We start from the raw sequence: 1,153,433 nt of genomic DNA, 5'->3' as shown, positions 1-1,153,433 counted from the left end.
CCTGATTTCATTCTAACAAGTAAAATTTCTGAATCATTTTGAGTGACTGAGTTATGACTGTGTTTCCTATTATGAATGATTGATTGCTCGAACGAATTGAGAACTATATAACTACATAACTACATAGATAGGAGGAAAAATTACATCTTTTTAAGTTAGGCCATTTTCACGAGAGGGATCTGCGTTGACCTTGGTCATGGCTGTAAGCGTCTAGGGAAAAAAAAAATGGCTCTGAGCACAATGGGACTTAACTGCTGAGGTCATCAGCCCCTTAGAAGTTAGAACTACTTAAACCTAACCAACTTAAGGACATCATACACATCCATGCCCGAGGCAGAATTGGAACCTGCGACCGTAGCGGTCGCGCGGTTCCAGACTGTAGCGCCTAGAACCGTTCGGCCACTCTGGCCGACCGTCTAGGGAAATTTTCGAAATCTATAGAGCATATACATCAGATGTACCGTAGGAAGGTTTGGAATTCCGTGCCCTCTATTACGGATTCAGTATTCACTACATTTCGGACGTTCGCACCGAACGCCTTTGCTCAGCTCTATTAACATGTCCAGGTGTCGTTTGCTGCTACAGCCCTATTTAGATAACTGTATATTTTATACATTTTAGTGAACGGGTTGTCGTCACCTGGTGAGATCACACACATCTACCACAGTCAGTATTGACAAAACGGGACTTCATGTATGGACAAGTCACCCACCTAACAATCTCCTCCCGACTCATATAACAAGCACATATAGCAAATAGCCTTCGAAACTGTGAAAGTAAGGCAGACGCAGCAAGGGGCCCGTTTCTTTACACTTAAGTATCTCCATCAGCATTGTCACAAAGCTAGTTCTGAAAAGACTGGGGAACAGCTTTTCAAAAACCTTCAGTTGAGAAACGACATACTTAAAACCAATATCGTTGGCTGAACTCTAAGTGCGATCTCCATTTTGCGATACTATCTTTTATTTTATAAAGTGTTTATTACAAATCTGTCACAGCTGCAGTAGCCTACTTGTATTTCGGGAACTAGTTGTGAACTGATTGGTTCATTCTCAAGCCTGACTGAAAGTGCCTAATCTTAATGACAACCATCTAAAATTGGCGGTACATGCATCCCACAGTAACAGATATACATACAAAACTTAGTTTTGAATCTGACTTGTGTAGTGAACATGACATTTACCTACCCCTACCGTGACTGTGTGTTGCACCTACCGCTAATTTTAGATGGTTGTCATTGAGATGAGGCACTTTCAGTGCAGTCTCAGTAGGTCAGGGTTGGGAGTGAACCAGTCTGTTCGATACTAATCGCCAAAATACGTGTGCTGCAACTGTGACAGAGTGGCAATGAACGCTTCATGAAATAAAAGGGCTGATGGTTCTACATTAGCAACATGTTGAAACTGCAACACCGTTTATTTTGTTCTTTGGAGGACGCTATCTCCCCAAATTCCAGAGAAAGTTTCGCCACAGAGACTAGGTTTCAACATAATATTATTCGTATAGATCATTCCTGGCACTGTTTCAGAAATATTAGTAATGAGTACATGCTCAGTGGAATCTTTGGATAGTGTTGATTATGGGCATGATTCGGACTGAAGGAGACTGACAACCGTAAATGCTTCTTTTATTGTACCCGATAAAGTACAGAATTAATGCTGTCTGTTACGGCGCAGAACATAACCTGTGATGTCTCTAAATTTGCTCTGAAACGTTAACTAATGTTGATGTCAAAAGCGGTATAGATTACGTACTTTTCCAGCCATTCCGTTATTGTGGTACGTGTTTTTCTTCTTCGCAGAAGTTCATGTATGTCACATCGCACCCACGCAGACGACAATATAGCACGCGTTGTTGATCTTGTTGGGCACAGAATTCGGTTTGACCGGATACAGCAGGTGCGAGGTGGACTTCAGATATGGCGGATGAAGGACATTGGGCGAACCACGTTCCTCGTTTTGTGAAAGGCTGCGAATGCAGGCGAGGAAAACGGCGATCTGCAGGGATCTGCGCCTGAAGGCCACCGGGAAGCAGTTATGCAACTCCGAGAACTGGATGGTCGATGGTCGTGCGCGCGGGGAACAGAGACGCGGGACTTGTAAAGGGAAGGACCCAGGTACCTGGCCCATTGCTGCCACTCTAGTCTGTACCTTCGCAGTTTTCTTTGATCAGTCTAATGTCAACATAGCTTCTCAAACTAGACCATCGGGCCTGATTCACCCACTTACTTAAGCTCGCGAGCCGCACACATATTTTGTTGATGAATAGTGCATTTAAGAATTGTTAAATTGTCTTCCTCGGTATTTTACTCAGCATTTTTTTTAATATGCTAATAAAACTTTTTGATCAACCGACCAACGTAGCTGCACCGTCAGAACAAACTCCAGCGATCTGACTCCACTGCAGATAGAACGTTTCGTTTTGTACTTCCCACTTCTTCAAAAATTTGCTCTCCTGTCATGATTTTTTTAAATGCCTGTATTGCTCACCACGAACAAAAACTGCTAAATGGCTCTGAGCATTATGGGACTTAACTGCTGAGGTCATCAGTCCCCTAGAACTTAGAACTACTTAAACCTAACTAAGCTATGGACATCACACACATCCATGCCCGAGGCAGGATTCGAACCTGCGACCGTAGCGGTCGCGCGGTTCCAGACTGTAGCGCCTAGAACCGCTCGGCCACCCCTGCTGGCCAAAACTGCTAACTGAGCTGTGTCTAACAAATTAGTACTCTAGTTCAAAGAGATCGCAAATGCTTCGAATGTGGCAGCTCGATCACACAAACGTTCTTTTGATGTCATCGGCCATCATACGAGTTCTTCGAACATCACCTGTTAGTCTAGATAAACTTATTTGTTCAAATTCTTTTTGATTATCAGGGTGCAGTCCACGTGGAGTGTCTAAGAGACAGTCCTTTACGAATTCAGCTTCAGCAAAAGGCTTTAACCATTTCGCAGTTTTTCTACTTATTATAAAACTAGCTTTAACCGAACTGTCGCACTCTACCCTCGGTTGGCAACATTTACTATTGCTTGTCCAAATTGGAAATTAACACTTTGACTTCGTCTTTCTGCAATTTCCCTGTCAACTGGTGTTGCGCAATGTGTTTCGTACGAAGGTACGTTTTCATATTACACTGAGGTGACACAAGTCATGGGGCAGCGATATCCACATATGCAATGGCGGTAATATTGCGTACACAAGGTATGAAAGGGCAGTGCATTTACAGAGCTGTCATTTGTACTCAGGTGATTTATCTGAACGGCTTTCCGATGTGATTATGGCCGCACGACGGGAATTAACAGACTTTGAACGCGGAACGGTAGTTGAAGCTAGAAGCATAGGACATTCAGTTTCGGAAGTCGTTCAATGTTCGGAGACCCAAAGTGTCAAGATATGCCGAGAATACCACATTTCAGGCATTACCTCTCATGTAGAGGGTGGTTATAATTGAACTTTCCCTACTTGAATCAGTGTAGACGGAAAATTATTTGCCGGCTGGAGTGGTCGAGCGGTTCTAGGCGCTACAGTCTGGAGCTGCGCGACCGGTGCGGTCGCAGGTTCGAATCCTGCCTGGGGCATGGTTGTGTGTAGTGTCCTTAGGTTAGTTAGGTTTAAGTAGTTCTAAGTTGTAGGGGACTGATGACCTCAGAAGTTAAGTCCCATAGTGCTCAGAGCCATTTTTGAAAACTATTTACCCTATGGATACACAAATTTTTAGGAATGGTGTTCAGGGTGTGCGCTGCAGGATTTGAGTTGTTAGTAACGTTAGTGTCACGACTTGCCTTTAGGTGGTGATACTGGTGCGGCGACGTAGGGATGAAACACAAGCATCAGTGTCAATTATAACTGCAGATCGTCAAATGGGTCTGGGCAAGGTGAACGAGGCTTTACTCGCAAAGCTGGTTTATCAAAACAACAGCAACAGTGCTGCTGCTCTTCTCGAGTATCGACGCGTTAACGGAACACGGAAAGATCCTCCTTCCACACAGGCGTTGAAGACCACATTTCGGAATTTCGAATTAACTGGCGGTTTGGGCATTGTGCCTGGGAGAGGCTGACGGCCATTTGCTTGACGAACTGTTGAAGAAGTTACTGTTGCCATGGCTGAGAATGCTGGACGCAGCGTGTGATCTTCAAGCAGGATGCAGGAACTGTATCACGACAGCTGAACATTCCATGATCCACCGTAGGGAAAGTACTGCGAACAGTAGTGAAACGGTATCTCTAGTGCGGTTCCAGGCTGTCGTGGATGCAGGTGGTCGTCACGTTGAGCAAGGTTTTAAATGATTTCTGTTGTATAATCGAAATATACTGCGGATGGAAACGTATGCTGGGAACTCTTATGTCTGCCCAGCTCGTTCCCCATTTAATTAATTATTCCGGGTCGCCAGTTCAGAACATTCAATTATAAGAAAGGCAATTAATCATTGCTTTGATCCACATTAATTACATGCCCTTAATTGTTTTCATCACTTCATCACTTAAAGTCAAATTATTCAAGAAGTATATTCTTTCCGGACGAAAGGGAACAGGAGGCTGTCTAAATTAATTTCATGTACAGGGTGAAGAGAAACATGAAAAGAATTGGCCTACAAGAACTCCCGCTAATAGAGAAACACCAGGTTGGATGTGCTATGCTTATTCTAGCAAGGAAGGGGTTGCTTGAGAAACAGTCATCAACTTTTAACGATTTATTTTCATAGAGAGAAACAATTCCAAACACTGCATCAGAAATTAACTTAAAATTGCCTTTGCCTGTATTTATGTACTGCTATCATTCCAAAGACGGTGTGGCCGTGCGGTTCTAGGCGCTTCAGTCTGGAACCGCCTGATCGCTACGGTCACAGTTTCGAATCCTGCCTCTGGCATGGATGTGTGTGATGTCCTTAGGTTAGTTAGGTTTAAGTAGTTCTAAGTTCTAGGGGACTGATGACCACAGATGTTAAGTCCCTTAGTGGTCAGAGCCATTTGAACCATTTGAACCATTCCAAGAACAACATGTTATATACTCAGGCACTTCATGAATACAATTAATACAAAATGGGGTAAGGATAGGATAAATTCACACGGACACTCAGTTCACACTAAAAAGAAACATGGGTTGAAAGGAGTCGGCCCTCCACCACAAAACTACCGACCACGAGGTCACTGCCTTCCAATACATTAAGAATGCAGTAAAAGTGAAATAGCACCGGACACACGAAGACAAAAGAAGTTCATGGATGGAAGACCTTATAAAATTGAACGCTCGCAGATTTTCTGAATATTTATGAGATAAATCAAATTGATAAATACGTGCCACAAGATACAAAAATCCAAATGAATTGCAAAGGAAATTAGCAAACAGTAAATATGAGGAGCTGAGGGTGCAACGGACTCATCGGTGTACGTGACCTATATGAACAACGCAAGTACTCGAAAATGAAAGTTTAACACAATAAAATCACATGAAATTATTGTGACACGAGTTCGCCACAGAAAATACAATTGAGTAGTGCTGAGGGCACATACAAAGAATTTATTACCGCGTGTGGTGCTATACAGTCAAACGGGAATGAATTTACGACAAGAAATGAAACTTCATCCACACGAACTTACATTCGCACGCACTTTCTCACTTAACAGAAACCATTCTCTCTAAACCTCAGTATATCGTCGTGGAATGGATTTCTACACCACAAGTTGTGGTAAGACAAAGTAAGTTTTAGAAAAACGTAACAAAACCTGAAAAATACACCATTTCCTTCCTGAATAAACTATTAAATACCATTCTGAGGCTATGGACATAAATAAATTGAATTAGAATATTTCACATAGTCTAAATACTTACGCAGATCACATTCTAAGACGAAGTCCCTAGTGTTGTTGTTGTTGTTGTGGTCTTCAGTCCTGAGACTGGTTTGATGCAGCTCTGTTTCACTAAACTACCATCATTTTTTTCATCACTGCTTGCTCTCTGTGGAAATCCTACTTTGTTGTGTCCTGTACTACATCTTTACTATTAGACAACACTTGTTCACATGCATCTCATTGCACAGTGAGAAACATGTAGCGCACATGTATACGCCTAAGGAATTATGATATCTTCGAAATGTGCTTTCGAGCAGAATGCATTTATACTCGACTCTCGTCCTAATTGACGTCTTATTGATGACCAGTACTATTATTAGCTCTCCGCCATGTTGTACTCTGTATATGAATTACATTTGGGACAGATCTGGCGAATATAATGCGTTTATGGCTTGAGACTACAGCGGAATCAAATTCTCCAAATTTTATAGTCTTTTCAAGTAGGAATCTTCTTTTACCTGGTAAAGCACAACAACACGTTGTTTTGTTGTTGTGAGATTTCGAATTCTTTACGCTCGGACATATACATTTAGCTGTTTCTAACGTGACGTTTGTTTATTTTTCAGTTATTTCCGATTAGACATTAGCGGTGTCGTTCAAAAACTGGCAGATAGACGTAAGGAAAAAATGTGCGATTTGTGCAGGAGTACAAGGATAATAAATGTTTCCTATTCCTCGCAAGTTAATGTGATAGTTTGAATGCGTGCATCTTTCTCAGTCTTCTCTTGACTTCGGTGCTGACACTATGTCTTTTAGAAGTACCTCGAACTTTTTTTTTTTTTTTTTTTTGCCTATGAATTTGCTCTTATTGATGGAATCTCATGAAACTTCTGTTTCCATACGAAGATGGTTAAGCAAGGCGCACGTAAACATGTGTCATAGTTACAACTGAGATCCTAACAACTATCAACCTATGTCGCAATCGATGCCCATTTGACATTACCCTAATGAATGTCGTTATCTATTTATTGTTGCGCAACAGCCTCGGGTGGTGCTCATAACGACCTACACGCGTTACAAAGCTGTGAGGCTATCCATTTCCTCTCCGTTTGTCACGACGCGTAAATCTCATCGCCCCTTACGTCGTCGACATGTTGCACTGAACTTACTTCTTGTTACTGGAAATACACGAGTAAATACTTTCGAATTTTTTTTTTTTGTAGGAAACGCTCCCTAGAAATACTATGTCAATTCAATAAGTACGTGAAAGCTTTGCGATGTTTATTCTTATTATCTAAAGCGTTACTACATAAATTTAACCACAGTACGTACTTTTTATTTTATCTGGAATTTTCCTGTTCTCCAATTTCTGACATTTTTTCCGTGTCCTACGGTTTCCTTGCATTGCGCCATCACGTTATTGTGGTTCATTTCCGTTGTGTTGTTTTATATCAGCTACTCTGAGGCCATCTTTTAAAATCATCTTAGCGCTCGAACGCGTTTTGGCAGCTTCGTGCCGTCGTCACTGGGTACTTTTATTGAGGTCTTACTTTATTATAGCAAATTACATTCTATAGGATGTTCCTTAACATTGCTATAAAGGTTGCCACGGGTATTTTCTTGGTTTCTGTCGTCATGTGCATGCTAATCCGGTATAGAAGGATACACCGAAATACTGTAAATGTTTTCAATTGCCAACAGTCGAACGTCAAACTTCGCAAAACTTTTGGCAACCTACACACGGTGAGCCAAGAGGAAAGGCTCGTGCTCCGAGGTGTGACAGTATTAGTGATTCTGAACAAAAACCTTCATATGAACATATGTCCTATTCGAATGATTTCCGACACAGAACACATTTAATATCAGTTTTGTACGTTTCTTTGAATAACTAGAAAAACGCACCCTTCAGCGAAAAAATGTCGCAATACAAAATTAAATTAGATTACATTTCATACAAAAAAAGATCCTATTCATTTTTTCTCTAGGACTAGAGCCCGAGAATACTGAAAATCTCGCGTGATGCGATGCACTGTAGCTAAGACAGGTTTTGTAGGCCATTTTGAAATAGTTTCCGGACTTGATACCCCACAAGTGTCTTCTATCAAATCGTTCGTCTCAATTCCTCTACGCTACTGTGGTTCTTTGTAAATAACGACAACGTTTGAATAATACGGAACATAAATAACAATGAACATTAAATATGTTCTATCTCGGAAACTATTCGGGATAGGGCATCTGACCATATGACATATTTGTTCAGAATCACTATCACCCCTCAAAGTATGTATCTTTTCTCCTGACTAAAGAAGGTTCTACTGGACCTAAATTTGTAAAATAAACTAAAACCTGAATAAAAATACCTAATGATGATGGAACAAAGGTGCCGTAACATGTTTGAGCACTAAAAGGACGACATGTTTCGTAATAGGGGGACTCGAATTCACATAATTTAGTCTGGAAATACGACTGCTGTTAGAACATCGAACGACACAGTCTAGGGTAGGCTACTGGTGTCAACTCCTGAACCTTCTGCAGGCGAAGTGGGTAGAAACAGACGCCATACGGTTGATTGAGGTACCCTTACTGTGGCACTTCTATGGCGGGTACTTATGGTCGGATCTTCATCTACCATTTCCAGGATGTTCTCAACACACGCTCCATCCAGCTGAGGCCTAACTAACAGTGGCGCACCTCGTATGCCATATTCCGTTAAACTTCTGTTCACAGATGTGAAAGTCTGGTCGTTTGGTACTCTTCTGTTTGGAGAGATTTCCTTCTGCTCGTGCATTGCCTTTTGCTACGCCTTAAAAGAGGTGCATATCGGTGTATTCACAATTTGAGTATGCCATTGTACCATACACGCCTGCAGTCTATCAATTACCACCAGAATGAATGCATGTAATGGGTCTGGTGCCGCTACTCAACAACAGCGCTGTAGAGTACAACGGACGTAACTGAAGTCAAGTAAACAAAGGCGTTCCTGCCACAATCAGCCGAGCAGTGTAGAGGAGTGTACAAAGCAACATCAGTCGATATGCAGGTTGTACTGCCACATGATGTAATGCCTACCGCAAATGACATTATGCATCATAACTCGGAAATAAAGCAGTTTCAGACAAAACTTTATTTAACATTTTACTCTTAGTTTGATGTATACATTACACCCACAAAGTGTGTATATTTACTTTTGAAACAACCTGTATAATATATAATACACTGATAAGCCAAAATATTATGACCTGCTTAATAGCTTGTTTGTCCAACTGTGGAAAGAAATACATCACTGATTCTGCGTATCAGGGATCCGACAGTTTGTTGGTAGGTTTGTGGAGTATGTGGCATTTGATGTCTACGCGCAGGTTACGTAATTGGCCTAAATAAGGGGCCATTGATATGACTACGCGGTGATGGCGTCCGATAGCGACCCATATGGGTTCCATAGGATTTACATCAGGAGAATTTGGTCGCCAAGACATCAACGTGAGTTCACTATAACGCTCCTCCAACCGCCGTAACAAGGTTTTGGCTCCGAGACGCAGACTGTTATACTGCTGAAGGTGACATCGCCGCCAGGAAAGACGTCAAGCATGAAGGGATGCAGTTGGTTCGCAGCTCTCAGCGTGTCTTCGATTACTACCACACGTCCCATGCAAGTGCGGGAGAATGTCTCCCATTGGATGATACTGCTCCCATCAGCCTTCGCTCGCGGCGCTCTGAACGTTTAGAGCCGCCGTTCACCTCGATGACGGCGTTTGTGGAGACGACCATCGACGTAATGTACCAAAAATGTGATTCACCCGAAGAACCGACACGTTACATTGATCAATGGAGTCGAATTTTGATGGTCCCGTAGGCACTGCCATAGTATCTGACGATAACGTTTGGGTCAACATGTGAGCACGTCGGAGTGGTCTGCTGCAGAGTTCCATGTTGGACAATGTACGATGAACGGTCTGCTCCGAAACACTTGTGCGTGCACCAGCATTGTGTTCTTCTGGCAGAGATGCTACAGATCACCATCTATCCCACTTTACAGAGCAGACAAGCCTCCGACACCTCCTTCTGTGAAGAGTCGTGGACTCGAACTATTGAGCATCTAGTGGTAGTTTCACTGTCCTACCTCTTTCCGTAGGTGCTCACGACAATAGCACGTGAAAATTCGACCGGTTTCGCCGTTTTCGAGATACTGGTTTACAGGTTCTACGTAATAATAATCTGCTCTTGGTCAGAGTCGCTTATCTTAATGAATTTCCCCATCTGCAGCACACTGTACATCTTCGCTAGGGTGACCCCTCGTCCGTGTCTGGTCCACTTACATACTTTTGTTACCACGTCATGTGCCCACAGCGTCACCAGACGGTATCCAAAGTCGCGGTGTGCAATGGTCACCAGGTTTTGGTTGATTTATGTATATTTAGTGTCTCTGCGTCCCTCGATCATCTTCAGATCAGTGACTGCTACGGTTCGTTCATGAAAATGTGTTTAGAACAACGCATTCCGACATGTCTAGACCACATCACACCATTCCCAAGCACATTTTTTCCGCGCGCATTCTTGTCAGCTGCGGACAGCATTTCATGCTGGAGCATATGGGATTGGTTCCCAAGTATGTGAGTGGCTCGAAGACTTCTTAAGTAATAGAACCCAGTACGTTGTCCTCGATGGTGAGTGTTCATCGGAGGTGAGGGTATCATCTGGAGTGCCCCAGGGAAGTGTGGTAGGTCCGCTGTTATTTTCTATCTATATAAATGAAATGTTCATATGTGTGTGAAATCTTATGGGACTTAACTGCTAAGGTCATCAGTCCCTAAGCTTACACACTACTTAAACTAAATTATCCTAAGGACAAACACAGACACCCATGCCCGAGGGAGGACTCGAACCTCCGCCGGGACCAGCAGCACAGTCCATGACTGCAGCGCCTCAGATCGCTCGGCTAATCCCGCGCGGCTACATAAATGGTCTTTTGGATAGGGAGGATAGCAATTGGCGGCTGTTTGGGCTGTTTGCTGATGATGCTGTGGTGTAGAGGAAGGTGTCGTCGTTGAATGACGGTAGGAGGATACAAGATGACTTAGACAGGATTTGTGATTGGTGTAAACAGTGGCAGCTAACTCTAAACATAGGTAAATGTAAATTAATGCAGATGAATACGACAAAGAGTCCTGTAATGTTTGAATACTCCATTAGCAGTGTAGCGCTTGACACAGTCACGTCGATTAAATATTTGGGCGTAACATTGTAGAGCGATATGAGGTGGGACAAGCATGCAATGGCAGTTGTGGGGAAGGCGGATAGTCGTCTCCGGTTCATTGGTAGAATTTTGGGAAGATGTGGTTCATCTGTAAAGGAGACCGCTTATAAAACAGTATAAGACCTGTTCTTGAGTACTGCCCGAGCGTTTGGAATCCCCATCAGGTCGGATTGAGGGAGGACTTAGAAGCAATTCAGAGACGGGCTGCTAGATTTGTTACCGGTAGGTTTGATCATCACGCGAGTGTTACGGAAATGCTTCAGGAACTCCGGTGGGAGTGTCTAGAGGAAAGGAGGCGTTCTTTTCCTGAATTGCTGCTCAGGAAATTTAGAGAACCAGCATTTGAGGCTGACTGCAGCACAGTTTTACTGCCGCCAACTTACATTTCGCGGAAAGACCACAAAGATAAGATAAGAGAGATTAGGGCTCGTACAGAGGCATATAGGCAGTCATTTTTCCCTCGTTTTGTTTGGGAGTGGAACAGGGAGAGAAGATGCTAGTTGTGGTACGAAGTACCCTCCGCCACGCAGCGTATGGTGGATTGCGGAGTATGTATGTAGATGTAGATGTAGATGTAGATGGATGGGGCACTAGCCATAGTCGCGTAGAGCAGGTGAACGGCAGTGGCGGCACGCGACCGGCGGCCCGGAGCCACGCAGCAGGTCCAGCGGCACGCGCTGCAGCGGGAGGCGGGCGGGCGCAGACGCGGAGGCGGAGGCGGCGGCGTGTCGGCCGGCCGGGGCTAACAGTACACGCGGGCACCGTTGCCGTAGCGGCCGCGCCGCACCGTGCCGTGGCCCGGCCCGGCCCGGCCCGCAGATGTGGATCGTGACCTCGCGATTCGCGATACGGGATTGGGTCACGGACTGATTGCGTCACGAGGTGGCCGCGCCGCTCTCCTGTCCACCACTTGCTGCGATGCCGGCCGAGGCACGCGCCCGCGGTCCGCACGTCGACGAGAAGCGAGGCACTAGTAGACACCACAGGAAATGTACAGAGTATATGCTGTGATACAATTTGATTATTCTGGTCTGCACATTAACATCAAAACATAGGACGTAAGACAGTAAAGCGGTCCATAAGGATGCAATCGTCATAAAATGAGTATATAAAGGATGAACATTAACAAAACCGACAAACTCCAGCGGCGGATTACTGACTGTAAATGGAGGAAAAAAGGTCATATGAATCTGTCCTCAGTAACCAGTATGAATATTTGCACTTATACCCCTTACACCCTTTATATACGCAATGAAACAAGCAAATAATCCTAATAAACATAGGTCCGGAAACAAACAGCTTTCCAGATACGATTTACACTATGTGATCAAAAGTATCCGGACACCCCGAAAAACATACGTTTCTCATATTAGTTGCTTTGCGCTGCCACCTACTGCCAGGTACTCCATATCAGCGACCTCAGTAGTCATTAAACGTCGTGAGAGAGCAGAAAGGGATGCTACACGGAACTCACGGACTTCGAAGTGGTCAGCTGACTGGGTGTCACTTGTGTCATACGTCTGTACACGAGATTTCCACACTCTTAAAGATCCCTAGGTTCACTGTTTCCGATGTAATAGTGAAGTGGAAATGTGAAGGGGCACGTACAGCACAAAAGCGTACAGGCCGACCTCGTCTGTTGACTGACAGAGACCGCCGATACTTGAAGAGGGTCGTAACGTGTAATAGGCAGACATCTATCCAGACCATCACACAGGAATTTCAAACTGCATCAGGATCCACTGCAAGTACTATGGCAGTTAGGAGGGAGGTGAGAAAACTTGGATTTCATGGTCGAGCGGCTGCTCATAAGCCACACATCACACCGGTAAATGCTAAACGACGCCTCGATTGGTGTAAGGAGAGAAAAAATTGGACGATTGAACAGTGTAAAAACATTGTGTGGAGTGACGAATCACGGTACACAGTGTGGCGATCCGAAGGCAGAGTATGCGTATGGTGAATGCCCGGTGAACATCTGTTAACGTGTGTAGTGCCGACAGTAAAATTCGTAGGTGGTGGTGTTATGGTGTGGTCGTGTTTTTCATGGAGGGGGCTTGCACCCTTGTTGTTTTGCGTAGCACTATCACAGCACAGGCATACATTGATGTTTTAAGCACCTTCTTGCTTCCCACTGTTGAAGAGTAATTCGGGGATGCCGATTGATTCTTCCAACACGATCGAGCACCTGTTCATAATGCACGGCCTGTGGCGGAATGGTTACACGACAATAACATCCCTGTAATGGACTGGCCTGCACAGAGTCCTGACCTGAATCCTACAGAACACCTTTGAGATGTTATGGAACGACGAATCCATGCCAGGCCTCACCAACCGACATCGATACCTCTCCTCAGTGCAGCATCCGTGAAGAATGGGCTGCCATACCCCAAGAAACATCCAGCACGTGATTAAACGTATGCCTGCGAGAGTGGGAGCAGTAATCAAGGCCAAGGAGGCGCCAACATCTTACTGAATTTCAGCATTATCGATAGAGGACGCCACGAACTTGTAAGTCATTTTCAGCCAGGTGTCCGGATACTTTTGATCACATAGTGTGTGTAGAAGTGCAGACATGCCAGTGCTACAACATTGTTCATGTCTAATGCGGGGAAGCGACGGGCTGTGCTTACAACAGATTTGGAGGACCGGATGTACAGGATACTGAAACGAACCCTAGCAAAATCTCCATGTATGGCGTTCCTTGTGACGAAACAATGCTATGCAGAACATACATGATGGAGCCTCGGCACAGTTTCATGTGGCCATACGCAAAATACACTAGTGTATCTGTTGTGCCTCGTCAAAATTACGACCTCCCAGCTCCCCTGACTTGAACCGTTTTTTTCTTTTTTTTGTATGGTGTTTTCTAAAAGTTTCGGTATATTCAACCCTGTTGATACGTCGATGAACTCTGGGAACGCATTGTGGATGGTTGTCATTGTATACAGAACACACCTACGATTTCTGAACGGGTACGAGCCTCAGTGAGGAGACACGCTCAAGACTGTTGTCACTTGAACGATGGCCATGTGGAACACTTGAATGCGTTTGTCCTCAAGTGCATATCTGCAGCCTGGATGATCAGCGATCCTGCTATAAGGTGTTCATGTACTCACCCGTACCCTAACCTATGTTTATTGGGATAATTTGCTTGTTTCATCGTTCTCTTTCGTCTGTCAGACACCCTGTAGCGGGTGAGTGAGCTAAACTATTCACCTTAAATACGAGGGCAGTTCAATAAGTAATGCAACACATTTTTTTTCTCAGCCAATTTTGGTTGAAAAAACCGGAAATTTCTTGTGGAATATTTTCAAACATTCCCGCTTCGTCTCGTATAGTTTCATTGACTTCCGACAGGTGGCAGCGCTGTACGGAGCTGTTAAAATGGCGTCTGTAACGGATGTGCGTTGCAAACAACGGGCAGTGATCGAGTTTCTTTTGGCGGAAAACCAGGGCATCTCAGATATTCATAGGCGCTTGCAGAATGTCTACGGTGATCTGGCAGTGGACAAAACCACGGTGAATCGTTGGGCAAAGCGTGTGTCATCATCGCCGCAAGATCAAGCAAGACTGTCTGATCTCCCGCGTGCGGGCCGGCCGTGCACAGCTGTGACTCCTGCAATGGCGGAGCGTGCGAACACACCCGTTCGAGATGATCGACAGATCACCATCAAACAACTCAGTGCTCAACTTGACATCTCTGTTGGTAGTGCTGTCACAATTGTTCACCAGTTGGGATATTCAAAGGTTTGTTCCCGCTGGGTCCCTCGTTGTCTAACCGAACACCATAAAGAGCAAAGGAGAACCATCTGTGCGGAATTGCTTGCTCGTCATGTGGCTGAGGGTGACAATTTCTTGTCAAAGATTGTTACAGGCGATGAAACATGGGTTCATCACTTCGAACCTGAAACAAAACGGCAATCAATGGAGTGGCGCCACACCCACTCCCCTACCAAGAAAAAGTTTAAAGCCATAGCCTCAGCCGGTAAAGTCATGGTTACAGTCTTCTGGGACGCTGAAGGGGTTATTCTGTTCGATGTCCTTCCCCATGGTCAAACGATCAACTCTGAAGTGTATTGTGCTACTCTTCAGAAATTGAAGAAACAACTTCAGCGTGTTCGTAGGCACAAAAATCTGAACGAACTTCTCCTTCTTCATGACAACGCAAGACCTCACACAAGTCTTCGCACCCGAGAGGAGCTCACAAAACTTCAGTGGACTGTTCTTCCTCATGCACCCTACAGCCCCGATCTCGCACCGTCGGATTTCCATATGTTTGGCCCAATGAAGGACGCAATCCGTGGGAGGCACTACGCGGATGATGAAGAAGTTATTGATGCAGTACGACGTTGGCTCCGACATCGACCAGTGGAATGGTACCGTGCAGGCATACAGGCCCTCATTTCAAGGTGGCGTAAGGTCGTAGCATTGAATGGAGATTACGTTGAAAAATAGTGTTGTGTAGCTAAAAGATTGGGGAATAACCTGGTGTATTTCAATGCTGAATAAAACAACCCCTGTTTCAGAAAAAAAATGTGTTGCATTACTTATTGAACTGCCTTCGTATTTCCAGAACCATGTAAGATATCGTAATGCTGCTTCATTAACGAATAGTCTCTCTTCCCAGTTGAATTAATTAAAGAGATATCGGTATCACGTTCGTTTTTTCAAATCGAACTATAGTAATTTCTATTGGTAGTGTCGTAGTTCAAAAAGAGACTAATACAACGGTGTTTCATTTTTCGAAATCTGATTACTTGTTTGCGCTTAATTACAGTGTTTAGACCTTTGGATTCCTCTGTCTTGAATGTGAAATCGATCGCTGTCTTATGCGGAAGTTCGTGTTGTTATTAATCGGATTTTGAAGAGTGAAACGCCATTGGATACGTCTCTTTTAGAACTTGATACCAGCAGCAGAAATTCCTATGGTTTGTACGGTGTCGGTTAATAACTGCTACCTGTCACAATAGAACACCTTCATTTAACACACGACCGGTTTCGGGCTTTCGCCTATCTTCAGGTGCCTTACTTTCACGTACATGTTTCCATACTCATGCTCACTGTTTCAATAAAAAACACATTTGAAAGTGACTAAGCGGTATGTATTGTAAAATATTATAGCACTTAGATATAGCTGGTGTATCCATATCGTTTTCACATTACATTTATCACTTTTTTACAGAAATATTTCGTTTTTTACGCGTTAACTGTGTTTTTGTCACCATGCTAACTATTCGTGCTTCCTCATTATGTTTCGACTTTATCAAAGCATATAGTTACTGTGTAAACAGAACTATTTTTGGAAAAAATGTGATCGACGTGATGTGAAAACGATATGGATATACCAGCTACAGGTAATTACTATAATATTTTACAACACACATCGCTTAGCCACTTCGAAACGTTTCATTTGCGTCTATTTAGTCATTATCTCATTATTTGTTTTTGATTTAAAAAGTGATCTCCAACACTGAGTATCGAAACATGTACCTGAGTGTGACCCACCTGAAGATGAGCACACGACCGAAACCAGTCCTGTGTTAAATACACTGCTTTCTGTTGTAACTGGTAGCGGTTATTATTGTACACCTTATAAAGAAACAGTCACGGAGTTCAGCTGCATCCGTTATTGATAAAATACATACCATGGTTCGTTTAAAAAATTTAAACTGATGGCGATATCTTCGTAACATAAATTTTTGCTAGTGGGACATCGACAACTGTTGACTATAAGCTCATGAGTGAAACATCAATACAGTAGTACAGTTACCTATTGACTGAAGTATTGGATGGATGGATGGATGGATTTAAAATTGTTAGGCGCTAAACAGCGTGATCGTCAGCGGCCTTTCACAAGATCGTCGTACTGGTGACTGAAGTCTTCAGGCTACTAGGTTAGCAGCCCCATCTTCAGATGTTTCAGGTTTCAGCTACTCAGTTCTAGCTTCAGCAGTGGTACCACACTGGACTCGCATTCGGGAGGACGACGGTTCAATCCCGCGTCCGGCCATCCAGCTTTAGGTTTTCCGTTGTGGTGTCACCGCCAGACACCACACTTGCTAGGTGGTAGCTTTCAAATCGGCCGCGGTCCGTTAGTATACGACGGACCCGAGTGTCGCCACTGTCAGTAATTGCAGACCGAGCGCCGCCACACGGCAGGTCTAGAGAGACGTACTAGCACTCGCCCCAGTTGTACGGACGACTTAGCTAGCGATGCAACACTGACGAAGCCTCGTTTATTTGCAGAGAAGATAGTAAGAATAGCCTTCAGCTAAATCAATGGCTACGACCTAGCAAGGCGCCATAGCAATTGATAGTTATCGTATGAAGCATGTCTCATCAAGAACGATGTATACAAATGATGGATTAAAGTTAAGTATTCCAGCAGCTACGTACTTTTCTTTATAGCATTCATTACGTATCCTGTTTCAGACCTCACGCCAGCCTGCTTGAGTTTAACGCGTGCATTTCGGCCTTCTCTAGCTATACAACATCCGTGATTTCCCTAAATCGCTCCAGGCAAATGCTGGGATGGTTCCTTTGAAAGGGCACGGCCGACTTCCTTCCCCATCCTTCCCTAATCCGATTAGATCGATGACCTCGCAGTTAGGTCTCTTCACCCAAACAATCCAATCCAATCTAGCTTCAGGTGTGTCTAAAAATAGCAGGACGAAGTGTCCATGTCATAGATACCTTACAAGGCAGGTATTTTGAATTGTAAGGTAGCTGTCACGCCTTGTAAGGTACGTGGGGCATGGGCGCTTCGTCCTGCTGTTTTCAGATACCCCTGATGATGGGACCGAATCGCTGAAACCTGGCGTACATGAAGATCGGGCTGCGTCTCTGAAACCTGGTAGTGTAAAGTCAGTAAATAACTGTACAACCGTAGCGGATGTTTCGATCATGGATGTCTTTGTAATCAATGTTGCAATGAAAAGAGGCCATATGTCGTTCATTGAGAACTTTCTCTCAACTGATCTGACCGAAAAGAGAACTACGCTATCTCATATGGTTCCGGAAATATTTCATGCAAACAGGTTAAATGAATCACCCTGTAAATAGGGTGAACACTAATCCTGCCTACAGAATTTCAGAAGGTTGTTCTGAGTATTTTGATATAAGGAACCATGTGGTCTCTCGTGGCTAATACGGTTATGATTTATTCGGTTTCTTACCCCAATTACATTCGTGTCTGTGACAATACCTTCACAGCTACCAAAAGCCTGAAATATGCAATCATCAAAAGGAATAACCCAAAACACAGAGTAATGCACCAAAACAAAGAGTAATGCAACAACCCTTAGACTGCGTTGTTAATGCGGGAACAGCTCACGGGGTGCATACCAGGCAGCTCTTCGTCAGTAATCCTATGCACAATACTAAGTATTACTGTTAACGTACAACTAACACTGCCAGAAAAACAAACCGTAGACAGAACCGAGCTGTTCTGAATACAGGCTTGAGGTCGAAGAATAAAGTGGGCTATTACTATTGTCAATGCAGCCACTGAATAACGAGCCACCGAAGATGCAGGGTCCCTGACAGCAAAGTACTCAAAAAAATATCTCTCAACTACCCCGAAATCTTGTCAATGAAGTTTCTGCTCATCATATTAAGATTTAAAGCCACAGTTGTAAGAAACAGAGATGGAACTTTAAGGGTAAATAGATAAGTTGGGATCTACCAAAGACAATGGGTCAGTGGAAGCTAGAAGGAAAAGCTGTATTACTATGACACCAGGTTAGTAGATGTTTTTTTTTTTATTCGCTCTGTGGTTACTTCACTAGCTGGATGATCTTTTAAAGTTTTGAAGCTTACTGGCAATTAAAAATGTGTGCCGCACTGGAACTCGAAATCATCTTACTGACTGAGCTATCCAGGCCGACTTCATGACTTCATCTCTGCCGGTACATCTCCCCTTCGTTTCAATCTTCACAGAAGTTGTCCTACATCCTTGCTGCACTAACAGTCCTGGAAGAAAAGAAATTACAAAGATAGCACTTAGACACAGCCTAGAATTACGTCTCCAATGTGAATGTTTTACTCAGCAGTGTAATATGCTCTGTTCCACTTAAACTCGTATAAAACATCTATTTCTCATTATAAAATATTTCATACTTTTCCACCACTCATGTAATATTTAATGTTCTATTTTTGTTACCGAAGCTGTCAGTGCTCCACTTCCCTGAACAAACATACGTATTTTATTTCATTAGCAAATAGCTACTTTTGATATAAGTGTATATATTAACTTGTGTGATGTCGCTTCATAATATCCAAGTTGTAAAATTAAAGAAAAGTCTGCCTGTAACATAAACTACCTCTAGACATTGCGGTAAACATTGTAAACCTCCCATTCCTTTTTAAATTTAATCTGAGGACGTAACGTGTCTGACTGCAATACCAATGTCCTGAAAATATTCCCCCCATATACAAGATTTTGACCCATAAATTAATATTAACTTGGTATGACTTCTTGTTGTGAGACATGAGAGTGTAGAGAATATGTAGTTCAATGGTAGGGGATCTTGAACATATATTTAACAAATGTAAAATTATTTCCAGTGTGGTGAAAGCTTACTAACACGAGATGAAAGATCTCCGTCACAGGGAGAGTGTGTGAAATGGAGATGTAAACTCCATATTGTATAATCTCCTTTTCACAAGAAGCATCAATCACATTAATCATTTACAACATATTCTGGGTCAGCACGTGTGTCGAAGTTTTCTACAGCTTAGAACTACCTTGTTCTTCCTGTGATACATATGAGAAAAATGTTATTGTAATTTTTGTGGTTTACATGTTCATTTTACATTCTTATTTAAACGTTTAAATGTACCTAAAATACATATTATAAAAACAAACACTCTAAAATTTTATAACTGAAAATCTAGAACTCTTAACCAGTTCACAGATCTTGGTGTCCCCAAATGCATTTCATTCAGTCCATTAGGAAATTTTCGTATAAACACTCTTCAACCAGATGCTGTGGAGTCGCACATTGGGGCATCCTTGAAGCATAAAAACAGGCACCACACCTTACATGCCCTGTACTGAATCGTTTCAGAGCTTACCATAGTTTCGTGGGAAGGCCAAATCCACTTACACGTTTTGTAGGATCAATAATAAGGGGAGACTCTGCTGAAGAAAACTTACGTAAAACCTCTCTATTCTTGACACACACACCACATATGAGAAGCGCATCTCGAGTTGGCCAGGGTGGTTTTCTGGATTTAGGTCTACAGGCAGGTCCGTTCTGTAGCTGGTTATAAAGAAGTGCGGTCTGATGAGTAGCACACTTTCGGAACTCTCTTACAAGTGCTGTTTCTCGTCTAATTGATGGTATTGTATTGTATTGTATGTTAACCGGGGGCCTAGAAACGACGGAGAGGCTCCGTCCCCACCGCAGCTGCAGTGGTCCACAACCCCACGACGACTACCGCAGTCCACTTCACCCCTCCGCCGCCCAACACCGAACCCAGAGCTATTGTGCAGTTCGCCCCCCCCCCCCCCCTCCCCACGGGAACGTCTCACACCAGACGAGTGTAACCCTGTGTTTGCGTGGTAGAGTAATGGTGGTATACGCGTACGTGGAGGACTTGTTTGGGCACAAGGGGAGGGGGGACCAGCTGGCATTCACCGAGGCAGATGGAAAACAGCCTAAAAACCATCCACAGACTGGACGGCTCACCGGACTTCGACACAAGTCCGCCAGGCGGATTCCTGCCGGGGACCAGGCGCTCCTTCTCGCCCAGAAAGCCGTGCGTTAGACCGCACGGCTAACCGGGCGGACCTAATTGATGCTAGTGCAATATTATACAATAAGGCAGCTATGCATGTGGCGCTGATTTAGTAGTGGCACTAATTTGATTGCCTGATTTAGCTTAACATCAAGTTTACGTGCATGTACACTATTTTTCTACATTGGAGCACTGTACTGAGCCGCAGAGCAAGCTAATGACAATGTAGCAGTATGGAGAGTATTTGCATTTGCACCCTATCTTGACCTGGCTAGTTTTATAATGATATCAGTGCTGGCGTTCACTTTTTTTGCTGTATTTTCTAAGAGGTTCTTAAAAGTAAGGGCCATGGCCAATATTCTTAACTATCACATTTAATTTGCGATTCGCCTCGCTATTACTAAGATGGGATACATTTATCTCTGTTTTAGATGGGTTTTTCTTCAACCTCCAGTTCTTGAATGTGTAAATCTGTGGTCAAAGCACATTCGCATTCTTCCAGGTTTCGTGCTTGATAAACTAGTGCTCAGTTTCAGCAAACTGGATATTTTTAACATTAGTGTCGGGCATATCGCAACTATAAAGATTAATACGTGTTGATGGCGTGAGTACATGGGAGCCGAGCAAGAAAGCGTGACAAATTATCAATGGTTTCTAAGAGAAATTGGAGTAATAGTTGACTATTATTCAAGAAAAACAACACAACGCAGCAATGAAATTACAGAAGTTATCTTATGGAACAATGTCGGACACAGTAACAGAAATCATCAAAATTAGAACAAACGAAATCCCACACAATTTCTAATCGCTATGGTGATACTAAATAAGTGGAATAGTTACATGAATCATGAATTATATCCGTGGATGAGTTACTGAAAGACCAGTATTGATCCTTGAACATGGAACAAAATCTCTCGCTTGGTCACAAAGAAAACACATCTATAAATCTGAAAAATTAATAGAATATTACACCAAATCGTATGGGCAGACAATATTCTCACGACAAATTCTTGTAGGATACTGCGTAGGTCTACATCTACATCATACTCCACAAGCCACCTAATGGTGTGTGGCGGAGAATACTTTCGGTACCACTATCTGATCCCCCCAACCCTGTTCCACTAGCGAATAGTACTTGGGAAGAATGATCGTCGGTAAGCCTCTGTATTGGCTCTAATCTCTCGAATTTTCTGCTCGTGGCCAATACGCGAGATGTATGTGGGGGGGGGGGAAGTAATATGTTATCCGACTCCTCCTGATATGGCTGTCGAAATGAAACATTAGCTACGTCTTCGAATTTGAACCAACAGAATCTTGACATTACGGACAGCGTCCACGCCATGCGTCTAGCCGCTGTGATCACGGAAACACAAGTGTCTTTGTCGCACCGTCCACATATGAGCGCTAGCTCAGACCTCAATCTCCCTGACACAGGACTCGTCACTCAGCTGCCGCCTCCAGTGTATGGGGTAAAGATGAGATTGCACTGTGGAGGCAGAGACTGAGGCATTCCTGCCAGATGAAAGCTGTGCACAGCGTGTCTTTGAACCTACCTCATGTAAAGATAAATGATATGGAAGACGTTTTCTAATGAACGACTTTCAACATATACTGTGTTATGCAGTTAATATGACACCATACGTGCTTTCATTTCCTCCATTCATAATTGTAGAAAGTCTGAAGGTCGTCATTATTATATCTAACAGTGCAACTGAGTTCAGAAGAAGTTTCCGGAGAAATACAAAAATTGTGCCGGCCGCTGTGGCCGAGCGGTTCTAGGCGCTTCAGTCCGGAACCGCGCTGCTGCTACGGTCGCAGGTTCGACTCCTGTCTCGGGCATGGATGTGTGTGCTGTCCTTAGGTTAGTTACGTTTACGTAGTACCTAAGTTTAGGGGACTGATGACCTCAGATGTTAAGTCCCATAGTGTTTAGAGCCATTTGATTTGAAATACAGCCGGCCGCGGTGGTCTAGCGGTTCTAGGCGCGCAGTCCGGAACCGCGCGGCTGCTACGGTCGCAGGTTCGAATCCTGCCTCGGGCATGGATGTGTGTGATGTCCTTAGGTTAGTTAGGTTTAAGTAGTTCTAAGTTCTAGGGGACTGATGACCACAGATGTTAAGTCCTGTAGTGCTCAGAGCCAGTTGAACCATTTGAACCATTTGAAATACAAAAATTGTAATTTGATTTCAGGTATAGTTTCCTGCGTAAACAAAAGCATAAGTAGGCTAATGTCGAATGCTGCGCAGCAATTTTATATCAGCCGTGTATAAAAGATGGTGTGATACAGGTACACTGAAACGAGGAACAACGAGATGGAGGATAAAAGTAAGTTCGCCTAACTGAAAATTAGACGTTGATATGAGACTTGCAAAAATGTAGTAGCTAGACGTTTGACAGGTACGTATGTATGGTGAAAAATATGTAACAGTATTACGCCAACTGAAGATAAGCGCCAACACGAAACACGGCCTAAATGCCCTGAAGGGATCCTGGTTAGTACACAACTGTAGTGGTGCCTTCGATGGCTGCTGCCCCATGCAAGCCCGTAGCATAGTACTGCCCCCATGCGGTGCGGTGCTTGTTTCGAGCAGCTGTTACCCTGCATCACAGCGTATTTAGACACGACCATCCATCTTGTGTAACAAGAAATATGATTCATCCGGCTGGGCGATACGCTTCCATTTATTCTCGGTGCAATCTCGGCTGTGTCGCACCCAAGAACTTCTATTTGTTGACATCGTTTTCCTTCGTCACTGCGTACAGTTACAGTCAAATATGCCGTTTTTCACATCGTTTTTTCTCCTGTAGAGCACCACCACCCCAGGGAATTTCCACCACAAACAGGTAAAACAGCCGACAACAATTGTAAACAAAAATAAATGTAATCCAGACCTGAACAACCGCCTGAAGCGGAACTTCTTGGCTCGAAGTGTAACGATGGTGTTTGTGTAAGTGAACGGCATCGTTATTAGTAGTGGCTAGCTGCTGTTTTCCTCTTTACAAGATTCAACTTGTGTTTGGTACACAGCCACAGACTCAAAGTGTCAATTATCGATAAAATTGGAATCAACGTTCAAATGCGATTTCTGAATGAAAAGCCAGCTGCCTAATGGAGAACGTTAATAAAACCAACAAAATGCAGGGACTGATGCCTGACTAGAGGAAATAAGGTCCAATGAACATGTGTCCGGAAATGCATCTTTACGACGGTAGACGGCGCTGACGAAAGAAAGTTCCTCAGACCACGCGCCTTGTGTTAATTGTGTGTTGCTCACTGAGTGATTGACGCAGCGTACTGTAAGCACCAGAATGGGCCGGCATTGATGTTGGGAACAAGCCGAGGTGGTGTTTGTGTACGGCCAAGCAGATGGAAACGGTCGAGAGGCTGCACAGCTGTACCAAAACAAGTACTTTCACAGACACCAACTACAACACACAATGTTTCAAGCCGTTTCTGTACGCGTGTGTGATCATGGGTCCTTTCAGACAGAGTAACATGCAGGGAGGCGGCTGACTGTGCCTACACCAGATTTGGAAGACCGGGTTCTACAGGACGTTGAGACGAACCCTAGTATAAGCTCTAAGCAAGTTGCCCGCCAACGTGATATAAGCCAGAATACGGGTATGTGTATCCTGCATGACGACCGCTACTACCCCTATCACCTGTAGTGAGTGCACGAATTATCAGCAGCGGATTTCCTTGTACGGGAAGAACTTCGTCTATGGTTGTTGTACAATTATGGTATTTTTGTCATCAGTCCTCTTTACCGACGAACAATTCTGCTGCTTACAGTATGCTACGTCAATCACACAGACTGCAACACGCAAGGAACACACAGCACGTGGTCTGAGGAACTTCGATCATCGGCTCCATCTACCGTGGCACCGATGCATTTCCGGAACCATGTTCATTGAATCTTTTTCCTCCATTTCCAATCAGGAATCCGCCCCTACAGTTTGTCGGTTTTATTAATGTTTACCCCGTATACAGAATGTGGTTTGGTTGCCCTTAAATGCTAACCACATACGTATCCATGAATGCTAATTTGATTCTGCATATCGTTCCATGGTGCTGCTGTATTAGTGGACTAAAATGGTGTAGACAGCCGTTTAGATTGGGAAGATTTGTGATCTGATATAGTTCTGACTGGGTTTTGTCGCTTTGACACACATCTGTTCGGAGACGTTACTTAACAGACTTCTGTTTTATACATCCCCGAGTCACTTCAGTATACGCTTGTGCTGTGTCCGTTGTGCTGTGTCCTCCACAAGATACGACACACAGAGAGGGCGCTACACGGCAAGACCGGCCTCCAGAGAGACGCAACATTGTTACGGGCAGGTGCAGTAGAGGGCGCACATAATTCGGACATGTTGTCCGTCAACATCATATAAATCATCATATAAATAGATCACCTGGTGGATGGGGCAGCCACTGCTCTAGAAATCCATTTGAATAAATAAATAATTAAATAACTGCAACAGCGTCGTGAGAAGATTTATTGCTCTCGTATTGGTTCACAGCTTTAAAGTTACGTCCTCTGGTGCCAAAAACTGACCTAATGAAGACACAAAAACTTTTTTGTGAACCTACATAGGCTAAAGTATAAGACAAAATTTTTATTGCATTGTAGGTAACGAAAGAAATACCAGGAACCTTTCTTGTTATTTAGACATGGAAGCCGTCCCTCAACAAAATGCCACGCGGGGTAGCCGCCTGGTCTAGGGGGCCTTGCCACGGTGCGCGTGGCTCTCCCCATCGGAGGTTCGAGTCCTCCGTCGGGCATGTGTGTGTGTGTGTGTGTGTGTGTGTGTGTGTGTGTGTGTGTGTGTGTGTGTGTTGTCCTTAGCATAAGTTAGTTTAAGTTAGATTAAGTAGTGTCTAAGCCTAGGGACCGATGGCCTCAGTAGTTTGATCCCGTAGGAACTTACCACAAATTTCCAAAAAATTTCAGTAAAACATAGATGTCCACTGTCCGTACGCCGATCATAGCGTAAAAAGCCCAAGCGTCGATAACTTGCCAGTGGACTATATGCGAGATGTAACCTAGAACAAACATGGATCTGACATACTAGGTTACATCTCGCATGTAGTCCACTGCCAAATTTTTAACGGTTGGGCTTTATACGCTATGATCAGCATAAGTACAGGGGACATTATGTTTTATTGAGGGAAAGCTTCCATGTTTAAATAAAAAGAAATGTCCGTGGTCTTTTTTCCTCATTTAACAATGTAATAAAAATTTTGTCATATAGTTTAGCCTATGTAGGTTAACAAAAAGTTTTTACATCTTCTTTGGGTCAATTGTTTGGCGTGTAAGGACGTTAGAATGGTTCTGAGCACTATGGGACTTAACATCTGAGCTCATCAGTCCCGTAGAACTTAGAACTACGTAAACCTAACGAACCTAAGGACAGCACACACATCCATGCCCGAGCCAGGATTCGAACCTGCGACCGTAGCGGTCGCGCGGTTCCAGACTGTAGCGCCTAGAACCGCTCGGCCACTCCGGCCAGCTGTAAGGACGTGACTTTAGAGTCACGAAACTAACTGAGAAGCAATGAGAGGTCAATGAATCTTCTCACTGCAACTGTTGCGGTTATTTAATTCAAATCATGCAAATAGTTCCCAAGTAAATATCGAACCGCCAAACGAATATACAGGGTGGTCAGAAATAGTCTGAAAAGCGTCTAATGATGGTGCAGGGGGGGGGGGGGGGTGTTGTGCTGAGAAATAATTGTGAAGAAAAAAATTCGATACGTTACGTCGTTTCCGAGTTATTTAGCATTGAAGTTAGCCAATCAGGCGTCACACGCGCAAATTCAAGCAGCCTGTAAGAGAGGGTATCGTGAAAATTGTTCCTCGTTTGGTTTCTTCAAACCGGTCAAACGTAGATTTTGCTAACCTAGCTTAAATTTATCACTTCCGAAAAAGGCACATTTTTAAATGGTTATGACCATTTCAGTAGGTGGTAACTCACGGAGCCACTGATGTCTGTGGATTACCGCATTTTAGCGTGCGTGCAAGTACTTGAATTGGCGCAACGACCTTATTGGCAAGCTTAAATGCTAACTAACTTGGAAACGGCACAACGTAACGACTTTTTTTCTTAACATTTATTTCTCAGCTGCACCTCCCCAGCGACACCCTTAAAAGCTTTTCAAGGCTGCTTCTGACGACCCTGTATAAGAGGCCGCACGGCTCCACTGCGAGTGCATTATCAATTAGGTCGACAGTATCAACACCGTACAAGGATTTACCTACAGCCGCCGATCAGAAGAGCCCAGCTGGACATTCTACATGTTGTAATATAAAAAAGGAAGATAGGATTTAACGTCCCGTCGACATCGAGTTCATTTGAGACGGAGCACAAGCTCGGATGGTGTCAAGGATGGAGAAGGAAATCGGTCGTGCCTTTCAAAGGAACCATCCCGGGATTTACCTGGAGCGATTTAGGGAAATCACGGAAAACCTAAATCTGAATGATCTGGACGCAGGTTTGAGCCATCTTCCTCCCGAACGCAACTCCAGTGCGCTAACCGCTGCGCCGCCTCGCTCGGTCTACGTGTTGTATTAGTCGTCGTCAACCGTATTCAGTACTACACCAGTATTTAAAGTTAGAACAGTGCATGTGAACCTTTAACAACGCTGCGACACTCAAGGTACGTAATGCATACTTTCTCTCAATAAATTGCCGTAAATTGTTCTTTATGTCTTCAGTTATGCTGTAGTTTGCCTAAACCTATTTGACCCTGCGACGAGGCTATACGGTAGAGGAAATCAATATAAAGGCATGGGTATTTGCAGGAAAATTAACATTGGCGGTTGGAATGGCTGTACACATTGTATATGCAATAGTAATCTATTTGGTGTCAATAGCACAGTATGTAACGATTCAGCTTTTAGAGGGTGGAACTCGATATAAAGGAGTTGGCGCCGTACGGTGTTAGTGTGTGCGTAGGTGCCTTTACTAAGGTAGGAAAGAGACGCTATTAGTGACAGTGTTGCGTGCATAAACGACGATTGCGACAATGCCACGCTGGTCTCTCTAATCGTCGTATTGCCAAGAAGCTGAACTGTCCAGGTACAGAGACTGATAATCCCGATAGACTGGGTGCATAATATGGACAGAACGGAAAATATGGGCAAAGAAGAAAATTATTTGAGGCATAGAAGAGTTACTTTTGCGCAAATCAAAGGCCACAAACCGTTATTTTTCTCAACTTGTTGCTGATTTACAGTTGCCAGTAACTGCCAGACGGGTACAACAAATTTTCTTGCATGACAAACACCTTGCATTCAAGAAACCACTGCAAAAGCCTGCTGTAAGACGAAACATAAAAACGCTAGATTGGAGTTTGCTGCAAAATGTATGTCATGCACTTCAGAATGGGATAAAACGATCTTCAGTGATGACAAGACTTTTAATTTAGATTTCAATACTATTGGCACGGCCTGAGAACAGAGCAGCAGTTAAGAATGAGCACAAATTTAGATCGTGGGAGTATTATGATATGGTACCCTTCTGTGCTAAAGGTGAGTGACGCATTGCTTGGCTTAACACTAGGATGAACTCTAATACGTACAAAGCAATACTAGAAACAGAACTGATTAGAATGTATGAGTGCCTAGGGGACGAAAGTCTAATATTTCAACAATATAATGCATCTGTGTATGTTCCTACTGAAACACGTATGTAACGTAGCAGCGATGGTGAGGCACGTTAAAATCTTTGACCAGAGAGCCTATTATCGTGGTTAGTCTGCGCTTGACCGCGCGAGTGTTGCGAGCAGTACAGTAGTAGTCGTCGTCGTGGAGTACGCTACTAATCGTCATGTAGAGCAGTACGCGAGTTGCAGTAGGCCAGTGCAGTCTGTCGATAGCAGTAGCTCAGTTCAGTTGCGTCCAGCAGTACAGTAGTAGTCGTCGTGGAGTACGCGAGTTGCAGTAGGCCAGTGCACTCTGTCGGTAGCAGTAGCTCAGTTCAGTTGCGTGCAGTACGCTAGTAGTCGTCATGCAGAGCAGTCGGTCAGTAGTAGCAGCCCAGTGCAGTTGCGTGATGTAGTCTGTCGGCAGTAGTGGTTTAGTCCTGTCACGGTCGCGAGCGGGACGCAGTCGGCGAGCGTCGACATGGCATTCTGGTCAAGATGCTGAATGAAGTATATTGTTAATGTAGGTAATCATCAGACAATGTAAAGTTTATTTATTGTAATTAATTTCCAACAAGTCCCCCAATAATAATTTTGATTTCAAAGCAATTTTACAAAAAAAAAATTTATTTAATGGAACTAACGATTTCGTTCCACTTCCCTTAAAGAAAAGTTTCAGTTAAATTTCAAAAAAAAAAAAAAAATATATTATTTGCAATGCAGTTCCTCAAAGTCGTGGGCAACAATAAGAGCAGAAATTTGACATGCAGTTATACTGAGGTAAGACTTTAATTCTGATTGTTTTTCACAGGGCCAAAGACCGATATTTGGGTTTAATTGATTTTCATTATCACTGAAGTTTCATTAGCATTGAATTGTTTTTCATTATTTTTGTGAGGAACTTATACTTGGGTCAGATTGCGATTCTCATTTTTTATTGTCATTAAATTTAATTGCTAGAGAGGTTACGCTTTGGGTCCCATTTATTATTATATTTTTTTTTAAATTTTTGTGGGGAGGTTACACTACTACAACCAAAAAGTTCAAAGATAAAGATGTCGATGTCTTGCCCTGGCTTGCACGGCAGATGTGAATTCAGAGGAAAACCTTTGGTGAATACTTGCAAGGCGTATTTATCGCAATGGAGGCAGTTTAAGGCCGTATGTGAAGTTAAAAGCGCGACACGAGAAGACTGGGCGACCATTTCACTGAAAGAAGTGCTAACCCTTACAAGAACAAGGCAGAAGAGAATTTTTGAGGTAATTAAGAAGAGCGGAGCTTGGACAAAGTACCAACAATGCAATAACACAACGGGACAATGAGTGCCTTTATACCAATTCCCGTTTAGGAAAGGTAATCGCCTTATTTTGTTACTCGTGTTATGAAAGAAACAATGTAATTCTGTCAGGACTGTTTATCTTTCATGTTCATCTACCACCTTCATAGTAAATTCGATACATATATGCTTCAGATATTGTACTATTACTTTCGCAAAACCCTGCCTTTATACTGATTTCCGCTACTGTATTTTTTTATGGGTGCGCCCAAGCAAGCTTCCTCAACAACAGCAACTATACGTCGTTCGTCATAAGAATAAACTTGATGTAAACAAACGCGATGACTGGTCAGGAAAAATTGAAATTTGAAATTTGTGGTAAGGTTCTATGGGACAAAACTGCTGAGGTCATCGGTCCCCAGGCTTTCACACTAATTAAAGTACCTTAAACGAAGGACACGCTAAGGACAACACACACACACACCCATGCCCGAGGGAGGACTCGAACCTCCGACGGGGCCACCCGCGTGGACTGGTCAGCAGCCGTAGCTCTCGTACGCTGGCGTAGTTCCGCTCATGGAAGTATATGAATGTTGTGTAAAAGATATCTTATTACTATGCCACTGTAAAAGAACTGTTAAGACATTCTGATGTTTTAACAACCAGCAACATTTTTCTTAATCATACTTTAGCTACTTAATTTTTATTTAAAAAATCGTTTTCAGTGACAGTTTCTGTAAACGCAACCATTGCTGATTGTCTCGCTGTTCATACTTACAATGAAAATGGATGACACTGCTTCCTGCTTCGTAGTGAAACACGCGCGCGAAACACCGTTAATGGCGAGAAACAAGTCGTTCTTAATGTTTTCCACAAGATTACAGAGAAAAATTATCTTTGACGTTTTTCGAGAGACACTATGTAACAAATGCAAGGGAGCATATTTTAGTTATACGTGTGGCGTAAACGGCAGCCTCGGAGAATAATCGTGAATATTGGCGGGCGGTGGTTCGAAACTCGTTGTGGTCTATAATTCCTTTTGTTCAGTTTGAATAACTAACTCATTTAAATATGAAATTCATCCAATATATTTCAATTAACTCATACTTAACCATCATATTTCAAGAAAATGCACGTCTTCTAGTTCCTAATTACGTATCGCACACAAAATTCTTGTTTCCATTGCAAATATACGTTCTTAATCATCGATATTTTATAAAAGCTTGTTAAAAATGGTTGAAGTTTAGAAAAACATCACACAATTAAATTTTTTTGGAGAAAAATGAAAAATCAAATGCTCTTTATTTGAATATGCCCATTGTTTTGTAGGAAAGATATGGTCTCACACTACCCAAAGCGATAAGTATCGTAGAAACATGAAAAACAATGATTTTCGCCGCGTCGAGCACGCTACACAAATGTAGCATTTTTGCAGTCGTCACAGTAACAGTGCAATCTGATTCCAACAGAATTGATCTGGAGCCAAGTTGAGGGATTTGTTGCGAGAAATAACAAGACATTTAAGCTGTCAAACGTACTGGAATTAATGCAGGAAGCTTTATGACACGTCATTGCCGAACGACAACGATTTGCAGAACGGCGCGTCATGGAAGAGGAGGAGGGTTGATTTTTTTTTTTGTGGCTTGGGACTGTGTTGCTAATAGCCTCGTTATGATCGTAGCACTACTGAAATGTAACGTATTCCTCCGAGTTAGATATGGAAGGAGTTCAGAGGTTATCAGACGACTGGTTGTAACGCCTTAAGTGGCTTCAGTATTTAACTACATGGGAAATCAGCAGCGCGATTTTACGCCACACATTACCCACGCAGAAAAATTACCCTTGTGAAAGTCACGAATTTTCATCACTCTTATTTTTGATTACAATCATATGTTAACTAAGATGGGTACCATGTTATGTTTTCCGTCAGGTCACCTAAGAAGCGTGTCGCTTCAGTTTTGTCATAAATAATTTTCTTCTGTTTAAAAATTAAATGACATTCCTCTTTTTACGTCTTTACTGCAACTGTTCATGCCGGCCGGAGTGGTTCAAATGGCTCTGAACACCATGGGACTTAACATCTATGGTCATCAGTCCCGTAGAACTTAGAACTACTTAAACCTAACTAACCTAAGGACATCACACAACACCCAGTCATCACGAGGCAGAGAAAATCCCTGACCCCGCCGGGAATCGAACCCGGGAACCCGGGCGTGGGAAGCCCGGCCGGAGTGGCCGAGCGGTTCTAGGCGCTACAGTTTGGAACCGCGCGACCGCTACGGTCGCAGGTTCGAATCCTGCCTCGGGCATGGATGTTTGTGATGTCCTTAGGTTGGTTAGGTTTAAGTAGTTCTAAGTTCTAGGGGACTGATGACCTCAGAAGTTGAGTCCCATAGCGCTCAGAGCCATTTCAACCATTTTTTTGCATCTGTTCACATCACTGCAGGTTAGTTGGGTCACTTGCCTGGCCAGTGCTGTCCAAGTTAAATGCGCCGGTAAAGCTGTTGCCCCGTATCATCGCTAAGTCGATGTACGCGTAAAACACAGCACAAAACATATCCTCATTATCGTACTTGACTGTACTCGATACAGCTTGACTTCCGTTCCACGTGACAAGAAATCCAATGAGGTTCCATCAAACGCGGAAGAACATGCAGTGTAATGTTTACACGAGACTTATGATGAACGGAGTATACTTTCGGTGGTAAGGAGCTCTCTTCCTGCCACATTCCTGTTTGACGTCAAAGCTGTCTGGTGAATACAGCAGCACGCGTCTCGTCCGCAGCGACAGGAGGCGCCGCTGTGCTATGCGCAGAGCGTCAGCTGCCCTGCTCCTTCCCGCCGGCTCGCCGTCCCGTTACGGCGGCGCTGACCTCCGCCCCAAATGCCAAGGCAGGCGCCGCGCCGCGCCACGCCGCTCCACACCCGCGCACCACGCAGTGCGCGCAGCTGCCGCCACTGTCACGTGCACCACGAAGCCACGACGGGTACTCAGCTTAAGTCAGCGATGTCCCTATGTGCGAGCGGTAGCCATAAAGTTTTAATTACCACCTCGAAAAAACGAAGTTATTTAATTAATTATTTGTTTGTTTCCAGGTATATGTCATCAGTCCTGATAAACTCTCAAATCCCCTCGCCATATTACCGCAGTTCGGCGCCCAGAGGAGCCAAAACAAAAGGACGCAATATGTACTGCAGTGGAGTAGCGTGCGGTAATACCTTTTACACTGAAGCGCCAAAGGAGCTGGTATAGGCATACGTATTCAAAGACGGAGATTTGTAGACAAGCAGAATATGGCGCTGCGGTCGACAACGTGTATATAATGTCTGAGTGTTTGGCGCAGTTGTTACATCGGTTACTGCTGCTACAATGGCAGGTTATCAAGATTTAAGTCAGTTTGAACATGGAGTTAAAGCCGGCGCACGAGCAATGGGACATAGCATCTCGGAGGTAGCGATGGAGTGGTGATTTTCCCGTACGACCATTTCACGAGTGTAACGTGAATATCAGTAATCAGGTAAAACATCAAATCTCCGACATCGCTGCGGCCGTTAAAAGATCATGCAAGAACGGGACCAACGACGATTGAAGAGGCTCGTTCAACGCGACGGAAGTGCAACCCCTCGGCAAATTCCAGCAAATTTCAGCGCTGGCCATCGACAAGTGTCAGCGTGTGAACCATTCAACGTAACGTCATCGATATGGCCTTTCGGAGCCGAAGGCGCACTCGTATACCTATGATGACTGCACAACATAAAGCTTTACGCCTCGCCTGGGCCCGTCAACACCGACACTGCACTGTCGATGACTGGAAACAAGTTGCGTGGTCGGACGAGTCTCGTTTCACATTGTATAGAGCGGATGGATGTGTACGGGTATGGAGACAACCTCACGAATCCATGGACCGTGCATGTCAGCAGGGCACTGTTCAAGCTGGTGGAGGGTCTGTAGTGCGTGGGGTGTATGCAGTTGGAGTGGGACCCTTGATACGTCTAGAAACGACTCTGACAGATCACTCGTACGTAAACATCCTGTCTTATCACCTGCGTCCATTCGTATCCATTGTGCATTCCAACGGAGTTGGGCAGTTCCAGCAGCAGAATGCGACACTCCACTCGTCCAGGATTGCTACAGAGTGGCTCCAGGAACACTCCTCCGAGTTTAAACACTTATGCCGGCCTCCAAACTCCCCAGACATGAATATTATTGCAACGTGCTGTTCAGAAGAGATGTCCACCCCCTCGTACTCTTACGGATTTATGGACAGCCCTGCAGGATTCGTTGTATAACTTCCTTCCAGCCTTAGTTCAGACATTAGTCGAGTCCAAGTCGTGTTGCGGCACTTCTGCGTTCTCGCGGGGGCCCTATGCGATATTAGGCAGGTGTGCCAGTTTGTTTGGCTTTTCAGCGTATGTGCATAATGCTTAGTTTTGTTTGGGAGTGCAGTGGTGTGGTGCTAACAGATTGTGCTCGTAATGGGGAAGCCCTCACAAGAACGTACTATCAAATCGAACGACGTCGTTCCTGGAGGATGTCAATACCAAGAACCACGGGAAGCTGTCAAATGGAGTGTTTTGGCTCCACGAAAACGCACCAGTTCATTCTGCAGGGACGACAATCAAACAAGCAGCAAGCAGCTTCTTCGTGTTATTAAATTTTACACCCCCCCCCCCCCCTCTCGCTCTCCTGCTCCGCTCCCGCAGCCATCCTATCTATTTCCAGGGACGCGACATCCAATGATTTCTCTTCCAGTTTCCTCCGATGAACTGACACTTCGCCGGCCGGGGTGGCCGAGCGGTTCTAGGCGCTGAAGTCTGGAAACGCGCGACCGCTGCGATCGCAGGTTCGAATCCTGCCTCGGGCATGGATGTGTGTGATGTCCTTAGGTCTCAGGACAAGGCACTAGGTTTGTTCGAGGCGTGCTGATAGTCTCCGTTGGAAGGCAGAAACACATATTCAGATAAAAGTTACACTAAAATGTAGTATTTCAATTCTTTTATTAATTATTGCAGTTAATAAATGCACAGTCAAATACGTCTTTTATGGCCCGAACTAAACTCCGTCCGAACAGGCCATGAAGGCGCAACGGTACCGACCGGTCGCCGTGTCAACCTCAGCCACAGGCGTCACTGGATGTGGGTATGGCGGGAGATGTTGTCAGCACACCGCTCTCCTGGCCGCTACTGCTCACTCGAGTAGCTCCTCAGTTTGCCTAACAAGGGCTGAGTGCACCCCGCTTGCCAACAGCGCTCGGCAGACTAGATGGTCACCCACCCAAGTGCTAGCCCAGCCTGACACCGTTTAAATTCGGTGATCTGACGGGAATCGGTTATACCACTGCAGCAAGGCGGTTGGCCCTTTTATTGCCCGAGGATTATAAAATTGAGACCTAAATCGGATGTCAAAATAAAAATAAATATAGCTTTATATTGCGTGATGCACATCTAAATTCTTATTAAAGGTTTCAACACTGCCTATAAAAGAAATTAATTGTTTGTTACTAACGGATTTGTGGATGGTTCCCAGAGAATTTCATGTATTTTTCGTTCTGTTTGGCTTAGCAAACTACATAGCAGCTCAGTTTCATATTTGCAGCTCCTAGGAAGTCAGGAACCCTGCAGATGTGGTGCTGATAGCTGTAAAATGTTGTCGCAGTATTTCTCGCAGTACCCATCTCGTCACTGTATTTAACCGGCTGTAACCTATGCGCCCAATCACTGTAACCATAGCCCAAAATTTCAAACAGCTCTACAACACTGTCGCAGCATTTCTTGTTGTGCCTTCCTCATCTCATCAGTGGGTTTAACTAGGTGTAATCTGTGCGCCAAACCACAGGCACAGTAGTCCAGATTTCCAGTTAATTTAGACTCGTGATACAGGTTAAGAACACACGGGGGGAAATGTAACCTCAGTTGAACCATATTAAATTTTTTTCCGTATTGCAACTACCTTTCCTTGCTACATATTCAGTGTGGGGCTGGAATGTTCAGGGTTCATCCGTGTGTACACAGGCATACCTCCTGATCATATGCCTTCAAATTACCGCGTGGTTTATTTTAATCGATGGATCTCTTGTAAGTCCTCCCTTAAGTAATATGTAAGTTGATTTTTGTGGTGCTGCTTGGACTTGCATCACAGAGTCCCATTCACACAAAATTTAATTATTGCGTTCATTATTTTCAAGCGAAAATCTCAATTGTTTGTCTGTACTAGAAGTACCAAATCGTCAGTGTACGTTACAACTCATAACAATTCCTGACTATTTTTTAGCCTGTCCAGCAGTGTTTCTAACAGTTCAGAATTCGAGACCAATGGTAAAATTCCGAGGAAATTCTTTTGGAGTACGTTTGGTAACTGTTAATGTAGGCCACTCAGTCTCCACAATAATCAATAGGCAGTAGAACAAAATTCTTGGGCAGCAAATTTCCTATGTCTTCTAAAGAATTATGGATGATGGGACGTGTCGGCTTTTGCGGATATTGCGTGTGGTATGCTCTTTGATTGTTGCCCAGTATTCGCTTTGCGCGTGACGCCCGAAACGGCGTGCTTGGCGACTTCTGAGCCTTTGACAGGCGGTTCGGGATCGTGTGTTGAAGTTTCTGGCGGTCAAGAACGAAGTTTCTAACTGGCAACAAATGCGCCGACTCCACTCTGAGCGGACAAGCTGGATGGACGTGCTTGAGCATTATCCTGCAAAATGATGACCAGGTCCTGCAGAAAGTGTCATCACTTTTAAGTTGGTCGTAGGTTGTGTTCCAAAAGTGAGCAGCATAGAGGCAGAAGTGATGACACTTTCTGCAGGACCTGATCATCATTTTGCAAGGCAATGCTCAAGCACGTACAGTGCAAGCTTTTACTGATTTGTTTGACTGATGGGGCTGCTAAGTGCTATACCACCTACTGCACTTCCCTGAGTTAAGCCCTCGTGAGTTCAACTCGATTTCTAAATTGAAGGAAGCACTTCACGGCATTCGCTTCAGAACTGCTATAAATTCGTCGGGCAATAGACCGCGCCGCTCGAAATGTCAACACAACTGGCACTGCTAAGAGTATCCTACAACTTCCACATCGCTGGCCACGGGTTATGCACAATGCTGGTGACTACTTTGAAGCTCAGTAAAACTTTGAAATACGTATCTGTTTTGTACGAGCTGTAAATAAATAGTTGCCACTATTAACGTTCCAACCCTCGTATATGTATATTTGTGGCATTCGATCTCAAGGTGGTCGTACACATCAACTCCAGTTGCCACAATTGAAAATAAATAATTTATGCGATCTGATCTGCTTTTTAGTAAAATACTAAGTACGATCGCTGTAGTTCCACAATGATGTCAAACACTATTAAATTTGAATAGGTTTTATTTTATTTTATAGTACATAGATATGTTCTGTGTTAGACTTCAGCAAATAAGGCAGCAGATGACGGACAGATGTCCGAAACACATATTGCTCTGCCCATATAGGCCATAAAACATCTGAATTAATAGTTTCATGTAACTGATTATAGATGTCAACTTGTAGTTACATTTTCGCCACAAGCAGTTACAAATAACAGCCAGAATGCTTCACAGTTTCTCTGTAGTACAGACTTGATATACTCTTCTCGCCTTCCGAGCTTGTCTTCTAAGCTCTGCAAGTTCCGAACTTTAAAGTTTTAACTGTGCTGTATCGTCTTGTTTCTTGGATGGTTTAGTCTTTTCCACTGCTTTCTGGATCGCTTTTGATAATTTGAAGGTTTTTTCGCCGACATTGTGCGGATAGGACGTTACTGTCGTAGTACGGTAAATGAAAACGGGTCGTAGTAGGGTGTCCTAATGACGGGTTAAACACGTCCTTGTGGAGATCGGGCGTAGTTGCCTTAAATGACTTGAAGTGAATGATGGGATTGTTCCTAAAACATGACCATAGTCGATTTCATTCGCAGTTTTTAACTATGTGAGCCAGTAGTCAGTGGTCCGTCTCTAAATACCTAAATGTCGACGGAGCGTTGAACTTTCTCTTTATAGAGATGCTCTCTTACAAACAAGTGTCGCCATAGAAAGTACTGGCCTTGTTCCACTAACGTTCTATTTGTAAGACGCTGTAACAGTCTCTTTGCGACTGCGTAAAGAATATGAGATACAAAATTTCTGAAGATTTCGTGCAGATGTTGTTTTTTGTCTTTATAAAAGTACCAAGCAATCTGTGGACCCATACGTAAGGGATTACGTTATGGTCCTACACCTTTAATTGAAAATTAAATATAATTAACTAATCACCTATTAACGTTGGGATTATTATTCGAAGCGTGACAAGTGTTGTCACACGGAAGATAAGGAGAAATACGTGCACATGTCCTCTGTGAGTTAAACCACTTTCACATAACGAAACTTGAAGAAACAAGTGGTCTGTGACTCAATGTAAGCTAAATTTGCAAAGTTCCAGTTGTTCTGAAATCGATTCGTCATAATGGGTACTGAGTATTAACATTAGGCAGGTCCTTCTCTGTTTCGTAATATTGAAAATTTAAAATTACGCAATACTTTATGCCTCCTTTCTGTTTAAAGTAATTTGGACGCGCAGATACCCGATTCGGTGACCACGGTCTTTGTTTCTCATGCTAATGAAAATTTAAAAGAATGGTGCTAGACACTATGGGATTTAACATCTGAGGTCATCAGTCCCCTAGAACTTAGAACTACTTATACCTAACTAACCTATGGACTTCACACACATCCATGCCCGAGGCAGGATTCGAACCTGCGACTGTAGCGGTCGCGCGGTTGCAAACTGAAGCGCCTAGAACCGCTCGGCCACACCGGCCGGCCGACAATTTAAACATAGCTCCTTTAATCTAAAAGAAAAATCTCGTTTCTGTGTTCCTGGTAACTGCAGTAGATCGTGAAAGACACAACTGCAGAACCAGGTGGTTTGCACCAAGTGTTTGCAGTTTGTTCAACCTTATCTCGTATATCAGTCGAGGCCACTGGTTCCTTCCGTGTCGTATACGAAGTGAAGATAATGTAGTGAACATATTTACTGTATAATTATGTAAGCTAACCGTGCGTCGGAAAACTTTTCCGCAAGTTTGCCGTAACATGCATTCTGTAACGAGGATTTTTCTCGAAAGTGACTCGTTTTATGTCCGACAGTTGGACACTGCGCATACAGTATATGGTGATAAGAGTGACGGAGCTGTGACGCAAAACAAGAAGCGATAATGGCTTTTGCAGTTGTAACTCTAAGCACAGGAAACCTCACGTAACGCAGTATTAGAATACGTTTGACGTAATGGCTACCTCAATGAAGATCACGACTGCGGGCCCAGCAAATTTCATCACAAAATGAAAAAGATTCAACGTAAAGCTACTTATAAAATATTCTGCCTAACGTCGACGGATAAATAGTAATCATTTCCAACTGATAACTCATTGAAACATAAGTAAACAAGACTGAGAAGTGGAGCAGCAGCTGCCTCATTCTACCTTTCTCAGCACCTTTGAAAGTTTTCGCAAAAATGTTGGCATACAAACATATTCGCGCTTTTTAACATGCAACTCGTCTCTCACTCCCACAACCTGCCCTAACTGTAACTCGCTCACACTCAGTAGTCCATCGCTGTAAGTCTCTCATGCCCATCTCTCCCAGTTGTCTATCCTCACTCCCTCATTCTGCCCAACTCATTGTCACTATCTCTTTGAGAGTCTCCTACTGCCACAGTCTCCTGTCTCACAGCCACAGACGCCGTCGTTCTCTGCTACTACTACTGTCTCCTCTGATTGTCACTGTCTCCCTCTTGTTCTCCCTTACTGCTACTGTCTCTCTCATTCCTTTCCACAACTGCTGTCTCTTCTGTCACCATCTCTCTCTTCCTCGTTGTCGTTGTCATTATCTCTCATTATCACTGACTCTCAACCACTTCTGTTCTCTCTTTCTCTTTATACTTTCCCCTTCCCCTCGAAATATCCCCATTAATTCTTTTCCTGGCACTGTTCTCTCACTGCCTACTATGTTGCACTGCCACCGTGTCCCGCTGTTTCTCACACACTGCCATTGTCTCCTCCGCTCTTTCTATACCATAAACACTGTATACTATATTCCAGTATTTATTACTTCTCCGTCTCTTTCCCGGTGCCTCTGTCTCCTCTCTCAGCATAAAAAAGCCCGCATACGTTCACATGCTAATATTTTTGCGAAAGTTTTTAAAGGTGCTGAGGAGGGTAGAATGAGGCAGCTGGTACCCCACTTTTCTATCAGAGTTTATTAATAAGTAGGAGCATATTCACCTGTTCTTATGCGCCGATAAGAGCATTTTTCCGCTGGTATCCTTATTTTCCCTGCTGCAGCAGGGCATGTCACTAATACGAAAAGCACTTGATGGGTCAGTAAAATTTTTATAGTTTACTCGTGTGAAATTATAATTTTCCGCCTCAGACCGGATTTTACATGCACAAAAATTTTGCATGTGCTTCAGCACTACAACGTGGAGTCCCCAGAACCATTGTGATGATAATGGAAACAATTTACATCATATTTCTCCGTGCTGCGTCACTTAGTAAACTACGTTTTCGCCTCACACTGCAGTTTACATGCACGAGTAGGGTAACTGTGAACCTCTGTATCTCGGAAACGGATAAAGATATGTAGAAAATTCTCAATTCAGAATATTAGGAATGTATTGTAAAAATTACAACCATTGTTATGAATATCCTTCATGGTATCAGCTATTGGGGTTTGGTCTACTGCTGACGGCGAAAAAATGGTGAAAAACGCTGTTTTGGGATTTTCTGAGGAAACGCCTATGAATTTATGCAAATGTATCATTCATTCATTCATTCATTCATTCACGGGTATACCTGTCATTTGAATTAAATCACGGAGTTTATCACGGTTGTACCTGTCATCAGTCAATTTATTTAATTTTTACGTGCATATTTAACGTTCACAAGTAGGGTAAATTTGAACCTCTTCAACTGGAAAAAAGAATAAAGCTATCAAGAAAACTATCAATGTTGTTCGAGATTAAGATCTTCGGAAATACTGTAAAAATTTCAGTCATTTGCTCTGCATACCTACCTTGGAATCCTCGTTTTGGTATGTTGGTGACGGCGAAAATTAATAAAAAGCATTTTTTGGGTTTTCCTAGGAACTGCCCATGAACTAACGTTGCCTTCATAATTCCCATCAAGCCGACCATAGACCTCATCAAATGCGAAAAGAAACAACCAGTTCTCTCCCTTTGCTGCAGGAAGAAGTGTGTAATATTCATACTTTGATCCTGTGTTGCAGGACAGTGTGCAAATGGTCCCCAGCCCAAGGACTATCCGAAATACTTGAACCTACCTTTTTATCACCAATAGACCCCGAGGTACGAGCGCTGGAATATTGCGTTTTTATGCGCGGCGCTTCGGAACATATTGGTAACGATGCAGTCACATGCACACCGATACAAGAATGGTAAGGTATTCCTGACGAACTGAGCTGGAGCTCCAGGCAGAGCATTAGTAGCGTAATGTTTATACCCTCCGAAAAAGATATTCTTACACGTGAGGCATCGCCACAAGTGAACGTCTAGCAACAATCAAACATTGATCTGTATATCAATTACTGTACATTTAATCTACAGAAACGCACATATGTACGTATGTGCTCTGCATACCGGATTAATGGACGCGGGAAATTTTCTACATCTAAAACTATACTCTGTTTTTCACTTATGTTAATGTTGCTTCCTGTGCAGCGATAGAAGAATTGCTGCTTTCACTCCTATGAGGGAGTTGTTATTTGCTAACTTATATGTACACGGTCTCTGAGATATAAATGTGTAGGGGGACTGTAAAATTCTTAATTTCAGTACAGAAAGAAAGTTCTTGAAATTTTCTAAGCGCGCTCTCACGAAATATTCGGCGTCTTCCGTCGAGTGTCCGCCATTTAAGATTTTTCACTATTTCTGTTACGCTCTCTCGCCAGACAACGTTGTCACCGCTCTTCTTCACGGAAGTTCGATGTATCCTGTTACCCCGACTCTTTTTTGCGAGCAGAATCCTACCGCGGACCTTGTAAATCCTGATGACATTAAATCATGGATCATTCCATAGCTATCTCCACCGAGTACACATACGAAATAATCTTCATCGTGTAGGTGACGGAGTAGCAACAGTCTGTATGTAAACCAACAAACGAATTTCTTAAAATAGTTAATCAGATATCAGCAACCTTTGCCCCATAATACGACACTCCTCCTTTATCAAAATGATATATTAATTCTGAAAAGAGTTACTAACTTTCTGAATGAATGTAACCTTGCACTGTAGAGTCCTAGAACATTATTAAAACGCCAAGAGATGGTTGAATGTCTGCAAATCGAAAGCTATTAAAATTAACACAATTTTGGTAAACATTTTTGGAATACAGTGATCAATTGTTATATTTAGATTAAAGTTCAGTCTTGATCACGTTATGTCTGTTGTTAATGAGTAACCGGTTTCGGTTTTTTCTATAAAACCATCGTCAGACCTGTGAATAAATTTAAGAAATACTAGATACCAATCTTTAAATGAATGAAAAAGTCTAATGAGGTCAAAATTTTTTAACAAAATAAAATAAAATTAGTTATACCCATTGGCTCCCTTGGGTTGGTAGGTGGAGCTCTCCTTGCTGCTGTGCAGTCAACTGTTGGTTATGAGTGCTGAGCACGAGCTTAAATATGCAGAGGCTCCGCCTACTTCCTGTCACACTACTTCATAACTGCCAATCAGCGTTCATAATATGACGCCATCGTCAAAGTATAAAAGTAGGAAATACACTAATAACATAAAATTGATTCATTTAAATATCTGATTAACAGATAATAGTTGTGTCTACAACTTATTTATATTTTGGATAAAAACAGTAAATTATGATATGTGATAGCTGTGCCCTCTATGGACAACCTTAATATTATTACACTGCCAGTTATATCAAAGATGTAAAATCCTTGGCGTTGTGGTATGTATCGATTATCACAATTGCATCTTTGTTGGATGCTGCAGAATCGTCTTGTTTTAATTGTAGTTTTTATGGCAATGTTCTTTATAGCATTAAGTTAGCAGCCAATCGTACGTTCCACATTATGTATATCTGAATAACTGATGAGACTGCTGATGCAGCATATTTTACATATATTGCTTTTGCCATGGGTATAACTAATCTTATATTTAAAAAACAAAAGAGTAGATGCTTTTATTATAAAATTTCGTCAAAAAGGTCGTAATAATATTTTTCGCGAAAATCTAATTGTTCATTGAGCAGCATTGATGATTTGGTTTTCAAATGAGCATATATCTCGATTTCTTCTAGGATATTCATAAGTAAGCCTTTATTTGCATAATGAAGAACTTGTAAATTCTGTTGTACTGTCCCCTCAGCATGATTATTGAATGTTATATGATGACCAAAAACAGACTTTGTTCGTGAGGTACCTGACGTATGTTCTTTGTACCTTACTGAAAAATTTCGACCTGTTTGGCCGATATATATTTTCTCACAGTCTCTACATTGGATCTTGTACACTCCTGATCTGGTAGATTTTCCATTATCTTTATTTACGGTATGTCTTAATTTTTGTTGTAAAGTATTGTCAGTTGTAAATGCTATTGTTATTCCAGAATTTTTGAATAAGTTAGTGATTCTATCGGATATGTTTCCCATATATGTCATCTTCGTATATTTTGGATTACTTATTAGTGGAGTACTTTGTGATTGTTGTACTTTATTAAAAATGATATCTACCTGTCGTGTGTCGAAAGAGTTGGTTTTTGCAATTTGTTTTAAGATGGTCATTTCCTTTTTGATCTCATTAGCTTCTAGCGGTAATTTTAGTATTCGGTGTATCATAGACTTAAAAAATGCTTTTTTATACTTGTCAGGATGACATGATGTAGCATTAATAATAACATCAGTGGTTGTAGGTTTCCTGTATATGGTGAATAAATGTTTCCCGTTGTTATTAGTTATAGTGAGATCTAGGTAGTTAATAGATTTTCGATTTTCATGCTCAACTGTAAATTGTAACTTCGGATGCATAGAGTTTAATTTTATAGCAAGTTTCTCAATTTCGTCTTTTGTACCATTATAAAGTAATAATGTATCGTCTACATATCGCTTGTAATATATGATTTTATTTGCGATATCAGGGTTATTTTTCAGGAATTGCGTCTCAATGTGGTTTACGAAAATGTCTGCTACTGTCCCAGCCAAAGAATTTCCCATTGCTAAGCCATCTTTCTGACAATAGATTTTAGTATTAAAGGAGAAATAATTGTAATCTAAAGTGCATTCAAGTAGTTCTATAAGTTCGATTATTTCGTCTTTAGTCATATTTTTGTATTGTATTAAGTTATCCCTAATTATATTAATCGTCTCAGTAATTGGTATATTTGTATATAAATTTTTAATATCTAATGAGGCGAAATTTGCACTAGTTGGAATGTCTATATTGTGGATTTGTTGTGTTAGTTCATAACTGTTTTTGATACTGAAGTTGCTGTCATATGTATAGAATGCTTTCAAAATTTTATTAAGTTTCATATTTAGTTTATATGAAGGACTACTTCTGTAGTTGACAATAGGTCGTATAGATTTCTCTTTTTTATGCAGTTTAATTTGTGATCTTAATTTAGGTATTTGGGGATTCATATTTTTCATCATATTTTTTTCCTCAGGGGTCAAGAGGTGATTATTTTCATCGACTAGTTTCTTAATCTTTAATTGGAACTTTGGAGTGGGGTCTTTAGTTACTTCAACGATCCCATTTTCATTAAAAAATGAGAGTGTTTTAAATATATAATCGTCTTCTTTAATAATTACAAGGGTATTTCCTTTATCGGCCTTTACCACAATTGCTTTCTCTGCTAGTAGTTTATTATTGATATTTTTAAGTGTTTTATCTTCAGTTTTTCTATGTAGTTTATTTTTCTCTTTTAAAATTAAGTCCTTCGTTTTTAGGGCTATCTTACATGCTTCAGGTTTATTTATTTTCGATATTTTGCTTGTTGCTATAACATCAGCAATTATGTGTTTAACGTTGGTATTATTTAGTGGGGGAGTTAAGTTATATTTTAAGCCTTTGTCAAGTAGTGACATTTCGGACTTTGTGAACTGAATATCTGTAAGATTCATTGTCCTTGGATAAAATTGATGTATATAGTTGATCTTTTTTTGTTGTTTAGCTATGAGTAAATCAATTTTTCTCTGATGTCTTTGGGTAATCGCTTTCCGTAAAAAGTCTATTTTCTCATCAATGCTGCTTAGTAAAATAGAAAAAATCAAAGGTGAGAGTTCATTACTTAGCAATAAATGCAGACTATACATTTCGACATTCAAAAAATCTTTTATCTTAAAAGCTTCTCTAATTTCAGATTTAATCCATAAAATACTACTCTTTTGTTGTACTCTTTTAAGATAAAAGATTTTTTGAATGTCGAAATGTATAGTCTGCATTTATTGCTAAGTAATGAACTCTCACCTTTGATTTTTTCTATTTTACTAAGCAGCATTGATGAGAAAATAGACTTTTTACGGAAAGCGATTACCCAAAGACATCAGAGAAAAATTGATTTACTCATAGCTAAACAACAAAAAAAGATCAACTATATACATCAATTTTATCCAAGGACAATGAATCTTACAGATATTCAGTTCACAAAGTCCGAAATGTCACTACTTGACAAAGGCTTAAAATATAACTTAACTCCCCCACTAAATAATACCAACGTTAAACACATAATTGCTGATGTTATAGCAACAAGCAAAATATCGAAAATAAATAAACCTGAAGCATGTAAGATAGCCCTAAAAACGAAGGACTTAATTTTAAAAGAGAAAAATAAACTACATAGAAAAACTGAAGATAAAACACTTAAAAATATCAATAATAAACTACTAGCAGAGAAAGCAATTGTGGTAAAGGCCGATAAAGGAAATACCCTTGTAATTATTAAAGAAGACGATTATATATTTAAAACACTCTCATTTTTTAATGAAAATGGGATCGTTGAAGTAACTAAAGACCCCACTCCAAAGTTCCAATTAAAGATTAAGAAACTAGTCGATGAAAATAATCACCTCTTGACCCCTGAGGAAAAAAATATGATGAAAAATATGAATCCCCAAATACCTAAATTAAGATCACAAATTAAACTGCATAAAAAAGAGAAATCTATACGACCTATTGTCAACTACAGAAGTAGTCCTTCATATAAACTAAATATGAAACTTAATAAAATTTTGAAAGCATTCTATACATATGACAGCAACTTCAGTATCAAAAACAGTTATGAACTAACACAACAAATCCACAATATAGACATTCCAACTAGTGCAAATTTCGCCTCATTAGATATTAAAAATTTATATACAAATATACCAATTACTGAGACGATTAATATAATTAGGGATAACTTAATACAATACAAAAATATGACTAAAGACGAAATAATCGAACTTATAGAACTACTTGAATGCACTTTAGATTACAATTATTTCTCCTTTAATACTAAAATCTATTGTCAGAAAGATGGCTTAGCAATGGGAAATTCTTTGGCTGGGACAGTAGCAGACATTTTCGTAAACCACATTGAGACGCAATTCCTGAAAAATAACCCTGATATCGCAAATAAAATCATATATTACAAGCGATATGTAGACGATACATTATTACTTTATAATGGTACAAAAGACGAAATTGAGAAACTTGCTATAAAATTAAATTCTATGCATCCGAAGTTACAATTTACAGTTGAGCATGAAAATCGAAAATCTATTAACTACCTAGATCTCACTATAACTAATAACAACGGGAAACATTTATTCACCATATACAGGAAACCTACAACCACTGATGTTATTATTAATGCTACATCATGTCATCCTGACAAGTATAAAAAAGCATTTTTTAAGTCTATGATACACCGAATACTAAAATTACCGCTAGAAGCTAATGAGATCAAAAAGGAAATGACCATCTTAAAACAAATTGCAAAAACCAACTCTTTCGACACACGACAGGTAGATATCATTTTTAATAAAGTACAACAATCACAAAGTACTCCACTAATAAGTAGTCCAAAATATACAAAGATGACATATATGGGAAACATATCCGATAGAATCACTAACTTATTCAAAAATTCTGGAATAACAATAGCATTTACAACTGACAATACTTTACAACAAAAATTAAGACATACCGTAAATAAAGATAATGGAAAATCTACCAGATCAGGAGTGTACAAGATCCAATGTAGAGACTGTGAGAAAATATATATCGGCCAAACAGGTCGAAATTTTTCAGTAAGGTACAAAGAACATACGTCAGGTACCTCACGAACAAAGTCTGTTTTTGGTCATCATATAACATTCAATAATCATGCTGAGGGGACAGTACAACAGAATGTACAAGTTCTTCATTATGCAAATAAAGGCTTACTTATGAATATCCTAGAAGAAATCGAGATATATGCTCATTTGAAAACCAAATCATCAATGCTGCTCAATGAACAATTAGATTTTCGCGAAAAATATTATTACGACCTTTTTGACGAAATTTTATAATAAAAGCATCTACTCTTTTGTTTTTTAAATATAAGATTAGTTATACCCATGGCAAAAGCAATATATGTAAAATATGCTGCATCAGCAGTCTCATCAGTTATTCAGATATACATAATGTGGAACGTACGATTGGCTGCTAACTTAATGCTATAAAGAACATTGCCATAAAAACTACAATTAAAACAAGACGATTCTGCAGCATCCAACAAAGATGCAATTGTGATAATCGATACATACCACAACGCCAAGGATTTTACATCTTTGATATAACTGGCAGTGTAATGATATTAAGGTTGTCCATAGAGGGCACAGCTATCACATATCATAATTTACTGTTTTTATCCAAAATATAAATAAGTTGTAGACACAACTATTATCTGTTAATCAGATATTTAAATGAATCAATTTTATGTTATTAGTGTATTTCCTACTTTTATACTTTGACGATGGCGTCATATTATGAACGCTGATTGGCAGTTATGAAGTAGTGTGACAGGAAGTAGGCGGAGCCTCTGCATATTTAAGCTCGTGCTCAGCACTCATAACCAACAGTTGACTGCACAGCAGCAAGGAGAGCTCCACCTACCAACCCAAGGGAGCCAATGGGTATAACTAATTTTATTTTATTTTGTTAAAAAATTTTGACCTCATTAGACTTTTTCATTCATTTAAAGATTGGTATCTAGTATTTCTTAAATTTATTCACAGGTCTGACGATGGTTTTATAGAAAAAAACCGAAACCGGTTACTCATTAACAACAGACATAACGTGATCAAGACTGAACTTTAATCTAAATATTAAAATTAAATTTAAAAAAGCGTTTTTCGTGCCATCTCTTTCGTAGATAAATTGTAATTTCCCAGTACCCTTGCAATGAATTGTAGACTACCATTTGCCTTAGCAGCTGTGTCTAGATTGTCGTTCTACATCATATTTCTACGTATTGTGACACTCAAACACTTGGGTGACATAGCTGATCAAGCAGTGACTCAGTAATCCTACGCTCATAGGATAACACGCTTTTACGTTTCACGATGTGCACAACGTGCATTTTTTCTACATCGGGAACCTGTTGCTTCAGATTCTGGCCCTGCCTGTTGCGGAATTTTTTATGCAGTTGCAACCCTGGTTAGATAGTCTGTGTGAAAATAATTCATATCGAAAGCGCAGATGTGATATTGAATGAAAAGATTTCGAAGATCTAGAAACTTCGAATCAACTTAGTTTCGTCTATCCACACAACTGAGAGTATCATGTGTCAAGAACGTAAGTTGAGTTTCGCTTGATCGATGATACCGGAATCTGTGCTCAGAATGTGTTCAGCAACTGGTGTGTCAACGGCCATGTGTTCGTTGCGACAATCGGTGAAGGTTCAGTTCAAATATCTCAATATAAACTTAGGCTTTTTCCGTCTATGTCATTCGTAACTGTAGGCATGGTAATCGTCGGCCTCTCTGGTACCTCGATACTAAGTTGAACTACCGGAGAAGACAAACTAACCGTTGCCTCCTGGTTCGTTCTGAACTGCTCTACCCTACTCGAGGTTTATCTTCTGCGTTAGAGTTGCCATACCCTTCCGCAATACCGCTTTTTTTTTCACTGGGTGAACAGTTCCACGGAAGTGTTATGCGTCAAGAGCGCAACGAGAGATCTTCCTGACATTTACTTTATCCATTATGACTCTGAACACTGTAGAGCGAATACTGAACTTGGAATAAAATGGAGCTTTTGTCAACTTCGAAGATCTGATGATGAACCCTTATTAGTTTGGAAGTTGGGTAATGCGACAATCCAGCACATTACAAGGTGATTGGTTGTATGTTCTCCCCAGAGCATCATCTGACTTCGGAACATTTGCCGCCAGCAGGCAACTTTCAGCAAACTGAGCCATCTCAAAACGACTCACGGCCCAACATTCGGTTTTCTAATGCCTCTGTAATTCTCTTGTCAGTTCTACATTAGCTGTTGGCAACGATTCTATGCCAAAAGCAGAATGGTTTCGAAGCCTGCTCCAGCATACGACTTTAATTTGTAAGTCAGGTTCATTACAACATACGCTCCACTAGTTGAGTGTATCCTCGCAACGACTAACTATTTCTGATGTATAAACACCATATCACAATTTCATGTCGTTGCCCAACTCGCGCTTTTCTGACACGACATCCTGAAAGCTATGGGTCAAGGCAGTCTGGTAGAAGTAGCACTACCGAGAAGCATTTGACTCAGTGCCACATCAACTTTTATACGGGGTATCTTAAGAGGAATGGTTAGTACTCAGAGACAAGACAAAAAGACGACCTTTAGAACCAAAATGGTTTAATAAAAATGCGCTCTGTAACGCGTATGAGCATTTCTTCATCTTTTGTTTGAAACAAATCTCTTCTTCTGCAAGCTCTTTACTTTCCATGTTTTGAGAGGTGATAATATGGACTAAAACAAGAGAAAAATATCCAGTAAACAAGGGCTCTAAAATGCCTACCTTAAGAGCTTGAGCACTTCGATACTGTGAACCACGTATCTTATGTTTAGCATGTGTTCGAATCGAACAAGCATTGAATGATACGAAAAATAGATTCAGCACTAGATTAAAGAAGATTAGAAGAAAAATGGAGCATGGAGAAAGTGGTGGAAAACTAAAAATGACGAGGACCATAAAAGATATATAGAGGAAAAGAAGAAGTACAAAGAAATAGTGGAAACAGCAAAGAAAAAAGTGTTGTGGACTGGCAAGACAGCCAATCCACAGTGACGGCTAACCGAAAGGCACGCGCTTAAACTCACGCAGGCTGGCGTGAGGTCTGAAACAGGATACGTAATGAATGCTATAAAGAAAAGTACGTAGCTGCTGGAATACTTAACTTTAATCCACAATTGGTGAACATTGGTCTTGTTACTGTACATGCTTCATTAGATACATAGCAAAGGATAAATGGCGCCTTGCTAGGTCGTAGCAATTGACTTAGCTGAAGGCTATGCTAACTATCGTCTCGGCAATTGAGAGCGTAATTCTCAGTGAACCTTTCCTAGCAAAGTCGGCTGTACAACTGGGGCGAGTGCCAGTACGTCTCTATAGACCTGCCGTGTGGCGACGCTCGGTCCGGATTCACTGATAGTGGCGACACGCGGGTCCGTCGTATACTAGCGGACCGCGGCCGATTTAAAAGGCTACCACCTAGCAAGTGTGGTGTCTGGCGGTGACACCACAAAAGGCATGGGAAGAGTTTTAAAAAACTTGAAGAAGACATGAAGAGCAATAAGAAAATGTTCTATAAAATGATGAAAAATAAAAATAAGGCTTCTGAAGTATCAGTAACGATGGAAACAGAGGATGATACTGTGATTGAAGATCCAGGGAATATAATAAATGTCTGGAGAGAATATTTTAAGAAACCGTTAAACGTTGAGGGGCAGGTACACGAGGAAACAACAAATAATGGAGACACTGAGAGAAGTTGAGAAGCAGAATTAGGACGAATTAAACGGGAAGAAATGGAAATAGCTGTGAAGAAGATGAATAGGGAGAAAACCCCAGGACCTGATGTAGTACCAGTGGACATGAGAAGAGCAGCAGGTTCAGTAGGAATGCAGGTTCAGTAGGAAGTGTGTGAGGAAATAGTGCAATACTTGACGATTGGAGAAGAGAAGACATTGTTCCCATCTTCAAAAAGGCAATAAAAGACTTTGTAAAACTACAGAGAAATATCCCTTATGAGTCATACAGCCAAGATTTTTGAAAGAATTTCACTAAATCGAATAAGTGAAAAGATAGAATAGGAGCAGAGTGGAGAACAGCATGGGTTTACGAAAGGAAGAAGCACGATCGACCTGATATTTTCTATCCGTCAACTGATGGAAAAAAGTCAGGAGTATAAACAAAGGGTGATAATGGTTTTTTATGGACGTAGAAAAGGCATATGACTCAGTTAACAGTGAAAGACTCTGGGAAGAAATGAAGAAGATAGGTACAGAAGATGGATTCATTAATGTAATAAAGACGATGTAAAGTGAACACAATTGTAGAATTAGAACACTATTGGGGAACTCTGAATACTTCGAAATAAGACAAGGACTTAAACAAGGAAGTATTCTATCTCCTGCACTTTTTAATGTTGTGATGGAGGGAATGAATGGGGCAGTTAAAGATATAGTAAAAGAAAAAGACAAAAAAAAATGATTTACAGGTGATATGGTAATATGGGGCGATAATGAGGGAAATGTTTGGGAGGAAATAATGAAAAGGTATGGATTAAAAATAAATAAAGATAAGAGTGAAGTAATGATATTTGGAAGAGACAAAAGGATCAACGGGAATATTACTTTGAATGGAGAACGCCTCAAAGTGGTAGACAGTTTCACTTATTTGGGAAGTGAAATATCTAGTGATGGAAGAATAACTAACGAAATTAATAGGAGGTTACAGAAGGGAGGCCATTTCTACGAAACCATAAAACACCTGATTTGGAATAAGGAAGTTTCAGAAAAAGCTTATGTATAAGGGTTATTACTTCCGTATTGTCACCTATGAAAAAGAGATTAAGATTGTACAGGCATGTTAAGAGGATGCGTGGGCAGAGACTTCCCAAAATTATGGAATAACTAAAGATGGATGGGAAAAGACCTGGAAGGCGCCCAAGCACACGGTGGGAAACGGGAGTGAGGAGATCTGTGGACAGGAAAGGTGTGACCTGGCGGCAAGTGGAGGAAGAAAAGTGGTGGGAAGATCGAACCAAGTGGAGAGGACTCGTCAGCACCCAGACCTGGCAGTAGCTGGAGCGGGATCCGGATACATACGTACTAGATTAAAATTCTCGGTGAAAGGATATCAGTGATAATACACTCCTGGAAATGGAAAAAAGAACACATTGACACCGGTGTGTCAGACCCACCATACTTTCTCCGGACACTGCGAGAGGGCTGTACAAGCAATGATCACACGCACGGCACAGCGGACACACCAGGAACCGCGGTGTTGGCCGTCGAATGGCGCTAGCTGCGCAGCATTTGTGCACCGCCGCCGTCAGTGTCAGCCAGTTTGCCGTGGCATACGGAGCTCCATCGCAGTCTTTAACACTGGTAGCATGCCGCGACAGCGTGGACGTGAACCGTATGTGCAGTTGACGGACTTTGAGCGAGGGCGTATAGTGGGCATGCGGGAGGCCGGGTGGACGTACCGCCGAATTGCTCAACACGTGGGGCGTGAGGTCTCCACAGTACATCGATGTTGTCGCCAGTGGTCGGCGGAAGGTGCACGTGCCCGTCGACCTGGGACCGGACCGCAGCGACGCACGGATGCACGCCAAGACCGTAGGATCCTACGCAGTGCCGTAGGGGACCGCACCGCCACTTCCCAGCAAATTAGGGACACTGTTGCTCCTGGGGTATCGGCGAGGACCATTCGCAACCGTCTCCATGAAGCTGGGCTACGGTCCCGCACACCGTTAGGCCGTCTTCCGCTCACGTCCCAACATCGTGCAGCCCGCCTCCAGTGGTGTCGCGACAGGCGTGAATGGAGGGACGAATGGAGACGTGTCGTCTTCAGCGATGAGAGTCGCTTCTGCCATGGTGCCAATGATGGTCGTATGCGTGTTTGGCGCCGTGCAGGTGAGCGCCACAATCAGGACTGCATACGACCGAGGCACACAGGGCCAACACCCGGCATCATGGTGTGGGGAGCGATCTCCTACACTGGCCGTACACCACTGGTGATCGTCGAGGGGACACTGAATAGTGCACGGTACATCCAAACCGTCATCGAACCCATCGTTCTACCATTCCTAGACCGGCAAGGGAACTTGCTGTTCCAACAGGACAATGCACGTCCGCATGTATCCCGTGCCACCCAACGTGCTCTAGAAGGTGTAAGTCAACTACCCTGGCCAGCAAGATCTCCGGATCTGTCCCCCATTGAGCATGTTTGGGACTGGATGAAGCGTCGTCTCACGCGGTCTGCACGTCCAGCACGAACGCTGGTCCAACTGAGGCGCCAGGTGGAAATGGCATGGCAAGCCGTTCCACAGGACTACATCCAGCATCTCTACGATCGTCTCCATGGGAGAATAGCAGCCTGCATTGCTGCGAAAGGTGGATATACACTGTACTAGTGCCGACATTGTGCATGCTCTGTTGCCTGTGTCTATGTGCCTGTGGTTCTGTCAGTGTGATCATGTGATGTACTTGACCCCAGGAATGTGTCAATAAGGTTTCCCCTTCCTGGGACAATGAATTCACGGTGTTCTTATTTCAATTTCCAGGAGTGTATTTGCTGGTGACATTGCTGTTATCAGTGAAAGAGAAGAAGAATTACGTGTGTTGAATGGAATGAACAGTCTAATGAATACAAAATATGGATTGAGACTAGATCGAAGAAAGACAGAAGTAATGAGTAGCAGCAGAAATGAGATTAGAAAAAACTGGAAATTTGTTGTAAGATCTTATGGGACCAAACTGCGAAGGACATCGGTCCCGTTGTGTACATAGTTCAGCGTAGGCAGCGCGTACACAACTTTCCCAGTAGAGCGCGCCCCGCTAAGCACAGCAGCGCAGGCGCAGCTCTCGTCCGTCTCCGCACTACGAGATGGCGCTGTCTTAGAGACGGACCAAATTCTGCTTCCGCCGATCCGCGTATTAATTTGTAACGCAGCCAATGAGATTGCTGCTAACGTAGAACCTTTTCTCCTCGCGGATCACACTCGCGCAGTGATACCTGAACGCTCGAGGTATTCTAACGAGTGTACAGACCTCTGATTAGTTACTCTGTACCAGTCTGCATTTGTCTGCACCAGTCTGTACCAGTCTGCATTAGTCTGTACCAGTCTATAGTCAAGTTTCAGTCTGCGCCTAATAAGATTATCATATTCCTGTACATAGCCATGAAGAAATGTATAGACACTTTGTCAAGTATCAGAGATATGTGAGAATAAGATTAACATACCAAGACCAAAGGAACTTCATATTGTCAATTGTAAACAGCATCCAGAATCAAGTTAAGTAATTTCTATGATTTTTATTATTTTAATAAATGTGTGTGCAAATTAATCAAGTTCTGTTTAAAGTTGGTCACCGTCAATCTGCTACTCTAAGCGTGCATTTCTATCGTCTGACCTAACGGCAGAAGATAAACACGCCACGATAAGACCACGAGACATATTGCTGACATTCGCCTACTTCGTTAAAGCGACAAGTCAAATAATCTGATGGTGTGCGTACTGAAGGTCTTACAGTATGCACACCACAGGCCCATACTCTTACACAGTACTCAATCTAACGTAAACTAATTTACACGAAGGACAGCACACACACCCATACCCGAGGGAGGACTCGAACTTCCTACGGAGGGAGCCGCGCGGACCGTGGCAAGAGGCGGCCCAGACAGCGCGGCTACCCCTCGCGGCTTGAGATTAGCGATATCAGAATTGGGGTTTATCAGGTAGGAATGAAGGAATTCCGCTCTTTCGAAACGAAACAATACATGACTGGCGAAGCAATGAAGATCTAAAAACCAGACTAGCACAGGCGAAGAGGGCAAACAATCTTTGCTATTGACCTTAATTTGAGGAAAACATTTCTGAAAATAAACGTTTGAAGCGTAGCATTCAATGACTCATGTGGGAAAACCGGGGAAGATGAGAATCGGAGCTTTTGAGACGTGGTGCTACAGGATGATGTTGAATTATAATGAACGGACTGATAGGGAATGAGGAGATGCTCTTCAGAAGCAGCGATGGAAAGAACATGAAGGGTTAACTTGAATGGTACTGGACGGGCAGTGGGGGGTAAAAACTGTAGAGGAAGTGAAGGGATAGAGTACAGTCAACAAGTAGTTGAGGACGTAGGATCCAAGTGCTCCACTGAGATGAAGAGGTTGGCACTAGGGAGTGATCCCTGGCGGGTACCACTGAACCAGCCAGGAGACTGATGACGCAAACAAAACAAAAAAAGTAGTGTTAACAGTGTTTCGGGGAAGTGTCGAGTTGTACGACGCCACACAGTGGGACGTATAAAACAGCGAGCACGGATCTGCCCGGACGCTGCGTACAGGTAATCCCACGTCGGTCTCGGGAAATCCCCCAGCTACGGGTTTACCGCTGCGGGCGGCGAGTAGTCGCCTCCGCGCTAGGACGTCGCCTCCGCCGTCAAGGTTGCGCGCCGCCGCTGCTGCGGCCTGCCTCGCTGCGAACGCCCGCTCCCCGCTGTCTCCGCTCTTATCGCCAAAGATAGCGTTATCCGAGCGGCGTGCCTCTGACCGCCCGCAGGCCCAGCTCGTGTGCTTTTCCGGGAAAGAGCGGCGTTCATGTGCTGTGTGTTCTCGCCACTTAATAGACCGATATTTAATCCTTTGTCGTTTATAAAAGCTCCCATCAGCTATCGACGACAACTGTTAGCGTTAACCATTACGATTTAGAATGTCTTAAGTTTACAGCAAGTACTATAGCTTTACTACACTGTCGACTGTGAGCAACGATATGCTCGTATGTTCATAAACGTATTTCTGTTCACAAGAATGTTTGGCTGATAGGATCTGTAAGGGACAGTCAAATGAAAACGAGACAGATGGAAAAAAACTATAGCCAGGCGCGAGTAGGACTCGCGCTTTGAGGTCTCTTTAAAAACTTAGTTGTGTATTTAGACACTTCATCCAGCCCGTGAATAGGGTACCTCGACGATTTTTGCCTGTTATTGACGTTGATACTAGCAAGATACCGGTCCATGGAATTCCAAGATTTTCGAGAACGTTTTAATTTTAAGTTTGAAGTTGGATAACAAATGACAAAAGAAATATTTCTGTGTGATATAATTACAAATTAACAATTTTTAGATTCTTTTGTTGTACTGTGAACCCTTGCTTCCTGTCAAATTTTATGATTATATGCCAACGGAAAGTCCCCTGGAGATTTTAACAATGGAATTTGCAAATATCAAAATGCGTCACATAAATGACCGTATCTTTTGATTTAATTGACTTAGAAGCTTAATTTTTTTACAACCCCAAAGGAACTATAGACCTTAGTAGGCGACCAATTTCAGCTTGATACCTCTACCCCGTTACTGAGAAAAAGGCGACTCAACATATAGACAGACACACAATGACCACAAAAAATGACAAAAGGAATATTTTTTTCATGTGGTACAATTACAGGTGAATAGTAAGTATCCTGTAGGTTGTGATGAGTGAGTTTGCGAGTATGAAAATATGTGACACAGATACCCCTACCTGTTGATTGCATTGACTTACAATGTCACATTTACTACATTGCCAAGGGACTATAGATCGTAGTATGCACATACTTGATACGTCTAAACGTTCCTAAGAACAAGCCATCTTAACAGACGGAAAGACAGGCAAACAGTCGGATTACAAAAGACAATTTATTTTCGTGTGAGATAATTAAAAAATTAACAGTTTTCGGATTTTCCTTTACTTGTACTATAAAACCTTGCTGCTTGTAAAACTTTATGATTCTAGGCCAAGGGAAATAGCCTGCAGGTTTTGATGAATGGATGTGCAAGCATCAAAATGTGTAACATAAATTGCCGTATCTTTTTATTTCATGGGCTTAGAAACTTGTAATTATTACACCGCGAAGGAACCTGAGACCTTACTATGTCACGTAAATTTCAAGTTGATACATCCACCCGTTCCGGAAAAAAGAAATATTAACAGACGACGAACAGAGAGTCAGATAAGAAATGACAAAACCATTATTCGTGTGATATAATTAGGCCTACAAATTTAGTTTTCGAATTTTTTCCTTTTGTTCTACTGTGAACCCTTCCTTTTTGCCAAATTTCAGGACTCTAGGCGAACGGGAAATGCCCTATAGGCTTTGATTTAAGAGTTTGCGAGTATTAAAATATGTGACATAAACGGCCGTATCTTTTGGTTACATTGACTTAAAAGCATCAATGTTTTACACCGCCAGGGGACATTAAACATCAGTATGTGACATAAATTTCAACGTGATATGGCTACCCGTTCCTGAGAAAAAGTGTTTTTAACAGCCGGACAGAGAAACAGACAGACGGACAACAAATTTATGCCATAACGGTTCCGTTTTTACCGATCGAGGTATGGAACCGTAAAAAACGACACCTCGTGACAGGCGGGACTCAGTACAAGAGTAAAACGCCGTAGGCGCTGCCTTGGACTCACTTGCCACTGTCCTGTAGTCGATTCAGACAAGAAAGTCGTTCGTGTAAAAGTTTCTTCAGTTTAGATATGGCAACAGTTCCGTTTCTCGGCGCATCAAAAGTCAGAGGAGTTTCGTCCATATTCGCTATTTGGCTTAGGTCCACACTGGTTTTCTTTCGATGTTGCATAATAAAGTGATCGACAGATAATATTTTCTCTTCATACTCTTATGGCATTTACTAAATTATTTTGGTTTTGGTTCGCATGGCAAGTCCATGACATTTCATAAACCTGTAACACCAACCAGCTCCACCATCAAGCGTGTACTTTTGCATTAATTCCAATGCCATTTTGACGCTGTCCTTAAATATATTTCAATACGTCATCTTCTAGTTTTGGTCGTTTTGCATTCAGTCCTCTATTTGCACATTTAGTCATCCTCATTTTTTTCAGTTCTTCTTTGCCAACCCGCCAATCCCGAATCTTTTTTTTTTTTTTTCGTTTGGTGGAGGGCCGAAATGCCGCTTGGCTGCTCTGTTTCCATGGTTTCTGCACATGCTACTAATTTCAGTTTATAGCCCGCGTCATATGAATCCCTTTTATTTTATTCCATTACAAAACTAGTTACTAACAAAAATATTCTACTGTTACCGATGACACAAATCACTTTCAATTGAAGTTCGCTGGCAGCGTGGACTGTAATGAGGCATCATAGACAAGGCAGTGTTATGGGTTTGTGATGGCGGGGCGGAAGGGAGGCAGTGTTAGCAAACTTGTGAATCCCCGCAACTCATGTTCGTCGCATCGGTGAACTGCTGCTACCAGTTGAATCCAATGTTGCCATATAGAGATAGGTTTCCCGCGGCATCGAATGACTATATGGTCATTTTAAGACTGGCATGAATTTTAAATCAAACGCTGGACATTTTTATATTAATTTCGATATAAAACGGACCTGAATTTTTGTGGCAATTTTGCGAGGAAGAAAGTGCGAGTTATAGTCCGTAAAATCAGTATTTGTCGCCGTGTCCGTAAAATCAGTATTTGTCGTAGCCATTGCCCATCATTATTTTTTTGAGAAGCAACGCCAATCAGTCTTAGAAACGAAGACAACAATAACATTGTTATAAGGTTTTATTGGCTAGGCTCCGGTACATACTGTACTCTGGAAACTTAAGTGTAATGATAAGCTGGTGCACGCAAGGGCCGGCAGAATTCACGTCACGAAAGCGTCGCGTTGTGCACACGGCCACCGGCACCTCTGCAGCTGATAATCTTATCTCCTCCGCGTATTGTTTTCTTTCAGAGAACTCGTGGGGGCTTCGCTGGGGACGCCAGGGTTATCAAGCAGAACGTTAGCAGTCGAGGAAAGCGCACATTTAATACTGTGAAACACTCTGTCCTAGAAAATAACTGGCTTTTCTCGTACTGTTTGCGCGCACGAATCGATTATCAACAGAGGTCAGCGAAGGAGAGTATAGACCGTAGCATAAGTAGAAGAAGATTATGGCGGTCGTGGAAATTCTAGGTGAAAAATGTGGCCAATAACGCGACATGATACCCAGAAAAATTTCACTGGTTGGTAGTGGGATGCTTTGAGTGATGGAAATCGCTCTAGGGGATGGTGGTGGCAGCTGCCTTAATTGAATTCTTTTACAGTCAGAGTTCAAAAAATGCACTTTTGTGTTGAAAATGTTTTGCTTGAACTGGCTATGTTTGTATTGAGGAGACAAGCATATTGCAATGTCAGTTTTGAATGCGTATTTAAGTCGTCTCTTAGCAAAAGTTTATCGCTTGAACACAAGATACTATAAATGGCAGTAGGAAACACCGACTTCGCTCGACTGTTTAACGCTAGTCCATACCTTGGGAACCAGTCCGTAGCGAAGAGTCGTCGGCAGCACACGAACCAATAAAACAAGAAGAGCACGCGCGAGAGAAAACCCACATTGTAGGAGCGTTCATCGCCGTTGAGTCCGTCACAGTCGTTTTACCCACAGCTCTCTTGAGTTCTTCCAGTACTTTTCAGTTTACAATAAATGACCCTGAGACCAGACCAGTAACATTCAGTGCATCATCATAATTATAGAACAAGAATTCTATCTAAGTGCAAGGTAATCAACAAAACAAAGAAAAAATGCTAGCTTAGAGTCTTTATACGAGGACGCCATAACTCTGTTACATATTTTAGAAATCTTTATTCGTTCCTGAAAAGCCACCACGTGGAATGGTTGCAGCTCGTTACTACCGAAATCGCTCTCCTCTTCTTTGGTATGTAATGAAATACAGCTTGCGAAACGATCTGGATTTCTATTTCGTGGTCCATCTGAACAGATGTTTGAGTGAGGAGAGTGTAAGAGAACCAAAAAGAAGATTTCCATTCTTGTTCGTCTTTTTATACAATATCACAGTTTTTGAGTAGATTTACGTAGAGAATTAATGGGCAGCAGGTAAAAATTATTTCCTTGTGAAATGCCAGCCGTCAATATTTGACGATGTTTTTGTTTCTAGGATGTGACTTCCAGGAAGACACACGAATGTGGTTGTCATTGTGGCAATATCCTGGAAAATATGTGCCGTTCCAGTTTAGTCTGTGTTATGAGCTGATGGTGATGCGGATGTACAGGAGTTCTTATAATGAAGATTTGACCTTAGATATGGGTAAATTCTAGTGTTTTTTCAGTGTAAGTATGTATTTGAGCCGAAATTGTAACATATCCTCCCAAATATTCCTAACTAAAATTCCCTCTGCCCCTTTCTCGGCCTGCTGGGGTATTTAGCTGGAAAGAACGAAGTTCTGTTAACAGCCTGTGCCAGTACTGCTCACATGAGAAGGGCATGAAATACGTTAACAAACTTTTAGAAAACCACGAGCAACTATTGTTTTGCCTGGACCAAGAAATAAATAAAGGTATTGTTCAAATACTCTGATTTCGACCTAGATTTGGCCTGCCGGGATGGCCGAGGGGTTCTAGGCGCTACAGTCTGGAACCGCGTAACGCTACGGTCGTAGGTTCGAATCCTGCCTCGGGCATGGATGTATGTGATGTCCTTGGGTTACTTAGGTTTAAGTAGTTCTACGTTCTAGGGGACTGATGACCTTAAGTCCCATAGTGCTCAGAGACATTTGAACCATTTTTATCCTAGATTTGTCACGATTCCTCCCTTGGTTGTAACACAAATGCCCGAAACGGTAATCCCTTCCATTTATTCCCAAGTGGAAACGGCACTACCAGCTCACCTATTTATTTGCCTGAAAAGAATTAAGGCTCTCTCTACAACGAGCCGTATTTCAAACAGTCCGTTCTCAAAATGTTCAAATGCATGTGAATTCCTAAGGGACCAAACTGCTGAGGTCATCGGTCGTAGACTTACACACTATTAAAACTATCTTATGCTAAGAATACACACACAGCCATGCCGGAGGGAGGACTTGAACCTCCGGCGGGAGGGGCTGCGCAGTTCGTGACATAGCGCCTCTAACCGCGCGGCCACTCCGCGCCAGACCGTTCTAACACAGTGCAATTTGTAATAACTTGTTATTAGCTCAGAAGTGTTCCATATATGCAAAATGAATTCTTCCCTTATTGTCTGTCAACAACTGAGAATCGTGAACGGTCGTCATGAAATGGGGAGCTCTGTCAGTGTTGCGTAGGACTCGGCGCCGCTGTTGCCTGGCAACGGCTGGCTCGAACACTTGTCGCCGGTGGGAGAAAGTTGCGCGCGCTCGTGCGACGACCCCGACACTTTCCTCTGCGGATCAGCGAGACGCACCACCACTTTCATCTTGCGTCCCTCTGCAGTGACACTCACCTGGAGGTGCTACGTTTGGTCAAAAGCATGTGCCACCATTACCCCTACTCCCATCTCAAAAGAGGCCGCCGGCCGGAGTGGCCGAGCCGTTCTGCTGTGAACCGCAGAAATTTTTATATGTGGAAGAAAAGTTCAAAAATGGTGAAACTTCGGTGACTGACGATCAACTTCCTCGCCCACCTTTTGAAGTGTCAACTCCTTAAAAAGGTTTTCTAATTATTTGGAAGGTCAGCGTACAATAAACAGTGCCTACTACTTAGACTTGCCTATATACAAAGTGAAGCCTGAAAAGAGTGAAAAACGTCGTGGATCTCAAAGAAAAGGCGTGATATTGCTACACGACAATATTCGCGTTCACACAGCCCAACTGACCCAAGAAACCTTTACAGAAATGGTTGGGAGATACTACGTCATCATCTGTATGGTCCATATTTGAATCCCTCGGATTTTCATTTTTTTGGTCCAGTTAAGGAAGAACTACGTGAAAAAAGTTTATCAACAATGAGGAGTTCAAAGAATTTGTGGGAAAGTAGCTCAAACAACAAGACAAAGACTTCTTTGCAAACGGTATAAACAACGGTCGTCGGGTGAGACAAGTGTGTTAATATAGGTGGTGATTATGTTGAGAAGTAGTAAAAGTCTCATTTTGTAAAAATACACATTTTTTTACATCAGTTTGTCTCTTTAATTACTGAATGTTTCTCGTATTTCGAAAAATCTCATATGATTCGCAGCATCAGAGCCTCGTAGAAAACGTATTAGACTGAAATGAAATAAACATATTTCTCTGTTTATCTGCCGTTACCGACGTGCTGCAGTTGCTATGAGAATAGAATCTGATTCCTGTCCAGTCTGTATCGCTATATTCCACACTTCACCATATTTTGCTTTTGATTTTAGATCAAAAAATTCATTGAACAGGATATTATGTTGAAGTATAACTATAGCAACAATAGGGTCATCTTGTGTATCTATAGCTTCCCTCACTCTCATCAGACGAGAAGACGTAGATGCCTTCACCCTCACACAGAATTATTGATGTGACAGACCCTTGATTCTAGGTGCCTTAATGTTTAATTGTGGACATACAGACCGTTGCTGATACATGCTATGTGGAGACAGCTTTTACTGGATGAACTGATAATGCAAAATTTGTTTGTCCTTTTGAAGAAGAAGGATTTAAATCCGTCGAAACCCTGGTAAAGATTATCTTAAAACCACCATTTATTGCAACTGTTTGGCTGTCTTCCATACCTACGAATGCAGATATAAAAATACAAATAAAATGACTATAATGATTTGATTGAAAGTTCTTGCGTATCCTTTTTTACATCAAGTATCCTCAAGAAATTTTTTTCTCATATTTTTCAGGACAAAGCTTATCAAAACAATAAGTGAATCATTAAACATTGATAATTTGCACAGTCATAAGAAATCTGTTACTATAATTACATGAAAATGAAGAATATAATGCTGGCAAGGAAATTCGTCCCAGTGATCTTGCGCTTTTCAAACTAAGGGCTCACTTGGCCAGCTGCAGACTACTTAAACAGTAGCGACCACACAAAATATATACGCACTCCTAAAATTTTCTCACTAGGTTTTCTTGTAAACGGTTGAGAGTTGCCTCTTCCTCTTTACGGACGTAGAAGTCCTTGTCGTGCCCTGCACATCCTGTCAATATGAATGAAATCACTGGGGGGAGGTCCAAATGTCTCCCTTGTGAGCCACAGCGAGCAACCGACAGTCTATTCAGCTGCTTATCAGATCAGGCCCGATTTGAATGTGGGGCATCAGAAATCCACTTCCACCAGCGCCACATGGAGGCAAAAGCACTGCATACGATTCGCTAGCCGACAACCGAAATCACAGTTATTGCCATCCTATGCGTCAGTGTTTACCTTTTCCGAATGGAGCGAGAAAGCCCCGGTAGGCGAGGTATGCGAGGGCTGGTAGCTCCTCGGCGTGTGGACGTCCGCACTTTCTCCGGAGACCCTCGCCCGCAACTGGAGCATCCCGGCTGGACCCCGCATCGCAACGCATCCCGCTTTCCCGCTACTTTCTGCGAGTCGCGCACTGCCTGACGCAACTACATATACACACTGCATGTACAGGTTGACAATTATTGAACTATATGAAAAACGAACGTAAATTACACTACTCGCCATTGAAATTGCTACACCACGAAGATGACGTCTACAGAGGCGAAATTTAACCGACAGGAAGAAGATGCTGTGATATGCAAATGATTAGCTTTTCAGAGCATTCACACAAGGTTGGCACCGGTGGTGACACCTACAACGTGCTGACATTAGGAAAGTTTCCAACCGATTTCTCATACACAAACAGCAGTTGACCGGTGTTGCCTGGTGAAACGTTGTTGTGATGCCTCGTGTAAGGAGGAGGAATGCGTAGCATCACGTTTCCGACTTTGATAAAGGTCGGATTGTAGCCTATCGCGATTGCGGTTTATCGTATCACGACATTGCTGCTCGCGTTGGTCGAGATCCAATGACTGTAGGCAGAATATGGAATCGGTGGGTTCAGGAGGGTAATACGGAACGCCGTGCCGGATCCCAACGGCCTCGCATCACTAGCAGTCGAGATGACAGGCATCTTATACGCATGGCTGTAACGGATCGTGCAGCCACGTCTCGATCCCTGAGTCAACAGGTAGGGACGTTTGCAAGACAACAACCATCTGCACGAACAGTTCGACGACGTTTGCAGCAGTATGGACTATCAGCTCGGAGACCATGGCTGCGGTTACCCTTAACGCTGCATCACAGACAGGAGCGCCTGCGATGGTGTACTCAACGACGAACCTGGGTGCATGGATGGCAAAACGTCATTTTTTCGGATGAATTCAGTTTTTGTTTACAGCGTCATGATTGTCGCATCCGTGTTTGGCGACATAGCGGTGAACGCACATTGGAAGCGTGTATTCGTCATCGCCATACTGGCGTATTACCCGGCGTGATGGTATGGAGTGCCATTCGTTACACGTCTCGGTCACCTCTTGTTCGCGTTGACCGCACTTTGAACAGTGGACGTTACATTTCAGATGTGTTACCACACCTGGCTCTACCCTTCATTCGATCCCTGCGAAACCCTACATTTTAGCAGGATAATGCACGACCGCATGTTGCAGGTCCTGTACGGGTATTTCTGGATACAGAAAATGTTCGACTGCTGCCCTGGCCAGCACATTCTCCAGATCTCTCACCAATTGAAAACGCCTGGTCAATAGTGGCCGAGCAACTGGCTCGTCACAACACACCGGCCACTACTCTTGATGAACTGTGGTATCGTGTTGAAGCTGCATGGGCAGCTGTACCTGTACACGCCATCCAAGCTCTGTTTGACTGAATGCCCAGGCGTATCAAGGCCCTTATTACGGCCAGAGGTGGTTGTTCTGGGTACTGATTTCAAAGGATCTATGCACCCAAATTGCGTGAAAATGTAATCACATGTCAGTTCTAGTATAATATATTTGTCCAATGAATACCTGTTTATCATCTGCATTTCTTCTTGGTGTAGCAATTTTAATGGCCAGTAGTGTAGTTACAAGCTACGGTGTGCACACTCTTTATGCAACATGTATACGTCACTACAGATATTCAGATTTAGGTTATGACATGTTCGATATAACTGCCATCATTGGCGATGATGTGGTTTACACGAATAGCGAGATTCTGCAGTACCCGGCTTAAATGTTTGAACATCAATGCTGTCGACGGCCTCCTCAATGACTGTCTTCAGATCAGCAATGGTTTTGGGGGTTAATGCTGTAGCCCCACAAAATGGAGTCGCATGTGTTCAGATCCGGGGAATATTGCGGCCAATCGAGGCCTAGGCCAGTGGCCTCTGGGTGCCCCGGAGCCAGAATGCGGTCTCCAAAGTGCTTCTCCAGGACATCAAATGGTCCCCTGCTTCGAGGGGTCGAGCTCCGTCATGCACGAACCACATCTTGTCGAAACCAGTGTCACTTTGGATAGTGAGGATGAAATCATCTTCCAAAACCTTCACGTACCCTTCGGTTGTCACCGTACCAACAAAGAACATCGCACCGATTATTCCACGACTGGACATTGCACACCACACAGCCACCGACTCAGGGTGAAGAGATTTCTCGACTGCGAAATTCGGACTCTCAGTCCCCCAAATGCGCCAATTTTGCTTATTGGTGAACCCTTCCAAATGAAAGTGAGCTTCATTGCTGAACCAAACAACAGTGCGCATACTAATTCCCATCATGCCTTGCGGCCAACAGTGCAGTTTGAACGTCCTAACGCAAACCGCTCAGAAGTTATGACGATTTTATTTCATATAGTTCAATTATTGTCTCCCCGTAGGTGGTGTAAAGTGCGCGGTAGCAACTTATTACAGCACGTGAGGTAGAAGAATGAGAGGGAAGGTTAATCTAGAATTTACACACAAAAAAGAACAGGTGAGAGTAAACTGGAAATATAAATGCAGGTAGCTGGGATCAGTCACTCACGAAATATTTCTCTTTTTTCATTAACTACACTGCTCTGCAAAACTTACGTACGGGATAAGAAATAACATATTAACAATTCGGCGGAAATGAATGGAAATGCGGGAGCGTGTTGCCAGGGATCACACACCCGTGCACAGAAAGCTGGATGTCACACGGCGTGGGGTCAGCGTGACTGTAGAACAAAAGGGGTCCGGCCGCGCAGTTAGTGACCAATCACGGTGCTCTGTTGTGGTGGTTTTCATTATAACATGATCCAGAGATAAAATTTGGACGACTTCACACTGGGAACAATTATCGGGAAACTGGAAGAAGGGCGAATCGCGACGAATATAGCCAAGGAGTTTGCTATTGCTCACAGATTTGTTTCACGTTCATGAGGAGCGTTCCGAACCATAGGCACTGCTGCCCGAAGGAGAAGTGTTCGACGCCTGTCTACTTCAGCAAGATAAGACCGCTATGTTGTACAGAAGGCAAGAAGGCACCCACGTCCAACATCAGGTGCATAACACTATATTTCGACATCGTCAGGTGACACCTGTAGAATGAGCGTCTTTGCTATCTGGTTTCTTATCTGCGAACACAACACTTTGGATTTTGTGTTTTTTGCGTTATTTTAGAGATACTCACGGAACAAGTTTTTATATGCCGCCTCCGTAACATACTGTGAACAGAAAATTACAGATTTTCCCTACTATCTCGAAATACAGGTCCGTCTCTTGATTAGTCTCTTGGTCACTACAGCGCCTTTAAGATCTAAATTTAAATTGTGACTTGATTCTTCTTTGCACAGCACTGCATAGCCACTCATGGTTGATGCTCAGTCACAACCTTAGCCTAAATAATTACTGACATCTATTCCGTCCCGTTCTATATATTCAATTAACTAATGCAGACTGATGTTTGACCTGGGTAAGGAAAGTAGCTGATTCACATATCTTTACGATAGAATGATTTCGGAAAGAGTCTTCCATAATTTTAGCATAGCTTAAGACGTCTCTTGGCTGATCAATTTTAGGAAATTTTCAATTTTTCCTTGCTGTTTTTTAAATGTTTTTCCTTCTTTTAATTCCAGTGCCACTTTATCTTCGAGCGCATTGCCGTGGCCGTATCAACATAATTACGCCCCTACTGTTATCACTGGATGGTTTCCTTAATTTGTGGTGTTCATCTACTACGTAACTCAACAATAGACGGGTTACCGTCAGCGGCTCAGGCCGTTGCCGAGCATCAGTTCAGGACGCGGCGACTGGCGAGTAACCTGAATGCGTCCGCCCACAATCAGCAAAATCTTAAAGAAACCGTGAAGTGCAGTAAGAACGTGGAGCAATGCTAGCAGTCAGAAGGTAAGCCGTCAGAAAACATCTCAGTTCCGCCAGTCCGTGGCACCTTAAACACAGGCATCAAATCGATTGCATGTTTTTAGACGCGTAACATATATATTCTCACAGGTATGTACACATTTAGTGAATGTGGGGATCCTGGTAATTTCCAAAAATGACTGTCTGTCGAATGCACGAGCCCCTAATGATATATATCGAATGTGGAACACGATAGCGACCACACGACTCTGGTGCCGCAAGTAAAAGATACTGTTTATAGCGTTCACTAGAGAAACGACAAAAGATGAACGTTTAGTAAGGTAAATTATTTACAGATGATAGTAGTAACTTTTCTTTCTTTACTCGTCAGCCACGTCTTCTTCACGAACTATTTCTGATTCCGCTGGCAGCAATCCCCTCCCATAACCCAGTTACACTGTTGCTACGCCATTCAGAAATATCAAAATGGTTCAAATGGCTCTGAGCACTATGGGACTTAACATCTATGGTCATCAGTCCCCTAGAACTTAGAACTACTTAAACCTAACTAACCTAAGGACATCACACAACACCCAGTCATCACGAGGCAGAGAAAATCCCTGACCCCGCCGGGAATCGAACCTGGGAACCCGGGCGTTGGAAGCGAGAACGCTACCGCACGATCAGAAATATGTGGACAGTATCAGGAGGTCAATTTTTACACACAACCTCAAGTTTGTATGTCGAGTGTAGTTCTAGAAAGATCTGCTAATGATATTTTCATGGATATTAATAAATGGTTTAAAGCCAACTCACTGACATTAAACTTCGAAAAGACTCACTATATGCAATTCAGAACCTGTAAGGGGTTTCCACCCAGCATATGCATAAAGTACGAAGAAGAGCAGATAGAAGAGGTTGACAGTCTTAAATTCCTGGGATTACAACTTGATAATAAATTCAGTTGGGAAGAGCACACCAAAGAACTGCAGAAACGCCTTAACAAATCTGTATTTGCAATTCGAGTGTTAGCAGACATAGGCGACATAAAAATGAAAAAGCTTGCATACTTTGCCTACTTTCATTCCATAATGTCATATGGTATAATATTTTGGGGTAACTCTTCAAGTCAAACAAAAATTTTCAGAGTACAAAAGCGTGTAATACGTATTATTTGTGGAGTAAATTCACGGACGTTCTGTAGAAACCTCTTCAAAGAACTGGGTATACTAACTACTGCCTCTCAGTATATTTACTCATTAATGAAATTTGTCCTAAATGATATATCTCTTATTCCAACAAACAGCTCAGTTCATACATACAATATCAGGAACAAAAATGATCTACACTAGGACTTAAAAGCACTTACTTTAGTTCAAAAAGGGGTCCACTACTCAGGAACACTCATCTTTAATCATATGCCAGTAAACATAAAAAATTTAGTTACAAATAAAGATCAGTTTAAAAGGAGCCTGAAAGACTTACTAGTGGCCAACTCCTTCTACTCCACTGACGAACTTTTAATAGAAACAAATGATGTATATATTCATACTATTAGTATTGTTATTTCAGCTTAAAAAAAATTGACATGTTCCACATCCACGAGAATCTCCTCAGCACGGATCTATGGAACGAAAAACTAATCTAATCTAAGATTGATATTGGAAGAGGTAGAGTTAGTCCCCATCTCCTGGGCGCCCCTCTCTTTTTGTCGACGATTTCACAGATTTCCACAGGCGTTCAGGGTTCCGTGTGCACCCAGATGGATCGTTCGAGGACAAAAACTCAACAGAATGATTCACAAATTCATGATGAGATCCTTCTTTCTTTAAGGTGTTGTATGACGTAAAGCCGTCTGTTATCAATTTCGTGCCTGGCAACACAAAGTGCTTTATCAGAAAGACTCAAGTCGTCTTCCCCCTTGAATAAACTCACTATAAAGCGCTTGCAGGATTCTCTTTCAGTACCGCCAAATACCCAAATATGTGCAACTTTACTTTTCAACTGTCGTCCGCGCTGGTGTTTCCTGGTAGCTATATGCGATTCGTTTATTGTGACAACCTTATTTTGACCACCGACTGAACACACTCGTTCGTGACTATGAAGTAACAGACTTCTTGGCAGAAACCGTAGAAGTGGCACAGGGTGTTCGTGGACAGTTGTCCACGACATTCTACACAATTCCTGGTATCCTCATTTGGAAGTTGTCCGAAGTCCCAGCCAAACAACTTTCCATAAGGGCATACCTAGACTTTGCTTAGAGGTGGGGCAAAAGTAAGAAAATTCGATAAGTGATACGAATTAAAAAATATTTATTCTTATAAGTTATTAACTAATTTTACTTCAACAATAATCTAAGAGGGTTCTGGCAAAACATCGTTAAGATTTGAGTTTCCAATTTATTTTGTGCTTCTAGAGCCCTTTTTCTATGCACATTCAACGTACAGAAGCCTACGGTTTTCCGTCATTGTCGAACATAACCAAGTCTTGATTCTTCGTAACGTACTGAGCTCTCTATCGATGGTACATGTTGTGCCGGGCTGCGCGAGTGAAATGTGTAGCGCCTGTTTTATGGCTGGGTATATCAGTTGTTTCATTAACTAGCGCAACAAGCTCCATTTCCTTCAGTTCGCTCTGTGTCACGTAGTTTTGTTCCCACATATTCTGCCATAGTTCCTCTCACCAAGGAAACCACTAAAATCGTAATAACTACAAGAAGGTTCTATTTCTCTCAAAATGTCTTGATGCGATATTTGAAGCATTATGTAAGGGAGTAATGCAAGCAGTGAAAGTATGTAGGTAAATTATCCTCGGAAATACGTTGCTCGAGAGCCGCAATTGAAGAATCTAGGAAGGGAATCATTATAGATCTCTTCCAAAACTCGCTAGCAGTCTGTGCCGGAGGATCTGCACGATGAGTCTGCCGATTCGTTGCATTCTAATATCCATCTCAAGATCGTTGGCGATTGTTTCTGCTTCGGCTATTAAGCTCTTTCACGACGTTTCCTCAGAGTGTCAGTTATTCTTCTGATATGGTTTGCACACTGAAGCAAGTCCATACTTTGGACTGCAGAGCATTTACTATAGGTTGCAGCAGTGCAGAATATTTTACTATGAAACAAACACTAACAAATTCATAATTTGTAGCGGCTCAATGCAACTAAAAAGCAGATATTCTGGTTGCAATGTTATCGTCTTTTAAAAGTGTCGAAAGCGCCGTGTCCACCTGGACATGATTATCTCTGAAAATACTGAGACTTTTATATTTATGGGACCATGTAGTTTCATAGAGCATTGGAATATTTCGTAAGCAGTTTCGACGAAGGACCGACTCATAAAACAAATTTATTATTTCTTTTATTGTGGTAACTGAATTTCGCATTACCGGTATTTGGTTTAAGTCATGCACAACTAAGTTCAGTTTGTGGTTAGCGGAGTGAGAAAAGAGCGCCTTTTTATATTTCTCCCGTATAATTTTCTGAACACCACCTTCCTTTCCTGACATAGTCGAACACCCATCATAGTCTTGTCCTACGCCAATTTTCGAGATCTAGACCTGTGTTAACTGAAAAATCTTGGCTAACAAAGGGTATAGATTTCGCATCCATGGGAGTCAGTTCCACAAAATGAAGAAACTCTTCACGAGCCATCATCTTTTCCTCATCAAAAACCAATGGATAGTATCTGTTTTTCTAATATGTCACAGCACGCGTCTGTCGAGATTTGATAGGAAAGTGCGTTCTTTACGCCAGCAATGATATCGTCTCTAATGACATGTCCGCATAAATTTATTATTTCATTCTGAATTTTTGGAGAAGTGTATGTGGCATTTAATATACAGTTTTCTGCGTATTCTTTCGCAATTTGGTACCCCAGAACCAATTTTAAGTTTCATAAGTTCTTCAAAAATATCTTTATGTTGTTATTTTCCCCTTAGAGGTAGGTCATGAGTACCTCAGAAATCACAGTCAAAATTATTGATCACGCGATATTCTTGTTGGCTCCCACAGAAATCAATTGTACATTGACTGGCACATTTACAACAAAACTTTTCATGGCTGTAGCTGATGATTTGTGGCTTTGAAAGGTCGCTTGAGGTTTTGCAAATTATGCATATTTGTTAATATTGATGAAAACACAATAAATGCACAACGCTTCTTGTAATTTCTGGAAATGCGCCAGCCAAGGAGCATATTCTGCCACTCAATAGTGCTTAAATTTTCTTTTTAATTGTATATTGTCCTCAGCAAAGTCATCATTCGGAGTTGGAATCCAAGAACCATTTTAAAAAATTTCAAGTTTTTGAAATGATGTCTCGTTATACGAACAACCTTAAGACAGTAGACGTCAGATGGCAGCCTAAGTTCACTTGCAGTGGAAACAGCATCTGCAAAAACAAACAAACAAAAAACTAAGAACTATGGGACTTAACATCTGAGGTCATCAATCCCCTAGATCTTAGAACTACTTAAACCTAACTAACCTAAGGACATCACACACATCCATGCCTGAGGCAGAATTCGAACCTGCGATCGTAGCGGTCGCCCGGTTCCAGACTGAAGCGCCTAGAACCCCTCGGGCACACGGCAGCATCTGCCACTATCATTGTCGCCACTACTATTTTTATCTGATTGTTTCCTCTTCTTACCCTGTTTCGCTAGAAAGTATTATATAGGTATAGTTAATTGAAATCTAGGCTAGGCTAAATAATGTTTTTACTATTTTATTTTAGAATTGGAATCATCGACTATAATACCAAAACAATTTTAAAAAATAACTAGGCAAAATGTTTAAATAATCATTAAATGTAGTTAGTAAGTAATAAATATAGGGCAGTTTTGTGTTGAAAAAGCCATATTTGAAGTAAAGCGAAGTATTCGAAAACAACTACTTAAAAAAATAATCTGACAAGTAAAAATGCTGATATAAAAATAGGTTAGAGAATAACCATTTGATCATGATGGATATAGATATTACTAGCTTTCCGTCCAGCAATTTCTCCCGTGTTATTCGATTTTCCGGAGGGAATGAGATATCACATAGCAATAAAAAGTAGCCCCCGTGTTATTCTGATGTATAAGCTACATTACTGTACAGGTTCATCCAAATCCCTTCAGAATTCAGTCATCTTCATAAAATTTCCCGTTTATGATATTAACACGATTAGGTATAATTTGGTTCCAAAAAATTTTGATGCTGACAAAAAAATAAATATACTTTTAATTCAGACTAGTTCACTTCACCCAGGTCTCCTTATAAATGTTTATAAGTAGGTATAATACCCACCCACCTAATTTCCTCTGAATAATCCCAACGAAACAAAAGCTAAAGATGATAATTGAGTTATGTTACATAGCTAATCTAAACATTATAGGAATTACATTAATATAAGTAAGTACGTATCTCTTGCTGTGTAAAAAAGTTTCTTATATCAATTTCAGGTAGCCAGCTTGTTGCAGTTTAATTCTAATTACTTTGAACTAAATAGCTCAAGGTGATCTGATTTTTCAAACCAGACATCCGCACTATTTATCGAGATTTGCCTGGGACAGTTTGCGATGAACGAGCACAAATTTTGTAAATCTTGTATTTACAGGAAAGTCGAAATACGATACCTCTATAAATCAGACATCAGTCTGCGGATCTTCGGTGTTAAGTAATCTCTTTGTTCCCCCGAACAGACACTGTTCGACAAGTCGCGTGTGTCACCGTGGCGTCTGAAACAGATATCTTCCATGCACATATCGTAAAAAGTAAAATATTTCGTGAGAGCTCTAATAATTGTAGGCGAGTTTCAAATATTAGCCTGTATTTTTGTCAGGAAAATAATTTGCCTTTCAAATCGTAGTTGTCTTATAAACAGCATAAAATATGATATGAATTTGTTGTATCTACTTACGTATAATTAAATGTTTGAGCCAGGCAGTTCGCATCCTCAGTCCCAGTACAGTGCGCCCACATTTTCTTGGCTTCTCGCCTCCCTAGCGCTGAATTGTAGAAGTAGCTGAAATTCGAGCTGCTAATATGTTTGTTCTTCTTGCTGCAAACTTTGGCAATCAAATTACACTCTGCGCAACAGTAGTAGTCATTGTTTGACGTTGTAATTTATTTCAGAGATAAGCAATTTCTAGCAGTGTTATTTGAACACGAGCTCTTAAACCCCCTGCCTGACACAATATGTATTACCTGTTCGCTCTAAGAAGACTCTCGGAGCAGTAGCCGAGGGATTAGCTGTTTTGGCTTCTCCGGATGCTAACAGTCTTAGTTTTCAGTATTGCGTGCAAAGAGTACCTTTACTGGAAGTATCAATAACTTTAAACAATTTAAAATTCAATTATACATAACATTTAAACTCCACGGATTACATTTGCTTTCATTTACGTGTACACAGACGCACCGAACATAGCATCATCTGATAACTAGAGCTGACTAAATAATTTGCATATCTTTACACCAGAATGATTTACAAAACCAATTCTGATTGTTCACTGGACTGGTCGATTTTACTAATTTTTCCCTGTTTATTTTTGATTGTTTTTTTTTTTCATTTTTATTCTTTCGGGCGTGTGTCAGCCAGTTCGGATTGTTAGCGGCCCAATAACGCGTATTTCTTACTTTTAGCTTTCCACGATTCAGAAAGGTAGTTTCATAGGTTAAGAGAATTATCTGAAGAAAGGACCTATTATCCTGATTCGCACCAGAACAGAATGAAAGTACAGAATGAAAGCTTCATTTCCTCTGTGCCCCTTTATTTTCGGATCGCGGCGGTGCAGAACACTGGCATATTTTGTTATTTGGATAATAAATCACGAACTTCATCATTCGACAGCAGTCTGTTTCATGTTCAAAACAGATAGATTCTAAGCTCTAAAATAGTATTGTAATTACTCCGAAACTAGAACTGTAATCGGATTTTGGAGAGTTAAACGTTATTGGATTCGTTTCTTTAGAGTTACATTTCAGTATTTCCATTTTTAAAAAATGAAGTCGATTTCGATATTATACTTTCTGACTGTTACCTGCAGATTAGCGCACTGGAATAAAATACAGAACAGTCGCCAAAGCTGTCGAGGAGCTGATGATTTTATAAAAAAAAACTTTTATAAAGTTCTTTTACGGAATCATCCAGTGACGAACTTTGGAAAGACTAACTGCTCATATATGATTGTATTTGCTGCTGTTGGGCTAACTTTAATTCCACGCGCTACGGGACTCATATATTGGAGACAGAAAACTGTAAATATATGCAACTCTGTAAATCTGTTCTTGGACTTTCCTAAATAGCTTTCTGCAAGGCATTATAACTCTTTCATTGGCTGCGTACCAGTTACGAATTCTCAGCTGCCAAGTTGTGACTTACTAATCGCGCAGTGAAAGGGTACAGCTGCATTCTCATATTTCCCCGAGTGTACAACTCTCTGTTCCTCTATATCAGCAGATAGCTGATAATCTCTGCAGTTGGCTGATATCTTGTCAGGATCTAGCTGGATATTACTGCTGTTTTGCAGATAACGGAGCCGTTAGTGAAACGTCTGAGCTCGCTTCTAACAATATCCACCGCATCATTTATAACCTGAACAGTACCAGTCGTATCACACTTCACTAGGGGACTCCAGAAATTAGATCTGCGATGCTTAATGTCTATATATAGTAGATAAGACACTGCATTCTGTCTGTTAAGAAGTCCTCAACGCATAGACACATACTATCATCAGCTGGCGTTGGTGCTGTAGAGTATCAAAATTATCTTGAAATCAGGAATCAATTTCATTATAAGAATATCTCTCTACGGATATTCATTGTCGGACGAACGCGAGATGATTTTCCGGAATTGACGCTAAGAGCATTGTGTGGCGCCATACAAAATCAGGCATTGTAGATGTCGATTTCAGTCGTTTTTCGACACCATTACAGTTCAGAAATCTCACTTTCATTCTGCTGTTGCTGTTTCAAGTCCACGAGTTATCAAGCTGTATTTGGACACTAATTTTTGCGCCACTGTAAACCTTATCATACGTCCAAAGCTTGTTAACGTTTTTGGAGATATACTACGTTAACATTGCTACGGTAGTCTTATGAATTGCCCATCTGACAACCAAAGTACATTTGAGAATGCATTAGTCTCTGGTTCTAAGCAGTGTTTCGTACCTACTATAAAGCAGACGCTATTTCAACATATATCCTAGAATAATTTGTATACTAATGGGAACTTGTGCCTTCTACATATATATTGCAAAGTACGCACAGTGGACAAAAAAGAACTCACTCTGGGAAGACTATAATTTACCCTTGATAACGGAAGAGAGTCCAAAAGTTTCTTCACATATGCCTTATGCAACTGAAGCCACTCACAGATAGATACCGTAGATTGCCAAATTGTCGGTATGTTCACTGGTACATTTGATCTGCTGTTTCAAATACTCCGGATACTTCCTGTGGATTAAGACTGGGTTATTTAACGGACCAGTCCAGGTGCAATATGGTACCTTGGTGTGACCCACCTACGAGATGGAGTCAAAAAGTAATGGGAATTTTTGTTTTTCTTAAAGAATCTGTATTTATTCATCAACACCAAATACGTTCGCTTCAAAGTAACGCTCCACACATAAAACAGACTTGTGCCAGCGCTTTTTTTTTTCAAACCTGGAAGCACTTCTGGAACTCACTTTTCGGTTCGGTGTTCATCTCCTTCAGCGATTCTGTTTTTATGTCGTCAAAGGTGGCTAAACAACGTTCTTTCATGATTTTCTTCAGCCTCGGGAATAGAAAGAAGTCGCAGGGGGCCATATCCGGCGAATACTGCGGCTGACGGAACATAAGGCTATCGTTTTCTGGAAAAAAAAAAAAAAAAAAACAAAAAAAAACCACGAACAAGCGTGAAGATGTGAGCGGGAGAAATATCATGATGCAATTTCCACGTTTCGTCACAATTCTGGTCCTTTTCTTCGGAGTGCTGCACGCAAAGGGCCCATAACTTCCAGGTAATATTCCTGATTGACTGTATGACCATAAGGCAGGAACTCATGATGCATTACCCTTTGTAAGTGCAGAAAACAGTGAGAAGAACCGTCCTATGTGATCGAACTTGCCAGTTTTTAAGGTCTGGCTTTTTGGGCAGTTTCCATTGGGACGGTTGTGCCTTGGTTTCGCTGTCATACCCGTATACCAATGTCACGTCACGTTTTACAACCTTCTTTAGAAGTTCTGAGCCGTTGTCGTCTTCATTCAGCAATTCCTGAGCGATGTCTACGCGACGTCGTTTTTGGTTGAAACTCAACAATTTCCGAACAACATATTTTGCAGCTACACGTTTCATGTCCAAAACATTCATTCCAGAACAATTTTCATTACTTCTTCCACATTGTCGTAAGTAATTGATATTGAAATGTTTGTACCACTCGTAAACTCTTGTCTTACTCATAGCCGATTCGACAAAAGCCACAGTCAACATTTGGAACGCGGTACTGCACTTTATTCCATTTAAAAAAAAAAAGAATTTAATCCAAATTATTCGATTCACCTTTTTCGAAAGTAAAAATTCGCCAAGCACTCGAAAATACATATAACCTTTTCGACTGGCAAATATAAACTAAATATTCAAAAAGGCTGAAGATGCAAACATACATCAGAAACATGTTTACCAAAAACAACAAAAAATTTGAATATCGTATGTATAAAGCCTGCAGGGATTTTCTCTGCCTCGTGATGGCTGGGTGTTGTGTGCTGTCCTTAGGTTAGTTAGGTTTAAGTAGTTCTAAGTTCTAGGGGACTGATGACCATAGATGTTAAGTCCCATAGTGCTCAGAGCCATTTGAACCATTCCATGTATTCCAGAAAATCCTGGAATACATGGAAAGCAGAAAGACACAAATTAACTGGCTGAAAGAAGTAAAAGAAGACATTGCAGAAATGAACATTATACCAGAGACAGTTTACAACAGAATGGAATATAGGAATGCCATCAACAAAATACAGGGATTCAAAGACCGAACGCAATCAAAGAAGACGGGAACAACCTGGTCGCAAGAACGTAAAGAAGCCCACTCAGAAAAAATGAAGAAGTACTGGGAAGAACGCAAGAAAAAGCACAAGAAATGACTGATGCTTAGCGTAGTCCAAAGTTGACTGTAACGAATAATAATAATAATAAAGCCTGCAGAATTGAAAAATTCCCTTTACTTTTTGACCACAACTCGTATTAATGCAGTGCTGACAGCACAGCTGCTGTCATCTTGGGAGTGTCCACAGCATACTCACCATGACGTTGCAGAAGAATAGTCAACAGATGGTCAGCAAGAAAGTTGAAATAAACATCCTAGTTCAAGGTTACCTGAGTGAGTGAGACCAAGTCTTACTTCGAAAAACACTCCTAAAACATCATACAGCTGCCTGCAACCTCAACTATACCCTCCATATACTACAAGTTAAACGCCTTATTGGGCTATCTCAAGTCAGTTACTGTCTATTTTCTGTGTTGCCTAGCTCACTGCAGAGCTTACGACCACAGTTCTTACGCCATGTTACATGCCCGCGTGTGGTTCAAAAAATGGTTCAAATGGCTCTGAGCACTATGGGACTTAACATCTATGGTCACCAGTCCCCTAGAACTTAGAACTACTTAAACCTAACTAACCTAAGGACAGCACACAACACCCAGCCATCACGAGGCAGAGAAAATCCCTGACCCCGCCGGGAATCGAACCCGGGAACCCGGGCGTGGGAAGCGAGAATGCTACCGCACGACCACGAGATGCGGGCCGCGTGTGGTATGCCATGTCTTATAGACAATGCTCGTTGATACGCCAACAAATAGGGTACCTTCATTCACGGTGTGTTCATGGATTCGTCAAACGCAATAGCTCCAACCTAACATTCTGTCACCCATATTACTGCGCTGATTCCAAACAACCGACCGGCGTATACACAACACTTCATTGCCATGACTTCCGTCGTATGACCGTCCGGTAGCAGTTTTACACCTTCTCCAAAGAGATCTTTTAAAGGGGTGAGTTTACATGGTACTGGAAGAGCTCAGTCGACTATGTCCGTGTATATGAGCCACAGTTCCTCTGTTTGATCTTCTCCTAAGTTAACTCTTTCGAGTATCTATTTGAGATAAATGGTTACCGACTTGTCCAGACTACTGAACAGGTTGTTTTGCAGTCTTTTGTATACTGCCGACTATCAGTTTAATGCCATGACTGGAAATATTTGTCTAAGGCCAAAAATGGAAAATCGAAATCCTAAATGAAATGATGGAGTTGAAGACTTCACATTACTTCACCAAATTCGACTCAATACTGGTAAAATAGAAAATACGTAAAAATTAAGATTATATATGAATGTAGATCCCACCAATATCTTGCCATTGTTTCTTGAAAAAAAAACTTTGATTTTTAACATACGAAAATTGTGACAGTCTCTCATTTTGTAATATATTGCGTCGACCAACGCAAGTGATGCGACAGCCGCATTACCCAGGAAACACTGCAAGTGAGTGGCAACACCAGGATCGACATATCGATAGTCAAATCCAAACAAGTTTTGTTTTGATCGCTATCTGTTTTTTCTGATCTGTTCAGTTATTTGTAATTTGTGATATCATGTCACCTGTGGAAGTTTGTGAACAATGGTTAACAGGCTCAAAAGATCCATAAAAATGGAGACTCCTCAACACATCAAGAAAAGACAGTCACTTCGTAAGAATAAATTGAGTGATTATTTAAAATTTTTCATGTGAACAGCAGACCAACGTACAAAGAGTCATCGCCTTTTATTAAGTTATCTTTTCCTTTCTTCTCAGGATGACCACAGAACGTGCCAAGACTATACAAAAAGCTTTAATAACTATGTACGCTTGAGTTAAATGTATTTGACTGCCGCTGAAGCCTGATGATGAGGTCGTCTAACCTCGAAACATGTTGCTAATAAAATAATTTAAGTAGTCAACTAATTTTGTGACTGGTAGTGGTATCAGAGAAACCTTTATATAATAGCGATTATCGTTGCCACATCTGTAAGGAATTTGCTACCTACAGTCTCCGTGAAACTATTTCAAATAACTTGTACTAACTTTTAGACAAAACATTTAAAATGAATTAGCAAAACGTTTTGAGGCGCCTGGCACCACGTTGCAATTTACCCAGTCAATTATGGAGTATTTGAAAACTCCTGTAGACAAAGGAAGATTGCTGCTGGATTTCCTCATGATAAAACAGAAATTTTGAAACCAGATCCTTCATTGTAAGGCGTACCCGGAAGCAGATATAGACTCGGATAACAATTTAGTAATGATGAAGAGCAGACTGAAATTTAAGAGAATCGCCTGGAAGAGTAATCGTGGAAAAAAGTGGGGTACTGAACTACTGAAAAATGATGAGGTGCGTTTGAAATACCCGAAGGTTGCCAGATACTGCGAAAATCAATACCACTCTAGGCAGTTCATTTGAAGAGGAGCGGACGTCTCTAAAGCAGGAAAACACAAAATCTGGACAGACAACCATAGATACAAAGAAGGCAAGAGTGACTGAATATACTGTATACTTCAACTGATCGACAAAAGAAGGAAATATAAAATTATACAGTGAAAGACAGGAATACAGCAGTATAAGTCACTTAGGAATGAAATAAATAGAAAGTGTTGGGAATCCTAAGTGAATTGGTTGCAAGAAATGTATGAAGAAACCAAAAAAGAAACTTCTGTCGGAAGGACTGATTCAGCATACAGAAAAGTAAAGACAAAATTCGGTGAAGTTAAACGCAATGGCATCAACATTAGAGTGCAATGGAGAAGCATCCTGAAGGCCTTCACGAGGAATTTCTAAAAGTACTGTTGGAAGTAGCAACCAAATTACTATTAAAGTTGGTGTGCAGAATTTATAAGACTAGAGACATACCTCAGACTTTCGGAAAAAATATCACCTACACAATCCCGAAGATGGAAAGGGCAGGTAAGTGCGAGAACTATCGTACCGTCAGCTTAACAGCTCATGCATCCGATATGATAATAAGAATAATACACAGAAGAATGGAAAAGAAAATTGTGGAGGAGTTGGATGATCGTCAGTTTTGCTTTCGGAAACGCAAGTACACCAGAGACGCAGTTCTGACATTGCGATTGATAATGGAAGCATGAAAAATCAAGATACGTTCACGGGGCCTGTTGACCTGCAAAATGCGTTCGACAACGCAAAGGGTGCAATATATTCGAAATTCTGAGAAAAATAGGAGTAAGTTATAGGGAAGAGCGAGTGATGTACAGTAAGTACAAGAACCAAGAAGGAGCAGCGTGAATGGAAGATCAAGAACAAAATGCTCGGATTAAAAAGGCTGTAAGAAACGGATTCCGGCGTTTCTCCCCTAATGTTCAATCTACTGTATACATCTAAGAAGCAGTGACTGATATAAAAGAATGGTACATAACTTGTATTACAGTTGAGGCCGAAAGGATATCAATGATAACAGTCACTGACGACGTCGTGAAAGTGAAAAAGGATGACAAGTTCTGTTCATTATATGAAATGTTTATAGAGTAACTACAGAATATGGATTGTTGGTAAACGGAAGAAAGACGGAAGTAATGAGAAGCAGCAAAGATATGAGATTAACGATGAACTTAACGTCAAAATTGGTGACAAAAATTAGATGAAGTTAAGGAAATCTGCTACCATGGAAGAAAAGTCACACATGACGGACGAAGCAAGGGGGACATAAAAAGCATATCAGCACAAGTAAAGAGGATATTTCTGGCGAAAAGAGATCTGCTAGTGTGAATTCCTAAGGGAACAAACTGCTGAGGTTATCTGTTCCTAGACTTACACACTACTTAAACTAACTTATGCTAAGAACAACACACACACGTCCATGCCCGAAGGAGGACTCGAACCTCCGGCGGGAGGGGCCGCGCATTCCGTCACATGGCGCCAAAAACCGCGCGGCCTTCTAGTGACAAACATAGGCCTTAATCTGACGAAGAAATTTCTGAGAATAAACATTTAGAGTACAACATTGTGAAGTAGTGAATCACGGACGGTGGAAAAACTGGAACAGAAGAGAATCGAAGCATTTGAGATGTGGTGCTGTAGAATAATGTTGAAAATTAAGTGAACTGGTAAGGACTGGAGAGATTCGAGATCCTCCGCAGCATCAGTGAGAATGGAACATGTGGAAAATAGAAGAAGGGACGGGAAGATAGGGCATCTGCTATGGGGGCTGCAGTTTATCGTGTAGTCAGAACGACGGTGCGTCTGTGCTTTCCTCACATACACAAATAATTGCACTGTGTCGAGAAAGAGATTAGTGACAGAAAAATTCTGGAAAGTTCTGAGGACTGAACGCCGAATCTTTAGGGGAAATGTAGTTCAAAAATGGCTCTGAGCACTATGGGACTTAAGTTCTAAGGTCATCAGTCCCCTAGAACTTAGAACTAATTAAACCTAACTAACCTAAGGACGTCACACACATCCATGCCCGCGGCAGGATTCGAACCTGCGACCGGAGCAGTCGCGCGGTTCCAGACTGTAGCGCCTAGAACAGCTCGGCCACCCTGGCCGGCGGGAAATGTAGTATTCACTGACATTCCTGTTAGGAGCTTGTTCTTGCTTTCGCAGAGGGCGCGAGATAAGGATGGCCAAAGCCTTTATTCGTTTCACGAATGTATAGTGGGTGTGTAGTGGCAGTCTTTCGTGTCTTAGATAACACTGTGTTCTTTTACAGACAGCTTTCTCCATTGTCTCACAAGTGGCCAGGGTGTTCCCTCCAGTTACTGAGTAATCTAAGAGATAATCTTGGCATTTCAGTAAGTCGAGTGGCTCGCTAGATTTTTGTTAGGGAATCGCAAATGTGAACAAATGCACATATCAAATCGATTTTCAGTCTATTACCTGACGCATGCGTTTCAAGCTGATTACTGGAGGAACGTAGATTTTTAAAAGATTATTTTCCATTCGTACTCCAAATTGTCATGTTACAGCATTCATAATTTGACAGAATTTTTGCGGCAAAACTGTTTCAGTAATGTGCACCCTATACACTTGAGCACTTGAAGGTGCATTTAGAACAAAGAGCTGCAAAGTAGAGCTTCTTCACGTGTTTTGCTTGTTTTACAACTGTTTCTGTGCTTTAGAAATAAGGGAAGACGTACTGTCACAAATGGCTGCTTGCTACGCCACTATCACCAGGCCAGGAAAATAAGAGCAGTTTACATAGAACGCCAAAGAGAGGTGAAGAGATAGACGGATATCCTGTTCGTCCGGACGCTAAGGTTTTGATGATAAGAGCAGTCGATAGCGACGAGCGACAAGTTACCAAGCGGTCGGCCTCCATCCAGCGAGGCAAGCACTCACCATACAAGCGTTGCTTCTTCTTCAATTTTTAGCGATATGGCGGCCGTGATAAGGTAGACTGGGCGGAATGTTCTAGAAATGATCTACGAGCGAGTAAAAAATAGCCGCTGTGTTCGCACTATCGAAGCGAGAAGAAGTAGGACTACGACAAGTACTGAAGAAACTTGAAGAAAATTTACAGCGTCTTGCTTAGATGTTCGGGCATAGAGTCAATCAGTCTTACAAGAGGCATGTCTTACGTGTGTACAAGCATCTTGATTGTTGTTCAAATTTCTTTTGATAATCCGAAGAATGATAATTGTTGAATGATATACTGGTGTGGAATGAAGAGGTAGTGAATGGATTTGGAAAGAAAAGACATTTACGGCGTTACGTGGCTAAAAGAAGGTATCAGTTGATAGAACACATGCTGCGGCATTAAAGATACAAAAGTCTGGTAATGGAGGGAAGTATGGGGACAAAAATTGTAGAGAGGACCAAGTTTTGACTATTTAAGAGGGTGCAAATGGAAATAGGTTGCATTGATTCGCATTTTGCGAATCCGGATTGTCGTAGGTGTTTGTGACTGATGAAAATTTTTGCTGGAACGGGACTCGAACCCGAAATTCCTGTTTATGGCGAGCAGTCGCCTTAACGACATCAGCTATCCAAGGACGCCTCCAGAACCGACGCGAACTTGCGGTATGTAGCAGAGTCCACAGCCCTTACCCCGCACAGGGGGAGACAAATATTCTGTCGTCATTTTACCCCGTCGATGCACGAAAACATCATTGAGAGTTACAATGTCTGTGCTTATGCAGTATCTGTATCTTCACATTACAATATCTTACAGACATTCATGCATTGCAGACCCTGTAGAACAGACATTGTATAACCGTATGACATTCTAACAAGCAATGATGTATCCATGCATCGACGGACTAAAATGACGATAAAATATTTGTCCCTCCTTGTGCGGGAATCAAGAAATGTGCGAGGGTAAGGGCTGTGGACTCTGTCAGTTTTGAACGTGGCTGTTATTCAGCAACCTTACACTAGTTTCAATGTAGGATTAAACAGCCAACTGGTGCACATAAACGGTAGGTATATTGACCTAGGTTTCGATACCTACTAGGGCTATCTTCATAGAATGAAGTGTTGCTAAATCGTAAAATTACATTGCTAAAAAGCAACAGTAAGAATTTGGAGCAAGTCTGATGATGTTCCCAGTTGGGCACATGTGGAAAAGGCCAGGACGTTATATTTTACTTTTGACTTGATAACAGGTGCTCCACATTCTGACTATTGTTTTTTAGCATTGTAATTTTATGATTTAATAACATCTCATTCTGGTGAAGGCACCTCTGGTAGATGTCGAAACCTACATCAATGCACCTACCGTTTATGTGCAACCGGTTGGTTCTTTAATCCTATATTGAATTGCGTCTTTCTTCGATTTATTTTCAGTTCATATTCTGTAATGATTACACAATTCATTCCATTCAGTTCGCCCCGTAAATCTTTGTTCTTGTACATATTGTATGTACCCATTGTTCCCTATATTTTACACCACTTTTTCTGAGAATTTCTAACATCTTGTGTCATTTTAGAATGTTAAAATTTTTCTGAATCCCCATATCCTATGAACGTATCTTGATTTTGCTTAAGTCTTGGTTCCACTATCAACCACGACGTCAGAACTGCCTCTCTGGTGCCTTTACCTTTCGTCTACGTCTACGTCTACGTGATTACTCTGCTATTCACAATAAAGTGCCTGGCAGAAGGTTCAATGAACCACCTTCAAGCTGTCCCTCTACCGTTCCACTCTCGAACGAAACGCGGGAAAAACGAGCACTTACATTTTTCTGTGCGAGCCCTAATATCTCTTATTTTATCGTGATGATCATTTCTCCTTATGTAGGTGGGTGCCAACAGAATGTTTTCGCAATCGGAGGAGAAAACTGATGATTGAAATTTCATGAGACGATCCCGTCGCAACGAAAAACGCCTTTGTTTTAATGATTGCCACTCCGATTCACGTTTCATGTCTGTGACACTATCTCCCCTATTTCGCGATAATACAAAACGAGCTGCCCTTCTTTGTACTTTTTCGATGTCATCCGTCAGTCCCACCTGATGCGGATCCCACACCGCACAGCAATATTCCAGAATAGGGCGGACAAGCGTGGTGTAAGCAGTCTCTTTAGTAGACCGGTTGAACCTTCCTAAGTGTTCTGCCAATGAATCGCAGTCTTTGGTTTGTTCTACCCACAATATTATCTATGTGATCATTCCAATTTAGATTCTTTGTAATTGTAATCTCTAAGTATTTAGTTGAATTTAAAGCCTTCAGATTTGTGTGACTTATCGCGTAATCGAAATGTAGCAGAACTCTTTTAGTACTCATGTGAATAACAACTCTTTTCTGTATTCAGGGTCAACTGCCACTTTTCGCACCATACAGAAATCTTATCTAAATCATTTTGCAAGTCGTTTTGATCATCTGATGACTTTACAAGACGGTAAATGACAGCATCATCTGCAAACAGTCTTTGACGGCTACTCAGATTGTCTCCTATGTCGTTAATATAGATCAGGAACAATAGAAGGCCTATAACACTTCCTTGGTAAACGCCGGATATTACTTCTGTTTTACTCGATGACTTTCCGTCTATTACTACGAACTGTGACCTTTCTGACAGGAAATCACGAATCCAGTCTCACAACTGAGGCGATACTCTGTAAGCACACAATCCTTTCCGAAAGAAAGAGCGATTGTCATGTAACAGATCGTCAGTTTTCCATTGTTCTATATATTATTCTTATCAGAAACTTGGATACATGAGCTGCTAAGCTGAGTGTTTGATGGTATTCGCACCTCTCTGCCTTTCTTATCTTCTGGATTGTGTAGATGACCTTTTTCTGAAATTCCTAAGTACAACAGTATCACACTTCCTTATACATTGATTCTTCCAGACAAGTTTCTTAAACTTCAGTGTGCTCTTCAGCATTATTAAATGGTCTATATCTGCTACTGACTACGCCTTACAATCTCATATCTCATTTCAGAATATCTTTCTGAACATGATGTAATCCAGCTGGAATCTTCCTATATCTCTAAGCCCTTTTGAAATATACAACCTCCTCCTGTGATGTTTGAACAATGTGTTCGCTGATACTGGCTGATATTTATTGAACATCTGAATTAGTCTTTTTTCCTCTCTCATGCCTAACACCGAGCCTATATTGTCTCGTAACTCTGTCTTCTCTTCCTTCTCCTTCGCCACCACCCCAGTCACCATGATTGCTTTTCGTCTCCATTTACATACTGAATTACATGTTCAATACCCTCAGACAGTTTCTCTACCTCTTCATCTCATGCTTGTATACTTAACTATCGTTGTTTCGATTGGTTTGCTGTCGATTCTGATGAGAATAATCCTATCACTGAACTGCTCATCGTAGCCCACTCTCTGCGCTAGCTTCTTATCCACGACGAATCCTATTTCCGTTACACCATTTTCTGCTGCTGTTGATTTACACTGTGGTCGTCTGACCAGATATTCTATTTAATTTCACTAACTCTTACTGTATCAAGACTGAGCCTTTGCATTTCCCTTTTCAATTGTCAACTTCGCTGTCAAATTCAGACTTCTGAAATTCCATTCTCCGACTCATAGAATGTTACACGGTCGTTGGTATTCATTCTTTTACTCATGGTCACCTCCCCCTTGGCAGCATCCTCCCAGAGGTTCGAATGGGGGACTAACCCGGAAACTTTTGCCAGTAGGAAGGTCATCATCACACTTTTCCAATTACAAGACATGCGTAATGTGGCTACATTCGGTGTGTAATTAATGCACTAGTTTCCATTGCCTTCTGGCTCTTCATGCCGTTGATTATTGTTGATTTTTTTCCCCTTTTAGGGGCAGTTTTCCGTGCCAGGGGCAAGAGGATGTTCCTCCTCTGTTTGACAAGGCCGTTAGCAGAACGAGAGAGTTTCCTCACGCCGCAAGTCTTCAGCCGCCATTGCTAACGATTTTCATTAACAATTTAACCATTGGTCGGGCCGTCTTGATTAATTATCAAGGACGCTATCCCTGTGTCACGGTGGGACTGTAGCATGCCAGAGATAAACAGTGAGCTGAAAGGCAAGACAAGCAAAATATGTCAGGTAAGCATACAACAGCCACTTCGTAGCATATACAAAGTCTGTTAGCGAGATCGTGCATAACTTGTTTTGTGTCATGATATTCCTCAGCCACGCCAATCACAGTGTCATTTACGTTCCCTGCGAGTAAGAGGCGTTTTTACAGAAGAAAAAAGGAAAACATCTATATCTGCATTGAGATGATCCGGAGCGGTTCTTATGTGTACACGCCATCCCTAGAAAGTTATAAAAATACCCTCGAAATCAGTTTTGTAACGCGTTGCATATTTACCAAAGAACTTAGGGAGAAAAACATTTTACGCTGACATTGAATATTTAATTATGCAATTTCAGGACTGTGATGAAAAAATCAATTGCAAGTATGTACTGCTGAACGAGGAATTTTCAACTAGATACTGACTAAAATCGCAGTTATTTGTTGGGCGATTAGAATGTGAGGATTCGAAATGGTTAATTCGAAGCCGCCGAAGGAGCATGATCGGCAGACGGACGCGGCGGCCTTGGGTGTTATCTACGACGTGCTCAGCGACAGCTGAAGTTGCGCAAACCGCTATCAGGGGGTCATTAAGGCACTGCGCTGCGTAGCTAGCACATTGTCTGACGGTTGGTGGGACCTTCTGCTGAGTGTCTTCCTACGTATGCAGCAGTCATTGCTCCAGAATGCTCTCTTTCTCTCTCTCTCTGACAGTAGTTTCTGATATAAAGACGTAGGGCTTCCGCCGCCGGCGCCAATCTCATTAAAATACTTCTGGGTATGCCGCAACTCCACCTCATAAAATACTTAAAATGCTACAATACTAACATAACAGGCGTTTCGGCCCTGTTGCAGCGGCATTCCCTGGACATTGACTTCTATTTAAGATCAAAATGGTTCAAATGGCTCTGAGCACTATGGGACTTAACATCTGTGGTCATCAGTCCCCTAGAACTTAGAACTACTTAAACCTAACTAACCTAAGGACATCATACACATCCATGCCCGAGGCAGGATTCGAACCTGCGACCGTAGCAGTCGCGCGGTTCCGGACTGCGCGCCTAGAACCGCCAGACCACCGCGGCCGGCTTCTATTCAAGTAGCAGAATTTTAAATGTTTAATAAGGTGATGCAGCAGTACACCCTGAAGAATTTCTGGTTGACAATCTTTTCTGGTTATGCCTCCCCTTCTTTTCACTTTATCCTAAGATTTCTCTGAAGTGGAGTTTATAGACTACATGGACCAGAATCGAAAAACAACGTACGCACATGCAGCAGAAACTACCATCTTAACGGTGCAAAATACTACCATATAAAGTACAGTTCTTTTAACGTATTCTTTTTCATAATTTAGTGACATAATTTTTCTTAACCCATCTGCAGGGACGCACAGTTAATGTGTGTTAAAACTCGACCTAGAGGCAGTCTGTTTGACTCCTGCTGTAGGTAGCAATTTTCATCGCCTGTATTTGGCCAGTGGTTTCTCATCATTAGACTTAACTTCTTGGCCTCTGTTCTAAACCTCTCTGCAATGTTTCATGGAGTGAGGGTATGTGACCCAGTTGACGGTAATTCGTCCTTCGGATGGGGGCATTAAGCTCGGCGGCTGGCTTTGTGCTATTCGAGGTCAGCAGACCTTACACACACACACCAGATTTTACTCTTTCTCTTTCAACCACACAAGCACAAGCACGTGCTGCGGTTATAGTACGTTATAAATGCTCCCATGGAACTTCGCACACAGGTGAGAAAAGTGATGGGAAACCTTCTACCATCGTGTCGGAACTCCTTTTGCCCTGAGTAGCGCTCGAGGTGGCATGGACTCAACAAGTCGTTGGAAGTTCCCCGCAGAAATATTGAGGCTTAACAGCCGTCCATAATTGCGAAAGTGTTGGCGGTGCAGGATTTTGTGCAAGAACTGACCTCTCGATTATGTACCATAAATGTTCGATGGGATTCAAGTAGAGCGATCTGGATAGCCAAATCATTCGCTCGAATTGTTCAGAACGTTCTTCATACCAATCACGAACTGTTGTGGCCCAGTGAAATGGCGCACTGTCATCCGCAACTAAAGTTCATGAATGGCTGCAAATGGTCTCCAAGTAGCTGAACCATAGCCATTTCCAGTCAATGAGCGGTTCAGTTGGACCAGAGGAGCCAGGCCATTCCATGTATCCCCACCCCACCCTATTATGGAGCCACCATCGGCTTGCACAATGACTTATTGACAATCTGCGTCCATGGCGTCGTTTGACCCGTGCCACGCGCGAAGCTCAAATGGTTCAAATGGCTCTAAGCACTAAGGTTCAAATGGCTCTGAGCACTAAGGGCTTAACATCTGAAGTCATGAGTCCCCTAGACGTAGAACTACCTGAACCTAACTAACCTTAGGACATCACACACATCCATGGCCGAGGCAGGATTCGAACCTGCGAGCGTAGCAACAGCGCGGTTCCAGACTGAAGCGCCTAGAACCACTCGGCCACATGCGCGAAGCCTACTATTAAATCTTACCACCTGAAATCGGGACCACGGTTTTCCAGTCGTCTAGAGTCCAACTGATAAGGTCACTAGCCCAGGAGAAGCGCTGCAGGCGTTGTCGTGCTGTTAGCATAGGCACTCGCGTCTGTCGTCTGCCGCAATAGCCCATATTCCGACTACTGCCCTGGGGAATACGTTCGTCGTACGTTCCTCATTGATTTCTGCGTTTTTCACGCATTGTTGCTTGTCTGTTAGTACTGACAACTCTACGCAAACGCCGCTGCTCTGTGACGTTGAGTGAAGGCCGTCGGCCACTGCGTTATCCGTGGTGAGAGATAATGCCTGAAATTTGGTATTCTCAGCACACTCTTGACACTGTGTATCTCGGAATATTAAATACCCTAACGATTTCCAAAGTCAAGTGCCCCATGCGTCTAGTTCCAACCGCCATTCCGCATTCAATGTCTGTTAATTCCCGTCGTACGGCCATAATAATATCGGAAACCTTTTCACATCTAATCACCTGAGCACAAATGACATCTTCGCGAATGCACTGCCCTGTGATACCTTGTTTACACGATACTACCGCCATCTGTATTTGTGCATACCGCTACCCCGTGACTTCGTCACGTGAGTGTATAACAGGTCAGAGAAGAACAACGGCAAGCCAGGTCTTCCACGAGACTGCAAAAGGAGAGTCATGCATTAGCTTCCGCGATTGTTTTCTCACTTTGGAACTTATTTTGTCGACCTGAATTCATCTTTAACTAAATGTATCCGATGTAATCACCCCAGCTAACAATCATCTTGAAACTCTTCCATTGGTCCGTGACTGCATACAAAAACGACGACATGGTTCGCATTGATGCAAAACACTTTTGTTATATTTATTAATTCCCAAACTAGTTTCAGCGACAAATATCTCCATTATCAGTGGTTTCTTTGATTCTTATTTGCTATATGTCAGGGCATGGTTTTACGATTGTTGCCGTTGTTTACGGCTTTTTTTCTGCTTTTTTTGTTTTCGTTTTTCTCGGCATGCATAATATCGTCTGCAAGTTTGTTGGACAGCTTGCAGCTACTTTTAGACACAGAGAAACGTAACTTCCGCACCTTATTCGTAATCCGAAACACTGCACTGGGCGTAATGTTTTGGATTACGAACAAGGTGTCAAGGTTACGTTTCTCTCTGTCTAGAAGGCCGGAAAGAGCGGCAACAATGGTAAAACCATGCTGTGACGTATGGTAAATAAGAATCAAAGAACCCACTTATGATGGCGATATTTGTTGCTAAAACTAGTTTGGGAACAAATAAATAAATAACGAAAGTGCTTTGCATCACGGCGGACCGACAATTCCCGTCTAACAGAAAAGACAACAAATAATTCTTCAGTTCATAACGAGTCAAGCCTAAGAGAAAGAAACGTTCTCAAGAGAATAATAGACATGCTGTAGATACATACGAAATGTTTTAGGAGACTGAAACAGAGTTTATAATATTTTTGTGTGAAAGGGGAACAGAAAAATGCCTGGATAGCCGAACCTGAATCGGATTGAAACCGCCTCGCATGTTAAAGACGAATGTTGGTTAGTGGGTCAGTCTGGAGGTGATTTTTAGTGGGTTTCCCACATCCATCTGGGTGGATACCGTGTTGGCACCTGCTTCTCCCGTGTGATGTACGTTGCGCGAACATTTAGAATACGTTCTCATACTTGCATATTCATTTAACTCTATACACAAACAACTGAGGTACACAGTTTCAGTCCTGGGGTACGAATAAGAGACTGATGACTTTAGATGCTCAGTCTCTTGAAACCCTTGAACAGTCGTAGCATAAGCAAAATTTTGTGTCGCAATTCTTTGATTTTCACGTTTCTGTGTGTTGATTCTCGCAAAACCCAATCTCTGTTATGAAGTACCATGTGTGCAGCTTCATCGCGTGTATCGAGTACTTGTCCAGTGCAATCAGGGCAGTGTTTGTAATGTGGTGACCACTACGCTGAACCTACTAGGGTGAATTTAATGATAAGTATAACGGAAAAATATCGTTTTCTGACTTAATTCATATCAGCTACCTAGCGAAGGGTTCAGCCAAATAAGCTAAAACAACGCACTTACGTGTTTTACGGTTGTAAGTGGACCCTCACCACAATATTGAAATAAAGACTTTTTTGTTTGAAATTATTGTAGTGTGCTTCCTTTGTACCTCGGGGTTCTGGTCTGCAGACTAGATAACACGCGCGTAAATGCAGCCCTCATCGTAGTGTTGAGTTTGTCTTGTTATCGTTGAATAGGGGGTGAAAGGTATACAGCAAAACTCTGTGGCGACTCGTAGCCCGCTTCCAATATACTAACGTGTATTACGTGTGCAGGCTCGCCCGTCTAGCCGCGCCGTCTAACGCGCTGCTTCCCGAGCGAGAAGGCGTGCTGGTCCCCGGCACGAATCGGGCAGGCGCATTAGTGTCGAGGTTCGGTGTGGTGGCCAGCCTATGGAAGGTTTTTAAGGCGGTTTTCCATCTGCCTCGGTGAATGCGGGCTGGTTCCCCTTATTCCGCCTCAGTTACACTACGTCGGCGATTGCTGCACAAACAGTGTCTCCACGTACGCGTACACCATAATTACGCGTACACCATAATTACTTTACCACGCAAACATTGGGGTTATACTCATCTGGGTGAGACGTTCCCTGGGAGGGGGAGGAGGGGAGAGGGGTCCATTGGGGCCGAACCGCACAATAACCCTGCGTTCGGTGTGGGGCGGCGGTGAGGTGGGCGGACTGTTGTGGGGTTCTGAATCACTGAGGGCTACGGCAGGGCGATGTGCGCATCTAAAAGTATCTTCCTGTAAAATACTCTTTATGTGACAAAAATGTTCCAAGTGCACCGCGTCTCCGTTAGGGGTCCATGAAGGTTATGACGCTAGTGATGTCCAGAGACGTGTGTAAAACTGCAGGTGATGAACACTATCTGATCGAAAGTATTTGGGCCGGCCGAAGTGGCCGTGCGGTTAAAGGCGCTGCAGTCTGGAACCGCAAGACCGCTACGGTCGCAGGTTCGAATCCTACCTCGGGCGTGGATGTTTGTGATGTCCTTAGGTTAGTTAGGTTTAACTAGTTCTAAGTTCTAGGGGACTAATGACCTCAGCAGTTGAGTCCCATAGTGCTCAGAGCCATTTGAACCATTTTTGAAAGTATTTGGACATCTCTATGTAATGTGGAATTGACCGCTAGTGGTTACGATAAACGAAACCGCCACTGTGAAAGGAGACTGCGAGTATTGTGTTGCCAGTAGAGAAGCTGTAACAGGGAAATGGGTCGGTTAGGAGAGTTCAGTGACTTCGTACGTGAACTAGTCACTGCATGTCACCTCAGTATCAGATCCATCAGCGACATTTAAGCTCTTGTAAAACTGCCCAAGGTCACTTTTAATGACGTGATTGTGAAGTGGAAACGCGAAGGAACAACGACAGCTAAACCACGACCGGGCACACCCCATGTAATGACGGGTAGGGATCGTCGAGCACTGCAGAGCGACGGTCTAAAAAATTGCGGACGTAATCACTCATAAGCTACAAAGTGCTATTAGTAGACCAACTAGCACAAAGACTGTGTGCAGGCAGTTAGAAGGAATGGGGTACAATGCTCGAGCAGCTCTTCTTAGCCACACACTTCCGTAACCAGTGAGAAACAACACTTGAGATGGCTTGAAGAGCGACACCACTGTACAATGGATGACTGGAAACGGTTGTTCCGGAATGATGAACCGCACTAAACCCTATGGCAGTCCGATGGAAGGGTCTGGCGATTGCCTGGAGAACGTTACATGCCATCATGTATAGCGCTAACAGTTAAATACGTAAGTACGGAGCAGATAGTGTTACAGTAAGGGGGTGCTTTCTGTGTTTAAGTTGTTCTTCCCCTATTATGCTTGAGGAAACGCTCAATGCGGAAGGATATGAAATCATTTTTCAGCATTGCGCTCTGCTTGCAGTAAAGGAACAGTTTGAACACGATGATTGTACCAGCGTGACAATCCACTGAGCTATAAAGCGCTGTCTATGAGGCAATGGTTTGTGGACAAAAACATTACTGAAATGGACTGCCCTGCCTAGAGTTCCGACCTAAACTCAATGCAACTTCTTTCGGATGAGTTAGAACGCCTACTTCGCTTCAGACCCTATTACCCAAATTCAGTACCTTATCTGGTTTGGGTTCTTGGGAAATAATAGGCTGCAGTTACTCCACAAACATTCAGACACCTCACCGAAAGTGTCCCCAGCAGAGTTCAAACTGTCATAACCGCTAAGGTGAACAGACACCATGGTAGTGTCCACTGATGGTTGTCCAAATGCGTCTGATCAGATAGTGTATGTTGCTTAAAATTCCATCCGCTTACATAAATGCACAACAGGCATCTACGTGCTAATGATATCTAACTCACTCAAAACAACTAGGTGTTTCAAGAATAATGACTGCAGTTTCAGCCAAACTGGCGACCAGCTTTTCTGGTATGTCTATCTGTGTCTCGTACACCAAACCCTTCATCTCCCCCCTACAAAAAGAAATCCAAAGGAGTGAGCTCGGGGCCACATCGTGGTCTCGGTATTGGCCAATCCTCTCCAACATTTCTAATAGGACTTTACGGAGAAAGATGTGCTAATTTCATCCGCCGACCGCTTGAAGGAGCAGATACGGCTCACCCGGATAGTCGTGAACAGTACCATCCCCACATTTATGGTAAACTTCTGTTCTTGGTGGAACATGTCATTTTCCTTGTTGTGGTCTTCAGTCCTGAGACTGGTTTGATACAGCTCTCCATGCTACTCTATCCTGTGCAAGTTTCTTCATCTCCCAGTACCTACTGCAACCTACATCCTTCTGAATCTGCTCGGTGTATTCATCTCTTGGTCTCCCTCTACGATTTTTACCCTCCACGCTGCCCTCCAATGCTAAATTTGTGATCCCTTGATGCCTCAGAACATGTCCTACCAACCGATCCCTTCCTCTAGTCAAGTTGTGCCACGAACTTCTCTTCTCCCCAATCCTATTCAATACCTCCTCATTAGTTACGTGATCTACCCACCTTATCTTCAGCATTCTTCTGTAGCACCACATTTCGAAAGCTTCTATTCTCTTCTTGTCCAAACTAGTTATCGTCCATGGTTCACTTCCAAACATGGCTACACTCCATACAAATACTTTCAGAAACGACATCCTGACACTTAAATCTATACTCGATGTTAACAAATTTCTCTTCTTCAGAAACGCTTTCCTTCCCATTGCCAGTCTACATTTTATATCCTCTCTACTTCGACCATCATCAGTTATTTTGCTCCCCAAATAGCAAAACTCCTTTACTACTTTAAGTGCCTCATTTCCAAATCTAATTCCCTCAGCATCACCCGATTTAATTTGACTACATTCCATTATCCTCGTTTTGCTTTTGTTGATGTTCATCTTATATCCTCCTTTCAAGACACTGTCCATTCCGTTCAACTGCTCTTCCAAGTCCTTCGCTGTCTCTGACAGAATTACAATGTCATCGGCGAACCTCAAAGTTTTTACTACTTCTCCATGAATTTTAATACCTACTCCGAATTTTTCTTTTGTTTCCTTTACAGCTTGCTCACTATACAGATTGAACAACATCGGGGAAAGGCTACAACCCTGTCTCACTCCTTTCCCAAACACTGCTTCCCTTTCATTCCCCTCGACTCTTATAACTGCCATCTGGTTTCTGTACAAATTGTAAATAGCGTTTCGCTCCCTGTATTTTACCCCTGCCACCTTCAGAATTTGAAAGAGAGTTTTCCAGTTAACATTGTCAAAAGCTTTCTCTAAGTCTACAAATGCTAGAAACGTAGGTTTGCTTTTTCTTAATCTTTCTTCTAAGATTAATCGTAAGGTTAGTATTGCCTCACGTGTTCCAACATTTCTACGGAATCCAAACTGATCTTCTCCGAGGTCCGCTTCTACCAGTTTTTCCATTCGTCTGTAAAGAATTCGCGTTAGTATTTTGCAGCTGTGACTTATTAAACTGATAGTTCGGTAATTTTCACATCTGTCAACACCTACTTTCTTTGGGATTGGAATTATTATATTCTTCTTGAAGTCTGAGGGTATTTCGCCTGTCTCATACATCTTGCTCACCAGATGATAGAGTTTTGTCATGACTGGTTCTCCCAAGGCCATCAGTAGTTCTAATGGAATGTTGTCTACTCCCGGGGGCTTGTTTCGACTCAGGTCTTTCAGTGCTCTGTCAAACTCTTCACGCAGTATCTTATCTCCCATTTCGTCTTCATCTACATCCTCTTCCATTTCCATAATATTGTCCTCAAGTACATCGCCCTTGTATAAACCCTCTATATACTCCTTCCACCTTTCTGCCTTCCCTTCTTTGCTTAGAACTGGGTTTCCATCTGAGCTCTTGATATTCATACAAGTGGTTCTCTTCTCTCCAAAGGTCTCTTTAATTTTCCTGTAGGCAGTATCTATCTTACCCCTAGTGAGACAAGCCTCTACATCCTTACATTTGTCCTCTAGCCATCCCTGCTTAGCCATTTTGCAGTTCCTGTCGATCTCATTTTTGAGACGTTTGTATTCCTTTTTGCCTGCTTCATTTACTGCATTTTTATATTTTCTCCTTTCGTCAATTAAATTCAATATTTCTTCTGTTACCCAAGAATTTCTATTAGCCCTCGTCTTTTTACCTACTTGATCGTCTGCTGCCTTCACTACTACATCCCTCAGAGCTACCCATTCTTCTTCTATTGTATTTCTTTCCCCCATTCCTGTCAATTGTTCACTTATGCTCTCCCTGAAACTCTGTACAACCTCTGGTTCTTTCAGTTTATCCAGGTCCCATCTCCTTAAATTCCCACCTTTTTACAGTTTCTTCAGTTTCAATCTGCAGTTCATAACCAGTAGATTGTGGTCAGAATCCACATCTGCCCCTGGAAATGTCTTACAATTTAAAACCTGGTTCCTAAATCTCTGTCTTACCATTATATAATCTATCTGATACCTTTTAGTATCTCCAGGATTCTTCCAGGTATACAACCTTCTTTTATGATTCTTGAACCAAGTGTTAGCTATGATTAAGTTATGCTCTGTGCAAAATTCTACAAGGCGGCTTCCTCTTTCATTTCTTCGCCCCAATCCATATTCACCTACTATGTTTCCTTCTCTCCCTTTTCCTACTGACGAATTCCAGTCACCCATGACTATTAAATTTTCGTCTCCCTTCACTATCTGAATAATTTCTTTTATTTCATCGTACATTTCATATATTTCTTTATCATCTGCAGAGCTAGTTGGCATATAAACTTGTACTACTGTAGTAGGCATGGGCTTTGTGTCTATCTTGGCCACAAATATGCGTTCACTATGCTGTTTGTAGTAGCTAACCCGCACTCCTATTTTTTTATTCATTATTAAACCTACTCCTGCATTACGCCTATTTGATTTCGTATTTATAACCCTGTAATCACCTGACCAAAAGTCTTGTTCCTCCTGCCACCGAACTTCACTAATTCCCACTACATCTAACTTTAACCTATCCATTTCCCTTTTTAAATTTTCTAACCTACCTGCCGGATTAAGGGATCTGACATTCCACGCTCCGATCCGTAGAACGCCAGTTTTCTTTCTCCTGATAACGACGTCCTCTTGAGTAGTCCCCGCCCGGAGATCCGAATGGGGGACTATTTTACCTCCGGAATATTTTACCCAAGAGGACGCCATCATCATTTAATCATACGGTAAAGCTGCATGTCCTCGGGAAAAATTACGGCTGTAGTTTCCCCTTGCTTTCAGCGGTTCGCAGTACCAGCACAGCAAGGCCGTTTTGGTTAATGTTACAAGGCCAGATCAGTCAATCATCCAGACTGTTGCCCCTGCAACTACTGAAAAGGCTGCTGCCCCTCTTCAGGAACCACATGTTTGTCTGGCCTCTCAACAGATACCCCTCCGTTGTGGTTGCACCTACGGTACGACCATCTGTATCGATGAGGCACGCAAGCCTCCCCACCAACGGCAAGGTCCATGGTTCATGGGGGGCATTTTCCTTAGAATTCCTCAACCCACAGGCATGGATATTGCGGCTGTTGAATAATTCTTCAATTGTTAAGGCAGTCTTGTCGGTAAACAAAACAAACGGTTGGAAGTCAAGGATGTTTACAGTTTGGTGTAGATACCGTCGGCAAAATTCCAAGAGCTGCGAAACAGCAGCCGATACGTCTTGCACCTACTGATTATATCCTTATATTACACGATAAGGAATGAGCGCGCTTTCCGTAGAATTGTCGAAGAAAGAAACATATGGAAAACGCCTAGCAAGGAAGAGCAACAGGATGATGGGACATGTGCTAAGACACCATGTACTAGAGGGAGCTGTAGAGGATAAAAGCTGTAGGCGAAGACAGAGATTAGCATAGGTCGACAAATAACTGAGAACATGAGGTGCAAGAGCTTCTCTAACATGAAGAGGTTTGCACAGGACAGGAATTCATAGGGTGCCTCGACGCACCAGTCAGAAGACTGAAGACTCCAACAAAAAGAAAAGAATTGATACTTGAATGGATACATACCCATCCCGTGCAGGACGTTCCACACCATGGCGCTGGTGGTATTTAATTTCTTGGGTGTAGATAATGTGCTTGTGCAAGGGTTGTCCTCAGTTTTCAGTAACACAGGTTCCTCAAGCGGAACAGTTCGCACACCCAACGGTTTGTTCTAAGGAGTCCCATTTCACGAAGAGGGGCAGCAAGTCTTTGAAATGTGACGTGATTTTGTAATCTCCACCACGGAAGTCATTCTACATATAGGCGCCTGCCTGCTCGACTGTTGGATCGTGTTTCCCCGTAAATGAGATCCATGCCAGCTAACTCGGTTAGAGTGTAGTCAGCATCAAGAACCCAGGGGGGGGGGGGGGGGGGGGGGGCACTGCCAGCGATAATGAAAACCCTCCCTTCCTAGCAGTAAGATGTAATTGTGTTTTTCAGTGTCATCGTGTTGCATACGAAAAAAACAGTGAAATCAACGCAAGGGAAGTCTCGCATCAAACCCCTAAAGAACCTGTAGCGGAGAAACGGTGCACCAGTGCCATCTGTCTCGCACAAAAGTGTTTCTTTTTTCCTTATAATAACTCTCCATATTTTTATACGTAGTTTTTTACACTCTGTATAACCATTTTTTTTTCTTTCGTTGCTATTTCAGTTTTTTCTGAGTGTTGCATTCTATAGTAAATGTTAAAACATCTCGTAACACGTATACCTTCATGAATATAATAGTAAGATATTGAGTCATCAGATGACCAAAACGAATTGCAAAATGGTTTAGATAAGATATCTGTATGGTGCGAAAAGTGGCAATTGACCCTGAATAGTCGGCCGGTGTGGCCGTGCGGTTCTAGGCGCTTCAGTCTGGAACCGCGTGTCCGCTACGGTCGCAGGTTCGAATCCTGCCTCGGGCATGGATGTGTGTGATGTCCTTAGGTTAGTTAGGTTTAAGTAGTTCTAAGTTCTAGGGGACTGATGACCTCAGAAGTTAAGTCCAATAGTGCTCAGAGCCATTTGAACCATGTTACCCTGAATAAAGAAAAGTGTGAAGCTATTCACATGAGTACTAAAATAATTCTGCTACATTTCGATTACGCGATAAGTCACACAACTCTGAAGGCTGTAAATTCAACTAAATACTTAGGAATTACAATTACAAATAACCTAAATTGGAACGATCACATAAATGATGTTGTGGCTAGAGCAAACCAAAGACTGCGATTCATTGGCAGAACACTTAGAAGGTGCAACAGGTCTACTGAAGACACTGCTTACACTACGCTTGTCCGCCGTATTCTGGAGTACTGCTGTGCGGTGTGAGATCCGCATCAGATGGGACTGACGGGTGACGTCGAAAAAGTTCAAAGAAGGGCGTCTCGTTTTGTATCGTCGCGAAATAGGGGAAACAGTGCCACAGACATGATACATGAATTGGAGTGGCAATCATTAAAACAAAGGCGTTTCTCGTTGCGACGGGATCTTGTCATGAAATTTGAATCACCAGTTTTGTCCTCCGATTCCGAAAACGTTCTGTTGGCACCCACCTACATAGAGAGAAATGTTCATCACGATAACGTTAGAGAAATCAGGGCTCGCACAGAAAAATTTAAGTGCTCGTTTTTCTCGCTCGCCGTTCGAGAGTGGAACGGCAGAGAGACAGCTTGAAGGTGGTTTATTGAACCCTCGGCCAGGCACTTTATTGTGAATAGCAGAGTAATCACGCAGATGTAGCTGAACGAAGATGGAACATATAACAATACATTTCATTTCAAACAGCCACCCTGATTGAACCTGATATTTGGATATTACAGATAAGATTACGTAAAAATCATTTTAAAACTTAAGAAAAGACTAACAAAACTAATAATACCTTCTTGCCAATTTTACTATTATATGTTTCCTTTTCTTATCGCTAATGTAATGTATCCTTCTTCGACAGCATTTTAGTTTCATGAACAAATTTAAAATAACAAAACTCATACAGAGGAGGAAACGCGATACACTGCAAGCAGAGGATTTATGGCCTCAATCTTGCCAGAATAAATAAATAATTCAGTTGGAAACGTTTCATCATCAATTGTCGTCCCTTGTAGGTCATTTCTGGCGACGTAAATTACGTTTCCTCATCAGTTTAATCATCAAGTTCAATTTATATTCTTTATTCCAATTTTTATTACAAAAATACAGACCTTCAAGCTATTTCAGGTCCTTGCTCATTTCCAAACCTCAGTCCTGAGTCACATACCACTGTCTTAACTGGATGCGAACTTACTTGAGCAACAGTTGAAAAATGAATTAAACAGTGGGCTCAAACATGCAATTGACGCCTCAGACACGCTTTCTGGACATGCGATCACGGAATAGTCAAGCCATCTTGTGTGCAGTGTACAATGCGTATGGATACTTATTGGCTCATTTTGATTAAATAGCAAGTTTTTGCAGCTGGCATCTAATTATTTTGTTGCAGTCCTTCATAGTCGAGCAATTTTGTAAAGTAAGCTGCGATTCTACAGTGAGTTTCATATAACAAGTAACAAATAGAACAAGCTGCTCAGGGTCGAAAAGTTTTAGAAGGAAATACAGCCGAATGAAGAATTTAATATCAAATAATGAATGATAAATGCAGTCAGAAGGTCAGCAACAAGCTAACTGCAACAACGATTTTGCATTGTAAATGTTAGTGCATTAACCTTTGCAGACTTTTCGGTCGAGTTCCAGAATGGTTGCATCAGAGCCATTCCGTAGTGCTTCGGTGAGTGAAAGTATTTCACGGATTGTTTATATTCGCGTGCAAGACTGAATACACGGCAAATACGGGCGCATCATGATAAGTTTGCTTGACGTTTGCTGTTTTGTGATCTGTGTGGTATGGAACTTATCGCACAGTTAAAATTAACGCCTTCGCCTGTGTGCCAAGAAGCCAGGCACACAATCAGTTCACAGCATTCGTTTCAGAAATACTGTTGCACCTTAGCCCTGAAGCGGATCAGGAGTCGTTTTTGCAGTTCGGTGGAGCACTAGCTTCACCGCCGAGGGCAGAAGACAAAATGCTTCCATACGGCGCGACAGTCCCCTAAGGTATATCGTGTGCCCTGTGTTATTAGCAGTCTAGAACTTGCGTCAGGCAGGATTATCATAAGGCAAGGGGAACCCAAATACGCAGGGAAGGAAACAACTTGCCAAACATTGATTTAGCAGGGGAACCTCTCAGAGCGTCGCTGTTGTCACAAGAGGGGTCTGTCGATTGACTGGTCTGCAGGGTCTCTTATTGAGCCAGCACAGAGACCAAATAAAGTATGATGAAAGAAGACATATTATTAGTTACTGTAAATGGTGTTGACAAACAAGGCACTTCTCTGGAATGGTTTTAGAACGAACATTATTGTCAAGTTGTTGCGTTACACAAGAGCAATGACAGTTGCTGACAAATGATCCGATTTGCGAGTTTAAAATCTAAGCTGGTCAATCAAAAGTAACGACAGGCACAGTCGATTTTTGTAGATTACTAAAAGATGTACTAGATTTCGTTATATAAGGGAAAGTCAAATGAAGACACGACAGATGGTAAAAAAGCAAGTGAACTGTTTATTATTTAGAAAGTAATGGCCATAACATTAATGCAGTTGCCGCATTGCGATACAACATGATCAATGCTTTCAAGGAAAAATGTTTGCGGTTTCTTTCAGAACCGTGATTGTGCCCAGGCATGCACCTCTTCGTCCGAAGCAAATCGACGGCCACGAATGTCTTCCTTCAGCGACCCAAAAATATGGACTTCGCATGAGGAGAGATGAGGACTGTACGGATGGATGAGGGCTTCCAGCGAAACGTCTGTTGCGTAGCACACCAACATATTGCCGAGGTTGTTTCGAATACATTGGAGAAGTTTCTTTGCGAAACCCTTAACACATCCTCCATGCAGTCCCGATCTCTCCCCATGCAATTTCCGTATTTTTGTTGACATGAAGGAAGATGCTCGTGGCTGCCGATTTGCTTCGGATGAAGAGGTGCACGCGTCAGCACAATCACGGTTCCCTAAGCAACCGCCAACACTATTCCAAGAAGCTGTTGATTATCTTGTTTCACAGTGGGATAAATGCATTAACAGTTACGGAGATTACTTTTGAAATAATAAACAGTTTACCTACTTTTTTCCATCTGTCTTGTTTTCATTCGACTGCCCGTTATACTTCCATTGCGAAACTGTTCAAAAATGGTTCAAACGGCTCTGAGCTCTATGGGACTTAACATCTGAGGTCATCAGTCCCCTAGAACTTAAAACTACTTAAACCTAACTAACCTAACGACATCACACACATCCATGCCCGAGGCAGGATTCGAACCTGCGACCGTAGCAGTCGCGCGGTTCCGAACTGAAGCGCCTAGAACCGCTCGGCCACCGCGGCCGGCTGTGTGAAACTGTTGTCACTCAGTTTGAGACGCTTCAGTGTCTTCGTGAAGACTACGCACGAGATTTGTTACGAGCCTGTAAAAGGAAGGAAGATTAGAGTTTAACATCCCGTCGACAGCGCGCTCATTACAGACAGTGCACAAGCTCGGATTACGAAAGGACAGGCAAGGAAATCACCCGTGCCCTTTTCAAAGGAAGCTCCCCGGCATTCGTCTGGATCGTTTTACGGAAATAACGGGAAACCCAAATCTGTATGGCTGGACTGGGATTTGAACCTTTGTCCTCCTGAATGTGAGTCGAGTGTGCTAACCACTGCAGAGTCGTTGCTTATACGAGGGTTGTGCCAAAAGTAAGATTCCCAGTGATCTACAGCCTCGTGAGAAGGTGCTAGGCTAAATCCGACAACAGTGCCTTGCACAGTGGTTCTTCCCCCACTCTCGGGTCCGCATGTCCGCGATTCGATACGCCGCTCAGTGTTGGCTCGGCAGCCGTCAGAGATGGAAGTGTTGATCGCTGCTCCCGCCAAGTGCGAGGTTCGAGCAGTAATCCGGTTTCTCCACGCAAGGAAGTTACCGCCTATGGAGATTCAAAGGCAACTGACTGAGGTTTGTAGTGGAGAGCGCATGTCCATTCAGCATGTTCGCAAATGGTACAGGGCTTTTGCTGAGGGTCGCATGGAAGTTCACGATGAAGAACGGAATGGAAGACCGCCGGTTTCGGATGCGATTGTCCAGAAGATCAACAGTGATCTGCTCAAAGATCGTAGGGTCACTGTCCGTGAACTTGCTGAATGCATTCCTGAGCTTCCCACGGCACAACTGAAAGAACTTTAACAGAAACGCTGGATTATCACAAGGTGTGTGCTTGCTGGGTCTCTCGGATGCTGACTGAAAGACACAAGGAGCAACGCCTAGACTGTGCTCCCAAGTTTCTTCGACAATGTGAGGGGGGAGGCAACAAGGAGAGGTTGTTGGACTCTATCGACACGGGAGATGAAACGTGGGTGTTTCATTACACCCCCGAAACAAAACAACGATCTCGCCAGTGGTGTCACTCTGGTTCACGGCCACCAAAGAAATTCAAACAAACACAGTCAGCAGAAAAGATTATGATGACTGTGTTTTGGGATTGGGATGGGGTACTCTTCATCGATTTCATGCAACCTGGGACAACAATCAACTCAGACAGATATTGTGAAACACTGACAAAACGCCGGTGAGCAATCCAGAATCGCTGGAGAAGACAGCTGAAGGAGGGAGTAGTGCTTCTTCATGACAATGCTCAAACCCACGCTGCTCGTCAAACACAGGAGCTTTTGAAGAAATTTGGGTCGACTGTTATGCTAAAGGAGCACTTAGGTGGCAAACACTTCAAGAGCGACAATGAAGTCCGAGCAGAAGTCACACGCTTCTTCAATGGGTTGGCGGGAGACTTCTTTGACTTAGGAATATAAAAGCTGGAGCACCATCTTCGAAAGTGTGTCGAAAAAAATGGAGACTATGTTGAAAAATAGACAAAAGTGTAAGCTTTTCAACGATGTATAAATTAATAACAGTAAAAAATGTTTTCTATTTGTAAAAAATATGGGAACCTTACTTTTGGTACAACCCTCGTACAAGCCTGTTACAGTCCAACTGGGCTGCAGCCATACAGACAATCCACAAATTATCTAACGCCTGCACGCTGGCCACACACTGTGTGGTAACTGAATGCAGTAAGTACTCACTGCTACTACAACATTGGTTTTGAAGTCCACTGTTGGTGCCATCAGTGCACAAGCAAGAATATTAGCTTGGTTCACTTTAATGTCGTAGAGGTCAATCATAAACGAGCGGTCTAAGATCCATGGATTTATTAAAGAACTGCCCCTTAGGCAGCTTAGCGAAATAAATAAACTGCACGGATAAGTCCCATGGGATTAATAATGTTGTCGATACAGGATAATTATCATTTAACTCAAATAAACGTCTACTGAAAATAAAACACACGTTCTGAGAATGGTGGCCTTACACAGTGGCAGATTCAAATGAAGGCAAAGGTAAATAATAATTAATTAATATAACAGATCAACATACATGGCACATGTGTGTGTGAAGTTCGTTTAACAACTCAGTAACCACAAAATTAAAAAGGAAACACTGGAAGTTAGAAAACGCAGTTTCTCACTATTAATTGCGATGTAAAACTAAAGTTAATTATCTTAAATAATCTCTTCAAAAACAAGCAAACAAATCCGTCGCACACGTCTCAGCGTTAACTATAGTTGAAGCCACAATTAAACTTCGTATGGACGCTCAAACTCAGCAATATCACGGTTAAATATTCAAACACCAGTGAAAAGTTGAAATATGAGCCTGTACTCGTCCCAAAACTACTGCGTCCAACTAAAAGTTAAAAGTATGAGCCCCCACTCTGCAAAGTTCTTCCAAGTCCAACGATCTGCATCCGAACAAAATTGAATTGTTTAACTATCATCGCTACATTGTAACCCAGACTATTTCGACAGCCACCAAGCCAACTCACCGACTGAGTAACACCTGCAAGCCTCCAAGGACGAAAGGCTAAAAGTCAAAGACTAATTTCCACTGTACTCGAGGGAGCTGTAGAGAGGGGAAGAGAGAGATTGGAATATATTCTACGAATACTTGAGCACGTAGGGTGCAAGTGGTACTCTTAGATGCTATAAGAGAGGAATTTCGTAGTGGGTAGCATCAAAGCAATGAAGAGACTGATGGCCCCAAAAAAGAAGAACTATGTGTTTTGACTCGACCTTTTATTGTTCTTCAACCTTTAAACTATTCCGTTCAGCAGTATACTCTCATTTCTTCAGTTTCTTCTGATTGGGCACCACAGAGTCGATACCTTCGAGGCAATGTATCCACATCCGCCATAGATGCATTTGAAAATGGGTCATATTGACAGTGCCGAATAAAGTACAGTTTTTACAGCCCGGTGGTATAACGTCTTCCTTTCTCAATTCTTGATTATACTTGCCTTCTGGACGCCGGTAAAGCAGTGTGGTTTGGCAATGTAGAAGAGAACTGTACGAAAAATGGAGAGTATTTTTTTTTTTCGGGGTCTGATCTATCGCGAAATTAACATCTAGTGAAAATCGTATGAAGCTTTGTGCAGAAGTGGTGCGCAGTGTCTCTAGTATGACCGTGGATCGTGTCGCGTCGCGGTTTTCGGTTCTGAGGGCACAGTCAGCGAGTAGCTATGCCCAGAACAATCAAGTCTCCCGACAGGCGCGAAGTGCAAGCCATCAGTCGATTTCTTCATGATGAGTGGTTCTGCCTTATTTCGTGCAGCCCACGTAACGAAACTTCAATGCGTGACAGCAAAGTGCGGCAGTGATGGGAGGATTTTGAAGTGGGTCGTTCAGACGTTCATGATGCAGGCGGTCAGGAAAGGATGCGGTTATCAACCGACGATCTTTTTCAGTATGCGGATCAAGTGGCTCGAGAAAAATATCTAACAAGGGCAATTCAGAACAAGCGAAAAGGAATGCTGCCGCCAGGCATTTCAGGCATTTCCTTCTTCGTGAAACTGATCTGCCACTCACTGCAGCTGGAGCAAAGACGCTCCTGCAGCGTTTTCGATGACAAGTGTTTGATCACCCATCATACAGCCCGAACTTGGTTCCCTCTGATTTTCATATCTCTGCTTACATGAACCACTGGCCATGAGGACAGCACTTTGGCTCAGACAACGAGCTGCAGACCAGCCTAGAGAATTGGCGGAAAGCGCAGGCAGCTGCGTTCTATGAAGGGGGTATTGGAAAGTTGGTACAAAGCTCGGACAGATGTCTTTAAGTCGGAGCGGCGACTATGTAGAGAAGTAGCTGTAAGGTGTAGCTAAATGTTTCAAATAAAACAATTTTGATTTTCACTGTGGTTTTCATTGAGTATAAAAATAGCCGTCGTATATTGTTTCCGTGTAATGTGGTTTAAATTAGATCAGGTCCGTATCTAGGGAGGGGGGGGGGGGGGAGGGGACGGCAAACCGTGGTATCTGCCCCGGGCGGCACTTTCAGGGGGTACAAAATTCATATTTTTGAAGAAAAAAAAAAAACTTGTTCCACAAATCGCGTAGCGTCCAACGCACGTTGGTCTACCGATTATTCATATGATACCACATCACTGTTGGTTTTCGACCACTTTTGAACACGTTCAGAGCGATTTCTAAATGAATCGTAAGTTGATTTTTGAATGGGTGCGTAGTGTGTGTCATATCTCTGCCAGAGGAATGCCCGTCGCATCTAGATATAAAAGAATTTTCCTCAGACAAAAGTTGGCGGAGCAATACGAGCTGAGTTAAGTTCTATTCTTGGCATTGCGCGGAAAATACGTTGTACGAACACGAAGAAACGCCTAACCGGAGTACACGTGGGATACCTAAACCGGTGATTCTGGCATGGTTAGTAGAGTTAACCGGAGACCAAGTTTTGACAATGGGAGGAATAGTTGCAGACTTAGTGGTGACAAGATGGCTTGTTATAATGACGAATGAGAAGAAAGGGGGACATCTCACAAAATACATGGAAGAATATGACGATTCCAAATTTATACACACATCAAAAAAAGTTTTGCATCATCTCGGTTCCGAGAGTTCCGTAACATGTACAGAAAATTGGAACCGAGATCAACATAAACATCATTTCCGCTCTTTTTATTGTTCATGAAAACCACACATTGCATGTTGTACCACCATAGCGAGACCTTCAGAGGTGGTGGTTCAGGTTCCTGTACACACCGGCACCTCCAATATCCAGTAGCACGCCCTCTTGCACTGATGCATGCCTGTATTCTTCGTGACGTACTCTCCATAAGTTCATCAAGGGACTGTTGGTCCAGATTGTCTCACTCCTCAACGGCGATTCGGCGTAGATCCCTCAGAGTGGATGGTGGGTCACGTCGTCCATAAACAGCCCTTTTCAATCTATCCCAGGCATGTTCGATAGCGTTCATGTCTGGAGAACATACTGGCCACTCTAGTCGAGTGATGTCGTTATCGTGAGGGAAGTCATTCACAAGATGTGCACGATGGGGGCGCGAATTGACGTCCATGACGACGAATGCTTACAAATATGCTGCCGATATGGTTGCACTATATTGGTCGGAGGATGGCATTCACGTATCGTACAGCCGTTACGGCGCCTTCCATGACCACCAGCGGCATACGTCGGCCCCACATAATGCCACCCAAAACAGCAGGGAACCTCCACCTTTCTGCATTCGCTAGACAATGTGTCCAAGGCATTCAGCCTAACCGGCTTGCCTCCAAAAACGTCTCCGACGATTGTTTGATTGAAGGTATATGCAACACTCATCGGTGAAGAGAACGAGATGCCAATACTGAGCGGTCCATTCGGCGTGTTGTTGGGCCCATCTGTACCACGCTGCATGGTGTCGTGGTTGGAAAGATGAACCTCGCCATAGACGTCAAGAGTGAATTTGCGCTTCATGCAGCCTATTGCGCTCAGTTTGAGTCGTAACAGGACGTTTTGTGACTGCATGAAAAGCATTATTCAACATGGTGGCTTTGCTGTTAGGGTTCCTCCGAGCCATAATCCGTAGGTAGCAGTCACCCACTGCAGTAGTAGCGAGGCATGTCATTGACAGTTCATGTCTCTCTGTATCTCCTCCATGTCCGAACAACATCGCTTTGGTTCACTCCGAGACGCCTGGATACTACCCTTGTTGAGAGCCCTTCCTGGCACAAAGTAACAATGCGGACGCAATCGAACCGCGGTATTGACCGTCTAAGTATAGTTGAACTACAGACAACACGAGCCGCGTATCACCTTCCTGGTGGAATGACTGGAACTGATCGGCTGTCGGACCTCCTTCGTCTAATAGGGGCCGCTCATGTATGGTTGTTTACATCTTTGGGCCGGTTTAGTGACATCTCTTAACGGTCAAAAGGGACTGTGTCTCTGATACAATATCCACAGTCAACGTCTATCTTCAGGAGTTCTGGGAATCGGTGTGATGCAAAACTTTTTTTGATGTGTGTATAAAAATTTCGTACTACTACTTTTCGATCTTATGCTTGAGAAATGGAGCAAATGAATGAAATGTGAAACTGTTTCCTTACGTAAAACTTTTTGCTTGTAGTTGGCCTAATAGGCATTTGATATTGGTACTTCGCGAATTATATTCTGTCGCGTTATTTATGTAAGTGAGATAGATAAAAATGACCACTTGTGCCAAAACAGTCTCGCTTATTTGGCGTGTGTTACAATTGCTGCAATATTAGAAAGGCCTCTTTTGTTTTCTCTAGCAGACAGTGACAAAATAGACGTAATCCAGTCGAAAAACCACACCAGTCTGGGTGCTATTCGTACTAACAAAAAAATGGCTCTGAGCACTATGGGACTCAACTGCTGAGGTCATTAGTCCCCTAGAACTTAGAACTAGTTAAACCTAACTAACCTAAGGACATCACAAACATCCATGCCCGAGGCAGGATTCGAACCTGCGACCGTAGCGGTCTTGCGGTTCCAGACTGGAGCGCCTTTAACCGCACGGCCACTTCGGCCGGCTCAATCGTACTAACAGCATTTTAATTATTAGACAACGACATTTTGATTTAGCAAAACATTTGACAAACTTTGATGAGGTACTAGATTCTTTCGGAGAAAGGAAAGCACGCCGCGTACAGCTGTAGCATGGTTAGAGGAGAAAAAAATACTGTGACCTTAGAATTGAAGCAATATCTACTACCTTTCTTGTCCCTTGTCTTTACTGGTTTTATGTTTCCTATGGTTGGTTTTATGTCACACTAAAGAGAAGTTATTAGGTAATAGGCAAAAAAGAATTCAAATTTTCTGAAGAGTTCTTATCCTCGCGGTCGCAAATGATCCCACGCAGTATTAATCGTGAGGCTTTAAAAAAATAAAAAAATAAAAAAAATAAAAAAAGGGGGGGGGGCAGTAGCATGTCACCCCGGCCGATAGATCACCCAAGTTAAGCACTGTCGTGGTGAGCTAGCACTTGGATGGGCGACCATCCGATCTGCCGAGCGCTGTTGGCAAGCGGGGTGCCCTCAGCCCTTGTGAGGCAAATTGAGGAGCTACTTGATTGAGAAGTAGCGGCTCCGGTCTCGTCGACTGACATACGGCCGCGAGAGCGGTGTGCTGACCACATACCCCTCCCTCCATATCCGCACCCAGTAGCGCCTGTGGGCTGAGGATGACACGGCGGCCGGTCGGTACCGTTGGGCCTTCCAAGGCCTGTTCGGACGGAGTTCAATTTAATTAGTTTCGTGATAGAACAATGCTGTGTGTAGAGGCGTGGCACTGCACTTTGACACACGTAAGACCAAATAACATTTCTTACATTCCCTCCAAAATATACCTTTTACATATCAAACTCTTCAGAATGATGTTCGCTACAAAACGAACATACTTTTGAAAAATATTTTTTTTTAATTTTTTATGTCCTATCTCATACGGTTTCCGGTTCGGAAATATCGCAGGTATCCGGGGCTGGATTAAACGGTGACGTAGGCAAGTAGCGGCCGGCGCGGCTGCACGTGACGGTCGGAAGATGGCAAGCGGGCGGGAGCAGCGAACTGGCGTGTGCACGCACCACTGCGCCACCGCAGGCGCTGGCCGCGGGGTTCACTGATCTCCGTCTCTTCCTCTCCTCTCCTCTCCGCACCGCCAGCCATCGCGGCGGCCCTGCCCGCTGACTAGAACTCGGCTGGCTCTAGCGCGGCCAGCAAGTGTGCAACTGACTGACTTGTGTCCGCTGTACTCCAAGTAACGGGATACGTGACACGTTAATAAACACATCTGGAGGATAAGTGTGTTGACTGCCACCAACGCTTTTTGGTGTTTAGCCTGACTAACTAACAGACATTGAGAATAACAGTATCGACAACACGTACAAACTCGAGAATGATGAGGTGTTTACAAAAGCCGCATCCGTAGTGTAATGGACAATTAGGAGTACCATCTTTTGGGAAGCTATCCACGTGAAGATTCAGAACACTATGCTGTGTTGTTCCAATAAAACTGAGTATACCCAAAAGATGCTTTGTACATTTTCACAAGCATCTTTTGGGTGTACTCAGTTTTATTATGACAACACACCAGTGTGGTTTGAGTCTTGACTTGGATAACTTCCCGAAAGATGGGACTCTATAATTGTCCATCTACAATTTTACAGTATGGAAATATAGCTATTATGAACATGAAGATGCGTCTATACTTAAGTGAAACCGGTAGGTGAGGATGAAGCACATTCATACAGCTATGCCGCTTTTGGAATTTTTTAAATTGTTATAATCGTTATGATAATTCGAACCTTTATTGAGTGTTGTTTTCTTATGCACAATGTCTTTGAGCTGTCGTTGCCGTCCCCAGAAATTTGTTTGTAACCAACAGACAAACCGGTAGAAGACAGGAGTAATACGAGGCGACTTGGAAAATAAGTTCTGCGTGTCGAACCACCAACGGTGCGTCTACATGATGCGTTTTTTCTGTTCAACTTTGCCCATGCGTTTGCATTTCCAACAGCGTAACTACACATGCATATTTGTGCATGCGTAATATCTTCGAGCTGGAGGCCGTGTGTAAGTGCGCATAACTTCCCGTTTAGGTGGAGAATCTCTTGCACTGTTTAGCAGACCAAAGAAAACACGCTGAAATTATGGGTGATTCAGACAAAGAGAAGTCATATACTGTTATATCCTAGCCAGTAATGTCACCCGAGCCCGCTGCCATAAGGTTGGCAGCATCAAAGTCCGGACGCCGTCCGCATAAGCAGCGCCAGCGATAGAGGAAATCGCCGCAAGTCTGCGCGCGCCATCGCTGGCTTCTGGCTTCTTAAGCGCTGGAGTCGCGAGCGCTAGGACAGTTCTGTATTCGCCGCTCAGTTGTATACTCGCCACCGAATTGTGTACTTGGTAGTCAGTTGTGTGTTCATCGCCGCAGAGTTGTTGTTTGTCGTCAGCCGACGCTGACCTTGCCGCTCCGACTCGAACTAGACAGATATCTGTAGTCACCGAGTTCACTACTGTGTTTCTGTATCTTCGTTAATAAAGATAAGTACCGACTTTTATTTAATCAGAGTGTTTGGGTTTTCATCTTTCTGTTCACTGTTCCAGCGGACCGGTCGGCCCGCTATTAAAAGTGTGGCGGTGACTTCGTAAGCCGTTTCTACAGCGAATTGCTTGTCGCTACGAACACCGCCACAAAATATACATCATCACTTCTGAATATCATCTGAATAAAAATTTGAGATGTGATGCCCTGAGCACCAAGTATTAGACAAAAAGTCTGCAATAACATTACTGTAAATTAGGAAGAGAAGCCGCGCGGAGTGGCCGCGCGGTTTGAGGCGTCAAGGCCGGCCGGAGTGACCGAGCGGTTCTAGGCACTACGGTCTGGAACCGAGCGACCGCTACGGTCGCAGGTTCGAATCCTGTCTCGGACATGGATGAGTGTGGTGTCCTTAGGTTGGTTAGGTTTACGTAGTTCTAAGTTCTAGGGGACTGCTGACCTCAGAAGTTAAGTCCCATAGTGCTCAGAGCCATTTTTTTTGAGGCGCCAAGTCGCGGATTGCTCGGCCCCTCCCGCCGGAGGTTCGAGTCCTCCCTCGGGCATGAGTGTGTTTGGCGTTCTTAGTATAGGTTAGTTTAAGTTAGTTTAACTAGTATGTAAGTCTAGGGACCGATGACCTAAGCAGTTTGGTCCCTTAGGAATTCACACACATTTGAACTAAAACAGAGAAGAGGTGACCTACAAATTTATGAAAAGTGTTAATGAAAACTGTGGAGAAATATTCATGCCATAGCGTGAAGCCTGACGTCTGTACAGTAGCTCTTGAACAGATGGATACTAATTGAAATGAAAAACATTCACGATGAAAAAAATACAAAATTGCAACATAAAACTCCGTTCTGATACATTCTCTAGTCTGTGATGTTCGCGAATTAGTCCAGTGTGGGCACGTTAGTCTATATATAGACTTTTATAATTAAAGTTGTGTAAACAACCTTTTTAGAAAATAAAATACAGATAATGCACTGAAAGCCAATTAACCTTCACATAACGATTGAGAGTCTCCGTTAAGAATTTCTCAGTTTTAGGCCAAATAAGTGAAATTCTTTGTTTTGAAATCCCAGATAAGTAGTTCAAGTTGGTATATAAGTCGCCGGTTACCAGATAACGACCTGTTAATGCCAAACCTATCGCTGCAAGAAAATATAAAATCTCCCTGTGAACTCTTATATTTCTCGTACCTCTGTTATTAAGATACTTATTCTCCCATAGTCGCCTCTGTGTTTTCTTCTTCTGCCGCCATTTCATCACAATAAACACAGCACAAACACCTGATGAAAGAAGAGTATGAACAACAGGCTCCTTGCGCAATGCGGCAACATGTGGAGACGAGACGCTCATGCATACATGCGCTCTTTCCAGAAATTTTATGCATGCGATTTTATTCTCGTGCGTCAGCGACTGCACCCGAGGTCACGCGTCGTGTGGACATACCGTAAGACCATTCTGCCACCAGAGAGATGCATTATCAGAAGAGAGTACACGTTCCGAGTTGCCTGCAAACGAAGCTCTGCCGCGGTACGGTTAACAGGTGCATCACAGAGCTGGAGGGGAATGGCACCAGAAATGGAAAGTTACTCCATAGTTAAAGTATGCGGGACAGTACCATTATTTTGGGCAAAAGGTGTAAATGGGTCCCAGATTCACCATGAACGTCTGGCGCGGTATGAATCAAATGCAGTGTCGCGTCTGCCCTTAGTGAAACGGTGCCAACAATTTGACCAATGCCACACAAATGTGGGTCATGCTGATAGGGAAGGAAGGCCATTTTCATCGACCACCGACGACGATGTTCAGGCAATGGAGGAGCTCATTGGCAGCAATCGCAAATTTTTCGACGATGCTTACGCTCACGCAGCGGTTCTTAAATTGCTCCGAGCCCAAAGAGCGGAGGACGACGGTTCAATCCCGCGTCCGGCCATCCTGATTTAGGTTTTTCGTGATTTCCCTAAATCGCTCCAGGCAAATGCCGCGATGGTTCCTTTGAAAGGGCACGGCCGACTTCCTTCCCCGTCCTTCCCTAATCCGATGAGACCGATGACCTCGCCGTCTGGTCGCCTCCCCCAAAACAACCCAACTCAAAGAGCGGATTTCTATCGTCGAGGAATCAAACGATAGTAGAAATGATAAATTTGAAGGAAACGTATCCTGCCTTTGTAATGTCCAGGAGACCATCATACATTTCTATAACGCGAGCAGCAATGTCGTGATACGATAAAGCGCAATCGCGATAGGTTACAATCCGACCTTTATCAAAGTCGGAAACGTGATGGTACGCATTTCTCCTCCTTACACGAGACATCACAACAACGTTTCACCAGGCAACGCCGGTTGAAACGTCCCCTTAGAAAAATTCATGAATTACTGTGATGATAAACCTCTTACATTATTTGATTTTCTAACAGCTGAGCAGAACTGAACGTACTCAGACATTTCGCTCTTTACTTATTCTGATCAACACTAAACTGACACACAATATTTTTTAGCGCAACGCAATCTGACTTTCAATAATCCCTACAAAAAAATGGCCCTGACTAACAATAACCTACACCTTTCACAAATCACTTACCTCACAAAAAACTTCGTTACTCGAACTACTGCAATACAGCGAGCGCCACTACTGCCAGCTAAATAAAGGATTCCAACTACTTAAGTCACTAACTACTGATAGGCAGAGTTAGCAAATGAAAGATTTTGATAGAGAACAAACAATGTATGTACCTTGATAGTGTTCAAAAGTCATAATGTGTATATCAGTTCATGACATCCAGTCTTACAAATTTACTCTCTCTGATGGACACACGTCCAGATCATCCGTTCTCAAAACTCCGCCATCTCACTCCCCACATCCATCACTGCTGGCGGCTCACCTCCAACTGCGCAACGCTACGCGCTGTTAACAGCCAACTGCCCAACACTACAATAGCAAACAACAATGCCAACCAGCCACAGACTGCACACAGCACAGCAAGTGATTTTCATACAGAGCGCTACGTGGCGTTACCAATATAAAAACCTAAACAGCCTACTTACACGGTCAACTGCTGTTTGTGTATGAGAAATCGGTTGAAAAGTTTGAATAAAATATCATTTCTGTTCTTCTTATTGCGCATTTCTCGCAGATACCTTCTGTACTATATTGAAGCAGCATGTATGGTCCAAATTTCATCGAGCTATGTTACATAACAGTACTACATCATGAGAAAGTTACTTTCGTCACTAAGTTTTGCACAGAATTGTGCATTCCCCAGTCCACAACTCCCGTGGATATACTTATCTTGTAGTCGTTTGTCGTCCAGGATTGGAGGTTCACGGCTTTATGAGTATGTTTCAGGCGATCTTTCAGCGTTATGAATAAAATTTCGAATAAATTTTGTTTATAATTGTCCTGTTCTTAAACGACATGACATGAATGCACTGAACAGCTGACTCATCTTGCTGTCTCGTGAGCCAGTACTGCAACCTTCAACCCAGGCTGAAACAATGCAGCACTAAACTGGAAACACATCGTTCGTTTGTTGAAACATCTGCCAAGACTGTCACCGGAGCAATCGCCCACGCAAGTGCTGCTGCTAAAGAAGACCCCCCCCCCCCTCAGCTGAGGCTGCCGCGTTTATTCTAGTGGCTAGTTATGTCATTTACATGGCGTCAGACAACGCCTACGTCAGAATTATGACGTGTCTTACAACTCAAATTAAATATCGTTTCAAGTTTCAGAAGGTGAACAAAAGTAAGCTAACACTGTTAACGACGAAGCCTTCACTAGCAAAGCTTTCTGCTAACAACGACCTTTTAATTTTACGATTAAAATATTATTTTCTAGGTGAAAGTTGGACTATTTTTTGAGCAAGGTGTGCAGTTATTGAGAATCCCTTAAGAGAGAATTCTAGAAATTGAAGTCGTGTGTGAACCCCATATTCCTGACCTCGACAAGGAAGACCTTTTGTAAATTATTTCATTTCCCCTAAACACATGCTTATGGCTCCATATTGCAGCATAGCAAACTTATTAAGCATATATTGAGGGGCTTTCAACAGAACGAAAAAGTGTTATCTTCTGGTTTGGTTGCACACCCTGAAACTGTGAAGGCAACAGCTTGAGCTCTCCGCTACTAGCCTGGCAAATACGTGTCGTATAGAGTGGCTCATGCCACGAACAACAGTTTTAACCTAAAAGAAAAATACTGTTCAAGCTCACAGCCAATGCTGACAACAACAATTATAGTCTAAAGGAAAATAAATAAATAAATGGGTCAAGGACAGGGTGTTTGATGACAGTTCCAACACGTACTCCCGTGAAATGTAGATCCACCTGGCATCCCATGTGAAACCTCTGGGAATGCGGATAGTTTACAGTTTCCTGATTGTTTTCTAAAATGGTACTGTTCTTCACGATCTCGACTAAAGTCTGTGATCAGTTTTCTATACTCCACAACACAATTTACAGCAGATGTGACGTGAATAGTGGTCGAACTGTAGAGAGCCCTAAGTACTTCGACCATCCTTATCTTGCTGATCTCCCTCCTGAAAAGGAATCCTGAACTGCTGGGTAACTGCTCATTAAGCTATGAACAGGAACCAATAGGTCCAAAAACCAAGTGGTGTGGGAAGTGGAGGGGTCTTGGAAGTATAGAAAAATATGCTTATGTTGTGTCTGTAATCTTTCAGCTGTGAGAATCGGAATGTGAGTCAGTGTCTGAATTACATTTCACTATATCCTATGCTAACTTTGCAAAATGCAGTGACTACTTATGTTATTATTGTGAATAACCTTCTTCCATGCTATGGACTGGAACAAAAAAGTATATGCAACGTTACTGTCGATAATACACGCCTCATAAGATCACAGTATAGAGTTATCAGAACGCTGGTTTCCTCGCCCAACACGCGCAGCTTTCCTAATCCTTGATCAAAGCTACACTACTGGTTGTGCCTGCTATCTAGGTAGGGATCCAGCAATATCAGCGAAATGTGTAAGGTGAACGTAAACGGTCGATTCATTTGTTACTAGGTTCCGACAGACCAATGTTCATCATAGGTGACTAATACTTCCGGGCTTTAAGTTTGCACATTCATCTTTCACACGTATAGTTGAAAGTTGCACGTTAAACGGTACTTCGATCCGGTATTTGTAAACTTTTGCAAAGACGTTCCGTAAGTAGTATTTCTGTGCAGTGTAGACTGCTTGGGTTGTGTCTCTCCGAGACACGGCAGAGTGGCGTGTTAACCCTATGTGACATCCGCGCGCTTCCATCCAATCAGAAAGGTGGCATTTAATTTTGGACCATGCTTGTAAGCTTGAAACATTTTGGTTGTGTTATGTCAAGCGGTGAGTTGTGCCAGTTCAGAGACGGAGGTAGCAATTCGGAGTGCTGGAGAGCGCGTCACAGTTATTTGTACTGGTTGCTAACAAGCAAGGTTTTGAGTCATTCCATTCGTGAGATATTCGTGTCATACTGTTTATTTTGCAATCATTCCGCATGTTAACACTTTCAGACCCTCTGGCTACAATTGTGTACACTAATTTTTACTGTGTCTTAGCAGCAACAGAAGTATTTTTTCTCAGTGGAAACTTGAGGTACATATTTTTGAATGTTCAACCTTTTCATCAAGCGCAAGTGCTGTCAACTGTTGGCATCGCTATGAAAATATCAGCGAGTCAGTATAGCAATGCGCAGCAGCTCGTAACCACCAGAATAAACGGATGCGTTTGGTTCGCTAAATTCCACTGTGTAACTGAATACTGTTACTGTTATTTTGCCCGGTAAGCACTGAATGATTATTTTACTATTTATTACAATAGAGACTACTTCGTAATTAGTTATTTTAGTCAATAAAATGAAGCCAAGTGTAGAAACTATGTTTTGAAAACGAGGACATATTTTTGTATAAATCTTGCATCTAAAATCATTAAAGAGTAACTAAGAGCATTACCACATAAAGAAAATTTTCCATCCTCCAGATAAAAAAATCAGGTCTGAAAGGATTAATTCGTGATGAATTAGGATGGTGAACTGATGTACAAGGTGTCCCAAAAAACACCTACAACTTTTAGGGACAAATTGCTTACATCAAAATAAGAAAAAAAGTTCAGTAAACATTCGCTCTAAAATGCATACCTTAAGAGCTATGTTCGCTTATTCATCTTCGATACTATGAAATACATCTCTTTTACTTCAAGCTCTTTGCTTTCCACATTTTTGGGACGAGGTAATACGGACCAAAAAAAGAAATAAAATCTAGCAAACATGTGCTCTGAAAGGCATACCTTAAAAGCTATGAGCACTTGTTCAGCAGAAGAGATCTGTTTCACACTAGCGAAGATGGACAAGTTGGAAGCTGGATACCAATTCTGTAGTAGTAATTCAATCCGAAGTATTATCACTCAGTTTCATCATTCTCTCTTGCATTTGAGAATGTTCTATACTTTTGTGGAAATCATGTACAGAAAACTTGTGTATTTGTGACTGCTATTATTTCGACTTCCGCCGCACGTGTCTTTCGAATCCCACGTGACTTGCGTCAACTATTGTTGGGTTTGAGGGCAATAGAGATAATTATTTGATTCTGATGTTACTTATTACTTCTTAAATCATTTAATGAACTTTTACACGAATTTATGAACCAGTCCTTATCAGACGCCATCTTGTGCGCACCTGCTGCTGACAGTCCCCTCTTGTCTATTCAGTGGTTACAAATAGTGGAGATAGTGAAATAACTGAGTTCGTAAACAGTTTTCCCATGTTAATAGTGATAAATATCCCGTTCTCTGCACGTGTAAATTTCAGACAGAGAGGTAAGTCCTATCTCTGGTTGCTGAATGCCACGTTGCTGTGGCACAGTTTTCGAATGTGTCTGTATGTTCTTGTCTCTACGTAGTAACCTGCACAGAAGATGGCGCTAACACCTTTATCGCTCCTTAGTAATTCATACAAATTCAATCTTTCGAATTACATCTTTATTCACATAATTTGGAGAGGTCATTTTCATGCTGAAGTACTGCAATTACAATAAAGGGCCTCGATCCCATTGTATTGATTCAGCTATCAATTGATCACCAGTACACTCCGTAGTTTTCATAGGATTTAACGAGTGATTTTTCGCAGTGTTTGATGTTCAATTATACAAGGTGTACTTACCAATTACTGGGTGCGCAATTTATTGTGTGTGCTACTGTGACTATTCCTATTTATGGTCGAAGTCAGACTGTGTTACAAAATTGTTTAATGGGTCACGAATTTATTGATTATAAGGCGTAGTTTCGCTAATTGTGGTCTAAGAATGCTACTTGCTATAGTAGTCCAAGTTTCAAAAACAACAGCCACTTTGGACAGTGTGTCTAAGAATTGCCGAAACCCGTAGGTCAAAGCAGTATTTTTTATATTGTGATACATACATACAGAAACTACGCATTCAACGGACCTGCATACGCACCATCGTGCCTTACAAAGAGATCTATGCGTCTCCCTGTCCTGAATGTCTGGCTGAGCATCTCAGGAGCTATGCTGTGATAGGTTTCAGAAATTCTTCATCTACATCTACATCTACATCTACATTGATACTCCGCAAGCCACCCAACGGTGTGTGGCGGAGGGCACTTTACGTGCCACTGTCATTACCTCCCTTTCCTGTTCCAGTCGCGTATGGTTCGCGGGAAGAACGACTGTCTGAAAGCCTCCGTGCGCGCTCTAATCTCTCTAATTTTACATTTGTGATCTCCTCGGGAGGTATAAGTAGGGGGAAGCAATATATTCGATACCTCATCCAGAAACGCACCCTCTCGAAACCTGGCGAGCAAGCTACACCGCGATGCAGAGCGCCTCTCTTGCAGAGTCTGCCACTTGAGTTTATTAAACATCTCCGTAACGCTATCACGGTTACCAAATAACCCGGTGACGAAACGCGCCGCTCTTCTTTGGATCTTTTCTATCTCCTCCGTCAACCCGACCTGGTACGGATCCCACACTGATGAGCAATACTCAAGTATAGGTCGAACGAGTGTTTTGTAAGCCACCTCCTTTGTTGATGGACTACATTTTCTAAGCACTCTCCCAATGAATCTCAACCTGGTACCCGCCTTACCAACAATTAATTTTATATGATCATTCCACTTCAAATCGTTCCGTACGCATACTCCCAGATATTTTACAGAAGTAACTGCTACCAGTGTTTGTTCTGCTATCATATAATCATACAATAAAGGATCCTTCTTTCTATGTATTCGCAATACATTACATTTGTCTATGTTAAGGGTCAGTTGCCACTCCCTGCACCAAGTGCCTATCCGCTGCAGATCTTCCTGTATTTCGCTACAATTTTCTAATGCAGCAACTTCTCTGTATACTACAGCATCATCCGCGAAAAGCCGCATGGAACTTCCGACACTATCTACTAAGTCATTTATATATATTGTGAAAAGCAATGGTCCCATAACACTCCCCTGTGGCACGCCAGAGTCTTATTCCAATGTCTTGCCATTTGGGCTTGCTTACTCCACACAGTAAGTTGTCTAGCGTGGTAAAGTCCGGGTTTCGTGGTGGACGCGTCAACAAGGGCTACAGATATTGTTCTGTCAGATCCGATCCAGCATCCTCGAAATTGTTCGTCAAGGAAATTACGCACGTGAATGGCGAAATGTACTGGACCTCCGGCCTGCTGTAACCACACGTGATCCGTCATTCCCTTGTCTCCAAACTGAAGTACTAAACACGTTTGCTCTTTCGCGAATGGATTTGTGGAGACTGCTCAGCTGATGGAGCGACGCCGACACGTGTTTCATCTCGCGTTTTTTCATTCCACTACCTAGCCTGTCTTTGACGCTGGCTGAAGCGAAAGCACGCATCTCCCAGTCAGGCAGTGTTGGTTTACGCGCTGGACCTTACCAAAGCGATCTTTAAACGCACTCATTATCTCTGTCAGTGTTTGCACTGTCTGTGGACACGCCACTAAACGCTCCTCAACAGGGTAACTTGTCCACTCACATCATGCATCGCTTCACAACTAACGCAATGGACCACTGTAACAAAACAAGACCATGCTGACAGAGCTTTCCGTCGTTTTCAAATTAGTGATACCAATAAAACAACTATTTATTTCCCTGGTGGTACAAAGTCGAGAAGGTTACGGGGACGTGTCTTAATACCCTGTAGAGCGCTTGTATTGCGGGTTAAATTGCTTAAGTAAATGGAGTATGGAAGATCCCCTCGCTTCTAAACTGATACTATTATTACTCAGCTTAGCCGCGAGTCCGTAGAGGATGGTATATGTGACGTACAGTATAACTGGTCAGCATTTCCACCCCGAATTTGCGAGTGTAAGTCGGACCTTCCTTGATTCGCCTTGGTGGGTCGTATCGTCGGATTTCCTCCTACCTGTGCGCGGTGCACCTCTCGTAAATGTCGTCCCGTGCAGATTCCTCATTGGCGCATTGAATGACTCTGTCGGTGGAAGCTAATTATCTGAAATTGCTGTCGATCAACTTTGGGGTATCTATTTATTCGAAATTAACATTCAGAATGCCGTAATATCACTTTTATTCTTATTAAATGGCTCTGAGCACTATGGGACTTAACTTCTAAGGTCATCAGTCCCCTAGAACTTAGAACTACTTAAACCTAACTAACCTAAGGACATCACACACATCCATGCTCGAGGCAGGATTCGAACCTGCGACCGTAGCGGTCGCGCGGTTCCAGACTGCAGCGCCTTTAACCGCTTGGTCACCCCGGCCGGCTGATTCTTATTAGATCAATAATGAAACACTCATGTCACAAACTACTCGTATCCGAGAGCACGGCTACCATCGAACAAGACAGGAAGAGCTCTTAACGCCGACTGCCGACTTTGGCGCACAGTTCGTATCTCTTACTAGTTTCGTCACAGTTCGTGGATTTCCGATCAAGTTCGTACTTACTAAGATATGCATTTGTTAATGAACGGATGTGAATTTTAATGAGGCAAAGTTATGATAAATAGTTTTAAACATCCAAAGGCTCCCGCTAGTATTCATGTTCTCATAAATGACTTTAATTATTAAATATAAATAAACAAGATGGCGGTACTTCCCGTCATGTATATTTCCCAGGCTGATGCTTGTTGCTACGGTCCAGCGCCGAGCCCCACCCCACTACGCGCGACATATGTTCGCTTCGTCACCTAGCCAGCCAGCGTGGGAAATGCTCTCCGACTCATGATCGGCTACCGACTACAGCACTTCCTAACTATCGTGAATACATCAATAAAAGACAATAATTTATTAAAACTGGTAAAAATGCCTTCCTCACGTAAGAGGCACCTCACAAGTACGAAGATAACGTGCAAGAAAGCCAGAAGGTTACCTCTTTCGGATGTTTTAACTAATACGTAGGATCCATTCAGTTCTTTACTTGGTTGCCTTACGCTGACTGTACGGCAGTATATTATCTGTTAAAGTCATCGAATATCTTGTAACCCCATTATTCCCAATTTCTGAATCAAGGCTCATACATCTATAGGACAAAAATTTGGAAACACTAAAAATACAATACATTACCATGCCCAGTACGGTACAGGAAAACCGTTGGCGTTCAAAACAACTTCCATTTGTCTCAGAATGGATAAGTACAGGTCCTGTGCGGTTTTCAGGCTAGTATTATACCATTCTTTCTGCAAAATAGTGGCAAGTTCTGGTAATGATGATGGAGTTGGATAGCGATCGCGTATCCTTCTCTACAAAGTAGACCACAAAGTCTCAATGATATTGATAACTTCCGACTGTGATGGCCAGGGGTGATGCAACAATTCATGCTCGTGCTCACAAAATCAATACTGGGCGATGCGAGCTGTATGAACAGGGGCCGTATCGTCTTTTAGCACATCATCACCACTAGGAAGGAAACACTGTACCTTGAGATTGGACTGACCATCCAAGTGGTCTCCTAATCCTTTGCAGTAACGCGGCTTTGCAGAGTAAACATGCAGCCCACGGCGGAATAGCACGATATGGCTGCCCAAATCAGCATCGAACCACCGCCATGTATCACTTTGGCGACGTAAATTCGGACACAAGTTGGAAAGAGTGTGAAACAGCACTCATCCGACCAAATGACATTCTTCCATTGGTCCGCGGCACCATGGCTGCGGTACCATGTTTTCCCGTTAAGGACATTTGCGTCACTGACGAGTAGTATTGGAACTCAGCTTGCCATGCAAGTCTCTGCTTCTGGAGCTCCCTTCGTGTTGTTTTGGTTCAAAAAAATGGTTCAAATGACTCTGAGCACTATGTGACTTAATTGCTGCGGTCATCAGTCCCCTAGAACTTAGAACTACTTAAACCTAACTAACCTAAGGACATCACACACATCCATGCCCGACGCAGGATTCGAACCTGCGACCATAGCGGTCGCGCGGTTCCAGACTGTAGCCCCTAGAACCGCTTGGCCACTCCGGCCGGCCTGTTGTTTTGGTGCCGATAGTGTTCGTGAGTGCGACATTCCATTCCGCAGCAACTTTTGTAGCTGTTGTCCTCTTATTTTTTCACAATCCTCCTCAGTGACCGTCAGTCACGATCACTCAACAAACACTTACGTTCGCGATGTGATTTAGTCGATGATATTTTTCCACTTTCCCTGTATGCGGTAAAATCTTCGATACAGCGCCTATTTTACAAGCATCACTTCTCCTACCTATCTACATCTACATCTATACTCCGCGAGCCACCTTACGGTGTGTGGCGGAGGGTACTTATTGTACCACTATCTGATCCCCCCTTCCCTGTTCCATTCACGAATTGTGCGTGGGAAGAACGACTGCTTGTAAGTCTCCGTATTTGCTCTAATTTCTCGGATCTTTTCGTTGTGATCATTACGCGAGATATATGTGGGCGGTAGTAATATGTTGCCCATCTCTTCCCGGAATGTGCTCTCTCGTAATTTCGATAATAAACCTCTCCGTATTGCGTAACGCCTTTCTTGAAGTGTCCGCCACTGGAGCAAATCCAACCTGGTAAGGGTCCCATACTGATGAGCAATACTCAAGAATCGGACGAACAAGCGTTTTGTAAGCTACTTCTTTCGTCGATGAGTCACATTTTCTTAGAATTCTTCCTATGAATCTCAACCTGGCGCCTGCTTTTCCCACTATTTGTTTTATGTGATCATTCCACTTCAGATCGCTCCGGATAGTAACTCCTAAGTATTTTACGGTCGTTACCGCTTCCAATGATTTACCACCTATGGCATAATCGTACTGGAATGGATTTCTGCCCCTATGTATGCGCATTATATTACATTTATCTACGTTTAGGGAAAGCTGCCAGCTGTCGCACCGTGCATTAATCCTCTGCAGGTCCTCCTGGAGTACGTACGAGTCTTCTGATGTTGCTACTTTCTTGTAGACAACCGTGTCATCTGCAAATAGCCTCACGGAGCTACCGATGTTGTCAACTAAGTCATTTATGTATATTGTAAACAATAAAGGTCCTATCACGCTTCCCTGCGGTACTCCCGAAATTACCTCTACATCTGCAGATTTTGAACCGTTAAGAATGACATGTTGTGTTCTTTCTTCTAGGAAATCCTGAATCCAATCACAAACCTGGTCCGATATTCCGTAAGCTCGTATTTTTTTCACTAAACGTAAGTGCGGAACCGTATCAAATGCCTTCCTGAAGTCCAGGAATACGGCATCAATCTGCTCGCCAGTGTCTACGGCACTGTGAATTTCTTGGGCAAATAGGGCGAGCTGAGTTTCACATGATCTCTGTTTGCGGAATCCATGTTGGTTATGATGAAGGAGATTTGTATTATCTAAGAACGTCATAATACGAGAACACAAAACATGTTCCATTATTCTACAACAGATTGACGTAAGCGAAATAGGCCTATAATTATTCGCATCTGATTTATGACCCTTCTTGAAAATGGGAACGACCTGCGCTTTCTTCCAGTCGCTAGGTACTTTACGTTCTTCCAGCGATCTACGATAAATTGCTGATAGAAAGGGGGCAAGTTCTTTAGCGTAATCACTGTAGAATCTTAAGGGGATCTCGTCTGGTCCGGATGCTTTTCCGCTACTAAGTGATAGCAGTTGTTTTTCAATTCCGATATCGTTTATTTCAATATTTTCCATTTTGGCGTCCGTGCGACGGCTGAAGTCAGGGACCGTGTTACGATTTTTCGCAGTGAAACAGTTTCGGAACACTGAATTCAGTATTTCTGCCTTTCTTCGGTCGTCCTCTGTTTCGGTGCCATCGTGGTCAACGAGTGACTGAATAGGGGATTTAGATCCGCTTACCGATTTTACATATGACCAAAACTTTTTAGGGTTCTTGTTTAGATTGTTTGCCAATGTTTTATGTTCGAATTCGTTGAATGCTTCTCTCATGTTACGGAAGCACCCACCATTCAAACACCAACAATCTGCCTACGTTCGAGATCACTGAGCTCCGACATAATGCACTCACAGCTACACAGAACACTGTTCTGACGATTACTATAACGTATTGAGGACACTGCGCAGGTGCCGTTCCTGTTGAAGCAAAACAGTGCAACGTGGAGGCATAGCTACCGTCTGAATTGACGATCAAGCCTGCATTTCTCGCTGTGTTTCCATATTATAGTCCACCCTCTATACACATACACAGATATATACTTCTGGTACCTCTATCAACAAAGTTACACTAAAAGCTCTTTCGATATACAGGGTGTGTCAAAAAGAATCGTCCGATCTGGCACATCTATGTTTCTGAAACTAATAAACATATACAATGAATTTTATTTTTTGATGAACGGGAAACTCAAAACGTATTTTTTCATTCCTTTCCGTAGGTGTTCAATATGCCCCCCTTGAGACGCATGGCATACATCAACGCGGTATTCAAATTGTTCCCACACTGCAGCGGGCATGTCTTGAGTTACAGCTTCCACAGCTGCTGTTATGCGATCTCTCAGTTCATTATCTGTTGCTGGTAACAGAGGCATATAAACAGAATCTTCTATAAACCCCCACAATGAATAAACACATACAGTCAGATCCGGTGACCCTGGAGACCAGTACTGTAAGGCTGAATCATTTGGTCCAATGCGACCGATCTATTTTTAAGTAACCCTTTGATTTAAAAATTCCCGCACTTCCAGATGCCAGTGTGGCGGTGCCCCATCCTGTCGGTAAATGAAGTCGTTCGAATCAGCTTCAAACTGTGGGAAAAGAACATTCTAAAGCATATCGTGATATACTGTATGCTTCCTGTAACATTGTTTTCGGCAAAGAAAAATGGACCATGTTTCCTGTGAAACTGCGCAAAACACATTATATTTTGCGCGAGTCCCTCTCATGTTGTACAACTTCATGTGGTTGTTCCGTACCCCCATATTCTCACGTAATGATGGTTCACATTTCCATTTAAATGGGAAGTTGCCTCGTCACTAAACACTAAGAGTGAAAGAAAACTGTCATCTCCGTCTTGCGAAGAACGACACTGCAGAACGCCAAAATTTGTTGTTTGTCACCTTTACCAATAGTTTCCAGTAGCTGAATTTTGTTTTTATGTGTGAACGTCGACGCAACACACGCCAGACGGACATCGGGGGCACGATGAGGTGTCGAGCTGCACGGCGAACAGATTTCTGCGGACTCCTTGTGAAACTGTGGCGGACGTCTTCGACGTCTGTTTCGGACACTCGGGGACGGCGCGGCGATTGGCCTTTACACAAATAACCTAGATCTCGGGACCGTTCATGCCGTCGTCTAATGGACTGTACTGTAGGAGGATCTACACAATACCTTGTACGAAATTCACTATGAACAGTTATTACTGAGCTGCACTGCGCAAAAATTGGCACACAAAAGGCTTCTGCCGGCCGGAGTGGGCGAGCGGTTCTAGGCGCTACACTCTGGAACCGCGTGACCACTACGGTCGCAGGTTCGAATCCTGCCCCGGGCATGGATCTGTGTGCTGTCCTCAAGTTAGTCAGGTTTAAGTAGTTCTAAGTTCTAGCGGACTGAAGACCTCAGCAGTTAAGTCCCATAGTGCTCAGAGCCAAAACGCTTCTGTTGCAGCGACACCATTTTTACTAGAACTGAAGTGGCCGGACACTGCTGCTATCTAGTGGGAATCATGTAAAACTAGAGAATCTGGCCTTTCAAACAGTACGTTGTTCACGCACATATCTCAAATAAAATAATAGTTTTGATTTTTTTTTAATCGTGTGATTCTTTTTGATGTACCCTCTATAATTCGAAAATGCTTAGACTCTTATGAAAACAAATTTTATTGTCGCCAACTTAATATTGAATTACATCCACTACTCAATATACAGATTTATTTCTTGTTACAATGGTATTTATCATATACGAAGCCATTGTAATTGGTTAATCTGATGAAGGAAATGTCTGCCATTTATCTGGTTCGGATAAATACGTAATTAAATGTGTTACCCATTATTTCTGACCAAAAGCACTGGCAAATTTGATCTGACAGATTTCGTGGAACAGTGTAATGGATATGATCTTACGCAGTACCCGAGTCAGTACAATTCTTCGAGGTATTAACCAAGTCATCTTACGTAAAAGATCCCATAACTACGCTTTTGCAATGGAATACTAGCCAATCCTTCAAGTTATGTATGTTTGATTTCCTCTTTCTGTTCTGATGGAGCGTTACGACCAGCGACCTCGCCTGACCAGTTTGTTAAGGTGTTGTCTGTGTCTGTTATCACCGTTTAAGCTTATCTAACAATATTTCGTACATGTGACACAGTACTGAACAGTTTAGTAGAAGCTATAATGAATAGAAATCCTCAAAAATATTTTCTCGAACACTTGCGTTTTCGAGTTAAAAAAATGATTTCATCGTGTTTGTTACGTTGAAAAGTAATGCTGAAACGTAATAATCTTCAGATGACATCTACGTATCAATATATACTATAAAACTATCTGTATATATTTGTATATGAATGTATGTATGCATGCATGCATGTACCTCATCTCCTCCTAAACCACTGGATTGCTTTCAACCAAAGTTGGTACACACATCACTTACTGTCTGCAATGAATTACTGTGGGGTAAGAAAGAAGGTAGCTCACAACGCTCAAGTAGCCATGCTATGAGCATCCAGAGTTTGAGAATGAGAGCACTTCGTGACTTGTAACAAGCTTTACATATAATTTCAAACCTTTACCAGACTTTTCCTCCCTGATACCCCAGCAAAATGATTAAATTATAAAAGTTTATCCTTACTACATTTTCGCTGCTCTTGCAGTAAAACTGCCGCATCAGGCATGACGATTTAATTTATAACTTCTGTACCGTTAACTCAATTTTTGCAGACAGTATTCACATATACCACTGAAGGTACCTACAAAATTATGTGGTTGTACGACACATAGTTCAGAAGATATGACGTCATAAGCATTGAGCTGCGTAAAAACGTGAATGCAAGGCGAAATTCGCAAGACATACAGGTGAAACATGTTTACAAATACACTACTGGCCATTAAAATTGCTACACCAAGAAGAAATGCAGATGATAAACTGGTATTCATAGGACAAATATATTATACTAGAACTGACATGTGATTACATTTTCACGCAATTTGGGTGCATAGATCCCGAGAAATCAGTACCCAGAACAACCACCTCTGGCCGTAATAAAGGCCTTGATACGCCTGGGCATTGAGTCAAACAGCGCTTGGATGGCGTGTACAGGTACAGCTGCCCATATAGCTTCAACACGATACCACAGTTCATCTAGAGTAGTGACTGGCGTATTGTGACGAGCCAGCTGCTCGGCCACCATTGACCAGACGTTTTCAGTTGGTGAGAGATCTGGAGAATGTGCTGGCCAGGGCAGCAGTCGAACATTTTCTGTATCCAGAAAGGCCCGTACAGGACCTGCAACATGCGGTCGTGCATTATCCTGCTGAAATGTAGGGTTTTGCAGGGATCGAATGAAGGGTAGAGCCACGGGTCCTAACACATCTGAAACGTAACGTCCACTGTTCAAAGTGCCGTCAATGCGAACAAGAGGTGACCGAGGCACGTAACCAATGGCACCCCATACTATCACGCCGGGTGATACGCCAGCATGGTGATGACAAATACACACTTCCAGTGTGCGTTCACCGCGATGTCGCCAAACACGGATGCGACCATCATGATGCTGTAAACAGAACCTGGATTCATCCGAAAAAACGAAGTTTTGCCGTTCGTGCACCCAGGTTCGTCGTTGAGTACACCATCGCAGGCGCTCCTGTCTGTGAGACAGCGTCAAGGGTAACTGCAGCCACCGTCTCCGAGCTGATAGTCCATGCTGCTGCAAACGTCGTCGAACTGTTCGTGCAGGTGGTTGTTGTCTTGCATTTGTTGACTCAGGGATCGAGACGTGGCTGCACGATCCTTTACAGCCGTGCGGATAAGATGCCTGTCATCTCTAATGCTAGTGATACGAGGCCGTTTGGATCCAGCACGGCGTTCCGTATTACCTTCCTGATCCCACCGATTGCATATTCTGCTAACAGTCATTGGATTTCGACCAACGCGAGCAGCAATGTCGCGATACGATAAACCGCAATCGCGATAGGCCACAATCCGACCTTTGTCAAAGTCGGAAATGTGATGGGACGCATTTCTCCTCCTTACACGAGGCATCACAACAACGTTTCACGAAGCAACGCCGGTCAACTGCTGTTCGTGTATGAGAAATCGGTTGGAAACTTTCCTCATGTCAGCACGTTGTAGGTGTCGCCACCGGCTCCAACCTTGTGTGAATGCTCTGAAAAGGTAATCATTTGCATATCACAGAATCTTCTTCCTGTCGGTTAAATTTCGCGTCTGTAGCACGTCATCTTCGTGGAGTAGTAATTTTAATGGCCAGTAGTGTATGTGCAAGATATGTCAGATACAGGTGAAATATATGTGACATGTGCGAACATGGGCCAAGCTGCCGGTAAAAGCACCTCCGAAACTCCTGTGTCGATTTCAGCCAAACGTGGTACACTTGTTGCTTACAATCTGGAAAGCAATACTGTGGGGACAGGAACCATCGACGTTCTATTGCGGTGTGAATGGAGAGAGAAGGGGGGAGGCGGAGGTGGACAGACAGAGAGGGGGAAGGAGAATATGGAATCAGAGGGAGTGGGAGGAGGAATGGGCAGAGAGAGAGGGAGCAGGAAATGGATAGAGAAAGGTGAGAGGAGAAGATGGACAGAGAGCGAAACAAGGCGTAGATATACTAATTTAATACTAGCTGTTACAGAATTGCTTTGTGGTGTTTGTGTACTTAAATAAGGAAGATGGAAGTTCAAGTTGGTATAGTTCCTGAGGTGCTAAGTGCGTTACCAAATTGGGATAAAATGTGGAGGTTTATTCCCGTGTGAGGTCCTCCATTTGAGAGCACTAGTGGGTTGTACTCATCCAGTTTGGTTCACCAATCTTCCACAGGTCATCTGTTCACACGCAGAACAGATGTCACTCCCAGCAGGAGGTGTCCAAAGTCTCCTAAACGTAGCTCATTACATGACATTCGTAGTGACCGCATAGGTATACCGAGTGCGATGTTGCAGTAGATTCTAAAGACCAGCGCGATGAACGTCAGAGAAATGCCAGACTGAGGGAAGAACGTGTACGTTATGAAAGTTGCTTATCTAGAAACTGCACTGCTCAGCAGAACATTGAAAGATAACTCCTAAAAGTAGGTGATTGTCAGAATGTGTGCGTGAACACGAGAAACAATATATATAATACCAGTAATTATTCTCGCTCTGATAAGGATTGTAATAGGATAGGTGGAAGCTTCCCTTAATTGTACATTGACAGTCAACACATCTACGTCTTGCAGGAACACAAGAGAGTGTGATGTAAAGTAAATAGAACAGGTGAGATTATACAGGGTTATTACAAATGATTGAAGCGATTTCACAGCTCTACAATAACTTTATTATTTGAGATATTTTCACAATGATTTGCACACACATACAAAAACTCAAAAAGTTTTTTTAGGCATTCACAAATGTTCGATATGTGCCCCTTTAGTGATTCGGCAGACATCAAGCCGATAATCAAGTTCCTCCCACACTCGGCGCAGCATGTCCCCATCAATGAGTTCGAAAGCATCGTTGATGCGAGCTCGCAGTTCTGGCACGTTTCTTGGTAGAGGAGGTTTAAACACTGAATCTTTCACATAACCCCACAGAAAGAAATCGCATGGGGTTAAGTCGGGAGAGCGTGGAGGCCATGACATGAATTGTTGATCATGATCTCCACCACGACCGATCCATCGGTTTTCCAATCTCCTGTTTAAGAAATGCTTCTGCTTTAGCCTTTTCCGTAAGATTTTCCAAACCGTCGGCTGTGGTACATTTAGCTCCCTGCTTGCTTTATTCGTCGACTTCCGCGGCTACGCGTAAACTTGTGTTGCGCAGTGTCAGTTTCCGCAATCAGAAATCAGTAACGGTCTTAAGCCAGAGATAACAAAACTGGAAGATAATCTTTTTCTGTCAAGCTTGTGCTACATCGTACGAGAGCATCGGTGCGTCCGCTTGTGTGTGTGTGTGTGTGTGTGTGTGTGTGTGTGTGCGTGAGTGAGATAGCGAAAGAGGGCGGGAGAATGGGCAGGGAGGGTGAGATTGAGGTAGAGAGAATGGGGGTGAGAGAGAGAAGTTAGGCGGGAGACGAGGGGTAGGAGGGAAGGAGAAAAGAGGGGAATGGAGGTGAGGAAAGTGGGAAAGAGAAGAGAGGGAGAGACGTTTAGTAGGAGGGATGGAGAAAAGAAGGGTTGAGGGAGAAAGAGAGAGAGAGAGAGAGAGAGAGAGAGAGAGAGAGAGAGAGAGAGGAAAAAGGAGACAGAGGAAGGAAGAAATCACTATAGCTGTTAGTTAAACTGTAACTAACAGTGGTTTTTCTTTTCATAACCCACTGAAGAATATCAGTCGGCATTGCGCGTTACTGACCATTGCCGGAGAGTCTGAACTACATCTAAGCTCGCTAATGCACTGAAACTCCCTGCTTGCAGTGTCAAACAGTGTCATTATCTTTGATTCAACTTTGGTGTTTTGCTTCTTTTTATCACGGGCCTATTTAGAGACGTTACTTAAAACTGAACAGATCCGACACTATTACGCCTAAACCTAGTCTTTTTACTTTTTTGTAATGTCATTCATAAAATGTGGTCACAGAAAATCATCATAACGGTCGGGAGAGTGCTGAGCTGACCACACACCCCTCCTACCCGCATCCTCAGCTGAGGATGACACGGCGGTCGGATGGTCCCGATGGGCCACTTGTGGCCTGAAGACAGAGTGACAGTGACATTCATAAAATGACTGATCCTCGGACTTCCTTAACTGCACTTTTAATTCGTATTTCTCGACAGAATTTAATTTGTAGCAACCAGACTTTATCAGTTTATGAATGAATTCATTTGATACTGAGAAAGAAGTAGAAAACTTTGAATTGCACGTTTACATTCGAATATACATTCATTATCAATAGCTGTACACATTATTTTGAAACAAATCGATGCCTTTAATGTGTCAAGACGTTCTTGTTTCCTGAAAAATAAGGTTTATCTCAATGTGACCTTTATTTTTATTCCAAAATTTCTTCCAGTACCAACAGAAATTCGTAACTTTTTCGACAGGACGGCCGATTCGAAGAGTATAAAGGCTATTACATAAACGTATGCACTCTGAAACCTTCAGTGTAACATTTCGTTAGTCACCCGATTTGTTCCATATGTCCCAAGTCAAGCCTCGCAAGACATTAATGATTCATCAACCACGTTATTGGCACTGCTAAATTCAGTGCTGATGTATTCTGATGTATTTGCTCGGTGACGCTACGCTGTGTTTAGTAACAAAAATCAAATAAAGGCCTCATAAAACTGCATATTAACAGTTTTTGGTATCTTCTAAGTGACCAGTTTGCCTTAAGTCCCCTTAAGAACATGCCTGATTAAGTTGTAGTTAAGAAGTGGGAGACTACTCGAAAGAAGGTTAACAAACAGCTTTTACACATGTCGATGGTACGAAATAGGTATCTGGTGGAGGCCGCCTGTTAAGTTGGTCTCACCGGTAAGTAGTTTACTCTTTAAAATCGTATTTCTTGGTAAAGAGATCGCCACTATCAGGCAATGACCTTTAGGTTTTGCAGTGGCAGTGTGCGCCCGTACTTCGAGAAGGTTTAGTGTTGTATGCCCTGCAATGACACGGAAAAATCTTTACTTGGAACGTAGTCGCACAGAGTAGGCAGTATGGTGAAACAAAGAAGTGGACTGTTTCCTCGAAAGCCGGCCGTCACGACCGCATTACGTAATGATAGCCGTGCAGCCTGGCGCGGAGTGGCGGTTGGACAGAGCGATTAACTGGCTCCGCCTGCCGGTCGGCAGGTAGGCAGCCCGCGCAGCATCTCGCTGCTGTTGCGATATACGCGGGAGGCAGCCTTGTGCAAACGCGTGACGTCGCTTCTGGATAATTCCCGATCGACCGTTGGCGCCGCTGCGTCCTCCGCCCGCTGCGCCGCTCGGCCGCCAGCCGGAAGATGTTTCATCATCCTGCGCTCTTTAAAGCCGCGGAACTCCCCCACCGTCGCTGGACGTTTAAAAAACACTTAGCAATTACGCCGCAACAACAGCATCCATGCAGCTTTAACTGGGAAGTGCTAACTACGCGTTTTTGTCTTCCGATTGAGTTAATTTCTGCGGTGCAGCCAGTTGTGATCTCAGGGACCAATTCAGACCTGCTGTGAGCGAAGGTGCTGAAGAGTCTGCGGCGGTATCAACTGCCTGATTCACAACTGTTGTAACTCTTACCTGTTTTACGTAGTTGCAGTCACGTAAATTATCAACAACGGAGAAACATCCAGAAGAAAGTGACTATATAAGACGTTGCATTAGCCAAGCAAATTATCAACCACGAAGAGACCGTCCAGAAGAAAGTGACTACATAAGATGTTGCTTATGATCAACTGTTACGATATATAAACGTATCAATTACGTTTAATTCAACAGTTCCACTGCGACATATTGTGAAACATGATTTACATTTTCTTAGATTAAGCAACACTCAGAGGGTGTTTCATACCTGAATGTAGCGAAGTTGGCAGTGAATAATGGAACGTGACAGTTTTCTGCACGAAATGGCTTCACTCCACACGCACAGCTAACGTTATTAATTTTATTTTCCACGGGTCTCTACTTCTAAATATTGTTCTCGCAACTATTATCTCCTTACTACCTTCTTCTCCATTTCTTCCCATTCTGCCGTTCGTAGTATTTAGACTGTATTATAGTTATTATAATAAAAGCATAATACCAAAATAGAAACCTTATGTACATACTACCATGTCTTATCTCTGATACGCGAAAGCAAGTAAGTCCACACTGAAAACTGTAAGGTTACGCGTTCACTGTGTAAGTCGTACATTTTTCAGTCCTCCTACGTCGCATGACATTGCATCATCGATTCCATCACGAAACACACCGCTCACACTACGTAAAAATCTGTCATACGATTACGTTCGTACATTTGCGATGTGTAACGTGATCCTATCCTGTTGCGGTTGTTATTCGTAGTCTTGCCACAATGTTGGAAAAATTCATCAGCTTAATTTAAGAATGCTAGTCGTTGTAGGGTCAAAGTGATTCAAACTATTACTGCTGTGGCTGGCAAAGAGCTGAAAGAATAGAGATTTCATCCGACACAAATATTCCCAGAATTTATTATGGACGTAACACCCAAGTTAAAAGAATGACATGCCTATTTTGAAAGTTAATTATTAAATGTATTGACATAAACTTTCCAACTTGCAACACTACACGAGTATTTTGAAATTTAATTTTATTGTCTGATATTATATTGTATACAGGGAGATTCACCTAAAATTTGTGCCGCACGTATTGCGAAAATGGATGTGCGGCTCTAACAGAATGGATTGGCAATCAGGGACTCGTATTGGTAGCCAATCAACAGGCTGTAATTATACTTAGAAAGTGTATTTTTTGTGCAGACATACACTTTAAAGGGAACAATACCTGTTGACATTAACAAACTAAAAGTAGGGTAAATTGTAATGTCAGTGGTGTTTTTTGCAGGTTTGTAGTGCAAGTAGTTTACGAGCTATCGCATTTTGAAAATTTCCCTCACTGACACTTGTTTGTGCCATTCAACTTGTGTAGTTGCTATGTGCGATGGCGATATGTTTGCTTACAGTGTGCTTGTGTGTTCCTTGAGTGCATTGCGACTTGTTAGTCACTTAGTGTGTGGAAGTCCAAACAGTAGGTCGTGAGTGGACGATAGGATTTTCCAACGCAGAAAACGTAGATATGCACATGGTGTATGGAGAGTGTTGGAAGAATGCAGTTCGTTCTTGTACGGTGTATGCGGCAATATATCCCAATAGACTCTACTTTTAGTTTGTTAATGTCTACAGGCATTGTTCAATTTAAAAAGTGTATGTTTGCAGAAAAAATATACTTTCTAAGTATTATTACAATCTGTTTATTGGCTAACAGTACGAGCCCCTCACTACCAATCCATTCTGTGGAAAATCGCACGTCAGTAGCCCTGTCCATTCCCGCAATATTTGCGTTGCAAGTTTTGGGCGATTCACCCTGTATATATTTAGTAATATGATAACATTATACATTAGTTGCAGAGCATCTGACATAGTAACAACACAGAGCATATCTCGTAACACATCACAATAGTGTGTGTTTATTAGCATCCGACGTTATTTTCAAAGGACATAAAATTCGGTCTTTAAATATGATGTGATGCGGGTTGTCTTTAACCAGACACAGCTCCGCTCTAGTCCTGCGGCAGTTATCGCGAGCATAATGTGTTTTGAAAGCGCATCCTATAACATATGCTCTCCTCGATTTCATCCGCAGTGGTGGTAATTGTCAATAGCAGCAAACTACCCCCTCCCCTCCCCCGTCACCATTCTCCTCTCAACAGGTATTTCACGTCGTCCCCTAAACATGCGACGAATTTACGAGTAGTGTGCGATATCTCGTCGAATGACTCCGGCCTTACGACATCGTGCAAAGTTTTAGTTCTACGACTTCGCAGCCAACTGTGCTTACGAACCGCCGTAACTGAGGTTAGCCCTGACGTGTTCAGTGTAAACAAACTGTCTGACAGGTTAGTCTGTAGGGTTCACGGAACAAAGTCATTGGCCGCTCCTCTTTCCGCCTCCCTCCCCCCCCCCCCCCCCCAATCTCTCACCATCCCCCACCCTCTTACCCTGCTGTCCTTGTCCGCGTGAGCTAACGCTCCGTTTTTCAATTGCCTCAGCGTCGAGTAAATGTAGAAAGAACACTCACACCACATTTTCCTACGTATCATGTATTCATAAGTTAGTTATACAAAAGTAAGCTTTACTTCTGAAAAGGGTAAATAACTTACGGAAATGTTTGATAAAGCTCTGAATGCGGTATATCTTCACGTTTTATTTCCGCTTAACACTGTTAGTTCCTGGCGTTTCCGCTAGGTGGTATGTGCGAGTGAATTATTCTAACAGTCATTATGGATTGGACGTAGTGGAACAATATTCTGGACACCACAGTCACAGTCACAGTCCATTGGACTTCTGTGTATGGGGTTGCATTAGAGACAGTATGTTTTGTTCTTTCCGCTCCCGGGTAACGTCGACGACCTGTGACAACGGATAATCAAGCAGTTGCCAACATACACAAAACTTTCTTCATAGGGTTCGGCTAGAAAACTGACTACATATGAGACATTTCTCGTATTATAAACGGTAGCCACATTGAACATTTGTGAATAAACCTTAAAGACATACTGAATTAAGTGTTGTATCAAACATTTTTGTAAGTTATTTACTTTTCTCACAGTTAAATGTTGCTTTTGTATTACCAATTTATAAACATTGTACCTTAAGGAAGATTTTCTGTAATAGCTGAATTAATAACATAGCTGAATTAATAACATAAAGCGATGTCGCTCACTTTCCTGCGAAAATGACGGACATTTCTTGCCTTTTAAAATTTATTCAACCAGCCACGCTATGATCACAGGGAAGAAAGAACGACCTGAATGGAACCTCCACCTGTATATCCGTCTCGGTCGTAGTAGTTTTAATTCCTCCGCTGCACAAAAGATGGCTACACTCTGTTCCCACTCACCAGTCGTATTAAAAATCCCTTTCAAGTACCTGAAACACATATGTGATCTGCAATAGAGAGGACTATACTATCGTGTGCGTTTATTAAATCTGAAGAAGAAAACGTTATTTTTAAACGCCCGGGAAAATGCCTATTTTTATGCTTTGTTGACATCCAATACATGTTATAAGCGCTACAGTTTTCTCAAATTTTCGTAGTCGCTGAATGCGCTCTCTAACAATCCATCTGCTTCATTTCCATGCGACACCTAACGTACAAGCTGTCTTATTTTATAAATCAATGCTGGCCCCGTGAGATCTTTCCTCATCTGCAGCTTCCTTATCAGAATACTCTGCACGTGCACGATGAGCGACGGTTTCGCGCTTCCGCAGAACGGAAGTATTTGGTTACGCTGACTAAGAACATAATCACAGCTCACGCAGACTGAAACGTACTCATGTAGTTCGGTAACACCCTGATTTTTTTTTTTTTTTAAGTTTTGCTACCGCGTCAATTTATAAATTGCAGCAGGAAATTTTGCCGAAGGACGCCGCCTCGGCTGGTGTAACTCTTCTGTATTACTCTTCACAAAACACTACCAGTCTGTTTCAGCAGAGTCACTTTGAAGCGAAAAGAGTCTACTTGCTGAATTAACTGGTTGTGATTCTAAAGAGCGATAAAGAAGAGTTTTAGCAGCCGAGGTATCGTTTGCAAGGTTTTCCTGCTTCACTAAACGCCAAGATTCAGATATGATATAAGATATGTTGCCACTATCACACTGCCAAGTGAAGACTGGTAACTACCACTAATGTCATCTACACCTGTACTAAGCAAGCCATCTTACAACGTGCGGGGGAGGGTACTTTTATACATCATTATCCCCGTTACCCGTTCCATTACCGGATGGTGCGCGAGATCCATTCGCTCGGGGAACCCTCGCAGTTACTTTCTTCAGTCCAGTCACAAACTAGTATGTGGAACAAAAACTAAACAACAGTCAGCCGTAGTTCAATCAGTTCTTGTTTATCTTTCTTAAAGCTTCCAGTTTCGGCACTTCATTGGTCCCATCCTCAGGCCACTATGCACACTGTGAACGAAAGTGTAGCGTGCTTAGAGGCCTAAGGAAAGTACCAATGAAGTGCCGAAACTGGTATGTTTAAGAAAAATAAACAAGAACTGATTAAAATATGGCCGTTGTTTGGTTTTTGTTCTACATACTGTTTGATCAGCCGCTGTCCCGAGTCCACGATGGATCCACGGAGAATTACGATGTAGGCTCGATAGTACGTAAGTCGTTATTTCGATGACCAGATGACAAAGCGGCACTTTATCGAACTCTTCCGTAAGTCAAGAGACACGGCGTCGGGGTAGGTGGCGCTGTTTACTGCCCACTGGGTCTCGTGGACGAACACATTACCGTTGTATGCGGGAATCCACTTTGCTTCCTAAGGTGGCGATCATGACACGCAAGAGGAAAACGTATTCCTTAAGCCTGTAGCAGATCGACTTTGACGATATTAGCCTATAGCTACACGTAACTGTCCGGCAACTCTTCTTGAAAACTACTCTGCTTTTTTGCAATCGCGTCATTACGCTGCAAGAAAGGGAACAAACAGTTTCGTGTAGTCTGTGTGTAGTTTAGTATTTCGGCCTTCTCTGTATCACCGTTTCTTTTAATTAAAGATCCTTGACCCGGGGAAAATTGGAAGAACAAGAGTGAAGGATGAGAGGGAGGGGATAATTTCGGAAGAGGAGGTTGTTGATGATCCTTTAAATATATAACAATGAGATATGGAAGACTGTTACGATTGCTTTTTGAGTGTTGTGTTTGAGTAAAGAGTGTATCACCGTTTAGGAAAGTCTTAGCCGGCCGTTGTGACCGAGCGGTTCTAGGCGCTTCAGTCCAGAACCGCGCTGCTGCTACGGTCGCAGGTTCGAATCCTGCCTCGGACAGGGACGTGTGTGATGTCCTTAGGTTAGTTAGGTTTAAGTAGTTCTAAGTCTAGGGGACTGATGACCTCAGATGTTAAGTCCCATAGTGCTTAGAGCCATTTGAACCATTTTAGGAAAGTCTTACATAAAGTGGTATATACAAGCATCGGTGTATACTAGGTCGGTTACACTACTTCCTAGTCTTGTACGAGGTGTTGGTAGTAGAAGAGTCGTGCTCACGCCAGCCAAGCGGGGCTTACATAATGCCGTGTTGCGTAATGTGAGGTAAAAGAAAGGCAACTGGAAAAACGACCTTGGAAGTTCCCGACCACCTTCGGTGACTGCCTCTGAGCTATCGGCAGACAGTATGTTCCTCCATATCCACATAATCACCGGCGGGCAACAGACTAAACGCATATGCAGCAACACTGCAAGGTTTCGTGAAGACGGTACGCCTTTCGCCTTGGATACAGTTTACAGAAGCAGCACAAGTGATGAGTTTCATAGTTTTGCGAATACGGCTGTCTATATTTGCTTAGTTTTTTTATGTAGTTCGACATTTCGGCTACTGACGTCATTAAGTCAAAACTTACAGCCTGTAAAACAAGGTCCAGTGTCAGAACAAAACTTATGCCTCAGCAGGGCAAACAGAACCTACACCAAAGTCAATGCCCGGCTAAAGCAAACGATTTACTAAGTGACAATGAACCTCGTTTCACGAGATCCAAGCATTTTACGCGATCCTCACGGTATTGTTCGCAAAAATACGTTATGATCACAGACTCAGATAATTTATTTCCTTAATTACTGAGTTAGCCAACGGCCTTGCCGCAGTGGTAACACCGGTTCCCGTCAGATCACCGAAGGTAAGCGCTGTCGGGCTGGGCTAGGGATGGATGGGTGACCATCCGGTCTGCCGAGCGCTGTTGGCAAGCGGGGTGCACTCAGCCCTTGTGAGGCCAACTGATGAGCTACTTGATTGAGAAGCAGCAGCTCCGGTATCGGGAACTGACATAAGGCCGGGAGGGCGGTGTGCTGACCACATGCCCCTCCATATCCGCATCCAGTGACGACTATGGGCTGAGGATGACATGGCGGCCGGTCGGTACCATTGGGCCTTCATGGCGTGCTCGGGAGGAATAAAAGTAAATTACTGAGTTCCATAGTATTTACATTTCACGTTATTTATTTAAAACGTTGTCTGTTACGCTCGTAGTTCAGACAGACCACTACAAGTTATTGTTTAAGTTATTGACCGCGAAGAAAATGTCGTCGAAAGCTCGAGCTCAATATCGCATTAACTGACTAATAACAAACAGTTAAACAGTTACCTCTTGCAATGGTATCTTTACGGCAATGAAAGGCAGTAATAAATTACTTTTATTTATGAAATGAAGCGTTATTCCGAGCGGTTCTAGGCGCTACAGTCTGGAGCCGCGCGACCGCTGCGGTCGCAGGTTCGAATCCTGCCTCGGGCATGGATGTGTGTGTTGTCCTTAGGTTAGTTAGGTTTAAGTAGTTTTTAGTTCTAGGGAGGCGACTGATGACCTCAGCAGTTAAGTCCAATAGTGCTCTGAGCCATTTTATTTATTTTTTTTTTTTTTTTTTTTTTTTTTTTTTTTTTTTTTTTAGAAACGATATTATGAGGAACACGCGAGGTATGGGGTGTATGGGAAAAGGTTACCAGACGGAGGCACAGGTTTGTAGGACGTCCACAATGCATTCTGAGACAGTTAACTTGTTGCTGAAAGGGAAATCAGCAGAAAAACAATTTAAGGTCAGGCAAAGAATGAAGCAAGGAAGGATTTTGCGTGCGTTAGACACGTAGAAGTGAAATGTGTGGCACAACACAGAAGGAGGTTGAAGAATACTCTCCAGTTGAAGAAGCGATAATTACATCAAACTATGAAGGTCGCTTGAGACAGTCGAGGTAATCAGGAGGGTCATCAAAGCGGCGTCATGCGCTGCTCGAAGTTAAGTCCTCTTGAATGTCACAGCAGTCATCAAATATCATTCACCTGTGATCAACAGCGACGTCTACAAACATCATTTAACAGCTGTTAACAATCGTCTAGTAAGCCACTAATGAACAGAGGTGGCCCTACGCTTCCCGGTGCAGTGGCAAAAAATGGTTCAAATGGCTCTGAGCACTATGGGACTTAACTGCTGAGGTCATCAGTCCCCCAGAACTTAGAACTACTTAAACCGAACTAACCTAAGGACATCACACACATCCATGCCCGAGGCAGGATTTGAACCTGCGACCATAGCGGTCGCCCGGTTCCAGACTGTAGCGCCTAGAACCGCTCGGCCACTCCGGCCGGCTGCAGTGGCAAGTCCGTTGTCTATTTGGTGAGCTCATTGGTTAAAAAATGGTGCAGAACTATATCAACAGCCTTCATACATCATCATCATTTAAGACTGATTATGCCTTTCAGCGTTCTATCTGGAGCATAGTCTCCCTTATAAAATTCCTCCATGATCCTCTATTCAGTGCTAACATTGGTGCCTCTTCTGGTGTTAAGCCTATTACTTCAAAATCATTCTTAACCGAATCCAGATACCTTCTCCTTGGTCTGCCCCGACTCCTCCTACCTTCTACTGCTGAACCCATGAGTCTCTTGGGTAACCTTGCTTCTCCCATGCGTGTAACATGACCCCACCATCTAAGCCTGTTCGCCCTGACTGCTACATCTATAGAGTTCATTCCCAGTTTTTCTTTGATTTCCTCATTGTGGACACCCTCCTGCCATTGTTCCCATCTACTAGTACCTGCAATCATCCTAGCTACTTTCATATCCGTAACCTCAACCTTATTGATAAGGTAACCTGAATCCACCCAGCTTTCGCTCCCATACAACAAAGTTGGTTGAAAGGTTGAACGGTGCACATATAACTTAGTCTTGGTACTGACTTCCTTCTTGCAGAAGAGAGTAGATCGTAGCTGAGCACTCACTGCATTAGCTTTGCTACACCTCGCTTCCAGTTCTTTCACTATGTTGCCATCCTGTGTGAATATGCATCCTAAGTACTTGAAACTGTCCACCTGTTCTAACTTTGTTCCTCCTATTTGGCAGTAAATCCGTTTATATCTCTTTCCCACTGATATTACTTTCGTTTTGGAGATGCTAATCTTCATACCATAGTCCTTACATTTCTGATCTACCTCTGAAATATTACTTTGCGAACTTCAATCGAATCTGCCATCATGTACTAAGTCATCCGCATATACAAGACTGCTTATTTTGTGTTCACATATCTTAAACTCACCCAGCCAGTCTATTGTTATCATCATATGATCCATAAATAATATGTACAACAGTGGAGACAGGTTGCAGCCTTGTCTCACCCCTGAAACTACTCTAAACCATGAACTCAATTTACCGTCAACTCTAACTGCTGCCTGATTATCCATGTAAAGACCTTTAATTGCTTGCAAAAGTTTGCCTCCTATTCCATAACCTCGTAGAAGAGACAATAACTTCCTCCTAGGAACCCGGTCATATGCCTTTTCTAGATCTGTAAAGCATAGATACAATTCCCTGTTCCACTCATAACACTTCTCCATTATTTGGCGTAAGCTAAAGATCTGGTCCTGACAATCTCTAAGAGTCCTAAACCCACACTGATTTTCATCCAACTGGTCCTCAACTAATACTCGCACTTTCCTTTCAACAATACCTGAGAAGATTTTACCCACAACGCTGATTAAAGATATACCTCTGTAGTTGTTACAATCTTTTCTGTTTCCATGTTTAAAGATTGGTGTGATTACTGCTTTTGTCCAGTCTGATGGAACCTGTCCCGACTCCCAGGCCATTTCAATTATCCTGTGTAGTCATTTAAGACCTGACATTCCACTGTATTTGATGAGTTCCGACTTAATTTCATCCACCCCAGCTGCTTTATTGCACTGTAATCTATTCACCATTTTCTCCACTTCCTCAAATGTGATCCTATTTCCATCATCATTCCTATCCCATTGTACATCGAAATCTGAAATATTACTGATCGTATTTTCAGCTACATTGAGCAACTCTTCAAAATATTCCCTCCATCTGCCCAAGGCATCCACAGGATTCACCAGCAGTTTTCCTGGGACATGTTCGTAATACTTGTCATTTCCTTCTTACCTCCCTTTCGAAGACTGCTAATTACACTCCAGAATGGTTTTCCAGCAGCTTGACCCAAAGTCTCCAACCTGTTTCCAAAGGCTTCCCAAGATTTCTTCTTGGATGCTGCAATTATCTCTTTGGCTTTGTTTCTTTCTTCAACATAACTTTCTCTGTCTACCTGAGTTCTAGTATGTAGCCATTTTTGATACGCCTTCTTTTTCCGTTTACAGGCTGCCTTGACTGTGTAATTCCACTAAGCTGTTTGCTTCGTCCTACCTTTACACACTACTGTTCCAAGACATTCTTCAGCCACTTCTAGTACTGTGTCCCTGTACCTTGTCCATTCCTTTTCCAATGACTGTAATTGACTACATTCAACTAACTGGTACCTTTCTGAGATCACTGTTATGTACTTGTGCCTGATTTCCTTATCCTGAAGTTTCTCCACTCTTATCCTCCTACACATGGACCTGACCTCCTGCACTTTCGGCCTCACAATACCAATTTCACTGCAGATTAAATAATGATCAGTGTCGTCAAAGAATCCCCTGAATACACATGTGTCCCTCACAGCCTTCCTGAATTCCTGATCTGTTATTATATAGTCAATGACAGATCTGGTTCCCCTGCCTTCCCAAGTATACCAGTGAATGTTCTTATGTCTAAAAAAAGAGTTTGTGATTACTAAGCCCATACTGGCACAGAAATCCAGGATTTGTTTCCCGTTCCTGTTGGCCTCCATATCCTCTCCAAATTTACCCATAACCTTTTCATATCCTTCTGTTCGATTTCCAATCCTGGCATTAAAATCACCCATGAGCAGAACACTGTCCTTGTCCTTTACTCTAACAACTACATCACTGAGTGCATGATAAAAACTATCCATCTTATCTTGATCTATCCCTTCACAATGCGAATATACTGACACAATCCTAATTTTCTTGCTAGACACTGTCAAATCTGTCCACATCAGTCGTTCGCTTACATACCTTATTGCAGCTACGCTGGGTTCCATTTCTTTCCTGATTAAAGCCCTACACCCCCATGTGCTATTCCTGCTTTGACTCCTGACAGGTAGACTTTGTATTTTCCCACTTCTTCTTCTTTCTCACCCCTTACCCGAATGTCACTAACAGCTAAAACGTCCAGCCCCATCTTACTTGCAGCCTCTGCCAGCTCTACCTTCTTCCCAGAGTAGCCCCCATTGATATTAATAGCTCCCCATCTCATTACCATTTGTTTGCGAAGTCGTATCTTAGGAGTCCCTGGTTTGTCAGTTAGAGGTGGGACTTCGTCACCTCCAAAGGTCCGAGGCATTTTGCTCTGATTGTTGCCAGCATCATATTTAAAGCACCAGGGAAGCAGGTTGCTAGTCTTAGTTGCCCCGAGTCCCATTGAGTTTTACCCCTAACGGTTGAGGGACTAACCGGTGGATTTGGTAGTCTTTGCCGTATGAGCACAAAGGTGACCACGACTCAGAATATGTCCGAGATGCTCAGCCTTTTTCCAAAGTAACTGGTATCCCGACTGTCGGGACCTCTTACTTGGCCACTCATATGTTGCCCGTGGTTCATGAACTAGAACATGACAACAGGAACCCACACCATGAACCACGTAAATAACAAAAAAGAAAAATTTTCACACGATCACTGTTACCGAAACCTGTGCTTATTACGTCAGGAATAACTTAATTTTATTTTAGCTCGAACTGTGTCCCAAAATAAAACTGAGATGAAGGGCTTTAGTAGGTACAAATATAGTATAACAACAGAAAAAGAAGTGTAATAACTAATGCAAAATAAGTTAAACACGCGATAAAACAAATTAATTCAAGCTCAGAATAAAGACTCTAAGCTGACGCATCTCTTCTTATTCCACCTTCGAACTGTGTTCAGAAGATGCTTTATGTAAATTGTTTTCAACTTTGTGCTACGCCAGACCGATGAAGAGTGACCCAAAGTTTTACTCGCGGCATACCCCTCCCTCCTCCCCCCCCCCCCCCCCGCCTACAACAATATTATCGCTGCCCGGTGGCTACAGAACGCTTCATAATCGAAAATCAACCAACATACATGACAGTCTTTCCGAGGAAAATGGGTTCAAATGGTTCAAATGGCTCTGAGCACTATGGGACTTAACATCTATGGTCATCAGTCCTCTAGAACTTAGAACTACTTAAACCTAACTAACCTAAGGACATCACACAACACCCAGTCATCACGAGGCAGAGAAAATCCCTGACCCCGCCGGGAATCGAACCCGGGAACCCGTGCGTGGGAAGCGAGAACGCTAGCTCACGACCACGAGCTGCGGACGGAAAATGGGTGTAGCGAAAGCTATTAAATTAATTAACCCATAATTGTGTAGCCGTTAACGTGACAGTTGAGTTGAAGTTTATATTCTGCTCAAATTTGTATCATATATTTGTTTTGCTGAATCCTTGTATCGATTCAACCGTTCAATAAGTTTCTGTTTTCACTCAAGCATGAATGAAGCCTTTCCTATTTAATTTTTGTAGCATTTGGCACAAAATCAAAAAGTATTATCTCCGCTTCTAAAAAGTTCAGAAGGATTGCTAATAGGATTTTCAGTCTGTCTGTAATTACAATGCAATTCCAAAACAGTACTATTGATCTTACTTCGGCAGCCAGAGAGAGTGATCATGTGTGTGTGTGAGTTGCGTTTGTGTGACTATGTGTGTATATGTTGTCTAATTCGGAAGAAAGCTTTTTTGGCCGAAAGCTTACTTGTTTGACAATCTTTTTGTTGTGCCTATCTGCGACTTAACATCTCCACTATAGGGTGAGTCGCAGTTTATCCTTTTCACAATATTGTCGTTATTCCATACTGGATTTTCCATTGTTTAAAATCAAAGGAAGGATACGAATGTTTAGGAAGAAGATAACGTAAAAGTATTTTTGTTCTTATAAAAGGAACTGGTAACATAGACAAGAAGAGGTAAAGTAAAGCAATTTGGAAGAGCACCAGCACAACAGCATAGTGTAAAGTCTGTGAAGCGACACAGAAGACAGTGTAAGAATTGTTTGTAGTGTGTAACACACTGCGTTATGGACATGTAATGGGAACAGTAGAATGTTGAAAATGTGAGCAACAATCACATAGCAGAAGATGTGCTACTGGAGTGTTAAGATAATTGATACAAACTACGAAGCGTAGGGGTTTTCAAAGTTGCCGGGCTATTGATTAATAAGTGGGTGTAAAATTTGTCAAGTTAGTTGGTTAACATTATTTGGACGCTCCACATGTAGGTCACCATTGATCAAGACATTTCGTCCATCAAGAAGAAATCCTGATGATAGGTTTTCAGTAGACCCGGAAATCAGCAAATCCCACTTTTAGCCAGCATCTGGACAGTGTGCTAAGACCTACATGTGAGGGATGCACCAATTCGCAGCCACACATAACCTGACTGAAGGTAACATTGATTCTGCAGAGACCTTGTGGAATGGGGATACATTGACTGAATGAGCCAGTATTCCATGACACAGGAGCGGGTGAATGAACTTCAACAACACAGTAGTAAAATTGGCACGACACATGCCAACCAGTTCGCTGACTATTGTGTAGCTGTGTGCCTGTTTACACACCAGCTGCGATATAGTCTATCGTGTCCGCATTCCTGCGTCGCGTAGTACTGGTTTAAGGGTTTGGAGAGGCGTGGTGAATGGCAACCACCTGTCTTCACCTTGCAACCGGCGATATGTGGTGGGGAGACTGGCGCTGTGGGTGGGGGATTGGACGGGGGGGGGGGGGGGGAGAGGGGAGAATTGCAGTCAGCCCTACAGGGGAGAAGGCTTTAAGCATCTTGTGGTGCGCTGGGTAACGTTACGTCATGTTCCAAACGGCCACAAGGACATAACTACCACTTGTTTGCTGTCTTGCAACAATAATTACCAATTGCTTGCTGTCGCGCACCAACGGCCAGGTGACCGACGCACACTTTTATAAATGATGCAACACCTCTTCATTCTGCAGAGTGTGGCAGCCTGGTTTCATGTTGTGTGATAATAACGGAGTGGCTTTTATTTTTTATACTTGATTTTTCTTCAAATAGATACGTGTATTAGGATGCAAGGTCATCAGTATCCTGCAACTGAACTAAAAAAAAACCAAACATGCATACATGCATGTATACGGAATGCCAAAATGAAAATATCTCTCAAAAAAGGAACAATAACAGAATAAGAACTTAACTTACTTTATACATTTTAATAATTGGCCAGCCGGGATGGCCGAGCGGTTCTAGGCGCTATAGTCTGGAACCGAGCGACCGCTACGGTCGCAGGTTCGAATCCTGCCTCAGGCATGGATGTGTGTGATGTCCTTAGGTTAGTTAGGTTTAAGTAGTTCTAAATTCTAGGGGACTGATGGCCTCAGAAGTTAAATCCCATAGTGCTCAGAGCCATTTGAGCCATTTTTTTTTAAATAATTGTCAGGGAAAGGCGAATGTATTGGCCACAGCCCAGAATTCGCCTGGAAAGATCTAGAAAACCGTGAAGAACGCTATTAGGATGACTCAATAAGATCGACAACAGTACAGTAGAGCTTCGTTTGTCCGGACCAGGCCGTTTGGATTTTGGAAAATCCGGATATTCTGCAAGTTTAGAAAAAAAAGTTAGAAAGACATGGGCTAAATGTCACAAACACAAACGTTAAATTTATTTGCGCCTACTTATACAGATAATACACTTTTTCACATAACTTTTGACGAGACATAGGAAGAAACAGAGAGTTTCATACACTACAGTAATCAGTAAACTTCATTTGCGCCAGATTCGTATGTCGTTTACGTGCAACACGATCGGGCAGGCGTTTCACAAACATTACATTAGCCCAAGTTGTTTCCGCCTGGTATTCCAAATAGAGCATTGTTTGGTCCAGCTGGGTTGTCGTCTCTGTATATGACATAACTTCTTCATAACGAACCCCAGTTTCGTCAGATAATCAATCATCATTGTCGTCATTGTCTGCAGATGAACGAACTCCGGATGAATAAAATCGATATTTCCGACATCTGGAATCATCATTTTGAACTAAAATTCCATTTCCTGCTGGTTATCCTTCAAGTCTGGCGCCCTTGACGTTCCACTCTCAAATACTGCAACAATTTTTTCACGATTCTCTCTTAACCCTTCTGTTCGTCCAGGGACTTGTCTTTTGGCATTGCTACTTTCTTACAGACAACCGCATCATCTGCGAACAGTTTTAAAGTGCTTACGACTCTTTCTATTAGATCATTTATATACATTATAAACGCTAATGGTCCATCACACTTCCTTGGGTACTCCGGAAATTACTTTTACATCTATCGACTTTGTTCCGTTAAGAGTGACGTGTTGAGTTCTATCCGCAAGGAAGTCTTGCATCCAGCCGCAAGTCTCGTCCGATATTTGGTAAGCTCGAATTTTTTCCAGTAAATGGGAGTGTGGGACAGTGTCAAATGTCTTCCTGAAGTCCTCACACCTTATCCTTAATTTCCCCTCGGGAGAGCTGCATAATAGTGGCCATAAACTTGGAATTGGGCAAGGCAGCATTCAGCATCAGATCCGCACTTCGCTTTGCGGGCTGCGCAATGTGAATAACAACACAAGCTCTGATGTTGCTTGCTAACTTTTCTAGATGTATTTCATGATACTTATTATGCTTACTTTATTAAGCCTATGTGGGGCAGAGAGGAGCACAAAACATAAATGGTGAACTAGAAACTGAAGTTAAAAGGATTTTTAAATAAACGATATGGTCAGTTTATGCGTGATATCTATCGATAGTTCTCGCACATGTGATATAAACATTACAGTTACAGTGCATAGTGTTGTCTGCATTTTGGGGATATAGTACTGATATGAAATCGTCTTAAACCGATCTACGAAACAACACAGCATAACGTACATTCCAGACACAGTGTTCAACAAGCATTATGGAGAAAAACAGGTTAAGGAAGCGGTATCAAAAATGGCTCAAATGGCTCTGAGCACTATGGGTCTTAACTTCTGAAGTCATCAGTCCCCTAGGACTTAGAACTACTTAAACGTAACTAACCTAGGGACATCACACACATCCATGCCCGAGGCAGGATTCGAACCTGCGACCGCAGCAGTCGCGCGGTTCCAGACTGTAGCGCCTAGAACCGCTCGGCCACTCCAGCCGGCGAAGCGGTATCCAAATCTCAAAATAATAGGCTTTTTTAAAAAGCTATGTACAGTTTTTTCTGGCATTAACACCAAATAAATCTTACAGCACTCCTCTATATTTTGGAGTTACTAACTCTGTAAGTTGAGTTTCCCCCATAAATGTTCCGTAACTCGTTATGGGTGGATGTAGACAGAACAGTCAACTTTCTTCTTTTTTAAATTGCCCATTGCAGTAATCATGCATCCTGCAAATGTTACTGAACTAGAGCGTTTCATTAATTCTAGGCACTGCGTTTTGCAATTAAGATCATGATCCATCTGCAGTTCCAAGAACTTAACAGTTTTTAATTCTTGTGTTTTATAGTTTCAGTACACCATTTTTATAGCTTGTACAGTATCGTGAGAAGTACTGGATTGCGTGTACTGAGTCTTATCAAAATTTAACCCCGACCCCTCTCCAGGACGACAACGTGACGGCAGCGCCCTCTACAGTCTACACGAAGAAGACATAAGCACCACATCCAACTGGCTACGGCCAGTTCTACAGCAGCGAGTTGAAGGATAGCATCAAGACTAGTCATTTCGCTTCTATTATGTAGCACGTATATAGTGCAGAGATTTCTTGTTTGTCTGTTGCCCTTTGATCGCGACACATCTATATTTCTCCACGTTAAGTATTTGTCATTTATTTTCAGGAAATAATATTCATTAATACGATTAGCTTGAATTGTTACCTAGCGATCCGAGAAAGTAGCAAAATGGCTCTGAGCACTATGGGACTCAACTGGTGCGGTCATTAGTCCCCTAGAACTTAGAACTAGTTAAACCTAACCTAACCTAAGGACATCACAAACATCCATGCCCGAGGCAGGATTCGAACCTGCGACCGTAGCGGTCTTGCGGTTCCAGACTGCAGCGCCTTTAACCGCACGGCCACTTCGGCCGGCTCCGAGAAAGTAGGTTTCGTAGGCACCCCATTGACGAGTAGGCAGAATACAACAATGTGCACTATACTTCACTGTTCGTAAATCACTTCATTACTGCACCCCTTGCCTCTGAAATGGCAGAAATTAGACGACTTCAGGTTGTTAATGCTTTGTGTCTAACCACTCCAATAACAATTAACAATAAAACTGTGTACAGCTCTATAGTAACCCTCATATAGTTACTGCAGTTTCATGCTGTCAATTAATTCATTTATTTGTTTCAAAGTGAGTAAAGAAGCAATTTCTGAACTATTGTAGGACTATCTATGCGGCGCGTTTTTTTAAACGTAAGGTCCATTTGAACATAAGTACACAACTAAAGGTTATTTCAGAACAGTAAATTTAATTTCAGACAGTACATACTTCGCTCTGTTTTTCGACTAGTTGCCAAGTTTGTTCAAACATGTTTCATACCTCTCAACCAATTTTAAAATACCCTCTTCATAAAAATTTGCCGCCTACTCCGATAACCAAGAAGAGTCCACTGCCGTTTGCACGTCGTCGTCATCATTGTAACAATTGCCACTGAGGTGTTGTTTGAGGTGGAGGAACAGGTGGTAATCGCTCGGTGCAAGATCAGGACTGTAGGGTGGGTGGTCTAAAACTTCCCAGCCAAAAGTGTCCAATAAATCGCGGGTCTGTCCTGCAGTGTGAGGTCTTGCATTGTCATGGAGAAGGACAATTCCCTTTGTCAGCATGTCGCGTCTTTTGTTTTGAATCGCTCAGTGTAGCTTTCTCAGGGTTTGACAGTATGCTTCTGCATTGATGGTGGTTCCTCGTTGCATGAAAAACACCATGCCTATCCCAAAACACCGACGCCATGATTTTGCGCTGGGACAGAGTCTGTTTGGCCTTCACCTTTACAGGCGAGTGTGTGTGTTTCCATTCCGTGCTCTGTTGCTTCGATTCGGGCGTGATATGCGAAACCCATGTTTCGTCTCCAATTACGATCTGACTCAAGAAGCCGTCACCTTCTTCGTGATAACGAGTCAAGAACTTCATCGCACACTCAAACCTTTGGTTTTTGTGGTCCTCTGTTAGGGAGTTTTGGGACCCAATGGGAGCACAGTTTCCTAAACTTTAGGTGCTCAGAAACAATGCTGTAAAGCAATGATCTCGACACGTCAGGAATTTCGTTTGAGAGACCTATTATTGTGAAGCGCCTGTTCTCACGAATTCTCGCCTCAACTGAAGCCACCAAATCGTCTGTAATCAAAGAAGGGCGACTGGAGCGGTGCTCATCATGGACTTTGTCACGGCCATCTTTGAATTCTCGTACTCACTTCCGCACTTTGCTTTCACTCATAACAGTATCATCGTACACTTCGCAAATCTGTCGATGATTTTCTACAGTAGACAGTTTTCTAGGTAACAAAAACTGTACCACTGAGCGAACTTCACACGCGGCGGGCTAGTTGATAGTCTTAAACATTTTGAAAGCACAGAACACAACCGTACAGGTTAGCTACAGAGCTAAAACTGAGCACAGTTGTTCCCGAGGCATGCCGGTACACGACGCACGCGCTCGTTGCGGTATGCGCGCGAACTACTAGTGTCTACAACAAAACGGACCTTACTTAAAAAACACGCCGAGTACAACTTGGACAAGACATTTTTTTAAAATATTTTGAATTTGTTACGTATAAGTCCCCCTTTTATCATCAGCAATGTATGGGACAAATCACAACATATGTGAGCAGTGGGTGGACTGTGTGAGGTACTTGTAAGCTCCACCGCATTAATGCTACTAATTGAGAAGAAGTACTTATTGATAGCTTATATAATCATTATTAGAGTCTTACGAAGTTGTCGAAATAGTAATAATATTTTGAAAATAATTTAGTTTCATGACTGAAACAGAATCGAATCGTTTAGTTTTCATCCCTCAAAAACTTTAATTTTACCCCTCAGGGAGTAATTACCTCCCAGGTTGGGAACCACTGTTCTAGATGGTATGCGTGTACATGCACTGTGTAAGATTTGCCCCATCTTGTCTTGTCTAAACGGTAGTTTCTTACTGTCGTCGTCGGACATCAGTTGTATAATAGAATGGTACCATGCAAGTATTTCAGGAAGTTCGGTGAAGTACACTGCTCCATTTGCTTTAAAACGTTAAAAACGGGAGAAATGGTTCAAATGGCTCTGAGCACTATGGGACTTAACATCTGAGGTCATCAGTCCCCATTCGGGAGGACGACGGTTCAATCCCGCGTCCGGCCATCCTGATTTAGGTTTTCCGTGATTTCCCTAAATCGCTCCAGGCAAATGCCTGGATAGTTCCTTTGAAAGGGCACGGCCGACTTCCTTCCCCGTCCTTCCCTAATCCGATGACCTAGCTGTTTGGTCTCTTCCCCCAAACAACCCTTCATCAGTCCCCTAGACTTAGAACTACCTAAACCTAACTAACCTAAGGACATGCCCAAGGCAGGATTCAAACCTGCGACCGTAGCAGCAGCACGGTTCCGGACTGAAGCGCCTAGAACCGCTCGGCTACAGCAGCCGGCTAAAAACGGGAGAAGCCACATCAGATTTGTGGCGTAATATAAGGAGAACTAAACAGTTCAGTCTGGTTACAATAAAAATAGAAATCAGTTGATCTGCCTCGTGTGTCTACAGAAATTGATTTTATCTGCTTGTAGCTCTTGGAAACGGACAAATTAACACGAAAAATAGAGTTCTTCGCCGTCAATTTTCATCCTGTAGCACTGACTATTCTTAACGTCCAAATAGTGGTATGACCCTCTGCTATATCATGATTTTTGAGCCATAGTTTCTAAAATTTAGAATCAATAAGAGAATACTAATCTCTTTTTCTTGGTAGTAGTAGTAGTCGACACTTACCACTTTTCGAGAAAAGCGGCGAACAGTGGTCGGACTAAGCATCCTTCTATTTGGGTATTTAATTTAATATTTTGATTTTGTGTGTATTGAATTTGAGGAAGTCAAAATTTTTTGATTTCTACGTTTATTACAGGAAATACAGGAATAAAAAGAACGAACATCAATTATTTCAGAAACCGGTTACTCTGAGTGGTTTTATCAGTCCGGATACACTGGGGTTGAAAAAGCCGATATAACCAAAAACGGTTATTTTAGTGATAATGGACATACCTACGCTGGATAAATTAAGCAAATAAGTGAGATATCATATTGGATTCAAAACAGAATCCTGTGGTACAGCAAGTTTTATTCCTGACTGTTGCTGCCATGTGATCACCAAGGAAGTGACGCACTGTTTTCTTTCATGCAGATAAGATAATAACGTTGCAGTTCTCGAGGAAAGAGGACGTATCAGCATTGCCAAGGTATTCGCCTGAAGTTTGATGAACGAGTACTCGAAGACGTAGTAACAAATACGGTTCCTGGCGCGGAGAAGCCACTCTCCGTTGTTATTGATCAGGGTCGAGAGTAGAGGCCGCAGGATAAAGCCTAGCAGTGCTGGTGATTTACGAGCGACAGAAAGTGCAAATTCCCCCGAGCGAGTTGGCGCCACGGTGGTGGGGAGAGGGGGCGCACCCGGCGGGCCGAGGTGGTGGGGGGACAGGCGGCGCGCCAAACATGGCCCGCGGCCGCCTCCTTCCCGCCAACGCGGGCCGCGGTACGTCACGGGCCACGTGACCGTACTCTAGCGTACGCGCTGGCGCTCGCGGCGCCGCCTGGCAACGGCGCGCGCATTGCGTCACCACAGCGGCAGAGCCGGCGGCGCGGTGCAACGGCCCGCCAGGGTGCTCCGCCGTTTCGTCAGCTCCTCTTCGCCGCCCCCACCCCGACTGCCGCACCCTGTTGCGCCTGCGCCGGCCGCCCAGTAGAGTAGCGTAGCGTAGTGCTTGTTTGTTGTGGCGCCCTTGAGAGCCTTAAAGCCCGTGAATCCACACAGCTCGAGCCGAGCTCTGTAGCCGCTACTCACTTCCAAACTGTTGTTTCTGTTCACTGTGCTGTCTGCTTCGTTTCCTCATTCTGAAAACAGCAGTCGTTCTTTCACGCACCTATCCAAGATCCGGTTGTAGTGGCGAGGGTAGGCAAAGATTGTAGTCTAACGCCTCTCTCACCCTTCCCCGCGAACCCCAACTTGCTGTCATCCCCATTTTCAACGTGAGAGAGATACCTAGGATTTTAATAATAATATCTGGACTGCAGTTCCAAAGAAATCATGAGTTGACAGGTGTGAGTGTTACCAAACTATCAGTTTAATAAACCACGGTTGGAAAACAGTAACGCGAAATCTTTACAGAAGAATGGGAAAACGTAGGCGCCGACCTCGGGGAAGATCAGCTTGGATTCCAGAGAAACGTACGAACACGTGAGGCACTACTAACCCTAAAACTTCTCTTAGAAGATAAGTTAAGGAAGGTAAACCTTCGTTTATAGCATAGACTTAGAGAAAGCTTGTGACAATGTTGACTAGAATATTCTCTTTGAAATTCTGAAGGTAGCAGGGGTAAAATACAGGAACAGAAAGGCTATTTATAACTGTTACAGAAACCGGACGGCCGTTGTAAGAGTCGAGGGGAATGAAATGGAAGGGGTGGGTGAGAAGAGAGTTAGACAGAATTGTAGTCTATCCCCATGTTACTCACTCTGTACGTTGGACAAACGGTAAAGGAAACCGAAGAAAAATTAATAGCAGGAATTAAAGTTCACGAAACAGAAATAAAAACTTTGAAGTTGTCCAGTGACGTAGTAATCCTGTCAGAGGCAGCAGACGACTTGGAAGAGTAGTTCAACGGAACAGACAGCATGATGAAAGGAGGATGTAAGATGGACATCAATAAAAGCAAAACAAGTCTTTAAATCAAGTGATGCTGAGTGAATTAGATTAGAAAATGAGGAATTGAATGTTGTAGGTGAGTTTTGATAATTGATTGAGCATCAAAATAACTGATGATGGCCAGGCCGAAGTAGAGAAGATTTAAAATGTAGACAGGCAATGGCAAGAAAAGCGTTTCTGAAGAGAAATTTGTTAACACCGAATATAGATTTAAGTGTTAGGAAGTCTTTTCTTAAAGTATATGTCTGGAGTGTAACCATGATGGAAGTGGAACATGGACAATGAACAGTTTAGACTAGAAGACAATAGAGACTTTTCAAGTGTAGTGCTACAGCAGAATGCTGAAGATTAGATGTACATATCGCGTAGCTAATGAGGAGGTATTGAGTAGAATTGGAGGGGGGGGGGGGGGGAATTTGTGACGTAACTTGACTAAAAGAGGGGATCGGTTGATAGGCCACCCTCTGAGACATCAAGGCATCACTACTTTAGTACTGGAACGAAGTGTGGAGAGTAAAAATCGTAGATGGAGACCAAGAGATGAATACTTACTCGGAGATGAAGAGGCTTGCACTGGATGGAGTAGCATGGAGAGCTGCATCAAACCAGTGTTCGGCCTGAAGAGTACAATAATAACATCTGGATGGCACACTTGCACGGAAATAACAAGAAAGCAACAGAGGATTTTGAAATGTTAGGCTACAGGAGAATGCTAAAGAGTAGATGGCTGGATCGAATAGCTAATGAGGCGTAATTGAATCGAATTGGGAAAAAAATAAATTTATGGCGCAGCTTGACTAAAACAAGCTGTCGATTGGGAGGACATGTACTGAGGCAGCAAGAAAGCATCAGTTTGTGGATGGAGGGAACGGGTGTGGGTAAAAGTGGAGGGAGACCAATAATTGCCAACAATGAAAAGCTCCAAATGGATGTACGTAACAACAGTTGTACGAAGATGAATAAGCTTGCACTACATAGACAAGCTTAGAGAGGTGTGTCGAACCATCTTGCTGCTGAAGGTAACAGTAACAATAAAATAAGTAAATTTTCGTAGTGTCAGGTGTTTCAAAATGAATACTGGGATTTTAAGGCTTTGTAGCATTTATTATTATTATAAATAATACATCACACGCAAGAGCAACTGAAACAGTTTTTCTTACAAGTCTTCAGTGAGAGCACCATTCGCCAAACGGCACACATGAGTTGATAGGCGAGTTAATCCCAAACTTTGATCAGTGTGTCTGCTGTAATTGTTGTAAGAACTTCTTCAATCCTGTTTCTTGCGTCGGTAGATCAGCTGGAAGCAGATGCACATAGACATGATCTTTTATGAACTCGCAAGAAAAAAATTGCTTCCATTTAAGCGATCAGGTGCAACTTCGTTTAAGCACTGAATTGTACCAGTGAGGCGGTGCACCGTATTGCTGCCAAATAAATTTCTGTGGATCAGTTTCTTCCAGTTGAAGAGGCATAGATTTAGCGCATCATAATAAGAAACACCGGTTACAGTTGCTTCACCGAAACAGAAAGGCCCATTAACTTTCCGCCCGGATGTGGCACAAAAGCATTTGATTTAGGGAACCCTCGTTGCAACTGTACCGTCTCGTGGGGATTTGCTGACCCCCAGGCGCTTATATTACTATTATGTGTTCGCATTTCTAGGTGAAATGTCGGTTGATCACTGAAGGCACGATCCAGAAAATCTTTGACGTCATGCAGCAACATTCGTTTTCAAAATTGGCACGTAAACTGTAGTCTGTAGGCTTTAGAGTTTTTAACAATGCAGATGATATGGAGGTAGCTGTGTCTTCTTGAATGTCTACAAATAAGACATCACTGAAACTGGTAATTCACAACTATCCTTCCGAACTGATTTCTCTGCGCCACTCGTGAAAGACAGACTCACACGTTCAACACGTTCTTCAATCACTCTTTGTCGTCCCGTATTGTACCAATTGCAGAGACAGTCGGTCTCTTTAAACTGATGACAAAATTTACGGATGTTATTAACATATTGAGGTCTCCAACGGAACTTAATATGGATCGCAAGTTGCACTGTAACAACAGATTCGGTCCTTGCAAACCGTAAAACACAAGAACTTTCTGTTCGCTAATCGCCATCGTTGCTACTAGCGCTTTCTAACGGACGACTCAGGAAACAGTCCAAGCGCATGCGCATAGATATGCAGACGAAACTATTTGAGCTGCTTTTTTGTTTCATGCGTTTTATAAATGTAGGTTGAATATACTACATGTTACAAAGCCTTACAACAACAACAACAACAATAATAATAATAATAATTTCTTTTCATCAGTGCTTACTTACTACAGTGCTCTAGCATAACTGTACAGAAATTATATTCCAACCAAATATTTTGAAACGCATTTGTCCGGAAATTTGACAAGTATATGTGTCATGTTATAACAGCAACAAACCGTTACAATTCTGAGAGTGTTATAATTTACACGATATAAAATCGATGCTTGCGTTCACCATTGTCAGCATTTCAATTGGTACTACAGGTGTGATGAAGGTCCACGTCTATGGCCTGTGAGTACATACATGTATGTACCTTGGCTGAACGTTGTTTATTCTGCCTACGTTCATGAAACTGACTTATTTGTTCCTTAGCGGAGGGTCTGACTTTTCTGTCTTATTTTAACAAGTATAGAGTGGTTTGCCGGTTCTACCAGTGATCACACTATATCGGGGTTGCTGTTGGCTGCATCTACCTCATCAGCTTGTGAAACGGAGCCTTTACCTATGTGGAACGTTGACTTGCTCGTCAAACCGCAAACCCATCCACATGGGCTAGCCCGGCAGGCAGGCTCTGACTGCTATTGTGTGTTCAACATTACTTGTAATTTTCTAGAACTCTTACCGTATTCTAGACAGTTTTCAGCACTTTATTCACCGAAAATCATCTGGAGAAGTATGGAAATTGATATATGAGGAAATAATGGATTTGTTTATAAAAATAACTTTCTCTGGTATCAGTCACGACTTTCTTTTTATATATCTTTTGCACAACATGTTTTGGTAAAAGGATTCTCTTTAGCGTTTTTCATATACTATGCAATTTAGTCATGATGTTCCGATGAGTAAGGTGCTGCATTGTTCTGTCGGTTTTAGGTTTTCTTGTTGACCACTTACGCAGAAACTGACACGTATTAAACATCAGACAAAATTTTCCATGCATAATACGCTTTAAAAACAACAAACATACAAAAACAAAACACATTACGAATAAATGGCGTAACAAAATAAAAAAGCACTTGAAAATGGGAGTCATATACACGGAGGTAGCAAGTAAAAGGCAAACAAAACTAAATTCGTGACTGATAGCAGAAGAATTATTTTATAAAGAGATCCACTGCCTTTACAAGCAGTCGCACGCTTTCACCAACCATTTCTAACGGGCAAAATCAAATTGTGTGAAAACAGAAACCTTGTATTGAAACGTTCTTTTTTATACGGGGTAAGCATTGATTACAATGATCATCGCCTGCCTTCTTTTTCCCTTTCCAGAATTTAACGGAGTCTTACTTGAGAAAGCCATGGCGTTGCTCTTCCTTACTTATTCCGTATCCTTATAGCTTTCTGCATAAATAACTTTTTATTTTTAGTTCATAAGTGTGGCTTAAGTGCGAAGCTTCGAAAAGAATTTGAAATTATGTGAGGCTTTCTTACTCGATATACGTGCCAGTAGGCACAGTCAAAGCAGTGGATGGAAGGCAGTTTCCGCATGCCAAAAACTCCGAAGTCGAATTCATGTGCCGGAAAATAAGTGCCCTTCTACTCAAACAGACTTCTATTTCAATGTCAGGTCATCTTGCCCTTGTCCGTGCCATAACAAACCAACAAATAAAGGACTCGGTAAGTAAGGTAGCATGCTGCAGAACACATTTGGAGAAAAGACGTTGCAGCGGGGAAGGTTGTTGAAAACTCACTAAATAGTAGTAGTGACAGTGTAGCAGTAACAATAGCAGGAAACATAAAAAAAAAATAAGAACTGCGGCGGATTTGGAAGCCTTAACGCGTGACTAAATATTGCTTGATTCATGATCTTCGGGTACATTTCATCTCAAAATTCCTATTGTTATTTTTGTACTACGAAAGATAACTTTGCATGGCGTCCAGTATACTTTTCAGTTGCATTTTTTGCCGAGTTCCGTATAAGAATGCCATTCATCAACAAGTCTTGCTGCTTGAATGGAGACAAATACTAGCGCGCTCACAAATCAGCGCTAAAGTCTCGCTGGACAGCTACAGATGGCCGTCATATGACAGTATAGTAATTATAATTGACATGACAGTTACTGTCTCATGTGGGGACTGCCAGTACTACCTGCGTACGTTGCTTATGTGTTCGCCTTCGTTTATTGTTATCAACGTATTACTACTGTGGAAGACACTTTACGTATTTTGAATATTGTTAATGTGAAATTTGTAGACGTAAGAGTTATCTGCGTCTATGCGGCGTCCAACATGTTTTTTTTTTTTTTCTTTTTTTTTTTTTTTTTTTTTTTTTTTAGCAAATAATTGTTTCGTGCGGTTCTAGCGCTACAGTCTGGAACCGAGCGACCGCTACGGTCGCAGGTTCGAATCCTGCCTCGGGCATGGATGTGTGTGATGTCCTTTGGTTAGTTAGGTTTAAGTAGTTCTAAGTTCTAGGCGACTGATTACCTCAGAAGTTAAGTCGCATAGTGCTCAGAGAAGCCAAATAATTATTTCTTATTTTGTAGGAGCAATAGTCGTCTGTTCGGTATGATATTGCATAAGTGTCTGAATATTGAAGTTGGCAAAATAAATAAGCAAATGCCGGTAGCACCGAAGTATTAGCTACATTCCTTTTAACTGAACAATACGTCCAGATCTGTAGGAAATACAATTTTGTTTCCCCATCAAGTACCTACAAAACATTCGTTCTACACGTATTAATTAACGATGTCAACGAGTAAGTCAAGTCTTCTTTTTAAGTGAGGTTTTTTCAAAGTAGCATACGTCTTCAGGAGGTTCAGAGCTTGTAGCTATTAGTAATAGCTACTATCTGCTACGGGCATCTAATGAGGCGATCATTTTATGGCATTGTATTCCGATTTCTAAACTCTCTTGTTCTTACTCCACATAACTTCTTCACAACCAGTAAGGAAATAAATGCTTTTATGTTAATATACCAGCTTCGGTTCTGAAGTAATGCGTAAAACAAATACTCTTATTATGTTATCAGTAAAACGGCTGACTCGTCTGCAGCAGTCTTTTATTTATGATAATTATCGCTTTAAGCATTGCCCAGTTTAAACGCGTGGAGAATAATCAACAAACTAGCCACTTTTCAGTAGCCTGTTTATTCGGAGTGCCAAGAGCGCTTTTGACATTGCGTTTTTCAAATGACATGTTATCAGTAAATCCGTTTAAATTCCCGACACGCCATGTTTCGCCCGCCCACGCCGAATTCTGTAGCTGTAAAATATTTGTTTTGATGTGGCAGGGAATGTAGTGGGTGGCAATGCATTTAAAAGCAATAATTAACTGTTCAGTCACCCAGCGATGAAATACTGACTCGAAACCGGTCTGGTACTCAAGAGAGATTAAATAAGAAAGTGAGTGGATCCTGATTATTTCGGTGGCCAATTGTCCCCAGCCACTCTCATGGTTGCCCATGTGACAAGAACGTCAATTACGATCGAACAGTAAAGTGTGTCGGTCATGAAGCAAAAGGGCAGCACATGTGTGGAATCCGCCTATTTAGAATACATTTTTAAAATAGTGACCGCTACCTGTCTACATGGTCGTACAGCGCAGAATGCTTGGCGACGCAGCAGAACGGTGCGGACAAAGAGATCGCTGGTTACGGCTGCAGTTGCCGTGTATCGTCGCGCTGCCCGCAGCGTTTACCTGCCTGGCGGTGGGGGAATCACTTGAAAATGAGCCACGCTTGGCAACGGCGGTAGGCGGCCTCGGGCGAGGAACAGTCCAAATGGAACGGTCGCCGCGTTGTCACGTGATCGAGCGAGGTGAGAGCGCGCCCTCCATACCGTTGACCCCGCGCGCGCGCGCCGCTCCGAGGGGCACGCCGGCAATTGTCCGCTGCGGCTGCTGCCATCTGTTAGCCAGGTCAGGACGCCATGCCGCCGGCCGCCTCTTCCTCGTCACCAGGAAAGCATGCGCCCACTGTCCAATCAGATGGCGCAGCAGTTTCGTGAGCAGAGGCGCAAACAGATACGTAACAGTGTTCAAGCTACTAGAAGGAATACGTTTTATGAACGACTACGAGGAAAGCTGCAGAACGACGCAAGAGCAACAAGTTAAAAAAAAATCTGACTTGACCAATTGCCGCCGTGTTCCGCCATCGGACAAGATTGCACTGTCCACTGTGGAATACATGTAGGTGACGTGTTTCTATCGGCGGTGATGTATAGTTCATGACCTCTAGTTCTTGCCAAACTTAGCTGCCTAATATTCCTCTCAAAGTACAGTGCAATGATTTCTCTCATGCCCGACGCCTCGCCAAAAATGCGGCCTGTCTGGGACCACAAAGTAGCGGAAACAATATCTGGCGTACCCATGGGTTCTGTATTAGTATTTCTCATCTTAAAGCTGTTGTCATTATTGTAAATATAAAGTAAAAAGTATTGTTATGAACAAGACCTTGGTCCGATGTAAAAGAGATCCTGAAATTTCATCTGATAAATAAATAAAAATAAAACGTTGTGGATTAAATCTCAAGGAGGAGGAGCAGATTAGTATTTAACGTCACACCGACAATGAGGTCATTAGAGACGGAGCACAAGCTCGGGCTAGGGAAGGAAGGGGAAGTAAAGTGGCCGCGCCCTTTCCCGGAATATGCCTTTAAAGCGATTCAGAGAAATTAAGGAAAGCCCAAATCAGGATGACTGGACGTGGGATTGAATAGTCGTCCTCCCGAAGACGAGTCTAGTGTGCAAAGATCTGCGCTACCCTGCTTGGTGATTAAATCCCAAAGCTTTGTAAACTGTCTTACCGTGGGAGGGAATCTGACACTGTTCGTGATGATCCGACAACGGATGGGGACCTAGGCATGGTACTACGGTATGTTGATGATTTTCACTTATGAACCGTCTGACAGCAACTGAATAAAACACAATTTTAGTGTTTTATTCAGTTGCTGTCAGACGGTCCATAAGTGAAAATCATCAACATACCGTAGTATTACGCGCAACTGAGGAGGACAGGACCAAAAAATTGAAGATGTCTAGGGATGGTAGTCTATACCAAAACATTTATAACGTTTATAATTTAAGCAACCAGCAACAAGTATGGTTTAAAAAATGTTCGTTTAGCTCAAACCATTACCGGTTTCGGATTTACTACAAATTCATCTTCAGATGGCTCTTACAGCTTTCCTTTCTTTCCTGCTGGGGCCTAATTTTATGTTCTTTACTGGTGAGATGCAATGGTGGATGTTTCTACAGGACGATTTCTTCGTTGTGTTTGTGTTTTGAATTATAAAGTTGCATTTTTCCACGGTACTATGCAAATGCTGTTTAATGCCCTGTAAATTACTGTGTCATACACCGCTTCCTATTCTATGCAGCAGACGCGCTCAACATCTGCAAAACGTAGCCCAGCTTCAGGGAGTAACAAAAACAATCTTCTTCTACAGGGCTTCAGTTGGAAAATTATAACTTCCGATACTCACCTAACCCTTCAAAATTTTCCGCATAGGCTCGAAGGGGTTGTTGCTCTGCGGTCATTTTTCTCTTACGACAGGAGACTTCCACTACAATCTCGTTCATCGGGCTAAATGGGCGTTTACAGTCAGCTGTTGATACAGCAAAGTGCCCGAAGCGCGGAACAGTGACAGTCGATCACGAGGCTTCCTTTCAATATTTCTGTATTCTTCGTACTCCCTGAAAGGCCATATACACAATTGGCCATTAAAATTGCTACACCAAGAAGAAATGCAGATGGTAAAGGGGTATTCATTGGCCAAATATACTAGAACTGACATGTGATTACATTTTCACGCAATTTGGGTGCATAGATCCTGAGAAATCAGTACCCAGAACAACCACCTCTGGCCGTAATAACGGCCTTCATACGCCTGGGCATTGCGTCAAACAGAGCTTGGGTGGCCACAGTTCATCAGTGACTGGGGTATTGGGCCGAGCCAGTTGCTCGGCCACCATCGACCAGACGTTTTCAATTGGTGAGAGATCTGGAGAATGTGGTGGCCAGGGCAGCAGTCGAACATTTTCTGTATCCAGAAAGGCCCGTACAGGACCTGCAACATGCGGTCATGCGTTAACCTGCTGAACTGTAGGGTTTCGTAGGGATCGAATGAAGGGTAGAGCCACGGGTCGTAACACATCTGAAATGTAACGTCCACTGTTCAAAGTGCCGTCAGTGCGAACAAGAGATGACCGGGACGTGTTACCAATGGCACACCATACCATCACGCCGGGTGATACGCCAGTATGGCGGTGACGAATACACGGTTCTAATGTGCGTTTACCGCGATGTCGCCAAACATGGATGCGACCATCATGATGCTGTAAACAGAACCTGGATTCATCCGAAAAAATGGCGTTTTGCCATTCGTGCACCCAGGTTCGTCGTTGAGTACACCAACGCAGGCGCTCCTGTCTGTGATGCAACGTCAAGGGTAACCGCAGCCATGGTCTCCGAGCTGATAGTCCATGCTGCTGCAGAAGTCGTCGAACTGTTCGTGCAGATGGTTGTTGTCTTGCAAACATCCCCATCTGTTGACTCAGGGATCGAGACGTGGCTGCACGATCCGTTACAGCCATGCGGATGAGATGCCTGTCATCTCGACTGCTAGTGACACGAGGTCGTTGGGATTCAGCACGGCGTTCCTTATTACCCTCGTGAACCCACCCATTCCATATTCTGCTAACAGTCATTGGATCTCGACCAACGCGAGCAGCAATGTCGCGATACGATAAACGGCAATCGCGATAGCCTACAATCCGACCTTTATCAAAGTCGGAAACGTGATGGGACGCATTTCTCCTTCTTACACGAGGCATCACAACAACGTTTCACCAGGCAACGCCGATCAACTGCTGTTTGTGTATGAGAAATCGGTTGGAAACTTTCCTCATGTCAGCACGTTGTAGGTGTCGCCACTGGCGCCAGCCTTGTGTGAATGCTCTGAAAAGCTAATCATTTGCATATCACAGCATCTTCTTCCTGTCGGTTAAATTTCGCGTCTGTAGCACGTCATCTTCGTGGTGTAGCAATTTTAATGGCCAGTAGTATAAGTTTTCTCTTATCTCAGAGATGAACAATGATTTCTTCCTGAGCCATTCAGATGCTCTTAACAGTGTCAGGCGACAGAGGAATTATGCAGCTACTACGATTTTGAAAATCTTGAGGCATTCCACTGTAAGAAGACTGGGTTGTTAACAATCTTTACTCTAAATTGGCAGCAAGACTCCTGTAAAACTGTCCTGCATGAATTATTTTTATTTTATTGTATCCTGATAGAGGCAAAAATTTGGTTTTACTTAATTTAGTGATAATGTTAGCTTCTTTGGCACAATGGCCAGGATTTTGCTGCAGTGATTGAAACACTCTAACAGTTCTTCTTATCACTTTATCTGCTGTCGGCAGTATTATTTCCCTCTTTTGAAGATCACATGAAAGATCAGCTAATTCCATCGATGCAGCCAACATTTTTCGTAAATGTTCTACAAACTCTGCACTTCCTAAATATTTCTGTAAACCGGAATATTTGGCTCATTCTTTGTAATCTCTTGTAACATCATTTCCAGTCATGCCAGAAGGGGAATATAAAATTCCTAAGTATTTCCATACAGCTTGTAGAGTTCCTATAGTTGAAACCCACCGAACTGTGAAAATTTTACCAATATGCAACATTCGTTGCCCGAAAACCTTTCCGTAGGTGTTTAGTTTCTTTTGGGTTTTAGGAGACTTATCGTTTAATGCATACAGTTTTTCTACAAATATCTGAAATTAATCTATTCCGTGGAGTTGTATTATGGCATCATTAACAGCTAGCTCTAGTCTGTGGTTGCTGCAATGCCAGACTATGGTAGGCGGAAATAAATTTTTGAGTTGTGTCTCTACACCACTGTTTCTGCCTATCATTGTTGAGGCAGCATCACATGAAAAACATGTGAGATATAAATATTATTCACTCATGCCAAAGAAGTTGAGTTCTTTTAAGAGGGGCAATAGTAATGCTAGATGTTTTTCCACTCTCTAGTTCACTCAGTCTGAAAACATAATTTGATAACTGTCGGTGTCCTCCATAGAAAATTTTAAACACACAGCTAGGGTCTGCTTTTTACGTAGTGGGCGAGAATCATTTACTAATAAACATATTTGGCGTTTGTTTTCTATAGTGTTTTAGGATCGTTTCACGCATAGTGTTAGCTGTGTGAGAGGTTATATTAGTGCAAGAGAAATTTGTGTGAAGGATTCTTCCCATATTGAGCCCGTTAAGAGATTGAAGATCTGTATCAACTGGGATTAGTATAAGGTCACTTTGAAGGATACGCGAACTCAGACGATATTTCCGAGTCTCGGATGCTATGTCGTATGGTGTGGCCGGTGCTGACATTTGTTTCAAGCATAGCTTGAAAAGGACTGTAATAGTCTAGTACTGGATGAAGCAATTTCTTGTCAAACGTCGTTCTATAAGAGAGATGGTGGAAGATTTTTCCAGAATTTCGAATCGTTTTCCGTCTTGAAATAAAATGTCATGAAAATGACCGAGGTTTCTCTAGTCAAAACAGCAAGGAGTAAGCGATCTATTCTTCGCCGTAAATAGTGCAAACACTGAAGTCGATACCATTACAACTATCCGATAAAGAAAGACTACTGAGCATGTCCTTTGGCTTTACTCGGAATGATGTCACCGAAACGTCGCAGTATTTCGGCTCGTCATCATTATCATGGAAATAAATTATTGGATGCTCTTTCTAAACCTGCAGGTCCTTATTTTTCATGTAAAATAAATAAATACATAAATATTATTCAGCTGTAGTAATGCCGAGACAATTTATTTGTTTCAGTATACATTTCAGTGTTCAAAAGGCGTAATATTTTTAATATGGCATGTGCAAGTCTCATCTATCTGGTACCGAAATTTCTCCGGTGGCAACTTCGCCTGTACGTGCAACCAGTGGTATTGTTGCTCTTCACAAACTATCTTTCATCAAATCCTTTTCTGCAGAACGTCCACGATGGATTTCGTATGTTCTTGTAGAAATGTAACAAAACCTCTTTATGTCAACGTCCCTCCATAAGAAAATAAAGTAAGGTTAAGCTCACCGTAAATATAAAACGGTATTTCGTGTGTCTTGCTGATCTGCTTGTTTTCAGCTGCAGTTTCAATAAGTCGGTCTTACGCTATCCTCTACTGCGCAGCTGAAATTTTTCAATGTGAATTGACGACATATGCGTTTCATTTATATTTCCAAAACCATAAGTACTCGATATTTGTGCGATTGCAGTCGCCTACATTTCTGCTCAACGTAAAAGAACTGGCTATTTTATACGGTAGAAGAAAAGAGCTGTTGGCAGTGATTGAAATGTAGGCGTTGGCAGAAAATCTGAACTGATCATACTTTTCGAAATAAAAGCGAAAAGCATCGGGAATACACATGATTCACCAATTTCAGTTGCTCACAGACATCAGCATAAACTCAATTAAACAAAAAAAGTGTGAATCTCATTATTTTGGATTTTTGTGGTAATGTGAAGGATAAAGCATTAGTAAAAAGTGATTATCTTTTGCAATAATTGTCTTCTTCTCATAGAGACGTAGAGAAAGTATCGCCTATTACACACAACCAAAATAAACTGATTATTATTATTATTATTATGACGCCCGAGTCGGTAGCGGATTTTGCCCGGCGATATTTCGGGACGGGAATTTGGCGTCGCAGCCAAGGAGGAAGCATCGAGCAAATCTATTTTAGCGTGCGAGTGCCTGCCGCCTGACGAACCGCATGTTTGTCAAAATAATGGAAGCACTCGTGTTGCGAAACAAAACTGAAAAATCTTCGCAACGTGGTGATGCTGCCCTTTCGTGACTGTCGTTTTGGTGTTGTGGTGCGTTTCAGCTACACACATTTTTTCGGTCACATTTAAAGGACGGCATAAGCTGCAGAGAGACGGCCTCCCAACAGCATTACAAGTGTGCTCCAATGCTCGGAACAGCGAAACTGGAGACAAAGTACCAACAAACATGTGATGAGTAAATGGCTTCGGCAAACAGAATTTACTTATAGAAGTAAGTATGTATATCTGTTCGGATCAAGGCATGTGAAAGAATGTTGAACGAAGTTGTGGGTAAGTTGGTAAGGGAGACTACTACATCTGAGGGTTTCTTAAAATCTTGTTTTTATTTACAGATCTACTGCAGTGCATAAGAGAGTATTTTTAGAAAGCTAAAATATATCGGATATAATTCAACAGTTGAATCCAGCTTCATATTCCTGTTGGATCCTTCTTCATATTCCTGTTGGATCCTTATATTAAAACCTAGTAGTACGTCGATAAGCCACCGTGTAAGTCACGTGTATAGAATCTAGCCGTGACAGCTTTTTCACGAGACATCCACCTTTTGAACTTATTGAAATGCGTGCTGCGGTCACCAGGACGCTGGGAGGATCAACAGAAATGGTTCGGATGGCTCTGAGCGCTATGGGACTTAACTTCTGAGGTCATCAGTCCCCCAGAACTTAGAACTACTTAAACCCAATCAACCTAAGAACATCACACACATCCATGCCCGAGGCAGGATTCTAACCTGCGACCGTAGTGGTCGCGCGGTGACAGACTGTAGCGACTAGAACCGCTCGGCCACCCCGGCCGGCGGAGGATCAACCATTTACCACTGAAATACGGTCGTGTGCGAGGGTAAAAAAAATCTGAAAAAAAATTTTTAAAAAAATGCTGAAAGTCTCCTTTCCAGTTAATGTTCAGTGTCTTCTGGCATCGAAGAGTTTACATGTACTTGTTTGTAAGTAGTTTAAAAAGGAATTTGTTAATTCACATTATTGATTTATGAGAACGCATTTCTTATTTTCTTTGAACTATTGCTTTAGTTTGTCGAGCCAACCCATGTTCTGTGCTCATATTGCAGCCTTTATAATTTAATTAGATTAAAACTGAAGAAACTGCAAAACTGGGAATTTAAGGAGATGGGACCTAGATAAACTGACTAAACCAGAGGTTGTAAAGAGTTTCAGGGAGAGCATAAGGGAACAATTGACAGTAATGGGGGAAAGAAATACAGTAGAAGAAGAATGAGTAGCTCTGAGGGATGAAGTAGTGAAGGCAGCAGAGGATCAAGTAGGTAAAAAGACGAGGGCTAGTAGAAATCCTTGGGTAACAGAAGAAATATTGAATTTAATTAATAAAAGAAGAAAATATAAAAACGCAGTAAATGAAGCAGGCAAAAAGGAATACAAACGTCTCAGAATTGAGATCGACAGGAAGCGCAAAATGGCTAAGCAGGGATGGCTAGAGGACAAATGTAAGGATGTAGAGGCCTATCTCACTAGGGGTAAGATAGATACCGCCTACAGGAAAATTAAAGAGACCTTTGGAGATAAGAGAACGACTTGTATGAATATCAAGAGCTCAGATGGAAACCCAGTTCTAAGCAAAGAAGGGAAAGCAGAAAGGTGGAAGGAGTATATAGAGGGTCTATACAAGGGCGATGTACTTGAGGACAATATTATGGAAATGGAAGAGGATGTAGATCAAGATGGTATGGGAGATACGATACTGCGTGAAGAGTTTGACAGAGCACTGAAAGACCTAAGTCGAAACAAGGTCGCGGGAGTAGACAACATTCCATTGGAACTACTGACGGCCTTGGGAGAGCCAGTCCTGACAAAACTCTACTATCTGGTGAGCAAGATGTATGAGACAGGCGAAATACCATCAGACTTCAAGAAGAATATAATAATTTCAATCCCAAATAAAATAGGTGTTGACAGATGTGAAAATTACCGAACTATCAGTTTAATAAGTCACAGCTGCAAAAAACTAATGCGAATTCTTTACAGACGAATGGAAAAACTGGTAGAAGCCAACCTCGGCGAAGATCAGTTTGGATTCCGCAGAAATGTTGGAACACGTGAAGCAATACTGACTCTACGACTTATCTTAGAAAATAGATTAAGGAAAGGCAAACCTACGTTTCTAGCATTTATAGACTTAGAGAAAGCTTTTGACAACGTTGACTGCAATACTCTCTTTCAAATTCTGAAGGTGGCAGGGGTAAAATACAAGGAGCGAAAGGCTATTTACAATTTGTACAGAAACCAGATGGCAGTTATAAGAGTCGAGGGGCATGAAAGGTAAGCATTGGGTGGGAAGGGAGTGAGACAGTGCTGTAGCCTGTCCCCGATGTTATTCAATCTGTATATTGAGCAGGCAGTAAAGGAAACAAAAGAAAAATTCGGAGTAGGTATTAAAATCCATGGAGAAGAAATAAAAACTTTGAGGTTCGCCAATGACATTGTAATTCTGTTAGAGACAATAAAGGACTTAGAAGAGCAGTTGAACGGAATGGACAGTGTCTTGAAAGGAGGATATAAGATGAACATCAACAAAAGCAAAACGAGGATAATGGAATGTAGTCAAATTAAATCGGGTGATGCTGAGGGAGTTAGATTAGGAAATGAGACAATTAAAGTAGTAAAGTAGTAAGGTAGTAAAGTGAAATAACTGATGATGGTCGAAGTAGAGAGGATATAAAATGTAGAGTGGCAATGGCAAGGAAAGCGTTTCTGAAGAAGAGAAACTTGTTAACATCGAGTATAGATTTAAGTGTCAGGAAGTCGTTTCTGAAAGTATTTGTATGGAGTGTAGCCATGTATGGAAGTGAAACATGGACGATAAGTAGTTTGGACAAGAAGAGAATAGAAGCTTTCGAAATGTGGTGCTACAGAAGAATGGTGAAGATTAGGTGGGTAGATCACATAACTAAGGAGGAGATATTCAATAGAATTGGGGACAAGAGGAGTTTGTGGCACAACTTGACTAGAAGCAGGGATCGATTGGTAGGACATGTTTTGAGGCATCAAGGGATCACAAATTTAGCATTGGAGGGCAGCGTGGAGGGTAAAAATCGTAGGGGGAGACCAAGAGATGAATACACTAAGCAGATTCAGGAGGATGTAGGTTGCAGTAAGTACTGGAAGATGAAGAAGCTTGCACAGGATAGAGTAGCATGGAGAGCTGCATCAAACCAGTCTCAGGACTGAAGACAACAACAACATAATTTAATTGTGAAATCCTGGTAAAGTAGATCATACAAAGTAAGTACTGAGTACTGCACAGTCTGATTTTTTTTTTTTTTTACTGGGTTGGTAAATAAGTTCTAAGGTTGTTCTGTATATTCTCCTTCACTGTTTACAAGTCTGCCAACACTGGGGTAACTTTTCGATTCCGCGACTGTAGAAATCACGTGGTTTTGAGGCGAAGAACTCATCGAGCCATGTTCGGAGGGCATTTTCATCCGAAAAGGAAGTTCCTTAAATGTTGGTCGAAAGAGAGCGGGAAAGGTGAAAATCTGATGGTGCAATATCAGGTGAATACGGTTGGGGGCGAAATGATTTCCCAACCCAAGTTGTGCACAGTGTTTTTTTAAGTCTGTCAGAATGCGCACGGATGTTATCGTGGAGTAGCATCACGTCATGCGGTCTTCCTGGTCATTTTTCACGACGTCTCAGTTGCAGTCAATAAATAGTACACCACACGGTCACTGTTTCGCCAGATGCACAACATTATCTTTTGTGGCTGCACGCTGGTCCTTTCTACGGGGAGTGGCTGCTTTGTTCTGGCTCAGCGATTCCTTTCTTTTCCTTATGTTAACACAGAGACATCATTTCTCGTCACTGGTAACGATACGGGTTAGGAATGGCTGGTGTTGTTCGCGAACCAATCGACGAGCAGTCAGAAATGCATGTATCTCTTTCAGATCCATTGTCTACAATTGTGTATATTAACTTTTTCTGTGTCTAAGTTGCAACAGAAATGTTTTTTCTCAATTGGAAACCTCATGTGCACATTTGTGACTGTTCAATCCTTTCTTCGTGCATAAGTACTACCATGTTTTGGGAATGATTGTATAAAAATATCGACAAGTCAATGTAGCAATGCGCAGCAGCTTGTGACCGCCAGAATTCCCCGAAATGCTTGGTTACTTGCAGTCCATTTCAAAATTGAATATTATTATTGTTATTTTGCGTAATAATTAATGAAAGATCAGCTTATTTATTTCAACGGTGAATATTTAAAAATTAGTTATTTTGATGTATACAAAAAAGCCATATGTAAAAAGTATAATTTTGAAAACGGGTGCATATTTTTGTATAAATCTTGCGTCTAACATCATTAAAAAATCACCTAAGAGAATTACAGCATAAAGAAAAAAAAAAGAAAAAAATTCATGTCGGAAAGGAATTGGCCACCCACTAATTTTCATGATTTTGGCTTACAGCATGCGGCATCCATACACCCATCTTTGGACCTTCCCCACTGCATGCAAATGTCGAACGATGGTAGTCTGATCACAGTTCATTACATTTATCGGTTCTCGGGTACACTGGTACCTAGATCATTGTGGATTAATGCTTTTAACGATCTTCATCAAAACTGAAAAGGTCTTCCCGGACGTGGAGAGTCACTAATACTGAAACCATCCTCCTTAAAACGAGAAAACCATTTTTTGTTGTGCTCTGTCCAATGGCATTATCCCCACGCACGACGCAAATGTTTCTGGCTGCCTCCGCTGCTGTCACCCCTCTAGTGAACTCGAACAGAAAAATATGTCGGAAATGTTCCGATTTCCCCACTTGTCAATCTATTTTCTAGAGTCCACAGCCCCATCCACAATCTCCAAATAACAAAATGACAAAAAGTAAACTCAAATAACTACAATGACAATCGGTTAATAAACGCATAGCAACCGGAAAACGCTACGAACTTATACACCGACTTAATATATGATGAAAGCGCCAAAAGCAAAATAAATCAGTCATAAACATAGGGCTACAGGGTTGCGGGGAACGGTACGTTACAAGGAGGAATTGATAGAGCCATTGCACGGAAGAGTTCAAGTCATCCCGAGAGGAATATGCTCCGAACTGTCTACTGCAGACAAAGCTCGTGGCAGGTTACTATAAACAAAGAGCAGTAAAAGTTGATAGGGATCACCGATTGTTGAAATGGTTTGCCGGAACGAAATGCGAGGGCAAGGTGAGCTATAGGATCAAACGCTCATGAGCAACAAAAGTGGATCGTGTAGGGTACACATCAGAAGATGCCAAATCCTCTGAAGTGGGCGCATGTTACAGTGACTATAATCTCAATCCCTCAATTTGTTCATTCCTAAGGAACCTATATGGACAGCGGCACTTTTATGTTGTTTTAATCAACAGACCGAAGACTGGGTTGATGGAGTGTTTCACGGTAGTAATTTTGTGCAAGTATTTTCGTATCTGCACGGATATTTTACGCTAAATAAATATGAACCTGCTTACAGTATTCATACCCTGCTTACCCTCTACGATGTTTATCCAAACGGTTTCCTGGGATACCATATCAAATGCACCTTGACGCCACTGGATGTGCACTATCAACCGATCCCTTCTTGTGGTCAACTTACTCCATAAAGCACATTTATCGACAGTTCGATTCAGAATCTCTTCTTTAGCTATCCGTTATAACTATTTAATCTTCAGCGTTCTTCTGTAGCACCACGTTTCAAAAGTTTCGTTCTCCTCTTGTCTCTATTGTTTATTGTGCAAGTTTCACTTAAAACGGTCCTAACTTACTACTCTGCCTCTCCCTATTAACTCAAGATATCACTGCTACTACGGCTGTTGGATTGGTTATCACAGTTTTAGAAAATTTTAATTAAGTACGAACTTGATGACGTAAACTACAATGCGACTTGCTGGAACTGGTCAGTATAAGTGAACCAGGTAATGCTCCGGTAGCAAGAGTTCTCAAAGCTGTTATAAGTACCGAATACTTAAGCACACAACGTGGTTTCAATAATACCTTCCTAACCAAATTTAATTTGAAACACCATGCTCATTTGACAGGGCGGGCTTAACACAGAATGCTTCAGATCTGACTAAATATAAGGGGCAGTAAAATGAAATCGAGATAGGTGGAAAAGAGTAAATAAAATGTTTATTATTTCAAAAGTAATCACCGTAACTGTTTACACGAGGGTTGGAACTTTAATAGTGACAAAATAGATACGTGTTTCACAGTTTTACTGACCTTCAAAGTAGTCACCAGCAATGTGTATAACCCGTTGCCAGAGATGTGGAGGTCGTAGGATACTCTTGGCAGTGCCAGTTGTGTTGACAGTTCGAGCGGCGTAGTCCATTGCCCGACGAATTTGTAGCAGTTCTGAAGCGAATGCCGTGAAGTGTGTCCTTCAGTTTAGAAACCGAGTTGAACTCACGAGGGCTTACGTCAGGGGAGTGCAGTAAGTGGTATAGCACTTAGCAGCCCAAATCAAATGTTCAAATGTGTGTGAAATCTTACGGGACTTAACTGCTAAGGTCATCAGTCCCTAAGCTTACACTCGAACCTCCGCCGGGATCAGCCGCACTTAGCAGCCCCATCAGTCAAACAAATCAGTAACAGCTTGCACTGTGCGTGCTTGAGCATTGTCCTGCAAAATGATGGTCAGGTCCTGCATAAAGTGTCATCGATTCTGTCTCTATGCTGTTCATTTTTGAAACACAACCTATTAAAGTTCCAACCCTCGTACATTTATCTTACTGAGAGACAAGATGGTCAGTGCTGTCATTGAAAAATTTTTGCTGTTGCAAACCGTAATTGTGCCCGGGCGTACACCTCTTCGTTCCAAGCAAGTCGACGACCACTAATTTCTTTCTTCAGGGCTCCAAAATACGGAAACCGCATGGGGAGAGACGGAGATTGTATGGAGGCTGCGTAAGGGCTTCCCAGTGAAACTTCTGCAGCGCAGTCGACACAACCTTGCATATGCATACTGGAAACGGTAGCTGAACTAAGGCACGTCACTATCTCTAGGCGGTGGGTTGTGATCTGTTTGTAGCCCCAAGATTTCTTTGAACTTCATGTATTTCATTGAGAAACTCAACATTCACAAGACGATTACAGAGATGTGTATGTTCATAGCCCTACAGTTCTGGGACCTGTACGTACCGAATCCTGTCAAAACTGAATGATAATCCATGTTCATTGAACCATCTGTTGATGTTTTCGGATATTTCGGTACTGTCTGCCAGTATAGGCATTGGTACTTCCTATAAAGCTGTTGCTGACACCACGTGCAAGCCAGTCAGTTTGACCGACATTATTTCGTAAATGCACTGAAGACGTAAGACATATGGTTGCTTCGCTCGAACGTCTTCAAGTCAGTCACAACTACGATTTTCACGTAACTGCATTCATGAAATTGTTTTTAGAACAGTACATACTAACGTGTCTAGACCATATCGCACTATCACGACCACATTCCTGCCTCTCGCATTCTTCCACTCTGTACAATAACATACGCACACACACACACACACACACACACACACACACACACACACACTCACACCGCCTTTGCACACCTTACAATACACAACATGTGAATTTTTAAAATGGACAACATCCTCAAAGGAGGACCAGTGTTTCCGGGAGGTTTCCTTTGGTAGTATGGCGTATGCCGGAACTGGCAAGCCCCTCCCATTTAATCCCAGTTGGGATCATCCAGTTAGCTTGTCTGATAACTGGCTGAATATAACCGCCACTTTTAATGGGCAGTTTCTCGAGCAGTGAAAAAAGAAAAAAAAAGTCCTTCACTCACACAACACTTCATTCTGTTGAGTAGCACACACACACACACACACACACGCACACACACACACACACACACACACACACACAGAGAACATATATACACCTTACATACACCCTGTAGCTGAAACAGCGTCGTTAACGAAGGCCGAGGACCCAGCAATACGTTAGTAAATTAGTAAGATTCCAATCCCCCGGTTCCGACCAATGTTTTCGGGAAGTTTTCCTTGGTTGTAGGGCAAATGCCGAAGCTGTTAGACCTCTCCCATTTATTCCCAATTGGGATTCTGTGTTTGCCCCCCTGTCAGCCCCTCTGAGATTTGGCTTAACAGATCCGCGACCCTTTAAGGGCTGGATCTCGAACAGCTCGCTCCACTTCTTGGAGTGGGGAAAAATAACTTCCATTACTGCAGATAGGCATTATCTGCAACCTATAAAACGGAAAGGAGAAAGTCTGTACCAGGAGCAACTGGGACCCAGAATAGAATCGTGTGGTGCATGTGCTGTTGCTTCAAATTCTGATTGTCTTTTGTTGTATGATCAACATGGAACTGATACATTCTGCTTTCTGTCACTGAGAGACGTGTCATCCGCTCGGTTCAAGTACAATAACACAGAATTGTCGCATGTGTTCAAACGATCTTTGAGGTTGGTCTGAGTTGTTCTCATCCAAAATGAGAACATTCCAAGGCAGACTGCCAACTACGTTCATTCACGGTTGGATGAACCTGAATGCCTTTAGTGGTTCGCTCAGTTATTTAATTTGAACACTGAACATCTGTGGTCGGCTCTGGAGCAGACAATTCCTTGTATGATCTCTGACGGAGCTAGATGTTCCACTGCAGTATGCAAGGTACGCATTTTCTCTAGAATAAATTCGCCAGTTACGTGTGATGTTATGTTTTCCTGGCGTCTTACATACCAGAGTGGTCCCCGCATAACGAAGTTGATGAAATAGCAAAAAATCATACGTTATGTCGACCAAGTACCTTGCTGCCATCATAATCTGTTTGGCGCAGACTGGCAGAGCGTGGTTTTTATTTTTACGATTTTGTGCCGCCGTACAGCAGAGAATCATCAAGGTTCTTAAAAAGTTGCGAGTCTCCACGTATGACGGCATGAAAGTGGCCCAACGTCGTATTTATCTTCCCTTCGGTTTGATCACCGCGTGGATATATTGACAGCTTTCCAGATGCCTGTACTTAGTCACTAGTGTTTCAGCTGTGATTATCTGTTTCCGTATCACGCACCACGAACCATGATCTCAGCGAGCATGAATCAGGGATAGCAGAAAATCCTGAGAGGTGACATCATCATTAGCTTGCGCTCGAACACTCGCATCGGAACAGCAGCGTGCAATTCTTGACTGCTGAGCCTCGCAATACAGGCGTTGATATTTAAATGCGCGGTAGTCGTTGCCCCTTTATATGGCAGATGCGACTCCACAAAAAAAAATCCGCTGTAATTTCCCTACCTACCGCTGAATCGTCACCCTTGTTTGAGTAATAAACATCGCTGGCTGATGATTTCTGGCTGATTTCGTTTCCTAAGTAATTTTGCTTGAAAGATAGCATGAATTTAAAAAGTCGATCATGCTTAACACCACGGGCACTCTTCAACATACTAAACACTATAGACGATTTGTGCGCGTTAAGACATAGAGAGCCTGCAATTAAGTTTTCATTACACAAAAACCAGTCATAAAACAAACACCACTTTCTGCTATATACGTTGTCAATCATAGTCAGTAAATCTTCATCTTTCGTTCACTAGGCAACAAAAACGTGACGGATAACAGGAGAAAAACATCATCATTAAACGGCAGACTGTAACACCGCTGACAGTACAGAAGTGTAATGTGGGTTGTGACTAGTTGCCTGTCAAACGGCTCAGGCTCGAAACTCAAAAATGGCTCTGGGCACTATGCGACTTAACTTCTGAGGTCATCAGTCGCCTAGAACTTAGAACTAATTAAACCTAACTAACCTAAGGACACCACACACATCCATGCCCGAGGCAGGATTCGAACCTGCGACCGTAGCGGTCACGCGGTTCCAGACTGAAGCGCCTAGAACCGCACGGCCACACCGGCCGGCTCGAAACTCATATCGATATGTTTCATTGAGTAACAAAAGAACATAGCATAAACAAATGGTTTTTTTTTGTGATAGCAGTCAACTTTGTAAAAACTTATTTTTCTAGATCGGTCAAATTGTTTTGGCGGTACTAGACAATAAAATGATAGCTGGGACCGATTGATTAACTTAAAATTGGAGTAACTGACACATTTATCTAAAGAACCCTTATAATACATAACAAATCACAATTTCGACGGTCTAAGGCGCTGCAATCATGGACTGTGCAGCTGGTCCCGGCGGAGGTTCGAGTCCTCCCTCGGGCATGGGTGTGTGTGTTTGTCCTTAGGATAATTTAGGTTAAGTAGTGTGTAAGCTTAGGGACTGATGACCTTAGCAGTTAAGTCCCATAAGATTTCACACACATTTGATTTGAACAATTTCGAAGTTTAATCTTGGACCCAGGTCACTAACAAACAGAAGCAAAATTAATGACTTCCACAACTGTAAAAACTAGGTTCATAACAAAACGTAAAAAAAATCAAACATTTAAGAAAGGTAGCTTTCCTTTGAGACAGGATTTCGGTGATTCCAGATTTGGATTCCAGAAAATCTTGCTCAGAACTCTTGCTCGAACTTAGCTGCTATTAAGCGTCCAACTTGTGCCATTACTCATGCGGGCCGATTACATCAAAATTAACTACTACTCAAAAGTTTACCTGAAATAGTCCAGTATTAGATACAAGACACAACAACAAAATGGTTCAAATGGCTCTGAGCACTATGGGACTTAACATCTGAGGTCATCAGTCCCCTAGAACTTAGAACTACTTAAACCTAACTAACCTAAGGACATCACACACATCCATGCCCGAGGCAGGAGTCGAACCTGCGACCGTAGCGGTCGCGCGGTTCCAGACTGTAGCGCCTAGAACCGCTCGGCCACTCCGGCCGGCACACAACAGCATGTTAACAATGTCAGCTTACATTATATTAAATAATTATTCACTGCGGAATGTAGTTCATCTAACAAACAAGGTACAACAGTTTTCAGCGAACTAAAGCAGCTCGATTACTGTGGCTAAGCGAGGTCAGAATTAACAGAAACATCAGCTTACAGTTCCTGATTGAAGGACAGTCTTTCTAGGCACATGCTAACCACATTCATTTGTACGTCATGCCATAATGTACCGTGTCAAAATGTCAGAAATCATAGCAACAACGGGGCACTCAACATCACCGAGCTACACGTTCCAAAGTGCCAAGTGCCTACTCTGCACCGTGGGACACCGAGCGGCTTTCGCTGCTGTTGCCGTCTCTTCGCCCACTCTGCAGTCAACAGCCCAGAACTCGCCTCCACACTGTTACTCGCTAGCCAGAGGGAACTTCCACCATTTCTGTCCAGCGACTAATCGACTTCGATTGATACCAGCCTAGTACAAAAAGGAAAAAAAGTAGTGCCACCCTTGGCACATTATCTACGAATGAAGAGCGCCCTATTACGAACGTGTGCAGGTAAAAATTAATGTTTCGAGAATTTGAAAACGGCTTGAGCGTAATCATCCATTGCTGCCTTATGCAGAATATAGTTACGATGAAAATATTATCGGAAAATTCTTCTGAAGTGCAAGTAACGTCACATCTTTCTCAATAAAATAATCGGCGTAATGAGCTGTGAGATAGATTAGGTCGTGTTCAGAGGACGTTCGCTAACATTGTAACTCTTTGTAGAGGAATTTGTCGCCGAAAATCTGAAAAAGGATTGTAGTATGACCGAGAAATTTTCTTTTAGTGCAATGGAAGCTCAACACATATATACACTGATGCAAATCAGAAGTGTTACAGCATAAACGCCTTCACCGAATGCTATCAAAGTGATACTGAATTATTTCCATGTTTGTGGGATGTATTCTGCACCTACATATACGTCTACATGATTACTCTGCATTTCACACTTAAGTGCGTAGCATCTACATCTGCCTCTACATGGTTACTCTGCAATTCACACTTAAGTGCCTGGCAGAGGGTCCATCGAACCATTTTCATACTAATTCTTTACCATTCCATTCTCGAATGGCGCGTGGGTAAAGGAACATCTAAATCTTACCATTCGAGCTCTGATTGTTCTTATTTTATTATGATGATAATTTCTTCCTACGTAGGTGGGTGTCAACAAAATATTTTCGCATTCGGAAGAGAAAGTTGGTGATTGAAATTTCGTAAATAGATCTCGTTGCAAAGAAAACCACTTTTGTTTCAGTGACTGCCACCCCAACTCGCGTATCATGTCAGTGACACCCTCACCATAATTGCGCGATAACACGAAACGAGCTGCCGTTCTTTGCACTTTTTCGATGTCCTCCGTCAATCCTACCTGGTAAGGATCCCACACCGCGCAGCAATATTCCAGCAGAGGAAGGACAAGTGTAGTGTAGGCTGTCTATTTTGCGGGTTTGTCACATCTTCTAAGTGTTCTGCCAATAAAGCGCAGTCTTTGTTTTGCCTTCCCCACAATATTATCTATGTGGTTCTTCCAATTTAAGTTGCTCGCGATTGTAATTCCTAGGTATTTAGTGGAATTGACAGCCCTCAGATTTGTGCGATTTATGGCATATCCAAAATTTATCGGATTTCTTTTAGTATCCATGTGGATGACGTCGCACTTATCTTTGTTTAGTGCCAATTGCCACTTTTCGCACCACACAGAAATTATCTCTAGATCATTTTGTAATTGGAGTTGACCGTCTGATGATTTTGCTAGACGGTAAATTACAGCGTCATCTGCAGACAATCTAAGGGGCTGCTCAGATTATCACCTAGATCATTTACGTAAATCAGGAACAGCAGAGGGCCTATGACACTACCTTACGGAACACCAGATATCACTTCTGTTCTAATCGATTATTTACCGTCTATCACTACGAACTGTGACCTCTCTGAGGGGAAATCACGAATCCAGGCACACAACTGAGACGATAATCCATATGCACGCAATTTGATTAATAGTCGCATGTGAGGAACGGTATCAAAAGCCTTCTGGAAATCTAGGAATATGGAATCGATCTGAGATCCCTTGTCGATAGCACTCATTACTTCATGGGAATAAAGAGGTAGCTTTGTTGCACAAGAACGATATTTTCTGAATTCGTGTTGGTTATGTATCAATAAGACAGTTTCTTCAAGGCGATTCATAATGTTTGATTACAGTATATGCTCCAAAATCCTTTACTGTACTCGAACATTATGAGGATTCATCGAACCATATTCAAGCTATTTCTCTATCGTTCCACTCTCGAACGGCACTCGGGAAAAACGAGCACTTAAATATTTCTGTGCGAGCTCTGATTTCTTTTATTTTGTCATTATGATCATTTCTCCCTACGTAGGTCGGCGCCAAAGTAATATTTCCGCAATCGGAGGAGAAAGTTGGTGATTGAAATTTCACAAGAAGATCCTGCCGCAAATAGAAACGACTTTGTTTTAGTGATTGCCATCCCGATTCACGTATCATGTCCGTAGCACTCTCTCCCCTATTTCACGATAATACAATACGCGCTGCCCTTCTTTGAACGTTTTCAATGTCCTCCGTCTATCTCGTGTGATACGATCCCTTACCGGACAGCAGAACTCCAGAAGAGCGAGGTCAAGCGTAGCGCAAGCAGTCTCTCTAGTAAACTTCCTTGCATTTTCTAAGTGTTCTGCCTACAAATCGCAGTTTTGGTTTGATTTAAAAACAAACTAAACTCCCACCGAACAGGCCACGAAGGTCCAACGGTACCGACCGGCCGCCGTGTCATCTTCACCCACAGGCCTCACTGGATGAGGAGGATACAGAGCGGCATGTGGTCAGCACTCGCTCTTCCGAGCGGATGTCAGTTTACGAGACCTTTGGTTTGCTTTACTCACAACATTATCTATGTCATCGTTCCAATTTAAGTTATTCGTAATTGTAATCCCTAGTATTTAGTCGAATTTACAGTCTTTACATTTGTGTGGTTTATCGTGTATCCGGAATTTAGCGGAATTCTTTCAGTGCTCACGTGGATTAGTTCACACTTTTTATTAGTTAGAGTAAATTTCGACTTTTCATACCATACAGATATCTCATCGAAATCGTTTTGCAATTGGTTTTGATCATCTGATGACTTTAAATGATGGTAAATGACAGCATCATCGCAAAGAATCTAAGAGAGCTGCTCAGTCTGACTCCTAAATCGTTATGTATGTCAGGAGCAGCAGAGGGTCTGTAGTACTTCCTTGGTGAACGCTAGATATTACTTCTGTTTTACTCGATGTCTTCCCGTCAGTTATTACGAACTGTGACCGTTCCAACTGGGAATCAATAATCTAGTCACACAACTGAAACGATATTCCACAGGCACGTAATTTGACTGAGAGTCGCTTGTGAGGAACGGTTTCAAAAGGCTTCTGGAAATCTAAAAACGTTGTGTTCAACAAGAACTATATTTCCTGAATCCTTCGGGACTGTTTGGCAATAAATCGTTTTCTTCGAGGTAATTCACAATGTTCGAACACAGTGTGTGCTCCAAAATCCTACTGCAAATCGACTTTAGCGGTATGGGTCTGTAATTCAACGGATTACTCGTGTTTCATTTCTTCGGTATTGGCGTGACTTGATTAAAACTCCTTGCTTATGCGAGCTTATTACCAGTACAGAAAAAAGCAAATCCCACAGATGAAGAACAGCATGTCCAGAGAAAGTGATACTACAGCTTATCAGCATCTTTTCGATTTTGACAGCGGTAGAACAGGGTGTTCAAAAAGTCTCTCCCCAGTGCCGTATGATTGTTAGCTGCGCATGCCGTATGATTGCCTGCCTGGGTTACTTCCCTTTAAGTGAACTCTACCAACATTCCACTGTTTCATTTATCTCAGCCAGCGTCAGTAGTATCGTTGGTGTGTGTTGTTACGTGTTGACGTAAACTTTTTAGTTCCTTTGTTCGTTTGTTTCGTTTTCGTCACTGTTAAAATGCTAACCATTGTAGAACGTGTGTTTTTAGTCGAACAAGTGTTCAAAGCTGGCGGTAAATACACAGTTTCAGTTCGTCAAACATATAATTCAGTTTTCCCGGAGACAACACTCCCACATCGCGATACTGTGTGAGATTTGAATAACAAATTTCGAAGTACGGGTTCAGTGACAGGTGCACCGAGAAGTGGTCGTCCTAGCGTTTAGTCTGAGGATAAACTACTCGAATTTCCGATGAAATGTCCATGAGTCCGAACAAATCAGTAAGAAAACTCGCCTTGGAAATCGATGTTAGTGTCGAAATGGCCCACACAGCTGTAAGGAAAAAATTAGAACTTTTCCCATACAAAGTGACAGTCATGCAAGAACTGAAAAATACTGATCATGGCGAGAGACTGCATTATTGTCAATGGTTCAAAAATTTCGTTCAACAAAATGGAAGGGATATTCTTAATGAAACGTTTTTTACTGATGAGGCGTGGTTTCATTTACCCCGGTACGTGAACTCGCAAAATTCTCCTATGTGGAGTACTGCAAAACCATTGTGTATTCATGAGGAACCACTTCATTCTGTGAAAATAGGAGTTTGGATTGCAATTTCTAGACGTCGGATTGTCGGTCCCATATTTTTCAAAGAAACAATAAACGCACAATGATACTGCAGTGATATTCTGTACCCATTCGTAGGAGAACTTGGGTTAAGTGAAATTTTGAACGGTTATTTTCAGCAAGATGGTGCAACCGCGCATACAGCTCGCGTTTCAATGTCACTGCTAGCTGGTGTTTTTAATGATTGCATAATGTCACAGGGACTTTGGCCTCCACGATCGCCTGACCTAACACCACCTGACTTTTGCTTCTGGGTTGCAGCGAAAGCAACTGTCTATAAGAATCGTCCAAAATCCATTGATGTATTGAAAACTGCAATATCCACTTTCACTGCTTCTGTTACAGAAGAATGTTACAGCTTGTGTTTGGAAACATGATTAGACGAATTGAATTGTGTATTCAACAACAGGAGGGACACTTCCAACATTTAATGTGAAAATTTGTAAGTAAAAATGAATATTCAATAAAAATGAATATTCATTTCGGTATATTCACTGTGGCATACGGCACGCGCGGTTAAACAATCATACAGCACTGCGGAGAGACTTTTTGAGCACCCCGTATCAACCGACATACTGCACAGACAGTTGCCTGTAGTGTAACGACTGGACGGTTGGTGATGAGGTAGGCTCTGTAGACCAGTATGGCAACAAGAGTAGGCACGGGTCCTTCCAGAGAGACTGCACCATGGGAAGGTGATAGGGGCGTTCGGCTGACTGGTCACTAGACGAATGGCAACAGCTGAAATCTGGGCAGAGGGGACAGGGACAGTACGAGCTGTCGGGAACAGATTACTCGAAGCTGTTTGAGATCTCGAGTTCTCATGCGTCGTTTTCCTCTACACCAGACCACAAACAACAGAGGAGGGGGAGGAGGAGATTAGTGTTTAACATCGACAGCAAGTTCATTAGAGACAGTGCACAAGCTCGGGCTAGGAAAGGGTGGAGAAGGAAATCGGCCTTGCCCTTTGAAAGGAACCATCCGTCATCCGTGTCAAGTAATTTATGGAAATCACGGAAAACCTAGATCAGGATGGCTGGATGCGGAACTGAACCGTCGTCATCCAGAATGCGAGTCTAGTGTGCTAAAACAACACACTTGTATAGCGTGGAACCATAGTCGATTAGTACGTAGAGTGGCATTCTGTAGTGTTGAGCAGTGAGTCCGCTTCTGTTTGTGGCGACTGCTACGAGTCTGTAGACGAACTGGTGAAAGGTCACGGGAAGCAGCGATTCTCGAGAAGGGAGGCTGAATGGAAGAATGGATACTCGCCAGTGCGCGGTAAAAATGGTGAACCGTATTGTCACGCCCTTCATGACCGGCGTACTCAGTGGCATATTCCAGCAGGATGAGGCGCAGGACCCGATTCTGTTGTTCCACACCACAGACGCCCCGAGAAATGTACTGGCCTGCCCGGTCGCCTGCGCTGTCACATGTCTGGGATGCGACGGGAAGACTCATATTTTCATGGCAGTCTCCACCCAGCAACCTTCATGAACTGATACATCATGTGTTTCAGGCATGCCAAGCAGTTCCTCAAGATGACATTCGGAGGCTGTTTGCCTCAATGCCACAACGACTAAAAGGTGTATTCGAGAACGTGGGGTTCGTACGTCATACTAATACTGACGACGAAAATTCAGTAATTAAATACTCGTTATGTCATTAATCTCTCCACTGAGTTTGACGGCGCAATACCTTCCATTTGCGTCAGTGTAGATGAATGCACAATGGCGTGCGTAAACTGCAGAAACAAACTAAGAGTTCTGAACTTTGGTCCATTATTATAGATGAAATTATCTGACAATAGCCTTCTAAGGGCCGAAGTCCGTTTCGCAACGGAAATAAACGTTCTGGGACACCCACTGTTCTCGTATTAAGTGATAAATAAGGAACTCCTCTATCAAACAATGTTGGAAGAAATAATCAAATTCTGTCATCACAACCCCTGACAGGCGATCTTAAGTTCTGCTTGTTTCTTGTCCCACTTGTCCCTTACGATGGTTCCAAGAGAATGAGAAATTAACCGTATTCCGCTGCCGTCCCGTTACTTGGCGTACTGAATTATTCAGATGGCTGCAGCACTAAAGGAAAGAAGTTAACGAAGTAAAGTCAGTAGAAAGATAGTTCTGACGTTGTACTTGGTAATGGAAGCAAGACTTCAGATCAAAGACACGTTCATAAGATTTCCACGTTCACATGATTGGTCGACCTAGAAAAAGCATTCGACAGTGTAAAATGATCCAAAATGTTCGAAATTCTGAGAAAAAAGGAGTAAGCTGTAGGTAAAGAAGGGTAATGTGCAATATTTATATAAAAAAACAAGCTATAAATGTAGGTTTGTCGTTCTTCAGTAGTGGGCTGAGTATTGCCTGTCGTTTCCTACATTTCTCCGAAATCAAACTGATTTTGGCCGAGGTCGGCTTCAACCAGTCTTTCCATTCTTCTGTAAATAATTCATGTCAGTATTTTGCAACTATGACTTATTAAACGTAAGGTTGTGCAATAAACAACTGTTACATTCTTGTTTAAGACTGAGATTGATTCGTCTGTCTCATACATTTTGCATACCAGATGCATTAGATTTGTCATGGTATGCACTTCCACTTATCTCAGTAGTTCTGAGGGAATGTCATCTAATCCGCCTTGTTTCGCATCAGGTCTTTTAGTGCCAGGCTAAATTCTCCTCGCTGTATCATATGTCTCATCCCCTTTCGTGCTACTGCAAGGACTACTATAAGTGATTAATTCGTTTTCAGGACTCTCTGTTCTCTAAAGTGCCAACGCCCTCGCTGCAGTGGTAACACCGGTTCCCGTCAGATCACCGAACTCAAGCGCTGTCGGACTTGGCTAGCATTTGGATGGGTCACCGACAGAGTCTACCGAGCGCAGTTGGCAAGCGGGGTGCACTCAGCCCTCGTGAGGCCAATTGAGGAACTACGTGACTGGTAAGTAGCGGCTCCTATCACGAAAACTGAAACGGCCTGGAGAGCGGTGTGCTGACCACATGCCCCACCTTATCTGCATCCAGTGACGCCTATCGGCTGAGGATGACATGGCGGCCGGTCGGTACCGTAGGGCCTTCATGGCCAGTTCGGGCGGAGTTTAGTTTAGTATTCTATAAAGTACGAGTACTGTTACATGTACAAGTATGACTGTGGCATGAATAGAACAGTAAACTCGCCTGGTTTGCGTATTGCACTCTACATATGTTCTATGAGTGTCCTCCCAGTCACACGACACACGTCCAAGCTGTAGTTCACACCTTATGTAGCAAGATCCTGTCAGTGCTCATCGCAGCAGCCTTGATGCATTCTCTGAGTTGTGACAGTATTCTTCGTAGTGGGAGAACGTAAACACTCCCGTTAACGTACATCCAAAAATCTGGGCGGGTAGGGAACAGAGTCACACCATTTACATTACAACCCCAGGCAATGATGCGGTACTTCGTCTTTAGGTAGCGACGAACATCGATAACCCAATGAAGGGCTGCCCCGTCTTGTTGGTAGATGAAATCCTCGACATCAGCATTCAGTTGAGGAAACAACCACAAATTCAGCATATGAAGGCAAGAGGTACCCGCCACAGTCTTCTCACAGAAGAAAAACGGCCCATACAGTTTCGTCTGTGACTTTGCACAGAAGACATTAACCTTCAGCGAATCTCGTTATACGCTAAAATTTGATGAGGTTGTTCAGTGTCCTACACTCTCACATTGTGACGATTAACCTTTCCAGATAAAGGGAGTGTTGCTTCGTCTTGCATTTTCCAACACGAAAAAATTCTTTTCTTGGTTTGTCGCCATTTTGTCAAGGCACTGCACTCGTAACGCCTGCTGGTGGGCACGATGCAAACTCGGTGAATTTACGGGTCTCCTCACGCATCAATTACATTTGTACATGTAATACTTAAGAAAATATAGAGCTTTGAAAACCAGTGAATCATTTATAGTATTGCTGTATTTAAAAATCTGCCATAACTTTCAGCCGTGCAATGAAGCTTTCATTGCTGGATAGTCAAGATTTTCTCGCGTGTTTCTTTTTCACACGCCCATCTCGATATAAAGTAAACAAGAGCTCAAACGCCAAAAACTCGTAGATGGTGCGTGGAGACCTGCCTGCGTAGGGTCGACGCTCGGCGCAGAGACTGCCTCTTGACTCTCAACGAAAGTAATGCAGCAACTACTTATTCATGGCTGCTTTGCAAGCGTCCCTTGGATTAGCGAAGCACAATATCACATTTTTTCCCTTCTGGATTTCCACGCACATATTGCTTCTGGACTTAATGTAGCAGGAAATGTTGTTCAGCACAGAAGTCGAATATTATCTACCGAAGATAAAAGAACTTCAAAGAAAAGGTCTTTTGCATATGTTAGATATGATGACATTAGTCACTGCCAAATAAGAGCCACCAGGAAGGTCGGTGCAAGCTATGCTCTAATGGGTTCAGTAGAGTGCCGTGCATAAAATGCAAAGTGTTCCTATGTCTAACAACTGAAAAGATTGCTTTATGTTTTTCCATATCAAGTAATAAATGAAGTCTTTCACATCGCATTCTGACTGCATGTTTATGTTATGCTGTGTAAGATAAACTGATAAATGGACGTGTCATCCATGAAAAGGCACATTCTCCTTGTTTTTCTTCCTTTTATCAGCATTAAATTTCGTTTTTTATATCCATTTTTGAAAATAATTGATTTCATTAACTTCTTGAAAATCATTTCGTTAAGTACTAATGTTGCCACAAGGCAATGTTTTTTTCAAAACTGGGAGGGGGAAAGTTTTTGAAACTTCAATTGTACTTCCAAATACATCCTAGATTACGTACCTGAAAGTACATAATTTTTTAAATCAGAGATATTAATTCGGTGTTCTTCGCGACTGTCTCTCTTCAGTTCCGCTCCCCCTCCCCACTCTCTCCGATCCCCCAGATCGTGATTACTGTCACTTCGCAAAAAGCAGTTTCATTTGAATTGTATGTTTAATTTAGAAGTTATTACTATGTTATAGTCTCAACATGCACAAATTACTCACTTACCAATAAAGGCAGTAATGGTAACGACTATTTGGAATCATTCTGTACGTTAAGAAGCATGTCAAATCCCGTGTTGAATACGTAAGAACGGAAGACAGAAATTATTAACTCTCGCTCCTTTAAGTATTGTTTTCTTGTATTCTGCCAAACTACGTACCGTAAGCTGAAATAAAACGGAAGTCAACACTCCATCACGTCACTACAGTGCAAGTTAAATATGGGTCATATGCTAAATCGTTCAAAACGCAGATGCAAATGTGGAAGTTTTTCGCCAATGCAGAAGACAAATGTTATGTGGCCAAACAGATAAAACGTTGCAATACTTTTTTCTCTCATTTTTTCTAACATTTCTGTCATTAATCTCGTATGAAACAGTTCATGTCGTTAAATCTGACAACTGTGTCGTTCCGTCATTGTTAAGTGCAAAATGAAACAGATATAACGCCTGTTACGTGTACACAGTCCTTGAACATGGAATTTCAGCTTCGAAACGCGTTGGACAGTAATTAGACAATAAAAATGTCGTTACAATAGATACAATAATATTAATAATAATATTCGTTCATAGCAATATTACCAAAAACAATATTTAACATTTATAAAAGTTTGCTACACTGTTTCGTCCTTATAGAAAGATTTAAATTATCTGATCCATTTTATACTAAATAAATTATCACCAATATAACCAATAGACATGCACGTTTCTGGATAGCTGACAACAGACTACAAAATGAAGCACTGAAGAAAATAGGCGGATAAAGAAGTCTGTGAGAGACTCCTTCTAGAGCAAGGACAAGGTCAGTGATCTACAATGTCGTCCAGGAGTGCTGCTGGAAGAAGCAGTAGTGAAGGAAAGGGGGGACAAAGACCAGAATATGTGAAATAGAGTGTAGAGGATGAAATTTCCTGGCAGATTAGAACTACGTGCAGCACCGACACTCGAAACTACGACCTTTGCCCTTTGCAGGCAGGTGCTCTACCGACATTCTCTGTTCTTTCTTCTTTTTGTTTTTAAATGAAGTAGAGCGGCCAGCTTCAGGCTGATGGAAACAGGATGGGCAGGGGTCGTAATCCAAGGCCTAGCCACGATGCCTCCTCCTTCCAGTCCCCACAATACCCCTACCATTTTTTATTTAAATTTTTCTGTTCAGCTCCAGAATTTGGAATAGAAATTTGATAAAATTATTTATGTTGTAGAGACGACATTGTAAACAATGTAAATAACTTAATAAAATCTTCTCGGGCTTCCAGCCGCGTCAGGTGGTTAAGATCCCACCAGCTTTCGACCGAGCTCTCACCATCCTTTGTCAAGTGGTAAATGACTACCGTGTCGCCGTGGCCTCGCCGTTATATGGTCGCGCTGTTGACTGTGACGTCATTTGTGCCCTCTTCCTCGCCAGCTATGGTAATGTTTACATCACGCTTCTGTTGCGTCTACCGGCCAGTGTGGCTGTGCGGTTCTAGGCGCTACAGTCTGGAACCGCGTGACCGCTACGGTCGCAGGTTCGAATCCTGCCTCGGGCATGGATGTTTGTGATGTCCTTAGGTTAGTTAGGTTTAAGTAGTTCTAAGTTCTAGGGGACTGATGACCTCAGATGTTAAGTCCCATAGTGCTCAGAGCCATTCTGTCGCTTCTGCTTCAATCTCACGATAGCCGTGTCCCAGACTGCACTGACTTGCATGCCGCCATTCTTGCTCTTGGTGTTGAATGCATAGATCTCCTCTCCCAGTTATTCGATAGCACATTTTTGGGATTGTTTAAACACACGTTAACGTCTTCGTATTTCCTGCATGACGGCCAGTATTTCGACCAGTTGGACGGCATGGTCATAGGAAGTGTGTCAGCGCCATCCATAGCCAACCTCTTTACGGAGAAATTTGAAGACATCGCTTTGGACACAGTTCCAGATAAGCCAAGTTGCTTTTATCGTTACGTCAACGACACTTTTGCCATCTGGACCCACGGACGTGAAAAATTGGAGGAATTCTTAGAGCACCCGAACGGCGTTCACGACCACATTAGGTTTACGATGGAAGTAGAGAAGGGTGATGCATTTCCCTTCCTTGACGTCCTCGTTCGCCGGAAAGCCAATGGACACCTCAGCACAGTGCGTACAGAAAACTTACACACACGGATCGGTATGTGCACGTTCCGGGAAAGCGGCTACAATCATCGTCAGCTATCACAGGCTATTCCTTGTCAGACACTCAGGAAAAAGGCCACCGTAGAAGACAATACGAAACTTACATTTTTGCCTTTCTGTGGCACAGTGTCGGGGAAGATTAGCCAGCTCCTGAAGAGACACAACATCTCATCAGTGTTCAGGCCCCCATCAAAAATACAACTCATGAGGACTGTGAAGGACGATCTACGACTTACAACGGTTGGAGTGTACAAGATATCATGTCAATGTGGCTGCTACCACATCGGCCAGACAGTATGCACTATGGAACAACGCGGGACTTACACTGTTCTGAAAAATCAGCCGTGGCAGAACACACTTTAGAAAATCGACACCAAATTCTATTCGACGAAACATCCGTCATTATGAGGTCGGAGGGACTTTGGGATAGCGTCATAAAGGAAGGGGTAGAAATAAAAATATCTGAAAACACCGTCAGTAATGACGGCGGTTTGCAGCTCAGCACAGCCTGGTAGACGGCCATCGCCAGGCTGATGCAGGCGCGACGGATGCGGGACGTAAACACTACCACAGTGAGCGAGGAAGGGGCACCAGGACGTCACAGCCAGCGACGCCGAGGCCTACGAGAAAGACAGGCGGCGGCGCGTTCGTCACGAAAGTAGGCCTGCGCTCGCTCGCTCAACGCAACGGACTGTAAGGTGCCTCTTACGTGAGGAAGACATTTTTACCAGTTTTAATAAATTATTGTCTCTTATTGATGTATTCACGATAGTTAGGAAGTGCTGTAGTCCGTAGCCGGCCATAAGTCGGAGAGCATTTCCCACGCTGGCTGGCTAGGTGACGAAACGACCATATATCGCGCGTAGTAGGGTGGGGCTCGGCGCTGAACCATAGCAACAAGCGTCAGCCTGGGAAATATACATGACGGGAAGAACCGCCATCTTGGCGCCAAAGTCACCGATTTTGTTTATTCATATTTAATAATTAAAGTCATTTATGACAACATGGCTCTGAGCACTATGGGACTCAACTGCTGAGGTCATTAGTCCCCTAGAACTTAGAACTAGTTAAACCTAACTAACCTAAGGACATCACAAACAGCCATGCCCGAGGCAGGATTCGAACCTGCGACCGTAGCGGTCTTGCGGTTCCAGACTGCAGCGCCTTTAACCGCACGGCCACTTCGGCCGGCTATGACAACATGAATACTAGGAGGAGCCTCTGGATGTTTAAAACTATTTATCATAATTTTGCCTCGTTAAAATTCACACCCGTTCATTAACTCTTAGTAAGTACGAACTTGATCGGAAATGCACGAACTGTGACGAAACTAGTAAGAGATACGGACTGCACGCCAAAGTCGGCAGTCGGCGTCAAGAGCTCTTCCTGTCTTGTTCGATGGTAGCCATGCTCTCGGTTAGGAGTAGTTTGTGACATGGGTGTTTCATTATTGATCTAAAAGGAATAAAAGTGATATTACGGCATTCTGAATGTTGATTTCGAGTAAATAGATACCCCAATGTTAATCGACAGCAATTTCAGATAATTAGGTTCCACCGACAGAGACATCCAATGCACCAATGAAGAATCTGCACGGGACGACATTTACGAGAGCTGCACGGCGCGGAGGTAGGAGGAAAGGTCCGACTTACACTCGCAAATTCCGGGTGGAAATGCTGACCAGTTGTACTGTACACCGCATATACCACCCTCTACGGACTCGCGGCTAAGCTGAGTTATAACAGTATCAGTTTAGAAGCGATGGGATCTTGCAGGACAAACTATGTTTCTACATCTGTTAACTCGTAACTAAGTATGAACGTACAAACGAGAATTGCATCTTCTACTGGAATCCGCTGTTGTGGAATCCTAGTGTTATTAATCCTACAATGATCGGAAGTCCATAGGCCTACTTATAATTTATTACGGCTGTACTGGGGTACAATAAAATTAAAATCATTCCAAAATGATTATCAGTTGCATGAGGCACCATTTCTTGTATGAAATGAGAGCTGTTAAGCAGAAGATACTAAATGCTATAAACAATCCGTTATACCATTTGTATCGGGTATTGATGTTACATTAAATTTTGTTGCAGTACTATTAATCAGTAAGACTTCATAATAGTAAATTCCAGTAGAAGATGCATTTCTCATTAATGTGTACAAGCCCAGCTGCGATTTAACTGTTTGGAAACGAATTTTGTGTGCTGAGCTGAGCGTCCGAGCGAGTTCAGGCGTACCTTAGTGACGTAAGCGCCTGTCTTTCTCGTGGGCCTCACAGCAACGCGGCTATTTAACGGCTAGGATACGGCGACACGGCAGTCATTTACCACTTGACAACGCCCGAGGAGAGCTTGGTCGAAAGCTCGTGGGATTTTAATCACCTGACTTGGCTGGAAGACAGAGGAGATTTTATTAATTCGTATCGGCGTGAGACGAAGCACTCATACACGATGTAAATAACAGAAATCATATCAACATGAAATAAGATGTAAACACATCCGTCTTCCAAATCCACCAGAGAACAAATAAGAAAATTGAAATTACTGTAGTTACACTAATTATGTAAGTTCGAAGGAAATAAAAATAATGATGTAAACAAAATCTTGCGTGCTATCCCACGCGCGTTTCTCATATGCGGACAGTGTTCATTGGTACAAAGTCGATTACCATTTTGCCTCGAGTCAGGATCCACTATCAAGGTCGGCGGCCGGTGTGGCCGAGAGGTTCTAGGCGCTTCAGTCTGGAACCACGCGACCGCTACGGTCGCTGGTTCGAATCCTATCTCGGGCATAGATGTGTGTGCTGTTCTTAGGTTAGTCAGGTTTAAGTAGTTCTAAGTTCTAGGGGCCTGATGACCTCCGATGTTAAGTTCCATAGTGGTCAGAGCCATTTGAACCACTATCGAGGTCGTGTCCTGCTCGATACTCCCCAACTGTGAAGAGGGTTTACGAAAACACTACCCAAGCATCCCCCAAGACCCCTCCATACAGCTTTACTTCCTGCAGCACCTCATCTTCTGCCTTCCAAACTTCACAGAAGCTTTCCTGCTAAACTTCATTCTACAAAACTCCCCCAGGCTGTGGGTGAACCATGTCTCCGCAATATCCTTTCTTCCAAGAGCACTAATTCTGCAAGTTTCGCATGAGATCTTGTGTTTGGAAGGTTGGAGATGAGGTATTAGAGGCAGTTAAACTGTGAGGACGGGTCATGAGTCGTGCTTGGGTAGCTCAGTCGTCAGAGCACTTGTCCGCGAAACGGTCCGGCACACAGTTTTAATCTAAAAGGAAGCTTCACATCAACGCACACTTACTGCAGAATGAAAATTCTGATTCTAGAGTTTGAAGGATGTCGGGTTTAGCAGTTACGTGGAATAATAATAATGTCGTGTGACGAGGGCCTCCCGTCGGGTAGACCGTTCACCTGCTGCAAGTCTTTCGATCTGACGCCACTTCAGCGACTTGCGCGTCGATGGGGATGAAATGATGATGATTAGGACAACACAACACCCAGTCCCTGAGCGGAGAAAATCTCCGACCCAGCCGGGAATCGAACGCGGGTCCTTAGGATTGACAGTCTGTGGCGCTGACCACTTTTTTTTTTCTTCTACCAACCTTTTTTTTTTGTAATCTTTATTATTGAACAAACAGAGAGTACATATATATATACACAAAGCAAAAGTTCTTCAAGGTACCAGTTAAACATATACAAATGAGTGTTAGGTAAACAAATTATTAGAATAACATGAAATACAACAAAATAGAACATATCCTGTTTTCCTTTTTTTTTGTTTTTGTTTAAAAATTTGTATTGAACAAACTAAAAGTACATATATATTCACTATGCAAGAGTTCTTCAAGGTACCATTTAAAAATATACAAATGACTGTTAGTTAAAAAAAATATTAAAAAAGAAAAACATTAAATACAACAAAATATAACATATTCTGTCTTCTTCCTTTTTTTTAAAAAAAAAATTGTGTTTGTTTTTGGTCGATGCATGAGAACGTGGATAAGGGTGTTGCATCATGTGACAGGTAGGCATGGTACACCCCAACTTTGAGGGGGGTCAAGGAAGACGCTGCGGAGATAACCGGCAAAAGTTTGTCGGTGAGATGGTTTTCGGGTGAGGGTGCTACGCGCGGTCACAACTTTGTACCAGAAGTCAAGGACTGTATGCGGACCACTCCGAAAGAGATATTCTAAAGCCTGTCCTCGAAACCAGATTAGGGTATGGTGCTTAGCAAGAGGGTAGTGAAATGTCTGGGGCAACAACAGGAAATCCGGGGTTACCGTCGTTGGCGGGGCACGGAGGTAAAAGCCCACGATTCGTTGGATGAGGAGCCATACGTTTTGTTTCAGGGGGCACGTAAGACGGTGCTCGTCGGTGTCTTCGAGCCGACAGTCAGGGCAGAGTGGGGAGGTGGCCAGTCCTATGCGATAAAGTCGACTATTAGTCGGGAATTTTCCATAGACTAAAACATACCAGAGTGCAGACACAGACGACGGTAAAAAGGGTGCATGCACACATCCCCAAACCGTGCGCCAGTTAATGTCAGGATGCTGTAGCACCATGGGGTCGCAAGGGTTGGACAGCATAAACAAACGATAATAATCTTTTGTACGGGGAGGACGGGTGACTGGAAGATCGACCCGAACGTAGCTGAGTTCTATGAAACAATTGGCGACGTAGTACAATAATGGAGAAATATGTGCCACATTGATCGGTGGATCGAGAGAAGCTGGTCGGAGGATATCTAAGAGACTGCGTGTTAAAGACGGGACCGGCCCCTGCCAGTGCCGCAACAGAGTGTGGACAAAGAGTGCAGAAGAGCGTGTCCGCACGTTGATGAGTCCGAGGCCACCTTTTGCAGGAGGCAGTGTTAGAGTGTTGTAGCGGACTTTGAAAAGTGCTCCTGCTGACACGAAATATCCAAAGGCTGATTGGATACGGCGGCCAAGAAGTAACGGCATTGGGAGGATCTGGGCGACGTGTACCAGTTTAGGGGCGACATAGATGTTGACATAGGACACACGTTGGAGTTGGTTTAAGTTACGGTGCACTTGACCGCGGACATGGTGCCGAATCGACTGCAAAAGCCGCCGGTAAGCCAGGGCCACTGTGCGGTGTGTGGAGCTCGTAAATTCGATACCCAAGTAACGAAGGGTGGCACTGACTGGGAGTGGGGTCGGCACCATAGCCGGGAGGCCGCGCCCAATGTGCATCATAGTCGATTTACGGACATTAAGAATGCTACCAGAAAGACGTCCATACTGGTGGATCCATTGGATGGTGTCATTGAGTTCCGTGGAGGAGCAGGTGAGAAAGAGGAGATCGTCCGCATAAGCCCTACAGTGAAAGGTGTGGTCACGCAAAGTGAGGCCCTGCAGTCTAGAGGTAAGTCCAGTGATGAGGGGCTTAAGTGCAATGGAATATAGTAAAGCAGACATAGGGCATCCTTGACGCACAGAGCGGCGTATAGGAATCGGTCCTACAAGCCTCCCATTGACTTGTACCATCGATACCGCGGGAAGTAGTAACCGGCGAATGGCATCGACAAAAAGCAATGGGAACCCCATACGTATCGCCACCATGAGGAGGAATGGGTGTCGAACGCGATCAAAGGCACTCGTGAAATCGACGGAGACCAGTGCTGCACGAAGGCGACAATTGACGCCAGTGCAATGAGGTCACGGCATTCTCCTAGGGCTGTTTGTAAGGTGGCCCCACAACGACGTGCAGTCTGCTCAGGTGAAAGGACCGTAGGTAAGACGGTGCGTATGCGCGCTGCTAAGAGGCGTGCATAGATTTTGTAGTCTGCATTCAGTAGTGTAAGGGGGCGATATGCAGAGACATGAGACCCTCCCTTCGGTTTAGGCACAGGTAGGAGAATGCCAGTGACGAATTCAGGTGGAATTGGGAAGGACGGAGTAAAGAGTTCCTGAATCATTTCCGTCCAGCGAGGAAGCATTAACTTGGTGAACGCCCGGTAAAACTCCACTGGGAGACCATCTGGTCCGGGTGATTTGTTCTTGGCCCCTTTGTTGATCGCATCTACCACCTCTTCTGCGGTGATTGCAGACATCATGGACGTTGACTCCGCTACGGTGAGGGTCCGATCAGGGGAAGGACGGAGATCATCAGGAATGGGCGTCGCCATCGGTTCATCATCATAAAATTGGCGATAATGTTCAGCAAAGGCGGACACGACTGCCGCCTGTGTTGTGTGGTGAACACCATCGGAGGTCGTGATGTTGGGGACGAAAAGCCGACGTCGACGACTATGGTCGGATGCGGCATGGATTGTGGATGGGGTTTCGTTGTTGAGGAGGTCTTGTCGTCCGGAACGCACCACAACACCATGCAGTCGTGCACGTTGAAGAGAGAGGAGACGAGCTTTAGTGCGTTGTCGTTCCCTGTGGGTGTCAGGTGATGGAGGGAGCGCCTCGAGCTCACGGAGGACGGCGTAGTGAAAATTTGTGGTGTCTCGATGCCATGCTGCTGCTTCCTTGCCACATTGTATGAAGGCCTTTCTGATCGCAGGTTTGGCACATTTGAGCCACCAATGGAACGTCGATGTGTACTGCGGAAGGCGTCTTTCGCAAGACGCCCATGTAGTGGCAATACATTGTCGGCAGTGTGGATCATTAAGGAGGGAGGTATTAAGCTTCCAGTAACCTCTGCTGCGCCACACTGACTGAGGTGGCAGAGCCAGGGAGCAAATGTCGGCGCAATGGTCCGAAAATGCGAAGGGCCATCGTTCAGTTTGGGCGACTTCATTGCCGAGGTGAGCAGAGACATAAAACCGGTCCAGTCTGCTCGCAGAATGTGCTGTATAATGGGTAAAACGGGGGGTATTGCCATGAATTTTCTCCCAAACGTCCACTAGATGAAAATCTTCGATTAAGGTGAGCAGCGCCGGGCATGGCAAATAACCAGGTACTTGGTCCTGCGGGTGGAGGACACAGTTGAAATCGCCTCCCATGATAAGGCGATCATAGCGTCCAGAAAACAGGGGCGCCACGTCATGTCCAATGAAAGTGGACCGCTGCCGACGGTTCGCGGAGCCAGACGGAGCGTAGATATTGATGACGCGCGTGTCGAAGATGGTAACAGCCATGCCTCTTCCACAGGGAAGGATTGTCGTGTCCGTGAGCGGGATTCCTTCGCGTATGTAGAAAGCCACTCCACGCCCTGATTGATCACATGTGGACCTGTATGAGTCGTAGCCGTAGACTGGTGGTAGTGTGGCAACGCGTACTTCCTGAAGAAGGGCGACGTCGACGTCAGAGGCCCGAAGTATGTCACATAGGAGTTGCAGCTTGGGTGCAGTGCCGATCATGTTGAAGTTCAGTGTGGCAAACCGGTATGTTTGTTTCAGTGGTGGTGGACGCGCATCTATCATCACCAAGGGAAGTAAGAGGAGGGCACCGACAGGAAGTCCCGTCCCATCAGCTGCAATGCCTCGCTTTTGATGTTAACAGGCAGCCTCGTCCGGCGGAGGCAACTCATCCGGAAGAGGGGGCGTACCTTCCTCAATGTCGTCGGCCCATGCTCCCGTGCCGTGGGTCTGTCCAATGTCCATGGGAATTGCGTCGTGGTGAGAGAGATCTGGAGTTGTCGGCGGGGAGACAGGCGTCTCAACCGGCGCACCGATCGTTACATTGTGCGTGGCGACCTCCATGGCGGTCCCGTCCTGCGAAACGTCTTGTTCATCGTGAAAGTTGTCCGCCGACCTCTGCGTGGAAATGTCGGCTGCTTGGGTGTCGTCTTCGTCGTCGCGGGTGGCAACGCTCTGAGAGCCCGTGGGTGAACGGCGACGGCGTTTGCGCCTACGTGGCGAGCGTTGTTTGCGCACGTGTTCCTCAGTGTCGGACGACGGCAAGGAGGAGCGTCGACCTGGTTCGAAGGCGTCGGTGGGTACAATGAAATTGTCAAACAGGTGTTGTGAAGATGTACTGGTCTCCTCAGCGTCCGGTGCGGGAGCCTGTTCGGCGGCAAGGTTGTCAGGTGGGACGTCTGTACCGTCCGTTGGTGACTGGGACGGAGGGACGTGCCGATCGGAAGGACCGGGCGACGGACTGGACGAAACTATAGACGTGGCAAGAGCCGCTGCGTAAGTGACCGGTAGGGAGGTCATCGTGGGTGTGACGGACGCTTCCGACAACGGGAGCTGCGCGACACGTCGTTGAATGCATTCAGACCGTAGGTGACCTTCTTTCCCGCAACCGGAACAGGTCCGAGGTTGGCCGTCGTACATTATAATGGCACGGCAGCCTCCGATACGTAGATAGGAAGGCACGTGTTTCTGCAACTCGATGCGGACCTGTCTAACACCGTTTAAAACTGGATAGGTCTGAAATTGGACCCATCGTTCGGCAACATGTTCCAGAACGTTGCCATAGGGACGGAGCGCCTCGATGACGACGTCTGCAGGTAGTTCGAACGGCAGTTCGAAGATCCTTATCGTGCGTGTGCCGAGACCTGCGTGATCGAAGGTAACGGGTCCGACGTTGCCGTCAGAATGACAGAAGCGCAGTCCACGTTTTGCCTCGAAGCACCTTGTCGCACGCCGCATCGTTGATCATTTTGACGTAGACGGTACTGCTAACTATGGACAAGTGGATACCAATTAGATCCGTTGGTGGTATTTTAACTTCATCGCGTATAAATCGTTCTACCTCCAGGGCCTTGGGTCGGGCGAAGTCGGAACAAAAGTTGAAACGTAACGTCTTCTTCCGATAGATGTGCGCCATGGTGGTCTAGAAGGAAAACGGCACTTACAGCGGCCAAAGTAAACACAAACACACCGTGCGCGCCTCGCCCGCAGCGCTCTGGCGCGTGGCCGCCTCGCAGCACTGCCGGCGGCAGACTGCCCGGGTGCGGACTACGTAGAAATGAAAAGATTATCTCAGAATAGTAAAAGATGGATTACAGCATCAAACTAGCCAATAGATAGTTCACTTAGAAGAATTCTCAAGCCAATAAACATTTTGGAACCAAGTGCTCCGGCAATAGGGCGTCCGTGTGACGGCAGATGCGACATAGATTGAGCAGCACTCCGGCGAATGCTCCTCTGGCGAGGAGCGTGGCGTTGGTTGGTGGGGCAGCTGGCCGCGCAGTACCGGCCGTGGCCGGGCAGACCCTCGCGAGAAGAGCCGTGCCTCTCTGGTAGTGAGACCGGAAGTTCGGCGGCACAAACAGTGGCGAGCTTCCGCGGCAGGCGCGTTCGTTTTTTAAACGGCCGACTGCGGCAGCACCGGGCCGGCGCGACGTGCCTAAGTAGCACGTGTGTCCCAGGGGTGGGGCGGCGGATGCGGGGTGTTCCGTTACGCCGCGTCCCGGCGCTGGGAAGCCCAACAAGGCGGCGTAAATACGGGCGAAAGGGGCGTTGCTGAAAACGTTGCGAATCTGTACTGAAGAAGGTGTCGAGCGAAGCTCGTGCAGAAGCATCTACGTTATCTGATCATCTGTTAGTGGGTATTAATAAGGGATGTAACCACCTTTCGGCTTTATGACGATTTGAATTCTGCTGGTGACAATATCGGTCAGGTATATGAAAGTGTGTGGCAGCCCATTCTTTCTCAAGGTAGTAATGTTGGATGCTGGCGTCTAGAGCTAAGTTGACATTGTAGCTCATTACAAACGCGTTCCATTAGGTTGAGGTTGCAAGCCTGTACAGGCCAGTCAGCTTCAGGAATGTTATTGTCCACAAACCATTACCTCACATATACTGCTTTAGGACAGGGTGCATTGTCGTGTTGATACAAGCCGTCATGGTTTCTCTACTGTAAGCAGTACACAATGTTCACTACACGAGGTTGTAAAATGTGTCCATATCCTTCCGAATTTAGCGTCTGCTTAAGCGCAATAAGACAACGGCCTTGCCGCAGTGGATACACCTGTTCCCGTGAGATCACCGAAGTTAAGCGCTGTCGGGCGTGGCCGGCACTTGGATGGGTGACCATCCAGCCGCCATGCGGTGTTGCCATTTTTCGGGTGCACTGAACCTCGTGATGCCAATTGAGGAGCTACTTGACCGAATAGTAGCGGCTCCGATCAAAGAAAATCATCATAACGACCGGGAGAGCGGTGTGCTGACCACACGCCCCTCCTATCCGCATCCTCAACTGAGGATGACACGGTGGCCGCATGGTCCCGATGGGCCACTTGTGGCCTGAAGACGGAGTGCTTTAAGCGCAATGAGGGAACCACGCCATACCCACGAAAAACAACCCTATGCCGTAACATGGCCTTCACAATTGGCACTACACATGATGCCAGACAGTGTTCTCCAGGCATTCAGCATACCCAAACTCTTCCAACGGATTGTCACAGTGCATAGCGCGATTCGTCACTCCAAACCACCCGTCCCAGTCGTCCACTGACCGGTGACGTCCCACTTTACGCCACTTCGAGATCACTTATCGGTGGTTTCAAAAATATGTAGCTGATGAAGAGCTGTTGAACCAATGTACTCCATTCTTTTTAACTCCCTACGGAGAGTCAGTGTGCTAGTGGGACACTTGGTAGCATTTGGAAACTCACGAGTGATTCCATCTACTGGTTTCAAGCGATGTTTTATAAACATCCTCCACAGTGTTCGACGGTACCAGTCTGTCAGTATGTGAGGTGTGTATCATATTGGTTTGTCTGCGGTTGTTTGTTCGCGCTTCCCTCAGTCGACTTGGGCAGCTTTAGGAGGGTGTAAACGTCGCTGATGGATTTGTTACTCAGGTGACATACAATGAGTAGTCCACATTCGAAGTCACTAAGCTCTCCTGAGCGATCCATTCTGCCGTTACTGCTTCACCGGTGACAACGCAACAGTCATCACCTCCTATAATACCGGCGGCTCCGCCTCACGTGGCATGTGGTCACTCCCGCATGACATGCGTGTCCGGTTACTTTTCATTAGATGGTGTATACACTCTTAAGCAGCGACTATACAGGGTGTTTCACAATTCATGTTATACGTTTTTAGAGATTGCAGAGGGGACTTAGTAGGTCAAGTTTTACATGGGAACCCCTATTCGAAAACGCCATTCAGCGACGTTGCATGGCGACAAGGCTATAGGCGCCGGTGTCTCTAAATGTATGTATACATCTGGTGATACAGGAAGTGCATGGAGTTGTGGGAGGAAGAATGGCTGGCGGTGACGGCCAATAAACTGCGGTTGGTGAAGTCAACAACTCGGTCGTGGCGTTCCTCCTGCCGGTTGCTCAGGCGCGAAGAGGTGGCCCTCACACGTCTTCATCTACATCTACATCTACATTTATACTCCGCAAGCCACCCAAAGGTGTGTGGCGGAGGGCACTTTACGTGCCACTGCCATTACCTCCCTTTCCTATTCCAGTCGCGTATGGTTCGCGGGAAAAACGACTGTCTGAAAGCCTCCGTGCGCGCTCTAATCTCTCTAATTTTACATTCGTGATATCCTCGGGAGGTATAAGTAGGGGGAAGCAATATATTCGAAACCTCATCCAGAAACGCACCCTCTCGAAACCTGGCGAGCAAGCTACATCGCGATGCAGAGCGCCTCTCTTGCAGAGTCTGCCACTTGAGTTTGTTAAACATCTCCGTAACGCTATCACGGTTACCACATAACCCTGTGACGAAACGCGCCGCTCTTCTTTGGATCTTCTCTATCTCCTCCGTCAACCCGATCTGGTACGGATCCCACACTGATGAGCAATACTCAAGTATAGGTCGAACGAGTGTTTTGTAAGCCACCTCCTTTGTTGATGGACTACATTTTCTAAGGACTCTCCCAATGAATCACAACAATTAATTTTATATGATCATTCCACTTCAAATCGTTCCGCACGCATACTCCCAGATATTTTACAGAAGTACCTGCTACCAGTGTTTGTTCCGCTATCAAATAATCATACAATAAAGGATCCTTCTTCCTATGTATTCGCAATACATTACATTTGTCTATGTTAAGGGTCAGTTGCCACTCCCTGCACCAAGTGCCTATCCGCTGCCGATCTTCCTGCATTTCGCTACAATTTTCTAATGCTGCAACTTCTCTATATACTACAGCATCATGGAACTTCCGACGCTATCTACTAGGTCATTTATATATATTGTGAAAAGCAATGGTCCCATAACACTCTCCTGTGGCACGCCAGAGGTTACTTTAACGTCTGTAGACGTCTCTCCATTGATAACAACATGCTGTGTTCTGTTTGCTAAAAACTCTTCAATCCAGCCACACAGCTAGTCTGATATTCCGTAGGCTCTTACTTTGTTTATCAGGCGACAGTGCGGAACTGTATCGAACGCCTTCTGGAAGTCAAGAAAAATAGCATCTACCTGGGAGCCTGTATCTAATATTTTCTGGGTCTCATGAACAAATAAAGCGAGTTGGGTCTCACACGATCGCTGTTTCTGGAATCCATGTTGATTCCCACATAGTAGATTCTGGGTTTCCAAAAACGACATGATACTCGAGCAAAAAACATGTTCTTCGGATCGGGCACTGTTCTCTCACACATAGATTTGTATTACGGCAGGAGGATCCTCCGTTTTGTGATGCTTGTGGTGTGCACATCTCTGTCCGGTACATTTTAACAGACTGCATTTTATACCGTGATGCAAGGGCAGAAGCACAAGTTGATGGGCATCTGCCTTGTGTTTTAGCTAACGATGAGATGTTTGTGTCTAGGGTTTTAAAGTTTTGTGATGTGTCTGGACTCTGACCTCAACTTTTAGGCTGGAGGTTTTAGTGTATTGCAGAGTGGCTGACTCCTCCCTTTTTTCCTTGCGGTCAGCCAGCCACTTCCATCTGCTCTATTGTTTTAGCTCCGTCTACCACTTTCTTCCTGTGTTGTCCATGTTTTACTGCTGACGCCATGCTTCGTCCCACGCTTCGGCCTGGGTAGGCACATCTTTTTCAAAGCTTGTTACCTGTGTTTTATGTTCTGTTTTCTCTTACTGTTCTGAGTATTTTCTTGACACCCGTCTCACTATGTTACTGAGCGGGCGCTGAAGACCTTGCTGTCGTGCGCCCAAAAAAACCCTCTACTACTACTACTACAGTGATGATTTTACAAACTTTCTAAGATGATGGTGAATGTTAACCCTGTTGGGACTGTATAAATGATTGAGAACGTAGACAAAAGTTAGGTGTTCTGACAACATTTATTTTTATCTAAAATAAAAAACAGACTTTCTAGAGTCTCGCTCAAGGTGCGTTAGGTTGTAATGAAATCTTTAATAATTTTCCGTTTGCGGAATATAAGTGATAGTGTAACGTGTCCTCTCTCAATGGAAGAGAGAAATGTATCAATTTGAGGTAAGGGCCGGCTGCTGTGAGCGAGTGGTTCTAGGCGCTTCAGTCCGGAACCGCGCTGCTGCTACGGTTGCAGGTTCGAATCCTGCCTCGGGCATGGATGTGTGAGATGTCCTTAGCTTAGTTAGGTTTAAGTAGTTCTAAGTCTATCGGACTGATGAGCTCAGATGTTAAGTGACATAGTGCTCAGAGCCATTTGAACCATTTCTTGAGGTAAGGGTCCCTGTGATGGAAACGAACGAGTCGAAAGTTATAAGCGAAAATTGTTGTGATACCTCGAACAGTGGAATACGTGTACCGGTACTGTTGTCACTAAGATTTTAGGGTAGACGACTTTCAAGAGGTGATAGTATGGACAAAAACATGGAAATAATATCCATTAAACATGGAGGCTAAAATGCATATCAAAGAAGCTATCAGCATTTGCTCGTCTTCGTCACTGTGAAACACCTCCTCTACTGAACGTGTGCTCATAGCTCTTAAGGTACATGTATTCCACTGTCATAGGTGTAAGAACTTTTTTCGGTTATCATTTACGACTCGTGCATTTCCGGTACAGGGACCCTTGCCTCAAATTGATACATTTATCCTTCTCCATCATCCTAGGAAGTTCGTAGCATCATGACGGAATCGCCTGTATACATATATTTACTGGTGCCGGCGCCCATAACTTTGACGCTCTGCCGGCCGAAGTGGCCGTGCGGTTAAAGGCGCTGCAGTCTGGAACCGCAAGACCGCTACGGTCGCAGGTTCGAATCCTGCCTCGGGCATGGATGTTTGTGATGTCCTTAGGTTAGTTAGGTTTAACTAGTTCTAAGTTCTAGGGGACTAATAACCTCAGCAGTTGAGTCCCATAGTGCTCAGAGCCATTTGAACCATTTGACGCTCTGCAGCGTCGATGGATGACGTCTCCGGCCATGGATTCCTATGAAAAACGTAATCTACTAAGTCCCATCCACAACCTCAAGAAGTGCGTAGTGTGAATTGTGAAACACCCTGTATTCCTAACCGGAGACTTGTGCCGGAGGTTAAGCACCTCGGCGCAGAATGAACTCCACGAAACACTTAAAAGTGTTGGAGAACAAGTATGAACCTTGAGCGCTCAACCGGCACTCGTGTCATTTGGAGATATGTCGCAGCTAGGTCCAAGGGGCGGCGCATATTGCTCAGTGGCGTCTCAAAGCGCTCAAGAATTGAGGGGGTGGATTACGTTCTTTGATGATTTACGCTGTAAATAAAGTAACGTTTTATATTAGCGGCTAAATTCCGTTAACACTTCTAACGTTTATATAGTTTAAATAAAGCATTACATTTTCACTGTAAAAATAATATAATCTATATTCATAAATACCCAAAAATAGAAATATCTCCTTAACATCATCGGTGCCACGCTCTGATTATAAGTTATTTAGGTATAAGAAAAATAAAACTATTAAAATAAATATTCAAAAAATAAAAGTTAAAAGATAAATCTTAAAATTTGAATCATATCACCCCTGGATATAACTAATTAAATAAACAAACAAGCTATATAAACCTTGACCTGTCTGTGCTACAACTGGCAACCTTCTAATCACCCCTCCTGCGTGGGCGGGGCTAATTTTGTACTGGGATGCCTAGCAACGTGCTGTTCAGAAGAGATCGCCACCCCCTCCTTTCTTACGGACTTACGGACAGCCCTGCAGGATTCGTGGTCAATTCTCTCCAGCACTACTTTAGACATTAGTCGAGTCCATGCCACCTGATATCCCTGTAAAGGAAGAGCTAGCTCCAGGAAATGACTTGCCCTACCATATTTTGAGATCGTTCAACCGGCGTTCCTCTTTGCACGACCAACATGCGAAAATGGGGCATTCTTCCAGCTGATGGAGATACATCCTGTCAGTGCGGAACAACACAAGACCCTGCCCACCTGCTAATTTGCCCTCAACCTGAACAACTCTGCGCTACACAGGACCTGATCGATGGAAACAACAAGGCCATCGGAGTTGCTACCTTCTGGAAATGCTGACCGGACAAAGAAATGAATGAATCAATAAATGCGTGCTCACGGAGGCCCTACACGATATTAAGCAGGTGTACCAGTTTATTTGGCTCTTCAGAGTTGAATAAATGTGTGTGACTAAACCAAAATCTTCGAGCAAAGTAGTCTTAATACACTGCAATCTATGAAATAGAGATAAGCACCAAGTACTTACGATTCCATTTAAAGGCAACATCGAAAATCTGAAGTCCATGAATTAGTGTCGAATGTGAGCAGGGTGCGAGTGCCGGTTGGTGTCCCTGGAGAAGCGGCAAGGCAGGGCAGGTGTGTGGCCGAAACTCGCACACGTGGCACACGACACTACGCAGCTGCTGAGTCTCGCTGACGGCTGCCAAACGCGCGCCGCGGCCTTCCAGGCAGCTGTTGCCGCTGCTCTGTTGAGGCGCTCCGTGGCTGCCGCCATATACCGTAGATGTTTGCCAGCACTTCATCTGCAAGGTAGCAAGAAAACTGTGAACTGTGTCATGTGTTCACTAAATGCGAAGTCTACAGAGCAAATTTCATATAAGGGCACATTTAAATTCGTTTCTGAGAAGCAGGCACGCATGCACACACACAAACACACGGACATGCACACACACACACACACACACACACACACACACACAAGCAAACACAAACACTTGAGACACCTTCAAACTTCACCCCATTTCTGTCTCTCTGGCCACTTTTGTTCTCTGCTACCAGTCAATGTCTTTCAGGTGTGACCCAATCGGATTGAATTGTGAATTGTGTCATGTGTTGACTAAATGACTCGTTTCTAAGAAGCAGGCATACACGCGCGCGCGCGCACACACACACACACACACACACACACACACACACAAACACTTGAGACACCTTTACACTTACCCCATTTCTGTCTCTCTTACCACTTTCGCTCTTTGCTATCAGTCAATGTCTTTCAGGTGTAACCCAATCTAGTTAAACTTATGAGTTCAGTCTTAACTCCGGCCACATGTCTAGGAGGGCGCATCGACACTGACCGACCTCCGTGTCATCCTCTTCCAGTGACGTCATTGCTTGTAGTATGGAGGGGTGTGGGTCTGCACAACGCCATCCTGGCCGTTGTCAGTTTTTGTAACATGAATCGGCAGTGTTCCGACAAGTAGCTTGTCAGCTGGCATCACGAGACTGAGTGCACTCCTTTCCACTCCCACCAAGGAAAATTCTCTGGCAGTACCGGGAATCGAACCTGGGTGCTTTGCAGCAGTCAGCCACGTTGACCACTCAGCTATGAAGGTGGTCAGTCCACTGACAAGAAACTCTTTTTAATACGTCATATTAATAAACGCTTATAGCATTGAACCATTTACAACAATAGACATTATCTTTATTTTTTGCGTGGAATATGTAAGTAAAATTTTCGTTTAGGAGTTGAGTTGTGTCGTGTAACCTGTAAGTTATTTATTGTCCTTGTAGTACTGAAATATCCTTGCAGTTTGTCTTATTTTTTGATACTTATAATATCGTTTTTGAAGCCGTGTATGTTGAACATGTAGAAGTTGTTTCATTTTGATGTCATATGAAAAAGAAATCAACAAAATTCGCAGGTATGCTACAAGTTTCAACAAAAATCCATATATTTTTATCTGCATATATTCCATTACCATTTTGCAAGTTGCTACACAGTAATATCTTCCTCAGATACACGTTTTTGGAAAGTTGACGTCGCAATGAAGATCCTGACATAGCAACAAAAAGCTCCAATGCATAGTTGTGACGTCGAAATGTACTTGGAAATGAAAAAAATGCTATGTAAGGGAAAGCTGCAATTGATTATCTGGTTTTCCATTCAAATTCTGACCACTGCTAGTCTAGTGAATCATAACGTGAATAATAGTGCAAGAAACAGGGAACGAGGAAACACTAAGACTTTGAGGCCAATACAGAAGGAGCACAAGCTATATGAATGGCGAAGAAACTCGGCTTGCCCTTACTTACGGAACCATCCAATATTCACCTAACTCGAGTTGACCGGCCTGAGGTTTCAGGTTGACTCAAGTGGTGTGCAATTTTTTCCCGAAAGTATTTGTGTAGATTGTAGGTTGTAGATTTATGTGTATGTGAAAGGTCGAAAATAAACAGTACAGGCAAGATAGTAATAGAATTTTTTGAAATGTTTTGCTACAGAACCGAAAACTATTACATCCACGTCATTGTTCCCGGCTCACGCTGGACATAGCTTTTAACCAGACATTGAAGCGGCTAACCAGATTGTGCTGTGCAGTAAAATTTGCAACATTAAAGTAAATTTGTAACATAAATATCAACCGTTAGAACACAAAGGTTTTACATTACATCGTAAATGAAACGTAGAATCAAATACGTCGGTTCAAAAATGTTCAAAGGTGTGTGAAATCTTATGGGAGTTAACTGCTACGGTCATCAGTCGCTAAGCTTACGCACTACTTAACCTAAACTAGCCTAAGGACAAAGACACGCACACATCCATGCCCAAGGGAGGACTCGAATCTCCGCCGGGACCAGCCGTGCGTCGGTTCTTAACTGCAAAAAACAGGCACACTTGATATTTGTCAATTAGAGCGTTATTTACCACGTATGGGTTCAAATGGTTCAAATGGCTCTAAGCTATTAGAAAATAGCCAAATTTGCCTGCACAGCACAACTTGGCTAGCCGCTTCAATGGGACTTAACATACTAAGAGGTCATCAGTCCCCTAGACTTAGAACTACGTAAACCTAACTAACCTAAGGATATCACAACCATCCATGCACCACGAGTGGGAAACAATGGTTTGAGTAAACCGTGGGTATGTTTTGCGTAGAATCTGAATAAGAAATAAAACTGGGGGGGGGGGGGGTTCCTATTTGAAAACACAAAGTTTACTCCGCCCACGCAGGAGGGTTGGCTAGGAGGTGGCCAGCTGTAGCACAGACAGATGTCCACTTTACTAATTTTAACTTTTAGCTATAACACTATTTTCATAGGATGCGTCGTTTTCGAGATATTTAGTTGTCTCAAGTTAGAACAAAACCCTATATATTCCTTATTTTTTTGCCGTAATATCAGTTCTTACATCAATTATTATATCAAGGAATAGTTGGTGTGGTGATGGAGGGAAGTGGTGGTGTAAAAACTGAAGACACCGAGGCTTCGTTATAGTAAACAGAATGAAGTGGATGTAGGTTGCAATAGCTGCAGGGATGAAGAGGCTTACACAAGACAGGTTATCATGGAGAACTGCTTCAGCAAGATTTGGACTGAAGGCGACAACGACGACGACGTCGACAACAACAACGACGACGATGACGACGACGACAGCAACAGCGGACATTCCGGACCATTCACACCTTATTTAAAGGTAACCGATTGACTATCAGGAAGTAAAAATTTCAGACGCAACACGCATTATCTTAAGCTACAGCTATTACAGAAGAACAGTTAACAAATTGGTAAATAAAGAAAATTTTGTGTCTGTTGCGTCTAGTATCTTGTAGACTGAACGAATCCCATAGTCATCGACATCTTTGGGTGAAATCGCACACTTACCTTCTTTCGTGCAGTATTGTTTCATTATGGGATTTGTCCTGGTGTTCGCAACATTGTTTAAAACACTGATATTTCTGGCGAACTCTACACGAAAAAAATGAGCTTACCGGATTTTGGAAATGCCAATAACTAGAAACCACTTAATCGAAGTACACCGTGTTGTGTTTTTCTCTGTCCACGATTGTCGTTGAGAGATATGAGTATTAGGAAAAAAATGGTTCAAATGGCTCTGAGCACTATGGGACTTAACATCTCAGGTCATCAGTCCCCTAGAACTTAGAACTACTTAAACCTAACTAACCTAAGGACATCACACACATCCATGCCCGAGGCAGGATTCGAACCTGCGACCGTAGCGGTCGCGCGGTTCCACACTGAAGCGTCTAGAACCGCTCGGCCACAACGGCCGGCCGAGTATTAGGAATGTTAACAAACTTGTAAACTGACAAGATTCGTAACTCCAAGCAAGGAAATCAACTGGGAAGAAGGTATGAGTAGCGGTCATGGTACGCCCATACTAATTTCGCCTCTCTGTGTTTGGCCTAAGCAGTTCACTGGAAATACTGTGATTATTAGGCCCTACCTCTCTAAAATTGAGATGGTAACATACATCTTTTGTAAAATGAAAAAAGAGAGTAAGGGAAATGAAGAAGCTTCGGAACGAAGCAATCATTGTGAAGGCCTTGTACGCCGAGAACCTATTAACGAAATGAATTAATATTGTAGCACATCCACAATTTTGTACTTCTTATATCTCATATATTATTGTTGCAGCATACATACATGTTATAAAATTATATATATATATATATATATATATATATATATATATATATATATATATATATATATATATATATGTGTGTGTGTGTGTGTGTGTGTGTGTGTGTGCCCTAGCCGAGCCTCAGGTACAGGGCGGGTCGCAGGTGGCGGATAGCGAACGATCCATCAGATATGGTGGACAGCTGCGAATAAGGGGAAACCCAAATAAGCAGTCCCGGACCGAGGCGGCAGCATCACGGGGGTGTGGGAGGGTGACTTTTGGCAAGGGTCACACTCATTCAAAAACCACAGAACCCGAAGACGTTGCTGTGTCATGGCGAGTAAGTGCCGCCATTACAATAAGCACTGTCAACACCCAAATCCAGGACGCGTCTGAAGTGGGAACCATCGGCATCCTGGTCAGCGTCTGTTCACACAATGTGCGGCTGGTCATAATGCGCCAGGAACTAACAATCCCTGGTTCTAAACACCCAGTGGAAACACTGGACCAACTTGATTACAAGCAAGTATGACTCGTGCAAGTAATAACAACATTACCCCAGGTGGTAACCAATCCACCCATCAACAGATGGCAACCAGGAATTCGGATTCTGGGGAACCTGGACTTACACGATTACATCAGAGAAAGTCGGAGCTCTCTGGCAAACTTCCACTTAAAACACCTACATACATTGGAACCTTTAACATAAATACATTAATCCAACCAGGAAAACTTCTAAACCTTACAACAGAACTTGAAAAGCAAAAGATAGTAATACTAGCTTTACAGGAGACACGTTTTACAGATGAAGAAACATCAGATTATGGCAACTATCGCCTCTTTAAGAGCAAGACGGATAAACGAATCGGAAGAGGAGCCCCCCATCTCGGGATGGCGTTTATCATACACAAGAGCGTGCTCAGCTCCATCAAGGAAGTTACTCCCGTACATAATAGGATAATGACGATGCGCTTACAATGTGCCAACAAAACATACACAATGGTTAATGTTCATGCTCCCACAAACGGAGACAACAAGAAAAACCCCATAGAAACAGAAAAGTTCTGGGAAAATTTGGAGAATATAATGGCCAAGATTCCAAAAGATGATACAAAAGTTCTACTCGGCGATTTTAATGCCCAAATTGGTAGAGAGAAAATCCACCAAAAAACCGTAGGCAAATATCCTGCACATAAATTTACCAATAAAAATGGTACAAGGCTCGTCGAACTATGTAAGCAGAATAACCTGAAGATAATGTCAACATCTCTAAGAAAATGTCCAAGAAAACAAAAGACATGGAGATCTCCTATACAACAAATTGGCGAGTTTCAAATAGATCATGTGGCAATTTCATACCCAGTACAAAAAGAAATTTACGACGTCCAAGTACGCAGAGGAGCAAACATTGATTCAGACCATTACCTAACTAGAATTAAAATCAAGTTTACAGCACGAAGAAGTCATCAGAAGAAAACAAAATACAGAGATATCACACCAAGAAGATTAAAGAATCTAAAGTAAAAGAAGAATGGGAGAAGGAAAAGGCAAACACATGGGAAGAATTTCATTCTAAAATCACGCGAATAGCTAAGGAAACTATTCCCTTGAAAAAGGTATTCAAACACCCTTGGTGGGATTCAGACTGTGAAAATGCATTGGAAAGGAGAAAAAAGGCATTTCAAGAATATAACAGTAAAATATCACAAGAAAGTCTACATTTATTTAACGGGGTTAGAAAACAGGTTTCAAAATCTATTAGGCAAGCAAAAAGGAAGTACACAAAGGCACAACTGGATGCCATAGAAGAAAATTTCCAAAACTATAATACAAGAGACTTCTACAGAACTTTCGCAGATAAAATACGAGGATATATCCCTCAAAATTTATGTTTCAGAAAACCAGATGGTAAATTAGCCCTAACAAACCAGGAAAACTGTCAAGTATTGGCTCAATATTTTTCTAACCTACTAAATTGCCCAGAACCTAGTTTAAGGTTTCCCAAAGAAATCTGTGCCAACGCTCAACCGGATTCATTACCACCAACACAGGAAGAAATCAAATGTCACATTAAAAACTTAAAAAATAATAGAACATCTGGCGAAGATGGCATTGTTGCAGAGCTATTAAAAAACCTAGGACCAAAGACGTTGCAAGAGCTCACAAAAATAATAACAAAAATATGGGAAACAGAAAAATTACCAGAGGATTGGAAATGTGCCCTTATTCACCCGTTACATAAAAAAGGAGACAGAACAAATGTCAATAACTACAGGGGAATCTCACTTTTACAAGTCACCTACAAAATTCTCTCAACATGCCTGCTGAAAAGAACACAAGAGCAGCTGGAACGCCAAATTGGTGATTATCAAGCAGGCTTCCGCCCCGGTCGCTCATGCATAGAACAAATATTTAATTTAAAGACAATATTAAAACACAAAGCAGTTAGAAATGCCCCCATAATTTGTACATTTGTAGATTTTAAGAAAGCCTATGACTCAATTGACCGGCAATCTTTGTTTAACATTTTAGAGGAACTTGGACTTGACTCCAAAACACTAAGGCTTATCAAAGAATCACTGACAGACACTGTATCTAAAGTTAAATTCAGGGGAGAAATCTCTGAACCTTTTCTCATAAAAACTGGAGTACGTCAAGGTGACGGGCTATCTCCACTTCTGTTTAATATAGTCCTGGATAAAGTCATTAAGGAATGGGAAAAAGAATTAAAAAATCAATCCTACTGGAAACCAATCCATCTTGGTAGAACCAAAGACAACGTGGAGATATCTTGTTTAGCGTTCGCGGACGACTTGGCCATACTTGCAGATGATGAAGAAATCGCCACCAAACAAATAGAGATCCTTAAGGAATGCGCGGATAAAGTAGGTTTACAAATTTCGTTTCAAAAGACAGAATTTTTCTGTACGAAATTCCATATACACAGTTTGAACACAAAATATGGAAAAATAAATAGAGTAAAACATTTTAAATACCTAGGTGAAATTTTGGAGCCAACCGGAGGAGAGAAAGTTGCACAGAAGATCAGACAACAGAAAATGAAGAGAGCATATGGTATGACACATGAAATATACAATAAAAAATGCATCTCCTCGAACACAAAAATCAGACACTACAGCGCAGTAATTAAGCCAGCAGCACTATATGCTAGTGAAACGCTCACACTCCAAACTATATCAAACCTGGCAGCAGACATAAGAAGGCGAAGATTAAAATTTTATGGACATGTCACTAGACTTCGCCCCACACGACTCACCAACAGAATTCTCACTTACATAGAAAAAGTCAAATCAACAACACCATGGATTAGCCAAGTAAAATTAGATTTACAAAAAGCAAATATTGAACTTAAAGATATCAAAGATAGAAAAACTTTTAGAAATAAGGTGGAAAAGTGGATTGTATTGTCGGAGAAGGAAGCACTAAGGAGACCAGGAACAAAATGGACGGAAGAAAGAAAAAGAAAACATGGGGAACGAATGAAAGAAGTATGGAAGAAACGACGTCAGAAAGCTTTGCGTGATCCTTCTGGGTCCATTCGCGATAAATAATAATAATATATGTGTGTGTGTGTGTGTGTGTGTGTGTGTGTGTGTGTGTGTGTGTGTGCGCATGTGTATGTGTTTTTGTTTGGTTGTTGCACATCTCTTCTTGGAGGGATTTCAACCAAAGTTAGTACACATGTCCTTCGCTTTCAGGCAGCAGTCGCAATTGGGATAAGGACCACCTACCTAAAACACTTGTAGACAATGAGATGCAAGGAAAACTGACTCATCATGCTTGTCGTTTAAATTTGTTACTCCTTTGCTACTAACGCTACTCGCAACATGCACTGACGTGACAAGAGTTATGGAATACCTCCTAATATCGTGTCGGACCTTCTTTTGCCTTCCGTAGTGCAGCAGCTCGACTTGGCGTGGACTCAACAAGTCGTTGGAAGTCCACTGCAAGAATAATGAGCCGCCCGTAACTGCGAAAGTTTTGCCGGTCCAAGAATTTGTGCACGTACTGTCCTCTCGATTACATCCCATAAATGTTGATGGAACTCATGTAGGACGATCTAGCGGCCAAATCGTTCTCTCGAAATGTCGAGAACGTTCTTCAAACCAATCGAGGACCGATGTGGCCCGGTCATATTGCGCGTCGTTCTCTATAAAAACTTCATCGTTGTTTGGGAACATGAAGCCCATGAACGGCTGCAAATGGTCTCCAAGTAGTGGAACGTAACTATTTATACTCAGTGTTTGACGTGTAAACACAGCCCACACGATTATGGAGACACCACCAGCTTGCATAGTGCCTGGTTGACAACTTAGGTCCGTGGCTTCCTGGGTTTTGTGCCACACTCGAACCCTACCATCAGCTATTACCAACGCAAATCGGGACTCTCCTGACTAGGCCACGGTTTTCCAGTCGTATAGGGTCCAAACGATATGGTCACGAGCCCAGGATGTCGTGCAGTTACCAGAGGCACTCGCGTTGGTCGTCTGCTGCCATAGCCCGTTAACACCAAATTTCGCCGCACTGTCCTAACGGATGGCAACGGCCTTGCCGCAGTGGCTACACCGGTTCCCGTGAGATCACCGAAGTTAAGCGCTGTCGGGCGTGGTCGGCACTTGGATGGATGACCATCCAGGCCGCCATGCGCTGTTGCCAATTTTCGGGGCCCTCAGCCCCGTGATGCCAATTGAGGAGCTACTCGATCGAATAGTAGCGGCTTCGGTCAAGAATACCATCTTACGACCGGGAGAGCCGTGTGCTGACCCCACGCCCCTCCTATCCGCATCCTCCATCGAGGGTGCCACGGCGGTCGGATGGTGCCGGTAGGCCACTCGTGGCCTGAAGACGGAGAGTGTCCTAACGGATACGTTCGCCGTACGTCCTGTAGTGATTTCTGCGGTTATTTCACGCAGTGTTGCTTGTCTGCTAGTACTCATAACACTTCACAAACGCCGCTGCTGTCGCTCCTTAAGTGAAAGTCGTCGGCCACTGCGTTGCCCATGGTGAGAGGTACTGCCTGAAATCAGGTATTCTGGGCACACTATTGACACTGTAGATCTGGAAACACTGAACTCTCTAATGATTTCCGAAATGGAATGTCCAGAACGTCTAACACTAACTACCATCCCGCGTTCAAAATCTGTTAATTTCCGTAATGCGGCCACGGTCACTTCGGAAACGTTTTCATGTGAATCACCCAAGTACAAATAATAACTCCGCCAATGCATTGCCGTTTTACAGTTTGTGTACGCCATCTGCATATCAATATACCATGACTTTTGTCCCCTGAGTGTATTTCGCTGACATACTGCCAGTATCCACTTACGTTGCTGAATGTACCTGAACACATGCATCACTGTACGATTCATATCTGACGTCATAAACAACGAGAAGTGCGAAAACTGCTGTATCATGCATGAAGTTTTAATACATTTGTTCTACACTGAAGCTACAAAGAAACTGGGATAGGCACACATATTAGAATACAGAGATACGTAAACAGGAAGAATACGGCGCTGCGATCGACAACGTTTATATAACACAACAAGTGTCTGGCGCAGTTGTTATATCGTTTACTACTGCTACAGTGGCAGGCTATCAAGATTTAAGTGATTTTGAACGTGGTGTTATAGTCGGCGCACGAGCGATGGGAAACAGCATTTCAACAGTATACCGCGAATAATAGGAATCCGGTAAAACATCAAATATCTGACATCGCTGCGCCCGGAAAAAGATCCTGCAAGAGCGGCATCAACGACGACCGAACAAAATCGTTCAACGCGACAGAAGTGCAACCCTTCCACAAATTGCTGCAGGTTTGAGTGCTGGGCCATCAAAAAGTGTCAGCGTGCGAACCATTCAACGAAACATCATCGATAAGGACTTTCGGAGCCGAAGGCCCAGTTGTGTACCTTTGATGACTGCACGACACAAAGTTTTACGCCTCGCATGGACCCGTCAACACCGACTTTGGACTGTTGATGACTAGAAACATGTTGTCTGGTCGGACGAGTCTCGTTTCAAATTTTATCGAGCGGATGGACATTTATAGGTGTGGAGACAACCTCACGAATCCATGGACCCTGCATGTCAGCAGGGGACTGTTCAAGATGGTGGAGGCTCTGTAATAGTGCGGGGCGTGTACATTTGGAGTGATATGGTGCCACTGATAGATCTAGACACGATTCTGACTGGTGACACGTACGTAAGCATTCTGTCTGATCACCTGCATTCATTCATGTCCGTTATGCATTCCGACGGACTTAGGCAATTCCAGCAGGACAATGCGACACCCCACTCATTCAGAATTGCTACCGTGTGGCTCAGTAACGCTCTTCTTAGTTCAAGCACTTCCGCTGGCCACCAAACTTCCCAGACATGAACATTATTGAGCCTATCTGGGTTGACTTGCAACGTGCTGTTCAGAGGAGATCTCCATCCCCTCGTACTCCATGGATATGTGACAGCCCTGCAGGATTCACGGTGTCAGTTTCCTCCAGCATTACTTCAGACATTAGTCGAGTCCATGCCGCGTCGTGTTGCGGCACTTCTGTGTGCTTGCGGGGGCCCTACGCGAATTAAACAGGTGTACCAGTTTCTTTTGTTATTCAGTGCATATTACTAAGACAGTCTCACAGTCGAGTCAGTTTAAAATCCCTGGTACCTGACAGGACTTTCAACAGCTTTCAACTTGCGAGGCGCAAATGGCTGTAGGCGTAAACAGTAGTCGTCTATAGAGCTTTGAGGAGGCGTTGCCATAAACACGTTCCCAAAACAGCGTCGTAGACACTCGAAGCAGCTGCGCCCAGTGCATAGAAACTGTCCATTATCATGTTTCACAGTTTGGATACTATACTTATACATTTGCACGTTATGCATACTTCTTTGTACGACCGTTTTATAATTTCAAAGGTTTTTTCACGAATACGTGGAAACGATTTTTTTTGCATACTTCACTACAGACACAGATGATTCTCTTTGTTATTGTTTCTAACAGAAAATTAGCAAAATGATTATGCGGGCAGTGCCGGATACGTCAGCTAGTACTGTATAAAGAGTGGGGAGTTGGTGTGCAGACGTAGAGCTGCGAGAAACGGCCGCTTATGCCAGGCGCGGAGTCGGCGACCTCTGCAGTGTGCAGTGCGAGACCACCTGCGGACGGCCGCTGGTCACTGACCTGTTGGCGTGACGTCATGGCGCGAGGATGCTGCCTCCGCCAGCAGCGGGTCATCTGGCGAGGGGCGCTCAGCCGTGCCCGCGCGTGGCCAGCGGGCTTACTCCGCACCGACCGGGAGCCTGGTTGCCTACAGCGCGAGCCACTTGCTGTTTACAGCGATAAAATGCTACGCCGAATATATTGCATTGTCCGTAGTGTCGGGAAGTGGTAGGACAGCGAGTAGCGTTCGAGCTCCTGTGGCTAACAAAGTCCCCTTTCAAAACTGCCACTCACGTTTCTTACGTCTTTCCTAATACACATACGCAGTTAATATTTAAGATGCGTGCACTTTTTGTTCGATGTAATTTTTTATTTCGATTCACAGTTCGCTGGAAGTGTCTTGGAGTTTGTCTGAAAAACGAAAAAAGGAAAAAAGAGAGCCAGTCACGTTATGCAGGGTGTATCAAGATGAATCATCCGATTTTAGAAAACCATAACTACTATGTTATCTGAGATATGGTTCAAATGGCTTTGAGCATTATGGGACTTAACTTCTGAGGTCATCAGTCCCCTATAACTTAGAACTACTTAAACCTAACTAACCTAAGGACATCACACACATCCATGCCCGAGGCAGGATTCGAACCTGCGACCGTAGTGGTCACTCGGTTCCAGACTGCAGCGCCTAGAACCGCTCGGCCACCCCGGCCGGCTATCTGAGATATGTGCGTGAACAACGTACTGCTGGAAAGAGCAAACTCTCGCGTTTTACATGATGACCGCTAGGTAGCAGCAGTGTGCGCCCACACCAGTTCTTGTAAAAATGCTGTCGGGACAACAGAAAGCGTTTTAGGTTCTACGTTTTTCGCAATTCGGGTCGGTAATAATTGTTCAGCGTGACCTTCGTACTAGGTATGTTTTGAATCCTCCTAAAGCGCAGAGCATTAGACGATGGCATGAACAATTCCGAGAAACAGGTTGTTTGTGTAAAGGCAAATCGCCGGGCCGTCCCCGAGTGTCTGCCACAGACGTCGAACGCATCCGCCATAGTTTCACAAGGGGTCCGCAGAAATCTGTTCGCCGTGCAGCTCGACACCTCATCATGTCCCCGATGTCCATCTGGCGTGTGCTGCGTCGACGTTTACATATGAAACTCAAAACTTTCAGCTACTGCAAGCTCTTAGTGAAGGTGATAAACAATAACGTATGGAGTTCTGTAATTTCGTTCTTGGCAAGATGGAGGATGACAGTTTTCCTCCGCGCTTAGTGTTCAGTGACGAGGCAACATTCCATTTACGTGGGAAGGTGAACCGTCATAATGTGAGAATATGGGGTACAGAACAACTACATGAAGTTGTACAACATGAGAGGGCTCTCCTGAATTTAACGTGTTTTGTGCAGTTTCACGGGAAAAGGTGTATGGTCCATTTTTCTTTGCCGAAAACACTGTTACAGGAAGCACATACCTTGAACTTTTTTTCCCAAGACTGGAGACTGATTCGAATGACTTCATTTATCAGCAGGATGGGGCATCTGGAAGTGCGGAAATTTTTAAATCAAAGGTTTACTGAACTATGAATCGGTCACACTGGACCAAATGATTCAGCTTTACATTACTGGCCTCCAACGTCACCGGACCTGACTGTGTGTGATTATTTCTTGTGAGGGTTTATAAAAGACTGTTTATGTGCCTCCGTCACCAACAACAATGAATGAGCTGAGACATCGCATAACGCAGCTGTGGAAGCTGTAACTCAAGACATGCTCGCTGCATTGTGGGAACAATTTGATTAGTGCATTGACACATGTCGCACATCTCAAGGGGAGCATATAGAACACCTATGAAAAGCTATGAAAAGAAAACTTTTTGAGTTTCCCTTTAATCAAAAAACAAAATTCCTTGTATATGTTTGTTAGTTTCCGAAATATAGACGTGCCAAATCTAATGATTCTTTTTGATTCACCCTGTGCTTCTATTTGGAAGAAGGGGGATTTGAATGCACATCGATCCCCACTGATTTTGACTTTTCGCAACTTACCCACGAGTATATAAATCGCAGAAAGATGTTGGAACAAAGTCCATGAACTTCCCATTCATTCTTCTCCGATCGAACTAGCGCGTCGACCATAACGATATATATCTTACCTTTGTCCCTTCCTACCTTAGTCAACGTGCGTTCGCCCTTGCACAGAGTGGCTCTAATACGTTTTAAAATGTAGGAAGTAACTGCTTCATAAATGCTTGCTTGCAGCAGCGAATAAAACGTGATTAGCCACTATCCGTCTGTATGTCTCAGACAAATCTGTGTGATGGGAACAACACTCATGCGTCCCGTTGCTGTAATGGTTAGAGTTTTTTAGTGGCTCTCGATGCCTTTTGTAACGTGGAAGACTAAGCCACAATCATGATCTCCCTCTCTTCTCCTTACCGAGAAAATGACTGCCAAATATTTTACCATGTTTTTTACTATTTGAGACTGCCAGTTTGATTGGTCGTCATCTGTTATGAAATCTGTAACTCTTTCTTCGACCCTATACAAATTCAGCAACTGTGCAATGTGATAGGTCGACAAAGCAATATAATTGTATTTTTTGCCTGTCACAGTTTTGTGCTGTTCTCTTAGTTACTGTGTCCTAGTAATCATCAAATGACGCGAATGTGCAGTTTGGTGTGACTCCTTGATACTTCCATCAAACACCAATAAATCAAAACAGCAATGAAACAGCGCCACACTGCGTGAGTATAATTCTTTTCTCAAATGGTGTAAATTAAGAATCTAGCACTCCGTCTTCGGGCCACAAGTGGCCCATCGAGTCCATTCGACCGCCGTGTCATCTTGAGTTGAGAATGCGGATAGGAGGGGCGTGTGGTTAGCACACCGCTCTCCCGGTCGTTATGATGGTTTTCTTTGACCGGAGCCGCTACTATTCGGTCGAGTATCTCCTCAGTTGGCATCACGAGGCTGAGTGCACCCCGAAAAATGGCAACAGCACATGGCGGCCTGTTTGGTCACCCATCCAAGTACCAGCCACGCCCGACAGCGCTTAACTTCAGTGATCTCACGGGAACCGGTGTATCCACTGCCTAATATAAGAACCTAGTTATATTGATTATTCAAGAAGTGTTGTAATAAGTTCGAGACTTTACATACGTGTTGAATGTGTAGTTTACTCAGCTGCAGACACAACCAACTGCTCATATCTGTCACTGGCAAACAGAGGATTGCTTGCGATTCGTAGGTCTCTCACCAGCATAAGACAAGATAGCAAGAAGTCGTTATTAGGATCACTAGAAAAAAAGCAGTGATCAGTAAACGGCAAACAGCAAAATACTTCACAGTTTTTTATCAATCAAATATTTTTATCAATTCGCTGTGACAGAATGGGTATGACAGCATATTCGCTTTTGGGTGAGGGTATTCTGCAAGAGGCAAAAGATTCACAAATACTCAAGTAATTCTTGTTTCAGCGGTAGCATATTACACAAAGTAATGCAAAAATAACCGACTTGGGTAGAGAACTTTCTCGACATCCTTCACTTGTATTTTAAGACGAAATAAACAGCCTTGGCCACTAGAGCTAAGAATATGAGAACTTTCAACAAACTGTTATTTTAGCTCACTCCAGCAGGTCTTGGACAAGTTGTAGTTCCTAGACCCTTGAAAGTCCTTCCAAAACCATTTAGGACGCTGGCGGCGTTTTCTTTGCCGTATATAACTCCTTAACATTTCACTCAAGTTCTCTGGAATTCTATCCTGAGAAACATTTCTGCATCTTACTCAGTGACGTATGTTAACATTCTTCGGTAATGAGCAGTCAGGGACGACGCCCTGGGATTGAACCGGCTTCTCCGGTTTAAGTGGCACTGCCTCAACGGTATTTATTTTCTTGGTTCTGAGGGAGGAATAGAGAAATGAACATTCATGATCCAGAACGGAAGTAAAGAAGATTACTGTTTAACGTCCCATCGACAACGAGCATGTTAGAGGCAGAGCAAAAGTTCAGATAAGGGGAGGTCAAGGAAAGAAAACGGCCATGGCCATTCAGAGGAACCATCACGGTATTGCCTTAACCGATTCAGGGAAATCCGGAAAACTTAAGCCTGAACGATCGATTCCGAACCTGAGACGTCATCCTCCCGACTGTTCCAGAACCCCCCGTCTCAATTCTATTGAATTTAAAGGGCAGAGACAAGGTGGCAGCCTAATGACTATAGGCCCTATGTTTTTGCCAGCTCGACGATTTCGCATCTGGGGAATCGTGGTTTATGGACGGTTATGAGTTTCTTAATCTCCACCTTTTTAAGATTATCACTTATTTCGATGATGGTGACGCTGAAGGCAGTCAGTCATCTCCTCCTTTCGCTTTCCTATGATACGCCTCTTCTGCATCTACATACATACTGCACAAGCCACCATAAAATGCATGGCGAAGGGTATCGTGTACAGATACTAATTAATCCTTTTCTTGTAGCACTCGCAAACGGAACGAGGTAAGGTCTATATATCTCCGTATGACCCCTAAATTCTCTTAACACGTCGTTGCGATCCTTAGCGGAATGTACGTTGGTGGCAGTAGAATCGTTCTGCAGTCAGCAACAAGAGACTAGAGATTAGATTAGATTAGTACTTGTTCCATAGATCATGAATACAACACTTCGTAATGATGTAGAACGTGTCAGGTTGGGAGAATTATCAAGATCAATTGAAGACATGCGCGGGAAAACGGGAAAACCCTCAAATGTAAACGCTTAGAGATAAGTGTTGCCTTCTGTTGCTTTTCTCGGGAACGATCAAAATTGACATTGGTCTCACCCCTAAATATCCTAATGTGATATTTAGGGGTGAGATAAATGTCAATTTTGATAGTTACCGTACCCAGCAACAGATGGCAACATTTAACTCTAAGTTTTTACAGTTGAGGATGAGCCCGTTTTTCCGCGCCATTTGTTCAATTGTCGATTATGTAGGCACGAAAGGAGCAACCCATTTCCCTCGACTGACCTCATACGGCAATCCCCTAGCCAAGAGAGCGACAACGAACATTTCCATTGAAAAGCATTTAACGATCTTGCTTTGACATTGTTCAGTATCGCCCAACGCTCAATAAACGATAATAATAACAGATAAAGAATTAACTTTGCAACTATAAAGAAAGAAAACAACAAAAATCCCAGTGCGCAGCGAACAATCTTACAGGTCAGCACGCATCCTGAAATTGCAGCTCAGTGTAAGCAGAATGTGTTGTATTAAAAACGGGTGGGCGCTGCGGCTACAGGTGACGTGGGATTGGCTGGACGCACCCCGTACTGTTCTTGTATGCCTCTCCACATTATTACCTTCATAGCTGCCAATCCTAAAGCAATTGTCAACAGACTATAATTATTCGTAATTTTTGCCGTTTGAAATTATTTGACGTTTCGTCATGTTGCTTTTTGATTGTAGAAGCCACACAAATGTGCAATGTTTTCTATATTAATTTTTGCGATTTCTGTGTGTTCTATTCTTCTACCACTGCTCAGTGGGGCATTCAGTTTTCAGTACAGATCTACAAGCACCAACCGCGAAATACGTCGTTGTACATTTCGTTCTTCAGTATCATTCGTATCGTCTTATTAACAAAGTAAATAAATTTTATGAGTTAGTCTGAGATCATTGTGGATATTTTGTGCATAAAGCGGTCTAGATCTCTTAATAAATTACTTTATTTATAACGCTATTAGAACTGCTGCTAAGAACTAAGTTTTGGTCTGATGATGGCAGTAGCCTAAACGACGTTATAAATAACGTAATATTTTAAAGGACCTTATGAAGGTTTTATTCAAAAATTCTGAACGTCTATCTCGACCTAGTTACCTTTGTGGACTGCCGTTTGTACAGGGTGGGCAAACTAAAACTGGCCTGGAAAATATTTGCAATAAGAGCCTTGAAATGAAAATAAAAGAAGGTGCTAGAATGGCCACCGTTGGCGTCGACAGAGCACTGTGCTCTATTATCAAACTGTGAGACACACTTAGCAGCCCTGGTTGAGGGATAGCAGCAATACTGTTTTCAGTGTCCTGGTGTAGTTCTTCCAGTGTTTTAGGAGTGTTTCAGCATATCTGACCCTTCAGCTTGCCCGACAGGGAGAAACGACAAGGGCAGAGATTGGGCGATCGAGATGGGACGAGATTGCACTGCCACCGCTGATTGCCCTCTCCTCACCGAACACATAGAGCGCTAGTATGAAGGTTGTCAAGCCGGTGTGTGTTGTTGCTCCGTCTTGTTGAAAACATACATACTGTTGTTCACCTTCTGTGAGCTGCTCCACATATGGATTAGACAGTTTTTGGACGTACCAGTTAGCTTTAACAGTTTGGTGGAAGAATCGTGTTATGGTGAGGACACCAGACACTGATCACTAAACGTCAGTCTTGAGGTCACGCAACGGCTCTTCAAAGTACTGTAGCGGCACCACAACATAGGATAGGGAAAGTTAGTTTCGTGCGATATTCTGAGCACAAGTTAAAGGCAGGTGCAGGATAGTTTGCAGTGAGTTACGCATACCAGCAGTTGCGAAGGCAAATAGAGGCCACAGGGGCGCAGAACAGCTGGAGAGGGCACACACAGCAGTTTTTATGTCACAAGTCACCGGCAGAAGGGGCCACTGGCCAACCTAGCATGTTATGCGTACGTGACGTGAAGCGGCGCGTTAGCAAAACAGAGGCGCACAGCCGAATATAAATAGATGCCGTTTTCTAACGAGATTCATTCAAGTGTGGCAGCTGTCCTGGACGGCGGGGCGTGTCACATCACCAGCTTCACACAGCAGCTGATGGAGCGCCAGCGTTCCAGTCCACGGCGGGTCGTTGGTTCGACCCCCTGAGGCCGACGCGGGGTCCATAGCCAGCCAGCCAGCGGTAGGCCACTCAACGGCTCGCTACCGCGGGCAGTCGTCCTGGGTTCCGACACACGCTGGACACTTCCCGAGGCGAGGGCCGCAGATTCGGATGCCGTCGTGATGTCAACCGTGCTGGGGAGAAGAAGGACGCAGCTGGCCGCCTGCAGCTCACACCGAGAGGCGCTGGGTAGGCATGGACACAGACTGCTCAGCCAACTCCTGGCATCCTGACGACGCCGCAACTCCGCTGGCGTACAAGGCCGGCTCGACACAGCGTTGCATTACATGGGCCGCTGGCGTGCTTCCGTAGCACTGCGGGGCCGTGTGACACAAACCAAGAGGAATGAGGGCACTGTAGCTAAAAAACAATATTCACTTGAAAAGTTCAAGCCAAGTTTAAATTCGGCACCTCCCGGCACTATCCACTACATCTGGTGTCTTCCCCCTATATTTGGTCATCCTGATACGAATGGTGGCGGAAGCCGCCACTACAGTACTGATAACCTGCAGCATGATGGCACAGTTTCTATGAGCTCACAGGACATGACCGACTGAACCAGGCCTCACCTGAAGAGAAAAAAAAGTGAGATCCAATACTCATGACAGCAGTTCACTCACAAACCACAGTACGTGTAGCTTTGTACGCATGTTAGCTGTAAATAAGCTGGAAAACAGTAATGCTAGACAAAGCGGTAGACAAGTTCAGTTCCATATCTCCTTAAGCTGGCTTCACCGACCCCAGGATCCCTACCTCAGACTGTTCAGTGGAGCATCCTCGATATCATGTTAAATTTTTGCACGCTCTTACGGAAACACCCTGTGTATAGTCTGTCTGTAAACTAAAGAGCGAGCAGCGATTTTGGCGTGGGAAGTGGCCTTTCCCGGAAGAACGATGCCACCGGCCTACAGAGGCACCCAAAATCTGTTGCCCGTTATCGGTCTAGCGGTGTAGATCGGCATGCAGTGATATACGTCGTTTCTGTTCGTGGGATCTTAGTTCTCAGTGTCTGTGAGTTAACTTTGTATACTTACTGATGTACTTCGATATCCGGAAGTGATGGATAATCGTCTAGCAGTGCAAGAAAATATGCGGAATACTAGGTTCAAATGGCTCTGAGCACTATGGGACTCAACTGCTGTGGTCATTAGTCCCCTAGAACTTAGAACTACTTAAACCTAACTAACCTAAGGACATCACACACATCCATGCCCGAGGCAGGATTCGAACCTGCGACCGTAGCAGTCGCACAGGAATACTAGGAAGGAGAGGTATTTGCGGAGTAACGAGCGTTCGATTGTCTCTAATGTTATTACAGTTTGTATTAAAGAGGCGGCCCAAAAAGAACTGTTGGCTAATATTACCAGTCCCAATTAAAGGGCTGAAATCCATGCAAACGTCAGCCTCACCCAATAGGGCACATAAGTAAGGAACGGAAAAATAAGCCGCATGGTTTACTGGAAACGCCACCAAGGAAAACTAATAATTTTGGGAGGAAACACATCGTTATAGACAGTTTCAAAATCACGTAAAACCTTTGATGCTTGTGGAACACTAAATCTGTATCTCGGTCACTATTCACCTGATCCTAAGACATATTGCTTAAAACATGTGCGCAATAGCTATTCTAAACACTGCTGAAATTTCCTTCGTATCATGTACACCGATTCTGGACTTCTAAGCAAAAAGCTTGACATACGAGGTGCTTTCACATATTCATTTTTATTTTTTGGTAAGAACTTTATTTATTAATCTACAGTAATGTTATCCTCTTCAAAATATTCCCCAATACATGCTATACACTTATGCCAGTGCTTTTTCCAATTCCCGAAACACTTCAGGAGCTGTTTCTTCGGGACAGTTTATACGTCTCTTAACTATGCATTTTTAATCTCATCCATGCTTGTAAAACAGCTGTCTTTTAAGGCCTGCTTTGAAATGTTTATACCACTTGTCTGCCCTTGGTTTACTCATAACAGGCTCACCAAAAGCAATATTTACCATTTCTAAAAATTTCATACACTTTATTCCATTCTTATAACAAAATTTAATACAGATTCTTTAATTTATTTTTATACAAAACAAATAATCGTTGATGCCACCAAAACACATGTAACCTTTCTGACAGCTGAGTAAATACCCAGTATGCATAACATTGTACACATAATTTTGAGGCATGTTTACAAAGACAGTGACGAAAAAGTAGTGCAAATCGGACTAATACGACACACAAAATTATAAATATCTGCTTACTTTTTAAACACTCTTCGTGTTGCAAGAATTGTTAAGTTTCAATGCAGTCCTTCAAAGAAAACGTCTACCTCTTGGTAGAAACACAAAGTAAGAACAAGCCTTAAATTGTACAGACTGATTGCATTATATGGGGTTCGTTTCACGAATAGCAATAGAGGAACATACATTCACATGAACAGACATTCGGTTCTATGTTTGTAGTATAATCCTGACTTCCGTCCTTATGTTAATAATATTTACTCTATTATGTTGTGTTTCGGAAGAAGCTATGGTTTTTTGTATTCCTTATGATCTTAATGCATTCGTCTAAAAATGAAAGCAGCCGAGACGTATCTGTACACAGCGTCGCCACAGATTTAAAACGCGCGCCGTGGCAGGGCCGGTACTACGTTGTGAAACAGCCTGTAGAAGCGCCCTGTGATGTAGCTGGGTTGGCAGAGTGGGGACTCGCTCGCTCACTCTTCAGTTTACCGACAGACTATACGCGACGCATGGCAAAGAGTAGCAGCCCCTCGGGGCGCCCTTTCTTTTTACAGTGTACATCACAGTTAGTAGCGATAGCTGACACAGGTGAAAGTGTACAGGGGTAATGGGTGTAGGGGGGGGGGGGGCGGGGGAAGGGCGGCAAATGATAAGTGTCTTGTGTGGTAAAATGTTCTCGAACTCAGTGCGAAATTTCGTCTCACGATTCCAGTTTACTCACAAAGCACCGGCGGAATTCAGTGCGGAAGTTCATCCGTACGCTTTACCTCCTTCATAACAGTATATTTGTAAGGATACAGATGTAGGTCCTTTTTGATAATATTTTGACACTATTACTTTCCACTTGCACAGTAACCACTGTTGAGATTTCTTTGGACTTTGCTACTGGCTTTACTTCACTCGAGCAATGTTTTCTGGTGTACGCAGGGTCGGTTTCAGCCAAAACGACACAAGCCGCTGCTTGGGGCACCAAACTGAGAGGGTCACCAGAGGCGCCACAACTCTAACATTTCTACAGGGTGTTTCCGTAAGAGCGTGCAAAAATTTAACATGATATCGAGGATGCTCCACTGAGCAATTTGAAGCAGGGGACCTGAAGCCGGAGAAGCCAGCTTAAGGAGACAATAGGAATAAAATCACATTACTGTGTACTTTTTTATTTACATTTGTTACAGTTGATTGCGAGTACCATCATTCACACAATGAACGTGCCATTAGTACTGTATCTTATAAGTTGACCTGAAAATGACGGCCATCAACCATAATGCAAGCTTGACATCGGCTAAAAAGTTTCTGACGCACCCTGATAAATATCCCAGGTGTGTTTCAAATCACAGCACAGGCAGCTACAATTCTGGCAACTAATTCCAACTCCGTATCCACTGGGGTCTCATACACAGGTGACTTTACATATCCCCATAAGAAATAATCAAGGCAATGCAGGTCAGGTCACCTCGCAGGTCATGGAATAGCACCTCCCCTTCCAATGCAGCGACCAGGAAATACAGGACTGAGATAGTTGCGGACATCTACACTGAAGTGAGGCGGTGCACCGTTATGTTGTGTCCACATCCTCCCACGAGCAGCCAACGGTCCGTTCTCCGACAACTAAGGTAGAACTTCTTGCACGAACCTCAAGTACAGGTGGCCATTCACACGGCCAAGTAAAAGATATGTGTCGTCCTTCTTGTTTCCTTAAAGGAAATAAAGAATGTACATGTAAATAAACAGCACAGTAAGTGTAAATTTGTACGCATGTTAACTGTAAATAAGCTGGAAAACAGTAATGCTAGACAAAGCGGTAGACAAGTTTACTTCCATTCCTCCTTAAGATGGCTTCACCGACCCCAGTTTTTGTACCTCAAATTGCTCAATGGAGCATCCTCCATACCATGTTAAATTTTTGCACGCTCTTACGGAAACACCCTGTGTAAGGGACGCATGGCAAAGAGTAGCGGCCGCTGGGGGCGCCCAAGTGCAACCTTTCTTTACACAGTGCGCATCACTATTAGTAGCGGTAGCTGACACGAGTGAAAGTGTACGAGGGTTATGGGTGTAGGGGGGGGGGGGGGGGTTAGAAGGCGGCAAATGATAAGTTTCTTGTGTGGTAAACAGTTCACGAACCGACCCGGCATTTGGACAATTTTCGAATGTTACGGTTTACATTCGCTACAGAGCCCGTTTAGCGCCATTCTGAAACTAAGTTGTACATTGCAGACTTCGCTGGAGGTTTTGCCAAAACACTTGCAGTTTTAAACTCTTGAGTGAACAGTTCCGCGCACGTTTTTCTGAAATTGTGCTTCGCATAAAACTCGACAATGAAGCCGCGCTGTTCTATTGTGAGCAACAGTTTGCGTTCCATTCAACTGGTCTCGAAACACGTCTGCTCCTCTCGTTCGCTCAAACGTAACAGCACAGCGAAGTACTCGGGACAGAGCATACGGGAAACGAGGATCTGCAGATATGTGATAGTAAGAGGACTGGTGCATCGAAATGGTGGTTTTCAACATTTCCTGTGATGGGCAGCTCTCCTGTTCATTAACATAGGTCAGTTCCGCGCCACTCTTATAAGCATTTCCCGGGCCAGTTTTATTTACCCACCCTGTAGAAGGCTTTTCTGCTGGCTTCCTTAGAAAGCGTTCCTCGGCTCGAAGGTTGATTTGAATACTGCAGTGTCTTACAAGGCCGGAAGCTATTGGAAGTCGCCTTCCTCAGATCTTTGAGCTGACTTACCCAGACAGTTATAAGTGGACGTGCAGTTTAACGTGAACCCTGAACCATGTTGCATCTCGGAATTTTTCTCATTGACGTATCATTTCCAGAGATAAAAGAAATAAAATCCAGGATCAGGGCTTAATTTCGACCGGAACGCGCTGGAACGGCGTACCAGGACCTCTCTGGCGGTTTTTTTTACTCACTGGAACATGTGGGCACCAGAGATTTAAGACAGTAGGCACGTGTATTAAATCCCAACGTAAATATAATTTGCTGCTACGCCGGCTCCAGTGAATGCGACAATTGGGTGACCAACGTGATGTGATGGGCATGGTCATGGAGAGAGATACGCTCTAACTAGCATGACACGTTAGTTAATGAAATATTTAAATCAGAAAATTTAAGTTTTCAGGAAATTCTCGGTGGGTTTTTCTAAAACCTAGGAATACAACTGTACACCCGAAACTACCGCTTCACCGAGCAGCTACAATGCCACTGTCTGAACGTTGCGGCTGGCTGATTTTGATAACATGACGTCATAGTCATGAAGGCTACTGTCTTGTGTCGATATCCATCGAGCAGAACTAGGGAGCAAAGCGACTCTGCACGGGGACAGGCGGTAGCATATGTTTACATTAATGCCGGCCGTTGTGGCCGAGCGGTGTAGACGTTACAGCCTGGAACCGCGCGACCGCTACGGTCGCAGGTTCGAATCCTGCCTCGGGCATGGATGTGTGTGATGTCCTTAGGTTAGTTAGGTTTAAGTACTTCTAAGTTCTAGAGGACTGATGACCTCAGATGTTAAGTCCCATAGTGCTCAGAGCCATTTTTGAATTTGTTTACATTAAATCTTGTGGTTTTATTGTTTTGGTTATAAGAAATTATGTTTTAGAAACCTGAATTCCAGAAAAGTATTTTGCAATAAATGATTGCTCATTGTAAGTTATATCAGACGTTTCCAAAAATCGAAAGTTGTGATTTTTATGTCTGGGTAAAGGCCTGGGGAGGGGGAGAGGTCGTTGTATGGTTGAAGAGGTGCGTCCCGGCACCAAAAATGTTGGAAAATAATCACTGCCCAGTGTCCCCTGCTCTTTGGAATTATAGTCTGGTACTTGCCTGTACTCATCAACCAAGCCCTTGAATTATTAGAAAAATCTTGTTACATATTTTCCTGCAGACTTCTTTATTATTTCTCTGCAGCACCACATATCAAGTGCTGCGGTTTCCGACATTCACGCAAACATTATCACTCCGTCAGTGTTCGACGAATGTATCTTTTACATGAATAACCTAATTCTTGCTGCAATACTCATTTCTCTGTTTCATTTATGTGTTTTGTACACGTATAAACATAACAGGGAATTAACCTATTACGTGAGTGTGCCTGTCGTGTGAATAATTCGTAGTCACGCCAGTTTCTTCCGAATAGAATATAAAATCAGCAACATAACAAGGTCAGTACATGCTCTCAGACACAGTGTGGAATATCTCGCGTCCAAATTTTCTTTTCTAACTTCTTGCAACTTGTATCTAACAAATTGCAGCAACATTCAGGGTAAATTAAACTGCAGATATAATTTACTCCACAACGCTCCAATTTTTTAAGCATTGTGAATACTGGAAACATAAACTAAAGGTTTATAAAGTATAAATACCCAAGTGCCATGTTACTGGGTCGTCGTTTGCGACTAGTTTTCTTGTGGCTTTTTCTTAGATGATCTTTTTTAAGTCGTCGGCTCTATATCACACATCTGCGTTTTTGTGTTATAGACTACGCTCTTCCTCATTGGCCAGTTAATTTTGCATCGATGAACAACAGCACATGAGGCGCGGCATTCGTTTGGTGTGCAGTGACAGGTCGGTCAACGCGTGAGTGAAAGTGAGGAGTGAAACCCAGATTCAAGGACATCTACTTCACACACGATCTTTCACGGAAGTGGAGGTGACTGCCGGAACACAATTCTGTTGTTCACTGTCATTCTGTACTTGGCTTGTTCTGCTTTCGTCTTTTATTACAGTGTACGACCTGTTCAACAGTGCGGCCCTTGTTACGTAGTTAACTGGTTGGCAGCTGCATTATGAGTAGGTACAGCGGAAGACGCCGTTCACGTACATCTGATAGATAACGTTCAGATTTCAGAGCACTTCTTAGACCTTACCAAACTCGATGTACCAATTCAACGTGCGTCAACAAATTCAGTGGCCTGACGGAACAGAAATAACTAAAAAAGTAGGGGTTGTAGGAGATAGGTAATCAGTTGTAAACAGGTACCTGTAATGCCATAACTGCTGGTCGGAAGTAACTTCCTTATTAGTTCTTTACTTCTTGATTAGTTTCATTTATTGTAGCCTTCCACAAACTCAAGTTTTGTATGAAGTGTTAGACGTAATATTTGTTTATCCAATTCTACATGGATAAAATGCTAAAGCTCTCATCAAACAGAAGGCTGGTTTGTACATCACAGTACTTTACTAGGCACGATCTACTTAGAAGTCCAGTATGCTTGCTGTGCAACTTGCTGTGGGCGCAGGTAGCGTGACCCTTTGGAGTACAACCTATATGTGTATCTTCAGAAAGACCAACAGGTTTGCACCTCGTATCGAGTTGGTACTGTGGTTTTGTAATATCTCATACTTTTCGCTACTCAGTGGCAGGTATTGATTTGCTTATTATTATTATTATCATTATTATTATAACACCAAAGACAGCAGACGAGTTTACTATCCCAAATTTCGTATTTTATCACCAGTCGGACTCTTCCCAAGCGTCTAGAAATGCATGATATATCGACAGATAATTCGCGCACATTCCAGTAAAAAAGCTTTTTGTATTATTATTATTATTACTATTTAGTAGTATTTCTTTAATCATAGTTGAGAGCTACGTTGGATCAGTTAGCCAGAGAAACTGATGTCGCTGGCTTCAAATAGTCTCTGACGAAACAAATGATAAAAATGTGACTGGGGCCTTTTTTATTGGTCGGGGAGCGAAACAGACTTGGTTGTAGTAATGCCAAACATTTCCCAGTGAATTCGACAAACAACTGCAAAACTCCGAAAGGAAACATCAGTATAAAACCTGGTGAATTTAAAAAGTTACGTTCAGAAGTGATTGTACCACCCGTCTAGTATTGACGATATAGCATATTTAGGAAGAAGTCACGAATGTTTCAGTACAAAATAAATTATAGTTTCTTTGACCAATGCTAATGCTTCCGAATTCCAAACATACGTGGACTATTACTAAGGCTTGCTACACACATTCTGGTTATTTTAGTAGTCGAACGCTCACATCTTGGACTGTGAAAACCCACACACAGTTGCTATTAGATCTCATAATCTTTGGTTCTCGTTAAACATTGGACCTGGACACTGGGGCAGCACCCTTAATTGGATCATCAGTTTCTGCATAACACGCTTTCCGAATTGCCGCACATAGTACCATCAATTGCGCGCAGCCATCTCAGGTTTCAGCTTGTTGCAGCTCCAGCAAGTTTGAGTGTCAATGCGACGACATAGCTTACTGTCAGCTTTGAGAAGCCAAGCAGGACATGTTGCCTAAGCGTTGCGTTCGCAAGTTTAAATGACGTTCTTTTGCTTTGTGGCCGTGTCAGGAATGTAGTGAACATTATTCCATTAGTCACCATAGTTGAGCTGATTGCCAGGCATGAATCAGAATCCTGCCTCGCTTGACAGTCGGACGTTGCTGCAAAGATATTAACTATGTAATGAGACTCAATAAAAATAAAGGCTCTTTATCTGGCTTATCTTTCCCCAAAGTTTGTCGGTGAGGTCCTGGAACACCCCGTGCTATTGGCACGTATATACAAAATAGAAAATGTGAAAAATTCTGGATCTTCTCCTAGAGTTGGGCATATTCCGCTGCACTGCCTTCATCCTTGAGCTCATTCCTCTCTACAATACAGGTAACACACAGATGTATTATTGTCTACTCCTCCCTGTGGTCACAATGCCATTGGGGTGTTCGTTGCAATACCTTTTGTAATGCGATTATTCCGTGTTTTTCTTCACCTACTCTTAAACTGTTCTAGTACTTCAAAGCAGATCAGTCTAGATATAGCTTCGTTAAAATTTCTGAATGTTTCAGACAGGTTTGGAGACGTGCTTCTTCATGTTTTCGCAGAGCAGTTGCTGATCAGTTACATTTTGGGCATGCAACCCCATAATATAAACACTATTTCTTCTCCTAATATTTCCGCTATTTATCTTTCGGTCACCTTCAGAGTGAGCTGACATACTATCGGCTAACTCTGGAGGTCACCGAAAGGTATATTCATGAAATTTTAGGAGAAGAAAAAGGGTGCGCAGTGTTCCTGTGAAAAATGCCGAGCTGCATCGTGGTGCGATGTGAAACTGAAGGTACTCCCACAATTTCCTAAGTTTGCTGAAAAGTCGGAGGAGGTGAGTTTCACCAAGCTTAGTCTACAGTTATGACTATGGCACTCTGAATGCAGGCCTAAGTAGGCCTAAGTTCTTATGTGCAACCTCTCATCTCTCTTGCAGACCGTCAGTTCCGAAAAAAAAATGCTGTACTATTTCACAGGTGATCGTTAATGATCTGTTAATCACGTTCCAATTCCTGTGTGCAATCGAATGGACTCTGTACTTGGTTGTTTCACAGAAGTTGAACACACAATTATTCCGGCACTGTAGATTAAAATCGCACGCCGGTATTACTCGAGATTAGTGTTTCTACGAATGTGGTTAACTTGTTCGACGCCAGTATCGAAATGCACCTTTGAGCCAAGACAATCGATTTTTTTAATCGCACATTGTGCTCCACTGCTTTAATTCGTTGCAGAAATGACATCAGGCAACACCATAAGCTGTTGTTTGATTTTTTTTTTCGCGCAACTGGTTTTAAAGGTCATTTACCAGCACAGATTTTTGTTAACAGCAAGAGTTACATATATACACCAAAAACTCTATGTCAAAAATACAATATTTATAAATATTGTTTAGTCATGTGGATGTAAATGCACGGATTTTTTATGTAATTTCTGTATGTAACTCTTCGTATTGACAAAAATCTGTGCTGGACAATTGTCTTTGAATGAGACCGGTCACACAATAAAGAATAAATTAATCAGCAGCATGATCTCACTTCTACGAGGACAGTGTTGTTCGAACAGAAGTCTGTCGAATTTGGACAAGTGCGCCGATTGTTACAGCCACACTGTCGACGATACATAGTTGGATTAACAAAGAACCTGTGTGTGAAACTAAAACCATTGTGTTCTAAGAACTTTAAGGAAATTAGAGATGTTTGTAACACGAAACCTTACATATATCCAACAGATACAGAATAGATAGTTAATGCTCTACAAGAAGTGGCACGAAACGAGATTGAGAAAAACCACACGACCATCACAGTGACTCCTCGTGATTCGAAGAACGGAAACCTTGGTAAATCTGTTGGGAAACGTAAGCGTATTCTTGCGAAGTAACTGTGGTGTGTAAATAACGCTGGGATATACCAGCAGAAGTCTTTTTTTTTTAGGGAGCTTTGTCCGCGTCCGTCAGTTTGCTTGTGATGTCACCATGCTTGATCATCTTGTGAGAAGAGTGTTTAAATATCTCTGGAAACGTTGTTGTTGCTCGAATTTTATCTTAGTAATCTCTGCTGGAGATATACTGTAGTTTTCGCCCTGAGCTGGATAAAAAATTTAACTTCATTTTTACTCTACTCCCGATTTGTACAAGCCTGAAAAAATCAATATGGGACTGTAAGGGGTCTACTACAATGCAAAACATTTTAATTATTTTGACACAAATTATTTTCAGCGAGATTATACCACAATTTTTTTCTGAGAAAACACTAGGGGGTAATCCTTTACAACGTCACTCCTCGCTGTATCCGCCCCCTCTCCCCCCTCCAGTTCCTCCCCGTCTGAACATTCCTTTCTTTGCTGAACATCGTCTTCGTCTGAACAAAATCCCCAGAATCTGCTCGGTTTTGAACTTACGCAGCTTTCGTTTTCGTCCATGGATGTCCCGGTTGGTGAAACGTGGTTTACTAGTGCCATTCAATGTAGCAGATATTCCATAAGCTACGTGTAACAAAACTCAAATACATAGCTCACTGGTGCAATTTCCGAATGGGTGAACTCCAGGATACGTTTTTCACATACTAATGAAGAGGCCAAAAGATTTCAGACAAATCACACGAGTAAGACATACAATCACAAATTTATGCTCTTTTAATCTACGGCTTATTTAAAAGCGACAGTAAATTTCAGTAGCAATAGACGTCCATTTGGGAGATGCCACACAGTATTTTGAATACTTCATGTAACTTGTAAAAATTAAGAAAAGGAAAGGAAGACAATGAAGTATTTCAAGATACAATAGATAACAAATCACCTCGAAATGAAGCTCCTTGAACAATTACAGCAACATGTGGCTGGCTGCTGTAGCATGCAAAGTAATTCAATCATCAGCTACGGCAGTCAGTCATCAATGTCATCATTATCGTAAAATAGATTTAAAAAGAATGTGCATGGAATTGATTTCCTGCCATCTGTATACATACTAACTGTCTTGATATTCTTTATGTACTCTCTGTGTGACCTGTTTAACTCCATATGGGTCCTACACAATTGAGCAGTATTGCACCACGGGCGGAACAAAATCCTCTGGAGGCAAAATGCTATATTCGACGAATAAATCTTAGCCTATAGTGTGTTTTAGTAAAATTTAAGCGGGTGTGATCGTAGGACTTCATATCAAAGCATTGACAAGTATTTGTATCAATTGCTTTTTTTTCTGCGTTAAGTATACTTAACTTCCATTTATGGCGAATCTTTCGCCCAGTGCGAAGATCCCAAACGACTGGAAAAAGCGCAGGTGACGCCTACATATTAGAAATATAAAAGTACGGTCCCTCGTGACTTTCCTTTTTAGGTCTGTATTTAATTCTTTTGGCTCTCTAATTAAAACTGTACATTACAACAAACAAAGGTTTTTAAGAAAATTGAATAACGACAACACTTTTTGTACAGGAAGTAAACATTCGTTTCTTCATCTGTGACATTCATATACGTGAAGAGAGTTAAAACAACACTTACTTCCTCATAAAGTGCAAATCATAAGATAAGAACATGAAACATGTACTCGCCTTTCTCCTCGCCCAACAATCCTTCATGCTAAAGAAAGGTTTTTTACACGATGGTTCTTCGCAACAAATTAGCAAAATTTGCCTTATAAGAATTTCCCTTTTAACCACGAGGTGCTTTATTGTTAGATAGACACACAAGTCTCCTTTTACGATTTTTTATGACCTCAGTATGTAGTACGTATTGTGTCCACTTAACAGCATTCCTCTTTGTCTTTGGAACTGCATCAGGGATGTGAAAAATCCGCTGGTGTTGTTGCATTTGGCGAAGTCCTCTCAATATTTGCCAGTTCGTGTGTTCTGTAGTCACATAATTGTTTTGCGTTAATGGATACGAACCTGTATTCACCACTGTCAGTTACGTTGCATATTATGCACGCGGGTGAGTCTCTTAAGTGGATTTCATGGAGCCTGGACTCGGTCGTGATTTTTCGATTTACGACAGTGTACAAGTACGCTTTCACATGTGAAGATCACTACGGGCTAGCAATGTATTCCCACTTCCCCTGTCAATTACTATTTGGAAATTTTTGTTCCACGACACACCTCGATTTATTTCCCGTTATGGTCCTATAGATTTCCTTAAACTCCGTCATTTTTTTTTCGGCGACTCTCGTTTGTATACAAGATGTTTCGAAATGCTCGCTACAAACTTTTAGGACTTGTAGAGGGGAGTGAGTATATAATATATTGAACAGGAACCTATGCCTGCAAACTTAACGTTTCTGTCTTACATCGGCTTGAGGCATTGAATTATGCATGGCGCAGTAATAATTCGAAAGGAAACATAACTAAAATGGTTCAAATGGCTCTAAGCGCTATGGGACTTAAAATCTGGGGTCATCAATCCCCTACACTTAGAACCACGTGAACCTAACTAACCTAAGTACATCACACACATCCATGCCCGAGGTAGGATTCGAACCTGCGACCGTATCAGTCGCGTGGTTCCGAACTGAAGCACCTAGAACCGCTCGGCCACAGCGGCCGGCCGAAACATAACGAAACATCCATTTATCACTTAAGCACATCTGTTTCTAATAAGACTTAAACGTTACATGTTTACATTATACCAAACAAAAAAGAACCCAGCACACTCTACGGCGAACAATACTGATGCATTACAACAGCGGCTAAATGTGGCGACCACCAACGTTGTTACAGACATTGCGCCTACGAAGCAAGTTCTGGTACACACACTCCATCCCACCTGGTGTGTCTTCAGTTTCTACTGCAGCGGCCAGAACTCGTGCCAGCAGATCTTCCTCTGTGTTTACAGGAGTCTCGTAAATTAAACTTAGCATACGAATCCCACAAGAAGAAGTCAATAGGAGTTAAATCCGCCGATTGAGGGGGCCACGCGGTTGTACCACCTCCGTCTATCCATCTTTCATCATATCGTATGTTGAGATTCCTCTGAACCGCACGTGAGAAGTGAGATGGTGCACCATCATGCTGAAACCACATTTCCGACGGACATTCAGTGACACAGTTCCAAGAACGGGTCCAATACTTTTTGTAGGAAGATCAAGTACGCAGGACCAGTTAGCTTGAATGGAAGGAGGTATGGTCCAATGACGTGACCTCCCGAATACGTCAATACCAAACTGGTGCTGAAATCCCTGAACATACGTGGCACGAAGGTTTTCGTCTGCCCAGACATAACTGTTTTGCGAATTCAGAACACAGTCGTTAGTGAGCTTAAATTCATCTGTAAACGAAACTCGACGTGGAAGCAGGGTATGTCGATGCAGCGGTGCAGGAACCACGTGCAGTAGGCAATGCGTTGTGGAAAATCGGCTGGACCCTTTGCAGGTGGTACGGTTATACGAGGTGCATTCAAGTTCTAAGGCCTCCGATTTCTTTTCTAATAAACTACCCACCCGAAATGGATGAAACTGGCGTTACTTCTCGACGTAATCGCCCTGCAGACGTACACATTTTTCACAACGCTGACGCCATGATTCCATGGCAGCGGCGAAGCCTTCTTTAGGAGTCTGTTTTGACCACTGGAAAATCGCTGAGGCAATAGCAGCACGGCTGGTGAATGTGCGGCCACGGAGAGTGTCTTTCATTGTTGGAAAAAGCCAAAAGTCACTAGGAGCCAGGTCAGGTGAGTAGGGAGCATGAGGAATCACTCAAAGTTGTTATCACGAAGAAACTGTTGTGTAACGTTAGCTCGATGTGCGGGTGCATTGTCTTGGTGAAACAGCACACGCGCAGCTCTTCCCGGACGTTTTTGTTGCAGTGCAGGAAGGAATTTGTTCTTCAAAACATTTTCGTAGGATGCACCTGTTACTGTAGTGCCCTTTGGAACGCAATGGGTAAGGATTACGCCCTCGCTGTCCCAGAACATGGACACCATCATTTTTTCAGCACTGGCGGTTACCTGAAATTTTTTTGGTGGCGGTGAATCTGTGTGATTCCATTGAGCTGACTGGCGCTTTGTTTCTGGATTGAAAATTGGCATCCACGTCTCATCCATTGTCACAACTGACGAAAAGAAAGTCCCATTCATGCTGTCGTTGCGCGTCAACATTGCTTGGCAACATGCCACACGGGCAGCCGTGTGGTCGCCCGTCAGCATTCGTGGCACCCACCTGGATGACACTTTTCGCATTTTCAGGTCGTCATGCAGGATTGTGTGCACAGAACCCACAGAAATGCCAACTCTGGAGGCAATCTGTTCAACAGTCATTCGGCAATCCCCCAAAACAATTCTCTCCACTTTCTCGATCATGTCGTCAGACCGGCTTGTGTGAGCCCGAGGTTGTTTCGGTTTGTTGTCACACGATGTTCTGCCTTCATTAAACTGTCGCACCCACGAACGCACTTTCGACACATCCATAACTCCATCACCACATGTCTCCTTCAACTGTTGATGAATTTCATTTGGTTTCACACCACGCAAATTCAGAAAACGAATGATTGCACGCTGTTCAAGTAAGGAAAACGTCGCCATTTTAAGTATTTAAAACAGTTCTCATTCTCGCCGCTGGCGGTAAAATTCCATCTGCCGTACGGTGCTGCCATCTCTGGGACGTATTGACAATGAACGCGGCCTCATTTTAAAACAATGCACATGCTTCTATCTCTTTCCAGTCCGGAGAAAAAAAAATCGGAGGCCTTAGGACTTGAATGCACCTCGTAATTGTTGCTCACGCAGAACGTCCCAGACGATACTGTGACTAACACACACTGCACCCACAATGGCTCGAGTACTCGTTGACGGGTTTCCTTCAACGCGTCGTAGAGCGCTTCCTCACAGTGAAGGTACCTGTTCCTCGGTGCTGCTGTGTAACTTGGGCAAAAAGCTTATGTGCTGGCTTGCTACGTTGTGGAAAACGCTCGTGATACGGCCGGCAGCTCTTCCGTTGCTTCGAGCTTCGCCAGTCACAAGGAGCACGTGTATTCCGAAAACAAGAACCGAACCATGTTTATGAATCGGAGACGCACAGGCAATGAATAGGCTTCGCAGCAAGGCAAGCGTTAAGTGACATCAGGTGGTCGTCTAACGCAGTACATGTTACCCTGTCTACTCTACTGCATATCAGGACAAGCAGCTCTGAGACTTTTATCTTTCCCTCAGCAGACGTGGACACGTTACACATCTGAAACGGAACCGTCGTAGAACAGAGACGGTACGTTTCCAGACATGGGTTCCTATTCAAAATATTGTATACTCACTCCCCTCTAGAAGTCCTAGAAGTCTGTAACGGGAATTTCTGAACACCCTGTATAGCTGTATTCTACGAGGAGATATCGCAACTAATAGAGTGCATGTACATCAACAGGAGCCTACAAGTCTGGTGGGGCAATTTCGACCAGGAGATAAGCGGACAGATAGTTTGTAAGAGGTCCATGACTAAGGAATTTATTGCTAGCGCACTCGACCAGACGTAACTTAGATGGATTGCTCACGCGCTGTCTGCGATATGTAAGCTACAATAGAATCGCTGACCAGAGAGCAATGTCGGCAGTAGTAGTGGTAGTAGCTCGCAGGCGGGGGGTTGGGTCAGGTCGCTCTTAGAGAGCAGTTGTCTAGTTGTATAGCTCACAGAGAGCACTTGTCTCCTGTATGGAATTACCAAGGCCGGTCATGGAGAACGATGGCGCTGCCTGAACGATGTAGTATAAGGTAAAATCAAAATATTACTGTTCTTTATTGCCACGCGCATATGTAATTTGCAACTCATTTTGTACTATTTTTATATCAAAGTTACATGTAAATAATTTTTCAGTAATTTTTCAACTGTAATGTTTCTTATGAAGATAATTTTTGATAGTCATTCATCTGAATTTAAAGTTTTTACGAATTTCTCCCATCCCTTGTCATGCCAGTCAGTTATCGTAAATAAAATCAGTTGTTTTTCATACATAACAAAATCTAGTGGCCAGCATTGCACTGGGCTGTGTCAGAAAAATTTCTTATAGAAGCAGATATATACGCGTTATCCGGACAAATAATTGAGGTAAGAATTTTCAGTTTATTCAGAATGACTTTTCAGGGCCATGACGCAGCATTGCTGACGTCCAGATTTACCAGTTTAGGTTCAAGGTCAGTTAATTATTGAAAGGTTATATGTGTGTCACATTTTTATTGAGAGGTTAGTCACATTTTCATTCCGAGGTTACGAAAATAAACTGTTGGGAGGTTGGTTACAAGTTCATTGACGTTCTCCACAGCTTGTAAGTTTTGAACACGCAAAGGGCTTGTAGCTTTTTGTGCAGAACGATAAGATTTGGTCCTTCATTTCGTTTCGGGAGAAATAAGGTGTCATATTTCACTTTGAAGATGTGACCACGACGCAAAGTGTCGAACCGCTGACATCATACAAGGTGGTTATAAGTAAACTTCCCCTAGTTGAGCCAGTGTAGACGAAAAACTATTTACCGTACGGGTGCCCAACTACGTAGGAATGATGTTCAGACTACGCGCTGGAGGATTTGCGTTGTCAATAGTGTTAGTGTCATGACTTGCCGATAAGCGTCGGAACTGGCACGGCAACGTTAAGTTGAACCACTAGCATCAGCGTTCATTAAAACTGCCGACGGTCATCGTAAAACTGTTTTGTCAAAACAACAGCAATAGCGCTGCTGCTCTTCTTGAGTATCAACGCTTTAAAGGAATACGGAGAGGTTCTCTTTCCGCACCGCCGTCGAAGAACGTGATTCGAAAGTGAGAATTAGCTGACAATTATGGAAATGCTCTTGGGAGGGGCCACTGCCAATTACGTCACACATTGATGAAGACGTTACTGCTGCCATGGCTGAGAACGCTGGACGCAATGTGGGATCTTCATGCTGCGCACGATCTGTGTCACAACAGCTGAACATTCCGTGGTCCACCGTTATTTTGGGAAACAGTAGATAAGTCTCTAGTGCGGTCCAGACTGTCGTGGATGCAGATAGTTGTCACTCTGAGCAACTTTTCTAACCTGGAACGTAAACGTGACACGCAATTGACAAATGTCACCCTCTTATGTGGAAATTAAAATGTGTTTGTTTCAATGCTTTATTTGTTGTTTATTTTCCACCTATCCTTATAACTGTTTCCACGGAGCTTCATTGTCCTACGGTCACTCGTTACTCTTGGGGGCTCTCTCAAGTTTAAAATTATAACCACTCTCCACTCTTAGCTCATCTAATTTTCCCACACTGTATAAATGTTGAAAATAGCTTTAAGCACTATGGGACTTAACATCTGAGGTCATCAGTCCCCTAGACTTAGAACTACTTAAACCTAACTAATCTAAGGACATCACACACAGCCATGCCTGAGGCGGGATTCAGACCTGCGACGTAGCAGCAGCGCGGTTCCGGACTGAAGCGCCTAGAACCGCTCGGCCACAGCGGCTGTGTAACTGTACGCAAGGGTGAATCTTGGGGAGTAAGACTACACGAGGGCTGTTAAAAAAAAAAAAAAGTGACTTTACAAAATGCGCGGGCAAAGCACATTCGACTATCGACTTTTTTTTATTATGTTGGTACACATATCCCGAACATATGTCCACAGTTTCAAGTGTACAGCATACTTCGTTCGTTTGTGACAGATAAAAAAGTTAGACGTGTTTAAGTGTGCTCGGTCATTTTCGCTTATTAAAAAAATGGAGCTAAGAATTTGCATCAAATTTTGTGTGAAAAATGGAATCAAGTGCTCTAAGACACTTCAAACGTGGAGAGTGGCATACGATGAGTCTACTCTAAGTAAAAAAAAAATGTTTACAAATGGTACAAGCTCTTCCAAGATGGCTGAGAAGATGCCAATGACGAACCTCTCTCTGGACGCCCCAGCACATAAACAACAGATGATAACGTGGAAGTTGTGAAGAAAATTGTTTTGTAAAATCGTCGGATTACCATAAGAGAAGTTGCTGAGGATGTTGGTATATCGGTCGGCTCGTGTCATGTAATTCTTTCGGATGTTTTGGGCATGAGACGTGTGCCAGCGAAGTTTGTTCCAAAACTTTTCAATTTTGATCAGAAGAACCGTCGCATGAGCATCGCTCAGGAGCTCTTGAATGACGTCAGTGATGACCCTGATTTGCTGAAAAGCGTCATAATTGGTGACGAAACATGTGTTTACAGTTATGACGTCGAAACCAAATCCCAGTCGTCCAAATAGAAGCATCCCGGAGAGCCAAGGCCGAAAAAAGCACGCCAAGTTCGATCTAATGTCAAATATTTTCTCAGAGTTTTTTTTCAATTACCGTGGCATAGTGCATTATGAATTCTTGCTTCAAGGTCGTACGGTCAATGAGTATTACCTTGACCTTAGGTGCAAAAAAGTCCGGAGTCGTGGAAGAACAATTCATGGCATTTGCATTATGCACCTGCTCATTCGTCGATGCTTGTGAGAGATTTTTTGGCCGAAAAAAACACGACAGTCATGCCTCAGCCATCATATTTACCAGATTTGGCCCTCTGCGACTTTTTCCTGTTGCTAAAACTGAAGAGACCTATCTATATCTACATGGATACTCTGAAATCACATTCAAGTGCCTAGCAGAGAGTTCATGTAAACACCTTCACAATTCTCTATTATTACAATCCCGTATAGCGCGCGGAAAGAGTGAACACCTACATCTTTCCGTACGAGCTCTGCTTTCCCTTATCTTATCATGGTGATCGTTCCTCCCTATGTAGGTCGGTGTGAAAGACGAAGGACGAAGATTTTCAACGATTGAGGAAATAAAAACTGCAAAATGTTCAAATGTATGTGAATTCCTAAGGGGTCAAATTACTGAGGTCATCGGTCCCTAGAGTTGCACACTACTTAAACTAACTTATGCTAAGAACGACACACACGCACACACACACACACACACACACACACACACACACATCCATGCCCGAGGGAGGACTCGAACCTCCGGCAGAAGGGACCGCGCAATCCGTGACATGACTCCTCTAACCGCGCGGCCTCTCCGCGGGGCAATAAAAACTGCATCGCAGGAAATACTCTAGGCTGTACCAAAAAATGCTTATGAAATGTGCTTCGAGGATTGGAAGCAACGTTGGCACAACTGTATTGTACCTGAGAGGGATTACTTTGAAGGGGAAAACATGAATATTGATGGAAAAAAATCTTTTTTCATAAAAAAATAAAGTCGCATTTTTGAACACACCTCGAATACCGCTAGGCCATCAGGCCCGACACTTGCGGAGCATAAATGTAGAAGGTCTCGGTTCGGTGGCCTGCCTAGATGGACACGGGACGACACGCGACGTGCACGTGCGAAGAAGTTCGGCGGCGGGTGACCCGGGCAGCCCCGCGCCTTGCGCTGTGCCGTGTGCCGTTACCGGCGGGCAGCGAGCAGCGAGAAGCGCTCCACTTGCGGCCCAGCCTCAGCCTACATACGCGACCTGGGCCGCTTTGTCCCGACAGCATCCTGCAGCGGAGCGAGGAGTAGCGGGTCCTCTGCAGCCGCGGAAACTCTGACCGCGCAGGCCTAACACCTCATTCCTTACGCTCTTTGGTATCGATACCAGTTGGCGAGAAGTGCAGCGACATTTCGGTAGTATCAGCACAAAAGTATCGATACCGACAGTCTCGGAAGATATTCGCTCATATGTGTGTTGTGTCGTCCGAACAAGACACGGCCAGGGCAAAAGCACCACAGGTGCAACGGTGCGAGGTGGTGCCTGTGCCATAGAGACTCGCCACCTGCGCCAGTTCCACCAGCGCCACGGGCGGCGTTGAGCATGACTTCGCGTCGGCCAGTTGCCGGCCGAGCACAATCCGCGAATGACCGGACGACAACTGACAGAAGGCTACTCCGAGGACAGAAGAGCAGCTCTCGCCCACTTGCTTAAAGACCGTAGTCCAGGGCTGACTTAGACAGGCAACATCGTTTAGCGAACTCTTAGAAGTGAACAGGACCTGGAAGAGCAGCTGAACGGAAACAGTGTCTTGAAAGGAGGATATAACATGAACATCAACAAAAGCAAAACGAGGATAATGGAATGCAGTCGAATTAAATCGGGTGATGCTGCGGGAAGTAGATTAGGAAATGAGACGCTTAAAGTAGTAAATGACTTTTGCTATTTGGGGAGCAAAATAACTGATGATGGTCGAAGTAGAGAGGATTTAAAATGTAGATTGGCAATGGCAAGGAAAGCGTTTCTGAAGAAGAGAAATTTGTTAACATCGCATGTAGATTTAAGTGTCTGGAAGTCGTTTCTGAAAGTATTTGTATGGAGTGTAGCCATGTATGGAAGTGAAACGTGGACGATAAATAGTTTAGACAAGAAGAGAATAGAAGCTTTTGAAATGTGGTGCTACAGAAGAATGCTAAAGATTAGATGGGTGGATCACATAACTGATGAGGAGGTATTGAATAGAATTGGAGAGAAGAGAAATTTGTGGCACAACTTGACTAGAAGAAGGGATAGGTTGGTAGGGTATATTCTGAGGCATCAAGGGATCACCAATTTAGTAATGGAAGGCAGCGTGGAGGGTAAAAATCGTAGAGGGAGATCAAGAGATGAATACACTAAACAGATTCAGAAGGATGTAGGTTGCAGTAGGTACTGAAAGATGAAGAAGCTTGCACAGGATAGAGTAGCATGGAGAGCTGCATCAAACCAGTCTGTGGACTGAAGACCACAACAACAACATGTACTATGAAGTTTACCTACGGTTATTTGCACTTCGCCATTGAGAGGCTTTTTTGTGTTGTATTACAAGCAGTGTTGCAGACCTCAATATTCAACTAGTCACGAAGATAAGTAAACCTTTTAACTCATTTGTGTGACTTGGTTACTAATTTGTTGGAGTATTGTAGAAACTTCGTTCTCCTGTCCTGTTACTTGACCTGGAGCACAGTTGTGTAAAAATGGCAAGCAGACATTGTCTTAGCGGTGTACTGCACCAGAAGCCGTTTCACGAACTCACAGATTCGGCCTACCGTAACAACTGGTGACGAGGGTTTACAATAATGTACAGGGTGATTATAATTAAAGTTAAACTTTCAAACCGCTGTAGAAATAACACCGCTGGTCAGAATGATGTCAAATTGCAACGGAATATTATCGGAGGACGTGGCAACCGAATGGCCGGCCTTTGGTGGCCGAGCGGTTCTAGGCGCCTCAGTCTGGATGCGCGCGACCGCTTCGGTCGCAGGTTCGAATCCTGCCTCGAGCATGGATGTGTGTGATGTCCTTAGGTTAGTTAGGTTTAAGTAGCTCCAAGGTCTAGGGGACTGATGACCTGAGATGTTAAGTCCCATAGTGCTCAGAGCCATTTGAACCATTTTTGAAAACGTATGGCAGAAGAAAAGACACTAGTCGATTCCACGCCACCTGCGGCACTTTTGTTTGCCCGCGGGGACTCTACACGCTATTAGGCAGGTGTACCAGTTTCTTACTACACTGTTGTTAGATGATGCCGAACGTTACACAGAGTTGTTGATAGTTAGCTTTAACGGCAAACATTCAGTGTACTTTGACTCACGTTTGTGTGGGGCCTCTGATTATAGATAGCCGCATGTGCCAAAAGTTGTCAACAATGTAGCATTTCTTCACCCAAAAGGAGAGTTGGTGCAATATATTCACTTAAAGCTCAGATTCCTAAGGTGACGGAACCTTTGGCCACCTTCCACTCATATATCATTAGCAGCGAGGAAGTAATATTTGTCCCCTTGGAATATAATGGATACCGACACACCTTTTTCCTTTTTGTGGTAAGGACTATGGAACCAGACTTCTGTGGTCATCGGTCCTTAGGCTTACCCACTACTTAATCTAACTTAAACTAACTTACTCTGAGGACAACACAGACACACACACCCATGCCCGAGGGAGGACTCGAACGGGAGGAGCCGCGCGAACCGTGACTAGACGCCCTAGACCGCCCGGCTACTCCGCGCGGCCTACCAACACGCATCATAACACATTTTCCTCAGTTGTTTTGTCACTCTCATATTATTTTCTAACTCCGTAAGCTTGTTCTTGTTTATGTTATTACAATAATTTCAAAACTTAACTTTGTTAGTGTTTTTAATTTTTTTAATTTTATCACTCTAATAACGTGTACATTAAATAAGCCCAGAACACATTTTATCTATTGTATTTTTTCATTTTATGGCAGTTTTTAATATTACATAACTGACGAATACGTATAGGCCTACGGTCGTGACATCTGACGAACTTACGACACAAACATATTTTGTGGCTGTTGTAGCCCAGTTTATCCTGAACATCAGGACCACTCGGCCGGCACTGTAGCCTAGTTTAAACCATATTTTAAGCATGTGCGACGATGTTAAGCTGATTTTGTGTGTATTTTTCTACGACGCCACTATGACTGCATTATATTAGAAAATGTTTTAAACAGATCTGAAGTTGGTCATCGCTGACCTAAACCGGTTGTCTGAGGACCAAAACGTTTTGTGATCATGGAAGGAAATAAAATCAATTTAGTCTACACTCTCTGGATCAGTGTTTTATTCGCGACTATATTGCAGAATGCGAGAAATTTTGTTGTCTTGATTTAACCTAAGTCCAGTCTTCCACTTTTATAAAACACCACCCGCAGCTGGGTAATGGTTCCACCCTCTGCTCTGGCTATCTAACGAATAAGTCCACGCTCATTTATCTGTAATACTCGGCGAAAGAGAATCAGGAAAATGCAGAAGCATAATTCGAAGCCCGAGCTTTGTAGGCTTTCCATATCCAAAAATAATTACGTTGATCACGAAGGACCCTTAACAACCGACTCCCGAAATGATAACTGCTTTAAAGCGTAAACCCCGCTCAGAGGACCCACGACTTGCTACCTCGATCCTTCGAGGGACGCCATCTGATTCCTCGGTTTCGCGAGCTCTAACGGGCTCCACGAAATTATTTAACGCATAGGTCTTTCAGCCAGTTAGAAACAGGAGAAGAAATTAGGCATTCTCACTGGCCATTTCTAGCCCTTGCTTAGGCCTACATCGCATCTGTAAGGTGCCACCTCCTCCGAGGTATTTAAGAACTTTTTCTCCAACGAGTTCGAAAACGCCAGCCTTTATGGGGAACTTAATCGCCCTTAAAATCAGCCTAGTCGGCTCTGACCGTCAACCATTTAGGAGGATTAGGGAAAGACCGGCCTATCCATCTCTAGCCCGCACAAAAAACTGCCTTCCATCTGCAGTCGGTAACTTGCTGAGGCGACTACAATAGCTCACATTGGCGGTGAGGAAAAATGTTACAAATTTATGCAAAACTCGAGCATATCAAAACGACTAAGAAAGTCCGCCCTGTCCACCAACAAGTGTAGGCAGCCGTGGGGTAGCTCAATTGGATCTTAAAAAGTTTATGGAGGAGTCAGTGTGTGTTTCTGTATATGAATGTTACTCCGATATGAGATAGGTTCAAACTAGGCCTCTACTATGGAATAGAGAGTTGCTTCATACTGAATTCCTTACTCCGAAACTACAGCATTTATCTTTTAGATGTAATGTGGCTGCAGAGAATTTGGGAGCTTTCTTCCCAATGTATAGCGCTCGGCCTACCTAAGTACAATCAACATCGTACAAGGGCCATCATGGACCTTAAATACATACTGTCTATGCCAATTGCATAACCTAACAAAATAGTGTGCTAATAGGGCCAAACCCGAGACTTTGCGGTTTTTGCTTGCTCGCTACGTTTCTAGATTTTTATTACTTTTTGTTTCTCGTATCAGAAACATATCACACACAGTTATGACTATGTTACTTTTTCCCAAAACGTGGTCACTTCCAGAGCATTTTCTGTTTCTCGATGAAGTTCATCTTCTGTGCAGGAGGCTGCACACAGACGGCATTGAAGCATATGATGGACAGTCTGGTCTCCTCCACAGTCACATAGAATATCATCTTGATCTTTGATCTGCCATCTCCAGTTCTCAGTCCATTTAGCGACTTCCGAGTCGTCCATTCCTTATCATGGCCTGGAGGTATAGCTTCAGAAACCCTTTTCCGGCCAGGGGGAAGGTAGGTCGTAGCCCTCAATAGTGCACCCTAGGTTTTTCAGCAGTGGTTCTAAGTGCTGTCGATGTTCCAAGAAAACTCATCCTTAACTTGAATCGCTGCAGGTGCGGTTCGCGCCAGTACAGTTGATGGGTTCTCTCCTGTTCCACTTTCTCTCTTTCCTCATTTCCACTATTTCTCTTCGAACAGGAGGTGGTGTCATTCCTGTAGGTGGTACAGCCATTCGGCTTGTTATGGTTCCGTAGGTGTCATCGAGAACTATGTCCACCTGTTAGACACATGTTGAATTATACCAAACAAGGCATGCATACCCAGCGATACAATGGCATAGTGCAATTGCGGAAGTTCATATTGTTTCAGGTTGACTATCCCACTGTGAAATGGCAATTTTCTGTAGAAGCTTGTTTCTAGTGTTTTGAATTGCAGTTTCTGTAATGCCTCTTGAAAGCAAGAGGTCTTTAAAGTGTCACTGCTGGATATTTCAGGCTCTCACAGTGTGCCAGTTCGGCACCTGACCATATTGTCTTTAATTTGCGACTAGCTTCCCTGTTTCTCAAATGGAAAGCACACACTTCTGTCTTCGAGGGATCTGGCTTAAATCGGTTTGTGCTGTACCCTGGGAAAGGTCAGAGAATGATAGCTAATCCTTTCACACCAGAAACACCAACATCTGACCCGCTTTCAGGGCGCCAGTTGACTAACCATTTCTTGATCAGTTCGGGGTTCATTCTCTGGAAGGGTTTCTGTTTTTCTTGCCTTCTACTTGTGAAGTATACTAAATTGCTACAAGTACACATTCTCGGTAGACTGTATGTCTTGGAGTAAATGGCCCAAACTGGACGACGTACAACCATATCTGGTTATCAACAAAACAACCATCAATGCAATGACTTATTTTACGTTTTAAGTGCTTGCACCTAAAAGAGAGGCAATATCTGAATACTTGAGCCTTTCGTTTAAGGATTTTATCGTAAATGGGATGTATACTACAAGGAATTTCTCTATGACTCATTTGTCGATTCTGAGGAAACGCTTACTTTTTTTATTGGTTGAGACCACAAGTTGCGGTGACGAACTAACAGAAGAGCACGAGTTTTCCTCCTTAGATGCCCTCTGGGAAAATTTCTTGGCGAGTCCACGATATCCCGCAGCTAACTCGTGATCGCCACGTGGTCTGTCACACTAGCCGGACGCGTTACGTAATCCAAACTAGCTACACAGCTCTCGCTGCCCTTGAAGACTGTCGAAAACTAGAGGCTAGAATTGCTGTTCAGCTTTGAGCAAGGAGTGTCTCTGATGACCTCAGATCCAGCAGGACGTTAAACTCTAACCTCTGTTCTTGGATCAACGGACGCGGTAACACGAAGCAAGACCTTCACTGCACCACTGACGACTTAGAACATCACTGAGAAAAAACATGACACACTCATCTTAACTGGACGCAATAGCCTGCACCTGTCTGAATGCTTCTCAGGTGTTATATCAAGAGACACGATAAATATTTCTGCTCCGTGCAATCAGCTGGCGATGATAGTACTATGTTTCAGCATTATAGAGCGATTTTTAAGGGTCAGCCTACCAGTTATTAGGAAACTACCAACTTATGGAAGACACTAGAATAATCTTAATGATCTGAGTCAACATAACATGCATTATGTGAACGTCAAATGTATTGCAGAATATACTTGTTAATTGTATCACCGGCAAGAAAACGGTGCCCGTCATGTGTTACATGTCTTTCGATCTGGTCCTTTCAGTCCATAGATACTAGACAACTATTGAATATGGATAAATTCCTCAGTTAAAGTTGAAGTCCGAAATCACAAAGAAAAACTATTACTACTATTAGGTTTATCTTATGCCACTTTAAAAAGTTGATCGTTCTAAAAACGCTGCCAAATACGGCGAATGACTTAAACGTTTGCACTCGCGTTTATCTGTATTATTTCCCATTAGCATAGTATCGTGGGCATCAGAACTCTCGGGTTTTCCTTGACAGTCTCTTACAGGTGTTTTCCTGTACTGGCACTCAGACTGCCGGTGAGGAACCGCTCGCCCCCGCCACAGGTTTCCTTCCCTACCAAGTAGCTAGAGTAAAGCTTCGTTCCACGAGCAGTATCCTGACCGGTTCTATCAGGGCTATCTTTCACTACACTGGAGAGGTACAACGGCCTCAGTTGATCAATCGGATTGTGACGGTCACAGAGTCTCTAATTAGTTACTAATATGTACTATAATGCACCTCCCTTTAATACTCTACAATTTGATTGCTGATAAATATTTTTTATAATAATATCATTATGTAAGCAATGATATCCTACCTTAGAGACAGGTGACATTACTTCTCTACTGATAAAATGTACTTTGCTTTTCAAGATGGCTTCAACGTCTGGACACATATTTCGTAATATTCAATTCCTACTTCCAGGGTTCTTTTAAATGAGTGGTCTGAGGGATTAATAGCTTTGTGGGAACATTTACTGTTTATAAAACCTTTCATATGACATTTCACAGTTTTTCCAAAACATCTTAGATTCAAACCAAACATAACGCTTCCAAACTCATCGAGAATTTCGTGGACATATTCTCGACTAAAAACATTTGAAAACGATCTGATACAAAACTAAACTGAAATGCCGCTCAAAACAATCTGACGCGCATGGCACCAAACACTATATATTATAGACTGTATAGAAGTTCCAGAATACCAAAGGCATAGAGTGTGATCGACAGGTCAATATCGGCGCCCTATAAACAAAATAACTTTCCAGCAGAGTCAGTGGACTGTAAATGAATTGCTCTCCTAGCCGTACATAAGAACGTACACTTACTTACACCTTCTTCTGTGTAGTGTGATCAAAACTGCAAAGTCATTTGGAGACATACAAAGTGCAACATTACTGAGGAATAACCAATGCTTGAGCAACTTAGGGAAGAACTGCCTCCAAACTGTATCGAGTACTTCGATATTTTACAGCAACCGACTCAGTCGCGCGCAGTGTCGGGAGTGATACTGTGTTTATTTACTAGAGATTTCCTGCCCGGGCGTTAAGAGGGCGCTTCCTTTTCTGAGAATTACTTCCACGACTAGGATTTGTACCGAAACCCTCCAGGTTTTGGCAACGAGTGGAGTTTTTACATGTAGTAGTGTGGAGTGCTTTTCGCTTGTGTCCTTGAACTGCTAAAGTTTTCAAGTAGCATAGTTCCATACCACGCTGTAAGTTGTTTTCCTCACTTGCAGTATGTGGTCTCTACCTAAAAATGCAAACTGGAATATCTTTATGTATCTCCGGATATTTATTTGCTCTTCTGTACATGATTCGGCGTGTGTGCCTAAACGTTAGCATAGCCCGGGAAAAGATGCAGCACGATTTTCTCTAAAACAACAGTTGCGCTAAGTGTACAGGAAAAGGGTACTCCTTGTTTCCAATATGAACGTGATTCAAACAAAACTGTAACCCTTGTGCAAACTGGTAAAGAAGTCTAATATATTTACACTTTACATGAAACACAGTTCTACAGTGGCACATTGCTTGTTCTGTAGTTGTGAGCAGTTTCTAGTCTCCCCGTGAAGTTTGCAAGTTGTGGCGCAAACACTCTATCATAGCCCAGGTCGCCGGGTAGGACCACTGGAGCCTCCAAGTAGATCAGCCAAAATTGCTGTTTCTGAAGCGTTTAGGCGTTTAAGGGCTTGGTAATAGTTCCTTGCCATATGGGATGTTCGTCTTAGGCCAGTGCAACGTCAGCTACACCACATGAACGTTAACAGCGGGATAAAATCTCACGACATGTGAAAGGGTACTGCCCACAGAGCTTAAAAGTTGCCTCACTAGTTGCTTTTTCGAGCTTACTACTTTACTTTTTCCAATACTGGCGGTTTTTTTGCTATGGTCTCTGATCCTCCTCACCTTTTTGAAAATTTTCGGCCCAGTGTTGGGCGACGTGAATTGCTGCGTCGCCTCCCAACCACAGCTCTTCGAGGGTTTATTCATAAGGACCGGTAGGAAAATCTAGTGTCTGTTCGCATCCTGCCTCTCAACACAGTCGCTGCAAATGTCGCTGTCATCTCGCAACCCACTCATTGATAGGTTTGTCCTTACTGGTGCACCATTTGTTCCTAGTCTGTTGAGGGTCTTCCAAATTTTCCACTCCATTTTGGTATCTGTTGGCTCAGTTTCTCGTGGTGGGTACCATTCCAAAAGTTTGTAAGTGAGTAGTCTTTACATGTATGTGTGATATCGCAAATACAAATCTGGGAGTGTGAACTGACAACCTAAATGTGCTACCGAGCTCAAAGCCATATCACTTACATGAAACTGAAAAGAACCCTGTGTGTGTGAAAACTGATCTCATTCATAAGCAAATAAGTAAGTAAATCAATAATTTCACGCTCAATTGACTTAGTCAGTCCGAACTGTTTGATAAAAAGTAACTGTACATAAAAAGAAACCAGACTGTACTGTCGACCTTTATAAGAATGTAACCTGAAACATACCAAAATTTCTGCACTTGCCTATGGCCCTGGTAAAATAAAGAAAATGACGGAACCTGCATCGCGCAAAGGAAACGAAATAATAACTAATTATGAATCTCACCTTAAAAATGAAGTACTGGCAGAAACAGCAACATAGCAAGAGTCCGTAGCAGCTAAAAAAATACTGCTAGAAACTAACTACAGTTGGTCCAGGGAAACTGCGTTCATAATCTTGAGAAACTTCAGTTAGGAAGTAACATATCAAAGAAAACAATTACAGATCATAATATGAAAATTCATTTAGTCTAAAATCTTCCATGGTAGAGTAAACTAACCCAAAAGATCAATCAGTAGAATAATTGTCAAAAACTCAGCTGCGACGAGGGTGAAGTAGACCAACAATACAAGTCTACAAAAATAAAAATAAACTTTTTACCTCATCAAATAATAGCTTGTCCTTCATTTCAAAACCTTTCCTATGTCTGTATGATATCCAACCATTGTTCTGAGTCTTTCCTCCTCATAATAATTCTGCAACTCACATAGTTCCAAAAATGCGTCCATGCATTACGATGAACACCCAACGAACCATACCTGCTACACACCGCAGCTATACACTACTGGCTGTCAAAGATTCTATGACTTCACAGTGTCAAAGATTCTATGACTCCACAGTGCTGCCATCGCAGACACGGATACTGTCGCCTAACAATTATTTCTCTGACAGCAATTCTTCAAATATATCATTTTCCTTTACAAACATTAACACATCCAATAACATCATTAAAAAAGTTAGCCATCTTACAAGTTCTACGCTCACATTGTTCATTACGCTTCTTCTGGATTTTAATCTTTATGCAGAATTGCTTTCTGCACGGTACTTTGCATGTTTTTCATCGAATGTCTGAACTTCCCTGTGTGTTCTATTCGTATTTCCGGAATAAGTGTGTGCGTATGAGACCCCAGAGAAGTCTGATACCAGACAAGTGGAAGTGTGCCAAACATATGGAAGTACCTGTCCCACTCACAGAAATAAGCTGGCAACGTTGAATTTGGACATCGATGGAGGCAATTCTCTCAGAGAAGGCAATGAACTTAGAGGATACTTGAATAGAATATATAGTTTCTTCTAAATACAGTAGTTCACAAGGTCAGCATCAGCAGTATCAATGGAATGTACTCGAATTAAATCGCGTGATGCTGTGGAAAACGGAATCGGAGAAGAGACACTGAACGTAGTAGACGAGTTTTGCTGTCTGGGGATCTGAACTGACAGTGACGGAGGGCAAGGCGATGTAAGTGCAGAATGCCAATGGCAAGCAAAGCAGCCTGAAATGAAATATACTGTAAATTTAAATGTTAGGAAGTCTTCTCCGAAAGTATTTATCTGCTATGTAGTCTTGCATGGAAGTGGTTCAAATGGCTCTGAGCACTATGGGACTCAACTGCTGTGGTCATAAGTCCCCTAGAACTTAGAACTACTTAAACCTAACTAACCTAAGGACATCACTCACATCCATGCCCGAGGCAGGATTCGAACCTGCGACCGTAGCGGTCGTGCGGTTCCAGACTGTAGCGCCTTTAACCGCTCGGCCACTCCGGCCGGCGCATGGAAGTGAAACGTGATCGGTAGACAGTATAGAAGTCGGTCCTACAGAAAAATGTAGAAGATGAGAGGGATAGGTCGGAAGACTAATGAAGAGGTACTGTATCTTCAACAGTGGGAAGGAAGTAGGTGCTGTGATAGTGCCACGCAAAACAACAAGTGGTGCACGCCCCCTCCACGAAAAACAGGACCACACCATAACACCACCGCCTCCGAATTTTACTGTTGGCGCTACATACATTGGCAGATGACGTTCACTGAACGTTCGCCATGCTCACACCGTGCCATCTGATCGCCATATGGTGTACCGTGATTTGTCATTCCACACAACGTTTTTCCACTGTTCAGTCGTCCAATGTTTACGCTCCTTAACACCAAGCGAGGTGTCGTTTGGCATCTATCAGCGTGATGTGTGGCATACGAGCAGCCGCTCGAACATGCAATCCAAATTTTCTCCCCTCCTGCCTAACTGTCTTAGTGCTTGCGGTGGAGACTGATGCAGTTTGGAATTCCTGTGTGATAGTCTGTCTAGATGTCTGCCTATTACACATTACGACCCTCTTCAACTGTCAGCTGTCTCTGTCAGTCAACAGACGAGATCGGCCTGCACGGTTTTGTGCTGTACGTGTCCCTTGACGTTTCCACCTCACTATCACATCGGGAACAGTGGACCTAGGAATGTTTAGGAGTGTGGAAATCTCCAGTTCAGACGTATGACACAAGTGACACCTAATCACCTGACCACGTTCAAAGTCCGTGAGTTCCGCAGAGCGCCCCATTCTGCTCTCTCACAATGTCTAATGACTACTGAGGTCGCTGATATGGAGTACCTGGCAGTAGGTGGCAGCACAATGCACCTAATATGAAAAAAGTATGTTTTTGCGGATGTCCGGATACTTTTGATCACACAGTGTATGTATGTAAGTATGTATGTTCCGTATCTCCTCCTAAAACACTGGACTGATTTTAACCAAACGTGGTACACGTCTAATTACTGTCTAGAAAGAATCACTTTTGGGGTATGAACCACATACGTATCAAAGCGCTGGGGGTAGGGGTGAAAAGGGAGTGTAGCCCACGACACGCGAATACCCAGACTGCATTCATCCAGTATTTCAGTACGAAGTCTTTACTGACTTGCAACAAACTTTACGCGTTATTTCAGACCGTTACGAAACTTTTTATTGCTGATAGTCCCCACAAAATGATGAAAGGTTGAAAGTGTATTGCTTACTACATTTTCACTGTTCAGGCAGTTAAACTGTCACATCAGACATAGCGTTTTAATTTATTACTTATTTGCTACTAGCTCTACTCGCAACAGACTTCGCCGACAGTATCCACATAAGCCGCTGGATGTACCTGCAAAATTATATCATTTTATGGCACATAGTTCAGGAGATGTGTCGTCATAAACATCGAGCTGTGTGAAAACGAAACTGCAGGGCGAAGTTAGCTACAGATAAAGATTAATCACGTGTATAAATATGTGTGGAATATGTTAAATACATGTGAGATGTTCGTATATGAATAAAGCCACTGATAAAAAGCTCCTCCGAAACTCCTGGATCGAATTCACTGAAATTGGTTCACATACTAGTTACCATATGGAAACAAATACTGTGGCTGTAAGAACCAACAACGTCCTATTGGAAGAGAAAGGGGTGAGAAGAACACGGAAAAATAGAGAGAGACTGGAAGGAGGAATTGGACAGATGGAGAGAGTGAAGGGAGAAATTGACTGAAAGGTAAGAGGAGGACCAGAGAGAAGGAGAGGGGGAAGTGGACAGAGAAAGGAAAGAGGAGGGACAGAGAGAGTGGGCAAGAGGAGGCAGACAGAGAAAGGGGGAAGTAGGAGATGAACTTAGAGTGGGTGAGAAGCAGTTAGAGAGGGAGGAGGAGATGGCCTTAGAGAAGGAGGAGAATATGGATAGGGGAAAGGAGGAAATGGATAGAGGGGGAGGACTAGATGGACAGAGGGAGAGGAGCAGATGGACAGAAAAAGGAAAGAGGAGGAGATAGATGGAGACAGGTGGAGTGGGGGAAGAAATGGATGGAGAGAAGGGAGGAGGAGATGGGTTAAGTCAGGGGGAGGAGCACATGGGCCTAGCGGATGTGAGAAGCAGATGTTGGTGGAGGAGAAGATTGACTTAGAGATGTAGGTGGACATGGGCAGAGGGGGAGATAGACTTAGAAGGGGCGTGGAGGAGATAGAGAGGGAAAGGAGATTGACTTGGAGGGGAGGGGGGGAGGAGGAGGAGATGGACTAATATAAGATTGGAATAAATACGTAGCTGTGCAATGCAGGGTACTGTGCTAATTGATGATAAATGAATCAGTGTATTCTAACAGAATGACGAACAAAGGAAAGCGAGAAAGTTCTGCTTGGTAAGTGAAGGTTCAGAAGAATGGATGAGGTGCCACTGACGCGCAGAAGAGCTCGTGCCGCAGGAGGTGATGTTTCCAGCAGGTGAGAGGCCGGAGCGGCCGCATTGGCGGTGGGGGCAGCAAGGCCGCGGATTCCTGCAGCTGCGCATACCGCTACGACCCGGTTATTGTCCGCACCGAGCGGCCGGCCGCCGGCTTTCCCAGCAGAAGTCGCCTCTCGTGGAGGGGCTCACCAGGCGTGCCACAGGCTTCCGCTTACGGTCTTCTGCTGTGCGGCCCGTAAACGGCGGGCTATAAAGCCTCTTCTATAACGACCGGCTTTCGTGTCTCAAGCGTTACTTACTTGTAGCAAGAAAGTATTCTGTTGCACTCTGACGTAATATTCCGTACTGGGGCCGGCCGAAGTGGCCGTGCGGTTAAAGGCGCTGCAGTCTGGAACCGCAAGACCGCTACGGTCGCAGGTTCGAATCCTGCCTCGGGCATGGATGTTTGTGATGTCCTTAGGTTAGTTAGGTTTAACTAGTTCTAAGTTCTAGGGGACTAATGACCTCAGCAGTTGAGTCCCATAGTGCTCAGAGCCATTTGAACCATTCCGTACTGGAAAACACTTGTGGTCAGTTTTTTACACGTCGGCGCCGAAATTGCGTGTATTGTGAGAGCTGCCTTTTGTGTAATTTGGCACCTGACCGGTGACAGTGAAGCTATGGGAAACCGTGCTTCTTTCAGAAATTCGAAATATTGCAACAGCAATAAGGAATTAGTAACAATAACAGACTTTGTCAAGGACCAAAGTAAAATTCGTGTTGAACGTCCCAGACGATGTTCGCATGGAAAACTGTGCACACTGATGAGTAGTGAAAGAATAGGAAACAGCTCAAAATCCCGAGACTTGTTTGCTCGAAAATATATACATACAATAACATTGCGCAAAAGAATTAAAGTATAACTTTTTAGAAGCACCGTAATTGTCTTCCGTTTAGAAGCATAAATTAGAAATATGGATCAAAGGTGCCTACAACCTTCCTCTGTTCTGGTGCAAAAGCGTGGTGTCTCGCGACGTCACCCTCTGACTCGGCGAAGCTTCAGGCAACAGGGCGTCGACACAGGCGAGAAAAAATCCACAGCTCACAAGCTCATCTGACATTTAAAGTGGGTTAATGATGTCACATGGCACCAAATTTCACCGCAATTCTTCCCAACGCCACCTGGATGTGTCACACAATGGGGAGGTCGTCACCGACTCTCTTATTCACATTTCACCTCCTCTTTTGACACCTCTGCCATGGAGATCAGAACCGCGACGCCCAGAGTTGAAATCGCGCGATTTTTTATGGGCAACCGAGAAAAATGGTTCACGATACACCGCTGGTCACAATTGGCACGGCAACGCCGCAGAATGTGGGAAGAACGGCATCAATGACAACAGTCCTTTCATCGGGACTTTGATTCCCACACACTTCGCGGTCGAAAACGACAGTTCGCAGTGCGACGATCAATAGGAAGACGTTCTTTACGCTGCTGACACCCCTGTATGCAACAACCCCTCTCTACGGACATTGTGGTGCTGCATCCCCATTGAACACGATATCACGCGTATGGATTGTAGTGCGGCCGCAGTCTTTGCCCTGATACACAGGATGGAACCACTACGGACCATTCAAAATCATTCGGCGAAATTTGAATGCGATCCGAACCAGCAAAGGGTGTTTATGCTTTTTCAGTACCGTTGTTTCACGCCCTCCTTGCTGTGACCGAGAGGGGGTGCGACATTGACATATGCCTGAATAAAAGGGCAAAGGATCCCTCTGAGACCCTCATTTCGGCAACAGCCTCTTTGGCACCACCCCACGGTTACTGGCAATCTTAAAAATGTGCCTGGATATGTTATATGTCCTGTAGTTTTCTCGCACTCATCATCTGAAGCCTTGGAGGTACTTGTGAATAACCCTATATTTATGCACAATTTAGGCCTTTTGTCTTGCCGGGTAACGTAAAACCCAGATAACCTTTCGCTTTCAGGTGTTTGATCTCTTTGACAGGAGAAAAAACGCAGGATAGACAATCAAGCCCTCACGAAACGTTTCACGTAAACAAAGTTACCAATCAAATGAAGCTGAAACCCGTTTGGGAAAAGACGGTGGTTCGTAGGGGAGAAAAGACACAAAATCCACTATAACATTGGTAAGCGCTTCGAGTATTTGTTAAATTTCGATGTTATAGCAGACAACGCCTGAATTCCTCCCTTGTGCCACCGTCTTCAACATTTGCATTTGCACCCAGTGTCGTAAATTATTTATTGGATGTATTTAAATCTCTATTATCCCCTAAAGATTTTACCCCGTACCGCTCTCTGTGGTACCATGGAAGTTATTCCTTGATGTCTTAACACATGTCCTGTCATCCAGTACCTTCTCCTTGTCAGTGTTTTCCACACGTTTCTCCCCTCGTTGATTCTGCGGAGAACTTCTTCATCATTCCAGCTAATTTTCATAACCTTTTAATAGCACCACTTTTGAATCTCTTCGATTCTGTTCTTTTCGATTATCCACAGTCCATGACTCACTTCCATACAATGCTGTACTCCAAAGGTACATACTGAGAAACTTCTTCCTCAAATTATGCCCGATGTCTTACACTAGTAGACTTCTTTTGCCTGTGCTAGTCTGTTCTTATGTCCTCCTTGTTCTGTCCGTCATTTGTTATTTTGCTTCCAAGGTACCAGAGTTCATTCACTTAGTTACTTCGTACTCCTGAATTTTGATGTTAAGTTTGTCGTTAATCTCATTTCTCCTACTCCTCATTGCTTTCGTCTCTCGTTGATTTACTTTAAGTTCACTTTCTGTACTCATTCCATTCATCAGACCTGTAATTCTTCTTCACTTTTACTGAGGATAGCAATGTCACCAACGAATCTTATCACTGATATCGTTTCATCTTGAATTTAATCCTACTCTTGAATCTTTGTTTTATTTCCGTCATTGATTCTTCGATGAGTAGATTGAATAGTAGGAGCGAAACACAGCTACCATGTCTAATACACTTCTTCATTCGAGCACTTTGTTCTTGCTCTTCCATTCTTATTGTTCCCTCTTGGTTCTTATAAATTTTGTATATTACCAGTCTTTCTCACTTTGGCTTAGTCCTGTTTTTCTTAGTGTGGTGTCACCGCCAGACACCACACTTGCTAGGTGGTAGCTTAAATCGGCCGCGGTCCATTTAGTACATGTCGGACCCGCGTGTCGCCACTGTGTGATCGCAGACCTAGCGCCACCACAAGGCAGGTCTCGAGATACGGACGAGCACTCGCCCCAGTTGTACGGACGACATTGCTAGCGACAATACGGACGAAGCCTTCCTCTCATTTGCCGAGAGACAGTTAGAATAGCCTTCTGCTGAGTCCATGGCTACGACCTAGCAAGGCGCCATTAGCCTTACCTAGTTTGAGAGTTATCGTATAAATGTCTCAAGAAGAACGTTGTAAACCAACAAAGAATAAAGTTAAGTATATTCCAAAGCTACGTATTTTCTTGATAGCAGTCATAACGTATCCTGTTCCAGACTTGACGCCAGTCGGCGTGTGTGTACGCGTGCCTTTCGGCTCCCTTCTCAGTGTGGCGTAACTAGCTTGTTACGCCACAACACTTAGAATATCAAACATCTTGTCCCATTTTGCATTACCGAACGGTTTTTCTAGGTCGACAAATTCAATGAAAGTGTCTTGATTTTTCTTAAGTCTTGCGTTCATTATCAGTAGCAACATCGCAACTGCCTATCTGGTGCTTTCCATTTCCTACAGTCAGATTAATCGTCACGAAAGATATCCTCAGTTTTCTTTTCAATTATTCTGCATATTATTCTTTTCAGCAACTTGGATGCATGATAATGTGGAATAGTTTTCACATTTATCTGCCCTTGCTGTAAGGATTGCGTGGTTGGCATTTTTTCGAAAGTCAGATGGTAGACTGTGTCTCAAGACTCACAGATTCTACCACCAATTTGAATAGTCCTTTCGTTGCCAGTACCCCTGATAATTTTAGAAATTCAGGAAGATTGTTAGCTGTGCCTTTCGTCTTATTTGATCACATGTCTTCCAAAGCTCTGTTAAACTCTAATACTAAGTGGAACTCCGATGTCTTCCATATAGACTCCCATTTTTTCTTCTACAAGTTTCTTCTACGGTGGAACAGATTGCGACGGCGTCTGAGATGACGTCGGAGTGATGGCTCTGTCCGCCGTGGTCGTCACAACTATACGTTTGCTCGATTTACTCTTGATTAACCCAATCGCTGATTCCCAAGCCTTGCTAAGATTATAGCCACAGTCACGGTTTATGAGGTCGTCATTGGTGCGAATTTCTATGGCCTCTCTAACAACGCTGTCCCATTATCTCGACGTCTGTACCAGAATCCTCGTGCGTTCATACTCCATAGCGCGATTTTCCGACAAACAATGTTCAACGACCGCCGACTTGCTCGGATACATCTGTCGACTGTGCCTCTGGTGTTCACAGCATCGATCCTCGACGGTACGCATCGTCTGACCAATATACGACTTTCCACATTGACATGGAATCTGGTACACGCCGGCCTTCCTCAAACCGAGGTGATCTATGGCGCTCCCCACCAGTGCACGAGTTTTATTCGGGGGACAAAACACAGTTCCGACCCGGTGTTTCTTCAAAATGCGGGCGATTTTCAACGAGAGTGCGCCTGTATATGGAATAAACGCAGTGCCTGCCTCCTCCCTCGTGATTTCATGCATCTCCACAGGTTGTGCTGTAGTGGTTGGGCGGAGAGCACGTTGAATCTGCCACTCTGAGTACCCCTTTTTTCGAAATACAGTTCTCAGATGTTCCAATTCCTGGGGTAGACTCTCTGCGTCAGAGATAGTGCGCGCCCTATGTATTAGAGTTTTAAGTACCCCATTCCTCTGTGAAGGGTGGTGTCAGCTGTCTGCGTGCAAATACAGATCAGTGTGCGTTGTCTTCCGATACACCCCATGACTTAGGGTGCCGTCAGCCCTTCTCTTGACCAAGACGTCAAGGAAAGGTAATTTACCCTCCGTTTCAGTTTCCATAGTGAATTTGATGTTGGGGTGTATGGAGTTTAGATGTGTAATGAAGTCAAGGAGTTTATCCATACCATGTGGCCAGATAACGAACGTGTCATCCACGTAACAGAAAAAGCAAGTAGGTTTCCATTCGCATGACGACAGGGCTTCGCTACCACCGGTGAGAGTGGGCTACCCATGGCGACTCCCTCCGTTTGTTCGTAGTATTTTCCATTAAAAAGAAAATACGTGGAAGTCAAGACATGCCTGAAAAGTTCAGTGGTCTTCTCGTCAAACTTCTGACTAACCAATTCTAGTTACTCTCGCAGGGGTACCCTCGTAAACAAGGAAACGACGTCAAAACTCACCATGATATCTGACTCATCCAACCTGAAGCTATCAAGGCGTTTAAAAAAATCCACGGAATTACAGATGTGATGAGGGCATTTACCCACATAAGGACTTCCCGTCGGGTATTTGGCCAACAAATATGTAGGTGCCCTGATGTTGCTGACAATGGGGCGTAATGGTGCCCCCTCTTTGTGAACCTTCGGAAGTCCATATAGTCTAGGCGGTACCGGACCTTGGGGTAACAATTTCTTAGCGTCACCCTCCGGTAAATCTGCGTCCTTGAGAAGGGACCTCGTCTTGTTCTCCACCTTCTTTGTAGGGTCAACGCTGATCTTCCGGTAGGAACCGTCAATTAGCAGGCTCTGCATCTTATCAGTGTAGTCCTTATGGGAGACAACAACTGTAGCATTGCCTTTGTCAGCCGGTAAGACAACAATTTCAGAGCGCCCCCTCAGATCACGAATGGCCACCCTCTCTTTACTGGTGATGTTTGACTTCATCGGCTTCGATCGAGCAAACGTATAGTTGTGGCGACCACGGCGGACAGAGCCATCACTCCGACGTCATCTCAGACGCCGTCGCAATCTGTTCCACCGCGCGACCGTGGCGCGGGGCGCGGACAGCAGAGGGAGCGCGCCGCGGGCGGATAGTATTTAAATCGGCCGCCGCCGCGACCGAGCCCAGTTCCCTCTGAGCAGCCATAGCGTACGGATCTCCGTGCCGGCACGTTCACAGGAGCTCAGTCCGTCAGTTCACCTGATGATGGCGACATGTATGATCGCCGAAATATTGTGCCCGTTGGACACTGTAGACCGGCAGTACACCCGTGGATATTTTGATTGTCAAATACGCCGGGAGAAAATCAAGTTTCACTTCCTTCTTTCGTCGATGAACTGAAGTATTTCTTCCGTTATACACGGTTTCTTCGCAGTTACCTTCCTTCCACCTACATTTGTCTGTCCGTTTCTGTGACTTCCCTCTTTAGAGCTGCCTATTTCTCTTCAACAGAACTGCCTATTGTGACATTCATTACTGTAGTCTACGGACTTAGAGAACATGAAATGCAACTTCCTGTAATTCACTATTTTCCACTTTGTTTCTCCCAGACACATGTCTTACACTTCAGTCTGTTATTCATCATTGGTAAATTGAGTTGTAGTTTATATCTGCTCGTAGATGCATCTTACAATCCTATACCAGACGTCGGATTTCTGTCTGCCAATGATGAAATCCAGCTTTAATCTACCCATTTCTGTACGCCTTTTGGAAGAATACCTCCTGCTCTTCTGATTTTTGAACAGTGTATTAGCTATTGCCACTGAAATTTATTGTAGAACCCATATTCTCTCTTCTCTGTCTTCTACTTCTTCCCCTATTCCAATCACCAACGATTATTAGATTTTCATCGCCCTTCACATACTGATTTCATGTTCAATATCTTCATATACTTCCTCAACCTCTTCATAATCACTTTGTGACGTTGGCTGGTATACCTTGTTACACACTTAGTTGACAAAAGTCATGGGATAGCGATATGCGCATATACAGGTGGCAGTATTATCACTTACACATGGAGCTGTGATTTTTACTCGGATGATTCGCGTGAAAAGGTTTCCGAAATGATTATGGTCGCACGACGGGAACTAACAGACTTTGAACGCGGTATGGCAGTTGGAGCTAGACGCATGGGACTTTCCATTTCGGAGATCATTAGGGAATTCAGTATTCCGAGATCCACAGTGTCAAGAGTGTGGCGAGAATACCACATTTCAGGCATTATCTCTCGTCACGGACAACGCAGTGCCCGCATCTCGTGGTCGTGCGGTAGCGTTCTCGCTTCCCACGCCCGGGTTCCCGGGTTCGATTCCCGGCGGGGTCAGGGATTTTCTCTGCCTCATGATGGCTGGGTGTTGTGTGCTGTCCTTAGGTTAGTTAGGTTTAAGTCGTTCTAAGTTCTAGAGGACTGATGACCACAGATGTTAAGTCCCATAGTGCTCAGAGCCATTTGAACCATTTGACAACGCAGTGGTCGACGGCCTACACTTGGCAACCGAGAGCAGCGGTGTTTGCGTGGAGCTGTCAACGCTAACGGACAAGCAACACTGTGCGAAATAACTGTTGAAATCATCGCGGAACGTACGACAAACGTATCCGTTGGGACAGTGCTCCGGAATCTGGCGTTAATAGGCTACAGCAGAAGACGACCGACACGACTGCCTTTTCTAACAGCACGACATCGGCTGCGGTGCCTCTCCTGGACTCGCGACCGTATCTGTTGGACCTTAGACGACTGAAAACCGTGGCCTGGTCAGATAAGTCCCGATTTCAGATGTTAAGAGCTGATGGTATGGTTCAAATGTGGCGTAGACCCCACGAAGCCGTGGACCCAAGTTGTCAACAATATACTGTGAAAGCTTGTGATGGCTCTATAGTGGTGTGGTCTGTGTTTACATGGAATATAGTGCGTTCTTTGGTCCAACTGAACCGATGATTGACTAGAAATGGTTATGTTCGCCTACCTGGAGACCAGTTTCCGCCATTCATGGATTTCATGTTCCCAAACAACGATGGAATTTTAATGGATGATAATGCGCCATGTCACCGGGCCCCAGTTGTTCGCAATTGGTTTGGCGAACATTCTGGACAGTTCGAGCGAATAATTTGGCCACCCAGATCACCTGACATGGGACATAATCGAGAGGTCAATTCGTGCACAAAATTATACACCGGCAACACTTTCACAATTATGGACGGCTGTAGAGGCAGCATGGCTCGTATTTCTGCAGGGGACTTCTAACGACTTGTTGAGACCATGCCACGTCCATGTGCTGCGCTACGCCGGGCAGAAGGAGGTCCGACACGATATTAGGAGGTAGCCCAAGGCTTTCGTCACCTCAGTGTATACCCGATGAGTTGAAATGCAAGTGAGGTCGTCCCACACTGGTCCCCAAAATGAAATAAATTCATAAACGGAAATGGCCTCTTGCTGGGCACAATAAGTTTATGAAAAATTCTAATTAATAATAAATACATGGACGTATTAACATTTATTATTATAATCTTGCCTTCACAAATCATCAGTATAAATATAAACTCAGCACCAGTTTGAATGGGCGTAGGTATGGCTCAGTAATTGGGCATGTTTTGGGGTGGGGATAACCACTTTATCTTACCACACGATGGGCTGGTATAATGTTGACGGGAAATGTCGATTTCCTGCCGAATATCTTTTATGACCTCAAATGTCTACCGGTTGACAGGTGGCAGCCTTTATTTCTGTGTTCCGACGCATTAAAATGCTTTTCTAGGCAGTTTAACTCTTTCATTCCACACTCCCGGCCTAATCTGCCTCCATCTCCGTGCTGCGCAACGGCATAAGTGGCGTCTCTGTCCTCGCTCACGGCGTCTTTTGCCTGCAGTTATTAGCTCGCACAGATGTTGTCAACGTTATAATTGGAAGCTGATGTCGTAAAAGGAAACACAAATTGATACTTCAATTGGCCCTTAAGAAAGATCAATGAAACAGACCAGAAAAAGAGACCGTCACAAAGTGGCAATAGACACCAGAATGATGCAGAAATGCGACTCAGAGTCTGAAAATGGAGTAGACAACAGGTTGACATGCCTCCAGGAGGAAAGATCATTACCATTTATGCAAAAAGCATGACGCATAACGCTTCATGAGCATCTTCTGGAAGGTCCTCCTGCGCAACTCTCAAGTCACTTCAAAATGAACTTGTATTCATCTCTGAAGCAGAGTCTGTGTGGGTACGGACATCAATACCGTCCCTGACCGGTCGAATCTACTCTTAAGCACCTTTACTCCAGCGAGTTAGCCTCACTGACGGAGAAGTCACATTGTACTAGAAGGGTGTAGTATGATACCCGCCGCTTGGTTTGGAGCGGAATTAAGTGAGTCGAGTCTGACCAAATCTTCAGGGCGGATCCCGCATCCTCGCATTCTGCGCGTTCATGCGAAAAAGTGAGGTAATTCGTGGGAAGATTAATACTATTGACGTAATACCATCTCCATGTTAACTGAAAGCTAATTAGAGTTCGTCCTGAGCCTTCATAAATGAAGGGTTGGCAATGTGCGCTTTGTGCGCAGTCGGGTGTAAAAGTTATTACTTTGTAGAAATAAGGTTATTTAGCAAGTAAGGGATAAACTATTAAATTAAAGCCGATTGTAAAGAACCCACGAGCAATGGCAAACTCGATACAAACGGTGTTAAGCGTATGAATGCGATTGGAGAGCGATTGTGACTAGGCTCATAGGTATACTCTTGCTGGTGTTAAAAGTACAGGGTGTCCCATTCAAACCTCCCTGATTTCACTGTCGTATCTACTGTGGTTTTTCTCTTCTGGGTTCTTGAAATCAGGGAGATTTGAGTGGGACACCCTGTATAATACACTGAACAACCAAGCAAACTGGTACACCGGCCTAACATCGTGTAGGACCCCCGCAAGCACGCAGAAGTGCCGCAACACGACGTGGCATGGACTCGACTAATGTCTTAAATAGTGCTGGAGGAAATTAACACTATGAATCCTGTAGGGTTGTTCATATATCGGTAAGAGTACGAGGGGTGGAGATCTCTTCTGAACAGCACGTTGCAAGGCATCCCAGATACGCTCAATAATGTTCATGACTGGGTAGTGTTTAAACTCAAAAGAGTGTTCCTGAAATAACTCTGTAGCAATTCTGGAGGTGTGGCGTGTCGCATTGTCCTGCTGGAATTGCCCAAGTCCGAGTGAATGCACAATGGACACGAAAGAACGCAGGTGATCAGACAGAATACTTACGTACGTGCTACCTGTCAGAGTCGTATCTAGACATGTCAGGGGTCCCGTATCACTCCAACTACACACGTCGCATCTAGACGTGTCAGAACCCAATATCACTCCAGCTGCACACACCCCACACCATTAGAGAACCTCCACCAGCTTCAACAGTCCCCTGCTGACATGCAGGGTCCATGGATTCATGAGGTTGTCTCCATAGGCGTACGCGTCCGTCCTCTCGATACAATTCGACACCAGACTCGTCCGACCAGGCAACATGTTTCCAGTCATCAACAGTCCAATATCGGTGTTGACGGGCCCAGGCGAGGCGTAAAGCTTTGTGTCATGTAGTTATCAAGAGTACACGAGTGGACCTTCAGCTCCGAAAGCCCTTATCGATGATGTTTCGTTGAATGGTTCGCACGCTGACACTTGCTGATGACCCAGTATTGAAATCTGCAGCAATTTGCGGAAGGGTTGCACTTCTGTCACGTTGAACGATTCTCTTCAGTCGTCATTGGTCCCATTCTTGCAGGATCTTTTTCCGACCGCAGCGATGCAGGAGATTTAATATTCACGGTACACTCTTGAAATGGTCGTACGGAAAAATGCCCACTCATCGCTATCTCGCAGATGCTGTCTCCCATCGCTCGTGCTCCGCCTGTAACACCACGTTCATACTCACTTAAATCTTAATAACCAGCCATTGTAGCGGAAGTAATCGATGTAACAACTGCGCCAGACACTTGTTGTCTTATGTAGGTATTGCTGTCACCTTTACACTTGAAGCTAAGACTCCTGAAGAATTTAGTGAAAGTGATGGCCCAAGAAGGAGAAGCTTACAAGTATTTGAAGACAAAATTCACACACCTCAGTTATGCTAAGAACAAGAGGGAATCTTCATTAGACCGCGAACTTTGTTTGAATCGAACCTTCAGTCAAAAATAATGTTAGTAAAATATGACTGTCTACTCAATAAAAACCATGTAGACAGTGATAGATGGCACTGAAAACGTTAAAGATTGTCAACATGTTAGCAGTCAAGCCGCAACTGACAGAGCATGACAGGTGGAAATGTGGTACTCCAACTACAAGCGGCAACATCAGGCAATATGTTCGGGTAGCCTGCGTATGGGTGACGATCTCTTACTATAAGATGTTTACTAGAGCCGACTCGCTGTTTCTATAAAACGGCGCTCATAAACCACAGAATATTGTAGCTCGAGAATAAAGCAACAAAATTAGCTTTACTTACGAAAGTAAGGCGATAAAGACGCGCAGTGCATGAAATTTACGATAGTAATCGTCATGGAGAATTTCATCATTTATATCATCAACTATGAAGATCACCAGACAAATTCTTCGAATATGCACGGATCAGCAGAGATACGTTCGACTATATCACCAGCGAATTAAAGATGAATTTCCTTATGTGACTACGAACTTTCAGCAGCCAATAAGTATGGACGAATGACTGATTAACGTAAGTACAGAAAAAGAGTGACTCTCGTACGAAGTGTCCTTGGTGTAGCAGTAGAGTCTTTGGCTGATAATCAGAATTGTCTTGCGTCCCTGCTTTGGACGCTGAACTGACTCAACTAGAATCCTATAACCTGTTACTTGTACTGACTTTCATCTATACTATTTACACTGCATTTGAAAGTATATTTTTAAGGACTTGCCAAAATTTTTCATCTTTAAGTGAATACGCAACTATCACAGTATACCACACATGCTAAACTCATTATAAAAGACATTGAGCAACATGTAATTTTAGTGGTATTTTGATTGTTGGGAACGCAATTCATCAGCAAACAATGTTAATGCTAAGTGTTTCAGTTAATTTAAATAGTCTGCATAAATAAAGCATGCAAAATTCTTAAAGAAGGTCAAGCGTTTTGTGAAACGATTTGTCTAAAAGTAATAAATAAAACAGACTAGACAAACACTTGATGTACCTCATCTCCTGCATATGATTTCGAGCATCATTCAAAAGTTGTCAGATGTTTCTCTAATCTATATTATTTCTCTTAGACAAATAATTTCACTAAACATCTAGCCCATTTCTCTCTCGCTTTTTTATTTTCAGGTTTTATTCAGAAAGTATGATCTTACTGAAACCTCATTTGTCTTATGTTTTGTCTTATGTTCTCAAAATGTCCTAACTATAGTACCTGATTCGAAGGAAACCTTTCTGACAGTTAAATACCACACCAATGTATCTTTTTATACTCAAATTTCTATACTTGAAATAATGCACTTCCTGTCACTTCATTTACATAGCTAGCAGCAGCTGTTTATGAAATATTTCACTTTTCCCTCAACTCCGTAATGTTTCTTTAGTTACCCAGATTACTTTCAAGAAATGAAATATTTGTTTGCAAAACTAGACCTCACGGTGGTCAATTTGATACACCGTTTCTTCATTTCTTACTGTTTGTTTGGCAATGAAAATTCGCATAAGACACCAAATTTGTAATTTTTAGGGAGTCTTTCTGCGCTCAAGTCAAACATATGACTAAGAAATTTTGAGTCTTAATCATACGATCCTCTTTAGTGCTCTCATTTGCAAAAAACCTCCTTTTGATATATTTGAACGGTCTATGAAATGTGACGATTTTTTCGATTACGTGTTTCCCGGTGCGAAGGGAAGGAATTGGGCATACCGCGCACGACTCGTTCGTGGATATAAAAACTAATATCTCGAGAGTGAAAAGAGATAGTATCCGCTTCTCCATTTTAAATACAATTTCGATATGTTGGCTGCATTTCATATACAATGATGTATAGCCTAAAACGGACTATACGCAGTCTACGCAGTGCGTTTCTACCTCCGCAAACTCTTAAAAATTTCCTCCGGTTATTATTTCGCGCAGCACAGCAGCAGCATGACAAATAACGAAAAGAAATTCAGTCCTTTGTCAAGCGAAGATATAAAGCTGTAAAATGCAGAGGAATCAAATTTTTTCACTGAATAGTTTTCTTGACATCGGATGGTAAGTATTTCATAGCAGACGGCGCGTCTGCTACAGCGCTTCGCCAAGAAGACGAGGACCTGACGCTGCCGCTGTAGCGCATGTTGCGGCGACAAGATTCTTCACGTTCGAATTCAAATGTCGCCAGTTGTAGTGAACGATCAGCAGAGGGATGGCCTTCTCCAACCTAGGATACTTCCGTAGCTATATCTGCGGTTGTGTTTTGTCACCTGAAGCTCTTGCGCGCTGTCAGTCACGTCTGTTGCTTCCGTAGGAAGGGCCTAAGTGTGCTGCTGACTTATGCTCAATCTATAAAAGGTTCCACTGACAGACATCGAGCAGATCTGGAACCTCAAAACCATTAGAAGACACGTCAGAGGATGCTGCAATACTACTGTCACATTTACAAATTCCAAAAAAAAGCTCACTATTCTGATAACAGACAAATCCTAGTAGAATTAAGAGTTGATAGAAAAATTAGGGCTGTAATCCAGGAAACATTATCGGAAACCACCTCAAAAGTGAAGTTCATATGAAAAATCTGAAACTCATTCATCGTTCACACAGCAGTCTGACAAGAAGGTGACTTATCCCCACTTTTGTTCACCATCATACTGGAAAAAATAATCAGAAAAAGGGAAAACACGTAAAAAGTATTAAAATTGGAAAGGGGAAAGAAAAAAGTCACTGTGAAATTCTGGGTGTCTGCAGATCACCTGGCTATAATCACGGACAACAAAGATCAAGCCAAATTAGCGCAAGATAACCTGCAAGAAATCTCCTGTAAAACTGAACTCCCCCTAGGCAGTAGGAACTTTCTCACTGAAAAGACAGTTTGGAAAATGTGACAGTTCACCCACTTTAAGTATTTAGGAGAAAGCATCCACCCCTCAGGACTGAATACAATTTCCAACATGGAAAGAATGTTCAAACAGAAACGTACAATCTGATATGGAATCACTACAGAAAAAGAATGCAAAACTATGATATTACAGCTACGTTTGTTTCACCAGAAGCCTTGTAAGAGAGAGAAACCACAGTTGTTAGAGGGATGGCAGATATTCACGACATCGAGAAACAAGAACGAAAAATCCTTAGAAAATTCCACGACACTGTTCCTCGAGACGGAACTTGGGTCCGACGACCTACAAAGAAACTCGATGAAAACACAGACATTATCACATTAAGTTAGGAAAGGACGTCTACAGCTCTATGTACACCTATGTAGGATGGATGAAAACAGACGCACTAAGAAAATTTATAATATCGTTGTTGTTGTTGTTGTTGTTGTTGTTGTTGTTGTGGTCTTCAGTCCTGAAACTGGTCTGATGCACCTCTCCATGCTAATCTATCCTGTGCAAGCTTCTTCATCTCCCAGTACTTACTGCAACCTACATCCTTCTGAATCTGCTTAGTGCATTCATCTCTTGGTCTCCCTCTACGATTTTTACCCTCCACGCTGCCCTCCAACGCTAAATTTGTGATCCCTTGATGCCCCAGAACATGTCCTACCAACTGGTCCCTTCTTCTTGTCAAGTTGTGCCACAAACTCCGCTTCTCCCCAATTCTACTCAATACCACCTCATTAGTTATGTGATCTACCCACCTAATCTTCAGCATTCTTCTGTAGCACCACATTTCGAAACCTTCTATTCCCTTCTTGTCCAAACTGTTTATCGTCCATGTTTCACTTCCATACCTGGCTACATGGACACACTCCATACAAATACTTTCAGAAACGTCTTCCTGACACTTAAATCTATTCTCGATGTTAACAAATTTCTCTTTTTCAGAAATGCTTTCCTTGCCATTGCCAGTCTACATTTTATATCCGCTCTACTTCGACCATCATCAGTTATTTTACTCCCCAAATAGCAAAACTCCTTTACTACTTTAAGTGTCTCATCTCCTAATCTAATTCCCTCAGCATCACCCGATTTAATTCGACTACATCCCATTATCCTCGTTTTGCTTTCGTTGATGTTCATCTTATATCCCCCTTTCAAGACACTGTCCGTTACGTTCAACTGCTCTTCCAAGTCCTCTGCCGTCTCTGACAGAATTACAATGTCATCGGCGAACCTCAAAGTTTTTATTTCTTCTCCATGGATTTTAATACCTACTCCGAATTTTTCTTTTGTTTCCTTTACTGCTTGCTCAATATACGGATTGAATAACATCGGGGAGAGGCTACAACACTGTCTCACTCCCTTCCCAACCACTGCTCCCCTTTCATGTCCCTCGACTCTTATAACTGCCATCTGGTTTCTGTACAAGTTATAAATGGCCTTTCGCTCCCTGTATTTTACCCCTGACACCTTTAGAATTTGAAAGAGAGTATTCCAGTCAACATTGTTAAAAGCTTTCTCTAAATCTACAAATGCTAGAAACGTAGGTTTGTCTTTCCTTAATCTTTCTTCTAAGATAAGTCGTAAGGTCAGTATTGCCTCACGTGTTCCAATATTTCTACGGAATCCAAACTAATCTTCCCCGAGGTCGGCTTCTACCAGTTTTTCCATTCGTCTATAAAGAATTCGCGTTAGTATTTTGCAGCTGTGATTTATTAAATTGATAGTTCTGTAATTTTCACATCTGTCAACGCCTGCTTTCTTTGGGATTGGAATTATTATATTCTTCTTGAAGTCTGAGGATATTTCGCCTGTCTCATATATCTTGCTCACCAGATGGTAGAGTTTTGTCAGGACTGGCTCTCCCAAGGCCGTCAGCAGTTCTAATGGGATGCTGTCTACTCCCAGGGCCTTGTTTCGACTCAGGTCTTTCAGTGCTCTGTCAAACTCTTCACGCAGTATCGTATCTCCCATTTCATCTTCATCTACATCCTCTTCCATTTCCATAATATTGTCCTCAAGTACATCGCCCTTGTATAAACCTTCTATACACTCCTTCCACCTTTCTGCCTTCCCTTCTTTGCTTAGAACTGGGTTGCCATCTGAGCTCTTGATATTCATACAAGTTGTTCTCTTTTTTCCAATGGCCTCTTTAATTTTCCTGTAGGCAGTATTTATATTACCCCTAGTGAGATAAGCCTCTACATCCTTACATTTATCCTCTAGCGATCCCTGCTTAGCCATTTTGCACTTCCTGTCGATCTCATTTTTGAGACGTTTGTATTCCTTTTTGCCTGCTTCATTTACTGCATTTTTATATTTTCTCCTTTCATCAATTAAATTCAATATCTCTTCTGTTACCCAAGTATTTCTACTAGCCCTTGTCTTTTTACCTACTTGATCCTCTGCTGCCTTCACTACTTCATCCCTCAGAGCTACCCATTCTTCCTCTACTGTATTTCTTTCCCCCATTCGTGACAATTGTTCCCTTATGCTCTCCCTGAAGCTCTGTACAACTTCTGGTTTTGTCTGTTTATCCAGGTCCCATCTCCTTAAATTCCCAAATTTTTGCAGTTTCTTCAGTTATAATCTACAGTTCATAACCAATAGATTGTGGTCAGAGTCCACATCTGCCCCAGGAAATGTCTTACAATTTAAAACCTGGTTCCTAAATCTCTGTCTTACCATTACATAATCTATCTGATACCTTCTAGTATCTCCAGGATTCTTCCATGTATACAACCTTCTTTCATGATTTTTGAACCAAGTGTTAGCTATGATTAAGTTACGCTCTGTGCAAAATGCTACCAGACGGCTTCCTCTTTCATTTCTTACCCCCAATCCATATTCACCTACTATGTTCCCTTCTCTCCCTTTTCCTGCTCTCGAACTCCAGTCACCCATGACTATTAAATTTTCGTCTCCATTCACTACCCGAATAATTTCTTTTATCTCATCATGCATTTTACCAATTTCTTCATCATCTGCAGAGCTAGTTGGCATATAAACTTGTACTACTGTAGTAGGCGTGGGCTTCGTGTCTATCTTGGCCACAATAATGCGTTCACTATGACGTTTGTAGTAGCTTACCCGCACTCCTATTTTTTTATTCATTATTAAACCTACTCCTGCATTACCCCTATTTGATTTTATATTTATAACCCTGTATTCACCTGACCAAAAGTCTTGTTCCTCCTGCCACCGAACTTCACTAATTCCCACTATATCTAACTTTAACCTATCCATCTCCCTTTTTAAATTTTCTAACCTACCTGCCCGATTAAGGGATCTGACATTCCACGCTCCGATCCTTAGAACGCCAGTTTCCTTTCTCCTGATGACGACGTCCTCTTGAGTAATATATCGTTAATGCAAGTAAATTAAAGACCACTGGGTGAAAGTCCAGAAACAAACAAATTAAACGAGTTTTAAGAGAAGAAAATAGACAGAGAAAAGGAAGAAAAAACAGTGAATTAATGAAGAGTTTTCCCGTTGAAAAGAAGAGAGGAAAAGGGAGTGAACCTGTGATTGGCTGATGTTCACATGCTCTTCTAAAGGAGAATAATCGAAAATAAAAATTACTGATGAGCCAAAACATTATGACCACTGCCCACCGCGAGGCTGAATGCCTCCTGGTGTTGCTGCGGGCGCGTGACGCAGTAACGATAGAATGTAACCGGAAGAGAGACGAATTGGCAGTCATTATACCGAAGATACGCACCGCAAATGCGGAAATCCACTGATACACACGGTTTTTACAAAAGGGACAATGTTGTGACGTTGCGGCTGGAAACGAGAATCTCTGAAATCTTGGTGAACCTGGTGGCGTGTTGACGTACTGCTATCGTGAGCATCTATGGTGGAAAGTGGGCGAAGGACGGTGAAATAACGAGTTGGTCGTGTGGTACTGGACGAGAGAATACGGCGTATCCATCTAACGTGCCATTCACATGTAAACACCATTCGACGGTTTCGCAATACAACACTAATAGGAACCGTAAGACTAGTATCGTCGAATCTAGCGAATATGAATGATGTATTCCTTCGAAAAACAAGTCGATATGCTTCTCATTTACGGAGAGTGGCAACGAAATTCAGTGAGAGCTAGAGACTTATACACTGAAAGATATCCTCAACCTTCACGTCATACATTTAAATATTTGTATGATAAATTGAGGACAACTATATCTTAAACGCATCAGAAACATATCCGGCAAAAGCAAAGTTACTAACGAGGAAACGGAAATTGGTACTCTTGCCACTTTGGTTCGAGATCCTTGTGTTAGTTCAAATCAAATCGCAAGGGAATCTGGCATGAGCCACAGTAGTGTTGTTCATGTTCTGCGTCGCCATAAATATTATCCCTACAGTATCAGTCTCCACCAAGAATTAACTGGTACGGATTTTGTGTCTGGTTCCTTTAATCCCACAAACCAACCAACCAACGGATTGTGTCTCGCATTGGATTCTGCCTATGGGCTCAACTTCAGATTCAGAGAGATGACACATTTTGCGAGGTGTCGGGGCAAGCAGTGTATTTAACACTAAATTCTTCTAGAATCTACATATGTAAATGATGCTCTAAGCCCCCCCTATTCTAACTCCGACTTTTGCTGTTGCACATGGATTAAAAAATATACGCGAACTGACTGTAATCAACCCTGCAATTGGAGTAAAAAAGAGTTTGGCACCTGCAATAATTTAATTTGATAAATAAGTTAAATAAAGGAAGGTTTCATTAACGTAGTGAGAAATGATGAGTTGCTCTACCGATTAACAGAATGAAAGTTCTGTCCAAAATAACAATATGATTTATTAAGACTAATGACAAAATAATAAACAAAAACACATGAAACATTTATAATACATCAAATTGGCTCGAATTGAATACTCAAACAAACGCTGTGAAGGTGAAGATGTCCCTAAACTAGATTGTGAGGTTTAAGACGAAGTGGTATGTGGAGCCAATTCCTTGCCACTCAAATCTTAAGAGAGACACACAGCTAACCCAACATTAATTGCTGCTACTCAAGACAGAACAAAGTTAGAAGAAGACGAACAGGCGCGCTCTACTGAGCTCTGATTATCACCTAGGAAAATCCCTATCTGCCGGTGCTGCGGACATACATTACCAAACTGTCTTCTTAACTGCCAGAACACGATCTGGCGTGCCGGAGGCGATGGTTGGTTGCTTCGACGTCCTCGACCGAAAGGCCAGAGCCGACCACCCAGAGCACCCGTACAGGCCGAACACCGAACATTCCCGCCCCCACGACAGTGGCCATGGTTAATCGTTCCAATCAGCAACTCGAAAACTGGCGGAAAATTCCACTCTATTGCCGGAGCACTACCATTCCACCAATGGAGATTCTTGGCGCCAATTTCTGCTCTGATTTTGCTACGTCACGGAGCTATGCCCTGAGCAAGCCAATCACAGTTACTATTTTGCAGAAAGCGCGGGAATTTTCCCGCCACAACTGCCTGGGCACACAAGTCATTCCCACGCCTCGCTGGTAGCCCGCCAGAAAGTGTTTTCGCTAAGTTTCTGCGAAGTAACGGAACCTCTAGCCCAGCCGCTACTTCAGGCCCCTGCGGGCGTGTCTCTTGACAATGTCGGCGTCTGGAAAGCATTCACTCGACTCCCTCACACCCGTCGGCTTAACCCTCTCGAGATCCGCAGAGCCCGCCTGTCACCGGACCACCTGGGTGACGAGAGACGCTGCGTGGGAAGTCCGCGTGTGAAGGAATAGCAACTTTTCACCGCATGCAATTAGAGACGAAAATCGTAATATAGAAATATGAGAGGGGGCTCATGCCACCTCTCAATTTATTAATTTGATCTTCTTTACTGATGAGGCTACATTCACGAATCATGGAAATCTTAATTTGCATTATTGGGCAACTGAAAATCGATGTTGGCTGCGGCAAGTTGCTCACCAAAAACCGTGGTCGGTGAATGCATGGTGTGGGATTCTGGAGGACAGAATTATAGGCCCCTATTTCATCGAAGAAAATCTTAATGGTAGGAAGTACACCACATTCCTGCAAGAAATGTTAGGTCCGTTATTGGAAGAAATACATTTAGGAACAAAGAACAGAATGTGGTATCAGCACGATGTCGGCCACATTTTTCGCTGATGGCTAGAAATGAGTTGCAGATACAATTCCCAAATCGTTGGATTGGACGCGGAGGAGATGTGTAGTGACCAGTTGGTTCGCCAGACTTGACGCCTCTGGATTTTTTCTTGTGTGGATTCGTAAAAAATATTGTTTATAAAGACGTTCCAAATACACCTAAAGATATGCGAAAGAGAATTGTCAGAGCATGTGCTTCGATAAGTGCCGATGCGATAAGGAATATCACCTATCCATGATAAGAAGATTGCAGCACTGCATTGATACCAATGGTCATCACTTCGAACACCTTCTGTAAATAGATGTTCATGCCACTTTTGTGACCTTCGTTGACCTTCAAAGATCTTACAGTTACACATCATTGGATTCGTCTCGATAGCCGCTATCAGAAAATAAGTACCGAACTATAGCAACCAATTTAAAAAAAAGAAACAAAGTTGACCTTCATATCTCTGAAGTGACCGCACCTAGCAACAAAAAACGAGCGCCATATTATGGCCCCCGTTGTCCCATGAAATTTTTGTACCACAAACTTTTCAGCTCCTATCATACTTCCGGAGTTATTCTAGGTGGCAATAGTTAGTGACTCACCCTGTATGTGGAGTTAGAAAAAGCGAAATCGTCAGCTCCAGGCTGGGAGAGAAGGCCAAATTTCCGCCGAATGCGACACGCCAGTCTTTGGGTCACTAACAGTCAAAATCACGCAGACTCAAAAGGGATTAAAATCCCTGCCCTAAACAACATTCCAATCAAATAATTGATAGTCTCCACCCTCGTCTCGACTCGACTCGACAGCGACATGCTACACACATAATTATAGAACTAAAGGCTCGATTTCTACAAAGGAGGTGGTCCTTTCGCTTTCCTTTTTTCCGTCCCTCTGATTTACTTTTCTTGGTGGGTTCATCATGTTGTACTTGCAGTAACCGATAATAACTTACTGACATAGCAATCTTCTTGGAAGACAATAATTCAGTTTTAGTATCTAATACTTAGTTACCTTTAGAGATGGAAATGCAAGAAAGTAGTTGAATTAAATTAAGCGATTGCCTTCTCCAATCTAGGACACTTTCGTAGCTATATCTGCGGTTGTGTTTTGTCACCTGAAGCTCTTGCGCGCTGTCAGTCACTTCTGTTGCTTCCGTAGGAAGGTACGAGCACATGGAATAAGTTCACGCATAAGTGAGTGGATCGAAGACGTCTTACGTAATAGAACCCAATATGTTTTCCACGACGGCGAATGTTCGTCAGAGACAAGAGTATCGTCAGGAGTGCCGCAGGGGAGTATGATAGGACCACTGTCGTTCTCAATATGACTTACCGGACAGGGTGGGCTGCAATCTGCGGTTGTTTGCTGATGATGCTGTGGTGTAGGGTAAGGTGTCGAAGTTGAGCAACTATACGAAGATACAAGACGACTCAGACAAAATTTCCAGTTGGTGCGATGAATGGCAGTTAGGTCTAAATGTGGAAAAATGTAAGTTATGGGAAGAACAAACGTGTAATGTTCTGTTACAGTACTATTATTGTGCTGCTTGGCACAATCAAGTCGTTTAAATATCTGGGCGTAACGTTGCAAAGCGATATGAAATGGAGCGAGCGTGTGAGAACTGTGTTAGGGAAGGGGAATGATCGACTTTGGTTTATTGGGGGAATTTTAAGAAAGAGTGATTCACCTGTAAAGGAGACTGCATATTCCACGCCGGATTAGTCGAGCGGTCTAAGGCGCTGCAGTCATGAACTGTGCGGCTGGTCCCGGCGGAGGTTCGAGTCCTCCCTCGGGCATGGGTGTGTGTGTTTGTCCTTAGGATAATTTAGGTCAAGTAGTGTGTAAGCTTAGGGACTGATAACCCTAGCAGTTAATTCCCATAGGATTTCGCACATTAAAAAAAAAAAAAAAAAGGACTCCATATAGGACGCTGGTGCGACCTGTTTTAAGTACTGCCCAAGTCCAGTCGGATTGCAAGAAGACATCGAAGTAATTCAAAGGTAGGCTGCTGGATTTGTTACCGGTAGGTTCGAACAACTCGACAGTGTTACGGAGATGCTTCGGGAACTTAAACGGGAATCCCTGGAGGGAAGGCGACGTTCTTTTCTAGAAAATTTAGAGAACCGGCATTCAACATTATTATTGGGGACAACAGTAATGTACATCGTACACCAGCACAACGAATCATCAGTGATGTGTCAGACATCATAGCATCAGTGTCTCCTCGCTTTATAAAATTTCCTACAAGAGAAGAAGTGCGCTCTGTGATGTATGGTTTTAGTCAATTGGATCGATTTCCTGGTGTTCTTGGTGCCTTGGATTGTACCCATATAAGAATTCAATCTCCTGGAGGACATAATGCAGAACTTTTCCGCAATAGGAAATCATATTTTTCCTTTAACTGTCAAACCATTAGTGATCACAATTTGTTAATAGGAGATATTGTCGCTCGATGGCCGGGCTCTGTGCACGACAGTACCATATTTCTCAACTGCGCTCGCAGAGCTCAATTTGAAAACGGAGAAATACCACAAGGTCACTTATTGGGAGATAGTGGTTATGTATGTAGATCCTACTTGTTAACTCCACTTTTAAATCCGCAAAATGAAGCAGAGCATCGATATAACAGGCCTCATATTAAAACTAGAAACACTGATGAGAGAAAATATGGTATGTGGAAGAGAAGATTTCCCATATTATCTGTCGAAATAAGATGTAATCCACAGAAAGCAATGTCAATAATTGCGGGTATGGCTATCTTGCATAATATTGCGAGGAGTACAAGCAGTGAAGAACTACCAGAAGATCCAGAAGTTTCTCGACTTTTAAATCAGTTACGTGATGAGAGAGGCCCCAACATTGAAGATAACTAACCTGTTCTACCTGGACAGCAGATGTATTGTGATGATACAATACCTGGAAGAAAAGTTCGCCGTGCTATAATTAATGGACATTTCCGATAAGCTAACATAAATTCTTACATTGTTCGTAATGAAAAATTATGATTATAGTTATGGGATTTCACCGTATTTTCGTTTTTTCCGATTATTTCAGCATGTAATCTATTTTGTTTCTGCTGTCTAGCGAACATAAAAGTACTCACTGAACTGGGTGTGTGATGAGAAATTTGAGGTTGTGGCGTGCCAGGGACAGGGTGTGCTGCCTACAGACAATTACCCAGCTGCTGCTTTTCTGAGATATTTTTTTAGTGTGGAACTGTTGATAATTCATTATTAAAGATATATTTCTTGTATCACATTGATTGTGAAAGCAATGCAGTACTCTGTTAATTATATACATGTTCAGTTTCTGGGTATGTACTTAAATTTTAGAACAAATGACTCGATTACATTTACAGAGTGTGAGAGTAAAAGCGAGTGGAATAAAATATAATGGATATTTCTGTATTATGTACACTATAGATCCTAAACATCTCTTAAATTTTCTACTGTAACAACAAATATGTGAATGTCCAACAGTTTTGCAATATTAAAAGAGCACATTCTTTATTGTTAGAACCTTTCAGTTTAGAGATTATTTTACTGCACTTCTGCTCAGTATTAATGCAGTCTTATCACCTGGATTAGCTTAAACTTGTGAATATGCAGTAAACACATAGGCACAAAATAATCATTTGTGTAATAACATAAAATGTCGGTTTGGGATACTTTATTTGTTAAATTGTTTCCATATTAATCACTACTCTTTGTTTACAATATGATTTGCTTCAAACATAAGTGTGTGTGGCTATAAGGTTGTGCAAAGAATTGAATTACATTGTTAATTCTAGTCAGTCATGCCTGTAGCAGCACTTTACACAATATTATGTACAACTGTATGGCATCAAAAAAATAAATGAAATTGAAGACAAATTTGTGTTTAGAAATTGCCACCAAAAACAAATTCTCATTGCTACAAAAGGCAATGGAATTTTGTCAGCAATGTCTAATAATTTGGGGATCAGTGCAAGAGCAATAATTAGCTAAGGAGTGTGCTACTTCGGAAAATATGAAAGCAGAACCGTAATACTGTGGGTTGACGTTACGAAGTGTCAGACTTTAAGTTATTACTGAGGAAAACTCCCTCCCTCACTCTGTCACTGATACTGATGCAGTTTTTTCACATATTTAATGCTCACCTTTACAGAAGGGAATTCCTTGTCATTGCATAGTGCCACTGAAAAATGCCTCACTACAAATACAGTTGTGGCAGAAGTTATGGGTTGCCATCATAAACATTAGCAGGTGCAGAGTATTGCTAAGAAAGCCACACGTACTATGATTACTATAGCAGAAAACAGTGCCCCATCATAGGAATGCATTACTGAAAATGTCTTGCTACAAATTCTGTTGTGATAAAAGTTATGGGCTGAGATTATAAACATTAACAGGTGCAGAGAATTGCTAGAAAAGCCACACAATGCTAATCTCACTACTGTCCATATTAGCAATGTATTACTCAATAATGCCTCTCTACAAATACTGTTATGATAAATGTTACATGTTTCCACCACATACATTACCAAGTGGTGTGGCTAGGAAAGCCACATATGCTATGCTTACTTTTACAGAAAAGAGAGCCCATCACAGCAATGTATTTCTCAAAATGCCTCACGTGTATTGTCATAAAAGATATAGGTTCTCATTATAAACATTACCAGGTGCAGAGTATTGCTAGAAAAATGGCACCCACGAAGCTATGATTTGGAGTACTTTCCCTCATAATTTAATATGTTAGGATATTTCTGGTATAAAGAATGCAAAACATGATAACATTGGGCCTCATGTATATAACTGTTACAGCACATATGTTCATTTCAAAGTTAGAGTAACAATGATGCCCTATTACTATTATTTTGTTTCATTAACAGTCTATCTCATTGTTAAGCCATTTAAGTAGAAATTGGCACCTGACGTTATGGCTGCAGGCCTGCAACTGACATGTAGCTTACTTGTGTAAACTGCAGTGTTGCGAATCTGTTTTTATATATGAAGTAATTCTAATTTTAAGTGATTGGATGAAACTTAGTCCAGACCAAATAAGCTGTAAGCAGATATTAGACAGACAACTAGAATAACAGCTGTCACCACTAACAGGACAAATACAGAGAAACAATTTGAACTGTGAGACAACTTTAATACATTAGAATACAACACAGCACAAAAAAATTATAAAAATTCACTGTCACAGGAAACAAAAATCACATGTCACTGGCATTTTTCTTCTTCCAATATTTTAGTTTTTCTTTCAGGGCCAGAATCTTTAAATTTTTAATACTCAGCTCCTTCTTGTGCTCTACCTTCATCATGTGTAATTGGGCCTCCAGTAGTTCCACTCTCTTCTTGCACACATTTTCGACTACTGTTCCCAAACCTGATGGCCTTGGTTTTGCAGGAATCCTGCGACGATGCCATGTATTTTTCGGCGTGCAAATGTTTTCATTGTGTGGATCAGGAGACTGTGAAATAGATTGCAGCTGGGTGACATCCACCCGAACATTCTTTGGTGTCCCTTTACTTTGTATTGCGACAGGTGTGTGGGAAGTGCTAGGTTCTGTGCACTCTGCTAACTCGACAACTGAAGCAGGTGGCGTGTTCTCACTGCACTGCACTGCACTCGATGTTGACAACATCCATAATCTTGCTAAACTGCACATCGGAATCGTATGCATTTGTTAACGGTTTCATTGAGGAACCAACAATTTCTAACAGTTTAGCCCGATCATGGATCTTGGTTTTTTGGGTAGGCTTCCCCCCCCCCCCCCCCACCTGTTTTATACACTTCCAGCTTTTCTTCCGCAAGGTCATTTCGAAGTCTTCTTTTCATGTTTTCATAACAGGTTTTCAGCCTGTCACAGGATCTTTTTGTCACACCTGAAAGTAAATAAATGTAGTTTGTAGTACCATAAACTAATTCTTATATTATTCACATTCATAAGTCCATTTTGCATTCTGAGGCTCTTAACTTATAACAACAATAATAACCTAAGACCTATATAAGGCTGTTGTTTACATATCAGTTCATTAAAAAGAAAGTGGTATGGCATGTATGAAGAATACGGCACAGGCCTAAGTGAGAAATGTATGTTCACAATTTTCAACATGAAAGCTTCCGTTAGTCACATAATATTTAGTTAACAGTAGCACGGCACTGGATTTTAAATTTAAAACTAACAAAACAATTCCAACCGTATATGTACATATTCCTATCACGTATTGCAGTGGTACGCCAATAACACTTTCAAATTTAAAACTAAAAGCCAGTGTGTGCCGTATTCCACGCTTACGATGAACCTAGAAAAGTTATTAATTTATGAGTAAACTTACCAGGAGTAGAATTAAATTGCGCCTCCACATAGGACCACATTGCCTGTTTTTCTTTTAAACTGCAGCCGTCGGTTTTCTTATTTTCAAGAACGGATGCATTTGCACCCACCGGTTTAAGAAGTACATCTATCTCGTACTTCGAGAAATTCGGTGTTCTTCTTTTATTCTCCATTATTCCCCCCCCCCCCCAAAAAAAAAAACAAAAACGAACAGATCAGAAATACGTACCGAGGTACGTACATACACTTCTGCTTGTCGACGGAAAAAAAGCAAAGATAGAATGTAGCACCAGCGATTATCTGTGCAATTTCATGTTTACTAACATCTTTTCGTCGCGAGGGCGCTTTCCATTGCAATGTAGAGAGTTTACCGCGGTCAAATGCACGGTTGGCTGACGACGGTTTGCTGACCAGCGATTAACGTAGGTGCACTGCAGAAACATTTTAAACGCGATTTACTTTTAACCGTGCTCGCGGGATCTTGGTTATCATGCTTTTTGACCGGGGTTGGTGCACTCGGCCAACAGTCTTGGTCTCCCTCGGCCGCACTCGTTCTTCGCATGATCATCTGTCGCAGTTCCACTGCCGACTGCTCCTAGTTAGTTCAGTATCCAGTTGTTCGTTTCGTTCACTGCGCTCGCCCATTTTACATGTGCTCCAAACTGTTCTAGCACTTGGGTCTGGCTATTCAGCGTCCACGACCGGTAATCAAAAAGTATTTTATAGTTACGTAAATTACATAAAAATCACGTTGTATGTAATAGGTACGTCTTTTCAGGTAACAGAAGGGCATATCAGCTCACTTCATTATATCGATGAACAGCAGAAGACATACTTATAACGAGGCAAGTTTTTTTGTTATTCATATATTTTTTGGTTTAATCGACTTGATTTAGCAACTAACTTTCAATAATATGCTTAATTTTTAGTGTAAGAAAATTCATATATAACGATTGTCGTGTATCTTTCATATACAAAACATTACATTTAGGAAGGCTCTAATTATTTTTAAGTTTGGTAGTTTCCAATTTGCATTACGTGCTTCTTTGGAAAAAAAGAAGTGGGTTGTGTGTCATTTTGTCTCAGTAGCAAAAGCGGTGCCTCTCCATTTGAAAAGATATAGATTACCACAAAATCGTATTTACTTATTATCTCAAAAACATTTGTTCAGAAGGCGCTTTCAAACCAAAAACTTTATTATTGCGAACTTAATTATTATTGCTGCATTAACTTTAATAATGCAACATAAAAACCTAATTTTTACTAAGCGTGTGACGCAAGTATGATGAGAAAACAACATTTTATTTTATGCTTCCGTAAAGTCTACTTCGCCTACGAACTCAGAGACAACGTGAAGTATATATAGGGTGTAAACGATTATTGTTTACAACGTAGCATAGCTATGGAGTGGAAGTCGAAACGAAGAATTTATACAAAACACTTGTTGTCTATTAAGTTGAGAAACAGCCACCAACAGGTTTACAAGACTACATGTGCTATAGCCCATGCGCGTCGCGTGAGATTTTCATGTTCTTTTCTCCAGCTCTCTACACATCGTCATCGATTGTTTCGCCATTGTTGCTTGCATTAGCTTGTTATTTCTTCACTGCCTAATTATTACATATTTGTCTGTTTGTTGTATCTGTTATGAGTAAAAACTCTGTACTCCAGGGAGGAGGCAAGTGCCCCCTCTTGGTGCCCTCCATCCTTCAGTCATCTACACTACTAGTTTTCAATTTTTCATGAGAACCATATACCAAGCACTAATGAACGGTGAACGAGTAAAAATGAACGGTTCCCAAAAAAGAACGAACAGCAGTGAACTAGTTCCCAAGGATGAACGAGTTTGCTCATCTCTAGTACGTAAGCATCCTATCTGATCACCTGCATCCATTCATATCCATTATGCATTGCGTCGGATTTGGGAGATTCCAGCAGGACAATGCGATACCCCACACGTCCAGAATTGCTACAGAGTGGCTACAGGAATACTCTTCTGAGTTTAAACAGTTCCACTGTCCACCAAACTCCCCAGACATGAACATTATTAAGCATATCTGGGATGCCTTGCAACGTGCTGTTCAGAAGAGATCTCGACCCCCTCGTACTTTTACGGATTTATGGACAGCCCTGCAAGATTCATAGTGCCAGTTCCCTCTAGCACTACTGCAGACATTAGTCGAGTCCATGCCACGTCGTGTTGCGGCATTTCTGCGTGCTCGCGGGCACCCTACACGGTATTAGACAGGTGTAGCAGTTTTGTTTGGCTCTTCAGTGTAGTTTGTGTAATGAACCTTTGGCGCATGGTAGTACAGTTGACAGGAATAGTCTAGCCGGGATCGAGGAATCCTCCGGTTCGTCACAGAATACAGATGCGCGGGCGGCCGCAGCGGCTGCGTGGTCTTGCTGGCGATTTGACTGCAGTGTGCAGGGAGGCGGCTCTGTCTCACAGCGGTACACAAGCGAGCTGCTAACGAGTTTTGGCAGCTTCCACTGCGTGGCGTGACAGCTGATGCAGCAACAACGTTCGCTGACGCCTGCCCCGCCGCTCTCGACTGTGTGGCGTCCCACACCGCTGTACGTCCTGGCCAACCTAACGGCCCGAGCCCTAAACGCCAGGCCGTGATCTGTTACACTATACCGTCTGTATGTCAGTGTTATTTATTTGTTTGATGGACGCAATCAAGAATCTGCGACGTCGATATGCTTATTGTCCTCTTTTTATTTTTTTTTTATTTTTTAAATACCAAGTTCCCTGAGATGAACATTACCTTAAGATCAAGCGTAACTTCTCGAGCATACAGATCGGAACCGCGGGATTGGAGTCATGTTAACTTATTTCTGGGATGAGATCAGAGCGTTGTACAACCAAGGGAAATGTCTTAAAATAGTTCGGCCAGAAAAGGGCAATTATACGTTAAATGTGGTAATTGTGAAAGCCTTTTTTTATGTTACTAGCTGACCCGGCGAACTCTGTTCCGCCTTAAAGCCAATAAATAATCAGATTTTGGGTGTTAAGTTCAATTTTTTATTAGGAAATTAAAAAAAATTAAGTATTTTAATGATTGTTTGTTCTTTATGTTTTTTGGTGCATAGCTTCCACTCTTCAATTAAGTACCTTGTGACACACGACATTTTTTGTTTCATTATCAGGCGCAAGAACAAACAACGCAGATGGTCTTCTGACCCGTGAATATGTCACATATAACTGACCATGTGAAAAACATGGATATTCCAGATTTAAACGACAAACTTTCAAGGATTGGCCTTGTGATTTGTTAATGCTCATGGCGAATGCAAGACGGATCGGAAATTGAAGTCTTTTAAACTCAAACGGCATATCGGTTGGGATCATCGGGATCCTCGGAATGAGAACTTCCTCGCCATCGAATTTTCATTTGAGTATCGTCGCGTAAATAAGATTGTTCATCAATTTACTTACCACCGAACGCGTACCGTTGCACATTTTTGGTTGGTTTATGTTTCAAAGCATGATTACTATGGAGCCAACTTTTAGGCGTAAATTGTGCTGTGGTAAGTCAGGCACATCCAAGGAGTTTAAAAATTCAATTGGATAGTTGGTGGCTTATTCTTCATTTGTTACACACTCAATAGATTTGAATGAATGCATTTTACCAATGATCTCATTCTGAATTATGTAGTTTAGGTCATCTACATCTTTATTCTTAGCCGCTAAAATTTCTCGCTCACTCAACCATTCATTACTTTTGTAGTTAGTAATGATGTTTGGGATTACTTTGTTGATAAGTTGGTCTTTCGATACAAATTATTTCTTTAAATTTGTAATTAATGATATATACTGATACTTAACCATAGACGTTTAGCTCTCATTTGCGTTTTGTTAATCCATGTCAGATGCGTTTTTGTTATACCACTTTTTATAGTGACGTTTAGCTGACATTTTCGTTTTGTTATTCCATGCCAGTTTTTGTTATGCCACGTTTTATAGCGGTCGAACGGGATAAAAAGTGTCCTATGCCCGTCTCCTGGTTCTAAGTACCTCTCCACCAATTTTCAGCCAAATCGGTCCAGCAGTTCTAGAGTTATAAATGGTATAACTAACACGACTTTCTTTTATAGATAACACAAGAAACATAACTCGCCTGAGAGCGAGCCTGACTCTTAGAACTCCAGCGCTACGTTACTCTGCGAACAATATGTCCTTGCTATGTTAATGTTACGATCAGACTCACTTGTGTCTTGGGATCTCGCTGGAGAGAGCTTTAGTCTCATTTTGTGGTATAATCGTATTGTTGGCGGCAGCTATTAAGGGCTCTAGGAAGTTGATTCAGTTGCAACGACGAAACTACTTCGCCCCCAGACTTATGCAAGGGTTTCAAGAATATACACTATGTGATCAAAAGTATCCGGACACCTGGCTGAAAATGGCTTACAGGTTCGTGGTGCCCTGCATCGTGGAATTCAATATGGTGTTGGCTCACCCTTAGCCTCGATGACAGCTTCCACTCTCGCAAGCATACGTTCAATAAGGTGCTGAAAGATTTCTTGGGGAATGACAGCCCATTCTTCAGCGAGTGGTGCATTGAGGAGAGATATCGATGTCGGTCTGTGAGGCCTGGCACAAAGTCGGCTCTCCAAAACATCTGCGGGATTCTCGCGTACAAACGTATGACGCAGATGACACCCAATCACCTGACCACGTTCTAAGTCCGTGAGTTCTGTGGAGCTCCCAATTCTGCTCTCTCACGATTTCTAATGGCTACTGAGGTCGCTGGTATGGAGTATCTGGCAGTAGGTGGCAGTACATGCATCTAATATGAAAAACGTATGTTTTTGGGGGTGTCCGGATACTTTTGATCACATAGTGTACTCGTATATTTATGTAGTGAAAGGCTATACAACAGTTTTTTTCTGAAACAATGACCGATATTCACTGAGGTGACTAAAGACATGGGATAGCGATATGTATGTATACAGATTTCGGTAGTATAGCGTACACAAAGTATAAAAGGGTAGCTGCCATCTCCACTCAGCTGATTCCTGTGTAAAGCTTTCCGAAGTGGTTAAGGCCGCACGACGGGAATTAACATGCTTCGAATGTGGAATTGCAAATAGAGCTAACAGCATGGGACATTCCATTTCGGACATCGTTAGTGAACTCGATATTCCGAGATCGTCAGTGTCAAGTGCGTACCTAGAATACCAAATGTCAGCCATTACCTCTCACCACGGACAACTTAACGACCGAGAGCAGCGGTGTTTGCGTAGAGCTGTCAGTGCTGACAGACAAACAACGCTGCGTGAAATAACCTCAGAAATTAATGTAGGTCGTTCGACGAACGTACCCGTTACGACAGTGAGGCGAAATTTAGAGTTAATGGGCTGTGGCAGCAGATGATCGACGCGAGTGCCTTTGCGAATAGCACGACTTCGCCTGCAACTCTTCTCCTAGGCTCGAGACTATATCGGTTGGACCCTAGACGACTGGAAAACCGTGGCCAGGTCATACGTGCCCGATTTCAGTTGGCAGAGTTCGAATTTAATGCAGACTCCAAGTAGCCAAGGACCCAAGCTGTCAACAAGGTACTTTGCTAGCTGGCAGTTACTCATCATCGTTTGGACTGTGTTTACGCGGAATGGACTGAGTTCAAAAAATGGTTCAAATGGCTCTGAGCACTATGGGACTTAACATCTATGGTCATCAGTCCCCTAGAACTTAGAACTACTTAAACCTAACTAACCTAAGGACATCACACAACACCCAGCCATCACGAGGCAGAGAAAATCCCTGACCCCGCCGGGAATCGAACCCGGGAACCCGGGCGTGGGAAGCGAGAACACTACCTCACGACCACGAGCTGCGGGCAATGGACTGAGTCCACTGGCCCAATTGAACTGATCATTAACTGGAAATGGCAATGTTCGGCTACTTGGAAACCATTTGCAGCCATTCATGGGCTTGAAGTCTGCAAAAAACGATGGAATTTCTGCGGATGACAGTGCGCTATGTCGGGCCACAATCGCTGATTAGTGATTTGGAGAACATTGTGGACAACTCTAGAGAGCCGGCCGGAGTGGCCGTGCGGTTCTAGGCGCTACAGTCTGGAACCGAGCGACCGCAGGTTCGAATCCTGCCTCGGGCATGGATGTGTGTGATGCCCTTAGGTTAGCTAGGTTTAATTTGTTCTAAGTTCTAGGCGACTGATGACCTCAGAAGTTAAGTCGCTTATTGCTCAGAGCCATTTGAACCATTTTTGAACGCTAGAGAATGGTTTGGCCACCCAGATCATCCGAAATGAATCCCAACGAACATTTATGGGACGTAATCGAGAGCTCAGTTCGTGCACAAAACCCTGCCCGGGCAACACTTTCGCAGTTATGGACGGCTATAGAGGCAGCTTAGCTGAATATTTCTGCGGGAGACTTCCAACGACTTGTTGAGCCCATCCCACGGCAAGTTGCTGCGCTACCCCGGGCAAAAGGATGTCCGACGCAATATTACGAGGTATCCCTTTAAGTTTTTTCAGGTCACTGTACTAGTGTGCGTATAGACAACGCCTACAGGATCTCCGGAACGATGTTGGTTGAATGTTTCAACGGCCGAATCTGCACGCACGGTCATTCATTCTCTGGAAAACATTATTATCACGTTTCCCGATTTTATAAAATTCTACGCTGCTGTAAAGATGATCCAATCTCATTGTAGACTTTAATTGCACACATACGGACTCCGTTGATTCTATATGGACAAACAAATAAAGTATCTTTCTGTATTACAGACGACCGGAGAATTTATTTAGCGGAGTCGCTGCTGAAGTATGAGATCTTCGGTATCAACGCGGCGATTTCTAGCAAGTTTTCGAATACGTGAGCTTCATTAAAAGCACTTTATCATTCAACACATTAATGCACTTAACTAACAATAAAGGAATACTTAAATAATAAACTGAACTTTAAGTTAAACTTCCAAAAATAATAACACTACTAATAATGATCGTACACGATAATAATCTCTTTTTAATACGTCTATTTTACTATCTAGTCAGACATTTCATGTAGTAGTTGAAAGATACTGCGACGTATCAACAAACTGTATGTTGTTGTTGTCTTCAATCCTGAGACTGGTTTGATGCAGCTCTCCATGCTACTCTCTCCTGTGTAAGCTTCCTCATCTCCCAGTACTTACTGCAACCTACATCCTTCTGAATCTGCTTAGTGTATTCAACAAACTGTAGCGAGTTCAAAATGCCATCCAGTTCGCTTTTTGTTCCTGTCCTGGGATACAGGGAATATCATTCTACCCGGACATCATAACCGCTGCTCTAAGCATGTTTCTTATGGAGATAATATTCTGTTGTACTTTATTTGTGAAGGACCAGTACATGCAAGATTACAAGCGACAGAGAATATTAGCAGCATTAACTAACAACATTTTGAAGAGAAAAAGGGAATTATAAAGCTATTTAAGTTCGAATTAAAGACAGTTGTGAAGACATGGTCCTGAGGCTGTACGGAAACACAAACTAACCTAAGGATACTGGTTTACAGAATGGAGGTAAGATCATGAGCATAGGAAAGTTAAAAGTGTTGTAATTTTTGCTGCAATGGAGTTATGTAAAAGAGGGGTAACCACTCAAAGCTGTCAGGCGAAAATGTATTTGTCGTTGTTACTTAGCACACACCCTGTAACCACAAGTAACAGGTGCCCTAAATTTTTTTAATAACGGAAAGCATTTTGTCCACCGTAATGGAACGAATACTTATGATGTAATCTTACAAATTGTTTCATAAAACCACTTTCTTTTCATGGCCCCAATTAATTTGGAGCAGTGATGCCCGCCTTCAGTTGGCTTAGTTTATGTCTCACACTAGATTTTTACTCGCGGCTTCGTACGCGTACGCGTATGCGTATTTCACACATATATTGCACACAACGCCTCCCCCCCCCCCTCCCCTTCTGTCCATCTGCTCTTCCCCCTTTTTCCTGTCTGTCTACTCCTCCTCCTGTCTCTGTTCATCTCCCACCCACTACTCTATCTGTCCATCTTCTCCCTTTCCTCTCTCTGTCCATCTCCTATGTGGGCCATTTTCACTCCCAACCCCGTCCTTGTTGGAGGCGATTCTTACCCATACAGCACTTCTTCCTGACAGTAAGTGGTATGTGTAAAATCTGAAAAAAATTGAAAAATAGCATTTACGAACTTATAGTGTACCGCTTCAAAATGAGCCATGTTCGAAAGCGGTAGCAATACATAAACAATAATAAATAAAAAATATATAAATCACCTGTGGTGGACTATAATTACGATGTATTTCATAGAATTTGTGGCTGGACAGCAGCACACAAAATAAATATTCAGTACATACATCCATTTTTATATAATATGTAGATATACCACGTGTAGAAGTATGAAACCGCAATTTCCCTATAGATGGTGCTATCGGTCAGTGTAGTCGCCCGTGAGACCTGGTCTGCAGCGCCATCTGCTTCCTGTAACGGCTGACGGCCAATGTCAACACACAGTAATCCACGTTCCATGCATCGGTATCCGTTTCAAACGCGTAAACATGTCGAGTTTTGCGCCTAAGAACTACGATTTGCGGACAGCATTGGTTTTCTGTTATCATTTGAAGAAAACTGCAACAGAATCGCATCGAATGCTTGTCTGAGCTTACGGCAAACACGCTCTTGGGAAAACAGAGTGTTTCGAATGATTCAAACAATTCAAAAGTGGTGATTCTGACGTGAGAAACGACGAGCGCGGAAAACCACCGGAACAGTTCGAAGACAACGAATTGCAGGCCTTATTGGATGAATGTGATACTCGAACTCAACAGGAACTCGCGGAACAATTGAATGTGACGCTGAAAGCTATGAGAAAGGTGCAGAAAGTGGGAAAATTGAAGTCATGTGAACAGCCGTCTGGTGATGAACTTGCCAGTTCGAAACCGGTAACGGCGCTATTTACCTAAATAAATAGCAGTATTAATAGTGGCTGGTTGTTGCCTTCTTCTTTGTAATCACCGTATCAATTTTAGACCAAAAATACAGTTATAACCTGCCAGGAAGTTTCATATCAGCGCACACTCCGCTGCAGGGTGAAAATCTCATTACAGTACAGTGCTGTTAATTAGGATACGAAGCAGTATGGTGCTCTTGTTTGGGACTGAGCCACAACACTTCAGCTGGACACGGACGAAAGTGAGAAATTCAGCCTCTGTGCGCACTGCACGCAGCAGGCAGCACTTGCAGTGCAGAGGATCCCGCTGTTGCTGAATCCGCACCTCATCCTTTCGACTCTTGAAACTTTGTAAGTTTCGGCAGCAAGGGGAGGCATGATGTTAGTGATGAGGCAGGGGTAGGTACATTATCAATTAATGCATGGGTGATCTCATTTGGACCTCTGGCAGTCGACAGACCCAGTTATTTGTGTTCCTAAATGTACTTTACTAATCCCATCCAAACAATGCCGTCATCATCTCAGATGAGAAACCGTCTATTTAATCTGCTTGAATGATCTCGCGAGCTAGTTGTCGGACTAATTTCTTCCCTTCCTCGCCGATTTTCCTGCTCAGTTTCTGGCAACTATTTAACTGTATGGGTTTCATGTTACGATTTCTGCTCATTCCCAGTATGTGAGAGTTAACTATTACGTCGTTGTATCATGTAATGTTTCTCCTGTGGAATATATTGTAATAAACGATGGTGCAAGTTACCGCTATGGTCTAAGTTACCGCTTTTCTTTTCAGTATTTGGAGATGAACCCTTGGCCCCTATTGTCTCTATTAACTCCTACAAGAACCACACCCACAGCTCGTTTGTCAGAGCGACCCCTTCTCTTCTGTTTCCACGCATGCAGTTTATTAAATACATCTGAGTCGCAGAAAGGCGAACTGCATATCGAACAGATTCATTGGATGCAGATCAGAGGCTTTGTTTATTTTTGGCTGTAGCTCAGTGGCGTCTTGTAATAATAAGATTAAAACTGTATGGAATTTTGTCAAACAGGAGACAGAGAAGCCAGTCAGTGAAAACTATACCATAACAATTAAACTAAACCTCAATGTTGTGACTAATAATTCTCAAGTTACAAGTACTTTTAACAATAACTTTCTATATGCACCAGTAAAAATAGAATTTATTGGTTCCGCTGAAGTAGCGAGAGTCTATTTTAAAAATATCATTCCACAAAACCTTAAGCAACCAGAAGTAGCACCAATATCCTTCACTGAAACTAATAGAAATATTAAAATTCTAAAAAACAAAGGCTCATATGATATGGATGGAATGTCAAACAGAATTCTGAAAAGCTGTTCTGACTTAATAAGCAGTATCCTTGGTAACATACGTAATGCATCACCGAAACAGGGAATGTTTGCAGACAGGTAGAAATATGCAACTCTTAAGCCTCTTTATAAGAAACGTGACAAGAATGACGTAAATAATTGTTGTCCAATTTTCTTGCTGTTATCTTTTCCCAAAATATTAGAAAAAGTAATTTATTAAAGAGTAGTCTCACAATTAAGTAGAAACGATTTATTTAGCATTTCACAATTTGGATTCCAAAAGGTTGCTCAACCGAGGATGCTACTTAGAAAGTCACCCACCAAATATTACGAGCCTCAAATAATAAAATCTCGCCACTTGTTGTTTTTTTGTGATCTTTCTAATGGGTTTGGTTGTGTAGCTCGTTTTACACTCTTGGGAAAACTTAAGTTTTATGGAATTTATAGCATTACACACAATTGGTTTTAATCATACTTAACAATCAGAATTCAAAAAGTTGCGCAGAATAATCAGAGCAATGTTGGAAAGGTGGAAAATTTTAGTGACTGGGTATAAATCACAATGGGACAGTGTTCAATTGCCGGTCCACTGCTATACGTTATATATGTGAACGACCTTCCACTTAATAGTCAACAAGCAGAATTGGTACTTTTTGTGGGTGATACTAGTGTTATAAAAAATCCCATTAGAGAGGAAGCAACAGCAGAGATTGTTAATGACGTTTTATAAAAAATTATTAAGTGGTTCTCTGAAAATGGACTGAGCGTAAATCTGCAGTGAAAACACTGTATTCCTTTCTTTACAACAAATAGAGTTATAACAGCAATTGATGTAACACATGAACAGGAGTCTGTAAATAGGGTAGAATGCTCCAAATATTTAGATGCACATATTGATGAAAACTTGAACTGGAAGAAACATATTATTGAGATTCTCAAACAATTAAGTTCAGTTACTTTTACTCTTCGTATAATTGCTAATCTTGAAAACAAACAAGTCAGCATCCTGACATGCTTTACATATTTCCACTCAGTAACGCCTTATGAAATAATTTGTGGAGTAGCTCGCACCCAAAAAGAAACTATTGATTGCACAGATGCGAGCGATAAGAATAACATGTGGTAAAGATCACATGCTATTCTTATCGCTCGCATTTGTGCAATCAATGGTTTCTGTGGTCACCATGTATGTCCCTCTTCAAGGGATTGGGCATTTTAAGTGTACCTACATCTATCACAATTTAAAAAAGATTAGTAATATCGATACGTACAAGTCTAGAGGAAAAGATAACATTTATTACGCAATATTAAAAGCTGTCCATGGCTCAGGAAAGAGTTCAGTATGCAGAAATAAAAGTTTTGTTTATTTGCCCAATACCATAAAATGTCTGACAGGTAGCAAAGCAAGTTTTAAATGCGACCTAAAATCATTTCTCCTAGCAACTCCCCCTGTTCTCTGGATGAATTTCTATTTACAAACTGGTAAACAACAAGCCTAGTTTTTTCGATGTAGTGGCGTGAGTAGGACTAAACAAAACTTAACAGCATTCATATTAACTGAATCATTCGATAAAAGAATCGTTTAAACGGTCTATGGAAATGTTACTAATTACGCCCAAACAGGGTTTTCTGTTTCGCAACTGAAAAACATGGCTGTTCTTTGAGAGGAAGTATGGCTTGGCATATATCTGCCACGTCCTTTGCTTTTTTGAATACATTAACCTTTTTTCAATTCTTCTGTTCCAGAGTAAGACATTTTAATGGCTATTTGAGATGGTTGACTATGAGCCACTGCATATGGAAATCTTCTACGCCTGCATTGACAACAATGTGTCAGCAGCATTGTTAAAATCAAAGAAGTTAGTTGTACGCATTAGAATTATGTGGAATGGGTTCGTAGATTTAGCTGACTCAACAACTTTGTGTAAAACTTGAGGATCAAAGACTTTGACACATGGCACTTGGAAACCCTGAGAGAAGCACTGCATGGCACAAAGACCGTGCGCCTTCTAGTAATTGCCTTTGTAAAATAGTGGCAAAAGACGCTTGTGACAACCAGGCCCAAATAACTGTTTAAATAATATTTGACGACGATCTGTTGCCATTTATCGTGAGCCCACTTGTGCAAGAATACTCGCTTATTTATTTACGGACAAATCTATGTTTATATTTGCAACGGCCATGCCGCAGTGGATATACCGGTTCCCGTCAGATCACCGAAGTTAAGCGCTCTCGGGCGTGGTCGGTACTTGGATGGGTGACCATCCAGCTGCCACGCGCTGTTGCCATTTTTCAGGGTGCACTCAGCCTCGAGATGCCAATTGAGGAGCTACTCGACCGAATAGTAGCGGCTCCGGTCAAAGAAAACCATCGTAACGACCGGGAGAGCGGTGTGCTGACCACACGCCCCTCCTATCCACATCCTCAACTCAGGATGATACGGCGGTCGGATGGTCCCGATGGGCCACTTGTGGCCTGAAGACGGAGTGCTTTTATGTTTATATTTATTGTTAATGATCTGTGTGTAACTGAATTTTCTTTACTTCAATATCGTCGTAATCCATTAGTCTCGGAAGTGGTCAAATTGAGTCAAATTGTGTCTTTAGATCCTAAGAACGATGCTTTATTGCTGGGCACAGCTTTCAACAACTGAAAAAGCAGACTTCAGCGTAACACTGCGGGAGTCAAGTGGAGACTGGGACGTTTTCGAGTGAAGAGCTCAAGACAGCGATTCTGGACACTTCAACGCAAGTTCTGGAGGGAGGTAGACATGCCTTTTGTCACGAGTGGTATTCGATCATGGAGGTATTCGATTCTGGGTGGTGAACGGGCATGAACTTCTGAAGGGAGTTTTTATTTTGAGCGGTCTGAATGTGCTACAGAGTAAGACTCAAATTTTCGTGCTTGTGTTATGGAACTGAAGATAGACAGAGTATGAGTTACTATTCTTGTTTCGCAGATGATAATTTGTAAATCACCTTTTTGAACACTGAACTGTTTTTAGCTGGTGGATGTTTCGTGTATTGTGATTATGCAATGGACTTAGTTTTTGCGTATCTTTGATTAAAATTAAGTTCGCGGGTTTTGCTACCAGTCTCTCAACGTAACGTTATTGCATTTGATAAGGGTATTTTCTGTCTGTACTGTAACTAAATGTCGTAGGACCACTTCCCGTTTATTTGAGACATCCTTTCTTAAACAAACACTACTCAACATAATTCTCTGTCGTCTGCATCAATTGCAGATGTTGGAATAGAACACTTGCTATTAAATTATTCATTTAACTTTTATTTTTTACTTCTCTGTATTTTATTAACTCGCAATTCTAACCAATGCATAGACTATTTGACTTCAGGATCACAGCTACAGGTTATTTTTTGCAGTGAATTGGCTGCAGGGCAAGAAAGCAGACATGCCCGAATCGACCGTATGACTACATTGAGCTTTTCTTTTCAAACAGAGCCGTGCTCAGCCCAAATGCCTAAAATACGAGTGACCACGGGTAAAGATGTAACTGGTTTGGTAGTATGGGATTCTGTTCGGAAGAGCAACTCAGCAGCAGAAAATTGTTAGGTATCGTCGCACCATGTCCTTCTTCCCCCTCTCTGTGCTCATTTCCCCCTCCCTCTGCGTCCATTTCCGGTTCCTCTCTCCCCCCCCCCCCCCCACTACCACCACTCCAATCCCCTCTCTGTCTTTGAACTTTCTTTATTGTTGTCGCAAAGGAAACCTTGATTGGAAACTGAAGTCACTCAAAATGAATGCATATATCGGTTTGGATCATTGGTATACGGCGTATGAGAGAGACCTCTCCAACTACCGTATCTGTGAGGATAGTAGTCTCAACGACAGCATACAGGGTGGTCCACTGATCGTGACCGGGCCAAATATATCACGAAATATGCGTCAAACAAAAAAAAAAAAAAAAAAAAAAAAAAAAAAAAACTAAAAAATACGAAACTTGTCTAGCTTGTAGGGGGAAACCTGATGGCGCTATGGTTGGCCCGCTAGATGGCGCTGCTGTAGGTCAAACGGATATCAACTGCGTTTTTTAAAGTAGGAACCCCAATTTTTTATTACATATTCGTGTAGTTCGTAAAGAAATATGAATGTTTTAGTTGGACCGCTTTTTTCACGTTGTGATAGATGGCGCTGTAATAGTCACAAACATATGGCTCACAATTTCAGACGAACAGTTGGTAGACGTAACAGGTAGGTTTCTTAAATTAAAATACAGAACGTAGGTACGTTTGAACATTTTATTTGGGTTGTTCCAATGTGATACATGTACCTTTGTGAACTTATCATTTCTGAGAACGCATGCTGTTACAGCGTGATTACCTGCAAATACCACATTAATGTAATAAATGCTCAAAATGATGTCCGTCAACTTCAATGCATTTGGCAATACGTGTAAGGACATTCGTCTCAACAGCGAGTAGTTCGCCTTCCGCACATGCATTGGCAATGCGCTGACGCGTGTTGTCAGGCGTTGTCGGTGGATCATGATAGCAAATATCCTTCAACTTTCCCCACAGAAGGAAATCAGGGGAAAAAGCGAAAAAAGTGGTCCAACTAAAACATTCATATTTCTATACGTACTACACGAATATGTAATAAAAATAGGAGTCCCTATTTAAAAAAACGGAGTTGATATCCGTTTGACCTAAGGCAGCGTCATCTAGCGGGCCAACCATAGTGCCATCTGGTTTTTCGTTTGATGCTTATTTCGTGAGATATTTGGCCCGGTCACTATCAATGGACCACCCTGTATATAGTATTGTTTTCATTTTCGATCAGGTAGGATTACAAAGTTTCGGACTTTCAGATTTCGTGATGGTGGTAAGTTTACACGGGACGAAACTGCTGAGGTCATCGGTCCCTAGGCTTACACACTACTTAATCTAACGTAAACTAATTCACGCTAAGGACAAACGCACACGGCCATGCCCGAGGGAGGACTCGAGTCTCCGGCAGGGGGAGCCGCGCGAACTGTGGCAAGGCCCCTAGGCCACACGGGTACCCCGCGCGTCTTCAGATTCCGTGGAAGTAGTCTAATGATAAGCCGATGAGCCGTAATACAACTTCCTGTTTTCAATTAAAACCGACGATCAGGAGTGAATCGAAACAGCACATTGTTGTGTATGCGAGTTTTTTTTTAAAAAAAAAACTGCGGATAAGAAGAAAATATACATAGGAAAAATAATTTGCCTAATGGTTTCTATGTCCTGATATCGTACTTAAAATTGACTGCCAGAAACAAAACTGAAATACATATTTTCACAGCACAGTACAGCATTTTTTTTTGGCGTAGTCGGTTTTAACAGGAAACTTCTACACTTCTGTTTAAATACAATACACAGCTGACGTTCGTCCAAATGTCTACTACAGTATTGTGAAAAAATGTGAAGTAAATTGGTCAATAACTTTTCGTGATTTTTGCTAATAACATTTCTCTGCTATTATTATTATTATTGTTGTTGTTATCGTTAATTCCCCCTTAAGGAGAGCGCTAAAACACACTTTTCATGAAATTTTTTTCTGCCTCTTTCTTTTTCTTCCAAAAAACCTCTCATATGTTCATTTTGTTTTGTCTTATTCTCGTCTGTCCACTTATTTCCTGGTTTCTTCTCTTTCGGCGTTTGCTCAAATTTTGTTTTCTAACTTTTTTACTCTGTATTTTTCCCTATCTGCCATGTCTTCTACGGAGATGTTCCATATCTTGAGGCCTTCCACTTTCCTTTACCCAATCTTTTACACTGTGTCAGTTGTCACTGTGTTCAAAATCTTTTTGATCTATCTGTTTTCGTTCATCCTATGTATGTGTCCTAAGAACTTTGACCTTCTTTCCCTGATGCTGTTTGTAATCGTTTGTGTCGATTCGTACAGTTCTTTTGTCCGTTTCTTTATGAAGATCCGCTCTTTCTGAATCGGCTCCTAGAACTTTCTCAATATTTTCCTCTCTTGTTTTTCCATCTCCTTGATTTTCATTCTTCGCTTCATTACCGTTGTTCCTGACGCATACAAGACCTCAGGGAAGACGGTTGTACTACAGTGTCTAAATCTGATGTTCACTTCTTTTGTTGTAATGGCTCGATGTAAATCTGTATGCTTTTTATAGTTCTGTGATCCTTTCTTCATTGGATATCGAGTCCAGTTCTATTTCTGTATAGTCTCTCCCAACTATTTGAAACATTCTTCTTGTGTTATCTTCCCATACTTCCATACCTGTGGGTGCTTGTCCGTGGATTTTGTGTCCACGTTCTGCGTTTTTTGATACGAGATTTGTAGCCCAGTTTTGGCTGAGATTTCATGTAGTGGCTATAGAGCTTCTTTGGCTCTTGTGTGGTAGCTCTATCGTCATCAAAGGCCGGACGTTTTATGTTGGCGGTTCTAGCCTTGTGTCTCCCCTTCTGTACCCCATTGACTCCTTTGTCCAGTGTGCTGATCATTTTCTCCGAAACCGAGTTAAATAGATTGGATGACAGGCCATCTCCTTGTCTCATTCCTGTCTTGATCTCGATTGGTTCCGAGATCTCTGGCATAATTGGTTCGTCCCAATATCCTTTATAACCTGGTCCTCCAAATCTGGTGCACGCACTGTCCGCCACCTATACGTTCGTCTGTCTGAAAGGACCGATGATCATACAAACGTCCAAAAAGGGCTTGAAATGTTGTGTGGTGTGGTTGGTGTCTGTGAGGGCACCTGTTTTGGTACAGCCGTGCTGCCTCTCGACCGTTCCCATCTGCTTGGCCACACATAAACACCGTCTCGGCCTGGTCCCGGCATGAATACCGGCCCGTACTACTGCTTATACTATGCTGCGTCAGTCGCACAGCGTGCAACACCAAAGAACACATGGCACGTGGTCAGAGGATCTTTCATTCGTCGTCACCATCCACCTTGGCAACGATGTATTACCGGACAAATGTTCTAAGGATTTTTTTTTTAACATTTCCACTGAGGAATTCGTCCCTGCAGTTTGTCGATTTTATTAATGTAACTATGTATATAGAGATAGATTTCTCTGTGAGATGCTTGAGGAACGCGAAGAAGTTTCCTTGCCCTGTGCAAAGTACAGTGGTACCTGACGCACTCACTGAGGGGGCGGCCCCGTTTGCGTGGGGGGCGGGGGCGTCGGTTAGTCATGGCTGTGCCGTCGCTGACGTCAAATTGGCGGCGCCTCGCCTATTATTAGGGCGGCCGGTGCGCACCGGTATATCGGTCGCCCACCGCCCAGCGGGCTTATTCGCGCGATTAAACTTAGCCCTCCCTCACAAGGCCGAGGGCTTGTCGTGGGCGCTGCGGCTTTCTGTTCAAATTAAGCCGCTTAGCCGGACTACTCTTACCGCAACACCGGCCGACGTGGCGAATGACTCGTACCCGGGCGCATGGTGGTTCAAATCACCGTCCGGCCCCAGATTCAGATTTTCCGCAGTCGCTTAAGCCGAATGCCGGGCTCGTTCCTTCGAAATGCCACCTCCATCCCCTTCTCATTCCGTGTTCCTTCCCTAATCTTCTTTCCTTCCTCATCCAAATATCCAATCCACTGATTTACATTGTTGCTATGTTGGGAAAAGCTTACGAGATGTCGTGAGTTCCTGTCAGAAAGGTCATAGTTTGTAGTAATTGACGGAAAGTGTTATAAATCCTCTGCTGTTTCTGATCTACATAAACGGTAAATGAGACAATCTGAGCAGTCCTTTTACATTGTTTGCAGATGGTGCTGTCATTTTAGCCGGCCGCTGTGGCCGAGCGGTTCTAGGCGCTTCAGTTTGGAACAGCGCGACCGCTACGGTCGCAGGTTCGAATCCTGCCTCGGGCATGGGCGTGTGTGATGTCCTTAGGTTAGTTAGGTTTAAGTAGTTCTAAGTTCTAGGGGGCTGATGACCTCAGACGTTAAGTCCCATTGTGCTCAGAGCCATTCTCTTCTTGTTTGTCCTATACCAATACCTCTTTATTGGCTTCAAAACGCTTTCCAGCCTGAAACCTTTTAGGGAGTGTGTGAAAATCAGTGAGGGCCAAATCTGGTAAACACAATGGATGTTCCAATAACACGTACTTCAGATCTTCGGTTTTCCCGTTACCAAATCAAATTTATGGGCTGATGTCACGTGCTAATGAAATACAAAATGTTTTTTTCCACCTTGTACAAAAATATAGAATGTTTTTTTCCACCTTGTACAAAAATACAGAATGTTTTTTTCCACCTTGTACAAACTCTAGGGACTGATGGATGAAAGAATACATAAAAAAGTGCTATTAAACTTATGCCCGGAAGCGTATGGTTTCCATGCTAGAGATCATTTATTCCGTCGTGCTTTGTTACAGAGACTGCGGTCTAACAGCCGCTGTACTATGCAGCACATTTACAGTGTGCATGGTTTCCTCCTAGAGGGTGCTACTATTCCTCATACGGGCCATAGCGCACATTCCTGCCATAGTAATTGGTACCGTTGTGTCCGATTCACTTCACTTGCTGACTCACCTTATAGTGGATGTGATACAGCGTTGCACACAATGGTTCCGTATTCGAACCAAGAGTTTACCGACATGGTGCTTACTTAAGGAGAGGGAAATGGAAACGGGCGGCGGGCAGCAAGGCTGTATCAGGAAGCCTATCCACGCCGACAATAACCATAGCATTCAATGTTCGCAACAGTGTTTCGTCGTTTGTCTGAGACAGGGTCGTTTGAGGAAGTAGGATATCATGAAGGACGTACCCTAAATGTTCGGATACCAGCCTCGGAGGAAAATGTGATTAACACTGTGGAAGGCAACCGCTGGAAAGCGACCGTCATATCGGTATCAGGCAGGTGGACCGCTAGTACAGGAAAGCCAGACGACCATGTGGAACATTCTCCAATACAGTTGTTACTACTCTTACCACTTACAGCGACAGACTTTCCACATCGGGAGCAGTTTTGTTACTGGTTTCTTCACCAGGCTACCACGATTCCGGGATTTGTCTCATCCATTCTATTCACAGACGAGGGCACCTTTACGCGGGGTGGTATCTTCAACTTTCGTAACAGTCATCTATGGGGTAAAATGCAGAACACCCACGGTATAGTGACAGCGAATCATCAACATCGGTGCAGCCGGAATGTGTGGACCGGGATAATTGGCGACCGTATTTTGGGACCAGTCTGTCTTCCTCGTCGCCATTTCTTGCAGGTGACTTTGCCTCTCCTGCTAGAAGAAGTGCCATCGATGATTCGACGGATTATGTGGCTGCTACATGATGGTTCTCCGGCCCACTTCGTCGTTAACGTCCGGACGCACGTCAATCGTTTCTTCCCTGGAGCAGTCGAGGGAGTCCAGCATCGCCTGCTCGTTCACCGGATCTCAACCCGTGCAATTTCTCGTTATGGGGCCATCTCAAAAATATGGTGCATGCAGAGCCCATTCCAGATGCGGAGACACTGGAGCAACGTATTCATGCTGCCTTTGAAACTGCTGGGATGCAGCCTGGCCGATGTGAACATGTGAGACGGAACATGCTACGGCGCATACACGCTTGCGTTGAGACATAGGGAAGCCATTTTCAGCACATACTGTAACTGTGGCTTCATGGTACAGCGCGTATTAGACCGCCGTCTCTGTAACAATGTATGATTGAATAAATGGTCTCCAGCATGGAAAGCATGCATTCCCGGGCATAAGTTCATTGCACCTTTTTTGTTCCGTGTCCTCTCATTGATTAATCCCAAGAGTTTGTACACAGTCGAAAAAATCACCTGTATAATGAAAATTATCTGTTTATTCGGATTACTGTCATTTTAAATATCTTTGCTGCTGAAGATATGAGCGATATGGAGTCTTTGGTTTTCAGAGGTTGCATTATTGAAAAAAGCGCGGGCAAGCTAGTAGGTGACAGTTGAGTCGAGTCGCAGCCTTGGACTGTAGTTGTTGTGAAATCGTGGAGAGAGAGTGTTGGATCTTGGCGGAAGGAGCAGCTTGGATAGCACAAGTGGTGTACAGAGATGTTCCATATTTCTAACCTGACGATGAAGGATGATTTTTAAGATAATTGTATAAAGAGACAGTATTTCAGAAAAAAGGTAAACTTCTTTTGAGGTTGTTAGCTACGAGCGCGTGTTCAGTAATTATTGCTGTGCAAAAATTTCATTGCTTTCGATAATATCTTCGTGCTGGTAATCAGGGAGAGCTACCAATCCCGTGTTCAGAATTCTAATTAGCCATTCCCCAATTAGATTCATTAAATAGTTGTGGCGTGCGGTTAGGATTGCGGTATTTTACAAATCGTGGGCAGGACTACAACAAAACCAATTACTTATTATTAGCGTAACATGAAGTTTCATTCAATCGCTGCCTCTCCCGGCTAAAAATAGTTATTCTGTTAAAGACATCTCGACCTGGGACGTGTACCAATGTTGTCTATCAAGCAGTGTAAATGGCACTAAATTTTTGCACAAGAGTGGTCTCATACCATCTATCAAACTATTATTCAAGGTGGCAACACTTTTCCTTACACAAAATGAACTATTTTTACACACAATACCACACGCGCACAACACTAATGTGTTCTTTCCTGTCAAAAATATTTCATGAAAATTCTTACGAAATAATCATGGTTCATACATTAGCAGAGAACAATTTTATCATCTAAGATGCTGTTTGCACCATAGTTAAAGATTATTCACAATGTAAGTCGACTTTATTATTTCTGAGTGGGTTCTGGGCCACCAATACACATTTATTATCGTGAAATTTGACAATCAAGACTCATGTCTGTTAAACGTTTGATTTAAAACTGCCGCTGCAATATTTCACTAAAATGGCGGCCAGTGTAAGACAGTCACTTATCGAATCTGGTTCAGACACTGTTTTACTATCAACAAATAATATATATTAAATCGTTTCTGTACCTTAACTATATGCATTAACATTTAAAAGTATTTCTCCATGGAAACCACTTATTATTCAGCGTTTACCAATAATATGCTCTATAGATCAATAGCACTAATGGCTGCGCACCTTTGTAGCTGATCAGAAAACTTAACATTTATAAATGATGAGAATCACAATGAAATAAAACTCCAAGAAGTAGACTGATATCAATGACAGATAATCTATATTTTTCAAATATTAAATTAGCAACAAAATACAGTTTTCTACCGACGTCAGTACTACAAGACCTCAATTGTGTCCGATCATTACAACAGTTCGGACAAGAAGAAGGATTATTCTAGGAGAATCATAGATAGCAAAAGATGGAGATTTTTATTATCTTTTTCCATGAGTATTGTCTGAGATATAATTTTTCACAGAAAATTAAATTATATCACTGACAATAATTATTTATTATGTGTTAGTATCGATGAAGTCCTTTTTTATTAATATCACGAGAATGTTAACTCAAATTCCACATACAATGCTGTCGTGAATATTGTTCTGAATAAAATATAGTCGTGGGTATTACATAGTACTGCATTACAAATTCAAGAAAACGAATTTTTTCATAGAAATATTTTGTACGAACATGTGAGGTAACGGGCGGGTCGTCGCGCCCTGAAAATATAAGTTCGGAGGAAGCAGTGGCCGCACGCAGCAAACACGTGGTGCGGAGTGTTAGCCGGCTGAGAGGGGCAGCCCCAGCGTGGCTGGGAATTCCGCTGTGACGAGGACAGTGCTGTGTGTCGATGAAGGAGATGTCTATGCCGGGAGTGCCGAAGATGGCGGACTTTGTGAAACCTTAATAGCAGACATTTCACAGTTCGTATAGAAATTAATAGCAGCCAGATGAATTATGGCACCTCAAAAAGAAACATGTACATTACCATTATTTGCACGACGATTCTGATGGTGTAATCTGATTTCCAATATCTTTATTAGTTTAAAGAGTATCTGAATAAATTATACAAGTAACTCGCAGCAACGAATTTCCAAAATCAAAACTGTTCATCCGATTTCTTCGATCTACTTGTCTTTAGAAAGCTATTAGTGTAGACCTAAATTGGTATAAATTACAGGCATGTAACTTGAATAGTACATGAGTTTTTGGAGGTCAAAGTGGCCGATTACTATCGATCGCGTCAGGCCATAAGTACTCCACAGTTACACGAAAAAACGGTAGCAGCATACTTATAAATATATTTATTCATATATGTCTTTGTTTATATCCGATATGTACTATTCATGAAGGAATTGGTTAAATATTTACTCTGTGTTAGAAAGCACAGAGACATTAGGCTCCTGGCCTACCTTTTGCTTCTTTTCTTTTGATATATGTTTATTTAATTGTTTATGTATTTAATAATGTGACGAGCGGTCTAAGGCGTTGCAGTCATGGACTGTGCGGCTGGTCCCGGCGGAGGTTCGAGTCCTCCCTCGGGCATGGGTGTGTGTGTTTGTTCTTAGGATAATTTAGGTTAAGTAGTGTGTAAGCTTAGGGACTGATGACCTTAGCAGTTAAGTCCCATAAGATTTCACACACATTTGAACATTTTTTTTGAATAATGTGTGTTAGAGCGTGTTTATGGTCCAGCCGTAGGAATGTTTATTTAATTTCAAGTATTTAAATGTAAATCCAGTATTTCGAATGTGCTTCATTATGTTTGTGTGGATACGTTAGCTTGGAGTCATGGAGGGAGCGCTCTAACCAATCACAGCGCTCGTTACTAAGAGAGACTTGGGGAGGAGCATCGTTTCCGGAGAGGACACGAGGCAGTTGGAGAAGTGTGGCAGGGCTGGACAGTACGGCACAGCACACGGGAGTGAGTGCTGAACGCGGACAGTACAGCGCGACGTGTGTGGGTGCGCTGGTTTGCCGGCCGGAGTGGCCGAGCGGTTCTAGGCGCTGCAGTCTGGAACCGCGCGACCGCTACGGTCGCAGGCTCGAATCGTGCCTCGGGCATGGATGTGTGTGATGTCCTTAGGATAGTTTGGTTTGAGTAGTAGTAAGTTCTAGGAGACTGATGACCTCAGAAGTTAAGTTCCATAGTGCTCAGAGCCATTTTAACCATTTGCCTTGGTTTGAAGACATGGTGCGAGCGCTCTAGCCAATCACAGCGCTCGTGCGTGGGGAGACGGGATGGGAGCATCGTTTCCGGAGAGGACACGAGGTAGTTGTGGCAGGGCGGCAGTTCTGGACGGTACGGCACAGGACACGGGAGTGAGGCGCTGGTCACGACGGCGCGAGGGACGCACGGTCGCGGGAGAGACTCGCAGTGGAGCAGTTTGCGCGTGGTCGCGGGAGATAGAAACATTTCACAGTGCCGACTTGTGCATTTGTCAGATTTACAAGGCTTCTACAGTGAAGACGTAGTGTACGTTTAGAAGTGAATATCTCGCGAGCTGTGTTGTCTTTCATAACTAATTACGTGCAGCAGGAATCTATTATTTCCCTGTTATTCAACTTATATATTATTTAATTGCTGGACCATCGGCACCAATAAGTGTTTTGCAGAAATATACCGCGTTTTCAAAAGTACTTGTACTATCATACTCATCATTTTAAGTCGTTAAGATAGTACCTGCAGATTTTAATTAATTGCAATCTTTCATTTATAAATTTATATGCTACATTCATAATTCTCAATTGCCGAGTGACAGAAACCTTCGACCATTCGATTCATGTGTGTATTCTCTTCGTATACTGTAGACTCAGCAGTATTTGGACTGTAATGTCGCAGCTACGTATTCCAGCCCCTAGGCAACGAAACCAGCCAAAACTTTTAATATTGCAACGTTGAGTCGGAGGGTACGTAGTTGATGGCCCACATCCTTTCATCATTTCATATTTTGAAAGCCCGCAAACAGACATTATCGAGTATGACTCTGCGGACAGAGAGAGAATGCTGTCTGTTCCCATTAGTTGTAATTTACTTTTGTGACATTAAAAGTACTGAATTGCAAAGTACTTCCTTTTCTCATAAACAGAAATTTTACAAAGCATATTCCGCTGTTCAAAACAATATATTCTGTAAAATTTGCATAGTCAAGCCTTGCACATTTGTTTGAACAGTCATTAATGATTCAGAAAAGAGAATTTTTGCCGAAACAGCAACGTAAATAAAACGAGAATAAAAAGCCAAACTGCCTTGTGGAGGTTTTCTTTTTTTTTTTTTTTTTTTTTTTTTTTTTTTTTTTTTTTTTTTTTTTTTTTTTGTTGTAGGTACTCGTATGCACTGCAGCCACAGCTGAAGCAAGTTATCAGTAGCAACATAAGAATTTGTTTTGGAGCGTAAGTAAAGTTTTTTGACTGAATATTATCAACAGTTTTCAATTCGTTATGCATTTTAGATTAATCTAAATCACATTCATAGAAAGTAATTTGTATAAATAAGTTAATGTTCAAAAGTAGGGTAGCTATGCCGATTCTAGTTCTGAATCTGTAACCGGAAGTTGAGATGTCAGACAGTTCTCAGACTGTTAGCGAGAAATTCAGTAACACGCAGTTTCAGCACACCAGTCCCAACTATACAGATAACTTACACCTATCGACCTTCCTACTCAGCATGCTTTTTTTTGTTAGTATTTTCGTTTCTAGGTTAGATGAAGACGCTCTGTTCTGCAGATGCATCTGCAATCCACATTAACTGATGCGTATTGAGCTTTTCCTTGTATTTCACCTATCACTAATAACATGCATGCACACCGCATAGCATTATTCCAAACAACTACACTACTGGCCGTTAACATTGCTACACCACGAAGATGACGTGCTACAAACGCGAAATTTAACTGACAGGAAGAAGATGCTGTGATATGCAAATGATTAGCTTTTCAGAGCATTCACACAAGGTTGGCGCCCGTGGCGACAACTGCAACGTGCTGACATGAGGAAAGTTTCCAACCGATTTCTCATACACAAACACCAGTTGGCCGGCGTCGCCTGGTGAAACGTGTGAGGAGGAGAAATGCATACCATCACGTTTCCGACTTTGATAAAGGTCGCATTGTAGCCTATCGCGATTGCAGTTTATCGTATCGCGACATTGCTGCTCACGTTGGTCGAGATCCAATGACTGTTAGCAGAATATGGAATCGGTGGGTTCAGGAGGGTAATACGGAACGCCGTGGTGGCGTGCTGGATCCCAACTGCCCCATATCACTAGCAGTCAAGATGACAGGCATCTTATCCGCATGGCTGTAATGCATCGTGCAGCCACGTCTCGATCCCTGAGTCAACAGATGGGGACGTTTGCAAGACAACAACCATCTGCACAAACAGTTCGATGACTTTTGCAGCAGTGTGGACTATCAAGTCGGAGGTCACGGCTGCGGTTACCCTTGACGCTGCATCACAAACAGGAGCGCCTGCGATGGTGCACTCAACGACGAACCTGGGTGCACGAATGGCAAAATGTCATTTTTTCGGATGAATCCAGGTTCTGTTTACAGCATCATGATGGTCGCATCCGAGTTTGGCGACATCGCGGTGAACGCACGTTGGAAGCGTGTATTTGTCATCGCCATACTGGCGTATCACCCGGCGTGATGGTATGGGGTGCCATTGGTCACCTCTTGTTCGTATTGACGGCACTTTAAACAGTGGACGTTACATTTCAGATGTGTTACGACCCGTGGCTCTACCCTTCATTCAGTCCCTGCGAAACCCTACATTTCAGCAGGATAATGCACGACCGCATGTTGCAGGTCCTGTACTGGCCTTTCTGGGTACAGAAAACGTTCGACTGCTGCCCTGGCCAGCACATTCTCCAGATCTCTCACCAATTGAAAACGTCTGGTCAATGGTGGCCGAGCAACTGGCTCATCACAATACGCCAGTCACTACTCTTGATGACCTGTGGTATCGTGTTGAAGCTGCATGGGCAGCTGTACGTGTACACACCATTAAAGCTCTGTTTGACTCAATGCCCAGGTGTATCAAGGCCGTTATTACGGCCAGAGGTGGTTGTTCTGGGTACTGATTCCTCAAGGTCTATGCACCCAAATTGCGTGAAAATGTAATCACATGTCAGTTCTAGTATAATATATTTGTCCAGTGACTACCCGTTTGTCATCTGCATTTCTTCTTGGTGTAACATTCTCCAGATCTCTCACCAATTGAAAACGTCTGGTCAATGGTGGCCGAGCAACTGGCTCATCACAATACGCCAGTCACTACTCTTGATGACCTGTGGTATCGTGTTGAAGCTGCATGGGCAGCTGTACGTGTACACACCATTAAAGCTCTGTTTGACTCAATGCCCAGGTGTATCAAGGCCGTTATTACGGCCAGAGGTGGTTGTTCTGGGTACTGATTCCTCAAGGTCTATGCACCCAAATTGCGTGAAAATGTAATCACATGTCAGTTCTAGTATAATATATTTGTCCAGTGACTACCCGTTTGTCATCTGCATTTCTTCTTGGTGTAACAATTTTAATGGTCAGTAGTGTGTTTGTCTCTGGATTGTAATTATTCAGTAACTGTGTTGGAAGAATGGTGACTTTTTTATTTTTGTCTTTTACAGTTTGTAACCTCCCCACAAAAAATTAATAAATAATAATATGAATAAAGAATGTGATTCTAATTTAGTGTAACCTCCACACAAAAAATTAAAATATAAATAAACATTATTTGGTTAATGATTCTAATTTTAGTGTAACCTAAGAACAAAATTGGTTCCCATTTAATGTACCCACAAAATTCTTTTCTCATTTAATGTAAGCTCGAAAGAGAAAAATTCCTAAACCTCGTAATAAAAAATAAATTCAGTAACCTGCTAAATTTTGGACGACAGCAGTGCTGCGTCATGGCCCTGTAAGATCATTCTGAATAAAAAGCAAAAACTCTTACCTCAATAAAAACGGCGAATATATCTGCTCTTACTAAAATTTTTCTGGCACAGCTCTGTGCAATGCTGGCCGATAGATTTTTCGTTTATGAAAGGAAGCAACTGATTTTTCTTTTGCAACAATCGGAATGATGATGGATTGGAGAAATTAGTAAATTCTTTAAATTGAAACGAATGCTTGATAGAAATAACTTTATATGACAAAGATTATTATTAGGACATTTTTTAAAAGATTTACATGGGAGTTCACATAACATTACTAGGTACGCGCGAGGCTGCTTTTTCCTTATACTATAATGCTCAGGCTCCGCCATCACTGCACCACGACCGGCCCAGCCATCACGATACACCAGACTGCTCCAGAGCAGACTAGCGACTAGCAACAACTTACTGCTACAGCTACACAGTTCGTACTGAGTCAACACTGCTCTCTGGTCAGCGATTCTCTTATACCTTGCATATCGCAGGCAGCGCATACCTCTTACAATTTGTATTAACTGAAACGTCCCCTTAAAACAATTATACATGACTGTGCTTAAACTGACACACAATATTTTTAGCGCAACGCAATCTGACTTTTAATAATTCCTACAAAAGAATGGCCCTGACTAACAATAACCTATACCTTTCACAAATCACTTACCTCACCAAAAATCTTCGTTACTCGAACTACTGCAATACAGCGAGCGCCACTACTGCCAGCTAAATAAAAGATTCAAACTACGGAAGGCACTAACTACTGGTAGGCATAGTTAGCAAATGAAAGATTCTGATAGAGAACAAACAATGTATTTATCTTAATAGTGTTGAAAAATCATAATATGCATAGCAGTTCATGACATCCAGTCTTACAAATTTCAAAACTCCGCCATTTCTTTCCCCACATCCACCACTGCTGGCAGCTCACCTCCAACTGCGCAATGCTACGAGCTGCTCACATCCAGCTGCCCAACACTACAATGGCCGACAACAATGCAAACCAACCACAGACTGCACACAGCACAGCCAGTGATTTTCATACAGAGCGCTACGAGGCGTTACCAATATAAAAACCTAAACAACCTACTTACATAGCCCCCATGCTCCCCACAAAAAATTTTACAAATTTTTTTTTGCACTGGCCAATACATATTTGTTAAAATTTTTTTCACAATTACAATAACAAAGAAATCAAATGCACACACTTATTGATACAATGTTAGTCAAAAGCTAAAACTTTCTCACTGTCCATAAAGACAGTCCTGATCATCCATCACAGTAAAATTACAGTGTTTTTATTCTCAAAGTCTGAGCAGTAAAAGTAAATGCACACGGAAATAGTGGATTTCCATGCAATCTTGAAGAAGTAGTGTTGTCCTTCCAACGGAAAGACAGTCCTGACTCTTGACATGCAGACATGTATTGGTCCACAACAGAGCAAACCCACAGCACAGTCAGTCGAAATTTTGAAGTGTATTGGTAGGTAGGTCATCACAGAGCAGACCCACTGTAGTCCTGGTAGAGATTACGGTATTGGTGGGCCACCAGAGGTGCAGACCCACTGCAGTCCTTGTAGAAATAATGATACTGGTGAGTCAGCAAAGGTGTAGACCCACTGTAGTCCTTGTAGAAATAATGGTATTGGTGGGTCATCAAAGACGCAGACCCACTGTAGTCCTTGTAGAGATGGCCAGCAGCCATCTGTTGTGACTGTGCAGGTGCACAATCACCATTGAAGAGTCTTGCGGATAATATAGCAAGTCCATAACCACCACTTGTGCACTCACAAAGTTTTTGGAATTGTCCTTAGAACCAGCAATGCTGTTATCCAGTCCCTTGCTGAATTATTAACACACGTGCAAACACTAACAGACCCTACTTCCCACATATTGTTCATATACTATGACCAACAGAAATGTGTGCAGTGAAATGTAACTTACAAGTTAATAATATGATGAACTGGTATCAATTACAATTTTATAACATAAGAATACAATAACAACAGTACAAAATACATCATTAAAAACATAATAATACAGATAACATTTGTAGTAATAGGGGCTTTACAAAAGAATATAAATAAACATATACATCAGTGTTACAGGAATTATGACGTAAGTAAATACTTAAAAGATCAGAGTAACTTTCGAAACATCAACTTCACACATGAGCATTAAAACAAAACAGAATAAATAATGTCTAAGCATCTTTAAAAAGTAAATAACATATTATCAGAAAAATTCTACAACATAAATCTTATTAGCTAAACACATACAAACAGGAAAAATACAAATTCACATAGCATAATATCACAAAAATACAGGACAGGGTTTGTTTTCAGTGTGACATTTGGTACTGCAGTCCACCCCGAAACTTCATTCCATATATCTTTCCTCTTATTTTAACATTTGTTTCCACCAAAAAAATTCTATCCAAGCATGCTTTCTGGATTTATATGTTCACACATTTCTTACCTCATTATTTATTTTCCATTATCTTACCTCATCATTTATTTCCAAGAAAATCCTACCTAAACCTGTTGTCCCTAAACCCTACTTTTTTGCTCATATCCTCTTTCAAAATACTTTTTTTGGCCAAACTATTTTCTTATAGCTTCTCAATGCATTTCTTCCCATTCATCACAACTCGTTCTCTCACATAGCCTACCCCATCTTAAGCTAACTTAAATCTACTGAGCTAAAATGCTAAACTAAGGAACGAGGCAATGCAGCAGCACAAAACAATTAACACAAACAGCAATGACAAAAAAATGGAAAATTGCAAAGCAAGCTACAGTAAATCAAAATTACCAAGCAATGCAACATTACAACTAATATGAGCCAATGTGCAGCAACAAGAAAAATAAATCAGTAGTAAAACTAGCTTAACAGAGTAATACAAAGTGAAATTTAGTAGCACTATGCCTGGCAAACAGCAGCAGCAAATGCAATAACTTATATCTGAACATGACATAAATCAAGCAGAAAAAATATTACATTAGAGACAACAATGCAGACAAAGCAAATGTATTTTCACATCTTAATGTCTATGTAATTAAAGTGGTGCACTACAAGAAGTTATTCTACCAAAAAAATTACCAAGTAGTTGAAAAGAAAATTCCGTATGCAATTCCTGTGAAGGGAAATGTCTTTTTATACTCCTTCGTTTTTTTGAATAGATCATAAAATTATTTACTGGATCTGTAGGCATAAAATATTTATATTAGTACATCTATTAAATTTTATTTTAACCAATGCTGCTGCAGCTAGAAACTTGATATTAAACAAAATGAGCAAACTCTCAACTAGAAAGACAATAGATGTAAAATGTTTCTCATCATTTAATTTGGCATTTTAGTAAATATCATAAATTAAAAGCTCCACAGTATAATCATATGTTTTCAGGTTTGAGCGTGTCGTATTTGCGATGCTTTCTACAAAGAAATGTCAATAGCGAGGATAATGGCCTCTTTTTTTTCCACCTGTGCCTCTGAAAGGTACACACTAATGGCTTTTTTCCAGGCGACTGTCGCGCAGCTGCCCACGACGCATTACGTGCAGGTGGTCACTTAACTTTCTTACGGAAATATTTATGACAGAAGTTTCCGCTGCAGTGACAGTCTCATATAAAAATATTTCACAGGTCAAGAATTTGCGTTACAAATCTGCAGAAACAAAATCCTATTGATATAACAGATTCCAAAAAATTTTCGTTGGCGTTGTAATACATTCACGCATTTACATACATTTCATAACTCTTAAAGTACGATTCTTGGTTTCCAACAACCTTTTTCACAAATCCGAGTCCCTAACCACTACTCATTATTCCTTACCTTATTTGTCAACACTTCTTCAATATTTCATCATAACAGATACGTAGCATACTCAAATAACTCCTATAGCATCAGCTTATTGATCATAAACATACCGCAACAGCATAATACACATAGTCATCGTAATAATAACATCATAAAAACTCAGTCAACTCTCAAAATCGTCGTAGCTTCCTCCAAAAATTTCAAAACCTAAAAAAAATTCTCTGCTCATGTCAAAAGTGTCATCTACCTCAAACATACTTTAAAAATCATGATCCCATACCAAATATATCATTCAAAGCTCTCATAATATCACAATGGGTGCGAAAAAATATGAACAGTTCACAGAGTACAGACAAAATACAATTTAGTAAGTGTGAAGTTATCCAACGGTGTAATTACGTAAACATCTGTCACTGCCGTAGTAAAAAAGTTTGTCTCTCTCAGTTAAATCATCAGATAGCTGTGTAATTATGTGTTAGAGAAATATGGTACCGATGTGTAAAGTTGTGTAAGCAAATACCATATTAGCTAGGGCTCCTTGTGCTTGCCAAAAACATGATACACGAAGGAAGCGTGTACCCCCCTGAGGATTAATGTAATTATACCCTCAGGTGTTACAGATTACAGCAATGGAATGAAATGTATCACGGAAAACCTTTGTATCATTGTACTTCAAATATTTTTAAAAATAAATGTTTTAAGTACAAAATTAATCACTAAATACGTGTACTGTAGCGCTAAACTGTGCGTCTTGTAAGATAATCTCTGTGGAAGTGTCGTAGGTATCGTCCTCCAAAGGCAAAGTTCTGCTGAAGTCAATGTACTTACCTCATGATACACAAAAGTGAAATGCTGTGCAAATAGATATCTTAGTTATTACGCCTATTGCCGTGATGAAGAAAGTACTGTGCTGTAACGTATTGTTGTCCTACTGAAAATGCTGTCTCCTTGTAGCTATACCACAAAAGTTACTACTAAAACATGTTTTACTTTCCAGAAGAATTCAGAAAAACTGTGCAGATACAAAACAGAAACACCGCAAAAGCAACATTGTAAATTGTCACTCATTAGTAGCGTCATGATAAAATCGTGTAGCTGTCACATAAACTAACCACTGTGTCATCTGGTATCTCACAGAAAGTACTTTAAATCCAGAATGTATATTCAAGTAAACCAAAATGTTGCATTAAAATCTCATTAGTAGTGCCAGTATATGTTCTAACAAACAAGAATGTACAAATAACAACACTGTGTCGTCTGTTCACTATAACAATGCATTCGTAATTTCTGTTTAAATAAGTTCTTTTGGTTCTTGACTGGGTATTTAACTTCAAACATTGTTGCATGTTAACAGGTTCAAAGTCTGACAAAGCATACTAGTGATGCAGAGTGAAAAAATTTTGTAGCAAAGACTAAGTTAAAAAGCATATTATCTCTGAATAAACGGTTTTACATGTGAAATGTGGTGTAAACCTTTACTCTTCTTAGTACACAGAGTTTCAACTTCAACGCAATTATCGTGTGGTATACGTCGGTAAGGAATGCTAAAATTTTTCTCAAGGTTAGCGTCTACGTTATTTTTCTCGGAGCCAGCCGGCGCACGTGTCTGCCTGCGGTGCAAGTCATTGTCTGTCTCTTTGTTGCCGCGCGTCGTTACTGGGATTTGGAGGTCTAACTTCTACAAAATCACCTTGTCGAGAGGGCCCTGCCCTGTTTGAAACCCGCCAGTTCTGATTAAATTTTGGTCTGTTGTTACGATTATATCGTCTGTCGTCATAACGGTAGATTCCGTAATTTCTTTCTTGTTGGTCACATGGTCTAGAATGTCCCCCTGAATCGTAACTGCACTCTGAACTGTTGCGCCTGAAGTTATTCTGTCTCCCTTGATAATAATTGTTTTGGTTAGCACATTGTCCGTTTCTGTGGTTATCCATGTCATATTCATTACTACGGAGAGGTGATCTTTCCCCGTAATTATTACTACTCTGCCTACGGTTGTCATTCAGGTGGTGTCTGTTTTGGTCACGATTTGCGTTGTAAGAATAGCCTTGTCGTATCCAGTTATTATTTCTTTCATTGCGGAATTGCGACGGATGAGACCTGTAATTTTTGTGTTCCTGTTTTCGCGTTCCGCGATTGTCAGTGTCAATTTCTAATTCTTGTAAGAGTCCCTGAAAAGCTTCAATGTCGTCTTTGCAACGTCCTGCCAAAATAATATGTCGTAAATGTTCAGGTAGTTTGATTAAGCAAATGCGGATGAGTTCCGAGGGGCTGTATGGGTTTGACAGGTACTGATTCTTGTGCAACATGGCTTCAAAATATTTCACAAGACTGGAAAATTCAGATTGTCCGAAATGTTTCATCATTATGATGCTATGTTTTACTCGGTCTTGTGTAGCTTGAGACCAATATGCTGAGAGGAAGGCATGATAAAAATCTCCTTCACTGTGACAATCGTGAATGACCGATCGCATTCTTAGAGCTGGTTCATTCTCCAAGTAGCCACACATAAATTCTAACCTGTGCTCCAATGATCAGTTGGGAGGAAAACAATGAGAGAATTGATGGAGCCACGCTTGTGGATGAATGTCGTTGGCAGAATTCTTAAATGTTTTGAATTTACATGTAGTAATGAACAGCTTATAGTCAAAATCATCGTGTCGACGAGTAGCATATCGGTCATTGTTACGTCGTGTCGGTGGTTCCATCTCAACATTCGGTGCACCTAGCCAATTTCCTTCATAATTTCCGAAAAGCGCTGTGTTATTATTTTGTGGTTGCTCCGTATTTCTAACTCCCTCTTCCCGTGTTGGAGCGCGAGTGTCCTCTGAAATACGTAATTTTTGTATTACTTGTGCCAACTGATCTTGTACTTCCCGGATTTCTCTTTTGTATTGCGTATTAATTTGATTCTGATTTTGTTTGAATTTCTTAATTTGTTCATACTCTTCTGTGTCAGTGATGGCTACAGGTCTTGTGTCATTCAGATCATCATCTACCTTTGCAGATAAGTTAGTGAACTGATCCGAAAGTTCGGCTACTTTCTCCGATAGTGTACTTATTTCCTCAGTGTGTTTTTCTGAACCAAGTTTCAGAGTGTCCATTTGTGTTGAAATCGTATCTACTGTGTCCTTTAAGTTTTCCTGAGTTTTTGCAAGTTGCGTAACCGAATCGGTAGATGCAACTGAGTCAATTTTAGCTTGCAAGGTGTCGTGATTTTCATGAACAATAGTTTGCAGTTCTTTTATGGCTGCTTCGTGATTCTGTAATGCATTTTCATGACGCGAAAAAATAGGTTGGAAATGCTCACAAATTTGTGTTTTTACGTCATTACAGACTTTTTGACGTTTCGATTCGATGTTATGTAACTCAGTAGTTAAATCTTCACGTGTTTGTTCAAGTGTGGTGTCTAACTTCCGATGATTTTGTCTCATTTGTTTCTGATTTTGTTCAAGCGTTGTGTCTAACTTTTGTAGCCTTTGTCCCATTTGTTGCAGTTACTGTAATAACAGTGCACTGGTGTCTGAAACATGTTCCTCATTGCTATTCGGCAGTGCATTTGAACCGGCAATATTTGCATTTTGAAGAGCAGAAAATGTGTCTTGATATATTTGAGAAAACGGTGAGGACGCAAACCCTGAATCTACAGTATTTGCAAGATTGTGTCCTGTCATTTCGGAATCCTGAGGCGAGCTGTTGCCGACCGATCGATCGATAATGCTTCCCTGTTCACTAATTGTTTCACTGCCTACACCATTATTTGCAGCTTTGAACATTAGTTAATTCATTACATGGTGGAGCTAACACACTACTTTCGTCTTCGCTGTCATTTCTCGGTTTACTTTGGAGCCTAGTATTACGTTTTTCACACGCCATTATTGTCACAATATTTCACACGACAACACAGAAAAACACAATTTGAAGAGCAAATATAAGGGAACACATTAACATAGCACTGAAAATAATATGTAGTTAATTGCAAGCGCAGCTGCGAAATACTTGGTGCAAATTTACATGCGTGCCACACCTGTTTTACTGTAAATCAATGAAAGACTGCAACTACAAAGGAGATTCTCTCTACAATTACGCGCTAGCAATAAACAAAATCTACACTAATTACACAAACTACAAGAAAAAAATCAGAAGATTCCAGTGAGGTATCCTCGGCTAAGGGTCGACATATGAAACGTCCCCTTAAAAAAATTACATGACTGTGCTTAAACTGACACACAATATTTTTAGCGCAACGCAATCTGACTTTCAGTAATCCCTACAAAAGAATGGCCCTGACTAACATTAACCTATACCTTTCACAAATCACTTACCTCACCAAAAATCTTCGTTACTCGAACTACTGCAATACAGCGAGCGCCACTACTGCCAGCTAAATAAAAGATTCAGACTATGGAAGGCACTAACTACTGATAGGCATAGTTAGCAAATGAAAGATTTTGATAGAGAACAAACAATGTATTTACCTTAATAGTGTTGAAAAATCATAATATACATAGCAGTTCATGACATCCAGTCTTACAAATTTCAAAACTCCGCCATTTCTTTCCCCACATCCACCACTGCTGGCGGCTCACCTCCAACTGCACAACGCTACGCACTGCTGACATCCAGCTGCCCAACACTACAATGGCCAACAACTATGCAAGCCAGCCACAGACTGCACGCAGCACAGCCAGTGATTTTCATACATAGCGCTACGAGGCGTTACCAATGTAAAAACCTGAACAACCAATTTACGTAACGATATCCATATCAAATGCTACAGGTGTTAAGGAAGCTGCTTCTAATGAGTCATTAGGTAGAGAAACAACAAATAAAGGCCTGCAGAGATTATTAATGCAAGTGAGATAGGCACGATACGCAATATTTGCAAGTGGAACAGGAAAGAAAATGACAAGTAGAGGTACAGGCAACCCTCCGCCACGCGCCCTGTAGTGGCTTGCTGATTACCTGTGTAGATGTTGAGTAGCAATACATTAGTACTTAGAGATGAACGTGAGAATGTGGTAGGAGATTTCACACGTGAGAATATTTAGTCAGTGTGTGATTTATCACGAAACACAAGTTTAGCGATCGAAGTCTCAGGTCGTGCCACTGTAACTCTGATGCAAACTGATGCGAATGTACCATCGTCCAGATGTAACAAGGAACTCGGTCGGTAGGATCCATTGAAATTGGTGTTCAGGATGGTCTGATTAACAAGAATAATGGCATATGACTGTGTCAGATGTGAAACGCTGCACTGAGCTGAGAAAAAGGCAAACCTTTCCCATACAGTGAGGCCAGCACCCGACGGCAGTAGTGCAGACGCTGGAGATTTCAGTTCTCAGCCGAAGCATACTTGCTGAAATGGAGAACGATAAGCATCTTTCGTTGGTGTGTTATAGCCATGTCGACACACAGTGGCTAATGAACCAGCGAGACATCTGCAACCTGGAGACATCTATCGGCAACAACTTACAACTGACCTTACAAATGACGCCTAGGTAAATTTGGTAGATATATGAAGATGGTAGCTGTTCTTTCGAACATGTCCGAAAGAACAGATACCATCGGTGACAATGCAGCTCGTTAGAATGAAAAAGGCGTTGATATAAGTCAAGGGGGACAGTTGAAAATGTGTGCCCTGACCGGGACTCGAACCCGGGATCTCCCACTTAGATGGCAGACGCTCTATCCACCTGCCCCACCGAGGACACAGAGGATACTACGACTGCAGGGACTTATCTCTGGCAGTCGGCCGCTGTGGCCGAGCGGTTCTAGGCGCTTCAGTCCGGAACCGCGCTGCTGCTATGGTTGCAGGTTCGAATCGTGCCTCGGGCATGGATGTGTGTGATGTCCTTAGGTTAGTTAAGTTAAGTAGTTCTAAGTCCTCGGGGACTGATGACCTCAGATGTTAAGTTCCATAGTGCTTAGAGCCATTTTGAGCTTATCTCTGGCACGCCTCCCGTGAGACCCACATTTCCAAATTATTGTCCCGCACTATATTCATAGTACCCCTGCCCATTATACTCATTACTCGCGGCTTTTTTACCGATTCCCGTGAGAGTTCTGCCACTGTTTGTGCATCCGCACAGAAGAAGATGGTCAAATGGCCGGTGAGCCGTAACAATATATATATATATATATATATATATATATATATATATATATATATATATATGCAGATGGTATCTGTTCTTTCGCACATGTCCGAACACAACCTATACAATAAAGAAGGAGAAAAAAATTGATTTTATACATTAGAAATGCTTGGTGAATGCCTGCGACTGTAAAAACATAGGGTTTGTTTACAATATAACTTTTCTGCAACCAGTCATGATTTTTTTAAAATTAATTCTGGCCGTTACCTGAACATCAGTAGTTTTGTTATGATAAGTGATGGTGAGTAACTAAGCTATTGTATGTGCAGTAACGTCAGCTGCCCTCTCATGTCTGCTCCCCACCCCACCCAACTGCCCCAATTCATGACACGGAGGTACAACGCAGGGTCGCTGCCAAGGGGTGTGTGTAGATTGGCGAGGGCAGAAGCATGCATCTATACACCATTCTTTGAAGTGGTTAGCAATATACGTAATATGTACATTATGCATCAAAGTTAATATTTATTTAACATGGTTTATGTTCGCTGATGAAAATAAAATTCCATTCTTTACTTCATCCTCTTAGGGGTTGATTTCCAGTTACTTTGTAAAGTAGCCTATTTCTCCCTTAATTAATCAAAACTGGCTCAGCGGTTTAGTCGTGAAAACATAATAGACAGAATTATTTTCACATTTAAAAATATTAGTGTGGAAGTATGGCTTAAACACGTTGAGTATTGTATAAGCATAGTATTCCTTAGGAGAAATCGTATTACGTCGAACGTATCAACCAATAAAAGCATTTTCATAAGTATGATAAAGTTCAAAAGTCAAAGAACAAAAAGTTTTTTTTCGAAGAGTAGTTGTATTTCGCTAATTCGTGTAATGTTCTTCAAATCAATATTTATCTTGTACTACTCAGTATCCAAAGTAAGCCATGTTCTTTCTCAGGCTTCAAACTATCTCGACATCAGAGTTCATCGAAATCGGTTCAGTGGTTTAATCTTCAAAACGTAACAGACTTACTTTCGCATTTATAATATGAGTATGTATTGCGCACTACGCCTTTCGGGAAATGACTCCAATCTTCAAGTGCGTGGCGATAAAATGGATCCTCTGGAAGAACTGTAGGTATAAGCACATCGCAAAAAAGAAAGAAGACAAACTCTTACATTAAAAAACTGGAAAGTAATGCAGTGATTTAGTATACTTAAAATAAAAACTTATAAATAAGTGCCTTTGTAGAAAATATATAGAAGTAACTAATGATACAGATTATTATGATAAATACCCTCTGTACGAAAGAATAGTACAGCATACTCTGTAGACGAGGTATGATACCTTTGCTGACTATCTACATGTACGTCTACATCCATACTCTGCAAACCACCGTGAGGTACATGACAGAAGGTATGTTCCATTCTACCAGTTATTAGGGTTTCTTCCTGTTCCATTCACGAATGGAACGTGGAAAGAATGATTGTTTGAATGACTCTGTGCGTGCAGTAATTATTCTAATCTCATCCTCACGATCCCTATGTGAGCGCTACGTAGGTGACTGTAGTGTGTTCCTAAAGCCAGAATTTAAAGCCGGTTCTTGAAACTTTGTTAATAGACTTTCTCAGGGATGTGTATGTATATCTTCAAGAGTCTTCCAGTTCAAATCTTTCATTATCTCTGTGACACTCTTCCGCGGAGTGACCATTTGTACTCCCCTTCTGTTTATATATCCCCTTTTATTCCTATCTGGTACGGGTCCCACATACTTGAGAAATATTCTAGAACCGGTCGCACAAGTGATTTGTAAACAATCTCCTTTGTAGACTGATTTCACTTCTCACTGTTCTCTCAATAAATCGAAGTCTACCATCTACTTTACCCACGACTCTGCCTATGTGTTCATTCCATTTTATATCCCTACTACGTGTTACACCCAGATATTTGTATGAGTTGGCCGACTCCAACAGTGACTCACTGATATTATAGTCATGGGATACTACGTCTTTTTGTTTAGTGTGGTACAAAATTTTACATTTCTGAACATTTAGAGCAAGTTGCCAATCCCTGCACCATTTTGAAATCTTTTCTTTATAGATAACTGCATCATCTGTGAAGTGCCTGATTTTGTGCGTAAAAATGTCTTTACAACTGTTTTTTTCTTGTTCGTTTGCTATTTTCATTGCGTTCTACGCCCAGTAAGTTGTGTCTAATGTCGTTTATGTGTGAGTTTCTGTTCAAAGGGACGACAAGAGGATCGTTGGAAGAAGTTCCTTCCAACTCCTCCATTAACTCCATACAAAGAACGATCGTTAATTAAAAATTGCACGTCGAAAGCATCGCGAACAAATGGCGTAGCACACGAAAACAAAAGCGGGAATCATTTCCCGAAATAGGTCGTGCGGAATATACATATAAAGGAAAATCGTGACGTAACAGAAACGTTATTTGTCAAACAAACACGGAAAGAGGACTTGAGTAGACAGGGACACGTGAGTGAACCGTGAGTGCAGACAGCTACTATTTTTAGGGGAGCTGAGCCGCGGTTCCTCCGCGGTCAGGCTGCGGTCGCGGCAGCGAGTGCGCATGCGCACGCCGGCCACAGATCGCGTCCTTGCCCGCCGCCGGCGATGCCGAACGGCCACAGTACCGCCTACCGACACGCCCCCTTTTTGTGCTACAGGAATGTCTCGTCCGCTTCACCGAACAGAAAGGTCCTTATCCCAACGGAGATGGTCCACTGAGCGGGCTAACACCACGAAATCAAAGGCTAGTGTACCAACTATGGCCCACCCGTTTCTGCACTGTAGATTAGAGGAGTAAACCATGCACATTGTCCAGGTAACGTGCTGTCTTGTACAATACTGTCTTCATCTTAAGAATAAACCTGATGTAAACATTACACCATTAATCTTCCGCGTTTGCTAGAATCTCATTAGATTTCATTTCACGTGGAGCTGACTTGAGTACAATTGAGTACGATAAGAAGGATACTTTTTGTGATATGCATTACTCGTACATCGACTGAAGGATAATCGGGACAACAGCTTTACCGGCGCATCTGACGTGGACAGTACTGGCTAGCCTGCTGGTCCACCCAACCTACATGATGTGAGAACTTTCGGTTAATGACGTACAAAGAAACGAGGAAAGAAATAATATCGCTTTGAATGTCATTTAATCTTAAAAGAGGATGAAACAATATTCGACAAAACTCCAGCAATACCGCACATTTCTTAGGGGACCAGACGGAAAGCGTAACGTGCTTTCGTTCTTAGGTAACATAGTACTGTGATAAAAAACAAGAGTGATGAAAATTCCTAACTTAAACTCAGGGTGATCGTTCTGCGCGAGTTATGTGTAACGCAAAAGCGTATTGCAGTGATTTCACCGTATAGTTAAATATCGATGCCACTGAGGGTATTGCATACATTCAGTAGCCTGGTATTCTCTCAATTCCTTTCATATCCGAATGCGACAAATACATTTCAATACCGGAACTGTCACCTGCTACAATGACAACAAGTAGGTCAACAATGAAATTCACGAAACCAACCAAACGCTACATTTTCTCCTTTTATGATGTGCCGTTCCGTATCACGCCAGCGTTCGGCACTGATGTGTGACAAATTTTCGTGCATTACTTCCAATACGTCTGGCAGTTTAAATGTGTTATTTCTCTAGACAAATCCCTTAACTTGGCTCCAGATTAGTTCTGTTGGGTTGATACTGGAGCGGCATATTGACAACTGTATAAATGCAGCATTTGAGTAGTGTCCTCAGTTATTGTTGTCCGTGTTTCCCGACTCATGTCACTTTGACTCGTGTGAGACCGCATCTCTGGAATAAAACGCTGGAAATAGTTCAAACAAAGAGATTTGATTTTTATTTTTGTAGTAAAAATTTACTTTGTTTTTTGAAATTCAAACAATCTTTATTAACAATTTTTTTTTATAAAAGATTGATAATTAAGAATTTGTATTAGCAAGGAAAACTCGAACTTTGCCCGCAGTATGTACAATAATTACAAACAAGAAGACGTGAAATTTTTTTTTTTACTTTTAAAGATGTAGGTGTTCCCACTACAACGAAAAAAAGACGACCACAGCGAGATCTTAACCCTCGATCAATGAATTTGATTACAATGCTACCGGTTCATCTATGCACTCCATGTTCACAATATCCATCTCTTTAATAAAAACAGTTCCTCTGAAAAGCTCAAAGCTGATTTTTTTCTGTAAATTTGTGAAAAACGTGAATAACAACTTGTCTTTCGCCACTTTCTGACGGTGTTTCATGTGCGTGTTTCACTACGGAGCAGGCAACAGTGCGACAGAGCACAACAGCACAGAGACTTGCGACTGTATACGAGTTTTGAAGTAAAAGCTGCATAGATAAAGTGTGATTAAGAAATACGTTGATGCCTGTTAATATATTAGAATGTCTTAAAGTTTCATCTTCCGTAAAATAACAATAACATATGTAATACAGAAGTAGGATCTACTTCCAAGAGCCTAGCAACACCAGTGTGCGAGTGCTACGACTGTTGACCAACCAACGCGTTTGTGTTTGCTTACATCAGGTCTATTCGTATGATGAACGAAGTGTAGATGTATGTGCACTTTTGATGTAATGGGTGTTTTCTCTGTAACTTACAAAATAATAGGTAAGAGGAATATTTACTTAGATTGGTAAACATAAGAAATGTTTGTCCTCTGTGGAGCTCTGAATGTAGTTTATTTAGTTATTTTACAGATTTGCGGCAACGTCTTATGTTTTTTTAAAAATAGAACATTGTTTTTCTATTATGTGGCTGATGTATTTAAACCAACTGTATACATATCAGTTAAACTCTACATCTACTTCCACAAGACTACTTCAGAGCTCGGCAGCGGATTCATAGAAACAATTTCATACTATTTCGCGATCGTTCCACTCTCGAACGGTACACCGATTGAGGTAGCGCAGTGGTTACCACACTGAGCTTGTTTTTGGGAGAACAACGGCTCAAATACACATGCGACCATCATGATTTTGGTTTCCGTGATTTCACTAAATCGCTTAAGGCAAATGCTGGGATAGTTCCTTTGAAAGGACAAGGCCAATTTCTTTCCCCATACTTGGTCACTGAGCTTGTGCTCCTTCTCTAATGACCTCGAAGTCGATGGGACGTTCAACCGTAATCTTCCTTCCTTCTTTTCGAACAGCACATAGAAAAAACGAACACTTAAATATTTCTGTGCGAGCTGTCATTTGTTTTATCACGATGGTCCCTTCTCCCTATGTAAGTGGGAGCCAACAACATATTCTGACATTCGGAGGAATAAATTGATGATTTAAATTTCGTGAAAAGAGCTCGCCGCTACGATAAACACTATTGTTTTAATGAGTTTCACCCCAACCCGCTTGTTTCCTCCGTGACACACTGTCCCCTATTTCGCGGTAATACGAAACGACCTGCCCTTCTTTGGACTTTCTCAATGTTCTCCGTCAGTGCTATCTGGTTACATATTCATACTGCACAGTGGATGGACCAACGCAGCGTAGGTAGTGTCTTTAGTAGATCTGTTGCATTTTCTTAGTGTTCTGCCAACAAAATGCATTCTATGGCCCGCCTCTGCCATATTTTTCTATGGTTGCAATTTAAGTTGTTCATAATTGTAATAACTGAGTATTTAGTTGAGTCGACGACCTTTAAATTTGTATGATTTATCGTGCAACCAAAATTTAACGAGTTGTTTTTAGTACTCACGTGGAGGATCACACACTTTTTATTGCTCATTGCCAATTGCCACTTTTCACATCATGTAGATACCTTGTCATTTTCTAATTCGTATTGACCTTCTGACGGGTTTAATTGAGGCTAAACAACAGCATCATCTCCAAACAATGTAAGAGGTCGATTTATATTGTCTCTTAACTCGTTTATTTACAAGGGTTGGAACTTAAATAGTGGCAACTATTTATTCACAACTGATACAAAAGAGTTACATGTTTGCACCTGTTACTGTCCCAAGTAGTCATCAGCATTGTGTAGAACCCATTGCCAGCGATGTGGAAGGCGTAGTATACCGTTAGCAGAGCCTGTTCTGTTGATGGTGCGAATGGAGCGGTCTAAAGTTATGGTGATTCTCCTGTATGACTGTGAAGGTGTTATCCTAACGCATTACGTTCCTCCACGGCAGACCGTCAGTGCACAGTATAACTATTCGTTTTTTGAGCATCACCTGCGACCATCTTTGCGAAAGAAGAGGCGACACTTTTTGCGCAACCCACCCATCATTTTGCACGACAATGCGCGGGTGCATACAGCGCAAGCTGTGGCTGCTCTGTTCGGTCTGTGGGACTGGGAAGTAGTGTACCATCCACCATACTCCCCGGACGTAAGTCCTTGTGACTTTGATTTGATTCCGAAGATGAAGGAACCACTTCATGGCATTCGCTTCAGAACTGTTCCAGAGATTCGACAGGCAGTAGACTGCTCCATTCGCACCATCAACAGAACAGGCTCTGCTAACGGTATACTACGGCTTCCACATCGCTGGCAACGGGTTATACACAACGCTGGTGACTACTTTGAAGGACAGTAACAGGTGCAAGCATGTAACTCTTTTGTATCGATTGTGAGTAAATAGTTGCCACTATTTAAGTCGCAACCCTCGTAGATTTAGAACAACAAAGGGCCTATGACACTCCCCTCAGGAGCCCCAGGTATCATTTCTGCTTCACTCGATGGCTTCCCGTCATTTACCACGACCTTTCTGACAGGAAATCACGAATCCAGTAGCACACTATTTGATTAGAAGACGTCTGTGAGGAAATTTATAAATATGGAATCAACTTGATAGCCCCTGTCGACAGCACTCATTACTTCGTGAGAATGAAGAGCTAGTTATGTTTCTCAAGAACGAAATTTTCTGAATCCGTTCTATGTGCCAATAGACAGTCTTTTTTTTAAAAAAAATTTTTCATAATGTTCGAACATACTGTATGTTTCAAAATCCTATTGCAAATAGACGTTAGTGATATGGGTCTGTAATTCAGCGGACTACTTCTGTTTTTTTTTTTTTTTCTTATGTACACCGGTGCAATTTTCCAGTCTTTAGGTACGGATCTTTCGTCGAGCAAGCGGTTGTATGTGACTGCTAAAAATGGAGCTACTTCATCAGCATACTACAAAGGGAATCTAGCTGATGTACTGGCTGGACCGCAAGAGATGCCTTTACTGAATTAAGTTACTTCACTACACCGAGGGTATCTACTTCTAAATTAATCTGGCTAGTGGCTGTTCTTGATATTAATGCTAATCAGTTTTAGTTAAGGAGCTAGAGACGTTCAAGGTTTTAGGGGTGGATGCGACATGTTGTACGTAATTGGCTGTTGCCTGATGGAAGTCCTGCTGGCGGAGTGTTCACTTAAGTGAGGTGTTCAAATGAATAACATTCGGGAGAGAGACAGTTCAAACCCGCGGCCGTCCATCCAGATTTATGCTTTCCGCGATTTCCCTAAATCGCTTCAGGCAAATGCCAAGCTGTTTCCTTTGAAAGAGCACGGCCGATTTCCTTCCGCATCCTTCACTAATCCGAGCTTGTGCTGCATTTCTAATGACCTCGTTGTCAACGGGACGCTAAACACTAATCTCTTCGTCCTCGTTCAAGCGAATGCCTATTTTCCTGGATTCACAACTCATTGCATCTTCAAAAAGACCTAAGAATGAGATTTAAAGCTGCTTTTTATAACAAACCCGTACTCCCAGCTGACTTTAAATACCGCACCGGGGAGAACTTGTCGCTCTGTGACGCCAGCAGCTGCGCATCTCGTAAGCCATATCAGCCTCTTTACTTTACAGAAAGAGTAACGACTGTTACGTTCATATGTATAAATGAAGATTCTTTTCACTGGCGTTACAGAGAAAAACAACACACCTGAAACACCATATATAAAATAACATATTCTGCACGTGAGAAGGTTGAGCTGTGTGTGGAACTGAATCATCCCTCTCCATAGAACTGATGCTAGAGACAAAAAGAAATGATAGAAACAAGAGGCGCCAAAACAACCTTACAGTGGACCCGCAGGGATCGGAATGCATTGTGTAATGTGATAAAGGACGATTCAATACAAATTACAAAAATTATGTGGATTCACTGTGTGTTGGTGTGTTGCACATCTCGTCGCAACCCACTAGACCGATTTCAAACAAACTTGGTACAAGTATCATTTACTGTCTGGAAAGAACCGCTGTGGGGTGTAAGAAACACCCACTTATCAAAGGGGTGGGGGTGAAAAAGCAGTAAAACTCACAACGCGGGACCCCTGTTCTCCAGTCATGCAGTGTATGAGAATACTTAGAGACTTACAACAAACTTTACACGTAATTTCAAACCCTTATTAACTTTTTTCTTCCTGACGACCTCCACAAAATAATGAAAGTAAAAATTTTGTCGCATACTGTATTTTCGCTGTTCATGCAGTGAAACTGCATATGAAGTATGAAGTTTTAATTTATTACTGTTTTATTATTAATTTTATTCATGACACAATTTACAGACAGTATTCACATATATCAATAAATGTACCAGAAAATTTACATCGTTGTACAACACGTAGCTCAGGAGATATGAAGTCAAGCACTGAGATGCGAGGAAAAACTGCCTCATCATGCATGACGTTTTAATTTATTACTTCATTGCTACTGACTCTGTTCGCAACACATTTTGCAGACAGTATCTACATGTGCCGCTGACTGTACCTACAAAAATATATGACTGTACAGCAGCATGTGGTTCAGGAGATATGATATGATAAGCACTAAGGTGCTTGAGGCAGTGTTGCATCATGCATTACGTCTTATTTTGTTGTTTCTTTACTGCTAACTCTGTGCATAAAAATTTCAGAGACAGTATTCACATAAATCACAGAATGTACCTAAAAGATTGCATCATTGTACGACACAGTCCAGGAAATGAGTCAGTGCGAACTGCGTAAAACTCATAGGTAGAACAGCTGAAGAAACCTGAGTAAACGCCTCGATTACAGCATTACCGAAGGAGAAGAGAAAGTAACTCTACAGAAATTTTCAGACGTAAAAGTAACTTCGGGTGTGCTTTAATGAACTGTTATAGGTCCATTACTGAACAGAAAATGTGTAAACGAATGGATTGCTTCGGAAGCTGTTCGTGCATGTTTCTGATGTTTATACAGGGTGTTTCACAATTCCTGTTAAAGGCTTCTAGGGGACGTAGAGGGAACGTAGTTTACAGTGAAACAGGTACACAAAACTAGTCGTAGCAAAGGCAGCTGCCGGGCAGATTCATTGGCAGAAGGGTCAGAAAGGACATGATGTACAAAACTCTCGTTTGGCCAATACATAAGTGTTGCTCGTCAGTCTGAGACACCAGATTTGTAGAGAAAGTAGAGCAGCGCACTTCCTCACTGTTTCGTTTAGTATGCTCGAAATAGCCACTGAGATGCTCATCCAAGGCCAAAGGCAGATGCTGAAAGAAAGGCGTTGGACATCACACTGTGATTAACTATCAACTATTAGAAGGCGGAAGTTCGTAAAAGAGTCAGTGTAAATATTCCTTTCCATCACATAAATCCCATGAATAGACCATGGACGTAAAATGAGAGAGATCCAAACTCATGTGGAAGCTTGCCAACAATCCTTCCCTCCCCGCAGCTTTCTCGACTGGAAAAAGAAGGAGGACAGGGAAGAGTAGTATACAAGGTATCCACCGTCACACTCCATAAGGCGGCTTACAGCCTTAATATGTAGATGTAGAACATCAAGTGGGTGATACGGCCGGAGTGGCCGAGCGGTTCTAGGCGCTTCAGTCTGGAACCGCGCGACCGCTACGGTCGCAGGTTCGAATCCTGCCTCGGACATGGATGTGTGTGATGTCCTTAGGTTAGGTTTAAGTAGTTGTAAGTTCTAGGGGACTGATGACCTCAGAAGTTAAGTCCCATAGTGCTCAGAGCCATTTGAACCATTTTGATACGATACTGCCAGAATAATTTGACACAGAGCTGAAATATCTAAGTCGAAATTACGCACCTGGAGTACATGACATCCCATCAGAATTATTGAGGTCCTCAGGAAACACAATCGTAACAAAATTTCTTTATTTGTGTGGCAGAAGTGTCCGAAGTCATCTTGCAATTGTGAAAGCTATTTAAAAACCTTATTTGCAAGCCAGATTATTGACAGAGTGTGAGATGCAGAGGAGAGAGACAGAGATGGGGTGGTGGAGTTGGACAGAGAGATGTGGGAGAGTCTCACTTGAATTGATGTAATGAATGATGCTGGACTCTCCGATCGACCAGCGTCTTGGGTCGAATCGCGACTGGCATGAAACTTGACGCACCATTCCACAAATGTGGCTTTCTATAGACATGCTGCCTCATAAACATTCTTCATTTTCCGATGCATATTGCATGGGGGCATAATTATTATTAAATTTGAAAATAATTTTTAATTTTGGTAGCTGTATGTCCGATTACGCTGTATCTCGTAAACGGTAGGCCCTGACTAGTTTTTGTACGCAATCTGACTGCATAGAACAACAACAAAGAATGAAATGAAAATTTTCGTTAACACAATTAATTAATTAAGTCCCCAGCAACTATAAAACCTACAAAACCAAGGCACAAGTATAACTGTTCTGTGTGTGGAAGTATGACTCAACGTACACATCTGGCACGACTCTTCTTCAATAAGACAAGAAATTTCAAATAACATTTATACTGACGTGATAAAAAAATTAGAAATACTATAATTGCGCAAGAAACCCAGAATTACACTCTAATACAAGAACACAAGCCAGATGCTTTGTTGACTGAACCTGTAATGACGCATTATTTAAGGCATTGAGATAATAAGAAGAAAAGGAAAAATTTTTTTCTTTTACCTTCATATATTGACGAAAATCACTCTAATCATTACAATATATCTCCACACCGACTCTCTACTACCACATCTCAACAAGAACCTTTCAGTATCACATCTCAGCAAGCACTGCCCACTACGAGTTCTCGACCAGCACTCACTACCACGAGTTCTCCCCAAGCACTGCCAGTGGAGGTGGCTGAATAATACTCTTTGGCGCAATCTCTGGCGCTGTGGCTCAGTGTAGCCACCTTTCAATATGTAGGGTCATGACTGTGGCGTTGTCTTGACTTTTTGGGCATTGTCAACACTAATCCTCCGCTAACATGTCGGAGCCCTCACATCGAAATCGTGCTGGGTTGCATATACACTGCAGCAAAGCCCTCAAACCGAAACTGATGATCGCTCGTTGTAATTTTCTTGTGTTTGCACTTGCATGATTCGGCAAAGGTGCAGGGCGTGTAGACACATGTTGATTTTGAGTTGGATAGTAAATTTATTTTCATTCTTTTTACCTCTGAATCACACGCATGACCCTTGACTAACGCACTCGAATTCGTTCAGTGTTACCGCAGCACAGCTGAAGTGCCGCCCCGCTCAGCAGGTCGTGCCAAGGTTGGAGACCTCTCGCTGCAGCACGACGGACGGAGGTAACGGCTGCCAGCGCCACCGGTGCCAAGGTGCCAAGGAGCAGCCGGCCGCATTGACTGTGGGCAGGTCTGTCGCGGAGGAGCGAACACTTAGGAAGACGACTGGCGGTTCGCAACATACGGATATGGCCTCCGAATGCACGGAAGACGGGCTGGCCAGGGTTGTCTTGGTCCCCCACAAGACTATTCTAGATCTACACTGAAGAGCCAAAGAAACCTGTCGAATATCGTGTAGGGCTCCCGCGAGCACGCAGAAGTGCCGCAACATGACGTGGCATGGACTCAACTAATGTATGAAGTAGTCCTGCAGGGAATTGACACCATGTATCCAGCATGGCTGTCCATAAATCCGTAAGAGTACGAGGGGATGGAGGTCTCTTCTGAACAGCACGTTGCAAGGCATCGCAAATATTCTCAATAATGTTCATGTCTGGAGAGTTTGATGCCCAGCAGACGTATTTAAACTCAGAAGACTGTTCCTGGAGCCACTATGTAGCTATTCTGGACGCCTGGGGCGTCGCACTGTTCTGCTGGTATTGCCCAAGTCCGTCGGAATGCGCAATGGACGAGAACAGATGCAGGTGGTCAGACAGGATGCTGACGTACGTGTCAGCTGTCAGAGTCGTATCTAGACGTATCAGGGGTCCCATAACACTCCAGCTGCACACACCCCATACCATTACAGAGCCTTCACCAGTTTGAACAGCCTCCTGCTGACATGCAGGCTCCTTGGGTTCATGAGGTTGTCTCCATACCCGTACACGTCCGCTCGTTACATTTGAAAAGAGACTCGTCCTGCCAGGCAACATGTTTCCCCTCATCAATAGTCCAATGTTGGCGCTTACAGGCCCAGGCGAGGCGTAAAGCTTTGTGTCGTGTAGTCGTGAAGGGTACACGAAAGCCCATATCGATGATGTTTCGTTGAATGGTTTGCATGCTGAGCGTGAGTAAAGTAGCTGGCGGCAGCAGTTAGTGGAGAATATGATTTCTTCACTCACTTCGTACGTAGTGCTTAAGTACAGACATCCCTCTTGTGGCAGCAGTTGGTGCTTAAGTAGAGACACCCTTCTAGTGGCAGATCTTAGTGCCTTAGTACATTCTTTTAGTGGCAGCGCTTAGTGCTCTAGTGCCGACATCCTTCTATTGGCAGCGTTTAGTGCTTAAATACAGACAACCTTCTAGTGACAGCACTTAGTGCCTTAGTATAGACACGCTTTTAGTGGCAGTACTTAGTGCTTTGGTATAGGCATTGATGTAATGGCAGCGCTTAGTGCTTTAGTACAATCATCCTTCTGGTGGCAACACTCAGTGCTAAAAAACAGACATTCTTCTAGTGGCAGCAAGGATCTTCCTCTCTTGTCCTAAGCTGAAGTCTTAACTCTCCAAAAATCTAATGTGAAGTCATTACTCTGTAAAAGACTAGTGTGAAGTTATTATTGTGCAAAGCTTAGACCAAAATGTTGTCTCTTCGAAAGCCTAAAATGAAATGTCCTCCTTCTGACTGCTGTGGAACTTTGCCGTTTTTCGTCAGAGCAGGTATTTGCTGCCAGTGTTGGCAAAGACTGCGAATGCCAACCAGTAAACTCAAATGAAGATGTTAAACAATCTCCTGATCTCTTATATTTTCTCTAGGTTGAACCGATAGGGCGCTTGGGTGTGGAGGAAGGCAAAAAATCTCTCTCACGCCATGGCACAATTCTGAAAAGGACCTGTCCGATGCTCTGCATACAGGTATAGCGATAAGCCACAGGCTCTCCGGAAAATAGCAGTATGACCCAATCAGAAAATAGCGGTATGACCCAATCAGAAAGTTTAATCCAGACATAATTCTGAGATGCCGTAACGAAAATTCACACGCTCTGATGGCAGATACACTTGCCTAGAGAGCTCTCGTCTTGCTAAAAGCCTTCTGCGAAGAGTTGTATATTTCCTTAGGCAGAAAAATGCGTGCCCCATGTCCCTTCTGAAGAGTAAGGGCCGGAGGCGAGGATGGACGCCGGCGCCGGTCTGTATGACTGAGACTGCGTCTCTGCCAGTGGCCCAAGAGATTTAAGACGGAAATTCCTCTTAAAATTACTCTTATCTCGCGCAGCTGGCTTAGAAGCTTTCAGCTCTTCGAAACCTCCACCGTGCTACATAGGAAAGGCACAAAAACAAACAGTGAAAAGAAATCAGCCATTGGCGGTGCCAATTCAGATCTACAATTAGAGAGCAGTGTAAATGAACAACTACTTGATAAAGGGAATTTGCAAATCATACTCTGAAATTCAAAGTGAATCACTTAAAACTTGCACCGCGAATATAACAGAAATGGATAGTGCTATTGATGTGCGGTTTTCACAGAACGGATTGGTAATCAGGGGCGCATATTGTTAGCCAATAAACAGATTGCAATAATACTTAGAAAGCGCATTTTTGCGCAAATATAAATTTTTTTAAATGTAACAATGCTAATTGACTTAAACAAACTGAAATTAGGGTAAATTAGAATGTCAGTGGTGCTTGTTGTAGGAGTGTAGTGCGAATCGTTCGCGAGATATCGTATTGTGCAATGTTTCCACACCGACACTTGTTTGTGCTATTGAAGCTGCGTAGTTACTAGGTACGATGTTGTTATGTGTGCTTACAGTGTTTACCAATGACGACATGCTCATGATATATGGACAGTGTAGGAAGAATGCAGTTTGTTCTTGTTTAGTATAAGCGGCAATATATCCCAATAGACGTCAGCCGTCTCGGCAGTTACATATCAACCTCTTCACGCAGCTACGTGAAATCGGTAATGTAACATCTAGACAACGTAACAGAAGGAAACAAGTGACGACAAAGAGGGGGAAATGAATATTTTTTCCACTGTTGCAGTTGATCTGCACGTTAGCTGCAGCGCAACCGCAGGAGGAAGTGGCGTGAATCAGGAAAGAGTTCTCCATCGAAATAGGTTCTATCCGTAACACTTCTCTCTCCATCAAGAGCTTCATGGAAACGATTATGAGAGTCGTGTTAAGTTCTTTACATGGGCATTAAGACAGTATACTCCAGACGTATCATGTGCCTTGTTTCGTAATGAAGCCACATTTACCAATGATGACCACGTAAACCGCCGAAACATGCACTGTTGGTCTGTCGACAATCCCTTTTGGGTCCGTCAGCATCCATGGAGTGTAAGCGTGTGGTGAACCATCAACTCATAATCCCTTTTTTCGTAGACGGAACACTGAACACGGGCAGGTATTGCAGCTTACTAACAAATCACCTTCCACGGATGTTACGAGGCGTTCCTCTGCAGACTAGGAGAAATCTGCGGTACCAGCGTGATACCTGTCCAGCCCATAGTGCACGAAGTACTACAATATCTCTTCATGAATTGTTTCCAAATGATTGGATTAGACGCAGAGGATCTTTATCGTGGCCGGGCCATTCCCCGTGTTTGACGCCTGTAGACTATTTTGTGTGCGGAAGGCTGAAAGACTGGTCAGAATCCACATAACTAGTGTATGCAGTTGTGTTGTTCTTTTAAGTGTGCTACCACATGTACGAGGGTAATCCCAAAAGTAAGGTCTCCTATTTTTTTTAGAGGTAAAGAACTCTGTCGGTGTGGCAGTTGGTCACACTGTTACGAAGAATGCTTCACGCGCTGTGTGTAGGCTAGGCGCAAATTGAGTCGCGTATAGCACGTGTGACGTGACACGACACTGCATCGCTACACGCACGTGCCGCACGGGTCGCGCGGGAGCAGCGCATATTGCGACGCGTACACCATACTTCGCACGTGCCGACTGACGACGTTCTGCGCTGACAGAACCGGAGCGCGCGCAACCTGTTACCTTTCTCAAACGATTTTACAGAAACTATTCACTGAAAATATATGATTTTTGCTTTACTTGTAGCGTTACATGTCAGCTTCGTGGTCAAGTGCCCATCATCTCGCTAATGACCATTCTTATTGTGATGTACACATTTTAGTAAGACACTATGCCAAACTCAAAAAGTTTGCAACGAAAATTAGGGGTCGCTATGATTTTGCGTTTGGTGCGTATTATACCATATGTTGTTGCGTATGAAATTTAGCTAACATGTTGAATTTTTATTTAGACTTGGGAGAAGGTCTCTGTCTGCCTCCGATCTCGAGAAAATGGATCCCATGTAGCGCGCTCACATCCGATCTCACGCCCGCGTGACTGAAATACTCGCAACATGTCGAGACATCGAAAGGAAAGTTTGGCGAGTGATAGCACACAAGGAGGAGAGTGTTTTGCCAATACTTAAACACCCAGAACTTTCTTATCTATGGCGATATATCAGTATTTATACTTCCCTTTTTATTTATTTTACTCCAGTGACTGTAATTTTTTAAGAGTTATCGACAGCTACCGAATCAAGAGCTTCCTAGTATGAAAATAAACATGAAATTTCTTCTTTTATGTTACTGCAAAACGACACTGCGAGGTTTTTCGAGCACTGTGATTGCCAATTACTTGTTTAATGAGGCACTCCGTTTCGGAATTCTGTCGCAATAGTTGCTGTGAGACGAGTTTGATAAATTACACTGTGACAAAGCAAGTACAATTAAACCAGTCACCAAGAGAAATGTGGCCGTTACTCACAAACGGTGATGCTTCTTCGAATGAGAAAAATTACCAACTCACGCAAAAATAGATTGCCACTTCTGTTGGAATTTTGGTGGAATCCCCGTAACCCACCGTATTTTTAACAGTGAGTGTCTGGAATGGAAACTTAACAAAGGATTATATTCCTTCACAATGGTCAGTGTATTGTTAGCAGCGGAGGATAATGCGCGCGATAGGAATGCACAAGCTAGCCATGTGTGCCTTGTGAGTTGATACAATTCCAGCGGCCAATGGCTCATCAATTACTGAAGTATGCATTTTTCTTGGCAGAAGAAAAACAAAACAAAACTATACAGATATAAATAACAGAAAAGTATAACGAAGAATGCTGGAGCGCTTAAATGGCGAAAACGAAACACTACCCAAAGGCCATAAAATTTAGTAGACAGTAAGGCAAAATTTATCGTATGGGCAATGCTACCACTGCTCATATGCGCCGTTCCGAAGTGAGCATATGGCCGGGCTACTTTTCCGCTCCCCTCCTCAAATTTCCCACGGTGTTAGCGAGGCAAGCGCGACGCGCGACGCGCGGCGCGAGAAACTGTGCCTCAACCACAACGCCGCGAGACCTGGCGCAGGCGCGTGTCGCGTCCCAGTCGCGTCGCGTCGCAATTTGCGCGGCCCCATTTGAATCAGTGATGTTACAAAAATGCGCGCTGCGTTGCGTCGCGCCACACGCGCTATACGCGTCTCAATTTGCGCCTAGCCTAAACACGCGCACGCCGCGCTGAGGGGCTGTCTTGGCTTGGCAGCCGTTGAGAATAGAGCTCCCGTTGGATGTTACCGCCTAGTGCGAACAGCCCGCAGTTACTTGATTTTTGAACGCAAAGGGCACTGCGCCGATTGAAATCCATCGCCAATTGACGGAAGTGTATGGTGAGTCGGGCATGCATGTCAAAAATGTTCGTAAGTGGCGTAGAGAGTTTGCAGCTGGTCGAACCGAAATTCACGACGAACAAAGGAGCGGGAAACCGTCAGTTTCTGAGGAGACAGTGTAGAAGGTTGAGCAAAGCATGGGTGTAAGATCGGCGGATCACCCTGGATGATCTCTGCACGTTGGTTCCTGAGGTTTCCCGGAGCACCGCTCACAGAATTTTAACGGAAACATTAAACTACGGGAAGGTGTGCGCAAGATGGGTGTCACGCATGCTGACTGAGGACCACATGCGGCAACGAGTTGATGCTTCCCGCGCATTTCTTCACCTCCTTGCAGCCGAACAGGAAAACTTACTGAACTCAGTTGTCACGGGTGACGAAACCTGGGCATACCACTTAACACCTGAGACCAAGCAACAATCACGCCAGTGGCAGCATCATTCTTCGCCAAAGCCGCGGAAATTCAAACAAACGCAGCCTACCGGTAAAGTCATGACAACCGTTTTTTGGGATCGGAAAGGGGTATTGTTGGTCGACTTTATGCCCCCTGGGATCACAATTAACGCTGAAAGGTATTGTGAGACACTGAAAAAACTCAAACGGGCAATTGAGAACCGGAGAAGAGGAATGTTGGGCAAGGGCGTACGCATTCTCCATGACAACGCTCGCCCACACATAGCTCGGCAAACCGTTGCTCGCCTGCAACATAATCACCCACCCACCCTATAGTTCTGACTTGGCACCCTATTAACTATTCCCTGGGTTGAAAGAACATTTAGCCGCAAATCGATTCAGCTCCGACGACGAGGTGAAAGAAGAGGTTCATAACTTTCTGAACAGCATGGCGGCGAGCTGGTACATCTACATCTACATCTACATCTACATTGATACTCCGCAAGCCACCCAACGGTGTGTGGCGGAGGGCACTTTACGTGCCACTGTCATTACCTCCCTTTCCTGTTCCAGTCGCGTATGGTTCGCGGGAAGAACGACTGTCTGAAAGCCTCCGTGCGCGCTCTAATCTCTCTAATTTTACATTCGTGATCTCCTCGGGAAGTATAAGTAGGGGGAAGCAATATATTCGATACCTCATCCAGAAACGCACCCTCTCGAAACCTGGCGAGCAAGCTACACCGCGATGCAGAGCGCCTCTCTTGCAGAGTCTGCCACTTGAGTTTATTAAACATCTCCGTAACGCTATCACGGTTACCAAATAACCCAGTGACGAAACGCGCCGCTCTTCTTTGGATCTTCTCTATCTCCTCCGTCAACCCGACCTGGTACGGATCCCACACTGATGAGCAATACTCAAGTATAGGTCGAACGAGTGTTTTGTAAGCCACTTCCTTTGTTGATGGACTACATTTTCTAAGCACTCTCCCAATGAATCTCAACCTGGTACCCGCCTTACCAACAATTAGTTTTATATGATCATTCCACTTCAAATCGTTCCGTACGCATACTCCCAGATATTTTACAGAAGTAACTGCTACCAGTGTTTGTTCCGCTATCATATAATCATACAATAAAGGATCCTTCTTTCTGTGTATTCGCAATACATTACATTTGCCTATGTTAAGGGTCAGTTGCCACTCCCTGCACCAAGTGCCTATCCGCTGCAGATCTTCCTGTATTTCGCTACAATTTTCTAATGCAGCAACTTCTCTGTATACTACAGCATCATCCGCGAAAAGCCGCATGGAACTTCCGACACTATCTACTAAGTCATTTATATATATTGTGAAAAGCAATGGTCCCATAACACTCCCCTGTGGCACGCCAGAGGTTACTTTAACGTCTGTAGACGTCTCTCCATTGATAACAACATGCTGTGTTCTGTTTGCTAAAAACTCTTCAATCCAGCCACACAGCTGGTCTGATATTCCGTAGGCTCTTACTTTGTTTATCAGGCGACAGTGCGGAACTGTATCGAACGCCTTCCGGAAGTCAAGAAAAATAGCATCTACCTGGGAGCCTGTATCTAATATTTTCTGGGTCTCATGAACAAATAAGGCGAGTTGGGTCTCACACGATCGCTGTTTCCGGAATCCATGTTGATTCCTACATAGTAGATTCTGGGTTTCCAGAAATGACATGATACGCGAGCAAAAAACATGTTCTAAAATTCTACAAGAGATCGACGTAAGAGATATAGGTCTATAGTTTTGCGCATCTGCTCGACGACCCTTCTTGAAGACTGGGACTATCTGTGCTCTTTTCCAATCATTTGGAACCCTCCGTTCCTCCAGAGACTTGCGGTACACGGCTGTTAGAAGGGGGGCATACAAAAACTGCCACAGCGTCTACAAAAATGCATCGACAGAAATGGTAATTATGTCGAAAAATAGCTAAATGTTCAAACTGTAAACTGATGTAAACCATTGTAGAAATAAACAGGTCTATGTACTTATTAAAAAAAATAGGAGACCTTACTTTTGGGATTACACTCGTATTGTACGAGTATCGGTGTGGGAACGTTTCAAGCCGGCCGGTGTGGCCGAGCGGTTCTAGGCGCTTCAGTCTGGAACCGTACGACCACTACGGTCGCAGGTTCGAATCCTGCCTCGGGCATGGATGTATGTGATGTCGTTAGGTTAGTTAGGTTTAAGTAGTTCTAAGTTCTAGGGGACTGATGACCTCAGATGTTGAGTCCCATAGTGCTCAAAGCCATTTGAACCATTTTTGGAACATTTCAAAATTATCTCCTAAACGAGTCGTCCTAGAATCCTGCAACAAACATCACTGGCATTCTCATTTACCATCCTTTTAGATTGTTAATGTTAATAGGCAACGTTCCATTTAAAAAAAGCGCTGTTTGCACAAAAATACACTTTCTAAGTGTTATAACAATCTATTCATTGGTTAACAATACGTGCCTTTGACTAGCAATCCATTATGTGAAAACCGCAAATCAATAGCACTTTCCGTTTCCGCATTACTAGCGATGCAAGTTTTACATTCACCGCGTATGTTAGTGAATTCAGAGAAAAATGACCCGTTACACAGTACACAGGATGTCCCAAGAGAAATACCGTATCTTACAGTGTCTAATCACAACCGTTTTGGGATTTTTAGGCTCCCTGTTGAACCTTCACTGGTGTTTAATTGAAGCCTGTGCAAGATCTGAGTCTGTTCGCTATACAGGTGACGGCTTACTAACAGGAAATAGCACAGAGTTACTACGCAGCTCACATTGAACGGTGTTGTTACAACTTATATTTCTGAAATTTTGTATTAGAGTAGCGTTTAGCTGTTTTGGTTTCTTTAGGTATGGTGACATTCCTGCGCGATGTTCTTTAAATATTGTTGGAATGAATCGATACCATGAGAGTGTTTATTCTTTTCTGTTAAAAAGTTTGATGTCTTTTAGAGTGTAGGATGTGTAATTCTTGTAATATGTACAATATGAGCAAATTGTATGTTTTGTCTTACTCATATAATCTCTTTGGTTATATTTAAAATTAAATAATTTTATTTAAATAATTTTGTGTAGAACTACCAATATATGCAAATGTTCTGTTTTATTTAAAATTTTCGTTTGCTGTTATGTAAACTGCTGACCTTCACTTAGGGTTCATAGTTATTTTGTATGTAAAAGGTTTTGTGGTTCCCCTCGGGAACGGAACTGTGTAGCGAGCGCAAATTGTGGTTGGCCTAGGTAGAAAAGGTGGAACCAAGAGTCAGTCAGGGACGAGCTACTAAATTATCAACTGCTCATATAAAAGTTTGGTATTGTGCTGGTTTCGAGAGAGGCTTTTCCTGACGCTTTGCAATGCCTCGGATGGATGGATAAATAGCTGGAACTATTCTGGAATTGGTATCTATCATCGCCACCAAGAAATGACAGAGTCCAGCAATTCTACCTGCAAATCCACCTACTAACATGCAATCGCCACCACGTTGCGCAATCACTGTAATGGAAAACTATAGTAAAATACAGTGAAGGATCAGCTCATAGGATGTTATAGTGAACACAAATAAACGTAAAATTTGACAGAACTCTTGTACCTACCGTGATTTATCCTCACTCGCATATCCACTTAGGGTCCCTCCCACACTAAAGTATTTACCGATCTTCCTTTATTAAAGGCATATTAAAATTAATATGGCATTAGAGTGTGCTAAAATTAATATTGTTTGTTGAAAGGATCTTAGAAATACCGCAAGTTTGTGTTTCACTGCAGTGCAAGTTCAGAACTACAACTGCTGAGAGTTATATGTTCATGCTTGCTAAGTACTTGTTTCTCTTGTGTGTTGAAAGTGCATATTAATAATGTAATATGATCCACAGTTTATCCTTTATGCTCATGATAAATAACAATTAATAGAAAGATAACTATCTATGAAAACAGTAACTTCTTTATTCAAAAGACAGCGAGAAGTAATTTGTTAGTGAATTCCATTTATCCTTCATTGTAAATAGAAAAGTATTTAGCTGAGAGAGACTTAACTCGTAACCAGTTCATAATTTTGCAGTGAACTACATTTACAATTTTATGTCAGCTGGGAAAATGTTTGAAAAGTAATACTGAATCTATGTCCAATTTATGATTCTACAGTGAATATTAATAGTAATGTTATAAAGACCATCCAGTTTGAATAAGCCCTGAAAGTAATAATAGTGTGTAGTATTATAAGGTTATATTTATGCAAATAGTTTGTTCTGATCTGGTAGCTCCAGCCTTAACGTGAACATACTGTATTCAGGAGCCAGAGTTCATTGCAGTTGCGTGTGGCAAAGTATAGTTTGTGTTTGCCGTTAAAGTTACTCATACCTATTTTCTTGAACAAGAATGTCAATCATTCCCTTGCCTAATTAGGCTGGCGACCGTTTTCTTTTTTCTTTGAACAGTGAAAATAGGTAAAATATTGTTTGTTACTGTTTAAATATCTGACTTTCACTTCCGATAAGCTACCTCCGTCAGGTATTTCACGGCCAACACAAACAAAATTCCACTCAGAGGGTAACACTGCTTGTTGCTTTAGACCACAATTACTATAACAAAATAGTTCCATTTTACAATCTACTTCCCACTTTAAGGTTAGGGTATAACAGTAGCAGACGGTAGTGTTATACTTGGACCTAATTTGATCTGTGTAATTAATGTTATATATTTTAAGTTATTTCAGTACTTCCAGTTTTGTTCTTACTTCTTCTGAGGATTTTCAGAAAGTCAGGTATAATCCAGTTATGTCATAGACTGTTTGTAATGTATTCTGAATGTGATTTCATTCTGTCGTTGTCTCTACACTGCCTGACCGGAAAGGTGAAGGAAACGAAATGTAACATCATGGACTGAGAGAACACATTCTGTTATTTTAGTGATTACAAAATGGTTCAAATGGCTCTGAGCACTATGGGACTTAACTGCTGTGATCATCAGTCCCCTAGAACTTAGAACTACTTAAACCTAACTAACCTAAGGACATCACACACATCCATGTCCGAGGCAGGATTCGAGCCTGCGACCGTAGCGGTCACGCGGTTCCAGACTGTAGCGCCTAGAACCGCACGGCCAGTTCCGCCGGCTTAGTGATTACAAAATCGAGCAAAAGTTACAGAGAACTTGGCAGTATGAGCTCACTTATCGGAAAGACGTAGCACCAACTCTGGCTTGGGTTCATGCACTGATCTGGTTGCGAAGGGTGTCATAAAGCCAACGAATCCTCTCTTGAGCTAAGCTAGCCCATGACAGTCGTAAATGGTACTACGGCCGCACAGAAAGTAATGCACCGCATTTTTTTCTTCAACAGTTCTTTATTGAACATAATGAGAATTGCACACACAAAAGAATGGTGTTTTATCTGCACCCCCTAATTTTTCATGTAAACTCCATCCCGTCTTATGGCCCTTCTTCAGCGCGAAACAAGGGCGTGCATGCCTTGTTGGTAACAATCCTTGTCCTGGTGGAGGAGCCAGTGATTCACTGGATGAATCACCTCGTCATCGTCCTCAAAATGTCTTCCACGAAAGGCATCCGTTTTTTTTTTTTTTTTGTCATCAGTCTACTGACTGGTTTGATGCGGCCCGCCACGAATTCCTTTCCTGTGCTAACCTCTTCATCTCAGAGTAGCACTTGCAACCTACGTCCTCAATTATTTGCTTGACGTATTCCAGTGTCTTCCTCTACAGTTTTTGCCCTCTACAGCTCCCTCTAGTACCATGGAAGTCATTCCCTCATGTCTTAGCAGATGTCCTCTCATCCTGTCCCTTCTCCTTATGTGTTTTCCACATATTCCTTTCCCCTCCGATTCTGCGTAGAACTTCCTCATCCCTTACATTATCAGTCCACCTAATTTTCAACATTCGTCTATAGCACCACATCTCAAATTTGAGGCATCCGTTAATGGACCCAATTGGAAGTACGAGGGGGCTTGGTGAGGGCTGTAGGGTGGATAGGGTCCTCAGACTGTGGGGCCGAGCGTTGTCGTGTTGCAGCAAAACATCTCCTGGGTTGCTGCGGCGCCGAAGTCGCCAGAACCGCTTCTTGAGCTTTGTTAATGTGTTTACATAAGCTTCTGAATTGATGGTACCGCCTCTTGGCACCACATCAATGAGAATCACACCTTCACAGTCCCAGAACACGGCGATCATGACCTTACTGGCGGAAGCAGTTGCTTCGAATTTTTTTGTTCTGTGGGGAGTGGGAATGGCGTCATTCCATCGACTGACGATTTGTTTCGGTCTCAAAACGGTGAACCCAGATTTCATGACCTGTCACAATCCGGGACAAGAAGGCCTCCCCCTCAGCTTCAAAATGATGCAACAAATCAAGATAAATGTTTTTCTGTGCGATTTATGATCCACCGATAGACACGGCGGGACCCATCTTGCACAAAAAATGTTCCAATGTGTGTGAATTCCTAATTGACCAAATTGCTGAGGTCATCGGCCCTAGACTTACACAATGCTTAAACTAACTTATGCTAAGAACAACACACACACCCACGCCTGAGGGAGGACTCGAACCTTCCGGAGGAGAGGTCACGCAATCCGTGAGATGGCGCCTGTAACCGTACGGCCACTCGGCACGGCCCATCTTCTACACACTTTTGAATACCCAAGAGTGCGAATAATTGCATCCGCACTTCCTTTGCTGACTGACTGATGCAGCGCCAACTGCCGAGTCGTAATGCGTCTGTCCTCGCGAATGACAGCATCTGCTCGCTGCAACATTTCAGGTGTGACAGTCGTGGATGGTCTCCCCGAACCACCTTCTGATGACCTCACCCGCCGTGCCCAGCGACTGACTGCACTTCTCTCGACAACAGATGCCCTATAGACATGGCACAAGCGTTAGTTAATATTTCCTACAGTTTCTCTCTCTGCAGTGAGAAATTCAATGACAGCACGTTGCTTGTAACGCACATCACTTATAGGGGCCATTTTGAAACTGCACTGCAGCTACGCTATCTGCCGGAAGTGACGGTAACTTGTCGCGCTCACTCAGGAGACTTCAAATAATACATACGTCAACTTTTTGCATTCGTAGCACTCTTTTCGGCTGAGCCAAAAAAATGCGGTGCAACCCTCGTACTTGAGATATGGATACTGGCACATGCAGATGGTACCACACACGTTGTATTGGGAACGCATTTGTGGATCTTACTGGCTACAGGAGTGTCTCAGCATCACACAGACAGTTCATTGAGACTTATGGCACACGTGGACGAGCATTATCATGCTGAGAAATAGCAGCACGATACTATCACATGTGAGGTATTACGTCGCGACGGGGGATGTCCGGGACATACCGCTCTACCGTCAGAGTTCCCTCAGTCATTACCAGCCATGACATGAAGTCGTACGCGATGGCTTCTCACACCACGTCGCTAGTAGTAAAATCATTGTGCCTCTCAAAAAATTTGAAGAATGCGACCTCTCCCCAGTCGCCGCCATACTGGCTAACGGTGGTCACCCACAGTGCAACAGATGCGAGATTCATCATTGAACAGAATGCGACGACATTCGTCAGCATTCCATGCTTCCTCCAAACGCAGCCGTTTGTGTTGCGGAGTTAACGGCAGCCTACACATGGACGGTAATTCCCTTGTCCGGCTGCTTGTAGTCTCCGCCCAACGAGTCAGGATGAAACAAAATGTTTCAGGGAGTCCATTACTTGTTCTGGAATGACAGCCACAAGTGTGAAGTGGTTATGACGTGTTTCGCGGACAGTCCTGCGATCGTCGCTTGTGGTGATCAGACGGGATCGACCAGAACCTTGACGACTAGTGTGCTTGCCCTCGCTTTCCCATGCACTCCAAAATCTGGCCACTGTCACATCTGAGTGCCCAAGAACTGTGGGTACTGCACGATTCGATCAACTGGCCAAATGGAGACCCAGAATGAGCCCCTTTTCAATCTCTGATAGCGTCGACTCACACAACTATGTGGCATCTCTGTGTCCTTCATAGAGATCACTCAGCATGTGACCCTGTTCGCACCCGTTATATACCCTACCAGGCTTTGCAACAACGGTAAACACAAAGAAGACAATGAACTCTGGTGGCCGTTCTACAAGGGCTGTTCGGAAAGTAGGGTCCGATCGGTCACGAAATGGAAACCACAGTGAAAATCCAAACTGTTTTATTTGCAACAGTAAGTTACACCTTCCAGCGTTTGTCTACATAGTCGCTGCTCCGACTTAGACATTTGTTGTAAGGTATACCAACTTTCCAATACCCTTGTCAAAGAATGCACTTCCCTACACTGGTCTGCAGCGCGCTGTCTGTCCCAAAGTGTTATCTTCAAAGCGAGTGGTTCAAGTGAGCAGAGATGAAATTCAGGACGAGCCAATTATGGGCTCTATAGTGGCTACTCGAACACTTCCCATTGAAAACGCTGCAGGAGCATCTCCACTGCCCCTGCAGAGTGCAGCCGAGAACTGCCACGAAGAAGGATGTACGGGACAGTTACGTTATGAGGGTTGCATGAAATTAGGCGGAATCTCTCGGCAGGCATCCATACTTGGCGGGAGACACTGCTGTTCTAGGCACCTTCATTCGCTCACAGTATGCTCATTACTCAAAAGAGCGACTTGATGCGATCAATGGGCATACTAGAGACACTGTCCAACACATCTGTGCAAAGCTTCATCAGAGTTTCAGTGTCGATTCCATTTGGCGCCCGATCGGACCTTACTTTCCAAATAGCCCTCGTATCTGGGTGCATGACGCAGTGAATTGCAACTTTATCTACAAACCCTTCAATGGTGTTCACGTGTACGAAGTTACATTGTCATTCGACCTTATCTTTGGGTTGCAGACTTTTTCTTTGAAGTTGTAGGGGCCTACATTTTTAGAATCGGGATTTCAACAATAAAAGCGTTTTGTTGTGTTGATCTGTTCAGGTTGTTGCGGTTACAGTGATCATTTTAATCAATCTTTTTGAAACTGGTTTGCTTAATATTTGTGGTAACTGTGTACAATACAAGACGTGTTGTTATTAAATCGTGTGACTGCTAAAATACGCATATTCAGCCAACGGCCTTGCCGCCGCGGTAACACCGGTTGCCGTCAGTTCACAGACGTTAAGCGCTGTCGAGCTGGGTTTGCACTTGGATTGGTGACCATCTAGCCTGCCGAGCGCTGTTGGCAAGCGGGGTGCTCTCAGCCCTTGCGAGGCAAACTGAGGAGCTACTTGATAGATAAGTAGCGGCTCCGTTCTCGTAAACTGACATACGGCTGGGAGAGTGGTGTGCTGACGACATGCCCCTCCATATCCACATCCAATCACGACTCTGGGCTGAGGATGACACGGCGGCCGGTCGCTACCGTCGGGCCTTCACGGCCTGTTCGGACGGAGTTCAGTTTTTAGATTTGCTGAAATATATTTGCGTTTTCACAACTCCCAACCCTTTCCACTTCACTGGCCATCTTTCAGATAAACAATCGCAACAACAATAAGATTAGATCATTTCGCTATTTAAATTTCAGTTGACGGTCGCTTGGTTTGATTGCCACTGCGCCAAGATCTTCTAGCAGAATTTTCCTTTACAAATCGGTATTTATCATCAGTCTGTGACAACAGCTGCAAGCGCGAGGAGCGTTCATACATAATGCAACATTTTTTTTTTTCCTGAAAGCAGGTTGGTTTTATTCAGCACTCCAGTACACCATATTATGCCGCAATCTTTTGGCTACAAAACCCTATGCTTCAGCATAATCTCCGTTCACTCCAACAGCCTTAGGCCATCTTACTGGGAGGGCCTACATGCCAGCATGGTACCACTGCACGGGTCAACGTCGGAGCCAACGTCTTCCTGCATCAATAACCTCGCCACCATCGTGAGAATTTATTTTCGAATATCATCACAGGTGATAAAACATGGGTCTATCACTAGGAACCGGAAGCAAAACTCCAATCCATGGAGCGGCGCCACACTACCTCTCCTCCGAAGAAAAAGTTCAAAGCCGCACCCTCTGCCAGTATTCCCACGAAGTGCATCATCCTTCATTGGACCAAATAGATGGAACTTGGAAGGTGCGAGATTCTGGCTGTAGGGTGGTTGAGGAAGAACAGTCCAGTGAAGCCTTGTGAGCTCAACTCGGGTGCGCGAACTTGTGTGAGGCCTCGCATTGTCATGGAGAAAGAGAAGTTCGCTTGTATTTTGTGGCGACGCTGAAGTCGTTTCTTCAATTTCCTGGTGTTTAGAGTTTATCGTTGCACCTTGAGAGAAGACATCAAACAGAATAATTGCTTCAGAATCCCAGAAGACCTTCATCGGCTGAGGATGCAGCTTCGGAGGAGAGGTGGTGTGGCGCCACTCCATGGATTGGAGTTTTGTTTCCGGTTCGTTGTGGTGAACCCATGTTTCATTGCCGGTCACGATATTTGACAAGAAATCGTCACGAACAGCCATGTAACGCGCAAGCAAATTCACACAGATGCTCCATTGTTGTTCTTTATGATCTGTCAGGTGACGAGAAACCTAGTGCTGAAACATCTTTGCGTACCCAACTGGTGGACGAGTGTGTCAGTAAGACCAACAGAGACTCCCAATTGAGAATCGAGGTGTTTGACTGTGATCCGCCGATCAGCTCAAAATGAGTGTCCGCACTTTCCAACACGGGCAGAGTCACAGCTGTCTGCGGCCGGGCACCACGCGGGAGATCATTCAGGTTTGCGCGGCCTCGTTACGATGGCGACAGACGCCTCGCCCGACGACTTATGTGCTTTTGTTCACTGCCAGGCCGCCGTAGACATTTTGCAAGTGCTTATGAATATCTGCGATGCTCTGGTCTTTCGCCAAAGGAAACTCAATGACAGGTCTCTGCTTGGGACGCCCTTTTGAAGGCTACGTATAGCGTCGCCACTTACCGAAACTTTATGAAAGTGTAGGAGCTGGAGCGGGAATATTCCATGATGTCACAAAACAAATTTCGAATTTATTCGACTGAAATCGGCCAAGAAAACAAAATGTGTTGAATTATTTACACTACTGGCCATTAAAATTGCTACACCACGAAGATGACGTGCTACAGACGCGAAATTTAACCGACAGGAAGAAAATGCTGTGATATGCTAATGATTAGCTATTCACAGCATTCACACAAGGTTGGCGCCAGTGGCGACACTTACAACGTGCTGACATGAGGAAAGTTTCCAACCGATTTCTCATACACAAACAGCAGTTGACCGGCGTTCCCTGGTGAAACGTCGTTATGATGTCTCGTGTAAGGAGGGGAAATGCGTACCATCACGTTTCCGACTTTGATAAAGGTCGCATTGTAGCCTATCGCGATTGCACTTTATCGTATCGCGACATTGCTGCTCACGTTGGTCGAGATCCAATGACTGTTAGCAGAATTGGAATCGGTGGGTTGAGGAGGGTAATACGGAACGCCGTGCCGGATCCCAACGGCCTCGTATCACTAGCGGTCGAGATGATAGGCATCTTATTCGCATGGCTGTAACGCATCGTGCAGCCACGTCTCGATCCCTGAGTCAACAGATGGGGACGTTTGGGAGACAACAACCATTTGCAGGAACAGTTGGACGACGTTTGCAGCAGCATGGACTATCAGCTCGGAGACCATGGCTGCGGTTACCCTTGACGCTGCATCACAGACGGGAGCGGCTGCGATGGTGTACTCAAAGAGGAACCTGGGTGCACGAACGGCAAAACTTCGTTTTTTTGGATGAATCCAGGTTCTGTTTACAGCATTATGATGGTCGTATCCGTGTTTGGCGCCATCGCGATGAACGCACATTGGAAGCGAGTATTCGTCATCGCCATACTGGCTTATCGCCCGGCGTGGCGGTATGGGGTGCCATTGGTTACACGTCTCGGTCACCTCTTGTTCGCATTGACGGCACTTTGAACAGTGAACGTTACATTTTAGATGTGGTACGACCCGTGGCTCTACCCTTCATTCGATCCCTGCGAAACCCTACATTTCAGCAGGATAATGCACGACCGCATGTTGCAGGTCCTGTAGGGCCTTTCTGGATACAGAAAATGTTCGACTGCTGCCCTGGCCAGCACAATCTGCAGATCTCTCACCAATTGAAAACGTCTGGTCATGGTGGCCGAGCAACTGGCTCGTCACAATACGCCAGACACTACACTTGCTGAACTGTGGTATCGTGTTGGAGCTGCATGGACAGCTGTACCTGTACACGCCATCCAAGCTCTGTTTGACTCAATGCCCAAGCGTATGAAGGCCGTTATTACGGCCAGAGGTGGTTGTTCTGGGTACTGATTTCTCAGGATCTATGCATCGAAATTGCGCGAAAATGTAATCACATGTCAGTCCTAGTACAATATGTTTGTCCAATGAATACCCGTTTATCTTCTGTATTTCTTCTTGGTGTAGCAATTTTAATGTCCAGTAGTGTATTTTGAATAGCTGTGGCGTGAATAGGTTTAGTTTGCGTTATTGACAGATGTGGGCGCTGTCTGGTAGCGAACGATGACACACTGCTGGGAGCTGTCACTCGGGCGGCTGTGCTGTTTGCAGTAGGGAGCACGCTCCGCGGCGCGGTGTCCTTCTCGCGGCCTTGTGCTGACTCGGCCAGCCTTCAGTCCTCCTCCCACAGCGCGCCGGTACTGCGTCGGAGCGCCGGACTGAGGTCACCACGCAGTATAAGCCCTTCTAAGCTTTCTCTTGTGAAGTATACACTAGGGATGTATAGTTCGTGAACGAACTACTTCAAATGAACTTTTCCGGGAAAGCAAGTGTTCGGAGCCGTCTTTCTTATACCAAACTGTTGTTCTTTTACTCGTCGCTTCTCCTACCTACCGGAAGTTAGAATGCGCAGGTACAAATCTTCCCTCCATTGATACTGAATATTGTATCGCCAGTCTCTCCTTCAGTTAAGTGTGTCGATAATTTTTCGCATGGGATTTCACACGTTCGTATGAACGGCTAGTTTAAAATGTAGCAACAATGAAATGCGCTACGTAGGCCAAAACAGATTGAATTAGTGCTTTGCGGAAGTTCGCGTCTCAATACAAATGCGCTCCAAGCATATAACATACACGTAGCTTGTCGAACAACAATGTATAAATGCAATGGAGCGCCAAAGAAACTGGTGTAGGCCTGCGTATTCAAACACAGAGATATGTGAACAGGCAGAAGACGGCGCTGCCGTCGGCGACTCGTTTATAAAACAACTAGTGTCTGGCGCAGTTGTTAGATCGGTTGCTCCTGCTACAGTGACAGGTTATCAAGATTTAAGTGAGTCTGAAAGCGATGTTATAGTCTGCGCCAGAGCGATGGGACAGAGCATCTCCGAGGTAGCAATGAAGTGCGGATTTTCACGTGCGACCATTTCACGAGTGTGCCCTGAATATCAGGAATCCTGTAAAACGTCAAATCACTGACATCGCTGCGGCCGGAAAAAGATCCTGCAAGAACACGACCATCGACAATTGAAGAGAATCGTTCAACGTGACAGATGTGCAACCCTTCCGCAGATTGTTGCAGATTTCAATGCTGGGCCATCAACAAGTGTCAGCGTGTGAACCATTCAACGAAACATCATCGATACGGGTTTTCGTGTACCATTGACGACTGCACGACACAAAGCTTTACGCATCTCCCAACACCGACATTGCACTGTAGATGACTGGAAACATGTTGCCCGGTCGGACCAGTCTCGTTTCAAATTGTATCGAGCAGATGCACGTGTACAGGTATGGAGTCAAACTTATGAATCCATGGACCCCGCAAGTCAGCAGGGGACTGTTCAACCTGGTAGAGGTTCTGGATTGGTGAGGGGCGCTTGCATCCGTTGGAGTGATATGCGACACCTGATACATCTAGATGCCAGTCTGACGGGTGACACATACGTAAGCATTCTGTCTGATCGCCTGCATCCATTCACGTCCGTTGTGCATTCCGACAAACTTAGGCAATACCAGCAGGACAACGCGACACCCCAAACGTCGAGAATTGTTACAGAGTGCCTCCAGGAATACTCTTCTGAGTCTAAACACTTCCGCCGCCCACCAGCCTCCCCGGACATGAATACTGTTTAGCATATCTGGGACGTCTTGCAACGTTCTGTTCAGAAGTCTGCACCCGTTTGTAGTCTTACGGAATAATGGACAGCGCTGCAGGGTTCGTGGTGTCATTTCCCTCCAGCACTACGTCAGACATTAGTCGAGTAGATACCATCTCGTGTTGCAGGCAGCACTTCTGCGTGCTCGCAAGGGCCCTACATGATATTAAGCAGATGTACCAATTAGCATTGCTCTTCAGTGTGTTTCCCAGAATAAAACAATGATACGGGGAGAGACGATACATCCACCTACCAATGATATTGTTTAATGATAATAGTAATATCCTTTTCTAACCTGGTTTTAAGGGGTAAATTCTTTTCGATAACTTCATAAACATTAAGTTCCCTTTTTAATGTAGGCCGTCACCTCAGTCTCTTTGAGCAAAGATGTTAATGCTGACACTGGCTAGAGCTTTGAAATGTATTCTTACTTAAATTCAAACTGTAATCAGCGTGGCTTAAATGTAATGACTTTCAAATGTTAAGCAGGACTGTTTAAACTTCCTTTGCTTATCTTGTCGGACGAAGCCCGTAAATAATCTATATTTTCAACTTTAACGTAATGGCTGCCTTTGTCCCAATACGACAAACGAAATGCATATAGCCAAAAGAATATCCATACGACATTTCTTACATTATTATCTTGTTAATTATCTCAGATGGAGGGAGATGAAACACACAATTACGTTTAATATATACATTGCGAAAATACTCTACATACAACGAACTCTGCAAGAAAATTTTGGCTTCCAGAACGAGAAAGAATTTAGACCATTCTTCTTTAGCAGCAGAGGCTTATATTATAGTCAAGGATTTTATTTGAATGTGGGGTCTCTGGGCTATTGCAATACGCAGATGACACGCAATTACAGTATTAACTAAATTTCAGCGTTCTTTCACTTTCTGCACTTTCAAATTTATTTACAACTGTGAATAATCGGCGTTTTTAGGTTAACACGCAGTTTTTCTTTCTTTTTCGTTCTTGCACCTTGTTAATGGGCTACACTTTTAACAGAATTTTTCCAGGTGACTGTACAGTACACCCCAATCCCAGCACCTAAACGTCCGTAGTTCTGAACTCCTGATGGTGAACTGTGTGAACTGCGTCTCATCGGATGACCTAATTCGTTCTGTTGGTTCACTTACTTTAATTCAGTCTCCAGTTCCAATCCTCCATTTCCGGAATCTTCAGTACACCTCTCTTGCTGTAAGACAATTATACTTCTCACAGGTTTTATTATTTATTTACACCTTCTGTACCCATTATCTAAATAATTCTTTCACATATTTAGAATTGTTGAAGGAGAATGAGTTTTCATCATTTCTATTCCATAGGAATGATCGCGCCCCACGACTGTGATGTAAGGCAGGACAGAAAGTTCAGCAACGGTCGTAATACCATCTGTCTCTTTTACTGCACGTCTAAACTGTTAGACTACTGCTTGTACTACATGCCTAACAAGGAGAGGTCGCCAGCGGTGGGGTCGACTTTTTGAAACCATCTACACGGTTATGTAGGTTGAGAGCCCAGGTATCACACACTACAGCAATTCAGCCTGGTGGGCCCTCATTTGCAAGTTCAAAATGGTTCAAATGGCTCTGAGCACTATGGGACTTAACTTCTGAGGTAATCAGTCCCCTAGAACTTAGAACTACTTAATCCTAACTAACCTAAGGACATCACACACATCCATGTCCGAGGCAAGATTCGAACCTGCGACCGTAGCGGTCGCGCGGTTCCAGACTGTAGCGCCTAGAACCGCTCGGCCACCCCGGCCGCCCATTTGCAAGTAACTGACGAAAAAGATATTACGGAATTTTGTGTCCCACTCAATAGCGTTAAATGAGTTACATGAAGTTACGTGGTTGTGAGTTATAATGGATAGGACAGTAGCTGCACATGCAGGAGGAAGTGCGTTCGAAGCTCAGCAATCACACGGAAACCATAGAACACCGGTTCAAGTGCAGAGCGAGCAGGGGAAATGTGGACGATAGGTAAAAAAATGGTTGCCCACATCAATGAAAGCGACGAAAGGTCAATAGATGTTACGCCAGTCACAGACCCTGAGACAAAACCGTTCCCCAAACCAAAATGCTTGGCCACGATGTGGATTATAGCCACTGGAGCACACGCCATCGTCGGCAAACGGCAAATGGACGACGTGGACTTCCTCACGGACATGTTGGAAAAACACAAGACGGCCAAACAACGCGCCAAGTACCGCGAGATGTATTCCACACGCCACGACCGTCGCCCTCCCACAACACCCACGCCCCCGTCGCTCTGACATTGTCCTTCCATCCTTCCAACTCCGCAACGTCAAAAACAGTGCAGCGTGCCTAAGTGTATGCCCAAGCGTGCAGGAGTGCAGGTCGAAAGTGTTCAAGTGTCATAGCCCCAAAGTGCTTCCCATATATGCAGTCGTAGCTCTGCAGTGTCCCCTTCCTCATGGCCATATAAACGAGGCTACAAAATGTCAGGCAAATTCAGTGCAAAAGAGTAGAGAACATTCGTTTAGACAACAATCGTTTAGACAACAATCATTTTGAAGGTGACAATGCAAAGTAAATAGTGTCTTTCGTGTAAAACTGTTCTCTCTCCCTCCCTCTCTCTCTCTCTCCCTCCCCTCCCCTCCCTCCCTCCCTACCTCCCTCCCCCTCCCTCCCCCCTCTCTCTCTTTCTCTCCCTCTCTCGAACTCTCCCTCTCCCTCACTCACATTTTCGTTTTGTCCTCTCCATCTCTCAATTTCATACGCCTGCCCAACCCCCTAATAATAAAAGTTTATTTATCATAAAACAATTATGTAGCTTGCTCTAGTGATATATGTGTAAATTTCTGTTCATCATGTGCACAAATGTAGTAGGTTTCGTAGTCCTTTTAGTAATAATTTGTATATTTCACCCTATACACCCTTAGCCTCAGCAATACGTATGTAAAATTGATTCGTCCATCAATATGTAGCACAGTACTACCTCTCTCCTCTGCCACCTATCACTACCATACCTCTAAATGTGCAGGTTCTGTGATATTGCAACATAGATGTGAAGCCTAAAGATCATTACATTCAAACTAAACAAAGGAAAGCATAAGACAATACAAGAAAAACAACAATAAGATAATGTCTGTCTTCACGTACATATATGTATTTGTTAAAACCTGTACATAAAAGATTATAAACGTTACAAAAGAGTGCAGTAAACTTTTTTTATTTTTATATCTTTACCGAAATGACTTTGATTATCATTTTTATTCAGCTGTCTGATTTAAATTATTTTGTTTATTGCCATTCCTTTGTCCTATCATTTTAATCATAATATCAACTTCTTCATTTGCTCTCGTTTTTCTTTCTCTCATTCTTTTTCCACCTGAAATCTTTGTTCATGTGCCTTCCAATAGTTTTATGTGTTAATTTCGAATTAATTTCTCGTGTTTTATCACCCTATTTTTTCGTCCACGTTATTGCATTCATTGCATGTATTTCTCATTTTGTTTCAATTTCGTTATACTTATAAACCCTTCTTTCATTTAAATCTTCATCTGCGTTATTTTGTCCATAGTGTAATAGTTACTTAGGTTACTTTTTAAATATTTGTGTGACAGTTACCACGCAAAAAATTGCTCATCTAGCAACGAAAAATACATTTTCCACACCACTGCACAGTCAATATAAATTGACTATTTGGTCTTTTGTTTTTTAACTGATAGATAGGAATTATGAAATAATTGAATATTATAATAGTTAAACATAATTATATTCATATGCACAAAAATTCCGAGTGGAAAAAGAATAACACAAAAACTGAAACAAATGAAAAAGCTCATACAGCGATTAACATAATGTGATAGCGGAATAGAAATGAAAACTTTCATTTAAACCAATTAACTGAATAGAAATAACGATCAAAGCCATTTCCATAAAGATTTAAAAATAAAAAAAATTACTGTATACTACGAGGTTCGAACCCACAACCTCTTGCATAAGACGCTATTCTCCTAAACATTGCACCACGGAACCAAAGTATGTAATTCGACTTTTTGACGTTATTGAGGATCACGCAAATTTCCGAAATTCGTTTCATCAATTACTTGCAAACGAGGGTCCGCCAGGGTGAACGGCTGCAGGGTGTAATACCTGCGATCCTAACCTACAGCACAGTATATTTGGTTTCAAAAAGTCGACCCCACCACTGGGGACGTGTCCTTGTAAGTTATATTGCAATATGTGTTGTTATGATAATATTGAGTCTACGTGACTACCTCTAACACGCTGATGATAACTGCACTCTCACCTGAAATCTAGATCTGCAACAAAAGGACAAATGATTTTACGAGTGATGTCGACTTCTTTGTGTCCTAGAATGAGTGTTTCCTTTTTCCAGACCTCGTCAAATAAGAAAAAGAACTAGGAAGCAGATAAATGCTCTTTGTGACAATGACAATAATTTAATCTTTAGTGGTTCCCAAGTAAAGACTTCGGTTGAAACTGAAAGGGCTCAGCCCATCCTGACAAGAAGATTGCATTCGCACAAAAGAAATCTTAGAAATATGCACGCTAGTTTTACTCCTAAAGATTACTCAATTTGTGTAGACAGTAAAATTTTGCTTTCTGATTTATTAGTTTAAGTGTTTTCCTAAGTGCTCTCATTTATTGTTAGTATAATATTAAAAATGAACTAAATAGTTCATTTTAACTAGTTCATCAACGTAATTCGATAACTGGTTCATCGAAATAAATCAGTAAGAACTATCTCAAAAGAAATGGTTCCATAAAAAGAACAACTTTGCCCATCTCCAGTATACACAGTACCTGGAACCGTGTTGACTCGAAGTCGGCAGCTTGTAACACCATAGCTCTAATGTTGTACTGATTTATTTCGCTTTTGTTTCATTTAATGTTACATCGCTGAGCTTCTGTAAATGTGTGTGATTGAATCGATAACATAAAACTGTATATTTCTTTCTTTGCACGAACTTTGATGTCATGGTTTGGTTCTATGCAATTTAGGATATCTGTCGTTTAAATGCTTTGTCCCATTTGGAGGGAACAAAACTTACTGTGTATAATTGTAATTTTGTGTGAATAATTTTTTGTAGAAATGTCTATATGAGCAAATGCTCTGTTTTGTTTAAAATGATTATTTTCTGTCATGTAAACTGCTGATATTCACTTAGGGTTCTTAGTTAGTTTGTATGTAAAAGGTGTAGTGGTTCCCCTCGGGAACGGAACTGTGTAGCGCGCGCAAATTGTGGTTGGCCTATGTAGAAAAGGTGGAACTGATAGTGAGTCGGGGACGAGCTACGAGTCGGGGACGAGCTACCAAACTGTGCACTGTCATGTAAATGTTACATACCGTGCTGGTTCCGAGAGAGGCTTTTCCTGCCGCTTTCCAATGCCTCGGATGGATGGATAAATAGCTGGAACTATTCTGGAATTTGTATCTGTCGTCGCCACCAAGAAATGCCAGAGTCCAGCAATTCTGTCTGCGAATCCACCTACCAACAAGCAGTTGCCACCACGTTGCGCAATCACTGTAACGTAATACTATAATGATGTACAGTGAAGGATCAGCTTACTGGATGTTTTAGTGTGCACAAATATAAGGTAATTTATACCTGAATTTATGTACCTACCTTAATTTTTTCCTTATCATAACACCTCTAAGGTTCCTTTCCGTTTGAACTAAAGTAATTACCGAGTGTCCCTACTGAAAGAACGTTTATGACCAATGTTATGCTAATTAATGCCTCTTGAACTTAGTAAAAAGAAAGTTAAAGTTAATGTGGCAAGAGAGTGAGTTAAGGTAAATGTTGTTTGCTGAAAATAATTTTCCTATGAAAACTGCTTATTAAAGTGCTGTTGCCAACTGCAAAATTAAAAGTGCTTAAGACTGAGGCTTCTAAAGTTTTGCTTAGCAAATGATCACCTTGATATCTGTAGTAAATTCAAAAAGGTGAGTCAGTTTCTTGCAATTTTGTCAACATTGTGTTTCGCTGTAGTAAAAGTGGAAAACTGCAGTTGTGAAACGTTATATACTCATGTTTGTTAAGTGTATGTCTCCCTTGTGTATAGGAAGTGCATATTAATAATATAACAGGATCCACAGTTTGCCTATTGTATTAATGCTGGGTAACAAGTAATGGGAAGACCACTAACTATAAAAACCATAATTTCTTTAATGCCTGAAAGTAATAGGGTGTTTCGGTATCTCTTATGATTTTGCAAATAGTTTGTGCTGCTCCAGTTGTTAGCTTCAATCTTAAAACATATGTATGTGTCAGAGTTCATTGCACTCGCGAGGGGCCAAGTATAGGTTGTGTTTATTCGTTAAAATTACTAATAACTATCTTCTTAAACGAGAATGTTAATCATTCTCTTGCCTAGTTAGGCTGGCGACCGTTTTCTTTATCAGTTGAACAGTACAGATAGGCAAAATTTTGTTCGTACTGTTCAAATATTTACGTAATTCTGACTTTCATTTCCGATAAGCCACCTCCGTTAGGAACAACACGGTCAACATAACAAAATTCCTCTCGGAGGGTAACACTGCTCTGTTGCTTTATACCATTATCACTCTAACAAAATAATTCTGTTTTCCAAACTGCCTCCAGTTACGAGGTTATGGTATAGCAGTAGCAGACAGGAGTGTTATACGTGGCTTTTCCGTGACAGGACTAATTGTTCTGTTGGGACATCGTATGTGCTTAACCAAACTTTGTATTTGATCGAATAAGCTACGTAAATGCTGCTGTAGTGTTATAAGCTGACGCAGTGGTTAAGGCGCTTGTCCATATGCGGAAGGTGCTGGGTGATGGAGGTCTGCAGAAATTTGTCTAAGATAAGGGGGGGGGGGGGAGATCCTAAAACGGCCATTTTTATACAACTATTTCGCTCAATCTGAAAAGACTTGTGCCTCAAGAAGCAAACTGTATTAGTATCTCGAACGATTGATATCCATTTAGTATTCGTGGGGTACATTACTTCCCCCATTAACCATGGACCTAGCTGAAATGGGGTGGTTTGCGTGTCTCTACGATACAGATAGCCATATTGCAGTGGTAAATGTGGACAGATCAGACAAACGTGTGTTTCCTGAAAAGACTCAGCAGCCGTTTCAACCTTTACTAGAACTTTCTACTTTCTGTTGAGGCAGGCGGTTCAGCTGCGTCTGCTTTTGTGCTCACTCAGTAAACGTCATTCCAGTATGAAGTATTAGTTTCTGCTGACACTCATGCTATAGTAACTGGTACTTTATTACGGATTCTGTGCGAAAATATCGTAATAATATAGCGTAAAATACGATTGTAAAAGTAACGCAGTTTTCTAAAAAGATAATATTCACACTATGTTCCAGTAGTTGTTAGACCTGTTCGTGTAGACTAAAACGTACAGCACTAGTTTGACAGCTGGCTGAGGCAATTGCTTGTACCGTATTAATATTCGTGGCTTTCGTAGATTAAGTACCATGAATAGAGTTTTAAATTGATTTAGACGAAACCATGAGTGGTTTGTCTTACAAAACACTTTAAAACAGATGCTACAGCTATTGCAGACTGCTGCGTGCATAGCATTCTTGCCCTAAGACAAAGGTAAAACTGTGATATCAGTAACACATACGCCTCAAAAAATATTTTAGGACTACCGTGAACAAACAGTGGTTACCTGCAGACCATAAAAAGTGGGAGACTACAACGTAAGAAATAATACTAGTAGATACCGTAATGCACCATCTCTTCCTGAATCATGCACCATTACGACTTATTCCTGCACTGCGAAACTGTATTGGAGGAAATAGGTCTACTGTATGAGAAGGGTGCATTATGTACTCGTTCATACCCTTGGCGAGACTTACTTACAGTTGAGGTAAAATGAAATATCCATTGACTTCTGCCGGCCGTTTGTGGCCGAGCGGTTCTAGGCGCTTCAGTCTGGAACCGCGCGACCGCTACGGTCGTAGGTTGGAATCATGCCTCGGGCATGGATGTGTGTGATGTCCTTAGGTTAGTGAGGTTTAAGTAGTTCTAAGTGCTAGGGGTCTGATGACCTGAGATGTTAAGTCCGATAGTGCTCAAAGCCATTTGAACCATTCGAACCATTGACTTCCAGCCAGGGTCGGTTTAACGAGTATGCTTCAAATAATAAAGCTTAACAGTTGTATAGAGAGCTAAAGAGTCCACACTGAATTTCACATTGCGTTCGGGAACACTTTAATTCACCGTCTGTCGGTCCAGATTTAAGTTTGCGTAGTATGCATATATCACTTAAAGCAAACGGTAGAACGCTCTCTTTAAAAGCTCACGGCATCTTTGGTGCACTATTTCTAATCGTGTCGCCGTCGACTGAACGTTAAATCCAAATCATGAGCGAAGAGTGACAATAGACTGGACTTCAAAAAAAGGAAATGACGGAATTATAGCTATGACACACAACGTGGTGGCCCTATAGTGATTGGGAAACAGTAATATGGAGACGGGTTTACGCCTCCCTCCACCTCGTGCTGTATTAGGAAAGAAGGAAGAAAGGTAGAAAGGAAGATAACGGTTTAATGTACCGTCGACGCCACGGTCATTAGAGACGGAGCACAAACTGGAAGTGAGGAAGGAAATTGGCGTTGCTCCGTCGAAGGAAACATTACAACATTCAACTCTAGCGAATCAGAAATCTACACTCGTGCTCATAAATTAAGGATAATGCTGATACATTGTGAAACAACGCTCTGGTGGGCAGTTTGCGGGTTTAAATCACCTCGGGTATGACCATACGGTGCATTTGACCTACGGTTGTCGCACAGTGGCGCTGGCAGCAGTCCACATACGCCGAGGTGGGTTGGTTGGTTGGTTGGTTTGGGGAAGGAGACCAGACAGCGTGGTCATCGGTCTCATCGGATTAGGAAAGGATTGGGAAGGAAGTCGGCTGTGCCCTTTCAGAGGAACCATCCCGGCATTTGCCTGGAGTGATTTAGGGAAATCACGGAAAAACCTAAATCAGGATGGCCGGACGCGGGATTGAACCGTCGTCCTCCCGAATGCGAGTCCAGTGCCTAACCACTGCGCCACCCCGGGTGGGTTGGTGCATGTCAGAGTACAGTGCAGCGAGTAAGTGTGCAAACGTTTTCAGACGTGCTAATGGTGACTGTGTGTTAAAAATGACTCAAATAACACATATTGATGACGTTATAAGGGGTAGAATACTAGGGCGACTGGAGGCTGGTCAAACACAGCAGGTCGCAGCACGGGCCCTCCGTGTGCCACAAAGTGTGATCTCAAGATTATGGCAACAATTCCAGCAGACAGGAAACGTGTCCAGGCGCTACAGTACAGGACGTACACAGTGTTCAACGCCACAAGAAGACCGATATCTCACCATCAATGCCCGCAGATGGCCCCAGAGTACTCCAGACACACAGGCTACAGACGACTGAACAGACATGATTTATTCGCCCGGAGACCTGCAAGGTGCATTCCACGGACCGCTGGTGACAGGAGAGCTCGTAAAGCCTGGTGTCAAGAACACAGTATATGGTCATTGGAACAGTGGTCCCAGGTTATGTTCACGGACGAGTCCAAGTATAGTCTGAACAGTGATTCTCGCCAGGTTTCCTTCTGGCGCAAACGAGGAACCAGATACCAACTCCTTAATGTCCTTGAAAGGGACCTGTATGGAGGTCGTGGTTTGATAGTGTGGCGTGGGATTATGATTGGTGCACGTACGCCCCTGCATGTCTTTGACAGAGGAACTGTAACAGGTCAGGTGTATCGGGACGTCATTTTGCACCAGTGTGTCCGTCTTTTCAGGGGTGCAGTGGGTCCCACCTTCCTCCTGATGGATCATAACGCACGGCCCCACCGAGCTGCCATCGTGGAGGAATACCTTGAAACAGAAGATATTAGGCGAATGGAGTGGCCTGCCTGTTCTCTAGACCTAAACCCCATCGAGCACGTGTGGGATGCTCTCGGTCGACGTATCGCTGCATGTCTTGAAACCCCCTACGACACGTCAGCAGCTCCGACAGGCACTGGTGCAAGAATGGGAGGCTGTACCCCAGCAGCTGCCCGACCACCTGATCCAGAGTATGCCAACCCGTTGTGCGGCCTGTGTACATGTGCATGGTGATCATATCCCATATTGATGTCGAGGTGCCGGTCGTTGTGGACAAGCGGTTCTAGGCGCTTCAGTCAGGAACCGCGCGACCGGGTACGGTCGCAGGTTCGAATCCTGCCTCGGGCATGGATGTGTGTGATGTCCTTAGGTTAGTTAGGTTTAAGTAGTTCTAAGTTCTAGGGGACTAATGACCTCAGATGTTAAGTCCCATAGCGCTCAGAGCCATTTGGACCATTTTGATGTCGATGTACATGCGCAGGAAACAGTGGTGTTTTGTAGCACATGTGTTTTGGGACGGTTTTCTCAACTTATCACCAATACCGTGGACTTACAGATCTGTGTCGTATTTGTTCACTATGTGCACATGGTATTAGCTCCAGTTTTGTGCAGTGCCGTATTCTGTGGTACCACGTTCTGCAGTTATTCTTAATTTATGAGCATGAGTGTAATTTACGTTTTTTTCCATATAGTTCAATAATTGTCACCCTGTACACTTAACACAGAACTCTCATATTTCGCGAAGGAAAGGTGCCAGTATGCGTGAAAGATAGTAAACATCTTTTCAATTAGCCGGCTGAACCTGCCTTATATAGTCTCCCAAGCAACAACGGCATACGACTTTAATTTAATTTTCTTTCGTATTCAGAATGATATTGATTACAAGAAGTGGATAATTGTTGACCTTATCTCGCGGCTAGTAGGGAGACAGGGGCACTAGATTTTGTACTGAGAGTAATGGCAAATTGGACTAGACGTGGGTTGAGCTCTGCTGCTCAAGAGCACTTCCGTCTGCGGTTGCGCCATCGCGTCTGAGCGCACTTTGCAGGCGGAAACCGTATAGCTCTCGGGGCGTCTCCCGCATCGGTAAGCAGGAGTAACGCCGAGACCTTGCTATGAGCAACAGGTCGGATTCACGACTTGTTGATGCGTAGTGAAGCATGTGCGTTAGACTTCAGACGTCCTACCACTAAACACCTGTGTTGTCCTGTGACTGCGTGTATTACAGTTTCAGGGTACACCGTTGTTGCTTTCAAGAAGCCGTTATTTCCAGTATAAATAGCAGTTGTTTCAAAGAAAATGCCTTTTTTGCATGCTGCACATTGAAATTTTTTTTTATTTATGCTTCCAGATGCGTTTCGCCTGTTTTACAAGATGTCTTCCATGGGTGTCCTGAAATATTACATGATTTGTCCATTTTTACACATAGGTTATGGTTTCACATCTAGGTTATAGATTTAAAGACAGTTCCTTAACGTTTCTTTTATGAAATGGAAATGTACTTACAGGTAACTTCTAATTCATTGCATCTAAGCAAACTGCTTTCTCTCATGTAGCAACCAGGTGGACATCTTACAGTTCACTTTCTGTTCACTGTTTACATTACACATCACTGTAACTGCCATCTTTTTAATATAGAGTTTCATTTGTTTTTCTAAGTGTTGCCAACATTCTCAGTTTTCTGCATTAAACTGTTTTGCGAATGTGTGTGTGTGTGTGTGTGTATTAGAGAGAGAGAGAGATTTTTTGATAAAATAAATAATATTTATTTTATTTTTATTGCTATTTTTATATTCTTAAAATAATAATAATAATTATTATTATTATATTTTCCTGTATATACTTATGAGAGGAATCAGATGTGTAATCATTTGTTTCGATTTCTGTTTATTATATGATGAATCAGTGTAAACAGTGAGTTGTTAGTCGTATTTACTTGGTCATTTAGTAGTTGTTTCTTTTCAGCCTTTGTTTTGTATATATGATAATTTTCCTGTATTGTTAGGAGATGTCTTTCATTATTTATTCTAATTATTTTCATATAATTTTCTCTTGTAGTAGGTTTGTAGTTATTTTCCCTCAAATGTTCTGCAAAAGTTGAGTGGCTCGTTCCATATTTCCATGCTCTGATACGTTCTTTGTACCGGATGTCAGATGTTCTGCTGGTTTGTCCTATATACCTTCCATCACATGTGCTGCATTGTGGTTGGTATATTCCTGCTTTTGGTAGATATCTGTGTTTTTTTCTATTTTTGGAATGTGCCTTTGGATTGAATTGTCTGTTTTCAATGTTATGTTTATCCCTTGTCTTTTGAAAATGTTTATTATTTTAGATGTGAGTTTGTGCTTGTAAGTCATTGTGTACCATCTTGATCTTCTTTCTTCTTTTTCTGTATTCTTTGTGTCGTTATTGTTCTGTCACTGTTTGTGTAGTGTTGTTTGTGGGTGTTTATGTACTGTGTTCACTGACTGTATTTGTTTTTTTTAATTTTTTTGTTTAATTTGGTGACTAGATCCCTGTTGTACCCATTGTTTGTTGCTATTTGTGTGATGGTGTCTAGTTCTTTCTGGTAAATTTCTGTGCTCTGTCGTACTGTGTTGAGTCTACGAAGCATGCATCTGAGTGCTGATTGTTTCTGTGAGTGTGGGTGATTAGAAGTGTGACGTAGGACTGCGTCAGTTGTTGTAGGTTTACGGTAGATTTCAAAGCTATGCTGATTGTTTTCTTTAAACAAGTTTATTATTTTCAGTTAATAGGCAAGTGACGGTGTTGTCTGAAGTTAGTAAAATTACGTGGATGCTTGGTATGTAGTATTGAATGAAACAGCAGTTGAGTGGTGTAAGAGAGAGAGGAAGTGCTTAGTTGAAGGTAACTCCCTTTTGCAGATCCCAAACTCATCACTGTGAGTAGGTGAACGTAAGTCATAATTGGCTACACTGGCTGTTTCTGCTAGTTGATGTCCAACCTGACTTGTAGCACATTCTTGCTGGTATCTGTCTGATCACTGGATTTATAGAGCGAAAGAATGACTGAAAAGGTGGCTAAATAAACCGCGCGGAATGTTGAACGAGCGGTCGCGCTGCAAGACTGCTCGCCAGCTCTGAATGGCCCCTCTGTTAAGGCGCCGCCCTCGTTGCGTGGCACAGCGAGAAGGGGCGACGCGGCGTGGCGCGGCGTGGGCGCCGGCGGAATGCGCCGCGTTATTTACGGCGCGGCGCGGGTTTAATTCGGGCGCGGCGAGCAGCCGGCTTTGTGGCTCGGGGAGAGGGCAGAGCCAGCAGCCGGCCGGATGCGTTTCCGCCCGAGCCCCGCACTCCGCTGGACACATAGAGCCGGCAGCCCGAAGCCCGCAACGCGCAACTCCTCGCTACGGGTCCGTCCAAATCCCCCGATCTGTAAATGGCTCTCCCAGTCATTCACAGCGACGTACAGGTTATACACTCTATTTGAAATTCTGATTGCAGGCGTGCAGGTGCCCTGGTCCCCGACAACCACCTATCTCGGGGTCCAGATGGACCATGCGGAGTATGTCGCCAACAAGGGGCAACATCTGAGGATCTGCTGCATGGGCCACGATTAGTGTCACCAGGATGCGGACGTTGCAGCGCCTGCAGAACAAGGTTCTCAGGTAGAGCCGGCACGCCCCGCCACTCACGCGAATTGTCACTCTCCGCGAGGAAGCGGATATCGTCCCCCTCAAGACGACCTGAAACGTCCCCTTAGAAAAATTAATGAATTACTGTGCTGGTAAACCCCCTAACGTTATTTGATTTTCAAACAGCTGAGCAAAACTGAACGTACTCAGACATTTCTCTCTTCACTTATTCTGATCATCACTAAACTGACACACAATATTTTCAGCGCAACGCAGTCTGACTTTCAATAATCGCCACAAAAGAATGGCCCTGACTAACAATAACCTATACCTTTCATGAATCATTTGCCTCACAAAAATCTTCGTTACTCGAACTACTGCAATACAGCGAGCGCCAATACTGCCAGCTAAATAAAAGATTCTTACTACTGAAGGCACTAACTACTGATAGGCATAGTTAGCAAATGAAAGATTTTGATAGAGTGCAAACAATGTATTTACCTTAATAGTGTTCAAAAGTCATAATATATATATCAGTTCATGACATCTAGTCTTACAAATTTACTGTCTGTGATGGACACACGACCAGATCATGCGCTCTCAAAACTCCGCCATCTCACTCCCCACACCTCGTGATGACTGGGTGTTGTGTGATGTCCTTAGGTTAGTTAGGTTTAAGTAGTTCTAAGTTCTATGGGACTGATTACCATAGATGTTAAGTCCCATAGTGCTCAGAGCCATTCCCTCTCCACATCCACCACTGCTAGCGGCTCACCTCCAACTGCGCAACGCTACGCGCTGTTCACATCCAACTGCCCAACACTACAATGGCGACTATTCCAACAATGCCAACCAGCCACAGACTGCACACAGCACAGTCAGTGATTTTCATACAGAGCGCTACGTTGCGTTACCAACATAAAAACCTAAACAGCCTACTTACAGACCATACCCAACAACGCGCGGCGGCTCTATGAGAAAGTGGATGCCTTGCGGGACACTGTCCGTGGGTTACGCCACGTTGGGGCCACACTTCCACGCCGCTGGTATCGACATCCGGTTCCCCTAACCATCCTAGAGGAATCGCATTCCGACCATGGCTAACGATAGGCCTGGTACGCCCACCACGGATGCATCCTTTGGCGGGCTTAGTCCCCATTCTACGTACAATACTTTCCCATCCTACCTGCCGACGTTAGGCTAAGTGTTTCTGCCTGACTGATGTGGTACTGTCACCGTCGGAGGGTGGTACGGCACTCCAAATCCCACCGTCACACCTCCAAAGTGTATGCCAGTGACGCAGTGTCACTGCCCTGTGGATAAATTTACTGCCTCACCAACACAGTTAGACCGCAAAAGACTGGTGATGCTGTATTGTAACATATCACCAAAAAAAAAAAAAAAAAAAAATACAAGGAGCAAGAGGCTGTTTACAACTTGCGCAGAAACCAGACGGCAGCTACAAGAGTCGAGGGGTAATAAAGAGATGGTGATGGAGCATGGAGTGAGACAAGGCTATAGCCTACCGCCATGTCATTCAATCTGTACATTGAGCAAGCACTAAAGGAAACCTAAGAAAAATTTGGAGTGGGAATTAATGTTCGGGTTTGCCGATGACGTCGTAATTCTTACCAGAGACAGCAAAGGACATGAAAGAGCTATTGGACGGAATGGACAGTGTCTTGAAATGGCGGTATAAGAAGAACATCAACAAAAGTAAACATGGATAATGGAATGTAGTCAAATTAAATCAGGTGATGCCGAGGGAATTTTCCGCAGCTCGTGGTCTAGTGGATAGCGTTGCTGCCTCTGGATGACGGCGTTCCGGGTTCGATTCCCGGCCGGGTCGGGGATTTTCTCCGCTCGGGGTCTGGGTGTTTTTGTTGTCCGCATCATTTCATCATCATGCGTGAAAGTGGCGACACTGGACTATGTAACGACTGGGAATTTGTACGGGCGCTGATAACAGCGCAACTGAGCGCCCCACAAACCAAATATCATCAACATCACCAACGTAATTAGACTAGGAATCGAGACACTTAAAGTAGTAGGTTAGTTTTGTTATCTGGGCTGCAAAATAACTGATGATGGCCGAAGCAGAAAGGATATAAAATATGGCAATGGCAAGAAAAGCGTTTCTCAGTAACAGCGTTAGTAAGTCTTTTCTGAAAGTATTTGTATGGAGTATAGCCATCTATGAAAGTGAAACATGGACGATAAACAGATAATCGGAATAAAGGGAGAAGAAACTTTTCAAATGTGGAGCTACAGAGGGGTGCTGAAGATTAGATGAGTAGATCACGTAATTAATGAGTAAGTACTGAATAGAAACGGGGAGAAAAGAAATTCGTGGCACAACCTGAATAGAAGAAGGGATCGGTTGATACGACACATTCTGAGACATCAAGGGATCACCAATTCAGTACTGGATTGAATTAAGGGCAGTAAAAATCGTAGAGGGAGGCCAAGAGATGAAAAAAGTAAGCAGATTCAGAAGCATGTCAGTTGCAATAGTTTTTGGGAAATGGAGAAACTTACATAGGATACAGCAGCATGGAGAGATGCATCAAACCAATCTTCGGATTGAAGACCATAACAGCAACACAGTTTGTCCCATGAGGAATGTTCAGTGTTCACAAAAAAGTCTGGTAAACATGATTTCAAAAATGCATACCTTAAGAGCTATGAGCAATTGTTCAGTGGAAGAGATGTGTTTCACAGTAGCGAAGACGAAGTAATACTACTCATAGCTCCCAAGGTATAAATTTAAAAGGGCCCACGTTTACTGGATACTTTTTTCTTATTTTCGTCCATACTACCGGCTCTCAAAACATGGAAGTCAAAGAGCTTGCAGCAGAAGAGATTTCTTTCACAGTGTCGAATATTAAGTAGCCCTCGCAGCTCATAAGGCGTGCATTTTTGAGCCCATATTTAGTAGATTTTGCTTTCAAGGATATGCCCTGCCATTTCCCTGGATATTTACCGTTCCTACTGGGATACCCTGTGTGACACCAATTTCTAGAAGACATACACTAATTCATAAAAATATCTGACACACATGTGTAATGCGGAATTGACCGGTGGATACCACGATACGGCCACCCGCCAGTACAAAAGGACGACGTTTCAACCCCTCTGAAGCTGCCCAAGTCGAATTTTGGCGACGTTATTGCGTAGTGTAAACGTGAAGGAACAACCAAAGCTAAATAGAGACAGGTAGATCTTATGCACTGACAGACAGCGACTAACAACATTGCGGAAGGTTGTTGTAAAAAATCGCTTGAAATCGGCGGAAGTAACCACTCAGGGGCTCCAAAGTGCTAACAGCAGTTCAGCCAGCACAATGACTGTGTGTACTGAGTTAAAGAGAATGAGGAACAATGACCGAAAAGCTCCTCATAAGCCACACATTACTGCAGTTGATGCTAAGCGACGCTTGACGAGATAAAAGGTCGGCGCCACAGGGTGGTGTATGGGTGGAAACGAGTTATTTGAAGTGGTAACGCTGTGGCAGTCTGATGAGTGGATTTGGGTTTGGCGAATGCCTGGAGAACGTTTTGTGCCATTACGTGTAGAGCCAATATTGAAGTACAGAGTGGGTAGCCTTACGGTATGACGGTATTTTTCGCTGACTGGGCGCGGTTCCCCTATTAAACTTGAGAAGACGCTAAATACTCTTTACAACACCTGTCTGCTGCGTGTGGTAGAGAAGGAACAATTCGCTGGCGGTGACTATATCGGCACGACAATGCTCATTGTCATGAAGGAGCTTCTGTGGGGCAGTGGTTTCTGGAAATAATAGTCCTGAAGTGGGTTGGGCTGCCCAGAATATCGAACTGAATCCAATGGAACATCTTTGGGACGAGTTGGAACGTCGACTACGCTCTGGCCCCGGCGTACATCACTACCTTCTCTGGTTCCAAATCTTGAGGAAGCATGGTTTGCCATCCATCCACAGACGATCAGACAGCTCACTGAAAGTGTCAACGGCCGTGCGGAAGCCTCATATAGCCGAACGGTTCACACGCCTCGTACTTATGTCCACTAATACACTGAAGGGCCAAAGAAACTGGTCCCCCACAAGACTATTCTAGATCTACACTGAAGAGCCAAAGAAACCTGTCGAATATCGTGCAGGGCCCCGCGAGCACGCAGAAGTGCCGCAAAGCGACGTGGCATGGACACGACTAATGTCTGAAGTAGTGCTGGAGGGAAGTGACACCATGAATCCTGCAGAGCTGTCCATAAATTCGTAAGAGAACGAGGGGGTGGAGACTTCTTCTGAACAGCACATTGCAAGGGACCCAATATATGCTCAATAATGTTCATGTCTGGGGAGTTTGGTGGCAGAGGAAGCGTTCAAACTCTGAAGGGTGCACCTGGAGCCACTCTGTAGTAATTCTGGACGTATGGGGTGTCGCATTGTCCCGCTGGAATTGCCCAAGTCCATCGGATGCGCAATGGACTTGAATGGATGCAGGTGATCAGACAGTATGCTTACATATGCGTCACCTATCAGTGTCGTATCTATACGTATCAGGAGTCCCATATTACTCCAACTCTCACGCCCCACACCATTACAGAGCCTCCACCAGCTAGAACAGTCCCCTGCTGACATGTAGGATCCATGGATGAGGTTGTCTCCATACCCGTACACGTCTATCCGCTCGATACAATTTGAAACGAGACTCGTCCGACCAGGCAACATATTTCCAGTCATCAGCAGTCCAGTTTCGGTGTTAACGTGCCCAGGCGATGCGTAAAGCTTTGTATTGTGCAGTTATCAAGGGTATAGGAGTACGCCTTCGGCTCCGAAAGCCCATTTCGATTATGTTTTTTTGAATGGTTTGCAAGCTGACACTTGTTGACGGCCCAACACTAAAATCTGCAGCAATTTGCGGAAGGGTTGCACTTCTGTCGGGTTGATCGATTCTCTTCACTCGTCGTTGGTCCCGTTCGTACGGGATCTTTTTCCAGTCGCAGCGACGTCGGAGATTTGATGTTTTCCTGGATTCCTGATATTTACGGCATACTCGTGAAATGGCCGTACGGGAAAATCCCCACTTCATCGCTACCTCGGAGATGCTGTGCGCTGACTATAACACCACGTTCAAACTCACATAAATCTTGATAACCTGCCATTGCAGCAGCAGTAACCGATCTAACAACTGCGCCTGACACTTGCCTTTTTCAGAGGCGTTGCCGACAGCAGCGGTGTATTCAGTCTGTTTACATATCTCTGTATTTGAATATACATGCCTATACGAGTTTCTTTGGCGCTTCGGTGTATGAGTCTGGATACTTTTGATGACATAGTATGCAGTGTGTGCAATAAATCAGTTTAGTTGCAAAGGTTGAACAGTATTACTGTGTATGACACAATATCAGCAGGAAGTGTGTATCGAAATCATTGTAGGCCAATCAAATCCCTTTCTTCCCCATCTCTTCCTTTAACAGTTAAGGTTTTATATAAATTTTTTCGTCGTTTCTACAAAACTGGGAACTGTTACGAAATCTGAAAATTATATTTTTCAGGTCAATCGTAATGGATTCTCAATTTAATCAACGAGTAGCTTTACCTTTTACCACTTTTCAAATACCTCGTTGCTAACAGGTGATCCTAAGAATGAGATTTTCACTCTGCAGCGGAGTGTGCGCTGATATGAAACTTCCTGGCAGATTAAAACTGTGTGCCGGACCGAGACTCGAACTCGGGACCTTTGCCTTTCGCGCGCAAGTGCTCTACCGAGTTCGAGTCTCGGTCCGGCACACAGTTTTAATCTGCCAGGAAGTTTCATATCAGCGCACACTCCGCTGCAGAGTGAAAATCTCATTCTGGAAACATCCCCCTGGCTGTGGCTAAGCCATGTCTCCGCAATATCCTTTCTTTCAGGAGTGCTAGTTCTGCAAGGTTCGCAGGAGAACTTTTGTTAAGTTTGGAAGGTAGGAGACGAGGTACTGGCAGAAGTACAGCTGTGAGGAGGGGGCGTGAGTCGTGCTTGGGTAGCTCAGTTGGTAGAGCACTTCCCGCGAAAGGCAAAGATCCCGAGTTCGAGTCTCGGTCCGGCACACAGTTTTAATCTGCCAGGAAGTTTCAGGTGATCCTAAGTCTGTCATTGGCAACTGTAGCGATTCTAAGCGAGAACATACCTATACCATAATGTATTTCAAATTCCAATTTGTATTATGGAGTATAATACCGACAGATGCTGCGTGTAATTCTACATGTTTTCCGTTTCCGGCAAGTGTACTTTTTGGTAATTTTTCTGTTAGTACTTAGCTATTTTATGTATCTTTCTGCGAAATTTTAGGCAGCATTTAATCATACTGAAACGAATAGTAATTATTTCTGAAATTAAAGTGATTGTGCACAGGTTCCGCCATTGAAATCACTCTCACTGTCCAGTCTGTGTTCTGTTTACGTGTTGCTATTGGTCGTCTGCAGCAGCAGGCGCTACATTCAGCTTCGGTAGCTGCTGAACGTGTGTCTTGCTGATGTGTTTACATTTTTTTACAGTTTATGTATGTGCATCACAGCAACAATCTTTTGTAAGGAGAGGAGTATTTTGGTGTTAGCAAGAAACTTTCATGTACAGCTGAGTGCATAATCATAGGTAGCTCGTTGATATTAATGCATTAACTGCTTCAGACGAGAGTGATTGCTCGTTCTTTGTGAAAGTAATAGTTTTCGTGAGCAGAAAATGCTGCTCAGGAGTGGGTTACAGGTACTTTTGAAGCTGGATCATGTACTTTTTAGACTAAAAGGACGATTGTCAAATGTGATTCGTAACACCATGCTCATTTGTATATCATCCAAGTTAAGAAAAAAAAAACCATTGCAGTACTTGTATCTAAATTATTAGAAAGTTGAGGGTGTTGCTGCACCGGGTTGCCATTACTGTACGGTAAATTTTTACATAGGTGATATAAATATTCAACCAATGGCTTTTGAAATTTGTCTTAGCTGATGGATTTGATCAGTGGCGGTTTGATGAGGGCAAATCAATAATAAAAGACTTCTTCTGCCCAACAGGTTGACAGCACTGCCTCAATAATCATACGCCTTAACATCACTGTTGTTCGTCTGCGTTTGCTGTTTTACTGAATAGATTTGTTGTTCATGATTTGAAAGCATTTTATTATGAATGTCCCTATGCACCATGGAAGAGATTAAAGGAGTGATTCTTTTATATTTTGAAAACTGTGGAGATTATCCGTAGACAGCAACTGCAGTATTGCGAGAACTGTAGTAGGGAACCAAAAATTTACGTGTGGATAAATCGCTTTAAAAGTAGACGTGTATCTGTCTGCGAGGAAGAGCTTTTGGGCAGGTCATCCACTTCGAAAACGAACAGGAGCATCGAGACATCTAGCGAATGATTTGTGATTATTGTCGTGCCAGAACTGATGATATTGCGCACTAGTCGAGCACTGGTGACGAGTCAGCGTTTGCAGTTGTTCATGAATCCCTCAACTATCGCGAAGTTTGTGCTCGTTGGGTACCATATCATCTGACACAAAGAGGAAAGTTTGAAAATGTCGAATTTAGGGCGTTTTGAAGAGCAAAGAGAGAACTTTCTCAGTCGATTAATAGTCGATGATGAGACGTGGGTCCATCAGTACGGACCACAGAGGGAGACGGTAGAGCTTGTTGTGCAAACAGCCATCTTCGGCTATATCAAAAAAATTTAAAAACCAATCTTCTGCAGGAACGTTGATGATGGCTGTATTTTGGGATACCAAGCTCCATTGTTGATTCTGTGCACTCCTAAAGGTCAAATAGTGAACAGTGATAGCTACAACGAGATCTGAAACAAAAACTCAAAACGAAGACTAAAGAAAAGCTTTCAGAAGCATCATTGTAATGTTCGACCGCATCCAATTGAGTAAACAGCCGAGTACACCCCGAATCTTAGCTTGGAATGCTACAGTAACGACCTAGCTCCAAGTGATTTTAACCATTTCCGTACGCTGTCTTAGGACCAGCGTGAATGCAAGTTTTCATCACATGACGAGATTGTGCAGAAGTTGTAAGAGTGGCTGTGCACGGTGCCATGACCCTACTTCCAGGATGGGATTAAAAATTTGTCAAGAGGAGAAAAATGGCATAGGAGTTCAGAGAGATTATGTAGAGAAAATGATGTGAAAATGGCGTTATTTACAATGTTGTTTTCCCGATAAAATTGTCGTTACTTTTTAACTTACTCTGTTATCTATTAAAGCGTAAAGTGAACGAATCTTTTTGTTACGCCAGTAATTCTCCGATACACATACCTTGAAGGGTGAATGGAAAACTGACGGACTGAAGTGCCCTCTGTGTTTACCAAACTCTAGTCCAATATGTGGATATCAGAAACTTCTCCACAAATCGGGGTAAGAGCGAGAAGAAACTTCAGCCATTTCTGAATTGAATAAACATTTAGTTATAATGGAGAATTTGTGAGGTGGTAAGTTAATTACACGGTCCAGTCAGATTAATGTGACCAACGACCACGTGACTTACGATAACCACTCATATACGGCAGGTGGTAGCAGTAGCACTGAAAGGTACACACCTCAACAAAAGTTTGGAGTATCAAAGAGTTTACTACAATTACATTTTTTAATACACACATTGATGTCTGTATAGTACTTTATTGGCAAAATAAACATCAACGACTTTTGTTAGTTACAAAAAATCATTGCAAAACATAGCATGCTCTCTCCTAAGTACATCTTCAAAACAAAAACAGTGAAAATTTTTATCTCATGATGACGATTATCAGTCTATAGTAGTGAGTGAGTATGTCTTTCTCGCAAGCGGATGAGTTCTTCCATTTTCCGAGCCATGCTCTGAATTAGATCATCAAGGTTAACTTGGGGTATGAGGTGCCACCCATCAAAGGCAACTTCGCTGAGATCCTGAATACTGTCAGGTCGATTAGGACGCTGTGCAACCACTACCTTCAACAGGTCCCATGCATGCTCAATTGCATTCTTGTCTGTGGACTGTGCTGGCCTATGCTGTCGATTGATGTTGCGTCTTTGCAGATACCGAGACACTACTAGAGTACGGCGAGGTCTTTCATTGTCATGTACTAGGACGTCTGTAGGGCCTTACAGTCGTTTGTAGGACCTCTTGGAGGTATCGGGCACCAGTCAAACTGGCGTAGATGTGAATCAGAGGGATCCGCCCTCTCATCATTATTTCCGTATAGAACATTAACTTCCACCTGCAAATGAATGGACTTCCTGAACGTATCGACGTTTCTGGGGAGTCTAACGCTTCTCCAAATCCTAAGACGTTTATTGTCCGGTCGCAAACCAATCCTGGTCTCGTCAGCAAACATGAAACTACTCCATTCTGTAATTGTCTAATGTTGATATGTAAGAGCCCAGGTCCCTGACTGCATCGGGTTCCTTTTGTTCAGTGCATAACTTCTCATTGGTCTTCTATACTGAAGACCACCCTGATGAAATCTTTTCCAAACTGTTTGGTCTGAGATACGAATTCCTGTTCCCTCGCTGAAGTCATTTCCAATATTTCTGGCAGTTGATGTTGGCCGCCTGCGAGCCGTCAGTTGGAGGAAACGATCCTGCATTGGTGTTGTCATACGAGGACGACCACTGCGAGGTCTATCGTTCATATTTCCGGTCTCTCTGTACTGTCTCCGCACCTTAGACGCACCAGTTTGAGTGACATGTAATCGATCGGCGAAATCGTGCTTTGTATGACGTGCTGAAAGTTCTAACAATACCACCACTTGCAAGAAAAATGGTTCAAATGGCTCTGAGCGCTATGGGACTTAACTGCTGAGGTCATCAGTCCCCTAGAACTTAGAACTACTTAAACCTAACTAACCTAAGGACATCACACACATCCATGCCCGAGGCAGCATTCGAACCTGCGATCGTAGCAGCCGCATGGTTCCAGACTGAAGCGCCTAGAACCGCTCGGCCACAGCGGCCGGCATATGGGCTCTAACTGATAATGTACCGTGAATATCTCTAGATGTCTAGTATGGCATTCCAAACTTATGTTGAACAGCGTATATAAAAAGTGCCAGCGGTACGCGGAAAAAGTGCAATCGTTGTCGTATTGCGGAAACAGAGCGATTTACCTGACATCCAGAAGGGCATGATCATCGGCTTTCAGCATTTCCGAAACGGCTAAGTTCGTAAAATAGTCGCGTGCCGCAGTGGTTAAACTACACCGTGCAGGGCAAAATGGTGCTATCCAATATGGATGTCGAGGCCACGATGGTGCACCACGGGCCATAGCTTAAACGGGTGAACAGTGGCTGTGGAGATGTGTACGGGGGAATAGAAGTGCAGTTGCCCAGATAAACAAAGGGGCTACCAATAGTGTCTCCTCAAAGACCTTTCAGAGAATGTTGCTGCGTATTGGCCGCCTCTGCAGGCGCCTCGTTCGTGCGCCGGCGCTGACTGCTGTTCATCGGCGACGAAGGCTAAAATTTGCGCACCAGTACAACTGGAAAGTCCAGTGGACCAAAAGAAGTATGCCTCTGTCCTTGGGGATCATGTCCACCTCTACACGCAATTTGGTTTTCCTCAACACGATGGTATCCACCAGCAGCACATCGCAAGGTTTGTCATAGCGTGGTTTAAAGAGTATGAGGATGAGTTTGCCGCACTCGCCTTTCCACGAAACTCACTGGATTTTAACCCAATCGAGAATCTGCGGGACCACCTCGATCGTGCTGTTCGCGCCATGGACCGTTGATCAAGAAACGCAGATCACCTGACCACGGCACTGGAGCCGGCATGGCTTCACATCCCCGTCGCTACCTTTCAGAACTTCATTGATTCACTCCCTGCAGCGTCTCGCAGCGGTCCACAGGCTCCTGGTAGGTGGTCACGTTAATGTGACTGGACAGCCTATTTGTACTTTTCTCCTAAGGGTCACATTTATTTCCCTTCCCCCTCCCATTCCTCCCTTCCTCTTTCAGCCTCCCTTCCCTCCTCCCCACTCCTCCCCATATGTATACTATCCTGTTTATTGAGCAATGAGAAACATGCCAAACATAACTTCGCTATCAGAAATATTGTCCTAAACACTTTGTTGTAGATTTTTTTACAATGTAAAAACATAATAATAATTTTTATAAAGAAAGTAATGTAATAAATATATATTTTATTGCGAATGCCACACAAAACGAAAAATGAGCAAAGAAAATCTCTGCCTCCACAAAACTCTTTGAAGACAACAGCAGCCACACTCTTTGGTTTGTCTATATTTTGTAAAGTATGTGGGAGTCGCCATCGGTGGAAAAGTTTCATTTGTTATTTAACGATACTGGTAAGCACACATTATGTTTTTCAGAGCAGTGCCTGCCATAAAATAAAAACAGTGAGTAATACCATCAAATTAATCTTACAATCGTAATATTCTTTCCACATACAGTGTTCACTTTTTCGTCTCTGTATTGGCCACAGACGCACGACCCCCACAATTCTCCAAACTAAATTGAATCATCTGATGATGAATCGCTAGGCGATTCGAAACAGGTCATGAATAAATGAAAACTGAAGAAAAAATTGCGACTGGTTGCAGTAATTCCTGAAACGTTTAAGATGAAAGTCGCAGTGTTCCAAATCCAGAATGGATAAAAGTTTTATTTATTTTACGTTTGTTTTAAGATATTTTAACTTGTTTGAAGCATATTTTGCTTATTATCAGAGGTTTATGCATAAAGATGAAACGTCCTAATCTAAATTAATATAGAAACATTTCTGCTGCTGGAGTTTTTGGCTATTGCAGTACTTGGAGGGAAAGGAGGGAAGGAACAGTTGGTTGCCAGAAATCGATATCCAATGTTGCTAGCGTGGAGCTGTGCCTCTTTTTTTTATTGTTATTGATGTCGCAGCTTGTATGGGATGCCGATTGGTTTGCATCAGCTGCTGTTGTGCATTAACCGTGTGATACACCTTTAATACACCGAAGCGCCAAGGAACTCGTATAGGCATGCGTATACAAATACATAGATATGTAAACAGGAGAACGTGGCGCTGCGGTCGGCAACGCCGGTGTAAGACAACAAGTGTGTGGCGCAGTTGTTACATCAGTTACTGCCGCTACAATGGCAAGTTATCAAGGTGTAAGTGAGTCTGAACGTGAGTCGGCGCAGGACCGATGGGACACAACATCTACGAGGTAGCGATGAAGTGGGGATTTTCCCGTACGACCATTTCACGAGTGTACCGTGAATATAAGGAATCCGGTAAAACATCAAATCTCCGACATTGCTCCGGCCGGAAAAAGAACCTGCAAGAACGGGATTAACGACGACTGAAGAGAATCGTTCAAGGTGACAGAATTCCAACCCTTCCGCAAACTGCTGCTGATTTCAATGCCATAACAAGCGTCAGCGTGCGAACGATTCAACGAAACATCATCGATATGGGCTTTCGGAGCCGAAGGCGCTCTCGTGTGACCTTGGTGACTGCACGACAGAAAGCTTTACGCCTCGCCTGGGCCCGTCAACACCGACCTTGGACTGTTGATGGTTGGAAACATGTTCCCTGGTCGGACGAGTCTCGTTTCAAATTGTATCGAGCGGGAGCACGTGTACGGTTATGGAGACAAATTCACGAATCCACAGACCCTGCATGTCAGCAAGGGACTGTTGAAGCTGGTAGAGGCTCTGTAATGGTATGGGGCGCGTGCAGTTGGAGTGATATGGGACCCCTGATACATCTATATAGAACTCTGACTGCTGACACATACGTAAGCATCCTGTCTGATCACCTGCATCCATTCATGTCCATTGTGCATACCGATGGACGTGGGTAATTCAAGCAGGACAATGCGACATACCACACGTCCGGAATCGCTGCAGAGTGGCTCCAGAAACGCTCTTGAGAGTTTGAACGCTTCCGCTGCTACCAAACTCCCAGATATGAACATTATTGAGCATACCTGGGACCCCTTGCAGCGTGCTGTTCAGAAGTGATCTCCAACTCCTCGTACTCTTACGGATTTATGCACAACCCTGCAGGATTCATCGTGCCAGTTCCGTCCAGCATTACTTCAGACATTAGTCGTGTCCACGCCACGTCGTGTTGCGGCACTTCTGGGTGCTCGCGGGGGCCCTACACCATATCAGGCAGGTGTATCCGGCTCTTCAGTGCATGTCAGTTGTTCACTTACGATGTTTGCTTCTCAAAGCTCCAGTCGCTTCGATGGCGGAGCTGTTGTATAATATTACACTTTTGCACTGCTTAATCTAACACCCATTTGGACGTATTTCAAGGCACAAAACGCTTCTACATATAAACAGTATAGACTTATTACATTATAGCGGCATTGCAGTGTGTGGATGAGACCGGCTATCACTACTTTACAGGAATCTTGTCGCATGTTTCTTACTGGTACATCTAAAATGTATTGCATTAGAACTAGCTTAAGGCTACTGCTGAATTTTGAGTTTTTGAGTTCAGTTACACTCCTGGAAATGGAAAAAAGAACACATTGACACCGGTGTGTCAGACCCACCATACTTGCTCCGGACACTGCGAGAGGGCTGTACAAGCAATGATCACACGCACGGCACAGCGGACACACCAGGAACCGCGGTGTTGGCCGTCGAATGGCGCTAGCTGCGCAGCGTTTGTGCACCGCCGCCGTCAGTGTCAGCCAGTTTGCCGTGGCATACGGAGCTCCATCGCAGTCTTTAACACTGGTAGCATGCCGCGACAGCGTGGACGTGAACCGTATGTGCAGTTGACGGACTTTGAGCGAGGGCGTATAGTGGGCATGCGGGAGGCCGGGTGGACGTACCGCCGAATTGCTCAACACGTGGGGCGTGAGGTCTCCACAGTACATCGATGTTGTCGCCAGTGGTCGGCGGAAGGTGCACGTGCCCGTCGACCTGGGACCGGACCGCAGCGACGCACGGATGCACGCCAAGACCGTAGGATCCTACGCAGTGCCGTAGGGGACCGCTCCGCCACTTCCCAGCAAATTAGAGACACTGTTGCTCCTGGGGTATCGGCGAGGACCATTCGCAACCGTCTCCATGAAGCTGGGCTACGGTCCCGCACACCGTTAGGCCGTCTTCCACTCACGCCCCAACATCGTGCAGCCCGCCTCCAGTGGTGTCGCGACAGGCGTGAATGGAGGGACGAATGGAGACGTATCGTCTTCAGCGATGAGAGTCGCTTCTGCCTTGGTGCCAATGATGGTCGTATGCGTGTTTGGCGCTGTGCTGGTGAGCGCCACAATCAGGACTGCATACGACCGAGGCACACAGGGCCAATACCCGGCATCATGGTGTGGGGAGCGATCTCCTACACTGGCCGTACACCACTGGTGATCGTCGAGGGGACACTGAATAGTGCACGGTACATCCAAACCGTCATCGAACCCATCGTTCTACCATTCCTAGACCGGCAAGGGAACTTGCTGTTCCAACAGGACAATGCACGTCCGCATGTATCCCGTGCCACCCAACGTGCTCTAGAAGGTGTAAGTCAACTACCCTGGCCAGCAAGATCTCCGGATGTGTCCCCCATTGAGCATGTTTGGGACTGGATGAAGCGTCGTCTCACGCGGTCTGCACGTCCAGCACGAACGCTGGTCCAACTGAGGCGCCAGGTGGAAATGGCATGGCAAGCCGTTCCACAGGACTACATCCAGCATCTCTACGATCGTCTCCATGGGAGAATAGCAGCCTGCATTGCTGCGAAAGGTGGATATACACTGTACTAGTGCCGACATTGTGCATGCTCTGTTGCCTGTGTCTATGTGCCTGTGGTTCTGTCAGTGTGATCATGTGATGTATCTGACCCCAGGAATGTGTCAATAAAGTTTCCCCTTCCTGGGACAATGAATTCACGGTGTTCTTATTTCAATTTCCAGGAGTGTATTTCATTAAGGATATTATCTCCATCTTTTGTGTTGCGAAGGAATACTTCCTCCTCTTCCGTGATATCCATTCTGTTAGTTTTCCGATTTTGTGCAGAATTTCAAGTTTGTCTTCGATTTTCATAGGGTGATTTGTGTCTTTGAGGTGTGCTGCTAGTGTTAATCTGTAATATTGCTCCAGTCTGAAACAGTTTATATCTATTTTAAATCGAGTTATGAAATTTCTACCATTTCGCCAGTCTAGAATTTCTTTTGCGAATGCCAGATGTGTCAAGACATGTGTCTGACGATATTATATTGTTAATAACCTTTTTTACTTAGGCTGGTGGCGGTGCCGAAGCTGAATTTTACTTCTGTGTTTTTGTATTAATTTATCATTCAGTCAAGATGCGGGTTTTTTACATATTTAACTGCTGGAGTAGTGTCATTTGTTACTGTAGCTTGCTGTTGTTTGTTCAATTTTTATCTATAGTGGTGTGGAGTATTAAAAGAGTGAAGGAACAGATGCACTGATTATTGCGGTGCAGTTTATCGTTTCTGTTGTGTACATAGTTCCGCATAGTCAGCGCGTACACAACTTTCCCAATAGAGCGCGCCCCGCTAAGCACAACAGCGCAGGCGCAGCGCTCGTCCGTATCCGCTCTACGAGATGGCGCTGTCATAGAGACGGATCAAATTCTGCTTCCGGCGATCCGCGTATTAATATGTAACACAGCCAATGAGATTGCTGCTACCGTAGAACCTTTTCTCCTCGCGCATCACACTCGCGCAGTGATACCTGAACGCTCGAGGTATTATAACGAGTGTACAGACCTCCGATTAGTCAGTCTGCATCAGTTTGCATTAGTCTGTAGTCAAGTTTCAGACTGCGCCTAATAAGATTATCATATTCCTGTACAGAGCCTTGAAGAGAAATGTATAGACAATTTGTCAAGTATCAGAGATATGTGAGAATAAGATTAACGTACCAGGACCAAAGGAACTTCAGATTGTCAATTGTAAACAGCATCCAGAATCAAGTTACGTAAGATCTTTGTTTTTTATTATTTTAAAAAATGTGTGTGAAAATTAATCAAGTTCTGTTTAAAGTTGGTCACCGTCAATCTGCTACTCTAAGCGTGCAAGTGGCTTTTCTATCGTCTGACCTAACGGCAGAAGATAAACACGCCACGATAAGACCACGAGACATATTGCTGACACTCGCCTACTTCGTTAGAGCGACAAGTCAAATAATCTGATGGTGTGTGTACCGAAGGTCTTACAGTACGCACACCACAGTTTCTATTTCTTGTTCGACTTCTGGATGTTGAAGTGGAACCTTTTGGGTTCACTATAGCATTAATCTACATTGAAGAGCCAAAGAAACTGGTACACCTGCCTAATACCGTTTAGGACCCCCGCGAGCACGCTGGAGTGCCGCAGCACGACGTGGCATGGGCTTGACGAATATCTGAAGTAGTGCTGGACGGAACTGATACCATGAATCGTGCAGGGCTGTGCATAAATCCATAAAAGTACGAGGGGGTGGAGCTCTCCTCTGAACAGCACGTTGCAAGGCATCCCAGAGATGGGCAATAATGATCATGTCTGGGGAGTTTGGTCTGTAGCAATTCTGGACGTGTGGGGTGTCGCATGGTCCTGATGGATGCCGGCCGCTGGTGGCAGAGCGGTTCTAGGCGCTACAGTCTGGAACCGCGCGACCACTACGGTCGCAGGTTCGAATCCTGCCTCGGGCATGGATGTGTGTGATGTCCTTATGTTAGTTAGGTTTAAGTAGTTCAAAGTTCTAGGGGACTGATGACCTCAGATGTTAAGTCCCATAGTGCTCAGAGCCATTTGAACCATTTTTTTTTTTTTGTCCTGATGGAATTGCCCAAATCCGTCGGAATGCACAATGGACATGAATGAATGCAGGTGATCAGACAGGATGCTTGCATACGTGTCACCTTTCACAGTGGTATTGAGACGTGTCAGGGGTCCCATGCCACTCTAACTGCACACACACCACACCACTGCAGAGATTCCACCAGCTTGAACAGTCCCCTGCTGACATGCAGGGTCCGTGGCTTCGTGAAGTTGTCTCCATACCCTTACACGTCCATCCGCTCGATACAATTTGAAACGAGACTCGTCCGACCAGGCATCATGTTTCCAGTCATCAACAGTCCAAGGTCGGTGTTGACGGGCCCAGGCGCTTCGCAAAGCTTTGTGTCGTGTAGTTATCAAGGGTATACAAGTGAGACTTCGGCCCCCAAACGCCACATCGATGATGTTTCGTTGAATGGTGGTGGCCCAGCACTGAAATCTGCTGCAATTTGCGGAACTGTTGCAGTTTTGTCGCGGTGAACGATTCTCTTCAATAGTCGATGGTCCCGTTGTTGCAGGATCTTTTTCCGGCCGAAGCGATGTCGGAGATTTGATGTTTTACCGCTTTCTTGATATTCACGGTACGCTCTTGAAATGGTCGTACGGGAAAATCCCCATTTCATTGGTACCTCGGAGATGCTGTGTCCCATAGCTCGTGCGCCGACTATAACGCCAAGTTCAAATTCACTTAAATCTTGATATTTTGCTATTGTACATCTACATCTACATCTACATTGATACTCCGCAAGCCACCCAACGGCGTGTGGCGAAGGGCACTTTACGTGCCACTGTCATTACCTCCCTTTCCTGTTCCAGTCGCGTATGGTTCGCGGGAAGAACGACTGTCTGAAAGCCTCCGTGCGCGCTCTAATCTCTCTAATTTTACATTCGTGATCTCCTCGGTAGGTATAAGTAGGGGGAAGCAATATATTCGATACCTCATCCAGAAACGCACCCTCTCGAAACCTGGCGAGCAAGCTACACCGCGATGCAGAGCGCCTCTCTTGCAGAGTCTGCCACTTGAGTTTATTAAACATCTCCGTAACGCTATCACGGTTACCAAATAACCCGGTGACGAAACGCGCCGCTCTTCTTTGGATCTTCTCTATCTCCTCCGTCAACCCGACCTGGTACGGATCCCACACTGATGAGCAATACTCAAGTATAGGTCGAACGAGTGTTTTGTAAGCCACCTCCTTTGTTGATGGACTGCATTTTCTAAGCACTCTCCCAATGAATCTCAACCTGGTACCCGCCTTACCAACAATTAATTTTATATGATCATTCCACTTCAAATCGTTCCGTACGCATACTCCCAGATATTTTACAGAAGTAACTGCTACCAGTGTTTGTTCCGCTATCATATAATCATACAATAAAGATCCTTCTTTCTATGTATTCGCAATACATCTAGAAACTGCGACAGACCCTAGTTGTCTTATATAGGCGTTGCCGACCACAGCGCCACTTTTTTTGGGGTTACGCTTCAGTGTATAAACATCTTTTTTTGTGGAAGGCGGGATGTGTAGAAGAGTTTGGTACAGTGGTGACTACAGCAATAGGTTTCCTGTTAACATTGAAAGACAACTGCTAGTTCCGTTTCGAAATTTTGATTCATGAAAAGGTATGGTGTTGTTCTCTTCGTACTGAGGGGCCGCAACTAAGGAAGTGGCGCGTGGTCAAGCGAGGAAAGAGTTGCGGGCACAGGCGAGCACCAGCGAGAGCGTTAGAAGGGACCCCGTAATGAGCAAGCAGGGACGCCGCCGCCACAGAATGTAGGCGCTGGTGGCCCGTGGGCAGGTGTGTGCAGTGCTGCAGCGCGTGTGGCAGCGGTGCAGCGGCGACGCGGCCTCGTTCTTGCCCCGGTTCTGCAGAGGACGGCCTTGCCCCGCTGTCACAGCCCGACAGCGGTCGCCGGGACACGTAAGCCGCGGCTCATCCGACACAAATGCCAGCAGCCTCAAAAGACAAACGAGCTTTCTGTTACTACACTGTTGACTATTAAAATTACAACAAACACATTGGTATGTAGTGTAGCATATGCTTGGATATGGAGATGACTAGCGTTTCAGAGAAGCCGCATCAAGTAGGTAGGAGTAATGTCTTCATGTGAGGGAAGATCAAGCAATGGATGGCACCGTAAGCGTCTTAACGTAAATGTTGCCGACTGCAAATGACAGATGTTTTGAGTTGTTCGTTACGCCACCCCCACTGTTCAATTAGCATGAGTGGATAAGTTGCACACTCAACTCTTGTGGCACTGTTGGTTAGGTACGCCCACTCACCACGGCGAGATGGTACCACATCGAATAGGAAAAATCGGTTTTTAATTGTCGTGAGGCTAAACCCGCATAAAAGGTAAGACGACATCGGTTTCTAACTGTCGAGAGACCGGTGTAAGACATATTCAATAATCTTGCGGGCTTTCAAATAACTATGCCCCCTCCGACTCTGAGTTGCAATATTATAAGTTTTGGCTGGTTTCGTTGTCTAGGGGCTGGGATACGTAGTTGCCGAATTACAGGCCAAACACTGCTGAGTCTACTGTATACGATAGGAATACACACATGAATCGAATGGTCAAAGGTTTCTGTCACTGCTTTCTACAGCACGGTAAATATTTAACCAATTTCTCCATGAATAGTATATATCGGATATAAACAAAGACATAGATGAATAAATATATTTGGCCGCGCGGGATCAGACGAGCGGTCAACGCGCTGCAGTCATGGAGTGTGCGTCTCCTCCCGGCGGAGGTTCGAGTCCTCCCTGGGGCATGGGTGTGTGTGTTTGTCCTTAGGATAATTGAGGTTAAGTAGTGTGTAAACTTAGGGACTGTTGACCTTTGCAGTTAAGTCCCATAAGATTTTTATATATATGTGGAGTACTTATGGCCTGACGAATCGATAGTTATCGGCCACTTTGACCTCCAATAACTCATGTACCATTTAAGTTACATGCCTATAATTCATACCAATTTAGGTTTAATAGCTTTCTAAAGACACGGCGATCGACAAAATCGGACGAAGCGTTTATATTTTGGAAATTCGTTGCTGGGTCTTACTTGTATAATTTACGATCAGATACTAAATTTAAACTTATAAAGATATTGAAAATCTGATTACACCATCAGAATCGTCTTGCAAATAATAGTAATGTACATGTTTCTTTTTGAGGCATCATAATTCATCTGGCTATAATTAATTTCTATACGAACTGTGAAATGTCTGCCATTAAGGTTTCACAAAGCGCGCCATCTTTGGCACTCCCGGCACAGACATCTCCTTCATCGACACAAAGCACCGTCCTCGTCACAGCGGAATTCCCAGCCACGCGGCTGGACCATGCGCTGGGGCTGCCCTTCTCGTCCGGCTAACTTTCGCCACCACGTGTTTGCTGCCGGGCCCTGGATTTGACGAGCATCCTGTGCGGCCGCCCAAATTCCGAACATATACTTCCAGGGCGCCACAACTCGCCCCTTACCTCACAATCTGTCCACCGTATAGTGCCACAAGTTGAAGTCGAGAAACAGTATGTTCGACAACAGATCGGAGTGTCTCTGGGGACAGGTTCAGAATGCGTTGCGCACTGCATGTCTTCAGTTCAGCTATGCTCGTAAAAATGGTTCAAATGGCTCTGAGCAATATGGGACTTAACTTCTGAGGTCATCAGTCGCCTAGAACTTAGAGCTACTTAAACCTAACTAACCTAAGGACATCACACACATCCATGCCCGAGGCAGGATTCGAACCTGCGACGTAGCGGTCGCGCGGGACCAGACTGTAGCGCCTAGAACCGCTCGGCCACCACGGCCGGCCGCAACTTTGTTTTGAAATAGACATGGAGTTTTGTAAGTCGAGTTTATGCAACAACGGACAACAATGAAACACAGCTGCTTACTGCGCTACCCCAACTAAACTTCGTCCTGCAATACAGAATAAGCGACGTGGCCTTCTGACGTCTGGAGTTTTGTTGTTGCATGACAATGCTAGACCCCATTCTGCCTTTCACACACAAAATCTGACCAGATCTTTCGCATGGGAACAGGTCGTCCATCCACTGTACAGTCCAGATTTGGCACCCAGCGATTTGACTTGTTCTGCTACCGAAGGAAGTTTCTCGGCGGCAAGCGTTTTCCAACAGATGACGAGGTGAAACAAATAGTTGAAAACTGGTTGTCCTCAGCGGCGGCAGACCTCTATGACTTAGTGGTACAAAAGCCTGTAAAACGTTATGAAAAATGTTTAAACAAATATGGAAACCATGTAGAAAATAAAGAAAAATGTGAGGAATTAAATAAAAACAGTTTTCTAAAAAATGTTTCGTGGTGTATGTTTTCAAAGAAATCGGACCTTACTTTCTGAATAACTCTCGAAAAACTTCGTCAAGCATGTGAGGTTTATTTTAAATCGAGAACTACACTGCCAATAGTCTAAATAATGCATTAAAGAGTTAATTTCAAAATAAAAATCACTTTCTCGCCATTCTCTCTTATACGGAGTGACTATTAATAAAACTGAAAAACTGCGAGGATGGATTCCTGGCTGGAAATGTCCTGTAAAAATGTGTCTGGAAATAGTCGGTGTGCGTGCAGCGTCAACTAATCGTCCCGGAACACAGTACAGAGATGCATCGCATCCACGTTACAACAGATGTTGAAAGTGGCCTCCATGGGATTGCAGGTGATATGGATAGTAGCTCCTGTCAAGTAGGATACACATAATCGTACTTTGGCTTATATCATGCTGGCAGAGCACTTGCCTGGAGCGTATCCTGAGGTTCACACAGTAGCCTGTAGAGCTCGGTGCTCCAAACCTGGTGTACGCTCAGTCCGCCGCCTCCCTGCACGTTCGTCTGTCTGAAAGGGCGCATGATCACACAAACGCCCAAAAAGGGCTTGAAATGTTGTGTGATGTGGTTGGTATCTGTGGGGGTACCTGTTTTGAAACAGCCGTGCTGCCTCTCGACAGTTTCCATCTGCTTGACCATACACAAACACCATTTCGGCTTGTTCCCGACATGAATACCGGACCATTCTGTTGCGTACAGTGTGCTACGTAAATCACACGACCTGCAACACCCAAGGAACACATGGCACATGGCCAAAGGAAGTTCCATTCGCCAGCACCACCTACCGTGGCAACGACACATTTCCAGATACATGTTCAAGGGACCTTTTTTTCCTTCATTTTCAGTTAGAAGTCCGTCACTGTAGAGTGTCGGTTTTATTAATGTTCACCCTGTAAGTACCAGAAAAATTCTTTGATGTACGTATTTTTGAAATAGTAGATTTAAAAGTGATAAAATATCGACGATATGAAAATATAAAATGCTAGGTGAGAATAATAGTCATGATAAAAAATTTAATGGTAACGATACTATTATGAAAGAAACTTCGTGATAATCGTTGATAATGAATTACACTCTACTGCTTGGTAGCACTAGCACTATATAGTCAAGAATTAGGCTACAAGAAAAGTAACTGTATGAAGATTAGCTTATTACTACAGCTGATATTATCCGTGGAAATTGTCAGTTGACTTGCATTATGGATAGGCAGACAATATTGGATACAATGTGTTAATATGACGAAAGGTCACCTATGAGAGGCTTCACTGAGGTGTTTCCAGTCTGAGAAATACAGTGGCATGACAAAGTATTGGTATACCTACCATTATATATGCATCACAAACAAATAAAGGTGATGCCAAGGCACTGTTGTATTTATTTAAATATACGGTAGTAAACATAAGGTTCTTCGAGTATAATTGGTTTCTTACAACAAAAATATTATTTTGCAGAAATAAACCATGTGGTCGATACGTCAAGAAAGTATTGGCGCACTTACACAAAAATGAAGTTAAAGTCTCTATAATTCATGTAGCTCAACATTAGTAGCCTATGTGCATACCGTTGGCACCGATGACAGCTTGTAGACGTGTTGGCATGCACTATACCAAGTTGCGAGTAATATCTGGTGAGATCTTCGACCATTCCTCTAACAACATCGGAAACTCCCGCTTCTCTGTAGAACGTTGTGTTCGAACCTTTGTATCAACGTGTGTCCAATGATGTTCTGTCGGTTTAAGATCAAGGCTCTGTGATGGAATGAAAATCCTTCTTGGATCAGTATGTAATAACACTCCCGGGTTCTCGGAGCCGTATGTTTAGGGTCGTTGTCTTGCTTAAATATAAGGCATCATCAAGACCGGGTTTCTGTTCGCTGCTACTTAAAAGGACTCGCAACATATCGATACATTCACGATGATCCCTGACACCTTCAATAATTGCCAAGTCACCAAAACCAGTAGCTACCATGCAATCCCAAACCATTATGCTTCCTTCCTCATCTTTTACTGTAGGTAGGTGATGCTGTCATTGGAGCTCTGCATTTGGTTTGCGCCACACTTTTCCATTTCCGTCAGATCCAACCAAGTTGAATTTGGATTCGTCAGAAAATACAGGGTGTTTCAAAAATGACCGGTATATTTGAAACGGCAATAAAAACTAAACGAGCAGCGATAGAAATACACCGTTTGTTGCAATATGCTTGGGACAACAGTACATTTTCAGGCGGACAAACTTTCGAAATTACAGTAGTTACAATTTTCAACAACAGATGGCGCTGCAAGTGATGTGAAAGATATAGAAGACAACGCAGTCTGTGGGTGCGCCATTCTGTACGTCGTCTTTCTGCTGTAAGCGTGTGCTGTTCACAACGTGCAAGTGTGCTGTGGACAACATGGTTTATTCCTTAGAACAGAGGATTTTTCTGGTGTTGGAATTCCACCGCCTAGAACACAGTGTTGTTGCAACAAGACGAAGTTTTCAACGGAGGTTTAATGTAACCAAAGGACCGAAAAGCGATACAATAAAGGATCTGTTTGAAAAATTTCAACGGACTGGGAACGTGACGGATGAACGTGCTGGAAAGGTAGGGCGACCGCGTACGGCAACCACAGAGGGTAACGCGCAGCTAGTGCAGCAGGTGATCCAACAGCGGCCTCGGGTTTCCGTTCGCCGTGTTGCAGCTGCGGTCCAAATGACGCCAACGTCCACGTATCGTCTCATGCGCCAGAGTTTACACCTCTATCCATACAAAATTCAAACGCGGCAACCCCTCAGCGCCGCTACCATTGCTGCACGAGAGACATTCGCTAACGATATAGTGTACAGGATTGATGACGGCGATATGCATGTGGGCAGCATTTGGTTTACTGACGAAGCTTATTTTTACCTGGACGGCTTCGTCAATAAACAGAACTGGCGCATATGGGGAACCGAAAAGCCCCATGTTGCAGTCCCATCGTCCCTGCATCCTCAAAAAGTACTGGTCTGGGCCGTCATTTCTTCCAAAGGAATCATTGGCCCATTTTTCAGATCCGAAACGATTACTGCATCACGCTATCTGTACATTCTTCGTGAATTCGTGGCGGTACAAACTGCCTTAGACGACACTGCGAACGCCTCGTGGTTTATGCAAGATGGTGCCCGGCCACATCGCACGGCCGACGTCTTTAATTTCCTGAATGAATATTTCGATGATCGTGTGATTGCTTTGGGCTATCCGAAACATACAGGAGGCGTCGTGGATTGGCCTCCCTATTCGCCAGACATGAACCCCTGTGACTTCTTTCTGTGGGGACACTTGAAAGACCAGGTGTACCGCCAGAATCCAGAAACAATTGAACAGTTGAAGCAGTACATCTCATCTGCATGTGAAGCCATTCCGCCAGACACGTTGTCAAAGGTTTCGGGTAATTTCATTCAGAGACTACGCCATATTATTGCTACGCATGGTGGATATGTGGAAAACATCGTACTATAGAGTTTCCCAGACCGCAGCGCCATCTGTTGTTGACAATTGTAACTACTGTAATTTCGAAAGTTTGTCTGCCTGAAAATGTACTGTTGTCCCAAGCATATTGCAACAAACGGTGTATTTCTATCGCTGCTCGTTTAGTTTGTATTGCCGTTTCAAATATACCGGTCATTTTTGAAACACCCTGTATAACACAGTATTACAAAAGTCAGGCGCGCGTGGTAGCCGCGCGGTTTTGGGCGCCTTGTCACGGTACGCGCGGCTCCCGCCTCCCCCCCCCCCCCCCCCTCCTCCCTCGGGGGCATGGGTGTGTGTTTCGTCCTTACCGTAAGTTAGTTTAAGTAGTGCGTAAGATTAGGGACTAATGACCTCAGTAGTTTGATCCCATAAGCCCTTATCACAAATTTCCAATTTCCAAAAGTCGATCGGTTTATTGACATAATCTTTGGCGAATTGCAAGTGTTTCCTCCGATTGACTTCCGAAATAAATGGCCTCTCTCTGGGACGTCTGCCTTGAATCTCAACTACGTTCAAAATATTTCTAATACTTTCAGCACTGACCTGTTTGTTGGACGTTGACTGGATGTCCGAAACAAGCGACCCTGCACTTTTTAAAGGGCTCTTTTTGTGCAAGACGAACTATCCTTCGACGGTCCCTACATGTGAGAATTCTTGGACGTTCGGATCTGCGTTTATTATCTGTTTTACCATTCTGGTGAAATTTCTTGATGATTGCCCGCATTGTGGTATAATTAACATAAATTTCTTTAGCGATCTCATGGTAACTTTTACCCTGCGAATGCAATGAAACTGCCTTGTTGTGGAGCGATACGAACTGCTACTTCGGCATCGGACTCATCGTGACAAGTGAATGCCCCTTACACTGACCGTCAAGCAAGCAACTGAACAATTAGTCAACTACGATTCCACATATCTGGTATGCTCGGCGCTGTCTGTCAAGCACAATAATAAACGTCGTACAGTGTGCCAACACTTTTTTTTGGCAGGAGAAAAGCCTCATTTAACTGATTACACGTATTTCTGTTGCGTTGGGAAAATAATACACAAATTATTTCCTTTATTGAGTCAGAGTTAAAAGCAAACTTATATTGTTCATATTATGTATACATTTTGTATTAGATGCGAAACGCTGTCTGTGCCAATACTTTTTGGTGCCACTGTAGGTGAAGCACTGGAGTGTGTGTTAAATTCATTGCAACGACGCAGTGTGAGATAAGGGAGATACGGTATTTCAAGACGTCTGGAGTTTTCACAACTGGCACAGCGTTGAAATACTCCAGTAGACTGGCATCTGGGCCAGTGTTTGTTTACATGTGTTAGCTTATATCTGAAATTTCTAAGAGATTATGTGTGTTCTGCACCTCTGTCCAGATTCACGTTCTGAAAATACCACCTAGATTTAAAGCGCTTTATTGTTTAGTTGTTGGCTATCGATTTAGAAGAATTGGTTCAAAATGGTTCAAATGGCTCTGAGCACTATGGGACTTAACTTCTGAGGTCATCAGTCCCCTAGAACTTAGAACTACTTAAACCTAACTAACCTAAGGACATCACACACATCCATGCCCGAGGCAGGATTCGAACCTGCGACCGTAGCGGTCCTGCGGTTCCTGACTGTAGCGCCTAGAACCGCACGGCCACCCCGGCCGGCCAGAAGAATTGGTGATACGCCTCCACTGGACTGATTAGATACGTGTTACCAGAATGAGACTTTCACTCTGAAAAGGTCCCGAGTTCGAGTCTCGGTCCATCACACAGTTTTAATCTGCCAGGAAGTTTCAGATACGTGTTAGTTGAGATTTTTATGAGTTACGTATGAAGTCCAAGATTTTTTCTTATCATCATACGTAGGAGAATAGATATTGTTCGACCTGGCGTTTAACTGCATTTGATCACAGGGAACGCATAAGTGATACAAAACAAAGTCGACTTGTTGACAAAGGGGAAAAAATCTATGGGCTTCGTATCTAGGTTCGTGAGCGTGTTGAAAGAGCGTAACTCCTATACACTTTTTTTCTCACAGGGTGTTGTTCTATTTCTCCGGTAACAGGGAGCTACTTTGGAGACCTGCCTGAATAAATAAGCTGTGCTTGTTGGTTTCTAGGACGTCCCGTCAAGTTTGCACTACGTCGTCACGGCTGGCTCGAGTGTTATCCGCGGGCATGGTAAATCTGCCTGCAGCAGTGACGTCGTCTGTGCCGGGTCACAATGGGACGGCGGCACGCGACGGCCACGTGACTCGCCGTCAGTCAAGGCCGCCGTCTGCCGTGTGTCTGGGTGCCCTGTCTGCGGGCGACGCGTTCTGCGAATGACGGGACGGGCCGCCGTTTAAAAGCCCCGAGCTGCCGCACACTGGCGCGAGTCGGCTGTGGCTGCAGCGACCGGCACACGGGCAGACGGAGGCTACTGTGACGGTTGTGATATAATTCTGTTCAACCCGCCATGCTTCTCATAAATAAAGAGGTCGATTGCGACCAATCGATCTACTGCAGATCGATAGCTCTAGACGAAAACTGCTTTGATCGTCAACACATAAATTCGACGCAATAAAATTTGGTTCTGATGTAACGTAACAGACACTTTCGTCCACTACACAAAACTGCTTGAAAGTATCCATCCATTTTCATACTGAACATTTAATTTGTATTTACCTTTATTCGCGTTCCTGGAGTGTGTGTTAAATTCATTGCAACGACGCAGTGTGAGATAAGGGAGATACGGTATTTCAAGACGTGTATTATTTTCCCAACGCAACAGAAATACGTGTAATCAGTATGTTTAAGTTTTCTTATTTCGTTTCCTGTTTAGAAAGTACCCCAACTTTACTAACCTGTATGGAAGAGAGTAACATCTCTTGTTCGGAGTGACTCAGCTAATCGTGTCAACTCACTACTGATATATCCCGTGTCACTTCTTTTAGAAAATGTTTTTGAAGCAACTGAAGTATTGCAGTCGAAGCAGGAGGTGAAAATACCTCTCTACTGACAATTAAAAACGAAGTTCTGATTACTGACATCGTCAACCAGGAGATAAGCGATCCGTTGTAAAATTATTGAAGTTATGGTAGTGATTGAAAACCCATAAAGTCAAGATCGCACATGAAATCATTTTTACTTAAATTCATTACTAGTTTCGGCTAACAATCTGCCATTTTCGGATTATGAAACATTCCTCGTTTGTTTTAGTGCCATTACGGCATCACAAAGCCTTAAAATCTTTCGTAAAATGACAAAAATCAATACATGACATAATTAAAAACAGTTTTGCATCGTTCGTAGCCAGTCTAATTGCGTAGCGTTTCTGTTTTGCATCTACATCTACATCCATATTGCACAAGCCACCTGACGGTTTGTGACGGAGGGTACCTTGAGTACCTCTAACGGTTCTCCCTTCTATTCCAGTCTCGTATTGTTCGTGGAAAGAAAAGTTGTCGATATGCCTCTGTGTGGGCTCTAATCTCTCGGATTTTATCCTCATGGTCTCTTCGCGAGATATACGTAGGAGGGAGGAATATACTGCTTGACTCCTCGGTGAAGGTATGTTCTCGAAACTTCAACAAAAGCCCGTACCGAGCTACTGAGCGTCTCTTCTGCAGGGTCTTCTAGTGGAGTTTATCTATCATCTCTGTAACGCTTTAGCGATTACTAAATGATCCTGTAACGAAACGCGCTGCTCTCCGCTGGATCTTCTCTCTCTCTTCTATCAACTCTAGCTGGTACGGATCCCACACCGGTGAGCAGTATTCTAGCAGTGGGCGAACAAGTGTACTGTAACCTACTTCCTCTGTTTTCGGATTGCATTTCCTTAGGATTCTTCCAATGCATCTCAGTCTGGCATCTGCTTTACCGACGATTAATTTTATATGGTCATTCCATTTTAGATAACTCCCAATGCCTACTCGCAGATAATTTATGGAATTAACTGCTTGCAGTTGCTGACCTGCTATATTGTAGCTAAATGATAGAGGATCTTTCTTTCTTTGCATTCGCAGCACATTAAACTTTTCAACATTGGGATTCAGTTGCCATTCCATGACGGTATTCCGGTTGCTATGGGTTTATTTGTCGATCGTCATTTCTATTGGTATTTCACCGTTGCTGTTTGAGTCTGTTATTTGGAGATTGTGAGTGGGCCTTTGAAAGCTAGAAAATGGAGTGCCAAGGGAGAAATCGAAACATTTCCGATATATTCTTCTTTATGAGTTCAGTAGATGGTGGCAGCAGCGGAGGAAGCCAGAAGCATTTGCGTCATGTTTGGGGATAATGTCATTGGGCAGAGCACGGCAAGAAAATGGTTTCCTCGTTTTAATGAGGATCGTATTGACGTTACTGACTCTCATAGGAAGGCCTTCGGGGTTTGATGAAGATCGTTTAAACGCATGAATCCACAGTGATCCACGTCATTGTACTCAAGAACTGCCAAATGTGACGAACTGTGACTATTCCACTGTCGTGCGACATTGGCATGCAGTGGGGAAGGTTCAAGAATCCGGTGTATGGATACGTCATGCTCTATGCAAAAATCATAAAAATCTGCGTCTGGCCATAGATGCTTGTGAATAACACCTGTCCTCTGTCGTTACTGGGGTCGAGAAGTGGTATCTTCATGGTAACACAAGGAAAAGAATAATGGTTGAGCCCAAACAAAGCAGCGACTCCCCATAAAAAGTCCTGCGCAAATCAGCAGAAGATAACGTTATGCTTCTGGTGAAACAGCAAAGGTGTGGTGTACTACGAATTGCTTCCCGAGGTATAACCATCACTGCTGACATTTATTGTCAACAAATGAGACATCTTGGAGACACAGTCCTAGAACAACGAGAAGGAAGACCGTCTTACCTTACCGTGGGAAAAGTATATTAACAATTATGGCGTCTACCTTTGAAACAACAAATAGTTTACTTACTTTCTTTCCATCTATCTTATTTTCATATGACTGCTCTTATACATCGAAGAAGTAATGACTGACATACAAGAAAAGCTAAGGAGCGCAATTAAAACTCAAGATGAACGGATGTAAATGTTAATATTCGCTCTTGCTACCCTGAGTGAGCGAGAGGAAGAATTATAGGATCTATTAAATGGAATGAACAGTCTGATGAGAATAGAATACGGACTGAGAGTCTAATCAGAAACAATGGAAAAGAGTTTAACGACAAATTCAACATCAAAATTGGGGGTCACTTGGCAGATGAAGTTAAGGGATTCTGCAACCTCGGAGCAAAATAAAGAACGACCAACGAAGTCAGGAGGACATTAAAAGCAGAGTAGCACAACTAGGATGGCAGTCCTCGCTAAAAGAAGCTAATTACTATCAAACAAACATCGATTAAGAAATTTCTGAAGACATACATCTGGAGGATAGCGCTGTGTGGAAGGGAATCATGGACTGTGGCGGAGCGCGACCAGATAAGCATAGACACGCTTAACTGAGCGAGGTGGCGCAGTGGTTAGCACACTGGACTCGCGTTCGAGAGAACAAAAGTTCAAACCTCGCTGTTTGGTCCCCTCTATAGAAAAGGTCCTCTGCAAAATCGGTAAGAAACGAATGTTTGGAAAACACTGACAAGAAGAAGGGACAGAATGATAGGACATGCGTTAACACATCAAGCAATAACTCCCACGGTACTGGAGGGAGTTCTGCACGGTAAAACTGTAGGGGAAGACAGATATGTTTTATTTGTTTTTGTTTTTGGGTCACCGGTCTTCTGAGTTTGATATTCCCGCCACAAATTACTCTTCTGTTCCAACCTCTTTTTCTGAGAGTGCCATTTGCACCCAGCCTCTTCAGTTTTGTTGAAGTATTCTGATCTCTGTCTGCCTCTATAGTTTTTACCTTCTACAGCTGCCTCTAGCATGATGCAGATCGTCTCCTGGAACCTTAACACATGTCCTGTTATGCTGTCCCTTCTTCTTGTTACCGTTTTCCTTGTATTCCTTTCCTCGATGACAGCGCAGAAAACCTCCTTATGTTATGAGGCTACCTAATTTTCAACATCCTTCTGTAGAAGCTCATCTCAATCTTTGGATTTTATACTTTTCCGGTTTTCTCGCACTCCATGGTTCACTTCCATACATATCTGTGACCCAAACGTTCATTCTCAGAAATTTCTTCCTCAAATTGAGTCTTATGTTTGATCCCAGCAGACTTCTTTTAGCCATGAATGCGCTCTCTGACTGTGCGTCTGCTTTTTATGTCTTCCTTTGCTACATCCGTCATACGTTATTTTTGTTCCAAGGTTTAGGCATACCTTCATGCCGTCTACTTTGTGGTCACCAACTCTGATACTAAACTTATCGCGAAGTCCATTTCTACTACTCCCCATTACTTTCGATTTTCTTCGGTTTATTCTCAATCTATATTTTGTACTCATTAGACTGCTGATTCCGTTCTTTTTCACTTTTAGTGAGGCTAGCGATGTTAGCAGTGGTATATACTTACATCCTGAATTGTAACCCCCCCGCCCCACCTTGAATTTTTCATAATTTCCGTCATGTATGGATTGAAGAGTAGGGTCGAAAGTCAACATCCCTGTTTTACACCCAATTGATTCCGAGCAGTTTGTTCTTGGTCTTCGTTCCTTATTGGGCCCTTTCAGTTCTTGTACATGTTTTATATTATCCTTATTTTATATTACAATCAATTACCTTTTCTTTCATGGAAAGGAAAAAGCGCCACAGAGACGTTCTGACGTTGCGCTTCTGACCTAATACTTCTCTATAGCTTACTCCTATTTTTCTTGGTATTTGTAACATCTTGCACCATTTTGCTTGTCGAACGCTTATTCTAGGTCGACAAATCCTCTGAATTTTCTTAAGTTTTGCTTCTTTTATCAAGTGCAAAGTCTGAAGCGCAAAGTCAGAACTTTCTCTGTGGCGCCTTTTCAAAAATGGCTCTGAGCACTATGGGACTTAACATCTGAGGTCATCAGTCCCCTAGAACTTAGAACTACTTAGACCTAACTAACCTAAGGACATCACACACATCCATGCCCGAGGCAGGATTCGAACCTGCGACCGTAGCGGTCTCGCGGTTCCGGACTGAAGCACCTAGAACAGCTCGGCCACAACGGCCGGCGGCGCCTTTTCCTTTCCAAAAAGAAGCCAACTGATTGCAATGTTAAAGATCTTCAATTTTTTTACATTTCTTCTCTATACTATTCCTAGTAGTGACATTGGTGCATGAGATGTCCATGCTTAGTTCGTAGCTCGAATGCGCCAAGCCTGCATTCTGACGCACGCTGATCCAATACGACCGCGAATGAAGGTGTTGGGATTAAATCTGAGGCGAACTCCCGCTCATTCACCATATAACCTGCGTAAAAGAGCTATGCCGAAGAAAGCTTGTTCAGGTCCTTGACATGCCAGACGACCGACGCCTGACAGCCCAAAAGGATATTGCACCGAGGACCATGACACGTCAGCGACAGATAACGTTCTCCATCCGCTGACAAGGGTTCTCGATGGAGAGGCTGCGGCGATTCTTACAGAGTCTATCATGACCGATGACATTGAAGATATTCTTCTCAAAAGGACTGCTAACAAATCACCAGGCCCGGATGGTTTCCCGCTAGAGTTCTAACGCGCATTCAGCGACCTTGTGACTCCTCAGTGGGTAACGATGTGCCAGGAGCTTGTGACCCCCACCGTCCACCTACCATCTGAATTTGTCGAAGACTTTCTTCTCCTGATCCCCAAGCTGGTGGGCGGCAGGGGCATTGAACATTACCGGCCTCTCACTATGCTTAACAGTGACTACAATCTTTATCCTGATTCTAGCCGCCCGTATTCGTTGCATGTGGTATTAAGCTGACTGTGTGATAGTTCTTGCACCTGTGTGTCAGCTCTCTTCGAGAACAACGAATATGCCCAATGAATAATCGACTACATTAGGTGTAAGTGCTAGTCTAACAAGGAAGTCCTTGAGTGCGAGGTCTCAACTTCAGTCTTTATTAAGGATCATTTGAAAGTGACGTGTTAACAATTATGACAGGAAAAATATTAGCCGCTAAAAATCACCATGTGCTTAAGGAGGGCAAAGGGGTATGAGTGTCCGGGAGGTGCAGAGATCAAGCTTCTATAGGTGTATGAATTACGCTGCACCAAATGGACATCGTCGACATTCAACAAAAGTTCAAAGCAAATCATTAACTTGCACCATGGCCACCGAACGAAAGATGGCACAGTGATCACAAAGGTTCGCACCATCAAGATTGAAGGTGAATTCCTTGAGAGCTAGAAACCTTGCAGCTAGTTATCCATTCTTAACGAATGCATATAAAATCATATTGGTACAACGGAGTGATGAGAACTGATGGAATGTGATGGCACGCAACCGAATGCGAAACAGTCTGTCTTGGAGCTTGTCGTAAAGCTGGCTACCATTGAAGGTGCAGCTGCAGATGGCGCGATAATATGTTTTATAGGCACGGAGAAAACAAACATCCAGAGGCTGAATTTGTCCGGTGGTTCCAGGTCGTATGAATTACAATGTCACAAACTTTTCAAGAGGGATTGTTGCTCAAAAGGGGTATGATTTTTATACGCAGACCAGGAAGCAAGCAAGTTGTCTTGACCGGCTATTGGCCAAAAGCTACCATGGTTTTATTTCTCTTGTGCCCATTTTCCCACTCTTGCTTGTTGTCAATATTCCCTACTGCCCTTATAAGATAACGCACACGAGAAAGAATCGTAGGGGGTACAGGACCTCCAGCTTCTCGCAGCACAATAAATAACTTTCCAAGCAGTTTACTATCCTGATAACACTCGGCATAGCTGTATACGAATGCGTTAAGTCAATGATGTTAGCTGATCTTGATACGACTTTCTTTGTACCGCTAATTTCCAAGGATCCTTTCATAAGCGTTTCCTCGTATAACCCCGATTGATCGGAGCTGACAACAAAGTTCTTACTGAACGATGGGATAAGTGTCAGCTATAAATTTTCTGGTCGATTCCGCAGTTTGCTGTGCGTCTTCAAATTGACGCTTTGTTTGAAATTTCGTTATCTTGCGTCTTCCAATTCTGTAGCACTGTTTGAAGTTATCCAGCCATCCACTGCCTCCCTTGAAATCACTGTAATCAATATTGCGAGCAATTTGATGTGCATAACGTAGTAGGTCACTATCATGCATATACTGTAAATCGTATCTATCATCTTCGAAACGTGCATGCACCAGTTTTTGTAACAGCGCGCCTCGTAATCCCTTGAATATCCGCAGTTTTTCTTATCCACTACACCGACGTATTGCTGCGGACTTATTCGAAACCTGTTCATAATTTTTTTTTACTATGCTGCGGATGATTTTCCATGTACATAATTGTGTTTCACGGGAGATGAGATTGTGCGCCGGCCGGTGTGGCCGAGCGGTTCTAGGCGCTTCAGTCTGGAGCCGCGCGACCGCTACGGTCGCAGGTTCGAATCCTGCCTCGGGAATGGATGTGTGTGCTGTCCTGAGGTTAGTTACGTTTCAGTAGTTCTAAGTTCTAGGGGACTGATGACCTCAGATGTTAAGTCCCATAATGCTCAGAGCCATTTGGATTTTTGAGATTGTGGCTCCCTGTCCGATAAAGATGATGAACTGCATGGCTCGACGCCTGTTTCAGTACCACTTTTACTTGTTAGGCACGTATTGTCATCATTGTACTCCTTATCTACATAGTCCGCACAGTCGAGCGTAAACGTCACCACACACTCCACTGACTCATCATGCAGAAACGCTAATATTTCATCTGCTGCTTCTTTCTCACTCTGCAACTTTCGGTGGGTTCCTTTCTGACGAAATGTCAACTTCGGGAACTGTTCTTGTAGATATAATGCAATGTTTGTTCGGTGTATCGTTGCCATTGCTCTGCTGTGTATTAACACCACTGGCCCTGTGGCACTATTGCGAGTTACTCGTCGACTAAGCAGTTCAGCTACGCTGCTTAACTTCATGATGAGCTCACCGTTGGATACCCCTAGTCCCGCCCCGTGTTGCCATTAGCAGCCAATATTCTGGTTTGCACGGTAGACAATATATGAGGCGTGGAATGCCGTAAACATCGTAGTTTTTTTGTGACCTCGCACTGAAGGGGTTCCTTGTGAAGCGGTCGGTACAGGAGAGGGTGTCTTGTCGAACCTCATCAAACCAGTCAGAAGAGAGACACAGGGAGTGTGCGGAAGCGGCGCGCTACCTCACGTGCCGGCCGGCGTGGACAAGTGTGGCAGTCTCGTGAGATAAGCGACTCGTCGGCACCTGCTGGCAGCGCGCGGCGGGGTGAACGAACGCTGACGCCTGCTGGTTTCTAGCCGAGTGAAAAGGAGCGCGGCGCGGTTATGCAGCGACGCTCCGGTCTACTTTCTCCCGGCTGCCGGCTGCTCTTTCGCTTCCACCGCACCGCACCGCACCACACCGGACCGGCCAGATTCTGTCTCGCTCCTTCGTCGCCCCGTGTTGTCACCAGGCAACGACTTCCCACACGCTATACGACCTGCCTCGGAACCCGGCCCCGTCGCAGCATCGTCCAGTCACGTTTTTTGGAACACATACCGATTTGTTGTTGCTTTCTTCAGTTCGGTCACTGACCGGTTGCAGCTCTCTACATTGGCCTATCTTGTCCAAAGTTCATCACCTCTGCATAACTACTCACAACCCTGAGACTTTTCTGAGATGTGCACTACCCAACGGAATTAAAGTATCACTTTTTTCGAAACTCTGTAATTGTCTCTCATTGCGATGCATAAGTTTGAAATCTGACTCAAAGTTGCCGGCAATTTCTCTCTGTAACGGTGCAAAAGCGTGGCGCCCTGCGATGTCATTCTCGGACTCTACGATGCTTCAGAGAGCAAGGTGTCGTACATGCGAAAAATAGTCCAGAGCTAAGAAGTTCATGTGACATGTGAGATGTGTTAAGATTCACACTGGCAGCAAATTTCCCCACAGTTCCTTCCAATGCCACAGTAGACGTGTCACGCAATGGGAAAGTCGTCACAGCCACACTTACCCATTTGCAGAGGCAACCTTGGAAATAAACCTAGGCGCCCCGAGGCAAGCAACTAGCTCTGGATGGATGTGAAGTGGTTGCCTACCTGCAGGTGCCTAGCGCTACTTTGCAGATTTTCTCTGTCAAGGAACATTTTTGAAATTACCAATAAATGTGGGTGGGTGCCACCGATAATTTTGCCAAACCAGAGGTCTCTTAGAGGGACCCTTTGCCGTCTTATTCACGCATAAGTAAACGTCGCACTCATCTGTGACCACACCTCAGGAGGGCATGAAACAGGAGTGCTGCAAAAGTGTAAGCATTCTTTGTTACATCAGAACACTTTCAAATTTCGTCGCATGGTTTTGACCAACCCTTAATGATTCCACCCTGTACACTAGAGAAAAAATTGCGATCTCACTACACTCCAAAGAGGTCAGATCATGTTCGATGAGGTTGTAGTCGCACGATGTCCTTAGAGTAGGCGTGAAAAGCCCAGGATGTGGCAGCAGGGTCGACCGTTGTCAAGAACGTCGTCCTATTGCTCATCACACTGTGAACTTTCGTTTTCGACTGTCTAATATGTGGAAATCGACGTCCCAAGGAAATGACTGGTTTTATTGACGTCCTTTATGCCAGTCCCTGAGGCCTTTTCCTGTCGATTCTGGGTGACGGTGTGTCTGAAATGTTTTTCTTGGCCACTCACAAGAAAACCGTGTGATTTTAACGCTGGGAATCGCGGACCTGACCTCATTGCAGAGGCATCTAAAGAAGGGGTGAAACGTGAGTAAGAGACCCTATGACGACCTTCCCACACGTCCAAGATGGCGTTAGGCAAAACTGTGTTGGAATTTGGTGCCAATGCGGCACCATTAACCCACGTTGCTCATCACAAGAATTTCTCAGGCGTGGCCTTTTACTCGAGTGTGTCGACAGCGACAGCGCCGTCGATCCCGAGGGTGAAATGGTTCAAATGGCTCTGAGCACTATGGCACTAACATCTTAGGTCATCAGTCCCCTAGAACTTAGAACTACTTAAACCTAACTAATCTAAGGACATCACACACACCCATGCCCGAGGCAGGATTCGAACCTGCGACCGTAGCAGTCCCGTGGTTCCGGACTGAAGCGCCTAGAACCGCTTGGCCACAGGGGCCGGCCCGGTGCAAATGGTGTTCTGATATGTAGAGACTGTGTATGAAACAGTAGCATTCCGCGTCAACGCACAATACTGTGCTATATACAGTGTATCTACATAATACCATATAATCGCATTCACACAAGCTGGTTACTACATGTGTCAACTTCATTTGTAATATTATACGCTCGTAATGCAAGGTTTATCTTTGTGTTTTAATTTTCATTAAGTTATGTTATTCTTTAAAAACAGTCATTCTGTGAAATCAAAGCAATCTGTATATTGTGATGTCTCTGAGAGCGAACGTCTCTGACACTCTTGTGTTTGTAAATCTGTAATCTCTGTGATAACTTCACATGTGGCAAATTATTTCTGGTGTGTGTGTGTGTGTGTGTGTGTGTGTGTGTGTGTGTGTGTGTGTGGTGCTTTGCACAATATGGTGATGTACAAGTTACATAAGGGCTGGATATATTTAGGAATATGCGAAGAATACAATCTTGCAACTTCGGAACAAAATCGCGCGGAATTTTCGACGTAAGTACCACAACCACTTAACCCCACATATTTATTTACGCTGTATTTCATCGTTTGGAGGTTAGTTATTTTCACATAGGGCGCTTCTAACACTGTTTTTCTACCGTAGGGCAACAACACACCAAAAATACTTCGCCACAGCCGTCTGATGATGAACTTGCCAGTTCGAAACCGGTAACGGCGCTATTTACCTAAATAAATAGCAGTATTAATAGTGGCTGGTTGCTATTTTCTCCTTTGTAAGAATTAACCTACATTAATCTCACCATGTCAGTTTTAGACAAGGTAGCATAATATCCATTCAGTGCGACGGCGTTACGCCACCTTCTTAGGTATCATGTCCAAATGGTATCACTCTACTGGTCGACGTCGGAGAGAACGTCTTGCTGCATCAATAAGCTCCCAACATCTACGTAGATTCCTCACACCAAAAGAATTGCTACCACTAATCCTATCAGTTCTCCAACTGTCGCGGAGTGCATGCTTCATTAGGTCATCCTTCAATGGGCCAGCAAGCAGGAGATCAGACCTCGTTGCGATGATGACGAACGCCGCGCATGACAACTCATCGTGCTTTCCTCTGTATATCCATCTTTTTAGAGATGGTTGCGGCACTCGGCTGTTCGATAGAGGATGTCAAATTAAGTACCTTTCAGCCGTCTAGTTTTCAACCTTATTTTATTTGGTAACCAGTTTTACTACACCATCTCCAGGCACCTGACCGACGTGTAGGAAGAATCTACGTCGGTTGTGATCAAAACAGGGTCCTGAAATACTGCTATTAGTAGACTTTTGCTATGATGTTCACTTCAACCATCACCTGCCGACTGTTGATGGTTGAAGTGATCATCATAGCAAAAGTCTACTAATATCAGTATTGCCAGCCGCTGTTTTGATCACAACCGAAGTAGATTCTACATACACGTCGGTTAGGGTCCTGAAGATGGTGTAGTAAAACTCTGAAACTGGTTGCCAAATTAAGTAAGGTTGGAAACTAGACGGCTGAAAGGTATTTAATTCACTGCCAGAACTCCGTACACATTCTGCTAGCGCCTATGAGTATCTGCGATGCCCTGGTTTTCCACCAAAAAACTCCATTACAGACACCATTTCGAAGGTTACGTATAGCGCCGCTATCTATTGGAACTTTATCTCACAACAGATTCCTCACTTTTTCAAGCGAAACTGACCGAAAAAAGTGTTGCAATACTTACTGAACGCCCCTCCTATAACGACGACTTCGTCGATGGGACGTTGAACCTTAATATTCCTCCATTCCTTCCTTCCTTCACAAGAGATGAAAATGGGAGTACGCCGTAAGACTCTTTCCAAGAACGGCGTTGCTGGCGAAGACGGCAGAGCGCGGTCCGAGTGCTGTTTACATCTTCCGGCGCGGTCAGTCGTCTGTACCGTACGTTCCCTTGCGGCGGAGCTCACCTTTAAAAAGAATCGATTGGTAAGGGAGTCGCATGCGGCGGCGGCGGCAGCGGTCTTGCTACACGAAATTCACCGGACGCTTCTCAAGGCGACGACGCAGTCACTCGGCCTGCCCATCTGTGGCGACTACATGGAATCCAAATTTCAAAAAACACGCCAGCGAGGAAATTTGTAGAGAGTCGCCCGCGGGAAGCTATGACATCATTTCGGCGGTCCGTATCACGTATAGTTATAGCCTCTCAGGAAGTACAATTACAGCGATCAACCTGCACGCTTTCAATCTGTGATTAGTAACGCAGTAACAGCGCACAACTTCAGTTACGATAACCGTTCCTTGTGACGTCAAGGCATTCTGAATACTGAACATACGAGCAACGTATGCTCCACAACAAACGTCTGAAGTTTTCATTCAGAAAATGTAGCAACAAGCAGAACACTGGGCGAACAGCAATGAACGCCCAAACCAACGGACGAAAAAGCTGCAGCATCTACTTTCCACCAAGCTACCACTATCGTGCAATGATTTGCGTAGCCGATAAAGCAAAAACGGAATGGACGATGGGAGCGGATTTGTACTGCAGTATCAAAGGCACATGATAATAGGCGATACAGAAACAGATTCCACGCCACCGTTTCACAACTAAGAGGTCACGAGAAAAATTGTTACTTTTAGCAGAGACTAAGTGCAAGTCCATTAATCCTTCTTCTGTCTCTCTCTGTACATCTCCTCCTCCTCCCCCCCCCCTCCCCCACTCTCTGTTCACCTCCTCCACTCACCATATCCCCGTCCATCTCCTCTTGCCCTTCTCTCTATACATCTACTCCACCACCCCCCCCCCTCATTCCTACTCCTCCTCCTCCTCCACTCTCATTCCATCTGCTCCCCCTCCATCATTCTCACCCCTCTGTACATCTCATCCTACCCCTCTACCTTGTACTCACATATCTACCTGTCCATCTCCTCCATCTCCCTGATCTTCGCCTCCTCCCCCCCTCTTTGTTTCCATTCCTCTAAGCCACACTTTCTGTCCATTTCCTCTGTCTCCTTTCCCTGTCCACATCCTTCTTCCCATCCTTCTGCCCTCTCCACCGCCCTACCGCTGTTCCTCTTCCCCTCACCCTCCCTATGTTCGTCTCTTTCTCCCCCTATTTGTCCAGTGGCTGCCCCAACGTCTGTCCACCTGTTGCTTCCCCTTCTGTCAATATCATCTTCCCCTCTTTCTGCTCCTTCTCCCTCCTCAACTTCTGCTCATCCCCTGAAAGTCTCCTTCCTCATCTGTCTGTCCATCTCCACCACCCGCTCTCTCTGTCGATCTCCTCGTGTTTTCCTTCCTCTGTCCATCTCTTCTGCCCCTCTCTCCCTGTCCATCTCTTCCCCTTTCTATGTCCATTTCTTCCTCCCCCTCTCTCTATCTTCTCTTCCTCCTTCTCCTCCTCCTCCTCCTCCTCCTCCTCCTCCTCCTCTCTCCTTCTGCCCTCATCTGTTTTCTACTCACCTCCTGTCCCTCTCTTCCTTCCCCTTCTGTCTTTTCATCTCTCCCCCCCCCCCCCAATCTCTCTCCATGTTATCACCACCATTCCAATAGAAAGCTGCTGGTTCTTACCTCCATTATGTTTTTCAGCTAATAGTAATATGTGCACCTAAGCTAAACTCCATCTGAAGAGGCCTCGGAAGGCCCAATGGTACGGACCGACCGCCACATCATCTTAAACCGATAGGCGTCACTGGATGCAGATATGGAGGGGGATGTGGTCAGCACACCAGTCTCCCAGCTGTTGTTAGCTTTCATGACCGGAGCTGCCACTTATCAATCAGGTAGCTTCTCAATCGGCCTCACGAGGACTCAGTGCATCCCACTTGGCAAAAGCACTCGGCAGACCCGGACGGACACCCATCAAAAAGCTAGCCAAGCCGACACCGCTTAATGTCGGTGATCTGGTGGGAACCTGTGTTACCATTGTGGCAAGGACGTTGCCAATATGTGTACCAGATTGACTGAAATCGATTCAGGAGCTTAGAAGAAATTTACCCGCAGCTTTGGCTGTATGCCCATGTGTCACGTATATTTCAGGTAGACAGGGTAGTCACAAACAGTTTGAAATTCTTGTAAGGGTTTTGCAAGGGAGGTTATGCTGCGTAATAACTGCTAATGAACGTTGTGCAGTTTCCGAGTTATTTAGCATTGAAATTAGCCAATTAGGACATTGCGCGAGCAAATTCAAGCACTTGCAAACGCTAAAATGAGGTAATGCACAGACATATGTGGGTCTGTGAGTTACCACTTGTTCAGCTGCTCAATACCAGTTAAAATTTGCCTATTTCGAAAGTGATAAATTTAAGGTAGGCGAGCAATAGCTACATTTGTTCTGTTTGAGGAAAGCAAACTACGAACACTTTTGGCGATAGTGTCTCTGGCAGGCTAATTGAATTTGCATGCACAACGACATGGAAGGCCAACTTCAATGATAAATAGGTCGGAAACGGCGCAACGTATCGAATTTTTTCTTAACAATTAATTCTCAGTACAGCTTTCCATGCAACATCCCTACGAGCTATTCGGTCTGTTTCCGACCACGCTGTATTTGTGCGCATATTTCACGTATGTATATCTCCAGCGAATTTCGCCCTGAAGTTTCGTACCAAAGCAGCTCAATGTTTATGACGTCATATCTCCTGAACTATGTGGTGTACAATCATAGATTTTTGCAGGTACATTCAGTGATGCGTTTGAATACTGTCTGGTAACTGTGTTGCAAGTAGAGATCTTAGTAAAGAAGAAGTTGTAAATTAAAAGGTCTTGCCTGATGCAGCAGTTGTACAGCATGAACGGCGAAATTGTAGCAGGCGATAAATTTTTTTCCTTTCATCATTTTTTTCGAGGTGTTAGTGAGAAGAAGACTCCTAAAGGTTTTGAAATTATGTGTAAAGTTTGTTGGAAGCCACTAACTGCTCTCATTTTCCAATACTTGATGATTATAGTCTGGCTATCTGCACGTGGTGAGCTACGCTTCCTGTTCACCCCTCCCCCCACCCCTTTGAGGGGTAGGTCGTTCTCACCCTCCGCAGTGTTTCTTTCCAGGCAGTGTATGTGTATGAAGTTTGGTTGAAAGCGATCGAGTCGTTTAGGAGGAAATGTGCAACATAAATACATACAAAAAGACATCCACCCTTTACACTGAAAAGCCAAAGAACAGGAATACCTCCCTGATATCGTGTAGGGCCCCCGCGAGCACACAGACTAATGTCTGAAGTAGTGCTGGAGGGAATTGACACCGTGAATCCTACAGGGCTGTTCGTAAATCGGTAAGAGTACGAGGCGGTGGAGATCTCTTCTGAACAGCACGTTACAAGGTTTAAACTCAGAAGAGTGTTCCTGGAGCCACTCTGTAGCAATTCTGGATGTGTGGGGTGTCACTTTGTCCTGCTGGAATTGTCCAAGTCTGTCGGAATGCACAACGAACATGAATGGACGCAGGTGATTAGACAGGATGCTTACGTACGTGTCACCTGCCAAAGTCGTATCAGGAGTCCCATATCACTCCAACTGCACACGCCCCACACCATTACAGAGGTTTCGTTGAATGGTGAGCATACTGACACTTTTTGGTGTCTGAGCATTGAAATTTGCAGCAGTTTGCGAAAGGGTTGCACTTCTGTCGCGTCGAACGATTCTATTCAGTCGTCATTGGTCCTGTTCTTGCAGGATCTTTTTCCGCTCGTAGCGATGTCGGAGATTTGATGTTTTACCGGATTCCTGATACTCACGGTACACTCGTTAAATGGTCGCACGGGAAAATCCCCACTTTATCGCTACCTCGAAGATGCCGTGTCCCTTCGCTCGTGCGCCGACTATAACACAACGTTGAAACTCAGCAGTAACCGATCTAACAACTGTGCCAGACACTTGTTGTCTTATATAGGCGTTGCCGACCGCAGTGCCGTATTCTGCCCATTTACATATTTCTGTATGTGAATATACATGCTTTTACCAGTTTCTTTGGCGCTCCAGTGTATAATATGTACGGTTTTATGCATTTCATTGTAATGATACAGTCAGAATAATGTACTTTTCAAAGTCATTGCCTCTGATGACTGTTCGCTTGTTTGCATGAGTTGTTTTCTGTGCTACATTGTGTTTTATATTTTGTAGTTAAGACAACAAATGTCTTATCGTCACGTCACACAATTGTGTTTGGGCTAATAGGATTTTCTTGAAACATAAAAGAAAATAATTTGTGCACGCAAGGGGTTTACAACTTCGCAGGTGTTCCTTGCGTGTTACTTTCAAACAGTGTTTTGCCGTGCCACGTGGTGCTTTCGCTTCTGGGTCGTCATAAGAAGTGAAAGCACGCGGCGTACTTGCGAGACCGAGGATTCTCCCAGCTTCCCTTCCCCACAATTCGTCCACCAACATCGCCGCACCCTTCGTCCTACATCACAAGACATTTCGGCAGCCTTGATACAGGCAAGAGAACACCATAAAGTTCTGCCAAGCAATCTAGGGCCCCGTGAGCGAGTGGTAGGAAGTAGTGAGTTTTTTTAAAAGTTTGATAAAGTACCCGAAGAATTCTTACAAACATTGCCATTACTGTTACTTTTTGTATGAAGCTATGGTAGTAAGGTCTTAACGGAGTGACAGTTACAGATATGTAGAGGGCGCGTCATAGTTAACAGTGAAAACTGCTGCGGGTAATAGAAGTTAAAACGCTGGAGTAAACATGGGTCTGAAAACGAGCCTTTTTCGAGAAAATTGCGAATTTGTGCTTACGAGCCCTACTGACTTCAGTATGAAATATTATTCTAGTTAATTCAGACTTATTTGAAATGTAAAATGTTGTCAAGTTTCATCCACGGGCTACTTTAGTAAGAAATACAACGTTACTTTATAACGTTCCATGTTACAATTAACTGTTCACTCGAACCTGTTAATCGGAGGGCCTTCATGTATCGTCCTCGCATTCGGATACGTTCGTCTCTGAATAAGTTAAAAGTCATTTCGAACACCCCCGGAACATCTCGTCAATCCTGACAAGATTGCAAAATTCGCTGTTGTAGTTCATCAGCTGTATCGAGGGTGCTATAATCTTCTGAGATGTTCCCCGATAGGAAAATCCCGATGATTGATCTTGGAAGCAGAGTTACAGGCCCTGCTCGATATATCCGTCTTGGACTGCATTGGCGAGTCAGATGCTGTCTTACATCGGCAACAAAATGGGCCGGCTTCCCATCATGCATGCATAAACTATGTTCCATGGTTAAATTCTGAACTCAGTTAGATGGAGATGTAACTGAACAGTTTATATCTCATACACAATTTTACTAACAAGTCTTATATTTGACACTTAAGTCAGTGGCTGCGGCCGGCCAGTGTGGCCGAGCGGTTCTAGGCGCTTCAGTCTGGAACCGCGCGACCGCTATGGTCGCATGTTCGAATCCTGCCTCGGGCATGGATGTGTGTGATGTCATTAGGTTAGTTAGGTTTAAGTAGTTCTAAGTTCTAGGGGACTGATGCCATCAGCAGTTAAGTCCCATAGTGCTCAAAGCCATTTGAACCATCAGTGGCTGCTGTGTGTGTGAAATCTTATGGGACTTAACTGCTAAGCTTACACACAACTTAAATTATTCTAAGGACAAACACACACATCCATGCCCGAGGGAGGACTCGAACCTCCGCCGGGACGAGCCGCACAGCCCATGACTGCAGCGCCATAGACCGCTCGGCTAATCCTGCGCAGCAGTGACTGCTCATAGCCACCCTTTCGCAATGTGGAATCCTGCTTCTACTACAGCACAGTATGCTTAGTTAGTTAACTACATTTTCCATAGATCATTTCAGCGATTAATTCATGAAAATGTTATGGAACGAGTCAGTTTACAGGGTGTGTACATGATTCGTATTAACATTAATGAACATATTATTATATTAGACCTATTCTTGCAACTACACTTAAAAACATTGTTTTTTATTCTTTTATTTTTTTAAACTGTCTTCAAGTTTTTATAAGTAGAAATTCCTCAGTGGAGTAGAACGTGTTGTGCAGGAGAAATGATTTTATGTCAGATATCAAAGTTGCTTTGCTACCTTTAAGACATTGTGCTAAAGCTGAAAGATTTTTGTAGTTGCATATTGAATTTCTTTCTGAGCCACTGACAGCTTTTATAATGGGTAATGAATGTCATCTTCCATACTAGAGTCGTAGGAATGGACATGACTGTTCTTCTCAAATTGTAATGGATTATTTATTACGAATTTCACTGGCGAATATGTACGGAGAAGTTAAAATGCCTAGTTCTTGAGGTAACCACATTACATCCATTGGTGAATACCACATATTATTCTTACTTTCACTCGTATCAGTTTTCACTGCTAATTATGATTCATTCTATATATGTAGTTCGTCTACTCTAAGATCACATTGCATTATTTTGCACTGCCGTGTAATTTCTTCGTTATACAGTGTGAATTTTCAATGCAATAAGAACTACCGCTTAATTTCTTTACCGTTTGTACATACATTTTTATTAGTATGCCAGAAAGCAGTAGTGACACTTCTGTGTGTAAGACCAGAAAATTACCTTAGAACTGGAAAGTTATGTCATGCGTTATAAAACTTTATGAAATATAGGTAGAATATGTTTTCTCCTTAATAATCTCTCAGTCAGTACTGAAATAAGACGTTATAAGACAGTCCACCTCCTCCATTCTTCATCGACTTCAGCAAACACAAGATCATCGTTGGTGCTTTGCAATAATATCATCTCTCGTTCCCTCTTCTTGTCAGGTGGCTTGTTCTTCTTTCTTTGTTCTGCCATTTGATACTTCCTGTGCCATTTCTTTTCATGCTCATTTTGGGTAGGTTTTAGACCGTCTTCCTTTTCATTGGCTCCTGAGGATCCCGGAATGTTTTCGACTTCATTTTCTTACTTACATAAAAAATTCTAACTTCATCGTGCTCAGGTACTAGTTGTTATACGTGGATGTCTTGCCCCTTAAGCTTCACGTCACCGTCATCGCTGTTTCATTACGTTCCTCTACATCAATATCTACACTACTGGCCATTAAAATTGCTACACCACGAAGATGACGTGCTACAGACGCGAAATTTAACCGACAGGAACAAGATGCTGTGATATGCAACTAGAAATTTTGTCTAAGTCATCTTTTATCCTCCCTCAGTACTACGACATATTCCCATTCATCACAGCATCATCAACGAACAGATGTGGACTGCTGCTTACCCTGTGCACCAGACCAGTTACGTATACAGGGTGTTCGAAAATTCTCGTTCCAAACTTCTAGAACTTGTGGAGGGGAGTGAGTACATAATGTTTTGTACAGGAATCCATGTCCGTGCAACAGCAGTTTGAATGCAAGTGTGCTACGTAGCTATGCATCAGGGTATCATGATGAGGGTTGATCACGTCGGATAGGCTGTTGTCATTTGACGTCCGTCCTACTTCTCTGATCTGGTTTGAGCCTCAGTCACGTGTCTGTGTTGAAAAATATGACTGAGTACACGCTTGCAGAATACACCGACATTATCCTTCCGATCGGCGAAGCTCCGGTAGTGGAAGAGCTGCCCGTCGCCTTTATCAAGATAGTTATCCACAAAAAATGGTTCAAATGGCTCTGAGCACTATGGGACTCAACTGCTGTGGTTATCAGTCCCCTAGAACTTAGAACTACTTAAACCTAACTAACCTAAGGACATCACACACATCCATGCACGAGGCAGGATTCGAACCTGCGACCGTAGCAGTCGCACGGTTCCGGACTGCGCGCCTAGAACCGCGAGACCACCGCGGCCGGCAGTTATCCACAACGTCTGACTCCATCGCATAGTCTTTTCGCCACAATTACGCAACGACTTCGAGAAACAGTACCTTCACCGTCAGTAGACGTGCTCCAAGAAGACGCCGCACATCCAAATTGCAAGAGGCCGTACTGGAACATGTTGAAGAGTACCTGTGAACAAGTACACGAGCAATTTTTGGCTATTAATGAATAGAACGGTAAAACAGGCGATGTATTGACTCACTCTAATCAATTACTTGTAAAGTTATCGCGTTACCAACATTTTTCAAATGTTGCAGCACGGAAAAGGTAAGTTACCGAACATAGGATTCAATTCGAAATATGATCTACTCACTTCCCTCTACAAGCCCGAAAAGTTTGTAACAGGAATTTCGGAACAGCCTGTGTAGAAAATAACTGCGGTCTCTGCCGAACACTCGCCCTGGAGGACAACATACTCACATACCTGGGTACCCTATTCCGTGTGCTTGTGCTTTCCTTAACAGTCGGCAGTGTTGCGCCGTGTCAAATGCTTTATGGGAACCTCGAAATATGGAATCCATCTGTCGCTCTTCAGCCACGGTTCGCAGGATCTTATGTAAGTAAAGAGCAAGCTGGGTTTCGCACGAACGATGCTTTCTAGCCGGCCGCGGTGGTCTCGCGGTTCTAGGCGCGCAGTCCGGAACCGTGCGATTGCTACGGTCGCAGGTTCGAATCCTGCCTCAGGCATGGATGTGTGTGATGTCCTTAGGTTAGTTAGGTTTAAGTAGTTCTAAGTTCTAGGGGACTGATGACTACAGCTGCTAAGTCCCATAGTGCTCAGAGCCATTTGAACCATTTTTTGATGCTTTCTAAAAAAGTGTTGATATGTGGACATACGCTATTCCGTCTCAAGGAAATTTATTGTATTCGAACTCAGAAGATGATCAAAGATTCTACAGCAAACCGGTGTTAAAGATATTGGTCGTAAGGAGTCACTTGCGCTTTTTTTCGGTCGCTTGCGACTTTGCGCTGTGCGAGAGATTCGCGATAAATGGAAGCTAAGTAAAGGGCCAATGTTGTAGAGCACTCATCTTGAGATTGAAGCTCTTCTGTCCGTGTTTACTTACAAATATATTTGTTTGTGGAGAGGGCCTGCTTTGAGCAAAACACAATTGTCTTTATTTTTGTTTTTAGTTCATAGATATGTTTCGCTGAAATTTAAGCTCATAAGTGGTTTTTTTTTAATCTTCTACAAAACAGGAAAATGATTTTTACTTCTTGTACATACATAAATTTGTATTTTAAGACAGTATTTATATATCTGAAGAACAGACAGAATTTTGTATATATACCTTGTTATCACATGCTGTCGATTTCCTGGATTTCATGTTATTTAATGCAGTTGTTTTGTTTCACAGTATGTCATCTGAAACCATATAGAACTTATTGTAGAACACTTATTTAATTCGAAAATTTGTTGGGGCATGTTGCGGTTATGCGTACCATTAACTAATACTATGTGGAAGACTGTGTGTGAGTTTGGAAGCAGGGTTTGGGATGTTTATGGGTTTATGTTGTCTGATATTTCTTTGAGGGCAGAGAGCAGACTTCCATTGCAGAGAACTGTGTATTCATTTATTAGTTGTTTACCTTCAATTATGGCTTTTTATATTTGATAGTTTTCTTCATTATCAGTTTTTGTGCGGGGTTGCTGCTACATTTGAGAATTCTCAAGTCAAGAGGTAATGTTTTTGGGGTTGTGTTTCATGCTCCTAAAGTGATCAGCAAATGTAGGGTTACAACTGTTACTTCTTAATGCTCTTCTGTGTTCGGTGTATCTGGTATTAAAGTTTCTGCTTGTCAGTGCTATAGAAGCTGATTTGCAGTCTTGGCATGTCAGCTGGTAAATACTAGATCTGTTGTGTTTTTCTGTGCTTGTGTTGGTCGCTCTCAGTTTTCTCTGTATTGATTTGTCTTTCCTCTGGCTATTTTTAGCTCTTGTTTTTCGAATATGTTGTCCATTCGATGGGCTGCTTTGTTGTTGTAGCTGAGAATGTACCATTTGCTTCTAGTTATGGGTGTTTCTTGTTCATGTGTGCTTGTGTGTTTATGTTCTGTGTGTCTCTGTTTTAAGTTGGTGACAGCTTGTTTGTTTTTGGTGCTAGGTGTACCCTTTATCTTTGTTTCAATTTTGTGATTCAGTTTCTCTGTGATGTTTGTATCAAATCCATTCTCCAAAGCTGTTGTTTGATTGTTTGTAATTCATTTTTGTAACTGTCTTCACTGAGTGGAGCTTTGTTCTGCCTGTAAAGCATATATTGTAAACCGGCCATTATGTGTGCAATTGGATGATTAGAGTATTTGTGTGTGGCTGTACTGGTGGTGGTGACTTTTGTGAACATAGATAACTGATGTTCGTTGTTGTCTCTGTGTATTGTGAGTTCAACGAAATTCAACATTTTGTCATTTTTTGTTTCAATGCCAAATTTTATTTTGGACGAACTGTGTTTATATCATTGTGGAGTTCTAGATGAAACACACGGTCGCATCCATCAACTCCATAATGATATGTACATAGTTCACCCCAAAATAAACAGAAACAGAAAATGACTAAATGTTGAATTTCGTTGACAACTGCATTACATAACATAAAATCCAGCACATCGACAGCGTGCGGTAACAAGGTATATAAACAAAATTTTATGTGTTTTTCAAATATGTAAATACTATCTTAAAAACTCAAATTAAATGTGTACAAGTAGTAAAACGTATTTTGTCTATTTTATAGACAATATAAAAAACCCAATGACGATGTTGAAACTTCAGCGAAACGTATCAGGGAAATAAAATTAAAAATATTGAATTTTTTTTTTTGCTCAAGGCGGACCCCCTTCACAAACAATCTGTAGAGTACTCTTTGTAAATGAAACTGGGATGCCATCAGGACCTGGCGACTTACACTGGTCAGCTAGAACATTATGACCACCGACCTACTGTCGATGTAAACCAGTCCAGGTGATAGCAGCGTCACCTGAAAAGGAATGACTGCTAGTCAGACACACGCACGGTGCACGTAGTATCAATGAGCGTGCTGTCCGTGTGAAGAATGGGGAAGGTGCGCGATCTATCTGTTTGACAGAGGGAAGATTGTGATGGTCCGGAGGTTCGACACGAGCATTTCGGAAACTCCACAACTTGCCGGGTGTCCGATGAGTGGTGCCATGAGTGTCTTCAGCACGTAGCGAAACCAAGGTGGACCCAGGTCCAGACGTCGTGGGACTGGGCGACCACCCCTCACTACAGGTGTCGTAGGCTGGGCAGACTGGTAAAATAGGACAGTCGGCGACTATGGCGAAACTAACATAAGACATTAATGCTGGTCAGAGTACCAGTGTGCCTGAACACATTCTTTACCGAACACTCCTAACGTTGCACCTCCGCAGCCGACAACCCTGACTACGACGGCAACGGGCACGTGATCGTCGGCTCTGGAATTTGGCGCAGTGGCCGAGCGCTGCATGGTCTGATGAATCCCGATATCTTCTTCATCATGCCGTGGGAGAGCGCGAGTCCGTCGTCCTCCAGGGGAACAGCTTCTTGATACCTGTACTGCGGGACGGACCCGAGCTGGCGGCGGCTCCTTTATGCTTTGGGGAACATTCACGTGGGCATCCATGGGTCCAGTGGAGCTCGTGCAAGGAGTACCGTACAGTGGTTACAGACCACATACACCATTTCATGACGATCATGTTTGTCGCCAGCAGCAGCGTTTGTCTAGAAGATAATGCGCCATATCACGAGGCCAGGAGTGTGATGGAGTGGATCGAGGAACACAGTGGAAAGTTTCAATTGATGTGCTGGTGCCGGCCGGAGTGGCCGAGCGGTTAAAGGCGCTACAGTCTGGAACCGCACGACCGCTACGGTCGCAGGTTCGAATCCTGCCTCGGGCATGGGTGTGTGTGATGTCCTTAGGTTAGTTAGGTTTAAGTAGTTCTAAGTTCTAGGGGACTTATGACCACAGCAGTTGAGTGTCATAGTGCTCAGAGCCATTTTTTGATGTGCTGGTCCCCCAAAACGCCAGATCTGAGCCCGATGGGTCACTTCGCGGATGTGATTGAACGTGGTGTCGGAGCACAGCGCCCTCGTCCCCTAAATTGACAGGACTTAGGTGACTTGTGCGTGCGGACGTGGTATCAACTCCCTCCAGCGATCTGCCAAGGCCCCATTGCTTCCATACCACGATGAGTCGCCGCTCTTACCGGTGTCAAATGTGGAAATACCAGCTATTAGGTAAGTGGTCATAGTGTTCGGACTGTTCGCTGTATTTGATTTCAACTCTTTCAATTATTTCTCTACACCAGCAATGTTTATTAGTATCTCTTGCATAAGGAGCCTGTGCGATGACCAAACGACTGTACGTATATTCGATTTTCCTGCTTGAACGATTTCTTAAATGCGAAATTTAAAACATCGGCATTACTTTTGCCATCTTCTATTGCCATACTAGACTGGTCAAGAGTGAGTGGATAAAAGCCTTAGACCCACTTAGCAATGTTGCGCAGGACCATAATTTTCTCGGTACTCGGCAAGCTCTGTTGCTAAGGAATGACGGTGATAGCTGTAAGTTTCGCGCATCGATCCTTTTACAGACGCACGAATTTCTATTAACTTTTGTCTGTAGTCATCTGCGCATTCTCTTTTGAACCGAGAGTGCAGCAGGCTTTGCTTCCTCAGCATTTTTCGAACTTCGTTGTTGAACTGCGGTGGGTCTTTTCCGTCCTTAATTCACTTACTCGACACGTACTTCTCCAGACTACGATTTGCAATCCGTTTAAACTTTGTCCTTAGTTTCTCTACGTCTATCGTACTGGAACTAAGTGGTGTCAGTTCATTGTCCAAGTAGGATCCTAACAACTGCCTACCTTCCCTTTGTAGCAGAAATACCCTCCTAGCCTTCTTGATTGATTTCTTAACTTCAGTGACCATCGTCGCTCGAAGTCACTATCAGTCTCCATATCAGTATCGCTGACTGATTCTTCCTCATATTCACGGATAATATTCCTCTCATTATCATTCCGATTTTTACACTTCGCTCCAGTTTCTTTCTCTATATTACTTGATTCTTCACTTATGCTTACATACGAGTTAGGATTTTCTTCGTCTTTTGCGAATTCTTGAGTTAGAAATTTATTTACTCTTTCTACTTCCTCTAAATTATCTAGATCCTTCACTCGTTCCTTACTCCCCTCTGCTTGCAATAATTCCTTACCATCTTGTTCACTTGAGCAATAGCTTGTAATTTAATCAGTTCCATATCTTCTTCAGCTCACACTTTCAATATATTTTTACCCAGTCTATTTACGTTAACTGGCTTTTTACTTTCTTTTAATTCAAGTATATAACATTATGTCTGTCTACCACGAATTTAGGCTGTCTGGCTTTACTAAATCCTTTTTCTCTTTGCCGGATCCTGTGGCCGAGCGGTTTTAGGCGCTTGAGTTCGGAACCGCGCTGCTGCTACGGTCGCAGTTTCGAATCCCGCCTCGGGCTTGGATGTGTGTGCTGTCCTTAGTTAGGTTAAGTAGTTCTCTACGTCTAGGGGACCTCAGATGTTAAGTCTCATAGTGCTTAGAACCATTTGGACCGTCTTTTTCTCTTTCAATATTTTCGTTACATATAAAATGGGGATTCTCTTCTTGAATCAGCATCGTCGTGGGACGTGGGCACTTACTGATGCTGCCTTTCAGTTTCGTCATTCCTTTCATCACATCTTTCATCATAATAGTTCTGACTATTTACGTCTCCTCTTTTTTCATTATAACAATTATAAGTTCCACTGCCTCTGCATCTCAATCCTCCTCTTATTCTCATACAAACGTCATACCCTACGATCAGACATCTTGCTGATATGCGCTATTGTCTCATAATTTCTATGATTTCTCATTTCACAGTTCGTTTTAAAATCCTCCCGCCCACTTGCTGTCAAGATTGTTTTGAGGACACTGCAGAAGTTGCTGAGAAACCCTTTTACATCCTCCATACAGTCCTGATCTGACCCCATGCGATTTTGATATTTTTGCAGCCCTGACGAATGACATTCATGACCGTCGATTTGCTTCGGACGAAGTGATTCATGGCTGTGTTTTACCATGGTCTTTAGGCAACCACAAGCATTTTTCCATGAAAGCAATGAACAGTTAATTTACATCTGTCTCGTTTTAAAGCGAGTGCACCTTATATAATACTAAAAAGGGGAAGTCTACCTGATGGTTATCAATAATAACACTCCATTTTCGCAATTTAGTCCTTATTTCACATCCACAAATTTGGTCATAATATACAAGCTTAAAAGTTAAACTTAGTCTCAATTTATTCCCTTTAAAAAACATTAACAAAAAGACACATATGTAATCGAATTGTAGAAATACATCAAATTCGATTCACATTCTCCACAAACCATTCGTTCTAGTTCCATTTACTAACATATTTGCATCTATCTTTCTCTTCATAGTCCACTCACTATCGACCTCTCTATAATCACCAGATAGCCTTAGTTCGTCGGCTTGTGCTGCTCCGTGAGATGTACAAAAGCCTAATTTCGTTCCAGTGTACTTGAGGCAAGTCATATGATAAATTCTACACATTGTTGGGATCTGGAGAAGTAGGAAAAGTACCAACCAAATATTTAAAAATAACAACATTTATTCGCTCGAAAATATACATACAAACAAACAGAACAAAAAGGTATAGGCTTTAAATTTTGCCCCTTTTTTTCTTTCTAATTACCAAATGTGAACAAAAACGCATTTTTTCTTCCTCTGTGGAAATGACTGATTAGATGTTGACGCAACTTTCATAACTGAGTTTCTTTTCAAGAACAACATATCTTTTATCGTTTTCCTGGTATTGTGCAACCTAAACCGGTTTCCAATTTCAGGTGCAAGGGCATACTGAAAAGTCTCTAGCATGTCTTCTTCCAGGCGGAATTGAAAAGTAAATTTTGAATCATACGAAAACTAGGTATCTTGTTACGTAGCTGTGGAAATACAACATGTTTCCTATTCTTAGACTCGTTTTAATTTCAGGTAAAACAGGAAATAGCAGAGGCATTACCGAGTTTCATGTCTGTGGAGTTACGCTGCCGAATGAAGTTTCCGTTTCTTCAGGAAATTTCTGTAAAGGACATTCAAATTGAGATTTCAAAATACTGGGGGAGAAACGTGTTCTTACGGATGGGTCAAAATCTGGGCCTGTCGTTTGAAAACTGGGTATTGTTCTTGTTCTGGTGAAACTGAACAGCTCAGTGGGCGATCCACAGCACCAGCAGATCCAACAACAAGCAATGCTGCCAAGATGCTGATTCTTGAGTATCAGTAAACAATATCCTGCAAATTGGGCAGCTTTCAGTGAAGAGGATGCCGAAACAGTGTATTGTACTATGGACGTTTTAGCTTGGACGTTGACTGAGGCTGAAACTTGGCTTCACATGTATAAACCGAAACTCAAAGAACAGTTGTCAGAATGTTGCTACAGTGATCCTCGCGATCGAAGAAGTCCTGCACCCGGAAAACGACCAAAAATTCGTGGCGTCATTACTCTGTTGTAAGAATACCTATCCTAGGGCCATAGTACATGCGGATATTACTAGCCAGCCTACTTATTCAGCGGAAGGAGGGAAATAAGACGAAAAACTGTGTACCAAATGTACCCTTTTGCAGCAGGACAATGCATCTTCACACCTGTTCCAAGTTGAGGTTGCCTAACGGCAGCTACGCGTTTTAACCACTGAAGGATAGTCGTCTTGACGACAGAGAAAGCATACATGCTGTTGATAGCTGGTTTGACCATCTATCACACACTTTTTTATAAATAATCTATAAAAGCTGCAAAGGTATAAGAAGTAGAATAGTCTCGAGGTAAAAGGCTATGTTGAAAATTGTGTACTGTGAAAACTCTCTGAGGTGTGGTGAAAAGTCTCTGACCATTCTGTGCAAAGTCAGAATTCGTTCCGCACATCATGTTAAATCTCTCATGTGGAAAAACACCAGAAAGAAAAATGTCAAGTCCTAGTCAATTTACGCAAGATGTCACGAAAACAAAGCAAGTAATAAAATAAAGATTAAGTGAACATAAGAACATAGGACGATTCAGTGCAGTGAAAGTAGGTCGAAAACAGATCGAAAACTGGCCATCAATGGATCATCATGGAACGGAGTCGAATGTCAGCACCAAATGCACTGATAAGCCAAAACATTGCAACCACTGCCCACCACAAGTTTGGATGTCGCCTGGTGGCGTTGCGGGAACGTGACACAGCAAGGAACGTACACTACTGCCCATTACAATTGCTACACCACGAAGATGACGTGCTACAGACGCGAAATTTAACCGACAGGAAGAAGATGCTGTGATATGCAAATGATTAGCTTTTCAGAGCATTCACACAAGGTTGGCGCCGGTGGCGACACCTACAACGTGCTGGCATGAGGAAAGTTTCCAACCGATTTCTCATACACAAACAGCAGTTGACCGGCGTTGCCTGGTGAAACGTTGTTGTGATGCCTCATGTAAGGAGGAAAAATGCGTACCATCACGTTTCCGACTTTGATAAAGGTCGCATTGTAGCCTACCGCGATTGCGGTTTATCTTATCGCGACATTGCTGCTCGCGTTGGTCGAGATCCAATGACTGTTAGCAGAATATGGAGTCGGTGGGTTCAGGAGGGTAATACGAAACGCCGTGCTGGATCCCAACAGCCTCGTATCACTAGCAGTCGAGATGACAGGCATCTTATCCGCATGGCTGTAACGGATCGTGCAGCCACGTCTCGATCCCTTAGTCAACAGATGGGGACGTTTGCAAGACAACAACCATCTGCACGAACAGTTCGACGACCTTTGCAGCAGCATGGACTATCAGCTCGGAGACCATGGCTCTGGTTACGCTTGACGCTGCATCACAGACAGGAGCGCCTGTGATGGTGTACTCAACGACGAACCTGGGTGCACGAATGGCAAATGTGTTACGACCCGTGGCTCTACCCTTCATTCGATCCTTGCGAAACCCTACATTTCAGCAGGATAATGCACGACCGCATGTTGCAGGTCCTGTACAGGCCTTTCTGGATACAGAAAATGCTCGACTGCTGCCCTGGCCAGCGCATTCTCCAGATCTCTCACCAATTGCAAACGTCTGGTCAATGGTGGCCGAGCAGCTGACTCGTCACAATACGCGTCACTACTCTTGATCAACTGTGGTATCGTATTGAAGCTGCATGAGCCTGTACCTGTACACGCCATCCAAGCCTGGGCAGGCGTATGAAGGCCGTTATTACGGCCAGAGGTGGTTGTTCTGGGTACTGATTTCTCAGTATCTATGGACCCAAATTGCGTGAAAATGTAATCACATGTCAGTTCTAGTATAATATATTTGTCGAATGAATACCCGTTTAACATCTGCATTTCTTCTTGGTGTAGCATTTAATGGCCAGTAGTGTATATAAGTGGATCAAAGACGGATGGGGAATTATTCTAACGACGACCTGGGGTGCAAATGGGGAAATCTACTGACATAAGCGACTTTGACAAACGTGATAGGCTTATTATTATTAGTCAGAGCCTGTGAACTGGTATCTCGAAAACGGTGTAGCTAGTCGAAGTTCACGTGCTACTGTAGTGAGCATCTATGGAAAGTGGTAGAATGACAGTGAAACTACCACTGGGGGATAAGTGGTTGGACGTCCACGACTCCACAAAACGCGAGATTTGGGGACTTGCCCGTCTCTGTGAAGCAGAATAGCTGACGATTTGTGGAATCTCTGCCGAAAGAGCACAATGCTGGTGGACGCATGAGTGTTTCGGAGCACACCGTTCATCGTACATTGTTGACGCCCTCAGCGTGTTCACATGATGGCCCAACGACATCATCAATTACGACTGTAGAGGCTACGGGATCGTCAAGATAGGACTATGCATCAATGGAATCGTGTCGTCTCGTCGGAGGGGTCGCGTGTTTGCTGCACTAGGTCGATGGTCGTCTCCACAACCTCCGCCATCGACCCGAACGGCGGTTTGAAATGTACACCACGCCAAGTTCGCAGGCTGCTGTGAGCAGTATTACGCAATGTGAGACTTCTGCTGCGCTCGGATGCGACCTGTGGTAGTACTCGAAGACACGCTGACTGCTGTGGACAACCGGCACCCTTTCATGTTTGACGTCTTCCCCGCGGGCGATGTCATCTTCCAGCAGGATAATTGTGCGTGTCTCAAAGCCAGAATCTTGTTACAGTAGTTTGAGGAGCATGGTAGTATACTCACGTTGATGTCTTGGCCACGAAATTCGCTTGATGTGAATCCAATGGATCCCATTTGGATCGCCATCAGGCGCTGTCACCGCGTACATAAATCAACGGCCCGCTGTTTAAGGAAATTACATGAATTGTCCGTAGACATACGGTGCGACATACCTCCACAAACCCGGCAACAAAATGTGAAATCCACGATACGCAAAATCGGTGACGTACTGCGTTCCAAAGATGGACAAACAAGTTATTAAGCAGGTAGTAGTAATGTTTTGGCTCGTCAGTGTCTGTTCACATTAGATGGAAAGTTAACATAATGTTATGTCACTCACACCTGCACTAAATAGTAAAAGTGATGTTCCGTTGCGATCCTCCGTCTTTCAGGTTGTCCGAATATTTTTTGTTGTGGGTTTAGGGCGCACAACTACAATGGTCATTAGCGCCCAAGACTATATATGACTCAACCTCTTGAAAGACTGCTCGCACTTGCGGGCTTTCAAAACGAGTTCGCACCCTCCGACTCAGCGTTGAAATGTTAAAAGTTTTGGCTGAGATACGTAGTTGCCGCATTACAAGCCAATTACTGCTGAATCTACAGTACACGATAAGAATACACACATAAACCGAATGGTCGAAAGTTTCTAGCATTCGGCAATTGCGAATTTTATAAATGAAAGATTGCAATTAAATAAAATCTGCAGGTACTATCTTAACGGCTTTAAATGATGAGTACGATAGTAGGAGTACTTTTGAGAGTGCGGTATATTTCTGCAAAACACTTATTGGTGTCGATGATCCAGCAATTAAATAAAATATAAGTTTGATAACAAGGAAACAATAGGTTTGTACTGCACGTAATTAGTTATGAGCAACAACATAGCTCGCTTCTAAACGCACACTACGCCTTCACTGCAGAGGCCACGGAAATCTCACAAGTGCACAAGTCGGCACTCCGAAGTTTTTCTAACTGCTGCGACCACGCGCAAACTGCTCCACTGTCCAAGTCTTTCCGCCGACTGTCCGTCCGTCACGCCGTAGCGTCGCGGGCGGTCCGTGTCCTGTGCCGTCCTCTCTTGAACTCCCCCATCCTCTCCGGAAACGATGCACCTCCCCACTTCCATACAGTCTGTCCATTCACGAGTGCTGTGATTGGCTAGAGCGCTCGGGCCATGTCTTCAATCCAACGTACTCTCAAAAACACAATGAAACATATTCGAAATAATGGATTTACATTTAAATGCTTGAAATTAAATAAATATTCCTACGGCTGGACCATAAACACTCTCTAACACACATGATTGGTTCAAATGGCTCTGAGCACTGTGGGACTTAACTTCTGAGGTCATCAGTCCCCTCGAACTTAGAACTACTTAAACCTAAACTAACCTAAGGACAACACACACATCCATGCCCGAGGCAGGATTCGAACCTGCAACCGTAGCGGTCGCGCGGTTCCAGACTGTAGCGCCTAGAACCGCTCGGCCACTTCGGCCGGCAACACAAATAATTAAATACATAAACAATTAAATAAACATACATCAAAAGAAAAGAAGCAAAATGTAGGCCAGGAGCCTAATGTCTCCGTGCTTTCTAAAACACAGTAAATAATTGACCAGTTTCTTCATGAATAGTATATATCGGATATAAACAAAGACATATATGAATAAATATATTTATAAGCATGCTGCTAACGTTTTTTCGTGTAACTGTGGAGTACTTATGGCCTGCGCGATCTATAGTAGTCGGCCACTTTGACCTCCAATAACTCATGTACTACTCAAGTTACATGCCTGTAATTCATACTAATTTAGGTTTACACTAATAGCTTTCTGAAGACACGTTGTTCGACGAAATCGGATGAAGCGTTTAAATTTTGGAAATTCGTTGCTGGGTGTTACTAATATAATTTACCGTCAGATACTAAACTTTAAACTAATAAAGATATTGAAAACCTGATTACACTATCGGAATCGTCGAGCAAATAATGGTAAAGTACATGTTTCTTTTTGAGGTATCATGATTCATCTGGCTATTATTAATTTCTATACGAACTGTGAAATGCCATGATGGTTTCACAAAGTCCGCCGTCTTTGCCACTCTCGGCACACTAGTCTCGTTCATCGACACAAAGCACCGTCCCCGTCACAGCGGAATTCCCAGCCACGCGGCTGGACCATGCGCTGGGGCCGCCCTTCTCGTCCGGCTAATGTTTGCCACCACGTGTTTTCTGCCGGGCCCCGGCTTTGACGAGCGTCCTGTGCGGCCGCCCAAATTCCGAACATAGAATAATATTTCCAGGGCGCCACAATCGCCCGTTACCTCACACACTGAAACGACGTTGTAGAACTGGTACGAGGTGGTATAAAGGCACATTTGCATGCCGTGCGTGAGTTTCCTCGGAAACGCGAAATCTTAATTAAATAATTAATCTCTGACAAATAAATAAAGCCTATGGCACAGAACTGCAGCGCTATGTCGCTGATAAAACAAAAAACACAATTACGATACTCTTATGTTTCATTAAGAAGGGGAGGTCTTGGACAAGTGGTGCGGGAAGCACGTATATTTCATTGAGTGGCACACCGCCATATTTGATGTTATATAAGAACACTGCGAGTTGCAATCTTACTAGGCACTCGATTCTGTAAAGAATTTATATTTATGAAAGTAAGTAGAATTATTTAACTGTAGGCTTATTGGTTGAATATATCTGATTTAACTAACTGTGTAAACTTTTTATGTTTAGTAGACAGTCACCTCTGTACGACGTATTGACATGGCTGGCAAAATTACTCTAATATTGAGAATTTAGATTTGAGTCCGCACCTACCGCAGCAGTCTTTGGAAACGATTTAAATACGAAGTCCGATTATTTGAGTCTTATTTCACGGTCAACTACGAATAACATTGCATTTACGAAAAAGTCATTGTCAAGCGTCTGATACCAAATAATTAAACGTCCACGTTCCAGATAAGCAAATATTAATTACAACCAATCACTATCATACAGATAAAATAATTAATATTTTATTTTATTTTATTTTATTTTATTTATTTTATAGTGCCCATGTGACACTCCATCGCTGATCTAAATCATGGAATGGCTATGAAGTGGCTGTATGTCCCAGTCGGTTGTTTGACGAAACCAGGTACCCCCCCCCCCCCCCCCCACCCTCCTCCCGCCACGAGTGCCCCGTTAAACCACCTGCTCTTATTCCGACAGAAAATGTCTTGGGCTGTTTGGAACAGTGGCTGAAACGTAGCAACCGACATCCTCGAAAATTGGTAGCTCTACTGTTTTTAATGACCAATGTGTGGCTTCAGCTGATTGTGGCATACAGTAATAAACTTGTGGACAGTTTTACTCGGAAAACTGAGACCATTTATGAAGGCTATACACGGTATACACATAGTTTTAACGTGATATTTACTGGCGGTGGGAAATTTTTTATCTGGTATGTTAGTATTAGCATTAAGGACCAAGAAACGATAGTTTAATTCATTAATAGCCAAACAATATTCATAAATCGGATGTTTTTCACAGAAGTAGTAAGGTAAATTTGACAGAACTGCTTGGAACTGAAAGACTGGGAGAAGTGCTGTCCAAACATTTCGAAAAATTTGTTATTTATATAATCTAGTAAAGATATCTATGCAAATGCATGATTTAATATTTAGAAGACGGTACATCACAAACTTCTTTTTTTTAAACTATTTTATCTCAATAGAGCTGACTTTCTCACTGTTGAAACATTTTCATTAAAACAGCTTTTCGTATATGAGTATTTCCATTGTGATTGAAGAACAGTGTAAACTTGTGATTTGTTTAGGTATCGTAAAACCGAAATCATTTTTATTTGTCAGATATTCAGTGTCTTATGTACATATATGCTCTACAAACCACACTATGGTGTGCGGCTGAAGGTACTTTCGGTATCACTACTTTTTCTTCCCTTCTCTGTTTCCTTTGTGAACGAAGCTCGAGAAGAATGATTGTTTGTAAACTTGCACAAGAGCTCTAATTTCCCTGATTTTCTCGTCGTTGTCATATCGCAAGACTTCCGTGCAAGCAAGTCATATGTTCTCCAATTCTTGTTGGAATACACGGTCTCGGAACTACAACAGTAAAACTCTCCGTGGTGCGCACGCTTCTCATGGAGTTTATGGAGCATCTCTAAAACGCTGTCGCTTCTTAATAGTCCCGTGACGAAACGTGCCGCTCTTAGTTGGATCTTCCCTCACTCTTCCAGTGTCCCAACCAAGTATGCATTCCAGACTGATGATCAGTTCTCAAGAATTGGTCCTGCAAATGTTTTGCAAGCCACTTGTTTCGTGGGTGCATTAGAGTTGCATAAGATCCTGTCAATGAATCTCGGCCTTCAACCTGATTTTCCTAAAATACGTTTTATGCATTTTATTCACTGTGGGAGGTTACTCCTGGATATTTTACGGTAGTTGATGTTTCGAGTGAGGAACCCGTAGGACAGATATTAAGCCGTTATACAATATTTGCGCAATGTGTAAAAAAAAGTGAATGCAGTTAAATGAAAACGAGAAAGATTGAAAAAAGTAAGTAAACTGGCTATCATTTCAAAAGTAATGGCGAGCCCGGCCACATGTTGCCGAAGTTCTTTCGACTACGTTGCAGAAGTTTCGCTGGCAAGCCCTTACATATTCTCCATACAGCCCTGATCTCTCCCCATGTGATTTCCATATTTTTGGAGCCCTGAAGAAAGACATTCGTGTCCGCCAGTTTGCTTCGGACGGATAGATAAAAGGTGCCCCGGTCGGTATTTGTTTTACTCCTCCTCAGTCGCCATGTCTTCTGTTGTGACATGATATGGACGGATATTAATGTTATGGTAAAAGTTACAGCATTGGAGGTGAGCCAAGTGTACAAGGCAAACGAAACCCAACTGTGTTATCCGAAAGTGGATTTCACGCAGGAATAAAATTTGGGCACAAACACTCTTAATTTATAAGATGAAAATTATGTCTGCTATGACAAACCAACGAATAATTGGCTTGTAAATACGATCCGCAGACGCACCAATCTTCCTATCTTTTTAGTTTTATTGTATTCGTTACTGTAAACATTTTAAATATTTATAATTTTAGCTTTCGCAACGCCACATAAAAGCCACAGTTTCTAGCTGTGTGTGGTCTATAAAACCACGATTTTTATAGTTTATGTTGCAAAAAAGAAAGTTGGTCTTCATCCGATTCCACCTGTCAACTGCCCCCTCACATACTTTTCAATAAGAAAATGGAAACAGTGAAACTGAACTGCAACTCCGTCTACAGGCCTTGGAGGGTGCATCGGTAGCGATAGACGACCGTGGCACCCTCCGCCAATGGTGTCACAGGAGCATCGTGGGGTCTGCACATAGCTCTCCCGGTCGTTGTAAGTTTTCGTGACCCGGAGCGGCTACTCCTCAATCGCGTAGCCCCTCAACTGGATGGTTGTTGGTTAATTTGGGGGAGGGGACCAAACAGTGAAGTCATCGGTCCTATCGGATTGGGGGAGGATGGGGAAGAAAGTTGGCCATGATCTTCCAGAGGAACCATCCCTGCATTTGCTTCAAGCGATTTAGGTAAATCACGGAAAACCCAAATCAGGATGGCCGGACAAGGGTTTGAATCGTCGTCCTCCTGAAGGCAAGTCCACTGTGCTAACCACTGTCCTCAGTTGGCATCACAAGGCTGAGTGCACCACATTCCAGTCCTCTCACCAAGGAAAATTCCACGGCAGTACCGGGAATCATGTCCGGGTCCTCCGGATGGCAGTCAGCCATGCCAACTGCTTAGCTACTGAGGTGGACAAATTGAGCGGACAACAGCAGAAATTATTCCACGAAAACTGCTACAGAATGCTTGAGTCTCGAAATACAGCCACCAAGGATCAGTGAAATGATATTATTTAGTGGTGGGGGTAAGCTGGCACCGTCAACAACAAGAGGATCGCGCCTGCTCGTTAACGGTGATTTCGTCCAAATTTATGGTGTAGACCGGGCTTGGCCAGAAATAAAGCGACAGAAGTGGGAGCTCCAGATGACTAAGCGTTTAGAAAAAGCAGCATTTTTGGCGCAGGTCGGGCGAGACATCAGCGATTTATGTTAGAGTAGTCGCCAGGCAGCAAGTGGCGATTATAATTAAGCTTTCGCTACTTGGCCCAGTGTAGACGGAAAAATGTTTACCATATGGGTACCGAACTTTATAGGAATGAAATTAAATGTATTGACAGCTGTAAATACGGACAATCATCAGCTGTGGAATGGACTGACGATAGTGAAAATTTCTGCCGCACAGGCACTCGAACCCGTATTTCCCGCTTATTGCGAGCGGCCGCCTTACCATTTGGCTACCCCTGCACGACTCACGTCCAGACCCAAAATTCCATATATCGTCAACCATGCGTCTACAACTATACTCGTAAATCCATTATGTACCGGGTGACCAAAAAGTCAGTATAAATTTGAAAACTGAATAAATCACGGAATAATGTAGATAGAGAGATACAAATTGACACACATGCTTGGAAAGACATGGGGTTTTATTAGAACCAAAAAAAAAAAAAAATAAATGCAAACGTTCAAAAATGTCCGACAGATGGCGCTTCATCTGATCAGAATAGCAATAATTAGCATAACAAAGTAAGACAAAACAAAGATGATGTTCTTTACAGGAAATGCTCAATATGTCCACCATCATTCCTCAACAATAGCTGTAGTCGAAAAATAATGTTGTGAACAGCACTGTAAAGCATGTCCAGAGTTATGGTGAGGCATTGGCGTCGGATGTTGTCTTTCAGCATCCTTAGAGATGTCGGTCGATCACGATACACTTGCGACTTCAGGTAGCCCCAAAGCCAATAATCGCACGGACTGAGGTCTGGGGACCTGGGAGGCCAAGCATAACGAAAGTAGCGGCTGAGCACACGATCATCACCAAACGACGCGCGCAAGAGATCTTTCACACGTCTAGCAATACTTTTTTTTTGTTCTAATGAAACCCCAAGTCCTTCCAAGCATGTGTGTCAATTTTTACCTCTCTATCTATATTATTCTGTGATTTATTAAGTTTTCAAATTTATACTGACTTTTTGATCACCCGGTATATTCCCGTAGAGGTGAGACATTTTACTTAAAAGTCGCTTGCCCGCTGTCGGCGGATAAGCATGACATTACAGTGCCAGTGTTACTCTGAATTACGATGCAAAGTTCCTTTGGACATTCATGCATCGTATTATAGGAATGATGTTCAGACTGTGGTTAGCAGGGTTTGCGTTGTTAGCACTGTTCGTGTCATGACCTGCCGTTAGGCTCCGGTGCTGGTACGGCGAGCGTGCTTCAGTGTGCATTACAGCTGCGGAGCAGTGCACGTAGGTCACGACAAGATGAGCAGGGCTTCACTCCTAAAACAGTTTCACCAAAACAACAGCATTAGTGCTGCTGCTTTTCACTAGTATTAAAGGAAAACGGGGAGGCGCTCTTTCTGCACTGGGTAAAATAAATGTAAATGTAGTGTGACTAGGGCCTCCCGTCTCGTCGGGTAGACCGTTCGCCGAGTGCAAGTCTTTCGATTTGACGCCACTTCGGTGACTTGCGCATCGATGGGGATGAAATGATGATGGTTAGGACAACACAACACCCAGTTCCGGAGAAAATCTCCGACCCAGCCGGGAATCGAACCCGGACCCTTAGGATTGACGTTCTGTCGCGCTGACCACTCAGCTACCGGGGGCGGACTGCTGGGGCTAAAGAACATGCTTCGGAATTTCGAACTAACTGGCGATTTAGCAGTGTGCGATCCTTAAGCAGTGCACGAGCTGCACTTCATGGTCCACCGTGGTTTCCGACAGCAGTAGAGCAGTCCCCAATGCGGTTCCAGGCTGTCGTGGATGCAGATGGTCGTCACATTGAACAGCGTTCGTAATCTGGAACGTGAATATGGTACGCAATTAGCAAATGTTATCATCTATGTAGAAATTAAAATGCGTTTTTAAACGGTTTATTCATCATTGCTCTTCCGGATGTCCTTACAAATGTTTCCACAACGTTTCATTATCCTAAGGTGACTTGTTTGTCATGGGAGCCCTGCCAAGTAGCGAAAGTTTAGTTGTAACCCCCCTGTAGTACAGAAGGGTTATCCGAGTGTCGTGGTGTCGAGTGAGCATGTGCAAATCTTTTTGTTTTTCTTTTTTATATTTTCATTATTTACTTTTCTTACACTGAAAAAAAAAAAAACGAAAAGAATATTCATTATATCGTAAGGCAAAGGAAAACTGGAATTGAAAATACATTTCCAGCAAGGGATTTTAATTAAGGCTACACGAGAACTTCGTATATAAATTAGGTGCTTTTATTAGTTTACATTTGACGATCTGCACGTCCGGGGGCGATGTAAAAACGCGAAGCAGTAATTTTCTTTGCACTTTGCACACATTATAAAGTCGCAATTTTACAATTACCTGGTAGTTTTAGAGTCTTTATAGATAAATAATATTCTCGTTGTGTTCTCTCAATATTCTCGAACAATTACCGTTACTCAGTAACAAGGTGCTACTCCGGCCAGGTGAAAAATGAATGTGCGCAACAGAGAATAATAAACGCTAAAATAATGATTTGGCCCTGTCTGACTACCCCCTGAAGCAGATTTTAGAATCTCTTAATGCTCTTTTTTACATATAAATTACAATCTAAACATAAATGAATGATGAAGGCAACTAATACTACTAAATGATAAACGTTGTTGTTTAATATATCTTTATTATAGATTAAAGTGAACCCTTTAAGTACAACTGTCTATATTTCCTAACTAAAATTATAATTCAATTGCCCAACTCTGCCCCTTATTATGACTACACGGTCTAATATCAATAACGCGAAATGAATGACATCATCTACGTACCAAACACTAGAAGATACTACTTTCAAAGATGATCTACGGTGGTGTGGAACCTCAGTGGAAATAAACTAACGTGTTCACAGTTGTTCAGCTTTGTAGCCCTAATAAGCCGGAGCAATTCGCAATATCACCATATGTACTGCATCCGGTGCATTGAAGTGATGGTTCTCGTACTCGTCTGCGACGATGGAAGAACTCCAGCCACAAATAAACGCTTTCAAACACTAGGACAGGAGAAGGCGGTCCTTTGACTAATATACTCTGTCTTATCCTCTCTGTGTTCTACAGACGAGAGGACGGAGTTCAGGTAACGTCTCAATGTAAGTATAGGCAGAAGAAGTTCTCTCAATTGCTGAACGCTGCGTACTCAACGACAACTTCCAACCCGGAGGTGAAGTGCAGAATCGTATAGGTTCGCAACAGTACAGTGCCTAACTGTTCTAACTACGAACTATACTGAGAGCAAAGACAGCAAGTCCGTCTGTACCAACAAAGCTGATACCGAGCGACTGTCACACACGGGCGCTCACAACGGAAGACTTCATCTCTCCACTGCTGGCTTCCCAGCAAGGCTCGGCTCCCCACCCTCGTAATTTCGAAAACGAATCATGTTCCCGAAACCGCGGAATATTCTCCCTCTACAGATTCTTCCAAACGCCGACGAACCATATTTTAGCCTTTTGTCGCTCAGCGCGGAAAGTTTGCAAGGAAAAACCTATACTCGTACAATGGTGTGCTCCTGAGCAAAAATCCTTGGAAATAACCCAGCCTGCGTGGTTTCCGAGGTGACGCTTCTTCTCTCTTCCCACCTGCGTCCAAGATTTGCAGAGTTCGCGGTTATCCTTCCGGTCCTGCTACAATAACGGTCGGCCGTCACCGTATTGTGCTCCAGAGCGTAGGTGCCATGACGTCCATCTAGCTATTTCCTGTTTTTATGCAGGACCAACACCTGTGTGGGCCTTCCACTCAGAGCTTGAATTCCACCGGCCGTTTCATCTCCACTGGCGTTCCAACCTCTACTAGTATAGGCAATTATTCATTACGCCGTTCTGTTAGTAAACACACTCCGTCATCTTTCATGCAATAAGCGTTAACAATTGTTTACAAGGCATACGTGACAATGTCAGTCTCCTTTAAATATTCATATATACAATGGACAACCTATCAAATGATATCTAATTGTGGTTGTAGTTCACGGCAAAGTATGTGGATGAGTGTTTGTAAGGTGCGAAATTATAGCCGCCTTCCACAGTTTGGAGCTAGCGAACGCAAAATTCTCGGAGCCGTAGCTAACATTGTCACCAACGGTAGATGGGCCCATTTTGCCTGCACCGAGAACGTATTGTCCACGTCCAGCTGCCGCCGGCTGCTGGAACGTCAAAATGAAACTAGTAGAATACGAAGTCACGCACGCGTTAATTACGATCCCTTTTCCAAAAGTTATTTTCGGAGTCCTCGTAGACGCTGTAAGTACAAACTTTTCTGGGAAATATGTCTGCAATATAAAATTTTCGATTGCAATTCCTTATCATGCCTTTTATGAAAATATTAATAAGTAGAATACACTGAGCATTATTTCGGTTTATTTGCAATGCAACTTGCGTAAAAAATCGAAATGAAAAACAAGTTTCCGAGTACGGACTCGTACCCACAATATTCGGATTACCGTGCTGTGCTCTTACTGCTGCGCCAATCGCTACCTGGAAATTACGTTAACATAAGTGGGTCATGAGTGATGTGCCCGACGCACGCCAGAAACGGCATATTTTTCTAAACGCTTTGCCATCTGGAGTTCCCACTTATGCCACTTACATCTCTGGCCAGCCCCTGCATGTACTCGGCGAAATTGGCGATGCTGAGTAGTCGCAACCTGCTTGAGAGTACACGGGGCAATCAAATGAAAGCGAGTCAGATGGGAAAAAAGTAAGTAAACACCATAGCTGCTACTACATTTACCGCACTGTGAGACAAGACGGGCAATGCCTTGATCGAAGAATCAGAAGCAAATCTACGGCTACGGAAGTCTTTCTTCAGGGCTCCAAAAATATGGGATTCACATGCGACTGTTTGGAGGATGTGTCAGAGCTTCACAGAGAAACTTCTGCAGCGTAGTCGAAAAAATCTTGGTAACATTTCGGAGGGCCACAATGGGATAAAAGTACACTAATGGCCAAAAAAATAGCTGCACCAAGAAGAAATGCAGGTGATAAACGGGTATTCATTGGATGGCTCTGAGCACTACGCGACTTAACTTCTGAGGTCATCAGTCGCCTAGAACTTAGAACTAATTAAACCTAACTAATCCAAGGACATCACACACATCCATGCCCGAGGCAGGATTCGATCCTGCGACCGTAGCGGTCGCTCGGTTCCAGACTGTAGCGCCTAGAACCGCACGGCCACTCCGGCCGGCGTATTCATTGGAAAAATATATTATACTACAACTGAATGGGATTACATTTTCATGCAATTTGGGGTGCATAGATACTGAGAAATCAGTATCCAGAACAACCACCTCTGGCCGTAATAACGGCATTGATACGCCTGGGCATTGAGTTAAACAGAGCTTGGATGGTGTGTACAGGTACGGCTACCCATGCAGCTTCAACACTATACTACAGTTCATCAAGAGTAGTGACTGGCGTATAGTGACGAACCTGATGCTCAGCCACCATTGACCAGACGTTTTCAGTTGGTGAGAGATCAGGAGAATGTGCTGGCCAGGACAGCTGTCGAACATTTTCTGTATATAGAAAGGCCCGTACAGGACCTGCAACATGCGGTCGTGCATTATCCTGCTGAAATTAGGGTTTTGCAGGGATCGAATGAAGGGTAGAGCAACGGGTCGTAACACATATGAAATGCAACGTCCAGTGTTCAAAGTGCCGTCAATGCGAAAAAGAGGTGACTGAGACGTCTAACCAATGGCACCCCATACCATCACGCCGGGTGATACGCCAGTATGGCGATGACGAATACACGCTTCCAATGTGCGTTCACCGCGATGTCGCCAAACAGGGATGTGACCATCATGATGCTGTAAACAAAAACTGGATTCATCCAAAAAAAATGACGTTTTGCCATTCGTGCACCCAGGTTCGTCGTTGAGTACACCATCGCAGGCGGTCCTGTCTGTGATGCAGCGTCAAGGGTAACCGGAGCCATGGTCTCCGAGCTGATAGTCCATGCTGCTGAAAACGTGGTCGAACTGTTCGTGCAGATGGTTGTTGTATTGGAAACGTTCCCATCTGTTGACTCATGGATCGAGACGTGGCTGCACCATCCGTTACAGCCATGCGGGTAAGATGCCTGTCATCTCGACTGCTAGTGATACGAGGCCGTTGGGATCCAGCACGGCGTTCCGTATTACCCTCCTGAACCCACCGACTCCATATTCTGCTAACAGTCATTGGATCTCGAACAACGCGAGCAGCAATGTTCGGATACGATAAACCGCAATCGCGATAGGCTACAATCCGACCTTTATCAAAGTCTGAAACGTGATGGTACGCATTTTTCCTCCTTACACGAGGCATCACAACAACGTTTCACCAGGCAACGCCGGTCAACTGCTGTTTGTGTATGAGAAATCGGTTGGAAACTTTCCTCATGTCAGCACGTTGTAGGTGTCGCCACTGACGCCAACCTTGTGTGAATACTCTGAAAAGCAAATCATTTGCATATCACAGCATCTTCATCCTGTCGGTTAAATTTCGCGTCTGTAGCAGGTCATCTTCGTGGTGTAACAATTTTAATGGCCAGTATTGTATTAAGAGTTACGAGCATTACTTTCGAACTAATAAGCAGGTTACTTACTTTTCAGGGCTCGGTGACTCGATCTGTAAAAACGGAACCCCTAAAGCATCGCTTTGTTGTTCTGTCTGCTGTCTGTCCGATTGCTAAGAACCCTGTCCCTCAGGAACGAGTAGATGTATAAAGTTCAAATTTATGTCACACATTTAGGTCTATGGGTCCTTGTCAGTGTGAAAATTTCAAGATTCTAAGTCAATGCAATCAAAAGATACGGCCATTTATCTCACATATTGCGATACTCGAAAACGCACTCATCAAAACCTGTAGGGTGCTTCCCGTTGACCTAGAATCATGAAATTTGGCAAGAAGCAAGGTTCCACAGTACAAATAAAGGGAAAAATCCGAAACTGATAATCTGTAATTATATCAGTCGCGAAAAATATTTCTTTTGTCATTTGTTATCCGACTTGAGGCTTGAAGTTAAAACATTATCGAAAGTCTTGGAATTCCTGGTCCCGTCATCTCGCCCGTATTGAAAGAAGTCTACTGGGGTACACTTACATGTCGCACCGGAATATTCTAATGACAGTAATGTAAACTATATATTGTAAACTATATATGTATCTGATGGGCGCTATAAAGCAGATCGGTGAATTTGCGCGACCGCAGAGCCAAATACACTGCTGACATTGTAGTGTTGGAGTAAGAGAGCGCTTGACGCACAGCAGTGTGTATAGTCTATGAACGGAGGAAGATGTAGTAGGCAGTTTTTTGTGGTATGTTCTGTAATGCCACCAAGTGTTAGATTAAAATGTAGGAATTTTCGCATACCAATATTTTGTATTACACCGGGCGTATAATAGGTAGTTAAGAATGATGAATGGTTTTATAATGAAATCTAAATTTATGTGTTGAAATGTAAATTTAATTTTAAAAAGAAAGGAATACTGGAGTGGTATCACAAAGCAGCTTTACGAGTACGTGTATAATTGGAAATATAAATGCGGAAGCAGAAGTCTTCTCGCAGTTAAGGTAAAGATGTTAATTTTTTTATTACTTTCCTTTTGCCAGTGCGTTAGTGTACACGAGTTGGCTGATAATTGGTAACAGTGACTTCTGTGTTGAGTAACCCCAGACTCTACGTAAACAGATTTGATGTATAGGCTAGTTAGATATTTGCCTTTTGTAATGTTTCTAAGATTTGTTAACACAGGTATATGTAATTTGATGATTTGTCTTTATGCTTTTTAGTGATGTTAGATAATACTTGCTGTGCAAATCACGTTGTTTGTGACTATGCCAGCAAGGAAAGGTTTCCATTTAGTAAAATTAAAGTAATTTTTTGGAGTAATGTAACTTCAATGGACAGATGTTTTGAAAAGCCAACTTAACTTCGAGTGCAACTTCACTGTTGAAAAAGTCAGTGTTAGTAATTCATCCAAATCGCTACCGCCTCACTGTCCAGGTCATGTTTTTTTTAAAGATAGGATAAGGTGGGGTAAATCCGACCGTGTGGGTAAACCCGACCGCCCTCTATTTGTGAGAAACGGCAAAGCGCAGCGATTTCGCATTAGTGTTACCATATAGAGCATTCTAAATAACGACAATGTCATCTTGACAGCTTTGCTGCATTTGACATTAAGACATTCAAAAGACAACAAGTGTGTTTTCGATTGTTTCAGTTTAATTTTTGTGCAAAATGCATCACTAGATTTACCTTATTAAATAAAACGATCGCAAAACAAACGGTAAGAGATTTTGTAGTGCATTTAGTGACCTATTCAGTGTATGTATCCTTTTTGTTGCAAATTTCGTGTAAATTGTTTGTGTGTGTTAAATGAAAAATAGCATGGTGGGGTAAATCAGATCGCATATTTTTTATCGTTTATGTGTTTGGGATTATTTATTTATGGAAACAAAGTGAATTCTTGTTTATTTTTAGGAAAATGGTACGAAATTACAAACGAAAAACGACAAAACGCAAGCAAAACGATATTCGCCGAGCAACTGCTGCAATGCAAATGGGAATGTGCTTACGAGCTGTCGCTCGTGATTTTAACATTCCGAGATCGACATTGCTGTCGCATCGCCGTGCAATGAAATCATCTTTTTTCAATTAAAATTTACATCCATGTAACTTGTTCATTTATGTAAAAACATAATTGCATATAATTATTTGCCAAAAGAAACCTTCATTTAGAACTATTTCTATGCAAAATCAGCCAAACAAATAGGGGTTTGGATTTACCGCACCATTTTTGCAAATGGAAAAAATGGACGTTTCTTATAGTAGGATATCTCAAAAACTATTGATGGCATAACAAAAATATTTTGCAAACAGTTAATCCTTTATATTACCTATAATTTAACGTATATAACGTTAAGATCCGACCTCGGATATGCGTTTTATAGCCACAAGAAATTACTAGGTCGGATTTATCCCACCTTACCCTATTGAACTTTTCTTAAATGTTTTCCATTTTCAGATAAAAGGATTTCATGTATATTTCAAAGCGCTGCATACCGCTGAGCCTGTAGCTTGTATATTTTATTTCACCTTCATGAGAGTACAGAATATAACGCGATCCACCGTTGCTGCTTTAGAGGCAAGACAATACTGTTTATTTGCACAGGGCCCAAAGTTATCAGTTTGGATCAAGGCCAGAGGATTCAGTACCTAAGGGGCTGAATGTATTTTGCAATGGCTGCTATATTGTTATTGGCATTGGGAGTTGAATTGCCCAATCAGTTCGTATAAAGTTTTGCTAACAATAACACACAGTAAGCACACCACTTGCAATTACAACACGCTTCACGATAACACCAGTTTTGTATGCATTCCAACTTCCGGCATTCATTTAAGTAATATCGACAATTTTAAAGAACGTTACAGTATCAGTGTCGGTAACAGGAAAAAGCCGTCTATGTCCTCGATTCCCGGAGTGGATAAGTTGTCTGTATACATATTTACATTACTGGCCATTAAAATTGCTACACCACGAAGATGCCGTGCTACGGACGCGAAATTTAACTGACAGGAAGAAGATGCTGTGATATGCAAATGATTAGCTTTTCAGAGCATTCACACAAGGTTGGCGCCAGTGGCGACACCTACAACGTGCTGACATGAGGAAAGTTTCCAACCGATTTCTCATACCCAAACAGCAGTTGATCGGCGTTGCCTGGTGAAACGTTGTTGTGATGCCTCGTGTAAGGAGGAAAAATGCGTACCATCACGTTTCAGACTTTGATAAAGGTCGGATTGTAGCCTATCGCGATTGCGGTTTATCGTATCGCGACATTGCTGCTCGCGTTGTTCGAGATACAATGACTGTTAGCAGAATATGGAGTCGGTGGGTTCAGGAGGGTAATACGGAACGCCGTGCTGGATCCCAACGGCCTTGTATCACTAGCAGTCGAGATGACAGGCATCTTATCCGCATGGCTGTAACGGATGGTGCAGCCACGTCTCGATCCATGAGTCAACAGATGGGAACGTTTCCAATACAACAACCATCTGCACGAACAGTTCGACCACGTTTTCAGCAGCATGGACTATCAGCTCGGAGACCACGGCTCCGGTTACCCTTGACGCTGCATCACAGACAGGACCGCCTGCGATGGTGTACTCAACGACGAACCTGGGTGCACGAATGGCAAAACGTCATTTTTTTCGGATGAATCCAGTTTTTGTTTACAGCATCATGATGGTCACATCCCTGTTTGGCGACATGGCGGTGAAGGCACATTGGAAGCGTGTATTCGTCATCGCCATACTGGCGTATCACCCGGCGTGATGGTATGGGGTGCCACTGGTTAGACGTCTCAGTCACCTCTAGTTCGCATTGATGACACTTTGAACAGTGGACGTTGTATTTCAGATGTGTTACGACCCGTGGCTCTACCCTTCATTCGATCCCTGCGAAACCCTAATTTCAGCAGGATAATGCACGACCGCATGTTGCAGGTCCTGTATGGGCCTTTCTGGATACAGAAAATGTACTACTGCTGCCCTGGCCAGCACATTCTCCAGATCTCTCACCAATTGAAAACGTATGGTCAATGGTGGCCGAGCAACTGGCTAGTCACAATACGCCAGTCACTACTTTTGATGAACTGTGGTATCGTGTTGAAGCTGCATGCGCAACTGGACCTGTACACACCATCCAAGCTCTGTTTAACTCAATGCCCAGGCGTATCAAGGCCGTTTTTACGGCCAGAGGTGGTTGTTCTGGGTACTGCTTTGTCAGGGTCTATGCACCCAAATTGCGTGAAAATGTGATCACATGTCAGTTCTAGTGTAATGTATTTGTCGAATGAATACCCGTTTATCATCTTCATTTCTCCTTGGTGTAGCAACTTTCATGGCTAATGGTGTAGGTCTGTACAGAACCCTCAGTGCACAAGTCCTGCTCGCACATAGCCTTTTTTTTCTGCCCTTTATACAGCAGACTTCAGCTTTCAGTGGAATGGCAAAAAACGGCATCTCTGAGGTAACGCCACCGAATAATTTGTGTCCACTTATGCAACTGCGGAAGCAGTGCAATATGCCACACGCAATGGCGTCACTTTTGTTGCGTGTATGGGGTCTCGAAGTGAAGAGCAGCCGCACGGTGAAGGTTGAGTTTTGAGTCAGCCAGCGGTGAGGCAGCGGGGACAGGCTGTGCAGGTGTTCTCGAGCAGAAGCGAGGCGAGGCCAGGCCAGCTCAGCCGGCGCGCGTCCTTGTGAAAGCGTGTGACCCGCTTCCCCGCAGACGGCGGGCGGTCGCCGGCGCCGGCTTCCAGGTCGCAGGCGAGCCGCGTGGCGCCGTTCGATAGCCCGCCCACGCGCCGCTCCCGAGAGCCGCCGCTGTGGGGCCTGAGCTGAGGAAGCCGCTCAACCTACTCGCGTGGTAGAGGCGCGCTTCCAGAGATCGCTTATCTGCTTCTCTCTCTCTCTGTGCGTTTGTGTGTTTGAGTAAGTGTGTGTGTGTGTGTGTGTGTGTGTGTGTGTGTGTGTGTGAGGAGATGGGGAGGGGGGGGGGGCGGGGAGGGGAGGTACAGCTTCTACATAATTAAAGCGAATTTAAAAATACGAAGGGCTGTCAAGACTTTCAGTTACAACCTCGGAAAGAAACTCAGCCTGCGTCCACGGAACTTGGTGACGATGTTTGTCCTTCTCTATGTACTCATCCTCCAATGCGACACTATTTTACACGAATGACGGATGACTTGCCGGAGACTTTGGTTATAGAAGTCTGCATTTTGGATACGCAGAAAACGTTTCACCTGGGGAATTACCTCGTTGTCATTCTAGAAATTTGTGGCACGCAGTGGTCCCTTCATCCGAAGAAAGTGTAAGTAGGCTGTTTAGGTTTTTATGTTGGTAACGCCACGTAGCGCTCTGTATGAAAATCACTGGCAGTGCTGTGTGCAGTCTGTGGCTGGTTTGCATTGTTGGAATATTCGCTATTGTAGTGTTGGGCAGTTGAATGTGAACAGCGCGTAGCGTTTCGCAGTTGATTTTTGTGAGGTAAGTGATTCATGAAAGGTATAGCTTATTGTTAGTCAGAGCCATTCTTTTGTAGGGATTATTGAAAGTCAGATTGCGTTGCGCTAAAAATATTGTGTGTCAGTTTAGTGTTGATCAGAATAAGTAAAGAGAGAAATGTCTGAGTACGTTCAGTTCTGCTCAGCTGTTTGAAAATCAAATAACGTAAGAGGTTTTCCAGAACTGCCATTTTTAAATTTTTCAAAGGGGACGTTTCATAAAAGGGGTAGGCGTCACTGGGTGCCAAATCAGGAGAATACATGGAAAAATTTTGATATCACAAAGAAATAGCTTGCATGATTTCAGCTACAGTGGCTCGTTTCGGGGCTTGCGTATCTTTGGTTCGCTGCCGCGCCGGGTGGCGCTCCGGGCCCGGAAGGTAAACTAAGCGAGGGTTGGCGTAGCAGCGGTGAGGCGAGTGCAATGAGCTTGGCAACACCGTTTATGAGGAAGCTTGCGCTGTTGGGCGTGCTACACGCCGATGGCAGCTCCGCGGGCTGTGGAGGCTGCCAGCATTTTGCAGTGGTCACTATCCTATTAGTAATGCCGTATTTCGGGTGCACGTTGGCCGACGGGCAGGACAAATTTGTGGCGCATTCCGTTCATCCATTAAGGTCATATTTGCGGAGAACGAAGCCGAACCTTGGATCTAAGCATTGTAAATGCTTCCTTCTGCATTTGTATTTCCAATGTGTCTGAGAGCTGGATTGAGATCGTATTTCAACAGACTGCCTTCACCTGCTTTGGTTCCGACTGTGTGTAATAAACATTGTTTAAGTTTACATGTGAGCGATTTGTTTTAGATTCGTGCATTTGTTTGTATTGAAGATTCATGGAAATCTTGGTGTGTTGTAGTATTGCCCACGTGGACTACTAAGTCCAAACTACGGTTACGTCACTGGTCGCTGCTGCAACTGTGATAAACTGTAAGCTATTGAAGCTTGACTACCGCTCGGGATTAGCCGAGCGGTCTGAGGCGCTGCAGTCATGGACTGTGCGGTTGGTCCCGGCGGAGGTTCGAGTTCTCCCTCGGGCATTGGTGTGTGTTTTTGTCCTTGGAATAATTTAGGTTAAGTAGTGTGTAAGCTGAGGGACTGATGACCTTAGCAGTTACGTCCCATAAGATTTCACACACATTTGAACATTTTTTTGACGCTTAATTTGTCTTGATTTAAGTTTTGGAATCTTACGTGCATCACGCTGAACAGCAGTGCAGGTCTTGATGATGTAAATTTGTGACGTAGATTGCAAATCATACACGGTTATTTTTTCCACGGTGTACAAACTCTTGGAACTGATCGATGAGAGGATACGGAACAAAAATCTAATGATGTCCGGAAATGCATGGTTTCCATGCTAGAGACCATTTATCTAGTCATACTTTGTTACAGAGACTGCCGTCTAATACGCGCTGTGCCATGAAGCCACAGTTATAGCATGTGTTGAAAATGGAATCCATGTGTCTCAACGCATGCGTCTACGCCCCGTAACATGTTCTGTCTCACACTTTTACATCGGCCAGCCTGCATCCGATCAGTGCCAAAGGCAGCATGAATATGCTACTCCAGTGTCTCCATATCTGGAATGGGCTCTACATACACGATACTTTTGAGGTGGCCCCATAACCAGAAATCGCATGGGCTGAGATTCAATGAACAAGCAGGCCATGCAACTGGACACCTCATCCGATCCATCAACCAGGGAAGACACAATTGAGATTCGTCCGGACGTTAACGGCGAAGTGGGCTGGAGCACCATCATGTAGCAGCCAGATAGCTCTTCGAATCATCAATGGCACTTCTTCCAGCAGAGAAGACGAAGCCACCCGCAAGAAACGCCGATAGTTCCGGCCTGTTAGGCGACGTGGAAGGAAGACTGATCCCAAAATACGGTCGCCAATTATCGCGGCCCACACATTTCGGCTGCACCGATGCAAATGTTTTCCTGTCACCAAGCCATGGTAATTCTCAATACTATCCCGCAGATGACTGCCTTAAAAGCTGAAGATACCACTCCGCGTAAAGGTGGCCTCATCTGTAATAGGAGTCCGCAGCTCGTGGTCGTGCGGTAGCGTTCTCGCTTCCCGCGCCCGGGTTCCCGGGTTCGATTCCCGGCGGGGTCAGGGATTTTCTCTGCCTCGTGATGACTGGGTGTTGTGTGATGTCCTTAGGTTAGTTAGGCTTCAGTAGTTCTAAGTTATAGGGGACTGATGACCATAGATGTTAAGTCCCATAGTGCTCAGAGCCATTTGAACCATTTTTTTGTGAATGGGATGGATGACACAAATTCCGGAATCGAGGTTGCCTGGTGGAGCAACCAGTGACAAAACCGCTCCCGATGTGGGAAGTCTGTCGCTAGTAAGCCCTGCACACACTGTAAGTCATAAAGTTACTAACAGTTGTCATGGAGAATGTTCCACATGGTCTTCTGGCTGTCTTACCCTGTACTGGCGGGCCAGCTGCCTAGTACTGACATGGCGGTCGCCTTTCCACAGTGTTAATTACATTCTCTTCGAAGTCTGGTGCCCGAAGATTTGGGGTACGTCCTTCATGATTTCCTGCTTCCTGCCTCAGACGAATGACGAAATACTGTTAGAAACATTTAATTCCATGGTTGTTGTCGGCAGGGATAAGTCTCCTGTTACAACCTCGCTGCCTGACGCCCGTTGCCATTTGCCTTTCCCTAAGTAAACACCATGTCGGCGAGCTATCAATTGTGTACAACGCTGTATTACATCCAATACAAGGTGAGTCAGCAAGAGAAGTGAACCAGACACAACATTACCAATTATTATGGCAGGAGAGTGCGCTAGGGCACGCTTTCTGTAACTGTGGCTGCATGGTACAGCGCGTATTAGGCCGTTGTCTCTGTACCAAAGTGTGATTGAATAAATGGTCTCCAGCATGGAAACCATGCATTTCCGGACATAAGTTCATTAGATCCTTTTTGTTCCATACCCTCTCGTCGATCAATCCCTAGAGTTTTGTACACGATGGAAAACATCACCATGCATATTTAAGATTTCCGTAAATTTCTTGTGCTGTCTGGTCTACATATTAATTGTATTTGTCTTTGCAAGTCTGTTCATGTTATTGAGGTTTCAAGATATCAGGGCGCAAACATTTCCGGCGATTGCTTAAATTAGTGTCTGCCGCAAGCAAAGCATATTGGGATGGTACAAGGTTTTGCTAAGGAAAATTTAATATTGACGCTGTAGTTCAAATTTGGCCTACCCGTCTGTGCAGTTAACAGAATTTTTCCCTCTTGTATCTCGACTAATAAGTTTTTGTGTCCTAGATCTGCCTCCCATCCTATTTGTTAATTTATTTGCTTGTGCGAGGCTATCTTGCTTGCGTTAATCGTCCACGCTTAGGGCGTTGGGTGGGTTGCGCTGGCCAGTCCCCGCGTCTGCGATCCGGAAGGGACACCTAGACATGGGGCGATACACCTTGTTGAGTATAACCATTCTAGAGGGACTCCGTCTGTACACTGTGCTTGTTGCGGCCAGTTCACGCAACTAATTGGCAAAGTTACGTTGTTGTTCTTTGTTCTTGCACCTTAACATTTCATACAATAACTGAACTTTATTTGTTTTTCATCTTCCAAGAAGTTCCTTACCGTACTGTTTGATGTTCTTACATCTGACCCGTTACTAAGTTAATTAATAGTTTCATGGGCCTAGTCTTCCCTTGATTTTATATTATTCTGACTCTCATTTCTCTAAGGCAACATTATTGATGTTGTTGTAGTGGTCTTCAGTCCAGAGACTGGTTTGATGCAGCTCTCCATGCTACTATACACTGTGCAAGGTTCTTCATCTTCCAGTACTTACTGCAACCTACATCCTTCTGAATCTGCTTAGTGTATTCATCTCTTGGTCTCCCTCTGCTATTGTTACCCTCCACGCTGCCCTCCAATGCTAAATTTGTGATCCCTTGATGCCTCAGAATACGCTCTTCCAACCGATCCCTTCTTCTAGTCAAGTTGTGCCACAAATTTTTCTCTCCAGTTCTATTCAATACCTCCTCATTAGTTATGTGATCTACCAATCTAATCTTCAGCATTCTTCTGTAGCACTACATTTCGAAAGCTTCTTTTCTATTCTTGTCTAAAGTAGTTATCGTCCTATTATTGATAAAATGTTTATTACTCTTTTAATTTTCATCCATTTAATTTTCTTAAAGGGTCCAACTTTTTATTCAACTAGTTACATTTAAGGGGCTGTTCCCTGTAGTAAATGAAGTTGGTTCTTTTTTCAAGAAAAAAATTTAATTTACGGTTTTATTCTATTAGCCAGCCTGTGAACCTTGATTTTGATGCTAATAATTAGTGTTGCATTACATAATATTGAGATTGGTAAAGCAAATTCTGGATTATTTGGTGGTTTAAAGTAACCTACTTTTAACTGATCAATAGTTTAATTAAATTGTTGTTTTCTGAATGGTTACGATAAATATATGTTTGTTCCATTAAGTTTAGGGTGTGCAGCCGCAAGAATTCTCCTTCTTAATAGTTTCACGGGCCTAGTCTTCCCTTAAATTTATGTTATTCTGACTCCCATTTCTCTAAGGCAACATTATTGATAAAATGTTTGTTATTCTTGTAATTTTCACCCATTTAATTTTCTGAAAGGGTGCAAGAAGGAGACTTCTTGCGGTTGCACACCCGAAACTTAATGGAACAGTCATTGCGCCGCCAAAACCCGAAGATTCACAATATATGTTTGTGTTTGAAATTAGTCGGTGAATGCTGTTGAACAACCTTGGACTCAATACTTTCCACGTAAGTGTTTTCGTAGAAATTCCTTGGAACGTAATTATCCCATTCCATAACTGCGTTCTGTACAGGATGAGCTGGGGAGTTCTCGTGGAGAAAAACATCCCTTTGGAAAGCTTTCTGTAACGCTTCGTCTTCACAGCCTCCCATAACCTCGTCAGGAGTTTTCGGTCGTATCTTCCTGTGACAGTGTTATGTTCACAAACGTTCCTGGTGCCAAACGCAAGCAAGTTGCAGGAAGAGAAACCTGTACCACTGAAAGTAGTTGGTGTTATGTGGAGGCTCGCTTGCACGCAGCGTCTATGTCTATATAATCTGGTCACAGGATCAGAGAGGGTTAGGCAATATACACTCCTGGAAATTGAAATAAGGACACCGTGAATTCATTGTCCCAGGAAGGGGAAACTTTATTGACACATTCCTGGGGTCAGATACATCACATGATCACACTGACAGAACCACAGGCACATAGACACAGGCAACAGAGCATGCACAATGTCGGCACTAGTACAGTGTATATCCACCTTTCGCAGCAATGCAGGCTGCTATTCTCCCATGGAGACGATCGTAGAGATGCTGGATGTAGTCCTGTGGAACGGCTTGCCATGCCATTTCCACCTGGCGCCTCAGTTGGACCAGCGTTCGTGCTGGACGTGCAGACCGCGTGAGACGACGCTTCATCCAGTCCCAAACATGCTCAATGGGGGACAGATCCGGAGATCTTGCTGGCCAGGGTAGTTGACTTACACCTTCTAGAGCACGTTGGGTGGCACGGGATACATGCGGACGTGCATTGTCCTGTTGGAACAGCAAGTTCCCTTGCCGGTCTAGGAATGGTAGAACGATGGGTTCGATGACGGTTTGGATGTACCGTGCACTATTCAGTGCCCCTCGACGATCACCAGTGGTGTACGGCCAGTGTAGGAGATCGCTCCCCACACCATGATGCCGGGTGTTGGCCCTGTGTGCCTCGGTCGTATGCAGTCCTGATTGTGGCGCTCACCTGCACGGCGCCAAACACGCATACGACCATCATTGGCACCAAGGCAGAAGCGACTCTCATCGCTGAAGACGACACGTCTCCATTCGTCCCTCCATTCACGCCTGTCGCGACACCACTGGAGGCGGGCTGCACGATGTTGGGGCGTGAGCGGAAGACGGCCTAACGGTGTGCGGGACCGTAGCCCAGCTTCATGGAGACGGTTGCGAATGGTCCTCGCCGATACCCCAGGAGCAACAGTGTCCCTAATTTGCTGGGAAGTGGCGGTGCGGTTCCCTACGGCACTGCGTAGGATCCTACGGTCTTGGCGTGCATCCGTGCGTCGCTGCGGTCCGGTCCCAGGTCGACGGGCACGTGCACCTTCCGCCGACCACTGGCGACAACATCGATGTACTGTGGAGACCTCACGCCCCACGTGTTGAGCAATTCGGCGGTACGTCCACCCGGCCTCCCGCATGCCCACTATACGCCCTCGCTCAAAGTCCGTCAACTGCACATACGGTTCACGTCCACGCTGTCGCGGCATGCTACCAGTGTTAAAGACTGCGATGGAGCTCCGTATGCCACGGCAAACTGGCTGACACTGACGGCGGCGGTGCACAAATGCTGCGCAGCTAGCGCCATTCGACGGCCAACACCGCGGTTCCTGGTGTGTCCGCTGTGCCGTGCGTGTGATCATTGCTTGTACAGCCCTCTCGCGGTGTCCGGAGCAAGTATGATGGGTCTGACACACCGGTGTCAATGTGTTCTTTTTTCCATTTCCAGGAGTGTATATGGCTAAATGACAGCAACACAGATGAGGTACAATTTACAATAATTTATCAATATAAAGTTTATAATACTTAACTGTAGTAAGAAGATAAGGCATGGCAACCATTCACTGCTCACTTGTTGTCTTTAACTCTGGCCTACTCCTGAATCCAGTGACCGATAACTACAAATGGTTCAAATGGCTCTGAGCACTAGGGGGCATGTGTGCCCTAGAACTTAGAACTACTTAAGCCTGACTAGCCTAAGGACATCACACACATCCATGCCAGAGGCAGGATTCGAACCTGCGGCCGTAGCGGTCGCGCAGTTCCGGACTGAAGCGCCTAGAACCGCTCGTCCACACGGGCCGGCATAACTACAATCACTTGTAGACCTCCTAGGTTGGCTTTTCTTGGTGGTGACTGTAGACATGGTAGTGATGCTGTGTTAAGGTACATTTTATGGTGTCCAGATACTATTATTGCTAATACTGAGTTGATTGGAAACATGTGTCAGCTTATATCTCCTTTTGGCGGAGCTATTGGGGCGATTTATAGCGGAAGCACATACACTGTCCAGTCACATTAATGCGACCACCTGTCAAGACGTGGACCACTCTTCCTGCACGTCATTGGCGTTCTGGAAGGTACTGACAGTGGCATGACCAGCTGCGCTAAGTTGAGGGTCCATGACGTGAGCAGCCCCACAGATTGTCGATTGGGTTTAAATCTGGGGAGTTTGGTGGGCAGGATAGGACAGTAAACTCAGACTGGTGTTCTTTGAATCACGTTGCATAATCCCGCTGATAGATGCCACCTTGTAGAGGAAAAACAAATGCATATAGTGCTGGACAATGTCCCCAAGGACAGATGCATATCTGTGTTGATCCACAATGACGAGACCACGCAGCGTATGTCATGAAAACGTTCCACATACCCTAATGCATCCTCCTTCGGCCTGGAATCTTCTGGCGACTGCTGCAGGGTGTTTGCTTACGGACATCTCACGCTGTCATCTGAAAAGGACACCTGTCGTCGTTCAGTGGAAGTCCTGTTGCTGTACTGGCAGATTCCAGCCTTCGTCGCCGGTGAACAGCAGTCAGCATGAGTGCATGGACCAGGCGCCTGCCGGCTGGTGTGGCCGAGCGGTTCTAGGCGCTACAGTCTGGAACCACGTGACCGCTACGGCCGCAGGTTCGAATCCGGCCTCGGGCATGGGTGTGTGTGATGTTCTTAGGTTAGTTAGGTTTAAGTAGTTCTAAGTTCTAGAGGACTGCTGATCTCAGAAGTTAAGTCCCATAGTGCTCAGATACATTTGAACCATTTTTTGAACCAGGCGCCTGCTGCAGAAGTCTGTAAGTAACAACGCTCGCTGAATGGTCGTTGAGGGTGCACCCGTTGGAGGTTATGTGGGTGGTCAGATGCTCGACAGTTGCACATCTATTCGGCCGTACACATCTCCACAGCCATCGTACACCAGTCATCTATGGCCCGTGGTTCACCACAGTTGTCTCAGGCCCGTTTTTGGATAGTACCAGCTTCCCACCAGTTTAACCACGGCGGGGTGCGGATGGTTTACAAACTTAGCCTTTTCGGAAATGCTTCCACCCTTGGCCCGAAAGCCAACGATCATGGCCTTTTGTACATCAGATAAATCTCTCCATTTCCTTATTACGACAATGACGGCACTGTTTTTCCGCGCCCTCTCCCTCCTCCCGACATGCTTTATATAGACGCCACTGCCTGTGCCGCCATCTCCCGTTTGTGAGTGGTTAGAGTACGTTGAAGTCGAAATAGGCGGTGGTTACATTAATGGGATTGGATTGTGTAAATGTCCTTATTTTCTATGCATTTTCTATGCATTAATTCAATTGCACCTCAGTACTATGCAACTCAGCATTGTTCTACGCATGCCTCTTTCAGTATGTTCTGTAGGACGCTGCAGACTGTTTGCCCTTTGGGAACATAATCTGTTACCACCACACTTTAGGAGTCCCAGATACACACCGAGCATCACCTTGTCCGATGATGGCTACGTCTTCATCTTTTTAAGCTGCTGTATCGACACGTTTTCATTGCTTGCTTTTCTCCTTTGTCTCGTGGTCACAACGATACATCCAGCACCTGTACATGCCGCTTAGGCTGCTATAGAAATCTCCTGAATTGGTCCGCTACAGCTACAGCACTTCCGTTGGTGCCTCCGTTCGGTGTGCTCTTTGAATGATTGTCAGCAGTCGCGGAACCCAGCGGGCCGTGATTTCCGTTATGTTTAAAATTTTGTGCAAAATGTTGAAAACAAGCCCGTGATTGATACTCACTTTTTTCATTGTCGCTTTTATTACGATACGGTGGTCTTCGAGCGCCAAGGCCTCCACATCTCTTGCAGTTCTCGTTTCTTAAAAGAGCAATGGTCTGCAACCTAGTTCGCCGTCCTTCAGAGTTGTTCGTCAGCATTGGAGGCGTCTACCCATTCGAGCACTGTGTTGCATGAAGATGCGTTGTTGCAGTATACATCCACAAACTCAGCGTGGATACTGTATATGAAATAGGGTGGATGGGAAACTAGTGATTTCCAGCCGCACAGGGCGTTATGGAAATGCAGTGGCGCAAGTTCAAAATTTGTACCGGGCCGGAACTTGAAGCCAGATTTATCGTTTCTCATGACCGGCTGCTTTAACCGTTTCGGCCATCTGGACACGGTTCCTTACCGACCTAAATTTCCAACTTATCGCACGGTGCAATGCAGCATTCCTAGTCCGATAACAACCTGTTCGCAAATTATTGATCCCCTAGGGAGCTAGGACGGTATTAGTGCATCCACACTGAGGGAAATATGGAGCCGTCACGTTATCTCACATATATCTCTCTCTCTCTCTCTCTCTGTGTGTGTGTGTGTGTGTGTGTGTGTGTGTGTGTGTGACAATGTGACGGTTCCATATATAGTGTTGAGTAGCGTCTGTTCTGTCGGACATGTTCAACAGAACACTCACTGCTCATTAACATGGATGGTAACACCGTTCTCACTCTTCAAAGGCAGCAAACGAGTTATCACGCAACACTTTATTTTTATCAGTGTTGTCCGTCATTTTGATTTCGCTCTTCTAGCGGCTTAGTGTGGTACTGCGGCTCGAGGATTTCTGTGTGTTCCAGGAATGCAGACATGTAGCTATATACAACGAGCAGATTAATTACGTAATTCCATTTTTTCGAGGTGATTATTGAAACTTTATCCCTTGTGTGCTTTATCTGTATTATACCTTGCGAGGGAACGCCTATTAAGTCAATTAACTGGCAGTAATTATAAGTGTGGAGTGAGTAGGTAATGAGATACTACACCGAGGATGAGTCGGAAAACGCACCAGTGGTCTACTGCAGGTACGAGGTTAGTGAGTGTACAAATGCGTCACTAACTGCACAGTGTAGGATGGGAAGAACAGTTTTAAATTGATTCCTCTGTAAATATAATTTATTCATTAGTTGCACTCAAGAACAAATTTCATGAAATATTAGTATCAAAGTGTTCAGATGTGTTTGGAATAAGGCATCTAATACACAATCTGATCTCAAATTAGAATTAATGGCTCCTCATATCCAGCCCTACATTAAAAGGTTAAAGATTCTCGAAGTACAACGTGAGTACAAAGTAGATCAATCAAGCATCAAGCACTCAAAAAACGCTGTCTGACTGTAAAGTTAAATTGGCACCTGTAATTGCTTGTGAAGACAGTGGGAAACAACTAATTGAATCTAACTCGCAACTCTGAGATGAATCTCTTGAAAATACATCGAACAAACTGTAGTTGAAGTCAAGTCATTAGCAAATGCAAGTCTGAACCTGGGTTTCAAACTGATATAAGTGAAACTCACTGAGCATTGCTCGTCTAGTAATATTCCTTACACCCTAATTGCTGCTGGTTCGGTATCGCCTTGTTATCTGTTGAGACGCCGCAGCGTGGGATGGCTGCAAATTATGAAGTATTACGACCGTTTAGTGCGAACTTACAATCTTGCGAGCGCTGCGCTGGATCACGGCAGCAGACGAGGTCATCCACAACAGTCTTACTCGACGGCAGCAACAGCAAGAGTCATTTGTGTTTTCGGCTCGGTTTATGTTGGGCGAACTGCCTGTCAGCTTAGGAGCGGTGGACCTAAGCGAATCAGAATTTTTGTTACTTTTATCACCTTCTCCATCCTATACATCAGTTTATTGTGGTTAACCACTAGTTTTGCAGGGCTAGAAACATCCTCTCAACTCCCACTTCACTGTCTCTAGCAAGTGGTGCGTTTCGTTTCAAGTTCTAACATTTACTTTTCTCCCTACCATCACTTCTCTCGGTAACAACAATTTTTCGTCTCCCTCTGACTATCTCCATCGCTCTCTACTCGACAGTTCGTTGGGAAGCTTGCATTTCTAGTGAAAAACTCCCCGGTTTCTGGTTTCCTTTTCACGCGGCTTAAAGTGGGAAAATTCTGTGTTTTGGGGGAAACTGCTCTCTCAACAAGCTTCAGGTGGTTACGTCTCGCAGTCTTACGGCTTTCGCATTTCCTTACAGTAAACTGGGGAAGCAAACTTTGCTTCGGACCAGAGTGGTTGCCGTAACCGTTCCAGTGCGCATTGTGCCCGAAGGCGCTGGGATGGACTTCCGACTTGAGCCCAGGTTCAAAATGGCTCTAAGCACTATAGGACTTAACACCTGAGGTCATCAGTCCCCTAGACTTAGAACTACTTAAGCCTAACATCACACACATCCATGCCCGAGGCAGGATTCGAACCTGCTACCGTAGCAGCAGCGCGGTTCCGGACTGAAGCGCCTAGAACCGCTCCGCCACTTGAACCCAGGGAATGTATGCGTCTGTGGCCGCACAGCCAAGGTGGGGGTCCCAACATGAATTCACAGACTACTGCTAATTGGAACTTCAAGTGAAATAAATGAATGGTAATGCTGTGTACTGCAATTCTAACTGATCTCGTATCAAGCCAGATTGCACAGCATTCCTCTCAGTTTCGTGTAACTTCACAGCACTAGGACAGAATAACAGTCTCTGATTACCATGTTCTCGGGATTTATCCGTGGAATTACTGTAGGAATAGCTGTGACTCCACAATTGCAGAAATAAGACTCCGCACTTCTGCATAAAAACGTTCAAATTGTTCAAAGGTAGCCCAAAAACGATCACGCACGAGTGGCGACCAGAGCAACAGGCCAAACACCTCCCATCTACCACATAAATAAGGGACCTCACAGCCTAACTGGATGTCTGCCTAGCTTCGATCTTGAAAAATCCAAGCACAGGAACTCCATAATTCACGTGCAGTGGTACAGAAGTTAGAACGACCGCACCAGAAGTAGGCTGGTCATCAGCGAGAACAGCTTTACCTTGTAGGAGAGCGACGGAGCGTCCGCAGCGTCTCTTCCGACCAAGGAAGGACACGTTTGCTTGTATGCGTCGATGGAACAGTGTGTGGATGGTAAGATGTGGGTCAGAATGGTGGTACAAAATAATTGGTTGCTAGCTTGGTGCCTCAGCTATGGTATCAATAATCATTACATTAATTCATTGTTGCTTAAGATGAGTGTATTGTTCACTTGGAGCGATATAGTCGACCCGCCAGGCCTGTGAATAACTATCTGTCGAAGGATGCTCCTCTTGGTTGCTAGCTCACTTCCTACACCTAGGATAGCGAAACTGATTTCATTAATTCACCGTAGACTTAGGATAATTAAGCTTGGTTTGCAATCGTGTGCTGTATTGCTTGAGTGACCCCTCAGGCTGACGGAGTAAATCCACAGCAAAAATGTTGCACTTCCCGTCTAATATTCTGATAAATCTGATCATCTAGGCGTTGTCAGTTAATATTACTTCTGGGCAGAGTGGGGTGGGAACTCTTCAGGGTTGCCAACTGTTAATGTGTTGCTTTTGGTTCATTCCTTTTGTGTCACAGAGATCAAAACAACGTGACATATCTCTGAGAATGTATGTGGACGGACTAGCTGGAGCCATAAAAAATTCCTCACAAAATCTCGTGTCCGAGCAACTCCAAATACTTTTACCGTTGTTCAACATGCAGACTAGCAGGCTACTTTCACACCGTCCATATCCATTGTCTATGCCCACAGATACCGCTGCCCCTGCCCCCACCCCCCTCAGTTTTGACAAGTTTAAATTACCATCACCTCCTGTTTCAACGAGAATTGCCTGAAATTTTAATAGTAGTAGTAATAATAGTGAAATACACAACCTTTTTAGTCTAGTAACAATAGTAAATATTATAAAAGTTTTTAGTGCATTATTCTGAATAACTTCTAAGAAATCGTAGTTAAGAGAAATAATCTGGAAAGTTCTCAGCCGGAAATATTAAGAAGTATGTTTTCACGCCATTGATTTAAGTACTATAATATAAACAAACTCTCAGAATTTTACCAACGTGTTACTTACACCATATACGACCGAAGAGGGTACGTATTAACTGCTGTGGAGTTCAAGAGATCCAGCAAGGATAAAATAACATTGAATAAATTATTGGCTGTTGAAGTTTGGTGTCACACAGACGTTGATCAGGCACTAACTTCATGTCAGAGATAATGCAACTTTATCATTAGTAACAAGCATGTTACACCCCAGGCAAATGAAAGAATGGAACAGGTTTATTGGGCAACAGGAAATATATTGAGTCAATATATGAATAGTCATCATAACGATTGGAATATGTGCTATTACCCTATAATATGGTAGCATATGATTCTAGGTTCAAGAGAGTATGCATCTACCGCCGTATGAGGTGATGTATTGCTGGACGATGCCACCCCTGCCTGTTGTAGTGAAGCATACTTCTTGTATGCATGCAGTCGTTACTATGAGAGGCACCCACACGCCTTGCTCATACTGTGGCATCAAGCAGTCAGGCCTGCAAGATGAGTGGTCTACCAAGCGAGTGGACTCATTCTTATTTATCGAGTAACATGAAATCTAGTACTCACAATTAAGTTACAAGTTATTCTCCTGTTTGAATATTACTCAACGGGTACGGAAATGCACGTCTGACTATTAGTAATTTACACAACTCTGACTGTTCACTACGCACTGGCAATACCACATTTTCTTTCTTATTTAACGGCTTTGATCAACACGTGGCTATTGCACTGAATATGAATGGCGCACACATTATAAATTCTGGATATCGTGACAACATACTATTCGAAGGAAAAGACCACCAATCTTTTTCTTTTCACTATCTTATTTGTTCCGATAAATTCTATAACCTAAACACACAAATTCTATAACCTACAACAATAACACATGAGAAATTCTGCCCAGTGGGCATGGCTTTACATTGGTGATTCTCTATCTTATGGTCTCGTAATTATTTAACGCTACAGTGCACTTTCTGGATAGTATGGTGGATCTTTTTCTATATCTCACACTTCGACTCTCACACTCATCATTACGAAAATTTCCTCCAGACCGAGCGGTACAAAAAGGAACATGCGTAATCCACTGCCTCTGAAACTATCTTGTTACTCTCCCATGCCAACCACACATACTTAAATTTCATGAAATACATCACACTGGCAACATACAATACAAAGAATAGTCACAACGTTATAATCACATCACTTTCAGCTTTCCCACTTCAATTAGTATTTATCCCAGTTTCACATGACACTGCCCCACTTCTTAATTTTTCTTTCCTACTATGAACTCTGGAGGATATATGCACGTCTTCCTGTGAAATGCAAGCCAAGTGGCGTTGCTGGATAGACGGCTGACTCACCTTGCTTCTCTCTCAGAGTATTATAGTTTGAATCAAGCGTCACACGGAAACATAACACACAAAGTAATATTAAGAACAGATTCATCACACACGCGAGTCCTCAACTGATACCATGGACGAGTACTTCTCTTTATCCTTTGTCTCATACACAGATTGAGACTCACACAGTATTCACCACGTGGAAATACTCGTCTCTAATTTCAAGTCCTGCACACGCCATTTCTTAAATATTTCCAACTTATAGTACACACACTAGTAATTCAGCTTAACTTAAGCACTCGGAAGTATTTCAACTTATTGCTACACGTGGTTTCATTGTGACCGTTGGTCACTTCCGAGGATTACTATGATCCCCTTAATATTACCTGCCTGACATTTAATTCTCCCCACAAAAGTTCCTGAAATAGAGAAATTATTATTCCAAACTACTCTTAAGTATTTCACATGCATACCATGTCTCCACTCTTTTGTCTTTACAGAGCACACCCAAGACAGGTCTTACCAACACTAGATCCAGCGGCAGAGTGCTGAAACATGGCCGTTCTTCAGGTCCTCTCGCACCTCTGCTGAAGTGGGGGAGCACCTTGCTACCGTATTGGTGAGCCACATTTCAGGTGCTCAAAGCTCCAGTAAATTTCATCTCTTTGGTTCCACCAAAGGTGGCCAAAGGATCGTCTGAAAGATGATCATATATTCACATTCACTATCTGTGGTTAGCAGACGACCATACATTCATTCATTTCACAGATCTCACCAAACTGAATGTAGGGATTTATTTTGTGGGAGTGCACATGTGATCAATTAAATAAATAAATTGTCATTCTTTCCCACACTGGTATCCGGCTTCGGTGTATTAAGTGAAATTGAGTTATTATTAGAAAACATATGTTGTACTGACAAGAATAACGAAGAATGTTGTACCTATTTTCAATGTCGGGCGGTACTGTACCCTTTCAACTATACCTCCTAACAGTATACGTCATAGCAAACCCTTCCACAATAACCACAAACATTGTCTCTGAAAATGCAGTAATCCATGTGAAAAAGACGTGCACTGTTGCATAAAAGAACACCGTCATTTCATCCCTTAACACTTCAACGATAGCAAAAGAAAAACTACTCTTGTGGCTAATCACAGCAGTCCAGTCTTCGCAACCTGTCTAGGGGTGTGCGGGCGAGCCGCCTGTGAAATCCTTTTGCTGGGAACTAGACTATGGCTGGGCATAGCATTATGCAATACAGCAGTCTGCCTAGCGGTGGCCTGGACTTCAGTAGGAGATGGACTCCGGTCACAACACAGTGGGTGAGAGTGACTATAAATGCACGCTTCCCAGCCATTAGCTACATGTTATCCATGTTTCGTTTGTTGGGCAAGTATGTGGTTACCTCTAATGAAGTTCTCCATCTGAATATTTGTATGACACAGAATCACCCCTTAATTGCGCTACTGTAGAATTAAACGCAACGGAATCTAAATGCGAATGACAAAAGTATTTAGCCCTGAACAGTGAAGGATACATAACTATTCTGTTTAATAAAATAAAGTGTGCACTGATGTATGTTTGACAAAGTTGGAACTCTGTATGAGACCAATGGTAGAAACCAACTGCACGGTCGTCACTGGACGCAGACGTGGAGGGGCATGTGGTCAGCATACCACATTACAGCTGTTCCCAGTTTTCGTGACTGGAACCGCTACTTGTCAGTCAGGTAGCTCCTCAATTGTTACCTCCTCAATTGGCCTCACAAGAGCTGAATGCACCCTGCTTGCCAATAGCGCTCGGCAGACTTGGACGGCTACCCATTCTGATGCTAGCCAATCCCCACAGCACTTAACTTTGATGATCTGATGGAACCAGTGTTACCAATGCGCCAGTGTCATTGGCCAACAAAGTTGGAGAGGGAGTGGAAAATTGACTCTAATTCCTATATTAATTATCACAGTGACTTTAAACTGCTAGTCAGAAAGCTTTCACAATGTGCCTAAATCTGACAGCAACTGCTGTTGCTGTAAGAACACCATGCAGTTGGTGGAATTCATCTTACAGATTTATTATGCCGATGATACGAAATGCTCACTATATGCATGTAGATGTCTAGTCTGTGGTGACCATTCCACCTCTGTGTCAGCTCAAATGGTGGACCTCTGTCTCCTTCTCTCATCTGGATCCACTGTCTCCTTTTCTCATCTGGATCCACTGTTTCCTTCTCTCATCTGGATCCACCTTTACGCCCTCAGTCCGAATCGATCTCGTTCGTAGCCACAACCCGAATCTGCTCTACGTCACCCTTCTTTCTTTTATGGCAATCTCACGAATTCTGGCTTCTCCACGCTCAACTCACATCCACGAAACACTTCATGTGGAGTATGCGTTGAAAAGCTAAATTCACCAATCGAAAACAGTGGCATTCTCGTGCATCAGTTGCATATATCTCCAGATACCGCAATACCTCCCTCCAGAAGATGGGCAAAATTCATTCCTCCAAACCTATCACATCTCATGGGATTGTACATGCATCTACTGGCACCCTTTATGACATCACAGCCAGTGTTTCTGCTCAAAACACTGTTGTTTTGCGCACTCGGGGATTAGCGCATTTTGGGTACCTATGTGAGCCCGGGTGACATGTTATTGGGCGCCCTATAATGCCAGTCCATTTCGGCCACCGAAACAAAATATTTTCTCAAGCCTAACAGACATTTATCTCGTAGGAAAATCACGGGAAACATGATGAAGGCACCTACAGAATCAGAGAAATGGCTGGCCGGTGTGGACGTGCGGTTCTAGACGCTTCAGTCTGGAGCCGCGTGACCGCTACGGTCACAGGTTCGAATCCTGCCTCGGGCATGGATGTGTGTGATGTCCTTAGGTTAGTAGTTCTAAGTTCCAGGGGACTGATGACCACAGATGTCAAGTCCCATAGCGCTCAGAACCATTTGAACCATTTTTTTTTCAGAGAAATGCACTCCCCTTGGCCAAAAAACAATTACCTGGGTACCACTCCTTCTCATTGTGGTGAAAGCAGTTGTAAATAGTTCTCCTGCTGACCTCTGGGACATTGCACCATAGCCTGCTAGGAGCTCTGGTTCAAATGGCTCTAAGGACTATGGGACTCAACATCTGAGATCATCAGTCCCCTAGACTTAGAACTACTTAAACCTAACTAACCTAAGGTCATCACACACATTCGGACCTGCGACCGTAGCAGCACCGCGGTTCCGGACTGAAGCGCCTAGAACCGCTCGGCAACAGCGGACGGCACTGTGAGCTCTCCCCTGCCTGTGGCTAGTGGACTCCTTGCAGTTCGGGCCATGTCCTCCACATTGCCTTTGTTGTGTGAAAGTACCAGTCCGTGCCTCATCTGGCTCGGGCGATATACCTGCTCCCATGCCCCTCTAGATTCTCCAAACTGGCACCAATAAAGCGGTCCAGCAAGAGCTGTGACTGTCCAACAAAACATGCTTTTGGTCCCATCCATTCTCATTCCTTCATGCAACAGACTATCACTGAATTCACTATGACGATCATTGTCACCCCTGTTTAATAAGTATGGAGCCTTCTTAACCTAATGAAGATGCTCTAATTGTATATGTCTGCCTGGCTCGATACATTAAGTGGAAGAAAGGCGAGTCCCAAGGACTCAACGTGTCCTATGAATGGTTCTTGGACTCCTGACTACAGCTGATACTATGGCAGTCTCCACAACAGTCGTCAGTACAATGTGGAGCTGAACAGCTTCAACTTCATGTGGTAGCATCATCAGCTTTTCGCTGAGCTAGTGTCACTGAGTGAAGGCTACCTCTAGGGCCCCTTCCCCCAGCACTCCAGAGACTCCGAGAGTCCCGGGTTTGGTGCAGGGTGTATGTGTGCCTGACCTGCTATTCAAAACAGAATCAGCTTGCCAGCTGCCAAGTGACACCTTCCTTGTGTCAGTGCCGCCACTCCATCGGTCACTTCCGCTGAGGCAGCAACCCACTGCATAATGTACACACTCGTTGCCGCAAGGCCAGTGGCACTGTTGGGAGTAATGCTCAAGTAGCACATCACTGCCTGGATGACCGCCTATGCTCCTGGGACACTGATAACAATCTCTTATATGGAAGACATTTTGGATGAAGAATGTTTATATCGAATGAGCTGCCCTGACTGCACTTCCTGCAGTACTGGTGAAACACACAATTGTGTGAATTCCTAATTTGTACAGGGAATGATCATGTCTATTAATGCAAACCAAACTTGTAAATAGTCCTCACTTGTTAGAGGTGTTGACAAGTTCCTTTTTTTCCCTTTATTGAAATTTAATGCCCCTGCCCCATATGGGCAGTAAAGGGAGATGACGGGAGTTACAATATATACTAACATTGGGACATGCACTGGAGACAGTTAAAAAGTCGACAGAGAGTTAAAAGAACACAGCTGGCAAATCAAAGTGCATTTAAAAACCACTGGAGGCAAATACAAGTTAAAAGTCGGCCACAGGATAATATCACACAGGCAAGACACTTAAAAAAACCACTGGAAATGATGGAGCACTCATGAAGAATATAAAACCGTTGATAGGGACCTGCCGAGGGACTGGAGGCTGGAGAGAAGGGGAAAAGAGGGGAGGAAGCTGCAGTGGGGGAGCTAGTGGGATGGGAAGAAGAAGAAGAAAAGGGGGCAGGTGACAGGAGGCGCACCAGGAGGCAGGAGACAGGCAGAGCGTGAGATGAAGAGGGAAGACAAGGCAGGAGGGAGTGCAGAGACACTGAAGGGGAGCACAGGAGGGAGTGCAGAGACACTGAAGGGGAGCACAGGAGAGGGAGGGGGTGTAGGAAGGGGAAAGCCACTCAGGAAAAGGGAGGGGGAGGAGAGGGAGCCCTGAGGAGGAAGCAGGAGGAAGGTAGGGTTAGAGTTGGTAGAAGGGGTAGACGTCAGGGCGAAGCTCATCGTCTGGGAGGGTTAGCAGCTGGAAGTAGCGTTGGGAAAGGAGATGGAGTGAAGGGACAGCAACGGGCTGGGAGTGGAGAGGAAGACGGACACCAGGGAATGGGGGGATCGAGTTGGCAGACAATATACAGGGTGCAGATGTGTTCAAGGAAAAGGAGAAGGTAGGGGAGGGGGATGAGGTTGTAGAGGATGTGCATGGGGGACAGAAGGCGGATACGGAAGGTGAAGCTGAGTGCATGGCATTCTATGATTTGGAGGGCTTTATAGAACCTGGGAGGGGCGAAAATCAAGCGAAGCTGGCATAACAAGGGATGGGGCAGATCGAGGATTTGTAGGTGTGAAGGATGGTGGAAGGATGTGGACAGGAATTTCGGGAGACAGAGTCTGTTGTGGGCTTTGTGTTGGATTGTAAGAAGATGGGGAGTCCAGGTGAGGTGGCGGTCAAGGGTGAGGCCAAGGTATTTGAGGATAGGAGTGAGGTGGATAGAATGGCCATAAATGGTTAGGTAGAAATCATGGAGATGGAAGGAGCAGGTGGTGTGGCCTATCATGATCACCTGGGTCTTGGAGAGGTTGATACAAAGGAACCGCTGGTTGCACCAAGTGGTGAACTGGTCAAGGTGGGTTTGGAGGGTACATTGGGACCGCTGAAGTGTAGGATAAAGGGCTAGGAACGTGGTGTCATCAGCAAATTGGAGGAGATGAACAGGTGGGGGAGGTTTGGCCATATCAGAAGTGTACAGGAGATAGAGGAGAAGGGAAAGGACAGAGCCTTGGGGCACGCCGTTGGAGGAATATAACGTATGAGAGTTGGATAGTGAGATAGGAGGGATGACGGGAAAGGAAGGTAGCAACAAGATGGAGGAAATTGATAGGGAGAGCATAGGTCTGGAGTTTGAAGACTAGCCCGGGATGTCAGACACAGACAGAGGCGTTCTGGGGGTCAAGGAAAACAAAAATAGTGGAGCGATGGGTGTTAAGTTGGAGGGAAAGAAGATTGGTAAGGTTAAGGAGCTGATCGTCAACTGAGAAGGAAGGACATAAGCCACACTGGATAAGGGAAAGGAGATGGTGCTGGATAAGGTGGCGGTGAAAACGACAGGAGAGGATGGTCTTGAAGACCTTACTGAACATGGAGGTGAGGCAGATGGGATAATAGGAAGGGGTATCATAGGGGGGTTTGTGGAGTTTGGCGAACAGCAGGACACAGGAAGTCTTTCACAGGTCTGGGTAAGAGCCAGTAGAGAGGAGGACAATGTACAGTGTAGCAAGGATAGCCAGGAAGTACAGGAGGATTCCTTGAGGTGGCAGTAGGTGACACCATCATGACCAGGACCAGTGTTGCATTTGGAGCAGAGGAGAAGTGTGATGTCATGTGTGGTGATGGGAGTGTTGATGTCTGAGGAGGGTAACTGATCCAAGTACTGGAAACTAGGGGCGATTGATGGAACAGAGGTATCAGTGCAGCCAAGGATGGTAGGGAAGAAGGAGCAATCAAAATGGGGATCGTCAGGAATGGAGAGGACCTCAGAGAGTTGGGAAGCAAAATAGTTAGCCTTACTGAGGTCAGAAAAGGGGCAATTGTCATACAGAATAGGGTAATGTGAGATGGGATGGCTATCAGTAAGGTGGTAGAAGGCTGACAATACTTGGCGAAGTTGAAAGGGAGGGTGGAATTGAGGCATGTGCATGTCTGGCGCCAGTTCCAGTGTTTCTTTGCTGTAAGGAGGTTCCGGATGCCTAGCTGTAATTGCCGGTGGCAGATGTGTGTATCCTGGTCATGGGTGCAGAGGAAGGAGCAGTAGAACCTGAGGGATTCATGAAGAAGAAGGACAGCCTGTGGAGGAAGTGTAAGACAGTGAGGGTGGATGAGTTTGGTAGGGACATGGGTCTCCACAGTGTCAGTGATGGTCTTCTGGAGGAAGGAAGAGGCATGAGTGATGTCAGCAGGATGGTGAAAGGTGAGGGGGTGGCTTGCAACCTGGGAGGCAATGGATTCCCAGTAGGCACCCAGTTGGCATGGCAGTAGTCATGGACAGACTTTAGTGGGGCAGCTGGGTGGGGGACTGCAAGGGGCACCATGGGGAGAGGAAACATTGAGGAGGATGAGGAGGTGGTCACTGCCAACAGAATCGAGGATGTCCATGTCGATACAACCAAGGAGGTTGGGGTATGCAAGGATAACATCTGGAGTGGAGTTACTTTCAGGGCAGATGTGTTGTGGGAGAGGAACAAGGTCACAATGGAGGGTGGCAAGGAACTGGTGCCACTGTCGAAGGGTGGCAGGTCACAGCTGTGGATGTGGAGGTTGGTGGCAATCACATAGGTGGAGAAGGTACGGCCAACATGGGAAATGAAGTCGTAGGGGAGAGGAGCTGCAGGATGGATATAGATAGTGGCACAGGTAATGGTGAGGGATGGAAAAAAGATGCTGAGGAAACGGTATTCAGTCGGATCATAGAGTAGGGGTTGTGGCCAGACAGGGAGATGCTTGAGGTGGACTATAGCGACTCTGCCTCAGGCGAGGGTAAGTGATTGTCAGTGAGGTGGAGGAGATAAGGAGAGGTGCAGATAACATGGTGAGGTTGGATGAAGGTTTCATTAAGGATGAATGAGTCAACCTGGTGCTGGGATGGGGTATGCATGAAGAGGTATTTGTTGGCAGGGGGAGAGCGTATGTTGAGGTAGAGGAAAGGATACTGGTGACATACCAGGAGGTTGGAGGGGGGAAGGAAGTGGTGTGAGGATAGAGGGGCTTAAATGAGGGTGTCTAGGTGGGTGAAGGTAAAGTGGTCCTGATTGTGGGAGTACGTAGCATAGGCATTTAAATGGAAAACAGAGCAGGCAGCAAGGGAAATCTACAGGTGGGTGTGTGAGCACTGGAAGGTGTGGATGTTCTACGGGGTGATGGTTAGGAACCGGATAATATCTTCTGCCATAGGGGGAGGGTGGAGGGAGTTGTTAGGGTGGATGGGTGGGTCAATGGGGTGAATGGGGACAGTGAGCTCAGGGTTGGTGGGAAGGGGTTTTCCTTTGCATTTGGAGGAGTAGGTGGTGTGGGGTTCGTTGTAAGTGTTGCAGGAAGGGGGGAGAGGCAGGGTTAGGACACAGTTTAAGGAAGTGGGAGGCTTTACAATGTGGTCATGTGGGGAGTTCTAGCAGTTTTGGGTGAGGTGGTCATTGTGTATGAGACAGTGCTGGCAGCGGTAGGATTGAGGAGGGGAATGGGTTGGTTCAACGGGGTGGCAGCAGTTGAAAATCAGGGCTACCTTTGTGAGGAGGTGATCTATGTACGAAGCAGCCTCAGTAAAGATATGCATGAGGAAGGCAGAGCCAGAGGAGTTATAAATATGGCAGCCCAAGTGAATTTCCAGGGTGGGGTCGGTGTTCAGTTCCGCCAACACCTCTGGCTCCCTGATCACAGGGCTGAGTTTTGTGATCACAGTGGTGAGGGTTGACAGACAGTTGGGGGGGGGGGGGGGTTGGGGCTGACGAGGAGAGGAGGATGTAAGGGAAGGGGTGAGGGATGCCTGGGAGCCAAAGGCGATGCGGGGAAGGTGCTGGACGAGAGCAGTATGGAAAGAGGGAGAGAAGGACTTGATGAGAACAGTCTCTGCGAGGGATAAGTTGGGTAATGGGTGCACTGAAGATGTATTTTCAGATTTCCAAAGTGGGGGTGTGGGCATCCAGCAATTTCGGATCAGGGTTGCCAAGGAGAAAGGTATTCATTCTGGGGGCTTGGGAGGCGGGAGGAGCTGTGGTATTCATGGTGGGATCAGAGGGAAGCAGGTTGGACATTGGTTTTTTGGAGAATTGGGTGGAGGTGAAGTCGACACTTGGGTGCTTGGGAGGGTTTTTGGCAAGTGTGGCCTAGGAGGAGGGATGAGGGACTGGATAGATAGGGAGATGGTGGGAGGCAGGCCCCTCTTGTGAGGTGGCGGCACTGGGTATGGGGGTGATGCAGCAGGTGGCTACTTGAGTGGAGGAAGCAGAAGTAGTTGTAGCAGGGCGGGTGGGAAGGGGGGGAAAGTCATCTCAGTGGGCGACAGCAGTGGGAGGGGGGACAGGAGGGGCAGGAGCAGGGGAAACAGCAGGGGAGGAGTAGGGTAAGGAGCAGTATACAGGTGGGGATGCAGGGATGAGGAGGAGGTAGAAGGGGAGGAGACTGTGAATAAGGGAGGTGGATGAGACAGGTTAAGCCCAGAGGAAGCACTCCATGAGGTTACAGTGGGGGCAGGGGAAGGGGAGGTGTAGATGATGGTGGTAGGGGGGAGGGTCCATGATTGAAGGCGGCGTCCATTGGCGACAGGAGTCGCCGAAGTGCGAAAAGAACTAAAAAGGGCCAGAGGTGGCGGCAGTGGCGAGCACCATGCGGCGGCGACGGCGGAAGCCGGGCGGCATAGAACACTGGGACGCCGCGACAGCGGGGACCGGGCGGCGGCGGTGTAGGTAGTGGTGGCGACCACCGTGCGGCGGGCAGCAGCGACGGCGTGCAGACGGACGAAAGGACGACTGCGGCCAGCAGACAGACGGACGGACGGACTGACGGGCGGACAAGCGGCAACGGCCCCGGCTCTTCCAAAGCGGCGATTACACCCTGAGTGTAGCTCAGGCAGCGTAATTTCTCGACTTGGAACTGAGGGGATCCAACCCTCGAATGCCCACAAGATCCTAGTACGAACGACAGTGCATGGAATCTATTATGCTTCTCTACTATGAGAATGGGGAGCAAAGAGAACAGGTGAAATGTATAACATCGATAAACAAGTGAGTAATCGGATGCAATACTGCGATATCACCTGAGGAGGCAAAGTGGTTCTGCAGATGCAACCGCTGATAAACCTCAATTTGAATTTTGGGCTGCTGAAAAACCAACTGAAATCTCATTGGCCGAAGCTGCTTGTGTTACTGACAGTACGGCGCAAGGTGGCGTGCTGATGATGGCTGCTACTCGTGATCGGATCTGCTACAGAGAGAACAGCTCAGCCTTGGAGACTGAAAAAAAGATAAGTGTTTGTGAGGGTGGTCGAACAGGTGAAACTGCGAGTGAAATTACTCTGCAGCAAGGGTGACAAAGTCGAGAGGGACTTCTGTGGTGGGCAGGAACCAACTCCCATCAAATTCTCTTCTGACCCATGCCCAGTAAGCGACGGCTCTGCTGTGCCACCACTCGGCCAATCGTCGCCGACAAACAAAGCCTTACAACAAAACTGCCTAGCCTCCCACTAACGTCCCCGTACACTAATGGACATGCCCGTTGTAGTTGGTGGGAATTCAACCAGCCAGAATTCATTATATGTTTGTCGTATTGCAATTTTTAAAGGAATTAAAAACTACGAAAAAATAGCATTTCAGAAGCTGCGACATGATCGTAGCGATCCAGAAAGTGTAGAATAAATTTCTTTAGTTAGTGTCTATGATCACAAACTTAGGTCCTTAGACCTAGTAGTATCCCTTCACGTAAGAGGTCATTAGAGACGGAGTTTAGAACTAGGTTTAATTTGGTGAGAAAGATATGTCCATCGAGTGCAGTATCCAAAAAATAGACAGATGTATGAGATGTTCTAGTGCATTTTGCTTTTTCGGATCTAGGTAGTAAACTCAGGCATAACGAAAAAGCTGTCGTAAATAAGTACAATAGAGCGGGCCTATACCACATTAAGTGCAATGATTGTCCTAAGAAATACGTGGGGCAAACTGATAAGTCATTTCGAAAAATATTTCAAGAACACCCTAACTTATATAACCCCGATCTGCATTAACAAAGCACTTACGCGAAGCAAGCCCCTTAGAAAATTTAAAAATACTACATAAAAATAGTTCATGCAAAGAATCAGTTAGGCTTCCAGAAAGGATTAACATATCGAGGGAAGTATTCTGAATAAAGGAGCAGCAGACTATGATTTAAAAACACATCGACAGTGAGACCATAAGCATCAAGAACTCGTATTGGGCAATAATGAAATAAATGGGGGCGTCCCTTTCAAAGGACCTTCCCAGCTTTCGCCATATTCGATTTAGAGAAATTACAGAAAACTCTAGTTGAGTATAACCATTGAACTGCTGTCTGTAGACATTGAGAAAGTCTTCATCAATATAAGATTGGGAGAGGTGTGTGGATGTAAAGAACATGATGTACTAACACAGAAGCACAATTTATGATGATTGCGAATTTATGATGACAATGTTAAAAACACACATGACGTATAATGCTATTACAATTCCTTTGAAGACAGTTTATCATTGGTAATGATTATTTTTCTGCCAATGAAGCAATGAAGAAAGGGAAACAAGTGTTCAGAACAAAGGTATCATTAAAACAAACTACATGGTTCCAGAGACGTTGTCAAGTCTCAAACATCTATGATATATATATGCAGGCTGAAGCAACAAATGAAAATTTGTACCAAGACTGGGGTACAAACCTCAGGGGGAAATATCAAGTGGGCTGAGGCGTGAATGTGAATTTGGGTTGAGGAGGGAGTCGTGCTAGGGTTGTCCATGCAGTTGTTCAAAGCCAGAGTGACGTAGTGGTTAGCTCATCTAACTAATGAGTAGGAGACCCTGGTCCGACACCCAGCCTTGGTACAAATTTTCATTCATCACTTCAGTTTGCGTATATATACGAGGTGCAACAATAAAGTAATGAGTCTGATGTGAAAAAAATGTTGCTTGTCGTTTTAGTCAAGTTTAGTGTTGTCTCATTCAAAGTAGTTCCCTTCTGATTGCAAACACTTTTTCCAGCGCTTCTGCCATTGATGGTAACATTTCCTGACATCATCTTCTGTAATATCCTACAAGACCCTCGTCACAGCTTTTTGGACAATTTGCGTTGTTTGAAAATGATGTCCCTGACCGCCGTTATGACTCTTGGAAATAGAAAAAAGTCGCACTGAGCGATATCTGGTGAATAAGGTGGCTGTGGTAGTACTGAAATTTGTTTTGGGGCTAAAAATTGCAGTACTGACAGGGCAGTATGGGAGGCAGCATTACCGTGATGCAGAATCCAATTATCAACAATGTTGACACGGACACGAACTATTTTACGAAGTCTTTCTAAAATTTCTTTGTAGTAATATTGGTTAACTGTTTTTCCAGGAGGCACCCTCTCTTCATGAACAATTCCCTTGGAATCAAAGAAGCACACAAGCATGCATTTCACTTTTAACTTTGACATGCAAGCTTTTTTTGGTCTGGGTGATCCCTTTGAGCACCATTGCGAACTTTGGCGTTTTGTCTCTGGATTGTACTGAAAAAAAAAAACAACTTTCATCAGCAATGATAACACGGCTCAACAATTCTGGATTGATATCCATTTCCTCTAACAGATCGGCTGCCATATTTTTCTGTGTTTCTCGCTGTTGTGGTGTGAGATTTTTGGGGACCATTTTTGCACAAATCTTTCTCATACCAAGATCTTCAGCTATTATTAGACGAACTGTTTCTCGATTGATGTTCAGTTCTTCTGCAACCGTTTTCACGGATAATCTTCAATCAGATTGTACGAGTTCACGCGCCCTGGCCAAGTTGACATCTGTCCGTGAGGTTGATGGTCGTCCACTGCAGACTTCATCTTCAACATTCGTTCTGCTTCACTAAACATTTTATGCCAACGTAAAACTTGAGCTCTTGACATAACCTCATCTTCAAAACCCTTCTGAAGCTTACCATGAGTTGTCGTCTCCTTTTTACCCAATTTAACGCAAAAAGAAATGGCATACCGTTGCGAAATATTATGCGGTTCAATTTCCGTGACGAGAGACACAAACACGTTTAACTTATTATAGCACAACTCACGACTGAGCAGTTGCATCGATGTGCTACTTGGACTAGAAGCAGCTTATAGACCAAGGTTGAAGATATTGCGCCTACGCAAACCTGAAGGGTTGCAAATAAAATCAGTCTCTTTACTTTATTGTCACACCTCGTATATCAAGGGTATCATTGACTGGGAAAGGTGTAAAGTTTCTGCATCTAGCGCCAATATTAAGACAGACATATTGATTTTATATCGAAAATGCATTTTATTGATGTTAAGCTAAACTATTTTTGAGCATAGCTCATTATTATACACCATAATAACATTAAAGTACATATCTGATATCGATACAGTTAGCATCTGGAATTAGATTATACTTAACATTTCTTTGTACACTAAAAGTACAGGACATAAATGAGCAAATTAACTGACTGGTACAATAATTAGGTGATACAATAAAAATCAAAAAGTGATGAAGAGTAACAATAAAATTGTAATGGCATATTAAAAATCACTGAGAGACGCAATAGAAGAATGGAGCCAACTATGCATATCCGTAACTCCCATTTACAAGCTGGCATAGTCATTGATAGATTTTGTGAGCAAAATGTTTTCACTGATTAGCTGCAGTATCTGTGCATTAGTCCGAAAAAGTTCTTAGACTATTACTTCAACTGTTCTTCTCTTCATCGTATGTTCTTCTATGATTTTTGTCTGCTGCCATGATTGACACAGCATATAATAACAGTTGCACTAGTGTGATTTTATGTTCTTACTGATTAGATATTTACTGTTTCACAAAACGTTACATCGTTTCATTCTCTTAGGAACTTGTGCTGTTTCATTACTGATCAGAGTTAACAAACTAAAGTAATAGTCCTGTGGTGTGAAAATTCAGTCACTTTCCCATTAAAGGAACTTACAAGTTTAGCTGCTGCAGTTAGTTTCATATATGTATGGCATCGCTGTAGTGTTGTGCTCATTATTGTCCGTAGACATGACCCTTTGTGATGATTGTTACAATGGGTTCAAAAGATGCAATCACTTTACAAATAGAAATTTCAATGGTATTTAGAGCATCTGGTTTATGTATGTCAGGTGTACACATACAACGTCATATTCACCCATTCCCTTCATCACATTGTGTCATTTCAAATGACTTTCAGTTGACAACATTTCAGTGACAATGTTTAGCGACAGTAAAGTATTCAACTGCGTGTACAAGTTTTATTTAATTAAATGAAAATAATGCACACAGCTGATGGTATTATGTTAATGTAAATAAATAAAACAGTTGCTGTCCCATCATCCAGTTAAAGATGAATATATGGTACTCTTAGTGGCAAGCTTTTTGCCTCAGTCGGCTTCAGATCTGACATTCCCTTTTAACGTGAACCTATGGCCAATTTAGTAGGGTTTTATTTTCATTAGTTTACACTTCCACTTTCGTGCTAGTAAAAAGTGCTAGTGCTAGTAAAAGTGCTAGTAAAATTTTAGGAAGGAAACCCACAACTGCATAATTTGTGAATTTTCTGCCCTTGAGAAAGCGATGGTATCAATGAAATTAGTTTGTACTCTGGTCGAACATGTTTCCCAAAAACGCGAGTCAAGTGTCAACTTGGTCTACAGAATAGCATCCTTTTAACAGGTGCATGAAAAAGCTGATGCTACCGGCGAATCAGAAAAAAGAGAACACTACGTCTGGCATGGTCAGGTAACAGGATACTGGTGAAATGTAGGTGTCTCAGCTGTTGATTGCTGGCAAGCAAGTTTGAAAACGAATTTATAATACCTGTAGATGCCTGGACCGTTTGAAAAAAGAATCCAATTGAAATTGTGCGACAGTTTGTTGCTGTAGATGTTACGTAGGTGCACCAATTTAGGCCAAAGATGAAACATAAAAGGCATGGGTGGGAGCGCACAACAAAAAGAGAGAGTTGATCTGTACTGGGTCGGTTTTTCTGGGTTGCAAGAGGATTCTTCTTTTTGATTATGTTCGTAAGGATTATACATTAACTGGTCAAAACTATGCATATCTTCTGCAGTAAGAGGATTTAAAACCATGTGGTGCTACACTTACACACAAGACAACTTTCGCAAGACAGAAACCGAATTTTGGGAGCCATTTTTCACTGCGGTGTTTACATGTTGAGACCCGAATCAATTTTGATAACCCAGAAAAATATTTTTCTAGTTTTGCACGAATAGCCCAAGGAAATCAGTTGTTCATATTTTCCGATTTAGTTAGCACAATGCATGTTTTATTCATCATAGGAGAAAGATAAAGTTTCGCTCAATTTAATATTTCCCCTTCTCCTTCGCTGCACAGTAAGACACTCCACTCGAATTAGAACGCAGTTTTAAAAACAATACGGAACATGACATCCCAAGCACGTTTCAAAAACGATTGAGTGCTTACATGAGAGTGAAAATCAGCTGTGGAATAGGAAAATCGGCAGCTATAATTGCATTTACAAGTCGATATTGAGAACGTTTGCAAGACCAGTCAGAAGCGATACTGGAGAATCGATTTACAAAACCAGTACTGGGAGCGTCATGTAAATGTACTACACATAAAAAAAATGTTTTGCATCACCTCGGTTCCAAGAGTTCCGGAACCTGTACAGAAAATTGGAACAGTGATCAACATAAACTTAAATTACGCCCTTTTTATTGCTCATAAAAACCACACATTGCGTGTTGTACCTCCATGCAGCGAGGCCATCAGAGGTGGTGGTCCAGAATCCTATACACACCGGTACCTCTAATATCCAGTAGCACGTCCTCTTGCATTGATACATGCTTGTATTCGCTGTAGCATACTATCCACAAGTTCCTCAAGGCACTGTTGGTCCAGATTGTCCCACTCCTCAACGGCGGTTCGGCGTAGATACCTCAGAGTGGTTGGTGGGTCATGTCGTCCATAAACAGCCCTTTTCAATCTATCCCAGGCATCTTCGATAGGGTTCATGTCTGAAGAACATGCTGGCCACTCTAGTCGAGCGATGTCGTTATCCTGAAGGAAGTCACGCACAAGATGTGCACGATTGGGGGCGCGAATTGTCGTCCAAGATTACGAACGCCTCGCCAATATGCTGCCGATATGGTTGCACTATCGGTCGGAGGATGGCATTCACATATCGAACAGCCGTTACGGCGCTTTCCATGACCACCAGCGGCGTACGTCGGCCCCACATAATGCCACCCCAAAATAGCAGGGAACCTCCACCTTGCTGCACTCGCTGGACAGTGTGTTTAAGGCAGTCAGCCTGACCGGGTTGCCTCCAAACACGTCTCCGACGATTGTCTGGTTGAAGGCATATGCGACACTCATCGGTGAAGAGAACGTGATGGCAATCCTGAGCGATCCATTCGGCATGTTGTTGGGTCCATCTGTACCGTGCTGCGTGGTCTCGTGGTTGCAAAGATGGATCTCGCCATGGAAAAATGGCTCTGAGTACTATGGAACTTAACATCTATGGTTATCAGTCCCCTAGAACTTAGAACTACTTAAACCTAACTAACCTAAGGACATCACACAACACTCAGCCATCCTCGCCATGGACGTCGGGAGTGAAGTTGCGCATCATGCAGCCTATTGCCCACAGTTTGAGTTGTAACACGACGTCCTGTGGCTGCACGAAAAGCATTATTCAACATGGTGGCGTTGCTGTCAGGGTTCCTTGGAGCCATAATCCGTAGGTAGCGGTCATCCACTGCAGTAGTAGCCCTTGGACGGCCTGAGCGAGGCATGTGATCGACAGTTCCTGTCTCTCTGCATCTCCTCCATGTCCGAACAACATCGCTTTGATTCACTCCGAGAAGCCTGGACACTTCCTTTGTTGAAAGCCCTTCCAGGCACAAAGTAACCGCGGTATTGACCGTCTAGGCACGGTTTAACTACAGACAACACGAGCCATGTACCGCCTTCCTGGTGGAATGACTGGAACTGATTGGCTGTCGGATTCAGCGCAAACCAGAGAAAGACAAAAATAATGAGATGCAGCAGAAATGAGAAAACAAGCCAGAGAAAGGCAAAGATAATGAGATGCAGTAGAAATTGGGGATAACGAAGCAGGCAGAGTTAAGGAATTTTGATACTCTAGATCCTCTCCCATGATTGACGAAGCAAGGAGGTTAAAAAAAAAAAGAAAAAAAAAGCAGACTATCACAGACACAGAGGGGATTTCTGGCCAAGTGTGGTCTATTGGTATCAAACATTGGCCTTAATCTGAGGAATACATTCCTGGGAATGTATGTTTGGAGCGTAGCATTGTATGGTAGCAAATTACGGACAGTGAAAAAACCAGAGCAGAAGAGAATCGAAGCTTTTGAGAAGTGGTGCTACAGAAGAATGTTGAAAATCAGCTGGACTGATAAGATGAGGAATGAGGAGTTTCTCAGCAGAATAGGCGAAGGAAGGAAGATATTTGAATATCTGACAAGAAGATGGGACAGGATGATAGGATGTATGTTAAGACATCAGGGAATGATCTTTAGGTTCCTAGAGGGAGCTGCAGAGGGTAAAAACTGTAGGGGAAGATTTGAGTACAACTAACAAATAACTAAGGATGTGGAAAAGTGCTAGATGAAGAGGTTAACGTGAGAGAGGAAATCGTGGCAGGCCGCATCAAACTAATTAGAAAAAAAATATCATGGGGATTTGAAGAAAATGAAATAAAAAATAAATAAAAACCGAAGGCTGAAGTATCCTGTTATATTTAGAAAGGATGTATTCATCTGGAATACGCTGCTATGGATGTGGCTCACGTTTTGCTGCCAGTAGACGACCTGGGTAATTGGGAGCATGCTGTCTATACGGGTGACTCAGCTGCCCCTACCCATGGGTTTTATGCAACACGTAACGCCTTCAAAATCCACGAGTGAGATTTTCATATTTTCTCACTCACTACATAAAAACTATTAGTCCTACAGGACTTTTTTGTAGGAAAGTTAATGTAGTTAAATTTTGAACTGGGATATGCTTACGCTGGAGGACCCGGTTTTCGATTTATTCGAGAAAAACGTAAATGGCATTCAAACGCCATTTTTCTTGAATAACTCGAAAACTGTGGCATCCCGCGTAAGACTATCCCAGTTTAAAATTTAACTACATCAAATTTCGTACAGAGAAGTCTTGTTAATTTTTTCTGTAGACCCAACAGTTTGCACATAGTGAGCGAGAGAATATGAAAACCTCTAGACTGGTTTTTGAATACATTGTGGGTTTCATAAAAACTATCGGCAGGGCAGCTGAATCAGCCTGTATAAGAGACACGATGTTTTCCTTGGTAGAAGAAGAGAGTGGAGACGAGGTGATATAGGAATGCGTCATCACGAACACCGAGACACTGAAATGCTTAATCTGTTATTAGAGTATGCATTACCAAATTTGTTTTAATACACCGTTAAATAAAACCTGGCATTGGGAAGAAAGCAAATGAAAAACAGAAACAAGAAAATAACTGAATGATTTTTTCACGGAAGTGAACTGAAAGTAAGTAATACGAAATACAGAGTGTTTTTAACTGTAACTTCTTCATTTGTGTGGTCATACTGTCCGTAGCTGCTTTACAGTTCTTGAGGGTGTTTTCGTTCTGTAGTTACAATGACAGGACGAAAATATCCTTAAGAATTTTAAATGTAATTTTGTAAGCAAGTTCTGTTCCTGGCGAGTAGAGTGTAATTAATTCAGTGGTTTTCAAATAGGACATGTATCATATTTTGCAAATATAGTAAATAGCAGTTTCAGGTAGAAATATGTGTATCCTTAATTATCTGTGTATTTCGGTTATCCGTGCAATATCGAGCCGCATTAAACCGGGTAATCGCGAGTTTACTGAATACCTTTATTTAATCAAAGCAATGGCGATGTTTTGAATTGTTTGATCGATACTGTACCTCTTTCTGTTCTCAGCCGAAAAATTTACTGTACGATCTTTCTCAGGAACATTCATTATCAATTTTTCTTCGGCCATTGTTGCTAGTTCTTTAATTCTGATACCATATTTCGCATTTTAGTCTCATGGATGGTACCTCATAACCTCACTTGAAAAACTGAGTCGTGTAGTGCGTTTAAAATTAGTTGCTACTTTTGACGTTTGGCTGACCGGAGGGGGACGTGACGCCGTTGCCCGGGTAACACCAATGGCAAACCGGCTTTCCCTACCACGCCGCCAGCGGTTCTGCTGGTAAAGCGCCGCTGTTGCTACACCATGAATAAACAGTACCACGTGATGTCAAGCACTAGATGCATCAATGTTCGTCAGCTCTCGTTAAAAGTTGTATTTTCTTGCGTTAAAGCGTTCTGTAGTCGTCAAGTATTGTGAACAAGTTTTATGCTGGCGTTGCATTAATAACAACAGTGCAGTACATCTGGATACGTGATGTGCAATAAAAGTGTCGTCCAAGAACACTTTAACCGGCTGCAAAACATTCCTCGGAATTCGACAATAGTAATAGACGAAAAGCCATATCACTGTCTTGTGATGCATTAAGCTCCAACAATGCATTGGAAGAAAGCGGATATTTTGCTCTGGGTACAAAGAAATATTCCACGAGATAAAGCTGAACCTAGCATTTATAAGGTGAAGTCAATAGAACTTGCACTACTGTATAAGCCAGAACTTCACGCTACCAGGTCGACGAACAGGCTAACGGTACACACTTTAATCAGGCCTTCTCCCTATCATGCTCGTTTAAATCCGACTGAGAATATATGGTCCTAGGTGAAAAGTAATATGGCAAAACACAGCAAGAAGTTTACGCTCTCTGAGACTGGAATGCCGAGAAAAGAAGCCACTGCAAATTTTACACGATAGGACTAGTTTTGAGTTGCCTGTCATAACCAAGAAAATAGCTGAGGAGAGACTGATTCATGAAGGACTGTGACGAGTTTTGAGGAATACGCAGCTTCTGTTGTTACCATGTTAAAATCGGCTTCTTATGTCGAAACACAGCAGAGTTTAGAAAAATTCATCTCACTAACATTCTAATGTAGTTGAAATTGCGACAGTATCGTGAAGTAGTGTATTAGTAAACTAGCAACTGATTGCGAGTCAGGTCAATTGTATCTGAAATGGCCCATTCTCAATATAAAAACAAACATCTAACTTCTCTTATATTATTACGAAACCCACAGTAGTTCTCATTTCAGTCGTCCGAGGTGGCCGAGCGGTTCTAGGCACTACAGTGACTTAGTAAGGCACTGAATTCTCTCTTGCGGTTTCAACAGCATTTTGCTAACTCCGGAACAACTTTCTTCTTTATCAAACCAATGGAAAGCCCACAGCCTTGCCGCAGCTATCGATTGCCCTCAACAGTTACATTATTTCATTCGAAAAATCGGTAGACGCTTGAATATCTCAATAGATACGGAAGTTTCGCATATTAAAGATACGGCAAAACACCCTCGTCTTTGCGCGCTATCATTTGCCAAAATCTTGTTTCAACATCTCATACCATTTATGAGATACGAGAGGAAACTATGAATATTTCATTCTTTTTTCTTTTTTTTTCACTGATCTCTAGTTCGTGGCGGAGAGCTTTTTCACACATTTCATTTTCTCGAGACTGGAAACCGACAGTGATATCACTCCAACTTTAAAGAATGATTCAATCTATTATCTTTATTTAATATTCTGCAACATGTAATCTAACACGCACCAAACACAAAATCATAGAGGCACCTATTTTTCACTTCAAACTAAGAATTTCTAGTAGTAGTTACCCAATAACGAAATATCACAATAACTGTGACTACTAACGAAATGATAGGCTTTTCATCATGAAGCTGACTGTTATTAAACTTTAAGATGTATGAGAATGAGAGTTTGTCACCGACTGGTTTCTTTAAAAAAGCGTTTGAGAAAGATCGTAGCACGCAGTCAAGCGAGCCTGCCATAACAGTGTGGCCATCTGCATACGTGCTTAACACACGCTGACAACTATGCTACCCTCGACTCGCTCCGCTCTGAACTGTCAAAAGTCGCAACTAATTTTAAACGCACTATAGGCTAAGGAAGCGAAATGGCGTTATATTGATCTTTCTAGTATGGACACACCTCCATTTGACGGCGACATTCCTTTGCGTTTCGTTGACGTTCTGCGTAAATCGACCATGCGATAAAGGAAATTTGGAGAATTCTGAGAGCCGGTTTGTGTATCTTTCTTCCGATGTGCTTTGGTCACAGCGTGGCTGTGTCGCAGCCACACTCTTTCCAAGTGGCGTACCCTCTCGCCTGGCATGCGGCCAAAGCTCTTCCGCCAGCCGCTATCGCCACTGCGCCTCTTCCCCTCCGTTACCCCCTCTACTGCGGCCCAATCCCCGTCCACAACAAACACACACACATACGCCTCTCGGAAACTGCGCCTCGCTGTTCGTAGTAGGCGGGAGAGCGAAGCTCATCCCGCACACTGCGCGATACGCTTAGCGTCACAGCCTCTGAAGAGTGACGCGAATTCTCTGAACATGGGTCGCACGTCTGTTACAACACACACACACACACATACACAGAGAGACGGAGGGGGGGGGGGGGGGACGGCGGACGCCCTGTAAGTAGTGCCCGAATGCAGAAAAACCTTTGTCGACGTGCATGCACACATAGGTTCTCAAGTCAATTTAAACAGCTATATTTCTTCCGTGTGAAATGTGCTGCGAGTATAGAGTAATTTTCCGCTGCACGAAACGTGGATCTGATCTACTTAACAGAGGAATTCACAGCCTTGGATAAGCACTAGACTCACTAGTCGGGAGGAAAGTAAATCAACCCTTGTTATCTTGATTTCCCTACATTAATTAACGTTGAAACTTCAGAATGAGATTTTCACTCTGTGTGTGCGCTGATACGAAACTTCCTGGCAGATTAAAACTGTGTGCCGGACCGAGACTAGAACTCGGGACCTTTGCCTTTCGCGGGCAAGTGCTCTACCAACTGAGCTACCCAAGCACGACTCACGCCCTGCCCTCACAGCTGTACTTCTGCCAGTACCTCGTCTCCTACCTTCCAAACTTTCCAGAAGCTCTCCTGCGAAACTTAATTAACGTTCTACATCAGAGTCCGCAGTTCGCTGTGAGTTCTTCTAGAGGTCTGTTGATAACAGTCTTGGATGTCCAAAACGTTAGGACTAATTAGTCAACCACATTCGTAGAAATTAGACTTGGAGTGAAAACGGCATTAATTCGTAAATAGCGTATAGGAAATTTGCTGAAAACGAAGTGCCGTAGCACTCATTCATGTCAAGCCATATGTTTTACACGTTTAATATTTTTAAATGAACGCAACTGCGACTGATACAAAAAATGGTTCAAATGGCTCTGAGCACTATGGGACTTAACTGCTGAGGTCATCAGTCCCCTAGAACTTAGAACTATTTAAACCTAACTAACCTAAGGACATCACACATATCCATGCCCGAGGCAGGATTCGAATCTGCGACCGTAGGAGTCGCGCGGTTCCAGACTGTAGCGCCTAGAACCGCTCGGCCACCCGGCCGGCTGCGACTGATACAGTTTGTTGCATAAATAAAAGTCATTAAACAGACAAGGCGGAATACCCTGTTTGGCGTTCTTTGGTAAATGGCGTACGTTTAAGTATTTGCACCGCAGCTGATGGACTGAAAAACTGCAATTGTTGTCTGCTTCGAATGAAAGTATGAAACATAGTTTCACCCGAACTGCATATCAAACGAGCGTCTTCCAAAATCTTTTCCTAACCATCGCACAAGGGAGCTTACTCCTCCCGGCTCGGACATTGTTCTACTCCAAACTGTAATTTTTATCCGTTCCACTTTGTTATTAAGTGTTTATCACTAGATTAATTAGGACGTAAATAATACACGAGTTAAGCAGTGCAGAAGTGGTGGAATTGCGTATTACTCTTCATTTGCTTCTGCTTATGTTTATGTAATTATAGCCTTATTGAAGTTGAGCGACTGATTAAGTCATTTCTTTTTGCTCCCTTCATGTCCCCGCTTTAGTACTTCACTATAACAGTTTGTAGTCACCTGTCCTTCAGTGTAGCTCGAAGCAAATGATCAGAAAAGACGTTTTAAAAGGGAATATTTCTGAGCTTCTTTCGTATTAGGGTTGTGTTCGGACTGGTGCTCATTAACATTATTTTGTACGAGAAACTAGAAGCTTTCCCGTTAGTTATGTTCCCTTAGTGTTTTATAGTGTTAATTCTTGTTTCATAATGGTACTCGTCCCTTCAGACAATATAACCCGTTGCGGTATTAAGGCATACACATTCCACATCTTCATCACGGTTATCGGTTTTCGCTTGATTTTGTGCCGACACGGTATTAACGGTGCGACTGCAGTCCAAAATATAAGTTTCACTTTCAGACGGATGACCAGTCCTACATAAAAGTGAAAATTTTCGTTAATTCAGGGTGTGGCGTAACAAGTAACGCGACCATCCCACCTATCGTTCTATAAACGAAGTAATGCCTCGAATATTATCTTATCCGTATCAGCATCAAAACCTGTCGACACTACGCTGAATCTCAGCTGACGTAAATAGTAATTCAGTATTTGGGTAACTCCACGATGATATGACTGGCGTGGGAACACAGGGAATCACTCCCTTGGGCGATCGTTGCAAGGATGTGAATCTGTAAACGATAAAGAACGTAGCGATGCGTCGGAGCTGGCGCGTAAGCTGCTGTGTTCCACAACGCGCAGATATATCTCTCCGCCAATAGCTGGCTGCGTGCTAACGTGGCACGTGCCCGCTGGCGCCAAAACCTTGACGTGACGTAGGAAGCTCATGGATGAGTAAGCGCCAAAAACCTTGGCAGCGTGCGAAGTGCGCCACTCGAAATACTGGCGCTGCCATCTAGCGGATTAAAGGGCGAACTACGGCTACCGGCCAGTGTAGGGCAGTTTAAACGCGCGCATGCGCTGTAGTGACAGGATTACGTGACATTCGTCGCGGAATGAAAGCCGTAAGCACCACGCACGGTCTAAAATCAATGTTTTGTTACCCACCGGCGCGGTGCATAATGTTACACAATGGAGCGTGTGCTACGGTCCTTCAGCGACAAATGGCACGTGATGCAGCGAGTAGAATAGTACCAAACATTTTTACTGTGCCAGAATTGAGCGCACAAGTGATCAGTTGCCTTTCACAAATATACCTGTCGTTTATCCGTGATTACATGTTTCTGTAGTCTGGTACGAACAGCGTACAAGAGTGGTGTGACACAATTAGACGGAAACCTTTTTGCGATCTGTACTCCAGACAGTAAAGCATTTCTCTGACACGGTCACGCAAATACAGTGGCGGGCCATTTTCTTACATACGGTGTAAGTAGCAAGCACAGTGCACCGAAATGTCCTAACATGCGCAATGAAATGCGGAAGAATTGCAATAGGTTAACATTACGAGTACGTACCAAGAGAGAGAGGCAGTCTTGAAAATAAGGAAAAAAATAGAAATACATCTTTCACTGATCATAAAAGTTTCATTGTTGTTTACATAGTTGTCGATTAGTGGTGGTTATCAAACACACCTTTTAAATCTCTGAAATGCTCTCGCATGAGTAATACACCATTTATAAGCAAATTCATTGTGTTGTCTTCACTTAGCAAACGCTGCCTGTGTATATATTCGTTTCTAGCGAAAACTCCGTCACTACCTGTTACTAATAACGTTTTTTTGTTCTCTTTGAATCTCCCGTTTCCCGTTTACTTACGCATTTTTGTAACAAAGTTGTGTTAATCTGTAACTGAAGGACATGCACATGATTAGCCTTACCGTGTTTTCTGAAAAGGTAACTATGGTGGCAAGTGGTTGAAGCGATTGTAGTCTTTTACAAAATAAACAACTAATGCCTGTTCCGAAAGTCTTTTTAGCAACTTTCTTTCCACAATCATTGCCACACTTACACAAAAATATTCATTGCACAAAAAAATGCTTCACGTGATGTACATCCTGGAGCTTAATGCAGGCAACTGTTATAAAAAGACATCCTGGAGCTGTATGCAGGCAACTGTTTTAAAAAGACAATGAGTAATTTGAGTTTAAGAACTGGGACTAATCTGAAAGTAGTAGTGGAACACATAAACAACATCACTCTTACACAAAATGTATGAAGCCGTAATAATATTTATCCAGCGCCGTTGTGAATTAAGGATAATAAGAGACAATGAAAACAGTTTCTAAAAATAATGTAAATCATTTTGATGATTTAAATCACTGTTTCATGAATTTTCGAATAAATCTAGTTAAAAATTTAAATATAAATGATGATACAAGGATTATGCATAAATTTAAACTAAACTATGGATACGTCTTTCAAAGTTGCTCTTATTGCGTAAAATACTTATTGATTTAGAGAGTCAAATGTTAACACAGAAATATCTAGCGATATGGTGACGCGAATAAGACACTGACGGTGAAGGAACGGCGTACAAATCCTTATCCGGACATCACGATTCCAGCTTTGCACTGATGCACGCGTGTGGAATGCCAGAATGGTTCCGTGAGAAATGCCCAGATCTGATTTACTGCTCCATCCTCGCCCAGTTGTGATTGTGGTGCGTCTCTAATTACCTATATTTTCTGCTGACAGACCCTAACTTCGCTTTTTCGCGTCGTCGTGAGGGCGCTAATAAGCCGCGCTTACGGGCAGAGCCTGTAGAAAATCGCGGCGGCAACCCGCTCGGCAGTCGCGCCACTTGTAGCGTGACGTCATGGGATGTTGCTCAAGGTCGCACGCGACCGCCGGCTGGTACGCGCTTGTCCGGACTGCCGTGTCGCGCAGACAGCGGGCGCGTGGCTCGGTGTGGACACAGCAGATAAGCTCCGTCGAAATAGAACCCGGCCAGCCTTGTGTGTACCCAGAGGACGTCAAACTACAGTCACTTGCCAAACTGGTACTGCTGAATGGCGCAGCTGGTGGCTCGCCTGAAAATATCATGCACGTGCGAGGAAACGTCCCACATTTCTAAGGCAAATAAAAATCAAACTGAGCAAAGGTTCTTTTCCGTTCAAGAAGATTCGATTCAAAGGATTTTCCGCTCTATGAAAGGAGTCGTGGGTTGTTTGGCTTCCAATTTTGGGTCGGATTAGCGCAAATTCTAACCTTGCTAATTCCCCAATGTTCTTACATTCTTCCTGCCGTTGGGAGTGAAATTCAACCATCGAGACCGATGACTGGGTCTTACCTCCGACTGCAGCAGGTTGCTACTATCCCGCAGGTTGCTACTATCTGGAGACAGAGAGACTGGCAATTTTTCAACGACGTTGTTATCCCTTCTCCTATTCCTATCCCATCTTACGGAAAATTTGAACCTGAACGTGAGAGAGTCCATCAGATATTTACTTCCTATGCAAAAAGACCATTCTGGTTCAGAAATGGTTCAAATGGCTCTGAGCACTGTGGGACTTAACTTCTGAGGTCATCAGTCCCCTAGAACTTAGAACTACTTAAACCTAACTAACCTAAGGACATCACACACATCCATGCCCGAGGCTGGTTTCGAACCTGCGACCGTAGCGGTCGCGCGGTTCCAGACTAGCGCCTAGAACCGCTCCGCCACTCCGGCCGGCGACCATTGTGGCATGGATAAAGAAAGGAGTGATCTAGATTCCCAAGTTTTACAAACAAGAATATAAAAGAAACACCTACAAAATTTAGAAGGGCGTCACACTGAAGGATGAGCAGAAGGATGCATCCAGGGTGTTTTTCTTTTTTTTTTGGGTGCATCCAGGGTGTTGCTTTTTTTTTTTAGTGTGATGTATTCCTTCAGGAGTTAGTGTTGGTCCAAACTAGAAGTTTCTGTGATGATATACTAATTCGGAAACCAATGCCTGCTGAGTTATGGGCCAATCTTTAGTCTAATTCCCATTTGTTACTTGGAAATAGACGCTATAGGTAGTGCAGCACATTGTCACACCGCATCCTTTAACCTTTGTTCGCAGTGAGTCACGTACTGTTTTCGAATACACTTGGCTCCATTCGGATGCAATGGTCACACGCTCCTGTCACGTCCGCACATTGCCGACGGAGTGGGCATACATCGATGCTTTTAAATGTTTAACGAGGAAAATCGCCAAGCAGCCGTGCAATTTGAGAAGCTATTTTATTTTATTTGCACAAACAGTTTCGGCAATTCAATATGCCTTCTTGTGGCCTATGGCTGTTGTTTAAATATCGATATATCGCCGGCCGGAGTGGACGACCGGTTAAAGGCGCTACAGTCTGGAACCGCACGACCACTACGGTCGCAGGTTCGAATCCTGCCTCGGGCAGGGATGTGTGTGATGTCCTTAGGTTAGTTAGGTTTAAGTAGTTCTAAGTTCTAGGGGACTTATGACCACAGCAGTTGAGTCCCATAGTGCTCAGAGCCATTTGAACTTAAATATATAGCTCTGAAAGCGGCAGTATATTTTCAATGTGCAGCCGATATTTTTATAGGACTGTTTGTCGATATATTTTTCGTCGATGTATCGATATATGTATACTTTTCTTTGGTATATCGGGGGCCGATAGCGATACTTTTTAAATATCGATATACCGATTGCCCGATATTTTTAAAAATATCAACAGTCCTAAATCTGGCCCCGTATGCACTTTATGTATAAACACTCAGGCGTATCGATATTAGTATACTGGAGCCATCAGTTTCTCGATGTCGCGAATTCGTATTTCAAGTGCTTACTCCGAAGACTTGACAAGTTGTTATCAAGTGTTCGAAAGAAGACCTTGAAATACGAAACCTTGACAAGTGTTTGATTTGCAGAAACTAGTTGTGAAAATAAAACAAAATACTTTCTCAAATTGCAGGCTGTTTGGTGATTTTCGTTGTAAAATATTTGACCAGCCTCTGTCCCGCGTCTACAATGGACCAACAGAGAATGCTTTTCTGTGTCCACATAGCCAGAAGTACAATCGATTCAGATCTGGTGAGTTGGGAAGACATACTACCGGGCCAATAGATTGCCCTTGAGACGCAGCGATGAGGTAGTGCTTCACGATTCGAAGAAAATAGAGTGGTGGCTCAGCGGGCATGAACCACAGTCGTTGCCTTTCTGCAAGGGTAACGTTCTCCAACACTACTGGTAATTCATCGCGCAGAAATCGATCATACAGAGCACCTGTTGATCTGTGTGGTAAAGTGTATGGCCCTATGAGTCTATTACCGTCATCAGAATACCGAATAAAGTTTCAACCGCTAAGATCGCTGAAATTGTTTATTCCCATAGATTACCAGAGTCGGCAATCCTCTGTTGCCATCTTCAGATCTTCGTTTGCATCATTACACAATCTTCTCCTTCAGTACAGTTGGAAATTTTTGGTAAATTCCTATGGGACCAAACTGCTGAGGTCGTCAGTCCCCAGGCTTACACACTGCTTAAACTAACTTACTCTAAGGACAACAGACACACCCATGCCCGAGGGAACACTCGAACCTCCGACGGGGGGAGCCGCGCGAACCGTGGCATGGCGCCTCAAACCAAGCGTCTACCGCGCGCGGCTTCAGTACAGTAAGTGGTGTTGTACAATGCGTGTTCTTGTTGGTATCGTACCGCACCCGGTAATTTATTTGAGTAAATGATTTTTGCGATTTTGACGATTGAAAAATTAATTCATGCTCATGCATTGATGATGGAACAATCTTTGTGCCTCACCTGCATGATTGCTCTAGGACATCTGCTCACTAGTTCTTATTGTGGTAATTTACGATACCATCTCTTGTGAGTCCATCCTCAAGTGTAAATAAAAAGCAGTATGTGAACAGCGGATCTTCAACGGCCCATATCTCAACAGTTATCTGTTTCCAGACTAACCATTACAGGAACTTTTTTTCCAGTTTTGACCGGTGCTGTTGGAATATGTTTTTTAAACACCCTTTGAATGCAATCAACAGTCATTTGGTATCCACTACTGCATGAAGTGGTCCTCTAGAATTCTCCACGAAATAACGACCTTAACCCACTCGCGTGTGTGTTCCCTAAAGTCGTCTATTAACTTTCCTTTATTCGTAATTTTTGAATATGGCAGTGTGTTTCACTCGTTCATCTAACGTCTACTCGTCGGCCTTTGTATACTGGCCACTTCCATTTCACTTTCATTGTTGACAAAATTGCGATTTCACTCCAGATGTTCTTTGACCAGTTTGTTTTCCCGTCTGTTGCAATTGCCAAAAAGCATCTCTCCATTAATAGCTCAGTAACCATGAGTTTATGAATGCTTGATGCGTTGACAGTGTGTGCCTCATTGTCGTAGCTCAAATTTGGTAATACAGACTATAATCTTTCATTTTCATTATTCACATCTTTTCCACACTATCTGTACTCTTTGGTTTGCACACGACATATTGTAGGGGGAAGGGGACCGGCAAACTGGGGGGGGGGGGGGGGGGGGAAGAAGTATGTTCAGTATTTTGGAACTCGAATGGCGATTTGTAAGTAGGCATAAAAAAGTTCCAGTTTCGACCCTGTTAAAAACCTGCTTAATGCCGACTTTTAAATCATTTTCTTGAAAGAAAACCGCCTGACTACACTATATTTCTCTCCTTCCCCGAAACGTTGGGGTTGGGGGGGGGGGGGGGGTGGGGGCATGCTCCCTCGTATAGGCACCCTTGGTTTATGCGTATACTTAACAAGGCCAGTTCGAGAACATTTTTCCACGCGAGCAACAATATCTTTAAAAATGTCTTAATCTGTTGGTCCTGGAAATAGTAGTACGTTACTTTTTTTCTTTAAAATAAGTACTAAAATACATTCCTCCATAACAGAATTGAATTTCTAATACTTATTCCAGTGCTAAATAGTAAAAGAAGAAATAATACATTTCCATTCATGGTAATTCCTGTGGTCTTTTCAGTGCAGCACTTCGTGAACAATAGGCTGTCATTCCCCAAGAAACGTTCCAGCACCTGACTGAACGTGTGCCTGCGAGAGTGGAAGCTATCTTCAAGGCTAAGGGTGGGCTAACACCATATTGAATTCCAACCTTACCGATGGACGGCGTCACGAACGTGTAAGTAATTTTCAGCCAGGTGTCCAGATACATTTGATCACATAGTGTAAGTTGCAAGCAATGTAGGGGAATAAGATACCGAACAATGTATGACTGCCTCCGTCGCCCACTGGCTGCTAAATAGTTTGATGACGAGGATTGACTGTTTCATGTTGCGGAGGTTCTGTGACACAAAGCATTCAACTTACAATGAAAGCATCAGAGGCGAGGAATGTTAAGTGTACAAAAAATTCACAAGCAAAAGTTGCAGAGAAATTATTGAAAGCAGTTACTTCCATAAGCCCGCCTGGTTAGCCGTTCGGTCTAACGCACGGCTTTCCGGACTGGGAAGGAGCGCCTGATCCTCGGCACGAATCCGCCCGGCGGATTTGTGTCGCAGTCCGGTGAGCCGGCCAGTCTGTGGATGGCTTTTAGGCGGTTTTCCATCTGCCTCGGCGAATGCGGGATGGTTCCCCTTATTTCACCTCAGCTACACTATGTCGGCGATTGCTGCGCAAACAAGTTCTCCACGTACGCGTACACCACCATTACTCTACCACGCAAACATAGGGGTTACACTCGTCTGGTGTGAGACGTTCACTGGTGGGAGGGGTCCACCGGGGGCCGAACCGCACAATAACCCTGGGTTCAGTGTGCGGCGGCGGAGGGGTAAAGTGGACTGCGGTAGTCGTCGTGGGGTTGTGGACCACTGCGGCTGCGGCGGGGACGGAGCCTCTCCATCGTTTCTAGGCCCCTTGTTAACATACAATACAATACAATACATGCATAAAATATTTAGGAGTGTGCGTACGGAGAGATTTGAAGTGGGAAGACTGGATAAAATTAATCGCGAGTAATGCAGATGCCATACTGAGATTCATCGCAAAAATCCTCAGGAAATGTAGTCCACCGACAAAGGATATAGCTTACAAACACTCGTTCGATAAGTACTTGACTATTGCTGTGATCCTTACGAGATAGGGCTGATAGAGGAACTAGAGCAGATCCAAAGAAGAGCATCATTTTTCGTTCCGGTTCATTTAATATGCACGAAAGCGTCACGGAGACGGTCAGTCAAGCCAGTGGCAGACGCTGTGAGAGAGGTGTTCTCCATCACGTTATGGTCTTCTGTTCAAGTTCTGAGAGCGTACATTCCTAGAAGAGTCAACCAACATATTGCTGCCTCCTACGCATATTTGGAGAAAGGACCATGAAGATAACATTATTGATCAAGAAAAGGGGGAAGTGACACCGGTTCTCAAAGCACCCTCTGCCACACACCATAAGGTGGCTATCGGATTCTAGATGTAGATGTGTCTTTTAGCATATGTCTGTGGGCAGCAAAATTTTAACTGCACCATACTGTAGCCCACCAACTTGCTAGTTTAAGCCTGATATCTCTCTCAACCATGACAATTTACATTAAGCATCGGATATCTGTTGAAATGTGCCACGGCAGACATAACCGAGGGTAGAGTTTGGCTTCTGATTGCCAGCAGAACGCCACCTTACAACCGTTTATCCTTTTCCGCCCGTGCGTGGTAGGTAAGAACAGAAGAACATTGGTGCGAACAACAACGGCTGAAGACCCCGCGTCTGCCGCGACAGACCTGCTGCCGACCGTGGTGGTCTCGCGGTTCTAGGCGCTCAGTCCGGGACCGCGCGACTGCTACGGTCGCAGGTTCGAATCCTGCCTCGGGCATGGATGTGTGTGATGTCCTTAGGTTAGTTAGGTTTAAGTAGTTCTAAGTTCTAGGGGACTGATGACCACAGATGTTAAGTCCCAGAGTGCTCAAAGCCATTTGAACCATTTTTGAACAGACCTGCTGATAGCTCCATCCTCTAGGCAGCTGCAGACTGCTCAGGCCACGTGCGTCCGCTTATCCCCTCCGCGTCTCTGTGGACACGGAGTCTTAACGGGGCGCGGCCTTGACATTCGTGGTTCGCCGAAGCGGCCACCGCTTGCGGTCCGCACAGTAATCCCCGGTGACTTCACAGACAGATTGTATCCGGGATATTGTGAGCCAGGCTCTCGGAAATCCTTACTCGCGGGCGTTACGCTTGAGCGCTGAGGTTTATTCGCACGTGTTACGTAGTTTGAAACAACTTGGTAACAGGTACAGTACAGACCTAAGACCGTGGGAACACGGGCTCTTGCCATCGGACTTCAACGTTGAGCGCGCCGAGTTCAACGTGCTGGTGAACGCTCAGAAACAAAGCGACTTGTGCGTACGGTACGTGGGCCCCAACGTGGTGTACGCTATCTCAGTGCGCTGCAGTGGCAGTTGTACGCTGTCTGGCTCGCAAATAGCACTGTTTACGAAATGGACGGACGCAGAATTCATACGTTATCTCTCTTAAACGCACATTTCCTCAGATGTCCACGTGCTAGCCATGTTGTTCTTTCTGTAGTAGACGTAAATAAAAGCTTCAATATCCATGGACATGTTATGAGGCAAAAAGGAAATTACCGTATCCAATCCGTGAGGACATGAGCTTATAAAAGCTCCATTACAAACAATGCGATACAAATTTACAGTAGTTCTCCACGTAGGATAAAAGTTGTTTCATGACTCTCACGTTTTAGTAAGATCCTGAGGTAATTCTTACTTTATCACAGTTCCTATTCGGCAACATAAACTTTACTGTATCTGAAATACAAAACTTAACACCAGAAAGTGCAAAATATCTTACTGCAATTAGTGCAAGCTGTCTTGTAGATCAAGCCAATCGAATAAACTCACTCCTCGGGAAGAGTGCACTTATATTTACATAATTTTGAACGTTATAGAATATGCTTTTATTAAACTAACAAGAAAGTACACTGAAGCGCTCAAAGAAACTGGTATAGGCGTGCGCATTCAAATACAGAGATATGTAAACAGGCAGAATATGGCGCTGCGGTTGGCAACCCCTATATAAGACATCAAGTGTCTGGCGCAGGTGTTAGATCGGTTACTACTGCAACAGTGGTAGGTTATCAAGATCTAAGTGAGTTTGAACGTGGTGTTGTAGTCGACGCACAAGCGTTGGGACGCAGCATCTCTGAGACAGCGGCGATGTGGGGATTTCCCCGTGCGACGATTTCACGAGTGTACCGTGAATATCAAGAATCCGGTATGACATCAAATCTCCGACATCGCTGCAGCTGGAAAAAGATCCTGCAGGAACGGGACCAAGGAAGACTGAAGAGCATCGTTCAACGTGACAGAAGTGCAACTGTTCTGAAGACTGCTGCAGATTTCAATGCTGGGCCATCAACAAGTGCCGGCCGGTGTGGCCGTGCGGTTCTAGGCGCGTCAGTCTGGAACCGCGTGACCGCTACGGTCGCAGGTTAGAATCCTGCCTCGGGCATGGATGTATGTGATGTCCTTAGGTTAGTTAGGCTTATGTAGTTCTGAGTTCTAGGGGACTGATGACCTCAGATGTTAAGTCCCATAGTGCTCAGAGCCATTTTTTGATTTGAAGTGTTTCAGCCTGCCAGGGAATGGAGTACCTGGACTGAGGACGCTTGAGCGGGGCCGGCAGCACAATTATCACTCGAGCAGCACAGAACTTACAGAGGCCGTCGTTGAGCTAAACGCAGATTATCCAATAATTTGTAAAACATCAGTCATTGGGCTGTGGTCATTCGATACCGATGGTAATCTTTTGTTGCGCCAGGTCAGATTTTTTAGCACTGAAACTGAATGGATCATTTAAAAGATACAAGATTACAAGGCTCATTGATTGTAAATGTTGTTTCAGAATACATGCAACAAATGTGATGAACCTAAACGCAATCTACTGCAGTTAATGAATGTTAACGTTTTAAGGGGGAGATACAGAGAACTTACTACGAAGTGCTTTCTTTTCATGCAAGTATTGGTTTCGCAAGGAACTACCGCCCTTAGCAGAGTTCTACTTGTATGCTTTGTCTTTGTGCTAATACATCGTAACTTCTACAAATTTAAGGTGCTTCTGCACGACCTGCAGCAGCAGCTTAGTGAAGATGACTATCTAGACGCTCGCTCCATTCAACCAAGGCATAAGGAATGTGAAAATTTTAGATGGCAAACTAGTAACATGGCCATTCTCAAGACAGGTTTACATAGATGTGCCTAAACAAAAAGACAGGCAGGAAGTGCATTCACAAATGGAAAGACAATCAAGGATTAAAATTCAAGCTCCCTAAAATAGCATGGGTACTCTGTACAAGCCTTATACCGGTTTTAGAAAAGTTCAAGAAGAAACGATCATAATTTTAGCAGATTCGCGCTCAGCTTTGATGCTGTTAAAATGCCATTACATCTTATGCCTAATCTCCTGTAACGTTCTTGGTACAAAAACCCCAGATACAGTAGAAATTTTATAGTGAGAATGGTACGACTTCAATTCAGTTATGGGAGATTCCAGCAATGTCTCTACCGCCTCAACATGAGCATATTTTCTTCATCTAGATGTGGCAGTGAGGAAGATGATAACCACATCGATAGAAGGTGTCGAGGAACTACTAAACTAATACACCGTCTGATGGCTTCTGGAAATGCTCTACCTACGAACACTGAAACACTTCTAGCAACGGAAGACTTGAACCATAGGGAAAGAAATTTTTTAAAATGTTTTCTATATTGTAATATAGTAAATATGTTAATTTCCTTATATCACTGACTTAAGTTCAGTTTAAATTGATTTAACAGGTAACTTTGTCTTTTTTTGGTTCTAAGGCTGGCTGGGTGATGCCCAAAAGCCATTAGTAAATTTAAAAAAGGGGGAACGATAATTATTCTTTGATTGCGGTGTTTACTCCTGGGCGACGGAACTTATGCTATTGTAGCACGTACGTGAATGTAGGCAGATAATTTAAGGACCCAATAAGAATTTAAGTACTTATCCGTTGCAAATAATTGGGAATATTTAAGCGTGGCCACTTTTAAATACGGTTCACCCGAGCCACAATATCGGAACTGGTGGAAGACAGCGCTCGAGAACTGGGATTTGGACTTATATCTGTAGATCCCAGTGTTTCAGTCCACTGAATGAGAGAACTGCCACAAATTGACTGTTAAGAAGTGTACACTCGTTTTTGAAAGAATGCAGAAACTTAGAAAAAAATATTCGAGACGTTAAAGGGAATTACAAAAGAATACACGCAAAAAGTACTCTTCAAAACATTTATTTACACAGATTCCTTGCGACGCATGGCAATGCTGCACGCCGTTATCAAGCATGATTTTCAATACCTGTGTTTACAATCCAAGGAACCTTGTCGGGCGATGGTCTGATTCAAACTGAGCTCCTTCCTCCCTTAGTAGTAGTCCCAAAAACCGCATTCAGCACGGCAATATTTGCCATCACTCAGCGCTTGCGTGCATTTGTGTATGCTCCATATCTATCAGTTCAGTATCAGCTGAACATGTAACGGCTACCGACTAGTAGGAACAGAACCAGAGCGATTTGTCATTAAACTTTAAAACCGAATTCGTTGTTCACTGCGAAAGTGACGTGGGTTCTCCACATCCCCCTGCCCCCTGGCTCAGATCATGGATACCCTCTTGTTCATAGGCTACGTTTGTTGATTTCTGGAGCTTACGGAGGCAGGACAATGGAAATTTTTCTTTGTATCCATCACTCTGATTGAAAATGCAGCTTTATGAATACGTGCTTATAACGTAATGTAATTAAATTATAAGCGATCTTTTACCTTACATTGTAAAAGCTTTCAAAAATGTTGCTATGAGTATTCTCTCTCATTTTTGTGGTCAAATGGGGTGTGAACTACGTTGGCAGTTAAGCACAGATATTGTTTCAATGTGTGCGCCAGAGTTGTAAAATACACTGAGGTGAAAAACGTCATGAGTTTCCTCATAATATCTTGTTAGAAGTGCTTTGCCCGGCTTACTGCAGCAACTCAACGTGGCATAGACTGAACAAGTCGTTGGAAGTTCCCTGCAGAAATACTGACCCACGCTGCCTCTAAAGTCGTCGATAACTGCGAAAGTGTTGCCGGTGCAAGATTTTATGTCCGAGCTATCTTCTCGATTATGTCTCATAAATGCTCGATGGGATTTATGCCGGCCGATCTTGGTGGCTAAATCATTCCCTCGAATTGTGCAGAACCAGTTACAAACAACTGTAGTACGGTTACATGGCATTTTGAGAGGTGGTAGCATGGACCGAAACAAGAAAAATGTATCCAGTGAACACGGTTCTAAAGTGCATACTTTAACAGCACTTGTTCATCTTCGCTTCTGTGAAACGTGTCTCTCTACTGGACAAGGCCCATAGCTCTTCAACTTTTAATTTTAGAGACCATGTTTACTAATCGGTGTTTTCTCTTTCCAAAATATGGAAAGTAAAGAACTTGAAGTAACACAGATTTGTTTCAAAGTATCGAAGACTGATAAGTGGCCATAGTTTTAAGGTATGCATTGTAGAGCTCTTCCATGCTAGACTTTTTTTTGCTACGAATCATGGTTGCTGTCACATCCGGAATATTGACCATTGGTGCTGCTACACCCTGTATAGGTGCTATACTCGGCTGTTGACAACGAACACGCTACGGATTACTGCGAACATGCATCGATATACCTTCTAACCTCCCAACACGTAAATCTCGTATCCTCCCAATAGAAAAGTGACTGATATATAACCTTTCAAAAGAAATCTCGTAATGTAACCTTTCAATAATTAACTGACTGTGAATCTAAACTGGTAAATTTGGCTGTCAACAGTGCTGTGTCATGGCCCTGTAAAATCATTCTGAATAAATTGAAAATTCTTACCTCAATGATGGCGTCGGATAACGCGTATATATCTGCTCCTATAAGAAATTTTTCTGGCACAGTCCAGTGCAATGCTGGTCACTAGATTTTGTTATGTATGAAAAACATGACTATGGATAGGAGAAATTAATAAAATCTTTAAATTCAGATGAATTATTGTCAAAAGTTATCTTTAAAAGAAAGATTATTATTAAAAGGTGTTTAAAAACATTTACATGGGACTTGATATAACAATAGTACAAAATCAGTTGTAACAAATAACATTTACGCGCGGCGCTAAATAACAATAACTTTTGCTTTTACCTTATACTACATCGCTCAGGCACCGCCGTCGTTCTCCACTACCAGCGACCTGACCCAACCGCCCGATTGCGAGCTGGCCGACCGCGGTGGTCTCGCGGTTCTAGGCGCTGCAGTCTGGAACCGCGGGACGGCTACGGTCGCGGGTTCGAATCCTGCCTCGGGCATGGATGTGTGTGATGTCCTTAGATTAGTTAGGTTTAAGTAGTTCTAAGTTCTAGGGGACTGATGACCTAAGATGTTAAGTCCCATAGTGCTCAGAGCCATTTTTGAACCGATTGCGAGCTACTACTACTACAACTACTACTGCTGCCGACACTACCCTTTGATCTGCGATTCTATTGTAGCTTAAATATCGCAGGCAGCGCATGAGCAATCCATCAAAGTTACATCTTCTCGAGTGCGCTGGCAATAAATTCCTTAGTCATGGATCTCTTACAACCTCTTATTTCCTATTTTCCATATAGCGGAGATGCTGAGTCGCATTCCATCCTGGATTTTGCATTGTTTAGTTATTTCCTATTTTTACACTTTTCATTTTTTCGCTAATATTTTCCTTTCATTATTTTGGATGCCTTGATACTCCTCTATCCTCGGGGCACCGAGCAACTGCCCCAGTTGCCTAGCCCAGTTACTCCCCTGCCGTGGGTTCCGTATTGCTTCGCATCCTTCTTCGTTCCCTGGAACCCAAACCGATCTTTCATCAGGTCTGCTTCTACCAGTCTTTCGATCCTTCTGTATAAAACTCCTGTTAGTATTTTACACCTGTGACTGTGGCTGTGACCAAGCGTTCCTCGTACAGTGCCCTCAGTGACGGAATCAGCAGAGCCGCGACCGTGACGGGCGTCAGCTTTGACGTGCTCGGTATTAATAGGCAAGGCCGTTTATAGAAGTTTGTCATTTCGTGACCCGCGCTACTTTGGGCTCGGCGCCTTCCACGCCGCCCACGCGCGGCGATAAGGTTGTCGCCGGGGAGGGGGCGGAGCTGGAGGCGCCACCTGTTCTGCCTGCGGCCTTGGCGGCGTCGCGCCAACCCCACCTGCCGCCCACGCGCTACGTCACTGCTGCGCCCACGCCGCACTCTGACGTCACGGCCCACGCGCGCGACGCTGCCGGGGCTGCAACGCCCACGCTCGCCCGAGACTCCCGCCAACGCGCGGCTCGCCCCCTGATAGGCTCCGGGCAAATGCCACGCGCCATGTGTGCACTACGTCACACGTGGAGGAAAGTCCCGCCATAGCTCATAGCGTAGCTATGAGGTTGCCACGTGGTTTCGAGCAGACATATAACGACTGTAACCTTCTGCTGTATACCCGTCCAAATATTATTACAGCCCCGACATCTACTGCAACTGGAGGTTAAGCTACGAACGCGCAGAAACTTGAACGTATGAGAACCTACAAAACGAAGAACGTAGCATAAGTACATAGGCTTCCACCCCCGCTGTCAATTTCATTATAATCCTCTTGCTATAAGGCGGCGTTATCTTATAAAATACGCTGCCTGAAAAAATAAGTTAGATGCATCCAGAAGGGGAGGAGGAAATTAAACGGATTTTCCCCTCTGGTCTGGACGCGTGCACTGATTTGGTTATGAAGGGTGGAATAAAGCTGGCCCACAGTTGTTGAACCTGGTCTTTAATATCATCGGTACTAACACCGGCACAGGTTTGACGTCCGAGCTGGTGCCAAAAATTTCCTATCGGGGACAGACGGGGGGGGGGGGGGGGGGGTCTTCCTGGCCACAGGAGTACCCCAGTATCATGCAAACGGTTCATAGAAACACGTGACACGTGTGGACGAGCATCTGGGGATGCAGGCTGTTCGTGACATACCGTTGTGCGTCACAGTTCCCTCAATCACTCCCAGCCGTGACCTGAAATCGTACCCGATGGCTCCCCACACCACGGCGCCAGGAGTAACATGGCTTCTTTTTATTTTTTCTGACTGGTTTGATGCAGCCCGCCACGAATTCCTCTCATGTGCCGACCTCTTCATCCCAGATTAGCACTTGCAACCTACGTCCTCAAATGGTTCAAATGGCTCTGAGCACTATGGCACTTAACTTCTGAGGTCATCAGTCCCTAGAACTTAGAACTACTTAAACCTAACTAACCTAAGAACATCACACACTTCCATGCCCGAGGCAGGATTCGAACCTGCGACCGTAGCTGTCGTCCGGTTCCAGACTGTAGCGCCTAGAACCGCTCGGCCACTCCGGCCGGCCCCTACGTCCTCAATTATTTGTTGGATGTATAGCAATCTCTGTCTTCCTCTACAGTTTTTACCCTCTACAGCTCCTTCTAGTACCATGGAAGTCATACCCTGATGTCTTAACTGACGTCCTACCATGTTGTCCCTTCTTCTTGTCAGTGTCTTCCACATATTCCTTCCTCGCCGATTCTGCGGAGAACCTCTTCATTCCTTGCCGTATCAGCCCACTTAATTTTCATCATTCGTCGGTAGCACTAGATCTCCAACGTTTCTGTTTTCCTCTTTTCCGGTTTTCCCACAGTCCATGTTTCACAACACGCTGTGCTCCAATCGTACCTTCTCAGAAATTTCTTTCTCAAATTAAGGCTTATATTTGATATGAGTAGACTTCTCTTAGCCAGGAATGCCCCTTTTGCCTGTGCTAGTCTGCTTTTTATGTCCTTCTTACTCCGTTCATCATTGATTATTTTGCTGCCTAGTTACTAGAATTCATTACCTTCATGTAGTTTGCGTCTGTGAATTCTGACGTTAAGTTTCTCACTGTTCTCATTTCTGCTACTTCTCATTATTTTCATCTTTCTTCGATGTACTCTTAATCCATATTCTGTACTCATTAGACTGTTCACTTTATCCAACAGATCCTGTAATTCTTCTTCACTTTCGCTGAGGATAGCAATGTCATCAGCAAATCTTATCATTCATATCCTTTCAACTTGAATTTCAGTTCCATTTTCGAACCTTTCTTTTATTTACATTAGCACTGACGAAATGCTGTGAAAAAGAAACAAAAAGAGAACTATACTCATGATATAAGACTTGTATCAACTTCGATTGTAGAACATTGCAATATTCAGATGTCTCATGCTAAACTGATCTCGATAGCGTCTTTCAGGATGTTAACTGTCAACTAGAGAAGCAATATGAGTAAATATGTCCCAAAAGCACAACGCAGTTTTTGCAATGAGCAACTATAGGGAGTGGACAAGAAAATGGAAACACCAAAAATGCAACACATTTCCATGCCTAATATTGTGTAGGCGACCCGTTGGCACTCAAAACAGGTTCCAGACTTTTGGGAATGGATAAATAACGGTCCTGCATCGTTTTCAAAGCAATCTTTTGCAATTTTTCTCGAAAAATAGGGCAAACCCGGGCAAAGATAATGGAGGTGGATAGGGATGACACCCCCTTCTCTCTCAAGTAAATCGCAGAACCTCAGTAATGTTGAGATCTTGTGACAGTGGTGGCAAGGGGAGATGCGAAAAGTCATCCTCGTACTCACAAAAACAGTCCTGGACGATCTGTGCTAAGCGAATGCTTGGTAGTGATGTTACATTGCAGAGTATCCATGGGGCCTGTGGAATACTAAGAATGGCAGCCCAAATCATTGCCGAACCTCTGCCGCGCCTTACTATTGGAACGTAAACTCGGCCAGAAGTTGGAAACTGTATGTAATGAGACTCATTCGACCAAATGAGTTTCTTCCACTACTCCCTAGCCCAGGGTTTATGTCTTCGGCACCGTATTTTCCTGTTACGGCATTTACATCACTGATGTGTGATTTTGGAATTCCATCTCGCCCTGCAGTTCCCAACCTTCCTGTTGTGCTGGTACTGACAGGGGTCGTATGGGCAACATCCAGTTCTGCAGTGACTTTCGCAGCTACAGTCCTCTTATTTTTCGTTACACTCCTCTTCAATAACTGTCAGATCAGCCAACACCTGTCCGCGTTGTGACTTAGCGGATGACTTTTTTCCACTTTCCCTATATACGGTATAAATCTTTGATATGGTGCCCGTACAAAGCCTACCCACTTCATATATTTTATTTACGGAAGCATCCAGCATAAGAGAACCAACAATTTGCCCACTTCCAAATTCACTTAGCTCCGACATAAAACACTCACAACTAGACAGTACACGTTCTGACCACGACTGACACTTGCGGAGTGTTGAGGACATCACACAGGTGCGATTTGTGGTCAAATGCAACAGCGCAACCTGCAGGCTTCGCTAGCATCGCCGTTTAGGTTCAAGCATGCATTTCGCTCGGTGCTTCCATATGTTTGGTCAGCCCTTCTAGTGCGTGCGCCGTTAGAAGGCAGGGAAAGTCCAACCCCTTTATGAGTGCTGAAAGACTCCAAGCAGCCTATCTCGCTTTTTCCATTAGCAATTCGTATAGCACTGCCATTATGACGTTTTCTCTTTTCAGAAATGAGAACATTAGATCTTGCACGGTACGAAAAGAAACCTTCATTCAGGTCGCTAGAAACGAGGTGCGTTTGGAGAAGGACAGAGACAAAAATAAGAGGATTTCTGCGTATGAATCTTTTAGCCTCTAGTGATGGGACCACAGGAAGTCAAGACAGAGCGGTATTGATACATGGTGCCGCGCGGAGTGGCCGCGCGGTTTGAGGCGTCATGTCACGGACTGCGCGGCCCCTCCCGTCGGAGGTTCGAGTCCTCCCTTGGGCATGGGTAGTTCTTAGCGTAAGTTAGTTTCAATACTGTGTAAGACTAGGGACCGATGACCTCAGTAGTTTGGTCCCTTAGGAATTCACACACACTTGAACATTTTGAGACACTGTTTAAGTCCCTTATTAGCGGCAGTTTCTTCGGTTTCCTTATTGTCAACTTTTATTATTATTTTTGTGTCCTTATATAAGATATTCATCGCTTCAATAAGATAGGATATCCAGCTTGAGTAATTATATCCTGTGATTTCTTTCTGTCCACATTGCCAAAGGCTTTTTCCGAAGTCGGGTATAAGCTATAAGTTTCTCTAAATTGACTTCTCGCCATTTCTTCAAAATTATTTTTATGATATTTTTTCACTGCATGGAAGGCCTTTTTGGAAACAATTTTTTTCCTGTAATAGGACAATCTCTGTTACAATGAGGGTTACAATGAGGGTCTCTCTTATAACAATAAAAGATGATAATAATAAAACTGAAATATTTGAGAGAAATTATCTAAGAAAATGCCTTAGAAAAATTCGCTATAGAAGAAAGAGTACATAAAATGGAGAGAGTTTGTGGAATAACTACGAATGTCTACAACAAAGAAAATGGTTCAAATGGCTCTGAGCACTATGGGACTTAACTTCTGAGGTCATCAGTCCCCTAGAACGTAGGACTACTTAAACCTAACTAACCTAAGGACACCACACATACCCATGCCCGAGGCAGGATTCGAACCTGCGACCGTAGCGGCCGCGCGGTTCCAGGTTGTGGCGCCTAGAACCGTTCGGCCACCCCGGCCGGCTCTACAACAAAGATACAGCACTACAACGCAGTAGTAAAACCAGAATGTTTAGTACCAGAATGTTTAGTACTGAACTACAAATTACACAAACTTGAAGTCCTAGAAAGAAAAATCATTCGAAAGATACTTGGACAACCAAAAAATACAGAGGTATGGAAATTAAGAAACAATGAAGAAGTTTATCGCAAATTAGAAAACATAAATGAAACACTACGAAAGAGGCGACTGCTATTTTTTGGACACTTATACAGAATGAACAACAACAGGCTAACCAAACAGATTTTTAAATATCTTTGCGACAAGAAGTCAACAATAGCCTGGATTCAAGAAGTTAGGAATGATTTGGAAAGAAGCAACGTAAGTGCAAAAGATGCAACAGAAACAGAGATTTTCAAGAGGAAAGTGTTAAAAATGGAAGTATTACAAGGCAAGAGGGAGAAGAAGACGGGGTCAAAATCGTCCGAGGAGAGAAAAAGGATACATAGCGAAAAGATGAAAGAATACTGGAGGAAAAAGAAAGAACAACAAAGAAGGAAGGATTGAAATTGCTGCGTGGTCCTTAGATGACCCAAACGAAGAAAGAAAGAAAGAAAACTGAAGATATGACTGTCAATAAAGGACTTAAACAAGGCTGTAGCGTGTATCCAACCTCATTTAATGTGTATATAAATCGTTTGATTAAGAACTGGAGACTGGAATAAACCCGGATATACAGATTTATAGAAATAAATGTGTTAATATCTGTATGTAGGCAGATGATGTAACATTTTTGGACGAAAGTGAAGATGAACTACAAAGAGCGGTGTATAAAGTGCATCAATCGCGGAAAGAGAAAATAACCTTCTTATATCAATAGAGAGATCTACAATCATAGCTCATCACAGGCAATACCTCACCCGCTCAAAAATAATGCTACTCGTAGATAATAGCTCTCTTGAGCACGTCTCTAGCTATAATTGGCATGGTGCCATATAAGAAATTATATGGACCTGGATACAGAAAATAACATTCACAATTATCAATCAGTATGCGGAATGATAGACAGATCACTACAAAACAAAATACGGAAGGGAACAAAATTAAATTTGTAGCACCGTAGCTATAGAATGTTTTCCTTAGAAAACGTGATAAAAGTAAATTACAAACAGCAGAAATGAGATTTCTCCTCAAAATGTGAGTTATTACCAGGGAAGACCGTATAAGAATTGAGGATGTTAGGAACAAAGTAATATTTATAGTATTAATGAAAAGACAGAAGAAAATAAAACATAATAGAAACATCACCTGCAAAGCATGAGTGCAGAGAGAATCTCATGTCAGGCCATGGTAAACCATCCAAGCGGAAGAAGGGCCGTACGAAGATCCAGAAGGAACCGCCAGTGAAAAGTGAAGACTGGGCAGGCAAAACTGCCTGAACCTTGAAGGGCAGAAGAAGAGAAAGATTGATACACAGTACCTTAAGAATATCACTCTAGTGTGGTGGAGTGAATACTGCAGATGGTACAGGCTGTAACTTTTCTCATTTTTTCTAACATTTTTGGGGCTGCTTGCTATTTACTACTATAAGAAGACTACAGCAGGAAGGGTGATGACAAGTGGTTGTGTGGTTGTTATTGGTTCTAAAGAATGAGGTTAAATAAACATCATACACGAATATAATCCATTTTCGGCCACATCGCATTTCATTATGTCGAAATGACGCAGATTTTGGTGATAAAGAAACTGCAGTTTTCTCAGACCAAGTATCACTTAAATCGTATAGTATCTTTATAGAGTGGCGCTATGATTTTGAGAAGCAGTGATAAATGAAGTACATCTTTAAAAATGGACAGGAGAGCGGGTTTTACGCGGTTTGTCACGCGTGCCTCCGACTGCTGTCGGCCCGCCCGCGCGTTACGTCACAGCTACGCCCACACCACTGTGCGCCGACGTCGCCCACACCCCTTCGCTTGCCGATATACAACGCCCACGCACTCTGAACATTTCCCTCCGCTGTGTTGGCTGTACACATATACTCGATTGTTACATGCACTGAACTACACTGCTGACCGTTAAAATTTCAGTCCCAGGAAGTACGACACATAATGAAATTTTATTTATTGTGCGTGTAATAGAAACAAAAGATGATTAAATTTGTAGGTAATTTAGTACACAGAACTGCCACCTGTTGTTTAACAGTAATTCTAACTAGGGCTGTTGACATTTTTAAAAATATCGGGAATCCGATATATCGATATTAAAATGTGCCCTTATCGACTATAGATATATCGAAGATAAGCGTCGACATAAAGATGTCTCGACGAAAAAATATCGACCTAACGGTCTGTAGAAATATAGACTGCACATTGTAAATGTACTGCCATTTTAAAGCTGTATAATTAAGTACTGATCTTGACGATAACCACTTTGCTAACAATGGTAACTGGGGCTAAGTGGCGCAATAAAAGGTGTCCGACGGGTCCGCCGTTGGAACACTTCTCATCGACTTCCTGTTTTTTCATTTCTGAAAACGCCAGCGATGTAGCAGTTATAGTGTGAAAATTGAGTGGTGAAATTAAACGTTGCAGTTTCTATTAGTAGCGGCGAGCGCCGATTACGTCAGCAGTTCCCCTCACACGTCTCCGTTCACAGCGAAGACCAAGCTTGTCATACAGATTTTTGTTCATCATTTTTAGAAACTGTTTTTGAAGAATGCCGATGTGAAAAAATAGCTCACTAGTTGCTTTAAAAATTCTTCGTGTGCTATTTCTTCACATTGGAAATCTTGTTATTTCATTCACCGCCACCGCCAAGTGCGATTGGACTTCTTTGTGCCACGTATACTTGCTTCACACGGTCAAAGAGAAAGAATGGATGTGATGAAAGCTGCCGGTCGGAGTGGCCGTGCGGTTCTAGGCGCTACAGTCTGGAACCGCGAGGCCGCTACGGTCGCAGGTTCGAATCCTGCCTCGGGCATGGATGTGTCTGATGTCCTTGGTTAGTTAGGTTTAAGTAGTTCTAAGTTCTAGGGGACTGATGACCTCAGAAGTTGAGTCCCACAGTGCTCAGAGCCATTTGAACTGTTTTTTTTTTTATGAAAGCTCAAAACGTTGTAGGACTCCTTCACACAATGAAAGTAAAATTATGTTCTACTACAATTTCAAAAGAATAATTTCAAATATTTACGGAAAATTGCGAAAAAATATAATATAAAATAAAAATTCGACTATTGACAAAATATCGATTTACAGACAAATCGATACTTTATTATGGGAGACGTCGGTAATTAGTTGCTCTGTTCTTCTCATCTGTTTATCGTTATGGAAATTGCAATATCGATAACCGATATTTTTATTTTATATTACTAAATTTTTTCGAAATTTTCGATAAATATTTGAAGCTGTTTCTTTTGACATTGTAGTAATATAAATTTTTAACTTCACTGTATGGAGTCTGACTACTTTTTGACCTTTCATCACGCCCAGTCTCTCTCTTTGGTTGTGTGGAATAAGTATAGATGGCACAAAGAAGAAGTGCGTTTGCACGGAGGGGGGGGGGGGGGGGAGGGGGAGGGGGGGGATGGTGAAGGGTGTGAATGGGTGAATGGAATAACAAGATGTACGATGTGAAGAAATAGCTCACCAGTTGCGTTAAAAAATTTTAACGCAACTAGTGTATTATGTCCTTACATCGGCTGGCGTTTGCAGAAATGAAAAAAACAGGGAAGTTGAATGAAGTGTTCCGGACAAATCCGACATGTGGCGAAACTGATCGACGGACATGTCGGACACCTTTTATTGTGACACTTACATACATACAGTTACCACTGTTAGCAAGTGGTTATCGACAAGCGTTAACGTGCATCGTTTTCCTTTCAGTTCTTGCTCTAAGGGGCATAAGCTGGCTTCTAGCTTGTTGATGTACAGAATATCTAATAATAAATCAATACTTAAATATACAGCTCTATAACCGGCAGTGTATTTACAAGGCACAGCAGAAATGTTGTTTTGGTGCGTACGTCGATTTTTTCGTCGATATATCGATAACTTTTGACGATATATCGAAGGTGGATGACGACATTTTTTTAAAATATTGATTTATCGGATTCTCGATATTTTTAAAAATATCAACAGCCCTAGTGGCCGAGATGACTGTATGTAGCCGTCGCGTCGTTCCACTGTCTTCGTGGACATTTGTCTTCCTGCAAAGCGAAGAATATTTTTGTCATCGCGTGCCGCTGAGATATTCAACGACGATGAGTATCGCCTCTAAATTCGCATGAAAGTGGTGGGATCGCGACCAACGGGACGGGCAATATTGTGCAACGATAAACTGTCGTCTCGATAGGCGACAATTCTCATGCAATCGTAAGCCTATATGTGATTGTCGACGTCCTTCCTTCTTGCAAGTGGCAGAACATGGTATTCTCACAAACAACCAACATTCAAATGATAATTCTAAATGAGAAACCATTCGCGTAGCCTTTCCCCACCAGCAACCCACCCTCCATCCCCGACTCTTTAAAGAATCGAACTCTCTTGTATATAACAGATCCAAATGTCTGATTACTTTATGTTTACGATGTCATATCTCATAAATCATATGTCACACAATGATATAATTTTGAAGGTACTTTCAGCGGTATATGTGAATACCGTATCCAAAATGTGTTGCGATAAGAGGTGGTAGTAAAGAAGTAATAAATGAAAACGTAGTGCCTGACGGTCAAGTTTTGCTGCGTGAAGCGCAAAAATGTAGTATGCGATGAAATTTTTTCCTTTCATTATTTTGTGCGATGCTTCAGCGAACAAAGGTTAAAAATGTTTGAAATTATGTGGAAAGTTTGTTGGAAGTCGCAAAGTGCTCTCGTTCTCAAAAACTCGGTGAATAAAGTCTCGATAATTTGGGCGCTGTGAGTTATGCTGCCTCGAGGCATATACAGGGGAACCATCAGTAAATAGACATATGAAAGGAATGATCATTCGAAGCAAAAAAGTTTAGTAAACATTGACTCTAAAATGCATACCTTTAGAGCTACGAGCAATTATTCATCTTCGATACTGGGGAAAAAAAATCTCTTCTGTTCCAAGCTCTTTGCTCTCTGTATTTTTCGAGGAAGTAGTATGGATCAAAACATGAAAAAATTGTCCAGTAGAGGTGGGCTCTAAAATGTATACCTTAAGAGTTATGAGCACTTGTTCAGTAGAAGAGATGTGCTTCACAGGAACGATCAAGTGCTCATAGCTCTTAAGGTACGCATTTTAGAGCCCATATTTACTGGATGTTTTAGTTTCGAATGATTGTACCTGTCATATACTGACCGTTCCTACTTGAACACCCTGTATACACAGTTACTAACTTTAATACCTAACTTATTGCATTAAACCTTTAATGTAAGATTATAACTCTTAATGAGCAGATTATGACAACGTTTTAAACTTTTAAATTCATTTAACAATTATACGTATCAAATACTGAAAATCAAATTTTTTTGTCCCTGTAAGCGGTTAGATACGCTACCTGCAGCTGAAAATGTGCGCCCATGCGCCCAGTTTAGCCGTTTAGTAACACCGATATGCAGTATACAGGGTGTTACAAAAAGGTACGGCCAAACTTTCAGGAAACATTCCTCACACACAAAGAAAGAAAATATGTTATGTGGACATGTGTCCCGAAACGCTTACTTTCCATGTTAGAGCTCATTTTATTACTTCTCTTCAAATCACATTAATCATGGAATGGAAACACACAGCAACAGAACGTACCAGCGTGACTTAAAACACTTTGTTACAGGAAATGTTCAAAGTGTCCTCCGTTAGCGAGGATACATGCATCCACCCTCCGTCGCATGGGATCCCTGATGCGCTGATGCAGCCCTGGAGAATGGGGTATTGTATCACAGCCGTCCACAATACGAGCACGAAGAGTCTCTACATTTGGTACCGGGGTTGTGTAGACGAGAGCTTTCAAATGCCCCCATAACTGAAAATCAAGAGGGTTGAGGTCAGGAGAGCGTGGAGGCCATGGAATTGGTCCGCCTCTACCAATCCATCGATCACCGAATCTGTTGTTGAGAAGCGTACGAACACTTGGACTGAAATGTGCAGAGCTCCATCGTGCATGTTCCACCTGTTGTGTCGTACTTGTACAGACACATGTTCTAGCAGCACAGGTAGAGTATCTCGTATGAAATCATGATAACGTACTCCATTGAGCGTAGGTGGAAGAACATGGGACCCAATAAAGACATCACCAACAATGTCTGCGCAAACGTTCACAGAAAATCTGTGTTGATGACGTGATTGCACAATTCCGTGCGGATTCTCGTCAGCCCACACGTGTTGATTGTGAAAATTTATAATTTGATCACGTTGGAATGAAGCCTCATCCGTAAAGAGAATATTTGCACTGAAATGAGGATTGACACATTGTTCGGTGAACCATTCGCAGAAGTGTACCCGTGGAGGCCAATCAGCTGCTGATAGTGCCTGCACACGCTGTACATGGTACGGAAACAACTGGTTCTCCCGTAGCACTGTCCATACAGTGACGTGGTCAACGTTACCTTGTGCAGCAGCAACTTCTCTCACGCTGACATTAGGGTTATCGTCAACTGCACGAAGAATTGCCTCGTCCATTGCAGGCGTCCTCGTCGTTCTAGGTCTTCCCCAGTCGCGAGTCATAGGCTGGAATGTTCCGTGCTCCCTAAGACGCCGATCAATTGCTTCGAACGTCTTCCTGTCGGGACACCTTCGTTCTAGAAATCTGTCTCGATACAAACGTACCGCGCCACGGCTATTGCCCCGTGCTAATCCATACATCAAATGGGCATCTGCCAACTCCGCATTTGTAAAAATTGCACTGACTGCAAAGCCACGTTCGTGATGAACACTAACCTGTTGATGCTACATACTGATGTGCTTGATGCTAGTACTGTAGAGAAATGAGTCGCATGTCAACACAAGCACCGAAGTCAACATTACCTTTCTTCAATTGGGCCAACTGGCGGTGAATTGAGGAAGTACAGTACATACTGACGAAACTAAAATGAGCTCTAACATGGAAAGTAAGCGTTTCGGGACACATGTCCATATAACATATTTTCTTTCCTTGTGTGTGAGGAATGTTTACTGAAAGTTTGACCGTACCTTTTTGTAACATCCTGTATAAAATAGGCGCGTCACATCACTATATGAAATATTTGCATTAGAGTAAGTACCTGCAATAATTTTATTTCTTCTTTATTCTAAGATACAACAAGCAAATATAACGCCTTGGGGCGAAGGACTGATATTCTTTACGTAGTTAGCAAACTCTCCTTGGTATGCGGAGCTAATGATGGAGGTTTGAGTTGAATTAGAAGAACTGCTTGTGCGCAGGACATCTTGCAACGCGTCCCGATGAAAGAAATTAATTTTGGTTTTAGCTGGAATCTCCCCATCCTCCGTGAGAGGTCTTAATATAGGAACTAAGGAAGAGAAAAAGTTCTACCCATGCCTCTTAAAGGAAGTCGACAATCGGGTCTTTTATCATATTCCTTTTGTGCTCTAAAAATTTTCCTAGATACCATGTTACTCTTTAGGATCGGCTTAAGACACATGCTCTTAACTGAACAATAGTGCATTTCATACATTGGCTGTGCTTTTTGACGTTTCTTGTCCCTCAGAAGTGTTGTGCGTAATTGGGAAAGAAATGTTATTGAGGGGTGTAAATGTCAGTTAGAACTTCAGACCTTTTTTCGTTTCTGTGAAGGGACCTGGAGATCTGTACCATGGTAGGTAATCTGACAAACCCAGAAGTACCGTATGGTTAACTTAATGTTACAGTAATATAGCTGGGTCTCAGCTTACAGATAAAGCTTGCACTCACATTTTTTTTCCTTTTCGGCATCATCAGAATAATCTAGAATTGGTTTTAAATATAGGGCATGCCTCTTTTCTCTACTCTCCATAAGCATCTCAGTGTAACTGTTGACGGATTAACACCATTTTTAGAGCATTCACAAGGAATATGACTGTTAAAATACCTCTGAACTGCACTCGATCGATTGTTTTGTTGAATGTATGTCACCGCCAGTATACGATAAAGGGCATACATCTGTAAAAAATTCAAGAGACGGTCAGTTTGGTTTTGTGGTGCCTCAAATAATTGTTACACTTGTTATCCAAAGCCTTTCTTTATCTACCTTTACCGAAAGTGTCCTTCTGTAATGTCTCTGTCGGTCGGGTATTAAAGCCAAACACAAGGAAGACGCTGCTAGAGTTACACCGTCGGATTACAGAATTCATAGAAATACATTCTACACAAGAGAAGTATAAACCTTCTAAGAAGGCAAACTGTAAACACTGTAGAAAATATTTGCTATTTTCATCCGAGGTCTACAGCGTTTGCTATCTACTATTTATAGTCGTCTGTGTACATTTACATTTGGACAATGCGTTCACTTTGTGTCGCGAGACTGAAGCCGAATTCCCAAAATTATGCAATCTAATGTCTTTTAATACATTGTAAATTGTTGACGTCTTCCTGAACGTCTATCGGTGACCAAAACGTACAAATCACATACATGAGCATAGAAAATCACATAGCAACTGATTATTTATCGAAAAACGTTAAAATGGTTTGGGAATTGATGTGTTGGACATAGTGTGTACGGATTTTTAAAAACTTCAGGCGCGCTTCCGGAATGACGATGATTTGTTGTGGTCAGCACTGCTGTGTAGTCGCACGAAATGGCCTTCCTCACTCTCCACCTTGCTCTGTCGGATGCTGCCATCTGGCGGAGAGCGCAGCATTTGCTAGCGAACAGCGTGCAGCGCGCAGCTTCCACTTTAAGCTGCCGGAGAAGCTAGCTCTGCTGCACAGATGGCGTATGCGTTGCTGCAGTGATGACATGGAGGCGCGGATGCCAACAGCTCACTTTGTCATGACCTCCCCATTCATATGTCACTAGACGATGGTAGAGATATTAAATAAGAAGACATCTGTAACACGTTTCAGTGGCTTGGCTCTATGGCGTGTATTGATAAACAGAACTGAGGAACATTTCAAAGAATCAGAAGAGTAAACGGATTTAAAGCCGATCGGTCATGTGCAGACGGTAGTTTCGCAGCTGACAGGAAAATGTGGGGAAGGAGAAAATTCTGGTCCTAAAATCGTTAAGCGAGTCTAAGGCTTGCTTCCATTTACTCGTTGACCAGTCTGATGTGGTAACTGAAGATGGTAAAACGAAACGTTTGGCCACCGCACAGAGTCCTGTAAGGTCGACGCAGTAATAAGCATCCCAGGCGTACAGAAAGAAATGAAAGAACTGAAAACAAGCAAGTGGCTACGTCCGGATGGAATCCCAGTTCGATTTTACGAAGAGTGCTCTACTGCTTTAGCCTCTTACCTAGCTTGCATTTATCGTGAATCTTTCCCTGGCGCAAAGTCCCAAGCGATTGGTAGAAAACGCAGGTGACTGCTGTATGTAAGAAGAGTAAAAGAACGAACAGCAAAATTACAAGCCAATATTCTTAACATCGGTGTGCTGTAGAATTATAGAATACATTCTGAGCTCGAATATAATAGATTCCCTAGAGACCGAAAAGGTTATGTCCAGGAATCACACGGTTTTAGAAAGCATTACTCGTGTGAAACTCAGCTTGCCGTTTTCTTACGTGATATAACTGTGAGCTATGACTGAAGGGTAACAGGCGGATTCCATTTTTCTAGATTTCCGAAAAGTATTTGATACAGTGACTCATTGTAGGCTGCCAACGAAAGTGCGAGCTTATGGAATAGATTGCCAGATATGTGAGTGACTCGAAGACTTCTTAAATGGTAGAGCCTAATATTTTGTCCTCTACCGAAGTGGTCGAGCGGTTCTAGGCGCTACAGTCTGGAACCGCGCGACCGCTACGGTCGCAGATTCGAATCCTGCCTCGGGCATGGATGTGTGTGATGTCCTTAGGTTAGTTAGGTTTAAGTAGTTCTAAGTTCTAGGGGACTGATGACCCCAGAAATTAAGTCCCATAGTGATCAGAGCCATGGTTTTTTTCCCCTCTGCAGAAACCTGTAAGTTATACTCAAATGGGAATCACAAGAGGGGAGGTTACGTTCTTTTCGAAAAACACAACTGAGAAAATTTAGAGAATTGGCATTTGAAACTGACTGCAAAACGGTGTGTGTCCTCCGCCACGAATCGTATGGTGGCTTGCGGGGTGTAGATGTAGATGTAGCATGAGACGTAGCGCGAACAATTTAATATTCGTAGACCTAGAAAAGGAATATGAGACAGTGCCATTAAATTAGTTGTGACTGAGCATGAGGAATAATGGTGTCTCAAAACCTTACATTAACGTAGTTAGGGCCTTATATTGTGCACTCAACAGTTGAATGAAAGTGGATAATGTGCTATCAGAGGAATTAAAAATTAGGAAAAGGTTTCGACGACATTGTCTACTGGCTCCACTGTTGTTTAAAATTTGTCTGGAAGAAGTATTAAACACAAGCGTAGTTGATATAGCTCACGGGAATGTCAGTAGGAGACGATAAACGGTAATGTCTGCTTTGTTGGTAAAATCATCACTGTCAAACAATAAAATAATTAAAACGCCGACATTTCGATCGTCTTGTAGCGGTCTTCCTCAAGGCTTCATTATTGGATTCTGGTGATGGACTGCCCCTACGTACGGTCTTGTTTGTAGTCCTGCTGGTAAATCTGAGCTATGTGGAGCTACTGGCTGACGAACACACGCGGCCCGATGGCCCGGGATCGGAGGCAGCCGGGCCGCTGGCAACTTGTAACCATCCTCTCTGTTCATGCTGTTAGAGTTTATAGAGTTTCGCCCTAGCCTCTCTTATCTTTCGTTGCTACATCCAAGGTTGCCGAGCAAGCAGACGAGGTGCATGAAAGTTAACAGGCCACAGTTCTGATGGTGTTCAGCTATAGCTGATTTGCTGGATTACCTCAATCGTGTGTAGTGTACATGCTTTGACTTGCGAGTGCTAATCTGCTCTGCCGGTTCCACCAACGTAGACTTCACGGGAGTCCTTCGTGGACCTCAACGGATCTCGGATCTTGTGTCTTGTTTAGAATACTGGTTTAAATCTTCCGCGGCGCAGTAACTGGCCTACACGGTCACTGACAACGGGACGAGGTTCCCCCGTTCCTTTGTCTGTTTTATCTTCACTGCATATCATAGCTAGTTGTATATTGTTGTTGCTATATCCACTCACACGGAATGTAGTCCGCGGCTCGTTCAGTTCATGTAGGAACGTCGCTAGCCAGTGAACTCTGAGCGTCCGCGTACGTAGCGTAGAGGTCTTTTGTGGTGGATGGTGGCGCGATTCCGCATGCATTCCTTTACACCCTGTATTCTAGTTGTTGCTAGACGTTCTGTGCACTTCTATATCCAGATAAAACGCGACGTTATTTTCTACTTTTAGAGTGAAGCGTATGTTTTTGTGTAAGCTACTGAGATGCTGATGAAATCTACATTTCCGATGCGGTTGTGTGACAATTAACACTGGCCGTGGAAGCCAACGAACATATTCGTTTGACCGATGCTCAGTTGATAATTGCTAAACAACTTGACGACTTCAGCTATAGGCTAAGTAAGCTAAACAATAACACGTGTAAGATTTAAAAATAAACACAAAATAAACTTATGATATGACAGCGGTTAGTGACGAACAGCACGATTTGGATGCTGGCAATTTTGCTATTAAATGTTCAAGTGGCTCTAAGCACTATGAACATCTGAGGTCATCAGTCCCCTAGACTTAGAACTACATAAACCTAACTAACCTAAGGACATCACACATATCCATGCCCGAGGCAGGATTCGAACCTGCGACCGTAGCAACAGCGCGGTTCCGGACGCTATTAAACGTACTTCTATTTTTAAAATATAGAATTTTTGAATTAACAACATTATTAAAGTAAAAAGATTATGTAGAACTAAATAGTTGAAAGTGTATGTGTATATTGGTCAGAAGTTCTGGAAGTAATAAAGAGAGAAAAAGATTAATTGCTATCCTTTTCGATGTCCTGGAAACTCGGGATTAGATCTTATAGAGGTGAAGTAACATTAGAAAATTTATGGTAATAGAAGGGAACCTCATAGGCGCTGTTTGAGGGGTATGGTAATTCAGAACGAATGGATGGTAGTAGATCGTCAGAGGTATGAAGTATGTGGGTGACAGATGTCATGGAAGCTGTTAACTCCAGAAATCTCGAAGAGGGGATGAGGAGGGCTATTAGGCTGAGAGCGACAAACAACTCATAATTGTGACATGTTTCGTATGGGCCATACTCTATGGGCTAAAATCGTTTATCATACCCATTTCATGATTACAGAGTGTTTCTAAACAACACAAAGCAACTTTTAGTGATGGAAAGAAATAAAGGCATGGTTATAGGTATGCCTGCTTATCCCTGCCCGGCTTAAGACAATCTCTCTTCTGTCTACTATAAACAAGTGCAGCTTTCAGTTTCGTCTACTTGCATTTTTTCATGTTCTCTGCAGTGACCAATTGTTATATTACAACTAACTATGGTTTTTGTTGTTCTATTTCCGGCAGTTGGAAGCGAGCCTTTTACATTGTCTGCAGCTATTTATGTTGTTCGTCCTTCGGGTGTTAATCTTGTGAAGCACAATTTGTAAGGTCAGTCACTTGGTATGTACTGAAGTTTGCCTAACATGAGGTTATACATTCGGCTGAACGTTCGAATGATGCTGTTCGTGTTTGAGCTGTCTGCATGTGGGCCCTTGCTGTCAGAATTTGTCACTCACAGAAAACGAGCAAACAACGGACACCCTGTTTGGGCGCTGACTGCCCGCGGTTCCAATTAGATCTCGACGCTCTTGGCTTTGTACGCCATAGTGCGATTACTCCACGTGAATGCTCCGTGCGAGACAAAACGTGTTCATTCTCATATCCTATCCAGTGTGGATTGGGAGCTCAGCGTATATTTACAACTTAAGCATAGCAATATCTATAACAATACCTTGAATTCCGACACAATCAAACAAAACCGGTAATGCTACAATCTTTCATTTTATATCAATAAAGATATAGTAAATTTTACACATGTTTATGACAGTGTTACTAGTACTACAGCAAACGAATGGATCACTACATCTTTATTTCTTCTTCTTTCCCTTTGTCTGAAGTTTCCTATGTCTCCTGTGGTCCATTATGTATCTGCTGAATTGATTACTTTGTTGTTGTGTCCAAGTTCGGCCAGTTCTTCTAGGTCTTCCCTCAGCTTGAAACATTTAGATATCTGTAAAGTCCGACTTTCTAAAACTTCCTTTATCCGTATTGTAGTGTTGTTTTTTCTTCTTCCAATTAGATGAATATCTATTTGGTTAAACCATTTTCGTGCACCCAGTTTACGTGACCAATAAACGTCAGCCTCCACGTTTTTAAAACGCAAAAAATGCTCACGAAGTGTTACAAAAGATCATGATGTACTTTTTCTGCGAGAAATTCTTTGTTATTCATGATATCGAAAATCATATCTAATTGCTAAATCTCGAGCTGTTCATAGTATGTTGTATTTGGACAGGTGTTTCAAGACTTCGTCAACAATGAATAACCATAAACAAAAGTCACAAAGAGGGTCTTTTCCTAAGAAGGAACATACCATTTCCAATCAGTCGTTAATGCGTGAGGTGGATTAGTCACAGTATGCAACACACCACAGGCAACACCTTGTTACTTTGTTTTTCCTGACAGTTGGTTCACTGCAGCTTGTATGAAACGCAGGAAGTTCATTTTTGACGAATAAAATGTCGACATTGCCTACATAAGATTTACATTTTAATTTTATACGACAGACCGGTATCGTGTCACATCTTTATCTTCTGCGGCACACTACACTATGTGATCAAAAGTATCTGGACACCTGGCTGAAAATTACTTACAAGTTCGTGGCGCCCTCATCGGTAATGCTGGAATTCAGTATGGTGTTGGCCCATCCTTAGCCTTGATGACAGCTTCCACTCTCGCAGGCATACGTTCAGTCAGGTGCTGGAAGGTTTCTTATGGAATGGCAGCCCATTCTTCACGGAGTGCTGCACTGAGGAGAGGTATCGATGTCGGTCGGTGAGGCCGGGCACGAAGCTGGCGTTCCAAAACTCTCCGAAAGGTGTCCTATAGGATTAAGGTCAGGCCTCTGTGCAGGCCAGTCCATTATAGGGATGTTACTGTCGCCTAACCACTCCGCCACAGGCCGTGCATTATGAACAGGTGCTCGATCGTGTTAAAAGATGTAGTCACCAACTCCGAATTTATCTTCAACAGTGGGAAGCAAAAAAGTGCTTAAAACATCAATGTAGGCCTGTGCTATGATAGTGCCACGCATAACAACAAGAGTGCAAGCCCCCTCCATGAAAAACACGACTGCACCATAAAACCACCGTCTACGAATTTTACTGTTGGCACAACACACGCTGCCAGATGACGTTCACTGGGCATTCGCCATACCCACACCCTGCCATCGGATCGCCACATTATGTTCCGTGATTCGTCACTTCACATGTTTTTCCACTCCTTACACCAAGCGAGGCATCGTTTGGCATTTACCGACGTGATGTGTGGGTTATGAGCAGGCGCTCGACCATGAAATCCAAGTTTTCTCACCTCCCGCCTAACTGTCATAGTACTGGCAGTGGATCTTGATGCAGTTTGGGATTCCTGTGTCTTGGTCTGGATAGATGTCTGCCTATTACACATTACGACCCTCTTTAACTGTCGGCGGTCTCTGTCAGTCGACAGACGAGGTCGGTCTGTACGCTTTTGTGTGGTACGTATCCCTTCACGTTTCCACTTCACTATCACATCGCAACTAGTGGACCTAGGGATGTTCAGGAGTGTGGAACTCTCGTGTACAGACGTATGACACAAGTGACACCCAATAACCTGACCACGTTCGAAGTCCGTGAGTTCCGCAGAGCGCTCCATTCTGCTCTCTCTCGATGTCTAATGACAACTGAGATCGCTGGTATGGAGTACCTGGCAGTAGGAGGCAGTATAATCCACCTAATATGAAAAAGTATGTTTTTGGGGGTGTCCGGACACTTTTGATCACATAGTGTATCTCGTTATGGCATATGAAAGGTCATATGAAAGACGCCTACTACAAACGATCGTATGTATGCGTATGGCTGTACGTGCTTCGTGTTATTGAAATCAGAGACCAAACTGCACGAACGTCCTCAGATCAACTAAGCCCAGACATACTATGCTTTTTCAAGTGTGCTTACCACGAAGGAGTACACGATGGACACATGAAAAACTTAACAGCCCCTCCGTATCATGCTCTGCCGGTTACTGGGTGCTTCGTAATGTTGGTCTCACGTCTCATCGACGGGCTTGTGTATCTTTTCGTCATTTCCAAACGTTCGTGTTTGTGGTCGTCGGTTAGTTGACGTGGAACGCAAGGAGCACACGGTTAGTGATAATTTAGAGATTTACTGAACTTTCTGAACCTTTGCTAGCGTTCATCTCATGCGCAAAAAAATCAATTCGTAAATTTTCTGTTTTCTAAAAGAGCTATCGCCATACGGCAGCTGCATTCTGCAAATATTCTCCACAGCTTTACTCTCTTCAGAGCATAGGGAAAGAATGACTCCCTACATTTCTTTTAGTGTATATTGACAACAGGATACTGATAACAAAATAACAAAAAATGCTTATTATCAACCGGAATTCACTTTCCCGATCCATACCGAATCCAGGTATAGAACAAGAGCAAAAGAAGGGATACACGAGATGGCGAACAATGGAAGTATAGCAGCTAGGACGTTATAGTGGATATGTACCATTAGAAAACAGATGCGTCAGGATGTCAACTTGTTGTTGTTGACTTTGTATATACAGTGGGATTTGCTAAATGACGACTAACTACAGTAAACGACTTCTGAGAGAATAAGAAACAAAGAAATTCATATGAACACATGGAGGAAATGCGTTCCAAGGGAATACACCCAGTTGTAGCGGGAGATGAAAGATCTTTGACAGCGCAGGTTTCAGTGACTGAAGACACAAGTAAGAAAACGCCAGGAAATTTGGAGTGTTCTATTGTGTTTTAGCTCCACACTTAAGATGGCAGTGAGCTGGAACACCGTTATGTAGTGGCAGCATTACTCTTCGTACCACCAGTGGCACGTCTTCCAGCAGAGCAGGCAAGGTCACCCGCAGGGAGTGCAGACACGCCTCCCCTTTGAGGCGTTGTGGGAGGATGACTGGCCGTACGGTAATAATTACCGCCCACACTCTGAGATTGAACCGGTGTTAATATAACTGTAAACCGGTGTTGATGGTCCGTTGTCTTCATACCATGGAGATTCGCTGTAACCCACAGGTGGGTGCTGTGTGGATAGACGTGTAACATCTCACATGCTGTCCGCGTTCCACCGTGCTTGGAAATTATATTCGTGAAATATTTATCAAAATGTTGAGATTAATTCAGCGATTAATCTCGGCTTGAAATAATGTTCGCCACAGATAAGGTAGAGCGCACATCACTGCCTTCTTTATTATGTTTCTTCTTTTCATAGGAAAAGGCGAAGATTATCAGTTATTGGTGATAAGGGGGGGGGGGGGGGGGAAGGAAGTTGGTGAGAAAGCTGTGAGGGATGGATGTATGTATTTGCCAGGAATACCGCACAAGATTTTATTGATAATTTCTTTGTCGCACTGACAAAGAGTTTAATCTAAAAACACCAATAATTTAAAACACCCATGAAAATTAAAAAAAAAAGACTGATCACGCTGAAGGCTATCAAATGAACAAGAAGCCACTGGAATTTCAATAGCAACTATACGAGAAATGTTAGATAAGGAAAAAAAACAATACTTTTAAAGACAACTTCAGTTGGATGCACATTTACCAAGGTTTGAGCAGAAGATGACTTACTGCATTGAATAATTATGTTATGAATATAACAAATACATACAGAAAACTTAGTCAACCGCGATTTTTAGAAGGAAAAATAGCAGAGATACCAAACAGCTCGACGAAATACCAAGTTGCATCAAGCCTGCACGTAAAATGCCTTAACTAAATAAGGACGAAAATTTCTTTTTTTTAACTGCAAAACCATTCAGATCCCAGTCACCATACACTGCTTTCCACTTGTTGCTGACCATCTAGGAACTTCAGTCGAGTACATGGAGCCCAGTCAACAGCCTTTTAAGAGTTTATTGACTGGGACTTCGATGGCGAGCCAGCAAGGCCCTAAAAAACCAGTAATTATAAAGCTAGATAATAGGGCCCGGTACTACAACAAACAAAACACACAATTAGGCATAGCCTTAAGATCTACAGTCTTAAACGCTATATATAAAACAACGAACCGGGGCAAGCACATACATCTAGCTAGTACAAGATAACCATTAAATCTATGAGCTATCCTTAGAATATCGGAGAATACTGTTAACTTGGTACAGAGAATAATGGTACTACCAGAAGAGCCCAAGTACAGGCTCTCCCTTTCCAAACTCTTCAACTTGACATTCAAGCTCGCTGAAGTCTTATTCCAATGACGGCGACTATAAAAGTCTGTCGTGGAGAACCTCACTGACCACCTCCGACAACACAGGAACTGCACTGTTCACAAAGTGCTCAGCATGCAATTTTTGTCGGCGGTACCCAGTCCACATTCGTAACAGACGTAGACCAACATTTATAAAGCCGGGCTGCCTTCCTTCCGAGAAACTATTTCACATAAACAGCTCAGCCTGAGTATCAACACTAATGTGGATCAACGCGCCGCCTCACAGTCAGTCACCGCCAAAGCCGTCTTTCGATGTTGTGAGCAGTCAGTAGGCACGAAGAAAACTGCTCATACTCGCTGGAGTCTCAGACTTCCTCTTTCAAACCGGCGGAGCCGCTTACATCGCCTTCAGCGCCAATGCCCCCTCTTGTCTGGTCAGGGAAGTCGCACATCTCGCTCAGCATAGAAAGGTGAGCGTAATGACCATTGGTACTTGTTCTTACACGGTTCAGTCTTTGCCACCTTAAAGTAAAGGTGAGAGAGGGGACTTTTTGCAGCTGACCAAGGATCGAGCCTCTACTTAACCCCTGTTGGATCTTATGTGTCTTCTCAGTTTTCAGAAGAAACTTCACTACAAAACTAACAGGAACGGGCTTTTCGGCAGCCTGGGATGGACCTATGAAACGTGGAAGCAACCTGGCTGAGATGTTCTGATCTCTGTTGCTGTGCGCTCACAGGTTCTTAATACACTCATGCTTATAAGTTAAGGATAATGCTGAAACATGTTGAAACAACGCTCTGGTGGGCGGTTTGCGGGTTTAAATCACCTCGGGGTATGACCATGCGGTGAATTTGACCTGCGGTCGTCACACGGTGGCGCTGGCAGCAGTCCACATACGTAGACGTGTGTTGGTGCATATCAGAGTACGATGCAGCGAGTATGTGTGGAGACGTTTTCAGTCGTGCTAATGGTGACCGTGTGTTGAAAATGGCTCAAAGAACACATATTGATGACGTTATGAGGGGTAGAATACTAGGGCGACTGGAGGCTGGTCAAACACAGCAGGTCGTAGCAAGGGCCCTCTGTATGCCACAAAGTGTGATCTCAGGATTATGGAAACGATTCCAGCAGACAGGAAACGTGTCCAGGCACTACAGTATGGGACGTCCACAGTGTAAAACACCACACGAAGACCGATATCTCACCATCAGTGCCCGTAGACGGCCACTGAGTACTGCAGGTAGCCTTGCTCGGGACCTTACCGCAGCCACTGGAACGTTGTCTCCAGACACAAAGTCTACAGACGACTGAACAGACATGGTTTATTCGCCCAGAGACCTGCAAGGTGCATTCCTCTGACCCCTGGTCACAGGAGAGCCCGTAAAGCCTGGAGTCAAGAACACAGTACATGGTGATTGGAACAATAGTCCCAGGTTATGTTCACGGACGAGTCCAGTTATAGTCAGAAAAGCTATTCTCGCCGGGTTTTCATCTGGCGTGAACCAGGAACCAGATACCAACCCCCCTAATGTCCTTGAAAGGGACCTGTATGGAGGTCGTGGTTTGATGGTGTGGGGTGGGATTATGATTGGTGCACGTACACCACTGCATGTCTTTGACAGAGGAACTGTAGCAGGTCAGGTGTATCGGGACGTCATTTTGCACTAGTATGTCGCCTTTTCAGGGGTGCAGTGGGTCCCACCTTCCTCCTGATGGATGATAACGCACCGAGCTGCCATCATAGAGGAGTACCTTGAACCAGAAGATATCAGGTGAATGGAGTGGCCTGCCTGTTCTCCAGATCTAAACCCCACCGAGTGCGTCTGGGATGCTCTCGGTCGACGTACCGCTGCACGTCTTCAAACCGCTACGACACTTCAGGGGCTCCGACAGGCACTGGTGCAATAACCCAGCAGCTGCTCGCCCACCTGATCCAGAGTATACAATTCGCTGTGCGACCTGTATACGTGTGCATGGTGATCATATTCCATGCTGATGTCGGGGTACATGCGTAGGAAACAGTGGCGTTTTGTAGCAAATGTGTTTCGGGACGGTTTTCTCGATTTATCCCCAATACCGTGGACTTACAGATCTGTGTCGTGTGCGCTCCCTATGTGCCTATTCTATTAGTGCCAGTTTTGTGTAGTGCCACATTGTGTGGCACCACATTTTGCAGTTATCCTTAATTTATGAGCATGAGTGTATTAACCCGATCTCCCAGGCGCAACAGAGGCGGCCGCCTCCTTGTTGTACCTCTGAGCACTCCGCCGATGTGCTGAGCGGATGTCGATGATAGTTCTGTTCCAATTCTGCTTCATAGTATCATTTCATCCAGAAGGAGGTCGTTAATTGACCAGAGGCTGCAAATAGGGAAATTTAAAGGATATGCGAAAATAAGTTTGGTTGGCATCGAGTTCCTATTCAGTCGCTCAGCAAAGGTGGGGTGGGGGCAGTACGGGATGGTTGTAATGTGATTTACGGCATTCCCAAAGCAAAACTTGTTAAACTGTCTTGATGTGAAAATAGTGGCGTTATCACTGACGGAAACCCTAAGTGGGCCAAAATAGGAAAAGATCTCACTGTAATGGGAAGTAGTCAAACCTGCTACCATCGCTTAGTCAAACGCGAAGCTGGTAAACACATCGACCACCACTCCTTTTCGTCCTCGTTTGGTCGTTGTAAGTGGACCTTTATAATCAACGACAGTTTCTCCATAGGCCTCTCCTTCCTGCTGGACTGGAGCAAAACCATGGTGAGTACTGGGATTAGGTTTAGTGGCCTGACATTGCTGGCACTGACCTACCAGTTTTCTTACATCTGAATTTAATCAGGACCGTATGTGATTTTGTTTAATCTTCATTTCAAATTCCCAAATGGCCACCACGAGGGGAAGAATGAAAATAGTGAAATACAGAGGGAAGCACTTCTTAGGGAAGGCAAGTATTGAGTTGTCTGCCATATTTCGTGTGACAGCATACTGCCTCTTTATTTGAACAATGGATAGAGTATCTAACCCTTGACGCAACTGATCCTTCATGACGGCAGTCCTGGAATCCTAACCCTGTTTTTCCCTGATATTCTGGAAGAGAGCGTGTATCTGAGTCAACAGGGTGCTTATAAACTCCGACTCCCTTTCTTCCCAGAATTGTTCCTCTTTCTCATGTCTCCCGATCAAAAACCCGACCTAATGCATCCACACTACCTGGTCCCTACTTCCCTTTAAAGGCTGCACAGAAAAACTAGAGGCTGAGACTCAGACTGCACAGCGATCTATCCGTCCAGTTTTGTGGGGGCGAGCCAACATCCAGTTTAGGCTCTAATTATCAGTTTCTAAATGAAAGTTTTGGTGTTCGAGCTAAAACTTAAACTTTTCAAGACCTAAAAGCACGGTCAATGCCTCAAGTTCACATACACAATATTTCAGCTCCCCAGCAAAGAGCACATCATCAAGCTACGGTCCCCTTGGTACTCTTGTATTAAGACCTCAGCACTTCCGGAATTAGAGACCTCAGATTGTAACATAAATTTGCGCTGAAAATCCGGGATAGCGAATACGGGAGCATTACTCAGGGCGATTTACTTGGCATCAAAAGCAGCTTGTTGCCTTTGTCCCCAAATGCCTTAGATGGTTATGGGGTGCCGCGATCGGGGCAAAACCAGAAATAAAGTTCCTAAAGAAATTTATCATGCCAATAAATCTTGCTACACCCTTCTTATTAATGGGATGAGGAAAATCCCGAATATCTCCATTCCGCTCATGGTCGATCTTAACCCTTTCTGCTGAAACGAGATGGCCAAAAAGAATATTTCAGCATGTGCAAGACTGACTTTACTAGTTCTATCAATGGGACCTGCCTCCCTAAGATGACCTAGTACCTGACGAAGATGCTCCAAGAGCTGGGAAAATGATTGCCTACAAATCACACCATCTTAGTAATTGAAACTTCCTGGCGGATTAAATCTGTGTGCCAGACGGAAAGTCGAACTCGGGACCTTTGCCTTTAGCGAGCAAGTGCTCTACTGGCTGAGCTCTCCAAGCACAGTTCACGAGCCGTCCTCACAGCTTTACGTCTTCCAGTACTTCGTCTCCTACCATCCAAACTTCACAGAAGTTGTCGTGCGAAACTTTCAAGAGTTGCACTCTTGGAAACAAGGATACTACGCAGACATGGATTAGTCACAGCTTGGGAGATGTTTCCAGAATGAAAAGTGACACGGATAGTGGCAGCTATTGCAGAGAATGTTCCACATGGTCGTCTTGCTGCTGCCGATACCAGAGTCACTATGAAAGATAGGTGTGTCTCCCTCGGAACGCGTTTCCAGCCATATGTCTGTATGACCTTTTTTTGCGCCTTGTCGTCTCAGGGACTGTTTCCTTGAAGCTGTTCATCATTATCACCATCATTTATTGCACATGAACAGGCCATGCCCATGGTAAAGACAAATATAAACAAATTCATAAACATAAATCATAACGAAATGATGAAAACATCCAGTGCATGAGTCATTATTAAATAGGATTGTAACATAACAAAAATAGATTTCATATATTTGTCTATTTACTTCTGTTTCGGACATCCTCAATACTGGCTGTTGCACCTGCTTCTTCCAACGTCATTTGACCTGTCATTCCATCTGGTACGCGGACCACTTTCTGGATGTCTACCAGTTGGCTGATGTACCAATACTCTTTTTTAGGGATCTGGATGTCTGCCAGTTGGCTGATGTACCAATACTCTTTTTTAGGGAGAGTTCTCTCTGCTCGGGGAACGTGTCCTGCGAACTATAGTCTTCCTCTTGCAATCACTCTCCCAATATGAGCTTTCTTAAACCACCGATACAGATCTTCATTGCACCTTCTTTCTTATCTTCCAGTTTCTGCATTGTATACAGGACAATAAATTTTCCTTAAAATCCTCCCCTCAAATCCACGGACACACTCTTACATTGTCTGTGTACTTGCCCATGTCTTAGAACTATATAATATAACCGGTCACAATAATGACATGTGCAGTTGTATATTCCTTTATTCTGCCCTCTTGGGATACAGTGGGTGGAGTGGAGGTGGTTTAAACTGTAGTGCACCCTGTTCGCATTTGTTATTCTTTGTCGAATTTCCTTCTGTATCCCACTTTTATTCGACTGTATTAATCCTAGGTAACTGAATGTTTCGATACTTTCCTGACGTACGCCTGGCTCTGATTCCACAGTTACTGACGAGTGTGCCGGCCGGAGTGGGCGAGCGGTTCTAGGCGCTACAGTCTGGAACCGCGTGACCGCTACGGTCGCTGGTTCGAATCCTGCCTCGGACATGGATGTGTGTGATGTCCTTAGGTTAGTTAGGTTTAAGTAGTTCTAAGTTCTAGGGGACTGATGACCTCAGATGTTCAAGTCCCATAGTGCTCAGAGCCATTTGAACCATTTGAACTGACGAGTGATGACATACTCCCCATCTCCCCAGGAGCCGCACGGTACACCCAGCGGAACACATGCGCGCCTAGCGACAATCCCTCAGCTGACTGCGGCAGCGTGATTGCCACGGACGGGTACCCGCCTCATTCAGCACGGACACCCGCCCAGCCGTTCACAGACGCAGCGGGTGCAGCACGCAGCGGCGAGCATGCGGTAGGTCGCGTAGCGTGGGCTGTGCCAGAGCGGAACGCTAATTTTAGTCCCGCCACGCTGCCAGCCGAGTCACATGCCTGTAATAGGGACGCAGCTACTTGGTTGCTCTCTCTCACGAGGCACCAAAATAATGCCAAGTTATGACATTGCCGCACAATAATTACTACACTGAAGCGCCAAAGAAACTGGTATAGGCATGCGTATTCAAATACAAAGATATGTAAACAGGCAGAACACAGCGCTGCTGTCGGAGACGCTTGTATAAGAGAAAAAGTGTCTGGCGCAGTTGTTAGATCGGTTACTGCTGCTACAATCGCAGATAATCAAGATTTAAGTGAGTTTGAACGTGGTGTTAAAGTCAGCGAACGAGCGATGTGACGCAGCATCTCCGAGGTAGCAATGAAGTGGCTATTTTCCCATACGACCATTTCACGAGTGTACCGTGAATATCAGGCATCCGGTTAAACATTAACTCTCCGACATAGATGCGGCCGGAAAAAGAACCTGCAAGAGTGGGACCAACGACAACTGAAGAGAATCGTTCAACGTTGCAGAAGTACAAATTGCTGCAAATTTCAATGCTGGGCCATCAACAAGTGTCGGCGTGCGCTCCATTCAACGAAACAGCATCGATATGGGCTTTCGGAGCCGAAGGCCCACTTATGTACCCTTGATGACTGCACGACACAAAGCTTTACGCCTCGCCTGGACCCGTCAACACCGACATTGGACTGATAATGACGGGAAACATGCTGCCTGGTCGGACGAGTCTCGTTTCAAATTGTGTCGAGCGGATGGACGTGTACGGGTATGGAGACAACATCATGAATCCATTGACCCTGCATGTCAGCAGGGGACTGTTCAACTTGGTGGAGGCTCTGTAATGGTGTGGGGCGTGTGGAGTGCGAACGATGTGGGACCCCTGGTACGTCTAGATACGACTCTGACATGTGTCATGTACGTAACCATTCTGTCTGATCACCTGCATTCATTCATGTCCATTGTGCATTTGGACGCACTTGGACAATTCCAGCAGGACAATGCGACACACCACACGTTCAGAATTGCTACAGGGTGGCTCCAGGAACACTCTTATCAGTTTAAACACTTCCGCTGGCCACCAACTCTCGAGACGTGAACATTATTGAGCTTATCTGGGCTGTCTTGCAACGTGCTGTTCAGAAGAATCTCCAACCCCTCGTACTCTACGAATATGTGACAGCCACGCAGGATTCATGGTGTCAGTTCCCTCCAGCACTACTTCAGACATTAGTCGAGTCTATGCCACGTCATGCTGGGCACTTCTGCGTACTCGCGGGGGCCCTACACGATATTAGGCAGGTGCAGCAGTTTCTTTGGCTCTTCGGTATATAATGCATGCTCTCGTCGTGTTATTTCTCTTGGTTACCTTGCTGCGCCGTTTTCTTACTATATGAAGGTTACTATGAAAACTAATGAAGTCTAGTTTTATTTTCCGTTCTAGCCGCAATGTATTAACAAGATGGTAACGATGCTTTAAGAAGGATAGTTAGTCGCTCTCTTCCGTACTGTAATAACAGACTTTACGCTATATATACACTGTAAGACAAAAAAAGACACACCACGAAGGAATTATCGGACTGAGACGGAAACCATAGGTGTGTTGCACATGTGTAGACAAACAAATGATAAGAATTAAGAGAAATGTTTGATTTATATAAGTCAGTAACGCGTTGGCTCACATCTGGACCTTATGCAAACAGTTATTTGGATTGGCTTTGATTGGGACAGTTTTTAGGTGTTCTCATGAGAGCTGTCGTGCCAGATTTGATCCAATTACCGTGTTAAATCGTCAGAATCCCGAGCTGGTCGGAGGACCGTGCACAAAAGGCTGCAAACGTTCTCAATTGGGGGAAAGCCGGCGGCCTTGCCGGCCAAGGTAAGGTACGGCAAGCACGAAGACACGCAGCATAAACTCTCGCCGTGTACGGGCGGGCATTATCTTGCTGAAATATAAACCCAGGATGGCTTCCCGTGAAGGACAGCAAAAGGGGGGTAGAATATCTTCGACGACCTGCTATGCTGTAAGGGTGCACGGATGACGACGAAAGGGGTGCTGTTATGAAAAGAAATGACACCGAAGACCATCACTACTGGTTGTCAGGAGGCGACAGTCACGTTGCTATCCCACAAGTGTATGGGGCGTCTCCAGACGCGCCTTGGCTGGTCAGTGGAACTCAGATCGAAACGGGCCTCATCACTGAAGAAAATTCTACACCAGTCAATAAGATTCCAGGCCGAAGACGTGTATGGAGACGGTCCAGACAGCAGTGGGATATCAGCCTGACTCTCGCCCGCCATGCGGACCGACAACCATGAGTGATGGTCTGCACTGCCATTTCTTTTCATGGCAGGATCCCTTTGGTTAACATCCGCGGCACCCTAGCAGCACAACGGTACGTCTATGATATTGTACGCCCCGTTTTGTTGCCCTTCATGGTAAGCCACCCTAGGCTTATATTACAGCAAGAAAAAGCCGGCCCGGATACGGCGAGAGGTTCTGCTGTTTGTCTTCGTGCTTGCCAAATGCTACCTTGGTCAGCAAGTTCGTCGAATCTCTACCCAATTGAGGACATTTGGAGCATCATGGGCAGGGCCCTCTAACCAGCTAGGGATTTTGACGATGTAACGTGGCAATTGGACCGAATTTGGCACGATATCCCTCTGGAGGACATCCAACAATTCTATCAATTTACGTCAAGCCGAATAATCGTTTGCGTAAGGGCCAGAAGTGGATCAACGCGTTATTGACTTATGTAATTTTTGAAGCTCTTTCTCCTGAATAACCAGCAATTTTTTTTTGAAATTGTTATCATTTTTTTATCTGTTCATGTACATCAAATCTCCCGATTTCAGTCCTACTCGGATAATTCTTTCGTGGTGAGTCGTTTTTTTGTCTTAAAATGTATTTACTCTTTTTACGCTTGTATTATTTTATATATATTATTTATATATTTTATAAACTTATTAATAATGGGCGAAACAAACATTGAGATAGCACACATTACCTAAACCAAACAAAAAGTACACAAGAATCGAGCTCTTTGACGTACGTGACACAAAATACATCACTGATATTATAAAGAACGATTAGCCTCATTTATATTAATATGAGAGTGTGTCAGAAATTATATAAAATTGATAGAACATCTATAATATTCTATGAAGGCTTAAAAATGAAATACAAGTAAGTACTAAACAGTCTAGCACAAAATGCACAAGATTATAAACTTATTCCATTTACCAAATCATGTAGGCTACAGCATGTATTTATTAGGTATTATTTTTATGTATCTTCTATAGCAGTGGTATTCAACCCGCACGCTGGTGCGCCATGAAAGACCGCCTGGGACGCCGTGAAGTTGTCTCTTAGTTAGTGGTAAAGAAGGATGACAGTGGTGGGAAATTTAATTTCTGGTGACAACCTGCTTGGCTTCGGAGGTATTCCACTTTTAATGTTGGCCAGCCGGCGTAAGCAGTCATAACCTCGAAGCTGAACTGTCGCGCGTAATACTTAGCACCAGCAGTCATTGTTGTGTTGCCAATCAGTTTTTTATTAAAGTGACGATAAACTACGGCAAAATTCTTAAATGTGTCAAGTGGAAGTAAAAAACGTCAACATGCTGAGAAAAACAAGGAATTTTATAATGAAGATGGGAAACTCAATTACAGAAAACGCGACGATAATTACTTACGTTTACGTTTCACATGCACTATTCTGCAAATGAAGAGCATCCATAATGTGTCTGGAGTCTGAAAGCACCTTCTGTTGAGGGTATGCTACCTAGAACATTAAAGCGTCATTCGGAATGTGTTCATAAAAATTACGTGGTCGAATCAAGAGAATACTTTTCTAGAAAACCGAGTCAAATGAAAGAACAAAACTTATTATTTCCTAAGCGGGCGAAAATCTCGACTAAAGCTCTTCTACCGTCTACAATGTAGGCTTATCAAGAAGCAAAATGTAAGAAAGCCAATATGATTGCAGAAGAACTAATTCTACCGTGTGCTGTTGACGTGGTGTCCATTAAGCTTGGAGAGTCCATGGTAAAACCGCTTTTACCCTTTCGTTTGTCTGACACTACAATTAGTCGTCGAATTCAAGATTTATGTGAGGATCTTCATGAACAAATTAAAAAAAATTAAACGAAAGAATTTTGGTTTGCAGGTTGATGAGACATGCACATGTTCGTGTTATTGATAAAAAAAGTAACGAAATGATGGAAAATGATTTTTTTTTTGTAAGGAAATATATGCAAATGCAACATATAAAATTTGTTCGAAATAGTGAACGACTTCAAGAAAATCAAATTAATTGGGATCCCAGTGTTGTTATGTGTAGGGTTTACGATGATCTACAAGCACACGTCCGCAGCAAAGCCCCTGATGTTACGTAGATCCACTGCATTATCCATAGAGAAGCACTCGCTTCGCGACATTTCAGTGTTGATCTGAACCAAGTGCTGCACACTGTGATAAATGTGGTGAACTTTATTAAAACTCGTCTTCAGAAAGCTAGATTTTGTAGACAAATGTGTCACGTTATGAGGTCTGAACGTACAGTATATCTCACTCAAAAATGGTTCAAATGGCTCTGAGCACTATGGGACTTAACATCTTAGGTCATCAGTCCCCTAGAACTTAGAACTACTTAAACCTAACTAACCTAAGGACATCACAAACATCCGTGCCCGAGGCAGGGTTCGAACCTGCGACAGTAGCAGTCGCGTGGTTCCTGACTGAAGAGCCTAGAACCGCTCGGCCACCGTGGCCGGCGTGTATCTCACTCGTTGGCCTTCCAGCGAAAACGTTTTTTGAACTTAAACGAGAAGAAAATCATATCAGTGCTAAGTACTTTCTGAACACTGACTTGCAATTACAAGTAACATACTTATGTGACATATTTCAGAAGTTAAACTCACTGAACAAGTCTCTGCAAGGAAGTCAAACTCATTTCATTCAGCTTATTGACAAGGGTTTGGACTTCAAATCGAAGATTCTTCTTTGGAAGAGAAAAATGAACGACGGAGAAAGACCACTTTTCACGTTTCCAGCGCTTTTTAAAGAACAGTGAGATAGGCCTTACTGCAGATATTTTTTCAATAACTGAAGGACATTTATCTGAACTTCATGTTCATTTTTAAAAATACCTTCCTGAAAACTGTGATAGGTTTCAGTGGGTTCGAAATCCCCAGCAATACTGCAGAAGACGAACAGCTGATAGAGTTTTCATCAGATTCTTCACTAGAAGCGAAATTTTATCAATTACATTGCCAATACTTTTTGTATTAAGTAAACAGTAATGAAGATATTAATTTCTTTTGGAACCCCCTATCTTTGCGAGAGTGGGTTTTTGGCAGTGGCTGTTATTAAAACCAAGTAAATGAAGATAGATGTATCTCTTCTCTTGCCAAGATCTGACAGGTTGTGTAACAAGAAGCAAACTCAAGTGTCGCTTTGATGTGAATAGTATTTGATTCGTAACTTTTTTAAATTAATTATTTCACTTTATACAAGGTATCATGCAGAGTATCCATGGAAACAAGATAGCTCGCTGCGGGAGCCACGTGCTCAAAAAGGTTGAAAACCATGGTTCTGAAGGACCACTGATGATGAGCTTGTCTTTGTATACACATACAATATTTTTTTTTGAATCGTGAGTGTTCTGACTGGTTCGACATGGCCCACCACGAATTTCTGTTCCCCACCAGCCTCTTCATTTCTGAGCAGTGCATGTTTCCTACATCTTCTAGTATTTGCTGGATATATTCCTGTCTCTGTCTTCTCATGCAAATTTTTTCTTCTACAGTTCCCTCCAGTTCCATATAGATTATTCCCTGATGTCTTAACGCATGTCCCAGTAGTAGGGGAGAAAACTGTATTCTAGTGGATTCTGTTGTTGCCAAATTTATCCAAGATGGCGGCTCTTCATGAGTGGTTCCTCCATGTCCTCTCCATGGGGAGAGGACATGGCAATATCGCTATTAAATTGACATTCAAATCAGTTAAATTGATATGCAAAATAATTAAATAATTATGCAAATTAATTGAATTCAGGAAGATGAGAAATTTAAAAAATGGTGGGAATTTTAAAAAAATGGTGGGAAACTCAAAAATGGGGCGAATTTAAAATTTTGTACCTCTAGTTCACAATGCAAACACCACTGCCCTTCTCCCCTCTCACACTTGTGAATTGCAGGGAAAAAGACTCAGTTTGTGCTGAGCTGCTGGAGAGGAAGGTACAGTCTTCATTTATTATGAGAGAAAAGCTTGGCTGTTGATGTGGGAGGTGCATGTATTGGCAACTAGACATTCTAATTGCATATCATTATATGGTTCAGAGACACCACTAATTGGTGTTTAAAACAAACAGCAAAGATCACCAAACATGTACTGCACATCAAATAATACAGACACCCTCTGTTATCAACTCCTAGCAGACGTGTGGCTCCAGAAAAACCTCTGTTTCTGCAGCTTGGCAATGCCCCAACTAGACACCACCTTTACCATAATGCATGGTTTCTGCAGGATGCTCGGAACACATAAATCCTTCCCATCTGTGGTAGCTGGCCATGGAGCGCCTTGTGGCCTGCTGCCAAGGGCCTGCACCAGTGTGGTAGTTGCACAATTGTGTGGCGAGTCAGGTAACTACTTACCACTACAGGCAAGAGAAGCCGCAAGCCCCTGACACTCGGCTGCAGGGCCCCAACTGTTCTATGGGCAAAGGGGAGCTTTGTGGGCTAATGAGGCAGCTTCTTTCGATGTTTGTAAAATACCAAGAAGCTAAATGGTTCTAAGTGAATGCTGGAAGTCTTTTTGAATTTAATTATTAATTTACATAATTCATTTAATTAGTTTGCATATACATTAAATTATTTTGCATGTCAATTTAATTGCAATTTTGCCTCATCTACACCCTAGGGAGAGGGGATACCACCCAAGAAGAGCCGCCATCTTTGATAAATTTGGCAACAATGCAGAGTGCACCAGGATGCAGTTTTCTCCTCTATTCCTGTCGTCCTGTCCCATCTTCTTGCCAGTGTTTTCCCTATCTTCCTTTATTCACTGATTCTGCAGAGAACCTCCACATGCCCTAACTTATCAGTCCACCTAAATTCCTTTGTAGCACCACATCTCAAATGCTTCGATTTTCTTCTGTTCTGGCCTTCCCAAAGTTCATGTTGCTCAAAACGCACACTCTCAGAAATTTCTGTCTCAAATTAAGACCTGTGTTTGATACTAAATAAGAAATATCGTTAATGAAATACCCCACAGTCCAGAAAGTTTCGATATTATATTAGTAAAAGTAGATAAAAGTTAAGATTTTGGTTTTAATGCTTCAGGTGTTCTATATATTCTCCCTCCACTGGGGTACAACACACACAACATTCATACAAGTGCGTGAAATTATCAGAGTAATCCTTGTTTGAGATGTTGTTCTAGAGATATGTCACATTCACCATCTTCAGTCTTGGCGAGCCATCAGAAGCTCATTCTGCACTTTGTCGTTTTGTGATATGTCTGTATAATACACGAAGTCTCGTCACCTGTGATGCTTTTTCCCAGAAAAGAACTGCCGTGTTTTTCATTTCAGTCAACTCGAGGCAGGCGACCATGCGTTGTTGTGTCTGTTTTGGTGAATGTATTGACCACTTGATTTACAAACGTTCAGTTCGTTACACCATTGCTGTTTGTGACACAACAATGTTGACTCACTAGACTGCATGTCCACACTGCCTGCTTACAGATGACTGGTTTAATGCTCATATGATGTGTACAGTTGTTAGTTCAAGCTGCCACTGCAATTATTGTGTTGTCGTCACTTATATGCTAGAAATAAAATCAGTTCTGGCACTTTTTGGACATGCAGTTTGGGCCCTACATTAAAACAGGTGCACATCCATCTTACACTTCCACATACAATAAAGACAATGAACAGATACTCTCAAAACAAACTGTCTATGAAAAACGGTAAATTACGGTAAGTAAGAAGAATCATACCCAAGATCAGAGCTGTGCTTGGCATTCATGGAACAGTGGGGGGAGGGTGGCAGGTGGCAACTCATTACTTTCGAGAAGGGTGCTAAGATTCTGTACAACTGTGTTTACTAAACACCAAACGTACTAATCCTAATACTTGAAAATGTGATCTTACACAACTGATCATTAAAATTATTGAAAACCATAAAGGTGGCAAGGAACAAACTTGAAATTCGCCTGAGGTGTACTATATGCCTGGAGATGAAAGAAATTCGCATTGAAATGTAACCATACAAAGTAAGTAGGAGTAATGCCATCTACTTTCTGTGTACAAGGAAAGATTACACAGTGGGTATCGTATTCATAAATTGTAAGTGGTTTGTCCATGTGATTCTCATGCAAAGTGGAACTTCTGCCAGCACATGTAGGATTACAACACCTGGATGATTGTGTCCTATTGTGGTTTATCCTTATGCGGTATTGCTGTTCACCTTGGTTGGTTCCGATGACTGTCATGTTGTAAGGCAGCAAGATTTTGCGACCATACATTTAATTTTCTGTATATTATTTTCGATTTATACTTATATTTGACCACAGTTCATGATACACAATTAGAACATTAATCATTTCATTGGCTGATACTGGCTACAACTAATTACTAACAATTTCTGTAGTACTGCATGTCTGGTAGATATGAGCACCAACAGAAACGGCGACGTGTGCCACGCATTCCTCAGAATCAGCTATAGGCTATAGAGAAGAGACTTGTCACGTCCTGCAGAGGTGGACATTTACTGTCCTGATAGCGAGGAGGCGGCGGTTTACAACGCTGGAGGCTGCAGATCCCCTGCAATGCAAATAGCGTACCTGGAGAAAGTACGTCAGGGGTGGAACAAGACGAAAAGACATCCTTTTAGTGCAAACGAATGCATGGGGTCCCAAACGATGATCATGAGCTGACCTTCAAGGGATCATCTCATGAGGAGTGCTGGGGCACGCTTCCCGCCGAATGTGTATCAGCTTTCTGCGGGCAGTTCACGTCACATTCTAGATATTTCATTTGTTTGTTCCACGAGAGATGAAAGGGTAGATGAAACGGATGCCAACATTGCTCATTGTGCATACAAGGCGGAATGCCACCACTCTGAAAGTTTCCCAGCAGATGATGAAAAATGCATTACTCGTCTTGGCCATTATTGTTAACAATAATAAAAACAGAAAGAGGTCGCACTTTGGTTTCGCGTAAGTGATGGACACTGAGAGCCAAACAAACTGGTAGACCTGCCTCACATCGTGTAGGGCCCCTGCGAGCATGCTGAAGTGCCGCAACATGACGTGGCACGCACTTGACTAATGTATGAAGTAGTGCTGGAGGGAATCGACACTATGAATCCTGCAGGACTGTCCATAAACATGTAAGAGTACGAGGAGGTCGAGATCTCTTCTGAATAGCACGTTGCACGGCATCCCAGATATGCTCACTATTGTTCATGTCGGGGGAGTGGCCAGCGGAAGTGTTTAAACTCAGAAGAGTGTTACCGGAGCCACTCTGTATCAATTCTGCACGTGTGGGATATGCATTGTTCTGCTGGAAATGCTCAAGTCAGTCGGAATTCGCAATGGACATGAGTGGATGCAGGTGATCAAACAGGATACTTACGTACGTGTCACATGTTAGTGTCGTAACTAGATGTATCAGGGGCCCCATATCACACCAACTGCACCTGCCCGACAACATTACAGAGCCTCCATCAGCATGAACAGTCCCTGCTGACATGCTGGGTCCATGGATTGATGAGAATGTCTCCCTAACCGTACGCGTCCATCCGCTCGAAACAACTTGAAGCGAGACTCGTCCAGTCATCAACAGTCCAATGCGGTGTTGACGGGCCCAGACGAGGCGTTAAGCGTTGCGTCGTGCAGTCATCTAGCTTAAACACAAGTGGTCCTTCGGCTCCGAAAGCCCGTATCGATGATGTTTCGTTGAATGGTTCTCACGCTGACACTTGTTGATGGCTCAAAATTGAAATCTGCAGCAATTTTCGGAAGGGTTGCACTTCTGTCACTTTGAACGATTCACTTCAGTCGTCTTTGGTCCCGTTCTTGCAGGATCTTCTTCTGGCCGCAGCGATATCGGAGAATAGTTTACCAGATACCTGATATTCATGGTACATTCGTGAAAAGGTCGTACGGGAAAATCCCCATTTCATCGCCATCTCCGAGATGCTGTGTTCCATCGCTCGTGCGCCGACTTTAACACCACGTACAATCTCACTGAAGTCTTGATAACCTGCCATTGTAGTGGCAGTAACCGATCTAACAACTGCGCCAGGCACTTGATGTCTGCCGGCCGAAGTGGCCGTGCGGTTAAAGGCGCTGCAGTCCGGAACCGCAAGACCGCTACGGCCGCAGGTTCGAATCCTGCCTCGGCCATGGATGTTTGTGATGTCCTTAGGTTAGTTAGGTTTAACTAGTTCTAAGTTCTAGGGGACTAATGACCTCAGCAGTTGAGTCCCATTGTGCTCAGAGCCATTTGAACCATTTGAACTTGATGTCTCATATAGGAATTGCCGACCGCAGTGGCGTGTTGTGTATGTTTACATATCTCTGTATTTGGATAGGCATGCCTGCACCAGTTTCCTTGGTACTTCAGTGTATACATTCTGTCAGTCTCTCAATTACATGTAGCGTAGAACCAGACGTTGTGTACTTTGTATTTTGCACCCTACATATTTTTCTGAGATAATTTACGGTATAAAATTGTGAATCATTCTAGTAGCATCCCGAAAGAAGCGACTGATTTGATCTGATAAACTTATACCTCCCGAGGAGATCACGAATGTAAAATTAGAGAGATTAGAGCGCGCACGGAGGCTTTCAGACAGTCGTTCTTCCCGCGAACCATACGCGACTGGAACAGGAAAGGGAGGTAATGACAGTGGCACGTAAAGTGCCCTCCGCCACACACCGTTGGGTGGCTTGCGGAGTATCAATGTAGATGTAGATGTAGATGTAGATGAAAACCAGAACATGATACTCCGTTTTCTGGAAATCCCTAGGTGTAGGTTGTCAATGGCAGGGTCACTTTAATCATTTGTAGGCAAGATAATTTCATTGCGGAAACAATACTAGGCAACTACACGCTATATGTTACATACACCACAGGGGTTAACAATGTGAATCTGCAGTCAAAGGGTGCAGTGGGCCATACTCGACACTCTGCAGGATAGCAGCATCCCGTATCGACTAGCGCCCAAGAGGACAGGCACGGTTCACTCGGGAGTGCGGAGTCGGACAATCATGTCACTCACGTACCCTTAGTCAGAAAATGGGCTTGTTTGTAGCTAGACAAGTATCCTCTGTGCGACTATATCTCTACAACAGACTGCCAGCATGGTGACGATGATGAGTCTTCCCTTGACGCAGCAGGAGAAAGAGAGAGGACCACTGACAATGCAACATCGAACGACAACACCGGAGACAGGAATGGTATTATGTCGTCTTTTCAGGCGAGTCCAGGTTCTGCGTACGGTGGCACGAATCATGTCGGCCCAGCACCTGGTCTGATGGTATGGCATTTGGTACATAACACGGATCACCTGTAGTCTTGTAATATGGACAGCAGTCATTACATTTCTGACATGTTAAGTCCGGCGGCTGTGTCCTATTTTCGAGGGCTTGGTGATGTACTCCTTGAACAAAACGACGCAAGAATGTCAAGTTGTGGAGGTCCATCGTTCTCACGGACAGCGGCTGATTATCTACATATATAAAATAAGAGTGTCTGTTTGTTTGTAATCAATACAAATCTACAATTTTATTCCAATCTTCATGAAATTAGGCAATTACCTTCAAGACAAAAGAAAGATCACTGTCTACATAAGATTTCGTAATCTGACTTGAAATATTTATGTATCTAATCCATAAAGGGGAAAGGATGTGACCAATTTCTCTACGAGTTCTTGGCCAATTTACTTCAAATATCTACACGATCCCGTAATGAGCTTTTTTCCTATGTAAGGTAGCAGATTTTGCACCTTACATGATGCTAAATCAGTACTAATACACCGAATACACAGAGATAGCCATTTAACAAAAAGAGATCATTGGTCCACCTGTAGGAGAGAATGGACACAGAAAAGGAAGTTGTGTGTGCCAGGTCAAACTAGCGAGATGGTCGCAGAGGCTGGAACACGGCCAGACCCCTTTGTCGGCTGGCACTTCAGACCACCAAAGACGTTGTTGGTGGGAACAGTAACCGCGGGAGAATTCTGTGTCGTGGTTGGGTACAAACGCGCACGGATGCGTGGAAGTCTGTGTCGTGATTGGCTACCAACGCGCACGGATCCATGCGGCGAAGAACGGCCAGATTTGCGAAAATCGGAATGAGGACTCTGGGATCGGGACTGGACCGGAGCAGTCGCGGTGTCTGGCTGCCCCGCTCGGAGAGCGTGGAGAGAAGTAGGTTGGAAAAATTACCGGCACTGAGTCCAGTGGTTACTTGTGGTGTTCATATGCAATCTGAAGTGTACCTTTGCTGCCGCGCACCTGAGCCGACCAACTACTCTTGGCATATGTGCAAGTAGCTTGAGTATAGACTCGTGACGGACTCCGCAATTGAACCATTACGTACAGGAATCTATGGACGCAAACCAGGCCCACGTTGGAGATTAAAGCCAAGCTCGCTCACGGGATAGACGGCATCACGACGTTGGCTGGGCCGACCGTCGTAATCATCACAGAGAATTACGGTGATATTAGCAATCATCAGCCAAAGTAGGGCACTGTAATTCTAAATGAGTTCGTATTCCACCAGCTCTTTGACAGGCGTTCTCTGAGTCTGTGTCCGTTCAGGAAGAACTTCAATAGAGATATTTGCGGGTTCAGTGTTGGCGTAAGGAGTTATGTAAAGAGGATACATTGTGCCAATGATAGGCTAGTTAGGTTAGCTAGTGTATTCGATTGTCATGTTAGGCTAGAAATATTGCTCATTCTGTTTTCTGAATAAATCTTAATTTGGTATCATATGCTTATCACCGCAATATTGATTTCGTAGCTAGTAATCACCATATTTTTGTTTAATAATTAGAGTGTAATGATAATGTCGGTGCAAACGATACTGGGCTCATAACCGCTCGTTTAAACAGAGCCAACATAAGTCAGATAGCAACTCAAGGTCGACTAAGACGATCAATAGATATTTTTCAATATATCGATAACTGTACAATAAAACCCCCGTACGTTGCACCCCCTCTATTGTTATTTCGTACCCCTGCGACATGTGGGCAGGAGTGGGCTGCCAGCAGCACAATTCGCCGCTCTTCAGCCAAGGGACTACATAAAACAACACATGAGAAACGGTACATATGTAAAATATGGGGATAAAAGATGAAGTTTGCACATGAGAAGCGGAAACATTGGGAGTTAAAACATGCAAAAAAGTGACATCACGAAGAGCACAATTAAAAACTGCGATCACAGTAATGAGAACCACATGGGACAATGACACTGAACAATACAGCACTGATGTTACATACACGACAACATAACTGGAGTAAAATTGGAAGGACCTGCCAAGGGAGAGGAGGTCAGAGAGGAGGGAGAGAGGAAAGATAGAAGGGGGTCGGCAGAGGAGGGGGGCAGGGAGGGTCAGAAGTGGGGGAGACGGTAGCACACCAAGGGCCAGGATACAGGGTGGCCGGGGAGGGGGTGGGGGGGGGGGGGGTCGTGGAAGCAGACTAGGAGTGTGTGCGAGGACTGGTGGTGGTAAGTTCCTATGGGACCAAACTGCTGAGGCATCGGTCCCTAGGCTTATACACTACTTAATCTAACTTAAGCTAACTTACGCTAAGGACTAACACGCACCCATGCCCTAGGGAGGACTCGAGCTTACGACGGGGGGAGCTGCGTGAACTGTGACAAGTTGCCCTAGGCCATGCAGCTACCCCGCACTGCCGCAAGGACTGGAGAGAAGAAGTGAAAAGGGCGGGCAGGGGTACAATGGAGGAAACAGCAGAGGGGTAAGGGGAAGAGAGAACCCCAAGCGAGGAGGGGAGGGGAAGAGGAGAGTCAAAGGTGGAAGGGAGAATAAATACTGGGGCGAAGCACATCATCCAGGATAGGGAGATGGAAGTTCCATTGGGAGAGAAGTTGCAGGGTGTGGAGATGGAGAGAGAGTGGGACGCATCGGTAAAGGTGTGGCAGCAGGGAGGAAGTAGAGAAGAAAGGAGACACCAAGGGGTGAGGTGGTGGTTGGTGTAAAGGGTAAGGATGTGTTCAAGGAAAAGGAGGGGATGTGGGAAGGGGATGAGATCATAGAGGATCCTTGTGGGGGATGGGAGACAGACAAACGCATGGCGTTCAAGGATTTGGAAGGCTTTATAGAACTTAGGAGGGGCAGGGATTCAGGCATCACTGATATAGCAAGGGATGGGACGGATCAAGGATTTTTAGTTTTGAAAGATGGTAGAAGGATGCAGTCCCCATGTCTGGCTGGACAGGAGTTTCAGGACGCAGAGTCTACTGTAGGCTTTGCATTGGATGGTAAGGAGATGGGGAGTTCAGGTGAGGTGATGGTGTAACGGTACTTTGACTACCGCGCCTCCGCCAATACAAAGATGTGATTTACGATGGCGCATGCAGAAGAGCGCTGCGCCAGCGACCGATTTCTGTAAATAATTTTGATCTTTTTTTTTTTTTACTTTTGCGTAGGTGTTTGTTTTTAACAACTAATTGATTACTCTCTTGTCTTCATACGAAAGACGTGTATTTTTCGGCGCTGTGTTAAATATGCTTTTAAGTGGAAATTATAACTATATTACGAAACGAAGTTATTTCAGTAGTGATTCGAAATGGTTCTCGCCAAATTTATAAATTAATCCTGACAGTGACAACTTATAGAAATTTTCATCAGACAGAGAACAAGAGGACCAGCAAACAATGAGAAAAAGGACATCCTACAAGAAAATTAAGAAGTATTCCAGACGCAGCCACGAAGACTATGTTATAATAAATACTACGTTTCTAACAGAATTATAAGGTAAATTTCAACTTATTTCTGGTGCTATTTCCTTACAGTCGCTTTTTGTAGTGTTGCCGACCCGGTCTGCCATCACAGTCAAATTACAGCACTATCTCAATCAGTAATACGAAGCCCGCCTTATCCGTAACTTATTCCATCAAAATTAAAAACCCAATCAGATTTTCTATTTTGTATTTTCACTGCAGAACCCCGAGGAAAGGAAACACTACAATAGTCAAGGCGAGGCCAAGGAATTTCAAGATGGATAAGTTGGATAGGGTGATCATAGATGATGAAGTGGAAATCATCGAGCCAGAAGGAGGGGGTGGTATGTCCTATAGTGATTTCCTGTGTTTTGGAAGGATTGATTCGAAGGAGCAACTGGTTGCACCAAGCAGTAAACTGGTTTATGTGGGTTTCGAGGGAGCACTGGAACCGTTGAGGGGTAGCATGGAGGGCAAGGAAGGCGGTGTCATCAGAATATTGAAGGAGATGGACAGGTAGGGGTGGTTTGGGCACATCAGCGGTATACATGAGATATACGAGAGGAGCAAGGATGGAGCCCTGGGGCACACCTTCGGTAGAAAGATACGTGAAATGCTGCTATGAATGATGACATAGGAAGGACGGTTGGAGAGGAAGGAGGCAGTGAGACGTAGATCTAGAGCTTGAAAAGGAGCCCAGAATGCTGTACAAAGGCGTTATAGAGAGAGAGAGGAGAGAGAGAGAGAGAGAGAGAGGGGGGGGGGGGACGTTGTTACCAAACATCTCGAAAAGTTCTGGACGCTTTACTTCAAAGTTTTTGGCCGATATGCTTCAAATTTCTACATTCAGACTAAACAATGAAAAAAATAATGGAAAATTGGATGTCTAACAAACGAAATATGTCATGGTAAACGGACTTTAATTCCTATCGCGAGATAAATTACAGCAGCAATACCCGTCTGGGAGATAATACCAGCAGTCATCAGTATATCGCAGGACGAGAGAATACCCTAGAAGATATTTTAGTCAGAACCGGAAGCCCGATACCTGTTTCCTATGAATGCCGCAGGTAAGGAGGAATGCATTTGCCGCATTCAGTTGACACCCGGTGATTCAAATATGCCCTTCGATTTAAAGCAATTGCGGTTTCCGATGTGGTTTGCGCTCACTATGACTATGAACGACGCGCATGGCTAGGCACTCTGTGTGGCAGATATTCAACGTCCCAGGCAACGCCAGGCACAGCAGCTAATGATATAAATAAATAGGTTCATCTGAAGGCTGCGTAGGCGTTGCGCCGAAACTAGTCGGTTGATATAAATTTCTTCGGTGGTACGGCTGTGTTGGTTCGTTTTCTTTATTTATGCAAGATAGTTGTTGTCCTGGCTTGCCTCGGTACAGATGGTGTTGGATTGTTTTCCTGGCCAGAACATTTCCCAGGTGTCTCACACACTGAAAACAACTGGTCACTAATTGATGAGCACCTGGCACGTCATTACTCACCCGCCGCTACGATTGACGAACTCTGGCACAGAGAATAGCAAGCAGCATGGAATGACTTATCAGCCAGATTAGACCCATCGCAGCTGCCACAAGTGGCAGTTCTGTGCGCAAAAATTTCTAAACGTTTGCTCACAAATCACCTTCTAATTTAATTATGTATTCTTTATACTACAATATTTGCTTACAATATGTAAAATTTCGTTGCTTCCTATCCTTCCTGGTGCTGCAGTTTTAATGGACACATGCGTAATATATTCAACGCACTAAACCGTCAAGGAACCCCATGAGTGTGAGGTCGCAGAAGGCCAATAATGTCTACAGCACTCGACGTCCCCCATATTGTCTACCATGCAACCATAAGATTACCTGCTAATGGCGATAGGGGGCGGGACTGGAAGTATGCAATGGTGAGCACAGCATGAGTCTAAGGGGCTTAGTTGAACTGCTCAGTCCACGAGTAGCTTGCAACAGTGCTATAAAGCACTGATATAAAGCAGAGCAATGGCAACGATAAACAAAGCAAACATTGCATTATATCTACAACAACAGTTGCCGAAGATGACATTTCGTCGGAAAGGAACCTAAGGAATATCGTAGAGTGAGAAAGAAGTGCCAGATGAAATATTAGCGTTTGTACATGATCAGTCAGTGAAGTGTGTAATGTCGTATACACTCGAAAAAAAAAATGGTTCAAATGGCTCTGAACACTATGGGACTCAACTTCTTAGGTCATCAGTCTCCTAGAAATTAGGACTACTTAAACCTAAATAACCTAAGGACATCACACACGTCCATGGCCGAGGCAGAATTCGAACCTGCGACCGTAGCAATCGCGCGGTTCCGGACTGAAGTGCCTAAAACCACTCGGTCACCGCGGCCGGCGTATACACTCGACAGTGCGGACAATGTACATGAGGAGTACAATGATGACGATACGTGCTTAACAAGTGGAAGTGATACTGAAACAGATGTCGAGCCATGCAATTCATCATCTTTGTCAGACAGGCAGGCACAATCTTATCTCCAATGAAACGTAGTATAGGACAACCGTTGTCCAAGGAGCGGGTATTAAACATAATTACGTACATCGAAAATCATCCGCAGCATAGTACAAAAACAATTATGAACATGTTCATTTCGAATAAGTCCGCCGCACCATGAGCATGTAGTGCGTAATGCTACGGATATTCAAAGGAGGACAAGGCGCACTTGTCATAAAAACTGGTGTTTGCGCGTTTCAAGGATGCTCGATACAATTTAGAGGATGCACATGATGGTGAACTACTACGTTAAGCACATCAAGCTGCGCGCGACATAGATTACAGTGATTTCACGAGAAGCAGTAGATGCTTTCATAATTTCAAACAGTGATACAAAGTTGGTAGACGTAAGATAACGAAATTTCAAACGAGGCGTCAATTTCGCGATGCCCAGCAAACTGCGGAATCGGCGCGAAAATTTGGAGATGAGATAAAGATTGTATTGTATTGTATTGTATGTTAACCGGGGACCTAGAAACGACGGAGAGGCTCCGTCCCCGACGCAGCCGCAGTGGTCCACAACCCCTCGACGACTACCGCAGTCCACTTCACCTCTCCGCCGCCCCACACCGAACCCAGGGTTATTGTGCGCTTCGACCCCCGGTGGACCCCCAGGGAACGTCTCACACCAGACGAGTGTAACCCCTATGTTTGCGTGGTAGAGTAGTGGTGGTGTACGCGTACGTGGAGAACTTGTTTGCGTAGCAATCGCCGACATAGTGTAACTGAGGCGGAATAAGGGTAACCAGCCCGCATTCGCCGAGGGCGATGGAAAACCTCCTAAAAACCATTCACAGACTGGCCGGTTCACCGGACCTCGACACAAATCCGCCAGGCGGATTCGTGCCGGGGACCAGGCGCTCCTTCCCGCCCGGAAAACCGTGCGTTAGACCGCACGTGCAACCGGGCGGGCTTGAGATAAAGATAGATATGCCATCGTTTAGTAAGGAATTTGTCTTCTGCTCCAAACAATCGAGATTTGAAAAGTAAATGCATATAAAGGGAATCCTGGCAATTAGAGGTACCAAGAGGGTTGTACCAAGATCAACTAACATCAATGACTTAACGCATTCGTATACAATTATGGCGACAGTCAATATGGATGGTTAATTGTCTGGAAAATTATTTATTGTGCTGCGAGAAGTTGGAGGTGCTCTGCCCCCCATTATTCTTTCTCGTGTGCGTTATCTTACAAGGACAGTAGGGAATATTTAGGTCACAGATACCAAGAATGGGAAAATGGGCGTAATGGAACTACAATTATGGTATGAGATCTGCTTTTGACCAACAGCTAGCCAAAATAACTTGCTTTTACTTGATTCCTGGTGTACGTATAAAAATCATACGCCTTTAGAGAAAACTGTTCCTCTGAAAAAATGTGTACAATGCAGTTGAAACAACCTGGAATCACTGGACATATTCAGCCTCTGAATGTTCGTTTCTCCTTTGTCTACAAAACACATTATCGCACTGTCTGTATATATGCCTTCGAGGATAGCCAGTTTTATGGGCAGTCGAAACAACCTCAAATCACTGGAGAAATTCAGCCTCTGAATATTTTTTTTTCCCGTGTCTACAAAACATATTATCCCACTGTTTGTATCTACGCCTTCAAGGATAGCCAGTTTCACTATAAGTTACGCGATAGACTGTTTCGTATTCGATTGCGTCTTTTCACGTTCCATCAGTTCTCATCACTCCATTGCAACAATACGATTCTCTATGCATTTTTTAAGAATCGGTACCCAGATGAACGTCCTGCACAGTTTGTAGCTCCCAAGAGTTCGCCTTTGTGGTGAGAACTTTCGTGGTCACTGTGGCACACCATTTTTCATTCGGTGTTCGTGCCTCAAGTTAACGTCTTGGTTTGAACATTTATTGAATATTGACGGTGTCCATTTTGTGAAGCGTAATACCTAGGTCCTACAGAAGGTAGATCCTTGCACCTCCCGGACATTCATTTTCTGTCGCACCCCTGATGCATGTGGTGAGTCATTAACAATTAATATTTTTCTTGTCATAACTGTTGAGATAACACTATCAAATGAGCCTTACTGAAGAGTGAACTTGCGACTTCGCATTCAAGGGATTCTGTGAGAGATTTGTACATGTATTATTTTGCTGCCAGACAGGTATCTTTCATATACATGCGAATACTTTCTACATTAAAAATTCTCGTACCAAACTTCCTCGCAGATTAAAGGACTGTGCCAACTCGAGATCCGAACTGGGGACCTTTGCTGTTTGGAGGCGTGTTCTCTACCAACCGAGCTACCCAAGCATGGCTCACGACTGCTCTCCTCACAGTATTATTTCCGCCAGTACCTCACAGCCTTCCTTTCAAGACTGGCAGATGTTCTCTTGAGAAACTTGCAGGACTAGCACTTCTGCAGTTCTCTTTGTGGCTTACAGTTTTAATCTGCCTGGAAGTATCATATCGGCTGCAGAGCGAAAATTTCATTCTGAAAATTTCCAGTAGTTTCTGAGAACTAGCTGTTAACACGAGGAAAAAGTAATGCGACTTGAATGTCCAGTGCTAATTGAGGCTTATAGTACCCACAGTCCTTCAGCATTTTTGGCTGCAGCGAAAACAGCGGCGACTGGTGCAATAGTTTTGAGAGTTCACGAGAAATGGCTGTTAAAAAGCTTACTGCTAGTCAGTATCCATTACATATTCTTTCTTCAGGTTTATGCTAAATTGGTACTTCTTCTTATGTGCAGACATGGATGTGATTGATTTCGATTTGCGAATATGGTGGGTATTTACTAAGAAGGTTGGGGAGAGTGTTGAGGAGGGGGGGGGGAGGGGGAGGGCATCTGAAGTTGCTAATTTGATTTATCGTTAAGAGAGTGGTAGTTGGTAGTTTCATGATGCAAACATTCATCATGTAAAGGAACATTTTCCACTATCTCGCGGAAACTATCTTTCAGACGTTACAGACTGATTCATGAAGGCTATACAACTGGCTCTTCACAATACGCCAGTCACTACTCGTGATGAATTGTGGGATCGTGTTGAAGCTGCCTGGGCAGCTGTACCTGTACACGGCATCCAAGCTCTGTTTCACTTAATGCCCAGTCGTATCAAGGCCATAATTACGGCCAGAGGTGGTTGTTCTGGGTACTGATTTCTCATGATCTACGCATCCAAATTGCGTGAAAATGTAATCACATGTCAGTGCTAGTATAATATATTTGTCCAATGAATACCCGTTTCTCATCTGCATTTCTTCTTGGTGTAGCAATTTTAATGGCCAGTAATATACTTGTCCTTTGCTCCTGGAAGCATTCTGTCATACTTTGAGAGGAGAAAGGAAAGCAATGTTAGGCTCTGATGCCCCGCCAGCACCTTAAGCATTGTATAGATACAACAATTACTTAGTTGCACAGCGAGAGGGAAGAAAATTACCATAGAGGATATCTAGGGAAAACTAGAACAAGAAAATGCACAAAAAGCACATTAAAATGCAAAAATTTCGGTGAATTTCATCCGGAAACTGTGCTCTTTAAGCAACTAACGTTGTTCAACACACAGGTCAGCCCACTGGAAACTATTTTTCGGTTTCGAGTTCAGTGGAGATGAAACGTTTCAGTGAGTCTTCCTTATCTTTAACACATTTTATATGGAACCAAACTGCCCTATGATAATATTCAGTAATATTCACGTATAACTTATACGACATAATTACCGCACAGACATGGTATTACATGGTATTCTATCCCTTCCCGCCCGCCCCCCCCCCCCCGCCCCCCCGTCGCCGCCCCCTCACACAAGAGTTTCAGTACACCTGGTGGTATACATACATTCATTAAGACGCAATTGCAGCAGTTCCGTTGTAGAGTATGCAGTATCCTGTCTAGTTAACATAATTACGATAGTTGTAATACGACACGTTGTACTCACTTCCGCAGTCGAAATCGGAGACACTGACTACATAAAGTGTTCAGTACTGAGATGACCAGCAGTGTTTCTGGAAATGGGTGGATTTTTATCATTTCAGAGAGCGCTGGATCAGCTATTGCTGAAAAGAGGAAAACGAAACACTGACCGTTCCTGTTACGTTACTCATCACGGTAAAACACCACAAACGGGCTGCTACGAACGCGCGTCATACGTTCGTCGTGGTGACGTCAGTCGAGGTACTCTGTTCACTATTCTTGTATATGCATTTGATTTGACATTGAATCAGACAGACAGCGATAGGTGTTGCAGGAAACTGTCTTTAAAAGAATTGTTAGCTATCGCAAGTAACGTCTAAAGTGATTTTATCGGAACATATCCACTACACGGGCGTTGCCTTCGGAGTATTTACCTCCTATCCTTCTATACAAACAGAATAATTAACCACGAGATGTGACAGTTTTGAATCTCTGTATTTTCGAAAACTCAACAACTATTGTCACCTGATGTCTGAAAGATACGAACTCGAGAAAAAAAAAGGTTGAAAAGAAACACAGCTTTAAACGAAATATGATACAATATACATGAAAATTTTTATTGTGGGATACAGTTTTCCTGAACATAGCACTAAAGACCAACTAAAACTTTGTGTCACTTCTCTTCTGTAAATAGTTTATTTTGATATTTTTGGGATAGAGCGTACAGCAGTTTGTTTCATGAATGATTTAATATTGTCATAGGCTTACAACAGTACTTTTCTTGATTTCGCGACGGTTGTGTGCTTTCTCAAACTCCTATCGAATCTAACACACAAATATGTAAAGGAAATGACATTATGGGACTATAATCTTAAAGCTTTTGCATCAGGCACCGGCTGAAAATTTCCGCCGTGTACTGGAGGCAGGAACACTTTGCGCTTCTCAGGACCATTGCCATTTCATGCAAGCTCCCTTGAAATATCGTTTTAAGCTAAGAACAATCGATAGATCCATTTGTGGAGGTAAGTTTTCCTTCACCAATTCTCGATTCGCTCTATCTGCACTTCATACCATCGCAACGACATTTTCTAAAATTGTACCTTGTAAATGTAGAAATCCCCGTCTAGCTATGAAAACAAATTAAGAAATCTATACACTTGGATTCAGTGTTGGTTTTCTGTGCTGGGCAGAGCGGGTGCCGCGGGCAGCTATCGTCGCAGATCTAAGACACCGCAGATTCTCGGAAATGACTAACCTGAAGGCCACAGCATTGGTTCAGGTGGTTTTTCGCGAGCAGGAAGGACACCTAACGGTCTTCCCAGGGCGTGGCTAGCAAAGGCTGCACTCCAGGTGTTATTTCAGAAAATCCAAGAAGAGAGGAAATTTGTGTAATACACCAGTTATTAAAACTGACTTTTGGTAGACAGAAATAACAGATCACGATAGATAAAAGTTTGACTGAGACAAGAATGGTAGAATTTAATGTAATAAATGAAAAGCACCAGTTTGCTTTTGTTCTACAATATTACTTTTATTGCTAACCGGTTTTCGGCTTACAAGGCCATCTTCAGACATTGTTAATATGAATTTAATGTAAGCAAATATTAAACAGTAATGGCAGAAGAAGACGTATGTGGAGAGGAGGACGGATGCCCTGCGATTGGCTGGCGCTTCTTAAAGTGCTCACCCAGCAGACCGTGACATATGCCCAGAATTGTCTCCCACTTTCCAGGGAGACAAAGTGAAGTTCACTTCTAGTGAAGGCTTGGTAGCTTTGACTTCTCGTGTAGGCTTGGTAAACGAAGAAGGCAGATTGGTATGCAGTCTTGCTAATTGGTAGCGGTGTTGAAATTTAACACGTATTTATGTTTCTATTTCATTTGTGACTTGTCGATCCAATTACTATGAATTATGTATTAAAACCAGCAATATATGAGAGCGAAAAAGTTCAAAATGGCTCAAATGGCTCTGAGCACTATGGGAGTTAACATCTGAGGTCATCAGTCCCCTAGACTTAGAACTACTTAAACCTAACTAACCTAAGGACATCACACACATCCATGCCCGAGGCAGGATTCGAACCTGCGACCGTAGCAACAGCACGGTTCAGGACTGAAGCGCCTAGAACCGCTCGGCTACAGAGGCCGGCAGCGAAAAAGTAATGAGTCCGAATTTGTTATGCGAAAACTCTTAAAGCTTTTTAAATAAAGAAAGAGTTATTAACATTCTACATTTGTATTCTTTATGGCTACATATTTGCAGCCCTTTGCCGCTAGAGGACTCCGAATTGCAGCGTATAACATGGCGATGTATGTCACGACTAGGTCGTTGCGTGCTGTAATCGAATTTCGAATTCTATCAGTTCGCCCACACATGGAGCACCCTCTCCTTCAGCATGGCAGAGCCAGACCACACACGAGCGCTGAAACCCGACGCCTTGAGTTCACTGTCATCGTTCATTCTCCATACAGTCCCGACTTATCCTCATTCGATTTTCATCCTGTAAATAAGTTATACAGAACTGCAACCAGTCACTTTTTTGAATAATTATGTTTTATTCCATGAACCGGTTTTCGAACCTTTTCAGGTTCATCTTCAGATGGCTTCTGGAAGTTACATCATTCAAAATGGAGGCAGACAGGTGGACACTAAACGAAAAAAGCCGCCTATACTGTCGCAAACCAGCACCCAGCATTATGTTAGCAGTAATGATGTAACTTCCTGGCCGAGCGGTTCTAGGCGCTTCATTCCGGAACCGCGCGACCGCTACGGTCGCAGGTTCGAATCCTGCCTCGGGCATGGATGTGTGTGATGTCCTTAGGTTAGTTAGGTTTAAGTAGTTCTAAGTTCTAGGGGACTAATGACCACAGATGTTAAGTCCCATAGTCCTCAGAGCCATTTAGACCCTTAAGAACTCACACACATTTGAACTTTCGAACTAAGGGGCCATTGCCGTAGACTACGCTCTGTAAAACTGGGATGTCATCCGAACCTGGTGATTTATTTGCTTTCAAATCTTTCAGTTGCTTCTCTATGCCAGGGTTGCTTATTAGTATGTCGTCCGTGCGGGAGTCTGTCCGATGATCAAATGACGGAATGCTTGTGCTGTTGTACTGCGTGCACTTACTATTTTATTCCTAATGGATTTGTGCCTCTGTATTACTGAATTTCCTTGAACTTTTTTGTACTTCCTTCTTCCATCGATCAACTGAAGTATTTCTTCTGCTACCCTTGATTTCCTCACAGTTACCTTCCTTGTACCTGTATTTTTCCTTCCACCTTCTGTGACTGCTCTTTTTAGAGATATCCATTCCACTTCAGCCGAACTGGCTACTGAGCTATTCATTATCGCCTTAGAGAACGTTAAACGTATCTCTTCATTCCTTAGTCCTTCCGTATCCCTCCCCTTTCCGGATTGATTCTTCCTGATTGATCTCTTGAACTACAGCCTACTTATCATCATTACTAAATTGTGATCTGAATCTTTACCTGGTACTAGTACGCCTTACAATCCAATATCTGATTTCACAAACTCTGCCTGACCATCATGTAATCTAACTGAAATCTTCCCTTATCTCCCGTCCTTTTCCAAGTATACCTCCTTTTCTTGTGATTCTTGAACAGAATATTCGCTACTACTAGCTGAAATTTATTGGAGAACTCAATTAGTTTTTCTCCTCTCTCAATCCTACTAAGAAGCCCATTTTTTCCCGTAAGCCATTCTTCTGCTTCTTCCCCTAAAATCGCATCCAGTCCCCCATAACTATTAAATTTTCATCTTTACGTATTGAATTACCCGTTCAGTATACTAATTTACTATATCATTAAGCTTCAATTAATATTTCTAAAAATAAAGGACTGTAATTAATTACTTGTTTGTTTGGGGGTACATGTCTACAGTGTTGTTACGTGTTGTAATTCCTACGGCAGAGTAACGCAGCAGGCCTTCACAGGACTCAAAACAAAGCAGTACAGTCTGTTGATAGAATATCGTGCAGAAATTCCTTTGCTGTATTTGAAAGGAACAGTACTCAACAAACCGTGAAGAGTTGTAATGGCAACGATACATCACTATATGACAAAACGATTAGGTGGCGCAGACTTTCCCGGTATGGTCATCAACTGCATGACAAGAACAACGTAACAGACCATCTCTCTATGAAGAAATTGAGATCACAAGAGAAGTGGAGCTCCTATTGCTAGAAGACCGCCGAACTGCAGTATAGGCGACAGTGCAACATCTTACACGACGTTTTGAACGTGACAAATATCGCCGACCGTTGGTTTCAGCTCCGCGACAACAGTCCAGCCTACTCTGCATAGAACACAGCCACACAGAATGCTTTTTTTGTGGGCTGTCGGTTTCTTCTCCCCGTATCTTCCAGACATGGTAACCAGTAGCTTCTTCCTCTTTCTTCGGACAAGCAATCCATTACGTGGCAGCTATTTCCAAAATGACGATGGGTGATTTTAGAAGTGGAACATTTCCTGAAAACCAGGTTACATGGTAAAGACAAAGAATTAGGTTGATGGCTGCTAGCATTATGTTGCTCATTAACAAAATTCCACCTCCTACTTCAACTGTTACATTCCGATGTATTGAATACCATGTTGTGGCTCCCTACAGCTTGAAGCCACTACGAGGGGCGTGGCCGCTGAACTCAGTCATATACACTAAAGCGCCAAAGAAACTGGTATACGTATGCGTATTCAAATACAGAGTCATGTAAACAGGCAAAATACGGCGCTGCGGTCGGCAATTCCTATATAAGACAACAAGTGTCTGGCACAGTTGTTAGATCGGTTACTGCTATTACAATGGCAGGGTATCAAGAGTTCAGTGAGTTTGACGTGGTGTTATAGTCGGCGCACGAGCGATTGGACACAGCATCTCGGAGGTGGCGATGAAATGCGGATTTTCCAGTACGACCATTTCACGAATGTACCGTCAGTATCAGGAATCCCGTAAAACATCAAATCTCCGACATCGCTACGCTCGGGAAAAGGTCCTGCAGGAACGGGACCAACGGCGACTGAACAGAATCGTTCAAAGTGACAGAAGTGCGACCCTACCGCAAATTGCTTCAGATTTCAATGCTGGGCCATCAACAAGTGTCAACGTGCGAGCCACTCAACAAAACATTATCGATATGGGCTTTGGGAGCCAAACACCACTCGTATACCCTTGATGACGGCACGACGCAGGGCTTTACGCCTCACCTGGGCACGTCAACATCGACACTGGACTGTTGATGCCCGCATCTCGTGGTCGTGCGGTAGCGTTCTCGCTTCCCACGCCCGGGTTCCCGGGTTCGATTCCCGGCGGGGTCAGGGATTTTCTCTACCTCGTGATGGCTGGGTGTTGTGTGCTGTCCTTAGGTTAGTTAGGTTTAAGTAGTTCTAAGTTCTAGGGGACTTATGACCACAGCAGTTGAGTCCCATAGTGCTCAGAGCCATTTGAATTTTTGAACTGTTGATGACTAGAAACTTGTTGTCTGGTCGGACGAGTCTCGTTTCAAATCGTATCGAGCGGATGGACGTGTACGGGTATGGAGACAACCTCATGAATCCATGGACCCTGCACGTCAGAAGGGGACTTTTCAAGCTGGCGGGCCGGCCGCTGTGGCCGAGCGGTTCTAGGTGCTAGGTTAGTTCTAAGTCTAGGTGACTGATGACCTCAAATGTTAAGTCCCATAGTGCTCAGAGCCATTTGAACCATTTGTTAAATCCCATAGTGCTCAGAGCCATTTGAACCATTTTTTAAGCTGGCAGAGTCTCTGTAATGGTGTGGGGTGTGTGCAGTTGGTGTGATAAGAGATCCCTGATATGTCTAGATACGAATCTGACAGGTGGCACGTACGAAAGCATCTTGTCTGACCACCAGCATCCATTCATGTCCATTGTGCATTCCGACGACTTGGACAATTCCAGCAGGACAATGCGTCACCCTACACGTCCAGAACTGCTACAGAGTGGCTCTAGGAATACTCTTCTGAATTTATACACTTTTGCTGGCCACCAGACATGAATATTATTGGGCATATCGGGGATGCCTTGCAATATGCTATTTAGAAGAGATCTCTACCACCTCGTATTCCTGCGGAATTATGGAGAGCCCTGTAGGATTCATGGTGTCAGTGTCCTCCAGCACTACTTCTGACATTAGTCTAGTCCGCGCCATGTCTTATTGCTGCACTTCTGAGTGCTCGCGGAAGGTCTACACGATATTAGGGAGTGTACCTGTTTCTTTGGCTCTTCTGTGTACTAGTGTGTACACTGTGGGCAAGTTCAGATCTCTTCTTTTGCATCACATTGAGAAACTAAAATTTTCTTTTGTACAGGGATTACAAACAAACATCGTCCGAGTAGTCCTTGCGGGCTCAACGGTACCGACCGGCTGCCATGTCTTCCTCAGACCTTAGATGTTGTCGGATGCAGATATGGAGGGACACACCACTCTGCCGGCCATTGTCAGTTTTCGTGACCGGTACCGCTACTCCTCAGTCAAGAAGGCACCTTGCCACCATTCTTTGGGATCCCCCTGTCGGGGATTCCAGTCCTCCCTCGGGCATGGATGTGTGTGTTCTCCTTAGCGTAAGTTAGTTTAAGTTAGGTTAAGTAGCGTGCAAGCCTAGGGACCGATGACCATAGCTGTTTGGTCCCATAGGAACTTACACCACCACCACCAAGAAGCTCCTCAACTGGCTTCACAAGGGCTGAAAGCACCACAGTTAGCAACAGCACTCGGCAGACCCGGACGGTGACCAATCGAAGTGCCCATTGGGGGAACACTCAAGTACCGCAACAGGTCTACTAACAATACTGTCTACACTACGCTTGTCCGTCCTCTTCTGGAGTACGCTGCGAGGTGTGGGGTCCACATCAGATACGATTGACGAAGGACATCGAAAAAGTTCAATGACGGGCAGCATCTTTTTTACTATGGCGAAATAGGGGAGAGAGTTCTATGAATATGACACGCGAATTCCGGTGGAAATCGGTAAAATACAGGCGTTTTCCTTTTCGTGACATTTCAATGACCAACTTTCTCCTCCGAATGCGAAAATATTTTATTGGCGCCCACCTACGTAGGGAGAAATGATTATAATAAAATGAGAGAAATCAGGGCTCGCCCGGAAAGATTTAAGTATTCGATTTTTTCCATGCGCAGTTCGAGAGCGGAACGGCAGTGAAATACCTAGAAGGTGGTTTGATGAACCCTTTTCCAGCCACTTAAGCGTGAACTGGAGTCATGTGGATGTGCATGTAAATGTACTAAGTGATTGGGTTCACCACTTCAACGACCCACTGAAGATGCGGTTATATACTGAGCAGCTCTAAAGGAAAGACTTACTTTGTTTGAAAAGAGATTATTTTCGCATTGAACAGTGTTTTTTCTTTCAGTTACATTTCTATCTAATAGTGCTGAAAATACCACAATTCGTACCTTTGTGCAGAATTTACACGTTCTGTGTACAAATTTATATCTTACATTCTAATCTAGGTTTGGGTAACATAATTATTTGTGTGTACTGAAAAATCCCAATGAAATATCTCACACATACCTTGATAAATAAGAATATTTGCAGCATAGATCGCATTTTGAAATACTCGTATTTTTATTTCCTCAATGATCGGTTTCGACAGGTCTAGCTGTAGTCTTACGATCCTTTGGGAATAATGTTACTGTGCATGAATCGTATGACCGTAACGATAGCACACTCCGTGTATAAAAGAAAGGCACCACATTGGATTGTCAAATACATAAAACAGAGTAACTAAAAAATGTGTAGCACCAACAGTGTGCCTCGGAGAGGCGCCGAGTTTGTCCGTGGGGCCGTTATAGTTACGTCCTGTTAGGGAAGATGGCCCATTACTCCGTCCTAATGGGCGGTAGCTATTAAGGCTTCACAGACAAACTCGGCGTCACTCTGAGGCACACAGTTGGTGCTACACATTTTTAGTTACTCTGTTTTATGTATTTAACAAGCCAATGTGGTGCCTTTCTTTTATACATGGAGTGTGCTATGGTTACGGTCATACGATTCATGCACAGTAACATTATTCCCAAAAGATCCTAAGATTACATCTAGAGCGGTCAAAACCGCTCATTGTGTGAATAAAAATACTCAAATACGCGACCTTTGCTACAAAAATTCTTATTTATTAGTAAAGATCGATCGCAACCAGCAACACGTGCTACTCATATCAGATTACATGTTTTGTGCAGGTGGTGCCACATAGCTTACAAATATTTGAAAGAGAGGTCATATTTCATGGCCAGCGAGAGCTTTTGGCTTGATAAAACTTAATAAACCACCAATTTAGATCAAGAGATCATCGGCAGGTGCCCATAAAGCTATTTACATCAGCCTGTGTGACATCATTCTCGCTGTGGCGCCAAACCATAAAATGAAAACGCAACCTGCGTCACTGAAACCTCTGCCAGTAGTAAAATTAATACAGTCAACATTAAAACTTGTTAATATATTATTTTGTAAATTGAAGGGACCACGAACATTTTATGGCGAATCAAAAATTTTTTATTGCGTACTCCAGTGGTAGTCAGCCTGCTCCCCACCGCCCACTATTGGGTTCCATCTTTCGCGGTAGGTGGTAGCCATTTGGGATTTTAAAAATATTTTAATTAGGTTTTCATAAAATATTGACATTAAGTATTTGGCAAGTAGTTTATATTCTTTAACTGACTGCAACTATGATTTGTAAATTTTATAAAGTTACGTTTCTACCTTATAAATCCACATTACTGTGGAACAGGGGGGTAGTTAGAAAATTTTACTACTAACAGAGCTACAAAAGTCGGCGGTAATTAAAAAAGGCTTACGACTACCCCTGGCTTACACGATCGGTTTCGGAGCACTAGAATTCAATCATCTGGTGTAAAATAAAAAACACTCAACTGACTGAGGTCCTCTTCCATCCCAGTGTTATTGATTCAACAACTGTTATGCGGTTTCTTCCGCTTACGAAATAGACTAATACAGTGGCGTCTGCCCCACAAGAACTGTTTGTACACTGTCATAGGTGTTGGTTGAAATGGCTCTGAGCACTATGGGACTTAACATCTTAGGTCATCAGTCCCCTAGAACTTAGAACTATTTAAACCTAACTAACCTAAGGACATCACACACATCCATGCAAGAGGCAGGATTCGAACCGTAGCAGTCCCGCGGTTCCGGACTGCAGCGCCTAGATGCGCACGGCCACCGCGGCCGGCTATAGTTAGGTGTCACCTACCTGGGTGAAATGCACTTTCCATTCTCGTATGTTAAAGCAGAGAATGTCCTCGTTTACAAACGTGTGTAAAAACATTGTAACTATCACTTACAGTGGTAATCAAGGAATACCACACGTCTTCATCAAGATGTACTGTGATCGACGATAAGGTCATTACATACCTGATACGATATACAGAAGTGATCCCGTTTTGATTTCTCCTAGTTTTAATGTTCGACTAATGCAGAACATTTCGTATATCTTCAAAGGCAGCAATAAAAAAAATGTTTGTGAACGGAAAGCAGGTGAATGAGTTTCGGTACGAGCAAAAACAATTTGCCGTAGATATGTGTCGTGATGAACCTGAAACATTGGTGAATGTTAGTTCGAAACTGAATAGCACTGCGTCTCTCCTTGAAGCATTTCAAAAACACTGCCGCGCTCAAGGGAGCGCCCGCCGCAGTTACTGGAGAACTATTGCGTGTATTCTGGGATGTGCCGTAGCGGCACAGTTATTCGAACGGAAAAGCGTGAAACGGAAGTGAGGTGCTGCTATATTGTAAGGGACGCAATCAGTTGTGTCAGCGTGACCGGTTCTTCCCTCAGCCATGGTGCTTCCCCACTACCTGTGAGCAACGAAAGGAGCTGTGTCTGGTGCAAGGGGGAAAGCGGGCTCACGGCAATAACCGTCACTGCTGTGTTATATGTACATGAAATTACAGTAATTGCAGTGACTGTCAATAGACGAGTCGTGAAAGGAGCTGGAGTATTACACGTTCTAGGCAAAAGATGACAATGGGGATCTTGTTTTGCACCGCGTGACTAGACTGTTACTTCGAATCTGCTTCTATTATGTTTAACGAATGGCATAACGAACATTTTCTCTGCAGTAGAACAAAACTTACCGAACTATCAGCTTAATAAGTCACTACTGCAAAATACTAACGCGAATTTTTTACAGACGAATGGAAAAACTGGTAGACACCGACCTCGGGGAAGATCAGTTTGGATTCCGCAGAAATGTTGGAACACGTGAGGCAATACTGACCCTACGACTTATCTTAGAAAATAGATTAAGGAAAGGCAAACCTACATTTCTAGCATTTGTAGACTTAGAGAAAGCTTTTGACAATGTTGACTGGAATACTCTATTTCAAATTCTAAAAATGGCAGGGGTAAAATACAGGGAGCGAAAGGCTATCTACAATTTGTACAGAAACCAGATGGCAGTTATAAGAGTCGAGGGACATGAAAGGGAAGCAGCGGTTGGGAAGGGAGTGAGACAGGGTTGTAGCCTGTCCCCGATGTTATTCAATCTGTATATTGAGCAAACAGTAAAGAAAACAAAAGAAAAATTCGGAGTAGGTATTAAAATCCATGGAGAAGAAATAAAAACTTTGATGTTCGCCGATGACATTGTAATTCTGTCAGAGACAGCAAAGGACTTGGAAGAGCAGTTGAACGGAATGGACAGTGTCTTGAAAGGAGGATATAAGATGAACATCAACAAAAGCAAAACGAGGATAATGGAATGTAGTCGAATTAAGTCGGGTGATGCTGAGGAAATTAGATTAGGAAATGAGACACTTAAAGTAGTAAAGGAGTTTTGCTATTTGGGGAGCAAAATAACTGATGATGGTCGAAGTAGAGAGGATATAAAATGTAGACTGGAAATGACAAGGAAAGCGTTTCTGAAGAAGAGAAATTTGTTAACATCGAGTATAGATTTGTCAGGAAGTCGTTTATGAAAGTATTTGTATGGAGTGTAGCCATTGAAACGTCCCCTTTTTAACAATTCTACATGACTGTGCTTAAACTGACACACAATATTTTGTTAGCGCAACGCAATCTGACTTTCAAAATTCCCTACAAAAGAATGGCCCTGACTAACATTAAACTATACCTTTCACAAATCACTTACCTCACAAAAATCTTCGCTGCTCAAGCTACTGCAATACAGCGAGCGCCACTACTGCCAGCTAAATAAAAGATTCAAACTATGGAAGGCACTAACTACTGATAGGGATAGTTAGCAAATGAAAGATATTAATAGAGAACAAACAATGTATTTACCTTGATATCATCGTATATAAATATAGCAGTTCATGACAAATTTCAAAACTCCGCCATCTCTCTCCCCACATCCACCACTGCTGGCGGCTCACCTCCAACTGCGCAACGCTACACGCTGTTCACAGCCAGCTGCCTAACACTACAATGGCGAGTATTACAACAATGCAAAGCAGCCACAGACTGCACACAGCACAGCCAGTGATTTTCATACAGAGGTGGCGTTACCAATAAAAAAACCTAAACAGCCTACTTACATAGCCCCCATGCTCCCCACAAAAATTTTTACAAATTGGATTGGGCAGTGGCCAATACAGATTTGAAAAAAAATTTTCATAATTACAATAACAAAGAAATCAAATGCACACACTTATTGATACAATGTTGGTCAAAAGCTAAAAATTTCTCACAGTCCATAAAGACAGTCCACATTGTTCATCACAATAAAAATGCAGAGTTTTTCTCAAAGTCTGAGCAGTAAAAGAAAATGCACATAGAAGTAGTGGATTTCCATGCAGTCTTGAAGAAGTAGTGTTGTCCTTCCAACGGAAAGACAGTGCTGACTCTTGACATGCAGACAGGTAATGGGCCACAACATAGCAAACCCACAGCAGAGTCATTCGACGTTTTGAAGAATATTGGTAGGTAGGTCATCACAGAACAGACCCACTGTAGTCCTGGTAGAGATTACGGTATTGGTGGGCCACCAGAGGTGCAGACCCACTGCAGGCCTTGTAGAAATAATGGTACTGGTGAGTCAGCAAAGGTGTAGACCCACTGTAGTCCTTGTAGAAATGGCCAGCAGCCATCTGTTGCGACTGTGCAGGTGCACAATCACCATCGAAGAGTCTTGCAGAGAATATAGCAAGTCCATAAACCACCACTTGTGCACTCACAAAGTGTTTGGAATTGTCCTTAGAACCAGCAATGCTGTTATCCAGTCCCTTGCTGAATTATTAACACACGTGCAAACACTATCAGTCCCTACTTCTCACATATTGTCCATGTACTATGACCAACAGAAACGTGTGCAGTGAAATGTTACTTAATTTGAAGAACTGGTAACAATTACGATTTGGTAACATAAAAATACAATAACAAAGGTACAAAATACATCATTAAAGAACATAATAATACAGATAACATTTGTAGTACAGGCTTTACAAAAGAATCGAAATAACATATACGTCAGTGTTCCAGGAATTATGACATGAATACATACATAAAAGATCAGAATAACTTTCGAAACACCAACTTCACACATGAGCATTAACACAAAACAGAATAAATAATGTCTAAACATCTTTACAAAGTAAATAACATATTATTCATGCCAATTATATTCGAGGATAACAATATTCCTCATCATAGTGAATGTAGCTTAATATTAAAAGAAGAAAAAATTCTATGAAACAGTACACAGAGACAGGAAGAAAACAAATACACAAGGGTACACAAACATATAGTGGGATAACACAAAAGGGAAAGGACAGGGTTTGTTTTACTGCAGTATCTTGCATGGAGATCTCCCTTTGTTCATCATTATTCCCAAAAAGTCCTATCTAAGCCTGCTTTCTGTATTCTGTTCATATTTCTTTCAAAATAATTATTTCTGATTGTACAATACTCATTTGGGCCCAAATCTTTTTCATATAACTTCGCAACGCATTCTTTACCTATTCTCCATAGTCAGTTTCTTATATAGTCTACTCCCTCTTAAGCTAACTTAAATCTACTGAGCTCAGATGCTAAACTAAGGGGCGAGGCAATGCAGCAGCACAAAATAAGTAACACAAACAGCAATGACCAAAAAATTGGAAAATTGCAAAGCAAGCTACAGTAAATCTAAATTACCAAGCAATGCAACATTACAACTAATATGAGCCAATGTGCAGCAACAAAAAAATAAATCTGGCTTAGCAGAGTAACACAAATTAAAGTTCAGTAGCACTATGCCTGGCAAACAGCAGCTTATATCTAAACATGACATAGCTCAAGCAGAAAAAATAGTACACTAAAGATAACAATGCAGATAAGGGAAATGTATAATCACATCTTAATGTCTAAGTAATTAAAGTGGTGCACCACAAGAAGTTATTCTACCAAAAAGTTACCAATTACTTGAAAAGAAAATTATGAATGCAGTTCCTGTGAAGGTAAATGTCATTTTGTGCTCCCTCATTTTTAAAAAAAAATTATTATTTACTCGATCTGTAGACAGAAAATATTCATATTAGTACATCTATAAAATTTTATTTTAACCAATGCTGCAGTGCAGCTAGAAACTAGATATCAAATGAAATAAGCAACTATGTACAAAGCAAAGCATAAGAACATCGTTCAATAGTCATGTGGCATTTCATAAGTAGTAAAAAAATCTCTCATCTAGAAAGACAGTAGTCATAGTCAGGTGTGTAGACAAACTATTTCTTGTCATTTCATTAGGCATTTCAGTAAATATCAGAAAGTACGATATGTTTCCAAGTAATCAGCGTGTCGGATTTGCGATGCTTTCTCTAAAGGAATGACAATGGCCAGGATAATGGCCTCCCTTTTTTTTTTTCCTGTGCTCTGAAAGGCACGCGCTAATGGCTTTTTCTCCAGGCGTCTGACACAGCTGGGTGCCCACGACGCATTACGTGCAGGTGGTCACTTAATTTTCTTACGGAAATATTTACGACAACAGTTTCCGCTACAGTGGCAGTCTCATATAAAAATATTTCACAGGTCAAGAATTAGCGTTGCAAATCTGCAGAAAGAAAATCCTATAAATATAAGTGTCCAAATAAAATATTCGTCAGCATTGTGATACAGTCACGCATTTATGCACATTTCATAACTCTTAAAGTACGATTCTTGGTTTCCAACATACTTCTTATTCCTCATATATGGTAGCATCTTATTGATCATAAACATATCTCAACAGCATAGTACACATCGTCGTCGTAATAATAACATCATAACACCTCAGTCAAATCTCAAAAACGTCGTAACTTTCTGTAATAATTTCAAAACCTAAAAAAAATTCTCTGCTCATTTCAATAGTGTCATCTACCTCAAACGTACTTTAAAAATCATGAATCCATACCAAATATATCATTCAAAGCTCTCATAGTATCACAATGATTCCGAAAAAATATGAACAGTTTACAAAGTAGAGACAAAATACAGTTTCATAAGTGTGAAGTTATCCAACTGTGTAATTACGTAAACATCTGTCACTGATATAGTAAAATAAATGTTTGTCTCTCTCAGTTAAATGATCAGATAGCTGTGTAATTTGTGTGTTAGAGAAATATGGTACCGATGTGTAAAGTTGTATAAGCAAATACCATATTAGCTAGGGTTCCTTGTGGTTGCAACACACATGGTACACAAAGTAAGCGTGTACCCCCCTGAGGATAAATGTAATTATACTCCCAGGTGTTACAAATTACAGCAATGGAATGAAATGTATCACGGAAAACTTTCTTTGTAATTAAAAAAAATCTTTAAAAATAAGTGTTTTAAGTATAAGATTAATCACTCAAATGCGTGTACTGTAGCGCTAAGCTGTGCATCTTGTCGCAACATAATCTCTGTGGAAGTGTCGTAGTTATCGTCCTCCGAAAGCTAAGTTCTGCAGAAGACAATGTACTTACCTCATGATAAACGAAAGTGAAATGCTTTGCGTATAGATATCTTAGTTATTACGCTTATTGTTGTGGTGAAGAAAGTACTGTGCTGTAACGTATTGTTGTGCTACGGAAAACCCTGTCTCATTGTAGCTATACCACAAAAGTTACTACTAAAACATGTTTTACTTTCCAGAAGAATTCAGAGAAACTGTGCAGATATAAAACAGATACACCGCAAAAGAAACATTGTATATTGTCACTAACTAGTAGCGTCGTGATAAAATCGTGTAGTTGTCACATAAACTAACCACTGTGTCATCTGGTATCTCACAGAAAGTACTTTAAATCCAGAATGTATTTTCAAGTAAACCAAAATGTTGCATTAAAATCTCATTAGCAGTACTGGTAAATGTTCTAAGTATGTGATCCTTATAGTCGTTACGTAATCGTGCAACAAACAAGCAGGAATGTACACACACAATAACACTGTAACGTCTGTTCACTATAACAATGCATTCGTCATTTCTGTTTAAATAAGTTCTCTTGGTTCTTGACTGGATATTTCACTTCAAACATTGTTGTATGTTAACAGATTCTAAGTCTGACAAAGCATATTAGTAATGTGAAGCGAAAAATTTTATGACAAAGACTAAGTTAAAAAGCAGATTATCTTTCAATAAACGGTTTTACATGTGAAATGTGGTGTAAACCTTTACTCTTCCTAGTACGCAGAGTTTCAACTTCAACGCAATTATCATGTGGTATACGTCGGATTCTGTAAGGTCCATTGTAAACTAGAAAGAATTTGTGACTCAAGTGTTTCTTCTTATGTGACAATGAATGAGCTTTAATGAGAACTTTCTGACCAATATACAACTTATTTGCATTTGCTTTACCGTGTAGTTTTCTCCTTTTGTCTGCTGCAGATTTTATATTTTTAAGAGCCAAATCAATTATGTCTTTGTGTCGAAGTCTACGTATATTCGGGAAAGGTACAAGCTCTCTGATTCTGTTCGGTGGTTCTTCATTCTTCAGTACAAGAGTAGGTGGTAAAGCAGTGGAATCATGAGGCATTTCATTCAGCACATTTTGAAATAATTGTAGATATCTGTCCCAATGCTGATGCTTTTTGTGACAATAAAGTCTGCAAAGCTTATTGATTTCTTTCATAATCCGTTCAGACGGGTTGCAATGTGGTGAGTACAATGAAATAAAAACAGGTTTGATTTTATGATTCCGAAGCGTGCGTGACCAAACAGCAGATCTAAATTGCGGTCCGTTATCTCAAATGGTTCAAATGGCTCTGAGCACTATGGGACTCAACTGCTGTGGTCATCAGTCCCCTAGAACTTAGAACTACTTAAACCTAACTAACCTAAGGACATCACACACATCCATGCCCGAGGCAGGATTCGAACCTGCGACCGTAGCAGTCGCACGGTTCCGGACTGCGCGCCTAGAACCGCGAGACCACCGCGGCCGGCGGTCCGTTATCTGAAATGACTTTAGCAACGTGGCCAACTTCACGTAAGAAATTTTTAACAAAGGCGTTGGATACAGATCGTCCAGTGGCTTTACGTAACGGAGTGAAAGAAACAAATTTTGAAGTAAGTTCAACAGCGACTAGAACGTACGAAAATCCATTAGATGTTGTGACAAGCGGTCGCAAGAGATCAACAGCGGCAAATTCTTTTAATTTAGAAGGAATGATAGGAAACAGCGGAGCACGATGTGAGATAGTAGATGGTTTCGCCTTTTGACAAAGTTTACAAATAGACAAGACTCTTCGAATTCTTTTTTCCATATTGTTAAAATAACAAGTCGTTCGAAGAATATGATAACATTTTCGTGGACCAAAATGTGCGTAGCTGAAACGAATGTACCAAATGAGCTTATTAACAAAATCGTCAGGAATGCAAAGTACCCATAGCTTGTCATCAACAGCGCAGTGTTTGAACAGTATGTTGTTTCTAACCAGATAATAATGCCGAATCTGTGTGTGTGTCTTTTCATGCCATTTGCTCTTGATGTCTTTCCAAATCGGATCTTTATCTTGTTCATGAGCAATGTCCTTTAAAGATGTGGTGATGAAGTTTTCAAAGGCGACTTTCTGAATGTAAAGAATACTGAAATTTTTCTCGAGGTTGCCTTCTGTGGTACTTTTCTCAAGCCCAGCCGGTGCGCGTGACAGTGCGTCCGCAACAATGTTCTCCTTGCCGGGAATGTAGACTATTGTGAAGCGGAATTCTTGCAGAAACAATGCCCAACGTTTTAACCTGTCATGATTTAATTTTGAAGACATAAGAAATTGTAATGCACGATGATCACTGTATACTTTTACGTGCTTACCAGAAAGAAAGAAACGGAATTTGTTAAATGCCCAAACGATAGCTAAAGCTTCTAATTCAGTAACGGAACAATTTTTTTCAGATTTGGTTAGCACTCGGCTAGCAAAAGCAATGGTTTTCTGAATGGTAGTGTCATTTTCTATGGCTTCTTGAAATAAATGGGCACCAAGACCGACTTTAGAAGAATCCGTGCTAAGGCAGAAATCTTGTGACAGATCTGGATAAGCTAAGATTGGCGCGTGAAGTAACGCTTCTTTCAAAGAATTGAATTCCAGTTGTGCTTGTTCGTCCCAGTTCCAAATAGTATTTTTTCCAGTGAGAGAACAAAGTTTTGGTGTAACAAGAATTTGCATATTCAGAAAACGACGGTAAAAGCTTACGAGACCTAGAAAACTGCGGACTTGTCTTTTTGTGGATGGAACTGGAATGGCTCTGATTGCTTCTAACTTTTCAGGATCCGGCTGAATGCCTTCAGAAGAAATAATATGTCCCAAAAACTTCACCTTTGTCCTACCGAATTCAGACTTTTCCAAGTTAACTGTAATTCCAGATTCTGCAAAAATACGTAACAAACTGTTGAGGATGCGATTATGTAGTTCCCATGAAGCTTCTGCTATTAGAATATCGTCCACATATAAGGTGATGTGACGTTTTAAGAACTCAGGTAATATGGAATTTAGCTCGCGAATGAATGCTGCTGAAGAAATGTTCAAACCAAAGGGAAGTTTCCGAAACTGATAACAAACGCCGAAACAAAGGAAAGCTGTGTATTTTCTACATTCTGGATGAAGTTCGATCTGATAAAAGCTGGATCGGAGATCAATGGAAGACAACACTTTTACACCATTAAAATTTTGAAGAAGTTCTTCCAACGTTTGCGGCCTGTCTGTTTCAGGAATAATGATCGTATTGATTTGTCTCGAATCTAAGACAAGCCTGATCGATCCATTTTTCTTCTCAACAACATGTAATGGATTATTGTATGAGCTTACTGCAGGCTCAATAATGCCCTCGTCGAGCATAGATTGTATTTCTGTTCTAACACGGTCCCTATAATGTGCTGGAATTACATATGGTCTAACACAAAATTTAGTATGCTCACGAACACGAAATTGGTATTGAAATCCCTTGATTGTTCCTGTTTTATGAGTAAAAACTGTGGAATGTGCTTGTAAAATCTCAAAAAGGTCCTGCCTATCAGTGTCATTACAATTCTCAATTGTTTGAATTTTATTCTGAATTAACTTATTAGTGTCAAATGCGCCGTCGATATCATCCCTGTCAGTACTTGCAGAGTGATTGTTAGTGTCTAGTTCCGTAGAAAAGTCCGAACTGTTGTCTAACAGAAGGTAAAGCCGATTAATTTCCTCGTCATGGTTTGAGAGCCAATCTTCAAATTTCAAAGCTATTGACTTACCTTCTTTCGCTAAACCTATTTCAGCATCGTGAAAGTTTAAGATTGCTTTGTATTCATTCAAAAAGTCTACTCCCAATATAATTTCCGTCGACAATAATGGAACAATGAGAAAGCTCATAGAGAAGCTGTGGCTTTGACAATAGAATTCTAAGTTGGTTTGTTGGTGTACATCTACACCTTTTCCAAAGATTGCACCTTGTAATTTAATCTTACATAACGGAAGTGTGGGGCAATCGTTCGATTTGTTGCATTTGCTAAAGGCTGTTTCACTGATTACTGAAATGGAACTGCCAGAGTCAAGTACTGCCGTAAATTTTGCGTCATTTACAGTAATGTGAATCACAGGATATGCAATGTTGTTAAGTTTTACGTCGTGTTCCTGGAGTAAGATGTCCCTAATGTCTTCCATTTTTACGTAATTACTAGCTACGGCAGCTGCGTCATCAGTTTCATAAGTACGTTTTGTTGCTGCCAGCGGTGTGAGTCATTGCCTATTGTCTCTTTGTTGGCGCGCGTCGTTATTGGGATTTGGAGACCTAACTTCTACAAATTCACCGTGACGAGAGGGCCCTGCTCTGTTTGAATCCCGCCAGTTCTGATGCAATTCAGGTCTGTCGTTACGATCATATCGTCTGTCGTCATGTCGGTAGATTCCATAGTTTCTTTCTTGTCGGTCACATGGTGGAGAATTTCTCCCTGAATCGTAACTGCGCGCTGGTCCATTGCGTCTAAAGTTATTCTGCCTCCCTTGATAGTATTTATTTTGGTTCCCATATTGTCTGTTTCTCTTATTGTCTCTGTGATAGTCATTACCACGGAGAGGTGATCTTTCCCTGTAGTTATTACTACTCTGCCAACGGTTGTCATACGGGTGGTGTCTGTTTTGGTCACGATTTGTGTTGTGAGAATAGCCTTGTCGTGTCAAGTTATTACTTCTTTCATCGCGGAATTGCGACGGATGTGACCTGTAATTGTTGTGCTCCTGGTTTTGCGTTCCGCGATTGTCAGTGTCAATTTCTAATTCTTGTAAGAGTCCCTGAAATGCTTCAATGTCGTCTTTGCAACGTCCTGCCAAAATAATATGTCGTAAATGTTCAGGCAGTTTGATTAAGCAAATGCGGATGAGTTCTGAGGGGCTGTATGGGTTTGAAAGAAACTGATTCTTATGCAACATGTCTTCAAAATATTTCATAAGACTGGAAAATTCAGATTGTTCGAAACGTTTCATCATTATGATGCTATGTTTTACTCAGTCTTGTGTGGCTTGAGACCAATATGCTGAGAGGAAGGCATGGTAAAACTCTCCTTCACTGTGGCAATCGTGAATTACCGATCGCATTCTTACAGCTGGTTCATTCTCCAAGTAGCCACACATAAATTCTAATCTGTGTTCTAACGACCAGTTGGGAGGAAAACAATGCGAGAATTGATGGAGCCATGCTTGTGGATGAATGTCGTTGCCAGAATTCTTAAATGTTTTGAATTTACGTGTAGTAATGAACAGCTTATAGTCAAAAATCATCATGTCGGCGAGTCACACATCGGTCATTGTTAGCTCGTGTCGGCCGTTCCATCTCAAAATTCGGTGCACATTGCCAATTTCTTTCATAACTTCCGAAATGCCCTGTGTTATTATTTTGTGGCTGTTCCGTATTTCTGTGTCCCTCTTCCCATATTGGGGCGCGAGTATCCTCTGAAATACGTAATTCTTGTATTACCTGTGTCAGCTGATCTTGTACTTCCCGGATTTCTCTTTTGTACTGTGTATTGATTTGATTTTGATTCTGTTTGAATTTTCTAATTTGTTCATACTCTTCTGTGTCAGTGAAGGCTACAGGTCTTGTGTCATTCAGATCATCATCTACCTTTGTAGATAAGTTAGTGACCTGATCCGAAAGTTCGGCTACTTTCTCCGATAGTGAACACATTTCCTCAGTGTGTTTTTCTGAACCAAGTTTCAGAGTGTCCATTTGTGTTGAAATCGAATCTACTGTGTCCTTTAAGTTTTCCTGAGTTTTTGCAAGTTGAGTAACCGAATCGGTAGATGCAACTGAGTCAATTTTAGCCCACAAGGTCTCATGATTTTCATGAACAATGGTTTGCAGTTCTTTTATGGCTGCTTCGTGATTCTGTAATGCATTTTCATGCCGTGAAAAAATAGGTTGAAAATGCTCACAAATTTGTGTTTTTACGTCATTACAGACTTTTTGACATTTCGATTCAATGTTATGTAACTCAGTGGTTAAATCTTCACGTGTTTGTTCAAGTGTGGTGTCTAACTTTTGAAGATTTTGTTCCATTGTGTCTAACTGTTGCTGTGTTTGTCTCTGGTGTTGTTCCATTGTGTCTAACTTTTTAAGATTTTGTTCCACTGTGTCTAACTTTTTAAGATTTTGTCCCATTTGTTTCTGATTTTGTTCAAGTGTTGTGTCTAACTTTTGTAGCTTTTGTCCCATTTGTTGCATTAACTGTAATAACAATGCACTGGTGTCTGAAACATGTTCCTCAGTGCTTTTCGGCAGTGAATTTGCACCGGCAACATTGACATTTTGACAAGCAGAAAATGTGTCTTGACTTATTTGAGAAAGCGGTGAGGACCCAAAACTTAAATCTGCAGTATTTGCAAGATTGTGTCCTGTCATTCCCGATTCCTGAGGCGAGCTGTTGCCGACCGATCGATCGATAATGCTTCCCTGTTCACTATTTGTTTCACTGTCTGCGCCATTGTTTGCCGCCCGCTCCATTTGCCTATGCAGTATTACCAAATTACTACTCTGAATGTCTGTTACTTCATTACACAGTGGTGCTGATAAGCTATGCTCGTCGTCACTATTATTTCTCAGTTTACTTTGGAGCCTAGTGTTACGTTTTTCACACGCCATTATTGTCACAATATTTCACACGATAACACAGAAAAGCACAATTTGAAGAGCAAAATGAAATAACATAGCAATGGAAATAATGTCTACTTAATTGCCAGCGCAGCTGCGAAATACTTGGTGCTAATCTACATGCATGCCACAACTGTTTTACTGTACAACAATGAAAAACTACAACTACAAAGGAAATTCTCTCTATGATTACGCGCTATCAATAAACAATAGCTACACCAATTACACAAACTACAAGAAAAAAATCAGAATATTCCGGTGAGGTATCCTGGCAGGGTCGCCATATGAAACGTCCCCTTTTTAACAATTCTACATGACTGTGCTTAAACTGACACACAATATTTTGTTAGCGCAACGCAATCTGACTTTCAAAATTCCCTACAAAAGAATGGCCCTGACTAACATTAAACTATACCTTTAACAAATCACTTACCTCGTAAAAATCTTCGCTGCTCAAGCTACTGCAATACAGCGAGCGTCACTACTGCCAGCTAAATAAAAGATTCAAACTATGGAAGGCACTAACTACTGACAGGGATAGTTAGCAAATGAAAGATATTAATAGAGAACAAACAATGTATTTACCTTCATATCATCATATATAAATATAGCAGTTCATGACAAATTTCAAAACTCTGCCATCTCTCTCCCCACATCCACCACTGCTGGCGGCTCACCTCCAACTGCGCAACGCTACGCGCTGTTCACAGCCAGCTGCCTAACACTACAATAGCGAGTATTACAACAATGCAAAGCAGCCACAGACTGCACACAGCACAGTCAGTAATTTTCATACAGAGGTGGCGTTACCAATAAAAAAACCTAAACAGCCTACTTACACCATGTATGGAAGTGAAACATGGACGATAAATAGTTTGGACAAGAAGAGAATAGAAGCTTTTGAAATGTGGTGGTACAAAAGAATGCTGAAGATTAGATGGGTAGATCACGTAACTAATCAGGAGGTATTGAATAGAACTGGGGAGAAGAGGAGTTTGTGGCACAACCTGACTAGAAGAATGGACCGGTTGGTAGGACATGTTCTGAGGCATCAAGGGATCACAAATTTAGCATTGGAGGGCAGCGTGGAGGGTAAACATCGTAGAGGGGGGCCAAGAGATGAATACACTAAGCAGATTCAGAAGGATGTAGGTTGCAGTAAGTACTGGGAGATGAAGAAGCTTGCACAGGATAGAGTAACATGGAGTGCTGCTTCAAACCAGTCTCAGGACTGAAGACAACAACAACAGAACAAAACTGAGAAAAAGTTAATAGAATTACCATTATTAAGCTGCTATTGTAATCATCATTTTAAATGAGCATTTGCCCTGTGATAGAGAAAGGAAATTTATTGATTGGTTTCTGTGAAAAACCTGAAATGACGTTTTGATTAACTAATGAATTTACTCTCACGTGCGGGTGCTGGCTATGCGAATGTGAAATTCAACGAAACTCTTGCACTTAAAATTTTCTTCTAAGATTTTGCTCCGTAATTAACAGAGTACAAACAAACCATATAGTTTTTTCTGCCATATTACATATGTCTCTATGCCTTTTGAAACCATTTAAGTTTTACATAGTTTCTCAGATATTTGCTTTTCCTGCAGGATCCACACTGAATTACAGGAAAATTGGAAAAAAATGCTTTACTGTCCGTATTAAGATTCAAGTCTAGTAAATGGCTACAATGGGATGAAACCTTAGGAAAGTTTGTACAGTAATTTGCCAAGAGGGAGCGAGGGATGGAAGAGTGACTTACACGTAGTAGGAATAGTGTGGCGAAGTGTAAAGCGGAAAGCTGATATACGATACACCTGTCCCGTCAGTCAGTCGTATAAATGCAATAGGAATTATTAGTAGGAGAGTGAAATATTGTTGGTAACTATGAGCAAAACAAATGTCGAATTATTTTCCTCAGACTGGAGGAGGTCTACGTGTTCACGTCGAAAGATAACGGTGAAACAATGAAGAAAAAAAAGGAGAAAACAATTTAATTAATACAAAAAATTACAGTGGTGTTAAAATGTGCTCCAGATGAAAGACGGAATGTTATCGCAATGAAGGAAAAAAGCATGCAACATCTCTTGAGAATATTGGCATGAAAAATAGCGTTCTCTGACAAATTTCACCTTGTTCCAATCAGCACAGTTTTACAAAATAAGAGGAAAGTTGGAAAAACCTCCTATAACTTACTGAGTATCTTCTGGACAAAATGGCAAGTAGATAAAGACGTAGGCAACTATTATGAGATTGTAAAATAGCCAGACAAGAAATATGAATTGTACCATCGTTAGTATAACGATGGAATACAAAGTGATACAGTAATTAAAAACAAAGAAATGGTAGTAATTAAAAATTAGCGCGGGTACTGAACGCTAGGCTGGCCACAAACTATCCGATTGTGTAATCAAAAAGCAAATGGAATGCAGTAAAGACGCGAAGTAAAACAAGTATTAGAAAAGACGTGAAGACACAAGTACAGCTGAAGAGCTGCCCCAATGAAACAAATAGATACAATAACAGAAAATCATACCTCTTTTAGCAACAAATTGAATAATAAAAGGGACTGTGCCACCTACATGCCCTTATAAGTATTGAGCGTGAAAACGTCTATGTAGGACGGACGTAAAGAATATTATTTTACAATAGATTATTACTGGTATTTTATCCATTTATAACATGTATTGAACTAAATTATTTAACAATCAGATTCCTCCCATACCAGGGACAACGTTGCAATTTTATTTGCTATGTTATTAATTAGTTTCATTTAAAATGTAACTTTATCTCCTTTATATTTATCTTGATTATTACGCTCTGGACTATAGTACGTACTTCGATAAATTTATTTTGGCACATCAGCGTTATCTAATCATGAATTATTGTGGTGTTTGCATGCATAAAATTAGCACCCTCTCGCGCGTGAAACGGAGCAAAAGAAAATCACTAGCATAGAACTCAAGAAAAGGATTTACTGCAAGCAGTGTTCCTGAACACCGGACGATTAGAAGAGATGAGAAGGTTTTTAACATCGAAGATGAACTCTGAAGATAAGTAATAAATCTAAATCAAAGGGCAGAGAGAAACGTCCTGTACAAGGAGGAACGCCGCTCAAAACGAAAATTATTCCAGAATTGTGGTACTTTTCCCGAACCTTTCACTTTTCATTATAAAAAGTTGTTTGCAGGCCTAATATTGAATAATTTATACCGTTGGATCTGAGGCTTCGAGGCAATCAGTTTAAGCCGACAGGCACTTAGGACAACGCTAGGTATTTGAGCTCGATGCTATAACAATACTTGCGGAATCTACTGCTGTCGTTGTTAATAAATGGCAGCACCACGAAAACCAGGTTTTATCCTCGCCATAAATATAGTTTACGACAAGTTTTGATTGCATTTTTTGTTAATGAAGGTTGTAGATGTCCTCTTTGAAGCTAGTTCTTTACCTTCGAAATATGTGAATCAGTTGAGCCCTCTTATTTAACAGAAACGGCCAAGTATATTGTCAGGTGCTAATAGAGGTTTCAGTTTCCGGGTGGGGGTCAAGGGGGGCGGGGGGGAGGATCACAATTCCTTACTGTCTCTGTCTTCATACCCCCGAAATATAAGCCGCTATTACCGCCACATTTAATACTGCCTCGGGCATTGATGCGTGTGAGTCCTTAGGTTAGTTAGGTTTAAGTAGTTCTAAGTTCTAGGGGACTGATGACCTCAGAAGTTAAGTCCCATAGTGCTCAGAGCCATTTGAACCGCCACATTTAACGCGTCACAGATTGAAATGATTTTAATATCAATAACAATAAAGTATATAAAATAGCGACCTTTATCGCATAACATTTTGAAAAGAGAAAATTGTTCCGTTAATTTGGAATGAAAACGTTTTATTAAAGAAAATCTCTTTTACGTTCATTAAAAGCCACGGCTAAATTTTATTTCTCAGGGCGCTATCGCCAGAAACATCATACGTATTACAACGTGAAGACATCCGTCTTACTCAAGATGGATAAAAAAATATCTTTCTTTAGTGTTACGCGATAAGCAAATTAAATATAATACTCAATATTTATCTGTCTCTGTGAGGCTTGATGCTCCATTATAGCTGCCTACGTGCAATGGCAGCGTACACAATTAAAATAATTCTTTTCAATAAAACTGTATCTATGGCCTAAAATGAAACGGAAATTATTATGAGGCGCCGTTTTACATTTATTAAGATTAAATCTTTTCATTACTTTCAGAATTAAATGACTATTAAGAAGTTTTTGTCAATTTTAACAGAAATGGCTTCGCTTCAACAATGCAATTACAAATATCCTGGGCAACATTTAATTATTACATAATTAATTAAATAAAGGGGACAGCGAAAGTACTTTCTTGCTGCTAACAAAAACACATACTGCATTAGATACTGATATATATATATATAGAGCAGAAATTCTAAATACACTACACATGAGTATATTAATTAATTACAGACCGTGATCTATGTGCGACCTTCAGCTAGGAGGTCAGAAGCAAGAAGACGAAAGAACAGCAGAGAGAACAAAGAAACAAAGTTTCTTTCTTTTATACTACTTGACAAAGATCATGCTTATTATAATTCTCAGAGCGCATGTATCGCTTTCATTTTCGTTTCATATCGATTATTATATTTTATACTCCATTTTTCAGAAAGCAATGCTATACCTTTTCCCTCTTCGAGCAGCCTGCGCTAGCTGTTTATGTCAGATGACTTTCTAAGCGTAGCAGTAATAAATTACATACACAAACCTTTTTGTGAATCAATCTCCAGTGTTTGTGAAAACTATATCAAAATTTCTACAGTGATTCCTGAGATTTGCTTTTACATATAGATGGAAAAACATGATGGTGGACTTTAATTTATAATATATACATAACAGATATGAACTGACTCTGGTCAGGCTTCTCTGATCTCTGGAGTTGCGGCGGCTGTTTACTTTACTGCTTTTTCCGCCAGATACCGCCTCTTCTGTAGCTGACCAGATCGTACCTCCCATCATTGCCACGATACCTCTCCAAAGACCAATCAAATACGGAACAGATTAAAGTGCATATGTTACACATTGACTATTAATATAATTATAAAGTATATACACAAAAATTCCTCGTGAATCAGTCCACTTATCAGCGAAAACTGTAGCAAAATCCCTGAAGTAGTCCCTGAGATTAGCCTGCACATGTAGACAGGAAAACGCAGCAGGGGACTTTGACTAATTATATGTATAAATGTTTAAATATGTTAATAAATTATGAAATTACCATAACATGCATTAAATATTTTAATGTTATAGGAATAATGATAATAATAATTTGTCAATGCAGCGAATAGTACACTCATGCTCACAAATTAAGGATAATGCTGATCCATGGTGAAACAACGCTCTGGTTGGCTGTTTGCGGGTTTAAATCACCTCGGGGTATGACCGTGCGGTGCATTTGACCTGCGGTCGTCGCACGGTGGCGCAGGCAGCGGTCCACACACGCAGAGGTGTGTTGGTGCACGTCAGAGTACGGTGTAGTGAGTAAGTGTGCAGACGTTTTCAGACGTGCTAATGGTGACTGCGTGTTGAAAATAGCTCAGAGAGCACATACTGACGACGTTATGACGGGTAGAATACTAGGGCGACTGGAGGCTGGTCAAACACAGCAGGTCGTAGTACGAGCCCTCCGTGTGCCGCAAAGTGTGATCTCACGATTATGGCAACTATTCCAGCAGACAAGAAATGTATCCTGGCGCTACAGTACGGGGCGTCCACAGTGTAGAACACCACAAGAAGACCGATAGTTCACCATCAGTGCCCGCAGACGGCCACGGAGTACTGCAGGTAGCCTTGCTCGGGACCTTACCGCAGCCACTGGAACAGTTGTCTCCAGACACACAGTCTACAGACGACTGAACAGACATGGTTTATTCGCCCGGAGACCTGCAAGGAGTATTCCACTGATCCCTGGTCACAGGAGAGCCCGTAAAGCTTGGTGTCAAGAACACAGCACATGATCATTGGAACAGTGGTCCCAGGTTATGTTCAAGGACGAGTCCAGGTACAGTTTGAACAGTGATTCTCGCCGGGTTTTCATCTGGCGTGAACCAGGAACCTGATACCAAACCCCTTAAAGTCCTTGAAAGGTACAGTATGAAGGTCGTGGTTTGATGGTGTGGGGTGGAATTATGATTGATGCACGTACACACCTGCATGTGTTTGACAGAGGAACTGTAACAGGTCAGGTGTATCTGGACGTCACTTTGCACCAGTCTGTCCGGCTTTTCAGGGATGCAGTGGGTCCCACCTTCCTCCTGATGGATGATAATGCACGGCCCCACCGAGCTGCCATCGTGGAGGAATACCTTGAAACAGAAGATATCAGGCGAATGGAGTGGCCCGCCTGTTCTCCAGACCTAACCCCCATCGAGCACGTCTGGGACGCTCTCGATCGACGTATGGCTGCACGTCTTCAAACTCCTACCACACTTCAGGATCTCCGACAGGCACTGGTGCAACAATGGGAGGCTATACCCCAGCAGCTGCTCGGCCACCTGTTCCAGAGTATGTCAACCCGTTGTGCGGCCTGTGTTCGTGTGCATGGTGATCATATCCCACATTTATGTCGGGGTACATGCGCAGGAAACAGCACATGTGTTTCAGGACGATTTTCTCAACTTATCCCCAATACCGTGGACTTACAGATGTGTGTCGTGTGTGTTCACTATGTTCCTATGCTATTAGCGCCAGTTTTGTGTCGTGCCACATTGTGTGGCACCACATTCTGCAATTATCCTTAATTTATGAGCATGAGTGTAGATTGCCCTAGCATAACGTGTAAGAAGTTGCAATTAAGAGAAATATATTCTTTGAAAAGCTCACATCCGAAATTTTGAGAAGTACATGTGTCACTATAGTAGCAACGAATGTCACAACTCTGATAATATCGTAAGTTACGCAGTATAAAACCGCAGTGTGCACTCACGGTTATAAGTACTACAATTCTGAGCACTGATCTGCAAATCATGGCAATACGAGCAAGTAGGTGAGGGAGTCGCCGCATCTTTCAATCGTTTCCGCATACTTTTGGGAAGTCAGTTTTTTTTAATGTACGGTTTTTTTTCTTCTGTCCTTGTCTTGCCGTTTCCACCTGTTGATTCACCAACCGTGCCGTATTAGTTGTTGACAGAGGTAAGTCAGGTTTTGCATTTCTACCCTGACCTGGCTGGAATATTTACCGGCCAGGCTTCAAGCCCGCCCACGTGGACACGGCCTGAGGTAAGCGATAGAAAAGTATCTTGCGTTAAACGTAGCTTCCAAGTTCCAGAATTCGTTACTATTTTCGAGCCAGTTAGTTTTCATGTAGAAGTAGAAGCCCGATGGGCCTGAAATGGCGGCGGCAGATAGCTGGCCATACTCTTCCCATACAGAGCTTTACAGCCGACAGTTTTCTAGTTGTGTGCATCAGCCAATCGTCTGACTGCATGCCCCATCCACTAATCCAGTTTCATTTTAGCTGCAATTATGTCTTCCACTCTAGTCCGTTCTCCAAATCTTTTGTTTGTTTCTCTCTGTCCTGGTAATTTCTAGAATAAGTCTTTGCATTGCTCTGTGACCAACCCCATGTTTTAAATAATTTTCCCAATTAAAGTCCATATCACACTACTCTAACAAGGGAACTGCGTGAACCGCGGAACCGGACGAAAATATGCTTAGAATACAAACCACTCAATCAAAAAACACTGTTATGAGTCATTCGTATGCAAAACTCAATTGTCTGCAAGCGCCATTCGATGGTGGCACGTTGCACCTGCACTGTCAAGTACTTACCCTAGTTGTGTTGTAATGTGGCAGAATAACAGATTTGCATCTTACATCGCAACGAGAAGGTGAAGATACCTAACATAATTCGGTGGTTATGAGAACATTTGCCTAACAGTATGGAACGCAAAAAGGGATGACAGCCAATCGACAGTAATTAATACACCGTTCCTATATAATGCATGTCTTTGACTGGAAGGTGGAACAGGCAACGCAAGTCGCTTTTAGTTTTGAAAAGCCAGCCATACAATGCTGTAGCGAAGGAACACTGGGGAGGTTATGACAGAAACCACTTAAAGGGGTGACAGAAGGAAGGTCAGCGACCCTGGGACAGGTGATTCAGGCCAGAGGACCGCGTGTAGCGGCACGTCTGCACAAGGGACAGAGAAAAAGCTTTAGAAAGCTGCGTTTCGGATACAAACAAAAAACAGTGACACATTTCGTCCAGCGAGTGCGATGCGCAGAAAGGTAATATACTTTAGGCCTCTAGAATGGGCACAAAACGTCCGATTGTCGGAAATGCACTAGGAAGGAAAAAAGTACTGAAATTTCGACTCAGCTAGGATACATTGCGATTGCTAGAGAAAGTTTCTACAAAATAAGAGGAACCCTCCTATTGGTCGGAAAGGGCCGTGAAGTGGAGGAAGAAGGAACCCAAGTGGAGGGAGGCAGTTCTGCCATGAGCAGGACAAGAGAGAAATTTTTGTGAACTCTTCTCTAAACTGGCCTCAAGTGCAGAACGGAGCGCTTAACGCCCCATACAACGCAGAGAAGAAATTTGTGTGGACACCGCGTTCACGGCGGCTGCACTTCAGCTAGAAATTAGCTGTAGCAACGTTTAGCTCCAACTGTGGAGAAACAAACTAGCCAAATTAGTTAATTGTTCTTGCGAGAACTGAGAGGGCACTATAATATGCACACTGCCCCAACCATCTCGTGTATATCACCACACAATACTACTAGGGCTGAGTACATGTTTTCTTGCATATTGAGAAACATAGGGAAAGTTTCTGCTGGAAAGTTCAGCAACGGCCAGATTAATTTTGTAGGAATTTCTGTGGGAGAGAGCGGCCTTGCAACCGGCAGCACATCGCACCTTAAGGTAAATACCGCCTGCAGAGGTGTAAACTTTGTTGGTTCGCCAGCTTGCGTCCACTGTAAACTCGAGCGGCCTTGGGTAATCTTGCTCTAAAATTTGTCTCTTAACTAACCATCCACCGTAGACTTGACTGTCATCCTAAATAGTGCCGAACTTTGGACTGGAATCGGATGATTTTCGTACTACTGACCAACATCACAACGTATGTGTAGGAGCAATTTATTAAAGAAATTTCCAATTAAACTTTCATAATATTGTGCTTAGGATTAATGTTCTTTCAGAGAGTTAATATTTAACATTGCTGTGTATAAAATTATTTAACTTTTTGATGTTGGCAAGGTGCATTATCCAGTGTGCTGTTTTTATGTTGTCAAGTTGAAAACTGTGTAAAAGCGTGTAATTATGTGAGAAAAATTGCGACATTAAACTTGTCATTTCATCTTACACAGTTGTTCTCGGTTCTAGAATAAGCAGAACCGCACCTTACAGTGTGTATAGTACAGCTGCAGCAGGAGGCCATGTTTCGGAGTTTTCAGTCGTGGGTTGGAGTTTAAAGCGTGTACATTGGTATCTGTGGCAAATTCATCCCATGAATATTGTCGAAGTGTTACAGTCAAAGTTGAAACGTGGTGCGTATCACAAGAAAAGCACACGATCGTTGTTTCATCGTCTGATTTACCTTTGTGCTGTACAATCGATTTATGGCACCGAAATACAAGTAGGCTTGGTAAAACTCAGGCTACGAGATTGACATGCCAGTGTCATCGCTTGCAGATGTAATTAGTGTGGGGTGCGACATTGGGCTCCTTGAATGCCAAAGTGATGATGATTGCGAAAATGTGGCTTCAGTCAGATGTGTATACTGTTCTGTTCAACTTTGCTTTGACTACTTTACTGAAACCCCACATCGAAGGCTGAATATCTATGCAACACTATAATGTCAATATAAAAAGTTTTTTGTTCAGGCAGCGTAATTATTTTAAGCAGAGGGAAATACAGTGATAAGTTTCGACACAAAATACGTGTGCTTTTGTTTCTGTTATATCGATGTTTTGTTCTGTCACGATACCAAAGTTCCTCTCTTAGACTATGGATGGACGATTATTCCATGTCACTCGTAGTAAGACGTGAAGTTTTGGGTGTGACTGGCTCATATCACTGTTTTTGGGATAAGCAATTTATATTTTAAGTACATTTACGTGCAGTAGTGGGCGTTCGAGGTCACGCACTTCACTTATACGTCAAAACTGGAAATACTCAACAGATTGTAGGCTTTATTTCATAGAAATCGAAGACCGTGTTTTGAAACACCTAGTTAGTTTACCAAAAGCAGTGAAAGCTATTTCTTCTCTTCTGTTTATTTGTTTTACTGCCCAACAGCCAGTGTCTTCAGCTACCCTAAACACAAAAACTGATCAACTGGTTCCATCAACTGTCAATCTTTACAAACTTTTTTTCGATATGTTAGTCGAACATTATTTTAGTCTTATTACAATTGATTTTCATGTCTGCTTTCAAACCTGCTTTATAAAAGTCCTTCCATTTCACGATGAAGTCTATCGGCGCTGGACACAAGCAGCACAAAGTCTTCAGGCAAATTAAGATGGTGCCGATAAATTCCATTAAAACTCACCCCACCTTCATTTTTCCACTTTAAGGCTCTGAAAGTATCCTCTAGGACTTATGTCGTCTCACAATTGTGAATTTTCCACTATGCTGAAGAGCCTACTGGGAACGGCAGCATCGCCATCGGGTTTTCTTCGGTATACGAAATTCCTTGCACCGTGCCTTGTTTCTCAAGAACCCGAGAAAATTCTGATCCTATGTAAATTCGCTAAGAGGGTCTAAAGCTCCCATTAAGTCCCTTGTATACTTGTCCCACGACAGCAGTGCTGGACGATGCGAGCTGTATGATCAGGGGCGTGTCGTCTTGGAACGTAGCATCAGCATTGGGGAACGAACATTGTATCACGCGACGAACCTGATCAGCCGAAATGGCCACATAATCTTTGCCCGTAATGCGACCTTGCGGAGTACGCATGGAATAAAACGCCCAAGTCATCACCGAACGCCACTCTTCGCAAAAGCACTCTGCATCGTAGGCTTGGTATGGCGTGCGCCAGACGTGAACTCTGCCAGAAGTTGGAAACGACGTGGAACAAGACTCATCCGACCAAATTATTTTCTTCCATTGCTCCACTGTTTAGGTTTTATGGCTTCGGTACCACGTTTTCCTGTTACTGGCATTTGCGTCAATGATGTGCAGTTTTCGAATTCCAGCTCTGTCTGGAATTCCCAGCTTACTGAGCTCTCTTCGTGTTGCTTTGCTAGTAACAGGGTCCGCGGGAGCGACATTCAACTCTGAAGGGACCTCTTATTTTTCGTTTCAATCTTCTACAGTGACCGTTTGTCACGATCACTCGACACACACTTCTATCCGCGTTGTGGCTTAACGGATTATGTTTTTCAGTTTTCCTGTGTGTAGTACAAATCTTCGATGCGGTGCCTCTCAAAACACCAAACACTTCGTCTACCTTGGTTACGGAAGCACCCACCATAGGAGCACCAACAAGTTTTCCACGCTCGAATTCACTTAGCTCTCATTAATGCACTCAAAATTACACAGAACTTTGTTCTGACCTCGACTTACATTTGCAATGCATTGAGAGCATTGCACAGGTACAGTTCTTGGTCATATATCACAGCACCACCTGCGTTTATCTTCAGGCATCCATTTCCCTCGTTGTTCCCATAGTTTTTTCCACCCTTGTACGCCATGGCGCGTATCACGAATCGGAAGTTGGAGAGATGCTATACCTAGTGATATGTATTATTTTTCTGTGCGTGTTGTAGCTTTCGCTTGCACTGGAGCAGAATAGCAGCGTAAGTCTTTTCACTCCTTCAGCATGAGAAAGTTAGTTGGAAGCGGTGCGAGGCAGATAGATATAACTTGCACATGACAGGCTCTCTGTGTTTGCAAACTAATGGGTCAGACCTTGGTAGCTACTTTTATTCGTTGGCACATTTAGTTAGTTACTTACATGATCCGTAGAGCATCTTAACGATTCTGTTATCGGGATGATGTTGAAAGAGTCATTTTATAGGATGCATATAAATATGAAGATGTTCAAAAATGGTTCAAATGGCTCTGAGCACTATGGGACTCAACTGCTGAGGTCATTAGTCCCCTAGAACTTAGAACTAGTTAAACCCAACTAACCTAGGGACATCACAAACATCCATGCCCGAGGCAGGATTCAAACCTGCGACCGTAGCGGTCTTGCAGTTCCAGACTGCAGCGCCTTTAACCGCACGGCCACTTCGGCCGGCTATGAAGATGTTAACTCGTGCTCCGACAAGTGCATCTTTATGGAGCTTCTATAAACAAATGAAATATGTTACTGTGTTCACATATATCTTTCGCTCAGTGTTAAATGTTCCTGCATTATGTAAAAGGGTACGAAAAGCATGTGCAGATTACTTCTTTTTATCGAATCATCAAAACTATGGAAAAAGAAAACATTTCCGAGTATGCGTGATTGGGCGTTTACATCATCGATTGGAGCTGCTTGAAGTGGATCTAACTTGATGCATGAAGAGATACAAGGCAGACAGCAGAAAAAATGGTGAATGGTTTGCGCTGCAGTCCCAGTTAGTAGTGGCTACCGGAAAATCCTATTTTTGGAATTTGGATCTGGATCTTCTGTCTCCAGAGCGTAGGCGATTGGGAGCTCACCACACAGACCACTTCTCTTCGTTGCCAAGAGGGAGATTTTCAGGCGGTTGTGAAGACTGGCGATAACTTGCAACTTGTGGCTGGCTCTGAGCACTATGCGACTTAACATCTGAGGTCATCAGTCGCCTAGAACTTAGAACTAATTAAACCTAACTAACCTAAGGACATCACACACATCCATGCCCGAGGCAGGATTCGAACCTGCCACCGTAGCGGTCACGCGGTTCCAGACTGAAGCACCTTTAACCGCACGGCCACACCGGCCGGCTTGCAACTTGTGATTTCCACATTTATATTATTTCTTTTTATGTAGTCGTTTGGAACGTGTTGCTAGTTTTCGTGAACCTTTCCCTGCTCTTGAATCTCTGGGCGGTTGATGCATAATCGTGCAACGGATGACTCAGATTGGATATCAGGATTCTTCTTTCTGTACTGGAAGTAACCTCACCCAGCCAGGGAAACTCTCTCGTAACAAGATCATCGTTGCAACCGACGTGTGACATGTTACGCCATCATGTTGAAACCAAACCTTTTCAGCATTCACTCGTCCTGGTACAGATCACAAAAGCTCTCTCAGCATACTGCGGTGAAGTTCGCCGTCTACTGTTAACGCACTTCTGACACCATCTTCGCCCTTCTCCCAAATGCCACACCACACAGTCACTCGTTATGAATGTAATGGCTTCTCCATATTTGCTCGGGGGTTTTCTGTGCTAAAAATCCTGCTGTTTCTCTTGTTCACTAGGCCATTCAACAGAAAATGCATCTCCTCAGCGAACATTATTTTCTTATTGAAATTGCTGTCCGGTCCTTGTGTCACTAGCGCCTAATATGCAAACGCTCGGTGCTTTTCGTGATCGATAGGATTTAGTCCCTTTGTCAGGTGCATTTTATATACGGAATGGTATGTTCATTCAGAATTCGTTGTATGCTGGTTCTGGGAATATTTAACTGTTGTGAACATCGCCGAATATATTTCACCGATCTTGCAGTAACATTATTACTTACGATGGCGTTGTCTCACACAGAACGACTAACACGAGGACTCCCCAAATGTTCCATGTCCACAATCGAAACGGTTTCCTCACATCTGGCGATCAGCCTCATCAGAGTCACCTTATTCAATGCCTTACATTGACCATACCTTCCATGGACTTTGCTAACATTCTCTAGACAACATTCATCACATTTGTAGTAAGTTTTCACTTTGACAACAACGGTTCCATTGGGAAACACTCCTTTACTAACCACAAAGGAAACAGATCAAAACTGTGCAACGGTGAGTGCTGCCAACTTACTTGAACAGAAATGACGGGCATTTCAATAGTTGTATTCTTTATGGGACACCATTTGAAACAACATCCAAAGAAAGATAATTGGCAGATTATGGAGCTCTCAGCCACGAACTTTAAGAATAATGGCAGTAGCAGTCTGCCACTCCCCGTCAGAACAAGCATTGTCTTGCCTGCTGAAGGTCTGCCCTCGCCAAAGAAGTGGACAGGGCAATAAATGAGAAGGGCACTCTTATTACTAGATCTCTGAGGCCTTCATCACTTGCCGTAGTATATAATTTGGAAGATATTGCTGCAGTTTCATCAAGAAAATAATGTTCGTTGATGAGGTTAGCTTTCTGTTGAATGACTTTGTAGGCTTTTGGACACAGGAAACCCTCGAGTAAATATGGAGAAACCATGACATCCACAAAGAGTGTTGTGTGGTGTGGCATCTGCGAGAAGGGCTAAATGGGCCGTACTTCTTCGAAGATGGCGACGAACTGCACTGCAATATGCTGAGAGCAGTTTTGTGATCTGTACCAGAACGAGCGAATGCTGAAGAGGTTTGGTTTCAGCAAAAAGGCGCAACATGTCGCACATCAATCGTTACGAGAGAGATTCCTTGTTAAAGAGATTTCTCGCAACTGTGTCGTGAATAGGCCACCCAGATCTCATGGTTCGACATCATCTGATTTCTTTCTGTGGAGGTACCTCAAATCTAGTGTGTACACAAACAAACCACGATCACTTCCAGAGCTCAAGGGTGAGATTCAAAGCGTGATTTCAGACCTAGAGAAGCAAGAACGCCGAAAAGTTATGGAAAATTTCATCGAAAGAACGAGAGTGTGCTTGCAGACTCGTGGAGAGTATTTGTGTAACATTATACATTGTTACAGGGAGCATACTCTCCAATAATGTGTATAGTATCTAATTTTTTAGATACATTTGTGTGTTACTATGCACTCAAAAATAGCGTCCCTTATGGGACAAACGTTTAGCTTCCACTTTCGGCTTCGTAATACGTCTATCTACAAACACTTTAAAACAAACATTGCTAGTGCTAAAGAGCACTATAATTTCTATAAAAATTGTGGATTTATCCACAAATTGCATTAGACCAGGCGTCACCAAACGTTTTTCACATCTATCTGGATAACTGAAAAAAAAAAAAAATGACGAGCACTCACCACATTACCATATTGCAGAATATTTTCTAACCAAAACCAAAGCTCTAGAAAAAAAGACGAGAAACTAAGTTTGGCATCTGGTGTTAATAGTGGGTGAGTGGCAGCAGTGAATAAAAAACAAGGACAAACAACATATTTATTTACTAAAAATGTTGTAAAAGGGGGCGACGTTAACAAAAAGAGAATTACATCAGATCTAGGATGCTTTTTAGATATCATCAGTGTTTGGTCCGGTCGAGACAATTGGTTTCAGATGTACATTAGTCAGTCTCGTTCGACGTGCTGACTTCAGATACTTTTTCTGTGCACTTCTCTTTCTCTGTGCTTCCTTTTCAACAAGGCATTTGATTGCAAATGAATGGGCCCCCAACTGTGGTGGAAGTGGCGTAGCATCAAGGTTACAGTCAAATGGATTCTGGAACAGAAGAAAGTTGCACTCAGTTCTGTCAAAATCTAAAAATCTCTCGGAAAAATGCTTTCTCAAGTCACGAATATTTTTCTTCGGAAAGCCAAGGTCGATAACTTTGGGATTGCAGCATAAAATTCTTTGAAATGAAAATGAGAAAAGTTTTCTTCTTCCAGCCTGCATCAAACAATTATATATTTCTCCGAAATCAGACGAGGTTATCCTTTCCCTGAAGTTTCAAGTTCAGTTCATGCACTTTGACAGCCAGGGAGGATGTGACAGCTGCGGTTCAACTTTATTTCTAAGTGAGAAAAATATGTATTCTGTTTCGGAGCTTGTAAAAACGAAATAGAATTTTACCGTACTGACAAGTCACAGACCTCGGAATGATTTTCTTCCGGAAATGACGGCGATTGACTGTATGTCACCGAATATTAATACGGGACAAGAGCCCGTGTACGGTGTTTGTAACGGTGATTTGAGAGAGTCTGCACGGAACACGACATGAGAACACGTCTGTAGATCCTTGTGTACATAGATAATAGGTCCGTACGTCGGGATTCTGGCGACGGCCGAGGTTTGGAGGTGGAACTCCTGATTTGTTGATGTAGGAACGAAGGTTCTCGTGAAGGGTGTCCATGTTGTTGCTCGAAAAGTTTCAACGGCCGTGTGAGTGGCTCAGCATACATGAATTCCGCTGCAGAACCTACAACTCAGGTCTAATGGCGGCATGTAGTCCTAGCAACACCAGCTATAGGGCAGATACGTCCATACGTTTTATCAGGGAAATTCAAGAGCCGTCGGCAGGCCGGATCCGGCCCTGGGTCGCATTTTGGTGACCCCTCCTTCAGACAAGTGAATGGTGTTAGTAATTTAAGAAACTGTTGTTTTATGAACCTCTGAAACCATAGGCAAGAAGCAAACTGAGTTAAAAGTGATAACGAGCTGCAAGGGTGGGTGTCGGGATGGTAAAGTAGCTGAAGAACGGTTATTGTTCTTAAGGACGAAGTCATCTGCGAAACGCCGCCAACAGTCGTGTGAGAGTAGCTAATCCTGCCGCTACGCCACAGTCCTTGCTGTCGTTGCACGCTGCGGTGGAGCCTCGCTTCGGCGTCCACGCACCGCCTCGCCCTCGCCTTGGCTGCGGGTGTTATTGGAGGGGCGGCGATCAATAGAGACGCCACGCGACGCCGGCGGCCACCACGGCGCCGGGGTGGCGCTGCCACCGTCGGGGCACGTGTGCTGTCAAAAGTCCGACGCGGCTTCCACCTGTTCATTCTCACCCACAACGACGACGGGATTAAAGCTCAGAGATAGAGGTCTGCAGGACGACTCACCTTAATCTGCATCCATAGACTATTGTCAAGTGCTTGAAGGATGATACTTCCCATGTTATCAATTATTTGGCCTTCTTCCCATTCCTCTCACGTGTGGAGCGGGTAAGAATGATTGTTTAAAAGCCTTTATTAAACGAGGTCCTCGCCCGGCCGTGAATGTCCAGTGGATTTCGACCGGCCGGCGTGTCGTCCTCTGCCTTGCAGCGTCTTACAGATGCGGTATCGAGAGGCACGTGGCCAGCACACCGCTACTCCGGCCGTTTGGCAGACTTTCCGGACCGTGGAGCCGCCTCTAGTCAGTGAAGTAGCTCCTCAGCTGGCATCACGAGGCTGAGTGCCTCCCGTACCAGTCCTCCACCACGGAAAAATCCTTAAACATACCCGGATTCGCATAGCAGCCTTCTACGCTGACCACTCGGCTACGGAGTACACACTTTTATGCGCGCTGTAAATAGACTAATCTAGTCCTCGCGACGCCTCCGTGAGCGATGTGCAAGGTGCTGTAGTGTATTTGTTGAGTCACCATGTACAGCCGTTTCTTGAAATTTCGTTAGCAGACTTTTCCGAATAGTATTTTCTACCAGTTCAATTCTTTCAACATCTCTCTGACACTCTCCTGCGATTCAAACAGGCCTATGACCATTCGTGCTGTCCTTCTCTATATACCGGGTGATCAAAAAATCAGCATAAATTTATAAAATTTAATAAACCACGGAATAATATAGATACAGATGTAAAAATTGACAGACATGCTTGGAATGACATGGGGTTTTATTACAACAAAAAAAAGCAAAGTTCACAAAATCTCCGACAGATGGCACTGGACAGCAAAACTGCTCCCGTGACGGGTGGGAGGTACGCCGATATGTTAGAGAATCGCATCATCCCCAGCCTGGCTGATAAACACCTGCTGGAAAGTATGATGTTTATGCAGGATGGCGCTCCACCCCATATTGCTAGACGCGTGAAAGATCTCTTGCGCGCGTCGTTCGGTGACGATCGTGTGCTCAGCCGCCACTTTCGTCATGCTTGGCGTCCCAGGTCCCCAGACCTCAGTCCGTGCGATTATTGGCTTTGGGGTTACCTGAAGTCGCAAGTGTATCGTGATCGACCAAAATCTATAGGGATGCCTCACCATAACTGTGGACATGCTTTACAGTGCTGTTCACAACATTATTCCTCGACTACAGCTATTGTTGAGGAATGATGGTGGACATATTTAGCATTTCCTGTAAAGAACATCGTCTTTGCTTTGTCTTACTTTGTTATGCTAATTATTGCTATTCTGATCAGATGAAGCGCCATCCGTCGGACATTTTTTGAACTTTTGTATTTTTTTGGTTCTAATAAAACCCCATGTCATTCCAAGCATGTGTGTCAATTTGTACCTGTCTATCTACATTATTCCGTGATTTATTCAGTTTTCAAATTTATGCTGACTTTTTGATCACCCGGTACGTTCAATAGCCCCTGTTAGCCCTATTACCACACACTTCAGCAATATTATAGGATGGATCACACGAGTATTTTGTAAGCAATCTCCTTTGTAGTTTCCCCAGTATTACACTAATAAACCGAAGTATCTTTCACCTATGACTGAGCTATGTGATAATTCCATTTCATATACATACAAACTGTTACACTTAGGTATTTGTACTATTTGAATGAATCCAGTTGTGATTCGTTGATATTGTCCTCATACGATACTACTTTTTTGTTTTGTGTTGTGCACATTTATACATTCCTGAGCACTTGGAGCAAGCTGCCAGTCTTTGCACCATCCTGAAATCTTATCAAGATCCGAATGAATAGTTATGCAACATTTTTAAGACAGTACTTCATAATGGATAACTGTATCACGTGTGAAAATTCTGGCGTTACTGTTAATACTTCCACACCCAACGGCGGCCGGCTTTATTGCTGTCGATGTGGGTGCATACCACAAAAGTAGTGATGTGAGAGTTATTGTAGTTGAAAGAATATTCCAGCAACCTCTATCCAGACAAACACAGATACTCAAGTCCCATATGCTGCTGTAGCTGACGAGACATTTTCTCGGAACACTTACACAGTTAAACGTTGTACAGGGTTTTCTTTAGATGTTTGTTATAAATAATTGGATTTCGGGACGAGCGCATACAGCCATCACAATACTAGGAGACACGACAGCGTCATTCCGCAGTACCGAGCATACGTTAGGGCCAAGCCGTACACTGATACGAAGTTGTATAGGCTTAGACCTGTGATATGATGCCAAGCAGATGGTTTTCCTGTCAGTTATGACACTAGGAAGGTAAAGGCAACACAACACCCACTCCACGATCGGAGAAAATCTCCCCTTCGGTTAGCAGTCTGCCACGCTGTCCTCCTAGCTACCAAGGCGGACAGTTCAGATCTTCGGAAGCGTAACTTCACCTGTCGCTTGAGGCGTTCTAGAAGGATAAATGAAACAACAAAAGACTAAAAAATGAAAACAAATCAGGTGACCCCAACTTTTCTTGAGCTGCACTGCCATGAAAGAAATCACGATGTGTGTAAGGTGTCGGGCAAATCCAACACCTTCCATGAAAACCCTGACATTATAAGCAAATCCAGTAGTATGTCACATAGCTCCGAATAAATCGTGACATTAAATTAACCAAAGTAATACGAGTAACGAGTGAGCAAATGGAATACCACAGACTAACACAAGAATGCCTAAATGCATGTCATACCTTCCCACCGTGAGACAGACGCAGTTCCGAGGGGAGAAACGAGAACAGAAGCCGAGAGCAGAACCATGTTAAGTTAGAAGGCCCTATGATAAGGGACGGACACCCACGTCGCCAGCTAACCGTTAGGACCACCCCACAGCCCATGTTAAAAGCTAGAGCCTTAGCGTGAGACTTTTTCGCGTCTCTGTTACGTCAGGACCACCCCCCATCCCATGTTAAAAGCTAGAGCCCTCCAGAAGAACAGTATAGATCTTACGATAACACAAAAAGGGCCACCCCAGCCGCAAGTTTTAGCGTGAGACTTTTTCGCGTCTCTGTTACGTCAGGACCACCCCCCAGCCCATGTTAAAAGATAGAGCCCTCCAGAAGAACAGTACAGATCTTACGATAACATTAAAAGGACCACATCAGCTGCAAGTTTTAGCGTGAGACTTTATCGCGTCTCTGTTACGTTGCAAACTTTAGAAACATTGCCCCACCACGAAAAGTATAACGTTTCTCATTGGATAGACAGAATTTTTGTAGGTGGAGCGTAAGGTTAACATTGAGACCCTGATTGGTCAGATGAAAACACAGCCAGATTGTTTTTTTTAAACCAACTTCGGTAAATTGTAGTAAGGAGAAGTTAGGACGAAGAGTTGCTTCCGAGGCGGCGAGATGCGTGGAGCTGTGCCGACCGCCGCCCCCTGACGAACACCGACAAGGTAATGAACACACATGATGCCGCATAACAGCGCATAAAGCTTCACTCAGAACTGCAGAAGTCTCATCTGTTACACCCCCTTTTTGCGTAATACTAGTGTCGATCGTCAATTAAAGCTCATGGTGTTCACATTTGCCACTTGAAGTAAAAATCTGAAACGCGATGATTTTTCTGTTATATACACTCCTGGAAATGGAAAAAAGAACACATTGACACCGGTGTGTCAGACCCACCATACTTGCTCCGGACACTGCGAGAGGGCTGTACAAGCAATGATCACACGCACGGCACAGCGGACACACCAGGAACCGCGGTGTTGGCCGTCGAATGGCGCTAGCTGCGCAGCATTTGTGCACCGCCGCCGTCAGTGTCAGCCAGTTTGCCGTGGCATACGGAGCTCCATCGCAGTCTTTAACACTGGTAGCATGCCGCGACAGCGTGGACGTGAACCGTATGTGCAGTTGACGGACTTTGAGCGAGGGCGTATAGTGGGCATGCGGGAGGCCGGGTGGACGTACCGCCGAATTGCTCAACACGTGGGGCGTGAGGTCTCCACAGTACATCGATGTTGTCACCAGTGGTCGGCGGAAGGTGCACGTGCCCGTCGACCTGGGACCGGACCGCAGCGACGCACGGATGCACGCCAAGACCGTAGGATCCTACGCAGTGCCGTAGGGGACCGCACCGCCACTTCCCAGCAAATTAGGGACACTGTTGCTCCTGGGGTATCGGCGAGGACCATTCGCAACCGTCTCCATGAAGCTGGGCTACGGTCCCGCACACCGTTAGGCCGTCTTCCGCTCACGCCCCAACATCGTGCAGCCCGCCTCCAGTGGTGTCGCGACAGGCGTGAATGGGGGGACGAATGGAGACGTGTCGTCTTCAGCGACGAGAGTCGCTTCTGCCTTGGTGCCAATGATGGTCGTATGCGTGTTTGGCGCCGTGCAGGTGAGCGCCACAATAAGGACTGCATACGACCGAGGCACACAGGGCCAACACCCGGCATCATGGTGTGGGGAGCGATCTCCTACACTGGCCGTACACCACTGGTGATCTTTGAGGGGACACTGAATAGTGCACGGTACATTCAAACCGTCATCGAACCCATCGTTCTACCATTCCTAGACCGGCAAGGGAACTTGCTGTTCCAACAGGACAATGCACGTCCGCATGTATCCCGTGCCACCCAACGTGCTCTAGAAGGTGTAAGTCAACTACCCCGGCCAGCAAGATCTCCGGATCTGTCCCCCATTGAGCATGTTTGGGACTGGATGAAGCGTCGTCTCACGCGGTCTGCACGTCCAGCACGAACGCTGGTCCAACTGAGGCGCCAGGTGGAAATGGCATGGCAAGCCGTTCCACAGGACTACATCCAACATCTCTACGATCGTCTCCATGGGAGAATAGCAGCTGCATTGCTGCGAAAGGTGGATATACACTGTACTAGTGCCGACATTGTGCATGCTCTGTTGCCTGTGTCTATGTGCCTGTGGTTCTGTCAGTGTGATCATGTGATGTATCTGACCCCAGGAATGTGTGAATAAAGTTTCCCCTTCCTGGGACAATGAATTCACGGTGTTCTTATTTCAATTTCCAGGAGTGTAGTTATTGAGAAGCCACATCAGCCACTGTAATTTACGACAAGTTAGATAAGTAATTAAAGATAATTGAGGGTCACTGTAGACCATTTTGATAGTTTTCTCTCTTGTGAAACTTAATTTAAACCTAGATTATAGATGTGATATGGCATAGGTCATCCTTCGATCCATTGTAGAACTTGGAAACCCACTCAGGGAATATTCGTTCACATTTTTGTTGAACGCAGTTGGTTTTTATCATCCTGTATTAAAACATTTCCTTTTATCAATAGTGCAATTTATAAACAATGTTTTGTGAGTAGAACAAAATTTCCAATGGTAAACTTAACTGCTCTTTCGACGTTATTTTACCAGCTAATTAAAAATAGGAAAGCCTTGAACGCCTTCCACTAATTTCAGTTAGTATTAAGATTCTTTTACAGGGAGTGCAGTGGAGCTGACGCTAAAATCATTAAGTATTTGGTTATATCATCACTAGTCTCACTGAACTCTTCTGAACTCTACATGTCATGTGTGGTCTGGCGTCTCCTTACCAGCAACAGGTCCCAGGTTCAAACTAGTCAATTCCCTAAAAAACAAGCTGAAATCATTAAGTATTTGGTTATATCATCGCTAGTCTCACTGAACTCTTCTGAACTCTACATGTCATGTGTGGTCTGGCGTCTCCTTACCAGCAACAGGTCCCAGGTTCAAACTAGTCAATTCCCTAAAAAACAAGCTCAGAGTGTCATTGTGCGAAAGTGGTAGGGAGACATGATATAGAACAGACACCATGCAGAATGTTAGAGAATGGCGACCCTGCCAGGATGCACTGCCATGAAAGAAATCACAGTGTGGACAAGGCGAAAATTTCGTCTGGATGAAATCTGACAATGGCAGTATGGTGATGGCACACCACCAACAGTGGCACCGGCATGGCCATTTGAATACGCCCACTCACATTCTGCCAAGAATATTTTTAACTACAAAGGAAAAAGTACGGATTAGCCAATTAAATATTTCTGAAATGAGGTATGTGTACTATAGCCGGGCCTCTGTGGAGAAAGTGTATCATAAGTGATCTCATGGCATCGTAGTTATGAAAGGTAGTGTGAAATGCGACAGTCCAGATGCCACAGCTGTACGAAGCAAATAGTGCTGCTGCAGAATAACTGAGTTTTCTTTTAACAGTCTTCTGACTGCGTTGACGCGGAATGCTACTGTTTCATACACAGTCTCTACATATCAGAACACCATTTGGACTTAACGAACTCAATTATTTGATTTATATATTCTAACAGCTGTCTTACCCTACAATTTTTGTCATTTACGGTTTCCTACCCCACGAACCATGGATCTTGCCATTGGTGGGTAAGCTTGCGTGCCTCAGTGATACAGGTAGCTGTACCGTAGGTGTAACCACAACGGAGGGGAATCTGTTGAGAGGCCAGAAAAACGTGTGGTTCCTGAAGAGGGGCAGCAGTCTTTCCAGTAGTTGAAGGGGCAACAGTCTGGATGGCCTTGTAACACTAACCAAAACAGCTTGCTGCGTGGTACTGCGAACGGCTGAAAGCAAGGGGAAACTACAGTCATAATTTTTGACGAGGGCATGCAGCTGTACTGTATGGTTAAATGACGATGGCGTCCTCTTGGGTTAAATATTCCGGAGTTAAAACAGTCCCCCATTCGGATCTCCGGGTGGCGACTACTCAGGAGGTCATCGTCATCAGAACAAAGAAAACTGGAGTTCTACGGATCAGAGCGTGGAATGTCAGATCTCATAATCGGGCAGGTAGGTTATAAAATTTAAAAAGGGAAATGGATAGGTTAAAGCTAGATATACTGGGAATTAGTGAAGTGCGGTGGCAGGAGAAAACAGACTTCTAGTCAGGTGAATACAGGGCTATAAATACAAAATCAGATAGTGGTAATGCAGGAGTAGGTTTAATAATGAATAAAAAATGGGAGTGCGAGTAAGCTACTATGAACAGCACAGTGAACGCATTATTGTAGCCCAGATAGACACGAAGCCCACGCCTTTCCTAGCAGTTCAAGTTTATATGCCAACTAGCTCCACAGATGATGAAGTGATTGAAGAAATGTATGCGATTAAAGAAACTATTCAGGTAATTGAGGGGAATGAAAATTTAGTAGCCATGGGGGACTGGAATTCGATAGTAGGGAAAAGAATAGATGAGAAAGTAGTAGGTGAATATGGACTGGGGGTAAGGAATGAAAGAGGAAGCCGCCTGGTAGAATTTTGCGCAGAGCATAGCTTAGTCATAGCTAACACTTGGTTTAACAATCATGAAGGAAGGTTGTACACATGGAAGGGGCCTGGAGACACTGGAAGATTTCAGATAGTTAGAATAATGGTAAGACAGAGATTTAAGAACAAGGCAGAGGTGAAATCTGAACACAATTTATTGGTTATGAACTGTAGATTAAAACTGAAGAAACTGCAAAAACGTAGGACAGGACGCACAAAATTTGTTAATCGAGTTATTTAAAACATGAGCTTGAACTTCTACGGTCGACATTCAAGAAGATTGGTTTTTCGAACAAATAGATAGATCGAGCACTTCGCGCTAGGGAGAGAGTCAAGATCGACGAGGCTCGACGGCCACCCAAATGGAAAATTTTCTTTCCGTCCATCAGTACGATTACAGATCGCACTGGGGATGTGTTGAGTAAGTATGGTGAGGAAACTACCTTCAGACCCACCAGAAGGTAAAAGAATGTTCAAGATTGGAAAAAGATATACGACATCCTTTGGCTGCCCCGGGTGTACATAAAATTCCTAATACTTGTGGTCGGGTTTATAGGGCTATCGATATTTATAAACACCGTATAAACAGAAAAGAGGAAAGAGTTAAATTAGATAAAATTTGGATGTCAACATCGCAACGTAAGAAACAGGATCGATTACTTTCAGTCGAGAAAGTGGGCACTGCCAGAGATAATCTCGTAGCCGACGTCACATGATGGACTGTGGTGCCCTGTACTTTGACTATACATTCGGAGCTCTCTCGAATTCTGGTTGCAGTTCACCATTGTATCTCTGAAGATGTCTCCTGCAGTCGGAGACGAAACGTTAGGAGAAAGTTTTATATAGCCCGGAAATATTTAAGTGATGAAGCTAATACTCTGTTCAGGAACCACAAGACAAAGAATTGGAAAAGACACGGAGACACACAAAGATTCCAGCTGGATTACGTCATGGTCAGACAGAGAAACCGACAGCTGATATTGGATTTTAAGGCATAGCCAGGTGCGGACAAAGACTTGCATCACATTTTAGTAATGATGAAGAGTAGACTGCAGTTTAAAGGAATTGTGCGGAAGACTCAGTGTGGAAGGAAGTGGGATACAGAAGTAGTCAGGAATGCTGAGACACGCTTGAAGTTCGCTAAGGGTGTGAATAGTGCTATAAGGAATACCAGAGTGGCAGTCCAGTTGAAGAGGAGTGGAAAACGCTAAGAAAGGCTAGCGCAGATGTTGGACAGAGAAACATAGCAACAAGGAAAGTGACTGCAAAGAAACCTTGGGTAACAGAAGAAAGTCTTCAATTCATCGACGAAAAGAAGAAGTACAAATATTTCAGGGAATGACTGGCATATAGCAATATAAATCCCTTTGGAATGAAACAAATAGGAAGTGCAGAGTAGTCAAGGTGAAATGACTGCTGGAAAGAAATAGAAAACCTGAAGATTCCCAGGAAAGCACGATTCAGAACAAACTTCGGTGTAATTAATTGCAAAGGTGATCACACTACGAGTGCAACGGGAGTTCCTCTGTTCAACGTAGAGGACAGAGTGAATAAGTGGAAACTGCAGTTTGGAGGACTTGTATGATGACGTGCTAGAAGAAGAAATCAAACTCGATATAGAAAACACAGGGGATCCTGTATTAGAGTCAGAATTTAATAGAGCTCTGGAAGATCTGAGATCAAATAATGCAGAAAGAGTAGATAAAATTCAATTGGAATTTTTGAAATAATTGTGGGAAGAGGTAACCAAACAACTTGGGGCGTAGAATCTACGAGACTGGCGCCAAACTATTAGACTTTCGGAAAAATATCATCCTCACAATTCCGAAGATAGAAAAGGCATATAAGTGATAGAATTATCGTACAATCGAATTAACAGCTCATGGATGAAAGCTGCTGACAAGAATAATCTACAGAAGAAAGTAAAAGCCTAGGGAAAGACGGGTAATTTACAATGTATACAAGAACCAAGAACGAGCAATACCATTGGAACATCAAAAACGAAGTGCTCGGATTAAAAAGTGTGTAAGACAGCTGTTCAATCCATACATCGAAGAATCAATGACGGAAATAAAAAAGATTCAAGAGTGGTATTAAAATTCAGGGTGAATGACACTGATATCTTCAGTGAAAGTGAAGAAAAATTACACGCAGTCTGATGAGCATATAACATGGATTGAGAATAAACCGGAAAAAAGACAAAAGTAATGAGAATTAGCAGCAATGGGAACAACGAGAAAATCAAGATCAAAATTGGTGACCACGAAGTGGACAAAGTTAAGGAATCCTGCTACCTTGGAAGCGTAATAGCCCACGACGGGCGTACAAGAGGACATAAAAAGCAGACTATCACAGTCAGAAAGGGCATTCCAAAAGCCTACTGGCTTAATTTCAGGAAGAAATTTTTGAGAATGTAAGTTTGGAGTACAGTATTCTTTGATCGATAAGGTAAGCAATGAAGAGATTCTCAACAGAATAGACCATGAAATGAACATAAGGAAAACTCTGGCGAAAAGAAGGGACAATATGATAGGACGTGTGTTAAGACATCATGGGATAATTTCTGTGGTACTAGAGGGAACTGTAAGAGGTAAGGATAATAGAGGAAGAAAGAGATTGAAATACAAACAACAAATAATTTGAGAACATAGGGTACAAGTGCTACTCTGAGATGAAGAGGTTGGCACAGGATAGGAATTCGTGGCGGGCCGCATCAAACCAGTCAGAAGACTGATGACTAAAAAAAATAATAGTGTGAACTTCGAAGGTAACAAATTGTGTGTGAAGGGGCCATAGTCGTACGAGGTAAATGATGCACGAGCAGGACAAGTGAGTTTTCTTTTATCAGTCTTCTGACTGGATTGATGGGAGACGCCAAGATCTCGTATACATTCACTACATATCAAAGTACTTGCACCCAGTGCTATCAGTTATTTGTTCTGTACCTTCTACTCTCTGTCTTCCACTGCAATTTTTACCCACTGTGGTTCCCTTTAGTACCACAGAAGTTATTCGCTGAGGTCGTAGCACATGTCCAACTACCCTTCCCTCTAGTTACTATTTCGCACATGTTTCTCTCCTCATCGATTCTGCAGTTAACCTCCTCATTTTGCACCTTATAAATCCATTAAATATTCCTTCCGTATCATCACATATCAAACAATTCAGTTCTGTACTTTTTCGGGTTTCCCCAAAATCCATGATTAACTTCCATAGAATGCTATCTGTGCTGCAAAAAAACCTTTGAAATTTGTTACTCAAACTCAGGCCCCTTTTTGATGCTAGGGAATGATGTCTCTGACTGTGCTGGACTGCCTGATAAGTGCTACTTATTTTGCCAGACGTTATTTTGCTTCCAAGGCAGCAGAAATACTTCAGTTCGTCTACTCGTTACTTATTTGTTTATTTATTTTCTTTTCAGTCATCAGTCTTCCGACTGGTTTGATGCGGACCGCCACGAAGTCTTCTGCTGTCCGATCCTTTTCATCACAGAGTAGTAACTGCAGCCTACGCCCTCAATTATTTTCTGCATGTATATCAGTCTCTGTCTTCCTCTAAAATTTCTATTCCCTACAGCTCCCTCTAGTATCATGTAAGTTATTTCTTGATATCTTAACGTCCTAGCAACCTATCCGTTCTCCTTGTCAGTGTTTACCATATATTCATTTCCTAGCCAATTCTGCAGAGAACCTCCTCAATCCTTACCTTATCAATCCATCTAATTTTTCAACATCTTTATGTAGCACCACATTCAACTGCTTCGATTCTCTTCTGCTCCTGCGTTCCCAAAGTTTGTGTTTCACTACCTACAATGCTATGCTCCTAATAAACATTCTCAGAAATTTCTTACGCAAATTGAGGCCTACGTTTGATACTAGTAGACTTCTCTTGGCCAGGACCTCCCTTTCTGGCTGAACTAGTCTTCTTTTTACATCCCTTCGTGTTTCGTCCGTCAAGGGCTATTTTGCTGTCTAGATAACATAATTTCTTAACTTCGTTTACTTCGTGATTCTCAATTTTGATGTTAAGTTTCTCGCTGTTGTCATTTCTGCTATATCTCAAAACTTTCGACTTTCTTTGCTTTACTCTCAGTCCAAATTCAGCAGGTCCTGTAACTCTTCCTCATTTTCGTAGAATAAAACAGTGTCATCAGTGAGTCTTATCGTTGATATATTTCACCTTTCATTTTAATCCCATTTTGGAAAGTATGTTTTATTCCTTTTATCATGTATAAACAGGTCGAGCAGCAGGGGTGAAAGACTACATCTGTGCCTTACTTACTTTTTAATCTCTCTCTTGGTCTCCAGTACTATTGTCCTCTCCTGGTTCTCGTACAAACTGGTTATTTTCTGAGAATAGCATTTCGCCTTTTAACTGTCGAACTCTCTTTCTTATGCGACAGTTCCTCAAAAAGTTTCTTTTTTTTTCTTGTCCTGCTTCCACTATCCAACATAATCTCAAAATTGTATCTCCGGCATCTTTACATTTCCTAAAACGAAACTGATTTTCATGTAACAGATCCTAAATTTTCATATCCGTTATTTTGTGTATTACTCTTATCACCAATTAGGGTGGATGAGCTGTCAAGGTGATGGTATGAGAGTCTTGCTTTTATTTGCGCTTGCTGTCTAAGGGGTTTTGTGGAAGATATTCTTTGGAGAGCCTGAGGTAAGTCTCCAGTCTCATAATTCTGCTTCCACTATCCAACATAACCTCAAAATTGTATCTCCGGCATCTTTACATTTCCTAAAACGAAACTGATTTTCATGTAACAGATCCTAAATTTTCATATCCGTTATTTTGTGTATTACTCTTATCACCAATTAGGGTGGATGAGCTGTCAAGGTGATGGTATGAGAGTCTTGCTTTTATTTGCGCTTGCTGTCTAAGGGGTTCTGTGGAAGATATTCTTTGGAGAGCCTGAGGTAAGTCTCCAGTCTCATAATTCTGCACACTACCTTAAATAATCATTTGTTTGTCACTACATCCAATGATATTAGAAACTCCGAAGGAATACTATCTGTTCCTTCAGCTTTGTTTGATCACTAATCTTTCAATCTGACCTTAATACAGAATTCCCTGTGTCCTGCATAGAGACACCCACTCTTCGACTGTCACGTTGCTGAGGAGTTCCTTTCCCTCATCCTCTCATAGAGACTAATCGTTCATCTATTCCCTTTTAACAGGGTTACTCGCTCTGCGCTCTCAATGTTGCCTCCTTTGATTTTAATTTCTTCAGCTTGTGGATTTCTTCACATTTTGCCTGCCGCCACTTCGCTATAGCTTTCTTGCACTTCCTATTGATTGACTCCTCTGTAACGTGCGGTGTTGTGTTCCTTCGATTGAAATATTTCTTCTGTTACCCTAAATTCCTACGGTTTCCCTTCCTTCTGATATACTACAGTGGACATATCACTAGTCAACTTAAAATGATGTTAAATTGAACGATGTACTGTTTTATCAAATAAATTTAAAACTCTGCTCGTTCTGTACTGAGCTACTGCTATAATGATTTTTACTGTCACCGTAGCTGGTCAGTTATCTCTTTACTTCGACTTGGTTAGCGTTTCGATTCTTTTTCGGCTAAACACAACTGCAATCAATCAATTTAGATTCTCATCTACCACTGTAGCTAAGTGGTCAGTGCCGCTGACTGTCTTGCAGAGCACCCGGGTTCGATTCCCGCTACTGACAGGGATTTTTCCTTGGTGGGAGAACTGCTACGGGGCCCACTGTGCCTCGTGAGGACAACTGAGGAGTTACGTTACAGATTAGTAGAGGTTCCAAGGTCAAGAAACTCGATAACGATCGGGAGAGTGATGGAAGCTGAAGAAACGAATTAAAAGTTGTGCTACGGTCGGGACTCGAACTCTGGTCTCGTTGCTTACTAGGCAGGAATGGTGACCATAACACTAAGGCAGCACTATGGTCAACATCGCTGTGCGGACTACCCGAACCGAGTGCCCTCTCCAACACACACTTCAGTTCATATCTCAGCTTACTCTCCCCTAAATCGTCACTACCGCTGTGCTCTCCAGCATTGCAATAGCATCACAACGTCTAACGTAATGGGGAAGTCCTGTACCTCAGATGATCTTATAGATCTTACAATTAAATTTCTTTTCTTCGTTTCTTCAGCTTCCATCATTATCGCCTAGATAAAGATGAGACTCAAATGTGTCGGGGAAAATTTAATTATTAGATCTATAAGACTGGGAGAGTGCTTTGCTGACCACATACACCTCCATACCTCATCCAGCGGCGCCATTGACAGAGGATGACATGGCAGTCGGTCGGGAATGCGGAATATAGTTACTGCTTCACTACCGGCCAGATTAATCAACCACCATAGATCAACTGCTTTCTGCGATTGCATTGCTTTACCCTTTTTACACAGACAACGCAAGTGTGAACACACGTTCACACACTCAAGCCAGACAACAAATTAATGATCATAATAATAACAATAATAATAATAATAGCACTAATGGTAATAGCAATAATATTAATAACAATAACAAGATCTATCATCACCAATCCATGTGAGCAGGGTAAAGCTGCGTTTGTAGTACCACAGCCGAAGTCGTACTTCAGTAATATTTGACCTCACGTTTATAAAATGAGACATCGAGTGGTTTCGAACTGAACAAAATAGTCGTGCAAACAACCAAAAACTGCTGGAAGTCGTGACAGAAAAATAATTAATAAGTATGTTAGGATGCCTGTTTTTATTACATTTTTTCGCTCATTTGTAAGCTATTTCAGAAAATAGTCCGATGATAAATTAATTGTTTTGTATTGTGTCTATTTTCGTGGTACTCTGAAATTTATCTAAGCATAATCAAACGGTAGAAAACTTTGAGATTATACCTATAGCTCTCGTTAGAAACGTTAAACGTCTCACTGCCTAATTCGTACCTGTGGAGAATTAATTAATCATACCAGTACGACTTGGGCGTTGATGCAAATTACACACCAACTAAAAATTGTTTGTTTCGGCTAATAAATGTGATAAAACCAGAGCATAGTAAATGGAAGCGGGAGGATACGGATGAAGTTATACTGAAACACTGGAATGCCGTAACTGGATGTAATTTGGCATCTAGCAGATATAATTTACGAAAGCCGACAATGTAACTTCATTTGAAGGGTTTAAGTAAAACGTCAAAATTTTGGAAGACCTAAGGATGTGGTAGCAGAGATGAGGATGAATTAGCACAGCATATAACTAAATTAGAGTCCAGTTTCTCCGGAGTAGCTGTTAGTGAATTAAGGATATTTGCCTACCAGTTTGCTGAGAAATACTATCTACCGTATCGCTTTAATAAACGGTAAAAAATAGTATTACAGGTTTATGAAAGATCATACCACTTTGTCCCTAAGCAAAATCGATGACAGGAAGGACGATTTTAATAAAGAGCGTATTAATGACTTTTTTTGACAAATATGAGAAAATACTACATGAATATAAGTTTACTGTTGACCAAATATATAACGTGGCTGAAACCACATTATTTACAGTTGACAAAGCATCTAAAGTAACTGCCCGAAAAAGGCAAAAACCAAGTGGGCGCGATCACACGGGAGAAAGGGGCCTTACAATGAAATTTGTATGTTTTGGAAAAAACGACATTCCGATTGCGGAGACGGTGATTGGCTTTTTGTATGGCATTACTTTTTTACTCTTGATTCAATCACTTTTTTATGACTGTATCATAAAAAAGTCAAAAGTAAAAAAGATAATACCTTCTATGTGTATGTACAATGAATGAAGCAGGAGAATTCCGATGTTAATAGTTAAATTTAGCAGAATGCATGATGCCTTGAAATGGGGAGCTCCACCAGACACAGCATTTGGATGCACCACAAATGGATGGGTAACATCAGAACCTTTTTCCTATGGTTACAACATTTCATAAAGTGAATGGAAGTAAGAAAAAGGGACCAGAACAGTTTTTGATTTTTATTGGATAGACATAACACACACACCAGAAATTTACAGGTAAGTCAGCTGGCTACAGTAATTTAGCTGGGTATGGTATCATAATTATAGTATAATTGCTGCTCACAGACTCATCGCGCACCGTCATTGAATAGATGGTTTTTTAAAACACTAAAAAACAGCTACAATTAAGTGATATCTTCGTAGCTACGTTAAAATTCTGGCAGTGTCATAAAACAAACTAACATTGCAGAACTCCTGGGTAATGCATACGCCAGATCAGTTTGTATAGACAAATCACTAAACGGCTTGTGGCCATATAATAGTAATATAGTAAAGAAAGAGGACTTTGTAGCTAGTGCTATACGTGTTGTTGATCAATCGGAGCAAAAATCAGCTGATGGAACTGAAACAATAATGCGAAAATCTCGATGGCTGCAACACCACTCAATGATCAGCATGCGCCTTTTACAATGTTCCAAGAATGTGGAGTCTCAAATAATACTGTATCTGTTGCAGAAATTAACAGTCAACAAATAATGCCTTATTTGAGCACTTTATCTCCTATCCCGTTAATAAAAAACAGTTATCAAGTGAACTGCGAAACAACCTTAACCAACAGTGGAATTAACATCAAGTCCTTACAGGAAGGAAATAGAAGCCAAAAAGAAGGAAATAAAAAGAAGAAACTTGTGCACAAACCTATAAAAAGAGACAAATAGATGAAAACTTCAACAAGAATAAAAAGCTAAAGGATGGAGTCAAGTGGTTACGTCAACTGTGTAGGGAGGATAGAGAAGAAGACATGATTCAGTGTACAAAACGTTAAGTTTGGAAACATGACTTACACACTGCTGTCGAAAGTAACATTAAGAAATATTCTGTGATATCTGTGGCGCAACCAACTGATTTTCGATGTGCATATTTAAACAATTTGTTAAGAATTTATATTTTGTTTCCTACATGTAATTTCGTTGTTTGCAACTATGGAAGTAATGCTATGTATGCAGTTTGTGATTTGTTACTGTGATTTTTTGTTACATTATTCTGTTGTCGCTGACTTCTTATCCGAAGTATGACTTAGGCTATAGGGGTATGAATTCGAAAACCAGGCACCTTAATTGTACTGAAGGTCAGATTTGAAAAAGATTGAAAACTAATTTTGAGAAAAGATTTTTTTGTATTCGTGTAGAAGCTGGTTGATGGGTTAAACAACAAAGTTTCAACATACACAAAACTGATCGTGTTATTTAAATTTCCCACCAAATACAGTAATTCTCCCTTGAGTGATATGAGTTGAGCATCCTTATCCTTCAGGTTATTCACAAATCAGTGTCCATATTTTATGTGTTGCTGTCACATAGGAGTTTCTATTATGTATAAATGATTTTTACTCTGTAGCCACTTTAAGCAAAATTTACGTCAAAATGGCATCACTAAACGTTAGCTTTACAGCTTGTCCTCTCTAAGATAAATCTGTAATTGCAAAATATACCATTTATAGTTCTACTGTAATCAGTCTTTAAAACATTTTACAGGTTACTCGAGTTTAACCAGTTACACATGTCAACTTTATAGCACTAGACTGTGAGAGAAATTACAATGTCTCTATGTTCCACAAATGTCTAACTGGCTACCATTAATTTGAGTCTATTTTGAAAGCTCGGCATTGCAAGTGAAAATTAATTTTTATTGTTCCATTTCTTACTGCATGTGAGTGCTTTGATATTCAATTAATTCACTTGTCTAAACTTTTTTATTGACAACTGTAACATTGTGAACCGAAGCAAAAATACAGTATTTCTCTTATTCTTTTCTAACTGTATGTATTTGAGAGATTATCCCACATCAGGCTGTAGATTGTCAGTTGTCTCTCGATGATGTGTTGTTGCTCACCCAAGATGCAGGGGGGGGGGGCAGAGTGTAAAACTTGTATAGCAACTTCTGTTAACACAACCTTCATTTGGTGCCAAGTCTCATGGAGTGTTACAAGTTTTATTATAATTTTGTTATTGGTAGATGAAAATTCAACCATATTTGTTTTTATCTCGTATTCATTCACAACAGAAGCTGATTTTCTATAGATATATGTACACTTGTTGCTGCTTATTACTTCAAATGTCTACTGCACTATTTAAATTGCATTATAAGTATGTTCCTCGTATTCTGTTTGATTGAGGTCGAATTTGTTACATTGAATGTGTAAATGATTTCTGTCTTTGCTTTTGATTTGTACGAATCAGAAGCCAGTTTCATCATCACATGGTATGCTGGGGATTCATGTTTTTATTCCTCCTTACAGATCCGTGTGTGAATTGCACAATTTAACTGTGTTGTATGTCTACTGCTCAGTTTTTCTTCATATTTATTTTTCTTGATTTCTCACATTTAATGGAGACCTTCATGTTAGTAGTTTTTTTTACAGAATTGCTAATTAACTCTATTACACTTTTTCACCTCAAAATTATTCAATTACTCTTTGAATGGTATTCCTTCTTGGTGCTATGTGTGCTTTGTAATCTTAGTAACAGAAGAGGCACTTGTTGTGTCAGGTACCGTTTCACAGAAAAAAATATTCTGCTTCAAAATGCAGATTTGTACATGGTATTGTCTAACTGATAAAAGTTACATAGTTAATGCATGATATATTTATCTAATGTGTATCAGAATACTAGTTGGAGACTTGTCTGTTATCTAATAAACGTTTTCTGAATTTATCATGCAGTTTAAGTTTTAATGACAAACAGTATGTTACATCTGGCAAAGTGCATTTAAATATGGGGTGATCGAAAATAAGGCTACACTACATCGCAGTCTGTTAAAAAAACCTTTATTTGCCATTTACATTCATTGGCTTCATCAACTCCCAACTGGATTACCTCAGTTCAGCTCAACCTAGATCTCAGAGTATACTACAGGTTAGTCTGTCCTCACTACGAAGATTTCACCAGGGGATGGGCGGGGGGGGGGGGGGGGTCTGAGAGTAGACCAGTTCCCCACTTTAAACATAAAATATAGTGTGAGTATATTTCCACCATACTGAATGCTACTGTATCTATGCACAATTCACCAGTTCATTCAATGTTTAAATCATGTTAGTGGCGATGAGAAATTATATTTTAAGTGTGTTATTCATTCAGAGTTTTAATTGCAGTGAGAGCATAATTGTAGTGTATTGACTTCTGCTAATTTGTATTGTTTTTAGTGCATCCTAATAACAGGTGAACATATTTGAGTAACTGTTGTTGGTTTTTATAGCATTTGTAAGGATTAATGCTCTCTTCTTTGTTCATATTTGATGTTCCACTCTAGTTTAAAGTGTGAACTGAGCTGCACTCAACTGAATATTGTTACATATAGCCCCAGAGTTGATCTGTAATAATAGTGTTGAGTATTGCTTCTGTTCTGTTTCTCTTTTTTTATTTACACGGAAAATCATCCTCACTTCACTCGAACAAAGTCAGCCAGATCCTATAGAATATGACTGAAAAAAATTAATCATTAAATGCAGAAATTGTAGAGGTAAATTAAATCATAGTATTCTTAATACAGATATAATTAATTTAGTAAACGAAAATTCTGCTTTTTATTTTTTATTTTTACTTTATTTCATACTTAATTTATTTTATTGCAACACTTGCTTATAAACTACATTTTTCATCATATTATTTGGAGAGCAGATAACTAAATTCTCTGGGTTTCCTACTTTAGACAAAACATGATAAATGAATACTGTTCATCCTTTTTCTTTCCTTGCCATTATTTTTGCTTCAATGATATTATTTAATAACTGTTTTATGGTCATTCTCGTTCCTTAACATAACCTAGATTGGCCAAATTTCTTAACAAAATAATTGGTGATCATATTTTTATCTGAAGCAGTAAAGGCATTCCTGGCACTTGCACTGGATTCACAAATTCGATGGGAAAATTAACGCTTTCATTTGCAGCTGCTATTGCATCTATTGATATATATCGTTCGTTCTCTCCAGGGATCTTATTTAGAATTTTTAAATTAATAGCCGGCCAGAGTGGCTGAGCGGTTCTAGGTACTACAGTCTGCAACCGCGTGACCGCTATGGTCGCAGGTTCGAATCCTACCTAGGGCATGGATGTGTGTGATGTCCTTAGGTTAGTTAGGTTTAAGTAGTTCTAAGTCCTAGGGAACTGATGACCTCAGACGTTAAGTACCATAGTGCTCAGAGCCACTTTTTAAATTAATACCGTCAGCTGCTACCTTTCTTACTACTAAAATGGCTCTGTTGTATAACAAACTTCAATTTTTGTAATTGCGAAAAGTTTTTGGATAAGATTCATATGAACTGTTTACGATATTACATAAACCATTTGTAGGTCCATTTCGTCCAATTATACATTCAATTAAATGAGTGCCTTTTCAGTTTTTAAGAGATTTTTGGTAAAATTTTTCGCTTTTTCATCATTAGCAACTTCACTTGAGACCAGAGAAATGATTTCTTCAAACATGCATTGATTTCATCTGCTGGAATTGATTTTGGAATAACTGGAAGTGTTTGCTGAAAATCACCAGAGATTATAATTGATGATCTTGTAGTGTTCTATCTAATCCTTCAAATGATTTTTATATGCGACATTGTATATTCACTCCAAGTGATTACTTTACACTGCTTTAAGAGTGGACCTCGCCCTGAGGCTTTTAATACATCGCAAACTGGTAATTTTTGCTGTGCAAGATTAATGGCAGTTTCAAAGCAATTTGTCCTCCTAGCATTACTGTTGTCAGATTCCAGATGCTGCCAATTTAAGTGTTTTTTCTTTTATAGTGAGTATTTCAATCAATATTAAATTTATCAAAAACACAGATTATGCCACCAACACGTTTGTCTGCATGTTCCACATGATCATAGGCTTGCTTTTGACTTTCAATTAACAATGGTCTGTTTTGAGTGATGTATTGCGATAATTTTTCTTTCAGTATTTCCCTTAAATTTATTTTCTTTCAGTATTTCATAATTCAATGTATCGATTTTATCCCTTTGTGGTACTTGCATAAATAGTTCAGCTTGTAAAATTTGATTGTTTATTGCTAAATATTTGCCTTCCAAACGAGTAACTGTTTCACTAAATATCACTTCAGTGAACTTGATATTTAATTCTGGATTAATTTGTTGAACCTGCTGCTGTACCTCAGGAGTTCTCAAACTTTTTCCATCATGCTCCCCTTCTGAAAAATAAAGTATTTTAAAGCCCCAGTCCTATTTTGCTTTCCTTCCTCAGCACCTCTCATATTTGGCGCAAAAACTGCCCATGGTATATATTTACTTCTGTTTAATTATTTCAGTTATCAGTTACAAAACGAAACTGATAAAAATAATTAGAGAATGACATTCAAATACATCAGAGGTGAACTTTTTAAAAAATTAACACATATTTGTATTATTCAAAGGAGGTACAAGATGACAAATAGAACTAGGTTATAAGTGACAATGGTTGTGAGTATAGTTATTGGAACTGGGCAGATATGTGTACTTCACTACATATTTTTTTAAAGAGTGATTCACAATTTCGTTAATTAGTTAAAATTTTAACTGTTTCCATCCACTTTTGATTTATTCAGGATGTTTTAATATTTCAAAGATTATGATGAACAAATAAATTCGAATCTTTTTAGTTACAAGAGCTATACAATTTCAAAGAACACACTCAGTGAATTACCTCCATCAGATCTCTTGTTACCACTGTAAATCAGCCACTTATCCATGGGAAGGGCGGACTTGTATCACTTTATTTTAAATCCAGTTAACTATTTCCACTTAACATACACTGGAATTCAACTTCTAGTTATCTCCCTACCTTTGAGCTGACTCCAGAAGCCTGGCTCGAATCAGTTGGACACCCACAATGGCTATGAATAACAGTCTAATCCTATGCCAGTTCTTGTGACATAAGACAGCAAATTAACAATGAGCCATCTGCCTAACTTTGTTCATGGAAATGAGAATGTAATGCTAGCAAGATTTGTTCACCAGAAGTCTTTTTCTTGTATAATATTAAATATTAATATTTCATTGAAAGCCAGCGTCCCCTCTATTACTCTCTGCACACGCTAGGGTGGGCGGCTTGTCACCCTTGCCTCCACTTTGAGGATAGCTGTAATACATCTTCACTCACACATTCTTTGAATTTTTCCTGTAATCCAATTGGATATAGTGGATAACACGTTATCAATATTACTACAAATAGATTTTCCACTTGGTCTGTGGTTGGTGTTATTAAAGCTTATTGAATTACCAACGCCCAGTAATTCCCATTTGCAAGCAATCCTAACTGCTGACATTCTTCTCTGTACATTACTCATAGATATCCATTGACATTTTTTTCAATCTGTGAAACATGTTGGTCCACGAATTTCATGTAGTAGTATTCAGAGATGCAAGTACTTCGCATTTTTTGGATGCATAATGTACTCTCGTTCCAATGAGTCACAATTTTGACTGCTTTTGTATTTGCCTACCTGTTATTAATAAGGAATTTTTGTAATTTTTGTACCTTTCGTATTTTTTATTTGCACTGGTCTTCTGTATGTTACAGTTCTACTTGCAAAAGTATAAAGTGATTCCCATATATTTTATTATAATACTCGATGATTAACTCGACTGGATTTTTATCTTTTATGGACACTTGGGTTCATTTTGTCAGGAGACAACACGTTCCAGCAATATGCCTTCATTAGTGATGTATATTTTATCCTGCTAATTATCTTTCCACCAAGAGGTGTGTCATTGTAAATATTAGGAAGTGTGTGCAGTATACCATTACTGTTAGGGGAATGTACTTCATTTTTGTTAATGTTTTCTGTATCAACGTTTAATTATACAGATATCCCCCTACATTTCTTGCTGGAAGGTATTTTAGTTTTAATTTAGATTGAATTAGCACTGTACTGCCACTTATAACTAATAAGGCCTTAACTTTCCATGTATGTGTGTCAGGGAGGTATTTACATCTACTACTCCCTAGTTGTCAGTATGTGCTATGCTGTGTGTGGGACCATTCTGCACACATTTTCTTACCACTGCTTGTCTAGGTACTATATAATATCTAGTGTTCTTAGCATAGGTTTTCAGTTTCCCTTGGGTATCGTTAATTATCACTAGGATTCTTTTGTAATTTGATTTGGCTCTTAGTATCCCTGTATTTTCTAGCTTACATCTCGCATAATGCCCACTGTAAAGATTTTTGACAGTACGTTTTTATACTATGATCATGATGGGAATTGGGAACATCTATGTTTTATTCCATGTCTGAAAAGGTCTGTGGTCTTCCTTTTGTTATTTATAGTGAAATTAAAAATTTTATCACATAGTTTATGCTATGTAGGATACAAAAAACTAGTAGTGAACTAATAGGAGAACAATAAATCTTCTTACAGCAGCTGTTGTGTTTATTTATTTTTTCAAATGGATTTCTGTGGCTGTTGATGCCCCACTCACCAAGTGGTCTGTACACTTACTTTCTTTTATTAGATGTATTGATTTCTGTCCCTTTTTCATTTTCTATAGTCTCCACTGGACATGGTTGTTATCCTAGTTAAAAGGTGTTTGTTACTGGCGTGTTCATAATGCTTATATTGTCATGTAATTAGTCAGGACACCATATCCTCTATTCCATAATCACACAACATGTCTCCATACAGAATGTCATTCACACACATTCTTGTGGCAATATTCAGTGCAGTATAAATTTACAGCTACTATAATGCGTGTCATATTGTAGTAGACTGTCTTAATTATGTGTATAGCACTTGGTTTTATTATTTGTCTTAATATTTAGTTGGATGTGGTCTTTATTATGATATGTAGAGGTATTTGCTGAAGCTGAAGCTATATCCAGATTTTTGGAGGTTCAACTACAGAACAAAAATACCCTTAAGAAATCGAGATACATTTAGTAGTGTTACAGACCTCACTGTATCAGTAGACCTATTCAGTGAAGTTACATTACAGATATTTTCTGGAATAAATTACAGTAACAATAAATGCAATGGAACTATGGTCACACTATAGTGAGTATCGTAATGCACAGATATGTAGTACAATTAAAAAATATGTAACTCTCCAACAGTCCGCTTCCTCCATTGCACATGAGACCTAAAATACACTGACATATTTTTTCTGTATGTACGAAAAAAATATATCTTTTTGTAGAATAGGAACAGAGGTTAGTTAGGTTTTTGTAATTATTATTGTATCTAAATGGATTGTTGACTTTCATAATAGGAAACTGTGGTGTCACTGCCAGACACCACACTTGCCAGGTGGTAGCCTTTAAGTCGGCCGCAGTCCGTTAGTATACGTCTGACCCGCGTGTCGCCACTATCAGTGATTGCAGACCGAGCGCCGCAACACGGCAGGTCTAGTCTAGAGAGACTCCCTATCACTCGCCTCAGTTGGACAGCCGACGTTGCTAGCGATGGTTCACTGTCTACATACGCTCTCATTTACAGAGACGACAGTTTAGCATAGCCTTCAGCTACGTCATTTGCTACGACCTAGCAAGGCGCCATATTCAGTTACTATGTCATCTGAACAGATAATATTGTGAATCATGTACCGTCAAGAGCGACATTCATCATTAATGGATTAAAGTTAAGTATCAAACTAATTACGTCCGTTTTCTGAATTCTAATTCCTTGTCATGTTCCAGACCTCACGACAGTATAGTTCTGCCCTCCTCACGCCAACACAACAGAAACAATACAGAAGAACCTCAGAACTTAAACAAAAATTAAATGTAATTGTAGAAGTTTAATAAAGAAAACTCAATGTAATATTAATTTATCATCCACATGAGATGAATCTGACTTTTTTTCGTTCAGGATTTTACTCTGAATTGCATTTTAAAGAAGCGAAGAAGGACCACGCGGGAAGGAAAGATTCGAGCCTGAGATTAGAATACCAGTGTGACATAAACCAGATACATTAGTTATTTTTTAAACCTTAGCTCACAACGAAAACAGCAGAATAAACGTTTCTGGAAATTCACCGCAACATTAATGGGTGATACATTAAGAAAGGGGAAATTAATTTGCAGTATAGCTGAAGACATTAACTATACTTATTACTGCATGTGCAAGGATCACTTTTGACAATCAGATTTTGTAAACTCTGTTGGCACAGCTTATTCTAAGACAGATAGCACTTGTTTTATATCAACTTTTGATGCAACAGTTGTTAGTAGTAGTATTGTTGACAATATTTTCACTTCAGCATCAGAAGCAAAACACAAGTGCACATGACAAATAAATAAAAGGTAAGAAATGTGCTAGTAATGAAAGTTGTACATATGTCTCGTTTCATTATCTAATAATGGATGAGTGCAGCCAAAAAGTTGCCCAGTTCAGGAGAAAAGGTAAAGAAAACAAAAAATTGTCATATAGTAAGTTTTCTTTACAGGTGTCATTAACAAAAAATTTTGACCTCAGTCATGAAATGTGTGCCTTCCTTTGTTCTTAGTTTCTTGTTCAATTGATTTAGTGAAGAATTTTGTGGTTATGTAAGTTTATTTTGCTTGAAAGTGGCTGTATAGAAGGGTGATTGGAGGTGAGTGAATATGCTTGTGACTGAATATGCATAAATATTAATCAATATAAATTAAAATAGACCGAGTTTACTAGACATTAGATAAGCCCCTTATTTTGCAGTATAGTATGTCATCCTGTTTTCGTAACTGACATTATGATCGTCTTTTAACTGTAAAATTATTTATTTGTACACTCAGCCATAGCAATTTCGCCGTGTGGCCATTATAAAATGAAGAGAATTGCGCTTTAGCACATGTCAGAATCTAAAAGTCATCTGATATATGAGCCAAATGATGAAACGCTGGTTTTATTTGTGTTATGTATGGATGTTGTCATTTTAAGAACACTTTTACCGATGTGTGAAGCCATAATAGCACCAACACTAATCAATAATGTTTTATGATCTGTAGATTGTTGGACTGTTAGCTGAAACTAGTAAACAAAAGATTTCATTTGCGATCTTGACTTCATGGTTTTCCAGTGCCCAACATAAACTAAAAGTCTACTACAGTTCGAGTATCTTCAGGGCGACAATTCAACGAACTTGATAATTGTTAACTGTTTACCTCTTCCTCGCTCGATTACAAAACACAGATATTAATTTTTACCTAACGGGCATAGTATTTGGTTACATATCATAAAATTTACGTTGTATACTTTCAGTTGATTAACATTATTCATAAGTAGAATAAAAGGAATACATTTACAAATAAAGTTTCGTACATTCAGATGTATTCATTTACATTTTATAATTGTGTTAATAATAATCGGAAACTAAAACTGCAATAACATTACATTGTAATCAAAAACAACTAACAAAACAGAGAATGCTGTCAAACTAACATAAAGCACTTCATAGAAATTAAATAAGACAAAAATCTCTGTCACAAACTAAATAAAAGGGTGGCAGTCTTGTCTACTACAGTAGTTGAGCATACCGTGATGAATCGACTGGCACTTCCAGTGGTGAATACCTTGCAACCATTAGTAAATGGACACAAAGCTATGGGCTCAGTGTTATGGTCTGCTGTTATTTATTAGTGTTATTCTGCGTAAAAGATCTAGACAGGTTTGGGTGAAAATCAGATGATCAGAGAGTATATTCACTCACTGAAATTATAATGTATGTGAAAGATGGGATTTTTCAACAGGAGAATGCTGTTGACATCTAGCTGTAAGATAGGTGAATGTGGTTATTTTTTCAGATTATTTCCCTGTTGCCAAATTGCCCAAAATTTGAATGCAACTGAATATTTATAGGACTGGCTCGATATCTGCGTTCTCTCTGAGGCTCCTTCGCCACATAAACTGCAACAGTTGCGGTTCAGTCCTGCAGGCAGCATTGCTCCAGATGCCCTTCGCATTTTAGATGGATACACTCAGGCCATTAGCAGGTCCTCTCGCTGGATTGTGTGTGTGTGTGTGTGTGTGTGTGTGTGTGTGTGTGCTGCTGGCGGATGAAAGTCTGGTTACTAACAGCCTGTCAGACAACTGCGACATAATGTGTAATAAGGAACTGAAGAATGCGGAACAACATTGTACCAAACTAAAGCTAAACTATGTGACAGGCAAAAACAACGTACATCCCGTGATGCAGTAATTAAACACTCCAGTTCTGAGCAACTGTAGTAAATTGCAGGCCATTGTACTATATTCATCAAATAGATCAAGTGCTGTTATAAATAAATTGTCATCCTTCTTGGCTTACATATTGAATCATGATTCTATATGATTCCAGAACTTCGACCTATCGGTTGTGCTCTGAATGAAGTTTCAGTTGGGAAATAACTGGGACTGTTGGTGTAACAAAGACGCTTGCAGATGAATAACAGGTAGGCTCTACAACATTTGATTATCTGTTGCTGATGTTTGCTGGTGTTAAATAATCACTACAAAAGAACTAAAAACCAAAATAAAACCTATGAGCAAGATTAATCCACACAGCAGTCTGCTGAAATAATGTGCTGCAGCAGAAGTAAAACACAAATTTCTGGATATTATGAACCAAGCTGTGGTTTTTTGAAGAATTCAAAGAGAGAAAGAGGCATCTGAATGTTCTTTTAATTTTCTTAAAAGTCTCGGCCGAAATTCTTATGAGAATTACAGAGATATAAAACTCTCAGTCTGGGAAATGTAATGTCTGCCAATACTATAACAATATACTGAGACGCACACATACATGTGCGCTCCACTGCTACACTACTAAGAGTACTTACCCATTTCAACGTACCACTCCACTGTCATCCATTACACTTTCCACGATCTGTCAGTAACCCAAGCAAGAATGACAAGCGCAGTGAACGATAGGTTTGTGACATTAAATTAAGTGAGAACTTGGATATGAGAAGCTTGAGATGAGAAGTGCTTAGAGAAAAGGCAGTCGACGTACATCAAACATAGGAGGCAAAAGACGAGTGCACACTCTACATCATTTACTTATAAGTAATGTGAAAATTACGCTATTCTAAAAGTGCTGCTATGAAACATGAAGAATCTCAAAGAAAAAAAGTGAACAATTATGTCGTTGATATTCTTTGTCTACCACTGAAGATGCTAAAAACTAGGAGAAATATGTTTGACTGAAAACAAAAAGAAAATTCATTTGAAAAGGAACAGTAACAGTTACTGTTATCAAAACATAAAAACCACTGAAGTAGCTGCAAATGTTCTCATTGTTTCAGAAGATGTTTCCATCTTTCTTCAGGAACACAACAATTTTGAGAAGAAAAAAAATGAGTTATATATGTCTCAAGATAGCATAGCGCTATTCATAATACTGAGAAAGAAAGAAATTGACGTATGAAAGTTACAGATTATTCATAGCAAGTTAGGAAATTTAAATAATTATTATTGCACAGTAATATAAAGGACGTGCTCTGAGCTTTCAACATTACTGCTTATGGCACCTTCTGTAACTATCACGATAGCATGCTGATCAATATAACGGAATTCTAAATTTTGTTTGTGTTGAACGTCTCTGTAAGGGGCATTTTAGTCCCTATGAGAAACGAGGCCCTTTAAAAAACTAAAACACACGTATGTTATAAATTTGTGGCAACTGAATCAGTGGTGTTGAAGAGAGAGACATCGTTGTATGAAGCTCTTAAAATCTAAACACTGCGAATCTACAGACAGAACATGGTAACCATTTTCCTAATTCACGTTTCAAATCATCAACTGAATGTTTTATACTAAATAATTATTTAATAATTAATTTAATTTATTTGACAGATTTGCAAATAACATCGTGAGTTTTCGTGGAGCAATCGATGAAGACAAAGGGACCACGAACATACTAATGTGTCCTCAAGTTAGTACCCATATAACACAACATAATTCTTTGCAATGCTGTTTTAGTGGATATCTTTGAGAGTCAAGAGATATAAACTGGCGTTTCAATACAACAAGACAAAAAGTTTTGACAACTTATTACACACTAGTAACAACATGTAAACAGTAAGGTAATGCCTAGTATTTTGAAACATTAACATCTGAAATAGACAGAATTTGTCAGAATAGCTTATGAATGCATTTGGATATGAGCGAGGGCAGGAAAATAGTAGGCGCTTTTATTCAGATGACGAACACATTTGTGAACCAAATGTACTTCTAACTGAGTATTTGTCAAGCCATCGAGGAATCCCACTTCTCCTTGATGGGCGGGAATTCCCTGCAGACGATGTTTGTTGCGTCCGGATAGACGACTCTGAGCAGCTGCTACTTGAGTGACACAGTCTCAGATTGTCCGTAATGGTTCACCTTTCCACGATTTGTGTATGAACATAGGACACACAGTGATGGTCTGCATTGTTCTCAGTATATTGCATGCCATTAAACTAAGTAATTAACGACACGTTTAATGCAGTATACTCCCAGAAATTAATGTGGACGAGTGAGAGTCATATCTAATTACGTCCACAGAATAATCTGCAGGATTAACATTTCATTTCAAGGATCACAATAATGGATACTGGGGAACGTTTGTTCCCATGACGATGGATAAGGCTGTGTAAGGCAATTTTAACTGGTAAGAAGACGATGCGATGGGTGGCAACACTGAACTCGTGTTGCAAAGTAGCGAGATTCAAAATCGCGATTTCGTTTTCGACGGTGTATTAAACTCATATTAGCTTTAATTATTTGTCGTGAAGGCAGATATGCTACAATAATAATAATAAAAATTATAGTGATAATAATGATAAAGATAATGAAAGGATGAAGAAAAATGAAAATAAAAAAATTTCTGCGAAGCATTACCGGAAAGCCAAAAATGAAGTTATGAAAGTCTCGATCGAAAGTCAACACGTTAGAGATGGATTTAAATACCTGAGGATTTGGATGTGCCGAATTATTCTGATCGTTTCTGTAAGGAACAATTATTCGATTCCGCCCACCTTGCTGTAATTGCAGCTGCCAGCGTGAAAAATCAATTGCAGTCTGTTTTAACTTGAAGAGCAGAAGTACAAAAAGGTGGTTCAGATTGTTACAGTACTTTACGTGGACTATACAGCTATCCTCTAAATCAAAATTTAAAGAAAGGTCTACACGGTGGGTGCAATAAAGAAAGCACATACTTAATTCTACCGTTATATCTCGATTCAGGACCTATAGCACTTCGAAAAACTCCGAAGAAATTGTTAATCCCTTAATTCAGATCAAAATAAACAGCAGAATATCAGCAAAAGGAATCCGAAACAGATTAGTGTGTGAACAACGTTATCAGTGCTACGGCTTTATAGGGGAATTCACAAGCAACCCAACTGATGTGCCCAGAGATGAATAATATTCAGTCAAACTTTACCGGCTACACTGATTGTAAGAGTCTTTGTGGCCTGAGCTTTGATTATTCTAAAAACAAAATTGTGTAATCATTTCATTGAAACAGTTCAATTAAAATAACCACAGATATCAGTAAATCTCTAGAATATAAAATATTAAGTAATAAGGTTCACGATGAAATCAAAAGTTTTCATGAACACGCAGAACTTCTGACTGCTGCTCCGAGATAAGTTAAAAATGAAATCTGAGGAAGTTCATGCATTGCAAACTGATGTGGCTACGTAGTTCAGTTAAGGTACTAGAAGTGAAGACCTAAGGGAAAAGACTAAACAGTTTTTGATGCTGCTGAGAAATAGTTGTATAATATTATGCTTATCCATTGCTGATATTTTAGAACCATGACTGTAAATTGAATGTAAATAAGTTATGTGAAACTGCAACCTGTCACTGTTTTAAATAATTATGTTTTATTCCATGAACCTGTTTTCGAACCTTTTCAGGTTCATCTTCTGATGGTTTCTGGAAGTTACATAATTATTTCTAGCATAATGCTGGGTGCTGGCTCTATGACAAAAATGTGGAACATTCTTTAATCTATCGCCATGACTATTGCTTGCCTGTCGATATGGATGTAAATCTAGTTTTTTACTTACTTCGACAGTATGGGCGGCTTTTTTCGGTTAGTGTCCATCTTTCTGCCTTCATTTCGATGTCCAGTTGTTATATCACTACACGCACTTTCACCAAACTGTATTAAATTACACTCTGACAGCGAGGCTTTGCCAGCATCCAGCATGTCCTTTACAACTGTTGCTTGTAACAGAGATCTTGACAAAAAGATATGGATAGGCCGACTTTGCACAGAGATGTAATTTGTTCTTTTCTACATGTATTAAAGTCGATATAAGGGCATATACTTGCCTAGTCGGTGCGGATCTCCCGCATTGTCCCCTACACTCCTCGGAGTATGGGACCTCATCATCATCATTTTCATCAGACTGAGAAAATATTTGCAGTTAATCGACTTTAATACATGTAGAAAAGTACAAATTACATCTCTGTGCCATATCCTTTTGCCAAGATCGTTGTTACAAGCAACAGTTGTAAATTGCATGCTGGATGCTGGCAAAGTCTCGCTGTCAGAGTGTGAATTAATATAGTTTGTGTGAAAGTGAGTGTAGCGATATAACAACTGGACACCAGAATGGAGGCAGACGGATGGATGTTAAGTCCCATAGTGCTCAGAGCCATTTGAGCAGACAGATGGACATTAACAGAAAAAAGACGTCCATACTGTCGCAGTAAGTAAATAACTAAATTTACATCTATATCTACAGATAAGCAATACTCATGGCGATAGATTAAAGCATGTGGCATCGTTTTGTCATAGAGCCCGCACCCAGTATTATGCTAGAAATAATGATGTAATTTCCAGAAACCATCTGAAGATGAAAATGAGAAGTTTCGAAAACTGGTTCATGGAATAAAACATAATTATTAAAAAAAGTGACTGGTTGCAGTTTCATATAACTTATTTACAGTTGTATAATAATTTTGAAATGAACACACCGCCATTTGACTGTACTGATGTTTATTTAATTACGACCCATGTTTCGGCCTTTTATGCCATTTTCAAGTGATTGAGCTTATGTCATTCACATATACTGCAGGACATCAATAGCAAATTTGATCAACTTCTTATACATCGTTACCTCAGTAGAAAAAGAAGAGACATTCTCAGCGGCAGTTTTCTGACATTTGTATGAAACTGAAAAATTTGCAGCAGTGCAAAAATATGAATGCTGTGTGTGATGTTACCAGCAACAATTTGAATCGCCTAGTGGCCAAAACGGTTTTCTAATGAAGATAATTACCATTCTGTGGTAAGTGATTTTCATGTGTGTATTATCTCGGGTCTCATGTGATCTACAAAGTTCCTCGGTCGTATATACGTAGTTTGCAAGATATTGACTTAAAAACCACTGAAATTTGTGACAATATGTACTTATACGAAATGAAAGTCTCAAACATGGTTTTGCGAGGAACTACTGTACAGAATAAAAACGTGCAGTCCACTTAGAGGCCTTCCGGCTGATGGTTGTTACTGATTGAAAAGATAAATAGTCCTATATTTAAAATTTGTTATTTATCGATGTTATTTTCATTTCTACAGGACATCTATTCAACATGGAATGTGTTGTATAGTCACACATCACTGATTGAATGCTGCTGTTCTTTTTGAATGAGTCAGTTTTATTAGAAATAAACCACACGAGAAAGAGCAACCTTGCAGAGCTGTTGAGCAGTGATTTAAATGAAGTTCTTGATCAGAACACTAGATCATCTAGATTTCTCTTTCCTGGACAATGCATGCCTATGTGAATGCATAATATTATCAAAAAATTACGATAATATTTTGGTACCAGTGCAATTACTTTTATAGTGCAAATAACAAAACACTGATTGTATACAAATTCAGCATCCGACTCCAGCCTTTGCAATTAAAAGTATCCAATTTATCTCACTTTTTGATCAAAATGCGATAATAAAGTCGCTTTTAATAAACTTGTGTCAAAGACGTATACACTACATTTATTGCAGATATGTGTGAATGTTTTTGTGTAAGGCAAGTTTTATTCTACTCACTTCTTTAGTTTCGTGGACATTCAGTTACCTTCCATGCCTTTCTTAGTAAAATCTGTGTAATGTACAGAAACAAAAAAGATTGAAGCAGAATTGTGTGAATCGTTCATACCAAAATGACATATTAGAAAATTATAGAAGTGTTTCCCACAAGAGGCAAAGTTCTGGCCCACAGTTATAATGTGCAAGGAAGTGTCATACATCTAAGAGACTTGAATATTATGAAATATTGTGACGTAGTGGAAAGACTAACCTTTATTATGCCATGGGATAGTACTTTTTATAAAGAAAATATCATTATAAAAATACTAAAACATTCAATGAATCTTTGAATTAAGCAACTCAGAGGAAAAATATAACCGCAATCCTCAAGACATTGGCTAGGCTATTGGGAGAAATGACTAAGATAGTCATTTTCCACAAAGTACCAGAAAATTTACAATGGAACTTAATCAACTAAGCTTGCAACGATATGATTTTATTGGTGTTCGTTTTGTTAGCGTTGGTGAAGAGATTGAGACAAGACGTGAATGAATTATGAATGAGTTATCTTCTTCTATACACAGTAGAGCTAAGGAAATGTGATGCTTAGTCGCATAAAAAAGTAACACATTATAAGATGAGACATCACATTGGTCTACTTGGGAATGAAAAGCCATGTAGGAATATTTTGATATCCACGACAGAGTTCAGATATAAATGTGTGGAAACAGGGTAATCTATAGAAGAATTAAAACTCTGAAGATGATTATAAGAACGAAGAACAAGTGTCACAATTCGGCGCTACTCCTGTACTTAGAGGTAGTGGCAAAGATCATGTACTTACAGAAGAACTCGAGACCTGCCGTAAAATGGGGCGACTTTGTGACTGGTGGGGTGACTTTGTGACAAGGGATCGAGTTTTCGTATTTTAAATCTCGCGCCGCGACCGCTCGTCTCAGGAAAGTTCCTTCCGACGCCGTTGCTTAGAAACGCTGTTATTTACGTTTTCGTAAAACGAGGGAAACTTTATATTGTGAAAACGTTTATGTTAAGGACGCAACTAAAACAGGTATGTACATTTGTTTGTTAATATGTTGGGCAAATTATTGTAGAATATCGATTAAATCAAGCCATGTTTGTTGAACATATGAGACAAAAACTGAAATGCACGCACTTTGTGTGGCGACTTTGTGACACCCCAACTTGTCACAAAGTCACCCCACCATGGTTTTAGGTTATATTTTATCACGTTTTTTTGTCTTTCAAGCACTGAAAAGAAGATGAGGTCTTATAAAAGGAAGTTGGGTGCAAGAGCCTATAGAAATTACTCTCCAGAGACGTTAGATAAAGCCGTTAAATTGGTTTTAACAAAGAAAATGACCCTGCGAGCAGCATCTGAAAGGTTAGTGGCAGTTCTTTAATTTTTCATACACTGTCACACAGGAAGTAAACGTTTTATTGGATGCTGTAAGGCTAAAATAGACGTTTAGATGACCATCTGTTTGGCGTTTTCAAGCAAATTCTTCTGCTTGAATAGGGAGCAAATTACAGCTATGTACACCAGGAAGTTACCTACATTCCTTTATTTTGTTACAAACGTTACTGTCATAAAACGGGTTTTTACACCAATTTGCAACTTCTGGCATTTGTAAAGGAAGCATTTATGCAAATTTTAAACCTACCTTCGTAAAATTCTGATATTTTTGGCATTTTTTCTATTAAACATCTTTTAAAAGGTATGGTATTTTTTTCTGAATTATACCATACTGGTATATATGTTTTATACGTTCTTTTTCTATGCTTTTAGGTTCAATATTCATCGAAACACATTGTGGAACAAAATCAAAGAGATAAAACGTTCGACCACCTCAAACTCAGAGACAGTCAAACCTAAAAGACAGCATGGGGGTCAACCTATTTTTACAAAAGAAGAAGAGGATACATTCGTTGCGCATTCCATTGCAATGGCATCTTATGGTTTCCCGATGACATCACTTGATTTGCGCTGTGTCGTCAAATCATATCTAGATCGAACCGGAAGAAAAGTTCCCGTGTTTGGAAATGGAAACTTTCCTGGGAGAGAGTGGGCCATGTCATTTATGAAGCGGCATAAGTATGTTCTCTCCGAACGTGTCACCAAAAATATCACATATGCAAGAGCTGCGACTGATACTGAAGTGATTGACTCATATTTTGAGTATTTAGAGAAGGAGTTAGAGGGTATTCCGCCAGAAAAAATTTGGAATTACGACGAAACGAACGTCCAGGACGATCCGGGAAGCAAAAAAGTGTTGGTCAGAAGAGGAGCAAAATATCCAGAGCGGATACAAAATTGTTCCAAAGCGTGTACTTCGATGTTGGTCTGTGGGAACGCCGCAGGACAGTTGGCTCCACTATACGTAAATTACAAGGCCGAGAACATGTGGTCGACCTGGACCGAAAATGGACCTGAAGGAGCCCGCTACAATCGTACTAAATCTGGATGGTTTGATTACCAAGTGTTTGAGGACTGGTTCATCAATCTTATGCTCCCCATACTGAAACAACAAGATGGCCAAAAAGTTCTTATTGGCGATAATTTGAGTTCGCATATTAACCTAGAGGTTATTCGACTCTGCGAAAAGTATGGGATAAAATTTATCGCACTCCCACCAAATGCGACACATCTACTGCAACCGCTAGATGTTGCCATATTCAGAGTTCTAAAACTGATTTGGCGTGAAATTTTGTCAGATTGGAAGCAATCGACATCTGGTAGCCGGTGCACATCAGTTCCAATAGATGAACTGCCTGGTCTGTTAAAGAAAATGATGGACAAGCTGCAGAAGAACATCATAAAAAATCTCCAGTCAGGACTTAAGAAGACTGGGATTTTTCCGCTTAACAAAATGGAAGTCCTCCAAAGACTCCAGACTCCCGAAGGCCGTCTTGGAAGAGAGCCTACAGTCTTTATCAGGAGTGATTGGTGAGATCTTCATAGAAGAACTGCAGAAGAAGAGAGAAGAGGTTACAGGATGCCGGGTCCCCAAGAGAAGGAGGCTCACTGTTCCAGCAGGCAGAAGTATCTCCAGTGCCGAAATCGAAGCCAGTAGGGCGGAACAGCCGAAAGGGAAGAACACAAAAGCCAGCACTTCCTCCAGACCCAGCGGATCCAAGGAAAAGGCTGTACTGGCAGGTGAGATGTCTGAAGAAAGCTCTTCAGATGAAGACAACAGCAGAGAGAGGAACTGGATGGATGAAGATCCCAGTGACCCCGACGTGCTGGATGAATCTTTCAGCTGTTTGGAGGATTCAGAACCTGAAATGTCTCCCACAAAAGTGATTCCAAATGATAAAGACGTCTTGGGAATCGACAGCATGGCTCCTGAAAAAAACGTTTTCAAAGTGGATGATTTTGTAGTGGTGAACTTTGAAGGGAAACTTTTTCCAGGAAGGGTGACTGAAGAAAAACAAGAGGGCTACATTGTCAGCGTTATGGAGAGGACCAAGATGTTCTGGAAGTGGCCTACTAAAGAAGATGCTATTCTGTACTCCAAAGAAGAAGTTTTGTACACTATCGACCCCCCAAGACCGGTAGGAAAGCGAGGGTTCTTTGAGGTGAAAAATCTAGATTAGGGAGCTCCTTTTTCATCACTTGTAAAAATGATGTAGCTCTACCAAAGCATCAAACACATGTACATTGATTAAATATACTTTTTGATTGGTCAAAATTGTGACATTATTTTTTTCCCATACTTTGTAACCCAAAAACAATGTTGTCACAAAGTCACCCCACAGGGTGGGGTGACTTTGTGACAGAATTTTCCCTGTATATAGTCGTTCATAAAAAAGATACAAATTTTTTGAAGACATAATCTTGTAAAGGAAGGTTGTAGCTATCTTATGATGCCATCCGTTTCAGTTTATGTTAAAAATTGATCAGTGTAGGAGTGAAAACATGCAAAACTTGTCACAAAGTCACCCCATTTTACGGTACATAACTATTCGATCTTTTGTTTTTTTATGGAACTGAACACAGTTTGTGGAGACGGTAGAACATTGGCACTGTATTACTGACTTTAACAATTTCTCATCATATTCCCGTATGGAGGAATACATAGAAAACAAACATAAAGAACAGACAAGATTGTAGGACACGTTTAAAAGATCAGAGAATAGCTTGCAAGGCACATAAAGGATCCGTATCAACTAGAAGGGACTGTAGGGAAAGACAGACAGGCGGCGACTTGCCAAGTGGTCCCATTCTTTTAATGTTTTGGAGAGGTTCAACGGTGTTACAAAGCCAAGGAGAAACACAAGCCGTGGTGCGTACGTCATAACAAGTACACTGCAGGTCTTGTGAGTGCCAGCAGCTTTCTCTGGCGGGGAGAGAGTAACTATTTAAGACGAGTTTAGTAATTCTTGATTGTGCGTTTAAATGCATGTGCTCTCGACAACACACGACAAATTTAAGACCTTTAGTGGATACCTTTACAATTACATACCTGCAAGGTGCCGAACGTTCGCAAAGCGTGGCGGACATGCCGACTGGCGTGACGTCACAGGTTCGTTGCAGAGCCTCTTACTTGTGATGTCATGGTGTGGGGGCAATCGAGTATGATTTCAGGTCACAGCTGGTAGTGAATGAGGCATCTCTGACTACGGGACAGTTCGTTACGATCTTTACGGGTCTTGATGTATAACCTCGAACGAGACAGTACTACGGTGCCATTTTTCAACAGGACACAATAGTCACAGATGGGACGTGTCTCTATGAATTGTTTAGTTGATACTGAGGTGCTCTCGTCGCCAGCAGATCCTCAGATCTATCCCAACAGAACACGTGGGTGACCAGCTCGGAAGTCAGCTCCACCCCAATGTTTTGGTACTGACTGAAACAAGTGTCAGCATCCAGGATATCAAGGATGAGCTACAGCAGTTGTTGGTCACCTTGTCTCAGGCCTTGTGATACACTTACCAACAAAATAAGTGTGTGCATCTAGGCCAGAGGGCGTGAAACGCCATACTGATAAGTGTGCTCATACTGCCAAGATCTTTGTATATTTGATTCGATTTTGTAACCACTGAAATAACATCAAATACCGTCTCAAATCGTGAGGTTTCATTTCCTACCCTTCTCGGTGCTCCACTTTTTTTTTTTTTGTCAGGCAGTGTATAAAAATATTACTGACTTCCGAGTATGTGTGTTGTGCAGAAGAGATGAATAATCATCCCTATGGAATGATATTCTGGAGCAGTGCGCTTACTTGATGCTTTAGCGATAAAGATTAGTACAATAGAAAGTATACATTATATGACAATATTTCATGAAAGGCTGTACATTGATGTTGTTGTGGTGTCATGGAGACTACAATCATTTGCTTTGTGATGGTTATACACGCCGTCGTGAAGAAGAACGAAGCATCAGGCAAATGTGGTGTATTGTGACATCGTAATGAAAATTAGTTACATATATTGAACACACACATAGGGTGAGGACAATGAAGCTGGTCAGAAAAATACGAGGGGCATTCAATAAGTAATGCAACACATTCTTTATCGCCCAATTTCAGTTGAGAAAATGCGGGATTTGCTGTGGGGGATCGCCGAATATTCACGCTTCAGCCTCTATAGGTGGCGGCGCTACATATAGCCTTTAAAATTGCGTCCGTAACGGAGGGGCGTTCCAAGCACAGAACTGCCATTGAGTTTCTATTGGCGGAAAACCAGAGCATCGCAGATGTTCGTAGGTGCTTGGCGAATGTCTATGGAGAACTGGAAACGAACAAAAGCACGGTGAGTCGTTGGGCGAGGCGCCTATCGTCATCGCAACGAGGTCGCGCAAACCTGTCCGATCTTCCGCGTGCTGGCCGTCCGCACATAACTGCGACTCCTGCAATGTTGGACTTGAGCGTATTCGTCGCCACAAAAATTCAAACGAACTTCTGCTTCTCCATGAAAACGCGAGGTCTCACACTAGTCAGCGCACCCGAGAGAATCTCGCAAAACTTCACTGACTATTCTTGCTCATCCACCTTACGGCCCGGATCTCACACCTTTCGGGTTCCATCTGTTTGGCTGAATGCCCTTCGCGGGAAGCAGTACATGGGGCGGTTACTGATGCAGTTAGATGTTGGCTGCGACATTGACTGGTAGAGTGGTACAGTGCGGACATACAGACCCTGCCAGTAACATGACGCCGTCGCACTGAATGAAGATCATGGTGAAAAATAGGATTTTGTAGCGAAAAGAGTGGATAATTATATGGTGTATTGAATCCTGAATGAAACCAACCTGCTTTCAGAAAAAATGCGTTACTTATTGAACACCCACGTATTTCATGCAGTCTAGGATGGGCTACCGAACTTGCATCACGTTCCTTGGGTGCGGATGATGTAGCGCGGAACGTCTATTTTAGGGTGCTGGAAGTATTTTCTGGGCGTACTATTTGTTACGAGGGTCACTCCAAAAGGAATGCACACTATTTTTGTAAAAATACAGTTTTCATTATGCATGAGTGAAAGTTTTACAGTGTGTAGATACAACCTTCCCGCTTGTTTTCAAACTTAGTTCAACCTGTTCCCGTGAGTGGCGCCGTCACAAATGTCTTCAAGATGGTTGCTACACTTGACGTTCGTCAGAAGCAACGTGCTGTCATAGAATTCCTGTGCTGTGAAAACGAGAGAGTGGGAAACATCCACAAGAGGTTGAAAGTGGTGTATGGAGATGCTGCTGTCGATTGCAGTACGGTTAATCGGTGGGCAAGCATGTTACGTGGTGAAAGCGGGCATGGCAATATTGAGGATTGTCCTCGAAGCGGCAGGCCTCGTACTGCACACACTCCAGACAATGTGCAGAGAGTTAACGAATTGGTGACTGCTGATAGACGCATCACTGTGAACGAATTGTCATGCTACGTTGGGATAGGGGAAGGAAGTGTTTGCAAAATACTGGAAGTGTTGGCGTTAAAAAGGTTTGTGCCAGGTGGGTTCTCAGGATGTTGACAGTGGCTGACAAAGAAACAAGAAAAACGGTATGCCGCGAACTTTTGGAGCAGTACGAGAATGGTGGAGATGAATTTCTTGGAAGAATTGTGACATATGATGAAACATGGCTCCATCATTTTTCACCAGAGACGAAGAGGCAATCAATGGAGTGGCATCATGCAAATTCAGCCAAGAAAAAAAATTCAAAAGCGCACCTTCTGCTGGAAAAGTTATGGCTACGGTCTTTTTCGATTCCGAAGGAGTCTTGGTTGTCGACATTATGCCAAGTGGAACCACCATAAATTCTGATGCATATGTGACGACACTGAAGAAACTTAAAGCTCGACTGAGTCGTGTTCGACCACATCGGCAAAAGCAGGATGTTTTGCTGTTGCACGACAATGCACGGCTGCATGTCAGTCAAAAAACCATGGAAGCGATCACAAAACTCGGATAGACAACAGTGAAACACCCGCCTTACAGTCCTGACCTGGTTCCATGTGACTACCATCTCAATGGGAAACTGAAAGACTCTCTTCGTGGAACAAGGTTTGAAGATGATGACTCCCTTGTGCACTCTGCCAAACAGTGGCTCCAACAGGTTGGTCCAGAATTTTACCGTGAGGGTATACAGGCGCTGTTTCCAAGATGGCGTAAGGCGGTTGAGGGGGTTGGAAATTATGTGGAGAAATGAAAATATTGTTCCTAAAGGATGTATCTACATACTGTAAAACTTTCAAACATGTAGACTAAAAGATGGATTTAAAAAAAATAGTGTGCATTTCTTTTGGAGTGACCCTCGTATCTATCAGAAATAATAGAGGATATCAACCACCGGCAGAAAACAGCAATGACTGGTTGTTAACTAACAGACGACTCGTATTGTGAACAGTGCAACCCACATTTTAGTACGCTTCTTCCTTTTCTCAATAGTTAAACAATTTTGCTAGTTTTGAGTGAGTGATTTGCAAAATGTGTTCACACCCCGGCATTGCAGACGCTAAGTAATTACAGGAACGCCTGCTGGAACAGGAACACGTGGCTGAGCGTGTCACGGTAGATCTGTTACATGGGCATTGCAGGGAACGGTCAATAGCATCATCGTTGTGTGTGTTTGCCTACAATCACCGTCATTTCTGCTAGGCGCATATGACGTGCTTAACTTTAGGAAAAAAACTAACAAGAATCCCGTCAAATGTGAGGCAAGTGCTCAGCAGTTCGTGCAAAAATTAACAAAGAAGTGATCAGACAGTACTGGAGAAAGTGATAAATTTAAACGATTATTACGGGTATTTTATATTTAATTAACAAACGTTATTTTCAGTACAACGATATTTATCATACAGAAATTTACCTGTCTGAAAGGTACAAAAAGGAAAGTCCGATGATACCCTTTAAAGTATGGCTGCAGTGTTAATGTACGGCTGTGATAAACATTTCAGCTGCCTCTGAAGATTTTACAAATGCAGTGTCCGTAGCGGAGATACGCCAGTGATGACTGGTTTAGTTTTCTCGGATGTACAGAAACAGTGAGGAGACCCTGCGAGATGCGCCGGTGCTCAGCTGTCCCAGAACTCGCAGGTGGAGGGCGAGGAGTCGTAGTAGAACTTGGTCTTGCGCACGTACGCCAGGCCCGACGGCATCTGCACCGTCTCCACGCGGTTCTCCGGCACGGAGGCGCGCGGCACGGTGCCGCACTGCGAGGGCCCGCTCGTCGTGTCCACCAGCAGGTCGTCCCCCATCTGGAACACAGAAAAATGGTTCAAATGGCTCTGAGCACTATGGGACTTAAGCTCTGAGGTCATCAGTCCCCTGGAACTTAGAACTGCTTAAACCTAACTAACCCAAGGACATCACACACATCCATGCCCGACGCAGGATTCGAACCTGCGACCGTAGCGGTCGCGCGGTTCCAGACTGTAGCGCCTAGAACCGCTCGGCCACTCCGGCCGGCTCTGGAACACACCGCGTCACACCAACTGGTATAGCGTGCGGCCACGCACAGCGTTATGTACAGAGTAGAGATGGGCAAACTGAAACACTTAACTGATTCGAAACAAATGAAACAGTACAATGTAATGTTTCGACACGCCGTTTCGCAACAGTGAAACAGTTTGTGTTTTGTAATCTGATAAACCTACACATTTTATCATCTTGAATGTCTACTGTATAAGTATGTCCATATAAACACAAATGAGGTGTGAGGGCGCTAATCATTTCGCAGAAAGTATGAAACTATCACTTGGGCGTCTCGGCAACTTCGTATTTCCTGCAGCAAATGCGCTGCTTTCGTGTCGTGTGACTTTCATACTTTTCAATTGGCTGAGGACAGCCGTAGCTGAAGACAGAAGAACCACCACGAACGGGAGTTGGAGCAAACTGCAGAAACAACGGATATGCTACTGGGATTCCCACATTCCGTTAGTATGGGTAATATACCCATCCTGCTAATTTCCATGTACACAAAGGGAATCATTGAGGATAATAGGCACAGTGAGTATAGACTCACAAAAAACGCCAAATAATTCGAATAAATAACAAAATATAACAGAAAAAATTTTGTCTTTCAGGGTGTTTCGAACCGTTACTATAAAGTCACCATGCTTCCCAGCCCTTCCAGTTCACAATTACAATATCAGTGATATGTCAAACAGATTGCTTGCAATTATACCTAGATCAAATTTATGTATATGTCTAATAACTGTCACTCTACACCTTTTTTTATTCAAAATGTTGTAGGCTTACTTGCGTTTCTTAATACGATTACTGTACACGAAAAGAGAAGTGTAATGTAATCGAATGATTTTCACATATTTATTATTTTGAATCTGAATAGTATACGTTGTTTTATTGTTCGGTTAGTGTTTATAAAGCAGATGTTACGCCATTTCGTAATAGGACAGTCAGCTAGAAACGAAGCTTTATTTTCGGATATCTTAAGCTTCATGCTATTGCTTGTCAAAAAGATTTCGACACTTTTGAAAGTGTTTCATGAAGTGTTATGTTGTGTTTCAGTACCTGTGATGAGCCCGAATCTCGTACGACACAGAGCGGAATGAAACATCACTGTTTCGATACAATTAGTCCGTTCCAAGCGCAGGTGGACTGAAACAGCCTTATTTTGAAACAACGATACAGTTTCTGTGTCTGGCTCGAGATCGAATCTGGTGCGGTTATCCGAGACAGGAGCGGAATGAAACACCACTGTTTCGAAACAGTGAACCACAGCCGTTCCGAAACACTGAAACAGTTCCACGTATCGATACACTGTATCGAAACATAGAAACAGTGGCCAAGTCTAGTACAGAGGATAGTAGTCATAAAGCTTTAATTATCCCCTACAAAAAAAATAAAGTTACGTCAGGAGCAACATGTCTGCAGTCTTGGCATACACTGAATTCCCAAGCCCTTATCACGTCGTAATGGACAAGTGAGGCAAGTGTTTCCGAATTGATGCCGCCGTTTACAGGGGCGAATATCAATACTGGCCTAGTGATTTGAAGGGTTTGAGAGAAATAAATGGTTCAAATGGCTCTGAGCACTATGGGACTCAACTGCTGTGGTCATAAGTCCCCTAGAACTTAGAACTACTTAAACCTAACTAACCTAAGGACAGCACACAACACCCAGCCATGGTTTGAGAGACAACGAAAAGAAACTGAAGAATAAAATGAATGTTACTTCGTGACTTCTACTGACAATGAGTATTCAAGTCTGTGCTAGACGGATCTGATAGTTTCCTAATTTTCTGTTGGATCGTTGTAATTAAGGAGCAGCTACTCACGGAAGTCCGGTGTGGGTTGTATTTATCGGATGGCAATAAAACTTCGTAGTTAATATAGAACATGTTTACGCTGAAAAAAAAGTTCCAGTTTTGGCCACCAGGAGCAAATCTGCCGCTGTACACTGTTTGTGTGGCGGCACGACATCCACGCCCTCATTTGACATGCCAGAAAGGTTAATAATAAATTCAACATTATGCCTTTCTCGCTTATTTGACCTTTTCTGCCCAAGTCCTGTTCCTAAACCATTACAAATGGAAATGTTTCTATAGCCCTACAGCACTCACAGCCCCAGATGTGCACTTGTTGACCAAAATTGAAACAAATGTTCTTCCAGTGGAAATCGGTTCCGCATTAACGCACTAGAATATCTCCCAATTTTCACTGCCATACGATAATTATAGCCCGCACTGAACCTCTCTATGTAGCTGCACTTTAATTATAACCAGTGGGTATAACAGGTCTACATCAAAGGACGGGAAGTTCTAGGCACCCACTCGTAAGGTTCGTTTCTTACAAGTAGGAACGAAAATGTGGCAAGTTATCGATTCAGGACAGTTGACTAAAACTACAGAGCAACAGATGGTGAGATTATTCTATAATTCACTAAGTCTGTAATTTAATTTTGTGAAGCACAATTTTATCTACCATCCTTTTCTCAGTATTGCTGTATTTTTAACTAACTTGGACTTCAACAGCCGATCTCCAGTATAACTTGAATTAGCCATTTCATTTTCAGACTTCTTTCTAACAGGCATACAGAGCTCTTATGAACGTTATTTGTAACTGTTAAGTCAAGTGTATTCAACGTTTTATCAGATGTTTTGCCCTGCAAAATGCATCGTCACTATGGAAACGCTACACTAATGTCACAGAACGGTATGGTCATTATTAGTAACTCTATGTGAAATCCCAGCACCACAAAAAATGGCGCAACCCAGATACAAAGTGTACTATCACGCGATAATTTGCTTCCCGCATTTGAAGGATAACACCGCTGGAAAAATCAGTGCAAAGTTCGTGCAAGTGTTCGCCAGTAGTAAATCATCATATGAACGCTTGTGTATAAAAAAAATGTTCAGTTTTGCAATTTTTGGGGAAGGCATTGATCCTTGTAAGTGAGGCAGAGATGTGCCATGGAGTGTATATTTCTTCGCTCTCTCCCAACAGAGTCGGTACTTCCAAGACATTAATGGGCTATGTCCATAGACTGTTGAATTTGGCGAACTGTCATTTGGAGTTCCACATTTTCAGTACGTCTGCAGGCGATTCAAGTATGCATATACACAACAGTGTGTTGTATATTTGCATAAGAGGCGTTCAAATGAAAACGAGACATAGAGAAAAGAAGTAGTAAACTGTTTATTATTGCAAAATTAATCGCCTTATCTTTTAATACGCTTATCCCACAGTGAGACAAGACGGTCAGTGCCTTCATGGAAAAAAGCTTGCGATTCCCTACGTAACCATGACAATCCCAGGGGTGCACCTCTTCTTTCGAAACAAATCTCAGGCCGCATAGGTCCTTCTTCAGGGCTCCAAAAATATGGAAATCGCGTGGGAAGAGATCGGGACAGTATGCAGTACGTGTAAGGGCTTCCCAGCGAAACTTCTGCAGCGTACCCTAAACAATCTTGGGAACATGTGGGCTATTTAAATGATATGTATTTAGGATTCTTGCTCGGAAAGAGAATTGCAGCCCATTGAGAAATGGACCTACAGACAATTTTTTAATGAACACATTAAAGGTTTAAGAAATGTATCTTAAATTTAAAGCTCGTAACCAGATTGGAAATGAAGAATAAAGGAATCACTTTGAAAAGCTACTGAATGGTTTATACGGAAGACAGAGGCACCAAGAGAGACCATGAGCAAAGATAGAGGACCCCAACAAACTCCTTCCTTACTTAGGTCCTGTGGGCCATTTTTTCTGTCCGGATCCAACATCAGAGAAAGCCGTTAATGGGAATATGAAGTATACGTAGTTGAATGTATGTAAATCAGCAGCTACAGTGTCGGAAATGAAAAAATAGTGCGGTTTCCTAAATTGTTGGATACTCTATAAATTTAAGGTACTTATTTAAAAAATTCTTGCAGCGAAAATGTTTAACGTAAGCATCATCCTGATTGTTTCAAAGTGGCGGCAGCTCTGCAGTAAGTGAGAGGGCTTTGCGTCAAAGCAACCATTGCAAAGCACATTACATCATAATTATTTGCTATTGTTAATTACATAATAACAAAAATAATAAACAAAATAAAGTCAGGATTTCGTTAATCTCGAAAGTCAGAATGTGGACATGGCCCACTCCCTTACTCAAAAGTCTGTAAGACGTAGTAGATACTGGCACAGATGCTTCCAATATTGTCATTTAAGTCTGAACGATGAAGAATTAGAAGGCAGCCCATCTCTTTGTGAAGAAGGCATCCATTTTTATCAGTTAAATCTGAACGATGAAGAACTAAAAGACAGCTCATCTGTTGAGAAGAACCGGGAAGAGAAGTGGAGATACTAATACTAGAACACCGGCGAATCACAGTCAGGTGATAGTGGAAAAAGTGCATTTCAGTCATAGATCAGTTTTCAACATTTCGTACAACTTTTTCAACACGAAAAAAGATCGCCAACTCCTGTCTCCTGCGACTGTTCACTTCCATTCGTAAAGCCACCGAACCAAGACAACAGTAGAAATGCTACGGTGCGGTAACAGTATATGCTCGTTAGGGGCACACTATCCAGGAATATGCTACCGGTAGATCGTGACGCAGCGTCAAGGGAAGCTGTCCAAGTTGGTGTTCTTGTTCGGCGGCAATACCCCAGTTTATTCTGCGCACGACTCAGGCACGCTGCTTCTCTGGATTATCGAAGTTTGCCCCATTCTCGTATTATCCTCGTATGGAACTCAGTGACTTCCTCCTTTTTCGTCGGATGAAGAAACAATTGAGAAGTTGGCATTTTCAGAACGACGAAGAATGATTTTCGAGGAGCATCGTTTCCTAAACAACCAACAAGCAAACTTCTACAACGACGGTCTACATAAGGCCATCCATTGCTGGGAAAATACTGTCGCATTGATGGTTGAATATGCATAGGATTTACACCATTATATCCCATGATAGCGAGATATTAATTAAAACTTTACGGTGATTATTCGAATTTGGCGAAACATTACACGTCATAAACAAAAGAGGAACAAGGAATTATACTTCAGTTGAGAACATTTATGAAAAGCACAAATGTACACTCCTGGAAATGGAAAAAAGAACACATTGACACCGGTGTGCCAGACCCACCATACTTGCTCCGGACACTGCGAGAGGGCTGTACAAGCAATGATCACACGCACGGCACAGCGGACACACCAGGAACCGCGGTGTTGGCCGTCGAATGGCGCTAGCTGCGCAGCATTTGTGCACCGCCGCCGTCAGTGTCAGCCAGTTTGCCGTGGCATACGGAGCTCCATCGCAGTCTTTAACACTGGTAGCATGCCGCGACAGCGTGGACGTGAACCGTATGTGCAGTTGACGGACTTTGAGCGAGGGCGTATAGTGGGCATGCGGGAGGCCGGGTGGACGTACCGCCGAATTGCTCAACACGTGGGGCGTGAGGTCTCCACAGTACATCGATGTTGTCGCCAGTGGTCGGCGGAAGGTGCACTTGCCCGTCGACCTGGGACCGGACCGCAGCGACGCACGGATGCACGCCAAGACCGTAGGATCCTACGCAGTGCCGTAGGGGACCGCACCGCCACTTCCCAGCAAATTAGGGACACTGTTGCTCCTGGGGTATCGGCGAGGACCATTCGCAACCGTCTCCATGAAGCTGGGCTACGGTCCCGCACACCGTTAGGCCGTCTTCCGCTCACGCCCCAACATCGTGCAGCCCGCCTCCAGTGGTGTCGCGACAGGCGTGAATGGAGGGACGAATGGAGACGTGTCGTCTTCAGCGATGAGAGTCGCTTCTGCCTTGGTGCCAATGATGGTCGTATGCGTGTTTGGCGCCGTGCAGGTGAGCGCCACAATCAGGACTGCATACGACCGAGGCACACAGGGCCAACACCCGGCACCATGATGTGGGGAGCGATCTCCTACACTGGCCGTACACCACTGGTGATCGTCGAGGGGACACTGAATAGTGCACGGTACATCCAAACCGTCATCGAACCCATCGTTCTACCATTCCTAGACCGGCAAGGGAACTTGCTGTTCCAACAGGACAATGCACGTCCGCATGTATCCCGTGCCACCCAACGTGCTCTAGAAGGTGTAAGTCAACTACCCTGGCCAGCAAGATCTCCTGATCTGTCCCCCATTGAGCATGTTTGGGACTGGATGAAGCGTCGTCTCACGCGGTCTGCACGTCCAGCACGAACGCTGGTCCAACTGAGGCGCCAGGTGGAAATGGCATGGCAAGCCGTTCCACAGGACTACATCCAGCATCTCTACGATCGTCTCCATGGGAGAATAGCAGCCTGCATTGCTGCGAAAGGTGGATATACACTGTACTAGTGCCGACATTGTGCATGCTCTGTTGCCTGTGTCTATGTGCCTGTGGTTCTGTCAGTGTGATCATGTGATGTATCTGACCCCAGGAATGTGTCAATAAAGTTTCCCCTTCCTGGGACAAAGAATTCACGGTGTTCTTATTTCAATTTCCAGGAGTGTAGTTTGATATTGGAATAATACTGTACTTATAGCTAAGTGTAACGTTGTTAAAGATGGTGTCTGTGATGAAACTAACCCTGCATTCCGGCCCTGATGTCCATGGAAGCGGACTGCTTACTGAGTCAGTCTCTGCCAATGATGTACTTCGGATTCTAAAAAAAAGCAGGTGCTGACAAGTGCGAGTATTACCGAATCATCAGTTTAATAATTCATGACTCCAAACTATTGATACGAATTTTTTCAGCAATTACATTCATTACAGGAATAGAAAAATTGGTAGAAGTTGACCTAGGGGAAGATCAGTTTAGGTTCCGGAGAAATGTAGCAACGCTCTGGGTAAAGCTTTTGACAATGTTGACTGGAATAATATCTTTGAAATTCTGAACGTAGCAGGGATAAAATACATTGAATGAAATGTTATCTAGAACATATCCAGATATCAGACTGCAGTTATGAGTCGAAGGATATGAAAGTGAATCAGTAGTTCAGAAAGGAGTAAGAGAGAGTTGTAGCCTATCCTCGATGCTATTCAATCTGTGAATTCGGAACGGAGTAACGGAAACCAACTAGAGATCTGTAAATGGAATCAAGATTCAGGAAAAAAATGGGGTCTGCCGACGATATTGTAGTCTTGTCAGATACGGAAAGGACTTAATTATTTGAACGAAATGGATACTGTCTGGAAAAGAGGTTACGAGATGAACACAAAGTAAGTAATGCAAGGGTAATTGACTGTTGTCGAAATACGTCTGATCAAGCTGAAGGGATCAGATTAGGAAATATGACGCTAAAGGTAGTAGACGAGTAGCTGTTTGGGTGGCAACAAAACTGACAGCCCAATTAGAGAGGATATAGAAAACACTGGAAATACAAAAAAGGAGGTTCCGAGAAAAAGAAATTGGTTAACACTGAAAGTAAATTTAAGTGTTAGGAACTCTTTTACGTAGGTACGTGTCTGGAGCGTAGCCTTGTACGTAAGTGAATCGCGAATGATAAACAAAACAGAAACTTTCAAAATGTGATGCTGAAGATATGTGGATCGGATAATTAACTGGAAGGTGTTGTTGTTGTTGTTGTTGTCTTCTTCAGTCCTGAGACTGGTTTGTTGCAGCTCTCCATGCTACTCTATCCTGTGCAAGCTTCTTCATCTCACAGTACTTACTGCAACCTGCATCGTTCTGAATATGCTTAGTGTATTCATCTCTTGGTCTCCCTCTACGATTTTTACCCTACACGCTGCCCTCCAATGCTAAATTTATGATCCATTGATGCCTCAGAACATGTCCTACCAACCGGTCCCTTCTTCTTGTCAAGTTGTGCCACAAACTCCTCCCCATTTCTGTTCAATACCTCCTCATTAGTTATGTGATCTACCCATCTAGTCTTCAGCATTCTTCTGTAGCACCACATTTCGAAAGCTTCTATTCTCTTCTTGTTCAAACTATTTATCGTCCATGTTTCACTTCCATACAAGGCCGTCAGTAGTTCTAATGGAATGTTGTCTACTCCCGGGGCCTTGTTTCGACTCCCTACAAATACTTTCAGAAACGACTTCCTAACACTAAAATCTATACTCGATGTTAACAAATTTCTCTTCTTCAGAAACGCTTTCCTTGCCATTGCCAGTCTACATTTGATATCCTCTCTACTTCGATCATCATCAGTTATTTTGCTCCCCAAATAGCAAAACTCCTTTACTACTTTAAGTGTCTCATTTCCTAATCTAACTCCCTCAGCATCACCTGCCTTAATTCGACTACATTCCATTATCTTCGTTTTGATTTTGTTGATGTTCATCTTATATCCTCCTTTCAAGACACTGCCCACTCCGTTCAACTGCTCTTCCAAGTCACTTGCTGTCTCTGACAGAATTACAAAGGTTTTTATTTCTTCTCCATGGATTTTAATACCGACTCCCAATTCTTCTTTTGTTTCATTCACTGCTTGCTCAATATACAAATTGAATAACATCGGGGAGAGGCTTCAACCCTGTCTCACTCCCTTCCCAACCACTGCTTCCCTTTCATGTACCTCGGCTCATATAACTGCCATTTGGTTTCTGTACAAATTGTAAATAGCCTTTCGCTCCCTGTATTTTACCCCTGCCACCTTCAGAATTTGAAACAGAGTATTCCAGTCAACATTGTCAAAAGCTTTCTCTAAGTCTACAAATGCTAGAAACGTAGGTTTGCCTTTCCTTAATATTTCTTCTAAGGTAAGTCGTAAGGTCAGTATTGCCTCACGTGTTCCAATATTTCTACGGAATCCAAACTGATCTTTCCCGAGGTCGGCTTCTACCAGTTTTTCCATTCGTCTGTAAGGAATTCGCGTTAGTATTTTGCGGCTGTGAATTATTAAACTGATAGTTCGGTAATTTTCACATCTGTCAAAACCTGCTTTCTTTGGGATTGGAATTATTATATTCTTCTTGAAGTCTGAGGGTATTTCGCTTGTCTCATACATCCTGCTCACCAGATGGTAGAGTTTTGTCAGGACTGGCTCTCCCAAGGCCGTCAGTAGTTCTAATAGAATGTTGTCTACTCCCGGGGCCTTGTTTCGACTCAGGTCTTTCAGTACTCTGTCAAACTCTTCACGCAGTATCGTATCTCCCATTTCATCTTCATCTACATCCTGTGTCATTTCCATAATATTCTCCTCACGTACATCGCCCTTGTATAGACCCCTATATACTCCTTCCACCTTTCTGCTTTCCCTTCTTTGCTTAGAACTGGGTTTCCATCTGAACGCTTGATATTCATACAAGTGGTTCTCTTTTCTCCAAAGGTCTCTTTAATTTTCCTGTAGGCAGTATCTATCTTACCCCTAGTGAGATACGCCTTTACATCCTTACATGTGCCCTCTAGCCATTCCTGCTTAGCGATTTTGCACTTCCTGTCGATCTCATTTTTGAGACGTTTGTATTCCTTTTTGCCTACTTCATTTTCTGCATTTTTATATTTTCTCCTTTCATCAATTACATTCAATATTCCTTCTGTTACCCAAGGATTTCTACTAGTCCTCGTCTTTTTACCTACTTGATCCTTTGCTGCCTTCACTACTTCATTCTTCAGAGCTACCCATTCTTCTTCTACTGTATTTCTTTCCCCCATTCATGTCAGTTGTTCCCTTATGCTCTCCCTGAAATTCTGTACAACCTCTGGTTCTTTCAGTTTATTCAGGTCCCATCTCCTTAAATTCCCACCTTTTTGCAGTTTCTTCAGTTGTAATCTACAGTTCATAACCAATAGATTGTGGTCAGAGTCCACATCTGCCCCTGGAATTTAAAACCTGGCTCCTAAATCTCTGTCTTACCATTATATTATCTATCTGATACCTTTTAGTATCTCCAGGGTTCTTCCATGTATACAACCTTCTTTCATGATTCTTGAACCAAATGTTAGCTATGATTAATTTATGCTCTGTGCAAAATTCTACCAGACGGCTTCCTCTTTCATTTCTTAGCCCCAATCCATATTCACCTACTATGTTTCCTTCTCTCCCTTTTCCTACTCACGAATTCCAGTCACCCATGACTATTAAATTTTCGTCTCCCTTCACTACCTGAATAATTTCTTTTATCTCATTATACATTTCATCCATTTCTTCATCATCTGCAGAGCTAGTTGGCATATAAACTTGTACTGCTGTAGTAGGCGTAGGCTTTGTGTCTATCTTGGAAACAATAATGCGTTCACTATGCTGTTTGTAGTAGCTTACCCGCACTCCTATTTTTTTATTCATTATTAAACCTACTCCTGCATTACCCATCTTTGATTTTGTATTTATAACCCTGTATTCACCTGACCGAAAGTCTTGTTCCTCCTGCCACCGAACTTCACTAATTCCCACTGTATCTAACTCTAACCTATCCATTTCCCTTTTTAAATTTTCTAACCTACCTGCCGAGATACGATACTCGTGAAGAGTTTGACAGAGTACTGAAAGACCTGAGTCGAAACAAGGCCCCGGGAGTAGACAACATTCCTTTGGAACTACTGACGGCCTTGAGAGAGCCAGTCCTGACAAAACTCTACCATCTGGTGAGCAAGATGTATGAGACAGGTGAAATACCCTCAGACTTCAAGAAGAATATAATAATTCCAATCCCAAAGAAAGCAGGTTTTGACAGATGTGAAAATTACCGAACTATCAGTTTAATAAGTCACAGCCGCAAAATACTAACGCGAATTCTTTACAGACGAATGGAAAAAATGGTAGAAGCCGACCTCCGCGAAGATCAGTTTGGATTCCGTAGAAATGTTGGAACACGTGAGGCAATACTAACCCTACGACTTATCTTAGAAGAAAGATTAAGGAAAGGCAAACCTACATTTATAGCATCTGTAGACTTAGAAAAAGCTTTTGACAATGTTGACTGGAATACTCTCTTTCAAATTCTAAAGGTGACAGGGGTAAAATACAGGGAGCGAAAGGCTATTTACAATTTGTACAGAAACCAGATGGCAGTTATAGGAGTCGAGGGGCATGAAAGGGAAGCAGCGGTTGGGAAGGGAGTGAGAGAGGGTTGTAGCCTGTCCCCGATGTTATTCAATCTGTATATTGAGCAAGCTGTAAAGGAAACAAAAGAAAAATTGGGAGTCGGTATTAAAATCCATGGAGAAGAAACAAAAACGTTGAGGTTTGCCGATGACATTGTACTTTTTTCAGAGACAGCAAAGGACTTGGAAGAGCAGTTGAACGGAGTGGGCAATGTCTTGAAAGGAGGATATAATATGAACATCAACAAAAGCAAAACGAGGAAAATGGAATGTAGTCGAATTAAGTCAGGTGATGCTGAGGGAATTAGATTAGGAAATGAGACTCTTAAAGTAGTACAGGATTTTTGCTATTTGGGGAGCAAAATAACTGATGATGGTCGAAGTAGAGAGGATATCAAATGTAGACTGGCAATGTCAAGGAAAGTGTTTCTGAAGAAGAGAAATTTGTTAACATCGAGTATAGATTTAAGTGTCAGGAAGTCGATTCTGAAAGCATTTGTGTGGAGTTTAGCCACGTATGGAAGTGAAACATGGACGATAAATAGTTTGGACAAGAAGAGAATAGAAGCTTTCCAAATGTGGTGTTACAGAAGAATGCTGCAGAATAGATGGGTAGATCACATAACTAATGAGGAGGTATTGAACAGAATTGGGGAGGAGAGGAGTTTGTGGCACAAATTAACTAGAAGAAGGGATCGGTTGGTAGGACATGTTCTGAGGCATCAAGGGATCACAAATTTAGCGTTGGAGGGCAGCGTGGAGGGTAAAAATCGTAGAGGGAGACCAAGATATGAATACACTAAGCAGATTCAGAAGGATGTAGGTTGGAGTAAGTACTGGGAGATGAAGAAGCTTGCACAGGATAGAGTAGCATGGAGAGCTGCATCAAACCACACTTAGGACTGAAGACAACAACAAACAACAACAACCTACCTGCCCGATTAATGGACATGACATTCCACGCTCCGATCTGTAGAACGCCAGTTTTCTTTCTCCTGATAACGACGTCTTCTTGAGTAGTCCCCGCCCGGAGATCCGAATGGGGGACTATCATTTAATCATACAGTAAAGCTGCATGCCCTCGGGAAAAATTACGGCTGTAGTTTCCCCTTGCTTTTAGCCGTTCGCAGTACAAGCACAGCAAGGCCGTTTTGGTTAATGTTACAAGGCCAGATCAGTCAATCATCCAGATTGTTGCCCCTGCAACTACTGAAAAGGCTGCTCTTCTTCAGGAACCACACGTTTATCTGGCCTCTCATTAGATACCCCTTCGTTGTGGTTGCACCTACGGTACGGCCATCGGTATCGCTGAGGCACGCAAGCCTCCCTACCAACGGCAAGGTCTATGATTCATGGGGGAGGGGGGGGGGGGGGGTGGAAGGTACTAACTCGAAATGGGAAGAAAATAAATATGTGGCACAACTTGACTAAATGAAGGGGTGGGTTGACGTCCAAGTAATTCGTGGCACCAAAGAATTGTCAATTTGGTACTGAGGAGATGCGTGCGAAATATATACTGTACAGGGAGAGCAAGGTTTGACTACAGCAATAACGTTAGAGGTCACACTTGACTAGCAGAATCGCGCATGTGTACCAATATAATAAGAACAAAAATTTACTGGAAAACATCGCCACTGTGCTGTATGCGAGAAATAGTACCCATGCATCAGCAGTGGTCGTATTTCACGATTAATTAACGCGTATCGTGACACAGTAACACTGCTGCGAGTTGCCGTCGCATCGTTATGATTTATGAACGCTACTTACCGTCCAGTCAACTGGGGTGACGACGCGAAGTCTTTCCGTGAGCATAAGTGAATCGATTACCCTCAGTATCTCACTGTAACAGAAAACATATATATGAATATGAGATAGCGTTTTGCTTAAGGTTACAAGAATATTACAGCAGTTATAAAAAATTACTACAACCAGTCACAATTTCGTCGAATGATTGTTTTGATATCTGCAATGAGCACCGTTCATAAAGTATTTCTTAGCAAATCAACGATTGCGTGCGACAGTTCTACAAATCTGAGAAACAGTATCCCTTTGAGGGGGGGGGGGGGGGGGGCAGCAATGTGTATGCCTGGGGGCTTTCAGACAGAATTTTCTTTAGTTCTTTTTACTCTTTCTTTTCTTTCATTAATGCAATCTATGTTACATAACATACGTAAATATGCACAAAATATTGTACATGTGTATTTTTTGTCATATGACTGTTATGCAAAGAGGAATCAATGATGTAAAAAGAAAGACAGCACGATTGATCACAAGCTTGTTTGGTCTACGAAAGAACGTCATGGAAATACTGAAAAATCTAAACAGGCAGGAAGTAACCTGGGATGGACTCCTTACAAAAAGTTAAAAACAGCAGTACTAAGTAATGAGTCTGGAAAAATACTACACCTCGCTAGGTATCTCTGCCGTAGGAACTGTGAACTGAAGACTATTTTATAGCGCGCACAATGGCATTTAAGCAGTTATTTTTCTCGCGCTCTATCTGACGACCACAACAGGAATAAACCGTTGTGTTGTTGTGCTCTTCAGTCCGAAGACTGGTTTGAGGCTTTTTTTTATCTGCTTACTGTATTCATCTTTTGACCTCCCTCTACGGTTTTTACCCCACACATTTCGCTCCAGTGCTAAATTTCGTGATCTCTTGTCTCAGAATGTGTCCTATCGACCGATCCCTTCTTCCATTCAGGTTGTACCACAGACTTCGTGTCTCCGCAATTCTGTAAAGTACCACCTCATTAGTCACGTGATGTATCCATCTAATCTTCAGTATTCTTTCGAATCTCCACGTTTCAAAAGCTTCTATTCTCTTCCTATCTAAACAGTTTGTCGTCCACATTTTACTTCCATACACGGCTACACTACAAAAAAATATCTTCAGGAAAGACTTCCTAGCACTTAAGTCTATATTTGTACGTTAACAAATTTCTCTTCTTCAGAAATGCTTTTTCTGTCATTGTCAGTTGACACTTTGATCCATCATCAGTTATTTTTCTGCCAAAGTAGCGAAACTCATATACTGATTTAAATATCTCGTTTCGTAATCTAATTTCCTCAGCATCACCTGATTTAATTCGACTGCATTCCGTAATACTTGTTTCACTTTTGTTGGAATTCGTTTTGAATCCTCCTTTCGGTACACCGTGCATACCGTTCAACTGTCTCTGACAGAATCACAGTGTCATCGGAAAACCTCAAAGTTTGTATTTCTTCTCCCTGAACTTTAATTCCTAGTCCAAATTTTTGTTTGGTTTCCTTTACCGCTTGCTCAACATACCGATTGAATAATATTGGGGGTAGGCTACAACTATGTCTCACTCCCTTCTCAACCACTGCTTCCCTTTCATGCCTCTCGACTTTTACAACAGCCGTCCTGTTTCTGTACAAGTTGTAAATAACGTTTCGCTCCCTGATTGTACACCTGCTACCTTCAGAAGTTCAAAGAGAGTATTCCGGCCAACATTATCACAAGTTTTCTCTAAGTCTACAAATGCTAGAAAAGTAGGTTTGATTTTCGATCAACTAGCTTCTGAGATACGTCGTAGGGTCACTATTGCCTGACGTTTTCCTACATTTCTCCGAAACTCAAACTGATCTTCCAGGACCTTGGTTTCTACCAGATTTTCCATTCTCCTGCAAAAAATTCGTGTTAGTATTTTGCCACCATGACTTATTAAACCATAGTATGATAATTTTTATACCTGTCAGCAACTGCTTTCTTTTCGATTGGAATTATTACATTCTTCTTGATGTTCGAGGTTATTTCGCCTGCCTCATAGATCTTGTGCACCACATGGGAAAGTCTACTACCGGAGTCTCGTGTCGACTTAGGTCTTTCAATGATTTGTCAAATTCTTCTCGTCGTAGTATTTGATATACTGAGAAGTTCCGTCTGTAACGCATCTGACAGTGGTTTTCAGAATATTGATATAGATCTCATAACCCCATCTCCAAAAGGCAGTATACATTTATTATTCATCTTTACATGTGTAAAATGAAAAGAAAGTCTTTTTCTACAATGAAACAGAGTACATACTGTGATCTTACTTGTGATGTTTACTTATGAAAAAAAAAGCCACGATCGCAAAATATCATTTACTTAAAATGACCGGTTTCGGCACCTACAGCAGGCCATGTTCAGGTTCACTGCACAATTTGCTGGAGCTGGCGACGTTCTGAGCAGCTGCGTGTTGTTATGGCGATAACTGCTCAAGTTATCGCCTTGGCAACACGCGACTGCTCAACACGTCGCAATCTCCAGTAACTAGTGCAATCAATCTGACGATGGCCTACTGTAGCTGCCGAAACCGGCCATTTTAAGTAAATGATATTTTGCGATCGTGACTGTTTCTTCATAAGTAAATAGCCTTCTTCTGTGTTTTTCCTTTCACCAAGCACATGTTTTTCTTATTTCATTCTTTTAAATTTCTTTTGTTTTCTTTTTTTTGTTTGGGAGAAGGGGAGGGGGGGGGGGAGAGAGAATCATCAGTCTTGTGATGGTTTGATGCAGCCCGCTACGAATTCCTCTCGGAACTTACAACCAATCTCCTCAATTATTTGTTGACTGTATTCGAATCTTTGTCATCCACTAGTTTTTACCCTCTACGGATCCCTCTAGTACCATGAAAGTTTTTCCTAGATGTCTGAACACATGTCCTCTCACGCTGAGCCGTCTTCTTATCTATGTTTCCCACGTGTAACTCTTCTTTCAGATTCTGTAGAGAACCACCTCATTCATTGTATTATCAGTACACATGACTTTCAAAATTCTCCTATAGCACCACATCTCAAACGCTTCGATTTTGCTATTTTCCGATTTTCCCACAGTCCATGATTTACTTAGATACAATGCTGAGCTCCAATGTACATTTTCAGAAACTTCTTACTGAAATTAATGACGATGTTTGATACCAGCAGACTTCTTGGATTACCGTCTAGTTTGTTCTTTATGTCCTCCTTACTTCATCCTTCGCGTGTTACTTTGTTTAGAAGGTAGCAGAATTACTTCATTTGCTCTACTCCTTGGTCACCAATTTTGATGTTAAATTTATTGTTGCTCTTAAATCTGCTTCTCTTCGTTACTTTCATTTTTCTTCGGTTTACTATCAATCAATATTCCGCGCTCAGGAGACTGCTCATTATATTCAGTATGCCCTGTAATTCTTCCACGTTTCGACTGAGAAGAGGATGTCATCAGAAAATCTTATAACATAATTATCTTTTCAGCCTTTTTTATCCCACTAGCGAAACTTTTTTAAAATCCGTAATTGATTCTGCGACGTCTAGATTGAACAGTACCGGTGAAAGACTATATCCCTGTCTTACGCCCTTTTTAACCCGAGCACTTCTTTCCTGATCTCCCCTGTCCAGATTCTATTCTCTCATAACTACTACATTTTCATCCTATTCCATATATTTTACTCTTTTGAAAATTATCGCAGATATTATCTCTTTTTCAACATCTTTAACAGGTTGCTTGCAGAAACTCGCCACTGTTATTTTCATCCTTATTCATTAGGATGACAAACAGGAACCGTTCCCATTACCTTCGTAATAGTTACGTTACCAGAACTCTGTTCTCTTTCAGTTTCACTCCCCTACATCTTATCAGTTTTATCTAATGCTAGTCAACTCTCTCTCGTCAGATTTTTCAAAATATTCAAACTTTTAAGTTCTTCTTCACTTCAAGATTTAGGCAGTGGGCCTATTCCGATTTTACATATTCAAGACAATTTTTTTTCTCGACCTTCCAATGTGTCTTTTTTTCCTAAGGGCTTGTGCTTGTTTACAATGACTGGAATTCTGACCAGTTCAACGTATTTAAGATATTGCCTCCATTTCTATCTTCTTCCACTTTATTGTTTTAAGTATTACTGTTTCTTCTCGTATGTTGTCTTTTTCTGTAAGCTTTCATGTCTTTATTTTTTTTTCAGTTCAAGATTCACAACGATGGTGCAGGCTACTGCTTTGTAAAACTTTAATTTGGTGTCTTTTTGCGTCTCATTCTTCAATGTTTTACACGTAGTTTCACATACCTGCTGAAGTTTATTGATTTTGTTCTGTACATCATTATCGTTATTTAAGCTGATATCGCATCCTACACATTACAAATGGGGACTTGTTCCGGCGCCTTGTCTTCAGTAAAATTTTTTGTTGAATTGGTCGTTTTCTGTACTGAGAGATAGCTGTAATTTTAGTGGCGGTTATTTTCAGATTCTTAGTTCATATAATCTACACAGGGAACGTTGTAAATTTGATTCCTTTTTGTGTATTAAGACTGCATCATCTGCGTACAGTATAGCGTTCATATGATAGCTTCTTTTTAGTTGTATATTTTCATATATTTGATTCGTCCATTTTCTTATAAGATCCTCAATACAGATGATAAAAAGTGTCGGTGTAAAGCTACATCCTTTCCTGACGCCGTGATTTATTATTATCTCTTCCGTTTTTGAACCGCTTGTGTTTACGATTATCTTGGAAACTTCATACAAGTTTCTGATTGCCTGTACTAGACGTATGGGATATCCTATTTGATCTGCTATTGTCTATAGACTGTTTCTAATGACCGAGTCAAAAGTTTCCTAGAAGTCAATTAAAAGCAACCTGTGTGCCTAGATAGTCATCGCGTTGTTTTTGTAGAATATTTCAATACTGAAAATAATATCGTTCTGGGAGCGTCCCTTCCTAAAATCACTCCAGTTACGGATAACATAATTGGTAGCAGGTCTTAGGCTGTGAAGAGGCAACCGCTCCCAATGGACTTACCTGGAGACAGGCTAACGCCCTGTTCAGGGGAGAAAATATAACACTTCCAAGTAACAAACAGCTTAAGTGTGGGTCTGTTTAGGACCTAATTTTTCATTAGGTGAGCTTAGAATATTACAAAGAAGCTTAGAATATTACAAAGAAGAGCTATTTTTTCTTACCCTTTTTCTACGGTCTCGTTTCCCATGTGTGAAAATTGTTCCATTAATTTTTTGCGTAAGTCTCCTTAGTTTTATTTCGTGAGAAAAAGAATGTTCACTTGCGTTCTTGTGCTATGAGCAGGCTGAAAATATCCGTAACTTCCTGCAGATTTTATACTCCTAATTAGCGCACACAGTCTGACAGTGCACGCGGCGTTACGTACATGCTCTCCGGTCGGACAGTAGCTGTTGTTCTGTGCTGTAGTCAATGCGTCCGTTATTACCGCTGTCAGTTTCGACCCCGAAGGAGCGAATGGTTACCCACACGTTGTAACACTAAGATTACATCCTGGCGACTTTTCAGTAGCTTCTGCGTCGAATAGAGCCTCGCCACTTGTTGACGAATATAACTGATCCGTAATAATGTCGAGGATTTGATTTACATTACCTTGTATGGAGAGCGAACGTGGTGAGATGTTTGTGATGATACAAGGGTGACTGGGTTATTAGTTCAATATTATTGTTTCCTGTGAGCATTCTTTACTTGAACAGTCTAGTCTTTGTGTTTTGTTAATCTGCGTTGCTAAAGTTGATGTTTTGACCTCTGTGAGGATCATTCCATGTTACTTTATGGTAAGGGGAAATATTTCTCTAAAAACACCGACAGCATGAGCTCAATTGTGATGACCCAGAAATCGGATTAGATACTGTGCGGCAACTGTGCAACACAGTTTAAATCGAGGGAGCAGTTTATCTGGATCTTCATGGTGCACTTAGACAGGTGAAGTGCCTCATCACACTCCCTTTGATCTCACCCGTACAAGTCTCAGTTACGACACTGATCAAATTAACTAATTACGCCTACACACATATCAGAACTGAGGGAGTTTGGTGCAGTCCATGAAGATGAGAATCCAAATAGGTGGATAGGAAGTTCAAATGAAACTGTATGCCAGCAGAGAACTTTTGAAGTCTCAAACATCTGTGACGTATATATGCAGACTGAAGTGATGAATGGAAATTTATACCAAGGCTGGGATTCGAACTGGGTCTCTTTCTCACTAGGCAGATGCGCTAACCACTACACCACCCTAGCACAGTTTCTTTGCACAACTCCACGGACTACCCTAGCAAGCCTCCCTTCTCAATCCAGGTTCCCATTCAAGTGTGCTTTCATCTTTCTTCGACTGATTCTCAGTCCATATTCTGTACTCATTAAATTGTTCATTCCATTCAGCGTATTATGTAATTCTTGTTCACTTTCACTCGGGATAGCAATGTCATCAGCGAATCGTATAATTGATATCCTTTCACCTTGAATTTTGATTCCACTCCAGAACCTTTTTTTTATTTCCATCATTGCTTCTTCGTACAGACTGAACGATAGGGGGGAAAGACTACATTCCTGTCTTACACCCTTTTTAAACCGAGAACATCGTTCTTCGTCCTTCACTCGTATTATTCTCTAAAAAATGGTTCAAATGGCACTGAGCACTACGGGACTTAACAGCTTAGGTCATCAGTCCCCTAGAACTTAGAACTACTTAAACCTAACTAACCTAAGGACATCACACACATCCATGCCCGAGGCAGGATTCGAACCTGCGACCGCAGCAGCCGCGCGGTTCCGGACTGCGCGCCTAGAACCGCTAGACCACCGCGGCCGGCTATTATTCTTCTCTCTTGGCTCTTGTACGTATTGTGTATTACTCGTCTCTCCGTATAGCTTACCCCTATTTTCCTCAGAATTTCTAACATCTTGCACCATGTTGAGTTGTCGAACCTTGTTTCCAGGTCGACAAATCCTATGAAGATGTCTTGATTTTTCTTTACTCTTGCTTCCATTATGAACCGCAACGTCAGCACTGCCTCTTGGTGCCTTTACCTTTCCTAAGGCCAAATTGATTGTCATCTACCACAACTTCAATTTTCTTTTTTAATTTTTCTGTATGTCATTGTTGTCAGCAGTTTGGATGGATGGATTGTTAAGCTGATTGGATGATAATTCTCGCACTTGTCGTCTCCTACAGTCTTCGGAATTGTATGGATGATATCTTTCAGAAAATCAGATGATATATCGCCAGACTCGTACATTCTACACACAGACGTGAACAGTCGTTTGGTTGCCACTTCCTACGAAAATTTGAGAAATGCTGAATGGAATGTTATCTATTCTTTCTGATGGTATGTTATCTATCCCTTCTTAAGTCTTCCAAAGCTCTTTTAAATTTCGATTCTAATACTGGATCCCCTGTCTCTTTCTTATCGACTCTTGTTTCTTCTTCTATCACATCAGACAAGTCTTCCCCTAGTAGATATCTTCAACGTACTCTTGCCACGTAGCCGCTCTTTCCTCTGCATCTAACAGTGGAATTCCTATTGCACTACTGTTACAAAATATTAGTCACTCTCTTAGCGCACTGGTCTCTTCGAAGAGCTGTATATGGAGAAAACTGGTATCTGGCAATCACGTGAACGTCGACCATACACTGAAGTCCTGTAAGTGAGGCCGTGTGTATTTGCCAGTCGGTTGTGTAGAGTGAAAACGGTGACGTGTATCAACGTGGAGATGTGACGGAATAGCAGAAGGGAACTATCGAAATTGGACGTGCGAATGACTACACAGTTAATGAAGTTTCCCGTTGTGTTGATGTATGAAAATATCTTATCTGGCGGATTTACATAGAAAGGTGTACCGCTCGCCACATAACATAGCTTAAAAATAGTGGTGGTAAAAAGATCCTCATCTATACCTCTTGTCAGTGACTATCAGTTGCAAACAGACGTATTCAATGGGCCAAAGGAGTTGCAGGAATTGGACGGTAGCTGAGTGGTAGGCGGGTAATGTCATCTGATGTCCGGAGGGGAAAGAGCGCCTGGTCTCCGGCACGAATCCGCCCGGCGATTTGTGTCGAGGCCCGACGAACCGGCCAGTCTGTGGATGGTTTTTAGGCGGTTTTCCATCTGCCTCGGTGAATGCGGGCTGGTTCCCATTACTCTACCACGCAAACATAGGGGTTACACTCGTCTTGTGTGAGACGTTCCGTGGGGGGGGGGGGGGGGGGGGAGGGGGGTCCACCGGGGGCCGAACCGCACTATAACCCTGGGCTCGGTGTGGGGCGGCGGAGGGGTGAAGTGGATAGCGGTAGTCGTCGTGGGGTTGTGGACCACTGAGGCTGCAGCGGGGATGAAGCCTCTCCATCGTTTCTAGGTCCCCAGTTAACATACAATACAATACATACAATGTCATCTGATGAGTCGTGTCTTGCCCCCTCTTAAATTATTGTGTAAGACGCCAAAGCATTGACAGTTCAATTAGGTGTTCAACTCATAGTGTGTCGGAGCGTGTAGTTCAAGCCAGATGATGTTCTGTGGGTGTTTCTCGCATCATGATTTGGGTCCAAAGATTTAGGTTACTGTAGACGTGAACCAGGATGCTTATGCCACCACTCTCAGTGACCAAGTGTTGCTCTTCTATATTTTCATGTAGGCAGTCCGAAGGTTTACAGGGCTGCACGTCACCGGTGGACACTCAGGGGCGCTACTAAGCCTCGGAAGGTCCGCCAAATCACTCGATCTTAATTCCTAGAAAATGTCTATGACTGTTTGGAAATGCAAGTGAAATGTAGCCATTGACATCCCCCAAATTTGTGCCTCTACACGATTTTTAACGTCAGTGAGTGGCTTCAGATGGATATAATATAGCTGAAGAAACTTGTGGGCTCATTCGTCACTGAGTGGAGACCATTGGCTAGAGCTTGAGGTGACTAATTTTTGTGCGGTGTGTTTCGATGAGAGATTGGAAGACCAAGGAAACCATGACAACAATTTCCTTTGTGACTGGATTATCGAATTTCCCACTACTTCGAAGAAGAACGGGGAGGAGAGTGATGAAGCAGCAGCAGTGAGGCTGGCACGCGCGGACTCACTCGACGTTGCGGCCGGTGGTGTTGGGGTAGTACATGGAGAGCCGGAGGCGGCGGTCGGGCGCGATGATGAGCACGGCGCGCACGCTGACCGGGTCGCCCTCCGCGGTGCGCTCAGACTCGTCCAGCATGTCCAGCGCCACGGCCAGCTGGCGCGTCTCGTCCGCGATGATGGGGTACGGGAACTCCGCCGGCAGGTTGCGCGCGAACGACCGGATGTCCTGTGGGCGGAAACAGGCGTCAGTCCTCTGCACGAAATCCACCACAGCCACCATCACCACCACCACCACCACCACCACCATCACCACTTCCGCCTCCATCGCAGGCAGCACCACCTGCTCTGAATGGACTCACTTTGTGTAGGACAGGAGTACTTACACACAGAATATTTCTAGATCGCAAAGTGCTTATTATTCCCTATGACGCTCTTCGGTCATAATCGTCATCACATCTAATAAAGCAACTGGAAACATATGAGAAGCAATACCTTGTGAGCTAGTTAACAAAACGGTAAGCGCAGAACATCGTAACTCAGTGAATATTTACCAAAATAACGCCTGAAGCTTAGATACAATGTATGTCAACAACTGTACTGTGCGTTGCAGAGGTAAGTGACGGTTGAACATTACACACAATAACTTTATATGATAAAATAACGCAAAAGTACTTTATTGTTGTTGTGGTCTTCAGTCAGAAGATTGGTTTGAAGCAGCTGTCTATGCTGTGCAAGCACTGTCATCTCTACATAAGTGCTGCAACTTATCTACATTTGAGCCTGCTTGCTGTGTTGAAGCCTCCCTCCTCCCCCCCCCCCTCCTCCTTCCGCCCCCGCCCCCACCCGGATCCCTACATACTTCCATCCATTACCAAATTAATCCCTGATGCTTCAGGATATGTCCTATGAACTGATCGCCTCTTTTAATTAACTTTTGTCATAAATACTTTTTCTTCATAACTCGGTTCAGCGCCACCTCATCAGTTATCCAATCAAAGTGATTAAAAAAGCAACAAACTCGCTCTCCAAGCATCAAGTGCGTTTACATAATACTGCTCTTTGCTCAGTTTCAACTGTAAAATACCGGGTGATTATAATTAAAGTGCACGGAGGTCCAGTGTAGACTGTAATTATCGTATGGCAGCGAAACTTGGTAGGTATGCTAATGCGTTAATGCGGAACCGATTTACGCTGGAAAATATTAGTTCCAATTTTGGCTACCCGGTTCAAAACTGGCGCTGTAAACCATCTCGTCGACGTCTCCGGTGTCCATATTGAACAAACTGTGTAAGTTGCTGTTGATAAGAAAATCAACATTATGATGTAGTTGTTTGACGTTTTGTGACGACGTCCCGTTCCTAATCCACTGCATGTGGAAAAAAAATATATGTACTTTTTATCATTTACAGCGCCAGAGTTTCACTTGGTTGTCCAATCGGAACTAACTTTTTCGCAGCGAAAATCGTTCCCACATTAATGCATTATAATATCTACAAAGTTTCGCTGTCATACGTTAATTACAGCCACACTATAGTAGTTGCGCCTAATTATATGTACCTGGTACAAAAGTATGAAATATAACAGATACTATCAGACACAGAAAGGAAAGACGGAAGGAAAGTAATAAACACATATATTTTTTTTGTTACCACTATATTAAAAATCTGTGTGTAAGTTCACATGTCACAAAACGAAACAATGCCTTCAGGTTAAATGGAAGTAAATCAAATAAACCCTACACGATCGCTTCATTTTTTCCTTTCGGCATCTATCTAATATACACTATGTGACCAAAGTATCCGGACACCTGGCTGAAAATGACTTACAAGTTCATGGCGCCCTCCATCGGTAATGCCAGAATTCAATATGGTGTTGGCCCACCCTCAGCCTTGATGACAGCTTCCACTCTCGCAGGCATGATTTCAATCAGGTGCTGGAAGGTTCCTTGGGAAACGGCAGCCCATTCTTCACGGAGTGCTGTATTGAGGAGAGGTATCCTCACACGAAGTCGGCGTTCCAAAACATCCCAAAGGTGTTCTGTAGGAGCCGGCCGCGTGGCCGTGCGGTTCTAGGCGCTTCAGTCTGGAACCGCGTGACTGTTACGGTCGCAGGTTCGAATCCTGCCTCGGGCATGGATGTGTGTGATGTCCTTAGGTTAGTTAGGTTTAAGTAATTCTAAGTTCTAGGGGAATGATGACCACAGATGTTAAGTCCCATAGTGCTCAGAGCCATTTGAACCATTTGTTCCGCAGGATTCAGGTCAGGACTCTGAGCAGGCCTGTCCATTACAGCGATGTTATTGTCGTCTAACCATTCCGTCAAAGGCAGTGAATTATGAACAGGTGCTCGATCGTGTTGAAAGATGCAATCGCCATCCACGAATTGCTCTTCAACAGTGGGAAGCAAGAAGGTGCTTAAAACATCAATGTAGGACTGTGCTGCGATAGTACAACGCGAAATAACAGTGGATGCAAGTCCCCTCCATGAAGAAAACGACTACACCATAACGCCACCGCCTCCGAATTTTACCGTTGGCACTACACACGCTGGCAGATGACATTCACCGGGCATTCGCCATACCCACACCCTGCCGTCAGATCATCACACTGCGGACCGTGATTCGCCACTCCACTCGTTTTTCCACTATTCAGTCGTTCAATGTTCACGCTCCTTAGACTAATCGAGGCGTCGTTTGGCATTTACCGGCGTGATGTGTGGCTTATGAGCAACCGCTCGACCATGAAATCCAAGTTTTCTCACCTCCCGCCTAACTGTCACATTACTTGCAGTGGATCCTGATGCAGTTTGGAATTCCTGTGTGATGGTCTGGATAGATGTTACCCTATTACACTTTACGACCCTCTACAAATGTCGGCGGTCTCTGTCAGTCAACAGACGAGATCGGCCTGTACGCTTTTGTGCAGTAAGTGCCCCTTCACGTTTCCACTTCACTATTACATCGGAAACAGTGGACCTAGGGATATTTAGGAGTGTGAAAATCTCGCGTACAGACGTATGACACAAGTGACACCCAATCACCTGACCACATTCAAAGTCCACGAGTTCCGCGGAGCTCCCCATTCTGCTCTCTCACGATGTCTAATGACTACTGAGGTCGCTGATATGGAGTACCTGGCAGTAGGTGGCAGCACAATGCACCTAATATGAAAAACGTAAGTTTTGGGGGTGTCCGGGTACTTTTGATCACGTTGGGTACATACATACATACATTCATAAATGGTATATATAGTGTATATTATACTTTTGCACACTCTGGCTCGAAGATGCTGTACACATTGATCCGTATTGATCATGGGAATGATGTAGACACATATGTGTAGAAAATTTATACACAGTAAAAATCGCATCAGTTTATCCAGCTGTCTATTATCCTATCGTCTCGGCTGGATATCCATAATCTGAGGTACTACCATTGTGCTTGTAAGATAGTCCCTGGTTAATAGGAAGAATGGATTGGTTGCAGTGGATACTAGAACTCATCGTAGTGTGTTGCATTTCAGGGAGCACACTGATGACAAGTTACGCAGTTAGCAACAATGGGTAGCTGAATATCGGAATGCAGAGTAAGGGCTCCAGCTACAATATTACCCCATGCGCTTGTTCCATATTACCATGGGCTTTATAATTTGCGTTCACCTAATAATGAGTAGGAAAAGGTTCGCTATTAATACAGTTGCGGCCATCTAAGCCTAAATTATGTGCACATATCCTAATAGGGCAGATATTTGTTTCAACTGCGATTTTTCGCAATTTCGAGCATTGCGTACGTCATAGCCATAGCATAGCGTGAAGACTCCTGTAACATTTCTAGTTCTAATTATCATCCTTCCTCGAAGAAGGCCAGAAGAGATCAAACACTAATTCACTTTTCGTCAAGGATTGATGACTGTGTCGACCTTTCGTGTAGGAGCTGTAGGCATGGAGGAATTTAGACAACTTACAGAAAACGCCGTGAAGAAGTTGAATTGGAAGGCGAAGATCCAGGATCCAGTTTTTTCGTAAACAAGGGAATAATTTACACCGAGCTGTGTAGGCGAAATATTAGCAGGGCAACATTGCCAAAGTTAATGGAGTGCCCAGTGACTAGGTAGCGACAGGGTACACAATACGTGCTTTCTCAAGCATCTGATGCAACAACGAGCGATAGCGAAGGCCTCCATTTTGTGAAGTTAGCGTCTACGGATCAGTTTTACTGAAGAACCATCCCGCTCAGGTTTCCTAAGATACAAACAACAGACAACATCATCGAGGAATGTTACACAAGAGAGCACTAATTTTATCGTAACACACAGCGCTACAGCACTGCGATTAACACGGACGCGCTGAAACCGATGCATCATTCCGGAAGACAGATGTCATGTAATAGTGCCGCCTATTTTTGGTTAAAAGTCTGAATGGGAGAAAAAAGACTCCGTTGAAAATACACAATCGATTTTTGTCCAAATTTTTATAGCCAAGCGAAGAGTGGGAAGCGGATAAATGGAAAAATTGATTAGCGCGAGGTCTAGTTCTCCAAAAATATTTTGTTGCTTGAAAGTAAGAAGGGTAAATAAGGAAAACTTAATTACTGATTTGAGGGGAAAATACGCTATGGATTTTTGTCTGAATTTTCGTAGCCAAACAAAGAGCGGAAAATGAACAAATGAGGTATCAAACTGACCAACGTGAGGTGTAGTTTTGCAAAAAAGATTTTATTGTTTGAAGGTAATCATGATTATTGAAAAAATTGATTGATTTGAGGGAAAATTGAAATTATTTCACTAACATCTGCTGCTAGCTATGTATATGAAGTGTCAAAGAACGCATAAAAAATTAAATTGGTTTCATATTTTACTGTCAATAAAAAGTGGTTCTCTAACCTGTTTTATTTTTTACATTTAGACATATCATTCATATTTTTAGACAAATCATTTCACAACACATTTCACTGTTTTTCCGGTTTTTTCTGTCTTCCTTTTCCGTGGCAAAGAAGTTGTGAGAGCATGCAAGGTCCAACAGACACTCCCACACAACGTTGTCACCCAAATTGTCAATTTGAAAGAATTTGTGTAGTAGTTTGAAGACATGTTTCGTGTAGCGTGTTCAAGCTCTCCTGTGCTTGGGAGGTAAACAAATTGAGATATTCATATTTTTAGGGCAAGTGATAAATTCAAAATCAAGTTCAGTCCCTCACAACTCTCACTAATCTCCTCTCCGAAGTGGGGGAAAAAAAATGAAACGTGCTTATGACGTATTTGGCCGGGAGTCCTCTATTGGGGCGCTTGGCCGCCTGATAAAAGTTTTTTATCTGACGCCACCTCGGCGACTTGCGCCTCGATGAAGATGATGAAAGGATTATGAGGGCAATAGACAGACACACACATAAACAAACAAAAATACACACACACCCCGAGCGAAGGAAAGCGCCGACACGACCAACAACCGAACCTGAGGCTTCGATATCGAGAGTCAGCAAAGCGAACCGCAAGACCACAGTCTGCTCATCCTGGAGTAGAAATGTAAAACAATTAGAAGAAAGTACATCTTGAGATATGTATCATTTAGTTACAAAATGCGCCGTTTGTTTTTCGGCCACATACGTCTGTTAGTCGCAGTGTACGATGAGTTACACTCCCCTGTACTGTTGACTGAGGCCTCGAATTCGCAGTTACATACTCGTTTTCTGAGGACTAAGTCTCGTTTAAATTCTGTGGCACGCACTGTGTAAATGTTTGTTTCACCCAACCGAACAGTTCCTCATAAACTGCGCCCGTACTCAGTGAGATGTGGTCACTGGGAAAAACAAATCTGGTGTTCTGTGGGTCATATCTGTTAATCTGGTAGGTAGGTTAAAGAATTTAAAAAGAGAAATGGATGAGTAGAAGTTAGGCTGGTGAAGTGCAGTGACAGGAAGAACAGGACTTCTTGTTAGTTGAGTAAGAGGCTATCAACACAAAATCAAATAGCTAAATCCTATTCACTTCGATGTGAAATAAACGAATGTGATGTTTAAAATGTTTACTTAGCTCTTATCCTCTTGAAAATATTAGGAATGTATTTTATAATAGATGGAAATTTTGAAATGATGGTTATTTTTTTGTTGTTGAAAATAAAGGCTATCAACACTGAGTTTGCCATATTTAGTTTCTTGAGGAGACGCTGTGTTTGCATAAATAATGTCCTTTTTCTGTTCTTCTTCCTCAGTAATTTTCTGTGTTTGCAGAAAATTTAAATAAGCGATCAAGCGCAAACCTTTATTTATCTTCTTGGCTGCAAAAGATATTCAGAACGAAAATTTTCTGGAGAAAATTTATTTTGTTTACATTTCAGATTAATTCAAATTTTAGATCCCACGTAAATGTATTAAGAGCGTGGATAACTTTTGCTATGTATGTGGTGAAGTGACATGAACTGACTCCACTAATAAAGACGGTATATTACGATTTCTTCGAATTTAAATCATAAACTGTTTACAGATGGGACATTTAATAGGATCATTGAAGGGAAAAAGAAAGCAGCAGTGGAAGTCTTCGAAAATGTTGTTCACAATTTCTTTGGGAATCAAAGATCTGAAAACGAAGATCCAGCCGCTTATGAACTTCTACGGCCATACCAAGAGCTAGGTTGTAATATGTTGCTCAAGATCCACTTTTTGGACTCACATCTCGACATGTGGAGAGTGCTTCCCCAAGACATTGGAGCAATGGAAAGAAGGTATCAGGGAAAGGGCAACTCATCTGTGCTGCAGATTATTGTTGGAATGTCGTAAGAGATTTCCCAGAAGTAGATTACAAATAAAAACGGAAAATCAGAAACGCTCAAATGAATAATTAAATAGGTAAGAGACCAAAATGAGAATTTCCATATATATCTTCGAACTAAGAGCTAAAAAAAGTTTCTGGAGTGATTGTTTTTCGACATAAGTTTACTTGGAATTGACTATTTTTCTGTGAAGGATAGAGACACCTGTAACTTTGGGTTAGCCACTATAGAAGCATAGTGAACGCATTATCTTAGCCAAGACAGACGCGAAACGCCGATCACAGAAGTAGGATTTTATATGCCTACTAGCTCTGCACATGATAAAGGGATGGAAAGAAAGTTTGATGAGATAAAAGAAATTACTCAGATTGATAAGTGAATGAAAATTTAATTGTGATGGGGGAACGGAATTCGATAATAGGAAAATAGTGGGATAACATGGACTATAGGAAAGAAATTAAGAAGGAAGTCATGTTGCATAATGTGGCTCAGAGCACAATTTAATCATTCCTGATAGATCACAATTTATTTATTCCTAACAGTTTAAGAAACAGTAAAGAAGGTTTTGGGGTGGAAGAGATTTGGAGACACCACTGATTATTTAACCCCAAGACAGAGATTTAAAAAAAACTGGTTTTTCAGCTGGAAAACGTTTCCTTGGTCTCTGACCATAATTTATTCATTATGATCTACAGAACTAAATAAACTGCAGAAGGATAAGAATGTAAAGATACGGGAACTGGGTAAATGAAAAAAAACACTGTTTTGGGAGATATACAAAGAGCGAATTAGACAATAATTGAGTGAAACTGTTGAAAGGAATACAACAGAAGACTGACTGAATAAAAGCAAATCGATGTTTATAGCATTTTTTGATTTAGAGAAAGATTTTGACATTGTTGACCGGAATGTAGTCTTTGAAATTATAAAGGTAGCAGGGATAAAATTCAGAGAGAGACAGGTTATGTACAGAAACCAATCTGTAGCTACAATAGACGAAGAACATGGTTCAAATGGCTCTAAGGACTATGGGACTTAACAACTGAGATCATCAGTCCCCTAGACTTAGAACTATTGAAACCTAACTAACCTAAGGACATCACACACATCCATGCCCGAGGCAGGATTCGGACCTGCGACCGTAGCAGCATCGTGGTTCCGGACTGAAGTGCCTAGAACCGCTCTACCACAGCGGCCGGCCGACGCAGAACATGAAAGCAGTAGTTAAGGGTCGAGTGAGTCATAATTGTTCCTATTATCGACGTTATTTAATCGGTACCGTGAACAAGCAGTAAAAGAAACCAGAAGATATTCAGAAAGAAAAACATTCAGGGATAAGTATATAAAACATTGAGGTGTGATGATGGCATTGTAATTCTGTCACAGACCGCAAAGGAGTTGGAAGATAAGTTCAAGGAAATGAATAGTCTCTTGAAAAAAGGTTATTCGCTGAAAATGAACAGAAGTAAGAGAAGGATAATGGAATGTAATCGAATTAAATCTGGTGATGTTAAGGGATTTAGATTAGCGAATGAGACGCAAAGCAGGGGATGGTTTTTCGTATTTAGGTAACAACATAACTGTTGATGGCCGAAGTGCAGAGGGTATAAGGTACATACTGGCGAGAGTAATGCAATCGTTGCTAAAAAAGAAAAAAATTGATAACTTAGAATATAGACTTAAGTGTTAATAAGTATTTTCTGGAGGTATTCGTCTATCGTGTAAGAATGCACGGAAGTTAACGTGGACTTTGAAGCACTGAGACAAGAAGACGATAGAAACTTTTGAAATGTGGTGCTACACAAGAATGCTGAAGATAGGATAGTTAATGAGTAGGTACTGAGGTGAACTGGATCTGTTGACAGACACGTCCTGAGAGATTAAAAGTCAACTTCCTCGCCGCAGTGGTAACACCGGTTCCCGTCAGATCAGCCACGTTCAGCGCTATCGGGCTTGGCTAGCACTTGGATCGGTCACTGTGTGGGTCTGCCTAGTGCTGTTGGCAAGCTGACGTGCACTCAGCCCTTGTGAGGCCAGCTGAGGAGCTATTTGACTGAGAAGTAGCGGCACCGGTCACGAAAGCTGACAACGGCCGGGAGATGGGCGTACTGACCACATGCCCCTTCGTAATTGCATCCGGTGACGCATAAGGGCTGAGGATGACAAGGCGGCCGGTCGATACCGTTGGGCCTTCAAGGACTATTCGGAAGGTGTTTGTTTTTGAAATATTAAAGAATTGTCCATTTGATGATGGAGCAATGTGGACTGGGGGGGGGGGGGGGGGGGGGCGAGCGCGGTGGGTGGTGCGGGGTGGTTCGTGTGGGGAAGTGATTGTAATGGGAGATCGTGGCTACAATAGTAAAAATTTTTAACAGTTACGCAAAGGCGCAGAGTTTTGCACGGATGGACTAACATGGAAAGATGCATCAAATCAGCCTTCAAACTGGAGGCTGAAACAATACGTGCTACATGGAAGGCGTTCTACAGTACTGTCACGTTTCCGAAAGTCCTCTCATTCTCCCTTACTGAATCGAGCAGGAAATATTAAAGGAGGCCTGGGCACCATGGTCTGTACTTTTCACTAGTATCTTGAAACACAGTAACACAAAAACTTTGTTACTGAAATGAAAATTAAACCAAATAATTAGCATTTTGGACCTCTCCGTGATACAAATTTAAATACTGTGGAATTTCATAACAGAATGAAAATTGCTTTTTATCTTACATACTGAATTACGAGCAATTTCTGTTGTATGTGCACTGTACTTCCACACTATTCAAAATAAATGCTCAAAACAAATTTTATTCCTTCAATTATTAACTTGTTAAAATACTAGAGCAGAAATGTTAACCAACTTTTTGTTGTATGTAGTCAAAAAATATTTTCTGGAACTAAATTTTTTCTCCTAATAATTTAAGAACAAATGAGAGGTTCCATCTTAAAGGATTTAACACATTGCCTAATAATCTAGTTCACTGTGTAGGTAAGCACCGAATTATTATTCGTGCAAAACTTTGTTTCTGTGCATGTAATAGTCGGTGAAATAATGACATGTACGTATGAAAAAACGTTGTTTACTGCAAATTGAAACTAAAGATTTACATGTCATTTCCTTCTCAATGGTACGTCTACGTCTACATCATACTCCGCAAGCCACCTAATGGTGTGTGACAGAGGGTACTTTCAGTACCGTTATCTGATCCCTCCAACCCTGATCCACTTGCGAATAGTGCTTGGGAAGAATGATAGTCGGTAAGCCTCCGTGAGCAATACGCGAGATGTAATTGGGGGGAAGCCATATGTTGTCCGACTCCTCCTGAAAAGTGCTGCCCTGAAATTTCAGTAGTAAATCTCTCCGTGATGCACAACGCCTCTCTTGTAACGACTGCCAGTGGAGTTTAACGTGTCGAAATATCCCAGCTTCATCATCTTGTTGATTCTGTTCATCTTCTTTAGTTGTCTTTCTTTTCTTCTTATTATGACCTCCAGTGTTCAGATTTCAGCAGCTTCCTCACCTTCAGTGACACGTTGCCTGTGCACTCACCGAAGTCCAATCGTTATGTTTTCCCCAGTTTTGGTGCCTAGTCTTCTTATAGTTTTTAATCTGCTTGTTACCCCATCAGTAAAACATCTTATGACGTCCATCACACCAATGTGAAAAGGTGGCGTGCGAACATAAATAGTTTTTAGCAAGTGCTGCCATTTGAATTCTGCATTTCGCCATGAAAACATTTTTCCAGGGGTTTGCAATCTGAAATATCTCTTTATATTGGCTTTAGTTCTACCACAATAATTTCTTCCATGGGGCCTGCATGTGTGTGTTTCTGTCCATTGTCTGTACACCTATTTTACTTGTACGCGCCGCATCTACTTTAAAAAGGTATTTAAAAATATAAATGATGAGATAATATACATAAAATGTATACTTCTAGAATCAGGAAGAACCATAGACGTTTATTACATAGAAACATCAGAAGTTCAATGAGGCTTTTTGCGGATGATGCTGTAGTATATCGAGAGGTTGTAACAATGGAAAATTGCACTGAAATGCAGGAGGATCTGCAACGAATTGACGCATGGTACAGGGAATGGCAATTGAATCTCAATTGTATGTCGTGTGACTAGGGTCTCCTGTCGGGTAGACCGTTCGTCAGGTGCAAGTCTTTTGATTTGACGCCACTTCGGCGACTTGCGCGTCGATGGGGATGAAATGATGATGATTAGGACAACACAACACCCAGTCCCTGAGCGGAGAAAATCTCCGACCCAGCCGGGAATCGAACCCGGGCCCTTAGGATTGACCTACTGTCGCGCTGACCACTCAGTTACCGGGGGCGGACTTGAATCTCAATGTTGACAGGTGTAATGTGCTGCGAATACATAGAAAGAAAGATCCTTCATCACTTACCTACAATATAGCAGGTCAGAACCTGAAAGCAGTTAATTCCATAAATTATGTGGCAGGAGGCATTAGGAGTGATTTAAAATGGAATGACCATATAAAATTAATCGTCGGTAAAGCAGATGCCAGACTGAGATTCACTGGAAGAATCCTAAGGAAATGCAGTCCGAAAACAAAGGAAGTAGGTTACAGTACACTTGTTCGCCCACTGCTAGAATACCGCTCACCGGTGTGGGATCCATACAACATAGGGTTGATAGAAGAGATAGAGAAGATTAAACGGAGAGCAGCGCGCTTCGTTTCAGGATCATTTAGTAATCGCGAAAGCGTTACGTAGATGGTAGATAAACTCCAAGAGAGACACTCAGTATCTCGGTACGGCCTTTTGTTGAAGTTTCGAGAACATACCTTCACCGAGGAGTCAAGCAGTATATTGCTCCCTCCTACGTATATCTCGCGAAGAGACCCTGAGGATAAAATCAGAGAGATTAGAGCCCACACAGAGGCATACCGACATTCTTTCCACGAACAATACGAGACTGGAATAGGAGGGAGAACCGATAGTGGTACTCAAGGTACCCTCCGCCACACACCGTCAGGTGGCTTGCGGAGTATGGATGCAGATGTAGAAAATACAATTATCAACAAGGACAGCAGCAACATACCGTCTTCTTTTCAAAATGAATGACGTAACTGGGAGGGAAGTCAATTCGAAGGAAGCGCTAAACTATTTGAAAGACATCGCGTTAGACAAGGCAGAGATGTATTCGTTGTTCAACACTTATCCCGTCATGCTGATCACTAATTGTACAGTAGGAGTGGTATGGCAGCTGAAACTTCATACTTGAAGGTGACTGCCGTAAAGAGTAAGACGAAATTGCACGGCTGTCTGCTCGTGGCTACGGAAGGTGGCAGGTGACAAGACACGCTCTCTGCTGTGCGAGTTACACCAAGTCTGTGCGAGAGTGCGAGAGTGTGGGATGCATCGCAGGTACACTGCGCTCTGCAGTGTACTCTACACAATTCCCAGCGCCACGTTTCCTCGTTCCTTATCTGTCGTCTAAGTCATCTACGATTTTCACATACTGTGAATGCCTGTTACTCTCATCCTCCTCAGCAATTATCATCGACCCTCCTCCATTTAAGTATTTGCAACATGTCGCATTACGCTGATATTTCTGCCAGTTATGTTTTACCGTACTCCTCTTGCTATGTCGGATAGTCCAAACAACTTCCTTTTCTTATTTACTTACAAGGTTTTCAGATTTTGTAAGTGCGCAGAGTACTGTCGTTAAATAGTCAGAAGTTTTGTTGAAGAGGTGCAACACTTATTTACTTTGATTATGCTAGTGTACCTATTGCATATTACATGTTATGTTTTGCATCGAACCTAGATCTATTCATTCACTCGTTTCATAACGGCAGCTTCGCTACTTCACATTATATTTGTTGTCCTCGTAATTGGTCCTCCTATTTGTCACTTCTTTACCTGGGTCAAAAGCTAGGCAGCTTTGGTGATACAGTGTCATGGCTCATAACGTTTCGCCATGTGTATACCCGGACATGTAATTTATTTCTTTTCCGTTCCGTAAATAGTATTCCCTAGTATTCCCTATCTCTCTACCGTTCAATAATTGTGATGGCAAAAAGGTGTTAAAAGTTTGCCCAGAATTAGTCTTAGTCCTGATATCCGTAAGACAGTCACAGAAAATCCAAAACGCACACAGGCTCCATGCGTGCTGTAATTTTAACTCCGATTCCAAGAGGAGGGGTTTATTTTTGGGAGTAAAAATTTATTGAGCTAATCGACTCGATCAGAAACAACTTCGAACTTAAACTACCCGTACCAACTGCTACCACATATCGCTCTTCTACTCTACGCTAGGCGCAAACTGAGACGCGTATGGGGCGTGTGGCGCGGCGCAGCGCAGAGCGCGTTTTTGTAACATCACAGGTTCAAATGGGGCCGCGCAAACTGCGACGCGACGCGACTGGGACGCGACACGCGCCTGCGCCAGGTCGCGCGGCGTTGTGGTTTTGGCACAGTTTCTCGCGCCGTTCGCCACAGGAGTACTGCGGGAGGAGTGAGGCGGGGAGCGGGAAGGCAGTCCTGCGATGTGCTCACTTCGGAATGGCGTATTTTGGCAGTGGAAGTATTGTCCATCCGAAAAATACAGCCTTACGGTATACTGAATTCTATTATCACTCAGTAGTGTTTCGTTTTTCGCTATTTAAGCGCTCCATCTATTTTCGTTAGTTTTCAGTTACATATATCCGTACAGTTCTTTTGTTTTGTTTATTCTTTTTTCAAGATCAATGAATAGTTCATTAACTGGTGAACCATGAGCCACTCGGATTACATCTTCTGCCTTCGCAATGTTTTCAGGTCGTAAGAAGGGACAGACGATTCACCGTGAGGGTAATGAATAAGGAAATAAGGAATATTATAAAATCACGTGATCTAGAAGAAAGACAGGAAAGTAAAACAGGGTTATTTACTTGCTGCCTGTTATGCTGACGTATCTCTACGATGTGTTGCAAAAAGTCGAAAAGGCGTAATTTCCACAGACATGACCCCTTTATACTTACGAGATATTACACTGTGTACATGTGGACATCATATTTCCACTGCAAGCTAGAAACAGTAGAGAAGCACTCACAAATAACAATGCTTTAATTGGCTCGTCGTGACGAGAAAAAGCATTTCAGTGGTTGCATACACATTATCAGAGTTAATAAACTAATTATACAACAGGCTACACAAATTAAAGAAATCGTCGGTGTTATTACGAAAGTATGGGTATCTTGAAAGAGTGTGGTGATTAGATATATTTCATTTATTGAAATGTAGTGCTGACAAAGGCAGATCTACTTTCATGACAATGTTCTTCGTACGACGTGAACTTCCACTCCAAGGCACACATGGACAGCTTCCCCATTCCCGTCGCTCGCATCATTCTCAGCTGCTGACAATACACTGACCATTGTGTTGTGCGACAGATCAATTGTTTATTTTTCTCAGAAGCAACTATTTTATTCGCGGATCACACATTGTCGGCGCAATGTGTCCGCTGCAAACGCAGTCACTGTGATGCCGCTCCTCCTGTCTGTGGCGAACAAAAATGCGGCCATCATTTTCGAACAAACGGAACCTGGATTCGTCCGAAAACACCATCTGGTGTCATTGCCGTCCCCAGTGACGTCGTTCCATACACCATTGCCGTCTAGCATATTTCTGCACATTCGTCAAAGGTAGGCGACGCGCACGTAACCTATGCAGTAATAAACGGCGACGGACTGCCACCCCTGATAATGTACGGGTGTGTTCCAGACTGTTCTAGGCGCTTCAGTCTGGAACCTTGCGACCGCGCCGGCCGTTGTGGCCGTGCGGTTCTGGGCGCTTCAGTCTGGAACCGCGTGACCGCTACGGTCGCAGGTTCCAATCCTGCCTCGGGCATGGATGTGTGTGATGTCCTTAGGTTAGTTAGGTTTAAGTAGTTCTAAGTTCTACGGGACTGATGACCTCAGATGTTAAATCCCATAGTCCTCAGAGCCATTTGAACCATTTGGACACACTGTTACACAGTTGCGCCAGAGCCGAGGAGGACACAGATGTGTCCTGCAATGTCCCTCCTGCGGGGAGGGGGAGTCTGGTTGGTGCAATGTGATCTATCTTGTTGTGTTCTACGGTCTTCCGTGAACCATTCTGCACGCACCCGTTGCGCTGCCGAAACACGTCGTCCCACACGAGGAGCAATTTCCCGGATGGATGCATCTCATTCCCTCATGCCAATAAAGCGCCCTCTTTCAAACTCACTTATTTGAGGTGTGGTTCGCGCATAGGTCTCCGCGGCATCCTGTACGCCTACTCAAGTCACGCTGATCCATTGCCCTCGGTTTAAAGAAACAACGAGAGCCGCAGGCAGGTTTTTCCGAGAGATGGTGTTGCTCCGCAATATCGATGTTGACCTCGATCCCGCAGGCCGGCATGGTTCAAAGCTAATCATTTCTGCAGAACATACTAATGTACACGTCCTGTGAATATTAACGTCCTATCTCCAGTTGTTCAAGACGTTCTGTTTTCTTGAACATGAGTGCAGTTCCTCGCTCCACGCCGGACACTGCTGCTCGCACTCGTAAGATCTGCAGAATCACTTGCCGTGATAAACACGACCTGTCTTTCTCATCGGCCACGATCACAGTCGGGTGACCAGGTGGGACTAGGGGAAGCAAAAGAGCTTTCACACTGGTTATTCTAATAAAATGAATCAGAAATCTTTGAAGTTATGATGAGATCAAGACAACTAATACGAACTTTGAGAAAAAGGGACATAAACACATCAGTGGAAGAGACAACATCAAAATGCTCTTGAAGAAAAGTTTGGGGACCCCTTCGAACTGGGTTTAGCCACACAAGGTAAATTAAAAATAAGTCAACCTGTAGTTCTTCCTAAATTTCTAACAATAAAGCTAGTCTACATAAAGCAGTTCACGTAGGTGTCTTGGAAGAAACGTATGACCCTTAACACAACAGTCTGTAGCATATCTATTACAGGAATTCACATAAGACGGGTCGCAAAGGTATGTGTGAAAATATTCATCGAGAACCTCTCAGTTCTGCTGTTGCAGTGATCATCGGTATTAAACGAGAGATACGATCTAATATTTTCAGGAATATTTGGATCTGCTGTGATTTACTGATTTAACATTTTTTGGGCAAATGTCTGTAATATGAACCCATCGCAAAACTGCACGACTTCCATTTATTTTGTTCTTATTGATCTGATGAATCTAATAAAACATGTCCCAGACGTGTATCTGCAGTAGTTTTCCAGAACATCCAGAGAAGCAAAGAAGTAATTTAGTAAAATTTTTAATTTATTAACTACTTGCCCAATTTTTTTTAAATTCCGGTAATTGCACAAAGTTTTCAACAGAAGTTTTTGAGAATTTAATTTTGGAAAAATGATGGTAATAACGTTAACTGAATCTGTATGAATGTGTCAGATAATCTGCTCTTATTAATACAATAGCACATGTGAATACGTGTTAAACCGAAAAACAAGCTCAATATTAAGGAAGACTGTGAAATGCCTAACCGTTGTGAGATACGTCGTGTACTGGTACCCGGGCTATGATGAACACATCCACAATATCCTCATCATCGTCTTCACGTATCGAGCGCTCGTACTGATTATGAACGCTAGGAAGAGAACCTGTCTTCCGTAACATTCGAAATACTCCACTAATTAATGGTTCGTGCATTCAGAATCCTGTGAGTTGGATAACGTGCGCGATATTCCTTAACTGCAACCGTAGCATTACGGTCATATTTGCCATAAATAAACACCATATCGGTGTATTCCTCCGTCGTAAATTTGAAAGGCATCCATTTTTCATAAATCTACATCTACATCCATACTCCGCAAGCCACCTGACGGTGTGTGGCGGAGGGTACCTTGAGTACCTCTATCGGTTCTCCCTTCTATTCCATTCTCGTATTGTTCGTGGAAAGAAGGATTGTCGGTATGCCTCTGTGTGGGCTCTAATCTCTCTGATTTTATCCTCATGGTCTCTTCGCGAGATATACGTAGGAGGGAGCAATATACTGCTTGACTCTTCGGTGAAGGTATGTTCTCGAAACTTTGACAAAAGCCCGTACCGAGCTACTGAGCGTCTCTCCTGCAGAGTCTTCCACTGGAGTTTATCTATCATCTCCGTAACGCTTTCGCGATTACTAAATGATCCTGTAACGAAGCGCGCTGCTCTCCGTTGGATCTTCTCTATCTCTTCTATCAACCCTATCTGGTACGGATCCCACACTGCTGAGGAGTATTCAAGCAGTGGGCGAACAAGCGTACTGTAACCTACTTCCTTTGTTTTCGGATTGCATTTCCTTACGATTCTTCCAATGAATCTCAGTCTGGCATCTGCTTTACCGACGATCAACATTATATGATCATTCCATTTTAAATCACTCCTAATGCGTACTCCCAGATAATTTATGGTATTAACTGCTTCCAGTTGCTGACCTGCTATTTTGTAGCTAAATGATAAAGGATCTATCTTTCTGTGTATTCGCAGCACATTACACTTGTCTACATTGAGATTCAATTGCCATTCCCTGCACCATGCGTCAATTCGCTGCAGATCCTCCTGCATTTCAGTACAATTTTCCATTGTTACAACCTCTCGATACACCACAGCATCATCCGCAAAAAGCCTCAGTGAACTTCCGATGTCATCCACAAGGTCATTAATGTATATTGTGAATAGCAACGGTCCTATGACACTCCCCTGCGGTACACCTGAAATCACTCTTACTTCGGAAGACTTCTCTCCATTGAGAATGACATGCTGCGTCCTATTATCTAGGAACTCCTCAATCCAATCACACAATTGGTCTGATAGTCCATATGCCCTTACTTTGTTCATTAAACGACTGTGGGGAACTGTATCGAACGCCTTGCGGAAGTCAAGAAACACGGGATCTACCTGTGAACCCGTATCTATGGCCCTCTGAGTCTCGTGGACGAATAGCGCCAGCTGGGTTTCACATGACCGTCTTTTTCGAAACCCATGCTGATTCCTACAGAGTAGATTTCTAGTCTCCAGAAAAGTCATTATACTCGAACACAATACGTGTTCCAAAATTCTACAACTGATCGACGTTAGAGATATAGGTCTATAGTTCTGCACATCTACAAACTACAAGATTTGCTGTGTGGTTTCACTTAAATACATTGTTGTTGTTATGTTCTTTCACTGAGCAATACAGATAACTAACTCTTTTTCAAGGTTAGGAAACGACTGAAACAACTCACTAACGGTTGCCAACAATGATATAAACGTTTCTACATTCTTCATGAAAAGTAAACAAATTTACTTGTATAATAATCTTTGCTTCTCTGGATGTTCTAGCAAACTACTGCAGATACACGTCTGGACATGTTTTATTAGATTGACCAGACCAATAACAACAAAATAAATGGAAATCGTGCTTTAACTTTAACCTCGTATAGTTTTGCGACGGCTTCATATTAGCGAAGTTGCTAAATTTCAGGCAAAATCTTTTATTAGCTGTAACTCCGTAACTAAACACTTGCGGACCTATGTTTATATGAACTTGTTTCTTTAGTTTTACTTGTAGATTAACATATTAAAATTTTGCACATCTTCATGAATCACCCTGTAGAACTTTGCAATGAGTATGATTTTGTCCGTCACGACTAATCTTCAGTCTTGCATTAAAGCGATTTCTTTCATATTCTGTTCAACCATACAGGGTGAACAGTAATAAGACTAACAAACTGCAGAGTCGGATTCCTGGATATGGAGAAAAAACGTCTCTATGACCGTATGTCCAGAAGCGCATCGTTGCCACGGTAGATGGCGCTGACGAATGAAAATTCCTCTGAGCATGTGCCGTGTGTTCCTTGTGCGTTGCAGGCTTTACTTTGAACGCAGCGTACCGTAAGTAGTAGGGTGGTCTGGCATACACGTCGGGAATAAGCTGAGATGGTGTTTATGTGTGGCCAAGCAGATGGAAACGGTCGAAAGGCAGCACGGCTATACCAAAACAATTACCCACACAGACACCAACCACATCACACAACGTTTCAAGCCCTTTCCGTGGTTGTGTGTGATCATCGGTCCTTTCAGACAGACGAACGTGCAGGGAGGCGACAGACTGTTCGTACATCGGGTTTGGACCAAGCGAGGTGGCGCAGTGGTTAGCACACTCGACTCGCATTCGGGAGGACGATGGTTCAAGCCCGTGTTCGGCCATCCTGATCTAGGTTTTCCGTGATTTCCCCAAATCGATTCAGGTAAATGCTGGGATGGTTCTTTTGAAAGGGTACGGCTGTCTCCTTTTCCATCCTTCCCACATTCGATGGGATCAGTGACCTCGCTGTTTGATCCCGTCCCCAAATCAGCCAACCAACCACACCAGTTTTGGAGGACTGGCTTCTACAGGATATTGAGAAGAACCCTACTACAAGGTCCAGGCAAGTGGCCCGCCAACACGCTGTAGGCTAAAGTATGATCATGTGTAACCTATAAACGCTACTGTTCAAATGTGTGTGAGTTCCTAAGGGACCAAACTGCTGAGGTAATTGGTCACTAGACTTACACACTACTTAAAATAATTTACGCTAAGAACAAAACACACACACACACACGCTGGAGGACTTGAACCGCCGGCGCGAAGGGCCGCTCAATTTGTGACATGGCGCCTCTAACCGCACGGCCACTGCACCCGTACTCTCCCTTATCACCTGCAACAAGTGCAGGGATTATCAGCAACGGTCAGAGGAACTTTTATTCGTCATCGCCATACAGCGCAGCAACGATTCATTTCCGGACACATATTCATGAGACCTTTTTCCTTTCATTTCTTGTCAGGAATCTGTCCCGGCGGTTTGTAGGTTTTATTATTGTTCACCCTGTGTATGCCAGAGCAGAGGTGGTGTGATGTGAACATTGACGCCCATAATTCAGAGGAGTTACTCATTTCCCGTTTTCTTGCGACACTTGTACTCACTGTAATAACGAAAACGACAAATAATTATCTATACCACTGTAAGAGCAGGGTTGAAAGTCACGTGTTAATTTTTCTACGACACTGATACAGTAATTCTGGAATATCACAGTTTGCAAAGCAGAGCTGATGTAGCTGTCCGTCAAGTGACGACATACACACTCATCAGACCATTTATTTACTCCTAACTACGACTTTATTCAGTCTGCAGCTATCAAACCTGTAGCAGCTTTCAAGGAAGTAAGCCCTGCAGTCTATTTCAGAATAAAATTTTGTACTTCAGCCGATACGTAGGCTGCAGAACACCTGACGTAAATTTCAACACGGCGAAAGTAAACTTTACTCCTCTATGGCTTACTCAGTTTCCCATCTCTTACGTACTGTGCTTCACTCTTGGATAACTGCTTTTGGACGAATCTGACAGCCATTTCTGTGTCGTATATGCAGACGAAATACATTGACGGAAAAAAATCGCAACAAAAAAATAATGAAATAAACTGATATAGAGTAACATATTTAATTCATTATCGTTGCAAGATCAGAGGTTAACGCGAGCACGAGATATGACACTATAAATACGAAATACTGGCATATTAATAACAGGTGTAATCGCTTGGATGTTGAATGAAAGCATACATTGTATTTTACGGGTGTCGGAGATCAGTTTGTAGGATGGAGTCCCATTGCTGTTGCACTTGCTCGGTCAATACAGGGACAGTTAATGCTGTTTGTAGACGACGCTGAAGTTGTCCTCCGATGATGTCCCATCTGTGCTCGACTGAGCGAGCGAGCGAGCGTAATTCAGTTGCTCAGTTGAAGCCCCCTCCCCCCCCCCCCTCCCCTTGGAATGTTATTCATGAATGGCAGCACAACAGGTCAAATCGCAAGACAGACGCAAAACCCTACAATCAGGATGCGTGGGATAGCCACGACGGAGCTCCTTCTGTCATACGATATCGTATCTCAGGCCTTAACTCCAGGTGTACGTCTGTTGTGTCTAGCAAGCAGACGACGGGTTGCAGGCCATCAACTAGCCTCCTTCTAACCAACACACGGCGATCAGTGCCACCGAGGCGGAACTATCTTTCATCAGAAAACACAAACTTCCACTCTGCCCTAGTGAGCTCTCGCTTAATAAGTCGAAAATGGCGGTCGTCTGGGGCAAGGGAATGTACGCTACAGGGCATCTGGCCCGGACCTGTCCTTGAAGTGCCCGATTTGTAACAGTTCGTTGTGTCACAGTGGTCAAATTGCTGCTGCAGACGCAGTTCAATGCGCCAGGGCCATACGCCAAACACAATTGTGTTCCCTCGCGGTATAATCACGTGGCAGTCCGGAGCTCTGTCTTCTTGCGGCCGTACATTCCCGTGACCACCGCTGCTAGCAATCATGCACAGTGGCTGCATTCCTACTAAATCTTTCTGCAGTGCCGCTGAAGGAAACAAACGTATTTAGTGAGTTGTTGATAATGACGTCTTTGTTGCCTTAAAGGCATTCTTGACCAACATCAACACAGCATGTTCAGTCTCAAAGGTAACCAGTGCTCACGGCTGTCACAGAGTGTATTTAAAGCAAACCTGATTTGCATCCTCATGGCGGAGCTACCAGCTCTTATGCGCCTGCACGTCATTTGAATAGTCATCTTTCAGATGTAGAAACACGCCTACTAACTTTTGTTTTCTTGGTGTTGCGATCTTTTTTTTGGTCAGTGCATTACCGTCCCATCCCTACGGCTAAACTGTGAAATAACGCCGAGTGTAGCATAATTAACAGCGAAAACTTACACATACGAAAGCATTCGACAGTTGAAAGACATTGCAGTAAACATGAATTAATAAACGAGCCGTCTGAAAGACAATAGGTAATGTATGTTACAAGATGACTCAGTCTTCAGTGTGAAATATTGTCCTAATTAGCGCAAATGTATTTGAAATGCAAACTTTTTAACGAAGTCTCCATCTAATTTCACTCAAAGTTTCACCCATCAAACAGATACAATAACAATTAAGACGTCTGTTTTGAAAATCAAAACAAAATAAGTGTTGCAATTAATTTAATTGCTATTTATTTAGTTATTTATATTGGTATCAGTCTCATTTAACCCATTAAGCCCCAAATTAATTTTTTTTAAATTGAATTTTTTATTCCTTAATTATAATGTACATACTGTATGAACCATAATAAGTACAAAAATAGCCAAAGAATATTTATATATGCTGATATAATGGCCGTCCTCAAAATAGGACGCTGGGATCTAACAGTATCGTATAGCATACTAAACTGTATTAAAGTCTTAACTATTTATTTCTTGTGAAAAGGTACAGAACACTTCACACAGTGTTACACGGAATTTAACACAATATGTTTTTGGTTTCCCATTGCATTTAGCTCTTACACATCTTCTTTGCGTGCTTCTTTTTTCAATCATATGACCAATTCCATCAAACCTGATGTCTGGTATCACTCTCAACTGACTTGATGGGTGATGGGTATTCCATTGGATGTCCAATATTCGGTCTTCCAGTGTCCAATTTCAGGTATGTAACTGTAACAGCACGTCTGAAATCCAGTGCATTTTTCCCATGTAGTAGTCTGTAGAAGAGCCAGGCATTTACGAGGGCCATTTCCAGCATACGTGTAAATAGGACCCAGTACCATTTTCTCCCTCTAATTAACGTCGCTTATTTTCCAGCTAACCAGTCATGGTGGTCAACACCTCCCATGTCCGCATTACACGACTTCAAAACGGCAGGTTGTTGCACTTGTGTCTTCTTACTCGCTTGTCTGCTGTACCACGTAGCTGCTCCCAAAGGTTCAACTTTGTTGTCTCATGCAACAGGCGGATATGACTCACAAGACGATGAAGTGAATACGTTCACATTCTCCAAAGAGACGAACTTACTTGCGCTCAAATAATTCTCCTGATACCCTTGCCTGTTTCATTTGATGTGCGTAGGGAATGAAAAACCATAGTTGGCGGAAATATTACTCGGTGACTTAAGCCAGCACAATGTCTCGAACAAAAATACTGGGCTTTGTGATATGTCTGATCCTACCCATATAGATACTACAGAAATAAAGGCACATACTCTTATGTTCCACAACACGGCATCTTCGGGATGAGGTAATGCTAATGACTCACTGAACTACAGTCGAGTCGCTGCAAGAAGATTCTAACAGCTGCAGTGGGCTAGACGCAACAGCTTCGCGTGTATTCTGCAACCAATCACATTACGCGACTCCGTAAACGTCTCCATGACAACGCCTCATTGTTGCCGGAGCTGTGCAGTTGCCCATCGTTTTCGACTGCACCCGTTTGCGCTTTCTAGTTGAAAAGCTGGCAACAGCGCTGCCAACTGTCAGGGATCAGCTTACGTCGACTCGACTATAGACAATCATTAGCTACTGCTGGTGAAGGTTCTATGTCCCAAACTATGGGCCGACTGTATGAAGTATTTAATCTTAGGGTAATACGAAAAATGACCTCAGATCAAACTTAGACTGGACATCTGGGTTGTATAAACGTTAATCCTAGATCATATCGCCGTGAAGTCGGATCATATTTGACTGGCGAAAATTCGCGGTTCTAAGTCACGTTCAGCTCTAATCGTCGGTTTATAGTCCAGCGGCACTACGATCCGTCGCTTTTGTTTTTAGCAGATATAGACTGGAATATTAAAAAATGTTATGAATACAAAAAATGGCAGGTAAATATGTGACTACGTCGTTCCCATGCCGCTGATGTTCAAAATACGTTTTTTCGATCTGGAAGGTTAGGTTACGGAAATTACCGGCTACCATCTGTACTTGGCGATCAAACTCATAACAGAGGACTCGTAATTTATGTCATAAGTTCAAAGGCATTTTAGACACTTAGCAGCAGAGTAAGAAAGAAAAACATATTTCCAGTGAACAGTATTGGAATTTTGACAGCAGCCAATAACGGTTTAATATCACTTGTATGTGTTCTCTTTCGGTTCGAGTAGCAGCAACCATGCAGTTATTATTAAATTGTTAACTACCGAACTCGTAAGTACACTAACCACACAAGTTAATTTCATTCATTGCGGTAGCTCACGGGTTATGTTGTGGACTGTACTGCAGTACATTTACATGCTCGAATCTGTGTCGATTCCTGAATTTTTTTCCGTTTGTTACTACTTTCTCTACATTATTGGTAAAAGCAGACCACTGAAACCGTACCACACTCTCCGTTTTCCGAGCATTCTGGACCACTGCTGGGCAAAATTCTGTGTGTGATAATCCTACGCGATGTGAATTAAATTGTTTCTTCTCATTTACTTTACAAATATCTGATCATTCAGATGTGTCCACAGAGGACGACGAAGACGAGATCCAATGAGCTCCCCACACGTTCCGGGAAAGGGTGAACCCACTCTTGGAGTTGAATTACACTCATTTAATGTAAATAAGTTACATAAAACAGCAACCAATCACAGCTGGATGCAGGGCAAAGTTTCGCTGTCAGAGTGTAAATTAATATATATTGTGTTAAAGCGTGCGAAGTGAAGTACCAAGTAACCATCAAAATGGAAGCAGACATGTGGACATTAACGGAAAAAGTAGCCCATGCTGTCGCAAGCCAGCACCCAGCATTACGCCAAAAATGATTATGTTACTTCTAGAAACCATCTGAAGATGAACCTGAAAAGGTTCCAAAACCGCTTCATGGAATAAAACAATTATTCAAAAAAGTGACTGGTTGCTGTTTTATGTAACTTATTTACATTCGGTTAACAGTCACGGGTTCTAAAATATCCGTAATGGATAAGCTTAGAGACTCATTTAAGCTGTGGTTTCGTTTCGAGAAAAGTATTGTAGAGCAGTTGGAACTAAGGCTCAGAGATAGTCTGATGAAATCAATCAAAAGAAACCAACCACTGACTGCAATGTGCATCCTGCTGTTAACCTTAAAACTTTACGTCATAGGAAACTTTAAAATAGTGGTTGGTGATTTTTTTTTAAAGCAGACATGGTAACAGCTTGCAGATCTGTCCATAAGATATCGGGCTTATGAGAGAAAGTCAACAGCTTCTCTACATGCCTTTACCATGTTGGCCACAGAGACTTTGTTTCTTTTTACACTCAGTTACATCTTTGTACGGGCCCAACACAATTTCCAGCAGCAAATCTTTCTCCTATTGAGAAAAGTTTGGCGATCGCTCCTTTTCTGTTTACTTGCTCCCCTGTTTATAGCACGACACCTTCGATAATTAATACTGCGTATGTACGATGATGATAAATATCTGCGGTCGAAGCGCAATAATCGTATCGATAGCCGATTCTAGCCTTGTTGCCAAGCATGTTGTGTGCTACCTAAGATCAAATCTGAACCTGCTTCGGTGGACCCAAGTTCAGCGTCATACAATGGAGCTGAGCCCTGAACATAGTTCTCTTTCTGATCTAATGTCAAATTTGATCTCCAGTCAGCGATGTTTATACAACCGACTCTTGTATGCTTGCAGGGAAAAAGTTGCGTTTGCCATTATTTATTTGTGGAGCGACATACTCAAAATGACATTTTTCCTTATTCTTTTACGTTCTTCTCTAAAGAAGTATTATAGACTGTAATACTAATTCTTCAATCTTCCATTAGCTGCCGGTACAGTAATAGCCCTGTGTAACGAATAGCACAGTTTGCTTGGATCAGATTTACCCTGTAGAACAGTATGTTCTATATTATTATGTCCACTCCACTGGTCGCTCGTAAGGGAGCAGGAAATTGACCACGTCTCTGACTTTCAACAAAGTTAAGTGTTGCAGCATGAGTTACTGGAGTGAATACAGGGCCTTAGGGGTGTCGAGAGCATTAATTTCTGCAGGGATGGCGGTGTTAAAGACTCGCAGCAGGACACTTCCGGCAGACGTCTATGTTAAAAGAACGAATTCATCGCAAAGAACCGTAACCCATATGATCCGCAAGGGAGGTCTTAAATGCATCAGCTTCTCAAATGTAAGCAAACTCATATTCGAACTGCACAAAATGAAGTTTCGCTGACTGGGAGAATCTCAACGCCTTTTATTATCACAAAGAAAGCTTTATATGGACGTAAAAGACAGCAACTCTAAGCAACATGGACTGGAGCGGTGTGTCACGCTCCATTTTGTTTCCAACAAGAGGCACAGTTTACGTATGATACGTATTTGTGATGTTATGTACCCGAACGTTTCCGGTCACGCCTGGAGAACGGTGTGCTAACAACACACCCCTCCATATTCGCATCCGGTGACGCCTATCGACTGTGGTTGATACGCCGGCCGGTCGGTCCTGTTGGGCCTTCCGAGACTCGTTCGGATGGATGTTAGGTTAGTACCCGAACTTCAAAGTGTCCTAGATGCACTAGTGTTTTTTTCAGATGACTAGTTATTACCAAAAATATGTACATTGGAAGTGACGGTTTGATGCTGTTGTGTGAGGATTGTTAGATAACCAAGTCCCTCTCGTCTATTATGAGTCTCGATTGATTGAGACATCTTCTGAAATTCGGATCAATTTCTATACCTCCTCCGGACCGTCCTTTATATGGAATTTAACGTTATCAAGAATTTGCAATCTTTCTAGTGCAGATTTTCTTTCCCATCATCACTGGCGTAACTAAATACTACGCTGCTTGATGAGTGGAACAATGCAATCGCAAAGAACACACGGATTTTACTCATCCTTTCAACTACGAATAGTTTCTCTTCAATGCACTAAACATTATCCCACGCTGTATTAATCACATTCACACTGGTGTTGGCGTCATTTTGATAATCATCTTATAGGTATTGTGTCTTCGCTGAAGGCATTTAGGTGCCATATTCTGTCTTTACAGCAGCAGGCATATGCCGTGAGACTGCTCTTAGTGCTGCACAAGCATTACGAGGTAGCTTCGACGGTGTTGACTTTAACCTTGCTTGATCTAGATAAAACGCGGAAAGGAATATTTCTACAGCGCTTGGAGAGCTCTTGTTACTTCAACTTTAATGTTAAGCGCCTTGTGTGAAGTACAAAACGGAGGAGAACTGTGCCAATCGCCTCTTACTGTTGTTCAAGAGAATATCAGCCTTGCTCTTCGCCTGAAGTCTAGTGTCTAATGTTTATTGTTACGATCCGTAAACATGTCCGACTGATAAATCGAAGAACCTTCCATTTGTCACTTCTGCAGCATGAATCGGGAAGCATCTTGGACTGTGTTCATTCCTGATGCATCCTTGCTTTCGTGAACAGTCTTCCACAAGTCATTCACAGTCGCTTTTGAAATTATTCGTCTAAAGTAACTTTTTTTTAGAGTAACTATTCACTGTTTGTGATTACATGTGACATGAATTTCTTAACTGATTGTAACAAAATTCAGAAAATCAATTTTAATATTATCGGAGTACAACAGTCTTGGTGGAATCTCTTTTTACGAAAATTCTCGAATCACATTTTCCTTGGAACTCTGTACAGAACATAACTGCTAGGTAGACAGTGACATAAAAAGTGAAAGTGTGAAAACGCTGTTTGCGTCCTGGATACGGGCGATTTGAATAGTTGAATATAACTCCGGAGCTGATTTGGAGAAATAATGATAGTGAGGCGAAGAGTAAAAATCTTCACGTTGGAGTGAAGTTTGGGGGGTTAATTATTGAAGGTTTAGGGATACGTCTAGAGCGTATATGTAGGCACATGAAACTGGATAAGGAATCAGTGAGGTTGGAGATTTCTAAGATGTGCGTGAAGCATTTTGTATCCAGACAAGCCATTTGCGTAACTTGTACGTTAAACAGAATTTTTGCCTGAATAAACCACTAGGGTCGGCAAGTTATTGCTGTTATTCAGTACCCATAATTTGCTACCCAAGACACATTTGTTATCAGATTTAAGGCAACCCATTATTTTTTGTCACATCCTAATTGGTGATTCAACAGTTACCATTGCAATCAGAGAAAACTGAAAGGTTTATTTGCATGCGCCGAATAAGACGGATCATGGATTTCGTACTCTCTTGGTTTGCGAAGAAACTGCACACGATGATATGCAGTTATTCGTAATGTGTTCATAGTGTACAATTGCACGATTTTTCATTGTCACGATTGGAGTGAAGGTACTTCTATTGTATTGCTAGATTACTGTATACTGACACAGCTCCCTTCAAAAGACAAAACTATGTATGTACTGCGGACTAGCTCTTCTTCTGGTTTTTAGCCGGCCAAGCCATATTTTCGTACCAGACAATGCATCAGACTTCTGCTCCTTCTATTTGCTAGCAAAGACCGCTAAGGTATGTATGATGTCAGTATCCAGCAACCACTGCTCAAAGAAGAAAGGATTCGTCCTATTTGGTAGGAAATGGCAACCCTTTCGCTTCTCTTCATTATAGTACTGCTTGAATAAAAAAACTGGATTTACTTATTCTGAATCAATAAAATAGCATTTATGACTGATGGGCTCATTTGCGACTGAAGCCCAAGCCAATCTTTCAACAGAGCTGACTTATCTTTTACTGATTGGACACATGGGTGACGAATAGCACCGATGAATGCCACTCGTCTTGGGTTGAGGTGGTGCAGTGGCAGGCTGCTGGTCTCGCTTTTGGGAGAGCGCCAGTTCGAAACCCCGTACGGCCAACCAGATTTCCGTTTTCTGTGGCCTCCCTAAATCGTATAGCGCAAATGCCGAGATTGTTCCTTTGAAAACTACGTGGCCCGTTTCCTTCCACATTCCCCCCCCCCCTCCCGCCTCCCCCCCCCCCCCCCCACAACCCATTGAATCCCAGCTTGTGCTTCGTCTGTAATGACTATGTCGTAGACGGACCGTTAACCCTGGTCATCCGTCATCTCAAGCTCTCAGGCACGAGCGTGGCGGCAACACGTGGCTGCCAATGCTGGCGCAACGCACACCTTGGCGCGACCTTGTTTGTCAACGCTGAGACACCAGTGGGAGGTCTACACGTAACTTCAGACAGGGCCTGGCCTCCAGGCATAGCACTTAGCACTCGTTTACAGCGATGACGGTGCCTCTTCCTGCTTTCGGTGCGATGAAATTGGAAGTACCGTGCATTAACAACCAATTTTTCAAAGAATGAAATCATTCAGATTTTGGTATTAAACACGACGAGCCCACCAGTAACAAATTTTTAAGTCGCTCTTATTACTTTAATGGGCAATGAACAGTATATCAGCAAGGCAATGACATGCTACAAATGAGTAGCTGGTACCAAATTAGATACAAAATTGGCAGAAGAAAATCTGCTATTATCCAGAGTCCATGTGTGAGGGTGAGACTTCCAACAGTAGCATATAAAGTATAAAAAAACTATTGTTACTCTAGGTAAGAGCTGAAATTCAGGAGAACAACATCGTGATCAGAGAGTCTTATTCTGACAATAAAAGATTGTGTTTCTTAGGTAAAAAGTGTACTCCCCTTTCAGGTCGATGTACTTCAAGTGGTTCAAATGGCACTATGGGACTTAACATTTGAGGTCATCAGTCCCCTAGATCTTCAACTACTTAAAACTAACTATCCTAAGGACATCACACACATCCATGCCCGAGACAGGATTCGAACCTGCGACCGTAGAAGTCGCGCGGTTCCGGGCTGAAGCGCCTAGAACCGCTCGGCCACAGCGGCCGGCGTCGATATACTTGGTGAAACGTTTGGCCAGTGAGTAGGTTTCATACCTCCATGATTCTTGAAAATCTGCAGAAAATCCATCTACGTCTGCCTTACCCTCTTCACTTAGATGTTTTACAGGGTGCAAAATATACCAAATAGAGTGGAACAGTTCGTTCGTAAAATCCTTCACTTTTCTCACATTACCAAAGCACTTTGTACTGCTGAAAAATTATCTATTGCTTTTTGCATTCAGGTCTCTACCGTTGCAAAAATTCACCTATTTTCACTGCATGGCTTGCGAAGTATCCAACTTTTATCCTTTTATCTCAGGCAGGATCCTCAAGAAAAAGAATCTCTTCTGTGCCCCAATGAACATTGATCGTAACATTTCCGGTGGTTGAGCTCGATTGCTTTTTCATTGGTGCAAGGGTACTGACTTCGATCCACTTTTTCATTGCGGATTAAATTCTGGGATGAACAGATAGACCCAATATGTTGTTGTTGTGGTCTTCAGTCCTGAGACTGGTTTGATGCAGCTCTCCATGCTACTCTATCCTGTGCAAGCTTCTTCATCTCCCAGTACTTACTGCAACCTACATCCCACTGAATCTGCTTAGTGTATTATTCATCTCTTTGTCTCCCTCTACGATTTTTACCCTCCACGCTGCCCTCCAACGCTAAATTTGTGATCCCTTGATGCCTCAGAACATGTCCTACCAACCGATCCCCTCTTCTTGTCAAGTTGTACCATAAACTCCTCTTCTCCCCAATTCTATTCAATACCTCCTCATTAGTTATGTGATCTACTCATCTAATCATCAGCATTCTTCTGTAGCACCACATTTCGTAAGCTTCTATTCTCTTCCTGTCCAAACTATTTATTGTCCACACTTCACTTCCATACACGGCTACACTCCATACAAATACTTTCAGAAACGACTTCCTGACACTTAAATCAATACTCGATGTTAACAAATTTCTCTTCTTCAGAAACACTTTCCTTGCCATTGCCAGTCTACATTTGATATCCTCTCTACTTCGACCATCATCAGTTATATTGCTCGCCAAATAGCAAACCTCCTTTACAACCTTAAGTGTTTCATTTCCTAATCTAATTCCCTCAGCATCACCCGACTTAATTTGACAACATACCATAATCATCGTTTTGCTTTTGTTGATGTTCATCTTATATCCTCCTTCAAGTCACTGTCCATTCCGTTCAACTGCTCTTCCAAGTCCTTTGCTGTCTCTGACAGAATTACAATGTCATCCCTTCCCAACCACTGCTTCCCTTTCATGTCCCTCGACTCTTATAACTGCCATCTGGTTTCTGTACGAATTGTAAATAGCCTTTCGCTCCCTGTAGTTTACCCCTGCCACCTTCAGAATTTGAAACAGAGTATTCCAGTCAACATTGTCACAAGCTTTCTCTAAGTCTACAAATGCTAGAAACGTAGGTTTGCCTTTCCATAATCTAGCTTCTAAGATACGTCGTAAGGTCAGTATTGCCTCACGTGTTCCAACATTTCTACGGAATCCAAACTGATCTTCCCCGAGGTCGGCTTCTACCAGTTTTTCCATTCGTCTGTATAGAATCCGTGTTAGTATTTTACAGCTGTGACTTATAGTTCTGTAATTTTCACATCTGTCAACACCTGCTTTCTTTGGGATTGGAATTATTATATTCTTCTTGAAGTCTGAGGGTATTTCGCCTGCCTCATACATCTTGCTCACCAGATGGTAGAGTTTTGTCAGGACTGGCTCTCCCAAGGCTGTCAGTAGTCCCAATGGAATGTTGTCTACTCCCGGGGCCTTGTTTCGACCCAGGTCTTTCAGTGCTCTGTCAAACTCTTCACGCAGTATCGTATCTCCCATTTCATCTTCATCTACATCCTCTTCCTTTTCCATAATATTGTCCTCCAGTACATCGCCCCTGTATAGACACTCTATATACTCCTTCTACCTTTAATGACATCAAATTGTAGTCACGTTTGAATTCGGTCGCCGGTTTCTTCACTGGTGTCTATAAAGAACACTTAATCGAATATGGAAAGGAATTTGGCAGTAACCCGTAAAAAACATATGATGGTATAGAATTCCATGCAACCGTTTTCAACGAAAAGCACCGAACTCAACAGGATGCCTGCTATAACAACGAGAGTGCTTCTCCTGTCATATTGAATGGCACCCTAAGCTATAACTCCAGGTGTAGGTCCAGTGTGTGTAGCAAGCAGGCATGCTGGTTGCAAGCCCTCAACTGGCCTCCTTCTAACCAAGAGACGGACATCACTGGCACTGAGGCAGAACCAACTTTCATGTGAAAACACAGTAGACCGCCACCTTACCCTCCAGTGAGCACTCACTTGGCATCACTGAAGTCGCAAATGGCAGTGGTTTGGGGCCAGTGGAATACACGTTACTGGGAGTCAGGGTCGGAGCTGTCCTTGAAGTAACCGACTTGTATCAAACAGTTCGCTGTGTCACTGTCGTGACAGTTGCCGCTCAAACTGCTGCTGCAGATGCAGTTCGATGTGCCATAGCCATACGCAGAACACCGCTGCCACCAGTCACATACGTGGCTACATTCTTGTCAAGCCTTTCTATAATATCGCAAAAGGAACATCCAGCTTCTCGTAACCCTATTACACGACCTCGTTGAAACTCAGTGAGATGTTGATAAAGGCGTATTTTTCGCCTTAAAGGCATTCTTGACTAACATCAGCTCACCACGTCCAATCTCAAAGGTAACTAAAGCTCACGAGCCTTACAGCGTGTATTTAAAATAAAACTGGTTTGCATCCTCTTATGCGACTGGCGCGAAATCTGAACAGACATCGTCTTTCAGATGTAGAAACACGCTTGACAAGTTTATGTCGGACAACTCCTTGGTGTTGCAATTTTTTTACGTCGGTGTATGTAGTTACATATCAGTGTAATCTTTTATAGCTGTTCCGCTTCCACTGGCCGTGGCGATTCAAGTCTTTTTACTTATAAGTTCTTTTTTTCATTTAGAATAGATATTATAATGAAGAAATATGGAATTAAAGCGACAACTGGTTTTAGGAAACATTCAACGGCGTCACAGTGAAATCATCACAGAATGAAATACCAGCGCTCCGAGCTGAGTGCCGTACCGATGGTGCGACTTCTATATGCAAACAGCACTGATATTATTTTTCCACAACTCAAGATTCTCACAGTTCAGTGACGCTTTCGGAGGCGCAGGTTCTTCAGCTAGTACTATACCAATGTTTAGACACTCTATGACAACATTCAAACGCTTATCCTGTTTCAGGGCATGGACCAATAACGTACATGTATGAGACATCCTCTACTTACAGGTACCTGCGGTGTCCCTTTACAGCTAAAGCGTTATCGCTGTTTACCGCCACTGATATTAAAAACGGTGCTAGTTACAATGCGGCAAACACATGTTCCAAAATAAAATAACAGTACTTCATAAAGTAATACAAGGTACGTTCATCTATAATGTATTACGCGGGAACAGTTCCAGAAGAAATTAACTCACTTTACGCATCTAGTAAATACAAAACTTGCTTTTTAAGCATGACGAATCATTTGTACACACTCGAACAAAGGGCACCGCTGATGCAAATTTCAAGGAGCGGAAAGGCCCACTTCATAAAATGACTACACACATCTCTCCAATAAATTTAAGATATCTGCTGGGGGCTAGAAGCTAACAGATTGCTGAAGAATTTTATTATTTTCTTTCTTTTGATAATAGTACATCAAATTTTATTATTTTCACTTCTATGAAAGTAAATCGACTCCTTCAGACTTATTACAAACAATTTCACTGCAGAATAGTCTTCACCATGCATTCCAACAGGTGTCTACCGTCAGATCGTCCCACACATTCCAGCAAAACATTTTTCACCGACTGTCCTGTTAGGAATTATGTCTTTCTGTAATTACTGATTGGCTTATATTTTAACATCTAACTGACATACTGAAACTAACAGTATGTGATTCCCGTGAATTGTTTCACGTGAAAATATCATTAATCATCATTAATCTAATTGAGAAAGAAAGTCTAATTCCTTCATACTCATAAGACTATCGTCTGATTTGACGTCTTACTCCATATCTTCTCATAGCGCGTTTCAGTTCATCTTGTCATGCATGCTACAATGAAGACTCTCTTAAAGTGACGACATGTTCGAAAATAAATGCAACAATAAAATAACAATGGAATAATATTTTTTTCTTATAGCCAGTTTGAACACTTATCTTTCTGCGCGAAGATGCAGCCGTGAAGTTTGTGCATAATTATGCAACCACCAACTGTTTTAAAAAACCTTAAACATATCGTCAGCCAAGCGGAGGAAACCTCAAAAGCCGGCCGGTGTGGCCAAGCGGTTCCGTCTGGAACCGCGCGACCGCTACGGTAGCAGGTTCGAATTCTGCTTCGGGCATGGATGTGTGTGATGTCCTTAGGTTAGTTAGGTATAAGTAATTCTAAGTTCTATGGGTCTGATGAACTCAGATGTTAAGTCCCATAGTGCTCAGAGCCATTTGAACCATTTTTTGAAACCTCAAAAATCAAAAGGTATGAGGAAACCTCAAAAATCAAAAAGTGTTTATCAAAAAATATACATATTCCAAAAGGTGTGACAGTAGCTTCCACGATGTAGTTTTGAAACTGCTTAGCACTATACGCTTAAGCAAAGAAAGGGTGCGCACTCGAACAATCAATGTCACTACCATCTGGATGACTTAGCAGGTATCCAGTCTAATTATATCTGACTTACATGAGTTTAGTAGGATATTTTCTCTTCAACTACTTTTCAGATGCAGCTTTGCATCAAATATAATCCGAGACAAAAAGACAAGATAAGAAAAGGATCTTTCGAAAACATACGCTACAAAGACGTCACTTATTGTTATGAGGAGACTACAAGAACCACATCTGCCGATCACACTGACTGTGTTCCCTTGGGTTACCACCTGCCTCGTTCTGTGTTCAGCTCCCATATTCTACAATATAGTGTCTAGATCACATAAAAAAGTTGGATAGTGACACTCCAGTGGCGATTCGCAGAGTGGGATGGCTGAAATGTTAGAGATCTCTGCGTCGTCGTCACTTTACATGGTAAACATTTCTTTGTCTATCAACAGGATTTCTTTCTGGAAAGTCAACGAAATGTCAAATGTATCCAATCAGCTATTATATCGAAATAGGTTTTTTCAGCCATGGGTTTGGACAAGCCTTTCCCCTGCGGTGTCCTCTCAGCCAAAATTTGCCAAACTATTAATCCATCTAATTCTATTTACTTTACATAGATAGCAGCTGTAAGTGTCAAAGTACCTAATAAGTCATATCAGTTTACAAATTTGATTTAATAAAAGCTATCGAACGGAGACATAATTAATATCATATAACATAAAATCAGAGAGATTCATGTACTCTCTTCATAAGACGGGAAAAGACTATACATCCCTCTAGATTCAACTTTCAGTAGCTACTAAATCACTGGACCATCTACATTTCTCGTGTAAACCACGAATGAAAAACGGAGTAGTAAATTTCAGTTAAAGTGCAGTTCTCATAAGCGAGCAGGCGATCGAAATTAGAGAGTAATGTTTAACAATAAACAATATAAACGTGAAATATAATGTACTGTGGTGTTTGTAGTCTCCTCGATGGTGACAGCTGGCAGATATAGGACATTCAACAATGTATTATGCCTCCAAAATGAATGTGAAAACTTCATCAACGTGGCTTTTTAATAATCTTGAACTATCAGAAGACAAAAGTCCAGCACCAGGAGGACCACAGATGTTACCGCTCACGTTGTTACAATACACTGAGCTGACAGAAGTCATGGGATACCTCCTTGTACCGTATCAGACTTCCTTTGCTCGGCGTTGTGCAGCAAGTCGACGTGGCATGGACTCAACAGGTCGTTGAAAGTCCCCTGCGGAAATACTGAGCCATGTCGCGTCCATAGCTGTCCATAACTGCGAAATTGTTGCCGGCGCAGGATTTTGTCCACGGACTGACCTCTCGATTATTACATGGGATTCACGTCGGATGATTCGGGTGGCCAAATCATACGCTCGAATTGTCCAGAATGTTCTTCAAACCAGTCACGAACAATTGAGCTCGGTGACATAGCGCATTGTCATCCATAAAAATTCCATCGTTGTTTAGGAACATGAAGCCCATGAATGGCTGCAAATGGTCTCCAAGTTGCGGAACACAACCGAGGAGTCAGTCCATTCCAGGTAAACACAGCGCACACCATTATGGAGCTACCACCACCTTGCACAGTGCCTTGTTGACAACCTGCGCCACAATCGAACTCTACTGAAACTGGGACGCATCTGACCGGGCCACGGTTTCCGGTCGTCTAGGACCCAACCTTTATATTCACGAGCGCAGGAGAGGCACTGCCGGAGATGTGCTGTTAACAAAGGCACTCTCATCGGTCGTCTGCTGTCATAGCCCATTGCCGCCAAAATTTCGCCGCAATGTCGTAACGGATACCTTCGTCGTGAGTACCACATTGATTTCTGCGGTTGTTTTAAGTAGCGTTGCTTGTATGGTAGCACTGGCGACGCAAACGCCACCGCCCTGGTCGGCCACTGCATTGTGCGTGGTGATAGGTACTGCCTGAAATTTGGTATTCTCGGCACATTCGTGACATTTTGGATATCGGAATATTGAAACTACTAACGACTTCTGAAATGGAATGTCCTATGCTTCTAGCTCCAACTACCATTCCGCGTTGATAGTCTGTTAATTCCCGTCGAGAGGCCATAATCACGTCGGAAGCCTTTTTACACGAATCACCTGAGTAGAAATGACAGCTCTGCCAATGCACTGCCCTTTAAAATCTTGTGTATGCGATGTTACCACCATCTGTGTATGTGCATATCGCTACTCCCTGACTTTTGTAACCTCAGTGCATTGGTCTATTCGAATCTAGATCAGATAATGCACGGTACAAACCATAAAATAAAAAAAAGATTTGAAAATATTGCTGTTTGTCGCAGAAGATGAGCCTCTAGTCCGACGCTTTGGCTTTTTTTTGTGATTTAATATTACCCATTAAGGAAATGAGGTTATTGATGTTATTACGGTAACAATTGGTAGTGCTCAACCGTAATATTTATCCTACACGTAACTCAACAACGCGTTTCGAGAGACAATGCTTTCCTCAATTGGTTGTGAACTTAGCTAACGAGGTACGCTAAAATGTCTGCCAACACAATAGCTATTTACGTCATAGATTTTTATGTTTATACCCAAAACCTCAATGCCTCACCTGGCACTAGCAATTTGATATTATCCATTATGAATGTGACATAACGGTTGTTATGTTATTACGTTAACAGTTAGAAGACTTTCTGCCAAGTTCGACAACCTAATGATGAGAGCATTGTCTCTCGAAACATGTAGTTTATTTGTAAACTAGCTGGGTACCCTGTGTTTCCCGGATATTTACTTATTCCAGTCACCTATTAGTTCATCTCCGCCTGCCCCTCTCTCTGTCCATCTGCTTCTCCTCACACTCTATCCATCTCCACCTCCTCCTCTCTCTGTTCGGGAGTGGAATTGTAGAGAGATAGTATGATTGTGGTTCGATGAACCCTCTGCCAAGCACTTAAATGTGAATTACAAAAATTCAAATGGCTCTGAGCACTATGGGACTTAACATCTATGGTCATCAGTCCCCTAGAACTTAGAACTACTTAAACCTAACTAACCTAAGGACAGCACACAACACCCAGCCATCACGAGGCAGAGAAAATCCCTGACCCCTGTGAATTACAGAGTAGTCATGTAGATGTAGATGTAGATGCTAACATCTAACATAAATGAAGTTCGGAAGTCTTTCTTATAAGTGTCTGTCTGAAATGTAACCTTGTGCCGAAGTGATACATGTACGGTAAACAGTTCAAGCAAGAGGAGAGACTAGAAGCTTTTGAAATAAGATGTTGTAGAAGAATGCTGAATATTAGATGGGTAGATCGAATCACTACTGAGGAGACTCTAAATCGAACTGGAGAAAAAGAAATACTGGGTGTTCATAAATGATTGCCTTGATAACAAAACAATGTAACTCTGTACTGGATACACTAAGTGAAACATGCGTTATATGACATATGCCTCTACTCATTAAGTTTTGAACCTTACATAAACATTTTACACAGATGTACAGTTCAACATTTAAATCATTTCAATGTATGTACCCCTGGTAACACGCAAAATATCAAGCCGGTATCCAATCTCTTGTCACACATTCTACGTCTCTGGTGCGATTGTGCCAATGGGATCTATGATGCGTTATCGCAATGTCACAATAACAGGTGCTACTGTATTTTATACAATATCCTACACATACCCCATAGAAAGAAATCTAATGTCAGGTGAGCTCGGGGACCATGGATTTGGGCCGTCTCTGCCAATCCACCTGTTGGGGAAGTTTTCATTAAGAAACACGTGGACTTCTAGAGCCCAGTGAGGGGAACGCCATCTCGTTGAAAGATGATAGTGTCTTTCATATCCTGTAAATGCGGAACGACATAATTCACCAACATGTCTATGAAAACGTGTCCACTTACGTTGCTTTCAAGTAAGAAAAATGGACCAGTCACTCGATTACACATTAATCCACACCATACATTCACCTCTGGACTGTCCCGAATGGGTTATCGTGACATGAGGATTTTCTGATCCACAGGTCCGGACATTAGGGCCATTAACTGAGCCAAAAACTTGAAATATCGCCTTTTCGGAAAAAACTTACAAGCTTCAAGAAATCATAGTCCTCATCCAAACGGTTCAGCATGTCCATTGCAAATTGTTCATGTTCTGGGGGATCATCATTCTAATGCCTGAACATGTTGGACCTTCTACGCATACAATTTAAGACGTTTGCGAAACACTTCATGCAATGTACTCTTTCACACTTGAAGATCCTGCGAAGCCTGTGTAATCGATTTCTGTGGCTACCTCGTGAATGCGGTTTGAACTGCCTACACAGTCTCCTCTGAAACAAATAGTCTACCGCTGCTTGTCAGCCTCTGAACCAACCCCACTGCTAAAAAAGTTTCCATCCATGTTCTGATTAACTTGACATCAGGCGTGTTCTTTCCATAACGGTGTACAAACTGTCGTTTCATGGTAATCGGTGATTTGGTTTCTGCTATCCACACAACACACTCAGGTTGATGGACAGAGAAAGGAAAGAGGGGAAGTCATTCTTACGATATAGCTCAGACAGCGCTCCTTGTGGCGAAGTGTTTAATGAGACACAACCGTACAGAAACTTCATGGATTTCCTAGTAGTCCCCTGCCGGCTGCTGTGTCCGAGCGGTTCTAGGCGCTTCAGTCCGGCACCGCGCGACTACTACGGTCGCAGGTTCGAATCTTGCCTGTATGTGGCACAAATAGACTGAAAGAATAGATCAGTTAAAAGGACGCATCCTGATGCATCGAGGAGCCTTTAATTTCGTACCGGAGGGATGAGTACAGTGTTAAAAACAGTAGAGTCAGACTAAGGAGTCGAATACATTAAGAAGATTCAAATGGATGTAGATTGCAACAGCTAATCAGAATGAAGGAACTTGGAGAGATTAGATTAGCGTGTAGAGCTTCATCAAACCATTAATGAATGAATGTATGTATGTACAGGGGTATTACAAATGATTGAAGCGATTTCACAGCTCTACAATAACTTTATTATTTGAGATATTTTCACAATGCTTTGCACACACACACGAAAACTCAAAAAGTTTTTTTAGGCATTTACAAATGTTCGATATGTGCCCCTTTAGTGATTCGGCAGACATCAAGCCGATAATCAAGTTCCTCCCACACTCGGCGCAGCATGTCCCCATCAATGAGTTCGAAAGCATTGTTGATGCGAGCTCGCAGTTCTGGCACGTTTCTTGGTAGAGGAGGTTTAAACACTGAATCTTTCACATCACTATGCGTGAAACTTGCCCGCACGCTTTCAACCGTTTCTTCGCTCACTGCAGGCCGACCCGTTGATTTACCCTTACAGCGGCATCCAGAAGCTTTAAACTGCGCATACCATCGCCGAATGGAGTTAGCAGTTGTTGGATCTTTGTTGAACTTCGTTCTGAAGTGTCGATGCACTGTTATGACTGACTGATGTGAGTGCATTTCAAGCACGACATACGCTTTCTCGGCTCCTGTCGCCATTTTGTCTCACTGCGCTCTCGAGCGCTCTGGCGGCAGAAACCTGAAGTGCGGCTTCAGCCGAACAAAACTTTATGAGTTTTTCTACGTATCTGCAGTGTGTCGTGACCATATGTCAATGAATGGAGCTACAGTGAATTTATGAAATCGCTTCAATCATTTGTAATAGCCCTGTATATATGTATGTACACTATATGATCAAAAGTATCAGGACACACCCAAAAACATACGTTTTTCATATTAGATGCATTGTGCTGCCACCTACTGCCAGGTACTCCATTTCAGCGACCTCACGGACTTCGAACGTGGTCAGGTGATTGGGTGTCACTTGTGTCATACCTCTGTGCGCGAGATTTCCACACTCCTAAATATCCCTAGGGCCACTGCTTCCCATGTGATGCTGAAGTGGAAACGTGAAGGGACACGTACAGCAGAAAAGCGTACAAGCCAACCTCGTCTGTTGGCTGACAGAGACCGAAGACAGTTGAAGAGGGTCGTAATATGTAATAGGTACGCATCTAGTCAGACCATCACACAGGAATTCCAAACTGCATCAGGATCCATTGCAAGTACTATGACAGTTAGTCGGGAGGTGAGAAAACTTGGGTCTCATGGTCGAGCGGTTGCTCATAAGCCACACATCACGCCGGTAAATGCCAAATGACGCCTCGCTTGATGCAAGAAGCGTAAATATTAGACGATTAAACAGTGGAAAAACGTTGTGTGGACTGACGAATCACGGTACGCAATGTGGCGATCCGATTTTGATGATCATTCCTACCTATGTAGGTTGGGCTCAACAAAATATTTTCGCATTCAGAAGAGAAAGTTGGTGACTGAAATTTCGTAAATAGATCTCGCCGCGGCGAGAAACGTCTTTGCTTTAATGACATCCATCCTAACTCGCGTATCATATCTGCCACACTCTCTCCCCTATTACGTGATAATACAAAAAAAGCTGCCCTTTTTTGCACCCTTTCGATGTCTTCCGTCAATCCCACCTGGTAAGGCTCCCACACCGCGCAGCAATATTCTAACAGAGGACGAACGAGTGTAGTGTAAGCTGTCTCTTTAGTGCACTTGTTGCATCTTCTAAGTGTCCTGCCAATGAAACGCAACCTTTGGCTCACCTTCCCCACAATATTATCTATGTGGTCTTTCCAACTGAAGTTGTTCGTAATTTTAACACCCAGGTACTTAGTTGAATTGACAGCCTTGAGAATTGTACTATTTATCGAGTAATCTAATTCCAACGGATTTCTTTTGGAACTCATGTGGATCACCTCACACTTTTCGTTATTTAGCGTCAACTGCCACCTGCCACACCATACAGAAATCTTTTCTAAATCGCTTTGCAACTGATACTGGTCTTCGGATGACCTTACTGGACGGTAAATTACAGCATCATCTGCGAACAATCTAAGAGAACTGCTCAGATTGTCACCCAGGTCATTTATATAGATCAGGAACAGCAGAGGTCCCAAGACGCTTCCCTGGGGAACACCAGATATCACTTCAGTTTTACTCGATGATTTGCCGTCTATTACTACGAACTGCTACCTTCCTGACAGGAAATCACGAATCCAGTCGCACAACTGAGACGATACCCCATAGGCCCGCAGCTTGATTAGAAGTCACTTGTGAGGAACGGTGTCAAAAGCTTTCCGGAAATCCAGAAATACGGAATCAACGTGAGATCCCCTGTCGATAGCGGCCATTACTTCGTGCGAATAAAGAGCTAGCTGCGTTGCATAAGAACGATGTTTTCTGAAACCATGCTGATTACGTATCAATAGATCATTCCCTTCGAGGTGATTCATAATGTTTGAATACAGTATATGCTCCAAAACCCTACTGCAAACCGACGTCAATGATATAGGTCTGTAGTTCGATGGATTACTCCTACTACCCTTCTTAAACACTGGTGCGACCTGCGCAATTTTCCAATCTGCAGGTACAGATCTGTCGGTGAGCGAGCGGTTGTATATGATTGCTAAGTAGGGAGATATTGTATCAGCGTAATCTGAAAGGAACGTAATCGGTATAGAATCTGGGCCTGAAGACTTGCCCGTATCAAGCGATTTGAATTGCTTCGCAACCCCTAAGGTATCTACTTCTAAGAAACTCATGCTAGCAGCTGTTCGTGTTTCAAATTCTGGAATATTCAATTCGTCCTCCCTGGTGAAGGAATTTCGTAAAACTGCGTTCAATAACTTCGCTTTAGCGGCACAGTAGCAAAGTCCCCCTTTTTCAGATATACTTTTAGTGCTGTTGCCAGTCTGCATTTTATATCCTCCCTACTTCGGCCATCATCAGTTATTTTGCCGTCTGAAAAGTAATAGACGAGTTTTGCTATTTAATGTCTTTTTGACTGATTTTAATCGACTACATTCCATTACCCTTGTTTTACTATTTTAAAGACACTATGCTTTTCGTTAAACAGCTCTTCCAAGACCATTGCTGTCTCTGACAGAATTGCAATGTGATGAACATACTTTTCTGTGAATTTCTCTGAGTTTTTCCTTTGTTTGATTCACAGCTTGCTCAGTGTTGTTTGAATAACATCGGGTATAAGTTACGGCTCTGTCTCACTCCGTACTCAGCTACTCCTTAGACAACGTAATTGTTGTCCTCTCTTGTCCTTCAAGACTTACAAATGTAGTCTCGTTTCTCTACAGTCTCAAAGAGTAGTCAACATTTGCAGGTATAACTACAGGTCAGTAGTGCCAAGCGTGTTCCTACATTTCTCCGGAATCCAAACTGCCCTCCGGCGAGGTGAGCCTCTACCAGTTTTTCCATTCTTCTGTAAATAATTTGTCTCAGTATTTTGCACCCATAACTTATTAAACTGTTGTTCGGTAATATTCACTCTGGAATTAACACATATTTCTTGAAGTCTTGGAGTATTTAGTCGTCTCAACTACTTTGCTCAACAGATGGAATCTTTTTCTCATAGGCGACTCTCTTAACAATCTCCTTAATTGTGAGAGGATGGCGTGTCCACCAGGCGCCTTGTTTCGAATTCTGTCGTTCAGAGTCTTGTCAAATTATTCTCGCAGTATCCTGTCTTTAGTCCATCTTCATGTGCATCTTGTTGTATTTCTATGATATTGTCTTCAAGTTTATTTCCCTTCTATAGACCTACCAGATATTCAGTATTTATAGATATAATTATCAGGATGCCTATTCGTCAGTAACCAGATAACAGTGATATCAAATTTTATTGCAGTTTCCTCTGCATTACCTTGACAGATATACGAAAGTTTTTCTCATTTTTTTTTCTGTCTACCATACAAATAAAAATGTAAATGTTCGTTTGTCCAAAATCATGTCTCTCCGAAAGTTCTCGTCCGATTGCATTGAAGTTTTGACACAACGTTGCAGTCTAACAATCAAGTGTTTTTATGCTCCTACTGGAACGCTATCTGGTATATATGTAATAAAAAGCAACGATATAAAAATGTATATGTTGGTTTGTTCAGAATCGTTAATCTCCGAAAGTTCTTGACTGATTGCTTTGAAATTTTGACACGATTCTGATATGGGTGTGCTTTTAGGTACCTAATTCTTTAATAAGTGTATGTTTTTAATACATACAATATATAAATATGTCTTCTTCTTCGTCGGCCGAAGTGGCCGCGCGGTTCTGGCGCTGCAGTCTGGAACCGCGAGACCGCTACGGTCGCAGGTTCGAATCCTGCCTCGGGCATGGATGTGTGTGATGTCCTTAGGTTAGTTAGGTTTAACTAGTTCTAAGTTCTAGGGGACTCAGCAGTTGAGTCCCATAGTGCTCAGAGCCATTTGAACCATTTTTTTGTCTTCTTCTTCTGCTTCGTTTTCCTTTCTTCCTAGGCTAAAGCCTGTTTTCCTTCAGTACCCGTCAGTCTATCTTGAGACTGTCGCTCCATCTTTTCCTTGGACGGCCAATATTTCTTTTACCAGCTGGTCATTTAACTCTTACGATTTTCGAAATCTTCCTTTCACCCATCCTGTCTGTGTGTTCGTTACATTCAAGCTCTCTCTTATGTAACCACTTATTAATGCTTTCATTTCTCTGCCTATGTTTCATTGTGTTCCCTGTAATGCTTCGTAAAATTTTCATTTCCGTGGTTTCCAAAAGTCTCTTTGTTTTTTATGTTTCCAGTCCTGTCTCAGCAGTGTATCTCATAATTTGTCTCACTACTGTTCTCCATATTCTTGCCTTTGCATCTTTCCCTATATGTCTGTTTTCCCAAATAGTATGATTTAAGTGCCCTACCACTTTGTTTCCCTTTTCTACTTGTTCCCTAACTTCCATTTCGACGTTTCTACTGCTGGATAATTCAGTACCAAGATACTGAATATCTTTTCGACCCACTTCCAGTTTGCACCTAATTCGTTCCACAGAGGTCGTCATAGATTTAGTTTTTTGAGAAGATATGACCATATGTATGTTTGTGGCTACCACGTTAAATATGTGCAAATGTTTCTGCAGTGTATCTTCATTGCTTTCCGGAAGAACTGCATCGCCAGCGTAACAAACAATTCTTATTTATTCATCGCCTATTCTATAACCATTACCAGCCAATACTTTCTTTGTCACCTCGTCTACGACTATACTAAAAATAGCGGGTTTAAAGGGTCACCTTATCTAGTACCACTATTCATTGCGCTGCAGCTAGTTAACCTGAAACCAATTCTCGCCTGGGCGTAGCTGGAATAAACGTCTTCAGCTGTTTTTATTGAGTTGGTAGGAATAGCCCGATTATAGAATAAGTTTCAAATATCTTTTAATTGAATCCTATCGAAAGCGTTCTGTAAATCAATATACCAGAGATAAGCTGGTCTGTTGTATTCAAGGGACTTCTCTACAACCTGTCTAAGAATGAATATTGCATCTGTGCATGATATACCCGATCCAAAACCATACTGCTACTCTGCAAGTGTTGTAATGCTTTTTATTTTATTTCCTTTTACTTTTGTTATGAGTTTAAGAACTGAAATCGGTAGATTTATCCCTCTGTAGTTGGATGGGTTCTTCTTATCTCCTTTTTCGTACATGAGAATTGTAATGCTTGTTCTATAAACTTTTGGAATTTTACTACCAGCTATAACATTGTTAATCAACTTGGTTGACTGTTCAGTTAGTGGATATTTTCCATACTTCAGCAGTTCATTGGGAATCCTATCTTTCCCTGGCGACTTCCTATTTTTTAACCGACTTACAGCTTCTTCGACCTCTGAATGTGAGTTTCGCGTCATCATTTACTTGCATACTGATCTCTGTTTAAAACAGTGGACTCTTGAGTTTTGAGTGTTTTATATTTGAAATAGGCATGCCTCTTTTGTTTTTTACACATTTCTTTAATCTCTTAGCGAAAAAGGATCTTGTGTTTGTATTTCCTATCTTGCTTTATAACTCGTGAACCTAATGCTTCTTGAGCTGTTGCTTGGATACTTTCTTTGATTTTCTTCCAAGCCTGATCTACGTTATCCTCTGCATTGATGTGTTTCTCTTTTATTTTCTCTGTTGATCGTTTCAGATACCAAACTTTTGTCGATTCATTCCGCGGGAAAATATTGTTTCCAGAAATCTTAAAATGTACCTTTCTGATTTAGTTCAAATTTTTACACATTACAGTAATAAACGTTTAGACACATATGGACTATAAACTTTTTAACATATAAACATATATATAAAATAAACAATGGTGAAAGACAGTTAGCAAATAGGATAGCTTTATTTATGGATTATTGTTTCAAGATTAGAATACTACTGTTACAGAATCAGAATTTACTATTGCAACAAACAAGGCTAAGGTCAGAGGGAGGGGAGAAGAGAAGGCGGACAGAGAGGGGCGGGGCAGGAAATGGACTTAGAAAACGGGAAGGAGGAGAGGGACAGAGAGAGAGAGTGGGGTAGGAGAAGATGGAGAGAGAGAGAGAAAGAGGGGGGGGGGGGTAAGAGAAGATGGACAGAGGAAGGTGGGGGAGAAGGTGGTGAACTGAAATAGGGGTAGGAGAGGGGCCAGGAGGAGATCGTGTGTGTGAGAGAGAGGGGAGAGGAGAAGATGGAGAAAGAAAGGGGGAAGGGGAGATAGACAGAGACACGGGAGAGACGGAGATTAGGACGTATATGCAATTCTCGTACATATTAGAAACGCTTGTTTTCTCTTTCCTTTCATTTACATTTAAGCAGCCACAGCAAAGACTGGCCTAGTACAGCTAAAGTATTAGTAAAAAACGGATTAGTTGTATTTAACGTAACTGATCTGACTACCGCATCTCTTCGGTCCATTTACGTACATACAGAAATATCCAATTATACGGCAATCCACTGCCAGCAATTATTGCCTACCTAAACATTTTGTCTATAACTGAAAGTGTCTGTGCTATTGTGATGACCCGTTTAACATGTCTCACTGTGTTTAATAGACTGTGATGTTATGAAACAGTAACCTCGTATAGTCACGAGCAACGCATTTTTAGAAGAGTAACAAAACATCAGATATCCGTCAAGGTAACAGTCGGTCGAAACTCACCTCTTATCTTGCTAGTGGTATTCTTGAGATATCTGGAGTGTCACGAAATTGCCCGACGCGCAGATAAAACTGACTGTGCAAGAAGATTTTATTTCCTTTTCAAACTTTTTATATTTAAGTGACGTTTTTTTGCTTTAGTCAGTTTGAACAGGTTAAGCTTTTCGCATTAGTAACCGCAAGTGCGGTGGGCAATAGTGTTTTAATTTTATAAAAACAGTGCCTTCTGAACGTCAGATTTTAAGTGAAATTATAATGTTTTAACGACTGGAGACCGTTAATTCAATTTAGCAAATTGTCCATCTCGCCATATCACGCGCAAAAGGCAAGAGAAGCGATGATACATCAAAACTTTTGAAACTGCAGTGCCACCCTTCCCCCTCCAACAACCACACATATGCGGAAGTGTGTCGTCAGATAATAATTAGTCCCAATTATTACAGTTTTATGTGAACTTATTTCTGATGGTTAAATCTATAACCATTCACTTATACTGCGAACTTCCGATTGTCGGGGTTAATGTATACACGTTATTGTTAGGGCAACCGAAATACAAGAGTTCAGAGTCATGATTTTCCCAGAAACTGCTATTTAGAGTACTTGTACGCTACATGCTACGTTTAAAAACCCACTGCTACGAGTTAGTTAGCGGAAACAAAGGGTTGGAAATTATCGACCTTATGCTCCACTTCACCGCCGAATAATTACTGCAACCTATATCCATGTAAATTTGCTTACCGTACTCGCCTCTTTGTTTCCCTTTACAATATTAATCACCCCCATTCGCACTAATAAATCGCTAAACTATAATAAATTGCGAAAGTGACGATTTTTTTCACATCTCAGAATGTGGCCTATCAACCGATCGCTTCTCTTGTCAAGCTGTGCTACAAATTTCTGTCCTCCACAATTTTATTTAGTACCTCCTCATTAGTTACGTGATCTACCCGCGTAGTTTTCAGCATTCTTCGGTAACACGTCATTTCAGAAACTTCTATTCTCTTCTTGTCTTGGTAGGCAAACATGTAGTCAGGAAATGGGCTGCGAACATGTTACAAGATTAGAGGCCCCGTATTTATCTAGACATGATATGGTAAACAACTTAAAAAACCATTTCTGGGAGATTGGACAATAGGATTAGAACCCCCCCCCCCCCCCCCATAATCTTCCGGTGGTAAAACGTGAGTCACTTGCATAAAAGTGTATACTGGTATACTGAACGAAGATATTCGTTCGAAGTACAACAGATTACTTCAGGCTTTGTTTCATATTTTGCAACAATCGCTGAATATTGCAAAAATAATCTGCGAACTAGATAATCCGCAACCGAATAACCGGGAATTTGGTGCAGGTATGTGCATGATGTAATAAATATCAACTGTGCGGTATTTGTGACGTAACTGATTTTTAATTATTGCACATCATGTTTATTCGAAGAAGCGTTGATGCCTTGTGTTTATTTGTGACACTCATGAATATGAGAAAAACAATGCATAAGAATTTTTATTTTACTGTCTACATTGACACGATTCAGACATTCAGAGTGCGAGAGAAATTTCATTACCACTTCGAGACAAGCCGGCCGGTGTGGCCGTGCGGTTAAAGGCGCTTCAGTCTGGAACCGCGTGACCGCTGCGGTCGCAGGTTCGAATCCTGCCTCGGGCATGGATGTGTGTGATGTCCTTGGGTTAGTTAGGTTTAATTAGTTCTAAGTTCTAGGCGACTGATGACCTCAGAAGTTAAGTCGCATAGTGCTCAGAGCCATTTGAACCATTTGAACTTCGAGACAGCTGACATACAACGACAGGGAAGGAGTGAGACACCAGTCCGAAATTCGCCGACGAGAAACTAAAATATACCGCGAATCAACCCGGAAATGTATGCTTCCACTGACAAGGCTCTTACAGTTGCGTTGGCGCCAGTCAGATAACCATCTGGCTTCTTTGGAGTCCCTTACGTACACAAGACTAATGCACTGGCCTCAAGGGTGCCTTGTTTATACAATATGTTGCAGGAAACGTACGAACTCATGCGCAAAATTAGTCGAATGATAACTGAATAAAGAGCGCATTATGTATTAGAGTATTGAAAGTTTAATGTTCGCACTATGTGCTGTCTGATTTGTGGAAGTCTACCTGTATATTTTGGTTCTACATGTATTGTTGTTCGGCAGTGTGAATGAATGTCACGTGTCATAATATTTACCCTTTGGAACGATGACATCAGTCTGGCTGTATCTCTTATTTAAATATTAGTTTCCACTTTTATTTTGCCATCATTTCCTTCTTTGGAGATTATTTTTGTAACTTTTTCGAAAGAAGGTTTCCTCTGAAACATCTAGGGGAACTTTTTGACGTACTTACATATTTGGTACACGACAATGTCGTTTGTACACGGGACAGAATACAAGACATATGCATCACAGTACATTCTCGTTTTGAAGAAGAGTCGTCGAACAGACGCACACAATTATAGGCCTACATCGATTACAGTCTGTTGGAGAATTTTGGAACGCGTTGTATGCTCTCGTTTTAGGACCTTCTTTGAGACCGAAAATCTCCATTGCAGAAATCAACAGGTATTCCGCGGTCATATCCCAACTCGCTGTATTCATCCTTGACACCCAGAAGCGACTAGGTACCGGCCCCTAGGCAGATGCCGTGTTCCTTGACTTCCACAAGACGCCCGATACAGTTCAGCACTCCTCTTACGAGCAAAATATGGATGCACGGAATATCTGACTAGCTTTGTGAATGGGTTAAAGACTTTGTGGCAAAAAGAACATATCATACAGAATAAAATTTTCACACTGCAGCGGAGTGTGCGCTGATTTGAAACTTTCTGGCAGATTAAAACTGTGTGCCGAGCCGAGACTCGAACTCGGGACCTTTGCCTTTCGCGAGCAAGTGCTCTACACACAGTTTTAATCTGCCAGGAAGTTTCAGATCAGTGCACACTCCGCTGCAGAGTGAAAATTTCATTCTGGAAACATCCCCCAGGCTGCGGCTAAGCTATGTCTGTGCAATATCCTTTCTTCCAGTAGTGCTAGTCCTGCAAGTTTCGCAGGAGAACGGCTGTGAAGTTTGGGAGGTAGGAGACGAGATATTGGCGGAAGTAAAATAGTGAGGAGGGGGCTTGAGGCGTCCTTGCGTAGCTCAGTTGGTAGAGCACTTGCACGCGAAAGGCAAAGGTCCGAGTTCGAGTCTCGATTCGGCATACAGTTTTAAACTGCTACGAAGTTTCAGAACATCTCATTCTTAACTGAGAGATATCTGTAGATGTACAACTAACTTTGATCGTACACCAAGAGAGTGTTACGGTCCCATTTCCGTTCACAATATACAACAATGATCTCGCCGAGAATATTAAATGCTCCATGATGCTGTTATATATAGAAAATTCTTATGGTTAGAAAACTGAAGTGAAATTCTGGAACGGCAGAGTATTGACGGAGTATGTGTATGAAGTGTTGTAAAGTGGAATGATCACATAAAGCTAATTGTATCAATGGCAGATGATAGACTGAAATTCATTGGAAGACTCGCCAGGAAGCGTACACCAACGAAGAAGATGGCTTACAAAACACTCCTTAGACTGATACTTCAATACTGCCTGTTAGGTATGGCTGCTGGAGGAAACAAAGAAGATCCAAAGAAGAGCGGCACGTTTCGTCCCAAGTTCGTTTACTAAACACGAAAGCGTCACAGAGATGACCGCATATCCAGCTCCTGTGGCTGTGGTTTACTGTTAAAATGTAGAGGGCGTACGTTACTAGAAGAGTCAACCAAATACTGATTCCTCGTGAAAAGACCATGAGGGTAAAATTAAAGACATTTGGACTCACACAATTATTCTTCCCGAGTTCCATTCGCGGCTGGAACAGGAAAAAGAGGGAGGTGGGGGTGGGGGGAGTGACAATTGTCCACAAAGTACCGTCCGCTATACCTCAGAAGGCGGCTTGCGGAACATGGATGTAGAAAATGGGCAGCATGCACCGACTTCGTTAGTGGTCTCGTACCTGCAAAAACCCTCTGTCCTAGTCCTTCCCGTACAGGAAAAGAATGAATAGTACGAATTTAGGGTGTCTGTATTCAGTTTCGTTTGCGATGGAAAGAAGAAAATTTCTTCCCCCGTCACTGAGAAGGTTTTGAAATCAAGTTTTTTTGTTCATGTTGAGCAATAATGCCAGTCAAGGATGAATCTGTGGAATAGTTTGTTATGTGCAGCTTCGTAAAATAATCGTGTTACGTATGCTCAGTGGTACAAGAGTTTTAGCTTTTTGATTGTTTATCGCCAATGAAAATTCGTCAGAAGTTATCGGGGGATTACAATAGTTACAAAACGATCAGCTGAATGCAGATGGATTATCACACACTTGAATGAGAACGGAACGTAGAACCATACATTAAAACATCCAGAAAGTGCACGGTGTGGTATTGGACGACTGACGTTTCAACGCTACAATTGGGTAAGCTTTGCTTGTGCGGCACAGAATTCACCACACCGAGCAAAGGGTATCAACGACATTTACTGTATAATTATAGGCTGTGGAAATATATAAAAATGAAATCTGTAACTGAAAAATATGTATTTATTTCGAGTATTCGTATTAGTACAACTTTCCTTTTTTTTACAAAATATCGTCGTGTAATTGTACGAAACTGCTCTGCCTGTTAGCTCGTCTACATTTTGTTTTACGGAAAAACAGTAATAAGTTATATTAAGCCTGCAGGCTTTCGGGGGGTCTTCACTGATGGTAAAATCTTCTAGGACGTTAGTCAGCGTCACTTCAATTTTTTTTACCCGACAGATGTTTCGACCCCTATGCTGTGATGTTTTTCAGGAACTTCTTGTGCTCACGTTTAGCTAACCGTGAACACACGAGGACTCAGAGAGGATGTCAGCAGAGGGGTCGAAGCGCCGATCGTGTAGAAGAAACTGAACATAACGCTGCACAACATGGTGGAAGATTTTATCTTCAATTATATGTTAGTTGTGAAACAAAAGAAATGATGCAAGCGAATGGTGTTTTGTGTAGAAAGACGGCTAAATATAAGGAATAACTCCTCTCAAGTGCTCAAGTGGAAACTCCGACGTGATCCACAAGAAATGATTGAAAAATGAAAGACCATGGATACCGCTAAAGCAGAAGTGGTCAACGTTAGCGTTCAATTACTACCATTTTGGGTAGTTTTGTTTGGCTTTGCCAGTCTGAAGTACAGTTTCTTATCACGGCGTAACAACTAGAGTTATGAAAATTATTTACTAATTCAGCTAGAGCCGCAATTTGTTCAAGACATCGGCGTTTTAATCATCTTGGGGTTGAAGCTCACCATGTGATAAAAAGGTATGGCTTCATAATTTATGTGCTTTTTCAAATATCTGTAATTACGATTTAAAAACTAATATTTACATTTATACAAACAATAAAGACCATTCTCTATCTTTAACAGCCATAAAATAAAATCGCATTGAAGATGCTGCAACTGCAGTGGAACATGTTTGGATTAAAAAACAAAATTGTCTTTTTCTAAAGGCGCACCCTATCCAAAAACATTTGTATCGGCGATTTAGTTATCAATACAAGTCAAATAAGTACTCATTACCTAAAGAATGGTTACTAACTGTGTCCATAGATAGCGAAGAGGTAAAAAAAGTCAGTGAACTGAATCTGACATAAAACCAAGTAAACAGTTGCTAAACATGGAAAGTTATGCAGGAAACAACGTGGGGAAAATGTTCTACATACTCTATATTCAAAGTTTTTTGACTATTTCTGAATGTAAATAAAATTGCTCTCTTGGCTGATCGATTGGTCGAAAGCGACGAGTTAATGCAGTTTAGTCAACACCGTAAGAGAAGCTGTCCTCGTCTGTAGATTCCTTGTTCCAGTTACCTTGAATTACGCTCGCGAATCGACGAATTAAAAAGACAGGTGAAAGGAAACCGGGATCAGAGACGGCGACGTACACACTCTAATGCAGAAGCCGATAGGGATATGATAAAAACGAGAAGTACTACTTCTACTATTCTAAATTAGTGCAGATTGTAGGGTGATAAATATTTGTTGGATGTTGTGAATGGCAGAATCGATGAACAGGAAAGAGACTGACACAACAGCGCCAACTGTTCCTCCACAGATATTATCAACGCCGGCCGCCAATATCGCTTGTTTGTCAAGAAGATAACTTACGGCAGTGGTCTTTGATAGTGGAGCGGGCACCTCTGTCCTAACAGCAACAAAAATATGTCGAAATAAAAGTGGCTGAATACAAACTGTTGACTGTGAACGGTTTTCAACTACTAACCTACGGTTAAAAATTATCCAATATTGACCTAGGATTAAACCGCAGTTTCCCATAGCCGTTTATTGTCACGGGTATGTAAAAGACGTATTAGACACGGAATTTCTTCATCATTGTTATTTTCTAATTGGTCTTAAGAACAAAAGATCAACTGACATCACGCGGTTGAAAGTGAAAGGGAATGTAAGATGTACTGAAATAATCAATGAAAGGCCACCTCAGCTGCTGATATAATTTTTTTTTTAAGTCTACGTCCGATTTCCGCCTTTATATCCAGGCCAGTTCCAAAGCCACATTAAAATGACGTGGATTTGAAGACCGTGGACTTAAAGACTATATCAGCAACAGAAGCATCATTTCATTTTACTGAATATACAATTGCGGGACAACGGCATTCTGCGACAATGGGGAAACTAATAACGTACTCAAGCGACTGAGACATTTAATTCCTTTCATACTACTTTTCTGAAAATTTTAAGAAATTTCCAGAGTTAAGAAAACCCAGCATCATGCCAGAGGGAGTTGGACATCTATCATTACCTCTATCTAGCAACCCTCCAGTCTTCTGCAAGCCTCGAAGATTACACTAACATAAATTGCATTCCATGAATCCCAATACACAGTAAACTACAACATTATTCAATCGTCTAAATCGCAGTGGTCTAGTCCTCCAGCTTCTATTCTCTTATCGTCTAAACTGTTTATCGTCCACGTTCCCATCATACATGGCTACGAATACATATTTGACCATCAGCTGTTGTACTGAAACCTTAAACAAGAATCAACAGATGCCTAGCCAAAGGTACGAGAGCGGATCGGAAAGTAACACACAACTGGAGTGTTGAAATTTCACGACGATATAGTTTGAAGTTTGCTCTACAGAGGGTATTTTGTTTTCATGTGCGAGAGAACAAACATGGTGCGCATGTTACTGTTGTCAACCTGTCAAGAGCAGCGGAGCAGCGAAGCGTAGTTCGATATCTGTGGATCACTGGGCATAAACCGAGTCAAATTCACCGGGACAGGCGTGACGTGTATGGGAAGGACAATATGAGCCGTAGCAATGTCTCCAGGTGGTGTGCATTCTTCCAAGAGGGCCGAGTGAACCTTTATGACTCACCACGCTCCGGACGGCCGGTAACAGCTGCAAACCCGCAGAATGTCGGATCCATTGAGGCAGCAGTTTTGAAAGCCCAGGGTGTGCAACTGCGAATCTTATCGCAGCAGTTCAACATTTCCTATGTTGCGGTGTACGATACTGTTCATGATCCGTTTAATTTTCGTTAAGTTAGTGCTCTCTGAGTGCCTAGGGACCTGACTGACAACCACAAGGGCCAGCGAATGATGACAAGCTTGACACGCAATGCCATAGAAGAGAATCACTTTCTGAAATTAATCTTCACTGGTCATCAGTCGTGGGTTTACCACTGCACGTCCGAAGCCAAGCAGGCCTCTATGGACTGGAAACATGGTGGTTCCCCAAAGTGACTCAGTCTGCTAGGAAAGTGATTGTGACGGTCTCCTGCGATATGCACGGTATGTTATTGGTGACTATGCTGAACACGGGACCATTGTGAATGCTTCAGTCTAGATTAAAACTTTAATTAATTTGCATCGTGCCCTTCGTGACAAGCTGACGGTGTCAAACTACATGATAACGCTCGCCCCCATTTTGCTGCTCCTGTTCATAAGAAAATCGCCAAATTGGGGTGGGAGGTGTTCCAGCATCCGACATACGGTCCATACCTTACATCGTCTGACTTTCATCTGTTTGATGCCATGACGAAATTTATGGCCGGCCAATGCTTTGCGACAGATTAGAAGTGCAGTCCGCAGTCCACAGATGCCTATATTCCAGTCAATTGGAGTTCTGAGAAAAGGGCATATTGAAACTGGTATCTCGACTGGAGGAATGTGCTGATTGGTGTCTATGTAGAAAAGAAGGTAAAAGATGTAAGTTTATTTGTGTTTTTTTTGTTTTGCTACCTATTATGCTTCTTTGTAATAAAATTATCGTGCGTTATTTTTCGATCTTCCTTCGTGGAAACATAGATAAATATAATTCATAGAAATATGTTAAGAAGTTATAAAGAAGTACAAAACGTACGTGAATACTTACACGGTTAAAAATAGTTCAAGTAAATTCAAGTCTCATGTTATTATTTGATAGTGGATACAGCTCAGCTGCTATAACATGTAATAAGCAAGTTATACACGGGACATTTAGAGTGCGCTCAGTACTGACACCAGACAACAGAACAGCCGAAACACTAATGAGGAGCTAAACACATAAGTAGTGTCATGGTACAAACACTGAAGAGTTGGTCAAACACCTTCGCTAAACCTTTTCGTCATATGATACAAAGTATATCGATCATCAGTTAACTGCTGATTGCAGGAGATTAGATTGCCTTTGGCCAACTTCTTTGGTAGTTTCTCATGTAAACAGAAATTGGAAAACGAAGTTGTCAATAAAAATATAGGAAGGCAGCTGCCCCACAACGAGACGGTACTATGCAATATTTAGATGCTTAACATTAGCATAATTATTGTATAATAATCCATGAGGTTTATAAAAACAACATCAATCACAACATATACGTTATGTACATGATGTTCATAGCATAAAACTGTTTGAAGATAAAGTCCTTGAAAATAGGTGCAAATTGTCAGCTGCCCTTCATTTACACCTTAGTTACATTAATCAAGCGTTACCATAAAATGATAATTATGTACGAAGGATCACATCATTGTGATATCAGTTATATTTTTTATTTTGACAAACCAGATCTAGTAGTAATATTACTATAACGAAAATCTAACCAACCATAGCTTAACAAAACGAGTTACCAAATTTAGCTAAATGGACTGCTTGTAGCAAGTGTATATAACAATATGGTGATTACACAATCTTCCATTTAAAAACGCAATGCAGCTACGAGAGCTGGCTAATCCGTCGCTGGGATAATGAAGACGCTAGTAGAAAATTACGCCTAATCCAGGTAGATAATTGTCAATCAGTCAACAGCATATGTACTTGTAGGCATACTGACCCCAAACAACACCAAAAGAAACGTAGATCTCAGGCTACTGCTGACTTACCAAACAGAGATTATATAATATTAAAAAATGAGGGTTTAGGTAATCAAAAGTGTTAAAACAATCTCCATGAAGAATAAGTAAGTGCTAAATTAACACTACGTCTAGAGAATATATGCTGCCACGTACTGGCACGTGCATGAAGACATGCAACGGTGGCAATTCATGAAGATGATACAATAATAATTTGACACTATAGTAGTACTCGCCAATTTTATCACATACGTCTATACCTCGACGCACATTAAATTTACCTTTTCGTTAAACCTATTTCAGTATACTCGCTCCATAACACCTACCTTCAACTTCCTTGTTTTACTCCTTAATGACATTTCATACCTATTATCGTCCTCCCTCTGAGTATACGTGTGTTTTTTTATTTTAACAACTATATACTGCTGTGGAGTGCAACAATAGCAAAGTGTCAAGTTCTTGTTTTTATTGTAATATATATAAGGAAATTTTGGGCTTTATTGTGTTTACTGACTAGTATTCAGAAATTCCAAGACTTTTTTTATGGGAGATGGTCCTGAAAGTTAATGTTTAAAAATGTTAACAAATTTCTCTTCTTCAATCGCTTTTCATGTCGTTGTGCCTACATTTTATAGCCTCTCTGCTTCGGCCATCATCAGTTTTTAGAGATGCCTCATTCAGAAAATACGAAACATTTGTGAGCATTTCTCCGCACGTTCAACTTGCATAGGCTGCTAACCAGTTATGTTCAGCAGAGCAATGACATCCAGGGCCCATCCTCTGTCTGCTTGCCAACAAGCATTATCGTGATTTCAACCGGCAAATAGGTTATCTAAAAAAACTAAGTCACTCCCAGGAGCACCACGGGAAACACGGGCAGAAAAAAAGCTTGTGACAGAATCCAGCTCCTCTAAAGATTAATGATAGCTGAGAGAGAACTCCCTCTTGACAAGACACGAGCATGAACCACCTCAAAGTTCCTCAAGCAACTCTGAAAAAGCAAGATTTCAGTGATGGAAATTCATAGAGAAGTCAGTTCTTTGTCTCGCGCTGGGTAAGTTGTGGCTAATATGTACTGGGAAGAATAAGGGGTTCTTAATAATAATTTTGTAGAGCGAAACAACAACTAATGAACGTCTTCTGGACCAAATTGACGGGAAAAAGCGGGAGATGAGGCCAAGTCTGCAAAAGAAAGAAGTCAAGAGAATGCACCTGTCCACAGACTGATATATTAGAATTACGAATTTCTGAGACATACACCCTGTTCATAGTATTTCACTTCTTTCTATTCCCATGTGTAAAGAAATTTGTGAATGGGGTAAAAGAGGCTGTAGCAGTCGTATATGGGTATTTTATAGAATCTTTTTGCAGGAATTATTTCCACTCACCTCAGAAACTTTGGAGAAAGCTGAGTGTCCTAAACGGGGATTATGTGGAAAAATTATGTTTTTTAAGTAAATACCTCATTTTTCACCACCAGCAGGCGAATTTTCTCCTTTACTCCGTTTATTTTGATTCCCATACTTCATGCTGCGGAGAAAATCCGAGGCCAAAATTAATATCGATCGATTTCAAAGAAATTATGCAAGTACAGCAGTAATTCTGAAAGATATAATGCTACATCTTATCAAAATATCTTATATTGCTGTAACTTTTTGTGTCGCACACTGCAAAATCTGATCCATTGCGTGTCTACTAGTCGACCCATAGAGGGTCGCAGAACGACTCTTCAGTAGCTTACCACTCTCGTGTAGCTTCTTGGGCAATGATTCCACGCGGCACCCGCTGCTCTTTGGCTTGTGTTCTGTGGTTGTTGGCAGTCTGCGAACATTCCGTGTGCTGGCGTTTACATTGCAGTTTCATAAGATTTTACATTAATTATAAAACAGTCTAGATCTCAAGGCACGTTTATTATAAGGTGACTGGTTTCGATCATAACGTGTTCAAATGGTTCAAATGGCTCTGAGCACTATGGGACTCAACTTCTGAGGTCATTAGTCCCCTAGAACTTAGAACTAGTTAAACCTAACTAACCTAAGGACATCACACACATCCATGCCCTAGGCAGGATTCGAACCTACGACCGTAGCGCTCTCGCGGTTCCAGACTGCAGCGCCTAGAACCGCACGGCCACTTCGGCCGGCTCATAACGTGGTCAACTTCAGGTCTTCAACTATAACGATGGACAACGGTTGTGTATGGGGCAGTTGACTATTGTCATTCAGCAGTTCGTGCTCCATACACAGCCTTTGCCTATCGCTATGGTTGAAGGTCTGAAGATGATCGTGTAATGATTGTAAACGGTCACCTTCTAATGAACGTGTTTAGCGATCTAGACTGCTTTATAATTAATTTCAAATATTACGTTTGTATCTTTAACTCCCTCCAACAAAGTTTTCAGAAATAATTAGTCCATAAGATGATCTACGAATGGGCGGCCGCAGTGACTTGTGTACAGAGGTCGGCGCGGTAGTGAGAGTCGCGAAGTGCGTATGCTCAAGTCAAGTCGCAGTGTGGTCATTCGTGAGTTGTATTGCAGTACTAACAGATGTTTCTTGAAGCGCACAGAGAGCCACAATACATCGCACATAAAGTCAGGAAGCTATTCGTCAAGGTGTTGCTCGACTCCAGCTACCGTGTTACTAACGGACGTTATTCGAAGGTTGCAATCTTCAGTAGCGTCATTTAGTATGTTGAAATTTGTTTATTTCTTCCTTTTTAACGATGTTGTTGGTTAAGCAAGTGACCTAATGACATTTTTATAGCAGCAGGTAAAAATTTTCATTGGTTGTTGCCAGAGTACTTTGTGCATTTGCCTATTAGAATAAAATAGGAAAACCAGCTGGTATTAGATCTTAGTTTTACGGGTGATTTCAATAGTTTAAAAAACGAAGTCGTAAAATTTTACAACATATTTTACACTTGCAATTTACATTTGTGCCTTTTTTTAAAATTAAAATCGTTAAATGTCAAGAGTTTATGTATATTTTTATAAAAAGACCTTTTTAACATTAGAAATTCTGAAGTTAAAATTTATTAAATTTGTTGTAAGAAAAATTCTTTGGTCAAAACTGTGATGTTATTTTTTAAAAGGGACTGGACTTATTAATACAGTCATTGTACATTATAAATGCTTGGCCAATAACGTCTACTTACTTTTGTAACAAATGAAAAAGAGGTAACCGTTGTTAAGATATTGTAAGGTAGAAGTAGAAAAATGAGCAAGCTCTGTTTCCCGACTCATGTGTCTCCCGTGTTAGAATCATTAGCGATAATACAACGAGGCCCGAGTTTTTTTTCAATGCTCGATGACTGTGAGATTTTGGAATAAGTAATCTGAAGAAGTAGTATATAGTTGCGAGGAATGTATCGAAGCTATGCGTAGTTCCTGAGTAATGTTTGTTAATAATTATAGGTAAATTTCGTAACATTAGACCAGTAATTGTAACTTAAGCAGAAAAGGAACACAATATTACCCATGATGGTCGTATAGAAAATATCGTGTGAAATTACGAAATAGTAGGAAGTTATTTATGACAAAATTAGATTAGATTAGATTAGATTCAGTTTTCGTTCCATAGACCCAAAAAATGAGATGATTCTCGTGGGTGTGGAACATGTACGAAAGTATGACATAAAAACATAAAACATATGAATATAATACTTACTACCCTGATCATTTGTCAGGAGATAGTCGAAAATAAGTTAATACATTGCAGTAAACTGGGACAGCTAATATTATATTACAGATATTTTTACTCCAGCTGACTTAACAGTCTCTGTTAAGATATTCATCTATGGAGTAAAAGGAGTTGACTATCAAAAAGTCTTCCAAACTCTGTTTAAACCGTGCTTTATCTGAAACCAAATTTTTAATGGTTACTGGCAATTTATTAAAAATGTGTGTGAATACTGAACTCCTTTTTGGACCAAGGTAAGTGATTTTAGGCCTTTATGTAGACTCTTCTTATTCCTAGTATTGATAGTGTGTACTGAGCTATTGTTTGGAAATAGATGTATTACTTGCAACAAATTTCATTAAGGAATAAATATACTGAGAAGCAGTGGTTAGAATATAAAGTTCCTTGAACAGGTTTCTACAAGATGTTCTTGAATTTACACTACATATGATTCAAATCACACGCTTTTGCAATCTAAAAACTTATGCTCGGTTTGATGATTTGCCTCAGAATATGATCCCATACGACATAATAGAATGAAAGTAAGCTACGTATGCAAGTTTTTTTTATATATTTATGTCTCCTACATCTGACATGATTCTCATGGCAAATACAGACTTGTTTAGGCCCTTAAGCAATTCTGTGGTATGCCCTTCCCAACTGAATTCATTATCTAGTTGTAATCCCAGGAATTAACACTGTCAACCTCTTAGATCTGCATGTCTTCATACATTATACTCATGCTGGAAGGAAATCTCTTACAGGTTCTGAACTGCATATAGTGGGTCTTCCAAAGTTTAATGACAAAAAATTAGCTTTAAGCCACTTATTAACGTCAGTGAAAATTTGATTAGCAGCTATTTCTAAATCTGTACCTGACTTGCTACTTATTGCAATGTTTGAATCATCTACAAACAAAACAAACTTAGCAGCTGGCAATGAAACAGATTAGACGTCATTAATATACACAATAAAAAGCAATGGACCCAAAATGGAATCTTGACTAACACCACATGTAATTATTTCCCAGTCAGATGAAGCTGACAAGCGGGGTACGTTGACTGACGAAGTATCTGATGTACCCATCTGCGTATATCAACATGTACCCTCGGTCCATCAGTTCTGTCGACCCTTTACTTGCTTTGACCATCCAATGGAGGAGTTCTCATGCCTATACTAATGTCTGCGTCCTGCTAGCAGCAGTAGGCAAAGGTTCATCTTTTGAGTGGTGGCTGGTGTCTTCTGAACGCCGCCGGGAGGAAGTGACTCTGGTTGGTATGGCTGCTCAGCAGTTACTGTTGTCAAGCATTTAACAAGTAAGTGGTTTGCAACAGTGCATCCCGCCTACTTCTGTTACAATCTGCTATTGCTTATAACGACCCCTTTCGTTATAACGGTGACGTCGACGACAGTTGAACCTGGTGGCAGTCGTTTCCCCACGAGACACTCTTGACACAATGGAACTTGATTAGATCACTTCGAGGATGTGATGTCCCAAGCGTAGGGTACTCATTATCTGACGCTATCAAATGCACAGAGTTTTGGATGTCCTGCTACCAAACAATGCAGACAGCACAGATAATATTTCTTCACATGTTCTAAAATCATTGGGGGAGTTAGTAACCAAATGACTTTTCAAGTTAGTTTGTATAATCTATGAGTCTGCAGGCGCACCATCGGATAAGACGCAAGATATCACTCACAGTAAATATCAGTCAGATAAGTGGGAGAACTATTATACAGTCAACCTAACAGAGGATTCATTCAAGTTGCTGACAACAATAATATACAGAAGAATGGAAAAGAGAATTAAGGATCTGTTAGGTGACGATGACTTTCGCTTTTAGGAAAGGAAAGGCCGCCAGAGGGACCTGACGTTGCTCTTGAAAGTAGAAGGCAGATGTAAGAAAAAGCAAGAGGCACTCGTAGGATCTGATGACCTACAAAAAGCGGTGTAGAGCATAAAATGATCCAAGATGTTCGAAATTAACAGGAAAATAGGAGTGAACTACAGGGAAAGACAGTATTATACAATAACCAAGATGGGACAATAGCAATGAAAGACCAACAGGCCGTCGCATTAAAAGGGTGGAAGGCAACGATAACAGTTTTTCTTTCCTACCGCTCAACCTGCACAGCGAAGAAGCGATGACAGAAATAAACGAAAGTTTCAGAAGTGGGATAAAAATTCATGGAGAAATAACATTGGAATTCTCAGTGAAAGTGATTAAGTACTACAGCATCAGCCACATAAACACAGAAATTGATTAGAGTAATACGAATAAATAAGATTAACGATGAGCTTGATTACATCTGTAATGAATGAAATATAGTGCGCATTTGTCTCCCATTGAAATTTAGATCAAAACTGCCTACAAAATTCCACTGTAATGGTACACAAGAGTGGCAACCAGTGACGTCACCCTCGGTCTCAGCGATGCTTCAAAAAGCAAGGTGTCGACACATGCGAAGTAAAGATCACATCTTAGAATTTCGTGATACTTGTAAAGTGGGTTAATGATGTTACATTGGCACCAAATTTCACCTCAATTCCACCCAACGCCACCGATGACGTGTCACACGATGAAAAGACCGTCACAGCCTCTCTTATCCTCATTTTACCTCTTATTTCGACGCCTCTGCGATGGAGGTCAGAACCGCGACACCCATAGTTGAAATCTAGCGGTTTTCTTATAAGTGGCCGAGGAAAACATTTCAGACACCCCGCCTCAAGGGGTGGCATAAGGGGTGTCAGTGAAACTACCCCTTCTTTTGGCGCATGCGATGAGGGCGACTTGACAACGTTCGACACTGATGACACTCCCCACGCCCATCCCAGACTATTCAACCCTACTCTAACGACATCATGGGCCACAATACAGCTGAACATGATCTCGCCGCTTTGGAATGTCGTATGACAGCAATTTTTGCTTTGTCATACAGGATGGAACAACTAGGGCCGTTCAAAATCATTCGACGAAATCTGAACGTGATCAGAAGCAATAAAGTGTTTTTATGTTTTTTTTTGTCCGTCATTTCCCGCACCCTCCTGTGGCGTGATGATGGGAGGGTTCGACATTGATACGTGAGAGAATAAAATGGTAAAGTGCCCTTCTAAAATCACCCAGCTCGGCAACATCATCGGTGCTACTCATGCACTTTTTCTGAGTTCGTTAAAAATGTCAGAATCTTCGACACCAATTCCGCCTAGCGACTGCTCTAGCGCCTGAGAGTTAGGCAACCACTTCGACTTCCTTAGGCGGAGTTTGGCTACCAGCAGGTGCTATGGTTGCCGTTAGACTGAACTGGTGTCAACGCGCTCAGAGATGGTGTAAGGGTGGTAGCGTAGGGGTGGCACGGAGGGAATGCCAAACTGCGGGGTGAGGGGTCTTAAAGAAACACTTCGTTGTTTTATTCAAGCCAGTGCCAATGCCGAAACCTCCCGTTATCATGCCACAAGAGGGAGCGAAAATGGAATGATGAAGAAGTAGAAAAACACTTTGCTGCTTCGGATCACTTTCAAATTTCGTCGAAAGGTTCTGAACCGTCCCTAATGATTCCACTCTGTATGACACAGCCAAACTGCTGTCACGATACACTCCAAAGCGGCATGATTCAGTGGGGCTGCAGCGCCGTAATTTCCATAGAGTAGGATTGAAACGGCTAGCGGGTGGCAGCAGTGACTAAATTTGTCTAGAACGTTTCCTGTTGCTTATCACATTGCGAACAGTCATTTTCGACCGCGAATTGTGTGGGAATAAACTCCCCAAGGATTTTATTGATGCCCTTGATGTCAACCCCTGCGGCCTTTTCGTGTCAGTTCTGAGGGCGGTGTCTCTGAAATGTTTTCCTCGGCCACTCAGTAGAAAACTGTGTGATTTCAACGATGGGTGTTGCGGTTCCGATCCTCATCGCAGAAGCGCCCAAAGAAGGGGTGAAATGTGGGTAAGAGTGTTACGACCTTCTCATCGTGTGACCCATCCACGGTGGGGTTGAGCATAATTATGGTGATATTTGGTGCCAATGTGATATAATTAGTCTACCTTACAGCCCACATGAACTTCTGAGCTGTGGCCTCTCTTTCGGATTTGCCGACACCCTTCCGTTTGAAGCCGGAGGGTGAAGTCGCAGGGCGATGTGTAGGAAATCTGCTACTCTGGAAGTGCAATAACAAATGAGCGATGAAGCATTTAAAAAGCAGTCTATCATTAAGAGGATGTTTCTCGCTAAAATCTACTAGTGTCAAACATAGGCCTCAACTTGGGAGAGAAATTTCTGAGACTGTACGTTTGGCGAGCATAATTGTATGGAAGTGAATCATGGAAGTGGGAAACAAGAAAAGAAGAGAGTGTAAGTGTTTGATAAATGGTGTGGCAGAAGGCTGCTGACAGTTAAGAGAAATCACAAAGAAAGTCCTCTGCATAATCTGTAAGGAAAGAAATATGTGAAAAAATTGGCTACAAGTGACAGGATGATAGAATATGGGTTATGAGATCAGGAAATAACTGCCGTGCTGCTAGCAGTCAGAGAGGGCAAAATCTGTAGGATAAGACAGATATCGGAATATATACCGTAAACAACGGAGGGCGCTGAGTGCAAGTGCTACTCTGAGATGAAGAGTTAACACCGGAGGAGGGAAGGGGGCAGAGGTGAAGTCGTTGATACTCGCGTGAAACCAGGCAGAAGACTGGTAACCCCCCCTCCCCCCCCCCCCCTCAAAAAAAAAAAAAAATTATCCCAGTGACATCACTATCTGAAAGGAAATGTAGATCTGTAGATTTGTTTCTGCATCTTAATGAGCGCTTGCGGAGGGAGACATGTTACTTTCAGTGAGACAATACTGCTTCTGATTTACCAGTAAACACCCGATTCTTCAAAGAATCGAAGTCTCATGTAAACAGCATCAAACTTTTGATTACTTTACAAATGAGTTAATGTGTTAAACATTTGACGTTAAGCATATAAGCGAGAGAAATGGAAAAAAGGTTTGAAATTGTGTTTAATGTTTGTTAGAAGTTAGTGTTAGAAGTTTGTTAGTGCTCTTATTGACGTCATGTGTCGTACAGCGATACAATTTTGAAGGTACATTCTGTGCTGCACAGGGTGTCTCAAACCTTTTGGGTCAAATTGAAACAGTGAGTCCAGAAACAATGGTGGAAACGTAGCTCATAGTAATTATTCAAAGCACCGACCGCCAGTGTGAATGCATGTATTGCAAGGGCGCATGCAGTTCTGCCGCACTCTCGCAAAAAAGATCCCGGTTGTCTGTTGTACACTGGGACAGAAAGTTGGTGATAAGCAGTGTTTAGCTCTGACCACCAAATAGACTTGCTGTATACAACTTTGCTCATAGCACGTTTGTCATGTAACGACCGGATGCATCGCACAGGCGCGTTAACGCACGCCATAATCCCTGGTGATAGTTGTCAATTGCATCAGACAGCCTGTGGTATATCCAAGGTGAGATTTGTTACTGTGTAGGGTTCACGGTGCCTATCTCCAAGTACAACAGACCCAGGGATCTTTGAGAGAGCGCTGACGCACTTCTTGTGCTGTAACCGTACATGCCTTGCATTAAGAATGGCAGAAGTCACTTCGAACAGTTTCTACGAGTTACGTTGTTCTTATGCGGTGTACAATGCGTATGTCCGTAACGCAATAATTATGCATTTTCGACCATTGGTTCCATGTCTCAATACACTCTTTTGTGGCCCCACTATCACCAGTTTCAGTTTGAACCAAAAGGTTTGAGACACCCTGTACATGGGTGAGCCGTGTGCGGTTCGCGGTGATGCCATTCATAGCTTGGCATCTTGTAACAGCTATAATGGCGTCTCGTTTTCTTAGTTTGTTCACTGGCGCCACTTGTCTGTCCATGAGTGGCAGCAGCAGCGCTTATTGATTAGCGCCTACTGTGGTGTCATCTTTGGAGCGCGGCCTCTAGTATTTCCGGGTCGTCGTATGTCGAGGGGAGTAGAGTTGGGACGGAGCAGCAGTGAGGGCCGGACAGCCAGTACTCGCCCGACCACTGGCGACACACATGCACTGTCCGACGGATGGATGTGGTCGCTAGAGTGCACGATCACGTCAAGTACCGGATTCAGCGAATTTTGTTGAATGGACCTTTTTCTTGCGTCCGCCCATAGAAGTGCCCTCATGGCAATAAGTTGTCAGTGGATGATTTATACTGGGATCTTCTCGGTGCCTGAGTGGACGACCGTTGGTTGGTCTTTCGGTCGGTCGTCGCAGCGGACGACGTGCATTTTGGTTTCCGACCGCTTCTGGCTTCTCTGTGTTCGTGCCGACTTATAATTCGAACGTGTTGTTTCACAGTGACTGATTTTAGTACTATTTGAGGCATTGTGGAATTGTCTTCGCGGATCTGTGTGTATCTTGTGTGGTTTTTAATGTGCAGTTACTTAAATGCTAGGTGATAAAATGGTTCAAATGGCTCTGAGCACTATGGGACTTAACTTCTGAGGTCATAAGTCCCCCAGAACTTAGAACTATTTTACCTAACTAACCTAAGGACATCAAACACATCCATGTCCGAGGCAGGATTGGAACCTGCGACCGTAGCGGTCGCGCGGTTCAAGACTGGAGCGCCTAGAACCGCTCGGCCACCCCGGCCGGCATGCTGGGTGATAGTTCGGATTCAGACGGAGCAGCGAGGAGGTTGGCAGTGGGAGGGCAGGTCGTGACCACTGGCGGCGTGCAGGCACTGTCGGGTCGTGGGACTGTAGCCGACGACCGAACCCAGGACGTTTGGAGTTGAGTTGGGAATGCAGACCAGTTCGGTCGGGGGAGGAAGAAGGTTCGGTTTGGATGGACGAGCAGCGACATTCGCGCAGCGCCAGGCCATGCCGGGATTGTTGGCGGCACGCCGGCACTGTCGGATCGAGGGGCTGTAGTTGCAAGGGCTACAACCTCGTTGTCCACCGAACTCAGGATCTTTGAGTGGAGGGCACATAAATTCAGTAGTGAATCCTCCACTATGGTGAGATCTCGCCGTTTGTTGGTGTGTTGCTTCTCTCAGCGAGTGGTGTGTTGTTTTTCCTGCTTGACCTGTCGGTCGGTTGGTGGTGTTCTATGATGCTGCTCCCAGCGCCGCCGAGACTAAGAGCGGCGAATGATATGTTGCTTGATTACTTGATTTGTCGGTCGGTTGGTGTTGTTCTATGTTGGTCGTAGTGTTTCCTTGTTGCTTCTGGTCGTTCTAAACTCCGTATTTTGAAGACGCAGTGCTCTCTGTCACTTGGCCCTCGCCTGAAATGTTCAATCGTTGTACCAGTGATCAGATGTTAGGTGCATTTGTAAGATTGTTGGTTGGCGTTGAAGCTGTCCCTAGTTGAGTTGCCAACCTGTTACGTGAGCATAACTCTTGGGTGCCTGTCCCACCGCTTACACAGTTGTAGTCACCTTCCTCAGGTCAATCCAGGGAGCGCTGTCTGTGGATCACTTCGTCTTACTTAGGCAAGTCGTCATAATTTTTTAAAATTTAATCTATTGTTTAAACATGTTATTGCCTTCCCCACTTGTAATTCCGACCTTCAGCCGTTAATTGTTTGTAACACTGCTTGTGGCCTTCAGCCGACAAATTATTTTGAGTTTTCTCTTAATAACGCCTGCAGCCGACGCTATAGCCTGTTACAGTTCGTTAAGAGTGTTTTAAAAAGGTTTTAGTATTTTAACATGCAACTTCCTTCCTTACTTGTAATTGAGGCCTTCAGCCGTTGAGTATTCTGATAATGGCTTGTGGCCTTCAGCCCCCAATAATTTTGAATTCTTCCTTAATCAGGTATTCAGCCATTATTGCTTGTAACATTGCTTGTGGCCTTCAGCCGGCAAATAATTTTCAGTCCTTTTTTAGTGAGGCCTTCAGCTGTCACTATAGCTTGTTACAAGTTATTAAGATTTTTAGGAAGGGTTTTAGTTTTTTTTTTAAGTGTAATTGTCCACCTTATTTGTTATTCTGGCCTTCAGCCGACGGACAATTTTGAACCTTCTTAATCAGGCCTTCAGTCGTTGATTGTGTGTAACATTGCCTGTGGCCTTCAACCGACTATAACTTTTTTTCTCAATAAGGCATTGAGCCGTCAGTGTAGTAAAATTAAAAAAAATGATTGTTGAGTTTTATTTTTTTAAATGTATATGTTTTCTGTGCAACCAACGGTAACTGATTATGCCCCTTGCACACCTTTCCTGGTTACCCTAAGTCCCACGTCTCAATGGGCACTATCTGCAAAATTTGTTGCGAGTACGGTTAGCAGCAACGAATAATTAATTAAAAAGTCATGCCTGATGCGACAGTTTTACTGCATCAACACCGAAAAAATAGTAAGCGGTAAACTTTTTCTTTCATCAGTTTGTGGGAGGAGTCGGCGAGAAAAAGCTTCCCAAAAACTTGAAATTATGTGCAAAGTTTGTTGCAAATCAGTAAGTGCTCATTTTCAGATGCTGGATGAATTTCTACATCTACATCTACATGACTACTCTGCAATTCACATTTAAGTGCTTGGCAGAGGGTTCATCGAACCACAATCATACTATCTCTCTACCATTCCACTCCCGTACAGCGCGCGGGAAAAACGAACACCTAAACCTTTCCGTTCGAGCTCTGATTTTATTTTATTTTGATCATTCCTACCTATGTAGGTTGGGCTCAACAAAATATTTTCGCATTCGGAAGAGAAAGTTGGTGACTGAAATTTCGTAAATAGATCTCGCCCCGACGAAAATCGTCTTTGCTCTAATGACTTCCATACCAACTCTGCCACACTCTCTCCACTAATACGTGATAATACAAAACGAGCTGCCTTTTTTGCACCCTTTCGATGTCCTCCGTCAACCCCACCTGGTAAGGATCCCACACCGCGCAGCAATATCCTAACAGAGGACGAACGAGTGTAGTGTAAGCTGTCTCTTTAGTGGACTTGTTGCATCTTCTAAGTGTCCTGCCAATGAAACGCAACCTTTGGCTCGCCTTCCCCACAATATTATCTATGTGGTCTTTCCAACTGAAGTTGTTCGTAATTTTAACACCCAGGTACTTAGTTGAATTGACAGCCTTGAGAATTGTACTATTTATCGAGTAATCGAATTCCAACGTGTTTCTTTTGGAACTGATGTGGATCACCTCACACTTTTCGTTATTTAGCGTCAACTGCCACCTGCCACACCATACAGCAATCTTTTCTAAATCGCTTTGCAACTGATACTGGTCTTCGGATGACCTTACTAGACGGTAAATTACAGCATCATCTGCGAACAACCTAAGAGAACTGCTCAGATTGTCACCCAGGTCATTTATATAGATCAGGAACAGCAGAGGTCCCTGGGCGCTTCCCTGGGGAACACCTGATATCACTTCAGTTTTACTCGATGATTTGCCGTCTATTACTACGAACTGCGACCTTCGTGACAGGAAATCACGAATCCAGTCGCACAACTGAGACGATACCCCATAGGCCCGCAGCTTGATTAGAAGTCGCTTGTGAGGAACGGTGTCAAAAGCTTTCCGGAAATCCAGAAATACAGAATCAACCTCAGATCCCCTGTCGATAGCGGCCATTACTTCGTGCGAATAAAGAGCTAGCGTTGCACAAGAACGATGTTTTCTGAAACCATGCTGATTACGTATCAATAGATCGTTCCCTTCGAGGTGATTCATAATGTTTGAATACAGTATATACTCCAAAAACCTACTGCAAACCGACGTCAATGATATAGGTCTCTAGTTCGATGGATGACTCCTAATACCCTTCTTAAACACTGGTGCGACCTGCGCAGTTTTCCAATCTGTAGGTACAGATCTATCGGTGATCGAGCGGTTGTATATGATTGCTAAGTAGGGAGCTATTGGATCAGCGTAATCTGAAAGGAACGTAATCGGTATAGAATCTGGACCTGAAGACTTGCCCGTATCAAGCGATTTGAGTTGCTTCGCAACGCCTAAGGTATCTACTTCTAAGAAACTCATGCTAGCAGCTGTCCGTGTTTCAAATTCTGGAATATTCCATTCGTCTTCCTTGGTGAAGGAATTTCGGAAAACTGCGTTCAATAACTCCGCTTTAAGGGCACAGTCGTCGGTAACAGTACCATCGGCACTGCGCAGCAAAGGTATTGACTGCGTCTTGCCGCTTGTGTACTTTACATACGACCTGAATTTCTTCGGATTTTCTACCAAAATTCGAGACAATGTTTCGTTGTGGAACCTATTAAAGGCATCTCGCATTGAAGTTCGTGCCAAATTTCGCGCGTGTGTAAATTTTATCCAATCTTCGGGAATTCGCGTTCTTCTGAACTTCGCATGCTTTTTCCGTTGCCTCTGCAACAGCGTTCGGACCTGTTTTGTGTACCATGGGGGATCAGTTCCATCCCTTACCAATTTATCAGGTATGAATCTCTCAATTGCTGTTGCTACTATATCTTTGAATTTGAGCCACATCTCGTCTACATTTGCATAGTCAGTTCGGAAGGAATGGAGATTGTCTCTTAGGAAGGCTTCTAGTGACACTTTATCCGCTTTTTTAAATAAAATTATTTTGCGTTTGTTGCTGGTGGATTTGGATGAAACGGTATTGAGCCTAATTACAAGGACCTTGTGATCACTAATCCCTGTATCAGTCACGATGCTCTGTATTAGCTCTGGATTGTTTGTGGCTAAGAGGTCAAGTGTGTTTTCGCAACCATTTACAATTCGCGTGGGTTGGTGGACTAACTGCTCGAAATAATTTTCGGAGAAAGCATTTAGGACAATCTCGGAAGATGTTTTCTGCCTACCACCGGTTTTGAACAAGTATTTTTGCCAACATATTGAGGGTTCAAATGGTTCAAATGGCTCTGAGCACTATGGGACTCAACTGCTGAGGTCATTAGTCCCCTAGAACTTAGAACTAGTTAAACCTAACTAACCTAAGGACATCACACACATCCATGCCCGAGGCAGGATTCGAACCTGCGACCGTAGCGGTCTCGCGGTTCCAGACGGCAGCGCCAGAACCGCGCGGCCACTTCGGCCGGCCGTATTGAGGGAAGGTTGAAGTCCCCACCAACTATAACCGTATGCGTGGGGTATTTATTTGTTACGATACTCAAATATTCTCTGAACTGTTCATCAACTATATCATCGGAGTCTGGGGGTCGGTAGAAGGAGCCAATTATTAACTTAGTTCGGCTGTTAAGTATAACCTCCACCCATACCAATTCGCACGGTGTATCTACTTCGACTTCACTACAAGATAAACCACTACTGACAGACACAAACACTCCACCACCAATTCTGCCTAATCTATCTTTCCTGAACACCGTCTGAGACATCGTAAAAATTTCTGCAGAACTTATTTCAGGCCTGTACCTATAACGATTTCAGCTTCTGTGCTTTCTATTAGCGCTTGTAACTCAGGGACTTTCCCAGCACAACTACAACAATTTACAACTACAATTCCGACTGTTCCTTGATCCAAGCACGTCCTGTATTTGCCATGCATCCTTTGAGATTGCAGCCCACCCCGTACTTTCCCGAGGCCATCTAACCTAAAAAACCGCCCAGTCCACGCCACACAGCCTCCCCTACCCGTGTAGCCGCCAGGTGAGTGTAGTGAACTCCTGACCTATTCAGCGGAACCCGAAACCCCACCACCCTATGGCGAAAGTCAAGGAATCTGCAGCCAAAACGGTCGCAAAACCGTTTGAGCCTCTGAATCAGATCCTCCACCCGGCTCTGCACCAAAGGTCCGCAGTCGGTTCTGTCAACGATGCTGCAGATGGTGAGCTCTGCCTTCATCTCGTAAGCAAGACCGGCAACCTTCACCAAATCATATAGCCGCTGGAATCCAGAGAGAATTTCCTCAGATCCAAAGCGACACACGTCATTAGTGCCGACATGTGCCACCACCTGCAGCTGGCTGCACCCTGTGCTCTTCATGGCATCCGGGAGGACCCTTTCCACATCAGAAATGACTCCACCCGGAATGAAAACGGAGTGCACACTGGATTTCTTCCCCTCCTTAGCCGCCATATCCCTAAGGGGCCCCACTACGCGCCCAACATTGGAGCTCCCAACTACCAATAAGCCCACCCTCTGCGATTGGCCGGACCTTGAAGGCTGAGAATCATCCTCTGAAACAGGGCAGGCAGCTGCATCTGGCTCAGCCAGAGACAGTGCCTGAAACCTATTTGTCAGACGCACCGGGGAGGCTTTCTGATCAGCCTCCGGGGACGTCTTCCGCTGCCTGCCACGCCTTGGAACGACCTCCCAATCAACCACAGGCGAGGGCTCAGCGCCACTGCGGGCAGCAACCGGGGCAACCACAGCGGCAGACCGATCTGGGGACAGACGGACGAGGTTGAAATCTCCGTGATACCCAAGTCCGGCTCCCCACAGTGGTGCCCATTGGCAACAGCCTCAAGCTGCGCGACCGAAGTCAGCGCCGCTTGCAGCTGTGAGCGAAGGGATGCCAACTCAGCCCTCATCCGAACACAGCAATCACAGTCCCTGTCTATTCTAATTGATGTTGAACAACAGTTACTGAAACACGAGTCCGTGCCTAGATAACGCAAGGGAAACACGCAAAGAATGTATGAACTAACGTGTAAAAATGCCTAACGACTGCGCTACAATCTGCCTGAATTTGCGATTACAGTAACTAAAACTCGAAATTACAACTCCTATACGAAACTCACACGCAATTTAAGTAAGAATCTACGAAGTAAACACTAAAGCGCGATGCTACAACTCTTAAATACTATTATACGCCCGAAATTTATGAATTAAACAATGCAAGTACCCAAAACACGGAAAGAAATTAAGAATTAAACTATGTAACAAATAAGTAAGCTAGGGGTATACGACTTGCTGCTGGCAGCTGCTTATCCAACGGCGGCAGGTCGTCTGGGTTTTTGCGAGAAGTGGCTTATGCTGCCTCAAGACGTATACACAGTTTGTAACTGCAGTACATTTCATACTGTGTTGAACCTTCCACATAAGATTATATTTCTTAATGCAAATGTGTGTGTGAAATCTTATGGGACTTAACTGCTAAAGTCATCAGTCCCTAAGATTACACACTACTTAACCTAAAGTATCCTAAGGACAAACACTCACACCCATGCGCGAGGGAGGACTCGAACCTTCGCCGGGACCAGCCACACAGTCCATGACTGCAGCGCCCTAGACCGCTCGGCTAATCCCGCGCGGCTATTTGCTAATGGGTGGATCATGGCAAACAGCATTTTAAAATTTAAAGTGGGTCAGTAAGGAGGCGAAATATTGCAAATCAATTTTTTATACCCCTGGAAGCCATTAATAGGCAACCCGAAACGTGGTTTGGGTTCCGTGTCCTGTAGTAATCGTTTAGTAACATGCAGGGTGTTAGAAAGAAAGGTGGCAATACTCAGCAAAACAAGAAAAGAAGTCCAATGAACATGGACTATAAAATGCATATCTAAGCCAGTGGTTCCCAGCCTGGGGATAATTACCCCCTGAGGAGAAAATGAAATTTTCTGAGGGGTAAAAATTAAATGATTCGATTCCGTTTCACTCACGAAACTAAATTACTTTCAAAATATCATTACTATTATCACAATTTTTTAACTCTAATAGTAATTATATAAGTTATCAATAATTATTTTTCTCAATTAGTAGCATTGATGCGGCGGACGTTACAGGTTCCTTAGATAGTCCACCCACTACACACATGTTGTTCTTTGTCCCGTACATCAGTGATGATAACAGTGAGACATATAAGTAACAAATGCTAAATACCTCAAGAAAATGGCTTCTACAAATTGTAGAGAGCACCTCAGTAGTCCGAAAATTGCTTTATTACTCGCTTCGAAACAGGTAAATGAATTAATTGGCAGCCCGACACAGCAGTCACTACATAATGGCTACTATAGTGCTGTACACAGTGTTATTATTATTAGAAAGGTCAGACACAAAGCATTAACACTCTGAAGTCTTCCAATTTCTGCCAGTTCAGAAGCAAGGAGTGCATCAGTCAAGTGGTTTACGAACAATAAGTACGGTGAATACATTTTAACTTGGTTGACTTTAAATGTGGTTGCAGAGTGCAGGACAAGCACGAGTAGCAATGGAGAAGAGTGATGCAGGGGAAGTATGTTTTGTAGCAAGTGTCTACCCTCTCTGTGGATAGTTAGCTTTTTTATCTGAGGAGCTGTGGGTAGCATTTGCGATGCACCACGAATTTCTTCGTGATTCATTCTATCAAACACAAACACACACAAACACACACACACACACACACAAACGTACACAAACCAACTATCATTCATCTTTCATGATTTTAAAAATAAAAGTGTTCCAATAAAAGTCTTTCATTCTACAGTTTATTTCGGTGCTAAGGTTCGTGATAATGTGGGAGGAGGGGGGGGGGGGGAGGAGAGGGGGAGGGGCAACAGACCGCAGGGGCGTGGAAGGCAGAGGTACTTGTTGATGTCTAATGGCACTCAAGTATAATGATCTAAGAAAGGTTGGGAACCGCTGCCTTAAGAGCTATAAGGACTCATTCATCTTCGCTACTGTGAAACTCTTCTATTAAAGAAGTGCTCATAGCTCTTAACGTATGCATTTTATGGCCAATTTTATTGGACTTTTCTTCTTGTTTTGGTGAGTGCTGCCACTTCTCAAAGTATTCAACACTGTTCTTTAACGTTTTCGGATGGCTCCAGCTCCATCGGTACACTGTATCAGATGGGGAGCACACCCACGAGGCGCTTCTGGCGTGTCCCCCGAGCTTCCGCCGCTTTCTCTCTTGCGTAACACCGCTGACAGAGCAATAAACAGCTTACGTAACTCGCGCTGCGAGGACTCGAAAACTTAACGTCTGCGGCCAGCAGCAGTCAGGTTTTACGACAGTAGGCGGGAAAGGTGCAGTCAGTGGTGTCGGAACTGAGAAGAAGATTTGAAATTGCTGCAGCTTGAGACTTCTCCCCAGATTTCTCACCCATGTGCATTTCCTTGTCGTTCTGTCAAAATAAGTTCAAATGGCTCTGAGCACTATGGGACTCAACATCTGATGTCATCAGTCCCCTATAACTTAGAACTACTTAAACCTAACTAACCTAAGGACATCACACACATCCATGCCCGAGGCAAGATTCGAACCTGCGACCGTAGCGGTCGCGCGGTTCCAGACTGAAGCGCCTAGAACCGCTCGGCCACCCCAGCCGGCTCAAAATAAGTGCCCCAGGCTTTAACATACTGTAAACGTATTGCAGATGACTGATATCATAATGGTGGCGGAAGCTAGAACGAATTTCAGAACAGAATGGGGCGAGGCATACAGTTTACTCTTTGACATGCCACTGAGTTGAAGGCTCAAGAGCCAGCGGCGGTGGCCGAGCGGTTCTAGGCGCTTCAGTCCGGAACCGCGCTACTGCTACGGTCGCAGGTTCGAATCCTGCCTCGGGCATGGATGTGTGTGATGTCCTTAGGTTAGTTAGGTTTAAGTAGCTCTAAGTTCTAGGGGACTGATGACCTCAGCAGTTAAGTCCCATAGTGCTCAGAGGCATTAGAAGGCTCAAGGCACCATCGAATTTGTTCCCCGTCCAGCGACCAAGCTCTTCCATGACTGAAAAAAAGTGTCTAACAATCACGGTACTTGATAGATAAATGATGGTCTAGGTCGCACGTTCCTATACAGTTCACGATGTACGGTTTCATTTTACTGCCATCATCAGGTAATTAAGAGTATTGTGATACGAATATCAAGGCCAAATAATTTCCACACGCAGTTACATGAACAAGCACTTGTTTTCTGTGTTACCAGTATATTTAATTTTCTTTCGACCAGAAGAACTACAAGCATAAGCGTCCCCTACAATTGTTAATTCCCAGACATCCTCCATTTTCATTACTGTTATTACAAACGTTCTAGTCTGAAGCTATATAAGAAACTGATGGGCCTGACTTGCTCAAATATAACGATTATACAGAGAGATTTCTTTTGAAGGCATCCTGATAAAGGTCGTTATTGTTTGGGTTTGAGGAGCTCACTGTCTTGACTATTATAGCACCGAAATAATAATCTTCGACGAGTGAACTTAAAATACATTCTTATGTCTTCTTTAATACAATAGTAATATTCATATAATAGAGTTTTCAACGAAGTATCCAATGGTACGATAAAAGCCTTAAAAAGTGTGCCTAGTTCATTAATTAAGCAACAGAAAAGTACCTGCCACTCTCATAAATATTAAAGCGTGAGTTATGGTTGAACACACAGCCACATAACTAAACAGACTCACTCAGACACGCATTCTCAATGTTGCTGTTGTAGTGAAATAAAACTACCTGAATTTTTTTCCCATTCTTTTTGGCTGCTTCACCACTGATATATGGAACGAGAGAATCAGATATTCCGAAGTCTGCTGAAGTCTGTTTCCTAATAATTTAGGCAATAGTCTTATAATCTTGCAAATTTTAAAAACTTGCTACATCGATTCAAACATTGCCTAAAATAGGACAAGTCCACAGGTAACCGAAAGACTGCCCTCCTATCAGCATATAGAGAATAGTCAACTACAATTGGACGTAATGTCTTAAGCACTGCACACTTCTGATTACTCTCACTGGAGATTAAACCCATCATAAGAAGACTCTCCCCACTTCGGAGAAATGTCAATATAACTTCTTTTCGCCTCAGTGACTGGAAGGAGCTGTGACACCAAACGCAACTTGTTATCTGTCAGTTCAAGTGCATATCCCTTTTGCCTCAATAGCGAGGTCATTGCATGTAGAGAGATTTTACATTTCGTCTGTATAGGTAATGTTCCTTAGCTTCCTTGGCTGTTATATCAGCGAATTCTTTTCCCCGAATCCTCATGTGCTCTGACGCACAAAAGAACATCACCTCCTTCCCTACATGTTTGAGGTCATCATTAGGGCAAACCCAAACTAGGCCACGTTGACTTACTGCTTCGATTCATCAGTGTAGATTGCCAAATATTTCCACCGCCATGTCTAAAACATGTTTTTAAAGGAGCGCAAGACGTGTAAACTTGTACAAGAACCGAGAGGGAGCCATAAAAATGAAAGACCAAGAGATAAGTGCTCAGATTAGAAAGGGCGTAAGGCATAAAGGCACTATTTACCCCAGTTATTCAACCTGTATCTGGTAGGAACAATATACCGAAGAAACAGTGGCGGAAATAAAACAAAGGTTCAGCGTGAAAGGATGTCAGATTCGCTGATGACGAGTACGTTAAAGAAATACAGAAGTACTAATGAGTGTCAGAAATGAATCAGCAATAAACTTAACATCAAAATTTACGACCACGTAGGAAACGATGTGATAGAAATCTGCTACCCAGAAAGCAAAATAACGGATGATGGCCGAAGCAAAGACGACGTAAGAAGCAGACTAAGCAGCAAAGCGGGCATTCCTGGCAGGAAGAAGTCTAGTAGCGTCAAACATAGGTCTTAACTGGAGGAAGCTGATAAATACGTCTGAAGCCCAGCAGTTCATCGAGATGAATCTTAAAGTTTGGTAAATCCAGAAAAGATGAAAAAGAAGAGTCTCAGACGTCCTGTTGCGGAAGGGAACTGACAATTTAGTGGATAGGTAATAGGTGAGAAGGTCGTCGGCTGACTCGGCGAGGTAAGGAATATCTGGAAAACATTGGCTATAAAAGAGGAAGGAGAAATTAACATTTGGTGTTATTGGCCAGGAGACACCCTCTGAGTAGTGCGCCACCTTGTTGAGTGTTACTATCTGACGCCACTTCGGCGACTTGCCCGACGGTAAAGGTGTAACCGTTCATAGTACGTATCTATTTGGACATGGTGTCTTTGGAAATACCGTTTTGACTATCTGGATGATTTGAAAATGGATCCCGGACCGAAACTAGTCATCAAGTAAATAAAAAAGTAAAATTTGCAACTTAGGCTGGCTTTTCGTTGTACTGAAGTGATTTGGACAACACAAACACTCAGTCCCAGAGAGAAGAAAATTCGAGATTCGGAATTCGAACCAGGAATCGAGCGGGTTAGAGACTGCGATGCTGACCACTGGAGCACGTGTTGCGACGACAGTATGATAGAACGTTTTCAGGCGCCAGGGAATAACTTTGAGGGTATTATAGAGAGCTGTATTAATTATAAACTGTAGGGAAACAAAGAGATAAGGACACACGGACCAAATGCTTGAATACGGGTAAGTGCTTCTCTAAGATAAAGAGGAAGGCATCGAAGCAATATTTGCGCTCAATTGTTCAACCTGTACATGGTAGAAAGAATTCACCGAAGAAACAATGGCGGAAATAAAAACAAAAGTTCAGGGAAGAAATTAAAACTCGCGGTGAAAGGAAAACAGAAGAGTAAGTCGTGGCGGCCCGCATTAATTCAGCCAAAAGGTTCGTGTCCCGTGAAGAAAGTCTCTCTTGTACACTCGGTAGCTACTCGAGCTGGCAAAACCTCCAACACTGGGTAGTAGTTACTGATATTTTCTCCTTCCCACACGTAAGGAACCTTCCATGATTCTCAGTAATGACTAGTTGCGTTACTGACACCTTAACCCACTAAGTACCAGTGTCCTATTTTGAGGACAGAGCACATATTTATGTATAAATACACAATAAATTATTAATTTGCAACTATTACTGTTCTACGTCATTTGTTGATGCTTTTTATAACAAATGTATGCTTACAGGAAATTAAAACGCAATAAATCCTACCATTAATTGATTATTGAATACTAAGGCACACTTTTCGTTATTACAGGTATTTACTTTATCGACAATTTAGTAATATTTGAAATGTGTGGCAAAGATCTTTTTGTGATTATTTATAGTCAACAATGTGTCTTTTAAACTACTTGCATTTTTAGCTCAATTGGAGTTATATTCATTGTTTTCCATTGTTATAAAATTTGGTGTACTCGAAATAGGACACTGGGACTTGGTGTTATCATTTCAGTTATTTGTATTGCTGCACGTTCGAATATGAAACTCTGCTACTGCTGATCTATTTTCTTTTTAGAACATGGTAATTTTACCAGATTTTGTTGTAAGTAACGACCCCTCTTTTATGTTACACATTAGTAAATAATACAGTTCGAGATGGACAGAGGTATTTCCACATTCCCTTTTCTGTAGTTTGTGCTAAAGTATTATTCTTTCATTTCACTTTATTTTATTTCATTTCACTTTATATAGATTATAGTGGCCTTCAGACGAGATAGATACCTCACTAACGAAGAAATAATAAACTGACGCATTCTATAATGCGGTGTCAGATGATAAGGACCATTTTGATATCACCCTATGTCCTCCTGAAGTAGACTGTAAGACCAACGAAGAAGAAGGTCCAGACGACGTTACTGGAACCGAGTAGTCCTAAACATGCTGGACTGCATTGAAAAACCTGAGAATCATTGTGTATACTTTGACAATTTCTTCACTAGTAGAGATCATCTGATTCATCTAAGAAATTTGGATTTTCGAGCAACTGGGACTGTCAGAGAGAATCGAGTTGGCGACTGTCCACTACTGAGCAGCAACAAACTGAAAAAGACAGTTCGAGGAAACTATGACTACCAGTTCGGCAGGAATGGTGAAGTCTTATTTGTTCGATGGCATGACAACAGATGCATTACAATTGATACAAATTTTGACAAATTTGAACCTGTGGGAGCAGCTACGTGGTACAGTGGACAAGCAAGTAAGAAGACAAGTGCAACAACCTGCCGTTTTGAAGTCGTATAATGCGGACATGGGAGGTGTTGACCACCATGACTGGTTAGCTGGAAAATAAGCGACGTTAATTAGAGGGAGAAAATGGTACTGGGTCCTATTTACACGTATGCTGGAAATGGCCCTCGTAAATGCCTGGCTCTTCTACAGACTACTACATGGGAAAAATGCACTGGATTTCAGACGTGCTGTTACAGTTACATACCTGAAATTGGACACTGGAAGACCGAATATTGGACATCCAATGGAATACCCATCAAGTCAGTTGAGAGTGATACCAGACATCAGGTTTGATGGAATTGGTCATATGATTGACAAAAGAAGCCCGCAAAGAAGATGTGTAAGAGCTAAATGCAATGGGAAACCAAACACATATTGTGTAAATTCCGTCTGACACTGTGTGTGAAGTGTTCTGCACCTTTTCACAAGAAATAAATAGTTAAGACTTTAATACAGTTTAGTATGCTATACGATACTGTTGGATCCCAGCGTCCTATTTTGAGGACGGCCATTATATCAGCATGTATAAATATTCTTTGGCTATTTTTGTACTTATTGAGGTTCATACAGTATGTACATTATAATTACAGGAATAAAAAATTCAATTAAAAAAATTAATTTGGGGCTTAATGGGTTAACTGGACTTCACATAAAATAACAGCACGTTTCGGGAGACACTGTTCTCCTAATCACGTTGTCGACAGCTGATTTGATTAAAACACTAAAACCTCTATCAGCACATTGGTACATTCATAAAAAAAAAAAAAAAATACATGGAACCAGCGATCCTCGTGATGCATTAAAATCGGACGCTTCTGCCCCTGTCAGTCTCATGAGACACTCCATCCACACACCAGTTCATGTCCTCTTCATCAGCAGTGGGAATCAATAGTAGTCGCGTGACACTTGTCTTCGTGCCCTGGCGTAGTAATGTGTTGCTATGCACTGTATATGCAGTGCAACTGGGTGAACCACAATATCATTCCAGTGAACACCTACTCCCATAATTTCCAAAGCTAGTACAGATAAAGTAACAATTGCTACCTCACATTCAACATATGGATAATATTAAATTCCATGGTAGAGATGGAAACACCTTCCGGTTTAAACCGATACCGATATTTTAGTTCTGAATAACCGGTGCTTTTCAGTATTTGTTCTGTCTTGGTTATAACAGGTTTTTTTCATGTTTTAGTAATGATGGAGTAAAAAACCGGCATATCAATTTGCCATAGCAACAGTGCAAAAATTTTTGGTTTTTAAGTAAAATTTTTTTTAAGAAAACGATTATCCTTAAACCTTCCACTGATTTGAACGATTGCCTTATTATAGAAAGTGGCAAAAGCGATCACTGCTATTCTTATTACAACGTCCACAGTTATAAACTAGCAACGTACAAAAGATAGAATTGCCGGCACAACTCCTCCCGAACAGGCCATGAAGGCCCAACGGTACCGACCGGCCGCCGTCTCATCCTCAGCCGACAGGCGTCACTGGATGCGGACATGGAGGGGCATGTGGTCAGCACAGCACTCTCCGAGACCGGAGCCGATACTTCTCAATCAAGTAGCTCCTCAGTTTGCCTCACAAGGGCTGAGTGCACCCCGCTTGCCAACAGCGCTCGGCAGAGCAGATGGTCACCCATCCAAGTGCTACCCCAGCCCGACAACGCTTAACTTCGGTAATCTGACGGGAACCGTTGTTACCACTGCGACAAGGCCGTTGGCTTGCTGGCACGACGCTGTACCTATTAACGTGTGGCATGACCTATTAGACGGTGACAGTGTACGTAGAATGTGAAGACTAGCCTCTACCTGGTCTATATGGTAGTTTTTCGCTGTGATCCTTGAAAATCGGTTCAAAGTAATTTATGTAGTTCGGTAGCATTTGCGTACAGTGCTCCATTTCCTTGAAAAGATTAGAAACTGGAGGAGGCACAACCAACTTGCAATATCATATAAGGAGAAAACATCCATAATGTTCCTCGGAAGAGAAAATAAATTTGATATATATACCTATAATTTTTATTGACGTGTTATAAACTTGGGATGATAACTGAAACCCTCATTTTGTGGTTGCTTCAGGGTGAAAAAATGTCGCTGCAGGGATGTGACAAGCTTGTGACATTTCGCTCACTGTGTTGCCACACCGTCTCCTTAACCTTCACCATATTGCTGGAGACAATGAGACCAGTTTCTGTCACAGTCTCAATGCCCTGTCGATCGAGATCTCCTGCATTCTTTCTTCGAAGTCTACGTCTATTGCTGAAAACAACCGCAGTAAAAAAAGAGAAATCTGTTAGTTCAGAAACCAGTTATTTTGAGTAGTTTTAACAGCCAGCTTAAACTGCAGAAGAAAAAGACCGGTACAACCGCAAAACGGTTCTTTCAGCGATAACCGCCGTCCCTATTCCGTGGATGGCCGTGTGATCACTTTTGCGATACCTAGGTAGTAACAAAGACGAGGTAGCAGTAACGAACAGCCAACATGTAAAAATGTAAGGCATGATTGGAGCATATTGCAAAGCTTGTTTGTTAAACAGCTGGATGAAAGTAAAGGCGTGACGTACCTGCAGCCAGACGAGGTGCTTGGCCACGGAGTCGCACGAGTGTCCGATCATGCGCACGCCGCGCTTGGTGAACTCGTAGGCGCGCTCCGCCATGCGCGCCAGCTCCGTGGTGCACACCGGCGTGAAGTCCGCCGGGTGCGAGAACAGGATGCACCACCTGCAAGCACACCACGACTCCGTCACCACCGTCACCTCGCAGCAAACACACGAGGAAAAAACTGAATCATCTCAACACAAGCAACTTTGAGGCCTCTTTGGGAGCTTTTACAAGAGGCTCCTCAGGGGCAGTTTTAAGTGAGGTGGCAATAAATGGGCGAGACGTCGAACTTCGTTGCTGATTATTGGCTAATTTGCAAACGCATACAGACTGAGCAAGTAAAAGTCATGGTGCGACACCATTATCGATTATCAGTAGTTTATACAGTGTAATTATGTGTATGTAACTATGAAGTGATTGTTCTGTACTAGTTAAGATCTTTGAATTGTCAGAGGGAAAGTGGAAGTTTATGATGTATATATTGTAAAAACTTAATAATGTTTAAAAATAATGAAACTTTATAAAATACGTATGCTCGTAAAAGAGAAATTGTACTTTGAATACTGGTTCATACACTACTGGCCATTAAAATTGCTACACCACGAAGATGTGCTACAGACGAAAAATTTAACCGAAAGGAAGAAGATGCTGTGATATGCAAATGATTAGCTTTTCTGAGCATTCACACAAGGTTGGCGCCAGTAGTGGCACCTACAACGTGCTGACATGAGGAAAGTTTCCAACCGATTTCTCGTACACAAACAGCAGTTGACCGGCGTTGCCTGGTGAAACGTCGTTGCAATGCCTCGTGTAAGGAGGAGAAATGCGTACCATCAATTTTACGACTTTGATAAAGGTCGGATTGTAGCCTATCGCGATTGCGGTTTATCGTATCGCGAAATTGCTGCTCGCGTTGGTCGAGATCCAATGACTGTTAGCAGATAATGGAATCGGTGGGTTCAGGAGGGTAATACGGAACACCGTGCTGGATTCCAACGACCTCGTATCACTAGCAGTCGAGATGACAGGCATCTTATCCGCATGGCTGTAACGGATCGTGCAGCCACGTCTCGATCCCTGAATCAACAGATGGGGACGTTTGCAAGACAACAACCATCTGCACGAACAGTTCGACGACGTTTGCAGCAGCATGAACTATCAGCTTAAAGACCATGGATGCGGTTACCCTTGACGCTGCATCACAGACAGGAGCGCCTGCGATGGTGTACTCAACGACGAACCTGGGTGCACGAATGGCAAAACGTATTTTTTTCGGATGAATCCAGGTTCTGTTTAGAGCATCATGATGGTCGCATCCGTGTTTGGCGACATCGCGGTGAACGTGTATTCGTCATCGCCATAGTGGCGTATCACCCAGCGTGATGGCATGAGTTGCCACTGGTTACACGTCTCCGTAACCTCTTGTTCGCATTGACGGCACTTTGAACAGTGGACGTTACATTTCAGATGTGTTACAATCCGTGGCTCCACCCTTCAGTCGATCCCTGCGAAACCCTACATTTCAGCAGGATAATGCACGACCGCATGCTGCAGGTCCTGTAGGGGCCTTTCTGGATACAGAAAATGTTCGATTGCTGCCCTGGCCAGCACATTCTCCAGATCTCTCACCAATTGTAAACGTCTGGTCAATATTGGCCGAGCAACTGGCTCGTCACCATACGCCAGTCACTACTCTTGATGAACTGTGGTATCGTGTTGAAGCTGGATGGGCAGCTGTACCTGTACACGCCACACAAGTTCTGTTTGATTCAATGCCCAGGCATATCAAGGCCGTTATTACGACCAGAGGTGGTTGTTCTGGGTACTGATTTCTCAGGAACTATGCACCCAAATTGCGTGAAAATGTAATCACGAGTCAGTTCTAGTATAATATATTTGTCCAATGTATACCCGTTTATCATCTGCATTTCTTCTTGGTGTAGAAATTTTAATGGCCAGTAGTGTACTTTGGAAAGTTGGATTATATAATGGAAAAGGTGTAGGGAATCCCCTCCACTACGGAAGGGGTTGGCGCGCGGGAAAAGGTGGGTTTGGCGGTCAATCTAGGTGGCAAGAGAGAGAGAGAGAGCACATTACGTAGTCAGTGGCCAGCAGTTGTACAGTCAATACCGTGAGTGCCAATTTATGTTGAAATTGCCTCAGATGTGGTTTAGGCTGTAATATTGTGCTCTTGTATTATGGAATGGCTCTAAAATGATTAATACGTCGCCAATAAGAAATCTGAAAAGAGCGTTAAACAGCAAGAGCTGAAACCAGATAGCTGCCACGTGCTTGCCAGCGCTTTTGCGCCACTGCTCCGCCAACTTCTGGAAATCAGACATGTATCGTGGTATGGACCAGTATGTTTGTGTGTGTGTGTTTTACAATAATGGTGAGCAAAATGTATGAGACAGGTGAAATACCCTCGGACTTCAAGAAGAATATAATAATTCCAATCCCAAAGAAAGCAGGTGTTGACAGATGTGAAAATTACCGAACTATCAGTTTAATAAGTCACGGCTGCAAAATACTAACGCGAATTCTTTACAGGCGGATGGAAAAACTGGTAGAAGCCGACCTCGGGGAAGATCAGCTTGGATTCCGTAGAAATATTGGAACACGTGAGGCAATACTGACCCTACGACTTATCTTAGAAACTGGATTAAGAAAAGGCAAACTTACGTTTCTAGCATGTGAAGACTTAGAGAAAGCTTTTGACAATGTTCACTGGAATAGTCTCTTTCAAATTCTGAAGATGGCAGGGGTAAAATACAGGGAGCGAAAGGCTATTTACAATTTGTACAGAAACCAGATGGCAGTTTTAAGAGTCGAGGGACATGAATGGGAAGCAGTGATTGGGAAGGAAGCGAGACAGGGTTGTAGGCTCTCCCCGATGTTATTCAATCTGTATATTGAGCAAGCAATAAAGGAAACAAAAGAAAAATTCGGAGTAGGTATTAAAATCCGTGGAGAAGAAATAAAAACTTTAAGGTTCGCCGATGACATTGTAATTCTGTCAGAGACAGCAAAGGACTTGGAAGTTGAACGGAATGGACAGTGTCTTGAAAGGAGGATATAAGATGAACATCAACAAAAGCAAAACGAGGATAATGGAATTTAGTAGAGTTAACTCGGGTGATGCAGAGGGAATTAGAATAGGGAATGAGACACTTAAAGTAGTAAAGGAGTTTGCTATTTGGGGAGCAAAATAACTGATGATGATCAAAGTAAAGAGGATATAAAATGTAGACTGGCAATGGCAAGGAAAGCATTTCTGAAGAAGAGAAATTTGTTAACATTGAGTATAGATTTAAGTGTCAGGAAGTCGTTTCTGAAAGTATTCGTATGGAGTGTAGCCATGTATGGAAGTGAAACATGGACGATAAATAGTTTAGACAAGAAGAGAGTAGAAGCTTTCGAAATGTGGTGCTATAGTAGAATACCGAAGATTAGATGGGTAGATCACATAACTAATGAGGAGGTATTGAATAGAGAAGAGAAATTTGTGGCACAACTTGACTAGAAGAAGGGATCTGTTGGTAGGACAAGTTCTGAGGCATCAAGGGATCACCAATTTAGTATTGGAGGGCAGAGTGGGCAAAAATCGTAGAGGGAGACCAAGAGATGAATACACTAAGCAGATTCAGAAGGATGCAGGCTGCAGTAGGTACTGGGAGATGAAGGAGCTTGCACGGGATAGAGTAGCATGGAGGTCTGCATCAAACCAGTCTCACGACTGATTACCGCAACAACAACAACAACATCGTGGTATGGGCCAGTATGATTGCGTGTGTGTTTTTTTTCAATAATAATTCAAGTGATAAAAACATGTGCGTGAGCTTTGGAAATGTCCTGATCATAAAACCGTGTTATTGTCCTTTCCTAAACGTGCAAAAGACCGATTATCCTGTTTCTGAATAATGGTGGTATTTTTCTACTTTGAATGTGCCGAAGTTTCAGTGCTAAAGTGTATAAAGGTTGCTAGTTAAACCACCTGCTTCACAGGTAATGAAAATGGCACATAATTTTACTTACAGGAAATTTGATTTTTGCTTTGGCTTTTACCATGAACTAATTTCTGAAGTTTTATTTGAGAATAATATTTGAGTAAATTGATATACGAGGGCTATCCACAAAGTACATTACGTTTTGGAATTAAAAATAAATAAACTGTTGGAATTTTTTTATTGTATACAGATGAAAGCCACACTTAAATACTGCTTTTCTACATAGTTGCCATTTAAATTAAGGCACTTGTCGTAGCGATGGACGAGCTTGGAAATTCCTTCGTCGTAAAATTCGGCCGCCTGCGCCTTCAACCACGCGGTTACCTCTTCTTGAAGCTGTGCGTCGTCATCAAAACGCTGCATAGCCAACCACGTCTTCATTGCTGGGAATAAGTGGAAGTCGCTCGGTGCCAGGTCGGGACTGTGCGGCGGATGAGGAAACAACTCCCACTTAAAAGATTCGAGAACTTCACGAGTGGCATTTGCCGTGTGGGCCCGGGCGTTGTCGTGAATCAGCAAGATCTTTGAGCCCAACTTTCCCCTGCGCTTGTTTTGTATTGCTCTTCTGAGGTTGTGCAGAGTTTGGCAATACCTTTGAGAGTTTATTGTAGTGCTTCTTTCCAGGAAATCCACAAAAATCACACCTTATCTGTCCCAAAAGACAGTCGCCATCACCTTCCTTGCCGACATTGTCTGCATGCATTTCTTGGGTTTTTGGGGGGAATCTGTGTGGCCCCACTGCACTGACTGCAATTTTGTCTCGCAGTTCACATGATTAACCCATGTTTCGTCACCAGTAACGATGCGATCGAGTAATGAGTCGCAATCTTTCTCGTAAGCGTCCAAAAACGTTAACGCTGCAGCCATTCACTGATTTTTGTGAATCTCTGTCAAGATTTTTGGTATCCATCTTGCACAAAACTTGTGGTAACCAAGCTTTTCGGTAATGATTTCGTGCAACAAACTTCGTGAAATTTGTGGAAAACTCATAGAGAGTTCCGTTATTGTGAAATTACGGTTTTCACGGACCGCGGCTTAGACTTTTTCGACAAGTTCGGCAGTCACTATGCTGGATCTTCCACTTCGCTCTTCGTCGTGAACGTTAGTTTGGCCATTTTTAAATTTTATGACCCATTGACGCATTCCACCTTCAGTGATTATGTTGTCCCCATACACTTCACAAAGCTGCCGATAGATTGCTATCGGTGTACAGTTTTTTGCAGTCAGAAACCTTATTACAGCACGCACTTCACACTTCGCGGCATTTTCAATTAACGCTGACACTTAAAACTGTCACAGTAACTCAACGCAGTACAGCACGAGCCTCTCACTAGCACGGCAGGATGGCGACTGAGCGGCGGAATGCCATGACACCAAGATGGCGGCGCTAGCCCCGCCCCTAACGGACACAAACGAAAACGTAATGTACTTTGTGGATAGCCCTCGTAGTAGTATAGAAATACTATAAACAAATTCAAGTGGGGTTAGAAAGCCACATTAGTGTTATACAATTTGTCTCTGAAATAGCTACAAAATTTGCCTGTAGAGCAATTGGGTCCCAATTATATTCTTTTCTATGATGAGAAAGTTAAACTAAATATTGCTTTTGCTAAAGGTATCTGAAGTACTTTCATAAAAAAGGAAGTTTAAAAGAGTGTTTGTACAGTGTTATTTTATTACGTTTGTGATGTTTGTGCATTAGTTAAACTCGGACTCTCGTCATGCTTCACTTAGTCTCGTGATGTCTTTGATAACCTTTTGGTGCTGAATTGGTTAATGGTTGAGATGATGATTACTATTAACAGGAATAAAGTACCATTTATCTTTCTGTGACTGCTAATTTATCCGAATGATAACTACTGTAATCACTGTTCAGTTCGTCCTGTAGTGGTGTGAGTACATTTCACTTTATGAAGAGAGAAATAATGAGAGTCCTTTTTGCAAAATTATTATTAAATTCTTTGAACTTAATGTTCCCACATTATTATACCTAATTAGGCTGGCGACCGTTTATTGTTTCATTCACGAGAACTTTCACTACTTTCATTGTTTCCTAAATTAAAGTCTTTCAGCTTTCTATTAATGGCAAGAGTAACGAAATTTATGTTCGACACCCTCTGTCCATTAGGTTAACACACGGTCAATCAATTCAAAATTCCTCACAGAGGATAATGCTTATTGTATGTCAAGGTCATATTTCGGTGCTGACGTTCAATAAAGGTGCTATAATGGGAAGGCTTGTCCATCTGAAGATGTACAGTGCAGGACGCAGAAATGTTGCGGTAGGTGCGAAGTACGCTATCTGATCAAAAGTATCCACACAACCATAGGTAATGTGGAAATGACTGAATGACGTCACGAGGGTGTACCCACCAGAATAAAAGTGTTTTTGAGTAGTGTCAGTAGAGCAGCAGAAACAACAAAATGGGTCGGTCAGGAGAGTGCAGTGAGTTTGGACCGGAGTTTTGATCTCTTGTAAAGGTTGGAGCCACTAGGAACCGTTCATTACCATTCGATGACATGTGAACATGATCCGAAGCAGAAAAGGGTGCTTATCCTTTTCCAGCCCCTCTCTTTCACGTCATCCTGTGGCGTGATCACGGAGGAGTGAGAAATTGACATATGCTTGAACAAAACGCAAAGTTCCGCAGTATCCACCTTTATTAAGAATTTTAAAAATAAACATTTACGGAGACAATCCATAAAATACACTACTGGCCATTAAAATTGCTACACCAAGAAGAAATGCAGATGATAAACGAGTATTCATTGGACAAATGTTTTATACTAAAACTGACATGTGATTACATTTTCACCCAGTTTGAGTGCATAGATCCTGAGAAATCAGTACCCAGAATAACCACCTCTGGCCGTAATAACGGACTTGTTATGCCTGGGCACTGAGTCAAAGAGAGCTTAGATGGCGTGTACAGGTACAGCTGCCCATGCAGCTTCAACACGGTACCACAGTTCATCACGAGTACTGACTGGCATATTGTGACGAGCCAGTTGCTCGGCCACCATTGACCAGACGTTTTCAATTGGTGAGAGATTTGCAGATTGTGCTGGCCAGGGCAGCAGTCGAAAATTTTCTGTATCCAGATAGGCCCGTACAGGACCTGCAACATGCGGTCGTGCATTATCCTGCTGAAATGTAGGGTTACGCAGGGATCGACTGAAGGGTAGAGCTGCGGGTCGTAACACATCTGAAATGTAACGTCCACTGTTCAAAGTGCCGTCAATGCGAACAAGAGGTGACCGAGACGTGTAACCAATGGCACCCCATACCATCACGCTAGCTGATACGCCAGTATGGCGATGACGAATACACGCTTCCAATGTGCGTTCACCGCGATGTCGCCAAACACGGATGCGACCATCATGATGCTCTAAACAGAACCTGGATTCATCCGAAAAAATTACGTTTTGCCATTCGTGCACCCAGGTTCGTCGTTGAGTACACCATCGCAGGTGCTCTTGTCTGTGATGCAGCGTCAAGGGTAAGCGCAGCCATCGTCTCCGAGCTGATAGTCCATGCTGCTGCAAACGTCGTCGAACTATTCGTGCAGATGGTTGTTGCCTTGTAAACGTCCCCATCTGTTGAGTCAGGGATCGAGACGTGGCTGCACGATCCGTTACAGCCTTGCGGATAAGATGCCTGTCATCTCGACTGCTAGTGATACGAGGCCGTTGGGATCCAGCAAGGCGTTCCGTATTACCCTCCTGAACCCACTGATTCCATATTCTGCTAACAGTCATTGGATCTCGACCAACGCGAGCAGCAATTTCGCGATACGGTAAACCGCAATCGCGATAGGCTACAATCCGACCTTTATCAAAGTCGGAAACGTGATGGTACGCATTTTTCCTCCTTACACGAGGCATCACAACAACGTTTCACCAGGCAACGCCGGTCAATTGCTGTTTGTGTATGACAAAATAGGTTGGTAACATTTCTCATGTCAGCACGTTGTAGGTGTCGCCACTGTCGCCAACCTTGTGTGAATGCTCTGGAAAGCTAATCATTCGCATATGACAGCATCTTTTTCCTTTCGGTTAAATTTCGCGTCTGTAGCACGTTATCTTCGTGGTGTAGCAATGTCCAATAGTGTAGGTATTGGCGCTTGCAGGTAGGCAACCTCTTGATATCCCTGAGACTCCAGTTGCCTATATATGTCGACATCTTGCAGTTTGAAGCGTCATCGAGCTCTAGGCTGACGTTGCAGGACAGCACTACTTTGCAGCATTATAGAAGAAGATTATAGGTGCCTTTGAGCCAAATTTCACAGTTATGCGCCGCAAGTGGAGATAATTACGGGGTCTCTAAAAACTGATCCTTTAATTCTGTTGAGTAACGTGTTTTGAGAGAGTCTGCATTGTGTGTTTTAAAGGTTTACGAATTTTTGCCATTATTCGAGTCAGATTATTTTAGCTAGGGCGCTTATCACCTCGTCTTTGGACGGCCAAAACCCACGTACACACATACACATACACACACACACACACACACACACACACACACACACACACACACACACAGTCACACCTTTTGATTTGATAACAACCTTTCTTCTGTACCAAAATGGTACTGTTCTCGTTGAAGGTATCCACAGAATACATACTTCTTTGTTATTTCACTTCTTTGTTATTTATCACTGTGATCACTGCGTCAACTGTTTCGCTCACTTCTGTTGTTGTTAGGCTCCTCACAGCTAAATTAGCGATCTGTCGCTATTGTCACTTCCACCAGACGTTAAACGAAACCCTATTATGTAACTTCCATGGACCTTTCTGACTTATGGAGTTTACAGGGTAATAAAAGTTTTGGAATCGAAACGAAAATGATACTGAAGTAGTATGATTACTGTTACGGCGTAAAAACAAGAGCTGCACGCCAGTCGGGAACGGTAGAGCAGTCTGTGACAAACGTCAGCCAATTGCACGCTGACCGACACTTCTCTAGGATGACTACGGGGCAGCAGCGGCCTCTATGCGAATGGACATTCGTATCGTTTGTACTATGTAGAATTGTATGAAGTGAAGAAGCTTGTTTATTTTGTCTGTCGCCCTTTTATTGCGACACATATATGTAATTGTCAATTAACATTTATTTTTCGTAATAAAATTAATTTGATTTGTTTGAATTGTTTGTCTAGCGACCCGAGAAAGCAACTTCCCTAGACACTCCGTACTGGACGACTAGGCAGGGTTCTACAATCACATTGTCAGTGAATTTCAAAGCCAGAGAAAACAAGGAAGCGCTCGATATTGGTGCATTTCGCTGGTATCGAATGTTGAACTACGTTTCAGATAATCCTGTGACGTGGTTTGCTCCTGCGGCGATATGTTCTTCCTCTGTCTAGCAAGACCCTCACATCCAGTTACTGCACGTGGTCAGGCGGAAGTCCTAATGGAAGCTGATAGGCGCAAATGGAACGGCAGCGCGCAGTGTGCGCGGGAGGCAATGGGGACTGAGATTTGGCTCGACGCGCACTGTTGGCTGGCACGGCGACGATCGAATTGTGCGTCGTGAATCATTAATAGCCTTGGACCGACGGCACGCTGCGCCGGGCGCAACTGTACGTGGGGGTTGCGAAGGCTGCCGCTACTAAGTCCAGACGTCTGTTTTGTTTACTCTCGCAACATGTAGCAGTAGTAGTATTTTTATTCATCCGTGGATCAGTGTTGTGAGGATGCTGGGCATGTTACGGAGTAGTATGTTAACAACAAAAAACAAAACATAATTCATAGATAGAGGCGTTTACGTATTTGCAGGTCTACTTTAACAGAGATGGGACAGGTAGTCATATTGGTCATGTAGAAGGAACCATTCCGGTATTTACCTCAAGCAAGTTAGGGAAATCACGGGAAACCTATTCAGAATGGCCGGATGGGTTCAAAAAATGGCTCTGAGCACTATGGGACTTAACTTCTCGGGTCATCAGTCCCCTAGCACTTAGAAGTACTTAAACCTAGCTAACCTAAGGACATCACACACATCTGTGCCCGAGGCAGGATTCGAACCTGCGATCGTAGCGGTCACGCGGTTTCCGAGTGTAGCGCCTAGAACCGCTCGGCCACCCCGGCCGGCGGCCAGATGGGGATTAGTCCTCCTCCTATTAAAGAAACTGCCCACACCACGCTTGTCGGGCCTCTTCTGTAGCATATCTGCACGGCGCTGGATCCTTACGAAATAGCATTGACGGAGGACATCGAAAACACACGAAGAAGGGCAGTTCGTTTCGTACGAGGGAAGTTCAATAAGTAATTCAACACATTTTTTTCTGAATTCGGGTTCGTTTTATTCAGGCTTCCAATATTTAATTAATCCTCACTCTTTTGGTTACAAAATTCTATTTTTCAATGTAATCTCCGTTCAATGCGACGGCATAACGCCATCTTACTGGGAGGGCCGCATGGTATCACTCTGCTGGTCGACATCGGAGCCAACGCCTCGCCGCAACAGTAACCTCCCCATCATCCTCGTACTGTTTACCGTGGAGTACATCCATCACTGGGCCAAGCAGATGAATGCTCTTTATGGTCGTCAGTTTTTTTCCCCCAATTAGGTGGCGAGGAACCCAGGGAGCACAAACTTATGACTACCCCAGCTGGTGGAAATGTGTGTATACCGACAGAGCCGTCTAGTTGACCGGCGAGGTCTTTCATTGTGATCCGTCAATCACCTCCAATGAGAGTGTCCGCAAGTTCCAACATTGTACTAATCACAGATGTGTGCGGCCGGTCGACACGCAAGGGATCGGAAAGGTTTGCGGCACCTTGTTACAATGTTGACAGACGCCTCACCCAACGCTTCACCGTGCTCTTGTTCACTGCTAGGTCTCCGTAGATATTCTGTGAGCGCCTATGAATATCTGTGATGCTCTGGTTTTCCGCCACAAGAAACTCAATGACAGCTCTCTGCTTGGAGCGCACTTCCGTTAAAGGTGCCATTTTGAATGGTTCAAATGGCTCTGAGCACTATGGGACTCAACTGCTGTGGTCATAAGTCCCCTAGAACTTAGAACTACTTAAACCTAACTAACCTAAGGACATCACAAACATCCATGCCCGAGGCAGGATTCGAACCTGCGACCGTAGCGGTCGCGCGGTTCCTGACTGTAGCGCCTTTAACCGCTCGGCCACTCCGGCCGGCGCCATTTTGAAGGCTACGTAAAGTGCCACCACGTATCGGAACTTTTTACTACATATATCGACTGAAGTGAAAATATTTTGTGATGTCCAACACCAAATTTCGGATTTTTGAACCGAAATTGACCGAGAAAAGGAATGTCTTGCATTGCTTATTGGATTCGCCTCGTATATAGTGAAAATGAGCGTGTGGTTATGTTTTGACTTAATCTCTCTATTCTACCGAATGAACATAAATATGTTAATTAACAGAGATTAATCCTGTGTATGGGATTCTGCACAAAAAGAATGAAATTAAGTTTATTGTGTAATTCAAAAGCAAAAAACTGTATTCATCTACTCACCCTGCACGATCATTCAAACATGCAAAACCAGCATGAAGCCAGCGCGCGGTAGCTGTGCGGTCTGAAGTGCCATTCACGGATTGCGCGGCCCTTCACGTCGGAGGTTCGAGTCCTCCCTCGGACATGGGTGTGTGTGTGTTGTCGGTCGGCCGGAGTGGCCTAGCGGTTCTAGGCGCTTCAGTCTGGAACCGCGTGACCGCTACGGTCGCAGGTTCGAATCCTGCCTCGGGCATGAATGTGTGGTGTCCTTATGTTAGTTAGGTTTAGGTGGTTCTAAGTTCTAGGAGACTGATGACCTCAGATGTTAAGTCCCATAGTACTCAGAGCCATTTGAAACATTTGTGTGTTGTCCTTAGTGTAAGTTATTTTAAGTTAGATTAAGTAGCGCGTAAGCGTAGGGACCCATGACCTCAGCAGTTTGGTCCCATAAGACCTTACCACAAATTTCTAATTTCCAGGCCGAAGAAAATTATACAAATTTTGTTTTCTGACATTAAAAATAGTTTCACAAGTACGTAGTATCAATGTCTCTGAATGACGCTGTCGCTCGGAACCCATGTAACTCGCGTAATATTGTTAAAAGATCAACCCAAAAGAGGTGTACCAGCTTTCAACTTCGAATACTGCGTGGCCTGCGATTCTCAGCCAATAAGATCAAAGCAAGCTTATGGTAGGTTAGCGCGCTCACAGCACAATAGCGAGCTGGAAAAACTGTTCATTTGACACAGTTAGTACGTGGGGAATCAGAATCTGCGAAACTTGGGGGGGAATCAGATTCTGCTAAACTTGTCAGATACACTGAATGTGGCGGTCGGAGTGGCCGTGCGGTTCTAGGCGCTACAGTCTGGAACCGAGCGATCGCTACGGTCGCAGGTTCGAATCCTGCCTCGGGCATGGATGTGTGTGATGTCCTTAGGTTAGTTAGGTTTAATTAGTTCTAAGTTCTAGGCGACTGATAACCTCAGAAGTTAAGTCGCATAGTGCTCAGAGCCATTTTGAACACTGAATGTGTGCAAGTATGACTATTATTTCACCAAATGCAGAAACTTTGTGAAGATAGAGGTGGAGTAATCACTACATTTATAAATTGATACTGCTGCAACTAACACTGTAATTCTGCCAGAGACAGCAAAGGACTTGGAGGAGCAGTTGAATGGAATGGACAGTGTCTTGAAAGGAGGATATAAGATGAACGTCAACAACAGCAAAAAGGGGATAATGGAATGTAGTTGAATTAAGTCGATTGATGCTGAGGGAATTAGATTTGGAAATGAGACACTTAAAGTAATAAAAGAATTTTCCTATTTGGGCAGCAAAATAACTGATGATGGTCGAAGTAGAGAGGATATAAAATGTAGACTGGCAATGGCAAGAGAAATTTGTTAACAACGAGTATAGATTTAAGTGTCAGGAAGTCGTTTCTGAAAGTATTTGTATGGAGTGTAGCCATGTATGAACATGAAAGGTGGACGATAACTAGTTTGGACAAGAAGAGAATAGAAGCTTTCGAAATGTGGTGCTACAGAAGGATGCTGAAGATTCGATGAGTAGATCACATACCTAATGAGGAGGTATTGAATAGAATTGGGGAGAAGAGGAGTTTGTGGCACAACTTGACTAGAAGAAGGGATCGGTTGCTAGGACATGTTCTGAGGCATCAAGGAATCACCAATTTAGTATTTCAGGGCAGCGTGGAGGGTAAAAATCGTAGAGGGAGACCAAGAGACGAATACACTATGCAGATTCAGAAGGATATAGGTTGCAGTAGGTACTGGGAGATGAAGAAGCTTGCACAGGATAGAGTAGCATGGAGAGCTGCATGAAACCAGTCTCAGGACTGAAGACCACAACAACAGTGCTGCAACGGCAATTTTTTCGTAGAGCGGCTAAAATTTTTTATGCAGAAACATTATTCGGAATTTGCTGATTGACATTGTGTACAATTTATAAAATTTGGTTGACTGGAAGTATATTTAATTTACTTTAATTAGTTGCAATGGATATTTTCAGGATTTCATAAAACTTTGCTGAGTTAAAAGTTAATCTCTCGAGAATCATAAGGCTAGAAGACTGTGGTATGATTTAAACTCTAGTGTAAACCTTGCTGCATAAGTCGGTAAAAGTGGCGTAACAGTTGTGAGTCTTGTTTACGTCGTGCTTGCGCTTTTCGTGGTGTAACAGAGGAAGGAAAAGTGTTGAAGATACCGCTGTCTGACGGCAAGGTTATTAGGAGTCGTCTGCTAGACAGTACCATCAATCAAATATCAGAAAACCATGATGAAGCCGTAAGAAGCAACGAAAATAAACAGTAGTCCGATTAAAATTACTTGATAGCTTACGTCTGTCACTTGCCACTACGGTGTCGCAACATCGGGTACTAGCTATGCTCTGTTAAGGGTGAGACACAAACCAGCCGTGTCATTTCACAAATCGATTGTAGGCAGTGAAAACCTCGTAACTCTATTTTGTTAAATTTTGCAGGAGAAGAAAACACGATTTCTTAAAAATTGTATAAGGTGATACTGATAACGCTGCTACATCTGTAATTATGTAGTAGAAGCCTAGTTATTGACAGATTAGAGAATTCTGTACACTTTTAAATCTCTCTTTCGTAATGTAGTATTAGTTACTGGAATTAAGAGGATTTCGCGGACAGATTGAGTTACGAGGTCTTCGTTGCCTAACATCGAAATGCTGTTAATGTGTAACGTGGAGGAATGTTTTGAGTGGCGGCCGCGAGGTATGTCGGAAATGGGAAAGGCTCTGTCGATAGCTGATTTTAAGTGACCAGTGACTGAACTGCGGCAGACGACTCGTTTTGTAGCCCTGAATTTAAACTTACTTCTTACGCTAGCCACAATCTCATGAAGTGCAGTGTATCTGAGAAACCGGCGGACAACAATCTGCGGCAGAACTAAAATCACGATCGCTTTGTTCCCAACGATTAAAACTAATCTCGTACGAGCAAACTCATGACGTCAAAGAAAACTAGTTTTTACGTTAAGTAAACTGTAATTTCTCGCTATCATTGGTTACCACACTTGTAGCAATTAACTGAATAAAAGTTATAATCAAATTGTTTTGATTAGATTTAGTAATAAAAGAAATTCGCTGCATGTGACGAGATTCTAACCTTCTGCTCGTGACGTTTATACGATAACCATTGCGTTATGATATGACTCTGGGATACAGCTTTATATCTATAACTGTCGTGATCCACTCACATCAATAAATTGCAACCTTCGAAAATTGGGTGTCACGCAATGCCATGCGAAGCTTATGTAATGTAAGCCGATCTCTGTGGTTATGGTAACTGTATATGGGACGGTGAGACGCGTTTTGTGCGGAAGTATCCAGTAGCGTTTGGTTAGTGCTGCGCATGAAACGTGTTCATTAGCATCGTTGTGTGTGTGTGTGTGTGTGTGTGTGTGTGTGTGTGTGTGTGTGAGAGAGAGAGAGAGAGAGAGAGAGAGAGAGAGATCACAGTTTACAGTTTATTCAATATGAAACACTGTCTTTTTTCAGTTCAAACGATATGGTGCACATATTGGTTTAAAAATGTTTTATCCGTGTCTTCACAGAAGAAAACCAACGCACCAACCACGCCACAGTGTCAGCAATCAGAGTTCTTCTTGTCACCGCCCTACCACTAGATTGTTCAGCTTCAACAGCCGACCGTAAAGATACATAGGGATATATTGAAACATCTACGTTCCTGTAATATCTGGATATATTGACATTTATGGCTGAAAAAAACGAATGTAACTAAATAATAGGAAAAAATTATTTATGTGGACTCCCTACAGCTACACCTTTACAGTTGACCCTCCCTACCAAGAAATTCTCGTTTCAGTCAGAAATGTACCTCGATACCCTATACGATAGTATTTTCGACTATAAGCTGAAGTGTGATACTGAGTCAAACGCTTTTCAGACCTCAAAAAATACAGCATCTACCTGACTGCTTTGATTCACGGCTTTCAGGGTGTCACGGAAAAGAGCACGGTTTGGGTTTCGCGTGACCGATTTTTTCGTAATGCATGGTGGTTGGTATGAAGGTGCTCATTCTGTTCACCATATCTCATTATGTTTGAGCTCAGAGTGTTCTAAGATGCTACAACAGATGGATATAAAGCATAATGCTACTCTTATTGTAGAATGGTGTCACTCTGCTTTCTTTCAACAACTGGGCACAATTTTTTGTTCCACTGACGAAAAATGCATACCCATAACAAACTAAAGAACAAACCGAAAATATACATTTTACACTTTCGCTGCCGTGCTCTACTTGGCAAAGTGACTGTGGCTGCATCTAGTGGCAGAAAATACGACACGAGCGAGACTCTCCTCATGATTTCCTTTCATACATTTCAGTCCCTTTCCCATTTTAGTGCCCTCTAATCCTTTCTCTCCTTTTTCTTGTTGTTCCACCTAAGATTTACAATAAATGGCCACACTTACAGATAAGAGGATGGAGAAAAAACTGTTGGTACAGAAAGGAAGAAAGAGATAATAGAGGTGTGTGCGGTACAGAGTCGTTGGCAAATTAGAAGGATGAGCGGTGAACAGAGGTAAATTTAGGTAGTAGGACGATCTTGGGAAAAGTCTGGAACTCACATTCGGAAGCAGTTTCTAAGGCGCATGAATGGAGAAGTGTGATGAGCTCAGCGTTGAGCCGGGGTCCTGCGCACAGTCTGAAGGCTTTTTAATGTAGAATTAGTAAATAGTCTGTGTTTTTTTCTTGAAGATCTGTAAAATGGAAGTGACAGGAATAGAGTTCCAGGTACTTCCAGGATGGAAGAAGTTCAGTTAGAAACAAGAAAGGTGCTTCATATCACGAAGCATAATAAGACTATAAAGTGACTATTTAACGTATAAATTAATGTAGCACAGAGGAAATTCAGCATCAGTCTCCGCTACTGTGGTGACTGCATTAAGCGTGGGAATAAATCTGAATGTATATAAATGAAACGAAGAAACAATTGGCGGAATAGACAAAGGGCCATGTTGTTGTTGTTGTTGCTGTTGTTGTGGTCTTCAGTCCAGAGACTGGTTTGATGCAGCTCTCCATGCTACTCTATCCTGTGCAAGCTTCTTCATCTCCGAGTAACTCTTGCACCCTACATCCTTCTGAATCTGTGCAGTGTATTCAACTCTTGATCTCCCTCTATGATTTTTGCCCTCCACGCTGCCCTCCGATACTAAATTGGAGATCCCTAGATGCCTCAGGACATGTCTTACCAACCGATCCCTTCTTCTAGACAAGTTGTGCTACAAATTATTCTTCTCCCTAGTTCTATTCAATACCTCCTCATTAGTTACGTGATCTACCCATCTAATCTTCAGCATTCTTCTGTAGCACCACATTTCGAAAGCTTCTATTCTCTTCTTGTCCAAGCTATTTATCGTCCATGTTTCACTTCCATAAATGACTACACTCCATACAAATACTTTTAGAAAATACTTCCTGACACTTAAATCTACACTCGATATTAACAAATTTCCCTTTTTCAGAAACGCTTTCCTTGCCATTGCCAGTCTACATTTAGTATCCTCTCTACTTCAACCATCATCAGTTATTTTGTTCCCCAAATAGCACAACTCATCTACTACTTTAAGTGCCTGGCTTTCCCAAGGCTATCAGTAGCTCTAATGGAATGTTTTCTACTCCCAGGGCCTTGTTTTGACCTACGTCTTTCCGTGCTCTGCCGAATTCTTCACGCACTATCGTATCTCCCAATTCATCTTCACCTACGTCTTCTTCCATTTCCACAATATTGCCCTCAAGTACATCGCCCTTGATTAGAGCCTCTGTATATTCCTTCCAACTTTCTGCGTTCCCTTCTTTGCTTAGAACTGGTCTTCCATCTGAGCTCTTGGTATTCATACAAGTAGTTCTCTTTTCTCCAAAGAAGGTCTTTCTAATTTTCTTGTAGGCAGTATCTATCTTACCACTCGTGACATATGCCTCCAAATTCTTACATTTGTCTTCTAGCCATCCTTGCTTAGCCATTTTGCACTTCCTGTCGATCTCATTTTTGAGACGTTTGTATTCCTATCTGCCTGATTCATTTACTGCAATTTTATATTTTCTCCTTTCATCAATTAAATTTAATATCTCTTCTGTTACTCAAGGATTTTTACTATGCCTCGTCTTTTTACCTACTTGATCCTCTGCTACCTTCACTATTTCATCTCTCAAAGCTACCCATTCTTCTTCTACTGTATTTCTTTCCCCCATTTTTGTCAATCGTTCCCTAATGCTCTCCCTGAAGCACTCTACAACCTCTGGTTCTTTAAGTTTATCCAGGTCCCGTCTCCTTAAATTCCCATCTTTTTGCAGTTTCTTCAGTTTTAATCTACAGTTCATAACCAATAGATTGGGGTCAGAATCCACGTCTGCCCCTGGAAATCTCTTACAATTAAAAACCTGGTTCCTAAATCTCTGTATTACCACTACACAATCTATCTGAAGCCTTCCAGTGTCTCCAGTCCTCTTCCACGTATGCAACGTTCTTTCATGATTCTTAAACCAAATGTTCAAATGGCTCTACGCGCTATGGAACTTAACATCTGACGTCATCAGTCCCCTAGACTTAGAACTACTTAAGCCTAACTAACCAAAGGACATCACACAAATGCATGCCCGAGGTAGGATTCGAACCTGCGACCGTAGCAGGCGCGCGGTTCCGGACTGAAGCGCCTAGAACCGCTCGGCCACAACGGCCGGCTAAATATTATCTATGATCAAGTTATGCTCTGTGCAAAATTCTACCAGGCGGCTTCCTCTTTCATTCATTGCTCCCATTCCATAATAACCTACTACTTTTCCTTCTCCTCCTTTATCTACTATCGAATTCCAGTCCCCCATGACTATTAAATTTTAGTCTCCCTTCACTATCTGATTAATTTCTTCAAACTCTTCGTCATCTGCGGAGCTAGTTGGCATATAAACTTGTACTACTGTGGTAGGCGTGGGCTTCGTGTCTCTCTTGGCTACAATAATGGGTTCACTATGCTGTTCGTAATAGCTGACCCGCGCTCCTACCTTTTTATTCATTATTAAACATACTAATGTATTACCCCTATTTGATTTTGTATTTACAACTCTGTTTCACCTGACCAGAAGTCTTGTTCCTCCTGCCACCGAACTTCACTAATTCCCACTCTATCTAACTTTAAACTATCATTTTCCCTTTTTAAATTTTCTACCCTGCCTAGCCGATTAAGGGAATGACATTCCACGCCTCGATCCGTATAACGCCAGTTTTCTTTTTCCTGATAATGACGTCCTCCTGAGAAATGCCCGCCCGGAGATTCGAATGGAGGACTATTTTACTTCCGAAATATTTTACTCAGCTGGACGTTATTATCATTTAAGCATACAGTAAAGCTGTATGCCCTCGGGAAAAATTACGGCCGTAGTTTCCCCTTGCTTTCAGGCGTTCGCAGTACCAGCACAGCAAGGCCGTTTTGGTTAATGTTACAAGGCCAGATCAGTCAATCATCTAGATTGTTGCCCCTGCAACTACTGAAAAGGCTGCTGCCGCTCTTCAGGAACCACACGTTTGTCTGGCCTCTCAACAGATACTACTCCGTTGTGGTTGCACCTGCGGTATGGCTATCTGTATCGCTGAGGCACGAAAGCCTCCCCAAAAACGGCAAGGTCCATGGTTCATGGCGGGAAGATGTATGTATGGTGCTTAAATTGGCAGTTGACTCTATATAATGAAAAGTGTAAGGTCATCCACATGAGTGCTGAAGGGAATCCGCTAAACTTCGATTACACAATAAATCAGTCAAATCTAAAGGCCGTAAATTCAACTAAATACCTAGGAATTACAATTACGAACAAATTAAATTCAAAAGTACACGTAGAAAATGTTGTTGGGAAGGAGGACCAAATGCTGCGTTTTATTGGCAGAACACTTGGAAAATGTAACAGACCTTCTAAGAAACTGCATACACTACTCTTGACGGTCCTCTTTTGTAATCTTGTTGTGCGGCGTGGAATCCTTACCAGATAGGATTAATGGAGCAGATCACTTGTGGTAAGATAGATACTGCCTACAGGAAAATTAAAGAGACCTTTGAAGAAAAGAGAACCACTTGTATGAATATCAAGGGCTCAGATGGAAAACCAGTTGTAACCAAAAAAGGGAAAGCAGAAAGTTGGAAGGTGTGTGTAGAGGGTATATAGAAGGGCGACGTACCTCAGGGCAATATTATGGAAATGGAAGAGGACGTAGGCGAAGACGAAATGGGAGATACGATACTGCGTGAAGAATTTGAGTGAGCACTGAAAGATCTAAGTCAAAGCAAGGCCCAGGGATTCGACAACATTCCATTAGAGCTACTGATAGTCTTGGGAGAGCCAGATCCGACGAAACTCTACCGTCAGGTAAGCCAAAGGTATGAGACAGGCGAAATACCCTCAGACTTCAAGAAGAATATAATAATTCCAACCCAAAAGAAAATTACCGAATTACCAGCTTAATAAGTCACTGCTGTAAAATACTGATACGAATTCCTTACAGACGAATGGAAAAACTGGTAGAAGCCGACCTCGGGGAAGATCAGCTTCCGTAGAAATGTTGGATCACGTGAGGCAGTACTGACCCTGCGACTTATCTTAGAAGATAAATGAAGGAGAGACAAACCTACGTTTCCAATATTTGTAGACAATGTTGACTGGAATACTCTCTTTCAAATTCTGAAGGTGGCAGGGGCGAAATACGGGGAACGAAAGGCTATTTACAATTTATACAGAAACCAGATGGCAGTTATAAGAGCCGAGAGACATGAAAGGGAAGCGGTGGTTGGGAAGGGAGTGAGGGAGTGTTGTAGCCTATCCTCAATGTTATTCAATCTATACATTGAACAAGCAGTAAAGGAAGAAAAAGAAAATTTGGGGTAGGAATTAAAATCCACGCAGAGGCAATAAAAACTTTGAGGTTTGCCGATGACATTGTAATTCTATCGGAGACAGCAAAGGACCTGGAAGAGCAGTTGAACGGAATGGACAGTGTCTGGAAAGGAGGATATAAGATGAGCATCAACAGAAGTAAAACGAGGATAATGGAATGTAGTGTAATTAAATAAGATGATGCTGAGGGAATTAGATTAGGAAATGGGACACTTAAAGTAGTAGATGAGTTTTGCTATTTGGAGAGCAAAATAACTGATGATGGTCAAAGTAGGGAGGATATTAAACGTAGACTGGCAATGGCAAGAAAAGCGTTTCAGAAGAAGAGAAATTTGTTAACATCGAGTATAGATTTACGTCTCAGGAACTCTTTTCTGAAAGTATTTGTATGGATTGCAGTCATGTATGGACATGAAAGGTGGTCGATAACTAGTCTGGACAAGAAGAGAATAGAAGCTTTCGAAATGTGGTGCTACAGAAGGATGCTGAAGATTCGTTGGGTAGATCACATAACTAATGAGGCGGTATTGAATAGAATTGTGGAGAAGAGGAATTTGTGGCACAACTAGTCTAGAAGAAGGGATCGGTTGGGAGGACATGTTCTGAGGCATCAAGGGTTCACCAATTTAACATGGAAGGGCAGCGTGGAGGGTAAAAATTGCAGAGGGAGACGAAGAGATGAATACACTCAGCAGATTCAGAAGAATGTAGGGTGCAGTAGTTACTTGGAAAAGGAGAAGCTTTCACAGGATAGAGTAGCACGGAGAACTGCATTAAACCAGTCTCTGGACTGAAGACCGCAGCAACAACAACACATATATAAAACTTCCTGGCAGATTAAAACTGTGTGCCGGACAGAGACGCGAACTCGGGACATTTGCCTTTCGCGGGCAAGTGCTCTACCGAACTATCCAAGCACGACTCACTCCCCGTCCTCACATCTTTATTTCCGCCAGTACCTCGTCTCGTACCTTCCAAACTTCACAGAAGCTCTCCTGCGAACCTTGCACTCCTGGAAGAAAGGATATTGCGGAGACATGGCTTAGCCACAGCATATGGGATGTTTTGGAACCGCAAGACCGCTACGGTCGCAGGTTCGAATCCTGCCTCGGTCACGGATGTTTGTGATGTCCTTAGGTTAGTTAGGTTTAACTAGTTCTAAGTTCTAGGAGACTAATGACCTCAGAAGTTGAGTCCCATAGTGCTCAGAGCCATTTGAACCATTTGGGATGTTTCTAGGATGAAATTCTCACTCTACACCGGAGTGTGCGCTGATATGAAACTTCCTGGCAGATTACAACAGTTTTGATCTGCCAGGAAGTTTCATATTAGCGCACACTCCGCTGTAGAGTGAGAATTTTTTTCTTAACACATATATATTTTCTAAATCGTTTTGTAATTTGTTTGATTTTTTAACGACTTTACTAGACGATAAACAAAAGCATCATCTGCAAACAATCTAAGTCGTCTCCTCAGATTGTCTCCTAAATCGTTTATACAGATGAGGAACAGCAGAGGGATCTTTAACGTCACCTTGGGAAAAGCCAGAAACCACTTCACAAAGTGATGCTTAGTTGTGACAAGAGTTAGAAAGGAGAGCGCCTTTCAGAATGTATATAAAGACGACTTCTGTTTCACGATGAACTTTCATAGCTTTCTCGAAAGTTGAGCTCCAGAAAGACGTTAGGAAGGTTAAGGTTTTCAATGCTGTTGTAATTCATAAAATTTCAGGTAGATAATGTAGGTTTGTGAGCCAAGCCTCTAAAGAATATCGTGTCTGCATGATAAGGCCACTACTGACAAAACTACAAACGTTATGCGTCGAACATCAATCTTGTACCTTTCCTTTAGAACTTAGCAAACGAAAGGTAATAGCGTAGTGGATAGAAATTTAGTTTGACAATGAAGTTTAGTTTTGATTTCGCTGGTGCAACATTGCGAGACATGCCGAACGGCGAGGTGTAGGCGCTGAAAACAAAACAGACCACAACAACAACATAGAAAAGAAACAAAACAATCGACATTTAATAGAACAAAAAAGAAAACCATTGTCCAGCACATGCGCAGACACAGTACCACTATGTGAAAAGACGGTACCAAGGACTCGTGTGAGTTACGGCATCCATGAACGTTACGTTCTGCTGTAAACAACAAGCACAGCTACTCCTGATAGCGCCAGATGTTTCCAGTGCGCGCACGTCAAACGAGCTACTTCACGAGTGCATTCAAAGCCGTTGCTTTTCCAGCTAGGTCGGCAACTTCTTAGTTCATTTAGACTGACATGCGTCCCAGTTTTCCGAGGCATGTACACCCTACATTTTAAATTCTGACATCACATGAGGCAGTGCGGCTATCGACTGATAGTCGTAGATAGTGAAGTAGGAATGATTGTCGACTGCGGTAACGACATCCATGCAGTGTACCGTACATACGGCACATAACATGTCGAGAAACGTTAAAAGTCCACAGAACACGGGAGATAGTTAACAGCCGCATTTCAAACAGCCACATCTCAGTAGATACAAAAGTTTATGTAGTCTTACCGTGAGCAGCGTTTCCTATCTTCACTGAACGTAAACATAGACGGAGACAGGTCAGCAGTGAACTCGGTAGCAATGTTTTAATGTGCCTCTTTAGCAAATTTTGTTTTAGTACATTAAGCTTTAGGACTGATTGAGGGCATTCTGCTAACTACCATGTAAAACAACGGCACAGACGTCATTAGGCACTGTCCAGTAGTTCAGTTGTGGAAGGAGGACAGACTACGTCCAGTCTTTGTTCATGGAATCATGCTGGCAATTCCCCTGTAGAGATATACGCAAGCCATGAACAAAACCTAGGTTGAAGTTTGAGGCCCATTCCTTACAAAAGGGGGTTTATACTATTTAAATTTTATTTACGCCTAGTTCCGTAGGATCAAATTGAGGAGCAAATCTCCAAGGTCATGGAACGTGTCAACACATGAAATTGCAGCACAAAAGTAATAACAGATCAAATAAAATGTTTATGAACCCAAAAAAGACAAGCCATAAGTTTATGTAAACGCAATCAACAATATAACACAGGAATCAGATCAATTTTCCAAGGACCTCCTCGACAGAAAAGAAGGAGGAAACTGTTCAGTTTCGATTTGAAAGCGCGTGGATTACTGCTAATATTTTTGAATTCTTGTGGTAGCTTGTTGAATATGGATGCAGCAGTACACTGCGTACATTTCTGCACAAGAGTCAAGAAAGTGCGATCCAAATCCAGATTGGATTTCTGGCTAGTATTAAATGAGTTAAAATTGCTAATTCTTGGGAAGAAGCTGGCATTGTTACCAAGAAACGACAGTAAAGAATATATATATTGAGAGGCCGTTATCAGAATATCCAGACTAATGAACAGGGGTAGACAAGAATTCGCAAACTTACACCACTTACTTAAAGTTCCTGGAAGATTAAAACTGTGTGCCGGACCGAGACTCGAACTCGGGACCTTTGCCTTTCGCGGGCAAGTGCTCTACAAAGTGAGCTACCCAAGCATGACCCACGCCCCATGCTCACAGCGTTACTTCTGCCAGTACCTCGTCTCCTACCTTCCAAACTTTACAGAAGCTCTCCTGCGAATCTGCAGGACTAGCACTTCTGAAAGAAAGGATATTGTTGAGACATGGCTTAACCACAGCCTGGGGGATGTTTCCAGAATGAGAAACTCCGCTGCAGAGTGAAAATCTCATTCTGGTTACACCACTTATTGCCCGAACTGCCTATTTCTGAGCCCAAAATATCCTATGAGAATGGGAAGACTTACCCCAAAATATAACACCATACGCCACACGCGAATGAAAATAAGCCAAGCAGACTAATTTTCGTGTCGAACTATCACTCACTTCAGATACCGTTCGAATAGTAAAAATGGTAGCATTAAGTCTTTGAAAAAGATCCTAAAAATGGGCTTTCCACGACAGTTAACTATCTATCTGAACACCTAGAAATTGGAACTGTTCAGTTTCTCTAATCGTATGCCCATTTTGTGAAATTAAAACATCGGGTTATGTTGAATTGTGCTAGAAACTGTGAAAACTGAGTCTCACTGTGATTTACCGTTAGTTTATTTTCTACAAGCCATGAACTTATGTCACGTACTGCACTATTTGAAACAGAGCCAATGGGTCACACAACATCCTTTACTACCAAGCTAGAGTCATCAGCAAACGGAAATATTTTAGAATTACCTGTAGTACTAGAGGACATATCATTTATATAAATAAGGAACAGCACTGATCCCTGGGCCACCCCACATCACAACAAATTTATCATGTTGGACGGTAATTGTAAAATAACGGGCTAAGAACTGCCTTGATGTCTACAATCAACAAATGACACTCTCGCTACATTTTGTGTCACCATCACCCGTGTGACGATGTGGAATGTCACATGCATTTTTATAATGAAGTAATAAATTTCAGATTAAGGAAAAATTTAGACACACATCAACAAAAGTTTTTTTTTTTTTTTTTTTTTTTTTTTTTTTTTTTTTTTTTTTTTTTTTTTTGCAACATCCAGATATGACGTGCAGGTGTGTTGCTATTGTGACTGTTCCTGTACCGATCGGAAGAGCACCCGTGACGTTATTTGTAAACACACTCACTGTTACCGTACGCGCTAACTACGGGAAGACTGCCGCACTCGAATGGACTGCAGCCTTTAAACTAAAAGTAAAGCACTTGTAGGGAAAAATCAGAGACGTCTGTGGAATAATAGAGTTAGTAAGCACCAGGCTACGAAAGACGGTCGAGACCAGCGATCGAGCCCACATCATCACAGAAGGCTTGTCAGCCAGGGAAGTTGCTCGGCGTGTGCACCAGAGTCAAAGTGATGAGGTGCGGACATGGAATCGGTTCCAATTGACACGTAGTGTTAAGGACTTGCACCGCTCAGGCCGTCCATATTTGACAGCTGCACAGGATGATCGACACCTACGACTTTTGAGTCAAAGGAACCGTAGCCTGAGTGCTCCAGTACTGAATTCTGGGTTCGAAGAGGCTAAAGAGCGTCATGTGTCGCATCAAAGTGTTAAGAGACGCCTGCATGATGCGAATCTCCATTTCTGACGACTATGGCGAGCACAAAGTTGTGCACCGCAACAACCATGGACTCCATTACGGATAGGCAAGAAATCATGCAGAATGGACCAGAGATGCACAAATTTTCCTTCCAGCCTCCCTGCCCCTATCTCTGCGACAACCATTAAAGCAACTCATCCTCACGCAAAGGAGTCACAAGAGTACATATGTACTGAAGCACAGTGGTTAAAGCAGGCCAACTTGGGTTTCCGCTAGCCTGTCAAGCTTCACGGGACCCGTTCAGCCTTCTGCACCTGACAACAGGTTGCACTATCAATCCATCGTAACTAGCCAGGTATATGTTTGCGTAGGAAATTTCACTGCAACTCATTAATATTGGTGGGTGCGGTAAAATGAATAAAGACTTAAAGGACACTGAGGAGAAATTAAGAATTGGGGAGTATAAATCTGTCACGAAAAAGAGCACAAGTTCAGCAGGGGAAAAGTTGTAGCGTGTGCACGAGGCAGCTTCAAATAAATCGGTACGTGTATGGCAATGCAAATTGTGTGAACAGTTACTAAAAACTCATTCTGTTGTTTGGTTGATTTGGGGCAGGGGACCAGACAGCGAGGTCATCGATTGCATCGGATTAGGGAAGAACGGGGAAGGAAGCCGGCCGTGCCTTTTCAAAGGAACCATCCCGGCATTTGCCTGGAGCGATTTAGGGAAATCACGGAAAATCTAAATCAAGATGGCCGGACGCGGGTTTGAAGCGCCTTCCTCCCGAATGTGGGTCCACTCAGTCATTCGGGAACCTCTAGTATGTTACGACATGTTTGTACATTTGACCAGCAGTTTCCTCACTCCATAAATATTTTGAAAGAAGACAAAGAATTACTGACTGAAAAGTGTGTCGAAATGTGTGCTATGGACTTAGGCTTTTGAGCAGTTGGCTTTCTAAATCTAGGGTAAACATTGATTGAAATAGGAAGAAAAATGGCTCAGTGGATATTAAAAACTACATTCTGGTGGTACGCAACGTAGTGGGAAGAAGGCTTAGTATGAAAGATAAGATTATTCTTCCAGACACGTACTTTTTAGATTGATATAATATGAAAAAAGAACTTCGTTTATGCCAAACTGCATTTGGGGAATTTAGAATGAACTATTTTGGCCACTTAGAATAAATTCAGCGAAGCTGTATTACACATATTGGAAAAAGTAACTAAAACTGGTATAGTTGGGGTCATATTTGGCTGGAACACACTATGGTCACAGCAACTAGGCTTCCAAACCCGTACTTTATTTGGCGTTGCAGTGTAATAGACGTCTTCAGGTTCTTAGATGCAACGCATCTCGGCTTACAGAGATTGTTCTCATTACTACAGAAAACATGTATCAGAGATGACCTAACGATGGTTCGAATTGACAATGGCCATTACTAGTCGAAAGAGGGTGAAGTTGCAGAGACAACACTAAAATAAATAAATAAGTCCGAAATACGCCGAAAAGGAAAAAACGACAAATAAATCCACCGTTTTCTGGCCTACAATGATCCAGAATGAATATACATTTCATTGACCCTCGTCTTGTGACATTCGGGTATTTTTATCAACTTGCGAACCCTACTAGTAACACTGCAATGAAAGCGTACGGAAAAAAAACTGTTATGTAACGCAGAACGGCGGAAAGGAGCAGGCAAGCAGCACCGCTGTAGCCTGCTTGGGTTGAGAATAGCTTGGCTTGAAGGGGAGTAAAGCAGCCGTCCTGTTCTGCTGTAACGTGCGGGAGCTTTCTTGCCTGGCTAACAGGCAAGCGTGGGCAACTTAAAAGCGGAATGTGTACACCTCTATCGTCAGGCATTATATGTTGACGAATCTCGGATTTGTTTGAACCCTGATAATCGCAAACAACTTGTTTGGAGACAACCCAGTAGTATCGAACGCCTCCAATACTGTGCTGCACATGTGCATCAAGTTGGCGATGCAGTGATGTTCTGGGGTGGCATTTCATGGGGCCATCGTACACCTCCCGTGATTATTGAGGGTAATGTCACTGCTCTGTGGTACAGGAAGGTGATTCTGTAACCAATAGCTGGACCGTTTGGCCAACATTTTGGTGGCGGTTTCATATAGACGGTTGATAACTCGTCTTCTCATTCTGCTGTCCTCTTGAACAAGTTTTTCTAGCACGCCAGAGTGGAGTGGCCTGCCTGTTCCCCGGACATGAACCCAATTAACATGTGTGGGATCGATAGAAACGAACTGCTTATGGACAGCGATAACGACTACGTACTGTGAGCGAGTTACGCAGCATCGCCATTGAGGAGTGGGACACTTTGGACCAGAGCTGACTTGATGATCTCATCGACGGTATGCCACGATGGATGCAACCTGCATCCGAGTAAGATGCCGTTCCATCACATACTGGTGTTGCTCAGGAGATCTGTGAAGAACCCTCCAAGGGGAAAAGACTATTTTGTCGTTACACCTTTTTTTTTATTTGCTGATATGGACACATTGCAAATGAATATATACGCATGAGTCACAGTCAGATTTTGTTCTATGTGCCACGACTTTCGAAATAAATGGGTCATGCATAACTATAATAGGCGTGTCTAGATACCGAGTTTCAGTATTGCTGAGAATAGTTTCAAATACACGAGCAGAAGACATCAGGGATGAGGCTGATACGGTGATAAAACCAGAGGGTCTTCGATAGATGAGCGGTTTCGTTTCTGTGTAATCGCTGAAGAATATTCTCAGATGTGTTTGAGCAGATGTGAGTTGTAAATTACTATCGGTGACGGGGAGAAGGAGTAGGCACATTCTGAGACCAGAGTCGTGCCGGCCGCGGTAGCCGAGCGGTTCTAGGCGCTCAGTCCGGAACCGCGCGACTGCTACGGTCGCAGGTTCGAATCCTGCCTCGGGCATGGATGTGTGTGATGTCCTTAGGTTAGTTAGGTTTAAGTAGTTCTACGTTCTAGGGGACTGATGACCTCCACAGTTAAGTCCCATAGTGCTCGGAGCCATTTGAACCATTTGAACCAGAGTCGTGTAGAAAATCCTTGTATTAATTGGTCCTTCCACTGTTCATAATGCTGTAGTACAGGCCAACGAGATACTTTCTGCAGGGGATTGATAACAGTTTTGAGTAACACTGAAGTTCATCTGCATGTTCGTTGATTCGCGTTTCCGAAAACTCGCAGGGCGCCGGTAACATTACCGATACGTTTACCGCTGCAGTTATTCTTAGCACGCTGACAACAGCGACGGACATGTGTGGCTTGTTGTGATGACCGCATTATATCAACGTCTCTTCTCGCAAACACTAGCCTGAGAGCGACGCTTCCGTTCGTTGTATGGTTAACTTCCATACAGCGACTTCTGATAACCACTCATATGGAAAGCTTTACCGACACAGATCTGACATTTCCCAAGGTCAGTAGCTTCCATCATTTGACTTGTTAACCACAAGAGAGCTTTATGTGTAGAGAACAGGTATCCCAAAACGGTGAACCCTTTAACCAAAATTTAATATGAGATACGAGAATATTTTTGCAGCGTGTGACATTTTCTCGTGTTATTAGTAACTATGTACGGAGTGGGTGGTCGGGGGACAAATCGTATTCTTATTTGTTTCACAGTGAAAAGTGCAAGTGAAATGTTGAAATAAATATGGAGACTGAGTAAATACATCTCCAGGTCAACACACATTGATTAACAACATTATAAATCGCCACTGAAGATGCAGCACAAATAAAAGAAGCGAAACGCGTGCTGTAAAAACAAACTGCCTTTCATTTAGTTGCGAAGACGGAACATGGCTCTATGAAAGTTACGAGGGTTGGAACTTCAATAGTGGCAACTATTTATTTACAGCTCGTACAAAATATATACGTGTTTCAAAGTTTTACTGACCTTCAAAGTAGCCACCAGCATTGTTTATAACCCATTGCCAGCGATGTGGAAGTCGTAGGATATTCTTAGCAGTGCCAGTTGTGGTGACAGTTCGAGCAGCGCGGTCTACGCTGTTCATTTTTGGAACACATCCTACGACCAGCTTAGAGACAGAAGTGATGACACTTGCTGCAGGACCTGACCATCATTTTGCAGGACAATGCTCAAGCACGTACATTGCAAGCTGTTACTGATTTGTTTGACTGATGGGGCTGCTAAGTGCTATACCATCTACTGTACTCCCCTGACTTAAGCCCTCGTAAGTTCAACTCGGTTTCTAAACACAAGGAAACACTTCATTGCATTCGCTTCAGAACCACTACAAATTCGTCGGGCAATAGGCCGCGCCGCTCGAACTGTCAACACAACTGGCACTGCTAAGAGTATCTTACGACTTCCACATCGCTGGGAGCGGGTTATACACAATGCCGGTGACTACTTTGAAGTTCATTAAAACTTTGAAACACGTATCCATTTTGTTCGAGCTGTAAATAGATAGTTTGCACGGATTAAGTGAAGCACAGAATAAATAACAATACTGGTACTAGTGACGGAGTAGCTCTGTAAAACAAGGACTAAGGATCTGAACCTTTATCCCCTTCTTTGGACAGTGAGGCCTCAGCTGAATTGCCGAATATTGATACGTACTCGGAAAACATCACAAAGTTGGGAAGAATACCTGAAAAGCATTTTCTCCTACTTGGAGGCAGCGTATGAAAAATGCGCTGGTGATTCTGGTCTGTCGTCCGAATCTAAAAAGTAATTCGGGGTTTGAGATCAAAAAGAGAAGCAGTCGTCTATGAAATACTGTTATTAATTTAGTTAGAACACAAAATTTCAGAAGATTTGGATACATAAGACAAATTGCTAAATGGCTGCTAACATGAAGAGCAGTTGTACTTTACAAATATAGTTTTCAGTTTTAGGGTTAAACAAAGACAACATTTACGTGTGCACTCCTAAAGATACTATATACTACATATCGAAGGATATATTGTACACTTACCTCTTTCCTTAATTTGTGTTTCATGGAACTAGTGTATACTGATCTGCTTTATACTTCCGTTTGTATGAGAGGTGTTTCTTATTTTCTTTTTACAGCATAAAAAAGAGTATACAATGACGACTATAATATAGTCTCACTAATTATCTCCTAAACTTACACAAGCGGCTTTCGTAAAGAAGCGTCGTTTTTCTACCAATGAGTTACTCCTATGTTATGCTGTGCATCTAGACGATACTGACGTACTGAATCAGCTTGCAGATTGCAGCTTTTGCTGAATTCCTCGGAGCTCTTCCTTTGTCTTGGCGAGCCACTGCCTACGGAGTTCCACTGTCTGTAGTAACTATTATCTTTACAACTGCGGTAGCACACTCTGTGGCTGCCATTTATATGGTAGACCGTAGGCATGACTGGGCGCGAGACCACGAAGGACAGATTCAGTCACCCAATTAGAAAGGTTTTTCCTTGGCGAAGTATTGGAGCTTTGTGTGGGAGTATAGCTGTTACATGTAGACGACTGTAATGGCGAGTGTGTAGTGTAGTGTTCGAGATCATGGCAGAAGGGAGAGAGTGAAATACGATGCTGCCATATAGCCTATTCCTCTCGAAGAGCACTAAGGGGACCTCCGAGCTTAAGGTCCCCATCCGACGGACGGGTCACTAGCCCCTGGCTTGACCAAACACTGTCGAGGTGTTTGGAACTGAATCCAGGACAATGGCGCGAAGACTGGTGGTCAGGGAAGGCGTTCCATACAGTTCCGCACTGTCGCCTGATAAACAAAGTAAGAGCCTACGAAATATCAGACCAGCTGCGTGGCTGGATTGAAGAGTTTTTAGCAAACAGAACACAGCATGTTGTTATCAATGGAGAGACGTCTACAGACGTTAAAGTAATCTCCGGCGTGCCACAGGGGAGTGTTATGGGACCACTGCTTTTCACAATATATATATAAATGACCTAGTAGATAGTGTCGGAAGTCCCATGCGGCTTTTCGCGGATGATGTTGTAGTATACAGAGAAGTTGCAGCATTAGAAAATTGTAGCGAAATGCAGGAACATCTGCAGCGGATAGGCACTTGGTGCAGGGAGTGGCAACTGACCCTTAACATAGACAAATGTAATGTATTGCGAATACATAGAAAAAAGGATCCTTTATTGTATGATTATATGATAGCGGAACAAACGCTGGTAGCAGTTACTTCTGTAAAATATCTGGGAGTATGCGTACGGAACGATTTGAAGTGGAATGATCATATAAAATTAATTGTTGGTAAGGTGGGTACCAGGTTGAGATTCATTGGGAGAGTCCTTAGAAAATGTAGTCCATCAACAAAGGAGGTGGCTTACAAAACACTCGTTCGACCTATACTTGAGTATTGCTCATCAGTGTGGGATCCGTACCAGATCGGGTTGACGGAGGAGATAGAGAAGATCCAAAGAAGAGCGGCGCGTTTCGTCACAGGGTTATTTGGTAACCGTGATAGCGTTACGGAGATGTTTAACAAACTCAAGTGGCAGACTCTGCAAGAGAGGCGCTCTGCATCGCGGTGTAGCTTGCTCGCCAGGTTTCGAGAGGGTGCGTTTCTGGATGAGGTATCGAATATATTGCTTCCCCCTACTTATACCTCCCGAGGAGATCACGAATGTAAAATTAGAGAGATTAGAGCGCGCACGGAGGATCTCAGACAGTCGTTCTTCCCGCGAACCATACGCGACTGGAACAGGAAAGGGAGGTAATGACAGTGGCACGTAAAGTGCCCTCCGCCACACACCGTTGGGTGGCTTGCGGAGTATAAATGTAGATGTAGATGTACACCACCACGCCTCCTGTTCCCTCTGCCGTCAAAGAGCAAAACTGGCTCCAGCACGCTATGTAACCGGACGGTCACTCATCCAAGTACTGGACACTCCCTGCAGTACTTGGCTTCGGTAATCTGATAGGAACCGATGTATCATCATTGCCACGGCCGTTGACTCTGCCATTTATTTCACATACAATAACACGTGCGTGGTCTCCAAGCCGATCTTATGGTGGATCCATACACACTAGATTTCTGTGACTGCTTCAAATTTTTATCCTTTACTAGAACCACAGTCTCTTGCTTCATTGAACTACACAAAAAATCCATCGTATCAACCAAAGCGCAAATTCTTTTGTAAAGCATTTATCGCTAAACTTGGTTACCAGAGAGCTGTAAACTTTCTTACTGCGTAATCGAATCTTAAATTTTAGGAGGGACATAGAGACTGATCACTGCAGAGTGGTCAGGTACATGAGTGTCGGTTTCCAGGAATGGTCAACATTGTCCTAGTGTAAGTCCGACCACAACAGCAGCAGCAAAATATTACTCTTGCGCTATAAAAATGGCAACAACTAATCCATATCCACTTCCTAGTTACAGTCAGGAATTGACAATGTAGCTCTGAAGGGCCCAAACTGTGGAGATATACCACTACCCCCTGTCACGTTTCAACACTGATTTTCTGCGTACTGCCAATGAGTGACAACTAGTATTTTTAAGTATTACACGGTGATTGTGACGCAGTGAACGAAACGAAGCTGACGCGTGAGAGGAAGAGAACTTATGTCCATCACTATGATGGTGAGGCGACAACATAACCGACACTTCCAAAATCTCCTTCTGTTGCTATCGGCAATCCACTATGTCCTCACTCAGTTTCTCTGTTTAACTACTGTTAGCGCATGGATCAAAACGTTATCCACCGTGACAGCCAAATATCTAAAGGACGATAATATTTTGCAAATTTTGAGTGCTGTTGTGTACTGATAACACCTTTTCAAGCGTTTGTCATACGAAGTGTTTCTCCTGAAGGACTCGAGCTGTATGTTGTGTCTATGACTACTAGGTTTACCGAGCGAGGTGGCGCAGTGGTTAGACACTGGACTCGCATTCGGGAGGACGACGGTTCAATCCCGCGTCCGGCCATCCTGATTTAGGTTTTCCGTGATTTCCCTAAATCGCTCCAGGCAAATGCCGGGATGGTTCCTTTCAAAGGTCACGGCCGACTTCCTTCCCCGTCCTTCCCTAATCCGATGAGACCAATGACCTCGCTGTCTGGTCTCCTTCCCCAAAAACAACCAACCAACCAACTACTAGGTTAACGATACATTCTGGGCCTGTGCTTCATCTATGCGCGACAGTATTGTGCACGTTTACTCTCGAAAAATCTCGTTAAAGTGGTGGAAAATGGTATCAACTGATGAACGTTACGTATATATTTTTTAAACTATCAGCCATTGCTATCCAATATTTCTACTTCCCATGTTCTGAAGCTGCGAAATTTATCACAAAGTTTTTCTGATGGTTTACATCTCACTGACGATTATCGCCGAGCATTAAAACATTGTCTTTTACAGTAAAACTGAAGAGGTCTGTATTGTTGAGATATGTTCGTGGCAGTAAGTATATTAATGAACTGGGGATTCGGAAGGGCCGCACTGATATTTATCCTGTTTACCTGTTGGCATTGGAATTTAACCACACTGTTCCACCACTCTACCACCACAGATAACAGTGCCACGCCGAGGTGAAAACGTTTTTGGTCGGACACAGTGACCACATTAATACCAATTTAAAATGAAATTTCTCATAAAGATGAGAAGGAGCGGTCAGTGATTGCTTTGAACTGTGTATTTCAAAGGTTGTGCGTCCATGATGTATTTAACTCATCATGTAAAAGTAAACAAGCGCGTGAATCTGTATTGATACGCAATTCAACATCTAACAAGCATCAGTGGAACGTTACACGTGTGGATATCCATGGTTACACAAGGTGCATTATAACTGTATCGTTTTTATTTGAGAGACGCCGATTTTTATTTTTAACAAACCTGTGTGGAATGTGCTACATACTACGTCAACATTATATGTGCGATACAAACATACTGGAAAAGGACGTATAACAAGAAGTTTTTTAAAGGCCAATAAATACGTTTTGAAACCGGTTATCAGGAGTAAAAAGTGCGTAATACGATCTTGGCTGTTAAAATTTGTTTCTAATATGTTGGTACACATTTCGCAAAAATGTTAGTCAGTTGGAGTTTGATGTACGAATCATTGCTTTTTACGCTTTTGAAAAACATTCCTGTTGCATGTTAACCAGATTAACTGGAATAACATACTTCTATAAAAATTCTTTGTTTTGGAAGGCGTATCGTCAACGGGAACTGTCACAGTAGATGATGACGAGGCTAACTCTTCCACTTCAACAGATAAGAAATAAACAGCTCAGTTCAGTTTAAAAAATGGCTCTAAGCACTATGGGACTTAGCATCTGAGGTCATCAGTCCCCTAACTAACCTAAGGACATCACACACATCCAAGCCCGAGGCAGGATTCGAACCTGCGACCGTAGTAGCAGCGCTGTTCCGGACTGATGCGCCTAGAACCGCTCGGGCACAGCGGCCGGTGCTCAATTCAGTGTGATCACACTTTCCTTAACGATGATTTTCATGACAGACTTCCCAAATCTGCTACCAGAGATGAAAATTTTGAGGAAGCGGGTAACAAGGTACTGGGCAGTTGCAGAGTATATGAGGTAGTAGAATCAGAACAAGTAGTACACCGCACTTGTCATGAAGAATTATGAGTAAGAGCGGAGAGCGGCATTTTCTGAATGCTGACTAGAATAAAGTACAGAAACGAGTTTCTCAGCAATGTACGGACCTTTTTAAGAAGAACCCAACCGAATTTTTTTGTGCTACTTTGTTACAGTGGGTGACAAATAGATCGCCATTTCAAACAAGAAATGGAATGGCAAGCGAATCAGTGGGTGGAAGCCAGTAGTGTTGTATTAAAAAAAAAAAAAAAAAAAAAGGCGAGATCAAATGCCCAGCGCTTTATATTATCCAAACGTTTTTTTAGTTGATGATTATCTTGTAAAGAGTGAAGCAATAGCTTGTGAATACCCCGTAGATCTAGAGGACGAGCTGATCCTCATATTCGTTAAAGGAGAATATAAATAAGTAAATAATCATGCAATCCACCTTCTCACGAAAGTGCTTTGCCAAAGGGAAAACTGTGTAATCTGAAGGATGAATTAGAATATCCACCGTACTGGAGCTGCAGCCTTATCATATCCACATATTTTCACAAGTCAAGAAATACACAGCTGGACCACTTCTTCTGTAAGGAACAATGACTGGCTGGTGAGTAGTCTTGTTGACAGTAATGAGCGACTGACTTATAAGGCTCACTCTGTTCTTAAATCTGGTCATCGGTTCGGGAAAGCCGCGCGGTCTCAGGCGTCTTGTCACGGTTCGCGTGGGTCCCCCCCCCCCCCTCCCCTCCGCCGTAGGTTCGACTCCTCCCTCAGGCATGGGTGTCTGTGTTGTCCTTTCCGTAAGTTAGTTTAAGTTAGGGTAAGTAGTGTGTAAGCCTAGGGACCGATGACCTCAGCAGTTTGGTCCCATAGTCCTTACCACAAATTTCCAAATTTTCAAGTTCGGGAGACCCAATGTGCTGACTCACTCACGCAGGCCGGTGTTACTAATACACTGTCCAGCCACGTTTATCTGACCACCTGTCAGAAGCCTAAATAGCCCCCTTTTGCAGCGCGGACCCATGTAAGGCGTGCAGGAAGGGTCAATGAGATTCTGGAAGTTACCGACAGAGACATGGAGCAATGATAACTCCAATGACATGGGCAACTGCGCTAGGTTTCTCGGTTGAGGACACCATCGCGCGAACAGCCCAATCGAAGTTGTCCCACAGATTTTAGACTGGGTTTAAATCCGGGTTGTTTGCTGGCCAAGGAAGTACAATAAATTCACCCTGGCGCTTTTCAAGCTACTCAAGTTCACTGCGAGCAGTGTGACTCGTTGCATTATCCTCCTGGTAGATGCCATCGTCCCGAGGAAATACAAACTGCACGTAGGGGTAGACATGGTCTTCAAGGATAGATACATACTTGTGGTGATCCATTATGACTTCCAAAATGGCGAGATCACCAAGGGAGTAGAACAAAATAATTCCCCAGACCATAGTTGCAGCAGGTGTTTCCTATCAGACGTTTCACGCCGAAGCACCAACAGCCATCTGCCCAATAGGGCATAAAACGTGATTCATCTGGAATGACCGTTTGTCGCCACTCAGTGGACGTCCAGTTGCGGTAATGGCGTGTATATCCCAGCCTTCGTCACCGATGAACAGCAGTCAGCGTCGATGATGAATCAAGAGCCTGCTGCGAAGTGCCATACGTAGCAACATCTGCTGAACGGTCGTTGAGGACAGTTGGTAGCCCCTTGGTTCGTCTGGGACTCAGCTGCTCAGCAGCTGCACGTCTATTAGCCCTTTTGCAGCCGTCTTTCATCTGTCATCTATGGTCGGTACCGCACAACAGTTGCCTCAGCACTGGTTTTGGACAGCACCAATGTGTCATGAACAGTATACTTAACGCGGCGGTACGCAAACAGTTTGCTTTGCATACTTAATCATATCAGGAATGCTTCCACCCCTGGCCCGAAATCCAATGATCATGTCCTTTTGGACGTCAGGTAAATCGCATTACGACAACGACTACACACCGGTACCTCTAATACCTGGTAGCAAGTGCTCTTGCATTGAATCATGCCCGTATTCGTCGTGGCATGCTATCCACAAGTTCACCAAGGCACCGTTGGTCCAGATTGTCCCCCTCCTCAACGGCTATTCGGCGTAGATCCCTCAGAGTGGTTGGTGGGTGACGTCCATAAACAGCCCTTTTGTATCTATCCCAGGCATGTTCGATAGGGTTCATGTCTGGAGAACATGCTAGCGACTCCAGTCGAACGATGTCGTTATCCGGGAGGAAGTCATTCAGAAGACCTGCTCGATGGGGGCGCGAATTGTCGTCCTTGAAGACGAATGCCTAGCCAATGTGCGGCCGACATGGTTGCACAATCGGTCGGAGGATGGCATTCACGTATCGTACAACCGTTTCGGCGCCTTCCATGACCACCAGCGACGTACATCAGCCCCACATAATGCCACCCCAAAACAGCAAGGAACCTCCACCTCTAATCTAAGGCGTTCAGCCTGACCGGGTTGCCTTCAAACACGACTCCGAGGATTGTCTCGTCGAAGGCATTTGCGACACTCATCGGTGAAGAGAACGTGATGCCAGTCCTGAGCGGTCCATTCGGCATATTGCTGGGCCCCTCTGTACCGCGCTGCATGGTGTCGTGGTTGCAAAGAGGGACCTCGCCGTGGGCCTCGGGAGTGAAGTTGCGCATCATGCAGCCTACTGCGCACAGTTTGAGCCGTAACACGACATGTTCTGGCTGCACGAAAAGCATTATTTAACTTGGTGGCGTTGGTTTCAGTGTTCCTCCGAGCCATAATCCGTAGGTAGCGGTTATCCACTGCAGTAATAGCCCTTGGGCGGCCTGAGCTAGGCATGTGATTGACAGTCCCTGTCTCTCTGTGTATCCTCCATGTCCGAACAACATCCGTTTCGTTCACTCCGGGACGCCTGGACACTTCCGTTGTTGAGAGCCCTCCCTGGCACAAAGAATGTGGTCGCGATCGAACGGCGGTATTGACCGTCTAGTCCTGGTTGAACTACAGACAACACTAGCCGTGTACCTCCTTCCTGGTGGAATGACTGGAACTGATCGGCTGTCGGACCCCTTCCGTCTAATAGGAGCTGCTCATGCATTGTTGTTTACATCTTTGGGCGGGTTTAGTGACATCTCTGAACAGTCAAAGGGACCGTATCTATGATACAATATCCGCAGTTAACGTATCTTCAGGAGTTGTGGGAACCGGGGTGATGCAAAACTTGTGTAGTAGGCAAAGGGATGAGAATTATTTTGTACGCTTAACAATCCTAAATGGTTAACTACCTGCTCATCAATCTATTATGGTGTTACTGACCGAACTATAGCGGTCTCCGTAGCGGACCAGTCAATATGTCTGTCAGATCTGCGGAGGATCCGACTTTCGTTTCTGGCACCGTTAGGAATTTTTCCTTAGGGGGAGCAGTGGAACAGGCTGTACTGAGATCCGCAAGGCAAATTATTGAGCTACTTGAGCGAGAGATAGCGGCTTCAAGATTCAGAAAGCTGACAGTGGCTGGAAACAGCGGATTGCTGGCCACCTGTTGCTCCTCCCCTCCCCCTCGCAATACAGCATACAATGATGCCGTAGACAGGGTGACACGCCGACAGTGTTGAGCACTAAGTTCGTTTTAGTGTGAACTGAACTGTGTAATTTGTTTTAATGGCATTCTGGACCTGTCTAAAACAGCTCTGAAACATTTTGCAATAAAAGGTGAGTACACAAACGTGGAAGTCTAGGCTGCCGTCGCACTACATTTTCACCGCTGTCTGGAAACGGTCAGAACTATGCCGGACCGAGCATCTAGGACATCATAATGAGCACGACCATTGCCTCTCCCCCACCCTCCTCCTCCCCACAGTTTTTCAAAAGCACCACTGAAAATTAAAAACTGTGTATCACTGTGTATGGATTAAATCATTCTCGAAGAAAAATAATAGTTTAACTAAAAAAACGCTTTTGTTTCATTGCCTAGAAAGATCAGACTATCATCTGCGTATTATATCTTGTCGACAGCCTTATTTTAGTGTCTTCATGTATTCATTATACGAAGCACACATTATATTCAAGACATGAAGTTGATGCATACTCCGTTTTTTTTTAAAAACAAAAAAACAAAAAACAAAACACAAAAAACACGGGAAGCTGTTTTACATTTCGTTGCGGGGCCTCCATACAGCTGTATTATACACACTGTAATAGAATACTTGAGCGAAGAGTGGAGTAACTCTCACTAGAAGCGTCTGACTTCCGCTGATGTAAACTTGCGCTAATTAGGAAACAAGATTACACCAGGTGGTCGAAGCAGAGTGACGCAAGGAGCAAGTATGTTGTTACAGATAATGAAACGATTATTCACAGTGTCAAACATATGATAAGAACTACATCTACTCTTTCATCTATTCTTGTCAAATCACTGCTAATTTCGTACGGATGTGCCCTCTGAATAGCACCACCCATTAACATTTCTTGCCGTTCCGCCACGGGTAAGGCGTGGGGGACAATGTTGGTTTTAATTCGTTCGTCTAATGTGTTACTCATATCATGTAGACTTGTCGCTTCGTATGGGAGGGATGTATAGGCTTCTGCTACGGAAGCTGTCTCCTAGAATTTGCTAAGCTTTTCTGCTTCAGTGAGATTTGTAGGTGACATTTCTCTTACGTATCAAGTGGCAGAGCTTTTGCAGCTCTCCTGCAAGTCAAAAACAGTCTGTGGCCAATCACACTACTTTCCTTTCCTGTCCGTGGACTATTTATCCCAAGAAATTGAGTCGAGTTCCATTATAGGTCGTAAAAGAACTATTTTCTCCGCTATGTCTTTCGTACCACTGATTCCCTGTAAGCAGTCTGTGAAGTGAATTGCTTTACTTGCAGTAGAGACTATGGTATCGTTACATTTCCTTTCGATTCGTGCTGCCAAGGTCGAGCACTTGACAATAGGGAAGGGAACTATAAACAGTGAAGAAAGCAGGGTGTAGGGAGGGGGAGTGTCCGGACGGTGTGTCATGTGTTTAGGCATTCAAGACTAAGAAGTCTTTCCTTGCAGGCGACGGAAGGAAGGACTGGGTCACGAACGAAAAGGGGGAGGGTGGGTGGAAGGAGGTTCAAAATGGCTCTGAGCACTATGCGACTTAACTTCTGAGGTCATCAGTCGTCTAGAACTTAGAACTACTTAAACCTAACTAACGTAAGGACATCACACACATCCATGCCCCAGGCAGGATTCGAACCTGCGACCGTAGCGGTCGCTCGGTTCCAGACTGTAGCGCCTAGAACCGCACGGCCACTCCGGCCGGTGTGGAAGGAGGGATCCACCTGATGATAACATATGAAGTGTACGGCATGTTTCGAAGGGGACCAAATTTTCAACACGTTTAAAGCAAAGAAAGAGAAAATACCAACAGGTTTACATGAATGGGAGGTATGTTGTGTTTTCTGCGCATGTGTTATCGAAAAAGAGGCATTCGCGTACAAAGCGTGTTTTCTTCGCCTCGTTTCTTATGGGATGACTTTCGTAATGGCACGTTTGGCGCGCTGTAAGAATGGTGACAGGTGTATCTTGCAATACGCACCATTCTAATAGTGACAGCCGATGGGCAAACACGTTCGGAAGCTATACCCTACCACGTTGTTTTTTCCTGTCTTCAAATTGTCGTTAAACCAGTATTCTGAGCTGTAGTATCGTATTTAGATTCGCTCAGATAGCCGGCGTCTTAGCATGCCGCTTCCTGGATAGGGGGAGGCGTGGTGGCCCCAAGTGCCGGCCGGAGTGGGCGTGCGGTTCTAGGCGCTACAGGCTGGAACCGAGCGACCGCTACGGCCGCAGGTTCGAATCCTGCCTGGGGCTTGGATGTGTGTGATGTCCTTAGGTTAGTTAGGTTCAATTAGTTCTAAGTTCTAGGCGACTGATGACTTCAGAAGTTAATTCGCATAGTGCTCAGAGCAATTTGAACCATTTTTTGGCCCCAAGTGGAGTCTGTCCGGCGTATTAACGGAGAGGGTCGGTGTACCGGACAGCCTGGATGTGGTTTTTAGGTTGTTTCCTACATCCAACTAGGTGAATACCGGGCTAGCACCGACGTCCCACCTCGGATACAGTATGCGCGACTACTTCGAAAACGTTCTTATACTTTCACATGGGTTATAACATTACACGCGTACGGGGCACACAAATTCCATGCGGGGGGGGGGGGGGGGGGAGGAGGGGAGGGGTGGCTACGGGGGTTGCATCCGGCAATCCTTTACCACTAACATTGTTAGAACCAAATTAACATGACGATCGCGTGCAGATACGGGATCAGGCCAGGGAAAAAAAAGAAGGAACTTTTGTACATGACACACAGAGTGCTTAAAACCCACTGCCAGACTCGAGACGGGAATCGATCCAGTGACCTATGCCTTACGAGACAGAGACACGGACGCTATGTGGTAATCGCGGCTGCCGCGTCGCACGATGAGGAGCCAGCGAGCGCGTGACTGTTGCAGCGCGGGCTGGCTAGCGTACTCACGAGTTGCCAAGCCAGTTGTAGAAGCGTATGGGCCCGTGCGTGGTCTGCGCCGTGAAGTCCGGCACGGTAGCTCCCAGCCGCATGCTGGCGGTGGGCGCGCTCGCCGCGTACTGTGTTCTGAGCCAGCCCTGGCCCGACGGCTGCTGCTGCTGCGTCACCACGCCGGGACCCCCTCTCCTCTCCTCTCCTCTGGCCGTGGCCTCTGGTCGCGGCGCGCAGCACACGAGTGATAAGAGGTGCCTCACAGCGGTCTCTCTTTACGTCTGATGGCCCGATAGAATGATATCGCAGAAACGACCGGTCATCTAGTATCGCCAGTCACCGCCGACCTCCGGGCGTCGCCTTAATGGCCTGTTTCTCCTCTGCCAGTCCATTACCGGAACGTGAGAAATGAGGTTGTTTATCACACTAGCCATTCAAGACTGAAAATCTCCGTTACGTATCCTCTAACGACTGCAGCAAAATCGCAGCGTTGAACCAGTGCTGCGAATGACGCCACAACATTCTGTACTCACTGCAAATATACGGTTTGCATACCCCTAACACTGTGTTGGTTGGTTGATTCGAGGGAGGTGCCCTTTTAAAGGAACCATCTCGGAATTTGTCTGAAGCAATTTTAGGGAAATCACGAAAAAACTAAATCACGATGGCCTGACGCGGGTTTGAACTGTCGTCCTCCCGAATGCGGGTCCAATGTGCTAACTACTGCGCCGCCTCGCTCAGTAACAGTGTGTAAGCTGCTTTCTCTCTCTCTACATTAGTTTCTATCTGAAATTTACCTCACCTTAACCTCTCACTGTATAAAGATCTACGTTTTACCGAAACTGTGTCTTCACGAACCATTATCCAACGTACTCTCCTATGCTAACCTTAGATCAGAATCTAAATTGAACTCGACTGTAACTAATCTGAATGCCGCTTGACTATGTATTAAATGTGCAACGGAAGTAAAACAATTATCTGGCCCTTTCCTCGCCTCCTGACAACATTCTTGCAGATTTCTCCAAAGCACAACAGGAAACAGCAAGCAGGCAGCGGCTAAGCTAAATTTCTGTTTCTATGTACATATTCCAACTGTTGCATGCGGTAATGCGTGATGATAAGCAGTGGAATGGAAAGAGATTCCTATGAGATGATATTCCAAGAAAATCATATAAAATCATTCGCATCTAATACATATTTGATCCCGTTAGCAAAAGATGTAAAGAAAACGAAGCAGAATTTACACTGAAGTAAGACTGTGGCACATACGTAACAATACGGGACAAGAATGTACTACAGAACAGCGACTTGCAATTCCGGCAGTAATAATGGGTCGCGTTACGCAAAATATACCACTGCTACCGCACTAAACTTCCATCACTTACAGAAATATCTGAAACATCTTACTGATCGTCCAAGGAACTGTGCACCCACTAAACATTTTCTAGTACTAAATTTTTGGAAGTGAAACAGAGATTGGTCAAACAAGTTCACAGTTTTAAACATCATCACTTTTACAGACAGCATGTAGCAGTGAGGAAATATTTAGTACCAGTTCAGATGAGATACACAGGTTAATGAGATAGCAGTTGTGTTGTCCAAATGGAAAGTCTGTTTTGCAAATAATAGTGGCACTATGAAATGGAAGAACACGAAGGATTTTCTGCTCGTACAAGGAATAATTACAGATTGTTAAAGATAAGATTGTGTTGTCTGAACGAAATTATCTGTGCCCGAGGTAATACGTATTTTTGTGGAGATTTTCTTTTCATGACCAGTTGTACAGTAATGAGGCTTGTTTGCTCAGTGGTGTTATTTATAAAGACTGACTAGTTAAGGAAACAGAGCAGGGAGTATTTGCTGTTGATTATTTACGAGATATGAGGATATTGTAAATGTGGGTTTATTATGATGATGATACAGTAGAGATAAACATGTTGAATGTTTTAGTGATTATTGATGATGATAATCATGAGGATAATGACGATAATATAGTAGAAAAATGCTACCGCCTCCGCATGATATTAGTAGACCTTGTTGGGTACATTTTAAAGTAATTTGAAAACAAGTAATAGAAGGCAATTACATATTTAAAGCTACCTCTTGCTGTCGGAATTAACCCGATCATAATACAAGATACTATCACTAAGGGTTCTGTTGGAATTATTGGGTGTAGCACTGACTTATTGCTGTAATTAATAGGTTTTATCTTTTGATATAGGGTGCTCACCTCAAGAATATTTTTTATTAACCGTTTCATACTAAAAGAAAAACAATACTGTTTGATTTTATGTTACACTTAGTAGCACTAAAATATCCACAGGAGTGATGTGTAAACCATAAGAATTCGGAGATATTTTTTTCATGTATACACACTTTCCTACTTCTTTTATTGATATCCGCTCGATGAAACAGGTCCCACGAACGCGATTTATAATTTAATAATTGGTGATCGTTTTCACCTGTTTTCAAAGCATTTATTATACGATTCCTGTTCACATCTTGTTCTTGTAAGTGGGATTAATTTTTACATGTATATTCGTGGTCCTTTCGGCATGGCATATTTTTCAAAAGCTTTGCCCTAAAATTCTGGTTGTTTTCACTTATATTGTCTTCATCGCTTAGTCCTTGTGGTAATCGTGATGGAGTGTCGGCTACTACATTATCCTCCACTTTAAGGTGTCTAATATCGATCTAATATTCCTGCAAACGCAGTGCCCACGACATTAGCCATGCAAGTAACACTTCGCAGGTCATTAAAAATGTAACAACCTGATGGTCACAATATGTCATGGTCCGTTTCCCGTACACAAAATACCTGAATTTTCGCAGAGTCCACACAACTGCATGGTAATAATATTGCTAAAAGATGAGTAAATTCGAAAAAAAATTTGAAACTTAACTTGGATGAACACTGAAAGCGTTAAGTGTGAGGCCCGATTGCCATCTAAAATGGCGGTGGATAACAGCCTTGTCATGATCTACAAGTTAAACGTAGGAGAACTCTGAAACGAAGTACAAGGTGAAACAGCAAAAATATTGAGTATCCAAAATGAAATCTTCCACCCCACTCCATTACCACCCGACCCCCTCTCCACCTCTTGTCCTGTTTCCTTGTTAATAACTAGTTTTTCCCTTCCCCTCTCTCTTCTTTCGACGCTATGGCACATTTCTTTCTATTCGTCCTAGGTCAAAATTTTCCTACTACAGTACCATAAGTTCCCCTTTCTTCATTACAACGTTACTCTCCATCATGCGTGAACCTCACCTCACGCCATTTCCTCTTTAATTCCCCTTTTTCCTACTCTTTCATATTAATACATAAAATTCCCCGTATACTGAACCTCTTTCCCTTTTCCCTGCACGTCACTTTCATTCCCGCTCCACCAGCGCCACCATCTGGCTGGCCCTCAACTCACACAGTTCCTCTTCTGTAACCTCGCCACACCTTTTCTCTGTTTACGACTGGCGAGGGCACTGCAGCTCTTCCACATTCAGTTTGATAGCTATGAACGTGTAGCTAACGATGCACCGGCTATTCCTTCTGCTATGGTGACTTTTAATTACATGACACAATCTTTCTTATTACTTTCACATTCGTGTCATCCTCCTGCCCCCAACCCCTCCCCATCTCTAACCGTTATACTCAATGTTTTTGCTATTTCACTTTGTAGCTTGTTTTAGTGTTTCCTTGTGCTAACTTGTAGTTCATGACAAGGGCGTTTTCCCTGCGCCGCCTTTTCTGGCGCTATGCCTTTTAGCGGTATTAGATACCCTGATCACTAGGTTCACGTATTTGAGCTGCAGCTGTTTTCTTATTGTTCCAGTCTGATGATGCGCTAACCGCGTGAAACGCGTAATTGTAATCAATAAAATAATTGCGTAGGTTAATTCCAACAGAGGCTGTTCACTCACTTGAAATACAATTAACGTTTTCGCAGAATCATGTAAGAACAAAATCTAAACAACAGGAATCTTGGTATAAACAGAAGCTGCCTGCTGCTCGTGCGTTTGCTCCACTCTCTCTCTCTCTCTCTTTCTCTCTCTCTCTCTCTCTCTCTCTGTCTCTCTCGCTCTCGCTCTCTCTGTTTCTCTCCGCAAGCAATCTTTAATTGTAGTCGTTAGTGCATATTATGCCACATAAGGATCAGCTTTTAATACACGAAGATTTAGGTTTAAAGGAGCAAACAACTTTCAGTCGGGAGCAGTCGATCAAATGTCGATCGAATGCTTGCAATATATTGTTGTATACGACTTACAGCGGGCTCCAAAGGCGTGGATGATCCGGACTGCGAAACCACCATGGATTTTTCGGCGATTTCTGAAAATATATAGAAACGAAGCCTGAAGTATCATGTTCTGATTAGAACGAATATTTTCGTTTCGAATATGCCGTGCACTGTAGAATAAGCCTTGTCGCAAAGAAGATGTGGTTTTTTCGGATGACGGATTGAGTTTTGCTGGGTACTTTCCACCGTGCGTTCCGTCACTCGCACAAGTACGATCGTGGTTGTGAGACAACATTAATGTTCGAATCTCATGAAACAATTTGAGCAAGAATGTACAGTTGACGGTGAACTTCAGTTTTTGGAAATCCCTGTACGTGCTCGATGCAATGCGCGATATTTCTAAGGTTTGGGACGATGAGAAGACAACAACAATGGCTCCCTCGTGGAAGAAAATTGGAACTACCTCTTCTGAAAGTGGTTTTGGATGTTATAGCAGTGAGGAAAGCGACACTACTACTCGTCTGATCGATCTTGTGAAACCAATTCCTGCTTGTAAAGAGACAGAGACGAAAATGTCCACGAGTGGTAAAATAGCGATGTATTTGAACCGAGATTTGTACAGCTAACAGACATAGATATGGCGAATGTGTTGGCTAGAGGACAAGACCGAAGACGAGTCGATCGTGGAACCGGTTATCAGCCACACCGATGCACTCAAATGCGTCGTTTGTTATTAGATTGTGCACGACAAAGACCGTTTGAGTAAAATGAGATTTTAACTCTCCAGAAAATGAGAACCGTCGTCAGAAAACGGGTGAAGAAAAACAGAAAAAGAAGAAAAATTGATGAGTTCTTCCGAAAGTGAAACGAAAGCAATGGATACTAAATGCAGAGTGTTGAAAGTGTAATTTTGCAAATAACTCGTTAGTTTCTGGCGAGTAACGCATGACATGACAGTGCAAACCAAATGTGATACATTGCATGTTCTGTAAAAGCAGTAAGTAGCAGTTTCTGGTGAAACGTAAGTTTATTGCAGATTATCCATCCTTTCCGTTATCCATGCAGTCTCGGGTCCTCATTTACCCCGACGATTGGGAGCTTGTTGTATATTACAAGCGTAATTCGAAATGTTATTTAGCAAGTCGACCTAGTGGCGGACTTCATCATCATCATCATCATCATCATCATCTTCTTCTTCTTCTTCTTCATCATCATCAACATCATCATCATCATCACCTCTGTATCAGATATTTGCGTTTTACACCTTCTTGGTAGAAATTATTGATCTCTCCACTTTTTCCCGGGCCTTGGGGAATAATTCGTGATTAATTTTCGTATTCTGTCGTTTTCCATTCTTTTGACGTAGTCCTTCCAGCTGTTCCTGTGTTCCTTAATCTGCGCATTTAAGCTTTTCACTTCCAGATCGTCTCTGACGTCAGCATTCCTTCTCCTGTCGGATAGTATGCCTCCAGCAGTTCTCTGTGGGCGTCACATATCTGATATTATGTTCTTTGTACATTTTTGGCTTAAAATGTAGCTACCACCAACATTCGCGACAGTCAGTTTCTCTCTCCGACGACAGCAGTGGACTGACAGGGGTTGGACGAAAATATTGAATAAAGTGCGAAATGCATACTTGAAAATAAACGCAGATGTTAGCCAAGCCCGCAGGTTCGCAGTTGTGTTTGACCACGAACGGCACTTGTGGAATATCCGCAACACGTTCCTAGTCTCATTCGTAGTCAGAGCAGTGTTCGCACAGTCATGGGTGCATTACGTCGGAGCTAAGTTACTGCAGAACTGCATGTTGCACTCGAAAACCTTGCAAACACCAAAACAACACGAAAGGAGTTCCGGAAGTAGAGAACCGCAGGGCGAGCTGTAATGGCGAAACCACTTATCATTGCTGTACACACCCGTAACAGGGAAACCGGGCTTCAGCCAGAACACGCCGGGACCACTGGCGGCACACATGGACTGCCGGATGGAAGGGCTGTGGTCACGAGGGTGCAGCACCTCGTCGTAAACTGGATCCAGCAAGCTTTAAGATGAGCGTATTTCAATCCAAGTAGAGAAACCTCCACCATTGTGATATCTCGAGTTTCTCCAGTGACTTGGGTTCGTTTTGCTGCTCGTAGTGTCAAAATGGTTCAAATGGCTCTGAGCAGTGTGGGACTTAACATCTGAGGTCATCAGTCCCCTAGAACTTAGAACTACTTAAACCCAACTAACCTAAGGACAACACACACATCCATGCCCGAGGCAGGATTCGAACCTGCGACCGTAGCAGTCACGCGGTTCCGGACTGAAGCGCCTAGAACCGCACGGCCACCGCGGCCGGCTCGTAGTGTCGCCAAGGCGAAGAGCAGCGAGTGGAGTGCTTGGGGAAGGCGGATCAGATTAGCTTTCCTCGACTTCTTATTACTGTTTACTGCGTTCAACTTGTTACAATTTGTTAAGTTCAACGAGCGGTAATTTTTCTTGCGTGGTGGCCGCTAACGCTCCAGTTACCCGCCCTGGGGGTTAGTGTATGTAATGGCAGTGTACGATACCTCGCCTTGCCGCTGCTGTCCGGTAAGACGTGTGGTTTTGATAGCTTTCTTGATTGTAGGCCGATTGGTGATTCTTCTACTCTGGTGGTAGTGATTCCTTTCTCGTCCCGGGCACTCTAAGCACAGTATTGTGGGGACGTAGTGCAAACCGCGGTTTACGGCTTTGGCGTATTGTTCCAGCGTTGCATTTGGTTTATCGGACATCAGGTAGCTTCAGCAAGATTATCTTTAGTCATTCGTTAGACCGCCACTAGTCTTGAGTTACCAGCTTGTGAAGTGAATGCAACTCTTGGCTGCCTATCTCATCGCACGCGAAAGTGTTTGTTGCCGGACCCTCTCAGGAGTCGATTCCTGAAGCACCGTCTGTGGCCCCTTGGTTCTTTTTGGTTGGCTTGGGGAAGGAGACCAGACAGCGAGGTCATCGGTCTCATCGGATTAGGGAGAAGGAAGTCGGCCGTGCCCTTTCAAAGGAACCATCCCGGCATTTGCCTGGAGCGATTTAGGGAAATCACGGAAAACCTAAATCAGGATGGCCGGACGCGGGATTGAACCGACGTCCCTTGGTTCTTGTAAGACATGTGTATTCTAAAAGGAGGTCTGATGGCCAATAGTTCAGTGTAACGCAATTTCAGCCCACGCCTTCTGCGGGTATAATCTGCCTCAGTACCCTTTAAGGAACTTATGTACTGGTCCATGTGTTTTATTATTGTATTATTTATTACAGTACCTTGTAATGCCTACATTAAAGGTTATATATGTTTCGATAATAGTTCTGGTCGCCTTCTGGAATAAATATAGCAGTGTAGTGTTCAGTGGATGGAACACTGGAACAATGCAATTTAGTTAGATATGTAGATATGTCTTGTTTCACACTGTTTCTAACTTCTGGCCGAATTTTCTTCCCAGAAGTGAAAAATGGGAGGGAGGTTCCGGTGATGATTTTCACGGCCATATTGTGGTATTCCATGTGCCCCTTGATTACTCTGCAAGTTTGCATTATGTCAAAGATTATGTGACCATTTTGGCTGATCAGGTCCATCTCACGGTACAATGTTTGTTCCGCGATGGTGCTACTGTGTTCCAAGACTACAGGACCCTTGTTCACACTGCTCGCATCATCTAGGACCGGCTTTGAGGGCACGAGAATAAATTCTCGCGTCTTCCTTGCCTACCACATTCACCAGATCCCAATAGTGTTGATACTCTATTGTCTACTTCGGAGAGAACGGTGCGTTATCGCTATTCACGCCCATAATCGTTACCTTAGCTTGCCACTATTTTGCAGGAAGAATGTTATAAGATTCCTCTAAAAATCATCCAGGACCTGTACTCATCCAATCGAGACTACTGGAAGCTATTTTGCATGCCGACGGATGTCCTCCATCAGTGGTTCTCAATTTTTCTGAGACCATTACCCCTAAATGTAATTAAATTTTAGCTATAGCCCGTTTAAAATTACTTGATAGTTGACGTCTGTCACTTGCTACGGCTTAGCCACGTCGGCCGCCTGGTACCTCTCGGTTATAGCTAACAAACAAACACGGCAAGTCACTCCACAAATGCTGTTAAGGTGTAACGCGGAGGAATGTTGTAAGTGGCCGCCGGAGGAATGCAAGCTGCTCTGTCGACAGCTGGTCTTAAACGATCAATGACTGAAATGCTCCAGGAGACGCCTTGTATAGCCCTGAATCTAAACTCATATCCTAGGCTACACACAGACTCGTGGTGTGTAGTATATCCGACAAAACTTTGGTCAATAGTCTGCAGCAGAACTAAAATCACGGTGGCTTTGTTTACCTCTATTACGGCTAACATCTACGAGCAAACTGAGACAGAAAAAAAGCAAACTGTAATTTAAATAAATTACATAAAACTGTAACCAGTCACTTTTTTGAATAATTATGTTTTATTCCATGAACCGATTTTCGAACCTTTTCAGCTTCATCTTCAGATGGTTTCTAGAAGTTACATCATTATTTCTAGCATAATGCTGGGTGCTGGCTCTGTGACAGGAAGATGGAACACGCTTTAATGTATCGCCGTGGCTATTGTTTACTTGTCGATATGGATGTAAATCTAGTTTTTTACTTGCTGCGACAGTATGGGCGGCTTTTTTCGTTAGTATCCATCTGCTTCCATTTTGATGGACAATTGATATATCATTTCACACGTTGATGATGCGAGCAGTTCGAAGTGATATACCAACCGGCCATCAAAATGGAAGCGGACAGATGGACACTAACGGAAAAAGCTGCCCATACAGTCGCAGTAAGTAAAAAATTTAATTTACACTCAATTCGACAGACAAACAATAGCAATGACGATACATTAAAGTGTGTTCCATCTTCTTGTCACAGAGCCAGTACCCACCATTATGCTAGAAATAATGATGTAGCTTCCAGAACCATCTGAAGATGAACCTGGAAAGGTTCGAAAACCGGTTCATGCAATAAAACATAATTAATCAAAAAAGTGACTGATTGCAGTTTTATGTAACTTATTTACATTCAGTTAACAGTCACAGGTTATAAGATATCCGTAACGGATAAGCTTAAACTGTAATTTCTTGCTGTCATTGGTTATCCGAAACTATCCTCACTGACTGCATGAGCGACCACGCTACCAACCGATGAGCAGTCCTCGTTGGCACGCAGATAATAGCCGACACAGGCACACTCACGAAAAAAGAATGGGAGGTAGAAAAATAAAACAAAAAAAGTTAATACGATGATGAAAATGACGTGGCAAAGGATTATAAATAAAAAAATACATTTAAACCAATTTGTTTAATAAAACCGATAGTCAAACTCTTTTGATTAGACTCAGAAAAAAATCACAGTATTTGACGCTGCGACCTTCATTATGGCAGGTTAAAGTACAACACTGAGACGAGTTGTTTTACTTTTTGACTGTGAGCACCCAGTCGCTATGGTCAGTTACAGCCTTCAAAAACACGGTTTCACACAGTGACGTGCGAGGGTCATCTAATATTTGCGCAAACAAAGTTGACACTCGGCGCGGAGGATGATGGGAAAGGCTGTAAATGGGAAATGTCTTTACTGTGTCTCCCATCAGCCACCGCGCCGAGTGTCAACTTTGTTTGTGAAGCCGATTCTGTGATTATGATAACCGCACTTGTGGGCTGTATAGTAGCCATCACAGAGTTACTGTTGTGCTAGCAATTACTTCGTTTATTGTTGCAAAGTGAATAACGAAGCAATTTCTAGTCTGTTGCGGGAACTATCTATAGGCTGACCAGACGTCCCGACTTTGCCAGGACAGTCCCAGTTTCCACATAATGTCCTGGTGTCCCGAGAAAATCACTCGGGATTTACAGTTATCACGGTTTTTAATCGAGAAACTAAATGCGTACAATAACATTTCTCATTTGATTGATTATTTGCGAAAAACAAGTTTCCTAAAAGTAGAACGTTATAGAAATATATATTTTCACAGTACATAAGTCTACCGCATTTGGTTTACTTGTCTTAGGCCTAAAGAAACAGTAAGAGATACGTAGAAAAGAAAAGAGTATTTCGTACCCCAGCCCCTAACTTGGCGACCTTCAACTTTACGACCCTCAAGACAAGTAAAACCAAAACCAAAGAAAGTATAGAGGAGCATCACTTCAACCATTTCTCCAAACGGTTCTGCAGCTATATGGAAGCTAATTTTGTGTAGAATGTGTGAGATGTGGCGTGTGTTAGTAGCGCTTATTGAATACTGTTTGGCATGTGTGTACGCTTGCCCTAACAGTTTGCAATAAAAAGAAATCTTAAATTTTAGTATGAAATGTATAATTTGTGTCTGATTACTGATTAATAATACTACATACTTTTTATGCTTAACAAATCGTACCTAAATAACTAGTAAGTGAGCAAACATTGCAAACAATATATCCAAGCTATTACAATGAAGAAAAAAGTAGATCCATTTCCTCTTTGCAATTAACAAAATGGAGATACATTCTTGCTGTGAATTTTTCAGCTACTGCATCGACATAGGCCTATTGTCGATTTCAAAATATGAAGACAATTGACAAGAAAAGGTAAGCGTAAATGTAGCAAAGAAATCAGGTGTAAACAAAAGTGTACCGTTTTTCTTTTCTCTTTGAAATCTGGTCAACGTAACTATCTAGAACTCGGAGATATTTAAGTACATGTGTTGTATATATCTCAATTTTACTGTCATAGATGCTTAGTACGAAGCACACGGGTAGTGGGTGGACTATAAGAGGAAGTTGTAACTACAAGAGAAAGTTGTAACCCTCACAACATTGTCATATTTTAACGTTGGTATTTGAAAAAAGAAAGTGATTATTAAAAACTTATATAAACAGTGTTAGTCTCCCAAAATAGTAATAACAGTAACGATCTTTTAAAAGTAATTTAATTTCGTGACCGAAAAAATTGAATCGTTTTATTTTTACCTATCAGAAAATTACATTTACCGCTCAGGGGGTAATTACCCTAGGTAGGGAACTACTGTCCTACACCACATTAAAAATGGCGTTGTGTGGTGTTTGTGGTGGTTCCATATTTTTGTCCATCCCCTTTATCTTCACCCAGATTATTTCATATTCGAAATCTGTACTAAAATCGAAAGGTACTACCGTATTTTTACGGCTATAAATACTCCTCCACTTCTGACGGTGAAACAATGTCTGCGATATACATTCCAATTGGAATTGAGAATTCATTGTTACTAAACTCTGGTTTCAGCCACGTTTCTGTCCCTAATACTAAGTCGGCGGCGTTTCCACTTGTAAGCGAGACTACATCTTTCCATATACGCTGCTGCAATTAAGTAGTATTATATAAACTTTTTGTTTCTCCTATCTGCCGTGATGAGTGCTTTAATACCGTTCCTCCGGGCCTGAATCAGAGCGCATCTTATCGGCCCTGTCGAGGCATTTCTTTATCCTAAAAATCTCACCTTATACACACGACACGTATTCTTCTACCCCAATATTCACTTCCTGTGTGCAGTGCACGATCGATCTGTAGACAGGGTTCATACAATTCTCCACACGATAGCGGAGGTCGGGAAATACGCATTCCAGATCGTCACACAGCCTCTGGTTTAAGCCTTCCTCTCGACTCCAAACCAGAGGAACGCCATCGATACTGGAACCGATGTTGCAAAGCGTTACTTTGTTTCAACCCTGCGAAAGAGACTAGGACCTGTATTTATCCATTCTGAGACGACTGGAAGCTGTTTTGAGTGCCAACCGGTTTCCTACACCGAATTAGACGTGGGATTGAAGAGTTTCTAGATAACAGAACGCAGCATGTCATTCTCAATGGAGAGAAGTCTTAAGAAGTAAGAGTGATTTCAGGTGTGCCGCAGGGGAGTGTCGTAGGACCGTTGCTATTCACAATATACATAAATGACCTTGTGGATGACATCGGAAGTTCACTGAGGCTTTTTGCGGATGATGCTGTGGTATATCGAGAGGTTGTAACAATGGAAAATTGTACTGAAATGCAGGAGGATCTGCAGCGAATTGACGCATGGTAGCCCGCATCTCGTGGTCGTGCGGTAGCGTTCTTGCTTCCCACGCCCGGGTTCCCGGGTTCGATTCCCGGCGGGGTCAGGGATTTTCTCTGCCTCGTGATGGCTGGGTGTTGTGTGCTGTCCTTAGGTTAGTTAGGTTTAATTAGTTCTAAGTTCTAGGCGACTGATGACCTCAGCAGTTGAGTCGCATAGTGCTCAGAGCCATTTGAACCATTTTTTTGACGCATGGTGCAGGGAATGGCAATTGAATCTCAATGTAGACAAGTGTAATGTGCTGCGAATACATAGAAAGATAGATCCCTTATCATTTAGCTACAATATAGCAGGTCAGCAACTCGAAGCAGTTAATTCCATAAATTATCTGGGAGTACGCATTAGGAGTGATTTAAAATGGAATGATCATATGAAGTAGATCGTCGGTAAAGCAGATGCCAGACTGAGATTCATTGGAAGAATCCTAAGGAAATGCAATCCGAAAACGAAGGAAGTGAGTTACAGTACGCTTCTTCGCCCACTGCTTGAATACTGCTCAGCAGTGTGGGATCCGTACCAGATAGGGTTGATAGAAGAGGTAGAGAAGATCCAACGGAGAGCAGCGCGCTTCGTTACAGGATCATTTAGTAATTGCGAAAGCGTTGCGGAGATAATAGATAAACTCCATTGGAAGACTCTGCAGGGGAGACGCTCAGTAGCTCGGTACTGGCTTTTGTTGAAGTTTAGAGAACATACCTTCACCGAGGAGTCAAGCAGTATATTGCTCCCTCCTACGTATATCTCGCGAAGAGACAATGAGGATAAAATCAGAGAGATTAGAACCCACACAGAGGCATACCGACAATCTTTCTTTCCACGATCAATACGAGACTGGAAAAGAAGGGAGAACCGATAGAGGTACTCAAGGTACCCTCCGCCACACACCGTCAGGTGGCTTGCTGTAGATGTCTTGTGTTTGTGGTATTTGCATATTTTTCTCCACCTCCTGTATCTGTGATTTACGTGCCAAGTAAACCGATAACGTTTTATTAATTCGGGGGAAACGAAGTGTCTCTTATTGATTTGTAACAGCCGATGTGGAGGCCGGTAGTTAGCTCCTCAGCCACAACTGTTTTTAAGCAGGCAGACGACGTACTCTAGGCGCACCCAAGGGCGGTGTGTCACCCTCGTCACGACAGCTGGCAGACTGCCACAGGCAGCCGAGGCAGGAGCGAGCCTGGAGGTCACCGCCTGTCACTCATCTGCCAAACTCTTCAAGATACGCCACCAGGCGGTGCACACATCACTGTCAGTGTAAATGTGGTGGGGCGAGTAAGAGCTCGGTCGGATACACAAGCGTGGGCGGAACTAACAAGGGAGATAGCGCAGCTTGCGATCGCAGTTGTTAACAAAGTTTTGGTTTCTATGTAAGAGTTTTACATGTACATTACAAATACGCACACAATATTTGCCATTGACAATTACATTGCACCTGACAATCGTGCACACTTTCAGTCGCCGAGTTCAAATAGTGGGTTGTTGTTAGCTCTTGAAAAACATTATTAGGATGAATATGACCACAGAGTATGAAGCGCAGGAAACGTAGTTGCTTATCATAGTAGGAGCACATCATGAATGTCTGCATGAAGCAGTCTTCCGAGTCACACTGCGTTTGAACATCAAAAATACGTTCGGGTGGAGTCTGAAACGTCTCTAATCTGAAGTCATCATATCAAGCTACGGTCCAGGAGCACCGAACAAAGTCTGCGAAGACTGGAGGACAGAACTGATTGTGTAGAATACACATCAGCAACAAAACTGAATCCCTTGACGATGGTGTGAACTGATAGTCGTCAAGAATACTGTGATCTTCAATCCGCTTCTGCACATCGTTGAACTGTCGGAAGAATAGCACATCAAATGCTGAATCTAGCATTTGTAGACTTAGAGAAAGCTTTTGACAATGTTGACTGGAATACTCTCTTTCAAATTCTGAAGGTGGCAGGGGTATAATACAGGGAGCGAAACGCTATATACAATTTGTACAGAAACCAGATAGCAGTTATAAGACTCGAGGGGCATGAAAGGGATGCAGTGGTTGGGAAGGTAGTGAGACAGGTTTGTAGCCTCTCCCCGGTGTTATTCAATCTGTATATTGAGCAAGCAGTAAAGGAAACAAAAGAAAAATTTGGAGTAGGAATTAAAATCCATGGAGAAGAAATAGGAACATTGAGGTTCGCCGATAACATTGTAATTCTGTCAGAGACAGCAAAGGACCTGGAAGAGCAGCTGAACGGAATGGACAGTGTCTTGAAAGGAGAATATAAGATGAACATCAACAAAAGCAAAACGAGAATAATGGAATGTAGTCGAATTAAATCGGGTGATGCTATGGGAATTAGATTAGGAAATGAGACGATTAAAGTAGTAAATGAGTTTTGCTATTTGGGGAGCAAAATAACTGATGATGGTCAAAGTAGAGAGGATATAAAATGTAGACTGGCAATAGCAAGGAAAAAATTTCTGAAGAACAGAAATTTGTTAACATCGAGTATAGATTTAAGTGTCAGGAAGTCGTTTCTGAAAGTATTTGTATGGAGTGTAGCCATGTATGGAAGTCCACCATGGACGATAAGTAGTTTAGACAAGAAGAGAATGGAAGCTTTCGAAATGTGGTGCTACAGAAGAATGCTGAAGATTAGATGGGTAGATCACATAACTAATGAGGAGGTATTGAATAGAATTGGAGAGAAGACAAATTTGTGGCACAACTTGACTAGAAGAAGGGATCAGTAGGTAGGGCATATTCTGAGGCATCAAGGGATCACCAATTTAGTATTGGAGGGCAGTGTGGAGGGTAAAAATCGTAGAGGGAGACCAAGAGATAAATACACTGAACAGATTCAGAAGGATGTAGTTTGCAGTAGGTACTGGGAGATGAAGAACCTTGCACAGGATAGAGTAGCATGGAGAGCTGCATCAAACCAGTCTCTGGACTGAAGACCACAACAACAACAACAACAACAACAACAAGCTGAATATAAAGTGTGCAACCAGGAGGTAAGTCTTGACTGTATACACCACGTTTTGGGGCCGAATAGCATTTCTATGAGTCCTATTACGAATAAACCAGAACAAGAGACTCTTTCGTTGCATATGGGGAGTAAACATCTTGAACGAATTGCTTCAGGATTTGTCTAGTGACTAGGCCGGATTTCGAAGCAGCTGGAATCAGTGTTACTGTTTCAGTATGTGTTGCACTACTCGCACTCCAAATTGACCTCTAGGTTTCTGGTAAATTATCAGCGTCTTTGAAAACACGTCTCCACTTGCCAGCGTAACGAGTTGGATGGTTTAAGAATGAGTTGTTGCAAGATCATGCCACGATGAACTTCTTACTGATATCTGTCCTTTTGAAAAGCAGAGTTCGCGATGGGTGAGGTTATTTCCGTATACCACTTTGATCAGTATAATAAATCGCTGTAAGTTTCATTGTGTTCATTAAGCACACCGCCTGCTTTCGGAAGTCGTCACATCTTTGATTCGCGTCACCATCGGTATTCCATGCTTTAGTTGGGTTGGGTTGTTTGGGGGGAGGAGACCAGACAGCGAGGTCATCGGTCTCATCGGATTAGGGAAACACGGGGGAAGGAAGTCTGCCGTGCCCTTTCAAAGAACGATCCTGGCATTTGCCTGGAGCAATTTAGGGGAATCACGGAAAACCTAAATCATGATGGCGGGACGCGGGATTGAACCGTCGTCCTCCCGAACGCGAGTCCAGTGTGCTAGCCACTGCGCCACCTCACTCGGTCCATGCTTTAGTGGTCATACATTTCGTTACTGCCCGTGAGCCAAGACGGCGTCTTCATTTAAACCTAGCAACCCATCCATGGATAGATTGATTGAATTGAACCAGTCCTATTGTGGGGCTTTTTTCGAACCCCAAGCATGAATATCCCTGTCGTGAACGTTGGTGTCTACAACAGTTCTCGTCGACCTGAATTTTTCAACTACATGATCGTTTTGAGCGCTGATCTTACTCCTCTTTCTGTACCACATGACGTAAATATCGTAAGTGATGTATGTCTTGCACCATACGATATCGTTTCTGTACTGTTCTGTAGCTCAATCTTTTAGTTTTCCCGGAATAATGGAACGAAATTATTTCCTTTGCCTTTTAAAAATATATATCAACCCACTTCTCTCTCTTCGATGACCTTGGCAGATAAGCAGACGACGGGCTTCCATCTCTTCGTCACTATCAGGTTCTGGATCATTCATAGTTTTTCACAGACAAGTCTTCTCCTGCGTATTCATATCCTTCCATATAGTCTATTTATTTTCGTGATGTATTTTTCAATGGTTACCTCTGTTTCACCTGTCACACTGATTACGAATGCAGTGGCATTTCTCTCCTTTACTGCAATTTCTGAGATTTCTTTTGATGTGTCGGCAGCTGGGCCAACACCTTGTAGGTCGAGATGGCTGAAAATGCACGCTAGACTAACGCAGACGGGCGTGAAGTACTGTAACAGGCTGCGTAATTAATGCTATGAAGAAAAGTACGTAGCTGGATTAATACTTATCTTTAATCAATCATTGTGGTACATCGCTCTTGACGATACACAGGAGACTTTAATTACAATCACTGTAAGGCTAATGGCGCCTTGCTAGTTCGTAGCCATTAGCTTAGCTGAAGGCTATTCTGTCTCTCGGCTAATGAGAGAGAAAGGCTTCGTACATCTAGTCGCTAGCTAGGTCGTCCGTACAACTGGGCGAGTCCTTGTTCGTATCACGAGACCTGCCTTGTGGTGGCGCTAGGTCTGCGATCACACAGTGGCGACACGCGGGTCCGACATGTACTAAATGGACCGCGGCCGATTTAAACTACCACCTAGCAAGTGTGGTGTCTGGCGGTGACACCACATTTTTTGAGCTGTAGTGGCTAACAACCATGCTCACTACATCTGCAGGATTCATTATCACAAAGCTAAGCTGACAGAGAGATTAACGTGATACGCGTGACACCACGCACGGACGGATTAACCGTCGAGGTTGATGCAACACAGGCGGGGTCACTATTATACTGATTTCCTTGCTCTTATGCGTAATTCTGTTTTGTTCCCTTAGATGTCGCATCGGACACTTCATCAGGTGACATTCGGTACGGCACGGCGTGTGTCCACCACAGTACACACTGCATATAGCTACGTTACCCAGGGGAACACATGGCTGCAGTTGCTAAAGCAATGATACCATGCTCAATATGGTCCACTGTGAATGGAATATCGCATTTTCGTAGCTTACAGTGTACTTGGCGATGGCACTCAGTTTATACATTTTAATAATCAGCACCTCGAATATATTTATACAAACCACAACTCAACAGCAACTGCGATGGCAGCTTGCGCTAACTCCCTTGTAAGTGGCAAAAGCAGACTGAAGACACTAGTTTCTACCGGTTCTCAGCGTCCAAGGCAAAAGTATAGAGAAACCTTGTTAATATTGCGTACATGTTCTATATCATGTGACGATAAAACAGTCTTTATCGTGTGAAGATACAGGGAACAGCTTCAGATTGCCAGGTTTCAGTGAAAGAGACGAGGATATTGTACATAATGCGCACACAGAGTCCTCCCAAGTAATTTTAACGGGTCTATCGGAAACGTCTCCAACGTCTTGCGCAACCTGACACCGTTGGCATCTAACAACCCGACCATGTACACTGAGGCGCCAAAGAAACTGGTACAGGCACGCATATTCAAATACGGAGATACGTCAACAGGCAGAATACGGAGCTGCGGTGGGTAACGCCTATACAGTATAAGACAACAAGAGTCTGGCACAGTTGATAAAACGGTTACTGCTGCTACAATGGCAGGTTATCAAGTTTTTCAGTGAGTTTGAACGTGGTGCTATAATCGGCGCACGAGTGATGGGACACAACATCTCTCAAGTATCGATGAAGTGGGGATTTTCCCGCACGAACATTTCACGAGTGTACGGTGAATATCAGGAATCCGGTAAAACATCAAATCTCCGACATCGCTGCGGCTGGAAATAGATCCTGCAAGATAGGGACCAATGACGACTGAAGAGAATCGTTCAACTGACAGAAGTGCAACCTTCCCAGATTTCAAGCCTGGGTCATCAAGTGTCAGCGTGCGAACCACGCAACAAAACGTCATAGACATGGGCTTTCGGAGCCGAAGGCCCTCTCGTGTACCCTTTCATGACTGCACAACACAATGCTTTACGCCTCGCCTGGGCTCGTCAACACCGACATTGGGCTGCTTATTGCTGGAAACATATTGCCTTGTTTCAAATTGTATCTAGCGGATGGACGTGTATGGGTATGAAGACAACCTCATGAATCCATGGACCCTGCATGTCAGCAGCTGATGGAGGCTCTGTAATGGTGTGGGGAGTGTGCAGCTGGAGTGATATGGGACCCCTGATACGTCTAGATACGACTCTGTCACATACGTAACGCAAACGTAAACATCCTATCTGATCACCTGCATTCCGACGGACTTGGGCAGTTCCAGCAGGACAGTGCGACACCCCACACGCCAGAATCACTCCAGGAACACCTGAGTTAAACACTTCTTGAGACATGAACATTATTGAGCACAAATGGATGACTTGCAACGTGCTGTTCAAAAGATATCTCCACCCCCTCGTAAACTTACGGATTTATGGAGAGCCCTATAGGATTCATCTTGTCAGTTCCTTCCAGCACTACTTCAGACATTAGTCGAGTCCATGTCACGTCGTGTTGCGGCACTTCTGCGTGCTCACGGGGGCCCTATACGACATTAGGCAGGTGTAGCAATTTCTTTGGCTCTTCATTGTATAAGCAAGTATCTAGAGGCTGCCCATACCCGATCCAGCATATCTGGAGTGACGGTAAGGATAACGGTTGTGATGCTGTGCCACTAGTCTTCGAGGTTCTGTGGTAGAGCTGCGACATAAACGCCTTCCTTGACGTAACCCCACAAGAAAAAATAACAAGAACATTACGGTCACTTGGGTATCGCCAGGTTAGCGACTGCAAAACGACCTATCCATCGACGTAATAATGTCTGATTTAAACTATCTCGTACACTGTCGTGGAATATGGGGAGGCGTCATCTTGTTGAAAGATGAAATCCTGCTACCAGCTTCAAATTTTGACATGAGCCACAACTGCGGCACAATAATAAACCATAAATGACGGGAGTTGACTCAAGATTTAGGCACTTAACGGCCACAGAATTTAGTAATCTAGCTGATATTTCCCTGAAGAGCCAAAACAGATAATTAAAACAAAATTACAGACTAGAATTAATCAAAAGGGGATCAGCGGCCACCCATACCAATTAAATTTGACCGTGTATAAATTAATTCTACAGCATAATCCAAATTCAGAAATGCTTAAGGACTGAAGCTCCACTCAGATAATGATTTACTTTAACAAAATAACAACTTCGGAATCATTACAGGCAAGACCATACATTAATAAGTAATAATAGAGCTGTCATTCATCAACGAATTAAGTAACTGTCAACAGCATAATACAGCAAACAAAGATTAATACAACAACAACAACAACAAATAGAATCTACATCAGCTGTGCCAATGCTGTTCAGTGCCCATTACAGGACGGCACAATATTCAACTGCACTACGTTTACAATTCAGATGGGTGCCATCACCTTACATAGTACATATTAAGGCCTCAGGCTATCTTTAAAGAAACTGTTTTAGTTCTGGAAATGGTTGCATAGTAATGAGACGCACTGTGGCCTTAAGTTTCACAGTTACGGGAGTGCCAGACACGATTTCTATCACCTCCCTGCTGCTACTGTACAAATGCATTAAATTTAGCTTTAAAAGAATTGGCGATAATTTGAACCCACTCAAGATTCAGTCAACATTCACACATTAAAGACAGTAAAGGAACTAGTACAGCTGGAATAGTTAGTCCCTGACCACTTACATACAATGTAAGATTAAACAGTCTTAGGTCCCCGCACAAACGCCCGCGGAATACGACAACAGCTGTAACTGAATTTATGCACACTCAACGGAGGCGCCTCCCTCGAGCACCCCAATAACTGTAGATAACCGATTCGCCGGCGTCTTCTGCGGGCTGGACTGGCGGCACGCATGCCATGGTGTCAGCTTCCACTGACCAGAAACAACCAACGCTGTAGACTGCAATGGGCATGTGAAAGCCGACACTGGCGTGCTGAGTGGCAAAATGTAGTGTTTTCGGACGAGTTCCGCTTCATACGTGGCCGCATACGTGTTCGATGCCTCGGTGGAGAGCGCAATCGAGCAGACTGTATTGTTGAGTGGCACAGCGAACAAACGCAAACAGTGGTGGTTTGGGGTGCCGTTGCCTATAAGACGTGATCTCGCCTCTGTGGCCGAGCGGTTCTAGGCGCTTCAGTTCGGAACCGCGCTGCTGCTACGGTCGCAGGTTCGAATCCCGCCTCGGGCATGGATGCGTGTGATGTCCTTAGGTTAGTTAGGTTTAAGTAGTTCTAAGACTAAGGGACTTATGACCTCAGATGTTAAGTCCCTTAGTGCTTAGAGCCATTTGGACCATTTGAATTCGCCTCCTCCGCCTTGAGCCCAATATGAACAGTTACCGCTACATCAAGGAATTATACAACTCGAGGCAGACCACTTCACTTGCCTTATTTCAGCAGGACAACGCCCAGACCTATGTGGCGAGAATTGTTCAAGCCTTCTTCAAAGAACAACTAGTATCATTGCTCCCATGACGAGCCCGTTCGACTGACATCTCGCACATCGAACACGTCTGGGATATGGTCGGTCGGCAACTTATTCGTTCATGTCTTTCTGCTGCCACAATTTATGCTTTCTGGACGCGTCTCTACAAACTGCGTGGTAGAGTATTCCCCAGTAGCATATTCAGGCGTTCCTTGATTCCACGCCACCACGTCTAGCGGCTCTGACTGCAGCAACGTGGCGGCGCTACACTCACACCGTGCGTGTACAGGTCTGTAAATCTAATCAGTTGTGTAGTGTCATGTCACTAATCGGTGGAATAAATTTCATTGCGATCACTTCCCTCGGTCTTGATGTTTCACTTTCTCCAAACAGTACTGTATTTGTAGCAAGCTGTTGGCAGAACAGTTCAATTATAATAATAAAAACAAAAAAAGTCCACACGGTGGATTAACAACAGTAGGCTGCCACACCAGCCAGCCTGAGCGCGGCTTTTAGGCGGTTTATGACGCCCGTGTAGGCAAATGCTGAGCTGGTCCCCAACATCCGCCTCAATGATACGCAGTCAGGTAAAAGTTTACTTTATTCGCCGACAAATGGCCCACACGACTTCCCTCTCTTAGATTACCTTGAAGACTGCGGCGTCAGGTAGGGCATCCGGCCACAAAGTTAAATATTAAAATAAAGTTTGCAAGATCCTGAAAAAAGCAGACCCCGTACTAGACGAGATAAACGCTGGGGAAAAAGACATTAGCGGTCTTCTAAGTCTCTTATCCATTGTAAGCCAAGACACATGAGACTCGCAGGTTGTGTTTGTAAAGAATATCACAGAGCGTTTTAGCAGACGGAGTTATTTTCTTTACTACTTCATTTTAGAAAGGATTATTGACACCTGCGAAACTGACAGTATTTAGTATGCAGGCAAAAATTCTAAACAAACTGTTAAGCTGATGTTTGCCAAACAATTAAACTGTTCACCTCTGCCATGATTGAAAATGGTCACAATGTACCGTCTGTGTATTGGTTCAAATGGCTCTGAGCACTATGGTACCTAACTTCGAAAGACATCAGTCACCTAGAACTTAGAACTACTTAAACTTAACTAACCTCAGGACATCACACACATCCATGCCCGAGGCTGGATTCGAACCTGCGACCGTAGTGGTCGCACGGTTCCAGGCTGAAGCGCCTAGAGCCGCTCGGCCACATCGGCCGGCGTCTGTGTATTGACATGTGAACAATACTGCCAATGTTCTACACGTCTCTGGATACTATTTCGCCCATCCTCGTTGCTTTCCTTAACAGGAGAACGAACAGTAAAATGGGAGATACTTCTCGATGCGAGATGTTGTGTCCGCATAGCAGTGTGCAGGAGATAACGGAATGAGTACAGTTAGACCTCAGGGCAGCTGCAAGTCATCGCTCGCCCAGATAGGCTGACGCAGTGCTGTGGAATGGTATGCAGCGTGTCGCAAACCACGCGCCAGCTGCTGGTAGCCTCCATGTAAGCTGGCGAGCGAAGAGGCAGTGCTGTTTTCCATTTTTATATTGTTTCTTTCGTCATGCAAATTGCTGTTATGGTCTCTGGTATCAAACCGCAATGGACAACCAATAAGAAAACAACTTGTCGCGACATTTGCAAACAAATGTCATGGGTACTCGAAACGGAACGTTCGATATTTCGTTCGGATTTGGCTGTGTAACTTGTACATTTATTAAAACTACAGATATTGTACCGTTAGCCGTCTTTCTGTCACACCTGTATTGTGACTGTATACATTTCTGTTCAGATTAAATATTTCATCAGCAACGGCACTTTAATCATTTTCTTTTCCTAATGATCAGCCGGCCGATGTGGCCGAGCGGTTCTAGGCGCTTCAGTCTGGAACTGCGCGATCGCAGTTGTTAACAAAGTTTTGGTTTCTATGTAAGAGTTTTACATGTACATTACAAATACGCACACAATATTTGCCATTGACAATTACATTGCACCTGACAATCGTGCACGCTTTCAGTCGCCGAGTCCAAATAGTGAGTTGCTGTTAGCTCTTGAAAAACATTATTAGGATGAGTATGACCTCGGAGTATAAAGCGCGGGAAACATAGTTGCTTATCATAGTAGGAGCACTTCATGAAGCCGGCCGGGGTGGCCGAGCGGTTCTAGGCGCTACAGTCTGGAACCGCGCGACCGCTACGTCGCAGGTTCGAATCCTGCCTCGGGCATGGATGTTTGTGATGTCCTTAGGTTAGTTAGGTTTAAGTAGTTCTAAGTTCTAGGGGACTGATGACCTCAGATGTTAAGTCCCATGTTCGAAGTTAAGTCCCAGGTTCGAATCCTGCCTCGGGCATGGATATGTGTGATGTCCTTAGGCAAGTTAGGTTTAAGTAGTTCTAAGTTCTAGGGGACTGATGACCTCAGATGTTAAGTCCCATAGTGCTCAGAGCTATTTGAACTATTTCCTAATGATCAGCCAGTCACAGTTCCTAGTTACATTATTTTGGCCATTGTGTAGTTGTGCTTTGGGTACTTTCACAATGGATTTTACAACATTTCTGTAGACTGAGCCTTACGTATTTTATTCTTTCGTATGAAAGCGTGAAGGCAACTGAGTAAGAATGGAGTAGAGAGGATCAGACCTTTATTTAATATTTTACCATTTAAAACCCAATTTTAAATATATTAACTCCATTCGTCCCCAAACCTGTATGTTGTGCTCCGTATATACAGACAACCATCCAGTCAATTGCAAGACGGGGGACGTTATTGACAACCGCAGATGTTTCGGCAGGTTATCACCCTTTCATTTTCAAGGCGAAACTGCAGCAAGAAATCGAAATGCAAGAGAATTTAAAACCTCAGTTTGAAGAGAAATTCCGGGAAGATAATACACGCACTCACACTCACATATTGTAAACACTAGCGCTACCACTCAAAGCAGGATGACCGACACCAGAAGTTATCGACGGATGACGTAGCATTAACTCTGACCCACGTTTTTTGATAAGGGATAGAACAGGATTCCATGCAAAATTTGAGCAAAAACTTCCGTCTCCATTTACAAGGTTACTTCCTAACTTGACTTCATTGCTTTCTTAATAACACTACTCCAATAGCTGGAAGTGCATGCCAGAATCTCTGTGTTGTTATATTCCATAGGATGACCGGTGCACAGACAATGTTCTGCAGTGGCTTATGCTCAGTACCCCGCTCGCCCGCATCTCGTGGTCGTGCGGTAGCGTTCTCGCTTCCCACGCCCTGGTTCCCGGGTTCGATTCCCGGCGGAGTCAGGGATTTTCTCTGCCTCGTGATGGCTGGGTGTTGTGTGCTGTCCTTAGGTTAGTTAGGTTTAAGTAGTTCTAAGTTCTAGGGGACTGATGACCATAGATGTTAAGTCCCATAGTGCTCAGAGCCATTTCAGTACCCCGCTCTTCCACTGTACTGAAGAGCCAGTATTCAAATACAGAGACATGTAAACAGGCAGAATACGGCGCTGCGGTCAGCAACGCCTAAATAAGGCAACAAGTGTCTGGCGCAGTTGTTAGATCGGTTACTGGTGCTATAATGGCAGGTTATTAAGTTTTAAGTGGGTGTGAACGTGGTGTTATAGCTGGCGCACGAGCGACGGGACACAGGATCTCCGAGGTAGCGGTGAAGTGGGAATTTTCCCGTACAACCATTTCACGAGTGTACCATGAATATTAGGAATCCGGTAAAACATCAAATCTCTGACATCGCTGCGGCCGGAAAAAGATCCTGCAAGAACGAGATCAACGACGACTGAACAGAATCGTTCAACGTGTCAGGAGTGCAACCATTCGCAAACTGTTGCGGATTTCAATGCTGGGTCATCAACAAGTGTCAACGTGCGAACCATTAACGAAACATCATCGGTATGGGCTTCCGGAGCCGAAGGCCCAATCGTGTACCCTTGATGACTGCACGACACAAATCTTTACGCGTCGCCAGGGACCGTCAACACCGACATTGGAAACATTTTACCTGGTCGGAATAATCTCGTTTCAAATGGTATCGAGCGACTGGACGTGTACTGGTATGGAGACAATCTCATGAATCCATGGACCTCGTATGTCTTCAGAGGATGGTTCAAGCTGGTGGAAGCTCTGTAGTGGTACGGGGCGTGTGCAGTTGGAGTGATGTGGGACCCCTGAAACGTCTAGATAAGGCTCTGGTAGGTGACACGTACGTAAGCATTCTGTCTGATCGCCTGCATCTATTCATGTCCACTCTGCATCCCTACGGACTTGGGCAACTCCAGCAGGACAATGCGACACCTGACACATCCAGAACTGCTGCAGATTGGCTCCAGGAACACTCTTCTGACTTTAAACTCTTCTGCTGGCCACCAAGCTCCCCAGACATGAACATTACTGAGTATATCTGGGATGCTTTGCAAAGGGGTGCTCAGAAGAGATCTCCACCCCCTCGAACTATTTATGGACAGCCCTGCGGGATTTATGGTATCATTTCCCTCCATCACCACTTCAGACATTAGTCGAGTTCATGCTAAGTCGTGCTGCGACACTTTTCCGTGCTTGCGGGGGCCTTACACGACATTAGGCAGGTGTACCAGTTTCTTTGGCTCTTCAGTGTATGATCAATACATGACATGCCGCAATTGCAAAGCGTACGACTGACACATGCCGCAGACCAAGAGCATCCTTAACGGAAACTAGAAGGAACATATTCTTAGATTTATATCAGAAAACACGTTTCACATAGTATTTCCGCAAAATATAAACAATATTATTGGAACTTCCTTGCAGATGAGGACTGTGTGCCAGACCGAGATTCGAAATCGGGACCTTTGCCTTTCACGGGCAAGTGCTCTACGACCGAGCTACCCATGCACGACTCACGCCCTTTTCCCGCGAAAGGCAAAGGTCCGGAGTTCGAGTCTCGGTACGGCACACGGCTTTAGTCCGCCAGAACGTTTCATATCAGCGCACCCTCCGCTGCAGAGTGAAAATTTCATTCTGGAATCATGTTGGTGATGCCCCCTGCATATGGCAGAAAGGCCGTAGACTTTGGTTTCAACTCAGTATCATCACTTACCCGTGCATGATTGGTCGATAGCGTAAAGCACTTCTGATCTGTCTTTTACTATCCGTTCTGACGGATTCTTTGACTTCCACTTACTTTTTATTCAATCACCAATACTATGAGCAGACAGATGGAGTTGCGATGGGAAACCCGTTGTCACCTATCTGTTTACGGGAGGTTTCGGTGAACGTGGCTTAGAGTCGGTGGCCTTGAAATCTGCGTCTTTTTTCAGATATGTAGACGATACTTTTTTTATTTGGCCTCATGACAGTGAGAATTTGAACGACGATTTAGAACACCCGAATTCAATCCACCTGAATATTCGTTTCGCGATAGAGGTGGAAGAGAATGACTGCCTTCCCTTCCGTGATGTACTGGTCAGCAGGAAGGTTGACGGTACGTTGCAAAATGCCGTTTACAGGGATTCTGCTCACACTGACTTGAATCTAAAGCCAAAAAGTTGTCAACATCAGGCTCAATGTGACAGGGGTACTTCGTATCTTGGTTCGAAGGGCCCACAACGTTTGAGACCCTCCCAAGAGTTTGTAAGCTGCGTTAACCCACCGTCCGCCAGAATGGATATAGTAGAAGACAGAGCAGAGGTGCATTACGTATCGACCAACAGTGCACAGGTGAGTGACGATAATACCGAGCCAGCTGCTGAGGCCGAGCGGTTCTAGGCGTTTCAGTCCGGAACCACACGGCTGCTACGGTCGCAGGTTCGAATCCTGCCTGGGGCATGGATGTGTGTGATGTCCTTAGGTTAGGTTTACGTAGTTCTAAGTCTAGGGGACTGATGACCTCAGATATTAAGTCCCATAGTGCTCAGAGCCATTTGATAATACCGAGCTGGTACCGAGGTCTACGGCGTTTCTACCTTAAGCAGGGAAGATTGTTTTGCGGAAATGTCATGTGAAATGTGTTATTCGATCTATTTCTTATATTGGTTTGTGGCATGTAACAGTTGTATTATTTGCAGCTGTGGCGTATCACGTGCTAATCAGAATATAAGAACCGTGGAGGACCGGTGTACTGGACATAAGCGTCACACACAGTTACAACAGCCCAGCAGATTCCCCATTGCAGAACATTGCCTTGGCACCGGTGATCCTATGGAATATACCATCACGGAGATTTTGGCATGCACTTCCAGCCATTGGGATACTGTTATTAAGGAGGCAGTTGAAGTTAAGTTAGCAAGTAACGTTGTAAATAGAGTTAGAGGTTTTTACTTAGTTTTTGCATGGAATGCTGCTCTCTCCCTTGTCAAACAGAGGGACAAAACTAATGCTACTTCATGCGTTGTTTAGTAATTTTCACTGTCGAGAACTTCTGGTGCGGTCATGGTGGGTTGCGTGATGGCGCTAGTATTTACAGTATGTGTGTGTGAATGTGTGTGTTATCTTCCCAGAATTTATCTGCAATCCGAGGTTTCAAATTCTCTTGCATTTCGATGTCTTGCTGCAGTTTCACCTTGGAAATTACTTGGTGGTCATTGTCCAAATATCAGCGGTTGTCAACGACGTCACCAGCCTGCAGTTATTTGAACAGAATATGCCTACACTTTGGCACTGAAATTTATAAGGAGTGTTACGTATCATATATTTCATAACTACAGGTTACTGCATATATGACAGCTCTCTCTGAGGGAGTATATTTTTACACAGTATATATCGCATAGATGAAAAGTATGTTTAGGTACAACTTATATTATGTATTCTGTTAACTATTTTCACTTAAAGTATTTAATACGGAATCTATTAATTACTAGAATGAACTGTAGAATTAATTGTACAACTTCTCTTGTTTGTCGTACTTCATACTGCCTGCAAAACCTAACGGATATTTCAGTGTCCTTCATAACTCTTAACTGCCTTGTAGCTCCTTATGTGCAGAAAAGCGTTTAGCAAAGGGATACCTAAATAAGCCGTCGGTCAGTAACATTCACAAATAACAAAGGGGTGATCAAAATATCTAACTTCTACTTGAAGCATCGTAATCGTACTAGCGTATGTGGAGCATCGTTTATTCTTTAACATGTGTGGATGCGTAATTTTCACTTCTTCAATCGCTTATTCACAAGCATCCATGTTGATTGTCAAACCAATCAAGTTTTTCTCTAGATGCCACCCATAGCGACAATGGCAGGCGCATATTGTCATGTGTTTGTCCTAAAAACTGGTCGAAATTACTCCTTTGCTAATCAGGAATTTTGTAAGCTGCTGTCGTAGACAAGAGGGGAAGTACTAGTTTTTAAGTTGGCTTAGTAAAATTCAGAATGTCAGTAATTCAGCCAGATCCACCACATCCAAACAATGAAACGAAATCTGCCACCTGTTTCAAATATAAAAGAGCCTATGTGATCGTTTCTTTTCATATTCATACAAATTGCTAGACCCAGATATTTGTATGAGTTGACCGATTCCAACTGTTTCATTGATATTGTAGTCGTAACACGTCATATATATTTCGTTTTGTGAGGTGCAAAGTTTTACATTTCTGGGCATTTAAAGCTAGTTGCCAATCTTTCCATCAGCTTGAAATTTCATCTACTTTCGTAATTGTAAAGGTGTTATCAGACAGTACTTCATTAGAGATAACTGCTTGATCTGCGAAAAGTCTGACGTTGAACTATCTGGGGCTTGTGGAGCTTTCGAGTGGTCCTCTGACCAGTTGCGTAAGCCGCGAAGGAAACAAAAGTCATGGGATAGCGATAAGCGATATGCACATATGTATACAGGTGGTGGTACTATCTCGTACACAAGGTATAAAAGGGCAGTGCATGGGCGTAACTGTCATTTGAGTTCAGGTGATTCATGTGAAAAGGTTGCCAACGTGTTTATGGCCGCACGAAGGGAATTAACAGACTCTGAACGCGGAATGGTAGCTGGAGATAGACGTATGGTACATTCAGTTTCCGAACTGGCTAGAGAATTCAATATTACGAGATCCACAGTGTCACGAGTGAGCCGAGAATACTAAATTTCAGGCATTATCTCTCATCAAAGACAATGCACTGGCCGATGGCGTTCACTTAACTACCGAGAGCATCGGCTTTTGCGTAAAGTTGTTAGTGCTAACAGACAAGCAGCACTGCGTGAAATAACCCTAGAATCAATATGGGACGAAAGTACCCGTTAGGAGGTGCGGCGAAATTTGCCGTTAGTGGGCTGTGGCAGCAGACGACCGACGAGCGTGCCTAACGGCACGGCATCGCCTGCAGCGCCTCTCCTGGGCTTGTGACCATATCAGTTGGACCCTAGACGACTGGAAAACCATGGACTGGTCAGATGAGTCCCGATTTCCTTTGCCAAGAGCTGATTGTAGGGTTCGAGTGTGGATCAGACCCCACAAAGCTATGGGCCGAAGTTGTCAAGAAGGCACTGTGCAAGCCGGCGGTGGTTCCACAATCGTGTGGGCTGTGTTTATATGGAATGTGCTGGGCCCTCTGGTCCAATGAAGCGATCATTGACTGAAAATGCTTTTGTTCGGCTACGTGGAGACCACTGCAGCCATTCATGGACTTCATGTTCCCAAACAACGATGGAAGTTTTATGGATGACAATGCACCATGTCACCGGGCCACAGTCGTTCGCGACTGGTTTGAACAACATTCTGTACAAACTTTCAGGAGTGCTAGTTCTGCAAGGTTCGCAGGAGAGCTTCTGTAAAGTTTGGAAGGTAGGAGACGAGGTACTGGCAGAAGTAAAGCTGTGAGTACCGGGCGTGAGTCGTGCTTCGGTAGCTCAGTTGGTAGAGTACTTGCCCGCGAAAGGCAAAGGTCCCGAGTTCGAGTCTCGGTCGGGCACACAGTTTTAATCTGCCAGGAAGTTTCATATCAGCGCACACTCCGCTGCAGAGTGAAAATATCATTCTGGAAACATTCTGTACAGTTCGAGCGAATATTTGACCATCCATCGAACTCTTATGGAACATAATCGAGAGGTCAGTTTGTGCACAAAATTCTGCACCGGCAATACGTTTGTAGTTATGGAGCGCTATAGAGGCAGCATGGCTCAGTATTTCTTCATGTGACTTCCAACGACTTGTGATGTCCAAGCCACATCAAGTTTCTTCAATACGCTGCGCAAAAGAAGGTGCGCACGATATTAGGAAGCATACCATCTATGACTTTTGTAACCTCATCGTACATAACCTCATACCGAAATAAGCTTCTATGTAGTGCTGTTTGTCATTCGGGTTTTCACAAGTGGATGTATAAAGAGGGCTGATTCCTTTCATTTCTGCTACCCAAACGCTTGGTTAGTTTCCAATGGTGTTCATAGGTCACTCCACGCATTCGTCTGGACAAGTGAACTGATAACAAGATTAATATGTTGGTATAATACAAACTGCAACGATTCGCTAGGAGATTTTAATTTCTGAATCAGTTCATTCAATTTAGGGTTTATAGATAAAACCGCGTTGCCATACTGGTTCAATCAATCTTGTGACTGGAAATGCATTTGAAGACTCCACTTTTATGCCAGCAAGTCCGCCGCCTCTTTAAAAAGCTCTGGGAATTTCAAGTAATGTGACAGTGTTGTCAGAGCAGGCTAATTTTGCAGCTGCTGCTGGTGCTGCTGCTGTGGTGAATTTGCTGTCGCTGTACAGCCAGATGCTCCTAACGCCATTACTGTTAGGCATATTGTTGCCTAGGCTTTTGAGATACTCCTGGAGCATGCTGCATTCGACATTGTACTACATCGTCGACAACGGGCTAAGGGAGATCCTTAATGTCTTAAAAAGCGATTAAAAAAATTAGAAGCATCTGATGCGGACCACTTTGAATTCCGATGTGAGACAAGTCGTGTCTCAATGTTCAGAACGTAAGTGTGCGAAGCCTGACCTAGCCACACGTAAAGGTTTGTCAAGTTCTGTCGGCCGGTGTGTCCGAGCGGTTCTAGGCGATTCAGTCTGGATCCGCGCGACCGCTACGGTCGCAGGCTCGAATCCTGCCTCGGGCATGGATGTGTGTGATGTCCTTAGGTTAGTTAGGTTTAAGTAGTTCTAAGCGCAGACCAGATTTCCGCCTCCATTGTCACTACAGGAGTTGGAAGAGATTCAGATAGTAGGATGGCATAACATTCCACTGGAGACAATACAATCATTATATGCCAGTATTCCAAGAAGAATCGCAGCTTCATTACTGGAAAATGGGGGACCAACCCCTTATTAACAAAACCATTGCCAAGAAAGTGCAGATGTTCAAACTATTTTGCCTACCTCCTGTATATCAATGAGTGGCGGGTGCGGCCAGAGACCTTGTTACTTCGTCTTTCTGTGCGGATTTCCGGACGTCCGGATACAAGGTACACTACGAGGCGACTAAGGAAATTAAGTGCGGGATGCGGTTGCGCGAGCTGTGTCTTACTCGGTACGCGACCTGGTGTTCAAATGGTTCAAATGGCTCTGAGCACTATGGGACTCAACTGCTGAGGTCATTAGTCCCCTAGAACTTAGAACTAGTTAAACCTAACTAACCTAAGGACAACACAAACATCCATGCCCGAGGCAGGATTCGAACCTGCGACCGTAGCGGTCTTGCGGTTCCAGACTGCAGCGCCTTTAACCCCACGGCCACTTCGGCCGGCGCGACCTGGTGTTGATGGCGTCTGAGGGTTGGACCGGTATGTTAGAAGACAGGCGGAAAGTACTCAGAATTTATACTCCATGTAGAATGAAGTGCACCAGACGGTGAGGAAGTGTGGCATTTAAAAGTAATCGTCCCTACGTGTAGTGTATTGCAATAGATGGAAGCTTACCGCCGGACAGGTCCTAAATCTTGGCGCTGCAGGTTGCTGAAGCGTATTTTACTGTTGACTCATGGAATTTCATCCACATAATTGAATTATCTTAAATCTGGTGAGCCTTCATTTGATAAACCTGTACTAAAGGTTTTGATTCCTTTGAGACCAATTCTATTGTAATGCTCCTGGCCGCACTTTGGCGAACTAAAATAAAAGTAACTATCAACACGTTTCATAATGGGTTTTTTATGTCATGAAGCTAACTAGAATTTGGTTACTTCTTCAGAAACTCATTAGTTTAAGTCCATGTGTCAAGTCTTGTCTTTAGTATTATATGAACCTTTCTTGTATACAGGAATTGGTAATGCATGTATATTATGATTTTCGTGCCCGTTGATGAGACAATTGTTGCTAAGCCTGTAATTATTTTTCATACGAATTTCTTGTTCTACGGCCCACTGATTGGAGTATTGCTTTTAAGTAATCACATATGTAACGTATGTAACTCTCGTTTTTTTATGTTGTAGTAACGTGGCCGATTAAGACGAGTTATCTTACCAATTTGTAAACTACACGCCCACCTGCAAGGAGTTGACCTTAACTGATGTGTTGTATCAGCGGCGTTACTACAGAGAAGCAGATAATTCTGTATTACTTTTAATCACCAAAATGTTAATTCCATCTGTTAATCTTCCAACAGTGAAGTAACTAACTGTCGTTCGAAGAGCGTTTCCTTTTTAACTGATTTAGCTACAACAGTAGTCTTGAAAGAACTGTGACAGAACAACAGGGGACTGACGTACTAGAACATGTATTAAAAGCACTCCGTCTTCAGGTCACAAGTGGCCTATCGGGACCATCCGACCGCCGTGTCATCCTCAGATGAGGATGCGGACAGGAGGAATGTGTGGTCCGCACACCGCTCTCCCGGTCGTTACGATGGTTTTCTTTGACTGGAGCCGCAACTATTCGCTCTAGTAGCTCCTCAATTGGCATCACGAGGCTGAGTGCGCCCAGAAAAATGGAAACAGAACATGGCGGCCCGGATGGTCACTCAACCAAGTGCCGGCCACGCCCGACAGCGCTTAACTTAGACGATCTAACGGGAACCAGTATATCCACTACGGCAAGGCCGTTTTCAGAATATGTATTGATACTATGAAGTAGTGCGTTGATAATGGCACTAGCCGAAATCTACATTTGCCGAAAGAATTGCAAGAAAAGAACGACTGATTGCTGTGCTCTCTCATTTGAAAGTCATATCACAGTCGTTGAGTGCATCCAAGTTCCTAATGGAAGGTAACCTGATCCCGACCCTACATGTATCTGCGTGGGGCCGGCACCCCATCGCGTTAAAAACAGCTTTTGCCGCGTTTCTCAAATGAAAATAAAAAAGCTGGGTGGATAAAAAGCTACCGATTCAGGTTCAGAACAAAGTCTCTGACTGTGGAACACTGAATGTACAGGAATTGGTAGGAAATATCGAGCATATAACTAAGGAAAGTACTGAAAATAGGTTTCTGGTAATTACAGAAACAAAAAAGAAAGGATGTGGACAAGAAATGATTGGAAACTGTATTCTGTTTCGAAGTGAAGTGGAAGAGACTGAAAGACCATAATGAGGGATAGCAATTCATATAAGAAGGAAACTGAAATAACGAATAATTAATAGGAAGGAAGTGAATGAAAGAATAATCAGTGTAACAATAAAAATTCATGGAATAAAAATGGAATTCATTGGGGTATATGTCCCTAACAAAAATCCACCTGAGGAGAAAAGAGAGATAACAAATGTCCCGATGGACAGACGGCTGCTGTGGCCGAGCGGTTCTAGGCGCTTCAGTCCTGCTACGGTCGCAGGTTAGAATCCTGCCTCTGGTATGGATGTGTGTGATGTCCTTAGGTTAGTTAGGTTTAAGTAGTTCTAAGGCTAGGGGACTGATGACCTCAGATGTTAAACCTCACAGTTCTTAGAGCCATTTGAATCATTTGAACCCGATGGATAAATAATTGTAGAATTAAATGGACGAATAGGAAACAGCTTAAACGATGCCCATGCGGAAGGGATCTGGAGAACGATAACAGCAAGAGGTAGATTAACTTCTGTACGGTTCAGAAGTGTGCTCTTATAAATGACCAATTCCAGCACAAAGAAATTCATAAATACACCTGGGCTAATACGTCCAGGAGCCGAAAACTAATTATGGACTTTATAATAGTGTAAACACGTGATTAAGGTACAATATGTAAGAGTAAAAAGAGGAATAGAGTATGGCTCTGATGATTTGTTACTTCAAAAATTGCTTTTCCGATTAAGACGAAGATAAAACAGGAGGAGGAGAAGGATGTTGAAGTACAGCTATAGAGGGTGCAAAATATAGGATACATCTAGTACAAGAAGAAACTGTGAAAAGTTTGTAACAGCAAACATTAAATCTAAGAATGTATGCAATGGAGAAGAACTGGAGTTTCACGAAACAGCCAATAAAGGAAGCAGCATAATAGGCTTTAAGAAGGGAAATGGAGAGAAGAGTATGAACAGAATGGATGACCACAGAGTTGTTGGTGTTGTAACACCCCACCCGTTGCTTGTCGGATTTTGCGTGTGACAAACAACTTACAGAGAAATTGGGTGTGGAAGTGTACGCAAAAATGGATAACACTAGATTTAAATGTGGCCCTGTCACCCCTAATTGATCTGCGGTGGTAGTGTTGACGTAAATCACACCTATTTTTCCTTCCAAACATGAACGATCACGAACACTTTGGGTGTTCAATGACATCAAACACATACACAAATATAAAAAATAAGCATAAGGGTAAATTCAGGATCAACTACTGAAAGTAAAGGCTCTACTGAATCACAATAATTTTACTATAACCTTCAGATCAGTGCTGAATAAAACACAATGAACAACTTACAAATCACTCTCCCAACTGGCACTGGCAGTGAACTGTGACAAAATCGGTACAAAACGGGATCTCTTATAAACTGGCTGACCGACTGACATCGACACAAACGTAAAATACGAAGAGCCACTACACCCCAAAGTATCGTGAAACCTCTGTGGAAACAGCAATTGCAATTGATCCAGCTATTTAACGTTACTCCTAACACAGGCCGAAGCGGGAGCAATCTCACCGTAATATTCCTGTTGTAGCGGCGGTCTCCGGCGGCGACGGCGCGTCCGTGCGGTCGGCGTGTGGCGTCTCGGAAAGTGCTATCCTACAATATTCGAACAACAGACTGCTGACCGTAAACTTCTCTAATTGCGACAATGTTTCCGTCAGCAATGAGCTGGCGCTGCTAAAGTCCTGTCAGAACGAAAGACCAAGAGGGGAGACGACTTGGCTAACGTCCTCTAAGTACGAGAGACCAGAACGGAAGACCTCTACCGAGAGCCGTGCAAGATCGCTCTTCACCTCGTTTTTCCCACCTCAACTTTTACCGAGCGAATCACATCACTAGAAGCTCTCAAAATACCCAGTTTGCCAGTGCCGACCAATGTACAGCCTGGGAACAGAACTATTTTCAACAATTCTTCCTACAAAATTTCACAAGTAAACTCCGCCCACGCCGGCTGGGAAGAACCACAGCTGTGGGCAATAACACATTTACTGGAAATTTTGTCCTAAGGGACCACTCGAGATTTTCCCGGCAAGATTCCCCGTCGTAGCGAACATAGACCCCTGCATTGAAAGTTTTTGTTATTCGGAACTCCTGGCCTGCCCAACTTGAGCTACTCGAAGGCGTAAAATTAGTGGGACATAGGCGAGAGCACGCACAGGAAAGCCCGTCCAGCTATCCACTGCTCTGTTTTGGTAAACACTTGGACACCTACAGCCGTGCGTCCCTCAGAGGCTGGCGGCCGCTGTGGCCGCTCTAAACAGATTTCAGAACTGCCCCAGTTCACCATTCATGTCGTTAGGCTGTGTTCTTCGGCGGCTAGCTGGTGAGGTAACCGAGCTCTGTCTCGCTTGCAAAATCTTGTAATTACAAAATCGCGGCATTCTCGCTGTATTATCTAGCCAGCGTGCCGATGTGTTTCCACATAGATTTCCTACACCGTAATTTAGAGTATTATTCCAACAAACAACAACTATTTATCTACAAAGCGATTGCGCAGCTGTCAGTCGTTAAATGGGCTCATGTAAGGTGCAAAACCGTTGTCACCTTAGAGTGTCTGAGGAAAAGAAGAAACTATATCACTCATGATTAATCTCTGGGAGGGCAGAGGACTGGAACAGATACAAGATACAGACAAGAGGACGAATAAATTAGCAAGGAAGTGTAAGTAAAAGGTATGGGAAAGGGTATGTGCAGAAACAGAGCATTCGTTTTGATATAGGAGATCGGCGGAGTCATCGGAGATGACGAGGAAGATGAAAATGGCTAGCAATCCCGCACCCACAATACAGCCTTTATCTATTGGACAGTGGAGAAAGCACTTCGAACAACTTCTGGTAGAAAAAACAAAAGACCAGTTGATAGAAGTCAACAATAGAAGCAGTACATTAGGAAAAGGAAGGAAGGAAGATTAGGATTTAATGTCCCGTTGACAGCAAGGTAATTTGAGACAGAGCACAAGCTCCGACCGCGAAAGGATGGGGAAGGAAATCGACCGTGCCTTGTTCAAAAGAACCATCCCGGCATTTGCATGGGTACAGTGGATACACAGAGGCGAATAGAATGATTCAACTCACAAAAGAACTGAAGAAAAAGGAAGTAACATCAAGGTTTATCTATCGGGCCAGAATAAACTCCAATTTGACAAGGTTGGAGTAGTATATCGGCCATTTCCTTTTCAATGCAACCAGCAGCCATTTGCCTTAAGCGTTTTAGGGGAACAGAAAGGGAAGTGATCAAAATTATGGTTTCTGGCACACTGTGTTCAAACTACGACTAATATACGTTCTAATGGCTGGTCAACGCTTCGAACTGTTACCCTTGTAGGTGTTGTGAGTAGATTAGTAGATCTGCAAACTTCAAATGCTAATATAACAAAGCCAAAATGCAAGAAACAATTGAAAATGTTTGCTGTTATCAAGTTGGTGGCAGCAACATTCCTTATATTATAGTTTGTTAATTTTGATTTACAGGTATTCCTTTTCCAATCTGGGTTAAGCTGTCTATAGAATAGTTTTCGTTCCGTTCTTACACCTTACCCGATGTGTGGATATCAAATAAGTAATAACATCAACCTCTTTTTGCGACAGTTAAAGAAACAGTAGTCAAATAGAAGGGTATTAAATACCAACAGGTGCGCTGCATTTGCCGTACGTTGCTTTCAAGGTCCCCAATCTGCCTGTTGGACGGTTAAACCACCCGGATAGCGGAAGTAACAGGTGCTATCCGTGAGGTTTTTAAACAGAAGGGCACCTGTACAGCGGTAGATTCCGGCATGCAGTCTGATGCGTGAGAGCGCCCGTTTTGTGGTAGCCAGTAGTAAGTGCTTCGAATGTACGTGGCCAGCATTGGGACAAAAATGCGAGATTCGTGGCATTATTTTCATGGTTTCCCAGTAATTCTACCTAGTAACAGATGCTACAGATTTAGCTAAGATTGAGGGCCCTATTTACGCAAAGGTTAAGTAAATTAGTTACTTTTTATGCAAGGCGAGAGAAGGCATACTGATTTTTGTGAAGCTGTCTGCAGATTGTGGTTTGTGTTACAATGACGGATTGTTTCTTCTTCTAGGCATATTGAAACTCTCTTGCCTTCATTACAGGAGCAATATCATGTTGATATACAAAATATCTGATTACAAACTGATTTCATATAATGAAAAGCTTGAGACTGCCTTATTTTCAAAAACATCGGACACTTTTGTCATTGATCAAAACTAGCGAAGCGAGGTCAAATTTGGGAACAAGCAGCTCCGGTCAAGACACCACTTCGATAGAATTTAGTTGTTCTGAACACATTAAGACAATTTTCGCTGGAGTATTGCCCCACTAACATGCATCAGATAACAAACATCTGTTCTTATCCACAGGACCCTTATCCACTATTATACTGTCCAATGGCATGTATACATTTTTGTAATCAGTGGCTTCTGGGCAGCTTCATCACTATGACTCTAGTTCAATCGTTCCATTTTTGCCCTTTGTGCATACAAGAAATTCCTGGGTAATATCTCCTCTGTAATGGTAGTACTTCTGAGCTCCTACAATCGTATTCAGTTTGTACCCTTTCTAGTGTTTGCTTTGACTCCTCCTGACTACCCTCAGGACTACGTTTTTAGCTAGCGCTCATCGTGTACAGCAGCTGTCGGTAGACTTTCAGATCGCTTTGTAGTTAACTCGTGGTTGACTAATTTGATCTGAAGCCCCGAGGGCGTTGTTTTATACTTCATATTCGTATTTCTGTCCCCATTCCTTTCCCTTCTTGTGCGAGATTACGTCTTTCTCAAACCATCATTCCTACTGATCTGCACATACAAGCACTAACATTAACGTTTGAGGTTACTTAAAAGAACTCTGAAGTTTATAAAAATGTGATTATTAAGATATGTGAAGGTACGACGTGCGTAATTTTCCCTTACTCGGTAAAATTCCTAATCATATTTGCCTCACCATTTATGAGCGGATTTCGGCGTTCTACAAAATGCCTTTTAATCACTAGAAAATGGTATGTAGTAGAAACTAAATCAACAGATAGATTCATGGGTTTTTCCTCCCTTTCAGATCCATCCGTGTATAAAATCTCACGGCTGGTGTTACGAAAACAGTCAGAGCAGTCCTATACTCAGGGAATGAGTGTACGTGGATAGATGCAGGGATGCTGCATCGTCCCTCATGAAAAGGGGAGGTTGTTTGTCATTGCCTTCCTCCAACTGTTATGAAGTGTCAGGTTTGTATCTGTGCCGTGTAGATGAATTTGATGAGTGCTTGTACACTGTAGTGTTACGTTTGTGTTTTTACGGATGAAGTGCAGAGACGGTGAAACTCGCTGCCAGCACGGCCTATTCCCCTCAAATAACACAAGGGGCCATGGAGCTTAATGTTGTCATCCGAAGGGCGGGTCTCCAACAACAGTGCCACACGCCCTCACTTCACGAGACACTGCGGACAGGTTTGGAATTTAATACAGCGCGCTGGCGCAATGACTAGCCATCAGGAACTTTAAGTCAGTATTAGTCCTTCCCTTGCCGGCCAAATACAAGCACTGAAATCTTGCCACCAACAGGCAACGAAAGGCTTCCCTCTGAGTCGAGAGCAACCCCACAGGCTTGAGTTACCGACCACGGCCACGGAGACTGGTGAATTGTTAAATATTCCTTCGTAAGATTAGAATTGGCTCTGAGCACTATGGGACTTAACATCTATGGTCATCAGTCCCCTAGAACTTAGAACTACTTAAACCAAACTAACCTAAGGACATCACACAACACCCAGCCATCACGAGGCAGAGAAAATCCCTGACCCAGCCGGGAATCGAACCCGGGAACCCGGGCGTGGGAAGCAAGAACGCTACCGCACGACCACGAGATGCGGGCAGCAGCTTCAAGATTAGGCATTTGGATAGCATCGTCAACGTCGAGCACTTCGATAGCACTTTAGGAAAGACATCTGTCAGAGATCAGCAGTCACCGCAAAGACTGATTATTTCGTATGTCGCCCTTTGCTTCCGACACATGAGCCACAGTTAAGAATTGTATTGGTCTGCAGTAATGAAACTTATAAATACGAGTTGTTTGATTGTTTGTCTTCCTAGACACAACATACAAAAAGTAAGAAACAAGGAGTTCAGACAGGTTGGGATCGTCCCTTTCTGCAGCAACTTGCTATCAGGTCACTTAAAGCACTCCCAGCGGCGGAAGTAACAGGTGTTGTACGTTGGGTCTTTAAACCGGTGGTCAACTGTGCAACGAGCGACTCTGGAAGTAACAGGTGTAGTCGGATGGATCTTTAAACCGGTGGACACCTGTGCAACGGTCGACGCTGGCATGCAGACCTTCCACAACTTAACAGCGGAAAACACTGTCCCACGCTTTGTTGAGGCTACCCTGATGTCATCGAAAATGCTGAAGAGACACATTAAGCATATCAGTGAGCTCCTCTGTTTCCTGTCGAATCTCACTCAAGTTGATTCGAAATTATATAGTTCATGGGAAGTTGTACACACTTACAATCGTGATTCCTGTTTAATCTTAATGTCAATGTTTAAAGTCGCGTGAAAGAGCGGTACGATCAGTTAGCCTCGAATCAATAAATCTATCATGATACTCAAAGATCATTTAGTCGGTTAGGATCTTCGTTGTGGAAGAAATGTTCGTTCTGTCGTACTGTAAGCAGTTTCAGATGCAATTTACTACCAGCAAACCATCGTAATTGGTCGGCGGCATCTCTGTCAATGAGATTTCAAGATATAAGTACTTCTATGAACGCTTGTAAAATACAGTCCTAATGCTGAGAAACTAGCGACAAGATCTTGGTACAGTTTTATTTCTCTGTCCTACACAGAGTTACTACTCTTGGGTAGTTCCAGTTGTATTAAATTCTCTGGAATGAAGAGGATGATGGCGATGAAACCAATAGAGACAGCTCGCCGAGACATATACGTTATGGTATTGGCCGAATTTGTTTTAAACAATATAACATGTCTGAAGAATAACAGGATTTGTTCTCTATCATGGAATATCATCCATCCTTACGCAGTCTTAGGATACCAAGTCTGTGGAAATAACTCGAGATCACTGGCAAGAATGCGAGGTGTTTAACATAATCTTATGATACATGGAGGTAAACTGTAACCTCTCTTTTCTAAATCACGAAAGCAAAGGTATTCAGGCCACTAGTTGGAATTAAGAGATGTTTTACTTGTCGTGATTAAAATGAACAGAATGTGCTGACGACTTTGATGTTCCGAAATTCTGTAAACCAGAATCAACAGAATTTTTCAGGTAGCTTAGAAGAGCAGAAAACAGTGGATATTACAAATTACACTAACCACCACAGCATAAAGGAAATGATTCTTCCTAGAATGAGTGCTCAGAAAACAGTTTTTGAAAGTGTGGAATCCTAAGTATACAGGTTTACTGTTCAAAATGAAACACAAAGTAAGTAAAAAAATTAAAATTCCGTAAATAAGACAATATGTTCGCAGTAGTCTTGGAAAATCTCCTAAGCAATAAACGATTTTAGAATACTTAAAGAACGGTCTGTAACCTACTCGAGTCTTAGTGATTCAGGATGAGTAACGTGGGCACTCATGGTAAAAGATTAGGAAGAACATCTGAACTCAGAAAACAAACTCTGGACACAGCAGGCTCAAAGTAGTACTTCTGAGCTCCTAAGGAAGCATACTGTAACAATTTGCACTTTCTGAATTCATAATTTATTTCATTGTGACCGATTTCGAGCCTATGCCAAAGATAAGACTGCAGTGTTGATGCCTTGCACAGTTTTCTCAGTTTTTTCTTGAGACAAGTTTTGCTTTACACATTACAGCGTAAAAGTCTGTTGATTGATACATGTCTGCACATCACATTAGATATGGTGAAATAAATTACATATTCGAAAAGTGTGGATGGTTGCAAATTTCGTCCTCGGTGATATATCCAAAAACAGCCAAGGTGTTCTCAAGCTGTCACGGATAAAATAATGGTAAAAACATTTTAGTAACAGAGTGAAAATGAACTAGAGATGCCAAATCTGCCACACAGGCAAGATTTTCTAGCCGTCATTTGACTTTCATTACCAGATACAGGCACTGATGACTTTAGTTTTACGTCTATACGTCGCTCCTGAATTTTTTTTAACGTCGTCCACCCTTCTTTCAAAAGGGCGTATTCTCGGTCTATTCATATCTCTTGGAATGCAACAAAGAACTTGATTGTTGATTAAGCAGCCATTTATAATGCGTACTGATCTTGGGTCAAAATTTGCTATAGGTATTTAGAGCCTACACCTTAGAATATGCAAAACCACTGCCATTGAAATTCACGGTAAACGGAACTTGAATAAGCCGTAAACGCTGTTATGCGATGATTTATTGCCAAACGGTTTCGCTGCGTGCCATCGAACTCTTCGGGCGTCTCAGTGTCGTTATCTATGTGACACTACTAACAACCTGAAGATGCTGCTTTAACGCAGCGAAACCGCTGGCTAATAAATCATCACATAACAGCTGTTTCCGGTTTGTTCAGATTCAATTTACCATGTATTTGGAGCTGTTGTGTTTGGTGTTCTTGCGTCTTAAAGAAATCCAGAGAAAATTACGACTGCAAATCACAATAGGGGATGAAAAGATATCCTTACCGATTGGGACAAGAGGGTGTTACGGGGAACTGTTATCCCTAGCCGCGAGGGAGTAAGAAGCTACATATGCGTCTGGAGAACACAGTGCCAATGGAACTCTGCATTGCGTAGACTAAACGCTCAGGGTACCGCTGTTCATTTCCAAATCCCCTGTAAGACACTCGAATCAAACAGTAGAGATTACGGTTCTGCAAAAAACACAAAACCTGTGGTTCTGTTATTCTTTCCTATGGTGACTTAACACTGGTAACCCAAAACATTAGCCGGCCGGGGTGGCCGAGCGGTTCTAGGCGCTTCAGTCTGGAACCGCGTGACCCCTACGGTCGCAGGTTCGAATCCTGCCTCGGGCATGGATGTGTGTGATGTCCTTAGGTTAGTTAGGTTTAAGTAGTTCTAAGTTCTAGGGGACTGATGACCTAAGCTGTTAAGTCCCATAGTGCTCAGAGCCATTTGAACCATTTGAACCTAAAACATTATGACCATTGCCAGTGGTGATACGGAATGCCACTTGGTGGCATTTCGGACACGAGACGTCCATTGACATTAGCGACTGCGACAACGACTATCACCTGGGGACAATCATCTCGGATGATGCTGGTAGTCTCGCTACGGTCGCAGGTTCGAATCCTGCCTCGGGCATGGATGTTTGTGATGTCCTTAGGTTAGTTAGGTTTAACTAGTTCTAAGTTCTAGGGGACTAATGACCTTAGCAGTTGAGTCCCATAGTGCTCAGAGCCATTTGAACCATTTTGATGCTGGTAGTCTGGTCGCGTGCTAATATTTTGAATAATTATAGACAGTAGCTGAAAGACGGTGAGACCACGGGCAGATCAACACTTGCAATCACAAGTGGTTTGGGCACTTTATTCAGCGAATATTGTTGAACATGGAGCTCTGCAAGAGACAACCGTTACGTCCTCCCATATTGATCCAGCGACATCGTCAATTACCGTTGCAGTGGGCACGGAATCATCGAGATTGGTTCGTAAATCAGTGAAACCGTTTCGTCTGGTCCGATGAATCAAGTTTCTTGCTACACCACCTCGATGTTCGTGTCCGGATACACGGTTATCCAGGCGAACGTCTGCTTGAAACACCCATGCAGGCCAGTGGGGGCCGAATAATGCTTGGGAAGTTATTCACTTGTGTCTCCATGGGACGTGTGGTATTAACTGAAGGGGCGATATAGCTGTGGAATACGTGAACATTATTAGAAACCAACTGCAGTTCTTCACGCTTGATGTTCTTCACGGCGGCGACGACGTTTTCCAGCAACACAACTGCCCTTGTCACAAGACCAGAATCGTGCTCCAGTGTTTGAGAAATACGATAGCAGGTTCGCCTAATCTGAACCGACGCTACATGTTTGGGAAGCTTTCAGGCAACAGCTTCGCAACCAGAAAACATCGGATCGTATCTGATTAGTACTGCGTGACCTGTGCTGAGACATCTGGTGCCAAATACCTCTGATAACCTACCAACGACTTGTCGAAACCATGTCACGCCGAGTCGCTGCTGTATTGGGATCCAAAGGTGGAGCAATACTCTGTTAAGCATTTTGCCGTAACGTTTTGGTGCATCAATGTATAATGTTGTTTCTTGAGTCTACTTCTAGGCTGTTTCCTCTAGTAGAACTTCTTTGATAATGAAGAATGCATAGAATCCGGAATTTTAATGAATGCTGAAGGTTCTGGAGGCGATAGGCTACTAATATCCAGCTTTTAGGGGGTTCTATGCCGTCTCGACAAGAGGGAAGAGGGGGGGGGGGGCAGCTTGAGGAAAAGTCTCTGGGTCTCAAGTCCTTCAAGAGTTCGGATGCTGCTATTATGAAATAAATTTAGTGTCATGTAAAAAATAAGAAAACCCTTACCCCAGAATCAACGTAGCCAATTTAGTTCTTTCTTTACACTTCAGTTCTTCACTTATTCTTACGGACCAGCTGCATAAAATTCTATTTCGCGTTTAACTCTGACTGCACAGTTTTTTTTCTTTAGACATCATGCGCTAAAATCACTTTGTGATATCTTTAAATATGCCTGGAAATCTTACCAAAACATTTCTCCAACAGATGTACACGGAAATAGCTCTGAAACGTTGTTATAATTTGGTACTATTACCAACAACATTCAAAATAAGGCACTTCTAATTCCATCACTAGGTGATTTTACACGAAATATACAGAAAATATTTCGCATTTAAGTGTAAAAACAAAATAAAATATGTGTATTTGAATATAGTTGCCCTGAAAAAAATCGTAAAAGTGAAGAAATGAAATGGCACGAAATAGGTATGTTCGCCATGCTGATGCTCGGAAATAAAAAGGTAATATTCTTCTTTTGTTCATCCGTAGAGTAGCTAACTTACGTGTGAACTATCATATTACTTGATGTTACATTTCTTGATCAAAAAGTCTTGGCTTCTGACTTCGGGGATTCAAATAATTAAATTTCCTCCGAATATTATAGCTTTTGTGTCATTATGATCCAGTTCTTGCAAAACACATTAGCAAGGTCAGAACCGGACAAGAAGCTGTTAAGTGATACTCAGAATGAATTTATTTCTAGTCATGCCCATCACGTCAGGCATAACATCTTGTAACAGAGAGAAAATTATTGTTGCTGCAACTCGTGATTCAAACCATGTTGAGCAGACATTCATCCTGCGTTATATTTACTTTTATAGGGAAACTGATAAATATGAAATGGTTCAAATGGCTCTGAGCACTATGGGACTTTAACATCTGAGGTCATCAGTCCCCTAGAACGTAGAACTGCTTAAACCTAACTAACCTAAGGACATCACACACATCCATGCCCGAAGCAGGATTCGACCCTGCGACCGTAGCGGTCGTGTGGCTCCAGACTGAGGCGCCTAGAACCGCTCGGCCACGACGGCCGGCTAAATGTGAAATGAATAAATGGTTTTTGCAATTTATAGATCGTAATCGGGAAACAGGAGTTGCTATTTGACATTTAATTCGATCAATACTTGTGAAACACTCAATTTCTCTCAGTGAATGCACCGAACAAGGTTATGATAATGGAATTAAAATGAGAGGGTCTTACAAAGGAGGTCATACAAATTTTCTTCGGTGGAATTCTCTTACAAAATTTTCTCTGTCGGCTTGTCATAGCCTCATGCGGAGAATATGTAGCTGTGAGTTGTCGTGACGTAGGTACTCTTTGCAAAGTGATTGAACTTCTTCACAGTCTGTTCAGTTGAAGTCCACAACTGTGAGAAATTCTCAAACAGTGTGTTGGAAGTACTTAAATTCCATCTCTGATACCTCTTGGAGTGCTCGGGTTGTCCCTGCAAAGCCAATTACAGCTCACTCGCATTAGATTGCCATTGTTATTGCAACTCTCAGTAAGTTAAATCTTTCAGCTGAAGCACTGTCTCTGCTTCAGGGTGTCTTGGATTATGTGAGATCTCTCAAGTGTTCAATCATGGCATCAGTCTGGCTGAAGTTTTTGGTGCCAAGCTAGTACAAAAGCAAATGACTACAAGCTCGAAATACCACCATCGATTTTCAGGTAAAACAATTATTACTTCACTTAAAGTAGTTTCTCGAAAATTGGAACACCTTTCTTCCTGGCAGTGCAATTAATGTCGATCCTGAATTTGTGGAGGAGTGCACTAAAATCATTTCATTATGAAATCATAAATGAAGTGGTAGACGTCAGTTCAGAAGATTTATTCAAGATAAATGTAACAATACCAGAGAAGGAAAGCTGCTACTCACCATGTAGCGGAGATGCTGAGTCGCGAAAGGCACAACAAAAAGACGCACACAATTATAGCTTTCGGCCATTAAAGCCTTTGTCAGCAGTAGAAACACATACACACATGTGGTTTCAGCTCTCTGAGACTGCAGACGTGTGTGCTAGTTGCGTTTGCGTGAGAGTGTGTATGTGCGCGCGTGTATGTGTGTCCACTGCTGACAAAGGCTTTAATGGCCGAAAGCTATAATTGTGTGAATCTTTTTGTTGTGCCTTTCGCGACTCAGCATCTCCGCTATATGGTGAGTAGCAGCTTTCCTTCTCTGGTATTGTTACATTCCATTCTGGATTTTCCATTATTCAAGATAAATGATTTTTTATGTCATTATTGATAGTTCAGCGTCTAACTTGATAACATGATGGGGAACACTGAAGATTTTAGATGAAACATGTGGGTTTTTATGGAAATACTGAAAGGTGACTGACTATCGGTGCACCGAGGCATGTAAGTTACTTTTCAATGGATACAATAATGATGTCACAACGGATTTAGAAGAAGAAATCCAGTATTTGAAAACAATTTATTCTTAAAACTTTGAGTACATTAATCTGGGACTATCATACCTCTTGCACAAGGTGCACGAGCTTAAAATTCTAGTCCCATTTCCGAAATTTCTTTTACACTCTTACAGTCACTATAGCTGAAGCAGAACTGTCATTCGGCACTATGGCTCGTGTTGAAAATTGTCTCATTGGCAGATCAACTATGTATCAACGACGTCTCACAGATTTGGGGACCCTGGCAAATGAATATTATTTGGCAAGGCATCTAGGCTTTGATGCTGTGATTCAAACGCATCGCAAAGCGTCATTGACAGTATTACAGGCAACTTGGTTATAATATCCGCTCGTTGCACAACTCATTGTGGTTTACATACGAGCTCACTGATGTCTGTTTACTGAAATGTATGGGCATGCAGGGAAAGAATGGGTGGAGGGGGAGGGGTATGGCGGGGGGGGGGGGGGGAGGGGGGGGGGGGACGGAACACTCCATATCGCAACGTCACTGGCTCCACTGGTTGTTCAAATCAGTAAAACAATGAGCTTTTGTTTTAAAGTGAAGTGAAAGTAAGTTAAACCAATTTAAAAAATAAAATTAAATGGAGCATACATACATTTGACAGTTATTCATTATTGTGTGGGTTCTGAAGTCGAACTTGTGAGTTCGTCAGGAGTATCAGTTTCCTCTTCAGCCGTGCAAGTCTTGGTCGAGCCATTATCCAGTTACCCAGCTATGGTCGTCTTGGGTTCCTGATAACTATCTTCAACACTACTTTTCAAACCAATATTTATTACCACTCTTTCATTCCCGTACCCCATGAAAACGTCATAGCACTGGCATTATTTCTTGATATGTTTAACGTTTGCACACTCATTCATGATCGATTCGATTTGTTTGTTAGTTCTTTCAAAACCGCAATGGAAAATGGAAACGTGATTTAAGACTGTTTCTTTTTTTGTTTTACGATGTTCTAAATGATTTTGATTTTAATAGTATATTCTACATGGTGTATCACAATAACTATTTCTAGTTTCCTGACCTCAGAAATATATTTATAAAAAGAACCAATATCCAGCCTTGCAGCGTTCTGAACTTGTATTGGGATGAAGGAACCTTTTATATTGCAATAAATTTGCTGGAAGGACTTTATTGCAAAACGAGTGTAAAATTGAAACCACAATTTGAGCAACGGCACCTTACGCAAGTGTGCTACAATTTTTTTTCTGCCCAATAGTTATAATTAAATATACTGAAAATTGCAGATATATTTGCAAATGTTATTTAAATTTGTAAACACCACTATGCAGTCTAATTCTGATTGGAAATATACGTGGAAATCAGAAATGTGGATGCAGGGAATGTGCTCGGAAAAAATTACGTACCGGAAGCAGGAAATATAACTGTCAGTGTCAGTCCTGCAATTAGGAAGCCTAGCTTCCCGCACTTCCGTAGGAAAACAGATTTACATGTTTCACAGAGGCTATTCTGTGACTTATTATAAACTAACATCAGTAGTTCATTGTTTCCATGGTAACAATTACAGCTGAAACATACCCCTCTAAAATCTGAGTGATGGCTTTTGTATAGAAAACGAAGCATTCGCAGACATTGTAGGCCTATTACTGATAAATAATATTTTTATTCTTCGACATCAGAAAATTAGTGACACCTAATTTGGTGTACTTGTATATAAACTTTCTGCTCTTCGCGCGATTTATTCGAGGACGTCTGATTTCTGAATACAATAAAATACAGTGCAATGACATATCACAGTCTGTGTAATTTCCTCGGATGTTTACAGCTTCTGCAGCAAAGGACAACATGCAACCAAACTTAACGCTGTTAATAGTGGCTCGATGACACAAACGTGTGCGCTACCGCGCGCTCTGCTTCAGCCTCTTGCACCAAGAACAACTATCAGTTTTCTCTCGACAGTATGCACGCAACGTGTAGTGCCATAGCATAAGCTGCATTTGTGAACATTTGTTTAGTGTTTAATAAGAAATCACATTTATTTTATATTTCACCACAATCAGCATCATTTGTGTATCTGCAATATTCCCCGAATTATGTTACGTTCAAATCACATCAAAATTTCTATAAAGTAAACCTAAAACTGGGCTGTTGTATTTGGAGATGAGGCCCAATCACGTATCCTGCAGCGGATCCAGTCCTGGCTCTCAGCGGCCCTGGTTCTATGTACTCACTATCAAAAACCTAATACCATCTCATCGAGGAACTGCATAAAATTCCATTTACCGCCATTTAGGAAGCATACGCATGCACCTCAGTATGAACCAGGGACCTTGTCGACTGTGGGGCGGCATACGTACCTCAGCGACACAGACAACCATATCGTAGGTGCAACCAGAACAGAGGCGTATCTGTTGAGAGGCCAGACCAACGTATGGTTCCTGAAGTGGGGCAGCAGTCTTTTCAGTAGCTGCAGGGGCAACAGTCTGGATGATTGACTGATCCGGCCTTGTAACATCAACCAAAATTTCTTGCTGTGCTGGTACTGCGAGCGGCTGCAAACAAGCCGTAATTTTTCCCCATGGCATACATCTCTACTGAAGGTTTAAATGATGGTGGCGTCCTCTTGGGGTAAAATATACCGGAGGTAAAATAGTCCCGCATTCGGATCTCCGGGCGGGGACTACTCTGGAGGATGCTGTTATCAGGAGGATTGGCGTTCTATCGATCGGAGCGTAGAATGTCAAATTCCTTAATCGGGCGTCTAGGATAGAATTTAAAAACGGAAATGGGGAGGTTGAACTTAGATATAGTGGGAATTAGTGAAGTTCGGTGACAGGAGGAACCGGACTTCTGATCAGGTGAATGAGGGTTATAAATGGAAAGTCAGATAGGGGCAATGCAGGAGTTGGTTTAATAATGATTAAGAAAATAGGAATGCGGGCAAGCTGCTATGAACAGCATAGTGAACGCATTATCGTATCGAAGATAGTCATGAAGCCCACGCTTACCACAGCAGTATAAGTTTACATGCCAACTAGCTCCGATGATGAAGAGATTGAATAAATGTATGATGAGATAAAAGAAATTATTCCCATAGTTGTAGGAGACAAAAATTTAATTGTGATAGGGGACAGGACTTCGATAGTAATGAAAGGAAGAAAAGGAAAAAATAGTAAGTGAATATGGACTGGGATAAAGGAATGAAAGAGGAAGCCGCCTGGTAGAATTTTGCTGGAGCATAATTTAATCACAGCCGACACTTGGTTTAAGAACCATAAAAGAAGGTTGTATACGTGAAACAGATCTGGAGGCATCGGAAGGTTTCACACTGATTATATGATGGTTAGACACAGATTTAGGAATCAGACTTTAAGCTGTAAGACGTTTGTAAGGTCGGATGTGGACTCGGACCACTATTTATCAATTTATTGGTTATGAACTGTAGATTAAAACTTAAAAAAATAGGAAAACGTCGGAAATTAAGGAGATAGGATCTACATAAGTTGAAAGAACCAGAGGTTGTTGAGAATTCAGAGAGATGAATAAGCAACGGTTGAATAGAACACGGAAAAGGAACGAATGGGTAGCTTCAAGAGCTAAAATAGTAAAGGCAGCAGAAGATCAAAATGGCTCTGAGCACTATGGGACTTAACTTCTGAGGTCATCAGTCCCCTAGAACTTAAACCTAAGTAACCTAAGGACATCACACACATCCATGCCAGAGGCAGGATTCGAACCTGCGACCGTAGCGGTCACGCGGTTCCAGACTGTAGCGCTTAGAACTGCTCGGCCACCCCGGCCGGCTAGAAGATCACATAGGTAAAAAGACAAGCCGTAGTAAAAATCCTTAGCTAACACATGAGATATTGAATTTATTGATGAAAGGAAAAAATTAAAAAAATGTACCAAATGCAGCAGGTGAAAGGTGAAAAAAAAAAAAGGAGATTGACAGGAAGTGCAAAATTGCTAATCAGGAATCGCTATAGGACAAATGTAATGATTTACAAGCGTGTTTTACTAGGGAAAGGATAGATAGCCCCTACAGCAGAATTAAAAAGGCCTTTGGGGAAAGGAGAAGCAGCTCTATGAATAGCAAGTGCGCAGATGGTAAACCAGTCCTAAGCAAAAAATGGAAAGCCGAAAGGTGGAAGGCGTCTATACGGGGTCCATACAAGAGAGATGAACTTCAAAGCAATGTTATAGTAAGGAAAGTGAACGTAGATGAAGATGAGATGAGAGATATGATATTGCGAGAAGAATTTGACAGAGGTCTGACAGATCTAAATCGAAACAAGGCCCCAGGGATAGACGATATTCGTTCAGAACATGACAGCCGGCCGAAGTGGCCGTGCGGTTAAAGGCGCTGCAGTCTGGAACCGCAAGACCGCTACGGTCGCAGGTTCGAATCCTGCCTCGGGCATGGATGTTTGTGATGTCCTTAGGTTAGTTAGGTTTAACTAGTTCTAAGTTATAGGGGACTAATGACCTCAGAAGTTGAGTCCCATAGTGCTCAGAGCCATTTTTCAGAACTACTGATTGCCTTGGGAGAGCCAGCTATGACAAAACTAATGAGGATGTACTGAGCAGAACTGAGGAGACAAAAAATTTGTGGCACAACTTGATAAGAGAAAGGATCAATTGATACGACACTTTCAGCTTGCCGCGAAAAACAGCTGTCTAAGAGGTACTTTCCACTTGATGGTTTAACCGTAGAAACGCGCGTGGATGAAGTAAAATCCTGCGACTGAAGCACAGTTATGTTTTTTGTTTCCTTTTCTTCATAAATTAAGGGTATGTTGGTTTTGTATTCACCAAATGCTGTTATTGTCAGACACAAATGTATGGCAGGAAGAGAGCCCCTAACCACCGAAACCAGTTGCTGTTGCGAGGTAGCTTGCTTCCACGCAGCAACTATATAGTCTTGTCATAGGACCAAACAGGTTCAAATGGCTCTGAGCACTATGGGACTTAACATCTGAGGTCATCAGTCTCCGAGAACTTAGAACTACTTAAAACTAACTAATCTAAGAACTATCACACAAATCCATGCCCGAGGTAGGATTCGAACCTGCGACCGTAGCAGTCGCGCGGTTCCGGACTGAAGCGCCTAGAACCGCTGGGCCACCACGGCCGGCGGGCCAAACAGGGTTAGGCAACATGCGTGGCAAAATGATGGCAACACAGATTAGGAACAGTTTACAGTCTGAGGTACGGTCAGTGCTGTGCGGATACTAGCAACTACATATCCATCGAATGCCAACGAATGTCTCTTGATTTCTACAGAACGACTAGCTCCATTACGTAAACTGTTCTCATTTGAGTGTTCTTTTCCTAAACCACATTATGACGGCAGTTTAATGACCGACGGAAATGACAGACTCATTCCGGAATTCTTACAACAGTACCGTCTCTCTAATGAACACGCTATCCAAAACTCGAAGACAGTATTACAGAAACGGAAGAGGAAGTAGTTGAGACGAGAGAATTAATACTGTCATTGAAAAATCCATGTTTAAACAAGGTACCTGTAGCAGATGACATTCCCTCAGAATTACTGAAGTCCTTCGGAGAACATACTGTGACAGAACTATTCCACATGGTATGCAAATATATGAGACAGGTGATATGCCATAAGACTACAAGCAAAATCAAATACACTGCCTGACCAAAAAAAGTGAAGCTCCTAGAAGGGGAGGAGGAAACGAAACTTCACAGACGGAGGGGGTATGTGATGTTGTTTCAGTGATTACAAAATGGAGTCACATTTACAAGGAACTTGACTGTAGGGGCCCACTTATCAGTATGATGTTGCAGCCACTATGGCGTCGACGTTTGCATTGATTAAGTTGAGAAGGGTGTCGTAAAGCCGTTCTATCCTCTGCTGAGGCCAGCCAGCCCAGTACTGGCCGGTGATATCTTGGTATTGGCTCAAGGACGATCTCCGAACAGGATCCCACACATGTCCTGTAGGGGGACAGATCTGGGGATTTTGCTGGTCATGGGAGTACCTAAACATAGCGCAGATAACTGAGACATATGCCATGTTAGGAGATGTGTCCTGCTGAAACATGGCACCACAACACTGTCACATGAGAGGTAACATTTAGGGACAGAAGAAGTCTATGACGTACTGTTGTTTCTTGGAAAACCACTTAACTGAATAATAGGTTGAAAGGACGGATTATACCTGGGGTGGTCTAATCCTCTTAGCAGAATAGGTTAAGGACCTGTCAATCAAAGGAGAAGTATAGGTTTGGTCCTGAACGTATTCTTCCCCCTGAAGTGGGCAGCCCACACTAACAAACTGAGCTGATACTGTCTTTATCCCCTGCTTCTGGACTGAACCCTCAACAACAACTGAGCACATGCTTACCTGTTTTCCAACCGCTAGTAACAAGCAGGAGGAGGCATAGATAACATTCCAGTGGAATTTGTAACATCATTGAGGGGAATGACAACCAAACGACTATTCAAGTTGATGTATACAATCTGTGAAACTGTCTAGGTGCCATCAGACTTTCGAAAAAGTATCATCCACACAATTGCGAAGATAGTGAGGGCCGATAAGTGCGAAGACTGTCGCACCATCAGTCTAACAGCTCCTGCATCCAAGCTGTCAAGAATAATATACATAAGAATGGAATAGTAAACTGATGATCTGTTGAATGACAGTTATTTTGGCCTTAGGAAAGGTAAAGGCACCAGAAATCCAGTGGTGACGTTTCAATTGGTAGTGGAAGCAACACTAAAGAAAAATCAAGACACGTTCATTGGATACGTTGACCTAGAAAAAGCGTTCGACAATGTAAAATGGTGCAAGATGTTCGAAATTCTGAGAAAAATAGGAGTGATCTGTAGAGAAAGACGGGTAATATAGAATGTGCACAAGAACCAAGAGGTAACTATAAGATTGGAAGACCAAGAAAGAAATGCTTGGATTAAAAAGTGTCTAACACAGGTACGCAGCTCTCCACCCTTGCTGTTCAATCTATACATCGAAGAAGCAATGGCAGAGATAAAAGAAAGGTTCAAGAATAAGATTAAAATTCTGGATGAAACGATATAAGTGATCAGATTCGCTGATGACATTGTCCTTCTCAATGAGTGTTAAGAAGACGCTCAGGATCTGTTGGATGGAATGAACAGTGTAATGAGTACAAACCCACTGCACAACCGTCGAAGGAAAAGAAATGTGACCGGTAAAAAATTGTCGAACTACTCAACGGTCTTACTCTGGACGTCAGAAAGACGATAAATTTATTAGATGCTTGCATCACCCGGAAACGTGGAGAATAAATACGATGTTTCTAATTCATTTTATTAATAAGGAAGAAGTACAATAAATTTCCTTGAAAGTAAAGAAAAAGAAATATGTATCCACTACACTGATGAACCAATAAAAAGCGCTGTGCAACCTAGAACTGTGAGATTGTTGTACCACCGCGCTACAATAGATTGGAATAAATTTTAAAAATATGTGGAAGACCTGATTAATAGCGTTGCTTACGTTCGCGGCATTTGTAAATACATGGTTGATGTATCAGTGTTATGTTAGAGACATTTGATGATGAATAAAAATGGTTTAGCAGAGATCATGTCATGAGCCCTCTAACAAACTGTACAGCAGATTTTACCAAATAGCCTGTCTGACAATTCGTTTGTATATTTCACATTTAATTAATCATATTTATTGACAATATCTTCCTTATACACATTTTAATAAAATTCTTATAGTGCTTCGCAGATCTGCTGCAGACATCACCACCTATCTCAGATATAGTAGCTATTGAGATGAGAGACACTAGCTGACGTAAACGTCTCCAGTTGTTAATAAACCGAATGTGAATGGTAGCATTTGTTCAAGTTATGTTGGTGGTCGGTAACTAGCTTTCTACTTTTAAATTTCCTTCTCAGTTGTCACGAGTAACCAATGAAAAGCGTCAACCGACATTCGGGCAAAGTTTTGAACTAACTTTCAACTTTCCTGACTGATTTAAATCAATTCTCTCAAGCAGCTAATGTTATCAATTCCTTTGCATCCTCTCTGGCTATCAGTTTTGCAGCGTGGCTCCATATAGTGTTGTATCCTGTGTTCCGATCACAAGCGCAAAGAAACAAAAATCTATCGGTATTAGGGTATGTTCGTCGCTTTGTGTTCCCTTCCCTTCCATCTAGTGCAAACACTATTTCATAGATAAAAGCGAATGGTAGTGAACACTGCGAATATGCATTCACTTTTCGCTAGCATTCGCAACAGAGTAAAGGGACTTTCACTCATCTCCCCCGAAGTATGGCGCTCTACTCCTTAAGCTGTGCGAGGAGAACGAAACTCAGCGAGATTTTATGGGCGGTTAATTCTTTGTAATAAAGAAAACATAACAGAAAAGCTCTAATCAACTTTATACTTTTCGCAAACCAATGAATCACGGATTAAGTGCTATATTATTTCTGGTAGTCAATAAAGGCTGGCTATTGAAACTTCTAGGAAACGAATATTATTACAATTTTAATCACAAATTTCTACTCGCTCCTTCACCTACATTCGCTACGATCGCTAGCACAGTAACGATCGACCTGGAGGTATCCGTTTCGAGTCCCCCTACTAAAAAAGTGGCATAAAGTTTTGATTACGAGCTGTACATATAGTCACATCGGTTACAAAAATTTTTTGTCCATTGACCATGGTTTCGATTGCACCAGGGCAATCTTCATCAGAATAATAAATTACGTAGAAAAATAAAAAATATAATGACACGGCTTGAAATAAAATACAGTTGATAGGATTATTTCCATAAATTATGTGCCAACATAATGCACTTACACCATGGTTAAAAACGTCTGAGCAGAGGTGCTCCCGTCAAACAGAAATGTCACAGGAATAAAAGCTAAAATGTAAAATCATAACGTGATTGTCAACTAGATAAAATATTCCATGGAATATAATGACTGCCGCAAGGTCGCTTAGTGCCAAGAGCGGCGTAACATAGCCGCTATCGTCAGACTAAACGGCTAACCGGCCGAGGCAGCCACGAGGTGAACACGAAAACAGATTCGCGCCATCTAGCAGGAAGTAATCGAATTACAGACAACTTAAGAGCAAATGAGGCACTGCAAGGACAATTTTAAAAATTACCGGTATATGAAAGTTACGACATAACATAACAGTCCTTTTTTTACAACAGAAAATACAGTTCAAGTAATGTACAGAGAAAACATAAAATTAGAAGGGAAAACGATATTTAGGAGACTAGATTGAGGAGAGTAGCGCCATTCCGACAATTTTAATTAGCGGGTCTATTCCTTGAAAAAAGTTTTTGTTACGTAATTGCAACTGTTCGTTAAGAATGAGACCGTCCTTCAGAGATAGGTACTTAACAATTTCTAGCTCTTCTACAAGGCAAACTACTTTCGTAATTCGTACGAAATAGCAAGGGAAGATGCTATACCTGACAATAGGACTAAACTACTAATTGGAGCGTTTTACCGACCCCCCCCCCCCCCCCGACTCAGAAGATGTAGTTGCTGAACAGTTCAAAGAGAACTTGAGACTCATTTTAAATAGTTACCCCGTTCGTACAATTATAGTCGGTGGTGACTTCAATCTACCCTCGATATGCTGGAAAAATTGTACGTTTAAAGCCAGCGGCAGGGATAAAACGTCATCCGAAATTGTACTGAACGCTTTCTCAGAAAATTATTTTGAACAATTAGTTCATGAGCCCACTCGAAGCGTAAATGGATGCGAAAGCAGATGTGACCTCTTAGCAACAAATAATCCTGGACAAATAGTGAGTATTGTGACGAATACAGGGATTAGCGACCAAAAGGCAGTTGCTGCTAGACTGAATGCCGTAACACCTACAACCATCAAAAACAAACCCTAAGTATATCTGATAAAAATAGTCTTAACGCCTTTTTAAGAGATAGTCTTCACTCCTTCCGATCTGATCATGTAAGTGTAGAAAAGTTGTGGAATGATTTCAGAGAGATACTATCGACAGCGATTTGGAGATATATACCACATAAATTGATAAGTGATGGTACTGTTCCCCATGGTACACAAAACTGGTCAGATCGCTGTTGCAGAAGCAGCGAAAAAAGCATGCCAAATTTAAAAGAACGCAAAATCCCCAAGATTGGCAAAGTTTTTCAGAAGTTCTAAATATCCTTCAGTGCGAGATGTTTTCAGTAATTTCCACAACGAAATTCTGTCTCGAAATCTGGCAGAAAACCCAAAGAGATTCTGGTCATATATAAAGCACACCAGTGGCAAGATGTAATCAATACCCTCACTGAGCGATAACAACGGTGAAGTCGCTGATGACACTGCCACTAAAGCAGAGTTATTAAACACGGTTTTCCGAAACTCTTTCACCAAAGAAGACAAAGTAAATATTCCTGAATTCCAATCAAGAACAATTGCGAAGATGAGAAGCAGGTATTCTCGGTGTAACAAAGCAGCTTAAATCACTTAATAAAGGCAAGGCCGCCGGTCCAGGTTGTATACCAGTCAGGTTCCTATCAGAGTGTGCTGATACAATAGCTCCATATTTAGCAATTATATACAACCGCTCACTCACACCAATACCCCAAAAAGGAGGTAGGCCTAATCCGCTGAATTTCAGGCCCGTATCACTAACGTCGATTTGCAGTAGGGTTTTGGAACATATACAGTTTTAGAACATTATGAAGTAACTCGAAGAAAAACGATTTATTGACACATAGTCATCACGGATTCAGAAAATATCATTCTTGCGAAACACAACTAGCTCTTTATACTCATGAAGTAATGAGTGCTATCGACAGGGGATGTCAAATTGATTCCAAATTTTTAGATTTCCAGAAGGCTTTACACACCGTTCCTCACAAGCGTCTTCTAACCAAACTGCGTGCCTATGGAATATCGCCTCAGTTATGCGACTGAATTCGTGACTTCCTGTCAGAAAGGTCACAGTTCGTAGTAATAGACGGAAAGTCATCTAGTAAAACAGAAGTAATATCCAGCGTTCCCCAAGGAAGTGTTATAGGCCCCCTATTGTTCCTGATCTATATTAACAACATAGGAGACAATCTAAGTAGCCCTATTAGATTGTTTGCAGATGATACTGTCATTTACCGTATTGTGAAGTCGTCAGATGAGCAAAACGAATTGAAAAATGATTTAGATAGGATATCTGTATGGCGCGAAAAGTGGCAATTGACCCTGAATAAAGAAAAGTGTGAAGTTATTCATGTGAGTATCAAAAGAAACCTGCTAAATATCGATTACACGATAAGTCACACAAATCTGATGGCTGTAAATTCAACTAAATACTTAGGTATTACAATTACAAATAACCTAAACTGTAACAATCACATAGATAATGTTGTGGTTAGAGCAAACCAAAGACTGCGATTCATTGGCAAAACACTTAGAAGGTGCAACAGGTCAATTAAAGAGACTGCTTACACAACGCTTGTCCGTCCTCATCTTGAGTATTGCTGTGCGGTGTGGGATCGGCATCAGGTGGTGGGACTGACAGATGACATCGAAAACGTACAAAGAAGGGCAGCTCGTTTTGTATTATCGCGAAATAGGGGAGCTAGTGCCATAGATATGATACGTGAATTGGAGTGACAATAATTAAAACAAAGGCGATTTTCGTTGCGACGGGATCTTCTCATGAAATTTCAATCACCAGTTTTCTCCTCCGATTGCGAAAACATTCTGTTGGCACCCACCTACATAGGGAGAAATGATCATCACGATAAAATATGAGAAATCAGGGCTCGCACAGAAAAATTTAAGCGCTCGTTTTTCCCGCACGCCTTTCGAGAGTGGAACGGTGGAGAGAGAGAGCTTGAAGTTGGTTCATTGAACCCTCTGCCGGGCCCTTTATTGTGAATAGCGGAGTAATCACGTAGACGTAGATTATTGATTTCGGTATCCACCAATAACCCCCTCCCCTTTCCAAAGCGATGCATTCGAAACATCTCGGCAGCGCCTCATGCAATTAATGACGGTTACACTGTCAGATGAAAATGTTAAACGCGGCTCAGCAACCGTTCTTTCTGCTTATGTATAACCTTACAGATACGACACTACACGTCAGACTCACTGAATAGGCACCGGCTTCTTAACGGGACCGAGGAAGACAGCGGCAGAAAACCTCCTATAGCACGTTACCTAAGATGTCGATAGGGGTTCCTGCGAATTCCCCAACATTCACTGATGACTTCGGGGCAAGGCCCACGAGAAAGACAGGCCGGTACGTGTACGTCACGAGGGTGGGCCTGAGCTCGTTCTCTCGCACACCTCAGCAGAAAAAATGCGTTTCTAAACCTGTTAACTCGTAACTGTGTGTTTACTTACTAATGAGAATTGCATATTCTACTGGAATCTGCTTTTATGGAGTATTACTGCTTGCTAGAACTACAACAAAATACACAATTGTGCAGTACACTGCGTTTTAAGATACATACTTGACATAAACAGTATAACAGCTCGTATATAGCATTTACTATCTTCTGCTTACTAGTCCTCATTTCATACAAGACGAAGTGCCACATGTAATTGATGATCGTTTTGACATGATTTTAATTTTATTGCACGATGCATAGCCATAACAAATTATGTGAGCCACGTACTTCCGATCGTTGTAGGACTCGTAAACAATAACAGTTCATAATAGCGGATTCCAGCAGACGTACAATTCTCGTTTGTTCGTAAACATCCAATTAAGATTTAACACACGCAGAAACGCAGTTTGTCATCTGAGGTGAGCCAGCGAGCTCAGACCTACACCCTTGACACGGACTGTCTTTCTCGTGGTCCTCGATTGAGGGTGGCTGACGTCGCTACAGGAGTGAGAATAACAGAAAATCTCTTGCAACGGTTGCGCAAAGGAGAAGGTCGTTACTTTCAAAGGCGTCGCTGAAAACTGTGTGTTGTTGACGAACAGAACGGCGGTTGACAAGTGCATAATAATTCTCAGTGTTGGCTTCACTTGCGCGTGGTTGAACGGATGTGACAGCTGGTGGGAGGCAGGAAGCCGCGCACTCACTGGTAACGGATGAGGCTCTAATGGGCAGTTGCCGGACGGTGGGGAAGAGTCGATGTGGACGTCTTTCCCTTAAGTTCTACCAACGCTCTAACACATTAACTGTCATTCGGGTACACTGAAATTGGGACTCGTTATCTCAATAACTACATTTCTCAGTCGCACTGTTCTACTTGTGTCAAACCTAATTTTACTTTCTTGTTTCTACTTTTAACTCTTTGCATGAAACTTCATTATTGGTGTAGCCACTATCTTAGCATAAGTTAGTATAGCTTCCTGGAGTCGAAGATCATTTCTTCCTTGCACTAAGGTATGTGACAAATTTTTGCTTATTCAGGTACTACACTGAAGAGCCAAAGAAACTGGTACACCTGCCTAATATAGTGTAGGGCCCCCGCGAGCACGCAGAAGTGCCACAACATGACATGTCATGGACTCGACTAATGACTGAAGTATTCCTGGAGGGACCTGACACCATGAATTCTGCAGGGCTGTCCACAAATCTGTAAGAGTACAATGGGATGGAGATCTCTTCTGAACGGCACGTTGCAAGGCAAACCAGATATGCTCAATAACGTATATGTTTGGAGAGTTTGGTGGCCAGCGGAAGTGTTTAAACACAGAAGAGTTCCTAGGGCCACTCTGTAGTAATTCTGGACGTGTGAGGTGTCGCATTGTCCTGCTGGAATTGAACAAGTCCGTCGAAATACACAATCGACACGAATGGATGCAGGTGATCAGACAGAATGCTTACGTACGTGTTACCTGTCAAAGACGTATCTAGACACATTAGGAGTCCCTTGCCACTGCAAAAGCCCACACCATTGCAGAGCGTCTACCAGCTTGAACAGTCCTGTGCCGACATGCAGGGACCAAGTATTCATGAGGTTGTCTCTATACCCGTACACGTCCATGCGCTCGATGCAATTTGAAACGAGTGTCGCCCGACCAGGCATCATGTTTCCAGTTATCAATAGTCGGGTGTCGGTGTTGAAGGGCCAAGGTGATGTGTAAAGCTTTGTGTCGGGCAGTCATCAAGGGTATACAAGTGGGCCTTCGGCTCCGAAAGCCCATATCGATGATGTTTCGTTGAATGGTTCGCACGCTGTGACTTCATGATCCAGCACTGAAATCTGCAGCAATTTGGGGAAGGGTTGCACTTCTCTCACGTTGAACGACTCTCTTCAGTCGTCGTCGGTCCCGATCTTGCAGGATCTTTTTCCGGCCGCAGTGATGTAGGTGATTTGAGGTTTTACCGGATTCCTGGTACTCACGGTACACTCATGAAATGGCCATACGAGAAAATCCCCACTTCATTGCTACCTCGGAGATGCTGTGTCCCTTCGCCCGTGCGCGGACTATAATACCACGTTAAGACTCACTCAAATCTTGATAACCTTCCATTGTAGCAGCAGTAACCGATCTAACAACCGCTCCAGACAGGGGCGGTGGCAAGGGGGTTTGGGGCTATGGGGCTATAGCATCGTGTTACACTGGATAAAATTACTTCAGAAATCAGCGAATATATTACTTTAACAGATTCAATAATTTTTTTATAATTGTGTAGCAATATAGGTTGCAAAGTATTTCGAACACATTTCAACAAAAGAATAAGAGAGGCATATAGCTTACTATCTAAACCAATAAATATCATTTAACTTAAAATGGGCGTCTTATTATTTATTAATATACATTGGATGTATATTAATGTACGAGTACCATTTACAGTAATCAAGAAAACTAAATATTCTGGGTATGCCTACCAACAGTTAAATTGTTGACCCCAAACAAAAACTTCGAAATCGCCAGAAATCCGGGTCAAGTCGTATTATTTTCCCGAGCACACATATTGTGTAGACACGTTTTTACCCTGAATTCCAAAACAGTTACCAAAAACTACTTTCAGCCACACGACATTTTACCAATTTGTCGGTGGAGGACCCCAACTCTCCTTTTGTTAACCGATATTCCATTCCCCCAACCTCCCTCCCACCCCCATCCCCGCCATTGACCCCACCCCCCACCCCCGCTTGACCGACTTTTAGATTTCTAGATTCGCCCCTGGCGCCAGACATTTGTCTTATGTAGGCGTTGTCGACCTCAGCGCCGTATTCTGCATGTTTACATATCTGTATTTGAATACGCATGCCTATACCAGTTTCTTTGGTGCTTCAGTGTAGTTTTCCCTATTGTTTCGATACCGTTTCTATTTTTTATTGTTTCCCACCATTATCTTTGAGCTTCTAAACTTATCTGATTGTTAACGAGTGTTGTACGAGGGACGTCCAGTAAGCTCCAATAGTTTGATGAAGTTCCGACATGTGGTGGTGCTACACGCAGCCTCCTAAATGGCGTCTGAAACGGAGGTGAATTTCAAGCAGAGAGCTGTCATTGAACTTCTTTTGACGAAAGCCCAGAACATTGCAGATATTCATAGGCTCTTGCAGAATATCGGCGGGGACCTGACAGTGAACAAAATCACGCTGAGTCGTTGGGCGAGGCGTCTGTCAACATCGCAACAAAGTCGCGGAAACCTGTCCGATCTCCCGCGCGCCTGTTGCACACAGCTCTGACTTCTGCAATTTTCGAACGTGCGGACACTCTCATTCGAGTTGGTTCAAACGAACTTTTCCTTCTCCAGCACAACGCAAAGCCTCACACAAGTCTGGGCACCCGAGAGGGGCTCACAAGACTTCACTGGACTGTTCTTCGTCATCCACCCTATTGCCCGGATCTCGTACCTCCTGACTTCTACCTGTTTGGCCCAATGAAGAATGCACTCCGCGGGAAGGAGTACGTGGATCATGGTGGTAAGGCGCTGCTTTCATGCTCCTACCGCCACCTATATGGGATGATTAGAGGAAAACCAGCCCACCATCTTCAGGACGAACAAGAAGCCCCTTCCCCCTGCCGCAGATGGGAGTACTAAAGCGAACAGGGCTAGTAGATGGGCGGCCTGCAAATGATACGTTATACATGTATGTTATAAGTTCTATATACAGAGTGATTCAAAAAGAATACCACAACTTTAGGTATTTAAAACTCTGCAACGACAAGAGGCAGAGCTAAGCACTATCTGTCGGCGAATTAAGGGAGCTATAAAGTTTCATTTAGTTGTACATTTGTTCGCTTGAGGCGCTGTTGACTAGGCGTCAGCGTCAGTTGATGCTAAGATGGCGACCGCTCAACAGAAAGCTTTTTGTGTTATTGAGTACGGCAGAAGTGAATCGACGACAGTTGTTCAGCGTGCATTTCGAACGAAGTATGGTGTTAAACCTCCTGATAGGTGGTGTATTAAACGTTGGTATAAACAGTTTACAGAGAATGGGTGTTTGTGCAAAGGGAAAAGTTCTGGACGGCCGAGAACGAGTGATGAAAATGTAGCACGCATCCAGCAAGCATTTGTTCGCAGCCCAGGAAAATCGACTCGCAGAGCTAGCAGAGAGCTGCAAATTCCACAATCAACTGTATGGAGAGTCCTACGAAAAAGATTAGTCATGAAATCTTATCGTCTGAAATTGGTTCAAGCACTGTCTGCAGCTGATAAGATTAAAAGAATCGATTTCTGTGATTTTATCCTTGCTCAAATGGAAACAGATGAATCTTTCGTTTCAAAGATTGTGTTTGGTGATGAAACAACTTTCCACACTAACGGGAAAGTCAACTGTCACAATGTCTGTATATGGGGCACTGAGAATCCGCGGGAAACAACTCAGTATGAACGTGACTCGCCTAAGGTGAACGTTTTCTGTGCCATTTCAGCCAATAAAGTTTTTGGTCCCTTTTTCTTCGAAGGTGCTACTGTAACTGGACTACAGTATTTGGAGATGTTAGAGAATTGGCTGTTCCCTCAGCTCGAACAAGAAGCACAACAATTCATATTTCAGCAGGATGGAGCGCCACCACATTGGCACTTATCTGTCCATAACTACCTGAACGTCAACTACCCGAGGCGATGGATCGGCCGCCAGGCAGCCCGTGACAGAGCACTTCATCACTGGCCTCCAAGAAGCCCTGATCTTACCCCCTGCGATTTTTTCTTATGGGGGTATGTTAAGGATATGGTGTTTCGGCCACCTCTCCCAGCCACCATTGATGATTTGAAACGAGAAATAACAGCAGCTATCCAAACTGTTACGCCTGATATGCTACAGAGAGTGTGGAACGAGTTGGAGTATCGGGTTGATATTGCTCGACAGTCTGGAGGGGGCCATATTGAACATCTCTGAACTTGTTTTTGAGTGGAAAAAAACCTTTTTAAATACTCTTTGTAATGATGTATAACAGAAGGTTATATTATGTTTCTTTCATTAAATACACATTTTTAAAGTTGTGGTATTCTTTTTGAATCACCCTGTATTTTGCCCACAATACTTTCATTATGATGACAGGCCTGTATTTCTTGTAGCACCCGCACTGTTCACACTTTATTCTTCGAAGACCTCTTTTCACGGACAGGATGATGAAAGTTTGTTTTGAGGAAACTTGTCCAACAAGATGCCGCGCGGAGTGGCCGCGCGGTTTGAGGAGCCATGCACGGATTGGGCGGTCCCTCCCTCCGGAGGTTCGAGTCCTCCCTCGGGCATGGGTGTGTGTGTTGTTCTTAGTATAAGTTAGTTTAAGTAGTGTGTAAGTCTAGGGGCCGATGCCCTCGGCAGTTTGGTTCCTTACGAATTTACAGACATTTGAACATTTTGTCCAACAAGATGGAACCCTGTCTCCTCGAGGTCTACCGTGAGAACAAATCTATGTCGAGAAATTTGTTCAGCTCTCTGTTGCTTGAATAGCCCAGTGTATCGTAAACTTTTGTCCACTTCAATAAATCCATTTCAATTATGAAGGCGCTCGTTGCGAAACTTTTCTCTGTGCATTCGTTTCTCTTTCCGTACATTACATCCTGCTGTACTACACAATAAATGCATCTCTGTAAGTTACTGCATCGAATAATGTTTCATTTGTGACAACAAATCATGAACTTCAAACGTTGGTGGAACTCAGCTGGGGCGCGTCGTGGACGATAGTTAATGTTGTACCAGGTAACGGTATCAATGTCGATTCGGTTAACATTTGCTTGTAATGAAATCTAAGCAGTTTATAAACAAGTGTATTACTCAACCAAGATCTTTTACGCCCTAAAACATTCATTTCCGACCATTGGTCCCTAGCAAGTGTAAATCGCAGGCGACCTCGTATCACCTTAAATACTCAACTCAGACCAATGGCTTTTTATCATCAAAATTTTCAATTTACCCTCTACCCTCCACATAATTTTAACCTTGATAGTTGGCGCAAACTGTAAACATGTTCCTGATGATCGAAGCATGTGGAAGTAATTATGATTGTGGTTATCTTTGTAGTTAATTGGTTATTTCTTTGCCGTATAATGTAGCTTCCACTATTTTGTGTTATCTCCGAACTGGCAATATAGTGTCCCGTTTCAAAAGGATTATTTCTGATTGTTATACTGTGATGGAGTAAACTCGCTAAATCGCAGTCCCTAACACGTGCCATCGATTTGCTAGCAAGCTTGCAAACAAACAAGGTGTGTTTAACATTTGACGATGCCACTATAGCTCCAGTCTAAACGATTATAGAAGTAAATATCCTTTTGGTGCTGACGCTTACTTTTTAAAGTCGGTCGCCTTGTAATTGTTTTGATGCTCCCATCACGAATTCCACTCTTATATACCAATCTTATACTGAATTTTAATTCCACTCTTGATCCTTTCTTTTATTTCTGTTATTGCTTCTTCGATGTGTAGACTGAATAGTAAGGTCGAAAGAATGCACCCCTATCTTACATAGGTTTTAATATGAGCACTTCGTTCTTGGTCCTTTATTCTCGTTTCCTATCTTGGTTCTCGTGCGTATAGTAGATTATCCGTCTTTCCATACAACTTATTCCGATTTTTCTCCGAACTCCGATCGCATTGTACCATTTAATATTGTCGGATGCTTTCCTGAGTCGGTTAATCCTATGAATGTGTTTTGATTTTTCTTGTTTTTTTGCTTCCATTATCAAGTATAACGTCAGAACTGCCTCTCTGGTGCCTTTAAACTTCCTACAGCCGAACTGATCGTCGTTTATCAGAACCTAAATTTTTTTTCCGCTCTTCTGTGTATAATTCCTGTCAGCAATTAGGATGATTAACCTGTTATGCGCATTGGGCTGTAATTCTCACATTTATGTGCCCTTGCTGTCTTCGAGATTATGTGGATAATATTTTCCCGAAAGTCCATTGGTATGCCTTCAGTCTCATAGATTCTACACACCGACTTGAATAGTCACTTGATTGCCACTCCCCACAATGATTTTAGAAATTCCAAATTCTATCCCTTCTGTCTTAATTGATCGCATGTCTTTTAAAGCTCTGCGAATCTCTGAGTCTATCACTGGATCCAGTATGTCTGTCATGTCGACCCCCCTTTTCAACATCAGACATGTCAACAGACAAGTCCTCGACGTTTTTAAAAGCTTTCACTGTACAACACCCTCCTATCCACTCTCTCCACCTCATTCAGCAGTCGTTAGTGAAGAGAACCTGACGCCAAGTTTCCATGCAGGTATTCCCTTACCAACGTTCTTCTTGCACTAAGTTCTGGAAATTCGTACAAATGCCTATGCGTATAGCACTCAGAGTTGCCTTCGAGGTAAGTTGCTGAGGGATGGGTTTAAAGCCACATGAAGTGCCTGTCCCTCTTTAAATCGATCGTACCAGGCACCTCGAACGCAGTTCTGTCGCACTCTCCTCGGCGAACTGAGGGCCGTAATTTGTAGACAGTAGTTTACAATTGGTGCTATTGATCACAGAAAGCGCCATGAGAGAGCTTTTCAATGTTTTGTGTTTCGTGGCGGCCGTCGAATATTCAAATGTCATTTCTCTGGTGTGCGCCACTTCGACGGTCAATTTCTCCTGTTGACAAACCTTCTTGGCGTAAAGTGATAGTTCTAGCACGGTGTAAATTAAAAGTGGCCCTCCGAGGGATGTTGACAGATGAAAAATTAGGACAAACCTCATTCTCCCTATCACACTTGTAGACAACGCGCGCTCTGCTAAACTGCTGTGGTAATGCTGGTTTACTCTTATCTCCATTACCTGTGCGGCTGTACGTAGTGCTTCCCTGTGTTCAAGAAACAATGAGTAAGGTAAATTTTATTGACTTCATTGTCGTATCTGGTAAAGCACAATTACGGGGAGAAACATACTTTTACCACGGTGCTATTGAGAAAGATTTTTACGACCCAAAAACCACGAACTGTACAAAATAGTGGTGGTGGTCCAAATAAAATTTTGTTTCTGCTGAACCCTTACCGAATACTTCTTAAAATTAGAGAAAATTTTTGTCACAGCTTTTAATCCGACAGATTACACATGTTCGGAATTCGGAACTAAAGTTAGTTTTTTTTTTTTAATAGAAACAGTGTGTAAATAAGATAAAATTTATCCACAGGTAGCAAATAGATCCAAATGTACTTGTGTATCATATTAAAAAAAAAAAAAAAAACGTCAAAAATCTTTCGATGACAGTGTTGCAACTGACACTCTCTATTATGAGATTCAGGTAGCAAGATATCTAGTAACGGAATAGAATCACGTATCCACTCTGTGTTAAGTTGTGGAACTAGGCGAGAGGTTGTGACAAACGAGCTTTGGGCCAGCTTGTGAACCAAGCCTCGAAGACCAGTCGTAAGGAGTATTGCCCGTGTAAAGCAAGGGGCTAAGTTTAAATCCCCGTCTGGTATGAAATTTAAACCGCTCAGTGAGTTTCATAACGGCGTACACTACGCTGAGAAATGAATTATTCGTTCTCAGATGATTCACGCAACTGTCTATGGACATGTGCTTGTAAACAGAGTAGTACAGAAAGCCTTAAATAATGAAAAATAGAGTTTTTCTGCTGATGTGTTTCGTATTAACGTACATGTAACGAGATTTCCCACCCATTGCACGGCTAAGGTGATTGTGACTCTGAACTGCAGAGTTGTCCGTTGTAGAGGTGACCTTGCATTTAAAGGCCCTTCCTTCCTGAAGCACCTGTCACTTCCCCCTGCACACGGCGGTTTAAGTGTCCGGGCTGCAGACGGATGCTTTTAAAGCTACCTTACAGGAAACACGAAGCACCTGTCGCTGTTTAAACCGCGCGTCCGTGCGAGACTGCTTTCTGCGCCCAACCACATGTGATTATACCAAAAATAACTGCGACAAGAGCAAGATTGTTTTTCGGTTTAGTTAAACCGACTTTTAACAAAGGAAAATGTGAGGTAGTTTAAATGCATGACGTTGTCTTCGGTGTACTTTCTTCCAAAATTTTCTTTCCGATTTTTTATTCCTTAGAAACATAACAACAATATTTTTTGTGCGAATCATGTTTATGTGTTTAACTTGCGATATATAATTGCACGGGAAGTCTGCGGCCATTTTATGAATACTGAGCATGTCCTTAACACCTCTTGTTGGCTGCTAATAACAATAGCCCACTTGATAAAACTTGGCATGGCCTTTCACCATAATGTGAGAGAAAAGAACTTAATGTACAGTATTGTGCCAAATGGTGTCTATCGTAACATTGGAGCTTGCTACTTTTTTTCAGTCCTCAGTCTTCTGACTGGTTGCTTGGTTTGATGCGCCCTGTCACGAATCCCCCCCCCGCGCTAAACTCTTTATCTCAGAGTAGCACTTCACACTACGTCTTCAATTGTTTGTTGGATGCATTCAAATTTCCGTCTTCTCCGGCAGTTTTTGTCCTCAAGTAAGATGGAGGCTATTCCTCGACTCCTGTCATCCTGTCCTTTCTTCTTGTCAGTGTTTTCCATATGTTCATTCCTTTCACTACGACGCAATGCTGAGCCCAAATTGTTCTCAGGAATTTCTTCTTCAAATTAAAGCCAATATTTGCCACTGCTAGACTTCTCTCGACCAGCGATGCCCACTTTGATTGTGCTACTCCGCTTTTAATGTCCTCCTTGTTTCGTCCGTGATGGCTTATTTTGTGTACAAAGTTGGTGAATTCCTTGACTTCGTCTGCTTCGTGAGCCCCATTTTGATATTAAATTTCTCGCTGTTCTCATACCTACTACATCTCACTGCCTTTGTATTTTTACAGTTCACTCTTAATCCATATTTTGTACTGGTTCCTCGAAGCACGCATATCTGCATTCTTCTAGCAGCAATATTGCATCCTTGGGGGACCACTCTATGGCTCACGCAAATCATGTCAACAAAAGCAGATAAGATTTCAGACGAAACACAACACAAGCGAACAGTAGCGAATTAGAACCGATCACGACCGAATGCCATTTTCTCGCGCGCACCCATCATTTACAACAGAGAGAATTCGTTTCTGTGTAAAAGAGCCTTAAGACACGGACAGAATTCAAGCCCCGGTGTATCAACCTTTCCCCTGGTACACCGGACAATGGAATGTGGTTTTGAAATAGGTTTTCCATGCTCGTTTAGACAAATACTGTGGTGAGCCACAATCTCTGATTCATGAAACGCGAAACGCACAAAGCTAAACTGCAATAACGCCGAACAATGTTTACACGATTCACAGTCGGAAGGCGCTCTTCCTCTCTTACGTTTAGTGACGACATGGGTGGCAGGAAGAGCATTCGATCAAAATGTTAGAACAAATAATTTGTCAAATCATTACCAGGAGTGTGACCAAGTTCAGTGTAGAGAAGGAGCAGAATCTCTCGATAAATTTCAGTAGCTGCGAATTCCTGTTCCTTACGATCACCTCCCTACATTCCCTTTTTATTACATCGCAAAACATTTTTATTCTATGAAAAATTGAGGTATATTATAACACACGGACCTTAAACTCTGCGATGCGTTACTTTGGAAAAACACCTCGTCGAACGAGGTACTTTGGTAGCTAATTAACAAAAAAAACTATTTCCGTGAGTTCAATAAGTTTCAGATATGATGTATTACTTTGGTAGAAGCTCTTTGCCAGAAGGGAAAATTTCAACAGCCTCGAAAAGTCAAGGTAACTCTAACCTTCAATCAATTTAAGAGCAAGTTTTTGACATGCTGAAAGACACAACAGAGAAATTTACCGTGTCTACATTTCAGGTTTTCTTGTAGTTCCTGAAGACGACGAGCAGACTTGAACGCTATCTTCGATCGCCTCTTTCAGGGGAGCCAGATGACGACTGCCTGCAGCACATTATTTAAATTACTCGTTTTGTGCTGCTACAAACTACATTATTTATTTATTTCTTAATTTCATACATTGCTATACGCGTTTCAGGCACATTTTGCTCATCTTAAGGCGAGTTAATTGGACGTATAAAAAGCAAAGTTTACTCAAATAATCCCAAATTAACTGCCTGATAATTTACAAACTACGTTTGATATCAGCTTGATACACTCTTTTTTTTCTTTTTGGTAGTAATGGGGTTCGAAGGGTGTGGGCCAGGGGTGGGGGGGGGGGGCAATGTGAAAATGATGTATTGTCTCTTATTTTTATTTCTTTGTTGTTGTTATGTCTTGCTGAATGTTTTTGACAGTGATTGACAGAAAAACAAAACAAATAATTTATTCATAACACTCACGATATCAACACTTACCTACCATGGCAACGATCAAGTACACCGTGTCTGTAATATTCGGCTATGGCACCAGGAACTGCTAGAACGTGTCCAGGTAAACGTTTCCTGTTCTGATTTTCTTTGCGAAGCAATGCGGCCTTATCACCCTGCCGCACAGTAAGTCACACCAAATATTAAGCTTCAGGCTATCAGTGTTTTGTTCAAGTGTATTGTGTGGGTTTTCGAAGCCACAAATCCTAATGCTGTGGCGATTCACACACTACGTTATTAAAAGTATCCGGACACCCCCAAAACATACGTTTTTCATATTAGGTGCATCGTGCTGCAGCATACTGTCAGGTTCTCCACATCAGCGACCTCAGTTGTCATGAGACATCGTGAGAGAGCAGAATGGGGCGCTCAGCAGAACTCGCGGACTTCGACCGTGATTAGGTGATGAGTGTCATTTGTGTCATAAATCTGTAAGAGAGATTTCCACACTCCTAAACATCCCTAAATCCACTGTTTTTGTTGTGATAGTGAAGTGGAAACGTGAAGGGACACGTACAGCACAAAAGCGTACAGGCCGACCTCGTCTGTTGACTGACAGAGACCGCCGACGGTTGAAGAGGGTCGTAATGTGTAATAGGCAGACATCTATCTAGACCATCACACAGGAATTCCATATTGCATTACGATCCACTGCAATTACTGTGACAGTTAGGCGGGAGGTGAAAAAACTTGGATTTCATGGTCGAACGGCTGCTCATAAGCTACACATCATGCCGGTAAATATCAAACGACGCCTCGCTCGGTGTAAGGAGCGTAAACATTGGACGATTGAATAGTGGAAAAACGTTGTTTGGAGTGACGAATCACGGTACACAATGTGACGATCCGATGGCAGTGTGTGGGTATGGCGAATGCCCGGTGAACGTCATCAGCCATCGTATGCAGTGCCAACAGTGAAGTACGGAGGCGGTGATGTTATGGTGTGGTCGTGTTTTTCATGGAGGGGGCTTGCATCCCTTGTTGTTTTGCGTGGAACTATCACAGCACAGGCCTACAGTTACGTTTTAAGCACCTTCTTGCTTCCTACTGTTGAAGAGCAATTCGGGGATGGCGATTGCATATTTCAACACGATCGAGCACCTGTTCATAATGCACGGCATGTGGCGTAGTGGTTACACGACAATAACGTCTCTGTAATGGACTGGCCTGCACAGAGTCCTGACTTGAATACTATAGCACACCTTTGGCATATTTTGGAACGCCGACTTCGTGCCAGGCCTCACCGGCCGGTATTGATACCTCTCCTCAGTGCAGCACTTCGTGAAGAATGGGCTGTCATTCCCCGAGAAACCTTCCAGCACCTGATTGAACGTATACCTGAGAGAGTGGAAGTTGTCATCAAGGTTGTGGGCCAACACCATATTGAATTACAGCATTACTGATGGAAGGCGATACGAGCTTTTAAGTCATTTTAAGCCAGGTGTCCGGATACTTTTCATCACATAGTGTGTGTCCAGAAATGAAGAAGGTTGCTTTATTCGGAAACAAATGCTTTTTCGCGTAGTTATTGTCAGCATCTAAGGAGGCCAGCACGGGACATGCGAATGCGTACCGCAGAAGACGGAAGTTTGGGTGCAATGTTTGGATCTTTTGTACTTTGTAGGCGTGACCCGTTGTGTAGCAAATAGTGGACAGTTGGTCTTGCTTCCTGCAGTTCGCGAGATACATGGTGAATTGACTTCTGGGAGATGTGCTGAAATTCAGCATGCACTCTGTCAACACGTGCGTGACATACAGGAGACCGTCCACTTCGAGGAAGATCTGTGACACTGCCTGTTTCTTTAAAGTTTTTATGCTTGTTGTTATTGCCGGTGGTGTCCTCCCGCACTGCCTTCGATAATTCCGCAGTACTTTCGTCATAGATTTGGGTTCTGCATACCAGAGGACACACTGCGCCTTTTCCTCGTCTGTCGTCCATATCAAATCAGCTGTAAAGAACAATGGAAATGAAACTTTGAGAACTGCTAGACGTTTTAGAACAAAACACGATTATCTATCGATAATAGTTTCCAAGTTGGGAGCTTTTGAAATGATAGCAGTACCTGACGCACGCCATGTATCGTACATGTCGCAACAACGTCGCAACATTGAATATTAGATGTCACACGCCATCCAATTTACTCTGAGGTGAGAAAGGTCATCGGATACCTCCAATATCGTTTCAGATCTCCTTTTTCCCAGAGTAGTGCATCAACTCGACGTGGCATGGTCTGAACAAGTCGTTGGAAGTCCTCTGCAGAAGTATTGAGCCATGCAGCGTCTATAGCCATCCATAATTGTGAAAGCGTTGCCGGCGCAGGAGTTTGTGGACGAACTGTCCTCTCAATTATATGCCACAAATGTTCGATGGGATTCATATCTAGCGATCTGGGAGACTAAATCATTCGCTCCAGTTATGCTGAATGCCCTTCAAATCAATCGCGAACAATTGTGGTTGGGTGGCATGGCGCATTGTCATCCATGAAAATTCCATCGTTCTTTCGGAACATGAAGGTCATGAGCGGCTGCAAATGTTCTCCAAGTAGCGGAACAAATAAATTTTCAGTCAGTGATTGGTTCAATGGGACCAGAGGACCCAGTCCATTCCACCTAAATACAGCTCACAACATTACATAGCCACCACCAGCATGCCCTGTGCCTTGTTAACAACTTGAGTCCATGGCTTCGTGAGACCTGCATCACTCCCAAACCCTACCATCAGCTCATATCAGCTGAAATCGGGAGTCATCTGACCAGGTCACGGTTTTTCAGTCGTTTAGGCCCAAAATATATGGTGACGTGCCAAAAAGGGGCGCTTCAAGCAATGCGGTGTTGGCATAGGCATTACCGTCAGTCGTCTGCTGCCATTGCCGATTAACGCCAAATTTCGTCCCGCGGTCCTAACGGATACTTTAAAAACTGGCTCTGAGCGCTATGCGAGTTAACATCTGAGGTCATCAGGCCCCTAGAACTTACAACTACTTAAACCTAGCTAACCTAAGGACATCACACACACCCATGCCTGAGTCAGGATTCGAACCTGCAACCGTAGTGGTCGCGCGGTTCCAGACCTAAGCGCCTAGAACCGCTGGGCCACACCGGCCGGCGTCCAGATACGTTAGTCATACGTCCCATATTGATTTCGATTATTTCACGGAGTGTTGCTTGTCTGCTAGCGCCGACCGCTCAAACGCCACTGCTCTCGGTCGTTATGTGAAGGCCGTCGTCCACTGCATTGTCCGTGGTGAAAGGCAAACTCTTGACACTGGGGATCTCGAAATTCTGAATTCGCTTGCTATTTACGAAATGAAATGTCCCATGCATATAGTTCCAAGTGCTATGCCATGTTCGAAGTCTGTTAATTCCCTTAGTGCGGACATAATGACGTTGGAAACATATGCACATGAATCAGCTGAATACATATTACAGTTCCGCCAATGCACTGGCCTTTTATACATTGTTTACGCGATACTACCGCTATATGCGTCTATCGCTATCCCATGACCTTCACCACCTCAGTGACTATGTCCACGTATGCACCACAACGGGGGAGCATGCCTCGCTTGTTAGACAGTAAACAACAGATGGTCAGGGTTTGGCTCCTTCCGGCAGGTGCTAAGCCCTGGGCTGTAAGTAGGGTGCGCAGATTTCCTGAGTGCCTGCGGCAGGTGGCCGGTGTTATTAGGCAGCGCATGGCTCAGCCGAGCGTGGCGGCACCTTCCTCTATCCCTACCTTCCCACGCTGTCACTCGTCAGCGTTCAACCACACAAGAAATAACTAGCTCACGCAGAAATGAGCCCTATAGTTTCCGTTATCGCGTTACAGGTGCACGGATCGCAGCCGACAAGACGACGTCGTAAGTGGTACGGAAAAAAACCTTCAGTATCCTCTAGAAATATTGCAGCTTTACCTCCAGGAGGTCCGAAAATCGACGAATTTGCAGCACTGTGTGAACATAAAACTAGGTAAGGACGAAGCTTTCAGTTTGCCGTGTTGCGCCTAGATCCGATTCGCTTAGTGACTTTCAGTAAGGACTTTTTTTGTGTTAACGTATTTCGGTGCGAATTAAAAGCTCACACTTGTCTATTCTTATCTCTGCTGCTGCCCCAGTTTTATTCGTCATCAAGAGAGGAAGAAGTAGACCTGTGAATGTGATGTTAGAAATCAGACTCGAAAGTAGTCTGTCGCCCTAGTTGGGAGTCGGGCTAACATTTATGGGTAATTACGAAGAAGCAAATAAAACAATGAGATAAATAAATCCTTGACTCCATTATTCCATGGCAATATGTTGACAGTTCACTCCAGTTAATAATTCACTTCAGTTTTACTTGGTCCAGCAGCGCAGCAACACATGTTTAGTGCAGTGTGTTAACTGCATGACGGCAGAGTTGTGAGGGGGGTGCGGGAAGAGGAGGAAGCAAGCATTGGCTGGCGAGGGGAGGGGAGAGGAGAGGAGCGTTGGGGGGGTCAAGGCACGCCTACCAGTTGCAGTGCTGGCACTACAAATTGCGCGTCATGCTTACACGAAAGCAGACGAAAGGCTTGGAAGTAACACTCGCTTTAAATGTTGTTCGTAAACGAAACTGAAATCGTCATGTACATTAAAATCTATATACATAAAAATGAATGTATGTATGTTTGTCTACTATGCGCTTACAAATGGCTCTGAGCACTATGGGATTTAACAGCTGTGGTCATTAGTCCCCTAGAACTTAGAACTACTTAAACCTAACTAACCTAAGAACATCACACAACACCCAGTCATCACGAGGCAGAGAAAATCCCTGACGCCGCCGGGAATTGAAACCGGGAACCCGGGCGCGGGAAGCGAGAACGCTACCGCACGACCACGAGCTGCGGACTATGCGCTCACAAACCATTCATCCGATTGCAATGAAACTTTAGTGAGTTGTTCTCCGAACGCCCGAAAACAGTAATGGGCACTGTTTCTACAGTTAGGTCACCGTTTTACACGTAGCGCAATTGATTAGATAAAGGCTTGTCACGCGTTCGATTCCCACTACTCGCAATTTTTTTTTTTCATTTTATTTCATTCCTTGCAATGTTAAACTATTAATTATAAAATTTAAATATCCTTAAACAGGTCATATAGTATAACGTAATTGTCAATCTCTATATATGAAAATGAATGTATGTATGTCTGCCCTCTGTTCGTTCCCAAACCATTCATCCGCTTGCGATGAAATTTTGGTGATTCCTTCAAAGTGATCGCGAACAAAATATCTGAAATGGAAACTCACCTTTTCTTGCCAGGCGTTTGTGGTGAGACGCCAGGATGATTCTTGGAAAACTGTTTGAATCTTCCAATGCTACGCATGCTTTGTCCTGTGTATGTAGCAGCTCTCACTGAAGATTTGTAAATGGGGTGAAGCAATTTTTTCTGCTCTCTTTCCCTTTCGCAGCATTCAATCACACGCAATATAATTTTGCGAGCATCGCTACATAATACTGTCCTTCTAACCGTGGGCCTACCGGTAGGGGTTGTTGGCGACTCGCGAGATGGGCCAGCAACTGCCTCTTCACTCATTTTGATAATGTTTAGCACAACTGCACAATAAAAACACGCAGAACAGTACAGCGCAAAACAATAGCGAAGCAGACGACAATGGCTACCTTGTACAACACGGTCAGCTACGTAATGTTGGCAGCAGTCGAAACTGCGTGCCTAGCGAAGCCTCCCGACGTTACCGACTTCTGCCGATTCAGGACTAGGGAGAGGTCTGCCATCTAAAAGTTTACACACTGTATGTCTGCCAAACAAAACTAAAGAAGCCACAGGAAAAGACGAATTTTTGGTATTAAGTTCCAATGTCACAAAACAGAGTAAGAACTGTTATGAATGACTGTACTATCAAGGGACCAACTTGGCCAACGTGACGTACTTCCAAATTTAAAAGTAAATTATATGTACATTTGAGTCAACAAAAATGACAGGCCGCGTTAAGTAGGGTCTCTTATCAATCAGTTTCTAAATCATCTCTTTGCTGCAGCCACTGGGAAATTTTATTCTACAAAGAACGTACCAGGGTTCCCACAAATTATGAGATACTGGAAATCATAAGTGGGGAACTATTTCTTTCTGAAGAATGATACCATCTTATTTTTATAAAACAAGCTTGATGATCATGAGGATGCTCTTTTTATTTCTTCTTTATTTTTCTATCTTTCAATAGTAATTTTATCCGACATTGGTTAGTTGGGGCAGGTACAGAGAATACTGTTCGCGGTACTCGTCCATTTACTTGATCTATGGCTAGCCTTGGGCACTTACAAAGCTGATTCGGTGATGCTGAAAAGCTGAAAGTGATGCAGGAGTACCTTTTTGGCTTATAGACACCGTCCGCAGCTTACTGCCGTTACGCATAGGCAGAAAGACCGAAACGACAGTCGCATCTCCTAGTACTTATATCTGGCGAAAAAGAAATGTTACAAAGAAGGGACGAATGTTGTAGAAATTGCTGTTATATGATGTGCTTCAGAAAAGACTGATTCCATTTCAGAAGACTATATCTCATAAGTGAATGAAGACACTGACTTGGCGTGAATTTTAACTTACGCATAGGACAGAGAAGTTTTTAGTTTCAAAGCAATCATCCGCTTTTACAAGGGTATATCTTTCGTATGGATAGGCATATAATCAACTACTTTTAGTATCAGTGTTTTATTTACGTTTCACAAATTTTGCAAGTTCCCTTCACCAGACGCACGAAAAACATCCAGACGAAAGTCAAATTCACCCTACATTTTTGCGATCATGCCTAGAGTTACGAGTTTGCTTGCGTGGCTACCCTCTGCAGAAAGCGCAAAAATATTTGTTTTGTAAATAAAAAACGTCTTTTCTTGCTGTACTATATTTTATTCTCCCAGAAGAGTTTCGCCGTTTTTCACTTTAAGGCATTATCAGCGTATAGTTCTTCACCTTTTTAGTTAGCATTGGAGTTTCCTCTCATCTGGTCACATGGAGGTCGCACTATCGCTCTATTTACGAAACATAAGCATGTTTTTGTGTTTTTCTTTCCACTTTTGATTTTATTTGCCCTTGTTGTTGTGATGCACTATCAGTCTTCTGTCACTAATATAGACATAACACCGAGCGAGGTGGCGCAGTGGTTAGACACTGGACTCGCATTCGGGAGGACGACGGTTCAATCCCGCGTCCAGCCATCCTGATTTAGGTTTTCCGTGATTTCCCTAAATCGCTCCAGGCAAATGCCGGGATGGTTCCTTTCAAAGGGCACGGCCGACTTCCTTTCCCGTCCTTCCCTAATCCGATGAGACTGATGACCCCGCTGTCTGGTCTCCTTCCCCAAAACAACCAACCAACCAACCAACATAGACATAACACTAATACAAATCTAACTATTTTGAGTTCACTGTGTATCTCATCCTGTTTTGCTTGTTTACGTACAACAGGCAGGTGTACGTAAACAAACTGAATAGGGTGAGATACACAACATGTATGTGTAGGTGTAACCACAAACCCTGAGATTTGACCACCTTGCAGACCAACGGCGCAATGCGAGCTCCGTACGCTCCTTACAGCTAATACGTCTTTGCAATGCCGTACTCTCGACGAAAATCATGGTTCACACTTGTAACCGGATTACTCTTGTTGAAGCGGAGATCATGAAACGTCTTTTGTTGATGCGTTGTCGGCATCTCCACTTCACGCACATTGAGCAATGAACGAGTAAGCTGAAAGCTCCTGGCAGATTGAAACTGTGTACTGGACCATGACTCGAACTCGGGACATTTACCTTTCGCGGGCAAGTGCTTTGCCGACTGAGCTACCCAAGCACGACTCAGGACCCGTCCTAACGGCTTTACTTCCGCCGTAAATTATCTCCTACATTCCAAACTTCACAGAAGGTCTCCTGCCAAACTTGCAAGACTAGTACTCCTGGAAGAAAGGATATTGCGCAGTCATGGTTTAGCCACAGCGTGGGGGATGTTTCCAGAACGAAATTTTTACTCTGCAGCGGAGCGTGCGCTGATATGCGGTAGAGCACTTGCCCGCGAATGACAAAGATCCCGAAGTCGAGTCTCGGTCCGGCACAAGGTTTTAACCTGTAAGGAAGTTTATTATCATCGCACACTTCGTTGCAGAGTGAAAATTTCATTCTGGAAACATTCCACAGACGGTGGCTAAGCCCTGTCTCCATACTATCCTTTCTTTCAGCAGTGCTAGTCTTGCAAGTTCCGGAGAAGAACTTCTGTGAAGTTTGGAAGATAGGAAATGATGTACTGGCGAAGTAATGCTGTGAGGACGGGTCTTAAGTCGTTCTTGGTGTCTCAGTCGGTTGCCGGCACGGTAGCTCAGCGTCTTCGATCAGAGGGCTGTCTATCCTCTGTAATAAAAAAAAGTAAATAAATAAATAAAAACTGAGTGAAGTATTCAACGGTTAACTTGAAGGGATGTAATGCAACGTCCGCTAGATTAAATTCCCAGAACAATAACGATCAAAATGGGAAAAAAGTCGTTAGAGCACTTGCCCATTATAGGCAAACGTCCCGATTTCGATTATCAGCCCGGCACACAGTTTTAATATGACAGGAAGTTTCATATCGCCCCACACTCCGCTGAAGAGTGAAAACGAGTAAGCTAGCGAGGAGCCCTTACTGGCAACCATATGAAACAGAAATTTAGAAACAGCACCAAGGTAAACTTTTAGTTTCGATGCTGTAATATTACTGTTTTCAAAGCTCGTCAGAATATCGATACGAGCACAGCAAGCAGTAGCATCGGCGAGTTGTCAGAATAATTATTAGAGCTGCGTCCCTGGCCACAACAATGGCTGTGTTTTGCCCAGTTTTTAGCGCCGCGGTTAGAAGCATTCGGTTGGCAGAATCGTTGATGAGCGGTCGTAGAGTATGTACGGGCCGGTCGCGAAAATTTGACTTTGAGGAGATTCCTCGGTCGATACTAAGAAAGGTGCTCCCGCGGAGTGGTTTAGGGTTTAGTTGTATTGCCGGCCGAAGTGGCCGTGCGGTTAAAGGCGCTGCAGTCTGGAACCGCAAGACCGCTGCGGTCGCAGGTTCGAATCCTGCCTCGGGCATGAATGTTTGTGATGTCCTTAGGTTAGTTAGGTTTAACTAGTTCTAAGTTCTAGGGGACTAATGACCTCAGCAGTTGAGTCCCATAGTGCTCAGAGCCATTTGAACCATTTAGTTGTATTGCTAATCAACAACAGCAGTGGTATATAATAGTGAAAAAATGGATGGTGATTATTAATCGGAAATCTCGTGAAAGATAATTAAAACAATTTCCTGATTCGAACCATATCGAGGTTTAGAACAAGAAAGTCGGCAAGTAACCAGAATATAACGGAAGGGACGTTACAATGCGGAAATTAAAATCGACCATAAGTTTCTATCTTCATTATGTAGAAGAGACAGTCTTTTGAAATGTGGAATATCTTTTTGAAACGCCTTGAATACACTCATTTATTTGACATGACTAACGAAATGTCTCCTAAATATAATTAAAACTTCTCATTTTGCCTTTTAAGTATGGTGCACAGCCATCACAATAGGTTGTGAGTTGTCAGTTACTGGCACAAAGGTCGTTGACAGGAGTTTCATGCCACTGCAAATCTAAATGAGAGAGTTCTTACGTTTTAGTTAGCATACTCCCTCGCTGAGTTACTGTCACATGGTTTTGGACGAAGTTTCGTCAGGAAGAAAGATGAAATCTTAGAATTTTGCCGGAGTTAGCCCACTCGCACACAGAGTTCAATGTCGTTTGTCCTAGTCAGTTGGCTGTCAACTAATACGTAAAGCATGATGTGTAAGACACGCGAACGCAAAAGCAGTTTGTCACTTGTTGACAGCGCGACAGGCTCCAGATTTGTTCAGATCTCACCCGACCTGAACATGGAGCCATTAGATGGCAACAGTGGAGATGGGCAACGAGAAACGGCTACTCCCTTCCTCGACCGTCGTCTTCGTTCTCTCCAGACTGGTGGGTCGGGAGAGGCCTCTGGTGAACGTGTAAAGCTATCTACACTGTGAACTGCTACCTTTAACTAGCTTCTCCAGAGTCCACTTGTAGTAGAGGCTATCTTTCACAGCCCAAGCAACAATATTTCATTTTCCAACTCGGAATTGGGGCAATAAAAATATATGGCTAGCACTATTTCTGAACGCAGGATATAGTCACCCTTCCAAGGTAGTGTCCTGTAATAGAACCTTTGCTGTATCTTTCCGTTCTGTGTGCATCTGCCTATATGAGGGCTAAAAGAAATACTCCACTGCGCTAGATTCCTCATCAAATCGTCACCTTACCATTTTTTCACCGTAATTGATAACGTAAGTTGGTCAGTTAATGCATATCTAATAGGTCTCCATATGATCACAAAATTGGTTTTCTTTAGGAAGAAACCAACTAAAACTTACTACAGGCCTTATATATTTGGAAATGAAATGTATTCAGAATTTAATTTAAAAAGTAATAATGCAACTACAAGTAAATTTCGTAAAAAGATTTTTTCAGAAAACAGGCAAAGTATGAAGTGTAATCACACTTGTTCCTGACATCACTAATTTTAACATTTGGAGATTCGTTGATATGGAGGTGCTAAAGACACACCCATCACTTGCCCTAGGGCAAAAAACACCATTTTTAACCCGCATGTGGTTGAATATACAGAAATATTTAACTCACGTCCTTTAAATTCGTAATTATTTATTTAGTAATTGCAATACGTGTTCGATATTATCACATCTCCTGATATGGAGGCGAGGGGAAGAAGGGTGAAGAAAGCGCCACTGTGCGAAATTTAGGCAGTAACCGGTTAAACAGTTAATCATTTAGCCTGCAGCAGTTATCCACTATTGTAAATACCCCTGGCAGATGAAAGATTATGTTCAGGACCAGCATTCGACTTCAGACCATCGTCTTTGGCAGACAATTTTCTTACAGTTTCTGTCATTGTACCCACCCATAATTTCCAAATTTTGCAGATCCTCTCTGCTATATCATAGACTAGCACTCTTGTAAGAATGGATATTCCCGGAAAATGGGTTAGCTACAGCCTAGAGTTTGTTTTTAGAACGAGTCTGGCAAGCGACAGCGTTGTGCAACTTGCAGGATGAGTTATCGATGCGTTCCTTTGAGAACATAATACATATGATACAATCACATAGTATTTTTTTAGTACTGACTTCCAAATTTTAGGAGGTTACTGACTGTCTTAGGTTCTTCTTCATATATTTTCTCGATGTTCGCAACTTTTACTGCTTCGTATAACGCTAAGGTGAACATCACGTCTGGTTTGAATGACGATCAGAGTTAACGGACATTCTTACAATCCAAAATGTATCGCGTACTGTAATGTGTGAAGCACCAATTGTTCACTGATCATGTGGAAACAGAGACCTTACGTTAATACTGTCATTCAACAGCCAGTCAGTTTTAGTGTTGCCTATAATACTTCTAGTTCAGAAGGAACCAGACATAACATTTAAACCCTATTATTGAGTTTTGTGATCATTTTTAGTGAACTGGTTTCATAACTGTCTATTATTCGCTTGGTTCACTGTACAAAAATGTATGTAAACCTCAGGAAGACTGGTGACCGATCATTAACGACGTGGTTCGCAAGTGAAAGGGGGGACTGTGAGTCAACTACTCATCCTACACATCTGTTTGCAGGGAAGTCTGACTAGTAGGCGCTTGCCGGTCGCGGAGAGTAACTGTAGCCCCTTTAAACAAGTTAGCATTTGAGTGTTAGTAGGCTGGACTGCTTTCCTCCGCCAATTCACCCATGGGAACTATACTGGCATCGTAGGATCTCACCGTGTTGTCACTTAACGCTACGTTGCTCCTGAAAAGTTTCAGTGAGCGTTGCAGCATAACATTCATCAACATTTAGTTTAGCGCCCTATCTTACGATTTCCTTCGAAACAGACGGAAAAGCTTAGGAAAGACACTATGGAGACCTGTACAGCATTGGTTATTCAGTCTTTTACCTGATTTTTGTAGGGGATGAGACTAAAGTTCATATTTGTTACGTATTGTATGCCAACAAATTAACAAAAAGAAAACGCCCTCTACCGAAGCTCAAACATATGAAATTCAGTCTAATACGTAACTTTGGAAAGACCTTTTGACGAGTCAGTTAGTTTTCTAATCAACTAAAAAAGTGCTTCGGTACGTGCAAACGTTTACGAGATATGACGTGAGAAGTCTGTAGCTGTTTCCGGATGTGAAAATTTTATTCGTTCTAAAGAAAATTACCATAACTCTCAGCCTTGTTAAAGCCAACAACAGGTTTTCGACATCCTCAGACACACTGCACATAAATTTCAGAATTTTGTGTGGGAGATAAATTTTCTTTCGCCGTGGAGAGCAGAGACCTCTGCTGGCTGCTTGTAGACACTTGTCGTGGCAACTTCGAAACTTTGGACCTTAAACGGGAAATATCAACTTATGTAAAACACGATATAGAGATGGTAAAATTGTCTTCAGTATCGATAAATTAACTTTAGGATAGAGCGGTGTGGTGTCACCGCCAGACACCACACTTGCTAGGTGGTAGCTTAAATCGGCCGCGGTCCATTTAGTACATGTCGGACCCGCGTGTCGCCACTGTGTGATCGCAGACCGAGCGCCACCACAAGGCAGGTCTCGAGATATGGACGAGCACTCGCCCCAGTTGTACGACGACATTGCTAGCGACTATACGGACGAAGCCTTCCTCTCATTTGCCGAGAGACAGTTAGAATAGCCTTCTGCTAAGTCCATGGCTACGACCTAGCAAGGCGCCATTAGCTTTACATAGTTTGAGAATTATCGTATAAATGTCTCAAGAAGAACGTTGTAAACCAACAAAGAATTAAAGTTAAATATTCGAGGAGCTGCATACTTTTCTTATTAGCATTCAATAGTTTTCCTGTTCCAGACTTCACGCCAGTCGGCGTGTGTGTACGCGTGCCTTTCTTTCGGCTACCCGTCACTGTGGACTGGCTGCCTTAGCAGTCCACATCAAGTGGGTCAGTGACCTCTATGCAGACATGTATCGATATTTGCGACCTATAGGTTTTTTTAAATTTAAAAAATAGTGACTTTTAATTAAACACAAGGTTTGGAACAGGAACTTATAATTTTTGTTTCTTGTATGTGAGATCTGCCATGTTTATTTACAGGAAAGTTTAATAACGAAATTTTTTTTCACTTTTCTTAAAAAAAAGGTCAGTATGAACGTTAGAAAGAGAATTTCTACAGCTGGTTAAGTACACTTATGCTATATTAATACTGATATCAGAAAGAAAATAGCTACTGCAAATGGAAAATAATATTTGGGAATCAGAAAAACTATGTTTTAATGTAGTACCTAGTATCTTACTTCAGTTTTGGCTCAAATGATTGATGTTAAAAAGTAGTTTCAATTTAAATACTGACAAAAATTTTCTGTTGTAGTACAGGATCGTACTTAAATAATTTTCAAATGTCCTGAGAATCGTGTGAGACACTTTTAAAACCGAGAAAAATACTTTTTGTTTACACAAATGCGCATTTCTCTCCGTTGCGAAAGAGAGCATTGCACCATTTTTGTGTATTTATCGTTATTTACTATATGTTAAATGTGACTGATGTTAGTATTTTGTAATCAGTCCATCACCAAAAGGAACTTTAACTAGAGACTGCCACACAGAATATTTCTTCTTTCAGTGACACTGCCAGCCTTTGAAAAAAACCTTCGGAAATCGTAACACAAAAATTGCTGCCTTACTAAAACACACTGAAGATAAGAGTTGCTTGCAACTCTCCCAGATCTCTAGAGGACGCTCTCCGCAATTAGGATCCGTTTGTGCTGACCAAGGCTCGAAGCTCATCACAAATAAGTTCCCATTTTCTCTGCTGTGTTCAGTGGAAGCGACTAATGACGTAATCATATATCTGAAGGAGTTTGTTTTGCCTCCATTTCAGTCACTGACACCTTTTGTGATACTGATGTAACGAAAGCTTCTTTTAAAGAAGCTAATTAATAGCTCAGCGCTACATTAAGTTCGTTTTTCCTCGGCATGATGGCATCTACCAGCAGGACAGTGCAACTTCTCATACTGCTCACAGTGTACGTGCGTGGTTCGAAGAGTACTGGGATGAGTTTACTGTACTTCCCTGGCCACCAAACTCATCGGATTCAAAGCCTATCGATCTGGTTGCTCGCGCCATGGAGCGCCATGGATCCTCAACCAATTGTAAGGGTCTACGGGTTGCACGCAGCCGTACGGTACGTAACACGCGCTCCCCAGCCGACCTATCTGGATTGCTGACTATTTGCTCGGTCAGTACAGTGCAACGCAGGAGAGTAAGCAGCGACTTGCCGCCGTCGACAGCGCACGGGATAACTAGCACGGCATCGGCCGCGAATATGTCTCTTTTTCTTAGCTCATCATGGAGCCTTTCGATGCGACCGTAATTAGCGCTGTTAGGATGTCAGACACAGTGATGATGGGTGCGCATAGCGGGCGTGTTTTATAATCAGCCTTCTGTTAATAAAACTGTTTAAACTTACTTCTCGGTGTTCGCGTATTGCTGTACCTCAAGGACCCACCGCTTACAAATCTTGACAAATATTTCGTGTAATTATCATCCGAGGCAACAACACAAACAACTCCTTTATACAAGAAACCTAGCGCAGCTGCCCACGGCACTGTAGTCGGCATGGCTCCACATCCGTGTAGATACCTTCCAGAACCTCATTGACTCTGTTCCTTCAAGTGTCGCAGCAGTCTGACCTGCAGAAGATGGTTACTCAAGCTTTTGACAAGTGGCCACACTAATGTGACTCGACAGCGTAGTAACAGCAGCCCAATGAAGCACTTGTATTTTCTAGTCCGCTCTATATGTGTTTTACCTGACTGTGAAACAAACAGCTTGTTTTAGACTGAATACTGCACATTTAGCCAGGACATAAGCACTAAATTTCTCAGTGAATATTTCTACAGAGCCTCACAGGAAATGCCTTGTAAGTACTTTTTCCGAGCGAGGCGGTAAAATGGTATAGACAGGCCGTGGACTCGTATCCCTGACGACCGGGTTCGAATCGCCGTCCGGCCATCCTAGTTAAAGTTTTCCGTTATTACACAAACCAATTAAAGTGTATGCCGGACCGATTTACTTAAAGACGGTCAGTGCCGGCTTCCTTCACCGTCCTTGTCCAACCCGAGCTTCTGGAAGTTCGAGAGTTCGATTCCAGATCTAGGTGTAACTGTTTTATTTTCTGATTTTGATCTTCCTAATAATGCCATAGCATACACTGTTCTTTAAATGATCCATATATATATATATATATATATATATATATATATATATATATATATATATATAACAATCATTTTTTTGAGTGTAGAAAATAACATTTACTGGCCAGGCATGTCTTGAAGACCCCTGGAGGAACCGGAACAAAACAGGAAGGAATGGGGGCAGTTTGTGGAAGCAGCGCGTGGTCTGCAGGGCCTGTGATCGCTAGAGAACTATCTACACTCCTGGAAATTGAAATAAGAACACCGTGAATTCATTGTCCCAGGAAGGGGAAACTTTATTGACACATTCTGGGGTCAGATACATCACATGATCACACTGACAGAACCACAGGCACATAGACACAGGCAACAGAGCATGCACAATGTCGGCACCTTTCGCAGCAACGCAGGCTGCTATTCTCCCATGGAGACGATCGTAGAGATGCTGGATGTAGTCCTGTGGAACGGCTTGCCATGCCATTTCCACCTGGCGCCTCAGTTGGACCAGCGTTCGTGCTGGACGTGCAGACCGCGTGAGACGACGCTTCATCCAGTCCCAAACATGCTCAATGGGGGACAGATCCGGAGATCTTGCTGGCCAGGGTAGTTGACTTACACCTTCTAGAGCACGTTGGGTGGCACGGGATACATGCGGACGTGCATTGTCCTGTTGGAATAGCAAGTTCCCTTGCCGGTCTAGGAATGGTAGAACGATGGGTTCGACGACGGTTTGGATGTACCGTACACTATTCAGTGTCCCCTCGACGATCACCAGTGGTGTACGGCCAGTGTAGGAGATCGCTCCCCACACCATGATGCCGGGTGTTGGCCCTGTGTGCCTCGGTCGTATGCAGTCCTGATTGTGGCGCTCACCTGCACGGCGCCAAACACGCATACGACCATCATTGGCACCAAGGCAGAAGCGACTCTCATCGCTGAAGACGACACGTCTCCATTCGTCCCTCCATTCACGCCTGTCGCGACACCACTGGAGGCGGGCTGCACGATGTTGGGGCGTGAGCGGAAGACGGCCTAACGGTGTCCTGGTGTGTCCGCTGTGCCGTGCGTGTGATCATTGCTTGTACAGCCCTCTCGCAGTGTCCGGAGCAAGTATGGTGAGTCTGACACACCGGTGTCAATGTGTTCTTTTTTCCATTTCCAGGAGTGTATGTATGTTTGCCGAAACAAAATAACTGCTTCTTAATGAAATTGTTTTCTTCACAGTACATTATATTGTATGAAGAATATTTAAAGAAATAAATAAATTATAATATTTAAGTGAAATCTTCTTGCTGAATGAAATAAAAGTTTTTCTTTCATTGACATTCGTTCATTGAGCATTTCAGGCAAGTGGAGTCAATCTCGTTCTGCCAACGGCCTCGTCAAAGAGAGGGGAAGAGCGGACAGGTATGATTCAGCGTACAGAAAAGTGAACACGACCTTTGGTGAAATTAAAAGCAACGGTAGTAATAACATTAAGAGTGTAATGTGAATTCCGCTTTTAAACGTAGAGGAAAGAACGGATAGATGGAAAGAGTTGGTTGAAGGCCAGTACGAGGGGGCAGGTCCTGTCTGACGATGTGATAGGACATGGCGTTACTGTAGGAGGGTGTTTCTCGTGATTAGGTAGCGGTCGCCTAATTCCCCTAAGAGACGCAAAACGTGCAAGGGTATGAACACATTTTACAGCACTTTGTACTGCATATATTAAACAGATCGGAGATAGTCCTCCTGAACGAGTTATTCTATTGTTACTGATTTTATACTGACAACACACTACTCCTCACGTCTATCTAGTGGTCAATTCCGCGTAACATAGTGGTGTCCAGACACTTTTTTCATCAGGTTGTGTACTTTTCATTCCATAGTAATGATCAGTTATAGATTCAGGGAGTTTTCAGCCAAATAACAGGTGCTTGTGGGACAGGACGAATCCAGATTGTGAACATTTGGGACTGAATTTCAAGCTGCGTCATTTGCCTTAAAATCAAGGGAAGCCTCCCAAAAACCTTGATCAGAATAGAGGATTGGAAATTATTTTTAATTTAATTCTGGGTCGATATGTCCCAGACAAGAAATATGGAGCCTATTGCATGTGAATGTGTATTCATTCAACGTATACCAAGTAAAGTCGATTTCTTAACATACAAACTGTTTATTGCGTTTGTACATACTGGAGGTTATCAGTAAGGTGCTGATGTGGTCTTGAATCTGAAGACTTGTTTGATTCAGCTCTGCAAGCTGCTCTGTCCTTGTTCATGTTTCCATTCACCTCCATTTCGGAAACGTTGTTTCTCGCTTTCCTTTATGGATTCTGTACTTGCTTACTGATTGTAAGCCAGAAGGCACTGTACACTACATACTGTTTTGAAGGGTTTATGTAAGGCATCTTTCCTCCTTTTTGCTTGTTGTAATATCTTGATAACGAAGCCTGCTACAGCACATTCTTTATTTTCAGTACGTATTTGTAATCAATCATTTTACTTATCTTGCAGCTTATTGTCATAGTCACTTTTATAAAAATTATCTAATTCCTTTTGTATCTTTTATACATCCTGTTTTTTATACCATATACAATTACTTTGTTTAAAACATCTAAATATGTGTGACACTGACTTATTAGCGAAACAGTTTCATACAGTTGAACTTTTATGAGGCTTCTATAGTCCAGTGAGTGGCGCGCTCTAGACCTTGTTTACCTGGTGTCGTAACTGGTCGTCAAACGTTCAGTCTAACGTCTGCTCTTTTAACAAGCTATACCTGTTGTAACAAATTTTGCTGTTCCCGTGGAGAGCTTCATTTCATATATTCTGCTGTCTGACTTGAGCTCCTTAGCTCATCATGTATGTTTACCATTTTAACGTCATTTAATTTATGTAAGTGCTAGTTTTATTGCACGTTCTCCTTTTCAGTGAGGTCAAGTATTGAGTATTTTAGATGTTTATATTTAATATGTTTATCCGCTATAGGTGACTACATTCTGGAGAAAATAGGCTTACTGGTGTCGACACCTGGTCAAAGTTGTTACATGGAGCTTATGCAACCAGTTGTCTGCGTACTTTAAATATTGAAAAAAAAACTTATTTATGTTTCGTGTCGACAAATGTTTCTTCAAAGCGCTTTTCTTGCCATTTCTAATCAACATTTTGTGTTGCATGTACTTCAGCCATCATACGTTATTTTACTGCCAGAGTTGCAAAACTCATCCACTACTTTTAGAGTCTCATTTTCGTATCGAATACCCTCAGCATCACCTGAAGTAATTCGACCACATTCATTGCCCTTGCTTTGCTTTTATTCTTGTTAATCTTATGTCCTCCTTTTTCAAATTCCTTCTCCAAATTTCCCTTTGACTTACTTTACTGCTTGCTCAGTGTACACATAATCCTGTCTAACTCCTTTCCTGCCATTCGACTATCAGCTTTACTGTCTCATTCCTGCGTCAGTTGTAAACGACAATTTGCTTCATCGGTTTCACTACTGTTCCAAATTTCTGGATTTGTACCAGTGAACTTTGTAAACGCTTCTGCTACAGAACTTTTACACGATTTTCCACTACAACATGCTCCAGTGCTTGCTAAGTGCACACATAGTCCTGTCTCACTCGTTTCCCGCCATTCACTATCAGAATTTCTGTCTCATTCCATTTCTCCACTGTATACCTCAAATCTCAGAATTCGTACCTATCAGCATTATCATACACTTCTGCTACCGAATGTCTACACAATTACTTCACTCGACTGTAAAACTTTTTTTTTTCTTTTTTTTTATGGACTTGTAGTCCGGGGTGATAAGTTACAATGCAGCATCACCGGTCTATTGCGGTCTAACTGTGTCGGTGAGGCAGTAAATTTCCACAGGGCTGCGACTACATGAGTCAGACAGAAAATTTTGCCTAATATGGGCAGGTGAAGGTTTGGCAGTGGGACTTGTAGTTCCGTACCGGGCATGATGGAAACAATGTTAACCAGCTTTTGAAATAAGTAGTTTCCGTTTATACATGTAGCTGCGAGAATAAAAGCGCTGTGAACTGTCGTTGATGGTTTATTACGTCACATCCGTTCAAAACGCTTCGCCTGAAGTGTTCCAATTTTTTAAAAAATGTTTCAAAATAGCTTCGATATTTCCAATCTTTGTACGTTTCTCGATCAATTTTAGACTTTAAATAATCACGGGCATCCATTTACCTTATCTGAAAGTTAGTATCTAACTATGCTTTAGCTGGAGTTAAGACAGTAGCTGACGTGTAAACACCTCCTAGGAATTTTCACTGAAGTAACGCATCCACACTTTTCAATCACTGTCTACAATACAGTCTGGTATCCGCTTCTCCGTTACGCCATGCGGTGAGGCAATTGCCGAGGAAACAGGTGCTTGCCTTCCGGCAGGTGAAGTTCAGTGCGCTGCCGATTTACCGAAGCCCTAACGGCGTTCACATCGCTCGCTCAACCGAGACCAAGCCGCCTGACACTACACAGACGTTGTTCAGCGATGTGTGGAACACAGGCAGCTGCCACTAGCACGCGTTTTTTTCCGTTCGCATACGAGAAGCATTCAATAAGTGATGAAAACATTTTTCCTTTTCCGTTTGGTTTTACTCAGGATTCCAGTACACCGTGTTATTCTCCACTCTTCTGAATACAAAACCGTATTTTTCAAAGTAATCTCCGTTCAATGCGAGGCCTCACGCCACCCTATTAGCAGATCCTATGTGCCCACATGGTATCACTCAACTGGTTCACATCAGAGACAACGTCAGCCAGTCAGGGTGGCCGTGCGGTTCTAGGCGCTACAGTCTGGAACCGCGCGACCGCTACGGTCGCAGGTTCAAACCCTGCCCCGGGCATGGATGTGTGTGATGTCCTTAGATTAGTTAGGTTTAAGTAGTTCTAAGTTCTAGGGGACTGATGACCTTAGAAGTTAAGTCCCATAGTGCTCAGAGCCATTTGAACCATTTAGAGATAACGTCTTGCTGCATTAATAACCTCCCCGTCATCCACGTGCTGCTTACCGCTGAGTGCATTCTTTGTTGGACCAAACAGACAGAAGACGGTAGGTGCGAGATCTGGACTGTAGGGTGGATGAGGAAGAGGTTTGCCCAACCTTGTTGCGATGATGGCAGACGCCTCGCACAACGACTCACCGTGCTTCTGTTCCCTGCCAGTCTCCGTAGACATCCTGCAAGCAACTATGAATATCTGAGATACTCTGGTTCTCCGTCAAAAGAAACTCAATGACGGCTCTCTGCTTGGAACGCACTTCCGTTACAGACACAATTTTGAAGGCTATATATAGCGCCGCCACGTATCGAAACTTTGTGGAGTTATAGGGGCTGAAGCGGGAGTATTTTACCATCTAACACAACAAATTCCGCATTTTTTTAACTTAAATAGGCGGACGAATAAAGTGTTGCATTACTTATTGAACGCCCCTTCTACTTTTGTGCCTTGCATGAGCTCCACTGGGCCCATGTATGCCCATGAGAATGTTCCCATAGCATAATGGGGCCGCAGGGAAAAAGGTGTCAAGGAGATTCTCTCCCTCCCATCGGTACGATGAAGAAGGTATCGAGACTCATCAAATCACGAAACGCTCTGCTACTGGGACAACGTCTAGTGCCGATAGTCACGTGCCCAATTCAATTGTAGTTGCTGATGTCGTGGTGCTAACGTTGGCACACACGTGGATCGTTGGTTGCTGAGGCCCATTGATAGGAATGTTCATTGCACTGTCTGTTCAGACACACTTGTACTCAGCCCAGCTTTAAAGTCTAATGTTAATTCCGCCACAGTTCTCTACCAGTCCTCTTTTGCCACTCTCCCCAACCTAAGACAACCGAGATCTGTAATGAGAGGTGGCTGCTCAAACCCATGACATCTCGACGTGGTTTCAACTTAGTTTCGCCACGTGGTCAAAACACTCATCACAGCACTTCTCGAACTTGCACAAGTCTTGTAGTTTCCGAAATGTTCGTACCTAGCCTCCATGTCATCACATTCTACCCTCGGTGAAACGCAGACAGATCGTGCGTCTTCCCCACTGTACACACGGACAGCACACTCAGTGATTCTACATGCACCATGCGTGTGTCTGACTAGCAGTCATTCCCCGCCAAGTGACACTGCTTCGCCTATCCCGGTTTGTATCGTTAGTAGGTCGATGGTCATAATGTTCTGGTTGCCCAGTGTACGCTTACGCCGCATGAGTTGTCGGCACAACAGCACGCTGCACGGCTCTCCAGCGCTCTGGCGGGCGCCTGCAGACCTACGTCCTGAATGAGTCCTTTTACAAGACTTGCCTATGGGCGAAGCAGTGAGCTTACGCGTATATGCTGCCATAAATAACAAAGTTTAGTATTATATCCACACTCAGTAACTGTAGCTGTACATAACGAAATAATAAGCAACCAGTTGCATAAAAGACATTCAATTTCTTTACCAGTAATGCGACAACTGTAACCTTCTGAAGAACGGCACCAATTCCCCAAAACCAGTAAAGAACTTCAAATCCTTTTATGAAACTGGGTGCTGCCATATCGCGTGTGAGTCATGACGTAAGGTACTGAACATGCAGTATATCGATACTAAAATTTTGTGGTGTGCAAGAGTGGTGTGAACTATTTTATTAGTGACAGAAGTGCATGATTAGGGGCCTCACACTATCGACTATTTACTGGGCACTTGTTATGACATAACCAGCGGGAGTATGGGAGGGGAGGGGACAAAGAGATGTTCGCGAAGCAGAGAAGCAAAGGACCACTAGATGTGGTGTTCTTTGGGACAGCAGGGCTAGGCGTTTTGGGATGGCGAATTCGATTGTGCAATTAGGTTGTGACAAATCAAGTCCGCAATGCCTAATTTTTAGCAGAGGGATGTGCAGAGATACGCATGAGTGGTGTAGTGCTATAAGTCAACATTGCCCTGACAGAGGGTTGATTAACACACTAACGTTCTGCACAGATGTTCCCCAGATTGCTACAACTTTGTCCAAACTGTGGGGCATGGAGTCTAGTTGCTCCTCTTCTCCACATACAGCAAGCAGGTACCAAAGGTACTGGCACACTCTTGAGAACTGCGATACTTGCTGATAATACGAGTGCAAGTACATGGATAAATGGCCCAAACACATCTATACCACCTACAGCTAGAAGGATAGTGGAATAGGCTTGTAATTGGTTCACAGCAAACATGGCGTAAGTGGTGGGACAAGCTATGTTCTGGTGCATTTTGTTAGTACAGATTGCCTACATTAGGGGCAGGTATGCACTCAGAGGCAGACGTTTTGTTTTCCTTTCGTTGACAGCTACTTAACCTATTATTCTCCTTTGATTGACAGGTACTTAACCTATTGTTCTCCTTTGATTGACAAGACCTTAACTTATTGTTCTGCTAAAAGGATCCTTCCTTTTGATTGACAGGCGCTTAACCTATTGTCACCCCAACCCCCACACTCCCCTTCCCCCTCAGGAAACCACCCCTCTCGCTGCTACAGGTACACTATAAGGTCAATCTGTTAGTACAGATTGCCTACATTAGGGGCAGGTATGCACTCAGAGGCAGACGTTTTGTTTTCCTTTCGTTGACAGCTACTTAACCTATTATTCTCCTTTGATTGACAGGTACTTAACCTATTGTTCTCCTTTGATTGACAAGACCTTAACTTATTGTTCTGCTAAAAGGATCCTTCCTTTTGATTGACAGGCGCTTAACCTATTGTCACCCCAACCCCCACACTCCCCTTCCCCCTCAGGAAACCACCCCTCTCGCTGCTACAGGTACACTATAAGGTCAATCTGTTAGTACAGATTGCCTACATTAGGGGCAGGTATGCACTCAGAGGCAGACGTTTTGTTTTCCTTTCGTTGACAGCTACTTAACCTATTATTCTCCTTTGATTGACAGGTACTTAACCTATTGTTCTCCTTTGATTGACAAGACCTTAACTTATTGTTCTGCTAAAAGGATCCTTCCTTTTGATTGACAGGCGCTTAACCTATTGTCACCCCAACCCCCACACTCCCCTTCCCCCTCAGGAAACCACCCCTCTCGCTGCTACAGGTACACTATAAGGTCAATCTGTTAGTACAGATTGCCTACATTAGGGGCAGGTATGCACTCAGAGGCAGACGTTTTGTTTTCCTTTCGTTGACAGCTACTTAACCTATTATTCTCCTTTGATTGACAGGTACTTAACCTATTGTTCTCCTTTGATTGACAAGACCTTAACTTATTGTTCTGCTAAAAGGATCCTTCCTTTTGATTGACAGGCGCTTAACCTATTATCGCCACAACCCCCACACTCCCCTTCCCCCTCAGGAAACCACCCCTCTCGCTGCTACAGGTACACTATAAGGTCTGAGTTATTGGATAGCCCCTCTCACTCTTATCTCTTTGATTGATCACTGAATTAAATTCATCAATTAATTAACCTCTTCCCCTCTGGTAAACCCCCTCCCCTCACACCCTCCCTCCTTGATATTGGCGGGAAAAAGACTCAGTTGATCGGTCATATTAAGGGAATTCGACCGTAGTGTATGGAATATTGCTTAAACAATTTAGACAATGTATAGAATATTGTTTAGTTATTATGGTAGTATATGGAATATAGCTTATCTATTTACTTAAAGAATTTGTCCGGAAATCGATTGCTGCTATGGAATATTGTTTAAACTATGTGTGGAATATCGTTTATTTAAACAATTTAGAGGATTCAAGGCAGTGTATGAAATATAGTTTATTTATTTATTTAAAGAACTTTTCAGGAAATCCATCACTACCACTGCCACCCCATCTCCGCCCCCTCGCCCCCTGCCTGCTCCCACCCCCCCACCCCCCCCTGCCACCTGACCTTTACCTGGAAATTGGCGGCTCTGAGGTGGAGAGGAAGTGTCTCACAAAGGGGAAATTCAAGGGTATATTGTTCTTTAATAAAAAATTAGTTTTTTGAGGCTTGGATTTCTCTTGCTCATCATTCTCTTCATTTGGAAAGATGCAGGTCTTATGAGAAGTAATTATATTTATCACATTTCTTTTTTTTCCGATTGCGCGGGGAATACCGTCATGAAACACACATCACACGTAATTACACACAGTTAAAAATCTTTCGATTGTGAAGCACGCACCACCCACCACCCCCTGTACACTGGACCACACAGGGCACTACTGCACACACTCCCAGGAGTCGGGATGCAGCAGCGCCCCTCGTGGACTGACGACACGGGCGTCAGTTGGCGAACCATGTGCAGGTGTCATTTCGGCTCCCCCATGACACCTGAGAAATACCTGTCGAAATACGTGTTCATCTAGGTACCGTTGCTGTTGCAACACCCCTCTACCTGTGTATACTGACGTCACAGGTCGCGCTATAGAAATCTGGTCCAATGCTTCCCAGAATAGCATAGGGTGCATTGTTCCTAGCGATCCTAAAGGGACAGCCCACCCATTATATATCAGTCCCGTTACGGAATTCGTAAAGTGCTGCAGAAATAGTTAACTGTCGCTTTTGTAGGATCTTTCGTGGTGTCCCAGATTGTCTACATGGAAATTCGTGTCCTAACAGCACCTGTTTACGAAAATATCCCAAAATAACACCGGCAGCATTCTTCCTGATACCCCTAACTAGGCACCCCGTGCGTCACATGTTACCCTTCCTGGAAATCGCGACGTCTGGCTTTCAACATACATCTCCGAAATGGTGAATGTTCCCGCTGTTATGTAGATGCTCCTACGTCCCAGCACGAAGGATGTCTTGCGAATGAACGGAACATTCTGATTGGCTCTTACTGAATTTACCCGCCAAATTACTGATGCTGCCAGTGTGGAAGCCCTATCCAGCTATTCCTTTCTGCAGACGAGACTTTCAGCACCAAAACTATTTTGTACAGATCGCCATACTGCACTGACAGTTAAACTCCGCAAAAATGGCCTACAGATCATCAAATACATCCAGCATACTCACTGTGCTGCAATGCAGCGCCGACGGTGAAAATTGCCACCATAAATGTGGCCAATGTCCGCAGCCACGAAAGAACACGTCAGCCAGTGAAAGGCCAGCCGGTGGCTGATGACACCTTACCCCAGGAGGATCTGAGTTGTAGGAGTTTGAACACTGTCAATACTCCCAGCAAAAACACTCATTGTTTTGAATCTTCTCAAATTCCCGCAGAGCATAAATGTGACACACATGGTCCCAAAGGCAACACAACTCAAACTTGGTATTAGTTCACTATTTACCAATTCATGAGAGCCACGAGCCAAATCATCTTAAATCAAAAGCTTTCTCTGACTCTCTGAACTGGTGTACAAAAGATGGCATGCTTGCTTGCTGCTATGCTTTCTATGCCTCTCATAAGAATATTGGGAACCAGAAACGTATTTATCAGTGTAACTACAATTAAATATTAGGATTGCTGCCACAATCTGACACCGAGCAATGTACTTGTATGTCTCCTCTTTACGACTGTGTTTCTGGAACGAATCTCAGTGTCCATAGCGCGCATAATTTTCCATGTAAAAAATATTTTTCATTCCACTTACACCTATCGATGTGCTGAATCTATACCTCCCTCACGATAGGACACTCAGTAGCAACCACCAGACACTCGTACATATACTGTGAAGACTGTTGTACAAAAACCGGGTCAGTTTCCCTCAGCACAAAGGCATCACCATTTCTGGTCTTGACCTGCTTGCTTGCTTGCATGCTTTATACATCAATCACAAGACTCTGGGACTACAAGAACACATGTATTTTCACATGGTTTCCCAGAATATTATACCACTTACGTGATACTTCTCGATATCAAGCACATAGCAATATCGCTTGCCTAGCAGTATGGGTGGTAGACGTGACTGGAACCTGAGGGACGCAGATCTGCTTCAGACTGCAGTATCTGTATGAAGTTTGGGGATGCACCACAATGCAGTAGCAAAACCCTCGTCCTTCTCACAGTTCCCGTTTTATCTTTTAAAATACCTTGTGTTGCAGGAGCAGGCTTCGTTTGGTGCTGAGCTTACACATCATACAAAGTTGACAGAGCTACGACAACATGTTCCCGTTTCCACCGAATGGTCAGAACGAAGTCCTGTGGCACTAACTCAGCTCAGCCTCTTTATACACGGGTTGCAGAGGTGGTAGATAAAGCTTTCACCGACTTCTTCTCAATTCCGATTTAAATTGGAACGATCACATGCTCAAAGCTGCAGGGATGGTAGTACAGAGTCTGAGGGGCAGTTGAAAGATGTGTAGGTAATACCTAAAACCACATTGGAATTTTGCTGAAGTAGACAGGTTCGAGTAAGGTGACTAGTTTCGAGATATGGGAGTATCAGAAATGTGGTTCACTAATGGCTGTAATCATTAAAGGAAGTCTCCATAGGATCCAATGCAGGTATGTGGTTGAATGGAAGGACCTGATTCCAAATCCCAGGCAGCATTTCTAGCAGATAGAGTAACACTAGAGATCTGAGAAGCTTGTTTACGTTTCTTACGATCTCAGTCAGCACACCATCTACTGTTTGTGATATTTCTCAATCAGCCTTCGCCTGTAGTCCTGTGAGTATATCGCAGAACCTCTGACATGCCATTGAGGCAGAATACGTTATAAATATTGAAGAAATATCTAGCGGCGGCATGAGAAAGTTGCAAATACTGGTTTCATTGCATGTTCCTTAGCCGAATCACAAAATTCAGCGATTTTATCATGAGGATGCATCGTGGGCTACAGCTGGTCTGATAATATACACTCCTATGATCACCATCCATATTCATTGGCACGGTATTTGTCTGGAAAACACAATTGATTCACAAGTTATTCCATACATTGATTCGTAAAGGCAGTGTAGCTTTTAACATGAATACTTGTGTGCACATGTAGAACCAAGACCGATTGCGATAGAAATATGGTTGTTGCGACTGATTTTCTCTCTCTTTTTTTTAAAACATATATAGCGGTTTGTAAGACGGTTACACCTCTATTTCTAAGACACAGCGGTAATACTCGTAGGAAAAACTTATGAGACATGTCCACCCATCACAGATTTTTCGCTCAGGATTGTTTTCTATCGCCAGTAATCAGTTATTGACGAAGTATTATGCTTAGTAGTAGGGGTTGCGTGATAGGTTCGCATTGAGCATCAGGCTTATAAAGTATGTGTGTTTGTGAATGTGTGTGTGTGTGTGTGTGTGTGTGTGTGTGTGTGTGTGTGTGTGTGTGTGTGTGTGTGTGTATTCCGACATGTTCAGAGGAAATGACTATGTCCAGTCGTAAGGAAGGTATGGATTTGACTTGGAATACTGTGACAGCAAAGGGCAGAGTATGTCAAGTCATAAGAATGGTACAGATATTTCTATTTCTAGGGACACAGCTGTCAGCAGTGTGTATTTCTGATACTTCCCTCGTTGTCAAATGTCATCCATCTGCGATCGTAATATTTAATTGTAAGTACAGTGATAAAATATATATGTGGCCAGTTTTCTAGGATGATTCTGATTATACGTGCTTGGCGCACAATGGTGGTGACCTGTCAACGCCTGTGACGGGTGCAAGGTGTTTTAAATTCTGAGAAAAATGGTAATAAGCTGTAGAAAAATGTATACAGCATGTATAAGAATCAAGTGTATCAATGTGTCAAGAAGGAACAGAGACTGAAAGATTAAGAGCAACGTGCTCGGATTAAAAAGGACTTATAAGACAGGGATGCAGACTCTTCCTAACTGTGCAATGTGTGCATGGAAGAAACTATGATCGAAATTAAATGTAGGTTCAAGAGTGGGATTAAAATTCAGAATGAAAGAATATTAATGATAACATTCACTGATGGTAATATCATCCTCAGTGAAAACGAGGAAGGATTACCGGACATGCTGAATGGAGCTAACAGTCTACTGAACACACATTGTGGATTGAGGGTTAACAGAAGGACAAAAGTAATGTGTAATAACAGAAACGAGAGTTGTGAGAAACTCACCATCAAATTTTGGGACCATGAAATAGACGGAGTGAAGGATTTCTTCTACCTTGGCAGCGAAATAACCTATTATGGAGAAAGCAAGGAGTATCTAAAATGCTTACTTCTTCAGGGAAAGAACGCTCTGAAGTGAAAAGAAATCCACTAATATCAAACATACGCCTTAATACGAGGAAGAAATTCCTGAGAATGTACATCTGCAGCGCAGCATTCTATGAAAGTGAATCATGGATTCTGCGGAAACCGGTAAAGAACAGCATGGATGCGTCGTGTAGAAGGGTGTTGAAAACTAGTTGTAGTGTACGTCTGTATCTGGAGCTTAAGAGTGCTCAACGCCGAGGTTAATAGCGCTCTTACACATATTGAGAAAACTAATGTGGATAAAAGGACTAAGACTGTTGGCACCCAGAGGATGAAACGTATAAAATGACACTCATTCACTCACTCACTCCGCACTCTCGTTGACCCTACACAATCACTCTATCTGACAGGTGCTGTACCTTGGATTAAAACAGACGTAAAACCACATAAGAACCAAAAGAAAGGCACAGGGAAATGTGACTGGCTGAGCAGTTAGAAGAGACGTGGCTGAGCCAATCAACCTGTTAACACACTGAGAACATCTCCCTACAATTTTAGGAAACCGTTTTGACAAATCACAGCATCTTAAATATCTCACCGCATTCGTTTGAACGTTACTTAAAATAGAGGGCAGGTCTGTCGGCAAATCTGACTCTGCTCTCTGATCAGAAAGTAAAACACAGTCTAATAAAATATGGCACACTGTATTCTGTAGACCACAGCACCTTACGTTGGAGGATCCTCTCGCCGGGGCAAGAAGCCATGCTTCATGGGGCTGTGGCCTAGCGAATGCGAGTAAGGAGAACCTCGTCCCGTCTGCGTAGCTGGAAGGAGGTACACCACGGCCGCGTTGCGAGCTTAATGAGACGGAGCTTGACGTCTATCACTTCCAGCCACTCATCTTCCCACGGACGCAGGACTCTGTACCTCAACAGCGAGACGACAGCATACACCGGGGCGACACAGAGAACTACTGCCCTTTCGTTCCCCGCAATATCCATATGCCCTGGCGCCCTGCAGAAATACTGGGTGTGCTTGTAAGAAATGAGGTTCTCTGTAGACTCGGGGAGGAAAGAAATATGAGGGTAACACTGACAAAAAGAAGGGACAAGGATAATATACGTTCAGGCATCAGGGAGTGCCTCTCATGGTACAAGCGGGAGCTGTAGCGGGTGAAAACTAGACTGGAGTATGCTATTGTTGTTGTGATGTCGTGGTGGTGGTAGTCTTCAGTCAAAAGAGTGGTTTGTTGCAACTCTCCATGCTATCCTATCATGCGCAAGCTCTTCATCTCCGAGTAACCACTAACCTACATCCTTCTGAATCTGCTTACTGTATTCATCTCTTGGTCTCCCTTTACGATTTTTACCCTCCACGCATCCCTGTAGGACTAAACTGGTGATCCCTTGATACCTCAGAATGTGTCCTACCAACAAATCCCTTCCTCCAGTCAAGTTGTGCCACGAATTCCTCTTCACCCTAGTTCTGTTCAATACCTCCTCATTAGTTACATGATCTACACGTCTAATCTTCAGCATTCTTCTGTATCACCACATTTCAAAGGCTTCTATTCTCCTCTTGTCTAAACTCTTTATCGTCCATGTTTTGCTTCCATACACGGGTACACTCCATACAAGTACTTTCAGAAAAGACTTCCTGACACTTAAATCTTTATTCGATGTTAACAAACTTATTTTTTTCAGAAACGCTTTTCTTGCCGTTCCGAGTCTACACTTTATATCCTCTCTACGTCGACCGTCATCTATTATTTTGCTGCGCAAAAGCTCGTCTACTACTTTCAGTTTCTTATTTCCTAATGTAATTTCCGTATAATGCGACTACGGTCCATTATTCTCGTTTTGCTTTTGTTGATGTTCATCTTATATCCTCCTTCCAAGACACTGTCTATGATGTCTCTGACAGAATCATAATCTCATCGGCAAACCTCATAGTTTTTATTTCTTCTCCCAGTACTTTAATTCGTGCTCCAAATTTTTCTTTTGTTTCTTTTACTGCTTGCTCAGTATACAGATTGAATAACATTGGGGATAGGCTATAACACTGTCTCCCTCCCTCCTCAACCAGTGCTTCCCTTTCCTGCCCCTCGACTCCTATAACTGCCATCTGGTTTCCGTACAAAGTGTAAATAGCCTTCCGCTCCCGGTATTTTACCCCTGCCACCATTAGAATTTGAAACGGACTAATCCAGTCGGCACTGTCAAAAGCTTTCTCTAAGCCTTTTTTTTGTGTCATCCGTCTTCTGACTGGTTTGATGCGGCTTGCCAGCAGGATTTCCTCTCCTGTGCCAACTTCTTCATCTGAGTAGCACTTGCAAACTACATCTTCAATTATTTGCTGGATGTATTCCAATCTCTGTCTTCCTCTACAGTTTCTACCCTCTGCAGCTCCCTCTAGTATCATGGAAGTCATTCCCTGATGTCTCAACAGATGTCGTATCACCTTGTCCCTTCTTCTTGCCAGTGTTTTCCGCATATTCCTTTTCTCTGCACCGGCCGCTGTGACCGAGCGGTTCTAGGCGCTTCAGTCCGGAACGGTTCTGCTGCTACGGTCGCAGGTTCGAATCCTGCCTCGGGCATGGATGTGTGTGATGTCCTTAGGTTAGTTAGGTTTAAGTAGTTCTAAGTCTAGGGGTCTGATGGCGCCAGATGTTAAGTCCCATAGTCCTGAGAGCCATTTGAACCATTTTTCCCTCTCCGATTCTGCGCAGGTCCTCCTCATTCCTTACCTTATCAGTCCACTGCCACACAGTGATGTGCTCCAAACGTACATTCTCAGAAATTTCTTCCTCAGATTAATATGTTTGATACTAGTACACTTCTCTTGGCCAGGAATGCCCCTTTCGCTAGTGACAGTCTACTTTTTTTGTCCTCCTTGCTCCGACCTTGGTTATTTTACTGCCTAGGTAAAAGAATTCCATAATTTCATCTACTTCCTGAGCATAAATGCTGATGTTAAGTTTCTCGCTGTTCTCATTTCTGCTACTTCTCATTACATTCGTCTTTCTTCGATTTACTCTCAACCCACTTTCTGTACTCATTAGACTGTTCAATCCATTTAGCAGATCCTGTAATTCTTCTTCACTTTCTCTCAGGACAGCAATGTCATCAGCGAATCGTACCATTGATACCCTTTCATCTTGAATTTTAATCCCACTCCTAAATCTTTTATTTCTGTCATTGCTTCTTCGATATGTAGATTGATCAGTAGGGGCGAAAGACTATATCTCTGTCTTACACCCTTTTTAATACGACCACTTCGTTATTGGTTGTCTATTCTTATTATTCCCTCCTGGTTCTTGTACACATCGGATATAATCCGTCTCTCCCTATAGATTACCCCTATTTTGCTCAGAATTTCGAACATATTGCACCGTTTTACATTGTCGAACGCTTTTTCCAGGTCGACAAATCCTATGAACGTGTCTTGATTTCCATTATCATCCGTAACGTCCGAATAGCCTCTCTGGTGCCTTTACTTTTCCTAAAGCCAAACTGATCGTCATCTAATACATCCTCAATTTTCTTTCCCATTAAAACGTCCCCTTGGAAAAATTAGTGAATTATTGTGCTGGTAAACCCCTTACGTTATTTGATTTTCAAACAGCTGAGCAAAACTGAACGTACTCAGACATTTCTCTCTTTACTTATTCTGATCATCACTAAACTGACACACAATATTTTCAGCGCAACGCAATCTGACTTTTAATAATCCCTACAAAAGAATGGCCCTGACTAACAATAACCTATACTTTTCATGAATCACTTACCTCACAAAAGTCCTCATTACTCGAACTACTGCAATACAGCGAGCGCCAATAGTGCCAGCTAAATAAAAGATTCTAACTACTGAAGTCACTAACTATTGATGGGCATAGTTAGCAAATGAAAGATTTTGACAAAGAACAAACAATGCAGTTACCTTTATACTGTTCAAAAGTCATAATATATATATCAGTTCATGACATGCAGTCTTACAAATTTACGGCCTGTGATGGACACACGTCCAGATCATCCGCTCTCAAAACTCCATCTGTCCCCCCACATCCACCACTGCTGGCGGCTCACCTCCAACTGCGCAACGCTATGCGCTGTTAACAGCCAGCTGCCCAACACTACAATAGCAAATTCCAACTGCACACAGCACAGTCAGTGATTTTCATATAGATCGCTACATGGCGTTACCAGCATAAAAACCTAAACAGCCTACTTACACCATTCTTCTGTACATTATTTTTGTCAGCATCTTGGATGAATGAGCTGTTAAGCTGATTTTACGATAATTGTCGCATTTGTCTGCTCTTGCAGTCTCCTGAATAGTGTGCATGAGATTTTTTCGAAAGTCAGATGGCGTGTCGCCATACTCATACATTTTACACACCAACCAGAATGGTCGTTTTAGAAATTCTGATGGAATATTATATATCCATTCTGCCTTATATGATCTAAAGTCTTCCAAAGCTCTCTTAAATTCTGATTTTAATACTGGATTCCCTATTCCTTCTTAATCGGCTCCTGTTTCTTCTTCGATCACATCAGACAGATCTTCCACTCAGAGAGGCCTTCAATATACTCTTTCCACCTATCCGCTTTCTCCTCTGCATTTAACAAAGGAATTCCCGTAGCACTCTTAATGTTGCCACCCTTGCTTTTAATGTCACCGAAAGCCGTTTTTGCTTTCCTGTGTGCTGAGTCAATCCATCCGTCAATCATTTCTTTTTAGATTTCTTCACATTTTTCATGCAGTCATTTCGTCTTAGCTTCCCTGCACTTCCTATTTATTTCATTCCTCAGTGACTTGTTTTTCTGGATTCCTGAATTTCCCTGAACAGTTTTGTACTGCTTTCTTTCACCGATCAACCGAAGTATTTCTTCTGAAACCCATGGTTTCTTCGCACTTAGCTTCTTTGTACCTATGTTTTATTTCCAACTTCTGTGATTACCCTTTTTAGAGATGTCCATTCCTCTTCAACTGTACTGCCTACTGAGCTATTCCTTATTACTGTATATATAGCCTTAGAGAACTTCAAGCGTGTCTCGCCATTCCTTAGTACGTCTGTATCCCACTTCTTTGCCTATTGATTCTTCCTGACTAATCTCTTAAACTTTAGCCTACTCTTCATCACTACTACATAGTGATCCGAGTCTATATGTGCTCCTGGTTACGACTTACAATCTATTACTATGATTTGCTGTAACTGAAATCTTGCCGTAACACCCAGCCTTTTTCAAGTGTACCTCCTCCTCTTGTGGCTCTTGAACAGTGTATTCGCTATTACTAGCTAAAATTTATTACAGAACTCAATTAGTCTTTCTCCTCTCTCATTCCTTGTCCCAAGACTATATTCTTCTGTAACCATTTCTTCTGTTCTTTCCTTACAACTGCATTCCGGGCCCCCATGACTATTAGATTTTCATCTCCCTTTATGTACTGTATTTCCCTTTCAATAACCGATATACTTCATCTGTCTCTTCATTTTTAGATTGGGACGTCGGCATGTATACTTTTACTATCGTTGGTTGTTGGTTTGCTGTCGATTCTGATAAGAACAGCCCTATCACTGAACTGCTACAGTAACACACTCTTTGCCCTACCTTCCTATTACTAATAAAACCTACACCCGTTATACCATTTTCTGCTGCTGTTGACATTATCCTATGCTCATCTGACCAGAAATCCTTGTCTTCTTTCCATTTCACTTCACTGAACCCTACTACATTTATATTGAGCCTTTGCATTTCTCTTTCCAGATTTTCTAGCTTCCCTACCAAGTCGAAGCTTCTGACGTTCCACGCCCCGATTCATACAAGGTTATGCTTTTGTTGGTTTTTCAATCTTTTTCTAATGGTCACCTCCACCTTGGCAGTCCCCTCCCAGTGATCCAAATGGGGGACTATTCCGGAATCTTTGTATTACAGAGCTGCTGTGACAAAAGTTGCAGTTTTCAGGCCTACAGTAGGCAAACGTGCAGGGGAACTTTTTTTACAGTATTTTTCAGGTGTCTTTTCCAATGGTATTTGTTGTCACCGTAGAATAGGAACGAGTGTGATGTAGCTAGACGTTTGGCGAGAGCGCTGAAAAGACTTTGTCAGTTAATAAAATGGAAAGAAAGCTTCTGATACTTCCTTTGATCGCTTGTACGTATACTGGATTATTAGTTTGGACAGGACGAGTCTGCCACCTTCAGATCCACAGAGTACCGGTTATTAAATCATGATGTGCGATAAACCGCACGTTTGTTTTCGTACCATCGAAACGGACTCATAATAAATAGATAGTTGAACGCAAAAAAATATAGTTGTGTCTTCATGGCAAGATAGTCACACATGTGTGGCATATCAAGAGGTGCTGCATGTGTCTGGATTGGCTGCCGGCTACAAATTGTCATTTGAATTAACTCAAACTGAGAGACTCTAAAACTTAAATGTTTTATTAACGAAACATCAACTTCCAAACACGCATGATTTTAATCTGTTTCTAACGGTGCTCTACTAGAATTTTGGTTACTTGCCAGTAAATCCGGTGGAGTGGATAAATAAAATCGATATACAGAACAGTATATTGGGAACTCTGCATTTATGACCACAACGAAGGCTCTCTTAAGCTTCAGCATGGTTACGTTTCAGACTAGGAGTGGCTGATAAACGCCGAAGACCTCACACACGTAGTAATTGCACAGAAAATGAAAGACTACACTTAAAACACTTTCCAGATGGCCCTCTCAGTCGTTTGAGAGCCATTTCTGGTGTGTTCGCAGTTTCCATATCCCGAATACTCTTCTGAAAGTTCTTAGGCTGGCTCTGAGCACTATGGGACTTAACATCTATGGTCATCAGTCCCCTAGAACTTAGAACTACTTAAACCTAACTAACCTAAGGACAGCACACAACACCCAGCCATCACGAGGCAGAGAAAATCCCTGACCCCGCCGGGAATCGAACCCGGGAACCCGGGCGTGGGAAGCGAGAACGCTACCGCAAGATCGCGAGATGCGGGCAAGTTCTTAGGAAATTCCTCTAAACAGACAACATGAGGCACTTCTTGATGTGCCACACTTGTCTGAATCTGTCCTGCCACGAAGACACAGATATTTTTTTAATGTTCTACTCTCTTTTTATTATGGGTCGGCTCCGATGGTACGAAAAGAAACGTGCTGTTTCTTTGTCAGCATGATTTAAAAACCTGTACTCTGTGGATCTGAAGGTGGCAGGTTAGTCTTGTCGAAACTAGTAATCAGTGCAATAAAAAACTTCACATCAGAAGCTTTCTTTACACCGAACTAATTGATCGCTCTCCAGCCGACAATGTCAGGTATTTATGATTGAGAAAATCGCCAAGAATATTCTTATAAATGCATTCAGCCATTGCAATCCTGCAGTGTCATCTTTAGGCTGCCTGCCGCTGTCGTTAAGCGGTACCGCTGGCTAGCCTAATAACCGAAACGAGCGCACAGCATTTAGCGTCACTGGCGGTCGGCAACAGGACGCGGGGTTCTGTGACGTCAGCTGAGACGCTGGGAGAAGGGGACCACCGAGGCTGCCGGCAATCGCCCGACCACCGCCTCTGGTTGTTGTCTTCCGCTTCCGCCAAGGTCGCGCCGCGACGACCGCATTACGTCACTCTGGGCAGCGCTACTTCCGTAAGCAGGCAGCGACATCCTCCTGCGGTAATGTAATTATCTCTCTATCAACAGAGGTTCACATCCTCCTGCGGTAGTGCAGTTATCTCTCTATCAACAGAGGTTCACGACTCTGTTTCGAAAGAAAAAGTAACAAGTACAATTCTGGCTTACTCGCCGTGCCTCTTCAAGTTATCACGCCGAAGGCCATAACCGATTCGTTGTTAGGAGATAAACTCTTCGGATGTAAGCTCTATCAACTGCTACAAAACGTCGGTCAGCAGTAGGGACAATAAGGTGGGTATTCACTGAGGCGTCGTATTGTGTTTTGTGTTCTCTGCAGTGTTTACATCGAAAGTACGTGCACTGGGCTGCACCGCACCGCACGATCGGGAAATGTGGCGACTCATTTGGCGATTGCTGCTGCTGCGAGGCCAACGAGAAAGAAAGGCCGCGACGCGTACGCCACGAAGGCAGGCCTCAGCTCGCTCGTTCAGCTCAGCAGACAAACTGCGTTTCTTCACCTGTTAACTCATATCTACGAGGGTTATCCAGAAAGTAAGTTCCGATCGGTCGCGAAATGGAAACCACAGTGAAAACCAGAAACGTTTTATTTGCAACAGTTATGTACACCTTCCACCAACTTCTCTACATTGTCGCCGCTCCAACTTCGATTGTTGTCGTAGTGTTGTATCAACTTTCCAATATCCTCGTCATAGAAAGCAGCCGCCTGTGCTTCCGGCCAGTTATCTGCACTGGTCTGCAGATCGTTGTCTGCGGAAAAATTTTGTCTACATAGCCAGCGGTTCTTGTGGGCAGAGATGAGACTTAGGGGGAGCCAATTACAGACTGTATTGTGGGTGATCATACACTTCTCATCGGAAACGCTGCAGGAGCGTCTTCATTGCCCCTGCAGTGTGCGGCCGGGAATTGGCATGAAGAAGGAACTGCTCGACAGTTGTGTTATGTGGGCTGCATGACACAGGCGAAATCTCTAACGAGGCCCTCATACTTCGCGGGAGACGCTATTCCCTGCGCATCTATAAGTGCTCACTGTTCACTTAAAAGTGAAAAGAGCGACGCGACACGATCGACGGGCATACTACAGACACAGCCCGACTCATCTATGCAAAGCTTTACTGGATTTTCCCAATGGTTTCCATTTCGCGACCGATCGGAACTTACTTACTGGACAACCCTCGTAGGTGTGTACATACAAACAAGAATTGCATTTTCTACTGGAATCCGCTGTTATGGAGTCTGTTATTAGCCCTTCCATGATCGGAAGTGCATACGCCTGCTAATAATTTGTTACGGCTGTACTGGGATACAATAAAATAAAAATCAAGCCAAAATTATTATCAGTTGCATAAGGAAGCATTTCTTGTATGAAATGGGGACCTTAGGAGGAGAGATTAAATGCTATAAACAAGCCGTTATAACATTTATATCGAGTATTATCTTAAATTGAATTTTGTTACAGTATTGGTAAACAGTAAGACTACTTAATTGCAGATTCCAGTACAAGATGGAATTGTCGTTAGTGCGTACATACCCAGCTGTGAGTTAACAGGTGTAGGAACGTAGTTTGTCTACCGAACTGAGCGAGTGAGCGAGTTCAGGCCTACCTTCCTGGCGTTCGCGCCGCCGCCTGTCTTTCTCGTGGGCCTAGCTGCTGCAGTGCGTGACGTCACAGGCCATTCTGCGTGTGGGACGGTACGACACGAAGCAAAAGTGGGTGTTTAGAAGCGGTAAGGAAGATTTGTAGAAGATACAGTGAAAATATGGAACACTTATCAACCCCGTGAACAATTTTAAACTTTATAAAATTGGTTCAAATGGCTCTGAGTACTATGGGCCTTAACTTCTGAGGTCATCAGTCCCCTAGAACTTAGAACTACTTAAACCTAACTAACGTAAGGACATCACACAAATCCATGCCCGAGGCAGGATTCGAAACTGCGACCGTAGCGGTCACGCAGTTCCAGACAGTAGCGCCTAGAACCGCTCGGCCACCCCGGCCGGCTTAAACTTTATACAACCAAAGTACTTTAATGATTAATGAAGAGACAGTAACAAGAAAGAGACAGTAACAAAGTAATAACTTCAGGTTTTCTGTTTCTTTGTAAAAAAGATATTACAGATAGTAACAGACGAAGAGGGAATGAATAAAGTGAAACTTGTAAGAAAAAGAGACAACCTTGACGCTGACTATTTACCTTTTGCTGATGATTTTATAACCTTGACAGAAAACCTACAAGTTGACCTTAAACAGATAACATTTTCCAAGAATTTTGTTTGAAAAACCATATACATGACTAACGTTAAAGGTGCACCAAAATAAATTTAATCAAAATACGGAAAAATAAAGTTTCAGAATTTAAATACTTGGAAGAAGTAATACAGCTAGATGCTCTGGGAAGTAGCTAACATAAATGGACCCAAAAAATTGAACTGGTATTCCACTATACAAAGGACACATACAATAAAAATAGTCAAATAGTTAAATAAATGGGAGACGTAAGAACAATAGGTCGCCAAATTTTGAACGAAAGTATTAAAATGGAATTTGGAAATTGAAAAGCAACATGGAAATGTATGAAAAATTGCAGTAGAATACCAACAATGTGAAAGCCAAGTATTACATTTTACGGCCACTTAAATAAAATTGATAAGAAGAGGTTGACAAAAAATATTCTACTACTTTGACAAAAAATCAAAAATTGAAATTTAATGATTTATAGAAATTAAGAAAAATTGGGGATAAGATGAACGTAGAAAACAGACACGAATCCAGGGAAGACGAACAAAAACTTGAGCGTTTCCAGGACAAAACAGAAATAAGAGAGGAGGGACATGGATATAAGAAAGAACAAAACAATAGAGAGAAAGAATGAAAAAATATTGGGAAGCTAAACAAAGGAAAAAAAAATGTGATGTCTCAAATGAGCTGTTTCACTTTATCCTGACTCGACGAAATTCGAATTATGATAAAAATAGATAGCAACAGCGCTTTCCTCTCTGAAATTCGGAAAAGGACCATTGTTTTTGTTTTGTTATTCGCGCTAAGAATGGGACATCATTCAAATGCAATTTAGCTTTTCACGTCTGTATAAAATAATTCTGAATTGTAGGAAGAAATTAATGCCTGACTTTTTCGAACGCCGAAGTCTAGTAATATTGCAACTCCTTCAAGCTGCAGCATACCCGGAAATAGCAATGCCAGTGATGTGAAACAAGAAGGTAATAAAGGACAATTTGCAGCTGATGTTCTTCGACAACACTTTGGAAAATAAAAATAACTCTGGCAGAGAAAACAGAAAGAAAATTATGATTGCTAGTACGTTTCTTCGTCAGTATGACTCAAACGATCGGAATGTTCTCATTGTGACACAAAACGGAAATAAAAAAAGGGTACTGGATTTGGCAACTGCAACAGAAATGAAGATCGCTAAAGAAGTATGAGAATACGTTTCATAGAAGTGACAACTTGGAGTAAAGAGCTAAATGACTTCAGAACGTATTTTGTATTGCACTACCTGTATCGAAAGCTGCCCATTTCGCAGTTAAAAATAATTGTAATGAATCAGTTATGTTGAAAGTGAGTTCATTAAATCATGTCACAATCGTGTGCGTTTTAAAGCAAGTATAGTCTCTCCATAGGTTCAACAGCTGTTACGAACGACGCGTTTGACTGGATTATGCAGAACGAAATCATGGAGGAACGAATAGTTCTCATGAATGATAATACCATACGTCTTTCCTTCCTTGCTTTCCAATGCCCTTTATCCAGCCAGGGCCGGTCAGAATTAGTATGGTACTTCTCCTGTTTCATGAATAATGAACTGTAACCGTATATAGGCTATTATTAAGATGGGGTCGCCACTTCCAAAGGCATTTTAAAGCAGTAGTTCCCGCACCCTTCTCCTTCTGCGTCTAGTGTAACGGCAAGGTCAAATGGAATATAGTCTTCCAATGACTGCACATCGTGTGTCTGAGATGGGACTTGGGACCTAAAGTGGATGAGGGAAATCCTCTACAAACCAAATTCAAGCAGGCTGGCACAGTGGTCCCCATCGTTAATCAATGAGTTGGATTCAATCCAAGGCCAGTGACCCTATTCACACCCGAGAACCGGCGTTTTAACGTGTTCAACTACCTGGGCAAGCAATTTATTTCTTCTAGCAAATCCAGAAGAAGAGTTTGGAACTCTCCATGATGATTTTTTTGTTTTAGACGTTGGGCACCAAAATTGTTTTACACGTTTTCTTATCTTTTTATCTTTATCAAGCGGCATCAAAGCAATAATAATTTACCAATTGTTATGGCGTAAAGTCAAGCGCCGGCACGCCAGTCGGGATCGAGAGAGAAGAGAAGGCTGTGAGAAGAGGTCAGCCAATTGCACATTGACTGACCCCTCTCCAGGGCGACAACGAGACAGCAGCGGCTTTGTGTGAGGAGGACATAAGCGCTGCGACCGACTGGTGGCGGCGCAATTCCGTAGCAGCTTCAAGATTAGCGACATCGATAGCAGCGTCAACTTTAGTCACTTCGCTTGTACTCTCTATGTAGCACAGACAGGGTTGTTTATCCTGAAGAAGATTGATTATTTTGTATGTCGCCCTTTGCTTGCGACACATCTGTGGAATTGCCTAAGTTAAGTATTGTAATTTTCTTTTTGTAATAAAATTCATTAATACAACTGGTTTGATCGATTGTCTAGTGATCCGCATATGCAGGTTTCCTAGACACTACATGTTTGGCGACAAGGTTGGTCGAATACCATAGCGACAACCCAAAGCCTGGCTGGCACAGTTTTGTTTGTCGTGGGCTTTTGCGTTTTGCTGGTGCCTTAATTCTACTTTGTCTCTTCTTTGCAGGCGTATGTTTACCCGTTTAACAGTGTCTCTTATAGTGGTTTTTCTATTCAGTGTTTTCAGGTGTGTGTCGCAGAAATTTTCTTTGCTTGTGTGCTTATCTTTATTGCTTGCATTGTCGGTTTATTGCATCCGCCTATTCCACAATGAGCAACCCACCTCTCCAACCCTCTGCTCGGGCGCCACAAATGCAAGCGATAGATGCAGTGCAGCTAACACAGATGTTTCAGTTTCAGATGTACCAGATCGCCACTCTTCTAAACACGGTACAACAATTACTGGTAAATCAAACACCTAATGCCGCGCCACAGGCGACAACTGTAGCTCCGAGGGCCATACTGCCTTTTCGCCAGTTTAACAAAAGAGGAGAACAATGGCTTGAGTGGTTGCAAGAGGAAGAAGCCCACATCATTGCTCACGAAGTATCAGGTACTGTGAAACTACATTACTTTTTGTGAACCGGAGGAAGTGCAGTTGTTCGCCTCATTCAGAAATTTGTACCCTAGCGCCACTTCAAGTCAACTTTCCTATGACCAGGTTATAGAATCTCTGACTAACTATTATCACCAACAAGTGAATGTGGTGGCAGCTAGGTACCAATTCTTTTGTTGCAACAAAGATCAGATCAAACTTATTGTGAGTGGTTACAGATTTGCAGAGTATGATGAGGAAATGCAAATTCAAATGTGCTTGTAGTGCCTTATATTCAGATGTTATTCTGCGTGATGTGATCGAGTACAGTGTAACTACTGTCAAACTTAGAGAACAGACTTTGAAACAGTCAGATCCATGATTTCACCACATAGTGCAAATTATAGATCAGTATGATTAAGGTCCTGCGTCAACTGATAAATATGAGCAGCCACCACTTTGTCTGCTTGAGTCGACCACGACTGGCTCAGTAGGCAGCAACAGCACACGCACTCCGAGCCGCGTAAACAGTGCTCTAAACAGGCGGCAGTGAATAGAATTAAGTCATGTGCTATTCAAAGCACAAACGCCAAGATTGCCCATCCGGACAAGCATAGTGTTACACTTTTGGCAAGAAAGGTCACGTATGGTCCATATGTTTGTAATGGAACAAACATGAGAATTCTGCTCACTCACATAAATCTAGTCACAAGGCCCATGTAACCCATGCAGTGTATTCATAGCCCACTGCAGACATTAGCGAAACTAGCAAGCAAACAGTTTCTTCAGTGCTATGCCATTCCAACAAACTTTTTGTTCATTTGCATATTAGTGGAAAACGTGTGAAATTTCAGTTGGGCATGAGTGCCTCTCTTACATTGCTGAATACTAACACATATGAACTATTAGGCTCTCCACTCCTGTTTCAAACTAGCACTCACCCGATGGCTCATAATGGACAAGACATTTCCGTTCTCGAAATATGTGCTTTGTCTGCCATGTACCACTCACATACGCGAACTGTGACTTTGACTGTGCTACAATCACGCGACTCTGAGAACATATTTGGCTTTGATTCGTTTGATTTGTTTGGCTTTCAAATTCAGGACAATGTGTTGTCAGTAACTGCATTCAGTGCCACAGACAGTATAGCTAGGTTGCTGAAAGAATTCCCTGAACTGTTTTATGAAGGTCTAGACAAGGCTAACAATTTTGTTGCACATATTACTATGAAAGACAATGTTCAGACGAAATTGTGCCAGGTCAGACCTGTTCCCATTGCATTACAAAACAAAGTAGCTGCTGCACTTGAAGAATTGTCAAGATAACAGAGCTATTGCGCCCATAAAAGCTAGTCAGTGCGCAAGTCCACTGGTTTTGCTCCCCAAACATTCAGGTCGCATTCATCTCTGTGTTGACTTAAGGTCTACGGTCAACCCACAAACTGTGATTGATAGTTATCCATTGCCATCTCCAGAGGATCTCATGGACAGATTAGGCACTGGTCGCTACTTTTCAAAAATTGGTTCGCGGGATGCATATGTCCAAATATCACTAGATGAAGAATCTGAAAACGTGTGTGTTGTGAACACTCATTTGGGCTTGTTTAAATATTTGCATATGCCTTTTGTCAGTGCTTCCGCACCCTCCATTTTCCAACGGTATTTGGAACAGCTGACTAGTCAAGTACCAAACTGTTCAAACTATTTGACGATATTGTCGTAGCAGGTCGTACAAATGGATAACACATTGCAAATTTGTGTGTTTTGATTCGTGTCTTATCTGATGCAGGACTAAAGTGTAGACTGGAGAAATGTGATTTATTTAAACCTGTTTTGCAGTATCCTGGCCATGTCATAAACAGCCAAGGTGTACATCCTCTTCAGTCACATTTGTGAGTCATACGTGACCTGCCAGTTCCTCGTAATGTCACAGAATTGCAGTCAGTCTAAGGGAAAATGAACTATTATATTCGGTTCGTACCGAATGCTGCATAAATCGCAGCTCCATTTCATCGCTTGAGTCGCAAGAACGTCCCCTTTGTTTGGAGAGATGAGTGCCAATTAGCTTTTCGAAAACTTAAAGATGCATTGCTCAGTGATCGATGCTTCGTTCACTTTTATCAGAACAAAATGGTTGTGCTGGGAGCTGACGCTTCCTCTTGCGGAATAGGTGCAGTGCTTTTGTACGGAATTGGTGATACAGATAGACCTATTGTTTTCGCATCAGAAAGTGTTGCCCAAAGCTCAGTGTAACTATTCACAAATAGAGAAAGAACTACTGGCTATTGTGTATGGTGTCACCAAATTCCACCACTGTTTGTATGGCAGAAAATTCTATTTAGTAACGGATCGCAAGCCATTACAGTCATTGTTTCATCCGATGTAGCCAGTTCCTGTACGAACTGCCCAAAAATTGCAAAGATGGGCTTTGTTGTTGTCTCAATACCAGTACGAGATTGTGTATCGTCCGAGAGCTCATCATGGTAATGCGGACGCCCTTTCACGTCTTCCGATTGGCCCTGATACAGATTTGACGCTTCTGCTGCATCTTGTTGTCAAGTGTGTTGATCCCCAAAGCTTTGCGAAAAGAAGTGTTGCAGTTCCTTCACCAAGGACACTGGGGGATCGTTCGTACGAAACAACGCGTCGACACTGTACTTGGCATGGTAGGGACACTCAAATAGAACAGATGACGTCACAGCGTCACGCATGTGTGGAAAATCAGTAAGCTCCGCCACTAAAGTTCTCTGCTTGGCCTAAGTCGCTGTCATCATGGCAGCGTGTGCACATAGATTTTGCGGGACCTTTTTGGAACATTCGTTGGTTGGTTGTGGTAGACTCTTATTGCAAGTTTCCTTTTGCTGTGCCAGTGAACTCGACAACGTCACGTAGCACAGTTCAGGCACGGTCCTCTGTTTTCTGCCTCGAAGGTCTGCCTGGAGTCATAGTGTTGGACAAAGACCTCACTTCACGTCAAATGAATTTGAAACATTCTGTGAACGCAATAGCATACAGCATCTAACTAGTGCACCGTTCCATCCACAGTCAAACAGCGAAACGGAACGTTTCGTTAGAACCTTCAAGAAGCAGATGGCCAAACTTCGCACCGCACACACCAGGGATCAAGCATTGCAACAATTTCTCGCCTCGTATCGTTCGCATCCACGAGGTGGACCATCACCGGCGGAGTTGCTTCACGGCTGCCGCCATCGGACACTGCTCCACTTGCTCCACCCTCCTCAGCATCCGGCGCCGAAGGAAGGGAGCAAGTATCGCTTCCGCCGCATGATATTGTGTTTCTCAGGGTTTTTAGTGGCAGCAGACCGGGGGGCGAGAGGTGAGATCTTTCGTCGACTTGGCGTATGCATGTGTCTCATTTCAGGCCCAGACGGACTGCAGCGCCGACAGCACAATCAAATTCGCCACTGTCATGTGCACGGTGATCCTTCTGTATCTCTTCCCCCAGGTTCACGGATCCCGAGAACAGCGCGGCCACAGCAGCCGCCGGAGGCTGTCATCACGGCACCACGGGACGACCCCATGGAGATGGAGCCTCTGCTTCCTCCGCCTCCTCTTTTCCTACCGATGGAGCTAGACCCGCCTACGCCGCAGCGGCCGAGAGCTTCTACATCATGGTATGGGGACAGGAGGTGGACGCGTACCCTTCTGTGCGTTTTCTGGGGGACGTTTCCACCAGAGCGAATGGCGGAGTACGACCGGAAGTCTGACGTCCCCTGCAACCACAGCTTCCGGTCCATCAGAGCGTCCACGCTCCTGCCTCTCCTCTCATTGTCGTGCTCTTTATACGACGACTGTTTGTTGCTTTGCGGAGGGGGGGGGGGGGGGAGGAGGAATGTTACGGCGTTAAGTCAAGCGCCGGCACGCCAGTCGGGAACGAGAGAGAAGAGAAGGCTGTGAGAAGCAAGTCAGCGAATGGCACGCTGACCGACACCTCTCCAGGACGACAACGCGATATGCACCGGCCCCTATATGAAGAGGACATAGGCGCCGCGACCGACTCGTGACGGCCCAGTTCAATAGCAGCTTCAAGATTAGCGACTTCGATAGCAGCTTCAACTCTAGTAACTTCGCTTGTACTCTCTATGTAGCACAGACTTAGGATTGTTTATACTGAAAAAGATTTATTATTTTGTATGTCGCCCTTTGCTTGTGACTCATCTATGTAATTTCCAAAGTTAAGTACTGTAACTTTCTTTTTGTAATAAAACTCATTAATAGGACTGGTTTGATTTTCTAGCTATCCGAATTTAGCCGGCCGCTGTGGCCGAGCGGTTCTAGGCGCTTCAGTCCGGAACCAACCGGCTGCTACGGTCGCAGGTTCGAATCCTGCCTCGGGCATGGATGTGTGTGATGTCCTTACGTTAGTTAGGTTTAAGTAGTTCTAAGTCTAGGGGACAGGTGACCTCAGATGTTAAGTCCCATAGTGCTTAGATCCATTTGAACCATTTTTTTTAATCCGAGTATGCAGGCTTCCTAGACACACTACACTAATGTTATTAATTTCGTTACCGTCACACAGAAATCCAGCAGAACTGCAGCTTCAAACTGTTTGTTCGTTGCAGCACCGTCGATGATGAAAAGTCAACACATCTCTTCCTTTAGTGCGGCATTTATCACAACAGAACTTTCCCTCATCATTTGGGAAAGATCGGAACTTCTGATTCAAATTGCACATCCGATAGTTTTGAAAAGGAAATTTTATCTACTATGAAAATTCAAAGTTTGAATTTCTAACTTCAAAAATAAATAACTAAAAGAGTAGCAACATAATTTACCAGCCGTAGTATACCACCGGTTTACAGGGGAGGTTGCCTCCTCACAAGCTACCTGGGTTCACCACAAAAAAGTCGCTGTTTATATATCTACTACGTGGAGACTTTGAGGAATTCCCCAAGACCCTTCAGAAGAGCATTCGAGATGTGGGAACTACAAAGATGCCAGAAACGGCTCTCAGAAGATGGATAGAGGCCCGTCCCAAAAGATTTTTCAGTGTAGTCTTTCATTTGTTGTGCAAGTACTACGTGTGCGACACATTCAGCGTTTATCAGCCGGTCCTCTTCTCAAATGTGATCATAACAAAGCTTAAGAGATTCTCTGTTGCGGTGATAAATGCAGAGCTCCCAATACTCCATACTATAGTACGATCGTATTTATGCCCTCCACCAGACTCATTGGCGAGTAACACATATTCTAATGGAGCAAAGTTAATATGCTACCTCTTAAGAAAATGAGTAAAATGATGGTAAGTTTCTCGGTTAATGTTTCGGTAATGAAACATTTAAGTTTTAGAGTTTCTTCGTTTGATTGAATACATTAACTCTTCTCTTTTCTTTTCAATACATTTATTTCCAATATATAATACAATCTTCAGTTCGTCTTCCGCAACTAATTATGATCAAAGTAATTTTGTGACATGAATAAATAAAGTGTCACATAGTACTGTTCTTGTTTAGGAACAATTACATAAATATTTCCTCCGACTTCGATTAATCACTTGTGCAACATCCGATTACGAATTACGAATTCTGTCCCGAGAAAACCACCCCTGCTACATCTATAGTCAACGCTGTAGTTTGCCCCCAGGCACTTCATTGGCCTGTGTTGCCACTTTTCCGACGAAGCCCCTGATAGATTTGTAGGGAACATTTCTGGATCAGACTCTACAGTCATATCCGGGAGTGGATATCGGCAGCCTGTGCATATTTGAAATTCGAGAAGACAAGAAAAACACTACGCCATTAGACTCAGAGAGCAAATAATAATCAGACAAAATGGAGTACGATTAGGAAAGTACATGCACTTGATGTACTGAGAGACAGCTCTGTTCTTCTTCTTCTTCTTCTTTCTGTTGCCAGCGCCTCCCCCCCCCCCCCCCGCTCCCTCCCCCCACCACCACCACCCTTCTCCTGACACCGGAACGGCAATTGTGTAATTCATCTGTCTGCTTCCAGAGTAAATCTCATGTTTACGTGTGAGAACGTTTTCAAAATCGCTGCCCAAATTGTATTGGTATTTGAGAGGGGACATGGGTACAGACCGGTATTTACATAGTTGGATGTGGGAAACCGCCTAGAAACGCACCTAGGCTGGCCGGCTCGCCAATCTTCGTCAGTCTGGGGCAGGCTAACCTCCCCGAATCCCAAAAGTAGAGCTCCAACGCGTTCGGCTATCTGCGTGGGTGAGAGACAGCTCTGTTTAAACTTGGATACATGTAAGATCATTTCCCGTAATTAAGGAGAAATAAACGGATAGTAACCGGTTACAAGATAAGTACAGTAACAATTTTCTGGAGCTTGTCTCTTCATTTAAATATCTATGATTAACACGTTGCTTCAATAGCAAATGCGAAGAATGTGCGAAGTCACTAGCATGGAAGGCGGATGGAAGACTTCGGTTCGCTTGGAGACTCTGTGAAAGGGCGATGTAAGTAGAAGAGGCTACGGCAAGGAATTTTAGAGTAATGCACCAGTGCACAGTGTGAAATACAGAAAATACACGGTGCAGTCACATTAATGTGACCAACTGTCAAACGTTTTTAGTGCAGACGTGCAGGAAGAGAGTCAGTGAGGTACTGAAAAAACAGCCAGGGGTGTGGAGCCATGCCGACTCGAGTGCCGTGGCCAGCTGCGGTAGGTTTGTTGGTTCAGGATCTATGGTGCGAACAGCCCTATCGAGGAGGTCCCACAGACTCCTGACTGGGTTTAAATCCGAGGAGTTTGGTGGCCAGGGAAGTGGGTAAAATCATTCTGATGCTCTTCGCGCCACACACATAGACTGTGAGCTGTGTGAACGTTGCATCGTCCAGTAGATACCATCGTTCTGAGGAAAAAATAAACTGCATGTAGGGATGGACATGGCTCCTAACGTTAGATCCTGTGTTGATCCACTGTACCATCCAAAATGAGGAGAGACCTAGGAAAGGACACGAAAAAATTCCCCAGACCATACGCTCCCTCCTCCAGCTTGAACCCTTGAGATGATTGTCGCAGGGCCATAGACGCCAACGGCCATCTGTTCGCTGGACGGTGATTGATCTGAAAGGGCCATTTGTCGCCACTCACCGTGTGTCCGGTTGCGATATTGGTATGCAAATTCCAGCCTTCGTGACCAATGAACAGTCAGCATAGGTGCATTGCATTTGAGTTTTGTAAGTTATCGACGTGCACTTCAGAGAGAGAGAGAGAGAGAGAGAGAGAGAGAGAGAGCAAGCGCAAGTTATGTTACTGTTAAACAACTTTTGGACTTGTTGTCGTCCAGTCTTTGCCTATTCGCAATTTGATACTTTCTTAGTTGAACTGTGGTAGGTGAAGGACGTATTCAGTACTGCTGTGTTGACTTGTAATTGCATCTGTTAGATGAAGAAAGATTTATTGTGAAGGACAGCAAGACTGAATATGGTGTATATATTAAAAGGCGGAAATAATATAAATTTTCAATATTTTGTTCAAATGATTGTCAGCCATTTAAATTTGTTCACTTGCTCAGAGCCGAGGGAAGGACGACACCGCTTCCCTGAGTCATGCGTTAATGTGTGAACTGACTAAGCTGTTTGGTTTTTATAGAAATTCTCTTTTAATATTCAGGATTTTTAAACGATTGTTCACTTTGTTAAGCGCAGTATTGTTCAGATCGATGCTATGTGTGAAGATCACACGAAATTTTACTCTGTCTTTTTGAATACATACTTCATTCTAAGATCGTCATCTTGGAATATCATTTCACAGGAACAGTCACTCTCCCCACCCCACTGTATAAAGAACGTTTATCATTACGCCTTACCACATTGCACCATGCGGTATGCAACAGCCTGAATACTGTTTGGAAATTTTATTTAAAAACAGAAATCTAGCTTAGCTGCTACCTGCTTAGTGTTTTCTCTTGTGCTTTCGAGAAATCTGCAAGAACGTTGTCAAGACACAGGGTTAGTGCAAATTTGATTAGAGTCAGATAATTATTTTACTTAAGTTATGGATTTAATATAAAGACGAGTTGTATTCAGATCAGTTACAGTTCGATTCAAATCAGTCAAAGGTTAGAACACCCGTTTAAGTTGGATAACAGTTTGTGGGTACATTGTTTTGGTAATGCGTTGACCTTTTATTGTGTAGGAGATAAATTTGGACTAAATTTCATATACAGGGTGGTCCATTGACGTGACCGGGCCAAATATCTCACGATATAAGCGTCAAACGAAAAAACTACAAAGAACGAAACTTGTCTAGCTTGAAGGAGGAAACCAGATGGCGCTACCATGGGTTAAACGGATATCAACTGCTTTTTTTTAAACAGGAACCTCCATTTTTTATTATATATTCGTGTAGTACGTAAAGAAATATGAATGTTTTAGTTGGACCACTTTTTTCGCTTTGTGATAGATGGCGCTGTAATTGTCATAAACATATGGCACACAATTTTAGACGAACAGTTGGTAACAGGTACGTTTTTTAAATTAAAGTACAGAACGTAGGTACGTTTGAACATTTTATTTCGGTTGTTCCAATCTGATACATTTACCTTTGTGAACTTATCATTTCTGAGAACGCATGCTGTTACAGCGTGATTACCTGTTGCGGTGTAACGACGTTTTATTTTTTCGTTTGATATATGGATGACCATGTGCAGACTTCGTCACCTACGTCAGTTACAACCCACTTCAAAAATGATTCATATTCTTTTTAAATTGTCATAGAATGGTTCTTGAACGAAACTGTAAAACATCAGTTGAGTCATTTGCAGAGAATTACATCACTTGGGCCAATTGGTTTTCGTAACTTTTTCCCAATTTAAATTTCGTTTGTTTCTCCTCAGAAAATTATATCGACACACGTTATCTTGATCTAATCGATATCAGAATCACACATTAAATAAACTTTTTTTTAGACTCAAAGTTTCGGCCAACGCTGTCTGAATCAATAATCTTGTCAAAATATATTATTAATCCGTTCACATAACTCTTCATAAATAAATCTTCAAGACACGTGTTTCAATTTTAATAGCATACACTATTTTATTAGCTTCCTACACATACAGATGTGAACTTGAGCGTTGACAGACAGTGACTAACTTTTCAATAAGGTTAAGATCATTATGACGTCATTGTTGTACAAAAAGAGTATAAAAATTCATTTTTAATTTTTTAGAAACACGACGCAACAACTCGGTTCCAGGATCTTCTGTTGCTCCTTGGCTGTCGACCCGCGACGTATAGCGGCCAGCAATTTCCTCTCTGGTCGCGGCAACGAAGATGCTGTCCCCGTTCGTTGCGCCGATCTCTCCGTACATGAAACACATAAAAAAATACAAAACTTTCAGATAATTCACATTTATTACAAATAATAAGAAAACACATAAACAAAAACTAAATTAAACTTATAGTCACCTGCAAACTGGGCTGACTTGGTGGATGGGTGACGTTTAATTTCGTCCCACTACATACCCCACCCACAAGCTCAGTTTGTCAGGTTTTAACCGAAATTAAAACTGTTCAATATACAATATTTAACTGTTAATACATTTTCCTCACATTTTACGTAACCTAGAGTCCTTGCTATTAGAGAGATTTAATCCTTTTAATACCATATCGTTGTGATTATTTGTCATTTACTCTTAATTGTGCTCTTATGGTAATTCGTAACCGAATATAGGGAGATTGCTCCTCTTCAGTTGATAGTTGCTAATAAATACTAATTTAGTACGTTCTTTAACGTTGTACATTAGGACAGAGCGTTCAAATTGTGATAGATTAGTTTCAGTTTCATTTATTTACTAGAGTTATTCTTTTCAAGAATGTATATTACTAATAAGTTTCTCACAATAACTAATAGTACTATTTACTTTACGTCATTCTCTTCCCTAATGCCTTATTTATGCCTGAGGTCAAGAAGAAATCAAGCAAAACTCTCTTTAGAATCTCGGCACGGCTTTCTTTACCTTCGGACACCTTGTCGGGTAATGGCCATTTATTTATGAGAAACAAGCGAGAGAGCCCCGTTTGGTGTGTTCTATATTAACACTATTGCAAACCTCTATTAAAGGCACTCTGCTATGTTCTCGTGAGCCATATAGCTCTGGACGCCCATGGTCCCTAAAACTATTAACCATCCCCTTTGGTTCCTACTATCCGAGTAAATTTAAAATATGCAAAATTCCTTTTGACCTAAGAGCAAAGTTTCTTCCATATAAATCCCCCTTTGGGTTATCTTTCTCTTTTTGAAGTACCAGTAGATTATTGTAGAACACATGTTTAAGCTTTCTGTCATTTATTTAAAATAACACGTAACTATCACGAAAAACTTCACATGAATAAACTATGAACGCTCTTCCGTGTATAACATATACTAAATATTAACTTATTTAGGAATGAAGGGTTTCATTTGATCAACACTATATAATCCTTTAATTACCCCTGATGAAGGTTCCATAAGAAGTAATGCTTTGGGATGTACAATCTTATGTACAACATATGGACCTTCAAAGATAAAGAAGAATTTTCTACATTCCTTATCGATCTTAGAACTTTTAGGATGAGATCGTACTAGCACAAGATCTCCCACCTGAAATGAGGGTTCTACAGCCTGTTGATTATAACTTTTAATTCTCCATTCGGCATTTTTTACAATCTGTTCGCAAACTTTTTCGTCTGGAATATCTTGTTGTATCTCATTTACTGGTGGCCAAGGTAAAGCAGCTAGTAAAGGCTCACCTATAATTCGTTTGCCTAAAATTTCTATAGGTGATAATCCCGTCGTTAGGTGAGGCAATTCATTTAATATCTTTTCGAATTCAGGCATTAGTTTGGCCCACCGAGTATGTTTATGTGCACAATAAGTTCTACATAATCGTCCTAATTCTTTCATGACTCTTTCTACTAAATTACTTTGAGGGTGATATTTCGAAATTAAGATATGTTTGATTCCATCTTGTCTTATCATATCTTGAAATCTTTGACTAATAAAGGCACTACCGTTGTCAGACATAAGTCGTTTAGGAATGCCCCAGTTAACAAAGTAATTTCGGGTGAGGCAGCGTATAACGCTTGCTGTATTCGCTCGTTTCAAAGTATACAGTTTCACATGTTTGGACCAACATTCCATTACAACAAACACATATGTTAATCCTCCTGAACTCCGAGGCAGAGGGCCGAAAAAATCTAATGATAGTAGATCCCACAAACCTCGAGGAATTACAGCATATAATTTATAACGCTTGGATTTGTTATTAACTTTAACCTTTTGACAGGTTTCACAAGCCCTAATAATACTTCTCACAATACGGGACATATTTTTGAAATAATAATACTTCATTAGATGTTTAATACATTTATGAATTCCGAAATGCCCGTAACCTTCATGAATATAAGTAATTAACTCGTCCACAACAGTTTCCGGAATGCAGATTTTCCATCTCTGGTGTTCCCTCTGTGCTTTCCAATACAACAAGTCGTTAAAATATAACCACACACCCCGGGTGTTAACTGCTTCGTCCCCATTATTAAGGTTTTGTATAATTCGTAGAATAACATTTTTCTTTCCTTTATGTAATACGGTAACCTACTACTTAGGACTCGTATTAGATGACTTTCAATTAATTTAGCACGGTTTAAATTCCATTCAAAATAATTCCTATAACCTCTCCACCGTTTAGAATATTGAGGAGGGGCTAACAACTCTAAAGTTAAGTGTTGTTGTTTTCGTCTTGACCAATAATTTTGTTTAAACTGCTTAACAAAATCATCCCAATCCCTGAATTCAGTTCTATGCAGTACTGCCCATTCCGCAGCTTCTGCTTCTAAATGTCCTATTACAAATTGAATGCGTTTTTCATTACTCCATTTAGGAGATAATGATGTTTCAAAAGCTTTTATAAACATTATAGGATGAAGTTCGCCTCCTGGTTTGAATACAGGAAATCGACTTACTACATTTGAATTTGTTGTTATGTCATCCAGACATTCTGCGAGAGAAATAGTCGGATTTTGTTTAGATTGCAGAGACGGAGTTGCATCGGATTGGCTTGCCGTGATTGCTTTATTCATATTGTTGTCGTCCGAGCTAGCAAATTCGATGCGACTGTTGTCTCTGATTATGTTATTACCTCTGCTACCTGAAATGTCCTCGTTATTATCTAATTCCGATAATCGTTTAGTAATTTCCTGTATCCGCATTTCTGTATTGGATACGCGATTAGCTAATATCGATTCTTCACTGTGTTCACGATGTGAACGCTCTGTACCTTCGTCAATATTATTATCTTTGGCAGTCTCAAGATTACTGCATATCTCAGTAATTAAAAATTTCATGTTTTCGATTTCGGTATGGTCCTTTTCTACTTGATGAGTTAATGTTTCTAATTCTACATTATCTATTGAAGAAATCTCTACAGGTTTGGTAGAGACCTCTTTAATAGATTTCAATAATTCTCTGCGAACAGTTTCTGTTTGCATAGAAAATTCATCTCGTAACATATCGTTATTTTTCTGTATTTCATTTACAACTAAGATATTGACACTATCTAGTCTCTCGGATAAGTCAGTAATATCGTGTCGCATGCGAGCTTTTTCCTCGCGCGATTCCTGGATATGTTCTTCTAACCTTTTACAATTATCAGCAATCTTATTACTAAGTCCTACTAATTTTTCCTGCATTTCAACTTTAGAAGACTCTATTTTATCACTTAATTCTCGACTGGTTTCATTAAGATATTCCTGCAACCTGTCTGTTGATTTTGTTAGCTCCCCTTTAAGTCTAGCAGTAGATTCCTCGTTAGACTGTTTTAATTCCTGTTTTAGTTCCTGTTTCAATCTAGCAGTAGATTCCTCATTAGACTGTTTTAATCTAGCCATAGATTCTTCGTTAGACTGTTTTAATCTAGCCATAGATTCTTCGTTAGCCTGTTTTAATCTAGCCATAGATTCTTCGTTAGACTGTTTTAATTCCTCTTTTAATCTAGCAGTAGATTCTTCGTTAGACTGTTTTAATTCAGCTAGGAAATCCCCGTTAGATTGTTTTAATTTAGCTATCGCCCTAAAAAGGGATCTCATGCTCCTATCGGACATAGATTGCTCTTCGTCTGACATTTCACTTCCCGACATTATTGTAAGATATTAACTATTTACACACGCAGACTTGTAATCAACAATCCTATAAAAGCACACTTCCTATGTACAACACTCCACTTCCAACTTGAAACAAACTCACCGGACACTAATATTGTAATTTGTAGTTCTCGATGATCAGTGTGCTGCTATGGGCTGCAGATGTAACAGCCGTCGATGCAGCCGCTGAGATGCTGCGACCCCGCTTCCGCAACCGGCAGGACGCTGAGTCGAACACCGGAAACGTCGCTGGCTGCAACCACGCCCGGCACCGCCGTAGACAGGCGAAGCCCTCAGCAACACCTCTAATACCAGCCGGAGGAACACCCCGCAGCTGACGTACTGGGCCTATTAGTTTAGTGAGAAAAAAGGTTGTCGGGTTTTGCAGCGTTCAGCTGCTGCCCAACAGACGCGCCTTCTCGTGGAACAACTGCGTGACCGTACTGCTTGGCTGCACTCCGTCCGATGCCCACACCCGCGAAGTCGCCGCTGGCTGGTGAAGGCTCCACGAAAACTCGCGTTGACTTCCGAAGGACTCTTGATGCTTTGTTTCGTACCTGTGTGCCTTAGTTGCACACAAGTCCTGTCACGGTCGCCACGGTGCGGTGTAACGACGTTTTATTTTTTCGTTTGATATATGTATGACCATGTGCAGACTTCGTCACCTACGTCAGTTACAACCCACTTCAAAAATGATTCATATTCTTTTTAAATTGTCATAGAATGGTTCTTGAACGAAACTGTAAAACATCAGTTGAGTCATTTGCAGAGAATTACATCACTTGGGCCAATTGGTTTTCGTAACTTTTTCCCAATTTAAATTTCGTTTGTTTCTCCTCAGAAAATTATATCGACACACGTTATCTTGATCTAATCGATATCAGAATCACACATTAAATAAAATTTTTTTTAGACTCAAAGTTTCGGCCAACGCTGTCTGAATCAATAATCTTGTCAAAATATATTATTAATCCGTTCACATAACTCTTCATAAATAAATCTTCAAGACACGTGTTTCAATTTTAATAGCATACACTATTTTATTAGCTTCCTACACATACAGATGTGAACTTGAGCGTTGACAGACAGTGACTAACTTTTCAATAAGGTTAAGATCATTATGACGTCATTGTTGTACAAAAAGAGTATAAAAATTCATTTTTAATTTTTTAGAAACACGACGCAACAACTCGGTTCCAGGATCTTCTGTTGCTCCTTGGCTGTCGACCCGCGACGTATAGCGGCCAGCAATTTCCTCTCTGGTCGCGGCAACGAAGATGCTGTCCCCGTTCGTTGCGCCGATCTCTCCGTACATGAAACACATAAAAAAATACAAAACTTTTAGATAATTCACATTTATTACAAATAATAAGAAAACACATAAACAAAAACTAAATTAAACTTATAGTCACCTGCAAACTGGGCTGACTTGGTGGATGGGTGACGTTTAATTTCGTCCCACTACACTGTACATACCACATTAATGCAATAAATGCTCAAAAAGATGTCCGTCAACCTCAATGCATTTATCAATATGTGTAACGACATTCCTCTCAACAGCGAGTAGTTTGACTTCCGTAATGTTCGCAAATGCATTGACAATATGCTGACGCATGTTGTCAGGCGTTGTCGGTGGATCACGATAGTAAATATCCTTCAAATTTCCCCACAGAAAGAAATCGTGGATTTTCCGTTGCCCAATAGTGCATATTATGCCGGTTTACGTTACCGCTGTTGGTGAATTACGCTTCGTCGCTAAATAGAACGCCTGCAAAAAATCTGTCATCGTCCAGTAATTTCTCTTGTGCCCAGTGGCAGAACTGTACACGACGTTTATAGTCGTCGCCATGCAATTCCTGGTGCACAGAAATATGGTACGTGTGCAATCGATGTTGATGTAGCATTCTCAACACCGACGTTTTCGAGATTCTCGATTCTCGTGCAATTTGTCTGCTACTGATCTGCGGATTAGCCGCGACAGTAGCTAAAACACCTACTTGGGCATCATCATTTGTTGCAGGTCATGGTTGATGTTTCACATGTGGCTGAAAACTTCCTGTTTCCTTAAATAACGTAACTATTCGGCGAACGGTCCGGACACTTGGATGATGTCGTCCAGGATACCGAGCAGCATACACAGCACACGCCCGTTGGGCATTTTGATCACAATACCCATACATCAACACGATATCGATCGTTTCCGCAATTGGTAAACGGTCCATTTTAACACGGGTAATGTATCACGAAGCAAATACCGTCCGCACTGGCGGAATGTTACGTGATACCACGTACTTATACGTTTGTGACTATTATAGCACCATCTATCACAAAGCGAAAAAAGTGATCCAACTAAAACATTCATATTTCTTTACCTACTACACGAATATGTAATAAAAAATGGGGATTCCTATTTTAAAAAACGCAGTTGGTATCCGTTTTGACCTATGGCAGCGCCATCTAGCGGGCCAACCATAGTGCCATCTGGTTTTCTCCTTCAAGCTAGACAACTTTCGTTCTTTATAGTTTTCCGTTTTACGCTTATTTCGTGAGATATTTGACCCGGTCACGATCAATGGACCACCCTGTAGAAACAGATAGTGGGGAACTTACAGCATGAACAAGCCACCTGTTGCGGAGGCCCATACGGAGCAACTATCGCTGAACGATCGTTGGTTATGCACTGTCGGTAGCGTCTTGGTTGATATGGGCGGTCACTTTCTGAACAGTAGAACGTCTACTTGCCAGTACACGTATCCACAGCAATTGTCCATCCCTGTCATCTATGGTCTGCGTTGCACCACAGTTGACCCGGTGCCGGTTTTCGACAGCGCCATTTTGCCGTGCTGCGTGTAGCGTAGCCACTCCGGCACACGAATAATTTACAAACTTAGCCTTTACGGAAATGCTTCCACCCTAGGCCCGAACGCCAATGGTCATGCCCTTTTAGACTTCAGATAAACCGCTCCGTTTTCGCCTGGACACGCTTTATATACCCTCCACTGCAAGTGCTGCCACCTGCTGTCTGTGAGCGGTTATTGCACATTGGCGTCGAACGTAGGCGGTGGTTAAACTAACATGACTGGAAATTGTGCAAATAGGTGAAGTGTCTAAAATTCGAGTATGTTGCTCAGCTATTGTAACCGGTAATATGGTAAACTTATTTGCGATTAAACATACAAGCCTGCAAGAACTGCGAAACGTTTCATACAGCGTTTCCTTCTGCTTGTGTTGAAACCTGAACAGTGCTTCTCTTTCAGACGGGTCTCAACCTTATCTACAAACGTTTATCTCTGTTCGTAGGCTACTGTCAAACTGTGTGCAAGAGCATGTTTTTCCCGTGTGCCTCTTGACTTGATTCTACAATATACTATTGTAAAATTGAATATGTGTGGACCAATAACGTAAGATTATCCTACCCCCGAAGTTTCAGTACCGCTGAGCTCTTCCTGTAGCTAAACAGAAATTCATTCCGAGATCAGTGGCAAAATCGGCTACAGTTTTAAAAATTATTTATCTCTAAAAAGGAAAGCCCAGTCCGGTTTCAGGTTATGTATCCCATCTTCAGGTGCACCTACAAAATTATAAATCAGTAATAATACCTGTTCACGTGATTAAAATAATCAAAAATAAACAGAACCAACAGAAAATCTAAGAAAGAACCCAATACGTACATTAAAATGATTAATTCTAATTTTGAGTGTCAGATGGCGTGAGCAGTCCACTTTACGGGGTTACGGTCACACGGCCGCTCCCGCCGGCATTTCAACTTTAGATTGTACTTCGACAGATCTAATTGACATCTATGCGGCACTGTGTTAAAGACCACCTTTCTCTTTTCATGCGAAACTGTATGTGGCGACCTTCTAAGCCCGTACCTTTGTGCTTCTCTGAGAGAGACTTTGTGGCAGGCTTAGCATTGAAGAGGATATTCTACACGTGCCATGAACCAGAGATGTACTATTTAAATATATTTTAACCTATTTTAACATCAGTTCGGCATCCTTGGTGGACTCACATTTTAATGTACGTATATGGCTTCTCTAAAAATTTCTATTGGCTCTGTCGGCCGAGGTGGCCGAGCTGTTCTTGGCGCTACAGTCTGTAACCGCGCGACCGCTACGGTCGCAGATTCGAATCCTGCCTCGGGCGTGGATGTTTGTCATGTCCTTAGGTTAGTTAGGTTTACGTAGTTCTAAGTTATAGGGGACTGATGACCTCAGAAGTTAAGTCCCATAGTTCTCAGAGCCATTTGAACCATCTATTTGCTCTCTAGTTATTCAAAAACAGTCTTAATCGCATTCATTGTTATTACACCGCCAACCGGTTTCAACCCGACGTCGGGGTCATCTTCTGGGCGGTTACACCAAGGTCGCACTCCCGTCTACATAACGGCGGGAAACTATGAAAACGGAAGTGACATCACCAGCAGTCGACCAATGGTGTAAACGCCCAGAAGATGAGCCCTACGTCGAGTTGAAACCGGTTGGCGGTATAATAATAATAAATGCGTTTAAGACTGTTTTTGAATAATTGATTAATCAAACTAATCGCTGCTTCACCTCCACAACCATGTTGTCCAAAAATCTATTGGCTCTGCTTAGCTTTATCTTAAACATGCGGCGGGTATTACTATTGATTTATTATTTGTCGGATGCACCTGAAGATGGGAAACATGTCTTGAAATCGGATTGTACTCTCCTTTCTAAAAATAAGTAATTTTTACAACTGTAGTGGATTTCATCATTGATGATGAATGCGAGTTGTGGACGTCCCATCAAGAGAAACGTTGTCATTCCGAGATGCTGAGAGGTCTGAATCGATTTTCTGTCAGATGCAGGTCCGCTTGTTTCGCGCGACCAACACATACCAGCGATCCTGGGGAAGCTGCGTGTGCGCGCCGGCGAGTACTTCACCGGTTGTGACGTGGACTGACCTCTCTGGAATGTGGCGGATGTTATCTTCTGCTTCCGGCAAGCCTCTGGCGGTTCCAGGATGACGTGTTACATCGACCAACAAACTGTAGCCAGTCGGAAGTTCCCTCCCGAGAACTGTCCACCAGCGGGGCAGAACGAATTCCACGTGGTTACATCATAGCATCGTCACCGTTGGTATCGTAATTTTCACGATTAATAATTATACTTACTTAGTGCAAGGCCGCTCCAGTTCCTGGTACGTACTTAATTTAACTCCACGACTTTCACTTCCAGGCAATTTTCATGTTGATCTTAAAGTGCCATTGTTAATGACCAATAAGCTCACCAGACAAAAATTTAATCACCCCAGTGCGTAGGCACAGATGAATCGTTAAGCCTTCACAGATGGCGCAGCAATCGAGACACGTTCTGCCTCTATGTGAGCATAAGGTCTGTATTACACTACCAAATTTTTGTGACAAAGAAATTTGATCAAATATTTATCATATTTCATTGACAAAGATCCTTGACATGGCAGTGTCACCAAATATTTCGTCATAATTCCTTCAGAATGGCTGGCATATAGTAACAGAAGAACCGCATGATATCAACTGGGAAACTGATGTTTCTAATGATTTTCGTTTTGTAGTTCCCAGTCACTATATAGGCAGCGATTTTTCCAATCCGAATGAGCTATGTAATTGAAATAATATCATTCCTTCTCCTAATGTTAACATAGGGTAATAAAATCAGGTTGCAATGTAATGTTTACAGTTCACAGTAGCCGAGCCTTAATAGTATCATTGAAAATACTTTAACATGAGGAACGAATTGTGACCTGATGTTCACAGGAACTGATTATGGGTGCCGCCTATCTGCCTGCTTGGCAAATACTTTCTGATGCTATACGCCGATTGTGTTTCGTTTGGCAAACTTATTTACGGATTTCAGATTCATTTCAACACATTTAGGACATTCTAGGAGACTAGCTGCTATTATTGTTATGAAAGTCCTTGTGGCCTTGTCCTTGCTTCTGCGCCTTGTGTGTACTTATCAAGTTTCTCTTTCCCGGCTGTAACGTTTACTAGTCCTCCAGCATGTCCGCCTGTGATGCTTTCTTCTTTATGTGAATACAGAACATGTTTCATTGCATTTAGCACAAAACTCAGCTCCTATTCCCTTTCAGCTGCCACCATTATCGATGAATCGTGTTGTGCTAATTTTCTGTCCCTGACAGTTCTTTAATTGCCTTTGCGTTGAAAAGATGAGAATCAATGGTGAGAATGAACTTGCTGTACATCATTCCTGTTTTTGGTTTCTTATACAAATCTGTCAGCGCAGGCTATTCTAATTCGTATTGAACAAAGAGTGCGTTTCCATCTCTCCGCCTAAAAAATTAATTAAGAAACATTTTATTTCATCGCAGATTATAAAACGCTTTCCGTATATGTAGCATCCCAATAAGCTCCGAAATACGACCTTATCTGCATCTTGAATGTACTTCTCCACTCCATACACACAAAACAGTATTTATACTCGCCAGGCGCTTGCAGTAGGCAGAAGAAAGTTGTTTTATTTGATCATATGTAAGGCCTGAGGTATGTGCATAATGGTTATTTACGGTAAAGTGAATATCTGATTTCTTATTGTTGAAATGGGCGAAGGTAACGCAACTGTGCAAGTCGCAGTTTGCGTTCAAATTACCATAGCACATTATGGCTAACAGTTACATTTTATCAGCTGTTGTGTGCAGACGCAGTTCATATACTGTACCTATCGTGGCTATCACGACAAAACGAGTTCTTTCCGATGAGCAGTTGCAAGCATTAGTAAATGCATCTGACAGCTAGGAGAACATTTATCCTTCGTCTGGTTCAGAAGACATTTCTAATGTTGATACCTCAATTGACAATGTGCAAGTTGTACAACTGATTCAGTCTAAACACAAAAAACCACGTGGAGCTTAGAAACTTATCCGCAAACTGGAAGAGAATCTGTTGCAAACATTATAAAACTGACTCCTGGTCCTACAAGATACACTACCGCCAGAGTAAGTGATATAAAAGCATCTTTTCAAGATATGATGAACGATAACATTCAGAGTATTATGGTAGAAATGACTAATATTGAGAGTCAAAGAGTTTGTAGTGATAGCTGGAAGCATTAGATGAAACTACATTTGAAGCCTATATTGGCCTATTACTACTGGCTGGTGGGTATAAATCATATGGCGAATCAGGAAAGAGTCTATGGGATCTAGGAGCAGGCAGAGCCATCCTTCCTGGCGTAATGTCGCTGAAACAAAAATGGTTCAAATGGCTCTGAGCACTATGGGACTTAACATCTATGGTCATCAGTCCCCTAGAACTTAGAACTACTTAAACCTAACTAACCTAAGGACAGCACACAACACCCAGCCATCACGAGACAGAGAAAATCCCTGACCCCGCCGGGAATCGAACCCGGGAACCCGGGCATGGGAAGCGAGAACGCTACCGCACGACCACGAGATGCGGGCTCGCTGAAACAGTTCTGTTGCATCTCGCGCGTGTTACGTGGCAAGTCTGATCGAAGAGCACGAAGAGTAAATGACAATACGCATCTGTAAGAGATCTGTCAGTAAGTGGGTGGAATACTTTCAAAACTATATAATCCTGGCACACACGTAACAGTGGATGAACAACTGGTGACTTTCCGAGGACGTTGTCCAATCAAACAAATAATGCTGGCAAAATCTCAAAATATGACGTAAAAATATGGACATTATGTGATAGTGGTACTTCTCACGTTTTCAAGGCTCAAATTTATACAGGAAAATTGCCTGGAATAGCACCTGAGAAAAACCAAGGTATGATGGTTTTCGTGGATCTGACACATGAGCTAAAAAGACAAAATGTGACATGTAACAATTTATTCACATCATATGCAATAGGCCAAGGACTTCTCTTATAATACTGCGGACAGTGAGGAAAAATAAGCCTGATCTCCCTAATAATATATCAAGTAAAGAAAGAACTCAAACTGCACAGTTCTTTTTTACGAAGGATACCGCGGTCGTATCTAACGTCCCTTTTGCTGATGAGCACAGTGCACAAAAGTGAGGAAATAAACAACAAGACAAGAAACAAAAAATGATATTGGACTACAGAGCAGGTAAGGGAGCAGCTGACACATTGGATCAGCTTACTGACATCTACACATGCAGGAGAAAAACAAATCGGTGGTCAATGGTCATCTCCTACAATATTATTGATAATTCCGACTACAATATTTTTATGCCGTGGAGAGAAATAAATTCAGCATGGAAAAAACGTTCTTTACAAAGGAGAATATTTCTCTATGAATTGGGAAGACTCTAATTATTCCTTATAATGAAGCTAGAAAAATGCTGCCACGAAATGATCATTCAGCGGCCATTGTTAGAAGAATACAAACAGAAGTCCATCAATATCAAGATCCAGCGATGGCAACCAAAACTGCAAATGTGCCAGATTCAAATTCAGTCCATCAAGCTGTGACGCAAGACACCAATGAAGTGTTCAACTTGCAACAAACATTAGATAGCAATGGCTAAATTGTGCAATTCTACTTAAAACTCTACTCTGATTTTTCCCTTGATTGACAGTTTATACGCTATATAAAACTCGTTGCGTCTCAGGTGTACTAGGTAACTTCACACTGGACATGCATGCATCGTCTAGTGTAACTATGGGGAATGCTTTAAATGGTTCTTTCGTTTTCAAAGCTCTTTATTTTCTAAGGGTTACATGTACAAATACGATAGATGCGTGAATAAAAACTTACATTTTTCACTCTAGTAACGTCCTGTAAATGGTCATTACAGCAGCAGTGTTGCGTTCTCTGAACTGTTCCAGTGTTCTTGGCAGTGGAGGTAGGTAAACACTAGTCTTAAAGTACCCCAAAACGAAAAGGTCATAAAGCGACCTGGAGGAGCACGGGTGGGGGGGGGGGGGGGGGGTCGGACAAGGGGAACAGGGAGACATAGCCTTCACCACTAGCTACGCCAATCATATTTGAATATGTAACCCTTTCGAAAATACGGACATTTAAAACGAGTGAATCACTTACAGTAGCTCTGTGATTCAGACTTAAAAAATCTAATAATTACTTTTAGCTTTTTATTGCTAAAGCATGCAGTTTGAAATCTCGAATGTAGACTATAGTCCAGTTAAAATTAAAGCAAGACAATACTTAAATGTATCGAATTCTACTGTTTCTACAACCATGACATGCTCATTTGCCTCACGATATTATCGGGCATATAACATTTAAATCTACCCGACTTTTATTTTTTTATAATTACCCAGGGGTGAAAGCGATTGCTGTCTACAACGTGGCACAGTGGTGTAGGGAACGTCGAGACGAACAATTTATTGCAGGACACTTGTGGTCTGTCTAGCCGAGAAACAGCCTCAAATTGCGAAATAACAGAACCAGTGCTGTTAAGATGTAGGATGCAATGAATGTACGTTTGAGGGAACTTCGCGCCGTACTTCTTAATAACAAAGACACTACTATTTCGTATTTATTCGCTAATACCATGCCCTCGACTCTTAATAAATACCCTGACCAGCCAGAACAATATGACCACCTACCTAGTACCCGATATGTCCATGTTTGGCACGGATAACAGCGGCGACCCGTCGCGGCATGGGAACAATGCGACTTTGGTAGGTCGCTGGAGGGAGTTGGCACCACATCTGCGCATTCAAGTCACCTAATTCTCGTAAATTCCAGGCAGGGGAGCGATGAGGTCTCACGCCACATTCAATCACCTCCCAAATGAGATCGATCAGTTTCAGATCTGGCGAGTTGGGGGAGGCTCAGATCCAACTGGAACTCACAACTCCACCACACTACTGCCGCTGCGACATGACGCGTTATCTTGTTGAAAAATACCACTGCCATGAGGACATATGATCGTTATGAAAGGGTATATGTGATATGTGGTGTGCAGCCAGTGTACGATACTCCTTGGCCGTCATGGTGCCTTGCAGGAGACGGCCTCCACTGGACCCAGGGATGGCCACATGAAAGTTCCCCAGAGCGTATGGAATCTCCAACAGCTTATCTCCGTCACATAGTACACGTGTCAAGGACTGTTTCCCTGGAAGATGACAGATTACCGCCCTCCCTCCGTCATGGAGAGGAAGGTATCGGGATTCATCATACCAAGCATCACTCTTCCATTGAGCCAACGTCCAGTGCCGACAGTCACGTGCCCATTTCAGTCGTGATTGCCGATGTCGCGGAGTCAACATTGGCACGTTCATTAGTCATCGGCTGTGGAGGCCCATCGTTTGGAGTGTTCCGTGCAATGTTGCGACCAACTTGCACTCTGGCCAGCATTAAAACCTGATGTTAGTTCCGCCACAGTTCGCCACCTACCCTATTTTTAACAATCTGATCGGCCTACGATGTCTGACATCTGTAATGAGGGGTGGCTGCTTAACCCCACGACGGCTGGACGTGGTTTCACCTTGGTTTCGCCACGCGCTGAAGACACTCACCACAGCACCCCACGAACACCCGACAAGTCGTTTAGTTTCCGAAACACTTGTTCCGAGCCTGCGGCCTATCACAATCTGCCCTCGGTCAAACTCGCGCGTCTTCCCCGTTCTACACACGGAAAGTTTAGTCACTGACCACATGCTAAGGCGCTGCAGTCATGGACTGTGCGGCTGGTTCCGGCGGAGGTTCGAGTCCTGCCTCGTGCATGGGTGTGTGTGTTTGTCCTTAGGATAATTTAGGTTAGGTAGTGTGTAAGCTTAGGGACTGATGACCTTAGCAGTTAAGTCCCATAAGATTTCACACACATTTTTTTGACCACATGCACCGAGCGTGTGTCTGACTAGCAGATATTCCGCGCCAGATGACACTGTTATCACCTGAACGGTTTTATATCGACAGTAGGTCGGTTGTCATAATGTTCTGACTAATCAGTGTATGACCTTCCTGGACGGGAACATAAGTAACGTAGGAGTGCAGGTTGTACGACCTGGACGACGACGTATGAAAGTTTGGGTCGTCTGTGGTTCGTGTACTGATAGCCGAAGCGCCTAATGTGAGCGCTCGCGTACAGCGGAAAATCTGGTTTCGAGTCCCAGTCCAGCACAAATTTTCATTGTCGTCATTCCAATGAACGACCAACCGATGGTGGTTCACATTTACAACTGCGAATACGTTTCCTGAAACGTTTCACCTACAGGGGCATGAAAACCGTGCGAAATGTCGAATATCGTCCCACTCTCTTAAGCCACCAGTTCCTGTGAGGCTAATGAAAGAAAAAAGACTTATGAACATGTTATGCAAAGTCTAACTTCGTCTGGAATTGGACGTAATCTTAGTAGCAGTCCCGTGGTAAAGCGGCCAGTAAAACAGTAGGAATAAATCGATAATTTTGAGCTGTTAAAATTCACAAAAATATGCACAAAAATCAGTTTTGCAGTTTGTAAATTCACGTCTAATACGGTGTCCACAAGTGTCTTATACCAAGTTGCGGCTTCCACTACACCTCTCTTGTACATTGAAAACTGTTATCGTTTTCACTCTGTATATTCTTTCTGTACTTGTATTGAAGATGTGGAAGCTTCGTTTCTCATCTTGTATTATGTAAAGTATAATATCTGTCATAATTAAGCATCAAATAATGTAGTTTCTGATCCACTTGCGAATCGCCTGGATGTGAAGCCACAAACTGGTCGTAAACTTATGTACATATCATCAACTGGAATGGCCTTTCATTGATTCAAGACACAGTTGTAGGATAATAGCACATTACGAACATGGATGAAGTAATAATTATATTTACATTCGGTGGCCTCAAAATATGATTGTAATTACACCTTCTTTCCTATTCACTTTATTTCCTAATTTAAATGGGTACCTGGCAGAAATTTTTTCGTTTCTGTACGTCGATGCATAAATACTCAAAAAATGATATCCCCTTTTTTATGTCTTTGAGCTGACATTATTATTTCTGTCTCGTCTGTGCTTAAAAGTTTACATTATTAGTATATTCTGAGCGTGCTCACCGCTTCGTTTTAGAAAGCATTTATTTTTGTTGTTGAAAAAGTTGTCTTTGTTTCCCTGTACAACGACATATTATTTTGATTTTATCCATACTGGATGAGAGGTCGTGGTTGTGAATGTCAATGTTAAAAAATATATCGGCTCAACCACTTGTTTATAGTGTAAAACACTAAGATTGACGCGTTCCGGAAGTCAAGCTTCCATCATCAGAATAATAAAAATTAAAAGAACCTGTTAAAACTCGCTAAAATGGAACATGCACCAGTCACAATAAAATTGATAATAAAATTGAATCATCGTGGCTGCTTCCCTTGTTGCAGCCGTGTCTTCTAAGGTGCATCTCCACATAGTCGTCAAAATATAAAAAACTCTAAAATGGTGTCGCCTATGGTGTTCAACATCTAACCACATGGCTCTCTCCTCTATCGTCGTAAACCGCCCGTGCGTCTTCGTTGATACCACACACCACGTAGCCAAACACGACACTGAAACGCGAGTGAGCTCACGCGCAAGTAAACAAGGAAGTCACAGAGATGTCTATACAAACAGATAACGTATACATGTTCCAAGGACCTCATGAAATGATGGTATCCTGCCAATAGCTAAAAATGTAGTTACTACAAGAAACCAGTGAAATGTTTGAAAAAGTTATTTGTATCACCACTGTTCATTCAGTGTGTTCTGACTAGCCACGCTATGTATCGTAATTTCCAGCTGTTCTAGTAGATCCAGCTTTTTGCCTTTGTCCTGCCTATGTAAAATAACGAAATCCTGATCTATTCCCAACATGGGGTGTCCCGTTTCCCAAATATGCGTGGCTACAGCTGACTTTCCGAAATTATGAAGCCGGAAAGCATCGCTATGTTCCTTGTAACGTACTTTAAAGAACCTACCAGTTTGGCCTACATAGCTTGCCTTGCACGTGTTACACTGAACTTTATAGACCCCATCTCTCTCATATTTATCGCTTTCCTGCTGTAAATTATTTCTTAGTTTAAATCGCAGCGTATTATTGGTCTGAAAAGCGGTATCAACTTTCAAAGATTTGAAAATGTTAGCCACTTTTTGCGGAATATCACCGAAGTATGGTATTGTGACTTTTGAATAGAGAGTAAGTTAGTTTTTCTTCGCTGCACTGTGTCTCACGTACAGGGTGTTTTTTTCACTTCAGGCAATTAAATGTCTCGAAAACTACACATCGTACGAAATAATGTGCTGGGTTCAAAAATGGTTCAAATGGCTCTGAGCACTATGGGACTTAACTTCTGAGGTCATCATTCCCCTAGAACTTTGAACTACTTAATTCTAACTAACCTCAGTACATCACACACACCCATGCTCGAGGCAGGATTCGAACCGTAGCGGTCGCGTGGTTCCAGACTGTAGCGCCTAGAACCGCTCGACCATCCCGGCCGGCTGTACTGGATGAAACGTTAATATTAGTAAAGGGGACATCTGTCTGTGCTACAATTGGCCGCTTCCTAACCATCCGTTGTGCGTGGTCGGGGTCAATTTTGTATTTTAAAATGAGAACACTCCACTTTTATTGCATATTCGGATCTACGCCCTCCCACCCCCCCCCCCCCCCACCCCCAAAAAAGAAATCGTTCCGTTTACACAAACTATTGTTTTCCATTGGTGGTTGATAGCGCTATGAATGACAAATATCAAACGTACCTGTTTTTGCAAGTTGGCTAACGGAGTTGTAAAAATCTCTGCCGCAAGCCAGTGTGGCAATGTGCTGTGACCAGCTAAGGGCACTTGTCTGCACGTGGCTGGGGAACTCCCTACTCTTCGGGCCATGTCCGCCAGCTTACGAGCTCTCTGCAGCCGGTGAGCTTCCCTTCACCCAGCTGTAGTCGAAACTTTCCAACAAAACATTCTACCAAACACAAACTCAGTCCCGTCACCTCAGATACTCCGTGCAATTAGAAACCAATAAACTCAGCAGCCAACAACTGTCACACCTCTTTAATATGTATCGTATCAGTCACAGCAGCTTCCTAACTAGATAAGATTGCCCTAATTGCGCACAAGCGTATGATCTGGATAATTAAAATTAAAGATTGACCAACTCAAAGGACTTGCTACTATATCTTTCAACATTTCCTCCGCAATGTGCGTTAAATTCTGACCCCGTCATTTTAGTACCGTTTGGCCTCCACATTCCCCAGACGTCAATCCCCTAGGTCTTTGTTTATCAGGATAAACCTATTTCTTACTCATCGTATCGGTCAAAGTGCCTTCCTAAGTTGTTACAAGTGTCCTAATTGCATAAATCCTCATGATCTGAATAACCAAAGTGAATGAAAGGTGAGCTCCAAGGAAGGGACGTGGGTGCAGCTATATCAGGCGCACGTCACTCCAATCAGCGATGTCCAGACTACTACACGATCGTTTTTTCCTGTGCATACCAGCAATAACAACCGAACAAACGGAAGTAATTCCTGAAGCTCATGGGCAGAGGGATGCATTGCACGTCCTAAAACATGTGTCATGAGTGGGCACCAGGTCGAGCATCTCGTACGAGCAAGTGTACAGGCCGTAGAAAGTGTGCGTTTCCAGACTCATGTGTAATGGCCCTGTTTTTGATGACCCTTTTTTTGATCTCTCACAATACTGGACAATTTTGTTTTCAGCCACTATGAATAAGTGTACAGGTCTCAAAAGGTATACTTTTCCGGACCCATGTTTACTGGACTTTTTTTCTCGTTTTGTTTGGTCAAAATATTCGACACTCTTTTTTAAGTCCTGTATATAAACTGGAAAAGAAAAATACTGGAAATTAACTACTCCTAAGGTAAGAAACGAGGAAGCCCTCCACGCAAACGCCGTGAAAAGGAATTGTGGAAAACGCTGACTAGAAGAAAGGGCTGGATTTGTTGAGACATCAGAGGATAACTTCCATGGTACTGGAGGGACTTGTAGAGACTAAATACAGAATGGGAAGACATAGCCTGGAATATATCCAACAAATGAGGCCGTTGTTAAGTGTAAGTGTTGAAAGTGAAGAATTTGCCACACGACAGGAAAGCTTGGCTGGCGGAATCTTACCATCAGGAGACTAATGACCAAAAACGGAAGAACAAGAAAACGAGGCTTACCAGCGTTCGGGAGCGCCCGACTAAGTAATCTTTCCAATTGAAACAATACAGCTGCTGAGCCCCGGGTAAGCATCCTTTTCGTATGAATACAGACATAGAAACTACAACTATTCACATGACAGTTATAAATAATTCGAACAGCTGATGTAAAAATTTTACATTTTGTTTGAGTACTTAGCAGTGTATCAGTAATGCTAGACATTTCTCCTTTTAATGTTTGAGTAGCAGTGCAGACTAATGGATGGATACGAAATCTGTAGAGGTTTGAGGAATACTGACCGCATGGTTTGTTATAAAGAACCTGCGATTTTCGGTAAGTCAGAAATTGTGCTTTCTGAATTGCTTTCCGTATTCTGTCCCTTTCTTTTCAGTTGAAGATCAGTAACTTTGTTTGCATGTAATTCACTTGATTTTTGTTATTACTTTTATTTTTGTTAAAAGCAACACAGCTTCAATATATCGATAAAACAGACGGATTTTTTGAACACCAGGCAACTGCTTTATTAATATATCGTTCATCGACGAAAAGTGTTGATCTACATCTACATGGATACTCTACAATACTCTACAAATCACACTTACATGTCTGGCAGAGGGTTCATCGAACCATCTTCACAATAATTCTCTATTATTCCAACAGCGTGCGGAAAAAACGAAGACCTATATGTTTCCATGTGAGCCCTGATTTCCCTTATTTTATTATGATGGTCGTTTCTCCCTATGTAGGTCAGCGTCAAAAAAATATTTTCCCATTCGGAGCAGAAAGTTGGTGATTGAAATTTCGTGAGAAGATTCCGCCGCAATGAAAGACGCCTTTCTTTTAAAGATATCCATCCCAAATCCTGTATGGTGTCCGTGACACTCTCTCTTCTATTTCTCGATAATACAAAACGTGCTACCCTGGTTTGAACTTTCTTGATGTACTTCATTAGCACTGTCCCGTAAGGATCCCACACCGCGCAGCAATACTCCAAAAGAGCACAGACAAGCGTAGTGCAGGCAGTCTCTTTAGTAGGTCTGTTGCCTTTTCTAAGTATTCTACCAATAAAAAGGCAGTTCTTTGTTTCACCTTCCTCAGAGCGTTTTCTATGTGTAATTCCTAGGTTTTTAGTTGAATTTACAGCCATTAGATATGATTGATTTGTCTTGTAACTGAAGTTTAACGGATTCCTTTTAGCGCTCATGTAGATGACCTCACACTTTTCATTGCTTAAGGTCAATTGCATATTTCCGCACCATACAAATATCTGTTCTAAATCACTTGACAATTTGTTTTGATCTTTTGATGACTGTACTGGACGATAAACGACAGCATCGTCGGTAAACAACCTAAGACGGCAGCTCAGATTGTCTCGTAAATCGTCTACGAAGGTAAGAAACAGCAGGAGGCCTATAACACAACCTTTGGAAACGCCAGGTATCGCTTCTGTTTTACTCGATGACTTTTCGTCAGTTACTACAAATTGTGAACTTTTTGACAAGAAGGCACGAATCCGGTCACATAGCTGAGACGATATTTCATGAGCACGCAATTTCCCTACAAACTGCTTGTGTGGTACAGTGTCAAAAGCATTCTGGAAATCTAGAAATACAGATTCGATTTGAAACCTCTGGTCGATAGCATTCAAGACATTGTGTGAGTAATGACCTAGTTGTGTTTCACAAAAACGACGTTTTCTAAATTGGTGTTGACTGTGTGTCAATAGACCGATCTCTTCGAGGAAATTCCTAATCTTAGAACACAATATATGTTCCAAAATCCGGCTGCATATCGATGTTAATGACATGAACCTGTACTTTAGTGGATTACTCGTACTATCTTTCTTGTAGCTTTCGTCGAGAGTGCAGTTGTACTTGATTTTTAAGTATGGAGCTATTCCATTAGCATACTAAGAAAGGAACCTAATGAGTATACGGTCTGGACGAGAAAAGTAGATTTTGTTAAATGATTTAAGTTGCTTCACTACTCCAAGTAGATCTACTTATAAGTTAATGATCTTGGCAGCTGTTCTTGATTGGAACTCTGTAATATTTACTTCGTCTTCTTTGGTGAAGGAATTTCGGAAGGCTGTGTTTAGTAACTCTGCCTTAGCAGCACTGTCGTCGATAGCTATCGCGCACAGAAGGCACTGATTTTTCTTGCCGCTAGCATGCTTTACATACGACCAGAATTTCTTTGGATTATCTGACAGACAAAGTTTCGTTGTAGAAACAATCATCTACAAGATGATCGTGAGTGAAGTCCACATAGTATTCTTACAGACGTTTTTGCGCAGTGAAGACTTTCTTTCTTAACCGTTACCCCAGGACATTATTCCATATGACATTATTGAATGAAAATCTGCAAAATATATCAAGTTACTGATTTTTTTCGTCCCAAGGTTTGCAATTTTCTAAAGGCAACTGTGGCTGAACTAAGTTGTTTTAGGAGTTCCAGAATGTGTTTTGTCCAATTTAGATTTTCGTCAATACGGACCCGTAGAGATTGTGAAGTTTCCGCCTATTTATTATTTTTTCACCCTGTATTACCCTTGTCATTGGTGTAGTGCCTCTGGATGTGCAATTTGAATATGTTGCGTCTATTTAAAATTGAGGGTGAGTCTCTTCACAGAAAACGAGTCAATGATAGTTTTAAGAACTTTGTATTCCATTTCTACTGTTTCTGTACATATGCTTAGACTCATTACAATACTAGTGTCATCTGCAAAAAGAACTAATTCTGCTTGTTGTATACTAGACGGAAGATTGTTTAAATATATGCGGAACAGTAGTGGACCTAAGATTGGACATTGAGGAACCCCATAAGCGATTTCTGTCATCAGAATTACGTCCCTGGACTATACTGCTAAAATTACTAAATGGAACTTTCTGCATTCTTTTGGTTGGATATAACATCCATTGGTTGGCTAAACCATCAATCCCATAAAACATCAATTTATCCAGGAGAATACTGTGATTACACACTCAAATGCCTTAGAGAGATCGCAGAAAATGCCAACCGGCGTCGTTTTATTATTTAATGCTTTTAACATCTGGTGAGTGAACGTGTAAATGGCATTCTCAGTAGAGCAACCCTTCTGAAACTCAAACTGTGATTTGCTAAGGATACTATTCTTGCTAAGGTGAGATACTATTGTAGAACACATCACCTTCTCAAATATTTTGGAAAATGATGTCAGCAGTGAAACAGGTCGGTAATTGTTGACACCTCTCTTATTGCCTTTCATAAAGAGAGATTTAACAATGGCACATTTCAGTCTTTCTGAAAACATGCCTTGAGTTAGTGATGCATTACATATTTCAGATAATACTGGGCTCATTACATGGGAACATATTTTTAGTACCCTATTGGAAACAACATCAAAACCCTGTGAGCTTTTGTTTTTGAGAGAATGTATAATTTTCTTAATTTCAGAAGGAGACGTTGGTGAGACATTCGTATGACTGATTTTCGTGAAAGTTATATTTTCAAGATACTGCTGTGATTTTGGTCTTCAACTGTTTGTTCCCTGCTTTCTACTATATTTAAGAAATGATTGTTAAATTTCTTTTGCTACCTATGACTTATAATTTATAGCCCTTCCATCCAGTTCAGTAACGATTTTGTGTTGTCTTATGGCTGGTTGTCCTGTCCCACGTTGCACTACATTTCATATGGCATTAAAGTCTGTTGTCGGAAGTATTGATTTTTGACATTATTTGCGTGTTCCTAGATTTTTAATAAGCTTTTTTTAGTAATTTCGTGTCGTTCTCGTAGTGTGCAGCTGCTGCGGGATCCCTACTTGTTCTTGCCAAAAGATAAATTTACCTTTTCATTTAACAAAGTACATTAATTCCTCTAGCAGATAAGTTTTTCAGAGAAAGATATCTATTATTTGTGAATCCGGGAGATAGTATTGAAACATTTTATTATGGAGATGAAACGCATTTATAATAGGCCTACGTTCTTGTTCTTTATATTGATGGTATAGATTATGGAGGAATTTTAAAAGTGTGCTTGAGATTTTTGTAATGAAAGAATTTCGCAATTGTGAGAGTCTTCTCATGTTGTACTTTTTTTTCTCAAATTATGCGAGTTTGATTTCTCAAGTACGATTTTCTTCAGAGTAAAACCCACGTCCGTGATTCACGGTAAAGTTGCGATGATTTTGTTGTGTGTGCATTGCACCTTACGCCACATGAAGTCACAGATTGTTTCTGACGAACTAATTGAGAATAGTTTATTTATATTTAGCTACTGCACCTGCTAATTTGTACCTGCTTTCGAGAACGTCAGTACTCCAGACACAAAAAACAGCATCAAGTGGTAAGTCACTTTTATTTCAGAACAGATCTCACCTTGCATTCTAGAGCAGATAGTATGTAGTTGGGATTTTAGTTACACAGTTTTCATTGAGCACACAATTAGTTTTCTTTGGAATTTAATTAGATTAATTTTCTTTATTTTAAATAAAGTTTAAGTTTTATTTCATGACACTGTTCACATGCACAACAAAAGGAAAGGCAGCACTCAGTTTTGCTCAGTAACAGAATACGATATCCCACCAGTACACGTCACATGAGGAGAAAACTTTGGAAATCATTGTGTTCAGTTTTCTCACATACAGACAATTTTTTATAGATAGCTTTCACATGTCGAACTTTTTCGTTTAGGGTAGTCCACTGATTTTTCTGTGATTAAGTGGTTAGATTGCAACACAGGGTCTCGGAAGCCGATCAGCACTACATTTATATATGCTACCATTTGTATTTTCTCTTTTAGTGATTGTACTTTCATTGTCATTTTTGTCTGTGATTTTATGTGAAAAATTTTTTCTCCTGTTGCAAAATAATATTAGGGCGAAGATCTCTGTTGCGCAAGCAGACTATAGTACAAGCTATGTAACTTATCTCAGCGTTACCTATATTTTTCGCAGATATTTCTGTTACGAAAAGTAATTTATTACTTTCAGTTATGTAACTACAACAGAAATTTTGTTTGGTAATTTGGTAACATTTCAACGTTATGTCTCACAACGCAGTATTTCATTGTGCTACTACCTTGCAAACACGTCACAAAGTAATGACTCAGTTATTAATGAAACAGAACAACGACAACAGTCGATACTCATAATTAATTCACCTGAGATTTCTGAGAATGCAAATAACCTTCCAACACAGTTGCGTTCTTTATTAGGAAATGAAACTGGAAAGATGTCTAATAGTGAAAAAGAAATTTCTGAAGACGAATCAGCAGGCGAAAAGTCGCGTCAGCTATGCGAAATTTCGCAACAACCACTTACTGACACAGTTGATTCGGGGTTTGCTTACATTTCTTTTAATCAGACAGTACACGAACCAACATCAGTTACTGGCAATACACACTCGGTCGTTGCAAATCCAGTGAACATGAATGCGGAAATCAATAAATCAACTTTGTTATAGTTGCTACTGAAGATGAATGAAACACTTAAACGAGAAGCCGAACAAAATGCAAAATCACAGGAAGAAATAAGTAAACATATCAAGAGACTTGACAAAAAACAACAAAACCTTTTGTAGACATTTAGACATTCGTCAAGCGATTAGAAATGACTTACAGTCAATTGTTACAACGTTAGAGGTAAGACTACACAGCCTTGAAGCAGAACAAAATAATTTAAAAACTTCGCAACAGAACGACAAAGAAAGCTTCTTGCAAAAATAAATACCACTGTACCGAGTGCAATAGTCTCGCAACTCAGTTAAAATCATGACACCTTAATATCAGTGGCGAAACAATTAGTGAACAGGTAGACGCATTAAAACTGAACTCTGAGCAACAGAACAACTTAGTACGTTAACAAAGAATGTCGAAGATTTAACGACAAAGATGGCAAATTTGTCTGAAAGAACCGGCAATTATTCTGACGTCACACATCCTGTACCATTTTCAGATACAACAGAATATCAGGAACTTAAATATTTTCTTTAAAAGTCAAATTAAAGTCAGTCAGCAACAACAAAATAACACATAAACAACATACGAGAACAGTTGACACATATCGAACGCAAACTACATAGTAATGACGACACTAATGATTGCGTGTGTCCACACTCACAACCACGATTTGAAATTTGTGATGGAACTTACAGTTTGTGTCTTCTTTTTGGCTTTACCAGGGAATAATACCTTTCAACGAGACATGATAGTGAACCGCCCGTCAGGCGTGATAGAGGACATTTCGATTCTCACTTATACGACTACTTCGATTACAAGCATTTTCCTAAATTCAAAATTTTTTGGGTCTTGTTAATGGCATTCATCCCCAAGTCTGGTTAGATCAATTTTTTTTCGCTACCACCAAATTGGCCTTTGTCCTATAAACTGGAATTCTAAACTGGAATTCATGTGTTTATACCTCGAAAGTGAGCCAGCAGTGAAAATGCGGTCTAAATCGGAGACTGTCAAAGTGAAGCTGATTTTTACCACACTTTCCTGTGTGCGTATTGGTCGCAAGCTACTCAGGATCAAGTAAAGCATAGTATAATAACGAAGAAAAATTTTGATCTGTCCGAGTTTTCAAGCCCACTCAAATATTTTGAGGTTGTTACTAATGAACCTATATCTCACAAACCCGTGCACTACATCTGAGTTTAACAAAATTGGCTTCACATTTGCGTCAGCAGTACTAGCAGAAAGATACAAGGGCCATTTTTGATGCTTCCGAGCTTTGCTACAAGAAATGGAACTAGACGCCGACAACCGTACCAAACGAAAAAATGACAACATACATCGTGAATCGCGACTTTCATTTCCATTGTACGATTATAGAAATGGCAAATCCTTCCGAAAAGCTCATTATCACAGAGACAATTACAGAAAACAAGACAATCATCATCCGTATGATATATACTGGGAAACCAAAACAATTATCGTGATGGAAGCCTTTTCTGTAGCGACGATCATGATCACTGTAACCGATAGAACTAACCGTATGAAAACGAGTACGGACACTGTCACAGTAACCAGGACAACTAAAGGCGCAACTCATATTCTAACGGATACGATTCTGATAAATCAAGGCCACAGAACTCGCGGCAAAACGGGAGTTACGGAACAGTCAACAAAGTGGGCAATATTATCAAAACAATAATAGATAACGACACAGTCAACGTTGGCAACACGCTAGTAGATCAAGCCCGTTGCGATACGTTGAGGTAGTTGAAGTGAGACCTCCTAACTCGATCAAAAATGAGCAGCATGGAAATAACACACAGCAATGACTCGCAACACCGTCAGCTGACGACATTATAGACAGAATTGGATGCATCGCTGCAAAGCAGTAAGTTTCGTACGTCTTGAAGACATAAGAGACCATTTGGGTAATATCACTTTGTCTGCGGTTCTTGATTCAGGTAGCCACATATCTGTGATTAGTGAAATTGCACTCAACATATGTACAAAGATAACAGGCTGTCCTTCATTACCTTTACGCAAAATCGAAGTTCTAGGGGCTATTTCAGGCTAACGTGTTGATGTATGACATCAAACTTGTTTGGATATCACATGTAAAGCCCATAAATTTGTAATGAGTTTCTAAAGTGAGGAAATGAATCACCTGTACTTTTTGTCAGAACATATAAAACGTTTTAAGCCTGAATTCTTCCATGATGACAGACGTTGTTTACGTACTTTTTGTGATGACATTGATCAGAAAATAGATACACACAGTTTGATCCAAGAGAAAATACAAAAAGTGGAGCATTGCATTGCATTTTCTTTTTTTTTTTTTTTTTTTGAAAATTTGAATTCACACTCAGTTGTTTTTACTCATTGCACAAGAACTACAAAAGGTTTTCTGTACAGATTTCATGTCGAAGATCACAATAAGTTTTGTGTTAAGTCATATACTATTCCTTCTTACTACAAAGAACAAGTGAAAGCTGAAATTCGGTTCACGCCGCGGCAAGGTGTCATAGAACCGGCAGTTAGTTCATGCAGAAGTAAATGCACGTATTAGAGAAAAAGGATGGATCTGTAGGCTCATATTATATTCAATACATGTTAACACCATTATCCTACCTAAGACTGGTGGACCCCAAACCTTAGATGAAATAATTCAGAATTTTGATGGTATACAATTTCTGTCTTCGGTCGACTTGAGAGTGAGTTTTTGGCAAACACAATTAAACTCAGAGTGTAGAAAATATAATGGATTTCTCTGTTTAGGAGTATGCGATCAGTTTCGAAAATTACCATTTGGTCTTAATATTTCTTCTGCCGCCTTCATTCACAGTTGAAACGCTACTTTACCTGAGTACTTGAAGCAACACATTACCTTGTATGTTGATTACATCCTTATAGATGAAAAATCTTGGTCACAACATAACTGTATCCTCAATAGTTTGCTATAGATTTTTGAAGAATCAGGAATTACTATCAACCTGGAGAAATCGGAATTTGGCAAGACCAGAGTAAGGTTTCTAGGACAGGTCATCTCGTCTTGGGGCATAGAGCCTGATCCTGAAAAACTTGAGGCAATCAGAGACGTTCCTGTTCTTACCACCAAAAGACAATTTCGTAGCTTCCTTGGTTTAATAAATTTTTGTCATCGCGTGTTGAGTATGAAAATTTTTGCCGCCCCAAATCTTTCTTCTCTTACTGGTACGAAGACAATATGGCAGTGGGATGAACAGACGCAAGTAGAGTTTCTAAGTCTAAAGGACACACTTCTGAATGCTCCAATTCTTGCACACCCAGACCTGCCAAGTGATTTTTATTTGGCAACATATTTGTTAAAAGTTGTGTTAACTGCTCAATTATTCCAGGAATTTGAGGAAAATGGTACAATTGTGCATAGAAGCATAGCCGTGTTCTAACAATGTCAGAAAGAAACTATTCGGTAACTGAACTAGAAACTCTGGCAGTCATTTGAGCGTTTTCAAAATTTCAGTTTTTCTTGCCTGGCAATGACACCAAAGTCTATACAGATTATCGTGCTTTACAGTTTCTAGTATCTTCCAGATTGAATCATGACAGATTAAAGGGTTGGGGATTGTATCGCCAAGAACTCCGTTTCATGGTAATTCAGGACATATTGACAAGGTTCTCTCGGACAGTGGTTCCCAGTCAGACATTTTGGCCAGAACTTTAAGAAACAGCAAAATTAAACCCATGTTTATATCTCTTTGTTGACCACAAGCTAATTCTTCTGACTGCCTTATGCAAGAAATCGATGAACTTAGCGGGCTAAACGGTTACCGACAACATCAGAATAGGGATAAGCACATACAAATGTTTCAGCGTATTTTAAACGAACTGCCACAAGATTCTACTTCATTGCCTGCCTTACTGGTACTTAAGAATTAACAGCCAGCCGACTGAATCAGAGGGCTTGTACTATTTTCTAACTCACGCAAATTACGTCACAAAAAGGTAACAGAAGCAATAAGTAACATCAAGAACGCTGCAGAACAAAGAAAGAAGTCGTAACGAACTAAGGTAAACTTCGAAAAGCTACAAATTTGTCAGAAAGTACTTAAGAAATCCCACCCTTCCTCTCACAAAAAGAAGTATCTATGTCATAATTTTTTTTAGGTGTGCATTGAACCTTACAGTATTCGTCGAATAGCAAATGACAACGTAGTAGCAGAGGAAACAATAGGTACTAAAAGGAGCAAAGGACTTCATCATGTGTCACACATGAAACGAAATGTGGAACAGCGATTTTTGCATTTTGCCCTGATGTCACCGTTTTGAAAACTACGAGTACCTTGAATTTCTAGTATGGTGTATATTTCTGTCATATTTCTATTCTATGCTTTGGAATCACTTTTTGAATTGCTGCGTATGACATAAGAGTGTATTACCCTGTTGAAGTATGTACTTTTTACTTTTGTAACTAATTACACACCTTTTTGTCTTCAGGTCAGATTATATAGTAAAATGTATTAGGCTACTATGCATATAATCCAGATTTATGAGACACAATTGCATGTAGAATGCATCGTTGAATGACTAGTTTTTATGATGATGCCAGGTGGGCATGGAAAACATGGATGATATAGATGTATTTTGTGGTAAAATGAGTATTTTTATGACTATTGCTTTACTTTGTTATTGCCTTACGTGAACTGACCTATTACACAATTAACGGTACTCTATCACACCTTTTGACACCGACTTCTTCCTGGCATTTTGTGATGACACTGATATACGTTTTTGTGATGACGTACTTTGCTTTAGTTAGTGCATTTCGTTTATGATGATACTTTTGTTCATGACTTGTCTTAGTCTAAGAATGTGGTCTTCATTTTGTGTACTGAATTAGCGTAATGATTTTTGCTGCATATGCACAGGATAAGATAATTTGCTGCATTGGCTTTCTGTTGAAATATTTGTCTTGTTTATATGTGTATGATAATGAATTTGACTACATTCTTTTCTGATGACCTGTTTTTGCGAATATGTGTGTACCACAGTGCCTATAGTTTTATGAGAGCACACTTAGGATAAGCGTTTACTGTTAGAGACTATAAGTGAGATATACATCATGACATAACAAAATCATGAAAAGAATTGATATGGGAAGAGTGGGTAATTTAAAAGTATAACAGATGCACCAAGAAATGAGAAAGAGATACCTACAGAAAAGAAAAACTGATGTAGTGTAATTTGTGAGTAGGGAGGTCAAATAAAACTGCATAATGTGGAGATATAAACGAATATAGACTGGTTGTATAATCATTACATTATACGGTAATTTGATTTGTGAAAATGTAAATGAATATAGGCTGGTTGAATAACTATATTGTATGGTTATGATGATGTGATAATGAAATGCAAGCAAATTGACATAATGGTTTTGACAGGTAAATTGTCATGAAAGGTATTATATGTGAATATTATGCTTTTGGCAAGTAAATTGAGCTAAACATATTATGAGAAAAGTATGAAGTTTCAGTGAAAGTGTAGTAGGCGTACAGTACAGAAGTTAGAAGGCTGAGCGGCGCGTTAGAGTAGTATATGACACAAGGATAAAATATTGGACAGAATGACTGACTGAGACTTTGACTTTAAAGTGCACTTAGTACCCTTTCCTTTTCCTTCACATGTTCCATGACACATTTGTTTGTTTGCTCTTTACTTCTGGTCTATAAACCTTGCTCCTCTTACACTGTGTGTCATGTTTTCATATATATACTTTTATTTCGACTGTTCCTATGTCGTACATGTTAGTTGTTAGTTCTGAGTAACTAAACATTTTCTGTAACATTACTGTGTTTAAACTAGAACCTCTTGTACATTTTAATTGCCATTTGTCACCATTAAAAGATAAAGATGTTTATTAGTTGCTTCTTTTGTTAAGTTTACTTTGTATCTGGCACTGAATATTGTGTAGTTCTTTCTGTACATAGATGTTTTTTGATCACACTGATTATTGTAACATACACATATTCATTTTTTGTGTGTAAGTTCCATCTTACATTTTCTTTCAATGCTCCTGTACTATTTCAAATATTTGATAGGAATATGGTCATTTCTTAGAGAGGCAATGCTGCATATGGAGCTCAGATTTTTTAATATATTATAGAAACCACAAATTCAACGAAGTTTCCAGTGATTTAACTAAGTTTTGCACACAGTTAAAGGAAATAGCAGTACTGGGAGCGAAGATATCAACGAAACTTCAAATGAGCATGTGGGTTCCCAGAGAGGAACTGCTACCATGAGTCTGTTCATGTTTACGGGACTTCCACTAGGCATATGAGTTGTCAGTGGAAAACTAATTCCCTGAATCTACTAATATTCGGTTCTAAATTTGCTGTCAATGTTCGGAGGGTAGTTGGCAATCGCCATTCAGTTGCCTTACTGGTTGCCATTAAGCCTGAAACATTCTTCATATTTAGCAGTGTTGTTTACCTGTGGGCTGAGTACTACACTCTCAGCATCTTCATCAGTGACGGTGCTTCAAGAAATGTGTGAATATATTTTCTTAGCCATAGGATTAATGACAAGTAACATCAACAGTATCTTCGTTGGTGCCAAGTAGTGCAACATTTTTACCTTGTATTGTGTTCCCATACAAGCCAAAGGATTAATGATATGAGGCGTTAACCCAAATCTTCAATGGTTGTGTGTGATATAATATTTTCCTACCATCCACAGCACTTGAGAGCTTGTGTGTATGTGCTTCCTTCCTGTGCAAAGACAGTCTTAATATGTAAAACTCAAGTGAGAACATTCTTTCGTACATTTTATAACCTGAATATTAGCACTTGTAATGTTTGTAACTTATTGTACTCACTTCTTTGTAATTTTTAAAAAATTTCGTTCTCCTTGCCTTACCATAGCTAAGACAATCTGTATGAATTTTTTTCTTGGGGGGGGGGGGGGGGAGCATGGGGGCAAAAGATAATGTATGGTTCTCATACGCTTTCAGCTATTGTAAATATTTCACTTGTACTGTACTGGGACAAAGATGAATGCGCACACTGCATGAGTAGTGAATAAGATTCCTGATTCTGCTTTTAGTTTTATCGTGGGTGACTTGTTAGTCAGTTAGTAGTGCAGCCTTTGTGCATTCTTATTTGAGGCATAGACGCAAGCAGTGATTTTTCAGAGAAAGAGATTTATTATTTGTTAATCCAGGAGATATACTGGAATATTTTACTATGGAAATGAAAAAGCGTTTTTAATGAATTCTTGTTCTTTATATTGATGGAGTGGATGTTGGAGGAATTTTAAAGGTACGTTTGAAATTTTTGTAATCGTTAGAGTCTTCTTACGTTGCACTGTGTTTTCTCAATAATGGGCGTTTGATTTCTCAAGAACGATTTTCTTCAGAGTAAAACCCACCTCAATGATTCACAGTAAAGTTGTGATGATTTTGTTGTGCGTGCATTGCACCTCAGTCCACACAATGTCACAGATTGTTTCTGACAAACAAATTAGGCATAGGTTATTTATCTTTAGCTGCTGCATCTGCTGATTTGTATTTGCTTTCGAGAACGTCAGTACTCCAGACACGAATAACAGCATAGTGAACAAAAGGTAATTTACTTTTATTTGAGCACTTATATCAGTCTCCATTTTTGAGCAAACAGTATGTAGTCTGGATTGTCAGGTGCTGAAATAGCAATCAGATTAATTGAACGGTATTGGTAATATCAAACAGTTATTTGCTTACAAGTACAGTATTAATTTATTTTTGTGTTTTGTGGCTATTGGATGTCATCTTTGCATTTAATTTCACGCAAAGTTCATAATGTACTTCGGTACTGAGTTTTAGTTCTATAGTTTCCATTGAGTGCATAAGTAGTTTTCTTTGAGATTTAATTAGATTCACTTTCTTTCTTTCAAGTTTTGTTTTCCTTGAAGTTTAAATTTTGATTTCACAACACTGTTCACATGCTCAACACAGGGCCAGTAAACAATCAGTTTTGCTCAGCAATAGAATACGTTACATGTATTCAGTTTTCTCATATACAAACAATTTTTATAGAAATTTTTTGTAGAAATCTTACATTAGTAGCGCCACTATGAGGATACAAATCACCTGTGCTTTAAATACACGCTGTAACAGTCGTGAACGTTATTTACCTTTGAGATTGGTCGTGGTGAAGTGATGTTAGTCAAGAATGCCTTCAAGGCGACAAAGATGCCATTATTAACACCTCAATGGGTCCGAGGGAGGAGAAGTGGGTATGCCTTCTGCGATACTGCAGAAAGATTTGGCAGAAATGTAGCCACTCTGCAAGGCTGCAGGCAGTGGAGGTCACAAGAATGTGAAACGTCCCCTTAGAAAAATTTGTGAATTACTGTGCTGATAAACCTCTACGTTATTTGATTTTCAAATAGTTGAGCAAAACTGAACGTACTCAGACATTACTCTCTTTACTTATTCTGATCATCACTAAACTGACTCACTATATTTTAGCACAACGCAATCTGACTTTCAAAAATCCCTACAAAAGAATGGCCCTGACTAACAATAACCTATAACCTTCATGAATCACTTACCTCACAAAATTCTTAGTTACTAGAACTACTGCAATACAGCGAGCGCTACTACTGCAAGCTAAATAAAAGATTCTAACTACTGAAGGCACTAACTACTGATAGGGATAGTTACCAAATGAAAGATTTTGATAGAGAACAAACAATGTATTTACCTTAATAGTGTTCAAAAGTCATAATATTTATATATCAGTTCACGATATCCAGTATTACAAATTTACCCTTTCTGGCGGACACACGTCCAGATCGTCCGCTCTTAAAATTCTGCCATCTCTCTCCCCACATTCAGCTATGCGCTGTTCACAGCCAACTGCCCAACACTACAATAGCAAATATTCAACAATGCAAACCAGCCACAGAATGCACACAGCACAGTCAGTGATTTTCATACAGAACACTACGTGGCGTTGCCACTACAAAAACCTAAACAGCCTACTTGCGTAGCCCCCATGCCTCCCACAAAAAATTTTATAAATTGTTTTGGGCAGTGGCCAATACAGATTTGAAGAAATTTTTCATAATTATAATAACAAAGAAATGAAATGCACACACTTATTGATACAATGTTGGTCAAAAGCTAAAATTTTCTCACAGTCCATAAAGACAATCCTGATCATTCATCACAGTAAAATTGCATGTGTTTTTTTCTCATAGTCTGAGCAGTAAAAGTAAATGCACACAGGAGTAGTGGATTTCCATGCAATATTGAAGAAGTAGTGTTGTCCTTCCAACAGAAAGACAATGCTAACTCTTGACATGCAGGCCACAACAGAGCAAACCCACAGCAGAGTCAGTCGAAGTTGAAGAATATTAGTAGGTAGGTCATCACAGAGCAGACCCACTGTCGTCCTGGTAGAGATTATGCTATTGGTGGGCCACCAGAGGTGCAGACCCACTGCAGTCCTTGTAAAAATAATGGTATTGGTCGGTCATCAAAGGTGCAGACCCACTGCAGTCCCTTGCTGAATTATCAACACACGTGCAAATGCTAACAGTCCCCTTTTTTTCTCGCATATTCTGTGTGTACTATGACCAACAAAAACGTGTGCAGTGAAATGAAACTCAATTTGAAGAACTGGTGTCTATACAATTATACATTTAAAACATAAGAATACAATTACAAAGGTACAAAATACATCATTAAAGAACATAACAATACAGATAACATTTGTAGTAGTACAGGCTTTACAAGAGAATAGAAATAAACAGATATACGAGTGTTGCAGGAATTATGACAGAAGTAAATATATAAAATAATGAGAATAGTTTTCGAAACATTAATTTCACACATGAGCATTGAAACAGAACAGAATTAATAATGTCTAAACATCTTTACAAATTCAATAACGTAATATTAGAAAAATTCTACAGCTTATCTCTTATCAGATAAACATATAAAGACAGGAAGAACACAAATACACAAGGGTGCACAATCACATAGTGGAATAACACAAAAGGAAAGGACAAGGTCTGTTTTCAGTGAGACGTCTGGTACTGCAGTCCAACCCAAAACTTCATTACATAGATTTTCCCTCTTATTTAAACATTTGCTCCTGCCAAAAAAAAAATCCTATCTAAGCCTGTTGTCCTTAAACCCTATTGTTTTGTTCATATCCTCTTTCAAAATAAATATTTCTCATTGTTCAATATTCATTTTTGCCCAAATCTTTTTTATATAACTTCTCAATGCATTCTTTCCCTATTATTCATAGTTAGTTTCTTATATAGGCTACTCTTTCTTAAGCTAACTTAAATCTGCTGAGCTCACATATATATACTAAGGGACGAGGCAATGCAGCAACACACAACAAATTAACACAAACAGCAATGACAAAAAAATGCAAATTGGCAAAGCAAGCAGCAGTATATTTAAATTAGCAAAGCAAATGCAACATTACAACTAATATGAGCCAATGTGCAGCAACAAGAAAAATAAGTCAGTAGTAAAACTGGCTTAACACAGTAATACAAAGTGAAATTCAGTAGCACTATGCCTGGCAAACAGCAGCAGGAAATGCAATAACTTATATGTAAACATGACAAAGCTCAAGCAGAAAAGATATTGTAGTAAAGATGGCCATGTCTAATACCCATATCACATCTTAACACTAGGGTGATGCATCACGATAACTTACTCTAGCAGACAAGTTACCAAATGGTTAAAAAATTATTTATGTAATTCCTGTGAAGGGAAATGTCTTTTTTTAAAGAAAGTAGATGATAAAATTATTGTTTAATGGATCTGTAGACAGAAAATATTTACATTAGTACATCCATTAAATTTTATTTTAATCAATGCTGCAGTGCAGCTAGAAACTAGATATTAAACAAAATAGGCAAATATATATACAAAGCAAAGCATGAAACATCATTCACTAGACATATGGCATTTCATAAGGCAGTAAAAAAATCTCTCAACTAGAAAGACAATAGCAGAAATAAAATATTTCTCATCATTTCATGAGGAATTTCAGTAAATATCAGAAAGTATGAGCTCAAAACTGTAATCATATGTTTCAAGTATGAGCGTGTCTTATTTGAAATGCTTTCTGCAAAGAAATGTCAATAGTGAGATTAATAGCCTCTTTTTTTTCACCTAATGGCTTTTTCTCCAGGCGACTGAAACAGCTGGGCGCCCATGATGCATTACATCAAGGTCACTTAACTTTCTTACCGAAATCTTTACGACAGCAGTTTCCACTACAGTGACAGTTTCATATAAAAAAATTTGACACATCAAAAAATTACAGTAGAAATGCGTAGAAACGAAATCTCATGAATAGCAGTGTTGTGATACATTCACAAATGGACACACAAGTCATAACTCTTAAAGTACGAGTCTTGGTTTCCAACATCCTTTTTCACAAACCAGAGTCCCTAACCACTCTTCAGTATTCTTTAACTTATTACACATACACTTTTTCAATATTTCATCATAATAAATATGTAGCATAATCAAATTCCTCATATAGCATCAGCTTATTGATCATAAACATTGTTCGACAGCATAATACACATTGACATCATAATAATAAATCATAACACCTCAGTGAAATCTCAAAAACGTCGTAGCTTGCTGCAATAATTTCAAAACCAAAAAAAAGTTCTCTGCTCATTTCAATAGTGTCATCTACCTCAAGCGTACTTAAAAAATCATGATCCCATACCAAATACATCTTTCAAAGCTCTCATAGTATCACAATGGTTCCGAAAAAATATGAACAGTTCGCAAAGTACAGACAAAATACGATTTCATAAGTGTGAAGTTATCCAACTGTGTAACTGCGCAAACATGTGTCACTGATTTAGTAAAAAAATGTTTGTCTCCCTCAGTTAAATGATCAGATAGCTTTGTAATTCTGTGTTAGAGAAATATGCTACTGATGTGGAAAGTTGTATAAGGAAATACCATATTAGCTAGGGCCCCTAGCGCTTGCCACACGCTTAGTACACAAAGTAGGCATGTACCCCCTGAGGATTTATGTAATTATACCCTCAGGTGTTACAGATTACATCAATGGAATGAAATGTATCACGGAAAGCCTTTGTATCTTTGTAATTCAAAAATGTTTAAAAATAAATGTTTTAAGTACAAAATTAATCACTCAAATTCCTGTACTGTAGCGCTAAACTGTGCGTCTTGTTGTAAAATAATCTCTGTCATTACTTAGGGGTAAAAAAATGTGCCAAGTGTCGTAATTGACGTCGTCCGTAAGCAAAATTCTGTAGAAGTCAACGTACTTACCTTGTAATAAACAAAAGCAAAATATTATGCATATAGATATCGTAGTTATTCTAAGTATGTGAGCCTTGTTGTCGTTACATAATCGTGCAACTAACAAGCAAGAATGTACACACACAATAACACTGTGTCGTCTGTTCACTATAACAATGCATTCGTAATTACTGTCTAAATATGTTAACTTGAAAAACATTGTTGCATGTTAACAGTTTCACCGGCCGGAGTGGCCATGTGGGTCTAGGCGCTGCAGTCTGGAACCGAGCGACCGCTACAGTCGCAGGTTCGAATCTTACCTCGGGATGGATGTGTGTGATGTCCTTAGGTTAGTTAGGTTTAATTAGTTCTAAGTTTTGGCGACTGATGACCTCAGAAGTTAAGTCGCATAGTGCTCAGAGCCATTATTTGTTAACAGTTTCTAAGTGTGACAAAGTGTATTAGTAACGTGAAGTGAAAAATTTTATGGCAGAAATTAAGTTAAAAAGCAGGGTATCTTTCAATAAACGGTTTTACATGTGAAATGTGGTGCAATCCTTTACTCTTCCTAGTATGCAGAGTTTCAACTTCAACGCAATTATCATGTGGCATACATCGGCGTCTGTAAGGTCCATTGTAAACCAAAAAGAATTTGTGACTCAAGTGTTTCTTCTTATGTGACAATGAATGTGCTTTAACGAGAACTTTCTGACCAATACATAGTTTCTTTGCATTTGCTTTACCGTGTAGTTTTCTCCTTTTGTCTGCAGCAGAATTTATATTATTAATAGCCAAATCAATTATGTCTTTGTGTCGAAGTTTACGTGTATTTGGAAAAGGTACAAGCTCTCTGTTATGTTCGGTGGTTCTTCATTCTTCAGTACAAGAATAGGTGGTAAAGCAGTGGAGTCACGAGGCATTTCATTCAGCACATTTTGAAATAAGTGTAAATATCTGTCCCAATACTGATGCTTTCTGTGACAATAAAGTCTGCAAAGCTTATTGATTTCTTTCATAATCCGTTCAGACGGGTTACAATGTGGTGAATACAATGAAATAAAAACAGGTTTGATTTTATGATTCCGAAGCATGCGTGACCAAACAGCAGATCTGAACTGCGGTCCGTTATCTGAAATGACTTTAGCAACGTGGCCAACTTCACGTAAGAAATTTTTAACAAAGGCTTTGGATACAGACCACCCAGTGGCTTTACGTAATGGAGTGAAAGAAACAAATTTTGAAGTAAGTTCAACAGCTACTAGAACGTACGAAAATCCATTTGATGTTCTGACAAGGGGTTCCAAGAGATCAACAGCAGCAAATTCTTTTAATTTAGGAGGAATGATAGGAAACAATGGAGCACGGTGTGAGATAGTAGATTTTTTGGACCAAAAAGTGCAAAGCCTAAATGAATGTACCAAATGAGCTTATTAACAAAATCGTCAGGAATGCAAAGTAGCCATAGCTTGTCATCAACAGTGCAGCGTTTGAAGAGTATGTTGTTTCTAACCAGATAATAATGCCGAATCTGTGTGTGTGTCTTTTCATGCCATTTACTTTTGATATCTTTCCAAATCGGATCTTTATCTTGTTCATGACGCATACACCTACAGTTTTTCCAAAAATTGCACCTTGTAATTTAATCTTACGTAAAGGAAGTGTGGGGCAATCGTTCGATTTATTGCATTTGCTAAAAACTGTTTCATTAATTACTGAAATGGGACTGCCAGAGTCAAGTACGGCCGGACATTTTACATTTACTGTAATGTGAATTACAGGATATGCAATGTTCTGTTATACGTCGTATTCCTGAAGTAAAATGTCCGTAATGTCCTCCATTTTTACGTAATTACTAGCATCGGCAGCTATGTCGTCAGCTTCATAAGTACGTTTTGTGGCTGCCAGTGGTGTGAGTCATTGCCTACTGTCTCTTTGTTGGCGCGCATCGTTATTGGGATTTGCAGATCTAACTTCCACAAATTCACCTTGTCGTGAAGGCACTGCCCTGTTTGAATCCCACCAGTTCTGATGAAATTCAGGTCTGTCGTTTTGTCCGTAGTTTACATAGTTTCTTGTTTGTTGGTCATGTGGTGGAAAATTTCTCCCGGATTCGTAACTGTGCGGTGGACCGTTGCATCTGAAGTTATTCTGTCTGACTTGATAATAATTATTTTGGTTCCCATATTGTCTGTTTCTCAGATTGTCTCTGTGATAGTCATTACCACGGAGAGGTGATATTTCCCTGTAATTATTACTACTCTGCCAACGGTTGTCATACGGGTGGTGTCTGTTTTGGTCTCGATTTACGTTGTAAGAATAGCTTTGTCATGTCCAGTTATTATTTCTCTCATCATGGTATTGTGACGGATGTGACCTGTCATTGTTTTGTTCGTGTTTTCTCGTACCGCGATTGACAGTGTCAATTTCCAATTCTTGTAACAGTCCCTGAAAAGCTTCAATGTCGTCTTTGCAACGTCCTGCCAAAATAATATGTCGTAAAAGTTCAGGCAATTTGATTAAGCAAATGCGGATGAGTTCTGAGGGGCTGTTTGGGTTTGACAGGTACTGATTCTTGTGCAACATGTCTTCAAAATATTTCACAAGACTGGAAAATTCAGATTGTTCGAAATGTTTCATCATTATGATGCTATATTTTTTACCCGGTCTTGTGTAGCTTGAGAGAAAGGCATGAAAATTCTCCTTCACTGTGGCAATCATGAATGACCGATCGCATTCTTACAGCTGGTTCATTCTCTAAATAGCCACACATAAATTCTAATCTGTGCTCTAATGACCAGTTGGGCGGAAAACAATGAGAGATGAAGCCACACTTGTGGATGAATGTTGTTGCCAGAATTCTTAAATGTTTTGAATTTACGTGTAGTAATAAACAGCTTATAGTCAAAATCATCATGTCGGCGAGTCGCATGTCGGTCATTGTTACGTCGTTTCGGCGATTCCATCTCAAAATTCAGTGTACCTAGCCAATTTCTTTCATTATTTCCGAAGTGAGCTGTGTTATTATTTTGTGGTTGTTCCATAATTCTATGTCTCTCTTCCCATATTGGAGCGCGAGTGTCCTCTGAAATATGTAATTCTTGTATTACCTGTGTCAACTGATCTTGTACTTCCCTGGATTTCTCTCTTGTACTGTGTATTGATTTGCTTCTGATTTTGTTTGAATTTTCTAATTTGTTCATACTCTTCTCTGTCATTAAAGACTACCGGTCTTGTGTCTTCAGAGTATCATCTACCTTCATAGATAAATTATTTAGCTGATCCGAAAGTTCGACTACTTTCTCTGATAATGAACTAATTTCCTCCATGTGTCTTTCTGAACCAATTTTCAGAGTATCTACTGTATCCTTTAAGTTTTCCTGAGTTTTTGCAAGTTGCGTAACCAAATTGGTAGATGCAACCGAGTCAATTTTAACTTGCAAGGTGTTGTGATTTTCATGAACAATAGTTTGCAGTTCTTTTATGGCTGCTTCGTGATTCTGTATGCATTTTCATGGCGCGAAAAAATAGGTTGGAAATGCTCACAAATTTGTGTTTTTACGTCATTACAGACTTTATGACATTTCGGTTCGATTTTATGTAACTCAGTAGTTGAATCTTCACGTATTTGTTGAAGTGTTTCCTTAATTTGTTTCTGATTTTGTTCCATTTGTTGCTGTAACTGTTTTTGATTTTGTTCCATTGCATCTAACTGTTGCTGTGTTTGTCTCTGGTGCTGTTCCATTGCGTCTAACTTTTGAGGATTTTGTTTCATTGTGTCTAACTGTTGCTGTGTTTGTCTCTGATTATGTTTCATTTGTTGCATTAATTGCAATAATAATGTATTAGTGTCTGGAATCTGTTCGTCTATGCTTTTCGGCAGTGCATGTGCACCGGCAACATTCACTTTTTGACAAGCAGAAAATGTGTCTTCACTTATTTGAGAAAACGGTGAGGACCCAAAACCTGAGTCTACAGTATTTGCAAGATTGTGTCCTGTCATTTCGGATTCCTGAGGCGAGCTGTTGCCGACCGATCGATCGATAATGTTTCCCAGTTCACTAATTGTTTTACTGTCTACACCATTATTTGCCACCCGCTCCATTTTCCTATGCACAATTACCAAATTACTACGTTGAATGTCTGTTAATTCATTACAAGGTAGTGCTGATAAGCTACAATCATCGTCACTAGCATTTCTCAGTTTACTTTGGAGCCTAATGTTACGTTTTTTACACGCCATAATTATCACGCATTTCACACGATACTAAGAAAAGTACAATTTGAAGAGCAAAAACAAGAAAACACATTAGCATTGCACTGAAAATAATATCTCGTTAATTGCAAGCACAGCTGCGAAATGCTTGGTGCAAATCTACATGCATGCCACATCTGTTTTACTGTACAACAATGAAAAACTACAACTACAAAGGAAATTCTCTCTATAATTATGTGCTAGCAATAAACAGTAGCTACACTAATTACACAAACTACAAGAAAATATCAGAAGATTTCAGTGAGGTATCCTGGAAGGGTCGCCATATGAAACGTCCCCTTAGAAAAATTAATGAATTACTGTGCTGATAAACCTCTACGTTATTTGATTTTCAAACAGTTGAGCAAAACTGAACGTACTCAGACATTACTCTCTTTACTTATTCTGATCATCGCCGAACTGACACACAATATTTTTAACGCAAAGCAAGTGACTTTCAAAAATCCCTACAAAAGAATGGCCCTGGCTAACAATAACCTATACCTTTCATGAATCACTTGCCTCACAAAAATCTTCATTACTCGAACTACTGCAATACAGCGAGCGCCGCTACTGCCAGCTAAATAAAATATTTTAACTACTGAAGGCACTAACTACTGATAGGGATAGTTAGCAAATGAAAGATTTTGATAGAGAACAAACAATGTATTTACTTTAATAGTGTTAAAAAGTCATAATATATATATATCAGTTCATGATATCCAGTATTACAAATTTACTCTTTCTGGCAGACACACGTCCAGATCGTACGCTCTTTTAAATTCTTCCATCTCTCTCCCCACATTCAGCACTGCTGGCGGCTCACCTCCAACTGCGCAACACTATGCGCTGTTCACATCCAACTGCCCAACACTACAATAGCGAATATTTCAACAATGCCAACCAGCCACAGGTTGCACACAGCACAGTCAGTGATTTTCATACAGAACGCTATGTGGAGTTACCAACATAAAAACCTAAACAGCCTACTTACAAATGTACAGTTACAAGAAGACCTGGCTCTGAGTACCCACTTGGCACTACCTAGGGGATGACAATCCTGTTCGGTGTATGGCTCTGGTGCATCGTACTGCATCTGTCCAGCAATCTGAGCAGTAGTTGGTACACAGTGACAAAACGAACTGCTACAAATTGGTTACTTCAAGAACAGCTCGGAGCCAGACACCCTGTAGCGTACATTCCACATACCACAACCTCTGCCATTTGCGACTTTGTGGCGTCAAGTGAGAGCTCATTGGATGGCAGGATGTATGTATTATGTGTTTTCTGATAAAAGCTGGTTCTGCTCGGTGCCAATGATGGCTGTGTGTTGAGTATGAGGTCAATTGAGGGCCTGCAACAAACCAGTCTGCATTCTAGACACACTTAAGAGCTATGGTCTAAGGTGCCATTTCGAATGACTGTAGGAGCATTTCCGGGGTTAACTCACGCACCCTAACTACAGAATTGCACGTCCATCTGGTGATTGTGGTGCCAATAGCAGCGATAAAAAATGTTCAAATGCGTATGAAATCTTATGGGGCTTAACCGCTAAGGTCATCAGTCTCCAAGCTTACATACTACTTAACCTAAATTATCCTAAGGGCAAACACACACACCCATGTCCGACTGAGGACTCGAACCTCCGCCGGGATCAGCCGCACAGTCCATGACTGCAGCGCCCTAGACTGCTCGGCTAATCCCGTGAGGCAGCAAAATTTGATGATGGGATATTTCTGAAGAGGTTACCGCTTACCAACATACTGCTGTTGTAACCAGAGGGTCGGCATGTTGTCTTGGCCTGCTCCATCACCAGATCTTTCTCCAGGCGAACACATATGGGACATCATCAGACGACAACTCGAGCGTCATCAACAAACTGTGTTTACCATCCCTGTGTTGACAGACCAAGTGCAACAGGCATGGAACGCTATCCCTCAAACTGACATCCTGCACCAGTGCTACACAATGCATGCACGACTGCATCCTCGCATTCAACATTCTGGCGGTTACTCCGGCTGTTAATATACCAGCAATTCACATTTGCAGTGGCTTATCTGCAACTCACAGAGTGACACTTATTGAACTATATGAAAAAAACGTAAATTAGTTACGAACTACGGCGTGCAGATACTTCATTATTCAATGTGTAAATGTAACTACAAATATTGGATTTTAGGCTATGACATGTTCGATACGCCAGCCATTACTGGTGATTTTCTATGGTAAGGCGCAGATTAAATAGCGAAATTCTGCACGACCCGTTGAAGTGTCGGAACATTGATGCTGTCGATGACCTCCTGAATGGTGTTTTCAGCTCAGCAATGGTTCTGGGATTATTGCTGTGTACGATGTCTTTAATATAGCCCCACAAAAATGAATCAACGTTTGCGGGTCCGGAGAATATGGCGGCCATTCGACGTCCATGCCAGTGGCCTTTGGGTGCCCCAGAGCCAGAATGCCGTCCCCAAAGTGATCCTCCAGGACATTAAACACTCTTCTGCTACGATGGGGCCGAGCTCCGTTTTGCGTGAACCACATCTTGTCGAAATCAGGGGCACTTTGGATAATGAGAATGAAATCATCATCCAAAACCTTCACGTACCATTAGGTAGTCACCATGCCATCAAGGAATATTGCACCTATTACTCCGTTTTTTGATGTTGCATTTCTTTTACCGTCATTACGCACAGACACACACAGACACACACACACAATTCTTTCCGTCTCACAACACTACTGTACAGAAAATTCAGGCAAGTCAAAGAATTTCATTTGCACATGTATATTGTTTACAAATGTGCCGTGAGAAGGAAAGTGTGTATATTTCTACTCATAGCGTGCTTAAAAACTGTGTACCCACTACTGGAAGCAGCCCAGTAGTAACATTAATTGAAAAAAAAAAAAAATGATGAAGACTGATGAAGCACCAAAAGATGAGCCGGCTCGGCACGAAATACGAGGGTTGGAACTTAAATAGTGGCAACTATTTATTCATAACTGATACAAAAGAGTTACATGTTTGCACCTGTTACTGTTCTTCAAAGTAGTCACCCGAGTTGTGTAGAACCCGTTACCAGCCATTTGGAAGGCGTAGTATACCGTTCCAACATTTGCTCTTAAACTCGCCGACCGCGCCACTGCACATGCGGCTACAGGTAGACAAGGCGTCAGATACGTTGATCGTGGCAAAGAGGTGCAACATATGGTTGAAATTAGATCTATAGCTGCACGGTCGATCCACACGGTGATATTGATGTATCACTGCAAGCAGCACCGTTGCGACGTTTGTGAGTTTATTACAGAAAGTGCCTTATTCCATAATTTGTCCAAGCTGAAGCCACTATCTCTACTAATTAAATTCGTCGCCAACAGAATTTCCTAAACTTTCAATGTTGTCGTACACCATAAAGTGCCAGTGTCAATACAGTGCCCTGAGACCGCCAGTTTATTAGGTTGTAAGAGCTGGCTGTACCTGCGATGCTCTGTGCATCTTTCATGGATTGTGCATGTCTGTCTGATGTAAGGAAGGGCACGCTCACAATGGATCTTCTGAACCTCAGACTTCCGAAGAACCAAATCATCTGCAACGGAACTCAGGAGTGCTGCTGTCTTTGGTGGAGAGCGAAAAGTCACTTTCATTGAATTTGGCGAGGATCCGTCCTATTTTTGACGATAGGCTTCCCACGTATGGTAGAAAAGCCATGTATTTAAGACTTACCGTGTCTTCTTCTGCATTTCTTATGCCCACTATAGGTTTCATTCGTAATGCCTTACATAGTTGCTGTGAAGGATACCTGTTGGCTTCTGCGTGCTCGCGGGGCCCTACGCGATATTAGGCAGGTGTACCAATTTCTTTGGCTCCTCAGTGTGCAAAACATCGTTGTTGTGAAACACAACTTCCTCTTTACTCACACGACGTGTTGAGTGGTATCGACAAGTGAAACCAGATATCAAATGAAATAAGCAACTATGTAAAGCAAAGCTTAAAAACATTATTCATTGGCCATGTGGCATTTCATAAGTCAGTAGAAATTCTCTCAAGTCTCGTAGAAAGACAGTTGTCATAATCAGGTGTCCAGATGTAAGAATATTTCCCATCAATTCATAAGCATACCAGTACGTAGCACAAAGTACGTGCTCCAAAGTATAATCATATGTTTCCAAGCAATAGCGTGTCATATTTGAGATGCTTTCTACAAAGGAATGTCAATAGCAAGGATAATGGCCTCTTTTTTCTCCACCTAATGGCTTTTTCTCCAGGCAGCTGACACAGCTGGGCGCTCACAACACACTACGTCAAGGTCACTTGACTTTCTTACAGAAATATCTATGACAGCAGTTTGCACTACAGTGACAGTCTCATATAAAAATTTCATAGGTCGAGAATTTGCGTTGAAAATGTGTAGAAACAAAATCCTATGAATATAACAGTGACCAAAAAATTTTCGCCGGCATTGTGATACATTCACGCATTTAGACACATTTCATAACTCTTAAAGTACGATTCTTGGTTTCCAACATCCTTTTTCACAAACCTGAGTCCCTAACCACTACTCATTATTCCATACCTTATTACACATATACTTATTCGTCGACACTTCTTTAGTATTTCGTCATAATAAATACATATCATAATAAACGTTCCTCAACAGCAAAATACATATCGTCGTTGTAATAATATCATAACACCTCAGTCAAATCTCAAAAACGTTGTAGCTTTCTCCAATAATTTCAAAACCTAAAAAAAAATTCTCTGCTCATTTCAATAGTGTCATCTACCTCAATTGTACTTTAAAAATCGTGATCCCATACCAAATATATCATTCAAAGCTCTCATAGTATCACAATGGTTCCGAAAAAATATGAACAGTTCACACAGTACAGACAAAACACAGTTTCATAAGTGTGAAGTTATCCAACTGTGTAATTGTGTAAACATGTGTCACTGATGTAGTAAAAAAAAATTTTGTCTCTCAGTTAAATGATCAGATAGCTGTGTAATTTATGTGTTAGAGAAATATGGTAGCAATGTGTAAATTTGTATAAGCAAATACCATATTAGCTAGGGCTCCTTGTGCTTGCCAAACACATGGTACACAAAGTAAGCGTGTACCCCCTGAGGATTAATGTAATTATACCCTCAGGTGTTACAGATTACAGCAATGGAATGAAATGTATCACGGAAAACCTTTGTATCATTGTAATTCAAAAATCTTTAAAAATAAATGTTTTAAGTACAAAATTAATCACTCAAATACGTGTACTGTAGCGCTAAACTGTGCGTCTTGTTGCAGGATAATCTCTGTGGAACTGTCGTAGTTATCGTCCTCCGAAAGCTAAGTTCTGCAGAAGTCAATGTACTTATCTCATGATAAACAAAAGTGAAATGCTTTGCGTATAGGTATCTTAGTTATTACACTTATTGCCGTGATGAAGAAAGTACTGTGCTGTAACGTATTGTTGTGCTACGGAAAAGGCTGTCTCATTGTAGCTATACCACAAAAGTTACTACTAAAACATGTTTTCGTTTCCAGAAGAATTCCGAAAAACCGTGCAGATATAAAACAGAAACACCAAACCAACATTGTAAATTGTCACTCATTAGTATCGTCGTGATAAATTCATTTAGCTGTCACATAAACTAACCACTGTGTCATCTGGTATCTCGCAGAAAGCACTTTAAATCGAGAATGTATTTCCAAGTAAACCAAAATGTTGCATTAAAATCTCATTAGCAGTACCAGTATATGTTCTAAGTATGTAAGCCTGATAATCGTTACGTAATCGTGCAACTAATAAGCAAGAATATACAAATAACAACACTGTGTCATCTGTTCACTATAACAATGCATTCGTAATTTCTGTTTAAAAATGTTCCCTAGGTTCTAGACTGGATAGTTAACTTCAAAACATTGATGTATGTTAACAGTTTCTCATTGTGACAAATTGTACTAGTAGTGTGAAGTGAAAAGTTTTATGGCAAAGACTAAGTTCAAAAACAGATTATCTTTCAATAAACGGTTTTACATGTGAAATGTGGTGTAAACCTTTAGTCTTCCTAGTAAGCAGAGTTTCAACTTCAACGCAATTATCAGGTGGTATACGTCGGTAAGGAATGCTAAAATTTGCTCAAGGTTAGCGTCTATGTTACTTTTCTCTGAGCCAGCCGGCGCACGTGGCTGCCTGCAGTGCGAGTCATTGTCTGTCTCTTTGTTGGCGTGCGTCGTTATTGGGATTAGGAGACCTAACTTCTACAAATTCACCTTGCCGAGAGGGCCCAGCCCTGTTTGAATCCCGCCAGTTCTGATGAAATTCAGGTCTGTCGTTATGATTGTATCGTCTGTCGTCATGTCGGTAGTTCCTGTAGTTTCTTTCTTGTCAGTTAAGTGGTGGAGAAATTCTCCCTGAATTATCACTGCACAGTGGACCATTGCATCTGAAGTTATTCTGTCTCCCATGATAATAATAGCTCTGGTTGCCATAGTGTCTGTTTCTATGATTGTCTCTGTCATATTCATTATCATGGAGAGGTGATCTTTCCCTGTAATTATTACTACTCTGCCAACGGTTGTCATACGGGTGGTGTCTGTCTTGGTCGCGATTTGTCTTGTGAGAATAGCCTAGTCATGTCCAGTTATTATTTCTTTCATCGCGGAATTGCGACGGATGTGACCTGTCAGTCCCTGAAAGGCTTCAATGCCGTCTTTGCAACGTCCTGCCAAAATAATATGTCGTAAATGTTCAGGTAATTGGATTAAGCAAATGTGGATCAGTTCTGAGGGGCTGTATGGGTTTGACAGGTACTGATTCTTGTGCAACATGTCTTCAAAGTATTTCACAAGACTGGAAAATTCAGATTGTTCGAAATGTTTCAACATTATGATGCTATGTTTTACTCGGTCTTGTGTGGCTTGAGACCAATATGCTGAGAGGAAGGCATGGTAAAATTCTCCTTCACTGTCACAATCGTGAATGAACGATCGCATTCTTTCAGCTGGTTCATTCTCTAAGTAGCCACACATAAATTCTAATCTGTGCTCTAATGACCAGATGGGGGAAAAACAATGAGAGAATTGATGGAGCCACGCTTGTGGATGAATGTCGCTGCCAGAATTCTTAAATGTTTTGAATTTACGTGTAGTAAAGAACAGCTTATAGTCAAAATCATCGTGTCGGCGAGTCGCATATCGGTCATTGTTACGTCGTGTCGGCGGGTCCATCTCAAAATTCGGTGCACCTTACCAACTTCTTTCATAATTTCCGAAATGCCCTGTGTTATTATTTTGTGGCTTTTCCGTATTCCTAAGTCCCTCTTCCCGTGTTGGAGCGCGAGTGTCCTCTGTAATATGTAATTTTTGAATTACTTGTGCCAACTGATCTTGTACTTCCCGGGTTTCTCTTTTGTGCTGCGTGTTAATTTGATTCTGTTTTTGTTTGAATTTCTTAATTTGTTCATACTCTTCTGTGTCGGTGATGGCTACAGGTCTTGTGTCATTCAGATCATCATCTACATTTGTAGATAAGTTAGTGAACTGATCCGCAAGTTCGGCTACTTTCTCCGATAGTGTACTTATTTCCTCAGTGTGTTTTTCTGAACCAAGTTTCAGAGTGTCCATTTGTGTTGAAATCGTATATACTGTGTCCTTTAAGTTTTCCTGAGTTTTTGCAAGTTGCGTAACCGAATCGGTAGATGCAACTGAGTCAGTTTTAGCTTGCAAGGTCTCATGATTTTCATGAACAATAGTTTGCAGTTCTTTTATGGCTGCTTTGTGATTCTGTAATGTATTTTCATGCCGCGAAAAAATAGGTTGGAAATGCTCACAAATTTGTGTTTTTACGTCATTACAGAATTTTTGACATTTCGATTCGATTTTATGTAACTCAGTAGTTAAATGTTCACGTGCTTGTTCAAGTGTGGTGTCTAACTTTCGAAGATTTTGTTCCATTGCGTCTAAGTGTTGCTGTGTTTGTCTCTGGTGTTGTTCCATTGTGTCTAACTTTTGAAGATTTTGTTCCATTGTGTCTATCTTTTGAAGCTTTTGCTGTGTTTGTCTCTGATTTTGTTCCATTTGTTGCATTAATTGCAATAATAATGTATTAGTGCCTGGAATCTGTTTCTCTATGCTTTTTATCAGTGCATTTTCACCGGCAACATTCACATTTTGACAAACAGAAAATGTGTCTTGACTCATTTGAGAAAACGTTGAGGACCCAAAACCTGAGTCTACAGTATTAGCAGTATTGTGTTCTGTCATTTCGGATTCCTGAGGCGAGCTGTTGCCGACCGATCGATCGATAATGCTTCCCTGTTCACTATTTGTTTCACTGTTTACACCATTATTTGCCGCCCGCTCCATTTCCCTATGCACAATTACCAAATTACTACTTTGAATGTCTGTTAATTCATTACACAGTGGTGCTGATAAGCTACGCTCGTCGTTACTATTATTTCTCAGTTTACTTTGGAACCTAGTGTTATGTTTTTCAAACGCCATTATTGTCACAATATTTCACACGATAACACAGAAAAGCACAATTTGAAGAGCAAAATAAGAAAACACATTAACGTAGCACTGAAAATAATATCTCGTTAATTGCAAGCACAGCTGCGAAATACTTGGTGCAAATCTACATGCATGCCACAACTGTTTTACTATACAACAATGAAAGACTGCAACTACAAAGGAGATTGTTTCTACAATTACGCGCTAGCAATAAACAAAAGCTACACTAATTACACAAACTACAAGAAAAAATCAGAAGATTCCAGTGAGGTATCCTCGGCTAAGGGTCGACATATGAAACGTCCCCTTTGATCAATTACACATGACTGTGCTTAAACTGACACACAATGTTTTTGAGCGCAACCCAATCTGACTTACAATCATCCCTACAAGAGAATGGCCCTGACTAAATTAACCTATACGTTTCACAAATCACTTACCTCACAAAAATCTTCGTTATTTGAACTACTGCAATACAGCGAGCGCCACTACTGCCAGCTAAATAAAAGATTCAAACTACTAACTACTGATAGGCATAGTTAGCAAATGAAAGATTTTGATAGAGAACAAACAATGTATTTACCTTAATAGTGTTCAAAAGTCATAATATATATATCAGTCCATGATATCCAATATTACAAATTTACTGTCTCTGATGGACACACGTCCAGATCGTCCGCTCTCAAGATTCCGCCGTCTCTCTCCCCACATCCACCACTGCTGGCGGCTCACCTCCAACTGCGCAACGCTACGCGCTGTTAACATCCAGCTGCCCAACACTACAATGGCAGACAACAATGCAAACTAGCCACAGACTGCACACAGCACAGCCAGCGATTTTCATACAGAGCGCTATGTGGCGTTACCAATAAGAAAACCTAAACAGCCTATTTACAAGTGACGTCACAGAAGAAGGGACAGAAGTATATACAGCAGAGATAGTGCATCCAGTTTTAGAATCAGAATTAAGAAGAGCTCTGGAAGACTTAAAATCAAATAAGGCAGAAGGGATACACAGCGTTCCATCGCAATTTCTAAAGCCATTGGTGAAAGAGCAACAAAACGATTATTCACGTTGGTGTGTATAATGTATGTGACGCGATATACCATGAGACTTCCGGAAAAACGTCATCCACACAATTCCCAGGCTGGCAAGAGCCAACAAGTACGAGACTTATCGCACAATTAGCTTAGCAGCTTATGCATCCAAGTTGCCGATAAGAATAATATTACAGAAGAATGGAAAAGAAAATTGAGGATCTGTTAGATGATGATCAGTTTGGATTTAGGAAAAGTAAAATCACCAGAGGGGCATTTTGAACGTTGCGGTTGATAATGAAATAAAGACTGAATAAAAATCAAGGCACGTCTATAGGGTTTGTCGAACTGGGAATAAAGTTCCACAATGTAAAATTCTGAAAGATGTTCGTATTTCTGAGAAAAATGGGAGTAAACTACAAACAGAGATGGGTACAAGAACAAGAACTAAGGTGGAACACTAAGAGTGGGGCACCAAGAACGAAGAACATGGATTAAAAGTGTGTAAGAGAGGGATGTAGTCTTTCGCCCCTCTGTTCAATCTACGCGTATACGTCGAAGAACCAATGACGAAAATAAAAGAAAGGTTCAAATTCTTGGTGGAAGGATATCAATGTTACGATTTTCTAATGAGATTGCTCAGTCTAATGAGTACACAATATGAACTGGGAGTAAATCGCAAATGACAAAAGTAATGATAAGTAGCAGAAATGAGAACAGTGAGAACTGAACACTATAATTGATGATCACGAAATAGATGAAGTTAAGCAAGTCTGTAACCTAGGCAGCAAAATAACGCATTGTGGATGGAGCAAGTGTAACAACAACTACTGAACATATAATAAACTTTTTCTTTGGAATTTCGATGAATTAATGTACGTAATGTTTTAATTTCATTTCTTTTTCTTTTCGTGTCATTATGTTAAAGAAAATGTAAGCAACTTTAGATGTGAATATTAATATTTATGTCAGATTTCAAGCAATGCTATAACAAAATTGAGGTGTAATTCATGTTGAATCTGTTGTAACATGTCTGAAATTGTAATTGTGCGCCTGGTCCATGCCTAGGCAATGTATTAAGATATGTGGAATGTAAGACCTTTGGTGAATACCCTATCTGTAGGGGAGCAGTAAAAGGTGGATGGCAGGCGAGCGCGGGAAAATGCACACAGGCACGGCATAACGGGCTCAGCATATAGTCGGAGTTGGGCATCAGTCGGAGGAACACGTTCCGGATAGAGGTGGCTATCCTGGAAAAAGTGGTTCCATTGAGCCTCGGATGTGCCGTGTCCGACGACTATACAGCATGGCTATATTCTAATGGCACCGGATTGAAAGGGATTACGACGCCAAGAAGAAGCAAAGTGCCGCTACAGCAAAAGCCATAGCTGTGATTGTATGTGTGCTGTGCATTTCGCCATCTCGCCGCCCGCCAACCGCTGCTTTGACTCGCACAGGTTGAATCTTTAGAATTGTATTCGTGTGGACCAGTGTTAATTTTGTTCCTGGCTGTTCAATAATAACTTAACTTTTACCAGAATTGTTCTATCAATGAATTATCCTAGTCACTCACCTAGACAGGGTCCATTCCACATGTTGTGCAATCCGAGTGTCCTGAAATAAAGATTTAAAATTTATGTGAATAAGAATTAACTGCTGACCTATTTATGCTAGAATGAATCTTAATGAGCTTTATTGTTAATGAAAATATGAGTAAAGAGCAAAGGTCTGGCAGAGTACTAAGATAAATTTGGAATTGGCTTAGTAAGGAAGCTTAATTAATTTGAGACAAAAATAATGGTAGTTAACTGAGGAAGTAATTGGACATTAAGAATAATAATCCATAAATTTTTAATCTTGGTTTCAACACTGTGATCATAACAGTTTCAGGGTCCCCTCCCCCCTTCTTTCACTCTTTTCTTTTCTATTCATTTAAATTCTGAAGTGATTGCACTGATTTGACCAGCAGAGTTAAAGCAAGATAAAACCTAAATTTATCAGTGTTTTACCATTATTAAAAATGACAGTGTATGTGTGTATGTCAAAAGTGCTATTTCTAGGGTGACCTAGATAAGCCTGGACTAGTAATTATGTCAGTGACGGGTGTAAAAATTGTTGGGGCTACTTGCAAGACTAGCAAGCCGGTAAAGAACCAGATTTTGGTTGAATTTAGTATAAAAGGACAAAACTTTGAACACGATTTTTTGGTTGTGCCAGACTTGAGTACTGAAATGATTTTGGGAATAGATTGGTTAGATAAAGAAAAGGTTATTATTGATTGTAGCCAAGAAGTGATCAAAATTCATAGTGCATCTAGAAATTTGGAATTAAAATTTGAGGAATATGGGAAGGTGTCCGATTCAGAAATTGATTCTGTATTGTTGGAAATCGACCAAGGGAATGATGGTTTGACAAACAAATATGAGGTCTACCACGTCCAGAGGTTAATAAATGTGAGTGATAAGCAGGGGCATAATTTTGAAGAAATTGTGGAAAATTTGAAGGAGATATCTCCTGATCAGAAAACAGAATTGCTTGATATTTTAGAAAATAATAGCGCCGCATTTTCGGACAAACCTGGCCTAGTTAAGAATTTCGAATACCATATTGAGACAATGGAGCATAAACCTTTCTTTGTAAGACCGTTTTCGGTACCCATATCAAAGAGGCAGGCTGTGCAAGTGGAAATAGATAAAGTGATAGAATGGGGTGTAATCGAACGGAGTAGCAGCGAATATAATAGTCCCCTTATCGTCGTGAACAAAAGGGATGGGGGAGTAAGAGTAGGTATTGACGCCAGGACTTTGAACAAAATTGTAAAGAAGGAAAATCTAGACGAAATGCTTCAAAAATGTTATAATGTGAAGTATTTAACCAGTCTGGACATGACCGCCGGATACTGGCAAATCCCATTGAGCAAAGAATCCCGCTTTTCTATTCGCCGGGAAATGCTATCAGTGTAAAGTAGTGCCATTTGGGCTTAGCACTTCTGTGGCAGTTTTTATTAGGGCACTGGACTTTGTATTAGGGAGAGAATTGAGTTCCCGGCTAACTATTTATGTAGATGATTTACTGATTGCTGCAGAAGAGCATTGTGAATTATTGCAGAAAGTTTTTGTTGCTCTACATGCAGGGGGCATGACACTTAAGTGGAAGAAATGTGAATTTGTGAAGACGGAAATAAAGTTTCTGGGGCACATTATTACTACGACCGGTATTGGCAAGGACCCGGAAAAATTAAGTGCATAGCAGGGTGTCCAGCTCCTAGAAATAGAAAACAGTTGAAAGCCTTTTTAGGTTTATGTGGGTTCTATAGAAAATTCGTCAAGGGGCAAGTTTTTAATAGTCCTCATTTGAATAATCTACTTAAGAAAAATAGTGCTTTTGTGTGGACTGAAGGGTGTATGAGAGATTTCGAAAATTTAAAAAGTGACCTTTTGAATGACAATATTTTGCATCACCCCATACTGTCAAAACCTTTCCACATGAGTACTGACAGCAGTGTTTATGGAATTGGTATAGAAGTTTTCCAAGAAATCTGTGATAGCAAAGAAATCGAACACAGGACTATTGCATTTGCAAGTAGAACTCTAACAAAATACGAGAGAAACTACACTATATCAGAAAAGGAAGCTTTAGCCATAATATGGGGGTTAAAGAAATTCAGAAATTATCCGTGGGGCCATAAGCTCATCATACATACTGACCATAGAGCTTTAACTTTCCTTAAAGATTGTCGTTTACTTAATGGCAGGCTAACTCGTTGGGCTTTGTACCTGCAACAATTTGATTACGAGATTTGCTATGTTAAGGGTGCTGAGAATTACGTGGCAGACGCGTTATCTCGATTGCCTAATGGTATGAGTGAAGTGCCCAATGAAAATGGTGAAGAGGGTACTTTTCAGATAAGGTATATGAAAGAGGTTTCAGGAAAAAGGAAAATTGAACAAATATGTAAAAATATGAGATACCAACAGAATGAGGATCCGACATGGAAATCTGTAAAGGTTAATTTTGACAGTGTGCAGTATCCTCAAATTAAGAAGCATTACAAAATCTTTAAAGGCATTTTATATAGGAGGAAAGATTTAGCCACTGAGGAATGGAGAGTATGTTGGCCACACCAGTTTGATACCGAGGTCATAGACTATTTTCATTTAGCATTGAGGCATAGTGGGCCAAAGAAGTGTTTGGATAATTTGAATAATGTAGTAGTGATTACTGGTAGTGTCAGTATGAAGGTAAAGGAACGAATTAAGTCATGCGATGTCTGTCAAAGGGCCAAAGTACCGAACAGAACTAATAGAGGTCCAATGCAAAGTACATTACCTCAAGACACCCTAGAATTATTATCAGTAGATTTATATGGTCCCCTCCCAAAGACTTCGGGAAATTGTGCATATATTTTAGTAATTTTGTAAGTATTCTCAAAGTTTGTGAAATTATACCCCTTGAAAAGAGCAACAGCAAAAGCTGTATTTAATAGGATGGTTGAATACTTCACGACCATCGGGAAACCCAAGGCAGTACTATCTGACAATGGACCCCAGTTCATATCCAAAATTTGGAAAGAAGGAATGGAGCAAAAAGGTGTGGAGATGAAATATATCTCAGCTTATCATCCTGCTAGCAACCCGGTTGAAAGGTACATGCGAGAAATCGGGAGATTGTGTAAAACATACTGCAGTCACAACCATAGAGTCTGGGGCAGATTTATATCGGATTTTGAGAATGTCATGAACACCTTACATCATGAATCTACTGGGTTCCCACCGGAAGAAATTTTGTTAGGCAGCAGAAGTAAAAGTTTAATTGAGGAAAAACTAGAGTTTCCACCTTGTACAAGTTTGGGGTTGAGTCAAAAGAAAGAATTAGTCACAAAAAGGGCAAAGCAAAAAGCTGAATCTAGATCAAAAAGACACGATAAAAATCTGAAAGTTTCAAAATTTAAAATTGGGGATTATGTTCTTTTAAAAACCCACGAAAAGTCTAGTGAACTGAACCATGAAATTTCCAAATTTAAATATATTTATAATGGACCATATATAATACAGAACATTCCACACGACAATGCTTACTACCTGACCTACCCAAAATCCAAAAGACCTTTAGGTGTAAGAAATGTTGTGGACCTGAAACTGTATGTTCCTAGAAATGAGTGACATAAGGATACTCAGAAAGCAATTTGCAGTAAATGTGCTGTACCATATGCTGAAACTATTTTATTCAAAATGTAACTAATCTCTGTAAATATATGTATACAAATATCAGTATGCTAATGTAGTTATGTGAGTTTCAGATTACCAAATGCACTATAAATGTAAAGATGTATGGAGAAAAGGGCTGAAAAGAAATAGCAAATGCTATAAACCAGATAAAAGATGGGACTGTCAAAAACCAAAGTAGGCAGTATATGAGTCATAATATAAGGGACTGCCATACACCAATGAGGGCAGATAAATAGTCAATGGAGAATTGTAAGTGTGGTACAGGTGATGTGGTAAAATGATGCGAAATGGACTGCCCAAATCTGAATAATAGGCAGCAAATATATGTAGTGATTTTTCTAAATATTATTGTGTGTGTGTTTTTTTTAGTAAGTAAGGAAATGGACTGCCATTCAATGCAAGCAGCAATAAATTGTCTTATAGTGTATACAGATATTTGCATTTGCTTTTGTAGTTAAATGTTTGTGTTCCAGAATTTGAAATTATTTCTTTGAGAAATTTAGTAAAAATTTGTAATTTGCTATTTTAATAATGTTGTGATGGGAGCTTGGACTGTGCAAAAGGCACTTCAGTAAATGATAAGTAAATGTTCTTGATATGTTAAAAAGTGTAGACCTATATAATGTGAGTGAAAGGAAGCTTGTGGTATAAATTTTTTTCTTGGATGGGAAATTCACATAAAGATTCAGAACCACTGTATAAATGTAAAATTTAGTGTTCCCATAAAATTTATACTTCGTAAAATTTTCTGGAAACAGGGGCATGTGTAACATCAACTACTGAACATATAGTAAATTTTTTCTTTGGAATTTCGATGAATTAATGTACGTAATGTTTTAATTTCATTTCTTTTTCTTTTTGTGTCATTATGTTAAAGAAAATGTAAGCAACTTTAGATGTGAATATTAATATTTACGTCAGATTTCGAGCAATGCTATAACAAAATTGAGGTGTAATCCCTGTTGAATCTGTTGTAACATGTCTGAAATTGTAATTGTGCACCTGGTCCACGCGTAGGCAATGTATTAAGATACGTGGAATGTAAAACCTTTGGTGAATACCCTATCTGTAGGGGAGCAGTAAAAGGTGGATGGCAGGCGAGCGCGGGAAAATGCACACAGGCACGGCATAACGGGCTCAGCATATAGTCGGAGTTGGGCATCAGTCGGAGGAACACGTTCCGGATCGAGGAGGCTATCCTGGAAAAAGTGGTTCCATTGAGCCTCGGATGTGCCGTGTCCGACGACTATACAGCATGGCTATATTCTAATGGCACTGGATTGAAAAGGATTACGACGCCAAGAAGAAGCAATGTGCTGCTACAGCAAAAGCCATAGCTGTGATTGTATGTGTGCTGTGCGTTTCGCCATCTCTCCGCCCGCCAACCGCTGCTTCGACTCGCACAGGTTGAATCTTTAGAATTGTATTCGTGTGGACCAGTGTTAATTTTGTTCCTGGCTGTTCAATAATAACTTAACTTTTACCAGAATTGTTCTATCAATGAATTATCCTAATCACTCACCTAGACAGGGTCCGTTCCACATGTTGTGCAATCCGAGTGTCCCGAAATAAAGATTTAAAATTTATGTTAATAAGAATTAACTGCAGACCTATTTGTGCTAGAATGAATCTTAATGAGCTTTATTGTTAATGAAAATATGAGTAAAGAGCAAAGGTCTGACAGAGTACTAAGATAAATTTGGAATTGGCTTAGTAAGGAAGCTTAATTAATTTGAGACAAAAATAATGGTAGTTAACTGAGGAAGTAATTGGACATTAAGAATAATAATCCATAAATTTTTAATCTTGAGTATTTAATGTCTCCAATAGTCAATGGTTTCAACACTGTGATCATAACAGTTTCAGGGTCCCATCCCCCCTTCTTTCACTCTTTTCTTTTCTATTCATTTAAATTCTGAAGTGATTGCACTGATTTGACCAGCAAAGTTTAAGTCAAGATAAAACCTAAATTTATCAGTGTTTTACCATTATTAAAAATGACATTGTATGTGTGTATGTCAAAAGTGCTATTTCTAGGGTGACCTATGTCCGATTTCAGTCGGATCAATAGACAAAACGCATTTCGTAGTAATCATTGTAGTGTAATGTTGTGTATTTATAGCTTGTTCAAATTAGTACAGAAAGGGAAAATCTTAGTTCAGTAGATTTTTCTGGCACTAAAATTCACCATATAATACAGTATTACTACGTGTGGTTATGTTTGTATGTACATCTACTTGTACAAGGGAAAAACTCATTCAATGCCTAATTAGGCTGGCGACCGTATTATTCACCATTAGTAGCATCTGCAGTGTACGTTTCTTACCTGTCCTAATGTGTAATTGCACTTATACTTGCTTGACGTATCATTGTTGTTACTGACTGGGTATAAGTCCGGTTTTGCTTCCATTTAGGTACACGCAGTCAGCATATGTACTAAAATCCTTTCCTATAAGGTGAAGCCCGTCAACTTATCATAGTACAGGTTTTAAAGAGTTAACGTACGCCCGAGGGTGGACGTTACACAAGGACGACATAAAAGGCAGACTAGCTCTAGGAAAAAGGGTATTCCTGGCCAAGAGAAGTCTGCTAGTATCAAACATAGGCCTTAATTTGAGGAAAAAATGTCTGAGAACGAACGTTTGCAGCACAGCACAGTATGGCAGTTGACTGATAAGGTAAGGGATGAGGAGGTCCTGTGCAGAAGCGGCGAGGACAGGAATATTTAGAAAACATTGGCAAGAAGAAGGATCAGGATGATGTGACATCTGTTGAGACATCAGGGAGTAACTTCCATAGTACTGGAGGGAGCTGCAGAGTTTAAAAACTGTAGAGGAAAACTGAGCCTGGGCTCATCTAGTAAATAATTGAGGAAGTATGTTGCAAGTGCTACTCTGATATCAAGAGATCGACAAGGGAGAGGAATTCGTTGGAGGATAACTAAAAGAAAAAAAAATGCACAGGAGCAAAGTTAAAAGCAATGGACAAAAATATGCGTCTGTTTGTTATCAACAAACCGGAAAGCTTCAAAACGTTTCATTATGTGCTTCAGTCAATTTACTTTCGGTAGTTTCCATTGGAACTGGCTTCAGTTGTCATACTTCCTCGTGTTTTAATCTTTGATGCACACCTACAGTCAATGGAGACATTTTATTCTTACAGAATTCTCATACGCATTTCTAGCTTATCGTTAGTTATAGGTTTGCCAATTGCAGTGTAGTATATGTTTATCTACACAGACATTCTTATATTTTTGCTACACGATCGCGTGGACATTTCACAATGCCACAACCGGTTTCACCAGACAGTGTTCATCGCTGCCAATAGACGACCACTGTCTCGCCTAAACCGGTTGCGGCATTGGCAAACGTAGGCGGAAAGAAGCAGTGCTCCCCCTTTTTACATACTCGCATAACCGTTGTCTTCACATCTGTGTTCGGAATGGTTGTGCTAAGTGAGTACTGAGAATGGTGAATACGCACTTTGATTTTGTATCATATAAATTATGAGACTGCCAAAATTTGAAGTTTGTTATTATTGCAGCTCTTAAATGAATGCACGGTGCACGAACGTCTGAAGTTATTCCATCAAATGAATGTCATGGAAACGAGTTTTCTTCCAAGTTATGCTAAAGCGGTATACAAAAGCACTAATGTAAACAAATTATTATTGCTGTTATATTAAAATGTTTTTTATCATTGTTAATATTAAAATCCTGCGCATCTGTGGCACTTCCACGGTAGTGGTGGCGACAAGTTATTTTGGGAATGTGGCGGGAGGGGATGGGGAGGGGAGAGTAGAAACTGTGAATTCCTCGGCCTCTTCAGAAGAGGACTCCTTGATGTTTCGGGATTCCAGACGTCGATATCTTGGCACGATATTTTGGCTGACAACCATTCATCCATCTTGAGTTGAGTGTTTCGCTAACTTGTATAAAAAATTGTCACGGAGACGCATGCGCATAGGCAACCGCTACACAAGCGCCCTCTGTCGATTTTAGCGCCCTCTTTAGATATTGATCCAACTATGACGCACAGGCATATGCGGAATGGTCATACTACATCCACGTCCTCTGCCGAAATGCGGGAAGGCGGAGTTATAACACAGATGTCAGATTAATGAAATTAACTGTCGCTGGAGATGTCATTAATCATATGTTTTCTTTCTTAAGATATTAAAGAAATCACTCGGCTCAACACCTTATTCACTGGAAAGCCGTAGTCACATTAATAAGATCATCTGCCAAATATAATTCGAGAAGGATCTCGTCGGGGCTAAGATTTCGTGCCAGAATAATCAGTACAATGTCCTGTAGAGGTACAATGCGCAGGAGCGGCTCACTTAATGGGCTGCTAAAGAGGAGTGTGGCGATTATGTTCAACTCACCTTTCACGTACTGTGCACATTGTCTGACAAATCTAAGCATTGCCTCACCGGTAAGGTATTCTGCAAATACCAGCCTCCCACAATCAGTGATCGTCCTTTACCGACCGATGAGACAAAAAGTCTTTGTAGTTGGTCAGGAGATTAGTCTAGCATAATGTTACCTTAGCATTCTGCCTAATTTCAACGAAATATTGGGGACATATGGAAGGAACGCCCTGGACTTAAGCATCTCCTTCTCCAGTTAATCTTGTGAGTGGTCACTATTATTCTTCCTTAAAGCTGTGCTGATCTGATGTGGAGAGTATGCATTATCTTTGAAGACAGACTGTAGATGTTTCAGCTCCTTTTCAAAGATGTCTCTATCAGACAAAATATGTGTTCGGTTCACCAAAGTTCGAAAGACGCCCACAGTTTTTAAAGGGTGACGGTGGGCGCATGCAAATACAGATCCGTATGTGTTGGCTTTCGGTAAGTGAAATGCCCTAACAACCCATCGACTTTTCGAATGACCAACTCGTCCAGAAGCGGCAGACACACGCCCTTCTCCACTTCCATCTTCAGTTGAGTATTCTCGTAGACTAAATTCAGATGCTAAGAAAATCGTAGCAGTTCTGCTTCACCGTGTGGCCACACAGCACAAGTATCATCGCTTTGGTTTAAGTTTTGACGATTAAAGAGCCCTCGATATACACTGAGGTGAAAAAAGCCATGTGATACCTCCTAATATAGTGTCGGACCCCCTTTTGAGTATCGTAGGGCAGCTACTCGACGTGGCATGGACTCAACAAGTAGTTGAAAGTCCCCAGCAGAAATAGTGAGCTGTACAAAAACTGTGTTGCCGGTGCAGGATTTTGTGCACTAACTGACCTCTCGGTTTTGATGAGATTCATGTTGGGGGATCTGTGTGACCAAATCATTCACTCGGATTGTACAGAACGTTGTTCAAACCAGTCGCGAACAATAGTAGCCAGGTGACACGGCGCATAGTCATCACAAAAATTCCATCTTTGTTTGGGAACATGAACTCCGCGAATGGCTGCAAACGGTCTCCAAGTAGCCGAAAATAACTATTTCTAATCAATACTCGGTTCAGTTAGACCAGAGGACCCAGTGCATTCCACGTAAACACAGTCTACACCATTATGGAGCCTTGTTGACAACTTGAGGCCGTGGCTTCTTAGGATCTGCGTCTCACACTCGAACACTACCTTCAGCTCTTACCGACTGAAATAGGGACTCATTTGACCAGATCACAGATTTCCAGTGGTCTAGGACGCAACTGATAAGGTCACGAACCCGGGAGAGGACCTGCAGGCGATGTCGTGCTATTTATTTCCCCGTTTACTTCACACAGTGTTGCTTTTCTGTTAGCACTGACAACTCTATGTAAAAGCGGCTACTCTCAGTCGTTATGTGAAAGCCGTCGGCCATTGTGTCCTCCGTGGTGAGGGGTAATGCCTGAAATCTAATACCCTCGGCACACTCTTGACACCGTGGATCTCGAATACTGAATTCCCTAACGACACTACTAGCCATTAAAATTGCTACACCAAGAAGAAAGTCCGCAGCTCGTGGTCGTGCGGTAGCGTTCTCGCTTCCCGCGCCAGGGTTCCCGGGTTCGATTCCCGGCGGGGTCAGGGATTTTCTCTGCCTCGTGATGACTGGGTGTTGTGTGATGTCCTTAGGTTAGTTAGGTTTAAGTAGTTCTAAGTTCTAGGGGACTGATGACCATAGATGTTAAGTCCCATAGTGCTCAGAGCCATTTGAACCAAGAAGAAATGCAGATGATAAACGGGTATTCGTTGGACAAATATATTATACTAGAACTGGCATGTGATTACATTTTCACCCAATTTGGGTGCATAGATCCTGAGAAATCAGTACCCAGAACAACCACCTCTGGCCGTAATAACGGCCTTGATACGCCTGGGTATTCAGTCAAACAGAGCTTGGATAGCATGTACAGGTACAGCTGCCCATGCAGCTTCAACACGATACCACAGTTCATCAAGAGTAGTGACTGGCGTATTGTGACGAGCCAGTTGCTCGGCCACCATTGACGAGACGTCTTCAATTGGTGAGAGATTTGGAGAATGCGCTGGCCAGGGCAGCAGTCCTTCTATATCCAGAAAGGCCCGTACAGGACCTACAACATGCGGTCGTGCATTATGCTGCTGAAATGTAGGGTTTCACAGGGATCGAATGAAGGGTAGAGCCACGGGTCGTAACACCTCTGAAATGTAACGTCCACTGTTCAAAGTGACGTCAATGCGAACAAGAGGTGACCGAGACGTGTAACCAATGGCACCCCATACCATCACGCCAGGTGATTCGCCAGTATGGCGATGACGAATACACGCTTCCAATGAGCCTTCACCGCGATGTCGCCAAACACGGATGCGACCATCATGATGCTGTAAACAGAACCTGGATTGATCCGAAAAAATGACATTTTGCCATTCGTACTCCCAGGCTCGTCACTGAGTACACCATCGCAGGCGCTCCTGTCTGTGATGCAACGTCAAGGGTAACCGCAGCCATGGTCTCCGAGCTGATAGTCCATGCTGCTGCAAACGTCGTCGAACTGTTCGTGCAGATGGTTGTTCTCTTGCAAGCGTTCCCATCTGTTGACTAGGGATCGAGACGTGGCTGCACGATCCGTTACAGCTACGCGAATTAGATGCCTGTCATCTCGACCGCTGGTGATACGAGGCCGTTGGGATCCAGCACGGCGTTCCGTATTACCCTCCTGAGCCCACCGATTCCATATTCTGCTAACAGTCATTGGATCTCGACCAACACGAGCAGCAATGTCGCGATACTATAAACCGCAATCGCGATAGGCTACAATCCGACCTTTATCAAAGTCGGAAACGTGATGGTACGCATTTCTCTTCCTTACTCGAGGCATCACAACAACGTTTCACCAGGCAACGCCGGTCAACTTCTGTTTGTGTATGAGAAATCGGTTGGAAACTTTCCTCATGTCAGCACGTTGTAGGTGTCGCCACCGGCGCCAAACTTGTGTGAATGCTCTGAAAAGCTAATCATTTGCATATCACAGCATCCTCTTCCTGTCGGTTAAATTTTGCGTCTGTAGCACGCCATCTTCGTGGTGTAGCAATTTTAATGGCCAGTAGTGTATTTTGGCAGTGGGATATCCTATGCGTCTAGCCCTAACCGCAATTCCGCGTTCAAAATCTGTTAATTCCCATCTTGCGGCCATAATGACGTAGGAAATCTTTTCACGTGAATCACCTGAGTAGTAATGCAGCTCCGCTAACGCATTGTTCTTTCATACTTTCTGTACCGATACTACGGCCATCTGTAAATGTGCATATCGCTACCCTATGACTTTTGTGACCCCAGCGTAGGGTCTCTCATAAAAAATTTTCTACCACAGTGCAGAGAGGACTGCACATGGCAACGCCGCCGATTTGTTCAAAATATTCTCTGTTGAACAAATAGTGAGTTGTGGATAGGGCACGGTGAAACAGCGCTGTTACCCGGCTTTGAACTTAAATTACGGGAACGCGTGTGCTAGCGTAGTATCTAACTTTCTTTTCCCGCTTTGCTGCCGCAGGCCCGTGGGTTCATTGTACGCAGCCCTTCGCGCAGCCGCAGACAGAGATACACTGCAGAACCTTCTGGAATCTCGCGGGACTTTCCCCCGCGGCGCTGTCCGCCGTGACGAGTGACCACGCAGACGTCGCCTGGCCTCGCGTCCTTAATTACCCGCGACTCCGGCACAACAGTCACTTGGCTGTCGGAGTTTTATTTACTGCTTCCGTAAAACCTCGCAGCTGTTGTTACCCAGGAGGTTTTGCTTCGGGCAGAAACGAACTGTGAAACTTCCCTCCACCCGAATCCTGGAACTTCCCCTTCGGCTAGAAAACAACCTGCATGGACGATGGTCAACAAATAAATAATGCCTAAAATTTTATGTTAATAGGAAAAAGGCCTTCTAGGTGCTTTAAATTTAATGACCTGCCAGGGTAGCCTAGAGCGCTAGCGCGCTGCTTCCTGGACTCGGGTAGGCGCGCAGGCCCTAGATCGAATCCGGCCGTCGGATTAGCGACGAGGGCTGATGTGCCGGCCAGCCTGGATGTGGTTTTTAGGCGGTTTACCACATCCCGTTACGTGAATACCGGGCTGGTCCCCATGTTCCGCCTAAGTTACACGGCTCGCAGACATCTGAACACATTCGCACTATTCCATGGATTACACTCGACACAGACAGTTGGGGTACACTAATTCCGTCCTGGGGGGTATGGGGTGGCAGCAGGAAGGGCATGCAGCCACCCCTTAACCATTAACATGCCAAATCAGATTAACTGTGGCTGACCCTGCGTAACTGCGGGACAAGGCTCAAGCGATAGATAGTGCTTTAAATTTAATGTTTCTTCTGCACGTGTACGAAGTTTAGAGCAATTCCGACAGATGCAAGTGTCGTAGAGAAAGTTCAAAATGGCTTCTAATGTAGGACACTCGTTACAACTAACCTGCTGTAGTCAAATTCTTGGTTGCAGGGAAAAAAACCGTGAAACCGTGACGCACATCAATAAACATTTGTGTGCAGTGTATTTATTTTATTTTATTTTATTTTATTTTTTGCATTAGTCTTCTGACTTGTTTGACCTAGCCCACAGCGAATTCCTCTCCTGTGTCATCCTCTTCATTTCAGAATGGCACGTGCACCCTACGTCCTAAATTATTTGTTGGATATACTACAATCTCTTTCTTCTCCTACAGCTTTCACCCTCTGCATCTCCCTCTGCTACCATGGAGGTTATTCCCTGATGTAGTAACACATATCTTATCATTATGTCCCTTCTTCTTGTCAGTGTTTTCCATACGTTCTTTTCTTCGCTGGAAACCTACTCATGCCTTAGCTTATCAGTCCACCAAATTTTCCAAATTCTTCTCTAATGCCACATCTCAAACGCTTCGATTCTCTTCTGTTCCATATATCTTAGAGTCCATGGTTCACTACTATACAAATGCTTTGCTTTGAACGTACATTCTCAGAAACTTTTTCCTCACAGCCACTGCTCCAGACTCGACAATTAGCGCCACAGAGGTCAGTGAACATTGGTCGTGTGTTTCCAGTGACTGACACTGTTGGGTATTTCAAGGTGTACTGAAGATGAGTTCCATGATGGTCAACAACAGACCACAAGATTCAAACAAAGGCACTTTATTTGATATGTTGGGGGAGTCTGATGTCAATGGAGAGGTCCTTCTGTCACGGATCGTTACTGTGGACGAATCTTGTGTGCATCACTTTGAGCTGGAAACAAAGAGGGAGTCACTATAGAGGTACGACTCGTAATCACAGAAGAAAGTTCACGGAAACTCGCTCTGCTGGCAATGTCATGATGACAACCTTTCCGGGTACTGATGTTGACATTCTTGAGGATATGTTGCCGAAAGGAACAATCGTTATTTCAGAGACATATGTAAAGACTGAGCAAACCTAAAAATAGTTTCCGCCGTGTTTGATCTGACATAAACTGAAAAGAAGTGTTCCTCCAACAAGACAATGCACGTCCACACACACAAGTCTAATTTTACCCAGGAACACATTGCCAAATAGGACTGGACATTATTACGTTATCTGCCCTATAGCACAGACCTGACGCCTACGGACTTCCATCTCTTTTGGCCACTTGAGGATTCTCCACGTGGTACACGCTTTGGAGATGAAGACAGTGTAATTCACGCAGTGAAAACATGGCACAGGATAAAAGCTTTTACCAACAGCTGTTATACAACCCTGGCGTAAAAGCATGTATCGTGATGATGACTACGTAGAAAAATACTATTGTAAAATAACGTCTTTCGTATTTGGACAGACAAGTCCTCTGCACTTTGAATTTTCGTTCTCTTTTTAACGCTCACTATGAAACATTTTTGCAAGCAACTTGAGAAGAGTACAGACCCTCTCTGTTTGGGCGAAATGGTGTGAGCTTCAATTCTGTACAAAAATCTGACCAGGAAACTAAAGAAAGACATCAACCAGAACAAAATTATGCAATGGCAGAAATGATGAAATGGACTCATTGCACTTATTGGAAAGTGTTTCGTACCAAACTTGAATGTTAAAACCATCGCTGAATGACGCAATTTAAGCTAGTTGTCATATAATTTCGTTTCTTTACACACTCTTCGTCAGTTAGAGTACTTAATAATAATTTACCTATTCTGAAAAAAGTTAAGTAAAATTGTAATAGTACTCCTTAGAACCTTCCTGATGGAACAAAACTGGGTGCTGGACTGCGTTTCGAACCTGGAACTTCTGTCTTTCTGGGTAATTTTTTTACCTGTAATATATTACACTAATAATCCGATAAGTCTGACATATCTTTTACTAAATATTTAAAAACCGACACAAATGCCCTCAAATATTGTACGCTAGTTCTTCAAACATACTAAGATTTCATGCACGTAACTTACAATGGATCCTGATAGATTAGTGTTACGAAATACATCAGACCTAATTTTATGCAGAAATATTTTCACTCAGTAAATCCCAAGTTTCATTTCAAATCAATATAATATTCCTGAAACAGATTCCAAATTTCTACACAGAACTTCCTATGGTTTAAAACAGAGCAGTAACGTACGGTGATCTGATGTCATTACATTCAATAAAATATTTTCAAGTCAGAAATACTACCATACAAATTTCGCCCCATGACAGCATATTTTCCAAGGAAGGTCAAAATTTATCCACCAACAAATGTTTGAATCCAGGCAAAACAGTAATACAATGCATTCTCAAATTTCACTTTATGCAAAAATATTTTCAATAAAACTCAGTAAAATCTCTACCTCTGTCAAAAAACATGAAAAATTTCTTACTACTCATACGCAAATACAAATAAATTTTCCATTACATCTACACAAACCATACTAAATGTTATTATTTCCACAAAACGTTTGAAGTCATAGCCAATAAGATACAAATTTTTGCTCGAAAAACTTCAGAAAACGCTTTTCATTTTTCAGACGTAAATGTAAATAACTCTTCTGTAAATGTGCGTTTTGCCATTAGGTAGTGAAAGGATTTCAACATACGAAGATATATAGACTGACAGGAAAAGGTAACTTAGAAAGATGAACAGGAAAGTCGAAGAAATAATGCAGCATGAAAGAACGAAAACCTAGACCTAGTACTACATGGTCGGGGCTCTATGTTTGCCAGCCACACGTAGTGAAAAGAGGGACAACGTCTGAGGAGCAGGGAAGGTACGACATGAGGTACTGGCGGAAGTGAATCTGTGAGAGCGAGTCGTGAGTCGTGATTAGATAGCTCAGTTGAAAAAGCGCTTGACCGAGAGCGATAGCCAGAGGTTTCAGGCCCGGTCTGGTACACGGTACAGACCTGCCAGGAAGTTGCAGATCAGCCCACACTCCACTTCGGAGTGTAAATTCGTTCTGGAAATAACATCATAGGTTGCGGCTAAGCCATTTCTACGCAGTATCGTTTCTTACAGAAGTGCTAATCCCACAAGATACGCAGGAGTATTTCAGTGAGGTACAGAAGGTAGAAGTAACGGCACTATCGAAGCTGTGAGGGCGGGACATCGCTTGGATAGCTTAATTGGTAGAGCACTAAGCATCGAAATGGAAATGTCCTCGGTTCGAGTCCCAGCCGGCCAAGAAGTTTAACAACAGCATAGAGTGGCGAGGCAGTAGTGCAAGGTGTCCTGATGAACACTCAACAGTCGACGTGGAGGCAAGGAAATCATGTCGCGCTCAGTATAAAGACACTTCAGCTATCAAGATATTAGCAGTAAATTTTCAGAGTGTTCGGAATAAAGTTCCTAAATTTACTGCCCTCCAGGAAGCGTATGGTGCGCAAATTATTCTCGGGACTTAGACCTGGCTGAACCCTGAGATAGGAAGTTTTGATATATTTAGTGAGGGTTGGAACGTGTATCGGAAAGATAGATTAGACACCGTAGACGGTGGTGTCTTCATTGCAGTTGACAAAAATATTGTGTCTACTGAGGTCGAAGTAGAGTGTGATTGTGAAGTTATCTGGACACGTTAAACAGGGCTAGGGGAAATAAAGTTAATTGTCGGGTGTTATTACCGGCCACCAGGTTCCATCGTGACAGTTCTAGAATCATTCAAAGGGAGTCCACATTCTGTATCGCAGAAGTACTCGGATCATGCTATATTAGTCGGAGGCGACTTCAACCTACCTAGTATAGACTGGGATGTCTATGGATCCATTACAGGAGGTACAGACAAGCCGTCGTATGAATTACTTTTGAACACATTATCCGAAAACTGTCTTGAGCAGCTAAATCGACACCCAACGCGTAATGGAAATATTTTAGATCTGGTAGCCACGAACAGACCACGCCTCATCGACGGTGTCAGTGTTGAGACAGGGATTAGTTCAAATGGCTCTGTGCACTATGCGACTTAATTTCTGAGGTCATTAGTCGCCTAGAGCTTAGAACTAATTAAACCTAACTAACCTAAGGACATCACACACATCCATGCCCGAGGCAGGATTCGAACCTGCGACCGTAGCGGTCACGTGGTTCCAGACTGAAGCGCCTAGAACCGCACGGCCACGCCGGCCGGCCATTAGTGATCATGATGTTGTCATTATGACTATGGTTACGAAAGTTAAAAAGTCGGTCAAGAAGGCTAGGAGAGTATTCTTCTAGAAAGAGCAGGTAAGCAGTTGTTAGTATCCCACTTAGTAAATGAATCGACTTCATTTACTTCCGGTACGATGGACGTGGAAGAGTTATGGGCACATTTTAAACACATTGTAAATCACGCATTGGACAATTATGTGCCGAAAAGTGGGTTACGGACGGAAAAGACCCACCGTGGTTTAACAGCGCAATTCGGAGAATGCTCAGGAAGCAAAGGCAGTTGCACTCGAGGGTACAAGAAAGATCGGGAGAATGAGGACAGGCAAAAGTTAGTAGAGATGCGTGCTGCTGTAAAAAGAGCGATGCGCGAAGCATTCAACCACTACCACCGTCATACCTTAGCAAGAGATCTTGCTGAAAACCCAAGGAAATTCTGGTATTACGTAAAATCCGTAAGCGGGTCGAAGGCTTCCATCCAGTCACTCACTGATCAGTCTGGCCTGGCAACGGAAGACATCAAAACGAAAGCTGAAATTTTAAATTTAGCTTTTGAGAAGTCTTTCACGCAGGAGGATCGTACAAACATACCGCCGTTTGAGTCTCGTACAGATTCCTGTATGGAGGACATAGTGATAGACATCCCTGCAGTTGTGAAGCAGCTGAATGGGTTGAAAGTAAATAAATCGCCAAGTCCTGATGGGATTCCAATTCGGTTTTACGGAGAGTACTCTACTGCATTGGCTCCTTACTTAGCATGCATTTATCGCGAATCTCTTGCCCAACGTGAAGTTCCGAGCGACTGGAAAAAAGCGCAGGTGACGCCTGTATATAAGAAGGGTAGAAGGACGGATCCTCAAAATTACAGACCAATATCCTTAACATCGATTTGTTGCAGGATTCTCGAACATATTTTCTGTTGGAATATAATTAATTTCCTTGAGACAGAGAAGTTGCTGTCCATGCATCAGCACGGCTTTAGGAAGCATCGCTCTTGCGAAACGCAACTCGCCCTTTTTTCACATGATATCTTGCGAACCATGGGTGAAGGGTATCAGACGGATGCCATATTTCTTGACATTCGGAAAGCGTTTGACTCGGTGCCCCACTGCAGACTCCTAACTAAGGTACGAGCATATGGGATTGGTTCCCAAGTATGTGAGTTGCTCGAAGACTTCTTAAGTAACAGAACCCAGTACGATGTCCTCGATGGTGAGTGTTCATCGGAGGTGAGGGTATCATCTGGAGTGCCCCAGGGAAGTGTGGTAGGTCCGCTGTTGTTTTATATCTACATAAATGATCTTTTGGATAGGGTGGATAGCAATGTGCGGCTGTTTGCTGATGATGTTGTGGTGTACGGGAAGGTGTCGTCGTTGAGTGACTGTAGGAGGATACAGGATGACTTGGACAGGATTTGTGATAGGTGTAAAAAATGGCAGCTAACTCTAAAGATAGATAAATATAAATTAATGCAGATGAATAGGGAAAAGAATTCTGGAATGTTTGAATACTCCATTAGTAGTGTAGCGCTTAACACAGTCACGTCGATTAAATATTTGGGCGTAACAATGCAGAGCGATATGGAGTGGGACAAGCATGTAATGGCAGTTGTGGGGAAGGCGGATAGTCGTCTTCGGTACATTGGTAGAATTTTGGGAAGATGTGGTTCCTCTGTAAAGGAGACCGCTTATAAAACACTAGTACGACCTCTTTTTGAGTACTGCTCGAGCGTTTGGGATCCCTATCAGGTCGGATTGAGGGAGGACATAGAAGCAATTCAGAGGCGGGCTGCTAGATTTGTTACTGGTAGGTTTGATCATCACGCGAGTGTTACGGAAATGCTTCAGAAACTCGGGTGGGAGTCTCTAGAGGAAAGGAGGCGCTCTTTTCGTGAATCGCTACTGAGGAAATTTAGAGAACCAGTATTTGAGGCTGACTGCACTACAATTTTACTGCCGTCAACTTACATTTCGCGGAAAGTCCACAAAGATAAGATAAGAGAGATTAGGGCTCGTACAGAGGCATATAGATAGTCATTTTTCCCTCGTTCTGTTTGGGAGTGGAACAGGGAGAGAAGATGCTAGTTGTGGTACGGGGTACCCTCCGCCACGCACCGTATGGTGGATTGTGGAGTATGTATGTAGATGTAGATATAGATGCAGAATGCGCTACAGAGTGAAAATTTCGTTCTGGAGCGCTCTTTACTTTAATACCCTGACATTTCTAAAATGCGCTTGCTGACTTGTTGCGGGGAGTGGCCAAGAGAAATCACAGGTCTGCTGCAAGTTGCAGAGTCTGTGTTCTGCCAGTAGGGGCAGCTTTACACAACTTGTGGATTTAATAAGAGACGTTCACGTCATCCTGTTTCCGCAATATTCGTGTTTCCACTGAAAAAGTTTCGTAGCCCTGACACGGAACTACAGACAACTGTACGAACTTAAGCCTCGAAGGATAAAGTTAGTTAGTTAGTTAGTTCTGGTCCTCCTGGAAAACTAAAGACGTTTGGGGGTCCAACATGAACACTGCATCTTTAAAAATAGGAAAGAGATAGAAAACCGATAATACTGCTGTGTAGCACCATTTATCATGTATTGTACAGTGGCTTGTAAATGTAAAAAAAACCCTCGCCGGATTAAGATTTTTAGTCGTTCTTGAGGCAAATTCGTAGGCTGCTTCCTGTGTAATTTTTACATCGCCTCCATCATTGATTTCAAAGTTTTAAAATAAGTACATGTTTTAATTTAGCCAGCGCCTTTGGGTATGAGTTTCCTATTGTGCATATTACCTGGATTGCCAGGGAGATTCGTTAACTTCTCAAGAAAAAGGTCAAAAAGTGACCCATGTTCTTCATCTAGTTAACAAAGGATAAAATGCTTACATACCAGCCTACGTTCAAAGTATAAAAATGGATTTAGATGAATTATAGTTCATATGGAGAAACGTAATCTGTAAAACCATTACCCCTCTTTAAAATAATTTTTAAACCTATATAAAATTTAAAATTGCAGAAAACACTTACTGTGAAAACTACAATGTTGCATTCGTATTTAGGAGAAACTGTACTAAAATTCTGCTACAACCATCCCAGTTGCGAATGAGTGATTTATGCGGACAGATTGGGCAATGCCGTGAAGCAAGAATACATGCCTTATACCTCTTGTTGTAATCAGAATATCACTCTTCAGTCCTCGCATCGTCTATGTGTGATGTGAAGGGCGTTGATGTTTGAATTGATCATTTTGTTTTAAGAGGTAAGACAACAACATATTTATGTATGTTTGTTACAAACAATGTGACCATTGTGGGACGAGTGTGAGCAGTGGAGTGAAGAGAGTATGAGGGCTGTTTGATATCAAATTGATATGCAAATTAATTAAATTGTGATAGCTGACTGATTTATGACCTTAACCTATTGCTCTGCTAAATGGCTTCCCACCCACCCCTCCTCTGCCAGCCTATTGTTCTGCTCTCCCTTCCCCTCTGGGACAGGGACACTTTTTCAGTTCTGAGCCACTTGTCACTCTCCTGGGAAATTCCCCAGCCCAACCTTCCCCTCCCCCCATCGCACCACCCTCACCACTTCCCCATCTCCACTTGTGAAATGGTGGGAAAAAGGGTAATCAGTGCTGGTGAGGGAGAGTCTCATGACACAAAATTAAAATCAAGGAAAGGGTTGCCCCACTTGGGGAGAGCTCACATCTGTAACTGCTGCCCTCACTTTCCATTACATAAGCACAGAGGAATGGAATGAAGTGCAGTCCATTAGCCACTATATATGTGTGTGTGTGTGTGTGAAAGAACTGAATAAACATGAATTCATTAGCATACATCTTTGTTCTGATATTTACAAAAATCTTATCCCAATTGTTGACATATATATATATATATATATATATATATATATATATATATACTTACCTCAATTATATATATATATATATATATATATATATATATATATATATATATGTGTGTGTGTGTGTGTGTGTGTGTGTGTGTGTAGTACCAACCAGGTTAGCTGAGAGCACTAATGTGCTGCTTCCTGGACTTGGGTAGGCGTGCTGGCCCTGGATCGAATTCGCCCAGCAGATTAATGACGAGGGCCGGTGTGACAGCCAGGCTGGATGTTGTTTTTAGGCGGTTTTCCACATCCCACAAGGTGAATACAAGGCTGGTCCCCATGTCCCACTTCTGTTATACGACTTGCAGACATTTGTAACATGGTCGCATTCTTTCATGATTCACACTAGCTGCAGACACCTGGGGTACACTGATTCCATCCCAGGGGGTACGGGGTGGCAGCAGGAATGGTATCCAGGCACCCTTTCCAATTAACCATGCCAAATCTGATTGTAACAATGCCAACCCTGCCAAAACTGTGGGATAAGGCACAAGCGATATATATGATATTCGCCCTAATTCATGGCTTACAGTAAATGCAGACAGCTGGGGTACACTACTTACGTCCCAGGGGGTTTGGGGTGGTGGCAGGAAGGCCGATCCCGTGTCGAAGAGGGACAAGTCCCAAAGAAAGAAAGAAACAAAAGGTCTGTTAAACATTTTACTTAGATGTTTATATATTACTTCTTATTGGAACTTTGATATGTGAATTTTAAGCGTCCATGGCCCCCTTAATTTGCGTTAATATTAGTGTCTGCCTCTATAAGGGTGCTTGTTGTGATGTTCATTGACAGTGTAGTAGTTTTGAGTGTTTAAGTGCTCCTGCCTGCCTCTTATTAATTCTCGGCTTCCTTGAGGCACATGGCTATCAGCTGATGTTAGTTCTGCTGCATAGTATTGGTTGATGTTTAATATTATCACAGAATGTCTATTCCTGATGTGCAAGTGGATTCCATGTTGTGTGAATGTTATAAGGTTTAGTGTTAAGAACTGTGTGACTTATGTTTGACTTGAACATTTTGGATAAATGCTGTACTCAATTTGTAGTTGTCATTTGGTGGATGTTAACTGTCTTTCTGGTCTTGGCTCCACTATGAGTTGTTCATTGATGCAAATGTACTGACTATACTGCTTCATGTAATGTACATTGTTTATTTATTTTATTTAAATGGTTTATATGGAAAATGTAGTTTGTTTTATGACCCACTGTCCGTTCCGTGTGTACATACCCAGTGCAGAGATTGAGATTTTGGCTTGGATTTGGCTTTATCATTTGTTCCAGCAGGATATGGTATAACTGTTTAATTCTGAAATTTCCTTAAGCCAATTGTATGTGGTTTCACAAAATTTTTTACTAACTTCTTAGAAGACTGTTAAATTTCGAGTACTGCTTCATAAGATATTGCATTAATTATTGGGAGTGTAATCATTATTTATCATAAACTTGGCGGTGACTTGAGCCTGCACTTATTGAAATTTGTTAGTGGTACAGTCCGCCCTGATAACTGAGTGGTCAGTGTGACGGATTGCCATCCTACGGCCCCGGGTTCGATTCCCAGCTGGGTCGGGGATTTTCTCCTCTCAGGGACTGGGTGTTGTGCTGTCTTCATCATTTCATCCCCATACGGCGCGCAGGTCGCCCAATGTGGCGTCGAATGTAATAAGACCTGCACCAAGGCGGCTGGATATGCCCCGCAAGGGGCCTCCCGGCCAATGACGCCAAACGCTCATTTCCATTTCCATTAGTGCTACAGAGATTTTTGGTAAGACTACTTGTGCTCTGGCATAGGTGCTGTTTATCGATCCTTGTGGGGCCCACTCACTATGGTCCCAGTCGATTTACAAAGCCGCATGTTGGTGCTATTCTGTGTACATACCTTGGGCAGCGAAAATTCGCGTTGTCCGTCTTCTGCAGTGTTATTTTTTCCAAGCGCAGCCGTTGCCTTTGATACTGCTGTTTAAAGTTAAGTTAAAATTTTAGAGTAACACTGAGTCGTTTTATTTCTTAATTATAAGAGGCTCCCTGTTTATAACCTTATTGCTTCTTTAATAGTGGTCGAGACCTCAACAGTCATGTAATGTAAATTTTAAGAATGTGAATACCATTGTCGAAACCTGCAAGTCTTGCTACCATGTCTTTTGAGGTTTTAAATCTTTTGTTCTTCTTTGGTTACTCTGTCTCTTAGTATAGCCATTTTTTGGCAGTGGCCTCTTATGTGGCCGGTTCTGTTTTATTAAAAAATTTTATTGGTGTCTTCAGCTCATGAAATTTTGGTAATTTTTTGGTTGTTTAAATCTGGCTTGAAGTTTGTAGCATTTGTTTTTTATCTTATGATCTGCAAACAGGGATTTCTTGGGAGTTTCTATTGACATTTTCTGCAATCACTGATTATTGTTCAGCATTCAGATTAATAGTTGTTTAATTAAATTCTTAATTCGGTTTAATGCAGTTCCGTCTGTGCAAAATAAATACGAGTGTTGGACCAGTGATTGAACTGTGCTAAATCCCCATTGGTCTAGGCCTCCTTCGCTTTCCTTCCTGGCCAAATTAAGATGGCGTGTTTTCGCATTTCAACTGGTAGCAGAGCTTGGTTGTGATTTGGTTGCAGCAAATATTTTGCCTATGCACCTTCATTCACTTGTAAATTCTGTACCTTTTTTAAGCTTCTGTATTAATTATTGTACTGTTTCAGGTAAATTTTATTGCACCATGCAGGCTTGGGTGTGCCTGGAAATAGCTATGCTTCACTGCAATCAGTTGGAGTATCAACTGAAAATCCACAGCCAAGTAACAGACGGCAGTGTGAATGAACTGACAGCCCATATACATTTCGCCATTGAACAACAGGTGAACGTCGCTCCTTACAGCATTGGAGAGGTTGGTTCAGCAATTGTTTCTTACTTTTCAGCCCTATCAGATCTGGCTCAAAATCTTGCATCTCCTATAGACAGTCAACCTAACCGTAGACAGCTGCGTCGGGTGCAGGTGCAGTTGGCACAGCGGAGTAGTTGGGTCTCTGATCTAAAGCAGTTTCAGTTAACTGCAGAGCAGGGTAGTTCGGTGGATCAATTGCTTACTCAGTTTAAAGAGTTGCAAGTTAACACTAGTGTGTTTGGTTTCGAAGAGGGAGGAAGTGCTAGTCAGGATCAGGATGGAATTACTAGGCAGGTCTCGTGGAACACTGTTGCTGTCGTGGAATTACTGACAAGTGTGACAGCTGGTAGAGAGTATGCTAAACTGACAAACCGTCTGGTTCACTTATTGCGTCGGGTCATTGATCTTTCTGTGGAGTAGCTTACCCATGCTGAGAGTCTTTTGTGAATAACAGTCCGATTTCAATATCATGCCGACGCGTTAGGCGTTTCACAGAGACGAATTATGGAATTATTGTGTCCATTAACTCATGGGTTTCTAACTAGCATTTTTTGGGAGATACTCCCAAATCAAGTTTCATTAAGAGCACTTAGGAAGAAAATTACCTCCTTGAGTTAAAAGCAATCTTGAGAATAAACATTTTTTGTGCGTGCAATCAGTTGATGAAAACTTACCTGTATATACAGTGGGTGATTGTACTGTCGCAACTAACAGAGTTAGACGTTGTTCGTAACGTTCTTGAATGGACGAAATCCGAGGATCGGTCATGGGACATCTTTTTCACTAAACCCACTTCGTTGGCAGAACTTCATGACCTGCTTCTTTCTACTGAAGGGTTGCGCTTAGTCAATGAATGCCGTAAGAAAACTGGGAACGCTCTTCCTAATCTTTATCAGCTTGTTGAGAGTTCAGAACCAGTTCCTTATGTTCAACCTAAGGGGAGGAGCTGTTATCGGTATGGTAATTCAGAGCATTTTGTGCGAGATAGCACAATCAGTCTGCATCTGAGCAGCTCATGCCTGAAGAAGGGCAATGTGGTTCAAAAATGGTTCAAATGGCTCTGAGCACTATGGGACTTAACTGTTGAGGTCATCAGTCCCCTAGAACTTAGAACTACTTAAACCTAACTAACCTAAGGACATCACACACATCCATGCCCGAGGCAGGATTCGAACCTGCGACCGTAGCGGTCTCGCGGTTCCAGACTGTAGCGCCCAGAACTGCTCGGCCACTATCCCGTTACAAGTGGCAAAGAAGTCCTATAGCCTATGCTTCGAGAGGATTATCCCCTGCCACGTTAAAGCCCTCCTTTTGCCATTGGGAAGTTCAAATTTTATTTGGAACATATGGAGTTTCAACTCGAAACTTATAGGCATTAAGCTGGGATCTGGGGCACCTCAGGGAAACGGGAAGGATCCCCCTGTGGGCCATCATATAGTGGCGTTTAAATTTACTGATAGGCACTAACAACCATGTGGCACATCACCTCAGTTCGAGCAACATGCCCACTGCGTATCGATATCGATAACCTTCTGCCGTGCCCTGGAGGCAGCCTTGCTGCGTCCACAAGGGCAGTATGACAGTTGATATCATGAAGGAAGTATAAGTGGAGCAACCAAGGGGAAAGGAGGCCTTATACCCTGTTTCTGTGTTGGCCTAAACTGGGAAGAATATGCATGGGCTATGTAGGCCTGTGTTTGACTTGCAGTGCTGATGAACCTCAGGAGTGGATTATTAAAACCTTACCCAGCTGTCAGAGGCGTGTTTACCGGAATTTCTGGATGCTCCGGTTCTATTTATTGGTACTGAAATCCACGCCTCCATGGAATATGCAGACTGAATTGTATGTGTAAATATTTATTTGTTAAAAGGTCAGTTATATATTTTAATTATATCTTTACATATTGCATTTTATTGGAAGTTTTATCTGTGAATTTTAAGTGTCTGTGGTGCCCTCAGTTTGGATTAATGTTAGTGTCTGTCTCTAGAAGGAAGCTTCTTGTAAAGTTCGTTGGTAGTGTAGTAGTTGTTTGTGTTCAAGTGCTCCTACCTGCCTGTTATATTTCTCGCCTTCCTTGAGGCAAATAACTATCAGCTGATATTAAATGTTTCAAATGGCTCTAAGCACTATGGGACTTAACATTTGAGGTCATCAGTCCCCTAGACTTAGAACTGCTTAAACCTAACTAACCTAAGGGCGTCACACACATCTATGCCCGAGGCAGGATTCGAACCTGCTACCGTAGCAGCAGCGCGGATCCGGACTGAAGCTTCTAGAAGTGCTCGGCCACAGCGGCTGGCAGCTGATATTAGTCCTGGAGCACAGTGTGGGTCAATGTTCAATATTATCACAGATTGTTCATTCCTGGAATGGAAGTGTTAAGAATAGTGTGAATTATGTTTAATTTGAACGTTTTGGATGAATGCTGTGCTCAGTTTGTAGTTGTCGTTTGTTGGAAGATTAACCGTCTTTCTGGTCTTGGCCCCACTGCGAGATATATATTGAGGCTAACGTACTGCTTGCTCTGCTTCAGGTCATGTAAACCGTGTATTTATTTTATTTAAGTGATTTATATGGAAATTTTAATATGTTTAGGACACATTGTCCGTTCTGAGCTTTGATGGACTGTGTACACGACCAGTGTAGAGTTTAAGGCAGTTGGCCCGGGGTTGGTTTTATCATTTGTTCGAGCAGGACTTGGTACAACTATTTATTTATGAAATTTCCTTAAGCAAATTGTAAGCGATGTCTTAAATTTTCTACTAACTTCTTAGAAGACTGTTAAATTTCGAGTATCGCTCCGTAATAAATTACATTAATTATAAAGAGCGTAACCATTAGCTGTTACAATCTTGGTTATGACTTGAACTTGCACTTACTGGAACAGGGAACTTTGTTAAGACTGCTTGTGCTCTGGCGTCGGTTTTGTTTACCGATCCTTGTCACAGCCGCTCATTCTGGGCCCAGTCGGCTTACACAGCGCCATGTTTATGCGATTCTGGGAACAAGCCTTGGGCAACGAAAGCTCGCGGTGTTCGTCTTCTGCAGTGTTATTTCTTCCAAGCGCAGCCGTGGTCTTTAATGCTGCTGTTTAAAGTTATTTTAAATCTTAAAGCAACACTGAGTCGTTTTATTTGTTAAATATGAGAGCCTCTCTATTTATGACCTTATTGGTTCTTTAAGTTATTTAACTAGTGGTTGGGACCTAAGCAGTCTTTCTTATTTAATGTAAATTTTGATTATGTGAATATTATTGTCGAAGCCTGTAAGCCTTGCTACCCTGTCTGTTTTCTGAGGTCTTAAGTCTTTTGTTCTCCTTTGGCTACTTTGTCTCTGAGTACGGCAATTTTTTGTAGTGACCTCTTATGTAGCCAGTTTTCTTTTGTTAAGTTTTTTTTATTGCTGTCTTCTGCTCACGAAGTTTTGGTAATTTTTATGGCTGTTTAAATTTGGCTTGAAGTTTGTATCATTTGTCTTTTATCTTATGTTATGGCAAACAGGGACAGCCTGGGAGTTTTAATTGACATTTCCTGCAATCACTGATTATTGTTTAACATTCAGATTAATAGTTGTTTAGCTAAATTCTTAATTGGGTTTAATGTAATTCCGTCTGTGCAAAATAAATATTTATGTTGTAGCAGCGAATGAACTTTGTTAAATCCCCATTGGTCTTGCCCCTCCTCGTTTTCCTTCCTGGCCACATTAAGAAGCCGTATTTTCACATTTGAAAAATGTGCAGAATGGTTGCATGGGATTACTCCTGTCATTCAGCACAAATTGGGTTTTGGGATCAGAAGGCAAGTGACAGCTTCTGCTTATAAAGACATATACCAAAAATGTCTAAAATTATATCACCAGTACTTGAAGAAAACTGCAGACGTGGTATCTCGGTGCGTTATATACTAACAAAGTGTAAAAGAAAAGTACACAGATGTTAGGTAAAAAAAGAAATTATTTTTCACCCACTTAAATGTAATTTTACATTTTGATAAGCAGACACAACTGCTGTTTTCACGTATCTTCTTATTGAGTCGATGGAGAGCAGGACACACATAGAATTCCAGGTGTTGCAAACTTGAAAATGCGGTGCATCCTCGCCTTTGACATAAATATCTGTGTGGTCGGATAATCGATGTGACTTCACCATATCATTATAGGTTACGCTAGGATCATCTCAGTGACTTCCATGGTCGAACCGTGTTAATGACTTTGCGCTCCTCCTTGTTATTAGCACACTTCACATCACTGAAAGACCTCGGTGATCTATTGCTTTCTGAGAATGTCTCTACTACGCTGGTATCTCCTGTGAATGCTATGAATGTAACTTTTTCAGATAAGAACTGTCCACGCTCGTCGTCATAGAAACCCTGAGAACCTCCAGTGGTGTTCACATCTTGAGATGACATTGTGAAATGTTCTGGGTATGGCTCAGCACCTGTTCATTTACACATCTCGTTCTACAATACCAGTGAGTGGGCAGTAGTTGATCACATCATTATGTAGAACTAGAGCATATGCTGCAGTGTGTTCTGGGAAATTTGCCAAAGATTCAGATTCAATTCGTACCTCTATAGATCCAGATTTAATATCTCATTCTGTTTTGAGCATTCTGTTACGATGATTGGCGCCAGCTGCTTGAATTTTGTTGGATCTAATAGACATATTTCCTCTATGAAGCACGGAACTTCGCATACATGTCACAAAGTAGAATTCGGAGTTGAGGTAGGCTCTGGCAACAGTTAATCTGAAATTGTCAAATTTTGTGGAATCATTTACTATATTCCCTCTTCTATTGGTTTGAAACGCAAGCATGATAAACCTGGTCGTATCCAGTTGAGTAGAGATTTTAATAGATCACATTTGTCTACTCACAGTTGGTAACACCGAGTATTCGAAAACCTCCCACGAACAGAAAGATAACGGCAGAAACACACTGGCATTCAGAACTTTTAAAAGCTTCAAACGTTGATACAATGATATGTGGCATTTTCTGTATTATTTTATTGATAGTGAGCTCATTCTCCTCTTGAGCTCCTTGAATGTATTATTCGTTATCTACGGCACTCCATACCACAGTATGTTCCGTTTAGCATTCAGAACAATTCGCCATATGTCCTCAAAGTAATCCACAAGCAGTTTTAGAAGTACATATGCAGCAATCCTCTTGTACTCTTCCACTGTTCTACCCATTGGCTCGTCTAGGAACCATCTATGATTTTCTAAACCATTCATATCCGAGGCAGAAGCAGAGTCATTCATTTTGAGAGTTGATGTTATGCCTACATTGTGTGTACATTCAATCTCGATACCGTTAAGTTCATATTGTATCTCATAAAACAAGAATGCTAATGCATTACGTAAAGGTTCGACTCCACTGTAGCACCGAGCGGGGTGGCGCAGTGGTTAGACACTGGACTCGCATTCGGGAGGACGACGGTTCAATCCCGCGTCCGGCCATCCTGATTTAGGTTTTCCGTGATTTCCCTAAATCACTCCAGGCAAATGCCGGGATGGTTCCTCTGAAAGGGCACGGCCGACTTCCTTCCCAATCCTTCCCTAATCCGATGAGACCGATGACCACGCTGTCTGGTCTCCTTCCCCAAACCAACCAACCAACCACTGTAGCAGAACCATCCTTTTCTTAAATGATCCATCAAAATTTATGAAACTCCAGCATAGGACGTTTAAAGCGTCTTTGTGCTGAATGACAATCCTAATTTCATCGTTCTTGTTAAATGTGACTGTTGTGTAAGGTTTATGCGAGAAGTATTCCTTGTGTACAACACACTCGTCATATTCCACTAGACTAGTTATACCGAATGACATCATTACACGGCTTCAGACCAACTAATTTAAGAAACTCATGGTCCGAACGTGTTTTCATCTTGCTGTTCTGTTAAGTGCCACGCTGTGCGTTGTGCACTTTGGTTTTATACCTTACTCCCATACTGTCTTCGTTGAAAATACGGGGAACGGCGGCTGGCTGAAGGTCACCGCCAACGCTTCCGGTCTGGCAAGTTAAAGGTTCCAGCTGGTTGCAGGCCGCCTCCGCCGTTTCTGAATCTCGGCACGTTCAAGATCACTGTTGCTTCCGCTTTACACGTGGCCGTACAGTGATTTCCTCGCCACGGAAGACGATAAGTTGATTATCCTGGGCCGCAATACGCAGCTCCATGTAGCCAAATGCCTGAACTATCACTAGGAGGTAAATAACGTTGGTAGGGGTCTCAAAAATCTTATACCCTTTCCCACCAGTGGAAAGAATACGTAAATTGTATGAATCAATCTGTTGTTGAGATAAGAGTTTGTTGCAGTTGTATTGGCAGGATGTTTATCCACTGATTGGTCGGATCTGTAGAAGTTATTAGGATCCTTCTTCAACATCTGTATTTTTGTGAAACCCAGTCCTGTTGAACCTATCTGGTTGGACTTGATGTCTTTATTTCAGATTTAAGTGTATTGATGTTCGCTTGGAGCGCAGTCCCATTTCCAGACTGTTTTAAAACTTAGTTTAAATTGTCAGTATCGTATTCACCAGGTTCTATCTCCATAATTTCTTTTCCACCATAAATTTCCGGATGAAGTTAGCCTCTGTGATATTCGGAATAGTGTTGTATGTCTCCAATCCCATCAGCGCAATACTCCACTCCCCACTGCTTAAATCAATCGGTGGGAAGTAATTCGCCTTTAATGCTGACGATCGTCCTCTTCATATCAGAGTATACGACACTGCGTCTGAACCTCAACTGGCGAGCAGATGCTTAATGCACTTCTTTATATATATCCTTATTCGTAAACGTCAGGAAGAACATGATGCATAGATGTCTGCACAAGTAGGTATTGAAGTCTTGGTACCGATGAAAATTGTAGAAAAAACATCTTCTGGCAGCTACAAGTCTCGAAATAAATCGAAATAGTAGACATTACTTGTACTTTTCTTAATATACGCCACCCAGTGGGTTCCTGTTCCCTCAGCAATATCTTAATTCTCAATTCCACTTTCTCCGGATTTGCACATAGTGTTTAGTAATGTGTCCTGCATATCTTGGAATGCTGAACTTTTTCCTAACAAACTTGAGCAGATTTTTATTTGTAACTGGTCTGTCCGGTGGAATAGCTAACGGAAATTTTGTTTTTTTTTATTTATGGAGTGACCTAGTCCTTTCTTCTATGGTTTCACGTACAATCCTTTCCCGACGACTGCAGCTTCCATCACGCGGCTACGTCTTCTCGCTTCCTTTAGCTGCTCCTGAGACCTCTGTGTGTTCTTCACGGTTCTGACAATAGCTGTGGCACTACCAACCAGTGAACCTGTCGTTGAGATACTAGAGAGCCCAGGAATGAGGAAGGGGCTAACTGCGTCTGATGTCGTGGTTATCGTCAGAACCCGGGGTGATTTGAGCGGTCCTTTATGTTTCAAGGCACTTTCAGCTGCATATATCGCTGTCAGGATACAGTTTTTTAAACACCCCGCCCTGGCATCTTCTTCTTCATCGTCGCAATCTTCTTCTTCACTGCTGTCATCTTCTTCAGTGTGACGTTCATAATTTGCTTGAAATTCACACTCCAGCCCAGCTTAATTTATTCACGCATGGTTCTATGAACTACAAATGCTGCAATGCGCTGATCTGTACCAGTATCCTTTCTCGCACGCATTGCATTGGCTCTATCAGCTGAAATTCGGTCTGCAGCGTGACTTCTTGGGAGATCCTTACGTTTTGCGTATACGATGTCGTGTTCCAAACACGCCTCGTCGAGTAGATTAATCCCCTTATCACCATGAGCGACACATTTGTGAAGTTTTGTATCAGGTCAACAGTAATTACACCCCAGAATGTGCCATTCCACTGGAAGTTTGTCGACAATACCACCGCATCCTATAATGTGTCTCCTAAAGTGCATGTTAAGCTGCTGTGCTGGATATGCTCTGTGCATCCCATTATACAGTAACTCGTCAGCATCAGTCCACCTGTTTTGTGTTGCAAGGAAACCAAGCCATTTAACTAGTGCTCTATTCCCTCGACGTCTTATGAGAAACACATCTGGTTCTGAGCTCTTCTGGATTTCGTGTATATAAAATCTTTGTGAAGTTTCAGTGCCACTGCTATTCTCTAAGTTGTAAGTTCTGAGATTTGTTTTCTGCACTCTGGAAACTGTGAATACCTTACTCGATCGGTTTAGAATGCATGATGTCCCAAACGCTGTACTGTGTTTTGAAGTACGTACCAAATCACCTACATTAAATTTCTGTTTATACCGATACAACGTTTTAATATGATAGCATATCGTATCCATAAGTCCATTATCACGAATTTCGTTTGGTCTTATTTTTATTGTGCTATGTTTGGTTCAGTTATACTGTTCACTTGTTCTTGGGAGGATATCCGCCCATTTCTATGAACCACGAAGATTAAAAGGCATCCACATGTGAGATTTTATCCTGTTCAGGATTTCCAAGATACTCGCCTTCAGGTGAATGTTGAGTAGCGATGTATTCCATGCCGCTTCATCGTTGTCTTGAAATACTTGTTGTAAAACTCTCTGCTGTGATTGGTTTGAAGATTGTACGAGCACAGATTTTTTCCCTGTCTGCAACAAACGCTCAAACACTTCTGTGATCTCTCTCCACCCTTTTTGTTCTAACAGGTAATGTCCAGTCGAATTTAGAGCAAGCGTCAAAGACCATTAAAATATATTTCAATCCATTATTAGCATGTGAATATTCTCTCATATCTACCAGATCAGCCTGCCTTAAGTCATTTAAACCTTCAATCATAACTTACCTACAAGGGCATTTCCATGCTGGTTCGTGCAGTTCTTGAACTACTGTCTCCATACCTATTCGATTATACCTCTTTATCTAAATTCGGAAATTACTGAAACAGTCTTGTTCGAATGAGTTGTATTACCAACAGCAACTGATGCCATGACCATCATAGTCGATCTGTTAGCTTATTGGGATCGTCGCAGTACTACATATACTGTGGGGGTCGATGGCCGTCGCTTTTATGCTTGCTGTCGGTTCAATCACCAATTCTATATCGAATATCTAATATATGTTTTATAATGGTTTTGTATTTCTCGCTGCGCCGGTTTCCCATTTTCTTACATACACCGGTCTTTTGTAGTACTTCACCATACATCTCCACCGTTTTTGTGAGATTTAGGAAAATGAGGTTCATTAGACCAGTTGTAACTTGAAATTCTCTATCGTCCACCTGTATTGTTTTTCTTTTAAACTTACATGCTACCTTCCCGACATGCATGATTTTGTACGACTGACACCGAATGTTCTATCTATCCTATTATCGCTGTGATGATTAATGAAATTAGCAATGCCATCGTCGTTGTGCAATTTTGCTGAGAGTTCATCAAGAGAGTCAGTAACTGGTTGAAAGGTTTCTCTCTGTGCCTGGTCTCGATTTCATTGTCCTAACCTTAGCAGTCGTAACTTCTCTCGAACAGCCTTCTGTGCAGCGATGACCTGATGCTTAGTAGACATCTTGTTATACACTAAGCGGACTGCTTCACAGGCTGCAGCTTTTATACATTTTACCCAGTTCTGTCATCCTTTACAGTTAAGCCATGTACTTTCTTTTCAAGCAGAGTAGCCCTGGCATCTAATTCGATGATCAGTCTCAGAAGGGTCTGGATGTACATCTCTAGCTCCTCAAATTTACATTCGAGAGACTGAAATTTTCCGTCTATGAACAGACGAATTTTCTGTCTACGCACACCCATCCTCTTGGGCTGTGCCTGACCTAGCGTAAAATTGTCCATGGTGTGGTGTATACTAACGTACCCACCCCTTTCATACCTATATGTAGAGAAACTCCTGGAAGTTGCCTACCATCTCTCAGTTCTCTTCATTTATCAGTGACAAAAAACCCATACTGGGTATGATTCCAAGAATCTTCAAACACCTTTACAAATTCATGAACTTAGTAAATGTGTTTAAATACAAATTGTCTTACTCACGTTACTAAGGTTTGAAGCTCCACTTTTCGTCCTTCCGTGTTTCCTACTTAAAAACTGGGCTGTTTTGGAAATCAGCCTTATGCAAACACAGTTTATTTTTATATTTACCTAGGCATGTTTTGACACCAATGTATCTTCTGTGGGTCAAATTTTTATTTCTGTAATCTACAATAACACATTTGTAATAATTTAACTGCTGTAGGCCTAAGAAATACAATATTTACAATTTGTTTCGTTTGTATGTGTGTTGCGCAGTGTTGTGTTTTCGTTCAACACAACACTATTCAACAAAACACTGTTTGGAACTATCAATGAACTATGCAGAGGTGACTCCCCACAAAAAACATAAGAGGCACACACACACACACACACACACACACACACACACACACACGCACACACACACACATACACACATTCAAAATCAGCGCCATAACAAACAGAAGACCAACCATGCACAAGTGAGCAATGGCAATAACATAAGAGCTCTCACTGAATGTGTTGTCAGAAGTGTCTGCTCAAATCACATTTCGCCACATTTTGTGTAAGTGCATGTGAGGTGAAGTAGTGAGCGGAAATTTGTGAAAAACTGAGTGAAAACAACGCACTAAATAGCAGTTGATTGAGACACCAAGAAAGGACACGAAACAGGACGAAAAAGGTAAGTACAGAAACGTACATAACCTCTACACTCGAAACAGCTATTAACAAATACGCAATAATTTTCTTCATGGCTAGTTTGCAGATGACATGCCGTTAAAGAAAACGACGAAAACAAGCACTAAAATTGATGTAATAGTAATACAGTTCAGTTAGTGATGTAATTTTAAGGTGAGTGTCTAAACCAAACGAAGCAAATTGCAAATATTGTATTTCTTAGGCATGCAGCAGTTAAATTATTGCAAATGTGATATTGTTCTTTACAGAAATAAATATTTGACTCACAGAAGATGACACATTTGTGTCGAAACATGTCTGGGTAAATATAGAAATAAACTAATTACGTTTGCATATGTCTGATTTCCAAAAAACCAAGTTTTTACAAATTGTCTTGTTTGAAGACGATAATGAGGTTTGCACTATCCCTCGCCAACCGTTTCGGTATTCTGTAATGTTTGACTGAAATAAAGTATGTCAACACTCATATGACGACCAAACAGAAACATCATAGAATTTGATGTTGGTTTCTTTCCCAAAGCAACATTGTCTGTTATGATGCTTGGCTTTACATTTTTTGGCAGAGGGATTTGACTTCTTGAACTTGATCTTGTGTCTGTTACTCCATGTACACCCTGCAGAATCTTTTGCAGTTACAGGTTTCTGACGATACACACATATACTCAAAGTTGACGGCATCCAGGTGTGTTATCAGTGGTATGAGAACATTTGTCTTGCCACAGTTGGGTGCACCTAGAATTATCGCCCATATATTATTGGGTAGGAGTATCCCATTCTTCTTCTTTTGATATTCTTCCACACCATCACAGCACCAATCACTTACAACAAAGTCATGATGCTTCACCAACCACACCATGATACTGATTACATCAGTGTGCAATGGGCTTTTATGTAAAAATGAATACTTATAATAACAATAATAATAATAATAATAATGAAATGTGTAGCCACTATAGTGCAATTATCTTACTGGCTTAGCTACAGTGGCTACACCTTGCATTAAATAAGGAGCCGGCCGGAGTGGCCGTGAGGTTCTAGGCGCTACAGTCTGGACCCGAGCGACTGCTACGGTGGCAGGTTCGAATCCTGCCTCTGGCATGGATGCGTGTGATGTCCTTAGATTAGTTAGGTTTAATTAGTTCTATGTTCTACGCCATTGATGACCTCAGAAGTTAAGTCGCATAGTGCTCAGAGCCATTTGAACCATTAAATAAGGAAAAAACAAAGATTTGCGATATCTTTATTTACACAACAGCAATGGTACACAGCAGTAAAAATTCACTGGTTCAATTTTCATGACAGTACAGTATTTTGCAGATAGAGGTTTCGTGTGCACAGAATTCAGCCATATATTTCTCTCAAACTTATAGGGGTTCCTCCGTCTTTTCCTTTTGACACCATGGTGATGCAATGTTCTAAATTATCTACATGCACAGTGTGTATGGAAGTAATTCACATTTTTTATACAGTTTGAATATAAGGCAACCATCTGTTCAGTTTCCCAATGCAATGGATAGCACCATGCACAGGCTAAACAAGTTTGTAATGGGAGTGCTGTGAATAAATAGACCGCCCACCAGATCTCAGTATGAGTGCAGTGCCATCGTACAACTATGCTGTAGATAGCGTCAGGCCTGCACAACAAATGTCCAAAGACGGATAACACTTGGTGGTCATCTGTTGACTGATGTAGGGCTCTGGAGAACACAGTTCATCCCATTCCCGCTCCCTAAACCACACTTTAATACTTCTCGATGCATTTTCAATCTCTAGCAAAGCACACTAGTCTTTGTCCAGCAATGTTCCTATGTTGTTGTGGTCTTCAGTCCTGAGACTGGTTTGATGCAGCTCTCCATGCTACTCTATCCTGTGCAAGCTTCTTCATCTCCCAGTACCTACTGCAACCTACATCCTTCTGAATCTGCTTAGTGTATTCATCTCTTGGTCTCCCTCTACGATTTTTACCCTCCATGGTGCCCTCCAATGCTAAATTTGTGATCCCTTGATGTCTCAAAACATGTCCTACCAACCTATCCCTTCTTCTAGTCAAGTTGTTCCACAAACTTCTCTTCTCCCCAATCCTATTCAATACCTCCTCATTAGTTACGTGATCTACCCACCTTATCTTCAGCATTCTTCTGTAGCACCACATTTCGAAAGCTTCTATTCTCTTCTTGTCCAAACTAGTTATCGTCCATGTTTCACTTCCATACATGGCTACACTCCATACAAATACTTTCAGAAACGACTTCCTGACACTTAAATCTATACTCGATGTTAACAAATTTCTCTACTTGAGAAACGCTTTCCTTGCCACTGCCAGTCTACATTTTATATCCTCTCTACTTCGACCATCATCAGTTATTTTACTCCCTAAATAGCAAAACTCCTTTACTACTTTAAGTGTCTCATTTCCTAATCTAATTCCCTCAGCATTACCCGACTTAATTTGACTACATTCCATTATCCTCGTTTTGCTTTTGTTGATGTTCATCTTATATCCTCTTTTCAAGACACTGTCCATTCCGTTCAACTGCTCTTGCAAGTCCTTTGCTGTCTCTGACAGAATTACAACGTCATCGGCGAACCTCAAAGTTTTTACTTCTTGTCCATGAATTTTAATACCTACTCCAAATTTTTCTTTTGTTTCCTTTACTGCTTGCTCAATATACAGATTGAATAACATCGGGGACAGGCTACAACCCTGTCTCACTCCTTTCCCAACCACTGCTTCCCTTTCATGCCCCTCGACTCTTATAACTGCCATCTGGTTTCTGTACAAATTGTAAATAGCCTTTCGCTCCCTGTATTTTACCCCTGCCACCTTCAGAATTTGAAAGAGAGTATTCCAGTTAACATTGTCAAAAGCTTTCTCTAAGTATACAAATGCTAGAAACGTAGGTTTGCCTTTTCTTAATCTTTCTTCTAAGGTAAGTCGTAAGGTCAGTATTGCCTCACGTGTTCCAACATTTCTACGGAATGCAAACTGATCTTCCCCGAGGTCGGCTTCTACCAGTTTTTCCATTCGTCTGTAAAGAATTCGCGTTAGTATTTTGCAGCTGTGACTTATTAAACTGATAGTTCGGTAATTTTCACATCTGTCAACACCTGCTTTCTTTGGGATTTCGAATTATTATATTCTTCTTGAAGTCTGAGGGTATTTCGCCTGTCTCATACATCGTGCTCACCAGATGGTAGAGTTTTGTCATGACTGGCTCTCCCGAGGCCATCAGTAGTTGTAATGGAATGTTGTCTACTCCCGGGGCCTTGTTTCGACTCAGGTCTTTCAGTGCTCTGTCAAACTCTTCCTATACCAATATTTAAGAGCTTAGAACCGCAAGCTGTTAAATATAAGTTTAAATGAAAATCAGTAGACTACTGGAAGGAATCGACACCATCTTATCCACAACATCAATACCCTGTCCTTGCGGTAACACAGGAATATTCTGAGACACCAGTGTTGGACACCAATGTGTGCATTGTGTTGTGAAGGGCCTCCACCACAGTTCTCCTGAGAGTTGGTGACTGGCTGAATGGGCTGAATGTCTTCATCTATGAGCAGTATGGGTAATAGCAGCTTGTTGTTCTGCTCCAACATCGTGACCAGGTTCACTATAGGATTCCATGGTGCTACTGCCACTGCCAGTCCTGACTAATTGTATATTGCTGGTCCTGACAAGCCTGAGGTTATTTCAGGTTCTGACAGGTTGAAGGCTGTTGGCTCAGGTGTTTTGGGACAGGTCACTGAACAAAGAGGAAGAACGAGAAACAATAAGCACCCACAGACAAAGACATGGAGTTGAGCAGAGACATGGAAGTCTTCTGCAGGGTGGAGGCACATGAGAATATCAGTTGCTATTGGCGCTTCATGGTACTTCCACTGTATGACTGAGGCTGGCGAGCTGCTGAACTTGCCTTATATCCCTGAAGTCATGATCAAATGACTGAATGCATCTTTCTTATTGGCTCACGACAATGGGGAATGCTGCATTCCTATTGGTCCCCAGGCAACAAACTCATTTCAGTCAAGCCCCATCATCAAGACGAACTCTTCTGGTTCATTTATCTGGGGCAGTGGAAAAGGACGAAATTGTCTCCTGCACTGTGGATTGACTGGCCATTTCAAAAAATATGAACAGCTCCAACCCAGCCGGCAGTCTCTGCAAGGTATGAAATGCATCTTCATCCCACCTCGCTGCATCACCATTATTTAGCAAAAAGTATTTCCCCTATGTCCATCCATTATCACTTCCTTCCACTCCTCATGCACATGGACACAGTCCTCAGCGGTATGTTCACAGGTAATACATTTATTAAACTCATCTCTGTCCAACACAAACATCTCATCAATTGAACGCATTATGACAGTACCTTCTGAGATGACACTACATACTAGATACTGCAGTATCATATTTCCAAACTGAGCTAAAATATCCAGCCAAATGCATACTATATCACAATCACTCTTTTTTTTTCATCATCACAGTAGCACTCCGTAGTGAGCTTGTTCTTGTCTGACAGCTCAAGACAGGCTGAGCAGCTTAGGGTGTGAGCCAATTGGAATGTTGCTGTCACCTGATGGCAGTCTTCGAACTAGAGCCTCAGTAGGGGCCAGAATCCACACTGTGCAGATGTGCCTGCGCAGTGCTCCTTGACCATCGGCAAACACATGGGATGGCGACCCAAAACAGCTACCTGATATACCATACTTCATTCGATTCCTCAGTGCTTCTGACATGGAAAGTGTGGGTGTGGGGGAACAGACATAAGCTCTATCCAAGTGGGGGAGCCCTGTCTCCTGCAAAGTGATTAAATAAAAAATATTCACATTGAATGAAACAATATATTATCAACACTGATTTGAATTTCGTGTTCTGCACTGACTGACCCTTTTCCCCACCAATTTATAAGTGGGGAAGAGTAGGGGAATGGGGAGGGTAGGGAAAGAGGGAGAGGAAGGGGAAGGGGGTAGGGGGAGGGGTGGAGGATTTACGTGGATGGGGGCAACTTGCTCAGAACTAAGCAATTGTCCCTTCTCCCAGAGGAGAAGGGGAGAGCAGAACAATAGGCTGGCAGAGCGGGAGGGGCTGGGAGAAGCCACATAGCGGAACAATAGGTTAAGCGATCCCTGTAGCGAGGAGGGGTGGGTGTCGCATGAATAACCACTTAGCAGAACAATTGGTGTGAGTGAAAAATCAATCAGCTGTCACAATTTAATTTGCATATCAATTTCATATCAAAAGTGCCCTCATACTCTTTTTGCCACACTACTAGTGTGCATACACTGAGGACCTGTGTATGGCTATGTTGGTTGTAAGTTCGGTACTGTGAAGCAAAAAGAAAGGAACAGATTACTTAAAACAAGTGAGGGATGAACAGAAATAGATGTGATGGAAACGAAAATGCATGTACTGGTGTACAAACTTTAATTTGTGATACTACTTCTTAATGTGGTTTCTGCTGTACTAAAATAAATCTGCAAAGTCTCTCGTAATAGCTCTCTTCTCTGCCTATCGGTAACTTAGTCAAAGATTATCATCAGATGACTCAGGTACCCCAATATATCTTTTTACCACTCGTTTGTGACGATACTGATTTGTCACATGTCACTTTTTTTTTGAGTCATCAGTCTTCAGACTGGTTTGATGCGGCCCACCACAAATTCTTATCCTGTGCCAACCTATTCATCTCAGAGTACCACTTGCAACCTATGTCCTCAATTATTTGCTGGATATATTCCAATCTCTGTCTTTCCCTACAGTTTTTACCCTCTATAACACCCTCTAGTATCATAGAAGTTATTCCCTGATGTCGTAACAGGTGTCCTGTCATTCTGTCCTTTCTTCTTGTCAGTGTTTTTGGTGTATTCCTTTCCTCTCCGATTTTGTGCGTAACCTCCTCATTCCTTATCGGCCCATCTTCTATTCAACATCCATTTGTAGCGCCACATCTCAGATGCTTCTGGTCTCTTCTGTTTTACGTACTATGATGGGTTTAAAAAAGCAAATTACTTTCGTTCAAATTACGGCATAACTTTCATGGTGTTTATGCCATGTAAGCTCGATAACGGTCATTAACCGAAACTAGTAGCAAATTGTGAAAAATAAATGACATCTGGAGGTTTCGCCATGAATTTTAACAATTTTTCTTACAAGCAATGTTTGATTACGATACAATGCAGTGCTCCACACGTACATTCTCAGAAATTTCTTCCTCAAATTAACGCCTTTGTTTGATACTAGTAGACTTCTTTGGCCCGAAATGCCCGTTTTTGCCACTGTTAATCTGTTTTTTATGTCGTCCTTACTCCATCCGCCGTGGGTTGTTTTGCTGCATAGTTAGCGGAATTCCTTAACTTCATCTACTTCGTGATCAGCAATGCTGATGTCGAGTATCTCGCTGTTCCTATTTCTGCTATTTCTCATTACTTTCGTCTTTCTTCGATTTACACTTAGTCCATATTCTGTACTCATTCCATTCAACAGGTCCTGTAATTCTTCTTCACTTTCACTGAGGATAGCAATGTTTTCAGGGAATCTTATCATTGATATCCTTCCACCTAGAATTTTAATTCCACTCTTGAACCTCGCCTTTATTTCCCTCATTGCTTCTTCGATCTATAAACTGAACGGTATATGTACTCATTTTATGTTTTATTCTCATAAACTTTCTGAATGGAAGAGTAGGGCCTGTGAATTCTGGCATTTTAGCTCGTGTTTCTTCCAGTTGTTGGAATGTGGCAAGACGTGCTACCTGCAAGTTTCAGGTGTTCGGTGTACAAAGGCGAAAATCTGGGTGGTTTTCCACCAGCGACTCCCACGGGCAGTGGTTGCTTAAATAAGCCACTTTGGGTACGTCTTAAGTCAGAGCACTTCAAAAGCGTCTTTCAAAGCAGTACGAGCCACGTGGCTCCCGAGAGATTTCAAGAAAAGCGCACAGTTTGTTCTAAAAGTGGAAGCAGAGAACAGAGCCACTGCTATGTTTCCAGCAACAGCGTGGGAAATGATCTGCATTTACACGACCTGACATCATTTTGCCAATCAAAAGGGGCGAGCTATTTACACTTGCCAACTTTCATTTTGTTAACAGATAACAGAATAAGAGAAAATTCTGCAAACTTTCCCTGCATGCAGGAAGAGAGAGGGAGATTTTCAGTTGTCACTGTGGCAAATATTGCGATTTCCACCCCTCGCACGGAAGTCTTGAGAAGTTCGCTGTTTGGTGCCATGCTTCACCTTGGTGCTTCTTTAGCTGTTTTGGCGTAAGCGCCACATTTAGCGTTTGTGTTGCCTTTGCACTGCACAGCTCACAATTTGTGAGTGTGTTTCGCAATTTGTGGTTGCTTTCTACCGCTAGATTTTATCATACTGGCTATAAAATTTGATGCCCTCCAATACACGGCGCCTTTGTGAATTTTCCAGACTTTGAAAAGTCATTTGCATCTCAATTTAAGCATTCCAGATAGCATTCGGTTGCCTTCTGCGCAGATTCAGTATTTATAAATCTTGATTATTATCTTGGTGATTCAGGAAAATATTACTACCGTACACATATTGCTAGTTACAGTTTTTGATGAAAATAATTGTAAATCAATTCCACTTCAACTTGAAGAGAGTATCGACTGATAGAAAATAAATTAGTATTTTTAAGAACTTTTTCTAGCTCAGTCATTTCCTTCCGCACCGTTCTGATGAGGGACACTTTCCCTGAAAAGTAAGTATCAGAGGATTCTGGACTGAGTAGCAGTCTCACTGTGATGTTTCCAAAATACTATAGGCACTTCCATTACGAGAGAAATGTTCTTCTGGAAAGTTAGCTAGGTCCTTTCTCATCACATGAATCGAATTAAATTTTATTTTGTGATTAGTGCTACCTCAGCTGAATTAGCTCTTAGCAGCTTGAAGAATTACCAGTTTAACATTTGTATGGTGATGCGGTATTCTATCTGGGCATAGAATCACTCATTTTGTCATTTGTGTGTTGTGTTCGCGGATGTGGCAAGCAGCTTGCACAAACTAAGGCTGAAACCAGGTCGACTCGCACACAGAACGATAACAACGATAAGATACGCTAACATTTCAAGTTCACTGTTTTCGAATGACTCTAATTACATACTTTCTAAACTGTTTTACACATCGAGTTTTCTTAACTCATCATTTCTCTAACGAACATCCTCTCGTTACATACCTCCTTGTGATCTGACGAACTGGGTGGCACGTTTTCACATCTGGAAATTACGAATGAGGCCAGCGACACACCTAAGTGCACCCACGTAACTGGAGTCACAACGGTACAATGGAGAAGTAAGGGCACGTGACAAGACTGCGTTTTAAATTCATCTAGTCTGTATATCTTTACTTCCTGCTCACACCTAAAAACTGAGGACGAAGTGCATACTAAGCAAATAACAAAGTAGGCTGCACTCTCTGGAACGTGGAAGAATCTTTTATATGGGAATGTGATGAGAAAATTTTTATAACGGTTCACAATTCATGGGAATAAGAGACTGAAAAGAACCTAAAACACGCAATAATAAGGTTTTAAATTATCAGAAAAATAAATGCTGTAACCTCCCCACCGTAATTTTATAAGAAATAAAGTGACAATACTCAATACAAATGGGAGCCAAACGTAACCTCCCCACAAAAATTTAAAGATGAATGACAATATTATTTAGGAATGCTAATGGACATTGCACTAAGCGTAACCTGCCCACAATGAAATGTACTGACAATGGCAACAAAAAATGTGAAATTCGCAATCTGACTCAAATATAAATTCCTCATGAAAAATTAAAGTCCATTCAGTGATAAGAAAATTTAATTAAACCGAAATATCGGTCTTTGGCCCTGTGTAAAACAATCAGAATTAAAGTCTTACCTCAGAATAAATGGATGTCACATTTCTGCTCTTGTTGTTGCGCACCGCTTGGAGGAACTGCATTGCAAATAATAATATTCTCTTTTTTTTTGTGATTTTAGTGAAATTTTTCTTCAAAAGAAGCGGAATGAAATGGGAAGTGCAACGAAATCTTTAGTTCAATAAAAAATTAAATTTTTGAGAAAATGCTTTTGAAATAAAAATTATTATTGGGGGACTTGTTGCAGAATAATTACAATAAATAAAATTTTTCATTATCTAATGATTATATTAATTAACAGTATACCTTATTCACCATCTTGACCAGTGTTGCCGACCGCTCTCCATGACGACTATTGGCGTACTGCCCTCAACTAGACAGAGCTACAGACTCGCAACGACTACTGACCGACTCGCAACGACTACTGACAGACTGAGAACCGCTCGCAACACTCGCGCGGTCAAGCGCATACTCTCTGGTCACAGATGCTACAATGCCTCGCCATCGCTGCTATGTTACATACGTGTTTCATAACCCTCCACTGGGGGGGCAAAAATTTGGCAGCGATGGTGAGTCATTTGGACTTGCCAAGCGCGGCAAAATTTTTCTTTAATTAACAAAATCCTACAACTTACAGAATATTTAAATGTTGTGCACACGCACTAAGTACAAAATATATCAGACAAAGACAAAATGTGAATACAAAACATAGTAGCAAATCAGAAAAATGTATATACAAATTTTTTGACAGATAACAAAGTGCACAGGCACTGAAAAAATTCTTTAGCATATGCAGAACAAATAAACAGACTGGCAAAAATATTATGTTGACAAGTGACATAAGTGTACTCGCATTGGAGTTCAGCGAATCGAAAAATGTATAACCTATGAACATAAATGATGTTACCAAAAAAATTTTTTTTTTTTTTTTTTATGTGACAAGAATCAGGATAGGAAAGGGAAGGATTGCATCATGGTTGTAGCACTTTAGATTGCACACAGCTGCTCTGAAAGTCCATATCTTTCCACAGAAGTACAACACCAAGTGACACAACTTGAAGTTCTTTTCCCATCAGAATTTATCAGTGTAGCCAAGACACTGAACTGTCGTAGTAATGTTCCATGTTTTCATTTTGGCAGTACATTAGGTACACCAAACAGTGGGACCATAATAATGTCTTCATCGCTCATGGTGGTGGACAGCATGTCGTGTCAACACCACACTCTTACAAGGCACACCAACGTAGAATTAGTGCAAAACCAAATATAGTGCTCCATGATCACTGGGATAAACAGGACAAATGGACATTGCAGTAATTCAGGGTAGTCAGCTTATGAGGTGAAGGACATCAAGTCACATAATATTGACAATTACAGACTTAATTAGTAGTTTGTGGCATTCATAGCCCAGTTATTGAACATTTCTGTACCAAGTATGTAGTATTACAGAAAAATGTTCATTAATTGTTGTACATAGAATCAGTAGCCTTCTTTTCCTGGTTACAAAGCATTATGAAATAATCGCATTCTTTTCAGTTACAGAGTATAATTAACAATCATTAACCTTCTCCTAATTACAGTTAATTAATCATTTGTCATTCCAATAATCATTAGCCTTTTCCTAATTACAGTTAATTAATCATTTGTCGTTAATTAATCATTTGTCTAATTACAGTTAATTAATCATTTGTCTAATTACAGTTAATTAATCATATTAATCATTTGTCTAATTACAGTTAATTAATCATTTGTCGTTAATTAATCATTTGTCTAATTACAGTTAATTAATTGATCATTTGTCATTTCAATATAGTAAGAATTATTAGCCTTAATTAATTACAAAGCATTATTAAATAGTACCATAGTTAATTACAAAGCATTATTAAACAGTACCATAGTTAATTAATTATGTGTCATTACAATCTATTAAGAATCACTAGCTGGCATCATGGGTAATCGTATTACAATAAACAGTGGCGGTCCTTGGCCAGTTACAAAGTATATTTAGTAAGACAGAATAATGTTCATCAGAAGCCTTAATTGAAAAGGAGAGTCAATTATTGGCCTAGCATTAACATAATACATTGAGTGATACAAATTATTGGCACTCTTTGGCCATTAACCAAAACATGAAAACTCAACATGGGAAAAAAAAGGGCTAATTAATGGCATAATTAACAACAATTCTTCAAGTGACATTAATTATTGGCACTCAGTGGCCAGCAAGTATTGAATAGAATCATCATTCAGTATTATTCAGATTATTACGAAGTCATTATTAAAAATCAGTTAATTACAGTCAAATCATTAATAATCACAGGCATTATAAGTAGTATCATTACAATAAACAGTGTTCCTCCTTCAGTAGTATTCAGATCATTACAAAGTCACTATTAAAATCAGTTAATTACAGTCAAATCATTAATAATCACAGGCATTATAAGTAGTATCATTACAATAAACAGTGGCAGTTATTAGCTAGTGACAAAGCATTATTTTGAATATAGTCTCATTAAGAGGTCATTACTCAAGTGACATGCTATTCAGAGTTGATCAGTATTATTCAGAATTATCATAAACTAGTGACATTATGTGGGACTGGTAATACATTTTTTTTGGTAGCAATGCATTGCGTTGGGATCGATAATTAATTGCTGAAACATAACACTATTTGCTTTTGACCTATTGCAGCAAATGAGGATAGGTAACGTCATTCGTCATGAGTCAGCTGTAGCAAGGTTATTCAACAAGGCAGTATATGTGATCACATTCATAAATGATAAACACAAATGGGTAAAAAATAAAAATGCAAGTACTAGAACAGGTATAATAAGTAACAGGTTTAGTAAGTATCATGAAATGCTTCTCCTGGAAAAAATACAAAATGGATTATTGACCTGAAAGAAGAAACGCACACTATGCTGAAAAGTAGTGAACTTCGAATTAACAAGTAGTGAAATGTGTATAAAATGTGTTCCATAGCTGTCCTTTCCAAAACTTTCCGTCATCCTACTATGCAATATAACACCTGCTGTCAAAGCAAACTGCAACAAATACTTAAATAACTACATAGCATAAATACATAACTTCAACATTATCCTCATCTGTAAAGAAAAAACTTCATTATCAATCACTTCATTATCCATATTATCATAACTTCATCATTATCATCACCTGTAAAGAAAAACTTCATTATTCATAATACCATATCCTTCATCATTATTCATCAGTACTCATTATCATCTGCACAAAATCACTTCATTACTCATTATATAACTATTCCTTATCACTAGCGTATTTCATCACTAAAACTAAGATGTGTAGTTCAGTCTGACAGCCTGCATCAATCACCTTGTATTCTGAAAGAAAAAATTAGTTAAGACTGCTATTCTGTGATGAGTATTGTATATTCTTGTTAATGCCTGCCAATCCTGATCCATTTACTCTTCCTCATAAAGTTATTGCATCTCCTTTCGTTTATTCCGTAGGTGAAATTCCCATTTCTGTTGAATTTATTTCTTACATGCATCATTTCTTTCTGAAATTCATGAACAAAGATTAATGTCTTGCATTTAAATCCTATACCCACTAAATAATGACTGGTTTATGGTGACACAATTAAGCATACAGCATAACATGACAGAAAACGTAATATGTCAAAGACATTGACAGTGTTCAGATGCAAAAATGTACACAGAATAATACAATGCAGCAGCAAAAAATGTAAAACAGTCACGATGTTGAGATGTCATAAAGCAAAAAATGTCAAAGTCAACTGGTGTGTGTTATATCCTAACTATTTCACAGTGCATACTAACAAAACTGGAATACAATCGTACATAAAAAGACAAATGTGACGTTCGTTGTGTTCAGCTTGTATGTAGTGTAGTTAATAGAGGCGAGAATTAAAGACTTTAATGGAGAGAGAATTTGATAAAATTAATACGTCATTACATAGAATTGCATAATTATTCATAAAATACGTAAGTTCATCTGGAAAAGTATGCACGGTCTGATGTGTAACGACAAGAAAAGCGACCTGCTAACCTTACCTTGTCGGGCACTTGCCAAGAAAAAATACGATAATCATCAGTAATTAGTCAGGTGAAATAATTCCATTAGTAATTGGCATCATAGTGTGTTGAATCATACAGTGGTTTCACTCAATAAACGGTTTAATGTTTGAGATATGGTGATTGCCTTTCGATTTTCTGGTTCTCAAAGTTTCGACGTGTACAACATTGGGGTGAGGGATGCTGCGAATCCGATATGGACCTGCGTATAGAAGTTCAAATTTACTGCACTTACCTTTTAATTTACTGGATAAATAGTGTGTACGTATTAATATCTTCTGTCCAACGTGAAAGTCGCGGCGTGTACAAACCTGTTTTTGCTGTCTTCTCCGGCGCTCTGCGGCACGTTTGATGTTGTTCAGCGCAATGTTAATTATTTCGTGGTGTCTTAGTCGACGACATTTAGGGAAGTTTACTAATTCTTTAATTTTGTTTGGTGGTTCAACGTTTTTCAGTATAACAGACGGAGATAGCATAGTGGATTCATTTGGAATGGAATTAATTACATCTTGGAATGAGAGTATGTGTGTATCCCAATCAATATGTCTTTTGTGGCAGTATATTCGGCACAGCTTACCAATTTCTTTCATTAACCGTTCACAAGGGTTCGAAGAAGCATGGTACTTGGATATATATATCGGAGAAATGTTTCTGGCTCGTAACATGCGTGTCCATACGCTACTACGAAATTGAGATCCATTGTCAGAAATTACTTTCATCACATGCCCTACATGAAATAGAAAATGTTTTACAAATGCTTTCGAAACAGTTTTAGCAGTAGCTTTACGTAACGGAGTGAAAGTAACAAATTTTGAAGTGAGCTCAACAGCGACAAAGATGTAGCAGAAACCTCTGTTAGTTCTCGGAATCGGACCAAAAATATCTACTGCGGCCATATGTCTTAATTTAACAGGTATAATGGGATATAATGGAGGAATATGTGAAGTGGTGTCTGATTTAGCTTTCTGGCAAATTTTACAAGACGCTAAAACTCGTCGTATACGTTTCTCCATGCTAGTAAAATAACAGTTCTGTCTCAGTATAAGAAAACATTTTCGTGCTCCGTAATGTGCGTAACTTAAATGAGTGTACCAAATTAATTTGTTAACCAGTTCGTCAGGAATGCATAATAACCAATTGTTGCTGTCAGGATGAGAGCGGCGAAACAGAATGTCATTGCGTACAGTGTAGTGGTTCCTAATCGTAACATTTTTCCTATCTTGCCAAAGGTGTTTAATTTCTTTCCATACATTGTCTTTATTTTGTTCTCGTGCTATGTCCTGTAATGACGATGAAATAAAATTTTCAAATGCTACTTGCTGAATGTACATGACACTGAAATTTGTTTTGCAGAAGTTGGTTGCTACGTCTTGCTGATTGTTGCTGAGAGAACGCGATAGTGCGTCTGCTATAACATTTTGTGTGCCAGGAATGTGAACAATCGTAAAATTAAATTCCTGTAAATAAAGTTTCCATCTACTTAATCTGTCGTGAGTAAATTTAGCTGAAAGCAAAAATTGTATAGCTCTATGGTCTGTGTAAACGGTGGTATGTCTGCCATAAAGAAAGTGCCGAAATCTCGTAAAAGCCCATACAACACATAATGTTTCCAGTTCTGTAACGGAGTAATTTCGCTCAGCAGGTGACAAAATGCGACTTGCAAATGCGATGTTTTTAATTATAGTAGAACCATCTTCTTCAATTTCCTGGAAAATGTGTACGCCTAAAGCGGTGTTGGAACTGTCGGTAGCAATGGAAAAATTTCTAGTAAGATCGGGGTGCGATAACAGTGGAGCATTCAACAGAGCATGTTTCAGGTTCATGAATTCAAAATGTGCTTGCTTATCCCAAGACCAAATAGTGTTTTTACCCGTTAATTGGCATAGTCTAGGCGTGTCTAAAGCAGAATGGTGAATAAATTTACGAAAAAAGTTAATTAAGCCCAAAAAACTGCGTAATTGTTTCTTCGTCGTAGGAACACTAATGTCACGTAGAGCCTGAAGTTTTTCTGGATCAGGCGCAATGCCTTCTGCTGAAATCGCGTGTCCAAGAAATTTTATAGAAGTTTTGCCAAAGTGCGATTTACTAAGATTAACTGTAAGTCCTTGTGCATAAAAAGTTTGTAACAGTTGTTCAAGAACCAGATTGTGTTCAGACCAATTAGCTTCTGCTATAAGAATGTCGTCTACATACGTCGTGATTCTGTCCTTAAGTTCTGTCGGAAGTATTGTGTTCAAACCGCGAATAAAAGCTGCAGAAGAAATAGTTAAGCCGAACGGTAATTTGCAAAATTGATAACAGTCGCCAAAACAGAGAAAAGCGGTGTATTTTCTGCAGTTCGGATGAAGTTGAATTTGCCAAAATCCCGATTTCAAATCTAATGTAGAATAAATAGCTGTACCATGAAATTTCTGTAAAAGTTCCTCTAGTGTCTGTGGTCGATCTGTTTCATTAATAATAATGTCATTAATGTGACGAGAATCAAGTACAAGGCGAAGTGAGCCATCTTTTTTCTTAACAATATGTAGCGGGTTTATGTACGGACTAACTGCTGGTTCAATAATTCCTTGATCAAGCATATCCAGTAATTCTTTTTTAACTTGTTCTCTGTGGATATATGGAATAGGATAATGTTTTGCTTTAAATGTGTCGTGCTGTTTCACTTGAAATTCATACATAAAGCCGGACATAGTACCAGGAATGTTGTCAAAAACTGGAGCTTGCTGTAAAAGAATTTTGTGTAATTGCGTTCGTTCGTCGTCTGTAGTTGCACTGCTCTCTTTAACCTTATCAGAAATTAACTGCATAACGTCGTAGTCAGCTTCATCTGGAGTATTATAGTTGTGTACGTACGTATCCGTTAACAATGTGGGATTACAGTCTATGTCACGTGTTGCGGAAATGACCTCTGTGCGGTTGATTGTTTGTTCTTCCGCAGATAATGAGTGCTGAAATTCTAAAGCAAGTTGTACATTTTCATCCTTTAACATTAAATAAGAATTCTGAAAATCAATGACTGCGTCGTGTTGTACCAGAAAATTCGTACCTAAAATAACGTCTGTTGTCAATAAAGGCACAATCCAAAAATTAGAGTGAAAAGTATGACCTCCAATACAAAATGATAAATGCGTCTGTAATTTAACGTCTACACCTTTACCCGATACTGCTCCTTTCACTTTTGTTTTGCCTAAAGGTAACGTCGGATAAGTATTCTCTTTGTTGCACTCGTTGAAAGTCTCCTCATTAATTACTGATATAGGTGATCCGGAATCGATTACTGCTGAAAATTTCGATGAACCAATTTTAATTTCGATAACAGGATGTGAAATGGTTTTCTGAATAACTGGTCTTTCCTGTAAAAGTGTGTCTCTGATGTCGTCAAAAGTAATTACATTTTCGTGAACAACATTTTGCGTGTCTAAGGTAGTGCTTGTATTATTGGAAGATGCGTCCTGTACATTATCTAGTCAGATTCTATCTGACGTGTTATTATTATTAGGAGGATTCTGTGGCATTTCGACTATTTGAACTGTCCTATTACTTCTTCCAGACGTGTTACGCTCTGGATGGTACCTACTGTCGGGTTCATTCATGAGAATATGTTCTTGCGTATGATTTTGCTGTTGGTATGACCGACTGTTGTTAGATGTTCGCTGAAAATTGTCCTCATTAATTTTACGTCTATCGTAATAGTCATTCCTATACGGTGCATTACGATAGGAATTGAAATACTGTCTTCTTTGTACGTAGTTGTTTCCTTGACGCCGTACGTTATTATTTGTTGGACCAGGGGCTATACGTCCACGCGGCGAAACATTAAAGCCTGGTTGACCTTGTGTATTCCATTGTTGGTTAGGTATGCTAACCGGCTGGTTTTGATGTTGTTGTTGTGAAACACCTCTATTGTTACTAAAGTGTTGTTCCTGTTGCTGAAAATTTTGACGGTATTGATAATTAGAATTTTGCCTGTTATTAAAGTTTTGGTAGTTGTCGTTCCTAAAACGTCTGTTATCTTTCCGATTGGAATTACGTCCCTGATCATAATTGCAGTACTGCTGTTGACCTTGGTTGTTACTCAAAAAGTTTTTGTTTACAAAAGAATAATCAGATTGCTGTACCTCCAAGAGCTGTAAAAGATCTCTGAATGCTGAAATGTTTTCTTTTTGCTGACCCGTTAGAAGTGACACTCGTAATGACCGTGGTAATTTGGAAATGCATAATTGTATAAGTGCGGATTCACTGTACGGTTCACTCAGGTATTGGTTTTGTTGTACCATGTGCTCAAAAAATTGCGTCACACTGGGAAAATTTGAGTTCTCGTAATTCGGCAAACTAATTAGTTGGTCTTTAATTCCGCGCTGTGTCGTCTTCGACCAGTACGCTGACAGAAAAGCATTCTGAAATTCCTCTACTGAGTAGCATTGCCTCGCGATCGGTCTCATACGAGTTGCCGGTTCGCCTTCCAAAAAACTGCAAATAAATTCAAGTTTGTGTGTTACAGGCCAATTCGGTGGAAGAGCAAAGCTAAATTGTTGAATCCAATCCAGTGGGTGAATCTGCGTTCTATCGTTTTTAAAAACTTTAAACTTTCTCACTGACAGAAAATGTTTGTAGTCGAAATTATCATCTCTGTGTGATGGAACAGGTTCAGGATCGTAAGAGAATCTATTGAACTGTGGTTGATCGGAATCTAAGTCCCGTACTCTCTGTAGATTACCCAAATTATACGCGCTGCGTGAGTCTGACACATGTTCATAAAGTGGCGTCTGTTGCGGTATGTTATTAATTGAAATGTTTTTCATCTCTGTTACTTCTTGTTGTAAATTTGACAACTTCCTACGTAACGTATTGTGAGATGAATCGATCTCATTAATTGTCTGCTGTAAATTTTGAAATTCAGGTGTTTGGTTAAATGAAACCGGTGCAGTATCGTCTGATTTATTGTCATTAGTATTTTCGATAACATCAATACGACTGGCCAATTCATCACATTTTTCAGTCAGTATTTTAACCTGATCATCGGTTTTAGAATCAGACGCATTAATCTGTTTTTGCAACTTGCGCGTAGTTTCGCTCAGTTTTTTAACATCACCTTTGATAACATCACAATCCTGTGTTAGATCTAATTGTTCGAATCTATCTGTCACTGTTTGAATATTTACTGTGTGTGTATCTGTTTTTGATTTAAGGTCAGAAATTTCATCCCGTAATTCCGCGTTCAATTGTTCTATGGTATTAATTTTGTCGGACACTGTAGTAATATTATTGTCTACATACGTCTTCGCTTTCGCGAATATTTTACGTTTGTCCTCTTGTCTTTGTGCAGTGATTGTCTCCATGACTTGTCGTTTTACTTTGTTTTGATCCTGAATAAATCTGCGGAAACGCGTATCACTGTTCTGTATGTGCTGATTAAAGCGCTCGTTAATCTGAGTGTTCTGCTGTTCGAATTTCGCGTCTATCTTTGCGTCCATAGTGCGCGAAAGTTCTACCGTCATTGCTCTAAACTCGTCCCGTAATTGTACAGCTTTTTCAGAGCATTGTTTAGCGACTCCGCTAATTTCGTCTCTGAGTGTATCTGTTGCGTCTGTCTGCATTTCCCTTAATTCTTGCGCAACAGACTTTATTTCTTCGCTATTTTTTTGTGAACAAGCCTCAATTTCCACGCGCAACTGTTCCTTAGTGTCGTGGCACTGCGCGGCAACGGCTCTAATTTGTTCGCCAAGCTGTCTGGAATTGTCGTCTAATTTTTCATTTTGTTGTCTGAGCTGTTCACTAAGTTGTTTGAAATTCTCTTTAAATTGTTTGTTATCTACACTCTGTTGTTTGACTTGTTCATTAAGTTTGTCTTGTTTTTCGTTCTGTTGTTTGACCTGTTCACTGAGTTGTTTGAGATTGTTGTTAGTTTTCTCACTTTGCTGTTTGTTTGATTCAAGAATTTGTAGCAACAATGCCTTAAGTGGATCCGACACAAAATTAGCATTTCTATTCTCTGTGCTGTTTAATGGTGGATCTGGAATTGTTTCGCTTTCAGTAACCATTTGGTTATTTTGAGATTTACAAAAAGGTTTGTCAGTCGAATGTATACTATCAGTCATTGTTTCGGAATTAAATAAATCTGTCGTACCTTGTGTATCCTGTTCATTTTCATTAGACAAATTTGTCTGTACATTACTTAGATTTTCTAAATCGGGTGTGTTAAGCTCGGCAGCGCTCATTACTATAGACCGCTCCGCGTCATCAATTGTCGTCAAGTTAACAGACGAGACAATTGAGTTCGTTTGCTCATCATTAAGGTGAAAGTCATCATTAATGGTTGTATTGCACTGATTGTTAGTGAACGCAGGATTGTCATCATCACACTGCGTGTCATAATTACTATCGGTCACGCTGTTTAAGTCGGTAATTTCATTCAAAATACCACGCGATACACTATTCACAGTCTTTCGCGGCATTTTTACAATAGTCACAATTTTTCAGAAAATAAATAAGCACAATGCAAAAGCAACACACAAATACAACAGAGCAACGAATTGCCGTTGACCTGTAGAAAGAAAGTCACAAGATTAGTAAAAGCGTTGCGCCAAATCCTAATTATATCTACGCAAATAAGAGCAGATATCTGACTGTCGCTCAAAAGACTCTCAACGAAATACGATCCTGGACTGGGTGTCGCCAAGTGTAACCTCCCCACCGTAATTTTATAAGAAATAAAGTGACAATACTCAATACAAATGGGAGCCAAACGTAACCTCCCCACAAAAATTTAAAGATGAATGACAATATTATTTAGGAATGCTAATGGACATTGCACTAAGCGTAACCTGCCCACAATGAAATGTACTGACAATGGCAACAAAAAATGTGAAATTCGCAATCTGACTCAAATATAAATTCCTCATGAAAAATTAAAGTCCATTCAGTGATAAGAAAATTTAATTAAACCGAAATATCGGTCTTTGGCCCTGTGTAAAACAATCAGAATTAAAGTCTTACCTCAGAATAAATGGATGTCACATTTCTGCTCTTGTTGTTGCGCACCGCTTGGAGGAACTGCATTGCAAATAATAATATTCTCTTTTTTTTGTGATTTTAGTGAAATTTTTCTTCAAAAGAAGCGGAATGAAATGGGAAGTGCAACGAAATCTTTAGTTCAATAAAAAATTAAATTTTTGAGAAAATGCTTTTGAAATAAAAATTATTATTGGGGGACTTGTTGCAGAATAATTACAATAAATAAAATTTTTCATTATCTAATGATTATATTAATTAACAGTATACCTTATTCACCATCTTGACCAGTGTTGCCGACCGCTCTCCATGACGACTATTGGCGTACTGCCCTCAACTAGACAGAGCTACAGACTCGCAACGACTACTGACCGACTCGCAACGACTACTGACAGACTGAGAACCGCTCGCAACACTCGCGCGGTCAAGCGCATACTCTCTGGTCACAGATGCTACAATGCCTCGCCATCGCTGCTATGTTACATACGTGTTTCAATGCATACAGCCAAAAATTGCGTAAGACAAACAAGGAGCCATTCTCCGCTAGTACTCAATCTGTCCATTGAATGAGCAATGACGGAAATAAAAGAAAGATTCATAACTAGGATTAAAATTCTGGGTGGAAAAATATCAATGATAATGTAGTAAATGGAAGTGGACAGGACAGGACACACTGGCTGACCGGCGTAGGGCGTCGACAGCGAGTCGCTGAAAATCACAGAAAGACAACAACAACGGTGGACGGACAACGAAGACAGCACGGCAGAATGACAAGTCTGGAGAGTGAACACAATCGAGACGTAGCAATATTAGGAACGAAACAGTGGTGAGTACAACGAGCAATGCGAGAGTGCGGTTGGAATACGACTGAGGTCCGGGACTTTTTTTCCTTCATTATCATTGCATTCCCCTCGCCCCATATAGGGGGAGCGGGGATGACGGCTGATACAAGTCGCCGCTCTTCAGCCATGCTTGCAGATAATGGCGGATTTGTTGAGTAAATAAAATACTGACACAGATGAAATGGCAAATGAATCTTTCATGAAATATATAAGACAGAGGATCAGTTACGTAAGTTAAAAAAGTAGGAGGTGGTGTGTTGACTAATAAAGATAGAGACATAGACGAGTGAAGTGATGGGTGGGCCTTGACTGCCAGGAAAAGGGGTTCATGGGAATGTAACAGTTGGGACAGTGTGTAAGAAAGTGTTCGTGTGGGTGGATGTTTGGAGGAGGAATTCGGGAGAGTGACGGAGGATGCTGTTCCAGACCAAACCTTAAGATGCGGTTGGAGAGGAGTGGAGAGTAATGGAGCTCTGACTGGGACAGTTGAGGTGGATTCTTTTAAACTGGTTGGACGAGTGTGTATCAGGGCAGATTCCGTACTCAGTGTAACGCCCCAAGGACAGAAAACTCCAATTAACAAACTTTGTGAAAACTTAAAGTAGGGAAGTGAGTCATCTTGACAGTGACAACAACTATAGGCGACAAAAAAAATTAATTACACTGATAATGTTTTGATTAACAAAGACAACACTTAATTACTGAGAGTAACATACAAAAGACGAGATAAAAGGAAAGGGTTGTCATGCATTATCTTTTAAACATCTGTAGAATAAATTTAAATTCGTATGAATGAAGGTTAAATCCAAGGAGGTAATTCGGTCAAAGATAACATTTACCATGGAAGAGAGTTGTAGCCGCTTCGAAAAGGAAATTCAATGCGCCTACAATGCAACTCCGGTATGGAAATGTTTTGTTAGTTGCTCTTGAGTCGCTCTAGAGTACTATTGCTATAGTCTTCTGGAAGCAAACGCTATTAGATTGTTTCAGTTGTGAAAGTTCGATAGTTCGTGAGAGAGAGACTAAAGCCATACTCAGTCATTCGACTGGATAAAGTAATCTTTACCGTTATCAACGCGACGGTGATTTTAATTGAGTGATACTGATTTACTGGACTTAACCTTCGGACTGAAGAACAGTTGCGAACTTGATAGTAATGGATCAGTGACACGAAAACTATTCGTAGTCTTGAGTAGGACACAATAATACAAAGTCATGAGGAAAAACCAATACGCCGTTCAATCAAAAGTTGTTGTCAACGTCACGATTACTGGACTGATGAGGAGTTAATCTTGAATGACATATTGGTGTGTGTGCGTGATAGGGACAAACAATTAATTACAAAAAGATTAATAAAATATTAGTCAAGAGATAAAGCACATCTGTCGCCTACATGATTCAAGGAATAATATTACGTATGTTCATGCTAGTGACTGAGTCTTTTAAACATTTTAAGCATTACGGCGTGTTACAACGACGTTACTTCAACATAAGTGATCTCTGGAGTTACGTTAGACTGTTGTTAATAATTTGACGTAGCAACGACATAGCAACGGAATTACGAACAGCAGTTATTAATCCTCGCTAAGGATGATGCGAAAAAGACCGTAATGATAGGATTAAGAAGCAAAATTTCAATGCTCAACGAAACTAACCGGGCATAAGATAAAAGATAAACAATTGATCAGTTAACACAAACTGATAAGACTGTTACGGGCGAACAATAGAATATTTCTTAACTACGCGAGGAGCTGTGTTTTACGAGAGTTTACAGGTGCCGTTACACGTCATACTGACGGTGACCAACATCATTACGAGTCTTGTCTCCTCCCGACGAGTACAGAAAGAGGGAAGGGACGTCACATCAGGTAAGGGGATTAAAGTTTCCTTGGGAGAGGATGAGGAGAGTGTGGAGGTGTAGAGTTGTGTGAATGCGATGGTAGAGGTGCGGCAGAGTAGCAGTAGAGGGTGGGTAGTGTCGAGGATGTTCAGAGGTGATCAAGATGGAAGAGGAGGGAGGGGATTTTGTAAGTTGGTAGAGGCTGTGGAGTGGAGGAGGGTAAGCGGATTCGAAAGGCTAGGTGGAGTGCGTGACATTAGAGGATCTATAGAACGTGATAAAGGAAGAGAGGAGCGGAACTCCATGCCACATTGCATAGAAGAGAACGGGTCAGATCAAGGATTTACAGAGGTGGAGGATTGTGGAAGGATGCAGTCCCTATGTTCAGCCGTTTTGTGGTTTTAGTAATTTCACTCTGTTGTTTGCATTCTGTTGAATGGTTAGTAGGTGAAGCGCCCATCTTAGTCGACGATCAGTTGTTAGTCCAAGATATTGTAGTGCGTTAGTTAACTGAATAGGACGTTTTAAATGCTAAGGTAAAAGTCGTGGGGACAGACCTGCAGGTGGTTCGGTCTATAATTATTGCCTCGGTTTTGATAGGGTTGATATGCAGAACCACGAAGAGCTGAACAGAGTGAGGTGGAACTGGAGGGACTGTTGGGATTTCTGGCGAGTAGGGTAGAGAGCTAATAAGGCGGTATCGTCACCGTACGGGGAAGATGAATAGGAAGAGCGGGCTTTGGCGTATCAGCGATGTACAGGACATACAGGAGAGGAGAGGGGATGGAAGCTGTGATACACTAGCAGAGGAGACGGAAGACACGGGAGTTGGCGTTGTTGACAGCGACATAAGATGAGCGATTAGAGAAAAAAGATGGGACGAAGCGAACATGATTTATGGGAAGTGCGTAGGTCTGAAGCTTAAAGAGGAGGCCGGAATGCTATTTCGAGATCAAGGGAGACAAATATGGCGGATTTCTGGTTGTTGATTTGGTGGGATAGGAGATGAGTAAGGTGCAGGAGGAACTGTAATGGAAGTCGCACTGATGGACTGGAATTGGTAGGTGTTGCTGTAGGTTTTTACGGATGCATTAGGATAGGATGGCCCTTTCGCTGCTAGCTTCATAGCATGGGCGCGAGGGCCGATAGCCCTGGTGCGGGGGGGGGGGGGGGGGGGGGGGGGCTGCGCACAGCGCTGAGGCCGGCAGCAGCAGCGTTCGCCACTATTAGGAGCGCCGCCTAGCGGCTGTAGTCTAGGTTCTGTCGAGCTTTCAAAATCGTCAGGCCGCGATACCAGAAATACGAACATTGCTGTTCTCAGTGAAAGTGAGAAAGAATTGCGAAAAATGGAATGAGCGTTTGGTATTGTGGGCCGGTAGTCCCCCATTTGGGGAAGTTCGGCCGCCGAGGGCAAGTACTTATTGCATTGGGCGACTTGCGCGTCGGAGATGGGGATGAAATGATGATGAGGACAACACCCAGTCCTCCTGCCGGGAATCGAACCCGGGCCCCTTGGCGAGGCATTCCGCCGCGCTGACCACTTATCTACCGGGGGCGGACGAAGAATTGCAAGACATGTTGAATGAAAGAAATTGTCTAATGAACATGGAATATGGATTGAGAGTAAAGCAAAGAAAGAGGAAAGTAATGAGAAATGAGAAATAGCAGGAACTAGATTAGCGACAAACTTGACATCAAATCTGGGAACCAAGAAGTAGAAGAGGTGAAAGAATTCTGTACTTCGGAAGCAAGAAACACACGATGGACGAAGCAGAATATAAGAAGGGAAAGGCAAAGTGAGCATTATTGGTTGAGGTCTTCTTTTGTCAACCATAGACTTAAATTTGAGGAAGAAATTGATGAGAATGTACTCTATAAAACTGTATTCTACGGAACAGAATCATATTTTTTGGGAAAATCGGAAAATATCAGAATCGACACATTTGAGATATGTACTTACAGAAGCATTCCGAAAATTAAGTGGACTAATAAGCTAAAGACGTTCTCCGCAGACTCGGCGAGGAAACGAATACGAAGAAAACACTGAACAGAAGAAGGGAAAAGATATGTTAAAATATTGTAGAATAACTTCCATGGTTCTAGAGGAAGTTTTAAGAGGTGGGGAAACTATAGGGGAAGACAGAGATTGGAATATATTCATCTATGAATAGAGGTCGATGGCTGTAAGCGTTACTCTGAGATGAAGAAGTTGGCACAGGTAAGGAATTAGTGGCGGACTGCGTTAAACCAGTTAGAAGACGCATGACAAAAGGTCATCTGTAAGGCAGCGTTCATTATCACAAAGACCTTCCACCTGCAAAGGGCTACTTACTAAGCTATGAAGCGAGAATGCACGGCTTGCAGTTCATGTTATCGGAATTGCAGTCTTTGTTTCTCACAGACTCTCTTCTCTCCGCTTACGTGTAACGCGTATGGCGTTGCTTTTTCAGGAGCGTACCAGTGTGAATTGATTTGCCCTACGAGAAATGACATCATCCTTATAGGGGTGTGTTAGGAATTATCAGATGTACGTGCTCAAAAGACGTTAGTTCAACATATTTCTTTCAAAGTGTAGTGCTTTGCCAGCATCATTGCATCAATGTTGTTTTGTAACAGATTCGTTGTGTCAAGGCTTACATAGGAGTGCATCCCTTACTAGATGTTGTTAGGACATGTCAACCGAATATATCTATAACCCAGCAGCGAACGTCGTCACTATTAACGTGTAATGGCAAGTCTCACCTTTTGTTTAGTGACTCTCTCAAAGAGTTAGCTTACAAACATTTTGTTGAACTTCTTCATTTCTATAATATTATAGTCCAGTTTGCGTCGTGGTGCACATATCACTATTATGGGTATTTACTTTACTTCCATATAATTACGCCAAAAATACTCTCGGAACGAGACTTCTCGACGATTACAAGCTCGTCGTAGAAGAACTCAAACTTTCTACAGCTATACGGAAGACGAATCATATCAAGATGTTGATATATCGTACTTCATAGCACTCAGGCTTCACATACCTTCCCGATACACTCCATCGAATTAGTTTTGCCTGACATATGTTGGCCCTGTCTGGGCTTTCATCGTCGCAGCCTGAAGTAACGCTTCCCCTAAATAGTATACTTGTTTCTTCACACCGACGAGAACTCAGCAACAGAGTTGCTAAAAGCTGAAACTGCTGCCAATTGGCAATCGGACCCTTCACTTCCTTGCAGGCAAGGGGATCTCGTTTCTGAAATGACCGTGGCTGCTTGCATGCACAGCAGAAGAGGAGGTAACACAAGGTCAAAGGTTTGTGCAAACTAGCCTAAGTAGCCAGACATATGAAAGAAAACACTATTGTACTACCATTCTTGAGTAAACAATAGGATTTAAACAGAAAGGGAAACAACAGCAAATTGTTATACCATTTACGGCTAGTAAAGCCTTCTAAAGGTTCACGGGAAACATAAAAATAATCGTAAGTGGAGAGTCTGCCACTACTGCAAGCAAAGTAGATACGCCAACAATCATCGTTTCTGATCATAGCCTACTATCTCTGGCACGAAGAACACGTGAAAGCACTGAAATTCTAATTCACAAAGGCCGAAGTATATTTAAGAGGTTGAAAAGACTAAGGGTAGCCCCAGCGAGAGTGCGAATCCGCTTGTGTACGGTATTCCCGATATAGATTCTTTACGTAGCACAGCCACGAGGTTTGGAGTGCAGGCGACAGCTCGACACCAACTTGAGATGCGTCCGCTTCGGCGGCCGTGAATCGCTAGTAGAATCGCAAGGCGTTTGTTAAAATTAGAGTTTCCGAAATCGCAGGTTAATGTGCAGAGCACTGCATGGCTTCTTCTACTAGTCAACACTTACACTAAACACGCACATCTGTCTGGACAGCAAAATAGATGAATTTATTTATTTATTTGTTTATGCATTTATTTTACCTGGCAAGATTAGGGCCTTCAGGCCCTCTCTTACACCTATCCAGGCATACTCAGATTGAACAAATTTCAGTTTCTACAGAACATTAAGGACATACGACATGTTATACAGTATTAATGTTAAAGAAAAAATAGACATTATAACAGTAGTACAATGATAATTATAACAATCAAAAAATAATTATAGCAATCAAGAATAATAGTAATAATAATAATAATAATAGTAATGACTACGTATATGAAAGTAAACATATTTTTCTTTTATGAATGTCAGTCCTATTGCTAGTTGGGAATTTTCTCGTTATACTCTTGCAGCTTGTGAGTTATTCTCGTGGAGCAGAGACATAAGACGATAGAATGGGGTGAAAGAGATATAGAAGAGGTAGATAGGTTAGAGGAAGGGAAATAGAATGGTAAAATTCGAAGCTATGATGGAGAGGAGAAAGAAATAGATGAGAGGGGCACAACAATGGTGGCTATACCGTCCCTAATATGTAAGTTTTGAGCTCCCTCTTGAATGCTGAGTGGTTCTGGATAAGACGCAGATCACAGGGGAGCGCGTTCCATAGTCGTATGGCTGAGATGGAGAATGACACGGAGAAAGATTTTGTGTTATGTAAAGGTACAGCCAAGATGCTAGACGTATCCGATCTGGTATTGCGGTTGTGGAATGATGATAGGTGTTTAATGTGAGAAGGCAAGTATTGGGGGCGCCAGTGGCTAAGAAATCGATGAAGTAAGCACATCGTGTAGACATCGCGTGCCTTATGTGGGAGTATCCAACCTAGCTGGGAGTATGAAGGACTGATATGATCATACAACTGTATATTGCACACGTATCTAACGCAACCATTCATCACTAGCTCGAGGTATCTCGAATTTTCAATATTTGTGCCGTGTTGAACTACATCACAGTAGTAAAGATTAGGCAAGACTAGTGTTTGGACTAATTTTTGTTTAACATGGGTTGGAAATATTTTTCTAATTTTTTGAATTGCATGTAGGGAGGAGAGCGATTTCCGGCAAGCTGCGACTGTTTGTTCTTCCCAGTTTAGGTGTTCATCCAAGATTATTCCAAGGTCTTTTACTGTTTTTTGGTATGGTGGTTGGGTACCATTGATGAGTATTTGAGAGACTGTTTCGCGAAAGAACCGGCTGATTAACTTTGGATGAGATATAAATATGAACTGGGATTTCTTGGGGTTTAGTTTCAGACCTAGGTTCTGTACCCATCGAGAAACAGAGCAAAGATCTGCGTTTATACTCGCTACTGCGTCAGCAATGTTCTTGGGGCTTGCACTTATGTACAGTTGGATGTCGTCGGCATATAGATGGTAGTTGCAGGAGTGAATCACTGAAGAAATATCATTAATGTACAGTCAGAAGAGTAATGGACCAAGGACGGAGCCTTGGGGAACTCCAGAGCGCACGTTTTTCCATGATGACTTTTCCCACCCACAAATAACTTGTTGACTTCTGTTTTTGAGGTAGCTGTCGAACCAGTGTATTGCGCCGTTTGAGAAATTCAGCTGCTTCATTTTAATTAGTAATATATCAAAGACAACTGTATCAAAAGCCTTGCTAAAGTCAAGCAGTGTTAGGATGGTAGCTTCACGTCTGTCCATAGCATGTTTAATGTCATCAGTTACTTTGATTAAAGCAGTTGCTGCACTATGGTGCTTTCGAAAGCCTGACTGATGTTCGTCGTGAATGTTATGAGTTTTGAGGTAATCCGTCAGCTGTTCATGGACGATGTATTCTAGGGCTTTAGATATTGCAGGTAGCATGCTGATCGGCCTGTAGTCACCTGGCGACTTAGGGTTGTCAGTCTTGGGTATAGGTTGAATTAAACTTTGCTTCCACTCAGTAGGATATGTACTACTGACAAGAGACAGGTTGAAGATGTCTGTGATAACTGGAGTAATAGTATCTACGACGTTCTTAATCATGCCAATGCTCACTCCATCATTTCCTACTGCCTCGGAAGAGTTTCTCATAATTGCCATGTGTACTGTGCCGGTAGTGACATGTTTTAAGAAAAACTTGTCTCTCGAGAGATTGATATCTTGGGGCTGGTAATTTGTCGCTGCGTGGCAGTTTACAGCTGTTGAGAAGGAATTGTTTAATTCTTCTGCAGACGCTTGATAAACAGCGTCAGATCTTCGCTTCCCTATACCGAAACTGCGCAGCTTTTTCCACAGTGCAGCAGGTTTTGATATGCCGCATACAACAGAGCGGGCATGTCTGATTTTGCCATTCCTCACGCTTTGCTTGGTTCTGTTTCGGAGTTTCCTATAAGCTTCGTACGCCTCGGGTGTTGGGTTACTCTTGTAGGCCCTATATGCAGCATCACGTTTATTCATTAACTGGCGTAATGCAGTGGTGAGCCACGGAGCGCGAGCTCTCTTTACCTTGACAGTGCGTTGAGGGGCATGTTTATCATACAGTGCAATAATTTTCCGACATGAAACTTCCTGGCAGATTAAAACTGTGTGCCCGACCGAGACTCGAACTCGGGACCTTTGCCTTTCGGGGGCAAGTGCTCTACCAATTGAGCTACCGAAGCACGACTCACGCCCGGTACTCACAGCTTTACTTCTGCCAGTACCTCGTCTCCTACCTTCCAAACTTTGCAGAAGCTCTCCTGCGAACCTTGCAGAACTAGCACTCCTGAAAGAAAGGATATGGCGGAGACATGGCTTAGCCACAGCCTGGGGGATGTTTCCAGAATGAGATTTTCACTCTGCAGTGGAGTGTGCGCTGATATGAAACTTCCTGGCAGATTTTTTTTTTTTTTTTTTTTTTTTTTTGTGGATGTGATAATCACTCCCAAAAAAGTGATCGCATCGGACGGACGGACGGACAGATAAAAAATTAAAACTTTCACTCGAGGGAAGACTTGAACCAAGGACCTCTTTTTTTTTTTTTTTTTTTTTTTTTTAAGACGGTCATCAGTCCCCTAGAACTTAGAACAACTTTTTTTTTTTTTTTTTTTTTTTGAGAAGGTGGGGGAGGGCGGGGAAGGCAGAGCGATCAGGGGTCGTAACCCGAGGCCTGGTCGCAGTGTCCCCCTCGGCCGTCAAGGAATCAGGGATGGGAAGGGGAAATCTTTTGTGGGAAGTATTATCTATTGATTTATATTTATTTACTGTTTTTAATACATTCTTAATGTGGTTTTACTTTATACCACAACAAAAATAAATGTATCTAGCACCGCATCGTGCTCTGAGAAAAAGAAAACAATATCTCGGCACGTTCCTACACCGAGGTTATGTATATGGGGAAAACGAAAAAAAAAGTGCTTCATACAGGATGCAGAAGGGTGTGTCGCTACTCTCCTTACGCTTCATCATCCAGGTACGTCTTCACGTATATCATGTTGTTCCACCGAGAATCGAACGTAGTCATGTCAGCTCACTCAATGGGTATCTTCTCCTACCTGTTGATGATCCAGCTGCGTGGAGGGTCGCGTAGGGCACTCCCTAAGTAATTAGAAAAATACTGTCTGTATTTTGGGTTCCGTACGATCGTGCAATGACGTTCTTGTAGGTAGTTCCAAAAGTCTAATACATCTGTAGGTCCATCGTGAAATAAGTAGTGTACCGCATGCGCACGGATCCACGTGACAGCGTTGGTCTTGGCGCGCGGGAAATACTGTTGATCCGGAAATAGTAGAAACCGAGGTGTAATGTGTTCCGGAGTCACTCGTAGAAAATACGACATAATTTGTCGCACCAAGCGCCATACGTCTTCTGCCGCGCCACATGTGAGACGGTGTTCGTCCGTGTCTGGTATCCCGCAGTCTACGCAGAGAGGCGATTCCGCCATGTTTATCTTGTGGAGGCGTGATCGGGTGAACTGTTTACCATTGACTGTGATGTACCATGTGGATCGGACGGCTGTGTCCAGTGGAATCGCGTGAATCGTCTTCCACACCACCTTCCAATTATCCTGAGGGCTTTTGATCTCCACGATGTTTGGTGGGCGCCTCTGCTGTAGGACATGATATATATCCCGCGCCGACGCCTGTTTCGTCGGTGGTACTGCGATACGGACATAGCTATGTTCAATGTAAAAGTTCCCGAAGTAGTAGAAGGGTGGGGGTATGTCTTGCGTCGTCAGTGGGGGCATAATGGAGGGCGGAGCTAAGGACTCCAACAGCAAACCTGTCAAACTTTCCGGGTGGTGGCGCCACAGCTTGACGTGTGAGCTGACATACAGGGCCACAGCTCTTTCGTGGACATGGACTAGACCAAGACCTCCCCTTTCTGGGGGAAGGGTCAGTGACTCATAACTGACTTTGAAGAGCATGCCTGTACTGACGTAGGCTCCGAATGCCGCTAATAGACGTCGAGCCATCAGTAACTGTATTGGGAGAACACGCGCTATGTGTGGAAGGCGCGATGCGAGGTAAACATTGACGAAGTGTGTCCTTTGGAGAATGTCGAGGGTCCGCAGACGAAGGTTGAAGATCTGGACCCGAATTTGTTGTAATAAGCGGCGGTAGTTAAGAGCCGCGGTGCGCCGTATGTCGTCGTGAAACTCTATTCCGAGACATTTGATAGTGCCACGAAGCTGTAGGGGTTCGACACACGCTGGGGTCAACCCGTCTCCTATGGCCATGGCGACCGATTTGGCGACGTTGAGACAGCTGCCGGAAGCCACACCGTACGTGGTAATCCATTCTAGTGCTCTGTTGACATCGTCGCGATTGCGGAACACGAGAACCAGGTCGTCTGCATATGCTGTACAGCGAAATGTGACGTCACGTAGGGTAAGACCGGTGAGGCGTTGACGGAGACCACAGAGGAGCGGTTCCAGTGCCAGAGCATATAGTAACGTCGACAAGGGGCAGCCTTAACGGACGGAGCGGAAAATCGGGAGGGACTGCGAGAGACGCCCGTTAACGAGCACTTTGGAAGTCGCCCCTCGGAGTAGGCGCATCACGACGTCTGTGAATTGCTGTGGGTACTGCATGTGTTGGAGAACGGACGTTAGGTACGCGTGATCCACTCGATCAAAAGCGTGGCTAAAATCTAGTGATGCCAGCGCTCCCGGGATGCGGCGTGCCCTGGCTAGGGCTATTAAGTCACGGTATCGACACAGTGCTGTGTGGATGTTGTTGATACCCCCTAGGGAAGTCTGATCTGGCGAGATGACGTAAGGTAGGGTCGGTCGTAGACGGTTTGCTAGTAGTCTGGTGAATATCTTCATGTCGCAGTTGACGAGTGTTAGCGGGCGGTAATCTTGTATTCGAGCCCCACCTTTAGGCTTGTGAACAGGTATAATTATTCCTTCTACGAAGGTCGCAGGGAGCGGCACCGCGAGGGACATGAGCTCCCGACAGATGTCTGTTAACTTGGGAGCCAGTAAATACTGGAAAGTTCTATAAAACTCCACAGGGAGCCCGTTGGGGCCAGGAGAGTTATTCACCGCTCCTTTACCGATGGCGTCGATAACTTCGTCTTCCGTAATGTCGTTCAATAATTCAGTTTGTAAATCCTGTGGGACAATGCCGTAAACCAGTTGTGAGACTGCTGTCACCGTCGTCGGGTCGGAACATTGAGCAGAATAAAGTCGTGCGTAATGGTCGAAGAAGGCTTCAGCAATATCGCGTTGTGTGGTGTGATGATGGCCGTCCTCAGTGGTGATGGCATGTATCAGCGCCCGTCTTCGCAGTGCACGTTCTCGGATGACGTGGTACATGGTGGGTGGTTCCGTTGCGAGTCTGTCTTGTGTCCGCGCTCGGACGATCGTCCCTTCGAGGTATCGGCGCATATGGGCTACGATCTGTGCTTTCGCACGCTGAACTGTCAGCTGTCGTTCCGGTGTGGGTGGCAAGGAGGCGCATTCGCGAAGGACGGTGAAATAAAAATCAAGGGTCTGCCGCCTCCAAGCAGCAGTCTCACGACCATACGTAATAAAGGTTCGCCGTAGGGCCGGCTTGGCGCAGGTTAACCACCAACTAATCGACGTAGGATACGTTGGGAGGCGGCGGACGCACAAACTCCACGTGTCTTCGATGGCGCGTCGACAATCCGGAGAAGCGAGATGAGCAAGGTTTAATTTCCAGGGATGTCGGCTGCGCCACACCCGTTGGCGACGAAGGGTGACGGCACATATATAACCCTCGTGATCAGAAAAGGCTACTGGCCACCCCTCCGCGTCACTCACCGTTGCCGCGAGAGAACAGGAGACGTAAATCCTATCGATGCGACTAGACGAGTGACTCGTGAAGTGGGTGTATCCCGGTCTATTTCCTCGGACATGTTCCCATGTATCTACTAGCTGGAGATCGCTGATGAGTGTCCCAAGTTCGGGGCACGGTGAATGGCGTGGCAGCTGATGTTTAGGTGCTTGGGTGCAATTGAAATCGCCCCCTAATATCAAGTCATCGTGCCTGCCCTGAAAAAGCGGTGCTATTCCTTCTGCGAAGAAGAGCGATCGGTCACGACGGCGATTCGTTCCGGAAGGGGCGTACACATTGATAAACCGGACGCCTTGCACCGTTACGGCCATTCCTCTAGCGTCGGGGAGATATCGCCTCGAGGCCCTCTCTGAGGAGAATGGCGACTCCACTGTTAGTTGGCGAGGCGTGGGACACATGAGCCGTATAACCATACATCCCCGGGAAATCGGCGACGAAGACTTCTTGGAGAAAGACAGTGTCAACGTCTGCTGCATTGAGCATGTCTTGGAGCAGCGACAACTTCGTACGTGTCCGAATGGTGTTAATGTTGATGGTCGTTAAGCGATAGGTTTGTAAATCGTCTCCTGAGGTGGGGGCTGCCGTCAGTGTCGCCGTAAAAGGTGGGGCCTGTGATCTGCACCGTCATCTGTTGCTACTCGGGAGGGGCCGAGGTGTGGGAGGAGAGACCCCTCTCCTCATCCACCACAGCGGCCGTGGAATCGTCTTCAATGTCATCCTCCCAAGGTCCGTAAGTTAACGGTGGCTGCGGTAGAACACTTGAGGGCTGAGTGACTAAGGGTGAATCCGCAGTTGTTTCCGGTTGTGTACCAACGGTGGGTGCTGTGCTGGCCATCCGTTTGTCCGAGGGAGCGGAATCGGGTTTGTCAAAATCAGACAAAGTGACAGGTGAGGGCGATCTCGTAGCATCCACTCTCCTCGTCGTTTCGTCGGCCGTCCGGTCGTCAACTGGAGAAGACGTCCGCTGGAGGCAATCGTCTGAGGGTGTGCGACGTCGCTTTTTATGTTTTCTCGGTGACCTTTGTTTGCGGACGTGAGTTTCTGTGTCCGAAAGAGTTTGTGGTTCCCGTATAGCATCCCCCTCAGGGAGAAAGGCAGAGGTCGGTACAATCCTAGCGTCGAGGTCCATTCTCTCGTCCGAATCTTCATGTGGAGTCGATGGGCGGCGTTCTTCAACCCCTGCAGACACCGTAATGGTGTTGGTCAATCCAGGACCGGCGACAGGTACGCATTCTAACGCTTCCTGTCTTCCGGGGGGGTTGTCGTCTGTCACGACGGTCGATCGTGTCACCTCTGCGTAATTGAGGGGGAGGGCCGTGAGCGTAGGAGGTGGTGTCGTGTCATGCAATGGAAGTTGTGTAACCCGACGTTGAATACACGCCGAGCGCACATGACCCTCCTGGCCGCAACCAAAACAAGTACGAGGTTGGCCGTCGTACATTATTATTGCTCGACAGCCACCTATGACTAAGTTGGACGGCACATGTTTCTTTAATTCAATTTTCACTTGTCGGACGCCGTTGAGGACTTGGTACGTCTCGAAGGTGTTCCATTTTTCGGCCACGTCGCTAATTACCGTCCCATAAGGGCGGAAAGCTGAGGTAACGACGTCCGGTGGTACTTCGAAAGGGAGTTCGAAGACTCTTAGTGTGCGTAATCCTAGTCCAGCATGGTCAACAGTAACCTCTCCGATGTGACCATCGGAGTGTTTGAACTTGGGAGTGTTCGCGCATCTATTCACAACTGCGTGACATAACTCGTCATCGACCATCTTGACGTAAACGACGCTGCTTGTGACGGATAGGTGGATACCGATGATGTGCTGTGTTGGTATTTGAACTTCGTCACGGATGAATCGTTCGACTTCAAAGGCTCGTGGTCGTGCGTAGTCGGGCTGGAAGCTGATCTTGATGGTAGCTTTTCTGTACGAATGAACCATGGCGACTCAGTGTTAACGGACGCGAGTATTAGCTGCGGCGAGGAAGTAAACAAACTACGCGCGCTCGCGACTCTGCGGACGGGACCGCGACTCTGCGGGCGGGACGTAAACAAGACGTCCTCGCCGCTCACCGGTTGAAAGCAGACTGACAGATTAAAACTGTGTGCCCGACCGAGACTCGAACTCGGGACCTTTGCCTTTCGCGGGCAAGTGCTCTACCAACTGAGCTACCGAAACCCGACTCACGCCCGGTACTCACAGCTTTACTTCTGCCAGTACCTCGTCTCCTACCTTTCAAACTTTACAGAAGCTCTCCTGCGAACCTTGACGTGGCTAAGTCACAGCCTGGGGGATGTTTCCAGAATGAGATTTTCACTCTGCAGCGGAGTGTGCACCGATATGAAACTTCCTGGCAGATTAAAACTGTGTGCCCGACCGAGACTCGAACTCGGGACCTTTGCCTTTCGCGGGCAAGTGCTCTACCAACTGAGCTACCGAAGCACGACTTACGCCCGGTACTCACAGCACTTGCCCGCGAAAGGCAAAGGTCCCGAGTTCGAGTCTCGGTCGGGCACACAATTTTAATCTGCCAGGAAGTTTCATATCAGCGCACACTCCGCTGCAGAGTGAAAATCTCATTCTGGAAACATCCCCCAGGCTGTGGCTAAGCCATGTCTCCGCAATATCCTTTCTTTCAGGAGTGCTGGTTCTGCAAGGTTCGCAGGAGAGCTTCTGTAAAGTTTGGAAGGTAGGAGACGAGGTACTGGCAGAAGTAAAGCTGTGAGTACCGGGCCTGAGTCGTGCTTCGGTAGCTCAGTTGGTAGAGCACTTGCCCGCAAAAGGCAAAGGTCCCGAGTTCGAGTCTCGGTCGGGCACACAGTTTTAATCTGCCAGGAAGTTTCATATCAGCGCACACTCCGCTGCAGAGTGAAAATCTCATTCTGGAATTTTCCGACATAATTCTCGAATTTTTCCATCTTAAGTCGATTTATTGCTTATATCATGCCAAGGGATGTCTGAGCAATCCTTTTGAAGAGCGTCATGGTTAACATTTATTAGGTTTCTGTAGGTTACCAGGTGAGATTTTTCTTTGGTGGTATGCACTGAGTAATTTAAGAATATCACGTCATGAGCAGAGAATCCCGGAGCGGATGTCTGATTGGCGCGAATTATTTTATCTGGTCGCTTTGTTGCTATTTTATTTATGGGTGTATGGCTGTGTGGCGTGTGATGAGTTGGGTCCAGCGGTGTTAAACTCATATCATTGGAGTGGAACAGTCTCCTTAGTTTTTCTGCACAGGGTGATTTTAAGTGTAAGTCGATGTCTGTGTCGCCCATAATGATTATGTGTTCATACAGATGAAGAAGGGCGCCCTGGGCTGTCGCTGTACTGACGCTCCATCTCCTTCGCCCTGGTTAGGATAAGTAGTCTCTATCCAGATCTACCTCAATTGAAGCGAGGTGAGTTGCTCTCGCAGTTTTGTTAGTCTTCTTTGCAAAGAAACAGGAGTCTCCCAACAGTGCCCGCTACCAGCGCTCTAGCGTCGATGGCTCCAGCACTTCCAGCCACATACTGTGAGTGGGAGAGGGAAGCCTCAGCGAAATAGCCACGATCAAACAAATAACGCCGTCTCGTTGATATTATTTAATGAATTAACAACGAATACAGTCAATCGTAACTTTGGGTACATCTACTCATGAACCTTGGTATGTTACTGTCAGCCCTCCTTGCTCGGTCCAACGAAATTAAATATGTAAAATTCGGTCATAAAATTTCATTGAAACCGAACTAAGTAACGTGTCTGAATTTAACTATAAACCTGTAATTTTTATTGCGTGAATGATACTATTATTTAAAGGAAAGCTCAAGATATCTGAGGCGCTATGAACCTAACTCTCAAAAAGAATCAGATCTAGTGCTCTAAATTCTCCAGATCTCTCGTCATATGGGCATTCCTCTTTTAGAGGCAATGGAGAAATTTAAGTGGTCTGCAGGAAGCCTTTCGAAGAGTTCAACATCGATTTGCAACTGTCGGATGAATGAGCGGACGCAGTCCTTTCCGTGAGAAATCGTGCTGCCACCCCGTCTGATCGTTGCTATTTAGCAGGCATGTTAACGGCCTGCGCTTCTCTGTTCACTACTAGAATACCACGAACAGCTCTTTAGGCCGATATGCGTGATCCAGTTTCAAGACCGGCATCGGTCCATGAACGACAACCCTGTTCTAAGAGGTATATTCCAACGTGATGCACAGCTGTTAAAACACTCTCTAGTATTGATATGGTTCTAATTCCCGTCGGACGATAATGGTTTCCCTAAATCATTCGAGTGGAAGCCTTGCGACGTACTTGACCTCTTATTCTCTTCCAGTAAGCCCTGGTGGACCTGAGAGACAGGTACTGCGTCAGTCGACAGCTGGAACAAATGCCATAATTACTGGACTGGTTATCGACGCTACTCTCATAATACTCCTCTCGACTTACCAGGCACCTGCGGAAGATGGTAGCGGCAGTCGCGTTTCCGATTATTTAAAATTAGCGAAATATGATTGCACAGAGAGGGAATAATTGTTGTAGAAAATTAATGTGCTGTGTGAAGTTTCATTAATTAAATATCGCTAAATAGCTCTTCCATAACAGTCAAGTTGTTACAGATCGTTTTGGCCTTTTAGGTACTCTACCACCGTGAAGACCATCACAGTGAGTTATGGGCTCTTAGAGTATAGTACGGAGGTTACCGAAGTGAAAGTTCTCGCCACCGTGCCTAAAGAGGAGAGAATTTCTATTACTTTGTGATGCCATGCGGATTTAGATGATTCCTACAGAAAATAGAAACTTAGGAAATGTAGTCTTGGCTAAAACGCGTCCACTGACAGATGCAATTCATGAGCCTTGGTCCTATCCGCTCGGCCATTAAGCAGTTAAAGGAGAATGAACGGAATGGAAGGAGAAAGCAATAAAGTTTGTAGCTGTGCTCGCCATGTATGTAGGTGAATTAGCGGAGACGTGACATGGGCGGCTCTCAGGTTCGTTCTCCCCCTGTGGTCTGGGTAGGGGTCTGTTGTCACGTTTACGTTCTTCTCTGTTCATGTTTTTTAACATTTAATAGAGTGTTTAAAATGTTGTACTAGTGGCGGATATCTTTTGTAGTCCCAACTATTCTCCATTTTCTATGACGATCATCCCACACTAATGAGAAATATATGGAACTTTTTCGGAACGGAGGGTCATCTCCTCCTCCCCAGGGGATCTCTTGGAAGAGATACTACTCAGCATTTTCGTCCCCACTTACCTCCTTCCACCAGGAACCTTTACGGAATTTTCTAGGACACTAAACTCGACATGACGGTAATAAACAAAAGCATGCAAGTATCTACTTTGCCCTCTTAAATGTGCATCTTCAGGAGGAAACCAATTACATTGTATAATAGGCCTCCTGATTAAATTAATTTGATTATAATTTTTTTAATAAAGTTAAACTACAGTATAGTATGCACGTTTAGCGCAGCATGTTTGATTTCTTCGGCTGGGTCACAACTGACTCCATTTCCCAGTCTGAGCTCCAGCTCCATCTTTAATGATCTCGATACCGACAGTGTGATAAAATACAAATTTCTTTTCTCTCCTTTCCTCCGTTTCTTTTCACGCATTCGCATCGTTGCCTTAACCACTCAGGGGAAGAACTTATTTGACTTTGTAAATCACGGCACGAGGACAAGGATAAACAGAGGGTTTCAAATTAAATGAAGCAAATATAAATCAGGACTCCAGAAATGACATTAAAAATTTAGAGGTGACAGGCTGTGATGTAGACAGAGTCCGTTAATAGATGTATTTTTAAAACCTTATGTCTCTTAGTAAATAATACGAAATCTCCATCAATACGACCACAAGTACTGCTTTGTATCATTTTCAAACGTGTTCACAGCACACATTGACCTTTCGCCATTCACATCTCGATGGTTACACTTCCTCCCCTGCTGTTCATGAGCAGATTCCTTTCAGATTTTTTCCTGTAATAACACGGATATTTTTGAGCTACAGTGCTCAACAATGCCTTTGTAGATTTCTCTGCCTTAGCATGTATCTGCATCGACATAAATATAGAAATACAATGTGAATCTTTAGACATTTCTCGAACGGACCTGCACTTCCATCTACGACAATTCATGTACACAGAACTTATTCGGAAATGAATTGCTTCGTTAATAGCTACTTCATTATTTTTCGACGTCACCAACAAAAACCTGAAGAATAATTTCGTTCATTCCCCAGGAGGTTCTTTAGTTTGATTCTTGTCTTTTCAAAGATATTTTTCCATGCTTGGGAGTCATCTAAACAATCGAGAAAGAATATTTTCACCATCCCTTTAACATGAGAACATGCACACCTATGAAACATGGAGTGCGCGTCTGACTTTGTGAAAGGTTTGTAGTAAGTGCTAGCGATATAAAAACTGTCGCCTCGGTGTGCAAAGAGTAGAGGAAACAATAGATTTAAGGGATTTTGAGAAAGGGCTCATTGCGATAGCTAGGCAGGTGCGGTGATGGCTATTCGTATGTGGAGATAAATTAGGCATACTGTTACATCACGTAACAGAATATGCCATGTTTCATGGAAACATCTCGTCTACTCAACAACAAAAGCTAGTGATGGCGGTATTCCGCTATCGCGGACATTGACATGGGATTCCCAAAGACCTCTGTTTGTTACGCAAGGTTCCATTAAAGATGTGGGCCACTTCAATACTAATGCTGACTATTTAATGGCCGACGCCTCTCTCAGCGGATATGGCGCCGGACAGCAGTCAGTGCTGCAAAATCAGAATCGTGTCTCATGCTTTCAACAGTGTGATAGTAAATTACACTTGTCCAAGCCAGTTTGTTTTATTTACTTTGCGTACCTTCGTACGACGTTTTCCTCTTCCATGATCATCAAATTTCTTGAGAAATGTGAATGAATAAGCGCACACTGATTATGGGATCAAAATTTTTAGCAGCTTAAAAGCTTTTTTTTCTTTTACTGCCTATGAACAAAACTACCGCCTGCTGTGTCAACACTGTTGTTCTAATTGTCTGGTTGATGTACTGTGTTTTCCGACAAGAATAAACCCACTCAGTCACGATTACCAGAACACTATTTTAGATTGCCGAGCGGTGGGTGCATCGACCTATCCGTGTCAGTCGAAGATCATGGCCCTCGAAGAATCTCACGAAACGTTTTCTTTTGTCTCATAATCATTTATCCTATAACAACGGCGAAGTTTTTTATCTTGACTTAATAATGTATTAGCTCCGTTTCAGATACTGGTTTCTCTGGATTGAAGCAGAATTCCATGGTATTATCTTTCGTTATTTCGTCCCAGCAAATGGAAAATTTATTCAGTCAAATAAGGATGAAAATGAATAAAATGGCAAGAAAGTTGATAAAACACAGTATAGATCTCTGGAGATACCCGGTAAATCCAGACTATAAAAAGCGTCACAACGCTGTCGAAACATTTCCGAGGTGAGAAACTATTAGAGAAAAGAATTGTTACTATGTATCCTTTATCAGGGTGAGGTCATAAAGAAATAAATGGCATCGCTCATAAAATTTGGCTATAAATAATGTGGAAGCCTGTTATTACTTCGAAAACAGTATCGTAAGAACGTCGTAATATTGCATGTACAAGCAATATAACGATTCAAGAAACAGTATCATCAGAAACATGATGGGTTGTAGAAAGCAGATGAAACTTCGTTTCCATTGCTGCTGCATGTAACGCCGTAATACCAAATTTCTTCCGTGTGTGGATAACAGAGGCTATTTGAAGTGTTACTGCTTTGCCTGTGACAGTTTCGTGTGGTTCTGCTGTCATAGCAACATAATCCACTTTGAGTCAATTATCAATGCTTGTTGCTACTATTTTGTGAGTTTCTCCTGATCCATCAAATTTAGTACTCTTCATCGAATCAGACAAGAAAAGCAAAAAAATTATAGATCAAGGAAAACAAGATGGGTACTCTCTGCTTGTAGTTAGACAACAGGACACTTCTCTCAGGCACTACCATATTAGTAACGTAGCTAGGAGCGGCTAATAGGCCACAAGATTTAATCTGCTTTACTTCAAAGTGATTCGGAAATTTCCTTAATTATCATTCTACACATTTTTAATGTGATAAAACAGAAGAAAAAAGAATCGGGAAACTGAAGGAAATGGAAACAGAGGACGACAGAGCCTGCATAGAGATCGAAACTGTGAAGTTACTGGTTTGCTCGAGCATTATTCTCACAAAATCACCTAGCAGTCTAAGAATTCAAGCACACCAGACAAAAAAATTTTCAACTGCAGGTGACTTCAGGCTACTAGCGTGTAACACTGTCGCGTGCCTTGATAATCGCCTCATTTCGACGAGGAAGGAGTGAATGACGTATGTTGTATTCAGCTGAAGCCACTTATTGGTGATTTGATTGCGTAGAGCTATGACACTGGAGAGATGCTGGTTCTGTGGTTCACTCCTTGCTTCAAACAGTCTCACACACTTTATTTGGGACTAAGTTCGAGTAACTTAGTGGGACAGTCGAGGTGCGGTATAGAGCTTCATCAGATCAGGAACATAAACGCACATCTCTCTGAAGACGGCTTTAGCCTCTTCGAAGAGGGGAGCGCCCATAGCATACTCAACATGAACAGCAAAAAATTACGGAATAAATGATTGTAGACCTGATCTCAACCTGTTATGCGATCAACCACAGAACACTGTTTAAAAAACATTACTAAGTTACCAAAGACTTTAATTTGAACGAAGTTAAAGAATACCTTTTTAACAATTGTAGATATAAAGCGGAGCTGGCTTTGGCGCCGTTTAATACGTACATCAATGATTAACTCTTGCCCGATAGTAAGGAGGGCTTTATTTATTCAAGCGACCGTGCTTTTACAGTCTGTATAGAAAATTTTGAAAGTGACGAGAAACAGCTGTCCGAGGCCGTAATAGAACTAACTACTTACCACCAGACAAGCGTGCAGCACACCCAGTATGTCACAGATCATGTCATGGTAAACAAATGGACGTAGCCCTCAATGACACCTGACATATGGTCACCGGCTGCCTTCATAAAACTAACACCATTTAAAATGCATACACTGTATCGCTATTGGCGCCCTTTGACATCAGGCTTGAAGAAGGGATTCAGAATGAAAAATTAAATATTCCAACTTCCGAGGGAAGTAAGCTATATGGCCACACATTGTGGGAAAGGTTTGCGTACACATCCGAAGACCTGACAGTCAGACTAGCACATTAGGCTAACATGACGGAAAGCACGTCTTCCCAAGAATATCCACTAGGACGTGAAGAGTCAAGATCGTCTTGGATATCGCTGAATAGAGTTCGCACATAACTGTCTGAACCTAAAGTTGAAAGAACAAGGTGGGTTTCCAGCGCATGTCATTTATGTTTCAATGTGGAGAAGAGCGACACAGCTCACGTATTGTCCATTATGGCCAAAAACACTCTCATTTGAAAATAGTTGCAAGCAATGCCAATTCTACTGCCGTAAATGCGCACATCTGTGGGAGTGTCATGACTATCCAGCCCTTCTCCCAAAATATATTTTGTTAAAAGTATTTATGTTTTTACGTTTACATATTTCAAAATTTCTGGGCAGCTTTCGGAGGCTAAAGTTATATGATAACTAAATCTCAGAAATTGTTGGATACTTTTCAGCTGGATGCGTGACGGCTTGTCGACGTGGAGAGACTGGCGTATCTACTGCCAACAACAACAGACACAGTCCGCCCCCGTTAGCTGAGTGGCCAGCGGAATGCCACGCCAAGGGGCCCGGGTTCGATTGCCGCCTGGGGCAGGCGATTTTCTCCGCTCAGGGACTGGGTGTTGTGTTGTCCTCATCATCATTTCATCCCCATCTCCGACCCGCAAGTCGCCAAATGTAGCGTCGAATGCAATAAGTATCGGCGGTCGAACTTCCCCAAATGGGGGACTCCCGGCACACAATGCTGTATGCTCATTTCCATTTCAACAACAGACACAAGGTTCATGGGTCCATAGATGGAACAGACAAATCGCAGAAAGTCGAATGAGAAAAAAATAACATCATGACTGACTTCATAGATCGTAGGCAGAAAGAAACTGGATTCCTCTACCCCCCCCCCCCCCCCCCTCCCGACATTTACTCGCTCTCTGAAGGTGGCAGGGGTAAAATACAGGGAGCGAAAGGCTATTTACAATTTGTACAGAAACCAGATGGCAGTTATAAGAGTCGAGGGACATGAAAGGGAAGCAGTGGTTGGGAAGGGAGTAAGACAGGGTTGTAGCCTCTCCCCGATGTTGTTCAATCTGTATATTGAGCAAGCAGTAAAGGAAACAAAAGAAAAATTAGGAGTAGGTATTAAAATTCATGGAGAAGAAATAAAAACTTTGAGGTTCGCCGATGACATTGTAATTCTGTCGGAGACAGCAAAGGACTTGGAAGAGCAGTTGAATGGAATGGACAGTGTCTTGAAAGGAGGATATAAGATGAACATCAACAAAAGCAAAACAAGGATAATGGAATGTAGTCTAATTAAGTCGGGTGATGCTGAGGGAATTAGATTAGGAAATGAGGCACTTAAAGTAGTAAAGGAGTTTTGCTATTTGGGGAGCAAAATAACTGATGATGGTCGAAGTAGAGAGGATATAAAATGTAGGCTGGCAATGGCAAGGAAAGCGTTTCTGAAGAAGAGAAATTTGCTAACATCCAGTATTGATTTAAGTGTCAGGAAGTCATTTCTGAAAGTATTCGTATGGAGTGTAGCCATGTATGGAAGTGAAACATGGACGATAAATAGTTTGGACAAGAAGAGAGTAGAAGCTTTGGAAATGTGGTGCTACAGAAGAATGCTGAAGATTAGATGGGTAGATCACATAACTAATGAGGAAGTATTGAATAGGATTGGGGAGAAGAGAAGTTTGTGGCACAACTTGACCAGAAGAAGAGATCGGTTGGTAGGACATGTTCTGAGGCATCAAGGGATCACCAATTTAGTATTGGAGGGCAGCGTGGAGGGTAAAAATCGTAGAGGGAGACCAAGAGATGAATACAGTAAGCAGATTCAGAAGGATGTAGGTTGCAGTAGGTACTAGGAGATGAAAAAGCTTGCACAGGATAGAGTAGCATGGAGAGCTGCATCAAACCAGTCTCAGGACTGAAGACCACAACAACAACAACAACATAGATCTGTATTCACAATCGCACAGCCAATGGAAATACTGGTAACGTTGAGTGTATACTTCGATTTTACATCATGTGAGCCGTCCGCGGTGACTGAGTGGCTCTAGGCGCTCCAGTCCGGAACCGCGCAACTGCTATGGTCGCAGGTTCGAATCCTGCCTCGGGCATGCATGTGTGTGATGTCCTTAGGTTGGTTAGTTTTTAGTAGTTCTAAGTTCTAGGGGACTGATGACCTCAGATGTTAAGTCCCATAGTGCTCAGAGCCATTTGAACATCATGTGAATTACAAACTCCTCAAATTTGTAAGAGTTTGTTGCTGGTATGGTCCTTCAGTATATTGCATGACATACACTGAAGAGCCAAAGAAACTGGTAGACATGCCTAATACCGTTTGGGGGCGCCGTGAGTACGCAGAAGTGTCGCAGCACGACGTGGCATGGACCCTACTAATGTCTGAATTAGCGGTGGAGGGAACTGACACATGAACACTGCAGGGCTGTTAATAAATCCGTGAGAGTACGAGGGGATGGAGATCTCTTCTGAACAGCACGTTGTAAAACATCCCATATATGCTCAATAATGTTCATGTCTGGGGAGTTTGCTGACCAGCGGAAGTGTTTAAACTCAGAAGAATATTTCTGGAGCCACCCTGTTGCAATTCTGGACGTGTGGGGTGTCGCATTGTCCTGCTGGAATTGCCCAAATCCGTCGGAACGCACAATGGACGTGAATGGATGCAAGTGATAAGACAGGATGCTTACGCAAATGTCACCTGTCAGAGACGTATCTAGGCGTATCAGGGATCCCATATCACCTAAACTGCTCACGCCCCACACAATTACAGAGTCCCCACTAGACTGAACAGTCCCCTGCTGTTCATGCAGGGTCCATGGATCCATGAGGTTGTCTCCATACCCGTCCACGTCCATCCGCTCGATACAATTTAATAAGAGACTCATCCAACCAGGGAACATGTTTCCAGTCATCAACAGTCCAATGTCTGTGTTGACGGGCTCAGGCGACGAATAAATCTTTGTGTCGTACAGTCATCAAGAGCACACGAGTGGGCCTTCGACTGCGAAAGCCCATATCGCTGATGTTTCGTTGAATGGTTCGCACACTGACACTAGTTGATGGCCCAGCACTGAAATCTGCATCAATTTGCAGAAGGGTTGCACTTCTGTCACATTGAACCACTCTCTTCAGTTGTCGTCAATCGCGTTCTTGCAGGATCTTTTTCAGGCCCCAGCGATGTCCGAGATTTGATGTTTTACAGGATTCCTGATATTCACCGTACAATCGTGAAATGCCCGTACGGGAAAATCACCACTTCATCGCTACCTCGGAGATGCTGTGTCCCATCGCTCGTGCGCCGAGTATAACACCACATTCAAACTCACTTAAATCTGTATAACCTGCTATTGTAACAGGAGTAACCGATCTGGCAACTGCGGCCAAGCATTTGTTGTCTTATATAGGCGTTACCGACCGCAGCACCGTAATCTGCCTATTTATACATCTCTGTATTTGAATACGCATGCTTATACCAGTTCCTTTGGCGCTTCATTGTATATATTTATCAAATTTCCAGGCAAATGTCTTTCAAATTATGAATTTCTCTGCATTACTTTTCCCTGTAAGTTGTGATAAATATCCGTACCAAGCACTCGTGGGAAGTAATTAAAATTGTTATATTAATTTTTGTATATTTTATTACTATTAATATTATTATTGTTAAAATCCTCAGGATCTGTGACATGTTAAATGATCAGATGGTAACAACTTTTCCATCGATGTAGCCAACTTCTGATCCAAAATAATATTGATATAAAGCATGGAAAAAATAAAAACGGCCCGGAAAGTATATATAAGACTGCCACGGAATTAACGCTTGTTAATGAAAAGTAGAACTGTCCATTACAGAAAATGGTGGAAATCGTGATTTACATACACTAATCGGTTGCTCTTTTGTATCTAGGCCTGTGCATCAACCATATACTCTGTTCCGAGAACTTCGCTATGTCGTTACGTTTCAGTAAGTGAGAAACCCAGATAAGTTTAGCGACCAGTTGAGTGCAACACAAAATGCTGCTCGCGTTAAAACAGGGTGTCTACATTGCCGAGTGTTATGCGAAGCAAAATTTGTGAAAAACATGTCTGGAACAGTTCACACAAGAGTTTAGCACTGAACATGTTTTGGCAAAACCTTGGTGTTTGGTGTGCTATGTTCGGGGTCCGCATCGTAACACGATTCTTTCACCAAACTGCTAAAGCTACCCGGTATGTTAAGAAGTTGTTTAATCCAGATGCAGCTCAACTCATAGAGGATGAGTGACTGGATATTTTCAGCAAAATGGAGCAACAGCACACACCGCCTTGGCGACCTGGTCACAGTTACCTGAAGATGATGAAGACAATCAGTTGAGGCAGTTCCATCTCCAGGCCATTTCTGCAGTCTCATCTCTCCCCCTATGAATTTTACCTGTGGGGAAAGCTGAACGGTCAGGTGTACTAAAATAATCCTCACACTCTGTAAGAGCTACAGCATAACACTGGAAGAGCTACAACAGAACACTGGAAACGCTGTTGCCGCTATCCTTTAGGCAAAGCTGCTACACATGTCTCACAGTTTGATAAATACAGCACAGCGATTGTAATGGGTTTTTGTTCTCTTCGAAGTCGTTGTGGTGGTGTGTACGTGTTATTGTAAAACGTATGAAAATGTAGCAGCAAGAATAGCATATTATTTGAAAGAAAGAAATAGTCTCCGACAATTCTTATTTATGTGCTGCTAAGCCCGGCTATAATGAATTATGTTGTCATACCTGATCACTACAAATAAATACTGAAATGCTGTTTCACTAATACAGTAAGTGACATTAAAATGTATGCACCAAATAATTAATGTATCACACTACAACCTCTTCCCATAATAACACTGGTGTCGTGAATATTTTTATATAAAGTCACTGATAAGTTACTCTGAGAAAAATTAATCTTACGCACCAGCCACAAAAATTATTTCATTTACGTAACGTCTAAGATTATTCTCCTGGATGTTATTTTCACTGTTAGAATAGAACAATAATGAATTCCTATAGGTTCTTGTCCTCGGATTTGAAATATTTTAATATCCATCGAAAGAATTGTCTGATTATTTCTGCAGTTTGAAATTGCCGCTCCATACGCTCACGTAATGGCGGCAGACGAAGCGTAGTCGCCGCGCGGGGTAGCCGAGTGGTCTGGGGCGCCATGTCACGGTCCTTGCGGCTTCCCCCCCCCCCCTTCCAACCCGTCGGAGGTTCTAGCCCTCCCTCGGGCATGGGTGTGTGTGAGCTGTCCTCAGCATAAGTTAGTTTAAGTTAGATTAAGTAGTGTGTAAGCTTAGGGACCGATGACCTCAGCAGTTTGGTCCCATAGGACCTTACCATAAATTCAATTCGAATCACAGTCTGGACCGCTGCGGACACAAAACTTAAAACATTCACAGCTGGTTATGTAGTTACAAATAAAAGCCCGTGTACTAGAATTCCATTTAGTATATTGTACGTTATATTTTTCTTTTCGTCACTTATGACTACCTCTTGCAATATTTAAAAGAACAGACTTCAGCTTATCTTCGATCTCAGACACTTCATACATCACAGAGAACAACAGAAGAACAAGTTTCACACACAATACAATGCCAATACATTCTTTTAGTAGTATTGTCTTTGTTATGATTATTGTTTGTATAGAACTGTTTATAAAAATAATAAAACATATTGTCCTTGGAAATTATTTACATTTCATTATATAATAATAAGGGACAATATAATAAGTCCTTTCTCAGTTTTCACATACAGACTTTAGCCATTTCGGAAAAAATATTCGTCATTTCATAAATATCGTGCACTGTCGCATACACTGCTAACACAAAATATTGGCGTTGACATTACACGCTGTACCATCATCAACGGGTCAGTATCTTCTGTGATGTTCGTTAACAAGGGCCAATCCCACGTCAATCTTATTGTAAATGTTTTCCGGGCCAGTTTTATTTTGCCCACGCTCTATATGTTTCGCTATGTATTTGTCTTATTGTTTGCTTCAGATGTAATATGTTCCTTTTTTATGGTTCCGTACCTCAGTAGGTAAAAACGGAACTCTTATAGGATCACTTTGTTGTCCATTTGTCTCTCTGGCCGAATGTTAAAAACGCTTTCTCTTAGGAAGTGGCAGACGCATCAAGTTGAAATTTATCTAACATACTAAGATCTACAGTCACTAGGTGGTGCAAAAATTGAAGCTTCTAAGTCAATGCAATCTAAAGATACGGCCATTTATGTCACGTATTTTGACATTCACAAACTCAGTCATCAAAACTTATAGTGTAGTTCTCTGTGACCTAGAATTACGAATTTTGACGAAAAGCAAGGTTCCACCGTACAAGTAAAGGAAAAAATATGCAAATTGCTAGCTTGTAATTATATCACACGGAAAAAATTCATTTTGTTATTTATTGTCAGGCTGTCTGTCTGTCTCTCCGTCCGTTGAGACCCCTATTTCTCAGTAACAGTTGTACGTATCAAGTTGAAGTTTATGCCACGTACTAAGGTCTATGGATCTTTGGCGGTATAACAAATGTTAGCTTCTAAGTCAGTGAAATCAAAAGATACGCCTAGTTATGTCATATATTTTGATAATCACAAACTCACTCATTAAAACCCAAAAAGAAATTCCCATTGACTTAGAATCATGAAATTTGCTAATAAACAATATTTTACAGTAAAAGTAAAGGAAAAAAATAAGAAAATTGTTACTTTGTAATTATATTACAAAAAATATTTGTTATTTTTCATTCGTTTTCCTATTTCAAATTTAAAATTAAAATATTCTTGAAGCTCTTGAAATCCCCGGATCCGATATCTTGCCAGTATCAATGTCAGTAACAGGTAAAAATCTTCGAGATCCTCGATTCCCGGACTGTCTATACAGATAATTTCGTACAGGACCCTCAGTGCGCAAGTCCTAGTCGGACCTGGCCAAAATTTGTAAGTTCTACATACTTCAAGTTTATTTTTTTTTTGTTATGTCTGAGGTGCTACAATAAAGTAATGAGACTGATTTTCTTTGCAAGCTGTTGCAACCCTGCAGGCTTGCATAGGCACAATAACTTTGACCTTGGTCTGTAAGCTGCTTCTAGTCCAAGTGGCACATCGATGCAACTGCTCAATCGCGAGTTATGCTTTAACAAGTTAACACGTGTTTGTGTCTCTCGTCACACAAATGGAACTGCATAATATTTCGCAACGGTATGCCATTTCTTTTTGCGTTAAATTGGGTGAAAACGCGACGAAAACTTACAGTGAGCTTCAGAAGGCTTTTGGAGAGGAGGTTATGCCAAGAGCAAGTTTTCCTTGGCATAAAGATGTTTAGTGTGGGCAGAACGAATATTGAAGATGAAGACCGCAGTGGACGACCATCGACCTCACGGACGAATGTCAATTTGGCCAGTGTGCGTAAACTCGTACGATCTGATCGAAGATTATCCGTGAAAATGATTGCAGAGGAACTGAACCTCAATCGAGAAACGGTTCGCCTAATAATAACTGAAGATTTTGGTATGAGAAAGATTTGTGCAAAAATGGTCCGCAAAAATCTCACACCACAACAGCGAGAAGCACGGAAAAATGTGGCAGCCGATCTGTTGGAGCAAACGGAAATCAATCCAGAATTGCTGAGCCGTGTTATCACTGGTGATGAAAGTTGTTTTTTTTTTCAGTACGATCCAGAGACAAAATGCCAAAGGTTGCAATGGCGCTCAAAGGGATCACCCAGACCAGAGCAATCTCGCATCTCAAAGTCAAAAGTGAAATTAATATTTGTGTGCTTCTTTGATTCCAAGGGAATTGTTCATAAAGAGTGGGTGCCTCCTGGAAAAACTGTTAACGAATATTACTGCAAAGAAATTTTAGAACGACTTCGTAAAAGAGTTCTTCGTGTCTATGTCAACATTGCTGATAATTGAAGTCTGTATCACGATAATGCGCCATCCCATACTGCTCTGTCAGTACAGCAATTTTTAACCTCAAAACAAATTTCAGTACTACCACAGCCACCTTATTCACCAGATATCGCTCTGTGCGCCTTTTTTCTATTTCCAAGAGTCAAAACGGCGATCAAAGGACACCATTTTCAAACAATACAAGATGTCCAAAAAGCTGTTACGAGGGTCTTCGAAGATATTACAGAAGATGAGTTCCAGAAATGTTACCATCAATGGTAGAAGCGCTGGAAAAAGTGTTTGCAACCAGAAGGGAAATACTTTGAAGGAGACAACACTAAACTTGACTAAAACGGTAAGCAACATTTTTTTTCACATCGTCTTATTACTTTATTGTCGCACCTCGTTAGTGTTGCGTTTCTCTCTATACTTTTTATAATCGTTTGGCTTCGTACTCCACAGTAGAATAACGTGAATGTTAATAAAATCCACTGCAATTGTAGTTCAGGTAAGTATGTTACGCCACAACTGAATTCTTTATAAATGAACATCTTCAAGTGATGCCAACAGCCTTCCTAACTATTTATCACGCAGTGGTAAAAGTGTGCCGATGTCATCACCCAGAGATGTCACCATGGCATTATTTATGGCGGTGAGTCACTAAACCGGCATGTTTCCGTGATTATGTGAGAATTTGTTACTAAGGAGGTTAATGAACTTTCTTTGTCACCTGAAGATATTTACTTAGAAGGAAACAGGTTGAAGTTCCTGAAATACAGCTGTGGTAGTTTTTATCAAGATTTATAGTCTTTGTGATGCGTCTGCCGCTGAGAAATAAATCTGGAAGTGTATTTTGATTTATTATTACAAGAATGCGCATTCAATGCTCCGTGGGAGCCGCTGGAAACATTGCGTAGGCGCTCGAACTGCTGAAACTCAATGGCATGCTGAGGCAATGGCGGAGGAGGAAACAAAACGAGGCAGCTACGTGTCGTTAACACGTGCCTGATGTCCGTACATAACGAGCTTTCCGGAGAAAACAGAACGGTGACAATCCCGAGGCGGACCTGCCCACGGCCCGGGCATCGCCGGGGATTCACTGGACGACAGCGGTGGCTGCGCGACGGCGACGGCAGCGTGCGTGTCTCTGGCCGCGTCCCAACCCAGGCGATGCTGCGAAGCAGCTAGCAGCGTAGTGGCTTGCGTAGAACCCCACGTTGGAGGCTGCGTAATTCTGCGAATCTGGGGTGGAGGCCGTATTTATGGAATTACCATTTCTTAATAACAGCCCTCGTATAAATTCGTCCCTTTGCTTGCATAAAACGATAGTTTTATGATAAGTTATATTTGGGCAGGCGTTCGAGCGGAGTGAAAACAAAACTCCTGAGAATTACATGTTAGATTTTTGTACGAATTTTCATAGCCAGACGAAGAGTCGGAAATCGAAAAATTGGGTATTAAATTCAATAGCGTTAGATCTAATTGAAAAAAAAATTAATTGCTTGAAAGTAAAGAAAGTAACGAAAAAACATTTATTAATCATTTGAGGGATCTTTCCTGAATTTTCACAGCCAAACGGAAAGTGGGGACTGCACAAATGGAATGTCAAATAAACTAGTGTGAGGTCCAGTTTTTACATAAAATATTTAGTAGTTTGAAAGCAGGCACGTAAAGAATAATTTAACTAGTAATCTGATAACAAAATGCATAATGGATTATTGTCCAAATTTTTATTACGAAACGGACACTGGGTAATGGGGAAATGGGTTATGAAACTTACCAGCGTTAGGACTAGTTATTGAACAAAAGTTTGATAATTTCAAAATAATCATGGTAATTAAGAGGAACATAATTAGTGATTCCTCCCCCCCCCCCCCCCCCCCCTCCTCCCTGTACCATGGACCTTGCCGTTGGTGGGAAGGCTTGCGTGCCTCAGCGATACAGATAGCTGTACCGTAGGTGTGCAACCACAACGGAGGGGTATCTGTTGAGAGGCCAGATAAACGTGTGGTTCCTGAAGAGGGGCGGCGGCCTTTTCAGTAGTTGCAGGGGCAACAGTCTGGATGATTGACTGATCTGGCCTTGTAACACTAACCAAAACGGCCTCGCTGTGCTGGTACTGCGAACGGCTGAAAGCAAGGGGAAACTACAGCCGTAATTTTTCCCGAGGGCATGCAGCTTTACTGTATGGTTAAATGATGATGGCGTCCTCTTGGGTAAAATATTCCGGAGGTAAAATAGTCCCCCATTCGGATCTCCGGGCGGGGACTACTCAGGAGGACGTAGTTATCAGGAGAAAGAAAACTGGCGTTCTACGGATCGGAGCGTGGAATGTCAGATCCCTTAATTCAGAAGGATGCAGGTTGCAGTAGGTACTGGGAGATGAAGAACCTTGCACAGGATAGAGTAGCATGGAGAGCTGCATCAAACCAGTCTCTGGCCTGAAGACCACAACAACAACAAGAACAACAACAACAACAATTAGTGATCAGACTTTTCGTAGCCAAACCAAACGTAGGAAATGAACAAATGGGGTATTAAATTGACTAGCCGGAGGTATAGTTTAAAAAAAAGCATTTATTTTAAAGAACATAAACTACTTAAGAGGAAAGATATTTGAGTTTTATTTTTTATTGAAACTTTTTGTTCTACGCTGTTGGCCATTGACACTACAGCAGGAAGTATGGCAAATAACATTTCACTTATTGTGCGTATGTTGCAGGCAGAATACATTAATAAATTTGTAGGCACTTTGCCACGTCTGGCAGCAACAGTGGTTCGAACCACGTTGCGCATCGAGTCGAACTGAACTTGGATGGGAGATACGGTTACGTCGTTGCATTCCAACATTGATCAAAGCGGCTGGCGAATAGTTGCATGCCAGTCTCTTGTTTGAAAAACAGCGTCTCGGAGACCTCGAAGTTAGGCCGCAGCCGTTGGCTTTAACACGTCGGAAATTTAACGGCTGCTGTCTGCATTAGTGCCTTTGCGAACCGGAGGTTGTGTGCCCAATGGCGAGCCATACCATAACGACTGATGCCGAGCCCACATGTCGGTGACGAATGCAACCTGGCAACGTTCGGTCTCCTAAATGGCTCCACACACGGATACGTCATTCGTGAACACGCAAACACGGAACTCGCACGAAAAGATGACGTGGTGCCATTCCCGTGTCCAATATTGTCGTTGGCCTCACCGCGGTCGTCGCGTCACTCTCTCTGCTGCTGCGTCAGGAGAAACCGAAAGAATGGTCGCCGTGCGGGCAGTGCGTAGTACGCCACATGTCATCAAGCTGTCCATGAGGATACCAATCATGTTAAAAACAAACCCAACGGCTGTTAAGGGGTCATGGGTCTGAGTCGGCCAAGTCCTTTCGGTTTATTGTAGAATGCATACCTCCATTAGGCTGCAGAAAAAATCTGTACTACTTTCTCATAGGCAAGTATTCAGATTAATCCGTAAATTATCGTAATAGTCTACGTGCGGCCAGTCGAACATGTTTGTAAAAGAAATGGTAAAAATATGTTCACCATCAGCTAATACAAACAAACAAGAACGTACAGGGTGACAATTATCGAACTACACTAGGTGATCAAAAGTATCCGGACACCCCAAAAAACATACGTTTTTCATATTAGGAGCATTTTGCTGCCACTTACTGCCAGGTTCTCCATATCAGCGACGTCAGTAATCTTTAGACATCGGGAGAGAGCAGAATTGGGCGCTCCGCGGAACTCACGGACTTCAGACGTGGTCAGGTGATTGGGTATCACTTGTGTCATACGTCTGTACGTGAAATTTTCACACTCATAAACATCTATAGGTCCACTGTTACCGATGTATTAGTGAAGTAGAAACATGAAGGGACACGTACGGCAGAAAAGCGTACAGGTCGACCTCGCCTGTTGACTGACAAGACCACCGACAGTTGAAGAGGGTAATAATGTATGATAGACATTTCTCAAGACCATCACACAGGAATTTCAAAATGCATCTGGATCCACTGCAATTACTATGACAGTTAGGCGGGAGGTGAGTAGCCTTAGATTTCATGGTCGCCGGCTGCTCATACGCCACACATCACGCCGGTAAATGCCAAATGACGCCTCGTGGAAAAACGTGTGGAGTGACGAACTCGGTACACAATGTGGCAATCCGATGGCAGGGTGTGGGTATGGCGAATGCCCGGTGAACGTCATCTGCCAGCGTGTGAAGTGTCAACAGTAACATTCCGAGGCGGTGGTGTCATGGTGTGGTCCTGTTCTTCATGTTGGAGGGGGGAGGGGGGGGGGCTTGCACCCCTTGTTGTTTTGCGTGGCACTATCACAGCACAGGCCTACATCGATATTTTAAGCACCTTCTTGCTTCCCACTGTCGAAGAGCGATTCGGGGGTGGCGACTGCATCTTTCAACACGATCGAGCACCTATTGATAATGCAAGGGCTGTGGCGGAGTGGTTACACTGCAATAATATCCCTGTAATGGAGTGGCCTGCACAGAGTCCTGACCTGAATCCTAAACAACACCTCTGGGATGTTTTGGAACGCCGACTTCGTGCCTGGCCTCACCGACCGACATCGATACTTCTCAGTGCAGCACTCCGTGAAGAATGGGCTGCCATTTCCCAAGAAACCTTCCAGCACCTGACTGAACGTTTGCCTGCGAGAGTGGCAGCTGTCATCAAGGCTAAGGTGGGCCAACACCATATTGAATTCCAGCATTAGCGATGGAGGGTGCCACGAACTTGTAGGTCATTTTCAGCCATTTGTCCGGATACTTTTGATCACATAGCGTATATGAAAGAAAACGCAAATTAGTTAGAAACTACTGCCAGCAACCACTTCATTTAACATGTAAACGTCACTACAGATATTCGGATTTAGATTATTAATGTTCGACATGCCTGCCTTTATTGGCGATGATGTGGCGCAGATGAATAGCGAAATTCTGCAGGACCTCCCTGAACTGTCGCAACATCGATGCTGTCGATGATCTCCTGAATGTTTTCAGATCAGCAGTGGTTTTGGGATTATTGCTGTACACCTTGCCTTTAATATAGTTCAAATCCGCAAAATATGGTGGCCAATTGAGTCGCATGCCAGTCGCCTCTGGGTACCCCAGACTCACAACGCGGTCCTCAAAGTGCTTCTGCAGGGCACCAAACACTCTCCTGCTGGGATGGAGTCGAGCTCCGTATTGCATGAACCACGCCTTGTCGAAATCGGGGTCACTTTGAATAATGGCGATGAAATCATCTTCCAAAACCATCACGTACCGTTCGGTAGTCCCCGTGCCATCAACGAATATCGCACCGATTTTCCCGTAGCTTGCCACTTCACAAAACACAGTTACCCGTTGAAAGTGAAGAGACTTCTCAGTTGCAAAATGCGAATTGGTTCAAAATTGTTCAAATGGCTCTGAGCACTATGGGACTTAACATCTGAGGTCATCAGTCCCGTAGAACTTAGATGACCGTAGCAGTCGCGCGGTTCTCGTCTGAAGCGCCTAGAACCGCTCGGCCACCACGGCCTGCGAAAAGCGGATTCTCTGTCCCTCAAATGCGCCAGTTTTGCTTATTGGCGAACTCGTCTGTATGAAAGTGGGCTTCGTCGCCAAACCAAAAACTCATGCGCATACTAATTCTCATCAAGTCCCACGGTCAACCGTGCAGTTTGAACGTCCTAACTCAGACCATTCAGAAGTTATGACGACCTTATTTCATGTAGTTCTATAACTGTCACCATGTAGTTTCCATTTGTTAATCAGGTATGGCGGTGTTCTTGATACCATATCTTTCTCAAAGTGTCCACTCTAAATAGTTTGTGTCTCGCAAAACATAAGATGATTTCCTTTAATAATACGATGCCTAATTTGCCTAAATTGGTTAGAATAAGTGATTAAATAACTAAATAATGTTTACCTATCACAACGTTGCACAGTTTAGTAATATATAAATTCTTTCCAGAAACAATCTTTCACGCTGCATCGAAGTATTAACTTTCTAGCAGAGAGAGGGGCTAGCACAGGTGAAGCTCTGAGAGCTGCTCGTGAGTCGTGCCTGGAAAGCTCAGTCGGTGGAAGTACTGCTCGCGAGAGGCAAGGTCGGGGATTGAGTCAAGCTTCGTCATCTACACTCACGGTCATAATGCTGATACATGGTGAAACATCGCTCTGGTGGGCGGTTTGCGGGTTTAAATCACCTCGGGGTGCGCCCGTGCGGTGCATTTGACCTGCGGTCGTCGCTCGGTGGCACTGGCAGCAGTCCACATACGCAGAGGTGTGCTGGTGCATGTCAAAGTACGCTGCAGCGAATAAGTGCTAATGGTGACTGTGTGTTGAATGTGGCTCAAAGAACACATATTGATTACGTTATGAGGGGTAAAATACAAGGGCGACTGGAGGCTGGCCAAACACAGCAGGTCGTAGCATGGGCCCTCCGTGTGCCACAAAGTGAGATCTCAAGATTATGGCAACGATTCCAGCAAGCAGGAAACGTGCCCAGGCGCTACAGTACGGGACGTCCACAGTGTACAACATCACAAGAAGACCGATATCTCACCATCAGTGCCCGCAGACGGCCACGGAGTACTGCAGGTAGCCTTGCTCGGGACCTTACCGCAGCCACTGGAACAGTTGTCTCCAGACATACAGTCTACAGACGACTGAAGGGACATGGTTTATTCGCCCGGAGACCTGCTAGGTGCATTCTAGTGACCCCTGGTCACCGGAGAGCCCGTAAAGCCTGGTGTCAAGAGCACAGTAGATGGCCATTGGAACAGTGGTCAGAGGTTATGTTCACTGACGAGTGATTCTCCGGGTTTTCATCTGGCGTGAACCAGGAACCAGATACCAACCCCTTAATGTCCTTGAAAGGGACCTGTATGGAGGTCGTGGTTTGATGGTGTGGGGTGGGATTATGATTGGTGTACGTACACCCCTGCATGTCTTTGACAGAGGAACTGCAACAGGTCAGGTATATCGGGATGTCCTTTTGCACCAGTATGTTTGCCCTTTCACGGGTGCAGTGGGTCGCACCTTTCTCCTGATGGATGATAACGCACGGTCCCACCGAGCTGCCATCGTGTACCTTGAAACAGAAGATATCAGGCGAATGGAGTGGCGTGCCTGTTCTCCAGACCTAAGCCCCATCGAGCACATCTGGGATGCTCTCGGTCGACGTATCGCTGCACGTCTTCAAACCCCTAGGGCATTTCAGGAGCTCCGACAGGCATTGGTGCAAAAATGGGAGGCTATACCCCAGCAGCTGCTCAACCACCTGATCCAGAGTATGCCAACCCGTTGTGCGGTCTGTATACATGCGCATGGTGATCATATCCCACTTTGATGTCGGGGTACATACGTAGAAAACAGTGGCGTTTTGTAGCACATGTGTTTCGGGACGGTTTTCTCAACTTATCACCAATACCGTTGACTTACAGATCTATGTCGTGCGTGTTCCCTACGTGCCTATGCTATTAGCGCCAGTTTTGTGTAGTGCCACGTTGTCTCACACCCCATTCTGCAGTTATCCTTAATTTATGAGCATTAGTGTAGTTTTTAATCACCAGGTTGTTTCATTTTTATTTTTGCTGTTACAGTCAACAGACTGAATATAGATATTTCCTTCTGACTGCTTTGATGTGGGGCACCACGAATTCCGCTCCTGTGCCAACCTCTTCATCTATGGGTAATACTAGCATCCTACGTCCTATACTATTTGTTGGATATATTACAAACTCTGTCTTCCTGTGCAATTTTACACCTCCTTTAGTGACACAGATATTATCCTCTGATGTCTTAACACGTGTCCTGTCATCCTGTCCCTTCTTCTTGTCGCTGTTTTCCACACATTCCTTTCCTTGCCGATTCTGCGCAAAACCTCCGCAATCTTTGCCCTACCAGACCACCAAATTTTCAACGTACTTTTGTAGCACCATATCTCAAACGCTTCGATTCTCTTGTGTTCCAGTTTTCCCACAAGCCATGATTCACTACCATAGAATTCTGCACTCCAAACATTTTTCTTAGAAATTTCTTCTTCATATTAAGCCCTATGTTTGATACCACTAGACTTCCATTGACCAGGAATGCCCTCTTTACCTGTGCTAATCTACTATTTATGCTCTCTCTGCTGCTTCCGTCACGGGTTATTTTGCTTTCACGGTAGCAGAATTCCTTAACTTCATTTGCTCCGTGATAGCTGATTTCGATGATAAACTTCTCACTATTTTCATTTATGCTATTTCTCATTACTGTCCTCTTTCTTCTGTTTATTCTGAATCCATATTCTGTACTCATTAGAGTCTGCGTTCCATTCAACAGATTCTGCAGTTCTTCACCTTCACTGGGAATAGCTATGTCATCAGCGAATCTTATCATTAATGTCCTTTAACCCTGATTTTTAATCCTATTCTTTAACCTTTCACGTGGGCCTCGCAGCTCGACTTCTCTCGGCGCCACACAAAGCCCCCAAAGGAATACTTCTCAAGGAACATTGATTTTAAATGTAGATAACTTTAATTCTCGAAAAGATATTACCCCACTTCCCACTAACGCGAAATTAATCACGCTTGTTCATTTGTAAATTACTGCAGTATGGAGGTTTCCGATCACTCCCCTAACTTTAATCAGAATTGTTACTGATAAAACCGTGGAAAATCTCGTAACCTCCCAAGAGCCTATCGTGGTATTCTTCACCGCAATGTCCACATCTTTAGCAAACTTCGGATGCGTCCCATCATTCCTCAGTACTTCAGTATCCCACTTCGTTCCATACTGGTTCTTCAGAAAAATTGTCTAAACTTCAATTTACTCTTCATCATAATTAAACTGTGATCTGATTACGGAACCTCTGACCGACCATGATGCAATCCAGCTGGAATTTTCCTGAGTCTCCGAACCTTTTCTAAGTACGAGTATATCCCCATCTCTTGTGATTCTTGAACAGAGTGTTAGCTACTACCTCCTGAAATTTATTGCAGAACTCAATTGTTCTTTCTCATTCCTACAGCCTAATCTGCATTATCCAGTATTCATTTCTTCTATTCCTTCCCCTACAACCACGTTCCGCTCCCTCTTGATTGTTCGATTTTCACCCTTCCTCCTTTACATTCTGAATTACCCATTCAATAGCCACCTAAACTTTCTCTGTCTCTTAATCTTTTGATTGCGACATTGGTATGTATTCCTATACTGTTGTTGTTGGCTTTGCTTTTCTGTCGAAACTTATGAGGACAAGTGAATCACTGAACTGTTTGCAGTACCTCACTCTCTGCGGTACTTCCCTATTCATAATGAAAACTGCTCACGTATTACCGTTTTTTGGGCTGTTGAAATTGCCCTACATTCTTCTGACCAGAATACCTTACCTTCACTCCATTTCACTTCACTGATCCTCACTATATCTAGACTGAGCCTTTGCATTTCCCTTTTGATGTTTTACAGGCTCCGAATCGTAGAATATTACACTCTCTTTGATTACTCCATCAATTTCTCATGGTCATTCCGCTTGGCGGTCCTCTCCCATAGATCCTAATGGGTGACTAATCTCGAGTATTTTCCCAATGGAGATCATCATTACGCTTTTTCAGTGACAGGCGACATGTCCTGCGGATATCGTACCTTATGTGTCTTTAATTTAGTTGTTTCCATTGCCTCCTACATCCTCACACCATTAGTCATTGTTGAGTCTTCCGTCTTTTAGGGGCAAGAGAGTGCCCTGATCTTGAATATCTTTCCGCTCTTTCGCCCTTTTTGACAAGACAGTTTGCAGAACTAGGGTGACTTCTTACGCTGGAAGTAGTCGGCCGCCATTGCTGATGACTTTTATTCAAGATTTATGAGGTACGTAGACTCGAACCCAGGACCAGTAATTCACTGATCGAAGACGCTCTCCATCTGTTTTAAGCTATCCCTTTTCTCCTACCGAGTATCTTATTTTAGCACCTTTTTTTCCTTTTTTACAATAAGGAAGAAGGGGAAAAAGTGATCCGTCAGAGGGTTTTGAGGCGTCGTGGGCAGGTGCCACAACCCGAGGCTTGGCCACAGTGTCTCCCTAAACTGGCGGCAAGCCGCGTTGTTCAGCAAGGAAAGGAAATAGTCGGATACGCCGGAATGCAGGAAGAGGGAAACCATATAGTTTGTTTTATATTATTTATTTAGTTATTTATTCCTTAGGTGCAGGAAGCAATGTCGTAGTATGTAGCTAAAGATTGTGCTACACACTGTGTGTATGTCACTGGATGTTATACTGATATAACTAGAAAAAAAGACATTTGTAATCCGCAAAAAAGAGAAAAGTGTGTGTGTGGGAGGGGGGAGGGGGGGGGGGAGGGGGAGGCACGATTCTTCCTATGTGCCTCTCATCCACGAAGAACGTGGTACTTCGCTAGTTATGGGGCTCTTTCCCTGGGGTTGGCCCGTGGTGTAAATATCCACTGCAAGCCTGGTAACCCCCAACTCGAGAGGGTAGGGGGAGGGGGGAGAGGCGGGAAAAACTCGTCTCAGGTAGTTGGTGAAGTGGTGTCGGTATCGCGCTGTAGGTCCAAAGATGTTGTGGGTGTCCTGGACGTATTGCCAGAAACCGAGGTTCGTTTCTCCTCGTCCCGGAAGAGATACACAACGGACATGCCCTTAAACCACGTGATTGCGTTATATATGGCGGGCGGGAAATGAGTTTCAGTTGGCGTGATATGTTGCGCACGTCAATCAGTGTTCGTCGGTGTCTGAATGTAGGCTACTCGGGCACAATGTGGACTCGCTTAGTTCAATATCATGGAGGCGGAGCTTCGTCGCAAATATGTGACTGACAGCATGATACCACAATGCCCTGATTGTGGTGGGAAGAAAGAGCATGTAGATCGACCACCACACTGTTGGCCATCGAACTTCTGTGTCGCAGTAGCAACTGGGAAAATCCTACATCCTTGGTGGTCGTGTGGTCCAGAGGTCAGCGCGTGAGTAACTGTATTTTACGATGCAGTCGAAAATATGGGACAGAAGGGGTGCAACATATGCGACCAACATCGGTGGTGAAGTAGAGACTGGAATGGGATTTTGAGGAGACTGAACGTGAGGAATGTGTGGCGTCCAGTCCAGCGTTTCACATTGTACTCATGTATAAGGCAAGCGCCATCGCTCGAAAACTAAAGATTCCCAGTCCACCCTCACATGAAGGAAAGGTGAGGATGTCTTTGCGAACCTTGAATACAGACCCAAAGGCCGAAAGGTTGCCTGGTGGCATGGTGAAACTAGTCCCCTAATTTGAATGAAACCTGTATCTTAATGTTGTGGACGTACACGTCATTTCCATGAGCTGTCAATCGCCCTGTCACATCCAAGGACGGCAGAATGTGTAAAAATGTATTTGGTCCTATCTTTAGCGACCGTTGATGAGTTCACAATCCTTTCACAGTCTACAATATATTGCATAACCCCTTCCAAAAATGTGGTAAGTCTGGGATATCCTAATGTGGGTTGATAAATTACTGAAATGACAGCAAGATTTAGTATTTATTGATTTAAGGAACAAATGAATCCAATTTTCAATATTATATTAATGCATGGCTATTCCGATTCATGACGACATGTTTGCATGAATAACCAGTTTGCAAAGTGAAAGGGACCGCTTATCAGATGACCGTCGTTCCCTTTCCGTGAGTGACCTGATCACCCAAACTGATTGCCAGTTCTCTAACTTGTGGTACAGTGACTGAGTAACAGGACTCTGAAGTCCCACATGCAAATTAAATCTGCTGTGGGTACTGTGGGGGCTAAACGCCTTACTCAGTAAGTGTAGAGTCAGCTATCATGGATGGGCTGCACTGCAGGCGGCAATCAGAACTGCCAACCATCCGAAGAACTGCGGCCATGAGCGATGTTCCCATTAGATACGACATGGAACCCGAGTTATGCATACCAGTGGCCCTGATGAGCGCTTACAAAAACTATGTCTGCCCTGCTGAGACAATGAATACTCTTAACTCGACTGATCTCCGGTTTCTACGTCATGTCTTCTCTCTTCAGCTATTCGGAATAGGGTCCCCGAGAAAAGCTGTTTCTCTGTACAAAGTCAGAAAAAATCAGAATGCGCGCTGACTCCACCAAGGTGCATGGATGTAAGTAGTGGTCGGTCGCCGGTCTTAGCGCCAACCACAAGAGTACAAATCACCACACACAACCCCTCCAAAAACACCACGAAAAATCCTACTTTAATTGAGAGGCGTGCCGCCGTGTCAGCAAGTGTCCCCTACTGTCTGCCAATCAGCTTACTCCTCTAAAGTGCATGCAGGAAGACTGATATAGCAAACTATTGTGCTTATATGTGGCACCGACTCGGAAGGCAACCACACTGTCACCTAGTCGCGACTCCTAGAGTGCAACAATACAAAGCCCGGACCCCCTGGCCCAGGCACCAATGCATCACACAAGCAGATAACAGGAAATCGCGCTGCCATCCCTCCAACCAAGAGATGGCTGAGAAGCCCTTTGAAAGAGAGCACCCCCATCCACCACTATAATCATATGGACCCGAAATTCCTGGAACCCAACCGACTCGGCTGCTTACAACACCCCTGTCTCGCAAGCTTCGTCCTCACAGAATGATCACCAGCATATCTTGGAAAAATAGTGAAAGTAGCAAGACCTGGGCTGGTGTACGCTGGCGACAGTACGCAAAGAGGTTGCGAGGCGATAGACAGAGGCTAACAACAGACGCGCAGGAAATGAGCCGCCACCGCCCTCTTGGCTGCCAGTATTTAGGATCACCGCCGTGGACCAGAGGGCGAGTCAGTTCGAGTCTGTCGCAGTCTGTCGCACCGTGAGATCCAGCATGTCACCGAGTCAGAACTGCAGTCACAACCTTTAGTTCAGAATCAGGCAGCACATAGCATTAGCAACCATAATTGCGAACATAGCGGACTTTGTACTTCACCAGAAGTGAGGCTAACCTGGACTATAAAGAAGTGCTTGTACCACACAAGAACTAGCTTAAGTTAACTTTCCATTATTATGAATAAAGAACCCAGTTAATGTGTGTGTGTAGCTTGTGTTAGAGAAAGAGGATATCGCCCAGCAACATCCTCTCCTTGCTCCCATGATACAGCTCTACAGAGAGAATGAGGTGACATAAAAAGACCCATCGCCAATTCGAGCAAAGAGTGGAGCGTTATCCTTCCGTTGATTATTCAATATTTTTCTCATGGTCACCTCCCGCTGGCAGTCCTCTCCCTGAGATCTGAATGGGAGGCTATTCCGGACTCTCTTGCCAATGGAGAGATCATCATCACATATTTGAACTACAAGTTATGTCTCTTTACTGCAGTGGTTCCCATTGCCTTCTGCTCCTCATGCCGTTGATATTTGCTGATTCTTTCGCTTTTAGGCGCAGTTTCCAACCTCAGGGAGAAGAGATTGCCCTGAACCTCCGCCCTCTGTGACAAGTCACTGATTTCTCCTGACCAACCCATTCTGTTGTTTCTGTTTCTCTACTGACAACACAATACTCCCCATCTCTTTTTACGCAGTTACGCAGGTGTGTCTACCTCTCCTGACATCTAGTGGTCAGCTGCACATTACATAGAGGTGTTTGGGTACTTCTGATCAGATAGTGTACCGTCTGCAGGATTAACATTAGACCACCGTATTTGTCGTGTTAAGCTCTGATTTGCTGACAGGATGCTGTTAAACTGTAGTACTGTAAGGTGTCAGGCAAATTCAACACCTTCCATGAAAACCCTGACATGATAAGCAAATCCAGTAGTATGTCACATAGCTCCGAATAAATCGTGACATTAAATTAACCAAAGTAATACGAGTAACGAGTGAGCAAATGGAATACCACAGACTAACACAAGAATGCCTAAATGCATGTCATACCTTCCCACCGTGAGACAGACGCAGTTCCGAGGGAAGAAACTAGAGCAGAAGCCGAGAGCAGAACCGTGTTAAGCGAGAAGGCCCTACGATAAGGGACGGACACCCACGTCGCCAGCTAACCGCTACGACCACACCACCCACAAGTTTTTAGCGTGAGACTTTTTCGCGTTTCCGTTACGTTAGGACCACCCCCTAGCCCATGTTAAAAGATAGAGCCCTCCAGAAGAACAGTATAGATCTTACGATAACGCTAAAAGGACCACACCAGCTGCAAGTTTTAGCGTGAGACTTTTTCGCGTCTCTGTTACGTTGCAAACTTTAAAAACATTGCCCCACCACGAAAAGTATAACGTTTCTCATTGGATAGACAGAATTTTTGTAGGCAGAGCTTAAGATTAACATTGAGACCCTGATTGGTCAGAAGAAAACACAACCAGATAGTTTTTTAAACCAACTTCGGTAAATTGTAGTAAAGAGAAGTTAGAACGAAGAGTTGCTCCCGAGAGGGCGAGCTGGATGGAGCTGCGCCGGCCACCGCCCCCTGACGAACACCGACAAGGTAATGAACGCACACGATGCCGCATTTTTGAGCGCATAAGGCTTCACTCAGAACTGCAGAAGTCTCATCTGTTGCATCCCCTTTACGCAATACTAGTGTCGATCGTCAATTAAAGCTCATGGTGCTCACATTTGCCACTTGAAGTAAAAATCTGAAACTCGATGATTTTTCTGTTATACAGTTATGGAGAAGCCACATCAGCCACTGTAATTTACGACAAGTTAGATAAGTAATTAAAGATAATTGAGGGTCACTGTAGACCATTTTGATAGTTCAAAAAATGGTTCAAATGGCTCTGAGCACTATGGGACTTAACATCTATGGTCATCAGTCCCCTAGAACTTAGAACTACTTAAACCTAACTAACCTAAGGACATCACACAACACCCAGCCATCACGTTTTGATAGTTTTCTCTCTTGTGAAACTTAATTTAAACCTAGATTATAAATGTGATATGGCATAGGTCATCCTTAGATCCATTGTAGAACTTGGAAACCCATTCAGGGAATATTCGTTCACATTTTTGTTGAACGCAGTTGGTTTTTACCATCCTGTATTAAAACATTGCCTTTTATCAACACTGCAATTTATAAACGATGTTTTGCTTTTTCGACGTTATTTTACCAGCTAACTAAAAATAGGAAAGCCTTGAACTCCTTCCACTAAATTTAGTTAGTATTAAGATTCCTTTACAGGGAGTGCAGTGGTGCTGACGCTGGAACCATTAAGTATTTGGTTATATCATCACTAGTCTCACTGAACTCTTCTGAATTCTACATGTCATGTGTGGTCTGACGTCTCCTTACCAGCAACAGGTCTCAGGTTCAAACTATTCCATTCCCTAAAAAACACGCTCAGAGCGTCGTTGCGCGAAAGTGGTAGGAAGACACGATATAGAACAAACAGACACCACGCAGAATGTTTAGAGTACAATATTTTCTTAGCATCTATAACTAATGTGTGACTACACCAAGGTAATGATAAGATATTTCAGAAACTATTTATGGAGTAATATTTTTCAAAAAACTGGGACCATGTTATCTTTACTTGGGGTACTTTGCCATGTTCAAGTCGGCTAGGAGGAAACTGAAAAACGCAATGAGACGAAGTTAAACTAACCAAAAATAATCACTTAATAGAGTGTTGTTAAAATTTAATAAACCATTTATTTTTAAAAATTGAGTACAATAAATAAAATTTAAGGAGATAAAGTGAGGAATGAAAATGCAAATCAGTTTATTTTTATTAGATCGATCATTATAAAAGCTTAACACAATTTAAATATCTGATTAAACAAGGCTGTCCAGTTCATGAACAGAAAACTCGTTCCTTATAGAGAGTATTTTTGGGTGCATCATTTTGTGCAACACGTCCTCGCAGCAATACAACATCGGATATGGTCTTTCAGGCCACCTCCAACACTTAAATGTTTTCTCCATCCACTCAACTAGCCTTTCTAATCTTTCCTGGATGCTATTCTCCATTAAAAAGTACATTAACAAAATCATCAATAACACAGTCTTCACGATTTACTTTTCCATTACAGCTTGATGAACACACCTCAGGTTCCGACAATGTTTTCCTTTTTTCACTGAATTCTTCCAGTAGCACATCTCCATGATTATCATCTTTCGAGCAACTTTGAAATTTAATTCTCTTCTCGGGCTTGGACGAATGAGAAGAGACAGGTAGAACTGGATATTTCAAGCCTTTGTTCTGTTTAACGTTGTGTCATTTGAAATGATCGAATGGCCTCTAAACATTCCTAGAATTTCTCAAGTGAATAATTTGCATACGATCTACGACCGAGTTTCTTCTTGTGTATACGTGGCATTGTCTCTAAAACAGGAACAAGAGCATCTGTATGCCTCCTGGGAAATAACTGCGTTTAAGAGAGTAATAAATCTTGAAAATAATTACTGGTGCATAACAAATATACACTGCTTAAGCCCAAATTCGTTTGGGCCAAAGTAACCCGAAAACATGGGCCATTGTTTCTCCAAGATGAAATAGATTGAAATACATTGAAACAAAGAAACCGAATTCTCTTTGTTTTACATCTCAGTTCAAACAATTGAAGCAGTAACAAAAACTAATTACGAAATTGAAAATGACTTTCATATAAGAGGAACGAATGAAAGTTGGAACAACACTCTTTTGCTTAGACTGACAGGCCATGAAAAAACAAATGCAGCTGCGACGGTAGACTAGTGAAATAGAAGAATAGAACACAAATAACGTAGCTGGTGTTGTCTCCTATCGTTTAAGACTAGAAACACAGATATTCGTTGACATACATCTGAGCTGCGTGACATGAATCTCTTTTTTTTCCTTTGGGCCACAATTACCTTTAAAGAGCCAATGTTACTCCGGCTGACGGTACTGTTGTTGATAACAGTGCTATTCCTGTACAGATATACGAAGCGTGAAGTCTTAACAATTGTGAATGAGCTATGTCGGCTAGTCTCGGGTCGGCCCATCGCTGTTTGTTTATCCGAGTTCGGCGTCGCGCTATGTGGCTAGTTGGGGAGGCTCAAGGCGAGAGAAGCGAAGGGAGTAGAGGCGTGAGGCGAGTGTGCAGAACCTGGCTAGACCAAACGCTCGCGGTAGCTTCGCGGGCTGTGGGGCTTGGTAGCATTATGCGGCAGTAGCTATCCTGGTGGTCATCTCGTATTGTGGTTGCACACTTACCGTCTCGCTGAAATGAGTTTAGGCGCTTTCCGTTTGTCCATTAAGCCAAATTTTGTGGAGAATGAAGCCGATTTTCTGGAAGCGAAGGTATTACTATCCCCATCTCTGATCGAAGCACTGTAATTGCTTCGTGCTGCATGTGTATCGCCAGTGTGGCTGAACACTGGCTTGAGACTGTATTTTAAAAGACTGCATTGACCTGCTTTGGATCCAGGAAACATTTCACATTCTTACTGTTTACAATGCCATATTTTCGCCCGTTGATAGAAAGGGGAGTTATTAAAGTAACTAACGGGAATACAGCCGGATGACGTTGAAAACCGCTGATACTTCGATAGGCGCACACCCCACCTTAGATCACTTAGTAAACGCAAATCTTCCGGCCCAGACTTTTGACACCGTACCTCACAAGCGGCTTCTAATCAAATTCCGTGCTTATGGAATATCGTCTGAGTTACGTGACTGAATTCGTGGTTTCCGATCAGAAAGGTCACAGTTCGTAGTAACTGACGGAAAGTCATCGAGTAAAACAGAAGTGATTTCTCGCGTTCCCCAAGGCAGTTTTATAGGCCCTCTACTGTTCAATATTTATATAAACGGTTTAGGATAGAGTCTGAGTAGCCGTCTTATTTATTTGCAGACGACTCTGTCGTTTATCATCTAGTTACGTCATCATAATATCAAAACAAAATGCAAAACGATTTAGATGAAATATCTGTATGGTTCGAAAATTGGCAATTCGTCCTAAATAATGAAAAGTGTAACGTCATCTACATGAGTGCTAAAAGCAATCCGCTAAACTTCAGTTACACAATAAAACAATCAAATTTAAAGACCATAAATTCAATTAAATACCTAGGAATTACAGTTACGAACAACTTAATCTGGAAAGAACACACAGAAAATGTTGTGGGGAAGTCAAACCAAGAACTGCGTTTTATTGGCAGAACTCTCTGAGAATGCAGCTGATGTACTAAAACGACTGCCTACACTAAGCTTGTCCGTCCTCTTTTGGAGTAGTGCCTTACACAGGGAGAATTTCGAACAGGACTGGTCGTATTTTGCAGAAATACGATGTGAAGTGTGCCTTTCGACCACCATCTAAGATTAGGATCCTTTTACGTTGCGTAAAGGATGATCTTGGTTTTCAGAAGGCGGGTGTCTATCGCTTTCCTTTCAGTTGTGGCATGTTATACATTGATCAGACTATGAGAATTGTGAAGGACCGGTGTATTGAGCATAAGCGGCACACACGCTTACATTAGCAGAGCAAGTCTGCCATTGCAGAACATTGTCTTGACATCGAGCATCCTTTATAATACGATAACATGGAGATTCTGGCATGGTCTTCCAGTTATTAGGATAGTGTTTTTAAGGAAGCTGTTCAAATTAAATTAGCAAGTTACCTTATAAATAAAGATGGTAGTTTTTATTTAAATTCTGCGTGGAGTCCTGAGCTCTCCCTTGTAAAGAAACAGAGGAACGGACCTAATGCTAATTCACCCGTTGATTACTAATGCCTCTATCGATAACTTCTAACGCCTGTCATCTTTGGATTGTGATAGCGCTAATGTCTACATTGTGTGTGAGTGTTATCTTTCCGGTGTTTATCGGAGATCCGAGGTTTTAAATTCAGTTGCACAACGCTTAGTTGCTGCAGTTAAGCCTTGAAAATGACAGGGTGTGCTCCCATCGAAATAAGGGCAGTTGCCTACGACTCCACCTGGCTTCATTCCCGTAAGTTATTTGAATATTGCATACGCCGGGAGAAATTCTGGTCACACAGTGAAGCTCTTATTTTTTTCAGCATACTCCGCAAGCTCGCCGATAAATGAACATACCTACGATGTTTCAGCATCCTGCGATGTATACATCCCGCTGTGCAGCTCTCGAGACAACGCCAGTTTAATAGCAACTAGTCGGTATATGTGCTGGGTGAATCTCTACGTCGCCGAGGCAAAGGAGAGAAGCAAGCAGTGGAATCATGTAGTTTCACCGCCGCCGGAACCCGTCATCTTCAGACTAGGTCATGCAGAGTGTTTTGAGTCAGCATTGATTTGTTACTTACAGCTTATTCAAATGGTTCAAATGGCTCTGAGCACTATGGGACTCAACTGCTGTGGTCATCAGTCCCCTAGAACTTAGAACTACTTAAAACTAACCAACCTAAGGACATCACACACATCCCTGCCCGAGGCAGTACAGCTTATTCAGACCGCTACACGAGTGTATTACCGAAATGTTCTGGTGTGGTTACGGTAGGCTCTCAAGACGAATGGTCACGTGACCTGTCCAAGGGGTTGTGCCCCACGTCAACGTACCGGCTCATTCTGCACATGACACACTCATACTGCGTCTTTGCCTATCAAATTTTGCCTCGTACGTCATATTTTCCCAGCATGGCATCCAATCTCTTCATCTCTCCTCAGATGAAGAAGCCATTACGTGGCAGGCATTTCCAGAATTATGACTTGGTTCTTTTTTTTTTCGATGTAGAACTTTCCCTGTACAGGCAAACTGTAGGCTTCTATAATAAAGATCAGCATCCATCGTTGAGAAAAATTGGGACCAAGTATGGTCAACCATGCACAGATAAAGGTAAATGACAATGATATGAGCAGCCTTTGAGGACGATGCTATGACTAGAAGTAACGTCGTGAGTAATCAAATGCATAAAAGACGATAGGAGTCATTCGCAGGGCAGCTCTGCAGTGCCGAATTCAGATGTTTCCGCAAGTAGCTTAATGTAATCGCGAAAATCGTAATAATTAATACAGTAATGATGTACAGATAGCTTATTGTGGTAAATGAAGCCTTCTGATTGACCATTTTGTACTGCCTTTCTTGATAGACAAGGAAGGACGGTTCTAAGGGGCACGAATGGCCATTGGTTTGCTGATATTGAAGGAGAGGGATGTTTTTTTCAGACTGACGACGAAAGCAAAAGTTATGGGCTCTGAAGCACTCATTTTGGTTGATAAACTTACCATTTGAATAGTTGTAGTAGTTAAGATTATTAAATGTATCAGTCATCCATTTTAAGAGTATTTTATGAACGACCCATAATTTTTCTTCACGTTCGCTTAATGTACCTTATTACTTATTTAATGTGCATCGAGATAAGAATCGTAACTTTATTTTCTGACGATTTTCCGGTTCAGGGATGAATACCAGTGTGACCTCGCAGAGACCCTAACATAAACATTGGAACTGTTCCAGGAGCCCATCCGACAATCGTACGCCACTGTCTGATTTCCTTATTATGTGTAATACACGATTACAAGCGTCAGTCGTCAGTCGTAAAGATTTTATTACCACCTTGAAAAAATAACGTTGCGTAATTAATTTCCTATTTATCTGCAGGTACACGTCTGTTGTCCTCGATACACACTGAAATCCCCGCATCAGAGTAACGTAACACGCCGCTAGAAGAGCCAAAAAAGAAAAGTGTTACCCATTGACAATGTGGGTTATGTAGGACAGGTAAAGTTTTATTACCTTTAAAATGTGTAGCGCCGTTTCATTTTCGCTTGTCTACTGCGTGCTATGTTTTGAGATGACAGTAAAACTGTATGACTATCTCTCGTACAGTATGACGACTATGCGACGGTAAAAAATTAAATATTTCTTTCGCTTGACTACAACACATAAAACTGAAAGCTTCAAAACTAAAAATTTCTTGAACAATAGATACAACGAAATATTGTAGGTCAGACGTTACTAGCGCCATATTACAAAACAAAATACGCGGTCGACACTGAAAGGACTCATTTGTAAATTTACGCGAATCGGCTTTACGATTTCCATGTTCATGGTTGATTACTCCATTCGCCGTTTTCCACTTTACTTGCTGAAAACACTAGCATTATGAAATCATCTTCACTTCTACATTTACAGAAGAACCTGACATGGCTTGTAATACACAATCGTGTATGCCACACAACTTGTAATTATTAAATAATCTTCAATCAAAATTTAGCCATAACCCGCCCTGATAACCGCACCTGTTAAACTTTCACTCTCTTTCACGTGAATAACACTACACGCAGGCTTTGGGGTACATAGGTATCATCCCAGAAGACAAAGGTTGGCGACAGGTAGGACATTCTGCCACCGCTTAAACAAACCGTGCCAAATCCGCAACTATCCATGCCAACCCTGCGCGGGATGTGGAACAAAGACACAAGAATAAAACAAGTCAAAATTTAACCATAAAAACTTCAGTAAGAATATAATGCGCAAACTATCGCCAATGAGCTAACTTACAGAGTTTTTGTATAATAAATTTCGTAAAATTAAATTTAAAAAAAAACATTAAGTTGTGCAGAGAGACGCACCATTTTCCGTACAACGAATTCCTGTTTGGGGCGTAAAGCAATCTGAAACGGTAGTGAACCCATAAGGGTAGCCAAAGCAAGCACAAGAGATGGCGTCCTGATCTCTCAGCCAATCAGAGACGTCATGTCTGGCCACTGTCTGTCTACGCTGATTTTCCAGGTTTGCACGACGAGCAGCGCCACTCTTCTTCTGTCAAGAGGATCGCACCGCAGGCGCCGTCTGACACTGTCGAAACTTCGCAGGGTCAAAGGAATGCGAAAGTAAAGGCTTGGGTATCGGTACTCAATTTTCGATCAAAGTTTCGACGCTAGATCATCAGCCCACTCGCGCAACGGAAACCAAAAGAAGTGGCAGCATAGAATCTAAGAGCAAAATTTCGAAATTTTGCGTCCTCTGTTCAAATCCAGTCTGATGTTGTCTGTTTTCCTTTTTTGTACCGGACATAAGTATTTTTTGTGATTTCCTGAAATAAAATGCAATTAATGACAAAAAATAAATATTTCACATCTTATTAAAAGTAGATTTTACTATCGTGGATCATATAAAATCTTACATAATTAACAGTATTTGAAAAAAGGAAATGAATTCTGGTATTTCAGTGTTAGCTTTGATTCTTACTTTTACTTCAAGAGAACCGTTGAATGCCACAGGGTGATAACTACCACAAAAACATTCAGAGCACAAAAATTCGCAGCACCACGAGCAACGTGCGAGGGCGCATATGCCACAGTCCCATTTTTAGTGTGTTAAATACCTCACGACATGGCGATGATTTTGCGGCAAACCAAGCGTTTCGAAGCATTTTCTCTGAAACTGGGGCCTGCAGTTGATTATTGCCTAAGGCTTGTTTTTTAATTGCGTCACTACTACTTTATCACTTGTCACTTCCCTTTGCTACGCAATGAGAATAGGGCACTTCTGTGATCGGCGAATGTAATTTTTCACCTGTCGGTAAAAGCATACATCGCAGGGATGACAGAACAACGTACACTTTGGGGAGTTACATTCAATGAACACGTCGGTATTCTGACTTCATAGACAAACGGCCCATCGTAAAAGGAGAGACCGCTTTGCCCACCTCACACGTCAATAACGTAGCGAAACTGCTCCAAGTTTACGTAAGGTCGCAAAATTTTGTCCAAGCTCTGATAAGTTTCCTCTGTGAGCTTTTTAGATTTTGTGACTGTTGCATACACATCCCGATGCAGTTCCCTTAACTGGTATGTTACACTCGAGTACCAAATTTGTCACTGACTTCTTGGAGACAAACAAAAACTGCTGATACCAGTTTTCCGGAAAATTTCAGTGACTATTACGTAGCACAGCACTGTATGGCAGTGAAACATGGACTGTAGGAAAACCGGAACAGAAGGGAGTCGAAGCCTTTGAGATGTAGTGCTACAGAAGAATGTTCAAAATTACGTGTACTGTTACGGTAAGAAATAAGGAGATTCTCTGGAGAATAGGCGAGGAAAGGAATATACGGGAAACACTGTCAGGTAGAAGGGATAGGATGGTAGTATATTTGTTAAGACATCACGGAATAACTTCCATGCCATTTGAGGGAGCTACAGAGGGTAAAAACTTTAGAGGAAGACAGTGATTGGGATCGTCCAGCAACTCCCCGTCAACCTCTGGAGTTCCAGATGACAAGCAGTCTCACCCTCTGCACTTTCAGAAAGACTGATCCCAGTTGCAACAGACGAGGCTTCCCATGCCGACTTTTGAAGTATATGGGGAGACCTGTGCGGTCGATACACACTGCATTTCGCCCAAAGATTCACGACCTCTCAACTGTTCGCCATTCACCGTCAGTTGGTTGTCGACTCGCCAGGCAACAGCCGAAATGGAACTCAGCGAATAAGCAAGTCGCTATTCAGAGAACAGGAAGGCTTTATAGTTTCGCAGATCAGACTCGTTGAGTTCAAATGGGGGTGTCCTTGAAGGAAGTACCCGAGACTATTTAATTTAAACAAGTCAAGGACAAGAATCTCCTACAGCTGGTAACACGCAGCCGCACAGTTGAGATTGGGTGGAAAATAAGTGCGGTTGAAGAGGTCACACGAATGTGCATACACAAATGTTCGTTAAAAAATGTTAGTGCAAAATTTGGCCCTCACGTAAGTCTCAGGGGATGATTTCTACGCTTGGTGCATTAGTACACTGTTACGCAGCCGGACATTGGTTATAGTTTTTGAATTAACATTCACTCAGACATGAGTACAGTTTATGCTAGGGAACAAAAATTAGTCGATTATTATAGCAAAATCATTTTTCACAACACAGTTCAATTAAGTTTTTATCATCAGTATTTATTGGCGTCGTCCTTTCCTTTCACACAACGAAATTAGCTCTGCTGAGACGGTTTACAGTTTTACTTTAATAATAATTTGACTCTGAGCCCGCAGTAGCAGTAATGTAGGCTGCTATAATCGAAAGTTACTCAATCAACTCGAACAGAACCACAGGTCCCACAGTCCTCTTTGTTCTAGCAGTTTTGGCGCAAAATCACAGATCGCCACACGTTCACTTACGCCGATGTAAACCTCGTAATTCGTACTCACACAAATAATCTTAGCACTTCCAGTTCACCAAATATATGCTTGCACACTTGCACTATTAAACAATACTCTTTGTCGAAATAAATCGGCGCGAAAAATTCTTACTCAAACAACCACATGGGCCACCCACAAGTGGGGATCGCACGCCGCACGCCACCCACCGGCCAACACCGCCACCCACGCGCTCACCGACTGCCGAACGACTGCCCCCCTGGCCATTTTTTTTTTTTTTAGCCCCTCCACGCTCGCACAAGTATGGTGACCAACTCAAAAGGTCTACTGTCACCTCTGCACTGTTAGTGTTTAGAATCGTAGAATCGAGGAGATCGCAGGAGCGAGGAACTGCGATGTTATCCGTACGTCTGGGTAGGGTTACCCATTAGTACGGGCGCATCTGGGTGATGGAAGTGGTCGAAAAAGCTCGACAGAGTCAAGCTTGAAAGAAGACCCCCCCCTGGCTACGCAAGTTCTGATCTCACTAGTTAACGTTACAAATTTTGATACATACATCCCTCAACAGAAATAAGTACACCATCGGAACCGCGCTAAAAAGTACATCCTATTGACAATGTTATATTAATTTCTAGGATTATTATATCGCCCATAAATCAAGTTTTTTTTTTGCAAAATTTCGCCACCTAACGCAAATTTGTTTGTTTACATCTGTACTGCAAAGTTTTAACATAGAACTGCACATAGCACTGTTTTTAGACGTAATCTATAGCGATCTACACATTGTGCTGCTCAAAATCTTCATATTTATTATAATTAATTAATTATGGGCGATAAATGTTAATAATAGTGTGCAAACAATGAAAACTATTGCAAGTTACGTGTATAGTATAACTTAACTAGTTTAAAATACGCGTGATGCCACCCAAAATATTATATGGTGCCGTTCTTTACGTCATGAATTTTTTATTGAATTTTATAAACAATTTACCATTACACTTTGTTAATTGCTCTTTACGAGCTTAATTATTTATGAATCTTAACATATGACTACGGCACTCGATCCGCCATGACGAAACGTTTTCAATGAGCGCTCGCTCATCTCTATAAGATGTTATTTACTATTTTTATTAATTTCTCAGTTTTCGCGATATTAAACAATTTTCAAGTTACTATAACTTTTGCTTCTCCTGATTTAAAATAAAGATCGATCTTTCAGAAGGCGCATATTGCTGACCACAATCCACTGCCGTATCGCTCTTCACCATAAGTTACATAGTTTTCGCATAATGCCCGAAAAACCAAACAATGCCCCAACCTGCGGGCCACGTGGCCGCCCGGCGGCGGAGCCATCCCACCGACATGCTACAAATCTCGTGCGGGCGCGCCACGCGCTTCTGTGAATGGCGTACCATGTCGCGCGCTCACTCTCCGCAAAGCAATCCTTGCATACTAGAAATATTCATCTAGTAACGGGGGTTCGTACCGTCACACAGTGCAAAGAGCAGTTGTTGATGCTGTCTCGCTTCCACCATACCGTCCCAAACCGAGCTGTTCCTCAGCCGTGTGGATCAAATTGTGCCCTGTTTCTTGCGTCAAGACTTATAAAGCACCTATCCCATACTTCTTTGCAAAATTATCAGTGCAACCAATGTTAAACATAATGAGACAAAAGTTGCAGTAGGAGACAATTTAGTTAACTGACTAGCTATTCAGGCAGCACATAATAATAAAGTTTAATTACCGGTTTAAATTTTGGCAATCGACCAGTGAGCCATTTTTATTCAGTCCCTTCACATGATGATATTTGCCACACACTGCCCATTCATTCCTCTCCATCAAAATTTGCAAATGATCTGAATATTATATATCTTGAACTCTAACGTTCTGGAAACGAAGTGCTCCATGTAATCTTCCTACTTTTTCAGCAGGACGAAGAGCTAATTATGCTGCTTCCATGTTAAAAGCAACTTACTAATACCTTGCTGATATTTTCAGTTCATGCCAGTAATTTTTTGATCTATGTGTGCCTGCTGGGAGGTGGTGCACTTTGGTAAAACTTCTGTTACGATGTGCAGACACTTTGCTGATACTGAAGTAGACGAGACATTATCTTACAACGCAGTGTAGTGTGCACTATTGGTAGGAAAACTAGTGAATGGGTTAAACGGCTACTTAAGTCGAAATTTCATGTTCAGATTAGATGTTAAATAATTAGTACTTAATTAAATGCATTTGAGCACGAACTTCCAACCGAATATACACAAAATAAATAATGGGTTGAAACGTTTGTATCTCATGAATCGTTGTACTTCACATTACAACTGTAATTTACTGATTTCGGAACATCAGATTTCAGGACACACTACTTCTACAATTTTTTTAAGATACTGAAATGATTACGCCTTTTTCGGTTGTGTGGCCATATTGTTCGCCCTTGTTCTATAATTATTGAAGGTATTTTAAATTCGCCTTTGATACTACAAGACAATGAGTATTTTTGTCGCCAAACACGTTTCGTTTTATTGAAATAAAACATCAGTTGTGTGTACTGAAAGATGTTTACCATCTGACTTGAGTTCTAGATGTGAAAGAAGTTCGATACAAAAGATATTGATTTAATTTAGTATTTTGTGCCTGGTTTTTGTTCACGCCACGAAACGCCATCTGCTTGCTCGGTTTTGAGGTATTCATTCGTTTTTCACTGTTGATTCTAACCTAATACCACACTGCTTAGCACAACTGTGCATTTCTTGATGTGAAACACAACACAGTCTTGCACCACTACTGTTTGTTTATGTCTTTGTAGCTAAATATATCTCGCGCATTTTGTCAGAGAAAGCCAAAGAGATAGAAATAAATATTAGTGATGCAACATTGTGCTGAGTGTCGCATAAAAAGATGCATAGTGTTGCAAAGTAATGTGGGATGAGGCCAGAATCAACAGCGCCAAACGAACGAATACCCCAAAAAAGTGCAAGCAGACGACGTTTGCTAATGTCAACGGAAACCGGGCATGAAGTACCTTGAGTAAAATAAACATATTTTGTAACGAACTGTGTTTCAATATAGAAAGTAAGCCAAATAAGTAAATACGAGGGGTCGTCTGACAGCAACTGAATAAAACACAATTTTAGTGCCATACGCGTTTCGCCTTTATTTTCTGCAAGGCATCATCAGTGGCCTGTAATATGTACATATGTTAGCTATTTTATTTACATTTTTGTCACTGTGCCTATAGGTTATAAACAGTTCTGGTGGTTGGTATTTCCTATTAAGTAGTAATGTTTTGAACTGTACTTACAGGTTGCGTAGACAGTTTCTTATATATTACGCTCCTGTTACATTTTTGGTCCTATTCTTCTTCCTATGAGCGCCAATTTGCTGTTTTTTTCTGCATTCCACAGCACTATGCACTGAACGCTTTTTTTTAATGCAATGTTTTGGTTTCTGTTGGCGACTGTCAAATGTTTTTGCCAAAGATCGAATATTACTGCCAAACTTATGAGTGTAACTATCGAAGTATCTGTGGTCTGTTGGTGTATGCATTTGTGTGTGCGCTTGTGTGTGTGTGTGTGTGTGTGTGTGTGTGTGTGTGTGAGTGAGTGTTTTTTGGTGTCATATTATTTTATTTTGTTGTATTTAATTATTTATTTTTGTTTATGTCCTGTGTATGTGTGTGTGTGTTTTGGTGTGATATATATATATATATATATATATATATATATATATATATATATATATATATATATATATACATATATATATTGTGTGTCTGTCTGTATTTTGGTGTTATGCATTTTTTTTTTTTTTTGAGGTGGGGGGGCTGTTGTGTGTGTGTGTGTGTGTGTGTGTGTGTGTGTGTGTATTTTGGTGGTATATACTTTTTTTATGTTATCATTTCCTTTATTAAGTGTAGTAAGGAGCCTGTGCTGATGTGTGTTTGTTCATTTATCACATGTTTGTTTTCTGCTATGGCTTTCTGGATGTGGAAGTTTTCTTGCATTTGTATAAGATGTTTGTCATGGTTGCTTATTCTCATTATTTTCATTTCTTGTTCCATGTTTGTAGGATGATGGTTGTAGTGTTTTAAATGCTCTGCAAATGTGGAATGGTTTGTTTCATACTTCCAACATCTGATATGTTCTTTGTATCTTGTTTCAAAATTCCTGCACGTCATGCCTATGTATACTGCATCACAACTTTGACATTCAAGTTTATATATTCCTGATTGTTGGAATTTGTCCCTCTTGGTAGCTGGCTGGCTTAGGTGTGATTGAAGGGTTTGCCCAGGCTTATATGCTATTTTGAAGCCCTGTCTCTTTAGGATGTTTGCAACTCTGTGTGTTAGTTTATGTGTGTAGGTCATGGTGTACCATCTGGTTCTTTTCTGTGTGGTGTTGTCATTGTGTGTGTTTGTTGAGTGTGTTTGTAAGTTTTCAGCTTGTGAGTTCTTTTGTATTGTGGAAATGTTGTGTTTGTTTTTTATTTGTGTTTTTATTTTTTGATTGAGCCTGTGTACCACATGTGTGTCATACCCGTTGTTCCTAGCTATTTGTATGATCGTGTTCATTTCTTGTTCATAGTTTCTCTTACTGAGTGGGATTCTGTTTAATCTATGTAACATGTGTCTTAGTGCTGCAAATTTCTGGCTTTGGGGGTGGTTGGATGTGGAATGTATTATTGTGTCCGTGGCTGTTGGTTTTCTAAAGATGTTAAATGTATGTTTTCCATTTTCTTTTTTAATTGTAATGTCAAGAAAATTTATTTGATTTTCTTTTTCAAGTGTGAATTTTATGTTCTTATGAGCTTTGTTTATTTCTGAATGGAGTTCATCTATTTTTTCACTTGGCTCGTCTACCAAACAAATAATGTCATCCACGTATCTATACCAATATATGATTTTGAAACTTTCATTTGTGGTTATCTTATCAAATATCTGATTTTCAAGGTGACTGATGAAAATGTTTGCTAGTGTTCCTGATATTGGGGATCCCATGGGCAGTCCATCAGTTTGTAGATAATACTCTTCCTCAAACTGAAAGTAGTTTTGTTCAGTTGTCAGTCTGAGCATATCTGTTATTTCTTTTATTGTGTCTGTGGTGAGGTTGCTGTGGGATGAGAGATTTTGTTCTATGATTTCTATTATTTCTGTGATAGGGATGGAGGTATACATATTTTCTATATCGAATGAAATCAGTGATGCTGTGTGTGGTACCTGTATGTTCTGTATATTTTCTATTAGGTTTCCTGTGTTTATCACTGTTCTGTTGTTTTCTACTTTATAGTGTTTTGTAACTAACTTTTGGAGGTGTTTGGCTATGCGGTATGTTGGGGCTTTCTTGAAGTTGATAACAGGTCTCATTGGCATTCCGTCTTTATGTACTTTCGGTTGACTGCGGAGTGTTGGTGCTTGTGGGTTTTTCTGTGTTAAGTAGTATTTTTGTTTGTCTGTGAGTGTGTGTTCAATGTTTTTCAGTGTTCGTTTCACATTTGCCTGGAATCGTGTAGTTGGATCTGACTTCAGTTTTTGTATTGCGTTGGTGTTTATGTATTCCTTGGTTTTTGTGATGTATTGCTCTTTATCCATGAGTACTGTTACATTTCCCTTGTCTGCTCTTGTTATTAATACGTTGTTGTTTGTTAACTTTTGTTTTAACCTTTTCATAGTAGCTGTCAGACGGTCCATAAGTGAAAATCATCAACACACCGTAGTATTACGCGCAACTGAGGAGGACAGGACCAAAAAATTGAAGATGTAAATACGAGGGGTGTTCAATAAGTAATGCAACAAATTTTTCCTCGGTTAATTTCGGTTGAAAAAAATGCGGAATTTGCTTTGGGACATCGTGGAATACTCTCCCTTTAGCCTATATAGTTTCGTAAAGTTCCTATGAATGGCGGCTCTATACGTAGCCATTAAAGTGGCAACTTCAACGAAGGTGCGCTCCGAGCAGTGAGCTGTCATGGAGTTTCTTTTGGTGGAAAACCAGAGCATCGCAGATATTCGTAGTCGTTTGCAGAATGTCTACAGAGACCTGGCAGTGACCAAAAGCACGGAGAGTCGTCTGTCACGATAGCAACAAGGCCACCGAACCTGACTGACCTCCCACAGGCCGACTGGCCAGACACGCCTGTGGCTCCTGCAATGTTGGAACGTGCGGAAACTCATTCGAAGTGATCAACCTCGCTGCACAACTAGACGTCTCTGTCGATAGCGCTGATACACTTTACTGGACTTTTCTTTCTCACACACCCTACAGCCCGGATTTCGCACCTTCCGACTTCTTTCTGTTTGGTCCAATGAAGGACCCCTCTGCCGAAAGCAGTACCTAGACAATGGTCTGTTCCGACGGCGTCCAGAAGACTGCTACCATTATCGGCATACAGGCCTCCAGTAAGATGCCGTAAGGCTGTTGCATTGAACAGAGATTATGTTGAAAAATAGAGTGGGGAATAATACGGTGTATTGCATTACTTATTGAAGGTACCTCGTATGTCTTACTACAGACCACTGATGATATTTTATTTCAATGAAATGAAACACGTTTGTGACAAAAACACGCATTTACTTCTAGTTGCAAAGACGAATATAAAATACTTACACTGACTGTCTCTTCCTTTGCAGTTTCAGTCTCGCTTTCCTTGCTGTAAACCGTTAGAACTTCGTGGCAAACTGGGATTATTGTTAAAAGAACTCTTCTCAAGAATGCAGTGTGGTTTAGAATTGGGCAGCGGGTGGCGACTACATTATCTTGGAAGACATATTGCATTAACAAACAAGTCACATCTAATCGACATCAGCTGGGGCTTTAAATTTGCTGGCGGCTATTGTACTCTGTTTCCTGTCTCTATTAGAGCAATGTTGAAGCGCAACACACTGCCCAAATGTCTGAGAGTCTTTGACTGTAGAGAGGCATTGCAGGAACCAGCTGCGTAGGCGATACCACCCAACAATGAACCGGTCACTTGGTAGCGCTGTAGCTTCACGGTCCACGAGCTCCTATGTGTAATGGCACTGTTCCCATTAGGTTGCTAACTGATAGTGACATATTCATCCTATCCTTCACTGAGTCCATTCAAACAAATACTTCAGTCTATATTTCTATCATAAATAATTTTTCCGAGCGAACATTTATGGCCCCAGTCATATAATGTCATGTCAGGAAGGCGTAGATGCGGTAAACACTACTGGACCTACTTACTTAGTCCCTCAGTGTTTACTACACACATTTCAGACAACAATACCTGACAAGTGTATCTTATCTCGATAAATAAAAAGTTACAACGCAACGTATAAAACAAAAGCTTTAATTTGGGAATCTATGCTACAGTTACAGGATTTATTAGAAACTATGCTGTTTTTATGTCCACTAAATGTATTCCTCGCTTATTTTTGCTAGTGGTACTCCATTCAAGCTCACCAGTCTCCTCAAATTTTACATTTCTCTCAACATTAATCTTAAAATGTTTTTACTTTCTGGCTACCAGAATTGTACACCAGGAAGGCACCAAATAAGGTAGTTTTCTTATTGTGTGTTTGTAGCTGTTGTGTACTGAAATTGGATGAAACGTGATACGAAACGAAGTTAAAGAACTATCTGCCGCTGATTCACTATTAGCTGGAAAATTAAGCTCATGCGCCAATCTTCTATCGTCTCGAGCGTGGTGATAGGGGCTTCTTCTCGCCCAGCAGGGGGTTCCAGCTGCTAAATAAAATGAGCGATATAGGCTAACAGGGGAATGCTACAGACCAGTAAAGAGACAGATCTGGTACACAAGTCATATATAGGGTGTGTGTGTGTGTGTGTGTGTGTGTGTGTGTGTGTGTGTGTGAGCTAGCCTGTTACATTTTACCACAGATCGATCCACTGACAGTTAAAGAAATTACGGGACATGATAATGTCTTGCTGCAAGTGAAGACGAACCAATAAAATAAGGAATGAAATACGAAAAAGTCGTCTAGCCCCTATGAAGGACTATGCTAACAGAAAATCGACAGAAAACTTTATAGCTTGTAACCAAAGGAAAAATAGTTAACAGTGATGAGATCTGCGTTTGAAAGATACCAAGACAGAGACAGTGGCAGATACAGAGAGACCTGAAGGAGGGGCCGCCAAAGATATCTTGAGCTACCTTTACTTTTACCGTAATAAAAAATAATTAAGTCACATGCAAAGCTTAAGAAAGTTTTATTTAAATTGATTATACACATATCCAAGACAATGCCATCTTCTGATATAAAGATGTTACAATTGTGGTTCTCTTCCTTAAAAGATGAATTCTATGCGGCTATTCTTCCTGGCAAATTGTTTAATTCCATCGCCAATAGGACAATCCATGTCAGGGTGAGTGTTCAACAGAGCTAAGCCGTTAAGTCGATCCTCCTTCACTGTCGACCTCAGCCATGTGTTTGTACGCCGCAATGTTGAAAAATTTCTTTCTACTGTAGCAAAAGATTCAAGTACACAAGCGTATGTTTTGTACAGCGTGCGCAAAGTAGGATAGTCAGATCTAGGACAAACAGACAACGCTTGCATAACAGAATCACGATCATTAAGGGAGTTTATGCTCGTTTGCTAGTATTGAAGAATCTCTCCCATTAGTCTCCTTTTAATCACCAAGAGTGATTCTTCTTCGAAGAACGGTAGTTCAGTCAAGCACTGATTCAGTTTATGTGTCAGATCATTACTGTTATGTTTCAGTAGTTGTGACGGCAAAAGTATGTTGAATTTTAAATGATAAATATTTTCTTCAGCAAATCGTTCTCTCGTGTCAGTCGCCAGCTTACGATTTATCAGCAAAAATTAATCTGCGGTCCTGAAATTTCTCCGCTCCATCAGTCCATAATTTTCTATTCAGGCAAGTCATCGGTTCTCTCAGATTTCTGTAGAAAACTAATTTAGTGGAAAACTGATTTAATGTCATTTATTCGTCAACTTTCGAATTAATAATTTGACCAGTCCGTGACCGATATCGTTAGATTCGTAACTTTACAAGCAATACGATATGTAAATTAAATTTAATTAGCAACTCTCTCGTTTTCAGGAGACTGGACATGGCTTCACCACCCCTCTTGTACGCCAGGGAAGAGACTCCTAAGATACGTGTATACGGTGTAGAAGGAAGAATACATAGTTAAATCTGCAGAGAAGAAATTTAGTATACGAAGTTGCTCCTATGGCAGCGCAGGGTCTGTAACCCTGCTGTGCATCAGGTCGAAAAGCTTGAATCATGAAGACGTCATTTCGTGGTACTTAGTCTATGCCAAAACTTATCAATTGTAATGGCTGGCGAATAGTGGAATGCTAGTGTCTGAGCAGCCCGTGACCAAATTGTCTTCATTGGGTGAGTGAGCTAGACAGTATGCTGGTCAGAGCAACGACGGAATATGATGTACTTGAAGGTAGTTTACAATAATATGGGCACAATGAGGTGTACGTGACCTTCGTGAAAGATTTTCATGGAGAACTGCTACAGTTCACAGCCACTGGCTTTAACTCGTCAGACCTGTGCCCGCAGCTGTCCAAATCAACAGAGTGATAGTGTTGTGTACCCAGTGGCCCCCATACCATCACGCCAACCTCTTGCATCTGTACAACGATGAAGGATGCAGTGTGGCAACGTTAGATCTCCTCGTAGCCACCATATGTTCATCGAGGCCTGACTTCTACACAGTTCAACTGTTCATAATGTTGGTGAAATGCCTGGGTTAGCAGGACAGAGTGGATTAGGTTGTGAAAAGGGGCCAAAATGAGTTACTGTCAGTTGCACTCAACATACAAACTTTATTTATCAACACACAATATTACAACAAGGATGCAAAACACTCAAAACTTTAATCGACCTCCTTCGATTAACTTTAGATCGGCTGAAGGCCACATTCAAAATCCAAGACACAAGGCTTAAGCAAAATTGAAATACAAGGTTTTTCTGGAGGTTTCACCCAAGAATATTTTTCTAAATCTTCAATCTAATTGGTTGAAGGCCTTAGCAATTTAATTTTAATGGAACTAGGGTGGAGGTCGCATATTAAGCAATACGAGGATTTTCAATAAAAAATCAGAAGGCCTCATTTTAAAACATTTCATGTAAATTAGGCTGAAGGCCCTATTCAAAAGCATAACAGTCTTATGCCTTAAGAGAAGAAGATTAATTTAAGAGATATTAAAACTCGGCTAAGGCCGCTCAACAACAAATAAGTTAACGGCTTAAGCCCTAGAGGAAGAGTTTCAATTTTAAAGGGCAGAAGGCCATATCTTGAAACATTTCATATAAAATAAAGAATAACAATCTCATGCCTTAAGGGCAAGACATTAATTTAAGAGATATTAATACTCGACTGAAGGCCACATATTAACAAAATATGTTTAACGGCTTAAAGCCTAGAAAGAGTATCAATCTAAAAGGCAGAAGGCCTTATCTTAAAACCTCTCCAGTAAAATTCGGCTTAAGGCCCCATATAAAAATATAACAATCTCATGCCTTAAGGGGTTGATACTCGGCTGAAAGCCACACATCAACCAAATAACTAAAATCCAAACAGGGAAATTACTACATAACACACAAGTAACGGCGCTCAGAAGTTTCCAAGGGTCGGCCTGGGATTGCAACACTAATGCCCATTTAGGTGAGACAGGCAGCCTGTGCAATGACTTCTTAATCCAGAGGCAACCCAACCGACAGACGGCCGACCGACCAATCAAGCAAATCAGTTCCGCTCCATGCAACCAGCAAAACGACCACAAGATTTCAATACACAACACACAGAATATTGGCACCCACAACGACCAACAACACCTCAGCTGTCGAACTACACGCCACGCTGGACAGCAACAAAATGACGAGGAAAATACACTGCCTTAAAGTACGTCAACGACCAGGGCAGGTAACCAGAACATCAACGGTCACAAGGCAGAAGATACCGCTGGTGATCTTCCACAATAGGGAATAAATTAAGTTACATTTCGCAGGAAGACGGCTGCAATCTTAGCCGACTTAAATACACACACATTGTCGCTCGGGGGTATGTCCCAAAAGCGACAACCAAGATTAAACGAAGAAATACAAATAACTGAGGCTCGACAGTAAGTTAAGTGAGGACTCAATTTTCATGTTCAAGATCGGTGGGCGACGAACTTCATAGCACTCGCCAGCAGCACCTCAAACTCCAACCGCGCGTGCACGCCGCCAGCGGCTCCAGCCCGACTCCGCACGATAGGGGCCTGCTTGCTGCTCTACGCCAACCGACTGACTGGACTGCTGGTCCGTCCGCGACTGCTGCTCCGTCGCGACTGCACTGCTGGTGCATTTCCCACTCGCTGACTGCCCGACGCACAACGACCCGGGAATACCATCAGTCGCTCCAGAGATGATACGACAGTGTGCTTATCGCTAAGCGCTGCTGCTGCCACTCACGGGCAAGTCAGGCAGGAATTTAGTGACGCCAGTAAATGGAATAAGAAAACGAGGCGGCACTACCGTAATAGAAGATGAGAAACAATTAATGGGATGAACACGAGCCGTGCATGGCTCAGTTGAATAAAGTTTATGTTTCCACTTATATGAAATTATTTTATTTCCGTTCCCGGGAAAAAACACGAAACACTTGAAGACTGTGTCGAGTGGTACAAGGATATTATATATGCATGCTGAGGGGTTGTAGTATTAGTGGTTCATATGTCATTGTCATCGGCTATCATGTGGAGCTCAGAAGGCCTGTCTGTGCACCTTCTGTGCTGATTCTGCAGGCAGCAGTAGTGCTGAGTTTAGCGGTGAGCAGTGTACAGTGTTCTCAACATTCATTCTAGCGTACAACTATGCCCCACCAGCGGGTACTTACTCCCGGTGAACAGCTTCACCCACTTCAATAACGTCGTGTTGTGGGCCTAAGGGAATATGGATGGATGTATCGATGGATTGCTGCACGTACTAGGCACAATACATCGGTGGTGTGCCACGGGTTTCAACAGAGATCTATGGAACATTTCCACACCTGTAGACCAGTTTCTGGACATCCGCGTAATACAGAAAGACGTCAAGATAGATTCACTGTGCAAGAGCAGTATTGGCCGACAGGGATGATATCCGGGACATGTTACACGTCAGGGACCATTGAGAACCTTCTGCTTGCAGCACGATTAAGATGTGTGCCTCTGGGCAAGCTACTAACACCACGACACCACCAACCATAGCTACTCTAGTGTCACGAAAGAGTTACCGGAGAGTGCCATGGCGCTCTGTCTTCAGTGGTGTACGTAGATTCTGTCTGTATGCCAGTGATGGACGTAGACTCATATGCCGTAAACCTGGTGAGCTGCCTATTCCAGAGTGCTTCCTTCCATGATGCATAGGTCCCATACCAGGCATCATGCATGGTTCATCAGTTACAATTCGTGGTCACATTTGATATTTCTGCAGGTAAGGTAAATAGTATCCGCTACATTGCACAGGCTGTTATCCCCATGCTACTGCAACTTTTCGGCAGAATGGTGGTGTGTGATCTTTCACCAGGACAACGCATATCAACATACGGCTGCTGTGACGCTATGTGCTCTTAGTAGTGTACAACAACTGCCCAGGCCAGCAGGATCACCAGATTTCTCGCTCGTTACTTATGGGACTCGATGAGGCAGGAACTTACTGGTTGTCCAGGGCCTGCAAGAACCATTGCCGAATTGCAATAAAAGGCGCAAGTTGCATGAGACAGTCTATCGCAGTATGTCATACGGCACCTTTATGACCGACTGCGTGCGAAAACACGCTTATGTTACCGCCACAGAAGGTACACCGTGTACCGATGCGGCTGTTTGGGTATCTTTACTGTGACATGTCTGTTTCATTTCAAAATACGGTTCAAATGGCACTAAGCACTATGAGACTTAACATCTGAGGTCATCAGTGCCATAGACTTAGAACTACTTAAACCTAACTAACCTAAGGACATCACACACATCTATGCCCGAGGCAGGATTCGAACCTGCAACCGTAGCAGCAGCGCGGTTCCAGACTGAAGTGCCGGGAACCGCTCGGTCACAGCGGCCGGCCTGTTTCGTTTGGTTTGAGTTTGTTATCATATTCTCCTACAATAATGAACTAGCAGTCAAATCACCTGTCAATAAAACGGGTCTTGGGTCGCGCTTGGGTAGCTCAGATGGTAGAGCACTTACCCGCGAAGGGCAAAGGTCCCGAGTTCGAGTCTCGGTCCAGCACACAGTTTTAATCTGCCAGGAAGTTTCATAACAGCGCACACTCCGCTGCAGAGTGAAAATTTCATTCTGGAAAATAATGTAGTTCTCGAGGGCATTGCATTTTTTCCCGGCAGTGTGCATTACCATTATGGTGTCAAGGCTGGTCGTTTCTGGACTGATAACTTGACAGCTGACCAGCAAATGAAAAAATTAAATTTGGCAAATGAGCATCGCTACGATAAAATCCGCCTAACATCACGAAACCGAAAGTCAAATTTTCATGCTTGGAATTGGATATGATAAGCATTCATCACAAACGCACATCCTGGGAACAGCACCATTTACACGCTTTATAAAAGTAAAGATTAGACGTCGGGTTCCTCACTCAGAAATCTCGTTTGAACAGCGGTTCTTGGTGTGAGCAGATCCTTTTGTGCCTCGTGTAACAAGGAGAAAAGCCTACCAGCACATGTCGGAATTCAACACAGGCAGGCTCGTGCTCTGTCGGGAGTGTCTTCGAGATTCTGACCCAATGTAAAATCGCTAAGAGGGGTCAAGTCGGCTTTCAACTGCGATACCATGCGGACGGGCTCTGCGCGCCGGGCAGCGCTCCGCAGGTGTTGTTTACCCGCTAGAACGCGGTCGCGTCGTTGTATTGCCTTATGGTACCTGTACCGACCCGCCATCGCGTTTTCATATCGACAAACTACAATAAAACTGACGTTCAAGGTATCGTACACGAGACCGAAGGCCCATGAAATTGAACGGTTTCTTCTAAACATCATGCACATAGAACCGCAAGAACTGATAGGCATTCATTTGTCTATTGTATCCAGCACAGTGTACCTCAATCTGATTGACGAAGCGGCTTGCGACAGACTACTCCAACGATCTGCAAACGGCTTTCGCTTCTGTCACGCAGACGGTAATGTGAGCGTGGTAGGAGTTGACCATGCTGGTTTGGGGGTGCGTACTGCGCGCATCTTTGAACTACCGTTCGAAGTTCCTGCCAACCTTGTCGTTGATGCGCAGTTATGAGCCACACAGAGGAGAATCTTACCATATTCTTAACGGGGTACGACAAGTGCACATAGAACTTAAGAAGCACGTTCCATCATATGTTTTCGTTGGTGGCTACCGCGCAATTGTTATATATGATGGACAACCGAGGACCTGCTCGGGTTGCGGCCAGGAGGGCCATGTTAGACCTGAGTGTCTGCAGCGCCGCCTCGTTCAGTTTCTCCGCAATGAACTTATCCAACGATCCACGATGACTTCTCTCCCGCTAACGTATGTGGAGGGGGCACCACATGATGTGATGGATGATCAAAACTTGCTACCTTCTCAAGCCGCTGCGAGCTCCGTTGGAGAGTCAGCGCCGACGACGCCGCCGCAGTCAAACGGTGCAGAGGTTCCTACAGCCTCTGCCCATCGCAGCGTCGTGGTTACCCAGCCGTCGTCACTGTCGGGATCGGACACTGGGATTCCTGGTGACCGAGACCGTGTCGAGCCCCGCCCTCCAGTGGTTGCCGAATCTCGGACCCACAAGCAAAAATCACCCAAGCGACACAAGAAGAGGCGATTGTCAGTTGAAGTCCGGGACAGGGAGGTGAATCCGGCGGAAGACATCGACTTCGTTGACTCGTCTACAGTTGCAACGGACTCCAGTGGCATCATTCACCAGAAGGCGCCTGAAAATAAGGAACACTCTCCTACATCTGATGGCCCTGAAAACGAGGCGAATTGCGTTGACTCCCAAAATGTGGGCTCCTGTGAAGGCGGTCAGCCACCACTGACATCACATTCCTTTCTTGGGCAGACGATATGGAGGCCGATGATACACAGCAAACATCGATACCTCCACCAGAGCCCATGGCTGACATTGAGCCCGGAGGGCTCTGCCAGTCAGGGGATCATACGGCACAGTAATGCACAGCATGCGGCTAGATGGCTGTGTGGTGCGATAGATCACCGTGGGCTTGCACCAGCACACTACCTCAGCCACTTGATATGTCTCAGTCATACTGTGTGGGAACAGGCAATGTCAATGGTGTCCACTCCACTGTCAAGACCCGCATGTTACACGACATGATCAGAGCGGCAAACTTGGACGTTGCCCTTCTCCAGGAGGTCCGTCCCGATCTGCGTTTAGATCTATACAGCTACACCACCTACAGCCTACCCTCTTGTGATGGCGCAGGAGGAACGGCCATCCTTCTCCGAGATGGCATAGACGCGACGGACGTGACATACTTGCCGAACGGGTGAGGCATCGCTTTCACACTTGACATAAAAAAATGGCTCTGAGCACTATGGGACTTAACTTCTGTGGTCATCAGTCCCATAGAACTTAGAACTACTTAAACCTAACCAACCTAAGGACGTAACACACACCCATGCCCGAGGCAGGATTCGAACCTGCGACCGTAGCGGTCGCGCGGTTCCAGACTGTAGCGCCTAGAACCGCTCGGCCACCTCGGACGGCACACTCGGCACAGTCCGCCTCATTAACGTCTACGTTCCCTCCGGTAATTCGCACCGTGGTGACAAGCGTGTCTTCTATTCGGAGGAGATAGCCCCACTTTTGCAAGGAAATACGGACCATTACATAGTTGGCGGCGATTTTAACAGTGTTCTGCGGCTCGAGGACCAGGTACAGCATTACGTACCATGCCCGGCTCTACAAGAATTGACACGTGACCTCGCGCTCCACGACACATGGGTATTACAACATGGGAACCTGCATGGATATACGCACTTTACCAGCCACTCTGCCAGTCGTCTGGTCCGGATATACGTGTCGCGTGCCCTCCGCACAGCAACCCGTGATGCAGAACTCTGGCCGACGGCCTACACGGATAATCTCATCTGCACTATCACCTTACCCTGACGACTCACAAGACCAGCAGAGGCCCGTGGACGCTGAACGTCTCCCTCCTTCGCGAGGAAGCATGTCGGCAAGCAGTTACTGACAAGTAGCGTCGTTGTTTCAGGCGCCTGCCCATGTATGCTTCCACGTTGCTGTGGTGGCTGGGATGTGTCAAACCTGCACTCCGAAAGACCCTGATGGCCTACGGGCGTGACAGGTCGAAATGGCAAAGAACAACATCGGAATTTTACTATACAGCGTTACATGAGCTGGCGATGCAACCGCCCTCTTCCGAACGTCAGATGTCCGTACAACGCATCGAAGCTCGTCTACTTCGCATCGGGGCAGAGCAGCTAGAAGGTTTCCGCATCCGTGCGCGAGTGCAAAACTGCATCTCACACGAAACGGCATCAGTCTATCACATTGTGCGCGAGAGGCGCCACCGCAAACGTCATTACGGCGGTAAACACAGAGGAGGGCGGCCGCGCAGTGACGCAAACGGACATAGCGCACACGTTCGCCCGACACTATCGGACCTTGTACATGGAAGATCCGCGAAACGTACGTGATTATGATGAGCTATTGCACGATTTTCCCGCCGCTAGGGACGTGGCACCCAATGATAGTCTGCTGTTGCCCATTACATCCGATGAGCTGACATCGGCCTTGGCACGTGGAGCACCGAACAAGTCGCCTTGACCGGGCGGTTTACCCCTAGAATTCTACCGCACTTTTTACGACCTTATTGGCGACAAGTGGCTCCAAATGTTTCAAGACCTGATCCGCCCTGATTTCACTGTCCTCACAGAATTCACAGACGCCATCTTGATCCCAGTACCGAAACCGAATGGTGGTTGTAGATGGCAGGACTTTCGCCCACTCACACTCCTCAACAACGACTACAAGATCTTCGCCCGCATCCGCCGCGTGCGTCTCCACATTGCTATCCGGAAAGCCATCCACACCGATCAGACATGTTTAGGTGGTGCCAGCAACATTCATACAGCGTTAGGAACATACCGCGACGTAATTGCTTTGACGGCGGCCTGCAAAATACAAGGCGCCCTTTTCTCGTAGATTTTGACCACGCATTCGACCGCGTCGACCACGGATTCTTACGCGCAGTTTTGCAACACATGGGCCTCTCTCCAGAGTCTGCGTAGGCGGTCCTTCGACTGTCCACGGAGCGCGCTCCCGCATGATGGTCAACGGTTATCAGTCTGGTCACATTGTTGTTGGACGGTCCGTGCGACCAGGGTGTCCCTTGCGGCAGCGCTTGAACGAGCTTTACATGGTCTACGGCAGCGATTAACAGGCATTTCCACGCGGGACGTGACCTTTCGTTGTGGTGCATTCGCCGATGATGTGGTGTTCCTGGCCAGATCAGAGGATGAAATGCATATGGCGCTTCAATGGCTACGCCAGTACGGGGTGGTCGCTGGGAGCGTCATCAACGTGAAGAAGACAAAATACATGGATGTCGGAGGGGGCCTTTCCCACGCAACGACGGTGCCCTTTGACAAGGTGCCCGTACTCAAGTGTTTAGGAGTGCAAATCTACAGCCGGCTACGTACCGCCGGCTCCTACACCAGACACGTGCTCTGCAGCAGGACAACAAATTACGTCGCTTGGGTACGCTCCTCAAAACACGTTATGTCAACACCTATCTTGTCTCAACACTGAACTGTTTTACGCATGTCCTTCCCTTGACGGCTACGATGGCCGACAGATTTCAAGCAGCATACGGACATTTAGTAAGCACCGGCCTTGTTTTTAAATTCCGATACGCCACCCTGACACTGCTACAGCGGGCGGGCGGTATCGGTTTAATTAATGTATATAACCGTGCGCGATCGCTTTATCTCAACACTATGCGTCGCACGTGGACCTCTGCCTACGCCACTCTGACGGGCACCCAGATAGCGGAAGTAGCACCACAGTCTCTGTGTCCCCCAGTTCCTGTTGGACACATTTCACCAGCACTCTCTCGCATCAGAGCTTGATTGACTTCAACTACTTACGGTCAGAACTTCCGACGACACGGATGCCCGGCACGAAAGACTATTATCGCCTCTAGCAACAGCAGCAACCTATAACTACGGTCGCTCACAGACATCCTGAAGTTGCCTGGAACACGGTGTGGCGAGCGGTACACACGCCTTTTCTACCAACGACGGTGCGTTCATTGTGGTACGTGGTTGTGAATGGGAAGTTCGCTACTCGTCAGAGGCTACATTCCATTCATCTGACGGACGACCCCTTGAGTCCGACATGCTCAGTCGTTCACTCGGATGCACACCGTCTGACTTGTGCCGCGACCAGCAAGTGCTGGCTACTGACGCAGCGCATGCTGACATTACTCTCGCGGCGATTGCTGGAGTCTATCTCCCCTGATAATATATTGCGCCCCCTTTCCTTCAACCAGGACGAACGCCGTTAACTGGCTAAAACGCATGGCCCTTTACTACATATTTTACGATGCGCACAAACGCACACTCGACTATTGGTCCCTACTGATGACGACACGTGCAGCTTTCAGCTGCCACCCGAACTACAAAACCCGTTTCGCAAATTATTTAGGTTCATTATTTGCGGATCCTTCTGCTCACTGGGACGTTCCGGGTATGAGACGCTGAAGATTAAGAAGAATCCTCGAACATATTGATCCTCTGCGGACGGAATAGTGGGGAACCCCTCCAAACAGACGAGAAGACGACTCGGACGCTCTGCTACGGCAGTTGTAGATCTTTTTTGTAATGAAACAAAATTAAATCCATAAATACTACACAAAAAAATAAAAAAATTAAAAATGTTAGAAAAATTAAATAAATAAATAAAACAACATAGACAAACCCGCTACATCCTCTTCCTGATCCTTCGATCCTCGAACACGTTGCTTGAGCATGGCGGCGGGATGGCCAGCAGGCTTCGGGTGTTGACCCCTGCCTTACACAGTTTTAATCTGCCAGGAAGTTTCGTAACAGCGCACACTCCGCTGCAGAGTGAAAATTTCGTTCTGGAAAATAATATTGTTCTCGAGGGCATTGCATTTTTTCCCAGCAGTGTGCATTACCATTATGGTGTCAAGGCTGGTCGTTTCTGGACTGATAACTTGACAGCTGAGCAGCAAATGAAAAAATTAAATTTGGCAAATAAGCATCGCTACGATAAAATCCGCCAACTAATATCAGACACTGTCCCAGAATTAAAACGTCTGAAGTGCAACATAGTTTGTAGTGAACTGTAGAAAAGAAGCTAGACTACTGATCTTTAAAACTATAACATCACGAAACCGAAAGTCAAATTTTCATGCTTGGAATTGCATATGATAAGCATTCATCGCAAACGCACATCCTGGGTACAGCACCATTTACACGCTTTATAAAAGTAAAGATTAGACGTCGGGTTCCTCACTCAGAAATCTCGTTTGAACAGCGGTTCTTGGTGTGAGCAGATCCTTTTGTGCCTCGTGTAACAAGGAGAAAAGCCTACCAGCACATGTCGGAATTCGACACAGGCAGGCTCGTGCTCTGTCGGGAGTGTCTTCGAGATTCTGACCCAATGTAAAATCGCTAAGCGGGTCGAAGGCTCCTGTTCAGCCACTCGTCGACAAGTCCGGTGTGGCAACAGAAAACACCAAAAGGAAAGATGAAATTCCAAATTTCACACAGGTGTATCGTACAGATATATCATAATCTGACCGCCGCACAGACTCTCGTATGGAAGATACTTTTGTACAGCTAGGGCACCAACATGACTCTCTACAGAATCGTGATTAACTACAATGTGGTTATAATTGTCGCGTACTCTTTGTATTTTTCGATATGTCAGTGCGTTATACTTCATTGATCAAGGTACACACACCTGCTAAGCCGGTATTGAACTTTCGAATGTTACAGATTAAACTATCGAAAAAGTTTAAGTAAAATGTGAGAACCACCTAAAACTAACGCCTCTAAAATTTTTTGTGGGGAAAACTGTTACAGATTTTTCAATAAAACACACCTTATTAACATACTACACCCTTATGTTTCATGTCTACATATTTATTTCTCAACATAGTCACCTCGGCGAAGAACACATTTCTCTCAAGGAGAGACCAGTTTCTTGATACCATCAGTGTAGAAATTCTAGCGTATTCGTCGGAGCCACAACCTCACCTCTGCTTGCTCCGGTTCATCACTATCAAAATGAAAAAACTCGAAGGCGTTCTTTAAGTTTTGGAAACAGATGAAAATCAGAAGGGGCCAAGTCGGGACAGTATGGAGGGTCATCGATGACAGCGGACCCAAGACGTCGGGTTGTTGCAGATGCCATAGCGCTCGGTGTGTGGTCTGGCATTATTGTGGTGAAGAAGAGTATGCTCCATCTGTGGACGAACTCTTCGAATTTGAAACTCGATTACAGAACGCTGTTTCTCACTCACCGTAATAGTTACGTCGTACGCCGCCATATTAAAGCTACAATTGGGAGCTCTCTAGTGGCAGAGGCCTGCAAATACACACATCAAAGAAAGTTTTGCATCATCTCGGTTTCGAGAGTTCCGGAACTTGTACAGAAAATTGCAATAGAGATCAACATAAACATCACTTCTGCCCTTTTTATTGCTCATGAAAACCACACACACTTCATGTTGTACCACCACACAGCGAGACCTTGAGAGGTGGTGGTCCAGATTGCTGTACACACTGCTACACTGCTAATACCCAGTAGCACGTCTTCTTTTATTGATTCATGCCTGTATTGGTCGTGGCATACTATCCACAAGTTCATGAGGGCACTGTTGGTACAGGTTGTCCCACTCCTCAACGGCGATTCGGCGTAGGTCCCTCAGAGTTGTTGGTGGGTCACGTCGTCCACAAACAGCCCTTTTCAATCTATCCCAGGCATGTTCGACAGAGTTCATGTCTGAGGAACACGCTGGCCACTCTAGTCGAGCGATGTCGTTATCCAGAAGGAAGTCATTCACAAGATGTGCACGATGGGGGCGCAAATTGTTGTCCATGAAGACGAAGGCCTCGTCAATATGCTGCCGATATGGTCGCACTATCGGTCGGAGGATGGCATTCACGTATCGTACAGCTGTTACGGCGCCTTCAGTGACCACCAGCGGCGTACGTCGGCCCCACTTAATACTACCCCCAAAACAACAGGGAACCTCTGCTTTGATACACTCGCTGGACAGTGTGTCTAAGACGTTCAGCCTGACCAGGGTACCATCCAGAAACGTCTCAGATGATTGTCTGGTTGAAGGTATATGCGACACACATCGGTGATGAGAACGTGATGCCAATCCTGAGAGGTCCATTCGACATGTAGTAGTGGTTGTAGAAATGGAACTTGCCATGGACATCAGGAGAGCATTTGCGCGTCATGCAGCCTATCGCGCACAGTTTGAGTCGTAACACGACGTCCTGTGGCTGCTTGAAAAGCGTTATTCAAGGTGGTGGCGTTGCTGTCAGGGTTCCTTCGAGCCATAATCCGTAGGTAGCGGTCATCCACTGCTGTAGCTGCCCTTGGACGGCCTGAGCGAGGCATGTCATCGACAGTTTCTGTGTCTTGCATCTCCTCCATGACTGAACAGAACCGTTTTGGTTCACTCCGAGACGCCTGGACACTTCCCTTCTTGAGAACCCTTCCAGGCACAAAGCAACAATGCGAAAGCGATCGAATCGCGGTATTGACCGTCTAAGCACGGTTGAACTACAGACAACACGACCTGTGTACCTCCTTCCTGGTGGAATGACTGGAACTGATCGGCTGTCGGACCCGCTCCGTATAACAGGCGCTGCTCATGCATGGTTGTTTACATCTTTGGGCGGGTTTAGTGACTTCTCTGAACAGTCAAAGGAACAGTGGCTGTATACAATATCCGCAGTCAACGTCTGTCTTCAGGAGCTCTGGGAACCGGGCTGCTGCAAAACTTTTTATTGATGTGTTTGTGGACATGAAGAATAAAGATGTAAAGTGTTGAAAACGTTTGTTTTACATAAAACACTTTAAGAGTGTTCATATAAAAATTCAGAAGCATCTTAAATATTCCAATTGTGAAACTGAAGTTTATTTTGAGAAAATAAAAAATGTACTAGACCAGATGCCGCCCATGTTAAGGCACTGCTTCCGGGACGGGGAGATGCGTCGGCTCTGGATCCAATTAACGATGAGGCTCGGTGTTCCGACCAGCCTGGGTGCTGTTTTCCTATGGTTTCCCATGTCGTTTTATGTGAATGCCGTGACGGTTCCAAAGTCCCGCCCTAGTTACACGATTCGCAAAATTTAGTAAGCTTTCGCAAACTTTCACATGAATAACACTACACATAAAGAACTGGGCTATACATATTCTGTCTCTAGGGTTAACGGAGTCGTGACTGGAAGGACATCTGGCCAACCCTTAAATTAACCAGGACAAGTCGTTAAAACAATTACAAGCCTGTGCCGATGTGGGGCAACCTTTATGCACAGCGACTGTGATGTAATTCAAACAGGACAGAATTCAGCAGTTAGTCACAACTCAGTCTGTAGGTTATTGCAGATCTACATTTCATCTACAGTACAGCTATCATGCGAGCTGGAAAGCATAAGAGATACAAGGAATCAGATACTGAATGGCATAATAGGAAATCTATATATCGAAGTCATGCAGGACTAGATGTCTAAGTTACACACCATACAAAGTAAGTCATATGGAATCAAAAGGCATGTGAATGCACGCGTCATTCCACGACCGTTGCATGTAAATAGCCTTTTATTCAAACTGACGCTGGTTATTACATACCTATGCAACCAACCACAACGTGCGTCAAAAAGGATGACGTCTCCCTTTATACCAATAACATCGGGATAGAGGGCCTTGGCCATCCTCTATGACGCAAGCTGTGGTTGGTAGCATTAAAATGGTTCAAATGGCTCTGAGCACTATGGGACTCAACTGCTGAGGTCATAAGTCCCCTAGAACTTAGAACTACTTAAATCTAACTAACCTAAGGACAACACACACATCCATGCCCGAGGCAGGATTCGAACCTGCGACCGTAGCGGTCACGCGGTCCCAGACTGTAGCGCCTAGAAACGCTCGGCCACCAGCGGCCGGCGGTTGGTAGCATAGATATGCAAACAGCAGCCTTGGTTTGAGCCAAGCTATGCACGTGCAACGTTCGTGTAATGTTATGTGCGCTTACAAGCATGTTGAGTGTGTATGACTTACTTTGTTCGGTAAGATACTATGGAGTCTCCCGTCCTATATGACTGTAATATAGATTTAGTTTTAGTTTTATGCCATGTATTGTCTGATTCTGATTCCTTTGTGTTTCTTATATTTTGTCGCACTGATGATAGTTATACCGTAGCTGAAATCTAGATCTGTAATAACGAACAGATTGAAGGTGACTGAAAAAATAAAAGCTCTGAATATATTCTTTCAGTTTTCATTTGTTTGCGCTGAGACGAAAATCGTATCTTTATTCCGTTACAGGTCCAAAGTCATTTCACTTGTATTAATCGACTGTATGCTTTGACAGGTAAGTATTAACATTAGCCTCAAATACGGGACTGAGCGCGTCAGCGTATTCATCTACACCTACAATTACACTCTGCTAACCAATGTGTAGTGCACTGCAGGGGCTGCCTCCCATGTTCCACAAGTTAGGGTTTCTTCTCGTTACATTCGTGTACGGAGCGCGGGAAGCACTAGTGCTGAAATACTTCTGTGCGCCTGTCTTTTTGTGTTCTCGATCACTGCAGACTTTGATATATTCCTAGGTAATTCACATAATACTAGTTCATAAATTTTGTAAGTAGGCTATTGCGGGATAGTTCTGTCTTCAAACACAATTTAGTTTAGGTTTTTCATTATTTCCATGACCCAAACAAACCTATAATTATGCCAGCTACCTCGCCGGCTGGTGTGGCCGAGCAGTTCTAGGCGCCTCAGTCTGGAACCGCGCGACCGCTACGATCGCAGGTTCGAATACTGCCTCGGGCATCGATGTGCGTGATGTGCTTAGGTTAGTCACTGGACTCGCATTCGGGAGGACGACGGTTCAATTCCGCGTCCAGCCATCCTGATTTAGGTTTCCCGTGATTTCCCTACATAACTTCAGGCAAATGCCGGGATGGTTCCTTTGAAAGGGCACGGCCGATTTCCTTCCCCATCCTGCCCTAATCCGAGCTTGTGCTCCGTCTCTAATGACCTCGTTGTCGATGGGACGTTAAACAGTAATCTCCTCCTCCTCCTTAGGTTAGTTAGGTTTAAGTAGTTCTAAGTTCTAGCGGACTGATGAGCTCAGATATTAAGTCCCATAGTGCTCAGAGCCATTTGCACCATTCCTGCTACCCTTCAATGTATTCGTTTAATATCCCTGGTTAGTCCTGTCTGGTATGCGTTGACGCACTTGAATAAAAGTATTTTGTAAATAGACTCCTTTCCAGAGTGATCGCGTTTTCTCGGTATCCTACAATTGAAGCAAAGATTTATATCTGATTTACCTACGATTAAACCTATGTGATCTTTCCACTTTGTATCCTCAAACCCGGTATTTGTGAGTTGGCTGTTTCCACAGAACTTTATCGGAGTTTCCTGTACCTATCCCCCATAACGCAGGCATACAAGGATTGCACTAAATTATGGAAAGACCGCGAGAAATGCAGACTTGAACATAAATGCAGATGCCATCCAAGCCTGTAGACTGAGCTGTTGTATTTGACCTCTAACGGTATCCGTGCAATGTCTTCAATACGTTGCAAGCGTCATACACGCGGTTAGAGCAGTGTTCTGTATAGTTGCGAGAGCAATGTATTGCAGCTAAGTGGATTCAGGCAAACTCATGATGGCCGTTTGGTGTTTCAAGAGGCACCGTGTCGAGGATTTATATCGCATACAAAGAAAAGAGAAAAAACATCATCCGTAACACAAACGCAGAGAAAGGTGTGTGTTCACTGATAGTGACAGATGGTCAATGAAGAGAATTTGTGAAGAAAAATAACAGGACTGCGGAACTGAATGTCGCTTTTGTGAACACTCTCAGTGTTGTTAGCAGAAGAGCCAACACCGTGTTACGAGTGGAGGCCGAAATGCACGCGTTTTAGCTCACACAGGCTGGCGTGAAGAGGGAAGAACTATACTGACATGTCTGGAACATGACAAGGAATGAGAATGCAGAAAGCGGACATAATTAGTTTCATACTTAACTTTAATCCATTAATGATGAACGTCGCTCTTGACGGTACATGATTCACAATATTATCTGTTCAGAATACATACTTGAAGTTATTGTAATAACTGAATATGGCGCCTTGCTAGGTCGTAGCAAATGACGTAGCTAAAGCTATGCTAACTATCGTCTCTGCAAATGAGAGCGTATGTAGACAGTGAACCATCGCTAGCAAAGTCGGCTGTACAACTGGGGCGAGTGCTAGGGAGTCTCTCTAGACTAGACCTGCCGTGTGGTGGCGCTCGGTCTGCAATCACTGACAGTGGCGACACACGGGTCCGACGTATACTAACGGACCGCGGCCGATTTAAAGGCTACCACCTAGCAAGTGTGGTGTCTGGCGGTGACACCACAGTCAGAACCAACACAACGCGAAGAGAGTTCAAATGGTTCAAAGCACTATGGGACTTAACATCTGAGGTCATCAGTCCCCTAGACCTAGAACTGCTTAAACCTAACTAACCTAAGGACATCACACACAGCCACGCCCGAGGCAGTATTCGAACCTGCGACCGTAGCAGCAGCGCGGTTCCGGACTGAAGAGCCTACTAGAATCGCTCGCCCCGCGCGAAGATAGCTCCGGAAGCAGGGAATTGTAGGGCGAGCTGGAATTGGAAACTCACTTGTGAGTGATGCGAATGCCTTTAACAAGAAGACTTTGTACGAAGCATAAAACGTGGACTATGGTGGAATGGCAGAAGGTAATTTGGATGGATGAGTCTTGTTCCACAGTGTTTCCAACTTCCGGCCGAGTTTATGTCGCAAGAGTGAAACATGGTGGGTGTTCTGTGATGATCTGGACTGCCAGATCGTAGTATTCCATGGGCCATACGGCTACTTTACAAGGCTGCGTGACAGTTTTGATTGATCGGGTCCATTCCATGGTACAGTGTTTGTTCCCCAATGGTGAGACTGTGTTCCAAGGCGACAAGGTCCGTGTACATACAGCTGGTTTTGTGAGCACGGGGGTGAATTGCCGCATCTCCCTTGGCTACCAGTCTCACCAGAACTCAGTATTATTGCACTTTTGTAGTTTTCCTTGGAGAGAAGGGTTCGTGATCGCTGTCCACGTCCATCCTCGTTACCAGAACTTGCCACTATTTTACAAGAAAAACAGTATAGGATTCGCTTGAAAACTATACAAGACCTGTATTTATTCATTCCGAGACCACTGGAAGCTGTTTTGAATGCCACTTTATCGCCTACACCGCATTACACATGTTAATGTGTTATGTTTTCTGGTGTTTCCATACCTTTGTCCAACTCTTGTACGTGTTACTCGAGTTTTTTTACCGCATAATGTAAGCGGCTACGTACGTGATGAATAATTCGCTTCGTATAAACAACGAATCGTAGATTCTCATACACCGCGGGCAGAGTCATCACGCAACGAGTTTGACTTTCGTAACTTTCGACTTAGTTGTTTCTCCGTCCCCATAATCCCAGAAAATTTGTATTATCATGGATAAAACCTTCTGTCTTAACTTGCTGTTTTCTTTAGATAGTTACATTAATGCTCTCGCTCGAAAGAGTTTGGATGGAAATGTTTCTGTCGCTGCGTCATTTCCATGGGTCCAGATTTTGTGGAGCTGGTTTTAGGTCTCTTAAGGGTATCATCAGTAAAAGCAGTTGAGCAAATTCGAAGGAATATCAAGTTGGGAACTCCATTTTGCTGGGGGCCAACCAACGATGCCTCTTACAGACATGCAAACGTGTCACAGCTGGGCTTATATTGCCGGTTGACGTAAGGAAGTCACACGCAGAGCTGACAACAGACGAGTTGCCGAACGGGTTGGTTGCGAAGTACACGACTTTGCGACATAAATGCCTTGTCTTTCTGTGATAAAGGGGAAGCACCACAGAGAATGGCGTTACGTCAGCCAACCCACTGGGCCCGTCTCAGCTCTGGCCAATCACACAGCAGCGCAGCTCACGTTCGCCCTATGAGTGAATACCGAACCTCTGCTGGTGGCACGACTATATTGTGGAGGACAACTTGAAGAGGTAGCGTGCGCCGCATCTCACAAACTATTAAAGAAAATAAGGAAACTGTAGCGTTACGTACAAAATCAGAATAAAGGGAAGTGTAAAACTTATGTGAAAGTAAACCCTACTCGATTTACACATTTATCTTTCCTTTTACAAGCGGGATAAATTTGCTTGTCTATAAATTCAGACATATTTCTTGTTGCAATATACTACTTTCGTTTCAAATGCGTTTTGCCTTTTACTTTAAAGGCTCTTTAGTCAATTTTGTTGTTGAATTATAGTGTTTTGTTGTTCCAAACGACTCTTATGTAAATTACAAACAGTTCACACATAATCAACTTTTGTAGTCCTGTCTTCCTCAGTTGCGTGTAATATCACGGTATATTGGTAATTTTTACTTATGGACCGACTGACAGCAACTGAATAAAACACAATTTTAGTGTCATACGCGTTTCGCCTTTATTTTCTGCAGGACATCACCAGTGGCCTGGAATATGTACATATGTTAGCTATTTAATTTACATTTTTGTCACTGTGCCTATAGGTTATGAACAGTTCTGGTGGTATTTCCTATTAAGTAATAATGTTTTGGACTGTACAATTTCTTACATATTACGCTCCTGTTGCATTTTTGGTATTGTTCTTCTTCTTCTGAATGCCAATTTGCGGTTTTTTCCCCACGTTCCACAGCACTATGAACTGAACGCTTGTTTCAGTGCTATGTTTTGGTTTCTGTTGCCGACTGTCAAATGTTTTTGCCAAAGATCGAATGTTATTGCCAAACTTTCGAGTGTAATTATTGAAGTATTTGTGATCTGTTCGTGTATGCGTTTGTGTGTGTGTGTGTGTGTGTGTGTGTGTGTGTGTGTGTGTGTGTGTGTGTTTTGGTGTGATATAATTTTTTTGTGCCTTGCAGAAAATAAAGGCGAAACGCGTATGGCACTAAAATTGTGTTTTATTCAGTTGCTGTCAGATGGTCCATAAGTAAAAATTATCAATATACCGTGATAGTTCACACATAAATAAAATGTTACGCATAGTTACTTGTGCATCTTATTTGTATAAATATTAAGATGTGGACCGTTTCGAATCTATATCATCTCCAAAAAGAAAACTGCATTATTCGACTGCAACAATACCCACTGAAGGTGCCTTTCATGTAAACGGTGAAACGCGTCTATCAGTAAATATTATGCTGCATTACGAAAGAGACTTCTTAATTTATAAAACGAATATTCACATACTTGTTGCAGAAACTGTTCACACACACACACACACACACACACACACACACAAACTGCTACAGCCTACATTTGTTATTTCGAATGCAGAAAGCATTCATATTTGTTAGATAACTATCCATTCATGATAATTCCTTCCTTTATTATTCCACCTATAGTCTAGATGTTCCCTGAAAGCAGAGTTGCAGAATATAATTCTAGTAAGGAAAACAGTAGTTTCGACACAGTTATGTAAGTGAACGCCCCTTTAGTACGATTCATCAAAATAGAAACAGCTTTTGCCAACCATGAGAGCGAGACGTCAAAAGGTGCGCCACGAAATTGCGCGGAAATGAGAGAAGTGACTGCTTGAAGGATACAAATTAATGTCATATTGAAGAGCTAGTAAACAGAAAGGGATGGGGGATGGTTTTCAACGTAAAGATAGGGACGTACCTACTATGCACTGGTACTTAATTATCGTTGTTGTCGAATATCTCTTTGCTTATTGTGTTAGACTTATGGATTTGGAAATGCAGAAGATAATAATCTTAACTGAAAAGGATAATAAGACAGACTTGTACAAATAAATGGAAAGCCATTGTGAAAGGGATAGTTACGATAATGTTGGAAGCTGAAGGAATGATAGTGTCATTAGTTCCTTTGTATGGGGCCACAACTTCGACGTAATTTCTGAATGCTAAAACCAATTCAAATATTCACCATATGCTGTCAAATTTTTTATACACATGAACTTTTTTGCATCCTGTACGTAGGGACTTCAGAAAGTAAGTTACACGTGTCATCCCACGTTAAGACCATTACACAATAAGAGTGGCGCATTGTGAGAAGCAAGGACACGGGCCGGCCGGAGTGGCCGAGCGGTTCTAGGCGCTTCAGTCTGGAACCGCGCGAACGCTACGGTCGCAGGTTCGAATCCTGCCTCGAGCATGGATGTGTGTGATGTCCTTAGGTTAGTTAGGTTTAAGTAGTTCTAAGTTCTAGGGGACTGATGACATATGTTAAGGCTCATAGTGCTCAGAGCCATTTGAATCATTTTTTGAAGGACACGTTCCGGGTGGCCTGGAGACACAGTTCTCAGCAATACGGGTAATGGGTACATAAGGGTGTGCTATTGAAGCGGCACGGCAACTAGAAACGTACAACAAAGATGAAGTATGCGGGACAGTAAGATTCTTGTGGACAAAATGTCTAAATTGCACACAGTTTGACCGTGAAATTGTGGAAATATATGGACCGAAAGCGATGTCACGTCCAGCTGTAGTGCAATAGTGCCAACATTCCTTTTCTTTTTGAAAGCAGCTTCATTTTATAAATAATTTTATACTCTACAAAACATTCAAATTTAAGTCTTCAGTACAGAAATCTGTAATAAATTGTCAAATAGAGTTTTTTTGAGGAAGAATCCATGTTTTTCACAATAATTACTAGCTTTTGTAGTTTGTGGTGTTGCATAACCAGTACAAGCAGAAATCTTCTTCACTCCTGTCCCTCTCTGAGTATATTAAAATATTGTATGTCCCTTTAACCAGTTGACGGCATTTTTCTTCATTTTCGGGTAAAGTTATTCACCTGGATGTAGAAGGCTCGATGGTGTTGTTGTGTTGGGCGATGCCCTTTGTGTAATTGCCATTTTTTTCTGATGTACAACCGTACGTTCTCTGCATGCCACAAACAAATCGATGTTCTTCTGTCTGAATGAGAATGTATGTAGCACATAGGGGGGAATGTTCCTGATGTATGGAGTGTAGTCTTGATTTTGTTGGAATTTTTCTGTTGACAACGTAGCACCATTTTACATTTTCTTTTGTGCTTAATAGCGTGTCGCGGATATTCTTCCAGATTTTGTACTACTTAAAGTTTTTATACTTTTGTCTTATTATATTCCTACCTTTACTTCCCATCACGTTCTTGTACACCTATTTCACTTTGGTCATACGTTTTTCAGAAGTTTTCATCCTGATATAACTATATTCTATGAAGAAATGTTTCAGATAGTATGATTCATTGGAAATATCGTGGATATCTACTGGGGATTCGCAGTGGTCGGCGCTGTTTCATTTGATAGAGAAATTAATAAACGTTACTTGGCCTGCCGTGATAAAGTGTATTACTACTACGGTCGCAGGTTCGAATCCTGCCTCGGGCATGGATGTGTGTGATGTCCTTAGTTAGGTTTAAGTAGTTCTAAGTTCTAGGGGACTGAGGACCTCAGATTTTAAGTCCCATAGTGCTCAGAGCCTCGGTGATTTTCAGTTGTAGTTGCCTCACGACTGTGTTTGCATCTATCTAAGTGAAAGGTCACATTGTGCCTTTAAATGCCTTAAACGAGGATTTGCAAAGCACTTTATCATCAGAAATTCAGTTACTTGACCTGTTCCATAATGTGTTCTCGTTTGCAGTACGCAAAGTTGTAGACGACTTACGCGTATTTTCGATGTGTGTGTGTGTGTGGATAGTTTTTAAATGTGACATACATTTCACCGATGCAATGCATCTGAGAAAGACAACAAGCCGAAACTGGTCATTAATGTAACACATGACGCAATAACGTTCATCTGAATAAAAATCTGACAGTCTACTGCGGATATGGAAAACGATTTATTTAGAAAGTTTGTCTGATCTAGAAAATACGATGTCCGACTTGGATAGAACGCCATACTGTTATTGTGGTTGACAAGTTTCTTTCAAGAATTAGATTAAGACGTGATATACTATTTGCATGAGCACGATGGTTAAATAATAAGAGTATAATATGCTGTTAAATCAAGTACAAGAAAGAAATATACTATTCAACTTAGCCATAATGACTGGAGAGGAGAAACTGGCGAATTTCATTTCCAAATACGACCGCAGACGAAGCCGTCAACTCACTTTTCTGCAGTGGCGCTCGTGTCGTGGTTGGAGTGTTTGAAGCCCGCTGGTGGAAGCAATTTTCGCCGCCATTATTTGGTGGGCAAGGTGAGGAGTGATGGCGGCGTAAAGTTTGGGATCACCGAACTTTGCACAAATGTTCGGAGTTGAATTACAAACCCGTCCGGAAAACCTCATTCACGAAGTGAGGGCTGAAGCACTGTTAATGTGACGTCCGTCAAAGAGACGTAAAACTCGGCGGCCGGCGTTGGAGAGGATCAAGTTACCGATCCCTGTTTCATCATCATAAAAAGCACGACGCTGCACTCCTCACGCACTCGTGACCGTCATCTGCTCCGAAACCTCTGAACTTTAAGGCGTAAAACTCTTTCTAGTCAGAGAAAAGCGGCCGAACGGTCCGAATAAAAAAAAGCCTCTCCGATTTCGGTAGCCGAACTACGGAATATCCTAAACCATAATATCATACGCCATTTACACATACAGGGTGCCCTAAAGGTCCCCTTACAGACTTCTAGGACTTGTAGAGGGATAATATTTTCAATTGGAACCTATGTCAGCGAACGTACCGTTTCTGCGCAACAAAACATTTGAAAACACGTTGACAACGCGGCCACATTTACAAGTAATTTATTAGGAGTGATCCAGTACATCACTTGTTTTACGATTCCCCTTGTGAACAACCAAAGGAACAACAAGGTAACTTAATTAGTTTTCACGCACACTGTTGTTAAGAGTTAAATCGTTTTCGTGCTGTTCAATTAGAAATTTAGCATTATGATCCGCTAGAAGTAAGGTTCAATGTGGCGACCACCGGGTTCAGTGCACACGAATGATGCTGTGTTACACTCGCCCTGTCACATCTGGTGTCTGTGCAGTCAGTCCTGTAGCGACCACCACTCGTGCCACCTGATCTTCGTGGACGGACCCCTTTCTCGAAGCCATTGCGTAATTATGGCGAAAAGAGGAAAAGGGGAGTCGAATCTTGATGAAGGCGGAGAGCAGCTCTTCCATTAACGTGATCTTCGCCATATAGAAGGATCATGTCGGTGTATTCTGCAAACGTGTACTCAGCTATGTCGCTCTAACATTCACAGACACGTGAATGAGGCTAGAACCAGGTCAGAGATGTAGGACAGACATCAAATAACATCAGCCGAACCGACGTAAGCACCGCCGCAATGACTACCCTGTCGCATGTCTACCTAGAAAACACTTTTCAAACGGCTGTAGCACGGAACCGGCACTTTTCCTGACATGGGTTCCAATTCAGTACCCCTTCAAGTCCTAGAAGTTTGTAAGGGAGCACCCAGTATTCATAGTGGTCGACGGCCTTGCCGCAGTGGATACACCGGTTCCCGTCAGATCACCGAAGTTAAGCGCCGTCGGGCGTTGCCGGCACTTGGATGGGTGACCATCCAGGCCGCCATGCGCTGTTGCCATTTTTTGGGGTGCACTGAGCCTCGTGATGCCAATTGAGGAGCTAGTCGACCGAATAGTATCGGCTCCGGTCACAGAAAACCATCTTAATGACCGGGAGAGCGGTGTGCTGACCCCTCCTCTCCGCATCCTCGGCTGAGGATGACACGGCGGTAGGATGGTCCCGATGGGCCACTCCTAGCCTGAAGACGGAGTGCTGTATAGATAGTAAATTTAATTTCATCTTAATATATTTCTGCAGTATTTTGAGTCTGATTTTCTCTAGGCAGTTGACGAAAACTGAACGAGAGAAAATGATTGACATCTGGTGTTAGGCATCCCATAGTATGTAATGTAGAGACAGTGGATAACGCAGACCTGAAGCTGCATTATAAATAACATTGCAGAATAATTCATTGTGTGTTCAAGAAAATCAAAAGCACAAAATATACAAAAAAATTAAATACTACGCAGAAGGAAACAAAAACGATTTAAAATCTTATTGGACAATGACGATATAAATATGCGGAACACGGAAAGTCGGTCCTTGTATTTTTAAGGCAGATGACAGTAGAATCAAATTATTGGTCGTGAGAGATGCAGCACATAGGTCACACGGACAAATTACAACCCGCAAAATCTATCTTGACAATAGTCTCAGACCGAGAAACGCGAAACACAAATATTGTTGTAATACAGTGCCTTTGTAGTCTGCCTCACAGTATGTACAGGGTGTGGAACAAAAAGATGGCAACGCCAATACTGCAACCCATTACCCTGCGTAATGCGGTGTAGGAAACCTGTTGGATTCAAAACAATCTCCAGTCGTCTAGGAACGGGTAAATACAGGTCTTGTACCGTTTTAGGCGGAATCTTATACCATTCTTCGTGCAAAATAGTGTCAAGTTCGGGTAACGATAATGCAGGTGGATAGCGATCACACGATCTGTCTTGCAAAGTGGACCACAGCGACTCAATACTGTTGAGATCATGTGACTGTGGCGGCCAGGGCAGATGCGACCAGTGAGTCCTTCCCAAACATCACATCGCGACGACTGCTCTGATACAAGTGACAGACGACCTGAAACTATCTCTAGACAGAAAAGAGGCGACTATTACGTGATATTTCTTCTTATTGACTTAAAATGTTTGACACTTCTAATCCGACACTTTTCTATAGGAACTCACAAGCGTAATTTTGTTCTTAACGTGCAGCACGCTGCTGCCTCTCGTATCTTACATCCGCCAATGATAGGCAACATTGGGAAGGCCAGGTCACAATGGAGGCATATACACTCATATATCCTATGGGAATCAATACAAGGACCGTAACTCTTCTCATTATTTACTAACGACGAGTCATCTGTACTCCTTCACTGCAAGCATCACATAAAAGCTGACAAATTTTAACCCTTATTTGAGAACAGTCATCCAGTAGTGTAGCTGCTACTTATTTGCCTTGACACAGAATGTCATCTAAAAATTTATCTAACTCAACCAATTTTATTTATTCGTAGAAATTCAACTGGCTGTGAATTTCGAGAACCTGTTTCGCAGGAATCTGACGCAACCAATAGCAAGCAGTGGCTTAAGGGTACAGTCTTCTGTCCACATCCGATCGTCAACGCCCACGGCGCGACCCGTCAAAACATTTGCTCGCTGTATGCTCATTTCCCTATTTGTTCCTGGCTTGTTTGCCGGACGTGATGCACAGAAAGTAAAGGTCGTTTTGTAGCTGGTAGGTAATCAATTTGTGTTTCTCAAATATTTGCGATACAGTCGAAAAATTTGTCTGTACACCTTCCCTGGGCTGACAGATTATGAACTGCTAGAGAACAAGGGCGTGTAAAATAAATGACTGTTTTTTTCTTTCAGTGAGTTCGAGCAGTTTAAATGAGAAATACTCGGCTCCTCACCATCTTCACGAATATTTGTTGCATTGCGCTGGAAAGCACCCGTGTCTGTCCAACTAGTAAAGCGAGTAATTCGCTCTATTGTCGCTTCAGCTTACGGTCTTACGGCTGTTCTAATGCAGTTCTCCGTCCTTTTACGTATCAGCGACTTCTACCTCGCGCTCAACAATACTGCATATTACTTATTAATTTCTTCCGAAAAGTTCTACCCATTCGTCTACGTGCAACGCTATGTAATGTTTTCAAAGATGCCGCACCAGATTATCAAATTTATCCATTCTCTGATGAGGATTTTCACAGTAGTCTCTAATATCATCTAATTTTGACATTTACGTGAACAATAAAGTTGGAAAACTCGTATCGCATCGCTGATTCTCAGCTATCTCGTCTGAGAAAGTAGGCTTCCTATGACTTCATGTTTTACCAGATGTGAGTAACTGTACATTCTGTCTAATATTAATCCCTCACTTGTTACAAATATTTAAAAATTTTGAATTTCAGCATTTGCTTTTATTGCGAACCGTTCCATTTTTTAGTTCTAAGTTCTCTTTACGTCTAACCAGAAGAGAAATGGCGTTTGCAGACGAAACTTTCGTTGTCTTTTTCTTCGGCCTTAAAACCGCAGCTTCCGTGGCATTAGATGGGCGACACGTGGCTCCTGGTTCGTTCCAAATGATAGCCACCTCAGAGAGCTCAGACTTCATTACCTGGGTACGAGTTTGGCCAGTCCGCGTTTCCTAAGCAGAGGTCCGCTGAGTGCTGTCAACCCTCTGCAACTGTAAGCTCTGGGTACGCTTCAGGGACCGCCATTCAGTACGACGCTTGAAAATTGAGTGTCACAGAGGACAGAAATCATAGCTTAACTGCTCAGACCGCGAAGATGGTACAAGCCTCTATAAAAACAACCTCAGTCTCAAGTTGTGCTGCGCACTGACGAAATGGGTGACTGTTCAAGCGGAACCGCTGTCAGTGGACAATCTCCAGGGAAACTATCGCATCTCAGTGGTATAAGTCTTACCCTGGCAAGCGGGGCTCTGTCTGGGGCCCCTAATTTCACTACCAAGTCGTGGGAATAGGCCATTCTCCACTATCCAGTTTACCACGAATAACACAGGAGTTGCTGGATACTATGAGCAGAGTTTCATTACTTTATATAATAGTGATTTAAAGTGGAATACACTTCTTGTGAGTCAGTGAGTTCTTCACTTGTACTGTAAGTTCTATGTTCACACTAACTTTGTTATTTCATACATTCCTATTTGCATTTATGTTTGAAAAGATCTAGAAATATTTGATGATAATCCAATTTGCTGTCTGTAATATCTATATTTTGCTTGCTTTATCATCTTACTATATCCATTGTTCTTATGTCTGTACTTTCCACATTCTGCTTAACTAGTACATTTTCGATATCTTTCATACAAATATTTTAAATTTTCTCTAGTGTTCGTGATCTCTGTTGTGATCCGTTTCAACTATGGGCAAGCTACGTTTATGCGGTGACTTAAGGATGAAATGGAAGTCTGCCACCTTTCTTTCAGATCGTTGTTACATGCAGCCTTCTGATACGAGTAACATTTTCAGTATGTTGGGATTTCCAACAATTGACAGCCTTCGGTCCACGACTACATTTCTGGTTTTACTTTTCTTATTCTGTAGGTCAGTTATCTGGTCATGGTTATCTGGAATGTTCGTGTTAATTACGTGTATTTTCCTTCTATTTAAACTTACATTCGTGAAAATATGACTTATAATTAACTGATGATACAGTGCTACTTGATGAACTATTTACACGTTGCTTCATATTATATGTATTTACAACATCAAGAAAACATTTTATACAGTTGTTCTGTTTCAATCCCTTTATCCTTAGATCATCGGATACTATTAGGTATGGGAATTCTTTAACAGCTTTTTCAAGTAGTACATCAAGTTCTGTTACGAAATTTTTTGTGTTGGAGTTTGAAGAGCAATATCTCTATAAAAGTGGACATTTGTCCTCCAGAAAATTTGTTCGCATCCCTGCTGCTTCAAAGCAAATTTACATTTGTCTGCAGTCTGTAATTGTCCACTGAACACCTTTGCTTCTACTGGCATCCACATACAATGCTACCCCGCCACTTTTGTGTTCAGTTCTGCAAAAATATGACACTTTACTATAATCCAGCAAATTGTGCACTCTTATTTGATTCTCAATCAGTCCTTGCTCAGTCAGTATGAAGATGTATGGAATCTCATCAGCAAGTAACACTCTTCATTGTTTTTTTTAAAGAATACTTCATGAAATATTCAAATAGTAAAAGAATATTTGATGAGTGATATTAAAAGAATTCTTGATGCAACAGTTAAATATTAAAATTAGTTTCAATTGTTTTTTGTTTTATTTTTTACCAGTTGCCTTCAGAATTCCTAGTCTTCCTGCCCTTCCCTCTCCTAATGTTGGTCTTGCTTCTTCTGGCAATGAAAACTGCTTCAGTTGACACTAATGCCTTATTTTCCTACAAAACAGACGAGCTGAACATTCTTCAGCCGGTGCTGTAGTGGTTTCAGTTACCGTTGGTGAGATTGGTGACGTTGTTGCGGATCCTGTGCAAGTTTCTATCGGTGTCACACTTGTTAGCGTTGATGCTGCAGTTGTTGCTGCCATTGGGTCGCAGGCCTTCCTGCAGCATAATATTCTGCAGTCGCTGAGACAACATTATTGTCAATTATAAAAGATTTCCAGCTACATTGGTAGCCACCTTCATATCATCTTTCTTCTATGTAGATTGTACGGCGCAGATCATCAGTAATTCCTCAAATTTCCTCTATCTTCTTTACTGTTACCATGAGACACTGTAGTTTGCACTGTTTTATACATTTTCTTTCACACTTCTTTGCCATTTTCATTGTGATCCACTGATCTGCTTTAGTTTGTACTGTCTTTCCTGTTTCTTCTGTTTTCTTCTTTCCCATTCCCCTGTCTGTAGTTTTCTGAGACCTAATGTTAACAATTCGGATTTTTCTGTGTTAATGATTTTGGTGATCAAATAGAATGGAAATAAAGCTGCAAAATATTTCGGAGGAAAATAAGGCGCAAGAGATAAAAATCACCATGCGCGTGCACTATGTTGAAGCTGAAAAACTATGTTTGTCACTGCAGCTGCTCTCATTGTCGATGTGCCGTGCCTCAATGAATGAGAAACCTATCGACATGCGCACTCAGACGAAGATCAGCAGTATAAGTACGAAAATCCTGCTGCAGGTGGAGTCGCAGAGCAACCACTGCTTCCACTTCGGTAACAGGCAAAAACAGTTGCCAGGGTACGATAAGGGCAATCACACCACAAACGAGAGTCTCATAAAGCGCAGAAGCACCATAACAAAACACCCATCACAGCCAACATCACCACTGAAAGGCAAAGGTCAAACGAATAAACAAAAGCATTAAGGGGCAAGATCTAAGCCACACTACGTGATCAGAAGTATCCGGACACCTGGCTGAAAATGACTTACAAGTTCGTGCCCTCCCCCCCCCCCGTATGTAATGCTGGAATTCAGTATGGTGTTAGTCCACCCTTAGGCTTGCTGCCACTCTCGCAGGCATATGTTCAGTCAGGTGCTGGAAGGTTTCTTGGGGAATGGCAGCCCATTCTTCACGTAGTGCTGCACTGAGGAGAGATATCGATGCGGGTCGATGAGGCCTGACACGAAGTCGGCTTTCCAAAACATCCCAAAGCTGTTCTATGGGATTCAGGTCAGGACTCTGTGCAGGCCACTCCATTACAGGGATGTTATTGTCATGTTACCACTCCGCCACAGGCCATGCATTATGAGCAGTGTTGAAAGATGCAGTCGCCATCCCCGAATTGCTCTTTAACAGTGGGAAGCAAGAAGGTGCTTAAAACATCAATGTAGGCCTATGCTGTGATAGTTCCACGCAAAACAACACGACCACACCATAACACAACCGCCTCCAAATTTTACTGTTAGCACTACACACGCTGGCAGATGACGTTCACCGGGCATTCGCCACGCCCACACCCTGCCATCGGATCGCCACGTTGTGTACCGTGATTCGTCACTCCACACAACGTTTTTCCACTGTTCAATCGTCCAGTGTATACTCTCCTTACACCAAGCGAGGCGTCGTTTGGCAATTATCGGCGTGATGTGTGGCTTATGTGCAGCCATTCGACCATGAAATCCACGTTTTCTCACCTCCCGCCTAACTGTCATATTACAGGTGTTTCAAAAATGACCGGTATATTTGAAACGGCAATAAAAACTAAACGAGCAGCGATAGAAATACACCGTTTGTTGCAATATGCTTGGGACAACAGTACATTTTCAGGCGGACAAACTTTCGAAATTACAGTAGTTACAATTTTCAACAACAGATGGTGCTGCAAGTGATGTGAAAGATATAGAAGACAACGCAGTCTGTGGGTGCGCCATTCTGTACGTCGTCTTTCTGCTGTAAGCGTGTGCTGTTCACAACGTGCAAGTGTGCTGCGGACAACATGGTTTATTCCTTAGAACAGAGGATTTTTCTGGTGTTGGAATTCCACCGCCTAGAACACAGTGTTGTTGCAACAAGACGATGTTTTCAACGGAGGTTTAGTGTAACCAAAGGACCGAAAAGCCATACAATAAAGGATCTGTTTGAAAAATTTCAACGGACTGGGAACGTGACGGATGAACGTGCTGGAAAGGTAGGGCGACCGCGTACGGCAACCACAGAGGGCAACGCGCAGCTAGTGCAGCAGGTGATCCAACAGCGGCCTCGGGTTTCCATTCGCCGTGTTGCAGCTGCGGTCCAAATGACGCCAACGTCCACGTATCGTCTCACGCGCCAGAGTTTACACCTCTATCCATACAAAATTCAAACGCGGCAACCCCTCAGCGCCGCTACCATTGCTGCACGAGAGACATTCGCTAACGATATAGTGCACAGGATTGATGACGGCGATATGCGTATGGGCAGCATTTGGTTTACTGACGAAGCTTATTTTTACCTGGACGGCTTCGTCAATAAACAGAACTGGCGCATATGGGGAACCGAAAAGCCCCATGTTGCTGTCCCATCGTCCCTGCATCCTCAAAAAGTACTGGTCTGGGCCGCCATTTCTTCCAAAGGAATCATTGGCCCATTTTTCAGATCCGAAACGATTACTGCATCACGCTATCTGGACATTCTTCGTCAATTTGTGGCGGTACAAACTGTCTTAGACGACACTGCGAACACCTCGTGGTTTATGCAAGATGGTGCCCGGCCACATCGCACGGCCGACGTCTTTAATTTCCTGAATGAATATTTCGATGATCGTGTGATTGCTTTGGGCTATCCGAAACATACAGGAGGCGGCGTGGATTGGCCTCCCTATTCGCCAGACATGAACCCCTGTGACTTCTTTCTGTGGGGACACTTGAAAGACCAGGTGTACCGCCAGAATCCAGAAACAATTGAACAGCTGAAGCAGTACATCTCATCTGCATGTGAAGCCATTCCGCCAGACACGTTGTCAAAGGTTTCGGGTAATTTCATTCAGAGACTACGCCATACTATTGCTACGCATGTTGGATATGTGGAAAATATCGTACTATAGAGTTTCCCAGACCGCAGCGCCATCTGCTGTTGAAAATTGTAACTACTATAATTTCGAAAGTTTGTCTGCCTGAAAATGTACTGTTGTCCCAAGCATATTGCAACAAACGGTGTATTTCTATCGCTGCTCGTTTAGTTTTTATTGCCGTTTCAAATATACCGGTCATTTTTGAAACACCCTGTACTTGCAGTGGATCCTGATGCAGTTTGGAATTCTTGTGTGATGGTCGGGATAGATGTGTGCCTATTACACATTATGACCATCTTCAACTGTCAGCGGTCTCTGTCAGTCAACAAAAAAATGGTTCAAATGGCTCTAAGCACTACGGGACTTAACATATGAGGTCATCAGTCCCCTAGACTTAGAACTACTTATACCTAACTAACCTAAGAGCATCACACACATCCATGCGCGATGCAGGATTCGAACATGCGACCGTAGCAGTAGCGCGATTCCGGACTGAAGTGCCTAGAACCGCTCGGCCACAGCAGCCGGCTGTCAGTCAACGGACGAGGTCGGCCTGTAAGCTTTTGTGCTGTACGTGTCCCTTCACGTTTCCACTTTTCTATCACATCGAAAACAGTGGACCTAGAGATGTTTAGGAGTGTGGAAATCTCGCATACAGACGTATGACTCTAGTGACACTTAATCGCCTAACCACGTTTGAAGTTCGTGAGTTCTGCGGAGCGGCCCATTCTGCTCACACTATGTGCAATGACTACTGAGCTCACTGATATTGAGTACCTGGCAGTAGGTGGCAGCACAATGCGCCTACTATGAAATCGTATGTTTCTGTGAGTGTCCGGATACTTTTGATCACATAGTGCATCTGACCATCCTAAACTCGTGCTGATAGATGAGACCGAAGACGACTCATCCGCGGGGATTTTGAGGTCCGTCAGAGGAACTAACGGGTCCTTCCTCGAGACCCTGTGCTACCATCCACTTATAACGTTGGCAGCAAGAAACGACAGAGAAGCCTCACCGACAAAAAGGCTCTCAAACTGCAGTGGAACCTGAATGGGCTCAGGACTCAGGTGGGGAATCAGGTCTTGTTATGCCTGTGTCTGCTAGAGACTAATTGTAAATATATAAACGTAGGCTTCCGAAGCCATTGTCACATTCAATAAAATTTTTATGGATTTGTGGCCCCATTGTCAATATATATAAAAAATAGCGACGTTTCGGTCCCTCTTGCAAGCGAACTTATTCAGGGTGTTTTTGTTTACATCCTGAAGAAGGTCGTTTGCAACAGGGACCGAAACGTCGTTTTGCATGCAGCTATTCCTGTTGCTGTGGGTTTATTTGTAGAGTGTCATTTTTTACTTGTAGTTCACTGCTGATGTTTGAGTTAACATATCGTCATTTTGTCATTTGGAGGTAGTGAGTGGAGCTGTGGACACAAGAGAATCAAGCGCCAAGTGGAGAAACCGGAACGTTTCCGACATATTCTTTTGTTTAGGCTCAATAGAAGGGTGACAGCAGCGGAGACAACAGAAGCATTTGCACCATGTGTGGTGATAATAACATTGGACAGAGCAACGCAAGAAATTGCTTTTCTCGTTTTACGGAAAATGGTTTTGACATTAGGGACTCTCCACGTTCAGGAAGACATTTGAGATTTGATGATGAATGTCGTTTAAACGCATTAATCCACAATGATACATGTTAGTATACTCTAGAACTGGAAAATGTGATGAACTCTGATCATTCCACGCTCGTGCAACGTTTGAACGCAATGAGGAAGGTTCAAAAATCGGGTGTATGGGTACTGCATAATCTAAGCCAAAATCACAAAAATCTGTGGGTGGCCACACGTGCATCTACGCTTGCTCGACATCAATTGGCTCCTGAACAACACTGGCCATTCCTACCCTGCATTGTTACCGGTGACGAGAAATGGCGTCCTTAGGCTAACATAAGGGAAAAAAGGAACTGGTTGAGCCGAAATAAAGTACCAACTCCCCGTACAAAGGCCTGTGAACAGCTACACAAGATAATGTTGTACTGTATAGCACTTGGAACAGCGGGTGTGGAGCGCCACGAACTGCTTTCCCGAGGTGGCATTTACTGTAAACAACTGAGCCGTCTTGCAGACGCAATCCAAGAACAACAACCAGGAAGCCTGCGTGAAGTGATGCTACTCCATGATACCACCCACCCACATTCTGTTGCACTGATAAAAACTATATGAAGGAGATTGGGTTCGGAAATCATATGGTACCCATCTTATTCAACTATCTTTCGCCCTCAGATTTTCACCTTTTCGCTCTCTGTCGAACAACCTTCAAGGAACTTCCTTTCCGGATGAAAATGCGCTCAGAACATGCCACAGCGTCTTCTTTGCCTTAAAACCACGAGATTTCTGCAGTCGCAGAATGGAAAAGTTGCGCCTGTGCTGGCACACTGTTGTAAACAATGACGGAGAATATATCAGTGTGTTATGTGTATCTGTTCTAACTTTTGGAAAAACACTACGAACTTATGCACCAACCCAATAATTGAGTTACAGGAACTGATGGTTCAGTCACAGAAGTCATTTGCGCATTGATCTAAGAATTTAATTAATGAGATACCAGTTAAAAGTTTTTGCGATTACTGTGCTCATTTGGATATAAGTCTTTTTGGAATTGTTTTTCTTGATATTTGGTGCTGTGACCCAGCAGGGAAGATGTTTGATAATAAATAGTGTGATCAGTAAAATGAATTGACGCTGCCATAACCTTCAGTCATTTCCACACATCAGTCGACTGCTGCTGATAAAACCAATATACCAGCGGTCGTAGAGCATGGCTATTTGTTGTGATGGTATTGTAGCCGTTGTGTAGAATAAAGCTGTGTGAATTTTTGCTTGTCCGCTCCTGTGCTGTTGCAGGTTTGGCTGTTAGAAATGTTCCCATGATGACATGCTTCGAAAGAAAGAACAGTCTTACGACATCACCATTTGTGGACAAACCACTACAGCTACGGTGCCCAAGCTGAACCAACAATGTCGCGAAGGGCTGGTGTTTGTACAAAAATATTCATTTTTAGTAGTCAACATATGTACAGCCATTGTGGTTACTTTCAAGTGGCTGCTGAGGTCATTTGTAGTTTATCGTTACTGAATGTGTTGCTTGTTAGGTACAAGTTTGCCAGAGTGTGGCATTGCAATGCTTGCTTCGACCTCTTGATCAGGATATTTAAAGACAACTTCTTGGTTTTAAGGTCTGTGAGCGTGTCGTTTGTTTGCCACTCTTGTGCAGTGTTCAGTTGTGACTTTATTGCGGTTAATGCTACATAATGAATGATTTAAATTGCCACTTTTGTTTTTGTTTTAAATGTATGGTTGAGTCTTGTTCATTGGTAACGGGAGTGGATTCAGCTTTGATTTTCTCTGTACGAAATGCCTCTTGGGCGCATAATTCGGTTTTACACTGGTGTTCCGCTATCAAAGTGTAGCTCAGATGTTCCGATTTCTAATATATGAATTATGCATTTCGTCTAATATCACTTCACGTAGATGGCGATTGGCTGTGGGATGGATGGCACGACATTTCTCTAGGTTAGGGTGGGCGTTTAAGACTGTGCTTTGCGTTTCTCACGTTTGTATAAGTTGTTGTCTGGGTTCACCTTCTTATGGAATCTTCAGAGGTCATTTTCTTGCTCTTATATGTCAATACATAAGTGTTCTTAGTTTTATATCGCTGGATTTCCATATGAACGATTCTTAGTTTACGATCTTGTATCCGTATGCTATACGTATGTAGGTATTGGGTTACTGATTGACTCCTACTATGTTACTTTATAGGCTGTTGTTTTATAGGGTTTGCACCATGAGATGTTCTTTGGAAATTGTTTGTCGACATGTACCATGTATGTTACTTTTAACCCTGAGCGTACACATTGAAGCTGGATATTATCAAGGTTGGTAACATTATTTTACGTACAGTAAATTTCCTGGAATTAGTGGAAAGATTGGTGTCTTGTTTCGTTGTTACTTTGGAGAAATTGCATTTAGGGTCTTTTACTCACATAACTTACGCATTTGCTATGCCAGTGTGATCATGGGCCTCAGGGATATGAGTGGGTTGCTGTATGGTAATGTTAAAGGAGCAAGTGTTTATAGTTCTCTGGTGTCTTCAACGTTACTTGTATACTAGGTTTTAGACCGTGCTTTATATTGTTTATGTATCAGAGGTCATTAGAGTTTATGTTATTATTTCTATGGGTCTGCTTCACCCAATGAATTTTTATTAATAAGGTTCTTGCTGCATTTTTTACTCCAGCTGGTTGGCACTATTTTATTAGTTTGTTTCTTTTTTTTGTTATTACTGTTGATAAATCCCATATTCGTAGGTGTTCCGGTTAGGGATATATTTGCCATCGATTGCTTTGTTAATGTAGTTCGTTGTACAAGTGGGTTCCCCTCGGGTACACTACGTCATTGGAGTTTGTGATTACCGGATAAAAAAAAGTAAGCAGTATAAGTTAGATGCTGAATTTTGTTTTGTATGGATGACGATAGCATCTAAAGCTACAACGATACTCTGAAAATCACAATTAAGTGACTGGCAGAGGATTCATCGAAACACCTTCACAATTTTCTATTATTCCACTCTTGTATAGTGCGAGCTCTGATTTGCTTTATTTTATTATGCTGATCGTTTCTCTCTGTGTAGATCGGCGCCAACAAAATATTTTCGCATTCGGAGGAGGAAGTTGGTGATCGAAATTTCGTGAGAAGATACCGCCGCAACGAAAAACGACTTTGTTTTAATGATGTCCACCTCAAGTACTGTATCATTTTAGTAATCCTCTCGCCCCTACAGTACAAAACGTGCTGCCATTCTTTGAACTTTTTCGATGTACGCCGTCAGTCCTATCTGGTAAGGATCCCACACCGCGCAGCAGTGTTCTAAAAGAGGACGGACAAGCGTAGTGTAGGCAGTCTAGTAGATCTGTTACATTTTCTATGAGTCTTTTGTTAGCCTTCCCAACAACATTTTCTGTGTCCCTTCCAATTTAAGTTGTTCGTAATTGTCCTAGGTATTTACTTGAATTTGCGGCCTTTAAATTTGACTGATTTATCGTGTAGCCGAACTTTAACGGATTCATTTTAGCACTGATGTGGATGATTTCACACTTTTCGTTATTTTGGGTCAGTTGCCAATTTTCGTACCATACAGATATCTTTCCTAAATCGTTTTGCTATTTGTTTTGATCTCCTGACGCCATTACTAGTCGATAAACGACAGCGTCATCTGCAAACAGCCTAAGACGGCTGCTCAGATCGTCTCCCAAATCGTTTATATAGAAAGGGAACAGCAAAGGGCCTATAACACTACCTTTGGGAACGCCGGATATCACTACTGTTTTACTCGATGACTTTCCGTCAGTTTTCATTATGTAATTTTATGATGTGATTTATCCCCGTTTTTAGTCATAAATTGTGATTTTTGTTGTCTGCACGCTCATACTTCTCTATCATGTTGCCATATAGGCCTGCAGGGGCCTGATGGTAAGGCTTTTTAGCGTCGAAATTGGTAGTACGTTTTGAATAAACGATGTTGGATTACGATACAGCTGTTGCTTTCAGTTATCATTATTCAAGTACAACATGACTGGCAGCGCAATTTTGGCATAGACTGATTCGTTTATTAAAGTTCTGGAAGTGGAAGTGTCTTCCCAATCCCGTGAGGAGATTGCAGGTCAGGGTAGCGCATTATGCAAATTAGCGCATTACGTAAGGTACCCTTTGGCGAGTATATCAATATAGTAATAACTGCAGCAAGTACATTGTGTCTTTCATATACGGAACATGATGTAGGTGGTGTTTAACATTGTGCAGGGAATCATGGACCTGGGAGCCTTCGCTAATAATATTCAACGGATTATATATCATCATTCTGAGAGGGGGGGGGGGAGTAAAGTGGAGTCTGTGGGTGGAGTGCCTAAAAGTCAGCGCACTCAGAACATGAGATAGGTGAATTGTTATGCTTGTGGAGGCAGAGACACTTTAGAAGTGATTGTTAGCAATGGAAACGGCATAATAGAGAGTCAAGGTAACGGCACTGTAAGGGAGGAAATCAGATGAGTGGATCAGTGACAATCCAGTAGCTCTCATGGAAGTTGCAGGTTCATATGTCCGTATCAGGCACACGTCTGCCGAATTTCTGTTTGCTCACACTGCATCTCCTAAAGTTATGTCCCTCTCGCAGAGGATCTCGCACGGTCGTGGCTCAGTTGATGATTCGGCTCTGTGGAAATGCTCTAACAACGTGCAGGTTTACTTCACAATAATGATTAAGTAATTTTTTAAGGGATGCCAGGAATTTATTCCATGTTGCAATGTACGAAGCAACGAAACAAGACAATCTCTGATAGAATCATAATTATATCCTGTTACACATCTGCAAATCAATAACAGTGAGCTATTGTATAATGTCATATCTTCACACGTATTACTGCTTCGAGTCATGTAGTCAATGAATTGCAATGAATTTGAATTATACTGTACTAAAAATAACTGTCCTGAGCAATGAACACATTTCGACTATGGCTGCGAACTTCCTCTCAACGACCATTCCAGTAAAAGACTGCTACTGGCAACTCGCGTCACCCAACTGTTGTCAAACAGCAGCAGACTCTCTGTCTCTTGGTTCTGGCCAATCCGAGGCCAGGTACGGTCATACAATGAGAGGTGAGAAAAGAATCTTGAAGTGAAAACCCATGCCTTAGATCGTGATCACGACGCAATACGCTATGCAATAGTAGGATTTAAGCCATACTGCATAATGTTACAATTTGCACCAGGCCAATTCACTATATACATTACCGCGATGAAGTCTCAACAGCGGAATCAGACCCCATTTATATACTGCGAAATCAATAACGAACCACTTTGTGTCGCTTTAGACACTAGTAGTTTTGGGAGAGTGTTAGTTACGATCCCAATAATCAGAGTATGAGTGGCCCAGTTGAATCTGGATCCTGTGTCATAGGTATAGCTGGATGATTTACCATCGCATCAGAAGGAAGGGCTGAGTGTATTTGTGCAATAAGTTAACAAATGTGTTGAGTGATAAACTGTGGTCGGAGCAAGATTAAGCTGACGGGTATGCTTCCGTTTATAATACCACCTTATCGTTTATCTCCTTCGTGTATGAAAGAGTTGAAGGGTCTCAAAGTGGAAATGTTAAAACGCGACGTGATCCGCCCATTCAAATCACCCTATTCAGCACATATTTTCTTGGTGCTGAAGCCTTCCGCGGTGGTCGAGCGGTTCTAGGCGCTTCAGTCCGGAACCGCGCAACTCTTACGGTCGCAGGTTCAAATCCTACCTCGGGCGTGGATGTATGTGATGTCCTTTAGGTTAGTTAGCTTTAAGTAGTTCTAAGTTCTAGGGGACTGATGACCTCATATGTTAAGTCCCATAGTGCTCAGAGCCATTTGAACCATTTAGTGAAGCCTTCTGATAAATTTTGGCCAGCGGAGGACTACTGTGAACTAGAAAGACGGTGATCCTTAGGTCTATTCCATTGCCTGATTTGCCCACCTGTTTCAACTATCTTTCAGGCTTTTAGTGCCTTGGATCTCAGCCAAGCTTACTACCAGAACCTACTCGATGAGCATTCCAGACATATTAAAGCGTTCGCTACTGATTGGGATCTCTTCGAATTTTATCAAGTATCCTTCAGCCTTGTGTCTGGAGCCGCTGTTTCTCCCAGTTGGACTCGATATTTTCGGAAATCAAATTTTGTTATGTATACAACTATCATTTTTACCATTAGCCGTGAGGAGCTTCATCTGAGAGATGTATTTGCTTGGTTAAGGAGAGCAGGTTTGACTGTGAAATATGACATGGTTAAATTTAGGTTCTGGAGATGGAATTTTTGGGCGTGTGGTGTGCCCAGGTGGAGTTAGGGTTGACCCAGGCAGAACTCAGAAAAGAAGGAAATATCTACAGCCGATGAATGCAAAGAAAGCAGCAAGTTTTATTGGTATGGTTAACTGTTTTAGAAAATTCGTTCCTAATTTTGCTCAGCAAGCCACATCCCTGAAGTAATTATGAAAAAAAAGGGCTGCAAATTTGAGTGGAGGGTCTTAGCAAGCTGCTTTCTAAGGGCCTAAGGACGCTTCGGTGTCTACTCCAGTGTTGTCGACCCCAGATTTTGATAGATAATCTATTGTCCAGGCAGAACCTTCTCTTGCTGGTCCTACTGCTATCTTATGTGTCTCGTGGATTACCATTCTTCGAGAGCAAGTATTCTGGGTACGTGATGGAGGTACTGGCCGTATTATTCATCTCTGACAAGTTTCAATTTTATTTGGAGCTTAGGTCATTCCAACCCAAAACCGGTTGAGGTCTAAAGTTGCGTTTTGTCGTACCATAAACGAACTGATAGGATTAGATGGAATCTCAGCATTCCACTTTGAAATTAAATATGTAAGGGGCATGGTCAAAGTAATTGCCGATGGACTAAGTAGGATGTTCCATTACGATTCTGAGGGTGGCCGAATCGAAAGAATGGGCTGGTAGGTCCCGAGATCTGATGTACTTAATGTGATTTTTGGGGAGTTCCTGTCAGTGTATAAGGGTAGCTACAGATATCAGGAGGAGGACAAAACCCTGAGACAGATAAGAGATAGGTTGACCAGAGTGGAAAGACTAAGAGGTTTTGTTGCTAGGAAAGATCATCATCCTAAGGTCGTAGTTTCCACCAAGCTAATTCTGATGCTTTTGGGGTACTATTAGCAGTCACCTGTGGGTGGACACTTGGAAGTATACAAAATGCATGCCAAGATTCGTAGGAGTTTCTCTGGAAGGATGAGTCCGACAGAAGGACTGTGGTACAGGCTTGTAGAATGTGTTCTACTGGTCCAATCTCTTATGGTGTAAAGAAGGTTACGTTGGTTTCGCAACAAGCAGTGAAACAATTAAAAAAGATATATGCGAGTTTTTTGGGGCTCTTTGCTCGCTCAGGTTTGGGAGACAAGTACGCATTTATTTGTGTGGACACCAACCGTGGTTTTCTTGGCTGTTTTCCATTTGTGCACTCACAGGGCAGGCGACTATTAATTGTTTCAAAAACTTGTTTGACACCTCTGGTCCATGTCAGATTTTGGTATCAGATAACGCTACCACGTCCAGTTCCAGAATGTTTTAGCAGTTTTATTTTAGGCTATAAGTGGGGTACTCATCCATTCCGTTTCGCTGAAAGGGTTAGTCGGAACCTTCGTACTACACTAATCATGTATCACTACCAAGACGATGCCCACTGGGACGAGACAATGGAATGATTGATGTATGCCTTCAACACTGCTAAACTTGAGGAACATATGGACACTCCAGCGGATCTTCGCTTTTCGGCTGAATTGACATCTAATCTAGGGTTTGTTGACAAGTTACTACCTAATAAGATATCTCCTGAAAAGATTCAGGAGAAGTGACATCAGACCAGGAAAAATATTTAAGCTAGCCACAGACGGGAGGTAAATAGTATAGTAACAGAAGACGTCCTAATAGGCTATAATAGGCTACAGATAAAGAATCAGGATTACCTACGGAATTTTGCTTAGGTACGTAACGCTGGGGAGAAGCTGATGGGGAAGGTTTTATCACGGTTTCGTTGCCCTGTCGAATTCTTAAATTTGTTGCTCCAGTCATAATATTTTTGAAAGGAAACTGCAACGGCAAGGGAGTGTCGATCTCATCTTCCCCAGCTCAAACCTCCTTATGGCTTGGGTAGAATAAAGAATGTGTGAGGTGTTCGTTCATTGCTGGAATTTTTCTAGTCTTCTTGTCCTCCTATTTTGGATATTCTGGCGTTAGGAACTTGCTTATTCTGTATAAGAAATAGTATTAAATAATAGTAGTGATTCAGTAACTGTTGGTTGGTAATATTTACTGACAAAATGCAACCTAACGCTAGATTGCTTACTTACGGCAATCCTATGTGGCAGTTTTTTACTACGACTTAAAAAGAGAGGTTATTAATTGATCACCGATGCTTCGGTTCTCGATTTTGTTCGGGAGACGTACGGATTGATTACGCGAAGGGGTTTTCTTAATTGCCCTTTTGACCCGGATTGCCTTCACGCAAACAGAATCTTCGATGAAAATACCTAAGGGACCTATTTGACTATAAAAATGGAAATGAAAGCAAATTAGTGGAGAAAGATTAACACATTACTGGTCTCCCAAATACAATCGAGACACCGCGATAAAGAGCGAATCTGTAACAAAACTCATATACAATTTGAACATCGTTTTTGGCTAGTGAAAGAAAAGAATAAGAAGAAATTACTGCATCGTAAAATAGTAATATACTTTGAACAAATTGGCTTTAAACTTCTAGACATTGACAAATACACAATAAATACATGACTTACATCTGATATTTCTTTTGTACATGGCGCAGTCCAATAATTCGCTGCTTTGTTCCTTCTTAAAATTAAGTGTCCTTGCGTGTGCGTAAGTACATTGTATCCACACCCGAGTTACCGAAATATTTGTTCGTCCTGTCACACAGTTTTACATAAAAAAAATACAACTTGTAGCAATACGATGTAGTACGTCTTAACATGTCAGCGACGAAAAGCACAAGTGTTAATGAAGTCTCTAGAATATTTCTTAACAAAAGATACACTGTTCTTTCTCCTGTTTCACAGCTTCTTGTTATCAAGCGCTGCGGCAATGATTTTAAATATGTTCGCCCAGCGGGTCATAGTGTTCATTTAGAGTACTTAAACGCTGGACGCGCGTCTTGGTATAGGCGTACATTAAAAAAAAAATATTTCGTCTCTTTACTCTCGCGCTGTGATGCTTAGCATTTTTACGAACTGCAGCTCGTTGACTGTCCTTTTCTTTTATGACAAATATCTCATAAGCAAATTATCTGAAATTCAATAATATTGCAATATACAGGATAGATGTGTGAACCAGAAATGTGATATGTGTTTGCGTTACACCTTAAAAAAAGGGGTGGAGGTCGCAGCTGGCTGCGGTGGGTGTCATCATGTCGTGTTATTTCGTGACACAGTTGAAATTCCACCCTCTTCAGCAGATGGCGCTGCATAGAATGGAGCCTGCTGCTAGCACCACCATTGTCGGAGAGCTGAGCGACCGGGGCGACCATGGAGAGTGAAGAGGAGAAGTGGGACAGGTAGGACCTTCGAGGCGTTCAAACTAGGGCTCAGTTATTCCGTGATTTTTTTGTGTTTTTTGTCTACCTTGTAACAGATGTCCACCATTAATTGTGTTATAGAAACTGACTATTCAGTCACAGAAGATATTTGCTCATGTAATCTAAGAATTCTGCTGAAAGGGAACCAGTTAAGGTTCTTTGATTACTGCGCTAATTTTGATCTAAATCTTTTGGGGATTGCTTTCCTTAATATTGGGTATTGTGGCCCTGTAGAAAAGGTGTTTGATAAGAAATTACGTGAGAACTAAATATATTGGCTGCCCCACATCACCCAGTAACTTCCACTCTGCAGCCTGTTGCTGTTACTAAATTCTTCGTACCACTGTGATGAACCTCATGGTCTTAGGTCAACCAAATGTGCACAGACTAAGTAACAGCTTTCGTACTGTCTTTCTTTATTCTTGGACCTTAAGGTGGTGTTTGATTGGTATTTTGATATAGATAGTTAGCCATAGTGAAGTGGATCGTATCGATTCAACCATTGCTAAGATAGTTTTAGATCAGTGAATGATAGGATGGTGGGGCCACGATCGAGGCAAACAGTGAGTCTTGCATGCTCATGTAGTGTGCCTCAGAGAGCGCAGACAACCGAGCGAGCTGCATTGGGCAGTAGTCGTGTGGCCACGTGCGTATTTTACCATTGGTTCGTTTGCAGAAAACGAGTTTGAGGAAGTTGCTGCGACTGCAGAGAAAGGGAGAGGGAGCGAAGTTGGTTGTGGCCCAGCGAGGGGAGCAGGGTTAGTTGGCTGGTTGTAGGCAATTGAGCTCGGACCTCCAAAGAAGTCAGGACAGCATCATTACTTCTGGAAGTAAGAAAAATGTATAGACTTGGCTGTGGTGCCTGGGGAGAAGTGGTATCTGTCCCGTGGATAGGGTCGTGGCCGTGTACTGAGCCCCATTCTGATTTCGCTGAAGGCTGCGAGGCTTGGAAATCCGCCGTAAATACTTCCTTGCACTGTTCATTGGAAGTAGCTAATTAGTACCTGATTATTGTATGACTTATGTCGAACTGTGTATGATGTGGTGTACTTCAAAGGTCACACTCATGTCATTTAAGGCAGTGTATAAACTGCAGAAATGTTTGCTTAAAATATAACTGTTTTTGGTAATTGATACCAATAGGGTTGGGGCCCAAGAAGTGAACTAGTTTATAGCATATTTTCTACTAATTGTATGAGCATAATTGGCGGTCATTGGCAAGTTTGGATACTGGTAAATAATTTTCATTAGGATGTGTCAAATGGTTGATTATTCAGATTGAAGCTGTCCTGATACTGACAGTTGTGCTGCTATTTACATTCGTGTTGCCAGAATTGCGATTACAGACGAACTGTATGTTAAACTCTTGTGCCATTATGGCCATCCCAAGTAATAACATTTAACCTTGGGGATCATTCCGTGTTTATTAATTGTAAATTTATGGTGTGTTTTGGATTGAAATTTAGTTCATCTTTTCATTTAATGCTGCAATGCTTAAGCAGTTTTATGTGATTCAAGAAGCCCCACTGTATTTTGTGATGTGTTATTGAGTTGATGGTATATGGAGGCTGTTGTCATGCAGGGATGTGGCTAGTTGGCGATTCTACGGGGTCGTCTTAAACCGGGTCCTTCACGTTTAAAATGGCGGCCTGGCTGGGCGTGGGACATATACTTTTTTCTTTTTTTGCTGATTTGAAAGATTTTGGCCTATGGAAGGGTTTTTTATATCAGTGTTGTGCACCATGTAAATTTTAGAAGTTTGTAAGAAGGTTTCGTACAAGAAATTTTGTTAAGAACTTAATTGACTTTTGCAACCACTGTATTGCCACATTTATGTTTCTAAAGCTTTTATTTAAATCAGTATAAGAGATTTTTAAGAACTGAATACCATTTTAAGATTAAAAACATTTTCTTCAGAATTTTAACAGGATAATATTTTTAAATTGTTTTAAATGTTGTTGTTGCATTTGCTTGTCTCTCTGTGTCTTTTTTTTTTTTTTTTTTTTTTTTTAATCCAGCGCGTAAAGTGAGTATTGATCATTTGAATGGTACCAGAGCATGGTTTCGTGCAGCAGATTGATTCTGATTTTGTTTGTGAACAGGGAAGATCATATTTTCTGTGAATACTATTCTGGCTTTGCTTGTTTCAGATATTAAAATGGGAGGGGTCCTCGATGGATTTGGCATATTGGGAATTTCACACTTCACCAAAGCATACTTATAATATCAGCCTGATATACACGTGATGCCAGTGGAAGGTAGTGTGCCGGATATGCGCTACAGACTGTGTGATATTTTGGACTGGTGGTTGACTCCTGCACTGTTTGTAGCTGTTCCTTATTCAGTGTGCTGGCTAATGTTGAGTTATTGCTAGGCAGTGTTCCCACCTGCACATAAGCCTTTAGAATTAAGTCCCAGCTATCCTATGCAGGTAATCTTGTTAAATCTGCATAACGTTTGTAGTGCTCTGGATCAGGTATCCTCCCGAATTGTACCATTAAGTGAAAGGCTAATCCAATAGCAGCTTCAATCCAATGCCATCAGCTGCGAAAGTAATGTTAGATCTGTAGAACATTCGCTTTACACGCAATCCAGTCAGGGAGAAGGTGTTATGTGCTCAACGGAAGATAAGGGAGGGCGGTGGAAATTTTTCAGTAAGCTCCCAAATCCCTTGTAGTCTATGGTTTAGAAGATTGAGAAATTCTCGATAATCAACGACTGGATAATTGATCTTTTGAGGCTGTCAGCAATCAAGTGCAAGTCGAAGATTCCGTAGTGTTTCAAGTGGTTTACCCACTAGCGCAAGGTCAGTTGTGTCGCTTTATTAGTGAAGTGCTTAGAAAAGGAAATCCTCTGATCTCGTTTCCAACGCCTTGTTGTGGACGTTTTCTAGCAGGGACTCAGTAAGCAGATAAATCATCACTGTTATTGTGTACAAGGTTCTAAAGAGCAGTTGTTACACTAAGCTGGAGTTCGTAGAGTAGCAATGTCAGCCTTCTGACTGGAATTGCCACAAGCAGAGTTAGTTAAGAGTATTCCGGAAAGAATACGACCAGAAGACCGGTCACAACTGCTTTTTGCTACAGCACTAGAACGTTTCTCTGACCTAGATAGCCGGCCGCGGTGGTCGTGCGGTTCTAGGCGCTCCAGTCCGGAGCCGTGCTGCTGCTACGGTCGCAGGTTCGAATCCTGCCTCGGGCATGGTTGTGTGTGATGTCCTTAGGTTAGTTAGGTTTAAGTAGTTCTAAGTTCTAGGGGACTGATGACCATAGCTGTTAAGTCCCATAGTGCTCAGAGCCATTTGAACCATTTGACTTAGATAAGGTGGTAGTTCAAATAGAATCCGCCCACTTTGGCTGAGTGGTTAGTGTATCTGACTGCCACGCAGTGGGCCTGGGTTCGATTCCTGCCTGTGTCGCAGACTTTCTCCGCTCAGTCCTCGAAATCATTTCATCATCATCCACACTCAAGTAGCCCAATGTAGCGTTAACAAAAGGCTTGTAACTCGGCAGCCAAATTTCCCAAGGTGGGGATATGGGCCGTCAGTTGCGTACAATTCAAACAGAAAATATCCGGTTCTGCAATAGTTTCCATGTAAGATGGAAACTTCAATAACAGAGCATGCTCCACAACAAGGTATCATTAGCTTCAGGGCACCTGGGAAAAGAGCATGTTTTAGGTCCCATCAGGAGCGTACGTATGATGTGGCATAATTCAAAGGCCACAAACATGTCATTTAAGGCAGTGTACAAACTCAAGAAGTGTTTGCTTACAGTATAATTGTTTTTGGTAATAGCTACTAGAGTCCTGGGGCTCAAGAATTGAACCAGTACATAGCGGATTTTCTAACAATTGAATGGCCAGAACTGGCTGCCAGTTATAGGTTTTGATACTGGTAAGTAATTTGTCATTAAGAAGTGTCAAAATGTGGTTATTCATATTGGAGTTGTTTTGATACTGACAGTTGTGGTGTTGCTATCGATACTTGCGTTGCTAGAATTGCGATTACAGATCAGTTGTATGTTTACAGCCATGCTAATTGATAATGAGTTTATCTTGGGGTTTATTCCACGTTAGTTAACGGTAAAATTTGTTGTGTGTTTTGGATTAAAATTTTAAAAACAAGTAGGGGTGATTTTAGTTCATCATTTCAGTTAATGTTGCAGTGCTTATGGAGTTTTAGGTTTTGCAGGAAGCCTCACTGTGTTTTGTGATGTGCTGTTGAGTTGATGGCGTTTGGAGGCTGTTGTCATGCACGGATGTGGCGATTGTGTTGGATCGATTATAATCGCTCCTTTACGTGTAAGGTGGTGGGCTGTCTGGGCGCAGGGCATTGATTCTATTTGTATGAATGATTCAAAAGATGATGGCCTGTGAAAGAGGTTCGTATATCAGTGTATTGTTGCATGTGGCTTTTGGAAGCTTGTAACAAAGCTTGAGAACTTTGTTGTATTTAAATCAGTACAAGAAATTTTTAAGAATTTTGTACCATTTAAAGGTTAAAGAGATTTTCTTTTGAATTTTAACTGGTTAATATTTGAAAACTGTTTAAAAATTTAAGGTCGTTGCACTGAATTGTTGCAGGGGAAGTTTTCAAAATATAGTCAAATGATATTCCATGTTCTAGGTGTTCAGTGTTCAATAAAAATTTAAGTAACTGTAGTTAATTGTTAATCATTTATCAGCACCTTCCCCACTCCACAAACTTACCTCCACTGATAGCAGTCAGTGAATGTTGTTATCGTGCTCTGGTAAATCTTTTACTTAAAGCGGCTATTGGGTGATTGAGATTGCAGATTTCATTTTTCATTTTCACAATACTTTCTTTATATAATGAACCACATGGTCATAGGACACATAGCTTTTCCCCGTGCCAAATAAGTGCTTTCACCGACTTTTTTTCTTTAAAATGCTATAGACCTTTTTTGCTTGATATTTTGATATAGACTGGATTGTTTAATTTCGTAATGTTTTCCTCGTACGATGAATTATATGGTCATAAGTGAATTAGCGATGACCCAGGATGATTAAGCACTTTCATAGTGTTCACTTCTTTCTTTAGAAATGCTACAGATGTGTTATGCTTGCTATTTTGATTTAAATTGCTGAGTATATTGTTTGGGTGTGTGACACTTTCATGGTGTGAAGAACCAAGAAGGTGTTAAGCGAGTTAGGAGCCACTTAGAGTAAATGAATATTCAGTAGCGTCTCTTTCTCCTGTCTGAGTGCCACAGAAGGGATTTCGTTTGCCCTTCTTGTACAAATTATGTGATTCATTGCTTCTTTTCGTCGTGCTTACACTGTTTGAAAATCCATGTGAATTGTACCACGTAAGAGTCGAGTAATGGTGCCATGGTCTGAAGTGATATTAAATTCCATTTCACCGCTGGGCTATCTAGGCGTATGCTGAATCAGCATAGTCATTGTGTATGTATTATCTTTGTTTTGTACTTTTTTCTACTCCTGTATAACTATAACAAGTCATTTGTCCATTAAATGTTGCGTAATTGAGAACATCAGCTGACCCTTGTAGCTCAGACTTCCTTGAATGTCTGGAGCATGCATTTATTTTTATCGCTAGGATGGCATGTTATCCTTCCAATAAATTTTCAGAAGGTGGCTCCCCACAGCTCTTAAATTTTTGAAGACTTCCGTGATTTATTGTCAAAAGCAGCTGATAAAATTTCTTAATTTAACAACCAGTTTCCGCCCACAGACCAGCATCAGGTTCGTAAAAGGATTTAAAACTTCATACTAGGCCAGGCCTGCCCAAACAGCGCTCTGCAGGCGCGAGTGTTCCGGCCGCGCCGCTGGTAGCGCTCCGAGCGCAGCAGTGAGTGGGGCAGATGAAGGAGAGGTAGAGCAAGGCTGCAGCCGGAGGAAAATAATCGCCTTGTCACACAACAAGCAGCTTGCTAGTAACACCAGTTGTAGATTTACGTTCTGCCTCAGGGCTGTGGTGAAAAAGAAAAAAAAGTTGTGAAGCCCTATCGTTCACAATAGAACGGGAATTGCTTTACTTTCCGTATCGTTTAAAGGCCAAACAGTGTGCTCATTATTCCATTGAACTATTATGAGCAGGTAAAACATTCTCTGGAACGTCATTACAACACCAGACACAAAGGCGATACGAGGCACTTGTCTTCTGACGAACTAGATTGACTGCTGGTTGAACCGAAAGCAGCCGTTGGTGATAAAAGAAACTGAGTTGCGGGTAAGCAGAGTAGTGAAAAAATATTTTACCGACTACATCAATTATTTGAATTCATTAAGTCTCTTCATGAAAGAGAAGAATCGCTTGGTAATAGGTACGGCACACAAGACTGGTGCTGTCAAACAAAAATTAATCATATGGAAAAAATCAGCTTCATGTCCATGACGAGGAACATTTCCCAGAACACAAAGTAATCATTTTTGGACTAGGTATGGCTGACTACGTTTGAGTAGTTGAAACTTTTCATCACGAATTCTCAAATAGATTCCAGTACATTGCACGACTGATTTCGATTTATTGGTCAGACCATTGTCCTTTAGTTCCAACTTAAGCTGACGGAAGTACAGTGTTGCACCCAGCTCAATGATCTCGTTTCAATTGAGGAATTAGCAAGAATCATATAAAATATCCCAAGAGCAGTATACTCGAATGCACAGACAAACCGCTAAAATTATATCAGTGTTTAATGTTTCGTTCAACATAGAGGAAAGGTGCCTAATATGAGACACACTTTTGTAAACCCATTTGAAAGACCTAAAAGTAAGTTCAGTTGTATTTTTATGATGGTAATAAGATCTTGCATTATTTAATTTTATCATACACTTATCGTATTTGTAATAATAAACAATCTTTCAAAGTAGTTATTAAATCTTCACAAACAAGGCATTTCGTAGAAATGAGATCAAGGTTTCCTAACATGAGTTCCTAATATGAGACAGTAATAATATTTTGCTTTAATTACTTTATTACATAATAATGACATATGAATATACAATTTTTACATGTTCATTCATTTCTGTTATCCTTCACTCATTTTACACTACTTAGGTTTATATTTACGACATCTGGGGCAAACAAAATTGTCTTCTGTGACACCGCAATCTTCATGAGCCCAGCGATAACGTTTCGTGCACTGTGCCCATTTCCCCCCTTGTCTGCCTTCAGAAAAGCGGCCAGTACAGAACAGACACTCTGCGTCATCGTCATCACTGCTGTCTGAATCCCCACTGTCATCAAGATGGACATCGGATGCCCAGTCACTAGACGATTCTTCTGCTTTAGGTCTACGATTTGAAGGTTTTCCACTCTTCTCCCCAAATAAATTTCTCGCTGCTTTCTTAGCTTCAGCCTCTGATTTCTTCTGTTTAGATTCTTGCAATTGCTTCACATAAGGAGTTGAAGTTAGTAACACAGCAGAGCACGAACGCTATGTTTGACCTATTTGACTAACTCCAGGTGGTTTTGCGATGTGTGGGAGAGGTCTGGTATCTGCCGGGCTGACAGCTTGACCATCACCATCAGTAGTTTCATTTTCGTTTTTGGTGTCTCTTTCTTGAAGAGCGTTAGTTTCTGTTACATGGGATGAGACCTATTTTTCTGAAGGCATTCACAAATGCTTCCATTGTTGCTGCTCGGTTGTAAGCTGCCCCAAATAACTTGGCTATTAATAATGGGGTGATAACACGACCTGGGTTACTTGCCAACCACGTCTCTATCTCTTGGACATAGTAGGTTTACAAAGGCTCCATAAATCCGACGTCAAGTGACAGCATTTTATGCGTTGAGTGAGGTGGCAAACATACAATATGAACATTATTTTCACGTGCTTTATCTAACACATCGAGATTCTTTGTGTGGGAATAATGCCCATCAGGAATCAAAATGACAGCGTCCTTTCATGATGGCTTTACATGACTCACAAAATGATCAAACCACTGAGTAAAAATGTGAGTTTGTATCCAGCCACTTGGATGACAAGCTGATATTGATCCTGCAGGTGCACCGTCCATCAAGTTCCAGAAAACATTCCAGTTTCTGATCATAAGACTAGTCAAAGTAACCCCTATTTATGATAATTTAACCGAATTAAAATAAACGCAGTTGCCAAAATTTTACTACAATAAATGATGAAATATTGTTATCTCATGACAGTATTGCGTATATAACATACAAAAAATCGAGAGAGAACGAGTTTCCCCAATATGCGATAGGTATCGTAATATGAGACACTGTCGCGTATTTGGATCCCCATACTATCGCATATTAGGAATTTCGCCATCTTACACAAAGCATCATGCACTTGCTAACAACGTTCGTTGGAAAATGAACCTAATTGTCAATAATTATAGGTAGTACCGTTACAAATAACAAATAAAAGAGTGCAGTAATATCCATTCACCCTTAAGCTGAAATATTAACACCGATGTCCCAAAAACTCCAAACACAAGAAATTTTGTATGAACCTCTACGTACTGTGTCCGTCTCAACTATGGCGTCCTACTCGCTGTGTCGTCGTCTGGCACACAGTAGACGTGTTTACGAAACTCTCCACCAGAGTGCAACCCCTAAAATAAGCACAGTTGGGGTGTCTCACATTAGGGAACTATCGCATAATAGGCACCTTTCCTCTATATGTGTGTGAACTTTTTTTCCGTTATGAAACTGACGAAATCGTGCCAGCGTTCGAGTTTAAAATATTTTAATCTGCATAACTCCATGTGTTTGACTATACCATGTACCATAGTTCCAGAAATATTACATATTCTACGCTGAAGAGCCAAAGAAACTGGTGTAGGCATGCGTATTCAAATACAGAAATATGTAAAGAGGCAGAATATGGAGCTGCGTTCAGCAATGCCTATATAAGACAACAAGTGTCTGGCCAGTTGTTAGATTGGTTACTGCTGTTACAGTGGCAGGTTATCAAGATTTAAGTGAGTTTGGACGTGGTGCTATAGTCGGCGCACGAGCGATGGGACACAGCATCTCTGAGGTAGCGATGAAGTGCGATTTTCCCCCACGATCATTTCACAAGTGTACCGTGAAATTCAGGAACCCGGTAAAACATCAAATCTCCGAAATCGCTGCGGCCGGAAAAAGATCCTGCAAGAGCGGAACCAACAACGACTGAAGAGAACCCTTCACCGTGACGGAAATGCAATCCTTCCGCAAACTGCTGCAGATTTCAATGCTTAGCCATCAGCAAGTGTCACCGTGCGAACCATTCAACATCATCGAGGCCCGCTCTAGTACCCTTGATGACTGCACGACACAAAGATTTACGAGTTGCCTGGGCCCGTCAACACCGACATTGGTCTGTTGAAAATGGCTCTGAGCACTATGGCACTCAACTTCTGAGGTCATAAGCCCCTCAGAACTACTTAAACCTAACTAACCTAAGGACATCACACACATCCATGCCCGAGGCAGGATTCGAACCTGCGACCGTAGCGGTCTCGCGGTTCCAGACTTTAGCGCCTAGAACCGCACGACCATTCCGGCCGGCAGGACTGTTGATGGCGGGAAACATGTTGCCTGGTCGGACGAGTCTAGTTTCAAATTGTATCGAGCGGATGGACGTATACGAGTATGGAGACAACCTCATGAATTCATGGACCTTGCATGTCAGCAGGGGACTGTCCAAGCTGGTAGAGGCTCTGTAATGGCGTGCGTAGTTGGAATGATATGGGACCCCAGATACGTTTAGATACAACTCTGACAGGTGACAGGTAAGTATCCTGTCTGATCACCTACTTCCATTCATGCCCATAATGCATTCCGACGGATTTGAGCAATTCCAGCAGGACAATGCGACACCCCACACCTTCGGAATTGCCACAGAGTGGCTCCAGGAATACTCTTCTGAGTTGAAACATTTCCGCTGGCCACCAAACCCAGACATGAACGTTATTGAGCATATCTGGGGTGCCTTGGAACGTACTGTTCAGAAGAGATCTCCAACTCCACGAAATCGGATTTATGGACAGTCCTGCAGCATTCATCGTGTCAATTCCCACCAGCGCTACTTCACACATTAGTCGAGTCCATGTCACGTCGTGTTGCGGCGCTTCGGCGTGCTTGCGGGTCCCTACACGATATTAGACAGGTGTGCCAGTTTCTTTGGCTCTTCAGTCTAAAATCTAAACGTGTACAAATTTACAAACTTCACAACATAATGATAAATGGCCATATGTGAGCTTTTTGCACGTTCATTCACCGTATTAGCTCTATCTAATGTACTTAAGTAACAAAGTTATTGCTTTGGAAGAAAAATAAACATTTAAAAACAAACACTAATGATAAAATCCTGCTTATAAAAATAGGCTGCAACGTACACGTATTAGCAGTCGCACTATGTTGCTCACACGTCTTCCTAAGTTTCCCACATGCGCAACAATCGGCATACAGTCCGCTCATCAACACACCTCGTAACAGTGCTGTGGTGACGGCAGTTGGAGCGCTGAGCAGACGCAGCTGCGCCCGCTGAGCGCGTGCGTGCTTCGAGAGCGCAAATCTTGTTGGCCAGGCCTGTACTACGCGATATAAAATCAATGGCACCAGATAATAAAATCCATGAATTCGTCACTGTTTTGTCACACAGTGATATATATCACATCGTCGATCATAAAATGTCTCAAACAGTGCAATCTTTTATGCTATATTAACAGTGAGCATTAACGTTACGGGCGTCTGCGTTCGAAGCGTTAGCTGATTGTTGATGTAGCAAGAAGATGTGAACTGTCTGCCACAATGACTGACAGTGTAATTTGTGTTACTATGTGACAAGTCACAGTGACGAACTGATGGATTTTGCATACTGACACCACTAATTGTATTTCTGCGATGATGTAAATGCTTTTGTGAATCTGATGATGGTCTGGCAGTAATCACGGCATTCTTGAGGTGTTCTCTCTGTTGATCTAGAGCTGATGATTTGCCTCTTTGTATGTGTGTCTTCTTATTTGCGTTCGTGTTTCTTGTTTCTTGTACCTACTGCAATGTGTAGGATGTTGGGTTCATGTACCATAAATGTTACTACAACCTTCAATGTCTTACTCGCTGTCCAGCTGCTACTGCACCATCCTGAAAATAAACGCTAATCACTAACTGCGTTATTCAAATATCCAAAACTGGCGCTATGACTAACGTTTTGGAACTGTTCTATTTATGGAAAAGGCCGGATTGGCGCTAAAATGTACATAGGTACCGTTAACTGGATACATCATTGGTCCAATAACCAATTCAATAATGATTCCTTTGTTAAAGTTTTTATTTAATATAATTTTTAAGGAACATCTCTGCTTGCAGGATTTCGCTCTGTTGCTTTAACAGCCCAGTACGTAAACGCCCCTGTACGTAAATGTCTCTCCTTACCAGCGTGTACTATGACTAAATAAACTACACAGGCTAGTTGCAGCGCTTCACGCTGAGCTGATGGGTGACAACGAGCCGAAGACACAAATTAGTGTGATTTGGCTTCTCATAAGCGGCGTGTCCCGATGAACCATCAAAGGTCCTTCCGACCATCACATCAAGGATAGGAAGGCATTCATCCTTTTCCACTTAAGCAGGGCACTGAATTCAGATGTTCTTAAAAGTTGTTCAAATTCTCACTGCCATGAGGTGAAAAGTATCATGTACATATCTAAAGAAGGATGCACTTTTCAGTGCCGCCCAATCCAGGGCTGTCTCACGAAATTAGTAATAACAGATGACCAAAGGCTCACAACTGCCACTGCACCCGTTTGCTCATAGAACTGGTCACTGAATGAAACATTGGCGGTAGTTAAACCATATCGAAAAAAAGTTAATTAATCCAAAACTAAACCATTTTTGTACCAGCCATAACGAAGGAGCCTACCAAGAGTGTAAATTTCCTTGCACATCGCTCTATCGTTGTATTTGTGGTTTGAAAATGACAGGGTATTGCCATCCGGAATATCGGTAGTTGTCTGTGACATTACCCAACTTTCTCACATTGTTTTCAACTAGGCGAACTTCGAAGCAGTCACTGCACTGAGACAGAGCCGTAGAAACAATAACCATCAGTTCTAATTTCACTGCCGGCCGGCGTGGCCGTGCGGTTCTAGGCACTTCAGTCTGGAACCGCGTGACCCCTACGGTCGCAGGTTCGAATCCTGCCTCGGGCATGGATGTGTGTGGTGTCCTTAGGTTAGTTAGGTTTAAGTAGTTCTAAGTTCTGGGGGACTGATGACCACAGTAGTTAAGTCCCATAGTGCTCAGAGCCATTTGAACCATTTGAATCTAATTTCACTTATAAAAGTTTCTTTACTTTATTACCATAATAATTATTTTTCTCGAAGGAGACCAGCTTTCATTTTCCTTCTTTGGTGAGTAGCGAATTTTAATTCTACAAGAAGATGTTTTAAAACATCAGAAGATTAAATTACTTTACTTGAAGAAGTGACATTACTTCTCCTACTAACATAGCAATATCTTCAGTTCCAGAAGAGGCAAATAAATAAAAAATAAATAAATAAGGCGAAAAATCTAAGAGTTAAAAAGCAAAGCCATAAAAAATGAAACACAAAAGAAGAAAGAAAAGAAAATTTTCGTTTCACAAAAATGCAGAAAAAGGATATTTCGATTCAAAAGCAAGCCTTTGAAGACGACGCCGGTAAGGTGAATATGGAGAGTCTATAAGAAGAGAGTAATAATATAAAAAAATGAAAAATATATACAGCGTAACATGCAGCGCACCATATTGCGACAGATTCAAGTGAGCAGACGCGTAACGAATGCATTCGGAAGATTAACAACCGTGGCTAGTGCACCGGCCAGCTTGCCTGTGGCTTTTAGGCCGTTTACGACGCTCATTTGGGAAAATACTAGGCTAGTTCGCGATTCCCGTTTTAGGAAATACGATATGCAAACAGTTAAAATACGATCACGCAGAGAACAAAGCTCACACAATTCACAGACAGGTGGCGCCCACAACGTCTCTCATGGCTGCAACGACAGAAGGGCCATCAGCCCTCAAAGTTGAAACAAAATAAATTTTCCACAGGGTTTGTTCAGCGAACACCATACTAGGCGAGATTGACGGTAACATGAAGAAACATTTGTGTAAGCTGTGTGAACTTCATTGTCACTTCAAAGAAAGAGCAGAGATCGTGTCTGTTGCTTGCTCCAGGCCTGGTTCTAGAACGTTTTTCCACAGAAGCATCTTATCATGTGGCGCGCCCTTTTCCCTCGTACTGTTTCACCTGTGTCAGTTACCGCCTTACAGCTGCGATGCCTTTGCGGTCCTGTCAGCTCGACCCCCCAAGGGGCGCGGCGGCTCGTGTCGCTTTGGCGTTTAGCCGACCCTGGCTTGCTCACACTGTTTCTGAGAATGAGAGAGCAGGACGGTTAAGGGAAGCGCTTCCGGGCGGGCCACGCAGTACCAGGCACGTCTCCGGAGGGGATTGAGGCCAGTGCCGTTGCTGGAAAGCGCTGATCGGGTGCGGTACGCCGCGCCGTGTGCATCCCCTTTGCGGCGCAGCGGGGCCGCCTTCCTGGAACATCGCCACAGCCGGCAGCACGCGTGCCTCGAGGGCCCTCCGTCTTGCATCAGGCTCGACACGGAGCACGTTGCACTCCGCGTGACCGACTGGCTCTCGCCGCCGCCGTATGACAACATTCCGTTGTTACAGAATTACCGTCTGTTGTTGCCAATCAGGCATTCCACAAGACGCTCACTGTGCAGGATGAGACAGCTATGATAGGCTATCCACAGTAAATCCAGGACGAGTACATACACCACTGGCCACTAAAATTGCTACACCAAGGAGAAATGCAGACGATAAACGGGTATTCATTGGACAAATATATTATACTAGAACTGACATGTGATTACATTTTCATGCAATTTGAGTGCATAGATTCTGAGAAATCAGTACCCAGAACAACCACCTGCGGCTGTAATAACGGTCTTGATACGCCTGGGCATTGAGTCAAACAGAGCTTGGATAGCGTGTACAGGTACAGCTGCCCATGCAGCTTCAGCACGATACCACAGTTCATCAAGAGTAGTGAGTGGTTTGTTGTGACGAGCCAGTTGCTCGGCCACCATTGACCAGACGTTTTCAATTGGTGAGACATCTGGAGAATGTGCTGCCCAGGGCAGCAGTTGAACATTTTCTGTATCCAGAAAGGCCCGTACAGGACCTGCGGTCGTGCTGAAATGTAGGGTTTCGCAGGGATCGAATGAAGCGTAGAGCCACGGATTGTAACACATTTGAAATGTAACGTCCACTGTTCAAAGTGCCGTCAATACGAACAAGAGGTGACCGAGATGTGTAACCAGTGGCACCCCATACCATCACGCCGGGTGATACGCCAGTATGGCGATGACGAATACACGCTTCCAATGTGCGTTCACCGCGATGTTGCCAAACACGGATGCGAGCATCATGATGCTGTAAACAGGACCTGGATTAATCCGAAAATATGACGTTTTGCTATTCGTGCACTCAGGTTCGTCGTTGAGTACACCATCGCAGGCGCTCCTGTCTGTGATGCAGCATCAAGGGTAACCGCAGCCATGGTCTCCGAGCTGATAGTCCATGCTGCTGCAAACGTCGTCGATCTGTTCGTGCAGATGGTTGTTGTCTTGCAAACGTCCCCATCATGGATCGAGACGTCGCTGCACGATCCGTTACAGACATGCGGATAAGATGCCTATCATCTAGACTGCTAGTGATACGAGGCCGTTGGGATCCAGCACGGCGTTCCGTATTACCCTCCTGAACCCACCGATTCCATATTCTGCTAACAGTCATTCGATCTCGACCAACGCGAGCAGCAATGTCGCGATACGATAAACCACAACGTGATAGGCTACAATCCGATCATTATCAAATTCGGAAACGTGCTGGTACGCATTTCTCGTCCTTACACGAGGCATCACAACAACGTTTCACCAAGCTATGCCGGTCAGCTGCTGTTTGTGTATGAGAAATCGGTTGGAAACTTTCCTCATGTGAGCACGTTGTAGATGGCACCAGCGGCGCCAACCTTGTTTGAATACTTTGAAAAGCTAATCATTTGCATATCACAGCGTATTCTTCCCGTCGGTTAAATTTCGCGTCTGTAGCACGCCATCTTCGTGGTGTAGCAATTTTAATGGTCAGTAGTGTACATTGGTAGGGAGTTTTCGCTAAGTTGTGAGCCACGTCGTCAATTTCCTGACGCAAGCAAGTAATTTTTAGCGTTTCTTGTGGTCTTCAGCCCAAAGACTGGTTTGAGGCAGCTCTCAATGCTGCTCTATCCTGAGCAAGCCTTTTCTTCTCCGAGTAACTACTGGAAGCTACATCCTTCTGAATTTGCTTAGTGTATTCATCTCTTGGTCTCCCTCTACGATTTTTGCCCTCCACGCTTCCCTCCAGTACTAAGTTGGTGATCCCTTGATGCCTCAGAACGTGTCCTGCCACCCGATCCCTTCTTCTAGTGAAGTCGTGCCGCAAATTCCTCTTCCACCAATTATATTCAATACCTCCTCATTAGTTACGTGATCTACGCACCTAATCTTTAGCATTCTCCCGTAGCACCACATTTAGAAATCTTCCATTATCTTCTTGTCTAAACTATTTATCGTTCATGTTTCACATCCATACATGGCTACACTCCATACAAATACTTTCCGAAAAGACTTTCTGATATTGAAATCTATACGCGATGTTAACAAATTTCTCTTCCTCAGAAACGCTTTCCTTGCCGTCGCCAGTCTACATTTTATATCCACTCTACTTCGACCATTCTCAGTTATTTTGCTGCCCAAATAGAAAAACTCGTCTTCTACTTTAAGTGTCTCGTTTCCCAATCTAGTTCCCTCAGCCTCACCTGATTTAATTTGACTACATTCTTACCCTCGTTTTGCTTTTGTTGGTTTTTATCTTATATCCTCCTTTCACGACACTGTCCATTCCGGTCAATTTTTCTCCCAAGTCCTTTGCTGTCTCTGACAGAATTGCAATGTCATCGGCAAACCTGAAGGTTTTTTATTTCTTCTGCCTAGTTTTTAATTCCTACTCCAATTTTTTCTGTGGTTTCGCTTAATGCTTCTTCAATGAAGCGATTGAATAGCCTTTGGCATAGGCTACAATCCTGTCTCACTCCCTTCTCAACCATTGCTTCCCTCTCGTGCCCCTCAACTCTTATAACTGATTTCTGATTTCTGTTCAAATTGTAAATAGATTTTCGCTCCCTGTACTTTATCCCTGCCACCTTCAGAAATTTGAAGCGAGTATTCAGGTCAACATTGTCAAAATCTTTCTCTAAGTCTACAAATGCTATAAACGTAGGTTTGTCTTTCCTAAACCTAGCTTATGGGATAAGTTGTAGGGTCAGTATTGCCTCGCGTGTTCCTACATTTCTACGGAATTCAAACTGATCTTCCCCGAGATCGGCTTTTACCAGTTTTTCCATTCGTCTGGAAAGAATTCGTGTTAGTATTTTGCAGCCGTGACTTATTAAACTGATACTTCGGTAATTTTCACACCCGGCAGCAGCTTCATTCTTTGGAATTGGAATGCTTATATTGTTTTTAACCTTAACACGTGCCTTGTGAAAAAAACCGACGCACCGAGTTGAAGATACGCGTTTGTTAACACATCGTGTTCTGTTGTTTGGAGAACTGCATAACTGCCTGCTGCGTATCTTCGCCGGCTATGAATCGTCGACCCCTGAAGGCCTTTTTTAAGTGTTCGAAGGCTTGATATTTACGTGGAGAGAGATCGGGGCTATAGCGTGGTTGCTCTAGTGTCTCCCACTGTGTAACTTCTGCCCTGCGACGTTTTCGGTTGGATATTTGCGTTATCGTGAAGCAGCAGCAGCTCTCGTCGCAGTTGTAGCTTTCAACGGACATATTGTCCCATATACATTCTCCGATGGATGTCCTTCAGCAGCCAAGGAATGAATAACAGTGCGTTGAGCTTTTATAGACTCATTTGGTAACAACGTAGGAAAGACACGAATGCTAGTGATCCCTTGCCTACATATCGGTGCTTATATACCGGCATGGAGTCGCGCTCCGTTGCATATACGCTGCAACAACATCCTCAAATGCCTCTTATGTATACTCTTTCTCTGGCGTTACAAAGATCCTTCGAATAAGAGTTTAACTGTGTGGAACTTCATCAAGCAGTAAAAAGATAACAGCGTGGGAAACCACTGACCTGCCTTCGGGACAAGCGGCCTGTCCTACTGTCACACATGTGAGCAAACACCTTAACTGAGGTACGATACGAGTCCTAACCTGTACGTCTGAAGACCACCAGCCGGTGCTCTGTTGCTGTAGCGATTAATGTGCTCGTGAAGTTATTCAGATTTTCACAATATGTACGACAGTCAAAAAAGTTATGCCAAAATCTTAGAGCAGCATTGGGGGTGGAGGCTGAAAGATATTCTTATGAAGCCAAGCCCTGTCGACCTGTCTTTGCAAACACAACGAAAATCATTCAAGAAACTGAACGTGTGAAGAACAAAATAAAAAAAAAATTGCAGCAACTGATGAAAGAAACGGAGCTAACATTTCAGGAGCGGTAACGCACAACCTACGCCTCACTACGAATGAGGCAATAATTAACAGAGATCAGACTTGTATAAGGGATGATCAACAGAGAGCTTCCACTCCTGTATTGTTTATCTCTATTAATATATCACGCTATAAGCGTCCACGGTAGCCTTTATATAATACCTTCAGTCAACGAATACTACAAAGATTGACGATACTGTATTGTCCGCTAATTTCCTGTGTAATTTCGTGCAGTCAACGAATAAACTGAGTAATCAGTCACTGTCGTCCTACGAATCGACGGAAACTTACCAACTGGTATTTCATCACATTATCAAATTGTTCAAATAACTTTCGGCACCACTCACCTGCACGCGACCATTCCTCGCAAATCTCTCCTCGCATTCTGTTGCATGACCCCTGACGCTTGGGCGCTGTTTAACGTAACAACAAGGCAATACGAGTATCCCTGTCAGAACAAATTGTACCCAGCTCCGAGAGTTCCAGAGAACTAGCGATGCTTCATACCATTATTAATAGTAATACCCCCTGCACTAGTCATCTTGAAAGTACGACTGGGATCAGCCAAAGAAGTCTTATGCAAATACTGTATTCCAATACATGGCATCCATTTCATACTTCGCTCCATTAACTCTAGCAATTCCAACTGTGGGGGGAGGGGGGAGGCGGGGAGGGGAGAGGGATATTTTATGTCCACCTTTTTTAAACTTCGAAAAAAATATTTATTGTTTTTAATGAATTCTTCTACCAGATTCTATAACTGTTTTAAATTTTATCGGTTAAACTTAATCCAAGACTTTAATTACTAGCAGATGCGACTTTTCGCAACGAATCTCCTATTTGATGCGAAGGTGTGCTGAAAACTAATGGCTCCGTATTTTCTATGTGAAAATTCTTAAAGCTTTTTAAATAAAACAAACATTAATGACATTCTACATCTTTTTCTTCATCTCTACAAACGTACTTCTCAACACATTCACGCTGTTGACGAAAACATTTCTCTCAAGAAGAGACCAGTTTGTTAATATCATCACCGTTTTCAGTGTTTGACTTTGTTGACGAAGCCACAACCTCACCTTTGCTTGCATCGCTTCATCACTGTTAAAGTGAAGTCCTCGAAAGCGTCTCGACAAGTTTCGGAAGCAGATAAAAATCGGATGGGGCGAAGTCTGAACTGTATGGAGAATGATCGATGACAGCGAAACCAAGGTGTAAGATGCAGATGTCGCAGGACGCGTGTGTGATCTGGCATTGTCATGCTGAAGGAGAGGACGCATCATGTGTGGACGAACTCATCGAATTCGAAACTTCTGTACAGATCACTATTTCTCACGCACCGCCATGTTACAGACTGCAGTTCGGAGCCCTTTAGTGACAGAGGCTGAAAATATATAGGCTTGAAGAATGAAGATGTAGAATGTTAATAGCATTTGCTTTATTTAAAAAGCTTAAACAGTTGTCACACAAAAAATTCGGAAGCATTACTTTTCAGCACTCCCTCGTATTTTAAACTTATGGACTCTACTTACACATCAACATGTCTTCAAAAGGTCTGTTGCTAATTATCAACAACAACTTTCAAAATTTGTTGCTTTTTAATTATTTTTTATGGTGGTCATGAACTACCCCCTTAGTAGTGTAAGTTACTGAATATACACTGGTAGTACTAAGACAGCGCTGAAAGAAATGTTCGGGATTGAAACCTACTTACTAAACGGTAATTCTGTAAAAAGTATGTTCTTAATTACAATCAAAAATAATTGACGAAATTTGCAATAGAGCTACACAGAGTAGTATACTTGGTTCTACCAGAAAAATTTTAAAGTTTTCTCCTTGCCACGCCAGAGGCAGAGCAGCATGGGCCAATAGCCAGGCGGGATGCCAGTGAGAAAGAACCACTGATGGAACAGCAGTGAACATGGCAGCTATTGCAACACCCTGAATCAGCTCAGCGCCCGATTTAGCAACGTAGTAAAATGACATCATTGCAATTGAGGGGGGGGGGGGATGGATATTGTCATAATGGTGGCTATGCAAAGCGTCCGCAAGAATGCTTGGGACTGACACAGCAGAAAGAGCACTTGAAAGGTGAAGCTACGAAATCATGAAGCAGCCAACAAAGCTGACCATAGAGGAAAACAGGACGAATGATGTCATTGCAAACCACACCTTAGATCACACAAACTCGTCTTGCATAAATACTATTTCTGGTCTGCTGGAATTCTATTCAGTTTGCAGCCCTTTTGTTAAGATGGGAAGCCAATGTCGGTCGACCCTCTGCTCATCTAGTCACCTTCGATCTTCTTCAGATTAGCAAGTCCTGCCTGAGCTCCAAAACCAGCTACCGACTTAAGACAGATGGGGGCTGTTGCCGTAATCATCCGGCAGGCATTCTTGAGGACTGACCTGCAACGCCGCGGAGCTGCCGCTCGCCTCTGTTCCTGTGGCAGGCTCTCACTCCAAATGGGAGGCCGTAGCGATTCTGCGCACCACTTTATATAATCTGAGCAAGCTGGCAGATGCCTCCCCTGTCTGCAGTTTACAGTGGGGTAATGAGTGCCCTGGCCATTATCTCCTGGGCGCCGCGTGTAACCTCGCTTGGTGTGCAAGTGACTGAGCACAAACACAGATAAGGCAACTGGCTTCGTGACGTCAATGCTTCTGAGCTGACATACCTGTGTTTGTGTGCCGAGTGATGACCGTTGCATTCCATGGTGGTACACTACCATCAGCCCTCCCAGCAATGGCTGCCCGAATGTCGAAGCATCAACTGTTGTATTTTGTGGAGAGTAAATGTTTTAACGCTTTCGGGTGTCACACGGGCATCTACCGTCCTAGTTCGCGTACCCACATTTCTTGGGTGGTGAACCGGCGACAGCAATGTGACGTTGATTTTCTCTGCAAGATTTTATTTATGAATGAAGGCAGATAAATCTTAACGATTGCACTACTGGTCATCTGAAAAACCGTACTGACTGATACAGGCGGATAAACCATCAATTTGTGATATGCACTCTCAAGAATCGTGTCACTGGCCCCTGTTTTGTGTATGAGAATATAAAAAGCGACACATATCCACAGTTCCCAACTTACACGCTACCACAGTTATTGGAAGACGTTCCACTGGACATAACGCAATCCAGACGGTAGCAACACGACATATGTTTTGCCTATTTAGCACAATAATTACAGATCTCCTTAACAAAAGTGTACCGCTGGATCAGTCGCTGGAGAAAAAACAAAATGGCCTGCACGTTCACTAGATTTAAATAGCTGCACCCTTATCTGCGGGGGAAATTGGAACAAGGGATCTGCAAGGAATCAATAAGTACTTTCGAAGACATAAAATGCATAACATACAGGTTGACAATTATTGAACTAAATGAAATAAAATCGTCATAACTTCTGAACGGTTTGCGTTAGGACGTTCAAACTCCACGGTTGGCCGCGGGGAATGATGCGAATTAGTGTGTGCACGGTTTGGTTTAGCCTACTTTCATTTGGATGGATTCGTCAGTAACAAAAAATGGCACTTTTGGGGGACTGAGAATCCGCATTTCACGATCGAGAAGTCTCTTCACCCTCAAAGGGTGGCTGTGTGGCGTGCAATGTCCAGTCACGGAATAATTGGTGCGGACTCCTTGATGGCGCGGTGACTACCGAACGGTACGTGAAGGTTTCGGAAGATGATTTCATCGCCATTATCCAAAGTGACCCTGATTTCGACAAGCTGTGGTCCATGCAAGACGGAGCTCGACCTCATCAAAGCAGGAGAGTGTCAGATGTTCTGGAGGAGCACTTTAGGGACCGCATTCTGACTCTGGCGTACGCAGAGGCCACTGGCATGGGCCTCGATTGGCCGCCATATTCTCCGGATCTGAACACATGCGACTCCTTTTAGTGGGGCTGTATTAAAGGCAAGGTGTACAGCAAAATCACTGCTGAGCTGAAAACAGCCATTCAGGAGGTCATCGGCAGCATCGATGTTGCGACACTTCAGGGGTGTCCTGCAGAATTTCGCTATTCATCTGCGCCACTACATCGCCAACAAAGGCAGGCATGTCGAACATTAATAATCTAAATCCGAGTATCTATAGTATTTTTTGCTCGCGTATCATGTCATTTCTGGAAACCCAGAATCTACTATGAAGGAATCAACATGGATTCCGGAAACAGCGATCGTGTGCGACCCAACTCGCCTTATTTGTTCATGAGACCCAGAAAATATTAGATACAGGCTCCCAGGTAGATGCTATTTTTCTTGACTTCCGGAAGGCGTTCGATACAGTTCCGCACTGTCGCCTGATAAACAAAGTAAGAGCCTACGGAATATCAGACCAGCTGTGTGGCTGGATTGAAGAGTTTTTAGCAAACAGAACACAGCATGTTGTTATCAATGGAGAGACGTCTACAGACTTTAAAGTAACCTCTGGCGTGCCACAGGGGAGTGTTATGGGACCATTGCTTTTCACAATATATATAAATGACTTAGTAGATAGTGTCGGAAGTTCCATGCGGCTTTTCGCGGATGATGCTGTAGTATACAGAGAAGTTGCAGCATTAGAAAATTGTAGCGAAATGCAGGAAGATCTGCAGCGGATAGGCACTTGGTGCAGGGAGTGGCAACTGACCCTTAACATAGACAAATGTAATGTATTGCGAATACATAGAAAGAAGGATCCTTTATTGTATGATTATATGACAGCGGAACAAACGCTGGTAGTAGTTAGTTCTGCAAAATATCTGGGAGTATGCGTGCGGAACGATTTGAAGTGGAATGATCATATAAAATTAATTGTTGGTAAGGCGGGTACCAGGTTGAGATTCATTGGGAGAGTGCTTAGAAAATGTAGTCCATCAACAAAGGAGGTGGCTTACAAAACACTCGTTCGACCTATACTTGAGTATTGCTCATCAGTGTGGGATCCGTACCAGGTCGGGTTGACGGAGGAGATAGAGAAGATCCAAAGAAGAGCGGCGCGTTTCGTCACCGGGTTATTTGGTAACCGTGATAGCGTTACGGAGATGTTTAATAAACTCAAGTGGCAGACTCTGCAAGAGAGGCGCTCTGCATCGCGGTGTAGCTTGCTCGCCAGGTTTCGAGAGGGTGCGTTTCTGGATGAGGTATCGAATATATTGCTTCCTCCTACTTATACCTCCCGAGGAGATCACGAATGTAAAATTAGAGAGATTAGAGCGCGCACGGAGGCTTTCAGACAGTCGTTCTTCCCGCGAACCATACGCGACTGGAACAGGAAAGGGAGGTAATGACAGTGGCACGTAAAGTGCCCTCCGCTACACACCGTTGGGTGGCTTGCGGAGTATCAATGTAGATGTAGATGTAGATGTAGAAAGTGTGTCCACGGCGTAGTTTGTAACTAATTTACTTTTCTTCATATGCTTCAATAATTGTCATCCTGTAGGTCTGTACTGCAATAAGTCGATATGAAATTCGACTTGCAGTATTGTTTGCCCGGGATCTGTTTATTGCATGTATCAGTGTTCTGGGGTAACATTTGGAGCTCTTGATATGGCAGTCATAACAATAAACAGGAAATGTACCAAAGTTACGTGATTGCTTACAATTGGTACAGTAGCGCAGACTTCTGTGGGATATGCTCTCATAATGCTGCGACAGTGGTTTGTGGTGCTGGTATCTTGTTACTGTTGGGTCAAGTTTCGCACATGCTGTGTCGTCAGAGTCCTCTTTGAAGGTCCTTTCCATTGCCACAGAAAAAAGTACGAAGGCTGGAACTTTAATAATGACTAATATTTGTTTACAAATTTACAAAATACACACATTTCAAAGTGTTACTGTCCTTTCCGCTACTCACCAGCGTTGCTTATGACCAGTTGCCAGCAAAAAGGAAGTCCAGTATACCCTTAGCAGCACCAGTTCTGTTGATAGTTCGAGTGGTGCGATCTATTGCCCACAAATCTCTGTAACAGCTCTAAAGCGTACGCCACGAAGTCCTCCCTTCAATTTAGGAGTCAAGTTGAAGTGTTAAGGGCTTAAGTTCGCGGGTGTGAGGCACTACCCAGCTCCATCGATCGAACAGCTTGTGCCATATGCGGCCGAACAATGCCCTGCAAAATGACGGGCGAATGTTGCAGTAAGTGTCGCCTCTTCTTTCTCTTAAGCTGTTCGTTTTTGGAATACAGTACGCGACCAGCTTCGAGAAAAAAGCAGCGACACTTTGTGCAGCCGGCTGCTGTGGCCGAGCGGTTCTAGGCGCTTCAGTCTGGAACCGCGTTGATGCTACGGTCGCAGATTCGAATCCTGCCCCGGGCGTGGATGTGTATGATGTCCTTAGGTTAGTTAGGTTTAAGTAGTTCTAAGTCTAGGGGACTGATGACCTCAGACGTTGAGTCCCATAGTGCTCAGAGCCATTTTTGAACACTGCGTGCAGGACGCACGCATAATTTTTAAGGACGATGCTATGGCGATTGTGTCGCAGACTGTGACTGATTTGTTCGATATACCGAGTTGGGATGTGCTGTATCATCCACTACAGTCGCCGCACTTAAGCCCTTGGGATGATTCCTAAACCGAAGAAAGCAATTCACGGCATTCGCTTCAGAACAATTACAGACATTCTTGGAGCATACATCCGTGTTCGAAGAAACAGGCACTGCGGCTACTACAGCCGTCATGAAATACATGAAATGTGTTAGTAATTGCGGATTTGCATGTCCAAAGGAACGTTGCATCGTAATTCGGAACAACACATGCACTGCAATACTGTATTTATCCGCCGACACCGGCAAGCGATTTTCAAGTAAAATCGATGTACGAGTACAGGTTGTAGACACATGATTTGTCTTCATATGGAAGTCTGAGTCGTACTCAGATAGCCTAATGACCCTCGATTTGTGGCAATACATGATGGACGAGCTCATGATCTTAACGAACAGAACGCAATATCGGAACCTTTTTGCTAACTATTCGGAGTCGTCGTTCATGGATCCATCGCCCAGCTGGGGTGTGCCGGGTATGAGAAGACGTTTAATTGCAGACGTGATGTTTCCACGATCCTCATGCGGTAACAGAAACAGTCTCTGACTGTGTCAGCGGCCCCGGACACTCCGACGGTTGACTGGTGATCCCTGTAGGTATGACGACCTCCTCTTATTGGCCGCCCGCTTCCGTAAGATGATACCAGCGGGCAAGATGGCTCTTTTTTGTTTACATGCTCGCCTTAATTTTTGGTATATGGCTCCATTCTATTTGTTGATTTAAAAAAAAGAAAAAGTGACGGCTAACTTCGATGGTGGGAGAGGGAAGATACCATGGCCTGGCCTCGAAATTCGACATCTGCTCGCCTTGTCTCCTCCAGCCTGCCGCTGACTGTGCTCCTTATGTGGCAAGTTCTAAAAAAAGAGAAAAAAGATGAAGAAATTTAAAAAAATGAAGGGACCACTCACGATAACCGAGAAATCTGAGTTCGAGTCCCAGTCCGGCACAAATTTTCATAGTCGCTATTCAGCTGACTGGTTGTCCATATTTGCAATTACAAATCCATTTCATGTGTTCCAATTTAATTTGTTCGTAACTGTAATCAATAAGCAATCAGTTGAGATTACAGCCTTTAGATTTGTATGATTTATCGTGTAATTGAAATGAAGGGGATTCTTTTTAGTGTTCCTATGGATGACTTCACACTTTTCACGATTTAGAGTCAATTTCCACTTTTCAGGCCCTACAGATATCTTGTCTAAATCATTTTGCTATTCGGTTTGTTCATCTGATGACTTTGCATGACGATAAGTGAAGCATCATCTGCAAACAATCTAAAATAACTTCTCAGATTTTCTCCTAAATACCTTATGTAGATCAAGAACAACAGAGGGTTCATAACACTTCCTTGGAGAACACCAGATATTAATATGGTTCAAATGGCTCTGAGCACTATGGGACTTAACTGCTGAGGTCATCAGCCCCCTAGAAGTTAGAACTACTTAAACCTGACTAACCTAAAGGCGTCAGACACATCCATGCCCGAGGCAGGATTCGAACTTGCGACCGTAGCGGTCGCGCGGTTCCATACTGTAGCGTCTAGAACCGCTCGGCCACCCCGGCCGGCGCCAGATATTACTCTGTTTTACTCAATGACTTTCCGTCAGTTACGGCTGTGTGGTCTGAGGCGTCTTGTCAGGATTCGGGCGGCTCTCCCCCGTCGGAGGTTCGAGTCCTCCTTCGGGGCATGGGTATGGGTGTTGTCCTTAGCGTAAGTTAGTTTAAGTACTGTGGAAGCCTAGGGACCGATGACCTCAGCAGTTTGGTCCCATAGTCCTTACCACAAATTTCCAAAATTTCCTTTTCGTCAGTTATTACGAGCTGTGACCTTGCTGGCAGGAAATCACGAATCCAGTAACACAACTGAGATGATACTCCATAGGTACGCAGTTTAATTAGAAGTCGCTTAAGGGGAACCGTGTCAAAAGCCTTCTGGAAGTCTAAAAATATGGAATCAATTTGACGTCCCCTGTCGATTGCATTCACTACTTTACAAGAATAAAGAGCTGGTTGTGTTTCACAAGAACGATATTTTCTGAATGAATGTTTGCTATTTGTCAATAAATCATTTCCATTTGAGGTGATTCATAATGTCAGACTACAATATATGTTCCAAAATCCTACTTCAGATCGACGTTAGTGATATGGTTCTGTAATTCAGAAAATTATTCCTATTTCCTTTCTTGGGTATCGGTGTGACTTGTGCAACTTTCCACTCTTTGGATATGAATCTTTCTACGATCGAGCGGTTGTATTTGATGGAGCTATCGTATCAGCATACTCTGGAAGGTAACTGACAGGTATACAGTCTCGACCGGAAGCCTTTCCTTTCTTCACTGTTTTAAGCTGCTTTGCTACAACGAGGATATTTCGTTCTAAGTTACTCAGGTTCTTGATTCGGATTCTGAATTATTTACTTCGTCTACTTTTATGATGAAATTTCGGAAAACTCTGGGGTTGTCATGAATAACATCACCATAGTTATCGCACTGTGAAGGTATTATTGCGTCATGCCACTGGCGTTCTTTACATACGACCACAATTTCTTTGGGTTTTCTGTCAGATTTAGAGACAGAGTTTCGTTGTGGAAACTATTAAAAGCATCTCGCATTGAAGTTCGAGCTAAATTTCGAGCATCTGTTAAATTTCGCCAATCTTGGGGAATTTGCGTTCTTTGTAATTTGGCATCATTTTTCGCTGCTTCTGCAGTAGATTTCTTACCTATTTTGTTTACCATCTCTTATTAACTTATTTGGTACATGTCGATACTAGTTCAAATGGTTCAAATGGTTCAAATAGCTCTAAGCACTATGGGACTTAACATCTGAGGTCATCAGTCTCTAGACTTAGAACTACTTAAACCTAACTAACCTAAGGGAATCACACACATCCATGCTCGAGGCAGGATTCGAATCTGCGACCGTAGCAGCAGCGCGGTTCCGGACAAAAAGCGTCTAGAACCGCTCCGCCACAGTGGCCTGTCGATGCTAGTTCTTTGAATTTAAACCACATGTGATCTACGCTTACCTACTCAGATAGGAAGGAGTGGAGACTGTCTCTTAGGAAGGTGTCAAGCGAACTTTTAACTGATTTTTTAAATAGATGTATTTTGCGTTTATTTTTGGTCGATGTGGATGTTATGGTATTCAATCTAATTACAACAACCTTGTGGCCATTAATCCCCGTATCTGTTATAATGATCCTTGTTTGGTTAAGATTAATTTTTGATAAGAGGTATGTTTTAGCAATCATTTACACTTAGAGTGGGCTCCTGAACTATACGTTCAAAATAATTTTCTGAGTAGCATTGAATACGATTTCGGACGACATTTTATTTTTATCACCGACTTTAAACTTGTATTTTTGGAAACATATCTAGGGTAGATTGAAATCACCACCCATTAAACTTCTGTGAGTTGGGTACCTATTTGAAATGACACTCTTTCTGCAGCTGTATTATCTGAGTCGGAGTTCAGTGAAAGGAACCAATTATCAATTTATTACGGTTGTTAAGTATAGCCTCAAACCATTCTAACTCACAGAAACTGTCTACTTCAATTTCACTACAAGGTAAACTAATTCTGACAGCAATAAACACTCCACCACCAACAGTATATAACCTATCCATTCTGAACACAGGTATATCCTTTGTAAAAATGTCACCGGCATTAATTTCCGGCTTTAGCTAGCTTTGTATACCTGTAACGGTTTGAGCCACAGTGCTTTATATTAGCGCTTGGGACTCTGTTCTTCTTCTTCTTTTACCCAACACAGCTACGACAGTTCACAGCCACAATACAGGTTATTGCTAGGTCTACCTTGTGTTTACCTTGCAGCCTTTGAAACTGAAGCCCTTTCTGCACTCTCCCGAGACCCTCTTACCTAAGAACCGCCCAGTCTCTTCCACACAGCCTCCGTTACCCGTGCAGCCGCTTCCTGCTTGTAGTGGACTCCTGGCCTATTTAGCGGAGCCTGGAAACCCACCGTCCTTTGGCATAAGTCGAGGAATCCGCAACCTGCACTGTCACAGAACCATAGGAGCCTCTGATTCAGACCATCCACTCGGCTCTGTATCACAGTCTGCAGGACCACAGTCAGTTCTGTCGACGATGCTATGCCTTCATCTAGTAAGAAAGACTGATAGTCTTTGCTACTTCGGCTATCTACCCGAAACAAGAGAAAATCTCTTCCGATGCAAAGTGGCAAACATCGCTAGTACCAACATGAGCCATCACCTACAGCTGGCTGCAGCCTGTGCTCTTCATGGCATCTGGAAGCACCTGTTTCACACTTCGAATGACTCCTTCCAGTATGCACACAGAGTGCACATTGGATTCCTTCCCCTACGCAGCCATATCCTTGCAGACTGAGAGGATTACTGTTGAACCAGGTCAGTGGCTTCATCTGGCTCAAGGACTTCATTAGCCACAGACAGCGCTTGAAACCTGTTCGTCAGAGGAAACACTTTGGGATGATCTCCCACTCTACCATGGGTGAGGGTGTACACGGCCCTCGGATCGTCCCATCTGGCCCCCCACAGTGATGCCCATTGGCAACAGCCTCAAGTTGCATGACTGGAGCCGTGAGTGGATGGTCGCCAACTCGGCTCGCATCTAAACACAGCAATCACAGTTCCTGTTCATACTAAAGGCAGATGTAAAGTTGAAGGTAAAGAATATTGACGAAACGTGAAGTCGCCTTTTATGAGAAGCTACATCAACTCACAGAACACTGATGCACTGCTGATGCTAGGAGAGCTATTACTCGACCTTGGTAGAGGTCCCATTCTCCCAGTGCTTGTCGGAGGCATAGCGGTGTTACTGGTGTCATGGTGTGGGGAGCCGTGAGGTATGACTTCAGGCCATAGGTTGTAGTGATAGAGGGAACAGTACTTCATGGACGTCCTATTGCCTCTCAAGCAACAGTATCGTGGGCCGGTTTTCAACAGAATAGTGTTCATCGACAAATGGTACTTTTGTCTCTATGAAATATCTGTGAAACACTCCCGAGGCCTGTAAGATCCCCAGATCTGCCCCCGAAAAGACACTTGTGTGACCGGCTCTCTCGTAAACTCCGTCCCAGAGACAATATCCTGTACCAGTTACAACAGTTGCTGCCCAGCTTTCCTCAGGAGATGATGCAACGGCTTTATAACACGCTTTCCGTTCGAATCAGTACATATAGCCAGCCCAGCGGACGTCCAACGTTATTCTAATAAGTGGGCTAATACTGTCAAATACTTTGTAAATCTGAGCCCATGTGTACTCATTGAAATAACATCACACACACTATCAACCCGTGAAGTTTTGCTTTCTGCTCCGATTCTCAGTGCTTGACGTTTTGTCCAGGTAGTGTATTTGGTTTCAGTTTCGCTTTGGGTAAGTTCAAAGAAACACACGTGGGTGACAACGCTCGTGAGTGTCCCAGAATAGGTGCGTCACAGTTTGTTACGTGTTTAGCAGGATTAGATTACTTGTAAAACGAATGTGTAATAGGAGATAGCAATAACTTAAAAAAGGGAAAACGTGTTGAAAATAAAGTCGAATAATGCTTAAAATAGTGAATATTAAACATAAAAAATTTAGCTTCACAGTGTGGCTTTTACAAGTTGTGAGTGTAACAGTTTATGCGCTACCATCGAACTTCGATTCTACCTATCGCTGATTTTAGGGCGATAGTGAACAGGCTTGGGACAGCATCGAATTCTTTAGGGCGCCTCATGTTATGAATTATATTTCATTATTATGATGCAGACACTACGTGAGCTGGCTTTGTCAGCTTAAATGGTCAGTGCGTGCTAGAAGCCGGCTGACTTCCTGGTCCAGACCGTTCGTTACTGCCATTGTGCGGTCCTTGCCAAGCATTTCGATATCTGGATCAGCCATGGATCTAACCTCGGAGTGAGATTTGCAAGTGGCATAGTCTATTCGCCGCTTCTGCTCACAGCCTTTGTCTGCGGCGTCCGACAAGCTGGATGGTGCGCCAGTGAGCGTGTAATACGAGCCTTCGGGTTCTGTCTGGTGCGACACTTCGATGTTGGTTGAAAACGAGCAATACAACACTCAGGTTTATGTCATTCCCGATAAACATACTCCGCAATATTATTTGGGTGTGTTCATACAGTTCCATTCAGTGAAAATTGGAGACTGAAAGCTCAAGGATAAGAAATGAAAATTTTGTGGTTTGCCGATGACGTAATTCTGTCAGAAATAGTAAATAACTTGAAATATCGGTTGAGCGGAATGGATAGTTTCTTAAAAGAGATAAGACGAACGTCAACAAAAGTATTACAGTAATGGAATGTTGTAGAATTAAATCAGATGATACTGAGACAATTAGACTACGAAAGGAGACACTGAAAATAATAGATAAGTTTCCGCTATTTGAGAAATATGAAAGTTTAATGGATATAAAAACCAGAGTGGAAACAGTAAAACTAGAGTTTCTGTAAGAGAGAGATATTTTAAAGTGTAAAAAAATTAAATATTCTGGTTTCTGAAAGAGTTTGTCTGTAGTCGTTCCTTATATGGACTTGATAAGTGAACGTAAACAATTCAGACAAGAAGAAAATGGAAGTTTTAGAAATGCTGAACAGAAGTAACAGATCGAGTAAATAATGAAGAAGTACTGAATCTAAGCAAGGAGAAAAGAAGTATAAGTGAGTAACAGATGGGGTCGAGTGACAGGACACATCCAAAGGCATCAGGGAATAGTCAATTTTGTAATGGATAAAAACTGTAGAAGAAGAAGAAGCCTTGAGTACAGTATGCAGCTTCAAGGTTTCTGTGGCGTCGCAGAAATGAAGAGGTCTGAATACGATAGCATAGTGTGGAGGATTGCATCAGCCTGTCTTCGGACTGGACTGCAGCAGCGATGCTGCTCCCAATCTCACTTTCAGTATTACTGCAGCAGTCGCGCAGTACAGGCTGGAATAGATGATAGAATTAGTTGCGACCTGCGATAGTTTTCATTTACGTATCGCGAAATTAGGTTGGCGTCATTGTCTGTTGTCATCCACCATCCGCAATTCTTAGTAATTCATTTAGAGGTTAATGTGTCCGAAAGGATAACTTGTTTTCATTGTAGGTGACACATTTAAAACGATGTAATCGAGTATTCTTCTTTGATGTCAGTGACGGGCACTGAATTCTTTTTATTATTAAATCTATGCGTGTAAATGTACACGCTGTATTTCACTAGATAGTGCACTGTCTTGTGACTAGGTCCGTCGTATCCCAAGGATAACCGATTCCGAATTTTAGGAAATTGTTGTTGTATTCATTGTTCCGACTCACGATTGTACGAGTTCTGCCATGCTTTCACCTTCCAGTTCACGAGTCGGTCCTTGTTATTCTTCACTCAGCTTTTTCTTTGAGTTCCCCCGATCCCCTTGCTTGTAGCCAGTGTGAGGCTGCGCAGCATCGTACCGTAATCTCTGCATAGTTCACGAAAACCACCCGGAAAGCAGCGGTTGGCTACTGCTGCCAACTACACTCATGAAGATAAATTAGGGATAACGCTGATACATGGTGAAACAACGCTCTTGTGGGCGGCTTGCGGGTTTAAATCACCTCGGGGTATGACCATGCGGTGCACTTGACATGCGGTCGTTGCACCGTGGCGCTGGCAGCAGACCACATACGCAGAGGTGTGTTGGTGCATGTCACAGTACGGTGCAGCGAGTAAGTGTGCAGACGTTTTCATATGAAACGTCCCCTTAGAAAAATTATAAATGACTGTGCTTAAACTGACACACAATATTTTTAGCGCAACGCAATCTGACTTTCAAAAATGCCTACAAAACAATGGACCTGACTAACAATAACCTATACCTTTCACAAATCACTTATCTCACAAAAATCTTCGTTACTCAAACTACTGAAATACAGCGTGCGCCAATACTGCCAGCTGAATAAAAGATTCTAATTACTGAGAGCACTAACTACTGATAGGCACAGTTAGTAAATGAAAGATTTTGATGGAGAACAAACAATGTATTTACCTTAATAGTGTTCAAAAGTCATTATATATATATATATATATATATATATATATATATATATATATATCAGTTCATGACATCCAGTCTTACAAATTTACTGTCTCTGATGGACACACGTCCAGGTCATCCGCTCTCAAAACTCCGCCATCTCTCTCCCCACAGCCACCATTGCTGGCGGCTCACCTCCAACTGCGCAACGCTATGCGCTGTTCACATCCAACTGCCCAACACTAGAATATTCCAACAATGCAAACCAGCCACAGACTGCACACAGCACAGTCAGCGATTTTCATACAGAGCGCTACGTGGCGTTACCAACATAAAAAACCTAAACAGCCTATTTACAAGGTGTGTTGGTGCATGTCACAGTACGGTGCAGCGAGTAAGTGTGCAGACGTTTTCAGACGTGCTAATTGTGACTGTGTGTTGAAAATGGCTCAAATAATACTTATTGATGACGTTATGAGGGTAGAATACTAGGACGACTGGAGGCTGGTCAAACACAGCAGGTCGTAGCACGAGCCCTCCGTGTGCCACAAAGTGTGATCTCAAGATTATGGCAACGATTCCAGCAGACAGGAAGCGTGTCCAGGCGCTACAGTACGGGACGTCCACAGAGTACAACACCACAAGAAGATCGATATCTCACCATCAGTGCCCGCAGACGGCCACGGAGTACTGCAGGCAGCCTTGCTCGGGACCTTACCGCAGCCACTGGAACAGTTGTCTCCAGACACAGTCTACAGACGACTGAACAGACATGGTTAATTCGCCCGGAGACCTGCAAGATACATGTCACTGACCCCTGGTCACAGGAGAGCTGGTAAAGCCCGGTGTCAAGAATATACTATACGGTCGTTGGAACAGTGGTCCCAGGTTAAGTTCACAGACGAATCCAGGTGTATCGGGACGTCATTTTGCACCAGAATGTCCGCCTTTCCAGGGATACAGTGGGTCCCACCTTCCTCCTGATGGATGAGAACGCACAGCCCCACCGAGCTGCCATCTTGGAGGAGTACATTAAAACAGTAGATATCAGGCGAACGGAGTGATCTGCCTGTTCTACAGACCTAAACACCATGGAGCACGTCTGGGATGCTTTCGGTCGACATATCGCTGCACGTCTTCAAACCCCTAGGACACTTCAGGAGCCGCGCGGGATTAGCCGAGCGGTCTGAGGCGCTGCAGTCATGGACTGTGCGGCTGGTCCCGGCGGAGGTTCGAGTCCTCCCTCGGGCATGGGTGTGTGTGTTTGTCCTTAGGGTGATTTCGGTTAAGTAGTGTGTAAGCTTAGGGACTGATGACCTCAGCAGTTAAGTCCTCTAAGATTTCACACACATTTTTTTGAACACTTCAGGAGCTCCGGCAGGCACGGGCGCAAGAATAGGAGGCTATACCCCAGCAGCTGCTCGACCACCTGATTCAACTATGCCAACCCGTTGTGCGGTTTGTGTACATGTGCACAGTGATCATATCCCATATTGATGTCGGGGTACATGCGCAGGAAACAGTGGCGTTTTGTAGCACATGTGTTTCAGGACGGTTTTCTCAATTCATCCCCAATATCGTGGACTTACACATCTGTGTCGTGTGTGCTCCCCATGTGCCTATGCTATTAGCGCCAGTTTTGTGTAGTGCCACGTTGTGTGGCACCACATTCTGCAATTATCCTTAATTTATGAGCATGAGTGTATATATTCCACGGGGGCCTGAAGTCTGCACTATCTATTGTAAGTGTAGAGATACACTGCTGACCACCGTAAATGCAACACCCTGAAGGAAGCATCCGAATCAAGTGAAATTTACACCATGGGTTTGCAGCGATGAGATATGCAACTGATTAGAATTTCAGCGCAGACGCACATCACGCGTGCCTGTGGCGCCACCCCATAGCGCCATTTAAGGCTTGGCGATTTCGACGAGTGTACGTTCGACACGTGTGTTTACCTTGTGGTTGTTTCACAAGACGATCAGTTATGCCTCGTAGACAACAGCGAACATCGTTTGATCAAGTATCCGAGTTCGACAGAGGAAGGATAGTGGCTTACCGAGATTGTGGATTATCATACAGAGAAATCGCTAGTCGTGTTGGACGAAACCAAACAACTGTAATGCGCATATGTGACCGTTGGATGCAGGAGGGTACGACGGACCGACGTGGTCGATCGCATTCACCTCGGTGCACCACTGCACGTGCTGATAGGCAAATTGTGCGCATGGCAGTGACGGATCGCTCAGTGACATCCCGAACCATTGCACAGCACATTGGGTCTGTAACGCATCATCCAGTCTGCGCGTACCATTCGACGCCGTTTACAGCAGAGTGGTGTGTCCGCAAGACGTCCATTGCTTCGTCTACCATTGACGCAGAACCACTGACGTCTCCGTCGCCAATGGTGTGATGACAGACGGATGTGGACGGCAGAATGGAATGACGTTATTTTTACTGGCGAGGCACGCTTCTGTCTGCAGCACCACGATGGTCGGATTCCAGTGTGGAGACACCGTGAAGAGAGGATGCTGGACAGCTGCATTATGCACCGCCACACTGGTCTTGCACTGGGTATTATGGTATGGGGCGGTTTTGGATATTACTCTCGCACGCCTCTAGTACGCATTGCCGGTACTTTAAATAGCCGGCGCTACATATCCGAGGTGCTGGAGCCAGTTGTCCTTCCTTACCTTCAGGGCTCGGCCACAGCCATATTTCAACAGGATAATGCGCGACCACACGTGGCACGCATTGTCCAAAGGTTCTTCGTCAATAACCAGATTGAACTGCTTCCCTGGCCGGCTCGCTCTCCGGATCTTTCGCCGATAGAAAACATGTGGTCCATGGTTGCTCAACGAGTGTCCCAGATTACATCCCCAGCTGCCACACCAGATGATCTTTGGCAACGTGTGGAAGCTGCTTGGGCTGCTGTACCCCAGGAACACATCCAACGTCTCTTTGACTCAATGCCGAGACGCGTGGCAGCGGTGATCTCCAACAATGGCGGCTACTCTGGCTACTGATTCTGGCAGGAACCACATGTCACAGACGTCTGTAAACGTAATCATTTGATACTTGGTCAACATGTTATCTACAAAATAAATTTTGTTGTGCTACCTCTTGTCTTTCTTGGTGTTGCATTTACGGTGGCCAGCAGTGTATATTACGGAACTCATTGCATTAAAAAAAAAAAAAAAAAAAAAAAAAAAAAAAAAAAAAAAAAAAAATGCCGGAAAGAGTTTCCTGTTCTGTTGACAACAACAGCAGTAGAGCAAATGGAATATAACTACCTGATCAACTTTTAATCGCCTGTCTTTAGGAGTACCGAGCATAGCGGTAGAGGAGCCTTTACTACCAGCTTTTCTCCATGAGACTAAGTACGCCCTGTTCTTGTCATCCCACTAAGGCTACATCCTTTGCAATACCCAACATTAAATTTTGGTCATCGTTGGCTATTAAGATACGTAGCGTAAGATGTATTCAAGTTTGGCCAAATTTGATCGTGGCATATGTGGCAAGATCAGAAAAGTTTGGACTCAAATTGCTGCTATTTCTCGTACTTCACGCGACCTTCAGTCCTGGAACTGCTCTTTGCTTGCGAAGTATTATAGTTTTACTGTTTTTCAGGTTCAGAATGGGATTCTGGGTCCCTGTGTAACGATAGTGCGTCAGCACTCAGATTAAGAGATTTCCACTAACTGACTCTTAGACAGAAATTGATGTTTGAGCCGTATTATTTTCTTAAACCAGCTCTATATTCGTGATGAACGACGGTGTGTAAGAATGGCCAGCGTAAAGTTTGTTTTATTTATTTGTTTGTTGTTTATTGGGTTGCGTTTATTGACTCATGCTACCAATAGCTTGGTACAAGTATAAAAAGCCTCTATACAGAGTGATCCAATATAAAGCGTTTGCTCTGTTACTTAATATTATTTTGCAGGATCCACTTAAGCCCAGTTTATTACGCTGTCTGACAAAAAAAGTGAATCACTCGGAAGCGAAGGACAAAAGATATGAAACTTCACAACTTGAGAAAGTATGAGATGTTATTTCAGTGATTACAAAATCGAGACAAATTTAGAAATAACGTGGCAGTATGGAGCGACTGACGTTACAGCTCTTTCGATCTGTATGCATGTATTGATTCGGCTGGGAAGACAAGATCACCCACAACTGTCGAAACTAGTCCTGGGACACAGTGAACGTCCGAGCTGCTTCCACTCGTGTTTTAGTGGGGACCGATCTGGGTACCTGGTGGCCCTGAGAGTACCTTTACACCACATAGACAGTTAAGGGGAGTACGCATGGCGGAATTGGTCAAAAAGTGACATTTTCGCATTATTATCTCTTATTAATATTTGATCTCTCCTGAATAATTTGATGCATTGTTTGTCGAAAAATTCCAATTGCAAGTGTAGTTTTTATCATTTCAAAGTTAATAGTGCGTGTGTAAAATTATCCGGTCGTTCTGCACTGATTTGCCTAAGTACCTCTATCTCTTAAACTATTCAATCTAGAAGGCTGTGGTTTTCAGCTATTTATTCCTTGAAATCATGTTAATGTTCGTGTTAAGAGGTTGGATGCACTGTGTAAACAGAAATGGCGGTATAGCACATGCATTTTGTTTATTTACGTTGTGGTTGTCGTGTTTCGTAAGTTTTGAACTGAAAACATAGTGGTTTGACGTGTTATTATACTCTCTTATACCTCTTATCAACATGACGAAAAGAAAGGGTTGTTTTAAGAAGCGACGTTTCCATGGAAATCAGTATATCACAAAATCTGAATCCAGTGTTGATCCTGAAATAGATTTTTCACAAACCCGTGATAAGGACACGCCTACTAGTGCTTCGAAGAGGAAACTTGGAGACCATGAGGATTTATTTATTGGCAAAAATCAAAATAGTTTAGGTTATGTTCTTTCAGATTTGAGTGTGTTAGGACAACTTTTGCAAGATGCTGTGTCATGTAAGGTTTGTGGTGGGCAAATTAGCGTCTCTGAGGGCTCATCTGCAAGGACTGGACTGGGTAACAAACTTGATATTCAGTGCGAAGTTTGCAGGCTCTCGACATCATTTTGGACTTTTGAAAAGTGCAAGAATGACTTGTTTGAGAGCAATGTTAGATTCCTGTATGGAATGAGGTGCAATGGGAAAGGATTGACTGCAGCTGAAGTATTATGTGCAACGGTGAACTTGCCAAACCCACCAACCAGATCAAGCAAATGGTGAATGTGTCAAATCTGTTGCTGTTGCTTCTATGAAAGCTGCTGCTAAAGAAGAAGTAGAATTAAATAACACAACAGACTTACCTGTGGCAGTTGATGGCACATGGCAGAAGAGAGGTCACACATCAAAAAATGCAGTTGCAACTGTCACTAGTGTTTACAAAGGTAAAGTATTAGACATTGAAGTGCTAACTAAATACTGTCAACAGTGTAAATCAGTTGATGAAACAAGTGAAAGCCATAAAACAAATTGTGCTAAGAATTATGAGGGAACTAGTGGGGGTATGGAGGCTACTGCAGTTGTTTATATGTTCAGACGTTCACAACAGGAGAGAGGTGTGTGTTACACTGAGTACTTGGGAGATGGTGATTCAAAAGCTTACAAATCAGTAGTGGAAAGCCAGCCTTATGGTAATAAGCAGATTGTTAAGATTGAATGTGTGGGCCACGTTCAAAACGGATGGGAACACGTCTCCGAAAATTGAGGCAGGCAAAAGAAAAAGAGAAGTTATCAGATGGAAAGACTCAAAATGGTAAAGGAAGACTTACAGACAAAACATTGATGAACTCCAACATTATTATGGAATGACAATAAGAAACAATACACATGACTTACAAGGGATGAAACGAGCAGTGTGGGCTACATTCTTCCACAAATCTTCCACTGATGATACACCTATACATGGTCTTTGTCCACCTGGTGCTGATTCATGGCGCAAGTACCGCAAAGCTCAGGCAGCGGGTAGCGAGGAACAATTTAGGCACAAAAATAGCATACCATCTGCAGTGATGGAAGCTATTAAACCAATATATAGAGAATTAGCTCATCCTGACCTTCTTTCCAAATGTCTCCATGGTCGAACACAAAACCCGAATGAGTCTTTCAATAATGTAATTTGGAACTGCATATCAAAAAATGTCTTTCTAGGAAGGAAAACTCTATGCTTGGGTGTTTGTGATGCTGTGATAACGTTTAATGATGGTATAAAGGGAAGAATTGGGGTACTAGAGGAACTTGGTATCACTTCAGGTGCCAACACACTGCAAGCCTTTCAGCGAATGGATCGACTTAGGACCATGAAAGCCCAGCGTGCCGCAGAGGAAATGACTAAAGAAGCAAGAGGCAGGAAAAGAAGGATGCTTCTAGGTTTGCAGCATAGTCAAGAACAGGATCTAGATAATGCTGATTATGGGCCTGGCTGTTTCTGGAAGCTGGCATACCGCCATGTGTAAGTTAATATCAAATAAAATGTTTGAACTTGATTTGCCGGAAATGACATTTTTAAAATTATTTGACCCGTTATCTCAGGAAGTATTACACATATCTATAATTTTACACTATGCTACCACTTAGTATACTGCAGCTACTGAACCTCTCAAAACATCTCTACTTTTGTTTTTTACTTACGGAAGAAAAAGTGGACTTTTAAAAGAAAATATTGAACAACATTTTTTTTTAAAATCATAACTAGCTAATTATTTCTCTATACGTTTTGTTTCTGGTTCAGTAATCAGAAAAGGAGTGATACTATACATACAAAAAATTTCAGATCTCTATCTGTCACAGGTTCTGAAATAATGGGTCATCAATATTGCAAATTTAACACTGTGGGTATAGGACGTACGTACTCCCCTTAATAGACACAAGAGCCCTGTGTGGACGAGCACTGTCCTGTTGAAAAATAGCCCCACAACGCTGTCGTGCGATGGATAACATATGGGAGCGCACGATGTCCGTCGCGCCGTCAGTTTTTCCTCAATCACTACCAGGTGACCGCTGACGTGAATTGATATCTGATGGCTCCTGGCACCATGGCACCAGAACAATCGTCCTTTCAAAGCACTGGAAGAATGACACCTCTTCCCAGGTCGCGGTCATACTCGCTGACGATCGCCATCCGAGGTAGTGCAGAACCACGATTCATCGCTAAACACAATGCGACGCCTTTCATAGCATTCCACGATTCCTGGTCACGGTGATCACTTGCGTCTCAAATTTGTGGCGCTTTTATCTAGTCTACCACGCTAAATTTTACCCTTGCAAAATTGCACTAAAACTTGGGAGAGAAGATGGGCCAAATTAAATGCTTTATTTCGTATATTCCTATGGATGCTATTGTAATTTCCTTTGTTCCATATTTCATGAGCTTTTGTCGTTGGATGATTGTGTGGATGTTTGAAAATTAACGTAGATAACGTAGCGTGTATACAGAGAAGAGAACAGGCTATGAGAAGGACAGGAAAAAGCAAATCTTGTGGAGAATGGTTGGACATTTCAGACCCAACGAATCTCTCCCCACTACTTTCTTAACAGAGGAATCGTTCTCTGGACACGAGAGAGAGATTGTGATTGGTCACTTCAAACTCAACGACTCTCTGCGTTCACTCTCAAGAGCAGACGACGAGTTTCGCTAGCGGTTACGTATTCAAAGCTCTTCTGGCTGCACTGTGTAAGTGAGCTGCCCAGACCGTAATTTAGAAGTGATGAAGGGTAGGCTGAAGTTTAAGAGAATCATCGGGAAAAATCAACGTGGAAAGAAGTGTGATACTGAAGTACTCACAAACGTTGATATGCGTTTGAAGTTCTCTAAGTGCGTAGAAATTGCGATAACAAATACTACAATAGGCAGTTAAACTGAAGAGGAACTGGCGTTTTTAAAAAAGTCAGTCACTCAAGCTGGACGCACAAATGAAGGCAATGCGAAAAACTCTTGGATAAGGAACGTTTCATCGAGCGATGTAAGAAGGAAGTACAAAAATACTCATAAAAAACAGAAGCACAACAGTATAAGTCATTTAGGAATGAAATAAATAGGAAATGTGGGGAAGGTAAGGCAAAATAACAGAAAGAAAAATGTGAAAAATTTGAAAAAGAAATTGTCTCCCGAAGGACAGATACAGCATATAAAAAAATTAAAACAGCTTTCGGAGATATTAAAAGCAAAGGTGTTAGCATTAAGAGTCAGGAAGAATTTTTTCGGCGTCAAACGTGGAGGACAGAGGCTAGGTTGAAAGAGTACATTGAAGGCCTTTCTTCGGCGGAGGAACTGTAGGATGGTGTGTTGGAAGAAATGGCATTAGATATAGCAGATATAAGGGATTCCGTATTAGGGCTTTTCAAGAGCTCTGATGAAATAAGGCGGAAGAATTAAATGACATAAGATGAAATCTGAGACTCCGCAGGAATGGCAAGGAGAGGAATATGTGGAAAACATTGACAAGAAGAAGAGAGCGGATGATACGATATGTGTCAAGACATCAAGGAAGAATCTACATGGTACATGGGAGATATTCAAAGTAAAAACTGTAAGGAAAGACAAGACAAAGACTGAAATATGTACAGCAAATAATTGAGGAAGTTCGGTGAGACGAAGAGGTTGGCGCAGGAGAGCTTGAGAGACGAAAAAGTGGTACATACATACGGGGTGGTCGCTCAAAACCTGCCTTTCCACATCCTAATAAATGTGACGTTACGACATGGAGAGGAAACAACTCCATTATGAAGTAAGCAGAGGAACGTGGCGTTTAGGATTACGTACAAGGAAACATTATCTGTTGTAGGCTGTATCTTTATATGATTTATTTGTCGTTCGATTAGCCTGTTTGTATTATCGTGTCATTATCAAGCACATATACATTATCAGCATTTAAAGAGCTAGAGATCTTCACTGTAGCCTCACAATATATTCACTTATGAAATTTGTTATGAACAATCCGAACGAATTCAAAAGTAATAGCAGTGTACATGGCTACAACACTAGGAGAAAGGATGATCTTCACTACTCAAGGTTAAATCTAACTTTGGCTCAGAAGGGGGTACATTATGCTGCCACAAAAGTCTTTGGTCACTTACCTAATAGCATCAGAAGTCTGACAATAGCCATATAGCATTTAAAAGGAAATTAAAAGACTTTATTAATGGCAACTCTGTCTACTCATCAGATAAATTTTTGGATATAGTAAGTGGGTAATTTCCCAACTCCCACAAAAAAAATTAAAAATATTGAGTGTCATGTAATATTTTGTGTAATGACTGCTAGCCTGATTTCACCCACTCGCATGGGTTTTTAATTACACTAACATTCATTTGATCCAGCGATCGTCCATTTTTAGGGTAGGTGATTATAGGTACATAGTGTGCTGAATAACATATGTCGTAAAAAGGGGATAAAATACACTAAGTTACGGTTGCTAGCATGATCTTGCTCCCTGTCATGTAAAAAATACGAGAAAATACAGGCAGGAAACAGATGTACTGCCTGCTTGATCAAACCGCGAAATTATAAAACCTCAGAATTATGTGAAGGGTGGGTTGACGTTACAGTGGTGACAAGGTGGGGTAGTAGCACTGCCTGCCGTGAAATTGAAAGCCTACAAAACTCCAGTTAAGAGCAAAAATCACTGTTTTATGGAATAAGAAGACGAAACACCCCCCCCTCCCCCCCAAAAAAGACTGAGCTGAGTAAACGTAGTAGAAAACCATAAATCACAAAACTAACACATCCTGATAGCAAGTCTGACCTTAAGAAAAAGCTAACACGTTTGTTTTTAATATCACCAAAGGTTCTTTTGATTTTTTTATATGTTGAATCTGTTCTTCCGAAAACAATTTCTTTTTCAAATTTTTTGCCATTTTTTCTGCAGCCGTTTCACATTAGCTCCCATGCACTTGCTATTTATTTCATTCCTAACATACATTGGTGTGTTTCCGTCTTTTCATTAATATTTTTGTGCTTTCTTCTTTCATCGATCAATAAAGCTACAGGTACATCTTCTGATACGCAAGAGTTCTTGCACTTACGTTTGTTTATATGTTCAGTTTGAGTGACTGCCCTTTTTAATGACGACAGTTCTTCAACTTAACTGCCTACCCTAGTATTCGTTATTCCAATTTCTGAATCATTAGAGAACATCAAATGCACATAAACATTCCGGAATACTTCAGTATCCCACTTCTTTCCACGTTGATTCTTCCTAATGATTCTCTGAAACTTCAGCCTATACTTCACTCCTAAATTAGGGTCTGCTCTCTTACAGTTCACTTTACTGACTGCTACCGTTTCTAGATTGAGCCTTGGCGTTTCCTTTCTCAGATTTTATAGTTTCCTTACCATTATAAGACATATGATATTCCGCGCTCCAGCTCGTTAGTCATTCAGCCTTTTCCTCATGGTCGCCTCCCACTTGCCAAAAACCTTTCGGAGATCCGAATGGCCTGTCTAATCCATAACCTCCTGCCAGTCACCCTGATACTTTTTACATTACAGCGCACATGTCCTGTGGAGGTATATTATGTGCTTTAATGCAGTACTTTCCATTGTCTTCTGCAGCCTCATGTCGTTTTCATTTCTGATTCTTTCACCTTTTAAGAGAAGTTCCCAAACCCAGGAGAAGAGGATGACTCCTTATACCGTCAGTCTTCAGCCGCCATTGCTGATAATTTTTGTTCAGATTTCAAGCAGTGGAAAAGATCGATCCCGAGGTACATGGCGTTTTGTTTACTAGTCTAATAAGCTATCCTTACTCTACAACTACACTGGTGATTAACACTCAATGAATGTGTACATTAATTTGAAAAAATGTTCCAGTGGAAGATTTCGTCCAGTATGAAGGCACATAATTTCTTTTTATATGTACAACGTACTTATCGATTTGTAGAATGCAGTGTGTGGCAAATGATTATCATTTCTTCTTTTGTTGTACCTCTTGACAATACTTTGTTTTGTTTTTACATGCCATATGATACAAGATGTTTAAGACATTCATCCGATTTTGCAAGTCTATATCTTCTACCCGAAAGAAGATGAAAGCATTAATAAATTATAATTTACGCGTAGGAGTACAAAGCTTAAAATTTAAAAATAACCGTCCGACTTTACAAGAAAATATATATTTTACACGCTTTCAGATACAACCTTGAAGTGTTGTTTTGGTATCAATCTCAAGAGTGATATCCAGCATCTCTCCAATCTTGTCCATGCAAGGCTCATCATCTCTGCATAAATAACGCAATCTGCATTCATTTGAACCTGTTTGTTGTATTTAAGCCTTGGTATCACTCTCCTAAATTGCTCCACTCTTCTTTCCTTCCCACACCAAATTCACAATTCCTCAATGCCTTCTTTTAGTCAAGTTGTATCATAAAAATCTTTCCCTCCCAATTTGATTCAGTATATCCTTATTAATTACATGGTTTACCCATGTGAACTGCTTTCCATCCACGTTTGACTTCCGTAAGAGGCTACACTCCAGACAATATTTTCAGATAGGACTTCCTAAGACTTAAAATGATAATAGATCTCAACAAACTGCTCGTTTTGAGGAATGCGTTTCTTACAATTACGAGTCCGCATTTTATATAGTCTCTACTTCACCATTGTCAGTTATTTTGCTGCCCAAATAGCAAAACTCATTTCATCATTTCTCATTTCCTAATTTAATTGCTTCATCATCGCCCGATTTAATTCGATTACGCACAATTTCCCTTGTTTTACTTTTGTTGATGTTCACCTTATAATCTCTCTTCAAGTATTCTTCCAAATTCTTCGCTCTCTCCGACAGAATTCCAATGTCACCGACAAACCTCAAAGCTTTTAAATTCTTCCTTTGTATGCCCACAGTGTCTGCAGTTGCTTTAGAATGCCTGAGTATTTCTGTTCCGTCGTTACAACTACAAGAAAATGCGTGTTTTTCTGATCAGATACATTTCACTGTATTTAAATAAAGCGCCATGAGTGGTATGCAATTAAAGATTTTTACAATTTTCTGCATCGAAAAACAGTTCGTTTAAAAATATATGGTTTTCACTTTCGGTAATTTCTACTTAGTTTTTCGCCTACATCAGGAAATGTCTTCTGCTACCGTAAGGAAAAACCAACAATTTGTTAACGAACTGTATCCTCAGGAACTCAAAGTTTTTATTTCTTCTCCTTAAAGTTTAATTTCCTTTCCAAATTTCTTCTTGGTTTCCTACACAGTTTGCTCAGTGTACAGACACCATAACATTGAGGATGGGGTACAACCCTCGCTCCCGTCTCAACTACGTGTTCCCTTTCATTTTCCACGACTCTTATAACTGCAGTCTTAGAGTATTTGTACAAGCTCTAGATAGCTTTTCACTCTCTGTACTCCTTCAAAATTTCAAATCATGCAACCCAGACAACGATATCAAAAGCTTTCTCTAAATATGGAAATGTTATAAACTTAGGTTTGTTTTTCTTCTACCTGTCTTCTGGGATAAATCTTAGGGTCAGTATTGTCTTGCGTGTTTCTATAATTCTAAAGAAACCAAAATAAAATGTCGCGGGTCTGCTTCTGCCAACCTTCTATTGTATTCTAGGTAATTCGTGTCAATATTTTCAACTGAAGTCATAGATAGGTAGTAATGACATCTGTCGGCACCTGTATTCTTTGGAATTGGATATATTATATTTTTCTTGACGTCTGAGGGTATTTCTTCTGGCTCATTGGGGTACTTTTTACAGTTAAGTTGAGGATAAGAGTTCTCATTTCTCCATGGAAAACGTTTATTGTACCCTCCACCAGACATATGACAATCATCCTCGATCCAAATCTGGAGTTAGTGCACCCACTGCTGTGCTACGCGGCGCCACAGTTCACCTAAGTAGTTGGAATGGCAGGCACGCAGACGGAGTCTTTCACAAACCACGCAGTCACAATTTGTGACATCGGGACACCTGGGGGGCGAAACGGGCGGTGTGAGATGCGTGGCCATCTTACGACACATCCATCGTCGTGGCAGCTCGCTGTTAAGAAACGCTCTCACTCGCAGATGCTAGCGCGGTGGTGCTCAGTCCTATTGAAAAATGAAATTTTCTATATGTTCTCGCAATTGCGGAAAAGTCAGATCTCCAACATATCCAGGTACGTAATTTCGGCCAACTTCTTTCCCGGAAAACTGAACGGGCCGTGAATGTTTCCTCGGGGAATAGCGAAAGCGCAAAAATGAAAAAGATATTCCGCAACAATTAATTTTTACTACTGCAAAACATACTTTTTCATTACGGCTGAAACATAAGTTTTTAGTATTGCTTATCTAAATTCCTAATTGCATACTACATCAGTTTTGCAACACGGAGTTTATACCACCCCACCCTGCATACATAACTATTGTTGCTTGTGGACGGCGCTAGATCGAAGCCTGTGGGTTGACTCTATGGCTAACTACAGCAAATCAGTGGTTCCTAACCCCCCCTGAGGGGTAAAATGAAATTTTCCATGGGGTAAAATCTAAACTATTCGATTCTGTTTCAGTTGCGAAACCAAATTATTTTCAAAAGGTCATCACTATAATCACAATTTTGTAAAACCCTAATAATGATTATGTAAGTTACCAGTAATTACTTTATCTCAATTAGTAGCATTAATACGATATAGGTTACGCGTTTCTCGTATAGTCCACCCACTACACACAAGTTGTGCTTTGTCCCGTATACCGCTGATGATAAAAGTGAGACATACACATAACAAATGCCAAATTTCTCAAGAATATGTTTTCTCCAAGTTGGAGATAGTACCTGCAGTGGTCCAGAAATTGCTTCATTACCCGCTCAGAAATAGATAATTGGCTTAACTGACAGCACGACACATCAGTAACTACTTGATGGCTACTATAGTGCTGTACAGAGTATTACCATTATTATTATGACTATTACTATTAGTGGCTATGGTCAGACACAAACCATTAACAACCTGTAGTCTTCCAATTTCCGCCAATTCAGAAGTAAGAGGAGTCCAGGAATCAAGAGATTTATGAACAGTAGGTACAGTGCACACATTTTAACTTGGTTAGTTTTAAATGAGGTTGCAGTGTGCAGGTTAAGCTAGTGCCGCAATGGAGAAAGGTAATGCCGGGGAAGTATTTTTTGTAACTAGTCTACCTTCACTGTGGATAGTTAGCTTTCTTATCTGAGAAGGAGATGTGGGTAGCACTTTCGATGCACCATGAATTCAAGTCCAGTGTGTTATCACCGCGCCACCAGGCTCGGTTTAAAGTTGGAGGATTGATCTTCTACAGTCGGTTACAACGATAACAAAGACATGGCTAAGGGCTAACAATATTCCGGAGAGAATCAGAAATTGATATGAAGAAAGGCATCGTTTCACCAGTCTATACTTTAAAACTGTACTTTATTAAGTTCAATTGTACTATTCAGTCCTTAGTAAAGTACAACATTTAAATACAGAGTGATAGCACTATGTCTTTTTTCAGAACTATGGAGACTGTGGTGCCCACTCAGAACAGATCGAGAAGATTAATAAAAGCTCAGGGCACTTGAAAGGAGTAGATACCAACAGCTGACGATGTTACACTTCTCAGCCTCATAAGCCGCACTTTGTATGTCCCGGTATCGTACAGCGGAGCAAAGCCACAGGCATGCTAGTTTGGCAGGAAAGAGTTTCGCAAGCAGCTGCCGTTACTAGATGGCGAGTTGGCAGGAAGAGGGAAAGGTTCCTTGTCGAGAGTCTTTCCCCTGGTGTTTCCGCTGCCAGAACTTCCAACGAGAATGCAACACAGTGCACCGGCACACGTCACCACGTCACCAGCCGAATAAATCACCGTTGGATAATCCGAGACGGAAAAAGGCAACAGGCCACACTGCTGTTGTTATCGCTAAACGTTCCGCAATTTCGGGCAAGTTTTCGTAGCACCGGGAGTACCCAACAACATCCGATATCCGTCTGATAATGTAGTAGGCTGCTTTCAGCTTGTATTAAATCTGAAGAGATTTATTTGCCATGCGTATTGCTTACGCTAGCTTCTCTCTAAGGAAACTGACCACTGACGACTTGATGAATTGGACCTAGCAGTATTCCACTAGAGCTTTCGTTGAAAGATAAACTTTGGTTTCCACAGCCTTATACTCTCTTGTAATGAGTCGGAGCCGTATTTATGAGGTGCGATTTTGAAGAAACGGGATTCGTATCTCTATCTGACCATCCTAATTTAACTCTTCCGTAGTTTTCAGAATTCATTTCCAGGGAGGGGAAAAGGGATTCGACCGATTATTTTGCCCATCTTTTTCCAGTTGACATAACACACCATATTCAATTATCTTATCCTGGAAGATGCGTAAATCCAGTCCCCTTCCAGTCCTAGAGTAGGACGAAGAAGTAAAACAGTACGATTTAGCTAGGGCTATACTCCAAATGTATTAGTTTCTCGCTTCGTGTAAGATGGAGTAACGTTGTGATGTAAGCATTTTCTGTCGTATCTTATGCTTTCTATAGTCTTCGTGATTCATAATTTGAGACGTATAAAACGCAGTATATTCCCCAGTGTTTTATATGTCAGTGATATCATTAGTTTCTTGATGATTGGGTCTGCAGTGAAATATATGTCTTGAAAGGACATTGTAAGGTTCCAATATCACTGCTTAAAACATTTATTGATTATTACAACAGCTGTTTCGGAAGATTTCCATTTTCAAGTGCGTCTACGTTGTCCTGACGAATATATAACATCTGATGTGACTGTATCTGGAGACAGTTCTCGTTATATTTCAAGTGAAATCAAAAAATATCGATTTCATGTCAATTTTATGCTGTTTTTATACAGTATGGCGTAATATTTCGATACAATATTGTAAATATCATAGAATGAAATTTTCACTCTGCAGCGGAGTGTGCGCTGATACGAAACATCCTGGCAGATTAAAACTATGTGCCGGATCGATGCTCGAAGCCGGGACCTTTGTCTTCCGCGGGCATGTGCTCTACCATCTGATCTACCATCGTCACAGCCCTTATTCCACTAGTACCTGTAATTTTCTGATAGTTCACACCATAGATGTTTTATATGTACACACTATTTACTATGTAAATATAAAACATCTATGGTGTGAACTGCCAAAAAAATTACAGGAAGTATTTACAATACTGTATGAAAATATTACTCCACACTGTATAAAACAGCACAAAATCGACGTGAAATCGATATTTTAGAATTTCACGTTAAATTTAACGAGAACAGTCACCAGATACAGTCACACCAGATGTTATATATACGTCAGGATAATATAGACGTATTTGAAAACGGAAATCTTCCCAACAGCTGTCGTAATAATCAATAAACCTTTTAACCAGTAATACTGCACCTAACTTACAATGCCCAAATGGATTATTTCACTCAGATTCAAACCCTTCTCCTGTTTATTCCTAGTTTGCAAAGCAAAAAGGAAAGAAAAAAAAGCGATTTGTGCGCCCGCCTTGATATAAACACTTTGTCATCCAAGAACTAGGTTTACCAAAAACAAACCGTAGCAAGCATCAGTGGAGTCATTTTCTCCTTAAAAAAAAAAAAAAAAACAACGTATTACTCCTGACGGAGGACGGCTGCTGAAACTAGTTCCAGATAACAAAGTGTTTGCATCAAGGCAGACTCACAAGTCCCATACTGCAGTGTTTGAATATACCATGGTTCTAATTCTGATAAATGCGAAATTGTGCAGTAGGAAAGCCTTATCTTTTAGTTAGCTACATCGTGATAGAAGAGTGGAAAAACTACAGTGTTCTCACTTCTATTTCCTTTATTTTGTTATCGTTCAACACATGACAGCAGAGTGGCAGTTCGACGAAATCTCAACAGGTGCTGATGTCTACACAAGTGTGGATCGTTCTCCATGGGAGGAAATATCACTGATTCTGATAATCTTCGTCGAACGTTTACTGATATCGGGCACTGGGTGTTAGCATAGTCAAGATGTGTATGTGTCACTACAGTTACGATATCAACGAGAAAGATTCGTCACGTTCGGCCTATCAACACTTCACAAAACATAGTGATTTCCCAAAACTGGTTCAGGGAAATGTTGCGATGGTACATTGAACATTACACTCTTAATTTCCTTTCCCAATCAGAGCTTGTAATCCGTATCTGATGACCTCGCCGAAGACGGGGCGTAAAACTCTGAACTTCCGCAGAACATTCGGAGTCGGTTATCCCACTAACTTTAACGGTTATTTAGGACCATATAACCGAATAAGAGGGACGGGATTAGCGGGCTTCTCTGGAGTGTGTTACACGGTTCCGAAACTTGTAGAGGGAAAATAGAAAGCCATTGGGGGTTGCTGAAATGTGGATGATACGGAGAACGTAGAAACGAAATAGACAGATTGACGAACGGAGACGTGCTGAGGAGAATAGATGAAGATAGGCAATTAATGACTTAACTGAATGTAGATGAAGAAACTAGATTGGGTATATTCGACAAAGCGTGAAAGAATTTTTAAAAACTGTTTAGTACGATCTGCTTAACGGATGTAAACTCAACAAATTGTGAAAGCAGAGACCGACCGCAAAAAGTGGTGACATAAAGAATCTGCTCACAGCACATAAAACTTTCAGAAAGAGGTATCAGATGTAAATAAACTTACTCTATGGCAGTTTCTATTACAAACGACTAAAAGACCACTAGGACTCTAATAAATCTGCCTGTTATTCTCCAACTCCCTGTAAATTCAAATGCGGTTCCTCTCGGTTTTCATCTACTGGTATGTCATTTGCAGGAGTTCTGTCCAACATCACCGTCTTAGTAGGTTTTAAATGATGGCAGTAATGTATCAGTGCTCTGTTTTAGGGTGCAAAGCGTAGTTTCTTATTCTTCGGAAAATACGAAGCGCGTATTCGTTAGAGAAAATCTTCTCTGCTTGATAATTGTTAAGGAACACTCATGTACAGTGTTGGAGTCTCCGTGAACGAGGGGAATACTGTATCAAAATATTGTATTTATACGGCCCATCTTTATTAAGGAACGGGTAATTTAAGTTAAAATATGTGGGGTCACAAGCATCGAAAGGAGCCGTAAATGAACTCCAACAATTGATTTGCCGGTACCTGTTTTCCTGACATTGTCACCCACTTAAAGGCGGTTTGCGTTGTCTACATAGTAGGCCATGTACTATCTATTTTTAAATAAAACTCAGAAGTAAATTAACAACACACCACCTGATAATAACAAAACCGCCAAATACGAATATTTTTAATACAGTTACCCAACCTAAACTTACCATCACTTTATGTAATGTGTCCCGAATATTACGAAGATACCGTACGCATTTGCAGACGTATGACTAGACGAAAACTGTGCCAACTATACGATTTAAATATGAACTTCAGAAAAGTTTTCCTTTGAATCATCTGTTAGCCAAAAGGCAGGGCAAAACAAATATTTAGTTTTTCAAGTAAATATAAGTTGTTCATTCTGTAAATGAAGAGTTCATAATAATTTTAATGTTAATATGAATAATTTGAAATCAGCACCACTCACTCGAATGCATGCATGCATCTCTTTTCTCCCAGCCCACCCCCTCAAACACACACCCATTCTGCCGACTTTGGTTGGAATTTTTCATTAGCATAGGTGAAAAAAATCGCTTGGCTAGAGATAGGGGGACGCTAAATTAAACGCGTTTGGCTGTCAATACTCAGAGGACAATGCGTGAAGTCTTCAACGACTACCGAAGCAGAATGTTATCGAAGGATCTCTCCCAAAATTGAAAGAATTCTGGTCGTATGCAAAGGCACCTAGCAACACCAAAGTTATGGACGAAATAGGGACTGAAATCGAGGCTAGCAAAGCAAAAACAGAAGCGGTGAATTTGGTTTTCAATTTTTCCTTTATGAATAAAAATAGGGGTATTGCTCCAATCTAAATTTCGTAGTCAACTGATGTGAACTATACAGGGTGTATATAAACTCCGGGAACACTTTCAATTATTTACTGCACAAGAATCAAACATTGTACAGATATCATACATATGTCATTTTGAAGAGAAACGCTGTAATTTTTTTTTTCATGTATACCGCCACAGTGTAGTTTGGTAATTTGCCGATAAAGAACGCTAGTCGCAAACATGGCGAGTTCAGCGACGGAGCGAGCTTTCTCTGTGTTGCAGTTCGACAAAAACAAGTGTGCTACAGCTGTTCAGCGGTATTTGGAACCAAGTACAGTAAGATGCCACCAACAAGGAAGGTCATTTACCACTGACACAACAAAATTCCTTACGACGGGTTTCTTGTGCCCGACAAAGAGAAGCGACTGCCACAGTCGACGATGTCATGCTGGGACGGGTATGGCAAGAATTCTATTAACGTATTGACGTCTGTCGGGTCACTCATGGTTCGCATATCGAAAATTTGTAAAAAAAAACTTTTGAAGAGGATTCAAAATGCAATATGTATGACAGCTGTACAATGTTTAGTTCTTGTGCAATAAATAACTGAAAGTGTTCCCGGACTTTATGTATACCCTGCATTTTATTATCAGATGGTAATTTCAGGAACTGACAGGTACTGACTTAATATGTGGGAAAAATTACAGGCTGTACTGTACAGTATCCTGTTTCTTCCATTTATTGTTTTACAGTATACGACTGAGGCAACGTGGTGAACACGCTTGATGCTGATGTCAGTCTCACTAATTGCCCATCTTTCTACATCTTCCGCCTCTAAGCAACTACTAGCTATAAAATGTTTTGCTCTCTACTACTCGAGACTACATAGAAAAACAACCACGTTTTTCTGTAAAGTATAATTCTTTTTCTTAAACTCTTGACTTTCAGGAACGAGTGACAGCATCCAAGGCGTCACTTTCGTGCTTGTAATCATTACCGTGAAGTCCCCAACTCCGTTGTGAAAGGTCTGACACTCTATTAGAACGCCGCCAGTGACACAAAACCAGCGCCCCGCCGCTTGTTGAGGAGACAGGAACCAGAATAGAAAATAGCGAAACAAAAGCCTAGCTGTAGAATTCTGCCTTAAAATATTTCTACATAAAGGAAGAAAACCAACAAATGTTGACGGCATTCAGTAATCTTACCGTAGGTAAGAGTAGTGACATGGTAAACAAGAACTACCTTGATGTGCTGAAAAGCAGCTTAAATCGTTAAAACTCAATAGGAGTCCTGGGTCTGGTTGTTATGATATTCTTAGTGCACAATACGCGCGATCCTGTGTTGTGGTGGTCAGACGTGGTGAACCGGAAACTTGTCGACGAGTATGCCTACCCTCGCGTTCCCATGCAGCCCAGTATCGGATCATGCCACATCCAAATGGTCGATTCGACCAGCCAGCCAAATGGAAACCCACAATGAGCCCCTTTCAAACTCTGTCAGGTACTGATAACGCTGACTCACACGTCTACGTGGCATCTCCGTGTCCTACACAGTGATCAGTCTGCATCTGACACTGTTCACGTCTCTTGCAATATCTTAAGACAAGTTAACTGCACTAAACACGCACTATACTAATGCACTCTGGTGACCGTTCTGTCTGTTACACGATCATGTCTTCTGGCTGCTTCACTTTTTTTTCCAGCTGTGTGTGTGTGTGTGTGTGTGTGTGTGTGTGTGTGTGTGTGTGTGTGTATGAGTGTGTTTTGAAGAACAGTGTGTATCGCGGTAACTTGTGTGGTTCATCATATACATTTTACTTACAATGCCTGACGAAAAAAGTGGAGCAACCAGAAGATCCGCTCGTTACGTCAATGTAACTCCGTGCACGAGCTCATCATCGGTAGGTGCGTATATGACAAGAACTGCGAGTCTCTGTGACTAATAAGACGGTCTGAGAGTTTATTATTAAGTGTTATTGGCAGGCCTGGTAGAGAATTTAAGGGATGAGAACAGCGTCAGATGTCGACAGATCACTGTGAAGGACATGCACACGGTGAGACAGTGTTATCAGCACCTGAAAGTGATTGGAAGAGGTCTCATTGTAGCTCTCCAGTTGGCCGGCTGGTCGAATCGTGCAATGTCCAGATTTGTGGCGCATTTGGATGTGACAGTGGCCTGATGTTGGGCTGCTTGGGAACGTAAAGTCAGGCATTTTCCTCTTCGAGGTTCCGCTAGACCACGTCTGATCACCAAAAGGGACGATCGGCTGTACTGTGCACCTGTCATATGGTACCCATTCACATCTGTGTATGTCATACGAGAATAAGTAACCAACTCCCTGCAACAGTCCGTGTCATACCGCACCATTGGCCAGGGACTAGCACCTGACTAGAGAATTATTGACACATGCGTAGGCTGACATTAACATGGAAACACCAACACATGCGTTTGGAGTGGTGCTGTGACCGGGAAGCATGAACTACTGATGAATGGCATTGCACTTTGTTCTGCAATGAAACGTGGTTGTGCACTACCCCAGACGGCCATTGTCAGATAGTACATAGGCGATTTTCAGATTGCACCATTGTTTTGGAGAGATAGGGCATCGGGAGCCATCGGAAGTGGCTTCAGGTTATGGGTGGTAGTGACACGAAATTCTGCTGTCATAATGGCACGTCACGGACATCCTGTGTTCTCAATTTTCCCTCTCATGTGACAGTATTGTACTGGCATTTTTCAACAATACAATGCTCGTCTAGAGTCCACACAGGATATGGTGGCTGTTGCGCAGTGACCAATTTTCGTCCAAAGCGCTGGGCGACTTCACTCTTTTGTGCGGAAGAGGGTGGGGGGGGGGGGGCAAAACAAGAGTCCTCCACCTTTCGCCCTGTCAACGATGGCAGACTCGAGGCGCACGCCCTGTAATCTTTCTCAAACGATTTTACAGAAAATATTCGCTAAAAAAATTCATCTTCACTTACAGATTTGTATGTCATTTTCATGATGAAGTGCCCATCATTTCTTTACTGGGCGTAGTTATTGTGATATTTACGTGGAAGTAAGTTGTTGTTGTTGTTGTGGTCGTCAGTCCTGAGACTGGTTTGATGCAGCTCTCCATGCTACTCCATCCTGTGCAAGCCTACATCCCTCTGAATGTGCTTAGTGTATTCATCTCTTGGTCTCCCTCTACGATTTTTTACCCTCCACGCTGCCCTCCAATACTAAATTGGTGATCCCTTGATGCCTCAGAACATGTCCTTCCAACCGATTTGTGCCACAAACTCCTCTTCTCACCAATTCTATTCAATACCTCCTTATTAGTTATGTGATCTACCCACCTAGTCTTCACCATTCTTCTGTAGCATCACATTTCGAAAGCTTCTATTCTCTTCTTGTCCAAACTATTTATCGTCCATGTTTCACTTCCATACATGGCTACACTCCATACAAATACTTTCAGAAACGACTTCCTGACACTTAAATCTATACTCGATGTTAACAAATTTCTCTTCTTCAGAAACGCTTTCCTTGCCATTGCCAGTCTACATTTTATATCCTCTCTACTTCGACCATCATCAGTTATTTTGCTCCCCAAATAGCAAAACTCCTTTACCACTTTAAGTGTCTCATTTCCTAATCTAATTCCCTCAGCATTACCCGACTTAATTCCATTACATTCCATTATCGCCGGTTTGCTTTTGTTGATGTTCGTCTTATATCCTTCTTTCAAGACAATGTCCATTCCGTTCAACTGCTCTTCCAAGTCCTTTGCTGTCTCTGACAGAATTACAATGTCATCGGCAAACCTCAAAGTTTTTATTTCTTCGCCATGGATTTTAATACTCACTCCGAATTTTTCTTTTGTTTCCTTTACTGCTTCCTCATTATACAGACTGAATAAAATCGGGGAGAGGCTACAACCCTGTCTCACTCCCTTCCCAACCACTGCTTCCCTTTCATGTCCCTCGACTTTTATAACTGCCATCTGGTTTCTGTATAAATTATAAATAGCCTTTCGCTCCCTGTATTTTACCCCTGCCACCTTTAGAATTTGAAAGAGAGTATTCCAGTCATCATTATCAAAAGCTTTCTCTAAGTCTACAAATGCTAGAAAAGTAGGTTTACCTTTTCTTAATCTAGCTTCTAAGATACGTTGTAGGGTCAGTATTGCCTCACGTGTTCCAACATTTCTACGGAATCCAAACTGATCTTCCCCTCGGTCAGCTTCTACCAGTTTTTCCATTCGTCTGTAAAGAATTCTCGTTAGTATTTTGCAGCTGTGACTTATTAAACTGATTGTTCGGTAATTTTCACATCCGTCAACACCTGCTTTCTTTGGGATTGGAATTATTATATTCTTCTTGACGTCTGAGGGCATTTCGCCTGTCTCATACATCTTGCTCATCAGATGGTAGAGTTTAGTCAGAACTGGCTCTCCCAAGGCTGTCAGTAGTTCTAATGGAATGTTGTCTACTCCCGTGGCTCTGTACTCCGAGAAATTCGGAAAAGACTGCAATGAAAAATAGAAGTCGCTATAATTTTCCCTTTGGGGCATATTACACAATATGTTGTTGCGTATGAAATTTAGCTAACATAGTGAAGCTTTCTTTAGACTTGGGTAGAGGTATCTATCTGTCACCAACCTCGAGAAAATTGTGAAATTTGGAAATTTGTGGTAAGGGCTTATGGGCTTATGGGTCCAAACAGCTGAGGTCATCGGTCCCCAGAAAATTGATCTGAAGTAACATACTCATTTACGATTGCACCGCGCCAGCTATAAAGTCAGAGTGAAATATCCACAACATTCCTCATATTTTACACCGAAGAGCCCAAGAAACTGCTACCCCTGCCTAATATGGCGTAGGGACCCCACGAGCATGTAGAAGTGCCACAAAACTACGTGGCGTGGACTCTAAGGCAGTGCTGGAGGGATCTGACACCATGAATCCTGCAGGACTCTCAATAAATTCGTTAGAGCACGAGGGGATGAAGATCTCTTCTGAACAGCACGTTGCAAGGCATCCCAGTTATGCTAAATAATGTTCATGTCAATGGAGTTTGGTGGCCAGCGGAAGTGTTTAAACCCAGAAGAGTGCTCTTGTTGCAGTTCTGGACGTGTGGGGTGTCGCATAGTCCTGCCGGAATCGTCCAGGTCCGTCGGAATGCACAATGGAGATGAATGGATGCAGGTGATCAGAGAGGATGCTTACGTACGTGTCACCTGTCAGTCGTATCTAGACGTATCAGGCGTCCCGTATCACTCCAGCGGCACACGCCCCGCACCATTACAGAGCTTCCACCAGCGTGAACAGTCCCCTGGTGAAATTAAGGGTCCATGTATTCATGAGCTTGTCTCCATGCCCGTAGGCATCCATCCGATCGATACAACTGAAACGAGACTCGTTCGACCAGGCGACACGTTTCCAGTCATCAATAGTCCAATGTCGGTGTTGACGGGCCCAGGCGAGGCATAAAACTTTGTGTCGTGCAGTCATCAAGCGTTCACGAGCGGGCCTCGGGCTCCGAAAGCCCATATCGGTGACGTTTCGTTGAATGGTTCGCACACTGACACTTATTGATGGCCCAGCTTTGAAATCTGCAGCAATTTGCGGAAGGGCTGCACTTCTAACACGTTGAACGATTCTCTTCAGTCGTCGTTGGTCCCGATCCCGCAGGATCCTTCTCTGGCCGCAGTGATGTTGGAGATTTGATGTTTTACCGGATTCCTGATGTTCATCGTGCACTCGTGAAATGGTCGTACGGGAAAACCTCCACTTCATCGCTACCTCGGAGATGCTTTGTCCCATCGCTCGTGTGACGACTACAACACCACTGTCAAAATGACTTAAATCTTGATACCATATCATTCGAGCAGTAGTAACCGATCTAATAACTGCGCCAGACACTTGTTGTCTTAATTAGGTGTTACCGACTGCAGCGCCATATTCTCCCTCTTTACATATCTCTGTATTTGAATAAGCACGCCCATACCAATCTCTTTTGCGCTTCAGTGTATAAACTGTTTGAGATGTCGGAATGAGTTTTTGGCAAATGATAGCATGCAGAGAGGAAAGTACTCTGCCCTATCGTTATTATGTTAAACTTCATCATCTGCTGTGTTATTCCGCTAATTACAGACTCTTTCGATGAAAGAATGTAATTTTTAAGGACCGTCAATAGCTGGTGAAACGAGAAATGTTGTGAATTTCGGAACAGATTAGTGAAAACGTTACAGGTATTTTTGCAGCAAGGATGTGCTTCTTCATTAAGCTACTGACCTTACTGTTCCTCAGTTCCTCACTTAATAAACTTAACAGTGGTTTCACTGTTTCATGATTCTCTCGCTATTGTGTCCGCTTAACATCTTAGTGAGGCGGGACTAACTTCGCAGTGTTTTGGCAAAAGAAACATATTTTAAAATGAGAATCGGAGAAATGTCTAGGTTTTACTTAAAAGTCGCCACTCATAACGCTTCTCTGAATGTTTCAAGTGGTTAGTAAGCCAGACGAAAATAAATCATTTCACTTTCGTCTGAATTCTC

At 42.6% G+C, this 1,153,433-nt stretch overlaps 1 protein-coding gene, 1 long non-coding RNA gene, 2 other non-coding genes and 4 pseudogenes across 5 annotated transcripts; 5 read left to right on the top strand and 3 right to left on the bottom strand.

Annotated features, from left to right (window-relative positions):
- The first annotated feature begins 138,870 nt into the window (after positions 1-138,870).
- On the top strand, positions 138,871-138,987 carry LOC126485419 (5S ribosomal RNA; annotated as a pseudogene).
- A 73,972-nt stretch (positions 138,988-212,959) lies between these two features.
- On the top strand, positions 212,960-213,077 carry LOC126485653 (5S ribosomal RNA; annotated as a pseudogene).
- Positions 213,078-238,542: 25,465 nt separating this feature from the next.
- LOC126484197 (uncharacterized) lies at positions 238,543-879,544 on the top strand. Of its 2 annotated transcripts, XR_007587823.1 has the most exons (4): positions 238,543-238,677; positions 482,611-482,766; positions 875,121-875,319; positions 878,770-879,544. It is a non-coding gene; the product is annotated as an uncharacterized LOC126484197 (long non-coding RNA). The 2 variants fall into 2 exon arrangements; XR_007587822.1 differs by having other exon boundaries at positions 875,121-879,544.
- Positions 294,357-294,473, top strand: LOC126485669 (5S ribosomal RNA; annotated as a pseudogene).
- LOC126484196 (peroxiredoxin-6-like) lies at positions 618,689-764,256 on the bottom strand. Its single transcript, XM_050107610.1, has 5 exons — positions 764,104-764,256; positions 722,560-722,716; positions 641,205-641,422; positions 632,120-632,192; positions 618,689-619,151 (listed from the first exon to the last, which is right to left on the bottom strand). Exons 1-5 carry the CDS (start codon positions 764,184-764,186, stop codon positions 618,969-618,971), a joined length of 714 nt encoding a protein of 237 aa, XP_049963567.1. The 5' UTR covers positions 764,187-764,256; the 3' UTR covers positions 618,689-618,968.
- On the bottom strand, positions 721,600-721,717 carry LOC126485772 (5S ribosomal RNA; annotated as a pseudogene).
- A 120,153-nt stretch (positions 879,545-999,697) lies between the features above and the next one.
- Trnas-cga (transfer RNA serine (anticodon CGA)) lies at positions 999,698-999,772 on the bottom strand. Its single transcript has one exon. It is a non-coding gene; the product is annotated as a tRNA-Ser (tRNA).
- A 6,381-nt stretch (positions 999,773-1,006,153) lies between these two features.
- Trnal-caa (transfer RNA leucine (anticodon CAA)) lies at positions 1,006,154-1,006,228 on the top strand. Its single transcript has one exon. It is a non-coding gene; the product is annotated as a tRNA-Leu (tRNA).
- The last annotated feature ends 147,205 nt before the right edge of the window (positions 1,006,229-1,153,433 follow it).

The sequence above is a fragment of the Schistocerca serialis genome, chromosome 6 (genome assembly GCF_023864345.2).
Source record: "Schistocerca serialis cubense isolate TAMUIC-IGC-003099 chromosome 6, iqSchSeri2.2, whole genome shotgun sequence".
Lineage (NCBI taxonomy): Eukaryota > Metazoa > Arthropoda > Insecta > Orthoptera > Acrididae > Schistocerca > Schistocerca serialis.
Note: the sequence above shows the minus strand (reverse complement) of the source record. Positions and strands in the feature narration are given on the sequence as shown.

Excerpts from the sequence above, each read along its gene's own strand:
- LOC126484196 (XM_050107610.1), bottom strand. The coding sequence starts at position 764,186 with ATGCGGCTGGGAGCTACCGTGCCGGACTTCACGGCGCAGACCACGCAC. Across the intron at positions 722,717-764,103 it reads TACAACTGGCTTGGCAACTC|GTGGTGCATCCTGTTCTCGC; the intron begins GTGAGTACGCTA and ends GTGTGCTTGCAG. Across the intron at positions 619,152-632,119 it reads TCACCCCAGTTGACTGGACG|ATGGGGGACGACCTGCTGGT; the intron begins GTAAGTAGCGTT and ends TCTGTGTTCCAG.